The 1,153,433-nt window shown below is 44.0% G+C and overlaps 2 protein-coding genes and 1 long non-coding RNA gene across 4 annotated transcripts; all 3 read left to right on the forward strand.

Moving 5' to 3' along the window:
* Positions 1 to 104,920: 104,920 nt before the first annotated feature.
* Positions 104,921 to 572,396, forward strand: DPH1 (diphthamide biosynthesis 1). Of its 2 annotated transcripts, none has more exons than XM_077480578.1 (12): positions 104,921 to 105,112; positions 155,146 to 155,298; positions 159,260 to 159,323; positions 348,704 to 348,825; positions 388,695 to 388,849; positions 426,954 to 427,075; positions 504,294 to 504,362; positions 516,578 to 516,734; positions 521,023 to 521,123; positions 542,717 to 542,795; positions 547,571 to 547,705; positions 558,188 to 558,552. In XM_077480578.1, exons 1-12 carry the CDS (start codon positions 104,989 to 104,991, stop codon positions 558,332 to 558,334), a joined length of 1,428 nt encoding a protein of 475 aa, XP_077336704.1. In that variant the 5' UTR covers positions 104,921 to 104,988; the 3' UTR covers positions 558,335 to 558,552. The 2 variants fall into 2 exon arrangements, with proteins under 2 accessions (XP_077336704.1, XP_077336705.1); XM_077480579.1 differs by lacking the exon at positions 558,188 to 558,552 and adding an exon at positions 571,154 to 572,396 and having other exon boundaries at positions 104,933 to 105,112.
* A 64,233-nt stretch (positions 572,397 to 636,629) lies between these two features.
* Positions 636,630 to 654,779, forward strand: OVCA2 (OVCA2 serine hydrolase domain containing). The gene is made up of 2 exons (XM_077480580.1): positions 636,630 to 637,132; positions 653,546 to 654,779. Exons 1-2 carry the CDS (start codon positions 636,952 to 636,954, stop codon positions 654,058 to 654,060), a joined length of 696 nt encoding a protein of 231 aa, XP_077336706.1. The 5' UTR covers positions 636,630 to 636,951; the 3' UTR covers positions 654,061 to 654,779.
* A 325,441-nt stretch (positions 654,780 to 980,220) lies between these two features.
* Positions 980,221 to 983,760, forward strand: LOC143982131 (uncharacterized). Its single transcript, XR_013274407.1, has 2 exons — positions 980,221 to 981,897; positions 983,468 to 983,760. It is a non-coding gene; the product is annotated as an uncharacterized LOC143982131 (long non-coding RNA).
* The last annotated feature ends 169,673 nt before the right edge of the window (positions 983,761 to 1,153,433 follow it).

A 1,153,433-nucleotide genomic window follows, 5' to 3' on the forward strand; every position in this document is an offset into this window, starting at 1 on the left:
AGGATGGACTTAGGGTACACACAGGATTTAAGGACCAAAGGAGAGACTACAGCAGTTAACAAGAAGAGACACTAGGGGGAGGACACAGGGAACAAGCGTGAAGCACGGGAGAGAGGGGGAAGCTGGGCAATTGCGCAGGGAAAGATGGACACAGCAAGCAGGAATGAGAGCCAAGGCAAAACAACAAGAAACAATGCTGTGGAGAGCACCCAGGGCAACAGAAAGTGAAGGGATACACCGAAGGAAATACAAGAGCGCAGCAAGAGGAAAAACGCTGAGAACAATGACAAGCCTGAACAAGCACACAGAATACAAGTGTACTGAAGAAACAGCAAATGCCAAAGGAACAAGGAGGTCCGGCTTCAGGTGGAGCCATGCAGGGCTGGATTAAGAACATCATGGGCCTGGTGCTGAGGATTTTGGTGGGGCTTGTTACAAAAATAAATAAATAAATAAATAAAAATGCAAAAATGTTTTGTTATATCAAATTAAATTAAATAGAGAGAGGGAGGATGAGAGAGAGAGAAAGGGGATGAGAGAGGGGTGAGGGGCAGAGGCATCACTAGGGGGTGGCTATTGGGGCTACAGCCCCCAGTCTGGGGAGCATAGCCCCGAATCTCTTGTCCCAGGTCAGAATGCAGGGGACAGGGGCAGACTGAGCCGTGGTAGCACTGGCTCTGGCTCCAGTTCAGCCCCGTCTCCATATGACTCTACTCTTGATCATTAGTTGCTAGAGCCACCTAGCGGCTAGCAACCAATGATGTACCAGCTGCAACTTCCTTCCTGCCCACTGTGCCCACACTGCCCAGCATTCAAAGCAGAGGAAGATTGCACTTCCTCCTCCTCTAGCGCTAGTGCTTGTGGGGCCTGGCCTGCGACTCCTGGACTGGAGTGTCCCGCCGCTGGTCCAGTGGCGGCGTGGAGTGCAGAGCAGCAGGATCAAACAGGGAGGGGAAGACCTAGGCAGCCAGGAAGAGCCCAGGAGGGAGAGGGAGAGAGAAGTCACATGCCAACGCCACCCTGAGCAGCATCCCCGGTGCCTCCCAGAGCCTGCACTCCTCCAACCTCAGTCCTTTCCCAGTTCACTGTGACTGGAACAGGAAGAAGTACTTCATATTCCCATCACACATATTCCTGGATGAGCTCTCAAGTTTGGGTGCTGTAGCAACAACCAGCTGGATACTGGTTCAAGTCACAGTGAAGATATTTGCCAGCACACCATGGAACAATATAGATAGCATCCAAACAGCATCACATGCCTGACGAAGGGGCCCTGCATGGCTCACAAATGTTGCACTATCCTTGTGTTGTGATCATGCAATAAATCACCCGTTTGGCTGCTATGTCGTTCCATGGTGTGCTGGCAAATATCTTCACTGGAACAGGAAGAAGCCTCCAGAAGAAGGCTCCAGAAGGCAGGAATTACAATGCGGCCACCATGCCACATCGATCCCTGCTTGGCACTCGGGCGGGTGGCTCTCCTCCTCTCCTCTGGCTGCCTCGCATACCAGCACTACAGATGAGCTGCTGTTGCAGGACCTGGACACACGAAGTCTGTCTCCTCCTGGTCAGGTAGGTCAATCAGTGTGTGTATGTCAGGTAGGTCAGTGTATGTATGTCAGGTAGGTCAGTGTAGGTCAGTGTATGTATGTAAGGTAGGTCAGTGTGTGTCAGGTAGGTCAGTGTATGTAGGTCAGTGTAAGTCAGTGTGTGTCAGGTAGGTCAGTGTATGTAGGTGAGTGTAGGTCATTGTGTGTCAGGTAGGTCAGTGTATGTACGTCAGTGTATGTATGTCAGGTAGGTCAGTGTATGTATTTCAGGTAAGTCAGTGTGTGTCAGGTAGGTCAGTGTGTGTCGGGTAGGTCAGTGAATGTCCGGTAGGCCAGTGTGTGTCAGGTAGGTCAATGTATGTATATCGGGTAGGTCAGTGTGTGTCAGGTAGGTCAGTGTATGTATGTCAGGTAGATCAGGGTATGTCAGGTAGGTAGGTCAGTGTGTGTATGTCAGGTAGGTAGGTCAGTTTAGTGGTCAGAATTGATGGGCACTAGTAAGCCAGCAAGTGAGCTTACCCCCCGCCACACAACCCCACCACCCAGCCAAAAAGCCCTGAGCCACTAAAACCACCCCCCCTCCCCCCGTGCCGCCTTGGACTTTGGGCTGAAGCCCCTGGTCTTTTTACCACCTAGCAACACCCCTGGTGAGGGGTAAGGGAGGGAGGATGAGAGAGAGAGGGGGATGAGAGAGAGAGAGAGAGCAAGGGCATGAGCATGCGTGGGAGTGACAGCAATGCAGCCTGGCCAAGGCAAGTGACCAAAGGCACAGAACCCGTAAGGAAAACCGGGTGAAGATGGAAGCACCCGGGACCTACCAGATTGATCACAGTGCAGTGCTGGAGGGCTCAATCTGACGGATAGAGTATCTCACAAAAGTGAGTACACCCCTCACATTTTTGTAAATATTTTATTATATCTTTTCATGTGACAACACTGAAGAAATTACACTTTGCGAAAATGTAAAGTAGTGAGTGTACAGCTTGTATAACAAGCCATGAATGTCTAAACCGCTGACAACAAAAGTGAGTACACCCCTATGTGAAAATTTACAAATTGGGCCCAAAGTGTCAATATTTTTTGTGGCCAACATTATTTTCCAGCACTGGCTAAACCCTCTTGGGCATGGAGCTCACCAGAGCTTCACAGGTTGCCACTGTAGTCCTCTTCCACTCCATGATGACATTACGGAGCTGGTGGATTTTAGAGACTTTGCGCTCTTCCACCTTTTGTTTGAGGATGCCCCACAGATGCTCAATAGGGTTTAGTTCTGGAGACATGCTTGGCCAGTCCATCACCTTTACCCTCAGCTTCTTTAGCAAAGCAGTGGTAATTTTGGAGGTGTGTTTGGGGTTTTATCATGTTGGAATACTGCCCTGCAGCCCAGTCTCCGAAGGGAGGGGATGTTCTGCTTCAGTGTGTCAAAGTACGTGTTGCCATTCATGGTTCCCTTAATGAACTTTAGCTCCCCAGTGCCGGCAGCACTAATGCAGGTCCAGACCATGACACTCCCACCACCATGCTTGACCATAGGCAAGACACACATGTCTTTGTACTCCTCGCCTGGTTGCCACCACACACGCTTGACACCATCTGAACCAAATAAGTTTATCTTGGTCTCATCAGACCACAGGACATGGTTCCAGTAATCCATGTTCTTAGTCTGCTTGTCTTCAGCAAACTGTTTGCGGGCTTTTTTGTGCATCATCTTTAGAAGAGGCTTCCTTCTGGGACAACAGCCATGAAGACCAATTTGATGCAGTGTGGGGCGTATGGTCTGAGCACTGACAAGCTGACCCCCCACCCCTTTAACCTCTGCAGCAATTCTGGCAGCACTCATACATCTATTTCCCAAAGACAACCTCTGGATATGATGCTGAGCACGTGCACTCATCTTCTTTTCGACCATAGCGAGGCCTGTTCTTTTTTTTTTGAAAATTATTTTTATTAATTTGCAAGTAAAACAATAAAACAACCTACAGCCTATTGGGCATACCCAGGCTGATTATTACAAAACCCCCCCTGAGTCAAACAATCAGGGAACAACCAATGAACCCTCCCCCTCCCCCCACCCGATACACCGCCACCTGCGTGTGCATCCAACAGAAAAAAGAAAAACCCCCCCTCCCCCTGTACGCTCCAGCACCACTGCACATTACTCAGGACAGTTACTTAATTCGCCCATGCTCCACCACAGTCCACACTCAGACCCAGGATAAAATATGCATACATCACCCTTCACCTACCAATCCCCTATTGCCCACGTAAAGAATGACCCAAGGTTACATGAATAGCACACCACTTAGAACTCTTCCCCTAGTCACTAATGAAACTCCATCAGTCCGGATTCAAGTCAGCGTTGGTGTCGCGCGACTCCGTCCAAATGCCCCATACTTTATGAAATTTAGTGCCACACCCTCGCGAAAGGTAGGTGGCCCTGTAAAGAGGGAGAGCCGTATTCACTAAGTTCTTCCAAAAATTAATAGAGGGGGCTACCGGGGCCTTCCATTTGAGAACAATCGACTTACGGGCATAGTACAGCAATAAGCCCAGGAGTGTTCTGAGCGCTCGGCGTGTAGCCAGCGGCTCGACCAGTCCTAAGAGGCATATCTCGACCGATAAAGGTACGTTAACGGTGGTAACCGCCAGAATAAAATTAGTCACCTCCACCCAGAACCCAGCTATCTGAGGACAGCTCCAGAACATGTGTATGAAATCCGCCGAAAGTGAGTTGCATCTCCAACAAGAATCAGGGACAGATGGATAGATTCTGTGAAGACGTTGCGGAGTGTAATATACCCTATGCACTATTTTGAATTGCACCAATCTATCTCTGGCTGACACTAACTGTAGGAAAGGGTACTCCCATACATCTTCCCAGTCCTCCGTGTCCAAGGAGGGAAAATCAGCTTCCCACCTTGCCCTTTGGAGTTCCAGACCGGTATGGACACCTGGGAGTAATACCTTGTAGATAGCAGACAACGGTTTGGACAGATCAACATCTCTGAGCAGAGATTCCAACCTTGAGGTGTAGAATGCGACGGGGGCATTTCCAAACTGCGATCGAAAGGCGTGATTAAGTTGTAAGTATCTGAATAAGTGTGAGTTGGGCAGTGTATACTGTTGTTTCAGCCTGTCAAAGGTCTGAATTTTGCCCTCAACACAGAGTTGATCAATATATTTAATACCCCTGCTTGCCCATACACTAGGGTCAGGAATAGAGCCAAATTCCGGTAAATTCGGGTTGAGCCAAAGAGGACTATGCGGGGAGATGTGTCCCGCGGGTACGGGGCGCATCAGATTGGCAGCCTTCCATGCCCTTATAACCGCCCTCATTGCAGCAGTAAGAGGAAAAGGGGCTCGCAGACCGCGATACACCAAGTGTCTTAGTGCCTCATACGACCCCAACCACGCCGCTTCCAGGACCACCGCCGCATTGGACTCGTCTGAAACCAGCCAATTATGAGCATGGGTCAGAAGAGCCGCCACATAGTAGGAGTACAAATCCGGGCAAGCTAGTCCACCCTCCCCCCAAGGCCTCTGCAATACCGTGAGCTTAAACCGTGGCTGACCAGCGCCCCAGAGAAAGGACACCAAAAGAGAATTTATCGTGCGAAATATTTTTTTAGGAATCCAGACTGGAGCATGTCTAAGAACATAGAGAAAAGCAGGCAAAAGCTTCATCTTAAATAAATTAATTCTCCCAATCAAGGTGAGAGGGAGATGCGACCATGCCTTCAGTCTAGTCCTCATCCGCCGCACCAGTGGATCCAGATTGAGGGAACAAAAATCAGAGGAAGAGGGGGAAATGTAAATCCCCAAATATTTCATAGTATCTGTCCACATGAGTGGCAGGTTGGGATCCGCAGCTGCCTTGGCTTCCCTATCTATTGACATAATTTGAGATTTATCCCAGTTTACCTTGAGCCCTGAACAGTCAGTGAAGTGAGAAAGAATAAGTAGCGTCTCCCTGAGAGACTGGGCCGGGTCACTTAAAAAGAGTATGAGGTCATCTGCATATAAGGCTACTTTCTCCTGTATGGAACCCACCTGTATCCCTCTAACTCCCTCCGCCTTCCTGAGGGCCGACGCGAGTGGCTCCATTGCCAGGGCAAACAGAGCCGGTGACAATGGACAACCCTGCCGCGTTCCTCTCCTAACAGCAAAAGGCTCTGACAAGGCGCCACCCATCTTAATCTGCGCCAGGGGCTCCTTATATAAAATATGTATCCAATTACAAAATCCAACTCCAAAACCCATGGCCTCCAAAACTAAGGACATAAACTGCCAGGCCACAGAGTCAAAAGCTTTTTCAATATCTAGTGTAACTATGACCCTCGTAGAAGACTCAGTGGCCGGCAACTGCAAATGTGTAAACACCCGTCGTAGATTTATATCAGTGGACTTCCCTGGCATAAATCCAGTTTGGTCCATCTCAATCAGGGATGACAGGACCGTCCGTAACCTGGTGGCCAGAATCTTCGTCAAAATTTTCAGATCATAATTTAGCAGGGAGATCGGTCTATAGGAAGCACACAGGGAGATATCCTTGCCAGGCTTAGGGATAAGCACTATATGTGCTTGATACATGGATGGGGGAAGCCCCATCCGAAGTTTGCTATCGGAGAACACTTTTAACAACTTGGGAGCAATCAGTGGGGCATACATCCTGTACCAGTCGCCAGGTAGACCATCAGGTCCAGGAGTCTTCCCACCAGGGAGTGAGCGAATTGCCTCCTCCACTTCCTCCAAGGTAAAATCCTTATCAAGGAATTCCCGGTCCTCCTGTGATAGAGAGGGCAAATTTAAGGAGGAAAGAAATTCCCTCTGCGCTTCCACCGACCCCCCTGGAACCTCAGCATACAGTTGTTCATAGAAGGCCCTGAACTCAGAAAGTATCATGTCAGGCGCGGACACCAACTGACCATCCGATCCATAGATCTCCGAGACAACTGTCTGCATTTTAGAATCAGCTACTAAATTTGCCAGAAGCTTACCATTTTTGTCCCCGGATTCAAAGATTTTCCCTGCCAGAGACTTCAGATCTAAGTGTGTGGCCTCCGCAAGATGAAGGGATAGGGCCCGCCTTGAATCAGCCAGCCGAGTAAAGCGCTCCGGGGTCGGCGAGGCGGAAAAAGCCTCAGCCGCCTCGGTCTCGCTCCCCTCAAGCTGCCGCATCTGAGATGACATCTCAGAGCGGACCGCCTTGATAGCCGAAATATATTCCCCCCTGGTATTGGCCTTAAAAGCATCCCAGACCATCTGTACCGAGGCAGAACCCTCATTCAGATCCCAATATTGTTTCAGCTTAGGAGCGACCTCCTCCCCCACCCGCAAGTCCTGTACCCATTTGGACGCCAGACGCCAACAACCTGTACCCCTGGTGTCCGACAACTGCAAGGTGACCTCCAAAGGTGCGTGGTCAGAGAGGCCTGCAGGCAGGTACAGGGCCCCCCTCACCGACGTCAGGGCCCCAGAGTTGCCGAAGACCAAATCAATCCGAGAGCCCGACCTATGTGTGGAGGAGTGGAAAGAATAGGCCCGTACGCCCACATTCCTCCATCTCCAGATCTCAGTGTAGTTAAACGTTTGGGCCCACTGCAGTAGATCTGGCGAATAAGCCCTGTTCGGGTTGGATGAGTCCAGGGACGGGTCTAAAATAGAGTTAAAATCCCCAGCTATGTACAATCTGGAGAACTGTAGGGGAGCCAGCAGTTCAGCAATCTTATACAGAATCTGTGGATTGAAAGGAGGGGGCACATATACGTTGACCAAAGCGTAAACCACCTGGCCGATCTCTAACAGTAGGACAATAAATCTACCCCCTTGGTCAGTATGCAGGTGAACAACTTTGTAAGCTAGTGATTTGTTTAGCAAGATGGCCACTCCCCTCGCATAGCTAGAGTATGTGGCATGAAATGCCTGTCTCACCCAGGGCCTGCGCAGGGCAAGGATTTTATTCCCCAGGAGATGAGTCTCCTGAAGAAAAAGTACATGGGGTCTGTGATTATTCAGGTATTTAAACATCAACGCCCTTTTTACCTTATCATTAAGGCCCCGCACGTTCCAAGACACTAGTCTTAACGCCATGGAAACAATTAATAATTATGATAGTACAGTAATACACATACAATATCCCAGTATCCTGCCAGCGAGCATGGAGCAAGGCAGCACAACATGCAAAACATTCAAAACAAGTGCATTTATCAGTGGAGACAGAGCGCACAGTGAAAAAAAGAAAAAAGAACAAGGAAACAGCAACATAATTAAAACAACAAAAAAGAAGAAAAAAAGAAAACCCACAACTCCCTACCAGCCAAGAGTGCCCCAATTGGTGAAAAACAAAAAACAATCGGGCACTAAAAAACATGACCAGTTTGATACCCAAAAACCTAACCAAAACTTAAACCTCCAGACTTTAGTCACAAAAAAAAGTTCCGAAGCAGCGGCCGCTCAAAGCCGCTTAGTCTTGTCAGGGCAAAAAACCTGAAATGAGGGAAAAAACTAATAAGTCCTTCAGTGTCCCACGTCCGGGGAGCTCCGAGCTAAAGGAGGCAGTTAAAGAACCCATAAGAGGAAAATAAAAAAAACAAAACAAAGCAGAGTCAGGCAGGATCAACTGGAGAGATGGCAAGGCATCGCAGCAGCCCTAGGAGAGGCGGAGATCCATACGCCGTCCGCCGGCAGGAAGGATGAAACAAAGGCGTCCACCCATCCGTTGGGAAGTAGCATCCCGTGAGTTTCGCAGCTGCCGTGACAGCAACCCGCCAGGAAAAAACAAAAAAAACAAAAAACAAAAAACAAAAAACAAAAACCAAAAAAAAAGGCCAGGAGCCCACAGCAGGATAACAATGCAGGCAAGTAGTAGTACCCCCCATTAACGTAGGGAAAGCTGTAGAAGATTAACGTAGAGTGATCAGCCAGTCATTTGCTTCCTCCGGGGTGTCGAAGAACTTCACTGATCCGTTATAAGGCACCCGAAGGCGGCTGGGGTATAACATGCTGTATTTAATATCCTTGTCCCGTAGGCGCCTGCGGATATCATTAAAGGACCTTCTCTTGCGCTGCAAATCTGCCGAAAAGTCCGGGAACAGTAGGATTGAGGAGTTGCCGTATGGTAGAGAAGGGAGCCTACGGGCTGCGGAGAGGATCCTATCCCGGTCCCTGAAATTCAAAAAGCGGACCAGGAAGGGTCGGGGAGTCGCCCCTGGGATGTAACGTCCTGTAGGAACCCGATGAGCACGCTCGACCACATATGTCGGGGAGACTTCCGGGAGGCTCAACAGCTTCTTGAAAAAATCTTCAGCAAACTCCGCTGGCCGATCACCCTCCTCCCCCTCCGGCAGACCTATGACACGGATATTGTTGCGTCTTGCTCTATTCTCCGCATCATCAGCCTTAGCGACAAGCAGTCGCACCGTGCGTTGCAGGTCCGCTATGTTGTTGGTATGGGTAGCCGTGAGGTCCTCAGCTGCAGAAATTCGTGATTCTGATTCAGTCAGCCTACCCCTGATCTTGTCCAGGTCATTCCTAATAAAGGTACATTCTTCTGCAAGGCGGTCAATGCGTACCAGCATAGAGGCTTTACTCTGCTCAATGGCGGCCAGTATCACCGCAGTGCTGTCTTGGGAGGGAGGGGTAGGCAATGCTGCCCCAGAGGGGGAACCGGACTCCATGGCTAATTCCGCAAGCAGCGACTGCACCCTCCCAATAAGAGAGGGATCTGGTTGAGCAGGCGGATCAGGAGCAGGACAGCTCGACGCAGAAGAGCTCTTGGGCCGATGTTTAGGGCCCATGAAGGGGTGCGGGCCGCAGGCGCCCGTGAGCCTCCGCTCCTCACAGCTGCAGTCCCTAGGTAGCGAGGCTCAGGCAGTGACTCAAAATGGCAGGGCCCAGGGAGCTGGATGGATGGATGCAATGTCCGTCAGCAAGGGAGGACAGTCAGGGCCCTCAGTCAATGCACCAGAACAGCCCCCCCTGCAAGGAGAATCAGTGTCCAGAACCAAATAAAAGGAGCAGCTACTAAAGCACAGAGGCCAGGCCGACCACAGCACATCCCCCCCAGCCACTGGGTGCAGGCTGCAACTGAGGCCCAGGCTACGTTAGGCCGGACCAGGCCGGGGCAGTCTCTTTAAGGCTCCACAGCTTCCCCACCAACTCCTGCCAGGCCTGTAATGTCAGCTTCAGCCCCCCACCGACCGACAGCCGCCTCCGCCGCTCCGCTGGCCGATCGCGGTGCTCGTTCGCCGGCCGGCCGGCCAGGAAAGTCCGGTCCGCGGCAGGCTTCACTAGGCCGCGCTAGGCCTCAGGCCCGAAAATCACTCTAGCGGCCCGCGGAAGGACGGGACAGCCCAGGGGGACAAGGGGGGGCAACGGATGGATGAAGAGGAGCCCCTTACCTCTCCCACAGGCCCCGGATTAGCTCCGTTTGCTCCTCACAGGCTGGGAAGATGGCGGCCGGCACGAGGAGGATGAGCGGTCGTATCTCCGACTCCACGGTCCCCCACTCCACAATAGCCTCTCCGGACACCTCACGGCAGGGCAGCGGATCTTCTGGGCAAAAAAACACTCCTTTTGGGCCAAGGACTTAGCAGGATGGCACAGGATTCATATGCGGATGGCCGGAGCTCCCCAGACACACGTCCGCTCCGCTTCACATCCGGACACGCCCCGCGAGGCCTGTTCTGAGTGGAACCTGTCCTGTTAAATCGCTGTATGGTCTTGGCCACCATGCTGCCACTCAGTTTCAGGGTCTTGGAAATCTTCTTATAGCCTAGGCCATCTTTATGTACAGCAACAATTATTTTTTTCAGATCCTCAGAGAGTTCTTTGCCATGAGGTGCCATGTTGAACTTCCAGTGACCAGTATGAGAGAGGAGAGTGATAACAGCAAGTTTAACATACCTGCTCCCCATTCACACCTGAGACCTTGTAACACTAACGAGTCGCATGACACCGGGGAGGGAAAATGGCTAATTGGGCCCAATTTGGACATTTTCACTTAGGGGTGTACTCACTTTTGTTGCCAGCGGTTTAGACATTAATGGCTGTGTGTAGAGTTATTTTGAAGGGAAAGCAAATCTACACTGTTATACAAGCTATACACTCAATACTCAAAGTAGAAAAGTGTCATTTCTTTAGTGTTGTCACATGAAAAGATATAATACAATATTTTTTTTTTGAGAAAAAGAACGTTTATTGAGCATTTCAAATACAAAGGACAGTAGAAAAACACGTAGGGTGCAACCAAGTACAAGGATAAAACAGCTGTTAACAGTAGTACGGACTGAGAAAATGGTTCTTTGTTTTCAGTTATATTAGTACATTTACAATAGTAGTATGGTGTGTTCGGGGGGGGGGGGGGGGGGGTCCTCAGAAAATGAGGATCGTGAGCAGATACATGGCATACGCTGCATGAGGCCGTTTAGGGGGGGGAGCACGGGAACGTCAGCTGGGGCCGAGGACCCCCCTTTCACATATGGGGGTCAGCTGGTCTTATTGTACAGGTTCCTGGTGGTTTTGGGATGGAGCAGCTTCAGTTTACAATTGTTCTGTACAGGTATTAGAATCCCCCACCCACTTATCCCATATCTTGGCAAATTTGCCCGGGCATCCTCTATGCTTATACAACAATTTTTTATAGGGAAGGGTAGCGTTGACCGCTGCCTTCCATTTCCAGACAGTGGGGGGTGATGAACTCATCCAAGTGCGGGCTATCAGCATCCTGGCGAGAAATAGAGTCTCTTGCAGTAAAGTGGTCGGGATCCTTGTCTCCTCGGGTATTAGGAGAATTCCTAATAAACATTGACGGGGGCAGAGTGTCAGTGGGGAGCCCATTTGGTCATTGAAGAGTTCAACAATCTGATTCCAGTAATCCTGCAGTACGGGGCATGACCATATGAGATGGTAGAACGTGGCCTGGGGATCACCGCATTTAGGGCATGACGGGTCGCGGCCGGGCCTGAATTTGGACAGCCGTATGGGGGTTAGGTAGGATCTGTGGAGCATATAGAGATGTGTGAGTTTGTCTGAAAGTTTAGGGGAAACCATCTTGAGAGCATCCAGCGCAATGTCCCAGTCCCCGTCCTCGAGAACCCCAACATCCGCCTCCCATCTAGCCTTAAGTCAATATGCACGTAGGGTGGCCCCTGGAGTAAGCAGATTGTTGTAAAAGAAAGAAATCATTTTCTTAGGGTCGTCGCCTAGGACCACGGTCACTAACGCGAGCGTCTCAAGTCTGGGGGTAATGGCTCTGAATTGGGAGCTATGGGCATGGCTGAGCTGAAGGTAGCGGAAGAGCATTCGGTTGGGGAGGCCAAATTCGTCTTTGAGGGCTTGGAAGGGTCTGATAGTTCTGTTGGTGATGACCTGGGACAGAAAAAGAGCACCCTTGGTCAACCATAGGGAGCAGTCAGGGATGGTAAGCAGCTCAGGGAGCGAGGGGTTATCCCAAAGGGGGGTGTGGGAATGAAACCTGGGGGCTCCAGTAATGGAAGTAGCCTGTTGCCAGACAAAGCAATGGTGTGACAACATGTCACTCCCCAGGGTGGGAAGCCTCAGAGCCGCGCATGAGAAGACGGAACGGATGTGTGACCTGGTCTGAGTGTGGGGAGCACACCAAGGTGGTGTAGCGATCTCTGTCAGTCTGATTAAACTAGTAAAAGTGGGACAGTTGAGAGGCTAGATAGTAATAGAAAAGGTCTGGCAAGGCGGTGCCGCCCAGATGGGAAGGGCATTTCAGGGTACTCCATGAGAGCTAATGATGGGATGAGCCCCACACAAACGTGTTAATGAAGGCCTCCAGGGACTTAAAGATTCTAAGTGTGATGCGCAGGGGAGCATGCCAGAACAGATAGAGCAGCTTGGGGAGGAGGATCATTTTGACCAAATTTACACGGCAGATCACCCCAAGGGGGAGACGGGACCAAGCCTGAGTTTTGTGTTTAAGGAGGGCGAACAAGGGTTCTATGTTTAGGGTAGTGTAATCTGTCAATGATCGCGAGCATTGTACTCCCAGATACTTTATCAGACTTGCTCTGACCAGGGGTAGTGCCGCCTGGTCATCAGAGGGGGCTCCCAGATCTAAGGGAAGGATCTGGGACTTGGACCAATTAATCCATAACCCAGTGTATTCCCCAAACTGCTCTACCAGCCGCAAGGCTGCCATCAAGGAGGGACCCGAGTCTTCTAGATATAGCAACATGTCGTCCACATACAGACTTAGGGTTTTTCCGTCAGAGGGCCCGACCGCAGACCTCTAATGTGCGGGTGATCCCGGATAGCAATGGCCAGCAGTTCAACCGCCAGGGCGTATAGGAGGGGAGACAGTGGGCATCCCTGGCGAGTTCCCCGGGACAGGGGAAAAGAGTCTGAGACCCTGCCGTTGACCTGGATCCGAGCAGTGGGAGCTCTATATAGAAGCTGAAGCCACTTGATAAAATTAGGGCCAAAGCCAAAGTTGGTCAAACACTCCCATAAGTAACTCCATTCAACGGAGTCAAACGCCTTCGCGGCGTCGAGGTTCACCACTACCCGTGATCCAGTGTTGTCATGATTGGCCTGCAGATTCATGAAGAGCCTACGCAGATTAAAGGCGGTGTTTTTGTTAGGCATGAACCCTGTCTGATCAGGGTGTATCAGGCTGAGAATAACTTTGTTGAGTCGCAGGGCCAAAATTTTAGCTAGGACTTTTATGTCCAGTTGCAGGAGGGAAATTGGGCGGTATGTCACCGGGTAGCAAGGGTCTTTACCAGGCTTGGGGATAAGGACAATAAGGGCTTCACTCATGGAGGCGGGGAGAGTCATTGTGTCGAACGTGTGAGTGTAGAGTGTGAGCAGTTCTGGGACCAGCATTTCTTGAAAATGAGTGTAGAATTCTAGGGGCAGCCCATCTGAGCCCGGCGCCTTGGAGGGTGGGAGAGAGGCGATTGCCTCGGCAATGCAATCGGAGGAGATGGGGGCCTCCAGGAGGGATCTTTGGTCCCGGCTGATAGAGGGGAACTTAATGTTTCAGAGAAACTGGGTGAGTTCAGAGCGCGTGCGTCGAGGTGTACAGGGTGGAGTAGAATAGTCTAAACTCCCGTAACACCAGATCGGGGTCAGAGACCACGTTTCCGGTTCCATTGTGGAGCTGGACCACTACCGGGGGGCTATGGTCCAGTCGGGCCATGAAGGCTAGCAGTTTACCGTGTTCAAAAATACGCTGTCTACTGAAAAATAGACCCTGTTTCGCTTTCTCATAGTGTAAGTGATCGGTCAGCCTAGACTGGAGGCGGAGCTGGGTGGTGTGTTCTGGGGAAGTATCTGCCACAAATTGTTGTTCAAGGGACTTCAGGCGCTCCTCAGCCTGTATCAGTACCTGCTTGGAGGTGGCCTTGTATCTATTGATATGGGTGGACAGGAGTAGCTTGGCATTAAACTTGAGCGCCTCCCAAACTGACCCAACGGGCGCAGACCCTGAGTTCGTGCGAAGGAAATAGGCCAGCTCCCTCTGCAGTTCCTCCGAGCCCAGTATGGCTGTGAGCCAAAAAGGGTTCAGTCTCCAAATGCGGGGAGGTACAGCAGATGGCAGTCGTAGCGTCAGCCAGTATGGGGAGTGATCCGACAGCCCCCTGGCATCGAATCCCACGTCCAACAATTCAGGCAGTAGGGCAGGGGAGAGCAGGGCCATGTCTATATGGGACATGGCGCGGCGAGAGGGGGTAAAGCAGGAAAATACCTTTTTGGTCAGATGTTTATGTCTTCAGGAGTCAGTCATGGCCAGTTCTGCTGAAAATTTGCCGAATCTGGAGGTGTAGGTGGGGGGGGGGGGTGTGTTTGGTCAGTTGTGCCGAGCCTGTCGAGGCCGGGGTTAAGGGTCATGTTGAAGTCCCCTATACAGATTACGGGCACCGTGGGGAATTTGCTCATAAAGGTAAGACCCTCTTGCAGGGCCTGAAATTGAAAGGGTGGTGGTATGTAGAATGCCATGATAAGTACCGTCAGGCCACTCACGGTGGCATGCAGGAACAGAAATCTACCATGTGGGTCCGATCGCAGGTCATGCAGCAGGAACTGCACAGTTTTGGCAACTAGGATGGCAATACCTTGCGAATGGCAGGTGTACATCCAGCCAACCCAGGGTTTTCTGAGCGCCCATTGGGATTGACCTGTGAGGTGAGTCTCGACAAGGATCGAGATGTCCACTCGCAGACGTTTAAGGTGGGTAAGGACAACCAAGCGTTTAGGCTTGGTACCAAGGCCCCTGATGTTCCAGGTAGCAAGTTTAAGCGCAGCCATGAGTCATCCAGAGTGCAAACCTACAGCCGGTCCCCGCAATGGGAGTCTCGGGGTAGCATGGTACAGAGGCATCCATAGGACCCCCCCAGGCAATCCCCCATAAAAACAAGAACACACCATAAATAGAGCTACAGCCGTAAATAAAACAGTATATGATATGTAAACTTAATAACATTTATAACATTGCCTACACTGCACCAGCGGGGCATAACATCATAAGCAGCCACGGTATTGGCAGTTGGCCAGGGAAACATAGCATTAGTGGGCGCAATTGTAAAAAACTGCAGAGCAAACAGTGGGGTTGCAGGGTATACATCTTCCAGAGCAAGAGTCAGCTGGTCGTCTGAGAGACCAAAAGGGAACAGATCGTGGGGGGCTCACAGGAGAAAAGGGGCAAAACGGGGTGGGTAAGGGACCATACAGGAGGGAGTGACAGGTAGGCATGCAAGCAGGGGGTCCATTCAGTCACAGGGGGAACCCAGCAGGTGCTGGCGGGAAAGGACAGGGAAGGAGGGGGAGGAGGACAGAAGAAGGGGGAAGCAAGGGCAAAGGCACTGTGTCCCGATACAACTCCCCCGGTGTGTCCCGCGTCACCCTCATGAGGGTGTTCAATGTAAACAAATCAGTGGAGGATGTCCCACCGTCCACTGACCGACCATCAAAACAGGGGAGGAAGCAATAAAGGGGGTAGAAGTGTCCGTGGATCCGGGGTGCAAAGGGAATATGGGGACGATCAAACTCATGTGTCAGCAGCAGAGCGTTCTCCAGGACAGGGGGTGTCCATACTGACAGGGGGGGCAGTTCAGGGGTTCGGTGGGAAGGAGGGGACACATCGGGGGGGCAAGCAGGAGCAAGGATCACTCACGGTTGTAGAGGCAGGTAGGTAAGCGCTCTCCGAGGGCAGCGGTGGTCATCAGGGAGCAGGTTTCCGCGCCTCTCCCTGTTCCAGCCACGACAAGACAGCGGAAGGGTCCTCGAAGAAATGCGTCTTGCCCTCCCAGGTCACCCGAAGCCGAGCAGGAAATAACATTGCATAGGGTAGATGGCGGACGCGCAGCTGGCTCTTGACCTCAGTGAATTACGCCCGCCTCAGCTGGACCTCCGCCGAAAAATCCGGGAACACCGCAACCATAACATTGTCGACCAGTATATTTACCCATTCGCGGGTGAGGCGAAGCACTGTATCCCGGTCCCTGTAATTGAGTAGCTTGGCTATAAATGTCCACGGGGGTGCGCCAGCCGGCGGGGGACGAGCTGCTAGGCGGTGTGCCCTTTCGATCACAAATGTGGAGGAGAAGGATTCCCTGCCGAAAGTTTTAATAAGGTTTTCCAGGTAGGTGGGGGGGTCAGAGCCCTCCGATCGCTCCGGGAGACCCACGAACCGGAGGTTGCACCTGCGGAGTCTATTTTCCATGTCGTCCTGTTTATGGAGGATGACACTGAGTTGGTGCTGCAGGCGCTCCACTGAGGTCTGTAATGGAGGAATGTCTGCCTCCACGTGGTCCACCCGCCGCTCAGCCTCAGACACTCTGTCCCTCAACTTCTGTAAGTCATGTCGGATATGTGAGATGTCAATCTTTACCTCCTCTATCTTAGTGGTAAGGGCGGTCTGGCAGGAGGAAACGGCTTCCAGAATCTTGGCGGTGTCCTTGGAGGGGAGTTCCTCCACGGTGCGAGCAGGGCCGGCACCATCTTCCTCCTCCGCGTCTTGGCCCTCATGGCGGTATTTGGCCTGCTTGGCTACCGCCTCAGAGGCCCTTTTAGGTGGCGACATGGGGAGCGGAACGAGCACAGGGTTCGCAGGCGTCATTGCGGTAAGTATCGGTGGAAAGTCCCCAAAGGATGAGATGTAAGGATAGGGTCTCAGACGGAGCTCTCACCTAACACGTCCTACACATGAAGCTCCAGGCCACACCCCCTCATATAATACAATATTTACAAAAATGTGAGGGGTGTACTCACTTTTGTGAGATACTTTACGTGTACCCTAATGTGCTAATATGCTATACATACTTGTACATTATGGCATAACCTACCTCAGGGCCTCAAAAAAGTAGTAATGTTAGTGAAGTTTACTACCGCTTTAATATCACTGGATCCCAGGAGCCTCTCATGGGGCTCCCTACTGACCCACTGACCCAGTAGCCATTGGGTAATGCCCAAGTGCATAGTTACCAGCATTTCAAAAATATTTTCAGGGACACTATTTTTACCAGTGGTATATTTTGAGTAGCTGACATCCCCTGTGTTCCTCTATATATCACAATAGTAATCACAAAAATAAATGAGTACTAATAATGGGTAGAACAAATATGAGGACTGAGAAGATTTCCTTTAGTTGAACTAACAAATGTGTGCCCATTCTAGAGCTGGTAACATTGAGAATATTCAATATAATTTTAAAGAACTGTTTTTGTGGGTAAGAGGCATAGGGGAGGAGTATGCATGGTATAAAAGTGGGAAGTATGTGAAGGTGAGTAGGAGGATGGTGGAGGGTATACTAGTGGGCATAATGTACAGGAGAGGAGTGTGGAGGGTATTGCGGTGGGCATTATGTACAGGAGATAAGTGTGCAGGGTATGACAGTGGGCAGTATGTACAGGAGAGGAGTGTGGAGGGTATGACAGTGGGCAGTATGTACAGGAGAGGAGTGTGGAGGGTATGATGGGGGCAGTATGTACAGAAGAGGAGTGTGGAGGGTATGCCAGTGGGCAGTATGTACAAGAGAGGAGTGTGTAGGGTATGATGGGGGCACTATGTATAGGAGAGGAGTGCGGAGGGTATGACAGTGAGCAGTATGTACAGGAGAGAAGTGTGGAAAGTATCACAGCGGGCACTATGTACAGGTGAGGATGATGAAGGAATATGGGAAGGAAAAATAAAGGTTTGTGGAAGGATGTTTAGGGACTGCGTAGTGGTTAAGCAGGCAATACATGGATTGAAATTAAGCCAATTAAGCAGAGACCAGCCATAGTTGATCTATGTATGGGCAAGCTGGTTGTACACAAGTCAATCTATTAATCGACTTGAGTACAACCAGCCTGTCAGGTTTTTTCCAAAACAATCAGTGCTGCCAGCTATGGTTAGAATACTGATCATTGTATTCTGTGGGTAGGGATGGCTCCCCACTGGCAGAACACAATAACACTGTGGGAGTGATTCCCCCATCCACACGTCAGCAGGTGAGAGGGTGTGTGGAGACAGGTTGGGGAGAGATGTTTGTCAGCAGGGGGGTGTGAGGTGGCCATGAAGGGATATCAATCGGTGGGTGTGATATCTTTTGGAGTAGGGTCTGTCATCTGCAGGTTGGGAAATGGTCACCTGCGATATAGATAGGGGGTGGTAGCGGCAGCCATGGATAGATTAATGCATCACCCGGAACCATAGATGGCAGGAGCCCCAAATTTTGACCAGTGGTGGGGTAGGTCTTCAGCTACCTACCCCCCAAATTTGAGCCATGACCCTCAAAGTCGATCATTTTTTGTGATTTTGTTTGGCAAATGGGCCTATCTTAGGGTAAGGGGCCTAGAGCTGCAACTCCAATAGCCCCTATGTTAATCTGGCAATGCCCCCCACAGCTCTCACTTTGCACAACCTGCCACTCCTCTCAGCTCTGTTCTAAATAAAGTCCCCCCTTTCCAGCTTTCACCTTTCAACAAACCACCACCCCTTTCCAAGATCTCACCTCTGCGCAGGGGTGGATCCGGGGGGTAACGGGCAATTGCCCCCCCTCCCCCGAGACATTAGTGACAGGCAGGTGGGTGGATCAGTCAGCGGGGCCGGTGGGTGAGCCAGCGGATCAGTTAGCGGGCCACTGGGTGGATCAGTGTGTCGGCGGGTGAGCAGCCAAACAGGCCAGTCGGCAGGTGAGCATGCAGGTGGGGGAGCAGAGAGACCTGCGCAGCCGCGGACAGCAGAAAGATTACTTCATCTCTCTGCTACCTGCCTTCACGCTGGGACACAGCAAGTGAAAATCTGCAATGTGTAGCTGTAGCAGGCAAGTGACACAGCAAGTGACAATCTGCATCTGGTGGCAAGGTGACGTGGCAAGTGACACAGCAAGTGACAATTTGCATCTGGTGGCAAGGTGATGTGGCAAGTGACAATCTGCATCTGGTGCCAAGGTGACATGGCAAGTGGCACAGCAAGTAAAAATCTGCATCTGGTGGCAAGGTGTGGCAAGTGACAATCTGCAACGTATGGCAGGCGACGTGGAAGTTGAAAATCCACACCTTGTAGCAGGCAAGTGACACAGCAAGTGACAATCTGTATCCTTGTAGCAGGCAAGGGATGTGGCAAGTGACAATCCGCAGAATGTGACAGGTGACGTGGCAAGTGACCATCCACAAATTGTGGCAGGTGATGTGGCAAGGGACAATCCGCAACTTGTGGCAGGTGACGTAGCAAGGGACAATCTGCATCTTGTGGCAGGCAACGGTGGCAAGTGACATACTCAGTGCTCCCACTGATTCTGCATTAGAGTGAGTTAAACTATTTTATTTTATAAGCAATGTAATAATAGAAATAATGCACTTCAATCATCCTGAAACCATAACAACCATGGTGCCATGATGACTGAAGCGCCAACACCAGCCATTTTGTCACGTATCAGGTAAGACCAGAACTGTGTGGACCGCAACAGAGGAAACCCAAACGTGTATCTGTGAAAATATAGTGATTTATTAAGATAAGTGAATAAACCCAACCACCTCCAATATAATACAATAATAATAATAAACAGACAGATATATGCATATAATGGGGAATACCAGAATCATAAACGTAGCCAGGCCAGGGTCAGGCCCATCAATGGGAGGTCAGCAGATGGGGACATGGAACAAACAAAAAAAGGAGAGGATGGATGGATCGGGCTGTAAGGCAAAGGTAAGGGTAACAGGATCACAGGAGGGATGGCTACAGGAACAAGGCACAGGGTTCAGGTATAGGGATCAGGTTCAGAGGCAGGATTAGGTTCAGAGCTCACAGAATCAGGTCAGGGTGCAAGGAAGATACCAACGCAAAATGTGTGTGTACTTGCCAGGTATTTATACATATCTCCTGCAATCAGGCTCAGGTGATGCCTCATCACAGGAGATGATGTCGGCTCCACACTGCCAGGAGCCACCTGCTGGTGGGCACCAGTACTGCGGCCCAAAGATCAATTAATACCACCAGCAGGAGAGAGCTCCCCTGACAGTTCCAGACTGTCAGGAGACACCTGCACATTGGTGGACATCAGTACTGCACGCCAAATGCCTGACAGAGCCATTAACGGGTTGGAACCTTTCCTGACACATTTCCTTGATAAATTGCCTGCAAAAAAAGTATTTTCTGGCAGTGCCCCTCCCGAGATTAGATTCTTGATCCACCCCTGCCTCTGCGCAAATCACCACACCCTTCACAGCTCTCACCTCTGAGCAAATCACCACCCTCTTCACAGCTCCACCTCTGAGCAAATCACCACCCCCTTCACAGCTCCACCTCTGAGCAAATCACCACCCTCTTCACAGCTCCACCTCTAACCAAATCACCACCCCCTTCACAGCTCCACCTCTGAACAAACCGCCACCCCCTTCATAGATCCACCTCTTAGCAAATCCCCACCCCGTCACAGCTCCACCTCTGAACATATCGCCACCCCCCACAGCTCCACCTCTGAGCAAATCACCAAACCCAATTTTGACCAGTGGTGGTATAGGTCTTCAGCTACCTACCCCTCAAATTTGGGGTCTCTGTGACCCCTGGTGGCCAAGCCACAACCCCCAAAGTATATATTTTTGTTGTTGTTTTTTTGGCAAATAGGCCTATCTTAAGGTAGGGGGCCTAGAGCTGTAGCTCCAATAGCCCCTGTTAATCCGGCCCTGGAGAAATGTTGCTCGAACACTAACCCAGAGGTGCAAACGCTTAATACCTAGGTTCAGGGCAGATTGGCAGGAACCTGAGCAGCTCGGACAGGGAGTAAAACCCACGGAACCATGACACATACAGTACATAAACTGAAAAACAGTAGAACATTTAATTAAACATAAATATTTGCCATCCACCTGCACTCCACCCTGCAGAATCTTATGTGTGCCAGAAGTCCCCTTTTCTTTTAATAGGGTGTCTGAAACACACCCAACACCACAGATATGTAATTGAGATATACTGGGTGGTAATTCTGGATTGCACATGGTGTGTTTGGTCAAAAGCATTGCTAATTAAATTAATTATATTTCCTTGTTGCCTGTAGTTAATATACACATATCCAAATATAATCTCATCTTAACTATGCTAATGCAGCATAGACAAATAGCTAGAAATGTACTGCTGGTTTTCAGTGCTATAATGATACTGTCCCAGTTTTCCTTTGGATGATCTGCAGAATTTTCTACTGTTAGACCAATATAATTTACCTAACCTACTTGTTTGCAATACACAGATTCACTGTAGACATATTGTTAACAAAATATACAAAAAAAAATGTTTTTAATTTCATTTGCCGTCAACATTTTTGGCAGGCCGTAATAAATTCTGTCAAATCAAAAGAACTTTTCTTTGACAACTTTGTTCAACAAATGTGTCATATTCATCCCCCACAGTAATCTGAAATATAATGCAACCCTTATATGTAAATGCAATATTGCAACATTATTTCACTTACTGACCCAAAGTGGAATTTCAGGGGTCACCACTCACAAATTCTATGAATCAGCTGTTCTCTAGTCCATATAATGCAGCATTATGGCAAATGCAACCTATTCGATTTTAAGTGACAGCAGCAAATAAATAAGCCTGTTTGTTTCAGTATGAATGACCACTTCTGTGGTGGAACTACAATGCTCAAAAAGAGTCCGTCCACCCCCAGATGTGCCAGTGATAAGCATCTTAAGCCTTCCAGGCTTAAAGTGATTGCAAAGTCTCATTTTTTTCAATAAAAATAACAATTTTTTATACTTACCTGCTCTGTGCAGTGGTTTTGCACAAAGCAGCCTGGATTCTCCTCTTACCAGGTCCCTCTTCGGTGCTCCTGGCCTCTCCCTCCTGTTGAGTGCCCCCACAGCAAGCAACTTGCTATGGGGGCACCCAAGCCGAGCCACAGATCCGCGTGTCCATTCAGCTGTGGCCCAGCCCCTTTCTCTCCTCATTGACTGACTGACTTTGATTGGCAACAGCAGGAGTCAATGGCACCGCACTGCTGTCTCCGCCAATGAGGGGAGTCCTGGGCAGCTGAGACACTCCTGCAACTATTGCTGGACCTAGAGAGCCCTCAGATAAGTATAAGGAGGGCAGGGGCGGACTGACCATTAGGGCAGTCGGGCACCGACTGAGGGCCCGGTGTCCAGCAGGGGGCCACACGGTGTTTGCAACCGTAGAGTTAACCCCTTTTTGGAGCTGCCCATTAAAATCTGTTATGGGCATCGGTGCCCGTAAAAAAGATGGCCGCGAGCTGACCATGGAACAGCGCATGCGCCGTTCCGAAGCCGGCCAGGCTCGGGAAAGTTTGTACGCGCTCGGCCAAGCGGCGTATGCGCAGTAACGTAATGGTGCCTCCCGGCGCCATTTTCGAATAGACGATCGGGACACTCACAGAGGAGGGGAGGGACAGAGACTGATGTGTTCTGTCAACTATCATATTACTTCTCCACATCATCAGTGCTGTGCCCTCCTGCTGTGCCCATTTCACCTCTCCACAGGTCAGGGAACCACTGTGCTGCCCTGACCTGTGGAGAGGAGAAAGAGGCACAGGAGGAGGACACAGCACACTGATAATGTGGAGAAGTAATATGATGGTGGACAAAAGAGGAGGCTAAGGTGAGGAGGACACTATCATGTCCACAACCTCTGTCCCCTCTGTCCCCCTCCTGCAGTATGTCCACAACCTCTGTCCCCCTCTTGTGGTATGTCCGCAACCTCTGTCCCCCTCCTGTAGTATATCCGCAACCTCTGTCCCCCTCCTGTAGTATGTCCGCAACCTCTGTCCCCCTGTCCACCTCTGTCCACCTCCTGTAATATGTCTGCAACCTCTGTCCACCTCCTGTAATATGTCCGCAGCCTCTGTCCTCCTCCTGAGGTATGTCCGCATCCTCTGTCCTCCTCCTGCCATATGTCCGCAGCCTCTGTCCTCCTCCTGCAGTATGTCTGCAGTCTCTGTCCACCTCCTGCGGTATGTCTGCAGCCTCTATCCACCTCCTGCAGTATGTCCGCAGCCTCTGTCCACCTCCTGCGGTATGTCCGCAGCCTCTGTCCACCTCCTGCGGTATGTCCGCAGCCTCTATCCACCTCCTGCAGTATGTCCGTAGCCTCTGTCCACCTCCTGTATTATGTCCGCAGCCTCTGTCCACCTCCTGTATCATGTCCGCAGCCTCTGTCCACCTCCTGTATCATGTCCGCAGCCTCTGTCCACCGCCTGTATCATGTTCGCAGCCTCTGTCCACCTCCTGTATCATGTAGGCAGCCTCTGTCTACCTCCTGTATCATGTCCGCAGCCTTTGTCCACCAACTGTATCATGTCCGCAGCGTTTGTCCACCTCCTGTATCATGTCCGCAGCATATGACTATCTCTTGTCTTTTATCATGTCTGCAGCTCTTTGCCCCCATCCCAGGGATTACCCTCTGCCCCCATCCCAGGGGCCCCTTTCTGCCCCTATCCCACGAATCCCTCTCTGCTTCCATCCTAGGGGTCCAGGAGTGTACACATGTTGCAGCCTCAGCAGAAATTATACACCCTGTCACACTTGGCATGGGGCTTGCTCTGCAAAGGTTGTGCAACCTTATCCAGTACAGTGACTAAGTGGCTAAAGCAGGCTATAAGGAGGCGTTGTATTGCCTCATCACATAACTTGCTTTATCCCCTTGGATCCCACACTAGCATGATGCTACTGCGTGCATTACACATTGTTGCAGGGTGTTTGCAGAGTGGCCCTATTCACTTGATTGGGTCATGATCATACACAAAAAAGCATTTTTCATGTCTTGCAAAGCTACTGTTAAATGCATGATGGCTGACATTCCCCTTCCCATGATGTCACTACAGCAGTCATGCATATATGTATTGGTTTGGCACTGCTATATCAAGGCCCTTATAGGTCCATTCCATTTCTCAGAAATCCTGTACGGGTAACACCACTCCTTCAGTCTATTTCCTTGTTATACCAACCTGGTCACCAAGGGTTTAATAGAACATTGCAACCCTTGTAATATTAAGCTTTAGTCTGACTTATTGAAGAGGAAGTAAACTTCCCTTGATTGTATGTAACCATAGGTAAGCCTATAATAAGGCTTACCTACAGGTACTGTAAATATCTTTTAAACTTGCACCATTTAGGGGATATTTATTGTATATGCTGCCAATGACGTCATTGGCGCTTGCACTCTGAAGGAACGGCCGCCCGTGCCATTTCTTCAGAGCCCTTTGTTGTGACCAGCGGCTCCCACTCGCATGCATTTGAGTGACGTCACACGATTCCAGCCAATCACACAACCAGGGTCCGCGGACGCAGAAGGAAGACTGGCGAAGATGGATGTGGCATCCAGCAGGGAAGACGAGGGCTTTGTTTGCAGGTAAGTTTCACATAATGTGCTAGTATGCGATGCATACTAGCACATTATGCTTTTCATAGGTGTGCAGGGGCAGGGGGTGTGCAACCCTAATCACTACATGCAGTGCTGATTCCCACAACTGCCCGAGCATCCCCTGTGCTGCCCTTGCCATGCAGTGCTGCTGGCTTGCCTCCTCTCCCACCAGCTGCTGTGGGGGGAGGGGATCTTTCATGTCGGAGATTGGGGGAAGAGGCTAATAAATATGCCATTTGCCAAGGCTTTATTTTTCTAAATGAACACAGTGAACATACTCACTCACTGTTTTTTCTAACATGTTCTCAGATAATAATTTTTAAAAAATGTGGGTATTTACCAAAGTAGTGAACCAAATAAAAGCTTTATTTATCTGTTCTGGACTTTTTTTTAGATAGGCAACTCATCATTATCCTCATATTGATTAGTGGTTCCAAATTATTAATATCTACTGCAGTAGGAAACAGACACAAAAGATACACTCAGCATCTTTCCTAAATAACTGTTCTGTTTATCTGACCCAATTGAAGGTTTTTATACACAAGATTACGTAGATATCACATTAATATTACAATTGTACTTGTATGGTAACAAAGGACGTAACATAGGCAGGCCTATTCTAATCTCAAAAGAATGCAAACATGTAATGAAATAATTATTAGTGTCGTGTGAACAATGAGTGCAGTGTGCAATACACAGGCAAACCATACAAAATAGAATACAGTTTTATACAGAATTTACACATTTCCTTTTTGATATCTTAAAAAAAATGTAAGTAAAAAAATGATTTAAGCAGGCAAATACGTCACAGAGCTAAACTTTAAATGAACCAATGCATAATAGCACTGCTAAATTTGGTCTAGGCATCTATGCTCAACGATTTCTAGATGTGAAAGGGTAAATTGACAAATTGTAAAGAGCAATGTGGAAAATGCACTTACTTATCCCAACCAATCAAAATGAACCTTTTGCACGTCTAACTAAAGTATTGTGATCTTAAATTGATTGCTATTGATTGCTTTGCTTTTGTACATGGTGGGGACCACGTTATTTTAAAGTAAGTTAAAACATAGTTGCATTTGATAAAAAAATATCAGCAAAACATTGACAAGTGGATTCCTTAAAAACAAAAAAAAAGTTACTTAACATTTTATAAGGTATTACAGATTAATCTTCCAACACTTGCGGGAAACAGATCAAAGAGTACTCTTGCCTGAATTGACCTGAGTAGCTGCATATTAGCAAGATTTTGCTGAGACTTGCTATTGCATATAAAAACGCGGTTTTATATAAAACATACTGTTTATTCATTTTATGAAATATACCAGGTTGTATGCTATTTATACAACACTAATTAATCAGGTTTGGTGATTGAACTCTGGACTTACCAGTATTCAATACCGTAGATTTGATGATACATAGCAGATGGCTGACTCTATGCAATTGTAACACAAAGGTTGCCTGAAAATCAAAACATTATTTAAAGCCAATGAAAAATCTTTCTTTTTTCTTTTTTTTTTGTCTGAAGTTCATCTCTATAGAGATAATTACATAACAATTGTATGTGCATACTTTTTACTAGAAAAGAAAAAATTAACAATGCTTCTCAACTTCAACTAGAAAAATCCTTTTTTTTTTTTTTAAACAAAAATAGATACAATTACATTTCTGTATTAATATATAATTACATTTCTGTATTGTCTGCTCAGAGAACTTGGGAACTCTAAACCTGTATTTTCATTAAAGTATAACTAAAGGCAAAACTTTTTTTTTGTTTTGGACAGAGTGGAGAGGAATTAGAACAGCCAGGGATGTTTTTTTTCCTCAGAGAATAGGGGCAGGCACTCCCCCTTCTGAGTCACTTGTCTCCGCCCCCTTCCCACCTCTGAGCAACATCCCCTGGTTCCACCCCCTACCCACCTCCCAGTGCCGCCCCCTTTAAAGGCTACAGAACTAAATATAATTTTTGTGATGATGTGGTGATAAATAATTTGTATGGAATTTGTTAATAATAACAAGAAAAGCAGTACAGTAGATACCCAGCAGCAATAGAGTATCCTAGCAACAATAGACCCCCAGCAACAATGGTCCCCAGCAACAATGGATGCTACAACAATAGACCCCCAGATTTCCCAGCATCAATAGACTCTCCAGTAGCTGGAAACATCAGACCACACCCTCAACAGTAGACTCCTTCTAGCAACAATTGACACCCCCCCCCCCCCCCCCCAGCAACATAAGCCCAACCAACAACAATAGCTGCCCTTCGGCAACAATAAATCCCTCCATAGTCAGCAACAATAGACCCTTCCCTCAACAGTAGATCCCTTTCAGCAACAACTGACCCCACCAGCAACATAAGCCCCTCCTCAACAACAATAATAGACCCCCGCCATGCAAAAATAGATCATAAATTCAGGAATAATAGATCCCACAGCAGACGGCATCAATAGACCCTCCAGCACATCCCTTGCCATTACATACATTCAGTGCTGGAGGGTCTATTGATGCTGTCTGCTGTGGGATCACTGAAAAAAAGCCCTGAGAACTACTGTCTGTGTCCCCATTAGTGAGTTTCCACCTCTTTATCTGTCCTGTGTACCATTAGCGTTCAAACTGAAAGTAAAAGAAAATGCCAAATTTTGGATTGTTTCCAAAAAAGTAATAGAGAGGAAATCTTCCAATGGGGACAATAGTTCTGGTGGCCTGGGGGTCCTCAAGGGATCCCCTTAATTTGCAGGGATTTCCTCTCACTTCCTGTTTTGGCTTTGGGACAGGAATTGAAGAAAAACCTCCCCAATCAGAGATGGCAAATAAACCAACAAGGGATAGTACACTTCCTTACTCTATCCAAAATGAAAAAAAAAGTTTTACCTATAGTTATACTTTCATACGCTATTCACATATGAGAAAATATGTATAACAGAGGGTGATAACTAGTCCAAAAGATACAGGTGTTGATATAAATGTGGAATTGTTGAAGTACAGCTCACACCAGAGATCCTCAAACCATGCGTCACACTCACCCTAGGGGTTTACACTCACCAGAGAGTTAAAAGCATCAAGTGTTGGAATGTTTTTAAAATGACAGTCATCTTCCTTCCTGGATAGTGTCAGCGTGGCAAATCGTTTCCACCGTGTAATTGTAAGTGGAACGCAGACCATATGGATGAAGAAGAAGGAGGCGAACATGTGTAGCTGGAAGCAAAAGGGTGGAGAAGTGTGGTAGTTGGTGGAAGTAAAAGGGTTACTTCCCACCCAATATTCTCCTTGGCTCAACTTGCAAGATGTTTTCTTGTGAAGAATTAAAGTGTATCTAAACCCAAAAACAAAAAATGAATATACTGCAGCGTACCAATCCAGAAATTTGGTGGCTGCATTCATTTATTTTTTCCTTTTTGTTTTCACAGAATGATCAAGCTAGTAACTCACTTCCCCCTACTCTATGGAGGATCAATGGAGCCAACCTTGGACAGCAGCATTGTCAATCTGTGGAGAGAAAAGTGTTAAGCTAGACATGTGCAATCGTTTTCGTCCGAATGCATTTTCGTTCGAATTTCAGGCATTTTCGTTATCGTTCATTAACGAACATGCAGAATCCGAAAACCGGAAGATCCGACATAAACAAATGCTTTATTTTCATTTTCGTTGCGACAACAGTTCGATATAGATAGGAGATTCGACATGATGCTGACAATAGCGATCTGTGTCCATCGAACCTGTGGTCGAATGTGCCTAACCTTAGCTCTATTAGTCCAAGATTAATGGACATAGAGAGAAAAGATTCGACATTATAGAGACAATAGCAAAAAAGGTTGAACGTGCCTAACCTAACTCTTAATTAAAGATTATTCGACATGGAGACAAAAGATTCAACATGAAGATTATTTATTTACAATTTACCTCCACTATACAATTGCTTCATTTAAAGTCCCAACTACCCTTCAGTTTTTATTACAACATGAAGATTTGACAAAGCAGTCGCCACAAGCAGACATTTATGGTCAAATGCTCCGTCCATAGGCTATAGAAGAATTCTAATGTTGGTTGACTAGTAATAATAATTAATAAATATAATTATTATTAGTGTCATACAACATTAGAATTCTACTATAGCTTGTAGGCGGAACATTTGACCGGAAATGTAGCACTGCAGCATTCGTACAGTTTAGCTGCTCCGTCAAATCTTCTTAGAACATTCGACAGACTCCATAAGCCTTCAATGACAGATTCAACCTTAATTATTTCGGATTTTTTTAACGAAACAAAATAAATAAAAAACGAATTTCGGGAGTAACTAAATAAATTTATTTTTCGGGCGAAAACGAAATTCCGAAATTAAATATTTCAGTGTGCACATGTTAAGCTGGCCATACACTAGTAGATTTTTTAATGAATGTTCATACAAAAAAACATTTTCAGTACAGTGACTTGTTGTACATGGAAAGTAATTCAAAATTCCATTTTCAAGTTTGGAATAAATGTAATTTTCCAAATGGAAACCACTGTGAGAAATGCCTTTATTTGAGAACATTTTCCATTTTGAATTTTCCCTTCATTGTGGTCAAAAACTAACAGCGATTTGACCCCTACTCACATTCAGATGACAGAACGCAGCTTCTCCCCACAGCCCCTTGAACCCCAGATGCTGAAGGCAAACTGACCAAACTATGCTCACTCCCCATAAGTGAAGAAAAGACCCACAGCACACCAGGTGAATCGCTAACGTCCACATTTATTGTAGCACATCCATGAACATGGCAGTGACAGTCCCACCCTAGGACCGCCCCCTCTAAGAGGGGATGGTCCTAGGCAGGGACTGCCACTGCCATGTTTGTGGATGAGTTACAATAAAGTTGGTCATACATGGATCGAAATTAAGCCATTTCAGCAGGGACTGCATGAGTTTAGATCCATGTATGGACAGGGAGGTTGCATAGCAGTCGATCTACTGATGCACTGTCAGATTTTTCCCACTTAATCGGCTCTGAAGGGTGATCTGTGTATTCTTACAGCCCGTAAGTCTCCCCACTATCAGAATACAAAAGCTCAGCTGGTAGGATTCTCCAATCCACATTGAGTGTGTGGATGGTGGAATTCAGTCCATTTTTTTTTTTTTTTGGCTGAATGAAAAAAACTGACAAATCTATGGGCTGCCTAAAACTGAGCATACATTGATTGAAATTCAGCAAGGAAGTTGAGCAGGGACTGGATGAATTTAGATCCCTGTATGTGCCCCAAGTTATACAGAAGTCAACCTACCAATAAACTTCTATACAACCACCCTGTCAGATATATGCTGTTCAATCAGCGCTGCTGGCTTTAGCCAGTGTGTTCTGATGGAAGGGAAGTCTCCCCCGCTGTCAGAACACAATACAACAGCAGGAGTGATTCCATCATCCATTTAGAATGTGTAGATGGGGAAATCAGGTCTGTTTATTTTCATACAACATACTGGTTAAACAAAAAAAAAAAATGACCAATTTATGGCCAGCATGAATGTGGACATTTGCATTTCATCCATTCTTTGCTTCTGTCTATCTAACCCCACTAATGATTAGACAACCAAACTAACGTTCATAGTATGAAAAATGTTGAATGAAATTTTACTAGCGTATGGCCAACTTTAGATGCACTAGCAAATGTAGATGGACTTGACCAATGATTTAAAACCAAACTCCAGCTAACACATTTTAAGCAGTTACAGCAACAGTTTTTTTTCCTTTCGGGATAAAGGTTTTACATAAATGAATAAAAGCTGATAATTGTAAGCACCCTTTCACTAATTTTTTGATTGAAAATGTATACTTTATTTTGCAAGAAAATATACAAAAAAATAATACTTTAAACAGGGTACTTTCCACTCTGTACTGCGACGCAGCGCATAAATACACTACATAACAATACAGTTCTAAGCATACAAATAAATTACATTCATCCTGCAGTATGATGCCTGATGTGTTGCACAGAGTAATGTTACCCCGAAACATCACATCATGCAGAACGCCGCATTACCCGGAAAGCATTACTTCAAAAACATGTCACAAAAAGTCAAGTCATATCATATACTGTCAAATCAAATGTCATTTCAATGAGCAACAGGTGTGATGAGGGGGGGGGGGGGGGGTGGATGAGGTGGGGTAGCGAGGAGAAAAAAGAGTTCACAGGCCCAAAGCTTTATTGAACTGCCAAAGGAAACATAGCGGGTGGGGGGGGGGGGGAATCTTCAGACCTCCTCTTCCTCCTTAAAGTCCATCAAGTGATAGTCTCTGAGAAGACTGTAGACCAGTCTGCGACAGTCCTCAATGGACATCCTCTCCCACTGGTGGGTGAGGCGCTTTCTGGCACACCAAACAGCGTCCTTAAAGCAACACAGCCCCCGCCAAGCATTGTCAATCTCCTCCTGTGAATGATTTTCACAGAAGAGTCTGTTCAAAACACCAAAGTGTGTGATTGCAGTCTGTGGAACAAAGTCTTTAAGTTCTGGTTCCAAGGCCCTCAACAGGTCCTGTGCAAAGGGGCACTCCCAGAAAACATGCAAAGCAGTTTCCTTCTGGATGATACAAAAAGGGCAGTGCCTGTATCTGCACAGGTTTCTGGCATGCATGAATGTCCTGAGTGGCAACCCCCCTTGGATTGCCATCCATGCCAGATCGTTGTGCCTGTTGGTAAGTCTCTTTGAAGAAACTTTCCTCCAGACCACTTTGCAAGTGGCTGAAGGGAGGCCTGGAAAAGTCTCTAAAATGTCCGATGCTCTAATAAACTTGTGGATAGTTTTTGGCTTCCACAAGTCAGGTTTCACTCCATGTAGCCCCAGCTCCCTAATAAACTTGAAAGTGTCCAAGGATTGTCCCTGTTGTAGGGGATGGAGCTGTCCCATTTGTCCCGTCCAAGGGACCTCCAAAGAGGCAGGAGGAAAAAACGAGACATGGAGTTACCACCAGAGTCTACAGTTCTGTCAACCAAAGTCCTGCAGATGCAGTTACAGGCAAGGAACACCTTCAGAAGTGTGGCGATGTCGGGCACGCCCTTACCCCCCTTGAGGGGTTCCTTGAACATAACCGCCCGCTTCACTCTGTCCATTTTGGAGCTCCAGATGAAGTGACATGCCCCACTCATTGTTTGGATAGTTGCGGTGTCTTTCCATAAGTTAATGCAGAAATACTATTATTTTTTTAACCTCCCTAGCGGTTTTCCCGAGTGTGGCTCGGGGTTAAATTTCAGTACCATTAGCGGTAAACCGGAGCCACACTCGGGATTGCATTGTAGGATCCTGGGACAGTGTACTTACTATGTCCCCAGGATCCTGTGATGCCCCCCCCCCCCCCCCCCCGCTGTGTCTGCCGCCTCTTTCCTCTGACCGATGCCTCTATGTGCCGGGCTCCATTCCCTGTGAGTGTTAAGACACACAGGACGGAGCCAGGCTGTAAATTTAAAAAAATAAAAATTCATAACACATACAGTACCCTGTAATCTTACAGATTACATTACTGTATGTAATCATTTCATATCCCTTTTGTCCCTAGTGCTTTGCCCAATGCCCTGCATGCAGTTTTATTTTATATATACTGTTTTTTCTGCCTGGAAACTTGAAATTGTCCATAGAAACTAAAAAGTGTCCCTTTACGTCAAAAGTGGTTTTAGACCAGCTAGAAAACAGTGATAGTAAATTAGAACACTTGCAGAATTGAGCGATAGTGAATCGTGGGGAAATTCATTTTATTAATATATTATTATTTTTTTATAATTTATCGTTATTTATTCTATTATAATTTATATTTTCGTGTTTCAAAGTTTATCATACCAGGGATATCTACTAGACTCTTGTTTGGACAGATTTAAGTGTGTTATTGCTAAGAATTACAGGCCTACAATATAGAATGCCAAATTTCTATGCAAAACAGTTGTACCACTTTGAGATGCAAAAAATCTGACATAATCATACCGCCAGGGAGCCTACAATGCAAACACTGGTGGTTTTAAATTTTTTGTCCAAAGTGCCCAGTGTATTTAAAATGGCTATAAAAGAGAAGGAACATAGTTATATACTGTAGCGGGTGCAATAGCCACATTTCTAATCACTGTTCATTCTCCCCTCTTCTGCTGTGAACAACTATTATAAAAGGCAGCCTTTTTAAAGTTGATAGCTCTACAACTCATATCCATTAAGTGAAGTGACCATCTCTACCTCCATGCAGTTTCTTCCTGTCTGCATATGTGCACTACCTTCCTGCATGAAAAGACAGAAAGTCTTCCAAAAAGTCTGTCTGGCAATTTTTTTAAACCCACAGAGGCTAAATTATTAAAGGAGTAGAGAGGCTGTTCACTTAGCAATGTGTAACTTTGCAATGTGAATTACAGTAAAGGAGGTGAACCTGTGTGCACTTTAAATACACAATTATGTGTTAGTGAATTTTCAAAATAGGAATTTTGCACTAAATTCATTGATTGAAGTGAACACATCTTCTACCTATTTACTAAGATCAGTAAACACTAATCACATTATTAAGTAAAAATTCTCCAATCTTTTAGAAAATCAGCCTAATTTACTTAAGCATGAAGTGAGGTGAAGTGGACTTCTTTAGCTTCGAAAATCTATTCAAGTTCTATTTTTTATTTTATTTTTTTCACATTTCCCTGCACATAATTGAATGTATACACAAGTGTACTTAACCTCACTTCATACTTTATTAAAGCCTGTGTAAAGTCTCTATTTAGGTAAAGAATTTAATTTTTTTTTTCAAATTCCCCTGCACATAATTGAATGTATACACAAGTGTACTTCACTTCACCTTACTTCATATTTTATTAAAGTCCATTTAAAGTCTCACATTTTTTCTATTCAAAATGGATAAACAGGCATTTCCATTTTTTTTTTTTTTTTTTTTTTTTTTTAATGGCAAGTGTGACTGTGAATCTGAATTTCTCCTGCACCCTGCAAGACAGTGCTGTTGGAGTGGAAGGCATTAATTAGGGCTTTTACATAATTTCAGGCAACATTTCTTTAAGCTAAAGGGCTGTGGGTGTAGCTCAGCATGGCTACTCACTGATAGGGTGAGCAGCAGCTAAACCGTTACAGCAGTAGCAATGGTGACAATGCTGCATTGATTTCATAACAGAATTTTTTAATCACTCATATATTTACAAGACAAAATTAAAGAGGAAGTAAAGGGAAAAAATAAATAAAATAAAAAACACACCCTGCAAGGCAAAGGCATAATGAGCTAGTATGCATAGCATACTAGGTCATTATGAATAACTTACCTGAGAACGAAGCCCCTGAAGAGGTTCTCCGTCTTCCTCTTCGCCGCTGCCATGGATCCCGGAGCGACTTCCGGGTCTCGCGGCTTTGGTGCTGTGATTCAGGTAAATATCTCTTAAACCGTATAGGTTTAGGAGATATTTCTTGGACCTACAGGTAAGCCTTAGGCCGCGTACACACGGGCGGACTGTTCGCCCAACTTTGTCCGCTGAACAGTGTTTGGGCGGACAGTCCGCTCGTGTGTGGGCTTTCAGCGGACAGTTTCAGCGGACAGTTTGACGAACAAGGTTTTTCGGAAATTCCGTAAAACTGTCCGCTGAAACCTTGTTTCAGCGAACAGTCCGCTCGTGTGTAGGCTTGTTCGTCAAACAAAGTTGCGCGCATGCTCAGAAAGGATTTTCACGCCGAAAGTTATAATGCAGTGTATAGGACGTCGTATTTTTCGTCCCGTCGTACGTGCCGTTCACGTCATCGCGCACGGTTTCAGCAAACTGTTCGTTCGTCGTGTGTGGCCATGTCCGTCCATGCTAATTTTGAGCGGACTGTTTGCCGAAACTGTTTGACGGACAAAGTTGGGCGAACAGTCCGCCCGTGTGTACGCGGCCTTAATCTTGGCTTACCTGTAGGTCAAAGTGGTTTGTAAGGGTTTACAACCACTTTAAGTATTAAGTTCTGGGAAGAGAGTGAAATCAGTGCCTCCCCTAAGGTCATCTCATACCTCTGTGACATCTACTCCAAGCATCCCTTGACATACATTCTGCAGCTTAGTAGACCAGGGAAAGAAGAGGCCAAAGACTAATCATGATGTGGACATATAGGAGTATGCAGTCCCTTCCTTCGGTGTGACAATGATCTTACACTGTCAGTCGAGGCAGTATGATCAGGCAAGATCACCAGGTATGTTTTCAATGAAAACAAGGGAACAATTAGGACAAACTTAAGTCCTTAAGGATAAAGTACTTTTGCATTTGCATGTACATACGCTTTGAGGTTAGCTGGGTAAACACATGAATAGGAGTCTAGAGTTCTATCTGCTGTCTGGAAATAAAAAAAATCTAATATTAATATACAATAATTCTAATTAAACGTTGGCCTCTTTAAACCACGCTGTAAGGATTGAAACTCTATTAAGACAAGGTGATCACGGCTGATGCACACTTCACCTTTAGCATCCACTTTGGAAGATGTCCTATACGTGTGCTTTGATATAAAGGGGCTTCCATGAACTCTGGGGCCAGTTTATTTGGCCTTAAAATGAAGGCAGTTCACTAAAGAGGGAGCATGGAAACAAGGAGAAATCAGACAAGCAAGAATCATATTTATCTGGGCAGTGTTGAGGGCCAAAGCTGGAAGCAGAAACAGTATGGTAGATTTGCCTGAGGTTGCTGCCAGGGGAAGACAGAACAAAATTAGAGTAACAGATACATATTCATGAACAACACAGCAAAGATCACAGCAAATGCAGTATTAGAGAGGTCTGAAAAAAACAATTAGTGAGATTCAGGGGTTCCAGCAGATCAGAGGTTAGAAAGGTTTATAGAAATCATGAGAAGGAAGGCAGCAGGATCTAGGTGAGTAATACCGCGTACACACGTAGCGGACTATCCGGCGGACTTAGTCCGACGGACTTCCCGCCGGACTGTCCGCCGGACTTTCCGAACGGGCTACTTGCCCACACACTTTTTCAGCGGACTAATACGGCGTACTAAGTCCACCGGACTATCCGCCGTACTTTTGAAATGAACGGACTCGCCCACACACGTGGAGGAAAGTCCGCTCATTTTGAGTGCGTCTCCAGGTAGGCGGGGCCTGCGAAGGAGGCCTCGCTGGCCCCCTCACCTGGTATGGACTTAAAGGAGAACCCCAACACCGAAAAAAACGGCGTAGGGGTCCCCCCCAGGTCAACATCAGACCCTTGTCCGAGCACGCTACCCGGCCGGCCAGGAAAGGGGGGGGGGGACGAGCGAGTGCCCCCTCCTGAGCCGTACCAGGCAGCATGCCCTCAACATGGGGGGGTGCCTGTTGTTGATGAGGACAAGGGCCTCTTCCCGACAACCCTGGCCATTGGTTGTCGGGGTCTGCGGGCGGGGGGCTTATCAGAATCCGGGAGCCCCCTTTAATAAGGGGGTCCCCGGATACCGGCCCACCACCCTATGTGAATGAGCATGGAGTACAATGTACCCCTACCCATTCACCTGTGGAAAAAAGTAAAAATAAAACACAACACACAAGGGTTAAAAAAGTTTATTGCACAGCTCCGGGGGTCTTCCGTCTTCGGGGGTATTCTTGCCAGACTCCTCCACTGTCTTCTGCTAGCTCTTTTGCTAGCGGATGAGCCCGGCTTTCTTCTTCGCCGCCGCCCTCTTCTTCCTACTTCGGGGGTCTTGTCCCCCTCTTCGGTTCTTCTTGCCGGGCCACCGCGCCTTCTTCTAGTTCTTTTACAGGCGGTGGCCTTCTGTCGCCGCTGTCGCCGCTGTCGCCGCCTTCTGTTCTTCTCTTCAGATGTTGCCTCGTCGCGCTCTCTGCTCACAATGACGGAGACAAGGCGCGCGGCGACTTATATAGGGACATCACTGGATGATGTCCCCGCCCAGTATGATGTCACAGTCCCAGAGCCTTAGGCCAAGGAATCACATGGGAGGAGGCCCTCAGACCAGAAGTGACTCCCTGATTCATGGTGGAATAAGAAGAAGGCATATCAAAGTGGAACTACAAAGTTTAAAAAAAAATTAGAAGCGCACAACGTGGAGACACCTTCTTGACAAAACCATGTGTGGTGCTGTGCTTGTCACTATGGAAAGTGCTGGTGCTACATCTCCCAAGATGGATACCAGTCTCTGACTCCGCCCAGTAACCCGACAGTCTCTGAAGAGACATTATCAACCAAGAGCCTACAGAGCTGTACAAAACATTTTTGTGGGACTTTCTACAGATGCCCTGGCTGTTCCGTGTCACCAGGGAAGTGAAATCCACTTACCAGAAGTTTAAAGGGTGTTACAAAGACATAAATGTGAGGCTGCACATCTTTAAAGATTGGGTAGTGTTGGTGTGGCAATCCAAACCTGCTATCTACTTTTTGGCATGGCACCCAGTGACTGGAGCCCTTGTGATGATGGCAGATCTACAGTTCTATGCCTACAAGGTTTTTATTGTTAATTGTTGTATGTCAACATGCAATGTCTGCTACCTTCCTTGCAAGTGAACTTCATGTAAGGTTATGTTCACTGCATCTTATACTGACTTTTAATATCAGGTCACTTACCCGACCATGTCCCAGGCCGATTTTTCAATCGGCTATCTGGTGCTGGCGCTGCCATCCCGACTAAGGGAAACCGCACATGCGCAAAGCGTGCTGCGCTTTGTGAATGGGCTGGCTGTGGGGGAAGGAGGAGAGGGGGTTGGAGTGGGTACCTGTCAGAACCAGGTACCCGTTCCACCAAAAAAAGATGCCAAATGTGCCAGCGGAGGGGGGGAGGAGGCAGACAAGTGGAGTTTCCCCTTTTGGGTGGAGCTCCGCTTTGAGGTAAAAATCCTTCTATTGTCAGCCCCTACAAATACTTACCTGAGCCATCTCAATCCAGCACTTTGCCCAAGAGCAGCGGTGCTGCTCTCTCTCTCCCTCCTCACTGGACTTAATAAGAGCAGTGGGAAGCATTGGCTCCTGCTACTGTCAATGAAAGCCATTAAAAAGGGAGCAGGACCAGGCCCGAACTGAACTCTGTGTATCAACGGACTCACAGAGCATGGCTCAGGATCGAGCTGACACATGTGCCACAATGGGAAGCAGCTCCCTTCTGTGGCACATGGAAGAGGAGGAGTCCAGAGTGCTGGCGGAGGACCTAGGAAGAGGAGGACCGGGGCTGATTTTTAAAAAAACATTGCACAGAGCAGGTAAGTATTACATGTTTTTTTTTTTTTAAATCACTTTACAATCAATTTAAGTTAAGCAAACTTGTATTTCTCTTTTCTGAAAAAAATATGTTCCCACCCTCTTGCACTAGTTTTATTTTGCCTGTGTTTTTGAATGATCCTTGTATTTGTATAATACATTTTAGGAACATCAATCTCAATACGCTGTTTGTTTGTATCTCTCTCTTGTCTTGATTACATAGAAGCCAGCTCCATTTAAATGCAAAGTGACCGGTTTTCCATCTCAATCCAAAAGCAAGGAAACCACACGTAAAAGTATTCATATCTATCAGAAAAAGGCACATAATAAATATATATATATTATATATTTTTTTAAGAATTTTTTTTTTTTTTTGTACAGTGTCTTGTTACGATTCAGTGCACTGCTCCATAATGACAGTGTTACCTTCCATCACCCTGTCTAGATGGAATGGATGAAACAAGTTTAAGCAGCATTAACATGATGACAGGAAGTATTAATTTTAACAGTAAAGTCACAGAGGAGGTCTGAGTAATTTACAGACAGATCACACAGCTCAAGTTAGGGAATCCAATATATGAACAGAGAAAAATATTGACAGGCACTGCAGGCTGAATGTAAAAGAGAATATCAGACAAAAATACAAAATTCAGAAACAAATGTAGCGTGTGAATAGATGTTTACCAATGTCTGATTTTTGTTTTTGAATAAACTATTTGGAAAAAATACTGTTAACATTTGGACTGTAGCTCTAACAGAAGGCTGCCTGTGATCCCAATCTGCTTCCTTTGCTATAGACTTCACCAGTCATTGGGCATAATGATCTAAGGGCTGGTTTGCACTCGAATACACATGTTCACATGCATTCCCACATGTTCTGGTTTTGACAGCCTATTTATTTCAAAAGGCTGCTAAATTCACAGAAACTTGCAAAAAGTAGTGTAAGCACCACTTTTACAAAGCATTTGCACATACCTCCCAACAGTCCCGGATTCACGGGGACCATCCTGGGATTTGATTTAAATCTTGGCGTCCTGTAAGTCCTGTCTAAATCCCAGACTACTACTACTACAAGTTCTGGCACTCAGCTCCACTAATCCTTCTAACGTGGGCACGCTAGTGTGGGCACCTGGAACGTTCCCCGCATCCCTTGCCCCACACACTCACCCTGTCTATGGCTGCTGGCATCTCTCCCTGCCGGCTGCCAGTAAATTCGCTCACTGCAGATCGGACTCACACACTTCAGAAGCCACCTCCTCCTCGACTTGGATGATGCCATGTACACAGTTAGGAGGAGGAGCCGGGGTGGATGGACACCACTATGCAGATCCCACACTGATCTGAGGTCTGAGCAAGAGAAGAGAATAGAGCTGGGGTCTCAAACTGGCGGCCCTCCAGCTGTTGCGAAACTACAAGTCCCATGAGGCATTACAAGGCTGACAGTTACAAGCATGACTCCCACAGGCCGAGGCATGATGGGATTTGTAGTTTCAGCTGGAGGGCCGCCAGTTTGAGATCTCTGGAATAGAGTGACTAGGAAGGGGTAGAAGACAGCGACTAGACAGGAGCAAACAGTGACCGGAAAGGGGGAAATAGTGACTAGGGAGGAGAAAGCAGTGACTGGGAAGGGGAGGACACAGTGACCAGGTAACAAAGTTTCTCGTGAGGAGTCATTTGAGGGGAGGATATGTGCTGGGGAGTGCTTTGGAAGGGGAGAGAACCTGTGCTAGAAGGGGGGCTTGGATTTAAAGTCCAACCTCCCCAGCCCCCCCTCATCCCTTTCTTGCACAAGTCCTCTCCCACAAAGCACCCCACCAGCATAAATCTTCCTACCCCCAAAAAGAGATGTCAGCTGTCATCATGGCATCTGGGACTCCAGGCACCCCACAAGAGATGCTGAGCATGAGCCCTGGGTGCCCACACTAGCGCACCCCTGCCAGGCAGGAGTGTTAAAAGTGCCAGAATTTGTTCTGGTATCTGGCTCTGGGACTCAGCCCAGATTTGTGGGACAATGAGCTTTTGTTCAAATATCAGGAAGGTCCCACCAAATTCAGGATAGTTGGGGGGGGTTGGTCTCTAAAAGTGCGGAGAGGATTTGTGCTGAAAGGAGGGACTAGGGGTAGGAGGATTTGTGCTAGGGGGATTTGAAGATGGGGAATAAAGTTTTGTGCTGGGATGAGAGGTGGTAACATTTGTGCTAGAAGCGAGGAGAGGATTTGTTCTATGAGGGGGGATTTGGGGTAAGGAGAATTTGTGCTCAGGAAATTTGTACCGGCATGATGATTTTTGCTGGTAGGAGGGATCTGGGGGAGAGCATTTGTGCCACTGCCTCCCTCAACTGTCCCTCATTCACAAGCTCAAAAGTTGGGAGGTATGTTTTGTAGAATGCCTTTGGGATGCCATTAACAATTAATGGCACCCACACGTATCTTATAAGGGTAGCATGTTCACATGCAGCTCAGTAAACACACAGAACACGCCTTTCCCGCACTGCGTTCCAGTGTAAACCAGCCCTAACTATGGATTACACTCCAGAGACAATAGGGTTGATATTCTAAAGGCAAATTAACTGTTCATTTTGCAAGGGAATTTTCCACAAAGCTTAGGGAATGAGGTGAAGATCTGCTGACTTCCATCATCCCATCACCTGTAAGATTTTTTTTTTCCTTATGTGATAAGGTATTCTTTGCAAAGTGACTTTTTTAATGCATTCACAAGGCTAAAAGAAAAATTCCCTTGCAAATCATTCAGCTATTTGATTTTAGAAACTCAGCACTAATATTCACACCTTTTCCTCTCACTGTAAATCTACCACTTAATTTTTTTCCCCAGCATTAGTGAGACTCTTATACTTGACTTAAAGTGTATGTATAGTCAGGATCTTTTTTTTTTTTTTTCGATACAACAGGAAAGGGTTATACCCCTATGGCCTGTTTCATGTAGGCTTCAGCTTGCATAAGAGCAGTGTGAACAGGAAGCTTTGATAACGCATTTGCAGAGCTTTCAGCAAGATTTGTTTACGTTTTTAAAGTACCATTCAGCTCCAGTTTGTAAATTTGGAACACAGATACTAATGAGAGCTGACTGCCACTTTAAACATGCTGCTAGTAGGCTTCAACACTTCTTGGGGCTTGTTGAAAGGCCTACGGAAGCCTGCTTGCAGTTTGCTTAAAAAGTGGCAATCAACACTCCCATTAGGATGTGTGTTCAACATTTACAAACTGGAGTTGCATGGTACTTCAACAAAGCTTGCTGAAAGCTCTGCAAATGCTTTGTCGAAGCTTGCTGTTCACACTGCTCTTATACAAGCTGAAGCCCCCGTGTAACAGGGCTAGCAAGAGAATTTAATAATATAGCAATCGAAACATTGGGAGTTATTCACTAAAACTAGAGAGTACAAAATCTGGTGCAACTCTGGCAATAAAACCTTGATGCTGATTGGTTCCTATGCAAAGCTTAATTAAACAAACCAATATTAGAAGCTGATCAGCTACCATGCACAGCTGCACCAGATTCAGATTGCACCAGTTTTAGAAAATCTACCCCTGTGTTTTTATATCCCCCTGGCAGGACCGGTGCTAGACTATTTTGCACCCTAGGCAAGACCTACGTGCACCTACCCCCCAACCCCCCCCCCAACCAAAAGGCTGCAATTCAGTCTGTGCGAGGTTGCTTTCTCACCTCCTTGCCAACATTAACTCCATGTGGAGACTGACTGGGGAGCTGGTGGGAAGTGATGTTGCATGCAGCATACCTTGTGCAGCACCTCATTGGCCTGTTACCTTTTATTCACAGGTTGACTGAAGTTTACAGGAGATGGCTCCGTCTTCAGATAGTAGCAGTATGTGGAATGTTCACACAGCTTTAGGCCTTGGTCCCCTGGGCCTGACCCTCTTACATTAGAGTTTACCCTTTTCATTAGGGTCCTCAAAGTTCTCCCCCTTACATCAGGGTCCCTAGAGTCCCCCCTCCTTTCATCTGTGTCTCCAGAGTCACCCCCTTACGCCAGGGTCCTAAGAGTCCTCTCTCCTTAAATCAGGGTTCACCCCTTACATCAGTGTCCCCAGAGTTTGCCCTTACATCAGGGTCCCCAGAGTTTGCCTTTAAATCAGGGTCCCCAGAGCCCCCTTTACATCAGGGTATCTATAGCATCCCTTACTTTAGGGTCCCTATAGCCTCACTTACATTAGGGTCCCTATAGCCCCCTTACATCAGGGTCCCTAGAGCCCCCCTTACATCAGGGTTCCCAGAGTCCTACTTACATCAGGGTTCCTATAGCCTCCTTACATCAGGGTCCCTAAAGTGACCTTACATAAGGGCCCCCAAAACACCTTACATCATTGTCCCTAGAGCCCATTCCCTTACAATAGGGTCCTCAAAGTTAGAAGGGAAGAGCAGAGTGGGGTAAGGAGAGTAGAGAGGTTTAAGAGTATAGTTAGGGTAGTGGAAGGGGAGGAAGGAGTATTGTGAAGACCCCAGCTTACATTAGGATCTGTTCCTTCTCATTGCAGCAGTTGGCTACAGGACAGGTGGAAGCTGGAAGGCTGGACACTGGGACCAGATAGGTTTGGAGATAGAACTTCCTCCTCCTCTGAATGCAGAGGCATGTGGAAGGGGTAAGCACATGGTTGGTTGCTAGGTCATGGGCAGTCCTAGCAACAAAACCCTAGTCCTGAGTACAGCAGGTGGCGGTGGATGCTTTCAGCTGCTGTACATGGGTCAACTCTGATTGCTGCACAGCCAATGATTTTGCTGAGCGGTGTAGCTGTGGCAGCAGATAAGATAGCTAGATATTTAGGCAGGACGCTCTAGGAGGGGTTTGGACCCAGCAACAACTGGCCGTAGCTGAGTCCTAAGCAGCAGTGCGCCCTAGGCAGCTGCCTAGTTTGCCTAGTGGTAGCTCCGGCCCTGCCTCCTGGTGTTAAGGTAATTACAATAATAACTTTTTATATGGGCTCACTACTTACATATATTTAATATATCTTCCTATTACTTTACTTTAGGATTGAAAAATGATTACCAGATTCTTTACTGAATCATGGAAAACACAAGTCTTCAGAAATGTAATTACGAGTTATTAAATCCCTAGTTTGTATGCAGTTTTTCATGTAAACATAGGTCTACTCTAGATAATGTGAGTTAATCATTCTGACATTTATAAAGAAGTGTCTATGATAACACAATGTTGGGGCAAGGTGCAAGGACGATACATTCTCACCTGACTGTGATATTTCATTATGCTTATTTCGTGACCTATTTACCACTATGTTTAGTTGACATTTCATCTTGATATGTCAGCTGTTTTTGGAACAAAAATAGAAATCATATTCTTGTGCTTTACACATTGTTGGTCAAAGGGTTAACTGAAGAAACTTGAAAAATAAATAGATAAAGAAAGATTAATTCCCCCCGACTTAAGTATTAAATCAGATCTTTACGCAAAAAAATATACAGAACAATACATTATGATGAACATGGCTTCACATTTCTTATTTATTGACTTATTTATTAACAATAAAATAAAGTACAACAATAATGATGGTGAAGGGGTGGGAGATAGGAAGCCCACGTGCCCAAGCCGGGGCACAGTGTTGTGTATGCACAAATATTTAGCACAATAATATACAGCTTAAAACCAATATACTCTATATGTATACAGTATATTGTAATACACTTAAAACAGGTGTACCTTTTTGGCTTGGACAACTATTGTAATGTCGCAGCAATATTTTGGGGTAATTTTGTTCAACAATAGAAAAACCAAATTATTATGACAACCAGGAAACACTGCCCCTGCACAAACCCTATCCTCTCACCTCTAAGCCCTTGTACACACGGTCGGACATTCTGACGGAAAATGTCAGATCGGACCGTGTTGTCGGATAATCCGACTGTGTGTGGGCTCCATCGGACAAAGTTTTAGAGCTGGGCTATAAAATTTTCCGACAACATGATCCGATCGGACTTTGTCCGATTGTGTGTAGAGAATTCCGATTGGACAAAGTGCCACGCATGCTCAGATCAAATTCCTAGACCAAAGCTATTGGCTACTAGCCTGAACGTAGTCCCGTCGTAACGAAATAACGTCATCACGTTACGTACGATCGGATGTTCCGACAACTTTGTCCGACCGTGTGTATGCAACACGGACAAAATCCGTCAGACAAAATCCGATGGATTTTGTTGTCGGAATGTCCGACCGTGTGTACAAAGGCTAATAGATTTTACAGATTATCAAGAAAAAAAAGTTATAATAAGTAGTACAAAAAATTATTTCAGATTTTCAGAAAGCTTTGTATCAAAAAATAATCACTTTTTGTCTTGTTAGATACATGTTTACAAAGTCATAAAAGGGTTATTACCTCATGTATACACATTTCAAATGAAATGCATGTTCTTTTTAAAACCCTACTGAAAGTCTAACATTTTTTTTTTCTTTATAGTCTTGTTTTTTCCAAGCGATGTCACTTAGAAGTGCCTTAAAAAATACCTTTTAACCTCCCTGGCGGTACGATTATTTCAACTTTTAGGTGCTGAAAGCGGTACCATTATTTTGCATGGAAATTTGGTGTTTTATATTGTAGGCCTGTAATTCTTAGGAATAACTCACTTAAATCTGTCCAAACAAGAGTCTAGTAGATATCCCTGGTATGATAAACTTTGAAACACAAAATAATAAATTATAATATAATAAATAACGATAAATTATAAAAAATAATAATATAATTATAAAATGAATTTCCCCACGATTCACTATCGCTCAATTCTGCAAGTGTTCTAATTTACTATCCCAGGTATGATAAAGTTTGAAACACAAAATCATGAATTATAATATAATAAATAACTATAAATAATTCTAACAAATAATAATATAATAATAAAAATGATTCAATAATGTAATCAAATCAAAAACACTGAAATATGCTGAGTTGCAGAATTGTCACTGTCATTACTTTTAGTGTTTGATGATGAATTTCCCCACAAATCGCTATCGCTCAATTCTGCAAGTGATTCTAATTTATTATCACTGTTTTCTAGCTGGTCTAAAAGCACTTTTGACATAAACGGACATTTTTTGGTTGCTATGGACAATCTTCAATTTTCTGGCAGAAAAAATAGTATTTATAATATAAAACTGCATGCAGGACACTGGACAAACCACTAGGGACAAAGGGGATGTGTAATCATTTGATACAGTAATGTAATCTGTAAGATTACAGTATACTGTATCTGTACTGTGTTTTTTACTTTTTGAATTTGGCGCCGAACTCCATCTCCGTGCATAGCAACGCTCGCAGGGAACGGAGCCCAGCACTGTGACAGATCAAGCGAGACACGACGGCTCGCAGATCACCCCGGGGAGACATGGATCATGCGATGCGATCCCAAGTCTGACTCGGGGTTACCGCTTTTGGTACTGAAACCTCACCCCGTGCCAGACTCGGGAATACCGCCAGGGAGGTTAATCTTATGGCTATTTCACGATTTATTACAACTGGAGAATGCAAAATTTGGTGCAGCTTTACATAGAAACCAATCAGCTTCCAGGTTTCTTGTTAAAGCTTAAAGTGGAGGGCCACCCTAAAAACAAAAAAAAACAGCATTAATAATCTTAAAAAAAAAAAAAACATTTGAAAAAAAAAAATGTTTTTACCTTACCATAAATCCCTGTTGCTAGGCAGTCTTCCTAATCTGTCTCTTCCTACTCCGCGGTGATCTTCAGTCTTCTCTCCTCGTCACATTGTCTTCAGGGGAATGGGGCACGTGCTCCGCTCGATCTATCACAGAGTCGAGCTCCGTTTCCTGCGAGCGTTGCGACGCATGGGGACGGAGAACGGCGCCAAATTCAAAAAGTGAAACACACAATATACATACAGTATAATGTAATCTTACAGATTACATTGCTGTATGTAATAATGTCACATCCCCTTTGTCCCTAGTGGTCTGCCCAGTGTCCTGCATGCAGTTTTATATTATAAAAACTGTTCTTTATGCCTGGAAACTGGAGATTGTCCATAGCAACCAAAACTGTCCCTTTACATCAAAAATTATTTTAGACCAGCTAGAAAACAGCGATAATAAATTAGAATCACTCGCAGAATTGAGCGATAGTTATTTGTGGGGAGATCCGTCATCAAATACTGAAAAGTAATGACAGTGACAATTCTGCAACTGAGCAAATTTCAGTGTTTTTGATTTGATTACATTATTGAATCATTTTTATTATTGTTATATTGTTATTTGGTATAATTATTTATAGTTACTTATTATATTATAATTTATGATTTCATTTTTCAAACTTTATCATACCCGGGATGTCTGCTAGACTCTGGTTTGGACAGATTTAAGTGAGTTATTCCTAAGAATTACAGGACTACAATATAAAATGCCAAATTTTCATGCAAAATAATTTTACCACTTTCAGCACCTAAAATCTGAAATAATCATACCGCCAGGGAGGTTAATTGAACAAGCTGAAGTTAGAAGCTGATTGGCTACCATGCACAGCTGCACCAGATTTTGCACTCTCCAGATTTAGTAAATCAATCTCTATGTGCAGTTACCTGCATTCTTTCTCATGGAAAAACAGGTACCTGCAATGACACACAGAAAACTATTGTTCTGTATGTCATGTTCATAGTAGCAAAATGCAGTGTTTCACTGCTGTGTGATATTATGCAACATGTGCACATAAAATCACACCATTTTGCGTAGTCTCCATGCTGTTGTGTATGTCACTTTGTACACTTCATATAATGTTCTGTCAAAACTTGTGTGATGTCATAAAATGCGCATCACACCACCTCCTCTTGCACCCCAAAACATTGCATGGGCAGCAGTGGTTTATCTGCAGGGCAGTGTGCAGGTGCCATTAAAGCAAACCTTCAGTCATGTTTTGTCTTTTGTCTTTCCATCTATTAAATCTTCTGCCCTTGTTGTTTTACCTTTGTATGGTAAAACATTTTTTTTCTGCCAGAAAATACCTTATACAGCCCACTTTCTGTTTCTTGTCTGGTCATTAGCCTAGGCTTATGACATCATCACTTTTGTGAGTTTGCCGGGGGGGGGGGGGTAGGAGAGTAGAGGAGGGAGGAGGGATGAGTCACAGGAGAGCCAAGGAGATCTGCAGAGATAGAGGGGGCTGAATGAGGGTGGAGATAACAGGAGACTGCAGAGATCCATGTGTATTCATCAAGAGAGGAGACGTGTGCAGGCAAGCAGTGGTGTGAGTGTGTCTGTCTGTCTGTCTGTATATATGTGTGTGTGTGTGTGTGTGTGTGTGTGTGTGTGTGTGTGTGTGTGTGTGTGTGTGTGTGTGTGTGTGTGTGTGTGTGTGTGTGTGTGTGTGTGTGTGTGTGTGTGTGTGTGTGTGTGTGTGTCTGTGTCTGTGTCTGTGTGCTTCTGTGTAAATCCGGGAAGTGAACAGGCAGCAGCATCAGCTGCCCACAGTTAAAATGGCTGCAGCCAGACTCAGTGGAGGGAGATTTCTGCAGCATATTTGGCAAGTACAGAATCATAGCACAGTGGCAGTGCTTCATGCTGGCATCGATGAGTAAAAGTCGCACTCCTTGTTTTAGGTATCCCCACACACACTTTTACTGGAGAGAATGAGAAGGGGTGTGTTTGTTCATGAAAAACACAAGTCTTCAGAAATGTGAGTCTGAGTTATTTAATCCCTAGCTTGTATGCAGTTTTTCATGTAAACATAGGTCTAGATAATGTGAGTTAATCATTCTGACATTTAGGCTTCATTCCCACGAGGCGGATCCGCTGCTACGGAGTCCGCCTCTGTTCGCCAGCTCAGCTGGAGATCTCTCCATTGATCTCTGCTGAGCCGGCGGATGACAGGTCCCTCTCTGCTCACTGAGCTGGGAGGGGCTTGTCGAGTGCTGCTGGTTGCAATGGAGAGATTGGACAAAAACTGACAGCATGTCCGTACTCATCAGATCTCACCCGATCCGATCCGCCAGGGATGGATGCAAATGTAGAGGCCATCCATCTGATTTTAGCGGATCGGACCGGGTCAAATGTCAGCAGAAATGTCTCCGCTGACTGCCGTCACTCCATAGGCTAACATGGAACGCCCGTTCAGGTCCGCCGACAAAACTGACAGGTGGTCCTGAACGATCAGACGGTGTGAAAGGGGCCTTATAAAGAAGTATCTATCATAATACAATGTTGGGGCAAGGTGCAAGGATGATACTGTACATTCTCACCTGTCCATGTTAATTCATTATGCTTACCTTTTGACCTATTTACCACTATGTTCCTTTAGTAACATGTTACATTACACCCGTATTTAAGGTGTAACATGTACCCTGTTCCTAAGCACACACTTCCCACCCCCAGAGCCCCCAACCCTGTGACTGCATGTAGGGGTTTCTCTCTCCTGCAGCCACTGTCACATTTATAATTGCCCTCAGAACCATGTCATTCATTCATAGAGATCTGTGAATAAATAAACTACAAGTCCAATCCTCTACTGCAGCAGACTGACTTGTAGTTATCAATGGACTACAAGTGTGGTAATTAGTGCAGTGCAGTAGTCCATTGACACTTTCTCCAGCTTTCAAGCTGACAGTCCTACAGAGGTACAGGCAGAAAGCTGGAGGGAGAGTGTGCTAGAGCCTGGCAATGAACCCTCCATCCACTGATCACAGGTACAATGCTTTGCAGGCTCCTGTGGCAGTGTTTCAAACCTACCAGATTTTAATTTACTGACACAAACCCCAAAATTTACTGGCACAGCCAAGTTTTTAATGGTATTTCCAAAAGTTACAAAATGACAGTTTTAAGTGCAAATTTCAGTATTTAGGATACAAACAAGTACAGTATGCAAGTAGCAATGTGATTTAGACCCCTTTCATACTGACAACAGGCTGCATTAGCGGAAACTGGCGCTAGTTTTAGCATTGCTTTACCGTCATTTTAGCGTCACTTTTTGGCCGCAAGCAGGGCGCATTTTACCCCCCGCTAGCAGCTGAAGAAAGGGTTAATAGTGCCCAAAATTAGCCACTGCCGATTTGCAGGCACTTCGGCAGCGGTGCCCATTCATTTCATTGGGCAGGGGCAGTGGAGGGGCACTGTATACACTGCTCCTCCACCACCCCAAAGATGCTGCTTACGGGACTTTTTCTAACGTCCTGCATGCGCACCGCCCCAGTGGGAAAGCACTCAGACTCTCACACTGGGGCTGCAGGGGAGGCGTTTTTCAGGCACTTTACAGGTGCTATTTTTAGTCCAAAAGCACATGAAAAATGCCTCAGTTTGAAAGGGGTCTTATGGTAGATATTAAGTCAAAAAACATATTTCTTATTTTATTTTCAATATAGTAAGTAGGAAGTTAAGGGACAGGTAAGAAATTAGAATGGGCAGGCAACACACACATGACATTGACTCTCACAGTGATACTGAGAGCAGTGTGCAGCAGCACAGATAATGATGACACCTCACTGACATGACACGTCCCCTCCTGATTCACATTGACAGTCTCTCTCCAAGCCAAGTGGTCCGCCAAGTGGTCCCTTCAGTCCACTCCAGTCCAAACATCACTAACAGTTCTGCTCCCAGCTTGCCCTGCTCCAGTCCCGCAGACCCACACACTCTGCTCCCTTGCACCATGAAATTACAAGACACACTCAGGCACTGCCTCCACCAGACCCACTGGCACCACCCGAACACACTATAGCAGACACTCAGATGGTCTTGGCCAGACCAGAACTGCGCTTGTGCAGTTCTAAGCCAACCATCACAGTCATGTTTTTTACTGGCAACCTTTTCCTGTCAATGGCATTTACTGGCGGGAGAAAAGTGTCCCTTTTTTACTGGCTGCCAGTAAAAATACTGACGGTTGGCAACACAGTCCTGTGGAAAGATCTTAAAGGCAAAGTAAACCTTTAAGCTAGAAATACAAAGAGTAAAGATTGGCTGTTTTCTAAAGAACCAGCCAAAATTTGGGTATAGGTTGCTTTGTGGGCACACTGCCTCTGAAAATCAAAGGAGCCTGGTAGAAAACTGTCAGCTTAACAATGTCGGCATCAAATGCAGCCAGTGTTTGGGTTTTCTGAAAGCCACAAGCATTGTCTGTCAGAATAGTATAGCTAACAGGATAGATTCCTCTACCCCACACAGATATACTATGAGAGGGTGGCCGCTCTGTGCCAGATCACGTACCTAGTACGTGATCTTACACTTCCGGGTCTGGGGCGCACATTCACTCCGCCCGTGACTTGCACCCACTGTGATTAGACACAATGGGAGACAATCAGTGAGTCCGGCGGACCCTTTGTCTGCTGGGACCCGCTGATTGCTCCAAAGATTAGCAGAACGGCGGTCTGCCTATGTAAACAAGGCAGATTGTTGGTCTTTGAGCAGGGAAGGTAGAGATCCTGTGTTTCTGCTAAGCAAGAACACGGATCTCTCCCTTCCAACAGTAAATGTACCCCCCCCCCCCCCCCCACACACACACACACACACACAGTTAGAAAGCATTCCCTAGGAACACATTTAACCCTTTAATCACCCCTGATGTTAACCCCTTATCTGCCAATCTCATTAGTAAAGTGGCAGTGCATATGTTTAGCAATGATCACTGTTTTTGTGTCACTGGTTCCCCAAAAAATTTCTAAAGTGTCACTTAGTGTCTGATTTGTCTGCCGCATTGTCGAAGTCCCGCTATAAGTCATTGATCGATGCCATTACCAGCAAAAAATAATAATAAAAATTCCATAAAAATAGCTCATAGTTTGTAGACGCTATAACTTTTGCGCAAACCAATGAATATACATGTGGGGCGGTGTAGTGGTTAGCACTCTCATCTAGCAGCAATAGGGTCACTGGTTCAAATCCCAACCACGACACCATCTGCTTGGAGTTTGCATGTTCTCGGTGTGCCTGCGTGGGTTTCCTCCCACACACCAAAGACATGCTGGTAGGCTTATCAGATCGTTTCTATAAATTGGCTGTAACGTGTTTGTAAGTACATAAAGGACTGTGCTATATCAAGATGCAACTCTCTCTCTATTGGAATTTTTTTGCCAAATATATGTAGCAGAATACATATTGTCCCAAATTTTTTGAAAAGATTCAACTTTTTACATTTTTTTTTATTGGATATGTTTTATAGCAGAAAGTAAATATTGTTTTTCAAAACATGTTTCGGAGGTACAGGATCAATTCCTTCATCAGGGGGGAATAGAGACAGAGTATACTATCTAAAAATTTTAATGAAATAAATCAATATATGTAAATGTGATATAGTAACATGATCATATATTGATTTTTTCATTTATATTTTTAGATGGTATACTCTGTCTCTATTCCTCCCCAATGAAGGAATTGATCCTGTATTTCCGAAACATGTTCGGAGTAGGAGTCATTTGGTGAACCCGTATGCATGACTAAGTCCATATTCATAAGAGACCAATCTGGAGCCAACCACCTTCTATTTCAGAGTATTGTATACTACTGTACATTAATTGTTATATGATGGCTCATTGTTTTTATTCAATACCTATGAATTGATGGATTAAATTGTTTTAATCATTGTTAATAAAATGTATACTTTTTATATACTTTGGTTACGCTCTATCTACTGCCCTTAAAGTCCCACAGGAAGTTCCTTCTTCTTTTTTGGTAAACTATAAAAGTAGAGGCTGTTAGTACAATGCCCATGAGACATTATTTCTGTAAATTCAACTGGACTTTTAGGTCACAATGCTAACCACCGGGCTTCCCTATCCTACACAACTTTTACTTCAGCAATGTTTCCTTATTTAGGGTTGCCAAGGTACTCGATTTGAGAAGTGACTTTATCCACTGTGGGTTATAACCAGATTTTCCCATGTAAAGACCTTTTTCTTTGCTAAACTGAAATAACTGCTTGTATAAATTTGATTATTTAACCACTTGCCGACCGCTGCACACACATATACGTCAGCAGAATGTCTCGTACAGGCAAATGGGCGTACCTGTACATCCCTGTGAATTCGCTGCTTTGCCTGCCACATGCCGCGGGAGCGTGCCCGTGGGTCCTGCAAACTCGATGTTTGCTGTCGGAGTGCGATCATGAGACAGAGAGGCAGGACGGGGAGATGCCTATGTAAACAAGGCATTTCCTTGTTCTGCCTAGTGACATGACAGGGAGCTACTGCTCCCTGTCATCGGGAGCAGTGATCACTGTCATGTCAGTGATAGCCCACTTCCCCAGTTAGAATCACTCCCTAGGACACACTTAACCCCTTGATCACCCCCTAGTGTTTAATCCCTTCCTTGCCAGGGTCATTTATACAGTAATCAGTGGCTATTTATAGCACCGATCACTGTATGAATGACAATGGTCCAAAAGTAGTGTCAAAAGTGTCTGATGTGTCCGCCATAATGTCGCAGTCCCGATAAAAATTGCAGATCTCCACCATTGCTAGTAAAAATAATAATAAAAATGCCATAAATCTATCCCCTATTTGTAGACGCTATAACTTTTGCGCAAACCAATCAATATACGCTTATTGCCATTTTTTTTACCAAAAATATGTAGAATAATACATATCGGCCTAAACTGAGGAAACAATTCTTTTTTATATAATTTTTGGGGATATTTATTCTAGCAAAAAGTAAAAAAATATTGCTTTTTTTTTATATTGTCGCTCTTTTTTTGTTTATAGCTCAAAAAAATAAAAACCGGAGAGGTGATCAAATGCCGCCAAAAGAAAGCTCTATTTGTGGGAAAAAAGTACATCAATTTTGTTTGGGTACAACATCGCATGACTGCGCAATTGTCAGTTAAAGCGACGCAGTGCCAAATCGCAAAAAATGCTCTGGTCAGGAAGGGGGAACATCCTTTCGGGGCTGAAGTGGTTAAACAATCTAGTATGAGATTGTCCTACAAACACTAGTAAGTTGAAAAGTATCAATAAATACTAGTTAACAGAATTATATTTGGGGTGACAGCACACTCTTCACATTCAGAAATATGTACTATTGCACCAATAAGCCTGAAAAAAAAAACATGATCAATCTGTCTCTTAATAAATCTTTTATTATTCAGAGCATTTTTTACGACAATGTTGGGACCTTTATAACAGTGCAGTATAGTTGTCATTTTCTCTTTTTGTGTATTTTTCTTTGATGGCGACAGCTTCCCCATGCTCTGGTGCATAACATAAGTTAAACAAGATCTGGTGTATTAGTATACTTTCTTCCATTTTCATCCCCTCTTCTCTCTTTCATGCAAACAAGTCTCCTCTACAGTTAATCTCTGAGTTCCTCGCAGCATGGCTCTTTGTGTACTTCCATCCTCGCCGCACTACTTCTCGCTAAGAAAGCTTATAAGCTCATTTGGTTTCAATTACCTGTATGCTGATAATACCACGATGCACCTATCCACTCTCAATATTCAGGATCAGCGCTCACAATGCCTCCTGGCAGTGCCTTCTTGGATGGTCCGCTGAATTTTAAAATACAGTTCTCACAGAAAGCTGCCTGGATCAGCTGAACAGCCAAGCCAAGTAGTCAATATTTAAAAGGCTAGGAGAAAGGGCCTAAATTCTTAACAGGCAGGGCTCTTAAAGCGGGAGTCCACTGTTTTTTTTTTGTTTTGTTTTAAAGCCAGCAGCTGCAAATACTGCAGCTGCTGACTTTTAAAATAATGACACTTACCCGCCCAGTGCGCCCGCGATGTTGGCACCCGAAGCCGATCTCTCGATCGTCTCTCGGGTGCTGCCGCCGCCATCTTGGCTATGGGAATCAGAAAGTGGAGCCTTGCGGCTTCATTTTCCGGTTCCCTACTGCACATGCGCGAGTCGCGCTGAGCAATAAGGATGGTCCCCGCTGTCTCTGGGATCCGTGTGTTTCCCAGCAGGCTGCGGGGGACCTTCGGAAAGGGGTGTAGATTCTGCAGAAAGGGGCGTAGCTTCTGCAGAATCTACGCCGGAAGTGGGTGCAGATACCTGGCAAATGTGGCGCCGGAGGGGGGGGGGGGTTCCAATGAGCGGAAGCTCCACTTTAGGGTGGACCTCCGCTTTAAGGTAAAATTTTACTTTTTGTACAACGACACAGTGGGGGAGATTTACTAAAACTAGTGCACACAGAATCTGGTGCAGCTGTGCAGAAAAACCAACCAGCTTCTAACTTCAGCTTGTTCAATTAGGCTTTGACATTAAGGCCCCTTTCATACTTGTGTGACTTGACCTGTACGGTTTAGGAGATATTCCCCTCGCAATGAGCCGCTGACTTCAGCGGCGCATGCGCAAAGGGGATTCTCGGCTGGAAGTCCGGCAGACACCAGACCTTGCCGGGAAGAAAACATGCACGGGAGTGACGACATCGTGGCTCCGGCCACTCACATCGCTGGAGCCGTGATACCCAGAAGACACGTCGAGGGAACATGGACCGTGGACTGAGTGAGATGCCGGCGCCTCGTTCTAAGGTAAGCATTTCATAATGCAGGGCATACTAGCTCATTATGCCTTTTCCCTTGCAGGTGTATAACAAAAAAAGTCAGCAGGTTTACTCCTGCTTTAATATTGATTGGACCCAGGGCAAACATTTTCTTGGGGGACCCCCTCCCCCCATGCAATTTCACTCTCCACTTTCTCTGAGACATACAATAAATAGAAGCTAGACTTAAAATCTGTTTACTGTATCAGATCAGGCAGCGATTGCCATTGGTTGCCAGAGGTTACAGCATATTATTACCGCTTACTGACTGGTTGCTAGAGGTTACAGCAGATATTAAGGCTCACTGATTAGTTGCTAAAGGATACAGCACACAATTTCTGCTTGTTGATAGAGATTACTGTACAGTAATACTGCTCACTGGTTGCTATAGATCACAGCACATCTTCTCCTCACTGCAGGGGGGCATGATATACCTATGAATGCCACCATTATTTACATATCAATCCTGCTGGCCTCAGATATTTACATATGAATGTTGCTGTTATTTACATATGAATGATGGTTATTTATGTAAACACAGGGTCTGCAGCTGAGTCATCTTCACACAACAATAGGGCAGAGCTGGGCAGCCATAGTAGCAGCACTTCACACTGAGATATCGGGATACAGCACAGGTCTAATATTTCAAGGGACAAGGGAATTTAAACTGGAATGGTTGGCAAGTAGGAAGCAGCTGCTTTGGGCCCCACAACAATGACAGGGCCCAGGGCAGCTGCACCTTTTGCCCTGCCTTAAAGACGGCCCTGTACTTTGGTCCGACTTTCATGCGACTTGAGGTCCATAGACCTTAATGTAAATCCTCATAAGCCACTTGAAAGTTACACCTGCGTGATACAGATGCAATTTGGGTGCGACTTGTGAATGCTGGCAATGAAAAAAAAATGGCGTGTGGTCCCCGCCAAAATCCATACCGGAACCCTATCTGAGCATGCAGCCCAGCTGGTCAGGAAAGGGGTGGGGATGCTTTTGTGCAGGGGGCTCAGCTCCACCCTACCTCAAAGAGCCTTGTCCCCATCTTGATGGGAACAAGGGCCTCTTCCCCACAACCCTAGCTAGTGGTTGTGGGGGTCTGCGAGCAGGAGGCTTATTGGAGTCTGGAAGTCCCATTTAACAAGTGCCCCCCCCCCCTTTGTGTAGATCCATCGTCAATCATGCCGCTCATATCACCTAATATAAGAAAAAAACCTCCGGCTCGACAAAGGCTCCCACCATCTCTCTGCTCTGCTGTGTGACAGCTCCTAACCAAGGGGTAGGGCCACCCGGTGACATCAACAGGTGACACCGGCCACTTCCCCTGTCTGTGTAACTGTAAACACTGACAAGGGAAGTGATGTAATCTCTCCTCGTGTTCTTCTCCATTTCAGACCGAGGAGAGAGAACATCTAACAGTAAGTGCACCAACACTACACTAACATCAGCCCACGTAGGTACACTTGCCACCCCCAGATCAACCCTCAGTTAACCCTTTCCCCCCCCCGTCACTGTGTCACCCAGTGCAGCATTCAAAAAAAATTTTGATCGCTGTACTGGTGTCATTAGTGACAAAAATCAGCATTAGGTAAGATAAGGGTCCATATCAGACCCTTATCTGAGCATGCAGCCCGGTAGGTCAGGAAAGGGGTGGGGACAAGCGAGCACTCCCCCTCCTGAATCATACTGGGCAACATGCCCACAACATGAGGGGGTGCTTTTATGCAGGGGGCTCTGCTCCCCCCTACCTCAAAGAGCCTGCAATCGGTGGGACTGTCACGGAGTCAAAATTCGGTGGTGAGGTGGTCCCATCCCTAGTGAAATTCAGAAAGAAAAAAAAACCTTAAATGGGACTTTGGAAGACCACCAACACCAAGATTCAGTTAAAACATGTATATACTTTATTAATAATTAGTAGACAAGTGTAAATAAAAAAAAGCACATGCACACTTACAATATCTCTATTGCATATCTACAAATATACAGACACATAGGTTGTTACAATAGGCCAACCAATAAACAATTAAAATACTCTCCTCTATGACCCACACCCGACGTGTTTCTAGTTGCTGTTGTCACGGAACTTTCATCGGGGGTGAAGAGCAAGAACTTGATGGCAAAAACGTCTTTCTGGTATATCGCATCAATGATAGATGTGCTTGAAAACACTCAAAAGTGTATATCACTCAAAAGTGTGTGTCACAGCCTAATGTTCAAATGAACAAGTGGTGTATTGTAGTCCGACGCTGTCCTTTATGGAAGATACCAATGGACTGCCACTTCAACATCCACCAATCCCAATGGTACCTAAGGGTTTTTTTTTCATTTGTTCACTTAGTAACAAATAGTAGCTTAATAGCAATATCAATATCCTCACTGGGCCCAAATATTCCCCACCCCCCCCCCCCTCAAAAAGTAAACCGAGGGGGGCTGTCAATGATGCCCGTGGGCTTATATGCAAGTGGATAGGCGTTCTATGGTCAGAGGCATGTAAGTGTCGCTTGACACTTACATACCTCAAAGAGCCTTGTCCCCATTTTGATGGGAACAAGGGCCTCTTCCCCACAACCATAGCCAGTGGTTGTGAGGGTCTGCGGGCAGGAGGCTTATTGGAGTCTGGAAGTCCCATTTAACAAGTGCCCCCCCCCCCCCTTCTATAGATCCATCAATCATGCCACCCACCGCACCCGAAAAAAGAAAAAAAAAACTCTGGCTCTGCTGTGTGACAGCTCTTAACTAAGGGGTGGGGCCATCCGGTGACATCAAAAGGTGGCACCGGTGACTTCCCCGTCTGTGTAACTGTAAACACTGACCAGGGAAGTGATGTCATCTCTCCTTGTGTCGGTCTTTTCCATTTCAGACCAAGGAGAGAGAACATCTAACAGTAAGTGCACCAACACTACACTGACACCAGTCCACGTAGGTACACTTGCCACCCCCAGATCAACCCTCAGTTAACCCCTTCACCCCGTCACTGTGTCACCCAGTGCAGCATTCAAATTTTTTTTTGATCGCTGTACTGGTGTCATTAGTGACAAAAATCAGCATTAGGTAAGATAAGGGTCCATATCAGACCCTTATCTGAGCATGCAGCCCGGCAGGTCAGGAAAGGGGTGGGGACAAGCGAGCACTCCCCCTCCTGAATCATACTGGTTAACTTGCTCACAACATAAGGGGGTGCTTTTATGCAGGGGGCTCTGCTCCCCCCTACCTCAAAGAGCCTGCAATCGGAGGGACTGTCTAAAGGTGGCACCGGTGACTTCCCCGTCTGTGTAACTGTAAACACTGACCAGGGAAGTGATGTCATCTCTCCTGGTGTCGGTCTTTTCCATTTCAGACCAAGGAGAGAGAACATCTAACAGTAAGTGCACCAACACTACACTGACACCCGTCCAAGTAGGTACACTTGCCACCGCCAGATCAACCCTCAGTTAACCCCTTCCCCCCTGTCACTGTGTCACCCAGTGCAGCATTCAGATTTTTTTTGATCGCTGTACTGGTGTCATTAGTGACAAAAATCTGAATTAGGTTAATTAGTATTAGGCCCAGATAGGCTTAGGGACCCCCCTAATAAAGATTTAACCCCTTGATCACCCCCTATCACCAGTGATCACTGCATAAGTGTCACAGGTGAAGCAGGTTAGCTAGTTTATTTTTTATAGCGTCTGGGCACCCACCATATTTTACCTAAATAAAGGTTTAACCCCCTGATCACCCGGCGGGTAATCAAAGTTAGGTTTTAGCATCAGATAGGGTCTGCATTGCCCCAGGCAGTGTCAGATTAGTGCCAGTAGCGCTAACACCCACGAACGCACCATACACCTCCCTTAGTAGTATATTGTCTGAACGGATCGATATATGCTCTGATCAGATTTATATTAGCGTCCCCAGCAATTTAGGGTTCCCAAAAATGCAGTGTTAGCGGGATCAGCCCAGATACCTGCTAGCACCTGCATTTAGCCCCTCCGCCCAGCCCAGCCCAGCCCACCCAAGTGCAGTATCAATCGATCACTGTCACTTAATAAAACACAAAACACGTAAGTGCAGTGTTTGCAGAGTCAGGCCTGATCCCTGCAAACACTAAGGCTGCATTCACACCTGAGCGTAGCGTGTTTGAGCGTTTTTACCGGCGTTTTGTCGCGCGACAACGAACGTTTTGTCACACTACAACGCGCGACAACGAGCGTTTTGTCACACTACAACGCGCGACAACGAGCGTTTTTTAACTTCGGCGTTTTTTTTTTCAGCCAATAGGAAAAATATTGTTCATCTGCTTATTTTTTCTTGAGCAGATACAGCGTCAAAACGCCCGTAGAAACGCTCGTTGTCGCGCTAAACGCTCGAATCGAGCGTTTCCATTAGTTTCTATGGGAATGAAAACGCCCAAATCAGCCCAATTCGCGCGACAAAAAAGGGTCCGGAACTTGTTTGAGCTTCAGGCGTAGGGCTTCAGGCGACATGAAGTGGAGATGTGAACCATCTCCATTGAGAATAATGGATTTTTTCCCCTCCAGCGTTTTGTAGCTTCAGGCGTAGGGCTACAAAACGTTCAGGTGTGAACGGCCTGTAACAGTTTTTTTGCAGCGTTTGAAGCAGGCGCTGACAGTCAGATGCTTTTTTTCTTGTAAGTCTCACTAGTGAACAGGCCTACAAATTTCTGAGCATGACAGATAGTGAAGAGGAAGTCACTCATCTGTCAGATTCAGGCTCAGAATACGAACCTGTAGACAGCAGCGGCACCCTGACAGATAGCTCTCACGACAGAGTTGTGGTCCCTGCCAAGGTTAGGCATAACAGACCCTGTTCTTCTGATGTCGTTGGGGTGGAAGAACCGCAGAGCTCTCCTATGGAGCAGAGAACCAGTACTAGCGCCACTCATCCTTCTGGTGAACTGGCAAGCACCAGCGGCCTAGTACATCCTGGTCATACATCCAGCACTGCAGTGACACTTGGGGATATGGTAAGTCCCATAAGTACAATTCAAGCTGGCGAGGTGGCTATCACGAGTAGTGTCCCACTGCCACCAACAAGAAGACAAACACAGGCCCATCTTGGGAACCCACCACTTCAGCAGCACCCATACTTCCCCCATTCACTGGCCAACCCAGAATTCACGTTGATTTTACATCACTATATTTTAATTCCCTTTTTTTCACCGAAGATCTCTCTAGATCTATTGTGGACCAAAGCAATTTATATGCTGGTCAATTCATCCCCGCTTATCCCCAGCTGACTCTTGCCAGAGAAATTACGGTTTCTGAATTTAAGACCTTCCTGGGCCAATCCCTCCTCATGGGCATAACTAAAAAGAGTGAGTTGCGGTCATATTGACCCAATTCACCATATACCTGTGTTCTCTGCCTCCATGACTAGGACACGATACGAGCAGATCTTGCGGTTCATGCACTTCAGTGACAATGAACTCTGTCGTCCTCGGGGTTACCCTGGATTTGATCAACTCTACAAAATACGGCCCCTCGTAAACCACTTCAACCAACAGTTTGCAGCCTTGTTTACTTCTGATCAAGTTGTCTGCCCTGATGAGTCCCTGATTAAGTTTTCTGGCCACTTGTCTATCAAACTGTATTTTCCCAGCAAACATGCCAGATATGGGGTCAAGATGTATAAGCTCTGTGGCAGGGCAACAGGCTATACATATAGTTTTATGGTTTATGAGGGAAAAGATAGTCACGTAGAGCCAGAGAACTGCCCAGACTACATAGGGAGCACTGGTAAGATTGTGTGGGACTTGGTGTCACCCATATTCGGAAAGGGGTACCACTTATACGTGGACAATTATTACACGAGCGTATCACTTTTGAGTCACCTTTTTGATTATGTAATTGCCACATGTGGCACCGTGCCATCTAATCATCGGGGCTTCGCCTAATGGCTTGTAGAATCCCGATTTAGATGAGGGAGAGAGCCTGCTTGAAGTGTAATAATTTGCTAGCAGTGAAGTCGAGGGATTCACGAAATGTTCTCTGTCCTCGCTTAATGCACACACGACGGTCCAAATTCCTACGGTGACTGGTATTGTTGAGAAAGCCCTATGTGTTCACGAATTCAACCTTAGAGGGCTTGCATAGCTTCGCGTTTTTTCACCTTAATGCCACGTACACATTACCATTTTTTCCGTCAGAATAAACTCTGAAGTTTTTTCCGACGGAGTTCCTTATGGAGTTCTGCTGAAACGGATACATACGATCACACCAAAGTCTAATCGTTTCGAACACGTTGATTTACAACAAGTACAACAGGATTAGAAAAAGGAAGTTCAATAGCCAGTAGCCAATAGCTGCCCAGGCTCCCGCGGCTGTCAATCAAATCAATGACGTGGCACACCGGAGAGCGGGGCTGAGTGTATCATACAGGAGTGCGCCCGCAAGCTAACCCCCTTAGGAGAGCGCTTCACAAAGGGGGGTTAGCTCTTGCGGGGAAGAGCCGAAACAGCCGCAAAGGGACCCCAGAAGACGCGCTTCAGGGCCACTCTGTGCAAAACAAACTACACAGGGGAGGTAAATATGACATGTTTGTTATTTAAAAAAAAAACGAACCTATATAACCCCTTTAATATGGGAGGGCTGGACTTCAACGACCAGTTGTATCATACTTAATTGCCCATAAGGCCAGACGCTGGTACAAAAAAAGTGTCTGTAAATTTATTTCAATTGGCTCTGCTGAATGCTTTTGTGCTATACAAAGCTTCAGGATGGACAGGATCCTTCTTTAAATTCCAGGAAGAGCTCATCTGTTTCCAGACGGTGCTTTGACCCACCTTCCTAGTGCAAATGCAATGAGCCGGCTAAGGAGAGGCATTTTCCTTATGTCCTCCCTGGTACCCCTACCCAAAGAACACCCCAAATGTCTGAATGAATGAATGAATGAATGAAATACTTGTATAGCGCACAATGCGAACTGAATCGCCTCTGAATCTGCAGAAAACGTGGATTTAGGCGTGACACACACTTTTATTGTCCCTCCTGTCCTGACCAACCTGGTCTCTGCGTCGTTGACTGTTTCAAACGCTACCACACACTAGTTGAGTATTAGCATAGGGTACAGCACCACACAGTCCTAGGCACACGTACACAGGGTCTCGAAAGATGTGATGGCCATCACATTTTGAGAGACCCTAATCTGCAACATTCGGTTTACAGTTTTTTCACAGTTTTAATAAAAGTGTGGAAAAAAACACAGAAAAACACAAAAAAAATATATAAAATAAAAATAAAAAATAAATAGTTGTGGTTATATTTTTTTTCTCTCTCTATTGTTCTCTCTCTTATGTTTGTTCTCTACTGTCCGATCTACTGTTCGCTCACTATTGTTCTATATCTATTGTTCTCTCTCTGTTTTGTTTTGACTGTTTTATTGTATTTGCTTTGCAGGTATGGTATGTTGTACTGTACTGCTTTTGTTTTATTGTTAACTATCATTTGCTTAGCAGGTACGCCATTCAGCTGCAGCATATTTTATTTATTTATTCTGACAGCAACAGCGTTTGCTCCCATGATACATAAAGCTGTAACTCCAGTGCTGTCGGAGGTGATTTCACCACCACATTTCACCACCACAGTTAAAAAAAGAGCATATATACCAAAGCATCAGGGCAGGGGTGGAGGAACAATTTGCTCTTAACATTAGGGGCGGATTTCCCCCATTCTTCGGCATATATTTTTTTAGGCACAGATTGCATTGTTTTATTTTTACTATGTTTTATTGTATTTGCTTTGCAGGTATGGTAAGATTTACTGTTATACTGTAATGTTACTTTGTTTTATTGTTAACCATCATTTGCTTAGCAGGTACGCCATTCAGCTGCAGCACTGATTTATCTTGACAGGAACAGCATTTGCTCCTACGATACATAAATCAGTGACTCCAGCGCTGTAGGAGGTGATTTCACCACCACAATTAAAAAAAAATGGTGCATGTATGCCCATCAGTAGAAGTGGGTGGATGAGGGGCTGTATTCTAATGGTGGCCATACCCACCGATCAATCTCTTTTTTTTTGTTCAGCCTACAGGCTGCATGAAAAAAAGAACATTACAATGTATGCCCAGCAAGGACCATCAACATACTGGTATATTGCTGATCTTTGAGTGGTTATACCAGAATGATGCCTGCAGGTTTAGGTATCATCTTGGTATTATTCTTTTCAGCTTTCATGTAAAAGCAATCCTAGCAGCTAATTAGCCTCTATACTGCTTTTATAAGAAGTGGGAGGGAACAACCCCCCCACCGTCTTCCATGGCTTTCTCTGACTCTCCTGTTCCAACAGGGAACCCGAGAATGCACCCGGTGATTCCACCAGCTGACCATAGAGCTGATCAGGGACCAGAATGGCTCCAATCATCTCTAGGGCCTAAGAAACCAGAAGCTAGGAGCATTTCATGACTTAAGTTTCGCCGGATATAAACCGTGCCATTGGGAAATTGGCAAAGCATTTTATCACACGGATGTTGGTGTGGTCAGAGATGCTTTGAGGGAAGAGGAGAGATCTAGGGTCTAATAGACTCCAATTTTTTTCAAAAAAGAGTACTTGTCACTACCTATTGCTTGTCATGGTTATGCAATAGAGTTTGGCTGCTTACCTGTTTCCATGTGTTCATCTCTAGAGACCAGCTGACCCTCACCTGACTGCTTTTGTAATCCATCCTCTGGCATGACTCCACCCTAGCTCCTATCAGAGAACTCTATATTAACCTGTGCACTGCAGGCCAACCCTGCTGATCAACCATTGTGTATTCCTTTGTTTGTTTAACTTCCTGTTACCTGCTGTGTGCTCTTCTGTTGTTCCGTTACCGACTTTGGCGTGTCCATGACTATCCCTGTTTGCCTGTGATCCTGACCTATTGGCGTGTCCCTGATTATTCCTGTCTGCTTGTGGCCCCAACCTTGGCTTTATCCCTCACTATCCCTATCCTCCTGTTGCCTTCTGTGGGTGCGAGCTGGGGGACCCTGGGGGTCACGACCTGGAGCCAGTTGCAGCCAAGTCCATCCTCATCACTAGAGGCTCTGGTGAACACCTGCTGGCTCTTAGACTCCGCGCCCCAGGGAATCTTACGCTCTAACCTCGGTGGGATCTGTCTCCCGTCCGCAGCAGTCAGCCTTAGGGTCCACAACCTTGCGGTGCACTCCTGATCCCTTCGGTGTGCATCTGTCACCTCGCCTCAAGGTGACCTGACAGTTTGATCAGCCATGGACCCAGCTGATGTGCCGCTATCCGCAGATGACCCATTGCAGGGCTTAGTTCGCAGACTTGAGACCCAAGAATCGCATCAGACCCAGGTGATGCGATTCCTTCAGGATTTGGCATCCCGTGTTGAACAGGTTCAGGCCTCATTAGGACCCTCGGTTCGACAACCTCAACCGCTATATGCCGCTGCACCTATCGCATCAGTCGCAGCCACACATTCATTACAACTACCAGCTCCGGCCCGTTTCTCTGGGGACTCCAAGGCTTGCAGGGGGTTCCTTAGCCAGTGCACAATTCATTTTGAACTTCAGCCCCAAAAGTTCCTGTCCGATCGGGCGAAAGTAGCATATATTATATCCCTCCTGTCCGATGAGCCGCTAGCTTGGGCTGCCCCTCTGTGGGAACTGAATGATCCAGTGGTTTCTAGCCTGTCTGATTTCTTGAAACTTTTTTGGAATATCTTCGAGGAACCGGGTCGTGTCTCCTCAGCGGCTAGCGCTCTTTTACGTCTCCGTCAAGAGTCCGCTTCTGAGGGACAGTATGCTCTTCAGTTCCGTATCCTTACAGCTGAATTGAGCTGGAATAATGAGGCCCTAGTTGCAACCTTTTTACATGACCTCTCTGATAGAGTGAAGGATGAATTAGCAGGAAGATCCCTTCCTGATGATCTGGACAGTGTTATCACCTTGTGTAACCAGATCGATATTCGCTTTCAGGATAGGGCCCTGGAAAAAAGACGCCAGCACTCCCCGTTCTTTAGGCAGCCTGAATCCCCAGTCCCTTCTGTTCGATCTGAGGAGCACCCCCTGCCTACTGAGGAACCTATGCAGTTGGGCTGGACTAAGTTATCTCCCGAAGAACGTGCTAGGCGCAGAACTCTGGGCCTATGCCTCTATTGTGGCGCCAAAGATCATTTCCATGACACTTGTTCTCTTCGTCCGGAAAAACGCTCAGGGCTAATACATCTGGAAGGTGGAGTATTAGACCCTGAAATATCACCTTCACCTTCTCGTCTTCTCCTTTCTGTGTTGCTTCATGTCGGTTCTTCATCTCGTTCGGTCTCAGCACATCTGGATTCCGGAGCCGCTGCCAATTTCATGGATTGGGAAATTGCATCCTCCATGAGACTTACCCTTTTGCCCCTTACAACGCCATTGGTGGTCTTGGCGATTGATGGCACTGTTCTCCCAGGGGGCCCTATCCGCTTCCAGACCCTTCCTGTTAAGATGTCAGTAGGGACACTCCACCAGGAGTGGATATCCTTCCTTGTCTTACCTAAGGCTTCATCTCCTATCATATTAGGTCTTCCTTGGTTACGGGTCCATTCTCCACACATTGACTGGTCTGCTGGACAGATCCTGGCTTGGGGTCCCTCCTGTTCCTCTTCCTGCCTACTCAAGGGTACCCCAAAAGAGAAACTTCCTGTTACCATCATCCCAGTATCTTCTGCTCTTCCCGCTGTATATAGCGATCTCTGGGATGCGTCCTGCAATAGTCGGACTGATGCACTCTCTAGGTCATGTGGTACTCTGGATGAGGGGTCCACCTATGAACCTAAGTCGATCATTCACTCCAGTTTGCATAACCATTTACCTTTGCCTGTCCCTAATCTCTCTTGGATGCACAGCCAGGCTAACTTGTCTGCAAGTTCCACAGTCACTATGCCCTGTGATGAGATTGAGATGGTCGCTACACCTGACAATACTATTCAGTCGGCCTCTGCATCAGTTATGCCAGTCCAGCCCATGCCCAATGAGCTTCCTGCTTCTTGTTCAGGAACTTCTGTGACCTGGCCTCACCCTACTTCTACTATGTCCGTTCAAACCCGTTTAAGAGGCTCAATTCATCCTTTGGATAGACTGCCTAATTCGGCCAGGTGGGGTTTTCAATCTTTTTCTCAGGGCTCTCTGCATTCTGTTTGTGTTTCAGCTATCCAGCTTGACTCTTGTGACATGTCACCTTCTAACCAAGCTGACCTCAGGGATCCACTGACCTCTGCCCAGTCTGGTGGTCCTGTTCTGGATGCCCAGCTCATCTTTAAGGGTCTGGGGGACCCTGCTCAGGCTCCTGATCTTCTCATGCCCTTACCCATTCCTAAAAAGCCTTTTGTTACGTACCTGCTGGATGAGCCTGACGTGCAGTGGGAAGGTTGTCTCGTACAACCTCGGCTCAAGGGCCACCGATGTTGCAACAGTGGCCGCAAGAGCCTGGCGGTGTATGGGTGCCTGGTTCGTCTTTGGTCTTGTCAGTTCAGCTGGTGCAGCAGGAAACAGGAAGCAGGTTGGTAAGCTGGGAAGATACTGAATACGTAGTCAGACAAGCCGGGTTTGGTAACAGATGATCAGATGTAAATATAGACGACAGGCAGAGAATGGTCAGGATTCAGGCAAAGTTCGGCAACAGGATATCAAGCAGTGTAGAGTAGAGCGTGGTTACAAGGCAGACCAGGGTCAGGATAGCAGAGATCAATCCTAGTCAAACAAGCTGGGTCAAACACAGGAAACAGATCGGATCACAGGAACAGGCAGTCACTGGAAAAGGTATGAGCTGCAGACCAGACAGCAAAGACACAGTGCTGCTGAGGTGTTTAAATAAGGCAGCCTGTTACCAATCACTGAAATTAGTCTGCACTATTTTAACCCCTAGGTGGCATATCCATGACACCTTTAGTCCTCAAGCCTTCTCATCCTCTCCCTACCTCGGTTCCAGTCTCTGAGAATAATCTAAAATACGAGGTTAGTCAAGTTTTGGATTCCCGACCCCGTAAAGGCATTCTTCAGTACCTCGTACATTGGAAAGGGTTTGGCCCTGAGGAGAGGTCTTGGATCACTGCATCTGAGGTCTTTGCTCCTAGTCTGTTGAGGAGGTTTCATCTGGGGTTTCCCTTTAAGCCTGGACCCAGGCGGGGGAGAGGGAGGGGGAGGCCTCGTAAGAGGGAGGGCACTGTCATGGTTATGCAATAGAGTTTGTCTGCTTACCTGTTTCCATGTGTTCATCTCTAGAGACCAGCCGACCCTCACCTGACTGCTTTTGTAATCCATCCTCTGGCATGACTCCACCCTAGCTCCTATCAGAGAACTCTATATTAACCTGTGCACTGCAGGCCAACCCTGCTGATTAACCATTGTGTATTCCTTTGTGTGTTTAGCATCCTGTTACCTGCTCTGTGCTCTTCTGTTGTTCCGTTACCGACTTTGGCATGTCCTTGACTATCCCTGTTTGCCTGTGATCCTGACCTATTGGCGTGTCCCTGACTATTCCTGTCTGCTTGTGGCCCGACCTTGGCTTTATACCTCACTATCCCTATCCTCCTGTTGCCTACTGTGGGTGCGAGCTGGGGGACACTGGGGGTCACGACCTGGAGCCAGTTGCAGCCAAGTCCATCCTCATCACTAGAGGCTCTGGTGAACACCTGCTGGCTCTTAGACTCAGCGCGCCAGGGAATCTTACGCTCTAACCTCGGTGGGATCTGTCTCCAGTCCGCAGCAGTCAGCCTTAGGGTCCACAACCTTGCTGTGCACTCCTGATCCCTTCGGTGTGCATCTGTCACCTCGTCTCAAGGTGACCTGACATTGCTATCATAGGGAATATTTACATTCCCTGAGATAACAATAAAAATTATAAAAAAAGATTAAAAAAATGAAAGGAACAGTTTAAAAATATAATAAAAAAGCAAAATAAATCATAAAAAAGCACCCCTGTCCCCCTGTGCTTATGCTCAAAAGCATCAGGCTGGTGCCATATGTAAACAGCAATTGCACCATGCATGTGAGGTATCACCGCGAAGGTCAGATCGAGAGTAGTAATTTTAGCAGTAGACCTCCTCTGTAAATCTAAAATGGTAAGGCTTTTAAAGGCTTTTATAAATGTATGTAGTTTGTTGCCACTGTACATTTGTGTGCAATTTTAAAGCATGTCATGTTTGGTATACATGTACTCGGCATAAGATCATCTTTTTTATTTCATCAAGCATTTGGGCAATATAGTGTGTTTTAGTGCATTAAAATAAAAAAAAAAGTGTGTTTTTTCTAAAATAATTGCGTTTGAAAAATCGCTGCGCAAATACTGCGTGAAAAGGAAATTAAACACCCACCATTTTAATCTGTAGGGCCTTTGCTTTAAAAAAAATATATAATGTTTGGGGGTTCAAAGTAATTTTCTTGCAAAAAAATTATATTTTTTCATGTAAAAAAAAAGTATCAGAAAGGGCTTTGTCTTCAAGCTGTTAGAAGAGTGGGTGATGTGTGACATAAGCTTCTAAATGTTCTGCATTAAAAGCTAGGACAGTTCAAAACTGCCCCAAATGACCAATTTTTGGAAAGTAGACACCCCAAAGTATTTGCTATAGGCATGGTGAGTATTTTTTTTGCAGATGTCATTTATTTTTGAAAATGAAGAAAGAAAAGTTTTTTCAATTTTCAAAACTTTGTGACAAAAAGCAAGATCTGCAAAATACTCAACATGCCTCTCAGCAAATAGCTTGGGGTCTCTACTTTCCAAAATTGGGTCATTTGGGGGGGTTTTGTGTTATCTTGGCCTGCGAAACTGTGATAGGTAGTGAGGAAGTGAAATCACCATTTTACGCCCTTAGAAAGCATGAAGGCGGTACTTGGTTTTTGGGGTCTTGTACACGGCTAGGCTCCCAAGAAGTCTAACACATGTGGTATTCCCGTACTCTGGAGAAGCAGCAGAATGTATTTTGTGGTGTCATTTCACATATGCCCATGGCATGTTTGAGCAATAGATAATTTAGTGACAACTTTGTGCAACAAAAAAAATAATAATAATTTTCCCGCAACTTGTGGCAAAATATTAAATATTACATGGACTCAACATGCCTATCAGCAAATAGCTTGGGGTGTCTACTTTCCAAAATGGGGTAATTTGGGGGTTTTGTGCCATCTTGGCATTTTATGGCCTTCGAAACTGTGATAGGTAGTGAGGAGTGAAATCAAAAATTTACACCCTTAAAAATCCTGAAGGCAGTGCTTGGTTTTTGGGGTCCTGTACATGGCTAGGCTCCCAAGAAGTTTCACACATGAGGTATCCCCATACTCAGAAGAAGCAGCAGAATATATTTTGGGGTGTAATTCCACATATAACCATGACATGTTTGAGCAAAATATAATTTAATGACAACTTTGTGTAATTTTTTTTTGTCATTTTTCAATCACTTGTGACAAAAAAATTAAATATTCAATGGGCTCAACATGCCTCTCAACAATTTCCTTGAGGTGTCTACTTTAAATTGGGTCATTTTGAGGGGGGGGGGTTGTACTGCCCTGCCATTTTAGCACCTCAAGAAATAAGAGGCAGTCATAAAATAAAAGCTGCGTAAAATTCTAGAAAATGTACCCTAGTTTTTACCAAAGACATGTGGTTGAATACATTTTGGCCTAAACGTATGACTAAAATTGAGTTTATTATTTTTTTTTATAACAAAAAGTAGAAAATACAATTTTTTTTCCATTTATATCGAAAAAAATAAAAATAGCAGAGGCAATCAAATACCATCAAAAGAAAGCTCTATTTGTGGGGGAAAAAAGGATGCAAATTTAGTTTGGGTACAACATTGCATGACTGTGCAATTACCAGTTAAAGCAGCGCAGTGCCAAATTGTAAAAAGTGCTCTGGTCATTGAGCAGCCAAATCCTCTGGGGCTGAATTGGTTAATAAAGGACTTGTCAAAAACCTGTGTAGTGATTTTACTCACTTTATTTATACACTATTTGTTGAATGGGTAGGGGGACTATGTCCCACTTACTATTTCACATGGGGGGGGGGGTGGGATCTGGGGCCCCCCATGTTAAACGCTGCCTTATGAGACAATGGATACAGTACTTGAGGCATATTGTGGAAGTTGAAGGAATTTCCCCAGACCCAGGTAATGTCCAGGCAATGCAGGACTGGCACACTCCCAAAGACTGTTACTGAGCTACTCTCCTCTCTGGGACTGGTGGGCTACTACCAAAGGTTATTCCCACATTTTGCCCAGATAGCCGCCCCACTTACCCATCAAAACCCAATCGCCTTTAAAATGCTTAAGCAAAAACTTACTTTGCCACCTTTATTCACATCTCTCCATTTTGTATGCTGACAAGGGTCTGTACTCTGTTATCCGGGGGGGTTGCCAATTTTCCAATAGAAAGGCCCCCAGTCTGGGAAGTATGTTGTCACCCAGCTTGTTTTGTTCTCAGAAATCAAACAAATCTCAGACCTGGCTTTCCACTGTAGGTTCCTACATGTGTGGCCACAACACCTGTAGGCAGTGTCATAGACATAAAAAAGCACCTCAGTTTTTTCCTTTTTCTACCAAGGAAACATATACCATCAAACAGTACATAAATTGCAACTCTAAATCGGTGGTATATGTTATTCAGTGTAGTGTCTGCGGTCTATAGTATGTTGGGTGCACTATACGCCTGTTGAGAGTTGGAATCTTGGAACATGTGAATTACACTATAAATATTAATGCTAAAAATATCTCAAATGTGTCAAAACATTTCCGGAAATTCCATCATTGTTTTCTTGATACTTTTTCCTTTTTTGGTTCTGAACAGGTTAAAAAACCCCCAAGAGAAGGTGACTGTCATGAACCAGATGTGACCAGAACTGTGTGACTGCGACAAGTGAACCAGACACAAATAAGTGAAGGTAAATTTATTAAGCAAACGCATATAAATGTGAACACACCACCAATACAAACCAAGTGAACAACCAAACAACCAAACAGTAAATAAACCAGTATATGTAACAAAAGGGAGTACCGGAATCGTAGTCAAGCCAGGCCGGGGTCATAAAATAGGAGGTCAGCAGATGGGGGGACAAGGAGAAGGAAACAGGTACAGGAGGCAGGATGCAGGGATCAGGGATGCAGGGATCAGGTAACAGGGACCAGGTAACAGGGATCAGGTAACAGGGATCAGGTAACAGGGATCAAACAGGCATCAGGTAACAGGTATCAAACAGGCTGCAGGTCAGGGCTCAAGGACAATACCAAGGCGAAGTGTATATGAACTTGCCAGGTATTTATAATGGCTGCTGTCAGTCATGTGATGCCTGACTGCAGAGGGCAATACCTGCTCCATACTGCCAGGATCCCTCCGCTGGTGGACACCAGTACTGCGGACCAAAGATGACATAATTCTAGCAGGAGACACCTGCTGGTGGATCGCAGTACTGCATGCCAAATGATTGATATTACCAGCGGAGGGAACGTTTCCTGACAGTACCCCCCCTCAAAGGAGCGACCTCCGGACGCTCCAACTAGCAGTTGCTGGGGAAAGTCCACTGCGTCAAGCTGGGCTATGGGCACAGTCACATTAGGTTGGGTAATGGACACTTCAAGCAGGGCAGCAGACAGAACCACATCGGATCGGGAAGCTGGCACATCGGGCTGGAAGGCGGGCAGCGGCACGTCAGGCTGGAAGGCGGGCAGCGGCACGTCAGGCTGGAAGGCGGGCAGCGGCACGTCAGGCTGGAAGGCGGGCACATCAGGCTGGACAGCAGGCACATCAGACTGGAAGGCATCGGACTGCAAGGCCGGGACATCAGACTGGAAGGCGTCGGACCGCGAGGCCGGGACATCAGACTGGAAGGAATCGGACTGCAAGGCCGGGACATCAGACTGGAAGGAATCAGACTGCGAGGCCGGGACATCAGACTGGAAGGAATCAGACTGCGAGGCCGGGACATCAGACTGGAAGGAATCGGACTGCGAGGCCGGGACATCAGACTGGAAGGAATCAGACTGCGAGGCCGGGACATCAGACTGCGAGGCCGGGACATCAGACTGCGAGGCCGGGACATCAGACTGCGAGGCCGGGACATCAGACTGCGAGGCCGGGACATCAGACTGGAAGGCATCAGACTGCAAGGCCGGAACATCAGACTGGAAGGCATCAGACTGCAAGGCCGGAACATCAGACTGGAAGGCATCAGACTGCAAGGCCGGGACATCAGACTGGAAGGCATCAGACTGCAAGGCCGGGACATCAGACTGGAAAGCATCAGACTGGAAGGCCGGGACATCAGACTGGAAGGCATCAGACTGGAAGGCCAGGACATCAGACTGGAAGGCATCAGACTGGAAGGCCGGGACATCAGACTGGAAGGCCGGGGCATCGGACTGGAAGGCATCAGACTGGAAGGCCGGGGCATCGGACTGGAAGGCATCAGACTGGAAGGCCGGGGCATCGGACTGGAAGGCATCAGACTGGAAGGCCGGGGCATCGGACTGGAAGGCATCAGACTGGAAGGCCGGGGCATCGGACTGGAAGGCATCAGACTGGAAGGCCGGGGCATCGGACTGGAAGGCATCAGACTGGAAGGCCGGGGCATCAGACTGGAAGGCATCAGACTGGAAGGCCGGGGCATCAGACTGGAAGGCATCAGACTGGAAGGCCGGGGCATCAGACTGGAAGGCATCAGACTGGAAGGCCGGGGCATCAGACTGGAAGGCATCAGACTGGAAGGCCGGGGCATCAGACTGGAAGGCATCAGACTGGAAGGCCGGGGCATCAGACTGGAAGGCATCAGACTGGGAGGCCGGGGCATCAGACTGGAAGGCATCAGACTGGGAGGCCGGGGCATCAGACTGGAAGGCATCAGACTGGAAGGCCGGGGCATCAGACTGGAAGGCCGGGGCATCAGACTGGAAGGCATCAGACTGGAAGGCATCAGACTGGAAGGCCGGGGAATCAGACTGGAAGGCATCAGACTGGAAGGCATCAGACTGGAAGGACGGGGCATCAGACTGGAAGGCATCAGACTGGAAGGCCGGGGCATCAGACTGGAAGGCCGGGGCATCAGACTGGAAGGCATCAGACTGGAAGGCCGGGGCATCAGACTGGAAGGCATCAGACTGGAAGGTCGGGGCGTCAGACTGGAAGGCATCAGACTGAAAGGCCGGGACATCAGACTGCAAGACATCAGACTGGAAGGCCGAGACATCAGGCTGGAGGGCGTCTGGCTGGAAGGCCGGGACATCAAGCTGGAAGGCGTCTGGCTGGAAGGCCGGGACATCAGGCTGGAAGGCATCAGACGGCAGGGTCGGAACATCAGACTGCAAGACATCAGACTGAAAGGCCGGGACATCAGACTGCAAGACATCAGACTGGAAGGCCGGGACATCAGGCTGGAAGGCGTCTGGCTGGAAGGCCGGGACATCAGGCTGGAAGGCGTCTGGCTGGAAGGCCGGGACATCAGGCTGGAAGGCGTCTGGCTGGAAGGCCGGGACATCAGGCTGGAAGGCGTCTGGCTGGAAGGCCGGGACATCAGGCTGGAAGGCGTCTGGCTGGAAGGCCGGGACATCAGGCTGGAAGGCGTCTGGCTGGAAGGCCGGGACATCAGGCTGGAAGGCATCTGGCTGGAAGGCCGGGACATCAGGCTGGAAGGCGTCTGGCTGGAAGGCCGGGACATCAGGCTGGAAGGCGTCTGGCTGGAAGGCCGGGACATCAGGCTGGAAGGCGTCTGGCTGGAAGGCCGGGACATCAGGCTGGAAGGCGTCTGGCTGGAAGGCCGGGACATCAGGCTGGAAGGCGTCTGGCTGGAAGGCCGGGACATCAGGCTGGAAGGCGTCTGGCTGGAAGGCCGGGACATCAGGCTGGAAGGCGTCTGGCTGGAAGGCCGGGACATCAGGCTGGAAGGCGTCTGGCTGGAAGGCCAGGACATCAGGCTGGAAGGCGTCTGGCTGGAAGGCCGGGACATCAGGCTGGAAGGCGTCTGGCTGGAAGGCCGGGACATCAGGCTGGAAGGCCGGGACATCAGGCTGGAAGGCGTCTGGCTGGAAGGCCGGGACATCAGGCTGGAAGGCGTCAGGCTGGAAGGCCGGGACATCAGGCTGGAACTCCAGCTCTGGCACTCCGGGCTGGGACAGATTGGTAGGTGTGGAGGCAGGTTGGGTTAATGGTAAGATCATTTTGGTTGGGAAACACTTTCGCTTTTTCTTTGGCTTAGCTACTGAAGCTCTGTAGGTGACTGCAGGACTGTAAATAAGGGGTGCAGCAGACTGGAAAGGAGGATTGTGATATGGCAGAGAAGAGGTACCAGTAGCTGGGGAAAGAACTTGTGGGTTTGTAGACAGCGGAGAGGAAGCAGGTGGGTTGAATGCAGGGTAAGTACAGGGAGCAGAGACTGGATAGGAGTATTTGGTTGGGAGCAGCGTGTACTGGGCTGCAACTGAGGTTGACATGGCTGATGGGGAAACATGCTTTTGGGTAGGCTCATATCTGATGGCAGAGGTGGATTGTTTGGCTGGGGCTGATTGCACCATGTCAGACCATGCTGAAAGTATGGGTTGTACAAACTGAAGTCTTAAGCCTCCCTGTCTAACAAAAGACTGAGCAGATACAATGCACTCAGCAATCACCTGTGGGGAACAGGCTGAGTAGTGTTCACAAAAATCAGAAGGATCATCTTCAAAAAGCCATACTAAAGATACAACCTGATTCATATCAAAAGGAGGAGTGAAATCATCACGGCCATCTGGGATACAGGGCAGGGCTAGCTCAGTACAGATCTTTATCAAAGGCTGCACCTCCCCAAACAATATATAACCCTGATCAACCAGGGAGTGAGCCAAACGCATAGCTGCAAACAACTGGTCACTAGACCATCCTTTCAAAGCCTGGCGGCAATAATCACCACTCTCAGATGCCAGCAGAGAAAGATAAATGATCTCATCAGCATTCATGTTTGCAACCAAACTGAAGCAAATGGTTCCCCTGTGCAGCCACTTCTGGTCAGGAATGGCCTTGGTATTCTGTCATGAACCAGATGTGACCAGAACTGTGTGACTGCGACAAGTGAACCAGACACAAATAAGTGAAGGTAAATTTATTAAGCAAACGCATATAAATGTGAACACACCACCAATACAAACCAAGTGAACAACCAAACAACCAAACAGTAAATAAACCAGTATATGTAACAAAAGGGAGTACCGGAATCGTAGTCAAGCCAGGCCGGGGTCATAAAATAGGAGGTCAGCAGATGGGGGGACAAGGAGAAGGAAACAGGTACAGGAGGCAGGATGCAGGGATCAGGGATGCAGGGATCACGGCTGATCACAGTGTAAATAGGAAGCGCCGTCTGTCAGACGCGAGTAGAGGAGAGCCGATCGCCTGCTCTTCTGACAGGGGGGGTCTGTGCTGATTGATTATCAGCTCAGCCCCCCCGAGGATGCCCACACTGGACCACCAGGGATGCCACCAGAGCACCAGGGATGCCACCAGAGCACCAGGGATGCCCAGCACCAGGTATGCCCCTCTAGACCACCAGGGATGCCAGTCAGTGCCCACAATGGATGCCAATAAGTGCCCACAATGGATGACAATCAAAAAAAAGGGGTGTTCTTTTCTTTTATCCATTTCATGACCTTCATGACCAGGCCATTTTTTTTCTAATAAACGCTGCGCTACTTTAACTGGTGATTGCACGGCCATGCAAAGCTGTACCCAAATTTAATTTATATCATTTTTTTCACACAAATAGAGCCTTCTTTTGGTGCTTTTTAACCACTTAAGGACCGCCGTATTGCCATTATACGTGATCAGAATGGCACAGAAAAGGCACAATCATGTAGATCTACGTGCCTGCCTTCCAGCGGGTGGAGGGTCCGATCGGACCCCCTCCCGCTGGATACGGCGGTCCGTTTCCCTCCAGCAGCGATCCGTGATGAGGGGATGGCCGTTGGTTTTCGGCCACCCCCTCTGGATCGCTCCTGGCCAATGACGAACTTCCTTCCACTGTGTATTGTTTACACAGGAAGGAGGAAGTGATGTCATTCTCCTCGGCGCGGTCTTTTTGACCGGACTACGAGGAGAAGACTAATAGTAAGTGTGCACCAACACTACACTGACATGTAGGTACACACAGGTAAAGCGCTAGGTACCCCGATATACTACCCAATAATGGTTTTAACATCCTGATTGCCCCTAGTTAACCCTTTCACCCCCTTTTGCCAGTGTCACTAAGCGATCATTTTTCTGATCGCTGCATCAGTGTCGCTACTGTCGCTAGGTAGCTAGTTATTTTTTTAGGTTCACCGCCAGGTTTTTATATCGCTAGGTACCCCGATATACTACCCAATAATGGTTTTAACATCCTGATTGCCCCTAGTTAACCCTTTCACCCCCTTTTGCCAGTGTCACTAAGCGATAATTTTTCTGATCGCTGCATCAGTGTCGCTACTGTCGCTAGGTAGCTAGTTATTTTTTTAGGTTCACCGCCAGGTTTTTATAGCGCTAGGTACCCCGATATACTACCCAATAATGGTTTTAACCCCCTGATTGCCCCTAGTTAACCCTTTCACCAGCGATCACAGTATAAGTGTCACTGGTGACGCTGGTTAGCCAGTTAGTTATTTAGGTTCCCCGTCAGGTTTTTATATAGCGCCAGGGACCCCCATATACTACCTAATAAAAATTTGAACCCCCTGATTGCCCCTAGTTAACCCTTTCACCACTGATCACCGTATAAGTGTTACGGGTGGCTCTGGTTAGTTTGCTTTTTATAGCATCAGGGCACCCACCATTTATTACCCAATAAAGGTTTAACCCCCTGATCAGGGTCAGGGTCTGCGTCGCCCCAGGCAGCGCTAGGTTAGTGCCAGTACCGCTAACACCCACGCGCAAAGCATACACCTCCCGTAGTGGTATAGAATCTGAACAGATCAATATCTGATCTGATCAGATCTATACTAGCGTCCCCAGCAGTTCAGGGTTCCAAAAAAACGCATTGTTAGCGGGATCAGCCCAGATACCTGCTAGCACCTGCGTTTTGCCCCTCTGCCCAGCCAACCCAAGTGCAGTATCGATCGATCACTGTCACTTACAAAACACTAAACACATAACTGCAGCGATCGCAGAGTCAGGCCTGATCCCTGCGATCGCTAACAGTTTTTTTTGGTAGCATTTTATATTTAAATCCGGAAGGCAGTGCTTGGTTTTCGGGGTCCCGTACGTGGCTAGGCTCCCAAAAAGTCCCCCACATGTGGTATCCCCGTACTCGGGAGAAGCAGCAGAATTTATTTTGGGGTGTAATTTGACTTCTGCCCATAGCATGTGTGAGCAATATATCATTTAGTGACAACTTTGTGCAAAAAAAAAAAAGTTTGTAATATTCCCGCAACTTTTGGCAAAATATAAAATATTCCATGGACTCAACATGCCTCTCAGTAAATAGCTTGGGGTGTCTTATTTCCAAAATGGGGTCATTTTGGGGGGTTTTGTGCTATTTTGGCATTTTATGGCCTTCGAAACTGTGATAGGTAGTGAGGAGTTAAATCAAAAATTTGCACCCTTAGAAATCCTGAAGGTGGTGATTGGTTTTCGGGGTGCTGTGCGCGACTAGACTCCCAAAAAGTCCCACACATGTGGTATCCCCATACTCGGGAGAAGTAGCGGAATATATTTTGGGGTGCAATTCCACATATAACCATGGCATGTGTGAGCAATATATCATTTAGTGACAACTTTTTGTAAAAAAATTTTTTATTTTTTTTTTGTCATTATTCAATCCCTTAGGACAAAAAAAATAAATATTCAATGGGCTCAACATGGCCCTCAGCAAATATCTTGGGGTGTCTACTTTCCAAAATGGGGTCATTTGGGGGGGTTTTGTGCCATCTTGGCATTTTATGGCCTTCAAAACTGTGATAGGTAGTGATAGGTAGTGAGGAGTAAAATAAAAAATGTATGCCCTTAGAAATCCTGAAGGCGGTGCTTGGATTTCGGGGTCCCGTACGCGGCTAGGCTCCCAAAAAGTCCCACACATGTGGTATCCCCGTACTCAGGAGAAGCAGCAGAATGTATTTAGGGGTGTCATTTCACATATGCCCATAGCATGTGTGAGCAATATATCATTTAGTGACAACTTTGTGCAAAAAAAAAAAAAGTTTGTAATATTCCCGCAACTTGTGGCAAAATATAAAATATTCCATGTACTCAACATGCCTCTCAGTAAATAGCTTGGGGTGTCTTATTTCCAAAATGGGGTCATTTTGGGGGGTTTTGTGCTATTTTGGCATTTTATGGCCTTCGAAACTGTGATAGGTAGTGAGGAGTTAAATCAAAAATTTGCACCCTTAGAAATCCTGAAGGTGGTGATTGGTTTTCGGGGTGCCGTGCGCGACTAGACTCCCAAAAAGTCCCACACATGTGGTATCCCCATACTCGGGAGAAGTAGCGGAATATATTTTGGGGTGCAATTCCACATATAACCATGGCATGTGTGAGCAATATATCATTTAGTGACAACTTTTTGTAAAAAAAATTTTTATTTTTTTTTTGTCATTATTCAATCCCTTAGGACAAAAAAAATAAATATTCAATGGGCTCAACATGGCCCTCAGCAAATAGCTTGGGGTGTCTACTTTCCAAAATGGGGTCATTTGGGGGGGTTTTGTGCCATCTTGGCATTTTATGGCCTTCAAAACTGTGATAGGTAGTGATAGGTAGTGAGGAGTAAAATAAAAAATGTATGCCCTTAGAAATCCTGAAGGCGGTGCTTGGATTTCGGGGTCCCGTACGCGGCTAGGCTCCCAAAAAGTCCCACACATGTGGTATCCCCGTACTCAGGAGAAGCAGCAGAATGTATTTTGGGGTGTCATTTCACATATGCCCATAGCATGTGTGAGCAATATATCATTTAGTGACAACTTTGTGCAAAAAAAAAAAAAGTTTGTAATATTCCCGCAACTTGTGGCAAAATATAAAATATTCCATGGACTCAACATGCCTCTCAGTAAATAGCTTGGGGTGTCTTATTTCCAAAATGGGGTCATTTTGGGGGGTTTTGTGCTATTTTGGCATTTTATGGCCTTCGAAACTGTGATAGGTAGTGAGGAGTTAAATCAAAAATTTGCACCCTTAGAAATCCTGAAGGTGGTGATTGGTTTTCGGGGTGCCGTGCGCGACTAGACTCCCAAAAAGTCCCACACATGTGGTATCCCCATACTCGGGAGAAGTAGCGGAATATATTTTGGGGTGCAATTCCACATATAACCATGGCATGTGTGAGCAATATATCATTTAGTGACAACTTTTTGTAAAAAATTTTTTATTTATTTTTTGTCATTATTCAATCCCTTAGGACAAAAAAAATAAATATTCAATGGGCTCAACATACCCATCAGCAATTTCCTTGGGGTGTCTACTTTCCAAAATGGGGTCATTTGGGGGGGGGTTTGTACTGCCCTGCCATTTTAGCACCTCAAGAAATGAGATAGGCAGTCATAAATTAAAAGCTGTGTAAATTCCAGAAAATGTACTCTAGTTTGTAGACGCTATAACTTTTGCGCAAACCAAAAAATATACGCTTATTGACATTTTTTTTACTAAAGACATGTGGCTGAATAAATTTTGCCCTCAATGTATGACTAAAATGTAGTTTATTCGATTTTTCTTATAACAAAAAGAAGAAAATATCTTTTTTTTTCAAAATTTTCGCTCTTTTTCCATTTATATCGCAAAAAAAAAAAAAAACGCAGAGGCAATCAAATACCATCAAAAGAAAGCTCTATTTGTGGGAAGAAAAGGACGCAAATTTCGTTTGGGTGCAATATTGCATGACCGCGCAATTACCAGTTAAAGCAGCGCAGTGCGAAATTGGAAAAAGACCTCTGGTCCTTAAGGTGTTTATTGGTCCGGAGCTGAAGTGGTTAATCACCACTGGAAAAAAGACCGAAAATATTGAAACAAATATTTTTACAAAAATATTGCATAGAAAATTTAAAAAAAAACGAATTTCTTCTTAAATTTAGGACAAAGTGTATTTTGCTACATGTCTTTGGTAAAAAAAAATCCCAATAAGTGTATATTGATTGGTTTGTGTGAAAGTTATAGTCTACAAACTATGGTATATATACTGGAATTTAAACAGAGAAAATAAATTATACTAGTAATGGCAGTGATCAGCGACTGATAGTAGGACTTTGATAGTGCGGCAAACACTAACTGACATTGGGTAGGAACTGACTAACTGACATCACCAGTGACATTAATGCACTGATCAGTGATAATATGATACACTGTCACTGTGCTAATGACACTGGCTGTGAATAGTTTAACATCTCAGAGTAATCAAGGGGTTAAATGTGTGCATAACATGTGTTAATGTGTGTATTATGTGTTGGTTTTTACTAAGAATCTCTTCGTTTTGCAGGGAGAAGAAACAAAAAGATTGTTCCATCGGTACAGAGCCCTGTGTGGTTTGCCAGTTCCAAAATGAATTAAATTATATATTTTCCTCAAAATGCTACATACAATACCCCATAATGGCAATGTGAAAGACGTTTGTTTGAAATCTTTCCAATTTATTAAAAATAAAAAACGAAAAAAATGATATACACATAAGTATTCACAGCCTTTGCTCAATACTTTGTTAAAGCATGTTTGGCACCAATTACAGCCTCAAGTCTTTTTGAGGATGATGTTACAAGCTTGCACACCTATTTTTGGGCAGTTTCTTCCATTCTTCTTTGCAGGACCTCTCAAGCTCCATCGGGTTGGATGGAAAGCATCGAGTTCAAGTCTTGTCCCTGGCTGGGCCACTCAAGGACATTCACAGAGTTGTCCCCTAGCCGCTCCTTTGTTATCTTGACTGTGTGCTAAGGGTAGTTGTCCAGTTGGAAGATGAATGTCCACCCCAGTCTGAGGTCCAGAGTGCTCTGGAGCAGGTTTTCATCAAGGATGTCTCTGTACATTGCTGCATTCATCATCCCCTCGATCCTGACTAGTCTCACAGTTTTTGCCCCTAAAAAACATCCACACTTTATGATGCTTCCAGCACCATGCTTCATTGTAGGAATGGTATTGGCCAGGTGATAAGCAGTGCCTGGTTTCCTCCAGACATGATGCTTGCCATTCATGCCAAAGAGTTCAATCTTTGTTACATCAGACCAGAGAATTTTGTTTCTCATGGTCTGAGAGTCCTTCAGGTGCCTTTTTGCAAACTCCAGGCAGGCTGTCGTGTGCCTTTTAATAAGGAGTGGCTTCTGTCTCTATCATACAGGCCTGATTGGTGGAGTGCTACAGAGATGGTTGCTCTTCTGGAAGGTTGTCGTCTCTCCACAGAGAAACGCTGGAGCTCTGACAGAGTGACCATCAGGTTCTTAGACACCACCCTGACTAAGGCCCTTCTCCCCCGATTGCTCAGTTTGGCTGGGCGGCCCATTCTAAGAAGAGTCCTAGTGGTTCCAAACTTCTTCCATTTACGGATGATGGAGGCCACTGTGCTCATTGGGACCTTCATTTCTGCAGAAATGTTTCTGTACCCTTCCCCAGATCTGTGCCTCGATACAATCCTGTCTCAGAGGTCTAAAGACAATTCCTTGGACTTCGTGGCTTGGTTTGGGCTCTGACATGCACTTTTAACTGTGGTACCTTATATAGACAGGTGCATCCAATCAACTGAATTTACCACATGTGGACTCCAATCAAGTTGTAGAAACATCTCAAAAATGATCAGTGGAAACAGGATGCACCTGAGCTAAATTTTGTGTGCTGTGGCAAAGGCTGTAGATACATATATGTACATGTGATTTTTTTTTCGTTTTTTATTTTTAATAAATTTGCAAAGATTTCAAACAAACTTCTTTCACATTGTCATTATGGGGTATTGTTTGTAAAATTTTGAGGAAAATAATGAATTTAATTAATTTTGTAATAAGGCTGTAACAAAAATGTGGAAAAAGTGAAGTGTTGTGAATACTTTCCGGATGCACTGTAACCCCCAATATGTTAAACCTACTTCTAACAGTTTTTGTGATTTCCAATGATTGCGTGAGTTTCCTGCAAAATTGATGTAGCGCTACCCCCGTAGGGGCCGCTGGTGAGTATGGTTATCTCCCACCCCACCAGCTACCACTGTAAGGTTGTTCCAACATAGACTCAGTTAGATCCGTAGGCCCCTTTGATAGTGTAGCAGAAAAATAGGTATTTAGTGCTTAGCTGTCCTAAATCCTGTGGCTACTGAACACAGTACCACCACTTCTGGCACTGTCAGCCCTCCTGGCTGCAGCTGCTCCTTTCACTAGCCCTCCTGGCCACTTCTCCACTTCTCCACAGTCCTCCCAGACTGACTCTGCATCCATTCCAGACTGCTTGCACGCAGTCCTCTCAGGCATGCCTCTCAGTCTTCTGACTTGTAACACTCACCAGCCCTCTTGGCTGTTTTTCTTCCTGTAGATTTGCCTGGCAGTGTTCTCCCACTGTTCTCTCCTTGCTCCTATGCCTCCTGGTCAGGATCCCTACATGTGTCATGAGAAGGGGTCCCCTCCGCACCTGACCCCAGTCTCGAGTTCACCCCCACCCCTCAGACTAGGGTTTACTCTCAAAGGCCTCTGACAGCCTAACACGCCATCTCCATCTTCCACCCAAACTCCACACTGCCCCAGCTGTGCTGACCCTGACTATTTAAGGGGGCCTGCCCCCTGCCAATCCATCTGTTGGAGATTGGTCAAGGCCCTCAGAATACTGTGAGCAGCTCCTCCTCCCCTCCACTCCCATCCTTCTAGAACCTTCTGCATGTTTCTAAAAGTAGGAGGGGGGTCTTAGATATGCTGCCTGTGAGTCATACCAGCCCTCCCTGAGTCCCTCAACCCTGACCCAGAAAACACACAGGCTTGGCTGCCAGCCAAGCCTGAATTTACCTACACTAACAAAAATCCTAACACTAGCACTCTAGCAAAGCTAGGGGTTGCTAAATTGAAATGATCATTTTTGTCGCCTGTTAGTAAAGACACTAAAGCCCCTTTCACACTGGGGCGGTTTTCAGGCGCTACAGTGCTAAAAAAAAAGCTGCAGCTGCGCTTTGGGGGCGGTTTTAACCCTTTTTCGGACGCTAGCAGGGGTTAAAACCGCCCCGCTAGCGGCTGCATACAGCCGCTAAAACAACGGTAACGCCCGCACCGCCCCAGTGTGAAAGGGGACTAAATTAAACTGGTATGTGGAGCCAATACCTTCCATATTCTGACTCCTTAGTGTTGATTTTACAAAGGGCAAGTAGACTGTGCACTCTGTAAAGTACAGTTGCACTATGCAAGTGCAGTTGTTCCAGAGCGTTGTAAAAGAAGAAGCTCTGCTGACTTCCATTATCCAATCATTTGCAAGCAAAAATGTAGTTTTTTAAATTTTCCTTGCATGTGATTGGGTATTCTTTACAAAGCGTGGCTTTACCTCACTTACTAAGCTCTCAAGGAACTGCATTTGCAGAGTGCAACTGCACATTGCAATGTGCACAGTCTATTTGTCTTTAAATCCACCTTCTTTTGCAGTGCAGATGCAGGCAGAGTGAATGTAAATATAGCACATTTTGACTGGCTTAAGTCTGTGAACTTTCAAATGAAAAGAAGAGAAACAAAAGGTAGAAGTAAAATGTTTTATTTTCAAAGTTGCTTGGTGGTTTTGAATATGTCAAAAAGTCAATGGGGGAGATTTACTAAAGCTGAACTTAGTTGAACAAGCTGAATTTAGAAGCTAATGGGCTACCATGCACAGCTGCAACAGATTCTGTGTGCACCAATTTAGTAAATCTCCTCCAACGTGTCTTAAAAGTTCAGATAAAGTGGAAATATGTCCTCTCATTAAAGAAAATGTGATGCAGCACGTAATTATCCTCTTCACACCTGCCAAACACATACATGTGGCCACTCGGTGTGTTGGTCTTTTTGCCTAGTGGCCACAGATATGGCGTACCTGAATGTAAATAGAGCTGTGCCGAGAGCATGGGCCCAGCACGCTCTCGGTATAGTTAATGGCGGCTAACAGAAAGCTCTAGATCTCTATTTGTGATCATAAGCTTTCTGATCATGTGACTGCTGTAACAGCCAATCACAGCGGTCAGATGATCAGAAACCCCACCCCGCCTCCTGGCATCAGAAAGGGCCACGATGTGCTGGTGTTAAAGGAGAAGTCCAGCCTGAGCTCATTTGGCTAGGCTTCTCCTACGGGTCACAGGAGTGCAATTCATTTTACACTCCTGTGACCTGCTTTCAGCAGAGAGTGGTCTGAAGTCCACTCTATGCTGACATCACCAAGATCAATCCAGGCACTTCGGACTTTGGAAGTCTGGATCCGCCAGGTGCCTGGACTGATAGCCGTCTCGGCATCTCAGCGAGCTGCTGAGATGGCCGCTCCCCGCTCCTCCACAGCTCATCACTCCAATGAGCTTGGAGGAGCAGAGCAGGTGAGATGCTGACAGACAGGCAGCAGCTCTCCGCTCAGGGAGGTGAGAGAACCAAGCCATCGGCGATGTTCGATCGTTCGGTTCTCAGTGAAGAGGCGGCGGGGGACAGATGCAGCATCGGACTGATGCTGCATTCACCTAGTTAAGTATAAATATGGGATAAAAAAAATCCCATACTTTTCTTTTAACCGGTTCCCGACCAGTGCACGCCGATGTACAGCGGCAGAATGGCACGGGTAGGCATATTGGTGTACAGGTACGTCCAATCTTCAATGCCGCCCTGCTGGTCGGGACCCCGTGAGTCCGGTTGCGGGTTCTGCGGACTCGATCGCCGCGGGCATACCTGCGATCGTCTCACGGGGCAGCTGAACGAGGAAATGACGTTGTAAACAGCATCTCCCCGTTCTGCCAAGCAACTAGTGACGCTGATCTCTGCTCCATGTGATTGGAGCAGAGATCAGTGTTCACTAAATTAAAGCCCCGCCCCCAACAGTTAGTAACACACCCCTACACTGCCACCCACTGTTTAACCCCTTCACTGCCAGTGTCATTTACACAGGAATCACTGCATTGATTGTTGTATAAATGACAATGGTACAAAAAATGTGCCAAAAATGTCCGATGTGTCCACCATAATATCGCAGTCACAATAAAAATCACTGATCGCCGCCATTACTAGTAAAAAAAAAAAATTATTAATAAAAATGCCATAAAACTATCCCCTAATTTGTAAATGCTATAAATTTTGCGCAAACCAATCAATAATCGCTTATTGCGATTTTTTTTACCAAAAATATGTAGAAGAATACGTATCGGCCTAAACTGAGGGAAAAAAATGTTTTTTTATATATTTTTGGGGGATATTTATTATAACCAAAAGTAAAAAATAATGCATTTTTGTCAAAATTGTCGCTCTATTTTTGTTTATAGCGCAAAAAATAAAAACCGCAGTGGTGATTAAATACCACCAAAAGAAAACTCTATTTGTGGGAAAAAAAGGACGTCAATTTTGTTTGGGAGCCACGTCGAATGACCGCGCAATTGTCAGTTAAAGTGACGCAGTGTGGATTCGCAAAAAGTGGTCTGGTCTTTGACCAGCAAAATGGTCCGGGGCTGAAGTGGTTAAGTCTGTAGCTTCTTAACCAGCACCTGGCCATACCTAGTCTTGCTTGCTGCTTTCTAGATTGACAGCAATGCCTCTTTTGCTGAAACCCTTCTATTGGGAGCTGCAGTGTCTGTGATGAGGAGCATGTGAGACACAAATGAAGGAGGATTTGGCTCCGTCAGGAAAGCTAAAGAAATTGTTTTACTTTCTGCATCACAAAGTAACATTTGGTACTTGATTAGACTGTCATACAGAATCCTTTAGTTGAGTCTATTGATTCATGTGTTTGTAATGCCCCATTATATCTTTGTTTTGTTCATTTCTGAAGGAAGTGCTACCCACACAGTATACATTCATTAGTGTGTCTTTCTCTCTATATAGAAATGTAATAACGTTTATAGAGGAATTTCATAACTATACAAAATTACGTAATTATAAGGCTTTGAAAGTGAAGGCACTTAGGGTGTTTAACAGCCAAAGCAATAACATCCAAGGTGCTTGTAAGTAAAGCCTAAATAAGCGGAGACCAATTCTGACAGTAGCAACCAGACAGTGGACTCTACTTACACCACATATTTTATTTCATAAAGAAATAAACAGGATTGCTAAGAGCTATAAGTGAAATGCGTTAGTGGCCTTGTGGTTTTTACCTGTAAGCTGTTATCTTTATGGAATGAAATCCTCAGAGTGAGCAGATAATATACCTAGAAAGATGACCTAATGCTAGTTACTGTAAAAGGTACTTACAGGTGGAAGTAGTTTCCGGCTCATGGCTTTCTGATACTTTCTGTGAAGAGCAGACCACTACCTACATGTTCCTATAGTCCTAAGAAGAAAATACACAATAGACTCAAATAGATGTAGGTTGGCATGGCTGATACTTAGAATTATACTGTATTAATGTGTATACAATTTATTACCATTAAAAATAACGTTTCCAGATGTGCATGGACCATGCAGCAAACATGATGCATCTGAAAACAGCCATCTCAGGGATTGACATTTATTATTATTATTATACAGGATTTATATAGCGCCAACAGTTTAGGTAGCGCTTTACAACTTGAGGGTAGACAGTACAAATACAATACACTTTAATAGAGTAGGAATCAGAGGGCACTGCTCCTTAGAGCTTACAATCTAATAGGGAAGGTCAAGAGATACAAGAGGTAATAACTATGGGAGATGTGCTGATTGAAAAGATAAATGTACAGCTGTTAGGTGGGGGCCAGGTAGGAAAAATTAAAGCAAAAGCAGAAAAAATGCCCACTAGGACCAACCCAATTCTCTTTTATATGTGAAATGTTAAACCTGATATTATGCTATGGCCATAAACTAACCCCTTCTCATAACCTCTTCAGTAAAATCTTACTCTAAGTCAGAAGAACTCCAGACCACAGTGGGTACAGCGAGAGAAACCTTGCATAAGGAATAATGAAACTCCCGAATATCTAAAATAAAAGTTTTGTGTATAGGTGACCCTAAGTACATATTGTCCTGGATGTAGACATGCATCCGTGTAATCATAGGATAATTGAACCTGGAGCACAGCTGCAATTTCCATTGCCCCCGGGCCACACAACAAGTTTGTGAATAGAAGTACATCCCTTAAAAGGGGTATTTACATACTCCCATGATACATCCTCTCATGGACTCCAACATGGAGTAAATAGTAGGATTTTTAAAACAACTTACCTGTAAAATCCTTTTCTTTGAAGTACATCACGGGACACAGCGCCATAGTAGTTACTATGGGGCTAATAGGCCACCTTCAGGTGCTGAAGACTGGCACGCCCTAAGACAAAAAGTGCACTCCCTATATAACCCCTCCCACTACTGGGAGTACCTCAGTTTTGTAGCAAAAGCAATATACGTGTATACCAAAAAGAAGGAAGGGACCACTGTGTCCCCGTGATGTACTTCAAGGAAAAGGATTTTACAGGTAAGCGGTTTTAAAAATCCTATTTTCTTCTCATACATCACAGGACACATAGTAGTTACTATGTGGGATGTCCCATAGCAATGCCAACTGAAGGGAGAGGGACACAACAAAAGTAGGGCACTAAGAGACTACAGGACTTATACTGCAGCACACTGCGCCCAAAGGCGATATCCTCATGACCTTTTACTTCTATTTGATAGAATCTGGTGAATGTATGGACTGAAGACCAAGTTGCGGCCTTGCAGATTTGAGCCATGGAGGCTTGGTGATCCACTGCCTAGGAAGCACTAACAGCCCTGGTGTAGTGCACTTTAATCACTTCAGCCCCGGAAGGTTTTACCCCATTGCTAACCAGAGCACTTTTAACAATTTGGCACTGTGTCAATTTAACTGGTAATTGCACGGTCATGCAATGTTGTACCAAAATTAAATTGACGTCCTTTTTTTCCCACAAATAGAGCTTTCTTTTGATGGTATTTGGTTGCCTCTGTGATTTTTATTTTTTTTTAAATATAAACAGAAAAAGACCGGAAATTTTGACACAAAAATATATTTTCTATTTTTTGTTATAAGAAAAATCCAATAAACTCAATTTTAGTCATACATTTAGGCCAGAATGTATTCAGACACATGTCTTTGGTAAAAAGAAAATTGAATAAGCGTATATTTATTGGTTTTCACAAAAGTTATAGCGTCTACAAACTAGGGTACATTTTTTTTCAAATTTACGCAGCTTTTAGTTTATGACTGCCTATCTAATTTCTTGAGGTGCTAAAATGGCAGGGCAATACAAACCCCCCCACCAAAATGACCCCATTTTGGAAAGTAGACACCCCAAGGAAATTGCTGAGAGGCATGTTGAGCCCATTTTTGTCCCAAGTAATCGAATATTAGCTGCATATGGGGCCCCGAAAACCCAAAAATCACAATTCTGAAGGCCATAAAATGCCAAGATGGCAACCCCCTCCTAAATGACCGGAATGGAATATTTTATATTTTGCCACAACTTGCGGGAAAATGACAAACTTTTTTTTTTGCACAAAGTTGTCAGTAAATGATATAATGCTCCGAAACTGATAGGCAGTGAGGAGTGAAATCAAAAATGTACACTCTTAGCCTGAAGGCAGTGCTTGGTTTTCGGGGTCCCATACGTGACTAGGCTCCAAAAAACTCTCACACATGTGGTATCCCCGTACTCAGGAGAAGCAACAGAATGTATTTTGGGGTGTAATTTCACATATGCCTATGGCATGTATGAGCAATATATCATTTAGTGACAACTTTGTGCAAAAAAAAATTAAAAATATGTATTTTTTCCCGAAACTTGTGTCACAATATAAAAATATTTAATGGACTCGACATGCCTCTCAGCAAATAGCTTGGAGTGTCTACTTTCCAAAATGGGGCCATTTGTGGGGGTTTTGAACTGTCCTGGCATTTTATGTACAACATTTATAAGCTTATGTCACACATCACCCACTCTTCTAACCATTTGAAGACAAAGCCCTTTCTGACACTTTTTGTTTATATGATAAAATATTTTTTTTTGCAAGAAAGTTACTTTGAACCCCCAAAGATTATATATTTTTTTTAAAGCAAAGGTGTAAAAATAAAAATAAATTCTGCCATTGTCTCTAAAAGGTGAAAATATAAACTATAAATGCTGCAAATTTATAAGATTAAATACTTAATCCAAACAATATTACTAAAACACAAAAAGTTGCACAAATACAAATAGTGAACATGTGTGTATGAAAACACCCTTGAAATAATGAATGTAATTTTATAAAAATCATGATAAAAATACAAAAAAAATGTATGTGTAAGATTTCAAAAAATTTATATAAAAATTGAAAAGACTTTGTGAAAAAAAATCTAAAAAATAATAAAAAAGTAAGGTGAGTCTTATATGTTGCATGTGAAATAATGACAGTGGAAAAACTTCTGAAACACACCAACCTACAGACAAAAATAGATAATCGCCAATTCAACACACAAGTGCATATAAAAATGTGTATGCATCATGACAAAACCTAAAAAAATAAATAAAAAATATATAGATATGAAAAAATATATATGTGTATATAGAAAAAAAGTCCAGAACAGGGAGATGGAAACAGCTGGTGTGATCCTACAGACTCTGTGGCCATATCATATTCATCCTACACCATGAAATGGAAAACTAGCCAAGAGCTTTTTGCAAGGCGCTTCAGCTGACCAATTTTTCAACCATGGAACTCTACACACATGTACCAGCCCGAGCATAAGCCGTGAGACTTGGAGAATAGAATCTTTCATAGCGTCTACTGTAAAACATAATGTCTCTGATATCCCAGCCAAATCTTGGGCCTGCTGTTCAGGAATAATCTTGAGCACCTCTTTAAACTGGTATTTTAAGGACTGACATACCCCGATCGCTGCCAGCACAGGCTGAACTACTGAACCTGTCAGAGAAATATTGTTTTTAAATAGGAATTCCAACTTCTTATCTGTTGGATCCTTCAGCATTTGAGCATTATCTACAGGACAAGTCAAGTTTTTGTTCGCAGAGGATATAGCAAGGTCAAATCCCCCATTTTTTATTAAACTCTTCCTCCATAGGATAAAGTGTTGAAAACATTTTTGGAGGAAAAAACTGTTAATCTGTGTGCTCCCACTCAGAATACATAAGCTTTTTCAGTAATGAATGGATAGGAAAAGCATCAATAGCTTGGGGAGGCTTTAGCGAACCCAAACAAGAAGTGGGCTCATCGACTGACTCCACTACTGGCAGCAAAAATGTGGAGTGCACCAATTCAGTGAGAGATTGTACCAACAACCTTTCTTGTGAACCCGATCCATCCGTATTCAGGGGCGGATCCAGAGTCTAGTCTCGGGAGGGGCACTGCTATAAAATATGTTTTTTTGGGGGCAATTTATATGGGAAATGGCTGGTATTGGCGCTTCAATCATTATGGCACCATGGCTGTTATGGTGTCAGGATGATTGAAGCGCATTATTTCTATTAATACATTGTAATATAAAATTAAATGGTTCAACTCACCATAATGCAGAATCAGTGGGAGCCCTGAGGGTGTCATTTGCCATGTCGCCTGCCACCAAATGCGAATTGTCACTTGCCCCGTCACTTGTCACCAAATGCGGATTGTTACTTGCCACGTCACTTGTCACCAAATGCGGATTGTTACTTGCCACGTCACCTGCCACACATTGCAAATTGCCACTTGCCACGTAACCTGCCACACATTGCGGATTGTCACTTGCCACGTCACCTGCCACACATTGCTGATTGTCACTTGCCACGTTACCTGCCACACATTGCGGATTGCCACTTGCCATGTAGCCTGCCACACATTGCGGATTGTCACCTACTGTGTCACTTTTCTGCGAAGGTGTTTTTTTTGTTGTGTCCCAGAGTGAAGATAAGCAGCAGAGAGATGATGTAATCTCTCTGCTGCACACAGCTTTCCGCACAGTGAGGGCGGAACTGGAGGGATGCAGGGCAGTGAGAGATGATGTCATCTCCCTACTCCCCTGCCCGCTGACTTCCTGATTGGCCAGCAGCCCTTCTAAGCCGCCCAGCTGCCCCCCCTCACCCGTCCACTCAGCAGCACTCAGCGCAGTCACCCGTGAAACTGGCTGCACTGGCAGTCGCAGAACCGGCTGGGGAACCGGCCGTGCTGGCACCCGCGGAAACGGCCGCGCTGTCATCCGCTGACAATTCTCGGAGGGGGCAATTTCCCATTTGCCCCCCCCCTGAATCCGCCCCTGTCCGTATTAGACTCTTCAGAAGAGGGGTCATCAGCCTCTTCCTGGTAGCCTGAGAGAAAAGCATCATCTCTCACCCCTGTTCCTCAGTTTGAGGGTCCTGAGTAATGGACGGGGACCTATTATGCTTAGTCCCACTCTGGGATGCGATTAAGGTATACATTTTTTGTTCCAAGCCTAAAATGGTTGAGGAAAAAACCTCTTCAGTAATATATACAGGGGCTGCAGTGCTAAAAGCAGCTGCAACACTCGATGTCCCTGATGGCTCACTTTGACCAGCCATATCACTCTCAGGGGAGGATGCCATCTTTTTTTTAGATGGTTTTAGGCTTCCTAGTGGCTGTAGAAGTCTTTCTAGAGCTCTTTTAGGTGTTTTTACCCCCTTCCGACCATAGCGGATGCACAAAGCAGAGGTACTACCAGAAGGATCGCATCCACTGTTTGAGCAATAGTCCAGCCATGCCACTGCTATTAATGCTCAGTAGTGCTAAGGCCCCTCCATCGCCTATGGCCGCCTCCTCCCTTTTTTTTAAAAAACTCGCTTTACCGCACGAGCGTGGGCTCTCTGATCCTATGGGATCAGTCTGAGAGGGGGAAAAATGGCAAGGAGAGAGCCTGGAAGCCGCCGAGTAGGGGGGCGTGCCAATTGTTTTTTTGTTGTTTGTTGGTGACTGAATTCGTTTTCTTTTCTTTGACTTTATTCCCTCTGTTATTACCGGGTGTCCTGGACTCCTCTATTACTGAGACACAACTCTGAAGGAATGAGAACAGGAGGAACAGCAGCATTGTCAGTCGGGGGGATAGTAATAAATGTATTAACAGCTTTAGACACTAACAAATTGAAGCCAAACTCCAGTGCATACTTTTTAATCTGTTTAACAGTTATTTTTTATTTGATTTATTTTTCCTTTTGGAATAAAGGTTTTACTAAAGGCTGATCATTTGAATCACCCCTGTCAGTGTTAAATTGTTTGTCTCATCCATATAAACTGATACATTCTGGTGGAATGCTTGAGCTTGTAGAAAAACAGACTTGCTGGTTGGATCACCAGATAAAAATGGAAGAAAGCCTAAAAAAGCAAACTAATACAGCCCTCAAATCTAATGCCTAGTACACACGATCGGACTTCCCAACAACAAAAGTGTGGAATTTTGTGCGAAGGTTGTTGGTTCCAACTTGTTTTGCACACATACGGTCACACAAATGTTGGCTAACAATGATGAACATAGTGACGTACTAGACGTACTACGTGTTTTTTCAGCTCTTTAGCGCCACCCTTTGGGCTCCTTCTGCTAATTTTGTGTTTGTAAAAGTTTGGGGAGTGTTGATTCCCACTTTTTTTTTTGCGTTTTTTATTTTGCGCTATTATTATTATAATTCTTGATATCACTTGAAAAAAAAAAAAGCCTTTGAAAATGTGTTTGCAATAACTCCATCAGTATCACCAGCAAAGCAGCTTCATTATTATCCCATTAAAGAAGAAGAAAATGTGCGCTGCATTTGGAGATTTCATAATTTGCCACGTCACGAATGTTAATTCTCCATTACGAATGCTAATTTACAAGTCCGTCCGCTTCTGCTTCTGAGCATGTGTGGGCTTTTTTGCGACGGACTTGTGTACACACGATCTGAAAGTCCGACAACAAAATTTGTTGGCAGAAAATTTGAGAACCTGCTAGCCAACATTTGTTGGCAGAAAGTCCGACAACAAATGTTCGATGGAGCATACACACATGCAGACTTTCTGCCAACAAGCTCACATCCAATATTTGTTGTAGGAAAATCCGATCGTGTGTACGGGGCATAAAAGTTGGTAAGCTGCAATAAAATAAATATTATAAATTATAATTAAAATACTGGTTGCCTGACTTTTGTGATAATCCAAAGGCTTCAATTGCTTTCCAAGTCAGTGTCACTGACTCAGAACAGACAATTCAGAAGATCCAACTTTACTCTGACTTCAACATTTTGTATTACATGATATAAAAAAGATTGGCTTAAAGTGTATCACATCCATAAATATCACTACCTCAAAAATCCATATATGTTAGACTTTACTGGTACTGGGGAGGACAGACACATAAATACAGGGGTACCTTGGATTTCGAGCATAATTCGTTCCAGAGGAATGCTTATAATCCAAAGTAGTCATATATCTAAGTGAGTTTCCCCATAGGAGTCAATGGAAACTCAGATAATTTGTTCATCAGTGACTGCTATTGTATGCAGTACTGCAGGTGGTCAGAGGTGGGGGGGGGGGTGTCAGAGACACTCGGAAACACTTGGAGACCACTTAGAGCCGCTTGGATGCACTCAGAGACACTCAGGTAGCGGAGTGCATCCGAGTGGCTCTGAACGGCCCTGACTGGCACCGGCACCCCCACTTCTGGCCAAATGTGCTACTGCGCACCCCATTGGCTTGAATCCTGCTCATCTTGCGAGACAACGCTCGCAAATAGAGTCAAGATTTTAAAAAAATAATAGCTCGTATTGTGAAACATTGGTAAACCGTGTTACTCACAATCCGAGGTATTACTGTATATCAAAAAAGAAAATGTAGTTAAAGGTTAAAATCACTCTTAAAATAATATGGGAAATAATCCCTTTCCAAACATTTTTCATTTTTAAACACCACTTATCATGCTACCGTGTCACGATAACTTGCAGGCCAGGCTTCCTTAGGAGCCTATCACACCAATTACTGCCTGTATTCCAGTACTCAGGGGAACTGAACCTGTCACCCTTTACATTAAGGGAACCTTTACTGAGAGCAATATACAGGTTACAATTATTGACCTCTCTTAAAAATGCTTGTTTCCTTGCTGTCATGCTGATGCAGTGATGTTTTCAATTTCTGACCCTGCAACTGTACCATTTTCTTCTTAGTACATTGCCAGGTATAAAAGTAAACGCCATTTCCGCACATATGTGCAATTGCGCACTGGTCCTGCAACCACAAAAGGCCCTTGTCCAGTGCCCAAGCCACAATTTGCAGCCTGCCCATTATAAATCCCTGTAATGGAGTATAAAAGCTCTTGAAGTTGTCACCAGAAATAATTTATTGTAGTGGTAATGTCAGTGAGTCTATGCAAGTTCACACCTCACATCCCTTACTCTTTCTACAGCTTTACTTTACAGGAGGAATCTCCTCCCCAGGGGGTCCTGATCACCAACCCGAAATACTCAAGAAAGGTATGTTGCTTGTTGCAGACCTCTTCCAACATCCCTAGTCTTAGACCTGACACTAAAGCCTTTTACACTGCTAGTTTTTTTTTCATTCAAACTAGTGGGCTGAACGAAAAAAAAACTGACAGCTCAGGTCGGAGCCACTGCACTAACAATCCAATGTTAGTACAGCGATATCCCCTACTGTTCTATTGCGTTCTGACAGGGGGATGGGCTCCCTGCTAGAGACCCCATGACGTCAGCCAGAGACCCCACACCTTGTGATGTCACAGGATGGCAATGCCCCATGGCTGTATAAGATCTGGCAGACACCAGAGCTGACACAACAGCGGAAGCCAGTGTCGGAGGAGGACTGTTTTTTTTCTTTTTTAGAGGCTCAGTGGCGACAGAGGAAAAATAAATTGGCAGAGGGTGAAAGACATCAAAGGAGAGACATCAGCAGGGGGAGAAGACCGGAAGAAGAAGACATCAGCGGAGGATCATCAGCAGAGGGAGAAGATATCAGTGGAGGGAGAACATTGGAGCAAGAGGACATCGGTGTTGGAACCAGAGAAAAAAGACACGTTGGAGCTACAAAGGGGGACATTATTCATTTTTAATAAAGGACTTGTCAAAAAACGTCTCTTTTTTGTAACACTACACTGCTTTTTGGGGTGAATGGGCAGGTGTAAAATGTACCGCATGCTCATTCACATGGGGCGGGCAGGATCCGGGGGTCCCTTTTCTTAGGGAGGTTTCGGATTCCAATAAGTCCCCTGTCTGCAGACCCCCACAACCAACGCCAAGGGTTGTTGGGAAGAGGCCCTTGTCCCCATCAACATGGGGACAAGGTGCTTTGGGTTGGGGGGGGGGGGGGCGCATTCGTATGGTATTTCATTCTATTGCTGGGCCAATGTGTTGAATTTCAATGTTTGACTTGACTTTACTACATATCTCTGAAATTATGTTAGATCTAACGTTAAAACCACTTGAGCTTACGGGATCTAACGAATATCTATTAGCCTGAATGATTTTTGGCCAGAAAATTTGATAAAGGGGTGGCTAACCCATCCTTATGTGCCACCTAATATCTCTATTTTGATGTGGAATATCTCTGAAATTATGTGAGATCTAATGTTAAAACTACTTGATCTTACCAGATCTAAAGAATATCTATTAGCCTGAATGATTTTTGGCCAGAACATTTGATAAGGGAGGCCTAACCCATCCATATGTACCACCTAATATCTCTATTTTGATGTGGAATATCTCTGAAATTATGTGAGATTTAACGTTAAAACCACTTGATCTTACCAGATCTAATGAATATCTATTAGCCTGAATGATTTTTGGCCAGAAAATTTGATAAGGGAGGCCTAACCCATCCATATGTACCACCTAATATCTCTATTTTGATGTGGAATATCTCTGAAATTATGTGAGATCTAACGTTAAAACCACTTGATCTAACAAATATCTATTAGCCTGAATGATTTTTGGCCAGAAAATTTGATAAGGGGGGGGGGAGGGGCAAACGGTCGTTATGTACCACCTAATATCTCTATTTTGATGTGGAATATCTCTGAAATTATGTGAGATCTAGCCTGAATGATTTTTGGCCAGAAAATTTGATAGGGGGGGCAGCCCCCCTCATTAATCACTTAATATGTTTCTAATTATGTGCGATCTAATGTTATAACCACTTGATCATACCAGATCTAACAAATAGCTTCCAAAATAGCTGTTTGGTCAATTTTTTGACAAGGGGGGGCTGATGATGTGTTAGCCCCCCCTAGAAAATAACTGTTAATATTGCTTCTTCTGTGTGAGATCTAACGTATACAACAGTTGATCTAACTTGATCTAACAAATATCTAACAAACTGCATAAGATTTTTTCTAAAATTTTGATATTGGGGGGCTAACCCGGCAGAGGTACCACAGTGTGCTCTCCTGCTCAGTGTGGTCGGTTTTTAATAGGAAAGAAGGGCGAGTAGCAGGAACACCAGGGATTTCACATAAAGGAATCAATACAAAGAGAACAGGATACTTTTTCATACAAGTACATGGTACAGCAGGCACATATCAGGAATATTAAGTGTTGGGGTAACAAACGCTTTAAGTACTGTATATATGTGGCATTTATGATACCATGGAAGATTAAGAGCAGCTGAAAGTTGGGGGTCTTTATATTGCATTGTCCATCATTATCCATTGAACACTGTACAAAATGATATTTTCTGAAAATCAATATTGTTAATTAAAAGCAATGCTCCTACACTTTTCTTATTGTATGTAATGCTCCAGGTTTCTTGAATGTAATGAATTGTTTTTATACCTACAGCTGGCACATTATCCACTTTCTCATATTTTATTATCATTACATTATTGTACATGCTGCTGATATGATTTGAACTAGGATACTGTTATTTAACACATAGGACTCATCTGTGGATATCTTACAGTTTGCTGTAACGGGGGAATAGTTTAACCACTTGCTTACTGGGCACTTAAACCCCCCTCAGTCCCAGAGTAATTTTCAGCTTTCAGCGCTGATGCACTTTGAATGACAATTGCGCGGGCATACAACACTGTACCCAAATGAAATTTTTATCATTTTTTTCCCACAAATAGAGCTTTCTTTTGGTGGTATTTAGTTACAGCTCGGAGTTTTATTTTTTGCTAAACAAACAAAAAAAGATGCAAAAAAAAATCATGTTTTAATAGTTTGTTATAAAATTTTGCAAACGGGTAATTTTTCTCCTTCTCCTGATTAGGCGGCACTGATAGGCTGCACTGGTGGGCACTGATAGGCTGCATTGGTGGGCACTGATAGGCTGCATTGGTGGGCACTGATAGGCTGCACTGGTGGGCACTGATAGGCATAGTTAAGGCGGCACTAATAGGCACAGATAAGGCAGCACCGATGGGCACAGATAAGGCGGCACTGATGGGCAAAGATGGGCACAGATAAGATGGCATGGATGGGTGGCACGGATGGGTGGCACGGATGGGTGGCACGGATGGGCACTGATAGGTACCACTGATAGATGGGACTGATGGGCACTGATAGGTGGCACTGATAGGTGGCTCTGATAGGTGGCACTGCTGGGCACTGATGGGCGGCACTGCTGGGCACTGGTAGATGACACTGATGGGCACGGATATGTGGCACTGGGGTGCAGCACCTTTGAGGCAGATTGTGCGCACTGTGGGTGGCACTGTGGGTGGCACTGTGGGCACTGCTGGGTGGCACTATGGGCACTGCTGGGTGGCACTGACGGGGGGCACTTACTTTTAATAAGTGTGGCACTGCAGGGGGCAGATGGGCACTGGCAGGGGGCAGGTGGGCGCTAGCAGGGCTGGCCGTGATCGGGACTGATGTCCCGATCACGGCTGCCGGTGATCGGCTTTTTTTTTCTCCTCGCGCTGTCAGCGCGAGGAGGAATAATAGCCGATTACCGGCTCCGTTATATCACATGATCAGCTGTCATTGGCTGACAGCTGATCACGTGATAAGGGGTCGGGATCGACCCCTTGCACGGATCGGTGATCAGGCGAGTCTCATGGACTCGCCGATCACAGAGCACGCCGCGAGCGACCCTCAGGGGGCGCGCAGGCCGCTCGTACAGGGGACTACGTCTATTGACGTCGTCCCGGAAAAGGAGATCCGCGCTGTAGCCGTCATTTGGCTATAGCGCGGATCTCAAGTGGTTAAAACAAGGTAATAAATAGGCTGCTATTGTTTTTTTTTCCTTTTTTTTGGGGGGGGGGGGGGGGGTAGGAGAAACACAAAATGTGGTGGTGGGGAAGGGTACAGGCCAATTTGTAATTTCAAGTCTTAATAAATGTTGGAAGAAATACATTTTCACTTTTGTTTAATTGTTCACTATCTCAGAAAAGATACACCAATTGTGAGTATTGACCTCACTGCAGTCTTGTTCTAAGAAGTTGTTTATTTAAAGTGTATATATTGAGGGACATTGAGGGACACTGGAAGTCGTATACTGTAATTTTTTGCTAATGTCCAGTCCTCATGTACACGGTGGTATAACTCAACAGTAACAGTAGACCTCCTGTGTACAAAAATTCTATTATTTTGTATTGGGTAACAAAGTTAAAAACCTCTGCCAGGTTGTATTTTATGTGAATCATTGAGGACATTTCCCTTCACTTCCTTTTCCAGAGACGTAACAGGACATTAGAGGAAATCTCCCAAACTGAGGAAAATTCCCATCTTAGACAGTTGTCGCCAGAACATGTGTCCCAATAGGAAAATTTACCCTTACTTCTTGATCTGTAGACAACTGCAAATTTTTAATTTCCCCTCACTTTCTCAGTGACAAATGGCCACCAGTACAAATAAATAAGAAACATAAACAGCAAACAAGCCAAGGTTGATAATGAGTGGTAGTGAAAATAAAGACAGCTTCAGGTACACAAAGAAGCAAGACATCGGCTGGAGAGAGCACAATAATCTGTCAAACAGGAGAGACAGGCCTTTAATCAGGAAGACCTTAATCAGGAAGTTCATGAGAGAAGCAAAGAGTTCAAGGTTCAACACAAACAAGATACAGGGCAGGGTTGTCCAAGGGATCAGGTATGGAATTGCCCAGCATCTTAAGTGGCACAGCAAGATGAGCTACAGCCAGACACCACAAAGGTTCCAAGTTCAGATCCAGACCCTGACAAAAACTCAGTGCACTGATTATCAGTGTAGATGTCTCTTTTGTAGACATCGTCTCTTTTCTTCTCACGCTGTTAGAATGAGGAAAGGAATACCGATAATCGGCTTGTGTTTACATTGTGATCAGCTGTAATTGAACACGGAGTGATTGACACTTTACTCCGATCTCTGATCAGCTGTGTCCTCCATGATACCAGGAGGACATCATATGATGCCGTCCCAGAACTGGCTGGCTGCACTGTAGCCATCAGTTGGCTATAGTGTGTTCTGCACATGGTTAAAGGAGAATTAAAGACAAAACTTTTTTTCATATTGGATTATTGGATAGAGTAAGGGAGGGTTATAACCCCAGGCAAATTGATTTTTGCCATCTGTATCCCATTGGGGAGATTTTTTATTTTTTTTGCAAAATCTTTTTTATAACATTTTTCAAACCTTTGCCCATGCAGGGGCAGTTCTTCTGATGTGGCAACATACTGCAACAGGGCACAGCATATAACATAAACAAACTTATACTATAACCCCAATGTTGGGAGAGGTGCAGTTCAGGATAATCTGTGCTCAAATTGGTACCAACAGGATAATACAACATGAGAGTAGTTGGGTCAATATACTTACAGACTAGAGATATATTATTAATCTAGGAATTGGTTACTGCATCAGTTGCTGTGGTATTATCATCTAGCCAACAGGTCCATACCTTTTCAAATTTTTGTGGACAACCCCTGCCCGGGTAGGTTTCTTTATACAGGGGTAAACTGGCATTCACTAGGCTTTTCCAGAATCTGACAGAGGGGGGAGACGATTGTGTCCAGTTCATCATAATGGCCTTACGAGCATAGTACAATAGCAGGGATATGAATATTCTCCTTGCTCTGAGCATTGACAGTTGTTCCACCAGCCCCAGCAGACAATATTTAGGATCATAAGGAACGTGAGTCTTATGCCACATACACATGATCGGACTTTCCGGTAGACTTGGTGCTGCGGACAAGAGTTCGTTGGACAATTCGATCGTGTGTGGGCTCCAGCGGACTTTTTCTTCCCCAAAGTCCGACAGACCTAGAAATAAAACATGTTTTAAATCTTCCCGCCGAAAGTCCACCAGACTCAGTTTCTGTCGGGAAGTCCGCTCGTCTGTATGCTGGTCCGACGGACCAACTACGACGCAACAGCAACTACAGCACCTGCCCACGAGAATGTTTCCAGCACAAAAAAAGGCGTGGGGGTCCCCCCAAAATCGATACCAGACCATTTGGGGAACAGCAGGGCGCCCCCTTCCCCAAAGCACCCACCCCCCATGTTGAGGGCATGCAACCCGGTATGGTTCAGGGGGACGCTCGCTCATCCCCACCCCCTTTCCTGACCGGCCAGGCTGTGTGCTCGGATAAGGGCCTGGTATGGATTTTGGGGGGACCCCCACGCCATTTTTTTGGCGTAGGGTGTTACCCTTAAAATCCATACCAGGCGACGGGGCTTGCAAGGTGTCAATCTCGCTGATGAAAGCGGCAAGATTGACTTCCTTCTTTGGTCCCGTCGTACCTGGAGTAACATTCAAAATGAACGGACTTTAGTCCGTATGTGGGCAAGTCCGTTCATTTGGAAAGTCCGTTGGACATCCGCCAAAAGTCTGTTAGGAAGTCCGTCGGACCTAGTCCATCGGAAAGTCCATTTGTGTGTGTGCAAGTCTGCTCATTCGGAAAGTCCCCGCGGACCTCCGCTGCAAAGACCGACAGATTGTCCGCCGGACCAAGTCTGCCGGAAGGTCCGATCGTGTGTACGTGGCATTAGTGACCTTAGCAATCACCTGGAGTACTTCTTTGCAATAATGTTCGATTGCTGGGAAAACCCAAAAAATTTGGAAAAAGTCTCCCGTTGGTATGAGCAACTCCAGCACGTCGGAGAATGCGTCTGTGACATCTGGTGCAACCTGTGAGGCATGTAGTGAGCTCTATGCACAACTTTTTATTGGACCAGTTTGTCCCTAGCTGAGACCAGAGGGGAGAAGGGAAAGTCCCAAATCTCCCTCCAGTCGTCCTTGTCCAGCTCCGGTATGTCCCTCACCCAGTTCCTGCGGAGGGAGGACAACTCAAGGCCGACAGCAACCAGCAGGGAGCCGTAGAGCTGAGACGTGGGTTTCTCCAAGTCTTTTACCCGAAGGGTGGATTCGAACTCCGAGTATGCCAATTTAACTGGTTGGCCTAAGAACTGACACCTGTATACATGAGGATTTGAAGATACCTAAAATGGGCCCGTGCAGGCACATTAAATGCAGTGCATAAAACGTGAAAGTTGGTGAGCTCTCTGTTGGTGATAACATGCTCAAGGGTCAGTATTTTGTATTTGGCCCAGGCCTGTGGATCCGGGATGGTATTGAACTGTAATAGGTTAGGGTTCAGCCACAGGGGGGTGTGACGAGACCAGGAGTTTGGCTGGGGTGCCCTCAGCACCTCACCCACCTTCCATGCCTGCATAGTGGTACGCATAGAAGGGGTGAGATGGTGAGGCGTTTTAGGTCCCCTGGATAGCAACCCCTTCAAGGCCTCCAGAGACTCCACTATGGCCGCCTCCAGCACCACCGCAGAGTTGGTCAGGTCTGGCTGCAACCACCAATGGGAGTTCACAAGCTGAGTGGCCAAGAAATTATTGTGGCAATCAGGGAGAGCCAAGCCCCCACTGTCCACAGGCCTGGCCAGAGAGATGTATTTGAATCTAGGCGGTTTAGGCCCCCAAATAAATGAGAGGAAGAGTTGCTTAAGAGAATTAAAGAAAGTTTTAGTCAGCCATTGTGGGGAGTTCCGAAAAATGTACATAAATTTAGGGAGGACTTTCATTTTGAGAAGATTGATGCACCCAGTGAGGGAAAGGGGAAGATTGCTCCACGCCTTCAGTTTGGTTTTAATTGCTACCAAGACAGGGTCAAGATTGAGCCGCACAAAGTCCCTACTCCATTGGGGAGATTTTTGTTCACTTCCTATCCCAGAAACAAAACAGGAAGTGGGAGGAAATCGCTCAAAAGTGAGGGAATCCTTGGTTGTCCCCATTGGAAAATTTCCCCTTTATTCCTGTTCTGTGGACAACCCAAAATGTGGGATTTTTTATACAATTGAGAGCAGTGGGAGCCAATGAGGAGAGAGTGACCTAGGATAGGCAAGATTCCTGTGCACATAGCTGGATTGTGATGGGGCTCAGGTGATGTCACGGAAACCACCATAACTTGGGCTCCTGGAGGCCAGCCTCCTTCCTACTGATTATGGACCTAGGTCTAAAGAGACCCCCCTCTTGGGGTTACATGTAACCTTTTCCACAAGAGGTTTATATTACCTCCCTGGGTACTTGGTTGGCCATGAAATATACCAGCTACCCTTTCCATTCAATTAGAGCTTGATGGAATGTTTCTGGAACTCCTTGGCATACCGGGCATAGTGGAACTATTATCCTGGAATGATGTGTTATGTGCAGGGGATAAATTCTAGCATATGTGGGTTTAAGAAACTTTTTTTCTGTTACAGGTTTCCTGGCTTTAACTATTGTTTGCTGTAATAAGGTTTAGGTGGTAAGCTCTCACTTTGTTTAATCACTGCCAGAGTCCAGACTACTAGGTCCTGGGAAGAAATCCAGTGTTCTCCTGTGTTTGATTGTTTATGTAATGTAATTTTCTCCTGAGACTTGTAATGTGTGCTATATCTGACAAGGGGGAAGGTTTTTCTGTATAAATGTTATTTTGTTTGTTAATAAAGTGCGTCTTGTTTTACTCCAACATTGGTTCTGTCTAATTGGTTCCCCCCATTGACAACGTCAGGTATGACGAAACGCGTCTGGGAAGGCACGCAGTGACGCCACCACGTTGTAGGAGAGGAGGACGGGCTCCTGTTTGCCGGCCGGCTTTTTACATTGTTCCTATATGCTGTGTTTTATCTACTTACTTTTCCTCATTTGAGACCACGGAACAGATTACTATCTATGAAGTACCGGTATGAGATGGAGTGCTGACCCACTGAAGGAAGGTTAACTTGGATGTGATCTACCGACCATATATAAACACTTCATTTTATATTTTTTCCGGTAAGCGCATTCACTATATGGTGACGGGCACTTCATGCGCTTTTGGAAAGTGTTGAACCACTGTGGTGCTGCTATTTAAGAACACTAACGTCAAGTATCTGGATTCACCTATGAACTTTTCTTTGATTGGACTTTTGTCTGTGTCATTTTTTAGGCACTTTCGTTATTTTTATACACTTGAGGTGTTTCGTTAACTGTATTAATTATTCACTTATTGTGCATTCACATTTTTTATTATTATTATTATAATTGTATTAATTACTCACTTATTAAGTATTCACATTTTTTGTTATTTTATTTTTGGGTATCAATTAGAGGGTTGGCGCAGCTTTTTATTTCTGTATTGCTGCTGAGTGCTATATCGCATTTATTGCTGCTGCCTATACTGCTAGTTTGTTTGCTTTTCACTATTTTTCCCAGCGCGGTTTATATTTTCCTATTGGTTCTGTCTAATGCTTGGGTAAATTTGCTATATTCTGGTTCTAGAGTGGAGGAAGTTGTAGTTTTGGGACTTACTCCCTTCGGAGCAGTCCCAAACTACCACAGGGACACATCTTCAGGAGACCACTGCAGAGTGGCGCTATTCCCCACATCGATGGAAGCGGAGTTTCTGTGCTGGATTCAGTGAGAGCTCATTCCAGTTTTGGGGACCTGATTCTGTATGGGACATACTGGTGTGGAGGGATGTCATTTGCAGGAGACTATGAAGAGAGGCCCTACAGCTGGAGCAAGAGCATTGCGGAAAGGATCTTGCTACCCCAGAGAAGCAGTACTGGCCCCAGTGGGACTTAAGGATGCCCTTCCTCGGTGTGCAGCACAGCAGGAATGGGTGACATGACTGGAAGGTCCGGTCTGCATTGAGATAATGTTGAATGAAGGATACCGAGTGCTTCATTGGTACGCTACCCAAGTTCTTCCGTGGCTGAAAGATGATACTCCCATGGAGGGCTATGGTTTTCATGGCCCAGGACTATTAATTGAGAGAATCCAGGAAGATCTTAACTTCAGAAGTACAGCCAAGTGGTAGAGATATGACTACTGTTGTAGAAAGATTTTTATTTTTTAATATTGCAAGAGTGGAAGCTGGAACAGGTATACAAATGATTAGTCAACACTGCTCAACAGCATACCCCAGTGACCTGTGATGCAGCATTTCCCTAGCTCCAAAGAGGTTGGCAGAAAGAAGGGAGCTCACAGCCCCAGCTGAATTGCTGGAATCAGGGCAGAGCATGGTTGACCTCTGCCCAGCACCTTCAGCTCTTACTCAACTTCTGGGCTGGGGCCCCTCTCCCCAGTGGCGGGCTAATGTAGCGAAGCTCCCACCCCCAGCTGAAGCACTGAAGTAGAAAAGATGTAGCTGGATAGCCGCACCCCAGCTGAAGCACTGGCATCGAGGCAGAGCATTTCTATCCTCTGCCCAGCACCAGTAACATCTCTTTTTCCCAAGAGGGTTATCTAACTTCCCTGGGTACCTGACTGGCCATAGACTTGAACCCAATCTCTGGTGAGATCTGAAAAGGGCTGTGCACCGACCCCATGGAGCTCGAAAGGGTCCTGCAATGAATAATGGGAGAAACTGCCCAAAAATAGGTGTGCCAAGCTTGTAGCATCATACTCAAAAAGACTTGAGGCTGTAATAGGTACCAAAGGTGCTTCAAAAAAGTATTGCGCGTAGGCTGTGAATACCTGTGTACATGTCATTTTTTTTATTTTTAATAAATTTGCAAAAAAATTCAAACTAACTTCTTTCAACTTGTCATTATGGGGTATTGTATTGTTTGTAGACTTTTGAGGAAAATAATGAATTTAATCAATTTTGGAATAAGGCTGTAACATAACAAGATGTGGAAAAAGTGAAGTGCTCTGAATATTTCCCAGAGGTTCTTTATAACCCCTCTCAGTTTTTTATTTGCCCACGGTATCTCATTGGGAAGATTTCCCTTCACTTCCTTCCCCAAAGCCAAACAGGAATCATAGAAAGGGATAGAAAATCCATACAAATTAAGGAAACCCCTTGGGGCACCACAGAGTCCCCATCAGGGGCGGGCCGTCCATTAAGAGCACACGGGTGCCGCCCCTCGGTCCATCACCACCTACCCTATCCATGCGTCTGGCCCCTTTCAAGACACCGGTGCATAGATTACAATGTGGAAGAGCTGTGAGTTCGCTTCAAGCCCACCCAGGTGTGTTACAACAGCAAATCAACAGTTGCTATTGTAACATTGATCCTCCTCTTGGCCAATCAGGAAGCGGGTTTTGACACCGGTCACCCGATTGGCTGAAAGGATAGGCGATCCTATTAGACGCCTAGGAAGGATGAGCCGCACGGTGGAAGCCGTGATGCTGAGAGGACCGATGGGGTAAGTGGGGGGGGGGGGGGGTGACGCCATTCAACTACTTGGGGGGGATGATATGTCTGCCACCCCCCAAAAAAATAAAATAAACCACCAGCCGCCAATGGTCCCCCTCTATTACTTTTCTTGGGACAACCCACAATTTGGAATTTTCTTGTACTTTCAATGATAATGGTGACTGAGAAATAGAGGGGGAATCTCCCTAATGGGGTCACAGACAGCAATAAAACACAACAGGGGACGCAATCGATCTCTACTCTGTCCAAAACGAAACAATTCGTTATACTTTATTTACATCTATAAGAAGTTTAATAATTGCAAAAATGTAATAAATGGCTTTTTAAATAAAGATGTTTGCCCGAACATTCCATGTGACAGGCAAAGCCTCCCCGGTGCTCTCCCATCTTCTCGGGTGACTGGGCTCCACACGGGGCACACTTCACATTGCAGGCGCAGCTGCTTCTATCGATTGCTCGGCAAGCAACGTGGCTGTCACTTTCTGGGATCGATTCGTCGTGTCTTTTCGCACCCACGTGGGTACACAACTGCTATGGCGGAACGTTTGGTGACAGCGGAGGCAGCCCAAGGATCTGATGTGGGGACAATACAGAACCATGGAGCCGACCCTCTCTCTGGTCCCGGAGCCTTAACCGCGGCGGGAGCAGTAAAATCAGGTCAGGAAGCGGAACGGCTCTAGTGATCGCTTTCTCACATGACTTGTGTGGAGTGTGTATGGAAACAATACCATATGTAGGCTCCTGAAGAGAGCAACCATGACATGTCACCCTCCATCTGCTGCACCCTGCAGCTCTGCCATGTGAGTAATGCTCCGGCTCTGACATGAGCAGTTCTGGTGGCCTACACACAGCTCGTAGGAAGAGGCTGGCTGCTGGAGGAGAACATGTTTATTATTCCTTGCTTTGGGGCACAACAGCTTCTGCCACATTTACAGAACTTCACATTTACAGCTCACAATCTGCACATATATTCAATGATCAATCCATATTAACCGCTTGCTTGCTGGGCACTAGGGATGAGCTCAGGCGTGTTCGCATGGAACACGTGCAGAGCCCGCCAGGAAGTCAGCGCAGCTCTAATCACAGGCAGTGAGACATTGCCCGATCTCTGCAACCGCACATCGGTGCAATGTCTCACTGCCTGTGATTAGTGCAGCGGTGCGCTGACTTCCTGGCGGGCTCTGCACGTGTTCCATGCGAACACGCCTGAGCTCATCCCCACTGGGCACTAAGGATGAGCTCCAGCGAGTTCGCATACGCAGAGCCCGCTAGGAAGTCGTCGCAGCACTGCGCTAATCACAGGCAGTGAGACATTGCCCCGATGTGCGGCTGGCGGGCTCTGCACGTGATGTATGCAAACTCCCCGGAGCTCATCCCTACTGGGCACTTAAACCTCCCTTCCTGCCCACACCAATTTTTAGCTTTCCGCGCTGACACACTTTGAATGACAACTGCGTGGTCATACAACACTGTACCCAAATTACATTTTTATCATTTTATTTCACACAAATAGAGCTTTCTGGTATTTAATCACAGCTGGGGTTTTTATTTTTTGATAAACAAACAAACAAAGTTGGAAAAAAAAAATCATGTTTCATAGTTGAGAAAGAGCTCTGGCGTGTTCGCACAGAACACATGCAGAGCCCGCCAGGAAGTTGGGTTGACACAGGTAAGATGTTACTGATGGGCACAGATAAGAGGACTCTAATGGCCACTGATAAGTGTTACCGATAGGTACCACTGATGGGCAGCACTGTTGTGTACTGCTTAGGTGGCACAGGTGGGAACAGATGAGCTTGGGGCAATCTCCTTGATCAGGACTGATGTCCCTCTCACAGCTGCTGGTGATCTGCTTTTTTTTTTATATGGGAGATTTCCCTTCACTTTCTGTCCCATAGCAAAACAGGAAGTGAGAGAAAGTCCCTCTAAAGAGAGGGAATTCCTGCTTGTCACCAGAACCAGTGTTGGACATTGGACGATTTCCCCCCAATGCCTGTGGTGGGAACAACCAAAAATGTAGGATTTTCTTTTACTTTCAGCGATTAATAGTAAGGAAAAATAGGGTGAATCTCCTGAACAGGGGCACTGACAGCAATAAACACTGACAGGTGTTCTAATCCCTCTCCCCTATAGCCAAAGTTATACTTTTCTAAAGGTTTTTACCTTTTATGTTACATGCATTAACATAATAACTCTTCTGCATGCCCTCCTCTTATACTTACCTGAGCCCCATCTCAATCCAGTAGTGTGCACAAGAGCAGCAGGTCTCTAGGCTCTCTGTCTTCTCATTGGCCAAGAGACAGCAGTGGAAACCATTGGCTCCGACTGCTGTCAATCACAGCCAGTGAAAAGTGAGCAAGGGGCAGGGCCAAGCCGCACTCCGTCACACAAAGCAGGGCACAGGAGCAAGTGTACATGAGTGCTCTCATAGCAAGCACTCCCCGGGGGAGGAGCCAGGGGTGCCAGCAAAGGACTTGAGTAGAGAAGGATCAGCGCTGCTCTGTTCAAAACCATGCACTACTTTAATTTTTATTTTATTTTTTAAATCAAGCCTTATTTACAATCACTTTAAATAGTTTGTTTGGACCAAGCTGGTCCAAAAAACGATTTTTCACTAACTCGAGCATCAGCTATTTACAGTATACAGCATTATGTTCTGGCAGAGATACAGGGACTTTCCATCCCATTCCTGGAACAAAATTGAGTTGGGCTGTTCAGCCATTCATAAGAGGCTTTGAATTTTATGAATGAATATAAGTCCATTCTGATTGGCTGAGATGGAGAGGTCATCGGATGACAACATGATCTCCATCTCAGCCAATCAGAGGAAGCCTTGCATTTATTCATAAAATACAGGGCCTTCTTTTAATGGTTGAGCAGTGCTTAACTACATTTTGTTCCAGGAACAGCACAGGAAGTTCCCATCTAGTTGCCAGTCAATATCGGCAGCATGGTCAAATACATATTTGGCAGCACACAACGGAGGAATGATCACATTACAGTGTGCAAAGATTCATAACCACACAGGACCCCTTGATCAGGCATGTGATCATATCCGGCATTTGAGTCTCCAGCAGCACCCGCTACTTCTGAGCCAAATTCAGGAACATGTGCAACGGGAATATTGACATTATTTTCCTGCTGTCAAACCACTGTGCTGTGTACTGTATGTAGCTGATGCTACATAGAGGTCATACAATGCTGACAGTTGCTGTATCTGTTAGTGAAGGAAAAAGTTTGTCCGGACCAGCTTGATCTAAAATAACTATTTAAAGTTCACTGAAACCTGAAGTTAGGCTTTAATAAGAGAGCAAAGATAAAGCTCAGATAGAGATGAGTTTGGAAGATATCCAAGCTCTTCTCTACTTGGTATTAAAATCCACAAATAATGTTTTTTGTTTTTTTAATGGCCTCCCCTGCAGGATTATGCCATAATGTGCATAAACTCTGCATAGCAGCCTAATATTTTTAAATAACAAACATGCTATTTACCTGCTCTATGCAGTGTTTTTTTTACAGAGTAGCCCCGATCCTCCTTCTTGGGTCCCCTGCTGGCGCTCCTGTAATTTAAAGTAATTAATAAGGAAGTCAAGGGTTTAAATTAACCCCGCCATCATCATTAACCTCCTCGCGCCCACCCTATAGCCGAATTACGGCCGTAGAGCAGGCGCGTTCGTTCGGGCGGTCGTCCCTGGACGGCCTGATGTTTACTTCCGCAATGCGCGCCGCCGCGGGCGCGCATCGCGGAAGTTCTGTGTTCGCCGTGTCCCCCGGGGACAGGCAAACACAGATCGCTGTAAACGGCCAATCACAGCGGCCGTTTACAGCGTGATCGGCGTGTCCAATGGGAGATGATCTCATATGTAAACATATGAGATCATCTCGCAGCGCCGCTCTCCTTCCTCGCACAGACAGTGCGAGAGGGGAGAGATGAACGGCTGCAGCGGCAGCCGTTCTGATTCTGGAAAAAAAAAAAATTAAAAAAATGAAATAAAAAGTGCCATCCGCCCCCAGCAGTGCCATCCGCCCCCAGCAGTGCCATCCGCCCCCAGCAGTGCTATCTGCCCCAGTGCCATCCACCCCAGTGCTACCTGCCCCCAGTGCCATCCACCCCAGTGCTACCTGCCCCCAGTGCCATCCACCCCAGTGCTACCTGCCCCTAGTGCCATCCACCCCAGTGCTACCTGCCCCTAGTGCCATCCACCCCAGTGCTACCTGCCCCCAGTGCCATCCACCCCAGTGCTACCTGCCCCCAGTGCCATCCACCCCAGTGCTACCTGCCCCCAGTGCCATCCACCCCAGTGCCACCTGCCCCCAGTGCCACCTGCCCCCAGTGCCACCTGCCGTCAGTGCCACCTGCCGTCAGTGCCACGTGTCATCAGTGCCACATAGTGCCATCTGTCATCAGTGCCACGTATCAGTGCCATTTGTCATCAGTGCCACCTGTCAGTGTCACGTGGCATCTGTTGTCAGTGTCACGTGTCATCAATGCCACTTATCAGTGCCATCTGTCATCAGTGTCACGCGTCATCGGTGCCATGTATTAGTGCCATCTGTCATCGGTGGCACATATTAGTGCCACGTATTAGTGCCATCTGTCATCGGTGCCACGTTTCAGTGCCACGTGTCATCAGTGCCACGTATTAGTGCCACGTGTCATCAGTGCCACGTATAAGTGCCACGCGTCATCAGTGCCACATATTAGTGCCATCTGTCATCAGTGCCACATATTAGTGCCATCTGTCATCAGTGCCACCTGTCATCATTGCCACGTATCAGTGCCATCTGTCATCAGTGTCACGTGTCATTGTCCTGGTGCTTCAAAAGTGTAATAAATAGTCAACAAGTTAGATGTGTAACTTATGTTCCTAGAACACATGATGGCGCTACCTGCATGTTGGGCCTCTCTATGTGGTCAGGCTGTGAAAAAGTCCCACACATGTGGTATTGTAATACTCAGGAGGAGTAGCAGAATTTTTTGGGGGGTGTCATTTGTGGTATACACATGCCATGTGAGAGAAATAACCTATTACAATGACAATTTTGTGGAGAAAAAAAAAAAAATGAAAAATCTTAATTTTGCAAAGAATTGTGGGAAAAAAATGACAACATCAAAAAGCTCACTATACCTCTTACTAAATACCTTGGAATGTCTACTTTCCAAAAAGGGGTCATTTGGGGGGTATTTGTACTTTCCTGACTTGTTCGGGTCACAAGAAGCGAGATAGGCCACCAGTACATCAGATGTGATCAATTTTGTGCGATTCGCACCACAGCTTGTAGACTCTCTAACTTTCACAAAGACCAAATAATATCCACTAATTTGGGTTATTTTTACCAAAGACATGTAGCAGTATAAATTGTGACCAAAATTTATGAAGAAAAATTAATAATTTGCATAATTCTGTCACAGAAACAAAGAAATATGCGTTTTTTTTCAAAATTTTCGGTCTTTTTTCATTTATAGCGCAAAAAATAAAAACCCCAGAGGTGATCAAATACCACCAAAAGAAAGCTCTATTTGTGGGAAAAAAAGGACAAAAAATTCATTTGGGTACAGTGTTGCATGACTGAGTAATTGTCATTCAAATTGTGAGAGCACCGAAAGCTGAAAATTGGTCTGGGCAGGAAGGTGTTTAAGTGCCCTGTAAGCAAGTGGTTAATCACACCCTGTGACAGAAGATTATCTATATTTATCTTTCTTAACTGCTCACTGACCGCCCACTGTTAATTGGGGTGGTGCGGCTCTCGTTCTGGAACAATGTCATATGATGTTGCTAGGACACAGCGTGACCCCGATCTCTGTAAAGAGCCATGGGCACGCCCCCTTAACTAGGTGTCAGGGTTTGTCTAATCATAGCCGGTCACATGTAAACAGAATGCCGGTAATCCACTCATTGTTTCACACTGACAGAGTGTGTGGCGAGGAGAGCCGATCAACGGGATCTCCTCGCAGGAAACGAGACATGTAATCAACGACAGTGATCATCAGTGCCCTGATTACAATAAAGCACCACTAGTGCCAGCAATCAGTGCCCACAAGTGCAGCCCATTAGTGCTCATTAGTGATGCCAGTCAGTGCTGCCCATCAGTGCCACCTATCAGTGATGCCTATCCATGCCGCCTATCAGTGCCCACCACTGCCACCTATCAGTGCTCATCAGTTACACATATCAGTGCTATCTACTAGAGCCCACAAGTGCAGCATATGAGTGCCACATAATCAGTGCCCACAAGTGCCACCTCATCAGTACCCATGTGTCCTGCCTCAGCGCACATCTGTGAAGGAGACAAGTTACATATTTCCAAAATTTACTGACAGAAACTAAGAAAAACGTTTTTTTTAAAAAAATTTTGGTTTTTTAAGTAAAAAATAAAAAACCCAGCAGTGATTAAATAGCACCAAAGGAGAGCTCCTTTTGTGTGAAGAAAATGATACAAATTTGAAATTTCACATGGTTACAGTGTAGCATGACTGCACAATTGTGTTTCAAAATGTGAAAATTGGCCTGGGCAGGAAGGGGGTGAAAGTGCCCTGTAGGCAAGCGGTTATTAATACAGGTTCATTGGGTTATAGTGCTGCCTTCAGGAGATTGGACACTGTCGGGTTTACAGTGACTCTGTCATCACCATTAATCATGCCCTGTAAAAGAAGAGCATCTATATTTATCTAACTTTCTTAACAATGACAGCCTAATATAACCTCTGCCACTCCCAGCATTCCTCATTTTTTTGGTAGTGTCCTAGGAGAACAGAACTTCTGAAAGAGGAAAAATCGTTTGTTTGCCATGTTGCCAACTTTTCAGTTGAATTGCTTGTCTTGATCTACCTGATTACTAATTCTGTTTCCTGTAACGTACAATTCAGAAATTATTTTTTTCTTAGTACACCTCATGATGGCATGCAGTGAGTTTGCTCTGCCCGTAGACCCCCCCCAGGACAACCTAACTAGATAACAGAAAGGTTAATGTAGCCCCAGCCCAGCATTCTAGTTTTGTCACCTGATTTCACCCCTACAACATCCCACTGATTCAGCCTCTCCAAGATGTATGACACCCACATGGCTTGGTAAATCCAATGTATTTGGTGTACCCTCAGGTTCTAGTGTTTCATGTGTTTTTTTTGTATCATAAATTCCCTATTTCTTGCAGGGAGCTAATGCCTTTTTCTATTTTATTCCTATTCCTTATTTCCTTTATCCTATTTTTCGGTCTCCCTGTTTGCATATTGCTAGTTATTTGTAATATGCTGTCAGGAGGAGTTCCAGGAATATGGAACATTAGTGGATGCTTACTGTAATGTTTCCTTTCTTGTTCCTGGCCACTCCTCGTGACGACATAATTCCCTCTGAATGTACCTTTTGTGAGTCTAGTCATGAAACGCTGGGCTGGGGTAACTTTTCTCTTTTTATGGTCTCATTACGTAGTCCCGTGGGGTCAAAGGGTGGGGCTGACCTGTTGTATGCTATCATGGCAAGTGGCCAGGAAAGGAAAATGATGGTAAATATCTGACAACAATTTTCCATATATTCTTGGCGCATGTTACGGGACACAGGTTCCTCCCCTCTATTCTTATGCTCTACTCCCACTATTGCTTGCTAAAAAAGCTGATGCATGCTGGGAGTGGGAGGGATTGCACTGGGCTGTGTCTTTACTTATTTTGCCAGTGTCCAATTCACTGAAAGCAGCAGCATCATATCATTTACCTGTCTACTCATCCTTTGTTCCTTATATACGCCAAGTCAGGAATATTAGAGTAGGCCAAAAATTACATTTTCTAGTAGCCTGTGTCTTTTAGACTTCAGTGCTTTGCTGGTCCCCAGTCACTGCAGCTAGCCCACACATCTGGGAGAATGCCCGCTCTTACCACTGCGCATACAGTTTTAAAAGCACTAAACCCCATTAAAGCATGATTTGGTACCAGCCAGTAGGCCATATGGGAGCACACCACACTGGTTGCCTTGACAAGCTTGATACTTCTTTGGTGTGCAGTGGGCATGATGACTTCCGGTGTGTCTTGTAGATGAGTTTTTTTTGGTGTAATATGGTTTGTGTAGTCTCTGAATACTGTTTTTAGTTTGTCTTATCATCTGAAAGGTTCACCTGTCTGTTTAAAGCCCACTGGGCAGCAGAAGAAAATCATCTTTGCAGGTTCCCCCTGCACTGTGAGGGTTAAATGGTCATATAGACTGGAATAGGGCTGGACAACCCCGACCCTCCAGCTGTGATGAAACTACAGATTCCATCATGCTTCTACCTGAGGAAGCCATACCCTCTCCTATAGGAATTGAAGGTTCACCTCATCTGGAGTGCCAATGTTGCCTACCCCCTGGACTAGGAGATCAGAAAAAGCGGCAATACCTACCTTACTCCTTACTCTCTACTCTACTCTCACTGGATTCTTCCCAGCTGCACAGTTGTTTCCTATAAATTTCTTCCCTTTACTGCTCCTCTGGTCATTATCCTTTCGACCTAAACTGACACCTAAACTGACAGCCCGGGCAAGGAGAGCATTAATCAGAGAAGCAGCCAAGAGACCCATGGTAACTCTGGAGAAGCTTTTCCTTCTTCTTTTCAATTATTTGCCATTTTGTGTTGGTCTATCACATGTAACTTGACAAAATGTGTAAAATTTCAAGGGGCATGAATACTTTTTCAAGGCACTGTATGTCTCCCTGAATTACAAAATACTGTACTTTGTATCCGCAAAGCCTACTGCTGTTCCTCCTGAAACTTAGTAAATGGATGGGGGATGGGGAAGACCGTACCTCCTTTCACTGACAGAAGAAAGATAGTTTGGCCAGCGGACACTAAATTTCCAACATGCTGGGAAATCTCTCTGAACAATAACAATATTGCTCAGCATTTAACTAGTATTAGACATTCTAGTTTTTTTTTATGACTGCATGCCAGGTTGCCTGGTAAACATTCTCTACTACTTAGTGTGCAGGATATTTGGCCAAAAACACCTACAGTTTCTTCTTTTTCACTATCGCTGGTTCTAGGTTCATCAGCACAGCTTCCCTGAACTTCCTGTTGGGAGGAGCATACGCTGAGTCCCATGGTCTCAAAGAACAGAAAGGGTGGGCATAGTCTGCACTTTTGACAAGTGCCTGTGATGGGTGGAACATCTTGTATTAACCCCAGCAGTATTAGAATATCACAACTACAAGGGTATATAGGGAGTAGAGGAATGAAGCTTTCAAGGAACAGAGCAGCCACATCCTCACGGGATACTCATCATTCATGTTAGTACTGTTCCTGATGTTGATTTAAAAAAATAAAAATAAATGTGAGTAGAGGAGAGCCGATTGGCTGCTTTCCTGACGTGGGGTCCACGCTGATTATCAGTGCAGGCCATCAGGGATGCCTACTAGAGATGCCCACCTAGGACCACCAGGTATGCCAATCAATGCTCATTTGAGGTTCCAATCAGTGCCCACCAGTAATGCATGCCAGTGCCTCTTCATCAGTTCTGCCTATCAGTGCCACCCATCAGTGCCCAGCAGTGCGGCCTTTCAGTGCCTCCTATCAATGACGATCAGTGCCACTTATCAGCGCCCATTAGTGCCACTTCATCAGTACCGCCTTATCGGTGCCTGTCAGTGCAGCCTTATCAGCGCCCATCATTGAAGGAGAAAAATTACTTATTTACAAAATGTCATAACTGAAATTAATAAAATATTTTTATTCTAAATTTTTGGTCTTTTTCTATTTGTTTAGCAAAAAATAAAAACCCCAGTGGTGATAAAATATCGCCAAAAGAAAGCTCTATTTCTGGGAACAAAAATGATAAAAATTCTGTTTGGCGACAGCACTGCAATTGTCATTCAAAGTATGACAGCGCTGAAAGTTGAAAATTTGGCCTGGGCAGGAAGGGGGGGGGGGGAGTGCCCTGCATTGAAGTGGTTAAGGCAGCCATTAACATAGTGATTTGTGGTTAATTTGGGTATAAGCAATCTCAAATACGAGATTTATCATTGATTAAATTGTCATGATACAACACACACAGTATATTTCTGCACTTTGCAACCGGCTGGAAAATTGATCAAAAATACGATCTAGCAGTTATGAAAGCCTATAAAAAATGACCATTTAATTGAACTGAATTACGAGCAGTTCTCAAACACGTGTACAGATATATTTATTCAGTCAATCACTAGCCGTTAACAAATTCTACCATGACAGACTAAGGCCTCATGCATGTGGGTATTCAAAAAAAAATATATATTTTCTTACATCAGGGGACACAGAGCCATAGTAATTACTATGTGGGTTATATCGAACTAACAGGTGCTGGACACTGGCACGTCCCTAAAGACGTGTACTTCCCTATATAACCCCTCCCATTACTGGGAGTCCTCAGTTTTTTCACCAGTGTCTAAGGTGTTGGTCACGAGTAAAGATGTGCTGTGCTGAGCTCCACGGGTAGTAATCCTTGATGAGGGCTAGCCATGCTGACCGGATCTGGTCTGATGTCTTTTCATGGGCTAAATGAATGGTCCCCGGGCCTCATGTCCGAAGAAACAAGGTTTTGCTTGCGAATGCTTCTCTTTAGAGAGCTGGGCCCTGGGATCCAGTGCTTTTTGGTAGTGAGGCCATAAAGTTTTACTGGCAGGGTTCTGTCGCAGGTCCAGGATTGTGGGATAACCTGAGAGTTCCCTGTTTCTCGAAGGCTTCCTATAAGGTCTCCGAGCCTACCGTGTTTGTCTACTCCCTCGCTTAACCATTTTGTTGCCTGCAGTACAAGCTCTTGAGGCATCTACCTCTAATTAGGTTCATTTGAACCTCCCCCACCTGGTGATGTTTTTTCCTATTCATGCATAGCTTATGTATTCTGAATGGGAACATTTCTATGAAGAATGGTGGGTTCCAGCAATTGATGCTGCAATCACCTCAGTGAGCAGAGTCTCACATGTCCAGTGGATAATGCACTGATGTTAAAGGATCCAGCAAATTAAAGTTGTAACTTCCTTTTAAAGACAAGATGTCTTTTGCAGTCCTTTCTGCAATTGGTGTATCTCAGTCCTTTAACCCTTTAACGTCTGCTCCACCATTTTGGTGGAGCATATTTTGAGTCACGCTAACTCATTGAAAAATGTGGACTTCAAAGGGTTAAGGAACAGTTTGTGGAGATACCTGAGATTCTGCCTGATCAGCAGGCCCAGCAATGGGCTGGTGTATCTGACACACTATGTCTCACAGTAGATGCTATGAAAGACACTATTGTTTAAGCCTTATGGCTTATGCTTGGACTAGTGCATTCTCGCAGAGTTCTGTGGCTCAAATATTAATCAGCTGACGCAACGTGAAAGCTCTTAGCCAGTTTGTTTCCCTTCCTGGGGTACGGCTATTTAGAGTGGATAAGTACATCCAAAAGGGTAAAACTCTCTTTACCAGTAAAAAGGAGGTTCAAACATTTCTCCTTTTATCGTGCTGCCTCTCCTATGCCTGGGGCATCTGTCTCTAGGCAGTCTCGACGGTCTCAATCGTCAGGTTCAAGGGAAAGTCCCCAAGGGCAGCACCAAGATCTTGGGGGCAGAAAGCCCACAAAGCAGAATGCTAAACCCTTCTCACGAAGGAGCACCCCCACTTGTTTGGGTGAGGGGAAAGGTTCTGCGATTCTCAAAATCTGGCAGGAACAATGTCAAGAGCAGAGGGATTGCTGCAATTTTTTTCTCTAGGTTACGACTAGAGTTCCGAGAGCCCCGATGGCACAGATAGCTTTTGATCTGAGGGTGCAGGGTTTGGGTCCCTGTTTGGGTGCTGCCTGTGGGGTCCTTGGATTGCTGATGGGGCAGTCTTTATGCAAGAGTTTCCATCTCCTCTGAGAATGTTCCTAAGGATCCAGAGAAAAAAGAAGTCTCTCTTTCTGGCCTCTGGATCAGCTGTTATCCCAGTTGGTGATATCAGAGATTCCCTTAGTGGAACAGGGGGTTTTCGCTTAAACCTTTTAAGGTTCCAGAACCAAACAGAGAGCTAAGACCCATTCTAGATCTTGAAGATCTGAATTGGCACTTAAACATCCGATCCTTTCATAATTCGATCAGCTGTGTCCATCCTGCAAGGAAGGGAGTTGCATATCTCCATGTGCCAAATTTTTTCGGTTGTGGCCCTGCCATTCGGCTTAGCCACAGCACCACAAGTGTTCTGAAAGATTCTGGCACATCCTTTAGCCAGGTTAAGGGCTCAAGGCATAGTGGTCCTAGCCTATTAGAAGATCTATTTTTAATAGATCATTCAGTCTCAGGTCTAAAACCAGAGTCTGATCTCAGCCGTAATTATCTGAAATCTCTAGGTTGGAATCTCAACCTAGGAAGATTCTCCTTAAAACCATCAAGGAGATTACAGTACTTGGGGGCTGGCTAGAGATACCATAGAGAATAAGGTATTCTTACCCCAGACAAGAATCAGTTCCATTGTAGGACTAATTCAACTTATCAAAACAAAGGAAAGTTTCTTCATTCGGCTTTGCAGGAAATTTTTAGTTGAAATGGTGGCCTCCTTCAAGGCTGTCCTTTATGCGCAGTTTTACTCAAAGACTGCTTCAAGACACCATCCTGTCAGTCTGGAAAAAAAATTCAGGGCTTGTTTGTTTCCAATACACTTGGTTTCGGACATAGTCAGAGCCTAAATTGGTGGTTGTTATCAATCAAAAGGGAAAATCTTCATCCTGCAAGGTGTTAATAACAGATGTCAGCCTTCTAGGCTGGGGAGTGGCCCTGGAAGAAGATTCTGTCCAGGGGAGATGGTCCAGGTTAGAGGACCTTGCCTATCAACTTTTCTGGAAGTTTCAGGCAGTACGTCTGGCCCTAGAATCTTGGCAGTCAGGCTAAGGGACTGTCCTAACAGGATTCAGTCTGACAAGGCCACGGCAGTGGCTTGCATCTATCACCAGGGGGGCACGAGAGGTCGTCGTGCAGCCCAAAAAGAGGTGAATAATGTTCTAGCTTGAGCAGAATACAACACTCCTTGCCTATCGGCAATTCTCATTTTTCAGTCGCCAACAATTATTTCTGGGAGAATGATCTCTTCACCCCGACATCTTCCTTGCGATATGTCAGAAGATGGGGTATTCCGGACATGGACCTATTTGCGTCCAGATTCATTAACTTTATGTCGAGAACAAGGGGTCCGCTAGCAGGCGGAACAGACACATCAGTTTTCGCTGATCTATTTGTTTCCTCCAGTTCTGCTACTTCCGCGCCTTCTCCGCAGGAATAAGCAGGAACGAAAGGAGGTGATTCTGGTGGCCCCAGCGGGTCCCAGAAAATTTACTGAGATCATAAAGATGGCAGTAGGAATCCTTCGGACTCTGCCATTATAGCCAGACCTTCTTGCACAAGGTCTGGTATTTCATCCTACCTTACGGACGAAAAATTTAACAGGTCTGATTGTTGAATGCCACTCTATAAAAGATTGTGGATGATCTCCTTTGGTAGTGTCTACTTTGATTAATGCCAGGAAGCCGGCTTCCAGAATCACTTGCTTTAGAGTCTGGAAGGCATATGTTTCTTGGTGTGGATCCAGGGGTTGGCACCCCAGGAAGTATGTCATAGGCAGGATTCCTGAGTTCCTGCATATGGGATCTGAAATTAAGCTGACCTTGACTATCAAGAGCCAGATCCCGGCCTTGTCAGTGTTTTTCCTATGGCCTCTTGCTTCACACTCCTAGTGTAACTTATTCAGGGGATAACACGGTTTATTCCCCCTATCTAGGCACCTCTAAATCCTTGGGATTTTAAATTGGTCTTATCGGCTTTGCTGAATCAGCCGTTTGAATCTTTACGAGAAATTTCATTGATTCTTTGACAAGAAAGATAATCTTTTCTGGTTGCCATTGCTTCTGCTAGAAGATTATCGGAACTAGCGGTTCTGTCTTGTAAGAACCATATTTCTTCAGGCATAAGGATGAGGTGGTTTTATGTCCTCATCCTGAATTCCTACCAAAAGTGGTAACGGGTTTTCATTTAAACCAAGATATTCTTCCTTCTTTCTCCCCAGAGCATTAATCTAGGGAAGAGAAGGCACTGCATTCTCTTGATGTAGTAAGGGCTATCAGAGTCTATTTTAAGGCGACTGCTCAGGTTTGCAAAACACAGGTTTTGTTTCTACTGACAGAGGGTCCAAGATGTGGACAGGCAGCGTCAAGATCCACTATTTTCCAAATGGATTTGTCAAGTGATTATTTAAGCTTCAGCTTAAAGAAGAAAATTCTTCCTTCTCATATTAAGAGAACACTCATCCAGAGCGATTAGTGCCTCTTGGGTGGTGCATCATCAGGCCTCTATGGCTCAGATCTGTAAGACCGCAACTTGGTCTTCGGTTCATACATTTATCAGATTTTATCAAATCAATATTAAAGGTCATGAGGATATTGTCTTTGGGCACAGTAGACTGCAGGCTGCAGTATGAGTCCTCTGGCCTCCTGCTTTTTTGTTGTGTCTTCCCCCCTTCAGTTGCCCCTGATGTACATCAAAGAAAAGGATTTTACAGGTAAGCTGTTATAAAAATCCTATTTTTACAGGCATCCGCCGTTTTTTGTTTTTTAAGGCCGTTAAACAAAGTTCAATGGTTTATGGCCACGCACCTTAGACGTTTAGATCCATATTTTTTTGAGCAGTTTTTAGGAAATAAAGGCCCCAAAGCTGTGTTTTAAAAAGAGCTTCTGAGCATAATTTATGTGCGTACACGCCTAAATAATAATAAATGAATATTCTGGCCAGTAAAATTTGTTTATGCTCCTATGCTTCTAAATGCCATACACCTGTATATGTGCTTAAAGTGGCTGTAAACTAGATCGTAGATTAAGGCTTACCTGTAGGTCCAAGAAATATCTCCTAAACCTACATGGTTTAGGAGATATTTGCCGAAAGACAAGCAAATAAAAAATAAAATCAAAAATCTAGTATATATATATATATATATATATATATATATATATATATATATATATATATATATATATATTATATATTAATTTTTTTTTTTTTTTTTTTTTTAGTAAACAACCTAGAGAATAAAATGGTTGTTGCAATATTTTATGTCACACTGCATTTGCGCAGCGGTCTTTCAAATGCAATTGAAAAAAAAAAAATTCCTCTTAATAAATTAAAAAAAAAAAAACAAAAAAAAAAACGTAAAGTTAGCCCATTTTTTTTTTTGTATAATGTGAAAGATTTTACGTTGCGAGAATCGTAATCTTCTTTTTTTTCTAAGCAAAAAAAAAATTGTGATTCTCATTTTGGCCAGAATCGTGCAGCTCTAGTATATGGCCGTATGAAGGTGACTGATCTGTTGTTGGTAAACCAGAAGCAGAAATAGAATATAATGTCAGAAAATCACACCCTTTTGTAAAGTAATAAATGCATTTATTTCTAGAAATACTTCATGGTATTTACTAACAATAGGATAATGAGTTGATGAAGGTAAAATGTAATAGTCTAGTGGGCTGTGCATCAAGGACAATTGTAAGTAAATATGAAAGCAATAGGTGGAAGAGCTAGACGGAGAACAGGTAAATATTATGCAGAGTTGGAGCCCCATGCAGTGAGTGGAGGATCGGGTCATGCTGTAGGCTATAAATCAAAGCAAACGCAGCACAATCCCATAGCATTTCATGTAAAAATACTGCGAGGCAAATGTAGAAACATTCCACTCGCAAGTAACGCGCTTCAGAAAGAAATGCGTCTTGCAGTCTATACCACAAGCCATCGCAGCCATCAGTCTTCTAGATAATGGAGGTATCTCAATGCATATCATTGCCACTGGCAGAACTGACAAGAGATTAGAACAGCAAGGGAAAGCTGGGGAGGAGGGGGCTCTATAAACACACATTTCAAATGTACTTATAAAAAAAAGCACACATTTGTACCTACAGTTTTAACCCTCAGACGTACCTACAATATAAAAGACAAATTCCAGCTAAAAACATTTCTGTTCTGGTTTTGAATGAAGTAGGGAACAGTTAGAACCTTTGTCAGGTTTGCATTGATTGGATTTTTCTTCACTTCCTGTCTGAATGGCTCAGAGACACAGGAAGACGTTTGACTGGAAATGTCTACAATGACAATATGTTAATGTGGAGGAAAAGCCTAAAAATACAGATTCTTAAACACTTCAGCTCCAGAAGGTTTAACCCCCCTTCATGACCAGGCCATTTATTGCGATACTGCGTTACTATAACTGACAATTGCGCGGTCGTGCAATGCTGTACCCAAATAAAATGTATGTCTTTTTCCCCCACAAATAGAGCTTTCCTTTGGTGGTATTTGATCACCTCTGCGCTTTTTAGTTTTTGTGCTATAAACAAAAGAAGACCGACAATTTTGAAAATAAACAAATATTTACATTCTGCAATAAAACAAACCCAATAAAAAAAAAAAAAAAAAAAAAAAAAATCTAATTGCTTCATCAATTTAGGCCAATATGTATTCTGCTACATATTTTTCATGAAAAAAATCCCAATAAGTGTATATTGATTTTTGTGCAAAAGTTATAACGTCTACAAATTACCGTATATACTCGAGTATAGGTCGACCCGAATATAAGCCGAGGCCCCCAATTTACCACAAAAAAACTGGGAAACTTATTGACTCGTGTATAAGCCGAGGGTGAGACATCCCTGTGTCCCGTCCATCCCTGTGTCCATCCCTGCCTACCTGTGCCAATCTGCAGCCTCTGTGTGCCATGCTCTCCTCGTCTGACAGACGGCGGCCATTCCTCTGTTCAAAAGCCGCGCCTCCCTGTCTGTGATAGGCGGAACACTCAATTTCCCAGCAGTCAGTGTTCCGCCTATCATGGACATCCTCTCATCCTTGTCCGTAGTATGAGAATGAGCGGATGTCCGTGATAGGCGGAACACTGACTGCTGGGAAATTGAGTGTTCCGCCTATCACAGACAGGGAGGCGCGGCTTTTGAATAGTAGAATGGCCGCCGTCTGTCTGCACGACACGCTGATCGGGCAGGCAGACGGCGATGACTCGAGTATAAGCCGAGGGGGGCACTTTCAGCCTCAAAAAAGAGGCTGAAAATCTCGGCTTATACTCGAGTATATACGGTATGGGATATTTTTCTTTATTTGTTCTTTTTTTTTTTTACTAGCAATGGGGGCAGTCGTGCCTTATAGCGGGACTGTGATATTGCATAGGACACTGAACTACCACTTTTGCTACTTTTTTGGGGACCACTAATTTGACACTAATACAGCGATCAGTGCTAAAAAATGTGCACTGTCACTATACTAATTACACTGGCAGGGAAGGGGTTAACATCAGGGGCAATTATAGGGTTAACTGTGATCCTAAGTAGTGCTTACTAACTGTGGGGGGGGTCTTTGACTGTGGGAAGATAAAGACCATGTTTCACGTTACACCCTAAATATGTCAGTAATAGGAAATGTGCTCAGAAGGGTGTACTTTTTATGTGAGACATGTTCTTTATGAAGTATTGTAATAAACCCAGAACATGAAAAGCGTTCCCTTTTGGAAGAAGCACCTCTTTTCTCAAAGCTGTGGGGAACGCTTCTCTTATTCGCACCTATAAATGAAAACTGAAATTCAAAGGCTTTTCCTGGTGCCAGCATACATGCGGTATTAGCCTTGTCCTTTCCCAAACCACAGGATAGAGGTAAACTAAAGCCCCATACACACTATCAGTTTTTCTGCTGAGTTTTTCCTTCAGATTTACCAAAACCATGTAATATGAGGTCAAACCTTAGGAGTTCCAATGTGTGTGCAATCAGGCAGGCTCTTCTATTACATGGTTTTGGTAAGTCTGAAGGAAAAACTCAGCAGAAAAACTGATAGTGTGTATGGGGCTTTAGGCTTAATAAAAGGACCTTTCCTGGTGCCAACATGACATACATATATTACTGGCCCTGACTTTTAATAAAGAGAAACTTACATGCCCAAGGATCCAGGGTTGGCTTTGTCATCTTCGGGTCCCTGGCGCCATCATGTTGACTTTGAGAAACTGGTTGGGACTCCTTGTGGCTTCACAGCCGTCTCCCCATTCCTCATGTGCGAGCTCTGTGAATGGCCCCACAGCCTCCTGGGACCTGTGAAATGTCCCAGGAGGTTGCAGGTGGCGTGGGAGGAGAACTTCTACTGGGATCGCCTAGGCATGGCAAATGTATTGGAGAAGGGGGAGGAGGAGTGGTTTTAAACTCAAATGTCCCCAATAGTTTGAACACCCTTGTCAGTAGGTGATTAGCAGTGCAGCGTGTTTGTTTTTTTTTTGTTTTCAATCGTAAATATTTTTTTTTTATGCATCAGATGAGGAATTTGCTCTCTAGCTGATTGGTAGCTGATAGTTGTTCTCTCCCCCAAAATTACACTGACAATGCTGCTTTTACTAAGAGGCGGGGGAGGAGCAGCTTCAGGTAAACATTATGGTAATTGAAGGCTATAGAAGGGAAGGGCAATGAGGAGAGGAGACAGGAGGTGCAATGAGGAGAGGAGACAGGAGGGGCAATGAGGAGTGGAATGGAGAGGGGCGGGGTGGGAGTGGAGGAGAGGTCATTCTCAAAGCTAGCTACAGAGAGCTACGGAACTGGCAGGGGGAGGAGAGGGGAGATGGAGAGCTGCAATAACGGAGGCACATATTCTGACCACGCTTTCATAGCTCAGCAGCCATGATAAATGTGGTCAGCTCTCAGTGGGGAAGTCGCAACCAGGCAGGATCAAGCAAGTACTGTAGGAGATAGAAAGGGGCAATTGACAAAGCACTATGTTACAGCTTGTACCTTTTAAAGGGACAGGAGCATATTTCTTTTTCTTTTTTTTTTGGGGGGGGGGATAACCATCAGTTAAGGTGAAGTTCCGCTTTAATCATCCACCTTGATTTAAAGTCTGTCATACAAAGCATAGTCACATCATTTTCTTAGTAAATCCAACATAATGTGGCTTTGGTTTTCCCCTTGCTTCCTGTCCCGCTGGAGTTACCAGAGAGAAGAAATCTCTGAGCGCAAAACTCAGACAGAAAGAAAGGCTTGTTTTTTTAGTACAGTAGAAGGCTAGAACCCTTATCAGATTTTTTTTTTTTTTTTTCTGTTTGTGTTCTGTTGTACAACCTAAAAATCTATATGAAAACAGAATGCAATTATTTGAAAATCTCATAAACCCATATTTTATTCACAGTAGAAAATACAAAACATATCAAAAGTTTAAAATGAGAGAAAATGTACCATTTTAGGGAAAAAATAAGGTAATTTTGACATTGATGGCAGTACCATGTCTCAAAAAAGTTGGGATAGGGCAACAAAAATCTGGCAAAGTAAGTGGTATGAGCAAGGAAAAGCTGAAAGAACATTTTGCAACTAATTGGGTTAATTGGCAACAGGTCAGTAATGTGATTGGGTATAAAAAGAGCACCTGATACCCCGTACACATGAGCGGAATGTCCGTCGGAAAAATCTTGGATTTTTTTTTTGACAGAATTCCACTCAAGCTTGGCTTGCATACACACGGTCACACAAAAGTTCTCTGAACTTTCGACCGACAAGAACACGGTGACATACAACAGTACAACGAGCCCGAGAAAATGAACTTCAATGCATCCAAACAGGCGTCAAAGTGTTTCCGAGTATGCATAGGAATTGTGCGCGTTGGAATTGCTGCAGACGATTGGAATTTCCGATTGGAGCTTTTTCCGTCGGAAAAATAGAGAACCTGCTTTCAGTCTTTTGCTTGCAGGAATTCCGCCAGCAAAAGTCAGATGGAGCATACACTCGGTCGCAATTTCTGACTAAAAGCTCTCATCTGACTTTTGCTGGCGGGATTTCCGATCGTGTGTACGGGGCATTAGGGAGTTAGTTTCTCAGAAGTAAATATGGACAGAGCTTCACCAATTGGCAAAAAGCTGCATCTAAAAATTGTTGAAAATTTTTTGAATAATGTTGCTCAATGTAAAATTGCAAAGACGTTAAATATATCATCTACAGTACATAATATTAAAAGATTCTAAGAATCAGGGGAAATCTCTGTGCACAAGGATCAACAAGGTCAAAATGCAAGTTTGGTTGCTTGTGATTTTCGGGCCCTCATATGCACCTGCATTAAAAACAGGCATGATGGACATCACTGCATGGGCTCAGGACTATTTCCTAAAATCAGTGTGTGGAAACACAGTTCAATGTGCCATCCAAAAATGCGAGGTATTGCAAGCTCTATCATGAAGACGCCATATCTGAACATGATCCAGAAACGCAGTCGTCTTTGGGCCATAGCTCCTTTAAAATGGTCTGTTGCGAAATGGAAAACTGTTCTGTGGTCAGACAAATCGAAATTGGACATTCGTTTTGACAATCATGGGCGCTGTGTCTTTTGGTCTAAAGAGGAGAGGGATCTTCTGGTTTATCAGCGCTCAGTCTAATTGCCTGCATCTCTGATGGTATGGGGGTGCATTAGTGCCTATGGAATGGACAGCTTGAACATCTGGAAAGGCACCATTAATGTTGAAAGATATATCCAGGTTTTGGAGCAGCATATTCTCTCTTCCAGATGACATCCTTTTCAGGGAAGGCCTTGCATATTTCAGCAGGACAATGCTAAACTGCATACTACATCTATGACAACAGCATGCCTTCAAAGTAGAAGAGCCTGAATCCAGACTTCACCAATTCTAAAATATTTGGCGCATCTTGAAATGAAAAATACAACAAAGAAGACTCAGGATTGTTAAACAGTTAGAATCCTATATCAGGATGGTACAACATTCCTCTCCCAAAAATTCCAGCAACTGGTCTCTTCAGTTCCCATATATTTACAGAGCGGTTTGAAGCTCTGAGGTAGAGGGTTCTCCATTGAAACATGTCAGCCTAGCCATTACGGACACGTTCTGGCCTCCTTATGTGGAGCATCCCAGCAGTCCTGGAGGTGTTCAGTTTATATTGTGCTTTGACATGCTTTTATATCCTCTAGGTTTGTGAGTATGTTTTGTGATACTTTTTACGTTTTTAATAAATGTTTTAATGGAATTGCACTTGGTTGGTGCGCCCTTCTCTTGTTTTTCGTTTGTCTTTTAGTATGTTTGGATACCCATGGTCCTGAGAGGGCAGCAAGACTCTAAGTGTGGATAGGGAAGAGACTCACCTTTATATTCTAATCTCTGAAGCAAAACACCTGAGTACTGTACAGAATTACTTTGCACCTTATTTACAGAGGGTTGTTAAAGAAGAGGGGATGCTACACCGTGGTAAACATGGCTCTGTCCCAACTTTTTTGAGATGTGTTGCTGCCATTCATTTTAAAATAACCTATTTTCTTTCTTAAAATGGTAAATTTTCTATTGTGAATAAAATATGAGTTTATGAGATTTGCAAACCATTGCATTCTGTTTTCATGTAGATTTTACATGGCATCCCTTCTTTTTTGTAATTGGGATTTCAGTGTTTTCCCTCACTTGCTGTCTAGTGAATCCTTTGTCAGCAAGGTAGGAGAAATCTACCATGGAGGGCTAAAAAAAAAAACCCAGACAGGTATTCTGATTCATCCCTACGCTATCCATAACAAAGAAAATATGTTTTTGGGTCAACATATATACTTTTTGATGCATCCTTGTATTGCGTAAGTTCATAACTTTATGATTGATGGACTGTCCCTCATTTTCTGATTTATCCTGAAGTCAGTGTCAGTGTTAGTGTTTTATAAATCGATAATGCAATCAATGCAAACAGAGTGTAGTTTCCTGTTAGCAGCTGCTCTACATTCCGGTAGATAATTACTCCAGCAGGTGCTAGTATATTCAGTTATGGCCATGACTCAAGTCCTAGTTTGATTTTTATAAAACTTCAGGAGGCTCAGGAATACAGTTTATGGAATTCACAGAGTTGTGTAGACACTGTTTAGAACTGCCTGTCAGGAACAGGTAAATGAATGTGACTTAGGAGGTGGTGGCCCTAAGACCAGAGTGTCCATGTCTTCAGTGTAGCCGAGTATTACTGAGCTCAATCCCCAGCTCAAAGTTGGCCTTAATTCCTAATCTGCAAACTGGCGACTAATTCCAAAAGTGGCAGTAGCAAGAACTACAGTAGATGCCAGCAATAATGTGTCAATCTCGCCGCTTTTATCCTGTGAGCCCCGTCGCGGGAGCCAGCGCCGAGCCGGCTCGCATCGGGACAGGAAAAATGTTTCTTTTCCTTTCCCGATAAGCAACAAACATCGCTGAAATTAAGGCCGGGTTCACACTGGTGTGGGGATCCGAATTGGATTCCCGCCAATACCAGGCACTGTATTTGGTATGAGTCTTAAGGGAGAACTCTACGCCAAATTTTAAATAAAAAAACAGCATGGGTTCCCCCTCCGGAAGCATACCAGGCCCTTAGGTCTGGTAGGGATTGTAAGGGGAAGCCCCTATGGCAAAAAAAACGGCGTGGGGGCCCCCCAAAATCCACACCAGACCCCTATCCGAGCACGCAGGCCGGCCGGTCAGGAAAGGGGGTGGGGACGAGTGAGCGCCCCACCTCCCCCCCCCCGAGCCGTACCAGGTTGCGCGTGCCCTCAACTTTGGGGGGTGCTTTGGGGGGAAGGGGGGCACCCTGCGGCCCCCCCACCCCAAAGCACCTTGTCCCCATGTTGATGAGGGCCTCTTTCCGACAACCCTGGTCGTTGGTTGTAGGGGTCTGCGGGCGGGAGGCTTATCGGAATCTGGGGGCCCCCAGATACCGGCCCCCCACCCTATGTGAATGAGTATGGGGTACCATGTACCCCTACCCATTCACCTGGTGAAAAAAGTGTAAATAAAAAACACAACACAAGTTTTTAAAATACTTTTAGACAGCTCCGGGGGTCTTCTTCCATCTTGGGGGGTATATAAGAGATATACTGTATATACTTTTAGAGGTTGAATCTAGTAAATATCATCAGACTGGGATCAAATTTTTTATTTAAAGAAAAAACAACAACTAAAGACTGTTTTGCCAATTTTCAGACAGAACTACAATATATTATGTATTCCAGACTCCCTTGTCATAGGCAGATGGCTTGATAAAAGCTTCCTGCACCTGCTGTCACTTATGCTGGCCATACAAAAACAATGTCTTCCTTCAAAATAAAAAAATGTTCGTTTGATTTTCTAATTGTTAGTGAGGTCAAATTGACGCTTGTTTTTGACCACGGTGAGGGGAAAATTCAAAGGAACAAAACAGAACACTTCTTGGTCAAAGGAATTTTCAGACAGTGTATGGTATGTGGTTTTTGTTTCAGAAATGACATTGATTTTAAAACTGAATGTTAAAAGCAATGAATATTTCAAATGACATTCTTTCAGTGAATGTACAAAGATTTTTCGTATGAATATTCTCCTAAAATCGATACGTGTGTCGCCAGCGTAAGGCTCGGTTCACATGTATGCGGCAAATTGCGTTTTGCATTTTTTCTGCACACTACATGGTTTTCTGTAGCTATTCCATTGAAGTCTACTGAACAAAGCAAGCAAAAAAAGCATGTTGAAAAAAGTCCCTGACCCTTTCCAAATACACAATGGTTTTGCACAGAGCAGCCCTGATTTTCCTCTTCTGGGGTCCCCCACCTATGCTTCTGGCTCCTCCAGCCTTCAGAGTGCCCCAATAGCAAGCTGCAAAGTATAGTATAGAGTTCCCCTTTAGCAAAGTAAAAAAAATACTTCTGCCTGTAGAACCACTTACTTCCTGCCCAGGACTACATGTCCCATGAGGCCTTGCTTCTCTCACATTCACAAGTTCTCAATCACTTACTGACATGTATGGACAGTGTACTGAGCTGTATGTGTGCTTCACTGTATTTCCTGATATGTAAACAAATAATGAATTCTGTATGCAGGCCAACTAATCGGCTGATCGATTAATCTATTATGAAAATAGTTGACAACTATTTTCATAATCGATTAGTTGTCAATTAATCGATTAGTTGTTTCAGCCCTAATTCAGATTAACTCATATGTCAGCTTTATCTTCCCATCCAGTTTGCTGCAAGTCTTGTTTGTGACACAAATTAGGCTTTTACGCCTGTACACTAAAACAAACATTTATGTGATCTTATGGGTATCGAAGCTGTCTTTATAAACTAGTTTCTATAGGTGCGGGCTCCGGACTGTCATTTTCATCCTTGATTGCCAGGGGAATCTGTAATTTACAACAAGCATGTAGCCAGTGACTTTTTAGTGTTTTATCCCCTGTGCTGTGTACTTTTTCGGGGTCAGTGATTCACTGGGAAGTAGAGTCTAAATTAAGATTGAAGTCCTGGAGCTTGCTCCTACAAGAGGAATTCCAGGTATGGATATTTTATACATAGTTACATTGCTACATCTTGGACCAATGTAACTGTATAAACCATACCTGGGTGATCCCCCTGGAAGCTGTAAATAACTGAAGTGAACACTGCTAGTCCAGTGACCTTCACATCCCTGGGGGTCCCACGCCATCGGCTGCCCTGATGTATTCTAAACACAGGAAGTCGGCCTCTCACTATTTACAGATTGCTTTGCATTTTTCAATGAAAGCAAAGCATTCTCTGATTGGGTGAGGTGGAGAGACTGTCATCGCCTCCCCGCCTCCCCACTTTGTCCAATCAGAGAATGTTTTGCATTTATTCAGAATATGCAAAGCATTCGCTGAATGGCTCCCATGGTGAGCAGCCAACCTCTTGTGTTCAAAAGCAGCAGGGCAGCCACTTGGCAAGGGACCCTTAAGCAAGTGGAGTTCTGGTGTCTACTTCAGCCATTTCTAGGTATGATATATGCACAGAGGTTCCATTCATCTTTTATGTTTCCTTGAGCTCCCCCATGCCCAGGGAGCTCCAGGTGCCGCGTACAGCCTGCCATACAAGTGAATGGCTGTACATGACCACCATAAATGCAGATGCTTATTTGCATCAACACATACCTTTGCATGCTTGTCTGCCATATTTCCCAAACAAGACTTCTGTGTTGGGGAAATACATTGGATACGCATACGTGGGTAAACGCTGATGCAAAAAAGCATCCGTGTTTTATTTATTTTTTTAAGAGTATGTCTATGTACATCGCTTGTATGGGAGGCTGCACGCAGCACCTATGGCTCTCTGGGCACAGGAGAGCACTGATACATTTACGCTAGGCATATAAAATGCCTATAAATCTCCATGTGCATAAACCATTAAATGTTCATTTTTCTAGATCTGCATCTCAGGGTTGCCTGTCCTGGATGCAAAGTGTTAAATGCTGCCCTACTGCCAGACATACTGAAACATTTTTGCCATTATTCTTTCTTTCCTGGCACCTGTTCATCATCTTGAAATAAATATATCAGGCTTGCCTTTTAAACACTGCTTTTTATAATACAGTGAATGGTTTTTATTGATGGGCTTGTCTAATAAAAGTACTCTTGGCAAAAACATTTCCGTATAGACAATCGTCAGGATAGGACAGAAATTAATTCAACTGCCCTTTTGTACATTTGGGCCGTGTCTTATAAGGTATGATATGTTTGCGGTATTAACTGTTAACAGATGTAATATTTTTGTAAACTGTCGGTTCTTCCTAATTTCTTCCTTTGTTGCGAATGTCCTCGCTAATCCTTAAATGTTTGGCTGTAACCCTGTAACAAAGGATCTTAATAGCTAGGGTTGTCCCTATACCACTTTCTTAAGACCAAGTACAAGTACTGATACTTTTTTCAAGTATTCGCCGATACTTTTTTTGTTTTGTTATGTCATGTGACAGTTTTAAAAGCACAATAGAGATTAGGTGCCACTGATGAGCGCTGGCACTGACAGATGGCACTGATGGCTGGCGCTGGCAATTATAGGTGGCACTGACAGGTGGCTGGTACTGATAGATGGCTGTCACTGATAGATGGCATTGATAGGTGGTGCTGGCACTGATAGATGGCACTGACGGGTGTCTGGCACTGATGAGCGGCCCTTATGGGCATTGGGCACTGATAGGTGGCATTTATGGGCACTGATGGGCAGGCACTGAAATGCCATGAGAAAAGGCTGCCTACAACAGCCCATCTTGGTACTCCTTGCACTCGGCCGCATAAAAGCAGCAGTGACCATCTTGTTACACCCTGCCTGAATTATATGGGCTGGGGTGTAACAAGATGACCGCTGCTTGCTTACTGCAGCTGAGTGCAAGGTGTACCAAGATGGGCACCGGGATGTCCAACCACTGATGTCAACGCGGAGCGTCACTTCCGTTGTTACATCCGCCGACTTCCGGTTGCGCCGGGTTGCTTTATTTATCTCTCCCAGGTATCAGATCTGGCGTCGGGAGCATTTGTGCGAGTAAGAGTATCCGCACAAATGCTCGGTATCAGGACAACACTACTTAAAGCTCATACACACAATCCAAAAATATGGCTTTTTTTTGCATTCTATGGTAGTCGAAAATGGTTACTAAAGGTACGAAAATTCTCATACGACAGAATAAAAATTTGGAAGTGATGTCACGTGTTGTAGTGTATTTCTATTGTATTTTCGGACAACAACTATACTGCTTCAATGGAAATCGTACACTCTGCTATCATACGAGAAACATTTTTGTGTTTGTCCCATCGGATAATATCAGATTAACTATTGTAATTGGCTTTCGAAAGATCTGATTTTCAGATCTTGTCTACGGACCATATGTCTTCCTTTTGAATTATTTCCTAAGACCCACCCGCTACTTTTGTTGTAATCAAGAAAATGTAAATAATCATCTGGTGTAGTTAGAGAACCTGTAACCAGAACATAAATTTTCATATAATTTGTAACTGCGGAAAAAACTAAAAAAAACTTCAGTGTGCAGCTCTCCCCTCAGCCTCCCAGTACTTACCTAAGCATAATCTCGATCCAGCAATATACACACGGAATCAGGTAATCCTGATGGAGGAGCACGCATGCTCCGAACACACGCTCCTCCCTACTCTTTCACCATCTGGAAGTGACATGTCCAGCCGCCCCTGAGCCGAATCTGAGAACCAGAAAGTGCTGGGAGCCACCAGCGCAGCTGGTAACATCAGCAGCTTCTCCACCTGCGAGCCAACTGCAGTGTGGATGAGCAAAGCAGCTTCTGATTGACGGGCAGCAGCTCTTGGCTCGGGGAGGTGAGAGAACCAAGTCATCTGTGATGTTCGGTGGCTCGGTTCTCAGTGCAGAGACGGCAGGAGACATATGCAGCATCGGACCCATGATGCATCCACCTAGGTAAGTATAAAACTGCAATAACCCCCAAATCCATACTTCTCTTTTAAACCCATACTTAAAATTTTATGGAAAACTTTTATGTGCATTTAAAGCAAAATTACATCTAGAAATAAAGAAAAAATGCCAGCGTCCCATACTCCAAAACCCAACTTTATACATACCCTTTACTCTTCTAGCCAGTTTGGTGACATCACAGGAGCTTCCTCTTTCTCAGCAGTGGCAGGGAGGATGGGGGACATTCTTCCTGGACTGAGCAGGGTTACAAAATGATTCATGAGCCAAAAGCGACAGGCCAAGCTCCCAGGTGATGGGAAGAACAACGCAAGTTTTGTTCTACCCAAAGAGAACTTGCAGCTCTGGATGCGAGAGGAGAAAATTCACTTTGCTAAGCCGAAATCGGCCTCCATTTTCCTGACCTTTTGTCCCATTTGTGACCAAATGTTCTCATGCACACTAGGCTCTTTCTCCTGATAGAAAAGCAAGTTAAAAACACGCCTAAAGCTGTGTTTAGGCGCATTAGATCCATTGAGGCACATCAAGCGTTTGAGCGTTTATTTATTTCATTGGTCAGAATTTTAATTCTGGGCATTGAAATTAATAAATGCTCCTTCACTAAACGTGCCTAGTGTCTAAGTGCGTTTAGATGCATTTAAACGCGTTTAGGCACATTGGGTGTTTTTTTCTGCCCAAACGTTCTTCCCCCTGAATGCTATTTTGTGCATTCAGATTTCTGCCTCCTCTAAAAACCCATATGTGCATGGACACATAGGCTAACATAGGGGGGCGTTTAGGGGGTGGAACCCCCCCCCATGAAACGCATGTAAATTGGCATTTGACAGCTGCAGTGTGCATAAGGCCTTACGCAGAGAGCATGATCATGAATTGGTATTTGTATTCTTTAGTGCTCTTGCCATTTATAACAGAATGGTTCCTCTACTGTCTTGTTGTCTACCACATTTATAACCTTTTGCGGCTCTCTAGCTAATGCCTTCTCTACTTGGAACAGACATCCCCTCTAATCCTGTAGATGCTCTAATGACGTCTTATTCCCAGCTCCCTTTATTTATGTGTATGTACAGAACTGTGCTGTGTTTCGCCCATTCGGTGATCCTCCGGAGTACTTGACAGTTTCCATGCTCATGTGATTGTTCTGCTGTTGAGAATGTTCACCTTGTTTTTTGTCTGAGATAATGAAGTCTAGTGAGCCAGACCTTCGCGTTTTTTTTTTTTTTTTTTGTGGTTTTTTTTATCACAGTGTGATTCTTTGCAGTGGTCCAGAATATTATTTATAATATGCCGTTACATAAAAGAGAGCAGTAATACAGTAACGCCAGTCTATTTTGTTTAGCAACCTGTGGTCATTAATTGATTTATTTAATATAATTGAAAATTTAGGTTGATCAGAGGAATTTGTATCTGATCATAGTCTTAGATCTTTGATGAAGAGCTGTATTTCTTATTCTGCAGTTAAGCTTACTGGCAATAGTGGATGTCAGGGATGGTCTCTGGTGACTGGTCGTTGAAAATCAAATCATTACGTAGTCAAAAACGGGCAAATAATTTGCCCAATTCAATGTAATTGTATGTATGAACAGTGCTGTTGTTCCTGTGTAGACTGTGTATGAGTAGATGTGTTATATACAGTACATTTTAAGATAACGCTAAAAACTGCCTCATCTGCTTAAATATTAATCTTATAGGGAAATAGATTTAGGGAAATAGATTTTTTTTAGGGCTGTGGAAATTAAAGATTAAGTCCTTGATTAATCGATACATTTTTTTGATCGGTACTCACCTCTCCGCCGGCTTCCTGGTCTTCAGGGAGTTCCGTCGGAGATCCGGTGACGTCACAGACATTGACATCACTGGACTCCTCCCCCCTTCCCCAAGTGCCACCATCTGCTAACGAAGGGAAGGGGGGAGGAGTCCGGTGTCGAAGTTCTGATTGAGTGTAACGTGTACCGGGAGGAGCTAAGCATTACATCATCCACTGCTGCCCTACAGATCTAACACGAAAATGTAATCTTATATTTAAACGGTGAGCACTTAGATCTTTTCTTTCTACCTATGACCTGGCGTCCTTACTGAGATCTAAGAAAACGTGAGAGAAGTTTATGGTCCGTGTTAACCCTTTTGATACTCGCTTGCATGACCACCTGTTTGCACAGGGGTCCATGCCATAAGGTAAGAGTGATTAGTTAGAACGGAGGTGGGGGGATTGTCACGATACTGTGGAAAAAAAAGACTTATGTCAGTGCTACAGTTTGAATTTAAAACATATTTGTGTGAACTGTGAAGTTAAGTCATGGATTGTGGAAACTAACTAACTAGTGTCGGGTGATTGTATATAGTGTATACCACATTTACCACTGACTAATGAAGAGTTGCAATGCAAGGAGATCAGCTAAAAGTAGTTGCATCTGTATGTGCGTTATAATTAAACAAAATTAGTCGATTCATCGATTAAAAAAAAACAATGAATCGAACACAAAAATTTTAATCAGTAACCGCTCTAGATTTTTTTTTTTTTTTAAATATATTGTGGAAATGACTGACCTTTTAAGTGTATCTAAACCCATTCAACTCCATAGAGGTGGTGGCTGCATTATATGTGTTTTTTTTTCCTTTATGTTTTCACTCGGTGACCCCGCAAATTGCAAACTTCCTTTCCTTTTGAGTTTACACTACTTTTTCTGTTGTATCTATGGGGTTGATTTACTAAAACCAGAGAGTGAAAACTTTGGCGCAGCTCTGCATGGTAGCCAATCCACTTCTAACTTCAGCTCGTTCAATTAAAGGATAAGGCCAGCTTAACACTAAAATCTCTACATCTACAGACATCCACAATCTAACACTAACCCCTCTAATCATGTAAAGAAGAAATCGGTATGCATACCCTTTTTTAAGCCAATCCAATCCAATCCCAAGCTGAAATGTCCGCTGCGGCTTCACTGTGGTGGTGGGTGCAGAGGAAACAGCCAACAACGGAAGCCCCATAGAAAGTCTATGGCTGACGTGACTGCCCATTCAATTCACAGCTGTTGTCGGCTGTGTCCTCTGCAGAGCTTTCGTTGCTGGAGACCACACAAGCTTCAAAAAAGGTATGTGTACTGATTTCTTCTTTACAGGGTTAGATATTTTAGTGTTAGATTGTGGATTTCTATAGCTGTAGAGATTTTAGTGTTATGCCGTGTACACATGACCAGACATTTTGTCGGACAAGGTCCGACGGACTTTTGGCGGAGTTCCGACGGACTTTCCAAATGAACGGACTTGACCACACACAAGCACGCCAAAGTCCGATGGTTTCAAATGTGATAACGTACAACAGGACTAGAATAATGAAGTTCATAGCCAGTAGCCAATAGCTGCCCTAGCGTCGGTTTTCGTCCGTCGGACTAGCATACAGACAAACTGATTTTTCGATCGAACTTGAGTCTGTCGGAAAGATTTGAAACGTTTTATTTCTAGGTCCGTCTCACTTTTGGGAAAAAAAAAGTCAGCTGGAGCCCATACATGATCGTAATATCCGACGGATTAATTTCGTCGGACCTAGTCCGTCAAAGTCTGGTTGTGCGTATGTGGCATTAGGGTGGGCTTATCCTTTAAGCTTTGGCAATAAAACCTGGAAGCTGATTGGCTACCATGCAGAGCTGCACTAGATTTTGGACGCTCCAGTTTTAGTACATCAACCTCTATGGGACAGCTATGGTTGTTACCCAGGGTAGACATCAAATATGTCAGCCTTTCTTTATCCCTATTACATGGTGGATTGATGGGAACAGTAGTGTAAAGATGAGGTTCTTTTGTGCTCAATTTTTTGCTCATGGGAAGTGACAAGGACACTGCATTTCTAGAAAGATCAACAGGTTTTTTCTACAATTGCTGAACATGTCCTTAGCCTGAAAAAATTAAAATGAATGTAGCCTCCACACAAAGGACTGGTAGGCAGCAATATTTGAAGTTCTTTGTTTTTAGGTTTAGATAATCTTTACAGCTAATTTTGTAGTCATCTTGAAAATAGAATGTAAAGCAATTAGCAATTTTGTTTTCAAAATGCCCTATTTTAATTTTTTACCTAAGAAATTACTTCTGTTAAAGCGGAGGTCCACCCTAAAGGGGACCTTCCGCTCATCGGAACCCTCCCCCCCTCCGGCGCCACAATTGGCACCTTTCAGGGGGAGGGGGGTGCAGGTACCTGTACAGTACAGGTATCTGCACCCACTTCCGGGATAGCTCTCTGCGGAACATTTTACATTGTTAGGTGCACATTTAACCCCTTGATCACCCTAGTTATTAAAGTGGAGCTTCACCCTATTTAACACCAATGGCCATACTGCTAGCTAGTACCTCTGAAAAAAAGGAAACAATAAATTGCTGATTGGCTGATAAAATCCTGATTGGCTTACTGATTTTAATTGATTGGCTGAGACACTGCAGTGGCGCCATTGTCAATCAGGAGGAATGTCTGGGACAGCTAAGACACTTGAGGACATTGCTGCAGAGAGAAGGGGCTCAGTTAAATAATTGGGAGGTGCTGGGGAGGCTGCAAAACACACAGAAGGTTTTTTTATCTTAATGTATAGACGCATTAAGATAAACCTTCTGCTTTTACAACCCCTTTAATGAATTAGGATAAAAAACCATCTGTGTGCAGAACCCCCCCCAGCACCTACTAATACTTACCTGAGCCCCATCTCTATCCAGTGATTTCCTCGGCCATCCGGGACTCTCCCTCCTGATTGGCTGAGACACAGCAGCGGCACCTTTGGCTTCTGCTGCTGTCAATCAAAGTCAGCCAATCAGGAGAGAAAGAGAGGGCGGGGCCAAACTGCAGCTCTGTGTCTGAATCGGAAAACAACAGAAGACCCTCTGGTGGGACTTTAAAGGGCAATGACTCCAGAAAAAGGTGTATGCAAAAAAATGGTAAAAAGTTATAAATGTAATAATACAAAATCTAAAAATATAGACACAACTTTTGCTGTATCGACAATTTACAAAATTACAATTTATATAATATGTTGTTCATAATGAGATAAAAACAAAACAAAAAAAAAACCACTAAATTAAATCACTCTTGCACAAATGGACAGAGTGATACTCAATGCGTTTCAAAGTCATTAGTTATTCCTCTACATCAGGAGTAAGTGGTATAAATGGACACACAGAGCTCCAGCTCCACTCCGATGCCCCCCCTAGCAAGCTGCTTGTTGCAGGGGCACTCAACAGGAGGGAGGGGCTAGGAGCGCCGAAGAGGGACCCGAGAAGAGGAAGATCCAGGCAAAACCACTGCACAGAGCAGGCACGTATGTCATGTTTGTTATTTAAAACCAAAAAAAAAAAGACTTTACAATCACTTTAAGTACAGGAAGCACGCTTACCAGCTCCACAGTGGCCCAGGCTGGACCAGAAATGGCATCACAGATGACCTAAATGACCCAAAAGTGTTGTAATCCGCTGCCACCTTGTCTCCTTGTTTCCTTGTTTGGTAACAAACATGGAACTTCCATGCTGGTGCACTTCAAAATACTAATTGTCGATCAGCTCACCAGCGCCAACAGATGATACACATATATACTGACTGCGCTTATTGTCTTATACTTTTCATTATTATATATGTGATCCAACTTTGGAGACTCTCAGAATTATAGAGCTGGGACTGCAGTACGCTGGAGTGCCGTGACAGGGCCACTGCGGCTTACATACATACCGGTATTTGCAAATGTGCGCAAACGAAGCCCGCTGGTTTTAATGTGAACTGTTAGACAGGGTCAATTTGTTTTGCTGCAGGCTGCCTAGTAAGTGAGCTGGGCATTTTTGCTTTGTGGTTTTTTGACATATTTCACCCTTCCATGTGCTCCTTTTTGCAAAGGCTAGGTTGGGTGGTTACCATTTGTTTGTACTGCAATGCGGGAAACCTGCATTCCATATGCACTTCCTGCACCACATTTAAAACGCACTGGGTGTCCGATCTGCTGCCTGTCGGGTGTCTGTGTGGTCCTAAAGACACCCTAAACAAAGATTGAAAATGCAGTGCATTTGCCTGCCTTGTATTGCAGGCTACCACAGTATCATGTGATCCAGTTGCATTGCATTTTTAAAAGTAGCCCATGCACTATGTTTGGCTGATTTTAGCCCATTCAAATGAATAGGCTGAAAATTTCACGGCACTGAATCACACAAGAACGTGGTCCACATTGCTTTGCGGTTCAGAACGGTGTAATTCTCAGCCCATTTATTTGAATAGGCTAACATTGCACCAAATGCAGTGCATGCCCTGTGAACCCGCCCGGAACGCGCAGTTTTTGATGTCTTGTTTGCATGAGGCCTTAGTGGAGGTAAGTATATGTTTGTTTTTTGTTTTTTGAAATGTGAAGCTTTAGTATCACTTTAAGGTAAATCTAAATCCAATCACTTAAACTTAAACACACTGCTAATAGTATTAGCAAAATTTCCATTTGGTGCACCTCTAGCAGACATGATACAGCAGATGGTTAGAGACTTCAGACATGATACAAGAGATCAATGCAGCCTCGCCGGTGCCTGTCAGATGCAGCCTCGCCGGTGCCCAGATCAGATCGCACTGTATCATGGAGCTGGATTTGAATTTCATGTGCCCAGCGGCCACAGTAACAATGGTCCCACCTCCTGTGATAAGTCACACTGATTCAATGTCCTGGCATTGGATCAGTGTGCTGTCTATCACAGGAGGCGGGACAATTAAGCTCCGTGACACAGGGAGATCGCCACTCTGCATGCGGAGGAGGAAGGAGAGGAGAAGGGTGGGGAGGACTGAATGAGCCACCAGGATGACACCCCCACAATGTGCAGCACCCTGGGGGAGACCCCGCACCCTTTTCGTTGCCTTTATTAGCAACTTTTCTTCTTTCGACCGATATGTTTCAGCAGCTGAAATTTCGGTGCACCACTATATTGCAAGTAAGCTTTCAACATGTTACAGGCATGGTCCACTGTTGCCACCATCAGGAAACCCGCCCTGAGAAATGCAATCTCTACAGTACATGTAGATGGGAAGTAGCTGAAAGGCTGCAGGAGATGAACTGCATTGAGATGCAAAAAAGGGATAAACATGTGAACAGGTGTTTTTATATTGAAAATAAATGGTGTCACGTTTACCCCTAACACAGGTGGTCAGACAATATAACTGGCTTCTGTGTTCTTCACTTATAGAAGTCCCCTTTCCCATAAGCAAGCAGGCCTACCGGTACTTGGTTGCCCCAGGACTTATACATAATGCTAAGTGCCTGGCCACCATGTCGGGGCTCTAAGGCATGAACTGAGCACAGTAAACAGGTACTTGTGGTTGGCAGCCAGGCAGAGTATGTCGACAGTACAGGTACAAGACAGGCAAGGTTCAGAATAAACCGGGTCAAATCTGAAGTCAGAAGTGAGAGAGTAGTCGATTATTCATTCCGAGGTCAACAATGGAATCCCACCAGCAGAGCAGGGCAGACAGAAAGAGAGCTCAGAGCAGGTGTTACAAACGCAGTATCACAAGCATGAGACTGCAGGCTTGGCTGGCGAAAATCAGGTTTGGTCTCCACCCAGAGACTGGCCACATCAATAACTTTGTGGGTGGACAGACAGACAAGCATGGAGAATTCAACAGCCAAACCAGGACGTTGGAATGAGGAGCAGAAGCATTACATGCTCCTGACAAATGGCAATTGTTTATTCTACACAATGCTATAGTGACATGAATACCATTAGGGTTTCCATCTACTTGATTTTATTTTAATATATTTTTTTTTATATTTTTTTCCTTTAAAGTAATAAAATAAGGGCAGATAAAGCTAGTGATGTCCTTGGAAAGCAGTGAATCTTTTATTAAAAAATATGCATACTGTGATGACAACAGAAATGTACACAGGGGAGAAGCAGAAAGTAAGAGGACTTTACATAAGAAAGAATACACAAAATGGAGCCAGTTAATTCCTATTCTGCTTGCTATGCATTTTAGATACCATCAGTCATATTCTCCAAAGCGCATTGCAAATAATTATGTGCAAATATGAATGCAAATTGGGATAGAGAAAACACTGCCACCTGTAGATACACCCAGAATGACAATGTACTTCTGCATCTGCTTCCCCACAGTAAGAGGTCTTCGTGTTGGACTCGGGCCACACATCGCTGCATGGGAGAAGCGCTGCTTACCGCCGGTTGATTTTTATGTGTTGTGGATTATGTCTGTTATCTTGGTGAATAAGCCAAGCAGAAAAAAAGCTATTTAATAAAATTCTAATTAGCCTGAAAGTGCCGTAACTGGGTGCTTAACCTGATCACCTTGATACAGGCAGAACAGAAAAAGCACAGGTAATGTCTACACCAGGTCAATTCTCGCAGACATTATTAGGTGGTCACTGATGATCCCACCAGCAATATTTGCTCAGCTCCACTGTCTCTGTCACGGTGGCCAGACTTGCTTCAATTAATTCTTTATTTTCCAATTGATCTCGTCCAAAAGGAATAATTGATCTATAGTCGACAATTCAATCAGTCGATATGCCACACACAGGGAAGTGGATTTCAATCAGTAGTGATGCAGCCATGATGCAGTCTTAAATTATCGATCACATTTGCCATGTAATGTCATAATTTGTTTGAATAAAATATGATCGTATTGTGAAGAGAGGCTCGCCAGCAACCAAGATAGTGGCTGCAGAAGAATGCCTGTTCTTCACGTCCCAATGAAGAAAGTCGCACGCGCAAACTAGAGTCCGGGATGCGAATGGATGTGGGCACGCACATTGTGACAGTTCTTGGCGCTAGATGGGCTATATAAACGAGGCTAGTACCCGGGATCAATGCTCTCTGGTCTACAGCGTTCACCTGTGATTCCTGCTACTTGTTACCTTGTAAACCTGTTCCAGTTGCTAACTTGGTTTGTTCCTGACTACTCCTGCCACCTGCTTGCATCTGACACTGATTCTGCCTATTCCTCTGGTTACCTCGCTGCCCGTCTGCTACTGACCCAGCCTGTACCTTGACTTCACTCCAGCCTCCGCATTGGTTCCTGATCTGCCCACTTGTGCATGACCCGTTTTTCCCTGCACCTGCCTGTGTTTCCTACCTACAGAACACCCACTTTGCTAGCTGCTGTGTCTATCTTCCAGTCTTTGGCACTCCATGACCAGCCTGCTACAGTCTTCAGCCTACCTGCTGTTCCTGAACTCCGTGCTTGTTGGTGATCCTCCACGGTGTCTTCAGAAGGTCCTAAGCCAGCTCCTCCATCGGTGATCCTGCCAGGCAATCGTGCCACTCTGTACTCTCGCACCCCCTGTCTGCTCTATTGGGGGTTCTCGAGTTAGAGGTATAAGAGAGGCCTTTCTCTGCATATCGGGCTCTACCACTAGGTACGTGACACGTACTCATGAACAAAATCTCTCAGCACTGCAGAATGACTCATGATTTTCCACACTGACCAGCTAACTCAGTTTGATGAAATCCGATATTAGGGATTAGAGCTGCAACTAACGATTAATTTGTCTGTCGACTAATCTATCGATTATTTTTTCGATTAGTCAACGACTATCCGATTATTTTTTTTATTTTTATTTTTTAATGAATCTAGTGTTTTTTTTTTGATTAGCTAATTATTCCTTTAGATAACCTTGAGAGTATTGGCGGGCAGCCGAGTATTGGCGGGCAGCCGAGTATTGGCGGACAGCAGAGTATTGGCGGGCAGAGTATTGGCCTGCAGCAGAGTATTGGCGGGCAGAGTATTGGCCTGCAGCAGAGTATTGGCGGGCAGAGTATTGGCCTGCAGCAGAGTATTGGCGGGCAGAGTATTGGCCTGCAGCAGAGTATTGGCGGGCAGAGTATTGGCCTGCAGCAGAGTATTGGCGGGCAGAGTATTGGCCTGCAGCAGAGTATTGGCGGGCAGAGTATTGGCCTGCAGCAGAGTATTGGCGGGCAGCGTATTGCCTGCAGCAGAGTATTTATTGGCGGGCAGAGTATTGGCCTGCAGCAGAGTATTGCACTGCAGTGGCTGGTAGAGTATTGGGCTGGGTATGGAGGGATGGCTGCTAACATCCGACCTCTCCCCTCTACTGCACAGATCAGTACAGAGAGGGGAGAGAGAAACCGGCGTCATGTCATGACGCCGTTTTTTTTACAAGTGATCGCTCCGTCGGAGCGATCACATTGTAAATGCCTGGGTGTAGAAAGATGGCCGCCGCTTCGGAGCTAGGCCGAAGCTGCGGTCTCTCCTAAGGCCGAGACCGCGGAGCGCTCCACGGATCGCGGCATGTGCGCTCGGATCACGGATGGGTGACGATCCGTTACACCCCTAGGGACGGCGGCACGGAGGAGGAGAAGAGAGGGGAACGGCGGCACGGAGGGGGAGAAGAGAGGGGGGCGAAGGCACGGAGGGCAGTGGTAGATACTAAGCACTGCCACCACTGTGATGCATCGACGCCCTGCACGCACGTCAACGTATTTTCTTAGTCGACATAGTCGATGACGTCGACGCGTCGTGGCAGCTCTATTAGGGATGCACCGAAATTTGTGCGCCCCAAAATGGTGTTGTCGGCATATTGCCAAAATGTAAAAAATGCAGATAATTGTACCAATAACTGGGCAGTAGCGGTGGCTGCGCTGCCCCTTGTGCGGTCTCATTGAGGCGGCTCAAGGTCCTGTCCTCCCGGTCCTGTCCTCCGATCCCTTCCTACTCCCCTCCCTCTGCCTCTTCCTCCTCTCTTCCTTCTTGCTCTCCTTGCAGAGTGGCGATCTCTCTGTGTCGGAGCTGAATTGCCCGGGCTGCCATAGTAACAAATGTCCCTCTTCCTGTGATAGACAGCACACTGATCCAATGCCGGGACATTGAATCAGTGTGACGTGATCACAGGAGGTGGGAAATTGTTAGATTATTAGAGACTGAGGACATGATACAAGAGATGGTTAGAGACTAAGGACATGATACAAGAGATGGTTAGAGACTAAGGACATGATACAAGAGATACATAATGGGCAACAATAAATGACATATTAATTAAAAAGTCGAATATAATACAATTTTATATATAAAAAAAGTAATATTTAAAAAAAAAAAACTGTCAGTTTCGGTTTCAGTTTACGGCAAAGTGCATTTTCGGTTTCAGTTTTGGCACCAAAATTTCCATTCGGTGCACCCCTAAAAGTTGCCTATTCAGTTGCAGATTTGATCATGGATCAGGAGATGGCTTTAATGTGTACCTGGGGTGTACACCTGAAGCAGGGAAGGTAATGGCATTGGGAAACACAGCCAAGGACAGATGGCTTAATTGGAAGCCATTGAATGGTTAAAGTGGTTGTAAACCCTAATGATGAAATTTGATCTAAGTGCATATATATGTAGTGTTAACTTATCTCTCTCCAAAGCTGTAAGTGTTGTTTCTCTCTGGTGCTTAGTTCCTCTGTTATCAAGTTCTCCAACACATGAGATAACATGAGCTGAAAATTTGTTTTGGGTAGGGTGCTTAACCACTTGCCGACCAGCCGTATACTGTGGCAGGTGGGCTCTCCTGTGTAAACTGTTTTATCTGTACGTCAGTCCATGCATGTTAAACTGCGAGATCACGCCCACGGTCTCAATGTCTATCGGCCACCCATGATGGCGATGAGGAGAGGCAGAATGGGGATCTGCCAGTATAAACAAGACAGATCTCCATTCTGTCGGGTCAACTCTGAGATCTGCTGTTCCTGGTGATCAGGAACAGCGATCTTTGTTGTCCCAGGTAACCCAGCCCCGACAAAGTTAGAGCACACCCAAGGAACACAGTTAACCCTTTGACCACTCCCTAGTGTTAACCCCTTCCCTGCCAGTGTCATTTATACATGAATCAGTTAATTTTTACAGCACTGATCAATGTAAAAATATCACTGGTCCCCAAAAAGTGTCACTTGGGGCGCAGTGCCATATCGCAAAAATGTACCTGGTCATTAAGGGGGTAAAATCTTCCGGAGCTGAAGTGGTTAAAGGGAGATTAGCAGGGAGCTTGTCTATTCAGAATACAGCTCTGAGTGTTCCTCCGTTCCTCTGCCTATGTGGAGGGGATCGGTGTGCCTTTCCTCCAATCAGCTTTCACACAGTGTAAGTGCAGTCTCCCCACCCACCCCTATGTACTGCTGAAATAGGAAGAAAGATTTTTAACGATATGCACTTTGAAAAAGAGTGAAGAAAGGGGAAGTATACAAGTAAAACCTATGTAGGAGGATCCGTTTCATCTCTGTGTATCATCTGAGGTTATTCACTTCATTGGATATATGTGAGGGTTTACATTCACTTTTAACATCTGTTGGCACCTTTACACTTTGCTTCTTCAGCTCAACTCTGCAAGTAACCTCATTGCAGTAAGTATTAATATAAAACATTGATCATTTGTTCAAAACTCTGTATTGGAATCTCTTACTTTTTAATTTTGTGTATATTATCAGTCTATTCCTATAGTGGCAGACATTTTTTTATTTTTATTTTAGTATTTCCAATTCTTCATAACAGTCAGCAGGGGTGGGCGATGCAACCTTTTCCTGCTAATTTCACTAGTGAAAGAACACATCCCTCTGCACCTTTTTAGATGTGCATGATCCAGGTAGGGCACTGGCCCCTGGATGATGTTGACTTTAACAACTTCAGCTCCAAAAGGTTTACCCCCTTCATGACCAGGCCATTTTTTGAAATACAGCACTGCGTTACTTTAAGCTACAATTGAGCGATTGTGCAACACTGTACCCAAATACAATTTTTGTCCTTTTTTTCACAAATAGAACTTTTTGGTGGTATTTGATCACCTCCCGTGGTTTATGTTTTGCGCTATTAACCAAAAAAACCCCTAAAAAACGAAAATTTTGAAAAAAAAAACCCCATTGTTTTTTACTTTCTGCTATAAAATATACCAAATGAAAAACATAAAAAAATCTAATTTCTTCATCAATTTAGGCCAATATTTATTCTGCTACATATTTTTGGTAAACAAATCCTAATAAGCATATGTTGACTGATTGGTTTGTACAAAGGTTATAGAGTCTACAAACTATGGGATATTTTTATTTATTTTTTACTAGTAATCGTGGCGATCAGCGACTTAAAGCGGGACTGCGATATTGTAGCCGACAAATCGAAAACCTAACTGACACTTTTTTTGGAGACTAGAAACACTAATGCAGTAATCGGTGCTAAAAATATGAACTGTCACTGTACTAATGACACTGGCAGGAAAGGAAAATAACATTGGGGCGATCAAAGGGTTAAATGTATGCTTACTCACTGTGGAGGGGGGGGGGTGAGCTTTGATTAGGGGAATGCAAAGATCCATGTACCTGCTTAGCAGAAACACAGGATATTTGCCTTCCCTTCTAACAGAACAACAATCTGCCTTGTTAACATAGGCAGATTGTCATTCTGCCTGTGCCGTGCACAATCGGCAGGTGCCGGCAGACATTGAATCTGCGGTAACACTTCTAGGCTCCTGCTGTGTTTAATCACAGCGGGTGAGGGACGCTGGCAGCACGTGCGCACACCAGACCTGGTAGTATAAGTGATCTGGCGCAGAGTGTGTGTGTATATATATATATATATATATATATATATATATATATATATATATATATATATATATATATATATACATTTTTTATTTTTATTTTTTTACTAGATGTATCGCTAACAACCTGTTAGTGTGTGGTCATTAATAATTAGAAAATTTCCTTAACTAACTAGTCAGTGGGGTGTCTATAGATTCCGAAGCTATAAATTGTAATTACGTGAGCTTCAAAATCATAAGAGAGACATAGAGACGGAATAGAAAGAAGGAGAGTAAAGAGTAAGGAAAGGTCCATCCGGGTGATCCAAGAGTCTCAATCAGACATAATATGATCAATGTGATTTACCACGGCATTAGGACTGAGTCATTAAAAGATGGCGGTAGGTAATGTTTAAAACAGGGCTGCCATAATTTATGAAATTTGGGAACTTGGTTATGTTCAATAGCTACCATTTTAGCACGTATCATAGCATTATTCATTCTTTGTTTTGTCTCAGCCAATGCCAAAGAAGTAGTTTTCCAAGCCTTTGTCGCTGTTTGTTTAGCTGCTGTGAGAAGATATATAAAAAGTTTGAATTGGGTGTGAGTCAGACTATCTGGTTTGAGGTTAAGCAATGCCATGGTGGGATTAGGTTTTAGGGTTACTACAAACATTTTGGAGGCGTATTTAAATATTTCTTTTCAGAATATCTACTATTGGACAGGACCACCAAATATGCATAGCGTAACCAATATTGCACAACTTCGGAAAAATTTGTAAGTAGGAATATATTTCTCTATTCTAGCTGGTACTAAGTACCAGCGGGTTAGTACTTTATAATTGTTTTCCGTAGCTATGATATTAGGGGAGGATGACTTAGTTGAAGCCCAATTTTTTGACCATTCTGCATTATCTAGGGTGTGTTCCAGATCCTCCTCCCATTTCTGAGTGTAAGTTGGTTTATCTGTATCAGAATTAACTAGTAGTTAGGAATAAAGGGAAGAAATAAGTCCCTTAGCATGTGGGTCATTCTTGCAAAAAATTTTTAAATTAGTGGAGTGATTTAGGGGTACATCAGTATTAGTATTAGGTGTGAAGAAATTTTTAATTTGGAGATATCGGAACAATTCCCATTGAGGTTTTTCAGAGATGGAAAGGGGATAAAGGTTGAAAAGATGACGAATTTGTGCATTCTAAATACATCTAAAGATGACCATATTTTAAAAAATGAGGGATAGACCCATGCAAGATAGAATGTTGGGTTTTTAAGGAAGGAGAGGAGAGGGTTGTGTGGAGATTGGAAATTATAGCTATGTGAGCTGCTTTGTAATATGTGTCAAAATGTGGTACTCCTAGACCTCCTGAATTTTTAGGGAGGTTTAATATGTGTAAGGGTATATGTGGTTTTGATGATCTAGATCTTTTCTGAACAATTCATACGTAGTGGGAAGGAACTGCAATCAGTAATACTCTGAATACAGTAATTTGGGTAGGATCGTCATTTTAATAACATTTATTTTCCCCATCTAGGATATAGGGAAATTGGACCAGTTCTTCATTAGATTTGTGATGAGTTTTAGAGTGATATCGATTATATTTTCTTAACCGTAATCATGCGACTGATCAGAATGAATTGAAGACACAGGCATAAAGGAAATGAGCGCAGATGGGAATCTCTACAATGATTTCATAGTATTTATGGGGATTAAATGTACACAGAATTAAAAAAAAAAAATGGTGAAAAAATTGAGAATTAGAATTTGAAACATATTGCATGTTTTTTTTATTTTTATTTTTTTACCCACTTTAGTTGTACTGTAACTTCACAGACAACAACACTTTAAACCTGTGTCTACCCAGGCATGATGCAATGAGAGCTGTGTTAGTTGTATACTTTTTTTGTAATTATCTTTTTGTATTTATTCATGATGGTGGCATCTAGCTCACGGTACCTGCAGCTATGACCAGCATTTACCAGGGTGCTCCTGATCATGTGACAATTGTTTTTGCGATGGCATTTCATCAGTTGGTATTTCAGATTTTGGTAACAGTATACCTTCTCCATGATGGACCCAGGTTTCTCTGGAGTGAACAGCTGTGGTATAAAACTGTTTTGTATATTATTTTCTTTAAGCTTTCTCACATTATCTCTGGCAGCCCTGTGCTTTTTTCACAGCTTATAATTATTACCGGTTGATCCACCTGTGCTTGAGAGCTAATAGAGAATTTGAGATCCAAGAACACTTAACACAAAATACGTAAAACAAAAAGTCACAAAAAACAGTGCAGTGCCCATAGGCTTTGTTTGGAACTCATTATGGCTGGATTATAAGTGAGGAAACGGTTACATATTAATGGTGCTAAGAGGATTAACCTTACTCTGTGAAGGTAAGTACATAAATGGCTCTTTAGCAAGGCAGATGGAAACTGTTGACTGAGTTTACAAGTGTTGGAGAACATGCAGGTAATGAGTAAGCAGCTCGTTCTCCTCCCTGTTGAAATCAAACCTCTTCCCCCATATCCCTGTAGGACAGAAGGGGTTAATTAATTAGTATTTTGAGCTTTTAATTGGAGCTTAGTGGGTCCCGCATGACAGCTGTCTGCCCCCCCTCCCAACTAAATTCATTTGTTTAAATTCATTTTGTACAATAGCGAAATTAATTATGCAGATTTCCTTTTGGAGGTAATGTTGTTTTGCCGCTCCAATATTAGTTTGTTGCAATTGTGCTCTGGGGGTCTTTGCATATTGTCTGCGATATTATCAGGCACTGGGCCTCTCTCATTTCGGGTTATTGACAGTTTCTGAGACGAGATGAAGATAATTATTAAGCCATTGTTGTGTATGGGAGGAGGCCAGTTACACGATGAAAAATAAAAAAGAACATTTTCTCATTCCGAGTTGGCCTGCTTTCTTCCCTTTTTCCATTTAATTGTTCTCCCTCGTTACTGTCTGTATTTATTTATTTCTGCATTACTCGGCAAGTCACTCTTAAAGGTAAAGAAAAGCTTACGTAGAGCTAATCTTAAAACTGTTCCCTCTCCCCTCTTCCTACATATCCTACCTACCCTGTATAAAAAAAAAAGAAAAAGTCTGTGTACCTAACTATTTTTAATCTGCTCTGCTCTAGTCATGTGATCCTGCAGCGCCAGCTTCCCTATGTGAGAGAGCAGCTGCTGCAGGGAAGTGCCAACAACAACTGGACCTTTGGAGCCCATGGGTGACACCATGGCTCTAGGAATTCACAGCCCTTGTTGATTACTTCCCTTCACAGGGGAGCCACTTTCTACCTATCCTGCCTACCCTATATACAAATAGTGTGTGTACTTCCCTATTTTTAATCTGCTCTGGACTATTTAATCCTGAAACACCAGCTGATCTATTTCAGAGAGCAGCGGCTGCAGGAGAGTGCCCACAATTACTGGGCCATTGGAGCCAAAGGGTGACGTCACGGCTCTGGGAATGCACAACCTTGTTGAGCATTCCCTTAGGTAAGAGAGCCTCCTCCTACCTATCCTGCCTACCCTATATAAAAAAAAGTCTGTGTACTTAACTTTTTTTTAATCTGCTCTGGTCTAGTCATGTGATCCTGCAGTGCCAGCTTGCCTATGTCAGAGAGCAGCTGCTGTAGGGGAGTGTCAATAACAGCTGGGCCTTTGGAACCCATGGGTGATGTCATGGCTCCAAGAATTCACAGACTTTGTTGAGTACTCCCTTATACAGGGGAGCCTCCTTCTACCTATTCTGCCTACCCTATATAAAAAAGTGTGTATACTAACCTATTTTTAATCTGCTCTTGTCTAGTTATTTGACCCTACAGCATTGGCTCCTCCAAGTCAGAGGACAGCGGCTGCAGGGCAGTGCCCACAATGGCTGGGCCATTGAGCCAAAGGGTGACATCACGGCTCTGGGAATGCACAGCCTTTTGTTTTAACATTCCCTTATACAAGGGAGCCAAAGCTGCAGAATCATGTGACTAGAGCAGATTACAATTAGGTAAGTATACAGATCTTTTTTTTATACAGGATAGGTAGGTAGTAGGAGAGAAATGTTAAAGAATAGCTATAATTAGGCTTTTCTCCAACTTTAAAATTAAAGGGGAATCTACTATAATTTCACCTATGTTTTTTGGATACAGTGTATAAGATATCAGCTTGATCTAGATGATTTTATGAATGTATGTTGGTGTTCTAAAAACAGTTTTTATGTTTGTAATTTTGTTTTGCTTGTATTTATGTACATAAGCGCAGCCATATTTTCTTAGTACAGTCTCAGGCTCTGCTTTAGTTTTACACAGTAGATGCGCTTTACTGCTTTTTCTCCTAATGGGAATCTTCAAGTCACCAACTTATTTTCTCACTGATTAACATCCCAAACTGAACCAGTAGTTTACCCATGAAGGGCAAAGCAATAGGCAGGCTCATTTTAAAGCGGTTGTAAACTACAGATTTAAAAAACCTGCAAGGCAATGGCATTATGTGCTAGTATGCATTGCATACTAGCACATTATGAAATACTCACCTTGGACAAGGCCATCCAACGTTGTAAAGTCACAGCTGAGAGGGCTAATGTATTCCCCTCGTCTGTCTTCTGGGTTTGCGAGCTCCAGCTATGTGATGGAGCGCGAGAGCCACGTTTTCGGCACGGGCTCTGAAGGTCCGGCACTGTAAATTGGACCTTCAGAGCACATGCACCAATGATGTGATTGGCTGCATGCACTCTGAATATCTCCTAAATAGTGCAAGTTTAGGATATATTCACAGTATCTATAGGTAAGCCTTACCTGTAGGTACAAGTGATAGTACAGAGTTTACTACCACTTTAAAAATGACCATCACAGCATCTATTTCCTTCTCTGGGAACAAGGAGAAGACATTTCTAAGGTCTGAGTTGATCCTAGTTGGAGATCAGACAGTGGTCAAGACTCTTTCTGCTCCTATGTGTGACCACTCTAGGAAATTGACAAGCACCAACACTGTCCCATGGATGCCTCTCCATATTCATAAGTACCTGATAGTCTCTTCGCTTGCAGCGCTTGAAGGAGCAAAGGGATGGTATGTATGCGCAGGATAGAGGCAAACATTGCAGTTAACCTGTTGCTTATCCTTGCATGGCACAGTTTTGCTTTAGGGCAGGTGTTGATGGGCTTTGGTCTTCAGTGTCAGTGGCATCAGTTTAAGATGTTTTTGAGATCATTCAGAATTCATTGACCGGAGCATTTGATTTACTTGAAGTGGGTTTTGCTTCCCCATAGACTTGTATAGGAATGCAAAACCCACTTGAAGTAAACAATTCTCCATCGACACGGGCCCTAAGGCAGGGGATAGAATAAGTGAAATACAGAGCTCCTTGACAGCCATTCTACAGATTCATTTTATACCAGCCTTGCTCGAGCTTTTTAACACAGAAAAACCCTTCAAATCGTTTTCTGGCCTCGTGGAACCCCCGGCCAATAATTACTATATACTGTATACAGATCATGGTACGTTTTTGCAGAATTTTACCCACTTGCTTACTGGGCACTTAAACCCCCCTCAGTCCCAGACCAATTTTCAGCTTTCAGCGCTGATGCACTTTGAATGACAATTGCGCGGGCATACAACACTGTACCCAAATTAAATTTTTATCATTTTTTTCCCACAAATAGAGCTTTCTTTTGGTGGTATTTAGTTACAGCTCGGAGTTTTATTTTTTGCTAAACAAACAAAAAAAGATGCAAAAAAAAAAAATCATGTTTTATAATAGTTTGTTATAAAATTTTGCAAACGGGTAATTTTTCTCCTTCATTGAAGTGCGCTGATTAGGCGGCACTGATAGGCTGCATTGGTGGGCACTGATGGGCTGCATTGGTGGGCACTGATGGGCTGCATTGGTGGGCACTGATGGGCTGCATTGGTGGGCACTGATAGGCTGCATTGGTGGGCACTGATAGGCTGCACTGGTGGGCACTGATAGGCATAGTTAAGGCGGCACTAATAGGCACAGATAAGGCGGCACCGATGGGCACAGATAAGGCGGCACTGATGGGCAAAGATGGGCACAGATAAGATGGCACGGATGGGTGGCACGGATAAGTGGCACGGATGGGTGGCACGGATGGGCACTGATAGGTACCACAGATAGATGGGACTGATGGGCACTGATAGGTGGCACTGATAGGTGGCTCTGATGGGCGGCACTGCTGGGCACTGATGGGCGGCACTGCTGGGCACTGATGGGCGGCACTGCTGGGCACTGATGGGCGGCACTGGGGTGCAGCACCTTTGAGGCAGATTGTGGGCACTGTGGGTGGCACTGTGGGTGGCACTGTGGGTGGCACTGTGGGTACTATGGGCACTGACGGGGGGCACTTACTTTTGCTTTTACTTTTACTTCAGGATGGCACTGCGGGAGGCAGGTGGGCACTGGCAGGTGGCAGGTGGTCCCTTGTATTGATGGCCGTGATCGGGACTGATGTCCCGATCACGGCCGCCGGTGATCGGCTTTTTTTTTTCTCCTCGCGCTGTCAGCGCGAGGAGGAATAATAGCCGATTACCGGCTCCGTTCTATCACATGATCAGCTGTCATTGGCTGACAGCTGATCACGTGATAAGGGGTCGGGATCGACCCCTTACACGGATCGGTGATCAGGCGAGTCTCATGGACTCGCCGATCACAGAGCGCGCCGCGCGCGCCCCTCAGGGGGCGCGCAGGCCGCTCGTACACGGGACGACGTCAATAGACGTAGTCCCGGAAATGTAGGTCCGCGCTAATGCCGTCATTTGGCAATAGCGCGGATCCCAAGTGGTTAAAGGATACACTCGAGGCACCCGATTCTCAAATGTAAAAAAGCTGAACTAATAGTTTTACAAAATGCAGCAACATAGACACAAGTTATATACGTGTAATATGAATTGCACTAACTACCACCACAATCGTTAAATATCAAATGTCACTTTCACAGTGTCTTATAAAAACCAAAAAGTGCTGTGCATTAATTGATACTCCTATAAGGCTCCTCACTACACCCTTAATAAGAGCATGTATCTTCTATATTGCTATATAAAGTGCAATTCATTATTGTGAACAATACCACAAAAACACTACAAAAAGGAAAAAGCAGAAAATATATCTATAGACAGAAAAAACAATTAGTTCCAATGCAGAATGAATGTCCTAAGTGAGTGATCACTCCAGTGCCAATAAATTCCTCCTGTATAAAGTGCTTCTTTCATCCACCAAATGAGTGACTTCACCACCACCTGCCACAATGGCCACTCACCAGATTAAATCTGTATATGCGCCTTTAGTTCATTTAGGATAACCACTCCGTTAGGGATTTCACCAACAGCCTCTCCAAGCAGTATATGGGAACCTCTCGTGCTAATTGTTTCTCATAAAGATCTATGAATAGCCATCATAGTGTAGCATATAATAAAAAATGTATTTAAAAGGTAAAAAAGCAATGTTTAAACTCGCATGTGCCTGTGCCTGTACCGGTACCAAGCATGTCCAGCCGTGTACGTGGGGATGGGGTTCAGGTCTATCACCCTATCGCTCCTATCTCCTCCAAGTAGCGGCGTGCGTCCCACATAGACACAAGTTGGACACCCAACATTAGAGGTGATTTATTCTTCCAAAGCAAATGCAGCTTTTGCACACTGGTACTGACTAGTATTCCAGTGTTTCTTTTCTTCTTCAGCTTCTCTCCTTCACTCAGCTAATGTGATCCCAGTGCTAAAGGAGATGGGCAGGGGAGGGGCAAACAAGGATGTTGTGCGGGTGCTTGATGTCCTCCTTTGAACCAATTAAGTCATTGTTTGTTAGGATCCCAATGGCTGGAAGGATGTAATGGTGCACAAGTCAAACCTTTTAACTAAAAGGTAAGCTTCATCTATACTGGCCTGTAGGCATTATGCCAAGGTACCCCTGAAGAAACCTGAAGACATTCCCAGTTGTCTGGGCATCCTGTTTGAAAAAGGATGCATTACTAAGAAGAATGTGTGGTGGTCACTAAGAAGAATGTGCCTTACATTGGGGGAATCTACCACTTTACATATAGCTTAAATGAGCATTGTTGCCAGTGGTTATGTATCTAAGAGGAATAATTTGCCTCATTGCTCAAGGAACTTATATATACCTCTAGGGCAGTGGTTCTTAACCTGGGGGTCGAATGACGATTTGCCAGGGGTCACCAAATCCTGGGCTGTTCCTGAAACCGCACTGCTCTCCTAGCCTTTTCGGGGGCCGCCCAGCAGGGCTGTTCCTGGAGCACACGCCCACCCACTCAGCCTCTTTGCAGCCACCCATTCAGTTCACAGCATGGGTGGGGGGCAGAGACTAGAGGTCAGCTGACTTGTGAGGAATGTGAAGTGGGAGGGGCTGGAGGAGACCCTATCTCCTGATTTCAGCATAGGTGTCACTGCTGCGAGACACCACAAAGTCGGAGACGCAGTGAAGCCGGAGACAGTGAGTAAGACTACCTGTGATTATAGTTGCAATTAAAAGTCCCCACTACAGTTCTCCGATCAGCAGATGACCTTGATGAAGAGCACGTAAGTTGGCTGATTGGAACTCCCCCAGCACTGCTACTGATCCCAACTCCCCCCAGCACTGCCACTCATCCCTTTCTTTTAAGGGAAAGAAAGGAGAACAAAGAGAAAGAGTGGTACATCCTAAAATGTACCATTAGGGGTTTTAATGTACGAGTGGAAGGGACTCAGGGAGCGCTAAATGTCAGTGGATTAGGGGCTCAAAGTACTTGCCTTGCCTTGGGTGCTGAAAACCCATGCTACAAAAATAAATTTACTCTTAGTGGTCCCCACAACGTAGGAAATTTTATCAAGGGGTCACGGCACTAGAAAGGTTGAGAACCACTGCTCTAGGGGAACCCTAGGGAACCATGGAACCCTTGTTGAGAAAAGCTGTCTTATACACTGACAACATTTGGGAGACAAAGCATGTTAAAGAGGAGCTCCAGTCTGGAAAAAAAACTGAAAAGTTAGCAGCGACAAATACTGTAGCTGCTGACTTTTAATATAAGGACACTTACCTGTCCAGGGATCCCACGGTACCAGCACCCCAAGCCATTTCATCAAACGGCTTTGGGTGCAGGCGCTGGGATTGTAAGGGAAAGCCTTCAGGCTTCGCAGACTGTTTCCTATTGCACATGCCTGCACTGCGCTTTCTGAATGGTCCTGCCGTCTTCTGGGACCTGTGTGTGTCCCAGAAGGCTGTGGGGGAAGGAGGAGGGGTGAAAATGCTCGTAGATCGCTACTGCGATTTTATCTGGTAGTGAGAGCGGATACCTGTCAAAACCAGGTACCAGCTCCCCCCAAAAAGTGTCAAATATGGCAGTGAAGGGTGGGGAAAGTGCGAACGATTGGAGCGTCCCCTTTTGGGTGGCACTCTGCTTTAAGATACGAAAGCCACAAACAAAGTTATGCCAGCCAAAGATGGTCTGAATCTCAACTGTTTTAGCAGGGATCGGCCAAGATTTGTACCATGTATGGGCAGGCTGAATGTACCCAAGTTGATCTCTCGGATTTAGCATTTGACTGTTGCTAGTAGCAATATTGCTAGTAATCACTGTGTTCTCCCAGCAGGGCGGCTTCCCCCACTACACGGGAGGGAATCATTTGATTTCCTTTCCTGCAACCCCTGGTTGCAGGAAAGAAAATTGCTCCGTCTATGTCCAGCTTTACTTTGATGAAAACACTGCAATAATACCATGAATCATTAAGCTCAGCGTAAATACACTATTTATAATCCTTCTAATTGGTTAAAAACAAAATAAATTTGTGATTTGAGGGATGGGAGATTATATAACCTTACATAAGGAAATTAGGTAGTACAAGAGATGGATCCTGTACTTCATAAACCTTAAACATGATGTTACTGCTTAATTTGAATTTAAAATCACACTGCAGCAAAAGGCAGATAGATTGTTTCAGTCAATCACAGACCTATGTAGACCTGTGGTTTACAAGTCTTAGTTCTAATTTCATTGATTAAATCATTATTCCTGTACATTCTCTCTTCAGGACACCCAACTGCCCGTCGTGTGGCCAACCAAATACCTGATGAAATCTCCCAGAATCCATTACTCCTGGAAGCCATTTCTGTACTACCTCAAAACTATAACTTTGAAATTCCGAAGACAATATGGAGGATTCAGCAAGCTGAAGCTAAAAGAGGTATGCATGTGTTATTATGGTTTTATGTCAACATTGTAGGATTGCAGATTTAGACTGGATTCACCTTTTTGGTATTGAAGTAATATGCTGTAGATTGCATGTTACCACAGAGCACAGTAATGCACAGACTGTTTGCATTGCAGTGTTATTTATTTTAAATGGCACCCCTAGGCACCACAGCGGATTTGCATTTTACAACTTTTTTGCATTATCAGTTAAATGCAGGGGCAATGCTCTGACTCCTGCAAACTCTTAGCCCAGGTCAGTATTGAGGTACAAACCTCCTGTTATGGGGCTATAAGAAGTAAACAATGGACTACAAGTGCGGGGATGTCGCCGCACTTGTGCTCCAGTGAGATCTGTGAGTCTCAGTGGCAGGACTTAAATCCTTTCCATTCACAGAGCCAACATGTGAGCAAAATGTAACAGGAAACAGAGTGCTGCAGGTAAATGTGGGCTGGTTTGAGGGCAGGGGGTTGTGTAACATAAGGTAGGTGTGGTAATGTGCCGCAAATGTACCCTAAGGCTTTGTTCACTCGGTGTGTACTACAGTGTATGTACAGTATCTCACAAAAGTGAGAACACCCCTCACATTTTTGTAAATATTTTATTATATCTTTTCATGTGACAAGACTGAAGAAATGACACTTTGCTACAATGTAAAGTAGTGAGTGTACAACTTGTATAACAGTGTAAATTTGCTGTCCCCTCAAAACAACTCAACACACAGCCATTAATGTCTAAACCGCTGGCAACAAAAGTGAGTACACCCCTAAGTGAAAATGCCAAAATTGGGCCCAAGTAGCTGTTTTCCCTCCCCGGTGTCACGTGACTCGTTAGTGTTACAAGGTCTCAGGTGTGAATGGGGAGCAGGTGTGTTAAATTTGGGGTTATTACTCTCGCTCTCTCATACTGGTCACTGGAAGTTCAACATGGCACCCCATGGTAAAGAATTCTCTGAGGAACTGAAAAAAATTATTGTTGCTCAACATAGGCTATAAGAAGATTGCAAAGACCTTGAAACTGAGCTGTAGCATGGTGGCCAAGACCATACAGCGGTTTAACAGGACAGGTTCCAGAACAGGCCTCGCCATGGTTGACCAAAGAAGTTGAGTGCACATGCTCAGAATCATATAGGTTGTCTTTTGGGAAACAGATGTATGCGTGCTGCCAGCATTTCTGCAGAGGTTAAAGGGATGGGGGGGTCAGCCTGTCAGTGCTCAGACCATACGCTGCAGACTGCATCAAATTTGACTTCATGGCTGTCATCCCAGAAGGAAGCCTCTTCTAAAGATGATGCAAAAGAACGCCTACAAACAGTTTGCTGAAGACAAGCAAACTAAGAACATGGATTGCTGGAATCATGTCCTGTGGTCTGATGAGACCAAGATAAATATATTTGGTTGGTTCAGATGGTGTCAAGCGTGTGTGGCGGCAACCAGATGAGGAGTACAAAGACAAGTGTGTCTTGCCTACAGTCAAGCTTGGTGGTGGGAGTGTCATGGTCTGGGGCTGCCTACAAAATAGGGGATAGTTTTATGGCATTTTTATTCACTTTTTTTTTTTTTTTTACTAATAATGTCGTGACTGCGACATTATGGCGGACAGATTGGACACTTTTGGTGCTATTTTGGGACCATTCACATTTATACAGCGATCAGTGCGATTAAAAATGCACTGATTACTGTGTAAATGTGACTGGCAGTGAAGGGTTAACCACTAGAGGGCACTGCGGGGGTTAAGTGTGTCCTAGGGAGTGATTCTAACTGTAGGGGGGGCTGGGCTACGTGCGACACAACACTGATCAGTGCTCCTGATCACAGGGAGCTGTGATCAGTGTCAGTGTCACTAGGCAGAATGGTGGAAATGCTTGTTTACATTAGCATTTCTCCATTCTACCTCTCTGTGAGTCGATCGCTGGTATCCCTGCAGACATTGAGTCCACGGGACCCGCGATCGCAGTCACTGAGCTTGTGGCGACAATGCCACGTCTTAAAGGGCAACGTACAGGTACGTTAATATGCCTGTACGTGCCCTTCTGCTGACGTATATCGGCAAGGGGTTAAAGCGGTACTCAAGTCCTCCCACCCCCCATATTTTTTCCCACTTACCTGGAGTTCTGTAGTGCCCATATTCACCCCTATAGCAAACTGATTGTTGTCGTGCTGTGATCTGCTGTGCGGATGCCACACAGCAGGTCCTGCGCTGCCATCTTGGCCCTGCTTATGATGATGACTTTGCCCTCAGATCCTCCTGCTGATCCTACAGCCTCCTGTGAGATGGGATATAAGTATCTTAGGTCACTGCAGGACCAGGTACATGTCATTCTGGCTTAGGCTGGAATGACCAGGGAGGGCGGGGCTTAAAGAAAAAAAATCCACAATGCTATGTGCAAAGGGTGGGGAGTGTTGGACCAGGTTCACATATGTGCGGTTGCAGTTTCCAGCCTGGAGTCTGGTGTGTTTCTGTTCACCGATTCAGGCGCGATTCGGGTCCAAATTTTTACCTGAATTTGCACCTGCTCAGGACCCTTTTGGAAATCGAACTGCAGACTCCCCGGATGTGTGAACCGACTCCATTGAGAGCCGGTCACACTTGCATGTAATGCGAATTGGATACAGTTAAAACCACATCCAGTTCGCACATATGTGAACCCGGCCTTAAAGCAGAAATATCTCCCTTTTTTGGAGTTGAGTTCCACCTTAAAGTTGGGAGTAAACTCCCATAAATGAATATAATAGGGTTTCCCTATAGGTAGTGTAAATATCTTCTAAACATGCAACAGGTAGGAGATATTTACTGTACATGCAGCCGGTGACATCACAGACACATGCGCTCTGAAGGAACAGCCACCTGGGCCAATACTTCAGAGTCTTGTGCCGTAAACCGGAAGAAGATGGAAGCGCTGTCAGCGATGACAGCTCACCGCTGGCAGGGCTTCAGTCTAAGGTGAGTTTCACATAATGTGCTAGTATGTGATACATGCTAGCACATTATAACTTTGCCTTGCTTTACTCCTTAGTGCAGTGATGGCGAACCTTGGCACCCCAGATGTTTTAGAATTACATTTCCCATGATGCTCATACACTCTGCAGTGTAGTAGAGCATCATGGGAAATGTAGCAAAGTCTGAAAAGTCTGTCTTGCATACTTGGCTCATATCCTTCAGGTTCCCTTTCCATTTTTATATGTGGTATCATTGATTGGTGTTATTTAAGGCAATGTCTGTTTTAGACTTTTTTAACTTACAACCCAAGTTGACAGTTTTGTGTGTGGATTACACATCATCTGTTTATTGTGTCTGTTGGAGGGTTAAGGTTTTGTGAACACCCCATGGGGTAAAAAAAAAATTGTCCAATCAGAATAAGACCATTCAGATACACTGTGTTTCCTCCCTCCAGCGTTGTATAGTAGCGATGCTTGTCTGCGTTCTCAGCCTTTGATTGCCTTTTATTCCATTTGGTCCATTTGCTTGTCAGTGTCCAGTGTCCGCTTCCTCTTCCCCTCTAATCATTTCCTCCCCTGCTTCTCTTCTGATGGCATGCTATATTTGTCTGTACAACAACCTGTTCTCTGTCTTTAGCCGCCCGTCTCTCTGTTAATAGCCTGCCTCTTTTTAAAGCTACTTGTACTTATTTGTGCTGCTCTTGCTTAGATGTTTTTCATGCTTTATTTTTCTTCTTGTTTATTACATTTCCCATGCCAGCTATATGTTTTCTCAAGTGTCTGTCTCTTGTATGTACTTCGGATCTCCAAAATGTCACATTTGCATGTTTATTCCTGGACTCTGATCCTGTTACTTACTTTGATTTGCTGTCATTTTTTTATGTTTTGTGTCACAGATGCATTTCCACCCCCCCCCCCCCCCCCCCTTTATGTACCGGTATGTCTTTGATAGCCATGTAGTGTAGTGCCTCTTATTTTAAAGTAGTCACTGGTTTCATGTTGATTTTCCTTTACAGTTGCTTTACAGATGCCAGAAGGGTTGCTGATGTTTGCCTGCACAATTGCTGATATCATTGAAAGGTGAGGAATATAAACTTGTCCTGTTCTGATTTGTCTGTTATTTGGGAAGAATTATCTATGTTCGCATTCAAAGAGAATTACCAGGAAGGACAAAAATCACTGGTAAACAAAGAGAGGTCATATGCTGTTTGTTAAATGCAAATAATATGCAAGATTTAGGCATCCGAGGCAAAAGTCAGGTTAAAGAGGAACTGCAGTCTGTTAATATAATTTGTAATAAAAGAACCTTTGCCATTCTGAAGCTTCTCTCCAATCACTTTGCATATTATTTTATATATACTGTGATTAAGGATGAACTCTGGCGTGTTCGCATACTCCACGTGCAGAGCCCGCCAGGAAGTCGGCGCAGCGCTTATCACAGGCAGTGAGACATTGCCCCGATGCGTGGCTGCAGAGATTGGGCAATGTCTCACGGCCTGTGATTAGCGTAGCGCTGCGCCAACTTCCTAGCGGGCTCTGCACATGGAGTGTGCGAAAACACCGGAGCTCATCCCTAACTGATTCTGTACTTTCCAAAAATGCTTCAGAAATCTCCCTCCACTGAGTCTGGCTGCATCCATTTCTTGCCTTCTTATGGCTCTTCCTCCCTCCCTTCCTGTCAAACTCTCACAAGAGTGAGGGTGAGAGCTGTGCATGATGTCATAAGCCTAGGCTAATGACCAGACAAGAAACAGGAAGTGGGCTGTATAAGGTATTTATTGGCAGAAAAAAAAATGTTTTACTATCCAAAGTTAAAACAAGGGCAGAAGATTTAATAGATGGAAAGTTTAAAAGTTTACTGAAAGCGGAGGTCCGCCCACTACTTCAAAAATTAAAAGCCAGCAGCTGCTGACTTTTAATAATAGGACACGTCCTGTCCTGGAGTCCAGCAAGTCCAGCAATGTCTGCACCAGAAGCTGATGTTTCCATCAGCTGTCGGGTGCTGCCGCCGCCATTGCGGGTAAGGGATCCCGGCAGTATAGCCTTACAACTTCACGCCGGATAACCCTACTGTGCATGCGTGAAGCTCCGCTTTTCTCTCCTATTGGCTGGGTGGCAGGGGAAGGAGGAGGGAGCCGAGCGGTGACGTCAAGTCTGCAGTGCTGGCTCCCGGAAGTGGGGACAGGATACCTGTGAAAGACAGTAAGTATTCAGAACGTTGATGGGGACATTCTTTTACTGACGTCTCTGAGTAGAACCAGCAAACCTAAAGTCAATTTTAAGTCCACATTAAGGCAGTGAAAGCTATCACTTCTGATTGTCCCAAGTGTTCACCATCACGTGGAGAGATCTTTCGGCAATGTTGGCTCCTCTGAAATTGTTATCTGACCATAACCAATTTCACACCTCTGCACAGCGGTGTGGCCACAGCATAGGTGTACCCTCGGTTATCATGTGATTTACCCTCTTTCCCATAGACTTTGTATTATATTGCAGGTTTTTGGTGAGTTTTCTGAAAGTGCAGCATGTAGGACTTTAGAAAACGCACCAAAATGCGCAACATAATAGAAAGTCAGTCAAAAACTGAAGGTACACCTGCATTGTGACCAAACTGCAGCTCAGCAGTGTGAAACTGGCCTCATAGAAAAGTGAATGTGTCTATCACTACCCATGTATCACTTCTCAATTTCAACCTGTTTGCCAAAAAGAAAAAAAGATTTAATTGAGGATGCGACCACTGTTTAATGTGAGGGATGTACCTTTGTGTGCCCTCCCTTACAAAATTTCAAACCATATCCAGGGGTTGCTTTTTGCAAATATGAGCTCTCAGTCAGAAGAATCTGTTTTTAGTACACGTGTTTAGAGTTTATGCCTGTAATGTTAATGCGTATTGGGAACACAAAAAGCTGCGTGTGGCAGCCATGTTGTCCATGTCCCAGGTCACCTCCATGCCATAATTTCAGAATAAGAGACAGGACAGCAGTGAATCCCCCCCCCCCCCCCCCTGCAGGGCATGGCTACATTAAAACTGCAGTTTATCCAATCAACAAACCCTTAGCTGCATTCCAAACACCCTTATTAGAACTTTGACGGGATTAGCAAAATCTAACCCCAATACACGTCTCTGTACCCTCATAAAACCAGGGCGTTTCAAGCTTGAGTAACTAGAATTTTAACAGATACCCGTTCTGGTCTCAGATTTGGCCCTCGTTCACACTAAACGCAGGTTACGATCGCGCGAGTTCAGCTGAACTCACACAATTTCAAACCTGCATTTCAGTGCGAGTTTGGGGGCGATTTCAAAGACGTCTGTGAGGGTTTATACACAGATGTCTATTGAAATTGCCCCCGAAGTCACCAAAAGTAGTGCAAGAACTATGGTTGGAAATTGGTGTGGCGCAACACCGGTTGGGACAGTGCCTTTGCCGGCAACAAGCTGTGATTTGGCATGCGATTTGACATGTCCAATTGCGTGGATGGGAACGGGGGCTTATTGTTGGTCATAAATAACCCAGCTGGTGGATTGGGCAATATGCATTCTCAACTGACTTATTAGCAAATAATCAAAAACGTCAGTCTATTACATGACTCCTGAGATAATAACAGTACAGCCAGAATAAGTTCACATTTACCTATATCCTTTAATTGGCAGCACTTAAAGCTCAAATACCAGTTTCCTAGGAGGTATCAGAAGCATATTCCGCCCATTTCCTCTCATAGGGGGAATATCCATCTGATACCCAACATGTTTGCATCCATTTAAAAGTTAATTCCATGCTGGACAATAAAATGCAAGTTACCAGAATGCACCCTGTATGTATCCGAAGATATTCATATCTGTATAAAACTGAATTTTGGGGAGTTGCCAGGGCATGGTCATAATCTTGTGACAACCCATCGTCCACTCCTCATCCTCATTATTGGCCAGATAATTTCCCTCCACAAGGGAGAGAAAATATGGGTTGCATCAGCAGTCTGCAGCTCAAACCAAGCAAACGGAAAGCATCTGCAAAGGCTGGAGAGCCACATCAGTCTTGTTCATTGATTAGACTTTGGTGAACTAGGGTGTGATGAGTTCTTTTCATTCTTCAACCCTTTTTATTTTCATGTGCGGTATATTGTGTCTGTTTCCTTGTAATATTCATTTTTTTTTTTTATATTTTATTTGCATCTTTTTCTACTCTTTCCTATTATTAAACAATCTTTTGAAGTGTTAAAATTGTCTCTAATGAACTAACCCAGAACTTAAAGAATCCCTGTCCCTTGAATAGTGCTACTATAAAGTTAAATTGATTGATATACTTGTCTATGATGACAGAGTGTGTTACATATGTTTTTTCTAAAGTCATAATTGCTATTACTAATATGTGAACCCTTGATATTTTATGATAAGAAATACTGGTGGCAGTATAGAGCGCTATTTGCTTAGTTAACCAAACCCAATGACAATCACTCTCTGTCTTTTGACACTTAAAATGTGGTCCTGTAAGCTGGAAAATCTTTGAGTGTCATTGTCGCATATCAGAGACAGTGTGGTGTGAGTTTGACCAGCCATTTGTCAAGTTGATGAAGAGGACAGTGGTCCGTCAAAATGCCCCTATGTATAAAAAAATAACCAATGCTTGCTGGTATCTGCAAATGATATATAGGCAAGACGTGTCACACACATTCATGGCATTACTTTGCACTGCTCCTGTGCAGAATTCATGGACTGCCTTAGTGGAACTACACTCTTATGCCATGTACACACGATCGGACATTCCGACAACAAAATCCATGGGATTTTTTCCAATGGATGTTGGCTCAAACTTGTCTTGCATATACACGGTCGCACAAAGTTGTCGGAATTTCCAAAGGTCAAGAACGCGTTGACTTGCAACATGTACGACAAACCAAGAAAAATTAAGTTCAATAGCTTTGTGATGTTTATTTTGGCCCCCTGTATCACCTGAACTACCTGGCTGATCCTGCCTGGTTCTGCCCTTACCCTGTACGCTGACCACAATATATCAGGGCTGCTGAGTCCTGACACTGTGGTCAGAGTACATGCCTCTGTTATCTGCAGCTCTTCTCTGTCCTCCTCTCCCCTCCACTCCCTTCCTGTCAGCTCTCACTAGGGCCTCTCTGCTTCTCGCCCCACTGCTTCAAAACTAACTTATTATATCATCCCCTCTGTCACATGAAAAGCTAAATCCATGTGCCTGTGCTTTATTTTTAAAAAAAATCTGATTTCTACCTGTTTTAACAGTGTCTTCCAGTGATCACCCGACTCCAGGCTCTCTGTGCCTCTCCTCCCTGGCCCTGCCCGCTGGAGCTATCAGACAGGGAGAGCAGAGAGCCTAGAGTCTTATGATCGTCGGAAGACACTTTTAAAACAGGTAGAAATTAGATTTTTTTTTTTATAACACACAGGCACTAGGATACAGCTTTTTTATGTGGCAGAGGGGATGGTATAATGATCAGTTAGTTTTGAAGCAGTGGGGCAAGAAGCAGAACGTTGCTAGTGAGAGTTGACAGGCAGGCAGGGAGGGGAGGGGGGAGGAGGACAGAGGGAGACTTTAATGTGAGAAGGAGTTATAGCTTATAGTGTTTAGATGCCTTTCAAAATGTTGCTTGATGGAGTTGCGAGGGCCCATGGGTAGATAGATGTACAGTATTTTCTTTGCCGGATTCAAGTGTATGTAAACCCCAAACTTCATTTTTTTTGTTTTGGATAGAATGGGAATATGTAACAGTTGTCATAGGAACTGGAATAAAACTGAAAATCTAATGATGACACCTGGCCTGGTAACAGCTGTCTAACAGGGAATTTCCCTTATTTTTGAGAGATTGCCTCAATTTTTCTGTTGTGACTTCAGAATAGGAAGGCATGGTAAATTTCTTCAGACAGCTAAAAGTACAAATATAACTGAGGTTTAGCCATTCTCTTCTCTATCTAAAATTAAATATACATTTTGGCTTTATCCAGACCTAAGATCAAAAATGTAATATATTGCAGCTTACCCAACACTTAGATGTGGTTGCGGGATTAGTTTTATCTTTTGTTAGTTTTTTTTCCACTTTTTTTTTGATTGAACTATCCGGCCACCGCATCTGTGGACGGGCAGCATAGCCACCCATGAACAGCGGTATTGTCAGCTTGTAAAGAAAAGATAGATGGACTAGTAGATTTAGATGGATATGATTTAAATATTAAAGCCTAACTCCCAACGCGTTTTAATCAGTTACAGCAATAGATTTTTTTTTTCTTTTGGGGTAAAGTCACCCCTGTCAGTGTTAAATGGTTTATTTCAACCCTCTAACTACTTTTCCTGGACAGTTTGGTCTTCTTAATGGAAATTGAAAAAAAAAAAAAGACTTATTGGCAGGACCAACAGGTAATAAAACAAAGTTACGGTGGGGGACTCCGAAAAACAGAGACTGTTGTATTGATGCTAATGGCAGACTGCATCATAGAATAAATGTAATTTTTACTTTTTTAGTTACACTTAAAATATACTTTATGGGATTTTTCAACTGCAGGTTTATACAAATTTCACACATTTTCACTTAAGATTGCATTGTGTGATTCTTGGATGAAGTCATTGTTAAATAGACCTCGTAATCTCCTGTTTTAGCAACTACTTCCTAGAAAGTTTTGAATATGAATTATAAAGAATTGATTCACTATAATAGATAGTATTTGTGTAACATAAAAAGGTTATCTATCTATCTATCTATCTATCTATCTATCTATCTATCTATCTATCTATCCTGTATATATAAAATAATGCACAGATTTATACAAGGGAAAAAATAAGCACAAGATTGGTTGACTGAAATGTACATAGCATATTAACTAAATCCAGTAAACAATCACTTTGCAAAGTGAATTTTCTCTTTTAAATCAACCCAGCGGCTTTCAAAGTCCAGGCGAAAACAAAGAAAAAGAGATATCTTGTGTTGAATGACTTATAGACGCTCCTATAGCAACTGACCAAAAATTTATGGTTAGAGGTAAATGGAGACCATTACCCCTTGCAAAACTATATCACTCCCTTGTGATTTTTAGGATTCCTTTGATAAACAAGTCACTTCAGGCTTATTTGCACCAGCAAGTGACTGGGTGAATGCATTGTAGATGACTGATACCCCTCCACCAATATCATTTGACAATGAGATGAAAAGAGCTTGCATGTTTTTCAAGAGATCTTTTGTGAGATCTTTTGGCACTCAGATCTTCTAACTGCCATTTAGCACCGAAGGCTATAACACATAAAATGCATTAATTTAAAAGGGAGTGAGAAAACAGGAATAGGAATAATAACTTAGTCGATATACAAGTGCATCTCATAAAATTAGAATATCATTAAAAAGTTCATTTATTTCAGTAATTCAATTCAAATAGTGAAACTCATATATTTTATATAGATGCTTTACACACACACTGATATATTTCAAGCATTTCTTTATTTTAACTTTGATTATGGCTTACAGCTAGTGAAAACTCAAAATTTTGTATCTCAGAAAACTATAATATTACATAAGACCATTAAAAAAAGGATTTTTAATACAGAAATGTTGACTTACTGAAAAGCATGTCCATGTACAGTATAGTATGTACTTAATACTTGGTCAGGGCTCATTTTGGCTGAATTACTGCATCAGTGCGGTGTGACATGGAGGCGATCTGCCTATGGAACTGCTGAGGTGGTATGGAAGCCCAGGTTGCTTTGATAGCGGCCTTCAACTCGTCTGCATTGTTGGGTCTGGTGTCTCTCATCTTCCTCTTGACAGAGGGAAGCATGAAGTGCTGTAGAATTTCCTAGTAGAGGGTTGAGCTGACTTTGGACTAGATAAAACACAGGGGACCAACAATTGCAAATTACATGGCTTCCTAAATCATACATGTCCCAAGAGGCATTATAAAACTCTGAAATTCACCGACATGACTGGGCATGATGGGAATTGTAGTTCCCGAACAACTGGAGGGCCATAGTTTTGAAGACCCCTGCTTTAGGGGTTTGTTGCTTTCCCCAATTATCCTCAATCAGTGACTTTGATAAAGTGTACTAAGCACTTCTGAAATTGCTTGCTATTGCTCTGACCTGAACATTGGAGGCATCTTTTGGTAATATATCTAGCTAGCCACAGATCTTTTCCTCTGGCATTTCTGTCTGAAGAGAGCTTTAGCTTCCACCACAACTGAGAATATATTCTTATGCTGAATATTTTCATACCTGAGGGTCCCTTTGACAGGATGATAAAATTTAAAGTAAACATGAAAAAAAAGTGAATCTTATCCTGCCTAACCTGTATAAAAAAAAAAAAAAAAAAGGATCTTGTGTACTTATTTTTAATCCACTTTGGTCCAGCCACATGATCCTGAAGCTCCAGCTCAGGGAGCGCTTGACAATGGCTGGGAATTCCAGAAGCCATGACATCACTCATAGGCTTCCTTAGCCCAGCTGTTGGTGCGCCCTCTTCACTAACGGAGAAGCCAGAGCTGCGGGATCAACTGACCGGAGCAGATTAAAAATAGGTACGTACACACTTTTCTTAATACAGGGCAGCCGGGATAGGTAGGAGAAGGGGTAAGGATTTTTTTTTTTAGGTATAGATAGACTTAGGCTTTTATTTCACTTTAAGTTTTTGTCCTGAATTCCTTCTGAAAAAAATTTCAGGGTACTACTGCATGTGCCTGGGTACTCTTTTGCCTTGAGCACCATCGGCTGTATATTTGCAGTGTGATATCATCTAAGGCACTGTTGCTCTGCCTGCTATTTCCACAAAATCTGAAGTCAGATTTGGTGGTTATCTCTACAGTACTGCTCCCTCTTCTTGCTGGAGAGGAAGCTGCACCAACAGCGCTGGGAACTCCCTGCTTTTGCTTTACCTATTCTGTGGATTTGTGCTTACCGTACCTCTCCTACTGCTTAATTTCCTAACCAGTCAGATTGCTTTTCCTAATCATCGGGGGGGATGTCCTGACATGAGGAAATAAAGCCCTGCTCCTCTACTAAGATGGCCACCTTCAGGCAGAGAGACGCAGGTGAAAGAAGGAGTAATAAGGCATCGTGAGTTAATAACGGGAAAAAGTTCAGTGTCAGAGCATTGCCTAAAGGCAATACTAATGACTGGTTCTTTGCTCCTGCTTGTCTTGTTTTGGTCACAGCTTCCACAATACAGGTTCTCTTTAAGATCCAACTCGGGTAGTGCGATGGTAAAATTCTAATTGTTCTCTGTGAAAGTTGTGTGTATTGCCCAATATGACTTTATTCTTTACAAACATTAGCTTGAAACACTCTTTATTTTATGGATAGGTAAGCATATGTTGAGTTGAACATTCCCATCTTTTTCTCTTTCTATTGCTTGCATGTTAAACCACAGTAATTTTGTATTAAAAGTAGCAAAGCATCAGAGAGGAAAATAACACATAATGCATATTTCCTACATTTAAACGCCTTCCTCTGCAATTTTTTCCTGTTGTGTGCAAATGTTTTCCAACCTCTTCAGTTGTAGTATATGGAAGAAAAATGTTTTAATGTTGTCATGTCACACAAGTGATCTTAATCTGTATAATGTGCAGCCTGCAAGAGCAATCTAATTTATTTGAAGGAAACTGCTCTGCCACCTGCACACAGTTATTTTTTTATTTTTTAAAGCTGAACTCCATGCAGATACAAAATACACAAATGAATGTGTGTCTCTATTTGTTGCTACATTTTGCTAGCAGTGTAAGTACCTGAATTTGACTTTTTATCAGCTTTTTGCAATCTCTGTAGGAGCTTAGACTAGGAGCAGTGAGGGAGCAGCAGTGACCTTGTGCTGAAATTAACATGGTGATAGGAGTGGAAAGCGGGGTGTGATAGAGATGAATAACCACTCGAAGACCAAGGGTCCTTTCACACGGGGCGGATCAGTTCTGATCCGCCCCGTGGATGTCCGTTTGCTCAGCGGGGATCACTCCGCCGATCCCCGCTGAGCAGGGAGATGACAGCTCCGTCTCTGCACACTGCGCAGGGACGGACCTGTCACAGCGCCGCTCTCCCCTATGGGAGATCGGATGACGACGGACCGCAGTGCCCGTCGTCATCCGATCCGACATGTCACCGCTGACATCCGACGCTCCATAGAGCTCTATGGAGCACCCGTTCAGGTCCGCCTGAAAAACTGACAGGCGGGCCTGAACGGGACGTTAGTGTGAAAGAGGCCCAAGCCTCTTCTGGCACTTTTTGTTTACGAGTTCAAATCCGTATGTTTTGCTAGCAAATTACCTACAACCCCCAAACATATATATATATATATATATATATATATATATATATATATATATATATATATCATTTTTTTTTTAAGCAGAGACCCTAGGGAATAAAATAGCCACTGTTGCCATTTTTTTATGTCACAATATTTACGCAGGGGTTTTTTCACACAGTTACATTTTTGGAGGAAAAATACACTTTAATGAATAAAAAAAAAAAACACAAAATATACACCAATATTTTTGAAAAATATGAAAGATGATGTTATGACACGTAAATAGATAACTAATATGTCATGCTTTAAAATGGTGTCTAACTGCGGTACCTAAAAATATCCATTGGCAACACTTTCAAAATGTTTACAGGTTAACTGTTTAGATTTACATTGGAGGTCTAGCACTAAAATGATTGCTTTTGCTCTAACGTTCACGGCGATATCTCACATTTGTGATGCAAACACCATTTACATATGCTTGCGCGACTTGCATATGCGTTCGCTTCTGCGCCGATAGGCATGGTGGCGCTTTAATAATTTTTCTTTTTTTACACTGTACCTTTTCATTTTTATTACTTTTATTCTTATTACAAGGGATGTAAACATAATAGTAATAGAAATAAGGATGATCTGGGGTCAAAAAGACCCCAGATCTCTCCTTTACCTTTAAAAGCAAAAGACCAAGAAACAGAGGTGGAAGGGGGGGAGACCCTCCTGATGCTTCTGAAAGTGATCCAGCGGCTAGTGAGCCACTTGGATCTCTTTCATTAACGAGCCAGCTGCTGGCTGAAAAAAATACCGGGGTTGTGGCTAATAACTTTAGCCATAACCCCGGTAAACTACTTTAAAATTGCAATGTATATACCCATTGCGGCTGGCAAGAGGTGTGGCTTCTTTCCACTGTCCAGTCACAAGCAGGGGGAGAAACAGGACTTCCACTGTAGCAAAGAAAAATCAGGTCTCCTGCTCTGCCACCAGGTCTGTGCTGTGTGTCAGAACTATGTAAGTCTCAGGAATGAATGGACAGAAATTTAATGTTATGGGCTGTAAAACAGCTCTCATTTATAAATTTCACCTGTGGATATTACTGTTTACTTGGGATGCAGCTTTTATGGTTTATGCAGATTCCTCTGAAGATGCACAATTGGGCAATCCTGTTTCAATTTGGTGCATGTTGATTCCTATCGTTGTCACTTTAATTTTTTCACATAATATTCATGAGGCAAAAAAGCCACATACAGTTAAAATCTTTAAAGAAGTAGCTGAAACTGTGTATGAAAAATGTTTTAATGTTATGGCAGAGGGTTAAAAAACCCTCACCTGCCTACCCTTTACATCCAAGGAAGTTGGACCTACAGTTTCCATGAAGCTGCACATGTGATCAATTATGACACCAGCCATTGTTGACTTGCTAGTGTGGTTGAAAGCAATAGCAACTGTGACAGGCATCATTCACAACATGCCTTCGATGTAGCTGTTTTGAGAAACCGGTAAACTATTGGGTTTATTTCTGTTGGGGAAGGCGCACACCACTTGAATACAAAAGCCTTTTCTATGGTTCATAGGCAAGCCAATTTTTTTTTTACAAATCTGTTTGTTACAAAGAAGACCTTTGTTGTCATTTGTTGCAGATGTAGCACTCGCCTAGTTTAGAGTAGGCTGCTAGGTAAATTTAGTTTATCTCCTCTGTAAACAGTGGAGCAGTGGTTGATTGCTTAGGGCTGCTCACTCTTTCATAGGCTGCTGTTTTGCTACTTTTCCATGTCTTTCAGTCTTCTTTCTAGAAGCATAGTAGGAGGAGAGCAGAACAGGCAGCCTCAATATTTATGGGACCCCAGCCAATCCTTGGGGTGGTATGCCCAGAGGGTGAAGGGAGAACTCATAAGTAGCCTGAGTAGGAGGAGCAGTGTTCCTGTGTCAGGTCCTGCAGGGAGAGAGACCCCTGTGCAAGGACTCTGCCCCTGAAGCAGAAGCCTAGGAGGAAGCCAGCCTGAATAAACAGAGGTCCACGCAAGACCTATCTGGGGAGCCTATTTACAAGTTTGCAGTGCATACTAGCTCATTATGAAATACTGACCTTAGAACAAGTCATCGACATCTGATCCCAGTCCATGCCGAGGAAGCTGACATGTTCCCCCTACGTTTCTGCCGGATATCGCGACTCCAGTGCTGGGTCACTCCCGTACAAGTGCCTGGGAGTCTTCTTCCCACCAAGGTCTGGCAGCATCTGCATGCAAAGTAAATATCTCCTAAACCATACAGGTTTAAGAGATATTAATTTTACCTATAGGTAAGCCTGTAATAAGGCTTACCTATAGGTAAAAGTAAAAAAAAAAAAAAGGTACACAACCGCTTTAACGGAATGGCTGTATTTATACTGCGATTAAATTGCACACAGGTGGACTTTATTTATTAATTAGGTGGCTTCTGAAGGCAATTGGTTCCACTAGATTTTAGTTAGGGGTATCGGAGTAAAGGGGACTGAATAAAATGCATGGCACACTTTTCAGATATTTATTTGTAAAAAAATGTGAAAACCATTTATCATTTTCCTTCCACTTCACAATTATGTGCCAATTGTGTTGGTCTGTCTTATAAAATCCCATTAAAGCGGTAGTAAACCCGCACATTTTTTTATTTTTATTTTTTAAACCTGCAAAGCAAAAGGCATAATGAGCTAGTATGCACCGCATACTAGCTCATTATGAAATACTTACCTTAGAACGAGGCCCCGACATCTGGCCCGATCCACGCCGAGGGAGCTGACATGCTTCCAGGTATCGCGGCTCCGGCGCTGTGAGTGGCCGGAGCCGCGATATCGTCACTCCCGCGCAGATTTCAGTCCGGCCGCTCGGCCGCTGCCGGATTTTGAGGGCGAGAAACCCCTTGTGCGCATGCGCCGCTGCAGTCAGCGGCGCATACCGAGGGGAATATCTCCTAAACCGTACAGGTTTAGGAGATATTTTTTTTACCTACAGGTAAGCCTTATTATAGGCTTTCCTGTAGGTAAAAGTTAAAAATGTGGGTATACAACCACTTTAAAACACATGTATGTTTTTGGTTGTAACATGACAAAATGTGGTAAATTTCAAGTGGTATGAATGCTTCTTCAAGACACTGTGTGTGTGTGTGTGTGTGTGTGTGTGTGTGTGTGTGTGTGTATATATATATATATATTGTAGACATGTCACTGGAGAAGTGGTTGAGGGGGTGTACATCTCACCTAGGTTGCTACACAGTGTGAGATGGTAAGTCCAGGATGGATCAGTTTCTCAGCAGCAATATGCTGCTGAGTTGTTATTTAATCTTGCCGGGCCTGGGTTTATATGGAATGGCAGGTAGGTTTGGTAGAGGGACCTGTCATTCCACACCCCCCATCCCTTGTTCCAGTTCTGGGTTTTGGATCAGGTGAGCTTTGATCCTAATTAGCCTGGGAAGGTAAAGGCTCTGCGGGCCTGCAGGTGTTCGCTCTCAGCCAGGGAAACGAACAGTCTGTGTGTTTGAGGAAGCTGCAAGCACAGCCACTGCTGGAGCTAAAATCCACCCTGCGATATCCAGGCGAAAGACGCTGTGTTTATAAGTGTCAGATAGGTGAGAAGAACCTGTTAGTAAGTGCCCAGCCGGGCTAGGTTGTTTGTTTTGTTATTATTTTGTTCCTGTTATACACAAGAAGCACGGTGTTGCTGTATATTTTGTTTGTTGGACTGTTTGTACCACGAATAAACGCCAAGGTCTGCTTTATAAAGTCCAAGTCTGCTGTGAACTGTGTCCAAACACACCCTACCCCGGGAAGATCCCTTACAATTGGTGGAGGTAGCGGGCAACACGGTTGCTAGGGGCAACGGTGTGGACAGACTTGGCTACAGCTGCTGATGTCCTGGGTGAAAGCTGCAACTACACTCCAAGAACAGTCCAGCAACATGGAGGAGATGCTGAAGCAGCTTATGCAAGTGAGTTTGCAACAACAGCAGGCTCAGACAGAGGCCAATAGACGACATGAACAGTCCATGGCTGCACAACAACAACTTATCGAGCACCTGATAGCAAATCGAGAGGCGCCTGTGGTTGCTAATCCACCCACAGTGATGGGAGCCGCTCCAGAGATTTTTTTTGGGAGAAGGACTGTGCAGAAAGCGCTGCAAAAGATGACTACTGAGGACGATGTTGAAGCCTATCTAACAGTATTTGAGCGCGTGGCTGAGCGAGAGAAGTTACCAGCCGCTGAGTGGGCAGAGGTAATTGCGCCCTATTTAACAGGTGAACCTCAAAAGGCCTACTATGACCTCAGTGAGCAAGAGGTTAAGGACTATACTCGGCTAAAAGAGGAGATACTTGCCCGACTAGGAGTTACTACTGCAGTCCGTGCCCGGAGGGTACGCAACTGGAGCTACAGTCTGGACAAATCAGCGAGGTCCCAGATGTATGACCTAATCCATTTGGCAAGAAAGTGGTTGGAGCCAGACACTTCTACTCCTGCACAAATCCTAGAGAAGGTCGTGATGGATCGCTACCTCCGAGCGCTTCCTACTGACCTGCAACGCTGGGTGGGACAAGGTGATCCTAAGAATGCAAACGAACTTGTCAACCTTGTGGAGAGGTTCCAGGCGACTGAGGACTACCTCCGTGATGTTCCTGCAGCATCTTCACCTCCCCGGAGCGCCAGATCTGTGCCGTCAGCTGGTAAGAGACTTCCATCTATTGGGGGAGTGTGGAGGGGTGCTGATGGAGGGAAAAGGGCTCAAGTGGTGTCTCAGGGACAAAAGACTGGTGATGGTCCCGGGTGGCTAAGGGGCTCTGAAAAGGACTCCTTGCCAAAGAGACCAGGCCCTATCCAGTGTTGGAGATGCCATGAGGCGGGACACGTGTCGGCCCATTGCCCTCTTACCACTGAACCCATGGAGTGTGACGCTAGCCGGCGTCAGTCGCTGTTTGCGGAACCATCTTGTGCTGCAGTTCCTGGACTAGAGACTGAACCGCAAATCTGCAATATTACCATCAATGACCTTCCCGTTGAGGCGTTAATGGACTCGGGAAGCCTCGTAACCTTGGTGCATGCTAGCCTGGTGGCTGGGGACTTAGAGTCTAAAAAGCATATGAGTGTTGTGTGCATACATGGTGATACAAAAGTGTACCCTATAGTGCTGGCTAAAGTCGGGACTGAACAAGGCACCGTACAATATGAAGTGGGTGTGGTAAAAAACCTCATGCATAATGTAATATTGGGGCGCGATTTTCCATTATTCTGGGCTCTCTGGGAAAAAAGAAAAATCCCCAAAAGGAGTGGGGATACCTCTAAGGGGGTTGTTTTGTCCCCTGTGAATGATAGAAGTGTGCAGGATGAAAATGATTGTTCTCCTTTGCAGGTCCTGGCTGGGGAGGAGGAGGCTCCTCCCACTGAGCAAAATATACTAGACTTAGAGGTGTCTAGGGATAATTTTGGCGCTGCACAATTACAGGACCCCACTCTCAAAAATGCGAAGAGAGCAGGTTGCTGTTATGAATGGGGTACCTCAGGAACCAGATGCTGAAAAAAGATTTCCACATTTTTCGGTGACTAATGATCTTTTCTATAGAGTCAATAAGGTTAAGGATGAGATTGTGGAACAGCTTCTGGTACCTAAGCCGTACCGGCGTCAGGTGCTTGACATGGCCCATAACCATGTTCTTGGGGGACACTTGGGGACTGACAAAACGCGAGAGAGGGTTCTCCAGAGGTTTTTTTGGCCGGCGATATATGATGACATTAAAAAATACTGCGAGTCGTGCCCCACATGTCAGGTTAGTGCCCCAGTGTCACATTTTCGCAGTCCTTTGGTTTCGCTCCCTATTATAGAGGTGCCTTTTGAGTGTATTGCCATGGATTTAGTGGGTCCCGTGGTAAAGTCAGCTAGAGGACACCAGTATATTTTGGTAGTCATAGATTATGCGACCCGCTATCCTGAGGCTGTACCCTTAAGAAACACTGCATCTAAAACAATTGCACGTGAGTTGTTTTATATGTTCTCTAGGACTGGGATCCCCAAAGAAATCCTAACTGACCAAGGTACGCCATTTATGTCAAAACTGATGAAGGAATTATGCAAACTATTTAAAGTCTCACACATCCGTACCTCTGTATACCACCCCCAGACGGACGGATTGGTGGAGAGATTTAATAAAACGTTGAAACATATGTTGAAGAAAGTGGTGGGAAAAGATGGTCGTGACTGGGATCATTTATTGCCCTACCTCATGTTTGCTATTAGGGAGGTGCCCCAAGCATCCACAGGGTTCTCACCATTCGAGTTGGTCTATGGTCGTCACCCTAGGGGTCTACTGGACATTGCAAAAGAGACATGGGAGAGTGAGTCCACCCCATACAAGAGTGTTATTGAGCATGTAGCACAAATGCAGGACCGTATAGCCACTGTAATGCCCCTGGTAAGGGAACACCTCCAGAGAGCTCAAGAGGCCCAAAGTAGAATTTACAACCGGTCCGCAAGAATCAGGACATTCAACCCAGGCGATAGGGTCCTTATACTAGTCCCCACTGTTGAGAGTAAATTCTTAGCGAAGTGGCAAGGTCCTTACGAAATTGTTGAAAAGATCAGTGAGGTGAACTACAAGGTGCACCAACCAGGTAGAAGGAAGCCTTTCCAAGTTTATCACATAAACTTGATCAAGCCCTGGAAAGACAGGGAATCCTTGGTATCGACAAATACTGTTAATAATTTGTCACCACCAATCCCTCCAGTCAAGGTAGGTGATGCTCTATCAGTGTCACAGAAACAGGAGGCTCTGGAATTTTTACAGAAAAACAAAAACAAGTTCTCTGACCTCCCAGGGCGTACCCACCTCATCCATCATCACATTGAAACTGAGCCTAGAAGCAGAGTAAACCTAAAGCCCTATAGGATACCGGAGGCACGTAGGAAAGCCGTATCTGCCGAGGTAAAACGTATGCTTGATCTGGGGGTAATTGAGGTGTCACAGAGTGAATGGTCCAGCCCGATTGTGCTAATCCCAAAGCCCAATGGAACTTGGAGGTTCTGTAACGATTTCAGAAAGTTGAATGAGATCTCCAAGTTCGATGCTTATCCTATGCCCAGGGTAGATGAGTTGATTGAGAAGTTAGGTAACGCCAGGTACATAACCACCCTCGATCTCACAAAGGGCTACTGGCAGATTCCACTTTCTGACGAGGCTAAAAAGAAAACTGCATTCTCCACCCCTGATGGGCTATTCCAGTATGTAGTGATGCCATTCGGGTTACATGGAGCGCATGCAACTTTCCAGAGGTTGATGGACTTGATTCTGCGACCACATCGGGATTACTCAGCCGCCTACCTCGATGATGTGGTCATTTTTAGCCCTGATTGGGAAAGTCACCTCTGTAAGGTACAGGCCGTGTTGGATACCATAAGTGATGCAGGGTTGACCATAAATGCCGAGAAGTGTGCTCTAGCCCTAGAAGAGGCCAAATATCTGGGCTACATTGTTGGGAGAGGATTGATTAAGCCACAGCTAAATAAAATTGAGGCAATACAGAATTGGCCTAGACCCCTGACAAGGAAACAGGTTAGAGCTTTCCTGGGTATTACCGGTTATTACCGTAGATTTGTGCCGAACTTTGCCTCAGTTGCTGCTCCACTAACTGACTTGACAAAGGGCGGAAAGAGAGCAATGGTCACGTGGACCCCAGAGGCCGAGAAGGCTTTCCAAAGCCTTAAGTCTGCCTTGTGCCAACCACCTGTGTTAGTTACCCCCAATTTCAGGCGAGAATTTCTGGTCCAGACAGATGCCTCTAACACAGGCTTAGGTGCAGTACTCTCACAAGTAGTGAATGGTGAGGAGCATCCGGTGACGTACTTGAGTAGAAAACTAACCCCGGCCGAAAAAAATTATGCCATTGTGGAGCGAGAATGTTTGGCAGTGAAGTGGGCCCTAGAATCTTTAAAGTATTACTTGCTAGGCAGGAAATTCAAGTTGGTGACAGACCATGCCCCCCTAACATGGATGAAGTTAAACAAGGAGAGAAATGCAAGAGTGACTAGATGGTTTCTTTCCTTACAAAACTTTAATTTCACTGTGGAACACAGGCCAGGGAAATTACAGGCAAATGCTGACGCATTGTCGAGGGTGAGTTGTCTGTGGGGACAAAAGGCTCAGCCCTCCGGTCTGAAAAAGAGGGGGGGGATATGTAGACATGTCACTGGAGAAGTGGTTGAGGGGGTGTACATCTCACCTAGGTTGCTACACAGTGTGAGATGGTAAGTCCAGGATGGATCAGTTTCTCAGCAGCAATATGCTGCTGAGTTGTTATTTAATCTTGCCGGGCCTGGGTTTATATGGAATGGCAGGTAGGTTTGGTAGAGGGACCTGTCATTCCACACCCCCCATCCCTTGTTCCAGTTCTGGGTTTTGGATCAGGTGAGCTTTGATCCTAATTAGCCTGGGAAGGTAAAGGCTCTGCGGGCCTGCAGGTGTTCGCTCTCAGCCAGGGAAACGAACAGTCTGTGTGTTTGAGGAAGCTGCAAGCACAGCCACTGCTGGAGCTAAAATCCACCCTGCGATATCCAGGCGAAAGACGCTGTGTTTATAAGTGTCAGATAGGTGAGAAGAACCTGTTAGTAAGCGCCCAGCCGGGCTAGGTTGTTTGTTTTGTTATTATTTTGTTCCTGTTATACACAAGAAGCACGGTGTTGCTGTATATTTTGTTTGTTGGACTGTTTGTACCACGAATAAACGCCAAGGTCTGCTTTATAAAGTCCAAGTCTGCTGTGAACTGTGTCCAAACACACCCTACCCCGGGAAGATCCCTTACAATATATATATATATAGTATCTCACAAAAGTGAGTACACCCCTCATATTTATGTAAATATTTTATTATATCTTTTCATGTGACAACGCTGAAGAAATTACACTTTGTTACAATGTAAAGTAGTGAGTGTACAGCTTGTATATCAGTGTAAATTTGATGTCCTCTCAAAATAACTCAACACACAGCCATTAATGTCTAAAACGCTGGCAACAAAAGTGAGTACACCCCTAAGTGAAAATGTCCAAATTGTGCCCATTTAGCCATTTTCCCTCCCCGGTATCATGTGACTCGTTAGTTTTGCAAGGTCTCGGGTGTGATTGGGGAGCAGGTGTGTTTCAATTTGGTTTTACTGCTCTTTCTTAGTGGAAGTTCACTGGAAGTTCAAAATGCCACCTCATGGCAAAGAACTCTCTGAGTATCTGAAAAAAAAGAATGGTTGCTCTACATAAAGATGGCCTAGGCCAGTGATGGCGAACCTTGGCACCCCAGATGTTTTGGAACTACATTTCCCATAATGCTCAAATACACTGCAGAGTGCATGAGCATCATGGGAAATGTAGTTCCAAAACATCTGGGGTGCCAAGGTTCGCCATCACTGGCCTAGGCTATAAAAAGATTGCCAAGACCCTGAAACTGAGCTGCAGCACGGTGGCCAAGACCATACAGTGGATTAACAGGACAGGTTCCACTCAGAACAGGCCTTGCCGTGGTTGACCAAAGAAGTTGAGCGCACGTGCTCCGCGTCATATCCAGAGGTTGTCTTTGGGAAATAGACATATAAGTGCTGACAGCATTGCTGCAGCGGTTGAAGGGGTGTGTGTGTATGGGGGGGGTGGGTTCAGCCTGTTAGTGCTCAGCCCATACACCACTGCATCAAATAAGTCTGCATGGCTGTCATCCCAGAAGGAAGCCTCTTCCAAAGCTGATGCACAAGAAAGCCCGCAGTTTGCTGGAGACAAGCAGACTAAAGATATGGATTACTGGAACCATGTCCTGTGGTCTGATGAGACCAAGGTGAATGTATTTGGTTCAGATGGTGTCAAGCGTGTGTGGCGGCAACCAGGTGAGGAGTTCAAAGACAAGTGTGTCTTGCCTACAGTCAGGCATGGTGTTAGGAGTGTCATGGTCTAGGGCTTCATGAGTGCTGCCGGCACTGGGGAGGTACAGTTCATTAAACGAACCAAGAATGGCAACATGTACTGTGACATACTGAAGTAGAGCATGAACCCTTTCACTTTGGAGACTGGGCCGCAGGGCAGTATTCCAACATAACGACCCCAAACACACCTCCAAGATGACCACTGCCTTGCTAAAGAAGCTAAGGGTAAAGGTGATGGACTGGCCGAGAATGTCTCCAGACCTAAACCCTATTGAGCATCTGTGGGGCATCCTCAAACCGAAGGTGGAGGAGCGCAAGGTCTCCAACATCCACCAGCTTCGTGATGTCATCATGGAGGAGTGGAAGAGGACTCCAGTGGCAACCTGTGAAGCTCTGGTGAACTCCATGCCCAGGAGGGTTAAGATAGTGCTGGAAAATAATGGTAGCCACACAAAATATTGACACTTTGGGCCCAATTTGGACTTTTTCACTTAGGGGTGTACTCACTTTTATTGCCAGCGCTTTAGACATTAATATGTGTATAGCCCTTTACACTGGGAGACTATATATTACTATATAGTTAAAGTAAAGGTTACAATCTGTGGCTCATCATCCTCTCCTCTGTTCACTTCAGCTCCTGGTTCTCACACTGAGAAATGCTGCAGTATCTCTATGGCTGCCCATCCCATCCCTGCTTTAAAGTTTTTTTACTGCAGAATTGAAATGTTATGCAGTACAAATTTAAAATTCTACAGGTTTCTTTTAGAAAAAAAAACTAGGTTAAAATACGTAGGATTGCTTTTTAAATAAGAGCTTACACTGGTCTGTATGTATCAGCAGCCTAGTTCCTTTGGTTAGGAATCCATTCTTAACTAGCCCCTTATGAAAAGCTTTGTACGTGCTGTAATATTTGTTCATATTCTGCTCTGCAGTAGAAAATGTTATACCTCTCAGATCTCGGCTGCAAGGAATTTACGCCTAACAAGTATAAGATCCTGTACTGCACCGAAGAAATGGATTTTTGTTATTCTGGTACTTCAGCAAATTACCCATGTGAGAAATGTTTTTTTTTTTTCATGATCATTTGCATTTTTATTATTATCTTGATAAAATGTAAATGCCTAGTTGTTAAGAGAGCACTCCAGTCAACATGGTTAACGAGCACTAATAAAATTGCAGTTTTACACAAACACACACATATAAAACTCAGTGGCGGCTGGTGGTATATTTTTTTGGGGGGGTGGCAATTCATGCGACCCCAATCCCACCACACACCCCCTGGTCTGTTGAATCGGTCCCCGCACTTACCCCATCTAGGTCGCAGGCTTCATCCGGGCGGCGGCTTTGCCTGCGACTCCTCACTCCTACTCTTCCTTGGCAGGCTGATAGGATCGCTTCTCCTCTCAGCCAATTGGGTCTCAGATCTGCTTCTTGAGCCAGGATTAGCTGGGAGGAGAATAGGGAAGACAAGACCCGCTTCCTGAGCCGGGCTTAGCCGGGAGAAGAAGCAGGAAGATGATAGCGAATATTAATTGGCTTGGCTTTGCACCCCAAGCCTACCCTTTTTTGAAGCCAATTATAATCTCCATGCACTTCTAAAGAAAAAAAAAAAAAACATGGGAATTCATGGGTCCGGCATCCTGCATGTAAATTAGGGTCCAGGTGCATGGATATTGCAACATCTTTCCATTCTTCAAGAACTACCTATTTTAGAGCCTGGATGCTGGATGGAGAGTGATGCTCAACTTGTCTCAGAATTCCCCATAGATTGGGTTCAGATTGGGTTCAGATCAGGAGACATACTTGGCCACTGAATCACTTTTACCCTGTTCTTCCTCATAAATGCAATTTCAGTATAGAGCAGTACATCTGTGAATGCATGATACCATCAATGAAATGCAGCTCCCCAACATCAGTTCCAAAAACATTTATATGGGTCTCATCATCATTCCAGAGTACAGAGTCCCAGTAGTCTTTTTGTCAGCATGGGCCCTGGCAAATTCTAGGCGGGCTTTTTTGTGCATGGGCTTTAGGAGAGGCTTCCTTCGTGGATGACACCCATGCATGCCATTCCTCTGCAGTATACACCATATTATGTCACAGGAAACGGTCACCCCAGTTTGGCTTTCTACTTTTTTAGCTAACTGCAGTGAACTTGCATGGCGATTTTCTTCAACCCTTCTCATCAGTAGACGCTCCTTTTGAGGTGTTAACTTCCATGGATGGCCTGGACGTCTCTGTGAGATGGTTGCAGTTCCATCTTTATTAGATTTTTGTATTACTTTTGCTACATTATTTTGATTGATAAGTAAAGCTTTGATAATCTTCTTGTAGCCTTTACCGTTCTTGTGTAGAGATATTATTTTCTTAGGCCTTATGACAAATCTGTTGCAGTGTACTAATTTATACTGAGCACTGTGTATATGTGTGTGTGTATATATATATGTATACATACATACATACATATATGTATGTGTATATATATACACACACAGTTGTGCTCATAAGTTTACATACCCCGGCAGAATTTATGATTTCTTGGCCTTTTTCAGAGAATATGAATATGATAACACAAAATTTCTTCTTTCGCTCATGGTTGGTATTTGGCTGAAGCCATTTATTATCAGTCAACTGTGTTGACTCTTTTTAAATCATAATGAGAACAGAAACTACCCAAATGACCCTGATAAAAAGTTTACATACTCCAGTTCTTGCAAATGTTCCTCCAGTATTTTTTGATAACATACTGCATTCATCTTGCCATCAATTTTGACCAAATTTCCTGTGCCTTTGTAGCTCACACATCCCCAAAACATCAGCGATCCTCCTCCGTGTTTCTCAGTAGGAATGGTGTACCCTTCATCATAGGCCTTGTTGACTCCTCTCCAAATGAAGCGTTTATGGTTGTGGCCAAAAAGCTCAATTTTGAACGCGTCACTCCGAATGACGTTATGCCAGAAGATTTGAAGCTTGTATCTGTGCCATTTGGTATATTGTATGTCGGATACTTTGTGGCATTTGCGTAGTAACGGCTTTCTTCTGGCAACTCGATCATGCAGCCCATTTTTCTTCAAGCGCCTCCTTATTGTGCATTCTGAAACAGCCACACCATGTTTTCAGAGAGTCCTGTGTTTCATCCGAAGTTATGTGTGGGTTTTTCTTTGCATCCCAAACAATTGTCCTGGCAGTTGTGGCTGAAATTTTAGTTGGTCTACCTTACTCTGGTTTGGTTTCAACAGAACCCCTCATTTTCCACTTCTTGATTGGAATTTGAACACTGCTGATTGGCATTCTAAATTCTTTGGATATCTTTTTATTTCTCTTTCCTGTGCTATACAGTTCAACTACCCTTTCCCGCAGGTTCTTTGACAATCCTTTTGCTTTCCCCATGACTCAGAATCCATAAACGTCAGTGCAGTACTGGATGAAAGATGCAAGGGGCTGTCAGGAGTCCAGAAACTCATTGACCTTTTACACACACACACACACACACACACACGAATTACAAGCAAACAGATCACGGGTGAGGATGGTTACCTTTTAATAGCCATTCAAACCCCTTTGTGTCAACTTGTGTGCATGTTATCAGCCAAAATCACCAGGCTATGCAAACGTTTGATCAGGGTCATTTTGGGTAGTTTCTGTTCTCATTATGATTTAAAAAAAGTAAACAGTTTGATAATAAATGGCTTCAGCCAAAAACTAACCATGATTGAAAGAAAAGTTTTTTGTGTTATCATTTGTATTCTCTGAAAAATGGCCACTGATGGGTGGCAGTGATGGGCACTGATTGCATACACTGATAGGCAGCACTGCTAGGTGGCAATGATTGACACCACTGATTGGCACTGATTGGCACCACTGGTGGGCGTTGACAGGTGGCACTGGCAGGGGGGTACTGAATGGCACAGAGAAGGCAGATGTGCCTCCTTCCTCTTCAGGACCAATGTTCCTTTAACATAAGCTGGTGATCGGATCACAAAGCTTTTGTTTACATCATGTGATCAGCTGTCATTGGCTGACCCCTTACTAGGATCGGTGATCAGCCGAGTCTCAGTAACTCGGTGATCACAGCGCGCTCCCCGCACGCCCTGCAGGGCGCGCGCGGGGTGCGTGAACAGGGGAGGAAGTCCTATGACGGCCTCCCGGAAATTGAGATCCATGCTGTAGCCATCATTCGGCTATGGCTTGGACCTCAAGTGGTTAAATGATGGTTTCATTTATTAAGTCAAAAAAGCTGACCAAACCTACCTGGCTTTATGTGAAAAAGTAATTACCCCCTAAACCTAATAACTGGTTATTCCACCCTTAGCGGCAACAATTGCATTCAAGCGTTTGCGATAACTAGCAATGAGTCTTTCACATTGGTGTGGAGCAATTTTGGCCCATTCTTCTTTGCAGAATTGTTTTAATTCAGCCACATTGGAGGGTTTTCCAGCATAAACGGCCTGTGTAAGGTACAGCATCTCAATTAGACTTAAGTCCGGGCTTTGACGAGGCCACTCCAAAACCTAAAATTTGCTTTGTTTGAATCATTTGGAGGTGGACTTGCTGTTTTGGATCATTGTCCTGCTGCATAATCCAAGTGCGCTTGAGGTCACAAACTGATGGCCGGACATTCTACTTTAAGATTTTTTGGTAGAGCTCAGAATGCCTGGTTCCATCAATTATGGTACGTTTTGCAGGTCCTGAAGCTTCAAAGCAGCCCCAGACCATCACGCTACCACCACAATGTCTGACTGTTGGTATGTTGTTCTTGTTAAGAAATGCTGTATTCGTTTTATGCCAGATGTAACGGGATGCACATCTTCCAAAAAGTTCAATTTTTGTCTCATCAATCCACAGAACATTTTCCTAAAAGTCTTGGGGATAATCAAGATTTTTTTTGGTAAATGTCAGATTAGCCTTTGTGTTCTTTTTGGTCAGTGCAGTGGCTTTGGCCTTGAAACTCTCCCATGGATGCCATTTTTGCCCAGTCTCTTTCTTATTGCTGAATCACGAACACTGATCTTACCTGAGGCAAGTGAGGCCTGCAGTTCTTTAGATGTTGTTCTGGTTTCTTTTCTGACCTCATGGATGAGTTGTCGTCATGCTCTTGGAGTAATTTTTGTAGGCCGGGCACTCCTGTGAAGGTTCACCACTGTTCAAGTGATCTTCATTTGTGGATAATGGCTCTCCCCATGGTTCACTGGAGTTCCCAAGCCTTAGAAATGGCTTTGAAATCCTTCCTAGACAGATACATGTTTGTTTCTAATCTGTTCTTGAATTTTTTAGATTGTGGCATGTTGTGTGGCTTTTTGTGATCTGTTATCGTGCTTCATTTTGTCAGACAGCTTCTGTTTGTGATTTCTTGATTCAACAGGTCTGACCATAATCAGGCCTGGGTGTGGCAAGTGAAATTTAACTCTGCTTTCCAAAAAATTGTAGTTAATCACAGTTCATTCATGATTCAGCCTGGGATGGGGCAATTACTTTTTCACATAGGGACAGTCAGGTTTGAACAGCTTTTTTCACCTTAATAAATTAAATCATAATTTAAAAACTGCCGCTTGGATTTACTCTGGTTATCGTTGTGTAATATTAAAATTTGTTTGATCTGAATCATTTAAGTGTGAGAAATATGAAAAAATAAATCAGAAAGGGGGCGAATACTTTTGCACTGTTTGTATGTGTGTGTTAAAATATATATATATATATATATATATATATATATATATATATATATATATATATATATATATATATATAAAATCAATATAAGTTTTATTATAGTATATACAATACAAAAATAGATAACATAAAGAAAACGTGGCTAATACAGTTACACATCAACATGACACAATGGCTAGATGCATTAAGGAGTAGTAGGACAACACATAGACTGCATGCTCCACACTTAACGAGTGTCAGAAACTACTTCCTTCTTCAGGGATGTGTCAGTAGATGAAAGCATTCGTACTACAAATGTAAATAGAGGAAGTTAAGACAGATATAGCATAACAAAACATAAACAGTATAGCCTTTGTCTATTATGGAACCAAGCCAAAAACAGACTTATATGTTGACAATGATAAATTGCATGTTAGCCACAAGGGGTGTACAGATTTAAAAACAGCCAGATACAGCCAGGGGTAACCCATGTGCCAAAACCACTCACCATCACTGGGGCTCACCAGGACTCAGCCAGACATGCATTTACAGAATGTAAACTGTGACTCAGAGATAAACAGGATATTGAAAAAAGGGATTCTGAAGGGGGATCTGGCTGCCAAGGGAGGCACCTGAAAGTTTTCTGAAGGGGGATCTGGCTGCCAAGGGAGGCACCTGAAAGTTTTAGCAGTGAAGGGGACAGTGTAACTAGCAAAGTTGTTACTATGCCCTTGTTCCCACCTTTACATTAAGGGTCCAGTCTATCTAAAACTGATTTTCAGATTTGGAATAATTCAGGTAAGTTAAATTCCCCACTTGCTTTTTGCTTCTTTCATACCCTGGCATCATCCACACATGTAATAAGTGAAGGTGATTCAACGTATTAATTTCTAATAATTAAATATAATTTTGTTAATCATACAGTATAGTAAAGGCTGAGCATTCATAGACCCTGGAATATACAGTAGACGTATATCTTCAGGTGATTGGGCAAGGCTTTTGAGGACACTCCTCATGGGTACCTCCCCTATAACCCTACCCCACTCCATGAGTCCTTATTTTCTCACTAGTACGGAGACATCACGCTTAGCTTAATTTGTTTATTATTGTATCTTTGGATCCTTCAATCAAATCTTCTAATGCAACAATACAAGCAGTGCACCCAGATAGATGCAGCCTTAGTAAAGACCTTGGGAGCCATAACCAGACCCCATGGCATGTAAAATAACGTTCCTTTGGGCACTGGATCCTGTGCAGGTGCTCACCTTGGCACTTTGTGCAACGTGTACTCGGCCACAAGGTGCTATACAGGTCCAGGGCCGTGGTCCATCCCCATGCAACCCAGACCCTAAAGACTCCTTGGGGGGTAAGCTCACCGTGATGACCAAGGTGTGGACCCTATAAAGGGACCAGGATCGTAGATAGGTGAAAGAGGATCATCCTGCAACTCCTAGCATTACTGTTAAAACCGGTGCTATGTAACAAAATACTGCTTTTCTCATAGAACTACTAGCGGCTTTTCCATGAGAACTAATCTTTCTTCGAATTGTCTCCTGGGTTATTACTTTTGGTGAATTGTTACTCCAATAACTCTATACAAGCACAAGTGCTACCAATTAGCCTGAGTCCTGTAGAGCTTCATTCTCATTGTCTTTATATGTTCATTCAACATCGCTATTATGTTTTTTATCTTGTAAACTCAATAAAACTCTTTAGCAAGAAAAACCGGAGCTATGTTTGGAATTCAATCACTTTACGGTATAAACTTTGCTAACTTAGAGCTAAAACGTAACCACTCAGAGCTTGGTCTCAGGTAGATGACCAGGTGTTAAATCATACCACTGGCCCCTCTATTGCCACAAGGACTTTGCTACAGGATGGTCTGCACCTGGATTGCTGCATAATCTTTCGAGACATGCTTACCCTTTATTCTGCACCCTACTCCATGAGTGCCCCACAGGGGATCAGCCCCACCCACAGCTGTGTTGGAAGTCGGGTCCAGTTACTGTTTGAGCCTAGGTTCACACTGATGTGGTGCGATTTGCATGTGGTTTTGAGGGCAAGTACAGTGTGAATTTGAGGTGCAATTTGTGCTTGATAGGTAATACACATTTTTATCTGTGAAGATGAAAATCACACTGCACTAAACATGCACAGAACCCTTTTTTTTTTTTTTTTTTTACAGCATCAGTGTCACACCATAAAGCTGTGACTGGCCTTCGTACAAAATAATGGAATTTCAGATGACATGCAAATCTGTGATCTTTCTAAATCGCAACAGATTGTGACCCAAGACTAAAGATCCATACATTTTGGCCTAACAACACATGGCAAAAGTTGATAAAAAAAAATGTTTTTTTTGTTTTGTTTTTTAAATCAATTGACCGCTACTGTAGTTATACATTGTCATTGTGAATAAATGGCAATTTAATGTATATTACCACAACATATAGGCCTGAAGGGGTCTTAATGTAAGGCAGGAGGAAGGACATAGTAACAACTTTGCTGGTTACACTTTCCCCTTCACTGCTAAAACTTACAGTTGCCTCCCTTGGCAGCCAGAGCCCCCTTCAGAATCCCTTTTTAAATTTCCTGTTTATCTCCAAGTCATAGTTTACATTTTGTAAATGCGTGTCTGTCTGCATCCTGATGAGCCCTGGTGATGGTGAGTGGTTTTGGCACATGGGTTACCCCTGGCTGGATCTGGCTTTTTTTTTAAATCTGTATACTCCATGTGGCTATCATGCGATTTTCCATCGCCAACATGTAAGTCTGTTTTTGGCTTGGTTCCATAATAGACAAAGGCTATACTGAGTATGTTTTGCTGCATCTGTCTAAACTAAACTTGAACTATTTGCATTTGTAGTATGAATGCTTTCATCTACTGACACACCCCTGAAGAAGGAAGTCGTTTCTGAAACGCGTTGGGTGTGGAGCCTGCGTTCCATCTGTTGTCCTACGACTCCTTTACAGCATCTAGCCATTGTGTCATGTTGATATGTAACTGTATTAGCCACGTTTTCTTTGTTATCTATTTTTCTATTGTATATACTATAATAAAACCTTTATCTTTATACATATTATCTATATTTTCTTGTCTGGCCTTTAAAACCCCACAAGGGGGAACCTTCTTCTCTGTATATTGTACGCAGTCCTTTCAAGCTCAACCTTTTTTCTGCAGTATATTTATAGCCGCTAACTTTTAATTGTTTTTCTAACAGTCTGAAGATCCTCTTTAATTGGCTAAGTATAGGTTCTCTTTAAGCAGAGTCCAGGTTTAATGAGAACGTTAAGGGATTGTAGCTCTTTAATACCATCTAATCTGTGTATTCTGGTGTAGAATATTCTACAAAACACCTCTCCCAACTATGAACATAATTAAAGGAAACTGTTTGGACAACTGTTATCTGTCACTGCTGATTATTCCACTGACTGACTGAATCTGGGAGTCCAGCAGTAGTTGGAGGCCTGGCTTTAACATTGTTAAGCTGTCTTCACAGGTTCCTTTTTAAATAGCAAATTACATCTTTATGTGAAAATGGTGTCAAGATCATTTATTTATTGGAAATTATGTGTTTTGATATATGTAACAACCGAAAACAAAGAACATTGTGTTCAATAACATACCACAACCAGACAGATACTAGTTTGCGCCTTAGATTGGGAAAAATAAAAAAAATCTTTTATTTTATTTTATTTTTATTTTTTTATATTGGTTGCCATGAGTTACTACCCCCCCCTCCCCCCCCGGTTATTATTTCAGACCATTATACAACCCGTTTTGTGATTGTGACTTCTTATTCTTCAGTTTTGATATCTGCTTGAAATGCATTTATTTTACATGAAAATCTTGCATGTGAACAAAAAGATAATCTGTACCAACTGACGATGGGCTGGCCTGATGGCAGGCTTGCTCTTGTTTCTTGTGCTGCTTAAGAAAATCTTGTAAAAGGTATGCTTAATTTAATTTCCTTGTCACCGTCAAAGGCAGATTGTTTACAATCAAGGAAGCAGCTTCCTAGTTACTGCTGGGAAGCATTCCTCATTATGCACAGTAATATTTCCATTGTTTTTTTGTGCTTAAAGGGGAGCTCCAGGCTCCTTCAGAAAAAATGCAAATAAAAACAAATACTGTAGCTGCTGATTTTTAACATTAGGACTAGGGATGAGCCAAACACCCCCCGGTTCGGTTCTCAGCAGCAAAAAATTTGTACGAACACCGTTAAAGTCTATGGGACACGAATATGAATAATCAAAAGTGCTAATTTTAAAGGCTTATATGCAAGTCATTGTCATAAAAAGTGTTTGGGGATCTGGGTCCTGCCCCAGGGGATTTGAGGGGGACCCCCACACCATTTTTTGAAAAAAAATTTGGTCCGGGGTTCCCCTTAATATCCATACCAGCAGGGGTCAAGTCCTGGGAAAAAAAGTGTGGGAACTCCCACCCAAGATCCATTCCCCCACCAAAAAAAAAAAAAAAAAAAAAAGGTACGCTCATATGCATATATACTTCACAGAAAATACAGTACAACATTTATTGTAAAGTGCCAGTTTACAAAAACAAAATAACGTGTCAAACAAAACAATCAACACAATGGGTGATGATCTTTCCCTCGCAGGGAATTTCTACCACAAATACACCCTGTTCCAAATTCTGTTACACAGCCCATTAGAAAATATCCCACAAACAGGAATAAGTATTGGCAGAGTATTGAAGAGTATTGGCAGGGTATTGCAGAGTATTGATAGGGTATTGCAGAGTATTGGCAGGGTATGTATTGAAGAGTATTGGCAGAGTATTGCAGAGCATCGGCAGGGTATGTATTGGCAGGGTATTGCAGAGTATTGGCAGGGTATTGCAGAGTATTGATAGGGTATTGCAGAGCATCGGCAGGGTATGTATTGGCAGGGTATTGCAGAGTATTGGCAGGGTATTGCAGAGTATTGATAGGGTATGTATTGTAGAGTATTGGCAGGGTATTGCAGAGTATTGGCAGGGTATTGCAGAGTATTGGCAGGGTATGTATTGGCAGGGTATTGCAGAGTATTGATAGGGTATTGCAGAGTATTGGCAGGGTATTGCAGAGTATTGGCACAGTATTGCAGAGTATTGATAGGTTATTGCAGAGTATTGGCAGGGTATGTATTGTAGAGTATTGGCAGGGTATGTATTGGCAGGGTATGTATTGGCAGGGTATTGCAGAGTATTGGCAGGGTATGTATTGCAGAGTATTGATAGGGTGTGTATTGTAGAGTATTGATAGGGTATTGCATAGTATTGGCAGGGTATTGCAGACTATTGGCAGGGTATTGCAGAGTATTGGCAGGGTATGTATTGCAGAGTATTGGCAGGGTATGTATTGCAGAGTATTGGCAGGGTATGTATTGCAGAGTATTGGCAGGGTATTGCAGAGTATTGATAGGGTATTTATTGCAGAGTATTGGCAGGGTATTGCAGAGTATTGATAGGGTATGTATTGCAGAGTATTGGCAGGGTATTGCAGAGTATTGATAGGGTATGTATTGCAGAGTATTGGCAGGGTATTGCAGAGTATTGATAGAGTATGTATTGCAGAGTATTGGCAGGGTATTGCAGAGTATTGGCGGGGTATGTATTGCAGAGTATTGCAGAGTATTGGCAGGATATTGAAGAGTATTGGAAGAATATTGAAGAGTATTGATAGGGTATTGCAGGGTGTGTATTGGCAGAGTATTGGCAGGGTATTGCAGAGTATTGGCAGGGTATGTATTGCAGAGTATTGCAGAGTATTGGCAGGGTAGTGCAGAGTATTGGCAGGGTATTGCAGAGTATTGGCAGGGTATTGCAGAGTATTGATAGGGTATTGCAGGGTGTGTATTGGCAGAGTATTGGCAGGGTATTGCAGAGTATTGGCACAGTATTGCAGAGTATTGGCAGGGTATGTATTGCAGAGTATTGGCAGAGTATTGCAGAGTATTGACAGGGTATTGCAGAGTATTGGCAGGGTATTTATTGGCAGAGTATTGGCAGAGTATTGGCAGGGTATTGCAGAGTATTGGCACAGTATTGCAGAGTATTGATAGGGTATTGCAGAGTATTGGCAGGGTGTTGCAGAGTATTGGCAGGGTATGTATTGCAGAGTATTGGCAGGATATTGAAGAGTATTGGCAGACTATTGAAGAGTATTGGCAGGGTATTGCAGAGTATTGGCAGGGTATGTATTGGCAGGGTATTGCAGAGTATTGCAGAGTATTGCAGAGTATTGACAGAGTATTGCAGAGTATTGATAGGGTACTGCAGAGTATTGATAGGGTACTGCAGAGTATTGGCAGGGTATTGCAGAGTATTGGCAGGGTATGTATTGCAGAGTATTGGCGGGGTATTGCAGAGTATTGGCGGGGTATTGCAGAGTATTGCAGAGTATTGGCGGGGTAGTGCAGAGTATTGATAGGGTAGTGCAGAGTATTGATAGGGTAGTGCAGAGTATTGATAGGGTAGTGCAGAGTATTGATAGGGTAGTGCAGAGTATTGATAGGGTACTGCAGAGTATTGGCAGGGTATTGCAGAGTATTGGCAGGGTATGTATTGCAGAGTATTGGCGGGGTATTGCAGAGTATTGCAGAGTATTGGCGGGGTAGTGCAGAGTATTGGCGGGGTAGTGCAGAGTATTGATAGGGTAGTGCAGAGTATTGGCAGGGTATTGCAGAGTATTGGCAGGGTATTGCAGAGTATTGATAGGGTATTGCAGAGTATTGATAGGGTATTGCAGAGTATTGATACTGATAGGGTATTGCAGAGTATTGATGAGTATTGGCAGGGTATTGCAGAGTATTGATGAGTATTGGCAGGGTATTGCAGAGTATTGATGAGTATTGGCGGGGTATGTATTGCAGAGTATTGGCGGGGTATTGCAGAGTAATGGCGGGGTATTGCAGAGTATTGGCGGGGTATTGCAGAGTATTGGCGGGGTAGTGCAGAGTATTGGCGGGGTAGTGCAGAGTATTGATAGAGTAGTGCAGAGTATTGATAGGGTATTGCAGAGTATTGATACTGATAGGGTATTGCAGAGTATTGGCAGGGTATTGCAGAGTATTGGCAGGGTATTGCAGAGTATTGGCAGGGTATTGCAGAGTATTGGCAGGGTATTGCAGAGTATTGGCAGGGTATTGCAGAGTATTGATGAGTATTGGCAGGGTATTGCAGAGTATTGATGAGTATTGGCAGGGTATTGATGAGTATTGGCAGGGTATTGATGAGTATTGGCAGGGTATTGCAGAGTATGGATGAGTATTGGCAGGGTATTGCAGAGTATGGATGAGTATTGGCAATTTGGCAGGGTATTGCAGAATGCAACTTACTTACACACTAGTGACTGACCTCCTGGTATTTATTCTCTTCCCTTCTGTTCTGGGGGGAGAAGAAGTAAACTTGAAAAGTGCAGCGGCTGTGGCAACAGGAGGCACTGGGTAGAGGGGAGCGGGAGGACAGTCCGGCGCGCAGCGTGTGTCACACTGACTGACGGTCTCGCACCAGTGCGTGCCCACGTTCACGGCCGAAGTCATGTGACCGGTTGCTAGATGCGGAGCGGCCCCTGCCTAGCAACCAGTCACTCGGCGGCTGAGGAGCGGCGCGGACTACGAGCTGTATAGCCTCAGCCCGGCTCAGACAGCTAATGGGAACGGCGTTCCCGCTGTGGAAATAGTACGGGAACGCCGTTCCCATGCGTTCCCGCAGCACTCGAGCCCTGCATACCAGACTTGAAGGGCCTGGAATGGAATTTGGGGGGACCCCCATTAAATTTTTTTTTTTTTTTTACATTTTGGTTCGGGGTTCCCCTTAATATTCATACCAGACCCGATGGGCCTGGTAATTGACTTTGCCGGGACCGACAATTCATTATACCCGCCAGGGCCAGGACAAGGGGTGGGCAGGAGGGGCGGCTGCCCAATGCCGCAATGGTTTATTGCAGCGGTAGGGGGCACCCTGACCCTAACCCTAAGGGAAAGGGGGGCGCAGTTTGGCATCTTTGCCCTGGGCGTAGGATGACCTTGTCCCAGCACTGATAGCCGCAATTACTTTTAAATTATTCTTTTTCCTTTAGAAATGTAACTTTGCTCTCGGACTGTTCTAAACATGGGAAACATGCCACACTTTACAGGCATACTATAGACACCCCCCCCCCCCCTCCCCGGTACAAAATTGAAAGGAATATTTTACTTTTATTGTTTCACTTTAAGTATTATTAAAATCACTGCTTCTGAAACAGTGGCCATTTTTAAAACTTTTTTTTGCATTGATACATGTCCCCTGGGGCAGGACCCGGGTCCCCAAACACTTTTTATGACAATACCATGCATATAAGCCTTTAAAATTAGCACTTTTGATTTCTCCCATAGACTTTTAAAGGGTGTTCCATGTCTTTCGAATTTGCTGCGACCACCCCAAAATGTTCGACTCAAACATTGGGCTCATCCCTAATTAGGACACTTACCTATCTACGAATCCAGACATATCTTCACCTGAGCCCCCCCCCCCCCCGCCCAGAAAGGTACCAAATGTGGCAGCAGACGGTGGGGGGAGGCAAAGAAGCGTCCAAATCCTTTTGGATGGCGTGTGCTTTAGGCTGGGTTCACACTGGTGCGCTGTGTGATCTCGCATGTGAGTCGCACCGCACTGCAAATCACATGTGATGTCTGCACAATGCAAATTCAGCCATACAGATTGTAGGGCTGAATTTGCATCGCATTTGGACCAAAGTCGTGCAAGACCCTTTTTTTGGTCCGCACCAAAATCAGATGGCATAGGTGTTCACACCCATGCGTTCCGATTCATGTCCAAACTGACAGTTTGCACTGCGATATGGGAACCGATCTGGGGGGGGGGGGGGGTCCATTAACTTTGTATTGACACTCCCAGCTGTTCGCATATGGCGGTGTGAACTGCCTGTGAGTCGAGTGTGATGTGGAAGCCCGTGCGAATTGGGTTCTTGCATTGCACCAGTGTGAACCGAGCCTTAAAGTGATACTAAAGACAAAGTCAAAAATGACAACTATGATGCAGTCTGTCAGTAGCTTTAACACAGCAGTGTTTGCTTTTCTGAGCAAAAAATAAACTTTCTGTAGCTGCTTAAAAGTGTTATAGGTAAAAATACAGGAAACTGCTAACAACTGGAAAAACTGCAATATATGACATTTTTGTTTTTTTGTTTAAAAACTCTTTACCTTCAGATGTCCAAAGAAAATTCACGATTAAGGAGACTTGCAGCATAGGTCCAAGTTTTAATTTCAAATCTATTCTATCATGAAATATAAACTGTATGTATGTAGTCTACAATTAAAATCCAAACAAGCTATGGTTAGCACTTATCAACATAGATTCAAAAGCCATGCCATAGGGTTACAGAACCACTGTATCTTTTACAGACATGACACGATCTCTTTACAAGATCTGCATCCAAATACAATCACCTGGCACATGTAGTATGCTAATCATGAGTATTTGGACCTTTTCTCAGTTCACTGGAGAAAGCATTTGCTTTGTCTCTCTGGCCTTCGCTTATGTCCAAATCAGTTATATTATGGAGACAGACAGTCATGTCCCCTAAAAAGTGTAGTTGCTGACTTTTAATAAACAGACACTCACTTGTCCCACTGTCCAGCTATGCCGCCACACGGAGCGTTGCTCCTCTCCCCCGCCTCTATGCGGAGCTTCCATTGAAACTCTGGGCACCCGGTCGTGACAGCTTGCGGCTGGGCACGTACTACACATGTGCGAGTCGCGCAGTGCTCTGAATAGACAGGCAATTTTCTGGGACCTGTGACGTGTCCCAGAAGATTGCAGAGAAGGAGGAGCTGCCTAGGGGAAGAGGAGGAGTTGCCTAGGCAGACCATAGGCGGAAGAAGGAAGTCACACTCAAAACTAGGCACCCACTCCCCCCCCCCCCCCCCCCCCCAAAAAAAAGACATACCAAACATGGCATGTAAGTGGGGCGAGGAGTGCTTAAAGCGGATGTTTCTGCTTTTGGGTGGAACTTCACTTTAAGACCCTTTTCACACTGGGTTCGCTAACATGAGTAGCGCTTTACTGCTGTTTAAGCGGTGCTTTTGCATCACTTTTCTGCCGCTGGGAGGGAGCTTTTAACCCCAAAGAAGGGGTTAAAAACTCCTGTGTTATGGCGCTTCGGAAGCGCTGCACATTCATTGCTTGCATGACTTTTTCGAACGTCCCGCAAGCGCACCATCCAGGTGTGAAAGCACCCATTGCAGAGAATGGGAGGCAGCTTTACAGGCACTATTTCTAGCGCTAAAACGCCTGAAAATGACTGCCTCAGTGTTAAAGGGGTCTTACTAATTGATGTAGTCACTGTTAACACTGTGTAACTTCTATGTAGCCTCAGCTATTACGCTGTGTTTCGGCTGTGTCCCATTTCTAGAATGAAGTCAAGTCTGGCTGAGCACGGAGCAGCCATTCACCGGAAGCCATGTATTTTTAAGAATTAATACAAGCTTTCTGCTGATTGGCTGAGGGGGAGATTGGGATGTCTTCTACCCATCGCCCCACCTTAGCCTGAGTGCAACTAATCACAAAGTACAATTAGTCAAATATTTATATAAAGTGCAAAAATCAGCATAAATATGAACGTATCAGTCCTAAAGTGCAGTATAATATCACAATAAAAATAAAATATATATTTATAAAAGTGATAAATGCAATAAATAATTCCTCCACCAACTGCTTGCCAGACTCTTCCCAGTGTAAAGAAGGACCAGCCATCACCTCAAGACATGAGCACTCACCAGAAAATGAGCTTTAACCCCCCTGACGGTTTTCCCGAGTCTGACTCGGGGTGGATTTTTTATACCAAGAGCGGTATCCCCGAGTCAGACTCGGGACTGCATCGCTGGATCCAGGAGGAGGAATACTCACCTTCTCCCTCGGATCCAGCGTCGTCTCCCCGCTGTACGAGCGAGCCGTGTCTCGCTCGATCTATCACATCGGCGATCTCCGTGCCCTGCGAGCGTTGCGACGCACGGGCACGGAGATCGGCGCCAAATTCAAAAAGTGAAATAAACAGTAAACATACAGTATAATGTAATCTTACAGATTACATTGCTGTATGTAAACATTTCACATCCCCGTTGTCCCTAGTGGTCTGCCCAGTGTCCTGCATGCAGTTTTATATAATAAAAACTGTTCTTTATGCCTGGAAACTGGAGATTGTCCATAGCAACCAAAACTGTCACTGTACATCAAAAATGATTTTAGAGCAGCTAGAAAACAGCGATAATAAATTAGAATCACTCGCAGAATTGAGTGATAGCGATTTGTGGGGAGATTCGTCATCAAATACTGAAAAGTAATGACAGTGACAATTCTGCAACTGAGCAAATTTCAGTGTTTTTGATGTGATTACATTATTGAATAATTTTTATTATTGTTATATTATTATTTGGTACAATTATTTATAATTATTTCTTATATTATAATTTATGATTTCATTTTTCAAACTTTATCATACCCGGGATGTCTGCTAGACTCTGGTTTGGACAGATTTAAGAGAGTTATTCCTAAGAATTGCAGGACTACAATATAAAACGCCAAATTTTCATGCAAAATAATGGTACCGCTTTTAGCACCTAAAATCCGAAATAATCGTACCGCCAGGGAGGTTAAAATATGTAGCAAGCGTAACATGTCATCATTGGTAGGTGTCAATCAGAGTAGCCTATGCATCCATCCACAGTGCTTTCCTTTCCAGTTCCCAGCACCGATCCAAGCTACAGCAAGTAAAGCCCACACTGGAATCAGCAAAGATGGTACAAGTGTATTATTTGTTGCACCAAAAGAATCACATACATAGCTCCCCAATCTAACAGACCGATATATATGAATCCAAAACTGCTGCAACTTACAAAAAAAGCCGCTGCTGACCGAGATCATGCAGCATGACGTCAGCACTAAATTCTCTTCCCAACATGCATTTTAGCCGATAGGCTGTCTTCAGGGCCTATCATTTATTTATTCACTCAAAAAATACAAAGCTTTATGTAAATAAATGGCTGAGCAGCACTGAGCCTAAATTAATTTAATTATAGTAATAGGGCAGGAGGTCCCCATACTGCTGTCAGGACACATCATTGTATGCTGATTGTAGCTGATGCTATATACAGTTTATACAGCACTGCCAGCCATTGCATCTATTAGCGAATGTAATATAGACATACAGTTAGGCCTTAAAACTAAAGGTGTGAAAAGTCTTACAATTTTATAGACGTGCAGTGGCGAAAAATTTGTTAGTTTTCGTTTCATTCGTTTTTTTTTTTTTTTTTTTTTTTGTCGGATCATTCATTATGATCAAAATTTGTTATTTTGAATAAATTTGTAACTTTGGAAAAATTTGAATTAGTTATATTCCATTCCTTTTAGATGTGGTATTTCGTAAATTGAAAGATTCAGAAATTCAAAAATGCGAAAATCTGAAAATCCGAAATAATAACTTACTAATAATAACTAACGTAAATTATAGGTATTGGAATTTCCTTTCAAATTTGGCTGTTTGTGAACAGAACGAATATGAATTTATCAGAAGTTACGAATTATCCGAAATAATGAATGCCACATCTAAATTAATGGAGCGTAACAAGTTAAGAATAATAAATAATTACAATAACAAAAGTTTTTATTATTATTATTAATTCTTTACGCTCCATTCGTTTAGATGCGGCATTCCTTATTTTGAATTTGTAACTTCGGATAAATTTGTATTCGTTACATTCACTAGCAGCCAAATTTGAAAGGAAATTCCAATACCTATAATGTAATAGTTGGTAATAGTTATTATTTTGATTTTTCAAATTTTAGTTCTTATTTTCACATTTTCATTCTTCTTTACGAATTTTCGAATTTACCAATTTACACATTTTTGAATCCGCAAATTTACGAATTTTGATTTTCAGAAAAATTTGTTAAACAGGTTTTCGTTAATTTTAATATTTCCGAATTTGTCGAATTTTGTCTAAAAACGAATTTGAAACTAAACGAATTGCACATGTCAACAATTTTATTTCTTTAGAGTAGAAAAGACTGTCCCCTTTGGCCCTGCATGTTATAGGAAAAGGCTCTTCTATTCTCTGTTCTCTACTCGTGAAACTAGTTGCTTCTCTGCAAAGATCTGATATGCACCCTTTATAAAAAGAAAAACAAGGCAGTTGTTTATAACACAAAGTGCTTTAGCACACAGAATATCATCCAGTTAGGGCCCCCTTCACACTGAGGAGTTTTTTTAAAGCACTTTTGCATTCAAAATAAGGCGCATGAACAGCACAAAAAAATGCTTCCCTTTAAAATCAATGATTGTGTTCACACTGGGCCGTTGCACTCCTGTTGCAGTGAAAAAAATCCTGCTTGCGGCATCTTTGTAGCAGGTTTGGGGCGCTAAAAAAAACACCAAAAATGCACCTCCCCATTGAAAGGAATGGAAAACACAGTAAAAATACGCCTGCATTGTGTTTTTGGTGTGGCTTTTGAGTCACATGTCCTTTATAGGGAATGCCAATATTGTGTCCAATCGATCTCTTACAGGTCTCAGATCAAGTTGAGCCATATGTCAGGAAGAAGAAGAAACACACCTCATTGTGCAACATCCAGTTAAAAGCACAAGAGGTTTATTAAAATTCTACTTACAACAAGGATTAGTATACAGGCATATTGGAATATACATCAGTCCCACGCTCTGCTCGTGCACTGAGACCATCGCCGCTGTTCCCTGGACTACCTAAATTAAAATGTAAAATATTAATAGATAATATTGATAAATTAGTATCACTTTACAGTACAGAAAAATACCTGTTGATCTGTCAGAAGTACACTCAGCTCCTGTCTGACAACACACAGCCTTTTTGTAGATCGAGTGGTGTCAGGCTTGACAGTTTTTTTTTGCTAAACTACTCAAACCCTCTCACTCTTCTACCTCTACAACATAAATGCTAATCATTCTGGAGTCCTGTGATAAGAAGTTGGAGGGCTAATTAGATAACATGGGAAGTGTGCACAAGACACATGACTCCTCTGAATGTCTAACACGATCAACGGTTATTTTATGCACTTGGCGATCAGATATAGCAAAATGCTTTGAACGGAGTATATAACAGACCAAAAGGGAGCAAATAAGGATCATTTCTTTTTAGGGTTTATCTACACTTGATACAGCCTTTGATAAATGCCAATACTGTATCTAATGTGGATTTTACAGAATGTGGTAGTTTTAAGAGAAAATGCTCATCGGTAAATAGTTGCTTCTATGTGATACAGCCTTACAGTAAAGAATTCTGCAGTAGCAAAAATGTTATAGAAGGACACTCTTTTCTATGAGAATAAAGAGAGATCTCTGCAGCAGTTTTCACACAGCAGCCTTGAGGGCCAAATTACAAGGCAACCCACAGAAAACGCAGAACGGCAGCCATAATTAACGAGCCCTGCAAATATTATTTTACAGCCATTTTTCTCCTAAATAGATAACTACTGAAGGATTTCATAATGAAGTATGTGATCCGCATGCAAAGGCCAATGTTGAAGTAATTTGTAACATTCCTGTTTTTTTGTTAAAAGGAAAAGTTTTATTGATGATTTATTTCTTTTTTATTTATTTTATGTCTGTTTTGTGTAAAATAACCTGCTGTAGACTTTAATGTGGTTGATCCCTCTTGAAGGGTATAAGTGGATTAATTTTCTCTGCAAGATCTATCACTTGGGTAGTGGCATAAAGCTGAGCTGCTGTAACCACTTGACTGCTTTTGGGGCACTCAAGCCTCAGAAGAATGCATCTAAAATCTATGTGCACCATCATTTGGTGTAGGCATTGTACAAGAGTTCTTCAAAAAATGTCTGCACTTTTTTTTAACTCTTTTAAATATAACAAAGTGCAGACACTTTTTGAAAACCCTTCATACTTTTGGAGCCCATCAATACCATTTGGGTATTAACAGATTTACTTTAAATAATTTACATATTTGCATATGGAAATGCACACTCCTCACTATAAAATTAAAAGTACTGGGGTCAGAGAAACTGCCTGCAGAGCTCAGAGACAGGATTATTGCAAGGCACAGACCTGGCCAGCAAAAGTAAATCACAAATTAATACATAGAGATTATTCTTGGTTCATACCCACCAGATACACAACTCAAGATATCGGATGCCTTTTTTTTTTTAATATGCAGTTCATCCCAGAGAATATAGAGAGCAGGGCTATACTGTCACTGGAAGCCGCAAAGGCATTAATATACTTCATAGATCCAGCCTGGCACAATTTTTTTATTGGGTGGATCCACACCCTCTACTTGACCCTGATGGCTTGCCTTGGGTCAGTAATGAACTCTCTGAATCTTTCACACTTGAGAGAGGAACAAGAAAAGAATGTGTCCTCCCTTGTGTTGGAACCATTGCCTGCCTTAGTTATACAGCCAGAGAACATGGCGGGATTTAGTAGGGAACTAAGTGAAGATAAAATATAATATGCAGACAAAGCACTCCTTTTCATAAGTTTCTTGTAACAGGTGCTAGAAACTCTTTTATCCCTTATATCACACTTGGGTGGACTGTCCGGTTGACCCTAGATGCATTACAACAGTCCCTCCCACAAATCACATGTCAAATTGAAGTGGTGTCTTCTTTCACATACTTAGTGAAATCACTATATATCTATATAGTTCTCCCATATGGGTTCTCCAAAGATGGTATAAATTACCGACCAATTTTGAAATATCATTTGGCAACAGGCCAACCGAGGATTAAACTTTCAACACTCTGAATACCAAAGGATGCAGGGGCTTGGCTGTTTCCCATGCTAAAATCTATTTCCAGGTAGCCCAGTTAAAACATACAGTATCTCACAAAAGTGAGTACACCCCTTACATTTTTTGCAAATATTTTATTATATCTTTTCATGTGACAGCACTGAAGAAATTACACTTTGCTACAATATAAAAAGGTGGGTGTACAGCTTTCATAACAGTGAAAACTTGCTGTCCCCTTAAAATAACTTAACACACAGCCATTAATGTCTAAACTGCTGGCAACAAAAGTGAGTACACCCCTAGGTGAAAATGTCCAAATTGGGCTCAAAGTGTCAATAGTTTGTGTGGCCACCATTATTTTCCAGCACTGCCTTAACCCTCTTGGGCATGGAGTTCACCAGTGCTTCACAGGTTGCCACTGGAGTCTTCTTACACTCTTCCATGATGACACAGAGCTGTCCGAATCTTTGGAGATTTTCATAATCTCCTTCTGCTCCTTACTGCGCAAGAGCTGCGCCTGCGCAGTACGGGCGGACACTATCCGATGGATGGACGCTATATGCCAGAACACCGGAACAGATTTCAGAGGGAGGCGGAAGCTTGGGGGGCCACCTGTAAAAGCAATCCAGTGGCCAATTAGCTGCTAGGGTTGCTTTACTTTTATAGAGCACTGGCAGCTGAAGAAAATGATACTGGGGTTATGGCTATCAACTGCAACCATAACCCCAATATAAGCACTTGAAGGCAATCCCATACATGTACGTGATTTGATGTTAAGTGGTTAAATCTTAATGGGTTTGTAAGGTACAAAAAAAAGCATGGAAATAGGGTGAATAGGTTTGTAAGATACAAAAAAAGCATGGAAATAGTGCCATTAATCTTCACAGAGCTTCTGGTAGAAGTTGTGGCTCTCCTGAGCAGAACATTGGCATGCTTTTTTCCATATCTGATATCCTTTGATTTAAGCAGATTCTTTAGTTAATCTCTTCAAAAGTCTAAAACAGACTTTTGTTTATGGATAGTCAGAAGTCATCTGTTATTCTAGCCCAAGAAATGATTTTTCAGCAAGACGACACAATAAGTTAACATTTTGTGAGCTAGCCAACAAACTTCAGAACTTTCAGGAGGTAGTACCACAGATTCAGGCATAACCACATTTTCCCTAGGCTGTGACATCAGCCTTACTAGCTGTTTTGTGACCCTGACTGCGCTCAAGACTTTGCCAAAGCGCCTTACAATGAACAGAAATCTCAACACCAAACAAAATGCATTTTCCATTATTTATTGGAGGATACAGGACTCTAATCTTCAATGTGTGGGCATAACCCTCCACTCCAAATTGGTGGTTGGGACATAATGCAAATCAAAGGAGACACACCCCATTTTGTGGCTATACTCCTGCACCTGCATAAAAGCTTAGAAGCAATGACATGTTTACCTTTTTTGGAGGACTGCTTTTGGACTCATGTTGAAGAATAGTGTCCTGTGTCTCTTTAATTACACTGAGAACATTATTTTGATTTAGGATTTATTTTTTGCACTCAAAATAAAATTCTTGTCTCCAGACCTGTTGGGATATAACACCCTATACGGCTTGTGGAAACAAAGGAGCACTTGAGAGAAAAGAAGAAAGATTTGACTGGCTTGTTGTCACAGTTCAGAATTGTGTTATGGAAGGTTGATTTACCCTTCTGCTGTTACTGCTGTGCTACTGAGTTTGTGTGCAGATGCAGAGGTATAGAAACCGATGCCGAAAATAAATCTTCCTTGAACCCGAAAACCGATACAGAAACAACACCGATACTGAAAGTAATTGTTTATAAAAATATTTTTATAGAGGGGATGGTCATCGACTGGGGACATGGTACAGGAGATGATCAGAGACTGCAGAGATGGTACAGGAGATGGTCAGAGACTGCAAGATGGTACAGGAGATGGTCAGAGACTGAGAACTTGATACAGGAGATCGCCGGAGACTGGGGAAATGATACAGGAGATGGTCAGAGAGTGAGGACATGGTACAAGAGATGGTCAGACTGATGACATGGTACAGGAGATGGTCAGAGACTGCAGACATGGTACAGGAGATGGTCAGAGACTGGGGACATGGTACAGGAGATGGTCAGAGACTGGGGACATGGTACAGGAGGTGGTCAGAAACTGGGGACATGATACAAGAGATCAATGCAGCCAGCCAGTGTCCCCATTGCAGCCTGTGTCCCCAGTAGTGTAGCCAGTGTCCCCATTGCAGCCTGTATCCCCAGTAGTTCAGCCTGGTGTCCCCATTGCATCCAGTGAAGGGAGAGGAGAGCTGCCACCGCCTGTTTGATTACAGCGCCGGGAACATCACAGCTTTAATTTCAATAGCTGTGTGTTCCCTGCTGCGTGCCGTCACATACAGCCCCTCCCCCTTGTCCGGGCACTTTTATAGACAGATCACCCGTCCCAGGATTTTCGGCACCAGTATCGGCAAGAATTCTCTTTCGGCTTTTTGCCAAAAGGCCATATGTTTCAGTGCATCATTAGTTCAAACCTTCTAAAGGCAGGGACTATACCCAAATGTTGAACAGAATTCTTTGGATACTACTGTAGTCACAAAAGAAATCCATAGTTTTTAGGTTTCAAGGTTAATACTAAGGTTATTACTACTCTGGATTGTGTACTTTGAATGAAAACGGAGCACTTTAGTGACAGGATGTTCACCAGCCATTTACAGAATATGTGCATTGTGGGAGTGTAGTAGTGATCGACCGATATTATTTTTTCGGTGCCAATACGATACGGATATTTCAGCCACCTCTCCTGCCAATAGCCGATATTTTGTACATTTAAAAACATTTTTTACACTGTCATTTTACTTTTTTTTTGTTTTTCATCACTGCTATTGCTGTCACTAGGAATGTAAACATCCCTTGTGACAGTAATAGGCATTGACAGGTACACTTTATGGAGAGCTCGGGGGTCTATAAGACCCCAAACCACTGCACTGCAATTCAAAGTATTCCAAACGACAAGATAAGCGTTTTTGAATACTTTATTTTTTAAAACTGGCACTTTTAAGATGCCAGGGATCCGGGAAGTGATATGACATCGGTTCCAGATGACTAGATTGGCTTTGTGCAGGCTGGTTGCTCAGGCCTCCTGGTGGGATGGGAGAGCCTGGGCTAGCAGCCTGCTTGTAATAACAGCCAAGCGGCTGTTGAGCCACATCAGTTGTTCTTACAATAAAGCCGACCGTCCGCTCTAAAGAACGGTACCGGGGTGATGCCATTACCTCGGTAAAACCCCTTGATGCAATATTGGTAATTGGTAATATTGGTCAGTTTGTTGACCGATACTTCTAACGAAGTGAATATTGGCCACACCGATAATCGGTCGATCCCTAGAATGTGGGCAGCACAGTGGTGTAGTGGTTAGCACTTTCACCTAGCAGCAATAGGGTTGCTGGTTCAAATCCCGACCACGACACTATCTGCCTGGAGTTTGCATGTTCTCCCTATGCCTGCGTGGGTTTCCTCCGGGTACTCTGGTTTCCTCCCACACTCCAAAGACATGCAGGTAGGTTAATTAGACCCTTTCCAAAAAAATTGGCCATAATATGTGTATATGTATGTCAATGTTGTAAGTGTGTCGGGACTCTACAGGTTAAAGGACCGCATAAATAGCTGCAGATGGACACCGGTGGCAAGAAAAGCGCCCTGAGGCGATTCAGTTCGTATAGGTAGCGCTATACAAGTCATTCATTCATTCAATGTAGTATTACGAATATTATGCATGGTGGAGAGGGAAGAGGGGGATGGGTGGTGCAACTTTTCTCAGTAGCAGCAGCTGCTGTGAACCTTTGCCGTTCGGAAAGACAAATGCTTAGGTCAGGATTCGAGGGCTGTGAAGGAAACACTGCAGGGATTTATCTGCCTGCAGGTAATGGAATACCCATAATTACACAAACCTGTTTGGTGCTGTATCCCTCTCAAAAAATATACTAAAGTTCAGATTTAATTGTATAGATTTCCTTAGTCAAATGTTTAGGGGTTGGGTTATGTATTAGCTTCTGGGTAATGGTTACGGTTGGATAAAGGGGTAGGGATTATCGTAAGGTTTTGGGCTCTAAAGGCCCAGCACCAAATGATAATTTACATCCTCAGAAGTATACATGCATACAGTGCATGCCAAACAAGCTTATACAGTCCTGAATAGCAGGTAGGTTAGAGTATTGAGGGCTATCCGATGGTCAGGGCAGTAAATTCAGCTGTCTTTTGACTGCAATTGCATGTACACCACCGCTTTTATTGTACCCTGCATAAGATTGGGGTTGGTTACTGTCCCAGTGGATGGTCAAATCTGCTAAACATTGAGCTGTCAGTACCCGAGCATTAGACATCTCGTATACGTACTTGATCATCGTGTGCCTTTGCCCTTTTTTCTTTTTTTTGTAATGCTTGCCAGTCTTTAGCCTGCATGTTCTTTAATAATGCAGTTTTCCTATAATTTTCTTTAGCAGCTTGGAATAAAAGGGTGTATTTGAAACTATTTCTATTATTTAAGATTTCTTCAGGGGTTGATGCATGCTATTAGTGCTGATGACAGCTATGACTGTGGAATGTCTTTTGTTGGTGGCGAGAAGGTGGGTCAGTTATGAAAGCAAAGTTAGAGTAACCCCTGTGGACAACAGTTGATCTGGAAAAGGGAGGTAACAAGCTTGTATGATGATTTCTGCCGCTAAGGCTGATTGCCTTCTTTGTGCCTGGCCCCACTGCAGGCTTTTGAAAGGTCAGAGCCTTCAGTAGCTATCGCTGCACCCAGCATGTGAGCCAGTCCTGCTAACAAGCTGACAGTGAAGTAGTCCTCTGGGATCTACAGAGCCGGGAAGGCAAAACTCACAGCTTGTAACGTCACCATCTGTTGGTGAAGAAGGGGGGGGGGGGGTAGTCTGAAATAAAGCAGATTATCAGACCCCTTTCTGTGCCTTTAAGAGGCATGAGAGCAACCTTTCCTCTGGATGTGCAGCAACCTCTTTCATGTCTCCTACTTCAAAGGCTGCAGATTACTGTGTCTTTTATCTGAATGTAGCTGTCTCCACTGGTATTGGTGACAGAATAGAAATGTCATTTACCTGGCTTTCCTTCTTTTCAGCTCATGTCTTGCTGTGACCTCAGCAAACAGGCTTACTCACCTGAGCGCAGTTTGGCAATTGGCTTATTGAACCAAAGGAACAAAAAGTGAAAGTACGGCCATGTTTTGCAAGCACATGCTGCTTATTGCTCTGGTTTTCTTTGACATGTCATAGAGCAGTGAGATTAAGTTGTTCTTGTCAGTATTTATTAATCATATTCTTGCAGCTGTAATGGCAAGGGTACATGTTGTCCATTTTATTACTGTTCTATATATTGTGATTGAAAACAAATCAAACTGTTGTTTTGTTTGGTCCCTGTGGGGTGGTATAAAACCACACGTCCTGCACTGTGGCAAGCATGTTCTACCCAATTGGCCTGTCTGATCTCCACATTATTTTCAGGTGAAAAAAAAAAACAAGGCAGAATAGGTCATGGCTCAATAGCTCTGACTTTGATCAGTGTGCTTTAGGAAAGTGTCAGGTGTGGAATACTGTGGCGATTTTGTAGCAGTTATTAAATCTAATGGTAGCACAGAAGCTACGTCACTCATGGCATTTTTCTGTTAATAGTTCTCAGCAGTTATATATCTGTCTACTACTATTTATTGAATAGTGCACATTACAAAGCCACTGCATGGTCTCTCTGCACCCAGCATTGATCACAAAGATACATTTAATCCTTTATTTAAAGGAATTTAAGGTCACAATTGGAAGAATGCTTGTGGGTGTTTATCATTATATGTCACTTGCCCAATACTGGCAAAAGGACTTTCACCTTTTTACAAATGACCCTTCTCAAGGCTCTCCTCCATTTAATCATGCAACGACAGAGTAAAAGCTAACTCCACCTGTAACAATATGTCACACCTTGAGTTAGATTCATGTCACCCCTAGAGCTCCCACTCCCACTGGGGTAGATGTAACCTTCATGTTTGCTCTAAAAACCCAGCCCCAAGAGCTAATGTACATCCTCATACATACAGTATATACAGTGCATACATATAAGCCAAACAGGCTTCTACAATGCCTGAGTGCCCTGGTAGGTCCCAATCATTAGGGCTATCCAATGACTGGGTGGCTAATTCAGCCAACTGTTGACTGCATTTCCATGCAACTACATTTTTTGTACCATGCATAATTGGGGTTCGTTAGTCTTTTCTGGGGGTGTGTAGGGAGGAGGGTTGCTTAGAAACATCGTAGCTATGGGTGTTACCTCTTGCTAAAGGTGAAGTTGGCCTTTAATCTGTCCTTGCATGATTAAATGGGGAAGAGCTTTGTGAGGGGTCATTTGTAAAATGATAAAATCTCGTGCCAGTATTGGGAAAGTGACATCAGTGGAGCTCTGTGAATGAACTTCATGTCCCATCTCTCACTGCAGCAGAAGATCACCAAACTTGTAGTCCATTGACACTTCGTCCTGCACTCTAACTGAAAGCCCATGCAGAGGTATGGGCAGGGAGATGGAGGAAGAGTTTGCAGGAGCCTGACATTGCACTTAAGATCCATTGATAACGGGTGTAATGCTTTGCATGTTGCTGTGAAAAAAATAAAAATAAATGCACATTTTTTCTGTCACTGGTCCAAATACCTCTAGTTTGACTAATTGCTGGAAATATCCTCCGCTCAATTTCCACTTCCAATTTAAATCGGGTTTTTGATTCTGTTCAATCACTTTCAGAAGAAAGTTTGGTTTAGGGTTAAGTTTGTTAATCAAACCAAGGTTTAGTCACTGTATTATACTTCAGCAAAGTTATAAAAGCTCAGTTTTATTCTCTGCAAAATGTGTAAATCATTCTGCATAAAAAGGGTTGAGTTTGTTAATCAACCCAAAGTTAGGTCACTGTATTACACAGCAAAATTTTATTAAAGCCCAATGGTATTCTCTACAAAATGTTTGTATTCAAATTCATTCTGCATAAAAAATCTGATTCTGAATCTGTTACCGTTGTCTTGTTTTTAATTTAACTGCTCCTGCTAGCGGAACCTCTTGAGCCTCAGCATAATGCTGCCCTAAAGTTTCATTGCTCTCTGGGTCATAATAGTAGTACAGCCCCCCCCCCCCCCCCAAGCCCAACTGACTCAAAGCTAGAGCTCTCCATTCAGCAGGGAGTGTGAGCTTTGTAGATTTCAAAGCCTAAGTTTATTTTGTATTCAGCTCTGTGAATAGGTGAACATTTTTAGTGGGCTGCCATGCCTCCAGAAATGCAGGGAAACAGTGCCTGCACTATTCCTGGAACTACAGCCCATATGGGAACGTAGCCCACATGGGAACTGCAAGTGCAGTGCGGTTGCCAGTGTGGGTACAATTTCCTGTGCCTGCAACGTGCCATTAAGATGAATGGCACCCACACGCAACCAGCACGTTTTTCTATGCAGGTGCATACCTCCCAACTTTAGAACTTGAGAAAGAGATACACTTGAGAGAGTTAAAGATCTGTGACACTATGTGCGCCGCTGCAAAAAAATGGGTGTGGCCAAACTTTACAGTGGGAGAGGCTTGAGGGGCATGGTTAAAAAAACAAAACAGGCTTTGGATATTTTACTGGGGTGCTTTGGAAAGGGAGTGGACTAGAAGGTAGGGTGGAGGGGTGGTCTGATATGTGCTGGTGGGGTGCTCTGAGTGGGAAGAGAACTTGTGCTAGAAGGTGGAGTCGGGAGGGTCAGATATGTTCTGGGGGGGTGCTTTGTCTGGGGAGAGGACTTGTACTAGAAGGGGGGTTGGATTTGTGCTAAAAGGTGGGATGGGAGATTTCAAATCCATCCCCCCTTCTAGTAAAAGTCTTCTCCCCTCCCCCCCCAGCACATATCCTCCCCCCGCCAGACCTCCCCCAAAATCACTTTAAGTGTACACACCCTTGTTACCTGCCTCCCTACCTGGTCACTGTTTCCCTCTCCCCTGTAAGTCTCCATCTGTAATAAACTCACCACAGATGTCAGGATTTAAATCAAAGGTATGGTAACCAGTGTGGGCAGGTATTTTAAAATGTGGAAGAGCTGCATATTGACAGGAATAATTCTACAACTCAGAGAAGTTTAAGAATGACGATCCCTATATATGCTGGGCAGGTCAGGAAGGAGAGAGATTAGCAGTGTTATACAGGCTAGGGGGCAAAATGGTGGTCTCGAATTTGGGCAGGACAGACACATTTTTTTCTGTTCCTGGCTGGGGCAGTCAGGCTGGATAGAGAAGCAGGAGGCAGAGATCTTTTCACAGAGACAGAAGCTAGCATCTACACATGGGGGGGACCAGGCAATGGTATGAGTATCTAGGGAGACCTAAGGGTAGATTTACTAAAACTGGAGCACTCAGAATCTGGTGCAGCTGTGCATGGCAACCAATCAACTTAAAACTGCAGCTTGTTTAATGAAGCTTTGACAAAAAATCTTGGAAGCTGATTGGTTTCTATGCAGAGTTGCACCAGATTTTGCACTCTATACTTTTAGTAAAACATTCAGTGTACATGCTGCTGACACCCACATGCCCTGCCCCACTGGTCTAGTACAATATCTTTTTGGAGGGCAAAGTACTGTGTACTATGAAGCAGGGGGTGGTGTATTGTGAATCATCCTGCCCAGCATGCAGGAGCTCAGCCATCGACTCTGGAATTTTATGAAATCATTGGGCCGGTGTGCAAGATTATAAGCTGGGCCCCATTGCTCAAATGAAAAAAAAAGTGGTGTGTTTAGTGTGCTATAGCGATGAGTGGGTGTGGTTTTCCTTGTACCTTTTGGGAACTGAGAGTAGAGCAGTAATGTGGCACGTGCAGTGTGCCGTGGCGAATGGTGGGTATGCCCAAATTGCGTTAATAGTGGGAGAGGCTTAAAGGGGCATGGTTAGATAAAATAAAAGCCTTCTTGTACCTATAAAATATGCTTAGGCTGCTGTGCCATAAGTAAGACTCTTACAGACATGTATAAACCTCAGCACAATACGTTTTACAAAAACGAAACTCTTTTTTGCGTATGCGTTTGTATATACTGAATACTGAAAATAGAGGGCTAATACTCTGTCTGATCCTACCTTAAATAAGAACTTCATTAGAATATCAGGGACTGATTAGCAACCAGCAACTGTTAAGACCATTAATATTTAGATCAGATGTATTTAATCTAGTGTATGTACAATATAGTGCAGGGTTTCACCACTTTTTTACATTGAGTGGACCCTTGGCAAAAAGTTGCACACCAATGCACGTTACTTGGAAGGGACGACAGGGCATGTTACATGGAATGAACAGCAGGATGCATTGCATGAAAGGCTCAATAATGCACTTTACATGGAGGGCACAGCATTGCACATTACATGGAAGGCACAGCAGGGCACGTTACATGGAAGGCACTGCAATGCACACTACATGGAAAACCCACGAATGCAGGTGTCATGGTAGGCACAGCAATGCAGGTCTCGTGGAAGGCACAGCAATGCAGGTTACATGGAAGGTACAGCAATGCAGGTTAAATGGAAGGCTCAGCAATGCACATTACACAGAAGGCACGGCATGACACGTTACATGGAAGGCGCAGACAGCAATGCATGCTACATAGAAGGTGCAGCATGGCACCTTACATGGAAGGCACAGACAGCAATGCATGTTACCTATAAGACAGCAGTCTGTCCCCTGTCACAGTTTCTGCCCCCTCCCCCAATCTGTTGCAGTGTACAGAACTCTTCTCTCCCTCCTACTTCTTACTAAATTCACAGACCTCATTCTGACTTCAGTGGCATGGAAGATTTCCAGCGGTTGGGATGACCTTATCGCCCCACCCTCGCAACCCACCTCCCAGACTTTGAAAGAATCTTTCCCCCCAGATCCGGTTACAGGAGCCAGGTGGAAGGCAGAGACAGGCCCAGCTGCACAGGTTGAAATATCTCAACCTAGTTTTGTGGCTACTCCAGGCAGACCGTGCCTCCCCAATAAAATACTTGTTCTCGCTACCCCCCCGGTAGCCTTGTGCTGGCCCTTTAAGTCCCATTACCTTACCAGGCAGTAGCCACTGGGAGCTGGGAAACAGGAGCCGGAATTGGGGGACAGAGCTCAGAGGTGGAGTTGTCCACATCTGCATTGCACAGCTGCTAGGATGCCAGCAGTGGCTGCAAAAAGGATTGAGGAGTGGAGGAGAGAGGCAGACAGCGCACCCTGCTGACAGAGTGAGAGCACCCATTGCACCCATTGTGGATACTTTCACTGAGTGCAGCCCAGTTCCGGAACTTGTTTTAGGACTCCCACACAGATCTGCAGGACCCCAGGACTTACTTGCAATCTTGGGACAGTCCCGCGGAGTCCAGGACGGTTAAGAGGTATGCAGGCGGTTGTGGCTGTGGGTCCAGGTGTGAACCCGCAGCTGGAATTAAATGCACAGATGTGAACCTAGCTTCACAGTGTGTGTTGGACCACTGCAGAAGGATTACTGTTACCATGCAGAGAACAGTGTGTCTAAGCATTGCAGAGAGACTACTGTTACCAGATAGAGAGCAGTGATCATTATTTGCAGTGTAATGCCAGGGCAAGAGGTTCTACTGGCCCACAACAATATGACATCTCAAAATCTTTTTATTTATTTATTATGTAACTTTAATTCAAAGTCATGCTTTTTGAAGAAATTACAAATGGGATTTAGGGTTCTAGGTAAGTTGCAAAAATCACAGCTAAATTACATGTAAATTGTTTTAACTAAATGACTTGCAATTCTTCACAGCCAGTCTTAAGATCCATTTACCCCTTCCATCACATTATCCTAAAAAAACAAACAAGTGAGCACACCATAGTCCCCAACTCCATGCCAGCTAAGTTCAATTGGACCCATGGGGGACGCCTTCAACTATCCTTTGATCTTGACTGCAACTGGGTACCGGGTAGATCAGCAATTCAAAAATGATCCCTCAACTAGGTATAGTGGGGGTCTTGTCACTAGAGGAAACAGCCACACTTACATACAGTATGTGACCGTAAATGGGCTTTCAAAGGCAGATATACTGTACTTTAGAGAAATTCCACGTAATTTTCCTTGTGCCTTTTTTTTCGTATGGTAGAACCATTATTTTCCATGTGCCTTTTTTTTCTCTGGTACCTTCATAAACTGCAGTCATCACCAGGACAACTGCTACTGCCTGGAGGATTCACAAAGGAAACAACCCTCTCTTGAGATGACAGCAGTTGTTTTAATTGTTGTCACTCCACTCCACGATCACTTTCTTTTCCTTTCTTAGCCCTTGTATTTTCATCAAATCATCACAGCAGCCATCAAAAAACAGAGACTACAAAAATGATTCATTTATGAAATGAAGTCATATGTTATCGCTTCTGACGTCTTTTCATGAAACATTAACAAAATAAATCGTAGCTAAATGAAAAGTTGTGGTGTATGTGCTCAAAGTTGACAGAGGTTTTTGCAGTTTTTTGGCAATTTTACTTTCAACATAATACTGTTGTGTTCAAACTGCTGCATTCGTCCTCCAGTGTCCTCTTCTTTGAACTGCTGATCTGTAACAGTAAAAAAACAAGAGTTGGAAATGGTTATGTGATTTTGTATTCAACTCTTTTTTTTTTAAGTTTTGAATAGAATATGGAATTTAAAGACCCCCTGTCAAAAGACCTATGTCCATTTTTTCTGTCTCTCCGCTAGGAGACCTCATTATTTGTCCAGGTACAATTGCCACTGAGACAGAAAATACATTTTTCAATGGTCACCAGAGCAAAAGTCGAGGACGATTTTCCAATAACGCGTTTTTCTTCTTTTTTTTTTTTCTTTTTTTTTAACAAATGATTTTTATTGAAGTATTGATCATACAATATGAGAGTATACAAACATAATGTGCATTGTTTCCTGTCATACAGTTTTACCTGGATATTATAATGGTGGGCAGGCATATACCAGATGTTAATCATTGATTTGGGCCTAGTGCCCGAACATGCAGCAAGGATATTGTTCCCCTTCCAAACACCCCAACTGAGAGCAAACTGTATATTGGGGGTAGGAAACAATAATGCTTGCCTTAGTCAGAACATAGGCTGTGTTATTCATCGTAGTCCAGAATATGCTGGAGTTTATCCAATACAGAAGCATGCTGGTTACCAACATTCACAGGAATAAGTATGAAGAGCCTTTAGATGGTAGACTCATAATGGAGTTATGCGATATCGATCAGACGAGTGTCACCCTATAATAAGGTTGTACAGCTTGAAGGATTCTTGCTTATTAACAGCGAGAGAAACTAGTTAACAAAACTCGAAATAAACTGCCTAGGGTGCTAGGATAGTCTGTGAACTATAATAACACAACACTGATAACATGAGTGTCCGAACAAAAAATGTAGGAAACCAAGAGTCACTCCTGGGTGGTCCTTGCACTCGTCCACCAATGTAGTAGAGGTAAACGTGTTTTCTAAGTTGCAAAAAATACCTGTTGGTTATGCCATAAATCTAGTGAGTTAATTACTGCCTGTGCACTCTCTCTGCTGTACTGCTATCTCGAGCAGTGTTATCAGCCCTGCCCAGTTTTCATTTGTGGACTGCAGAACACATATTCCCCTTGGGGATATTTTGTAGTTCTAACACACTTCCTGACCTTGGGTGACAATGCTGCTACTTGATATATACAGTATGGGTGAGGGAATAATTGTCATCCCAGGACAGGAAATGTATTACTGGCAAGATCACCAGATGCCACCCCTGCTGGGAGAACACAGTGATTATTGCTAGCAGCTATAACTGCTGGCAATAATCACATCTTAAAAATCCAAAATGCTGGTTGTACCCAAGTCAATCAATGGATCGAATTGGGTACAATCAGCATTCCCATATATGGTTTGAATGGTACTATGGTACGATTAAAACCATCTATGGCTGGCTTAGGCTGTAATATATGTAATTGTTCTTGGGGTTAGATACACTTTAAGCATTTGGAGGCGTTTACCTGCATACCAAAGGCTTTCTGTTAACGCTTGTTTGAAAAAGCTTTTAGGCTATGTTCACACTGCTGCGATCCTATTCTAATTCAACTTTCAGTGTGATTATGCAATGCAATCCGGATGCTACTTTGATTCTAATTTGACTTGGTTTGCAGATTCTGTGGTGTCAACTCAGGAATCTGAACCTTTTCCAAACTGATGCCATTCTGAGTTGCATTGGTGTGAATGGGCACCGTTGAAAACAATGTAATTTCCACCGTCACGCGATTCTGTGCGACTCAACTCACATCTGAAATCGCATAGTGTGAACAGATCCTTAAAGACTGTTTATTGTATTTCATATACTTTTTTATTTTCATCCGATGACTAGCATCTAGAAGTTTCTATACAAACCTTTCTTAAACAACCTCTGGACACCCCAGGGAAACCAAGTGCCTATGGGGTGTGTTTATAAAGCAATGTATAAGGCTACTTTCACACTGGGGAGGTGAGAGCATCGGTGGTAAAGTGCCACTAGTTTTAGCAGCGCCTTTCCATCACTTTAGTTGCGCTTTTGCCCCAAAGATGCTGCTGGCTTTAGGTTACCTTCACACTGAGGTGCTTTACAGGTATTTTAGTGCTAAAAATATAGCGCCTATAAAGTGCTTCTCCTGTCACTCCAGTGTGAAAGCCCGAGTGCTATACTGCCCCTGTCCATTGAAATGAATGGGCAGCGCTGCCGAAGCACCTGCAAAGCGCTTCGGCAGTGGCGCTACACGGGCGGTATTAACCCCTTCTTCGGCCGCTAGCAGGGGTTAAAAGTGCTCCTCTAGCGGCCGAAAAGCGCATCTAAAACTATGGTAAATTGCCACTGACGCTCTCACCACCCCATTGGGAAAGTAGCCTAAGTGTAAAATTGTGTTTCTCCAGTAAAAAGGACTTTTCCTGACCTTATCTCTTGCTTCCCCATGTTGTGGGCAGACACTGTTTTTTGAAGCTCTGCAGTGTGGTGAAACACACTCACAAAACTTAACACCCGGTGCATAAAAAAAGTGAGTACGCAAAAGTGAAGCACAAAAAAAAGTGCACAGGTTGTACACATGGCCCTTCTCCAAAGAGAAAAGACCCTAGCCCTGATCCCCCAGGGTGTAAGGCTTCTGACAGGGACTGAGGTACTCATTGGTCCACCCAGCCAAAACCAAGCAGATCCCTTTCTTCGGGAGAACTGCTGAAGCAAGGCCAACCCAAGTACTAGATGGGACTCCCCCAAAGAGTGACCTTATAGGAAGTGGAGAACCTGACTAAAAGGCCACATGCAGGGGCATGTACACCATAGGCCTCTCTTAGGCTGGCCCCTGGCCAGACGAGTGCAGCACCATCCCTACCAGGAAGGCATTAACTGTGGACAAGCCTATGGAACTCAGGCCAGATTCAAATAGGGAGTTAAAGGGTACCTCTCACCATTCCCACCTGATTACACCAGGCCGGATATTAGACAATGCATTGTACCTGCGATCTTATATCATGGGGGCAGTCTTCATGAGTGAGGGAAAATGTAAGTTAAAGTCCTTTAAACTGGTAACCTAGGCAAAAATAAGCATTTAAACCTTTCCCCTTGGGGATATTTTGTAGTTCTAACACACTTCCTGACCTTGGGTGACAATGCTGCTACTTGATATATACAGTATGGGTGAGGGAATAATTGTCATCCCAGGACAGGAAATGTATTACTGGCAAGATCACCAGATGCCACCCCTGCTGGGAGAACACAGTGATTATTGCTAGCAGCTATAACCGCTGGCAATAATCACATCTTAAAAATCCAAAATGCTGGTTGTACCCAAGTCAATCAATGGATCGAATTGGGTACAATCAGCATTCCCATATATGGTTTGAATGGTACTATGGTACGATTAAAACCATCTATGGCTGGCTTAGGCTGTAATATATGTAATTGTTCTTGGGGTTAGATACACTTTAAGCATTTGGAGGCGTTTACCTGCATACCAAAGGCTTTCTGTTAACGCTTGTTTGAAAAAGCTTTTAGGCTATGTTCACACTGCTGCGATCCTATTCTAATTCAACTTTCAGTGTGATTATGCAATGCAATCCGGATGCTACTTTGATTCTAATTTGACTTGGTTTGCAGATTCTGTGGTGTCAACTCAGGAATCTGAACCTTTTCCAAACTGATGCCATTCTGAGTTGCATTGGTGTGAATGGGCACCGTTGAAAACAATGTAATTTCCACCGTCACGCGATTCTGTGCGACTCAACTCACATCTGAAATCGCATAGTGTGAACAGATCCTTAAAGACTGTTTATTGTATTTCATATACTTTTTTATTTTCATCCGATGACTAGCATCTAGAAGTTTCTATACAAACCTTTCTTAAACAACCTCTGGACACCCCAGGGAAACCAAGTGCCTATGGGGTGTGTTTATAAAGCAATGTATAAGGCTACTTTCACACTGGGGAGGTGAGAGCATCGGTGGTAAAGTGCCACTAGTTTTAGCAGCGCCTTTCCATCACTTTAGTTGCGCTTTTGCCCCAAAGATGCTGCTGGCTTTAGGTTACCTTCACACTGAGGTGCTTTACAGGTATTTTAGTGCTAAAAATATAGCGCCTATAAAGTGCTTCTCCTGTCACTCCAGTGTGAAAGCCCGAGTGCTATACTGCCCCTGTCCATTGAAATGAATGGGCAGCGCTGCCGAAGCACCTGCAAAGCGCTTCGGCAGTGGCGCTACACGGGCGGTATTAACCCCTTCTTCGGCCGCTAGCAGGGGTTAAAAGTGCTCCTCTAGCGGCCGAAAAGCGCATCTAAAACTATGGTAAATTGCCACTGACGCTCTCACCACCCCATTGGGAAAGTAGCCTAAGTGTAAAATTGTGTTTCTCCAGTAAAAAGGACTTTTCCTGACCTTATCTCTTGCTTCCCCATGTTGTGGGCAGACACTGTTTTTTGAAGCTCTGCAGTGTGGTGAAACACACTCACAAAACTTAACACCCGGTGCATAAAAAAAGTGAGTACGCAAAAGTGAAGCACAAAAAAAAGTGCACAGGTTGTACACATGGCCCTTCTCCAAAGAGAAAAGACCCTAGCCCTGATCCCCCAGGGTGTAAGGCTTCTGACAGGGACTGAGGTACTCATTGGTCCACCCAGCCAAAACCAAGCAGATCCCTTTCTTCGGGAGAACTGCTGAAGCAAGGCCAACCCAAGTACTAGATGGGACTCCCCCAAAGAGTGACCTTATAGGAAGTGGAGAACCTGACTAAAAGGCCACATGCAGGGGCATGTACACCATAGGCCTCTCTTAGGCTGGCCCCTGGCCAGACGAGTGCAGCACCATCCCTACCAGGAAGGCATTAACTGTGGACAAGCCTATGGAACTCAGGCCAGATTCAAATAGGGAGTTAAAGGGTACCTCTCACCATTCCCACCTGATTACACCAGGCCGGATATTAGACAATGCATTGTACCTGCGATCTTATATCATGGGGGCAGTCTTCATGAGTGAGGGAAAATGTAAGTTAAAGTCCTTTAAACTGGTAACCTAGGCAAAAATAAGCATTTAAACCTTTCCAATGCAGGGCGGGGAGACCACTGCAACGGAAATATTTTTTTCCCTGGAGCTCAGTTTTAAATACACTATACCAATAAGTTGCCTGGTTGCCATAAAAAAGCACATCTTGTAGCTTTTTAGCTTTTTTTTTTTTTTTTTTTTTTGTGATTACCTTTCTACTTTATAGCCAGAATGTGCACACACCCGCTGTTTTGTTCTGCTATGTTTAGGTTAAAGTATTGAAATGGGAGGGCAAGTATAGTAGCAAAGTGGCATTTAACCTCCTGCAAAACTCCAATAGGAATCCTGCATTTTGTTGTCAGCAAAGCTGGCAGAGCTGAAGTGGCGGATTCCCCCTCCTTGTGCTCCTCCATTCCTGGGAAATCTTCTGGGACTGGATTAAATTGCATTAGGTGAGGGGGTTAGACAGACAGCACAGTGTTCCTGGCCTCGTTAGTGGCTGCCTGGATCCGCCATTAATATTTATAGCCCTGTGTTAATATGAAATCTTAGTTTGACTGTCTCGTGTGGCCTTTTTCACCCAGCTGAATCTTAGAACGTGATAAGAATCTCCACAGTTGCCAAACGCAAGGAGGAGAGTCGCATCCCTTATTTGCTGTTGTGCCCACTCCGTTGTATAGCTGGCATTGTTCATGATTTTACACATCACCATAATGACCTCAGCATGCCAGAAAATCACTTAAGCATTGATGCTGATACATGTATATGTTACAGCAAAAGAGACAGAAAGTTGAATGCTCTTGTATAATTTGCCATGGAACTGACAAGGCCTTTGTTTTGTAGGGCAAAGCCATAGCAACCACCAGATTCTGACCCAGTGTTCCGCTGACTGGCTATGAATTGGAATTTAGGCTCTGCATCCATGTTCACAAAACAATAGTACAGAGCTTGAAGCTTGAAAATGAACGCACTGGACCTAGACCCCTTTCTTTTTTTCTTTTTCCTTCATTTAGTCAAGTATACTATTTTAATATGTATGATGTGTTGCTACATTGCAAATGAGGTCAGCACACTATAAAGCTGGCTGAGCAGTCTCAGCCCTTGAAGGCCGCAAACAGGCCAGGCTTTCAGAAGTCTCTAATTACCATGCAATTAACCCAGCTGTAATTATCACCAGAACCAGACACCGCTCTTCCTTTTGAAGAGTGCGGTATTACTTAGGATTTCGACAGGAACCATGCAGAGGACAGAAATATTGTGTAATATTTTGTTTTCGGACACATTTGTAGTGTTCTGGAAGACAACACAGGGCAATGATGGAAAGTAATATGCTCGAAGTGTGAAATGTGAGAAATTACCTCATTCATCATCATCGTTTAGATATTACTTGTTATTTTTTTGTGAGACAGTTTTTATTTAAAACATTTGTTTTAAAGGGTTAGTTCACCTTTATAAAAAACTGCCTATACATGTAAGGGGTGCCTTAGATAAAAACTAGCTGTGCAGCTTTGACTAAAGTTGGATTGTGCCCTTGCTATAGGTATGTGCCATTTATATACCTTGAAAACTCCCAGAGTTGGCATCATCCTGGCCTTGTTGATAGGATGTTGCTAAGACACTCCCAGCTGTTAATGCTCACCCCCACCATCATAGGCTTGAGCTTTAAAATTCCCCCTCACATATGTGATCCACCTTCTCCTGTGTCACAGCATTGCTGCTTAGAGCTACTGTGACAGAGGAGAGGGAGCACATGCAAAGGGCTTTGAATCAACTGTGAGTGTCTTAGCAACATCCTAGCAACAAGGCAGGACAGAATGATGTAATTTCTGGGAGTTTTTTGGCCAGACTTTGGGAGGCAAGTAAGTGGCCTACACCTATAGCAAGAACATGTTTTACCTTTGGTCAAAGCTGCAGTTTGTTTTTTATCTAAAGTCCCACCCATTCCCCCACCTTACCTGCATAGGCGTTTTTTTGTAAAGGTGAACTAAAAGCCAAGTCCATCTTCCATACCATGTATAATGTTACACCCATATATATATTTTTTTTATTAACCACTTGCCGCCCGCCCTATAGCAAATAGACGGTGGCAAAGTGGTTGCATAATCCTGACCGGACGTCATATGACGTGATCAGGATTATGAGCCGCTGCACTCCCCCGGGGGCGCGCATCACGGCGTTCGTTGTTGCGGGGTGTCAGTCTGACACCCGGCAACTACGATCTCGGTAAAGAGTCTCCGACGGAGACTCTTTACCACGTGATCAGCCGTGTCCAATCACGGCTGATCACGGCTGATCACAGTGTAAATAGGAAAAGCCGGTGATCGGCTTTTCCTCATTCGCGTCTGTCAGACGCGAGTAGAGGAGAGCCGATCGGCTGCTCCTCTGACAGGGGGGGTCTGTGCTGATCGATTATCAGCACAGCCCCCCCCCCCCGAGGATGCCCACACTGGACCACCAGGGATGCCACCAGACCACCAGGGATGCCTAGGACAAGGTATGCCACCCTAGACCACCAGGGATTCCAGTCAGTGCCACAATGGATGCCAATCAGTGCCCATAATGGATGCCAATCAGTGCCCACAATGGGCATCACTGATTGGCATGCATTATTGATTGGCACTGATTGGCATCCATTAGTACAATATATTATAATACAATGCCGCCTATCAGTTCCCATCTGTGCCGCCTATCAGTGCCTACCCATGCCCACCTGTGCCGCCTACCCATGCCCACCTGTGCCGCCTACTCATGCCCACCTGTGCCGCCTACCCATGCCCACCTGTGCCGGCTACCCATGCCCACCTGTGCCGCCTAACCCATGCCCACCTGTGCCACCTATCCATGCCCATCCATGCCAGTTTGTGCCACCTATCAGTGCCCATCCGTGTCGCCCATCAGTGCCACCCATCAGTGCTGCCTATCAGTGCCACATATCGGTGTCCATCAGTGCCACTTCATTGGTGCCACCTCATCGGTGCCCATCAGTGCCGCCTTATCATTGCCCATCAATGTAACCCCATCAGTGCCCATCAGTGAAGGAGAAAACTTACTTATTTGCAAAGTTTTAAAACTGAAACAAAAAAAACATATTTTTTTCCAAATTTTCGGTATTTTTTTATTTGTTTAGCAAAAAATAAAAACCGCAGAGGTGATCAAATACCACCAAAAGAAAGCTCTATTTGTGGGAAAAAAATTTGGGTACAGTGTAGCTTGACCGCGCAATTGTCATTCAAAGTGCGACAGCGCTGAAAGCTCAAAATTTGTCTGGGCAGGAAGGTGTTTAAGTGCCTGGTATTGAAGTGGTTAAAGAAGATTGGTATACATCCATTTGCAGTTTTGCAATAAAGTACATTGGAATACAACCATATAGCAAAAGTGTACCACAGTAAGAAAAACACAACAGCACCAGTTTTTTCCCCCCATATTCTCCTTTCTAGACTGTTCCTCAAACCGCATTAAGTCCCAGAAGTCTATCCATGATTAAATCCACCGGGGCATCCAACCACGGTGAGCATAATCTCTGGTATTTTAGTGCACTTTCCCTATGTTGGTATATACGTTTCTCCATTCGTAAAACCTCCCCAATATTATGAATCCATTCCTTTATCGTCTTCCAATTTCCAATGAACCATAATCGGTTTTCTGGCATTAAAAAGAACGTATGAATGGCCTCCCTAGTATGCACCTCCCAGTGCTATTCTTCCAGTACTCCCAGCAGACAAGCTCTCGGGTCCAAAGGTAAAGACACTTTAAATATTGAATTAACATTATTCACCACTCCGGCCCAATATGTCTGCAGTTTGGGGCCACCACCACAAGATATGAATAAGGTCACCTTGATCATGTTTACACCATGTGCATGTGGCCTCAGATTGCAGATTCATCATCTGGAATCTATGAAGTGTGTATTATACCCTCAATATTATATATAGCCAAGTAAGTCATTGTGTTATTTTCAGTGAGCAAATGCCCACCACCTGAAATACCTCCTCCCATTGCTCCCCATCCATCTGGCCCACTCTCTCCCACTTTGCCCTTACTTTCAGGGGATACTGCCTCAAGTAGGATTTCAAAAGTATGGCATAGCACTGTGAAATAAAACCCTCAGATGAGTCAGCATCCCTAATGAGACTAAACACTTGGGGTTGGGGATAGGTGCCACTCCGAGGATCTACTCTGTGTTGTAACTGCATGCTGGAGCTGTAGATGGTAAAAGTGCATTGAAGTTGGTAGATTAGATTCCGTCTGTAATGCTGTGAGGGTCCAGAGACCCCATTCCGAAATATTTGCTTAAGGTTTGTAATCCCTTAGAATTTCCACCAGGCTCCAACTTGCGGTTGGCCGGTTCAGTGTAGGTGTCATTTAACCAAATCGGACTATAATAGGACAGTATACCCATCAGCCTTCTGGATGTATTTGCATTTGTTCCACACCTTTTGAAGGAGATTATATGTCAGATACTTTTTATGTGGCCTTGCAAATGCCTGAGCCCCAGTGCCATTGGAATGGGACCTCTGCCTATAATATGATGCATGATTGCCTGTGAGGAACCAGCTGGCTTGTGTGTGGATTCCCCCTCAGCCCAGAAATATGCCAATAAGGTGTTGCAGCTGTGCAGCCAAGTAATACTCTATTCTAGCTTGATCCTAGGGGGTCTATCCTTCCAGATCAAAGTGCGGAAGATAGAGTTCACTATTCTAAAGATCTTTAAAGGGACAATCACTGGGGCATTGTGAAGACAATAAAGCAGTCATAGCATGAGAATCATCTTTATCAACATTACCACCCATCCATTGCTATTTCCTACAGCTCCATAACTAAAGGTCCGTACTTTTGGTAGGGGCCTGCAAATGGAGGAATAGTCTTGTATGGTGGATGTGATTTGGGATGCCATTTGTGCTAGCCCCCTGGACAGCATCTTGTAAAAGGCATTCATCAGTGTAGTAAAGTCCTGTGGGCCTGCGAGCTGAGCAGGGCCGACATATCTGGGCTGACCGCGTGGTCTCTCACAGGGGTGGCAATAAGTTTACCCAGTGTTCTTTCCAGAAAAGATTCTATGGATGCCAGGGACAAGATGTTAGGGAAGAGGTTACTTACTGATTCATGCCCTGGCTGAGGGGCCACCAGTGCTACCGAGTCCGTGGCTGTGTCCATAGCTTCTCCCCCCTCATCATCTGTATGCTGTGCTCCAGGAGCCATCTTGGCTTCCTCCTCGGCTGAAAGGCTAAAGCCGAGCTGACAGGAGTGATCTCTCCTGACAGAGCCTGAGGACATGGGGATGTTCCCGGACTACTCTGGTTTAGAATGAGCCCTAGAAGAGGTGTGGGTGCTCTGGCTGCTAGATGTTATGTGGCTGGAGAGACCGGAGCAGAACGGAGCTCCGAATTTAGGCATCCATCTTGGAAGCTCCACACATGCGCACTCCCACACACGTTGGCTTCTTTGACGGTTGTTCATCTGCATGATCAAAATTATGCTTTAGCCAACTTTCAATGCATTAGCCTTTTTCCTCTTTTTGCACGGATTGTACATGGAGGTTTGCAGAGACTTCCTCGGCTGAGTGCCGTGTCTTTGAGGCTGACCAGGTATTGCATAGGACAGTGATGGCGAACTTTGGCACCCCAGATGTTTTGGAACTTAATTTCCCATGATGCTCACCTACACTGCAGAGTGCATGAGCATCATGGGAAATGTAGTTCCAAAACATCTGGGGTGCCGAGGTTTGCCATCACTGTCATAGGAGGTGGTAGCTCTGATGCACCTGTTCTATTTTACTAACAATCTTACATCTTAAACCCCATACACACTATACAACTTTTGTTGTCAGATTTCTTTTAGATTTACCAAAACCATGTAGTACAAGGGCCTGCCTGATTGCATATAAATTGAGACTCCTAAGGTTTGACCTCATATTATATGGTTTTGGTAAATCTCAAGGAAAAAAATGACAGAAAATTGTATAGTGTGTATCCAGGTCTTGCTATGCAGTTCCCCTATGCGAGGCTGAGATGTAAAAGGGTGGTGAGTTTCTGGGAGCACATTTGGTCATCGCTGTCCTTTTTTTTAATAAAAATGGAGGGGCTTGTTGTTTATATTTAAATATTTATGTGACTATTTTTTTTTTTTTCAATTAATAAGTTATATGTTTTATTGAAATGCTCAAAGTGCTGCCTTTATCACATTTTCTCCATATTTGTATTGCTTACCCAACCTTGACAGACATCCACTGCCTGAGGTTTCTCGGAGGAAAGTCAATTTGCAGGTTTTATTGTTCCAGTGTGATCACTGTTGTTTTGCCCCATGTGAAGGCTGGTCCTTTGAATGTGTGCAGATTTCTCTGCCTTCCCTCTCCATAGACACTAGCATGCATTTTCATCCAATGCAAACATTCATGTTTGTACAATGAACTTTTTTTTAGATTGTGTATCGTACAAACAGTTACAATGAACTACTCTTATTCACGCTTGTTATATTTTGTCCTTTGTACCTGTCACTTTTGCTGGACAACTTGATCTGCATGTAATTGCGAAGAAAAAAACGGCACAAAAAAAATAAAAGCTTTGTATACTGAATTCAATCATATGTAATAACTGCATGGAGATACCCACATACAATATTTCCTGTTGTTATTCCTTTTAATGTAACTGCTATCATATGTATATGTGTGGGTGTTTATTTATACTGCATGTTATAGTAGTATGCCTAAAAGCTTGTAGGAGGACTTGGAAAAGCGTGATCTGTGCACCTGAGTGCTTAACCCCCTGTAGTGACAATTATCAGGTGATCTCACTCTTTATGCTGCATTTATTCACTTATTTTACATTACGGCGATGCCAACCAAAGGAGTGAAACTTTAACTGAGTTATCTTCAGTTTGCTAAAGCATTGTGTATCACACACTATTGACATTTTTTACAGCAGAATTGTGGGTCAACTAAAAACCTTCCCTTGTAGTGGGACTGCTTCCACACTGCAATGGTTAGATGCTCATTTTAAGTCTCGGGGTCCGTAAAAAGCAGTTTTACTTAACCGATCCTCCACGATTGCAGGCTTCTTCAACACTGTTAGCCCCTGTACACACCGTCGGAGATTTCGACAACCAAATCCGTCGGATTTTGTCCGAAACTGTTGCATACACACGGTCGGACTAAGTTGTCGAAAAATCCGATCATTCAGAACGTGATGACGTAATTTCGTTACGATGGTACTACATTCAGGCTAGTAGCCAATAGCTTTGATGTGGGAATTTGATCTGAGCATGCGTGGCACTTGGTCCGATCAAAATTCTTTACACATGATTGGAGTATGTCCGATCGAACCAGTTGGTCGGAAAATATTTCCAACAAGTTGGAAAATTGGGTCCGACGGATATTCCGACGAAATCAGTCCGATGCATACCACACACAGTCGGATTATCCGACAACACGGTCCGATAGGACACATTCCGACGGATTCTCCGACCGTGTGTACAAGGGCTAAGACCAGTTCCCATAGCCGCGTCTCCCCTAAGCATTGCGGTCAGAAGTCCTCTGACCCCATCAAGTACAGTGCAGAGCCCATAGTCCTGTATTGGATGGGAGGACATTGGGGAACAGTCCATTGCCAGAGCATAGGGGAATAGAGGAGAGCACCAGCTGCCTGGGTAGTAGAGAATTGGGTAAGTAAAGGTACTTTTCATTGTCCCCTAGATATAAACATTTTAACCACTTGACCACCGGGCACTTAAACCCCCTTCCTAACCAGACCAATTTTCAGCTTTCAGTGCTCTCACATTTTGAATGACAATTACTCAGTCATGCAACACTGTACCTATATGATTATATATATTTTTGTCCTTTTTTCACACAAATAGAGCTTTCTTTTGGTGGTATTTAATCACAGCTGTTTTTTTTTTAATGTTTTGCCCTATAAAAGAAAAAAGACAGAAAATTCTGTAAAAAAAAAAAAAAATTATTCGTTTCTGTTATAAGATTTTGCAAATTTGTAATTTTTCTTCATATATTTTGGCCAAAATTTATACTGCTACAAATCTTTGGTAAAAAGATCCCAAATCAGTGTATATTATTTGGTCTTTGTGAAAGTTATAGAGTCCACAAGCTATGGTGCCAAAAATTGATGACACCTAAAGTACTGATGGCCTATCTCAATTATAGAGAACCTAACAAGCTAGGAAAGTACAAATACCCCCCAAATGACCCCTTTTTGCAAAGTAGACATTCCAAGGTATTTAGTTAGATGCCATTTACACGATGCTTCTAACACATAGCATGCACTTACGAAAAATTACACCCCAAAATAGATTCTCCTACTCCTCCTGAGTACGGCGATACCACATGTGTGAGACTTTTCCACAGCGTGGCCACATACAGAGGACCAATATGCAGGGAGCACCGTCAGGTGTTCTAGGGGCATAAGTCTCAAATCTAATTTGACTACCTATTACACTTTTGTGAGGCACTGTAGTGGCATGGATGGTAACTGATGTGGTATTAATGAGCATGAATGGGGATGGATGAGCTGTGGATGGGGATGACTGCGCATGAATGAGTACGAATGGGTATGGCTGAGTATGGCTGTGTATAGATAGGATGGTTGGGTATGGCTGAGTATGGATGGGGGGGGGGATAGGATGGCTGAGCATGGATGGGTGAGTATGCTGAGCATGGATGGGTGTGTATGGATGGATGAGTATGGATGGGTGAGGATGGATGAATGTGTATGCTGTGTATGGATGAGCATGGATGGATGAGTATGGATGGCTAAGCATGGATGGATGAGTATGCTGAGTATGGATGGCTAAGCATGGATGGATGAGTATGGATGGCTAAGCATGGATGGATGAGTATGCTGAGTATGGATGGCTGAGTATGGATGGATGACTGGATGGGCACATAGCGCTGTGGGTACTACACATGCAGCCCACAGCTCTGCTGCCACAAATCTCTCCCTGCTCCCCTCGCACTGTAGCAATAGGTACGGGGAGGGGAGAGAGGAACTGGACGTGACACCGGTCTGTTTACTAGTGATATTTCTGTCATTTGACAGAGCGATCATGTGGTAAATGGCCGATATAAGGGGCCGTTTACCGTGATCTGTGGACCTGGTGGTAACGGATGTTCCTGGGTGCGTGCGAGAGCGGTTTTCTGGGAGGATGTCAATATATATCCTTCCAGAGTTATTTGACTTTGCTGCAGCCATCATTCGGTTAATGGTTAAACTTTGCAATCCACAACAAAGGAGAGTTTTATTTTCCCCAGTGATAGGCTTTAACCACTTGCTTACTGGGCACTTAAACCCCCCTCAGTCCCAGACCAATTTTCAGCTTTCAGCGCTGATGCACTTTGAGTGACAATTGCGCGGGCATACAACACTGTACCCAAATGAAATTTTTATCATTTTTTTCCCACAAATAGAGCTTTCTTTTGGTGGTATTTAGTTACAGCTCGGAGTTTTATTTTTTGCTAAACAAACAAAAAAAGATGCAAAAAAAAAAAAAAAAAAAAATCATGTTTTAATAGTTTGTTATAAAATTTTGCAAACGGGTCATTTTTCTCCTTCATTGAAGTGCGCTGATTAGGCGGCACTGATAGGCTGCATTGGTGGGCACTGATGGGCTGCATTGGTGGGCACTGATGGGCTGCATTGGTGGGCACTGATGGGCTGCACTGGTGGGCACTGATAGGCATAGTTAAGGCGGCACTAATAGGCACAGATAAGGCGGCACCGATGGGCACAGATAAGGCGGCACTGATGGGCAAAGATGGGCACAGATAAGATGGCACGGATGGGTGGCACGGATAAGTGGCACGGATGGGTGGCACGGATGGGCACTGATAGGTACCACAGATAGATGGGACTGATGGGCACTGATAGGTGGCACTGATAGGTGGCTCTGATAGGTGGCACTGCTGGGCACTGATGGGCGGCACTGCTGGGCACTGATGGGCGGCACTGCTGGGCACTAATGGGCGGCACTGGGGTGCAGCACCTTTGAGGCAGATTGGGTGGCACTGTGGGGTGGCACTGTGGGTGGCACTGTGGGTGGCACTGTGGGCACTATGGGCACTGACAGGGGGCACTGACGGGGCCACTTACTTTTTCTTTTATTTTACTTCAGGATGGCACTGCGGGAGGCAGGTGGGCACAGGCAGGTGGCAGGTGGTCCCCTGTATTGATGGCCGTGATCGGGACTGATGTCCCGATCACGGCCGCCGGTGATCGGCTTTTTTTTTCTCTCCTCGCGCTGTCAGCGCGAGGAGGAATAATAGCCGATTACCGGCTCCGTTCTATCACATGATCAGCTGTCATTGGCTGACAGCTGATCACGTGATAAGGGGTCGGGATCGACCCCTTACACGGATCGGTGATCAGGCGAGTCTCACGGACTCGCTGATCACAGAGCGCCGCGCGCGCCCCTCAGGGGGCGCGCAGGCCGCTCGTAACCAGGACGACGTCAATAGACGTAGTCCTGGAAATGTAGGTCCGTGCTAATGCCGTCATTTGGCAATAGCGCGGATCTGAAGTGGTTAAAGTGGCTTTAAACCTCAGTCATGAAACATGAACAAAGTATATCCCTCTATAGTGTGTACTTGTCTCAATTAAGAGCACCAAGTTGCAGCTTTACACATGTAGACATTTAGTTTTGGAAATAAATGAACAGTGTAAAAAATATACCGGTATATGTTAAAGCAGAGCTTCACCCAAAAGGCAAAGGGTACCCGCATAAGTGATCGGAAGACCCCCCGCCCCCCGCCCCCCGCAGTCTTCTGGGGCACGTGACAGGTCCCAGAAGACTGCTTGACCATTCAAGATGCGTAGCCCTTCTTCGTTTCACACATGCACAGTGGGCACACGGCTGCGAAGCTGCAAGCTGTCACAGCCTGGTGCCCACAGTTAAGATGCTGGTGCCAGGAAAAGAAGACTGGGTGAAACCAGCTGGGGTGAGCACATGGCTGGATCCTGGGACAGTGGCTGTTTTTAAAAGTCAGCAGCTACACTGTTTGTAGCTGCTGACTTTTTTTTTTCACAGGAGACTGGAGCTCCTCTTTTATATTTATATAAATGCATTCTATAGGCATCCAGCAGAGATGGTTTTCTGTGGCTGACTTGTTATGCTGTCCCTGCATTCTATGGGCCAGCAGTATTTTTTATAGTGCGACTCCTTTGCGATTTTGATGTGATTTTCAATTTTATGGCTGTTTTTTTATGCAATTTTATCAAAGAGCAACAATCTTTCTCCTGCATTTTCACTTCATTTACAAGCCCAACTCTGTGACTGCACAGTAAAAGAAGCCTCAACACGGATGAGTTCATTTCTCTGTCATTCTGCTCTGTCCTCCTGTCAGTATGCTCTCTGAACTGCGACACACCTGATTAGCTCATAGTTATAGGTGGGGGTGGGTAGGCTGTATTAGCCCCTCATTTATATGTCTGAAATACTCCAGAAGCCAGATCTCCCTGCATAAGTCTTGACTTTGTGGGCAACTAGGAGCTTTGGGTTTTCCTACCCAACTATGTGTTCCCATGTAGTACATTCATGTACATCCATGTTGTAAAATAAATAAGAAAAAATATCAGGGAGAACAGAGGCCCCTTTTGTTCATAGCAGGTTTACAGACCCAGAAACCTGAGGTTGTGGCTCTCATCAATATAGTCACAGAGACATATTAAAGTAGAACTATAGGCAAAACTTTTTTTTTTTGTAAAAAGTAAGGGAGGGTCATAACCCGTCAGTTTTTTTTCCCCGCCATCTGTGTCCCATTGTAGAGATTTTCCTTCACTTCCTGTCCCCTAGCCAAACAGGAAGTGAGATGAAATCCATGCAAATTAAAGAGAATTCCTTGGGGACCCCCAGGTCACCAGAACTAGTGTCCTCATTGGAAAATTTCCTCTCTATTACTTTTCTATGGACAACCCAAAATTGGGGATTTTCTTTCACTTGCAATGATAATGGTAAAAAAAACAAAGAGAGACGGTAAATCTCCTTAACGGGGGCACAGAAAGCAATAAAAAAATGACAGTGGTGCTAATCCATCTCAGCTCTGTCCAAACTGGAAAAAAAAAAGTTTTGCCCATAGTTATACTTTAACCACTTAAGCCCCGGACCATTTTGCTGGCCAAAGACCAGAGCACTTTTTGCCATTCAGCACTGCGTCGCTTTAACTGACAAGTCGTGCAACGTGGCTCCCAAACAAAGTTGATATCCTTTTTTTCCCCACAAATAGAGCTTTCTTTTGGTGGTATTTGAAACCCTGCAGTTTTTATTTTTTGCGCTACCAAACAATTCTGACAATTTTGAAAAAAGACTCATTTTTTTTTACATTTTGCTATAATAAATAGCCCCCCCCCCAAAAAAAAAAAAAAAAAAATATATATATATATAAAATTCCCCTCAGTTTAGGCCAATGCGTATCTTTCTACATATTTTTGGTAAAAAAAACATTTGCAGTAAGCGTTTATTGAATGGTTTGCGCAAAAGTTATAGCGTTTACAAAATAAAGGATAGTTTTATGGCATTTTTATTATTTTTTTATTTTTTACTAGTAATGGTGGCGATCAGTGATTTTTATCGTGACTGCGGCATTATGGTGGACACATCGGACATTGTTGACATATTTTTGGGACCATTGTCATTTATACAGCAATCAGTGCTATACAAATGCCCTGATTCCTGTGCAAATGACACTGGCAGTGAAGGGGTTAGCCACTAGGAGGCAGTGTATGGGTTAAGTATGTCCTGGGGGGTGATTCTAACTAGGGGGTGTGTGGCTACGTGTGACATGTCACTGATCTCTGCTCCTAATTACAGGGAGCAGAGATCAGTAACGCTGTCATTAGGCAGAACGGGGAGATGCTTATTTGCATTAGCATCTCCCTGTTCTTCCTCTCTGTGAGGCGATTGCGGGTATCCCCGCAGACATCGAGTCCGCGGGACACATGACTGGACTGACGGAGCTTGCCGCGGGTGCATGCGCACCTGAATGCCGCCTCTTAAAGGGCAATGTACAGGTACGTTAGTTTGCCTCTATGAGCCCTTCTGCCAACGTATAACGGCGTGAGGTGGTCGGCAAGCGGTTAAAATGTCTTTGGCTTGGAAAGGAGGAAAAGGTTGTTCTTTTTTTTTTTTTTTTTAACCCCTTGGTCATTCACCAAATAGATCACCTTGTTGTCCCTGTTGCATTACAGTACAATGAGGATGTTATTTAATTTGTTTACGAAAGTATTGACCATGGAGAATCCTTTGATCATGTGGTATATACAGTAAGAAGGGACAGAAACAATAGAAGAGATTTGCATGTAAAGTTTGAGCCTGACCAGCTGACCTTTGTTCTGTTTTTTCCCTTTGAAGTTCATCCGTGAACAGTTACCATGGAACAGCGAATCCTGGTTGTCCTTTTCCCTCGGGTCTTGACAGGAACTCTTGTGTTGGATTATTTCCTCTATTCCCTTGCACATGTTCCTTCTTTGGACCCACGTCCCTTTAATGGTACAACGAAAACACCTCGCAGTACTGGATAGATGCCAACACATTGACTTTTACTGATTTGTACTGTATATCTGGAAAACTCCAGCAGCAATATCTCAGCAGTTTGCCATGCTGAATATCACATGGGGGTCTCACACTGTCTGTTGGAGTTCTCATTTTTTTTCCTGTACAGACAGTATTGCAATTGGACTGGTACTGGTTTAGTTGGACAACTCTGGAAACTCAAGCAGAGTGAATACCCAATTGAAAAGTCAGTGGGAAAATCAGATCCGCAAAAGATACTTTAGTTTTTAAACATTAAAGCCCAACTCTGGACCAAATGTGTGTGTGTGTGTGTGTGTGTGTGTGTGTGTGTGTGTATATATATATTTTGGTCCCAATTTGACAAAAACTGTAGCTGCTGACTTTTAATAAACAGACACCTACCTGCCTAAGGATCCAGCGCCGTCCTCACCCAGACTGGTTCTTTACTAATCTTCGGGTCCCCGGTGCTGGCATGTTAAAGTGATTGTAAAGTCTCATTTTTTTTCCTATAAAAATTACAAACATGTTATACTTTACCCGCTCTGTTGCAGTGGATTTGCACAGAGCAGCTCAGATCCTTCTCTTCTCGGGTCCCTCTTCTGTGATCCTGGCTCCTCCCTCCTGTTCAGTGCCCCCACAGCACACAGCTTGCTGTAGGGGCACCCGAGCTGAGTCACAGCTGCCTGTGTCCATTTAGATATGGAGCCCCAGGCCCCGCCCCTGACTTTGATTGACAGCAGCAGCAGCCAATGGCACCACTGCTATGTCTCAGCCATTCATTCAGGAGGGAGAATCTCGGATGGCTGAAACACTCATGGGCATCGCTGGAGAAAGCAGGACCTCAGGTAAGTGTTAGGGGGCTGCTACACATAGAAGGCTTTTTATCTTAATGCATAGCATGCATTAAGATTAAAAAACGTCTTCCTTTACAATCCCTTTAACTTTGGGCAGCCAACTGTGACTCCTCCTTGTGACTTTACAACCGGCTGCCCACTGTGCATATGCGAGCGGTGCTGCGATTTGTGACAGGTCCCACAGCCTTCCGGGGCCTGTGATGTGTTCCAGAAGGTTGCAGGCATGGGGCGGGAGAACTTCCGCTTGAATCGCCTGGGGGGAGGGGAGAAATTCCACTTGGATCGCCTTGGGGGAGGGGGACTTCTGCTTGGATTGCCTAGGTAACCTGAGCGGGAGTGGGAATGGGTATCTGTCAATACTATGTTCCTGCTCCCCACCCAAAAAAAATCCAAATATGGCAGAGGGGGGAAGAAGAGCTTTGTTAATATAATTTGGCACTGGTGCTGCCCACTGAACATGACATAGGCTATAAATTTAGCCACGGCATGTGTACCACCCTACCAGCATGTAGGATTAACTTGGGCGGTTGAGGGGTGGTAAAATAGTGACCCAGCTACCTATTTTTAATGCCGCATTGTAAATGAGGCCTTACAGTTTAATATTCAGTTTGTACTTAAAAGAACCAGGCCAGTATAGATGTATGGGTTACATTGCATGGGTTAACAGTGAGCTCTTGCAGGGTCTGTTGATCTGCTAGTAGTTTTAATGTTCGCTCCCTTCACTCTTTCCGACTTCTGATTACGATTCAGCAATGTGCTCCTGGAAGAAAGCCGATTCCCCAAGCCCTGCTTTTTATTCTACTCTCTCGCTTCTCCTTTTTCCCCTCCATCGCATCCTCCCTTCTCCCCCACCCTTTCCTCCACTTGTTGTTTAATATTTATTCCTGTTACGGTTATGAATTTCTATAAAATATTCACAAACACTCCCCCCCCCTCGCTTAGAGAAGAAGAGGGAAATAAGACGGATACACAAAAAAAAAAATATATCCCAATTTAATTAATACAAAGCTGCCGGAAGACTTCAAGGTGGAGCAGCAGATTCCCAGAGGCCTATTTATTGCAGGCCTCGGTCTCTCAGATCCACTCACAGGCCTGTAGTGCTCCGGTGCCTGAGAGGGCAACAAGGTCTCTGCTCTTTCCTTTCACCCAAGGCACACAGCGCTACTGAAAACAGACAGGGATACTTATTATTTATTTATCCTTCCGCAGCGAATAATAAAATGTAGCTGTCTCTGTAGTTACAAAACCGTAATCATAGCTAAGTGTATAATTAATAATGTGTTCGCACATAGACAGCTCTACAGTGGAACTCTTGCTAGCACATCGCTTCGGGACATAGTTTGCAGTTTAGTCATAAGCTCAAAAATAGAAGTGGTAAAAGTTTAGCGCTCCATCATAGCTATTTCTGTGACTGACTTTTTCTCTCCACACAAAACATTGGGAGATTGGCTTAAAATATACTAAATGTGGCATTTTGTTCCATAGAAGTTAATATCTGTGGAAGATATATACATACCTTAGTTGGCCAGTTTTAACGAGTACCTGTAGTGTCAAAGCTGTGCTCAAAAAAAGGGCAAAGGACTAGTCAGCAGTATTGGATTCTCTGCATCTGGTATGTCCCCTTGTACTGATTTTCCTTTCCTTGTTTAGACGGGTAAGCCGATACTCTGTGACAAGACTCAATAAGCTACCACAGCGCTCCAAACACCATGTTAGTTCATTGAGAACTACAACCCAACAGCCGCTAAGGATGTCAGAGCATGTAGTTCATTTAGATACACTGAACTCTGTGTATAAATGGCGCGCCCATATGGGTGGAGTCCTGCACGGCCGTGCCGTTTTAAAATAGTGGCAGCTAGTACGGGGAACTTCTCCCTGTGCTGCTGCCGGGGGGGGGGGGGGGGGGGGAGAGGTAATGTCCTATGCATTGCATACTAGCACATTATGTTAAACTTGCCTGAAGACGAAGCCTTCCAGTGCCACACTGCCACTGCTGCAGGTGCTTCCATCTTCACCTGTTCGTCATTCCTGTTTTGCTGACTCGGGCTGTGTGACTGGAACCGGAACGATGACGTCACTACTGCGCATGCACGTGGGAGCCGCCACTTGCGGCACAGGACTCTGCTGGAATGGCCTGGGCGACTTAGAGATGAGAGTTTACTCCCACTTTAATGTCTAATATTGAATTTTGACTCCAGCCCCATGGGTATATATCAAAACTGTTTTTAGAATAAATTCTTCCATGAAAGACTCAGTCATATCAAAATTCAAAAATGTGCAAAAACAATGCATGACCTCCTTTGGACAATGTCCATATTGCATTGGAAAAATACTTTCCATGAAGGTTATATATTTCCTTCAGATCAAGCTTAACACTCGGTGAAGTCTATATTTGGATAACAAACATAAAAGCGATATGCATCCTGGGCAGAAATCATTTTGACGTGCAGTATACGGCATGGTCCAGAGGAGGGTTTGATAACCTGTACCTGCCTCGCACGCTATAATTTAAAGATATGCATTCATGTGCATACCAACTGGTTATGTAGTGGACACCTGTGTTTTGGAAAGTCGCATGTAAAGATCTATGGCAGATAGATGATGTTGTGGTTCAGAGGTGGAAGAATTTACTTCTAGGAACTGTATTGATATTTACCCATGGGGCTGGAGTCACAATTCAATATTAGATAATTGACCACCATTTAGGGCATCTACGGATGCTTTGTCTGAGAACATGGAAGTGGCTTTTTAAACTGTGTTTAAAATGTTTGTTTTCTGTGTACAATAAAGTGGGTTGGTTTAATACATTGGCTACAAATCTATTTATACATTTGAGGGACACATTTTTGATCTGGTTGAGTCCATAACTAGTAATTTTGTTTTTAGTTTTCTATTTAGAATGACGAGGTACTCCCAAATAATGTTTGTGAAGATTTACCTACAGCAATTTGCCCTCTTTCCCCGCAGTGACAGAAACTAGAATGTTCACTTAGCTCGGGTTTCCGGTGTTGCCTGGTGTCTATCCCACAATGGGACCTAATTGCTGGCAATGTGGGCACACACCTGCTGATTTTTTTTTTTTTCATGTCTTTTGGTTCTGCCCCCACATTTGAGAGTTCTGGCCTTTTGTGGTTCAATTTATTTATCCTCTAACCATGATATCAGTTCCCCAAATATTGCTGTATGTCTGTTGGGTTTAGTTAATCACCTAGCGTTCACCAAAGGCATCTAGGACCCTGCTAAGTTTACTTATTTTCTTTGCCAGGAAGACATTTGTGCTAGTTTGGGAAATCATAAAGGTCTCTGATACCGTTATACAAAATAAGATACTATATCTTTCTTGCGGATGTCCTAAAAAATTTCACAAGGTATGGGACATATGACTTTAGTCCCTCTCCATTACTGAAGCTAGAATAGACACTGATCGTTCCGCCATTGTTTGCTATTTTTCTGGGGGGTTGTTGGCTTTGTGTGGTGGACCCAATTGCTCTTTTGAGCCCCCCTTTCTCCACTTACAACGATCCCCCCCGCCGATGGCCCGATGGGGAAATTGATTTTGCACTTTACCAGTACCCACTTTGTTTTGTATACAGTCATGCTCAAAAGTTTGCATGCCCTGGCAGAAATTGTGACATTTTGGCATTAATATTGAAAATATGACTGATGCCAAAAAACTTTATTTAACCACTTGCTGACCGCTGTCACAAAATATACGGTGGCAGAATGGCACGGCTGGGCAAAGTAACGTACCTGCACATTACTGTGAATTTCCCACAGCACACGCCTGCCACGAGTTCCGTAACCATGCACACGGGACCCGCGGACTCGATCGCCGCTGGGATACCCACAGTTGTGTCACAGAGCTGAAGAACGGGGAGATGTCGATGCAAACAGCATCTCCCCTTTATGCCTAGTGACAGGGCACCGATCGTCTGCTCCCTGTCATTGGGAGCAGCAATCAGTGTTGTGTCACTGCTAGCCCATTCCCCAGACAGTTAGAATCACTGCCCAGGACACACTTAACCCCTCCCCTAGCGGTTAATCCCTTCACTGCCAGTGACATTTTTACAGTAATCAATGCAATTTTATAGCATTGATCGCTATATTAATGCCAATGGTCCCAAAAATGAGTCAAAATTGTGCGATGTGTCCGCAAAAATGTTGCAGTTGCGATAAAAATCGCTGATCGCCACCATTACTAGTAAAAAAAAAAATATTAATTCAAATGGCATAAAACTATTCCCTATTTTGTAGACGCTATAACTTTTGCGCAAACCAATCAATAAACATTCAGATTTCTTCTTTTTTTTTTACCAAAAATATGTAGAAGAATATGTATCGTCCTAAACTGAGGAAAAAAATGTTTTTTTATATATTTTTGAGGGATATTTATTATAGTAAAAAGTAAAAAATAATACTTTTTTTCAAAATTGTCGCTTTTTTTTGTTTATAGAGCAAAAAATAAAAACCGCAGAGATGATCAAATACCACCAAAAGAAAGCTCTATTTGTGGGAAAAAAGGGACATCAATTTTGTTTGGGAGCCACGTCACACGACCGCACAATTGTCAGTTAAAGCGATGCAATGCAAAAAGGGCCGCTCTGGTCAGGAAGGGGGTAAATCCTTCCGGGGCTGAAGTGGTTAAGTGTATCAATCACATGAAGCCATGTATTATTACATAGTTTTTTGGATCCTTTTTAAAATCATAATGATAACAGAAATCACCCAAATGATAAAAAGTTTGCATACCCTGGAATGTTTGGCCTTGGTACAGACACAGAAGGTGGCACACACAGGTTTAAACATTCCAAGGTATGTAAACTTTTTATCAGGGCCCTTTTGGTGATTTCTGTTATTTATGATTTAAAAAGGATGCAAAAAAAACTGTGTGATAATAAATGGCTTCATGTGATTGCTATCCTTAAATGAAAGACAGTTTTTTGGCATGATCAGTCATATTTTCAATATTAACCACTTTCAGACCAGACCATTTTGCTGGCTTAAGACCAGACCACTTTTTGCGATTCGGCATAGCGTCGCTTTAACTGACAATTGCACGGTTGTGCGACGTGGCTCCCAAACAAAATTGACATCCTTTTTTCCCACAAATAGAGCTTTCTTTTGGTGGTATTTGATCACCCCTGCGGTTTTTATTTTTTGCGCTATAAACAAAAATAGAGCGACAATTTTGAAAAAAGCGCATTATTTTTTACTTTTTGCTATAATAAATATCCCCCAAAAATATGTAAAAAAACATTTTTTTCCTCAGTTTAGGCCAATACGTATTCTTCTATATATTTATGGTAAAAAAAATAAGCGATTATTAAATGGTTTGCGCAAAATTTATAGCGTTTACAAAATAGGGGATAGTTTTATGGCATTTTTATTAATATTTTTTTTTTACTAGTAATGGCGGCGATCAGCAATTTTTATTGTGACTGCGACATTATGGCGGACACATCGGACATTTTTGACACATTTTTGGGACCGTTGTCATTTATACAGCAATCAGTGCTATACACATGCACTGATTCCTGTGTAAATGACACTGGCGGTGAAGGGGTTAACCAGGGGGTGGCAGTGTAGGGGTTAAGTGTGTCCTGGGGCGTGTTACTAACTGTGGGGCGGCTGGGCTATGTCTTAGTGAACAGTGATCTCTGCTCCAATCACTTGGAGCAGAGATCAGTGTCACTTGTTGCTAGGCAGAACAGGCAGATGCTGTTTACATCGGCATTTTCTTAGTTCAGCCTCCCCATAAGACGATTGTGGGTGGTCCCGACCGTCACACGCGTGCGTCGCCGGCGGTGGGCATGCAATGGCAGGGCGGCAAATACAAATGGACATACCTGTATGCCAATTTGCCTGCCCCGTGCCATTCTGCCGACATACATCGTCGTGCGCCGGTTGGGAAGTGGTTAATGCCAAAATTTCACAATTTCTGCCAGGGTATGTAATCTTTTGAGCACAACTGTATCTGTCTGTAGGACCATTATACTTACTTGACCAGTTTCACTGTGATCGTTGTTTCAGCTGCTGTATACGTATATTTTTTTACATGCGGTATCTATCTCTTGACTATGAGGTATACCTGAGTACTTGAGCTACTGTTGTTAGGGTTTTTTTTGTTATCTGTTTGTCGAGCCGGGAAATGCCTAGAGGCTCTGTTTTGTAATTTTTTCATGAAACTAATAAACACAGTTTATAAAAAATAAATAAAAATGATGCTGCCTGAAGCTCAATTTATTTTATAGTCAATCATATTTAAACTTCAAGGTAAGGAACAGGCAGTAGGTATGTTTTAGTTCACCTGTATCGAAAGTGCACTTTGTCAGATCAGCAGTACTGACAAATGGTTTGGGATGGACTGATGCAGGACAGCTAGTTCTGGATAAAATCAAAAGGAAGCCATTTTTAATTAAAAAAATAAGTTACCCATGATAATGACTATAGTATGCCTGGATTGTTGCTGTTTAAAACGATCCTTCACTGTATCAGAGTTGGAACTTTCAGTCATAGAACATGTGGAGTGCTGCTTGTAGTCTTGGGGTTGAATGAAACTAACACAGTAAAACTGGTCAAGTAAGTATAATGGCGCTACAGACAGGTATACAGAACAAGGTGGGTAGTGGTAGAGTGAAAAATCAACTTGAGGGGGACCATTGTAAGTGAAGAGGGGCAGGGGGCTCAAAAGACCAATTAATTCCACCACACAAAGCCAACAACCCCCAGAAATATATCAAACAAGCCCCCTGAAGGTAGGGTAGAATTATCAGTGTCTATTCTAGCTTCGGTAATAGAGGGGGACTCAAGCCATATGTCCCATACCTTGTGAAATTTCTTAGGACATCCGCAAAAAAAGATATCTGATTTTGTATAAAGCTATCAACAAGTTAATCTGTGTCTTCCAACAGTCTAAAGACGGAGGCCTGTCTGATTTTCAAACTAACACAGTTGCCTTCCTGTCATACATAAGGAGTAAACTTAGGGTCCTAGACGCTCTGGTAAACACTAGGTGATTAACTAAACCCAGCAGACATACAGAAACTATTTGGGGAACTGATATAATGGTTAGTGAATAAATAAATTGAACCACAGCAGACCAGGACACTTGAATGTGGGGGCAGGACCAAAAAATATGGAAAAAAAATCAGCAGATGCGTCCCCACATCGCCAATAATTAGGTGCCACTGTGGGGTAGACTTCAGGCAACACCTGAACAGTGATGGATTACAGAAACCTGAGCTAAGTGCAGTGTTGTACAGCAAACAGCAGCAATCTTCTGGCCAAATCCCCCAACTGATAGAAGCATCTCAGTTTTCTTTATTGTACAGCATGAGACACAGAGCCTAAGTAATTACTTAATGGGTTATGGGCCACCTTCAGGTGTTAACACTGGTATACCCAATACAGGAAGTTCACTCACCTATATAACCCCTCCTCCTTCCAGGAGTACCTCAGTTTTTTCGCCAGTGTCTAAGGTGTTGGTCACGAGTGAAGATGTGCTCTGAGGAGCTCTAGGAGGGATCCTAGGAACCAGGACTCTTTTTGGTCTTGCTACATTACCTAAAGTTGCTCCCGAGGGGGTGCTATACAGGTCCAAAGGAGTGGAACCCCTATTAAAAGTGACCCGGTCTTTGAAGGTTTTGCGTTGGGAAGACCGTCGGACCTAGCCTGCTGGAAAGTCCGGTTGTGTGTCACCTAAACCAAGATATTGTCCTGCCATCGTTTTTTCCAAAACCATGTTCCAGGGAAAAGAAGTCACTACATTGTCTTGATGTGGTGAGAGCACTGAAAATCTATTTAAAGGCAACTGCTCAGATTCGTAAGACTGATGTCTGCCAGAGGGTCCTAAGAAAGGACAGGCAGCGCCGAAATCCACGGTCGCTAAGTGGATTCGACAAGTGATAATTCAAACGTGTTATTTAAGGGGTAAGATTTCCCCGTTTTTAAGTTAAGGCGCACACTACCAGGCCGGTTAGTGCTTCTTAGGCAGTGCGTCACCAGGCCTCCATGCCTCAGATCTGTAAGGCCACAACTTGGTCTTCAGTGCATACATTCAATAAATTTTATCAGGTGGATATAAGGAGGTTTGAGGATATCGCCTTTGGGCGCAGTGTGCTGCAGGCAGCAGTATAAGTCCCCAGGTCTGGGGGTGCCCGATGGGTTGTCTCTCCCTCCCCTTAAGTAGCATTTTTTTATGGGACGTCTCTTAAGTAATTACTTAGGCTCTGTGTCCCATGGTGTACTCCAAGAAAAGGATTTTACAGCTGTTATAAAAATCCGTTTTTTTTGCTTAGAGTCTGAGTAAAAATCTTAGCTTTCTGCTGGGCCTCTTAGTTCTCTATCTTTTTGCAGGGAATTTTATATTGTTTTTTACTTTGTCCTCAACACCTTTAACCAACAGCTGAGCTCGGTGACAAGTTGGACAATCTAGATCTTTATAGCCCCCTTGCTCTTCCTACGAGTGCATACAATTTCTTGCTACATGCAGGTTTGACTGAAACCCTGTTTGCCCTGTTCTGGATCTAAGGCAGCCTGTGAGATATATCATGAGGTGCATATACGATCAAATGACTTGCTGCCCTATCACAGTGCCCCCCCATGCAGACAGTGGCTCACCTCAGCGAGAGACAGCTTGTCACGGAGATGTTACCCTCCTCTCATCCTCAGGATATGGTGAGCATCTACACCCTTGTCCTTATCCTTCTGGGGTGGCTTAGAGTGGTCTGTGGGTACCCCTTTCCTCTCTGTACCCATATGTATATCCAGGGAGTACTTGGTGTGTTACACTCAGCACAAATAGTGGTCTTAGCCAACCAGTTCCAGTGTCTCAAAATGAACAAGCAGTCCTCTGGCTCCTGGGTAGGCAGAAGAGAGCTCCTGTAGGCAGAAGTGCGGAAAGGAGATACCCATCTAGTTGCAGGACTCATGAACATCCCTGCAGGTTTTGTGCGGTGAAGTAAACTACTAGAGAGCTAGACAGATGGTGCTATTCCCAGGGCCCATGAGTTGATGGAATGTCTTAATCCAGGAAGTGGTGAGTTTGGGGAACCCTCCTTCCTCCGCGGTTGTGGCATGTTTTGTTATCATCAGTTTGTCTGCACAGGGGATTAATGCTTTCTTTTGCCTGCTTGTATTAAATGCTCTTTTCTGCATGAATCTCTCCATCTCAGGAGTTCCCCTGGCTTTTTCATCTGTGGCTGCTCCCTCGGCCCTGTTCAAGAAGGATTTCTCTGCAGTCATGCAGACTTCTTGGTCTAAACGGCACACCTGATTACCATTTTGTATTTCCGTGCTCTCTAGCAGAATCCTTGTCTAATTTATCCACAGTATTATGGCTTCTGAGCTCCAGCTGCAGAGTCCCTGTCTGACACAGAGGCTCCTCAGTCCCTAAAAAAGGACACTACACCTGAGGGTTTGCGGATCCTCTTCTCCCTCAGTTTGACATGGTTCATTTAATTTTTAATCTGGCAATTCAGAGAGTAACTTTTGCCAATTATGTCACTGGTTCTGGCTCCTCAATGGTTCCTGACATTGCTAAAACATTCTGGTACTCCATGGATTTGACCTCCTTTTTGGATATTGGAAGAACCGTTCCGATTGTTCTCTCCTCCCACACAAACCACAGCTTCATGCTTATTTGAAGAGGAGTTCCTTAAAACATGGGTTGCCCCAGCAGTGAATCCACTTAGGTCTAGCATTAACAACACCTAGACCTTTCCAATGAGGATGCAACTTTTAAGACTCCATCAACAAGCAATTGGAGCCCCTTACAAGCCCTTGTTCATCTTGGCAGATCTTGTCCTGTAAAGTGCCTTCGCTGTGTTACTTGTCGGTCAGACTTATTTGACTGGGCTAAAGCCCTCATTAGCTGTGCAGTCTATTCTAGTCTATACTGTGTGATCAGTTTGATAAAGATACCTGTCTTATCCCCCCCCCCCCCCTCCATGTCCCTTTCAGTAAACGTGAAGAGAATTCTTGGACTTCAAAGTCCCCCAAGACTTCAGAGGGGTCTTCTTCAGCATGGGGACACATTCACTTTTGTAAGTGAATGGTGGAGAATCTGTTGACCTTGTTGACTTTTGCACAGCCAGAATCCTAGATGCTTTATATAGGAGGTGGCTACAAAAACCTCCATGCAGCCCTTTTGGGTTTTGGGGCCTCATTGTGGCCTTAGTTCCTGTGGCAGAATGATTTAAAGGTTTTTACTCCATCCTGTCCTTGGTCCCCAAACCAAAAGAAGGCCCTCTTGTACCTCTAGACCCTAAAGTTTAATTTGTGCCCAGGCATTCCGAATGAAATCCACTAGGCTTCCTTTGGTCAAGTATACTTTTTGGTTTCTGATTATTAGGGCACATACTCTCATGCCACTGTCTTTTCCCAGTCCATCAGTTATCCCTTCACCTTGCTGGGGGGGGGGGGGGGGGTGGTACCTTCAGGGGGTGGCCCAACCAATTAGCTTTTCTTCTGCATGGACCTTTAACAGGTTTGTCTATGTCCTAAAGCTTTTGATATCAGTTTTGGGCTCAATTCTTCTCTGTATAAGGCTGAAGCCATTAGTCTTTCCTCCTTAGAAGAATTTCCAATTCTGAACTCATGAACGCTTACTTCCCAGTTCAGAAGTCTATTAACTGTTTGCTTCTGAATCGGTGATTTCAATGCCCCTGAAAGCTAGGATGTCACTTTCCACTGGGTCTACCATGCCATTTGGACGGCTTACATTCCCTGGTGCAAGGAAAGGAGTCTTCACCTCTGAAAATACTCTGTGGGAAGAATCAGATCAGATCATTTGGCCAAGAGTACCATTGAGGGAATGATTTTGGTGCTGACAATCGCTAGCTCCTTGTTTTCAGTCTTTATTCAAGGGGTCTCTCCTGTTGCTCCCTTCGTACTGCCACCTGTAACTCAGTTAAATTGTGTTTCGTCCTATCGGTTCTTCAACAGCCACCATTTGGACTTATCAGGAATATTCCCCTTTCTGCTCCTGCTTACAAGGCTGTCTTCTTTGGTCCCATCAAATCCACTAGGCATTTTTTTAGTGCAAGATGTCTCGTACAGATCCCCTTCTAGTCCTGAAGTCTGTCATTTTTTTTAAACCTCCTTTTGGGGGCCCCCAGCCATTTATTTTCTTGGAACTGACCCTTTGTGCTGCTTTATGACTGAGTTGCAAGTAGCGGTTGGGTGGGCTTGTCCCTCATCAGTGGCCACCTCTTGGATGTGTATTTGTTTTGTCCCCAGTGTCCTTTTCCTGAAGGTGGTGCTATAATCTGATGATCAAAGAATCAAGATCTCCACTGTGTCTTTCAATTAAAGCAGGGAAAAGAATTAGAGGTCGACCGATATATCGGCCCCGATATTTGCAGTTTTTTAAATAATCGGCATCGGCCGATTGTGCTGATAAAAAGCCGATTCTACAGCGGGACTTTGAAATGACTTCTGTAAGAAGTCAGTGTGAGTTGCCTGAGTGGTCATAGCAACACTTTCCTCCTCTCTGGGCAGACTGCCAAGAAAAGAACTAAATGATACAATGTTTACACTTCTGAATGAATGAAATCATCTCTGTGTGTAGAAGTTCTCAGTTTAACCATTTAAAGACTAAATCTTTTCTGACACTTGTTGCTTACAAGTAAAAATCCTGTATTTTCTGCCAGAAAATCACTTAGACCCCCCAAAAATTATATATATTTTTTTAGCAGAGATCCTAGCGAATAAAATAGCGGTTGTTGCAATATTTTATGTCACACGGCATTTGCACAGAGGTCTTTCAAATGCATTTTTTGGGAAAAAAATACACCATTTAAAAAATAAAAATAAAATAAAAACAGTAAAGTTAGCCCATTTTTTTTTTTTTTTTTTGTCCAAAAGTTTTGACTACCCGTTTTTATTTAATATATAGGTTTTTTTTTTTTTTTTTTTATCTAGATCATACATACAAGTAAACTGATTGGAGGTTTGTTTTGTTTAATAAATGTTTAAAGCGGGAGTCCGCCGGGACTCAGCGTTTTTTTTTTTTTTTAAAGCCAGCAGCTACAAATACTGCAGCTGCTGACTTTTAAAATAGTGACCCTTACCTGTCCAGCGCGCCCGCGATGTCGGCACCCGAAGCCGATCTCTAGATCGACACTCGAGTGCTGCCACCGCCATCTTGGGTATGGGAATCAGGAAATGGAGCCTTTCGGCTTCATTTCCCGGTTCCCTACTGCGCATGCGCGAGCCGCGCTGCGCAATGAGGACAGTCCCCGCTGCCTCTGGGATCTGTGTGTTTCCCAGCAGGCAGCGGGGCACTTGCGGAAAGGGGCGTAATGTACGCCCCTTTCCGCAGAGAGCTAGCCCGCAAGTGGGTGCAGTTACCTGGATTATCCAGGTAACTGCACCCCCCTCCCCCCTGAAAGGTGCCAATTGTGGCGCCGGAGGGGGGAGGAATCCGATGAGCGGAAGGTCCATTTTAGGGTGGACCTCCGCTTTAAGTGTAAGAAATTTTCTGTATCACTTATGAAGGCTGCTTTCACACTGGAGCGGGCAGACGTTGATGGTAAAACGCAAGTTTTAGCGGCTCTTTACCATCATTTTAGCGGTGCTATTTGGCTGCTAGTGGGGCACATATAACCCAGCTAGCGGCCAAGGAAGAGGTTAAATGCGCCCATGAAGCACCGCTGCCAAATCGCATTGCATGCGCTTCGGCAGTGGTGCCCATTCATATCAATGGGCAGGAGTGGTGGAGGAGCGGTATACACCACTCCAAACGTGCTGCTTGCAGGACTTTATTTTTTTAAGATCCTGCCAGCGCATCGCCTCAGTGTGAAAGCACTCTGTCTTTCACACAGACTGCAGGGGAGCCATTTTGCAGGCACTTTACAGGCGCTATTTTTAGCCCAAAAGCGCCTTAAAAAACGCCCCAGTGGGAAAGGTGTGTTAGATCAAGGGGGATTAAAAATAAATAAATAAAATAAAATCGGCCTAACATATCGGCCCAAAAAAAAAATCGGCATCATATATCGGCTATCGGCCGCCATGATTTCTAAATATCGGCATCGGCATCGGCCAGAGAAAAACCCATATCGGTCGACCTCTAAAAAGAATTGTATGACAAGTCCAAAAAAAAAATCATATTTGCAACATCAAACAGATTCAAACTTTTGGCTGGTAAACAATCATTTCTGTGTGTAATACACAGTGTTTTGCAAAGTCCATAGAGCTTCAATGCTGTGAAAAATGATTTCCCCCCTTTCTGATCTTTTTCTTTTTTTGCATATTTGTCACACTTAAATGACTCAGATCATCAAACAAATCTTATTATTACACAAAGATAACCTGAGTAAATACAGAATGCAAATTTTAAATTATGGTTTAATTTTTAAGGCAAAAAAGCTGTCCAAACCTGCCTGGATTTATGTGAAAAAGTAATTGCCCCCTAATAACTGGTTGTGCCACCCTTGGCGGCAACAACTGCAATCAAGCATTTGTGATAACTGGCAGTGAGTCTTTCACATTGCTGTGGAGCAATTTTGTCCCACTCTTCTTTGCAGAATTGTTTTAATTCAGCCACATTGGTGGGTTTTCCAGCATGAATGGCATGTGTAAGGTCATGATACAGTATCCCAATTGGAGTCTGGGCTTTGACTAGGCCACTACAAAACCTACATTTTGCTTTGTTTGAACCATTTGGAGGTGGACTTGCTGTAGTGTTTTGGATCATTGTCCTTCAGCATAACCCAAGTGCACTTCAGCTTGAGGTCACAAACTGATGGCTGGACATTCTCCTTCAGGATTTTCTGGTAGAGCTCAGAATTCATGGTTATCATCAATTATGGTAAGTCCTCCAGGTCCCAAAACTGCAAAGCAGCCCCAGACCATCACACTGCCACCACCATGTCTGACTGTTGGTATGATGTTCTTGTTATGAAATGCTGTATTAGTTTTATGCCAGATGTAATGGGATGCACACCTTCCAAAAAGTAAATTTTTTGTCCACAAAATATTTGACTAAAAGTCTTGGAGATAATCAAGGTTTGTTTTGGTAAATGTGAGATGAGCCTTTGTGTTCTTTTTGGTTAGCAGTGGCTTTGGCCTTGGAACTCTCCCATGGATGGCATTTTTGCCCAGTCTCTCTTTCTTATTGTTGAATCATGAATACTGATCTTACCTGAGGCAAGTGAGGCCTGCAGTTCTTTAGATGTTGTTCTGAGACCTTTTCTGACTTCCTAGATGAGCCGTTGTCATGCTCTTGGAGTAATTTTTGTAGGCCGGCCACTGTTCACCACTGTTCCAAGTTATCTCCATTTGTGGATAATGGCTCTCCCCGTGGTTCACTGGAGTTCCAAAGCCTTAGAAATGGTTTTGAAACCCTTCCTAGAATGATACATGTACATTACTTTGTTTCTAATCTGATTTTGTTTTAGATTATGGCATGATGTGTGGCTTTTTGTGATCTGTTAGTGTGCTTCACTTTGTCAGACAGCTTCTATTTATGTGATTTCTTGTATCAACGGGTCTGGCAGTAATTATGCCTGGGTGTGGCAAGTGAAATTTAACTTGGCTTTCCAAAAAATTGTGGTTAATCACAGTTCATTCATGATTCAGCATGGGAAGGGGCAATTACTTTTTTACATAGGGCCAGGCTGGTTTGAACAGTTTTCTCCCCTTAATAAATGAAATAAAAATGTTAAAACTGCATCTTGGATTTACTTGGGTTATCTTTGTGTAATATTAAAATTGATTTAAATCATTTAAGTGTGAGAAATATGCAAAAAAATAAATCAGGAAGGGGGCAAATACTTTTTCACAGCACTGTATGTAAATATATTATATTTTCTTCTCCAGTGTTGCTTTAGGTAGGAGATGTGCAAGTAGACAGAACACAAAAATGTAATTGTAAATGTCTAGTGTATTCTATGATTAATCATCCATTCCTTATAGCAATTTTGAACACCTGAAGTGAGTTGGAGCTGCCATTGCTACGTTCATTGTAGTATATTTAGTTTTTTCCTCCCTGTCATGGAGATGTTAAGTCATGTTTTGGAGCATAGGTTCCTCTATATACTAACCCCATCTTCTAACTTACATCTGCTGTAGATCTGTGGCCTGTTCCTGTGTGGACATACTCAATGTTGAAATCCTCTTCAGGGCTGTTGCTTTTGACTTGAATGGAACTATATACTGGGATCTCCAATCCATCATTGCCAAATATTTACCAGTAAATACTGAACTAGGCCATAGCTCTGCAGCAGAAGTAAGTCAACGCACTTGGAGTAGGAGGATTTATTCAATTTAGCCTAAATGTTTAGGGTTGTTAAGAGGGGGCTTTACAATTTTGTGTGCAAATTGATCTAGTTTGGCATCCCTCCACAACCAGCAGATTTGGAGGATAACTTTCTGGTGAATTTTTGTTTTGTTGTTATAAGAACATTCTAGTATTTATTTGTAACCTAGCTTAGAGAATACGGAGCCATTAGTCAAATCGGACATAAATTACAGTTCTCTTTTATGGTTTTCATTCAAGAAAAAGCATTCTAGTGAAACATTGTTTCATTTCAGTAATTTTTCTTTGAGAATTTCCAGAGAAACTATAATATTTACTTAAAATAATTGACTCCCATGAAATGGAGGTTATAGCAATGAATTTCCCCCGAGACTGAACCTGAATCATTTCCCAGAAGTCCCTGTGGCTATAGAATGCGCTGTATACTAGGTGTGATCAGGTCAAGATGTACAGGTATGCGTTTTCTTACTGTAATTCTCTTTGTGATAGACTTATTCTTTATAGGTTAGTAAAGTATAAAACACTTAATACTTAGCCAGATAATATGAGTAAAAGATATGTTAAACGTCTTTCTCCTGAGAATAAAGCCCAGATAATCTATTGTTATGCAAGAAAATGCCATGGCTGAACTGTGCATTCCTCTAAAACTGTGACTGGAATCCATTTGTTTGAAATTATTGTGGAAGAACAGGGAGTTGTAGGTCCTTACAAGTAACTAGTAAATCCCAGGAGCCAAGTAGCCACACAACATGTAATATCTGAGCCGTGGATCAGAACTTCAGTAAGACAGAAATAAGCAGTTGAAATACATATATGAATAGATATTTCAAATCGTGTTCAGTCATTCTTAAGTGGGTATTTATAATGGAGAATTGATACCTCTATTCGCTTTCAGCTGAACACTGCATAGTTAGTCCACATCATGGCCTGCATTTTATGAGTGGCTCAGAGAGAACCAATCAAACCAAAGATCAGTCAGATGACTTTCACAATTAAGATACCTAGACTTTCCTCCCAGCTTTTATTTTTTTATCCATTTAGAATCCCAAGCAAGTTAAAGGGGTTGTAAAGTTTTGTTTTTTTATTTTCTAAATAGGTTCCTTTAAAGTGGTTGTAAACCCTTACAAACCACTTTGACCTACAGGTAAGCCTAGATTAAGGCTTACCTGTAGGTCCAAGAAATATCTCCTAAACCTATACGGTTTAGGAGATATTTGCCCGAAGACAGGCACCGCTGTCTACGGCGCAGGCGCACTGAGCGCGGCATTTCCAACAACGGAGCGAATGACAGCGGCGGAGCTGCGAGACCCCACCGAAAAGATGGATGCGCCGGACTACAGGGGACAGCAGTGACCTCGCTGGCTCCTGTGTCAGGTAAGTGACACATAATGGGCTACTATGCGATGCATAGTAGTCCATTATGCTTTGCCTTTGCAGGGAATGAAAGAGGAAGTAAACCCATCAGGGTTTACTTCCTCTTTAAGCTAGTGCATTGTTGGTTCACTTACCTTTTCCTTCAATTTACCTTCTAAAATGTTTTTTTTCTTTGTCTGAATTTTTCACTTCCTGTTTCTCCTCAGTAAACTTTACACCATCATTCGAGCGGTGTTTTGTCAGCCAGAACAGCTTACTGAGGAGGAACAGGAAGTGAGAAATGCAGACAAAGGAAAAAAAATTAGAAGGGAAATCGAAGGAAAAGGTAAGTGAATGAACAATGCACTAGCTTAAAGGAACTTTTACAACCCCTTTAAGGGTAGCAAGGATGTGATACCACTGGTCTGAGCTTGTAGTTCTGATGTTTGTTAGATCACCTCTTTTCCTCCTATAATAGTCGATGATTACTGATATGTGGTTATAATGGTCTTTCCTTCAAAGATAATATCAATAAAACCCCTTTCTCTTTCGTTCATTGACGGACACAGCAACTTCATCTTGACCTTAGGGTTATATCGCCCCTTTAGGAGAGGACTAGGCAGAACATGTTAAAAACAGCAAAACCGCACAGTAGCGGGCGGTCCTACTGGCTATAACCCCTCACACTGCATCCAGCGGCTCAGTTTTTTTATGCCTAGTCTAGGAGAAGGACCTGGCTCCCAGGGGGACCATTGCTGGGAATTTTTTCTGTATTTTTGATTCCTATGATCTACAATTAACAGCCGGGCTGGGTGACAGGCTGGATAATATAGATCCTGGTAGTCTCCCGAGCTTGGCAATAGAGTGTGAGCAGACCTTAGCTACACGCTGGGTCGGCCACGACATGCCCCGTCTGATCCAGGGGCGGCCGGTGAGCTATATGCTCTGGAGCATACTGCTGTCCGTGTCACAGTGTGCCGTGGCCGACAGCCACCCCATACTGCTCGGGTGATGGGTCTGTCCGTGGAATGCATACAGCAGTCCCTACAGGAGGGGTAAGTATGGTTTAACCTGTCTCGGCAGGATGAAGTAGCTGGGCATTCCATGGGAGGTCGACTAGGGTGTCTCTCCCTTTCTTCTCTCCCTGTCCCTTTCCCTCCTCCCCATGCTATGGGCCACTGTGTGACTGGGTACATGGGGGTGTGGTGCACATACCTGGCCGGGGGGGCTCCGGGTCCTGGCAGGGGGCTGCGCTGGGTGTTGGGGGTCCACTCGTCCTCTTCCCTGTTTCTGGGCCATGGTGGGGTGTTTTGGTGTGTATGCCATGTGGGGAGGCACGTGGATCGTGGCCATTTTTCTGTAGCCACAGACAGTTTTTTCCTTTCAGACATTTTCTGGAGGTCCAGCGTCCATTTTCCTGGCGCGTCCTGCGGGGGGCCCCTCAGTCTGTGGCAGCTAGGAGGGTGGACATTTTGTGTGACTTGCCTTAGGTCCCTAAGTGGTGACAGGCAAGTGTGGGTCAGCAATGGCATCAGAAGCTGGTGCTTCTTCCCCAGACATCCCTTTTATGGCAACCCGTTCCCCTGCACCTGCGGTGCCTATGGATGCTCTGTCAGCAGTCCTGGAGGCCTTTGTTGCCAGGGTGTAAGTGGCGTGGGGGCACAAGGGGGGTAAAAAACACTTCTGGGGAAAGCGCTGATTCAGACTCGGATCCCGCTGTGGCAGGCGGCCCCTGTTCTGACATGCCAGGGGATTCGGACGAGGACTGTTCAGACAGTGAAAATGACTCTGTGTCAGCTCAGGAAAATCGATTGTAGGAGCAGTTATCACAGCGGTGCGGGGTACCCTAAAGATGGAGGATACGGCGGGGGCATCTGCAGAGGTGTCGGTCCCTTTTGGATCCCACAAGCCGGCCTGCACGGCTTAGGTGTTTCCTTACCCAACTTATTTTGATAAGTCTGTTTACAGGGAGTGGGGAAGACCGCAGCGGGCCTTTTCAGTCCCGAAACGAATGGCGGTGTGCTACCCCTTTTGAGGTGAGTTTCCTGAAGTAATGGAAATCTTCTCCAATTGTTGACCCCCCCCCCCCCCGGTACCCAGGTTAAATAAGGTAACCACGATTCCGGTGGAAGGGACCCCTGCTTTCAAGGACCCTGGCGACAGTAGGGCCGAAGCAGTTGCCCGATCCATGTTTACGGTGGTGGGATCAGCATTGTGGGCAGTGTTAGCTATGGCCCTGGTGTCAGACGCTTACTGAATGGGCTAAATTGTTGCACCGTGAGTTGGAGAAGCAACAGGGTTCCCTGGTCTGCGTGGAACTGGCAGACCAGTTGGTGCAGGGGCTGAAGTATGTCTGTGATGCAGCCTTAGATACGGCGCCCTTGCTCTCTAGAGCCTCAGTATCAGCAATAGTGCTACATCGCCTGATTTGACAGAATTTCTGGTCTGCGGACCAGGCATCTAAGAAGGCACTGGTGGATTTGCCCTTCCAGGGAGAGAAGCTTTTTGGAGCCTCGCTGGATGGCATTATTAAGAATGTTACTGGGGGTAAGAGTTCAGGCTTATGCCATAAGGTGGTGGGCGCCCCCCTTCCCTGTCACGACACATTCTACCAGGGCAATTGGTGTCTCTTTGGGCTTTCCGACATCAAGCGCCTGTTTCTCAGGTGTGTAAGGCGGCGACCTGGTCATCCATTCACACTTTCACTAAATTTTACAAGGTTGATGTGAGCACATCTTCAGATGCTTGCTTCGGCCGCAAGGTTTTGCAGGCAGCTGTTTAAGGTTGCAACTCCTCCGTTGAGGAGCTCTGGTTGTTATGGGTGGAGTTATTTCTTGCTGTTCCCATCCCTCATTTTTTGATACTGCTTGGGGACGTCCCTAAGGTCATGATGAAGTTTCTGTGTCCGTCAATGAACGAAAGAGAAAATAGGATTTTTGTACTCACCATCCTTTTCTCTGAAGTTCATTGACGGACACAGCACCCACCCCTCCTATTTATGTTTGTACTGCTTTTGACAAACTGAGCTGCTGGATGCAGTGTGAGGGGTTATAGCCAGTAGGACTGCCCCCTGGGCGGAGCTGTGCAGTTTTGCTGTTTTTAACATGTTCTGCCTAGTCCTCTCCTAAAGGGGCGATATAACCCTAAGGTCAAGCTGCTGAAGCTGCTGTGTCCGTCAATGTACTTCAGAGAAAAGGATTTTACGGTAGTACAAAAATCCCATTTTCTCCATTTGACAGATTATAGCATTTAAACTGGTTTCAGTTGTTTTTGGACTATTAAGTGTTACCAATAAATACATACAGTGCTTTGAAAAAGTTTTTACCCTCTTCCTGATTTTTTATTTTTTTGCATATTTCTCACACTTAAATGATTCAGATCATCAAACAAATGTTAATATTACACAAAGATAACCCGAGTAATCCAAGATGCAGTTTTTAAATTATTTCATTTATTAAGGGAAAAAAGCTATTCAAACCTACCTGGTCCTATGTGAAAAAGTAATTGCCTCCTCCAGTTTTGGAGTGGCCTAGTCAAAGCCAAGACTTAAATACAATTGGGATACTGTATCATGACCTTGCACAAGCCGTTTATGCTGCAAAAACCCTGCAATGTGGCTGAATTAAAACAAGTCTGCAAAGAAGAGTGGGCCAAAATTGCTCCACAGCAATGTGAAAGACTCATTGCCAGTTATCGCAAACTTGTAGTTGTTGCCGTCAAGGGTGGCACAACTAGTTATTAGGTTTAGGGGGCAATTACTTTTTCACATAAAACCGGGTAGGTTTGGTTAGCCTTTTTGCTTTAATAAATGAAACCATCAATTAATAACTGCATTTTGTATTTACTCGGGTTATCTTTGTGTAATAATACAATTTTTTTTAATGATCTGAGCCATTTAAAGTGGTTGTAAACCCTTACAGTCCACTTTTTGCTACAGATAAGCCTATAAGAAGGCTGACCTGTAGCTACCCTGGATATCTCCTAAACCTGGCAGAAAGGATCGGATTGGATGTTGGCAGGTGTCTACTTATAAATGTCCATTGACATCCGCTGCTCTATAGAGGGCAATGCACCAGGTCTGCCCTTGTGAAAGGGGCCTTGGTGGTAGTTGAAATGAAGTGTGGGAAATACTGCACCAGTAGACTTTTACTCACTCACACTCCTGCTCTTTCTTATACTCTGTTATATATAGTGGTTTGGTTGCTAAGTGCTTATATCAGCCGTACAGCCATACATAATCTAATTTGATCACAAAAGGTGATCTTTTCTGGCATGTTTGTTCTAATTTATTTTCCAAAGGTTTTTATTGATTTTCAAGTTTTGCACCAAAGGTATACAAATCATTTTATACAAAAGAACACAACATTGGTAAAGAAAATGTCAGAGACAGGTACATAATAACATTTCAACTGAATTGGAAAGATGACACAAAGTACCTTCACCAGATGAACAAAATTGCAAATAAGGCCTAAGGCCAGCAGCGGTCCAACGCAGGGGGCGGGCCAGTAAACATAGGCAGTTTTGTTTGTTCTAATTTAAAGTCTAGAGCTGGCTTGTGCAAATATTTTCAGGTTTTGAAATACATATGCATGGACAGATCTTTGTCAAATTGTGAGAATCTTGAAAATGTGCTTCTGATAGAAACATTCAGATAAGTACAGAAGACAATAGAGATGGTTGTAGGATGATCGCAAAAATCACCTACTTCCACTGTTCTGCAATAAGTTGTTTTCTATGCTGATTGTTTTAATTACAATTGGATGTTGATTTATTATCAACAGATCAAGTCTAAAACACCCTTGTTTGCCAGATTTTCTGATTTTGCGGCATGCATAACACTCATTTGAAGGTGTGGGACTAACGAGAGAGAAGATTTACTACTATAACCTATGCAATTACTTTTTGCACTCTATGTATGTATGTTTTGGAATTTACTTACATACACAGATGAATTCATGTTTATGCTTGTATGCATGCATAAATAGGTATTTGTTCAAGTTGATGTAGAGCTCACCCAGTATGTGCTATGTGTACTGAGCTCTCTGTAGGTATAGACACTGTACGTCGCTGGAGGAGAAGGCAGAACAGAGATGGATGAGCTGTGTTCCTCTGGTCTCTGATTAATGGCTCAAGAGACTCTGCCTTTGTGGGATCTCTGGGGAATAGCAATGAGTAGGTGGATAGGTTATTGCTGGCCCAGTGACCCTCTCTTTGCCAAGCTGCTTTTTGACATGATTCTTGGAATGCCGAATTTCGGTGTCTCAATTGTCCTCTCAGCTTTTCTGACAGACTCCGTGGCAAAGGCGGCTTACCAAAGGGGACTGTACAGTGCAATGCATTACCAGAGCAAGCTTTTTATGTTGTGTAGCTAACAAGTCTGAGACTGTAGTCCAGGTCCACCTTAACTTGTGGGTTAAGTATACACTAGGGATGTCTGAACTGAAACATTCCTACTGCTTTTATTGATCTGCCTAGCATTGTCATAAGTTTTTGCTTTTTTTTTTTTTTTTTTTTGGTTCATTTACAGTATCATGACTTTGTTCCTTGTTAGTCCTGTAACATTTTCACCATATAGAAATGTGCAGTTGCTTACAGCAGGCCAGTTCCTCAATTGCCTCAATGACCTCACCAGGGACAACAGTTTGGAGGTAAATGAGGAACCGAACATATTGAAAGACAGAAGGATGACTTTGTACTTTACTAATGTTATTGGGTCACTTGGACTTGTCACCTTGTATTACTAATCCTGCAGTCCTTCATTGTAGAGCAAAAAGGAGTGAGGGAATGCAGCTTTCTGACAGGCAATTGTGTGTGCAATAATGACATAACATCATGGTGGACATAGCTATTGAATGAATTGGACTAGAGATCTTCCAGGTATCATCTATCCCAGTGCTGTGACAAGGCCATCTGGTGCCCAGGCCGAAGATGGCAAACCGCCCCCCCCCCATAAAGAAAGAGTAAGAGTTCTTTCAAAACCAGAAAACACTTAAAACAATACAATAATACAACAATAAAATAACGTAGCTCTGTCGCAATAGATGTACTGTGTCTGCGGTGGGTCGGCAAATGGTTAAAGTGTAAGTTCATCTTAAGTTCGCCTTTCTCGACAGGACACTGGCAGCTCTCTATGGTCCTGCACTGACCACTATACTTCACTCTACACTACACTTATGCTGACACCAGCCCTTTCTTTTATTTATTTACTAACTTACTAATTTATTTACCAACTCTAACTGCTTGTCTTATCTCTCTGGCTGGCTGCTCCCTCTCTCCCCAGACTGTATCCACTCCCTCACTTGCAGCTTGTAGCTTCCATCAGTCCGGAGGAGAGGGGGAGCCTGCAGGAGGGGAAGACAGCAGCGGTGGTCACAGCTAGGTGTAGGTGGAGGCGGGACACCAGGAGCAACCGAGATCGTGGATAGGCTAGCCCCATCGTTATCGTGGATAGGCCAGGCCTGCTGCCATCATGGATAGGCCAGGCCCGCCGCTATCACAGATAACCCATCTCGGCCGCAATCGTGAATAGGCCAGGCCCACTGTGATAACGGATAGGCCAACCGCGGCCGGCGCATTACACCATTCACTGAATCACAGGGCGCCAGCCGCTCAGGGGCACAGGAATTAAACATTAGGGAGACTGGCGCCCCCCTTCCTACAATAAATTGCTCCGCCCAGGGCATCCGCCCCTTCTGTCCACCCCTTGTACCAGCCCTGATCTATCCAGCCAGAGACTTGCCAGGCATCAGCCCGTTGAGTTGTGGGAGGCTTATTTCTTCTGTATGAGCCTTCAGTGTAGACCAGACTTTTCTTATCCTGGGATTCCCAATGGGTTAAGTAATTTTAAGAAACATGGGATTTGCAGTTTATAATTTGCTTATCTTTAAAAAAAAATAAAAGTGTGAATTCTTGAATTCTTAAAGGCTAATGCTAGAAAAATCAATGAGAAAAATCTGAACTTTTTACCCTTCTACATTGTGTAACTTGACATGTTTTGACATGTCTGTTTTAAAGAGAAATTCAACTCTGAAAGCTCTGCTTACGTGGAACTGCGGCCGACCTCCCGATTTATTTATTTTTTGCCCTTCTTAACTGATGGTGGTATCTGCACATTTCAGATACTAACCCATCCAATGTATCCAACATTGACCTGTAGAAAATGTAGATTTTCCAGGGTACTGCTTATGCCGCGTACACACGATCAAACAAGCGGGTGGAAAAGTCCGGCAAACTGAAGTCCGCCAGACAATCCCCCCGTGTGTAGCCTCCGGCATACTTTTTTGACCCAAAAGTACGGCGGACTTAGAAAGTAGTTTTGCACTCCAATCTTCCCGCCGGACTCGCATTTCGGCGGACAATCCGGCCGTGTGTGTACCAGTCTGCCGTACTTTTGAAATGAACGGACTTTTCCCACCCGGAGAAAAGTCCGCTCATTTCGAGCGGGTCTCCAGGTAGGCGGGGCCCGCGAAGGAGACGTCGCTGGCCCCGCCACCTGGTATGGACTTAAAGGGGAACCCCTACGCCAAAAGAAATAGACATGGGGTCCCCCCTAAGTCCACAACAGACCCTTGTCCGAGCACACGACCCGGCCAGCCAGGAAAGGAGGGGCGAGCAAGCGCCCCCCCCCCTCCTGAGCCGTACCAGGCTGGCATTTTTCTTCGTCGCCGCGGCCTCTTCTTCCGACTTAGGGGGTCTTGTCCCCCTCTTCGGTTCTTCGGTCTTCTGTCGCCGCCACCTTCCGTTCTTCTTCTCCTGGAGATGTTGACTCGAAGCTTTCTCCAGCCGCAATGCCAGGGACGCGCTGCGTGGGGACTTATATAGGGACAGGGGGCGGGGTCATTGGTTGATGTCACATGGGTTGATGTCACATGGCGACAGTCCCAGCATCCTCTGGGACTGTGACATCGTAAGGGGGCGGGGTCACCATGTGACATCAACCCGTGTGGCGCCAACCGATGACACCGCCCCTTGTCCCTATATAAGTCGCTGCGCAGCGTGTCCCTGGCATTGCGGCCGGAGAGAGCTTTGAGTCAACATCTCCAGGAGAAGAAGGAGAAGAACGGAAGGCAGCGGCGACGGCGACGACAGAAGACCGGGCCACCGCCTGTAAAAGAGCTATAAGAAGGCGCGGTGGCCCGGCAGAAGAACCGAAGAGGGGGACAAGACCCCCGAAGTCAGAAGAAGAGGCCGCGGCGACGAAGAAGAATGCTGGGCTCCTCCGCTAGCAAAAGAGCTACAAGAAGATAGCGGAGGAGTCTGGCGAGAAGACCCCCGAAGACGTAAGACCCCCAGAGCTGTGCAATAAATTATTTTATCTTGTGTGTTGTGTTTTTTTTTGTACTTTATTTTACAGGTGAATGGGTAGGGGTACATTGTACCCCATACTCATTCACATAGGGTGGGGGGTCGGTATCTGGGGGCCCCCTTATTAAAGGGGGCTCCCGGATTCCGATAAGCCCCTCGCCCGCAGACCACGACAACCAATGGCCAGGGTTGTCGGGAAGAGGCCCTTGTCCTCATCAACATGGGGACAAGGTGCTTTGGGGTGGGGGGGCGCGGCCCCCCCTTCCCCAAGGCACCCCCCATGATGAGGGCACACAGCCTGGTACGGCTCAGGAGGGGGGGGGGGGGGGGCGCTCGCTCGCCCCTCCTTTCCTGGCCGGCCGGGTAGCGTGCTCGGACAAGGGTCTGTTGTGGACTTGGGGGGGACCCCCACGCTGAGTTTTTTCGGCGTTGGGGTTCCCCTTTTAGTCCATACCAGGTGGCGGGCCAGCGGCGTCTCCTTCGCTGGCCCCGCCTACCTGGAGACGCGCTCGAAATGAGCGGACTTTCCTCCGCATGTGTGGGCGAGTCTGTTCATTTCAAAAGTAGGGCGGATAGTACGGCGGACTTAGTACGCCGTATTAGTCCGCTGAAAAAGTGCCGTGTGTGGGCAAGTAGCCTGTTCGGAAAGTCCGACGGACAGTCTGGCGGGAAGTCCGCCAGTCTAAGTCCGTCGGATAGTCGGCTACGTGTGTACGCGGCATTAGGGACAATTACCATGTCTAGATATTACATATAACATAGCACATTTTTACTTTTGAGTTTAGTTTGACTTATTGTTGCATGGTAATGGAGTATCATTTCAGTATTACTTGGAAAGGTTTTATGTGTATTTTGTAAACATATAATCTTTTTTTATTTTTAAGAAATTCAGTGCAACAAAGGAATCCACCATAAGAATTGTGAGCACTGTCTATGGAGAGCCTCAACTCCTTTACTACAATTTCATTGGCATGTAAACAAACTCATGGCTGCACAAGTGACATAAACAATTGCAACTATAATAATTTTAGCGCTATGGCTCTTTCGATTAAAAAAAAAAGATATGTTTTTCAGTTTAAGTGCATTTAAAGTTGAAAACACATGCATTTAATATGTATGTGTGTTTAGAAATAATAAAAAGCTGACTATACAAGGGTTAAAGTGCAACTACACTCCTCCTTTTAAACCACTGGGGTCTTCTCTATGAACAGACAACCCAATGTCTGAAAAGCTTAATTTGTGCCCCTCACTAAGGCAGTCTAATTCACTTAATGAAGCTCATCATTAATGTCAGGAGACATCACATACTAGTAAAAACAAACTATCAGTGAGGAATAAAAAAAAAAATCCTTCTCTATCTTTTTGGCAAGAATTTTGCTCTTAAAAGTCATCTGTGTGAGAAGGCTTGGGTGCGATCTGTAGGGCTGGGTTCACACTAGTGCGAATGTTGGATGTGGGTTTCCCTGTATCCAATTGGCTTGACAGGAGATTGTGACCGCCTCTCTATGGAGCCAGTTCACATATCTCAGTTGCGGCTGCGGAGCGGCTTGCACAGTCCTGTGCATCTTTGGCTCTGTTTCAGAGCCGAATTCAGGCAAAAATTTGTCCCTTAAACAGAGAACAGGAACAAAGAAAAAAACCTAATGCCGAAAAGGCACAGTTGAAACCCCTAGGGGTCTATTATAGGCAGACCAAAAGATTCAGTATAAAAAGAATAGATTTTATTAAATGTAACAATAATGTGCATATAGATCAATACATAAAAACAATATCTGATACCCAATTGTACAGTTGTATGAAGAGACCACTATCCTGTAACTAAGCGGACTAGTGATGATCCATACAGACGTAAACACCTTGCATGTTACGGACTACAAAGTTAATTTAAGATGGGTACAGATTTTCTACAATAGAAAGAGTATACAAATAGTAGAGTTTAGCATAGGTATTACCAGGAGGTGGCTATTGAGGCTGTAGCCCCTAATCTGGAGCCCATAGCCCAGAGTCTCTTGCAACAGGATCCCTGCCTAACCAGCGGGCCGTGGCTGTGGCGGTCTGCATTAGAGGTGGAATAGAGAAGAGAGACGAGCGGGCAGATGAGCATAGATGATATCATCTCTCTCCACCCACTCCACGACATCACTCTTCTGCCCTCCCAGCCAGGCCACTTCAATGTGGGAGTGATGTGCGGTGGGGAGCAGAGAGATGACATCATCTCTCATTGCCCACCACACATCAGCACTCTTCCACCCTCACAGCCCGCGCTTCTTCAATGTCAGAGGGACGGCGGGGAGCAGAGAGATTACATCATCTCTCACTGCTTGCCCCGCATCTACACTCTCCTGCCCTCATTAAATGGACCAGTGCTGCCAGCCTGCCACCAATGCAGATGCAATGCACATTTGGTGGCACTGGCTATAATGGCAAGTGACAATCCACATCAGTTGGCAAGTGACAACCCACATCTAGTGGCAGGTGACGTGGCAAGTGACAATCTGCTAATGGTGGCAGGTGACGTGGCAAGTGACAGTCTGCAAATGGTGTCAGGTGATGTAGCAAGTGACGTGGCAAGTGACAATCTGCAAATGGTGGCAGGTGACGTGGCAAGTGACAATCTACCAATGGTGGCAGGTGACATGGCACAATTGTCACTGTATTAAAAAATATATAAGACATAACAAAAGGTCACTGATGGGTATATTAAACACTTCAACACAGGGCATTTTCACCCCCTTCCTGCCCAGGCCAATTAAATTTTTTTCCCCCCACAAATAGAGCTTTCTTTTGGTGGTATTTGATCACCTCTGTGTTTTTTATTTTTTGCGCTATAAACTAAAAAAAGAGCGACAATTTAGAAAAAAAAACACAATATTTTTTGCTTTTTGCTATAATAAATATCCCAATTTTTTTCTTCAAAAAAAATAATGTTTTCCTCAATTTAGGCTGATATGTATTCTTCTACATATTTTTGGTAAATAAAAAAATCGCAATAAGCGTATATTGATTGGTTTCGCAAAAGCTATAGCGCCTACAAAATAGGGGATCGATTTATGGTATTTTTATTATTTGTTTTCTTTTTTTTACTAGTAATGGTGACGATGTGCAATTTTTATGGTGACTGCGACATTGCGGCAGACAGATCGGGCACTTTTCACACTATTTTGGGACCAGTGCCACTTATACAGCGATCAGCGCTATAAATATGCACTGATTACTGTATAAATGTCACTGGTGGGGAGTTAACACTAGGGGGCGATCAAAGGATTAACTGTGTTACCTAGGGAGTGATTCTAACTGTGGGGGGAGAGGTCTGACTAGGGAAGGAGACCGATCGGTGTTCCTATATACTAGGAACACACGATCTGTCTCCTCCCCCCTAACAGGATGTGGATCTGTGGGTTTACACCCACAAATCCACATTCCTGTTCTGTCACTGGCAATCGTGGGCGCCCTATACTGCCGGGAAGACAAGGGTCTCATATGACGCCCGCCCGAAGGGACAGAGTGTTCCTGCAGATGCCATATGACAATGGGAGGATGGGGAAGTGGTTAAGTGTATCCTATGGAGTACAAGGATAAAGACTTAGCAGCGCCAATAAGGCTGCAAAAGGCAAAGGTCTGTAAAAAATAATAAGTAAGATCAGCACACCTTAAATGACTGGATGCCTGAAAAAAGTACTGCTTTTCAACGGTGGACTCCCTCAGCATGTGTGGTAAATGCCAGGAGTACAGGTATGAAAGGACCAGTGTCAAGGCATCAGGCCAATTACAATCATTGATTGTGATGGCCATCCACTGGCCTCAGTAGGCAGGCAGAGAGGTACGGCCGAGTTTGCCGGTAAACTCCACCCATCAAGTCCCCCCAGCGTGATGATGCATGGAGTAAGCTCGCCCAGAGGGGGCGGGGTCAAGTCCCACGTCAACTGCCGCCAACGCGTGAGTGGCTGCTGCCCGCGCTCCAGGGTGGAGCACATACAAAGGAAAACCGAGGGAACCTATAGCCAAAACAGTGTCCAATGCCACCCCCCCCACAAAAAAGCAGGGGTGGAATCGGGTATCCCCACTTGCCAGGAGTAAAGCAAAGGGTGTCCAAGACTGGAAAATGAGTGAGAAAGGAGGACCACCGATACACAAATGGATGGAAGTTGCAAACAATGACAGCATATATATGGAAATCGCATAGTTGATATAACACACAAACATAGCAGATTAATCTATAAGAGAGTTATAGGCACTATGACAACCAATTAACTTGACATTTGATAATGATATACAATGTTTCATACAGTATGTACAATAAAAGAAATATATTAGAGCTGCCACGACGAGTCGACGTAATAGATTACGTCGAATACAAAAATACGTTGACGTGCGTGCAGGGCGTCGATGCGTCGAAATGCTCCGTATCTCCCGCTCTCCTCCGTGCTGCCATCCCCCTCCGTGCATCTGTCCCCCTCTGTGCCACCGTCCCCCTCTCTTCTCCCCCTCCATGCTGCTGCCCCCTCTCTCTTCTCTGTGTCCCCCTCCATGCTGCCGTCCCCCTCTCTCTTCTCTGTGTCCCCCTCTCTCTTCTCTGTGTCCCCCTCCGTGTTGCCATCCCCCTCCGTGCATCTGTCCCCCTCTGTGCCACCGTCCCCCTCTCTTCTCCCCCTCCATGCTGCTGCCCCCTCTCTCTTCTCTGTGTCCCCCTCCGTGCTGCCGTCCCCCCTCTCTTCTCTGTGTCCCCCTCTGTGCTGCCGTCCCCCTCTCTCTTCTCTGTGTCCCCCTCCGTGCTGCCATCCCCCTCTCTCTTCTCTGTGTCCCCCTCTATGCTGCCGCCCCCCTCTCTCTTCTCTGTGTCCCCCTCTGTGCTGCCATCCCCCTCTCTCTTCTCTGTGTCCCCCTCCATGCTGCCGTCCCCCTCTTTCTTCTCTGTGTCCCCCTCTGTGCTGCCACCCCCCTCTCTCTTCTCTGTGTCCCCCTCCATGCTGCCGTTCCCCTCTTTCTTCTCTGTGTCTCCCTCCGTGCTGCCGTCCCCCTCTCTCTTCTCCCCCTCCGTGCTGCCGTCCTCCTTGGTATCTCAGGATGGAGAGTGGAGGTAGGAGCCGGTAAACCCGGCACCTTCATTTTCAGAATGGACAGAGTCCATTGATTGTAACATGACACGACAGTGTTTTTATTTTATTTTTATTAATGGCAAGAAAGGGGCACCTTTTTACACAAATAAAAACATATAATTTGATAGTGCTGACATATGCCATAGCGATTAATTTGAGGTGTGAATTTTAATAAGTTCATTTTAAGGGCACATTCTTTCCTTTTAAATATCATCTATACTGTAATAAAGGTATGACAAAGTGCAGATCGTGTTTCTTTTAAGAAATAAAAAGGTAATTGGCAAAGTTTTCAGGCTTTACTTTTCAAGGGCATTGCATGCCTCCCCAACCCAGACAACCTCCTTGTACTCACCAGTCACTGGCCAAGATTGGACAGACATGACCAAATACATACTTCCCTGAATTTAACTGCAATTGTGGGAAAATATTATTATTTTGTATTATTATTGTTTGTTGATGCTTTAAATCTGAGTGCCCAGTAAACCGCTAAATACACAGCTGGAAAATATATATGGTAGCTGTTTTATCAGTAAATCTTTCTTTTTTTCCAGAATCCCTTAGATTTACAAAGCGCCATCAAACCATCCAGCCAGGTTGGTGACCAGACTGATCTGTTCTGCCTTTAGGCAATACAGATTGGTCACCTTTCTACTCCAAGCTTGTGATCGGACAGTGAAGGAACAGCAGCACACTGATGAGGTCATCTCATTCTTCTATCATTCTGTTTGCATTTTCATTGTCAGCACATGGGCATGCAGCGGATCCTGATTAGCTCCCAGTTCTTGATTCTCTATGATATCAGGACAGATTCCAGAATTTGCATAAGCTATATTTAGAAATGCTGTACATTTGTTACCACTTGACCCCCAGTCCAATTCTAATATTTTTGATAAACAAGTAATAATTAGCTTTTTTTGCCAGAAAGTCACTTTGAACCCCCATACGTTTATATATTTTTTTGAAAGCAGAGAACCTGGAGAATAAAATGGTGGTTGCAATTTTTGATGTTGCACATTTTTAAAACTCAAATTTTTAGGGAAAAAAGCTAAAATGAGTAGTGAACACAGTATAATACCCAATTGTTTGGTAAATTATTAAAGATGATGTTACGCCGAGTAAATGGATACCTACCTAACCTGTCACGCTTTAAAATTGAGTGCGCCCATGGAACAGCAACAAATGATGTTGCCTAAAAATCTGCATAGGAAACGCTTTTAAAGCCCTTTTAGGTTAGCAGTTTGACGTTAAACCGGAGGTCTGGTGCTAGAATTATTACTTTCACTCTGACGTTTGCGGTGATACTTTGCATGTGTGGTACAATCATCATTTATGTATGAGGACAGGATTTGCACATTAGCACTTAGGGATAAGGGGGCTTTAATTAAAAAAAATAATAATAATAATTTTAACACGCCTTTTTTTATTTTTTTGGATCAACTTTATTGCTATCTCAAGGGATGAATAACATTCTTCGTGACAGCATTGGCAGTGTCAGGTACACTTTACCAATGAGATCTGGGGTCTGTTAGATCCCAGATCTCTCCTCTGACCTGAAAAGCATCTCATCAAATCCGAGATGAGTTTATTCAGATACTTTCCAAGCTGGTAATGGCTTGTAAACATCAGACCGAAAAAAGAAGTGACAAAATTCCTGTCGCTTCTGATTTCTTACATCACAAAGGGGATCCGGGTACAGACGTACCTTCCTCCCCACTCACTTTACAAGTGCGCCAAGTGGCGGCAGTACCAGGTTCCCCAATCACATGGGAGAGCCCAGTAAAGGAGGGGCACAATATATTTCTAAAGGTGCTATTGACATGACATTTTCACCACCTGTCTGTAACAACCCAAGCAATCCATACATACTAATAAACCAAAATAAATACGTCCATAAATTAAGTTATGAGTAAAAAATTGAATGACACAGGGAAAGAGTATTGAACACGCTAACTGAAATTTATTTGATATTTCGTACAAAATCCTTTGTTGGCAATGACAGCTTCAAGACGCCTCCTGTATGGAGAAACTAGTCGCATGCATTGCTCGTGATTTTGGCCCTTTCTTCCACACAGTCTTCAAATTTTGAAGGTTCTATGGGCCTCTTCTATGAACTATGATCTTTATTTTTTTACATACAGTTTCTGTTGGATTCAAATCAGGTTATTGGCTGGGCGATTCTAGGAGCTTTATTTTCTTTCTGTGAAGCCAATTGACGGTTTCCTTGGCTTTGTGTTTGGGATCATAGTCTTGCTGAAATGTCCACCCTTGTTTCATTTTCATCATCCTGTTGGTTGGCAGCAGATTTTTATTAAGAATGTCTTGGTACATTTTTCCATTCATGAGTGTGCATACAGGGCATGGTGGTTGAGTGCATTACTTGTTGTTTTCTTTTAAACAATTCTAACTCCTAATTCCACGTCTTTCTGAAGCTCTCCGCTAGAGCTGGGCGATTTTATCCCTCCAAAAAAACTGCGACTTTAAAAAAAAAAAAACTCCATTTACGATTCAAAACAAGTTTTTTTTTTTTTTTTTTTGATTGACACCACGCTGGTCCTGAGGAGCTGCGGGCAGGATTTTTAAGATGAGGCTGCGGCTTTGGGCTAGTCCTAAAAACTGCACGTAGCTCCTCAGGACCAGTGTGGTGTTAGCGCCAGTCCTGGTACCGCGCCGGTCCTGGTGAAAAACAAAAAATCTACAAAAATCGATTTGCTGAAAATTTGAATCGATTTGACTTGTCAACTTGATTTAAGATTCAAATCGATTTTTTGCCCCACCCTACTCTCCACAAGTGGCCCTTGGCTCTTGGACAACTCTTATGATAATTCTTTTCACTCTTCTGTCAGAAATCTTGCGAGGAGCACCTGCTTGTTGTCAGTTTATGGTGAAATTATGTTCTTTCCACTTCCAGATTGTGACCCCAACAGTGCTCACTAAAACATCCAGAAGTTTAGAAATCCTACTGTAACCAATGCCATCGGTACGTTTTGTAACAATAAGGTTGCAAAGGTCCTGAGAGAGCTCTTTTACCCATCATGAGATGTTTCTTGTGTGACACCTTGGTAATGAGACACCTTTTTATAGGCCACCAGTTGAAACTGAACCAGCTAATATTAATTTTTACTGACAAGGGGTGAGATTGCTTTCTAAAAGCCCTTCACACCGAGCCATGGGGGGCGTAGGTGGTAAAGCAACGCTATTTTTAGCGGTGCTATGTGGCCATTAGAGGGGCGATTTTAACCCCCTGCTAGCGTCTGAAAAGGGGTTAAATCCGCCCGCAAAACGCCACCAGAATCGCAGTGCTGCCCCATTGATTGGAATGGGGAGCAGCAGTGGCTGAGTGGTGAGTTCCCCGCTCCAAAGAAGCTGTTGGCAGGACTTTTTGTGGCGCCCTGCCAGCGCACCGCTCCAGTGTGAAAGCCCTCAGGCTTTCACAGTGGAGTGCATGGAGCAGCTTTTTTCAGGCGCTATACAGGTGCTATTTTTAGCGTTGTGGCTGAAAAACGCTGGCAGTGTGAAAAGGGGTCTAATTACTGATAGATTTCAGCTGGTGTATTGGCTTTCCATGCCTTTTTCACACCTCCCTTTCTTCATGTATTCAATAGTTTTTCACTGTATCATTCCATTTTATTACACATACCTTCATTTCTGAATGTATTTGTTTTGCTTTCTTTGTATGTATGGATTGTATGAGTTGTTACCAACGTGGTTAAAATTTCTTGTCAATAGCACCTTTAGAAATATATTTACCTAGAAAAATGGTGACATGTTCAATACTTATTTTACCTGGGGTGTGTGTGTGTATACTATAGAGGGGTACAGCACAGTGAACATAGCTTGTAGCGTTATCAAAATATAATACCGCCTGCCCTTTTAACCACTTGGCACGTACTGGGAGCGCACCCGAGAACATCTGTGACCGTGCATTATGGATCACGGTAATTGGCCGCTGATCGCGGCCGTTTACCACGTGATTGCTCCATCAAATGACGGAGCATTTTACTTGTAAACAAACTGGCGTCATGTCATGATGCCTGCCCCTCTCTCCTCTCTGTGTACCAATCGGTACAGTGTGAGAGGAGAGGGAGAGAGAGTGCCAGCAGCGCTGTGGGTTGGATCTGTATTGCCCACAGCGTTGCTCTGTGACAATTGCAGTCACATCCAGCCATCCATCCATGCATGCTCAGCCATCCCTCCTTGCTCAGACATACTCTGCCATAGTTTGCAATACTCTGCCATACCCGGCCATACTCTGCAATACCCTGCCATACTCAGCCATACCCAGCCATAGTCTGCAATACCCAGCCACACTCAGCAATACCCAGCCATACCCAGCCATGCTCAGCCATACTCGGCTGTACTCGGCCTCTGTATGTGGCCAGGCTGTGGAAGTCTCACACATGTGGTATCACCATACTCAGGAGGAGTCGGAGAATCTATTTTTGGTATGTACATGCCATGTGTTAGAAATATTGTATAAATGGACAACTGTGCATTTTAATTACCTCCCACCTGCCGGCAATCATATGACATCCTTGACTTTTTCAGCTGACGATTCCCTACACCATAAGAATGATCATAACGGTTGTTCCACTGCTTGATTGTTCTTATGGCAGGCGAGAGGGTACACCCCCCCCCCCGCCGCCCTCTACCGGTGCATCTACCGACTCACCGCTACGATCAAAGCCAGGATTGTTTCTTTTTTTTTATTTCAGGCTTTCCAGCCTAGAGGTGAGATGTGGGGTCTTATTGACTCCATATCTCACTGTAAAGAGGACCTGTCATGCCATATTTCTATTACAAGGGATGTTTACATTCCTTGTAATAGGAATAAAAGTGATCAAAAAATTATTTTTGGGAAAAAAGTGTCAAACTAAAATAAATAAAGTTAAATGAACAATAACAAAAAAAAAAAAAAAGCGCCCCTGTCCCCGTGTGCTTGCATGCAGAAGCAAACGCATACGTACGTCTTGCCCACATATGAAAATGGTGTTCAAACCACACATGTGAGGTATCAAAAGCTAGAGCGAGAGCAATACCTTTGGCCCTAGACCTCTTCTGTAACTCAAAACCTGTAACCAGTAAATAATTTTAAAGCGTTGCCTATGGGGGTTTTATTTAGTGAAGTTTGGCGCCATTCCACAAGCGTGTGCAATTTTGAAGGATGACATATTGGGTATCTATTTACTCGGCGTAACTTCATCTTTCACGTTATGCAAAAACATTAGGCTAACTTTACTGTTTCGTTTTTTGTAAAACACAAAACAGTTTTTTTCCCCAAAAAAACACGTTCGAAAAATTGCTGTGCAAGTACCGTGCTAGATAAAAAGTTGCAGTGACCGCCATTGTATTCTCAAGGGTCTTTGCTGAAAAAACATATATAATGTTTTGGGGTTCTATGCAATTTTCTAGCAAATAAATTATGATTTATGATGAGTGTTTTGGGGTGTAATTTGTGGTATGCATATGCTTTGTGTGAGAAATAACCTGCTAATATGACAATTTTGTGAAAAAAATAAATAGAAAGAAAACAAAAAATCTTGATTTTGCAAAGAATTGTGGGAAAAATGACAACTTCAAAAAGCTCACCATGCCTCTTACTAAATACCTTGGAATGTCGTCTTTCCAAAAAGAGGTCATTTGGGGAGTATTTGTACATTTCTGGCCATCAGTACTTCAGGTGTGATCAATTTTCAGATATTGGCACCATAATTATGGATTCTATAACTTTCACAAAGACCAAATAATATACACCAATTTGTACTTATTTTTACCAAAGATATGTAGCAGTATAAATTTTGGACAAAATTTATCAAGAAAAATTAAAACATTTTTTTTTTTTTTTACAGAATTTTCACTCTTTTTGCTTTTATAGCGCAAAAAATAAAAAACCCAACTGTGATTAAATACCACCAAAAGAAATCTCTATTTGTGCGAGAAAAGGGACAAAATTGTCATATGGGTACAGTGTTGTATGATTGAGTAATTGTCATTCAATATGTGAGATGACTGAAAGATGAAAATCGGTCTGGTTATTAAGGGGGTTTAAGTGCCCAGTGGTCAAGTGGTTAAATTGCTGACCCACACCATGCAGTGAAAATGTTCAGGTCCAATCTTCCAAATTATACAACTCATTAGATACTAAAGCCACTTATTAACCTCCTTACATGAAGCAAATTCTTGCTTATAAAATGGGGATTCTTAGTTTGCATATAGTGCATGTATATATAGTTGGAGGTTAGTTATGTTTAAAGGGGTTGTAAACCCTTGTGCTTTTTTTCACCTTGATGCATACTATGCATTAATGCATTAAAGTCAATAAACTTCTGTCACTGAGCAGCAAACCAGCCATTTTACTCACCCATGCAAAGCCTGTTTGTTCCCACGCCAGAGACGTGCAAACTCTCTCTGGCCAGGGTCTTGGCTCTTGATTGGATAGATTCATAGCAGCGCAGCCATTGGCTCCTGCCATATCCAATGACGCGGTGGCAGGGCCGATCTGGTATTGTGTGTCTATGGAGGCAAATGTTGGGGTCGGGAGCATGCCCACACTGTAACCCCCAAGGAAAGTGCTTCTCCTAGGGGGTTTTCCGATGCAGGGAGGAGCCGTGAGCGCCGTTGGGGGGACCCTAGAAGACCACGATCGGGGACACTCTGTGCAAAATTATATGCACAGTGGAGGTTAGTATTATATGTTTGTTATTTAGAAAAAAAAAACAAGCGTTTACAGCCCCTTTAATGCCCATTTCACAGGATCGGACTGATCGGGTCCTCCTGTTCGTTTTTCAGGCAGGACCAGCCAGCCAACCATTGTCCTCTGTGGAGAGGTGGATGTCAGGGGACATCTGTCCGCTGACACCCGCCTGGCATCCAATCCGACCAGATCCGCTGAAAACATTTATTGCGATACGTTTGCCATCCATCCAGCAAGTCGGATTGGATGGCAACGGGGGCATGCAGTCTGTTTCCATCCGACCGCCCCATAGAGGGGAACGGACTTTGCAGACCGGACAGGACCTGTCATGTGCCTGCTTAGCGGGAATCAGTGGAGAGATTGCCCGCTGAGCAGGCGCATTTCGTTCGGACGGATCCGCCCCATGTGAAAGGGGCCTAAAACTGAACTTTCTAAGCTCTGTATTATTTTTTGGTAAAATATTGCTTTTTGCCTTCTGTTTTCACTGTGAAGAAAGTTGTAGCTTTAAACACTGATGTGCTGCAATTCCTTTATTCATCTGTGAAAGTCTAGATGGGTAATATGAGTCCTTCCAGGAGAATGCACCAAAATGGTAACCTGCATTTACTGTATAGAGGTAGACTTTCATTTAATAATATACTTGAAGTTGCATTGTGTTTTTTTTTTTTTTTTTTTTTTTTTTTTTTTTTTTTTTTTTTTTAGAAACCATAGCAACCAATCAGAGATTTTTCAGACGCTTGTGAAGCAATATGCAATGTCAATCAGTGAATTGCCAATACCAGTCGAGAAAATTTAAAGTATATGTAAATCTGATTACTGAAACCTCATATAAAGTTTATGTCAGTCCTTCAAAGTCATCTTTAATATTTTTTAATCTGCAGTTTTCATTAAAATAATACCCTGAGACCCTGCCATGAAGGTCATTATTTAGGCACTTCCTGGCACTTCCTGTTACAGAGTGATGGTGCCTGCCTCTGTCGTGGCCTGCCTTGTTAGCCCTTGTACACATGGTTGGAGATTCAGACGGAATGTGTCCTATCGGACCGTTTTGTCTGATATTCTGACTGTGTGTGGTCTCCATCGGACTGTTTCCGTCAACTTTTCCAACTTGCCGGTAAAATTTTCCGACAAAATGCTCCGATCGGACATACTCCGATCATGTGTAGCCTACTCCGACAGGCAAAGGGCCATGCATGCTCTGATCAAATTCCTAGACCAAAGCTATTGGCTACTAGCCTGAACGTAGTCCCGTCGTAACGAAATAACGTCATCACGTTATGTACAATCGGATTTTCCAACAACTTTGTCCGACCATGTGTATGCAACAATTTCGGACAAAATCCAACGGATTTGGTTGTCCGAATGTCCGACCGCGTGTACAAGGGCTTACTCTATCACTTGGGTTTCCAATGAAGACTGCAAGTGACCATATTAACACACATTACACAGGCATCATCTGCTGTCAGGAGACCCTGAAAAATACCATGCAAATTGATACAAAATACTCTATTTGTTATAAATAATACATTTCCTGTTTAGGAATAAAGATTGGTAAGACACCATCTTCATTATATGTTTTGAATTATCCACGGCAGATACATAAGAGGGTAAAGGAGGGTACACACTATAAGAAAATCAGAAGAATAATTCCGTACGAGGCCTGATAAATAGAAAGATCCCCTAACAAGGAGATCACAGTACCCCCCGGTGGGACTTTTAAGGCAGACCAAAATATGAGTAAAAAATATATTACAAATTTATTCACAAAAATGATACACAAAATCGTTTTACAGAACAGTATAAAAATCCATACATATATCAATGCGTGGAATCATACATATAGATATATAGCCTGCACAACATCAATTGTTTCATATATGATATTGTAATGTGAACTCCAAAACGCCTGACATGTTTCAGGAAAACATTCCCTTCTTCAGAGGCATATCAAAAGAGAACAAATAGCTGTAATCATTTATTTGTAAATGAACAAAACAACTTAGAATAAATCTCATATCAAGAGTAAACAGTTGTGTGTGAGTATATATATATATATATATAAATGTAAATCAAAGATGTTATCTGCCAGAATTATTGATAGATCGCCCCACAGAGATGCACAGCCAGAAAGTGCTAGGGACCCATAGGCGGCCCGCATCAAACCCGCACATAGGTCTTATATTATGCTGTTGGGGGAACAAACAATCTCCACATGTGGTGTCTAGGCAGTTAAACAGCCAATACGAGGCCTGATTGTTCGATTTTCGTATAGTGTGTACACAACTTTCAACATTCGATTCAGACTTTACAAATCAGAATTTCCAAAGTTACAAACTCCAAACTTTTTCTCGTACATGACCAACACTAATGATTTTGCTTAGTGTGTACTGTTTTCATATGCGAAAAATCTGAGACAAAAGGCTGGGCATGATCAGAAACCATAAACAACAAAAAGAAAGCCTTTTTTGTAGAGAATTTTCATACATTAGTTGCATCCTCGGTTTCGACTTAAAACATCAAGGAAAAGCAGGCGATTGTTTGCCCGATTTTCTTAGAGTGTGTACCCACCTTAAAGTAATTGGAAACATGGGCTATTCTTCCACTATCTTTTTTTGGGAGGGGTCACTTTATCAAGATTGCGCGTTTAGTCCATCTGCTATACCCTTTACAAACACCAACGATTCGTCCTAAACATAAAGATGCGAGTTTACTATTGAAGGCTATGGCTAGTTTTTATGGCACGGGAAGAGACCAAAAATATCATTATTTGCTCTTTATTTGCCAAAGAACAAAGGTGGCCTTGGTCTTCTGAATATTAGACTTTATAATGTGGCTTGTAGCTTGGAGAGAGTTGAGACAAAAACTTGGAAGCAGAATAGACTGTCCACAGCATGTCAATTGTACCACATCAATTCCTTCTTATTGAACTCACAGAATGTAATATTCCAGGGGAACATTATCTCTGGTACATTGCAGATGGCTCTTTCTTTATTTTGTAAAGTGTGTCCTTATGCAAAACATGCATGTTATTACACTAGTCCATCACTGGTCACAAGGTCAGGTTATTGTGTGGCATTTTTCCCAGTTGCAGTAAATGTATACATTTACTCTGTTAATCAGCCTCTAAGCTTTTTCAGCAATCAGATTCTCAATATCTGCGAACTTTGGCAATAATGATGTCTAATATCACCACCCTGCAAACACCACAGTGCTAATTAATGTTTGGCTGTCCCTCAGGCCTTCCATGATCTTGGCACAGCACACTTGTGAGTCAAGGGGCATGCCAGCTTGTCAGCACAGGGGGTGCAGAGTTCCCCGTGCTGTTTTCTTGTTTCCTAAACACATAATTAAGCTATTAAGATCTGTGTCTTGGTTATGTTGCCCTCTCACGCTGAACTGTTTCTTAACCGACTTATACAATTTGGTGTGCCGCAGAATGTAATAACTGTCATTAAAGAGAAGAGATATCATTAGTGGAAAGATGGTGTTTAATTAGAGCCACTCAAAACATAAGTCTACGCTGCACTGAAGTCTGCCCCAAGCAGTGTCTGAGCTCCGGAGAAGAGCAGACCCGACCATGCTGTGTGTAATAGAGATGTGTTTATATGCATTGTGATATTGGGGGTGATTAGCTCAAGGGATAGATGCATTTTTAGTGCAGTGAGTCCACCTCAGACAGGCGTATATAGTTAAGGACCTGGTAGTCCATGTTTATTAAATGGAAAAACAAAACACAAGTCTATTCAGGATTCCCACGCAAGGGTTCAAACTTCATTTAGCACTCAAATGAAAAACATAACAAGGCTCCTGGCTCTCTCATCAACAGTTCCTCTGCTTGCTCCCAACAGACTTAGCGATTCTTTCCAGCCCCCTGGACGCACTGGCTACTGTAGTCTCCTCGCCTCTCGAGGCTGGCCAGCCTTTCCCAGTCCCTGGGCAAAAAATCCCCCTTACACGGACTGCAGTCTCCCACAGGACAGACAGCTTACAAGACACAGGTCTGTCTTCACACAGCAACAGCAGTAGCAAACTGCTCACCCTCCACCTTCCTCCACTTACTGCTCTCACCAGCCCCTCGTTATATGCACCTGGGCACACACCCTGCTGGCTGTCCACAACACCCAGACACAGGGTTGGAGATCCCTTCCCACCCAAGACTCTGGGGGATCTCCAAACTACAGAGCCCCATCCAGAAATAGCAAGATCCGGAGAAAGCTGCCAGAGCAGTTTTCTTTGTTTCAAATCTACGCTCTGTAGCTCTGCAGTCCGCGGATATGCAGACTCTGTGTGGAATCTCACTAATACATATCCCCCCTTTTGTTTCGAACACCAGCACCCGTCGTCACGGTTGGGACACCTCTGTGCCGGCTGTCAGCCAGGTAAGCCCATAACTTTTTCCAGGTGCTCTTCCAGACAAGTTCTACCCTGAATCTCCCTAGGGTGCCTCTTCTCTTGGGGTCCCTGAGCTTATTTTCTTTTCTTGGGGGAACTCTGCCCTTCCTGATCCTTTCTTTCAACTTACGGATATCAGTTTTACCCTTGACCATAGGTCTTTCAGGTTCAAAAACATTTCTCTGGTTACACACAGTAATCAAATCATTGTTAACAGCACCAATTATTAACAGATCACCAGTTTTGAGGTTACAACTTTCAATACCATCCGTGCTTTTTTCAGTGTTTGTTAGGACCAGTCCTGAGGCGGGACCACACACAGGCGAGTGACTATAATCTACGAGACCATCGCCCAGCTCCACCTCACCTGTTGTCCAACACTCCATGGACGGCTGTCCTAACAAATTACACTAATGCAAGCACAACCCATTCCTAACTGCGATAATGCCCTTCCTTTTCGTGAGGTCTAGCAGATGAGACAGCATCTATGCCCTCTACTGACCATTGCTTGGCCACATGTCAGACCACACCAGAAGAAATGTTCCCAGTCACCACACCAGGGTAGAGACGGGTGATGTCTCCAACAGTTCCCCTGAGCGTCTTCCATACCATAACTTAAAGTATCCTCACAGGCAATCGGGAGACCCTGTGCCATTGGTCCCACAAATTCCAATCTTGGTCATGGTTTCCCAGCACTGCCTCTACCACCTGGCTCCACCCTGCTCCAACCATGGTGGAGACACCCAAGTTACAGGGAGTGTGTTTTTACCAACTCCAGCATTAGACAGGGACTCCCACTATTAGAGTATGGATGGCGCGCAGTAAAATATCATGTGGTCAGGAAAAAGTTGAATTGATGCAAGTTGCCAAAGCCAATTTGTAGAGTATGCTGTGTAGACTTTGTTTTTTTAGGCTTTAGTAAAGGAAATACAACCGTTCCTGTGTCTCCATTATTCTGGCCAGAATTCACAATTCCAAGGATTCTGCAATGTCTGAAGTAGGTATTGTGCAGTGGTGTGAGACATTTACATTGTTGTATGCCAAATAGAGCATGACGTCCAAGCCTAGCACTGTATGGTCTTAGAAGATGGTGGGAACATTTCAGAACTCTATATTTACTAATAAAAAGTCTCTACAGTATCAAGACTGACAGTTGTATGCCAAGATAATTTGTTTAGTGACTAATCCATAGTAATCTGAGCTATCCGTATTAATCAGGGGCTCTCCAAAGGCCAGTTTACTGTCCATCAGCTTGAGATACCATTAGTGGAAAGGGCCAGTTCACTGTCCTACAGCCTGTTTTCAGGGGCCAGACTGTGGTCAGAAGGATTTTAAAAATGCCCCAGTAAACCTCAGTGGGGATTAAAAATGCCCCAGTGAACCTCAGTGGGAGTTAAAAATGCCCTAGTGAACTTCAGTGGTAGTGAAAAATGCCCCAGCATCATTGGTCAGTGGGAGTAATAAAGACATCTGCATCACTGGTCATTGGTAGTAAAAAATGCCCCTGCATCACTGGTCAGTGGGAGTAATGAATGCCCCATCATCACTTTTCAGTGGGAGTAATAAATACCCCTGCATCACTAGTCAGTGGGAGTAATAAATGCCTCTGCATCATTAGTCAGTGGTAGTAATGAAAGCCCCTGCATCACTGGTCAGTTGGAGTAATGAATGCCCCTGCATCATTAGTCAGTGGTAGTAATGAATGCCCCTGCATCACTAGTCAGTGAGAGTAATAAATGCCCCTGCATCATTGGTTAGCGGAAGTAATACATGTTGCAGCTTCAGAGGTTAGTGGAAAAAAATTGACCTCACATCATTGGGAGTAATCCCCATGCATCAGTGGAAGTAAAAAATGTCCCAGCGTCAGTGGTCAGTAAAATTAGTAACTGCCATGCATTCATGATTAGGGGAGTTTAATATCACACTTCCCAAAAACCTCCTCCTGACCTGTAACGTTATCATTCAATTTTACAATGTATTGGGAGATCATGCTTCCAATTGTCTGAAATACCTGCTTCTTATTGTTGGGCCAAGGAAACCTGAGAAATATATGTAAAAATATATGTAAAGGCATTTACTGTAACTTGTTCTTGAGAAGGAGATTAGAATTCATGTTAAATGCGCTTTGACCTTACACCTATAGGAAATTTAATTAACAACCCTTTAGGAAAAAACATACTCCTAATCTATTACCAGCTATACATGTTTACTTTTATTGGATCATTTGAATTAAATCAAAGTCAAATCTGCTGTTGGCTAAATGGCAGCTTTTAAAAATACCTATTACTGTACTGGAAGTTTTTTTCTCCGTCTGGTCTAGAAATACGAGTCATCTGTGAGGGAAACTGACAAGTGGGTGTTATGCTCTACTGATTATCTAGTTCTGTTCTGCCCTCTTCCTCCCTGTAAAACCATTTTGGCTTAAATTTTGAAACATTTTAGCAAGCTATAGGAGCAACTGTATTTCTAGAGCACAAACGGGTAGGAATCTGAAATTCATTTTGCAGAAATACTTTCAATAAATGTGGACTTAGGGGAAGATTTTAACATTGTTTAAAGAGGAAGTAAACCCTGATGAGTTTACTTCTTCTTTGATTCCCTGCAAAGGTAAAGCATAATGGACTACTATGCATCGCATAATAGTCCATTATGTGTCACTTACCTGACACAGGAGCCAGCGAAGTCACCACTGTCCCCTGTAGTCCGGAGCATCCATCTTCTCGGTGGATCTCGCTGCTCCGCCGCTGTCATTCGGCGAAGCTGCGATTACGTCACTCCCACGCATGCGCACGGGAGCCACCACATGCGCCGTAGACAGCGGTGCCTGTCTTTCAGCAAATATCTCCTAAACTGTGTAGGTTTAGGAGATATTTCTTGGACCTACAGGTAATCCTTAATCTAGGCTTACCTGTAGGTCAAAGTTGGTTGTAAGGGTTTACAACCACTTTAATTTAAAGCCGTGTGTTTAAAAAATAAATAAAAAAAGAAGATGCACAACAGAGACCTGGAGACCTGGGGGAAAAGAATGAAGGGGTGTCCAAAGATTCAATTGCAGTTTTAGCAGATACAACTGGTAGGGGGTTATGGGCGCTGCTAGACAGATGCAGCCATTGAATAGCCTGAAGGTTGGGACAGCCAGTAGACAGACCGGAATTGAAAACCAGATGTGTTTAACCAAATTTTTAGCTTCGTTACTTTAAGCTACAAATGGCTGGGTTGCTCAGAAAAGGTCCATGGGTTTAAGGGCAAACTCTGCTCAGGTACTGCTTGAGTGCCTAGATCAGTGTTTCTCAACCACGGTTCTGTGGAACCCCAGGGTTCCTCCTGAGCTGGCTAGGGGTCCTTGATCAATAAGCAATTTCTACTCTCAGATAAATAACTATATAAATATGTCTAGGGTTCCTCCATGATAAAAGGTTGAGAGAGGCTGTCCTAGATGATGGCATGGGCACAATGGAGCAAACCTGTGCAGCAATGCATTATTATTATTTCTATGAAAGAGCATACCTGGACCATGACAAGAACCTGCTGTAGGAGATGAAATCCCAGGTATGGTTCTCCAGCTTTAGAGCTCCTTGTAATGTAAACCAAGCAGTGTTTCCATTAGAGAGTCCCCTTACAGCTGGGGTCAGCAACCCCTCGATTGCAAACTACTTGACGGTCACGGGAAGCCAACAGGTAGATCATAATCAGTGCTGTGCCGAGCCGTACCTCCAGCCTCTGCCGCTCTCCTTTTAGTAGTAGAGCCAAGTGAGAGAAAAAACAGTGCTGGATAGAGGGCAGAAGCACAGCAACTGCTTTAGTTAACTTTGCAGTTAACCAGCAAGTGATTGGTTGCTAGGAAGTCCTAACAACCAGTCATCTGCTTGTTAACATGAAACGTTAGCTCTGGAAGTTCCCGCTCCCACCCTCCATTCAGCATTGTGCTGCCTCTCACTTCCCTCTGCTGCACAGCCACTGTAAGGTAGGAAAGAGCTACTTACACATGGCTGTGTGTTGTGAACACAGAGGAAACAGGATACTACTGTGGTACTATGCAGGGGGTAGGGGTTGCAGAGAAAACTAAAATATGTGTGTATGGGGGCAGAGAACACTACAGTTGGGGGGGGGGGGGGGGGCGCGGTGGAGGTTAACTCTGGGGGGGGGGGGGGGGGGATTGACGTGAAAGAAGGGGGTGGTTTGAAGCAGGGCAGTAGACACTTCTGTGATGCACTGGGTTTTCATTGGGGGCTTTATTTTATTATCTTAAAAGAGCGACAACGACACACAACAACTTAACCCCCTGGGGATCTTTGATTTTCTCCATGTCATCCAGGTAGGTCTCAACCTCTGAAAGATTGCCTACCCCGACTTACAGCATTGGGCGTGGACCCAAATATTGAGTGGGATCTATAGTCTTGATCCGCTTTGACTGTAAAGTGAGAAATTCCTTTGAAACTTTAGGTTTGCCATAAGGGAGTTAATTTGATATTGTGGTTCTGTAAAGAAACTTTAGTGAAAGAACAATTTAGGTAATTTTTTTCTAAAACATTAAACCTGGAAAGCACTGCTTATAACACTGAGATATTGCCCTGCCTTAATTTACAAAGCTTTTCTTGTTTTTTTCACTCATTTATCTTGATTTCTTTTCTATTTTTCCCTTTTAAGCAGTTTGCAGTAAAACCAAAAACTCATTATTTTAATTACATGCGGTCGCCCCATGCTAATGAAGTTTGCAAGTTGCTAATGTGGGTTTCTGACTCCCTCCCCCGTTAATTAAACTTGCTCCGCTCTGTGAAAGCAGGAGGTCCCAGCCAGCAGTGCATTACCCTGCCTGGAGCCTGGACCCAGTATGTGTGTGCCTAGCACGCCAACTTAACTCCTTCTGTGCCAAAGGAGTACATAACGCTTTACTTCTTTGGCATGGAGGCCTAATTGTTGTGTGTTGAGCTTGCTTGGCTCACAGCCTGATTGCTTTGGTTTGTTCTTGTCTGATTAATTAAAGCACTCTAATAAAAGCACTAATACTGGGCATAAATCTGGGAACAACATACATTTATGAAATTTGGCTTGTATAAATGCATAAATAATATAAAGCTTTCTGAAATCAGTTACTTTCCAGGAAAGATAAGACAGGTGTCTATTTTATTAATCTGTAGATGGTTCATACTTTGATACTCAGCATGTATGTAATGAACATACTGACTTTGCATATTACTGATGTTAGATAAGACTGAGCCTGTTAGCTATGCAACACCACTAACATCTCATTTAATGTCGGGTCTCTTCTAACATTTGGAGCCAGCTTTATTACCTTAGAACCCTGTCGATTATTAAAGTAGGATTACAGGTTGAAGGTTTTTACCTATACATTCTATGCATGAAGGTAAAAAAAAAAATCCACTAATCTACACGCGAGTTCAGGCATGTTCACCAGATCCATTGGCCCCAGCTGCTGTCAATCACAGCCAGCCAGTCAGTTACAAAGGCACAGAACGGGGTTCAGGAGTGAGTATGCATAAGTGCCCCCATAGCAAGTGGCTTGCTATGGGGGCACTCAGCGGGGGACCCGAGAAGAGGAGGTTTCGGAGCTGCTCTGTGCAAAATCAATGCATAAAGCAGGTAAGTATGACATGTTTGTTATTTAAATAAAAAACATTAGTATTGATTGAATTCAATATGTTTTGGACATGCATTGCTAAGGACTATAATTATGATTGTTATTTGAATTTACTATAAATTGTAGATGTCATCACAATTCACCCAGCATTTTGCCCTCCAATATTCTACTTATCCTTTAGGCTCTTAGCTCATCACATAGCAGAGCAGTATTGTTGTGTTTCAAAACGGCACCTTCTATTCCACTTATAGACTTTCGAAATCCCACAATATGACTGTCCAGCGGCTCTGAAATCCTTTAATGTATCAAGAACCCAAAATATAATACCTGTGCAGTATAACTACAATGCCCAAACTTAAAATCCATTGTAGGTACCCTCAAAACCCACACAGTAGAGACTCACAGCTGAATCATTGTAAAAAGTGGACAAAACAGCAAAAAAGATGGTTAGTGTAGTCCTCCCAGAAACCAATGTTCAGTCCACCTACCCAAGAGAAGAAAGTCCCGTTTGGCCCAGTATTTGCGGCAATACCAGGTTGTACAATCTCCCAGACTCAGAGCATTGCCAAAATGAATCATTCTCTTTGGTGTACCTGGCCCTCCTGACCCAAATCAGTAGAAGAAATGGATACTTTCAGGCACCATTCTAACAGTAGAGCGCTCAAAGCAGCACATAACGAACACTTGTGCAGATTTGATCTTAGAGTCTGATCTCTTTCTTTGCAGATTGGTTCCCCAGCTAAAAATGTGCACTGTATGTAGTATTCTAGCCATCATCGCTGGCTCTTTACCCAAAACCTTCTAGCACATACCTCAACAATACACAAAAGGTCTTTTTTACATAATGATAAATGTATTACAGCTCAGCGTGAACATACAGACATTTACTTTCATTAATATACCTTTCACTTGACACATCATAGCTCATAGGTAATAAGCTGTAAAGGTGCCCTTACCCCAGTAGATCTGGGTGGCCAGATCTGAAATAGATTTTTGCTATAAACATTAATGGCAAAATCTGAAGGGTTGTAATGGTTTCATTTCTAGTGCCGCTTATAAATAATAATGGAACAACAAAAGGGGTTTTTCTATGTCCATATACCCTGCAGATATGAATATGAAAAATCCTTCTGTGCTTCGTGAAACATACTTATTACTGGAAGTTTATTTGTGGTTGCTGGAAGGGAGTGCAGGGGATGTTGCTAGGAATTGGAAGACTCCTTGCTCTAGTTTGGACATCAATGAGGTTTAAGCTAGTCTTTCTTAACCAAGGTTGCTTGGAAGTCTAGGGTTCCTCCAAAGGCTGCTAGGGGTTACTTCAAAAATGAGCAATTTCTCCCTCTGATTAGCTACTGCTGACACCATTGATCTGTTCAGCTGTCTATTAGAGGGACATTCTTGTCATTGACCACCGGTGTACTATGGGCTCTTCACGGACTACCAGTGTAAGGGAGAACGTCTCACAGTGACAATCAATGTAAGAGAGAAGTTTCCCATTGACCACCAATTTTAGGAAGCACTACAGTTTATACTGTTAAGGTTCATTTACATTTTCAGCAGCCCTTGCCATCCCTCTAAATGGTAACTCATGGTGGATCACTTTGGTGCAGTTGACAGGCAACTAAGAGGCAATATGGCACCTCATTACCACCTGGCTTAACCCTTAAATGATCGCACCCACAAGTACTACACACAGTTGTGACGGGGCCCACTTTACTTAAAAAGGTCACGTTTGGTGGTGTTACTGACCGCAAAGCATTGCAACTCTGCCATGTGTCGGGGGGGGGGGGGGGGGGCAAACTGTGGCTCAAACACCTTATCTTACTGGCCACCCATGTAAACACATTGAACCCATGTTTTAACTTAGTATTCTCATTAAAAATAATATTTTTGGGTGTCCAATAGACTAAGTACTCCACATTCCTTAATTTTTTATTTCCCTGAAACTTAAAAGTTAGTTCAAGGGTTTCCCGGTTTTAAAAAAGAAAAAAAGTTGGGAAAGGCTGGTTTAAACTAACCTCTACCTAAGCAGACAGCATGCTGGCTCAAGTAATGCATTCCCCATTTTAGTTTCAGTTGCCTAGGGTCTGCAAAATGTTAAATAAAACCCTGTTTGTAGTACTACTTACAACAAATTTGTTATCAGAGAAGCATGGAGGCCTCCGCTTGTATAAGAGCAGTGTGAACAGCAATCTTTGACAAAGCATTTGCAGAGCTTTCAGCAAGCTTTGTTTTAAAGTCCCATTCAGCTCCAGTTTCTAAATGCTGAACACAGATCCTAATGGGAGTACTGATTGCCACTTTAAGCAAGCTGCTAGCAGGCTTTCAACAAGCTTCAAGAAATGCTGAAACATGCTAGCAGCTTGCTTAAAGTGGCAATAAGCACTCCCACTAGGGTCTGTGTTCAGCATTTACATACTGGAACTGAATGGTACTTTAAAAGCTTCAACAAAGCTTGCTGAAAGCTTTGCAAATGCTTTGTCAAGTTTGCTGTTTACACTGCTCTTATACACAGCAAAAATTGTGCAAATGTAATATAGAATATTACATGGTAGACTGTAATATATAATGTAATGTTTCTTTGAATCACTGACCCTGCATAATTATGTAATACAGAACTTCCTGATGTTCATAGTTTTTTCAAAGCATTGAAGCTAGTGAGTCAGTATAATAAAACATAGACATGCATGTTTCCTAGATACCATAGACATAAGTCCAGACTGGGAAATAATCCTTATATCTATGAATTACATATGCTAAATTAAAGGCAGCCCATTCAAAATTCCACTGCACCCCAGTATGCTTAAAATCTTACATGACTATTTGTTTTAATGCACTGCATTACTATGTGTTGCTTTGCATGACAACTCACTACAACACAGGTGTTTTTCCTTAATTTGTTGGTGTGCCATTCAAAATGAATGTTACCACAACATGTTATGCAGTGCCACAACACAAAAGTGTGAATCCAGCTGAAATGTATTTATTTTTTTTAAAAGGTGTTTATTTCAGTTTATATATAGAAGTGTCATTGAATACATTTGAATAATGTACTTTTATGTAGCATTTTTACTGAACATAACACAAATTACAAAGCAGTAACTATTCATATTTGTCCCTTGTCACCGCAACAGCAATATCATGTAGTGCATCATTTAGGAGTATTATACCTTTGCTCTGTCCAAGGGTCCCATATTTTACTAATCCTATGCCTGGCTTAGATAGGTTTAGATTTAAGTAGGGCATTGTTCACTGGTTTGACCATTTATGGTTGGTGGATCACTTTAGCAAAATTGCTCTCCTTGAATAAAAACATATGAACATTCAATTTGTAATGGGTACTTCTCAGAAGTCCATTTTTTTATTTATTTTTTTCCATAGTAAATTTTATTGTGGAAAGAATATTTTTCAATGTAACAAAAGACATTACAGCAATGTGCAGTTACAAAAAGAATAAATGTGAACATAAAATCAAGAAAAGTTGGAAGAAGGCTCTATATGACAAGTCTGTTAACCGTATAAATAACTAAATTGTTAAAGAGCCCAGTAAGCGAGACCATCATAGAGGAGAACACATAAAAAACGATGGAACCCGTTACCCAAAAATACTGTACATGGTAGCTTAAAGAGGAAGTAAACCCTGATGGGTTTACTTCCTCTTTTATTCCCTGCAAAGGTAAAGCATAATGGACTACTATGCATCACATAGTAGCCCATTATGTGTCACTTACCTGACACAGGAGCCAGCGAAGTCACCGCTGTCCCCTTGTGTACGGAGCCTCCATCTTCTTGGTGGGTCTCGCTGCTCCGACGATGTCATTCGACGGAGCCGCGATGACGTCACTCCTGCGCATGCGCACGGGAGCCGCCACTCGAGGCATATCGCCGTTGTCTACGGCGCACTGAGCGCGCCGTAGACAACTGTGCCTGTGTTTTGGCAAATATATCCTAAACTGTGTAGGTTTAGGAGATATTTCTTGGACCTACAGGTAAGCCTTAATCTAGGCTTACCTGTAGGTCAAAGTGGTTTGTAAGGGTTTACAACCACTTTAACTAAGACTGGGTACAGGGGGCAATACATTTTGTTATAACGTATCAAGAAAATTTAACACTTTTGTCTTTCTCTCATCATGCATGGTTTCTTAGTTTTAGCCTTAACATGACTGGTAATTGCCACAGCTTGCAACTGATTTATGTTTTTAAGTTTATATAACTGTGGGAAATCTATGTTAGAACATTAAAATAACCTTATATGTCTGCTTATGGTCATCTTACCCAATGGGAACACAACAGGTAAGTGAGGGAGTAATTTACGTTTCTAGCACTTCTCTAGCACTTTCCTATTGAACAATTTAATTACGCAAATTATCCATCTCTACACATGCTACAACAGCTGCCGAGCTGCATCCAAATCTGTGTCTCACAAGGGCCTCTTCTACCAAGTTGGAGAGGAAATAGTTGAATTCCCTGGGTAGAAAACGGAGTGATCAGCTCTGTAGAATATTTAACCGTGTAATTGTCTGCAGTGTTTGAGTTATGAGTGTCTTATTTGCCAACCTATAAAAATGTAACAAAATCATTCCCAGGATCATAGAAGTTCCAAGGGTTCTTTTTCAAGTTCTATTGAGGCCTCAGGGTCTCGAACTATGAAAACGCCAGGAATCCTAGGTGTAGAAAAAAAACAAACAAACCTGAATACAATTATTAAAGCCTGTATTAGTTTCGATCAGAACGCAGTGGCTTAATATTGGACATTAATCACTGTTGGCTGAGAGTAGCTGGCCGTGAGTGAGCCCCGGCTCCATACCTCGCCGGTGTCACACAGAGGCTTCCTAATGCTTCATTTAAAAGCTCTCTTCTCTAATTCATCAAAGGCCGGCAGATTCGCTCTGGAGACAGCAGGCAAATTACTTCTGCTTCAGTTCCGCTAACCTTGGCCACACCAAAGGACCATTGCTGGTTGGGGCCTGCTTTAGCTGTGAAGGTTATAGCAATAATACAGGGCATAATTAGACCTTATGCTTAATCTATATTTATTTTAAGATATTTTCACTTGTTTCCACTTGTTTAATTAGACAGTGCTAAAACAAATATACAGAAACCCTTAGTGAGAATTGTTTTTTAGTCCATTTATTTTCACTTTTAACCTATACAAATTTAAAAACATTTTTTTAATTTTTTTTTATTATTTCATTTAGTTTACAGCAAGGTATATTCATGACACTCTGTTTGGAAAACGTGCTGTATTTCTGATAAGAAAGCCCAGCATTCGCTTTATACCTTCTGCAAGACTGTCAATCAACTACTTAAAATGTATTTACTCCCATAATAAAAAAAAAAAAAAACAAGCAATGTAATATAAATCTTTGCAGTTAAGAGAGAAGTTTGAGATTTAAAAAAAACAAATGTTATACTAACCTAGGTGGATGCAGCACCGATCCGATCCGATGCTGCATCTGTCCCCCACCGGCTCTGCAGTGAGGACTGAGTGATCAAACACTGCTGATCCCTCAGTTCTCCCGCTCTGCTCTGAGCAGAGAGGTGTGACTGTCAGTCAGTGGTGCTCTGCTCTCCCCGGCAGCGCTGGGCTATGGAGAGGGCAGGAGAGGCTGGCTCAAGCTCTTAGCAGCAGGCTGAAAACAGGTCACAGGAGTGCAGAAGGAACTTCACACCTGTGAGCCATATTAGAGGTTTGGCCAGAAAAGCTTTGGCCATACTTCTCCTTTAACCACTTCAGCTCTGGAAGGTTTTACCCCCTTCCTGACCAGGCCATTTTTTTCTATACGGCACTACCTTCCTTTAACTGACAATTGTGCATTTGTGTGACACTGTACCCAAACAAAATGTATGTCTTTTTTCCCCCAACAAATAGAGCTTTCCTTTGGTATTTGATCACCTTTTTATTTTTTGCACTATAAATAAAAAAAGAGCGACAATTTTGAAAAAAAAAAAACCCTTGTTTTTTACTTTCTGCTATAAAACACATCCAATAATAAAAAAAAAATCAAATTTCTTCATTAATTTAGGCCAATTTGTAGGTGATCAAAAGATTAAGCGTGCTCTTAGGGAATGTTTCTAATTGTATGGGGGATGGACGGACTGGAGGAAGAGAGAGATCTGTGTTCCTGATTAGCAAGAACACAAGATCTCTCTCTTCCTCACTGACAGAGTAGCGGTCTGCCTTGTTTACATAGAAAGGCCACGGTTCTGTCTCTCCTATAAATGATCGTGGGTGGCTGGCAGCCATCGCGGCTGCCTGATCCACCGATTGTGTCCAATCACAGCAGGAGCATGGCTCCAGCTGCGCATTCGCGTGCCATAGAGCTGATTACAGCGATGATGTACAGGTATGTGATTATGCACTTAAGGGCCGCCCTGCCGCAGTACATGTACAGGGGGAGGTCCTTAAGTAGTTAAAGTGGAACTAAACTTTCCTGTCCTTTACAGCTAAGGAAGCTGCCATCTTAGTCTCTGTCTGATTTGCAGTTGCTTCGTGCTGCTATGGTGACCAGCTATGGCAGCAGCCATTTGATGGCTAGATAGCTTGGTTGAGAGCCTAAGGTACTGTGACCGTTATCATTCATGGCATGCCTTGAATGCAACTGTTTTGAGAAACTGTTAAAGCGGGAGTCCACCGGGACTCCGCGTTTTTTTTTTTTTTTTTTTTTAAAGCCAGCAGCTACAAATACTGCAGCTGCTGACTTTTAAAATAGTGACACTTACCTGTCCAGCGCGCCCGCGATGTTGGCACCCGAAGCCGATCTGTAGATCGTTTCTCGGGTGCTGCCGCCGCCATCTTGGGTATGGGAATCAGGAAATGGAGCCTTTCGGCTTCATTTCCCGGTTCCCTACTGCGCATGCGCGAGCCGCGCTGCGCAATAAGGACGGTCCCCGCTGCCTCTAGGATCTGTGTGTTTTCCCAGCAGGCAGCGGGGTACTTGCGGAAAGGGGCGGGCACTTGCGGAAAGGGGCGTAATCTACGCCCCTTTCCGCAGAGAGCTATCCCGGAAGTGGGTGCATTTACCTGGATTATCCAGGTAACTGCACCCCCTCCCCCCTGAAAGGTGCCAATTGTGGCGCCGGAGGGGGGGAGGATTCCGATGAGCGGAAGGTCCATTTTAGGGTGGACCTCCGCTTTAAATTGACAGGTTTAATTCTGCTTTGAAGTCAAGCAGTGCTTTCTATGCTATCTATTCTATTCTTTCTATTTTATTAACTGCTGTACTGGAAAACACACCTGTCAATTCTCTCAGTAAAACTTGGGAGATTGAGCATCCTATTTAAGGGTGACAACCCTGTATGCTGCTTTTGAATTCTTCACAGGGTTGTCACTGTTTAGGTCCTGCTGTCTCACATATGCTCATCACAGGCATGCCCCTCCCTTGTCATTGGCTATGGCTTCATCAAAGTACAGATGGCAGGAGACAGAAGGTCAGGGTACGTGGCAGGCAGCCATAAACAGACAAAGGCAGGGATGGTACATGGCAAGTCAGACACAGAATACAAGTAATACATGGAAAAGCAAGGAAGTTGCTCAGGCAATGCAAGCTGCACTGAGCATGTTTATAAATATATATATATATATATATATATATATATATATATATATATATATAAAAAAGCAGACGGGGGGGGGGGGGAGGTTTGACCAGGAAGTGATAGAGGAGAAAGGGATATAAATCCACAGTAGAGCAGGCCATGCCCATTGGTAAACACAGAAACCAGCAGCATGTGTAAGTAGAACCTCAGGTCCAGCAGAACCACTGCAGCAAGGAGGCAAGAATTTCACAGGAAGGAAACTGCAGGCTAAATTGTGACACGTTAGCAGAGCAAGGGTTATGTCCATCCTTTAAGCTATTTAGTCATTTTGCACAACAGAAACTCTCTGAGACTTGCTAAAATAAACTAGTAATGTGAATTGTAAAAGAGAAAACGGTAACTAAATCATTGTTAGTCTGCAAATAGTGAAGAAAAGCTATAAAAATGAAGAATCGTAATTATAATCTAGAAGGATGGCTGTTATCTATTATCATTTTCCATTATTTTGGCACCTTGGCTTCTTAATGGCCACACTGGGGCTTAGATTTAAGATCTGTAATTCTAACATTTTGACACCAAGATCCCTGAAAATCAGAAACAGCCAATGCTAGTTCCACCACCATCATGCTCTCAAGGCCACTAATTACATAAGAGTTTTGTTCCTAAGTAGTAGTAGTAAGTGGAGTTATCCAGGTGAAAGTTCCCTCCGTTCTTCTCGGGGAATATACTTAGAACAAATTAGCCTTACGCTGACTATATGCATCTGTAATTGTATGGAAAATAGAATAAAAAAATCAGACGTTTCTTTCACACACAGCCAACTTGAAATGACAAGTTCTCGAGATTATGTTTCTCTGTGTGCTTCCAAGTGGTGCCACATTTGCTGATGTGAAGCAGGCAAGTGTCAAAATTGAAATTATTTATACCGTGTTTTGCAGTTTGCTAGAATTGTGAACCCAAATGCCCTAACTGGCCTGATATTGTATCAGAAGTAGAATCTGTTTAGAAGCCTAAAGTGAAAGAAAAGCCTAGCTATACCTATTTATAAAAAATGTTCCCTCCCTTTCCTCCGACTTATCCTGTCTAACCTGTATAACAAAGATGTATGTATTTACGTATTTTGAGTCCACTCCATTCCGGTCATGTGATTCTGCAGCTCCAGCTCCCCCTGGTGTCGATGGGCAGTTGCTGCAGGGGAGAGGAGGAAGTACCAACAACGGCTGGGCTATAAGAGCCTGTGAGTGACATCACAGTGGTTGTTAGGTGCTCCCTTACACACAGCTTCAGAATCACATGATTGGACTAGAGCCAAAGGAAAATGGGTAAGTACACAGATCTTTTTTTTTTTTTTACAGGTTAGACAGGATAGCTAGGAGGAGGAAACATTTTTTAAGAATAGTTATAGTTTGGGTTTTCTTCCACTTTAAAGTAGATCGAAAACCAAAACCAAAAATGTACTAAATTGCAGCTTACCAGTACTTAGAGATAGTGGCTGCATTTTTTTTCTTTGTCAGGCTAAAGTACATATGCTGCAAGCACAGAAACATATTCATTGATACTGCCAGAGATCCGTGGTCCTTTTTACTTGTATACTGAACTGCTATATATTACAATGTTGTCATCCTTTTTAGTTATGTTCTGTGTACTACAGAACATCCCCCCAAATTGTTATGGAGATGTGGGAGGATGTTCAAATCATAAGTGTGAAATCTAGGGTGATGACGCTTCTCACTAGAACACTGCACATGGAGTGAGTGTTGTCACCTTAGGACAGGAAGTGTGTTAATGGCAGGATCACCAAGTGAAAGATAAGCCTAAAAAAGAAAACTTATGTAATCATCACTGGTAAGGGCTGCCACACTGGTTTCTAACTTTTTGTTGCTCCTTTTAAATGGTCCTAATGTTATTAGAGGAAGTGGGTAAAATGGGCAAATTTCTGTCTATAGACTTATTTTTATATATGAGGCCTAGAACTGAGAAGATGAAGACTTCGCTGAAGTTGACTGGTGAAGCCAGGGTTACCACAACTTATGTTTTTCCCACGCGTCTAATTCCTCCACCTATGCCTCTTATTGTTCCCTAGGACCCCATCCCGTCAGAAAGAATGCATTACCTTTTTGTCTGTGATTAGCATTGTGTCCCCCCAATCGTGTAACTCTTCTTTCCTTTCTCTCGTCTCCTCCTTTACATATCTCCTTTCCATTACTTTCCTTTTCTTATTGATGATATGTTCAATATATGTATGTGGTGGCTTATTGTAACCTAAGGCCTCTGAAGGGCCCTCCTTATTGTCTCGATTTTGTATGTTTTCGAGGCCTGTGTAGGTGTTTCTTTGGGTGCAGCGTAGTGAGTTTTTGGCCCCATAGACTTCAGTGGGAGTTCATGAATGTGCATTTTGTATACTATTTTTTAAATCTGGGGTTGGATGCCATCTGTATATATTATTCATGTTCTCATAGGCAGTATCCCAATACTAAAATAAACAATTAATAAATCCACAATAATGGGACTTTGAATATGCCTCTGAGAACTTAGACTACTTCAAATTTTGATGGAATCCAATAGACCCAACATTTAGTTCATTTTGCTGATACTCACTTTTACAAAATGTCCTTCATTTTTGTTGATTCTTAAGGACACTTGATGGAAGATGGGGATTATTTAAATGCACCATCTAAATGTTGTGTCTATTGGATTCCATCTCTCACAATTTTACCCATATATAACAACTATGGAGACCTAACATTTTATCCACCTCCACCATCAAACCCACTAACCTATCCATAGGGGTAAGCGCTTCATTTATTCTATCCTATATGGATCTATAATATTTAAATACATCTTTTTACTTAACTGCAATATCCCTATGGGTATAACTTTCTTCTAAGGTTAAGACATTAAATTAAATGTGTCCCATGGGCCGAGATTTTCCTTTTTTCTTGATTTTACATCCGGCTTATATCATTCCTGATTTTTGTTATTTACATTTACAGGTCTGATATTTATTGAATTATTGATTATTTCTTTATACATATATATTTTTTAATTTTCTCTTGTGGGCTGTCTCTGTATGTTTGTGCTACCCATCCTCATAATTATCATAATTTATCATTTAAATGTGATTTTGTATGAATATATATACTTGTTTGGGATATTTTTCCTTTTGCAATATATTTATAGTTAGAGCTACATACTGCATATGATTTCTGAAGTCCTGAAAAAACGGGGGCACCCGCTAAACGCGTAAACAAATACAATGGGGAATCATTGACTGATTGTCTATGTTTATTACTGTATGGTATATATACACTGTGATGTTTATATGTCTTTTTAATATATAACTTAATAAAGATTCTTGTATTTTTTTACACAAATTTGCTAGTAGTCTAATGCCGCGTACACACGAGCGGATTGTATGGCGTACTTAGTCCGTCATACAATCCGACGGACAGTCCGTCGAAATTTCCGAACGGGCTACTTGCCCACACACGGCATTTTTTCAGCGGACTAATACGGCGTACTAAGTCCGCCGTACTATCCGCCCTACTTTTGAAATGAACGAACTCGCCCACACACGCGGAGGAAAGTCCGCTTATTTCGAGCGTGTCTCCAGGTAGGCGGGGCCCGCGAAGGAGACGTCGCTGGCCCCGCCGCCTGGTATGGACTTAAAGGGGAACCCCAACGCCGAAAAAAATCGGCGTGGGGGCCCCCCCCCAAGTCCACAACAGACCCTTGTCCGAGCACGCTACCCGGCCGGCCAGGAAAGAGGGGCGAGCGAGCGCCCCCCCACCTGAGCCGTACTAGGCCGCGTGCCCTCAACATGGGGGGTGCCGCGCGGCCCCCCCACCCCAAAGCACCTTGTCCCCATGTTGATGAGGACAAGGGCCTCTTCCCGACAACCCTGGCCGTTGGTTGTCGGGGTCTGCGGGCGGGGGGCTTATCGGAATCCGGGAGCCCCCTTTAATAAGGGGGCCCCCGGATACCGGCCCCCCACCCTATGTGAATGAGTATGGGGTACAATGTACCCCTACCCATTCACCTGTAAAATAATAGTACAAAAAAAAACACAACACACGAGATAAAATACTTTATTGCACAGCTCCGGGGGTCTTCCGTCTTCGGGGGTCTTCTCGCCGGACTCCTCCGCTATCTTCTTGTAGCTCTTTTGCTAGCGGAGGAGTCCGGCTTTCTTCCTCGCCGCCGGCCTCTTCTCCCGACTTCGGGGGTCTTGTCCCCCTCTTCGGTTCTTCTGCCGGGCCACCGTGCCTTCTTATAGCTCTTTTACAGGCGGTGGCCCGGTCTTCTGTTGCCGCCGGATAAGCTGATGAATTTCACACCTCTGGTGTTTAAGCATAGCTAGACATAGGTAGCATTGGAGTGCGGCCATCCAGCCTTTCTTTGCTATGTTTGTTGTGGCAGCAGGGCCCTTTACCCATCTATGTTTAGAGATAATGGAGCAGCAGGGCAGGTGATGCAGTCCTGGAGCGGTGCTATCATACGTTGACCCAAGCCTGCCAAACACTAAATATTCAAGTCAATGGGAAAGCGCTGCAAACGGCAATGCACGTGGCTGCGGTGGATTTAATGACAAAAATGGGGTTAAAACAAGCAGTGAAGAGGCAAAGCATCGCTTCATCACCATCTGCCTGTAGCCTCTGGAGCACAATCTGAGCGCAGATTGGGTTTCAAAGGCAAGGGAGATTTAGACACATGTGTAGAGGGGAAAAATATTAGTTTTTGACCACAGTGATGAGAAAATTCAAAATGTCACAGCAGATTTTAGTTTATAAGTGAAAAAACTATTTGCAGTAGGTTGATGTGAAATGGTTATCTTTAGCATGTCACCAGCCAACGTAGAGATCAGTGGCTTCCCTTAAATCAACTATAGAGGCTGGCATTTTACCATATGCCCGGTTGACCAGTTAAAACCACAATAAATGTAATAAACGTTGCTGTCATAATGATTAATTGATCGCTGTTTTGATAAGCATTTAAACCGCATTCATCTTCTTGTGGACCTACTCAGGACAATTTACCACATGTGGATATTAAACTGCACATGATTTCATTCCTGTCATTGCTCATGTCTGTCCAGCTTCAGTCGCCCTATTTCCTCCATCCATTTTTTACCTTCTGATATTTGTAAAGGTCTTGATAAATAATATAACAGTGGTGCAATATATGGGAAACCGAGAAGGAAAGATAATGGATAAAGGGCAGAGAAGTAAGATACCAAAATACCAGACGTGTTTGAATCTTGAAAGGGTTTATGCAGGGTAGCAGTATCTGTAAAGCAGAAGCGTGGGTTGTCGTGAATGTTGAAGCTGAACCCCAGGCAGATAAAAAAGACAAATTAATGCAGCTCTGTGTTTATTAATAATTCATTAAATGTGTTTTTGTAAATGCAGCTAGTATATCTACCTGGATTTGGCTTGAAATCAGCCTCCTGCAATCCTTCATACAACAACAGTCCAACTGAAGGAACTAAGGCCAGGACTAAGAGCCAAACCTGTATCCTACATATAGATATGCTGACAAATAACATTAAGCTACTTCCAAGGGGCGGCGTCGGTGGTAAAACGCCACTATTTTTAGCGGCGCATTAACGCCAATTTCACAGCGCTATTTGGTCGCTAGCGGGGTGCTTTTACCCCCGCTAGCAACTGAGAAAGGGTTAAAACCACTGCAAAGTGCTACTGCATCAGCGCTATGCAGGCGGTATAGCCACGCTGCCTCGTTAATTTCAATGGGCAGGAGCGGTGTATACACCGCTCCAAATACTTTTTTTACCATCCTGCCAGCACACCAGTGTGAGACCTCGGGGCTTTCACACCGGAGACACAGCAGCCACTTTGCAGATGCTATTTTTAGCGCTGTGGCGCCTGCAAAGTACCCCAGTGTGAAAGGGGTCTAAAGTGCTTCTGGGTTTTGAGCGTGCGCTCATCCCTGCTCGCTTGCTACTCTGGGATTTGACGCATCAGGAGTTTGTCAGCAGATCCCAGCCAATGATTCGTGGCTGGGACCTGCTGAACCACTGGGTTGAATCACATGATTTAAAAAAAAAAACACTGATCTGTAGTAAAAAGCAGCACCTATTACACACATTACACATGATTATGCACACATATAACCCTGAGATGTTAACCCCTTTCCAACCAGTGTCATTAGTACAGTGATGGTGTATATTATTAGCACTGATCATTGTATTGGTGTCACTGGTGATATCAGTGGCAGTTAGTTCCCACAAAGTGTCAGGTTGCCCCTGGGTGGATTCGATTTAATTCAAGTAAATTTAAATCATAATTTTTAAAGAGCAACCGTCATCTCTGACCCGCTGTTGACTTACTGACAGTCCCATTCACTTTAATGGGACGGCTGGTGATGCGGCAGTGACACAACAAGGTGAGGGATGTGGCGGCATCAGGTGAGTGGATGCTCATTAACAGGCGCTGCCATGATGGATGTGAAATGACAGGTGCTCTATAAAAGTAAGGACTCATTCTTGATGGTAGTTAGAATCTTTAATATTTGCAAACAAAATGAAGGTTTCTTATTTAGACTAATGAGCCATCAGGTTAGTAAAAGCGATATCAGAACTGATTTTAGGTTAATAGGTAATCACACATAGTTGGAGAACTACTCAAATTATTTTATTTTATTAAAACAATAACATTACCAGTGCATGTTATCTCAGCTTGCAAAGCTTGGATTCATTGAATGAATTTACCAAAAATGTGAATATTGTAGAATATACAGCCTCATGCTACGTAGCTAAGCTCCATTTCATGCTGAATAAACCAAAAGAAAGCTCTATTTGTGTGAAAAAAAAAATGATATAAATTTTATTTGCGTAGAGTGTTGCATGACTATGCAATTGGCAGTTAAAATAGTGCAGTGATGAATAGCAAAAAATGGCCTGGTCATAAAGCCTAAAAAAAATCGCCTGGTCATAAAACCTAAAAAATGGACTGGTCATGGAGCTTAAAGTGAGAGTAAACTCCCATGTATTATTTTTACCTATAAGTAAGACTATAATAAGGCTTACCTATCGGTACAGTAAATATCTCCTAAACGTTCACTGTGCACTTGAGATGTTTACTTTAAATGCTGCCAGTGGCGTCACTGGCACATGTGCTCTGAAGGAAAGGCAGTACCCATGTCGTTCCTTCAGAGCTGTTCCATAAACAGACTCCCGCGTGCGTGTGTGGGAGCAATGTCATCGCCGGCTCGGCCATTCATATCACCAAAGCCCATGTACCTGGAAAGTACATCGGGTGAAGATGGAAGTGCCTTCAGCAGTGACAGCCTGCCGCTGGAAGGCTTTGTTTTCAGGTAAGTCTGTCATAATGTGCTAGTATGCTATGCATACGTATTAACACATTTTGACTTAAACTGTGTGGGGCCTGTTGTTTTGTTTTTTTTGGATGTGATTTACTACCACTTTACACAGAAAACTTCCGCAGTCTACGGCTGTAGTATAGAAAGGTGTCTCATCTGTCTTGCTGTATGGTGCGGCAGGGCTGCATAAAGCTCAGGACTGGATAGATAGAAATGCAAATACCCGGTACTTTGGCAGGTAAAACGGCTTCGATATTTGCATTTCATCTACATATTTTGGTCTTTGCCTGGAGTTCAGTTAAAAAGTATTAAGAGCACTGAATTCAGTAGTAAAGAGAGGCTGATAACAATGCATAGGCTGCACCCTGCAAAGGTACATTTCATGCCATCACAGACATCTTATTTACAGCTGATCTTCAGGCAAATTCTCCTGATTCGATCATTTCTAGCAGAAGTAGGAAGCTTGGCAGCTCTGACAGCGGTCGTCCTCTGTATGTGATAGACAGCAAACGATTGCACGCAGTCTTGAGACCAATAACCACACAGGAATCATAGTACATCGCTGCAAACTGGTTTATAGTTGAGGAAGGTACCCTCCAGCAGTTAATGAAAAGGCATACCTATTTCTTATAAGCTCATTTTTTATTCTGTTTGAAAATTTCCTTTAAAACCGATCTATACTATATATCATTTGGGACAAAGTAACAAGTTCATCAAAAAGTTTTGTAGACACGGTGCCCCCTGATAATTAAAATGAAACTCAAGGCAAACCACTAATTACATGAATAAAATAGATCTTTATTGCGATGTGTCAAGTTATGCTATATGTATTATATACAGAGCTGCATTCATTTTTTTTATTTTTAAGTACAGAAAAAACAACACTAAGACAATACAGTGGATGAACTTGTGTTGCCCACGCAGGGGACATATCGTCATAATGTATGGTATAATTACTGTAGAATAGAACAACAACAGGGTAGAAAGGTGTGACCGCAAAACCTTCAGTGCTAGGTGCCACAACCTAATCTATGGAATGATAGCTGGCTCAGTTTACCTCCGGCCTACAGCCGGTAGTTTGAATAAACAACTCTAGACCTTTTTGTCCTTCAATGTCTAAGGAGCCATAGCAGGATCTGCCAACCATTTGGTCCACACTTTATTGTATTTTGCAGGGCGTCCCCTGTATGCATATGTATCTTTATATAATGGAAGATTATTGGTGATCAAACGTTTCCAGAAGGTAATGAAAGGCGGAGGCTGTTTCTTCCAATGCAAGATAATAGCTTTCCTTGCATAAAAATAAGAAGGCGGCTAACAAGCGTCTTTTTCCGCTCTGATATGTAGGAGATTATCCACAAGGCCTAATATACAGACCTCAACGGCTTGCGGTATCAGTATTGACATGTAATTATTAATGTTGGTTAGCACCTCTGCCCAAAAACCTGTGATCTTAGAACACAACCAAAAGACGTGGGAGTAATCACCCTGGGAGTCACCACATCTCCAGCACCCCAAAGAGTGAGAGGGATTCATTACGTGTAGCCTAGAAGGGGTAAAATAAGCTTTATGTTCTATTTTGAATTGGATTAATCTGTCACGCAAAGAAACTAGTGTTTTGAATGGTAGATCCCACGTCATCCCAATTATCATTGTATAAATGTGGCGCATCCTTCAACCATTTCTCCCTCAGTTTGTCTATTGGAGGTAAGGCAGCCAACGCTAGGTGGGTATAGATGCGCAATGTAGGTTTTTCAATACCTTCAATTCTAAGCACTTCAAGGTCTGATTCTACTATCCTTAGCAAGGCCTGTGGAAATTGGCTATAGAAAGCGTGGGAGAGCTGTCTATAACTATAATTGTGTTTTAAGAGCTATATTAAAGTCTTCAGACAGGCAGGCCAAAGGGCGTAACAAGCCCTGATCCACTATCTGAGCAATACATTTAATTTAGTATTTAGTTCACACAGCCGCCTTGTGGTAGCATAAAGAAAGGAGTTAAGGAGGGGTTCATCCAGAGAGGTGCAATGAGTGACACTTCGGTGTCAGGGTATATTTTACTAGCCAATCCGGCCCTCCAGGCTCTAACAGTAGTAGTCATAGATGGAGTTAGGGGGTACGGCGCTTTGGGGCCACAAAATACAAGAGCCTGCAGAGCCTCTAGGGATCCAACAATGGCCGCCTCCAGCATTGTTGATGAGTTAGTATGGTGCAGCTGAGTGGCCAGAAAATATTTATGGGAATCTGGGAGAGCCATTCCCCCCATTATATTTATATATTGTGGTAGTACGGAATCTCCAATCCTGGGACCGGGTTTTGGGAACAGCCAGCAGTCTGGCTGGATGATTGCACAGGTGGGTCTTGGGCTTAAAACAAAGCCAACACCATGGTACTGGGCTCCACCCTCCCGAGGAGTCCAGGCGTGTAAGGGAGAAGAAGTGTGCATGTCTGCACAGGTCGGTCTGTCAGAGCAGACAGAGGGTCCAAGCTTGTGGGCTGAAAAAGAAGCTAGTAAAGAGTGCTGAGGTACTGGGTGTACAGGAACTCTGTTAAAGAGCCAAGAGGGCTGCAGCAGAAGTCTGAGCAGCAGTGCTGCTAAAGAGAGCCAGGTGGCTTGGTATTTTTGGTTCTACGTACATTATTGCTGTGGAAAGCTGAAACCCCTGTGTGGGCAACTATTTTGTTATCAGACTTTTCTTTCTTTAATAAAAGTGGGCCTACAAGCCTTTAAAACGGCATATCTGGCGTGGACTCAGCTCACTGGTAAGCTCTACCTTTAAGCTAAAATAACCCCCAAATATTACAATATAAATTAATGTGTGGAGTTTAGTTTTAGGGACTGCCCTGGGTAGCTTTGCCCAGTACAGTTCCAATGCAAGCCAAGGGAAAAATCCTATATGCTGTACTTTTTCTTCAGTGCAACAGGTTGAGATGCAAACTACTGCAATACAACTGAATAAAATGTGACATAAACAAATCAATAAAAATAACATAAACAATGTGGTGCGCCAGGATCAGCGCATTGGCACTCTTTCACCTCAACGCAGCTACTGGTGTAAATAAGCCCACAAGGTGAACTCGGGAAAATTCAATACTACACTTTCAGTAGTGCTCCCCCAGACTGCTAAGGTTAAAGTGTTCCACTGCAAGGGTATCATTAACAAGCTATTTTATTATGTATTTATTAGGGGTACTGGAGTGTGGGAGAAAAGAAGGGTACCCATGCAGGCACAGGGAGAATATGAAAACTCCAGGCAGGTAGTGCCCTGGTTTTGCTTACCTTATCCCACACTTCCATCGGCTTCTTGCTACCTGTACAACTGACTCCTCAAAGCAACTTTTCTTTTCTGAAGTCACCACATACAAAAATGCAGGCAGCAGTCCTGCATTGTAAGTGGGGATGACAAGGGCCCAACCACAACCCAGAGCGTTAGAGGATAGAGGAGAGCACTAGCTGCCAGGGTAGCAAGGGATAAGGTAAGTAAAACTGCTTTTTAATGGTACCCTAGACCCATGCAGGGGGAAGCCCCATTACAAGAGTAGTTTTGACATTTCCCTTGAAATGTCAAAACTACTATAAAAAATATCAAATCAATATTGCAAATCTCCTAACCCCCAATAGTGACAGGTAATGATGAAAAATATAACATAAAAATAAAATTAGTCCATAAAAAGGGGGGAAAACGACATAAACAAATCATTTTTTTTTTTTTCCTATTTACAGTCTTTTGAGCGGTTTGCATATCTATCACCTCTTGTGTTTTCGCTTCCCACACAGAAGGCTAACCAGAAATCGGTGTTCCTCGCAATAAGAAGATCTTAGAAATAGTAAAATAAAGTCAGTGCTCTTTCAGTGAAATTTAAACAGCTGCATGCAATAAGTGTAGGTATATAATACACCAATAACCAGTTAGAAATAAAATGCAGCAATGAAATAATAATAAGGTACCGTATATACTCGAGTATAGGCCGACCCGAGTATAAGCCGAGGCCCCCAATTTACCCCCAAAAAACTGGGAAACCTATTGACTCGTGTATAAGCCGAGGGTGAGATATGCCTGTCCATCCCTGTGTGTGTGTCCATCCATCCATCCATCCCTGTGTGTGTGTGTGTCCATCCATCCCTGTGTGTGTGTGTCCATCCATCCATCCATCCATCTGTGTGTGTGTGTGTCCATCCATCCCTGTGTGTGTGTGTCCATCCATCCATCCATCCATCCCTGTGTGTGTGTGTCCATCCATCCATCCATCCATCCCTGTGTGTGTGTCCATCCATCCATCCATCCCTGTGTGTGTGTGTGTCCATCCATCCATCCATCCCTGTGTGTGTGTCCATCCATCCATCCATCCCTGTGTGTGTGTGTGTCCATCCGTGTGTGTGTGTGTGTGTGTGGCCTTGTGTGTCCAGCCTACCTGTGTCCTGAGCCTCCGTCCGGTCCCGAGCCTCCGTCCGGTCCCGTCCCGTCCCGTCCCGAGCCTCCGTCCGGTCCCGTCCCGAGCCTCCGTCCGGTCCCGTCCCGTCCCGTCCCGAGACTCCGTCCGGTCCCGTCCCGTCCCGAGCCGAGCCTCCGTCCGGTCCCGTCCCAGGATCACCGCTCTTCGTCGGCGCCCATTCCCCTGTTCAAATGCCGCGCCTCCCTGTCTGTGATAGGCGGAACACAATTTCCCAGCAGCCTGTGTTCCGCCTATCACGGACATCGTCTCATCCTCGTCCGTAGTACGAGGATGAGACGATGTCGGTGATAGGCGGAACACAGGCTGCTGGGAAATTCAGTGTTCCGCCTATCACAGGCGAAGGCGGAGCCGGAGGCGCGGCTTTTGAATTATAGAATGGCCGCTGTCTGTCTGCTCGACACGCTGATCGAGCAGGCAGACAGCGATGACTCGAGTATAAGCCGAGGGGGGCACTTTCAGCCTCAAAAAAGAGGCTGAAAATCTCGGCTTATACTCGAGTATATACGGTATCTACAAAAATCTGACCATAAACTTTTGGTTTATGGTCACATTTTCGTGGACACTTTTATTATTATTTCAGCATTGCATTTTTGTTATTATAATATCTTGATCTTGAATGTATGTATCCAGTGTCAACCTTACCGATTTTCTGTAAAGATGAGCTTACACTTTAAGGGCTTACTTGCTTTATGTAAACCTTGAATCTGTAGTGGATTTCACTGCTGGAATAATACTGATTTGTGGGAATTAAATAAAATAACAGGTTTGTTGATTATTGTACTTGCCTTCACTTGCTTCACCTTCATCTCCAAAATAATGCCTCACATCTAAATGTGGGGGAGCACATGAACCCTTTCCCCTGCTTCCCACATTGCAGCACTGGCTGCCTGAAAGTCTAATCACCAGACCCAAGCATTGTCCTATGGGGGTGGCAGGAGGACCCCTCAGTATTGTGTGGGCTCATTCAGAACATCCACGTACTAGATTTTTGTGTGGCCTCAAAAGGGAGAACAAGGCTGTGGGGGAAGTGAGTGGAAGTCAAATTACAAGCTATGCAGTGTTCCTGTTATTCGTTAAGCCTGTTAATTTTAAGCCCCTCAGATTTACCAAAACCATGTAGTGCAAGGGCCTGCTTGATTGCAACCACATTGAAACTCCTAAGGTTTGACCTCATATTATATGGTTTTGGTAAATCTGAAGGAAAAAATCTGCATAAAATCTGATAGTGTGTAAGAGACATAACCTGAATAGGTAAAGTACAAGTACCTTAAGTGCTGGTTCACACTGAGGCAGCACGACTTGTAGCGTGACTGCCTCAGGCGACCTGGACATGACCGCTGCAGCGACTTGCAAAATGGCTTCTCTATAGACGTCAATGCAAGTTGCCTCAAGTCACCCCCAAAGTTGTACAGGAACCTTTTTCTAAGTCGGAGCGACTTGTGTCGATCCGATTAGAATGGTTCCATTGTACAGAATGGGAAGTGACTTGTCAAGCAGCTGAGTCGCCTGACAAGTTGTCCGTGTGAACCGACCCTTAGGCTTGCCCTTAGTTTCAGTGCAAAATAAACCAAAAAGCCTTGGAGCCCAAACTCCTACATTGTAAAGTAGCTGTGTAAATAGAACTTTATAAAATGTCCCCCCCCAAAAAAAGATAAACAGTCCAATGGGCCATGATCAGTGCATCAGTATGGTTTGTGCCTGCCAGCACATAATAAAAACTGTGCGATCAGTGCGCTGTTCTAGTGTTAATGAGGCCTTATAAGCTTTCTATGATATTAACAGAGTAACTCTTGATACATTTTGAATCATTTTTAATCACAGCGATCTTTGTTCTGCACACACATTTGTAATATTGTCAAGTCCCCTGTGTTCCCAGTCCCCAGTATCTCCTGAGCGGAACAGGTTTCAGCATTTTACAGCTGACAGGAATGAGTGAGAAAGTGATAAAACAAAGTGTATAAATATTAATAGTGTGTTAAATTGGATGTATGTATACAGCAGATTTGTTTTTCTTTTTAATTAGCAGGGCATTACCACCAGCATCAATTTACACATGAAAATGCATTTATATAGCTGATGGCAAATTTTAGACGTTCGGCCTATTCTAAGGAAAGTAAAGGTTTTGCTTGATGAAAAATAACATTGGTTACACCCCAACATTTTCTTTACTGCATCTCAACTAAATTCACATCCAATTCTGGATTATTATAATGTTGAGGCTGAGTTCACACTGCCGCATGCAGCGGCGTACAGCAGGGGTCCGGAGCGTCAATGTTCACCATTTTAGGTCTGATTTCAATCCGAAATTTTGACTGAATCAGGATCTGAAATGGACCAGAAGACACACAGGACTCCAGTGCAATTCGCTCTGGAGCCTCTCTGGAGATGTGTAAACCGGTTCCATAGAGAGCCGGACACAATCTCCTGATATGCAAATTGGATGCGGGGAAACCCTAATCCAATTCTCAATAGTGTGAACCCAGCCTAATAGAATCCAGTTTGCAGGATAACAGCCTCATACCCCTGCTCTTGTTACTGTATCACTGCTTGTCACAGATGTCCATGCCAGCCTTTTTCATCTAGGGTGCCTTAATGCCCCGTACACACAATCCGATTATCAGATGAATGATCGTATTTTTTATTTTATTTTTTGCATTCTAATCTCACGGCGAATCTGATGAGTTTACTAAAGTCACGTAACTTCCCGTATGACAGAATAAAAATTTGGAAGAGATGTCATGTGTTGTAATGCATTTGTATTGCATTTTCGAATGACTACTGTACTACTTAACCACTTCAGCCCCGGAAGGATTTACCCCCTTACTGACCAGAGCACTTTTTGCGATTCGGCACTGCGTCGCTTTAACTGACAATTGCACAGTCATACGATGTTGTACCCAAACAAAATTTACATCCTTTTTCCCACAAATAGAGCTTTCTTTTGGTGGTATTTGATCACCTCTGCAGTTTTTATTTTTTTGCGCTATAAACAAAAAAAGAGCGACAATTTTGAAAAAAAAATTTTTTTTACTTTCTGCTATAATAAATATCCCCCAAAAATATATTAAAAAAAACATTGTTTTCCTCAGTTTAGACCGTTTCGTATTCTTCTACATATTTTTGGTAAAAAAAAAAAATCGCAATAAACGTTTGGTTTGTGCAAAAGTTATAGCGTCTACAAAATAGGGATAGATTTATGGCATTTTTATTAATAATTAATTTTTTTACTAGTAATGGTGGCAATCAGCAATTTTTATCCTAACTGTGACATTATGGCGAACACATCGGACAATTTTGACACATTTTTGGGACCATTGGCATTAATACAGCGATCAATGCTATAAAATTGCATTGATTACTGTAAAAATGTCACTGGCAGTGAAGGGGTTAACCACTAGGGACGGGGGGGGGGGGGGTTAAGTGTGTCCTGGGGCGTGTTTCTAAGAATGGGCTAGCAGGAACATAACACTGATCGCTGCACCCGATGACAGACAGCAGACGATCAGTGTCCTGTCACTAGGCAGAACGGGGAGATGCTGTGTTTATATAGGCATCTCCCCGTTCATCAGCTCTGTGACACGATTGCGGGTATCTCTGCGAACATCGAGTCCACGGGCACGGTCACGGAGCTCACAGGAGGTGCGCGCATGGTGGGAAATTCAAAGTAACGTACGGGTATGTTACTTTGCCCAGCCGTGCCATTCTGCCGACGTATATATACAGGCGGTGGTCGGCAAGCGGTTAAATGAAAATCGTACAATCTGGCATTGTATGAAAAATATTTCTGTGTATGTCCGATAGAACAATATCGGATGAACTGTCCTGATCGGCTTTCGAAAGCTCTGTACTAATGATCCGATTATCGTACGATCGATTCGAATGCGGCATTTTTCATACAATTTTGGGATCGTGGGTACGGGGCTTAAGCCAGCAGGTGGATCAAGACTGTCCTTTAGTTACACAAAGCCATGGGTTTTCATGATGCACCATTATGACTTTCTAGACACTGGCTTCCTAACAATCGATGTCCACAGTTGATAAGGAGGATGTCTGTTGTCTCCACAGAATCCTTGTTTGATCCTCCTTTGCTCCTCTCCCTAAGCACTTGGGGTCACATTAGCCGACTGAGTACCAGTGTGAAAAAGTGTATTTGCTTTGGATGAATAAATCAGCTTTAATGTTGGGTGTCCTATGTGTGGATGTTGTTGCATTATGTAAAGCTATTAGGATAGTTTTTTACATTTTAGAATGGGGTGCCTCAAGACTGTCCATTATTTTAAGGGGTGCCTTGAGATAGTCTAGAATTTTAAAGGGCGCCTTGACTGTAAAAAGGTTGAGAAACACTGATTTATGCAGAATGCATTTAGATTACAGTCATCTCCACCAATGTCCTTTTGGTTTACAGCACCTAAAGTTAGAAGTCCCTCATAGAGGCAGCTGCAATAGATTACCCTTGCACTGATGTCCGCAGGTTACCCGCGATCGTCTCACGGAAAGGACGAACAGGGAAATTCTAATGTAAACAAGCATTTCCACAGTTCTGTCACTGATCACACCTCCCTGTAATCGGGAACGGTGATCGGTGATGTATCACATGTAGCCCCTCCCTCCACCATTAGAATCACTCCCTAGGACACACTTAAGTGCTACAGCGCCACCTAGTGTTAACCACTTCACTACCAGTCACATTTACACAGTAATTAATGCATTTTTAATCGCACTGAATCGCTGTATAAATGTGAATGGTCCTGAAAATGTGTCAAAATTGTCTGATGTGTCCGCCATAATGTTGCAGTCACGATAAAAAATGCTGATTGCCGCCATTACTCATAAAAAAAATAAAAAAATAAAAGAATAAAAATGCCATAAAACGATCCCCTATTTTGTAGACGCCATAACTTTTATGCAAACCAATCAATAAATGTTTATTGCAACTTTTTTTTTTACCAAAAATATGTAGAAGAATACGTATCAGCCTAAACTGAGGAAAAAAATGTTTTTATATATATATATTTTTGGGGGATTTTTATTATAGCAAAAAGTAGAAAAGAATGCGCTTTTTTCAAAATTGTTGCTCTTTTTGTGTTTATAGCGCAAAAAATAAAAACCGCAGAGGTGATCAAATACCACCAAAAGAAAGCTCTATTTGTGGGGAAAAAAGGACGTCAGTTTTGCTTGGGAGCCACGTCGATTGTCAGTTAAAGCGACGCAGTGCCGAATCACAAAAAAGTGCTCTGGTTTTTGGTCAGCCAAATGGTCCGAGGCTGAAGTGGTTAAGAAAAACATTCGTTTGGATGGGCTTACCATTTATGTTTTTACATTAAAACACATGGCCTTTTTTTTTATTTTCCCACATGCATTTGTCACTATTACCAAGTATGCAGGGACTCAATTTATTTTTGCTTTGTCTATAAATACATTACTGTCATGGCAAATGCTTCCTTGAGGTCAAAATGATTACCTGCTGTTCCCTAATCTTTGTGTGATTGTTCGGTAAGAGGAGGGGGTGTATTTATGGGGCTGATTCATGTTCTGCCTGGAAACCACACATTCACACCTATTCTACATTCGTACATTTTATTTTTTTCATTTCAAGCCTCCTTGTTGTTTTCTGAGTCAGATGGATGTTTGACAGAATGTAGGCTCCTCTCCCTGTGCCATCTTATTACACACTTCTCTGCCGAGGAAAGTGCAGGCTATAGGAGGGCCGCCCCCTCCGCGTCTGAGCATCTGTCAGTCAGCGAGATGTACGAGTCACGCAAGTCACTTTGTATTACAGGCGCATCTTTTAAATGCTCCGAACAGCTCTGGCAGGGTGTTACCGGGGGAATTAGGCATTATCGTGCATTTGTGGTATGAGGAGGTGATGAACCAACTAACGTAGGGTGATGTTTCTTTGCACAGACCTTTTCCTATTGCTGAAAAGTCAAATCAATATGTACCATAGGAATGAGAAGCAAGTAATAATTAGTGTTGGTTAGCAATGGAAAGATGTCAGTAGAGGTCTTCAGGTCAGCAGTTGCAAATTGCCCCCATGTTCTGTAGTCATGAAATAAATCTGTCCTTAGAGTAATATGGGAGCTGTCTTTGCTGATCTCCTAATGAAAAGAACTCACCGCTCCAGGTGGAACTGATACGCCCGCTGGAACACACGGGTGATTGCAAGCCTCGGCCCGCCACCGTGGTAAATTGTCAAAATAAGAAATGGCTGAACCTCACGTGTTTATTGGAATATGGAAATATCCAAAATGACACCAGAGGACACCAGCGGTGGTCAAGGTAGATGCGTTTCACACAACAGAAATGTGCTTAATCATGATTAACCGCTTGCCGACCAGCCACTGTAATTATACTGCAGCAGGTCAGCACAATCCTGCGAGCCGTCGTGGCTATACGGCGGCTCGCGGGATCGGTGTGTGCCCGCTGCACTGCAGGGGTGCCGATGCTCGTGGCCGATGGTCGCGATGACGACGAGCTAACATGGACACAAGAGGCAGAACAGGGACGCGCGCGTGTGTGTGTGTGTGTGTGTGTAAACACACAAATCCCTGTTCTGTGAGGAGTGACAGATCGTGTGTTCCTCAGGCCCCATTCACACCTGAGCATTTTGTAGCTTGAAGCCTGAAGCTACAAAACGCTAGAGGGGAAAAAATCTATTATTCTCAATGGAGATGGTTCACATCTCCACTCCATGTCGCCTGAAGCCGAACGCCTGAAGCTCAAACAAGTTCCGGACCCTTTTTTGTCGCTCTAATCGATTTTTCTTCTTTTTACATTGGCAACCTTTTGCCCTACATAAAATCGCGCCAAAATGCCATAAAAAATGCCGCAAAATCGCTGTAAATTTGTGCGATTTTTCTGCTTGAAAACGCTATGCTCAGGTGTGAATGCAGCCTAATAGCTAGGAACCACGATCTGTCACTTCCTCTAAGTCAGTCCCCTCCCCCTATAGTTAGAAACGCACACAGGGAACACAGTTAACCCCTTGCACGCCCCCTAGTCTTAACCCCTTCTCTGCCAGTGAAATTTTTACAGTAATCAGTAAATTTTTTTTAGGAATGATCGCTGTATAAATGTCAATGGTCCCAAAGATGTGTCAAAAGTGTCCGATGTGTCCGCCATAATGTCACAGTCCTGATTACTAGTAAAAAAAATAATAATAATAAAAATGATATAAATCTATCCTCTATTTTCTAGATGCTATAACTTTTGTGCAGACCAATTAATATAGGCTTATTGCGTTTTTTTCCCCCCAAAAATATGTAGAAGAATACACTTCGGCCTAAACTGAGAAAAAAATAGTTTTTTTTTAAAATAATGGGGATATTTATTATAGCAAAAAGTACAAAATATTGTGGTTTTTTTTTCAAAATTGTCACTCTTTTTTGTTTATAGCACAAAAAATAAAAACCGCAAAGGCGATCAAATACCACCAAAAAAAGTTCTATTTGTGGGGGAAGAAAAGGACATAAATTTTGTTTGGGTAGTGTCGCACGACCGCGCAATTGACAGTTAAAGCAACGCAGTGCCAAATCGCAAAAAATGGCCCGGTCATTCAGCAGCCAAATCTTCCTGGGCTGAAGTGGTTAAAGTGTTACTAAACCCTGTAATATGAAAACAGTTAATCTGTCCCTCCACAGTTCCCACAGCTTATCAATCTTCTTTTTTACATAAAAATATTGCCACTATATACCTTTTTGGATGATCGGTATACCACGGTTACCTGATAAAATGCAGAGTTTCTCCAGTGCTGAGAGTTCAGATAGGAGGAGAGTTCCACTTCAGCCTGTATACACGCCCACATGTGTGATGTCACTATTATGTGACCTGGCTAGCTCTGAAAACAAGTAAATGTTCTCTCCAGGATAAAAGAAGCAACTGAGCATGTACAGGTCGGCTACTCTGCTTGTGTTAGCTGGCATTCCCCAGATAGACAGTGCAGAAGAGAAGAATCTGTGCATACAGGATAAAACAGCCTTTTTACACAATGCAGAGGATTAACCCCTTAAGTTCCACAGTGAGTATAGCAAGCATGTTATGCTTCATATACAGACTGATTTTACTGTTGTGGGTTTAGTAACTCTTTAAACTTTACTTGGAGCCCACGTGAGGTGCAGCCGCTTCTTATTGCTGATCGTCTGCTGGAAACGGTAGTTGCTTGTGTGAGGGGGTTCGCTCGGTAGCGGGTGTGTGTGACCCCCTGGATGGGTTCACAACACAAAGTCAGGCACAGCAGACAGCGGTGTAGGTGCAAAAAACAAAAGACCTGGTTTATTTAGGCTACATGCAGTGATACATATAACAGCCAAACAAAATAAAACAAGAAAATAAATCCTGGTCAGCTTGACCTCTAACTACACACGTAGACTCCCTGTCTAACAACTGGGTGCAGCCTTGTGCTGCCCCAGTCCCTGTCTCTATTGTAGGGGTTTGCCACACAGGCGTTGACTCACCGCACAGAACAGATCTCAGACTCCCCAGTCTATAAACACAAAACTGGTTCCAGGATGGAGCATCTCCCTATGCATGCTGGGGTTTTTTGTAGAGGTCTTAATGAGCCCACTTACTACAGCTGGGCTCATTAACTCTTCCCCTCTAATTGTAAAAGTCTGCATAAAGCCTGAATCTAGGACACACATATTTCCCATCCTGAATACAACCAGGTGATTTTACCTGCGTGCTGCCACATACCCCCCCCCTCTTGTTTCAACCTTGGGGTTGTAACACAAGCAGCCAGACACGCATGTATCCGAGACAAAGCATCCACATTCCCCATTTTAACACCAGGGCGATGCTTAACTGTAAAGTTAAATTCCTGTAGGGCCAGGAACCACCTATTTACCCTTCTATTGGTCTCCTTGTTTTGAGCCATCCACTTTAAAGGAGCGTGATCAGTCACCAGGTCAAAGTGCCTACCTAGCAGATAGTACCGAAGGGAATCTAGAGCCCACTTCACTGCTAAACATTCCTTCTCAATCGTGGAGTAATTTACCTCATGGGACTTTAACTTCCTGCTGAGGTAAATGACTGGGTGCTCTTCCCCGTTCCAGACCTGGGATAACACTGCTCCTAACCCAACGTCTGATGCATCAGTTTGTACAACAAAGTCCTTAGAGAAGTCTGGTGAGTACAACACTGGCTGGCTACATAAGGCTGTTTTTAAGGACTGAAATGCTTCCTCAGCCTCTGGGGACCATTTAACCATAACAGACTCTTTCCCTTTTGTCAGGTTGGTGAGGGGCACAGCCTGAGAAGCAAAATGGGGAATGAATCGTCGATAATAGCCAGCGATTCCCAGAAAGGCTCGTACCTGTTTCTTGCTGTTGGGACGTGGCCAACTCTGTATGGCCTCGACTTTATTGACTTGGGGTTTTATCACCCCCCTCCCAATAGTGTACCCAAGATATTTGGCCTCCTCCTGTCCAATGGTACACTTCTTTGGATTGGCCGTAAACCCAGCTTCCCGGATAGAGTCTAGGACTGCTTGTACTTTTGGCAAATGTGAGACCCAGTCTGTGCTATGGATAATCACATCATCCAGGTAAGCTGCAGCATATTTATGATGGGGCCTCAGAATCTTATCCATTTTCCGCTGGAATGTTGCCGGTGCATTCTGTAACCCAAACGGCATTCTCTTATATTGGAATGCCCCATCTGGGGTTACAAACGCAGTTTTCTCCTTGGCCGACTCGGCCAGGGGAATTTGCCAATACCCTTTGGTGAGATCAAGAGTTGTCATATATCGGGCTGTTCCCAGCCGGTCAACCAACTCATCTATACGTGGCATGGGGTAGGTGTCAAATTTTGTAACTTTATTTAATTGTCTAAAATCGTTACAAAACCGCCAGCTCCCATCAGGTTTGGGCACTAGTACAATAGGACTGGACCAGTCACTCTGGGACTCCTCTATCACACCCAATTCCAGCATCCTTTGAACCTCCCCACGTATTGCCTCCCGTCGGGCCTCTGGTATTCTATAAGGTTTTAGTTTTACCCTTTCTCCTGGCGGGGTGATAATGTCATGCTCTACGCCAGATGTTTGTCCCGGAAGCTCAGAGAAAATCTCTTTGTTACGAAGTACAAACTCTTTAACCTCCTGTTGTTGGGGTTTCGATAAGGTGTCTGCTATTCCAACCTCAGGAACTAAGCAATCAGGCTGTACTTGTGACAAAGTCTCTGCGACTAGGGATTCCCTATCCCTCCAGGCTTTCAGCAGATTGACGTGATAGATCTGCTCCGGCTTTTGCCTTCCTGGCTGTCTAACCCTGTAGTTCACCTCACTAATTTTTTCAATAACTTCATATGGACCTTGCCATTTGGCCAGAAATTTGCTTTCAACCGTAGGGACTAGCACCAAGACCCTATCCCCCGGGGAAAAAGTATGTGTCTTGGCCCCACGGTTGTACACTCTCTGCTGTGCTAACTGCGCTTGGGTTAAATGTTCCTTTACAATTGGCATTACCTGTGCAATTCTATCTTGCATCAGGGCGACATGCTCAATCACGCTCCTGTGAGGAGAACTCTCATTTTCCCAAGTTTCCTTGGCGATATCCAGCAGCCCTCTTGGGTGTCTCCCATAGAGCAACTCGAAGGGTGAGAAACCCGTAGAGGATTGGGGTACCTCCCTAATGGCAAACATCAGATAGGGTATTAGACAATCCCAATTCTTTCCATCTCTATCCACCACCTTCTTTAACATTTGTTTTAGGGTTTTGTTGAATCTTTCAACCAACCCATCTGTTTGGGGGTGATACACAGATGTACGCAATTGCTTCACTTTGTACAACTTGCATAATTCTTTCATAACCCGGGACATAAAGGGTGTACCTTGGTCCGTAAGCAGTTCCTTACAAATACCCATGCGGCTAAAAACAAGGGATAGCTCTTTGGCTATGGTTTTGGCCGAGGTATTTCGGAGAGGAATTGCTTCCGGATAACGGGTGGCATAGTCCAATATAACCAAAATGTACTGATGCCCCCTAGCAGACTTCATTATCGGACCTACCAAATCCATTGCGATCCTCTCAAAGGGGACCTCAATGATAGGAAGAGGTACCAGTGGGTTACGGAAATGTGGCATAGGTGCCGACTTCTGACACACAGGGCAGGAGGAACAATAATTTTCTATTTCCTTCATGACCCCAGGCCAATAGAATCTCTGCAATACCCTCTCTCTGGTTTTCTCTGTCCCCAGATGACCTCCCAGAATGTGTCCATGAGCCAATTCTAACACCGACTTCCTGTAAGGTTTGGGCACTACAAGTTGCTCAATGGTTTCTTCTGCCCTTTGAGCCACTCGATATAGCAGGTCCCTTTCCATAGTGAAGTAAGGATAAGGGCAAGTCTTATCTGGGTTCACTAACTCGCCATCTATTTTCACCACATTTTCCCGTGCCTTTATTAGGGTGGGGTCTTTTAACTGTTCTGTGGCAAAATTTTCCCTGTGAACCTCAAGATCCGAAAACTCCACAGACGGCATGTTTTCATCTGAGGATGTTGGCTACTCCCCAGTTTCTCGAGTTTCCCCCGCCAATACCGACAAGGGAAATTCAGGAGAGTCCTCACCACTCCCAGAGGGATTCTGGTCATCTTCCTGGTTTATAGGGGCACCAATGGGGGCCTCAGGACAATCCCAGAGTTCCCAGAATTTTGGAAAATCCCTTCCCACAATAGCATCATGTGGTAACTGAGACACTAACCCCACCTGATGAGAGAGGTTACCTTTGGGGGTCTCAAAAAACACTGAAGTTACAGGATACTCTCGGGTGTCCCCGTGCACACAAATAACAGCCACCCTGTTCTTCCCAGAGACCTCTGTAGTAACTAATTCAGCTTTTATCAATGTTACCAGGCTACCTGAATCTAGCAACACATCAACATGTCTACCATTAATACACATTTTACATAAATGTTTCTCAGGTCCCCGAATGGCAGTGCATGCAACTGTCGCAAACAGCGACTGACGTCTCTCCCTTATAAAGTCACATTGCATAGGCTCATCCACAACTGGGCAATTGGCTGCAATATGTCCCTCTTGCCGGCAGCGGTAGCAAATAATTTTTTTCGCTGCCTCTTGCAGCATGGGCTTCCTGGGCTGCTCCCGCCAGACCTTAGGTAGAACTCCCACCCTCTCACTCTCTCCACCCTTACCCCTTGGAGTCATCTTACCCGCCACTGGGGATGATCTGGTCTTAGGGGGGAAAGTCCGTGAGTCCCTGGAAGAGGTGGTCAAGTTCTCTGTAGCCAAGTACCTCTCAACCAGATCCACAAGTTTATCTGCATTTTCTGGGTCTCCATGGCTTACCCATTTTTGGATGGCAGTAGGAAGAGCTCTCAGGAAACGATCCATAACCACACGTTCCACAATGTTTGGTGCGGTCAAAATCTCTGGCTGCAGCCACTTCCTGCTCAGGTGAATGAGATCATACATTTGAGACCTGGGAGGTTTTCCAACCTGAAATGTCCAGTTATGCACACGCTGAGCCCGGACTGCCAGGGTGACACCCAGCCGTGCCAATATTTCTGCTTTTAGCACCACATAGTCTTTTGCTTGGTCAGGCTCTAGGTCATAATAAGCTTTCTGCGATTCCCCAGTTAACAGAGGGGCCACCAGTCCAGCCCACTGCTCCTTAGGCCACTTTTCCCTTTCAGCAGTCCTTTCAAATGTGGTCAAAAACACCTCCGGATCATCCTCTCCAGTCATTTTTGTCAGTAAACGGCTCACACCAAAGGTTGCGGTATTATTGTACCCACTTGCTTCATTGGTCTGCGGACGTTGCTGTATCAATGTCTCTATTTGCTGTTGAAAATTCTGCTCTTGCTTCTGCAACAGGTCTTTGAAGCGGGCTTCAGATCGCTGCTGGGCTTGTTGCTGAGCTTCCAAACTCTGCTGCAAAGTTGCATTTGTCTGCTGCTGATTTGCATTTGCCTGCTGCTGGGCTTCCAAACTCTGCTGCAAAGTTGCATTTGTCTGCTGCTGATTTGCATTTGCCTGCTGCTGGGCTTGTTGTTGAGCTGCAAGGCTCTTTTGTAAAGCTGCATTTGTTTGCTGCTGGTTTGCATTTGCTAGAACCAGCTGTCTCAGTATCTCCTCCATGCTGGCCTTAACAAAAAAAAAAAAAAAACTGCCCGCATTCTCCACCAACTGTGAGGGGGTTCGCTCGGTAGCGGGTGTGTGTGACCCCCTGGATGGGTTCACAACACAAAGTCAGGCACAGCAGACAGCGGTGTAGGTGCAAAAAACAAAAGACCTGGTTTATTTAGGCTACATGCAGTGATACATATAACAGCCAAACAAAATAAAACAAGAAAATAAATCCTGGTCAGCTTGACCTCTAACTACACACGTAGACTCCCTGTCTAACAACTGGGTGCAGCCTTGTGCTGCCCCAGTCCCTGTCTCTATTGTAGGGGTTTGCCACACAGGCGTTAACTCACCGCACAGAACAGATCTCAGACTCCCCAGTCTATACACACAAAACTGGTTCCAGGATGGAGCATCTCCCTATGCATGCTGGGGTTTTTTGTAGAGGTCTTAATGAGCCCACTTACTACAGCTGGGCTCATTAACTCTTCCCCTCTAATTGTAAAAGTCTGCATAAAGCCTGAATCTAGGACACACATATTTCCCATCCTGAATACAACCAGGTGATTTTTACCTGCGTGCTGCCACACTTGGCTGTTATGTTTTCCCTCTGAATTCATTACTTTTAAAACTCCTTCGTTTACACACGTGGCCAAGGGGCAGCATAAACAGATGGCAGACTGTGTTTTTACTGCCCCTGCTCTGCCACAAATTAACATGGCAAGCAGCCATGTTAGTTCACATTTACTTTGTTCTGCGCTATCTCTGACGACTACGGAACCATACCCCTCTTTGTTGTGAAGAATAGGAAAGAGGTAGGGTTCTATAGTACTATCATGTTGCTGTTAAACTGGTACAGTAGGGTGTATGAGCTTTGTTACTTTATGGCAGGAGCATAACGTAAAAACTAAAGGATAAATGGCTAAAATAAGAAAACTAGAGATACATCACATTGAAGGGCTGGTAAGATTTTTGTTCTAGGGCTTAGATATACACTATATTACCAAAAGTATTGTGACACCTGCCTTCAAACGCACATAATCTTTCATGGCATCCCAGTCTTAGTCCATAGAGTTAAATATTGAGTTGGACCACCCTTTGCAGCTATAACAGCTTCAACTCTTCTGGGAAGGCTGTCCACAAGGTTTAAGAGTGAAAAGAAATAAGAGCAAGATATTAGAAAACTAAAAGTCCTACTCCCTCAGTGCTCACGGTGAAACATAAATTGTAGCTGCTGCTATATTAATCAAAAAAGAACTCAAAAATGGAGCCCAAGACAGTCACCAAATGGTGAACCGCACTAAGGCCCTAGCAGCGCTTTATTGTTTTTAAAACTTAAACATCCAACTGTAAGTTTAAATTTGAAATGTGATACAAAATATCAAACTACACCCAGTAAGAAACCTTATAATATATATAATCAATTTCAAACGGAAAGCGTAAATGGTATCACAAATGCCAGAAACAGAAAATATAGTCCATTGGTATATTGAATAATAATTCATATTCAGCACAAATCCTGCCAGTATAAAGTGCTGTAAGTCAAAAAGTGGCAAAAGTTGCTAGCAGATCGTTCAGATTCACAATAGTCCACCACCACACCTCCTGTGCAAATCCCTATAAGTTATGCACTTACCAGAAAAACATGGTTTAAAAGCACATCTCATATCACTGGAAGCCCGATCGTATCATTAGCTCTCACGTATTGCAAGGCATCGGATGTATCACATCGGCTGTATAATAGTCACTTTCCCGAAAGGTATTTTGCACATATAAAGGAATGGAGAAACTACATAGCATAATTCCTGTCATGGTTATGCAGTGATCTTCCTGTTTGCTTACCTCCCCTCATGTGTTCGGACTAAGAGGCCAGCCACTTTCACCTGGTGGTTTTTATAACCTCTCCTCTAAGCATGGCTCCACCCCAGGCCCTATCAGGGAACCTTATATTAACCTGTGCACTGCTAGCCAACAGGGCTGATCAAACTGCTAAGTCACCTTGAGGCCAGGTGACAGATGCACACCGTAGGGATTAGGAGTGCACCGCAAGGTTGTGGACCCTACGGCTGACTGCTGCTGACGGAGGTCAAGGTGATAGGAAGGCAGGGCTGCTAGAACACCAAGATGGATCCCACCGGGGATAGAGCGTAAGATTCCCTGGGGCGCGGAGTCTAAGAGCCAGCAGGTGTTCACCAGAGCCTCGAGTGGTGAGGATGGACTTGGCTGCAACTGGCTCCAGGTCGCGACCCCCAGGGTCCCCCAGCTCACACCCACAGTAGGCAACAGGAGGATAGGGATGGTGAGGGACAAAGCCAAGGTTGGGGCCACAAGCAGACAGTAATAGTCGGGAACACGCCAAAAGGTCAGGATCACAGGCAAACAGGGATGGTCAAGGACACGCCAAAGTCGGTAACGGAATAACAGCAGAGCACACGGCAGGTAACAGGAAGCTAACACACAAAGGTATACACAATGGTTGATCAGCCCTGTTGGCTTGCAGTGCACAGGTTAATATAAGGTTCCCTGATAGGGCCTGGGGTGGAGCCATGCTTAGAGGAGAGGTTATAAGAACCACCAGGTGGAAGTGGCTGGCCTCTTAGTCTGAACACATGAGGGGTGGTAAGCAAACAGGAAGATCACTGCATAACCATGACAATTCCATACGTATCAAAAGATGTATTTGTTAAAAACACTCGTAAAATTGCGCACTCACAAAGTAAACATCTTGAATAGTGCATAAAATTCAAACTCAAAATCCGATCGGTATGGTCTAACCTAACACCGCCGTCCGCGGTGTTCCTGGGAAGGGTAGACTGTCCAACGATCGTACAATCAGGTAAGCTGCGTGACTACGCACTGACGCGTTTCAGTCATCACTTTCGTCAGAGGGCGTGGCCACACAGCGCAGCAACCTTCTTTAAATACATTCAAACGAGCGGAAGTGTCCCGACACAGTAATCACATGATGTTGTACGACACTTCCTGCACTTCCGAAAGTGTCAGCAATGTATGTGACCGTTCGGATGTCAAACATGCTTCAACACTACAATTATTACATAAAAACATCCAAAAATAAATACATGAAGAACATTTTACAAAACCATCAACCGCAACGATAATTAACCTATTGTGGTCAATCGCTTATATTCAATAATACTTTAAATCAACCTAAATCAAAAAACATCGATACGAATTGCATGGTTGTAAAGACAAAATTGAGGTAATTAAATATAGGTATTAATAATCTCTTTTAGATCCAATAAAGGTAGTTGTCTTCAGTTTATAGTCAGTTAGACAAAATATAGTCCCTCCCTCTAGTGTTTTACTTAAAACCGCAAGGAACTGCTTCCTCAAACCATGCGATTCTATCTTTATGCACATGAATAACTGCATGAAGTTCCATAATCAAAATTAAAAATTCAATCGAACTAATGAACGGACGTGAAGTCTAACACAGTTGACACATGTAACATACACACGCCTGATTAAGTCATTTTAAATGTGAGTGTATAACTGTTGTATGACGATTTTGAATAAATTTTTTTTAAACAATACATTTTTATTGCAAGTTTTTAATTAACACTACAGATTGACATTCACATTAGTCATTTGTAACCAACATAGTTACATTGGTTCATATAGATAAGAGTATAATACTTGTTAACCTGTACCAGTCTACCCCTAATGGGTTTAAACTGTAGACATGGACAGACCTCCAAGTAAACTAGAAATTTCAGTCCAAAAAATGAAAACGAAAACAAAAACAAAACTTGCTAATTAGATTAATAAAGTGGGCCCAAGATGGTAGACTACATCAGAAATATGCACATATATGACTTGGGGGTATTTCAAACTTAGGGATGATTTACAATTTCCCTCTTTTAAGCAGTTGGATGCTCTAGGATGAGATATCCGTGTACTCCAATTCCTTTTGAATGTGTTGGTGGAGTAGTTTCTATAAGAAAGCCTAAGTTCATACTGAGCTTGGATATTTAGTCTGGCTTGGCTATAGCAGTTGGTAAATTGGGTGCATCCCTGGATTTCCAGAGGCTGATTATAGTGAGCCTTGCTGCTATTAGTGTGTGAATTACTATGGTTTTAAATATTTTAGTGTATAAGTCCAAATTAAGTCCTAGTAAGGCTGTGGCCAGGCTGAGTTTAGTTAGGTTTGATTTTGAATACATTGGTCGATGATATCAGAGTTCATGGACAGCAATAAGGAGGCATTATATATATAATACTAAAAGGTGATCAATGTGACCTGAGCTCATGGGCAGTTTATAAGAAGGAGGAATATCAGAAGGAGCACTCCAGAGGATTGATTATTCTCAAAGGTGCATTTATATAGCCTATAAGGTGCGGGCACAACCGGTGGAGGGAGCACAAGGATTATTAGAATGTACACAGAGGTGGATGAGTGTGGAGAGACAGTTTCATTTTAACTGTTTCCATTATTCACAAAATGGACTGATGCGCTGTTTTCACTATCAATTGATTTATATAAGAACACTGGTAAAAAAAATTGTGCCCATTGCATTTTATTGCACATCGCATTGTTTGATTCATATAAGGACACTGTGTGGAGAACTTATTATACACATTGCAATTTAATGTACAATTGTATATATATACCATTGCACTTTATAAACTAAGAGGATTTTCCTATGATTAATTTAGCGCTGCACTAATTTTTCATATATCTTATTTAGTCACATGTTTAGGAAGTATGGGTAGTGTCAGCAGATTCTCTGTATTAACATAGCAGCTTACAAGGTTTTTACATATATGCTTGGTCTTGGGCTTCCGTTTTTTTTTTTTTTGGGACAAATACTGTACTGATTAAATGAAGATCTTTGTTCTGGTATTGTACGAGAAAAATTGTGTTTGTATGCTAGGCAGAACTTTGTTACACAACAGATGAAACATGTATGAATGTTTAAAAAAAATAAAAAAAATAAAGTTTTCTTCTCTTCTTTTTTATGTTTTCACCACTCCCTTAATATTATTCGGTGCCCCCCAATTGCACCTGAGGTTACTTCCACCTCCCTGGACCATTTCAGTGCCCGCCAGGGTGTGTCATTACTGTAGAGCAGGTGTCTCAAACTGGCGGACCTCCAGCTGTTGCAAAACTACAAGTCCCATGAGGCATTGCAGGGCTGACAGTTACAAACATGACTCCCACAGGGAGAGGCACAATGGGACTTGTAGTTTCGCAACAGCTGGAGGGCCACCAGTTTGAGACCCCTGCTGTAGAGAATGGAGGGCTGCAGTTAAAACTTATGTAGATGTGTATTTGTTTCATCTCTGTGTCACCTGAGGCTAGTCACTTCACTGGGTATGTAACCAATTTAAGTTTAGCCAGGTACAGTGGGGCAAAAAAGTATTTAGTCAGCCACCAATTGTGCTGATTAAGTTCTCCCACTTAAAAGATGAGAGAGGCCTGTAATTGTCATCATGGGTATACCTCAACTATAAGAGACAAAATGTGGAAACAAATCCAGACAATCACATTGTCTGATTTTTTTAAATAATTTTTTTGCAAATTATGGTGGAAAATAAGTATTTTGTCAATATCAAAAGTTCATCTCAATACTTTGTTATATATCCTTTGTTGGAAATGACAGAGGTCAAAGGTAGTCACACTGTTGCTGGTATGTTGTCCTATTCCTCCATGCAGATCTCCTCTAGAGCAGTGATGTTTTGGGGCTGTCGCTGGGCAACACAGACTTTCAACTCCCTCCAAAGGTTTTCTATGGGGTTGAGATCTGGAGACGGGCTAGGCCACTCCAGGACCTTGAAATGCTTCTTACAAAGCCACTCCTTTGTTGCCCGGGCGGTGTGTTTGGGATCATTGTCATGCTGAAAGACCCAGCTGCATTTCATCTTCAATGCCCTTGCTGATGGGAGGAGGTTTGCACTTAAAATCTCGTGATACATGGCCCTATTCATTCTTTCATGTACACGGATCAGTCGTCCTGTTCCCTTTGCAGAGAAACAGCCCCAAAGCATGATGTTGCCACCTCCATGCTCCACAGTAGGTATGGTGATCTTTGGTTGCAACTCAGCATTCTCTCTCCTCCAAACACGACAAGTTGTGTTTCTACCAAACAGTTCTGCTTTGGTTTCATCCGACCATATGACATTATCCCAATTCTCTTCTGAATCATCCAAATGCTCTCTAGCAAACAGACGGACCCAGACATGTACTGGCTTAAGCAGGGGGACACGTCTGGCACTGCAGGATCTGAGACCCTGGCAGCGTAGTGTGTTACTGATGGTAGCCTTTGTTACGTTGGTCCAAGCTCTCTTCAGGTCATTCAGTAGGTCCCCCCCGCATGGTTCTGGGATTTTTACTCACCGTTCTTGTAATCATTTTCACCCCATGGATTGAGATCTTGCATGGAGCTGCAGATCGAGGGAGATTATCAGTGGTCTTGTATGTCTTCCAATTTCTAATTATTACTCCCACCGTTGATTTCTTCACACCAAGCTGCTTGCCTATTGCAGATTCAGTCTTCCCAGCCTGGTGCAGGTCTACAATTTTGTTTCTGGTGTCCTTCGACAGCTCTTTGGTCTTCACCATAGTGGAGTTTGGAGTGTGACTGTCTGAGGTTGTGGACAGGGGTCTTTTATACTAATAAAAAGTTCAAACAGGTGCCATTAATACAGGTAATGAGTGGAGGACAGAGGAGCCTCTTAAAGAAGAACATACAGGTCTGTGAGAGCCAGAAATCTTGCTTGTTTGTAGGTGACAAAATACTTATTTTCCACCATAATTTGCATAGAAATTCTTTCAAAAACAGACAATGTGATTGTCTGGATTTGTTTCCAGATTTTGCCTCTCATAGTTGAGGTACACCTATGATGACAATTACAGGCCTCTCTCATCTTTTTAAGTGAGAGAATTTGCACAATTGGTGGCTGACTAAATACTTTTTTGCCCCACTGTATCTGCCCTCGGTTTTGGTCACTATAACATGTATGTAGGATTCTGCTGGATGTTGTACATTTCAATGTGCTGAACATTGACAAACTGGGATTCATTTACTAAAAATGGAGAGTGCAAAATCTTGTGCAGCTGTGAATGGCAGCCAATCAGCTTATAACTTCAGCTTGTTCAATTAAGCTTTGACCAAAAAAAACAGAAACTGATTGGTTTTTCTATGTTGAGCTGCACCAGACTTTGTGCTCTCCAGTTTTACCCCACTGACTCTTGTGGTCCCAACAAAATGGCACATTTAAAAAGTGTGTGGTCACAGCCAAACAATACAAAATTTCTTTGTTTTAAATTGTAATATATAGTAGATTATTTAATGAGCTTTATTAATATAATTTTTACATGTTTATTTTGTGGATTGTCAGACTTAGCTACTGCAGCTTGGCGCAGTATTTCTAGACTGATGTGTTTTTATCAATATAATTAGATTAAATTGCTCCCCCTTGGAGAAGAAAAGTCTTGTATGCAGTCAGGATTTGTCATGTGCATACAGATATCAGTTTCTGCTTGTTGCTATTGTGTCCAATTTGCAAAGCCCTGTGCTACACTAATTCTATGGATGCTCAATGGCTAAGTGCGCTCTTTATATTGTGATCTTAGCATATGATACTAAGTAGGTTTGTTCTCTCTGCTGTGCGTGCAAACATGAATGACCCGGGAAGGCATCCCCTCCTTTCCCTTTCTTCCGCACACACCACAGGTCTCTAGAAACCTTTTAGCAAAATTGTTGCCTTAAAACTTGTAATAAAACTTAATGGTCTGTCCTTAGCATGAAATGAGGGAAGGGGGAATGGAGATTCCTTCAGTGAACAGATAAAGGATAGCCAGCTCCTTCCAAGTATACAGAGCAAGCTGTAGGCAGTACAGACTTAACTTTTTCCACACCAGAGATGTTTAAAGTGGACCTGAACTCAAACAAGAACGTTTTCTCTTTTTATGTACAGCATTTAGAAATATTAAAATGTATTTATAGTCAAAACAGTTCTTTTTTTTTTGTTTTTTTTAGTTTAGTTAGAATTAGAACTCCTGCTTGTGGATGCTGGTCACGGTTAGGTTTTTGGAAACTGGTAGACGCCCACAGTACATTTGTGTATGCTTGGAGAATACCCGTGCATGCACGCAAACAAACCAGTTCTCTTCAAGCTTCTAGATACCCGAAACCTGCAGCATGTGTGCGTATGTGCAGGTATCCTCCGCACAGGCGCTATAATGCCGCAGGTCTCTACCAGGTGCCAAATACATGGTAGAGACCTGTAACACATTTCGGCATGCATGGGATATTTCAAGATGGTGGTGTAAAAAAAAAAAAGGAGGGGCAGGAAGGGAATTTAGCTAGGGTAAAGCTCCTCATTACCCATTGAACATCCCAAGCTTCAAAGTAGTTCAAGCAAGCTTATGGGTGCAACTGCATTTGGCTGATTAGTGAAAATGACTCTGGCAGCTCTTCTGTTACACCACTTTTTACCTACAGGTAAGCATATAACAAGACTTACCTGTAGGTACTGTGAATATCTCCTAAACTTGCACAGTTTAGGAGATATTCAGTATGTGTTCTGCTGCCAATGTCATCAACGCATGCGCACTGAAGAAACAGCTGGCTTGTGCCATTTCTTCAGGACTCGTGCCGTGGCTCGTGAGTGACGTCATCACGGGTCCAGCCAATCACAGTGCCAAAGCCGTGAACCCGGAAATAACTCAGTTGGAAGATGATGGCCGTGTACTCGGAGTGCCGACGCCGATTCAGGGCATCGTTCCGAGATAAGTATTTCATAATGAGATAGTATGAGGTATACCATTGTTCCGGAGATAATCCACATTGTCCGGAGTGTTGTAGGTGAGAAGAGCTGGACTATCCAATAAGGAGGACATCGGGCTAGGGTCTGTGGAGAGGGCAAAGATGGAGGGCTTGTTTTACCACATGGAGTGCGCCGCCCTTGTCAGAAGGGATATTCCAGTCATTGTGCGGAATTTAACATTGTATCTCCACAGGAGAGCCCGAAGGTCTACTTGTGCCATGTCTTGCTCTATAATTGTGGAAGGTTTGATTAGAGGTTCGGGGGAACCATTCAAGAAATCTCAAGAATATAGCTGAAGAATGGTAGAGTTGGAAGTCTGGGAGACCGATGCCCACTCGAATTTTGGGGGCACACAGAATTTTATGTTTAAGTCTGGAGGGGTGGTGTTGCCAGATGAACCTGACCTGCTAGGGAGCGAAGCATATGAAAAAAGGCATTGGGGATAAGAATAGGGAGGGTTTGAAATAGATATAGTAATTTGGGGAGAATATCCATCTTGAAGACATTCATTCGACTAAACCATGAGAGTTTGAGTTGATGCCAGGTTCTAGTGATCGTCTAATTTTGGTCATCAAGGGGCTGTAATTCAATGTGTATATATATCGTGCAGGTCTCAGGATCCCTGTCCCTAGGTATTTAATTGAGCGTGATTGCCAGTGGAATGGAAATCTTCTTTGGACTAGGGATGCGGCTGCTGGGGAGAGAGAGATAATCAGGGTATCCGTTTTGGTGATATTCAGTTTGAAATTGCTGTGTGCTCCGAAGCGTTTAAACTCTTGGAGTAAGGCGGGGATGCTAGCCTGTGGTTGCGTGACATAAAGGAGCAGGTCGTCTGTGTATAGTGATAGCTTGCGATATGCTGAGGGGGTGGGGGTCCCATGGATATTATTGTTACTATGAATGGCTTGGGCCAAATGTTTGACAGTAAGCGCGAACAGTAATGGGGACAAGGGGCACCCCTGTCTTGTACCGTTCCTGATCTCAAAAGCCTCTGACAACTCCCCATTGACTGTTACTTTTGCTGATGGACTGGTATATAGTGACTTTATCTTATTCATTAGTTGGGCCTAGGCTATCTGGTGTAGAGATGATCGTAGAAATGGCCAGCTTACTCTATCGAATGCCTTCTCGCCGTCACACGCTAAGAGGCATGTGGGAATTTTGTGGTGTTGAACATATGATATAAGATATAGGGTTTTCGTGGTGTTATCCCTAGGCTTCCGCCCTGGGAGGAAACCAACTTGGTCGCTATGAACTAGGGAAGGTAGTAGGGGTGCTAAGCAGGTCGCTATGATTTTTGAAAAGAGTTTGAGATCAAAATTCAATAGAGAGATGGGCCTGTCGTTGCTGCATTGTGAATAGTCTTTTCCGGGTTTGGGCAATACCACTATCTGGCCCTGGAGAAGTTACGGTGATCAGGGATGATTCTGATCCACTGCCACAAATGCTCGCGCCATAATCGGGGCCAGCTGGTGGGCGAATGTTTTATAGAACTGGGAGGTATAACCGTCAGGGCCTGGGCTCTTGCAGATCTTAAGTCCCTTAATCAAGGTCAAAAAGTCTGAAGAGGTGATAGGTTGTTCGAGATTGTCTACTTCAGAGGGGGAGATCCTGGGCAGGGCAGTATCTTGAATATATTTTTGTAAGTTCAATGTGACTGGGGTGGGTGGAGTGCTCTGTGACAGAGGTTGGGGAAGATTGTAAAGGGAGGAGTAGTAATCTTTGAATTCGGATACAATCTCCAAGTTCGTGTGCTGTTTTTGGTCAGTTGGGGAGATTATGTGAGCAATGTTTTGTCTATGTTGTCTAGGGTGTATAACTCGAGGTAGGTGTTTCCCACATTTATTCGCTTGGGAGTAGTGGATATGGCGACCTTTATTGTGGGCGGTTAATGCTCGCTCTGGGGAATGGTGTAATAGGTCTCGGCATGCATTTGACAGTTCGACTAACGTCTTGGGGTCTAATGTGCATTTGTGTGTAGATTCAAGGGAGGCGATTAGAGTGAAGAGGCAAGTTATGTCTTGCGTGCAAGCTCATTTCAATCTAGAACCGCGTTGAATGAAAATCCCCCGTAACACACATTTCAGTGTCTCCCATGGGTTCCCTGGAGTAGCAGTATCTGTGTTTTAGCTTTGTGAAAGTGATGTAGTATTTGTTTGCTTTTTTCGGGGGGTATTAAATCCTCTACAATTCAGCAAGGCTATCTTGAACTCTAGGGTGGAAGCCATGACATGTGGGTTGTGGGTTTGTGTGTCGAACTACAGTGTGGCAGACCTTGGAAAGGTCCGATTGTGGATCTCTTAGCTGAGGTGAAAGGGTAGAAGGGGGGGAAGAAGGAAGAAAGAGAGTAGAGTAGAGTGTGGGGGTACATGCACCGAGTCAGTAGTAGATGTAGCTGAACTATGTGTAATTCTAGTGCATTGTAGTCTTGGTGGGGATATCGTAGAGAGCTGAGTGGTGGTTTTCTGGATCGTGTATGTCTGAACATACTATTTCTATCGTTGGGGGGTTGCTTCCTCTAGTGTCCATTTTGAAACAGGGAATATGCTCACTACCACTGAATGCAGAGGCAGTAAAGACTCTGCCAAACCTATTGTGGCCAATCTGACTTGGGGCATTCCGCCCCCGTCCGAGGCTTAACTAAACATATTAAAATAGGTAATACAGCACCATTGGCAATAGCAAAGGTTTGTCAATCTATAAACGGAACATACAGGGATAACACATGTCTAAACGATAAGAATGTATTTAGCATATAACGTTAATTTTTTAACTTGTGCAGACATTGGAACTTTTCCCTGAGGATAGCTGCAAGTGCCATTATGCCCGTCCATTCCATGCGGAAAAGAATGACCAACAAAAGGGGTCACACACCCCCTCCCAGGGCCTCGGGTCACAAAAATAAAAATGAGTAGAAAGGACAGAACAGAAGCCCCACCAGCCGGGGCCGGGAAGTGTTTAATCCAGCCGGAGATTTGGAAGTACGTGAGTGGGAGCGTTTCTTTTTGGAAAAAGTTTCCCATCCAGAGAAAATAAGACCAGAGGTCACAGATCTTAGGGGCCTATCCAGCACCTGTATTTGTGGCAGTTCAAAGGTTCCCCGAATGCTAGCAAGGTCCCCTAGGGTGCGGAAAACAGCCGATTTGCCATTGTGGGATGCAGAGAGTTGGAACGGGAATCCCCATCTGTATTTAATTTGCTTTGCTTACAGGGCATCCGTAACTGGTTTCAGGACCTTCAGCATGAGTAGGGTCTGTCTAGACAAATTAGTCAGTAATAAGACAGGGGTATCATTGAACAAGATGGTCTCTTGAGAGCGGGCTGCTTACATGATGTCAGATTTCACATTGAAAAAATTTATTCTGCTTGTGACATCCCTGGGATAGGCGAGAATCGGGTTGCAGGGCCCCAGTGATCTGTGCATTCTGTCAATTTCGATTGGTGTCTCTTTGGGTTTGTTTCAACAGTTGGTTAAACATGGCAGCAACCACCACAGCAAGATCTCTATTTTCCCCCCGACTCTGGCAAGCCACGTATGCGAATATTGTTGCGACGGCGTCTGTTCTCTTGGTCGTCCAGACCGTAGAACAGTTGTTAGATTTGATTTGTGTGTTCCTGCAGAATGCTCTCATGCTCAGAGATTCTGGTGACTGATTCCTCTACTGTGTTCTCAATCTCCTCCATGCGGTGGCCTATGTCTTTGCGGAGGTCACTTATCTCCCTCTTATAAGACCTCTCCAGTCTGCCGATATAGGATTCTATGTCCTGTTTTGTGGGGAGGGCTTTTATGTAGGCCTCCATGTCCCAGCTTTGCCCAGGGCTGTGTGGAGGGGGAGAGGGGCTGCTAGTGTGAGAGGGACTCCTGGGATGGATGGGCTCTGGGTCTGAGGACCAGGAAGAGTGAAGGGAGTGCACAGCCTGTTCCTGCATTGCTGTTTGTGCTACCTGTGCTGCCACCGAACGTGACACCGCCACCTTGGAGGCCAGCGTGGTCCAAACGTCTGGACCCTTCATGGGGAAATAATTTTAAGATTTCTCCAGGCTTTTGGTTCCCCAAGGTGCGGGGGGTGTTGCTGCACCCTCTCCGGCTCATAAGGTAAGCCAGGGGGAGTTCCGTCTGTGGTGCTGAGAGCTGATAGGACGATGGGAGTAGGAGCTGGCCTAACACGCGTCCTTCCTCTCCATGTGCCAAGCCACGCTCCTCAAAAGTATTTTAAATAATCGCTAATGTTGGACCCATCATGGGATGGGTCTGTAGTGTTGAGTGTGCTTCATGATGTGACCATCATGAGAAGTTTTGGAGGGAAAAAATGCTGATTTTAATGTTTGAAAAATTACAAAATCTACCATCGATGTGAAGTGTTTGTTTTTATATTCCTCCTGAAAAATTTCAGTGCACTTCCTGTGTCTAACCACTCATGTTTAAATAAAGCGTGTTAGATTTGGCGATGTCACTACATTGCTGCTTACTGCTCTCCTTGCTGGAGAGAAAGCTGCAGTGCAAGAAGCTCTCTGCTTCTGATTCATTCATTTTGTGGATCCGTGATTTCTGCACCTCTCCTACTGCTTCTAGAACATTTCTCCACCACTTATCAGATCACAAATTATCAGGGGTAGATATCTGACACAATTACTTAAAACCCCTCCTCTACTAAGGTGACTGCTTTTACCAGATACATAGCATTGGTAAGTCAGTAATGGAGAAAAGATCAGCTGGAGGGGGCCTATAGGTAATACTAGTGTACCCTCTGCCTTCTTTTTTATGGAAAATGTTCACAGTAGAGATGCTCATTAATGCTTTGTATTCATCTTACTTGTATTTTAAAGTCAGTTGTGCAGATTGGTTTTCCAATATATGTCTTCATTTATTTCTGCAAAACTCACAAAAATACATTTCATATTGTGAAAGGGTTTTAAAAGATTCAGTTCAGTTTGGGTAGATTTGGACATGGTTTAGCTCCTGCATTGGATCCTTATGACTGTTTGAGCCCTGGGGGGCGGACTGGTGACTTTGGTATCTTAGCTGAAAAAGCTAAGCTTAGCCTTTCATAGCCATGTTAAGGGCACAAGAAAATCTCACAACCAGATTCCCAGATGGCTGCAAAGACTTGGTAGATGGTGCTCAGATTTCACGAAAGTAGAAACATTTGTTTTATTTGTAGTTGGTCTTTTTTGCTTGATGCCAAACCAGTGTGAACACATTGGCACCCTCTGACAAAGTTTGAATGCCTATGCCATTCCACCTCCCCGCAGACACTATCTTTTTTCCACAAACCCTCTTGGTGGAGACAGTGGCGGAAACTTGGAATAGGGACATGGAAGTTATCCTCACTGACGAATAGTGGTCCTGCAAGAACACTAAACTCCTCAAAGTTTCTGTTAATGTTGACAATCAGGAAAGAAGTGATTAAACTTCGCAGCCACTGGTATGGCACCCCAAAATACTTCCATACCATTTTTCCTTCTGTCCCTGTCACCTGCTGGCAATGCCATACAGACAAGTACACTATTACATATTTGGTGGTCATGTCCCTTAATTTATCCCTTCTGGACTAATATACACTCCTTGATATGGCAGATCACGGATCATGACCTCCCCTTTGACCCAGCTACTTTTCTACTACACCACACAGCCCTATCTCCCTCTAAATACCAATGTTCCCTTACTATCCACCTACTGAACATGGCCAAAATTCTTATCCCCAGATTCTGGAAACCCACTAAGACCCTGGAGATCTCTTATTGGTTCAGCCAAATTGATCAGGTGGAAGATATGGAGGAACTAGTACACATGAGTAGAGGAACTTTGGCCTCATATGTATCCACTTGTACAAGACGGTTCCTATTCAAAGACTCAAACTTGTACAAGCAGGGCCACACTTCCTAAACGCCATGCTGGAGGCCTGTAACCTGTAGTTTTCTTAGACTCTTTTCACCCATTTAATTGACAGGAGGTGGGCTGGCTGGCCTTCTCCAGGGGCCCCCTTCCCCTTTCCTTTCCCTACATTAGTGTTTTCTGGCATGCCAATTGGGATTGCTGTGGAAGGCACTGATGCAGCAGGGTAGTTTAAAGGTTTTATGGGATTGGCCTATCTGTGACTACCATTTGTCTTCTCGTCAACAACAGTAGCAAGGCCAAGTGCAGTTGTTACTAGACAGGAACTTTCACTTTGTTAATAAAGCTGAAGTTTGATCTCATTATATCTTGTCTTTTTCATTACTGGTGGGCAGGGCCAGCGGGGTGCTGTAGATAGCTTCCTAATAACATCATCATAGTCTGCCTCAGTACTCCTCTCAAAAGCCCTCATCTCTGATGCAAGCAGTGGGCTTGCAAAATGTTAATTATGCCTTAGTAGTGCACTGGTAAATGTACCTTTTTTGGAAAAATAGTGTACTTTCTTATATGTGAATGTGCTTAGGTACTTCTGTACCTACAGCCCTTTAGCGATATATGTGCATTGCAAGATCCAAGGTACTGCTGCCTCTGACTGCTAGTCTCTTCAGATTTGGAGTGAGATTTGGTAATGTCGCTACTGTGCTGCTCACTGTTTTGCTTTCTTAAGGCTTTGGGAATAAAAGGCAAAACCCTGCCTCTACCAAGATGGTCAGATCCACAGAACAAGGCATGGTAAATGAGTAATGGGGAGACCCCAAAAACTGAGGGGCTAGTTTTTCAAAATAAAAAAAAGCCAAGGGCTTAAGAGTTGAAAAAAAGTAAAGGATTTCTGCCAACATCCAACCAAATGCTGATGAATAACCTAATGGACAAGACCACAACATTTGTGTTTGTTTTTTTTTTTTTTGCCTAGTGCGTTGTTTGTAGTGACCATGAAATACAACCCGCTGTTATTTGTTCTGTAATTGTGTTTGAAGGATAAAACTGCACAGTTTCTATCCCTCACCTGTAATGCCTCGTTCTGTATAAATAGCATTTGATTGTCATGTAATTTTACTAGGATTTAGCAATGTACGCCTGCTAATAACATAATACAGTGTGACGTATGACTGCTTGTATGTGGCTTTTACTCTGACACTGATACTCTACTGATGGTCTGGATACTGTATTTACCATTTTCACTTAATTAACATGAGAGCACAATGATTAAACTGGAAAATCCCAGTGCTCAGAATCCTCAAAGTAGATCACAATTTATCCTTTAATTAGTTATTAAACATAGGTAAACCAAGTACCTGGGGACAGCACTGGGGTCAATAGACATGACTAATAATGAGGAAGGAGAAGAGATAAGTGCCAACCAGCGCTAACATAGTGCTAATGAACAGTCTAGGGGTCACAAAATCATCTACTCTGCGGTTCAAATGTGACCTTCAGGAAGCATATGTAAAAATCTAATAAGAGTTGATACTGGAAACATTAGAGTATAATCTCATATTTGAAGTTATTGTCCTAAGGTCAATTTCTTAGGCTGTGTTTACTATTTGTGTAGTTCTGGCACCAGAAAATGAGTATCGTTTTACACATCTAGCCTGAGTACAAGAATAAACTCAGAAGCCATTTTAGGATCCGCCAGTCAGTTTGTAGGACCCAGGTACCTCAATCAAACAAAAATATAAACGGTTTAAAGAAAGTTTGAAGGTCATGATTTTTTTAGCGTAAAGGCTAATTTCACCCTTTTTTTTCAAAATTCCAGCTACCCTATTTACCATTATACCATTACTGTATCTCTGTTACAGAAAAATAAAAGCTTTCTTTTATTAGCCCCTGGTGTGTTCCATAGAACATTCGTGACTTCCTGGTATGTAGATTTGGGGCATGAAAATCAGTAAGACACAGTTCACCTGCTGACCTCATTAGCACGCACCCTGCACCCATCAACTAGGTTTGCACGGCTTTCCTTGCAACCCTCCAGGGATGCATTTGCCTTGCTTGTCAATGTAGACGCTTCCCTCCAGATATGCTCAGGCCGCATGCTAAACTCTCTCTCACACCACGCTCCACTTAATTTGTGACGGCATTCTGCTTGCAGTCTAACCAATGGAACTCTCCATGTTTAGTAGTGGCACCCGCGGCACTGTAAGAATAAATAGACTATTTAGGGCCTACATTGAAGGCTCTTGGTCTTGCATTGATATCAGTTTTGAGAAGCTTCTGAAAGTATTCAGAATTTGTTGACAGGTACATTACCTGCAGTTGACCTCCTCCTAACCTACATTTGATCTGCTTTAAGCTGCGTTTGAAATCTCATCGATGTACGGGAATGCAAAATCTGTATGACTCAAAGAAAAAAAAAGGCCAATCAACACAGGCCCATACAGTTCAGGGAACAGTTTCTCACTGGTGCTTTTTGTTTAAGCAGTTGTCCAGCCAGGATAGCAAGGAATGACATGGATATGTCTGAAGCTTTTTAAGATGTAGAATGACCATAAAAATGGCTAGCAGCTCAATAGTTTACAAATCAAGGGGGAACACCTCTCTGTGGCCCTACACACATGAGCATTTAGTGCTGTCCCAATGCTGGAATTGAAAGGGCAGTTGGAGCCGAACAGTGCTAAACATATTAGTGTTCAGCAAAGGGTTACAAGGGTTTTTCTGTGGAACCACCAAATCAGTGCATTAAAATCAAAATGGAAGCAGAAGTCTCAGCAGCATATATTTAAACAGTATTACTTGGGTGGCTCAGCAACTCTGAATTCTAAACGTCGATGTATGCATAGTAAGAGAGAAAACCAAGGTCAAAACGGACGTCAAGGTTACCATAAGCTTCCATAAAGTTATGGAAACCCATGGAAGAATCAGGCTGGCTCGGGGCAGCTGAAGAACTCTTGCAGCTGCATAAGAAACACTTCACAGCGCCCAAATTACTATCAGGATATTCACATATTTTACACATCATTGAGTAAGAAGATGTTAATCTACCATGACAGGTCCACTTTAAACGCAGAACAGGTAATTTAATGCTGCAGCTTTTCCAGAGATGATTTCATTTGATAAAATCACAATTTAGTTACATTTAGATAAATTCATTAAGGATCAGTGGGAATTTTTTTATATCTTCTTTTATATTTGGTCAAGTTAATTTATATGTAGCTCAAGAGCCACAAATTACTTACAATCACAAAGTTAGTGGTGTTTTTTTGTCCAACTTTAGCTTCTGTGATTAGTGTTGTGGACATAGAAATGAAATAAGAATATTATTTTTATTAATAAGATGGCTTTATTTAGTGATGCAAAAAACCAAGGGGCAAAGTGTATTAAGCCATACAATCTACAAATACGGTTATCAGTTTTAGATATTGTAAACCTATGATAAATAATCCATTTATAGGAGCCTCAGATATGGCCAACAATACTTCTTAAAATAGGTGTAAACCCTAACAGAATGACATTCAGAATCTGTTGTTGACACTCCTCTTTTTTTCTTTTTTTTTTTTTATGAATATTTTTTTTTAGCTGTTTTTCTAAGAAATTTGCTCACGGGAACACTTAACTGTGACTCCTTGCAAACTGAAGTGGATCGGAATATCAAGATTTGATATTTTATAGGGAACATCCAGAAATGTTAACTGTGTCTAAGCAGTAGCCAAATGTATAACTTTTGTCTGAAATTTCCCCATAAAAAATAGCAGTTCACTTCTTGGTATATGAGGGCTCACAGCCTCATGGCCATATATCTTTAGTGTGGTTTTTAACCACATCAGCCCTGGAGCATTTGGCTGGCCAAAGACCAGAGCACTTTTTGCGATTCGGCACTGTCGCTTTAACTGACAATTGCGAGGTCGTGCAACGAAGCTCCCAAACAAAATTTACGTCTTTTTTTCCCCACAAATAGTTTTCTTTTGGTGGTATTTGATCACCTCTGCGGTTTTGATTTTTTGCACTATAAACAAAAAAAAGAGCAACAATTTTGAAAAAAAAAATGCATTATTTTTGACTTTTTGCTATAATAAATAGCCCCAAAAAATACATAAAAAAACATTTTTCGCCTCAGTTTAGGCTGATACGTATTCTTCTACATATTTTTGGTAAAAAAAAAAAATCACAATAAGTGTTTATTGATTGGTTTGCGCAAACGTTATAGTGTCTACAAAATAGGGGATAGTTTTATGGCATTTTTATTAATACATATATATTTTTTTTTTACTAGTAATGGCGGCAATCAGCGATTTTTATCGTGACTGCGACATTATGGCAGACACATCGGACACTTTTGGCGCTATTTTGGGACCATTCACTTTTATGCAGCAATCAGTGCGATTAAAAATGCATTGATTACTGTGTAAATGTGACTGGCAGTGAAGGGGTTAACCAGGAGGGGGCGCTGCAGGGGTTAAGCGTGTCCTAGGGAGTGATTCTAACTGTGGGGTAGAGGGGCTACATGTGACACATCACTGATCACCGCTCCAGATTACAGGGAGCTGTGATCAGTGACAGTATCACTAGGCAGAACGGGGAAATGCTTGTTTACATCAGCATTTCCCTGTTCTTCCTATCCGTGAGACGATCGCGGGTAACCCCACGGACAGTGAGTCCATGGGACCCATGGTCAGATTTACGGAGCTTATATAATAATGTGATTTTGCACAATACTTTTTTTTTTTTTTACATTTTGGATAGAGTGGAGGTAGATTAGAACACCTGTCACTTTTTATTGCTATCTGTGTCCCCATTAAGGAGATTTTCTCTGTCTATGTGTCCTGTTTACCATTCTCATTGAAAGTAAAAGAAAATCCCAAATTTTGGGTTGACATCAGAATAGTAATAGAGGGGAAATCTTCCAGTGGGGACACTAGTTCTGGTGACACCCTGGAATTCCCTCACTTTGGAGAGATTTCCCCCCACTTCTTGTTTTAGCTATGGGGCAGAAAGTGAAGAGAAATCTCCCCCTATGGAAAACAGATGGCAAAGAAAAAAAAGAAAACTTACAGGGGTTATAACCTTCCCTTCTCTTATCCAAAATGAAAAGAAAGAAAGTTTTGCTTTCATTTACACTTCAAGGCACTGCTGCCTGTGACTGACAGTCTTAGGAGATGAGGAGTGAGGCTTGGTGATATTACTACTGTTCTGCCTGCTTGGGTCTGGTCACATGATTTGGCTTCACTCTGTCAGCCAGTGGCAGCTGCAGAGGAGAGTAGGGAGCGCCGGTGTCCCATCATATAAGGTCCCCCATCAGATAGTGTCCGCTGTGTACTGCGCATGCGCAGTACACAGCAACACAGATTCCGAAAATACATGAGGATGAACGGCGCCTGCGCCATGAGTCCAGTTTCTAGCCCCACCATCCAAGTGGACGTAGAGTAGGAATAAAAAAGAGCTGAGCACAGCGAGGCCGAGCCCAAAGCGCGGCGAGCGAAGCTGGCCCGCGAGGGGCCCTCTAATTTTTACAACCCTGTGTCCGCTTGGATGGTGGGGCTACCACCTCCACTCACAGCGCAGGCGCCGTTCAGCTTCGGAGATTTTCCAAAGCTTCTTCTGACACTATATGATGACAGGACACTATCTGCCAGAACACCGGCAGCGGCTCAGACATGAGAGCCTATGGGTGACATCGCCACTCCCTGGATTCCGAGCTTTTCTCAAGCCGCTCGCATGATTGTATTGAAGCAGGTTAAAAATAGGTACAGTGCCTTGAAAAAATATTCATATCACTGGAAATTTTCCACATTTTGTCATGTTACAACAAAAAAACATAAATGTATTTTATTTGGATTTTATGTGATGAACCAACACAAAGTGGAACATAATTGTGAAGTGGAAGGAAAATGATTAATGGCTTTTAATTTTTTTTTTACAAAGATGTGAAAAGTGTGGCATGCATTTGTATTCAGCCCCATTTACTCTGATACCCCTAACTAAAATCTAATGGAACCAATTGGCCTTCAGAAGTCACCTAATTAGTAAATAGAGTCCACCTGTGTGTAATTTAATTTCAGTGTAAAGCTCTCAGAAGTTTAAAGCAGGGTTAATTATCAAAACATTTCCCAAGCTTTGAACATCTCACAGAGCACTGTTTAATCCAATCCGAATATGTAAATGGTATGGCACAACTGCAAACCTACCAAGAAATGTCCATCCACCTAAACTGACAGGTCGGGCAAGGAGAGCGTTAATTAGAGAACAGCCAAGAGGCCCATGGTAACTCTGAAAGGGGGTGCAGAGATCCACAGCCCAGGTGGTAGAATCTGTCCACAGGGCAACTATTAGTCGTGCACTCCACAAATCTGGCCTTTATCGAAGAGTAGCAAGAAAAAATCTATTGTTGAAAGAAAGCCATAACAAGTCCCGTTTGCAGTTGGCAAGAAGCCATGTGGGGGACAAAGCAGGCATGTGGCAGAAGGTGCTCTGGTCAGATGAGACCAAAATTTAACATTTTGGCCTAAAAGCAAAACTTTGTGTGGCAGAAAACTAACACTGCGCATCACTCTGAACACACCATCCCTACCGTGAAAGATGGTGGTGGCAGCATCATGTTGTGGGGATGCTTTTCTTCAGCAGGGACAGCGAAGCTGGTGAGAGTTGATGGAAAGATGGATGGAGCCAAATACAGGACAATCTTAGAAGAAAACATGTTAGCGCCTGCATAAGACTTGAGACTGTGGCGAAGGTTCACCTTCCAGCATGACAATGACCCTAAACATACAGCCAGAGCTACAATGGAATGGTTTAGATCTAGGCATATTCATGTGTTAGAATGGCCCATTCAAAGTCCAGACCTAAATCCAATTGAGAATCCGTGGCAAGACTTGAAAATTGCTGTTTACAGACGCTCTCCGTGCAATTTGACAGAGCTTGAGCTATTTTGCAAAGAATAATGGGCGAAAATATCACCCTCTAGATGTGCAAAGCTGGTAGAGACATCCCCAAAAAGCCTCGAGGTTGTAATTGCAGTGAAAGGTGGTTCTACAAAGTATTGATTCAGGGGGGCGAAATACAAATGCACCCCACACTTTTCACATATTTATATATTAAAACTGAAAACCGTTTATCATTTTCCTTCAACTTCACAATTATGTGCCACTTTGTGTTGGTCTAACACATAAAACCCCAATAAAATACATTTACGTTTGTGATTGTAACATAATCTGGAAAATTTCAAAGGGTATGAAATACTTTTTCAAGGCATTCTAAGTATATACATATTTATTTATTTTCTTTTACACAGGTTAGTCAGTATAGGTGTTAGGAGTGGGGAGGGAATATTTTTAAGACTAGTTAGGTTTAGGCTGGAATTTCAGTAGTTTTATGCTTTCAAGAGGAAGTAAACCCTGATGGGTTTACTTCCTCTTTGCTTCCCTGCAAAGGTAAAGCATAATGGACTACTATGCATCGCATAGTAGTCCATTATGTGTCACTTACCTGACACAGGAGCCAGCGAAGTCACCGCTGTCCCCTGTAGTCCGGAGCCTCCATCTTCTTGGTGGGTCTCGCTGCTCCGGCGCTGTCATTCGTCGGAGCCACGATGACGTCACTCCCACGCATGCGCACGGGAGCCGCCACTCGCGGCATATCGCCATTAACTGCGGCGTGCTCAGTGCGCCTGTGCGCCGCTGTCTACAACGCATGTGCCGTAGAGAGCGGTGCCTGTCTTTCGGCAAATATCTCCTAAACCGTGTAGGTTTAGGAGATATTTCTTAGACCTACAGGTAAGCCTTAATCTAGGCTTACCTGTAGGTCAAAGTGTGTTGTAAGGGTTTACAACCACTTTCAGTACGGTATATATGACTTAAACAGTACATTCTCTCATACCTTTAATTGGGGGATAATATCTTGTTTTCCGTGTGTCCAGCCATGCTATTATACTCCTACGCTCAGTGTACATTGGATTATTTTTGGCTTGCATGCAGCATTGCATACTATGTGCTCTTTAAAGTCTATTTCTGTTCACACGTTACTTTTTATCTATGAGCTTGCTTTAATGTTTCCATTTTTCCTTTGTATTTTCCATCCTTTTGTGTTGTTTTTTTATGCCTATAAAACCTCATGACAACTCTTAGCCTGGAGGGCTCCTGCTATGACACCACTCTTGATCATGAGTATAAACGCTGCCTATTACAACATATTGTGACATAGCCACCTTAAGCCATGCTGCAGAAGAGGCGCAACAGTTTAACCCTTGTTACGTGTTATCACTTGTGTACTCTACCAATCAGTCAGAGATGCTTGCCTGCAGGTAAATGGGTTAAATATGGAATCGTCGGGTCTCTGCCGTTCCAATCTCCACTCATCGTTATGCAGGCCACTCTCTGTGCTTCTTCGTTTGCTGTTGTAGCAGAGTTTTTCATTTCCGATCCCTATTAATATCACCTGTTAAGTGCCCATTGGGCTTCATCACTCCTCACTCTGCCCATCAGCCTCACCTCTTGCGTGCAGGAAGGGATAATTGCTAAACATAGCATCTAACGCTTCAGGCGCCGATCCGAGATTATTCCAGTCTGATTATGGTGCTGCAGGTTTCTCTTTTGAAGCAGGAAGTTTAAAGGTATAACCTGTTACTTTGCTGGCTTTTTTTTTTTTTAATAGCCTGCCTCTGCATTTCCTCTTTCTCACCTTTGCAGTAAAATAATAAAAAAAAAAAAAATACCTTCTGTGCGATTTTCTGCTATGATCTAACATAATTTGGGATTTATTTCCTTGCCCTTATCTCTGAAATTTCAATGAACTCCTTTATGACTCAGCCTTGCCGACCGGACGCTGGAATATCTGTGACATTAATTCCTCACTTGCAGATGAACGGAAAGCAGGCAGTAATAAAAATGTCTGGTGCTCTCAGAGGATTGGATGCTGCTGAGTTCAGCTTGGAGGGCAAGTCTTTTAAAGCCGCTATATTAAAAGAGATGCTAACATGCATGACTATTACATGGCTGGTTGCTTAGCATGTTGCTCTGGGAGTTTGTGTTCTGTAACACAGCGAATGGAAATAGACGTGTTTTGACATTTTCTTTGACGCGACAGTGAGCGCAGATGAGAACATTAAATCGGTCACCCTGCTCAGCCCTAACAGCAAAATAATGGTGAAGGTGTCCGCAAAAGAGAAAATGATGGCTAAAATAGAAGTTGTTGCTATCATAAATAATCATTTTTGTAGCTTTAACCCTTTTCACTTTCCAGGCACTACAGCTCGGGTGGCCAGACCATTTTTGCAATTTTTCACTTACAGCTTCATTTGACCCCTAAATCATGGATTTTCTGAAGGCAAAAAACTGGTAGATTAAAAAGATGGGGCTATTGATTTTGTAGGCCCTGTGATAGTTGCACAAATGGTTATCAAATCAATATTCTCAATAAAAATACACTAAATCCATTAATAGCACTCATAAACACAACATAACTTACAGAATTCCTACTAAATCCTTACTAAATCCAAAAGCTAAAACTGTATTGCGTTAATAATAACAAATATTTGTAAATTTTCATTTGTTTCCATTTTTACGATTTGGAATGTCAAATCACGTGCCAAATGGGCAGTAATTGCCAGCAATGGCTAGCTGCCATAACCCCGGTATCCCCGTGTTTGGCCGGCAGTCAGGCACAAGATAAAAGTGGTCTCTGTGGCGGGTTTGCGGGTTCACTTTTATCTGTGGCAGCAAAGGGGTCCTCCCGCCACGATCCGGTGCCCTCCGCCACTTATCGGAGATGTTGGCGGAGGCGATCGCGCCTGTCTCCTGGGCTGACATGGAGACAAGTGAGGGGAAGATGGCCCCCACCTGTCTCCATGACACTGCAGGGCGGAAGCCACATCAAAACATCACCATAGCTCTTAAAGGGCCATTTTATTTTTTTAAATGCCAATTTTTTTTTTTTATTGCATTTTTGTGTAAATATGAGATCTGATGTCTTTTTGACCCCAAATCTTATATTTAAGAGGTCCTGCCATGTTTTTTTTCTATTGCAAGGGATGTTTACATTCCTTGTAACAGGAATAAAAGTGACACTTTTATTTTTACACTGTTTAAAAAAAAAAAAAAAAAGGTAAAATAAATAAGAAAAAAAAATAAATTTTTTAAACGCGCCCTGTCCTGACGAGCTTGCGTGCAGAAGCAAATGCATACACGAGTAGTGCCCGCATATGAAAGCAGTGTTCAAACCACACATGTGAGTTATCGCCGTGATCAGTAGAGCGAGAGCAATAATTCTAGCCCTAGAGCTCCTCTGTAATGCAAAACATGCAACCGGTAGAATTTTTTAAATGTCGCATATGTATATTTTTAAGGGTAAAAGTTTGTTGCCATTCCACGAGCGGGTGCAGTTTTAAAGCGTGACATGTTGGGTATCAATTTACTTGGTGTAGCATTATCTTTTACAATATAAAAAATAATGGGCTAACTTTACTGTTGTCTTATTTTAATTTATTTTTTAAATGCGCTTGTAAGACCACTGAGCAAATACGGTGTGACAGAAAGTATTGCAACGACCGCCGGATCACTAGGATGTTACAAAAAAAAAGTATAATATTTGGGGTTCTAAGTAATTTTCTAGCAAAAAAAATGTTTTTAACTTGTAAACACCACATCTAAAAAAGAGGCCCAGTCTTAAAGTGGTTAAAGATGTCAGCAGATCAACCTCTACAAACTCAGCAGTGCCTAAAATGCCTAAAAATTGAGAACTGAGCATGTGCAGAGCAGGGTGAGAGTGTATCACTGGATTTTAAACAGCATGGGCATTTTATGTTTTACACAGGACTAATTTCCTTACTAAAGTTCCACTTTAGCAAGCCTTTTTCAGGAATAAATCTCAGGATTAGAGAACTTCCAGTGCAACAACAATCCGCTTGTGCGCATAGCAACAATCACTTGATGAAACTTAGATTGTATGCTTTTAAAGATTTTTTTACATTTATTAAAAAAAAAAATTACAGTTATTTGGTACACTGACAGCTTCAGACATAAACCCAGTCATTTTCAACTGGAAGTCTTGTATGAAGTCGCATTCCCATAAATTTTTGCAGTGGGTAACTGCCAGTTAAAACAATTATAATTTGAGACCCTTCGGCCCCTTTCACACATGCGGACCATCATTTCATCAGTTCAGTCACTTCTTTTCAAAGAAAAAAGAAATGAAGTTTTCATTTGCTGCTCATCAGTTTTTCATCAGTTTCTTTACTTCCACTACTAATGCAAAAAACGGACGAAAAACAGACCGTTTGTCAGTTTACATTTGTTTCTCGTGCGTTTTTTTTTTTTTTTTCTTAATGGAAGAAAAATAGAGCATTGATCTGTTAAAAAAAAAAAAACTGATGTTGACGGATGCAGATGTAAACTGATGTAAATGGGTGATCATCAAGTTACATCCCTTTTTTATATAGATGCATTGATGTCCGTTTTTCATCCGTCAACGAATGAATGAAAAACAGACAAACGTGTACTGCATGTGTGAAAAGGGCCTTCCAGTTTTGTGTAATGCCACGTACACACAACCAGACTTTTTGACAGCAAAGGTTCGACGGAACGAGTCCTTCAGACAATTCGATCGCGTGTGGGCTCCATCGGACCTTTGCTTGCCAAAAATCCCGCGGACTTTAGAAATAGAATGTTTTAAATTTTCCCACCGGAACTCAGCCAGACCGAGAAATCCGTTTGTGTGTATGCTAGTCCGATGGACAAAAAACTACGCTAGGGCAGCTATTGGCTACTGGCTATGAACTTCCTTATTCTAGTCCGGTCGTACGTCATCACGTTCGAATCCATCAGACTTTGGTGTGATTGTGTGTGGCCAAGTCTGTTCATTCGGAAAGTCCGTCGGAACTCCGCCGAAAGTCCATTGGAAAGACCGTTGGACCTAGTCCCTCAAAAAGTCCGGTCGTGTGTACGTGGCATAAGTGAAAGGAAGTATATGTATTTTCTGTGTAAATATAAAAAGTATATTAAAGTGGAACTAAACCCATCAATTTAACAGTTTTAAAAAATGGCGGGGTATGCAAACTGTCACATTTGCTTGTGCTCTCAACCAAAGTGTCAAACCATCAAATGGCCGGTGTCATATTTGATCACATAAGCAGCACCATGGCAGTTGTGGTTTTAGTTATCCCTGAATAAGACCACTGTGGTTCTAATGACAATCATCTCTTCTATACCTCGTTAATGGGGTTCTTTGCTTTTCATTTTAGTTATAATTGGTCTGCCTCCTGAAGTGCAATAATAATTAGAAGGTTATAGTAAAAGGAAATGAGACTTTTGGAGACGCACGTAAAAAAAGATTTTCCATTTGTACCCTCAAATGCTTCCTTACATGATGCCAAACAACATCCCCTCACCTATGATCCCACATGGTTACCTGTGGGCATGCTATGGCATAATAAATATATTAATTATATTTAGATGAGATATTGAAATAGTTGAACTCCTGCCAAATTTAAGTTCATACTACCTTTACAGTGCCTTGAAAAAGTATTCATACCCCTTGAAGTTTTCCACATTTTGTCATGTTACAACCAAAACGTAAATGTATTTTATTGGGATTTTTATGTGATAGACCAACACAAAGTGGCACATAATTGTGAAGTGGAAAGAAAACGATAAATGTTTTTCTGGGGATTTTTTACAAACAAATATCTGAAAAGTGTGGCATGCATTTGTATTCAGCCCCCCTTTGTAGAACCACCTTTCACTGCAATTACAGCTGGAAGTATCTGAAATTCTGCACTTCAAAAAGGCCATAGGCATAAAAAACACAGGAATGTCCGTGCACTGTCGAGGTGTACCGTGTGTAATTTTGCCTTGAAATACACTTTAAGGCAATAGCCATAGGCTATTATATTGTGGTAGTGGTCAGTGGTCATATGATGCTTCACATTCAAAACAAGCATTGTTTGGGGATGTGGATGTGTATACCCATGCTCATACACCATCCCCTCCCCACCTATGCCGATATCTTCCCAGCAATGCACTGCCGCACTGGAGATTAGTAAAGAAGCCTTGTATTGTTGTTACTGCATATCGAAGCATACAAAGGGCTAAAAACAAACACCCAAGTGATAGTACTTGGATTCAGTGATTGGGTGTTCAGGCATCCAGTGTTGTATCGTGGGAGGAAGGCGCTCCTCTATACCTGGAAGTATTTGGTATTTCTTTTGGCTCTGGTAGACAAATTGAGCTGCAGAAGAGCTTGGAAAAAGGTTGGCACTTAAGACAGGGCTCGACAAAACCCGGGCGCCAGGTCGCATTTGCGACTAGAAATAGCGGCCTGGCGCCTGGGGCATCACAGCTGGGGGTATCCTGTCACTGCGGACCCCCCCGGCGTGATCGCGTCGGGCCGCGCCGCCGGCGGCCGGTAATTGAGCCCCCGGCTTTGAGGCCTTCTACTATCCTATGGTTCCTTCTGGAATCTGGCGCCCTCTTGTGGTGGCCGTTGGAATTACAACCAGCAATGCTAATAGGCTGGCAGGCAGGGGAAGCTCCATCTCCTTCCCTTTACTCAGAACCCCCTAAACATTATATATATATATATTTTATTCTAACACCCTAGAGAATAAAATGGTGGTCGTTGCAATACTGTCTGTCACACTGTATTTGCACAGCGGACTTACAAGCGCACTTTTTTGGGGAAAATGTATTTAATAACAAAAAAAATAAGACAACAGTAAAGTTAGCCCAATTTTTTTTTATATTGTGAAAGATAATGTTACGTCGAGTAAATCGATACCCAACATGACATACTTCAAAATTGCGCCCCCGCTTATGGAATGGCAACAAACTTTTACCCTTAAAAATCTCCATAGGCGACGTTTAAAAAATTCTACAGGTTGCACGTTTTAAGTTACAGAGGAGGTCTGGGGCTAGAATTATTGCTCTCACTCTACCGATCGCAGCGATACCTCACATGTGTGGTTTGAACACCGCTTTCATATATGCGTTCGCTTCTGCACGCAAGCTTGGCGGGACAGGGCGCGTTTAAAATATTTTTTTTTTCTTATTTTAACTTTTATTTTTATTTTTTTCAATGTTCTTTAAAAAAAAAAAAAAGTGTGTCACTTTTATTCCTATTACAAGGAATGTAAAAATCCCTTGTAATAGAAAAAAGCATGACAGGTCCTCTTATATATGAGATCTGGGATCAGAGAGACCTCACATCTCATATTTACACTAAAATGCAATTTAATAAAAAATTGTCATTTGAAAAAAATAAAAAAATAAAATGTCCCTCTAAGAGCTATGGGCAATGACTTGGAGACAGGTGAGGGGCTGGGGGCTATCTTCCCCTCACTCGTCTCCATGTCAGGCCAGGGACAGGTCCAGATCGCCATCACGGACCTGGCTCCTAACCTTTTTAGCTGGCTCCTAGATTCCAAGCAAATTTGTCAACCCCTGACTTAAGACCCCCTTTGTCACCCACTCCCACGGTAAATATCTTCACAACACAAAACACATCCTTTTGGGGATATCTCAATGGAAAAGTAGAAGGATGTGTGTGTCCTTATAGAGACTCCACCTGTAGAAGGGAATGCAGACCCTACTGAAACAAATTAGCATGACAGAAGGAGATGTTAAAGTGGAAGTAAACCCTTCTATCGTTTTCAGTCAAGGAAGCTGCCATCTTGGCCTCTAATGATTCTTCAACTGCCATAATGCTGCACATGTGATCAGTTATGAAGCCAGCCATTGGATGGTTTGAAAGTTTGGTTGAGAGCACAACCAATGTGAAAGTTAGCATTTCTGGCATGCTGGGAATGTAAGTGTTTTTTGAAACTGGGTTTACTCCCGCTTTAATCTGATTAAGGTGTCCAATGATGCCAGGCGTCTCTACATTGGCAATTCTTTATCGTAACACCGAATTAAATGTAGGCTTCCTTTACCTACAATACTGAAAAGTATATTTCCTGTCAACCAGTTTGTTTCCTGTTTCTAATTAGGGGATAAGGGCTAGATTATTTCAGTGCGGGCCAATATTCTACGTGATGGACTATACGGCACACCTACCACATAATTTATGTTGTCATTGACGTTAGAGCTCAGAAGATGAGCAAACAATGGTTGCCTATTAATGGTGCTTACTACCATGTCCATTAATTTTCTTTTTTTTTTTTTTTTTTTATGGAATTTTTTTATTATAGATGATGATGTTTTTTTTCTCCAATCCATGCACTTGAAGATCAGTTTTCATTTGCTTGCTGTTGCCATTGAGATTACTGTGTGTATGGATAGCATTAAAAAAGGGAGAGCCTTATCCATTTGTTCATGTCAATTTGAATGGAACCCATAATCAGAGCAAATCAAGCAAAGCAGAGCATAGCAATTTAGGTTTTCTGTCTGTGCCTAATCTGGAATGTATGCTTCATTCTTATCTTCCTGACATTAGAGCTCTTCTTGTTTTTCTAAAGGCTTCCTGTTTGTGTTTCCAGTCCTCCAACCTATCTTTTGCCTGATTTCTGTATGATCATAACTTGCTTATCAGGAATGAAGTGTCCGAGTGAATCTATTATGTTCATTAGGTAGGCATCTAAAAGTAGGACTCTTGTACATGAAATGAATATGTCACTGGGTTCACTCTGCAGATTGTTATGCATATTAGATGTGATGTTAATATTATTGTGACCAGTATTCCCAATGCAGATTTGAATTTGTCATTCATCTGAAAAAAACCTGTACTGAGAGATTGTGGAGCTGCCCTGAAAATGCTAGCTGGTTGGCTGACGTGTTGATCCAATGCATTTAATTCTTATTGATGGCATACAGGTTTTCTACTGCAACAAAACACACACAGGAGGATACACACATCTAGCACATTACCACAATACAACTTTATTTAATACTAAAAGATAATTGCATACTCACAAACATAAATGACATTATGCATATCACATGGAAACTCCAGCCATAGGTGATGTCATCTAGCCATGAAGCACACTGTTGAAAGGCTGACACGTTTTGGTTGAAAATGCCCTCTCTCTCTGAGTTCTGAGGAAGGGGGCATATCCCCTGAAATGCGCCATCCTTCCAACCGTGTGCTACATGCCTAGATAACATCGCCTACAGCTGCCGTTTCCATGTGATATGCCTGTTGTCATTTATGTTTGATTGCGAGTATGTAATTGTCTTTTAGTATTGAATAACGTATGGTGGTAATGCGCTAGGCATTTGCGCCCTCATGTTTGTGTTTTGGCAGTTGTTTAAAGATTTCCCAATCTGAGGAGGGCTGCACCTGTTTGAGAATTACAGTTGCATACCACTAGGGGTAACTCTACTTGAGCGACTTAGCCCTTGTACACGCGGTCAGAGATTCTGACAGAATGTGTCCTATCGGACCGTTTTGTCGGATATTCCGACTGTGTGTGGTCTCCATCGGACTGTTTCCGTCGGAATATCCGACGGACCAACTTTTCCAACTTGCCGGTAAAATTTTTCGACAAAATGCTCCAATCGGACATACTCCGATCATGTGTAGCCTACTCTGACGGAAAAAGTGCCACGCATGCTCAGATCAAATTCCTAGACCAAAGCTATTGGCTACTAGCCTGAACGTAGTCCCGTCGTAACAAAATAATGTCATCACGTTATGTACAATCAGATTTTCTGACAACTTTGTCCGACCGTGTGTATGCAACAGTTTCGGACAAAATCCGTCAAACAAAATCCAATGGATTTGGTTGTCAGAATGTCCGACTGTGTGTACAAGGGCTAAGTGTTTTTGAGACTTTAGTGAAAAGCAGATTTTCTAATCTGCATGCTTGTCCTAGGGCAATGACTCATAAAGCAGCCAGGCAAAGTGTGTTTTTAGAAAGAGGTCAGTGATGGAAACCCTTGTATTTTAATCAGTACACGTCTGTTTTTTAATTGGGATACACATTATTCATGAAAATACATTTCTGTTGTGTCTGAAATTGAAAAAATCCCAATTTCAGCTAATGCTTTTTTACTTTTGGGTGGATTGAGAATAGGGCTAAAGTCTCTGTTAAGTTATGCTTAGGGAAAGCACTAGACAAGACGAAAAAACAAATGTGCTTTATCAGAAGTCTCTAATGCCGTGTACACATCACCGGACTTTCCGGCAGACTAGATCTGACAGTCTTCCCGACGGGCTTTCGGCAGACTTCCGACGGACACAATCACACCAAAGTCTGACGGATTCGAACGTGATGACATACGACTGGACTAGAATAAGGAAGTTCATAGCCAGTAGCCAATAGCTACCCTAGCGTCGGTTTTTGTCCGTCGGACTAGCATACAGACGAATGGCTTTTTTGACCGGACTTGACAGCAAAGGTCCGATGAAGCCCAAACACGATCCATCAGACCTTTGCTGTGGAAAAGTCCGGCCGTGTGTACACGGCATTACAGTAAAAATGCCTACCTCCTGTTTTGAGCCTCAAAGGGCTCCCCTTCATCAGGGCCTGGCAAATTCTATTGCAAATAGAGAACATTCACTTGTCTAGTACTCTCTATTTTTTTTTTTAAGTTTTATTTATTCAGTTTTGTAACAAAACAGTAAAACTGGTCCCTCAGGACCACCCTGTCCCTAATACACATCTGACCACCCCTAAATTTCAAAAAGACATCATGGTAGAAGAGTCAGCGCAGGGATGTTCAGAATAGCAGTACAAGAACTGATTTCAAGCCCACATAAGGATGTTTACATTTTAGGATGGCCATAATTACTTTATCACCAGAATCCTACATATTAGTCCATGTATAGAGCATAGTGGCAAAGAGTTACCCTGTATTGTCCAAGATTGTCCTCTTTTTGGGCTGAATTGTTTGATGTGCTAACAACACATCTAAGCCCCTGTGCACACGGTCTGAGAATCTGTCGGAATGAGTCTTATCGGACCGTGTCGTCAGATAATCCGACTGTGTGTGGTATGCATCGGGCTGATTCCGTCCGAATCTCCGTCCGACCCAATTTTCCAACATGTTGGAAATATTTCCCGGCCAACTGGGCCGGACGGACCTAATCCGATCATGTGTAGAGAATTTTCATCGGACCAAGTGCCACGCATGCTCAGATCAAATTCCTACATCAAAGCTATTGGCTACTAGCCTGAATGTAGTCCCATCGTAACGAAATTACGTCATCACGTTCTGAAAGATCGGATTTTTCGCCAACTTGGCCCGACCGTGTGTATGCAACAGTTTCGGACACAATCCGTCGGACTAAATCCGACGGGCAAAATCCGACGGATTTGGTTGGAAAAATCTCAGACCGTGTGTACGTGGGTTTAGGCTGGCCATACATTATACAATTTTCTTCTATAAATTTCCTTTAGATTTACCAAAACCATATAATATGAGGTCAAGTCTAAACACTTTTAATTTGTGTGCAATCAGGCAGGGACTATGCAGTTGAAGGTAAATCTAAAGGAAATGAAATAAGAAAATTGTATGGTGTATGGCCAGCTTAAGTCTGCAAGCTCCAAAGACTCCAGAGGTTTGCCTACTTGGTGTAATTGATAACTATGTTCCACTTGTAATCATATTATGTTCCTTTTGATAATTTTTTTATGCCAGAAAAGCGCTTTTGCTGCAATGGAAGGATCCAGCTCTTCCCACATTGCCATACGTTTAGCGTCTGATAAACCAGGCATTCCCTTTGTACAAACTTATTTACAAGGGAAGTGCCTGTCCACAAATAATATAGTAAAGTCTGACAACCGTGGCTGGATATTTCGACTTCTCAAATGGCGGATCTGGTTTCTTCACCATCCTCCTTTTGAAATGGGTCAGATACAAATCTTTTACCTGGGCCTGGAGAGGAGAACTGTGTGTGTGTGTGTGTGTGTGTGTGTGTGTGTGTGTGTGTGTGTGTGTGTGAGATTGTTGGGGGTGGTTGTTGTGTTGTCTTGTTCTTGTTTATTAGCTGATCTGGATTGCCCATGTTTATCGTACTGCTGATTCTGATTATTTCTATACGGTTATGATATTTTATGGCTTGTTTAATCTGTATTATTCTTCTCCTTATTATTGTTGGGCTCTGCATAGCTGACATTAATGCCATCGCTCTGGTTTAGGTGGCAATCGTTTGGTATGCTACAAACCAAATAAACACCTTTAAAAGAGAGTTACCCTGTAGACCACGGGTGCCCAACCTTTTGAAAAGCAAGGGCAACTTAACAGACTTGGTAACCGGTCATGGGCCACAATGAGTGGAGCGGGCGGATGACAAGTCCCTGTCCACTCTGCATATGCAGAGCAGACACTGACACAGCCCACTCTACTTTCTTTTTTTTTTTCTTTTTTTTCTTTTTTTTAGCGTATTGGATTGGAGGTAGGCATTTGTAAACAGACACAAGTCCGTTTACATCTGCCACTCCTTAGAGGTGAATGGAGGGTCTGATTGGGTCAGACTGACTGTGTGAAAGGGGCTTAAGGCTGCTTTCACACTGATGCATTGCGATGTACGCACATAGCGGTTGCAGCGCAGTGCACCTGTGGCTTTCCTGCAAGTTAGCTGCACTTTGCCATAGACATCTATTATATCCTGCAGGTGTGGTGTACTTTCAGAAAGTGTCCCAAACTCGCAGGTAATAGAAGTCTATGGCCCAGTGTAGGTTACCCACAGGCGCACTGCTCTGCACCTGTGGATCAGTTTGAAGGCAGCCCAGTAACCACTGCAGAACAGTGCGTGCCGAACAAAAGAAATCTAACAAAATCCTCCATCCTTGCTAAACCGCGTGGTTGGATGGATCTCTCTTGCCAACTATTGCATTCTGACCACTGGCTCCCACGGCTGTCTGATTATCAGCACAAATCCCCTAAAATTTCAAGCAGTGTATAGCAGACTTTACCAACCATGATAGGAAAAGGAGGTTTTGACCACGGTTATGACTGTTTCCCTTTGGAGAACTGCCTAAAGGAAATGTATTTTCTACTACACTAAGTATTTATTGTAAGAAATGATCCAGCACCCCATACCTTTCTCTCTATTGTTACAAGTCTTTATTGCTGTCTGAATCCCTACTGGGAACATTTTCCCTCATTTCCAGACAGGAATTCATGGGAAATTGTTTAATGGGGACATAGACAAATACAGAAGCACATTTTTAGTGCAGTGGGGAAGAGTAATGTGATCTGATATTGTTTTTATTGCTGTCCGTGTCTTTCTGCCCTGTTGGCAACCACTCTATATTTCTTGTATGGGTACTAATTTTATGTTTCATCCAAGTTTATTAGATTTTCACAAAACAACACAATAACATGGTCATAGAAGCTAAAAAGAAGATGCTGCACTAAGTACAGGTCGTACATATCTGTTAGTATAGGGCAAAATAGAAAATGTTATATAACCACTGAACAAGGTAGGTAACAAAAAATAGGACAATATACATACAGAATGGACTAAGGCAGCAATATAGAATAACTCTTTAGTGCACACTGTACAAGTATTATATAGCACCAGTAGGAAAACCCCATTGGTAAACCATATACTATATATATATATATATATATATATATACACACACACAAAGTAATCCATAGAAACAGAATATGGTAGTGACCTGATCTAGGTAGAGGATGAGTATAATCTCATATAGCGCCAATGTGGCAGAGAAGAAGGGAAAGAAAAAAGAGAAAGGAAAAATATAGGAGAGAACAAAAAAGGGAATGGGAAGGAGCCCCTTTCTATTACAGGCAATACAACCCAGAGATTCAGGACACAAACAATGAAAACTCAGCGGAGTATTGAAAATATGACCACGCGGTCCACATGATCCCATATGCCTCCATTTTATCCCCGTCCAAATCGATCATAGTTCCATATTACTGATATTCTCCAGCTTGCATGCCCACTCAGCCAGGAAGGGAGGATCAGGACTGTGCCAGTGTATGGCTATTACCGACCTAGCTGTTGTAAGAAAGTGTCTAATTACCGTAAGCTTTTGTTTGGTCTGTAAGATACAGGAAGCAAGGACAATATAATGATTTGGGGTGTGTTAGGGTAGGAATCCCCTTATCATTTTTTTTATAAAGCTGCTAGATCTTGTTCCAGAAAGGGGTTATTCGTGGACATGAATAGAGTACCTGGGGCCTGCATACACTGCCAACAAGTATCTGGCACAGCCGGGTCTTTATTATGTAAGATAGTCAGGCAACGATACCATCTAGACCAGTGATTCTCAACCAGGGTTTCTCCAGAGGTTGCTAGGGGTTCCTTCAGCATTGGGCCATTTCTACCTCTCAGATAAGTTCTCACTGACACCATTGATCTTTTTAGCTATCTGTAAGGAGGTAATTCTTCCCAATGACCACAAGTGTAAGGACCATTTTTTCCACTGACCATCACACTATTGTATCATGAGTTGTAGATTTCTCATTTTTAGCAGGGGTTCCCCAAGACTGGAGAACTATTTCAAGGGTTCCTCTGTGTTGAAAAGGTTGAGAAAGGCTGATCTAGACAGTATCTTGTAATTACGTTCCTGAGCAATTGAGGATATAAGTCTTATAGAAAAGAGCAAGTATCTTGTCCCAGGCTGCATCCTCAATAGATATATTCAATTCTCTCTCCCATCTGGCTATAAATGGTGGAGAATATAATAAAGAAGATTCTTTCTGTAAAATTTGGTATATCAGGGAGAGAGGGTATTCAGGTCTGATGGACTTGAAGAGTAACGACTCCAAGTCAGTGTACTGTCTGGTCAGTGAGTCTGCAGGGTGTAATATAATATAATACATATAATTTTGCAACTGAATATATTTAATCAAGACACCAGAGGGTTCTTGGCAGTCAGGGAGTATCCTATTTCGAAGGAGTAGCTTGCCCCTAAGTAAGGTGTGGCTCGGTTCACACTTGTGCGTTGCCAGACATCGCATGTGATTCGCATTGCATTGCTTTGCAGATCACATGTGATGTATGTGCGATGCAAATTCAGCCATAAAGATTGTATGGCTGATTTTGCATCACATTTGCACCAAAATGGAGCATGACCTTTTGCATTCCGATTCCTGCACAATTTCACAGTTCGCACTGTGATCTGGTAACCGATCTGGGGGTGTCATTGCCTTTGTATTGACACCCACAGCAGTTTGCAGAGGTCAGTGTGAACCGCCGGCAATTCTGGTATGATGGGGGAACCCGCACTGGAAGCGAGCTGGCTCCTGCATCACACAAGTGTGAACCAAGTCTGAAGATTATCATCTTGCACCCACAGAAGAGAGTGTGATCCATGAAGCGTAGGTGGAAAAGATGATAAAGACATTGGATTTGGGTACTAATTTTAATAACAACAATAACAACCCCAGTGAGACAAACTATATCTTAAGTATATAATTATTATTAATATTCTTAATTTATTATTATTAAATTATTAATATTGTAACAGTTTGTGTAGCACTTTACAAAGTATAGGGACACAGTACAGTTACAAAACAATTCAATATAACAGGATTAGGAATAGCCTAATTATGAGAGTTTACAATCTAAAAGGGAGGGACAAGTGATACAAAAGGTAATAACTGAGGAATGACCTAAAGGAGAAAGTAGACATACAGTTTTCAGGCAGAGGCAGGATAGGCTTCCCTGAAGAGATGAGTTTTTAGTAATCACTTAAAAGCAGACAGAGTAGGAGATAGCCAGACAGAATGGGAAAGGGGGTTCCAAAGGATAGTAGTGGCTCTGGAGAAGTCCTGGAGACGAACATGGGCTAAGGGAACAAGGGTGCTAGAAAGAAAAGGTCCACTTGTTCTTGTATATGAAAGGACTCATATACAAAGAATTTATAGCTCCTCTGGATAAGTCCCCCTGCGTATATATTGAAAAATGGGAATCGTCCCCATCAATGACATTTATGCCCAATTAATGTGAAAAAGCTACTTTTATTTGCACATCAATTCTCTATTGGAAACACATTTCAGGAACGTGGGTTTACAATTCTCTTCCTCTGGTATAGTTTCCTCCATTTTATACAAATTCAACAGTCCCAACCTTGAAGTCTGTTGGCCTTGGAACAATGTTCATCGGAAAAGTACAGCCAAAGCTTGTCTGGCTGTACTTCTGTGGATCACAGTAGTGCAGTTCGTTCTGCACACCTATGATCCGTTTTCAGCAGACAGCGGGATGACGTTACAGAGCAAGTCCAGGCAGGGGAAAGATTGCAACAATATGGTCGGGATCTGCCCACAACCCTGAATCGGAACCTGGCTCAGCCAGAACCAGCCACTGCCACCCCCTCCATAGGCCAGCACACCAGTGAGCGTGTGGTGGGGGGGGGGGGGGGGGGCAGAGCAGACAGCAGTGACCGACAGTCACCAGCTCTCTGCTCACGGAGGTCTGAGAACTGAGCAGTCAACGATATTTGATCGCTTGGTTCTCAGTCGTATAGCCAGCGTGGGACAGATTCAGCAGCGGTCTGATGCTGCATCCACCTAGTTAAGTATAATTCTCATTAAAAAAAAAATCCCTTACTTCTCTTTAAATAAATACTAAACTTTGTCTGTTAGGGCAGCCTGGTATTTCCGGTGAAGCATACTGAAAGCTGCTGCAGATATGGTTAGTGGCTTTTGGTTCTCTTAGAGCCGGTTCATGCGGGGGCGACTCGGCAGGCAACTTAGCCGCCTGACAAGTAGCGTCCCGTTCTGTGCAATGGAACCATTCTAATCGGAGCGACTCAAGTCGCTCCGACTTAGAAAAAGGTTCCTGTACGACTTTTGGGGTGACTTGCACTGACTTCTATACAGAAGTAATTTTGCAAGCCACCGCTCAAGTCGGATCCCGGTCGCCTGAGGCAGTCGCGCTGCAAGTGGTGCCACCTCAGTGTGAATCGGGTCTAAAGGTAAAGAAAAAAATCCTGGCCCTGGTGTTCCTGACATGCAACAAGTATGCAGGATGAAAGACTTTACTGGCTGCTTGCTTGTTCCAAGTTATTAGCTCACTAGGCATGGAAGGCAGTCCCTGAATGATGCCGACTAGTCACCATAGTCAGTTCTAATTTTCCTCTTTTCACAGATGTACTGTAAAGTAGCGCCGTGTTCCTTTAAAACTTGTCTCTTGATTTTTTTTCTCTTCATGACACCATTAAAAAAGCAGCCTAGTGATAACAAACTCACATACTTTTTACATTTTATTCTGTTTATGCTTTTCCTATTTAAATTGCAATGGGAGTTTGGAAAGTGTATATTTTTCCATCTACACATGGCCTTATAATACACATCATTTATCATGTGTTCTTAAGTCAGCAATGAATATTCCCTGCTGGTCTCATGTCCCTGTTTCTTGCATTTTAGATTTACATCGGCAGAGACCGTGGTGATGGGAGATGTGACATACGGAGCGTGCTGCGTGGATGATTACACTGCACGGGCGCTAGGAGCGGACTTCCTGGTACATTATGGGCACAGCTGCCTCAGTAAGTTTATGTCTCTGTCCGCATTTCAGTTGTTCACCGGTGAAATGTAGGGTAACAGTTCTAGAAATACTGCAGGCTAAGTGATCACAATTATAGACCTGCTTTTCTATTGCTGTAGTTGTTCCGTATTTTACACATTTTATGACCTGAACAAAAGAAAAGGTCTTGTTATAAAGAGAGAGTGGTATATTTAGCAGTACTTTACTTAAAATACACTCACAGGATATATGTTAACTGCTTAAGGACCGCCCCTTGTACATTTACTACGGCAGGTCGGCCCTTTAGCGCAAAATCATATATCTGCACCGTGATTCTCATCTTTGGCTCTCAGGCGCGCGCATCCGTCGCCAGAGCACCGCTACCGCTGTGTTTGGACACAGTGGGAGCCAATCAATGCGTCCGGCAGCCGCAATGGCTACCTGGAACCCGGCGATCATTCGTAGAGAAGAAGAACGGTGGCCTGCCTATGTAAACAAGGAAGACCACTGTTCTGCCAGAAAGGAAATTGGAGATCTCCTGTTTCTGCTGAGCAGAAACATGGATCTCTGTTTTCCTTTAGTCAAAGCACTCCTCCTACAGTTGGGCTGCTTTCACACTGAGGCGCTTTAGAGGCGCTATAGCACTAAAAAAAACGCCTGCATAGCACATGTAAAGAGCCTCTCCTCTCACGCCAATGTGAAAGCCTGGGTGCTTTCACACTGGAGCACTGTGCTTGCAGGGCGGTAAAAAAAGTCCTGCAAGCAGCATCTTTGCAGCGCTGTAGGAGCGGTGTATACAGTTCCATGTGTGGAGGGAAGGGCCTGCAGGCTCCTGTAAAAGTCTAGTACCCTACCTCATATTTTGTTTCAAGAGTGTAAAATGAAAACACATATCCTTGGCATCCCTTTACACTTTTATGTTCCTCCCTGTGTGCCACTGAGTGCTGCTGACTTTGTGAAATCTGCTGATCAGTTGCTTGAGCATGCAGGTCTAAAGGGATGCTGGTGATGCCTCATTTCATATTATTCTTGGAAACTAAAAGATTGATGCAGAGAAAGCTAAGAACTGTGAGAGGTGGGCAAGGACAATAAAGATCAACAGGAGGGGAGATTGATAAATGAATGAAGTCTTTTAGAAAGTAAATGAAGGTTGGCTCAAGATTTCTGCTGAAGCTTCAAAAGGTTATATTGTAAAGGTGCAAGTTTGCTGAGAATTGAGAGTAATCAGTTTCAACACAGGAGAGAACTTTATACAAGTTTGGGAATACAGTAGGTGACCGCATCGGGAAAGGAAAATGTTTTATTTTCCTTTCCCGATAAGCGACAAGCATCGCTGGCCGGGTTCACACTGGTGCGGGAATCCGAATTGGATTCCCGCCAATACCAGGCACTGTGTTTGGTATGAATCCTAAGGGAGAACTCCACGCCAAATAAAAAAAAAAACGCATGGGTTCCCCCTTGGGAGGCATACCAGGCCCTTAGGTCCGGTAGGGATTTTAAGGAAAATCCCCTACGCCGAAAAAAACGGTGTGGGGTCCCCCCCAAAATCCATACCGGACCTCTATCCGAGCACGCAGCCCAGCCGGTCAGGAAAGGGGGTGGGGACGAGCGAGCGCCCCCCCCCCCCTCCTGAGCCGTACCAGGCTGCATGCCCTCAACATGGGGGGCGCGGCCCCCCCACCCCAAAGCACCTTGTCCCCATGTTAATGAGGACAAGGGCCTCTTCCCGACAACCCTGGCCGTTGGTTGTTGGGGTCTGTGGGCGGGGGGGGGCTAATAGAAATCCGGGAGCCCCTTTAATAAGGGGGCCCCCGGATAGCGGCCCCCACCCTATGTGAATGAGTATGGGGTACAATGTACCCCTACCCATTCACCTGTGAAAAAAAATGTAAAAAAAAACACAACACAAGGGCTAAAATAGTTTATTGCACAGCTCCGGGGGTCTTCTCGCCGGACTCCTCCACTATCTTCTGCTAGCTCTTTTACTAGCGGAGGAGCCTGGCTTTCTTCTTCGTCGCCTCCCTCTTCTTCCGACTTCAGGGGGTCTTGTCCCCCTCTTCGGTTCTTCTTGCCGGGCCACCGCTTCTTCTTCCAGCTCTTTTACTAGCGGTGGCCCAGTCTTCTGTTACCGTGGCGGCGGCGGCGGCCGCCTTACGTTCTTCTTCTTCTGGAGATGTTGACTCAACGCTCTCTCTGGCCGCAATGCCAGGGACGCGGTGCGCGGCGACTTATATAGGGACAAGGGGCGGGGTCACCGGTTGATGTCACATGCCAATTTTACATCTTTATCCCTAACATTTCACAATGATTCACTCTTTTAATCATGTAATTCAACAAGAAACATCTGCCCTATACTTCATAGCATCCATGGTGATTTTGGAAACAGAACAGAGTGTTTTCAAAAATATCACGCCTCCTGTTGGGTTCTTGGACAATCCGCATTCACCGTAACACATTTTGTGACAGTGTGATAATTGGATTAATGTGGATTTAAAGGCAACGCTGGAGTGAGAGAGGGTCAAACTGTCAGGTTTTTTTTTTTTTGCAATGTATCCCATTAGAGAGATTCTTCATTTCCTGTTCTATAGCCAAAACAGGAAGCGAGAGGAAATGTCTCCCAAGTGAGGAAATCCCTGGTTGTCACCGGGGTCCCCGGAGCTAGTGTCCCCATTGGAAGATTTCCTCTGTATTCCTGTTCTGGTGACAACCCAAAATTTAGGATTTGCTTCCTGTGATAAAGGTAAACAGGATAAATAGAGTGAATCTAATCTCTCTTTATCGAGTAACAAGTAAGTATTTTATTGAAAACCTAGTTGGTTGCTTAAATGATATCTATAGCAGATACTCTGATGTTAAGATGTTTTACAGTTGGCTCAGTATCAGCATGCGTGTCCTTGGTATGAGCTGTATATTTCAAGGCAGCTCTCATTTATGATGCATTAGCACTCTGAGGTCTTTCAAAACTGTATGAAGGTCCATTTAAAGACTCAAGTCACACAATGAAAAAGTTACACTGCAGCACTGATGTCTGCGGACAGTGTAAATCTACTTGTAATCCTGGTACTGTTCCGGATAACATTGGTATAAAGTATTTTTCTTACTCCAGGGAGTATTTCAAGTAGATTATATTTGATACGTTTTATAGTAGCTCTTGCAGGTTGATTTCTATAATTATATTACCAATGGTATATATCATACAGGCATATTGTAATACTTTAGGTTATTGAAAACATATGCAGTATGTACTAGGGTTATGCAAAAATAGATGATATTATCAGCGAAATGCAGATACCTAAAGACACCCGTGTTCCTCTTCTACAGGACCCTGGGAGCAATATAAAAATTCCAGCTCTTGGCTCTGAAGTCAGATATTTAAAGTAGAATTCCAGGTTTAATATGACTTTAAATACCGTATTTATCAGCGTATAGCACCTTAACTTTAAGACCCCTTTAACACTGGGGCGTTTTTCAGGCGCTTTAGCGTTAAAAAAAAGCGGCTGTAAAGCGCTTGAAAGAAGCCTCATCTGCAATCCCAATGTGAAAGCCCAAGTGTTTTAAGAGCCCTTTTATACTGCCAGCGCCCGAAAAATGCTCGTAAAGCCCCGCTTAAACTAGCAGCACTTTACCAGCATTTTTCGAGTACTAGTGGGGCGCTTTTAACCCCTGCTAGTGGTCAAATAAAGGGTTAAAAGCGCCCACAAAGCACTGCTGCCAAAAGCGCTTTGCAGGCGCTTTCCATTGATTTCAATGGGAAGGGGCGCTTTAAGAGCGGTGTATTCACCACTCCAAAAGCGCTGTAAAGAAGCTGCTTGCAGGACTTTTTTTGATGCCCTGCCAGCGCAGCGCCTCAGTGTGAAAGCAATCGGGCTTTCACATTGGGATTGCAGTTGCGGCTTGTTTCAGGCGCTTTACAGGCACTTTTTTTTAAGCTAAAGTGCCTGAAAAATGCCCCAGTGTGAAAGGGATATCAGTGTGAAAGCACTCTGGATTTCACATTGGGATTGCAGATGAGGCTTCTTTCAAGCACTTTACAGGCGCTTTTTTTAACGCTAAAGCGCCTGAAAAACGCCCCAGTGTGAAAGGGGTCTAAGAGGGAAGTTTCAGAAGAAAAACTTTCCACAGCCCCCTGCATAATACACAGACCCCTTTCATTTTAAAAAGCCCCCCCCACACACACACACCCAGGAGACCCCCAGTCTCCTGGGACAGCGCTGCCAGCATACTCTAAAATTGAGAAAAAATCACTGCCAGCTCCTTCTCATACACCACTCCTCCTGTGTCACTCGTAAATCAAAGTTTCTAAATATCTCCATTAATGCTGCTCTTTCATGGACCCGGTCATGTGACTGCACTCCTCTTTCATTGACGGTCACATAACCGCTCTACTCCTCCAATCAAAAGCCATGCTTGAAGAGTAGGTGGAGCGGGAGGAGAAGAGCGGCCAGAATGAGTGACGTTAATTGAGGGATTTAGAGGCTTAGATTAACATTGAGAGTGACACAGGAGCAACAGTATATGAGAAAGGCTGGCAGTAATGATTTATGAACTTTAAAGTATGCTTGCAGCGCTGTCCCAGGGCCAGGAGAGGCAGGGCGCCAGGCCTGACTCCCTTCCAAATGGGTGGCACCTTGGTCGGAACACCCGACCCTAGCCCCCTATTGGTAAAAAAAAAAGATAACGATGTCTAATACGCAGACGCGGTTTACCCTCTATTTTCAGGAGTGTTATATGCCGATAAATACGGTAGTTCATTTGGGCCAAGCTGGCCCAAACAGACTATTTCCATTCCATAACTATACAGCCAATGTGTGTGCTTCAATATACTATGGTAGCATTAGCTATATGCAGTATAGGTGGCTTCCCATCTGCTGCCGAGGCAAAGTCGAGTTGGGCTTCTCTTCCATTCAGGACAAGCCTTGTACTTTTATGAATTAATACAAGATTCCTCTCATTGACTGAGGTGGAATTTGTGACATCGTTCGCCACCTTTCCACCTCGGCCAATCAGAGGAAACCTTGCATTGATAAAAATACAAGCCTTAGCCTGAATGGCTTAGAAACGCTTAGCCCAACTTTAATTTATTGGGGGAGCAGGAGGGAACTTGCCTGTACTGCTGCTGCAACACAGCACTACATACTGTATGACGCTAATGCTACTACAGTATATTAAAAACGTAAACCGGTTTCATAGTTATGGAATGGAAATAATCCATTTGGGCCAGTTTGGCTTAAACAAACTGTTTAAAGCAGGGGTTTTCAACCTTTTAAAGCGCATGGGCTGCTTAAGTAATTTTGTGGTCGGTCGCGGGCCACAGTGAAACAAAATGGTTCAAAATTTCAATTTATTTTATTTTGAATAGCATAATGAAGATTTTAAATAACAATCGGGATCATCAGTTTCCGTGGGACCAATCCCCATTGAATGTTTACCCACTGTTTATTGACAATCACATTTTCTATTAACCAGATCACCATTAAAGTGGTTCTTAAGCCACTCTAACATGTTTACACCATCTGCCTCCTATTGTAGTATCCCCCTCTCTGTGTGATTTATAAAATAAATGCTACAAATACCTCATTTCACAGCCGAGATTATGATCACATGAACAGCCAGCTGTTTCCTTTCTTCCTCTGAGAGATGCAGTAGGAGGGGCTGAGATTCCCCTGCTGACATCAGTCAAGAGGGGAGGAGGAAAGGAGCGAGCTGGCTGGTCATGTGATCGCAGTCTGGGCTGTGAGATTAGGTATTTGCAGAATTTATATTTATAAATCATACAGAGGGGAACACTGCAATAGGAGGCAGTGCTGAATGTGTATACGGGTTAGAGTTATGCAAGCAGCAGGAGGGGGGAGTGGCAGCACTGTCACGAGCAGAGGGGGGAGGGGGACACAGGAGCAGAGAGGAGAGCAAATAGCTTGATGTGGATGACAGAGGCACGTAAACTGTCCACAGTGTCTGGTCTCAGCAGCCATGATAAACCATGGTCAGTTTACAGAGGGGTGAGGAGAAACTGGCAGGATCAGCCAGGTGTTACAAGGGGCCAAATGACACAGGATACATGCAATCCCCTCTGTTAGAAAGCGTCCTATGCTGCAGTGTCTGTGCTTTGTAAAAAAAATATGCCTATTTCTACCTGAATTTACAGCGCCGCTCTGCGGTCACATGACTCCTCGCTGCACTCTCTCCCCGGCTGAGGTCTCGGCTCTCGCCTCTCCTCCCGACTGATGTCAGCGGGGGATTCTTGGCCCCTCCTGCTCTAGCTGTTAGATTGGGAGAGGGAGCAGCAAGCAGTCACGTGAGCATTGAGCGGCGCTGTGAATTCAGGTAGAAATGGGCATGTTTTTTACAAAGCGCATACACTGCAGCATAGGACTTTTTCTAACAGAAGGGATTGCGTGTTATTTACTAAGTGGCTAAAGAAAAAACAGACCAGGGAAGTGCATGCCCTAGTAGTGCAATAAACATCTTTATTAACCACTTCCTGACCACACTATAACAGAATGATGGTTACAGCGTGGACGGACAGTTCTTGAGGGTATAATATGACATCCTCCCGTGATCCCTTGGGCGGTGCGCAGCTGATCACAATGGAAACACGCCAGTTATCAGCATTCCTTTCCTCACACTGACAGGACGAGGAGAGCTGGTAACTGGCTTTTATGAAAGGGACATCTCTACTGCTTATCAGTGTCCTGATTATCAGTGCAGCCCCAAAAGTGCCCATCAGTGCTGCTGACATTATTTGGAGGCAACACTTTATGCCTGCATTTAAAGTGATTGCATTTTATTTTTGTTGTTTAAAATAACAAACATGTTATACCTACCTGCTCTGTGCAGTGGTTTTGCTCAGAACAGTCCCGATACTCCTCTCCACGGGTCCCCCACCTGCACTCCTGGCCCCTCCCTCTTGCCCTGTGCCCCGGGAGCAAGCAGCTTGCAATGAAGGCACCCAAACGGGCTCACTCTGGAGCTGCTGCTCTGCTTGTCTAGTTACATACACAGCCGCAGCGTGGTCCTGCCCCTTCTCTCTCCATTGGCTCACTGGCTGTGATTGACAGCAGCAGGAACTAATGGCTCCCATTGCTGTGTGAGCCAAAAAGGTGTTCTTATGCACATCACTGGATCAAGATGGGGCTCAGGTAAGTATTGGGCCGAGGGGGGGGGGGGCTGCTACACAGAGAACGTTTTTTTAACTTAATGCTTAGAATACATGAAGTTAAAAAGCCTTGAGCCTTTAGAACCTCTTTAAAGTGTTTATATATTCAAATTGTATATGGATAGGGCAGGGCTCGGCAAACCCCGGGCGCCAGGTCACATTTGCGACTAGAATTAGCAACAAACTTTTACCCTTTAAAATCTCCATTGGCGACGTTTAAAAAAATTCTACAGGTTGTTTTGAGTTGCAGAGGAGGTCTAGGGCTAGAATTATTGCTCTCGCTCTACCGATCTTGGCGATACCTCACATGTGTGGTTTGAACACCGTTTTCATATGCAGGCACTACTCAAGTATGCATTTGCTTCTGCAATCGAGCTTGGCGATTTGACGTCGCTTCCGCCCTGCAATGACTTGGAGATGGGGGTCATCTTCCCCTCACTGGTCTCCATATCAGGCCAGGGACAAGTCCGGATCGCCTCCACTGTTACCGGCGGCCATGGTAAGCAGTGAAGGGCACCGAAGCGTGGCGGGGGGGGGGGGGTTTGTTGGTCTTTAAAAAAAAAACCTGGCTCCTAATTATTTTAGCTGGCTCTTAGATTACAAGCAAATTTGTCAAGCCCTGGGATAGGGTAAGGATTGCTTAAAACGGCTGTCAGTTTTATTTATAGTTTTTTTTTTTTCGTGTTGCTTTTTTATGACCTTGCTGCTTTGTTATTTCCTGTCCTGGAGATACAGCAGGAACTGAGAGGAAATCTCTCGAAAGCTTTACAGTTGTGGCCAAAATAAATTTGCCAACTACCAGATTTAAAAAGCAAGATACTGTTAAATTAAAGACCTTCACCCCACCCCCAATGTAAAATGTCAGGGATTTTTTTCTCTGCCCCTGCCACCCCACTGCCAGTCTCTGCTAGGTAAGAATGACATGTCCCTGATCCCGCAGCCTCCTTGGATAGCCCTGTCACATATTCCAGAGGTAGGCTGCAGGAGCTGCTGATGGGTAGACCCGACGATGCGTCATCAGGAGGTGGCTGCAGAACCTAAAAGAGATAGCCAGATCCTGATGATGTCAGAGAAGAATATGGTCAAGGATGGGTCAGCAGAATAAAGCTGGATTTGCTGGGCACATTATTGGACAACCATGTGTAACTGGTAAGACAGAATAGGTTTAAAAAAAAAAAAAAAAAAAGAAGGGGGGGGGGGCATGTGTTAAAGTTCCTCTTTAAAGTGTAGGTCCAGCCAAAATGATTGTTTTAGTTTTGGACTGAGTAAGGATTAGAACCCCCGTTGTATTATGGTGCTCCAGGGTGTGAGTGATCTTGAATCTGTAGTATTGAAAACAACAATAGGATAGATTTAAATACATATTACTAAGCTACATTACAGGGACACTGATCAGTTGAACACTAAGGCCTCATGCACACGAGACGCAGTTAAACGCGCGTTCAGATGCAGTTGGACAGTTTTTTCAACTGCACCTGAACTCATTCAATGTTATCCTATGTGTCCATGCACACAGTCTCGTTTTTTTGCGTTTATATGCAGTTGCGTTTAATCACGTTTTTCCAGAAGCAAAAAAATGCGTTCAGAGACAAAAATTTCTGCGTTTCAGACGCAAAACGGGGCTAAACGCGGCTAAACGCGGCTGAACGCGGCAACCGCGTTTAGCCGCGTTTGCGTTTATATGCGTTTTTAAAGGTGACCTTTTTTTTTACATTAAAAATCTCAAAAATGATTGCAAATGATGAAAAACCATTAGAAAAATATTTTAAACAATTGCAATTGCAAGTGGACAATCCACAACTTGTGGCAAGTGACGTGGCAAGTGGACAATCCACAACTTGTGGCAAGTGACATGGCAGGTGGCAAGTGATGTGGCAAGTGGACAATCCACAACTTGTGGCAAGTGACGTGGCAGGTGAAGTGGCAAGTGACGTGGAAAGTGGACAATAGACAACTTGTGGCAGGTGACGTGGCAAGTGACCTGGCAGGTGACGCGGCAAGTGACTTGGCAGGTGACGTGGCAAGTGGAAAATCAACAACTTGTGGCAGGTGACTGGCATGTGACGTGGCAAGTGGACAATCCATAACTTGTGGCAGGTGACGTGGCAAGTGACGTGGCAAGTGGACAATCCACTTGTGGCAGGTGACGTGGCAGGGGACGTGGCAAGGGACGTGGCAAGTGGACGATCCACAACTTGTGGCAGGTGATGTGGCTGGTGACGTGGCAAGTGGACAATCCACATCTTGTGTCAGGTGACGTGGCAGGTGACGTGGAAAGTGGTGTGGCAAGTGGACAATCCACAACTTGTGGCAGGTGATGTGGCTGGTGACGTGGTAAGTGGACAATCCACAACTTGTGGCAGATGGCATGGCAGGTGACGTGGAAAGTGGACAATCCACATCTTGTGGCAAGTGACGTGGCAAGTGGACAATCCACAACTTGTGGCAGGTTATGTGGCAAGTGATGTGGCAGGTGATGTGACAAGTGGACAATCCACATCTTGTGGCAAGTGACGTGGCAGGTGATGTGGCAAGTGGACAATCCACAACTTGTGGCAGGTGACGTGGCAGGTGATGTGGCAAGTGACGTGGCAGCTGACGTGGCAAGTGGACAATCCAAAACTTGTGGCAGGTGACGTGGCAAGTGACGTGGCAGGTGACGTGGCAAGTGATGTGGCAAGTGGACAATCCACAGCTTGTGGCAAGTGACGTGGCAAGTGGACAATCCACAACTTGTGGCAGGTGATGTGGCAGGTGACGTGGCAAGTGAACAATCCACAACTTGTGGCAGGTGACGTGGCAAGTGACGTGACAGGTGAAGTGGCAAGTGACGCGGCAAGTAGACAATCCACAACTTGTGGCAGGTGATGTGGCAAGTGACGTGGCAGGTGATGTGGCAAGTCACGTGGCAAGTGGACAATCCACAACTTGTGGCAGGTGATGTGGCTGGTGACGTGTCAAGTGGACAATCCACAGCTTGTGGCAGGTGGCATGGCAGATGACGTGGAAAGTGGACAATCCACATCTCGTGGCAAGTGACGTGGCAGCTGACGTGGCAAGTGACATGGCAAGTGGACAATCCAAAACTTGTGGCAGGTGACGTGGCAAGTGACGTGGCAGGTGACGTGGCAAGTGACGTGGCAAGTGGACAATCCACAACTTGTGGCAGGTGACGTGGCAAGTGAACAATCCACAACTTGTGGCAGGTGATGTGGCAAGTGACGTGGCAGGTGATGTGGCAAGTGACGCGGCAAGTAGACAATCCACAACTTGTGGCAGGTGATGTGGCTGGTGACGTGGCAAGTGGACAATCCACAGCTTGTGGCAGGTGGCATGGCAGATGACGTGGAAAGTGGACAATCCACATCTCGTGGCAGGTGATGTGGCAAGTGACGTGGCAAGTGGACAATCCACAATTTGTGGCAGGTGACGTGGCAGGTGATGTGGCAAGTGGACAATCCCCAACTTGTGGCAAGTGACGTGGCAAGTGGACAATCCACAACTTGTGGCAGGTGCCGTGGCAAGTGACACGGCAAATGCAAGTGTACAACTGCTCTCTATGCTGCTGCTGCTCACTCTGATCAAAATAGCAGAAATAGTTAAAAAAAATGCTTTGAGAGCTTGGGGAGGGTCTACATGATGTTATCTTTATAAACGCGTCTAAACGCAAACTTGTGGCAGGTGACGTGGCAAGTGACGTGGCAGGTGACGTGGCAAGTGATGTGGCAAGTGGACAATCCACAGCTTGTGGCAAGTGACGTGGCAAGTGGACAATCCACAACTTGTGGCAGGTGATGTGGCAGGTGACGTGGCAAGTGAACAATCCACAACTTGTGGCAGGTGACGTGGCAAGTGACGTGACAGGTGAAGTGGCAAGTGACGCGGCAAGTAGACAATCCACAACTTGTGGCAGGTGATGTGGCAAGTGACGTGGCAGGTGATGTGGCAAGTCACGTGGCAAGTGGACAATCCACAACTTGTGGCAGGTGATGTGGCTGGTGACGTGTCAAGTGGACAATCCACAGCTTGTGGCAGGTGGCATGGCAGATGACGTGGAAAGTGGACAATCCACATCTCGTGGCAAGTGACGTGGCAGCTGACGTGGCAAGTGACATGGCAAGTGGACAATCCAAAACTTGTGGCAGGTGACGTGGCAAGTGACGTGGCAGGTGACGTGGCAAGTGACGTGGCAAGTGGACAATCCACAACTTGTGGCAGGTGACGTGGCAGGTGACGTGGCAAGTGAACAATCCACAACTTGTGGCAGGTGATGTGGCAAGTGACGTGGCAGGTGATGTGGCAAGTGACGCGGCAAGTAGACAATCCACAACTTGTGGCAGGTGATGTGGCTGGTGACGTGGCAAGTGGACAATCCACAGCTTGTGGCAGGTGGCATGGCAGATGACGTGGAAAGTGGACAATCCACATCTCGTGGCAGGTGATGTGGCAAGTGACGTGGCAAGTGGACAATCCACAATTTGTGGCAGGTGACGTGGCAGGTGATGTGGCAAGTGGACAATCCCCAACTTGTGGCAAGTGACGTGGCAAGTGGACAATCCACAACTTGTGGCAGGTGCCGTGGCAAGTGACACGGCAAATGCAAGTGTACAACTGCTCTCTATGCTGCTGCTGCTCACTCTGATCAAAATAGCAGAAATAGTTAAAAAAAATGCTTTGAGAGCTTGGGGAGGGTCTACATGATGTTATCTTTATAAACGCGTCTAAACGCAAACGCGTCTAAACGCGTCTAAACGCGTCTAAACGCGACATGCAAACGCGGCAAAACGCGCGTTTCTAAACGCGCGTTTCAGCTTTTTTTTGACAGAGGTTTCATCTGCGTCTCGTGTGCATGAGGCCTAACAATTTCCCATCTTCTCTGCCCGTTTATGCAGAATGCCAGTTCAGTTTTAACGTGCCTCCGTTCAATTATTGCCATTGCACTGCTGTTCAGGGTTAATAACCGTGTACTGAGCTCTGCACTGCCCTCTTCTGTAGTCATGGAATGTTGCACGTGTTTTCTTGTCTCGGGACAGAGAACATCTTTTGGGTCAATAGCTTTGATTCAGTGAGCTGATCGATATGTCAGAAACAGGAATGTAGCTTCACTTCTCCGACTATTCCTCTTCATTACTTGGCCCCATGGGTGAGATCTATCACAAACGTACAGCATGTGTCACATAGGAATAAACTTGGCTTTCATCCATCTGCTGCCAACTGTCCTCTGTCTTTGTCCATCTTGAACTGTCTCAACTGCTGCTACAGCTCTTCCTGTGCTTAGGACTAAGGCAATTATTCCATGTTGGGAAGGCTGGACAGATCCCAGGAGTCAGTTTACTTAGGAAAATTACAGCTGCATTAAAGTTTGTCTTTTTTTCAGTGGAAGCATGTGTTCCCTGGCTGTTTGCAAATGTCTGCTGAATATACATTAATTTGTACACACCTGCATCGTAGTCAAGTGTCGTTATTATTATTTTTTGTGGGTTTTTTTTTTTTATTTTTTTTTTAGGATTTGCTTTGTGTTCCTTTACTTTTCTCAGTACATGCCTGTGTCAGTACATTTTTTTATTTTTAGTCTTCACAAAAAAAATGTTTTAATTATTAAGCACTTGGTATTCACAATTTTAAGATGCACTATATTGAAAAAAATGAATTGCTTATTAGGGTAAATATATATCATCTTACTTATGTTTATTTGTATTTTTATCATTGTTGTTAGTGATCTATTTATAATATACAGTAGATCTGAACATGTGATGACAACTTAGACACCACCCCCTCCCTTTAGAATGTAAGCTCTATGAGCAGGGCCCTCCTGTACCTTTTGTATTGTATTGTAATTGTGTTGTCTCCCTATACATTGTAAAGCGCCGTGTAAACGGTTGGCGCTATATAAATCGTTAATAATAATAATAACTTAGAGCTAACACTCATTTTAGCAGTTTTTCTCCTTTGGAACGTTGTATACCAGCCTTTATTAACCTTTTCAACACAGAGGAACCCTTTAAATATCTTTCCAGTCAAAGGAAACCCATACTTAAAATCACTATATCTACAGCTCATGGTACTTTAGAGCACGTGCCCAACACATGGCCCGCGGGCTGAAATTGGCCCTCCAGGCCATTTCATGTGGCCCATGCACGCAGGTGCTGTATGGGATGGGGCATCAAATTGTAAGCTGCTCTCTGATCCACATCTGTGCCCGGCTGTACAGATTCCAACCAATGATCTTCCTGCATGTGAGAGAGATGTCCGGAGCCGCCAGAAGGTACTAGAGCCAGGCCGGGTAGGTAGGTGAGTTGCAAGGAAACTTTTTTTTGGGGGGGGGTGTACATGGTGGGGGATAAAAGAGAATGGTGCAGAGGTGAGGAAGGGTGAAAGTGAGATGTGGACAGCCCAGAGAGCTGAACCCTGCATATTATGCATAGCACACCTCTAAACCCTGCACTCTATATGTAGCACACGCCTTAACCCTGCATTCTGTACACAACACACCCCTGAACTCTGCACTCGATACATAGGGCACCCCTGAACTCTGTACATAGTACACTCATGGTGTACTATGTACACCACTGTTGCAATTTGACCACACCCACTGCTCAATGTGGTTTATCAGGGTAGGGCGTGGTTGAGTTCCTGCTCCTATTCTCTCAGACAAAAAGCCCTGGGTAAATGTATATAGGCTTATAGATACTACCGGCCCTTTGAGGGCACCACAATGCTGATGCGGCCCTCAATGAAAATTGCGTTTGACACCCCTGCATTAAAGTGATGGTCAGTGGGATACAGTAAATTCTCCTTCAACTTTGGGTAATTGAGAAGAATTATCCCCTTCCCGATAGCTAAAAAGATCAATAGTGTCAGTGGAAACTTACCTGAGAGGCAGAAATAACATATTGCTCAAGTAACCCCTAGCAACCCCTGGAGGAACCCTGGTTGAGAAACCCTCTTCTAGAAATGTGACTGCTGTAAAACAATTACAATAAGCCCACCTTTTCAAATCACTCTGTTATTAGGTAAACTAGCAAGTCAAGTTTCTTAACTGTTGTGCGAAGACTTCTGATCAGCTGTTATTGAGTGTTTGATGTGTAACTGCTAGTCCAGGAACCCATTAGCCTTATTTGCAGCCTGAGGCAGTTGATAGGCCTGGGTAATATATACCCAATAGTTTTGTAAATGGAAGACCATGTGGCTCGGCCCTCCTCTTCCCATGTGACTGTGGTGTCACTTGGTGGCTAATTGCTCAGGGACTCAACACAGTCACATGGGGCAGAGATAAAGTGATCAACCTCATGATAGCTTTAAGTCTTTAGAGGCATTCCTCTTTCCACTTCCAACAGCAGAATTGAGCTGCAGAGGAGCAAAGGCAAGGTAAGTACCGGCCGGTTTCTTATTATTGTTCGTATACGCTGTATTTTATTCATCCACATGTAAGTGTGCTACCTTTTTCTTTAATAAATTGTTCAAACGATATCATGCCATGTTAGCCCCTTTCTTTTTCGGGAATCACTGAGCTCCACGAGGCACATTAATATCTGGAGGGCATTATTGGGAGATGGAGATTTGACCCATTTAAAAGGAGGATATCTTTTGACGGGACCCATCGATTATTTACAAACGCCCAAATTGCTTATTTTTCTGGTAAGCACATTCATTGTACGGTGACGGGCACTTTTATGAGTTTTTGGATCGTGTTTAAATCACCGTGGTGACACCAACTCTTATTTGTATCCACACAGGAACTTTCCTTGAATGGACTTTGATTTATATTTTTTTCACTTTACACATTGTTTTGTTTTTTATGCACTTAAGGTGTTTTTTCATTGTGATAATTATTTAAGGTCAATGTCTATTCATTTTGATATTACTTTTTGACATTTTTTACTATAGGGTTGGCGCAGTTTTTTATTTTTGCAAGGTAAGTACAGTATCTCACAAAAGTGAGTACACCCCTCACATTTTTGTAAATATTTTATTATATCTTTTCATGGGACAACACTGAAGAAATTATATTTTGCTACAATGTAAAGTAGTGAGTGAGGAGTGTACAGCTTGTATAACAGTGTAAATTTGCTGTCCCCTCAAAATAACGCCACACACTAATCCCTCTAATGTTGAATTACAACAAAAGTGAGTACACCCTAAGTTAAAGTGTCCAAATTGGTCCCAATTAGCCATTTTTCCCACCCGGTGTCATGTGACTCATTAGTGTTACAAGGTCTCAGGTGTGAATGGGGAGCAGGTGTATTAAATTTGGTTTTATCGCTCTAACTCTCTCATACTGGTTACTGGAAGTTCAACATGGCACCTCATTATAAAGAACTCTCTGAGGATCTGAAAAAAAGAATTGTTCTCTACATAAAGATGACCCATAGGCTATAAGAAGATTGCCAAGACCCTGAAACTGAGCTGCAGCATGGTGGCCAAAACCACACAGTGGTTTAACAGGACAGGTTCCACTCAGAACAGGCTTTGCCATGGGCGAACAAAGAAGTTAAGTGCACATGCTCAGCGTCTTATCCAGAAGTTGTCTTTGCGAAATAGACGTATGAGTGCTGCCAGCATTGCTGCAGAGGTTAAAGGGATGGGTGGGGGTCAGCCTGTCAATGCTCAGGATATGCCGCATACTGCATCAAATTGGTCTACATGGCTGTTGTCCCAAAAGGGACATCTAAAGGTGATGCACAAGAAAGCCCGCAAACAGTTGGCTGAAGACAAGCAGACTAAGGACATGGATTTCTGGAACCATGTCCTGTGGTCGGATGGAACCAAGATAAACTTATTTGGTTCAGACGGTGTCAAGCGTGTGTGGCGGCAACCAGGTGAGGAGTACAAAGACAAGCGTGTCTTGCCTACAGTCAGCATGGTGGTGGGAGTGTCATGGTCTGGGGCTGCATGAGTGCTGCCGGCACTGGGGAACTACAGTTAATTTAGGGAACCCATGAATGCCAACATGTACTGTGACATACTGAAGAAGAGCATGATCCCCTCCCTTTGGAGACTGGGCCGCAGGGCAGTATTCCAACATAATGACCCAAAATACACCTCCAAGATGACCAGTGCCTTGCTAAAGAAGCTGAGGGTAAAGGTGATGGACTTGCCAAGCATTTCTCCAGACCTAAACTTTAATGAGCATCTGTGGGACATCCTCAAATGGAAGGTAGAGGAGTGCAAGGTCTGTAACATTCACCAGCTCCTTGATGTCGTCATGGAGGAGTGAAAGAGGACTCCAGTGGTAACCTGTGAAGCTCTGGTGAACTCCATGCCCAAGAGGGCTAAGGCGGTGCTCGAAAATAATAATGATCACACAAAATATTGACACTTTGGGCCCAATTTGGACATTTTCACTTAGGGATGTACTTACTTTAGTTGCCAGCGGTTTAGACATTAATGGCTGTGTGTTGGTTTATTTTGAGGGGCCACAAATTTACACTGTTATACAAGCTGTACACTCACTACTTTACATTGTAGCAAAGTGTCATTTCTTCAGTGTTGTCACATGAAAAGATATAATAAAATATTTACAAAAATGTAAGGGGTGTACTCACTTTTGTGAGATACTGTATGTGCTGCTGGGCAGGGCAGCAGTGAAGTAAACTTGCTTGAGCAAAACACAGGTTCACTTTAAGCACAACCTTCCTGCGTGACACAGTGCCCTGAAAGTGCCTCTCACTGGAGCCCATCTTGCATTGTTGAATGTGGAAGGCCTGGCAAGCTCTGGCTTTAAAGCTGTATTCATACTATAATAGCGCATAAACATACATAATCACACAATTTTTGCATGTGTTTAAAAAAACATGCTAAGAACATGTCTTGCTTGTAGTGCCATTCATTGTTAATGACACCCCAAACGGGGCAAGGAAGATAAGTGTTTTTTTGCAAAACGTGCAAAACTGGAAGCTCAAAAAGGTGCTCAAGCTTCTTTACTGTGCAAAGGGCAGCCAGTTGAAATGAACGGGCTACCTTATGCGTGACGTGCGACAACATGCATATGTGCGACTCCTGATGTTGGGTGACATAGTATCCCAGATAGCAAGGATAACTTGCCACAAATTTGTGGCAGTGTTGAATTGTAAGTCTGTTAACTTGCTGCACATTATCATGGGCAAATTTTACACTTGCAGAGCACTTGAAGCTCGCATTCTAGTTGACACTTTTCCAATCTGTAGCACATTTATGTGGCAAGTCTCTAGCAAGAGCAAAGTTGCACTGGTGAGTCTACAGCAAGATCTCTGCAAGTCTACAGCATGCAAAATTCATCCACAGTGACCCCTGTGGTGGGATGACTGAACAGAACTTGCAGCAGACTTGCAGAATGTTTGCAAAGACAGTTGGACTGGAGTCATGCAATGCGGACTTGCTGCAATTGTGAAACAAACTTGGGAAGTCTATCAATTGGTTAGCAAGTTATTTTCAAACTTGAAGCACAGTTGCTAGCTATCTGGAATGAATGGAGGCTAAAAGTTGAAATATGCATACATAATTGGGGGCTAGCGGACGCAATGTGGAGAAATGTCAAGCTTTCAGAGGTGTGTGAAGGAATCTACTGGTGGAGGAATCTACGGGTGTGGAGGAATCTACTGGTGGAGGAATCTACTGGTGGAGGAATCTACTGGTCCACACTTGATGTAGACAGCTGATGTTATGTGTGAATCTTGAATTTCCTGTAAAGTAAAGCATGACTTTAAAGTAAAGCACCAACCCTGTGTTTTTGGAAAGCAAGGCAGTCCTTGTATTAAAGGACCAATGAAAAAGATGTGATAGAAACAGAAGGCAAGGCTAGCCTTGACTTTACAGGGAAAGTATATCGATTCACGTACAACACTAGATGGTTGTATCTCCAGACAATACTGCTTATTTGGACATTTTCTCTGCAAATACGTTTTTCACTATATACTGTCTGAATATTTTAGGGTTTGTGACAGGTTTCAGTTTGTTTACCTTGATTTGTGTGCCTCTATGCTGTTGGCTGGCAGTGAGGACAAGTTACAGGACAGTTTGTCATGAAAGTTGTTTTTCATCATGTTGGAACATAACTGTAACTGACACCAAAGCCTACTCCTAAAACAGATAGAACACTGAAATCCAACGGTTTGTGTGTCTTAGACAGCATAGCATCATGTGTTGAAATCTATAGCAACCAATGAGACGTCATCTTCCATGGGTCTAACGGAGCTAATATATCAATGCAGTATTTTTAATTGGTTACTGCATTCCATTGCAAAGCTCTCAATCAGTCTGCCTTTAAAAGATGTTTCTTTCCTCTTCTTATTTGCCTTTCTTTCCTATAATTAAAAACAAAACAAAAATGAAGGACATTTACTTCCTCTTGAATCAATCATCAATCAGTTTCAACATCTAACCACTCCAAATAATTTCAAATAATTTACAGACAGGTGAGTTTACGACGGGAATATTTTCATCAAGGAAGAGTATGCAATTAGAATAACTAAGGCATTTCTTCCTTCCTGTCTGGCGGTATACCCAGGAAGAGAACAGAGACACTTGGCATACCTCCTTAACAAGCCTCCACCTTCCTTTTCTTCTCCTTATTCTCTCCACCTCCCTTGATTTTTGGTTATTTTTGGGCTGATTCCATCATACTCGGACTTCAAAGTTCGCCACATCTGGGACATGCTGACAGTTTCCATAGCAACAGAATTCTAAGCAGTATAACGCCTTGAGAACAGAGTGGGACTCCGACAGGCCCAGCTTACTGCACAGTTCCTACCAGGTAAAGAAGCAGCACATACAACCAGCCTGAGAGTTCTGCCCAATAAACCACCAGAGACTTCACAGGGACAAAGGCCAACACGTGAAGAGGAGTCATGGGGCCAAGATCTGTGGGTGGGGATGGGCAAACAGACAGATATTAATTCGTAAGAAAAAGATTAATTCAGTTAATCCCATGCAACACAGATGAGGAATCAGACATTTAATTAGAGATAGTGGTAAAATGATAAAGACGAGAGCGAAAATGGCACGTGAAGGTAAATCATATCCGAGATCCTTAAAACTGGTCACAGACATTCAATGCTGATTAGATGGTCTTAGTAATTTTTATTTTTTTTTAATAGAAAGAACTGGCAGATAGTTATGGCTTCCAGCAAAAAAACATGGGAATACCAGGCTACAGGAATATAGCTCCATCCCAGGCTCAGTGCCTCCCAAAGGAAAGTTTGTCAGGAATGGCTGTAGAGCCCTGCAATACCCTACAGACATCTCTGTCATTTTTCATATTTCTATTTTTTTTGCAAGGTCATTATATTCAGTGGTTACCTCAGCAATGTTTGACATAGCATCCAAAGGTTTAAATCAGCCAGACATGTCTTTTTTGTCATTTCCTGTAAAGAGAGCTTCTGTTAGCATTGGGAATAGTTGTGGAAGGATACCCATAGCAGATAACCTTAAAGTGTTACTTAACTCAGAACCTTGCATTCTTTACATCTGGTCTCCCACAGTACACAGAACATGGAAATGCAATTATTTTTAGTAAATAGAAACAACTAAATACCTTTTCTCATCAGCAGTATATTTTAGTTTTGTGACTTCTATCAGTGCATGGTTAAAGCTTGTAGGAGTTTTCATACTACACAAGTTGTCCTATTAGGATGCAAGTCCCCTGACCCTCTGTCTGGACAGTAACAATTGGCTCTGTGCTGATAACATGCACTCTTCCAAGAAAAAAGAACTCTATAGCAATACACACCAAACTGAGCATGTGCAGCCTGACTCCATAGACTGTCTTATCTGGACATTTTTGAGATAATGCAAGAAGGGGAGGATCTGTGCAAACAGATCAAACAGCCTTTTTCCACAATGCAGAGGATTAACCCCTTAGGTTCCACTTGAGTATAACAAGCATGCTTTACTGCATATACAGACTGATTTTACTGTTGTGGGTTTAGTAACACTTTAAAGCACCACATGCAAGAAAGAAATGCCGGGACAAGGTCAACCGGTGCCCAGGACGAAGATGGAAAACTGCCCCCCCCCCCCCCCCACCCCGTTGGGTGAAGGAGACGTTGACCACAGTGGCAAGCTCCAAAATGATTATGTTTATAAAATGCAAGGAAATAGTACTAGTGAAAAGTTTAAAATAAGTGCATCAATAGGACCCCCTCCCCCCAAAATGTAAAATGATAGGAGAAAACATAGAGGTCCTCACAATTGTTGGAGCAGTGAAATTCTGGGTGAATTCGGGGCCATGCACCCTCATGAATATCATATTGGGAGCAGCGGCTGTGTTCATGCTGCCACTGCATCCCAACTGACTTTAATGGGAGCACCCTACTGGTATGCATACCTTTGCATCCCCATGTAGGTAAACAGGGCTGTTACATGTGGCACGGATGCATATGCCCCAAGTGAACAAGGCCTAATTGTCATGCCTATATATGTTGTGAGCTCACCAACTTCACCCTCTAGGTCTCCCTCAGTCCAGGCTTAGATCCATACTTTTTCTTACCGAGTCCAGAAGGGTCTCCAGGCAGCTACTCTTTTAGTCAAGGGTCTTCAAGCACTCCTAGTCCACTGCCTCCTCTGCCCCTCCTTTTCCTAGTGCAAGACCTCTTCAAACAACCTGCCCAATCCTAGGCTAGTGCTTGCGGTACCCAGTGCAGGCTGCACTCCCGTAGGTATGCCACTGCCCCCATGTTCCCTCCTGTACAGAGCTAATCCTCTTGTGGAGGCTTCCATTTGTGGATGGACATTTTATGGTTACATAATCACATTGCTATAATCTTTTTATATGGACTATAAACTGAAGGACCTATGAATAATTGATTGTGGAACGAATCATCTGAGTTTCCATTATTTCTTATGGGGAAATTCGCTTTGATATACAAGTGCTTTGGATTACAAGCATGTTTCAGGAATGAATTATGCTTGTAATCCAAGGTTTTACTGTATGTATACTTTAAGGCGGTCTTAAACCCTAAACCAAAAAAATATATATATATACTATATTAGCACACCTCCTGTATTAGAGTTCCTCCATATATAAATGAATACAAGGACACCTTTGGACAGCAGCATTGTCAGTCTGGGTGGAGGGGATTGTTAGATGTACAAGGAGATTTAAATACACTAACGAATTGGAACCACACTCCAACTAACACTAAGGCTGGGTTCACACTAGTGCGAATTGGATGTGGCTTTCCCTGTATCCAATACGCATGACTGGAGATTGTGACCAGCTCTCCATGGAGCTGGTTCACATATCTCGGGGAGGGCTGCGGAGTGGATTGCACAGGGGTCCTGTGCATCTTTTTCTTTGTTTCAGCCCAAAATTTCGCCTTAATTCGTCCCTGAAATAGAGAACGGAGCAGCATGCGGATTAAATGTGAACCCAGCCTAAGGCTACTTTCACACTGAGCTGCACATCCGTTCACCCTAAAGCGCAGCATGTTTTAGCTGAAATTATGTGCTGTTTAAGTGGTGCTTTTGCAACACTTTTCGGCCACTAGCGCGGCGCTTTTTACTCCCCAAAAAAGGGGGTAAAAAGTCCAGTTTTGTGGCGCTTTCAAATTGCTTTTAAGGCGCTTTGAATGGGCAGCCCATTCCTCCCAATGGGCAGGGTGTTTTGGGAGAGCTAAATACAGCGCTCCCAACCCGCCTCAAAGATGTTGCTTGCAGGACTTTTCGGCACGTCCCACAAACGCACCGCCCCAGTGTAAAAAGACACACTTCAATTAATGGGAGGCTGTTTTTTTTAGGTGCTTTGCAGAGGCTATTTCCAGCGCTAAAGCTCCTGAAAACCGCCCCAGTGTGAAAGGGGTCTCAAGGTTTTAGATCATTGTAAGCACTCCTGTCATTGGTAAACGGTTTGCTTCATCCCTGTAACCGCTACATCTGCAAGAGAGCTTGTTCTTTTTAAATGAATAGACTCAATGGCTGAATCACCAGGTGAACATATGGGAAAGAAAGCATAAAAAAGAAAACAAATGCAGCCATCACATCTAAGAATTGGTAATCTGCAGTAAAATAAATGTTTGCTTTTGGGTTTAATACCACTTTAACTTGAGCGAACATCTCTTGAAATGCTTGAAACAGTGGAGACAGCCGTAGCATACTTCACAGTATGATTCCGAATAGTGTTTGCTATCAGATTTACATTCCTCAATAACAATGACAAATGCAACAAACAACGATTTTTTTTTTCCGGCCGCTAACAAAGCTCAAAGAAATGAAATCATTCCACTTTTTCCATCAATCGGTACCTATGTGTAATCATTTTATGTGTCTGCACGTGAATGTAAAACTCCGAAACACCTAGGTTTGAAGAAATGAATAATGATTGCTGATACAGCAGCTAATGTCTCAATCTTTGACGAAAATGTTACTCATATCTGTACAATACAGACAGAGCACACTGGAGATTAATCCTATGCCGTGATAGCTCAGCACTTTCTCTTGTTCTCCCTATGTGTACAAGTACGCACACAGATGGGGCCATGGCTTGTGGAATTTTGCTCCAGTTTAAAGTGGAACTCTAGGCAGATAATTATTGTAATTTATCCCTCACATTTAAAAAAAAAAAAGAAGAACACTGTGAACATGCTTACATGAGAGGAAAACAAAAAGATGACTCCTCATTGGTTGCTGCTGATTTTTTGACCAGTAACAGGCTGGTGCGGGTCCTGAATCAGGCTATATTATCTAACTGAATTGTAGTCTCTAGAGAGGTGCAAGAGCTGCCTGTTCTGTCTGGCATGATGCCTGGATCACACAACTGGCTGAACAGAATTTAAATTCCCTTCGACAGGTAAACTGTTCAAATTTGTCGTTGCCGTGTACTCCTAGTGGTATTAAACATCCCAATAAAAAAAACATTATATGTAGGCTTACTAATTCTTAGCTGGAGTGGCTGCATTTGTTTTCAGTTTTTTTATTGTACAGTATAGGACACAGATGTCTAATCATAATGGTTGTGTTCCTTGTTTTTCGCTAGTATCCTTAGGTGATGGCTGCATCTCTGTAAGAGAGGATAGATTTTGTGACTTCTATCAAGAATGTTACTAACTGCACCAAGCCACTGCGGCTGAGGGTGTAATTTTTCTGGATCAGTGCCTCCCATTTTTATATAGGACTGCACCTGGATCCCGAGAAAAGATAGGATTATCGGCTGGCCGGTAATGTTGTGACTGCAGTGGACCTGGCGCCACAGGTGATTCACCAAAGTACTTAGTGCACCACATGCATCGTTTCTGGGTGCTATACAGGTCTAAGGCAGTGGCTCGACTGCAGGGGAACCCACTCCTTGAAGACACCTGCCAGAATTGGGGGAAGGTGCTTTAAAGGTCCTGACTCCCCAGGGTGGCAAGCTGCCACCATCCCTTTTTAAAATGGAAATGTGGAGCTTTTACTGGATGGTTGGGGACTTTGTTTCCCTACTTATTCCCGAGTGACTAACAGGGAGGCCTGACCCAGGTCACTGGACGGTGCACAGCCACCATTCTAAACTGCCTCCTCAGCCTCTGCCTGCCATCTTGTCCCTGCTCGCACACAGGACGTATACATGGGTGTCATCTTAATGCTCCCTTGAGTGCAGGCACTATTTTCCACACACGTGGTCACTATTTTAAGGACTACTGCACATGTGCGAATGCCATATTTTCTCATGACACACAGAGACCAGCAGCACTCCCAGGTAGAATTGCGGAAATAATGCTTACTACTAAAAGAGACACAGGAGATAAGTGACAACACCACAGCACACAAAAGGGCTTGTGGACAGTGGCGGCTGCTCCATTCCCCTATCCATGCGTCTGGCCCCCTAATCTACATGCGGAGTGATGGACGTATGGATTCCAATGGTTTTTTTTTTCTTTTTTTGAAGCACATGATTAGAGTCTGAGGCTCTAATAGGCTTCAAAAAAGGGTGGGCTTGGGGCACAGAGCACTGCGTCCCGAGCCCACCCAGTTGTGTGACAATAGCCAATGAATATTCTCTATTGTCACACTGATTCTCCTGTGGGTCTTGAGACCTCTTTCCTGATTTGCTGAAAGGAGAAGCAATCCTATTGGCCTAAGAGGAGGAGAGAGGAGACCCACGCAGTGGAAGCTGCGCCGATGTGAAGCCGAGAAAGGAAGACACAGTGGGAAGCCACTGCTCGGAGGAAGCTCATGCCCTAGATGGGGTTAGTGCTCAGTTGCTGACCGACCAACTGGGGGGTGGGGGAGACCCGACTGACCCCAAAAAAATACCACCAGTCGCCACTGATTGTAGACAAATGTTCACCTACAGGAGACCAGACACTGTCTGAGGAAAGAAAACATCTCCTCCCAGATGTCTTCTCTGAAAAGGGACACGTTGATATATTTAAAAAAAAATGGGCAGAAAAGCTAGGGCCTGTAGTCCGTCAGTAGCCTCCCAACTGTCTGGCTCACTCTTCCAACTGGTCAGATTTGGAGGGTGAGGATGTAACTAGGACAGATTCCTCCTCTGACTCCCACCCTGGTTTCCTTCCACCATGGTGTCACCAAAGCTAAAAGATACAATTTTGGTATGAAGTTAGCTAAGGTAACCAGGATATTGTGAGACAACTTTATTAAAGAAATATTAAATTCCCCATCACTGGTATTGCATCTGGTGAACTTATATGACATGTTTTTGTACATGTAGCCACAAATGCTTAAGACCCCCTTTCACACCAGGGTGTTTTGCAGGCGCCTGCAATCCACCCTAAAGAAGCTGCACCATTGTATGTAGTGTTAAAGCCCCGAGGGCTTTCACACGACAGCGGTGCGCTGGCAGGACGTCAGGAAAAAGTCCTGCCAGCAGCTTCTTTGGAGCGGTGTGTTTACCGCTCCTCCACCGCTGCTCCCCATTGAAATCAATCGGATAGCGCTGTAATACCGCCGGCAAAACGCCGCTATTGCAGCACATTGCCGGCAGTTTTAACCCTTTCTCGGCCGCTAGCGGGGGGTAAAAGTGCCCCGCTAGCGGCCGAAATGTGCCGCAAAACCTCTGGTAAAACGCAGCTAAAAATAGCGGCGTTTTACCACCCACGCTATCGGCGGTGTGGTGTGAAAGGGGTCTTACAGCAGGGATATGCAATTAGCAGACCTCCAGCTGTCGCAAAACTACAAGTCCCATCATGCCTCTGCCCTGGGTATCATGCTTGTGGCTGTCAGTCTTGCTATGCCTCATGGGACTTGTAGTTCTGCAACAGCTGGAGGTACGCTAATTGCATATGCCTGCTTTACAGGATCACACACCAATATAGTGAATCACAAAACAAGTGATCACAAAATAGTTTAAGCTGGTGCTCCATCCATCAAGACAGCCCCTCTAACATGTTTCACCTATGTAGGGTTTAATCATAGATGCTCTATATTAAGCCCTACATGGGTGAAACATGTTAGAGGGGTGTTCCTGGTGGGTGGAGCCAACTGAAATAATTTTGTGATCATTTGTTTTGTGATACTATATATTGGTGTGCAGTCCTTGGAAACATTTGTGTCTATATGGTTGGGGTTGATGTGCTTTTATCAGTGACTCAGTGCCAGTACATACTACAACGACTTGGGATCTGACTTGTCAGACTGCAAGTTGCCCCAAGTTGCTGGACATAAGAAATTCCATTGAAGTGAATGAGAGCCGTCTTAACCGCTTGCGGACCAACCACCTCAGTTTTACTGCGGCAGGCTGGCTCCGCTGTGCGAAATCACGTTATTGTACATGATCTCGCGAGCCTTGGCTAGCAGGAGCACGCCCGCCGCGAGCTCCGTGAGTCCGACAGCGGGTCCCGCGGACTCCATGTCCGCAGGCATACCCACGATTGCCTCACAGAGAGGAAGAATGGGGAGGTGCTAATTTAAACCAGCATTTTCCTGTTCTGCCTAGTGACAGTGTCACTGATCAGCTCTCGCTGTGATCGGGAGTGCTGATCAGTGATGTGTCACACACAGCCCAGCCCCCCCCACAGTTAGAATCACTCCCTAGGGCACACTTAACCCCTACAGCACCACCTAGTGTTAACCCCCTTCACTGGCGGTCACATTTACACAGTAATCCGTGCATTCTAATCGCATTGATCACTGTATAAATGGGAATGGTCACAAAATAGCGCCAAAAGTGTCTGATGTGTCGGCCATAATGTTGCAGTCACAATAGAAATCGCTGATCGCCGCCATTACTAGTAAAAAATAAAAATGCCATAAAACTATCCCCTATTTTGTAGACGCTATAACTTTTGCGCAAACCAATCAATACACGCTTATTGTGATTTTTTTTTTTTTTAACCAAAAATATGTAGAAGAATACATATCAGCCTAAACTGAGGGAAGGAAAAAAATGTTTTTTTACATTTTTTTGGGGAGATTTATTATAGCAAAAAGCAAAAAATAATGCCTTTTTTTTTTCAAAATTGCTGCTCATTTTTTTTTTATAGTGCAAAAAAATAAAAACCACAGAGGTGATCAAAAGAAAAAAGGACGTCAATTTTGTTTTGGAAGCCACATCGCACGACAGCGCAATTGTCAGTTAAAGCAACTGCCGAATCGCAAAAAGTGCTCTGGTCTTGGCCAGCCAAAGCCTCCGGGGCTGAAGTGGTTAATGTACACTACTGAAGTTGCTCCGCCTTCAGAAAAAGGTTCTTGTACTACTTCAAGGCAACTCCTAGGCAGCTTATACCCATAGATTTCAATGGAAGTTGCCTCTAAGTCAGATCTCCATCTATATTGAAGTAACTACAGGAAAAAGAAAATAATTTACACAGGTACTTCCCATGTTTATCCAGGCAACCCCCTCCCTCCCACAGAGCTGATTATTCTGTGATTGGCCACAGCCAAAGTCGCCTGTCCTGGAGGCAACTTTAAGTTGCGTTGTAAGTTGCACAAAGTCGTGCTGAAGTTGCACTGAAGCTGCCTTCAAATTGCCTTGCAAAGACGCGCTGTACGTCAGGTTGCCCCTGTGTGAACCGAGCCTCACCCAGTGTTTGAACCACTAACAGGAGCACGTAAGCTGCTTTTCATTTGGTTTGTTTTTGTACATTGTATGGATTGACATATTTTCAAGACTATACTTCTGGTTGTGTTTTTTTTTTCCATTGTAAATTATTGGAAAAGTTGTCACGCTTTATGTATGTCTATTGTTTGTATTCTTTTGCTGGAAAAGTGACAACTTAAAAAAGAAAGATAAGGGTCTCCTCAGAAAGCTGGGTTCCTTGACACAGAGGAAGTTGTCCTTTCATTCCCCACAGGCTTCTTCATTAAAAGGCTAAACCAGTCAATTCCTTTCACCACAAGTCATGGTCCTCCAGGCCCTGTAAATCTGGTCCCAAATTCCCTTCACAGTGAATGGGTGTTCCCAACTGGAATCTGTAGGGGATGTTTGCTGGCCTTTGCTAACATCTGGTAGGAGACATTCAGTTTTGCTACAACACTGCATATCGTAAACAGTTGCCATGTTTCTTTATTTAAAGTATAACTAAAGGCAAAACTTTTTTTATAGTGTAGAGGAAAGTGTAGAGGTAATAGAACATCTGTCAGTTTTTATTGCTGTCTGTGCCCCCATTAGGGAGATTCACACTCTCTATTTGTCCTGTTTACCATTATCAATGAAAGTTAAAGTAAAAGAAAATCACAAATTTTATGTTGTCTCCAGAAATGTAATAGAGGGGAAATCTTTCAATGTAGACATTAGTTCTGCTGATTTGGGGGTCCCCAAGGATTTTCCTTAATTTGCAAGGATTTCTTCTCACTTCCTTTTATGGCTTATGACAGGAAGTGAAGAAAATCTCTGTAATGGGACACAAAGGGTGGAAAAAAAAAAAATCTGACAGGGGTTATAACCCTCCCTTTCTCTATCCAAAATGAAAAAAAAAAGCTTTGCCTATAGTTCTACTTTAAGCTGATCTTCAGATTCTTTTTTTTCTGCTGATCTTCTGGAGTTTCTATCAACCACTTACTGTCCTCAATGCATAAATAATTTTTAGGAAATTTTCTGGTGCATCTGAAACATCCCCAAAAATTCTTTGTGTGTTGAGGTTCCAATGATTTATAGGATTAGTGTAAATGCATAAAAGTGACAGTTCATGTAAATATGTTCTGGATGAATGTTTTTCATTGATTTAAAACCGTAAATATCATGATTGACCACTAGATGTAAATTCCTATGACACTTTGCACTATCTATTGGCCAAATGCAGTGTTTTCTGTTCCTTCCAGCACATATAATAGCCAAAAGCATTACATTTTTGTCCTATTCACACACCCCCTGTCTATGAAGAATTTTTAGGAGCTTTTCTGGTGCACCAGAAAAGTCCCAAAAAACTTTTCTGTGTTATGGTTCTTTTATGGGATGCACTTTTACTAGGGGAATTGCTATGCAACATTTTATATATATATATATATATATATATATATATATATATATATATATATATATATATATATATACACCCCTATGTGTCAGCACAGCTATTTGTAGTCTCCATCAGAAGCCTGTGAGAAGGTACCAGTGCAGAAAAACAGTTGGGAAATGAGGACAGAACATTGACAGCCCATAACAGAAAGTGCCTGAAAACAGACCTACGTGGTAAAATCACCTTGTGCTATTTGAATAAAAGCTGAAGATCTAGAAATGCTGAAAATACATTTTGAATACATTAATGTGCTAAAGAATATATTTGTGATTGGGATTACATCTACTTTAAGTGCAATAGCCTTTAAATCTTATTTTTCATTGTTTAGAGTATTATGTTTTTGTAGCTTCTTGCTCTGTTTAAATGTTCTGCAGTACTATGTTACTGTGCGTTACCTTGACCCAGCAACTAATGTGCCCAGATTACATTTGTGTACAAGTGGTATTGCCTGTCTAGTTAACTTCCTAGTATTCACAGTGTTTCCAATGCATGCATTTATTGTTAACACTGTCATGGTTCTTTTTCACTGATCAATTTTCTTTCTCTAAATGTTTCTTTGCATGGACAAATCGGTTAGAGTAAAGCCTCTCAAACATGAATTCCTAAAAAAACGCAACATTTTTAAGCATTAAGCCTTTTTTTTTTTTTTGATCTATATGTAGCCTATTGTTCTTAATGGGCCTGTACACAGGCGTGTAAATTTTATAGTATAGATCAGTTAAAAAAGAAACAAATAGAAAATACAAAAAGCTACATTGTTGGATGGTATTGTACACCACCAGTACATGCATATTACATAACTCAAGAAAAGGTAGAAAAGTCTTAAGGCACGTGTACACATATCTGCACAAACTAGTGAATATACACATTTATTATACATCCCATTTTTACACACACGCTTAAACTGAATATTATGTTTTTTTGTTTACATTGCAGCACTATCATATATATTCGGCTGTCACATATTTTTAGATAGTTATCATTTATAATTTTTTATATTAACTGGGGGTAGCGCGGGTTTTTCCACAATATATATTATACATCCCATCCTTGCGTTTTTATGCCATGAATCTAAAGTGTATGCCATGAATTTAAAGTGTATCTAAAGTGTATATACATCAGTACCATGCTCAAGTACCCTAATTCCCCACACAAACGATCGGACATTCCGACAACAAAATCTATGAATTTTTTTTCCAACAGATGTTGGCTCAAACTTGTCTTGCATACACACGGTCACACAAAGTTGGTTGGAAATTGCGAATGGCAAGAACAGAGTGACGTACAACACGTACGACAAGCCGAGAAAAATTAAGTTCAATAGCCAGTGCGGCTCTTCTGCTTGATTCTGAGCATGCGTGGAACATTGTGCATGGGAATTGTGTACACACGATGGGAATTTCCAACAACGGATTTTGTTGTCGGAAAATTTGAGAACCAGATCTCAAATTTTGTGCAACGGAAATTCAGATGTAAACTGTCTGATGGAGCCTACACACGGTCAGAATTTCCGACAAAAAGCTCCCATCGAACATTTTCCATTGGAAAATCCGACCGTGTGTACGGGGCATATTGCTCTATCCAAACCAGGACACATAGGGGTTTATTGCATGAATGTCAGAAACATTAGTGAAAACTGTAGGAATAAAAGAAAAAAGGGGAAAGCACCCACTAAGTGCAGTATTAACCACTTAAAGACCAGGCCTCATTTTCAGACTCTGTGTTTACAAGTTAAAAAAAAATTTTCGCTAGAAAATTACATTTTTTTCTAACACCCTAGAGAATAAAATGGCGGTCATTGCAATACGTATTTGTGCATTACATCTCTTGTAATAGAAAAAAGCATGACAGGTCCTCTTGAATATGAGATCTGGGGTCAAAAAGTCTGCAGATCTCATATTTGGACTTAAATGCATTAAAGAAAATAAAAAATAAATTGTCATTTGAAAAAAATTACAACAAAAAAAATTTGCCTTTAAGAGGTATGGGTAGAAGTGAAGTTTTGACGTCGCTTCCACCCTGCTATGGTATGGTGACGGGTAGGGTCCATCTTAGCCTCACTCGTCTCCATACCCAGCCACGAATAGGACCCGATCACCTCCGTCTCTTCCACCGGCTCCGGTGAGCTGCGGGGAGGGGTGGCACCTCTCGCACCGCCGATAACAGTGGTCTCCCGGCGAATCTGCTGCAGAGACCACCATTATCGTAAACAGAACCGCCGGCTCTAAATAAGGATACCTGGGTTGTGGCAGCAGCTGCTGCTGTTACTGAGATATCCATCTTCAAACTGCTGGCGTATATGTACATGAGCTGGTCAATAAGTGGTTAAAAGCAGACTTTTATCTCAAACGGTTAAAAACACTCACATGATAGGATAAATAGAATCACTCATCATATAAAGAGGCACCGCCGCTTGTCTCCTTGCTGCAGGATCCGCTAGTGTTCACCGAGCCGCTGATGGATGGAGTCAGGCTGGGATGCTCAATGGCAACCCGGAAGTCTCCTACACCAGCTTGGATTGCACACGTGAACAGAATGTGACATCACAGAGGGGAATCATAGGTGCTGCAGTCAGGCTACGCACTCAGAGTTTCACTGTTCCTTCTGCCATCCATCAGCTGTTGGGTGAACACTAGTGGATCCTGCAGGACAGGGACAAATGGCGGTGCCTTTTTTTATGATGCGTGATCCTGTTTATCCTATCATGTGAGTGTTTTTTAAACAGTTGAGATTAAAGTCTGCTTTTGATACTGCACTTAGTGGGCATTTTTCCCTTTTTCTTTTATTCTTTTCTATACAGAGCTGGCTTACTCTGCGAATAGCTGCCGCTGTGCCTGAAGTGCCCCATGGACTTTCAGAGTCTGTGCTTCTGAAATTTACATTAACCCTTCCTGTGCATCATTATTTATCCACTGCATTAGTAAAAACTGAACTAAATCTCACTGCATTTTTTCAAATAGATTACCTACTGTTTCATCATCTCCATCTAGTGGCCAAACGTTTCTATATTTTAGCACTGAAATATTTCAGTAAACTATTACTGTACCGCCTTTTAGCCACTAGATTGAGCTAATGGTAGGGAGTTAATCTACAGTATTTTAAAACATACAATTACATTTATATCAGCTTTCATGAAGGTTTCTGACATTCATGTAATGAATATTTTATAAACAGACCGCTTAAAATTGCAGCATAATTTTTCTCCCTCCTATTAAAGGGGCATAGTTTGTCTTGTACCATGCAAACAGGATAGAGATTTTGCTATAAAGTGATTGTAAACCTCAGTCTTGGAATCGGAGCAAAGCACATATATCTGTAGTGTTTACTTATCTGTTCCCAAAACTCTAATGCCGCGTATACACAATCGGATGTTCCGACAACAAATGTTGAGCTTGTTGACTGAAAGTGCGACCGTGTGTATGCTCTATCAAACATTTGTTGTCAGGCTTTCCACCAACAAATGTTGGCTAGCGGGTTCTCAAATTTTCCGCAAATAAATTTTTGTTGTCGGACTTTCCGATCGTGCGTACACAAGTCAGTCGCACAAAAGTCCACGCATGCTCGGAATCAAGTACAAGCCGAAAGCGCTCGGTCCTGTAAAACTAGCATTCGTAATGAAGATATCACATGACTATTGAACTTCCTTTTTAACGGCTTGCTGTACGTCTTGTACGTCACTACATTCCTAATTGTTAGCCAACATTTGTGTAACCGTGTGTATGCAAGACAAGTTGGAGCCAACAACCTTCAAACTAAATTCCACAGTTTTGTTGTCGGAAAGTCCGATTGTGTGTACGGGGTATAAGTGTAATTTCTTTCTAGTGCTTTGCAACAGAAGCTCTCCACCCTCTCCTCTGTGCTCCTGAAAGATGGAGATAGATTTTAACACTTTTCTGCCCTTTTGAAGTGGTGTAGGGTAGAGAAGACTGCAGATAAACAAGTAAAACCTATGTAGGAGATTGTGTTTCATCTCTGTGTATCATCTGAGGCTGTTCCCTTTACTGTGTATATGTGAGGGTTTACAACCACTTTAATTCACAATAAAGGAGTTTTTTTTAATATCAAAAACATTCTTTGTAGGATTATTGTATGGCATACACACTCTCTTCATACTATTGTGGATGAATAAACCTGTCACAAACCTTACCATTTCCAGCTGAGCCTACGATAAAAAAGAAAATGTATAAGCAGAGGATACAGATAAAAACCACCTGTCAGAATGATCAGTAGATCAAGGAAACAGAATCTTTATGCAGTTGCCAACTTCTGTGGCTATGGAATCCAAACGTAAATCTCTGTGTTTGTGGCAATGGGATCGATATTTAAATTGAAACTTTTTTGGGAACAGAATCTTAAAGCGGGAGTCCGCCGGGAGTGCGAGTTTTTTATTTTTTTTTAAAAGCCAGCAGCTACAAATACTGCAGCTGCTGACTTTTAAAATAGTGACACTTACCTGTCCAGTGCGCCCGTGATGTCGGCACCCGAAGCCAATCTCTCGATCGTCTCTCGGGTGCTGCTGCCGCCATCTTGGGTATGGGAATCAGGAAGTGGAGCCTTTTCGGCTTCATTTCCCGGTTCCCTACTGCGCATGCACGAGTCGTGCTGCGCAATGAGGATGGACCCGCTGCCTCTGGGATCTGTGTGTTTCCCAGCAGGCAGCGGGGGAATTTCGGAAAGGGGCGTAATCTACGCCCCTTTCCACAGAGAGCTATCCAGGAAGTGGGTGCAGATACCTGTACTGTACAGGTACCTGCACCCCCCTCCCCCCTGAAAGGTGCCAATTGTGGCGCCGGAGGGGGGGAGGATTCCAATGAGCGGAAGGTCTACTTTAGGGTGGACCTCCACTTTAAGTTAAAAGGGGAAAGTTTTAACTGGTATTGGCAGCGATAAACCATGCACGAGACAGGGACACAACAAGAGTGGCCCACGCAGTTTTGTCCTGCACTTTTATTCAGCAAGGCAGCAAGCAAACCACAGTATGAATGGCAGGAGGTATTTGTACAGCAGGTCCACAGCATAAAACAAGCAAAACATCTGTCTCAACTACTAACTTAGCTTGTTTAGGTTCCTAACTAATGGAGTGCCCCCCTAATGGGTCCCTCAAAACAAACAGGTAGCTCTTGTACCTTTTTTAAGTGTTCTGTCAGCTGTCAGCCCTTTCACACAGCAGCAGCCTCTCACAGTAGAGAGATGGAAAGGGAGAACCCTTCGCAACAGTCAGCTCAAATATTAAAAAGGCCTGCGAACAGCTGAGACTCATTATGACATCTGCCTCGGATAAGATGCAGACCTAGGAAGGGAGGTTTAGCACACCCAAGGCTCACAAATCCTCTGGGCTCCAGAACCCAGGACAGGACTTAAGAATTTGAGAAACCCAGGTGAAACAGACGCAGGCGACAAAAAAAGAAAAATGTATAAGGATTTTAAATATTCCCTACTCTACCCAAAGTCTAAAGTTTTGACTACAGATATCCCTGAAAATCCAACTCCAGAATATTAGCAAACCACTGTTTTACTGAAACAAGATGGGCAGCTTGATGAAAGAAATTGATGAAAAGCCCAGAAGAAAACTGGTCAGGGAGGCTGCCAAGAGGCCTACAGCCACGTTAAAGGAGCTGCAGGAATATCTGGCAAGTACTGGTACATGTGACAACAATATCCCGTATTCTTCATATATCTGGGCTATCGGGTAGAGTGGCAAGACAGAAGCCTTTTCTTACGAAGAAAAACATCCAAGCCCAGCTAAATTTTGCAAAAACACATCTGAAGTCTCCCAAAAAGCAAGTGGGAAAATGTGTTATGGTCTGATGAAACCAAGGTTGAACTTTTTGGCCAAAGTTCCAAAAGACATGTTTGGCACAAAAACAGCATTGCACATCACCAAAAGAACACCATACCCACAGTGAACCATGGTGGTGGCAGCATCATGCTTGGGGCTATTTTTCTTGAGCTGGAACAGGGGCCTTAGTCGAGGTAGAGGGAATTATGAACAGTTCCAAATCCCAGTCAATGTTGTCACAAAACCTTCAAGCTTCTGCTAGAAAGCTGAACATGAAGAGGAACTTCATCCTTTAGCATGACAATGACCCAAAGTATACATCCAAATCAACAAAGGAATAGCTTCCAGAAGATTAAAGTTTTGGAATGGCCCAGGCAGAGCACAGACCTGAATCTGATTGAAAATCTGTGGGGTGATCTGAAGAGGGCTGTGCACAGAAGATGTTCTCACAATCTGAAAGATTTGGACTGTTTTTGCATAGAAGAGTGGGCAAATATTGCCAAGTCAAGATGTGCCATGCTGATAGACTCATACCCAAAAAGACTGAGTGCTGTGATAAAATCAATAGGTTCTTTAACAAAGTATTAGTTTAAGGGTGTGCACGCGCATGCAACCATATTATTTTAGTTTTTATTTTTACTTCCCTCCAACTAAAAGATTTCAGTTTGTTGTTTAACTGAGTTGTACAGTTTATAGGTCAGGTGGAAGGTGGAAAATGTTCTGAAATGATTTATCTTCCTCTCATTTTTTTACATTACAGAAACCTGACATTTTAACAGGGGTGTGTAGACTTTTTATATCCACTGTATATTGCAATACTAAAAGTTTCTGTTTTGCAGTCACAAAAAAAAAATTACAAACACCCTGCTAGATGATTCTGCTGAAAAATGTTCAGATAGCATCAGACAAGCTTCCCCCTATCTATTACTAACACAATATCTGACTTCCATTCTCAGATAGGGATCCTGGCTCCTTTGCTTAGCCTCACCAATGACAATGGCTACCTTAGAACTGACAATGTATTTGGTTTGCAGGATCATTTTTAAAAGAACTGAAAAAACTGAAGTATTTTGGTCCTGAAAGTACTGTCTAGTCTAGTATTTTGTTGAATTCAGTATAACTGCGTCTAATGAAGCTGTTATGGGAATGACAGCAGTGCAAATCCCTTTATGAGCAGTAAAAAGATTATCCAAAGTTGTGAACCTTATTAGCAGACTGCCCTTTTGTGGTTCATAACCTTAATGTCACTGGTCACAATATGCTACGTTTTTTTACATTTCAATCCAAACCAATTTTTTTTTAAATCATTTTGCAGTTTTTGATTTACTAAAGGCAAACGGACCTGCAAGTGCACTTGCTCCAGAGCTTAGTAAATGAGATGAAGCTTCACTTTGCAAAAGTTATCCAATCTCATGCAAGGGAAAAAATGTTTTGATTGCACATGATTGGATGTTGGAAGTCAGCAGAGCTTCCCCTCCTTTGCTAAGCTCTGATGCAACCACACTTGCAAAGGTACAACTGAAAAAATAAAAGTTTCCCTGTAGGAGAATTGCATATTGTATGCATCGCATACTAGCACATTATGAAGTACTTACGTTAAAACGCAGCCCTCCAGCGGCACGCTGACAGGGTTTCCATCTTCACCTGGTCTTCCTTCCGGATTTGTGGACTCCCGGGGCTGGGGCCACAATGAGGTTACCCCCATGCATGTGTGCGGGTGCCCTCAGTTCTGGCATGGTGCTCTGAAGGTTTGGCACGGTATGCCGGACCTTCAGAGCGCATGCATCAGTGACATCACTGCCTGCATCCAGTGTGAATATCTCCTAAAGGGTGCCCCTTTAGGAGATATTTATTTTACCTAATAGGCAAGCCTTATCAGAGGCTTACCTGTAGGTAAAAATCACAAAGTGGCTTTACTACCGCTTTAAGGCTCCATGCACACTAGCCGTTTTTAGAAGCTCAAAAAACGCCAGAATAAAATGCTGCATGAAAAATGCAGATTAAAGGATTTTTGTGCTTTCTTCTAGTAGTGTTTTAGTAGCTTTTTTTTTTTAGGAGCGTTATCATTTTATTAATGTTTTTACAGTACATGAAGAAGAAAGTAAACTGCTTGTAAAAAGCTGTTACGAGCGGTTAAAGTGGTTGTAAACCCTTACAAACCACTTTGACCTGTAGGTCCAAGAAATATCTCCCAAACCTATACGGTTTAGGAGATATTTGCCCGAAGACGGGCACTGCTATCTACGGCGCATGCGCCGTAGACAGCGGCGCGCAGGCGCACTGAACGGGGCATCGTCGATGTCGGCAATGCCGCGAGTCTCGGCTCCCGCGCGCATGCGTGGGAGTGACGTAATCGCTGTTCCGGCGAATCACAGCGCCGGGGCAGCGAGACCCACGGAGACCCACCAAGAAGATGGACGCTCGGATCTACAGGGGACAGCGGTGACTTCGCTGGCTCCTGTGTCAGGTAAGTGACACATAATGGACTCCTATGCGATGCATAGTAGTCCATTATGCTTTACCTTTACAGGGAATGAAAGAGGAAGTAAACTCATCAGGGTTTACTTCCTCTTTAAGGGCTGTTTTTTGTTTCTGCTGGGAAAATGCTCCCAAAAACGCTACAAAAGCTACTTTTTTTTTCCTGCTCCAAGATGCTGAAGCTCAAACAACACTAATAGCCTAAAGTAGTATGCATGAACACATAGGATAACACTGTTTAGCTACTAGGAGCAGACAGAAGTGATAATAGCAGTTTCTAGGTGCTTAAAAATGCTAGTGTGCATGGAGCCATCTCCCAGCAGACCGCTAAATACACAGAAACACATAAAGCAGATGTTTTACCTGCAAATGGATTTATTACTATGAATCTTACCTTAAAGAGGAACTAAACCCTGATGAGTTTACTTCCTCTTTCATTCCCTGCAAAGGTAAAGCATAATGGACTACTATGCATCACTTAGTAGTCCATTATGTGTCACTTACCTGACACAGGAGCCAGAGAAGTCACCGCTGTCCCCTGTAGTCCGGCGCATCCATCTTCTCAGTAGGTCTCGCTGCTCCGACGCTGTCATTCGGCGAAGCCGCGATGACGTCACTCCCGTGCATGTGCACGGGAGCCGCCACTCGTGGGATATCGCCGTTGACCGCGGTGCGCTCAGTACGCCTGCGCGCCGCTGTCTACGGCGCATGCGCCGTAGACACCGGTGCCTGCCTTTCGGCAAATATCTCCTAAACCATGTAGGTTTAGGAGATATTTCTTGGACCTACAGGTAAGCCTTAATATAGGCTTACCTGTAGGTCAAAGTTGGTTGTAAGTGTTTACAACCACTTTAAAGTGTTACTAAACCCACAACAGTAAAATCAGTCTGTGTATGCAGTAAAGCATGCTTGTTATACTGACTGTGGAACCTAAGGGGTTAATCCTATGCTTTGTGTATAAAGGCTGTGTAATCCGGGCATCTCTGATCCTTCCCTTCTTTAACTGACTCCAATCCATCTCCTGATAGAGCATTGGAAGTCATGCTGCACATGCTCAGTTTGGTGTGTATTGCTAGAGAGTTGTTTTTTTTTCTTGGGAGAGTGCACATGATCAGTACAGGGCCAATCAGCACTGTCCAGACAAAGGCTCAGTAGAGAATGAAAACTCCTCCTACAAGCTTTAACCAGGCACATAGAGAAATCACAAGACTGCTCTAACTGCTGATGAGAAAAGGTGTTTAGCAGTTTATATTTACAAAAATAATTGCATTTCTGTGTTCTGTGTATTGTGGGAGACCAGATATAGTGAATGCAGGTTCTGGGTTTAGTAACACATTAAGCTTTACACAGCCCTGCCACACACTGCAGCCCTGTCTGGTAGGGTCTTTTTCCTCCCCCAGTCTGTAACTGGACAGAGAAAGGAGAATCAGCAGACTAATATGCTCCCCAATCTGTCAATCTGTTTTCTGCAGCAAAAATGTTTGGCTCCTTGTGCTGCTTGTTCCCAATCTGAGCTCTATTGTACTTGAATTGCAAGTGGCGAATACCGGGCCAGATTCAGGTACTTACACTGCTTGCATTAAAAAATGAAATGTATTTGATAGTATGTACTATGTATGCAAATACAGAGTTGCTATAATTTGCATCTTTTATATCTGGCTAGATTTGATTGTTAACCCTTTGACTGATTTTGCACCACCTGATGGTTAATTCTTTGGGACCAGGGATTGTAAAAAGTAGAAATAATTCTTCTAGCATTACAAATTAGAAGAATGCTTCCAGGACTGTTTGGAAGGATTGGTTGGTTCACCCAGAAGTGGTATTTTAGTCTTGTGTCTGTACAGCTCTGTTCAAACACCCACCAACTTCTTTTCCTGGTTGTTTTTTTTTCTAATACATAGCAAGGAACATGGAGTTCAATTATTACAATACTATTTAAATGGATTTGCTGGGTACAAAGATCATAAGTGTAGATTGATAAATGCAGTAGTGCTCAGTAACACAGAGTACAGTACAAAAGCTGAACATTGCGTATGTATAGAACGAAAGAGGGGAAAGAGAGGAGGGGTGGAGGAAGGGGTCTCAGTAGTTAGCCTGTAGACACAAACTGAACACTGAAAGGCGTGAGTGTTTAGGAAAGCATTGCAGGGTTCAAGCAAGGACTCATCAAATCCTGGGGAAAGAAAATGGGCAACCCAAGGGCACCAAAGCTTGGTGTACACAGATACTGCATCCTGTAAGGTGGCTTAAATTTTTGTCACGAATCATGGCTTGCGTGACCCTATTATTTTATTTCATTGAGGAACAACCTGGGGGTTTTCCAAGCCTTTTCCAGCGTCTGCTTACCAGCTGTGGTGACCTGCAGAAGAAGTTTGAACCTCCATTTAGGAATCTCAGGTCCTGCAAGCCGGTGAAGGCAATTTTTGAGGGTCTACTAATACTTGGTGCTTTCATTTAATTTATTCTACAGGGAACATCATTGGAAAATATAAAACTTTAGGAAAGGAGTATGGATGCTTTTAGCTTGACCTGAAAGTTTTTTACTTTGAACCCTTATGCTGTGTACACATGACCGGACTTTTCGACAGCAAAGGTCCAACGGAACGAATCTGCCAGAAAATTCAATCGTGTGTGGGCTTCGTCTGACCTTTGCTGTCTAAAAATCAGACAGACTTTAGATTTAGAACATGTTTAAATCTTTCCAACAGACTCGAGTCCGGTCGAAAAATCAGTTCGTCTGTATGTTAGTCCGACGGACGAAAACCGACGCTAGGGCAGCTATTGGCTACTGGCTAGGAACTTCCTTATTCTAGTCCGGTCGTACGTCATCATGTTCAAATCTGACGGACTTTGGTGTGATTGTGTGTGGTCAAGTACGTTTGTTCAGAAAGTCCGCCGGGAAGACCTTGTCTGCCGGAAAGTCCGGTCGTGTGTACACGGCATTAGATGACTTTTCCAGTTGCTAGGGTCTACCAAAAAATGATATATTCGTTTAAAAAGACCAACCCATTAACACACACACTTTACTATGATTTGATTTGTTGTTGAACATGTGTATTGTATGTTTTGAAGCACTCTGTATATCTAACTTCTGCTTTTTAATTTCACAGTCCCTATTGATGCCACACATGGGATAAAGATGCTGTATGTCTTTGTTGATGTTAAGATTGATACATCACATTTTGTGGACACAATACGCTTCAACTTTCAACAGGGAGCCTCGATCGCCTTCGTCAGCACCATCCAGTTTGTGTCTGCACTTCAGGTAAATATGAGTCTATGCCCATTTCTGTAAAAGATTAGACCCAAACACGAGAGAGATCATTCTCTAAGAATTATAGTGGTGGCAGCAGATGTATAGGGATTACTGTGCTCAGACTCCTGAAATTAAAGTTCTTCCATATTCTTAAAGCTTTACTCATAAAAAACGTAATAAAAAAATAATATTCTTTAGGAAGGAACATGCATTCCACATTTATAATTATGCCACCAAAAATAGTGTGTGCTGTAAACTTTTTCTTTTTTACTAGTAATTACGGCGATCTGCGATTTTTATCGGGACTACGACATTATGGCGGACAGATCGGACACTTTTGACACTATTTTGGGACCATTGACATTTATACAGGGATCAGAGCTACAAATAGCCACTGATTACTGTATAAATGACACTGGCAGGGAAGGGGTTAAACACTAGGGGGCGATCAAGGGGTTACGTGTGTTCCCTAGATGTGTTCTAACTGTAGGGGGGGGTGGGCTCACTCAGCATGATAGAGAACACTGCTCCTGATGATAGGGAGCAGCAGCTCCCTGTCATGTTGCTAGGCAGAAAAGGGGAATACCTTGTTTACATAGGCTCCCCGTTCTGCCTCTCCTTGCTGCAATCGTGGGCCGTTAGCAGGGCCCGCTAGGTGGCAAATTCTAAAGGACGTATGTGTATGCCCAAAATGTAAGCCAACAAAATACTGACATGGGGGGTTGATCCTTTTTCCAACTCAGAGATTCTGTTTTTTATTAATTTTTACTGACATGTTGGAGTTATAGCTTTCACTTGGATGTTATAAGTTGCACTAGTAAATACAGCTGGATAAAACAAAAAAATGTCGGTCTTCATCTCAGTCTGCAAAGCAACAAAATGTGATTATTTTAAATGGGGGGTATTCCTTTCTTCACCCTCTGTATGACTGCCAGCCTTTTAATGTAAACAAACAGCAGGTGCTGAAAGCTACGAGAAACAAAGCTTCGCTGCCTATGTTGTGATCTTTGAGAATGAATTACTCCACACTATCAGAAGCTTCTGAGGCCAGCGAGGGCTTGGTTTAAGGCTCTTTTACTATTTGTTAAAGATTATGTAAATGTTATGTCTGGCCACAGTATCAGAGCACAGTATTTAAAATACTGTTATTTGCTTCTGCTATAATCCTTGGTAATATACAGCTATTTTGGTTGACGTTTGGATATGCTTGTACCTAAAAGTCATACATTTCACCAATGGCAAAATGGTTCTACAGTTATAGTGTATGTGTAAATGTTTGTAACTGAAAATAAATTCCATCAGTGTAATAAGTGGAGTTCGCCTGCTCAGCGGGGAATCTGTCCAATAATCCCCACTGAGCAGGCGGATGGCCGGTCAGTGTTCGCTCCACTTAGGCAGAACAGACACTGCTCACTCTCCTCTATGGGCAGTTAGATGTAAATGGTTTACACCCAACTGCCATCCAATTCAATTCGCCAGGCGCTGGGGAATGAATCCCCATCCGTCTGTTTTTAGTGGATAGGATTGGATCAGATGTTAGCGGGTGTCAACGGACATGTGTTCGTTGACACCTGCCACGCCATAGAGGAGACTGCAGGGACCGATCGGGTCCGCATTAAAAACTGACAGACCCAATCGGTCTGCCAGTGTGAAAGGGCCATAATTAACCACTTGCCGACTGCCCCACGCCGATATTCTTCGGCACAATGGCAGTGGTGGGCAAATGAGCGCACCTGTATGTCCCCTTTGAGAGGTGTGTCGCGTACAGTGTGACCGTGCCCGTGGGGCCGGTGGACTTGGTGTCCACAGGTCTCCCTGCGATCGTGTCATGGAGCCTCAGAATAGGGAAGTGCCTGTGTAAACAAGGAATTTCCCTGTTCTGGTTTGTGTCATGACAGAGATCACTGCTCCCTGTCATCGGGAGTGGTGACCGCTGTCATGTGACTTGAAGCCCATCCCCCCACAGTTAGAATCACTCCCTAGGACACACTTAACCCCTTCATTGCCCCTAGAGGTTAGCCCCTTCACTGCCAGTGTAATTTACACAATAATTAGTGCATTTTTATAGCACTGTTCGCTGTATAAATGACAATGGTCCCAAAATAGTGTCAAAAGTGTCCGATGTGTCCGCCATAATGTCGCAGTCTCCATGAAAAAAAATCTCAGATCGCCGCCATCACTTACATATTGGGGCTGTCATTGTTATTTTCTCTTTACTACTTAAGACTTAGTCAGTTTCCTGAAATATAATATAATATGAGGTTATACTTTATGTCCTGATACAAGCCACCGAAGTGTAGGCATTTGAAGATTCAGTGACAGAAGGTGGGGCTGAGCACCAGATGAGGTGGGATCGGTCTCAACTTAGGGAGAGCCTCAAATTTAAGGTTTTCTACAGGGAAATTAATTTAAAGAGATGCACAGGTACCGACAGGCTTGGACCAGTACTGATGGTTTGCAAAGTGTTAACAAAATGTACATATACATGACAACTGAATGACTCCTCTGAGGAAGTTATGACTGTCTATGCTAAATAGTACATGATGGTATTGCAGTAACATTTTTGTTCACACTAGATTTGACCTTTTCAGAGCTAAATCCAAAATGCCGTGTTCTATATTTGTATACAATGCTGAACCATATTTTATGTCTTCTAAAAACCATCACACTGAACAAAGAATCCTTTAAATAAAAAATACTTGTTTATGGGTTTCCAGGTTCTTTTGCAGTACTATATCAGTACTTTTTCTTTGGACAACAACTGTTTGAGCTCTATAATAATTTAAGCATAAAACTTAATACTTATTGTATAGGAAATGAATTCAGAGGAGTATGTATCATAAAATAACACATTTTTATTTCATTTATAGAAGATATATAAACCAATATTTACAACTTGATAAAAATTGTTTATCCACATCCAGTGCTTTACAATAAAGTAACAAAATAAATATTTATCACTCAAGATATACCACTCGACATGTTTCGCTCATTTGAGCTTCCTCAGGAGTTTACGGTACACTTTGCGAATAGACTAAAAATAAAAAGATATGGATCAAAAAAGCATATCTATCACAATGACATGCATATATTGCAATGAATTTGTAAGATAACATACTCTCACTAATGTCCATACTAGTGGGCATAAGCAACATTTGTGTAAATACAATATCAAAATATATTAAATTTAAGTAATCAATTATTATGTATAGGTCTATATATGGTCTTACCACAAAAATGCCAATAAGTGAATCACACCACGACAGACATAGCTGCCAGCCAATATATATAGATTGAATGGAATTTGGAATCCTTCACACAGAGATCTGCCGGAGTTTGGGGGCTCAGGAGGGTTAATACCACAGGTGTTAGGGAAATATCCTCATCTATAGATGTAGATCTGTTGATCATTCAGTGATGACTTGGCCCAATAAACACTGGAGCATAAGTGTAGAGAAAAACCGCAAGGGAAATTCTATAAGTATAGAAAAATATAATATATAAAGTATGACGATCCATAGATCTATTAGAATATATCCCATATATGCAAAACTTGTAAATAATTAACATACCTGGTGTAGTATAGAGATAGGGTAGGCAAAACGTCAGGTGATGGATAAACAAATCACTCGGATATGCACTAGCACTGACAGAACGGTAGTGGTGATTATACCGCACTTATATAGCCCTTCCAGACCGGCGGCGTCTGACGTCACCGCCGGGCTGCGGACGCATATATAGGCAGGCAAATCAGAGTAGCCGACTGGCTAAATTCAATAAAATGGCGCATACAGCATCATACCCATAGCTCTGCGCATGCGCTCCTTAGTTGCTAAGCAACAGGGGAAACTTCCGGAAGTGACATATCCCGCGGCACAATCCCGTACTGCGCATGCGTGCCGCTCGTAACTATGTCGAACAAGCGGGGGACAATAATACATTCCCTGCATCAGGAAAGCGCCATTTTAAGTATTGGAAGGCGACTGATTCTTGGCCTGACCAATGCTGTGCCCCGGGCGTCCGTGTGACCCCTCAAAAACTGGAAAACAGGCATATCACGTGATAAGGTCCCAATTCCTAAATGATAAATTAGAATTATTTGCCATCGGGTATAAAGAACCAATATAGACAAAAAAAGAACAACTTTTTTTTAAAATGAATTTTCACAAAAAACATTTAAAGGATCATAGCATCGTTGAGTCCAGGATATTTCAACACTGACAAGTGGTAGATAATACTTTAGACTAGGCCTTGTAGGACAAAGCAACTAGTTCACTTTAATGGCAGCCCTACCAGCTACTTATATTTTCTTATTTGCTTACTTATATTTGCCCTCCTTTCCCTCTTCCTCTGCACATTTTGGCTTCTTGAAGCGAATTGAGGAAGCCCCATATAAGCACAAAGTCATATCCTAAAGCTTACACAGGGCTGGGGACACTCATCATGTGACAACCCTGGGTGCCTAAACCCCCATTTACCAAGCACCAGTGCTGTCATATGATAGGGAGGGAAGTGAGTCATAGGTTCCCTCATACATGGAAGAACGAGACATTTTTCTGTGCTGCTGGTTGGGCTTCCATTGAAGTGAAGCTGTTGCTTTCCCTTGCATTGACAAGCCACAAGTTCTCCTAAAATGTTTTATACAATGTACATATATTCCCTATATTGTCAAAAGTATTGTGACACCTGCCTTTACATGCACATGAACTTTAATGATGTCTTAGTCTGTAAGGTTCAATATTGAGTTGAGCCACCCTGTGCAGCTATAACAGCTTCAACTCTACTGGGAAGGCGGCCCACAAGGTTTAGGAGTGAGTCTGTATGAATGTTTGACCATTCTTCCAGATGCAAATTTGTGAGGTCAGGCACTGATGTTGAACGAGGCCTGGCTTGCAGTCTCCACTCTAATTCATCCCAAAGGTGTTCTATTTGGTTGAGGTCAGGACTCTATGTAGGCCAGTCAAGTTCCCCCACCCCAAACTCATCCATGTCTTTATGGACCTTGCTTTGTGCACTGGTGTCCAGTCTTGTTGAAACTGGGAGGGGTCAGCATGAAATTGTCCAAAATTGTCTAAAATGTCTTGGTATGCTGACGCCTACATCTAAGAGTTCCCTTCACTGGAACTAAGGGGCCAAGCCTAACCCTGAAAATAAGCCCACATCATAATCCACCCTCCACCAAACTATTTGGACCAGTGCACAAAGCAAGGTCCGTATATACAGTATTTCAAAAAAGTACACATCTTACATTTTTGTAAATATTTTATTATATCTTTTCATGTGACAACACTGAAGAAATTACACTTTACTACAATGTAAAGTAGTGAGTGTACAGCTTGTATAACAATGCAAATTTGCTGTCCCCTCAAAATAACTCAACACACAGCCATTAATGTCTAAACTGCTGGCAACAAAAGTGAGTACACCCCTAAGTGAAAATGTCCAAATTGGGCACAAAGTGTCAATATTTTGTGTGGCCACCATTATTTTCCAGCACTGCCTTAACTCTCTTGGGCATGGAGTTCACCAGAGCTTCACAGGTTGCCACTGGAGTCCTCTTCCCTTCTCCACGATGACATCACAGAGCTGGTGGATGTTGGAAACTATGCGCTCCTCCACCTTCTGTTTGAGGATGTCCCACAGATACTCAATAGGGTTTAGGTCTGGAGACATGCTTTGACAGTCCATCACCTTTACCCTCAGCTTCTTTAGCAAGGCACTGGTCGTCTTGGAGGTGTGTTTTGGGACATTATTATGTTGGAATACTGCCCTGTGGCCCAGTCTCTAAAGGGAGGAGATCATGTTCTACTTCAGTATGTCACAGTACATGTTGGCATTCATGGCTTCCTCAATGAGCTGTAGCTCCACAGTATCGGCAGTACTCATGCAACCCCAGACCATGACACTCTCACCACAATGCTTGACTGTAGGCAAGACACACTCGTCGTTGTACTCATCACCTGATTGCCACCACACACGCTTGACACCATCTGAACCAAATAAGTTTATCTTGGTCTCAGACCACAGGACATGGTTCCAGTAATCCAAGTCTTTAGTCTGCTTGTCTTCAGCAAACTGTTTGCAGGCTTTCTTGTGCATCATCTTTAGAAGAGGCTTCCTTCTGGGATGACAGCCATGCAGACCAATTTGATACAGTGTGTGGCATATGGTATGAGCACTGACAGGCTATGCCCCCACCCCTTCTTCCTCTGTAGCTGGCAGCACTCATACATTTACAAAGTCAACCTCTGGATATGACACTGAGCATGTGCTCTCAACTTCTTTGGTCGACCATGGCGAGGCCTGTTCTGAGTGGAACCTGTCCTGTTAAACCATTGCATGGTCTTGGCCACCGTGCTGCAGCTCAGTTTCAGGGTATTGGCAATCTTCTTATAGCCTAGGCCATCTTTATGTAGAGCAAATATTCTTTCTTTTTTTCAGATCCTCAGAGTTCTTTGCCATAAGCTGCTATGTAAAATTTCCAGTAACCGGTATGAGAGAGTGAGAGCAATAACACCAAATTTAACACACCTGCTCCCCATTCACACCTGAGACCTTGTAACATTAACGAGTCACATGACACCAAGGAGGGAAAATGGCTAATTGGGCCCAATTTGGACATTTTCACTTAGCGGTATACTCGCTTTTGTTGTCAGCGGTTTAAACATTAATGGCTGTGTGTTGAGATATTTTGAGGGGACAGCAAGTGTACACTGTTATACAAGCTGTACACTCACTACTTTACAATGTAGCAAAGTGTCATTTCTTCAGTGTTGTCACATGAAAAGATATAATAAAATATTTATAAAAAATTGAGGGTTGTATTCACTTTTGTGAGATACTGTATATATACAGTGCCCAGCATAAATTAGTACACCCCTTTTGAAAAGTAAGATTTTAATCAATATCTCAATGAACACAACAACAATTTCCAAAATTTTGACAAAACTGAGTTCTATAGAAAGTTTTTTAGCTCATTACATTAAAAAAGATTAATAATATAGTTTTGATTGCAAAATCTTTTTTACTCAAATTCGTTAAAGCAAAAATGAATATACCCCACTACAAAAACTACTAGAGCTAGTATTTTGTATGACCTCCGTGATTTGTTAAGACAGCACCAAGTCTTCTAGGCATGGAATGAACAAGTTGGCAACATATTGCAACATCTATCTTTTTCCTTTCTTCAAGAACTACCTCTTTTAGAGCCTGAATGCTGGATAGAGGTAGTGATAGTGATGCTCAACTTGTCTCTTCAGAATTCCTTATAGGTGTTCGATTAGGTTCAGATCAGGAGACCTACTTGGCCACTGAATCACTTTCACCCTGTTCTTCAGAAATGCAACAGTGACCTTAAATGTGTGCCTTGGATCATTTTCATGTTGGAAAAGTGCACAACGACCAAGGGCACAGAGTAATGGCAGCATCTTCTCTTTCAATATAGAGCAGTACATCTGTAAATTCATGATACCATCAATGAAATGCAGCTCCCCTACACCAGCAGCACTCATACAGCCCCACAGGACACTGCCACAGCCATGTTTCACTGTAGGCACCATGCATGGTCTCATCACTCCAGAGTACTGAGTCCCAGTAGTCTTCTTTTTCAGCATGGGCCCTAGCAAATTCTAGGCAGGCTTTTTTGTGCATGGGCTTTAGGAGAGGCTTCCTTCATGGACGACACCCAGTTTAAGGAAATTGCTTTCTTTCTCAGACATAGTGACATTTCTTTTCCATGTGGTACATTGCTGACCGCATGAAATGGGAAGGGGTTTTCGTTGTAGCGCCCTTTGAAAAATCAACTGTCTGCTGGACACCTGTTTAACCACTTCCCGACCGGCGCAAGCCGATGTACGTTGGCAGAATGGCACGGGCAAGCATATTGGCGTACAGGTACGTCCAATTTTAAATGCCTCCCTGCCATCACGAGCAAGCCGGTCGCGGGTCCCACGGACTCGATTGCTGTGGGCATACCCGCGATCGTCTCATGGGGCGGCTGAACTGGGAGATGCCGTTGTAAACAGCATCTCCCTGTTCTGCCTAGCAACAAGTGACGCTGATCTCTGCTCCATGTGATTGGAGCAGAGATCAGTGTTCACTAAAAGAAAGCCCAGCCCCCAACAGTTAGTAACACGCCCCTAGGAACACTTAACCCCTACACTGCCACCCACTGGTTAACCCCTTCACTGCCAGTGTCATTTACACAGGAATCACTGCATTTGTATATCAGTGATTGCTGTATAAATGACAGCGTTCCCAAAAATGTGTCAAAAATGTCCGATGTGTCCGCCATAATGTCGCAGTCACAATAAAAATCGCTGATAGCTGCCATTACTAGTAAAAAAAAAAATATTAATAAAAATGCCATAAAACTATCCCCTATTTTGTAAACGCTATAACTTTTGCGCAAACCAATCAATAATTGCTTATTGTGATTTTTTTTTAACAAAAATATGTAGAAGAATGTGTATCGGCCTAAACTGAGGGAAAATTTTTTTTTTATATATATATTTTTGGGGGATATTTATTATAACAAAAAGTAAAAAATAATGCACTTTTTTCAAAATTGTCGCTCTATTTTTGTTTATAGCGCAAAAAATAAAACCCGCGGGGCTGATCAAATACCACCAAAAGAAGGCTCTATTTGTGGGAAAAAAGGACGTCAATTTTGTTTGGGAGCCACGTCGCACAACCGCGCAATTGTCAGTTAAAGCGACGCAGTGCCGAATCGCAAAAAGTGGTCTGGTCTTTGGCCAGCAAAATGGGTTTGGGGCTGAAGTGGTTAATCAATAATTAGACTTAACCTGTAGTTGAATTCTTGTTCATTAGGATTTTGTTGTCTAAAACAGCTGAAGCTTTAGCTTTGCTCCTTAGACTTTCATTGGGGTGTATTTATTTTTGCAACATGGCCTTGAATGAATTTGTTAGGAAAAATACCCTTTTGTGTGTGCAAATTAACACATTTTGGTTGCAATCAATGGCCTGCATTTGTGGTAGTATTTTGTAGTATAGTGTCCCATGGAAAATGTTGATTCTGAAAGGAAAGTAAAGGTTCTCTGACAAATCTGTTGGGATGTACTCATTATCATATATATATATATATATATAATTTCCTGCATGTTCAGTGTCACATGTTTGAGAGTGAATGTCAAAAGACTCAAAGTAGTGGGCCTAGCAAAAAAAGAAAGAAAAGCTTGTAGGAAAACATACGCATTTAATTAAATCTAACCTGTTTTCAAGGTCATTATTCTGCTGCATAGCCCAAACATTTCATTTTCAAACTTTATTGAAACTGCATTGTTGTGCTTTAGCCCCTTGATAACGTAGTGTATCATTGATGCTCAGAATCAAGGAGAAAAGACAGCTAATATAGAAACCTAGACTGTACTACTACTGATATGTAGGATGTAACCGTTAAGTAAACACACAAGACTGCAGATTAACCCATGCGTTGGAAGAAAAGTGATTTAACACATTCGTTTTGCTGTGATTCCATTTTAGGTGATGAGCTGCATCTGCAGGAATGAATGGGTTAAGGCAAGAGCTGTGGCAATGTAGATGCTTTTCAGGGATATAAAGGATAGAACATACAGACCTTCACATCTGAGCTTGCCATGCAGTGAACATTTAGTGATTAATGTGTTCACGAAGAATATTTGTTCAAGCCTTTGGAGGCTGCTGAAAACCAAATAAAAGGGCCTGTGAAAGACATGAACAAATGATCCAGAAGATGGCCTAGGCCAGGTTTTGTCAAGAACGCTAAGCCCATAGTACACAAATCCTTATGGCCCAAGCTACATACATGCCCCCAAGGCAGCATCTGACCCTGTAAGATGCTTAATGGTTCTGTGCTGTTTAGTATATAAGGCCCTTGATCTCCAGGCGTACAAGCTAATATATCAAATCAAGCCTTTTCTAGGATCCAGCCTTCTTCATCAGGGAGGTGTCCACCTTGATACAATGCGGAACAAATCAAATGGCCACATGGTCTATCATAACACAAAGGTCAGGAATTTCCTCTATTTTTATTGTATATCAAGAGAAATAATCCGTCCCAACCAGGGCATTTGTCACCAAGTCTAAGAGAAGAGGAATTGTCGACAGAAATACGACCTTTGCAGATAGTTATTGCGAAATTATGAGAAAGCTATGAGAAAAAGAAAGAAAACCATGAAGTTACAGGAGCAAAATGTCACCTCTAATTGCACTTGTATTTGAAGCATTTGCTAGTTTTAGACAAAAAAGAAGCCTGTGTAAAACAGTTCATAGTTTTATATAAAGAACTGTTTGGTCTCTAACAAGAAATCAGGGCTAAAATTGATTTGCCATTGATCTAAAATGTATTTAAAAAAACAAAATTATCATTAAAGAGCATCTGCCACTTGTGGATAAAAGGGAGGTAAACTGCAGAGGGTGGGCAGTGCAGGCACCTAGATGCAAATACTTGCAGCAACAAATGTTAGGCCATTATGAAGGAAAACATTTCTATATCATTTCCAAGCTTGTTGCCAAATCCTGACCCCAGACGTTCCCTATTGGTCCATAACTACAATGGGCAGCCTTTCTGGCCAATAGAAATGTGAAGTAGGCAGAAAAGAGTGTGCAACCTAAAATGGTAAAACTTCTCCCCAGCCTCATTATACATACACAATATTATTATTAACTAGAAAGTTCACTTTCAAGTCTCACTAGCTTTTGTGCTTTGTATCTCCTAATAGTTAGAGAAACAGAAAGACGGACTTTTGGCAGGATGGCTTTTATTCCCTTTGAGTTAGACTACACAAGACCATGCCCTTATTGTGGTGTAGTTGTGATCATGATGAAAAGCACAGCATTCCACAAATCCTTTGTACTAAAACAAAATGTTGTCACACTCAGCAGTCACAAAGGACAGCTTTTTATCAAAGTGACTTGAACCATATGGCTTGCACAGGGTTGGCTTAAATAGGCCACAACCACCAAGAATCTTCATGAATGAATGAAAAGTTGGCATTTTTAATAAAACAGTGAATCCTTAACCACTTAAGCCCCGGACCAATTTGAAGCCAAAGAACCAAGCCCATTTTTGCGATTCGGCACTGCGTCGCTTTAACTGACAATTACGCGGTTGTGCGACGTGACTCAACAAAATCGGCGTCCTTTTTTTTCCCCCACAAATAGAGCTTTCTTTTGGTGGTATTTGATCACCTCTGCAGTCTTTTTTGCGCTATAAACAAAAATAGAGCGACAATTTTGAAAAAAATTCAATATTTTTTACTTTTTGCTATAATAAATATCCCTCAAAAATATATAAAAAAAAACATTTTTTTCCATTTGATTTTCTTCTTTTCCACTGTTGTGGACAGTCTATGGTTGGTAATATTAGGGTGATGTGACACCGCCTTACAGGATTATTTTTTATTTTTTTGTCTTGTGTTTAAGGTTTGTATATAGCCAAATCTTTTTTTTATTTTTTGTTTCATTTTGTTTTGGGCAGCATAAGGAAGGTAAGGGTTAAGATATCTATATCTACATTCTTTAAATCTATATATACGTTTACATTGCATTTTGTTCTTGGGTTGAGATACGCTGTAAACATTTTTCTACTCCATTCAAAACTAAAGAAAACGTTTTGACTTGAACTAAAGTTCAGCTGTTTTTTGCTACGAGCACATTGGGTTATTTTTTGTGGGGGGGGGTTCAAAAAAGAGAAGCAATGTCTCTTCAGCAAAATATTTTTTTTTTACACCTTTCTCTTTCGTTCGTTGACGGACACAGCACAACAATCTTGACCTTAGGGTTATATCGCCACCTTCGGGAAAGGACTAGGCAGAACACATAAAAGACAACACAGCACCACCCATGGGGCAGTCCTACTGGCTATAACCCCTCATTCAGCTTCCCGCAGCTCAGTTTATTTCTGCCTAGTCTAGGAGAAGGACCTGGCTCCCTATGGGGACCAATGGTCCTTGGAATTTTTTGTTTTTTTCTGTTTCTGCTTCCTGTGATCTACAATCAACAGCCGGGCTGGGTGACAGGCTGGATAATATAGATCCTGGTAGTCTCCTTAGCCTGGCCATTGAGCGTGTGCAGACCTTAGCTACGTGCTGGGTCGGCCGCGACATGCCCCGTTCTGGTCCAGGGGTGGCCGGTGAGCTATATGCTCCAGAGCACACATATGATCGGCTACTGCTGTCCGAGTCACGGTGTACCGTGGCCGACAGCCACCCCATACTGCTCGGGTGATGGGTCTGTCTGTGGAGTGCGTCCTGCAGTCCCCGCAGGAGGGGTAAGTATAGCTCTACCTGTTTAGGCAGGATGGAGCAGCTGGGCATTCCTTGGGAGGTCAATTAGGGGGGTCTCTCCCTCTTCCTGTCTTTTTCCCTCCTCAACATGCTAAGGGGCAGCTGTGTGACTGGGCTTAGGGGGTGTAGAGCACGCACCTGGCCGGGGGTCCTCTGGGTCCTGGCAGGGGGCTCCGCCGGTTGGTGGTCTACTTGTTTTTTCCCCGTTTTTGTGCCTTTTCTTGGGTGTCTGTGTGCCTCCATGTGGGGGGGGACTGGTTGCCGCGGGAACCGCTGCCATTTTTCTGTCGCCACAGCCATTTTCCTGGGGTCCGGCCATTTTCCGGCGTTTTCAGACGCTTTTTGCTGAGGCGGCCAGCAGCCATTTTCTGGTAGCCTCAGGTCTGTTGTGCTCTAGCGCTGGGTGGCTGGTTTAGACTGGTACAGCGCAAAAAACATACACAGGACTTTGTGGCAAACAGAGGGGAGAGCGGATGGCGGCAGCACCTGGGTCAGGGCGGTGAGTCCTGCGGGGTGCCCCCCAGTCTGTGGCAGCCAGGAGAGTGGACATTTTGCTATTGCTTGCCTTAGATCCCTAAGGGTGACAGGCGAGCGTGGGTCAGTATGGCGTCAAAAGCTGGTGCTTTTTCTCCAGGCACCCCTGTTTTAGCCACTGATTCCCCTGCACCTGCAGTGCCTATGGACGCTCTGTCGGCAGTCCTGGAATCATTTGTTGCCAGGGTGGAAGCAGGGTGCGGGCGCAAGGGGGTAAAAAACGCCCCTTCCCCGTCTTCTGGGGAGAGCTCTGATTCAGACCCGGGTCTCGCTGTGGCACGCGGCCCCTGTTCTGATGTTTCAGAGGTAGCGGACCAGAACCATTCGGACAGTGAGGAAGACGGGTGCATCTGCAGAGGTGTTGGTTCCTTTTGAGTTCCACAAGCCGGCCCGCACTGCTAAGGTGTTTCCATATTTAACTTATTTTGATAAGTTTATTTACAAGGAGTGGTGAAGCCCGCAGCGGGCCTTTTTAGTCCCGAGACGAATGGCGGTGCATTACCCCTTTGCCCATTTCCTGAAAAAAAGGACATCTCCTCCAGTTGTTGACCCCTGGTATCTAGGTTGAATAAGGTAACCGCAATTCCAGTGGAAGGGTCCCCTGCTTTCAAGGACCCTGCTAACAGAAGGGCCAAGGTAGTTGCTTGGTCCATGTTTATGGTGGTGGGGTCAGCATTGCGGCCGGTGTTAGCCATGGCCCTGGTGTCACAAATGCTTACTGAATGGGCTAAGTTGTTGCACCACAGGTTGGGGAAGGAACAGGTTTCCCCAGTCTGTGTGGAACAGGCAGATCAGTTGGTGCACGGCCTTAAGTATGTTTGTGATGCGGCCCTGGATATGGCCTCTTTGCTTTCTAGAGCCTCAGTATCAGCGGTGGTGCTGCGTCGTTTGATTTGGTTTAAATGCTGGTCTGCAGACCAGGCATCTAAGAAGGCGCTGGCGAATTTGCCTTTCCAAGGTGAGAGGCTATTTGGAGCCTTACTGGAGGACATTACTAAGAAAGTTACTGGGGGAAAGAGTACTTTGCTCCCACAGTCCAGAAAGGGTAAGGAGCCATGCCGTAGGCAGGAGTACTCCTTTTCTGCTCAGAAGCGGATTTTTCATCCGCCCGGGTCAGCAGGTAAGCGTTCCCAGTCCGACAAAGTGCCCACTGAGGGACAAAAGTGTCCCTGGCTTTGCAAGCCGAACAAGCCTGCAAGCAAATCTGTTGCCACATGAAGGTTTGCCCCTGCCTTACTCTCGGGTCCGGGGTCCCTCCTTTCCAACTAGTGGGTCTGCAAACTAGTTTTGTCAGGCTACAATATAGAATTTCTGTCTTGGCCACCAAACCGATTTTATTCCCTCCAACCTTCATCTTCTTCCGGCTCGTCGGGAGGTCCTGTTTGGGGCAGTACGACTTACTACTGCGTGGGGTAATAGTGCCTGTACCAACATTGGAAAGGTTTCAGGGATTCTACTCCAATCTGTTTGTAGTCCCGAAGAAGGAAGGGGTCTGTCCGGTCCTGGATCTCAAAGCCCTCAATTGCTTTGTGAAGGTTCAGAATAGAATTGGTTTGTTCTGTGGTCGCTGCACTTCATCAAGGGGATTTCTTTGGACATCAAGGATGCGTACTTGCATGTCCCCATATGCATCAGACACCAGAGGTTTCTGCGATTTGAGGCCAGGGACGAGCACTACCAATTTGTAGCTCTTCCCTTTGGCCTAGCAACGGCTCCAAGGGTCTTCACCAAGGTGCTTGCCCCAATTCTGGCGTTGCTGAGACAACAACTTCCTCCTCCTGAGAGCAGCTTCTGCCTCAGAATTAAGGGAGGATGTGGCGATCACCATACAGACTCTCTGGGAGTTTGGTTGGGTGTTGAACCTCCAGAAGTCAGTGTTGGTGCCGACTCAATGCCTGGAATACTTGGGGTTGATTCTGGACTCCTCAGAGGCGAGAGTCTTTCTCCCTTCGGACAAGCTGCAGACTCTTCAATCTGCGGTGCAGTTACTGATGTCCCGCAGGTGGTCATCGCTGCCTTTCTGCATGCGAGTCCTGGGTAGCCGCTTTCAAGGTGGTACCGTATGCTCAATTCCACACTCAAGTCTTGCAGAAAAAGATTCTGTCCAATCTCCGACATCCCTGGATTGTCAAATTCGCGTGAGCCAGCTAGTCAGGACTTCTCTGGTGGCTGAGCGCTCCGGCCCTTCAGTCTGGGAAGTCATTCCTTCCTCTTCATTGGACGGTGATCATGACGGACGCCAGCCTGACTGGCTGGGGGGGAGTTTGGGGCATCCAGTCGGTCCAGGGTCGCTGGACGCAGGAAGAATCCTGCCTGCCAATCAATGTGCTGCAGCTGCGGGCGATCAGGCGGTGCCTCTCCACATGGTCACAGAGGCTGCAGGGGCCTCCTGTCAGGATCCAGTCGGACAACGCCGCGGGGGTGGCATATGTCAATCAACAAGGAGGGACAAGGAGCTCAGCTGCACCGCTGGAGGTCTCTCACATCCTACAATGGGCAGAACGACGCGTGCCGGCTCTGTCAGCCGTATACATTCCAGACATAGAAAACTGGCAGGCGGACTACCTCAGTCGTCAGCTACTGGACCAGGGGGAATAGTCACTGCATCTGGAAGTGTTTCAGCTCATTTGTCTAAGGTGGGGCATGCCGGATGTGGATCTGTTAGCCTCTTTGCTCAATCGGAAGGTACAAAGGTTTGTGGCCAGGTCAAAAGATCCCTGGGCGGACACATCAGATGCGTTGGTGGCCCCATGGGGACATTATCGGCTGATTTATGCCTTTTCCCCCGCTCAGACTCCTCCCTCGTCTGCTATGCAGAGTGGAGGCTGAGGGGATTCCGGTGATTCTGATTGCCCCAGATTGGCCTCGACATCCTTGGTACGCCGTCTTAGTAAGAATGGTGGTGGATGTTCCTTGGCGGCTGCCGATGCGAGGAGACCTGCTGTCACAAGTTTCGATGCTTCATCCTGCTTTACCGTCGCTGGTTTTAATGCCATGGCTGTTGAAAGCCAGGTGCTGAGGGACCAAGGACTGTCGACTTCGGTGGTTTCCACTATATATTTCGCACGTGGAAGGCCTACATCTCCATGTGTGAGGAGATGGGGTGGCGTCTGCGTACAAATTTAGTTTTCAGGATCCTGCTGTTTTTGCAGCGAGGAGTTGATTAGAAACTTGCATTGAGCACCATTAAGGGGCAGGTATCAGCTTTGGCTGTCTTTTTTGAGCGACTGTTGGCAACTCACTTATTGGTGTGTACGTTTGTTCAGGGGGTTCGGCATGTGGCTCCTCCGGTACGACCGCCGCTGCCCCCGTGGGATTTGAATCTGGTGCTCTCGGTGCTTCAGAAACCGGCGTTTGAAAACATTAGGGAGATCCCCTAATTGACACTCTCTCAGAAAGTAGTCTTTCTAGTGGCTATTACATTTGCAAGGCAGGTTTCTGAGTTGGCGGCCTTGTCATGCAAGTCTCCCTACTTGCTATTTCACAAGGATAAGGCAGTGCTGCGTCCACAGGCTTTTTTTCTTCTGAAGGTTGTTTTGGCCTTTCATCTAAATGAGGACATTGTGCTTCCATCCTTATGTCCTCGGCCTTCGCATCCCAAGGAAGGTTGCTTTACATTCTTTGGATGTGGCCCAAGCTCTGCGGGTGTATCTGTCTGCTACGGCTCCTTTCTGGAGGTCGGACTCCCTGTTTGTATCGGTCGCTGGTCCAAAGAAGGGCTTGGCGGTCTCGTCGGTCACCCTTTCTCGCTGGATCAGACAGATCCATGGTTCAGTCTTATGCCATAAGTTGGCAGGCGCCCCCCTTTCCTGTCACGGCACATTCTACCAGGGCAATTGGTGCCTCTTGAGCTTTCTGACATCAAGCATCCAATTCCGAGGTGTGTAAGGTGGCGACCTTGGTTGTCCATTCACATTTTCACCAGATTTTACAAGGTTGATGTGGGCGCACCTTCGGATGCGTGCTTTGGCCACAAGGTTTTGCAGGCGGCTGTTTGAGGTTTTGACTCCTCTGAGGAGGAGTTTTTTGTTATGGGTGACGTTTATTTTCTTTCTGTTCCTACCCCTCATTTTTGACACTGTTTGGGGATATCCCTAAGGTCAAGATTTAAGTGCTGTGTCCGTCAATGAATTAAAGAGAAAATAGGATTTTTGTACTCACCGTAAAATCCTTTTCTCTGATGTTCATTAACTGACACAGCACCCACCCCTCCTATTTATTTTTGTACTGCTTTTTGACAAACTGAACTGGGCGGTGCTATGTTATTTTTTATGTGTTCTGCCTTGTCCTCTCCTGAAGGTGGCGATATAACCCTAAGGTCAAGATTGATATGCTGTGGCTGTCAATGAACATCAGAGAAAAGGGTTTTACGGTGAGTACAAAAATCCTATTTTTTGCAGCATCCCCCAGCATGGAAAATGAGCGCAGCTCAGTTTACAGTGGGTGACCCAATTCCTGTGTGCTGGAAAGATGTCCGATGCAGGAGTAGCATCATCCCGCTCTGGCGCATAAAGCTGGCCAACAATCGGCACAACGACTAAGGTGCCACGTGCTGATACATGACCATTCAGGATCACTTTGGTCCATCCCCGAAGCCCTAAGGAAAGAAGAGGAAGTAGATCAGGGCTTTTAAATACCCAGACCACTGCTCTGGCTGCATGGCTGTGTCAGCTAATCACCCACAGAGGTAAGTGCAATGAGTACAAAGGGGGTGTAGGTTGTTAGTTCACTTACATTTTTTTTTTTAAAAGGTGAACTTAAAATTTTAAGCTAACTCTGTACTAGCAGCATGACTTGTGTCACCGTTCTGATGGGACCGTTTCCCCAAAACATTGGCCATTGACTTTGACTATGTGATCTTTCAGTATAAATTAGTTTTAAGCTCCCACTGGAATGCCAGACTTTTCAAAATTGTCTGCTTGTACCATGCCATTGTTAACCACAGCACTAGATTCTCTAAGAAAGTACAGAGTACTTGTATAAGATGATGTGACTTTTCTGGTAGGTGTTGGGATTAAGCCTATTACACAGGATCATAAAATCAGATGAAAAATGCCACTTTCAAAGCAATCGTACAATAATCTGAGTAGGTGTGTCTGTTTCGAGAGCCAACCAGGACAGTTTATCCAAAATTATCCGAAGAGACAAATATGCAAATTTTTCTCATACGATACCAGATCATATGATTTTAATTTACGAATTTGTACAGTATTCGTCTGGAAAGTAAAGAGAGCAAGACTACGCATGCTGGAAAACAAAAGAATACATTACAATACAAACACAACATATTACATCACTTCCGAAGTTGTATTCTGTGTTACAAGAATTTTCGTAAGTTTAGTAACCTCTTCATTTTCCATATGACACTAGTATGCAAAAGAAAAGAAAAAAAACGGACTGTCATTCTCATTGGGTGTACGAGGCATTAGTATATGCTGTACAGGATAAGCAGTGGTAAGGACGTTTTTTCATCATAGCAGTTACTATTTTATGTTTTGGTTGCACAACCCAGGAGAGGTTTAATGCTGATATTTTATGGAAACGTGTGCCCATCAATTTAAAGAACTGGTAAAATCACTGAACAAAAGCTGTTCACAAGGTGAACAGCTACAGTTAGAGAAAGAATTTGAGCCCTAAGAAATTATCTGGATCTCTGCATGGCTGCCGCCTAAAATGTAATCTCATGTGCATCTAAGTCATAATAATACAGCATGCCTCATTTAACAAGCACATACAATATTTTACATTTCCAAATCTTTATGGAACAAATGGCTTGCGCACTCAAGCTTGTTTGATGGAAAAAGTATGGGAGCTCTTCTAATTTAGATAGTGGAATCTGTGTTGCTTGTGAGAAATCTGAACCAAAGGCAATATGTAATTGCTGAGCAGACATGCAGTGGTTAGGGTTTATTTGACCCATTTCTCTGTGCAAAGCTGTTTCAGTTCATGTATACCCTATACCATTAGCCCATGTCGCAACATTACTGGAGGTTGGGGTTAGGCCTCTTACCAGGCCATGATAAAAGCCACTCGGTTGTTGATTTACTTCTGTATTTTGGATGGTTGTCATTGTATTTTACATGCTTGTTGAATGCTTATGGGTCACCAACAAAACACTGCATGCAGAACTAAAGTTTTGCCCCTTTCAAATGTGGAGGTGTCCCTGCTGATTGGAGCAGAGCGGCGCGGATGTCACATCTGTGCCTATGCAGAGCAAATACAGGCAGACCCCACTGAGCTCTATGAGCAGCTGGGTGTAAAACTCCACTGTCCATTTACATCTGGCTGCGTCCATCCAGCTTGGCAAAAATGGAAACGGACACACCACTTCAGTTTTTTTTTTTCAGACCGGAATGGACCCGGAGGTAGTGTCCATTTATACCCACATATCCATAGGGCTGCATGAATCTTCAGATGAGGCCTGTCTGAAAAACTAAGAGGCAGATCTGATTGGAATGCCTGTGTGAATAGTGCACTGTCATGGTATTAAAAGGCTTTCTCATCCAGGCGGGTTGAGGGGCCCTAGGGTGCTTGTCTCACACAACTTTTTTTCAGTTTAATCTCTGGTTGATAAACCCTGGCTTGGGACCTAGAGATTTCTTGGAGACTTGGGTGGGATGACATCTCCAATCTTGGGTCCTAGATTTGGGGAACAACTGATTGTGCAGGTGTGAGCTAAGTCAAGACTAGGGTTTCTGGGCTCCACCCTCCCGAGGAGTCCACATGGTTGCAAGGGATCAGCCAGAAATGCGAATGCATGGTGCAGTCTGTGATACGAGAACAGACAGATGGTCCAAGCCTGATGGCTGAAACAGAAGGGAGCTGCAAGAAAGAATGAGCTAACAGTGGTACACTGTTTTGTACATGAACACAGGGAGGCTGTGTTAAGTGGTCTGGAGGACCAAGGCACGAGTCCCAAGCAGTGATGATGTTAAAGAGAGCCAGGAGGCTGAATATTTAGTTCTGTGTTAATGGTGGAAACTCCTACGAGGGAAGCTGTTTGTATTGTTGGACTGTTCTTTCTTTTTAATAAAAGTGGGCCAAAAAGCCTTTAACCACTTTCAGACCGGACCATTTTGCTGGTAAATGACCAGAGGTCTTTTTACACTTTGGCACTGCGCTGCTTTAACTGGTAATTGCGCGGTCATGCAATGTTGTACCCAAACAAAATTTGCGTCCTTTTCTTCCCACAAATAGAGCTTTCTTTTGATGGTATTTGATTGCCTCTGCGATTTTTATTTTTTGCGATATAAACGTAAAAAGACCGCAAATTTTGAAAAAAAATGATATTTTCTACTTTTTGTTATTAGAAAAATCCAATAAACTCAATTTTAGTCATACATTTAGGCCAAAATGTATTCAGCCACATGTCTTTGGTAAAAAAAAAGTCAATAATTGTATATTTATTGGTTTGCGCAAAAGTTGTCACATCTACAAACTAAGGTACGTTTTCTGGAATTTACGCAGCTTTTAGTTTACGACTGCCTATCTCATTTCTTGAGGTGCTAAAATGGCAGGGCAGTACAAAACCCCCCCAAATGACCCCATTTTGGAAAGTAGACCCCCTAAGGAAATTGATAAGAGGCATGTTGAGCCCATTGAATATTTTATTTTTTTGCCTCAAGCGATTGAATAATGACAAAAAAAAATTTATTTTTTTTTTTTTACACAAAGTTGTCACTAAATGATATATTGCTCACACATGCTATGGGCGTATGTGAAATGACACCCCAAAATAAATTCTGCTGCTTCTCCTGAGTACGGGGATACCACATATGTGGGACTTTTTGGGAGCCTAGCCGCGTACGGGGCGCCGAAAACCAAGCACCGCCTTCAGGCTTTCTAAGGGCGTAAATTTTTGAGTTCACTTCTCACTACCTATTACAGTTTTGAAGGCCATAAAATGCCAAGATGGCACAAAACCCCCACAAATGACCCCATTTTAGAAAGTAGACACCCCAAGCTATTTGCTGAGAGGCATGTTGAGTTCATGGAATATTTTATATTTTGCCACAAGTTGCGGGAAAATTACAAACTTTTTTTTTTTTTTTTTTAACAAAGTTGTCACTAAATGATATATTGCTCATGCATGCCATGGGCATATGTGAAATGACACCCCAAAATAAATTCTGCTGCTTCTCCTGAGTACGGGGATACCACATATGTGGGACTTTTTGGGAGCCTAGCCGCGTACGGGGCCCCGAAAACCAAGCACCGCCTTCAGGCTTTCTAAGGGCGTAAATTTTTGAGTTCACTTCTCACTACCTATTACAGTTTTGAAGGCCATAAAATGCCAAGATGGCACAAAACCCCCACAAATGACCCCATTTTAGAAAGTAGACACCCCAAGCTATTTGCTGAGAGGCATGTTGAGTCCATGGAATATTTTATATTTTGCCACAAGTTGCGGGAAAATTACAAACTTTTTTTTTTTTTTTTTTTTCACAAAGTTGTCACTAAATGATATATTGCTCACGCATGCCATGGGCATATGTGAAATGACACCCCAAAATAAATTCTGCTGCTTCTCCTGAGTACGGGGATACCACATATGTGGGACTTTTTGGGAGCCTAGCCACGTACGGGGCCCCGAAAACCAAGCACCGCCTTCAGGCTTTCTAAGGGCGTTACAGTTTTGAAGGCCATAAAATGCCAAGATGGCACAAACCCCCCCCAAATGACCCCATTTTGGAAAGTAGACACCCCTAAATTTAGGGGTACACTAGTGAGACTAGGTAATAAATGGCGGGTGCCCTGAAACTATAAAAAAATAACTAACCAACCAGCGTCACCTGTAACAGTTATATGGTGATCACTGGTGAAAGGGTTAACTAGGGGGCAATTAGGGGGCTTTATGCGGTAGTATATGGGGGTCCCTGGCGCTATAAAAAGCTGCAGCGAACCTAAATACCTACCTGCCTAACTAGCGTCACCTGTGACACTAATACAGCGATCAGAAAAACGATCGCTTATTAGGCTGGGTTCACACTGGAGCGATGCGGGAACGCCACGAATGCGCGGCGGGTTCCCGCATCGCATGCCTCCCGGCGGCAGTTCACACTGCCCTATGCGAACTGCTGGGAGTGTCAGTGAAATGTTACTGACACCCCCAGATCAGTTCGCATATCGCAGTGCGATCTGCAAACTCGGATCACATGGTGTGAACACCCATGCGATCCGATTCTGCTGCGGGCCAAAAAAAGGGTCCCGTGCGAATTTGCGGCGGGTGCGGCGAATGGCTGAACTCGAATCGCACAGAGATCGGATGTGATTTGCACTGCAGTGCGGTGCGAATCACATCCTTTCTCATAAACCGCTGCAATGTGAACCCAGCCTTAGTGACACTGGCGACGGGGGGTGATCACGGGGTTAAACCTTTATTGGGGGGGTTAGGGGGGTACCTTAGAACTAAAGGGGGCTAACCCTAACTGCCCTAACAGTTATTAGTCACAAATGACACCCGCCGGGTGATCAGGGGGTTAAACCTTTATTAGGTAATAAATGGCGGGTGCCCTGAAACTATAAAAAAATAACTAACCAACCAGCGTCACCTGTAACAGTTATATGGTGATCACTGGTGAAAGGGTTAACTAGGGGGCAATCAGGGGGCTTTATGCGGTAGTATATGGGGGTCCCTGGCGCTATAAAAAGCTGCGGCGAACCTAAATACCTACCTGCCTAACTAGCGTCACCTGTGACACTAATACGGCGATCAGAAAAATGATCGCTTATTAGGCTGGGTTCACACTGGAGCGATGCGGAAACGCCGCGAATCCGCGGCGGGTTCCCGCATCGCATGCCTCCCGGCGGCAGTTCACACTGCCCTATGCGAACTGCTGGGAGTGTCAGTGAAATGTTACTGACACCCCCAGATCAGTTCGCATATCGCAGTGCGATCTGCAAACTCGGATCGCATGGTGTGAACACCCATGCGATCCGATTCTGCTGCGGGCCAAAAAAAGGGTCCCGTGCGAATTTGCGGCGGGTGCGGCGGGTGTGGCGAATGGCTGAACTCGAATCGCACAGAGATCGGATGTGATTTGCACTGCAGTGCGGTGCGAATCACATTCGTTCTCATAAACCGCTGCAATGTGAACCCAGCCTTAGTGACACTGGCGACGGGGGGTGATCACGGGGTTAAACCTTTATTGGGGGGGTTAGGGGGGTACATTAGAACTAAAGGGGGCTAACTCTAACTGCCCTAACAGTTATTACAGTCACAAATGACACCAATGCAAAAAAAAAAAAAAAAAATGACATTGGTGTCACTGTGACTGGGGGGCAGGGGTAATTGGGGGGGTGATCGGGGGGTAAAGGGGGGGTGTGAGTGTGCCTGGCATGTTCTACTGTGTGTGTAGAGTGTTGGTGCAACTCACCGATCCGCTCTCCTCCGTGTCGGAACGAAAAATACCGACACGGAGGAGAGAATACATCACTTCCTCTCCTGTGTTTACATTACAGGAGAGGAAGTGATGTCACCGGGGATTTCTATTCGTCGGGAGCGATCGCGAGGGGGTGGCCATGAATGAATGGCCGCCCCCTCGTCCCGGATCGCTCCCGGACGAAAACCGACCGCCGCAGGCACCGGGCGGGGGCCCGATCGGGCCCCCGACCCGCGGGAGGCAAGGGACGTACATGTAAGTCCTTATGCCTGCCCGTGCCATTCTACCGACGTACATCGGCGTGCGGCGGTCGGCAACTGGTTAAACAGTATAACTGGCATAGACTGTACTCACTGGTAAGTGCTACACTTGAGCTGAACAACCCCTAAACATCATATTAGATGCACATTTTTGTTTTCTTAGAACATAATCTGGTGTACAGCAAGAAGTTTAGCCTTTTCCCATCTATCCAAAAACCCTTGTTCTATAAATCAAATCACTTTTTTGGTAGGTGTACGAACACAGATTTCAGAAAATGCCCAAGTCTCCTTAGTTATCACACTGAATGTATATGCTGTGCACCAATATTTGTACAATTTCTACTTAAATGAATAGCTAAGTTTCTCTTCTATAAGTTTATGGACTATGGAGTCAGGGAGGCTTTAGTCTTTATTATAATTATTATACAGGTTTTATATAGCGCCAACAGTTTGCACAGCACTTTACAACATGAGGGCAGACATTAGAGTTACATTACAATTTGGTACAAGAGGAATCAGAGGGCCCTGCTCGTTAGAGCTTACAATCTAAAAAGGAAGGATCAATTAATACAAAAGGTAATAGGTGTGGGGGGATGAGCTGATGGAGGAAGTAAAACAGTGTTAGAAGCAGGATAGGCTTCTTTGAAGAGAAGGGTTTTCAGAGATCGTCTAAAGATGGATAGATTAGGGGACAGTCACACAGATTGGGGTAGGGAGTTCCAAAGGATGGGAGAAGCTCTGGAGAAATCCTGGAGGTGAGCATGGGAGGAGGTGACAATGGAGCTAGAGAGCAGGAGGTCTTGGGATGACTGAAGAGATCAGCTTGGTTGGTATTTTGGGACTAGGTTAGTGATGTAACTAGGGGCAGAGTTATGGATGGCTTCGTAAATTATTGTTAGTAATTCGAATTTTATTTATAAATCAGAGACAAGAAAGGGAAATGGGGATTTTGGCGGTGCGTATAATGACTAAATAGTAAGCATTGTTCAATAGAATACAAAGTTAAATTACAATTATTTATTAAATTCAAAGTTAAAATTCATTAACAATAATTATTAATGAAATATAAAAACACAGGACAATACAATGCAGTGGTTGTTCTCGTTAAACACACATCATCCCAACATGTTTCGCAGTAAGTTGCTTCTTCAGGGGATGTGCGAATTTTTCAGAAAAATCTAGATCAAAATGCAAGAAAATATAATAACAAAATAGTTTACAACATTATATCACAAATCAAAAAGTACAGGCTTGAGAGAAAAACAAACCCACACACAGGAGTGTTAGACCCACCTTGAACCACTACAATGATGGTAATGTAGGGAGTTTGTCCACCTCAAAGGTCACCCACAGCCATGCTGGATCGCAGGGGGCTAAAAAACCAGCCAGAGATAACTGACTAAAAAAAATTTTTGTAGTAAGAAAGAAAGAAGGAGAAAGGATGAATTGATGACAAGACTGTAAGGATTAAGTAAAAAGTAAGATCGGATAAAAGGTTGCTAAAATAAGTCAACCTAAGGGGGTAAACAACCCAATGAGGAGGGAGTTGCAGTAGTCGAGGCGAGAGATGATCAAGGAGTGAATTACAAGCTTGGTGGTGTCATTAGTTAAAAAGGGGCTTATTCTGGCAATTTTGCGGAGGCTAAGGCGGCATGATTTGGACAGGGCTTGTATGTGGGCCTGAAAGGACAGTTCGGAGTCTAAGGTTACCCCTGCTAGATGTGCCATTGATCTTGACAGAGAAGTCAGGCGAAGGGGCATGTGGGGGAGGAAATATTAAGAGCTCAGTTTTAGATAAATGAAGTTTGAGGAAGTGGTTTGACATCCAGGCTGATACGTTTGTCTTTACTATTTACATTGTCACCCTTTCCTGTATTATGAGCTTCTACAGGTAACCTAAACTTTTCTGAAATCTCTTATGATAGGCCCTGTTGCACTTCCACAGTATTTTGGTGTGCAGTCCATGTGATCAAGATACAACCCATAAAAGGCACATTTGAACTGATCAGAATATCCATTTATCTCCTGTTGAAGGTGTCATCCAATAAATTCATAGTTTTTCAATTAATGTCCCTGATTTCTTTGAATCTGTTTCCTAATTCTGTTCTCAAGTCCTACCAGCAATGTTTTTTAGGTAGCGTCACATATGCATAAGAAGAGTAATGGGTGCTACAATGATATTAATCTCCCTGAATGAATAACCACAATGAACTGTGAAGTCCATCTTGCATCAAAGGGTCAAAATAAATCTTGCAGTGGGCCTGATTTTGTAGACCCCTGGCTTAACCACTTCAGCTCCGGACCAATAAATACCTTAAGGACCAGAGGTGTTTTTGCAATTTCGCACTGCGCTGCTTTAACTGGTAATTGCGCGGTCATGCAATATTGCACCCAAACGAAATTTGCGTCCTTTTCTTCCCACAAATAGAGCTTTCTTTTGATGGTATTTGATTGCCTCTGCGATTTTTATTTTTTGCGATATAAATGGAAAAAGAGCGAAAATTTTGAAAAAAAATGATATTTTCTTCTTTTTGTTATAAGAAAAATCGAATAAACTAAATTTTAGTCATACATTGAGGGCAAAATTTATTCAGCCACATGTCTTTAGTAAAAAAAATGTCAATAAGCGTATATTTTTTGGTTTGCGCAAAAGTTATAGCGTCTACAAACTAGAGTACATTTTCTGGAATTTACACAGCTTTTAATTTATGACTGCCTATCTCATTTCTTGAGGTGCTAAAATGGCAGGGCAGTACAAACCCCCCCCAAATGACCCCATTTTGGAAAGTAGACACCCCAAGGAAACTGCTGATGGGTATGTTGAGCCCATTGAATATTTATTTTTTTTGTCCTAAGGGATTGAATAATGACAAAAAAAAAAAAAAAAGTACAAAAAGTTGTCACTAAATGATATATTGCTCACACATGCCATGGTTATATGTGGAATTGCACCCCAAAATATATTCCGCTACTTCTCCCGAGTACGGGGATACCACATGTGTGGGACTTTTTGGGAGTCTAGTCGCGCACGGCATCCCGAAAACCAATCACCACCTTCAGGATTTCTAAGGGTGCAAATTTTTGATTTCACCCCTCACTACCTATCACAGTTTCGAAGGCCATAAAAAGCCAAAATAGCACAAAACCCCCCAAAATGACCCCATTTTGGAAAGTAGACACCCCAAGCTATTTACTGAGAGGCATGTTGAGTCCATGGAATATTTTATATTTTGCCACAAGTTGCGGGAATATTACAAACTTTTTTTTTTTTGTACAAAGTTGTCACTAAATGATATATTGCTCACACATGCTATGGGCATATGTGAAATGACACCCCAAAATAGATTCTGCTGCTTCTCCTGAGTACAGGGATACCACATGTGTGGGACTTTTTGGGAGCCTAGCCGCGTACGTGACCCCGAAATCCAAGCACCGCCTTCAGGATTTCTAAGGGCATAATTTTTTTATTTTACTCCTCACTACCTATCACTACCTATCACAGTTTTGACGGCCATAAAATGCCAAGATGGCACAAAACCCCCCCAAATGACCCCATTTTGGAAAGTAGACACCCCAAGGAAACTGCTGATGGGTATGTTGAGCCCATTGAATATTTATTTTTTTTGTCCTAAGGGATTGAATAATGACTAAAAAAAAAAAAAAAAAAAAATGTACAAAAAGTTGTCACTAAATGATATATTGCTCACACATGCCATGGTTATATGTGGAATTGCACCCCAAAATATATTCCGCTACTTCTCCCGAGTACGGGGATACCACATGTGTGGGACTTTTTGGGAGTATAGTCGCGCACGGCATCCCGAAAACCAATCACCACCTTCAGGATTTCTAAGGGTGCAAATTTTTGATTTCACCCCTCACTACCTATCACAGTTTCGAAGGCCATAAAAAGCCAAAATAGCACAAAACCCCCCAAAATGACCCCATTTTGGAAAGTAGACACCCCAAGCTATTTACTGAGAGGCATGTTGAGTCCATGGAATATTTTATATTTTGCCACAAGTTGCGGGAATATTACAAACTTTTTTTTTTTTGCACAAAGTTGTCACTAAATGATATATTGCTCACACATGCTATGGGCATATGTGAAATGACACCCCAAAATACATTCTGCTGCTTCTCCTGAGTACAGGGATACCACATGTGTGGGACTTTTTGGGAGCCTAGCCGCGTACGGGACCCCAAAATCCAAGCACCGCCATCAGGATTTCTAAGGGCATAATTTTTTTATTTTACTCCTCACTACCTATCACTACCTATCACAGTTTTGACGGCCATAAAATGCCAAGATGGCACAAAACCCCCCTAAATGACCCCATTTTGGAAAGTAGACACCCCAAGGAAACTGCTGATGGGTATGTTGAGCCCATTGAATATTTATTTTTTTTGTCCTAAGGGATTGAATAATGACTAAAAAAAAAAAAAAAAAAAAATGTACAAAAAGTTGTCACTAAATGATATATTGCTCACACATGCCATGGTTATATGTGGAATTGCACCCCAAAATATATTCAGCTACTTCTCCCGAGTATGGGGATACCACATGTGTGGGACTTTTTGGGAGTCTAGTCGCGTAAGGCACCCCGAAAACCAATCACCACCTTCAGGATTTCTAAGGGTGCAAAGGCCATAAAATGCCAAAATAGCACAAAACCCCCCCAAATTACCCCATTTTGGAAAGTAGACACCCCAAGCTATTTACTGAGAGTCATGTTGTCTGAACGAAAAAAAAGAGATTGATCGGTGGGTATGCCCACCATTAGATACCTCCCTTCATCCACCCACTTCTAATGATGGACATACATGCACCATTTATATATGCCGAAGCATGGGGGCATCCTCCCGCAAAAAAGTTATGCCGCGTACATACGTTCAAACTTTTCCATGGGCAAGCCCCCTGTCGGAATTTTGACCGTATGTACGCGGCATTAGGAGCAAAATCACTCCTCCACCCCTTATGCCCCCATGCTTCGGCATATATGCTCTTTTTTAACTGTGGTGGTGAAATCACCGCCTACAGCACTGGAGTCACGGCTTTATGTATCGTGGGAGCAAACGCTGTTGCTGTCAAGATAAATAAATCCGCGCTGCAGCTGAATGGCGTACCTGCTAAGCAAATTATGGTTAACGTTAAAACAAAGTAACATCCCAGTAAAACCTTACCATACCATACCTGCAAAGCAATTGCCAAAAAAAAACTGTAAAAAATAAAACATTTTTTAACACAACCTGTGCCTAAAATATATATATGCCGAAGCATGGGGGCATCCTCCCGCAAAAAAGTTATGCTGCGTACATACGTTCAAACTTTTCCACGGGCAAGCCCTCCGTCGGAATTTTGACCGTATGTACGCGGCATTAGGAGCAAAATCACTCCTCCACCCCTTATGCCCCCATGCTTCGGCATATATGCTCTTTTTTAACTGTGGTGGTGAAATCACCGCCTACAGCACTGGAGTCACGGCTTTATGTATCGTGGGAGCAAACGCTGTTGCTGTCAAGATAAATAAATCCGCGCTGCAGCTGAATGGCGTACCTGAAAACATGAAAAATGGTTAACAATAACACAGTAAACAGTAAAGTATAAAAAATTTGAGAGAAGAGAGAGAGAGAGAGAGAGAGAACAATAAAACGACAACTATTTTTGGTTTTTATATTTTATATTTTTTTTGGTTTTTTTATTTTACTTTTTTTTTTTTTTTTTTTTTTTTTATACACTTTTTTTTGAACTGTAAACTGTAACTGTAACGGTTCGGGTCTCTCAAAATGCGATGGCATCTTGGGAGACCCTGTGTAAGTGTGCCTAGCCTGTGAAATGCTGTACCCTACGCTAATACTTCACTAGTGTGTGGTAGCGTTCAAAACACTCACCCTGACAAAGACCAGGATTGCCAGGACAGCGTGGACAATAAGAACGGGTGTCACGCCTATATCCGCGCTTGCTACAGACACGACATCTTTTTTGGGGGGCTCGTTGGGTAGGGGTACTCGGGAGGACATAAGAAAAATGCCTCTCATGCAGCCGGCTTACTGCATTTGGTTGGGAATGGTGAGGTACAGAACCGTCTGGAAACAGAAGCTCTGTGACAACCTCTCTTTGGAAGAAAAGAAAGGTTAATGTTCCGCCTGAAGTTTTGTATAGCACAAAAGCATTCAGCAAAGCCAATTGAAATAAGTAAGCAGACACTTTTTTGTACCAGCGTCTGGTCTTACGGGAAGTTAGATACGGCGCCAACATCTGGTCATTGAGGTCCACCCCTCCCATATTTTTGTTATATTCGTGGACACAGAGGGGTTTCTCCACAATACCAGTCGCCGTAGAAATTTGGACCGTCGTGTCTGCATGAAGGGAGGTAAGAACGAAAACATTCTTATTATCCCTCCACTTCATAGCGAGCAAATTATTACACCGATAGCAGGCTCTCTCCCCCAGCCTAAGACGGGACTCTACAAGCCGCTGGGGAAAGCCCCGGCGATTAGGTCGCACGGTGCCACATGCTCCAATCTGATTATCAAATAAATGACTAAACAGTGGCACGCTGGTGTAATAGTTGTCCACGTACAAGTGGTACCCCTTTCCGAATAAGGGTGACACCAATTTCCACACTATCTTGCCAGCGCTTCCTATGTAATCAGGGCAGTTCTCCGGCTCTACGTAACTATCTTTACCCTCATAAACCATAAAGCTCCATGCATAGCCTGTGGCCCTGTCACAGCACTTATAGAGCTTGACCCCGTATCTGGTACGCTTGTTGGGAATGTACTGTTTGAATGACAAGCGACCAGTAAACTTAACCAGGGACTCATCAACGCAGACAACTTTTTGGGGAGTAAACAAGTCTGCAAAACGTTGGTTGAAGTGGTTTATGAGGGGCCGAATTTTGTAGAGCCGATCGTATTCAGGGTCTCCACGTGGACGACAAAGTTCATTGTCACTGAAGTGCAAGAACCGCAAGATCTGCTCGTATCGTTTCCTGGACATGGAGTTAGAGAACACGGGCATGTGGTCAGCCGGATGCGTGGACCAATAAGCCCGCATCCGCATAAATTTGTGTGTGCCCATGTTGAGGGAAAGGCCCAAAAACGTCTTAAATTCGGAAACCGTAACTGGTTTCCAATCTCTGGCAAGAGACGGCAACTGGGGATTAGCGGCGATGCGTTGACCAGCATATAAATTGGTTTGGTCCACAATAGATCTATAGAGATCTTCCGTGAGATACAGAGAATAAAAATCGAGTGGCGTAAAATCATCTGTATCCACCTGAATACCGGGTTGGGCAGTGAATGGGGGAAGTACGGGTTCTGCAGAAGTGGTGGGCACCCAATCAGGATTGGCGAATTCTGCAGGAAGGGCACTATGGGTACGACGGGCCTGTCTTTGTCTTCTTCTTGGTGGCAGCGGGACACTACTTGTGCTTGCCACCTCGCCAGCTTGAACTGCACTTATGGGACTCGCCACGTCACCACGTGATACTGCAGTGCTGGATGTACGTCCAGGGTGTACTAGGCCGCTGGTGCTTGCCAGTTCACCAAAAGGATGAGCGGCGCTAGTACTGGCTCTATACTCCATACGAGGGACTTGCGGTTCCTGCACCTCAACAACATCAGAAAATCGGGGTCGGGTACGCCTGACAATAGCAGGGACCTCTTCTTCGTCGTCAGAGCTATCTGACATGGAGGCGCTGTCCTCTACAGGTTCGTATTCTGAGCCTGAATCTGACAGATCAGTGTCTTCCTCTTCACTATCTGTCATGCTCAGAAACGTGTAGGCCTCTTCACTAGTGTACCTTCGCTTTGCCATTTTGGGCTCTAAATTTAGGGGTACAGTAGTGAGACTCACAGGTAAAAAAGCACCTAGCCTGTCAGCGACTGTATAAAACGCTACCAAAAAAAAACTGTTAGCGATCGCAGGGATCAGGCCTGACTCTGCGAACGCTGCAGTTATGTGTGTTGTGTTTTGTAAGTGACAGTGATCGATCGATACTGCACTTGGGTGGGCTGGGCTGGGCTGGGCTGGGCAGAGGGGCAAAACGCAGGTGCTAGCAGGTATCTGGGCTGATCCCGCTAACAATGCGTTTTTTTAGAACCCTAAATTGCTGGGCACGCTAGTATAGATCTGATCAGATCAGATATTGATCTGTTCGGATACTATACCACTAAGGGAGGTGTATGCTTTGCGCGTGTGTGTTAGCGGTGCTGGCACTAACCTAGCACTGCCTGGGGCGACGCAGACCCTTTCTGACCCTAAAACCAAATTTATATCACCCGCCGGGTGATCAGGGGTTAAAACCTTTATTGGGTATTTATATGGGGGTACCTGAAGCTTTATAAAAAGCTGACGGGGAACCTAAATAACTAAATAACTAACTGGCTAACCAGCGTCACCAGTGACACTTATGCAGCGATCGCTGGTGAAAGGGTTAACTCTAGGGGCAATCAAAGGGTTAAAACCTTTATTATGTTATATATCGGGGTACCTAACGGTATAAAAACCTGGCGTTGAACCTAAAAAAAAAACTAGCTTCCTAGCGGGACCAGTGACACTATTGCAGCGATCAGAAAACGATCGCTTAGTGACACTGGTAAAAGAGGGTGAAAGGGTTAACTGGGAGGGCAATCAAGGGGTTAAACCTTTATTAGGGGGGGGGTAGGGGGCTACCCTGGACCTAAAGGGGCCTAACACTAGCTGCCCTGACACTTTTTACAGTCACAACTGACACTAAATGTAGTGATCAATAAATAAATGAACACTGCATTAGTGACACTGTGACTGGGGGGGGCGGGGGGCCGATCGGGGGGGTGATCGGGGGGTGACTGGGGTGAAATGTGTGCCTGTGTGTACCTATGTGTCAGTGGACTGTTGGTGCACTTACTTGCGTCTTCACTCCTCGCTGTCCGGTTCAAAAAGACCGCCACGAGGAGTGTGACATCACTTCCTCCTCCTGTGTTTACATTTTCACAGGGGAGGAAGTTCGTCACTGGCCAGGAGCGATCGAGAGGCGATGGGCGGAAACCAGCGGCCATCCCCTCATCGCCGATCGCTCCGGCACCGAAAGGGACCGCCGTATCTAGCGGGAGGGGGTCCGATCGGACCCCCCACCCGCTAGAAGGCAATCACGTACATTTACGTGATTGTGCCTGCCCGTGCCATTGTGTTGACGTACATTGGCAATACGGCGGTCCACAAGTGGTTAAGGGATAGGTTTTTGTTCAGACGTACTACATACCTCCCACACTCACACCTTGTTTTCTTCAGCAAACATATACTTACCTTCCAGACCAAGATGCTACTATCAAACATCTATAGTCTATGTGATATCAGACAACTGATCCCCTAATTTTTTGTCCCTGGGACAGAAAATGGAATTATATCTACTTAACATAGTCTGAGACACCAACGCATAATTGGCAGAAGTAGTACCTTATCTAGTACCTAAGAATCCAAAACTGGAGTTGGCTTTTAAAATATGTGAAATTGCGATTGAGTAAATTTCATACAAGATTTAACATGTTAATGTAATTTTAAATCTGCAGCTTTCATTAAAGAATTACCTGTTGATCCTGCCTTGTAGGTCCTTGTTTAGGCACTTCCTGTTTCAGTGTGTCCCCTGTTTTCAAGTTGTGATACCTGTTGTCATGTTCTCACCTGCCCTCCCAACTACAAGTATCCATTTCAGTACACATTATGCACTAGTTAGACATTAGACATAGTCCACTGTTGTTGCCATATAGAAACCTGCACTACGAAATGCTATACAGCCGTCTCGTGCTTGTCTGTAGACAGAAGGAGACTGCAAAAAGGCTGAAAGAGATCAGATGCACTGAGATGCAACAAAGGATAAAAAAAAAGTATTTTATTTTACAAAATGTAATTGCTTATGATACACAGTGTTTGAAAAAAAAAAAAATTATTTACAGCGTACATCTAATTTAGTGTAAGCTTACTGGTTTTGAATCTCAATAATGTATAATATTTATGGAATGATTTTTATAAAAATATTTTGTGTACTGGGGAAATAATTGTATCTCTTTAATTGCTGCTGTTACCAATCATTGTGCCCGGAGATGATATATTGTTTCAGGGTTTGGGTACCCCCTAACAACGTATCTCTCCTTGGGTCTGCTGGAGCTTCCATACATTTCTCCATCCATATTTATCTAAAGGATAACGGCATAGACTCTGGCAAGCTGGAAGCGAGTTGTTCGCTTTAATAGTAATTCATCTTTTTCTAGCTTCAGGAAATTAGATTCACAGTTTGTGGAATGGTCCTGCATTCGACCCGTGGTGGTTGCTTTTTGTCTGCAGAGTATAAAACGAGGACACTGTGATCATTTCGTTGTTTATTTCCCTGTCCTCCCTGTCCTCAGCCATCTGTTTTAAAATGGATGTTGACAAATTCCATCCGCTGAGCAGTAATCGCTCCAACATCACTCTATAACTCTTTCATTTTTCATACTGTAGAGGAGAGGGAAGAGGAAATTGTTTACTCATTTAATCACAAAGGGAAAACAGAATCCTTTGATCTCTCATTACACCATCACGCACACTGGAAGCCTCCACGGTTAAAAGACTAGTTAAGTCCCAGGTCTCTGCCACTCTCAGAAAATTAGCAGTCCCTTTGGAACAATTAAGAGGATCCTGGAGAAGATGGTCCAATCATGTCAGGATTCCCTGCTTCTATCAATCCTAGTCTGACTGTTTATTCAGTTTTCTGTGTCTTTTTCACTTCATCATCCTCTACTAGCTTGAAATAACAGTCTTGCTGTGGGGATGTGTATTATAGAAGCTTCATCATGCCTGGTTCTGCGGCCTTCGGACGCTCTCTATCTTACTAGCGTGAGAACCTCTATTATCCTTTTATTTTGTCCTTAAAAATCAACGGATGAATCCTGTTATCTGTTTTGAACAGCAATTGCAGAACTATCACAACAAGCTGATGGATGCGTGTTGGATTCACTGGGCTACCATGGGGAATGGCAATGATCAAGAGCAAGAAATATGTCCGAGTTTAGGGTCAGAGTTAAATTTAGAAATATGAAGCAGTAAAACACATTTCACAGTTTGGTTTTTTTACGTTTGTTATTTTGGGGGGTTTTCATTTTTAACTTCAATAGATGGGGTGAGTCGATGTGACCCCAAAGAGATAGAAGGGCTGTTTGTTTTCATTCATAATGTCTTTATAGCTAAACTCCAATAATGTCTTTAAAGCTAAAGTGTGCTAAATGCACACTTGAAATACGTACTTCTGAAGGATCTGTCCGCCTAGTCCTGACATTTACACATCTGTGAAACAGAGCATGCAGTCTGGTGATTTTACTATTTTAGAGGTCATCTCTCTGCTTTCCCCTCCTATCGGTTTGTTCCTTCTCAGCACTGACATCTGAGTGATTGTACTGTAAGTACTGACTTTCCCACTCCTAATCTGTGTGCTTCTGCTTTATTGTGTACTATAAGAGGCTAATCTTAGGTCTTAACCACTTCCCGACCGGCGCACGCTGTTGGCTGAATGGCACGGGCAGGCATATTGGCATACAGGTACGTCCATTTTTGTGTGGCCACCCTGCCATCGCATGCGCGGCCGCAGGGACCCCCGCGGACTCGATCGCCATGGGGACACCCGCGATCGTCTCACGGGGTGGCTAAACGGGGAGATGCCGTTGTAAACAGTGATTGGAGCAGAGATCAGTGTTCACTAACACAACGCCCAGCCCCCCACAGATAGTAACACGCCCCTAGGAACACTTAACCCCTACACTGCCACCCCCTGGTTAACCCATTCACTGCCAGTGTCATTTACACAGGAATCAATGCATTTGTATAGCAGTGATTGCTGTATAAATGACAGTGGTCCCAAAAATGTCCGATGTGTCCGCCATAATGTCGCAGTCACAATAAAAATCGCTGATCGCCGCCATTACTAGTAAAAAATTATTAATAAAAATGCCACAAAACTATCCCCTATTTTGTAAACGCTATAACTTTTGTGCAAACCAATCAATAATCACTTATTGCGATTTTTTTTTTTATACCAAAAATATGTAGAAGAATACGTATCGGCCTAAACTGAGGGAAAAATTTTTTTTTTATATATTTTTGGGGGATATTTATTATAACAAAAAGTAAAAAATAATCAGTTTTTTTCAAAATTGTCGCTCTATTTTTGTTCATAGCGCAAAATATAAAAACTGCAGGGGTGATCAAATACCACCAAAAGAAAGCTCTATTTGTGGGAAAAAAAAGGACGTCAGTTTTGTTTGGGAGCCATGTCGCACGACCGCGCAATTGTCAGTTAAAGCGACGCAGTGCTTTAGTGGTCTGGTCTCAAGCCAGCAAAATGGTGCGGTCTGAAAGTGTATATTCAGTTATTCAGTCATTTCTTTGCATTTACAATTAGGTTTCTTTTTATGGATTACCACGTTCATTTTTCCTATGTATATCAGCCTGAAGTTTAGTTTTAAAGTAGACACCAGACTTCTTCTTTAGTTTGAGTGGAAAACAGTCAAGAGTCTGGAAGACACAACAGGAATGAAAGAATGGCCCAACTTGACAGTTTACAGTGGAATAGTTGTCCCTATCGAGAGTGCTCCTCTACTCGTATTATAGTAACAACTCTACACTTTAAGATTTCCCCAAATTTTATGTCTAAGGCCGCGTACACACGCGCGGACTGTTGGCCCAACTTTGTCCGTCCAACAGTTTGAGCGAACAGTCCGCTCAAACTTAGCATGGACGGACATGGCCACACACGACGAACGAACAGTTTGCTGAAACCGTGCGCGATGACGTGAACGGCACGTACGACGGGACGCAAAATACGACGTCCTATACACTGCATTATAACTTTCGGCTTGAAAATCCTTTCTGAGCATGCGCGGAACTTAGTTTGACGAACAAGCCTACACACGGGCGGACTGTTCGCTGAAACAAGGTTTCAGCGGACAGTTTTTCGGAATTTCCGTAAAACCTTGTCCGTCCAACTGTCCGCTGAAACTGTCCGCTGAAAGCCCACACACGAGCGGACTGTCCGCCCAAACACTGTTCAGCGGACAAGGTTGGGCCAACAGTCCGCGCGTGTGTACGCGGCCTAATACTTCACTTTCGGTATGTTAAAAAGTCCATTGAAAGCATTTTTGTAATATTTGTTAGATAAAAGCACAAAATACCCGTTCATCCCACCATAAATTGTGTGAAGTTGATAGCTTCCTGTGCTGTCTGGCTGTGCTGCATTCTTATCATTTACATTGTTCTCTGTCATTACTGCAAATTACAAAATACCTCTGCCTTTTAGAGAAGACGTGGGTGATAGGAATGAAGTGCCTAATGTCCAAAACTTGTCACTTGATGAATTTTATAGTTTATTGGACATAACAGTAAACAAGTAGAGCCCGTGCAGTTCTACTCTTACTTGTTTACTCTCATCTCCAATAAACAGTTAAAAAATTCATCAAGTGAGAACTTCTTCTTTTTGGACATTGGGAACTCCTCTAATCACTCAAGTGTTCACTATGGTAACGCCTCCATTGTCGTTATCAGAAAGGTAGCAGCTCAAGACCCCAACGGAGTCTGTCACTTACCACCTACAATTAGTTTACAACCCATTGGAAGCAATTCCTTCTATACCTTCCACACAGTAACTTGCCGCTAGGCAGCCTCGAGCGGCACCAGTGCAACGCTGTCTTCTACTCAAACCTTATAGAGAAGAGAAGAGTGCTTAGGTTTGTCTAGTTTTGTTGTAGCATGACAGTGTTGCTGCTCCATATTGTACATTAAACCTGAGCTCCATTCAAAAGGGGAAGCTCCGCTTGTTTGCACCCACTGTCCACTGCCATATTTGGCACTTTTTGGGATGGAGTGGGTACCTGGCTTCACTTCCAGTTTCCCTAATTAGAGATGCCGGAGGCTGCACCCGAAGCCGATTGAAAAAACAGCTCGGGTAAGGACATCGCTGGATCCCTGGACAGGTAAGTGTCCTTATATTAAAAGTCAGCCGCTACAGTATTTGTAGCGGCTGACTTTTACTTTTTGGGGGGGGTCTGGAGCTCCACTTTAAGTACCGTAAGTGATCACTGTTACCCTAGGACAGGAAATACGTCATTGGCAGGATCCCTAGGTGAGTAGGGACAAGCTTGGGTTTATTCCACATGCCAATGCAGCCAAACCCAGAAGGAAACTGTCAGTGCCAGCCATATCAACTGCAGCTGCATCATTACCTCCCTGCAGCTGCACATTTACAAAGGGGCAGGGATGCTTGGTGAAGTCAGTGACCTAATATGGCCATAGTAAGTCAGTGTCGTTGACCTCTTGTGGCCATATTAGGTCAATGATGTCACAGGCATCCCTGCCCCTTTGTGTACGTGCAGCAGTGACTGTCCCAGCCATAACTAAATGGCCAGGCACCGATAGCTACCTCTGGGTTCAGACAGAACCCAAGCTCATCTCTACAGGTATAAAGGAAAAAAAGTCTGATTTAAAAAAACAAATGCAGCCACCATATCTAAGTACTGGTAACCCGCAATATATTAGATTTTTGTTTTTGGGTATAGGTACGCTTTTAATATTTTCTCTTTCTCTGTTGCTGCATTTAATAAACTGGATAACATTATCATTTCTTTTCTGTGATTCTATTTGCAGGCAGCTGTCCAAGCCCTACGTCCAGAGTACAAAATTACTGTCCCTCAGAGTAAGCCGCTGTCACCAGGGGAGATCCTGGGCTGCACCTCCCCACGCCTGGAGATGGCCGTGGATGCTGTTGTGTAAGTATTGAGAATTTCCAGCTATAACGGATGGTAACATGATGCTTGCACCATTAACTACATTAATGACTCGGTATTTCCACCGTGTCTTGTGAATAGCAAACTTAAACACAGAAAATGTATGCAAATAAGGTCATAGTGTACTCTACATATCCATGTATTGTGCTGTGTAAAATAATGTTTCCCTGCACAGTTGTTATTAAATAAGTGTTTTACGCCGGTGCCATTTAATACCTATGTTGATTAACATAATGCTCAGTAAGTGGAGCTTTTTGCCTTTTGTGTTTTCTTTAATGCATTCTGAATATGATTTTTGTTAAGTTTTGGCTTATTGTGTTCCCTAACTCCTATGCAGTAATTTTCATTTATATTTATTTGAGTTTGGAATCTCATTATAATTTTAAGTATGCCAATATATTCCACTGAGCTCTAGAATGGGGTGAGAAGACAATACAAATAATTATGGTGCAGCAGTGGGTGAATACACTTAGTAATGTGTGCTTTGCTTAGAATTCCTCTCAATGTTACATGCAAAATCTGTAATGCTACTGTTCCGCTATTCTCTGGTTGTTAGGATAGACAGATAATGCCAGACACAAGGGGAATTTACTGGGGAGTCCTGGGCATATTGAATAATTAGAGTGTCCTGCCTCTGTGAAAGTGTTTATGTATATAGGAAGTGAACATGCATAGCATAATCTAAGAGAAAATGGCCGCAACCAGTGATCAAAACAGGTACCAGTAATAGTATGCAAGGAGATTATATACAGAGTGACATTGAATGGGTGAATACTAATAAGATTTATTGTATTCATTTATATTAAGTATACAAATTCAGCAGCTTCTACACAGTACACACCAGCCTCTGCTTGCAATACAAAGTGTGCCTAAGAACAATCGGATTCATTTTATTCCGCCCCCCCCCCCCATATTTTCACCCGATGATACTGCCAGTAATGCACTTCCTCTACTAGGTTGGCAGTGCTTACTCACTAAATTGTTTCCCTAGGCTGCCTGCTACTGGTTTGAACTACAGAACACTTCCCTCCATCCTAGTTTACATAACATAGTAGGGAGGTGTTCTTTAGTACGTGGAATGAACTGTGCAGAGCTGATAACCATGGTAATTGTCAACAGTGCATTATAGGTATTTTTTTACAAGCTTAAAGGGGAGTTACACCCAAAAGTGGAACTTCCGTTTTAAGTACTCCTTGCCCCCTGACATGCCACAATTGGTATGTATTTTTTTTGGGGGGGGGGGGGGGGTGGGTACCTGGTTTTGAGAGGGACTTCCTGTCCCACTTCCTACTTCTGTCTTTTGGCCACCAAGATGACGACTCCTCTCCTCCCTAGGCGACCCCTCCCTCCTTGCAATCTTCTCGGACATGTCACAGGTCCCTGAAGATTGTCTGGCCACTGACATAGCGCATCTCGACTCGTGCATGCACAGTACGTGCCCGGCTGTGAAGCCACAAACTGCCACAGCCAGGCGCCCACACTTACAATGCTGGCACTGAGGCAAGGCGAGGGAGAGGAGCGAAGCTTCGGGAGGCCGCATCGCTGGACCGTGGGACAGGTGAGTGTCTGTTTATTAAAAGTTAGCAGCTATACTTTTTGTAGCTGCTGACTTTTTAATAAACTTAACAACCAGTGAAACTCCTCTTTACAGAGCAGACACCCCCCCCCCCCCCCCCCATTTTTTTCTTACCTGAACCCGATCCGATCCAGCGATATGCATGAGCGCAGCGGCTCCAGCCACTGTCTCTCTCCTCACTGGACAGGTTGATAGCAGCAGGAGCCATTGGCAGGGCTGCACTGTCTGTGTCAATGGACGCAGCAGCGTGACTCAGGAGCAAGCCCGCGCGGGTGCCCCCAAGGAAAGTGGCTTTCCGTGGGGGCACCCAATGCAGAAGAGGGGCCTGGAGCACCGGCAGGGCACCCTGGAAGAAGAGGATCAGGGCTGCTCTATGAAAAATGATTACACAGACTAGAGCAGGTAAGCATAGACATGTTTGTTATTTTTATTAAAAAATAAATAAAAAATTAGGGGTTTACAACCCTTTAATGGATTCAGGACAGAATTAAAATGTATGTTTTGCTCTTTTCTAAACCGTGATAACAAAAACACTTTCAATGGTATATTTAACAGCCCAAAATGCAGTAATTAGGATAAACGAATTGTTAAGGGTTATATACAGTACACTTAATCCTAGTACACACGGGCCGAATGCCAGACAGCATCGGATGGTTCAATAGAAACGCAGACGTTTGGCCCGTGTGTACGGCAGCTGGTCCAGCAGAAGGTGGCCGTTCTGTCGAAGGGTCATTACCAAAAAAAGGTCTGCCAGCCATCTCCCATTCAGCGTCCCAGCCAATGGCTGAGAGCGTTGACCAGAGTGTTCTGGCAGGGGGTCCATCCCCCTGTAAGAACACAGTAGCACAGCAGGGGAGATCACTGTACTAACATCAGATTTGTAGTACATTGTCTGTGACCTCAGCTGTCCGTAGTGTGTACAAGGTTTTAATGTCTCTACCACAGTCATGTAGGTCATATAGACAGTCTTGATTAGGACACAGCCTTATCAGTTTGCAGTCAGTGGAAGCTAACACCATGGAGATAGTATACATGGTAGGGATTGAATCCAGGACCTCGGTGGTGAAAGAAAATACGCTGAACACTTTGAGAAATGGAGTAAAGCTGCTTTATTACTGTATCAGACTAGGAAATGTCAGGTAAGAGGCGAGCTATGATTATGTCTGAAGAGAAGTAATATAATATAATTAGTGAATTTATATGGGGTAAGATTTTAGGTCTGAGTAGTTGCAATTTGTTGTTACACTGGCCATTACAATGGATGGCAACAAAAGCTATAATCAAGCTGCAAATCAGGACGGAGAGGCAAGAAAAGGTAATTGTAGAAATTGCTTTTCTTTCCAGTTTTTAGTAAGAAATGAGCGGAATTTGGGAGCTATTTCCTTTTTTTTCATTGTACTGATGAAGTTTTGTAGCGGTATGACTGATTCAGGCATCACTTTCAACCTTTCAGCAACTTGTATGCTTAACGGAATGTTGATAACAGATGCTTGTTTGACAAAAATCCTCATTTAAAGTGGATGTAAACTGATCCTATACCCAGTGAAGCGAACAGCCTCAGATGATACACAGATGAAACAAATCTCCCTACATAAGTTTTACTTGAATATCTGCTGTCTTCAACTTTATATATTCTTTAGAAAGTGCATATTTTTTCTTCCTGTTCAGCGCTGGGAGTGGATTCAGCTAATTGGAGGAAAGGCACCCCCCACCAGGTCTGGTTTGAATCCCAACCACGACACTACCTGCCTGGAGTTTGCATGTTCTCCGTGTGCCTGTGTGGGTTTCCTGAGTACTCCAGTTTCCTCCCACACTCCAAAGATATGGTGGTAGGTTAATTGGCTTCTGTCCAAAATCAGCCCTAGTATATGAATGGGGACCTTGGATTGTGGGCTCCTTGAGAGCATAGGGGACGGATGTGAGTGTGCAATGTACAGGGATAGGGACAATTGTAGACACTCAAGTTGAACTGGATGGACTGGTGTCTTTATTCAACCTTATTAATTATGTAACTATGTAACCAGGCATGTAGAGCTTAAAACAAGCCTTATATATCACATGTTAGCTGCATTAGATGAAAATTTAGGCATATTCAACATATAGTAATCTGTCACCTATATACAAGGTCTTTACTGACAAGGCAAGAATGGAGGTGGATGCTCCTCACCACCAGTAGAATGATATCTAGTCTTCACCAATGACACTGATAGTGTAATTAGAGCTTATTTGTTAGGCACTCCCACAGAGTGAACCCCACAATGGCCTTTCTGGTGGCAGCTAGCAGGTCACACATACCAAAGCTTTAGCAGGATTGTAGTCAAGATCACACCAGGGTTCAGTTACCAAGAAAAATTACTACTAAGGTTTGCTTTCAGTAGTTTATAATGCACCAAAAAACAAATATAAAAATAAGGTCAAGACAGGCAGCCGTCATTCATGAAATCCAGCTCAGAAACAGAAATTGGTTTGTCATAGTGTTCAACCACAACCAAGATTTAGGCCTTGGAGAAATGTCCCCTTAAGGACTAAAAATCTATGGGGGCCCCTGCTTTGGTCAATTCAGGACTGGTCTTTAAATGTAACCCCAATCACAGAGGCAGAAATCAACCTATAACAATATGGCTCAGCTGGCACAGAGAATTCTTCTATTGTAGCATGTCAGCTGAGCCTTGTTTTCTTGGATTCGATGTGCTCCATTATGTTCTGATGATTGACCACATATAGACCAGGACTGTTCATTTTTTTTTAAACTTCCACATGTGTCTGATTGTTTTACGTGGGGCAAAAGGCAACATAAACTTTGTTCAGATAAAGGACTGTTTTTTCCCCCTGCAACTGCATGGGCTTAAAGTGGTTCTAAAGTCAAAAGGATTTTTACCCTAATACATTCTTCGCATTTAGGTAAAAGACGCTTACTTCTTAGGTCAACCATAGATGGTGCGAATTTAGTTTAGTTTTAATTCCCCCATAAACCCAGTCAGTGCTGATGGGGGAATCCCTCCTTCCAAGCAATTGTCTGCTCCCGGCAATGATGGGGCTGGTTGTACCCAAGTTCATTAATCGATCAACTTGGTACATTCAGCCTGCCCACACACGACTCAAATCTCAGCCAATTCCTGCTGATTCAAACCATCTATGGCTGGCCTTATCCTACCCACTTCTATCCCTAAACAGTTACATGAACCATATGCTTCTGCTGTTGTTAATCAGACCTCCTGTGAGGAGTGAGAAGAGATGTGGCTTACCGGTGCCATGTGTGTCTATGGATGCACACAGCCCAGTTTGGGAAAGCAAGCTCATGGGTGCCTCCTAGCACCCAGCTTGCTAAAATAGGAGGCACACAGTGGAGGTAGAAACTGACAGGGGACTCCCAGAAGTGGAGGTAAATACACGTCTTTAGTATCGAGACTCAGTCGATAGGGTCTAAAGCTGTCGACAGACGTCACAGATTAGTCCAGGCTCTGCAAGGATCCCAACCTTAAAATCTGACCAGCAGCTAGCTAAGCCTGTCAGTGTGCCTCTGAGAGCCTGAGCCTGCCACTCCCTCCCCCTCCACAGCCTGGCACACAGGAGGGGCAGAGCAGAGAGAAGGTGACTGACAGTCATCGCTCTCTGCTCAGTGAAGACCGAGAACTGTTATATGGTCGCACAGTTCTTGGTCATAGAGCCAGCTGGGGACAGCTGCAGCATCAGCCTAATGCTGCAGCCATATAGTTGAGTATGTGTGCTTGATTTTTTGCTATACCACACTTCTCCTTTAAAGAGTAACTCAACTTTTGTTGAGAAAAAAACATTCCCCTCTGGGTGATCTATGTAAATTACAAGGATTTTTACAAACTTTGTTGCAGATTCCTACCTTTTGTTCTTCTGAAGAAATCCCTGTGTCTTCATCTGTGTCCATGTGGGAAAGTGAGTCTAATGGGAGTGGCTTCATAATTAGCAACCAGCTGCTGCACCCGCAGAGCATTTATGGGGAAAGCTGAAGAGCCTGCATTCTTTTAGACGTGATTCCTTATTGAGAGTATCTCACCAAAAATTACTTTTGTTGCAGGGGATGCCTAAAATCTGACTTGTATCAGTGAGTCAATCACACAAGCATGAAATTATATTTCTGAGGAGCGATCTGTACACATTCTTTACACACCTCCAGGTAGTCATATTGCACTGCATTTTACAAAAAATTACAGCACTGCAGATTGAAAAGGAAAAGTAATTTTTAATTACATTCTTGTGTCGCAATTGTATATGCTATATTTTATCTTTATTTGCTATTTTTTCCCCCCACGAAAGTGGAGTTACCCTTTAATGTTATTTGTCCAGTTTGAAAGCAAATATTGCAAATCAAGTGCTCTTTAAAGTGGTGTTGCCACCAAAAAAAAATAGTTTAAAATTCTTAAAAAAAAATAAATAATAATTTTTGGACATTTTTTTTTTTTTTACTCACCTCTAAATGCCTGTTGCTAGGGGGTCCCTCGCAGTCTGCCTTCTTCATTGCCCGGGCTGGTGACATCACTTCCCCTCACGCCGCACAGTCATCTGAGACCTGTCACGTGTCCCAGGTGACTGTGTGGCGTATCACTGTGCCCTGCGCCGCATGCGCAGTGGGTGCCCGGCTGTGAAGCCACAGCAGGGTGCCCACAGTAAGAATGACGGCGCCGCGAGCGGAGCGGGGAACGAGGGGGGGGGGGCTCATTCCCCGCATCGCTGGACCCTGGGACAGAGTCTGATTATTAAAAGTCAGCAGCTGCAGTATTTGTAGCTGCTGACTTTTAATTTTATTTTTTTAGGGGGCACCCTACTTTAAGCCTGGGTTCACACTATCATGATCTCAGAGATCGCATGTGATTTACATCCGCACCACAGGTGCTGATGGCATGCAATCTCTGAGCAGTGTGAATTCAGCCATACACTTGTATGGCTGAACTTGGATTGGATTTGCACAGAAAATAGCGCAGAGACTTGTTTTCCCCGCACTAGAATAAAATCGCATGGGTGTCCTCATCTATGCGATCTGATTCCTGTGCAAGTTCACATTTTGCACTGCGATCTGTGAACAAAAATGGAGGTGTCATTAACTATTAATGACACCCGCAGCAGTTCGCAGAAGGCAGTGTGAACTGTCTGTGGGTGGGATGAGATGCAGGAACCAACGCTGTAATCGCACTGGTTCCCGCATCTCACATATGTGAACCCAGGCTAAGGGAACCCTTTTATGCGGCAATATAGAGTCTGTAACTGCTGACCTTCAAAAAACGTTGGCTGCAATCTGCTACTGACCTGGAACACGTCACCCACAACAGGAATTTAGGAGCTCAATGGATTTCTGGCTGGATCAACAGATATTTTAATATACTTTCTGTATTGTGCATGCATTGCAGAGATGTACTAAGCCAAGACAGAGGAGCAAGTTGAATGACAGGATCTCCACCGCGAATTCACAGTACACAATGCACTGTGTGAGAATAAGTAATATGAGGACAGAAGGGGTGGGGGGCGAGCAATTATTATTTTTTTATATATATATTATAACTTCGGTTAGTGAGATTTTGGATCATTTTCACGTTGTTTGTGTACTGTGCAATTATTACTATGATACATTAATGAAAGCAGGGCATTATGCTTTATTCCTAACAATTGTAACACAGCATGAACATTGAAATAAGACAGCTAAATTATGGAGTAATAAAACACTTTAGAAGTTTGGCTGTGCGGTGTTCTTAGTGTAGCTTTTCTTTCTCTATCTTTTTGGGGAGGGAGGTGTTAGTCCAGGCTTCAAAGGGAAAATATGTTGCAGTTTAAGCACACTATATTTACAACATACGTTTCTACACGGTGTTGGTGAAATATAGACATAAGGAACACATAAGTATCTTTTTGTGTAGCTGCCAGATGTCTTACAGGAAAATGAAATGGATTTTATGCTTCCCTTTGGTTTAATGCTGATTGTTGCATTTCTAAGTAACTGTACGGGGAACTACGACTAACAACCCTCCTAGGATAATTTGGACATGGAGGATTTCATTCTCTTCCAAACAATGACAGATACCCGCATTTCACAGTGTATACATCATTTAGTAGACTGAAGGTCATCCAAATAGCCGTGGCTCACAGACTGCCATTACAGCCGCTCAGATTGCAGGTCTACAAGGCAATACTGAAATAACTGCACTCACATGGAAGATGGAATCTCCAAGCAAATGGAGACGTTCTGTTTAAATATATGGAAAGGGACCCGAGTGATCTGAGAAAGGTGTAAATCCCATTTTGGTGGATAGTCTGTTAAAGTGAATAGTCTGGAAACACAACCATGTTTGGTGTTGGGCAGTGAACTGCATGGCAAACATTGTTCATTATATTAAAATGCTGAAGTCCACCATTTCCGTCTTCCCTGCTAGTCCCTGACAAGAGCAGCATCGGGTTTTTTATCATCTAGTGCTAATTCCATCACAGGATCGTAGCCTCCTGCTAGAATCGAATTTACATGAGTTTGTCCGCTCATCATGCAGCTGCTCTACCATAGGAGTGACTGTGCTGCCATCTGTCCATTTCATGTTAGGGCCTGTTTTCACCATAGCAATTTTGATTCTGTGATTTCTAGTTTATATGTGTTTTGCATTTGGCTTGCTGCCTGCAGCGCCATCGCAGACTGTGGTTTGTGAATGGTGAAGTGCACAGAGGGGATGCAGCATGAAGCCAGTGCTGGTGTCAGTTGTAGCAGCCTTGCTGGTATCAGCAGGGTGCTGGAAGTAAAATCTAGAACATTTTTTTTTTACAATGCAGTAAGGAAAAGTATTTGAATTTACAAAATACAACAAACATACATACTTCTATGTTGCAGTATTGATGTTATGAAGCAGCTTCCCTACATCAGTCAAATGCCAAGAACTGAGCAATGATGTGACCACTGAGCGCTTAGTTCTTGGGTCTGCTCAGAGTGGGAAACAGTGACAGTCCGTGTCATCAGTGACTCCAGTGTCAGTGACCAGTGGCACTCGTCTCTGCCCCTCCAGAGCTCACTGGAGCACTAAGCAGGAGACTGGGCAGGAGCAGCTAGCTTAAATCAGGCAAATTGGTGGATCTCGACAATATGGTTGGACAGCCTAGAGCAGCTCTGTGACATTAGCTGACAGCAGGGTATAGCCTAACTCTGGGTCCTAAGAGTGGAAAAGCAAGTGCAACCCTGTGATCTTGAAAAGAAGTATGGCTAAGAAGTTTTTGGCCATACTTCTCTTTTAAGTAAAGAAAATTAACCACATAAGCTTAGAAGATACTAATGCCCTGTACACACAACTGCTTTTCCCATTGGAATAAAAGCTGAAGGTTTTTCTGACGGAATTCCGCTCAAGCTGTCTTGCATACACACGGTCACAACAAAGTCTGACCGTCAAGAATGAGGTGACGTACAACACGTACGACGGGAGTAGAAAACGGAAGTTTAATAGCCAGTAGCCAATAGCTTCTGTCTCGTACTTTCTTCAGAGCATGCGTCGTTTTTTGGTACGTCGGAACAGCATACAGACAAGCGGTTTTCCCAATAGGCATTGGTTCCTTCTGAAAAATATAGAACATGTTCTCTTTCTTGTTCCGTAAGCACTTTCGACGTAAAAAGTTCGATGGGGCATACACATGGTCGGAATATATGATGAAAAGCTCCCGTCTGACTTTTTCTGTCGGAAATTCCGCTCATGTGTACGGGGCATAACAATGAGAAATTTGGTAAAATTGTGGTGCTTGGTGTTATGCTTTAATACTGGAGTTACAGTTTGGGCCTCTTTTAATACTCCACCCTTGATGGCGTTCTTCTCTGGTGTACAACAGCATACAATTCAGTACTGGAATCCTAACATTTGAATATTTGCAAGGACAGTTTGCATGTCCTCCCTGTGCTTGCATGGGTTTCTTCTGGGTACTCCAGTTTCTTTCAACACTCCAAAGACATGCTGGTAGCTTAATTGATCATTGTCTATAATTGTCTCTAGTATGTGTATATGTACAGTTGTGTTAAAAATAATAGCAACGTGTTTAAAAAAGTGAGCAAAGCTAAAAATCCTTATACCGTATATACTCGAGTATAAGCCGAGATTTTCAGCCTCTTTTTTGAGGCTGAAAGTGCCCCCCTCGGCTTATACTCGAGTCATCGCTGTCTGCCCGCTCGATCAGCGTGTCGAGCAGACAGACAGCGGCCATTCTATAGTTCAAAAGCCGCGCCTCCGGCTCCGCCTTCGCCTGTGATAGGCGGAACACTGAATTTCCCAGCAGCCTGTGTTCCGCCTATCACGGACATCGTATCATCCTCGTACTACGGACGAGGATGATACGATGTCCGTGATAGGCGGAACACAGGCTTCTGGGAAATTCAGTGTTCCGCCTATCACAGGCGAAGGCGGAGGCGCGGCTTTTGAATTTTACAATGGCCGCCGAGGCGCCGACGAAGAGGGCACGGGACGGAGGCAAGGCAACGCACGGCACGGCACGGGACGGGACGGAGGCAAGGCACGACACGGGACGGAGGCAAGGCACGGCACGGGACGGAGGCAAGGAGGCAAGGCACGGGACGGAGGCTCGGGACAAAGGCTCGGGACACAGGTAGGCTGGACACACACACACACACACACACACACACACACACACACACACACGGATGGATGGATACACACACACACACAGGGATGGATGGATGGATGGATACACACACACACACAGGGATGGATGGATGGAGACACACACACACAGGGATGGATGGATGGATGGATGGAGACACACACACACAGGGATGGATGGATGGATGGACACACACACACACAGGGATGGATGGACGGACACACAGGGATGGACGGACACACAGGGATGGACGGACACACAGGGATGGACGGACACACACACAGGGATGGACAGGCATGTCTCACCCTCGGCTTATACACGAGTCAATAAGTTTGCCAGTTTTTTTGGGGGTAAATTGGGGGCCTCGGCTTATATTCGGGTCGGCCTATACTCGAGTATATACGGTAATAGCTTTTGTTTCCAGACATGCACATGCATTGGGAACACTGCACAGTCTTTTCCAAATCAAAAACTGAAGAAAAATGTTTCAAATTTGTCAAATTACTTTACAGAAAGTGAAAAAAAACGAATATTCGGCTTTTCCAAAAAATATCAGTGCCTGCATTTTCCTTTACAAATTCAAACATTGACTGTATAAACTGAAAAATGCTTGAAGATTTAGCTTTTATGTGAATCACTGAACTAATATTTAGTTGTATAACCACTGTTTGTGAGAACGTCTTCACATCTGTGTTGCGAAGAGTGGACCGACTCCTGGCACCTGTAAACAGGTATTCCAGCCTAGGACGATTGCCTTACATTCCACTATTCCTCTGCATTTCTTGGTTTTACCTCAGAAACAGCATTTTTGCTATTTCACCTCACAAGTTTTCTATAGGAATAAGGTCCGGGGATTGGGCTGGCCACTCCATAACGGTAATCTTGTTGGTCTGGAATCAAGATGCTTTTCGCTTACTGGTGTGTTTGGGGTCATTATCTCGTTGAAAAACCCATTTCAAGTGCATTTCCTCTTCAGCATAAGGCAACATTACCTCTTTGAGTATTATGATGTATTCAAACTGATCCATGGTCCCTGGTATGCGATAAATAGGCCCAACACCATAGTATGATAAACATCCACGTGTCATGATGCTTGCGCCATCATGTTTCACTGTCTTCACAGTGTACTGTAGCTGGAATTCAGTGTTTGGAAGTCGTCTGACAAACTGCAAACCTTAGCCCTTGTGCGCACAGTCGGAAATTCCGAAGGAAAATGTCCGATCGGACTGTGTTGTCGGATAATCCGACCGTGTGTGGGCTCCATCGGACATTTTCCGTCGGAATGTCCGACCAACAAAGTTTGAGAGCTGGATATACAATTTTCCGACAACATGATCCGATCGGACTTTGCCGATCGTTTGTAGAGACCAGATCAATGATCTGTTTGTAATGATCAGATCAAATTACGAGACCAAAGCTATTGGCTATTAGCCTGATCTTAGTCCTGTCGGAATGAACGAACGTCATCATGTTCTGAACGATCGGATTTTCCAACAACTTTGTCCAACCGTGTGTATGCAACACCAGTTTCGGACAAAATCCGTCGATGTGTTCTCTGGCAAATTGTATTATTTTTTATTAGTAATGGCGACAATCTGTGATTTTTATCATGACTGCGACATTATGGATGACACATCAAACACTTTTGACACTATTTTTGGAACATTGTCATTTATACAGCGATCAGTGCTATACAAATGCACTGATTACTGTGTAAATGACACTGGCAGGGAAGGGGTTAAACACTAGGGGGCGATCAAGGGGTTAAGTGTGTCCTAGGGAGTGATTCTTACTGTGGGGTGGGATTGTCTCACTAGAACATGACAGATATCACTGCTCCCAATGACAGGGAGCAGTAGATCTCTGTCATGTTGCTAGGCAGAATAGGGAAATGTCTTGTTTACATCCGTTCTGCCGCTCCGTGACATGATCGCGGGCCCCCCGGCGGACATTGAGTGCGCGGGCACGGTCGCGGAATACGCGGCGGACGCACGCGCCCACAATGTTGCGATTTAAAGGGGACGTACCTGTACGCCCATTTGTCCAGCCGTGCCATTGTGCTGACGTACATCATCGTGTGTGCTGGTCAGCAAGGGGTTAATGCATTCTCTGCATTACGGTAAAAAGCCTTCTTTGTTCAGCTGCCCCCAGCCCCCTTATACTTACCTGAGCCAAATCTCGATCCAGCCATGTTTCACAAAAGCAGTGGCTTTCTTGGCTGTCCTCCTCCTTGGCTCAGACACAGCAGCGGGAGCCATTGCTGTCAATCACAACTGGTGAGGAGGGAAGGGGGTGGGGCTGAGCAAAGCTCTGTGTGTCAATGGACACACAGATCCAGCTCAGGAGCGAGCCCCCAGGAGTGCCCCCAAAGCAACAGGCAATGCTGGGCATTCAGTGGAAGAAGATCGCTGGCAGGGGACCCCAAATGAGGAGGATCGGGGCTGCTCTGAGAGGAGGTAAGTATAACATGTTTGTTATTTTAAAAAAAGATATTACTTTACAATCACTTTAAAGAAATATAGGTGTTAAGAATAAAAGTAGAATTCCAGCAATCTGCTAAATACACAGCTGCAATACATACTAAATATGATTATGATTTTATCTGTCAAAGATTTTGAACTATTGTCCAGTTATTCCTGTGAAGCACACATCTCTACTGCTCTTTAAGACCATGCTGCTATTTCATGGTTAACCATTACTACTCCCTGGACTGAGGTGGGGATGTCAATTTACTGTCTAGTCTAATGAGAAGGCTGTACGCTAAGGAAAATGCATGCAAGGTCCCATTCACACTTGCAAATAGAGAAATTAGTGATTACATGCAGGAGACCCAACAGGGGTTCATGGTAATTAGCTGCAAGCAGAAGCCCCATTGACAGTAATGCGAGGTTGACAACTTCTGCAGCTAAGTGCAGAGCCTTGCATATAATCATTGATAGAGCGATTACCTGCAAATGATCAGCCCTGGATGCAAATGTCTGTGTCCAGGGCCAATCGTTCACAGGTAATTGCTACTTGAAGAATTACATGCGAGTGGCCATGATTAGCTGCAGGAGCTGTCAGCCTCCTAATGCTTTCAGTGGGGCTTCCACCTACAGCTTATCTCCAGGAACCCCTGCTGGTCTCCTGCTTGCAATCATTAATGATTCCATTCACAGGTGTGAACGGTACCTACATCACAAAGTTGGCTGTGCATAATTTCAAATTCATTGGAAAGCAAAACCGTAACCATAGGTGTTTCAATTGTGTATTTAGCTGCTTGACTGGTGTTTTGCGTACACAGGGAATAATGAATGTGTATATTTCATGTAATATAAAGTAAGACGAATGTAATTTGTTATTTTCCCAACCTTTTCTCTTGTTCAGTTTATCATACGTGCCAAAGGGGTAACACACTGAGAGTGAATTGGTGCTTACAGCTTCCTGGAAGTACTCCTGGGAAGCATGTTTGGTTATTCTATAAGAAAAAGTGACACTTTGCACAAAGTAGATAAACAGGGAATACTGCACAACAAGAATTTCAATTATTCAGAAAAATGACTGAGAGCAGTAATACATAATTTTATATATGTCTCTCAGGCCTTAAAAGCACAACAATTTCTGCAAGTTGAAGTGTCAGCTGTACCACCGGAAATGTTTTCTAGTCTGCTTTTCCTTATATGCCATTACATGAAAAAGCTCTATTTGTATGCTGTCAGCTAATGCTGGATACAGATGTGGCCTTTTCTTCCTCTTCTATGATTATATTTTGCTGCTTAAAAGCTGCCGTCACTGTGGTACTTGTGTACTGTAAAGTTCAGAAATTATTAACCTAAAATGAGATGGGTGCCATCTAGTAGAAGTGATTTTGGATACCTGCAATAGGTAGATTCAGGGGCAGACTGACCATTCGGCCACTTGGGCACTGCCTGAGGCCCCCGGGCCACTAGGGGGCCCCATCAGGGTTGCCAGCCTCAGTAAAACCATGGGCAGTATGTAAAAATCTGTGTTGTTTTTTTTTTACATCTGTTTCTGAAATGTCCCTTTTGGTCTAAAAATCCAGAGATTATAGCTGCCCCACCTCTCCAGTACCTTCTCAGCCAATAGAAACCTGTATGTGTATACTGTGTGATTGTATACTGTGTGGCCCCATAATCTCTGATTGCCTGGGGGCCCCAAAATATTCTATTGCCCAGGGGCCCCATGAGTTGTCAGTCTGTCCCTGGGTAGATTGCTACTTTTTGGCAAAGTCAACCGTGAGGCACACCACAGTGTACTCTACAATGCACTGCAAGCCACAGCAATCTATTCAAAAGTCTGTTGAATTGCAGAGCAAAGCCCCATACATACTATCAGTTTTTCTGCTGAGTTTTTCCTTCAGATTTATTTTGGTAAATCTGAGGGAAAAACTCAACAGAAAAACTGATAGTGTGTATGGGGCTTAAGAATACAGAGGAGGTAACTTTCATACTGCAGGTGTTCTCATGTATACCCTGGATTTAGTTTCCCTTTACTACAAGTCTGTGCATACAGACCAAAGCAAAAGATCAACTTAACGCTTGGTCATGCAATGTACATTCGGCTGTATTCTTCTGCTCAGAAATAACAGGTGAATTGTACAACCGCATACAGCAAACCTGTATAACTATTTAAAGACTGGCTGATGCTTCAGCTGTATGAGTATATTTGCAATCCTTAGTGTTGCATGTCTAATGGGGCTTACACACTGCACCGAATGCAGATGATCTGCTTCCATTGTATTGTCTAATTCAGGGGTGCCCAACCTTTTGAAGAGTGAGGGCCACTTAAGCAACTTGGTAACCGGTCGGGCCACAATGAGCGGAGAGGGTGGAGGGCATGTCCGTGTCCAGTCTGCATTTGGAGAGCAGACATGGACACAGCCCATGATACTTTTTAGCGGATTGCATTGGAGGTAGAACACAAGTCGGTTTATGTCTGCCACTACTTAGAGGTGAATGGAGGGTCCAATTGGTCGGACCGTCGGAACTGACCGTATGAAAGGGGTCCAAGGTTGCTTTTAGACTGGTGCACTGCGGTTTACCGACACCCCATGTGCAACACAGTGTACCATTGGCTTTCCTGCAGTTTGCAGTAGACTTCTATTATATTCTGCAGGTTTGGTGCACTTTCAGAAAGCTTACCAAACTCGCAGGTAATAATAGAAGTCTATGGCTCAGTGCAGGCAATTGCTCTGCATCTGCGGATCAGTTTGAAAGCAGCCCAGTAACCACTGCAGAAAAGATATGCCCATATATACACTATGATTTTAGTAATAAACTGATCTTTAATAACAGTATTCTTTCTATTCTATCCCAGAGCAGGAGGTTGCGGGCCACAACAGAGGGTTGGGCACCCCTGGTCTAAGTTCTGCTATGCATGTAATTAATGGGATTTGTGAATATATCTGTATAGCCGTAACTTTAGCCTGTTTGTGATTGATTTGTACAGGCTTGCTGTATGAGGCTGCATGATTCACCTGACCTTTCCGAGCAGATAAATACAGCCGAATGTACACTGTACTGCTATCTTGCAACTGTGTGCAAAGAGGCCTACATGCTCACCTTTGCTCCCCAATGCTATTGATGGAGTAGCAAGCATATTAGCTTCCTTTGTCCTAGGTGGCTTTGCTGGTGATTGGCCCAGTGCTGTGGAATGAGGTGAAGACAGATAGTCCTCAGTTTTCTGAAAGCTCTTAGTAGAGCAACTTGGGGCTTACACAGGGCTTTCTTACAGGAAAAGAAAAGTAAGCATATTGCCATTTGAATAGAAAAATATTCGGCACCACAATGTCTCAAAAATAATATATATATGATTTTATTAAATCCATTCAATAAAAGGAATCAATACCTGTAGCTATTGACATGTTTTTAGCCTCAAACATAGGTATTAGTCATAATAAAATAGCAACATGCAAGCAGGTTTTCAATACTAAAAACCACAGGAGCAAGTAAACATATGCTGCTAAGAAGGGGGGCAAGACAGAGGACCGAAACTTTGGAAACTGTGCCCCAAAAAGGCAAGCATAGGGCACTTGAAATATTGCAAGACAGTCAAAGGCAGCAGTGACTACTTTTAACATTGAGGCGCTTTTCAGGCATTTTAGCGCTAAAAGTAGCGCCTGTAAAGCGCTTCTCAAGCCTCCCTAATGTGAAAGCCGAGCACTTTTACACTTGGGTGGTGCGCTTGCAGAATGGGAAAAAAGTCCTGCAAGAAGCATCTTTGGGGTGGTGTGGAATCTGTGTATACACCACTCCTAAACCGCTCCTGCCATTGAAATCAATGGGCAGCGACACTTTTCAGGTGCTTTTAACCCCTTCTTTGGTGTTAAGCCCTGCTCCTGCCTGCACAGCACCTTTAAAGCACCGCTAAAACTAGCGGTTCTTTACCGCTGGCGCAGGGCTGTGTTCAATGTGAAAGGGGTCTAAGAAGATCTCACAGTGCAGATATGCAGCTGTGAGGCTGTAGCCACAGGACTGCCTGGGAATAGGAAATTCACTGCTATTTTCAGGAGGTATTCAAAGGAAAGGGTAATTTTTTTAGGGCACTGCTTGGGCACAATTAAAATTTCCATATGTTTTCTATAAGCAGTTCATAATTTTTGCAACACTGCATTGCTGCTCCAGGTCAGTTCACTTCTGATACATCCCCTTACACCTCCTCCAGTTGGATGCCAGCCCATCTCTCGTAGATAAAAAAAAAAGATCCGGATGGCTACACACCAACGATCCACTTTTTTTTTAATGGTTAAGACAAAAATGACAGGTGGTACAGGTCCTGTAGAGCAGTGGTTCTCAACCCTGTCCTCAAGTACCCCCAATAGGCCATGTTTTGCGAATTCCTCTTAACAAGACATTGACTCTGATTTAAAGCACCTGTGCAAGATAAAGGAAAACCTGCAAACATGGCCTGTTGGTACTTGAAGACAGGGTTGAGAACCACTGCAGTAGAGGACTAACAAGTGAACACTTTGCACTAAAACCAGCACTTATTCATGCCGAGCAAAAGGTTAACAGTGCCCGTGTTGTGGCACTGCCGATCGCTTTTGCATTCATTTCAATGGGCAAGGCCTTTTGGGAGCAATGTACAGTAGGTGCCGCCTATATTGTGTTTGCAGCACGATCCTGTCACGCTGGTTCTTGGCAACAGGCTTCTCTAACCAGCCGATCCCGTTGTACTGGTTCTCATGCAGGCTGCAATAGGAAAATTTAATTTTCCTATAGTAGTGAGCGAGAAAGATCAATGACAATGTCGCCTCACTAATGAGACCTGCATGCCTTCAGGGGCATACCAGGCCCTTAGGTCTGGTAGGGGTTTTAAGGGAAGGCCCCTACACCGAAAAAATAGCGTAGGGGTCCCCCCACAATCCATACCAGACCCCTATCCGAGCACACAGGCTGGCCGGTCAGGAAAGGGGGTGGGGACGAGCGAGCACCCCCCCAGCTGTACCAGGCCGCGCGTGCTCTCAACATGGGGGGTGGTTGCCTTGGGGGAAAGGGGCCGCAGGGCAAGGGGCTTATCGGAATCCGGGAGCCCCCTTTAATAAGGGGGCCCCCAGATACCGAGCCCCCACCTTATGTGAATGAGTATGGAGTACCATGTACCCCTACCTATTCACCTGGTGAAAAAAGTGTAAATAAAAAACACAACACAAGTTTTTAAAATACTTTATTAGAAGTGCAGCTCCGGGGGTCTTCTTCCGCCTTGGGGGGTCTTCTCGCCGGACTCCTCCGCTATCCTCTGCTAGCTCTTTTACTAGCAAAGGAGCACAGCTTTCTTCTTCGTCGTCGCCACCGCTGTCCGGGGGTCTTCTTCCGACTTCAGGGGTCTTGTCCCGGTCTTCGGGGGTCTTGTCCCCATACTCATTCACATAGGGTGGGGGGCCGGTATCTGGGGGCCCCTTTATTAAAGGGGGCTCCCGGATTCCGATAAGCCCCCCTGCCCGCAGACCCCGACAACCAATGGTCAGGGTTGCCGGGAAGAGGCCCTTGTCCTCATCAACATGGGGACAAGGTGCTTTGGGGTGGGGGCGCAAGGCGCCTCCCTTCCCCCAGAGCAACCACCCCCCCCCCCATGCTGAGGGAATGCGCGGCCTGGTAAGGCTCAGGAGAGGGGGGGCGCTCGCTCGTCCTCACCCCCTTTCCTGACCGGCAGGTCTGCATGCTCAGATAGGGGTCTGGTATGGATTTTGGGGGCGTAGGGGGTTTCCCTTAAAATCCCTACCAGATCTAAGGGCCTGGTATGCTTCCGGAGGGGGAACCCATGCCGTTTTTAAATTTGGCGTGGGGTTCTCCCTTAAGATTCATACCAAATACAGTGCCTGGTATTGGCGGGAATCCAATTCGGATCCCCGCACCAGTGTGAATCCGGCCTTAATGTCAGCAATACTTGTCTCTTATCGGGAAAGGAAAAGAAACATTTTTCCTTTCCCGATGCGAGCTGTCTCCCGCGATGGGGCTCGCAGGGTGTCAATGTCGCCGATAAAAGCGGCGAGATTGACACACTATCGCTGGCACCTACTGTATACACCATTCAGAAACCGCCCAAAGATACTGCTTGCAGGACTTTTTTTTCCCGTCCCGCAAGCGCACCACCCCAGTGTGAAAGCCCTCGGGCCTTCATACTTCACACTGGGGAGGCGCGAGAGGCGCTTTTCAAGCACTTTACAGGCGCAATTGTTAGCACTAAAATGCCTGAAAAGCTCCTTCGGTGTGAAAGGGGTCTAAAGTGAACCTACTAGCTTGTCCTGCAGAGGCACAACAGAAGTTTTCTTTAAGACAAGTTGAAATCTGAAACAAAAAAAAACTGATAGAGGTTTTAGTGCTTCCACACGTTTGCAAGAATATGTTTTTATTGTGTTGGTCATTGTTGGCAACATCTTCTTCTCAATGACCTTTATCGCTGGACAGGAAGTGAAGGGAAATCCTTCTCAATAGAGTACAGCAAAAACAAAATTCTGAAACAGGGTCTCTACTGCATTTAAAGCAATAAAAACATTTTGCTACGGCTTCCAACTGGTTTAAAATGTATTTGGGAATACTAGCAGAAATTTAGCATGCAATACAGCCCAAAACAAACTGGATCTGGATCTACAAATGTAGCCCCATATCATACTGAGACAATCACCCTCTCGCATAGTTGCCCTTACACTCCAACACACATGTGGCTGTATACTTTTCATATGTTGTAGTCAGTGTCATATGTTTGTATTCGGGTTATCGCACATGTATAAGTACACACATGCAAGTCCTGCAACAAAATTCCATCATATCCTCTGTGGCCATGCATGCACACCCAGGCTTTAGACATAATGCAGAGATTATAGTTTTGTGCATCATTCTATATAGTCCGTCAATATCTTCTCATTTTATTATTGACATTAATACTTAATACTATTGATTACAGTGCAGTGAGTGGAGCTGTTATGGTTAACCAGTACCATGCTGTTAAGATGAAGAGTGTGTATAAGCTTGTGGAGCAATCATATTGCTCTAATGGAAGTATGCAACAAAGATAAATGGATGTTATTAGATAAACTGGGTGTGTTGTAAGCATCAGTATGATATTGTTTAAATTACTTTATGCACAACTCTTAGGAAATATCCATCAGACACAAATGGAATAGCAATATGGAATATAGGGTCAGTTTAACCAACACTGATAGTTTTGTTTTTGGTAGATCCTGAATAGATAAATCACCTCATAGTTCTTCATCTCTCAGAAATTCAGTTGCTAAGATCTCTGTGATTACATTTCCAGGTCTGCACAATTAATGTGATCAGTATGAGGATTTTCCACTGCTTATTAGGCTTCATGTACACGGGACGTTGTTCAACCTCTCCTGAACAATTTAACTTGACAGCTAAAAAATGGCGTCTAAAAACAGCCGTAGTTGCGTTTGCGTCTATAAGCGTTTGAAAAAAATGTTTGTTTGTTTTTTCAAAATAGGCAAAAATTAAAAATGCCTGTAAAAGAAATGTGGTTAAACGCGAGTTACCATTTTTAGCCGCTGAATTGCCTTTAAACACAGCTTCTGAATGTATTTTTTTGGGTTCCAAAAAAAGTCTCTAAAAGCAACTGCCTAGAAACAACTATATGCGACCTGTGTACATGTACTGATAAGATAACAGAGGAGAGTTCAGAAGCAGTTGAAAAAAATGCCCAACTGCTCCTAAACGTCCGTTTACCAGCAGCAGTATACATGGGGCCTTAGATGTATTGCTTTTATAATATGGAGAATGCATGGGCTGTGATGAAACATACAAAGGTGGACAAGAACATCCAAAACCCCCAATATGATGGCAGAAAACAGATCTGGGAGTCATGGAAGGGAGATCTCACTATTGAAGTACCCAAAATATATAAGAAGCCATCAGCTTCCATCTTTAAATAAAATATTACTTTTGGGTGGCCTGACATTTTAATTAAAATTTTCTTTTTTTAAATTGTGTATTCCTCTTTAGTATAGTTTCTAATGCTTGCCATCCTTTGTAGCAACACCACATCAAATTAGGCTATGTGGTTAAACAGGAAGTTTACCCAAAATTTATTACTGTAAACACTTTGGTGAGCCTCATCAATCCCTAATGCCGCGTACACACGACCGGACTTTTCGAGGGACTAGGTCCGACGGACTTTCGATGGAGTTCTGACAGAGATCTGACGGACTTTCCGAATGAACGGACTTGGCCACACACAATCACACCAAAGTCCGACGGATTCGAACGTCATGACGTACGACCGGACTAGAATAAGGAAGTTCATAGCCAATAGCTGCCCTCGCGTCGGTTTTTGTCCGTCGGACTAGCATACACACGAGCAGATTTCTCGGTAGGAACTGGGTCCGGCGGAGTTCTGGAGGAAAAATTTGAAACATGCTCCATTTCTAGTCTGTCAGACTTTTGCAAATCAAAAGTCCGCTGCAGCCCACACGCGATCGAATGGTCTGCCGGAATCATTCCGTCGGACTTTTGATGTTGAAAACTCCGGTCGTGTGTACGCGGCATCAGAGAGAACCGCTAATCATCTTCTATATATCACATGCCTCTTGCTGGCCATGAAAACCCATGCCAGCACATGGATGTTGGCACAAAAAGGCACCCCTGTCTATGCAGAGAAAAAGCTACTGAGGAAGAGTAAAATTAAAAATGAATTTTGTTGCTAGGTTCTAGCTCTTGCTCTCTTTCTAAATGTATCCATAGTCTGTGGCATCTAAATCTTCTACAACCTTAAATTGAATATGTGGCCACATGTCCAAGCTATGGCCATTTAAGCATATACATCATCTTAACAAGCAGTAAATGAGCTTTAAAACAACCAAATGCTGACCTCCTTAACTGTTCTGTGGAGCAAATCATCTTTAAAGTTCCAGCAGAAGGACATATATAATGTTTTTTTTTTGTTTTTTTTAACTGTAGACCCCGAAGGAGCTGCTGGTTAGATTTGAGCTTACCGCTACCTTCAGTTTTCCTCGTTGCATGTCTAGGGGTGTCCCGTGGTAAATGGCCCAGTAACTTGAGAGACCGGCAGCAGATCCACTTGAATGGATTTTATTTGTAAAACGTAGACAATAAACAGTCTCTTAAATTGGGATCAGAGGGTTGGAAAGGAAATTCAGGTACTTAGTGTCAAAGTCAAAATGTTGAAGAATTTGCTTACTTTGACTGCATCCAGAGAATAGCCATTCACAACTGGATGATCACTCAGGCTGGACAGTCCCTCTCTCACAAGGCCTAGCAGCCAACAAGGTGCTTACTCAGGAACAAGTCTCTGCCACAGACGTTGTTGTAGAACGTATAAGATAATGTCTCTGCCACAGACGTTGTTGTAGAACACGTAGGGAAACTAAGTTTGAAACACTTGTGGGATACCTGGATCTTTCAGCCAGCTTGGCGATATCCACAAGACCGGATTCTCTCGGGTACCTCAGCCCTTCCAGGCTTTTACTAAGAAACCAACCTGTACGTGACCTTCTTCTGAAGAGTCCAACCCCGGGAATGTTTGAAGTCACTGGGTCTCTCCCAAACCGGAGATGGCACCCAACCACCTCAGAATCCTTGTTTAGTTTCCTTGCCTCGGGCTAGCCAGCCCTGAGATATCAAAATCGGGTGGATCCGCACCACAGGCCATAGGGGCTGGTCAGGAGGACCAGGATCATGAAGTCAGTACATCATTCTGGACCGGAACCCCGAACCACGTGACGTCTGCATCTAAAATACCCTCTCCCAGAAAGCACAGCGAGAGCGCCACTCCCACTGGGCGGGCTCCGAGAGAGAAAGTAACTTAAGCACCTAACCAGACCATAGTTCCATGCCTGCCAGAAGAGATAGCGCCCCCTGTGGCCAGGCTGAACATCTCACAGTCCAGTCAGACTGATGCTGAAGTCTAAATTTAGACAATTGTACCCAAACCAAACTGCAGTTTAGGCATAACTTTAACTTTGAAAAACGCAAAACGCATGCTCTTCAGGAGCCGCCGCTACATAACAAATCCACAATGCTTTAAATTCTTACAGCCACAATAATAACATGTGTAGATGAATGCTTACAGTGTAGTGGTACAGGAGGTCTGGCTTAACATTATTCCAAACTACACCTGAAGTGGCATTCAATAAAAGCAGAGAAAGCCGAGACCTTTCACCCTCAATTTTGCCAACACACCTATTTGGAGCAGCAATTCTAAATGATATCTGAAGCAAATAGCATCAGAGACACAATTGTTCATAAATGAGACTTGCTAGTAGGGATGAGCCGAACACCCCCCGGTTCGGTTCGCACCAGAACTTGCGAACGACCCCCGCGTTCGGTACGAACGTTGGAACCCCATTGAAGTCTATGGGACTCGAACGTTCGAATTGGAAAGTGCTAATTTTAACGGCTAATATGAAAGATAGTGTGCTAAAAAGGGTTTGGCGACCTGCCTCCTGCCTCAGGGGACATGGGTCACTGCAAAAAAAAGTTTTAAAAACTACCGTTTTGGCGGGAGCAGTGATTTTAATGACGATTAAAGTGAAAAAAAAAAAGTGAAATATTCCTTTAAATATGGTGCCTGGGGGGTGTCTATAGTATGCCTGTGAAGTGCCACGTGTTTCCCGTGTTTAGAACAGTCCCTGCACAAAATGACATTAAACGGAAATAACACCATTTAAAACTGCTTGCGGTTTTAATGTTATATCTGGTTCCTGCAATATGGTTGAAAATCATTGAGAAACATGGCATGGGTAGCCCTCCCTGCCCATTACCAGCCTATTTGGGTCTTGTACACATATTAAGGGGAACCCCGTACCCATATTAAAAAAAGGAAATGCGTGTGGCCCCCAGGCCCTATATACTCAGAACAGCAGTATACAGGCGGTGCAAACAAGACAGGGACTGTGTAGGTTTGTTGTGTTAAGTTGAATCTGTTTGTCATTTTCAACCGGTACATTTTTAAAGTGTAGCTCCAGTCAAAAGAAATATCTTTAAGCTTTTTGGAAAACATAGGGAAGGGTTATCACCCCTGTATAATTTTGTTTTGTCGTCCATCTTTTTTCATCTCACTTGCTGCTGTCTCCTTTGCGTTTGCAAGTAGGAGATGTTTGTAAGTTGGATGTTTGAAAGTAGGGGCCTGCCCTATATTATAGCGGTATGTACTGGGTACAGAGCACGCAGACAGCACGCACTATCTCCTAACACTACTGACTGCAAGCTCTATTATTAACCACTTGTTAGCCCAATGTTTGCATAAAGTGAAAGATGAAGTTATGCTGAGTAAATAGATATCAAACATGTCACTCTTCAAAATTGCACATGCCCGTGGAATGGCGCCAAACGTCGCTACTTAAAAAATCCCCATAGGCGACGCTTTAAATATTTTTTTACTGGTTACATGTTTTGAGTTGCAGAGGAGGTCTAGGACTAGAATTATTGCTCTCGCTCTAACATTCTCGGCGATACCTCACATGTGTGGCACATGCGAGCACATGGGGACATGGGCGCTTTATTTTTTTTTTATTTTTTTATTGTTCATTTTACTTTATTTTAGTTTGACATTTTTTTTCCCAAAAATATATTTTTGATCACTTTTATTCCTATTACAAGAAATGTAAACATCCCTTGTAATAGGAATATGGGATGACAGGTCCTCTTTACAGTGAAATCTGGGGGGTCAATATGACCCCACATCTCACCTCTAGGCTGGGAAGCCTGAAATAAAAAATAAAAAAAAAGATTCTGGCTTTGATCGTACTGGCGAGTTGGTAGAAGCACCAGAGGGCGGTGAGGGGTGGGGGGCGTCTATGGCTGGGTACTTCAGGGTATCACCGAGTATGGCTGGGTATCTCTGAGTATGGCTGGGTATGGCAATTTATGGCAGGGTATTACAGAGTATTGGCGGGGTATTGGCGGGGTACTACAGAGTAATAGCAGGGTACTGCAGAGTATTGGGGGTACTGCAGAGTAATGGCGGGTACTGCAGAGTATTGGGGGGTACTGCAGAGTAATGGGGGTTACTGCAGAGTAATGGCGGGGTACTGCAGAGTAATGGCGGGGTACTGCAGAGTAATGGCAGGGTACTGCAGAGTATTGGGGGGTACTGCAGAGTAATGGGGGTTACTGCAGAGTAATGGGGGGTACTGAAGAGTAATGGCAGGGTACTGCAGAGTAATGGCAGGGTACTGCACTGCAGAGTAATGGCAGGGTACTGCACTGCAGAGTAATGGCGGGGTACTGCACTGCAGAGTAATGGCGGGGTACTGCACTGCAGAGTAATGGCGGGGTACTGCACTGCAGAGTAATGGCGGGGTACTGCAGAGTAATGGCGGGGTACTGCAGAGTAATGGCAGGGTACTGCACTGCAGAGTAATGGCGGGGTACTGCACTGCAGAGTAATGGCGGGGTACTGCAGAGTAATGGCGGGGTACTGCAGAGTAATGGCGGGGTACTGCAGAGTAATGGCGGGGTACTGCAGAGTAATGGCAGGGTACTGCACTGCAGAGTAATGGCGGGGTACTGCACTGCAGAGTAATGGCGGGGTACTGCACTGCAGAGTAATGGCGGGGTACTGCAGAGTAATGACGGGGTACTGCAGAGTAATGGCAGGGTACTGCAAAGTATGCACTGGTATTGCAGAGTATTGGCAGGGAATTGAGGGGTTAAATTCGGTGAGCAGCGATGTGGGCACTGCAGATGCAGCCCACATCGCTGCTGACACCGATCTCTTTCCCCTCCGCTGTACCGATCGGTACAGAAAGGGGAGGGAGGAACAGGCGTCATAACATGACGCCGGTTTGTTTCCAAGTGATCACTCCGTCATTTGACGGAGCAATCACGTGGTAAACGGCCGCTATGAGCGGCCGTTTACCGTGATGCGCCGGGTCCTATGGACCCGGCGGTCACGGATGCTCTCGAGTGCGCACACCTCGGGGCACGCGAGAGCAGAATTCTGGGAGGCCGTTAATTAACGGCCTCTCTGAGTTAAACAACCGCCCTGAAGCCGTTAATCGGCAATGGGCAGTTGTTAAGTGGTTAAAGCTAGATCACTAGCTATATAGGTGAGGTGAATATAGTGGTGTATACTGCAGTCAGGGCACAGACAACAACCACTACACAGCAGCAAGATAGGAAATCAGCCAAAAACGATTGGTGTGTACTGTGTTGAAGGTACACAGAACACCCACTGCTTCAGATGCAAAGTAACACACTACAGGAGGCCGCCTTAAAGGCGGCCTTTTATAGTGTGGGGCGTGTACTACACAGTCTGAGCTATGATTGGCCACAGGCATGATGCCTGTGGCCAATCATGGCTCTCCTCGCTGCCGGCGCTGCGATTGGCCAAGCATGCGGGGTCACAGTGCATGCTTGGCCAATCATCGGACAGCAATGCACTGCGCCAACGCAGTGCATTGTGGTCCGCGCGCGCGTCACTCGAATTTTGACGCGAACGGCCAAAACGTTCGGAATTCGCCGAACGCACGAACAGCCAATGTTCGAGTCGAACGTACGTTCGACTCGAACACGAAGCTCATCCCTACTTGCTAGCCACTTACATTGCTAGGGACAGCAATAGATACAGAGAAGCTGTCCCATTTGCATTGTCTATACTGCCATGGCTAGCCTCATCAAAAAACCAACTGCCTTCAAGTACATCCTGAACTGACAGGCAAGTACACAGCTTTGACCATTTGCACTGTCCTCCTGGATTACTGCAGGAGCATTGAAGGGTGTGTCTGAACCCCCTGGATATCCACTGGTTCATTGGGCTCCCCTAGCTTGCATTTTGGATGATCTGAGCCTGGGCTGCATAGCAGTAGCTCACATAATGTTTGCCATCTGCTAGGACAGTTAATACTTTGCAGGTTTTTGAATTTGACACACTTGTTTCTTTTTAACTTGCCCACACTCCTAAATTTTTCCTGCTCTTGTCATTATTATCCTGCTATGATTTGTTTTTTGTAAGGGTTGTTCCGTATCTGGTCTTTCTCTGTGGGATAATGCAGCAGCAGCACGTACAAGCCCTTGGAGTTTTTGTGGAAAAAAAAATTAATAGTCACAAAGCGGAATTAAAACATAAGTAACAGTGGGGACTATTGGATGCGTATGGAAAAGGAATGACACTTACTACTGACCCAAGAGAGCCATAAATAGTTCACCTGGAGGGAGGAGGGGGTCTGTTTCCGGCTTTAATTGAGCCTTTTAGACACTGCTACAATTTTAATGTGTGGTGAGTACGATTTAGAGGAAGAGTCTGGCATTCTAATGGGAGGGTTGGTGGAGGGGGAGTACTCATTGCTAATCTTACTCACTCGGCAAGCCAGAGAGGTGTGTGTGGAAAGTTTAAAAGGATGCTGTCCGATCCAGGCACATTATGTGTGACCACAGGCGTCAGGGGGGCAAGAGCGAGGATGGGAGATGAAGAGAAATTGCGTATCCTCTCCTCCTCATTTATTCTGTGTTTCTTCTTTTCTCATTACCCTTAATGTCTGTTTTTATCCTCCTCCTCGCTCTTGTTGGCTTCTGTCTGCTCTGCCACCAACACTTTTCTTCTCTAAAGCTTATTTTCGCCTTGAGTGTGTCATCCCAGCGACAACCCCACATATAAACTATCACTGTCATTCCTGGGTTTCTTAGATCAAGTTCTTTGTGACAAACTTTTTTTTTTATGCAGGCTCCCACACAACAGATTTCCCAGATTAGAGACAGAAGAAATTAAAAGTGAATGAGACATATTACGTACGTGGTACCTTGAGGGTTACAATTCCGAAGCCTGGCGGTCAGGATTCCTTATTGCACAGCCTATTTACCAACACTGACGTCAGCATCCTTATAGATCAATCTTTGTGGGTACATTATTGTATCACCGCTTCATGAATCACTGATGTTTTGCAAGCCTTCGTCAAATAGCTGAAACTGATTACATAGATACCTTATCATACAGTATAACAAAGTTCTATCAGTTTATGAATGTAGGAAACTGCGTTCAGCCGAGGTGCAGCAAGATTCTGGGAAACAAGTGAGAAAATCCATGCATGTGCTTGGAATTGGTCATTTTAATTGTGGTTTGGACACAAGGGAGAAATCATGCTCACTTTACAAAGTTGCTGTGGGGCTAAACCATGAAAGCTGGAAAGAAAGGAAAACAGCAAGAGTTCAGCTTCTCATGCTAATGTGAAAGCGGTGGGACAGGGATGCAGCTTCTTCTCTTTGTCCCTGTCCCTGCAATCTGGTTATCTAAAGGTCCAGATAGATTCCCTTAATGCTAAAGCTGACCATAGATTGGCAGAATTTCAAACAAAAATTTCTAGCAAAAGGATGTTCTAAAAATTGCTTGTTTTTGTAATCAGTGGGTCAAATCGATGTTGGTTTTTTTAACCGCAGTGACAAGAAAATTTGAAGAAGCAAAATGGAAATTTTTTCTCTAACATACAAATTTCTAACAGTGTATATGGTTTTCATCCATTAGAAAATTAAATGCTTAAGGCAAAGTAAATCTTTCAGTCTTTTCCTAAGAATTTTCACTTGAAATTCTACCCATCTATGGCCAGTGTCACATGCCGGTTTGGAGGCCGAGGTGCTGAGAGCGCACCCCTTGTGGCTAAGTGCAACACACCCCTGGAGATGATAGAGGGAGTGGGGTGCCCAAAGAAGCACGGTTAGCCAGATGCTGCTGTAGTCAGGAGAGTTGATCACCAGGAGATGGCTGTAGCAGACTGGAAGCACTTGAAGAGTATGTGTTCTTAGGTGCTTGGTACAGAGGAAACCGGGAGCCAGGCCAAAGGTCATATACGGTTGATCAGTCAGGCAGCGGAAACTGGAACAAACCGGGGTCATACACGGGAGACAAGAGAAGCAGAGTCGATGATCCAAGCCGGTGTCAAACACTGGGATGCAAGTAGGAGCAGAGTCAAATGTACAAGCCAGAGATGAAACCAGGATATCGTGAAGCAGTGTCAAGGCAAGCTGGGTCCATAACAGGAAGTCCAAGAATCAGGGATACAAAGGCACAGGGAACACAGGGGAGCTGACAATAATCCAGCAACATCATGCCCTCAGCAGCAGGTTTAAAAAGGCTGTTGGCGCCAGCATCTGTCACGCCATTCATGCGCTTTTGCGATACGCATATGCCTGCGCCATTGTGTATTTGCGTATGCCGGTTCGTGATGCATGCACCAGTGCATAGAGAGGTTCTCCGTAGGCATCCATGCTGGATATGGGGGGCATTGCCAGTCCTTCTGCGGCCATTTCCCTGACAGCCAGCTTAAGAGTACCTGGAGGAGGAAGCAATCAGCAAGCGACCTTTCACTTCCCGTAGACCATACTCCACTTTGCAATTCCACGCCTCATACACATCCAGAGAACAACTTGACTGTATCGTAAAAAACAGGCACAGGGAATTTCACTTTTTTAGTTATAAAAATATTGCTCATTTATTAATTTCACATCTAGCCAAATGTTCCAATGATTACAATGAGCAATGTAATGTACCAATCAGGCCTTAAAGCAGTATTAAACCAAAAAGCAGACATTTATTATATTGTGACTTCCAGAGTCTCTTCAGCCTCCTGGACTCACTAGCCACCTCCTCTTTCTCTGTCTCCAAGGCCCGCATAGCTGTCTCAACTTTCCGAGTTTAGTAACAAAGAATCCTCCCCACAAGGGATACAGTCTCCAGCAGGAACACCCAGCTCTTCAGACAGGGCTATGTCTCTAAATGGCAGCAACTGCCCTGAGCTATTCTCAGACTTGGTCTATAATGACCCTGTACACATGTGTACTAATGCAGACTGAGGTGTCCTGAAAGACTCGGACATTGGATCAAAGGTTCCATCCCACCCAGGACACTTTGGAACCTTAACCACTTCCCACCCGGCCAATGCATATATACGGCCGGGTGGGAGCCGTCTACTCCTGATAGGACGTTCAGGAACGTCCTTCAGGAGTAGCGGGATCGCGCGCGCCAGTGCCCGCGCAGCGGCGCGATCCCGATGTGCTCGTGTCACCCGGACACGGCACATCTCAGATCGGCAGGAGGGCTCTGTGATTGGCCCTCCTGATCACATGACGGCCGTGTCCAATCACGGCCGTCATGTGATGTAAACAAACAGCCGGTTGCTAGGCAATCGGCTCTCCTCTCCTCACACGGAAGTCACCGCTGAGGAGAGGAGAGCAGAACGCTGCAGCCGGCTGATGATCAGTGAGTATGGGCTGCTTTTTACAGCTTTTTACTCACTGATCATCAGTGTAGTGTAAACACAGTCCCCACATATGTCCCCAAAACACACATGTCCCCAAAACATACATGTCCCCAAATAATAAAAACACATGTCCCTAATAATAAAAACATGTCCCCCACATATGTCCCACTAAAATCACATGTCCCAATGATTATCTGCACACATATGTACGTGATCACCTGCACACATATGTACATGATCATTTGTGTACATATGTCCGTGATCACACAAACCAATTATTATACACTTAACGGAATTTTTTTTACCAAAAACATGTAGCAGAATACATTTTGGCTTAAATCTATGACAAAATTTGATTTTATTGGATTTCTTTTCAAATAGAAAAAAGAAAATATTGTTTTTTTTCCAAATTTCCGCTTTTTTTGCGCTTATATCGCAAAAAAAAAAAAAAACGGAGTCTTGAATAAATAACACCAAAATAAAGCTCTATTTGTGCGAACAAAATGATAAAAATTTCATTTGGGTACAGTGTAGCATGACCGCGCAATTGTCACTGAAAGCGCTAGAGCGCTGAAAGCTGAAAATTGGGCTGGGAAGGAAGGGGGCGAAAGTGCCCTGTATTGTAGTGGTTAAAGCTCCGGGCCCCAATCTGTGATTACAAAACCCAGAGAAAGCTCGAAACACAGTAAGCTCAAAAACCTTAATGCGAATCCTTTGTCATTTCCGCCTTCATTTTCTAAACTCACACGATGCCAGGGCTTCGCACTGTCACAGAGGCTAGAGTCCTCCTTCGCATGATTGTGTTTAACCGCTTAAGGACCGCCTCACACCGATATACGTCGGCAGAATGGCACGGCTGGGCACAATCACGTGCCAGCGGCGCACTCGTGACCCGGTCCTGAGTTCCGTGGCCGATGTCGTGCGATCGGGTCACAGAGCTGAAGAACAAGGAGAGGTAAGTGTAAACAAACGTCTCCTCGTGCTTCCTAGTGAGGCTGTCACTGATCGCCTGTTCCCTGTTATAGGGAAAGATGATCAGTGATGTCAGACGCCAAGCCACTCCCCCTACAGTTAAAAAAAACACACACTTAACCCCTACACTGCCCCCTAGTGGTTAAGCCCTTCACTGCCAGTGCCATTTTTACAGTAATCAGTGCATTTTTAATCGCACTGATTGCTGTATTAATGCCAATGGTCCCAAAAATGTGTCAAAAATGTCCGCCATAATGTCGCAGTCACAATAAAAATCGCTGATCGCCGCCATTACTAGTAAAAAAAAAAAATTATTAATAAAAATGCCATAAAACTATCCCCTATTTTGTAGACGCTATAACTTTTGCGCAAACCAATCAATAAACGCTTATTGCAATTTTTTTTACCAAAAATATTTTTATATATTTTTGGGGGATATTTATTATAGCAAAAAAGTAAAAAATATTGCATTTTTTTCTAAATTGTCGCTCTATTTTTGTTTATAGCCCAAAAAATAAAAACCGCAGAGGTGATCAAATACCACCAAAAGAAAGCTCTATTTGTGGGGAAAAAAAGGACGCCAATTTTGTTTGGAAGCCACGTCGCACAACCGCAATTGTCAGTTAAAGCGATGCAGTGCCGAATCGCAAAAAGGGGCTTGGTCCTTTAGCTGGAAAATGGTCCGGGGCTTAAGTGGTTAAGTTCCAGTGAAACATAAAAGAGATATTCTGACCCCTGAAGGCAACAGATATTTTGACCTATAGACTACTTTCACACTGAGGTGCTTTAGCGCTAAAAATAGCCCCTGCATAGCGCCTGTAAAGAGCCTCTCCTGTCTCTCCAGTGTGAAATTCCGAGTGCTTTCGCACTGGAGCGGTGTGCTTGCAGGACAGTAAAAAAAAGTCCTGCAAGCAGCATCTTTGCAGCGCTGTAGGAGCGGTGTATTCAAACTTACAAAATTAAAACTAACAGTCGGGGCCGGTTCATAACACAGGGTTTTGGTCACTATTTCATCTCCACAAATATCAATCATGCACCCCTAAAATGACTTTTACTGTGATGCTTCCTATACAGGCACTTACCGTATAGACTCGAGTATAAGCCGAGGGGGGCACTTTCAGCCTCAAAAAAGAGGCTGAAAATCTCGGCTTATACTCGAGTATATACGGTAAGTGCCTGTATAGGAAGCATCACAGTAAAAGTCATTTTAGGGGTGCATGATTGATATTTGTGGAGATGAAATAGTGACCAAAACCCTGTGTTATGAACCGGCCCCGACTGTTAGTTTTAATTAGTAATAATTAAATAATAATTAATTAGTAATACGTTTTTTTATTTTGTTGGATAGATTTTTTTCTCACTTCCTGACTTAGAGGATAGAAAATCACTCTAATGTGAGAGAAAATCCTCTCTTATGCCACATACACACGATCGGAATTCCGGCCAGCAAAAGACAGATGAGAGCTTTTCATTGGAAAATGCGACCGTGTGTATGCTCCATCGGAATTTAGCTATCCGAATTTCCGCCAGCCAAAAATTTGATAGCATGTTCTCAATTTTCCAGACGGAAAAACTTTCTATCGGTAATTCCGATCTTGTGTATGCAATTCCGACACGCCAAAAATCTCAGACAAGCTATTGGCTACTGGCTATTGAACTTCCTTTTTCTAGTCCCGTCATACGTGTTGTACGTCACCGCGTTATAAACGATCGGAATTTGATGTGACCGTGTGTAGGCAAGACAGCTTTAGCCGAATTCCGTTGGGAAAATCATCAGAGCCTTTTCCGATGAGAATTCCAATCGTGTGTACGCGGCATGAGATGTCACCAGAACAGGTGTCCCCCATTGGAAAATGTCTCTCCCGATTGGAAAACAACTAAAATATTTTTAATTCCTTATCACTTTTTTTTCCACATTGACAATGGTCAGCAGGACAAATATAGTGAATCTCCTCATTGGGGATAGAAACAATAATACAAACCTAACATATGGTTTAACTCTTAACCGCTCTATGCAAGTTTAAAAAATAGTTTTGGCTTTAAGACGTAGAGTGCAAATTTACTTACCATGCTCAGATGCAGACGCCGACCCCTTTAACTTCATTTTCCACAACCTCCCGTGCTCCTGGACATGCAAGGAAGCATAAATTCATCACCTTCCTTCACCCAATAGTTCAGAGTAGTTCTGATGAGGCAGAGTTAGCTGGGAAAGTGTTCTGCAGCCAGTTGAAAGGCCCTCAACTGTCAGAACCGACATGTTGGCAGGCAGACAAGAGCCTAATACCACACGGCTTCTCCACAAGACCCAGCTACTGTAGGTCACACCTCCTTGATTGCTACCATAGTTCTAGTGGGTGTTCCCAGGCCTTGGATCCTTCCAGCTGTTTGCTTGTGTTACCAGAGATACCCTGGTCATCACTTTGAGTGATGCTGTTTGAGGGTAAAGTGGTTCTACAGCTAAAATGTTTTTACCCTTTTCCCTGCATTAAGGTTAAACATTTTTTTCAGTTTGCTGTCCTCCCCTACCTCCCTGAGTTTACCATCAATCCATCACTGTGCACACAACTGAATCTCTTCTCTCCTCACAGGGAGCAGCATTGGCTCCTGTTGCTGTCAATCACATGCTGTGAGGAGGAAGCGGGGGCAGAGCCAAGCCACGCTGTGTGTGTGTCTGTGGAGTGTGGTTCCTTGGACACACACAGCTCAGGTGTGAGAACATGCAAGAGCCCCCATAGCAAGCGGCTTGCTATGGGGGTACATGGAGAAGGAGCCAAGATCGCCAGTGGAGGACTCCAGAATTGGAGGTTTGGGGCTGCTCTGTGCAACACCATTGCACAGGGCAGGTAAGTATATTATGTTTATTATTATTTTTTTTATTTGTATTGCCTTTAGTAAGACTTTAAGGGTGTCTAGCGATTTGTGTATTGAACTGCTTTACTGAAGTAGTGATTCTTTCTTTGACGCTCTGTTGTTATAAAATTGTATACTGAATATGCTTTGCAGCCACATGTTACCCTGATTGAGCCACAGAGAAATTGTTTTCAAAAACTGTTTTGTATTATTCTGCAGTGTATGCATGCTCTTTGCCATCCTAAACCCGCTTTGCAGTATAGATTCTAACTTTGCGCCTGTATAATGAACAGCAAGTTAACCACTTACAGACCGGACCATTTTGCTGGTCAAAGACCAGACCACTTTTTGCGATTTGGCACTGCGTTGGTTTAACTGACAATTGCGCAGTCATGCGACATGGCTCCCAAACAAAACTGATGTCCTTTTTTTCCCATAAATAGAGCTTTCTTTTGGTGGTAGTTGATCACCCCTGCGGTTTTTAATTTTTGCGCTATAAACAAAAATAGAGCGACAATTTTGAAAAAAACTCATTATTTTTTACTTTTTGTTATAATAAATATCCCCCAAAAATATATATAAAAAAACATTTTTTTCCCTCAGTTTAGGCCGATACGTATTCTTCTACATATTTTTGGTACAAAAAATCGCAATAAGCGATTATTGATAGGTTTGCGCAAAAGTTATACCGTTTACAAAATAGGGATAGTTTTATGGCATTTTTATTAATATTTTTTTTTTTTTTTTACTAGTAATAGCGGCGATCTGTGATTTTTATTGTGACTGCGACATTATGGCGGACACATCAGACATTTTTGACACATTTTTGGGACCATTGTCATTTATACAGCGATCACTGCTATATAAATGCAGTGATTCCTGTGTAAATGACACTGGCAGTGAAGGGGTTAACCAGTGGGTGGCAGTGTAGGGGTTAAGTATTCCTAGAGCTGTGTTACTGACTGTGGGGGGGCTGGGCTTTCATTTAGTGAACACTGATCTCTGCTCCAATCACATGGAGCAGAAATCAGCGTCACTAGTTGTTAGGCAGAATGGGGAAGTGCTGTTTACAACGGCATCTCCTCCATTCAGCCGCCCCGTGAGACGATCGCGGGTATGCCCACGGCGATCGAGTCCGCGGGACCGGCGACCGGACTCACAGGGGTCCCGACCGGCACACGAGCACGGCATTGAAGATTGGGCATACCTGTACGCCAATATGCCTGCCCGTGCCATTCTGCCAATGTACATCGGCGTGCGCTGGCCAGGAACCGGTTAAAGTTATTTCCTCACTAAGAGCACTTACTAGATAGATCAGTGGCTCTCAACCCCTGTCCCCAGGGCCCACTAACAGGCCAGGCTTGCAAGCTGAAATACATGACCGGTCATATAATTTGCTGCTCAGTGATTGCAGTATTCTAGTCTGCATAACCCCAATGTAATACTTGAAATCTGGCCTGCTAGTTGGTCCTGAGGACAGGAGTTGAGAACCACTGCGAGAGATGAACCTTGGGATTTAAGAGGCCAAACCACACTTATGTATGGTTAGCTACATTTCTGGGGAGGGGGTATTTCTGGGGAGGGGGTAATATTCTTAATAGTCCCAGATCTGAGTCTGTGAATGTGATCTCTTTACAGGTTAATGCATGATCCTTTCTCCTAGCCAAGTACAGTCTCTTAACCTCTTGCCGACCAGCCGCCATCATTATACTGCGGCAGGTCAGCACGATCCCGCGAGCCGTCGTAGCTAAACATCGGCTCATTTAAGTGGGATAGCAGACGCGCACGTGCCCACTGCACTTGAGGGTGCCGATGCTTGTGGCCGACGGTCGCTGTGTGAAGCCATAGCTGGGTGCCCACAGTTAAAATGCCGGCGCCACAGAGCTGAGGGTGAGATGAGCGGGGCTTCAATCCCTGCATCACTGGACCATGGTACAGGTAAGTGTCCGATTATTAAAAGTCAGCAGCTGCAGTATTTGTAGCTGCTGACTTTTTTAAATTAAGCGTAGTGTCTTTGATACCAAACAGTATTAGCAGTTCATGGGGTACTTTACTTGATTTTTTCCATTACTCAAAGACAAATATAACGTGCTGAATCATCTAAATGACAGCATACACTGTGTATGATAATAATCCTATGTTATCAGATCTGCTTTCCATGATGTCGGTCCTATATCTGTTCCACAAGTGCAAAAAAAAAATAGCCTCTAAAAAGTGCCTGAAAACTGCCTCTCATTCTGTGCAATGGGTGCTTTCACACTGGGGCGGTGCGCTTGTGGGATGTTTGGAAAAGTCTTGCAAGCAGCATCTTTGGGGCGGCTTGGGAGTGCTGTAAATAGCGCTCCCAAAGTGCCCCTGCCCATTAAAATTAATGGGCAATGCTTTGAAAGCACCGCAAAACTGGAATTTTTTCCCTTAAAAAAAATCTGCCTGCTAGCACTGTTTTAGCTGTGCTGCAGTATGGTTGGGGGTCTTAGTTGTGTAAAAAAATCGATTGATCTTTGTAAACGCTGCCTCTGTTGCACTGAAATCTCCAGCAGTGTTATCAGCTGTACCCAGTTCACCTCTGTGTACTACAGAACATCTCCCATTCACATTCTGGAGAGGGGAGGTGTTAGGTAGACCAATAAATGATTCCTGTAACAGCATGACAGTAACTATAGATACAGTACAATGGGTGAGTCTTGCTACCCTAGATCAGGAAGTTGCACTGGAAATTGTGACTTTGGAGATGCGCTAATGTAAAAGGAGCCTTAGTGTCATTTCTTGTCTACTGCTTCATTCCTCTGCTATCAGCATGAGTCACTTCTGACACATTTTTCTGACACCAAGAGAAAAAAGGTGAAAGAGGAGAGAGCTCCAGCTGATTGACAGCCTCAGCTGAGCTCTGTTCCTGTGTGCTGTGTGGAGGGGGTGTGTCCTTTCTCTCCAATCAGCTTTCAGAGCTCTACTCACTGAGCTCACAGAGTGTAACTTCAGCTCTCTTCCCCCTTTTTTCTGACAGCTCAGACAAGCTTCATAAATTCTGGACTTTGAACAGTTGTATGGAAGAGAATACTGCAGATAAAAAAGTGCAACTTATGTATGTGGATTTGTTTCATCTCTGCGCATTACCCGAAGCCAGTCATTTAAGTGGGTATATGTAAGGGTTTACAATCACTTTAGGTCTGCTGACATTTTTAGTGGGTTTTGTTCTTTTATATGCAAGTTGTGAGACAGTGACCTACCAAACCACAAATCTGTCCCATATATTTTGAAAGGAATGCTTAGCTTAATATGAGCTATTAGCCACTTTGGAGACTTAAGCTCGTTTCACATATATGCGTTTTTAACAGCATTCAATTAGCATAACATGAATTGGACTGGCTTTCAATGGAGCTAGCTCACACATGTGTGGGGCAGCCGCTGTGCAGTTTTAAAAAGGGTCCAGTGTGATTTTGGGTCCAATTCAGGTAGAAATTTGAACCTGAACCAGTGAACAGAACCGCACCGGACTGCCACGCTGAAACCGTGGCTACCTATGTGTGAATCCAGCCTTACTACCACACTAAATCCATTCTGGGAGCAACTTACCTCTGCTCAGGCACCTGTCAACGAGAAAAAAAATCCTAGCCGCACAAGTTTGGTCTCACCACAGGTGAGTGTTTTTCACCAGACAGTTTACATGCACCCTCAGGCTGGCATAAGAACTGGTTCTAGAGTGGAGCAGACTGGGGAGTTTTGTAGAGCCCACAGTAGCCAGACCTGCTTTAGCTGGGCTTATTAACTCTTCAGCCAGCCCAGAAATCTTGCCAAACAGAAAAAAAGAAAACAGTCTGCATGTTGCCCAAACCTGGGACAAATACACTATATTACCAAAAGTATTGGGGCGCCTGCACATGAACTTAAATGGCATCCCAGTCTTAATCCGTAGGGTGGAATATTGAGTTGGCCCACCCTTTGCAGCTATAACAGCTTCAACTCTTCTGGGACGGCTGTCCACAAGGTTTAGAGTGTGTCTATGGGAATGTTTGACCATTCTTCCAGAAGCACATTTGTGAGGTCAGGCACTGATTTTGGTTGAGAACCTCTCATTACATTTTACACCCATATTCGGGATGTAACGAAACATTTTGCAAACAGACAATGCCCCACACCTCCCTGATTTAACAGCTATCAGGGATTACCCTACCCCCTGCTAGCTATCACAATTTAGCTCTGCACGCTTGGCCGCGTCCCTCATTCACAGTGTCCTTTGAATGGAAAACTACAAGGACTGGCAACCTTTGCGGCTTGTAGTTTTAAAAAAAACACCACGGTACAGTGAGCGCTATGGTAGTTCATTGAGTCTTCCTGACAGAATGTGTCGACTTCTTCGTACAAGGCACAAGCAAGCCGATACACTAAGCCCTTGTACACACGGTCAGGGATTCCGACAACCAAATCCGTCGGAGTAATTCCGACGGATTAATTCCGGAAGAGGTCCGGAAGTGATGTTGCATACACACGGTCAGACTAAGTTGTCGGAAAATCCGATTGTACATAACGTGATGACGTTATTTCGTTACGACGGGACTACGTTCAGGCTAGTAGTCAATAGCTTTGGTCTAGGAATTTGATCTGAGCATGCGTGGCACTTTGTCCGTCGGAGTAGGCTACACATGATTGGAGTATGTCCGATAGGAGCATTTTGTCGGAAAATTTTACCGGTGAGTTGGAAAAATTGGTCCGTCGGATATTCCGACGGAAACAGTCCGATGCAGACCACACACAGTTGGATTATCCGACAAAACGGTCCGATAGGAAACATGCAGACGGAATCTCCAACCGTGTGTACAAGGGCTAACAGATCTGCAGGAGACCTATATGACACCAGTGAACTGCTAATCACTGGTGCAATGCTTTACAGGCTCCTGCAACATAAAATAATAAATGCACATTTTTTTTATCTGCAAAAAAAGGTGCATTCATTGTTTTTTGTAAAATGTATCCTTTAAAATACCTTTCAGGTCTTAGGGAACCCCTGATAATAATTATATCTACAGACCCCAGTATAGAATACTTATGTTTGACGCTCGGATTTGTTCCATAAGATACATTGTATTTTTAATTACAATGAAATTAAATAATATTGACAAAAAAAAGCAGGTTAGTGGTCACTGTCGTGCCCCTTATATTGGTGGTTGTTGAAATGCTCCCATACATTGGTAGATAGTGGAAGAAGCTCACCCTTAGACTGGTGGTCAGTGAGAAATGGACCCTTCTAAACTGGTGATCATTGGTAGAAGGACCCCTTTTTCACTTGCGGTAAGAACAAAGATTGCTATTTTCATTGATATTTAGTGGGAAGAATACCACTTATATTGGCGATCACCCACTTACAGATAGCCAAAAGATCATTGGAATTCCTGGTTACTTATCGAAGACACCGAGATTGCTGATTGCACAAGGAATCCTTAGCAACGACTGGAGGGGCCCTGGTTGAGAAATGCAGGGGATGCCTGTGAAGTCTTTATGTAAAGCCCCATACACACTATCAGATTTTCTGCTGATTTTTGTCTTCAGATTTACCAAAACCATATATCGTACTTATAGGCGTATAACACGCACCCCAAGTTCAGGAGGGAATTTTAAGGAAAAAAACTTTTAGGAGGGAAGTTTGAGGGAAAAAAAAAACTTACATTTAAATGTCCATCAATGCAGCCTTATCAGTGTCCAGTGCAGCCTTGTCATCAGTGCAGCCTTGTCATCAGTGCAGCCTTACCCCAGTGCAGCCTTGCCAGTGCAGCCTTGTCAGTGCAGCCTTGTCATCAGTGCAGCCTTACCCCAGTGCAGCCTTGTCACAGTGCAGCCTTGTCACAGTGCAGCCTTGTCCCAGTGCAGCCTTGTCTCAGTGCGGCCTTGTCTCAGTGCGGCCTTGTCCCAGTGCGGCCTTGTCTCAGTGCGGCCTTGTCTCAGTGCAGCCTTGTCCCAGTGCAGCCTTGTCCCCAGTGCAGCCTTGTCCCCAGTGCAGCCTTGTCCCCAGTGCAGCCTTGTCCCAGTGCAGCCTTGTCCCAGTGCAGCCTTGTCTCAGTGCAGCCTTGTCTCAGTGCAGCCTTGTCTCAGTGCAGCCTTGTCCCCAGTGCAGCCTTGTCCCCAGTGCAGCCTTGTCCCCAGTGCAGCCTTGTCCCCAGTGCAGCCTTGTCCCCAGTACAGCCTTACCCCAGTGCAGCCTTGTCAGTGCAGCCTTGTCCCCAGTGCAATCTTGCCCCCAGTGTCCATCGCTTGGCTGACTTTAAACTTGTTGCTGCCGAGACTCAGCGGAGCGAACGCCGCCAAGATCGCAGGGATTGGGCGGAGCCGAGATACACATAGTCGAGTGTACTCGGCTCTTCTCGGATACGCTCACAGTCACACCCAGTCCCGCCCTATGATTTATATAACACAGGTCCAATGGCGGGACTGTGAGCGGAGCCAAGAAGAGTCGAGTACACTCGGCTATGTGTATCTTGGCGGCGATTGCTCCGCTAACAGTCAGCGGAGATTGGCGGGGGATCGGTGTATAACACGCACCCACGATTTTCCCCTGATTTTAAGGGGAAAAAAGTGTGTGTTATACGCTGATAAATACGGTAATATGAGGTCAAACCTTAGGAGTTTCAATTTGTATGCAACCTTGCATTACATGGTTTAGGTAAATCTGAAGACAAAAACCAGCAGAAAATCTGATGGTGTGTATGGGGCTTTAGAGTAGCTTAAATACAAATCAGTAAATGATAGTGACATGGAAGGTATAACCGAGTTTGAACTATTATCTGATTAAATCATTTCTAAAATAATTCTGTTTTATTTTTGGTTACATTACATAGTTGTTCAGAACTTGCATGAATTTACTATTGTCAAGCTATATACTAAATGTCTCTTCCTTATTAATTGTGGAAACTACTGTATGCACTCATATCTTGCAGTTTCTGATATTTAATTTGAAAAGTTTCCCCTTTACTTTTAAGCATTGGTGTTATTTGTCTTTTTGTATACACCAGAATTGCCTTAATGCATTTAGGAAAGCATGAATCTCCCCATCTAATTCTCTGCCAACACTTGGCACTGCTGTATGGCTAATGAATCTTGCTCACTACGTACAACTGCTGAATATATATCAACCACACATGTATTTTTAATGCAGAGATCTTATGTAAAGTAGTATTTTGTGTATTAATGTTACAGCTAATAAATGGCATTGATTTCTTTTCTTTTTCTTAGAAGTAAAGTTGTGTGATTTGTTAGCTTTCCTTACCAGGACCTTTTCCTCCACCAAACAGCACTTTACTCTTTACTCCATCTAGGGGGTCTCTTGACAGAGCTGCGTGTGAAACCTGACAGCTCACATACAATGCTGTGAAAAAGTTTTTTCCCTTCTTTCAGATTTTTTTATTTTGTTCCTTATTTGTCACACTTAAATGACTCAGATCATCAACCAAATGTTATTATTACACAAGGATAACCAAGTAAATAGAAACTGCAGTTTTTAAATGATGTTTTCATTTATTAAGGCAAAAAAGCTGTCCAAACCTGCCTGGCTTTATGTGAAAAAGTAATTGTCCCTAAACCTAATAACTGGTTGTGCCACCCTTGGCAGCAACAACTGCAATCAAGAGTTTGAAATAACTGGCAATGAGTCTTTCACATTGCTGTGGACAATTTTGGCCCACTCTTCTTTGCAGAATTGTTTTAATTCAGCCACATTGGAGGGTTTTCCAGCATGAACAGCCTGTGCAAGGTCATGATACAGCATCTCAATTGGATTTAAGTCCGGGATTTGACTAGGCTGCTCCAAAACCTAAATTTTGGAGGTGGACTTGCTGTTGTGTTTCAAATTGTCCTGCTGCATAACCCAAGTGCACTTGAGCTTGAGGTCAGGAACTGATGGCCAGACATTCTCCTTTAGGATTTTCTGGTAGAGCTCAGAATTCATGGTTCCATCGATTATGGTAAGTCGTCCAGGCCCTGAATCTGCAAAGCAGCCCCAGACCATCACGCTACCATCACCATGTCTGACTGTTGGTACAGTATGATGTTCTTGTTATGAAATGCTGTATTAGTTTTATGCCAGATGTAACAGGGCACACACCTTTCAAAAAGTAAATTTTTTTCTCATCAGTCCACAGAATATTTGCCTAAAAGTCTTGGGGATAATCAATATGTTTTTTGGTAAATGTAAGATGAGCCTTTGTGTTCTTTTTGGTCAGCAGTGGCTTTGGCCTTGAAACTCTCCCATGGATGCCATTTTTGCCCAGTCTCTTTCTTATTGTTGAATCATGAACACCGATCTTACCTGAGGCAAGTGAGGCCTGTAGTTCTTTAGATGTTGTTCTGGGTTCTTATCTGACCTCCTGGATGAGTCGTCGTCATGCTCTTGGAGTAATTTTTGTAGGCCGGCCACTCCTGGGAAGGTTCACCACTGTTCAATTTATCTCCATTTGTGGATAATGGCTCTCCCTGTGGTTCACTTGAGTTCCAAAGCCTTAGCAATTGCTTTGAAACCCTTCCTAGACCGATAAATGTTTGTTTCTAATCTCTTCTTGACTTTTTTTTTGTGGCATGATGTATGGCTTTTTGTGATCTGTTAGCCAGCTTCACTTTGTCAGACAGCTTCTATTTATGTGTTTTCTTGATTCAACAGGTCTGGTAGTAATCAGCCCTGGGTGTGGCAAGTGAACTTTAATTCAGCTTTCCAAAAAAATTGTGGTTAATCACAGTTCATTCATGATTCGGCATGAGAGTGTGTAATTACTTTTTCAGAAAGGCCAGGCTGGTTTAAACAGCTTTTTTCCCTTAATAAATGAAATAATAATTTAAAAACTGCATCTTGGATTTACTCGGTTTATCTTTGTGTAATATTAAAATTTGTTTGATGATCTGAATCATTTAAGTGTGAGAAATATGCAAAAAAATAAATAAATCAGGAAGGGGGCAAATACTATTTCACAGCACTGTAATTCTTCTTTTCTTGCCTGATCTACTTGCTGTTTGAAACAGTTGATACCATTAGTCAGAGCATTCTGTCAGTTACACAATGGAACATTGTCAGAGGGATGATACTCACCTAATTCAAGAGACAACTTAGCTCAAAAACCTTGAAGGAAGCAGAACACAGAACTACAAGGCTATGTAATGGAGGAACTAATATGGAATGTGCAATCATGAGCTCTATCCCCCCGAGCATGCAGAATAATTCAAGTAGGATCAGTCTGACTAGGATAGTATAATACTACTCAGACCTGAACTATAATTTTTATTAGCTTTGTCCTTTAACCCCTTTGCGACCACAATATGACTTTATAAGTCAAAATGTAAAAATCACCCTTGGATAAGAGCAAAATCTAACCTTGCAGCGGGGAACTAGGAATGTGCAAATGTGTGTTACTGTGGTCACATGCCTGAGGAAGGGGTCCTGCGTTGCGATTTGCTGTAATGATGTGATCAATGAATAAAGCTTTGAACCTATTTTGGGGATCTTGGTGTACTGATTACATTTCTCTCTCGCTTACTAGTTCTCAGACCCTCTGTCAATCAGAAAAATTAGTCCGAGTTATTTTTTAAGTTAACTTACTCGTCTAAATTTGACCTGGGTGTAAAAAAAATGTGGTCACATTAAGGTTAAAGTGGAAGTAAACTCGCTTCCCTTTGCTCTTGCTGGTGTCAACGCCTTCGCCTGGCCTCTTTCTAGGTATGGGATCTTAAGCCATCTTGTTTGGCCAAGTTCCTCCCATGCATGCTCATGGGATTTCATTCGGGCACTCAAGTATGCCGAGAATGTATACTGAGCTGCATATGCACAGATCAGTGTACATTCTAAAGAAGATTGTGAACAGGCAGGTACATTTGTTTCATTGCAAAGAGACAAAGCATGCCTCTTCTGCAATAAGGAGTCTGCCTTCAAGCTTTGCGTACTTTACAAATACTGTTTAACATGACGATTGTCTCATCCCTTGTCTTGTTTGTTTGTTTTTACATTTACTTATGAGGGGAAGGAGCCTTTTGGTCCTTTGAAGTGATTTTAAACCTATTTTCTTAAAATAACAAACATTATATCTACCTGCTGTGTGCAAAGGTTTTGCACAGAGCAGCCCTCATCCTCCTCTTCTCCGGTACAGAGCCGGTGGTCTCGGCTCCTCCCATCCATCAAGTGCCCCTATAGCAAGCTGCCATCGTGTGTGCTCCTGGGCCAGCTCTCTGAGCCCATTTACACACAAAGTGGGGATCAGCCTCACCCTCTGTTCTCTACTCACTGGTTGTGATTGACAGCAGCAGGAGCCCATGACTCCCACTGCTGCCTCTCTGTCCAATGAGGAGAGAAAGAGCTGCTGCTCTCGTTCACAGTGCTGGATCGGGCTCAGGTAAGTATTTAGGGGGGGCTGGGGGGGACCTGCATGCAGAAGGTTTTTTACCTTAATGCATAGAAGACATTAAGGTAAAAGAACCTTCTGCCTTTAGAACCACTAATTCTTGGAAGTCCCAATGGTTAGCATGTAGACGTTTCTAATGAGAAATATGAACAATGTCACAGGTTAGAGTAAGGCCAGTTGATGGGAGAATCCCTCCCGCTGCGCTATTGTATTCTGCTAGTGGGAGGTTTCCCAGCCATCAGAATACAATACAGTACTACAGGTGTCAGCAGTGGGTAAATAAAAAAAATTAAAAAAAAGCCAGACAGGCTGTTTGTACTGAAGTCAATTAATAGATCGACTTTAATACAACCAGCCTGCCCATAGATGGATCAAATTCAACTAGTTCCTGCTAAAAAAAACTATCAACAAATGCTGTATTAGGTGCTCTTCATACTCACTCGGTTACTATGGGATTCGTTTTCTGTATTCTGTAAAGAAAAACTCGCCTTCCGTTCACGTCCCCAATTCAACTAGGGATTATGCAGCTGTGGTGGCAACTCTGCACATGCATTTCCTCCCTGTCACATTTGAGCAGCACATGTGACTACACATGTGTGCGTATACACAGTGGTAAATGAGAGCCCACACCCTCCCTCCTCCATGCTCACTAACCAGGTAAACACAATGGGGCTGGTAGATTAATGGAGACTTCACCTCCCTCTTATTCTAAGACACAGGCCGGCAGGGCGACACAGCCTGGGACTGGCAGAAATCCACCCACACCATGTTATTTCCACAAAATAATAAAGATTTGATTTTAAATATATATTTGTATGCCAATATAAAACAGTTTATTAATATAAATTATTTATTTTTACTCTGTATTCCAAAGGCTGTTTTTTTTGTTTGTTTTTTTTAAACATGTGACCAGCAGCAGAGAACTAGAAGATCCTCCTGTTTATGCTTCCCTACAAACAGGCTGGGAAAGATCTGGCTCATGTGACCGCTGTATATCATTTAGGAAAAAAGTACTTTTTTTTTTTTTTTTTAAATTACAGAGCCACAGAAAGAGAAAGGACAATGTAAATTAACTAGTTGTCAACCAGCCAGCGTTGTTATACGGCAACAGGTTGGCTCTCCTGCATGAATCACCGTAGCTGTACGCCAGCTTGCGCAGTTGTGGGCGGGCGCCTTCCCCCTGCGGGAGTGTGCCTGGGGGTTGTGTGGACCCTGTGTTCGCTGGCGACCTGCGATCATCTAGTACAGAGGCAGAATGGGGATCTGTCTTTGTAAACAAGGCGGATCCCCATTCTGACAGGGGACATGTCAGATATCTACTGTTCCCAGTAATCGGGAACAGTGATCTCTGTCATGTCCCTGGCAGCCCATCCCCCCCTACAGTTAAAACACGCCGAGGGAACACAGTTAATACCTTGATCGCCCCCCCCTAGTGTTAACTCCTTCCCTGACAGTGTCATTTTTACATTGATCAGTTCATTTTTATTACACTGATCAATGTAATAATGTCACTGGTCCCCAAAAAGTGTCATTTGGGGTCAGATTTTTCCGCCGCAATGTCGCAGCCCTGCTAAAAATTGCAGATTGCCGCCATTACCAGTAAAAACAATAATAATAAAAAAGTCCCTAAAGCTATTTTGTAGACGTGATAACTTTTGCATAAACCAATCAATATACACCTACTGTGATTTTTTTTTTTACCAAAAATATGTAGAAGAATATATATCGGCCTAAAATGATGAATAAATTAGTTTTTTGGATATGTATTATAGCAAAAAGTAAAATAAACTGTTTTTTTTTTTCAAAATTGTCGCTCTTTTTTTGTTTATAGCGCAAAAAACAAAAACCGCAGAGGTGATCAAATACCACCAAAAGAAAGCTATATTTGTGGGGGAAAAAAGAGGTCAATTTTGTTTGGGTACAGCATTGCACGACCACGCAATTGTCAGTTAAAGCAACACAGTGCCGTTTCGCAAAAAATGGCCCGCCCATTAAGGGGGCAAATTCTTCCTGTCCTTAAGTGGTTAAACAGTCTGTGTTTAGTATCACTTTAACAGTGAAGCCAAAACTGTTTTTTTTTGTTCCTGTAGATTAGAATATAGATGAATCACATATATAAGTGGTGATCTTGCAAAAACAGTTTCTGGCTCTACTTGCTTCCTGTCTGGGACCTCACACTTCCTGTTTTGACAGGGGAGTCTCATTCTTCTTGCTGCACCATTTATGAAACAATGAAGAATACCACCTAGTGATGGTGGGTAGGACTCAGCAGAAATTGTTTTACCTCTGTATTCAGAGTCCCAATAGTTTTGCATGGGTATGTGATCAATGATGTACAAGCACTTGTTTGCCTCCACATGACAAATGTCGGTGCAGGCGATGGAGAGTGAAAGCTCCAGTTTGATTGGTTGCTTATGTCCGAGGTCATCCTCTTTCCTTAGAACAAAAATTGCTTGATAAACAAAAACCTACATTTCTGACACTTTACCCTTTCCAAGTTACCATTGTGAAACCTAAAGATATTTCATTTTCTTTTATGATTTCTGCATTGTCCTTCTAACTGGGTGTGTTAAATAATTCTCCAGCAGTCTATTGTTTGCTGTAAAAAAGAAAGTGCATTAAAGTTCATTGAGACTAATTGAAAACGATGGCAAGATGAAAATTGTGATGCTTCCATTCCATGTAGACATCTCTCCCCAGATTAAATTAATTGTGCCATTTTTCATCTTTATAAAACCGATGATTACACTGTAGCGCAGCCTAGGATGCAGATGACAGCTTTGCATGTGCCGAGCCATGGATGTGGATGCTTGCATGTTACAGTAAGTGTAACATGGCCAAGACAACTGACAGGTGAAGACCTCAGGGATATGCATATACTTAATTTACAGGGATAAAATGTTTTTCAATTCGATCCGGAGCGTCAATAAAACAAAGAAGCTACCGTTGTAAGATTTGCATTGAGAATATAAGCATGTGCATAATTTATGCATGAACTGCTCGACTAGTGCGGCGCTTTCTGAGTGTAAGTGCATTGCTACTGTACTGTTGACATTTAAAAATAGCACTGTTAAGTAGCTCTTGGCTATGAATGAGGCTGTGAATGTGAAAATGTTGCTAAGCTAACACACTGTTTTCTTTGGCCTGATTTTGCAGCTGAAAGCGTCTCCATTCCACCCCGCTCCTCTCTGCCGTGCTGCTGTACGTTTCTCATATCACGCATTTGCCTGCTTCCCGCAGATTTCCTCTCCTGGGATGTGTTGCTTTCTGTTTCCTATCATTATTTATTGGAGCACTCCCTGGTTTTCTGCCTCTCTTTCCCCTTCAGCAGATATTTATTTATTTTGTTTGTAATTCAGAGAATTCACACCACATTAAGCATTTTCATTACCTAAAATAATTAGGTGATGGGAGAGGAACGCGCTCTAATTTGCTGTCCTTAAATAAAATTAATGCTCCTGTGATGTTGGCTTTGGACATTTTTCTTCCCCAATTACATTCTGGCCTCCCATCTATTATCTGTCCTGATATACGACTCAATTACTGGCGGCAAACTGCGGGCAGAGACTGTTACGCCGTAACACTGAGAGGAAGATGCAGGATGATGGACAGAGATGGGGACAGAGGGGAGAGGATAAGAGGTGTTCGCTAGCAGAGACATTAAACATGCACATCTTATTCATTCTTCAAGGCCTAGGCCAGCCTTTCTCAACCATTTCAACACATAGGAACCCTTGAAATAACTTTCCGGATTCAGGAAACCCCTACTACAAATGACTATATCTACAACTCATGATACATTTAGTGTGATGGTCAATGGTAAGAATGCTTGTGTGGAAATTGGGAAGGATTACCCCTTAAAGAAAGTTAAAAAGATCAATGGTGTCATTTCTGAGAGGCAGAAATTGTTCAAGGAACCCCTAGAAACCTCTGAAGGAACCCAAGAGTTCCATGGAACCCTGATTGAGAAACTCTGGCCTAGGGTGTATGTTAGAGTTTAGCACAATAGTTTGTTAGCTGATATGAAACCAGTTGACATAGTTTTGCTATGTTGATGCAAAGTTTAAAGTGGTTGTAAACCCTCCCATATACCCAGTTAAGTGGCAGTCCTCAGGTGATGCACAGAGGTGAAACAAATCCTCCTACATAGGTGGTTACCACCTCCTGGTAACCACCTCCTCAGGTGGTGCATATATATATTTGGGGTAGGTCAGCATGAGTGAAACGCCAGACAGTTGCCAAAATGCATCTGCAATTGTGGGCTACGAGAAAATGGCGGCGGTCGCCGCTATAAATAAGGGATGTACATCAGCTAATCAGATCTCCCAGAGGAAGTCACGAGGTGTGACGAAACCGGTAGGAGAAGCTTGACTGGCTGACACAGAAGGTAGTTGGAAGTGCTGAGGATATACAGGACAGGCGAAACGCCATACACCTGGGCTGCAGATCCGAAATACAGGTGACGATCTCACCCCCAACATATCAGCACCCTTTTAAAGTGGTTGTATACCCTTTTTTGTATTTGTATTTGTATTCTATAATAAGGCTTACCTGTAGGTAAAAAAAAATCTCCTAAACCTGTACGGTTTAGGAGATATTCCCCTTGGTATGCGCCGCTGACTGCAGCGGCGCATGCGCACGAGGGGATTCTCGGCCTGAAAATCCGGCAGTGGCCGGCGGGCGGAAAGAAATCTCCCGCGCGCATGCGCGGGAGTGACGATATCGCGGCTCCAGCCACTCACAGCGCCAGAGCCACGATACCCGAAAGAAACGCCGAGGGAGCATGTCAGCTCCCTCGGCGTGGATCGTGCCAGATGTCGGGGCCTCGTTCTAAGGTAAGTATTTCATAATGAGCTAGTATGCGGTGCATACTAGCTCATTATGCCTTTTGCTTTGCAGGTGTTAAAAAAAAAAAAAAAAATAGCGGGTTTACTACCGCTTTAATGCGTTTTTTTTATTATAATAAATGTGAGTGCAAATATATGAGCTTAAGTTGATATTAAATTATTTTTAAAACGTAATTACACTATTGCACGCCTCTGTTATTCCTTGTATGCATATGAGATGGTTACTGAAAAACCAGGATGAAGTTGTGGCTTTGTTGATCAGCATTTTTACCGGGAAGTGGAAGGAATATGGGATCTATGTTTAAAGTTAACCAGCCACTGTATGAATGAGGAAAACACAGGATGATCATCTAAGCTGTTGCCACTAACTACAGGCTTAAATTTAAAGCCCTTAAGGTGAGGGTACACCTGGTGGTGGAGAGTGCACACTGCATGAAGACACCATTTTTCACCTATTTCTTTGCTGCTCTTATGAACTACCATTACAGTTTGTTTCAAAACGCCATTGAGGATTGTGTACAAATACACTGAGCACTTGTACTTTATCTTGGACAGTATATATATATAGTACAATTGAGCACTTGCACTGCGTTTGGGATATGTTAATTTTACCTATTAGGTTAACTATTATTTTTTGTATATTCATATTTGTGTCACCCTGCATATGATTAATCAAATTACTTTTAGCACCGCTAAAGGGCTATATATGTTTGCATTGTCACATTTTGAAGAAGTGTGGGGAGTGTTGGCAGTTATTCTATAGTTTAGTTAACACCTTTTTATTGAGTTTATCTTGATTTTTTGAGGTTTTAGGTTGGCAGCTCACAAGGTTTATATTTGCATCGCAATATGGCAGCCTGGAGTTGTTCTGTACACAGTGTCTACTGACCACTCCCCAGAAACATCATTTCCTGCTTGTGTGATTGGCTCACAATTTTACAGAAGTCTGCCTAAGATACAAGTCAGATTTCAGGCATCTCCTGCAACAAAAATGTCATTTTTGATGAGATGCTCCCTGTAGGAACACATCTAAAGGGAGGCAGGCCCAGAAGATTTCCTCATCAATGCCTTGCAGGTGCACACCTGATATATAATTATCAAACCATTCCTATTAGACCCACTTACCACAGAGGAACATACAGGTATTACCTTAGAATAAAAGGTAGGAATCTGCAACAAAGTTTGTTAACCACCTGACATCTGCACTGTGGCTGAATGACGGCCACAGTGCGGATGTGAATTCCCGGTGAGTCCACCAGGTAGGCTGAGACCTGAACAAAGCTGGATTCGGCTCTGATTGGGTCTCCAATGTAAAATCTTGGAAACAACGTCACAACGTCACTTCTGGTGTACTCGGCTGCCATTGGCACCGATTTGAAAAAAAAATTACAGTATTCAGAATTGCCAATTTTAGTGATCTGAATACTTTAAGTGCAAAGGAGAGATCCCTCCATGAAGAGTACCTGTCACCGCCTATTGCTGTCACAAGGGATGTTTGCATTCCTTGTGACAGCAATAAAAGTGATCAGATTTTATTTTTATTTTTTTAAGGGACAATCTAAAAAAATAAAATAAATAAGTAAAAAAATATAAATCACCCCCGTCCCCGCGTGCTCGCACAAGTCGCCCCGCAAATGTAAACAGTGTTCAAATCACACATGTGTGGTATCGCCACAATCATCAGAGTGAGAGCAGTAATTCTAGCAAAAGGCCTCCTCTGTAACTCTAACCTGGTAACCGTTACATTTTTTAAAGCCTATGGAGATTTTTAGGTACTGTAGTTTGTTGCCATTCCATGAGTGTGCGTAATTTCAAAGCATGACATGTTTGGTATCTATTTACTCGTGACATCATCTTTCACATTATACAAAAAAATTGGGCTAACTTTACTGTTTAGTTTTTTTTAATTCATGAAAGTGTATTTTTTTTAAAAAAAAAATGCGTTTGAAATTCCGCTGTGCAAATACCATGTGATATAAAATATTTCAACGATCACCATTTTATTCTCTAGGGTCTCTGCTAAAATATATATTTAGCTCGGCTCAAGCTGAATTGCCTACACACGGTCACATCAAATCGTGATCTTTTATAACGCGGTGACGTACGACATGACTAGAAAAAGGAAGTTCAATAGCCAGTAGCCAATAGCTTCTGTCTCGTAGTTGAATCTGAGCATGCGTGGTTTTTGGCATGGAATTGCATACACATGATCGGAATTACCGATAGAAAGTTTTTCCGTCGGGAAAATTGAGAACATGCTATCAATTTTTGGCTGGCAGAAATTCGGACAGCTAAATTCCGATGGAGCATACACATGGTCGCGTTTTCCGATGAAAAGCTCTCATCTGTCTTTTTCTAGCCGGAAGTCCGATCGTGTGTACGCAGCATAAGGCGTGAAAGGGCTGCTGACAGAATGACTCAAGGAACTTCAGTGCTTCTGCTGTGAATTTGATGTTGAATTGCTCCATAGTGGATTCAAAGGTCATTGAATGTTTGTTTTAAACCTCATTTACAGCTTGCTAAAGGGGAACTTCACCCAGCTATGGGGAAACTAAATGCCAGCAGCTACAAATACTGCTTCTGCTGACTTTAAAGAAACACATACTTACCAGCCCATGAACTCCAGCGCTGTCTCCCACACACCCAATTCTTTGCAGAGCAACTGATCTCCCATGCCGCCACCCTGCATTTGGGATCTGGCTGTCACTTCCTGACCGCTTACATCCGGCCTTCTACTGCGCATGCACAAGATTACAGACTCCAGAAAGACTATTCCTGTAGTCTCCTGGAATGTGTGATGTTTATTTTCCCCAAGAGGCAGGAGATGGGGCAAGAAGGTTGAGGGTAAGTCATCCTCACCTAGGCAAGTAATAAGGAAGTGTGAGTGAGTACCATAAAAAAAGTATCCCTCCCAGTGATTTTGTAACAGGCTAGGAGGGAGGAAAAGAATAAGCAGATGCAAATAATTGTATCCATAGCCTGGCCACAGACTGCCATTCTTAAAGGGATCTGTAATGCAAAACCTTTAGCACAGAGCAGATCTGTTTCTGAGAAGGGGTCCTGCTGGTGAGGGCTTTTGGTCGAACAGTTGTAACAAGTACTGTACTCCTGTTTAGTGTCGGCCTGCTGCTGTGGGTACCACTTTCAATGGGGGTTGATACATTTTACTTAACCTCTACGCTTGGGACCTGCAGAGCAGCTCAGTGCATATTCAGAATGGGTCTGTTGTTTTTTTTTTTAAAGGAAATTCACATGTTTTCCTTTTAGCCTTTTCTTTTAAACACTAGGCTGATTTTGACAGCCTATGTTTGCGGTGTGCTGGGCTGATAATTAGTATCAGCACTGGACAGCTCCTCACTGGGTTACACTTCAAATGAATCTTAAACTTGGACACAGGTTTGTAATGGATTTTTGCTGTGTCTCATTGCGTGCCAGTGCAGTCTTTGGCATCATAGCAGTAAACGGTCATGGTGAAAATTCTTGCTTTACTATTAGCAGGTTTCCACCCGCAATACATTAAATATAGTGATACTGATTCAAGCATGGCACAGATTTTTGTTGGAGTGTAGCTTGGTGGGCCAGAATACTCTATTCTCTAGAGAGCATGAACATACAGTATCTCACATTTTTGTAAATATATTATTATATCTTTTCATGTGATAATACTTGTATTGTGTGTCAATAATTTGTGTGGCCACCATTATTTTCCAGCACTGCCTTAACCCTGTTGGGCATGGAGTTCACCAGAGCTTCACAGGTTGCCACTGGAGTTCTCTTCCACCACTCCTCCATGACGACATCACAGAGCTTGTGGATGTTCAAGACCTTGTACTCCTCCATCTTCCATTTGAGGATGCCCCACAGATGCTCAATAGGGTTTAGGTCTGGAGACATGCTTGGCCAGTCCATCAGCTTTACCCTCAGCTTCTTTAGCAAGGCAGCGGTCGTCTTGGAGGTGTGTTTGGGGTCCTTATTATGTTGGAATACTGCCCTGCGGCCCAGTCTCCGAAGGGAGGGGATCAGGCTCTGCTTCAGTATGTCACAGTACATGTTGGCATTCACAGTTCCCTCAATGAACTGTAACTCCCCAGTGCCGCAGCACTCATGCAGCTCCACACCATGACACTCTCACTAACATGCTTGACTGTAGGCAGGAGACACTTGCCTTGTCTTTGTACTCCTCACCTGGTTGCTGCCACACACACTTGACACCATCTGAACCAAATAAGTTTATCTTGGTCTCATCAGACCACAGGGCATGATTCTAGTAATCCATGTCTTTAGTCTGCTTGTCTTTAGCAAACAGTTTGCGGGCTTTCTTGTGCATCATCTTTAGAAGAGGCTTCCTTCTGTGACGTCAACCACGCAGACCAATTTGATGCAGTGTGCAGCGTATGGTCTGAGCACTGACAAGCTGACCCCTTACCCCTTCAACCTCTGCAGCAATGCTGGCAGAACTTATACATCTATTTCCCAAAGACAACCTCTGGATATGACACTGAGCACGTGCACTCAACTTCGTTGGTCGACCATGGCTAGACCTGTTCTGAGTGGAACCTGTCCTGTTAAACCACTGTATGGATTTTGCCACCGTGCTGTAGCTCAGTTTCAGGATCTTGGCAATGTTCTTCTAGCCTAGGCCATCTTTAAGTAGAGCAACAATTCTTTTTTTCAGATCCTCAGAGAGTTTTTTGCCATGAGGTGCCATATTGAACGTCCAGTGACCAGTATGAGAGAGTGAGAGCGATAACACCAAATGTAACACACCTGCATCTCATTCACACCTGAGACCTTGTAACACTAACGAGTCACATGACATTGGGGAGGTTAAATGGGTAATTGGATCCAATTTGGACATTTTCACTTAGGATGTGTGTTGAGTTATTTTGAGGGGACAGCAAATATGCACGGTTATACTAGCTGCACACTTACTACTTTGTAGCAGTGTCATTTCTTCAGTGTTGTCACATGAAAAGATATAATGAAATATTTACAAAAATGTGAGGGGTGTACTCACTTTTGTGAGATACTGTGTGTGCTAGAACAAAATAAGATCAGTGTAATAATATCAGTGCATCTTTTTACACCCATGCGAGACTTGCTGTGAACCATAAATAAAGTCACCATACATTTTCACATAGTAAAGCACTGTGTACACCTTCCAGGTCAGATAGCTGCTCCCCAGTGAGTATATTTTTTCACCCCAATGGCAACTCTTCCTGAGTCCCAAACAGAAACTATGTGCACACATTTTGCAAAATGGACAGTTCTTACAGCTTAAAGTGGGGTACCCCCTAAAAAAAAAAAAAAAAAAAAGTCAGCAGCTACAAATACTGCAGCTGCTGACTTTTAATAATCGGACACTTACCTGTCCCAGGGTCCAGCGATGCAGGGGAACGAAGCCCCCCCTCGCTCCCCGCTCTGCTCGCGGCACCGTCATGCATACTGTGGGAACCCGGCTGTGAAGCACCCACTGCGCATGCGTGAGCGGCGCAGGGCGCCGTGATATGCCGTACAGTCACCTCGGACACGTGACAGGTCCCAGGTGAATGTGCGGTGCGAGGGGAAGTGATGTCACCACCCCGGCAAGGAAGAAGGCAGACTACGAGGGACCCCCTAGCAACAGGTATTTAGAGGTGAGCAAAAAATGTTTTTTTGCCAATTATTTATTTTTTATTTTTTTTAAGAATTTTAAGCAACTTTTTATTTTTTGGTGGCAACATCACTTTAAGAAAGATAACCATACACCCCAACATTATGGTAGTGTTGCATTATCTTATTACCCCCCACTTTATTTTCCTTCTCGCCTCATCTTTCCTCTTATGCAGTTCTTATATATAAAACATAAACAAGCTTTTCAAGCCTCTTGCCCACTGTGTGAAAGCGTTTGTCAGTGTGACATGCTGTGCATGATTGGAGAATCCATAGCAGATAATTGGTAGTCACTGCAATGATTTTATTGGCTTAGACCATGCTGTAGATCAGTAGGCAACTATAGAGACCAAGGCAATAAATCTCATGACTGCAGTAAACCTGTTTTTATTGTTAAACTGAGGTGTCCATCATTGACACATGGACTGACATACAGGACTCTTAAAACTGATATGTAGCAAAGGAAATCCATGGCTTCACATTGCCCTGCAATGTGTTCATGTTTTCCTGGAAGGAAATAAGTACTGTCATCTAGAGATGAGGAAATAATGAAACATTTACTCTTCCAACAGCTTAGTTGGTCCACCATTGTGATCCTATTTTCTGCATTTGAATCTTTCTTTTGCTCTATTCAGGATACTACCTCAGTGCGCCATTTATATTGCTTATTTTATCCAAATAAAGATGGCTGAAAGCAAAGCAAACTACTGCTTTGTTGTTACCAGGTGGTATTTCCATCACCTGGTCAGTGTTTGAAAAGGGAAGCATCTAGATAAAAGCATGGGCCAGTTCAAAGTAGTTGTAAACCTCAGATATGAAATATGAACAAAGCATATCCGTCTATAGGTGTGTATGTGTCTCAGTCCAGAGACCTAAGTGTCATTTCTGTCTGCTGCCTCATACCTCTGCTTTCTGCAGGACTCACTTCTGACACCAAGAGAAAAATGGTAATGGAGAGGGAGCTCCAGCACACAGTCTGTGATGGATAGCCTCAACTCTGTTTCTGTGCGCTGTGTAAATAGGGGTGTGTCCTTTCCTTCCAATCAGATCTCTAAGCTCTCCTCACTGAGCTCTGCAGATTGTAACTTCAGCTCCCGTCTGGAATCTCAGACAAGCTGTATAAATTCTGGACTTTGAAGGGCTGTAAAGAGAAACAGGTTCATCTCTGTGTATCACCTGAGGCCAATCACATCACTGGGTATGTGTAAGGGTTTGCAGCCACTTTACCACAACTACCAGCATCATATTTTTTACCTCCATCACTATCAATGTGATGACAATTATAAAAGGCAATACATGTATATTCCAATATATACTCATGCATATATATATATATATATATATATATATATATATATATATATAAACCTCCTCCGTATTAATCAAATACTGCCATGTGTAGTGTCCAAAAAGATGTGTGTAATAAAAATGTGTATATTAGTAAGCCAGGTAGGTAGATATATAAAAACCATCTAATACAAGCAGACAAAAACCAGTGGCAAATGATGTAACAGTAGTGAAATAATTAACGTATAAAAAAGAAAAAAAAGATCCAAATCTGCAACAACCTTATAAAAAATTATTCACAAACAATGTCCATAATCAAAAATTCCCAGGTGATTGTGCAGGATACCAAAGTGATACTTTATCGCAGCTTCCGTGTCAGATAATAAAGTGACTTTTTCATGCTCTCCTCTTGTTTATGCACTCACCAGATCTTTGTACCCCTGCAGGGGTAAAAGACGTCAGATCTGCCTCTGATCTTGATGTCCCGGTGGTCAATATGACTGCCTCCTCCGTGGCGTTGTTTATGCAGTGGGGTATCCACATGTAATTGAGTGTAAAAAACAAGCACTCATAGTGTAAATCCAGTTAAACAAATAAATTTTTTTTAAAGCGTATAATCTTTAAAAAAGGAAAGGGCTCTAATCGCTCAAACATACACAGAAATAAAAACAGAGCCTTAGGTCTGGACGGCGTGAGTTCCACAGACCACAGCACAAGAACCGGAAGTGACGTGAATCCTCCGTACGTGTTTCTAATAGCATGTCGTCTGAGGCGGTGCCATCTTGGTACACCCCACGTCTTTTATAGCAGGCGGAGGTGCTAGCGCAGCCGTTTCCAATTAGGCTGCATAACATAGAGCTAATTCATAATACGCATTCACGTCACTTCTGGAACGTCCGTTTTTTGCGCTGTGGTCTGTGGAACGCACGCCGTCCAGACCTGAGGATCTGTTTTTTTTTTTCTGTGTATGTTTGGGTGATTGGAGCCCTTTCCTTTTTTAACCACTTGCCGTCCGCCCACCGTCAAATGATGGCTGGTCGGTGCGGCTCTCGTTCTGGGTAGATGTCATATAATGGCCTCCCAGATCAAAACGCTCTATATTGCTGGGACACGGTACAACCTCAATCTGTGTAAAGAGCCACGGTTCTTTAACCATGTGATTGGACACAGCCGGTCACATGTAAATACGGAAATGCCAGTAATCTGCACTCCTTGTCTCACACTAACAGAGTGTGATGAGAGGGTCAATCAGCAGCATCTCCTCACAGGGAACAGCTAGGTATGTAATCAGGGCACATATCATCACTGCCCTGATTACAATTAAGTGCCCACCAGTGCCAGCAATGATTGCCCACAATTGCCAGCAATCAGTGGCCATTAGTGATGCCAGTCAGTGCTGGCTATCAGTGCTGCCCATCAATACCTATCACTGCTGCCCATCAGTGCCACCCATGAGTGCCTATCAGTGCCGCCTATCTATGCTCAGTGCCACCCATCAGTGCTGCCTATCAATGTTCATCAGCGCCACCTATAAGTGCACCACATTCGTGCCTCCTCATCAGTGCCCATAAGTGGCGCCTCATCAGTGTCCATGAGTGCAGCCTATCAGTGCCCATCAGTGAAGGAGAAAAATTGCTTATTTACAAAATGTACTGACAGAAACTAAGAAAAACATAATTTTCTAAATTTTTGGTCTTTTTTTTTATTTTATTTTTAGGAAAAATGTAAAAACCCAGTAGTGATTAAAGAGGAAGTAAACCCTAATGGGTTTACTTCCTCTTTGATGCCCTGCAAAGGTAAAGCATAATGTACTACTCTGCATCGTATTGTAGTCCATTATGTGTCACTTACCTGACACAGGAGCCAGCGAAGTCACCGCTGTCCTCTGTAGTCCGCAACATCCATCTTCTCAGTGGGTCTCGCTGCTTTGCCGCTGTCATTCAATGAAGCCGAGATCACGTCACTCCCGCGCATGCGCACGGGAGCCACCACTCGCGGCATATCGCCGTTGACAGCGGCCCGCCACTGTCTACGGTGCATGCGCCTTAAACAGCAGTACCTGTCTTTCAGCAAATATCTCCTAAACAGTGTAGGTTTAGGAGATATGTCTTAGACCTGCAGGTAAGCCTTAATCTAAACAGAAAGCTCTGTTTGTGTGAAGAAAATAATAACAATTTCACATGGTTACAGTGTAGTATGACCACGTAATTGTCATTCAAAATGTGACAGCGCTGAAAGCTGAAAAATGGCCTGGGCAGCAAGGGGGTGTAAGTGCCCTGTATTGAGGTAGTTAAATATTATAAGCTTTTAATAAAAAAGAATACGTTTTTTAACCGGATTTACATTATGAGTGCCCGTTTTTTAAACTCGATTACATGTGGATACCCCACTGCATAAGCAACGCCACGGAAGAGGCAGTCATATTGACCACCGGGACATCAAGATCAGAGGCAAATCTGATTATACGCCTATTACCCCTGCAGGAGTACAGAGATCTAATTATTTCACTACTGTTACACATTTTGCCACTGATTTTGGTTTGCTTGTATTAGATGGTTTTTATATATGTACCTGGCTTACTAATACACACATTTTTTATTTCACACATATCTTTTTGGACACTACACATGGCAGTATTTGATTAATCTAGAGGAGGTTTTAATATAACCTCTATGCATTGTGTATATATATATATATATATATATATATATATATAATGTAGGAAGGCCAGTATGGTTGCCTGAATTTATGGGAGGAGCCTGGGGGGGTATTTAGCCAGCCCGCTCTCCTGTGGTCTTTGTCGGTTTCCTGTGCATGGCACGACATCACTAGGCCGACTCTTCGAAACTCATTAGCTTCCGTGAGTTCCTGCATTCGTAGTTTTTCGAGGCTCTCGTTTCCGTTCGCAATTCACGTTACACGCGTCTGGTTCGGCTGTCACAGATAGGGTTTGCGGTTGACTTTTCATTTCACGCATTGTTAGATATCTTGTCACTAAACCTCTATATCAAACTTACAAATCACTCGTAAAAACCTACACACAGCCGCAACGTCTGCCTATTACTCGTAACGTTATCATACCAAACATTTCTTTGTTTTTATGTACCTCACACCGATGTGAGGACACAGCTTAGTTTAAGCATGTCTCACTGTTTTATGCTCCACAGACAAATCAATGTCACTCGTGAATATACTGGACACCGATCAGTGCCATGTCAAGGCTAAACAATTTCAATCATTTCAAATCATTTCACTCTCTCGTACCGCGCTCCAATTCAAATCCAGTCTCATCCACGATGCACAGATTCCTCCCGATGTGCACCAGTTGTCTTTTCGGCCTCATTTCAGTACATGCTCCAGAGTCCCGTTCGTTGTCAGTCGCAGGTTGCGCCTCACTGATTCGTGCCTCTGTCGTGGGAAATCATTTCACTGTCACGTATCACGTTCCAATACGAACCCAGTCGCATCTACGATGCAACAGTTCGTTCCAGCGTGCCCCATGTATTTTGGCCTCATTTCAGTACATGACCCAGAGTCCCATTCATTGTCAGAATCAGTCGCGACACGACTGATTCGTGCCTCTGTCATGGCGAACATTTTCACAAATTTCGCTGTCACTTACCGCGCTCCAATTCAAATCCAGTTGCATCCGTAATGCACCGATTTGTTCCGGTGTGCCCCAGTTGTTTATGGCCTAATTTCAGTAAATGCTCCAGAGTTGGATTCATTGTCGGTCGCAGGTTTCAGTTCTCTGATTCATGTCTCTGTCATGGGAAATCATTTCACTGTCACGTATAACGCTCCAATACGAATCCAGTCGCATCATGCACTAATTCTTCTCGACGTGCCCCAGGTATTTCAGACACATTTCTTTACATGCTCCAGAGTCCGATTTGTGGTCAGTCACAACAGCGGCATGATCGATTCGTGCCTCTTCCATGGCAATCGAAATCATTTCACTATCACATACCGCACTCCGATTTGAATCCAGTTGCATCCGTGATGCACCTATTCATTCCGGTGTGCACCAATGTTTTCTGTTGCCTCGTTTCAATACATGCTCCAGAGTCCAGTTCGCTGTCAGTCTCAGCTACCGCACGACCGATTCGTGCCTCTGTCATGGCAGATCTTTTACTCATTTCACGATTAAGGCAAACATTTTGTTCATTTCATTACCAACACACCGCATCCTGATTCAAATCTTGGGCATTCGTGAGGCATCGATTCTTCCCGGTAGGCCACAACGATCTTGGCCTAGGTTTTATGCCAGGCTCCACAGTTCGATTCATCATTTATCGCAGTCACGACTTACCGATTCGTGCCTATATCACGGCAAAACATTTCACTCATTTCATTTCACACGCGTCGCTTGAGTCGAATCCACTCATACCAACAATGCATCGATTCGCAACCCATCATTTCAGCATTTCAGGTATCGTTCGCATTTTGCCTGCCATTCCCCCAAGTCTGGCAGTCACTACAGATCGAAACCTTCGTGCATTTTCTATTTTTCGTAAACATGACTCCACGGATCTGCGACTTCTGACGCCTGACACTAAAAAAAAATTATAAATAAAACCCCATAGCCAGTCTTCCTTCGGCCAGGGTCTCCAGTCAGGGTCTCGAGTCATTTGTTTAAAAACCTTCACCTCACTGCTACTTCCCCTATAGTCCCACAATCCGATGCATGTCGGTTTAGTTTCATACACTTTACAACCGATTCATATCAGGATTCATTACATACAATTACAAAAGATTCGTATCGGTTTAATTTCATACACGCTATAGCCCGATTCTAATCCAGTCGCATTGGCGGCACAGCGGTTCGTATCGGATTAATTTCATACTCTCCACAGTCCGGTTTATATCGGATTAATTTCAGACACTCTACAACCAGTTCGTATCGGATTCATTTCATACAACCGCTTCGTATAGGATTCATTTCATACTTACAACCAATGCATATCGGATTAATTTCATACACATCCAAGAACAACTTCTTGCAATCGTTGCAAACACATATCCAAGCACAAACTTCTTGCAATCGCTGTAAGCATGCATTCAAGCATAGGCTTCTTGCAATCATCGCAAGCACGCTTTCAGGCATAGACTTCTTGCAGTAGTTGCAAGCACACATCCAAGCATAAGCTTCTTGCAATCATCGCAAGCAGATGTCCAGGCACAAACTTATTGCAATCACTGCTAACACGCAGTTCTGGCTAGCTCAGTGGATTGCTTTGGCAAAGGGCCTGGATACTTTCCTAAATGTACATAATATAGCGGGGTACTAATATTTATAGGTAAAGTTGATCCAGGGAAAAATCCGATTGCCTCTCGAGGGATCAGGAAGGAATATTTTCCCCTGCTGTAGCAAATTGGAGCATGCTCTGCTGGAGTTTTTTGCCTTCCTCTGGATCAGCTGTGGGTGTAGAATTGGATATGTTGATTTGTACAATATCTTATTTATTTATTTCACTTTTATGGTTGGACTGGATGGACTTGTGTCTTTTTCGACCTAGTTAACTATGCATCTTAGCATAGCTTCCTGCAATCGTTGCAAGCACGCATCCTAGCATAACTTCTTGCAATCGTTGCAAAACACACATTCAGGCACAACTCCTGCAGTCTTCGCAAGCACATGCAGTAATACGAACTTCTCACAGTCACTACGAACACATCTCCAGTGACATACATTCCCTTGCAATCGTTGCAAGCACACATTTAAGTACAACTTTTGCAATCGTGGCAAGGCACGCAACTCAGCATAACTTCTTGCAATCGTTGCAAACACATTCCCAGTGGCACACAAACAGCCACACATCATTTTTAGCTGCACTTAATTGGCCACTTGTCTCCAGTGGCATTTTCATATGAACCACTCACCGTTTCCTGTCTGTCATTTCTCTCTTAGGACAGTTGCATTCAGCTTCCGTTCTGCACAAGGTATCGTGTTGTCACACGCAGCTGGCTTCTTCTCGTAACACTATCAGGCTATACCTAGCCAGCGTCCAGCATTTCCTATCCTTGCAGGACCCTGGAGAGCCGTCTGTCTTTACGGCCCATACAGTAAGATCCCCACTACGTGGCATCCAGAAGCATCAGCCCATAGCCAATGGCAAACGCTCGCCCATCACAACTGCCATCTTTAGGGCCCTTTCAGATCCTTAATTTAGACCCTGCAGCAATAGCGGACCTATAAATTTCGGAAGGTCCCATACTATGTGGATCGGTATATCAATGTTTATACCATCTATGTCGCCCCTATCACCCCTGGTAGTGACAGATGCCGCAGCCTCCACAGGCTTTGCTGCAATTTTTGGCCAACATTGGTTTACAGAACCATGGTCTCAGAGATACTCCTAAACCCCGGGTTTACCCAGACTTCCTCCCTCTTCAAGCTATACCCATTTATGGCAGCCGTTCAACTTTGTGGTCATTTCTGGACAAGACAGGCCGTGGCTTTCACCACCGACAACTGGGCCAAGGCCGATCTTGTTGATGAAGCCAGGTCTGGATCACTCTCAGTTATGTCCTTCCTGCGCAGGCTGTTGCAATTATCTTGGCAGCACCAGTTTAATGTCCACTGTACGTTTATTCCAGGCTGCCATATTCCGGGACATGTCTACTATCTTTACTAGTTCGCCATTTGGCCTTCTTCCCAGCCTGCTCACACAAGCAGCCATTTACTTAGCCTACAACGGGTTCTGACGGCCTAACAAGTTCACCTGCAGCAATCCCGCAGGCGAAGTTCTGCGTAGTTGTCACTTAGCTCGCTGCCAACACCATTTCATCCTGCACCTTGCAGTGTCTAAAACCCAGCAATCGGGCACCAGGATAGACATCCATCTCTATAAAACAAACAATGTCTGGTGTCCATTTACCATACTCGACCGTCTACTGTCACTACCAGAACACTCAAACTCTAGTCCCCTATTACCTTTTCTGGGCAAACCCTTGAGTGCCTGCCAGTTCATTAAACACATGGGGGTTCTTCTACGCAGCCTACACCTTGACCCCAGTCAGTACTTCAGTCACTCTTTAGTATTGGAGCAGCCTTGGCAGCATCTCGGCATGGGTCCCAGATCACATCATTAAGATACTAAGCAGGTGGAACTCTGCCTACCTCACCTGGTACATCCCCAATCCTCAGGTGGAAATGGCACAAGCATTCACTAAACATACTCAATAAATAAAGTCAAAACTAATGAAACTACACCCCTACCTGAATGTTTTTCCCCCTTATTTTGGTATACTGACCATCAGACCAGGGCACACTTCAGGTCCATTTCATGTTGTAAGTCTCATGGTAAGTCTATTTGTTCTTATCCGTATCAGCCATAGGGCTTTGACCATAAGTAGGAAGGCCAGTATGGTGGCCTGAATTTATGGGAGGAGCTGGGGAGGGGGTATTTAACCAGCTCGCTCGCCTGTGGTCTTTGTCGGTTTCCTGTGCGCGGTACCCACCCTCCCATCCCTTTTTCAGGGCATTTCTCAAATTAATTTCTCTTCACAAATATTAATTTCTAATCTAGGGTATGCCCCCTTATTTTGGTATACCGACCATCAGACCAGGGCACACTTCAGGTCCATTTCATGTTCTAAGTCTCATGGTAAGTCTATTTGTTCATATCCGTATCGGCCATAGGGTTTTCGACCATAAATATATATATATATATATATATATATATATATATATATATATAGCTGGTAGGCAGCACCACTTTCCTCTTTTTATCTATTTTAGTCTTAGATTGTGGCTGCAAGCAGATTTATAGATGTTTTTGTTTTAGGCTGAAATTACACTTTAGGGCCACTTGCACACAACACTCCTGTTTGAGCATCTACTTTTTCAGCTGCTTTTTTTTGTATGTACTTGCGCGCATCTTCGCGCATGTGCATTTGCGCAATTTGCATGTGTGAAAACTTATGCTCACATTTTTGTTCTGCACAATATTTGAATGGGCATTTTCGCACATTTAAATTACTGACCAAAAATGCAGATTTTTCTATTTATTAATTTTTTCACTGAAGAACATATGGAGCTTGTTTACGCACCTGTGTTCATAGGCACATTACATTTAATGGGCTGTATTTGAGCTCCGTAAAAAAGCTTTTTCAAGCAGCAGTGTGCAAGAGGCCTATGGTTAAGGGGCAAAATGCTCAATGCCAACCACTAGGACAAGATTTGACACTAATGAAGGATCTGTGGGGTTTCCCATTGTTAATCCTTTTTAATATCAACAGTTTGTAGTGAATAACTTTGTTACAGCCTTCTGTTTGATTTATAGAATATTAATAGGATTCGCTTCATGATTATGTTCAACAAGTATGTGACCAGAAGAATACTGTTTATGAAAGTTGGGTAACCTGGTCGTTATGTTCTTTGCTGCTTTTTTCCCCACAATCCTTATCTTGTGTTGGGGAATGCTTGTAGCACGCTAAACTGCATATGAAAGCAGAGCTAGTCCAAGAATCTCAAACGCTTATCAATATTGAGAGGCGCTGTACAGAGTGGCCCATGAGTACTATGTGCACAGTGTAGAGGCGTGTAGCAGGGACACTACAGTCTACATATAGGCCAGCCAAGGTGACGGCTCTTACAGAGCTAATTATTAGAAGGGAGAAATAGTTTTAGTGAAGAGGCTACTGGAATATCTCATTATTTCTGACATTGTCTATCCAAGGATGCTTAAGGGAAGGAAAATCAGCATCTGATCCTTAATCCTGTATTATACCCGTCTACCTCAATTCAACACTTATTAGTGTGCCGTGATCTTCTTCACACACAGAAGAAAGAGAGAGAGATTAACAGCAGCAGTTCTATTTTGAGATGACTGAATACAGTTAACCATAAAAAAATGAACAGGAGACATTGGGGCTCATTAATAAAACTTGGAAGAAAAAGGAAACAATTTTTACCCATATCAATTTTTTTTCAGAATTTTTTTTCAACCTGTAAACTGAAATGGAATGGTATTGGTTGCTATGAGTAACATTTCCCTTGCCTACATCTCCACATACCTTTCATTTTGCTTTTTGCAGGTGAGCCAAATTCCTACTCGCCAAATGCATGAAATTTTTATTCCTTTTTTTTTCAATAGTTTTTATTATAATTTTAAATCATCATACAGACATTTACGTTCAAATAATCATGAAATAGTTAAAACATTATCCAATATGATCAGTTTCCCTGACCCGTTAAACATCAACAAAAATATAATCAAGAATATAGCGTATCTGGGGAGACTTGACTGAGACTTTACTGTCCTCTGGCAGCATTCTACCAAAGAATTCCCTTCACCCTGCCCCCCCCCCCCCCCAACAAGAGGGAGCCTGGAGATAAGCAATCCAGGGATTCCACACTTTTTCAAACCTGGCTTGCTTATCTCGTCGAATACTAGTCAGTTTTTCATTGATCGTGATCTATGCTATCGAGTGTTTCACCAGGGCAATGTTGATTACAGGTGATTTCAATAGTTATTTTAGCCACCAATAGAATGAAGACTATGAGAGTTTACAGATGTCTGGGGATCTCCTCCGGTAGATCACTAAACAACCCTGTTTTGGCCCCTCTAGGTATAGTTTTTCCTGTCACTAAGTAGATCAGGTTAATCATCCTGATCCATAAACGTCAGACCTTCGTGGAAGACCACCAGACATGGTACACATCTCCTTCCTGTCCGTATCCCCAAAAGCATAGGGGTGAAGTACCAGGGTATAATTTCACTTGCCATGTAGGAACAAGGTACTAGCACGATAGCACCTTGTAATTTGCCTCAACCAATGAGATGTTGGGTATGCCTTTGTGCACCGTAGTCGACCATTTTGTCTACATCTCCTCCTCCACTGTCTCCCCTAGGTCCGCTTCCCATGCTGTTTGGTAGGAAAGTTTGTTACCCTGATTGTTGAACATGGTATATAACTCCTTAATCCCTCCCCGTGATTCTGGCCCCATCTGTTCTCAAACAGGGTCCTAGTGGTTATATCTACCTCATCTCTCATCAAAGTTCGTAGGAAGTGGATAATTTGGCATAAACGATGTGTCTCCATAGGGGGCATTTCTAATGTTTCCTTAAAGTAGCTGAGCTGTCTTATCCCCTTATGATCAATAAAGTGGGCCATTCTGTAAAGCCCTTTGTTGATCCACCAGGTGAATTGGGTACTCTGTTGGCCTGGGAGGAAATGAGGATTGTTGAAAGGTGGGGCCATTGGCAAATGGGAGTGAAGGGGTACAATTTACATGCTGTGTCCCACAAACACAAGGAGTGGGATAAAGAAGGGCTCAGCACCACTCAATGTTCTTTCGCAGGAAGCCACATAAGGAGATCCAAGGGAATGGTTAGGCTTGCCTGCGCCTCCAAGTGAACCCAATCAGGTCTATATCTTTCATAAAAAATTTTATACAACTGGACCAAATGTGCTGCTCTATAGTATTGCAAGAAATGCGGATCTCCCAGCCCACCTCGCCATTTAGACCTGTACAGGGTAGAGTGGGCCACCCAATAACCTCCCTTGTTCCAAATAAATTTATAGATCAGGGACTGTAACTTCCGGAAGCAAAGAGGAGGAACTGGAATTGGAAGGGACCTTATAATAGTATAGTATTCGAGGGAGAACCATCATTTTAACGGCTGCTATTCTACCCATACAGGAAATATCGTGGGTTTGCCAAGTCTTTGGATCACGCTCTGTGGAGTCATATAAAGGAGTGTTATTTGCCCGATACAATGTAGCAGTGTCAGAAGTCAGTTTAACCCCAAGATATGGGGGCACATGCACACACCATTTAAAGGAAAAGAATGGTCGTATAGAATCTAAGACTTTGTCCGGGAGATTTATATTTAGAGCCTCCGATTTTAGTTGATTTGCCTTCAATCCAGAAATGGTTCTGAAATTGGACAATAAGGCAAATAAATTGGGTAAGGTCGTGATAGGATCCAATATAAATAGCAGCATGTCATCGGTAAATAGGCCACATTTTGACGCCACATTCAATGTTATGAATATTGGGGTTGGATGTGACAGCTATTGCCAATGTCTCAGTAGCTAACACAAAGAGGAGTGGCGACAGAGGACATCCCTGCCTAGTTCCTCTCTGGATTTGCAGGAGCTCCAATGTACGAATATACCCAATATTAGCCAACTGATTTGAATATAAAGCACTCATTAGATTAAGAAATTTCGGTCCACAGTTCCATTTCCTCAATATATAAAACAGAAAAGTCCAGGATATAGAGTAAAAGGTCTTTTGTAGGTCCAGTGACAATAACATGCCCCACCGATCATCCTCACCAATACAGAGATCAAGTCTATGTTCCATCGAATCTGAAGCCACGTACACACGGGCGGACTGTCTGTCCAACTTAGTCCGCTGAAACACATTTCAGCGGACAGTCCGCTCGTGTGTGGGCTTCAGCGGACTTTTTCAGCGGACAGTCTGGCGGACTAAGTATTTCGGAATTTCCGTAATATTGTCCGTCCAACTTTGGTTTCAGCGGACAGTCCGCTTGTGAGTAGGCAAGTTGGACGGACTAAGTATGGCGCATGCTCAGAAAGGATTTACACGGCCGAAGGTTGCATTGCAGTGTATTGGACGTCGTATTTCTAGTCCCGTCGTACGTGCTGTACACGTCATCGCGCAAGCTTTCAACGGACTGTCTGTTCATCGTGTGTGGTCAAGTCCGTTCATTCAAAAGTAGGACGGACTGTCCGTCGGATTGTCTGACAGACTTAGTTGGCCAGACAGTCCGCCCGTGTGTACGCGGCTTGATTTGCGGTCTGTCTCCCCATAACGCATCCAACCTGATCGATGTGAATATATTGTGTTAAAAATGTATTCAACCTATTCGTGTATATTTTGGTCAGGAGTTTCAAGTCAGTATTGATCAGGTATATTGGATGGCAATTGGCCACCTAAGTATGGTCCTTGTCTGGTTTCGGTATTAAACAGATATTAGCTTGATTAGCGTCCTCGTCAAGGCCCACGCCGTCCCGTATTGCCTTAAAGAACTGGAGGAGATTGGGTGCTGAGTAGCAAATTTTTTGTAATATGCTGTAGAGAAGCGTTAGCTTGTTTAATTACCACCAATACCTCCTCTAACGTGATTTCCCCCTCCAAAATCTCCCAATGGGAGGTTGAGATCTTTAACCACCTCAATACAGGGCATTTACACCCCCTTCCTGCCCAAGCCAATTTTCAGCTTTCAACGCTGTAGTTGTTTAAATGACAATTGTGCGGTCATGCTACACTGTACCCAAACTGACTTTTTATCATTTTGTTCCCACAAATAGAGCTTTCTTTTGGTGGTATTTGATCGCCTCTGCATTTTTTATTTTTTGCTAAACAAATAAAACAAATAAAATTTAGAAAAAAAAAAAGTTTTTCTTTTGTTTGTTATAAAATTTTGGAAATAAGTAAGTTTTCTCCTTCACTGATGGGTACTGATAAGGCGGCACAAATTAGGTGGCACTGACAATGGGCACTGATGGGTGGCACTGATATGCAGCACTGATAGGCTGCACTGGTGGACTCTTTACCGAGATCGGTGTAGCAGTGTGTTTGAGTGGGTGGCACTGATATGCAGCACTGATAGACTGCACTGTCAGAGGCTCTTTACCAAGATCGGTGTAGCGGTGTGTTTCAAAGCTCTGTGCTTCTGGATAGTAACTGGCGAAATATCAGCGAAGATCTGGATTTTGTGGTCCCGCAGTTGCAAGTCAGCTATTTCTCTATCTCTGGCCATTACGTGCTCTTTGACCACGTAATAATGAGGCTTTATGATGATGTCTCTTGGTAGGCCATCATCATGGGGTGCCGTCAGGGCTCTTTGCACTCTATCCAGTTCAAACTTGTGAGAAGGTATGTCGGGGATGAGGTGGTGAATGATCTCTTTAATGATAGCGTCAAAATCGAGAAAGGATTCAGGAATCCCACGAACCCGAAAATTGTAGCAGCGAGACTGATTTTCCAGGTCATCTATCTTGTTTAGCGCATCATCCAATCTCTTGTGTATGTCCTCAATACACTCAGTGTTTTGGTTGGTTCTGGTGATGGTATGTTCCGATGTGTTTTCTATTGTTCCAATGCGAAAGCTCCGCTCCTGAAATTAATTTTTCAAGTCAGAGGTTATGCGTTTACTTGCTTTTTACAGCCCTTCTAATAGAGTTGAAAAGCTTGGCAACAAACTGGGATCCCCTGAGTTTTCTGTTGGTGGTGGCACCTCGGCCTGGGAGCTTGGGAAAGATGAGGGACGTGCTAAATCACATAGTGCCCTGTCCAGATCGGAATGGGAAGAGAAGATATCTCTGTCTGAGGACATGGATGCAGCCTGAGAAGCCCTGGCACACTCAGATCCTTCACAGAGCCTTGTCCAGGAAGATCCAGGATCTGTGTCTCTGGCTGCAGAACCTGGATGGTAAAGGGCCATCTTTATAAATTAGTCTATGCTGTGATCATGAGCGGGATCGCTGATTGCTCCAGTGGTTTTTTCTTAGCTTACCCTTGGTCATCCATCGGATCAGTGACGCAGCGGGAGTTCAGCCAGGTGAGCTGTGAGCATGGGTGGGATCGCTGACTTCTCCAGGGGGTTCACACCGCCTCCGAAATTCATGTTCTTAAAGTAGTTGTCTTATAATATAGAAGGTTTTCAAGTGGTTTCTAATGATTAAGTTGGAACCACAAGCAGATTTTTTTATTTTTTTTTTTTTTTTTTTAATCTTAAACTTTTATGTGCGAGAGGAAAGGTTAAAGTTTTTAAGAGTTTATTGCTGTGTGTTCTCCCCACTAGAAAGATTTCCCAGAATTTCCTGTCCCAGAGACACCAGGAGGTGAGGAGATATCTCGTACAATTGAGAAACAAATCCAATGTTTGTCTCTTGTCGCTGGAACAGGTATTTTTTTCTAATGATCCCGTAAAACTTAAAATTCTCATTTAATGACAATGGTCACCAAGACAGAATATGAAAGTGAATCTCCCTGAAGGGGATACAGAGATTAATAAAATTAAAAAAAAAAATCAGTTTTTCTTTCTACCCAGAGCTTAAAAAAAAGTTTTGTCTAATGTTCAACTTTACCGTTATAGCCACAGATTTGTGTTTTACCAGTAAATGTCTATTCTTAAATAGTTTAGCTGTCTCCATAACTCTCAATCGCTGATTTTACCTTATCTTTGCTGCAGGAAATGATATATTGTAAAAATTACTAGGCAAGAAGGTGGGAGGGTGCTGTGGAGCAGTATGATATTCGATGGAAGTGAAAGGAAATTGGTTACACAGACCTTATCACAAGATGAGGTTGATGTATGATCAGTTTGCATGCAGCCTGTTTATTTTGGGTTTACCTCAGTTAGAACTTACTTGAGCAATCAGCAGCATAAACCAGTAGAGCCTTCTGTTTTTGCCAGTGCTCCTGTATAATCATAGTTCTTGTACAACAAACACCATTAAAGGCTTTAGGACAAACAATTGGTGCCTTATATGTAGATATTTTGTGCACCTACCATGCCGGCTGGCGTAATGTTTGTAACCATTTTCTTATGCTTTTCCAATAAAAATATATTGAAAGAAAAACAAAAAAAACACAAAACTGCATGTTCAGCACATTAAAATAATCTCACCAAATGAGAAACACAGCACTGGAAAACACTACTTATGAAGAGCAGTTATAGCCAACATCTCAAAACCTTGCCATAGAAATTACATTTGTTAATTTCTGTAATATAGGCCTTTATATGTGCATAATGCTATAAATCTGGTGTAAAAAGGTAACTTGTAGCTCATGTTGGCAGTTGCACGTCAAGTATACTTACATTTTTTCCCGAGTCATCTTGTGGGACAGCATGTAAAATTTTGTCCCACCAGGGCAGGAAACACATTCTAAAACCAAAGATTAAAAGGAGGTCCTTCCATCCAGAGGAGACATGTCATGGAACTGGCGATGGAGACTGCCTCTCATATGTTGGCCACATTTTGTCCTACCCTCTTCCCCTGTGTCTTTCTGGGGTTTGGCAGAGTTCCTATTTTTGCTTTCAATCCTCTATATACCATCCCCTTCCCTCTGTCACAAAGTCCACTTGGTGCAGGGGAAGGGGTTGGCTGATGCCTTATGGTGTCCTTTGACTTAAAGGAGAAGTCCAGCATGAGCTTTCTATCCTGGGATTCTCCTCTGGGTCACAGGAGTGCAATTTGTTTTACACTCCTGGGACCCATTTTTAGCGGAGAGCAGTCTGAAGTCCGCTCTCCACTGACGTCACTGCTATCAGTCAGGCCAGCGCGTCATTCCAACTACAAGGTCTGGATCCGCCAGCTGCCTTGATTAATGGCAGTCTCAGCGAGCTGCTGAGATGGCCTCTCCCCGCCCCTCTACAGCTCAGAGCTCCAGTGAGCGTGGAGAAGCAGAGAGGAGAGACGCTGACTGATAGTCAGCAGCTCTCTCAGGGATCTAGGAAAACCAAGCCATCAGCGATGTTCGGTGCCTCAGTTTTCAGTGCAGAGACAGTGGGGGTAAGCTGCAGCATCAGTCTGATGCTCCATCCACATAGGTAAGTATGAATCTTTAATAATAAAAAAAACATACTTCTCTTTTAAACACCCAATTTGCTATAATGAAGCAGTGTTCATCCTTACTGATCCTTCTGGTCAGTTGTTGTGGCAGAGATATGCGCAACTGGAGCCATCTCTGCAGAGGTGAGTTTGGAGGCTTTAATGTTCTTTCTTGATATATATATATTTTTTCTTATTATGAGCATTTTTTCCCTGCTAGTCTGGGCCTGCCTGTTGTACTGTGGGTCCTTCTGGTGTTGGACCTTCTTCATGTGTTAAATTGGTACTGTAAGGTAATTTGTTTTTAGTGTTGTTTTGTGGCACTTTTGGGATGTTAGACTAAGTTGATTTTCAAGGCAATGGGCTTTATAGCAGAATCTTTTTACAGCTTCAGCCAAATCTTCAACCTTGGTAAATTCACCCATTAGGGCCTTGTGGCTTAAGACTTGGTCAAGGAACTCTGCATTTAAGCTTTGTTTATGCAGTATGCCCTTTATAGAGGATCTCCTGTTTGAACGTACATACAGCATTTTTTGTTTTGTTTTGTTTTGTTTTGTTTTATAGGATGAAGATAGTGGCTTAAGGCCGGGTTCACACCGCTGCGATGCGGGAACGCCGCGAATCCACGGTGTTTTCCCGCATCGCATTACTCCCGCCGGCAGTTCACACTGCCCTATGCGGACGGCTGGGAGTGTCAATGATATGTTAATGACACCCCCAGATCCGTCCGCATATCGCAGTGCGATCTGCCGACTCGCACAGGAATCGGATCGCATGATGTGAACCCCCATGCGATCCGATTCTGTTGCGGACCAAAAAAAGGGTCCCGTGCGAGTTTGCTGCGGGAGCGATGCGAATTCAGCCATACTATCTGTATGGCTGAACTCGCATCGCTACGGAGATCGGATGTGATTTGCACTGCAGTGCGGTGCGATTCACATCCGGATCTCCCCCCACAGCAGTGTGAACCCAGCCTTAATGTTAATATCCAGAAATATTTTGTGTATTTAGGAATGCATCCAGTTTTTTGTTTTTTTTTAGAACAATCTACTATTCCACATTTTCACAGCTTTTACTGTGAATAAACCTTTCCATATTTCAGTTTACATCCAAGAAGACAAGGCCTAAAAAGCATTGGTCGGATTTTGCTCCTGTGGGAGAAAGATCAGCAGTGTTTCTCCCACACTGGAAACAAGTAGCCTCCCATTTATTTATTTTGGGGCTTGTGGAACATAGATACAGACTAGATTTTCGACAAACACTCAGACAAACCGTGAAATATCAAGACCATTTTCTTTTCTTCTGCTGGAACTGTTAGATCAGAAGGTGATGGTTACAAGTTCAGAGCAGCATAAATGTTTCTACTTTCAAGTCTTTGGATGTTCTGGATAATCCTGAACCTCAAGCCCCTGAACAAGTCCATAAGGTACAATAAAATGTCAACCTATTTGGTAAACTCTGTAAGATCGGTTCTCCAAAAGGTTTGTTTTATGACAGTTCTAGATTTGAGAGATTCTTCTTTCCTTGTTCCCAAAAGGATCAGCTCACAGAAGTTTCTGCTCCTAACTCTTAATTTGGGAGAAGAGATTGGACATCTCCAGTTCAAAGCTATTCAACCCCGAGGATATTCTCCAAGATAGTGGGAGAAACACTGGGTATTTTGCCCTTACATCTGGTAATGATTGTTTCATATTTAGATAATCTACTGTTTATTGCCCAGACTCAATGTAGCAGAATGTCATAAATCCAGGGATGTCTGATTAATTCACAGAAATCATGCCTCATTCCATCATACCCTGTCCTATTCCTGTCCCATCATACCCTGTCCAATCTATTTCCAGGCTCAAAACGTTTTTCTGCAAGAAGACAAAATTCTAAAAGTTAATACCTCACCGATTCAGTTGCAGATCAGTTGATCAGTGACTATTATACTGATGTCCACACTAGGTCTTCTGACATCTTGTATCTCTGTAATTCAGTAGGCTTAGTTTTGTCAGAGATTCCGTTAGGCAATTCTTCTGAGAACATGTGACCACTACCATGGTTCTCTATTCTCCATGTTAATGATGCCTAATTTAGGAAAACTTTGCGTATGGTAGTGGAGAATCCATTCTCATCTAACAGGAGGCCTCCTTTTTATTCTTCTCCACATCTATAAAGATAAAAATGTATAACATCAGAACAGGAATGCTGAACACAGGAAATATCTTAGGCGGTTGTACATTGGAGATATCTGATTGTGGTGTGAAGGGCTCTGACTTATTTTTAGGAAGAAATCCGAGAGCATCATCCCACAATGACTTTGTCTATAGACACAGCCAGCAGGGCTCAGGGGCAGGCTTGCTAGAGTGGTAATTGGAAGGTAGGAGGAGCCTGGAGCATCGGTGAGGGATACCAAAAGAGGTATCCCTCACCGAAAAAAAAAATGTAAGGTTTTAAATCACTTTAACCACTTGACCACTGGGCACTTAAAAACCCTTAATAACCAGACCAATTTTCAGCTTTCTGTGCTCTCACATTTTGAATGACAATTACTCAGTCATGCAACACTGTACCCATATGAAATTGTTGTCCTTTTTTTCACACAAATAGAGCTTTCTTTTGGTGGTATTTAATCACCGCTGGGTTTTAAATTTTTTGTGCTATAAAAGAAAAAAGACAGAAAATTCTGTAAAAAAAAAATTAATTTTTATTCGTTTCTGTTATAAAATTTAGCAGATTAGTAATTTTTCTTCATAAATTTTGGCCAAAATTTATACTACTACACATCTTTGGTAAAAATAAGTACAAATTGGTGGATATTATTTGGTTTTTGTGAAAGTTATAGAGTCCACAAGCTATGGTGCCAATATCTGAAAATTGATCACACCCGAAGGACTGACTGTCATTTCTTGAGACCCTAACATGCCAGAAAAGTACAAATACCCCCCAAATGACCCCTTTTTGGAAATAAGACATCCCAAGGTATTTAGTAAGAGGCATGGGGAGGTTTTTTGAAGTTGTCAATTTTTCCTACAATTCTGTGCAAAATCAAGATTTTTTTTCCTTTTTTTTTCCACAAAATTGTCATATTATCAGGTTATTTCTCACACACAGCATATGAATACCACAAATTACACCCTAAAACACATTCTGCTATTACTCCCGAGTATGGCGATGCCACATGTGTGAGACTTTTACACAGCATGGCCACATACAGAGGCCCAACATGCAGGGAGCGCCTTCAGGCGTTCTGGAGAACCCAGGACAATTCTGACATTTCTCCCCTACATGTAAAAATCATCATTTATTTCCTAGAAAATGACATAGAACCCCAAAACATTATATATGTTTTTTTAGCAAAGACCATAGAGAGAACAATGGTGATCATTGCAACTTTTTATCACACACGGTATTTGCGCAGCAATTTTTCAAATGCCTTTTTAAAAAAAAAACAGTTTTGTGCTTAAAAAAAACAAAGAGTTAGCCCAATATTTTTGTATAATGTGAAAGATGAAGTTACACCGAGTAAATGGATACCCAACATGTCACCCTTCAAAATTGCACACGCCCGTGGAATGGCACCAAAACGTTGCTACTTAAAAATCCCCATAGGCGACGCTTTAAAATTTTTTACTGGTTACATCTTTTGAGTTACATAGGAGGTCTAGGGCCAAAATGATTGCTCTCGCTCTAACGTTCGCAGTGATACCTCACATGTGTGGTTTGAACACCGTTTTCATATGTGGGCGGGACTTACGTATGCGTTCGCTTCTGCATGCAAGCACATTTTCTTTTTTATTGTTCATTTTACTTTATTTATTTTAGTTTGACATTTTTTTCCCCAAAAATAAAATTTTTGATCACTTTTATTCCTATCACGGATGCTCTCGAGTGCACGCCCCAGGGGGCGTGCGAGAGCGAAATTCTGGGAGGCCGTTAATTAACGGCCTCTCAGAGTTAAACAACCACCCTGAAGCCGTTAATCGGCTATGGGCGGGTTGTTAAGTGGTTAATATCTCTGTACTCTTTTTCTTTTCTTTCCTTGCTATTGTTTTTTGATTATATACCTTTATACACAGTACTTACCGTGCTTTGCAAAACTCCTTCAATACTGTCAATAAACGTATTCAAATCAACTGGCTTCCCTAACCTTTAGGAACCATTTAACCACTTGCTTACTGGGCACTTAAACCCCCCTCAGTCCCAGACCAATTTTCAGCTTTCAGCGCTGATGCACTTTGAATGACAATTGCTTGGGCATACAACACTGTACCCAAATGAAATTTTTATCATTTTTTTCCCACAAATAGAGCTTTCTTTTGGTGGTATTTAATTACAGTTTTATTTTTTGCTAAACAAACAAAAAAAGATGCAAAAAAAAAATCATTTTTAATAGTTTGTTATAAAATTTTGCAAACAGGTCATTTTTCTCCTTCATTGAAGTGTGCTGATGAGGCAGCACTGATAGGCTGCACTGGTGGGCACTGATAGGCTGCACTGGTGGGCACTGATAGGCTGCACTGGTGGGCACTGATAGGCTGCACTGGTGGGCACTGATAGGCTGCATTGGTGGGCACTGATAGGCTGCACTGGTGGGCACTGATAGGCATAGTTAAGGCGGCACTAATAGGCACAGATAAGGCGGCAAAGATGGGCACAGATAAGATGGCACGGATGGGTGGCACAGATGGGTGGCACGGATGGTTGGCACTAAGGGGCACTGATAGGTACCACTGATAGATGGGACTGATTGGCAATGATAGGTGGCTCTGATAGGGTGGCACTGCTGGGCACTGATGGGAGGCACTGCTGGGCACTGATAGGCACTGGTAGATGACACTGATGGGCACGGATATGTGGCACTGGGGTGCAGCACCTTTGTTGAGGCAGATTGTGGGCACTGCTGAGTGGCACTGTGGGCACTGCTGGGTGGCACTGTGGGCACTGCTGGGTGGGACTATGGGCACTGCTGGGTGGCACTGACGGGGGGCACTTATTTTTTTATTATGTTTAGTGATGAGGGGGCAGGTGGGCACTGGCAGGGGGCAGGTGGGCACTGGCAGGGCTGGCCGTGATCGGGACTGATGTCCCGATCACGGCCGCCGGTGATCGGCTTTTTTTTCCTCCTCGCGCTGTCAGCGTGAGGAGGAATAATAGCCGATTACCGGCTCCCTTATATCACATGATCAGCTGTCATTGGCTGACAGCTGATCACGTGATAAGGGGTCGGGATCGACCCCTTGCTCGGATCGGTGATCAGGCGAGTCTCATAGACCGCAGGCCGTTTGTGCACGGGACTACGTCAATAGACGTAGTCCCGACAAAGGAGATCCACGCTGTAGCCGTCATTCGGCTATAGCGTGGGTCTCAAGTGGTTAAAGCCAATTGCTAAATGCTTTTCACCAAAATAACTTTTAAAAAAATTGGATTTTCACCAAAATGTCAACAATGCAAACTTTTAGTTTTGCTCATTCCTACTTTCATTGTTCTTTTCATCATGTTAATAGGAAATTCCACAAAAATGATTTCTCTCCTTAATGATTTTGATCCCATCCAATAGGTTCCCTGGAAGGTTTTGTAGGTGCCCGTTTTAGATTTCACTTGCAGCTGAAGTGAAGTTCCATTGTTGAAGACTGCACAAAATGTAAACCGCTATGATTCTTGGGCCCACGCTACATGCTAAGAGGCTGCGAAAGACACGAGTGAAAATTTATTACAGCATGCATTTTTTTTTTTTTTTATCTGCTTTAATAAAGTTATTGATGTTCCCAAACTTTCTTGACAAGAATTCTGTATCTGTGAACTTGTGTATGTGTGAATTAATGGAAAAGAGCCACAATCACTCTTGTTCTTCCTGCAGGTATTTGGGTGACGGCCGCTTTCACCTGGAGTCTGTCATGATTGCCAACCCGGACACAAAAGCATTCAGGTAATTCATGGTGAGCCGTTGCGTTCTTTTTAGTAAAGGACTCCACTAAGGGACATAATTCAGCTTAGTATGATATCTCATTCCAGAAATATGTCATATTTGCCAAAGACTGTGTTGGATTTTTCAGGGTAAGAGCGTAGCTCGCCCCAAAATGTTGGGGTAATGAGCATGATACTAATGCTACAGAATTGCCATGCTTGTGTGAAGAAAGAAGATTTTGGGTGGCACCACCCATGCACATCCAAACTGCCTGTAAGCATCTGTGATGATCTAAATTATGATGTAACCCATAACAGAACAAACAGTGCTTTTTTGCAATTTTTCCATAATTATACCAATAATGTTTGATATGTTATTTGTTTTTGGGAATTATTGCCCATCACAAGTCTCTGCACAGCTTTCAGAAACAAATATAATCGTGTTATACCACTGTAAAACAATCCTTTAGTCGATGATTGTGGATAGTCATACTGGTAGGAAAATGTATATATTTTTCTTAAATCATGTTTTTGTTCTTGTTTCCATTTCTGGAATAAAGGTAATTTTGATTTATATATGCAACGCTTGTATCTGCATTGCAAAATATTCATGCTGAGCCGGGCTTGTTTCATGATCACTCTCTGGGTTTAAAGCATTAGATAGCAGCCTTGCTGCATATGATGCATTTCTGAATATGGTGCAGTGAACCTGAATAAATGTTTATTGTAGGCTGATGATCAAATTTCATTCCAAGCTTCCAGGCATAGGATGAGCAGACAGTTTACTAAAAGGTGTATACTGTGTGTAGAGAGCTCAGTGGGGGTTGTTAAATATAAAATTATTCTACACGGCGTGCCTTTCATTTTATATTATTGCTTTTAAAGCAGACCGTATTCAATTTTGACTGTTCTCACATAAAAAGCATATTTACAGCTTGTAAAGAATATTTACTGTAAATATATGAATGTCTGTAGCCTGATCAAAACAAATATACTGTATTAGTGTTTTTGTAAAGCTTAATTTGTTGCAAACAGCTAAATACATAGATAAAATAGATATATGGGGGCAGTCTTACCTACAAAAGGATTTGTATGCCTGTCAGTCCAGGCCTGAGATTTACACAGCTATGCCACACAGTACAACTCTGTTTTACTGAACATGAGACTTGGTTCTTTCCTTTATGCAGTTATGCAGCACTTATGCCCCGTACACACAAGCGGATTGTCTGACAGAAAAAGTCAGATGGAAGCTTTTCATCGAATATTCCGATCATGTGTATGCCTCATCAAACTTTTTTTTTTTCGGAAATTCCGACGGACCTAGAAATAGAACATGTTTGAAATATTTCCAACGGAACCTATTCCTATAGAGAAAACTGCTTGCCTGTATGCTTTTCCGATGGACCAAAAACGACGCATGCTCTGAAGAAAGTACGAGACGGAAGCTATCCTTTTTCTAGTCCCAGCGTACATTTTGTACGTCACCATGTTCTTGATGATTGGACTTTGGTGTGATTGTGTGTCCGCAAGACAGTTTCAGTGGAATTCCGTCGGAACTCTGTCGAAAAAACCTTCAGAGTTTATTCCAACAGGAAAACCGGTCGTGTGTACAGGGCATTACAGATCTTGTTCCTCCCCCAGCTTGTGGCTGGACAGTGAAAAGAGAAGCATCCGACGGATGAGATAAATTCTGTCACTCTGCTCTCTCCCTGTTGGTGTGTTATTTGTTAGCACACGAGCACTGCTTTACATAAAGCTGCTTCTTTCTGCTGCTTCATGGGTTGATACTATGTAGAATTCAGGTACTTACAAGGCTTGTATCGGAAAAAAATACATTTAATGATGTAGTAATAAAATATTTATTTCTATTTGTGTTTTTTGCACACATATAGGTTCTGTAAGCAGAAACTCTGGAGAATAAAATGGTGGTAGATTCAATTTGTTTATGTCAGGCAATATCGCAAGGTTAACAGTTACAGAAAAAAAATCCAGCAAAGTTAATTTTAGGGCACAGATACGAAATATATCAACTGATTTTTTGTAAGGTAGAAAAGATGAGATTGCGTCGAGTTAATAATTACCCAACATGTCCAGCCCTAAAATTGCCTGCACCCGTGAAACAGCGACAAACTTTGGTACCCTACATTTCCAAAGACAAGGCTTTAAAAGTCATTGTTTTAGAGTTAACCACGAACAATGATCTTAGAAGTACTGCTCTCATTCTGGGATGTGCAGCAATATGCGCAGGTTGCTATTGGCTCCTGCTGTTTTTTTACATTGTTTACATTTGTATGTGCAATGAGGAGAGGGTTAAGTTCTTGGGTGTAAGTTGTAAGTGTAAGTTTTACACTTTTTTTTCACTAAACTTTATCCCATGAGCGCACCAACACAGTGGGGATTGCTTCCACCTAAGGGTTGGCTTGTCAGATTTACACACAAGCAGCCATTGTGTGAAAAAACCCCAGTCGCTGCCAACATAATGGCATAAGTTGGTGGCAAGAAAAAGGTTAAAATGTGTCTTGTGTATCTGTGTAAATTTCAGCCCTGAAAAAAAGAAAATAACACAAAAACATCAGCATGATGTAAATTGTTTTATGATTATGCAGTACACTTAGAACACACTCTTCCTATGTATAATTTGTGATTACATACAGTGCCTTGAAAAAGTATTCATGCCCCTTGAAATTTTCCACATTTTGTCATGTTACAACCAAAAACATAAATGTATTTTATTGGAATTTTATGTGATAGACCAACACAAAGTGGCACATAATTGTGAAGTGGAAGGAAAATGATAAATGATTTTCAAAACTTTTTTATAAATAAATATCTGAAAAGTGCGACAGGCATTTGTATTCAGCCCCCTTTACTCTGATACCCCTAACTAAAATCTAGTGGAACCAATTTACTTCAGATGTCACCTAACTAGTAAATGGAGCCAACCTGGGTGTAATTTAATCTCAGTATAAATACAGCTGTTCTGTGAAGGTTTGTTAGAGAACCTTAGTGAACAAACAGCACCATGAAGAACACACCAGTCAGGACAGGCATAAAGTTGTGGAGAAGTTTAAAGCAGGGTTAGGTTATAAAAAAAAATCCCAAGCTTTAAACATCCCACCAAGCACTGTTCAATCCATTACTTGAAAAGGGAAAGAGTATGGCTCAACTGCAAACCTACCAAGACATGGCCGTCCACCTAAACTGACATGCCGGGCAAGGAGAGCATTAATCAGAGAAATAGCCAAGAGGCCCATGGTAACTTTTGAGGAGCTGCAGAGATCCACAGCTCAGGTGGGAGAATCTGTCCACAGGGCAACTATTAGTCATGCACTCCACAAATCTGCCCTTTATGGAAGAGTGCCAAGAAGAAAGTCATAAGAAGTCCCATTTACAGTTTGCGAGATGCCATGTGGGGGAAACAGCAAACCTGTGGAAGAAGGTGCTCTGGTCAGATGCGACCAAAATTGAACTTTTTGGCCTAAAAGCAAAATGCTATGTGTGGTAGAAACCCAACACTGCACATCACCCTGAACACACCATTCCCACCGTGAAACATGGTGGTGGCAGCATCATGTTGTGGGGATGCTTTTCTTCAGCAGGGACAGGGAAGCTGGCCAGAGTTGATGGTAAGATGGATGGAGCCAAATACAGGGCAATCTTAGAGGAAAACCTGTTAAGAGTCTTAAAAAAAATGTGAGACTCCAGCAGGTCAACGACCCAAAACATACAGCCAGAGCTATGATGGAATGGTTTAGATCAAAGCATATCCATGTGTTAGAATGGCTCAGTGAAAGTCCAGACTTAAAACCAAATCCCATCTGTGGCAAGACTTGAAAATTGCTGTTCAAAGATGCTTTCCATCCAATCTGACAGAGCTTGAGCTATTTTGCAAAGAAGAATGGGCAAAAAAATTTCACTTTCTAGATGAGCAAAGCTGGTAGAGACATCCCCAAAAAGATGATTGTGATACGTCATCTCCGCTGTTTTTGAAGCACAGCTGGAACACACCACAGCGGTTCCAAGCACATGGATTTCTAAGCTGCAAGAGTGTGCTGTTTTTACCTGTTTTTTTTTTTTTTTTTAGTAAAACTGTGACATACTTCACTATGGAAGCCCTTTCTTTTTAATTTTACCCACTAACCATTGGACAACTCCCTTCAAATTGTTTTGTTCCTGGGAACGTGCTCAAACGATCTGGATTCACTTTGGTGTATGTTTCCTGGAGGTCGGTTAAACTTTGGGAGCAACATTGGGATCATGCACAACTCCTGCTGGATATATCCATATGTGCTTTATGACTACCTGTAATAGGGGTCATGGAAGTCTGGTGAGTAGGATGTGTGACAGGTGATGGTGGTGGAAGATATTTCAGTCAAATTTACCTACTGTCCAGCAGGGATTTGAAGATTGTGTACACTATCTGAAGAAGTTGATACATTGTTTGAATATTCACTATTTGCACTACTGAACTTATTTGTTTTTTAGACTTTTTATACAGATATTATTATATCATCACGTTGGTGCTCAGTTGAAATCACTTTTGCATGTTTGCACTTTATTAGGGAAGGAGCGCAGTTTAATCAATTTAGTATTGATTTTTACTTATCCCTAGAAAGACTTGCAGCTGTAATTGCAGTGAAAGGTGGTTCTACAAAGTATTGACTCGAGGGGGGCTGACTACAGATGCACGCTACACTTTTCACATATTTATTTGTAAAAAAAAATATTTATTTATCATTTTACTTTCACTTCACAATGATGTGTCACTTTGTGTTGGTCTGTCAAATAAAATCCCAATAAAATACATTTACGTTTTTGGTTGTAACATGATAAAATGTGGAAAATGTCAAGGGGTATGAATACTTTTTCAAGGCACTGTATATTGTGAGATTTAGCTTCAAACAGGTAGTTTTCCAAGCATAGCAGAATGTGTTTTAGGGCTTTTATTCATTCAAATAACATGCAGAGGTTGCTTAACCACATGGGTGTTGATTTAATAAAGGCAAATAGGCTGTTCATTTTGCAAGGGATTTTTGCTTAGTGAGTGAAGTGAACCTCTGCTGACTTCCATCATCAATCATGTGGAAGCAAAAATTGTATTTTTTCCCTTGTATGTGATGAGGTATTATTTGCAGAAGGAACTTTGACCATATTTACTAAGCTAAGTGAAAATCCCCTTGTAAAGCAAACAGCCTTTTTGTCTTTGGTCAATTAACCCAGTTGCATTGATTCCAATTTTGTATTGTATGTCACATGTAAGTGATTTATTCCCCCGTGTTCATCATTAACATGTTAATAAAAAAAAGAAACAAAATCCAAAAATGGCAAAACAACATAGGGACATGGATTTGATGGGTGCATTACATCTTGGTAATTGTTTGAGCATATGTTATTTTTTTCTGGTTTTCACTTATCAACCCTGATGGCCTTTAATATCATGGGTATTAAACTATAATGAATTCACTAGGTTAGTCTCAGCAAAATTCCATCAAAATCATAGGTTTCTACAGATTTGAGGAATCCTGTGGTTCTCAAACCCTTCTGTCACTGGAAAGCTGGTAAATGCATATATAAAAAGCTTCTTTTGGTTTAAAAACATATACATGATCCAGACAACGCAGTGAATGGTATTAACTGTCCTTCTCTTTTTTGATGTCTGCCCTGGGTAGCCATAAAATAATATTTTTCCATGTCTCCTCCAACCAGTCTGTTAAAAATATTAGGGAGGACATTGAGTGAGCAGGGAGATGGGGAATATATGAGAGCACAGCATCTTTAGCTTTCCTAGACAAGGAAGGTACTGCACATGTGCGCAATTTTTACCAGAAAAATGGTGGCTCCAGCTGGGTTCACACTGCCGTGTGGAGCGGCTCACAGCAGGGGTCTGGTTAGTCCCTGTTCACCGATTTAGGTCTGATTTTGGTCTGAAATTTTGGATGAATTCGGACCTGAAACAGGCCAGAAGACGCACAGGACTCCTGTGCAATTCACTGCGCAGCCACCCCAGAGCTGTGTGAACCAGCTCCATTGAGAGCCGGTCACAGTCTCCTGACATGCAAATTTGTTGCAGGGAAACCCGCATCCAATTCGCAAGAGTGTGAACCCAGCCTTAATGTGTATTATGGCACTCTACAATAACTGAATTTTTAAATTGAGAACAGGTGCTCATTGATTTGGTGTGTGGGTAGAATATATTTAAAGGAGACGTACAGCCAAAGCTCGTTTTGCTGTACTTCTCCTGTGTATCACAGGAGTACAGTTCGTTCTGCACTCCTGTGACCCTTTTTCAGCTGACAGTGGGCTGACCTCACAGAGCCGGTCCAGGCTCGGGCAATATTGTGACAATGAAGTCGGGATCCACCCACATGCCTGGACCGACACCTGGCTCAGCCTCTCAGTGAGCCACTTAGAGCCTAAGCCAGCCTCTCCTGCTCCCTCCACATCCCAGCTTCTCTGGTGTAATGTTCCCGTTCAAACTCCTCTAAACGATTCAGCAGGCATTGTTTGGGGTCTAGCTGGACTGACACCCAGAACACTGTGTTCAGGGTGTCAGTCACCCCTTTCCAGTATAAGTGTAGTTTGGGGCAGCGCCACAGCATATGTATCAGATCATCATGATCCCGCTTACATCTAGTGCATGTTGATGTGGGGAGGAGTCCCATATTGTGTAACCTATGAGGTGTGTAGTAGACTATCAGGAGGGTATATAGCTGCATCAGCCACTGAGTCACATTTAAGGAGCAAATGGTCACTGTTTGTAAGGCTTCCTCCCGTTGGTCCTCATCTAGTGGGCCTACGTCCACGTCCCATTTCATTTTTACTTTCAATGGGTGTTTTATAAGATACCGGTGAAGCAGTATACTGTAGCTTTGGGATACAAAACCCTTTGAGGTCTCTGCTGCTTTAAGCTGAGAGAACAGGGGTACTAAAGCCATATTCCATTCAAACGTTCTAGTCTGGGCTATAAAGGCATGTCTAAGTTGTATGTAGTAGAATTGCATAAATATTGGTAGTTTAACCCTTTCATGACTAAGCCTATTTTTGACATTTGGTGTTTGCAAGATAAAAATCCATATTTTTTGCTAGAAAATTACTTGGAACCCCCAAACATTATATATATTTTTTTTAGCAGAGACTCTAGAGAATAAAACGGCGATTGTTGCAATATTTTATGTCACGCGGTATTTGCGCAGCGGTGTTTTAAACGCAACTTTTTGGGAAAAGGGACACTTTCATGAATTAAAAAAAAAAGCAAAACAGTAAAATTTTTTGCATAATGTGAAAGATAATGTTACGCCGAGTAAATGGATACCAAACATGTCACACTTTATAATTGCACGCACTCGTGGAATGACGACAAACTACGGTACCTAAAAAATCTCAATAGGCGGTGATTTAAAAAAAAAATCCGTTTACCAGGTTAGAGTTACAGAGGAGGTCTAGAGCTAGAAGTATTGCTCTCGCTCTGATGATCAAGGCGATATCTCACATGTGTGATTTGAACACCGTTTACATATGTGGGCGCAACTTCCGTATGCGTTTTCTTTGCTTCGCAAGCTCGCGGGGACGACGGGCGCTTTAAAATTAATAAACAGTTTTTTTTAAAACAGTGTAAACATGTAAACATCCCTTGTGACAGTAATAGGTGGTGACAGGTACTCTTTATGGAGGGATCGGGGGTCTAAAAGACCCCCGATCCCTCCTTTACACTTCAAAGTATTCAGATCGCCGTTTTTGGCGATTCTGAATACTGCATATATTTTTAAATCCAGTGCCATTGACAGCCGAGTAAACGGGAAGTGATGTCATGACGTCGCTTCTGTGTTTACTATTAGGAGACTGGAATGAAGCCGCTTACGGCTTCATTCCAGTTCCTCCCCAGCCGCCGGAAGCATTGAATTCACCATCGGTGCTCCAGATTGAACGGGAGCCCTGACAAGAGCGGCGGGAGGGGGGGCGTCCCCTCCCGCTCCTCCGGCATTACAGCCGAGTGGCTTTTAGCCGCATCGGTTGTTATGGCTGGAAAGCCAATCGCCCGCTCTGAAAAACGGTACCGGGATGATGCCTGCAGGTGCGGGCATCATCCCAGTATAACCCCCGGAAGCCGAGTATGCACATCTGCGTATGCTCGGTGGCAAGGGGTTAAACGCCTCCCGCAAAGCTTCAAAGGTCAGTAGTTCTCCATTATGGATGATTTGTCTCAGATATATAATACCATATTTTTCCACCTAGCTCCATGCTGCAATTTGGCCAACTCAGGGTAGGAGTCATTTGACCAAATGGGACTAAACTCAGTGATGCAATGCACACCTTGAAGATATCTAGTTTTGTTCCATATTTCATTTTTCTTATTTTAAAAAAATGTAAACCAAACCTTTAACCCCTTGCCAACCAGCTCACACCGATATACGTTGGCAGAAGGGCACTACAGGCAGATTATCGTACCTGTACGTTGCCCTTTAAGAAGCGGTTTGCGGTGCACGGTGGCGTGTGCCTGCCGCGACCTCCGTGAGTGTGATCACGGGTCCCGCAGACTCAATGTCCACGGGGATACCCGCGATTGTCTCATGGAGAGGAAGAACTGGGAAATGTTTATGTAAACAAGCATTTCCCCGTTCTGCCTAGTGACACTGATCACTGTAGTCGGGAGCGCTGATCAGTGTCGTGTCACACACAGCCCCTCCCCCCACAGTTAGAATCACTCCCTAATACATATTTAACCCCTACAGCGCCACTAGTGGTTAACCCTTTCACTGCCAGTCACATTTACACAGTAATCAATGCATTTTTAATTGCACTGATCGCTGTAAAAACGTGAATGGTCCCAAAATCACACCAAAAGTGTCTGATCTGTCCGCCATAATGTCGCAGTCACAATAAAAATTGCTGATTGCCGCCATTACTAGTAAAAAAAAAATTCTTCATAAAAATGCCATAAAACTATCCCCTATTTTGTAGACGCTATAACTTTTGCGCAAAACCAATCAATAAACGCTTATTGCGATTTTTTATTTTTTTTAACACAAATGTGTAGAAGAATACGTATCGGCCTAAACTGAGGAATTATTTTTTTTTATATATATATATTTTATGGGAATATATATAGCAAATAGTAAAAAAAAAAAAAATTCAAAATTGTCGCTATTTTTTGTTTATTGCACAAAAAATAAAAACCGCAGAGGTGATGAAATACCACCAAAAGAAAGCTCTATTTGTGGGGAAAAAAGGACGTCAATTTTGTTTGGGAGCCACGTCGCGCCACCGTGCAATTGTCAGTTAAATCGACGCAGTGCCGAATTGCAAAAAGTGCTCTGGTCTTTGAGCAGCCAAATGGCTTAAGTGGTTACTGTCACTCTAAGCTTTAGCTTATTTTTAACAATCCCTGTTACTTGCTATTTTTAGCAGCCATGCATTTGACATACAGCAATAGGTGAATGTGCAACGAGGACTCAGGCCAGCACAGTATGATTTCCAATTAGTGTACATGTGCCTCAATGGCATAAATACATTTAGTAGTCATCTATATGGCTATGGCTTTTCAGTTGTTAGTTTATTGATGGGATAGGTATCTTTTCTAGAAAACAAGCTTATGGGAAAGATCCTTACATTTGGTTTTCAGGAGCATCTCTTGAAAGTATTATTACTATAAAGATTTTTTATAGTGCTAGTTTAGAAAGCACTTTACAGAATAAAGGGAGACAGTACAGTTGCGATACATTTGCAAAACAAGAGCATTGGGAGGTCCCCGCTGATGAGAGCTTACAATCTAAGGGGAATGGCAGGTGATATCAAACGTAGTAACTGGAAATTACTATCTTTAAATAATTATCTGCACAATCTATGCCCTAATTATTCCAAACTCCCAAAGAAAATATGCCAAAAAATAAACTGAACATACCCCTGAATGCTACTCACACTGATACGAGTTTCCCACACTTAGCAGAAATAAATATAAAACCAAGTGTAGCGCAACCTTCCTGTGTCTGTATCCCTTGTACAGCCATATATGTAAATACTGTATAGTAGCCTAAAAACATCACTGTGCTTTATATATATTACCAGAAAAAAATCAAAACTGGAAAACTACTTATTTGTACATGACGTGCTGAATTTTCTGATTTATGTGCTATATTAATCGTATACAATCGAAATAAGAAAAGCCCACAAGTTTGTGTCTGTAGTAAATAATAACTCCACTGTGTGCTCGTGTCTGTTCTTATGCAATGACTCCACATGAGTTCCACCACCTTTTTACCCAATGCTCTCACCTGAACAAATTGACCTATGGATTAAATAGAGCACCACATGCTTTCCCTTTAAGGGGTCTCGGCCATCTCCTTAGGGTATCTCCAGATTTACCATCAGGCCACCGACTTACTCCAGATTTAGGTATTAGGAACAGCGTTCCAAAACAATAACCGTCTGGCAGTTCCTCCACTCACAGAAATTGAAAAAAAACATCATCATGCTTTACTCCCTAAATTATGCACTTTATTAAATATGAAATAACTACCCTTATATAGATTGTGCATGTTAATGTCAGCACACAAACAATAGGATCACTTTAAATTGAAAATACATTGCCCCCTTAAGACCTCAGGTTCAGTATCACCTCAGAAAATCACTCTATACAGCTACTTCAAGATTTATGTGATGACATCACAGGCTCCGCCCCGACGTGTTTCGTCACTACACCATGTGGCTTCCATAAGGTAACAACTGTCACCCTTGGAAGTCGCATGGTATAGTGATGAAAACAATATGGCCAAAAGTAAATATTCAGTACTCAGTACTGATCAGGACATGTTTAATCTCGTAGTTGCAACCTCCATAGAACCTGTCCCCAACACTGCTACACTGCTTAGTCTCCTAGGTGCAAAAAATTTCCTCCATCAAAGCTGCAACATTCCTGGATCCTGTCCCCAATGCTGTGGCACACAATAACACACAAATTCTGGTTAGTATCAATGTCCATAAAGTTTTGAAATGAACTCTTTTCATTTGTTTACTATGTGGGGCTTCCTCTCAAAACGTTGTCCTTTACTGTCCCCCAGAAAAAGAAATCCATAGGTGTCAGGTCAGGGTAGTGAGGTGGACAGTCCATATTGCCACTTTACCCAATCCAGTGCTGTGGGAAGGTGGTGTCAAGGTAACTCTGTCCCAACAAAGCAAAATAAAGAGAGGCCCAATACACAATAGTGTATAATGTAAAAGTGATGTATACCTACTCTTGCCCCACCCGGTATATTTGTTTTTATATACAATAAAAATCAGTAAAGTTTAAAAGAAGAGAAAAGAATGAAATTAGGGCTAGTCAGGTTTAACGGGGTTAACTAGGACAGATTAAATAGGAAACATAAGTTTATGTTTATGTTTGTACTGATGGCATCTCTGATAGATAAATCAGAACCTTGCTTATCGAACTGACAGCAGGATCTATTGTCCGTAATTTTCCAACAACATGATCCAATCGTACTTTGTCCGATCGTTTGTAGAGAATTCCGATCGGACAAAGTGCCACGCATGCTCAGATAAAATTCCTAGACCAAAGCTATTGGCTACTAGCCTGAACGTAGTCCTGTCGTAACGAAATAACATCATCATGTTATGAACGTTCGAATGTTCAGACAACTTTGTCCGACCGTGTGTATGCAACACCAGTTTCGGACAAAATCCGACGGATTTTGTTGTCGGAATGTCCGACCGTGTGTACAAGGGCTAACACTGAAAACCAGGCAATCAAACGCCGCTGATCGCTCGGTTCTCAGGGCTCCCTTAGCAGAGGGATTGGTGACTGTCAGTCACTGCTGTCAGCTCTGCCCACCCCTCGTGGAGCGCTGGGTTGTGGAGGGGATGAGAGGGGTTGGCTCAGGCTCTTAGCAGCTTGCTGGCTCTATGATGTCAGTCGACTTCAGCCCGCTGTCTGCTGAAAACAGGTCACAGGAGTGCAGAATGAACTGCATTCCTGTGGTCCACAGCCAAACAAGTGAGAATGTTACACATTCATTGTTGAGATTTCAGTAAATGGGAATTCTGTAACAGTAAAATTCCAAATTGTCAAATTAGGAGTCATTCCTGTGTAAATGAAGGAACAAATTAGGGGTATTGAAGTTGTATTGAAGTTGACAGAAGGTATGTGCAAAGAGCGCCTAGCTGTCTGGGTACCTGGTCACTACATTTACAGCTGTGCTTTGTTATCCTTACAAGGCTTGACAATTTTCCTTTCTATTACTATAGATATGATCCATATAATAAAGTTTTCTCAAGGGAGTACTACGAACACAAGGCCATGTTGGAAAATCGAAGTCAAGCAATCAAGTCTGCAGTTGGTGCAAAAACATGGGGCCTCATTCTTGGTACTTTGGGACGTCAGGGTTCTCCTAAAATACTAGAGGTAAGGACAAAACCTGGCTTTCTTACAGTAATCAAGCAGCAAGCATGAAAATAATATATTCTCCAGCTTTTGATTGCAGTAGATTCACACCTGTGTCTTCCTCTTTAAGATGCTTTCGTTCTTTTTTTTTTTTTTTTTTTTTAATGCAGCTTCTCATTAATTGAAAATCGCTGGAGGATTTGACACTGAAGTATGTGATGATGACTGAAGTTAGAGAACAAGTGATTTCTTAAAATATTACTTGTAACCGCCTCATTGCCAAATAGCTGCGTAGAATCCAATCTGGTGGTTCTCAGGGTTGATCTAATGGTTAACACATTGCTGGAGGACATCTAGGACCAGCACATATCTGTGCCCCCCTTTGCTTGCTTTCTCTACCTGAACATAATCCTGTTGCATGAATTCACCTCCTCTCCTCCAGGGAGATACATTTTTAGTCCTTGTTAATCTCAGCGAGGATTTTTTTTTCTCCTCATTTACATATTTCTTTGCAAATAAGGAAGAGTGAGGTCACTGTTACCCTCCCATTTCTTAGTTCCTGAAGCAGATCATTAAAATGGACACATGCGCCCGTTTTAATTAAAGCTTGCATGACATGTAGGCCTGAGTCCAGAACTGGTGGTGGTTCTGCAGGATTCCACGCAGCAGAGAGAAGACAGTGTAGGCGCCTTGGTGCCATGCTGTGCATGTGAGTGGAACGCGTGTGTGTGAAGTGCGGGGAAGGATTGAGTGCCGTGCGAATGCTCCAATTAGCTCCGAGGGAGTTCCAAGTGTTTGAGTGCGGCACTGATAGTGAGAGGTGTAATTTGTGTGAAGGGTTGTGTGGTGTATTTTTATCAGTGTGTGTGTGCAGGAGCATGTGTTGGATCGCTGCTTGGGGCCTGCGTATATGGATTAGGTCTGTATATTTTAGCAGGGTCTTTTGTTATAACTCCCAGCAGCACCCCGTCGCGTTGCTGCTAATGAGTATTCCTCTGTCTACCCTGTGTAACGAGGACAGGTCTCATTAATCTATTGGCTGCAATTACAAAACCACAATTATTATTTGCACTTCTCATTAAATGAACTTGGAATGGTTATTGTTGGTTATTTATCCATTCACTCCCATCCCATGTGGAAAACAGAGGGCCGTAATTAACTTCCAGCATGGGAATAAAGGCAGGGGCTCAGACAGCAGCTCAAGCACGAGGGGTAGGTGACAGGGAATCATTGTGGAAGAAATAATTTGTCATCCTCACCCTGTCCCCACATCTCAGGTAGACATCAGATGCACATTTTCTAATAAAATGCCTTCTTGCCTCTCTTGTCAGATAACGTGATGTGTAATAAATAATGATGGTAAAAATCCATTAGCTGCTACCTGCCGGTGGTCTGTTCGCCACACTTTGATTCAGGCGGCGATCCCTTGGCAATATTAACACTGCCGGCTCAAGGGAACTGAAGTGACACTAACACAAAGGGGAACCAAGGTGAAAGTTTATCTGCTGCTGGCGTGAAGGGGAGGCTAAATAAAAAAAATTATGTTAAAATACATTTTCGCCGCCTGCATAAAATCAAATTATGTTGCGCTAAAGCAAGGCCAGACAAATGTGAATAGATTAATGGTGTGTCTGAGGTCACAGACCTGCTACAGTTTGCATGTTGTTGAATATAAATAAAGATTACCCTGCAAATAAGAGAGATTACTGGATTGTACAAACACCATAACAATGTGATTGCAATAGCTGCCCGTATTATTGTTGGGGACATTTTTAGCTTTTACAAATGATGACATACTGCAGTTATGGCAAACCTTGGCACCCCAGATGTTTTGGAACTACATTCCCCATGATGCTCATGCACACTGCAGTGTAGATGAGCATTATGGGAAATGTAGTTTCAAAACATCTGGGGTGCCAAGGTTCGCCATCGCTGACATACTGTATTAGTTGTTTACCATACAGTTCAAAGTGAGAAAGTCCATTCTGGTTACCTGTACCGTGTGATTATGTAATACGTTATAAATTCAGCAGGTTTTATGGTATCTCTGGGCATGTCAACAGCTATGTAAAGTATTTCTGTGTTATACAGCCTCTGTGTCTGTGGGACTATACATGGTGATGCTTAAAACCTGAAAGCATACATGATTCTTTCAGCTTGGTCCATCTAGGTTACAAGGAAAAAAAATACATCATACACTGTACACTGATCAGCACTAACATGAAGGTAATATAAAGTGAATAAAATTGATTATCTTGTGGAAATGGCATCTGAGAGTGGGTTTGATCTATTAGGCAGCAAGTGAACATCTTATCCTTGATGTTAATGTGTTGAAAAGTGGGCAAGTGTAGGACCCCATACACACTATTCGATTTTCTGCAGATTTTTGCCTTCAGATTTACCAAAACCATGTAATATGAGGTCAAACCTTAAGGCCTCATGTACACTGCTGCGGCTAAACGGACATTTAGGAGCAGTTGGGCATTTTTTCAACTGCTCCTGAACTCTCCTCTGTTATTTTATCAGTACATGTACACAGGGTATTTTATAGTAATTTCTAGGCAGCTGGGTTTAGAGGCATTTCAAGCACCAAACGCTTCTAAATTTGGTAATTTGCATTTAGCTGCATTTCATTTACAGATGTTTTTCATTTTTGGCTATTTAAAAAAAAAAAAACATTTTTTTTTTTTTAAATGACAACATGGTAAAACGCCTCTAAACGCAGCGTGTAAACACGGCAAAACGGATATTTTAAACGTGGGTTACTGTCTGTCAAGATAAATTGTTCAGAATAGGTTGTAAAAATGTCCCGTGTAAATTAAGCCTAAGGCCGCGTACACACGGGCGGATTGTCTGCCCAACTAAGTTCGTCAGACAATCCGACAGACAGTCCGTCCTACTTTTGAATGAATGGACTTGACCACACACGATGAACAGACAGTCCGCTGAAAGCTTGCGTGATGACGTGTACAGCACGTACGACGGGACTAGAAATACGACGTCCAATACACTGCAATGCAACCTTCGGCGTGTAAATCCTTTCTGAGCATGCGCCATACTTAGTCCATCCAACTTGCCTACACACGAGCGGACTGTCCGCTGAAACCAAGTTTGGACGGACAAAATTATGGAAATTCCGAAAGACTTAGTCCGCCAGACTGTCCGCTGAAAAAGTCAGCTGAAGCCCACACACGAGCGGATTGTCCGCTGAAACACGTTTCAGCGGACTAAGTTGGCCAGACAATCCGCCCGTGTGTACGCGGCCTTAGAATTTCAATTTGTATGCAATCAAGCAGGCCCTTGCACTACATGGTTTTGGTAAATTTGAAGACAAAAATCTGCAAAAAATCGAATAGTGTATATGGGGCTTAAGTCGTCTAGGCATTACAAGGTCCAAACTGTAATTGATAGAAATCTGGGACAGAGCAATTCCAAAACAGCGGCTCTTTTTGGATGTTGCTGGTCTGCAGTGTTTAAGACCTACCAAAAGTGATCCAAGGAAGAAAGACTGGCGACAGGATCTTGGCAGCCAAGATTTGTTGATGCACGTGGGAAGTGAAGTCTGGCCTATGTAGTCCAATTCAATAGAAGAGCCACTGTAGCTCAAATTACTGAAATTTTTTTTTGCCAGTACCGATAGAAAGATGTCAGAACACACAATGCACTGCAGTTTGTTGCGTATGGGGTTGTGTAGCTACAGACCAGTCACGGTAGCCATGCATACTCATGTCAATGGGCATGTGAGCATCAGAACTTGACCACAGCCCAATGGAAGAAGGTGGACTGGTCTGATAAATCATGTTTTCTTTTACATGATGTGGATGACTGGGTGCGTGTGCGTCACTTGTCTAGGGAAGCACTGTAGGAAAAAGGCAAGCCGGCAGAGGCAATAGTCTGCTACTGATGGCTTGTTGCCAGATACCACACATACCTTCAGATATCTGGTGGAGTCCATGCCTTGAGGGGGTCAAGGCTGTTTTGGCAGGTGGTCATGTTGTTATGGCTAATTGGTGTATAGTGAGAGATCACAGATCTGTCACTGAATCAAACTGAATGCAGCTGGCCTTATTTAAAAGCATTTGAGGAAGATGCAAACCATTATGTATGTTTATATATATATATATATTACTGTGTTTTCTGTTAATACTGTTTTTCTAATGAAACTTTTAGCGCACATATGAGCTTGTTATCCATAGCTTCTGACTTAATTAAGGTTTACTCACTGAGGGATAAGGTTTGGATGGCTGCCTTACCCCCAAAAGCTCTCTTCTTTTTGTAACACACTGTGCCTCCCTCTCTCTTCTCTTAGCACCTGGAGTCACGTCTACAGGCTCTCGGCTGTCGTTACGTGCGGCTTCTGCTGTCGGAAATCTTCCCTAATAAACTCAAGCTGTTCCCAGAGGTGGAAGCGTGAGTACAGAGAGCAAAGCTGTAAACACAGACACACACTGCGCACAGCCCTCAGCATGGGGTGAAATTAGGAAGGGACTTACTGCAGCTTGACACCAATACACTGCCACTTCCCAACTGGATAATGTCATTATTTAAAGCAGCATTTTGTCTGAAAAAAATCCTGGTGGAGCCACACTCTTGGCCAATGTTGGTTTCACGTATAGAACATGTCATTATTTGCTTTCTGACTTTCACAAGTAGACTACTAGTAACTGACACACGGTGGGTGCATTCAGATGGATTGAAAGATCCTACAGTGAAACAGGTTAATATTGTGCATTGTAAAGTACACCAGAACATGTACGACTGCCTTCATTTTTCTCTTTCATGAATGGAGATGTCATCAACATATGGCTCAGTCCAGGGCTGCAGCAGATTTTGGGGTGCCAAATATGCAAAAGTAGAATTTCCTTGTGCTAGCCAAAGTTCTCTGCAGCAAATCTTTGTTTGACAATGACAGACACATAGAGGAATGTAGCAGGCATATACTGTATGTGTATATATGGAGAACAGTACCAGGCAGTAAGCTGTATAATGAACTCCATCACCCATCCAAATGAGGTTGATAGATGTTAGGTAGATTGCTCCTGGCCTATATAGGGGGGGGGGGGGGGGTCTTTGTTAATCTCAATATTAATATGGCAATTTGAAAGATAAGTGCAAAGTTAGCATTGAAACTGGTAGAGGGCCTTTTATTGTCATCTATTCTTATTAAAAAAAAAAAAAAAGAAGAAGAAATGACTGATACATTCTAGTGACTGTTACATAAGGGACACATGTACAAGTACACAAGCTCCTATATGTCCCACACAGGGGATCGGCAAATCTAAAAATTCTAATTGATCAAACATTTTCCAAGGTGATATTTGCCTTGTGTGACACCCAAACAACATAGTTGTGAATAGTGTCATATTGCGTGTAATGCACCATTCGCGTGACGTGATGTATACAGATAAAATGCCAAAAAAGAGAAGAAAAACAGGCAGTTTGGGGTTATATGTAAATCTTTGGAAATAAAATGGGAGGTAGAATATCCAGTATTGCACTATATAAAAATGTAGATCCCATTAGATATATACCAATATCAATTATTCCAAGGTTTTATTTAAAGCGTAACTCCAATTCTTTTGTTGAGAAAAAAAATCATTCCCCTATGGGTGATGTATGTACATTGCAAGGATTTTAACAAACTTTGTTGCCGACTCCTACCTTTTCTTATTCTGAATAAATCACAGTTTGTTCCTCTGTGCCCTTGCAGCGAGTCTAATGGGAGTGGTTTCATAATTATCAACCACTTGGTGCAGAATCATGGCTCTAATGAGAAAAGTCACAGGGTCTGCATCCCTTTAGACATTATTTTCTATTGGGAATATCTTACCAAAAATTACATTTTTGTTGCAGGGGATACCAAAAATCTGACTTGTATCTTAGTGTAGACGTCTGGGAAAATCAATGAGCCAATCACACAAGCGGGAAATTATGTTTCTGGGGGTCGTTCTGTATACATACTGTGTACAGAAAGCCTCCAGGTAGCCATTTTGCATTGCATTTTACTGGAAATTACAGTGCTGCAGATTGAAAAGGAAAGGTCATTTTTAATAACATTCAATTGCAATATGACTTGTGTCACAATTGTATAAGCTATATATTTATAGATAGATAATAGATAGATAAGATCTATTATAATAGATAAGAGTCACCACAGCTGCCTGGGTGGCCGATGCTTCTCAATAGGAAAATGGGTACATCCTCAGTAACTCTGTTGGTTCCCAGGACTTTCGGGATGGCTGTATGACGCACTGCCTAGGATGGCAAGGCACTCCCCGGCTCCTCCCTCTCCCCCACCCCTTCGCCAAACTAACAGACTTGCATGAGACTGCACTGTTCACAGTTAAAGGAGAAGTATGGGTTTGTTTTCTTTCCTTATTATACTCACCTAGGTGGATGCAGCATTGATCCAATGCTGCAACTGTCCCCCAGTGTCTCTGCACTGAGAAACAAGCCACCGAACATCGCCGATGGCCTGGTTCTCTCACCTTCCCAAGCAGAGAGCTGCTAATTGACTGTCAATCAGCAGCTCTCCTGCTCTGCTCCTCCACGCTCATTGGAGCACTGAGCTGTGGAGGGGCAGGGAGCGGCCGTCTTAGCGTCTCCCTGAGACAGCCATCAGTCCAGGAACCTTGCGGATCTAGACTTCCAGAGTTGGGGTAACGTGGTGCCTGGACTGATCTGTGTGACGTCAGCAGAGAGTGGACCTCAGACCACTATCTGCTAAAAATGGGTCACAGGAGTGCAAAATTAATTGACCGTGAAAAAATTAACTGTGACCTATAGGAGAAGCCCGGCCAAACAAGCTCAGGCTGGACTTCTCCTTTAATGCTTTCTTGAGACTGGAAGTTCAAGGAAGCAGCACTGAGAGAAGTCAGCAGCATTGAAAGTTGTAAACTGCAAGTGGTAGGATAAGATTAAAAAATAAAATAAAAAAAAAGCTGAGGATTTAATACTACTTTAGGAGTTTTGAGAATCATTCCTGAGTAATATATCCTGCTAGCCCAAATGTTATATAATTTCTCATACTTACCATGTACCATTAGGACCCATTTCTCAGCCCCCATAAGCTCATCTACTGTTACCTTACAATATAATATAGTATGGCAGCATTTTTGTTACCAAAAGAAGGTATGAATGTTGTGAAGCAGGAGCGACAATGGGTCATATTTTGGGTGTATCTATCCAATACTTAATCTTTTCCTATAATACCTAGGTTTTTGGATATTGGGATCATATATAAAAAACAAAGCCATTCTCCTCCGCACCCTCTCTAACAAATCAAGGGAAAGCTGGAAAAAATAGAGCTTAGCTTTACTTGAGTTTTATATCAGCGTGATAAACATTTGTAACAAGACTCTTGTGTTTTGGTAGTTATGGAAGAGACTTGTGTTAGCAGTATGAATTTGGTGTTTCTAGATAGAGAAAAACTTAGTTAGCTTTCCTTTCCCATTTTCCAAGGAAATGGGGTTCACAATTCAATTGCAATTGTAACAAGAGTTTTTAAACTAAAGAAAGGAGGTGAGAAATATTTTCTATACATAATCGTTCGAAAGCTGTGAGTGAATTCAAAGGCCGGAGTTCTGAAAGAAGCGCAATAACTAAGTGTTTTGCCAAGTTTTCATCAGAATGTTTGCCTAGATTTTGGCATAGGGAATCAACAGACATTAACATACATTGAGGCAAAAATGTAAAGCATCTAAGGTTTGCATCTATTCTCCATTTTTGGGAATAACAAACTATCCTTCTCTGGAGTAACTCATGAGAAGCCCCCCAGTGAGGATAATGGAGAAAAAGAAGGTGCTAACACACTGTAGCAGTTGAGCCTGTCCCGGAGTGGTAGGGAAACAGTAGATAGGATCAGGGGCAGCCCCCTCTGGGCAGCTGATAGTCTAGGTGCATTGGCCAGGTTGTGCCCCACTTCAAAATTGTGTGGAAATGTTATTGTCCAACTATGATAAATGTAAAAGCCCACCTTTGCAGTGGCGCTTTCCCCAGTCTGCAAGGGTTAAGCTCTCTTTACTGTCTTTTTAGGAACAGTAAAAGCACTTTTTCTTACCTGATCCTGTGCTCCCCTAGCAAATGGCACTCCCTTACACTCCGATGGTATACTGTTCCTCTGCAACCTCCTGTCCAGTGCAGGGCTGTGATTTCTGCATCAGTATTGATGATGTCAGGGGAATTCCACTGCCAGCGTGCAGGGGAGAAGAGGTTTAGGGAACGGAGTAGCAGAATTGAGGAGCCTGCAAGATCACAGAATTAGGTAAGTAAAACTACTTTACCCAATTCTCTAGACATGAATGAGCAGTTAACCCTTGCCGTGAAGGTGCTACTCCACTTCCCGTAATTCATCTTTAACCACGTTCCTGACCCTCAATAGCCAAAAAACGGCTACAGTGCAGTCATTAAATTCTGGGAGAGCGTCCATCAATGTCCTCCCAGAACCACGCCCCCTGGGGTGAGCATCCAGTGCGTTCTGTGATCTTTGGACACAGCTGATCACAGATTGGGGTATTGAGCCCATCACAGTGGCCCCTTACCATGGGATCAGCTGTGTCCAATCACAGCTGATCCCACGTAAACAAATTTGCCGGTTATTTCTTTCCTCACGCGCTGTCACAGCATGAGGAGAGGCGGTAACTACCAAGTGTGACGAAACATTTACACTGATAATCAGGGCACAGTGTTCTGATGATCAGTGCAGTCCCAAAAGTGCCGCCTATCGGTGCTACCTTATCAGTGCCCGTTAGTGCCATCTTATCAGTGCCCATCAATGCAGCCCATCAGCGCACATCAGTGAGAGAGAAAAAATTACTTATTTGCTAAATTTTATAACAGAAACGAAGAAAAACCTTTTTTTTTCAAAATTTGTGGTCTTTTTTTTTTTCATTTGTTTAGCTAGCAAACAAAAAAATAAAACAGTGATGATTAAATACCACCAAAAAGCTAATAAAAATGTCATATACGTACATTGTTGCATGACCACACAATCGTCATTCAAAGTGTCACAGCTCTGAAAGTTGGCCTGGGCAGGAAAGTGGTGAACATGCCCAGTAATGAAGTGGTTAAAACTGAACTGCCTATATACAGTATAAAAAAAAACACCTAAAACAGTTACATTTTCATTAAGAAATATATTTTTACATGTATTTTTGAAGGTAACTAGTATTAGTAACTGAATTTGAATTTCTAGTAGCCTCCTATCATGATGGTAGATGGATCGAAAATCGGCCAGTTCAGCAGGTACTGGCCAAATTTCAATCCATGTGTGGCCACTGCAGGTGAACATAACTTAATGTACCGATCAACTTCTGTTGATCTGTGTATTCTTAAAGCAGAGGCGTCTCCTCACTGCCAGAATACAATAGTGCAGCAGGAGGATTTCCATATCCATCTGGAATGTGTGACTGGGGATTCGGTTCAGTTTTTTGTACAACTGCTGTAGAAAAGCCATCTCACCTGCCCACCAGCCTATTTCAACTTTGTATTTAGCTGTTAACATTGATTGCAGCTTCATGCTGGAAAGCCAAGATGGCACCATAAATAGCAGCCCGCTACAAGAGCTGCAGTTAAGTTGAGAAGGCCCGTGTTACGAAATAATATTTTTCTTTTAATCTTGTATTTTGGGAAATTGGAAGAGCCGCTTCAAGAAATGTTCTGAAAAAGCTCTTCTGTAAAACTGTCTTTTGAAGGTCACTGCTTGCTTCCCTTCATGTCTGGCACAAAACATCTTCAGTCTTTCACACCTAATACTAGTTTTGGCCGTATGGAATTCTTTTCCCTCGCTGATCTAGTGCTGTTCCTTCCTAAAGGTTTTCTTCCTGACAAATTGCAGGCTTTAAACCTGCCGCATCATTGCAGGGTGAATTCTCCCCTTACTTTATGTCTTTCAAAATAATTCTACTTATTACAGCCTACCGCTTATCTGCCTATGTGATTAGGGTCTCATGTATATGGGTGCTTCTTTTGAAAGTTGTGTTTATTAACCACTTCCCGACCGGCGCACGCCGATGTACGTCGGCAGAATGGCACGGGTAGGCAAATTGGCGTACAGGTACGTCCATTTGTATTTGCTGCCCTGCCATTGCGTGTGCGCCACTGGCGGCACACGCACGTGCTGGTCGGGACCCCGGTGAGTCCAGTTGCGGGTCCCGCGGACTCGATCACCGCTGGGATATCCGCGATCGTCTCACGGGGAAGCTGAACTGGGAGATGCCGATGTAAAAAGCATCTCCCCGTTCTGCCTAGCAACAAGTGACACTGATCTCTGCTCCATGTGATTGGAGCAGAGATCAGTGTTTGCTAACACACAGCCCAGCCCCCCATAGTTAGTAACACGACCCTAGGACACACTTAACCCCTACACTGCCACCCCCTGGTTAACCCCTTCACTGCCAGTGTCATTTACACAGGAATCAGTGCATTTGTATAGCACTGTTTGATGTATAAATGACAATGGTCCCAAACATGTGTCAAAAATGTCTGATGTGTCCGCCAGTTGCAGTCACAATAAAAATCGCTGATCGCTGCCATTACTAGTAAAAAAACAATTATTAATAAAAATACCATAAAACTATCCCCTATTTTGTAAATGCTATGATCAAATACCACCAAAAGAAAGCTCTATTTGTGGGAAAGAAAGGACGTCAATTTTGTTTGGGAGCCGCGTCGCACAACCGCGCAATTGTCAGTTAAAGTGACGCTGTGTCGAATCACAAAAAGTGGTCTGGTCTTAAGCCAGCAAAATGGTCCGGTCTGAAAGTGGTTAAACAGTAAAGCAGCTTACAAAAGCATTAAAAATAGTAGAGCGCTAATGCAGTTAATAAATGCATAGTCAAAGAAAGGGTAATTGGAGTACCATAGAAAACTAGTGACTTTATTTTATCACACTTCATCAATATAAACAGTGTGCTAAGCGCACTCAAAAATTGTTCCTGGGTATCTTGGGCTGACATAGATGTTGGTTGCCTTGCATGATAAGCATTGACTTCAAAGCGCAACTGGGTCTTTATAGCAGTAAATCTGCTATGGGGTGGTCTTAAAGCGTTTAAGCTGGCTACATACGGTCTGATTATTGGCCAGTTTAGCAGGAACCAGCCAACATTCAAACCATGTGTACAGCTGTCCTTTCTGACAGAAGCTGGTCTAAGGACTAGTGTGTTCTGGCGGGGGGGGAGCCCCCCCTATCAGAGCACAAAGGAACAGTGGGAGAGATCGCTGCACTAATATAACATAGTTAGTACAGCGATCTCTGGGGTTTTTTTTTAATTCTAAAACAAACCAAAAATAAAAAAAAGAAATGTTTATAGCAGGCATTAGCTGTGTATCAGCAGAGTGACAACTACTGTGCTTTTGACTCTCCAGAGGTTAGAAGTGAGATTTGATGATTTTACTATTTTTCTGCTCAGTGTTCTCCTTGCTGGAGGCTCTGACATAAGGAAGCAAAAGGCTGCCTCTATCAAGATGACTGCCCCAATCACACAGCGACATGCAGAACAAGACACTATAAATCAGTAATAGGGAAAAGATCAGCTTTAGGTAGCAAGCAGGGAAGTACTGATGACCAGTTTTTTGCCTTGTGCTTGCCTTTGTTTTAGAGTTCAATTACTTTGTTTATGTGGATCTTTGACTGTGTGCTTAACAGGCACTATAATCTGCCCTGGGCAGTCATATTGCTGTACGAATATGTCACTGAAATGTTTATATTTTAGGTAAATAATCCTAAAATAAAGGTTCTGCTCCCACGGACAGGCCCCTAGCTGTCCCATCAGCATATTAAATTGGGCCTTTTTTTTCTGTTGCTGGCTAACTCGCCAAGAACAGTCTGCTTCTAGATTTAGAAAATAGCCCACTCTTGTGTGAGCCTCTGCCAATGCCTGCCACCACAGTGTACCTAACTCCCCTGCAGCTTTTAGTTGAGCTTGAGCCAGCTGAGGAGGGTAGCTCTGACTTCTAAGAAATAAGATTTAGGTATTTTTTTGTTTAAGAAGAGTTACAGCTGCATTTAATCTTCAAATTTTGGTCCTTTCAACCAGATGGGTGATCGTCCTACTGTTGTTTAAGAATTAAGTAATATGGCAGTCGGAAACTGAGCTTCATTTTTAAATGAAAATAAAAAGCCTCATAAATCATTAAATAAATATTTTTACTTGAATAAAAGCAAATAATAGTGTGCTAGATTCCAAATGTAAGCTTCATAATAAACTCCAGTGAATAAGTGACAAATAGAGATCTTAAAAGATATATACAAAAAAGTCCACATGCACAATATATAAATATATGAAACTCTTGAATGCTGAAGAAACGTGAATAAAATCAATCCGTGCTCCGTGACAGTCTCTGCAGGGAATATCTGCTGACAGATAATCACCACCACCTCAGTGCGCAATGCCTGCTCACCTCAAATGAAGACCCTCTTGGGTCTATTTGCACTTTCAATATTAATCCACACAAGGATCAGCTCGATCATACAAGGGTTTCAGCTAATAGCTCCAGGATTACCAGGAATTCTCCGTAAATAAAAAGATTTTTCCTTTGAGAAAGTAACGTGACCTGTGAGGCAACGCGTTGGGAGGAGGCGGTGACGACACTTCCGTTGTCTCGTTATCCTGGATGTGTAGTGAGGAGGAGAGCTGTCCCAATGATATGATCGTTCAATACGTTTTTATCACTGCGCAAATGTGAGTGCATATTATGGTATTAAAAGAAAGTAGTTTTAAGCAATCTTGCTCAATGATGATGTTTTATTTGCTTTAAGAAATTGAACCTGAAGAAATTAATTATTTGTGGAGAAGTCCTGGTAATCCTGGAGCCATTAGCTGAATCCCTTGTATGATCGAGCTGATCCTTGTGTAGATTAATATTGAAAGTGCCAATAGACCCAAGGGGGTCTTCATTTGAGGTGAGCAGGCATTGCACACTGAGGTGGTGGTGATTATCTGTCAGCACGGATTGATTTTATTCACGTTTCTTCAGCATTCAAAAGTTTCATATATTTATATATTGTGCATGTGGACTTCTTTGTATATATATTTTAAGATCATTATTTGTCACTTATTCACTGGAGTTTATAATGAAGCGTATATTTGGAATCTAGTGCACTATTATTAGCTTTTATTCATTTTTATACTGTATGTGATGTCAGAACACATTTTAAATAGCTGAAGATTTTTTCATTTATATAATTAGCCATATTATACTTTTTCGTTTTTTAGTTTTATTCATATCAGCGCTTTAGTAATCATATTTTAAATATTTTTTCATACTTCTTAACCGTGCCCAAAGAATACTGTATTTATGGTAGACAAGAGGAAGCAGATCTTAAAACTGAATTCTAGTTAAAAACAATTTTCGCCTATTTGCACTGTAACAATAAATGTACACTAATGAAGTGTGCAGTGTGTAAGCACTGCTGTATTATGTAATACTTAAATTCCTCCTTTAAAACCCTTTAATGCTGGGGCTGCGTTAGCGCTAAAGCCCTGCTCATTTTAGCAGCACTTTAGCGCTGTTTAAGCTGCGCTTTTCGCATTCTAGCGGGGTGCTTTTAACCCCAAAGAAGGGGTTAAAAACTGTGTTGCGGCGCTTCCAAATCGCTTTTCATGTGCTTCAGAAGCGCTGGCCATTCATTCCAATGGGCAGGGCATTTTGGGAGCGATAAATACAGCACTCCCAAACCGGCCCAAAGATGCTGCTTGTAGGACTTTTTGGAACATCCTGCAAGTGCACCGCCCCAGTGTGAAAAGTCACACTTGAATGAATAGGAGGCAGTTTTCAGGCACTTAGCAGAGGCTATTTCCAGCGCTAAAGTGCCTGAAAACCTCCCCAGTGTGAAAGGGGTCTTATAGTACAGTCAGTGCGGAAACTTACAGGTCTGGAGCACATAGATCACAGCAGGCCACTCACTCTGCAGCACGTCCATTCCAAAAAGGTCTTGCATTCTTTTCAGGCTTTTGGAGGAGGGGAAAATGTGATGTTCATCCACTCCTCCTCCAATATGTTAAACAACTGGTTCCCGTGACTGTAAGGGCTCATTCACATAGGAAGGCGTGTGTTAGTTACATGTGTTCAATTAAAGCAGAACTGATTATTAGCCTATTAAGACAGATTACAAGCAGACAGGCTATTATCGCAGAAGAGACATGCAATATCTAATCTGCTATCAAATACACCTACCTACCTGTTCGTAGTCTTCTGTGGCATGTAAACTGAGCTGCACATGTGCAGCTCAGATTACATTGCCAGCTTGGTCCCTGTAGGCCAGGATAACTGACTTTTGTGCATGAACAGAGTTGCATCATCTTACTAGAAGATGGCAACTCTGGCAAGAGACCCAGACCATTAGAGAAGAGGTGACTATATTGCCTTTAGCTCTGCTTTAAAGTGGTTGTAAACTCTTAGGCTCGGTTCTCACAGGGGCAACACGACTTTCAACACTACTTTTGGAGGCAACTTGGACACGACTTGGGGCGACTTACAATGTGACTTTAAGTCGCCCCAGGCCAGGCGACTTTTGCTGTGGCCAATCAGAGAATGAGCTCTCAAGGGAGAACTCCACGCCAAATTAAAAAAACAAAAAAAACGGCATTGGTTCCCCCTCAGAGAGCATACCAGGCCCTTAGGTCTGGTATGGATTTTAAGGGAAACCCCCTACTCCGAAAAAATGGCGTGGGGGTCCCCCCCCAGATCCATACCAGACCCTAATCCAAGCACGCTACCCGGCCGGCCAGGAAAGGGGGTGGGGACGAGCGAGCGCCCCCCCCCCCCCCTCCTGAGCCGTGGGGGTTTTCAAGTTGTCATTATGGGGTATTGTTTGTAGAATTTTGAGGAAAATAATGAATTGAATCTATTTTGGAATAAGGCTGTAACATAAAATGTGGAAAAAGTGAAGCGCTGTGAATACTCTCCAGATGCACTGTATATGAACAATTAATTTCCAATTGCTTTTTATTTTCTTTCTGTTGAACAGACTGTGGTTAGGGTTGTAATTTAGGTTGCTGTATTGCTTAATTTGGGCTGCAGTTGGGGCTTTAATTTGGGCTGCAGTGATTTGGACTGTGGTTAGGACTGTAATTTGGGCTGTGGTTAGAGTGGAAATTTGGGCTGTGGTTAGGGTGGAAATTTGGGCTGTGGTTAGGGTGGAAATTTGGGCTGTGGTTAGGGTAGAAATTTGGGCTATGCTTAGGGTGGAAATTTGGACTATGGTTAGGGTGGAAATTTGGGCTATGGTTAGGGTGAAAATTTGGTCTATGGTTGGGGTGGAAATTTGGGCTGTGGTTAGGGTGCAAATTTGGGCTGTGGTTAGGGTGGAAATTTGGGCTGTGGTTAGGGTAGAAATTTGGGTTATGGTTAGTGGGGAAATTTGGGGTATGGTTGGGTGGAAATTTAGGCTTTGGTAAGGGCTGACATTTGGGCTTTTGTAAGGACTGTAATTTGGGCTTTGGCAAGGGCTGTAATTTGGGCTTTGGTAAGGGCTGTAATTTGGGCTTTGGTAAGGGCTGTAATTTGGGCTGTGGTTAGGACACAGTAATATGGGCTGTGGTTAGGACACAGTAATATGGGCTGTGGTTAGGACACAGTCATATGGGCTGTGGTTAGGACACAGTCATATGGGCTGTGGTTAGGACACAGTAATATGGGCTGTGGTTAGGACACAGTAATATGGGCTGTGGTTAGGACACAGTAATATGGGCTGTGGTTAGGACACAGTAATATGGGCTGTGGTTAGGACACAGTAATATGGGCTGTGGTTAGGACACAGTAATATGGGCTGTGGTTAGGACACCGTAATATTGGCTGTGGTTAGAACACAGTAATATGGGCTGTGGTTTGGGAAGTCATTTGGGCTGTGGTTTGGGAGGTCATTTGGGATGTGGTTATAGAATGATTTGTGGTTTGACTAGAGTGGTGATTTGGGCTGTGAGATGAGAAAAAGGGTTTCTCAGTTTTCTTTCCATTTTTAAATCTGAAAGAAAAAGTACATTCAGATAAACAAATTTGTGTCTGAACTGAAAAAAAATCCCTGAAAACTGCATTGAGCAACTGTGCTAAATAAATCTGGCTATAATGGTGCTCACAAATAAGAATATATGGGGTAAAATAAGTATTGAAGATATCACCATTTTTCTAGGTAGATATGTTTTTAAAGGTGCTATTGACATGAAATTTTCACCACGTCGGTAACAACTCATGCAATCCATACATACAAAGAAACAAATATATTTAGAAACAAATTTATGTGTCATAAAATGTAATGACACAGGGAAAATTTTGAACACGCTAACTGAAATTTATTTAATACTTCATGCCAATCCTTTGTTGGTAATGACAACGTCAAGATGCATCCTGTATAGAGAAACTATTTCCATGCATTGCTCAGGTGTGATTTTGGCCCATTCTTCCACACAAACATCTTCAAGTTTTGAAGGTTCCATGAGCCTCTTCTATAAACTCTGATCTTTAGTTCTTTCCCTAGAGTTTCTATTCGATTAAAGTCAGGTGATTGGCTGGGCAATTCTAGCAGATTTATTTCCTTTTGTTGAAACCAATTGCGCATTTCCTGGGCTTTGTGTTTGGGATCATTGTCTTTCCGAAAGGTCCATCCTTGTTTTCATCTTCATCATCCTGGATTTTTATCAAGAATGTCTTGGTACATTTTTCCATTCATCCTTCCTTCAATGATATGAAGTTTGTTAGTACTGTATGCTAAAAAATAGCCCCACACCATGATGTTCCCACCTCCAAACTTCACTACTGGTATGGTGTTTTTGGGGTGATGTGCAGTGCCATTTAACCTCCAAACATGGTGTGTATTATGGCATCCAAAGATTTCAATTTTGGTCTCATCTGACCAGCCTGTATTCTCCCAGTATTTCACAGGCTTGTCTAAATGTTTTGCAGCAAACTTTAAACGAGCTTCAACATACTTTTTTCTTCAGCAGCGGAGTCTTGTGTGGTGAGCGTGCATACAGGCCATGGCGGCTGCGTGCATTACTTATTATTTTCTTTGAAAAATTGTACCTGCTAATTCCAGGTCTTTATGAAGCTCTCCACAAGTGGCCCTTTACTCTTGAACAATGCCTCTGATGATTCTTTTCACTCCTCTGTCAGAGGAGCACCTGGTCATGGCTGGTTTATGGTGAAATATTATTCTTTCAACTTCCAGATTATGGCCCCAACAGTGCTTACTGGAACATTCAGAAGTTTAGAAATCCTTCTGTAACCAATGCCATCAGTAAGTTTTGCAACAATAAGGCTGTGAATGTATTGTGAGATGTTTCTTCTGTGGCACTTTAGTAATGAGACACTTTTTTTTAAAGGCCATCAATTGAGACTGAACCAGCTGATATTATTTTGCACTGACAGAGAGGCAGGATTGCTTTCTAATTACTGATATATTTTAGCTGGTGTCATGGCTTTCCATGCCTTTTTGTACTTCCCTTTCTGCATGTGTTCAATTTTTACACATAACTTAATTCCTGAACTTGTTTGTTTCAGTTTTGTTGTATGTATGGATTGCATGGGTTGTTATCAACATGTGGTAAAAATGTCATGTCCATAGCACCTTTAGAAATAAATTTACCTAGAAAAATGGTGACGTGTTCAATATTTATTTTACCCATTGTATGTCCTTGTCTTAAATTAGAACATGACTATAACAGGAAAATATATACCCCCTACAGACATATGATTAGAGGTTTAAGCCCTTGTACACACGGTCGGAGATTCCGCCGGAATGTGTCCTATCGGACCGTTTTGTCGGATAATCTGACTGTGTGTGGTATGCATCGGACTGTTTCCGTCGGACCCAATTTTCCAACTTGTTGGAAATATTTTCCGACAAACTGGTCCGATCGAACATACTCCGATCATGTGTAGAGAATTTTGATCGGACAAAGTGCCACGCATGCTCAGATCAAATTCCTACACCAAAGCTATTGGCTACTAGCGTGAACGTAGTCCCGTCGTAACAAAATAACATCATCACGTTCTGAACGATCAGATTTTCCGACAACTTGATCCGACCGTGTGTATGCAACAGTTTCGGACAAAATCCGTCGCACAAAATCCGTCAGACAAAATCCAACGGATTTGGTTGGCAGAATGTCCGACCGTGTGTACAAGGGCTTATACCTTGAAATAGACATGCAACTTTTGTGTGGCTTTGAAAATTCTTGTATATTGCTAATGGAGCACATTATTCATGTAGTAATATTACTATTACATACACATTCATCTATTTCCTCTATTTGTACTCAGTGTTCAACTAAAGCCATGTAACTGAAATGTAAAAAAATTACTTGACGACGTCTGCTAGCCTTTTTTTTTTCTATGTAATGGACTTACTGCGCTGTCTTCTGAAAAGCTTTTAGGTGCAACCGTTTAAAGTTGTGAACAGATCTGGCAAGTGTTCCTAAATTCTAGATACAGAAAAAGAAATAATAGACGTAAGAAAGAAGAAGAAAAAAAACAAAGCCAACAAAAATCACCTTAACTGTTTATATTTAACTAGAACAGTAAAGTTAAGAGCATTAATGAGATGCCTATTATTTCTGACCTGATGAAAAGAAGAGGTTAGCTCCCGAAAGCTTGTTAGGAGAAATTGCAGCCAGTCCATTAAAAAAAAAAAAAAAGTATCATAAACCACAAATGTGGTGGAACATCATCCTTCACCGGACTGAACTGGATGCTACATTAAATTATAAACAGAATATTTTATGACTGGTTTTTAAAGGCTGAACAACTTTTTATTTTTTTATTTTTCTTTATCCAGTTTCAGATCTCATTTTTCTTAACCCTTTCAGCTTTCAAGAGCACAGGCACATGCTTAAAGCGTAACAAAACCCTCCTATCCTTCAGAGCCAAGGAAGCTGTCATCTTAAATAATATGGTTGCATAAGTATTCACACCCTCTTATAAATGTGGATGTAGCTGTGTTCAGAATTAAGCAATCACATTTAAACTCATGTTAAATAGCAGTACACATCTTCCATCTTTTAAAGTGCCTCTGATTAACATTCAGCTAGTAGATCTTTCCTGACATTTTCTTAGTTGTATCCTACAGCAAAAGCCATGATACGCAGAGAGCTTCCAAAGCAGCCTTTCTCAACCTTTTCAACACAGAGGAACCCTTGAAATAGTTCTTCGGTTTCAGGGAACCCTTGCTAAAAATTAGAAATCTACAGCTCATGATACATTAGTGGGATGGTCAGTGGGAAGAATGGTCCTTACACTTGTGGTCATTGGGAAGAATTACCTTCTTACAGATAGTTAAAAAGATCAATGGCATCAGTGGGAACTTATCGGAGAAGCAGAAATTGTCCAATGCTGAAGGAACCCCTAGCAACCTTTGGAGGAGACCTAGGGTTCCACAGAACCCTGGTTGAGAATCATTGTTCCAAAGCATCAGTGGGATCTCATTGTTAAAAGGTATCAGTCAATAGAAGGGTACAAAAGAATTTCCAAGGCATTAGATATACCATGGAACACATTGAAGAAAGTCATCATCAAGTGGAGATAATATGGCACAACGGTGGCATTACCAAGAACTGGACGTCCCTCCAATATTGATGCAGATGAGAAGAAAACTGGTCAGTGAGGCTGCCCAGTGGCCTTCAACAAAGTATTAGTTTTAGCCCTTGTACACACGGTCGGAGATTCCGACGGAATGTGTCCTATTGGACCGTTTTGTCAGATAATCAAACTGTGTGTGGTCTCCAACGGACTGTTTCCATCGGAGTATCCAATGGACCAAGTTTTCCAACTTGTCCGTAAAATTTTCCGACAAAATGCTCCAATCGGACATACTCCGATCATGTGTAGCCTACTCCGATGGACAAAGTGCCACGCATGCTCAGATCAAATTCCTAGACCAAAGCTATTGGCTACTAGCGTGAACGTAGTCCCGTCATAACGAAATAACGTCATCACGTTATGTACAATCGGATTTTCCGACAACTTTGTCCGACCGTGTGTATGCAACAGTTTCGGACAAAATCCGTCGGACAAAATCCAAAGGATTTGGTTGTCAGAATCACCGACCGTGTGTACAAGGGCTAAGGGTGTGCACACGTGGGCAACCATATTATTTTGTATTTTTTTTTTCTTCCACCTAAAAGATTTCAGTTTGTTGCTCAACCGAGTTGTACAGTTTAGAGGTCACATTAACCACTTGCTGACCAGCCACCGCAGTTGTACTGTGGCAACATGGCTCGGCTGTGCAAATTGTCGTTATGTTACCTTGCTTCCTTTTTTGGGCACTAGGGGCGCGCACGCGCCCTCTGCTGGCCCATGGAGCCGATGCGAGTGCCCGGCAGTCACGATCACCGCCGGGCTCCTGCAATCACTCGGGGCACATGGAGAACTGGGACCTGTGTGTGTAAACACAGTTTCCAGTTCTCTGAGAGGAGAAGAGACAGATTGTCTGTTCATGCAAAGTATGAACAGCGATCTGTCATCTCCCCTACACATTCCCATCCCTCCTTCAGCTAGAACACACTTTAGGGAACACAATTAACCTCTTGATCACCCCCTAGTGTTAACCCCTTCCCTGCCAGTGAAATTTTTACAGTAATCAATGCATTTTTATAGCACTGATCACTGTATAGATACCAATGGTTCCAAAAATGTGTCAAAACTGTCCAACGTGTCCGCCATAATGTCGCAGTCCCGATAAAGATCGCAGACTACCGCCATTACTAGTAAAAAAAAAAAAATTATAATAAAAATGCCATAAAACTACCCCCTATTTTGTAGATGCTATAACTTTTGCGTAAACCAATCAATATCTCTTATTGTGATTATTTTTTTTTTTTTTACCAAAAATATGTAGAATAATGCATATCTGCCTAAACTGAGGAAAAAAATATTTTTTTATATATTTTTGGGGGATATTTATTATAGCAAAAAGTAGAAAAAAATTGTCACTCTTTTTTTGTTTATAGCGCAAAAAATAAAAACCGCAGAACTGATCAAATACCACCAAAAGAAAGCTCTATTTGTGGGGAAAAAAAGACGCATGGCCGCGCAATTGTCAGTTAAAGCGATGCAGTGCCGAATTGCAAAAAGTGTTCTGGTCAGGAAGGGGGTAATATCTTCCAGGGCTGAAGCAGTTAAAGGTGGAAAAAGTTCTGAAATTATTTATCTTTGTCTCATTTCTTTACATCACAGAAACCTGACATTTTAACAGGGGGTGTGTAGACTTTTTATATTCACTGTATGCGATCATTTATTATACCAGCCATTTAATGGCTTGAAAGCACAAGCAATTGTGACTTGCCGTTCATAGCAAGCCTTGAGGCTGGGTTCACACTGATGCTGAATGCGGCTCACAGAAGGGGTCCGGTGCGTCCCTGTTCTCTGTTTCAGGGATGAATCGGGGCCGAATTTATGCCTGAATTTGGCTCTGAAATGGAGCCAAAGACGCACAGGACCTGTGTGCAAGCCGCTCCGCAGCCACCACAGAGATGTGTAAATCGGCTGCATAGAGAGCCGGTCACAATCTCCTGTCATGCGAATTGGATGCGGAGAAATCCCACATCAAATTTGCCCTCGTTTGAATTGGATGCAGAGAAATTCTGCATCCAATTCGCACTAGTGGGAACCTAGCCTGAATGTAAGGATTTTGGGAAATCATTAAATCAGTGGCTTTACTTCCACTTTAAAAAGTTCTCATATTATCAGAAAATAACAACTGTCCCGCCATTCTTTTGTTAGCTTGTTCAAACTTGAGTTGCAGAAAGAACAGTTGGAAGATTGTTGTTATGGACAGTAAGATTTTTTTTCCCTGTAGCACCTTTCCTAGTTCAACAGTCTCAATTTCATTCACTTGAAGTGTATCTAAATCTAGAAACCATAATGTAATATATTGCATCTTGTCAGTCCTTAGATGTGGTGGCTGCATTAGTTTCCCTCATTGGTCTTTTGCTCCTTAAAGTCATTCTAAGGTTTTCATTTAAAAAAATAAAAATAACAAACCTGGTATACTTGCCTTCTCTGTGCAATGGTTTTGCACAGAGTAACCCCAATCCTCTTCTTTTTGGGCCCCCCCGCTGGCTCCTTTCCCCTGCCATGTGCCCCCAAAAGCAAGCCTCTTGCTATGGGGGCACTCGAGCTCCGATCCTGTAAATGGGCATTGTCCATTCACACACAGAGCATGGCTCGGCCCCACCCCGCTCTCTCCTCATTGGCTCACTGTCTATAACTGACAGCAGCATGAGCCAATAGTTCCCGCCGCTCTGTGAGCCAATGAGGATAGAGTGACCCCAGAGAGTCACTGCTCTGATGCACAACGCTGGATCAAGATGGGGCTCAGGTCAGTATAGGGGGGGCTACACCCAAAAGTTTTTTTTTTTACCTTAAAGCGGAGCTTCGTCGTTTTTATGTTTATATACACACACACTCATCCAGCGATGTGGCTGCCCGAACCATTCGGTTCTCTTCTTTTCCTCACTCTCGCATTACAACTGTGGGCACCTGGCTATACAGCTTGCGGCTTCACAGCCGGCTGCACGGTGCGCGAATGGTCGGGCAATCTGCTGGGACCTGTGACTTGTCCCAGTAGAGAGAAGGAGAGAGGAGAACTTCTGCTTGGAGGCGGTCTGAGCAGAAGCGGGAGCTGGTACCTATCAAAACTAGGTACCTGCTCCCCCCCCCCCACAAAAGAAAATTAACTGCAAAATATGGCATAAGAGGGAGGAGTGCTTAAAGCAGAACTTCCCCTTTTGGGTGGAGCTCCGCTTTAATGCATAGAATGCATTAAGGTAAAAAAAACTTCTGCCTTTAAAACCACTTTAATTGTCACTTTAATGATCTTGCCAGTAATGTATACAGTGGATATAAAAAGTCTACACACACCTGTTAAAATGTCAGGTTTCTGTGATTTAAAAAATCGAGACAAAGATAAATCATTTCAGAACTTTTTCCACCTTCAATGTGACCTATAAACTGTACAACTCGGTTGAGCAACAAACTGAAATCTTTTAGGTGGAGGGAATTCAAAATAAAATAATATGGTTGCATGCGCGTGCACACCTTTAAACTAACACTTTGTTGAAGCACCTTTTGATTTTATCACAACACTCAGTCTTTTTGGGTATGAGTCTATCAGCATGGCACATCTTGGCTTGGCAATATTTGCCCACTCTTCTTTGCAAAAACACTTCATATCTGTCAGATTGCGAGGACATCTCCTGTCCACAGCCCTCTTCAGATCACACTACAGATTTTCAGTGGGATTCAGGTCTGGGCTCTGGCTGGGCCATTCCAAAACTTTAATCTTCTGGTGAAGCCATTCCTTTGTTGATTTGGATGTATGCGTTGAGTCGCTGTCATGCTGAAAGATGAAGTTCCTCTTCATATTCAACTTTCTAGCAGAAGCCTGAAGGTTTTGTGCCAATATTGACTGGCATTTGGAACTGTTCATAATTCCCTCTACCGTGACTAAGGCCCCTGTTCCAGTTGAAGAAAAACAGCCCCAAGCATGATGCTGCCACCACCATGGTTCACTGTGGGTATGGTGTTCTTTTGGTTTTGCACAGTGTTGTTTTTACACCAAAAACATATCTTTTGAAATTATGGCCAAAAAGTTCAGCCTTGGTTTCATCAGACCATAACACATTTTCTCTCATGCTTTTGGGAGACTTCAGATGTGTTTTTGCAAAATTTACATGGGCTTTGATGTTTTTCTTTGTAAGAAAGGGCTTCCGTCTTGCCACTCTACCCCATAGTCCAGACTTATGAAGAATACAGAAAATTGTTGTCACATGTACCACACAGCCATTACTTGCCAGATATTCCTGCAGCTCCTTTTTAATGTTGCTGTAGGCCTCTTGGCAGCCTCCCAGACCAAATTTCTTCTCGTCTTTTCATCAATTTTGGAGGGACGTCCAGTTCTTGGTAATGTCACTGCTGTGCCATATTTTGTCCACTTGATGATGACTGTCTTCACTGTGTTCCATGGTTTATCTAATGCCTTGGAAACTTTTGTACCCTTCTCCTGCCTGATACCTTTTACAATGAGATCCCTCTGATGCTTTGGAAGCTCCCTGCAGACAATGGCTTTTGCCTGATGCAACTAAGAAAATACCAGGAAAGACCTATTAGAACAGCTGAACTTTATCTGGGGTTAATCAGAGGCACTTTAAATGATGGCAGGTGTGTACTGACTCCTATTTAACATTAGTTTGAAAGGGATTGCCTAATTCTGAACACAGCTACATCCCCAGTTTATAAGAGGGTGTGCAAACTTATGCAACCACACAATTTTTTTTATTATTATTTATTTATAAATTTCAGTTTGTTTTTCAATTGAGTTGTACAGTTTATAGGTCACATTAAAGATTGAAAAAGTTCTGAAATTATTTCTTTGTCTCATTTTTTTACATCACCGAAACCTGACATTTTAACAGGGGTGTGTAGACTTTTTTTATCCACTGTATCTACCTTGGGGTGATAGTGGTAAACAACACATCTATAGAAGAGTAACACTGTCAGCTAGGACAAGAAGCATGTTAGGATTTAAGTACATCTCCCTTTTCTACATAATATGAAGAAAGGTGTGCTGTAATCCCTAACACACTTAGCCCTTGTACACACGGTTGGAGATTCCGTCGGAATGTGTCCTATCGGACCGTTTTGTCGGATATTCCGACTGTGTGTGGTCTGCATCGGACTGTTTCCATCGGAATATCCGACGGACCAACTTTTCCAACTTGCCGGTAAAATTTTCCGACCAAATGCTCCGATCGGACATACTCCGATCATGTGTAGCCTACTCCGACGGACAAAGTGCCACGCATGCTCAGATCAAATTCCTAGACCAAAGCTATTGGCTACTAGCCTGAACGTAGTCCCATCATAACGAAATAACGTCATCATGTTATGTACAATCGGATTTTCCGACAACTTAGTCCCACTGTGTGTATGCAACATCACTTCCGGACCTCTTCCGGAATTAATCAGTCGGAATTACTCCAACGGATTTGGTTGTCGGAATCTCCGACCGTGTGTACAAGGGCTTAATGTCATGGCATGGCAATGCTTACTGTACTGCATCAGTAGAGGAAAAACATTGACACACAAGGGCAGGAATGTGTTAGGGCTATTGTATATAGTAGGCTATAGTAAACCTCCTTGTCTCCTCTTCTGCATGACACAGGGGTTGTTCTGTAGTCCTAACACACTTTCTGTCCTAGGGTGAAAGCATTGTTTCTAAATAGGCCAAAAATCCATACAACCTCTCACAGCTCCAAGCTCTGATCAAATTCCATCCACTGTGGGCATGCCAGGAGCCAGCCAAACTGCCCGTCCACACTCTGCGCAGATTTAATATGAAAAACAAATGTAGAGATCTCTATGATTAAGTCCATAAGGGTGAAGTGAAAAAAAAGCATTAGGTGGGGCAGCCTTTTGACAGCGATCTGCTGCATGTGTTGTTGGTTGAATCAAATTTGACAGCAGTGATGTCATCAGTGTGTGTCCTGTTTGTTCTCTATATTGTTCCAGCATACTGTAGATACAGTACAGCAAGTAATAATTGTTGCCCTAGGACGAGAAGTGAGTGAGGATAACAGAACACCTTCCTCTTTGTTATGGGGAAGGGGAGGTGTTTTGTAGTCCTAAAATAAGAGAAGGGACAACACTTGATTTCTGGCAGGATCAACAGGTATTTTTTTGCACTTATCATACAGACATAATCTAAAAAAATGTTAAATAGTATATTTAACAGACAAAATGGGAACACATTAGAGAAATTCATTGATTTAAAATGGGTGCAAACAAGAGCATTTCCTGTTGCCTATAGCAACCACGACTTCCGGCTGTCATTTGTGCAAGGCAAATTTAAAAGTTAAATAGGAAATTGATGAAATTTGGTTTTTATGGGAAGCAAGACATGTTCTACTAGTTTTTAAACATAAGCCAGCAAAGTGTTTCACACCTGCAGTGTACTATGAGGTTTGCATTCATTAGCTAACTGCATATTGTGTATGTACTTCTCTTTACAGGTGGGTGCAAGTTGCTTGCCCGAGACTGTCAATTGACTGGGGAACAGCCTTCTCAAGGCCTCTGCTTACTCCATATGAGGTTTGTCATCATCTGGTGCATCTACTTACTGCATGTCCCTTTTTTCTTTGTTTCTTGCTTATAGAATTGAAAGGTCAGTCTGCCCAATATGGATATTACAGTAGTAGATTGCAGTAGGTTAAATCATCTACAGTACCTGATTCTTGTGTATCTAGGCTGGGGCATAGGAATTCTACATTCTGTGCAATGTGCTTCCAGCTCTTCCTACCTACTGCAGCTATTGAAAGAGAATCTCTCGTGCTATATAAACTCTCACGTTACACTGCTAGGAAAGAGCCAGGATGTGTACTAGGTAAACCGCAGCTCTGGAGTACTTGATACATAAAAGGCTAGCGGGTCAATCAGCATCCAGCAAACACCAAAGGTAGGTGTTCAGGATGGAACTTTTAAGTAAAGGAGAAATACATTTCTAAAGAGGTATCTGTATCCTTTGTCAGAGATGGTTGCTACTTCATAATAATATACCATATAGTGTATGTGTGTGTGTGTGTGTGTATATATATATATATATATATGTGTGTATATATATATATATATATATATATATATAACTATATGTATATGTATGCACCATAGTATACTATGTCATTGAAAGTCTGTTAGCGGAGCTTTGATCATAGATCTTCACAGAGGTACAAGGAGCAGAAAAGTACAATCAGCATGCTACATTGAAAGAAAGAAGCACAGAATGTACTGTATATGTAATGAGCGAATATAATCACGCCTGTATGTACATAACATTTTACAAAAAAATAAGTTTTTGTACATTTTGGCAAGATAATTTAAATGCTATGTGCGCCTTAAAAAAAAAAAAAAAAAAAGAAAGCATGATTTTGCAGGTAAAAAAAATGTGCATTTATTTCCTTCTTTAGCTATGTGCATTTATTGTTTGTTTTTTTTACACTGCGGCCTGCAAAGCATTGCACCTGAGATCAGTGGATACCAGGCTCTGCAGACACCCAGTACAGCTCCATACCTCCCATACAGGCAGTTACTGAAGTGCAGTAAGAATTGATGAACTACGAGGGCACTCATCAGCACTCTTGTAGTCCATTGAGAACTACAAACCATCTACCTTGGTGGATGACAGGACTAGTAGTTCATTCATTCACAGATCTCTGTGAATGAATGGCAAGCCTCTGTTTTGAAGATGTGACAGTGGGTGCGGGGAGATGAACCTCAGCCTGCTGTCACGAGGGGGGCTCAGGGGAAGAGGTCAGCTGCTGCACAGTAACATGTTGCATGTTACACTCTAAATACTGGTGTAACATGTAACATGCTACAGAAGGTTAACTTATCCGTTAAAGCAGGGGTCTTCAAACTATGCCCCTCCAGTTCAAGAACTACAATTCCTGTCATGTCTATGAATGTCAGAGTTTTACAATGCCTCATGAGATGTGTAGTTCTGCAACAGCTGGAGGGCCGTAGTTTGGAGATCCCTACTCTAAAGGAAACCTGCTGTTTTTGGACAGTTTTCTTTTACCATTTCGTTTTTTATCAATTGAATTGTGCTGTTTTGTATATTGTTTGTATACTTACTTATTTTACAAATAAGCATTTAATTCATGGTGCAGAGCCTAATGGGCTTGCTACATAGAAATCCCAGAAGTGGCTGGTGGCTTGTTGACCAATTCGGTCTAATTGAATATTTATATGTGTCAGCATGATCTAGAAGACAGGAAGAGAGGTGTGAGTCACTTCTCTGACTTGTTCAACTGTGTTTGTATTGGCAATGGAGCTGAATATAAGTTGATCAAATTACCCAGGCTATTCATGGCATAAATCACTCTGCACAACTATGCATTCTCAAGAGTGCACCACCTTTGGGCAGTAAGTGGTAAATACATTTTTCTGAACATAATATAAAATAAATACAAATGCAATATAAATACAATAAGTGATATTTCAGTCATTGGTTGAGCTTGCACACTTGCATTATCTTATATGGACTTTAGCATAAAGGTCTAGCTATAGTTCCCTGTGCATGTTTACACCTGCCTTGCAGTCTTACCTCTTTTGCTGCAAACTGGGGATTCCTTAAGTGTTTCTACTCTTGATGTTATATTCTTCATAATATAAAAAATGAAAATTGCAAAAAGTTGGATTGGGGGTACAGATATGAGAACTCAAACACTGAGACCTCAGCACTGGCGTATCGGAGAGATAAAAGGAACCTACTGGAGAGATATAAGGAACTGTTAGGTAGACCAACTGTCTAGCACAGTGATGGTCAGCTTACTTGATGTACGGAGCTTGAAGTGCAGCTCCCGACACCACTAATGGACCCCACATAATATTCAGCGAACACAATAATACAGAAATGTCAGCAACTTCACAACAGGAGTAAGCAGGCCACAAGAGATTGTCAGAGACTACAAACGGTCTATAGGAGATTCTGGAGACCTGGTGACATGTGACATGACCTGGAGACAGCCATAGACTAGAGACAGATTATATGAGGCTGCTATTTTCCCTTTACAAAGCAGTGTTTCCACATTTGTGCTCTTTACAACACCCTTTAATTTGCTTTTACATTTGATGTTTATCTCAGTATTATAAAAGATCGGACAAAAAAACATAAAAAGAGATAAAGAATGGAAAGCACAGGCAAAATAAGACAGCATTAAACAAATAAACCAAACCATTTACCTGCTAGAAGCCAGTGGAAATCATTTTTCTTTCCTGGCTTGAGTAAGTACTAAAACACAGGCTACTATCTACTAGGGCCCTGAGGGCTGCACTATGGGCTCATTTACACTTGCTTTAACGCATTAAAGTGTCTACTGCTTCAACATGCTTCTATGGTGTATTTTTGATGCTTTAATGAAGCTTGGCAATAGACCTGTGTGTGTGTTGATTTTCAGCTTGCTTTAAAGTGCTCAGTAGTAGCCCCAATAACCCCCAGCTCTGCTGATCCCCCTCAGTGGTAACCCCCAGCTCTGTTGATCCCCCACTCAGTAGTAGCCCCCAGCTCTGCTGATCCCACACTCAGTAGTAACCCCTGGCTCTGCTGATCCCCCACTCAGTAGTAACCTCCGGCTTTGCTGATCCCCCACTCAGTAGTATCCCCCAGCTCTGCTGATCCCCCACTCAGTAGTAACCCCCGGCTCTGCTGATTCCCCACTCAGTAGTAACCCCCAGCACCAAGAAAGCGACATGGGGTATTATTTTTGAAGCAAAGCAAACACAATATGTAAACAGGGACTGTAAGCTTTCCATTTTATTTAGTGACTGGTGCTTTGATTAGCAGTCAAAGTGTGTTTTAAAAGCGTGTCCAATGACACATTTTAAAGCAAGTGCAAACGAGCCCTAAAAGTGCCAATGGGCTGCAGGTTGAGCATTATGGGTTTTAAGTGTACAAAATACTGAAAATCCATATTCAGTTGAGTAACTCTTTCAAAGAGGATATAGATTCCTTTTAAAGGCAGAAATAGGGACACAGCTTGAAGTAGGTAGACAAATGATGTGTCCACCTGGTGTTTGCTGTAATACAGGCTAGTATGTTGGATCTTAGTTTTTCTGCTATTACATTCGTTCAGCAGAGGTCATTATTATCTATGTGTTTGACTTGCATGTACTTTTTACTTACTGCATGGGTCATAGGACAAGGATCCACGCTGTTTTTTTCCCAGTTATTTAAATCCAAAGGGAATCTCTTTTAAAATTTGTTTGTGAGTTGTTTACCATCAACAAAATGTGCAGTAGTTATAAATGGCATTATCTTATCCCGTTTTCACACTTTTCATTATAGTGAAAGGTATGCAAACATTGAAGAATAGATTGGCAGTCTTTGACCCACATCCTGAAGTTGCCCTGTGTGTCCTATGATGCTCAGCCAACCATAAGTTTCCCAATCTCTCTGTTAGATGAAGCAGTTCTAAGAGACCCAGTAAAGGTCAACAATGCTAGATCTGTCAATCTAAATCATATTGCTATTGGAATCTTTTCCCTAGATTTTCTTTCTTAGCGTGGTAGCTCATTTATATCAAGCCCATCTTACACCATCATTATCCAAGATAAAATAAAAATATATTCATGTTCAATAATCTGTCTTTTGGGGATTCTAGGGCATAAAGGTCTAGCCAGACATTATGAGTTGCCTTCACTCTCTGCAGGTTGGAAATCATTTTTGTATGTTAGCTGGTATAATGATGCCCAGGGTCATGAGATAGGCCTTCTGCTCACTTTATAGATTAAATGGCTTTTTAGTTAATACAATTTTGTTTTTAAATGATATAAAAGAGACATGACTGATCATTTGTAATACTTATGTTAAAAAAGTGAAGCAATACTAGAATATACATTGAATGAGAGATCGAATAAGCCTATGATATTATCTGCAGCTTTGGGATAAAGATGGTCAGCTTGGCTCTCAATGTCCTTCTTTATTCAAAAGCATAAAATGTTCCAAAGCAATAAATATTACACTGGGCTAGTTCACTGGTCAACTTGGTATTTGTGGGGGGTGCATCAAAAATATACATATTTCTGCTAACTAGTACTTGCCCAGGGTCTTTTAAACAGGAGAAGGTAAGTCTGTGCTAAACTCAAGTTAGGTGTCCACACCAAAGGAGGAAAAAGCAAGGGTTTATTGGGGTGAACAATGAAATGAAAACCTAAATCATGTGGAAAGAGCCTCCTTTGAGCTATGACAGCAGCGGTGTTCATGTGGTAGGGGGAGAAGGAAAAACAATATAGAAACAGAAAAAATATAAATTGATAATAAATGATTTCAGTATGTAAGTTCCATTCACATCACCCTGTGCTCTTTTCAGGCCTCTGTAGCTCTTAAGGAAGTAGAATGGCAGAATACGTATCCAATGGACTTTTATGCCAACCAGTCTCTGGGTCCTTGGACAGTGAACCATGAGTCCCATCGGCCTCCCAGAGTTACTGCTAAACAAACAAAGGTGAGTTCAGGTATAGGCAACACTTATGTGCTAAACCATTATATTTGTAGATAGTAATATTTTGTTAAATGTTTTTTCTTACTATCTGCCTCTTATCACAGCTTTATACAGCCACCTAGTACTTGCTTTATTGTTTAAAGTTTCTTGGCTGTTTTTATGGAATCAAAATATCTCTTTTGATTTTGAACACATAAATGTCTTCGCAGTTCTCTCTATTCCCCCTGATTTGCAGTGCACCAACTGCACCACCTAGTGGCCAGAGATTTGCTTACTGCCTTTGGGCTGATATGTCTTTGCAATGCATGTGTACCTTTGGAAAGTTTTTGTTTAATGAATCAGCATGATCTTAACATGCATAGTGTTAATATAAGGGCTAATAATCCTCATTGGATGTTGCAGATGGCCAAGCACATATACTGAGATTGTGTTTTATGATTATGGTACATGGATGTGCTGTTCAAAGAGAAATGGAATTCAAGTAACATAGGCTTCTTTTACACAGAAGGCATTTCTTAATGGATATGTGGAACCTTGAGCCAGTAGGAAGCCCAACATAGAAAGGGTAGAGGTCAATGTAAGATGGAGGAGATACAGCCTGCGCTGCTGCTTGGAGCTAGTAATACTACTCGTTGATCATTTCCTTATGACAGTTGTTTAAGGTCTTTAAGAAGCTTTTTAAATTGTTGCCTCTCTACCCTTCTACCCTCGATTCCTCCTGTATTGAATTGTATTATAACTCTACTGCCTGCCCTTAGTTTGTAAAGTGCTGCGCAAACTGTTGGCGCTATATGAATTCTGTATAATAATAATAATATTTAGCAATAATGGAACTGGTACAATAGTAGTGGATGGTTACAAATAGTTTGGGTTACCTGCATGAAACAAGCATCAAAAGCCATGGCTAGATAGTGCTGAGACTTTATTATATGTTCTATGTCTTCTTTTTATTGTGGTGGATGTAGAAGTTGCCTGCAGCAGGCCTTAATCGTTTTAGAAGTTTGCACACATCTTGTACTAGGTTGGGGAAAAAAGGGAAAGTCATTGTTCAATATGGTACTGCTTTCTGTCTTACAGAAGCATAAAGGCTTAAATAAGCATAACGTATTGCATGACCTGTACATTACAACGATTACCTTTTATAACAAATGACATGGTCCTGTTCAGCCAGAAGGTCCTGTTCATAAGGGGCAGTACAGCAATGGGCAGAAGACAAATAAAGGGCATCACGTTAGATAGGCTTCCTGTTGTACGAAAAGTGATTTGTCACAAACCAAAAAAAAGCTGTATTTTTAATGTTCAACGTGAATAAGAGGCTTCCTGACAGCTGCACCAGTGAATATCCTATTCAGAATCTATAATGGATTATTAATAGCGTAGGTTCTACAAAACTAAACATGAAAGCATAATTGTAGTTCGAAAGTCCTGGTCCATCAAGATGTAGTAGCATTTAACTACCTGAGTACCACCCTTCACTACCAGGCCATTTTTCAGTTTTAAGTGCTATGATAGGTTGATTGACAATTACTCAGTTATGCAACACTGTATCCAAATGAACGTTATATATTTTTTATACAGATAGAGCTTTTTGGTAAGTAGGCACCCGAATGGATCTTTTGCCACATTTTTTTTCAAATGAGGAAACATGATGGTGTTAAGGTGGTTAAACAGTCACTCCACCCCAGACCGAGATTTTGGTTATGGGAGGAGACCGCTTTGTGTTCCATACTCTGCCCTCCTGCCACAGACTCTCACTCCTGGTGCTGCATTATCCATAACATCATTCGTCTGCAAACTAATCACTGCCAGCTTCACTGATACAGTGGCAGCAGATGAGTGGAGCTGGGAACGTTGTACACGCCTACACACTCCATGCAAAACTTTGATATTAGCGTTGCATGGAGAATCCTTTAATAATATGGGGTTTGGTAGTGGTGCTCTAGATAGAGCACACTATACATGTACAGGTCATAGAGTTTTACTCATAAGTTTACATACCCCAGGCAGAATTTATGATTTCTTGGCCATTTTTCAGAGAAAATGAATGATAACACAAAAACATTTCTTTCACTCATGGTTAGTGTTTGGCTGAAGCCATTTATTATTGATCAACGGTGTTTACTATTTTTAAATCATAATCACAACAGAAACTACCAAATGGCCCTGATCAAAAGTTTACATACCCTGGTGACTTTGGCCTGATAACATGCACACAAGTTAACACAAAGGGGTTTGAATGGCTATTAAAGGTGACCACCCTCACCTGTGTTTGCTTGTAATTAGTGTATGTGTATAAAAGATCAATGGGTTTCTGGACTCCTGACCGGCTCTTGCTTCTTTCATCCAGTGCTGCATGAACATTTCTGGATTCTGAGTCATGGGGAAAGAAAAAGAATTGTCAAAGGATCTGCGGGGAAAGGCAGTTGAACTGTATAAAACAGGAAAGGGATATAAAAAGATAATCAAGGAATTGAGAATACCAAATCAGCAGTGTTCAAACTCTTATCACGAAGTGGAAAATGATGGGTTCTGTTGAAACCAAACCACGGTCAGGTAGACCAACTGAAATTTCAGCCACAACTGCCAGGAAAATAGTTTGGGATGCAAAGAAAAACCCACAAATAACTTCAGGTGAAATACAGGACTCTCTGAAAACATGTGGTGTGGCTGTTTCAAGAAGCACAATTAGGAGGCACTGGGCTGCATGGTCGAGTCGCCAGAAGAAAGCCATTACTACACAAATGCCACAAAGTATCCTGTTTACAATACGCCAAACAGCACAGAGACAAGTCTCAAAACTTCTGGCACAAAGTCATTTGGAGTGATGAGACTAAAATTGAGCCTTTTGGCCACAACCATAAACGCTTCATTTGAAGAGAAGTCAACAAGGCCTATGATGAAAGGTACACCATTCCTACTGTGAAACACGGAGGTGGATCGCTGATGTTTTGGGGATGTGTGAGCTACTTTGGCACAGGAAATTTGGTAAAAATGGATGGCAAGATAAGTGCAGTATGTTATCAAAAAATACTAGAGGAACATTTGCATTCATCAGCCAGGAAGCTGCGCATGGGACATACTTGGACATTCCAACATGATAATAAATCATAACACAAGGCCAAGTCGACCTGTCATTGGCTACAGCAGAATAAAGGGAAGGTTCTGGAGTGGCCATCTCAGTCTCCTAACCTTAATATCATTGTGCCGCTCTGGCAAGATCTCAGACATGCATTTCATGCAAGACAACCCAAGAATTTCCAGGAACTGAAGGGTTTTTGCCAAGAGGAATGGGCAGCTTTACCATCTGAGAAGATAAAAGAGCCTCATCCACAAATACCACAAAAGATTTCAAGCTGTCATTGATGTTAAAGGGGGCAATAACACGGTATTAACCACTTCCCACCCGGCCAATGCACATATACGGCCGGGTGGGAGCCATCTACTTCTGATAGGACGTTCAGGAACGTCCTTCAGAAGGAGCGGGATCGCACGCTCGTGTGCCCGCGCAGCGGCGCGATCCCGATGTGCTCATGTCACCCGGACACGGTGCAGCTCAGATCGGCAGGAGGGCTCTGTGATTGGCCCTCCTGATCACATGACGGCCGTGTCCAATCACACCCGTCATGTGATGTAAACAAACAGCCGCTAGGCAATCGGCTCCTCCTCTCCTCACACAGAAGTCATCGCTGAGGAGAGGAGAGCAGATCGCTGCAGCCGGCTGATGATCAGTGAGTATGAGCTGTTTTTTACAGCTTTTTACTCACTGATCACCAGTCTAGTGTACACACAACACACCACACAGTATAAACACAATGTCCCCACATATGTCCTCAAAACACACATGTCCCCAAATAATAAAAACACATATCCCTAATAATAAAAACATGTCCCCCACATATGTCCCACTAAAATCACATGTCCCAATGATTATCTGCACACATATGTACGTGATCACCTGCACACATATGTACATGATCATTTGTGTACATATGTCCGTGATCACACAAACCAATTATTATACACTTAACGGAATTTTTTTTACCAAAAACATGTAGCAGAATAAATTTTGGCTTAAATTTATGACAAAATTTGATTTTATTGGATTTATTTTAAAATAGAAAAAAGAAAATATTGTTTTTTTCCAAATTTCCGCTTTTTTTGCGCTTATATCGCAAAAAATAAAAAACGGAGTCATGAATAAATAACACCAAAATAAAGCTCTATTTGTGCGAACAAAATGATAAAAATTTCATTTGGGTACAGTGTAGCATGACCGCGCAATTGTCACTGAAAGCGCTAGAGCAATGAAAGCTGAAAATTGGGCTGGGAAGGAAGGGGGCGAAAGTGCCCTGTATTGAAGTGGTTAAGAACTGGGGTATGTAAACTTTTTATCAGGGTCATTTGGGTAGTTTCTGTTGCCATTAGGATTTAAAAAAAGTAAACACAGTTGATTGATAATAAATGGCTTCAGCCAAACACTAACCATGAGTTAAAGAAACGTTTTTGTGTTATTATTCATGTTCTCTGAAAAATGGCCAAGAAATCATAAATTCTGCCAGGGTATGTAAACTTATGAGCACAACTGTACACGGAGGGAGGAAGAGGTGAAGTGGTTGATGTACATGTCAATTACAAGGGAGGATGGAGATGAGGGGGTTACATTTGCAGGATATTGGGGGTGAGGGGAATGAGGGCGCACGGTGAAATGGTCAAAAATATTATCCCACAATCAAATGAATTAAACCCTTCCTCTTGAATTTGCTGCTGCTGATCCCTTACTAGAAACCATTCATGAAATTCATCTTTCCTCAGAACCACTCTGTACATTATAACAGCTCAGGTTACAACCATTCACTTACACAGTAGCCGCCCCTGTTTGTTTTCTGCAGCATCATGTAAAAAAAAATATTGCTCCTGAAATACACATCCATCTCTCACTGTTTTTTTAGAATATGGTGGTGTGTAGCTGGTTAAAGCACATCAAAGTGCACTTAAGACATGATAAAGTAGCAGTGGTGTTATGGAATGACTTAAGTGCTATTTAGCAACAAAACCCCATCGATTATTTTTTTTTTTTTAATATTATAGCCTACTGTATTAATTATAATGTGGTCTTGCACTACTCCCACTCACCATGCCCCAGCACTTTCTCGTGCTTCTTTCTTAATTTTCAGGTTGAATAATGGCCAGAATCCATCAGCTCTCTTCCTATGAGCCCAGGCAGCCAATAACACACCCTCGGGTGGTCTGTTTTTTATTTTGGGTTGGGGAGGGAGCAGGGGTTTACAGATTATATTGTTATTATCAAGAGTTTTTGTAAGGAGAACAGACAGTGTTCAGACAGGACAGGAAATATACGTTTGTCTAATACTATTACATCCCAGTCAACTCAAGTATGTGGCTATATATAAAACAGGTGTTCTGCTTTAAGGCCCCTTTCACACCTAAAAGTTGTGTGACTTTGCTGCAACTTGAAGCAACTCCTGTGTAGTGCAGAGACTACTTTGAATTTGCTGCGAATTGAAGTCACACAGATATGAACGGTAGTCGTTGGAAATCATGGGGTACGACTGGCCATGAGACACGGACTTCACTAAAAGGCATCCACCACTGAGCTAAACTTCCCACAATATCACAAGATGTACAGAATGCAGGGCCTATTTAGCTAGCAGGACAGTAGGGTTCTGAGCAATGTCAGGATGATGGATTTGAGAGTTATTTAGCAGGTATGTGGCACCCTGAGTCTCTTTACCTGCAAAATATTTTGCACAAACATACCTGACATAGCAGGATAGACCAATGCTAAAGTGCTCTAACCCATATCTAGCAACCAGAATTCACGGATCTGAAGTTGAAACTGTAAGCCCCTGTACACACGGTCGGACATTCTGCCAACCAAATCCGTCTGATTTTGTCCGACGGATTGTGGCCGAAACTGTTGCATACACACGGTCGGACCCAGTTGTCGGATTTAGCGGTTGCCAAGAACGCGGTGACGTAAGCCGCGTACGGCGGGACTAGAAAAGGAAAGTTCAGCACCACGTCCGGCACCCTTTGGGCTCCTTCTGCTGATCTCGTGTTAGTAGAAGTTTGGGGAGAGACGATTCGCGCTTTTCACATTAGTGATTCAGATCGCTACTGCTCTTCGGTTTCTGCTTGTTTTTGCGTATCTGATAATCAGTGCGTGCAGTCATTAAGTATTTGTTTCTCATTGTGGACTATATCTTTGAAAGGCATTTTTTATTGTCTGCTTGCTTCTGCTATTCAGGTCGTTCTTTTTGGCCTTGCTGTTTATCGGTGCTTTCTGGTATCCGTTCTGACCAGCCGACCGTTTTCAAACCATGTTTCCTCTACGTACTCGTCGTACAGTTTGTGCTGTGCAGGGGCTTCGTGTTGGGGTTCTTACTTTGACACAAGCCCGGTCCATGAACAGGGAGGGTAGGCGTTTGTGGACCAAGAATTGGTTGCACCAGCGTCACCAGCGGCACATGCTTTTTCTCCGTGAGATCCGCGAGAATAATCCTGATAATTTCAGGAATTTTCTCCGGATGACGGACCCCGTTTTTCACCGTCTGCTGGCTTTGCTGACCCCTTATATCACCAGGCAGGATACCTGCATGTGGCAAGCCATCGCTCCGGAGCAGAGGCTCATTGCCACGTTGCGCTACTTGGCAACAGGGAGAAGTCTTCAGGACCTCAAGTTCTCTACAGGCATCTCCCCCCAGGCTCTGGGGATCATTATTCCAGAGACCTGTTCTGCCATCATTCAGGTCCTGCAGAAGGACTATATGAAGCTAAGTTTTCTCCTTAAATATCACATTCTATGTATTTCATGATTGCTAATGTCTTGCATTTCTTTCCTCATTCCCTAATTACCATGATTGCAATATGCTCTAATTCATATGCTCTGCCCCTTTGTCCTCATGCATATTTGCCTCACTAACTTCCCCACCATGCTCTTCTTGGCCCATAAAACAATGTCACTTAACAATGTCTTTTGGCAGCTCCATAGTATTGCTTTCCCCTAAATACCCCCTAAAATGTCTACAAATGTGATGTGTGTGCTTCAATTCATGCAAAGTGACCTTTTTTTTATTTTTGGAGTTGTGCCCAACACATTAGTAACCCCCCTCCCCCCAACTGCTAGGTCAGCTGATAGCAATCTTCTATCTGATGACTTTACCAAACCCAATACACACTCTAAATACCTTTTTCATGATCACATTTATGGACAAATTCACCAAAGCATGTAGTGTAAGGGCCTGCCTCAATGCTTTCAAATGCTATTTTTATTTTTTTTAACACATACATTTTCTTGCTATGTAATAGCAGAATGTCAAAATGTGCTTCTATGTTGTTATTATGACACTTCTTACCTGTCCGGTGGGCTGCCAATAGTGTAACTAAGGAGGGGCTTCCCAAAGTATCACACATTATTTAGGCATTCAGCTCTCAATCAAGTGAAGAGGGTTACCTGTCCTAAACATCCCCCCTCATTTTTTAGCAAGGGCCCATCATATGGGGGGGGGGGGGGATGGGGGGGGGTGATGACTCTCATAATGGGACCTAATACTTTGGGCTTTAAATACTCAGTTGCCAAAATGTTATACTAATTTTGACCAAAAATGTGGGTGTCTAATCTGCTTGCAATGTTGATTTGTCAAATTACTAATTTTTGTACTTGTTTCACTACACAGTGTCCTTCAACGCCACAGGAATGGCAGACTGTGGCCTCCCACTTTGCCAGTTTTTATTAAGTTGTGCTTTTTTCACCAACAGTGCAAACCCAAGTTCAGAGCGAGATGAGGGGACAGTCTCTTCTTCAGATAATGTTATTATGTTGTGGGTCTGCTACACACACACCTTCTTTTTGTAACTAATGTATGTAGTGAATTACTGACCAAAATCGTGCTCATTTTCAGCACCTTGGCAGGAAAATGGCATGATTGTCCAAATTTCCACCTCACTGTGGGTGTTTTTTACTAAAGGCACATCCACTATGCACTACAAGTGCACTGCAAAAGTACACCTGAAACTGCATTTGGAGTGCAAAGTGGAGTTGCCTTTAGTAAATCACACTCCTCAGCACAAACTAAAATTTGACTACAAATACATTTTATGCGCAATGAAAAAGGAAGCCACACATTGTTGAGAATTCAACTTTTTAATACAAGCACATTCACATGTGCGTTTCGAAAAGGTTTTTTACAACAAACCAAGAGATTTTGTGTATCCAAAACAGAGTTTAATCAGAATTTTGTTTCCTTGTTGTTTTTGTGTAAACAGGCATGTATCAAACCGTAAAATACAGAAAACAGGAACTTACAAAGTTCAACTTTGAAAAGTGAAGACAATATCAGACATGAGTATGTACAAACTGGGCTGATATTGCCTTCATCACATGGGGTGTCACCCCTGAAAAAAAACAAATTTGGAAGATGCACACAGTGTGTCAACATGTGCTATCTCCCATCATGGGGGATCAATGTACATGCTTTGGGGCTGCAACCCCTTCATCTCAGACACTTTCCACAAAACATGTACATTGATCCCCCATGATGGGAGATAGCGCATGTTTACACAATCTAGTTTTTGTTGTTTCACACTCTCCCCAAAACATCAATGATGTTCTTCGTTTTATTTTTTACATCATTGATGTTTTGTTGGATAATTTCCAAATCACGATTGCACCCCATTATCTCCCCGATCAAGATCTGGGCACTTTCACTGGTAAAACGGGAATCTTCTTCCACCTCACCTACAAAACAAAGCAAACAAACACACCATGTAATCCAAATATGGTGATATACATTGATGAGCTTACCGGAAGCTGTGTTCTCCGACACTCACCTGTTGTGGTGACAATTTGTCCAACCTCCACGATCTCTCCTTCCTCTCCTTCCTCCTCCTCCTGCTCCTGCTCCTCTGTTGGAAGTTGCCCTTCTTTGGGAGGGGTGTGGTCCCTGGTGTCCTCATACTTGCTGAGTCTTCTCTCCCCTATGAGAATGTAAACAAAGAATAATTAGCACACAGAGGGCAGAAATAGGAATCATAAACATTGCTTGGAAGTGTTGTACAATTGTGTTTTTGGGCCGAGTTACAAGGTGAGAACATTATTGGGTACACTTTGTTAAGCTGGAATACTTCCCTGCAGAACGATGTTTCATACGAACGAACGAACGAAACCATGAACTTGAAAGTGAATCCTTGGATCGGTGTACCCCAAAATTCTTCTGAAGACTCTTCACAACTTTATTCATGATCTTGGCCTTTCTGATATTTGGGTTTGGGTAAAGTCCATACTTCCCATCATAGTCGGTCCTGTTCAATATGTCGACCATCTCCAACATCTCTCCAAAAGACATATTTGAGGCCTTAAATCTTGTCTTCCTGGATCGGGACGTTTCAGCCTCCGGGCTTTCTTCACCCTCCTCCTCGTTAGTGGAACTATTATTAGTGCGCACCTGTGTTCTCTCCGCCATGTGCTCTCCCCACTGCGCCAGAAGCGAAGGGGCGGGGAATAGTCTGGAAAGAACGTCAGGGGCAGGCAGAGTTTCTGTATATAAAACGCAACACGCGTGTATCGTCCGTACGATCTGGGAAGAGAGTGAGGCGTGAACGTGACGAACGTGGAAATGAAGGTAAAATTTTTAAGTTGGTGCTTCACTAGACTAGACTGCTTCTATCTAGGCCAAGTTTGGGACAAGATTAGGAGGGTTTTTAATGGCATTATTAGTATTTGAGGGTTTGTCTTGTGTTGTGTCTTGCAGACAATATGGATCCTTTCACAAATGCAAACTTTATGGGGCTATCCATAGAACTGTACATGGAGATGCCCTGCCTGTGGCAGTTCTACAACAAGTTTTATGCTGACAGAACAAAGAGGAACGCAGCACTGGAGAAACTGCTTTCTTTGTTGCGGATCATGGTCCCCACGGCAGACATGGACTATCTGAATCGGAAAATTGTGGCCATGAAGCTTACATATTTCAGGGAGAGAAAGAAGCACCTTGAGTCCTTGAGAGCAGGAGATCCAGATGCTGTTTATTCCCTCAGGATGGTGCACTTTGACAGGCTGCATTTTCTGGTAGACCAAGGGGTACTCAGGCCGCCACTCTCCAGTCTTCCTTCAAGGCATCCTTCACCCCCAGCTGAGGCTTCTGATGTTCAACCTGGGCCTTCCAGGCAGCAACATGTGGTGGGGCCCAGCTTGAGACAGGTATTGCATTGTTGAACATATTTCTTGTGTTACATTTAATGATGTTAACTAGATGTTCTTATTGATCAGTAAGTTGTGATTTCTCAAAGTGGTTTACATCTCAATAGACAGTAGTGACCAAAAATTATTGGGACGGAAAAGAAAAATGCTGGTCTCAGAATGATAGTCTGTTCTATTTGGTAACATTCAATTTGCAAAAGCCAGGAGCACGAAATGGTGTGATTGATGATCAAAAAACTAAAACTATGTCCCCTTTTCATACACAGGAAGACCTCAGTCGGGGGGAGGCTGTGGCAAGTGGCAGCAGGGAGGTCGAACAACGCCCTCCTTCTCCTCCTACCTCAACTACAGGAGCCGAGCCACAGCCTGGAAGGATGCCTGGTGGGAAGTGCCCAAGGAAGACGAGAGAGTGATGGCCTGGGTTCAGTCTGGTCTGCCAGAAGATGCAGCCTCTTGAAGATCCACATCCTGGGGACATAAATGGCATCTGAATTTCCTGTTCTCTAGGACTTCGGGACCAGACTTCTCTCCCTGAGATATCTACTCCTCAGGCCACCAATTTTTTCAGTTAGAATTTGTTCATGTCTGCCCTGGGGGCCAAAGGCTGCACCAAAGTTAAGAAGTTTCTCCAGTGCTGTGTTCCTATTTTTATTTTATAGCGACCAAAATAAAAAATTTTTTTGTTTGATGAAATACTTGTGTAATGTGTTTTCCTTCCAAAAGGCCAGTTTATTTGTGAGCAGGCAGGTACATTTCAAAAATGCAAAGTGAAATGAATAACAAGGGGTACCAACACTAAACAACCTCCTGTAGATTAAAAAAGAAAAACCAAAGATAAAAAATAAAATAATGTTGTTGTGGTAAGTTAACACACAAAAAACACTCCAAAAAAAGGAGAAATTAGCAAACTGTCTTTAAAGGAGATTTTTAGGAATTAAAAATAAAAAAGCATCCAAAAAAGAATAAACCAAATCTAAAATTGTGTAGATGTGACGCAAATTAAAATTGTATTGCTGAAATGGTTAAAAAAGAGTAATGAAATACGTTCGGGAGAAGTGTGTGTGACTATGAGCATCAAAAGAAGTTCGTTCTTGAAGCATTGTAAAGAACAAGAGAATGCGCTTCATGAAAGAATTTTTAACATTGCAGCGTGACGAATGTGCTATATCGCTTACGAGCAGTAGTTTTACCTGAACGAGCGCTTCCGTGTCGGAATTTGAATGTGAGCATGCGTGGCACCTTATCCGTTGGAGTAGGCTGCACATGATCAGAGTATGTCCGATCGGCCCAGTTGGTCGGAAAATATTTCCAACAAGTTGGAAAATTGGGTCCGACGGATATTCCGACGGAATCAGGCCGATGCATACCACACACAGTCGGATTATCCGATAACACGGTCCGATAGGACACATTCCGACGGATTCTCCAACCAGGTGTACAAGGGCTAAGAGAAGTTCTGGTTGCTATGTGATACTGCTTTTAAAAAAAAATGATCGTTTTTAAAATGTTTTTCTCAACATTTCAAAACTGTTTCATGCTCTTAAGGATTGCAAACTTTTTTTGAACAGTTTTGTTTAGAGGTTAGAATTTAGGAAATTAAGAGATTAGAAATTGTCATCGCTACTACTGTTGTGTACGAATTACATATAGTAGTCCCCACATGGTATGGAAGTAAACCGCAGGCTAGAAGGTCAAAAGCACCTGAATGCAGCAAAATGCACCTAAAAGCATGCTTCGTGTATGTGATTGGCACACCTGTTGGTCTCTGCTGACATTCTCAAAGTCTTCATAATATACTCCATATTGTTTAGCTTAGTCCCTTATAGCTCTGGGACAGACCATAAATGTTGGGCCCTTGTCAGCTGCCTGTGAGGGCCCTATAGACGTTCCTACCACCTGAAGTCAGAGCTGAGTGGGCAGGCTGAAACTGTCAGTAAACAAAGCCTTTCATTTTCATTCATCTAATCCTGACAGTAGTTTGAGTGTTATCACCCCCTAAGAGGCAAGGTGTCACTATTGTAACAGTTAAATAATGGAGATTTGGATCAGTACAGATTAATTGGTGGTTGGATCTCTTTACACAGTGCTTCTGGCATGTAAAAAAAGAAAATTCTGACTGACCTAGAAATAGAACATCTTTTAAATCTTTCTGACGGAATCAATTCCTATCGGGAAAACCGTTTGTCTGTATGCTGTTCAAACGGACCAAAAACTACGCAAGGGCAGCTATTGGCTACTTGCTATTGAACTTCTTTTTTCTAGTCCCGCCGTACATGTTGTATGTCACCACATTCTAAACTAATGGACTTTGGTGTGATCGTGTCTAGGCAAGTCCGTTTCAGTGGAACTCCATCGGAAAGACCGTCAGAGTTTATTCTGACGGAAAAGCCAGTCGTGTACATGGCATTAGTAGTTTGTTTGGTATGCTGTTTTACTAAATACCTAGATTTTGTTATTTAATATAATCTTACAAAAATGTGACAAAATGCACATTGGTTAAATCACATATAACCATTTTTACTCCAACCTATTTTTATTGATTTGGATACAAAAAAGGGCACTTGCATTACATAAGGTCACAGCAGTATGACATCAAATAACAGAACTAATTTAGCCATCAACAATTATGAGTAAGGTATAATAAAATAAAAAGGTCTAATGGATAGAACCCCAAATTTCAGGTACAAAGAACAATAGCCTCAACTGGGTCTACTTTGTATACAGAAAACAATACATTTCAAGGAAATTACAAATGGGGTAAATCTGGTGTGTAGGATGGCCTAACGTATTGAGTGTTCCTAGTCAATGACTTTTTTATGCACTGTAAAGCACAGTGACGGCCTCATCTGGCAGCTTGGTTTATAAACAAACCTCCCCATTGATTCCTAACCATTAAGTGTGAGACCTGGGACTCGGAACTAGCAGCAGACCAACTCGGAGCCTTGCACAGGTTTGCACTTTGCAATTTTCGGATGAAACATTTATTTACTTTCTCCTGACTTGGGAAGCCAATAGTAAAATATTTGTTTTACCGCATTCTGTAATACCCTGCACAATGGCTCAATTAGGGCTTTATTACTTTGTACGGTGCCATCTATCCTTAATCATGTAAAAACGCTTACAGAAAAACAAAGCGAGGTTGGCCTTATTGATTTACTATTGTTCCCTCGTTGTTTAATCAGCAGGCTAAGAATGCATCCTTGGCCAAGCTGTACAGCTTAACTGCACTGTATATTAGGGACCTTCTTTTGCTTTCTGGTAATGGTGCCAGGCTCGGAAGACTTTCTACACAGGATTCCAAACCCGTTTCTCAGGAAAAACTGTTTAAATACTATATGTATGTTTCAGATGTGATTTTGACTGTTTGCTGTCTGCTTCAAAGACGAAATCCAGGTATGGTTTTTATTGAGTAGTTTTTATTGTCATATTGGTGTGAGTATAGAGAATATATTCCATACCTGTGGGACTGCTGTTGAAGCAAAGAATCACTGTAGTAGTTGGCACTACTACAGCAATCGCCATTTTTTTGGGGTCCTGTGTTGAGTGGCCTCCCTTATGCATAGTGAGAACAGGGGACAACTGATCCCAGAACACCTTGTATTTTTCAATTGAATGCATGATGTTGAACAATGTGGGGGTTGTGACGTCATCACCCCACCACTCCACTTTGTCCAATTGGAAAATAGGCCCAGAACCCAGAAGATTTGTGACGATTTCCTACAGCGATTGTCAGGTATTGAATAGGTATACTTAAATTGGCCCAATGCAATAAAAAGAAAAGCCAGGAGTTCAACTTTAAAGAGCCAGTTTAATAAGCATGGATATGTCAGTTACTGGCAGATGCTTATGAGCCCTATTAAGAGCTTCATTTATGCATATTTTTCCCTTTATTCCCAACCTGCTGTAACCATTATCCTGGCTTCTCATTCAAACCTTGTGGCTAGATCCAAGTTATTTTGTATTACAGATGTTTTATTGAGAAGAGGAGACTCCTTTTCTTGAGTTTCTGTTATGTGGCTGGAACCAGGGGGAATATCGAGGAAAACCTGCCTCTGTAGTCTCTGTAAAAAAAAAAAACTGGAAGCCAACGGGCAACTCAGTCCACCAGTATCCAGTGTTGGGTGGACTATGAATTCTTCACATAGGCACTTCAGTCCACCAGTATCCAGTGTTGTGTGGACTATGAATTCTTCACATAGGCACTTCAGTCCACCAGTATCCAGTGTTGGGTGGACTATGAATTCTTCACATAGGCACTTCAGTCCACCAGTATCCAGTGTTGGGTAGACTATGAATTCTTCACATAGGCAACTCTGTCCACCAATATCCAATTTTGGATGGAAAATTCATTCTTTGTGTTTCAAAAAAGTGAGAGAACTAAGTAGCTGTATAGAGAAGTTTTTCTATGTGCCCAGTAAACTTAAGCCGGCCATCGACGGTGCAAATTTTTTTCCTGCAACAAAAGAAATTCACATGATTCCCCGATCAAAACACAGACAGTGCTGACAGGGAAAACTCTCCTGCAGAGCAATTCTCTGCTTCTGAGGGAGAATGATTATTGCTAGCAGCAACAGCAACTGCTAGTGATAATCGCAAGTGAATCCAGCAGGCTGGTTTTACCCAAGTTGATTAAGCAATCAACTTAATACATTCTTGCTGAACTGGCTGAGATTCGAACTGTCTATGGCTGGCCTTACTCTTATTTCTCCCCTTCTCATATTTTCACCTCTTGGTGTTCCTCAATCCAGTCAGAGAAAATTAGTTTAGTGAATACAAAAATTATTTTTTTGCCGTTGTTCGTTGTGCTTATCAAGTAGTGCAGACAGTAATGAATAAAATGTAGTTCCAGATTCAGAGCAGTAAAAGAAGATTGCTGATAGGTTATTATGAGTCACTGCACTCTCGACACTGCTTTTTGCTTTACAAAATAAGGAGCCATGGAAATTGCACATCCTGTATGATTAGTATATAGAAAAATCAATAAAACGGCTACCATGAAGATAGCATTTTTTAACCTTTGTCTGTTTATTTGTAAAAATATAAAAAAGCATTTTTAGTGTACAGTGAAATTACCCATAATTCCTGTAGCATATATATACGCTGCCATTCTTAGAGGGTTATTTATGCTGCAATTTCTACACTTGACAGTTAGATGTTTTGAGTGCTGTGATGCTGCCATCTTTGTCTGTAATCCAGGCGCAGGGCTTGTGGCAGTAATTGTGCACTTTCTGTACTGTTGTGTAACTGGCAGAGTACAGTGTGGAATCGTTTAGGAAGCATAATAAACTTTCAGTATGTAGCACACTCTTTTTTTTTTTTTCTTTTTTTTTTTCCCTAGCTGCTTCCTAAATGGCAGTCGGGAGTTAGACTTGTTTCCTATGTTCATTCATTATGCTACAAAGCGGAGATTGCAGTGCCTGCAGAGACTGGATGTGCGCAAAGGTCACAGATAGAGAAGCCATGTCCTGACATCCAAATTGTCCTTCTGGATTAACCCGTTGCCAAGCAGTCTGGACTTCTTTCAGTTTAAAATACCGCATTTTTTACAAATAAAAATGTTTTTTCTATGAATTGCTGCCACTAGGGCTCCTTTCAGATAAACATCGGAATGGAACTTTTGAAACATGCTTCTGGTTCCCAGGGCAGAAAAATCTTTCTGAGCTGAATGGATTAATATACATGAGCACTCAATAAAAAGTTTGATTTGCACAGCTGCCCACAGAGAAAAATACTGTGTTGTCTGCACTGAGGCTGCAGCCCATTTTTTTTGCCATGCACACATACATTTAGAAAAGCACAGAATTGTGGCCTGGAGTGACCGATTTCCAAGTTCTAAGTGTGTAGTAGGGTCCAATCCCTACATAATTCTGGAGTTCACCCACCCTACTGCTAACGTTACAGCCAGACAGATCTGTGTACATGCCGAACTTGTCCATTTGGTTCATTGGTAGCACACCACAACAAAAGGCCAAACTCTCGGCTTACAGTTGCAGCCCGTTTTTTGTTTTTTTACTACAAATTGCCCTTCTGAACGCTTGACAGTTGCTGCTATACTGCCGGTGGTAAGCACCTCTGCCATTGTGAAAAAAACTACCAATGTCCCTTGATTTAGGTCCAGGTTGTATGATTCTTTCGGTTTACAAAATGGAGGAGGGTAGGCACAGACAGTCATGGTACTGTCTTATTTAGGGAAAACAATAGTAATTGGATAGAGGTTTCTGTTTAAACACTTTCTTCCACCAGAAGAGGTCATGCAAGACTATTGGCAATAAGTATTAGGTGGCTGTCAGACATGTAGGATCTAAATAACAGGTGTGTGTAAGGAAATGACTGCTTGTATGATTCAAACCTGAATATCTATGCCTTGAGAAGGCTTTCTCAATGTATAATCCAGGTTATGTCATAATTATCATGGCGAAGACTTGATTACATCTAGGTCACAAATATCAAACCCATCTCAACGTCTTTCTCCCCATAGTGATTGTCCCAGAGATGTGTCATGTGATCTAAAGGGAGTCAACTGCCAATCCAGCCAATTATTATAATAAAAAACAACCCCAATTCCAAAAAAGTTGGGACACTGTGTAAAATCTACCTAAAACAGAAAGGCTATGATTTGCAAATCTCTTAACCACTTCAATTCCAGGCACTTAGACACCTTTCTGCCCAAGCCAATTTTCAGCTTTCAGCGCTGTCGCAATTTCAATGACATTTGCGCGGCCATACAACACTGTACTCAAACACGTTTTTTTTATCATTTTGTTCCCACAAATAGAGCTTTCTTTTGGAAGTATTTGATCACCTCTGTGACGCAGTGCCAAATTGTAAAAAGTGCTCTGGTCAGAAAGAGAGTAAAATCTTCCGGGGCTGAAGCGGTTAAAAACACTCTGTAAGCGTCTGGGAACTGAGACCAGTTGCTGGAGTTTCGGGAGAGGATTGTTGTTTCATTCTTGCCTGATATAGGAATCTAACCACTCAATAGTCCAGGGTCGTCTTTGTCGTATTTTGTTTGAAGATGTGACAAATATTTTCAATTGGGGAAAGGTCTGGGCTTCAAGCAGGCCAATTAAGCAACTGAACTCTTCTACTTTGAAGCCATGCTGTTGTAATAGATGCAGTATGTGGTTTAACATTGTCCTGCTGAAATATGCAAGGCCTTCCCTGAAAAAGATGTCTTTTGGATGCAAGCTGCTCTAAAACCTGGATGGCAGTGAAGAAGTTTTTTTTTTAATTATTATTATTTGCTGCAGTTAGAGGAAGTAAACCCTGATGGGTGCTATTTCCAATTTGTTTCCCTGCAGAGGTAAAGCATAATGGGCTACTATGCATCACATAGTAGCCCATTATGTGATACTTACCTGCAGGAGAAACCCGCAATGTCCCCGTCTTCCTCGCTAGTAGCGAGCGTCCATTGTTCACCCCTCTTCCTTCCGGGGACACGTTCTCTGGCTCTGTGACTGGCCGGAGTCACGTGACATCACTCCCAAGCATGCACGCGTCAGGCGCCTTTACTGGCATGACCCGAGCCAGAAAGGGCACAGCGTGCCCTTTCTAACTCCGGTGCCTTCACAAAAGAAATCGCTGTACGCCAATTTGCATACCATGCCAGTTTTTTTTCCCCCACAAATAGAGCTTTCTTTTGGTGGTATTTGATCTCCTCTGTGGTTTTTATTTTTTGCTATATGATATTTTCTACTTTTTTGGAATTTAAGCAGCTTTTAGTTTATGACTGTCTATCTAATTTCTTAAGGTGCTATAATGGCAGGGCAGCACAAACCCCTCCCCCCCCCCCATGACCCCATTTTGGAAAGTAGACACGCCAAGGAATTTGCAGATAGGCATGTTCAGCACATTGAATATTTTATATTGTGACACAAGTTTCAGTAAAATGACAAAAAAATATTTTTGTTTCGCAAAGTTGTCACTAAGGTGTCCTTTTATGAAGCAGTGAAATCTATTCACTGCTTCATTCTCCGGCATTCACATAGGAGATCTTTCTCCTCTGTATGCCACTTTATGAAGCGGAGTAGATCGCTTCACACTTGGAGGAGTGAAGCGATCTACAAACGCTTCTAACTCTGGAGAACGGCCCCTAATACTGGAATCTCGTGAGACTTTACGAGATTACAGTACTAGAAATTCACAGATACACAGAGATGTCAATTTATTAAGCAGTGATAAATTATCACAGCTCAATACACTGACACGCGGTGTGATTAATGTTAGTGAAATAAAGCGTCCCCCTACATAATATATACATGTATACACACACAGACATTATATATACATGTATATACACACACATTATATATATATATATACATATACACATTATATATATATGTATACACATACATATGACAGGGGGACATGGTTACAGTGTTGGGGGGTCTGAACGAGGCATAAGGAAGTTAATTATCTTCCTCTTTCCTCCTCAGATCCCCCCACATTCCCTCTTCACTCCCCGGTTCTCCACCTCTGAGTTGGTGAATCGGGGAGTGTGAATTCTGACACAGATCACCAGTGAAGCGCTGAGACCGCAGCTTCATAAAGTGACCGTTACTGTGTCAGTCTATGAGGATTCTCAGTGTGTGGAGATAATTGGCAGGAGAACAAATTCAAACACTTCTCCCCCGATTATCTCTGGTTTATATACTGTTTATGGGCTGTGATCAGCGGCGATCCTCTGGATCTCCACTGATCACTCCTTCATAAACGGACACCTATATGATATATTGCTCAAACATGCCATGGGCATATGTGAAAATAAACCACAACATATATTCTGCTGCTTCTCCTGAGTACAGGGATACCACATGTGGGAGAGTTTTTGGGAGCCTAGCCATGTACAGGAACCCGAAAACCAATCACCACCTTCAGGCTTTCTAAGGGAGTAAAATTATGATTTCGCTTGCTCACTACCTATCACAGTTTCAGAGGCCCTGAAATGTTAAGATAGCTACCCCCCCCCCCCCCCCCCCAATGACCCCATTTTGGAAAGTAGACACCCCAAGCTTTTTGCTGAGAGGCATGTTGAGTATTTTGCAGATCTTGCTTTTTGTCACAAAGTTTGGAGTCATTTGGAGAGGGGGGTGGGGGTTGTGCTATCTTGATATTTCAGGGCCTCTGGAACTGTGATAGGTAGTGAGGAGTAAAATCACCATTTTACTCCCTTAGAAATTCTGAAGGCGGTGATCGGTATTTGGGGTCCTGTACACGGCTAGGCTCCCAAAAAGTCCCACACGCTGTATCCCTGTATTTAGGAGAAGCAGCAGAATGTATTTTGTAGTGTAATTCCACATATACCCATAGCATGTGTGAGCAATATATCATTTAGTGACAACTTTGTGTATAAAAAAAAAAAAAAACATTTTTTAATTTCCCCAAAACTTGTAGCAAAATTATAATATATTCCATCATGGACTCAACATGCCTATCAGCAAATAGCTTGGGCTCTCTACTTTCCAAAGGGGGGGTTGAACTGTATTGGTATTTTATGCACAACTTTAGAAGCTTATGCCACACATCACCCACTCTTCTAACGAATTGAAGACAAAGCCCTTTCTGACACTTTTTGTTTACGTGGAAAAAAATAATTACTTTGAACCCCACAAACATATATATATTTTTTTATTTATTTTTTTAAAGCAAAGGCCCTACAGATTAAAATGGTGGGTGTTGCAATTTTTTTTCTCACACAGTATTTGCAAAGCGATTTTTCAAATGCAATTATTTTGCCATTTAAATACACTAAAACACACTATATTGCCCAAATGTTTAGTAAAATATAAAAGATGGTCTTTTGCCGAGTATATAGATACCAAACACGACATGCTTTAAAATTGCACACAACCGTGCAGAGGTGACAAACTACATACATTTTTAAACGCCTTTACAGGTTACCACTTTAAATTTACAGAGGAGGTCTACTGCTAAAATGACTGTCCTCAATCTGACATTCGCAGTGATACCTCACATGCATGGTGCAATCGCTGTTTACATATGACACGAGGCCGACGCTAGCGTTCACCTTTGCACGCGAGCACAGGGGAAAAGGAGTACTTTTTTTTAATTATTATTTATTTTGCTTTTTTATTTTATTTTTGCACTGTTCCTTTCATTTTTTTTTAATCATTTTTTTTATCACAGGTAATGTAATTATCCGCAATGATCTCTCCTCTGCCCTCAAAGCATCTGACCACACCAAGATCGGTGTGATAAGATGCTTTACCAAATTCCCAATGGCGCTGTTTATATCCAGTGAAATCGAAGTCATGAAATGCTCCTAGCTTCTGGTTTATCTTGAGAGTAACAGCGTTTACCCTCATGATAGGTAAATCAGCGACTCCAGCGTTGTAGGAGGTGATTTCACCACCACAGTTAAAAAAAGAAAAAAAGGAGCATATATGCCAAAGCATGGGGGCAAGGGGTGGAGGGGAGATTTGCCCCCATGCTTCGGCATATATTTTTTACTCTTTTTTTTTTTTGGCACAGATTGTTGTTGCTTTATTGAGTTAATATTTTATTTATACACCACCACAGTTAAAAAAAGGCGCATATATGCCCATCAATAAAAGTGGGTGGATGCAAGTGGTATTCTAATGGTGGGCATACCCACCGATCAATCTCTTTTTTAATTCAGCCCACAGACTGCATGAAAAAAAAAAACATAATATATGCCCAACAAGGACCAGTAACGTATTGGTATGTTTTGCTGGACTTTGAGTAATTATTCCAGAATGATGCCTGCAGGTTTAGGTATCATCTTGGTATCGTTCTGTTCAGCCATAGGTCGGCTTTCATCTGACCAGCTCAGGAACATGTAGGCCTGTTCACTAGTGTACCTCTATTTGGACATTTTGGCCTCTAAGTTTATAGGTACAACTAGTGCGAATCACAGGCAAAAGAGCACCTGATTGTCAGCGACTGCTTCAGTCGCTACCAAAAAAACTGTTAGCGTTCGCCGGGGATCAGGCCTGACTCTGCGAACACTGCAGTTATGTGTGTTATGTGTTGTATTTTGTAAGTGACAATGATTAATTGATACTGCACTTGGGTGGGCTGGATTGGGCTGGGCGGAGGGGCTAAACGCAGGTGCTAGCAAGTATCTGGGCTGATCCCGCTAACGCTGCATTTTTAGGAACCCTAAACTATTGGGGACACTAGTATAGATCTGATCAGATCAAAGATATTGATCCGTTCGGACACTATACTAGTAAGGGAGGTGTATGGTGCGTGCATTGGTTAACACTACTTGCACTAATCTGACGCTGCCTGGGACTGAGACTGACCCCAACTGACACTAAAACCTAACTGATGTCACCCGCCAGGTGAGTAGTTAAACCTTTATTAGGTAACATATGGCGGGTGCCTTGACGCTATAAATAATTATATAAAATATTAAATAAATATAATAAATAAACTAACCAGCATCACCTGTGACACTAATACGGTGATCACTGGTGAAGGGGTTATCTAGGGGGCAATCAGGGGGCTAAAAACTTTATTGGGTAATATATGGGGGTACCCTGACGTTGTAAAAACCTGACGGTGAAACTAAACAACTAGCTAGCATGAGCCGTGACACTAATACAGCGATTATAAAATAGATCTACTAATGACACTGGTGACAAGGGGATGAAAGAGTTAACTAGGAGAGTGATCAAGGAGTTGAACCTTTATTAAGGGGGTACCCTAAAGCTACCTGGGCCTACTACTAGCTGTCCTAACGCCGATTAGTGTCACAAGTGACACCAATGCAGTGATCAGTGGAAAATCTGAAAACTGCAATTGGTGACACAGTGGCAGGGAGTGAAGGGGTTAACTGGGGGGGGGAGATCGGGGGGATGAAAAGTGTGCCAACGTGTACTGTGTCAATGTAGTGTTAGTGCAACTCACGTTTGGATGTCCTCTCTCCTTGCTCTGGAACCGAAAAGGATTCCATGAGGGGAGGAGACATCACTCTCTTCCTGTGTTTACATTTACAGACAGAGGAAGCATTTTCATTAGCCAGAAGTGATCAGCAGGTCAGTTCTGCAACGAATCCGATCGCCTCGGGCATGGCTGAGGTACAAGCAACATATGGGTACGTCGTTTTGCTCAGCCGTGCCGTTCTGCTGGCGTATATCAGCGTCAGCCGGTCGGCAAGTGGTTAAAGGAGAAGTGTGAGCAGTGAAAAAAAGCAAATATGCATAGTCCTCTATTTGGCTTACAGCCGTTCCCCATTGGCTCTAAGCCCAAGAACTGAGCAATCACATGACCACTGATCGCTCAGTTCTCGGGTCTACTCTGAGCAGAAAGAGGCGACTGCCGGTCACTGGTTCTTTGGTCTGCCCCTCCAGAGTTCCCTGGAGCACTGGGCAGTGGTGGGGGCAGAAGCAGCTGGCTCAGGCTCTCAGCAGCATACTAAGAGGCTGAGACAGCTACCGGGCAGGCATCTGGGTGGATCTCGTCATTGTCGGGATACATCTGGAGACTGGAGCTGTTTTGTGACATATCAGCCAACAGTGGATTGCACTCCTGTGACCTACATGAGAAATATGGCCAAACAAGCTTTGGCCATAGTTCCCTTTTAAAGACTCTGACAAACCAAAACATTATTTAGCCAACAATAACCCTAGTCACCTACAACATTCTTCATGAGGACTGAAGAGGTAAGTACAATGTATATACTTTCATTTTATCACAGCCTGCAATGAGCATCCCTTAAACACAATGAGAGGATCGTATCAAAACTGAAGCAGACAGAATCTGGCGTAGCTGTGCATGGAAACCTATCAAAGCCTAACTGAACTATGTGATGATGGATGCTGATTTGTTGCTATGCACAGCTGCTCTAGATTCTGTCTGCTCCATTCTTGATAAATTCACTCTATTTCAAAGTCTATCTACAAAACAGATTTTGTTGGATTTTTTTTTTTTTCATACTTGTAGAAACATGGCCAACTTTAGAAGCATTGTTGCACCAAACAGCTCTGTAAGTGAATGTTGGAATTGATATTTCTGTTGAAAAATATCAAAATATCAATATTAACTTTTCATAAGTAGACTCCACAAACCACGTAACTAATATAATCGATATTCCGAGAGAAACCCATTGGGACACAATTCATGGGAGTTTCACATTGCAATGAACTGTATATTTATCACAGGTGCTGAAAATGATTTTATGTCACGAAGTTTAGCGCAGGTTACCAATTAAAGGAGTGACTTTTTTTTTTCTTTTGCTTTAGTCATCTCACCTCAAAAAGACCCCAGCCACTGATGAGTGTGCAAAGAAAGTCTAGACTGCCGGTTTCGGGAAGAGGAACAGAGCCAGAGCAAATGACCGAGTAGCAGGCTGGCCTGCGCTGAGAACGCCAACAACTGCCTGCGTATTGCTGATTGCAGGCACTGAAGTCATTCGCCACCTTTCACCGGCAGGTGTGAAGACAGAAAATGAAACCGTATGTTACGTCAACTCTGTAGATCTGGGAAGTATCGCTCCATTAACAGCTTCATAGCCCTTTAGATTGAAGATCGTTCCTTATTAACTCTTTCAGGTTTACAAGGACCCTGTGAACATCACTCCATTACTTTATCACATGTTTCAGTTGATGTACTGTGGGCAGAGGTCAGGTGGCCACCTCTATTTCTTTTCCGGAGTTTCCAGAGCCCATACAGGGTCTGTTACTAATCAAAAGCTCTTTTTAATAAGGTCTCGTCTGAGCCATTTTCTCCCTCCTCTTGCCGTTGCCTGGGTGACGCAGAATCAGTACCCACCAAGCCCCCACTATTGGCACTGACTGCAGCATCCCCTCCTGTGAGAACCAATCACCTCCCGCGTGGAGACCCACAGCAAGCAAGCTCTGTAATGTCTATGTGATGGGATCACGAGCTTTAATGTTCTTTGGAAGGGACCCAGCAATTGCTGCGCCTGGAGCTTCTATCCAGGGAAGAGCTGAGCTCAAGGGGTGTTACATCGATTGAAGTGAGAAAGTGAATAAACAACAAATAGCAATGTACGCAGGTAATGTGCGGTAAGGGGTCACGGTCCCTGTCGTGCAGTCTCCGAAAGTCCTTTATTTTATAACAATAGATGCAAACTACATTTTGTTTTATACCTTCAGCGTGTGAACAAAGTCTTCAGAGCGCTGTGGATTGGTGACAGCTCCTCCCGGGAGGGAGACCTAAGAGAGGTAGAATTAATTTCAGCGGCAGTAAACCCAGTGTGACATGACAAGCCATGTGTCTGCCTCTTCTGTATGACACGACTGCACTCTCTTATATTAAAAAATATATCAAGTCACATTTTATGTCCAACACATTACATTTCTTCCGCAACAGAGAACCGTACAAGCAAAATGACTGTGCCTGCATTGCAAGCGTATATTATGTATAGTTTACATGTAAATTACATTTAGTTGTCCTAGTTTTTGTAATTAAAAAGAAACCCCAGGCCACAGAAAACTAATAAAAATTCTATAAGAATACCAATTTTTGTGGTTGATTTTTTTTTTCTATTTTGGATACACTGTTTGGCATAAAAAATACTCAAAAAAAGGGCATGTAGCAGGAACAATGGGGATTTTACTGCCCGCTGCAGAGTCTCTGACCAGCTTTGCTTTTTAATTGCACGGGAGGTCACATACCTGATTGTTTGGCAGGGGTGCCTGGATCATAACATTGGCTGAACAGAATTACACACCTTTTTCAAGTAAGAGTTCACATATTTGTATACAGTATAAACTGTGTTATTTAGGTGTTAGGTTTTGACTTTTTAGCAATTGAAAGCCAAACTCTAAACCTACTCCCAACCACACTATATCTAGATCTACACTATATTACCAAAAATATTACCAAAAGTAATGGGACGCCTGCCTTTACACGCACATGAACTTTAATGGCATACCAGTCTTAGTCCATAGGGTTCAGTATTGAGTTGGCCCACCCTTTGCAGCTATAACAGCTTCAACTCTTCTGCTGTCCACAAGGTTTAGAAGTGTATCTATGGGAATGTTTGACCATTCTTTCAGAACTGCATTTGTGGGTTCAGTCACTGATGTGGACGCGAAGGCCTGACTCGCAGTTTAGGCACTAATTCATCCCAAAGGTGTTCTATCGGGTTGAGATTAGGACTCTGTGTAGGCCAGTCAAGTTCCTCTACCCCAAACTCACTCATCCATGTCTTTATGGATTTTGCTTTGTGCACTGGTGCGCAGTCATGTTGGAACAGGAAGAAGCCATCCCCAAACTGTTCCCACAAAGCTGGGAGCATGAACTTGCCAAAAATGTCTTGGTATGCTGACACCTTCCAAGGTCCCTTCACTGAAACTAAGGGGGCAAGCCCAACCCCTGAAAAACAACCCCCCACCATACTCCCCCCTCCACCAAATGATTTTGACCAGTGCACAAAGCAAGGTCCATAAAGACATGGATGAGTGAGTTTGGGATGGAGTAACTTGACTGCACAGAGTGCTGACCTTAACCTGATGGAACACTTTTGGGGTGAATTAGAGTGGAGACCGCGAGCCATGCCTTCTCATCTAAGATCGGTGCCTGTCCTCACAAATGCGCTTCTTGAAGAATGGTCAAACATTCCCATAGACACACTCTTAAACCTTGTGGACATCCTTCCCAGAAGAGTTTAAGCTGTTATAGCTGCAAAGAGTGGGCCAACACAATATTGAACCCTACGGACTAAAACTGGGATGCCATTAAAATTCATGGGCAAAACACAGGAAAAATTACCCCTAAGTGAATTACTTTAAAAATATATAGTTTATTAAATGTAATTGATAGAGTAAAAACACAAAATGAAATGGAATGGTTACAATTTCTGTGTACAAATTCACCACATTGATAACATTGTTGAAATCCTCTTGGTTCAACTGACACGTTTCAGAGTAGCAATGTCTCTTTCTTCAGGGGTGGTATGAGGAGGTCAATCATATATCTATAATATGGTTGCTGCGAAAAGTCAAGATAAGTATATATTTAAATTCAATGTCTTTAAATAGACTCACGTATATTGTAGTGGTGCCACAAGTGAAACATTCCATAGGACTATTAAAAACAAAGAACATAGAAAGGACAGTGTCTCCAGGCTTTCCTGCTTCAACATTCAAAATGGCTGATCTTTACAACATACACTATTATTAAATAAAGAAATAGAATTTGAGTGGAGCTAGAGACACTGAAGCCAAGGGGTGGGTGTCACCCTGTAGATGAAGGCAATAAAGATGTATAACATGAGGTTTGTATGGTTTAGACTTATATTAGATTTTAAATTATTATTATGTATGTGTATTAGATAAATAATTATCCTACCTGTACCGTATGAAGACAGAATACTGATGAAGAGATGATTTGGAGAGTATAAAGCTTGTATATACTGTGAAGTAATATATTCATAACATTAAATCAGTTATGTGAATATATAATGAAACCATTCGGCGATGCCTGTGATTGGAGGGGGAAGAATATTTTAGGTGCCCTTGGAGACATGGCTGGCATTCACCCTCGGGATTTGGATGCCAGGACGTGTCTCCACGCGGCTGTAATTCACTGCAAGGTACAAACCAAAGAATTTTACTTTAATCAACATACAAATTAGCTGCTCGTTTGGTTAGAGTGAAATTGTAACTGTATATACCGGTAAGCCTGAAGATTATTCTGCTAATGTTTCTATCTATTATTGATTTGTGTATGGTGGGAGACACACTGTGTTGGTCTGGTTGTATATGATTATTTTACAACAAACACGACAACAGGGCTATTTGCCAGTTGTGTGTTTATATGTATATGTGTATTTGCGTGCACTGATGGACTTATGTATGCATGTAGATATATATTAAATCTATCACATACACCATATACAAAACAGATATCAAATTTGTTTGTTTATAGCACCAATTATACGCCTTCAGTTTGTAACACAAGTTCAATCAAGCTTTTAATTCTTGTAAATAAAGTAAAGAAATAAATAGAATTAGACTAAAATTAAACATTTTAGAATATCAACATATATATTCACAGAACTGATTTAATGTTATGCATATATTACTTCACAGTATATGCCATCTTTATACTCTCAAATCATCTGTTCATCAGTAGTCTGTCTTCATACGGCACAGGTAAGATAATTATTTACAATAAAACCTTGGTTTGAGAGTAATTTGGTTTGAAAGCGTTTTGCAAGACAAGCTAAATTTTTAAATACATTTTTACTTGCTATACGAGCTATGTCTTGATATACAAGTAGTGTCATGTCAAAACTAAGTATAAAAGGGAAGAGAGTCACCTCTAAATGTAGCAATATGGTTACATTTAATGAAGGTACAACATTTAGCGACATTGCTACACTTAGAGGTGCTTCTCTTCTCTTTTATACTCTGTAGCTCCTGCTGGATTTTGCTTCTAATTCCCTTGTGGAAGCTTCCATTTGTGGATGGTTATTTAATGGTTACACAACCTGGTCACATTGCTATAATATTTTTATATGGACTACAAACTGAAGGACCTATGAATAAATGTTTGTGGAATGAATCATTTGAGTTTCCATTATTTCTTATAGGGAAATTTGCTTTGATGTATGAGTGCTTTGGATTGCAAGCATGTTTCTGGAACAAATTATGCTTGCAATCCAAGGTTTTACTGTATATAATACACATACATAAGAATTATTTAAAAGCTAATATAAGTCCAAACCATACAAATCTCATGCTATACATCTTTATTGCCTTCATCTATAGGGCGAATGTCAGGTCTTCCCTTTGGCTTCGGTGTCTCTAGCTGTCCAATGCCCTCTGGGGAGCCTGGCACCACTCAAATTCTATTCCTTTGTTTAGTAATAGTGTATGTTGACAAGATCAGCCATTTTGAATGTTGAAGCAAGAAAGCCTGGAAGCACAGTCCTTTCTATGTTCTTTGTTTTTAATAGTCCTATGGAATGTTTCACCCGTGACACCACTACAATATACGCGAGTCTGTTTAAATACATCAAATTTAAATATATAATACATTTTTGATTGCTATATACTTATCTTGACTCTTTGCAACAACCATAATCATAGATATATGATTGGCCTTCTCATAAAACCCCTGAAGAAAGAGACATTGCTACTCTGAAACGCATCGGGTGAACCAAGAGGATTTCAACAATGTTATCCATGTGGTGATTTTGTACACAGAATTTGTAACCATTCCATTTAATTTTGTTTTTTTACTGTGTCAATTATGTTTAATAAACTATATATCTTTTTTAAGTAATTTATGTTTCCTGTGTTATGCTAGCTCAGATGTGGCACTCCATAAGGACATAATTACCAATATAATTCTTTAAGGTTCATGGGCATATAAAAGCAGGTGTCCCAATACTTTTAATAATAAAGTGTAACTAGCCCTGTAAAGAAAAGATCACTATACCTACCTATTTTGAAGCCACTTCTGTCCAGTCTCCAGTGGTGCAATCTGTGTGTAGGAGAAAGCCAATAATGGCTGGGAAGTTTAGTCACCTATAGTCTTATTATGGGGCTTCCATTTTCGGCTGTCTCTCCTACACACTGACGCTGCTGTAGGACCAGACCGGATTGGCTACAGAATAGGTAAGCATAGCGATTTTTTGTTTTTGTTTACAGGGCTAAATAGATTAGGCTTAGAATGTGGCTAAGAGTAAGTTTAGATTTTGCCTTTACTTCCACTTCAGCAGGCAGATAAACTGTAGCCTGGAGAACCTATTAGGAGTTCCAAATTATGTATACATACTACAAATTTAGTAACTTTGCTTTTAATATGAACAGTACTGGTCAATCACACAAGCTGCAACTGTCAGAGTTAATCCTAACTGCATTTGGTAGTTGGTGTCTTCACTTTAAATATAGAAAGTTAATTTTCTCCCAGGACACTCAAGCAGATATCTAGAAATATCTGGAGGAATCGAGAGGTGGCTGCAGACACAAAGGGAACAGCTAGCAGTGTAAAACACAGTTGAACTTCAAGCAAACCACTTAACGGTGTTGTAAAGGTTTGTTTTTTATTTTCTAAATAGGTTCCTTTAAGCTAGTGTATTGTTGATTCACTTACCTTTTCCTTTGATTTCCATTCTAAATGTTTTTTTTTTCTTTGTCTGAATTTCTCACTTGCTGTTCCTCCTCAGTAAGCTGCTCAGTAAGCTGGTCTGGCTGACTAAACACCGCTCGGATGATGGTGTGAAGTTTACTGAGGAGAAACAGGAAGTGAGAAAGTCAGACAAAGAAAAAAAACATTTAGAAGGGAAATCGAAGGAAAAGGTAAGTGAAACAACAATGCACTAGCTTAAAGGAACCTATTTAGAAAATAAAAAACAAACCTTTACAACCCCTTTAATACATTGATGAAATACATATATGAGAGCTGTTTAACCTGCTAAATGATTTACATTCCTGTCTTATCCAGTCCTGAGTTTTACACAGCTTTGCCACACATTAAAGCACTGCCTGAATTTTCTCTGCTGCAGCTTGACTTTCACATACAAGTCTCCTCCCCGCACCCAGCTGGAGATGAGCTGATCACTAGACAATGAAAAGAAAAAGTCGCACATGGATGAGCTCATCCTTCTCTCACTCTGCGCTCTCCTAGTGTCAGCTCCTTATACTAGACCACACCTGATTGGCTCCTTGTGCTGCTTCTCTTCTACCCCCACCTATCTGAGCTCTGCTGCACAAGGAGACTGCAAGAAGCCAATACCAAGTAAAATTTAGGAACCTACACTGTTTGCAATTAAAAAATATATATAATGATGTATTCATGAATACAGAGCTACATTCATGTGTGTTTTATATCTGCCTGCAGTTCAACTTTAAATTAAATCAAACATGTTTATATATTTTTTTCTTTTTATACTTTTTTTTTTTCATAAAAGGAAGAAAAACAGGCAAAAATGAGTATCTTCACACTCCATGATAGGAAAACACCTTTGTGAACAGTCCGTGATGGACAGTATTGTCTGTTGGTGTATGGTGCACCTTGACCAAACGTCCAACACAGCTGCTCACCAGAACTAACAGACAACTATAAAATAGATGGTCATAGAGCGCTGTGGGGAATAGGGTCTTCCTCTAAACCACAAGCCTCCTCCACTGGAGTCAACAAGAGTTGCACCACCAACTATCACAATATCTGCATGTTTTTTTTTGTATTTGAACCATTTAAACTCTTGCTAAAGCCGGCCATACACGGTTCCAATCTTGGCCGGTCCATCAGGAACTGAGGAGCTGAGATTCGAACAGTTAATGGGCAGGCTGAATGTACCAAGTTGATTGATCGATCAACTTGGGTACAACCAGCCTGCCGGATTCACTTTCAATTATTGCAATCGGCTGCTATAGCCGCTTGTGATAATTACGGTCTGAAGGAAAGTCGTCCCTGCTGGTAGAAGACAATTGCCGATTCCCCAGTTAGCACTGCCTGTTGTTGATGGGGGAAGAATGGTTGCAGGAAAGATGTATGGCCTGCCTAAGTTTGGATTCTTCAGAAGATTCCTGCCAACAGACATTTTACCATGCAAATGTCAGGAAAATCTTCTCTACCTCCTTCACAGAGAACTTTCCTGATGCAGCTTGTGAATAGCCAGGTTGTCCTCAGATTCTTGGCTGGATCCTGCACTAACCACAGGCTGCTTGCCTCCCCCCCAGATTTCTATTGATCAACTTCTGTCAAAGGGACATGTTGGAAATGTTTTCTTGATCAGCTGCTGCAGCCAATCAGTTGCAGCACCTGATCAGCTGATGGATGCAGGTACCGCTGTCAGAATACAGTGTCCAGTGGGGGGATTTCTCCATCCACCGCTTGCGGTGGATAAAGAAATTTGTCAGTATTTTGTTTGTTTTTTCATTTGGTTTGCTGGGGAAAAGAAAAAACTAGAACTACCCATGTATGGCCAACATTTGTGATCGCAGCACTGTCAAGAGTGCGCTGTTAAAAAGTGGTACCTTCTGGGAAGTAAAATCGGCTGATCAGCATAGCATCCACACCACCGCCTTTTTACAGCAATTAAAGTTATGTGCAGGCACTTAGATTCTGCTATAAGACAGTTGGCTATAAATAGGTTCATACTAAGAAAGGTTTGTTTAACTAGCTTCATGTTTCTTTCGGGGAACATATACATTGCAGCCGGTTGCACTCCCAAAATGAACAGGCAAACGTACTTTAAATTAACCACCTGCTGGGAGTCTGCCAAGAGCAACATCAAAGGAAGCTAAAGCAGTGTGTACTTCCAAACCGCTGCTTGGGAATCTCTACTATAGAAGAAGCTTACCCCAGCAGCAGCACAGACTGTACATATACATAGTGCATTAGGCACAAGAAACGGACAGTAGATCTAATAATTGAAATGTGAAGCTCTGGTCCTGATATCTAGTCAGGTGCAGAGAAGAAAATGGAAACTGACACTTGTCTGAATGTTTTGATCCACTATCATTATCATGCAATATAACGGCTCTTCAACATCGTCTCGCACTGCCCTTTCATGTAAAAATATGAGGTGGCAGTTTGCTTTTGAGAAATATAGAACTGTCCCTGATAGCAGGGACTTATCCCTGTTTTTGGAACTAAATTCCTTGCCAAGCTGTCCTTCTTTTTGGTTTGACACTTATACCCTGTTTCCCCGAAAATAAAACCTAGCGTGATTGTCGGTGATGGCTGCAATATAAGCCCTATCTCCCCAAATAAGACCTAGTTAAAGTCATTGTAGGTCTTATTTTCTACTTATTTTTGGGAAACAGGGTAGGGCTTATTTGGGGGGTAGGGCTTATATTGCAGCCATCACCGACGATCATGCTAGGTCTTATTTTCGGGGGAAACAGGGTATCTATGTAAAAAAAAAAATACACAATTTAATTGATCTCATTTGTTCTCTATTGTAACTGATAAAATTGATAATATATGTAGCTTTGATATATGAACTAATATATGCTTCCTGGAAAAGCAGATGAATAGTTTTGTATAAAGTGGTAGTAAACCCTTACATATAGCCAGTGAAGTAACTGAATTCAGGTGATACACAGAGATGACAAAATTCCTCCTAAGTATGTTGTACCTGTTTATCTGCACCGCTCCTCCTCTACAGCCTCCTAAAGCACACACTTTACAGAGCATTTCTGAGCTGCAGGGGGCAGGAATCTGATGTCACATACTCAGTGCAGCCATCAGAAATGTTGGGGCCCCTTACACAGCTTTAGGCCTGGGCCCCCGGGGCCCGCCCACTTGCCGTCCCACCAAATCCGCCAACTGACCATCCCCTGAGTCCTTTGGTGCACCCACTTTTATTTTAACACTATTTTAATGCTGGATGTAGATGGCAATGCATGGTGGAGAGGGATGGGTGGATGGTGCTGGGCATGGATGGGGATGCATGGTGGAGAGGGATGGGTGGATGGTGCTGGGCATGGATGGGGATGCATGGTGGAGAGGGATGGATCGTGCTGCTCTCAATGCATGCACCAGATCTAGGGCCACCACGCTGACAAGCTGACCACACCCCCTGCCTTCTCCCGGCCAATCACTGTGTTAACTAGCCCAGCAGCAGCCAGTCGGCTCTGCCTCAGCAGGGAAGGAAGGTGAGCCGAGCTAGTGCTGGTCGCTATCACCTGCCGAGGGGCTAGTTAGAAAGGCAGCAACACGGGGGGGGTGTGAGCAGTGAAAGGAGCTTCTTCTTGGTGGCCAGCCGCGGCAGTTGATTGTAGGTAGAGCGGGCCCTGGCCATTGGGCCCCTTACTTCATTAATGCCCGTACCCTCCTGGTGGCGGCCCTGCACATACTGCACAACATAGAGCAGGAAGCTGAGTGCAATTGGAGACCTGAGTGGAGGGAATGGACACCCCACACACAATTTCATAGGGAAGCATTGACTCATACAGAAAGCAGAATGAGAGAGCAGAAAAAAATCACACTAGTATTGGATTAAGGCAAGTACAATTTAAAAGCTTATGCTTTGTTAATTTTGAATTTTAGAGGTTTACAACCACTTTAACCACTTGCCAACCGTGCTATAGCCGAATGAAGGCTACAATGTGGCCGGCTAGTTCTGGGAGTTCACTGGCGTTCTCCCATGCATCCGTAAGTGTCCATGGTTCAGCTCTCTCCTCTCCTCACAACGATACAGTGTGTGAGGAGAGGAGGGAGACACAGTGAGACAGCTGCATTTGGAGTGCCATCACAGTGCCCTGCAGTGCCACTACAGTGCTCATCAGTGAGTGCTTAGCAGTGACATCTGTGCCCAACAGTGCACATCAGTGCCATCATTGAGTGCTCATTAGTGCCATCAGGGAGTGCTCATCAGTGCCCATCAGTGAGTGCTCATCAGTGTCACTCTATCAGTGGATTCTCATCAGTGCCATAAAAATGCTTAAAAAAAGTGTTTTAATTTTCTTTCCACATTTTCCAAAAAATTGTGGAAAAAAATTACATCAAAAGTCTCATTATGCCTCATATAACATACATTGGGGTGTTTGCTTTCCAAAATGGGGTCAAATTGTGGGGAGCGTTTTTTTGTCCTGGTGCTCCAGGGCCTTCAAAATGTAATAGGTAGTCAAGAAATTAGATGTTTAATTCATGTCCCTAGAACACCTAACGTTGCTCACTGCACGTTGGGCCTCTCTATGTGGCCAGGCTGTGTAAAAGTCTCACACATGTGGTATCGCCACACTCAGGAGGAGTAGGACAATGTGTTTGGGGTGTAGTTGCAAGTAAGCAATTGCTGTGTGAGAGAAAAAAACCTGTTAATATGACAAAATCTTCCTTTTGCAAAGAATTGTGGGGAAAAAATTACAATTTGAAAAAACTCTTCATGCCTTTAACTAAATACCTTGGAATGTCTACTTTCAAAAAAGGGGTAATTTGGAGGGTATTTGTACTGTCCTGGCTTGTTAATGTCTCAAGAAATCAGATAGGCCGTCAGTACTTCAGGTATGATCAATTTTCAGTGATTGGCACCATAGCTTGTAGACTATAACTTTCACAAAGACTAAATAATATAAACTGGTTTTGGATATTTTTACCAAAGATATAGCAGTATAAATTTTGGCCAAAAAGAAAAAATACTAATTTGCTAAATTTTATAACAAAGAAAAATAATTTTTTTTTAACAAAACATTTGGTCTTTTTTATTTGTAGCGATAAAAAAAAAAACGGTGGTGATTAAAGTGGTTGTAAACCCTTACAAACCACTTTGGCCTACAGGTAAGCCTAGATTAAGGCTTACCTGTAGGTCCAAGAAATACCTCCTAAACCTACACAGTTTAGGAGATATTTACTAAAAGACAGTGACAGCTGTCTACGGCGAATGCGCCGTAGACAGCAGTGCGCAGGCACACTATCGGCGTTAGTAGCATGCCGCTGCATGCGCGGGAGTGACGTCATCGCTGCTCCGGCCATCAGGGTTTACTTCCTCTTTAAATATCACCAATAGAAAGCTGTGTGGAAAAAGGACAACATTTTATATGGGTAGAGTGTTGACTGAGTAATTGTCATTCAAAGTGTGAAGGGTCCTCGGTAATTCCACATTGTGTATTTTTTGCTAGGACCCACCTGATGGGAGTATTCCAAGATTGAATATAGGCTCTGATGTGTGTAATGCCGCGTACACACGGTCAGAACTTTCCAGCGGAGGTCCACCGGACTTTCCGAACGAGTGGACTTGCCCACACACACCCGCACACGACCGGACTTTTCCGGCGGACAATCCGCCGGACTTGCCCACACAAGGAGTAAAGTCTGTTCATTTTGAACAGGACTCCAGGTAGACGGGACTAGCAAAGGAATTCAATGTCGCCGCCTCCATCGGCAAAATTGACACCTTGCTAGCCCCGTCGTCTGGTATGGATTTTAAGGGGAACCCTTGCGCAGAAAAAACAGCGTGGGTCCCCCCAAAGTCCATACCAGACCCTTATCCGAGCACGCAGCCTGGCCGGTCAGGAAAGGGGGTGGGGACGTTCGAGCGCCCCCCCCTCCTGAACCGTACCAGGCCACATGCCCCCCACCCCAAAGCACCTTGTCCCCATGTTGATGAGGACAAGGGGCTCTTTCCGACAACCCTGGAGGTTGTTTGTCAGAGTCTGCGGGCAGAGGGCTTATCGAAATCCGGGAGCCCCCTTTAATAAGGGGGCCCCATATCCCGGCCCCCCACCCTATGTGAATGAGTATGGGGTACATTGTACCCATTCACCTGAGGGAAAACGTGTCAATTAAAAAAAAACAACACAGGTTTTTAAAGTAGTTTATTAGACAGCTCCGGGGGTCTTCTTCTGACTTTGGGGGTCGCTAGGCTTTTCTGCTATCTTCTGCTCTTTTAACGCTCTTCTACTAGTGGAGGAGCCCGGCTTTCTCCTTCGTCGCCACCGTCCACGTCCGGGGGTCTTCTTCTGACTTCTCCTGCTCTTCGGTTCTTCTGCCCGGCTCCTCTGCTATCTTCTTCCAGCTCTTTTACTAGCGTTGGCCCGGTCTTCTCGTTCGTCGCTGTCATCGCCTTCTTCTTCTCTTCTTGCAATGTTGACACGACGCTCTCTCTCGCTGTAATGCCAGGGACGCATATAAGGGTTTTGAGATTCATATACAGATTAACAATATTTGTGTGGTTGGTGGTATGAATATATACCATCCAGGCATTCATGAATGGAAAATGTTTTTAGCCGTGTTAATTCTTTTAAAACACTTTTGTAATTAAGAAATTTACATTTTTATATATTTTGTCATTGTGGTACCTACAAAGTCCAATTTCAACAATTCTCTTTAGCATCCCATCTTGAGACCCCAGTCTGCTTTGAAATCTTTGCCCAGGAGAGGCCTTGCAGATGCAGTATAACTACCTTGTGTCTTGTTGCCGTTCTCAGTCTTGTCATGGTGTATGACCTGTGACATGAAACGGTCTTCCACGACCTCACCCTAGTAGCAAAGTCTGGCTGTTCCTCACCCAGTTATAATCCTCCTACACAGCTATTTATGTCTATGACTGTGTTTCAACCTACATATGAAACTGATGATCATTGGCATTTGCTTGGTATAACTGGTTAATCATACACCTGAATCTAATCCTACAAAATCACAGACTTTGTGCAAGTGTACAAAGTATGCAAGTGTAAGAATTGATCCTGCTTTGAAGCCAAGGAGTAGTCATGTCAACTATTGATTTGATTTAGATTTTTCTTCTGTTCATTCACTATGCATTTTGTGAACTAATAAAAATAAACACAATATCGTTTTGAAAGCATTCTTACTTTACAGCATTTCTTCACACCTGCCTATAACTTTTGCTTAGTACTATAATTCCCAATTTGTAATTGGAATCTATGTATATATGTTTTTACATATTTTAGAGTATGTAGGCATGCCAGCAGGATCATTTAACGCTATGGGGTCAATTTATAAAGGTTTTTTTTTTTTTTACACAAGAAAATATTGCAATTGCATTACATAAAATGTTAAAGCTTATATGAGAGTGTAGTATTTGATTTTACATATTTTAGCATATGTAGGCATGCCAGCGGGAACATTTAAAACTATTGGGTCAATTTATAAAGGTTTTCACACAAGATTCCCACAGCCAACTTCCTCCTCTCCCCCCCCCCAAGACTCACACATTTTTATAATTGGATTCAAATGGAAAAATGTGAGAATCCTGAGAAACATTTTTAAATAGAAGCCCATATATACTGAAAGCTGGTGAATGCTGGTATTTGATCAAAAACCCTGTTTTTGCATACCCCTCTTCTAATGGACCAACATTATGGTGCACAAGCAAATAAATAAAGTTAGAAACCAATCAGGCCCCTGTTAATGAACACCTTACTGTATGTTTGCACTAAATTATAAATGCCACTGTGAAATCTTTTCTTTCTTCTGTGCAGTCGGCCCTTTGTTTCACTGGCTGCTTTACGAGAAAACAGAGACTCTAAAGCAGAAATTATATCTATCAAGGGAGCCTCAACTCTACCTCCTGACTTATCCAACTAATGGCTGGTCTCTTGTGTGCTATATAAATATTCATACATTTAAAGAAAACAGCCACCATTGCTAATCTTAAAAATGATAATTGCCTCACGGGGTACTCAGCTCCACAAATGCTGGGAGTGCCCCATAGTACACAAATTTAGTACACAGTGGGGGTTATTTATGAAAAAGGCAAATTCATTTTGCACTGCAAGTGCACTTGGAAGTGCAGTCGCTCTAAATCTAAGGGGTAGATCTGAAACGAGTGGAAGCTCTGCTGATTTTATCATCCAATCATGTGCAAGCTAAAATGCTGTTTTTTATTTTCCTTGCATGTCCCCCTCAGATCTACAGTGACTTTACTTCCCAGTGCACTTTCAATGCACTTTCAAGTGCACTTGCAGTGCAAAGTGGATTTTCCTTCAGTAAATAACCCCCAAGGTCTTTACCTTATTCTCTTACCTTATTTTCAACTGCCTTGGGTAAATCCCTTAGCCCTGACCCATCCGTTGCTCTTCTAAACCAAAGACCTCCGGTCCTCACAACTGCACAATTTAAACCTCTACTACAAATGATAGTCTAGACTAAACAAAGAATCGGTATGAAAGTCCCTGACCCTCAATATACGTGAGGTCAAAAACCGTGCTACCCATGCCATGACTCATGGCAAAATAGAAGCAACTCTTCACAACCACATTGCCATATACACGAGAATCTGGCAACCTTGGATAGATCGATTCTTGACGACTGTGTTTGGCGCTACATTGTTGAACCTTAAGGCCATAGTATTGCCCCTTCCTTGACCGCTAGTACCCCTGGTTGTCCCTGTACTTTCTTCCTCCTCCTCCCTTGTCGTCTCCACTCTCTCTCCTTTAACCACCAAATTTTGTGGACCTATGACCGATTCCCCTCAATAATACGATCCTCAGTTTCAATCTACAGTATTTGATTGCATATAGGCACTTTTTCTTGGATTCACGTGAATACATCATTAGGAGTCTACTCCTTATTCCGTGTTCTATCTTATAAAAGCTGCTGCGTCAGCTGATCTGCCTATACGTTTTCAGCTTTCAATAAAGCCTTTTGAACAGAAAAATGCTCATTATCTGGTTGTCTTTGACTTGTATACATTGAGTCACTGACCCTATATGCATACATAGCAAATGAAGACAGAGTGTAGTCAGAACTCCTGATCTGCATATTCTTTCCAGGTCATGGCCTTAGAAAGTATTAAAGTTATTGGTTCAGCAAGACAGTCCAACAAATGGCATTTAACAGTGCAGGTTTCCCTTACTACTCCACACCAGGGCATAAAACAAGTACAGCTGAAACGTCAACAATCTTAACTTTTTTCATTTTCAATCCACACACTTCAAATCACTTTTCAGATTTACAAAAGGTGGAAAAGTTTAATATACAGTTTCCATATAACACTAATGAGCACCATTTACAAGGTACCTCTATAGCCTTACTGAAGCTATTCTGCAAAAAAATAAAATAAATTGATGCTTTTATGAAATCACAGCAAGGTGTTTATTCTCCCCTTTCTTCAGGATCTCTAAAACAAGTGGAGCTTGGGTCATTTTGAATAAATGCATACAAAAAAATTTGAAATCCGCAGATTCTGTCTGCTGTCAAAGTCATGTGACCAAGCATGTCTCCTATCATGTTAGCAATGCTGTGCATAGAAAATTGCAGGCTCAGTTTAGAGTAAACACTCTGGTGTCCAGGAGATAGGGATATCCACTTTTTGTTATAAATAAGCCCTGCAGTAAGGCTTACAGATAACTTTAGGGCTGTTCAGTGAATATATACTGTAAGTACTAAATAAAAGCCTTTTATATTTGCCTGAAATAATTGGTGCTGGAAATGTCTTATGGGCATAAATTACCTATTTCCAAATTCATTTAAAACCTAATAGTGAACACATCCAAAACCTAAATTCCGCTCTAGTATAGGTTTCTGGGGTATAAATTATCTGGACGGATTTCCACCCCATGCTCCAAAGCCGTTCTTTATGTTCTGCTGCCCAGCACTCTCACAATGTAAATTTTCCTCTGTTCTTGGATGTGGCTTGCAGAGACCTAAATCTTTCTTGGACCAAGATGAACTGGTTTCTCGATGAGCCTCTTGAATGAATGCTTCCTCTTTCCCACAAAGAAGCTCTACTGAATATAAGTGTGTACAGATTACTAGTAGTGTCATGTAGAGTGCTATAGTAATATTTATCGTCCTTGTTTCAAGTTTATATGATGGTATTAGAAATAAAGTATTACTGTAAAATGATGCATAAATACTGTGGAATTTTCATTCTAAACATGAACAGAAACATAAGCCAGCTTAGTAATAAGTAGTGGAATTAAATTCTATGATCAGACTGAAATATTGGCAGCAGCTACACCATTTGTTTGAATGACCTATGGTAAGATTAGAAATAAAATGCCCAGGAAAAGGACTTATTTGCCAAAACAACATAAAAGGACCAGTCCACCAAAAAGTAATATTTATGTTGTAGGTCGAACCTGGTTGGCTGAGTCAGCCCCTAACTTCTTCTAGGTCTCGGATACTCTATTACCAAGATCTCCCTGCCTGAGTATTGCAACCCACCTTTGTTAGAACACCTTCCTATTGACCACAACAGGCAGATCCTGGAAGTCATCTTACCATTAGAGTACTCAAAACATACAAGAAATTGTCGGGTCTGCTTGCATTGCCTTGTAGTAAACTATCCGACTAGAACACAAACAGGAAAATGTTGATTGGATAATAAAAGGTTAAATCAGAGGGGTAGCTATGTTGGGGCAGTTCTTTTGAAATTAACTTGGATAAATAATACCCTAATAACTCTGAATAGATCACTGCACAAAATGTTGGTTTTGGATGGATTCCACTATGTGCTCATGAATGTACCGATATGTTAAAGTGTTACTAAACCCAGAACATGTATTCACTGTATCTGGTCTCCCACAGTACACAGAACATGCAAATGCAATTATTTTGGTAAATATAAATGGATAAATACCTTTTCTCATCAGCAGTACATAGAAGTCTTGACTTCTATCAGTTCCTAGTAAAGCTTGGAGGAGGAATTTTTATTCTCCCCGATCCTCTGTGTGGACAGTGCTGATTGGCCCTGTGCTGATCACATGCACCCTCCCAAGAAAAAAACTCTAGCACTTGCACTAAAATGAGCATGTGCAGCCCTTCCCCTGGCTCTGCAAATATCAAGTTTTTTTTTTGGAGACAGAGGAAGTAGAGGAGGATCAGAGAGACAGGATCAAACAAACATTATACACAATGCAAAGGATTAACCCTTTATGTTCCACAGCAAGTAGAACAAGCATGCTTTACTGCATATACAGACTGATTTTACTGTTGTGGGGTTAGTAACACATTAAGCCTGCCATAAAATGGATTCCTCCATCCACACAAGTGAGTGGGTGAAAAAATGTCCCCCAATAAGAAACTGGGGTTGATTTACTAACACTGGAGAGTGTTTTCAAAGCTTGCTTGAACACACTGAAGTTTGAAGCGGATTGGCTACCATGCACAGCTACACCAGATTTTGCACCAGTTTTAGTAAATCAACCCCACTGTGTTCTGACAGCGGACTCTCTGCTGCTAGATTACAACTGCAGCAGCTGATCAACAAAGTTTTCCAACATTCCCATTCAACAGAAGTCAATCTAATGAGCGGCTTCTGTCAAACAGACACATACACCCATCAGGCTTTTCAAATATTTTTAAAAAACACAAAAAACGGCTAAATCAGAAAACAAAAACATTTTGTGACCACTACTGCTGATGATATAGTAAACACGCATAATAGAGGAAGCACATCCACTTTATTCTGAGACATGAAATACACATATTAGAAGGAAGGTCTAATGCGTAAGCCATTGGGTTAATCCTGCAAAGAATACGAAAAGGCCCAATAAACCAAGGTGCGGACTTCAGAGAGGGAACACAAAGTCAGAGGTTGGGAGATGACAGCCAGACCCTGTCCCCAACCTGGTAGGAAGGTGCAGGCAGGTGTCTGCGGTCAGCATGGAGTCTGTACCTATCATTAGCATGTCGCAAAACCTGGACTTGTGTTCAAGTGGAATGAAGACCACGGAGATGCTCCTCTAATGCAGGAATACTCTGTGGAACAAATTAGTCAGGCAACATGGAAGATCGGAAACCATAGTTCGCCATAAACGGGGACAATCGGGAAGCAGAATTCAAGGCACTATTGTGAGCAAATTCTGCCCACGGTAAGAGGTCTGACCAGTTGTTATGATGGTCAGAAATATAGCAACGTAGGTATTGCTCCAAGGACTGATTGGTTTGTTCTGTGGCCCCATTAGACAGTGGGTGATATGCAGAAGAGAAAGCAAGCTGAATTCCCAACTGTGCACAAAAGGCTTGCCAGAGCCGGGACACAAACTGACTACCCCTGTCCGAGAAAATCACCTTGGGTAGCCCATGTAAGCAAAAGATCTCCCGAACAAAAATGGAAGCCAGTTCCTTAGACGTGGGCAACTTCTTAAGTGGAATAGAATTTAATTGTGGAGTTTTGGGTAACTCCACAGTGAAATCCAGAGACAGGTGGGTCCAGGGCCTCTCTCCATTGGGTATGGGTTGTAGGAGGCCCACTGGAAGGTGTCATGGAGTCTTACTCTGAGCACACACGGGACAGGCGGCTATGAAGGTAGTTATATCAGCACGTAGACTATGCCACCAGAATTGTTGGGAAATGGCCCAAAAGAGTTGATTCTTCCCAGGGTGGCCAGCAGCCTTGGGAGAATGGTAAGTCTGGAGCACAGCAGTACGGAGACTCTCTGGGACAAAGCAGCAGTCACAAGGTTTCTCAGGAGGAGCATGGACCTGAGCAGCAAGAATTTTGGAAGTGGAGGAAAATTGTCGTGACAAAGCATCAGCCCTTACATTCTTAGTACCGGAATGAGACAGTGTAATTGAAAATAGACAAGAAAAGAGCCCCATTGTACCCTTCTGGGAGAGAGGCGTTTAGCCTCAAACAAGAATGTGAGATTCTTATGGTCAGTAAGAATGAGAACCCGGCACAGTGGTACCTTCGAGGAGATGTCTCCATTCTTTCAGGGCTAAAATAATTGCTAACAGCTCTCTGTCACTAATCTCGTAATTGCACTCTGCAGGTGATAATTTCTTGGAAAAGTAGCCACAAGGATGCATAGCGCTCTCAGAGGTAGTATGTTGAGACAGAAGGGCACCAACTCTAGTCTCTGGTCATATCAGTCATGGGCTTGACCAGAGACGAGAAGTTACAAATAAACTTCCGATAATAGTTGGGAAAGCCAAGAAAACGATGCAGAGGATGTAAACCCAAGGGTCGGGGCCACTGTAGGACTGCTGAAAGTTTCTCTGGGTCCATCCAAAAACCAGCAGTGGAAATGACATAGCCCAGGAATTTAATCTGTTCACAATGGAATTTGCACTTCTCCAATTTACAATAGAGATTGTTCTTTCTTAGGCCGCATACACACGGGCGGATTGTCTGCCCAACTAAGTTCGTCAGACAGTCCGTCCAACTTTTAAATGAACGGACTTGACCACACACGATGAACAGACAGTCCGCTGAAAGCTTGCGCGATGACGTGTACAGCACGTACGACGGGACTAGAAATTCGACGTCCAATACACTGCAATGCAACCTTCGGCGTGTAAATCCTTTCTGAGCATGCGCCATACTTAGTCCGTCCAACTTGCCTATACACGAGCGGACTGTCCGCTGAAACCAAGTTTGGACGGACAAAATTACGGAAATTACGAAAGACTTAGTCCGTCAGGCCGCGTACACACGCGGGGACTGTTCGCTCAACTTTGTCCGCTGAACAGTGTTTCGGCGGACAGTCCGCTCGTGTGTGGGCTTCAGCGGACAGTTTCAGCGGACAGTCTGACGAACAAAGTTTTTCGGAAATTCCGAAAAACTGTCCGCTGAAACTTGGTTTGAGCGGACAGTCCGCCCGTGTGTAGGCTTGTTCGTCAAACTAAGTCTCGCGCATGCTCAGAAAGAATTTACACGCCGAAGGTTGCATTGCAGTGTATAGGACGTCGTTTTCTAGTCCCGTCGTACGTGCCGTTCATGTCATCGCGCACGGTTTCAGCGGACTGTTCGTTCGTCGTGTGTGGGCAAGTCCGTCCATGCTAATTTTGAGCGGACTGTCCGCTGAAACTGTTTGACGAACAAAGTTGAGCGAACAGTCCCCGCGTGTGTACGCGGCCTCAGACTGTCCGCTGAAAAAGTCAGCTGAAGCCCACACACGAGCGGATTGTCCGCTGAAACACGTTTCAGCGGACTAAGTTGGGCAGACAATCCGCCCGTGTGTACGCGGCCTTAGTTTCTGAAGCACATGACAGACATCTGTGTGATGGCTCTCCAGGGACCTGGAAAATATGAGGATATCAACAAGATAAACCACCGCACATAACTGCAACAAATCTCGGAGGACATCGTTAATAAATTCCTGGAAAACTGCTGAGGTGTTACAAAGGCATTAAAAGGTACTCATAATGGCCTTTTTTCGTATTAAACGCAGTTTTCCACTCGTCGCCCTCCTTAATCCTCACGAGATTGTATGCCCCTCTCAAATCAAGCTTGACCTTTGTCAAAGACGTCGCTAAAATTTCAGTACTCCTCCGGCAGGGAGGAGAGTGAAGAGGTGCACAGGACCTTGGCTACCTTCTGGAAGCATGTCTTACTGCATTGTTGCGACCAGGAGAGAACCTCAGCACGGAGCCAGTCAAAAGAGGGGTTGTGCCTTTGTAACCAAGGAAAACCAATAACCAGCGGAAACTTAGGTGAGGAAATAACTTGGAATTGGATTATCTCATGGTGAAGAGCCCCTAGGCCAGTGATGGCGAACTTTGGCACTGCAGATGTTTTGGAACTACATTTCCCATGATGCTCCACTACACTGCAGAGTGCATGAGCATCATGGGAAATGTAGTTCCAAAACATCTGGGGTGCCAAGGTTCGCCATCACTGCCCTAGGCCATGGACAATGGAACAGTCCCATCAGTCACATGGGCAGGCTGTAGAGGTCTTCCATCAAGAGCCTCAAAGGCAAGTGGAGTGTCACGCATCTGCAGCGGAATCGAGTGCTTTGAAAGAAAGGCAGCATCAATGAACAGGCTTGCAGCCCCAGAGTCGATTAGAGCCTGTATCTCGACGGACGACTCAGCCCAGGAAAGGGTAACCAAAACCAGGGGCTTATCCTTCTGGATAACTGGGGACGAAACACCACCTAAGGTCTGTCTGTGATAGGACCTCAAGGTTCGGGCGTTTTCTGGACGGGTAGGACAAGACTTCAAAAAGTGACCTGCCTGGCCACAATAAAGGCACAATCTCTCCCTCCTCAGGGTTCTCTCATTCGCAAAGAGACGCGTGAAGCCCAAGTGCATGGGTTCATCTTCACAGACCGACTCGCTACCAGGAGGTGAGTGAGGCAAGGGTGGGACTGCAAAGTCCATAGATAAATGTACAGGAGGCTTCCACAAGTGCTCCTTAAAAGGGAGTCTTTCTCTGTGTCTGGAGTCAATGAGGGTGGCAAATGTTTTTACCCCCGAAGGATCATTTGCACCAGGCACTTTGCACTTTCGGATTGTTTTCTATATGTTTTTACATTGTTGATTATGGACACTAATTAGAGGACCAGTATTTGCATTATTGTTATTGCACAGTTTGAAGTCAATTGTGAGAAGCGTTTTTTCTATATTTTTAATAGCATTGGTTTTTTAATATTCAGTTATTGTGCACCCTTAGATATATATTCAGCACGTGGTATAATCTATAGATTATCATTTGGTAACTGATTTATTTTTCATATTGTGTGGGTTTTTTTGGGGTTTTTTTTCTGGAATTCACCAGATTTGCACATTGCACTTTACACAGATTTTTTGAAAACACACCCACCAATTTCATCTTTATTAATTTTATTTGTATTTTTTACATTTCCTGGGGTTATAAAATATCAGAGTAGAGCGCCCTTACTACCTATATTTATAACATTGGTATACTGTTCCAACTTTTTGTTGTGAGCCTGCGGTAGTGGCAGCCCTCTTATATCTACTGTTCCTTTCTGTGGCCCATCCATAGCGCAAACCCATTCTTTTGTCAAATGTGATAAACCTCTCCAGCTCAGTGGGTATATCTCGGGAAGCTATCTCATCCTTGATGGTATCCGAGAGACCATGAGAAAAAGCAGCCATGAGGGCCTCGTTGTTCCAAGCAACCTCTGCTGCCAGAGTATGGATTTCAATGCCGGACAGGAGGAGTGGAGCATGCGGGAACCTCAAATACCCTTTTAAAAGAAGTCACAAACTCGGGGTAACTCAAGAAACAGGTTTTTGCATCTCCCATAGAGGGTTTGCCCAAGCCAAGGCTCTCTCAGAAAGCAAAGATATCACAAAATCTACTTTGTTTCTGGCCGTGGAAACGCCTGGGGCAGCTTCTCAAAAGTATATCTCAACCTGGTTGAGAAACCCTCTGCATTGGACTGGATTGCCCCCAAATCACTGGACAAGTGGAGCGGATCCAGACATACCTCTTATAGAGGTAATACTCAAGGCGGGTGCACAGAGAATGGAGCAGCAGCAGGGACGGCCTGCAACACAGGTTGTACCGGAGCAGTCACAATGGGAGATTCCAGGTGAGCCGTCAGAACCCATGAATCAGACTGAGACAGAAGTGCATTTAAATCACACTTGTGATAATCACACTTCATAATAAAAAAAGGTAAACAGAGTAAACATAGTCAAAACATAGCCAGAGTTCAGGAACCGGAACGGATAGTCAGACAAGCCAAAACGGCAGGGAGCCAAAGATGAGCATAGTAGAACAGCAAGCAGGATCTGGACCTAGAAGGAATGTCAGCCAAGCAAGTCTTTAACAGGAACACAGTGTCTCTAGAGATGTGACGAAGGCAGAGATCATCTGGACTGGACAGCTTAACCACTTGACCACTGGGCACGCTTCCTAACCAGACCAATTTTCAGCTTTCAGTGCTCTCACATTTTGAATCACAATTTCTCAGTCATGCAACACTGTCTCCAAATGAAATTGTTGTCCTTTTTTTCACAGAAATAGAGCTTTCTTTTGGTGGTATTTAATCACTGCTGGGTTTTTTATTTTTTGCGCTATTAATCAAAAAAGACTGAAAATTCGTAAAAAAAAAAAAATTCTGTTTCTTTTAAAATTTATTGCAGAGTATTGGTGAGTATCGGCAGAGTATTGCACAGTGTTGCAGAGTATTGGCAGATTATTGCACAGTATGGGCAGATTACTGCAGATTATTGGCATAGAGCAGCACTGTGGGCCCTTCACATCCAGCCCACAGCGCTGCTGCAATCTCTCTCCCCTCTCACTGTACCGACCGGTACAGAGAGGGGAGAGAGGAACCGACGTCATGGTGTGACGGTGGTTTGTTTACAAGTGATCACTCCATCATTTGACGGAGGGATCATGTGGTAAGCAGCCACTATCAGTGACTGTTTACCGTGATCCGTGATGCGCCGGGTCCAGAGGTCACAGATGTTACCGGTTGCAAACCACAGGGGGCTCGTGGGAGCAAGATTCTGGGAGGACGTCCAAGGACACCCTCCCAGAATTAGCTGACCGCGCTGTAGCTGTCTTTTGGCTATGGCCCGGTCGGCATGTGGTTAAGTAGGCAGGACTGACGAGCAGGATATCATCAAGTGGCCAACTTTGAGAAGGAAGGGCTGAGCTCACTATCATTAATAACACATTCTTTTGCATTGGGAACAAGGTTTCATGTTTACCAACCCAGTATGGTCACAGTTGGACTTTGTAGCAGTCAAATAATATCTTTCATGTTTTTTATGAGGAAATGTGTGTTAGCTATCAAGTACTTTGAGACAGGCATAACCAAAGATTGAACTCCCATAACCACAAAATTGTGCTACTGATGTATCAGAGGGAACATCTGGGAGCTGCCTGAACAGACTGATAGATAAAAGCAGCCATGTCATCATAAATTAACATTTTGTTACAGGTGGATACATCAAAATATCAACTTAGATATTTCTTCTGCAAATACTTTGTGATGTTAATAACACGTTTCTCCCTAATGGCCCTAACATTGATAGAAAATTGTGACGGTGTCAAGGTTTGAGGTGAGTAATTAATAATTTAAGGCCATTTTGAGGGGATTCTAGTCTTCAGGCAGCCACATGTGAATTTCATAACTTAGAAAAAATGTTAAGTATACAGGGCTGAGAAAAAAAAGATCTACAAACCACATCCCTAAATAAAGTACAAAATCCACACATATCATTTATGGGCACTTTTGAGGAGCTATGACATTACACCAAACAGTATGTAAAATGTAAAAAGTCTGTTATTAATACAATTTTTAAAAGCTTGATATAAGCAACTCAGAAACATTGGCAACCGCACGTACTGTATAAACACATATTCATCTACCGCCAATACATCCCCATATATGTGCCTTGTATTGCCCAATGTTTAATCAGACTTACACATTTCCAAGTTCTTAAGTGTGGGTTCCTTAAAAAAAAATTATTATGTTTCTCAAAGTGGGAGAGGGTCGCTTTTCAAACACTTTTTGCCTAAATCTGTTTCCTGAGGCGATATGGGGAGAAAATCCTTAATAACACAACAAAATTAAAAAGAGAGAATAAATAATTAAAGGTAAAATTGTAAAAAAAAAAAAAAAACCTGACACCGTACACCCCCTCCCCCCCCAAAAAAGAAAGCTTTGTAAAAAAAAAAAAATAATAATAAAAAATATATAAATTGTAAAAAATAAAATTGTAAAAAAACAAAGAAAAAACTGACACATTAGTGCCACTGTCACATGACATAAAAAAAAAGTATTGGTAATCTGTATTGGCGAGTACTTGGGAAAAAAAGTATTGGTACTTGTACTCGGTCTTAAAAAAGTGGCATCGGTGAAACCCCTAATAATATCCTAAATACTGTAAATTTATTCAACCACTTACATAGGCACTATGTGTAGGCGTGAGAGTGCTGTAACCACCAATTAAAAGTAATCTCAGAGGCAGATCACAGCAGTTATGAAAAAAGGAAAACCCAAACCATAAATGATAGATAACCCTAAAAAGGTCATGGTTATACAGTGACAAAGCCCACTTACCAAGAAATTAAGTGTCTATAATTGTTATCATAGGTGTATTTTAAATGATAGAGACAGAATATAAAACAAAAATCCAGAAAAAAAACACATGATAAAAATGTTATAAATTGAGTTGCAGTTCAGTAAGTAACATAAGTATTTGATCCTCTACCAACCAACAATAATTCTGGCTCCCACAGACTGGCTATAGTATGTGCTCATGTGGTACACAGATTAGTCCTGTCAATTTAAGAAGGTGCCCCTAACGACAACTCGTTATGTATATAAAAGACCCCTGTCCACAAAATCTTTCTTCCATTCAAACCCCACCATCATGGGCAAGACCAAAGAGCTGTCTAAGGACACCAGGGACAAGATTGTAGACCTGCACAAGGCTGGAATGGGCTACAAGACCATCAGCAAGAAGCTGGGTGAGAAGGAAACAACTGTTGGATCGATTATTCGCAAAGAAATACAAAATGATCATCAATCGCCCTCGGTCTGGAGCTCCATGCAAGATTTTGCTTCATGAGGTAAGAATGATCATGAGAAAAGTGAGGGATCAGCCCAGAATTACATGGGAGGTGCTCGTGAATGATCTCAAGGCAGTTGGGACCATAGTCACCAAACAAACCATTGGTAACACAATACGCTGCCATGGACTGAAATCCTGCAGTGCCCGCAAGGTCCCCCCCTCAAGAAAGCACATGTACAGATCCATCTGAAGTTTGCCAATAAACATCTAAATGATTCAGAGAAGAATTGGAAGAAAGTGCTGAGGTCAGATGAGACCAAAATTGAGCTCTCTGGTAAGTCAACTTGCCTTGTTTGAAGGAAGAAAAAATGCTGACTATGACCCTAAGAACACCATCCTTACAGTCAGGCACGGAGCTGGAAACCTTATTCATTGGGCCTATTTCTCTGTTAAAGATAGAGGCCAACTTTGCCACTTTAAGGGGCCAATGGACGGGACCATGTATTGTAAAATCTTGGATGAGAACCTTCTTCCCTCAAACAGAACACTGAAGATGGGTCGTGGATGGGTCTTGTAGCATGACAATGACCCAAAACATACCGCCAAGGCAACAAAGGAGTGGCTCAAGAAGAAGCACATTAAGGTCATGGAGTGGCCTAGTCAGTCTCCAGACCTTTTGCATTTTTAGGGCATTTTGCAGATTTGAACTACAGTCCATTTAACATGGTTTCCTATGGAACACGTTCTGTAGTGCAAATATGCAAAATGCTAAAATTACTAAAAATGCATAGGTGTAAACCAGGCCTTAGAGAAGATCTGTAAAGAAGAGTGGACCAAGAAATGTCTTACCTTTGCGCTTGCCAACAAGAGTTTATTCACCAAATACAAAGTCATGTTGTGCTTGGGGGATCAAATACTTATTTTACTCACTGAACTGCAACTCAATTTATAACATTTGTATCATGTGTTTTTTATGGATTTTTGTTTGATATTCTGTCTCTATCATTTAAAATGCACCTCTGATAAAATTTATAGACCCTTCATTTCTTTTTAAGTGGGCAAAATTACAAAATCTTTAGGGGATCAAATAATTATTTTCCCCACAGTACACATGAAGCTGTGCACCCTGTTATAAAGAACCTATGGTGAAATAATGTTATATATGATGTGACAGTGCAAGCCCCTGCCACTGTAAAAAAAAGATAAGAGCAAATGACAGGATTTGCATTAAGGCCTAATACATGGTTCCAGAATATCATTTCTGAGCAAAGAAAGCTGTGTTTTTGGCTTTCTCTAGATTCTGTGTTCCCAGGTTGGGCGTGGAGCTTCAATCATGTGTCCAGATTTTACTGGGTGCCTGCAGCATGTGTAAGTACACAGGTGTGCAGGGTTATATATTCAAGTCTAAGGATAGGTCAAAGTTCCCAGTTTGGAGACAACTCCCATTTTGGAGACAGAAGGTCTTAACCAGGGGTCAGAGGTACCCCAGCCAGCAGCCAGAATGTCTCGTTCCAGGAGTCAGATGGGCTCCTATTGCGGTGTCAAGAGAACCCCTATCCAGAGGCCAGAAGTGGGCCATGCATCAGGGCGGTGCGACTAGAGGCTAAGCGAGTTAAGTGAACCGGGAGAGCTGGGCAACACAGTCATAGGCACTGGTAAGAGGAGCAGTGGTACTGCTGATAAGGGAGCCAGGTGGCTTGGCATTTTCAGTTGACTAATCCTGTTGATGTGGAAGAACCCTTGCATGGGCAACTGATAGTTATGTGAACTTTCTGTTTTGCTCAATAAAAGGGGGCACTAAAATAGTTTGGACTTGCACAACTCATTGGGAAAAAGTACTTGTCACATGAGTGTAATCACACTAATACCACAATGTTTTGTATTCATGTCACCAGATGTGACGCTTTCACAGATGTATCAGAAATACTGTAAATGTTCAAAAAGGAAAGTGAACATTCCAATAGATCATAAAATAGGGTAGCAATCACTGTACAAAACGATAAAACCTAATGTAAAACTCAACGAAAATGCATATGAAGCCTTGCATCCCACTGTAATATATATATATATATATATATATATATATATATATATATATATATACAGGTCCTTCTCAAAAAATTAGCATATTGTGATAAAGTTCATTATTTTCTGTAATGCACTGATAAACATTAGACTTTCATATATTTTAGATTCATTACACACAACTGAAGTAGTTCAAGCCTTTTCTTGTTTTAATATTGATGATTTTGGCATACAGCTCCTGAAAACCCAAAAATCCTATCTCAAAAAATTAGCATATTTCATCCGACCAATAAAAGAAAAGTGTTTTTAATACAAAAAAAGTCAACCTTCAAATAATTATGTTCAGTTATGCACTCAATACTTGGTCGGGAATCCTTTTGCAGAAATGACTGCTTCAATGCGGCGTGGCATGGAGGCAACCAGCCTGTGGCACTGCTGAGGTGTTATGGAGGCCCAGGATGCTTCGATAGCGGCCTTAAGCTCATCCAGAGTGTTGGGTCTTGCGTCTCTCAACTTTCTCTTCCCAATATCCCACAGATTCTCTATGGGGTTCAGGTCAGGAGAGTTGGCAGGCCAATTGAGCACAGTAATACCATGGTCAGTAAACCATTTACCAGTGGTTTTGGCACTGTGAGCAGGTGCCAGGTCGTGCTGAAAAATGAAATCTTCATCTCCATAAAGCTTTTCAGCAGATGGAAGCATGAAGTGCTCCAAAATCTCCTGATAGCTAGCTGCATTGACCCTGCCCTTGATAAAACACAGAGGACCAACACCAGCAGCTGACATGGCACCCCAGACCATCACTGACTGTGGGTACTTGACACTGGACCTCAGGCATTTTGGCATTTCCCTCTCCCCAGTCTTCCTCCAGACTCTGGCACCTTGATTTCCGAATGACATGCAAAATTTATTTTCATCCGAAAAAAGTACTTTGGACCACTGAGCAACAGTCCAGTGCTGCTTCTCTGTAGCCCAGGTCAGGCGCTTCTGCCGCTGTTTCTGGTTCAAAAGTGGCTTGACCTGGGGAATGCGGCCCCTGTAGCCCATTTCCTGCACACGCCTGTTCACGGTGGCTCTGGATGTTTCTACTCCAGACTCAGTCCACTGCTTCTGCAGGTCCTCCAAGGTCTGGAATCGGTCCTTCTCCACAATCTTCTTCAGGGTCCGGTCACCTCTTCTCGTTGTGCAGCGTTTTCTGCCACACTTTTTCCTTCCCACAGACTTCCCACTGAGGTGCCTTGATACAGCACTCTGGGAACAGCCTATTCGTTCAGAAATTTCTTTCTGTGTCTTACCCTCTTGCTTGAGGGTGTCAATGATGGCCTTCTGGACAGCAGTCAGGTCGGCAGTCTTACCCATGATTGCGGTTTTGAGTAATGAACCAGGCTGGGAGTTTTTAAAAGCCTCAGGAATCTTTTGCAGGTGTTTAGAGTTAATTAGTTGATTCAGATGATTAGGTTAATAGCTTGTTTAGAGAACCTTTTCATGATATGCTAATTTTTTGAGATAGGAATTTGGGGTTTTCATGAGCTGTATGCCAAAATCATCAATATTAAAACAAGAAAAGGCTTGAACTACTTCAGTTGTGTGTAATGAATCTAAAATATATGAAAGTCTAATGTTTATCAGTACATTACAGAAAATAATGAACTTTATCACAATATGCTAATTTTTTGAGAAGGACCTGTATATAGTCTATCAGGGCTTGACAAATGTTAGGAGGCTTTTTTTTCAAATCAGCTGCCCGGAAAAGAGAAAGGAAAAAAAGAAAGGAAAGAGAGGTAAAATAAAAAGTCTCAGACATGTATATGTACAGTGAGGTCCCCTCAGCTTCAAGGTGTGTACCGAGGAATCCTGCAGAAGTGTGGCACTCTCCCACCTCCACCTTCCTCACATACACCCAGAAAAGGGCCTGCTCTGCTCCCCCACGCACATGTCTATGGTGGCGAATGAGGCTCCCACACCCAATCAGTAAAAGGTAAACTGTGCCCCCCCTCAATAACTTGTAGGTGGTGCCTTTCCCGCAGCTACAACAGGATTGGCTGGGTCCGCACTCCTACCTCCCCGAATGGCTGAGGAAACAGTGACACCCAGGCAGGGTGGAGCTGTGGGACAGGGTGTGGCTGACACATGGAAATCTGTGCAGAACCCAGGCCCGGCACACCAGTCCCCCACCTTACACACAGCTCAGCTGCAGACCTGGCACTCTTGCCCAATGCTAGATGTTAATTTTGGCAGTAAATTTTGTTTTATTCTTAGGACTAACATGGCATTTTAGTTTTAGTCCCATTTTAGTCTTCTGCAAGTGCATTCGTTTTAGTCGGCTAAATCTCCAGTACATTTTAGTCAACTAAAATCATTTTAGACAACTAAATTGTAATGGGTTTAGTTAAATAGTAATGCATTATTTAAGCATTTCTCTACAATTTCCAAACTCTTCATATACTCCTGGAGTGAAAAATCTAATAGGTTATTGTTTATGGTATTAAGGTTTGAACATGAAAGATTTAGTTATCAACTTCAGCCCTGGAAGATTTTACCCCCTTCCTGACAAGAGCACTTTTTACAATTTGGCACTGCGTCGCTTTAACTGACAATTGCGCAGTCATGCAATGCTGTACCCATACAAAATTGACGTCCTTTTTTTCCCACAAAAGAGCTTTTTTTGGTGGTATTTGATCACCTCTGATTTTTTTGGGGTTTTTTTGCACTATAAACAAAAAAAGACCAACAATTTTGGGGGAAAAAAAACAATATTTTAACTTTTTGCTATAATAAACATCCCCAATTTTTTTTTTAAATAATTTCTTCATCAGTTTAGGCCAATATATATTCTACATATTTTTGGTATATAAAAAAAAATTGCAATAAGCGTATATTGATTGGTTTGAGCAAAAGTTGTAGTGTCTACAAACTATGGGAAAAAATGTAAGGCATTTTTATTATATATTTTTTTTTTTTATAGTTAATGACTGCGATTTTTAGCGGGATTGCGATGGACATATCGGACACTTGACACATTTTTGGGACTATTGACATTTATACAGCGATCAGTGCTATAAAAATGCACTGATTACTGTGTAAATGTCACTGGTAGTGAAGGGGTTAACACTAGGGAACAATAAAGGGGTTAAATGTGTGTTCCCTCAGTGTGTTCTAACTGTACGGGGATAGGACTGATTAGGAGAGAAGACACATCACTGTTCCTAACAAATTACATGTGGGGGCGTGGCTTCGGCATGGCGGCGAAAGGACGCTAGAATTGTGAGCTCCCGGCCGGCAGCACCCGTGCAGCGCAGCTATCTCAGCATACCGGACGCTAGACACACCACCGACGCCCCCGGAGGTCTGGGAAACGATCCGCCGCTCTTTACACCCGATCCGTGGCATGGATCGATACATTAAACAGTTTAAACCGGCGGCCTCTACCCCGGCGAAATCCAAGATGGCGCCGGCGGGGCACACTGCGGACGACTTGCATGGAGAGAAGGGAATCCAGAGCGGCAGGCAGCAGAGAGGGGATGATTTTACAATGTCGCCCTGCTCCCCCCTCAGTGACCTATCTCTCTGTCTCCCACGATCGCTAGCGGCAACACCGGACCGGATGGAGGGATTGTTTGACTCAGTGCAAGGTTCACCATGTGCACATCCCCCCATCCATGTCTCTGAACTTCTCCATGGATCCAGCATGCAGGACACTGTGAGTACACATACTACCCATGCACAGCAATATGGAGATGCTTTGCAGGCTGACCCCACACATAAGTTATGGGTTTTATTGCAACAATTGCCCGCTAGAAATGACTTTGAAGCACTGGCCACTAGAATGGAGCTGGCAATGAGGGGGGAGATGCAAGCCCTTAAACAAGAAGTCACAGCTATAGATACCAGGGTCTCCACTGTGGAGCAGACACAGGAAGTGCTATCTAACAGGATACAAGAGGTCCAGGCCGCACAGACAGATATCAGCGATCAATATCTCCAACTGCAGTTGCTTATTGATGACCTGGAAAATCGCAGTCGCAGACAGAATATCCCCCTGCGAGGAATCCCAGAGTCTGTCCAGCAGTCTGACCTTCGGTCGATGGTGACCGCTGTCTTTAATCGGTACTTGGACTGACCACAAGACACAGCTATTACCCTGGATCGCGTTCACAGGACTCTTGGCCCTAACTCCAATTTTCCAGATAGACCCAGAGACGTCCTTTGCCGTCTGCACTCCTTTAATCTCAAAGAAGACATCCTGAGACAGGCATGGCGCGTAGGAGTGCTGGAGTTCGATGGTGCAGCAATACACCTGCTCCCAGATATCTCTCGACGCACCCTACTGATGAGGCGGGCGCTAAAACCCATTTTGGACGGTATCAGCGAGAAAGGTCTCACTTACAAGTGGGGTCACCCATTTCATCTGATAATACGAAAGGGGACTGAGACCTTCGCTCTACGCCATCCCCCGGAGTTACCGCACTTGTTTGCCTTTGCCGCAATGGATCCAGTCGCTGTGCCCAACTGGCTCCTGCTGAACGCTCCCTCGAATGCGCAACAACGCCCCATCGCCTGAGGCCAACGGGAAGCCAGAGCCGGACGTCGCATGCAGAGAGGTCAATCACGAGATCCACGGGGACAGGCCGCTTGATTCTAGGAAACCAGGTACTCTGATATCCCCCCTTACCGGTCATTCCAGACTGTTTCTGTTTTTTCTGTATACAGCCAGTTTTCGTTGTGGCTAACTAGTCACCCTCAGTGATCGGGTCCACTTTGACGCAAGCCTGACTTTCCCAGAAAAAGGACTCACCCAGCTTCCCAGATGGAATTGGACGCCTTTTGCTCCCTTGGACTTGGGGGGGGGGGGATGGGGATGGTAATTGTTTTCCTCCCCCCCTCCTTCTGGGTTCCCCCCCTCTTTTTTTTTTTTTTTATGTACTTTTGATGCCTGACAGGCACGCTATGGTCGGGCTGGACATGTAGTGTTACTAGCAAACAGTGGACTTCACAACTAATACACTTGATGGGGAGGGTACTTCCTTACGCGGTTTTTACATGGAGACACACCTACCACCAATACGCTGTTTAGCGAGCAAGGGCTCCAGATCTCTGTGGTATATTTTACCTGTGCTAGAATCCCCCCCCCATTTACAACCCCCCCTTTTTTTTATGTGGGAGGGGCGGTCCCGGGGGAGGGGGGACCGTGGACAGAGCAGGAAGGCAGGGTTTTTGTAGCCAGCTCTCGAGGGGTCCGGGGGGTGTTTGTGGGTGGGAATGGGAAGGCTCCCCTCACATAATATATTACACTCCCCTTGGGACTTCGGGCTTGCTAGACCCGACACTGGGGCCTTTAACAACCGTCACCGGGTATGGGGTCAGTCATTTTCTGCATCCCCGCAGGATGCATCTAGTTTCCCTATATGGGATTTTCGGTTAAATGTATTATTTGCCACGTTGGTGATGTCATTTTGTCATATGATTAATGTTTTTTCGTTTATTTCCTGCTGTTGCTGCGGGGGTCCCAATGGCTGGGGCTCCGTGCTTGACCGTGCCTTACCACCTCCCAATTTAGGTACACTCTGCCCTGGTGGCAGTAGTTCTCCTTACTGGAGATACACCCTTTGATAGCTCTTCTTCTCTCTCTTCCCTCCTTCTATCTCCCCTTTCACCCAGCTCATACTTGACGCCTACTTGCACCCTTGTTCTTACCCTTCGTTCACTCCCTTCCCCTCCCCTCCTCTCCCCCTTCATTTCCCATCCCCACCCCCCTCTTGGGGAGCAGGTACTCCGCTACCATGGCTCTTAAGTTTCTTTCTTGGAACGTTACGGGGCTCAACAGCGAACCAGCTGTTTGTCCGAACTCTGGAGACAGAGGGCACACATAATCTTTCTCCAAGAGACACATTTTCGGGCGGACAGGGTACCAAAGCTTACTAACAAGCAATTTCCGGTGGCTTACCATAGTCCATCTGCCTCATCCAAATCCAAGGGGACAAGCATTTTACTATCCAAATCACTACACTGGCAGTATTTGGATGAACTTCGAGATCCAGAGGGCAGGTTCCTGCTCTTAAAAGGAAAAATAGATTCTCACACATTTACCCTTGCGAACTACTATCTACCAAATACGAATCAAGCTCAGGCCCTGGGAACTTTCCTGACCACACTCGAGACGTTCTGTGAGGGCACTCTCATTGTGGGTGGGGACTTTAATCTGACCCTAGATCCCTCTAAGGACTCTTCGGTACAATTATCCTCTGTACCCCAAAGTGCGCGTCGTTACCTCAAAGAGTTGCTACATAGCCATCAACTGGTGGATATCTGGAGGATTTTCCATCCACGAGAAAGGGATTTCACCTTTTACTCTCCCACTCACGGATCCTATTCCAGGATCAATTTTTTTCTAATCCAACACTCCACCATCCCCCTCGCCTCTAAAGCAGCGATCGGCCAGATAACGCTTTCTGACCATGCACCGGTCCTTCTGGAACTTACGATTCCGCACTTACATCAGAACACACCGCTTTAGCATCTGAATGAAATGCTCCTTAAGGACCCCGATGGGGCGGCAGAGATTAACACAGAATTACGGGCCTACTTTTCTAATAATACAGGCTCCGTGTCTAACCCTCTCTCTGTCTGGGCAGCACATAAATGCTTCATCAGGGGGATCTTTATTAAACTAGAACACGCAGCAAAGCCGTGCTAAAACTCTGACAGACCCGCTAACGAAACTCCATCAGCTGGAGCAGAGGCACAAAACGAGCTCTGATCCCGCATTGGAAGCAGAGATGCTCCAGACAAGAGAGGCCATTAGGAACCATTCTCTATATAAGGCAAAACACGCTCTACACAAGGCGAGACGATCGTTTTATAAGTATGGGGACAAGTGTGGCCGCCTCCTGGCCAATGCACTCAGGCCGAAACTAGCACAATCGTACATTCCTGCATTATCAACCCCGACGGGGTCCAAGATACATGCATCCCCAGACCTCGCGGTGACTTTTCGAGAGTTCTATTCTAAGCTTTACAATCTAGATCAGTCCCAGGCAGCTACCACTCCCGCCACCACCATTTCCAATATCCAGGAATATCTCAGAGAGGCTAACCTCCCTGCGCTCTCTGAGACTGACCAAGAACTACTATCCCAATCTATCCGCATAGAGGAACTGACAGCGGCCATAGCAGACACACAGCCAGGGAGGGCCCCGGGACCGGATGGCTTTACGCTTCCATATTATAAAACCTTTCAGACACAGTTGGCCCCCCAATTTATTAAAGCCTTTAACACTATTCTGGAAGGGCATCGCATCCCTCCAGACATGCTACGGGCATCTATCTCTGTGATCCCTAAACCTGAAAAGGACCCGTTGTTCTGCGCCAGCTACAGGCCCATCTCTCTGCTGAACTGTGACGTTAAGCTCCTCACGAAAATCATAGCTTCCAGGCTCAGCTGTTTTATGCAGCACCTGGTGGCTCTAGACCAAGTGGGCTTTATACAGTCCAGGGAGGCGAGGGACAATACCGTCCGGACGCTTAACGTCATAGAGAAGGCGAAGAGATCAGGCACCCCACTCATACTCCTGTCCACTGATGCGGAAAAAGCATTTGACAGGGTGGATTGGGTGTTTCTCCGGGAAGCATTACGGTCATTTGGAATGCCTAAACCGATAATGGACTGGATAGCTGCTCTATACTCTAGCCCTACTGCCACGGTCCGGGTTAACGGGATAGATTCGGAACCTTTTGCGAGCTCCAGTCAGGGATGCCCACTTTCCCCCCTTCTTTTCGTCCTCTCCCTGGAGCCATTTCTTAGACACATAAGAGACAACCCTAATGTAAGCGGGGTTCAGTCGGATTACTATCACCACAAAGTGGCCGCGTACGCGGACGACCTCCTATTTTTTATCACAAAACCAATAACGTCCCTGCCTTCGTTGCTACACGAATTAAAACGATACGGTACCTTATCCAAGTTTAAAGTCAATCTTCAGAAATCAGAAGCTCTGAATGTTTCAGTGTCGGAACGCACACTGGCAGGTTTGCGACCATTTTTCCCATTTAAATGGGCCACCAAGGACATTTTTTCCCTGAATTTTCAGCCCCTCTTGACGGCGCTTACGGCGGACCTTAAAAGATGGGACCCACTAGCTCTATCCTGGTTCGGACGCTGTAACGTGTTGAAGATGAATGCGATGCCACGACTTCTGTACCTATTACAAGCCTTACCTATTAAAATACCCCAGACTTTCTTTCATGCGGTTCGCTCAATTTTTATCAAGTTCCTCTGGCGCGGCAAACATCCGCGTATTGGTAGGGCAATGCTTGTGCGACCGAAATTGCGGGGAGGTATTGGCTTCCCGGACCCTGCTTTATATTACACAGCGACGCACATGACACACGTGGTTGACTGGTGTCGACATGGGGAACTGAATCTTTGGGTCAAGCTGGAGCGGGAGATTGCGCGGGCTCCTTTGGCTGGTCTGCCTTGGGCGGGGAGGTCACTGGAGTCCTGTGTGACTACTCACCCGTTAATTGGCCCCACGCTAGCCGAGACAGAGCGTTTTTTTCACCTATCCCACCTGACTAACTTCCCTTCTCCTATGACCCCGATTGTTGGACATCCTGGATTTCCTCCAGGATTGTATGACCAGGCTTTTACTGGCAGGCTCCGAAGGGACTTCTGAGAGCAGCCCTATTTCTTGGACCCACGGGCTGGATTCCCATGGGGACCATATTGCGAGAACAAGTACCTGTTGCACTGGATAGTTGGAGAGCTAGACAGCTTGCCCACTTCCTTGGATCTTTACCTAACCACTCGCTCTTTTCTAGACAACTCCACCCCTTCGAGGACCTTTGCCTGGAGGATGGCCCAATTCGCGGGTCCCTCTCTAGATCTTACAAAATCCTAACTAAAGCACAATCCTCCACGGATCCGCCCTTTCTAGCTAAATGGGAAAGGGATCTACAACTTACATTCTCCGAACCACAGAAGGACAGGATACTCTTTTTCGCCCATAAGTCGTCACTCTGCAGTAAATACCAGGAGATATCATATAAGTTGATCACACGCTGGTATCGTACACCGGTGGTGTTAGCCAAAATATTCCTTGGTCAATCTGACCGCTGTTGGCGCTGTGAGCAACAGGCTGGTACCATTCTCCACATTTTCTGGGAATGCCCTAAACTACAAACATTCTGACAACCTGTCCTGAGACTCATCCACAAGTTCACAGATATTTCCCTAGACAATGATCCTGCAGCAGTTCTTCTCAATCTAACTCCTATGTCGAGAAAGCGTTATCATAAGTCCTTACTTAAACATCTCCTCAATGCAGCCAGGGCCTGCATCCCAAGTCAGTGGAAGCAGCAATCTGCTCCAACGGTGACCCAGTGGTTTGCAAGGGTGAATGATATTGAACGCATGGAAGACCTGACTGCCACAATGAGGGATAAAACAGAGGAGCATGGGAACAGATGGTTCTACTGGACCCAGTTTCGCTTTTCTGGAGAATACCTCCGTGAGATTCAATAAGCTCATGATGACTGTTGAAGACAGGTGTCCCAAACTTTGGCCAGCTAATGAGCTGGCGAGCCGAAGGGGTCTCTTGCTCCCTGAGAGGGGACCCCACCCTATCCACCCTACCCACACTACCCCCTTACCTCTTCTTCTCCTTCTCTGCCATTTCATCCCCCGTTCTGCTTTCTCCCCTTCTCCCTCTTTTCAGTTCTATTATTTCCCTTCTTAAATTAATAAAAGAAAAATACGGTATGTTCCGACCCCATTTGACTACTACACAATACGCTTCCCCTATCTATGGATATCCAAACTCTTTGAGGGGGACAGGGCTGGTATCAATAATAGTTTAAGTAAAAGAGGATCCTAAACGAGATGGAGCAATAATCTCCTCTCGAATAGCCCACACAGCTGTTTATGTTTTATTCTCCTCGGATTTCTAGCCATTGGCTCTGATACCCATGCAATATGATTGTTTGTATGTAACTATCTGTATCACACATTCTGTGAAGTTGCCTTTGCATTGTATGTCGCATACTACTAAATAAAAAATAAAAAAATAAAACAAATGACATGTCTCCTCTCCTCTGATAGCACAGGGATTCGTGTGTTTACACACACAAATCCCTGTGCTGGCGCTTATCCATGCGCATCGGGTCCCCAGCCGTGCCGCGGGCTCGCGCCCTCTGGTGGCCGAAAAAGGGAAGAACGTACCCATATGGGATTTCACGGTGTCAGGGCTCAGCAACCATGATGCACCGTGCTCAGTTTACATAGGAGGGCGTAGAAACGGTCAGGATCAGCCAGGGTTTTTAGGTGTTCAAATGACACAGGGCAAGCACTGTGCTGTATAAAATGCTTTAAAGGAGCAGGATTATTTTATTTTTTTATTTGGGTTAACAAAGCTTTAAGACCTACAGGACACCTGATGGTAAAGCTCCCATGAAGCAAAGGCTATACAAGTAACACTCCTTTTGATTTAACTATGTTTAACTCCAGTTTGAACTGGAGGAAGCCCTAATTTTAATAGCCAGATCTAATTTAACGTTTATATAGATTTAATTAGTAAAATTATGCTGGGGACACAAACAGTTAAAAATGTATTCACTATTAAAACAGTGGTATCACTAGTATTCATTTGACATAAATTGTGCCCATCTGTCTTAGCTAGTTTTTTCTTAACTGAAGATGATCGCTTATACAAGAGCCTGCCCTTTCCAATCTGTCTTTGTTTCTCATCTGCAACTAGAGATTAATGTGAATTTTAGAACATATTTCAAGGTGTTTTCAGCACAGAGAAGGTTGAGCCTCACTCTCGCAGAGGAGAAAAAAATGAGGCGAAAACCTCCACTGAGCCAATTTCCTTTAAAGTGCAAGCGAGATTCTGATTGAAGTGGGCAGGTAGTCTGCAGTTAAACAGATTAAGACACTTGTAATTAAAGAAAATGTTTGCTTTTTCTGGGCAGCCATAGACAAGAATGCACAAACATCAGTAGGATAATAGAATGATTGCAGAATGTCTGATGTCAAATGGATAGCGAGTTGATCTTTTATTTACCGTATTATATCAAATTAATTTTAATGCTACTTGAAATACGATTATATGCAGTATACCTCTCAAATAATCACATTTTTTCTCAAACATTGGTTATATTATCATCACTATTGTTATGGTAGGCAGAGCTCAAGTCATGACAGTTACACGGTTTTGCGTGGAATGTGTCAGATTTGGCTTTTTGTTTCTCTGCTTTTTTTGTCATACCAATACAAACAAAAGAAATAAACATGAGGATGCCTAAACATTTGTAATTGCAGCATATTTTTGAGTGAAGTGGTGCATTATCTGAGAGAAATATTTTTGGCCATGACTGTATCTACATTTCAGTCCCAATCCCTGGGGCACAGTTATCCCCATCCACAGTCCATCTAATGCCGGCCATACACGGTTCGAATTTCGAAAATCGTATCTAAGAATTTTCGTATGAATTTCGCACCATTAGTGGGCTGTAGCCGATTTTCGTGTGGAAATCAAATTTGAGAAATCGGACATGTTGGAAATTTTTTGAAAAACAAAAACGATTTTCTAATCAATGATGGGAGAATCGTGCGAGAAATGTAATAAGAAAAAAAAAACTACGGAGAGAAAAGAAGATTCCCGGCCAAGAAAATTATTTTCTGTAGCAACATGAGGTGAAATTGAAGGCTTGGTCGGTCGAATTTCTAAAATCAATGGTGGTACCATTGGATCACAAAAAAAAACAAATTTTCTTATTTTGAAAAGAAATTTCGTTCGAAATTCGACCATGTATGGCCTGCATAAGGCTCGTCTACTGACTAAGCGGTCCCACCCATTTAAAAAGTAGTATAAGTAACCCTGCACTTAAATTGGAGTTCCAGGCTAAAAAAAACAAATAGGTCCTGAACAATAAATCCCCCCCCCCCCCCACTCTCGTTTTTGGATATCGTTTTTTTTTTAAATAGTTTTGTACCTTTTATGCTTTAAGCTGCTCTTCCGTCCTACCTTCCTGCGGCGAGGTACGTAATTTCCCCTATTGCTTTGGGAACCTCCTCCTTCCCTCCGCTGCCTCCTGGGACCTGTGTGTCCCAGAAGACGACGGGACCACTCAGCAAGCCTAGTATGACTCACGCATGCGCAGTAGGAAACTAGCAGCACTGACAGTTTCCCTTAGTTGCAATGCCAGTGCCTGCACCTGAAGCCAATGGACGAATCGGTTTGAGGTGCCGACAGGTAAGTGTCCTTATATTAACCACTTAAAAACCGAGCCTCTTTCTGAGATTTATTGTTTACAAGTTAAAAACAGCTTTTTTTGCTAGTAAATTACTTAGACCCCCAAAGATTAAACTTTATTTTTTTTCTAACACCCTAGAGAATAAAATGGTCGTTGCAATACTTTCTGTCATACCGTATTTGCACAGCGGTCTTACAAGCGCATTTTTTGGGGAAAAATTACACTTTTTTGAATTAAAAAATAAGACAGTAAAACAGTAAAGTTAGCCTATTTTTTTTTAAATGTGAAAGATAATGTTACGCCGAGTAAATTGATACCCAACATGTCACGCTTCAAAATTGCGCCGACTCGTGGAATGGCGACAAACTTTTACCCTTAAAAATCTCCATAGGCAACGTTTAAAAAATTCTACAGTTTGCATGTTTTAAGTTACAGAGGAGGTCTAGAATTATTACTCTTGCTCTACGGATTGCAGCGATACGTCATGTGTGTGGTTTGAACACCGTTTTCATATGCGTTCGCTTTTGCACATGAGCTCTTCTGGACGTTTAAAAAAAATGTTTTGCTTATTTATTTTACCTTTTATTTTTACACAGTTTTTTTTTTTTTTTTAAATAATAATTTTGTCACTTTTATTCCTATACAAGAAATCTAAACATCCCTTGTAATAGAAAAAAAGCATGACAGGACTTCTTAAATATGAGATCTGGGGTCAAAAAGACCTCAGATCTCATATTTACACTAAAATGTAATAAAAAAGAAAAATTATCATTTAATTATTTTTTTTTTAAATGGCCTTTTAACCACTTTCAGACCGGACCATTTTGCTGGTAAATGACCAGAGGTCTTTTTACACTTTGGTACTGCGCTGCTTTAACTGGTAATTGCACGGTCATGCAATGTTGTACCCAAACGAAATTTGCGTCCTTTTCTTCCCACTAATAGAGCTTTCTTTTAAAGGTATTTGACTGACTCTGCGATTTTTATTTTTTGCGATATAAACGTAAAAAGACCGCAAATTTTGAAAAAAAATGATATTTTCTACTTTTTGTTATTAGAAAAATCCAATAAACTCAATTTTAGTCATACATTTAGGCCAAAATGCATTCAGCCACATGTCTTTGGTAAAAAAAAAGTCAATAATTGTATATTTATTGGTTTGCGCAAAAGTTGTCACATCTACAAACTAAGGTACATTTTCTGGAATTTACGCAGCTTTTAGTTTATGACTGCCTATCTCATTTCTTGAGGTGCTAAAATGGCAGGGCAGTACAAAACCCCCCCAAATGACCCCATTTTGGAAAGTAGACACCCTAAGGAAATTGATAAGAGGCATGTTGAGCCCATTGAATATTTTATTTTTTTGCCGCAAGCGATTGAATAATGACAAAAAAAAAATTTTTTTTTTTTTTACACAAAGTTGTCACTAAATGATATATTGCTCACACATGCCATGGTTATATGTGGAATTGTACCCCAAAATACATTCTGCTGCTTCTCCTGAGTACGGGGATACCACATGTGGTCGACTTTTTGGAAGCCTAGCCGCGTACGGGGCCCCGAAAGCCAAGCACCGCCTTCAGGATTTCTAAGGGCATACATATGTCATTTTACTCCTCACTACCTATCACAGTTTTGAAGGCCATAAAATGCCAAGATGGCACAAAACCCCCACAAATGACCCCATTTTCGAAAGTAGACACCCCAAGCTATTTGCTGAGAGGCATGTTGAGTCCATGGAATATTTTATATTTTGCCACAAGTTGCGGGAAAATTACAAACTTTATAAATTTTTCACAAAGTTGTCACTAAATGATATATTGCTCACACATGCTATGGGCATATGTGAAATTACACCCCAAAATAAATTCTGCTGCTTCTCCTGAGTACGGGGATACCACATATGTGGGACTTTTTGGGAGCCTAGCCGCGTACGGGGCCCCGAAAACCAAGCACCGCCTTCAGGCTTTCTAAGGGCGTAAATTTTTAATTTCACGCCTCACTACCTATTACAGTTTTGAAGGCCATAAAATGCCAAGATGGCACAAAACCCCCCCAAATGACCCCATTTTAGAAAGTAGACACCCCAAGCTATTTGCTGAGAGGTATGTTGAGTCCATGGAATATTTTATATTTTGCCGCAAGTTGCGGGAAAATTACAAACTTTTTATTTATTTTTTTCACAAAGTTGTCACTAAATGATATATTGCTCACGCATGCCATGGGCATATGTGAAATGACACCCCAAAATAAATTCTGCTGCTTCTCCTGAGTACGGGGATACCACATATGTGGGACTTTTTGGGAGCCTAGCTGCGTACGGGGCCCCGAAAGCCAAGAACCGCCTTCAGGCTTTCTAAGGGCGTAAATTTTTGATTTCACGCCTCACTACCTATTACAGTTTTGAAGGCCATAAAATGCCAAGATGGCACAAAACCCCCACAAATGACCCCATTTTAGAAAGTAGACACCCCAAGCTATTTGCTGAGAGGCATGTTGAGTTCATGGAATATTTTATATTTTGCCGCAACTTGCGGGAAAATTACAAACTTTTTTTTTTTTTTTTTCACAAAGTTGTCACTAAATGATATATTGCTCACGCATGCCATGGGCATATGTAAAATGACACCCCAAAATAAATTCTGCTGCTTCTCCTGAGTACGGGGATACCACATGTGTGGGATTTTTTGGGAGCCTAGCTGCGTACGGGGCCCCGAAAGCCAAGAACCGCCTTCAGGCTTTCTAAGGGCGTACATTTTTGATTTCACGCCTCACTACCTATCACAGTTTTGAAGGCCATAAAATGCCAAGATGGCACAAAACCCCCACAAATGACCCCATTTTAGAAAGTAGACACCCCAAGCTATTTGCTGAGAGGCATGTTGAGTCCATGGAATATTTTATATTTTGCCACAAGTTGCGGGAAAATTACAAACTTTTATTTTTTTTTATTTTTTTTTCACAAAGTTGTCACTAAATGATATATTGCTCACACATGCCAGGGGCATATGTGAAATGACACCCCAAAATAAATTCTGCTGCTTCTCCTGAGTACGGGGATACCACATGTGTGGGACTTTTTGGGAGCCTAGTCGCGTACGGGGCCCCGAAAACCAAGAACCGCCTTCAGGATTTCTAAGGGTGTAAATTTTTGATTTTACACCTCACTACCTATCACAGTTTTGAAGGCCATAAAATGCCAAAATAGCACAAAACCCCCCAAAATGACCCCATTTTGGAAAGTAGACACCCCAAGCTATTTGCCGAGAGGCATGGTGAGTATTTTGCAGCTCTCATTTGTTTTTGAAAATGAAGAAAAAAAAAAATTATGTATATTTTTTTTCTTTTTTTCAATTTTCAAAACTTTGTGACAAAAATGAAGGTCTGCAAAATACTAACCATACCTCTCGGCAAATAGCTTGGGGTGTCTCCTTTCCAAAATGGGGTCACTTGGGGGGATTTTGTGCTATCTGGGCATTCCATGGCCTCCGAAACTGTGATAGGCAGTGAGGAATGAAATCTAAAATTTACACCCTTAGAAATGGGTGCTTGGATTTTGGGGTACCGTACGCGGTTAGGCTCCCAAAAGGTCTCACACTTGTGGTATCCCCGTACTCAGGAGAAGCAACAGAATGTATTTTGGGGTGTAATTTTACATATAACCATGGCATGTTTGAGCAATATATCATTTAATGACAACTTTGTGCAAAAAAAAAAAAAATAATAATAATAATGTATTTTTTCCACAACTTTTGTCAAAATATAAAATATTCCATGGACTCGACATGCCTCTCAGCAAATAGCTTGGGGTGTCTACTTTCTAAAATGGGGTCATTTGGGGAGGTTTTGAACTGTCCTGGCATTTTATGCACAACATTTAGAAGCTTATGTCACACATCACCCACTCTTCTAACCACTTGAAGAAAAAGCCCTTTCTGACACTTTTTGTTTACATGAAAAAATATTTTTTTTTGCAAGAAAATTACTTTGAACCCCCAAACATGAAGTGTTTTTTTAAAGCAAAAGCCCTACCGATTAAAATGGTGGGTGTTTCATTTTTTTTTTTCACACGGTATTTGCGCAGCGATTTTTCAAACGCATTTTTTGGGGAAAAAACACACTTTTTTTTATTTTAATGCACTAAAAATCACTATATTGCCCAAATGTTTGATGAAATAAAAAATATGATCTTAGGCCGAGTACATGGATACCAAACATGACATGCTTTAAAATTGCGCAGAAACGTGCAGCGGCGACAAACTACGTACATTTTTAAAAGCCTTTAAATGCCTTTACAGGTGACCACTTTAGATTTACGGAGGAGGTCTACTGCTAAAATTAGTACCCTCGATCTGACCTTCGTGGTGATACCTCACATGCATGGTGCAATTGCTGTTTACATATGCCACCAGACCAACGCTTGCGTTCCACGTTGCGCCTTAGCAGGGGGGTACAGGGGTGTTTTTTTTTATTAATTTTTTTTTTATTATTTATTTTGCTTTTTTATTTTATTTTTAAACTGTTCCTTTCATTTATATATATTTTTTTATGATTTTTATTGTTATCTCAGGGAATGTAAATATCCCCTATGATTGCAATAGATAGTGACAGGTACTCTTTTTTTTAAAAATTAGGGTCTATCAGACCCTAGATCTCTCCTCTGTCCTCAAAGCATCTGACCACACCAAGATCGGTGTGATAAAATGCTTTCCCAATTTCCCAATGGCGCTGTTTACATCCCGCAAAATCTAAGTCATGAAATGTTTGTAGCTTCCGGTGTCTTAGGCCATAGAGATGATTGGAGCCATTCTGGTCTCTGATCAGCTCTATGGTCAGCTGGCGGAACCACCGGCTGCATTCTCAGGTTCCCTGTTGGGACAGGAGAGCCTGAGAAAACCATGGAAGATGGTGCGGGGGGGGGGACATTCCCTCCCACTGCTTGTAAAAGTAGTCTAGAGGCTAATTAGCCGCTAGGATTGCTTTTACATAAAAGCCGACCGCTGGCTGAAAAGAATGATACCAAGATGATACCTAAACCTGCAGGCATCATTCTGGTATAAGCACTCAAAGTCCCGCAACATACCAGTATGTTGCTGGAACTGGTTGGGCATATATTGTAATTTTTTTTTCATGCAGCCTGTGGGCTGAACGAAAAAAAAATATTGATCGGTGGGTATGCCCACCATTAGATACCACCCTTCATCCACCCACTTTCTAATGGTGGGCATACATGCACCATTTATATATGCCGAAGCATGGGGGCATCCTCCCGCAAAAGGTAGGAGCAGATCGCTCCTCCACCCCTTATGCCCCCATGCTTCGGCATATATGCTCTTTTTTAACTGTGGTGGTGAAATCACCCCCGACAGTGCTGGAGTCGCGGCTTTATGTATCATGGGAGCAAACGCTGTTGCTGTCAAGATAAATAAATCCGCTCTGCAGCAGAATGGCGTACCTGCTAAGCAAATGATGGTTAACAATAAAACAAAGTAACATTACAGTATAACAGTAGGACTTACCATACCTGCAAAGCAAATACAAAAAAAATCGCAAAAAATAACACATTTAACACAATCTGTGCCTAAAATATATATATGCCGAAGCATGGGGGCATCCTCCCGCAAAAGGTAGGAGCAGATCGCTCCTCCTCCCCTTATGCCCCCATGCTTCGGCATATATGCTCTTTTTTTAACTGTGGTGGTGAAATCACCTCCGACAGCGCTGGAGTCGTGGCTTTACGTATCGTGGGAGCAAACGCTGTTGCTGTCAAGATAAATAAATCCACGCTACAGCTGAATGGCGTACCTGAAAACAAAAAATGGTTAACAATAAAACATTGCAGAATAGAATACAGTACAAAGGAGCAGAACAATAGAGAGAGAATAGAGAGAGAGAGAACAATAAAACGACAACTATTTTTGGTTTTTTTATTTTATATTTTTTTTGGTTTTTTTTTTTTTTTACTTTTTTTTTTTTTTTTTAAACACTTTTTTATGTAACTTTAACACTTCTGTTGTAACGGTTCCAGCGGTTTGGGTCTCTCAAAATGCGATGGCATCTTGGGAGACCCTGTGAACGTGTGCCTAGCCTGTGCAATGCTGTACCCTACGCTAATACTCAACTAGTTCATGGTAGCGTTCAAAACATTCACCAATGCAAAGACCAGGATTGTCAGGACAGCGGGGACAACAATAACGGGTGTCACGCCTAAATCCGCGCTTTCTGCAGACACGACATTTTCTTTGGGGGGCTCGTTGGGTAGGGGTACTCGGGAGGGCATAAAGATAATGCCTCTCATGCAGCCGGCTTACTGCATCTGGTAGGGGAAGGTGAGGTGGAGCACCGTCTGGATACAGAAGGGCTCTGACGATATCCTCCTGGAATTTAAGGAAGGATCCAGTCCGTCCTGAAGCTTTGTGTAGTACATAAGCATTCAGTATAGCCAATTGGAATAAATAAACAGACACTTTTTTGTACCAGCATCTGGCCTTACGGGCAACTAGATACGGCGCCAACAACTGGTCATTGAGGTCCACCCCTCCCATGTTAAGGTTATATTTGTGGACACAGAGGGGTTTCTCCACAATACCAGTCGCCGTAGGAATTTGGACCGTCGTGTCTGCATGAAGGGAGGTAAGAACGAAAACATTCTTATTATCCCTCCACTTCATAGCGAGCAAATTATTACTGCGCAAGCAGGCTCTCTCCCCCAGCCTAAGAGGGGACTCTACAAGCCCCTGGGGAAAGCCCCGGCGATTAGGTCGCACGGTGCCACATGCTCCAATCTGCTGATCAAACAAGTGACTAAACAGTGGCACGCTTGTGTAATAATTGTCCACGTACAAGTGGTACCCCTTTCCGAATAAGGGTGACACCATGTCCCACACTATCTTGCCAGCGCTTCCTATGTAATCAGGGCAGTTCTCCGGCTCTACGTGACTATCTCTACCCTCATAAACCATGAAACTACGTGTATAGCCTGTGGCCCTGTCACAGAGCTTATACATCTTGACCCCGTATCTGGAACGCTTGTTGGGGACGTATTGTTTGAATGACAAGCGACCAGAAAACTTAATCAGGGACTCATCAACGCAGACAACTTGATGGGGAGTAAACATGTCTGCAAAACGTTGGTTGAAGTGGTTTATGAGGGGCCGAATTTTGTAGAGCCGATCGTATTCAGGGTCTCCACGAGGACGACAGAGTTCATTGTCGCTGAAGTGCATGAACCGCAAAATCATCTCGTATCGTGCCCTGGACATGGAAGCAGAGAATACGCGCATATGGTGAATTGGGTCAGTGGACCAATATGACCGCAACTCACTCTTTTTGGTTATGCCCATGTTGAGGGAGAGGCCCAGAAATATTTTAAATTCGGAAACCGTAACTGGTTTCCATTGTTTGGCAAGGGCGGACTGGGGAATAGTGGCGATGTGTTGAGCAGCGTACAAATTGGTTTGGTCCACAATAGATCTATAGAGATCTTCGGTGAAAAACAGTGAGTAAAAGTCAAGTGTCTTAAAATCAACTGTTTCCACGTTAATGCCAGGTTGGCCAGTGAATGGGGGAAGTACGGGTTCTGCAGAAGATGTGGGCACCCAAATAGGATTGGCGAATTCTGCAGGAAGGGCACTATGGGTACGACGGGCCTGTCTTTGTCTTCTTCTTGGTGGCAGCGGGACACTACTTGTGCTTGCCACCTCGCCAGCTTGAACTGCACTTATGGGACTCGCCACGTCACCACGTGTTACTGCAGTGCTGGATGTACGTCCAGGGTGTACTAGGCCGCTGGTGCTTGCCAGTTCACCAGAAGGATGAGCGGCTCTAGTACGTCTCTGCTCCATACGAGTGACCTGCGGTTCCTGCACCTCAACAACAGAATACATACGGGATTGGGCACACCTGTTCTTAGCAGCGGCCTCATCTCCGTCGTCAGAGCTATCTGTCATGGAGCCGCTGTCCTCTACAGGATCGTATTCTGAGCCTGAATCTGACAGATGAGTGACGTCCTCTTCACTATCTGTCATGCTCAGAAACGTGTACCTTCGCTTTGCCATTTTGGGCTCTAAATTTAGGGGTACACTAGTGAGACTCACAGGTAAAAAAGCACCTAGCCTGTCAGCGACTGTTTCAAAACGCTACAAAAAAAACTGTTAGCGATCGCAGGGATCAAGCCTGACTCTGCGAACGCTGCAGTTATGTGTGTTGTGTTTTGTAAGTGACAGTGATCGATCGATACTGCACTTGGGTGGGCTGGGCTGGGCTTGGCGGAGGGGCTAAACGCAGGTGCTTGCGGGTATCTGGGCTGATCCCGCTAACAATGCGTTTTGGGAAACCTAAAATGAAGGCAACGCTAATATAGATCTGATCAGATACTATATTACTAAGGGAGGTGTATGCTTTGCGCGTGGGTGTTAGCGGTACTGGCACTAACCTGACGCTGGGGCGTCGCAGGCCTTATCTGACCCTCAAACTTATATCACCCGCCGGGTGATCAGGGGGTTAAACCTTTATTAGGTAATAAATGGCGGGTGCCCTGAAACAAAAAAAAAATAACTAACCAACCAGCGTCACCTGTAACAGTTATATGGTGATCACTGGTGAAAGGGTTAACTGGGGGGCAATCAGGGGGCTATGCGGTAGTATATGGGGGTCCCTGACGCTATAAAAAGCTGCGGCGAACCAAAATACTTACCTGCCTAACTAGCGTCACCTGTGACACTAATACAGCGATCAGAAAAAAATCGCTTATTAGTGACACTGGCGACGGGGGGTGATCACGGGGTTAAACCTTTATTGGGGGGGTTAGGGGGGCACCCTAGAGCTAAAGGGGGCTAACCCTAACTGCCCTAACAGTTATTACAGTCACAAATGACACCAATGCAAAAAAAAATAAAAAAAAAATAAATAAATAAAAAATGCACTTGGTGTCACTGTGACTGGGGGGGCAGGGGTGATTGGGGGGTGATCGGGGGGGGTGAAAAGTGTGCCTGGCGTGTTCTACTGTTAGTGTAGTGTTAGGTGCAACTCACCGATCCTCTCTCCTCCGTGCCGGAACGAAAAAGACCGACACGAGGAGAGATTACATCACTTCCTCTGCCTGTGTTTACAATACAGGAGAGGAAGTGATGTCACGGAGGATTTTCATTCGTCGGGAGCGATCGCGAGGGGGTGGCCATGAATGAATGGCCGTCCCCTCATCCCTGATCTCTCCCGAACGAATGCCGACCGCCGCAGGCACCGGGGGGGGGCCCGATCGGGCCCCCCACCCGCGGGCAGGCAGGGACTTATATATACGCCAATATGCCTGCCCGTGCCATTCTGCCGACGTATATCGTCGTGCGGCGGTCGGCAAGTGGTTAAGAGCTGTGGGTGGAAGTGACGTTTTGACGTCGCTTCCGCCCTGCATTGTTATGGATACGGGTGGGGGTTATCTTCCCCTCACTCGTCTCAATGCCGGTAAGCGGCGAAGGGCTCCGGTAAGCATTGTATGGCACCGGTAAGGGGCGAGGGGGGGGACCCTTTCCCGCCGCCGATAAACGTGATCTCGCAGTGAATTCACTGCAGAGACCACTTTTATCTTAAACCGAATCGCTCATTGAAGAACAAGATACAGCTGTTATGGCAGCTAGCTGCTTCCATAACAACGATATCCTTCTTCAAACAGCCAACGTATAATGACGGTGGATGGTCTGGAAGCGGTTAAACGTTAGCAGCTACAGTATTTGTAGCTACTGACTTTTATTTATATTTTTTTATATTTTTTTTGTACAGGCTGGAACTCCGTTTTAATAGTAAGTGCAATCCAAACAAAAAGTAAAAAAAAGATAATAAATATAAAAATAATTGATGGTGATAAAAATCCAAAACTAAAAAGCAGTGTGTGTGTAGTGCTTTAAAAAATAAGGATTAGCCTTATATTTATGGTCCCACCCACTTACTGTAGTGGTCTATCCAAACCCAGCCTCCCTTATGTGGGGACAGCCTGCTCTAGGCTTTCATAATCGTAATAAAGTGAATCACAGTGACACTACCATCCCAGGACACAGGATCATTGCGACTGAGGCCCAAGATTAATATCTTCACAAATATATGACAATTAGCATCTATGTCAATATTAAAGAAGTGTGGGATTGGAAAAAGAATAAACATTGATACTCACCTAGATTGCTGTAGCGTGGATCCAATGCTGCAGCTGCCCCCTGCTGACGCTAAGCTCGAGAATGAACCAATCGCATGACCTCTGATTGCTCAGCTTTCGGTCTTCACTGAGCAGAGAGTGGTGACTATCAGTTACCGCCTTTCTGCTCTGCCCCTCCAATGCTCACTGGGTCATCGAGCTGTGGTGGAGATGGGAGTGGCTGGCTGTCAGCAGAGAGCTGAGAGGCTGAGCCGGTTGCTGGTCAATAGGCGTGTGCATCTTCACTGGTCTCACGATTCGATTACGATTATCTGGTCAACGATTCAATATCACGATGCATCACGATTACCGATGAGCTCCAACTTCCGCTTGGGCCACCTAGGCGGCCGGTTCACCCTGCAATCTTCTGGGACACATCACAGTTCCCAAAAGATTGCCCGGCTATGCAGGACAGCACAGTGAGACATGCGCACCCAGCTGTGAAGCTGCAAGCTGTCACAGCCGGATGCCCACAGTAGTATTGACAGCGTCATGCACAGGCGGGGGAGAGAATGGAGGGTTTGGGTTGCCACATCGCTGGATTGTGGGACAGGTGAGTGTCTTTTTATTAAAAGTCAGAAGATACACTTTTTTTGCAGCTGCTGACTTTTTTTTTTTTTTTTTAAAACAGCACAAGTTTATTGAACAACTCAGTTATAACAACGCATTACAGTAGCTACAGACATTAACCACTTCATAGGTGAAGGACAGTAATACATCATACATTAAGGAAGTTTCCTGACAATGGTGATATGGACTCCAACACAACTCACTCCACACATGTATGTAGATTTTCCGCCCACCTATCCCATATTTTGTGGTATTTGGCTGGACACCCACGATGTCTATATACTAGTTTAACTAAAGGTAGCTTACAATTAATGTCCATTACCCATTCCTGCATGGTAGGCATGGTTGGACGCATCCAGTATTTAGCCACTAGCTTTCGTGCAGTAAACAGCGTAGAGTGCAAAAATGTAGCCAAATATTTATCAACAGAGGTATCAGGAAATATGCTGAGTAGGCAACTCTTTGGGTCAAGTTGAAGGGGTGAACCCATGTGGTCGTGTAGAAACTTGACAATCTGCCCCCAATACTCCTGGATCATTGGGCATTGCCAGAGAAGATGGTAGAAAGTACCAGTCGTACAAGAGCATCTGGGACACTTCGGGTCATAGTCAGGATGATACTTAGCTATCCGGACAGGGGTGAGATATGACTTGTGCATCACATAGTACTGCGTTAGTCAGTCAGGTAAGTTAAGTGAAGCCTGTTTAATGTTCTCGAGGGCATCCTCCCATTCCTCCCCATCAAAGGGACCTATATCCTTTTCCCATCTCAACCTAGCCCGTTCAGTGATTTGCGCCACCAAGCGGGCCCGGTGTAGGCTGTATAAAGTCGAGATCAATTTAGTCGGTTCGTCCCCCATAATTACATCTGTCAAAGCCAACGACTGCACACTCGGGAAGTCCTGAGCAAATTGCGCACGGAGCGCGTGTCGCAATTGCAAGTAGCGAAAGTGCATAGGAGGGGGTATGTTAAATTCCACTTGTAAGGAGGGAAAATCCCTTACACCCATAGGAGTCATCACCTGGTGCAGATAAAGTATCCCCCTAGAAGCCCACAAGTCTACATCTGGTAAGCCATACAACTCACGAAGTAGGGGGTTGCGCCATAACGGTGTATGTGAGTGGTGATAGTCAGCTCCCAGTAATCTAAGGACCAGCTTCCAAATACTCTGGTGGTGTGGCAGGATCTGGAACCGGGCATCCCTTACCCCACCACCACGAAAAATCATCTGAAGTGGAGTATCAACAGGGGATTCAGCCCTCCCGCCCACCAAGGCCTGGTATCTGTGACTATCTGCTCCATGGAGGTGATAAAAATGGGAAACCTGGGCTGCTATGTAGTATGTGTGGAAATCAGGGAGAGCCAATCCCCCCATAGAGGTCGGGTTTTTAAGTGTGTTCCATGCCAACTTATGTCTAGATGGGCCCCAGATAAAGGTGTTCAAAACACCTTCTAGCGTTTTAAAGAACGCCACAGGGACCATGACAGGGGAATGCCAAAGTACATAAAGGAGCTTAGACAGGAGGATCATTTTAGTAATATTGACCCGTCCCATAACCCCAATGGGGAGACGGGACCATGCCTTAGTCTTCTCCCTTACATACAGAAGCAGTGGTTCAAGATTGTAGTGAATATACTCCCTGGGCTCCCTCGTAACCTGCACTCCCAGATACTGGATGGAAGATACCCTGGAGAGCGGGAGAGAAGCCGCACCCCGGTCCGGGGGGAACAAGTCAATGGGCAAAACCTGCGACTTGGTCCAATTAATACGCAGACCGGAATGACCACCAAACTCCTCTATGACCCCCAGGGCAGCTCCCAACGACTGACCCGAGTCCTCTAAATACAGTAAAGTATCATCCGCATACATACTTACCGACTCCACCAGAGAGCCGCGTCGGAGGCCTACTACATCCGGGTGTGCCCGAAGTGCAGCAGCCAACGGTTCTGCCGCCAAAGCATATAGCATAGGAGAGAGCGGACAACCCTGACGTGTGCCACGGCCCAGCTGAAAGGGGTCCGACACCCATCCATTAACCGCTACTCTAGCCATTGGGCGATAGTATAGGAGAGTAATCCATTTAAAAAAATTGGGGCCAAACCCAAATTTACCCAAGCATTCCCAAAGATAATTCCACTCAATGGAATCAAACGCCTTAGCGGCATCTAGTGACACTACCACCCTCGACTCCATTCTGTCATGCTCAGCCTGGATATTCATATATAACCGACGGATATTAACCACTTCAGCTCCGGACCAATAAACACCTTAAGGACCAGAGGTCTTTTTGCAATTTCGCACTGCGCTGCTTTAACTGGTAATTGCGCGGTCATGCAATATTGCACCCAAACGAAATTTGCGTCCTTTTCTTCCCACAAATAGAGCTTTCTTTTGATGGTATTTGATTGCCTCTGCGATTTTTTTTTTTTGCGATATAAATGGAAAAAGAGCGAAAATTTTGAAAAAAAAAGATATTTTCTTCTTTTTGTTATAAGAAAAATCGAATAAACTAAATTTTAGTCATACATTGAGGGCAAAATTTATTTAGCCACATGTCTTTAGTAAAAAAAATGTCAATAAGCGTATATTTTTTGGTTTGCGTAAAAGTTATAGCGTCTACAAACTAGAGTACATTTTCTGGAATTTACACAGCTTTTAATTTATGACTGCCGATCTCATTTCTTGAGGTGCTAAAATGGCAGGGCAGTACAAATCCCCCCCAAATGACCCCATTTTGGAAAGTAGACACCCCAAGGAAATTGCTGATGGGTATGTTGAGCCCATTGAATATTTATTTTTTTTGTCCTAAGGGATTGAATAATGACAAAAAAAAAAAAAAAAAAGTTTTACAAAAAGTTGTCACTAAATGATATATTACTCACACATGCCATGGTTATATGTGGAATTGCACCCCAAAATATATTCCGCTACTTCTCCCGAGTATGGCGATACCACGTGTGTGGGACTTTTTGGGAGTCTAGTCGCGCAGGGCACCCCGAAAACCAATCACCACCTTCAGGATTTCTAAGGGTGCAAATGTTTGATTTCACTCCTCACTACCTATCACAGTTTCGAAGGCCATAAAATGCCAAAATAGCACAAAACCCCCCAAAATGACCCCATTTTGGAAAGTAGACACCCCAAGCTATTTACTGAGAGGCATGTTGAGTCCATGGAATATTTTATATTTTGCCACAAGTTGCGGGAATATTACAAACTTTTTTTTTTTTGCACCAAGTTGTCACTAAATGATATATTGCTCACACATGCTATGGGCATATGTGAAATGACACCCCAAAATACATTCTGCTGCTTCTCCCGAGTACGGGGATACCACATGTGTGGGACTTTTTGGGAGTCTAGTCGCGCACGGCACCCCGAAAACCAATCACCACCTTCAGGATTTCTAAGGGTGCAAATTTTTTATTTAACTCCTCACTACCTATCACAGTTTCGAAGGCCATAAAATGCCAAAATAGCACAAAACCCCCCCAAATGACCCCATTTTGGAAAGTAGACACCCCAAGCTATTTACTGAGAGGCATGTTGAGTCCATGGAATATTTTATATTTTGCCAAAAGTTGCGGGAATATTACAAACTTTTTTTTTTTTTGCACAAAGTTGTCACTAAATGATATATTGCTCACACATGCTATGTGCAGAAGTCAAATTACACCCCAAAATAAATTCTGCTGCTTCTCCCGAGTACGGGGATACCACATGTGGGGGACTTTTTGGGAGCCTAGCCACGTACGGGACCCCGAAAACCAAGCACTGCCTTCCGGATTTGAATATAAAATGCTATAAAAAACAAACTAACCAGAGTCACCCGTAACACTTATACGGTGATCAGTGGTGAAAGGGTTAACTAGGGGCAATCAGGGGGTTCAAATTTTTATTAGGTAGTATATGGGGGTCCCTGGCGCTATATAAAAACCTGACGGGGAACCTAAATAACTAACTGGCTAACCAGCGTCACCAGTGACACTTATACTGTGATCGCTGGTGAAAGGGGGTGAAAGGGTTAACTAGCAGCAATCAGGGGGTTAAAACCATTATTGGGTAGTATATCGGGGTACCTAGCGCTATAAAAACCTGGCGGTGAACCTAAAAAAATAACTAGCTACCTAGCGACACTGATGCAGCGTTCAGAAAAATTATCGCTTAGTGACACTGGCAAAAGGGGGTGAAAGGGTTAACTAGCGGAAATCAGGGGGTTAAAACCATTATTGGGTAGTATATCGGGGTACCTAGCGCTATAAAAACCTGGCGGTGAACCTAAAAAAATAACTAGCTACCTAGCGACTGTAGCGACACTAATGCAGCGATCAGAAAAACGATCGCTTAGTGACACTGGCAAAAGGGGGTGAAAGGGTTAACTAGCGGCAATCAGGGGGTTAAAACCATTATTGGGTAGTATATCGGGGTACCTAGCGATATAAAAACCTGGCGGTGAACCTAAAAAAATAACTAGCTACCTAGCGACACATGCAGCGATCAGAAAAATGATCGCTTAGTGACACTGGCAAAAGGGGGTGAAAGGGTTAACTAGCGGCAATCAGGGGGTTAAAAACATTATTGGGTAGTATATCGGGGTACCTAGCGCTATAAAAACCTGGCGGTGAACCTAAAAAAATAACTAGCTACCTAGCGACTGTAGCGACACTAATGCAGCGATCAGAAAAACGATCGCTTAGTGACACTGGCAAAAGGGGGTGAAAGGGTTAACTAGCGGCAATCAGGGGGTTAAAAACATTATTGGGTAGTATATCGGGGTACCTAGCGCTATAAAAACCTGGCGGTGAACCTAAAAAAATAACTAGCTACCTAGCGACACTAGCGACACTAATGCAGCGATCAGAAAAATGATCGCTTAGTGACACTGGCAAAAGGGGGTGAAAGGGTTAACTCTAGGGGCAATCAGGGGGTTAAATCTTTATTGGGGGGTGATAGGGGGCTACCCTGGACCTAACACTAACTGTCCTGACAGTTTTTACTGTCACAACTGACACTGAATGCATTGATCAGTAAAGAAATGATCAATGCAATCAGTGACACTGTGACTGGGGGGGGAGGGGGGGCGGGGGGGCGATCGGGGGGGGTTTGTGTGCCTGTGTGTACCTACATGTCAGTGTAGTGTTGGTGCACACTTACTTTTACTGTTCTCCTCGTAGTCCGGTCAAAAAGACCGCCCCGAGGAGAATGACATCACTTCCTCCTTCCTGTGTAAACAATACACAGGGGAGGAAGCTTCTCATTGGCCAGGAGCGATCCAGAGGGGGTGGCCGAAAACCAACGGCCATCCCCTCATCACGGAGCGCTCCTGGACCGAATCGGACCGCCGTAACCAGCGGGAGGGGGTCCGATCGGACCCCCCACCCGCTGGAAGGCAATCACGTAGATGTACGTGATTATGCCTGCCTGTGCCATTGTGCTGATGTACAATGGCAATACGGCGGTCCTCAAGTGGTTAATGGCCGTGTTCTTCCCGGGCATAAATCCCGTTTGATCAGGGTGAATAAGTGATAGGATGATGCCACTCAAACGGGTGGCAAGTACTTTAGCCAAAATTTTAATATCTGCCTGGAGCAGCGAGATGGGGCGGTAGGAATCCGGGGAGTGGGGATCCTTTCCTGACTTGGGTATCACTATAATAACAGCCTGCCTTAGAGTATCCGGTAGGGACTCGGATTCAAATATGTGTGTATTTAATCTCAACAGTTCTGGCACTAGTATCTCAGAGTAGTGGGCATAGAAGTCCAGGGGAATACCATCCAGTCCAGGGGCCTTAGCCGCTGCAAGGGATGCCACCGCTAGCCTAATATCATCTGCCGATATCGGGGCCTCAAGAGTCTCAACCTGAGCCTCGGACAGGTGGGGAAGAGAGACATCCCGGAGGTATGCCCCCGTCTCAGTCCTCGGCCTACGTTACTGCGACTCATAGAGGGCAGCATAGTAAGCACGAAACATATTGGCCACTGTTGGCGGATCAGTCACCTCCTCACCCCCACTGTTAGTCAACGAAACCACCACCGGGGGCTTGGAGTCCCGATGCGCCAAGTAGGCCAACAACTTTCCTGCCCTCTCCCCCTGCTCAAACACCCATTGCTTAACAAAAAACAACTTTTGTTTAGCCTGTTCAGTGTGGAGGTGGTCTACTATCCTTGTGTGGTGTCTTAATATCTAGGCCTTAGCAGGTGTGGGGTCAGTGGTGAAGTCAGTGGTCACCGAGTCCAGCTCCCTCAGGGCATTAGACAGCAAAGTCTTGGAGGTGCGCTTCAACCGGTTGATCCGGTGTGTTAAAGTGGATCGTACATGCAGTTTAAAAGCCTCCCAGGTACAATCAGCCGAAGCCGTTCCCTGATTAGTATTAAAAAAAAAACTGCCATTCATCCCCTAAATCTTCACTGTCACTCAAGGCGGTTAACCAGAAGGGGTGAAGCCGCCATGGTTTCGGTCCAGTAGGCCGGGTCAAGGAAAAAGTTGCCCAGCAAGGGGCGTGGTCTGACAGTGATCTAGCATAATAGCCCGTGTCTACTAGCCTGGGTAACAACTGAGTGGACACAGCAATATAATCAATGCAATACTTGGACTAGTTCATTCTCGCAGAGGTCCGTGGCTGAAATATTGATCAGCCGAAGCACCATGTGAAAACCCTTAGCCTGTTTGTGTCCCTTCCTGGGGTACAGCTATTTAGAGTGGATAAGTACATCCAAAAGGGTAAAGCTCTCTTTACCTGTAAAAGGAGGTTAAACATGTCTCCTTTAATCGTGCGGCCTCTCCTATGCCTGGGGCATCTGCCTTTAGGCAGTCTCAACGGTCTCATTCGTCTGGAGAAAGCTCCCAAGGGCAGCACCAGGATCTTGGGGGCAGAGAGCCCATAAAACAGAATGCTAAAGCCTTCTCATGAAGGAGAACCCCCACTTGTTTGGGTGAGGGGAAAGGTCCTGCGATTCTCAAGGTCTGGCAAAACGATGTCAAGAGCAGAGGGATTTCTTCAAAAAATTATTTTATATTTCAAACCGCAGAAATTTCTGGTAAGCGGTAAACTCTGAATCAGCACTTAAACATCCGATCCTTTCATAATTTCGATCAGCTGTGTCCATCCTGCAAGGAGGGGAGTTGCCCTCCTTGCAGGATGGACACAGCTGATCAAATTATGAAATGATCGGATGTTTAAGTGCTGATTCAGAGTTTACCGCTTACCAGAAATTTCTGCGGTTTGAAATATAAAATAATTTTTTCGTTGTGACCCTGCCATTCGGCTTAGCCAAAGCACCCCGAGTGTTCTGAAAGATTCTGGCACCTCCTTTAGCCAGGTTAAGAGCTTAAGGTATAGCGGTCCTAGCCTGTTAGAAGATCTACTTTTAATAGATCATTCAGTCTCAGGTCTAAAACCAGAGTCTGATCTCAGCTGTAAATATCTGAAATCTCTAGGTTGGATTCTCAACCTAGGAAGATTCTCCTTAAAACCATAAAGGAGATTACGGTACCTGGGGGCTGGTTATAGATACCATACAGAAGAAGGTTTTTTTTTACCCCAGGCGAGAATTAGTTCCATTGTAGGACTAATTAAACTTATCAAACATAGGAAAATTCCTTCATTTGGCTGTGCAGGAGATTTTTAGGGGGCCTCAGTCAAGGCCATCCCTTTACGCGCAGTTTCACTCAAAGACTGCTTCAAGACAACATCCTTTCGGTCTGGAATAAAGAAGATACAGGCCTTGTTTGTTTCCAATACACATGGCTCCCAACATAGGTCAGAGCCTAAATTGGTGGTTTTAATCAAGCAAAAAGGAAAATCTTTATTCTGGAAGGTGTTAACAACAGATGCCAGCCTTCTAGGCTGGGGAGCAGCCCTGGAAGAAGATTCTGTCCAGGGGAGATGGTCCAGATTACAGGACCTTGCCTATAAACTTTTTTTTTTTTGGAAGTTTCAGGCAGTACATCTGGCTCTAGAATCTTGGCGGTTAGACTACAGGACTGTCCTGACATGATTCAGTCTGACAAGGCCACGGCGTGCTTACTTCGATCACCAGGGGAGGCACGAGAGGTCATGCAGCCAAAAAGAGGTGAATAATGTTCTAGCTTTGGCAGAACACAACATTCCTTGCCTATCTGCAATTCTAATTTTTCAGGCACACTACTTGAGAGGCCGACAATTAGTTCCGGGAGAATGATCTCTTCACCCGACATCTTCTTAGCAATATGTAAGATGGCGTATTCCGGACATGAACCTATTCGTGTCCAGATTCATTAACGAGGTCGACAACTTTATGTTGAACAAGGGGTCCGTTAGCAGGGGGAACAGATGCTTTAGTCTTCCCATGGGATCAGTTTTTCACTGATCTATGCATTTACTCCAGTTCTGCTACTTCCGAGAAATCTCCGCAGGGTTAAGCAGGAACAAAGGGAGGTGATTCTGGCGGCCCCAGAAGATCTTAATTTACTGAGATCATAAAGATGGCAGTAGGAGTCCTTCGGACTCTGCCATTATAGCCAGACCTTCTTGCACAAGGTTCGGTAGTTCATCCTACCTTACGGGAAAAATGTTTAACAGGTTGGACTGTTGAATCCCACTCTATAAAGATCGTGGGTGATCTCCTTTGGTAGTGTCTACTTTGTCTAATGCCAGGAAGCCGGCTTCCACATTCACTTACTTTAGGCTCTGGAAGGCATGGGTTTCTTGGTGTGGATCCGGGGGTTGGCATCCCAGGAAGTATGTCAATAGGCAGAATTCCTGATGTCCTGCATATAGGATCTGAAATGAGGCTGGCCTTGACTTCTATCAAGAGCCAGATCAAGGCCTTGTCTGTGTCTTTTCCTATGGCCTCTTGCTTCCCACTCTTGGTGCATAGCTTATTCAAGGGGTAACATGGTTTATTCCCCCTATCAAGGCACCTCTGAATCTTTGGGATTTAAGATTGTTTTTGTCGGCTTTGTTGAATCAGCCATTTGAACCTTATGAGAAATTCTCTTTGACATGAAAGATAATCTTTTCTGATTGCCATTTCTTCTGCTAGAAGATTATCAGAACTAGCGGCTGTGTCTTGTAAGAGACATATTTTATCATGTATAAGGATGAGGTGGTTTTATGTCCTCATCCTGAATTCTTACCAAAAGTGGTAACGGGTTTTCATTTAAACCAAGATATTATTCTTCCTTCTTTCTCCCCAGAGCCTTAATCTGGGGAAGAGAAAGCACTACATTCTCTTGATGTAGTAAGAGCGATCAGAGTCTATTTAAAGGCGACCGCTCATGTTCACAAAACACGGGTTTTATTTGTACTGCCAGAGGGTCCAAGATGTGGACATACAGCGTCAAGATCCACTATTACCGAATGGATTTGTCAAAGTGATTGGTCAAGCTTCAGCTTAAAGAAGAAAATTCTTCCTTCCCATATTAAGAGCACACTTATCCAGGGTGATTAGTGCCTTTTGGGTGATGCATCATCAGGCCTCCATGGCTCAGATCTGTAAGGCCCCGGCTTGGTCTTCGGTTCATACGTTTATCCGATTTTACCAAATTGATATAAAAGGTCATGAGGATATTGCCTTTGGGCACAGCATATACTGCAGGCTGCAGTATGAGTCCTCTTGCCTCGTTTTTTTTTTAGTTCTGTCTCCCCCCCCCTTCAGTTGCCATTGCTATGCTGTTAGACCACTGTTGAGCAGTTTTCAGGACTCCACATGCCGGGTTGCGCTGTTGGACATGTCTATACAGGTTAGAGTATTGCTGTTTTTGTACCCGATGACTAGGACCTCTAGTACCCTAGGTCTCCTGGTCTTATCTTACTTTATGCCGTTTTTCATATGTGCTTAAAGTGATTGCTCTGTGTGTACCCCCACAGATGGCGATCAATACCCAGGTTCATGTTTGCTTCCTGGTTAATGAATTACCATATTAATTATCATGATTACCTGGTGTGCTAACCTGCAATACACCTGTGGTGTCCATCTACAACAGCAACCTGTGCATACATGCTTACCAGTTCCTCCCTTTGGGGAGTGTATTATATATATATATAGTAGGTGATACCTGCCCTGCACACTATACATTTGTATTCCTTGGCTACTATGGTGTTGCCCTGTTCGATCTCCCTCTATGAACATGGGTGGTGTGCACTGGATAATATAGCACAAACGGTATGTTTGGCTTTTACTTTCACACTTGTTTCACTTATATCCTTTTTACCCTATTTTTTGTGGTGGTTTGCCCTTTTCCACATTTCTTTTTCCTTTTCTTCCCAATTTGGTCACATTTCTTTGGGAATTTTTTGCTTGCGTAGGACACTTTAGGATGCACAATCAAGCACTTCCTTTTTATAGGCTCTTTTTACAGCCCCTATACACAGTCTATTTTCCATCCCTTTTCACCTATATATCGCTCTTTAGGTGTGTATAGGTTAATGTCTCATCTCACTTTAACTCTCATATCATATATATCTGTTTAAATTTGAAGAGTCCTTTACAACCCCCCGCATCTGCCGTGGGAGGAAACCGATGGGTCCTGTGATCTACTGCTTCCTCCTTTGTGGGTGAGCTGATCCCCTCGCTATTTAAATTACTGTAACTCTTCTGTTATGTCATTATATGATTCGCTGCTATTTGATTATTTGCAAATATTTTTATTTACTCTGTAGACTATCCTCCTGAAGAAGCGGTTCGCCGCGAAACCGGTAGAGGAAACGTTTCTGTACCCCTCTTCAATAGAAACCTTACGGGCTTACCCGTCGGTAGTTTATTAAATTGTGGTGTATATGATTTTAGCAATATGAAAGTTTTGATGGATTTCAATTTTTTTTTGTCCTTATTAAATTACTTGTAATTTTTTTATAACAAAGTCTTTTATGATTTATTTAGTACCGCAATAGTCCCCTCAACAAACATTTTTGGGTGTGGATATCAAGGGAGCAGCCTCAGCAACTGCCCCAATATCCTTAGAATTCCCAATTCTTGACAATTATCAATTGGGATGATGGTACTGTTATATGTATTACGTATATTTTGTATTCGAGGCTATACTCAGTCTATGGCTATATTCATGGGGTGGATAATACACCCAGGGTGGATAACACACCCGTTTTTAAGAGGCACCAACCTCTGAACAGCAACAGTGGTGGGTGTCTCTTTTGAGTGCCTCTATTTTTTGTATCTAGATATATATTACTTTACTTTATTTATTTTTTCACCACGATAGCTAGTGGGATTGTCATTCCTTATGCTGTTGGTGACACTGAAGTATGGTTGTTCCCATGCTTTGTTTATTACATTATTACCTTGATTATACGATGTTTGTAGTATTATTGTTTATATATTATTTTTGTATTTTGTGAATAGTGTTGCTGTAAAGGAGATCCGCTCCCCCCAGGGGGAAGCTTGGGTCTTTTCTTGGATCCTTTGTTGTGTTCTCCTGTCTGGCAGATGTGCGCTCGCCCTGGTGGGTCCCTTATTTTGGGTCCTTCTTGTGCTGGATGCGCCCGGACCTTTTGGTCCATGGGCCCCTCCGGCGCGCACATGCGCTGTGCGCACATCCATGCACAGTGCGTCCGCATCAGCGTGCGCGATGGTTGCATGGCCGTGCGAGTGCGCGGTGTGGGTGGGCGGACCCCCGTGACATCAGACGCCGCCGTTTAGCGGCGTACGCTGATGCCGGAAGGGTTGGGGGCTTAAATAGTGGTCTGTGTTAGACCACTGTTGAGCAGTTTTCAGGACTCCACATGCCGGGTTGCACTGTTGGACATGTCTATACAGGTTAGAGTATTGCTGTTTTTGTACCCGATGACTAGGACCTCTAGTACCCTAGGTCTCCTGGTCTTATCTTACTTTATGCCTTTTTTCATATGTGCTTAAAGTGATTGCTCTGTGTGTACCCCCACAGATGGCGATCAATACCCAGGTTCATGTTTGCTTCCTGGTTAATGAATTACCATATTAATTATCATGATTACCTGGTGTGCTAACCTGCAATACACCTGTGGTGTCCATCTACAACAGCAACCTGTGCATACATGCTTACCAGTTCCTCCCTTTGGGGAGTGTATTATATATATATATAGTAGGTGATACCTGCCCTGCACACTATACATTTGTATTCCTTGGCTACTATGGTGTTGCCCTGTTCGATCTCCCTCTATGAACATGGGTGGTGTGCACTGGATAATATAGCACAAACGGTATGTTTGGCTTTTACTTTCACACTTGTTTCACTTATATCCTTTTTACCCTATTTTTTGTGGTGGTTTGCCCTTTTCCACATTTCTTTTTCCTTTTCTTCCCAATTTGGTCACATTTCTTTGGGAATTTTTTGCTTGCGTAGGACACTTTAGGATGCACAATCAAGCACTTCCTTTTTATAGGCTCTTTTTACAGCCCCTATACACAGTCTATTTTCCATCCCTTTTCACCTATATATCGCTCTTTAGGTGTGTATAGGTTAATGTCTCATCTCACTTTAACTCTCATATCATATATATCTGTTTAAATTTGAAGAGTCCTTTACAACCCCCCGCATCTGCCGTGGGAGGAAACCGATGGGTCCTGTGATCTACTGCTTCCTCCTTTGTGGGTGAGCTGATCCCCTCGCTATTTAAATTACTGTAACTCTTCTGTTATGTCATTATATGATTCGCTGCTATTTGATTATTTGCAAATATTTTTATTTACTCTGTAGACTATCCTCCTGAAGAAGCGGTTCGCCGCGAAACCGGTAAAGGAAACGTTTCTGTACCCCTCTTCAATAGAAACCTTACGGGCTTACCCGTCGGTAGTTTATTAAATTGTGGTGTATATGATTTTAGCAATATGAAAGTTTTGATGGATTTCAATTTTTTTGTCCTTATTAACTTACTTGTAATTTTTTTATAACAAAGTCTTTTATGATTTATTTAGTACCGCAATAGTCCCCTCAACAAACATTTTTGGGTATGGATATCAAGGGAGCAGCCTCAGCAACTGCCCCAATATCCTTAGAATTCCCAATTCTTGACAATTATCAATTGGGATGATGGTACTGTTATATGTATTACGTATATTTTGTATTCGAGGCTATACTCAGTCTATGGCTGGGACATCCCATATAGTTATTACTATGGCTCTGTGTCCCCTGATGTAAGAAAAGAAAATAGGATTTTTAAAACAGCTTACCTGTAAAATCCTTTTCTTTGATGTACATCAGGGGACACAGAGGTCCCTCCCTTCTTCTTATATACTTGTATTGCTTGGCTACAAAACTGAGGAATCCCAGTAATGGGAGGGGTTATATGAGGGAAGTACACGCCTTAGGGGCGTGCCAGTGTCCAGCACCTGTTGGTCCGATATAACCCACATAGTAAGTACTATGGCTCTGTGTCCCCTAATGTACATCAAAGAAAAGGATTTTACAGGTAAGCTGTTTTAAAAATGCTATTATTTGTCCAAGGTTCATGCTGTAAACTGATTGCTTTTGTGCTGTGTAGTGAGTCTGTTTGGGGTTAACAAGCTCGGGTGTAACAGATAGCCCTCGGGGTTCTATAAAACTCCCTGGTTGCTTCAACAAGTGGCTCCACCCTGGAACCAGATCCCTGTGCATTGCAGACTAGGGAGCAGCAATAGCTCTGAATGCTGAGATGAACATGGATGTAAATCCTCACATACAGTATACCCAGTGTAGTGAATAGCCTCAGATGATACACAGGGATGAAACAAATATCCCTACATACGTTTTACATGTAAATCTGCTGTTTTCACCTTTATATATTCTTTAGCGCATTCAGATTGTGATCGTTTTCTCTTCCTGTTCTACACTCCAGTGAAGGCTGGGGATACGGCCAAGACAGCCAATTGGAGGAAAGGCACACACCCCTCTCCTCCTAGGTAGAGATTTTCAGAGCTGATAGTTGAATAGTTCAGGGCTCTGCTAATCTATTTATAGCATCCTCTTCAACACAAAACTCTGGCTGCTTTTGTCATATGGGACGGAGAACTTGTCAGAAGTTATCAGGCTGATAATAGTTGAATGGAGCAGGAGAAAGCTACAGGACATAGTGCTTTGAAGAGAGATAAGGAAACACTACAGCTATATATGCTCAGCTCAAATTTCATGAATCGGGTTTACATCCACTTTAAGTCTGTGTGACTAAGGCCTCTGTTTATTTCTGTGTGACAACCAAGTGTCTGGGCAGAGGTAGGCTGTGGTAGAACAAGTAGTCAGGTTCCTGTGTTTTTGTAGTTAGACGCCCAAAGTGGCAAGGGTTTATTTTCTGTTTTGTTTTATTTTACCACTCTCTGCACAGCTCTCCCATGCACACCTTCCCCGCACACCTCCCCTGTCGTACTCTCTGCACAGCTCTCCCATGCACACCTAACCCATTGTACCCTCGGCTCTCCTCTCCTGTGCACAGCTCTCCCATGCACACCTAACCCGTTGTACTCTCCGCTCTCCTTTCCTGTGCACAGCTCTCCCATGCACACCTCCCCTGTCATACCCTCTGCGCTCCTCTCCTGCGCACAGCTCTCCTATGCACACCTTCCCTTTCGTACCCTCTGCGCTCCTCTCCTGCACACAACTCTCTCATGCACACCTTCCCCATTGTACCCTCTGCGCTCCTCTCCTGCGCACAGCTCTCCCATGCACACCTTCCCCGTTGTACCCTCTGCGCTCCTCTCCTGCGCACAGCTCTCCCAAGCACACCTTCTCCATTGTACCTTCCATGCTCCTCTCCTGTGCACAGCTCTCCCATGCACACCTCCCCCGCCATACCCTCTGTGCTCCTCTCCCACGCACACAGCTCTCCCATGCACACCTCCCCTGTCATACCATCCATGCTCCTCGCCTGAACACAGCTCACCTCCCCTGTCGTACCCTCTGCGCTCCTCTCCCGCGCACACAGCTCTCCCATGCACACCTCCCGTCATAACCTCCGTGCTCCTCGCCTGAACACAGCTCACCTCCCCTGTCGTACCCTCTGCGCTCCTCTCCTGTGCACAGCTCTCCCATGCACACCTCCCCGTCATACCCTCTGCACTCCTCTCTTGCACACACCTCCTTCGTCGTGCCCTCTGCGCTCCTCTCCCACGCACACCTCCCCCGTCGTACCCTCTGCGCTCCTCTCCCATGCACACATCCCCCATTTTACCCACTGACAGTGCCATTAAGTTTATAGCAAGCTGAGTTCCCAAATTGAAGCAAACAAGCTGGATAGCTATGATCATGATGATAATTTAGGAATAACGAAAATAAGAGAATTCTGTGTAAATGATGTAAATTATGGAGTCATTAAGGTGAATGGAAAGGAGAGAGTTCTATTCTTAGTCACACCCGTTCCAGCTTTCATTGCATGTAATCCGCGATTCACAGGACTTTTATCTCTCAGAGAAGTTTTAATGTCAGAGTGAGCTGGAAGTTATTTTCCCGTCACCGACATCCAGCCAATTGAAGGTGACTTCTCTCTAAGTTCCGGGTGTAGCAAGATGGCGGCTTCCACAGCAGAAGGCAAAGCTGGCAGATCGCTTCTGAGGATCCTGGCGCTGCACGGCTACTGGCAGAATGAGCGATCGTTCTGGGAGAGGACGGGATCCCTGAGGAAGAATCTGAAGAATCGGGCGGAGCTGGTAATGATCAGCGCTCCTCTGCTCATCCCAGAACCACCAGGTAAAGAGAGCTCCGGGGGCACGTGACCGAGGAGCCCAGGTGTGCCACGTGACCTGCCTGACTGAGGAGCTTCCTGCACCCCTGAGAGCTGTACTTGGTGTATGAAGGGGGCTGTCCTTGTACAATAGAAGAGCTCCATCTGATTGTGATTGGTTGTTTGTAGTGAGCACTCTTGTCTCTCTTTATATCAGGGTGTTATGGCCATGAGTTGTGGTGGGGGTACAAAAAATGTTAAAAAAAAAAATCATCAGTCGCAGCCACTGTGCCCTCAATCGCTGCCAGTGTGCCCTTGAATGATGCCAGTGTGACCTTGCTCGTCCTCTGCCCAGCACTTATCCTGTCTTGGTGGGGCAGCAGGTGACAGCGACGAGCGGGGTCCTCCATGCGTCTCCTCCAGTCCTCTCCTCCTGATAGGCGTCCAATCAGGTGACAGGTAACAGACCACAAGCACCTGATTGGCGCAGAGGCGGTTTAGTGTTAGGAAAGCGAATAGTCATTTGCTTTTCTAACACAGCTGAGTGACCTGCAAGCTGGTCACCTTTTTTGACGCCTATGGCTCTAATCAGGTGCTTCTAACCCCCCCCCCCGCTGCTGTCATTCAGGCGCCCTGCACCCGAAAAGGGGCCGGGCGCCTGAATAGGGGGTGCATAGCATGAATCTATTTATCTATTGGTGATAGAGGGGTGGCAGGAGGGGGCGGCGCCCTTAATGCATGGGCCGCCACTGGTTGTGGTATTGGAAAACTTTAGCAGTAAACAAAAGTGACACTATATTCTTGATTTAATAAATATTCAATCCAATATGTATTCCTAAATTAGATGTTGGATAGGTTAACCGCTTGCTGACCAGTGGATGACGATAAACGTCGGCACAATGGCGCGGCTGCGCAAATGGGCATACAGGTACATCCCCTTTAAGACGCGGCATTGTGGGCGGGCATGCGCAGCCGCCTGCTCCGTGGCCCACGGGCCCCGTAGACTCAATGTCCACCCGTGATCGTGTCACGGAGTGCCAGAACGGGGAGATGCCTATGTAAACAAGGCATTTGCATTTTCTACCTAGCAACATGACAGATCTAATGCTCCCTGTCATTGGGAGAAGTGATCGCTGTCATGTCCTAGGCGGACATTGCGGCCGCTGGCCACATTATAACTTGTCAGGTTTTTGATTTGCCGTCTGTGTCCCATTGGGGAGATTTTCCTTCACTTCCGGTCCCATAGCCAAACAGGAAGTGAGAGGAAATCCTGGGGTGTCACCAGAACTAGGGTCCCCTTTGGAAAATTTCTCTTCCCAAACCAAAAATTTGTTATTATCTTTCATGTGGATGATAACAGTAAACAGAACAAATAGAGGGGGTAAATCTCACTAACAGAGGTACAGGTGGTGATAAACACCTGACACTCCACTCTATCCAAAAACAAAACAAAAACGCAATGAGCTCAGGAGTGTTTGGGCACAGTTCCGATCCTGCCCGAGTTATCCCACTCTCTCCTCCCCCATGAAGCTTTATACTGACCCATCCACCCAATGATCCTTTAACCACTACAATACAGGGCACTTTCGCCCCCTTCCTTCCCAGCCCAATTTTCAGCTTTCATCGCTCTAGCGCTTTCAGTGACAATTGCGCGGTCATGCTACACTGTACCCAAATGAAATTTTTATCATTTTGTTCGCACAAATAGAGCTTTATTTTGGTGGTATTTATTCACGACCCCGTTTTTTTATTTTTTGCGATATAAGCGCAAAAAAGCGGAAATTTGGAAAAAAAACAATATTTTCTTTTTTCTATTTTAAAAGAAATCCAATAAAATCACATTTTGTCATAAATTTAAGCCAAAATGTATTCTGCTACATGTTTTTGGTAAAAAAAACTCTGTTAAGTGTATAATAATTGGTTTGTGTGATCACAGACATATGTACGCAAATGATCATGTACATATGTGTGCAGGTGATCACGTACATATGTGTGCACATAATCATTGGGACAAGTGATTTTAGTGGGACATATGTGGGGGACATGTTTTTATTATTAGGGACATGTGTTTTTATTTTTTGGGGACATGTATGTTTTGGGGACATGTGTGTTATGGGGACATATGTGGGGACTGTGTTTACACTGTGTGGTGTGTTGTGTGCTTACACTAGACTGAAGATCAGTGAGTAAAAAGCTGTAAAAAACAGCTCATACTCACTGATCATCAGCCGGCTGCAGCAATCTGCTCTCCTCTCCTCAGCGATGACTTCTGTGTGAGGAGAGGAGGAGCCGATTGCCTAGCAACCGGCTGTTTGTTTACATCACATGACGGCCGTGATTGGACACGGCCGTCATGTGATCAGGAGGGCCAATCACAGAGCCCTCCTGCCGATCTGAGATGCGCCGTGTCCCGGTGACACGGGCGCATCCGGATCGCGCCGCTGCGCGGGCACGCGCGCGCGCGATCCCGCTCCTCCTGATGGACGTTCCTGAACGTCCTATCAGGAGTAGACGGCTCCCACCCGGCCGTATATGTGCATTGGCCGGGTGGGAAGTGGTTAAGGGCAGCAGGGTTGCTAGGCAACTTGCAGGATCTGGCGGGGCAGGAGGTAATCGTCCCCCTACCACTGGAACAGCTCTACCAGGGATTTTACTCCCATGTCTTTATCGTCCAGAAGCCATCAGGGAAATTTCGCCTAATAATAAACCTCAGGAAGCTGAACAAGTTTCTGCAGCAAAAGAGCTTCCGGTTGGAGAGCATATACAGTGTGCGCAAACATCTGTTGAAGGATCCCTTCATGGCTACAATAGATTTTAGGGATGCCTACCTCCATGTCCCAGTTTCCCTGGAACATCAGTCTCTGTTAAGGTTTGCAGTCCTCACGAGCAAAGGGATACAGCATTGGTGGCCAAAAAGGACATGACTTCCTACTCTGAGAAAATAGTCCGTCTCCCCTCCACAGCATCTCTCGCCCAGACAGGATCTCCTTCGACAGGGGTCGGTCCTTCACCCCAACCCGGGGTTCTTCAACTTGATGGCCTGGCTCTTGAGAGGGAGATACTCAGAGAGAGTTATTGACACCCTCCTAGGAAGCCGGGCACTAGAAAGATCTACTCAAAGATCTGGATGTTTTTTTTTTATCGTACATCAGGGCACACAGAGCAGCCATAATAACTAACTGGGTTATACGCCACCTATTGGTGAATGGACACTGGTAAATCAATCAAACAAGAAGTCCTCCCCATATTACCCTTCCTTCCTACACAGGTAGTACCTCCATTTTTTTTGCCAGGTGGGTGGTCACTGATGTGACATGTGCTCCTTGGAGCATACTTCGAGGTCTGGATGGTTCTATTAGGAATCATGGACTTCAATCGGATCCATTCGAAAAAAGCTATTAGAAATGGATGGTACCCGAGCCTTATTGGAAGGAGAGAAGGTTCTTTGAGGTTTTGCCTGTAATACAGCCTTATGGCGCTGGACACTGCGTAATGGGACCCTGTGCAATGTTCTGACCAAGGTGCTTTCCTGCAGGGGCCATACAGGTCCAGGGGAGTGGACCCCACATTAAGGGAGACCCAGTCTCTTGCTGCTACTAGGCAGGTGCATCGCTCTCAGGTTCAGTGATCTGGCAGTGTCCACATCCCCCCACAATGGACAATGTTGTCAGATGCATCTGAGCCACTGTGGTGTTTGGCATTGCAGCATTTTCCTAATGCATTCATTTTTCATCAGATGGACTGTGGCCGCATCACCTTGATCATGCCTGATCTCTGTTGATCGAAGCCTAACCAGGATCAAGTCTGGTTAGTATATGGATGTGAGACTGCCCGAGAATACCAGATGCTGTAAGCTTTCCCCAGCTGTGTGAGGGAGGCATCTGAGGCTGCTGTGTTTTGAGAGTATCTCAGGCCTTTAAGTAACCCTTTTTGTTGGAACTGGAGGATAGAGTGGTTCTGAGGCAAGACCCACTGTATCTTCCCAAGGTCACCTCCCAGTTTTATTGCTTAGAGGAGATTATTTTGCCCCTCTTTTATTTATTTTTTAAACCCCAAAAACGAGAGAGAGCAACAATTTCATTTGCACGCTGTCAGAATGTGTTTACTGACATACCTAGATGGGGTGAAAGACTTCATTAAGTCTAGTCATTTTTTAGTTCTATTTAGCGGCCCTAGAAAGGGAGGACAAGCATCTAGAACTACAGTGGCTAGGTGGATCAGACAGACTATAGGTATAGCATTTGAGAAAGCAGGGTTCCCAATACCAGCAGACCTCACAGCCCATTCGACAAGATCTATGGCAGCCTCATGGGCAGAAAGAGCTGGAGCCTCAATAGAACAGATCTGTGAGGCAGTCTGCCACTGACATCACCAGTGACACTAATACAGTGATCAGTGATAATACTATACACTGACACTGTACTAATGAGACTCGCTGGGAAGGGGTTAACATCTAGGGCAATCAAGGGCTTAAACTTGTGCCTAACTAGGTGTAAAGTGTACTGCTTTGACTAATAGATCTTAGAGCTGCACGATTCTGGCTAAAATGAGAAGCACAATTTTTTTTTTTGCTTAGACTAAAGATCACGATTCTCGTGGCGTAACATCAACTATTGCACAATACAAAAAAATTGGGCTAACTTTACTTTTTACGTTTATTTTTAACTACAGTACTTGAATTTTTTATTTTCTTCCTCCAAGCCTTAGTAATTGCCACAGCCATTTCATCTGAGGAAAATCATGAATACAAGACCTGTTGGAGAAACACTGCTCTAGGGTCTCTGCTAAAAGAATATATATAATGTTTTGAGGTTCTAAGTAATTTTCTAGCAAAAAATACTGATTTAAAAAAAAAAAAGGTTTAGTCTTTAAGTCAGGGGTTGACAAATTTGCTTTGAATTTAGGAGCCAGTTAAAAAAGTTAGGAGCCAGTTTTTTTTTCAGTTCCCGGGGTAAGGCCACTCATTTTCACCCCCTATCCCTAACTCGCAATGGAGCACCCAGTCAATAACTCCATTGAAACGCTGTTACATCAGGGGTATGGGCTGACCAGAAAGAGTAAGGCTGGCAACAGATGGAACTGGCTGGCACTGGCAGGTGGCACTGGTTGCCACTGGAAGGCACGTGGAACTGCCAGATGGCACAGACAGGTGACACTAGTTGGCATTGGCAGGTGACACTGGTTTGGAACTGGCAGGTGACACTGGTTTGAAACTGGCAAGTGGCACTATTGGCGCTGGCAGGTGGCCCTGGTTGGTGATGGCAGGTGGCCCTGGTTGGTGATGGCAGGTGGCCCTGGTTGGTGATGGCAGGTGGCCCTGGTTGGCGATGGCACTAGTTGTCACTGGCAGATGGCACTGATTGGTGGTGGCACTGGTTGGTGTTGGCAGGTGGCACTGATTGGCGGTGGCACTGATTGGCGGAGGCACTGATTGGCGGTGGAAGGTGTCACTGGTTGGTGGTGGCATTGGTAGGTGGCACTGGTTGGTGGTGGCAGGTGGCACTGACTGGCGGTGACAGGTGGCACTGGTAGGTGGCACTGATTGGCACTGGGTGGTGGTTGCAGGTGGTATTGATTGGCGGTGGCACTGGTTGGCACTAGCAGGTGGCACTGATTTGTGGTGGCAGGTGGCACTGATTGGCGGTGGCAGATGGCACTGGTTGCCACTGGCAGGTGGCACTGATTGGTGGCACTGGCAGGTGCCACTGGTTGGCACTGGCACTGATTGGCGGTGGCAGGTGGCACTGATTGGTGGCAGGTGACACTGATTGGCGGTGGCACTGGTTGGTGGCAGGTGGCACTGGTTGGTGGTGGCAGGTGGTATTGATTGGCGGTGGCACTGGTTGGCGCTGGCAGGTGGCACTGGTAGGTGGCACTGGTTGGTGCTGGCACTGGTTGGCGCTGACAGGTGGCACTGGTTGGTTGCAGGTGGTATTGATTGGAGGTGGCACTGGTTGGTACTGATTGGTGGCAGGTGGCACTGATTGGCACTGGCAGGTTTCACACGGAGCACTCTGTTACTGAAATGTAACAGAGGAGCTGGCGGGACCCTGCCGGGGTGTGAAACTGACAAGTAACAGAGAGGTGGATATGTCAGATTTCAGCCTGATGTCGGGGTGGGCGGGACCCGGCCGGGGTGGGCGGGACTCAGCAGCTATCAAACACCAGCCAACGATTGGGCTGCTTAAGAAAAGGGGCGGGCCACATACACGTAGCGGCCCGCCCAGATACCATTGGCTGATGTTTGATAGCTTGCTGGGTCCCGCCCCCACCCCGGCCGGGTCCCGCCCACCCCGACATCAGGCTGACAGATCCTCCTCTCTCCATTGCGTGTCAGTTTTACACACAGCGCGGTGCTGCAGAGTGTGAAGGAGGGAGGAGGACGGCAGTCAGTGTTAATGCTGCTGCATGTCTGGGGCATCGATAGTGAGTCGGCTGGTGGCAGCTTAGGCGCCAGGTCGCGATTTCTGGTCGCATTGGCGACCTGGCGCCTGGGGTTTGTCGAGCCCTGCTTTAAGTGGTTAAACTATCCTCCTTTACAGACGGAAGTTCACCCCTTTGATCTAAAACAGGAGTCTCAAACTGGGGCCCCTCCAGCTGTTGCAGAACTACAAGTCCCATGAGGCATTGCAAGTGTGACAGTACAGTTCCCTGTCCTAGTAATTGTCGCCCAGGGTTCTCAAATAGGCAGGTTGAGGGGCTCCAGGAGTATTTAATGTGGAGGAATCTGTTTTATCAGTTTCCTCCAAAGTTTGTATAATCCACTTGGGGACCTGGAGCCCGGAGATTCCATAGCGTTATGGGTGGGATGGAATCTCCAATCCTGGGACCGGGTTTTTGGAACAGCCAGGAGTCTGGCTGGTTGATTGAGCAGGTGGGTCCTGGGCTTATAGCAAAGTTAGGATTAGGGTTCTGGGCTCCACCCAGAGAGACAGGAGGTCTCCAGGAGTCCAGAGAGTGCGGGTGTGCACTAGAGAAAGCCAGAGACACAAGTCTGAGGATCAGAGCAGTGAGGGGCTGCTTTCTAGATAGACACTGTGTGTGTTAAAGCTGTGCGCATATGAGACAAATGAGAGCCTGAAGTGGAAGGCCTGAGCAGCAAGGACGCTGAAAAGAGGTACAGTGGTTGTGCGGGAACCCTGTTATAAGGCCAAGAGGGCTGAATTGTAAAGCCTAGGTGGCAGTGCTGCTGAAGAGAGCCAGGTGGCTTGGCATTTTTCATGTATTGTTTTTTTGGCAGAAGAACCCCTGTGTGGGCAACCAAGTGCATGTATGAACTTTATGTTGTTCCTTTTTAATAAAAGTGGGCTACCATGCCCTTAAACAAAAGTTCCTGTTCGCTGTGAACTTACTGAAAGGCATCTGCCACTGAGTTAAACATCCCCCAATGTTACACAAGGCTGACAGTTACAAGCATGACTCCCACAGGCAGAGGCATGATGGGACTTGTAGTTCCACAACCACTAGAGGGCCGTCAGTTTGAGACTCCTGATCTAAAAGAACGAAAAGATAGCTATAAAGTATCGCCCAGCGGTAAGCAATGTTGATAAACATTTGCCGCTTTCTTTCTTTATTTATTATTTTTTTGACGGCTGTGAGTTAGCAGAGAACGACTCTGAACTTACATGAATGAATCATGGAAATGCTGGATTAAGATCATGAGGGGGGTTGAATCGAGATTGCAATTTTTTTAACGATTAATCGTTCAGCTCTAATATATCTATTAGGCATCATGTACCACGGCTACAGGAAAACACAAAACATGGCCAAATCGCTGCGACAATAGTGCCACGATTTTGCAGCGTTTTGCGTTGTCCCAAGGCCAACAGTCAAAACGTTCTTATCCTGAACGCATTTCTTCTGCATTCAGGGGAGGGAGATTGGAGCTCACCTAAGTGTGGCAGTTCCTAAACTCTGCTAATAGCCTATGTGTACATTGACACTTAGGCTTTTATAGAGTTGAGTTTAAGAGCTTTGGCAAAAAAATAAAACTAAAAGCTTCTAAACTCAACTGTAGGAGCTGCCAATGTAGGCTTATGTACATGTAGCCTTAGTTTCAAAGCAGGGATGAGAAACAGAGAGATTGTTCTCTCTGTAAAAAGCCTTGTGTTGCTTGTCAACACTGTGATTGTACACAGACGATCAACCGGTTCCAGCCATAAATCTTTGGCTGGGATCTGCCAACTGGCTACCGCTGTGTACAATCACAAAGGGTGCATGCGCACGCCCTATAACAGGAAGAAGGCAGCGACGTACGGGCCCGTCACTTTACCTGTGCCCCGTCATTTACATTGCAGGGGGGCAGTCCGCATGTGGTTCATATTTGTTCAGCACCCACATCACTGATCTTTACCCACTCTACCCTGTAACAAACATTTTGTAAGTCTTTATTGCAGAGGATACCTAGGGAACATTTATCAACTCTATCCTACAGCCAGGCAAGGCTAAACAGGAGCATTGAGCCAGATTGTGTGACATTTTTCCCATAAGGTTCCAGCTTAAATCATTAATTCCCTCCTCTGCTGCTCTGAATTAGCACTGTCAAATAATGAAACCTGACCCTGACCATGTCTTAATTGTGCAATTGTTTAGATCAGCCGTTCCCAAACAGAGGAACCCATGAAATAATTTTCATGCCCTACTAAATTTTTACATCTCTAGCTCAGGGCACATAATGTATGTGTGGTCAGTAAGTTGTAAATATAATACATAAAAGAATAAAGAATGTAGTATATCTAGCATATTTGACACCCAGGGCAGATAGTTGTTTTTTTTTAACATTCCCCTACTCTATAAAAAAAAAAAAACAATTGTTTTAGTAAAAATCATAAAATGGAACAAATAAAAATAATGATCAGAAAATGAATACCAACTGTACAAATTGTAGTGCCCCTAAAGGCCCGTACACACGATCAGACTTTTTGACAACGAACATGCAAATTAGCTGTTTTAACCACTTCCCGACCAGCGCACGACGATGTACGTCGACAGCATGGCACGGGCAGGCATATTGGCGTACATGTACGTCCAATATTCGTTGCCGCCGTGCCATCGGGAGCGCGCCGCCGGCAGCGCGCTCCCGCGCTGGTCGGGACCCCCGTGAGTCCGGTCGCGGGACCCGCGGACTCGATCGCCGCGGGCATCCCCGCGATCGTCTCACGGAGCGGTCGAATGGAGGAAATGCTGTATAAACAACATTTTCCCATTCTGCCTAGCAACTAGTGACGCTGATCTCTGCTCCATGTGATTGGAGCAGAGATCAGTGTACACTAAATGAAAGCCCAACCCCCCCACAGTTAGTAACACACCCCTAGGAACACTTAACCCCTACACTGCCACCCACTGGTTAACCCTTTCACTGCCAGTGTCATTTACACAGGAATCACTGCATTTATATAGCAGTGATTACTGTATAAATGACAATGGTCCCAAAAATGTGTCAAAAATGTCCGATGGGTCCCCGACAATGTCGCAGTCACAATAAAAATCGCAGATCGCCGCCATTACTAGTAAAAAAAAAAATAATAAAAAATTATTAATAAAAATGCTATAAAACTATCCCTATTTTGTAAACGCTATAACTTTTGCGCAAACCAATCAATAATCGCTTATTGCGATTTTTTTTTTTACCAAAAATATGTAGAAGAATACGTATCGGCCTAAATTGAGGGAAAAAAATGTTTTTTTATATATTTTTGGGGGATATTTATTATAACAAAAAGTAAAAAATAATGCGTTTTTTTCAAAATTGTCGCTCTATTTTTGTTTATAGCGCAAAAAATAAAAACCGCAGGGGTGATCAAATACCACCAAAAGAAAGCTCTATTTGTGGGAAAAAAAGGACGTCAATTTTGTTTGGGAGCCACGTCGCACGACCGCGCAATTGTCAGTTAAAGCGACGCAGTGCCGAATCGCAAAAAGTGGTCTGGTCTTTGACCAGCAAATTGGTCCGGTCTGAAAGTGGTTAAGGCAACATCCAACCGTGTGTACGCTTCATCGGACAAACTTTTTTGGTTTTCATCAGACAAATGTTGGCTGTGCGAACAGACAAACTTTTCAACAACATAAATCAGTTGGAGCAAAGTCCGATCGTGTATAAAGAAAACCATCAGACTTTACAAACACGCATGCTCAGAACCAATGCAAAAGATCAGACAACAATACAGAAGTTGACCAAAGGTGGCTGTAAAGAGCAGAAAAAACACGTGATTTGGTAAAAGTTTGAAAAAACCGCGCTCCTCCCAGCAGTGTCTAAGCAAATGACACTTGAATTCACCCCTCCCCTCCAAACCTTATATTATCAAAGGAGAGGGGAAGGAAGGATATTACAAACTTTGGATGCAATTAATATTGGATGGAGCCAATAATACACCACTAATGTTATAGAAAGATCAAGTGATAATACCTGAATACATCAGCATACTTTAACCATCCTCCTCAAAATATACCTATATGGCACAAAATAGCATAAAACTCAAGTAATTGTGTGAAAAATTTAAATAAATAAATAAATGAAAGTGAATAATTCATTAAATTAGTCCTCTCATAACAGTCCATCTGTGAAAAATCCAAACTTAATTCCACCACGTGACAAAACGGTGATTGGCAACGTAAAAGTCCTTTACTCCATATTCCTGTTTGCAATGTGATCTGTGTGAAAAACTTCACCACCACCAAGATAAGAATGGGCTCCTTACCAGATGCATTAGGGTAGATAGCATATAGGCAATATAATCTAATCCTAATCCTCCAATGCTATTGATAGTTCCGTCATTAAGGATCCACTGCGATCAATATACCACAGGATATCCCAATCTTGAGTCCCTAAGACGACGTGAACTTTCACGAAACGCGTAGGGTGGTGTGTCATACTGTTATCACCTTGTTTTCTTCTGGTTATAAGACTGGGGAAGGAGAAGTCTGTGGGGGTACGTGCATGGCCGGCGCTGCCCACTTTTGAAGTCTAAACTTTTCTACATGTCTGTAAGTGCAATTTTTATTTTTATTTTAAATTAAAAGAGAGATTTTACACTATTGGAGCATTTTTTTCTCTTTATGGCGAATCACTGATTAAATATTATCGAGATTGGGATATCCTGTGGTATATTGATCGCAGTGGATTTTTTTTCTTTTTTTTCCTTCTCTACATTTGGTGAAAGTTGGCTGAAATGGTCCGATCATGTGTATGCTTAACAAGTTCATGGACAACACCCTTTGTACAGAAATCCACGGGAAAGTTTCTTTAAAGTCCGATCGTGTGTATGAGGCTTAACATTGGTGGTCAGTGGAAAAGTGCCTTTTATATTAGTGGTTGGTGTAGTGGTCCCATACATAAGTAGCCAGTTGGAGAAGAACCTCTTTTTTTATATTAATGGTCAGTGGGAAGCCCTCACACCCCTTTTTCACACAAAAAATAAGTTTGAAACTCTTTATTGCTTGAGGAACCCCATAGTTCTATGATACCCTGGTTTAGGCCTGGTTCACATCTATTCGGCTCTGCGAGACAATTTTTTGCACAGGTATCGCAGTCCATTCTTTTGAATGGGCTGCCATGCCTCCAGAAATGCAGGTAAAAGGTCCCTGTACCACTTCTAGAATTGCAGCCCGCACAGGAACTGCAAGTGCAGTGCGGTTCCCATTGCGGGTACGATTTCCAGTATGTGCGACCTGCCTCTAGGATTAACACTTTTTCCTGTGTGGGTGATTGCACCTGCAGGTACAGGGGTGGTCCCACAGCAGGACCCGCCTGGATATACAGTGTGTGTGTCCTAAGAGTGAAATTCTGTCTAAGCCCTTGTACACACGGTCGGAGATTCCGACAACCAAATCCGTTGGAGTAATTCCGACGGATTAATTCCGGAAGAGGTCCGGAAGTGATGTTGCATACACCCGGTCGGACTAAGTTGTCGGAAAATCCGATTGTACATAACGTGATGACGTTATTTCGTTACGACGGGACTACGTTCAGGCTAGTAGCCAATAGCTTTGGTCTAGGAATTTGATCTGAGCATGCGTGGCACTTTGTCCGTCGGAGTAGGCTACACATGATCGGAGTATGTCCGATAGGAGCATTTTGTCGGAAAATTTTACCGGCAAGTTGGAAAACTTGGTCCGTTGGATATTCCGACAGAAACAGTCCGATGCAGACCACACACAGTCGGAATATCCGACAAAACAGTCCGATAGGAAACATTCCGTCGGAATCTCAGACCGTGTGTACAAGGGCTTAGACATTTTTTTTGTGTGTTGCACTTTTCTATTTCCGTCCACTGTTGCATCTTGTGATTCCCTCCACCAGTCTCTATGCCAGTCCTGTAACCTGTGGCAATGTAGAGGCAACCACAGCACGCAATTGGGGAACAAGACACCTGACTCAACCAGAAGTGTCAGATGCAGAAGGTTCCTTAACCAACTTAACTCTCAAGAGACTGAAGATCTAGAGGCACTGGGAAGTATGCTCCTCTTTGCAGGCAGGTCTTTCTTCATTTTAAGGCCTCATGCACATTGGACGTTAAAATAGCGTTATAAAAACGCCAGTAGCTTTGCAGTGAGTTTTTTAAATGTTTTTTGCAATAGCGTTTTCTGCCTTTTTCCATGTTGTCAAAATTTTTCTTTTTCAATGGATCAAAAACATCCAAAAGTGCTGGTGAGCCACGTTTTTGAGCGTTTATCAACGATTTTTGATGTTAGAGCGTTTTTACAGCTTAAAACTGCTGATAACAGCCTACGTGTGCATGGACACATAGGATAACATTATGGGGAGTTTATTGACTGGAGAAAAAAACGTCTGAAGCCAAAAACAGCTGCTGTAAAAACGTCCATTGTGCGTGAGGCCTAAAAAGTAGTGGCAACGCTTTATAGAGAGTTTGTTACATTGACTGTTCCATGCAATGTTGGAGGTTTTGTATAAAATCCACCCACTGATTCCATCAGCGAGCTCCCCTGTTGCTCCTTTTTTTGCTTTTGGAGCCCTAAATGGGCAAAGTGACAAATTTCCTTTAAAATAAACCTGTGAGTAAATGAAAATAACAAAACTGTCAGCAGCGGGTTGTCAACAGCGTAAGGTGTCAAAGCATACTTGTTGAACTGTACGTATATTTGAAAGATTAGCATAACAAAGCAGTTTTGTAATCAAAGTAGATTTCCACGATAAAACCCATTTACTGCACACCTGCTAGGCCCGTACTGATGTTCAAAGTGCTTGCTAAAATCAACTGAACCATAAAAATACAGTGGTCCCATTAGCCATTACTGTGTTTATTCAATGCTGTGGATTACCAGATTTTACCAACACTGTCAATCAGATGAGTAATAGCATTGAATTTTGGTGATGTCACCTCTTTGTCATATTTAGAAAGCAACAGGTTCCCAGTGGCTTTCCTATACCACAGTTTACCCAAGAAAGTGTTGGTGAAGACCATGCCCCATATATAGTCAGCTTTTAAAGCTGACCTTCAGCATAAGGCCCCTTTCACACTGGGATGGGGGAGGCGTCAGCGAAGTCATTTTAGCACCTCTATCAGGGCAGTTTTAACCCCCGCTAGCAGCCAAGAAAGGGTTAAAAACCACCGCAAATCGCTGCAGCAGAGCAGGTATAGCAGCTGCTGCCCCTTTTATTTCAATGGGCAGGAGCGGTGTATACACCGCTCCAAAGATGCTGCTAGCAGGACTTTTTTGAGCGTCCTGCCAGTGCACCATTCCAGTGTGAAAGCCCTCTGGGCTTTCACATTGGAGAGATGGCAGCAGCTGTTTCAGGGTGCTTTGCAGGTGTTATTTTTAGCGCTGTAGCTCCTGCAAAGCACCCCTGTGTGGATGGGGGTCTAATACCAATTTGAATTGCATATAAAGAAGCCATTTTCCCAGGATTTATATTTTTTCTCTGTTCAGTGCTGAGATTTACAAAGCGCTGTCACACTGTAACAGCCATGTCAGGGGGGAGGGGGGGGGCGTGGACCTGGGGGAACCCAATCATCATTCTCTGCTTTAGAGTCACATTTTTTTTATAGGTCTCCTTCCCACCCTCACAAATGGATATAGAAAGGAAAAGCCGCACACTGATGAGCACATCACTCTGCTCTCTACTGCAGTCAGTACTCTCCTTGCTCTGCAGTACATCTGATCCGCTGCTTTTTTTCCTCTCTCTCTCTGCTGTACAGGGATTGGAACATGAACCAAGTCAAATTTAGTTACATTGTTTGCGTTTAAAAAAAATATACAGGCTTTCTCCAATGTATTAATGATTACCCCGCTGTATTGTTTGTGTTAGGTACGGAATGTCTGTCTAAAGTTCAGTTTTAAGTCCTTAAAGAGGAACTGCAGTCACATAATTTGTAATAAAAACATCTTTGCCATTCTGAAGCTTCCCTCTGACCATGTTGCATATTTTATATGTACTGTGATTCTGTACTTGCCAAATATGCTGCAGAAATCTCCCTCCACTGAGTCTGGCTGCATCCATTTTAAATGTGGGCCACTGAAGCTGCTGTCTGTTCACTTCCTGGACTTACACAGACACACAGATCCATGGCTCCAGCTCTGCAACTCTCATTGGCCCTCTTATGGCTCACCCCCCCCCCCCCCTCCCTTCCTGGCAACCTCTCACAAGAGTTAGAGCGAGAGCTGTGCATGATGTCATAAGCCTAGGCTAATGACCAGACAAGAAACAGGAAGTGGGTTGTATTTACTGGCAGAGAAAAAAATGTTTTACTATCCAAAGTTAAAACCACTGCCATGAGTGCAGCCCCACCACTGCCATGAGTGCAGCCTGTTCGATGCCTACCTACGCCTTGGGGGAGACAGGGAGGGGGCGGGACGAGCACCAACAAATTACATACAGGAGAATCTGTTTTCTCGGCGGCCTCTTTAATACAAAGTCCCGCCTTCTATGATGGACAGAACTGTCATCAAATGGCAGCACAGGAGACGGAACTTCCTATTAGAGAGGCCGCCGTGTAAACAGGAAATTCTCCTGTATGTACGCCACTTGTCCCGCCCCCTCCCTGTCCCCTCTAAGGCAGCCAGCATATCTATCAATCACCTTGTGAGGTGATTGAAGCAGTACCACATGAATAAGGACCATTCAGTTCCAAAGTTTATTTATTTATTTTTGTAGCTCGCTTATAACATTGCTACAGTATTTCTAAATGTATATTGGACACTTGTCAACTGTGTGGCCCTTGTAAAAGCATTCTATCTGTGTTTGGTTGTAAGCCCTTCCATATACCCACTGAAGTGACTGGCATTCATCCACAGATGTTTATGCAAGTGAAATCGCAAAAAATTATGCAGGAACCTTTTCTCAAATCAGCGCGGCACCACAAATTTGGAGTCGCACCGATTTGAACAGTTCCATTGTTGACAATCGGATGCGATGTGTCATGCGCTTTGGAACTGTTAAATCGCATGACAAGTCACACGTGGCTTAAAAAGAATGCTTGTTTCTCCAAAATTGATATAGCAACTTTTTGGCTGATGCTGTAGTGTTAAACCTCTATATCAGGGGTCTCACACTGGTGGCCCTCCAGCTGTTGCGAAACTGTCATGCCTCTGCCTGTGGGAGTCATGCTTGTAACTGTCAGCCTTGCAATGCCTCATGGGACTTGTAGTTTTCGCAACCGTTGGGGGGCCGCCAGTTTGCAGCCAATCTTCTCTACATGCTTTGCTTATGTCTCTCAGGCACCCTGGAAATTAGATCTCTACGTTTGAATTCCCAGATTTGCACGCTTGACTGTGGGCAGATACAAGGGTCCCACTCTTCCTGTCTGTGTTTTAAAGCCTAACTGCACTTAAGGTTTTTTTATGTTTTAATAAACTGACCAGGCAAAATATAATATATATATATATATATATATATATATATATATATATATATATATATATATATATATATATATATATATATATATATATATAAATATAAATATATATATATATATATATATATATATAGTGACCAGACAGACTATAGCTGCAATACTCCCTACCTCTGGTGCTGTCCCCTACAGCCAGTCTTCACCACTAGATGGTGATATTGTTCCAGGCTGAATAACATCCAGCAACAGTCAAATAACTTCTTGTGAGCCCCGGGCATCAAGAACCTGCCATTGGAAAGCACATAATCTTTCTGCCTTGGGTTCACAAGAGATTTCTGAAGGAATACCTATCTCACGGAACATTCAAAACTCCAAAGAGGAGTAGGCTGGAGCAAGGATCTTTAGCAGGGAGCTCTTACCAATTCCCCCAGAGCCATAAGATCTGGACTGTTCCCAATTTTACAAAAAAAGTGTTAACTTAATAAATGGGCTTGCTGAATATTATTGATGTTACCCCATTTGGGTATGTAAATTAAGATACATTTCCAAAAATACCTTGTTTTTCTGTCTTGGGAAATGGGGGAAAAAATATAGACTTACTAGACCTGACTACTTTTTCTCCTTTAGATGTCGACTCCAATGAAGGGGGTGCAGATATTCAACGAGAAGATCCCCGGGGCTGGTGGTTCTCAGATCCTGAGCAGAGCAGTTTTAATGCCACGGATGAAACCAAAACCTGCGTAGGATTAGAGGAATCACTGCAAGCTGTGGCTAAGGCCTTTTCTGAACTTGGGCCCTTCAACGGAATATTGGGTTTCAGCCAAGGAGCTGCTCTAGTGGCCATGATATGCGCATTAAAACAACGCGGAGACCCTCGCTTCCAGTTTGACTTTGCTATCTTGGTCGCCGGATTCAAAAGTCGTGCTACTGAACATGTACAGTTTTACCAACAGCCCATCACTGTCCCATCTCTTCATGTTTACGGTGACACTGACCGCGTTATCCCAGGAGAAATGAGCCAAGAACTAGCTTCCAATTTTATGAATCCAATCCTACTTACACATACAGGAGGCCATTACATACCTGTGTGTGCAGCACAGAAGAAGGTTTATTTCCCATTCTTGGACTCTTTCCGTACATAAGCTGTGACGTAATATAGATATTATAACGGTGAACTCTATGAATTTAACATTATGGAATTCTAGATAAAAAAAAAAAAACATAATGTCTTTGTTGCTGATGTATAAGTTGTCTTCAAAGCAGTGATTTTTGCTTCAGGGAATTATTTCACAAAGTAAAAATAAACACCGTACTGTGTTTTACAGCACAGTGAATGTGAAAAAAAGTTATTAACCTGTTCCTAACTTTATGGCAGTGTCACATATGAATTTAAATGGACCCGGGGAGGTCATTTTTTACTCTAGGCAAGTTCTTCTGTATTTTCAGCCTATTCTAGTTCTGTCCCACGTCATTCTTTTTGCTCCGGGAGCCCCAGCTTCACATACAGGGATGACCATACTTCAAACATTATCACATCTGTCACAGGCAGTGCTTCACAGGGAACTGTAATGTTCTCCTCCATCCCCTCCCTTAAAAAAAAAAAAAAAAAAGCTTATTTAAAGGTTCATTTCCCTTTGGCAATTAAAAAACTGAATGTTAAATGTCAGCTGTGTACGAGCCAGTGATGTGAAAAATGAAAGCCAATTTGTGATGGACTGTGGTTTTAACCCATCAGACACCAAAGGGTCACTAAGATACAGAAAAAGGTATTGTTGGTTTCTTTGCTATTGGCTTACGTTAGCTTCTTGACTTTTGGAAGGGGTCAGAGCACCTATAATAAACAGGTCATAGTGTAAGGTTACATGGTGGCAGGTATTGTTTTCCAGCATTTATTATGTATTACATACAGGTTAGCAAAATCCCATTGACTTTATTCGATCAATAATGATGACCCGTTCATGCCAATGAAACCAAGAGTTAGGTGCTACAATCCAAATGTTCACAGGAATCCCTCTGAGCAGGCGCCGGCATGATCCACAGTCGCACAGCTGTAGGCTTAAGCATCCAATATACGATCTGCAACTTCGTACATTGCTCTTAAACATCTTCCATTTATTAATTCTGCACAGAACACATAATCTTAGTACAGCAGTTAACACGTTTCAGCCTGGTTGACCAGGCTGAAATGCGTTAACTGCTATATTAAGATTATGGGGTTGATTTACTAAGAAGAACGCACTGCACCAGTTCATACATTAATTGGTCCGCCTGAAAAGTAATTAATCGAACGTGCGAACTGGCACACATTCAAGTGCAAATAACGATAAGAAATACCTGCATATGTAAACTGCAGCTGTTTCTAGGGTAACTGCGGTTTTCTCATTGATAATAGCACACACCCAATAATACAATTGGTTAATTTCATCTCATTGGATGTGTCTTGTTAGGCAATTAGTAGGTGTTTTCAGTTAATTAACCCTTCTGATGCTAATCTTATTCCTATCACTTCTAATATATTTCTTTGAAATGTGTTTTTTATTTAATTTTTTTACCCCAATCTTTCAATACATTTAAAAAGAACAGAGAAGTGTTTCTAAACCCAATAAATTAATATTTTCAGATCTTGATCTTTAACCACTTGCTTACTGGGCACTTAAACCCCCCTTAGTCCCAGACCAATTTTTCAGCTTTCAGCGCTGATGCACTTTGAATGACAATTGCGCGGTCATACAACACTGTACCCAAATTAAATTTTTATCATTTTTTTCCCACAAATAGAGCTTTCTTTTGGTGGTATTTAATCACAGCTGGGAGTTTTATTTTTTGCTAAACAAACAAAAAAAGATGCAAAAAAAAAAAATCCATTGAAGTGCGCTAATGAGGCGGCACTGATAGGCTGCACTGGTGGGCACTGATAGGCATAGTTAAGGCGGCACCGATGGGCACAGATAAGGCGACACTGATGGGCAAAGACGGGCACAGATAAGATGGCATGGATGGGTGGCACAGATGGGTGGCACTAAGGGGCACTGATAGGTACCACTGATAGGTGGCACTGATAGGTGGCTCTGATCGGCGGCACTGCTGGGCACTGATCGGCGGCACTGCTGGGCACTGATGGGCGGCACTGCTGGGCACAGATATGTGGCACTGGGGTGCAGACTGTGGGCACTGCTGGGTGGCACTGTGGGCACTGCTGGGTGGCACTGTGGGCACTGCTGGGTGGCACTGACAGGGGGGGCACATTTTTTATTTAGGCAGGCAAAGCAGGGGGCAGGTGGGCACTGGCAGGGGGCAGGTGGGCACTGGCAGGGCTGGCCGTGATCGGGACTGATGTCCCGATCACGGCCGCCGGTGATCGGCTTTTTTTTTTTCTCAGCGCGAGGAGGAATAATAGCCGATTACCTGCTCCATTCTATCACATGATCAGTTGTCTGACAGCTGATCACGTGATAAGGGGTCGGGATCGACCCCTTGTACGGATCGGTGATTAGGCGAGTCTCGTAGAATCGCCGATCAGGGGGCGCGCAGGACGCTCGTGCACAGGACTACGTCAATAGACGTAGTCCCGGAAAAGGAGATCCGCGCTGTAGCCGTCATTCGGCTATAGCGCGGATCTCAAGTGGTTAAAGGTGACCATACATTGCAATTAGTTAGGTCTTAAATAAATTGGATTCAGTGCAAGAGCCTGTTTGATTTCCTATAATTTGAATTGTTCAAGTGCGTCTTCCTATTACCTATTTTGCCTTAATATCGAGTTGTACAGAGATTGACCAATCAGATTGCATAGTGCATGACCATCCTAAGTGCCAAATTTGGAATCTAGAACTGCCATGACCTACTTATATTTTCCTAACGATATTTCTTTAGCATTACACAAGACACAATGTTTCAAGACATGCTAGAGTGATCAGGAATCTTCAAACTATGGCTCTCCAGCTGTTGCAGAACTACACATCCCATGAGGCTTTGTAAAACTCTGACATTCCCATCATGCCTAGTCATGTCTGTGAATTGTAGTTCCTCAACAACTGGAGGGCAGTAGTTTGAAGACCCCTGTGCCAGACCATTATTATGCCTCCAGAATTGGGAGTGTGGCATCTACCCAACTTCTCTCTGCTGGTTTACACAAGAACCTTCATCTCTCATATATATATATATATATATATATATATATATATATATATATATATATATATTAGGGATGCACCGAAATTTCGGCCGCCGAAACATATCGGCCGAAAATGCCCTTTTCGGCAATTTGCCGAAAGGAAAAAACGGCCGATAATTGAGCCGAAAATGGGGCGGGGCCTGGGCGGAACTCCGCCCCCGCCCCACCCCTGGTGCCTCCCATGATGGGGGTGAATAGCGCAGGACTGATGCAGACAGCGATGCCCCTCTGCAGTGAAGAGAGCCGTCTGGTTGAATAGAGCGCCGGGAACATCACAGCTTTCATTTCAATAGCTGTGTGTTCCCCGTCGCGCGCCGTCACACACGGCCCCTCCCCCTTGTCCGGGGAACTTTGATAGACAGATCACCCGTCCAGATTGGACGGGTAATCTGTCTATCAAAGTGCCTGGACAAGGGGGAGGGGCTGTGTGTGACGGCGCGCGACGGGGAACACACAGCTATTGAAATGAAAGCTGTGATGTTCCCGGCGCTCTATTCAACCAGACGGCTCTCTTCACTGCAGAGGGGCATCGCTGTCTGCATCACAGGGGGCAACACACACTGGCTGCATCACAGGGGGCAACACTGGCTACATCACAGGGGGCAACACTGGCTGCACTTATCTCTTTTATCAGGTCGCCAGTCTCTGACCACCTCCTGTACCAGGTCGCCAGTCTCTGACCACCTCCTGTACCGTGTCGCCAGTCTCTGACCATCTCCTGTACCGTGTCGCCAGTCTCTGACCACCTCCTGTACCAGGTCGCCAGTCTCTGACCACCTCCTGTACCAGGTCGCCAGTCTCTGACCACCTCCTGTACGTGTCGCCAGTCTCTGACCACCTCCTGTACCGTGTCGCCAGTCTCTGACCACCTCCTGTACCGTGTCGCCAGTCTCTGACCACCTCCTGTACCAGGTCGCCAGTCTCTGACCACCTCCTGTACGTGTCGCCAGTCTCTGACCACCTCCTGTACCGTGTCGCCAGTCTCTGACCACCTCCTGTACCGTGTCGCCAGTCTCTGACCATCTCCTGTACCGCGTCGCCAGTCTCTGACCACCTCCTGTACCAGGTCGCCAGTCTCTGACCACCTCCTGTACCAGGTCGCCAGTCTCTGACCACCTCCTGTACCAGGTCGCCAGTCTCTGACCACCTCCTGTACCGTGTCGCCAGTCTCTGACCACCTCCTGTACCGTGTCGCCAGTCTCTGACCACCTCCTGTACCGTGTCGCCAGTCTCTGACCACCTCCTGTACCAGGTCGCCAGTCTCTGACCACCTCCTGTACCAGGTCGCCAGTCTCTGACCACCTCCTGTACCGTGTCGCCAGTCTCTGACCACCTCCTGTACCAGGTCGCCAGTCTCTGACCACCTCCTGTACCAGGTCGCCAGTCTCTGACCACCTCCTGTACCAGGTCGCCAGTCTCTGACCACCTCCTGTACCATGTCCCCAGCCTCTGACCACCTCCTGTACCATGTCCCTAGTCTCTGACCACCTCCTGTACCATGTCCCCAGCCTCTGACCACCTCCTGTACCATGTCCCCAGCCTCTGACCACCTCCTGTACCATGTCCCCAGCCTCTGACCACCTCCTGTACCATGTCCCCAGCCTCTGACCACCTCCTGTACCATGTCCCCAGCCTCTGACCACCTCCTGTACCATGTCCCCAGCATCTGACCACCTCCTGTACCATGTCCCCAGCCTCTGACCACCTCCTGTACCATGTCCCCAGCCTCTGACCACCTCCTGTACCATGTCCCCAGCCTCTGACCACCTCCTGTACCATGTCCCCAGCCTCTGACCACCTCCTGTACCATGTCCCCAGTCTCTGACCACCTCCTGTACCATGTCCCCAGTCTCTGACCATCTCCTGTACAAAAATATTTTTTGAAAACAGTCATTTTCGGTATCGGTGCTGTTTCGGTTTCGGTTTTCGGCCTAGTGTATTTTTCATTTTCGGTATCGGTTTCGGCACCAAAAAACCCATTCGGTGCATCCCTAATATATACACACACACACACACACACACACACACACACACACACACACACACACACACACACACACACACACACACACACACACACACACACACACACACACACACACACACACACACACACACACACACGCGCAATATGCATTGGCTCAGAAGTGAATCTGTACACAGGAAGTAGGTGTATATCATGAGGCCAAATCATTTAGACATGTACACGACCCACACAAACACCACCCCATGTACAAATAAATCAAAAATTATCTTAATTTGCAAATAAGGATCATCTCTTCCTCAGAGAACAGTGAGCAGGGCATGGTGGTGGGAAGAAATTAGCAGCAGTACAAGCAACTTCCTGGAGGGGCGTCATGTCATTCCTGTGTGCTGGCCACCACTTCTGGGAACCAGATATGCGCCATGGGTACATACCTCCGCGCACACAGCAGTTGCGCATCTAGCTCCAGGATCCCAATTTTTATGGAAATTAATTGTAAAAGCAGATGCAGATTTCCAGGACTGGACTAACAAATGTTTATAGTGAAAGACAACTGGTGTTCTCTATTAAACAAGGTCTAAATGGGCCATTTAGATGCATCACAGTCGAACTTAGAAATGTGCCTTTGCAAAGTTAAACTAAATGAAATCCTTTCATATGTTTGCTTGGGGATAAAGTACAGAGGGATTCGATGTCTTGTCTTTTTTTGGGGATGTCTGCACCCCTGATAGGGTGAATACACCTCCCAAATTTTGCCAGTTTCTCCTTCAAATTTATTCCCTTCCTGTCACATAGCCAAACTGGAAGTGAGGGTAAAACCCTACCAATGTCTTTCCTTGGGGACACACATCAATCTAAATAGTTTCTCCATTAGGTAAATTGCACTCTAGCATTTTGCTGTGTACACAGCAAATTATTATTAGGTATCTTGGACTTTGGGGTTTATTTACTAAAGACAAATCCACTTTGCACTACAAGTGCAGTTGCTGGAGATCCAAGGAAAATAAACAAAACAGCATCTTTGCTTCTACATGATTGGATATCACCAGTTCTTCCCCTCAGAGTTACAGTACACTTGCATCCCAGAGTGCATTTGCCTTTAATAAACCCCAAAATACCTAATAATTTTGGGTGTACACAACAAAGTGCTAGAGTGCAATTTGCCTAATGGGGACACTAGTTAGATTGAGCTGTGTGTCCAAGGAAAGACATGTAGGGTTTTACCCTCACTTCCTGTTTGGCTATGTGACAGGAAGTGAAGCCAATTTTCAGAAAAGGAACACAAAGCCCAAGCAGGGGTTCTAACACTCACTTGGTTTCCCTCAAATGCCCACAATTAGAATAGGATTGTCTTGAGCTAGATTCTAGCTCAGTGCTCTAAAACAGTGGTTCTCAACCCTGTCCTCAAGTACCCCCAACATGTTTGCACGTTTTCCTTCATCTTGCACATGCTTTAAATCATGGTTAATGGCTTGGTATTTTGGACAGCTATTTTAGCGAAGATAAATTCCCAAAACATGTCATGTCAGGGGTACTTGAGGACTGAGAACCACTGAGCTAAAATGGAAAATTGAATACATACCTCTCTGTAATTTTCCTTTCCTGGTGCCAATCCATGCATATGCTACCATTAAGGCACCAGGAAAGTAGCTTTTAAGGCCCGTACACACGGTCAAAATCTGAAGATGAATGATCTGCCAATTTTCTGATCATTAGTATGCTGCTTTTGACAGCCAATTACTAATTTTTGTCAGACAAAAACTAAATGTGCAGGCTTGAAAATTTTTGTCTGATGTGACCACAACATCCGATTTTCTTTTCAGAAGTACAGTTTTCTGACAAAAAAAAAAAAAAAATCTGAAGAGCAAAGCCAGCCATGCTCAGAAATGAAAGAACACATACAAAACAATTCAACACATTACATCATTTCTGATGTTGAATTCTGTCATCAGAAAATTCTCATGGCGAGTACCCTCTTCACTTTAGATTTGAGACTAGCATCAAACAAAAAATTTGTCCAGAAATCTGACCATGTGTACAAGGCTTAAGACAAATTTCTCCTTTTTGTTTTTGTTTTACCCATGCCAATCAGCCTCGTTAAGCTGCAGCTGGGAAATCTGTTGCATGCAAATTGTTTGGTAAAATTACTTGGATTGAGCATGCACCTGCAAAAAACAAATAAATAAAAACAAACATTTGCTACAAGATTTTATTGGTCAACAAAACAGAACTTGAAAAAAGAGCAAGTAAAGCAAAAAACTCATGCAAGTTAATTTGAGAAACCAACAGACTATGGTTTTGAGGTCTGACCATTTTGCAGAGGAAATTAACAGGAGTTAAATGGACAGTCTCTTATGGATTTAAACATTTATTAGTCACAAAATCTTGAGGAAGATTTTGCAAAATAATGCAGCACAGACAAGTAAAAGTGAAACTAACAACCTACAAACAACACACACTGACATCAAAAATATTTCAGGGAAAAATACCCCCCCCCCAAAAAAATAAACAAAAGTAAAAAAATACTTGCTCTAAACACATCTATTTTGCAAGGACATAAAAAAAATACAAAGAGAAAATACATGTGTTACAAACGTTATACAGACACACAATCTGACCACTTTTCAGGGCAAGGTAAAGAATGCTATCTGCAAGCTTTATATAACATAGGTTTGCATGCTAATGAGGCAATTGAAAACACATGCACAGTCCACACTTAGAGCCCGTTCACACAGGGGCAACTCAGGATCCGACTTCAGGTCGCCCCTAGTCGCCTCAAGTCGCTCTACATGTAAAAATCAATGTAAGTGAATGAGAGCCATCTTAATGCACACTACTAAAGTCGCTCCGACTTCAGAAAAGGTTCCTGTATTACTTCAATCCGACTTCTAGGCGACTTGTACCCATTGATTTCAATGGAAGTCACCTCCAAGTCGGATCTCCATCTATATTGAGGCAACTCTCACAGAATAATCAGCTCTCGAGAGGGAACTCCACGCCAAATTTATTTTACAAGTCAGCTCCGGGGGTCTTCTTCTGACTTCTCCGCTCTGTTCGGCCTCTTCTCCCGCTCTCCAGCCTTTTTTCCCGCTCTCTGGCGTCTTCTCCCGGGCTCCTCCACTGTCTTCTTGGAGCTCTTTTACTAGCGGAGGAGCCCGGTCTCCTCTGTTCTCTGTCCTTCTTCCCTCTTCGCATGGGGACAAGGTGCTTTGGGGTGGGGGGGCCGCAGGGTGCCCCCCTTCCCCAAAGCACCAACCCCCCATGTTGAGGGCATGCGGCCTGGTACGGTCCAGGGGGGGCATTCACTCATCCCCACCCCCTTCCTGACTGGCCAGGCTTCGTGCTCGGATAAGGGTCTGGTATAGACCTTGGGGGGACCCCCACCCAGTTTTTTCGGCGAGGGGGGTTCCCCTTAAAATCCATACCAGACCTAAGGGCCTAGTATGCTCCCGGAGGGGGGACCCATGTCGTTTTTTTTTTTAAATTTGGCGTGGAGTTCCCCCTTGAGAGCTCATCCTCTGATTGGCCACGGCCAAAGTCGCCTGGCCTGGGGCGACTTAAAGTGTTGTAAGTCGCCCCAAGTCATGTTGACAAGTCGTGTCCAAGTTGCCTGCAAAAGTCGCGTTGGAAGTCGTGTTGCCCCTGTGTGAACCAGCTCAAAATGCAAGTTCACCCAGTGTGGAGACATTACTTAAAAGTGGGTACACCTGTTAAGGATGTCCTTAAATTACTAACCCAAAAAAACACACTCTGAGCATGCCCAGAAAAATGCAAGTGCTGTTCACACACAAAAAGCACAAAAAAAAACAGTCCCTGAGCATGCCCAGAACAACCCAAATGCAGCTAGCACAAAATAAGCTACCCCCTGTCCAAAATTAAGCACATGACCCAGCATGATACACAATTACAGATGGGGCAAACAAAGAGCCTAACATGGGCAAAAGTTATACAAATACCATTGCAGTCTATGCGAACCGACTTGTTAATTTTGCTAGTCCCCACTTGGCTGGCTTATATTCTAGTTAATGGCCTTAAAATGGGTATGGGGGCCCAGGTCCCACCCTGAGGGACATATATCAATGTCACCAATTTGAACAACCCCAAAAACAAAACAAGGAGAAATGCCTTTAAAAATGCAAAATTGCTTAAAAGCTAGTAACTTGGGGGGCTTACTCTGCATGTAAAGTGGTGCATCTGTAGCATGTATCCAAAATGCTGCTTCAAAGATGTACGGCTTTAGATAAAACTTACAAGTCTACATTTCAGCTGCAAGATTTTAACCCAAAACAAAAAATAGTCTGCCCCAATACATACAAGGTCATTGGGGCCTGTTAAGGCTTAAAATGAGAACCCCCATATGCAAAATACCTCCCCAAACTGCCCTTCCCACACACTTACAAACCCCTAGCCAAACACACAGCAAGCCAGCCCACGAAAGGGGGGTGGATGCTTGGGGGCAGGAGGGGCTCGGTCACCCCAAAAGTCAACCAACTTTTTCCCCATATTCAGGGGGACAAGGGCATCTTCCACACAACCCTAGGTTGGGGTCGTGGGGGGTCTACAAACAGGGGGCTTTACGGAATGTGGAAAGCCCCTTTAAACTAGTGGGTACAAGGTGCTTTGTGATTGGTATTGGGCTGAGCCCAACATGCCTCAAACGCAGCCAGCTTTGTTGAGTGCATGTGGCCTTGGGCAATCGTTCTTCTCTCCTCTTTCCTAACTGGCCCTTTTGTATGCTCTGAAAAAGTATGTGGTTTGGATTGGTGAAGGCAGCTCAGCCTTTTGAAAACTGAGTGGAGTGTGGAGTTCCCCTTTCAAAGCAAAAGTTAGCCCATGGAAATCCAAGGGATTAGAGGGGGAGACAAGAGCATTGAAGTGTGGAGTTCCCCTTTAAAAGCAAAAGTTAGCCCATGGAAATCCAAGGGATTAGAAGGGGGAGACAAGAGCATTGGAGAATGGAGTGTGGAGTTCCCCTTTAAAAGAAAAAGTTAGCCCATGGAAATCCAAGTGATTTGAGGGGGGAGACAAGAGCATTGGAGAATAAAGTGTGGCATTCTCCTTTAAAAGCAAAAGTTAGCCCAAGGGAATCATACATTAGAGGGGGAAGGTTAAATGCCCCTTTAGGAGGAGCTAGAGGAGCGAGAGTCTTTTTACATAATTTTAACAAAGCGCATGTCACATGTTGGCAATGTAACATGTTAACATGACATGTGTGCAAATTCCTTTAAAAAAATACATAATGGTGAACCAGCGTAAAAAAAAAAAAAAAAATTGTCAAGTTTAGAGGTGTGCCCACTCAACCTGTGCAATTGCATGTACGTTGCTTAACGTTTGCTAAGATTTTGGCCACGCAGTGAACAAACTCATGTGAACGAGCAGAGGAGCCGCTTGCACATGCGCACTGCTTCCATTGATCTCACAAAGTTCTAAACGTACTTGCGGACACAGCAGGCTTTCTCTAAAAAGTTACTTTCTCATTCTATTTTTGGTATATTTGTTACTTGGGCTGTTGTTACTAAACTTCCTCATATCACTCCATAATATTGGCACCTCCATCTTCTGACAATATTGAATTGGAGATGCCATGCCCTACGTCCATAGTGGCACACAGATTGCATTCTTCCGTGCACCGAGATCGCTATAGTAAACTGGGGATTCAAGCTCTGTTACCGGCGCACCATTTCGTAAATATGGAAATGTGCGTTGCGCCTCTACTGATGGTGCTCAGCTTTTGTAAATCACTCCCTATGTGTTTCGTGGAGAATTAGTAAATGGAAGAGCAATGTACGGAGTTGCAGATCGTTTACTTGGAAGCTTAGTTCAGAGGCTGTGTTTGACCTGCTTTGCCTTGTATTGCGCTTCCATGCAGATCTCCTGCAGATCTCTTTGTGTATTTCTGTGCCTGTACATTCTGTACGGGCAAGCAGATATGGGCACACTGACCGGAAGTATCAATGAACTACCAGGGTGCTCCGTGGCACCGTGGTAGTTCATTGAGAAATACAAGCCGACAGCCACAAAGAACGTCAGGGCTTGTAGTCCATTCACACACAGAGCTTTGTGAATGAATGATGCGACCGTGTGGGTGGAGCCCCACACAGCCGCACTGATTTCAAAAAGTGACAGCTAGTAAGTGGAACTTCTTCCCCAAACTGCTGTCACAGGGAAGGGGGGAGGGGGTCGTGTAGCAGCTGCAGAATTAGGAACATGTTACATGTTCCCAAAGGTGAACTTATCCTTTAAGAATAAGTAAAAAAAGACATTTAGTGCTTGTTCCTGCAGCACATGAAGGCCTCCATAGTTCCACATGCAACAAACTATGTTGGGGTCTAGGGCATGGTTACTCTGCAAGCTGCAGGTTTTGCTCATCATGGAAAATTCTAGCTGTCTACTCTTTAGTGGCCATAGTGTGGTTTCTACTCTCCATATTTTGGTGGCTTCTTCCAGCCTGAGTGAGCCTGGACAATCTCTTACCAATCCCTTGTTTTTGTGGTTACTTTTTAGTATCCATCTCTTGTGGACATAAGCCTTAAATAAGAATTCTGATCTGCAATGTGTGCATCTAAACCAGACATATATGAAGTATCAGAAACAGCAGCCCTTTTCATTAAAATACATATGCTTATGCCTCTAGCAATTGGCCATATTTGCAAGAATCCAAAAATGATGACCCTATATGTATAGAAACCTAAAAAACCCTGTGTGTAGTCTCTCTTCCTCTATATCTAAAACCATGTAATATATTGCAAACTACCAGTCCTTAGATGTTGTGTCTGAATAACTTTTCTTTTTATCATATTCAGGCATGTTTCCTTTATTTTCAAATGATCTTGCCAATAACAAACATCTGTTCTAGGCTGACAGTGCTCACTCACGTACTGTATATATGGAAAACAGTGTTGTCACTCAAGGACAGAACTATAAATACCCCCCTGAAGTTGTCAGAGATAGTTTGGAATAATGTAACATTGTTTACGATGGTAGCACAGGCTGCGCTATGGCCAGCATTAGGCAGGCCTTAGATGGTGCAAATCTCTTTCCTGCAACCACGGGTTGAGACAGAGAGTGGTGACACAGACAGTGCTGACAAGGGAATCCCTCCTGCTGAGCAATTGTCTTCTCCCTGCGAGGAAGCTGTCTCTGCCAGAAGAAAACAGTGATTATCACTAGCGGTTTTAGCAGCCGCTTGCGATGATCGCAAGTGAATCTGACAGGCTGGTTGTACCCAAGTTGATCGATCAATCAACTTGGTACTTTCAGCCTGCCCACTAATAGTTCAAATCTTGGCCTGTTTCTGCTGAACCGGCCTAGATTCGAACTACATATGGCCAGACTCAGTCATCAGAATTAGAAGTAGCAGAAGACGGGACATAGAACTGTCTAAAATGTCAATTGTTTTTTATATACAGTATCTCACAAAAGTGAGTACATCCCTCGCATGTTTGTAAATATTTTATTATATATTTTCATGTGACAACACGTTGCTACAATGTAAAGTAGTAAGTGTACAGCTTGTATAACTCAACACAGCCATTAATGTCTAAACAGCTGGCAATAAAAGTGAGTACAGCGTCATGTGACTCGTTAGTGTTACAGGGTCTCAGGTGTTAATGGGGAGCAGGTGTGTTAAATTTGGTGTTATCACTCTCAGTCTCTCATACTGGTCACTGGAAGTTCAACATGGCACCTTATGGCAAAGAACTCTCTGAGGTTCTGAAAGAAAATAATTTTTGCTCTACATAAAGATGGCATAGGCTATGAGAAGATTGCCAAGATCCTGAAACTGAGCTGCAACACAATGGCCAAGACCATATAGCAGTTTAACAGGACAGGTTCCACTCAGAACAGGCCTCGCTATGGTCGATCAAAGAAGATAAGTGCGCGCGCTCAGCATCATATCCAGAGGTTGTCTTTGGGAAATAGATGCATGAGTGCTGCCAGCATTGCTGCAGAGGTTGAAGGGGTGGGGGGGTCAGCCTATCAGTGCTCAGACCATACGGCACACGCTGCATCAAATTGGTCTGCATGTCTGTCATCCTAGAAGGAAGCCTCTTCTAAAGATGATGCACAGAAAGCCCAACAACAGTTTGAAGAAGACTAAGGACATGGATTACTGGAACCATGTCCTGTGGTCTGATGAGACCAATTTCACATTATTTGGTTCAGATGGTGTCAAGCGTGTATGGCAGCAATCAGGTGACCAAGTGTGTCTTGCCTACAGTCAAGCATGGTGGTGGGAGTGTCATGGTCTGGGGCTGCATGAGTGCTGCCGGCACTGGGGAGCTACAGTTCATTGAGGGAACCATGAATGCCAATGTGTAATGTGACATACTGAAGCAGAGCATGATCCCCTCCCTTTGGAGACTGGGCCATCTAATAACGACCCAAGTCCAAGACAACAACTGCCTTGCTGAGGGTAAATGTGATGGACTGGCCTAGCATGTCTCCAGACCTAAACCCTATTGAGTATCTGTGGGGCATCCTCAAAGGGAAGGTGGATGAGCTCAAGGTCTCTAACATCCACCAGCTCCATGATGTCATCAAAATATACCAATTTAGGCCCGATTTGGACATTTTCACTTAGGGGTGTACTCACTTTTGTTGCCAGCGGTTTAGATATTAATGGGTGTGTGTTGAGTTATTTTGAGGGGACAGAAAATGACACTGTTATACAAGCTTTACATTCACTGCTTTATATTTCAGCAAACTGTAATTTCCTCAGTGTTGTCACATTAAAAGGTATAATAAAATATTTACATAGTTACATAGTTAGTCAAGTTGAAAAAAGACACAAGTCCGTCTAGTTCAACCATAAAAAATATCATACAATCCCATATACCCAATCCTATACCCACAGTTGATCCAGAGGAAGGTGAAAAAACCCCCAGAAAAGCAGGATCCGATTTGCTATAGCAGGGCAAAAAGTTCTTTCCTAATCCCAAAGAGGGATCAACTTTACCTATAAATGTTAGTACCCAGTTATATTATGCATATTTAGGAAAGAATCCAGGCCTTTCTTAACCATCTCAATACAGTGCACTTACACCCCCCTCCTGCCCAGACCAATTTTCAGCTTTCAGCGCTCTCACACTTTGAATGACAATTGCTCAGTCATGCAACACTGTACCCATATGAAATTTGCATCCTTTTTTTCACACAAATAGATTTCTTTTGGTGATATTTAATCACTAGTGGGTTTTTTATTTTTTGTGCCATAAATAAAAAAAAAAATTTTTGTGAAAAAAATGCCTTTTTCTTTGTTCCTGTCATCAAATTTTGCTAATTAGTAATTTTTCTTCATACATTTTTTCTTCATAAATTTAGGGCAAAATTCATACTGCTACATATCTTTGGTAAAAAATAACCCAAATTAGTGTATATTTTTTGGTCTTTATGAAAGTTATAGAGTCTACAAACTATGGTGCCAATCACTGAAAATTGATAATGTCTAATCAGGCCTTCAGTACATCAGGTGAATCTAATTTCTTGAGACACTAACAAGTCAGGAAAGTACAAATCCCCCCCCCCCCCCCAAATGGCCCCTTTTTAGAAAGTAGCATGGTGATTTTTTTTTTTAAGTTGTCATTTTTTCCCATAATTATTTGCAAAATGAAGATTTTTTTATTTTTTCCAAAACTGTCATATTATCAGGTTATTTCTCACACAGAGCATATGCAAACAACAAATTACACCCCAAAATACATTCTGCTACTCTTCCCGAGTATGGCAATACCACATGTGTGGGACTTTTACACAGTCTGGCCACATACAAAGGCCCGACATTGAAGTTGCACCTTCAGGCGTTCTACGAGCATAAATGACTAATTTCTCAACCGCCTATTACAATTTTGAAGGCCCTGGAACAGCAGAACAATGGAATTGCCCACAAAATGGCCCCATTTTAGAAAGCAAACACCCCAACGTATAATCTATGAGGCATGGGCTGAAAATAGGTACTCGGACGCTCTGATGGGCTGCAGATAGGTACTCGGGTACACTGATGGCCTGGTGACAGGTACACGGGTACTCAGGCATAATGAGTCTTTTAAGCGGTTAGTTTTTTTCCAGAAGTTTTTGGAAAATGTGGAAAAAAAATTTAAACGCATTTTGTTTACACAAAGTTGTCAATTTATAAACTATTTCTAACACATAGCATGTGTATAGCAAAAATTACATCCCAAAATACATTCTGCTACTCTTCCTGTGTATAGCGATACCACATGTGTGAGACTTTTACATAGCCTGGCCACATACAGAGGCCCAACATTGAAGTAGTATCTTCAGACGTTCTAGGAGCATAAATTACACATTTCATTTCATTCCTACCTATCACACTTTTGAAGGTCCTTGAGCACCAGGACAATGAAATTACCCACAAAATGACCCCATTTTGGAAAGCAAATACCCCAGCGTATATTCTATGAGGCATGGGCTGCAAATAGGTACTCGGGTACTCTGATGGGTTACAGATAGGTACTCGGGTACTCTGATGGGCTGGTGACAGGTACTCAGATGGCCTGGTGACAGGTACTCGGGTATTCTGATGGCCTGGTGACAGGTACTCGGGTACTCTGATGGTCTAGCGACAGGTACTCGGGTACTCTGATGGGCTACAGATAGTTACTCAGGAACTTTGATGGGCTGGTGACTGGTATTCAGGTACTCTGAAGGGCAGTGACAGGTACTCTGGTACTCATATGGACTGTGACAGGTACTCAGGTACTCATACAGACTGTGACACGTACTCGAGTACTCAGATGGACTGTGACAGGTACTTGGGTACTCAGATGGACTGTGACAGGTACTCGGGTACTCTGATGGACTGTGACAGGTACTCGGGTACTCAGATGGGCTGTGACAGGTACTCAGTACTCAGATCAACCGTGAAAGGTACTCATATGGACTGTAACAGGTACTCAGATGAACAGTGACAGGTACTTTGATGGGTGGTGACAGGTACTTTGATGGGTGGTGACAGGTCCTCTTTATTGGGGGGAAATCAGTGTGAGTGGTATACACAGCAAGCTGTAACAAGATATTACCCGGTAATGCCCTGTACACACGATTGGAAATTCCGCCAGCAAAAGTCAGAATAGTTGTGCTCCATCAGACCTTTGCTGGCGGAATTTCCTCCAGCAAAAGATTGAGAGCAGGTTCTCTATTTTTCAGACAGAAGAAGTTCCGATTTGGAAATTCCAATGGTCTGTAGCAATTCTGAAGCGCAAAATTCCTACGCATGCTCGGAAACAATTCAACGCATGCTCAGAAGCATTGAACTTAATTTTCTCAGCTCGTCGTAGGTTATATGTCACATCGTTCTTGACGGTCGAAAGTTCAGAAATGTTTTGTGTGACCGTGTGTATGCAAGCCAAAGCTTGAGCGGAATTCTGTTGGAAAAACCATCCAAGATTTATGTATGTATGAATGATGCATGCATATTCTTAACCCCCAAGTACATAACTTTACATTTATCAACATTGTGTGTATATACAGTGGTGTGAAAAAGTGTTTGCCCCCTTCCTCATTTCCTGTTCCTTTGCATGTTTGTCACACTTAAGTGTTTCGGAACATCAAACCAATTTAAACAATAGTCAAGGACAACACAAGTAAACACAAAATGCAATTTGTAAATGAAGGTGTTTATTATTAAAGGTGAAAAAAAATCCAAACCATCATGGCCCTGTGTGAAAAAGTGATTGCCCCCTAAACCTAATAACTGGTTGGGCCATTCTTAGCAGCAACAACTGCAACCAAGCGTTTGCGATAACGTGCAATGAGGCTTTTACAGCGTCCTGGAGGAATTTTGGCCCACTCATCTTTGCAGAATTGTCCTAATTCAGTTACATTAGAGGGTTTTCGAGCATGAACGGCCTTTTTAAGGTCATACCACAACATCTCAATAGGATTCAGGTCAGGACTTTGGCTAGGCCACTCCAAAGTCTTCATTTTGTTTTTCTTCAGCCATTCGGTGGTGGACTTGCTGGTGTGTTTAGGATCATTGTCCTGCTGCAGAACCCAAGTTCGTTTCAGCTTGAGTACACGAACAGATGGTCGGACATTCTCCTTCAGGATCTCTTGGTAGACAGCAGAATTCATAGTTCCTTTTATCACGGCAAGTCTTCCAGGTCCTGAAGCAGCAAAACAGCCCCAGACCATCACACTACCACCACCATATTTTACTGTTGGTATAATGTTCTTTTTATGAAATGCAGTGTTCCTTCTACGCCAGATATACTTGGACACACACCTTCCAAAGAGTTCCACTTTTGTCTCATCGGTCCACAGAATGTTGTCCCAAAAGTCTTGGGGATCATCAAGATGTGTTGTGGAGAAATTGAGACAAGCTTTGATGTTCTTTTGCTCAGCAGTAGTTTTCTCCTTGGAACTCTGCCATGCAGGCCATTTTTGCCCAGTCTTTTCCTGATGGTGGAGGCATGAACACTGACCTTAACTGAGGCAAGTGAGGCCTGCAGTTCCTTGGACGTTGTTGTGGGGTCTTTTGTGACCTCTTGGATGAGTCGTCACTGCGCTCTTGGGGTAATTTTGGGCGGCCGGCCACTCCTGGGAAGGTTCACCACTGTTCCATGTCTTCGCCATTTGTGGATAATGGCTCTCACTGTGGTTCGCTGGATTCCCAAAGCTTTGGAAATGGCTTTATAACCCTTTCCAGACTGATAGATCTCAATTACTTTCTTTCTCAATTGTTCCTGAATTTCTTTGGGTCTCGGCATGATGTGTAGCTTTTAAGGATCTTCTGGTGGACCTTACTGTGTCAAGCAGCTCCTATTTAAGTGATGCCTTGATTGTGAACAGGTGTGGCAATAATCAGGCCTGGGTGTGGCTAGAGAAATTGAACTCAGGTGTGGACAACCACAGTTATAGTATGTTTTAACAAGGGGGGCAATCACTTTTTCACACAGGGCCATGATGGTTTGGATTTTTTTTCACCTTTAATAATAAACACCTTCATTTACAAATTGCATTTTGTGTTTACTTGTGTTGTCCTTGACTATTGTTTAAATTGGTTTGATGTTCTGAAACACTTAAGTGTGACAAACATGCAAAGGAACAGGAAATGAGGAAGGGGGCAAACACTTTTTCACACCACTGTATACACACATTAAACACTGAAACTACATTTAAAGGAATGTATCTCCCAAAGCCTGTGCTGCGTACCCTCCTCTCACTCTGCCTTCTGTAAATCTAATTGGTGACTGAGAAATTTCTCAATACTGACCATTACTGTTTAAATTTGGTTCTGTATTTGAGAAGGAGCCAGTAATGAGTGGATTACTGACAGGTAGCCATATGCACTACTAAAAGTACTGAGCAAGTAGCTTTGCTGCATGCATGTGTCTAAAAGCCTAAAAGAGAAGTATGGCCAAAGCTTTTTTTTTTGGCTATACTTCTCTACTGGGTCACAGGAGTGCACTTAATTCTGCACTCCTGTGACCCAGATTCAGCCAACGGTGAGATAAAGCATGCTGTCAGGTGATGTCACAGAGTTGGTCCAGGCTCTACAGGAATCCCGACTTTAAAGTCTGGGTCCACCCAGATGCCTGACAGGTAGCTAGCTCAGCCTCTCAGTGTGCCACTGACAGCCTGAGCCAGCTTCTCTTAGTACTCCAGTGAGCATTGGAGGAGCAGACCAGAGAGCCAGTACCTGACAGTCGCTGCTCTTTGCTCAGTTCTCAGTCATTGAGCCGGCGGAGGACAGCTGCAAAATTGGACCGATGCTGCAGCCATATAGGTGAGTGTATGTTTGTTTTGTTTTTTGCTATCCCTGCCTTCTCCAGTTTTTCAGTTTTTTTTACGTGACGTGTTTATTAATACCACTGGCAAATTATAGAATGTTATAACTCAATGAGTAAGGAAGAAGTACATAATAAGCCAGCTCTACACAGTGGAGGTAAAAAAAAATGCAGTCATCTGAGACCTGCATATAAATTCATTTATAAATTATATTTTTATATACTGTATATATTAGACATCTAATCCAAAGCCTGGTGGAACATTTTAATCGGTCAGTTTCCTGGTGTCATTAAGGTAATAGGACATGCCAACCTTAGCACAGCCCCTTCTTTTCATGTATCAAACTATTGTTGAAAATAAATTAGTAGTAGAGCGGGCTTATAATCTTGTCATCTTCATAATATTTGAGAATTTAAATCCTAATATTATATCCATAATCTTAAAAATTAGTTTAAAAAAAAAAATACAAAAGTCAAGTTAACTCAGTTAAGTATTTCTTAAAATGTTACAAGCATTATTAGATGTTGCCAGTGTAGCTACCAGAATCTGTCTTTACTTTAGATTCCTGTAATTCCCTGTACAGCAGGAAACAAACTAAGAAAGGAAGGTAAGCACTGAGCTTGCAGACAGAAGAAGAGAGATTACTTTATCTATGTGTGGATTCAGTTAGTCCAGTTAGCAATGGGTTAGTGACCTATTTGTATTTCATAACTACAGTGAAGCAAAATTAGGGCACCCAACTGGCTATACTGTCTATCAGGGGTGCCTGGATGACTTACATTTGTTAGTAATGATCTCTGAAGCATCTTAAACTGATGTCAAAGCCTGTCAACAAAGGCCTTTAAGGGATGTTGACCACTTCTCTCTGCTAAGCGACCCTATAACTAAACATACATTTATAAACAAAAGCACTGAGTTCAAATAAAATATGAATTACTTGCCTCTCCTGCTATCTATGTCCCCAAGTGGCAGTCATCTGAAGATAGTGCTGGATATTTGGTCTCCCACTGCACTAAAAGATTTCATCCTTTGGCCACTAAAACACTACTGTGACATAGGAGCTGGTAGATGGAACAACAGCGGGGGACAAGCGAATTGACACTCCTAGAAGTGTTGAATTTGCAGGAATGGTTTCTCTTCAACTAAAGTGGAAAATGGTGGTGCATGCAGCAAGAGAGGTGAGTATTCCATGTTTTCTTTGCAGTGAACCCTTTTGTTTACAGATAGATCTTTTATTGTAAGCGGGGGGGTAAAGGTGATGCTAAACCCTTTTTTTGTTTTTTATTTTGTCAAGAGAGTCTAGACATATTGTGTAGGGTTGTACCCATACTGGTATCAATGCAGATACTAAGCCTTTGCACGAGTATGGGTACCCCGCAATCACCTGCTCTCACACACTGTATAGCCGATTTACCGGTCCGGGGATTTGAAATCCCCAAGGCTTTCTCTCTTCTCCAGCGCTGACAGGTCGGGTTTTTTGCGGGTTCTGATTGGTCAGCGCCGACCATTAGAATGCCTCCTATATGTACCTTTTTCTAATCCCTGGACCGGTAAAGCAGCTATCTAATGTGTCAGAGCGGGTGATCGCCGGACTCCAGGTCAGCGGGACTGGGGGGGGGGGGGGATGGGGGCGTCCAGTGTATGTTCACCATACAGACATTTCTGTAATGGTGAACTTACCTTTTAACAACCGATGACTCATTCAGCTGTCAGTAGGGTTCCCCTGTTGACAGCTGAAATGTAAACAAAGTCTTGCCAATTGGAGCTGTCAAAAAAAAAAAAAAGCAGCCAGTGTTTTGTCAAATTAGGTGACCTGTCAGATTTTGTAACGGAAGTGATGTTCCATCTTGCTACACCCCGCACTTGTTCACAGTAAGGGTACGTGGGAAGGCAGCAAGTGGACATCTTGTTACACTTACCGGAGTCTTTTCTTTCACACATATTTTTAACAGTATATGGAGCTTATTTAGTGAAATTCAATACAGTAAAACCATGGATTGCAAGCATTTCTTCCAGAAACATGCTTGTAATCCAAAGCACTTGTATATCAAAGTGAATTTCCCCTTCCTTCATTCCTCAGCACGCTGGAGCTTCCACAAGTCTCTCTACCGGACTGGCCCTTTTCTCCAACTTCTCCTGGCCTACCCTTTGCCCCGCAGTAGCAGAAACAGGGCCGCAGGCGCAACTCCAGACCCCTATCTCAACAGGACCCCAACAATTGTTTCCTGCCTGGAAATCTTTCCTGGTCATTGTTCTTTTTCCTTTACAGGGACTGCCCCTGTAAGTGCCCATGGAATATGTAAGCTCAAACCTTTTGAGGCTTGCCTTCCCTGCAAGTTATAACCCTGAGCTTGTTTCTGACTATGTATTCTTCCTCAAAGTACATTCGCTCTGGAAACCTGGATTGTTATTTTTGTTGTTTTCACTCCCTCCTTCCAGATTGCTTTAGCTAATAGGCTTCTGATTTATGTCACTTTATGTAAAGTGTCTTTTTGTTTTTTTCCAATATTTCAAATATACGACCATGTTGCATTGCTGCCTTCCACTAATATCCCCCTCCTTATGCCCACCCTCAGTTTGATCGCATATTTCTCACCGTGTGGAATTCCTCTGACCTAATCATAAACATTATTATGCTTCAATTATACTGTTTAATTTTTGGTTCTCTATATTGTTTGTTACCCTGTGGAGCCAGCGACTCGGGGCTGCCTTGCCCTGTAAGTTTTCCCTGCACTCCCTTAGGTTTTTTGGCGGTGCCAGTATGGGCGCCGTGTGGTATACTGCTGTATACAACTATGTAAGGTTTTTCTTTTCCTTACTTGTAGTCCTTTGGAGCCACCTAGTGGTCTTTTTTGTTAATATATATTTTTTTTGCTCTGGCCTGTTTGTCCCTTTCCCTGCTGGTTCTAAGTAGCTTCACCCCATTGTCTCCTCTTAACATTTTTGAACCTAGGAACAGTGACAGTGACCTAGACAAATGTTCCTATATGTTTATGGATTCCCCTACTTGTGTCACTCATTCTTCTTCTCTTTTTTGTTTGCTATTTTGTTTCTCACTTCTTCCCCCTCCTCTGCTCCCTTTCTACCTCTTCTGGTTCCTCTCTTTCTGCTAAGAGCTGCTGGTCTATGAGACACCTGGTTCGCCTGCCGCCTCCTCTATCACCCCCATCCTACCCTACTTTATACCTATGACAACTTTTGGCCCAATTAACTTGGCATCTTTCAACTGCAGAGGGTTTAATGTACCTGAGAAGCGGAGCCAAATCCTTTATCATTTTCATAAAATGTAATACAATATTCTGCTACTACAAGAAATGCACGGGCCTGCATAACAGATACTATGAAACTTGGTTTCATAGTACCAACCCTCATGCCAAATCTAAAGGGGTTTCCATTGTTTTTCATAAATCTTTCAACCCTGAGGTCCTGGACTCCCTTATTGACGTGGCTGGTCGCTTCCTCTTTCTCAAATTGAAACTAAATAATTTTCTCTTTACATTGGCCAACATTTACGTCCCTAACGTGGATTCTGGCTCGGTTCCTCTCTTCCGTTCTCACCAGACTATTCTCTTTTGGGGGCCCCTGTTTTATTATTGGTGGAGATCTCAAAATCGTCCTTTCTCCGTTTGTGGACACATCCTCTGGTAAGTCTTCTGTACCTTTCTCTTCCCTGACACGCAGTAAATCCCTACTGCACTCCTCACACCTAGTTGATGTCTGGCCTATTCAACATCCCACAGAGAAAGCTTATAGCCACTATTCCGGAGCCCACAATTCCTACAGCGGTCTTGATAGCTTTTTAATTTCCCAGTCCCTACTAGATACACCCCTGCAAGCTTCCATGGGACATCTCCTTTGGTCCAATAACACCCTGGTTTATTTGACCCTGGCACGCCCCCGATGGCTCGTAGGGGTACACACTGGAGGCTCAATGACAATTTCTGTAGCTGAGATTTCCAAAACTATTTGGAATTTCATGTCTTCAATCTTCAGACACTACCTCCCTCCTCGCTCAGTGGGAAGCTCTAAAATGTTTGGTACGTGGCGTGCTCATCCAGCATGGTTCCCGCCTGAAAAGGATCAGAGCTGACAACATTCGTCATCTCCTGTCCACTATTTCACAATTTGAACCACTCCACAAGCAAGATTTAGACCCCATTATTTTCATTCGACTATCCAATGCCATCGCGACCTGGCTCAACTCCTAGATTCACATTCCCTAATCGCACATGACATGGCGCGCAAAAAACCCTATTACCTAGCTAACAAATGCGGCAAACACTTAGCGCAGACCCTCCACCCTAGACTCCCCCGATACTTCATTCTGTTTATCATCCAAGCCAACCAGGATAAGATATTTAATACAAAAGGCATCTATTCTCCTTTAGACAATATTACTTCCAACATTTGAACTTATGCTTCCAACACCCCTAACCTCTCCTCTGGCGACAATATACGAGATTATATTCTGGAAACGGCTTTGTCCACTATTGACAGCCAAGACTCCTTGGAGCTTGACAAACCCTTGGTCATGCCCATGTTTCTGGGCACCATCAAGGATCTGAGGATGGGCAAATGTCCCAAGCCAGATGGGTACACCTCTCGTTTTTATAAAACTTTTGCTCCCCTGTTAGCACCACTCTTGACTAAAGCTTTCATGACTCCTACCTGCCTTCTAAGGGACTATTATCTGCAAATGTGTCCATTCTACTGGAGCCAGGCAAAGATCCATCCAGTTTTGATTTATTTCAATTTAATAATAACCTATTTGAGGTGATTTAGTTGCCATTTCACTTAGTCACATTTGTTTAGCGCTACAATATTTATTTGTTAAGGATTCGTCCCAATGTAGCCGCTATCGGCCGATATCTTTGCTCAACATTATTATTATTATTATTATTATTAACATTGACCTTAAACTGTTCGCAAAGGTATTAGCCAATCGCTCATCTCCTCTTCTGCCAGGGCTGATTCATAAGAATCAGGTGGGATTTTTTCCCGGTCGTGAGGCAAGGGACATGTGGTATTGAGGCAAGGGACAATACCACCAAAACAATTCATCTTATTTTGTATATCCAACGTCTGAATTTGAAAGCCTGTCTCCTATCCTTTAATGCCAAAAAAGGCGTTCGATAGGGTCAATTGGAGTTTCATATGACTCTCCCTAGAGCAACTAGGCCTAGGAACATCTTTTATTTCCAGGGGGATGTCCCTGTATTCTCAACCTTCCACCTCTGTCTTAGTGAATGCCACTTCCTCCAAAACATTCGACATTTCAAATGGCACACATCAAGGCTGCTCCCTCTCTGCCCTTTTGTTTGTTGTTGTCATTGAACACCTGGCTTGTGTCATTCGTCATAATGCTTCTATCTAGGGTATCCCAACATACTCCTTCATCACAAGCTGTCCCTCTACGCTGACGGTCTCCTGGTCTACATACAACAACCCCATACTTTCTTACCATCACTTTTCTTGGAGTTTCATCATTTTGGATCCTTTAGTAATTTCAAACGCAATATATCAAAAACAGAGGCTCTCAATAACTTTGTATCTGCCTCTATGATGTTCCCATTACCTACAAATTTCTCTTTTCAACGGCAAACAAAAGGCATATCCTACCTAGGGATCACTATCCCCTCCAATCTCTCCAATTTATTCTGACTGAATTATATTCCCCTACTCTCTCACTTATGGAAAGATTTAGAAGAGTGGGGAGGCTCTCCTTTGTCATGGTTCTGGCGAATTAATACTCTTAAGATGAATACACTGCCAAAATTACTGTATCTTTTTCAAACATCCCATCCTGGTACCCAAGTCCTGCTTTGTTTCCCTGTGCTACCTCGCTATCTGGTTCATGTGCAACCATGGGTTACCTAGGGTCAAGTACAAACTACACACCCTCCCAAAGCTACAGGGTGGGGCGGCTCTCCCAGACTATGAGCTTTACTATAAAGCTACTCACATGGCGCGCATTCTGGCGTGGTTCCCTTGTCCTTTCCTGAAAGCTTCCATCATGGTAAAACAAGATTTGGCCCCCGTTGACCTCCAGGCCCTCCTCTGGGGATACAGAAACAGCCTTTCCCACCTATCAAGCTCCTCGCCACTAACACTCGCTGCCCTTAGGCTCTGGTATAATAGGGAATTGTGCTTAATTCTGTCTTCTGAACCTTCTCCCTTGACCTCCTTGTTAGACAACCCAGCTTCCCCAGGGCATGGGAGCAACTATACTGGGGTTGTTCCAATGTTCAGAGTGGCCACAAGCACATTCTTTTATACAATCACTACAGGGGACTCCTACCCTGGTGGGGTCTCGTGGCTGGCTTACCACCCTTCACTTATCCACATTCACAAAATGCTTATATGCTTCCTCCCAACTACACCTCCATTATACTGAATATGAAAGGCTGTGCTCCCTCTCTGAAACGCCCAGACATCTTCTCTCCTCCCTATACGGTCTCATACAAGCCCTTACACATGATGACTTACCACCTTACACCAGGATGTGGTCTACAGACTTGGGAAAGGACATCTCCAGAGTGGATTGGCAGACCTCGCTTCATTTTACCCACAAATCAACGATATCCTGCTATTCCCAAGAAATGAATTACAAGATCCTGTCCTGGTGCTATAGGGATCCTTCCATGCTACAGAAAATGTTCCCGTTAACCTCAGTCTCCTGCTGGCATTGAAGCTCCACTACATAGACCTATCTACATGTCTGGTGGGAATGCGAGATGATCCGCCCCTTCTGGACTCAGGTATTTGAATGTTACAATAAAATTTATGAGGAAACTTTATCGCCTACCACAAAGATTGCCCTACTCTCGATATTCCCCAGGTCTATAACATCACAGAAACTAAATCTCCTCCATTTTGTATGTCTTCAGACAGCTCATTCCATCATATAAGAAGGCAGTCACCACACCTCCCTTATTATGATGGGTCTCGACAATGAACGATACTGGAAGAGATGTTGGCTTTAGACAACAACACCTTTGATAAATACAAGGTGTTGTGGCTCATTTGGCTCCGCTTCTCTGCTTCAGATACCCTCACGACTATGCTCTCAACCCCGATAGGGTCACCCTAATACGCAGCTTAACCATAGGGACGGTTGAGGTGCCTATCCTTTGGTGTCTCAGCCTCTGTCCACTATTTACGACTCTCCACGAGTGTTTCCCCAGCAGCTCTCTCTCTCTCTCTCTTCTATGACCCCTTTCCCTTTCTTTACTTTCCTCTCACACTCTATCTATGCCCTTACTTGGGCTACTTTTCCTTCTTTTTTCCCTTTCCCTTTATTTTTCCTCATTATTCCCCAATATAGTTTTATCATGAACAAGAAGGATCTTCGGTCAGGAAGACTCCTCGCAACAGATGGCAGTTGTCAACCCTTATAATACATTGTTTTTTAATGGGAGTCAAGCTATGGGTGATAGCCATCGAGCTGACTCATTACCCATGTGTACTAACGGTTGTCATTAAGTTGGAATTTTTATGTTGTTCTTTGTGATATTTGTGAAATTGACAATAAACACATTTTCAACCCTAAAGCAACCTGTCAAGTAAAGTCTTTTTTTTTTATATTAAATGTTTCTCTGTTTTAACCATTAATTAACCCTTAATTTACTCTAATCAGCCTTAATTAACTCCTCATTCTCCTTTTCCATTGAATTATCATTTTCTTGCTGATTATTTTTTGTTCAGTTCTATTTTATAAGCTATTAACCGCTTCCCGACCGCCTCATGCAGATATACTGTGGTAGAAGGGCATGTACAGGCATATTAATGTACCTATAAGTTGGCATTTAAGAGGCAGCTTGCATGCGTGCACTACCAGTAGCACAAGCTCCATGACCGTGATCGCGGGTCCCATGGACTCAATGTCTGTGGGCATACCTGCGATCGTCTCACGGGGAGGAAGAACAGGGAGGTGCTAATGTAAACAAGCATCTTCCCATTCTGCCTAATGACACTGTCACTGATCACAGCTCCCTGTAATCGGGAGCCATGATCAGTGACGTGTCACCTACAGCCCCTCCCCCACAGTTAGAATCACTCCCTAGGACACACTTAACCCCTAAAGCGCCACCTAGTGGTTAACCCCTTCACTGCCAGTCACATTTACACAGTAATCAATGCATATTTAATCACACTGATTGCTGTATAAATGCGAATGGTCCCAAAATTGTGCCAAAAGTGTTCGATGTGTCTGCCATAATGTCGCAGTCATGATAAAAATTGCTGATCGCCGCCATTATTGGTAAAAAAAGAATTATCAATAAAAATGCCATAAAACTATCCCCTATTGCGTTTATTGCAATTTTTTTTACCAAAAATATGTAAAAGAATATGTATCGGCCTAAACTGAGGAAAAAAAATGTTTTTTTATATTTTTTGGGGGAATATATATTATAGCAAAATGTAAAAAATGATTAGCTTTTTTCAAAATTGTCCCTATTTTTTTGTTTACAGCGTAAAAAATAAAAACCGCAGAGGTGATCAATAACCACCAAAAGAAAGCTCTGTTTGTGGGAAAAAAAGGAGGTCAATTTTGTTTGGGAGCCAGATTGCACGACCGCGCAATTGCCAGTTAAAGACGCGGTGCCGAATCGCAAAAAGTGCTCTGGTCAGGAAGGGGGTAAAGGAGATTCCTAAGAAATTTTTCTAATTCTTGTGGGTTTTCTCCTTTAAGTAAATGTTGTCATGCCTAAAGTCTCCACCGGGGGCTGTCAAGAGCACGTACCTGATTCCATGCTTGTCAGTCTCGCTCTGTGTCACAAGCTGCACGCTTCCTCCAGCCCAAGCCCCAGGTAGGATGTGTGAAGGTTTTTTTTTTCTTTTAAATGTCCCCCCACCTTGACAACTTCTTTCCAGCAGGCAGAGGGAGCATGGGCCAGTCGGCGGTATGCCACGCCACTCCTGCTGCCGCCACCATTGTGGTGGTTCTCCATCCAGCAGCTCTCCTCCTCTCCTTCACCCAAGCAGTCCCTACATGTGCGATCCGGTCTGACGGAGCTCCAGTCACATGGGAAAACAGCCTCTTTTGAAAAAGATGAGGGGGGTGGTGGGAGGGCCTTAGCTCGGCATGATTCAGCACCCACAATGCGAGCTGTGTAAAGCTATAAGGTGCACTTTTTGCAGGTGCATTCAGCTGATGGAGGGACACAAACGGGTGGCATGTGAGTGTGGGTGACACAGGCATTCCCAGGGCACGTTTACTTAGCATCAGCCTGAGCCTTGATAGCAGCAGCAGTTGCTGGACTATTTTTCTCAGCAGTGGGTGCATTTTCTAGTAGTACCTCTGCATTTGTGCTTGGCACTATAGGCAGAAGGGGATGTACAAATACCCCAAAAAACAGGGTCTCAAAGGGATCTCCCTCGGGCTCTGAGGACCCTCTCTCTGCAACACCATCCCCCCATGAAAGTCCTAGGGAGGCTGGTCAGAGCGAGCCATTGGGGTTGTCAGGGGTTGCAACTACTTCTGGCATTTTTTCCTCAGCCATGATTGGATTGGAGGAAAGATTAACGGCTTTAATCGCATCTTCACAGAGTGGAAGAAAACACATTAGGTCCCCTTCTACCACCCAGGATCCTCAAACAGGGGAACAGTGGGAGAGAGAAGATGATTCTCCCTCAAGGGACCGTGAAGAGACTGATGACTCCTCTTCCAAGGAATCAGTCAGGCTTAGAAATTGCTGGTGCAATCTCTTACGGAAATGGTCCAATCCACATGTAAGGTACCCTGTAACTGAGTCGGTTGAAAAGCCCACTTCTTGTTTGGGTTCACTGAAGTCTCCTCAAGCTTTGCATGCTTTTCCTGTCCATTCAATGCTGGAAAAGCTTATATATTCTGAGTGAAATCACCCAGATAAGCATTTTTTCCCTCCCAAAAAGTTTTCAACACTTTATCCTATGGAGGAAAAGTTTATAAAGATGTGGGGGTATACCAGCAATTGATGCTGCTATATCCTTTGTAAATAAAAGTTTGACTTGTACTGTTGACCATGCTCAAATGCTTAGGGATCCAACAAATAAAAAGTTGGAATTCCTGTTAAAAAACATTTTTTCTTTGGCAGGTTCAGTAGCTCAACCTGCAGTGGCGGCAATTGGAGTCAGTCCTTGAGAGACCAATTGAAACAGGTGCTTAAGGTTTTCCCTGAACAGCAGGCCCAGGATTTAACTAAGCTGCCAGGGGCATTGTGTTTTGCAACTGACGTATTCTTCAGACCTCTCGCCTTACGCATGGGTTGGTGCATATGCGTAGAATCTTATGGTTGAAAAATTGGACAGCCAAAGCACCATGCAAAATCTCCTGGCTGGGTTTCCTTTCCACGGTGAAAGGCTGTTTGGGGATGATTTGGACACTTTCCCACTTGATAACCAAAAGATATCAAGTGGGAAAGTACCATTTTGCCAGTTAAGAAAAGGAGTTAATGTCCCTCATTTAAACAGGCTCTTTCTCCAGTGCCAGGGGCATCATCCTCCAGGCAGTCGCGGTGGCCTCTACCGTCAGGTTCAAGAGGTAAACCTCAGAGTTAACCCCAGGGACAAATGAAGTCCTGTGGGAGGAAACCTACAATATAACGCTAAAGCCTCTTTATGAAGTTCTCAAGGGTTTGGCAGGAGGATTTTCAAGACCTGTGAGTGGTCTCCACAATAGCTCTAGGTTACAAACTAGAGTTCTGAGAATTCCCATCTCCTCAGGTCAAATGTTCCCAAAGGTCCAGAGAAAAAGAAGTCTCTCCTTCTAGTGTTAGACCGGCTTTTGTCACATAAAGTGATCATGGTGGTCCCCATGGAAGAGCAGGGACTGGGGTTTTAGTCAAACATTTTCACGGTGCCAAAACCAAATGGAGATGTCAAACCCATTCTAGATCTCAAGGATCGAAACCGGTTCCTGAGAATTTGATCTTTTCACATGGAATCAATCCGATCAGTAGTCTCCATCCTACAAGGAAGAGAACTTCTGGCATCAATCAACATCAAAGATGCATACCTGCATGTACCTATTTTCCCCACTCATCAGAAATATCTGCATTTCGAAGTGGAAAAACTTAATTTACAGTTTGTAGCTCTGCCTTTCGGTCTAGCTACTGCACCTCGGGTGTCTACAAAGGTCCTAGCTCCTCCTCTGGCCAGATTAAGGGCCAAAGGTATAATGATTATAACTTATTTAGACGACCTGCTCTTGATAGACCGGTCTTTAGCCCACTTAGACCAAAGCTTGATCACCGCAATCAACTACCTGGAATACCTAGGTTGGGTCCTCAACCTAGAGAAATGTTCTTTAAAGCCAGTAAGAAGACTAGAGTACTTGGGTCTGGTTATAGATACAACACCGAAGAGGGTGTTTTTTTCCTCAAGCAAAGATCAGTGCCATAAAGGAGCTGGTTTAGGTGGTCAGGGCGAGAAAGGGTCCTTCTATTTGCCTATGCATGAGGTGGTTGTTCGCATACGGAACAGATGCGTTGGTGACTCCATGGGATCAGTTCTCACTGATTTATGCATTCCCTCCTATTCTGCTGCAGCTTATTTGCAGGATCAAGCAGGAAAGGAAGTTGGGGATTCTTGTGGCCCCATCGTGGCCCACAAGATCTTGGTATGCAGAGATCGTAAAGATGGTGGTAGGGGTCCCATGGACCCTACCACCATGTTCAGACCTGCTGTCGCAGGGACTAGTGTCCCATCCTACCTTGCAAACGCTAAATTTAATGGTTTGGCTATTGAAACCCACATTCTGAAGAATTGTGGGCTCAGTGATATCTACCTTGATTAATGCAAGGCAGCCAGCTTCCAGAGTCATTTATTATAGAGTCTGGAAGGCATATGTTTCCTGGTGTGAATCCAGGGGTTGGATCCCAGAAAGTATGTCATAGGTAGAATCCTTGCCTTTTTACAAATGGGTTTAGAGATGAAGCTGGCCTTGAGTACTATCAAAGGCCAGGTCTTGGCCTTATCGTTATTGTTTCAATGACCACTTGCTTTGCGTTCTTTGGTCCGTAGCTTCATACAGAGGGTAACACAGCTTAATCCACGGTTAGGTCACCCCTGAACCCTTGGGACTTGAATTTAGTTCTGTTGGCATTACAGAAACAGCCTTTTGAGCCAATACAATACTTGGCCCTTTTGACAAGGAAGCTAGTTTTTCTGGTAGCCATATCTTCTGCAAGAAGGGTATGAGAATTGGCTGCTCTTTCTTGTAAAGTGCCATATTTAGTTAGTCATAAGGATAGAGTAGTATTGCGTCCTCATCCTAGCATTCTGCCGAAGGTGGTTTCAGGTTTTCATCTAAACCAGGATATTGTTATACCTTCATTTTTTCCAGAACCCTGTTCTATGGAAGAAAAGTCACTACATTCTCTGGATGTAGTGAGAGCAGTCAAAATCTATTTGGAGGTGACTGCTCAGATTCGGAAAACTGATGTTTTGTTTGTGTTGCCTGAAGGTTCTAGAAAAGGACAGGCAGCGTCGAAATCTACTATTGCTAAGTGGATTTGGCAAGTATTTATTCAAGCTTATAGTTTGAAGAGGAAAGTTTCACCTTATCAAATCAAAGCGCACTCCACCAGGGCTGTTAGGGCTTCATGGGCAGTGCATCACCAAGCCTCCATGGCTCAAATCTGCAAGGCCGCAACTTGGTCTTCAGTCCATACATTCACCAGATTCTATGAGGCGGATGTAAGAAAGCATGAGGATATCGCCTTTGGGCACAGTGTGCTGCAGGCAGCAGTATAGGTCCTCGGGTCTAGTTGTACCCTACTTTTGTTTGTGTCTCCCTCCCCTCAAATAGCATTGCTCTGGGACATCCCATACAGTAATTACTGTGGCTCTGTGTTCCCTGATGTACGATAAAGAAAATAGGATTTTTTATATCAGATTACCTGTAAAATCCTTTTCTTGGAGTACATCGCGGGACACAGAGGTCCCTCCCCTCTTTCTGATTACACGTGTATTGCTTTGCTACAAAACGAAGGAACTCCCAGTAAGGGGAGGGGTTATATAGGGAGCTAAACTTTCTGTCTAGGGTGTGCCATTGTCCATCCCCTATAGGTGCCTATATAACCCATACAGTAATTACTGTGGCTCTGTGTCCCGTGATGTACTCCAAGAAATAGATTTTACAGGTAAGCTGTTATAAAAACCCTATTATCTGTTCTGTGCAGGTATTAAAATATCTGTTAAAATTAGGCTCCGTTCACATATATGCAAACTGGATGCATTTTAACCGCATCCATTTCGCATACATGTCAATGTAACCAGCTTTCAGTGGAGCTAGTTCACACATGTGCGGGGCAGTAGCAGAGCAGTTTTAAAAAGGGTCCTTTGCTTTTGGGTCTGGTTCAGGTGTGATATCTGTCAAAAACTTGCACCTGAACTAGTTAACAGAAACGCACTGGACCGCTGCACTGAAAACGTGGCCCCATATGTGTGAACCCAGCCTTAAAGCGGAATTCTATCTAAAAAGGGAAGCTCGGCTTGTTCGCACCCTCCACTGCCACATTTTTTTGAGGGAGAGGGGGAAGTGGGTACCTCTTTTTGACCGGTACCCTCTCCCACTTCCAGGTAAAATCTCTTTGGCGATCTACGAGTAGGTTTGGCCCCTCCTCCTTTCCCCTGCAACCTTCTGGGACACACACAGGTCCCAGAAGATGATGGGACCATTCAAAAAGGGCAGCCCACTCACGCATGCGCAGGAGGAAACCTGCCAGTTTCTCTTAGTGAAGATGCTGGCAGCTTCACCTGAAGCCGATTGAAGAATCGCCTTGGATATCAACTACGCTCGATTCATGGGCAGGTAAGTGTCCTTATTAGTGATGGACGAACTTCCGACGGGACGTTTCGCGAACGCGAAATGCGAACGGACCCAAACGTTCGCGAAACAGAACGTTCGCCGCGGGCCCCATTGACTTCAATGGGAGGCGAACTTTGCAAACCTTCATGTCGAATTTGCGGCCACGTGGTAATTATTAGGGGGTGAAACGTAGTCCCACCATCTGGACAATGACATAATACATGTATGAGGTGAATTTGGGATCGATAACTACAAGCATTTTTATTTTATTTGGGAAATTGTTCTAACAATTCAGGACTATGGAGCTAATGAAGGCAATGGAGGAGAGGGAAGGTCAGGGACCAGGGTAGGCAAAGAAGAGGGTGCAGGAGATGATCACCAGCAGCGTGACATACCGGAATGACACATGCACCGTGATAGAGGCATCTGACAGCAGCACCGTAATACAGAGCACTGACAGCAGCACCGTGACATACAGCGCTGACAGCAGCACCGTGACATACAGCGCTGACAGCAGCACCGTGACATACAGCGCTGACAGCAGCACCGTGACATACAGCGCTGACAGCAGCACCGTGACATACAGCGCTGACAGCAGCACCGTGACATACAGCGCTGACAGCAGCACCGTGACATACAGCGCTGACAGCAGCACCGTGACATACAGCGCTGACAGCAGCACCGTGACATACAGCGCTGACAGCAGCACCGTGACATACAGCGCTGACAGCAGCACCGTGACATACAGCGCTGACAGCAGCACCGTGACATACAGCACTGACAGCAGCACCGTAAGCAGCCCCAGGAGGAAGTCAGCACAGCACAGGGATGGTGTGATCCCCTCATAATAAGAACCCCCAGGAGGAAGTCAGCACAGCACAGGGATAGTGTGATCCCTTCATAATAAGAACCCCCAGGAGGAAGTCAGCACAGCACAGGGATATCATAAGCAGCCCCAGTAGAAATATGACACCGCTCAACCTCTTCAAAGAGGAGGGTAGGGGCATATAGTACGGTGTGCTTTTTTGGGTCAAGGAAGTGAGCCAAATGAATTAAGAAGGTCTGTGTGCTTGATTAAAAAAATAGTTTATAGACATATACATGGTCTACTGGTCACATGTGTTGAATTCCTCCGAGATCCATGCCTCATTCATTTTTAGAAATGTGAGGTAGTTAACACTGTGGTGAGCTAGGCGAGTACGCTTATCGGTCACAATCCCCCCTGCTGCGCTGAACGTCCTTTCGGACAGGACACTGGATGAGGGGCAAGCCAACAGTTCGATTGCAAATTGGGCAAGCTCTGGCCAGAGGTCAAGCCTGCCCACCCAGTAGTCTAGGGGTTCATCACTCCTCAGAGCGTCCACATCGGCCGTTAACCCAATGTAGTCGGACACCTGACGGTCTAGGCGTTCCCTGATGCTGGATCCGGATGACACCTGTCGATGGGTCGGCTGAAAGAATGACCTCATATCCGAAGTCACCAACACATCTTCAAACCGGCCTCTTCTTGCAGGCGCTGTTGGATTGGTACCCGCAAATCCTTCTCTGGGAGTGGGAATTGCTCCTCTGCCAGCGCACGCAAAAGCAGAATGCAGCATTTCTCGAAGCAAGGCCTGGAAGTGCTGCATTCTGACAGCCCTCTGCGACGGCGGTAACATTTCCGCCATTTTGTGTTTGTACCGGGGGTCTAAGTACGTTGCCACCCAGTACTGGTCCTTGACCCTCATGCTTTTTATACGGGGGTCCCTATTAAAACACTGGAGCATGAAGGCCCCCATTTGCACTAAAGTGGAAGCGGTGTGGTGGCCTGGCTCCTGCTCATCATCCAGGATAATGTCGTCCTCTTCATTCTCCTCTCCCCATCCACGCACAACAGGGATCCCAGAAAGGTTTAAAGCATGCTCTTCTTGCTCCTGCTCATCCGCCCCGGCACCATCCTCCTCTGACTCCTCATCAGACTCCTGTTGTTGACTTGTCTCAGATAGAGTAGCCCCCCCTGGGAATTCATCCAGCATTGCGACTTCCTCATCTTCCCGCTCCTGCTCCTCCACAGCCTGATCAATGACACGACGCAATGCACGCTCCAGAAAGAAGGCATAAGGTACCATGTCACTGATGGCGCCATGGCTGCGACTGACCAGTTTGGTGATCTCCTCAAATGGCCGCAGAAGTCTGCATGTGTCGCGCATGAGCAGCCACTGGCGCGGTGAAAAAAAACCCAGCTCCCCAGAACCGTTTCTTTCGCAGAGTTCATACAGGTAGACGTTAACTGCACGTTTCTGCTGGAGCAGCCTATCAAGCATATAGAAGGTTGAGTTCCATCGCGTCGGGCAATCGCAAATAAGACGTCTGACCGGCAGATGGTGTCGCCGCTGAATGTCAGCAAGGCGAGCCATGGCCGTGTAAGATCTTCTGAAATGGGCCGAGATTTTCCTTGCCTGCCGCAAGATGTCCTGGACCCCAGGGTATTTGACAAGGAATCGCTGCACGACCAAGTTTAAGACGTGTGCCATGCACGGCACGTGCGTGATTTTGCCCTGTTTCAATGCGCTAAGCAGATTGGCACCGTTGTCACACACCACTTTACCAACTGTCAAATTGAGCGGTGTTAGCCACTCATCTGCCTGTGAACGCAAAGCTGAAAGGAGTGCCGGGCCAGTGTGGCTCTTTGCTTCCAGGCACAACAGACGCAGCACGGCATGGCAACGTCTCACCTGGCATGTGGAATAGGTTCTGGGGAGCTTGGGCGGTGCAGTGGAAGAGACGCTAGCAGCGGAAAAGGAGGAGGCAGCTGAGGAGGAGAGGGAGGAGGATGGAGTAGGAGGAGGAGAAGAAGAGTCAGGCCTGCATGCAATCCGTGGCGGTAAAACCAAATCTACACGGGTGCCACGGGTTACATGCTTGACGGCCGTCAGAAGGTTCACCCAGTGGGCAGTAAAACTGATATACCTTCCCTGCCCGTGTTTGCTAGACCACGTGTCTGTGGTCAGATGTATCTTGGCACCGACACTGTGTGCCAGAGATACATTCACTTGCCGCTGAACATGGCCATATAGCTCTGGGATGCCCTTCTCTGAGAAATACTTCCTTCCTGGGACCTTCCATTGTGGTGTTCCAATGGCCACAAATTTGCGAAAGGCCTCCGAGTCCACCAGTTTATATGGCAGTAGTTGGCGGGCTATGAGTTCTGACAAGCCAGCCGCCAACCGTTGGGCAAGAGGGTTATCCGGCATCATCATTTTTTTACGCTCAAACATTAGGCCCACGGAAGCCTGCCTTTTTGCAGAAAAATGTGAGCTTGGCGTGATGGAAGGTGGAGTGGAGGACAATTGTGAGGAGAGAGGAGAAGGAGAAGTAGAAGACGAGGCTGGACGGTGAGAGCCTGCAGTGTGGCTTTGTGTGTTCCGTTGCTCCCACTGGGCTCGGTGATGGCTGCTCATGTGCCTTCTTAAGGCGGTCGTCCCTAGGTGAGTATTGGGCTTACCGCGACTAACGCGTTGACTGCAAAGATTGCAGATGGCAACGCTATTGTCAGCAGCGGACACGTTAAAAAAAGCCCACACTGCGGAGCCATGTGCCGGTGTCCTGGGAGCGCCAGATGTGACCGTACATGGTCGATGACTCGCTCCTGATACATTTGCAGTCTGCTTTGTCCCTGCTGTGCAATGTAAGTCATTGCTGCTTCTCCTCCCTATCTGCTGGTCCATATCTCCCTCTGAACTCCCCTCCTCTTCCTCTCTTGTGGGCACCCACGTGACATCACTAGACACGTCATCATCAACGTCACCTTCCCCACCGCTATAAGTAGAGATCTCGGAGTAGGCAGCAACACCGGGGACCAACCTCCTCCTTGGGCTGATCTGGGTACTGGCGTCAGACTGCTGAGTAGCGCTTGTTGCTACCTCCTCTTCCTGATCCAATACCAAGAGTGGCTGCGCATCAGAAATGTCCTCTTGATATGGATCGGAAAATAATTCCAGTGACTCAAGCGGAAGGTATGTGGTGGTGGTGGTGGTGGTCGTGTTGTTGGTGGTAGTGTCTTTGGGGGTGCACATAGCAGAGAGTGAAGAAGAGGGTGCAGATCGAGAGGATGAGGAGGGTGCAGAAGAGTAAGGCTGAGCGAGCCACTCAACCAAGTCTGGTGCATCCTTTAAAGTAATTGAACGCACCTTCTGCAACTTCCCACTTTGGCTCAAGCCTGTTGCTCCTGCCCTACCCCTACCACCCCTGCGGAAGGGCCTGCCTCTTCCTCTGCATGTCATTTTTTAAATGACCCTGTGACAAAACTCTTAGTCCCTATACCGCTGAAGGACTGCTGCAGTATAGGTGAGCGGTCAGCAGTGGTGCACGTCAACCCTATCTATTGTGGACCTATAGCGGTCCTTACAGAACAGCAGACTGTACCGCACTCAAGCCTATGTACCGTAGCACCCTATACCAAGTTACCAGTCCTTATAAGAACTTTTGTGGACCAAGCAGGTTGTGTATTAGTGTTTAGCAGACTGTACGTCAGTCCCTATACCGCTGAAGGACTGCTGCAGTATAGGGCAGCGGTCAGCAGTGGTGCACGTCAACCCTATCTATTGTGGACCGATAGCGGTCCTTACAGAACAGCAGACTGTACCGCACTCAAGCCTATGTACCGTAGCACCCTATACCAAGTTACCAGTCCTTATAAGAACTTTTGTGGAACAAGCAGGTTGTGTGTTAGTGATTAGCAGACTGTACGTCAGTCCCTATACCGCTGAAGGACTGCTGCAGTATAGGGCAGCGGTCAGCAGTGGTGCACGTCAACCCTATCTATTGTGGACCGATAGCGGTCCTTACAGAACAGCAGACTGTACCGCACTCAAGCCTATGTACCGTAGCACCCTATACCAAGTTACCAGTCCTTATAAGAACTTTTGTGGAACAAGCAGGTTGTGTGTTAGTGATTAGCAGACTGTACGTCAGTCCCTATACCGCTGAAGGACTGCTGCAGTATAGGGCAGCGGTCAGCAGTGGTGCACGTCAACCCTATCTATTGTGGACCGATAGCGGTCCTTACAGAACAGCAGACTGTACCGCACTCAAGCCTATGTACCGTAGCACCCTATACCAAGTTACCAGTCCTTATAAGAACTTTTGTGGAACAAGCAGGTTGTGTGTTAGTGATTAGCAGACTGTACGTCAGTCCCTATACCGCTGAAGGACTGCTGCAGTATAGGTGAGCGGTCAGCAGTGGTGCACGTCAACCCTATCTATTGTGGACCTATAGCGGTCCTTACAGAACAGCAGACTGTACCGCACTCAAGCCTATGTACCGTAGCACCCTATACCAAGTTACCAGTCCTTATAAGAACTTTTGTGGAACAAGCAGGTTGTGTGTTAGTGATTAGCAGACTGTACGTCAGTCCCTATACCGCTGAAGGACTGCTGCAGTATAGGGCAGCGGTCAGCAGTGGTGCACGTCAACCCTATCTATTGTGGACCGATAGCGGTCCTTACAGAACAGCAGACTGTACCGCACTCAAGCCTATGTACCGTAGCACCCTATACCAAGTTACCAGTCCTTATAAGAACTTTTGTGGAACAAGCAGGTTGTGTGTTAGTGATTAGCAGACTGTACGTCAGTCCCTATACCGCTGAAGGACTGCTGCAGTATAGGGCAGCGGTCAGCAGTGGTGCACGTCAACCCTATCTATTGTGGACCGATAGCGGTCCTTACAGAACAGCAGACTGTACCGCACTCAAGCCTATGTACCGTAGCACCCTATACCAAGTTACCAGTCCTTATAAGAACTTTTGTGGAACAAGCAGGTTGTGTGTTAGTGATTAGCAGACTGTACGTCAGTCCCTATACCGCTGAAGGACTGCTGCAGTATAGGGCAGCGGTCAGCAGTGGTGCACGTCAACCCTATCTATTGTGGACCGATAGCGGTCCTTACAGAACAGCAGACTGTACCGCACTCAAGCCTATGTACCGTAGCACCCTATACCAAGTTACCAGTCCTTATAAGAACTTTTGTGGAACAAGCAGGTTGTGTGTTAGTGATTAGCAGACTGTACGTCAGTCCCTATACCGCTGAAGGACTGCTGCAGTATAGGTGAGCGGTCAGCAGTGGTGCACGTCAACCCTATCTATTGTGGACCTATAGCGGTCCTTACAGAACAGCAGACTGTACCGCACTCAAGCCTATGTACCGTAGCACCCTATACCAAGTTACCAGTCCTTATAAGAACTTTTGTGGAACAAGCAGGTTGTGTGTTAGTGATTAGCAGACTGTACGTCAGTCCCTATACCGCTGAAGGACTGCTGCAGTATAGGGCAGCGGTCAGCAGTGGTGCACGTCAACCCTATCTATTGTGGACCGATAGCGGTCCTTACAGAACAGCAGACTGTACCGCACTCAAGCCTATGTACCGTAGCACCCTATACCAAGTTACCAGTCCTTATAAGAACTTTTGTGGACCAAGCAGGTTGTGTATTAGTGTTTAGCAGACTGTACGTCAGTCCCTATACCGCTGAAGGACTGCTGCAGTATAGGGCAGCGGTCAGCAGTGGTGCACGTCAACCCTATCTATTGTGGACCGATAGCAGTCCTTACAGAACAGCAGACTGTACCGCACTCAAGCCTATGTACCGTAGCACCCTATACCAAGTTACCAGTCCTTATAAGAACTTTTGTGGAACAAGCAGGTTGTGTGTTAGTGATTAGCAGACTGTACGTCAGTCCCTATACCGCTGAAGGACTGCTGCAGTATAGGGCAGCGGTCAGCAGTGGTGCACGTCAACCCTATCTATTGTGGACCGATAGCGGTCCTTACAGAACAGCAGACTGTACCGCACTCAAGCCTATGTACCGTAGCACCCTATACCAAGTTACCAGTCCTTATAAGAACTTTTGTGGACCAAGCAGGTTGTGTATTAGTGTTTAGCAGACTGTACGTCAGTCCCTATACCGCTGAAGGACTGCTGCAGTATAGGGCAGCGGTCAGCAGTGGTGCACGTCAACCCTATCTATTGTGGACCGATAGCGGTCCTTACAGAACAGCAGACTGTACCGCACTCAAGCCTATGTACCGTAGCACCCTATACCAAGTTACCAGTCCTTATAAGAACTTTTGTGGAACAAGCAGGTTGTGTGTTAGTGATTAGCAGACTGTACGTCAGTCCCTATACCGCTGAAGGACTGCTGCAGTATAGGTGAGCGGTCAGCAGTGGTGCACGTCAACCCTATCTATTGTGGACCTATAGCGGTCCTTACAGAACAGCAGACTGTACCGCACTCAAGCCTATGTACCGTAGCACCCTATACCAAGTTACCAGTCCTTATAAGAACTTTTGTGGACCAAGCAGGTTGTGTATTAGTGTTTAGCAGACTGTACGTCAGTCCCTATACCGCTGAAGGACTGCTGCAGTATAGGGCAGCGGTCAGCAGTGGTGCACGTCAACCCTATCTATTGTGGACCGATAGCGGTCCTTACAGAACAGCAGACTGTACCGCACTCAAGCCTATGTACCGTAGCACCCTATACCAAGTTACCAGTCCTTATAAGAACTTTTGTGGAACAAGTGAGTTGTGAATGTTTAGCAGACTGCAGCAGAAGGGCAGCAGTCAAGTATAATATCCTTTCTATATTTGGAAGAAAGAATATTATACATGTACAAGCCTATTACTGTACCACTGATACCAGTCCTGAAAAGAACCTTTGTGGAACTAATAATAACAGCAAGTCTTTAAAATTACCCTCACTGCCTGACAACACTGCTTCCTTCCTGTCCCTATACAAATTGGCAAAAAAAGAGAACGATTAGTGGTTACTGGAACAGCTCTTTTGTGGACCTTGATAGTAACAGCTAATGATGATGATGATGATGATGATGATGAAAGACTAATCTGGCTGTCCCTGTAGCATACACCGTCCTTTCCCTTTCTCTAAACTAACAAAAGACACTCAGGCTGCTGCAAGAATCAGCAGCACAGCAAACCTATCAACACCTAACACCTATACCAGTCCTGAAAAGAACTTTTGTGTACCAAATAGCTAGTGGTTTATCTCTCCCTACTCCACACAGGAACCTGTCCCTATCGTAACAGAAGAAAGAATGTAAAATGGCCACCGGATCGGGTGTATTTATAGGTTAGGGGGAATGTACAAGTGTCCATGTGCTGTCATGTCTCAATTGGCTGTCCTGTATCACATGATAAACGTGTCACCAAAGGTTAAAGTTCTTGTATACATTAAACACGTAAGTCCGCCGCGGCGAACAACGGAAAAAGGCGTTCGAACGTGCGGACCGCGAATGTCGGAAATTCGCCGCGAAACGACCGCCGGGCGAACCGTTCGGCCATCACTAGTCCTTATATTAAAAATAAGCAGCTACAGTATTATTTTAAATTTTACAGTTTTATTATAAATTTTTTGGGGGGAGACTGGAGCTCCTCTATAATGCCGCGTACACACGACCAGTTTTTCTGTCAGAATAAACTCTGACAGTTTTTCCAACGGAGTTCCACTGAAACGGACTTGCCTACACATGATCACACCAAAGTCTGATCGTTTAGAACGCGGTGACATACAAAACTTACGATGGGACTACAAAAAGGAAGTTCAATAACCAGTAGCCAATAGCTGCCCTTGCGTTGTTTTTGGTCCGTCGGAACAGCATACAGATGAATGGTTTTCCGGATAGAAATTGATTCCGTCGGAAAGATTTAAAACATGTTCTATTTCTAGGTCCGTCAGAATTTTCCAAAAAAAAAGTCAGCTGAAGCCCACACACGATCGGGATAGAAAATGAAATTATTCCGTCTGACTTTTTCTGCCAGAAAGTCCTACCGTGTGTTTACGGCATAAGGCAAACATTATGGTTAACATATGGCTTAAGAATGCCAATGAGACCTTTTAGCAATTCCAACTCCACCCATTCTTCCACTTTGGTCCTTACACAGTATTATCTCTCCTTCAGCTATGTTGCTGTTTAAATACATGGATAATCCAATGGTGAGAAATTGTTCTATTGATTGTTTCAGCAGACAGGACTGAGAACCCGAGCTAGTTTGTTATCCAGCCAACTAGCATCCAAGGTGTATGTACCCATTAAGATTTATCCTCAAGCCTAAAGTATATGAATTATAGTCATTTATAACAAGCCAATGTTTTATTATATACCCCAGCCAGACAACAGACAGTTACATTTAGATGTGTCTAGCATTTGGAATCCCTGGAACATACATAAAGAACCAGAAATAAGGGAAATAAAAGATTTCAGTGCTCTGAACAAGGAATGCTCATGGGGTAATATCACATAATTGCAGCTTTTATGGAATGGGTTATTTTATCATAATGGATCATTAGTATATGATTTGCATCTCATTTTCACTAACATCTCTTATTTGCAGTATGTACATTTAGCTCAATAGTAACCTCGTTATGTGTTCTTTTTCTTTAACCGAATGTTACATTGCCATTGACAGGGCATTAACTCAGGTTAACGACAAGTGAAATGTACAATCACCTTAGGGCTTGGTTTTCTGAAAGGAAATCTATCATTAAAAATCAATTACATCTTAATGTGCAGCAATATATCGTGCCGCGGGATATGACAGGTCACGGGGGTTCCCACTTTAAATAGTTAGGAAGTTTGAAATTTTTCTTGCCGTAGATTACATTCATCTTTTGTTACAGTGATGATTTACTGGTAGTCATAAAAAGCACGTTGACTCAATTAGAAAAGTCATATTCAAACAATAACATATTAGAATACTAATGTTTGCCACTGTATTTAACATTTCTGCTCACATAACCCCAAGCTGCTGTCTGAATAACCTCTAAAAGAAGTAATTTCTGCCTTCTAAATGTAGACTTTCACCCATAAGTACTACCTCCATTGTAGGTGGGGGCTGGTGGTGGCTGGCTGTCTTAAATGATGCATGCTGGTGTGGGCATAGTGTGAGATTTCAGCATTGTACATTCTCTCCCAGTCTCCTCCTATCACTGCATGCTGTGCTGTTGACAGTCAGAATTATGTCTCAGTACAGCTCAGTACAATGAGATGTCTTAAAGTGTATGTCAGGACAAAGTAGAAAAAACATATGCAGCACTGCTCTACAATACATACACCTTTGCTCATGTGTTATACTTTTACCGGTGGCCTAGCTGTGCAAAATCAAGTACCTGTATGTGATTTTGTGCATGCAGTGTAGGGGGTGTGTGCGCGCCGCCGGAGCGCTGCTCCCACTGTGATTGGAAACAGTAAGAACCAATCAGCAGGTCTGGCGGACGCAATGCACTGATCTGCATAGGTTTTCCAAGGCTCAGTGTGAGGGCACATGGAAATGAATTGTTTTCTATGTGCTCTGTTCACACCATAATGATGCATTGAGGTGTGGTGCACTGCGTAGAAATGCAGTACGTCTGTTTTTCTTTACAGCACAAGTCACCGCATTCCAACACATAGATTTAATAAAGTATAATTTTGTGACACTTCAATTTATGTGAAGTGTTGCAACAGTGCATTAAACATGACTAAGGTACCTCAGATTCAATGCCGACCCTTGAATGCTAACTGCTACCCGACCCTCATCTTTTACCCCAACTTAAAATTACAAGAAAAACCATTGACACCAGTGCTGGAGTACATTTGGCCGTCTCTGCCCCTTTATTAAAACAATAACAAAAAACATAACAAAAAAATGTCCTTAACCACTAGGCATTTGTGCTATAGCCAAAAAATAGCTACAGCGTGGACTCCAATTGCCGGGAGGGCGTCCCTGGACGTCCTCTTGTTTATTTCCCCTCTGCGTGCTGGCGTGGGCATGCATCAGGGAAATTCTGTGTTGGCCTTGGACACAGCCATTCACAGATCGTGTTAAATGGCCAATCACAATGGCCATTTAGCACTCAATCTGAGTGTCCAATGAGAGATGATGTCATATGTAAACATATGAGATCATCTCTCATTGCCGCCTCTCCCTCCTCACACAGAGACAGTGTGCGAGGAGGGAGAGTGAATGGCTGCAGCGTGAATGTTAGAAAAAAAAGAGAAAATAAAGTGCCCACAGTACCTGTCAGTGCCATCTGTCAGTGCCTTCAGTCCCCAGTGCCACCTGTCCGTGGCATCTGTGCCCAGTGCTACCTGTCCATGCCATCTGTCCCCAGTGCCACGTATAACTGCCATCTGTCATCAGTGCAACGTATTAGTGCCATCTGTTATCAGTGCCACATATTAGTGCCACGTGTCATCTGTGCCATGTATCAGTGCCATCTGTCTTCAGTGTTATGTGTCATCAGTGCCACGTATCAGTGTCATTGGTGCCACCTGTCAGTGTCACGTGCCATATGTTATCAGTGTCATGTGTCATCAGTGCCACGTATCAGTGCCATTTGTCATCAGTGTCACGCATCATCAGTGCCACGTATTAGTGTCATCAGTGTCACGTATTAGTGCCACGTGTCATCAGTGCCACATATTAGTGCCATCTGTCATCAGTGTCACATGTCATCAGTGCCACATATTCATGCCATCTGTCATCAGTGCCACATCAGTGTCACGTGCCATCAGTGCCACATATCAGTGCCACCTGTCATAAGTGCCACATCAGTGTCACGTGTCATTGTCCTGGTGCTCCAGGGCCTTCAAAAGTGTAATAGGTAGGTAATCAACAAGTTAGATGTGTAATTTTTTCTCCTAGAACACCTGATGGTGCTCCCTGCATGTTGGGCCTCTCTAAGTGGCTAGGCTGTGAAAAAGTCCCACACATGTGGTATCATAATACTCAGGAGGAGTAGCAGAATGTATTTTAGGGCATCATATGTGGTATGCAAATGCCATGTAAGAGAAATAATCTTTTTATTACATTGACAATTTTGTGGAAAAAAAATCTTAATTTTGCAAAGAATTGTGGGAAAAAAAAGACATCCTCAAAAACCTCACCATGCATCTTACTAAATATGTTGGAATGTCTACTTTCAAAAAAGGGGTCATTTGGAGATTATTTGTACTTTCCTGGCTTGTTCTGGTCGCAAGAAATGAGATCAGTACATCAGGTGTGATCATTTTTTTATGATTGTAGACAGCTTGTAGACTTTCTAACTTTCACAAAGACCAAATAATATCCACTAATTTGGGTTATTTTTACCAACGATATGTAGCAGTATACATTGTGGCCAAAATTTATGAAGAAAAATTAATAATTTGCAAAAATGTTATCACAGAAACTAAGAAAAATGTGTTTGTTTTTTCAAAATTTTCGGTCTTTTTTCATTTATAGCGCAAAAAATAAAAAACCCAGAGGTGATCCACCAGAAGAAAGCTCTATTTGTATTAAAAAAAGGACAAAACATTAATTTGGGTGCAGTATTACATGACTGGGTAATTGTCATTCAAAGCGTGAGAGCATCGCTTGGGGATGAACCAAATTCAGCAGATACCACACTTTTACTTACCAGTTAATCCACCATAACTGGCATTCCACCGGGGATTCCAAACCTTAGATGGGTCCCTAATATGATAAGCACACCGTTTGTTTAAAACTGCCTCCAAATACCCCAACAGTAATAGCATGAAACAACAGACATAAGACGAACCACTCTGATGTAAAGCAGGTGGGCGGGAATGTTCTTCCCCCACATTTCTTCACCACCAGATACCTGGAGTTCTTTTCTCCCCTCCCAAAACTCCCAATGAAGCCCCTCCCAAAAGTGACTGTCCGCACCAATCCCCTAAAAGGTCCCCTTAACTGCAAAAATGTTAACCTTGTCACCTCCAGATTCCCCTGAGTCCCATAGCATGTTAGCCCTATGCTTATTTTTATATTATTTTATATTATACTTCCTCTACACATCGGACACCAGGATGCACACAGTTTAGGGTTTGGACTGGTATGAATAAGAACTAAATTAGCTGCAGTGTTCTATAAACATTGGTCAGTGGTCACAACAACTATTGTAGTTACACCTGTACTATTATATATGATGATGCTTGCTTGCAACTCTTGCTGTCTGTTTTGACCAGGAACGTACCTGCATACTCTATATTTCTACCATCCACTGATTTTTTCCCTACTACATGCCTTTCATTTCCCCTCAACACTTTGCTCTGAAAGAGTGTATACAGTACAAACATTTGTCCCCATCTAATTACATTAATGGACCTCAAGCATGGGATGCAGTTAGCCCTGTATCAGCAGCATGATTTGCCATGATGTGGGTGGGCAGGTAACCAGCACCATTGCAACTAATGACAGTCTAGAGCGTAGACACACAGCGTTGTTGCTATGGTGAAGGCAGTTCTGCCCATAGCATGGCAACACAACACATGCAGAGCTACCCAGCATTCAGGAGAAGAAGGAAGTCTGCCACCTCTACCTTCAGTGCTTTGCTGCACTGCTGAAACCAAAAAGATAGGGCTAAGAGGAAGCTGTGTGTTTGGGGTCCCGTGCGACTTGGGGGGGGGGGGTTGGGCCTTTGGAGTCTATGTGTTACTGATCTGATGAAACTCATCTGAAACTCTGATGTGATGGGAAGGCTCTGATGTATAGGGGGCATCTGATGTAAGGGGTAACTCTAATATGATATAGATACCAAAGCTCTGATGTGATGGGGGGACCTTCATCTCCATAACTGCACCTGTTCCCCACTGATAAGCAAATGTGCTGCTCTTTAGTTACCCCCATGCACTGGAAAATGCAGCGCATTTTCTTGTGCGCAAAACTGCATGGCGACGCAGCATTATGTGGTTCTGTGTGGCTGCATTTTTCAAAAACGATCAGGGACGTTTTCCCTGTGTTTCCTGCTACCGCAGTTTTTCACTTCATGCTTGCACTGTACTTGATAAGAATGTGAGGCCATCTACCCAAAAGTTGCAGTTAAACTAGAAGCACAATAACAAAGCTACCAAGAAACAGTTTAAATAGAGGGTCACAAACAGTCCTGGTTAAAGCCCTGATTTTATTCCCTTTAAAATGTTGGGGGGCATTTGAAACTGGCAGTTCATGATAGGTAACCCACAAATATCTTTCAGGCTGGGTTAACACTACAGTGTGGAGCGGCTTGCGGCAGGGGTCTGGTCCATGTTTACCGTTTCAGCTCCGATTTTGGTCCGACTTTTAGGCTGAATTTTGACCTGAAACAGGCCAGAAGACGCACAGGACAATTCGCTCCTCAGCTGTCCCAGAGCTGTGTGAACCGGCTCCATTGGGAGCCAGTCACAGTCTCCTGTCATGCGAATTGGAGAATTGGATGTGGAAAACCCTAATCCAATTTGCAATAGTGTGAACCCAGGCTCAGCTGTAGGAATTTCAAATGTAGAATTGGTCAAAGATTTCATGATGGTGGGGATTGAAGCAAAACACCTAAGCCCTTGTACACACGGTCGGAGAATCTGTCGGAATGAGTCTTATCGGACCGTGTCGTCAGATAATCCGACTGTGTGTGGTATGCATCGGACTGATTCCGTCCGAATCTCCGTCCGACCCAATTTTCCAACATGTTGGAAAGATTTCCCGACCAACTGGGCTGGACGGACCTAATCCGATCATGTGTAGAGCATTTTCATCGAACCAAGTGCCACGCATGCTCAGATCAAATTCCTACATCAAAGCTATTGGCTACTAGCCTGAATGTAGTCCCATCGTAATGAAATTACGTCATCACGTTCTGAAAGATCGGATTTTTCGCCAACTTGGCCCGACCGTGTGTATGCAACAGTTTCGGACACAATCCGTCGGACTAAATCCATCGGGCAAAATCCGACGGATTTGGTTAGCAAAATCTCCGACCGTGTGTACGTGGGCTAAGAGAAGTCAATACCGCAGCTTTTGCTGCCAAGAGTGTACTTACTTTTTCCACTGCTCATCTATGTTAAATTAATTATTGAAAAGGCAAAATGACCCTGTGCCTTCATTCAACTATATCACCTTCATTTGTAGGTAATGTTTGAATGAACATAAAATGTTTGCCTGTTTAATTAATTTTTTAGTTGTTTTTAAAGTCTTTTTTAACATGACTGTAGTTCCGCTTTAACCACTTGCCTACCGGGCACTTCCACCCCCTTCCTGGCCAGGCCAATTTTCAGCTTTCAGCGCTGTCACACTTTGAATGACAATTGCGCGGCCATTCAGCACTGTACCCATATGAAATGTATGTAATTTTTTTCACACAAATAGAGCTTTCTTTTGGGGGTATTTAACCACTTGACCACTGGGCACTTAAACACCCTTAATAACCAGACCAATTTTCAGCTTTCGGTGCTCTCACATTTTGAATGACAATTACTCAGTCATGCAACACTGGACCTATATGAAATTTTTGTCCTTTTTTTTCACACAAATGGAGCTTTCTTTTGGTGGTATTTAATCACCGCTCGTTTTTTTATTTTTTGTGCTATAAAAGAAAAAATACAGAAAATTCTGTAAAAAAATGAATTTTTCTTTGTTTCTGTTATAAAATGTAGCAGATTAGTAATTTTTTCTTCATAAATTTTGGCCAAAATTTATACTACTACATATCTTTGGTAAAAATAAGTACAAATTGGTGGATATTATTTGGTCTTTGTGAAAGTTATAGAGTCCACAAGCTATGGTGCCAATATCTGAAAATTGATCACACCTGATGTCCTGACGGCCTATTTCAATTCTTAAGACCCTAACATGCCATAAAAGTACAAATACCCCCCAAATGACCCCTTTTTGGAAAGAAGACATTCCAAGGTATTTAGTAAGAGGCATGATGAGTTTTTTGAAGTTGTCATTTTTTCCCACAATTCTTTGCAAAATCAAGATTTTTTTTACTTTTTTTTTTTTTTTCACAAAATTGTCATATTATCAGTTTATTTCTCACACACAGCATATGCAAACCACAAATTACACCCCAAAACATATTCTGCTATTACTCCCGAGTACGGCAATACCACATGTGTGAGACTTTTTCACAGCGTGGCCACATACAGAGGCCCAACATGCAGGGAGCGCCATCAGGCGTTCTGGAGCACCCAGGACAATATTGACATTTCTCTCCTACATGTAAAAATCATCATTTATTTGCCAGAAAATTACATAGAATCCCAAAACATTATATATTTTTTTTTAGAAAACTCCCTGGAGAATACAATGGTGGTCATTGCAACTTTTTATCTCGCACGGTATTTGCGCAGCAATTTTTCGAATGCTTTTTTTTGGAAAAAAAACAGTTTTGTGCTTAAAAAAAAAAACACAGTAAAGTTAGCCCAATTTTTGCATAATGTGAAAGATGAAGTTATGCTGAGTAAATAGATACCTAACATGTCACTCTTCAAAATTGCACACGCTCGTGGAATGGCGCCAAACGTCGCTACTTAAAAATCCCCATAGGCGACAATTTAATTTTTTTTTACTGGTTATATGTTTTGAGTTACAGAGGAGGTCTAGGGCTAGAATTATTGCTCTCACTCTAACGTTCACAGCGATACCTCACATGTGTGGTTTGAACACCGTTTTCATATGTGGGCGGGACTTACGTATGCGTTCGCTTCTGCATGCGAGCACATGGGGACAGGGGCGCTTTAAGAAAAAAAAAAATGTTATTGTTCATTTTACTTTATTTATTTTAGTTTGAAATTTTTTTCCCCAAAAATAAATTTTTTGATCACTTTTATTCCTATTACAAGGAATGTAAACATTCCTTGTAATAGGAATATGGCATGACAGGTCCTCTTTACAGTGAGATATGGGGTCAATAATCTCACCTCTAAGCTGGGAGAAGCACCGGAGGGCGGCGGGGGGGGGGGTGTCTATGGCTGGGTATTGCAGGGTATCACCGACTATGGCTGGGTATGGCTGGGTATCTCAGAGTATGGCTGGGTATCTCAGAGTATGGCGTTGCAGAGTATTGCGTTGCAGGGCATTGCAGGATATTGGCGGGTGTTGCAGAGCATTGCAGAGTGTTGCAGGGTATTGGTGGGTGTTGCAGAGCATTGCAGAGTGTTGCAGGATATTGGCGGGTGTTGCAGAGCATTGCAGAGTGTTGCAGGGTATTGGTGGGTGTTGCAGAGCATTGCAGAGTGTTGCAGGGTATTGGCGGGTGTTGCAGAGCATTGCAGAGTGTTGCAAGGTATTGGCGGGTGTTGCAGAGCATTGCAGAGTGTTGCAGGGTATTGGCGGGTGTTGCAGAGCATTGCAGAGCGTTGCAGGGTATTGCAGGGTATTGCAGGGTATTGCAGGGTATTGCAGAGTAATGCAGAGTATTGCAGTGTATTGCAGAGTATTGCAGAGTATTGCAGGGTATTGCAGAGTAATGCAGAGTAATGCAGAGTAATGCAGAGTATTGCAGTGTATTGCAGAGTAATGCAGGGTATTGCAGAGTAATGCAGGGTATTGCAGAGTAATGGCAGGGTATTGCAGAGTATTGGCAGGGAATCGAGGGGTTAATTTTCGGTGAGCAGCGATGTGGGCACTGCAGATGCAGCCCACATCACTGCTGACACCGATCTCTTCCCCCTCCGCTGTTACGATCGGTACAGAGAGGGGGAGGGAGGAACCGGCGTCATAACCTGACGCCGGTTTGTTTACAAGTGATCACTCCATCATTTGACGGAGCGATCACGTGGTAAACGGCCGCTATGAGCGGCCGTTTACTGTGATCCGTGATGCGCCGGGTCCTGTGGACCTGGTGGTCACGGATGCTCTCGAGTGCACGCCCCAGGGGGCGCGCAAGAGCGGAATTCTGGGAGGACGTCATATGACGGCCTCCCAGAGTTAAGAAACCGCCCTGTAGCCGTCATTCGGCTATAGGGCGGTTGTTAAGTGGTTAATCACCGCTGGGTTTTTTATTTTTTTCTCTATAAATTAAAAAAAAAACATTTTCTGTTATATAATTTTGCAAACGCGTAATTTTTCTCCTTCGCTGATGTGCACTGAAGAAGCTGCACTGTTGGGTACTAATGAGGCGCCACTGATGGGCACGTATAGGCTGCACTGATGAGGCAGCACTGATGGCCACTGATGAGGAGGCACGGATAGGTGGCGCTGGTGGGCTCTAATAGGCAGCACTGAAAGGCAGCGATGAGGAGGCACTGATTAGCAGCACTAACAGGTACTGATAGGCAGCACTGATGGGCACTGAATGACAGCACTTATTGGCAGCATTGATGGGCACTGGTTGACACTGATAGGTGGCACTGTTGGGGCTCCACTGATCAGCAGGAAACTGCTGATCAGTGCCCTGATTATCAGTGCCGATGTCCCCTTTCACACTAGCCAGTTACCAGCTCTCTCCTCTCCTTATGCTTTGACAGCATAAGGTAAAGGAATGCTGATAACCAGCAAGTGTGTTTAAATCATGATCAGCTGTAATTGGACACAGCTGATCACATGGTAAAGAAACCACTGTGATTGGCTCTTTACCTCTGAAAGGGAGTAGCGGTTCTGGGAGGACATCAATAGACGCCCTCCCAGAACTGGGTGACTGCGCTGTAGCCATCATTTGGCTATAGCGCGGTCGGCAAGTGGTTAAAGTGACACTAAACAATATCCTTATCCTCTAAAAATAATCCATAAACATCCATAATATACTGGCCCTGTAATCTATTTTTCATTAAATCATTTCTTGCTGTGTTTTTCTGCCTCCTTGTAACATTTTCCATGACCCCCCCCCCCCCCCCCCCCCCCTTTTGCCCCTTTTAAGGAAATGTGTCTTTAAAAATACATACATTACATCTCTGTCAAAATATGCCACGTAGTGTCTGGTCATCGGTGGCTTCAAACCTTCTCGGTCACTGACCTGAAAGAAGTATGCAGTCAGTGAAATCACAAAGTCTTATCTGCATACTGGTCCTGGGTCAGCTTAAGCAACTCTGCTGCTAAAATAAATAGTCAAAACAAACTGTTTCCTGCTATGAGGACATTGAAAACTCACCTCTCCTGCTGCTTGCGCTGCTGATATTTGCTATTGGAAAGAGAACCCGCTGGCGGAAGATCTGGCAGAATCTGACACTTCAGACAGCGACTCATCCACATGTTGTAATTTTACACTGAATATAATGAATATGTTTGTTGATAAATGATAGGGAGGACAAATGGCATGGCTAAAGCGATGGGGATGTCTGAATTTATCTATACAATTATTGTAGGTAGCTTCAAATTAATATTTTTTTCCACATTAACAGACAATTTTCATGACATTGCAGCAAAAATGAAACCTTTTTTTGGCTAAATAAAGGTTTCATTGAAGGGAACTACTGCTTATGTATTTTTATCATAGGCTTATTTTGCTTTGTAAAAACATTTTTGATCCTTAAATGTGGTTGGTGCATTCGTTTTCTTTATTTTGTTTTTTATTCCTTTATTTTACCTGGTGAATCTGCCAAAGGAGCACTAGTTCTTCCACTGACACCAACAATGTTGAACCAGTCTTTCCACTGATACCATAGATAGGGCTCTATTCCTCCTGACAATACCAATGATAGGGCACCATTCCTTCCACTGACACCAACGATATGGCTCTATTCCTCCTAACAATACCAATGGTAGGGCACCATTCCTTCCACTGACACCAAATATGGGGCTTTATTCCTCCTAACAATACCAATGATAGGGCACCATTCCTTTCATCAACAGCAAACATAGGGCTCTATTCCTCCTAACAACACCAATGATAGGGAACCATTCCTTCTACTGACACCAAATATTTAGCTCTATTCCTCCTAACAATACCAATGATAGGGCCCCATTCCTTTCACTGACGCCAAAGATAGGGCTCTATTCCTCCTAACAATACCAATGATAGGGCCCCATTCCTTTTACTGACACCAAGTATGCGTCTCTATTCTTTTCATTATACCAACGAAGGGGCACTATGGGACCGTAGACAGAACAATTCAAAATATGTTTATATAACTTAACCACTTCAGCCCTGGACCATTTTGCTGGTCAAAGACCAGACCTCCTTTTGCGATTCGACACTGCGTCGCTTTAACTGACAATTGCGCGGTCATGTGACGTGGCTCCCCAACAAAATTGACGTCCTTTTTTTCCCACAAATAGAGCTTTCTTTTGGTGGTATTTGATCACCCCTGCAGTTTTAAATTTTTGCGCTATAAACAAAAATATATCGACAATTTTGAAAAAAACACATTATTTTTTAATTTTTGTTATAATAAATATCCCCCAAAAATATATAAAAAAACATTTTTTTCCCTCAGTTTAGGCTGATACGTATTCTTCTAGATATTTTTGGTAAAAATGTATAGCGTTTACAAAATAGGGGATAGTTTTATGGCTTTTTTATTAATAATTTTTTTTTTTACTAGTAATGGTGGCGATCAGCGATTTTTATTGTGACTGCGACATTATGGCAGACACATCGGACATTTTTGATACATTTTTGGGACCATTGTCATTTATACAGCAATCACTGCTATATAAATGCAGTGATTCCTGTGTAAATGACAGTGGCAGTGAAGGGGTTAACCAGTGGGTGGCAGTGTAGGGGTTAAGTGTTCCTAGGGGTGTGTTACTAACTGTTGGGGGCTGGGCTTTCATTTAGTGAACACTGATCTCTGCTCCAATCACATGGAGCAGAGATCAGCGTCACTAGTTGCTAGGCAGAACGGGGAGATGCTGTTTACAACGGCATCTCTCCATTCAGCTGCCCCGTGAGACGATCGCGGGTATAACCGCGGCGATTGAGTACGAGGGACCCGCGACGGGACTCACGGGGGTCCCGACCAGCACGCTCGCGCGCTGCCGCCGGCGCGCTTGCAATGGCAGGGCGGCATTAGAGATTGGATGTACCTGTACGCCAAGGTGCCTGCCCGTGCCATTCTGCCGACGTACATCGGCGTGCGCTGGTCGGGAACCGGTTAAATCCTTAGTAAATAAAAAAATAAATAAAAAATCCTTAGTAAATGACTTATGACACTAGGGGTGCACCAATACCATTTATTTTAGGAATACGAATACCAATACTTTTTTTTTAGTACTTGCCAATACAAATTACTGATAACTACCGCAACTGTTTTGTTTACATGTCAGCTGTCAGCAATGGTACAAAAAATGGAAATATTATTTACAAATGAAATAATTTTTTTTATTTTGCATTTTTGTCAATGTGAAATGTGTAAATATATGTTAAAGGTGTAAAAATATTAACGAACAAAGCAAACAAAAAAAAAGTTTACATTATTAATAGTTTATAAAATAGAAGTGAGCAAAAAATAATCAGCAGGAAAAGAATAATTCAATGAAAAAGGAGAATAGGGAGTTAATTAAAGTGGTTGTAAACCCTTACAACACACTTTGACCTACAGGTAAGCCTAGATTAAGGCTTACCTGTAGGTCCAAGAAATATCTCCCAAACCTATACGGTTTAGGAGATATTTGCCGAAAGACAGGCACCGCTGTCTACGGTGCATGCGCTGTAGACAGCGGCGCGCAGGCGCACTGAGCGCGGCCCCGTCAACGGCGAATATGCCGCGCGTGGCGGCTCCCGTGCGCATGCGCGGGAGTGACGTCATTGCGGCTTTGCCGAATGACAGCGGCGGAGCGGCAAGACCCACCGAGAAGATAGATGCGCGATGCATAGTAGTCCATTATGCTTTACCTTTGCAGGGAATGAAAGAGGAAGTAAACTCATCAGGGTTTACTTCCTCTTTAAGGCTGATTACAGTAAATTAAGGGTTAATAAGCAGGTAAAACAGAGCATATTTATTTAAAAAAATAAAAAAGTTTTAAAATAAAAAAGTTTTTTTTACTTGACAGGTTGCTTCAACCTTGCTGACCAGCCACGGTATATATATATATATATATATATATATATATATATATATATATATACATACACTGTGGGAGGTTATCTCTATTGCGCAAAACAACGTACCTGTACATCGTTTTGTGTAATAGATGCTGTGGGCATGCGTGGGGGCCGGCGATCGCGGTACAGAGAGGCAGAACAGGGATCTGTCTATGTAAACAAGGCAGATCCCCATTCTGACAGGACAACATGGAGATCTGCTGTTTCTACTGAGGAACAAGTAAAAAAAAATATATATATATATTTGGTAATGCACTGGGTCGGCGCGCCCTCCCTTTTTTCTAATATTTTACAGTTCCAAGAACACCCATTGTTCTAAAGAGGGCAGCAAGACCATTGAAATAATTGTCTGCACTACACATTCCTAGACCCACTACCCAAGCATAGGAGATTTGTGCTGTGTCTCATAAAGACAACCTGTTATCTATATGCAAATAGGGAACCAATAGCCCCCTATGTGGAAGCAATAAAGTCGTGTAAAAATAAACACATAAATTATATAAAAAAATAAAAATAAAAGTTTCAAATATTTAAAGATATACTTAAAAAATATATATATTTTATATATAATAAGGAAAATAATAAGGAAATAATAATAAGGAAAAAGTTTTAGAGCCACCTCTTCACCCCCCCCCCCCCCCCCCCCCACAACACACACACACAAAAGGGCATTCATTGGGCGATTGCCCTACAAGTGGGATCAATCATTTTAGCACCAGAGCTCCTGCCTAACTCTAAACTGATTACTAAAAGGGACCTTTAAAGCGAGTTCTGAAGTTTTTTACCATTTTACAGGCGCATGCAATTTTAAGGTCTGGCATGTTAGGTATCCATATACTTGGCACAACCTCATCTTTTATATTTTACCAAAATTGGTAAAAAAGTTGCATTTATGTGCCCAAAAATGTATTTTAATGTATTTTTTACTGATATGTTGCTTTTCATAAACAGTTACACTAATATTGAGTAACATAAAAAATGGAACTACCGACATTTTATTCTTTAGGGTCTCTTCTTTGTTTCGGGAGTTTAAAGTAATCTTAAAGGCCTAAAATTATTTTTAAAACATGTAAACACAAAAAAATAAAAAATGGCTCTGGTACTCCAGTGGTTAAAATACCCATTTTCCACTCTCTAATACTGCACCCTGTCTCCTACCTGACGCTAGGTGAAAGTTTTAGTTTAGCCTAACCTGCCAGCTGCTTGTAGGCAGTGAGGAGAAGCTGGGAATGCATGCTCCCTCCATTACACACTGACATTGCAGAGGGGAGGGACATTGCAGGATGATTGGGCAGAGCGGAAAAATGCACCTTTGCCTGAATAGACAAAATCCTTGCACCAGCCCTGCCTGCAAGCTGCTATCATAATGGATTGATTTTCAGAGGGGAAGTAGAGAGAAAATGTGTATATAGTAGGGTTGCCACCTGTCCAGTATTCACAGACAGCCTGGGTTTCAACTTCTTCAGATCCGTGCTATCGCCGAATGACAGTTACAGCGCGGACTTACTTTGCCGGGAGGACGTCAATAGACGTCCTCCTGTGACCATGGGACCTGCGCCCCCCTGCAGGGTGCATGGGGCACTCTGTGATCACCGAAGCTATGAGACTCGGCTGATCACAGATCGGAGTAAGGGGTTGAACCTGACCCCTTACCACATGATCAGCTGGTAGCCAATGACAGTTGATCATGTGATGTAAACAGAGCCTGTAATCGGCTACAATTTCTCCTTGCTCTGATAGTGTCACCGGTGGCTCTCAGAGGGACATCAAGGAGAGCTCCTGACAGCTCATCTGTGCCCACCTGTGCCACCTGCCAGTGTACAACAGTGCCGCCTACCAGTGCCCACAGTACCACCCATCAGTGCCCACAGTGCCACCTATCAGTGCCTCATCAACAGTGCTGCCCATCAGTGTCCCCTACCAGTGCCCATCAGTGCCACCTATCAGTGCCATCTATCAGTGGTACCTATCAGTAACACCTATCAGTGCCCATCAGTGCCACCCATCAGTGCCATCTTATCAGTGGCCATCAGTGCAGCCGTATCTGTGCCCATCAGTACCACCTTATCTGTCCCCAAGAGTGCTGCCTTATTTGTGCTTATGGGTGCCACCTTATCTGTGCCTATCAGTGCCCATCAGTGCAGCCTATCAGGGTCCAGCAGTGCCCCCTCATTATCGCATATCAATGAAGGAGAAAAATTACCTGTTTGCAAAATTTTACAACAAACTATGAAACATGATTTTTTTTTCACAATTTTCCATCTTTTTTTGTTTGTTTAGCAAAAAATAAAAACCCCAGCTTTGATTAAATACCACCAAAAGAAAGCTCTACTTGTGTGAAAAAAATGATAAAAATTTAATTTTGGTACAGTGTTGTATGACAGCGCAATTGTCAAAGTGCGTCAGCACTGAAAGCTGAAAATTAGTCTGGACACTAGGGGGGTTTAAGTGCCTGGGTTTCAACCGCCCTGAAACCTGGGCACATCAGTGGCAACACCACAGCACCAGTCCTCCTATCCCCTTCTCCCCTCCTGTCGGCTTCCGGTGCTTTTAATTATATTGGTATTGCTTTACTGGGGTACAGACTGACCTGGGGGGATTATACTGGCATACAGACTGACCGGGGGGGGGGGGATTATACTGGGGGACAAAATGACCTGCGGGGATTATACTCGGGGACAAAATGATCTGGGGGGATTATATGGGGGGACATACTGACCTGGGGGGTTTTACTGGGGTCAACCTGACCTGGGGGGTATGTACTGGGTCACCTGTATTTACCAAGGGGGGATGTTTCTACGACAGACCTGAGGAGGATTGTACTGGGGGACAGACTGATCTGGGGGGGTATGTACTGGGTCACCTGTATTTACCCTGGGGGGATGTCTGTACGAACAACCTGGGGGGGGGGGGGTTGTACTGGAGGACAGACTAACCTGGGGGTATATGTACTGGGTCATCAGTATTTACCCTGGGGGGATGTCTGTACGACCGACCTGGAGGGGATTGTACTGGGGGAGAGCCTGACCTGGGGGGTATGTACTGGGTCACCTGTATTTACCCTGGGGGGATGTCTGTACGACTGACCTGGGGGGGATTGTACTGGGGGACAGACTGACCTTGTTTGAGATAACTACGCTCCTTTTCCCATTATTAACACAATTTGGCCAGACTCACTGTTCATCACGGGACACCACATGCACCGCAATACTACCCTTTTTGGGGCACCCCAAGGTGTCCCAGGTCTTTTACAATCTTATATATATAGTGTATACTGCAAAAAAATAATTGCTGTGCGCCGCTAAATTTTTTGGGTCTGGCTTATTGAAAAGGTGGTAACTCTAGTATGTAGTCAGGATGCTAAGTATGTTTGTTTTTCTTTTAACATACACTTTAATAAGTAGTACTATCTATAAAATAAGCATGAGCCAGAACGCTTCAACCTGTTTTCCGGCCACTACACTGAAATCAGCGTTGGCTGTCAGTGGCGGGTTTGCATAGGTGAGTACCGGTAATACTAAAATGTTTTGTCCTGTCACACGCATTATGAAGTGACAGCAGACAGGATTGGAAATCAGTGAGGTGTTAACTCCTGCAAAGTTTTTGAAGTGTCACCATAGCAACCAACGTGTGCTATACATGGATTAAAGACCTCTCACACAGCACTAGTGTTTTCATTTTCTAAAACTGCTATTAATGTGTACCTTTGGAAGTCTACAGTGAGCATAATAAGACAAGCCAATACATTTTTCAGCAAAATGCTGTCCTCACATTTTTAACTTACCAATGATTTATTGTACCTCAGACAGCAAACCTGATGCATTTCTTTAAGTCTACCTTTAGACTTTTGACTATCGTTGAGCACTTCTGAAAATTAATCTGTGGTGTTCATCAAAGGAACTGTCGACAAACCCCCGCCTACTTCCTGGTATTAAACACCGCTCGCAACACTCGCTCGGGCCCGCCGGCACAGTATGATGACACTCAAGGCCAGAGGAGGGGATGCGTTGTGACGTGACTGACTCCTCTGATCAGCTTAGTGCAGTTGCTAGGATGACAACATGTTTCGGAGGCCTGGACTCCTTCTTCAGGTACCGTCCTCTTACCCTGTAGTAGACTTATACACTGAAACCCCCCCTCCATATCGTCAGCCAATGGCCTCATGCAGACCAGGAGTACGGAGTTCACAGTCACAAAATATCTACACAATGGAGGGGGTTACTTAGCAACTGCATAATGTTTATATAACTATGTAAACTGGTAACTTTAGTCCAACTGTAATATAATAGTTATGATAAGATTTAACTCATCATTTTTTACTTATAAAACCTTTTTAGAAAATGCCTGAAAATATGTAATCATCAATATTTATAAAAATAGGTGTTAACAGCAAATAGGAAGAACATGCTGCAGGAGTAAAATCATACATTTCAATAAATATACAATGCATAATATGATAAAAAAAATAGATATTATATGTATTAACCGCTTACCGAGCGCCTCATGCGGATATACGTTGGCAGAAGGGCACATACAGGCAAAATCACATACCTGTACATTGCCCTTTATAAGAGGCGGTGAGGGTGCGGGAAGCTCCATGAATCCGGTCGCGGGTCCCGCGGATTCAATCGCTGCGGGGATATCCACGATCGCCTCACGGAGAGGAAGAACGGAGAGATGCTAAAGTAAACATGCATTTCCCTGTTCCGCCTAGCAACAGTGACATTGATCTCCGCTCCCTGTGATTGGAACAGAGATCAGTGATCTGTAAAACACAGCCACGGCCCCCACAGTTAGCAACACGCCCCAGGACACACTTAACGCCTACACTGCCACCTAGTGGTTAACCCCTTCACTGCCAGTGCCATTTACGCAGGAATCTGTGCATTTGTATAGCACTGATTGCTGTATGAATGAAAATGGTCCCAAAAATGTGTAAAAAATGTCCAATGTGTCCACCATAATGTCGCAGTAACGATAAAAAAAAATCGCTGATCCCCGCCATTTAAAAAAAAATTAATAAAAATGCCATAAAACTATCCCCTATTTTGTAAAAGCTATAACTTTTGCGCAAACCAATCAATAATCCCTTATTGTGATTTTTTTTTTTTACCAAAAATATGTAGAAGAATACGTATCAGCCTAAACTGAGGAAAAAAAACGTTTTTGGGGGATATTTATTATAGCAAAAAGTAAAAAATAATGCTTTTTTTCAAAATTGTCGCTCTTTTTTTGTTTATAGCGCAAAAAATAAAAAACGCAGAGGTGATCAAATACCACCGAAACAAAGCTCTATTTGTGGGAAAAAAAGGACTTCAATTTTGTTTGGGAGCCACGCCGCACGACCGCGCAATTGTCAGTTAAAGAGACGCAGTGCCAAATCGCAAAAAGTGCTCTGGTCAGGAAGGGGGTAAATTCTTCTGGGGCTGAAGTGGTTAAGAACAACAACATTTTAAATTTATAAAAAATATTAAAAAGTGTGGGTATTAAAACTTTATCATATAAGAGTACCAATTTCAAGATCTTCATTTAACCCTCTCGGTTCCATACTGTTTAAAGTAAAAATCCAGAAGGATTCACGTTTTACCAACCGTGCAAATCTCTCGCCTTCTGGGATGGTCATAGGTATAGATTCTATAGCAAATAGTTCCAACCCTACAGTATTGCCATCATGTTTATATTTGAAGTGGTGCAGGACACTGTGCTTCTCTACCTTTTTTTGTATGAACCTACGATGTTCACCAAACCGGGTTCTTATTGCCCGCACCATTCTACCTACATAAAGGTACCCACATGGGCACCTCAATCCACAGACAACAAACTGGGTATTGCAACAAATAAATTGTTTTATCTGAAAGGTTCAGTCATCTTTACAGTCGAATGACTTCTGGCCATGGGATATAAATTAACACGCTTTGCATTTGGTGCCTTTGCATCTATAGCATCCCATGATATTGAAGAATTGAGGAATATTTAGCATTTTTAGATTTTGCTTGTTTCTAAGACGACTCGGGGCAATTAGACTTTTAACGTTTTTCGCTCGTCGAAACACTACCCGAGGCTTATTAGGGAGGTCCATCCAGAGGCTCTAATTGGCTTCAAAATAGGGTTGGCTTTGGGAGCCCTGATCCTACCCAATTGTGTGACGATAGCAAATTAATTTTCACTTTTTTCAAACTAACCTTCCTCCCCGCCAATCAGGAGGCAGGGCATCAGACCTGTTTCCTGATTGGCCAAAGCGCCAGGCCACCCTATTGGATGCCTGGCACTTAGGAAGTTAGGAAAAGGAGTGGAGGAGACACACACTGGAGCAGAGGTTGCCCCCGCTCTGGTGCACTTGGAGGAGCCCCTACCTGGCGGTGAGTGCCAGCCAGGGGTTCTGTCAAAGCCGCGCACAAGGGGGTGCAACCAGAGAGGCGAGCCCCGTGAGTGGTGGGGTGGTCAGTGGGCACAGGTGCCTGCTTTTACTGGGCACAAGTGGCTGCATATACCAGGCACAATTGGGTACATTTGACCTGCACATGTGGCTGCATTTGATGGGCACAAGTGGCTGCATATGATGGGCACAGGTTTCTGCATTTGATAGGCACAAGTGGCTGCATTTGATGGGCACAGGTGGCTGCGTTTGATGGGCACAGTGGCTTCGTTTGATGGGCACAATGCTGCATATGATGGGCACAAGTGGCTGCATTTGATGGGCACAAGTGGCTGCATATGATGGGCACAAGTGGCTGCATGTGATGGGCACAATGGCTGCATAAGATTGGCACAATGGCTGCATATGATGGGCACAAGTGGCTGCATATGATGGGCACAGTGGCTGCATATGATGGGCACAGTGGCTGTGTTTAATGGGCACAATGGCTGCAATTGATGGGCACAGTGGCTGCATTTGATGGGCACAATGGCTGCATGTGATGGGCACAGTGAGGTTGCAATGGATGGGGGGGCAGTATTTTTCAGTTTGTTTGCTCCCCCCCAAATAAATTTGAGCACCAGCCGCTATTGGTGCATGTACACATAGTTTGTTTGCTCCCCCCCAAATAAATTTGAGCACCAGCCGCTACTGGTGCATGTACACATAAGATAGCATAGAAGAGAGTTCAGGGGCTGCTGAAAAAAAAACAACTGCTCCTAAACTTCAGTTCAGCAGCTGCAGTGTACATGAGGCCTTACCCATCCATTTTCAATAACTATTGCAGAATTAAGATCTGATATAACAGCCACACGACTGATATAAAGGTGCCCTAAGTACTGTTATATTGGAAATTGAGCCATATATGTTTGCTACTGCTCTCATGCAAAGTGTGAAACATGTTTTTTCTGTTTAAGGCCGGGTTCACACTGCTGCGGGGGGAGATCCGGATGTGATTCGCACCGCACTGCAGTGCAAATCACATCCGATCTCCGTAGCAATGCGAGTTCAGCCATACAGATAGTATGGCTGAATTCGCATCGCTCCCGCAGCAAACTCGCACGGGACCCTTTTTTTGGTCCGCAACAGAATCGGATCGCATGGGTGTTCACACCATGCAATCCGATTCCTGTGCGAGTCTGCAGATCGCACTGCGATGTGCGGACGGATCTGGGGGTGTCATTAACATTTCATTGACACTCCCAGCCGTTCGCATAGGGCAGTGTGAACTGCCAGCGGGAGTCATGCGATGCGGGAAAACGCAGCGGATTCGCGGCGTTCCCGCATCGCTGTGGTGTGAACCCAGCCTAAGGCTTGGTTCACACCTATGCAATTTTTAGTGCATTTTCAGTTATGCAGAAACACACTACCGTCCATTTAACATGGTTTCCTATGGACGTAGTTCACATCTGTGCATTTTATGGAAAGGGCCAGGGATTTGTTTCTAGTTTTTGGTTCCATAGACTTCAATGGATAGAAAATGTGTATTGAAAAATGCAAAATATGGAATATGCAAACTGAAACCTGCATCTGCCTGTGCAGGGATTTTTTAACATGGGTTCCTATGGAACATGTACATATCAATGTATTTTTGTGCCTCTGCATTTTTGGAAAGGGTCAGGGACTTTTTTCCCCATCAAAATGTAGAATTTTTCATGTAATAGACTTCAATGGACCCGCATCTAAGATGCAAGTACTGCGTTTTTACCAAAATTCTACTGCGATTTTTGCGCTTTGCGATTTGAGTTTTTTTTTAATTCACTGTATATAGCTGGTTGCTAAGGAGTGGGCCAAGAGGCCATCCACCGGGGTCCTTAACAACCGATGAGTCATCAGTCAAAGAACCCTATCTGAGCATGCAGCCTGGTAGGTCAGGAATGGGAGGGGAAGAGCAAGCGCCCCCCCCCCCCCCGAACCATACCAGCCTGCTTCCCTCAACACAGGGGGTGTGTGCTTTGGGGCAGGGGGGACTTTGCGCCCCCCACCCCAAAGCACCTTGCCCCATGACAAGGGCCTCTTCCTGACAACCCTGGAATCTGGAAGCCCCTTTAACAAAGGGACCCCCAGGTCCCAGCCCCTCCTGTGCAAATGGGTATCGGGTACATCGTACCCCTACCCATTCATCAAAAAAGCAGTGAAATGTCAAAAAAAAACAAGAGCCGCTTTTTGACAAGTCTTTTATTAAAGACATTGCTCTGTCTTCTCCCCGAGCCACCTTCTCCTGCCCCCTTCTCTCCCAGTGCCATCTTCTCTCACCGCCATCTCTCCCGGTGCTGTCTCCTCTCTGAGCCATCTTCTCCCGTTGCCATCTCTCCCGTCGCTGTCTTCTTACCCGACGAGGTGGGAAGAGATGGAGAAGACAGAGCTATTTTTTTAATAAGGGACTTTTTTTGGTTAATGGGTAGGGGTACCTGATACCCATTCACTTGAGGGGGGGCGGGATCGCAGAGGTTGTCGGGAAGAGGCCCTTGTCCCCATGTGTAGGGCGTAAAGTCCCCCCCCCCGCCCCAAAGCACCCACACCCCATGTTAAGGGCATGAGGCCTGGTATTGTTCGGGGGGTCTGGTATGGATTTTGCGGGGGACCCCACGCTATTTTTTTAAAAATGTTGGAGTGGGGGTGTCTCCTGCTAATTTTTTTTTGCCGGAATTTTTTTTTTTACATTCAGTTGTCAGCTGGGAACCCTGTGCTGACAGCTGAAGACTTATCAGTTGTTAAGGACACGGCGGCCGGCTTCCCGACCTGCAACCAACTATATACAGTGAATGTAAAAAAAACAAAAAAACAACGCGCATATCGCGCTAAAAATGCGGTTACAAAAACGTAGAAAGCACAGCAAAAAGCAGTGCAGAAATGCTCAAAAGCAAAATGCATAGATGCAAATAGAGTCTAAGGCCTGGTTCACACTAATGCATTTTTTTTTTTTTAATGTTGGAGTGGGGGTGTCCCCTGCTAATCCATACCAGACCGATACACACAGGATACCTTCAGCTGCCATTGTGTCCTTTCTTCGGTGTTTAGTGAAACCCTATATATTTAACAGCTTAAGGACCGCCTCACGCCGATATACGTCGGCAAAATGGCACGGCTGAGCACCAGCACATACAGGTACGTTGCCCTTTAAGTACCCAGCCATGGGTTGCGGGCGCGCCACCGGCTGCGCACTCGCGACTCAGTCCTGAGCTCCGTGACTGTGGCCGCAGGACCCGCGGACCCAATCACCACCGTTGTCCCACGATCGGGTCACAGAGCTGAAGAACGAGGAGAAGTAAGTGTAAACAAGCCTCTCCTCATGCTTCCTAGTGAGGCTGTCACTGATCGTCTTTCCCTGTTATAGGGAAAGACGATCAGTGACGTCACACGCCAAGCCACGCCCCCCCTACAGTAAAAAAAACACACACACACTTAACCCCTACACTGCCCCCTAGTGGTTAACCCATTCACTGCCAGTGACATTTTTACAGTAATCGGTGCATTTTTTACCGCACTGATCGCTGTAATAATGCCAATGGTCCCAAAAGTCTGTCAAAACTGTCCGACATGTCCGGCATAATGTCGCAGTCACAATAAAAATCGCTGATCGCCGCCATTATTAGTAAAAAAAAAAAAATTATTAATAAAAATGCCATAAAACTATCCCCTATTTTGTAGACGCTATAACTTTTGCGCAAACCAATCAATAAACTCTTATTGCAATTTTTTTTACCAAAAATATGTAGAAGAATATGTATCGGCCTAAACTGAGGAAAAAAAATGTTTTTTATATATTTTTGGGGGATATTTATTATAGCAAAAAAGTAAAAAATATTGAATTTTTTTCAAAATTGTCGCTCTATTTTTGTTTATAGCGCAAAAAATAAAAACGCAGAGGTGATCAAATACCACCAAAAGAAATCTCTATTTGTGAGAAAAAAAGGACGCCAATTTTGATTGGGAGCCACGTCGCACGACCACGCAATTGTCAGTTAAAGCGACACAGTGCCGAATCGCAAAAAGGGGCTTGGTCCTTTAGCTGCAAATGGTCCGGGGCTTAAGTGGTTAAGGAGGGGGGGCTCCCTCCAGGCACGCCTGCGCCGAAACTATCCAACTGCTATATAGTATGTGCTCCAGTTTGGGAGATTCTCAAAATTATAAAGTTAGGACCGCAGTAACCTTGGGTGCCTTAATATGGCCATGGCCTTGTTTGAAAATGTGTGCAAATAAACACTGAACTGTTAGACACGGTCAATTCAGTTTTGTTGCAGGCTAGCTGGTAAGTGAGCTGGGAATTTTTATTTCCTTTTCACCAGTGGCAACCGGTGGTAATTTTCTTTCGGGGGTGGCAAACAGTACCACCCCCCCACTTCGGACGATCGGCCGGGCTGCCGGTGCACTTACCCAAATGTGTCACTCCTCCCGGGCTCTCGGCGGCGGCAGCGGCTCTCCTGTCCTCCTGCTCTTCACGGGCGACAGCTCTAGCTTCTGTTTCCTCCCTCCTTCTCGGCGGCCAATCTGGAGTCTCTTTTTGGACAATCAGAAAATGGATCTCCCACCTGCTTCTGATTGGCCTTAATTGAGGAACAGTGTTACAACAGCGAATATTCATTCACTGTTGAAACCCCTGGGTGGGCGCATGGTGCAATTCTCTGCGCCACAAGCCTGCATATTTTGAAGCCTATTAGAGCCTATGACTTTAATCAGGTGCTTCCAAAAAAACACTCCCACTGCTGTAATTCAGGCCCCCGCCATCCTAAAAGGGGCCAGGCACCTGACTAGGGGGTGGCAGTGCCAGGCATGGATAGATTCATGCTATGAATGAATCTATCCATTATCATATGGGGGTGGTGTGGAGAGTGGGGGCGGTGCCCGGATGCCCCTAATGGACAGGCCACCGCTGCTTTTGACATAAGGTGAAAAGCCCCTTTAAATCCTCCAATGAATGCAGCCATTTCTTTAACCATATTTAAGAAAGAAGAACTAAGCAGCACTCTAACATTAGTCTACTGAGAAAGATAGACATAATTATTCCTTATTCAGCAAAGTCATGCTGTTTCAATGGCACAGCATAAGCCAAATCCCTGCATTTAACAGTAAATAATTAATGCAATGCTGCTTTGCACAAAATACTATTTATTAGCATTCAGGGCCAGCCAGGTGTGGGGACTTGAAGCACAGAGAGGGAAGGTCACTTCTCAGACTTTCCCAACAACAAAGCAGAGAACACATGGCTGCGGATAAGTCAGAAAACACAAGTAGTGACCTTGTAGCACACTTTGGGATAAGTTGCCTACTGCACTAAACAATCTGCTGGTTGAAGTAGGGCTAATCAATACCAGATAGGCAGGTGCTCTCTTTCATGTTTCCAGATTCATAGCTTATTGATTGTATCAGATGCGTTTATAGAGAACTTCAAAAATAAAGCACAGCTATATTTTCTTGATTTATACAAATTACTGATCGTTGCTGGCAAAACATCTGCAGAGGTCATTAGTAGTTTCTTTGTGAAAGATAAATGTGTCTGTCCTTCCCTGTTGATAGGCAATTTGGCACCAGTTATTGCAGCTTGGCAGTGTCCATCCAAATACCCTTAGTAAAACAGGTGACCTGTGCACTCCTGTATACTGCAGATAAGCAAACGCAACATGGAGTCACACTTATCTGCCAGAGCAAGCTGCTGGAGGTGGAAACTACAAGACCACTACATACTCATAAGTGTTAGGGACTTGTTTTCTTCTACAGCCATGTTCCAATAATTATCCTCAACATGTTTACTATTGACTTAATGCCAGTCATGCCTTTATTATGGTGGATGTGGCATTGGAATCTTTTTATTCTTTTAATTTTTTATTTTTTTGATAAAAATGTCAAAAGCTGCACATGTTTTACCAACAGCACGCATCTCTCCACTGGGATCCCACTTAGAGGGTCTTTGGACCACTTTTAAGGTTTATGACTTTGTAAATCACTGACGCTACTATACTATATTATTTATTAGGTGTGACTATACTAAAATATGTTTGAAAGTTTGCTGGATCTAGCTTAGTTATCGCTAACTATAGGCATACTAAATGTGCATATTAAGTCTGGAGAGTTGTTGGGGTTGCTAAATATTTTAATTATACTTAGTATTATGTCGCATACCACTGTCCGCTTAGATCTTACACCTTCATTGACCAATTATAATCATGTTCAAATATGGTCAATTACGTCACCCGGGATACCCCATCCCTTTATTTATATCAGTCATTCACCAGAGCTGACAGAAGTGTCTTATCGGTCGACAGGATAAGATTATGTCAGCAGGTGTCAGGACGATGAGTATGGGTCATCGTGAGTGACGTGAATTGATATGACTGGAAGACGTGATTGACGATGGAGGTACATTGTGGGATAATTTTTCTTCTTAAAGCGGAGGTCCACCCTAAAATGGACCTTCCGCTCATCGGATTCCTCCCCCCTCCGGCGCCACAATTGGCACCTTTCAGGGGGGAGGGTGCCAATTACGCCCCTTTCCGCAAGTGCCCGCCCCCTTCCGCAAGTGCCCCGATGCCTGCTGGGAAACACACAGATTCCAGAGGCAGCGGGGACCGTCCTCATTGTGCAGCGCGGCTCGCGCAGTAGGGAACTGGGAAATGAAGCCGAAAGGCTCCATTTCCTGATTCCCATACCCAAGATGGCGGCGGCAGCACTCGAGTGTCGATCTAGAGATCGGCTTCGGGTGCCGACATCGCGGGCGCGCTGGACAGGTAAGTGTCACTATTTTAAAAGTCAGCAGCTGCAGTATTTGTAGCTGCTGACTTTAAAAAAAAAAAAAACGCGGAGTCACGGCGGACTCCCGCTTTAAAAGACAACAACTGAGTATGTGTTTTTTCCACTGTTTACATTCACGTGGGGGAGTGGTATCTGGGAGGGCCCTTTATTGTGAAAGGTGGCTTCCAGGTTCTGATAATCCACCTGCTGATCACCACCAGGCTAGGGTTGCTTTGCAAGGGGGGTCCACATTGCATGGTACCCCCCAAAGTTGAGAACATGTGGCCTGGTTTGGTTCAGGATAAAGGTACGCACGCTTGTCCCCCCTTTCCTGGACAACCAGGCTGCATGCTTGTATAAGGGTCTAGTATGGATCTTGTTAAGGAAACACATGCTTTTATTTATGTTTTGCATTTTTTATGGGTTTCCCACTTAAATCCAGACCTAAAGTATGTATTGGTGCACCAGAAGCAGAGATGTCTGACTTTGCTGAAATTCTGTTAGCAGCAGCAGCAAATGTTGCTTATATTGATAGAAGAATGGAAAAGAAAAGGCGAAGGTCTTCAATTCTGTTGAAGATTTTGGATTTTGCCCTTCTCTCCCTATTTGTATAGTGGCAGTAGGAGGAGATCTTGGTGCAGGGGAAGTCTGCAAACCTCCCTGATCCGCATTTCTGCATCAAAGATTCTCTCTCCTTCAGCCATATTGTTCCACTGTGTGCGAGTACATGGTAAGTATCCAGGGGAGTGACTTGTTAACAGGGAGTGGAAAATGCATGCAAACGCATCATACATGCATTTTCACGTGCTTCCATTGACTTCTATGGCCCTAAAAAGGAGAATAGATGAACACACACACACACAGTTACTAGCAATGTAATGGTTAATCATACCCTTCCAACCAGGGCTGGACTGGGACAAAAATTTGGCCCTGGAATTCATCCAGACCGGCCCACTTTAATTTTGCAAACACGCAAAAAACAGTATATAAACTGTATGCAATTACGCAAAAAAGCCCCTAGAGAACCCCCCTTACATCAGGGTCCCCAGAGAGCCCCCCCTTACATCAGGGTCCCCAGAGAGCCCCCCACTTACATCGGGGTCCCCAGAGAGCCTCCCCTTACATCAGGGTCCCCATATAGCCTTCCCCTTACATCAGGGTCCCCTGAGAGCCCCTCTTACATCAGAGTCCCCAGAGATCATCCGCCTTACATCAGGGTCCCTAGAGAGCCAACCCCTTACATCCGGGTCCCCACAGAGCCCCCCTTACATCCGGGGTCCACAGAGAGCCTCTCTCTTATATAAGGTTCCCCAGAGAGCCCCTGGCTTACATCAGGGTCCCCAGAGAGCCCCTCCTTACATCAGGGTCACCAGAAAGAGGGCAGGTAGTGGGCTGGGACCCTGTGGTTGGGGACTCCTGGACTGACTTGGGGCTATGGGCCCCAGATTCGGGGGCTATAGCCCCAAAAGTTCCCCCCCAACGATGCCACTGGCTGTCACTGAAACCGGCCCACTGAGCCATCGGCCCACCGGGAAACTCCCTATACTCCCAATGGCCAGTACATGCCTGCTTCCAACAGAGATCTGAAAGGGTTAATTATGCACTTCCAACTGGGGTATTACCTTCCAGCAATGAAAGGGTTAATCCCGTCCAGTCACCATCTTCTAGCAATGAAAGGGTTAGCGTGCGCAACCTGATCACTATCTCTCCACTCAGTAGCCTCCTCACAGCACACATACAAGTTCCTCCTGTCGAGTCTGCAGCTTTCTCTCACAACAGCACAACTGGGAAAAGACACAATCACCTCCGAGGCCAGCCCCACCACCTCCCTGAGTCCCGCCCAATCACTGTAAGCCTTGCAGCAGGCTCCTCCTCAGGGTTAAGGGTGAGCAGTACAATGGGGAGCCATCTGATCACTCATGGAGGAGGAGGTCCAATCTGTCTTGGCATGTTCTGCAGGCACACCCCCCCCCCCCCCCCGCACCATGGTGAGCCCTTTGCGACCTCGGTAGTTCCACCACTGGGTCAGATGCATGTTTTATATTTCCCAGATTTCATATACTGAGGTTGGGTTGTTTGGGGCACAATATTTGCAGCATATTTTGAGGGTGCTGAAGGACCTTGGTATATGCGTATCACGAATACAGTAAGTAGACTCAGGTTTTATTTTATCATACCATTAAGCCCCTCTCACTTTTAGTGCATTTAAACCACACTCACCATTGGCATCTCTGCACATTGTGTGTGCTGTTTCCTTACTTTCTTTGGAGGGTTCAGGGTCCTTCACAACCCTAGCAACCCTACTCCCATCAACTGCTGTCTTTACCTGTTAAGAGCTTCTGAGTTGAAAAGTCATTCTGTAAAAATAGTGCAAATTAATGAAAGAGTATATAAATCCAAAAACAAATAAATAATAGATTACAGATTATCAGTCATTAGATGTGACGTGCACATTTTCTTTTGCTGCCATTTTTCTAAATGCAAGCAGTGTACCTGTATTCAACCTGGCATCTTCCTTATGCAGTCCTTGTATAGCAGAGCTGAAAGGGAGAAAGAAGAAGCACAAGGAGCTAATCAGTTTATGTACTGACAAGGGCTCTGTGGAGGTGGGTTGAATGATGCTTACCAACTTGTGGCAGAAAAAAAGTACTGCAAGAGGTTTAAAAATGAATATATTAGCAAAATCTGGTTTGTTATGTTATCTTTTAACGGGTTAATTATTTTTATCTTGTTTTTTTTAAAATCTCTTTATTTTTTCCAAAATCCATTATACAAAACAACTTGTAATAAAATCTTAAATTTATCATCGTCATTAACCAAGCAAGTGAACAACATTTTACCCATTTTCCTTTTAACCCCCTCCTTCCCTACCCTCCCTCCCTCACATATTAATTTTCATTAAACTCTATATATCTACTATTTTTACCTTCGCTATTTAGGTACTATTTAGGGATTTTCCTTCAATTATGGGCATTCATCTTTTGCAGCCGCAGGCTCCACATTTTAGTGAACTTGCCATAGTTTCCTTGTTTGGTTAAAATTACTTTTTCTAACCATACTGCCTCGTTCATAGCTTTTTCCCAGTCTTCTGGGGGTTGGAGGGGTCCAGCCCCTTTTCTGACGAGGCCCAATACTCATGTTCTGGGTTCCAAATCAATATTCGCCCTAAATGTAATGTTAATTATTTTTACCATCTCAGTCCAATATTGATGCAACTTTGGGCATCTCCAAAACATGGGTATAAGGTCTCCCGTCCCGGTACATCTGGGACATTTGTCATAAACACGGCGGCCAAACATGCACATCTTCTTAGGCGTGTAATACACTCTATAAAGAAGGAAGAGGTGGGATACTTTTTGCGAGGGAGACACTGATACTAATTGTCCCCACTCTAAAATCCTTCCCCCCATTGCTCTACTGTTATTTCTCCCACGTCCTCTTCCCATCTTATTTTTTTTTTTTAAATAGACTTTCATTCCTATTTTTTTTCCCCATTAGTTGCAAATATGCCATTGATATCAATCTATTATTAGAGTCAGCTTTAATTATTCTCTGGAGAAGGGGGGATCTCACATTGTTGCAAGGAGCTGTTATTAAACTGTTTACCCAGAGCGTGTCTTATCTGTAAATAACTATAAAACACCTTATTTGGAATCTCCTATTCTCATCCTAAATCTGTAAATGCTGTTCCCCGTATAAAATTGAATTACTTAGCATACTCCATGTTTTTCCCACTCCTTATTCTTTTCTACATTGAGGAGTTCTTGCAGGTTTTTACTGTTCCATATAGGTGAATAGTCAGTTACACCCTTATACTCCATCATCCTCTTAACTGTTTGCCATATTTTTGTCATTAATTTTAAAGTTGGTCGCCTACAGTCCAAAGACCCTGCCTCTAATGCCTCCGTTATCGAGCTGTGTGGGGAGTCTAACAACAACAATTTGTTGTTCCACTCCCCCCCCCCCCCCCCCCGCCTTGTTAGCACATCCTCCCAGATGTTGCAACTGAGCTGCCAAGTAATAAATATATGGTTGGGGGACAGCTAAACCTCCCTTGCTTATTGGGCTTTGTAGAGAGTTTAAACTAATCCTGGACTGGCCTTTCCTCCAAATTAGTTCTCTAAACAAAGTTTGTATTTTCCTAAACCATTTTTCACCAATTAAAATTGGGGAGTTATGGAGTAAGTAAAGCAGTTGTGGCATCCAGATCATTTTAACCAAATTGGCCTGACCTGCCACTGATAAAGGAAGCTTGCTCCAGATGTCACATTTCTGTCTAAATTTTTGGAGTAGGGGGACTAAGTTATCAGTAGTATATTGATTCGGGTCTCTTAACATCACTATCCCAAGATATTTCAACTATTTTTAACTGGGGTATTCCTATAGGAATGTAATTAATTGGTATATCAACTGGCATAAGAGATGACTTCTCCCAGTTAATAACCAGTCCCGAAAATCTACCGAACTCTTCCACTATACGCATTACCTCCACTAGTGACCCTTCAGTGTCCCCTAGAAAGAACAGGACATCATCTGCATACAGAGCTATCCTTTCCTCCCCGCACTTCCTTTGAAATCCGCGCATCTCCATTGAAGACCTTACTGTACACGCATGTGCGAATAGTAAGGGTGACAGCGGGCACCCTTGCCTCGTCCCTCTTTCCAGCGGTATCCTTTCCGAAAAGTCATTATTGATTTTTAACTTAGCACTTGGATTTCTATATAGAATTTTTAGTAATTGGATAAATTGTTTGCCGAACCCAAACTTTTCCAGGACCCGCCAGAGGTAGCCCCACTCGAGGTTATCGAACGCCTTGGCTGTATACAAGTATAGGACAGCTCTCGAGCCAGCGACCTCTGTCGGGACCTGGAGATTCATGTAAACTCTTCTTATGTTAACACTTGTGGATCTACCGGGGACAAACCCTGACAGGTCCTCATGAATATGTTTTGATATGCATTTGTTTACCCTAGATGCCAGGACCTTTGCCACTATTTTAACATCAGAACACAATAAGGATATTGGTGTCTGTACGCTGATGCTTCAAAGGGGTATTTCCCCTCCTTCTGTAAATCTGTAATAATAGCTTCCGATAGTGGCAACCTTCCCCCGTCAGCTACCCACCTCAGTATATTTACAAGTTCTGGGAACAAAACCCCCCCAAATTGCTTGTAAATTTGCAGTGGCAGCCCGTCTGGTATGGAGGCTTTGCCATTGGACATACCAGCTAATGCCCGTGTCAATTCCTCCAACTCTATTGCAGAATCAAGCATGTTCCTGTCGCTCTCCAAAAGAGTGGGTAGTTCTGTTTTGCCCAGGAACCTCTCCAACCCACCAATATCTGGGCTCTGTCGTGATTTATATAGTTCCCCATAGAACTCCGAGCAGGTTTCCATTATCAGCCCAGGATCGGACGTAACTTCTCCTCTGGGGGTCCTAATCGAGGATATGCCCAAAGGAGTGGAATTAGTCCTCACCAAAAGTGCCAATAGGCAGCCCATTTTTCCCCCTTCTCCAAAGGAGTTCTGTCTTAATAGGAGTCTTTTATTTTCCATGCTTCTTGTTATGTTCTCCCTATATTCCTGCTGCTTCGCCAACCATCATTTTTGCTTCTCCAAAATTGGATCTGATACATAGTGTCTCTCTAATTCCATTACTTCCTTTCTTAGATTTTCTTCCCGGGCCTTAGATTTCTTCTTAATTCTTGCAACCTGTTCTATTAGTAACCCCCTAAGGAAGGCTTTAGATGTATCCCATGTCACCCCTGCTGACGTTGCCCCTTCATTAATTTCCACAAATCCCTTTAACCTCAGTGTAATTTCTTCTGGGTACTCTATTAATTTAAGCCATAGTGGGTTTATATTCCACCTTATTGGCTTATTCCTGACGTTTAGGTTCATAGTAATAACTAAGGGAGAATGATCCCATACTCTCCTTGTCCAATATTCTATATTTTTTATTAATTGAGATACTTCACTGTTACCTATTGCCAAGTCTATACGGGAAAGTGTGTGGTATGTGCTAGAGAAGCAGGAGTATTGCCGGGAATCGGGATTTCTAATGCAGCGTACACACGTAGCGGACTATCCGGTGGACTTAGTCCAGCGGACTTCCCGCCAGACTGTCCGCCGGACTTTCCGAACGGGCTACTTGCCCACACACGGCACTTTTTCAGCTGACTAATATGGTGTACTAAGTCCGCCGTACTATCCGCTGTTCTTTTGAAATGAACGGACTTGCCCATACACGCGGAGGAAAGTCTGCTCATTTTAAACGCGTCTCCAGGTAGGCGGGGCCCGCGAAGGAGACGTCGCTGGCCCCGCCACTTGGTATGAACTTAAAGGGGAACCCCAACGCCAAAAAAATCGGCGTGGGGGTCCCCCCCAGGTCCACATCAGACCCTTGTCCGAGCACGCTACCCGGCCGGCCAGGAAAGGGGGGGACGAGCGAGCGCCCCCCCCCCTCCTGAGCCATACCAGGCCGCGTGCCCTCAACATGGGGGTTGCCTTGGGGAAGGGGGGCTGCGCACCCCCCACCCCAAAGCACCTTGTCCCCATGTTGATGAGGACAAGGGCCTCTTCCCGACAACCCTGGCCGTTGGTTGTCGCAGAAGGTATGTGGTGGTGGTGGTGGTGTTGTTGGTGGTAGTGTCTTTGGGGGTGCACATAGCAGAGAGTGAAGAAGAGGGTGCAGATCGAGAGGATGAGGAGGGTGCAGAAGAGTAAGGCTGAGTGAGCCACTCAACCAAGTCTGGTGCGTCCTTTAAAGTAATTGAACGCACCTTCTGCAACTTCCCACTTTGGCTCAAGCCTGTTGATCCTGCCCTACCCCTACCACCCCTGCGGAAGGGCCTGCCTCTTCCTCTGCCTGTCATTTTTTAAATGACCCTGTGACAAAACTCTCAGTCCCTATACCGATGAAGTACTACTGCAGTATAGGGCAGCGGTCAGCAGTAGTGCACCTCAACCCTATGTATTGTGGACCTATACCAGTCCTTACAGAATAGCAGACTGTACCTCACTCAACCCTATGTACTGTAGTACCCTATACCTTACCAGTCCTTATAAGGACCTTTGTGGAACAAGTAGGTTGTGTGTGACTGATTAGCAGACTGTACGTCAGTCCCTATACCGATGAAGGACTGCTGCAGTATAGGCCAGCGGTCAGCAGTAGTGCACCTCAACCCTATGTATTGTGGACCTATACCAGTCCTTATAGAATAGCAGACTGTACCTCACTCAACCCTATGTACTGTAGTACCCTATACCTTACCAGTCCTTATAAGGACCTTTGTGGAACAAGTAGGTTGTGTGTGACTGATTAGCAGACTGTATGTCAGTCCCTATACCGATGGACTGCTGCAGTATAGGGCAGCGGTCAGCAGTAGTGCAGCTCAACCCTATGTATTGTGGACCTATACCAGTCCTTATAGAATGGCAGATTGTACCTCACTCAACCCTATGTACTGTAGCACCCTAGACAGACCAAGTTACCAGTCCTTATAAGGACCTATGTGGAACAAGTAGGTTGTGTGTGAGTGATTAGCAGACTGTACGTCAGTCCCTATACCGATGAAGGACTGCTGCAGTATAGGGCAGCGGTCAGCAGTAGTGCACCTCAACCCTATGTATTGTGGACCTATACCAGTCCTTATAGAATGGCAGACTGTACCTCACTCAACCCTATGTACTGTAGTACCCTATACCTTACCAGTCCTTATAAGGACCTTTGTGGAACAAGTAGGTTGTGTGTGACTGATTAGAAGACTGTACGTCAGTCCCTATACCAATGAAGGACTGCTGCAGTATAGGGCAGCGGTCAGCAGTAGTGCACCTCAACCCTATGTATTGTGGACCTATACCAGTCCTTATAGAATAGCAGACTGTACCTCACTCAACCCTATGTACTGTAGTACCCTATACCTTACCAGTCCTTATAAGGACCTTTGTGGAGCAAGTAGGTTGTGTGTGACTGATTAGCAGACTGTACGTCAGTCCCTATACCGATGGACTGCTGCAGTATAGGGCAGCGGTCAGCAGTAGTGCATCTCAACCCTATGTATTGTGGACCTATACCAGTCCTTATAGAATGGCAGATTGTACCTCACTCAACCCTATGTACTGTAGCACCCTAGACAGACCAAGTTACCAGTCCTTATAAGGACCTTTGTGGAACAAGTAGGTTGTGTGTGACTGATTAGCAGACTGTACGTCAGTCCCTATACCGATGAAGGACTGCCGCAGTATAGGGCAGCGGTCAGCAGTAGTGCACCTCAACCCTATGTATTGTGGACCTATACCAGTCCTTATAGAATGGCAGACTGTACCTCACTCAACCCTATGTACTGTAGTACCCTATACCTTACCAGTCCTTATAAGGACCTTTGTGGAACAAGTAGGTTGTGTGTGACTGATTAGCAGACTGTACGTCAGTCTCTATACCAATGAAGGACTGCTGCAGTACAGGGCAGCGGTCAGCAGTAGTGCACCTCAACCCTATGTATTGTGGACCTATACCAGTCCTTATAGAATAGCAGACTGTACCTCACTCAACCCTATGTACTGTAGTACCCTATACCTTACCAGTCCTTATAAGGACCTTTGTGGAGCAAGTAGGTTGTGTGTGACTGATTAGCAGACTGTACGTCAGTCCCTATACCGATGGACTGCTGCAGTATAGGGCAGCGGTCAGCAGTAGTGCACCTCAACCCTATGTATTGTGGACCTATACCAGTCCTTATAGAATGGCAGATTGTACCTCACTCAACCCTATGTACTGTAGCACCCTAGACAGACCAAGTTACCAGTCCTTATAAGGACCTTTGTGGAACAAGTAGGTTGTGTGTGACTTATTAGCAGACTGTACGTCAGTCCCTATACCAATGAAGGACTGCTGCAGTATAGGGCAGCGGTCAGCAGTAGTGCACCTCAGCCCTATGTATTGTGGACCTATACCAGTCCTTATAGAATGGCAGACTGTACCTCACTCAACCCTATGTACTGTAGTACCCTATACCTTACCAGTCCTTATAAGGACCTTTGTGGAACAAGTAGGTTGTGTGTGACTGATTAGCAGACTGTACGTCAGTCCCTATACTGATGAAGGACTACTGCAGTATAGGGCAGCGATCAGCAGTAGTGCACCTCAACCCTATGTATTGTGGACCTATACCAGTCCTTATAGAATAGCAGACTGTACCTCACTCAATCCTATGTACTATAGCACCCTACACCAGGTTATTACCAGTACTTATAAGGACCTTTGTGGAACAAGTACAGTGGTGTGAAAAAGTGTTTGCCCCCTTCCTCATTTCCTGTTCCTTTGCATGTTTGTCACACTTAAGTGTTTCGGAACATCAAACCAATTTAAACAATAGTCAAGGACAACCCAAGTAAACACAAAATGCAATTTGTAAATGAAGGTGTTTATTATTAAAGGTGAAAAAAAATCCAAACCATCATGGCCCTGTGTGAAAAAGTGATTGCCCCCTAAACCTAATAACTGGTTGGGCCACCCTTAGCAGCAACAACTGCAACCAAGCGTTTGCGATAACGTGCAATGAGGCTTTTACAGCGTCCTGGAGGAATTTTGGCCCACTCATCTTTGCAGAATTGTCCTAATTCAGTTACATTAGAGGGTTTTCGAGCATGAATGGCCTTTTTAAGGTCATACCACAACATCTCAATAGGATTCAGGTCAGGACTTTGGCTAGGCCACTCCAAAGTCTTCATTTTGTTTTTCTTCAGCCATTCGGTGGTGGACTTGCTGGTGTGTTTAGGATCATTGTCCTGCTGCAGAACCCAAGTTTGTTTCAGCTTGAGTACACGAACAGATGGTCGGACATTCTCCTTCAGGATCTCTTGGTAGACAGCAGAATTCATAGTTCCTTTTATCACGGCAAGTCTTCCAGGTCCTGAAGCAGCAAAACAGCCCCAGACCATCACACTACCACCACCATATTTTACTGTTGGTATAATGTTCTTTTTATGAAATGCAGTGTTCCTTCTACGCCAGATATACTTGGACACACACCTTCCAAAGAGTTCCACTTTTGTCTCATCGGTCCACAGAATGTTGTCCCAAAAGTCTTGGGGATCATCAAGATGTGTTGTGGAGAAATTGAGACGAGCTTTGATGTTCTTTTTGCTCAGCAGTGGTTTTCTCCTTGGAACTCTGCCATGCAGGCCATTTTTGCCCAGTCTCTTCCTGATGGTGGAGGCATGAACGCTGACCTTAACTGAGGCAAGTGAGGCCTGCAGTTCCTTGGACGTTGTTGTGGGGTCTTTTGTGACCTCTTGGATGAGTCGTTGCTGCGCTCTTGGGGTAATTTTGGGCGGCCGGCCACTCCTGGGAAGGGTCACCACTGTTCCATGTCTTCGCCATTTGTGGATAATGGCTCTCACTGTGGTTCTCTGGATTCCCAAAGCTTTGGAAATGGCTTTATAACCCTTTCCAGACTGATAGATCTCAATTACTTTCTTTCTCAATTGTTCCTGAATTTCTTTGGGTCTCGGCATGATGTGTAGCTTTTAAGGATCTTCTGGTGGACCTTACTGTGTCAAGCAGCTCCTATTTAAGTGATGCCTTGATTGTGAACAGGTGTGGCAATAATCAGGCCTGGGTGTGGCTAGAGAAATTGAACTCAGGTGTGGACAACCACAGTTATAGTATGTTTTAACAAGGGGGGGCAATCACTTTTTCACACAGGGCCATGATGGTTTGGATTTTTTTTTCACCTTTAATAATAAACACCTTCATTTACAAATTGCATTTTGTGTTTACTTGTGTTGTCCTTGACTATTGTTTAAATTGGTTTGATGTTCCGAAACACTTAAAGAGGAAGTAAACCCTTTCAAACCACTTTGACCTACAGGTAAGCCTAGATTAAGGCTTACCTGTAGGTCCAAGCAATATCTCCTAAACCTATATGGTTTAGGAGATATTTGCCCGAAAATGGGCACCGCTGTCTACGGCGCATGCGCCGTAGACAGCGGCGCACAGGCGCACTAAATGCGGCAAGTCCAAGAATGGATTTGCCTAATTTGTCGACTCCCGTGCGCATGTGCGGGAGTGACGTCATCGCGGCTTCGCCGAATGGCAGCGGCGGAGCTGCGAGACGCGACTCCCGTGCGCATGTCATTCGTCGGAGCTGCGAGACGCCACCAGCAAGATGGATGCGGCGGACTACAGGGGACAGCGGCGACTTCGCTGGCTCCTGTGTCAGGTAAGTGACACATAATGAGCTACTATGCGATGCATAGTAGTCCATTATGCTTTACCTTTGCAGGGAAAAAAAGAGGAAGTAAACCCATCAGGGTTTACTTCCTCTTTAAGTGTGAAAAACATGCAAAGGAACAGGAAATGAGGAAGGGGGCAAACACTTTTTCACACCACTGTAGGTTGTGAATGATTAGCAGACTGCAGCAGAAGGGCAGCAGTCAAGTATAATATTATTTCTATATTTGGAAGAAAGAATATTATACGTGTACAAGCCTATTACCATACCACTGATACCAGTCCTGAAAATAACCTTTGTGGACCTAATATAGTAACAGATACTGATTAAACTGACCCTCACTGCCTCACACACTGCTTCCTGCCTGTCCCTATATAAACTGACAAAACAGAGGCTACTGGAACAATAACTGGAATAGCACTTTTGTGGACCTGATAGTAACAGCTAATGACTAAACTGACTGTCCCTACAGCAGACACACTGTCCTGTCCCTTTCTCTAAACTGACAAGACACTCAGGCTGCTGCAACAATCAGTAGCACAGCAAACCTATATACACCTAACACCTATACCAGTCCTGAAAATAACTTTTGTGTACCAAATAGCTAGCGATTTGGGTCACTGCAATCTCTCCCTGCTCCACACAGCAACCTCTCCCTATAGTGACAGAAGAAAGAATGTAAAATGGCCGCCGGATCGGGTGTATTTATAAGTTAGGGGGAATGTCCAAGTGTCCATGTGCTGTAATGTCTCAATTGGCTGTCCTGTACCCCATGATGGATGTGTCATCATAGGTCAAAGTTCTTTTACACAGAAAACACGGAAGTCCGCCGGGCGAACGGCGGCAATAGTCCGCCGATCGGGCGAATCGCGAACAGCCGAAATTCCCCGCGAAACGACCGCCGGGCGAACCGTTCGGCCATCACTACACAGAGGGACACAGATGCCAAAGACCACTTTTCTTTGCCTGCATAATTTGCATAGCCCTCATAGCATTAGTAATGTCCTGCTCAGAGTCCTCTGCTGCCTGTCCCCTTCCAGGTACTGACCTTCTATTGAGTACTCAGTTTTATCTTGTTACTTATGGTTGGAATTCAGCCTAAATGGAATAGCCAAAATGTTTTCTCTCTTCTAGCATACTGTACTTTTTACTGTCAATGCATCCTCATAATGAATACTTGTAAGCAGTAGTATGTGATGACTAGAAGACTTTAAAATCACACAAATTCATGATCAAAAACAGCCTATTTATAGAATAATAGTATCATCTATGAATGCTTTCTTCATATATTCATTGCAATAATAATAGAATACAAATTAAACATAAGGGATTCTGCATGAGTTATAGGTGTGAAAACCATTACTCAGATTTTAAATAACTGATAAAAAGATTTCACATTTTTTTAATCTTGAAAAGTATTCAAACCTACAATAGTATGTTTTATGTCTGAATTTATCAGCATGTGCAATACAGTGGTGCATTGGACAGACCTATAATCAAGAAGGCAAATTTTAGAAGTTGATCTGCATCAGAATATGGATCTAAGGCTGGATTCACATCTATGCATTTTTAGTTCTTTTTGCATTTTGCAGATTTGCACTACAGAACATGTTCCACAGGAAACCATGTTAAATGGACTGTAGTGCAAATCTGCAAAATGCAAAAAACACTAAAAATGCATAGGTGTGAATCCAGCCTAAGGGCTTGTTTACACTTTCTTCAAAATATGGCATTGGACATGTTTTTAAAGGGCTCTGAAAGCCAATCAAAGCACATGTCACTAAATAAAATGGTAGCTTTACAGTCCAGTTTACATGTTGCATTTGGTTTGCTTTGCTTTGCTTCAAAAAATATACCCAATGTCACTTTTGTGGTGCTTCAAAGCATCTCCAAATCCTCCACAGAAGTCTATGATAAAGCTCACTAGCAGCACCTGCACCTTTTGAGAGGCTTTAATTTAGCTTTATTTTGGAGGTATTGCAGGCATAAGATATCCCAAGATGCATCCTATAGAATAGATTTTTTTGTTTTGGCATAAATCCTATGACAATACCCCAAACTGATTCATTATGGTAAACAAAATATTTTTTTAGGTAGTCTTAGCAGTGACATCTGATTTTTCATTAGGTAGTAATAGGCCCACTTTGACCGACAGATTTTTTTAAAACCAAATCACGTTACTGGCCTGTTGCCAATTAACCTAGTTATTTGCAAAATGTTCTTTTAACTCTTCCTTTTTTAGTACCATTTACTTTGCCGGCTTTTTTGTTGTCCTGTCCTAACTTTTTCATGATATGTTGCTGTCATCAATTTCAAGATTACTTTTTTTTTCTTAAGATGGTACTTTTTCTCAGTTTAAATATTTGATATGTTTTTATTTGCTATTGTGAATAGAAATCTGGGTTTATGAGATTTGCAAACCGTTGCATTCTGTTTTTATGTAGATTTTACACAGTGTCCTAACTTTTTTGTTATTAGGGTTGTAGATAAAAACAGTACAGGCAGGTGTTTTACAAAATGAAGTAAGGCTGGCCATATATTCATGATATCTAGTATACAGTACAGGTGAACAAATCTCCTGCTATTGCATTCTGACATCCAATTGGATGCAGGCACTGTTCTGTTGGCAGTTTTCTGCCTGGCCCTTTTGATTTTTCAAAGAGTTATGGGTGGGAGGGTGTCAACAGGGCCACCTGTTAAGCAAATTTCAGCTGATTCTATTTATGACCAGCTTAAAAGACCACAGATGAAACACAAGTCTAAAATTGGCCAGCAGCAAGACAATTTTAAATAGCAAAGCTAGACACAAATGTTGTAGAAACAAAGAACACAGGCTGGAGATGTAGTACAAGAAGGAAGATATTGCAGAGGATACCAGTGTATGCCTACATGTTATTCTGTCTATGGGGATTGGATATGGTCTACATGCAAACTGTTCTTGCACTTATCTTTTTCTATTTTTTTTAATTATACGGTAATGTCCTGTAGTTTAATGCTGTGAACAAAAGGCAGTTTAAAAAAACAGACGGTCAGTAAAATATTAAAACAAAAGCACAAAAAAGCAAAAGTAAAAACAAAACAAAAAAACAACAACAATGCAACCTAACAAAGGTTCTATTAACATACAATATAGAACCAATATACCGTATAATAAATAAAAAAAACATAAATAATACTCTATAAAACAAAAATCTACTTTTTTTATGAATAGGTTAAACCTTGCTACAAAAAAGCATATACAAAAAAGAACAAACAATTTGTTGTTCTGAATGTAAACTGCTGTGGGACTGAAAAAGATGGCAGAAAAGTACGGATTGGAAGGTGAATAATAGTCATTAATAAAATATTAACTATTGAAGAGGGGAAAGAAAAAATGAATATACTGTATGTGTCTGAAAAAGTCAAATTTTAAGAGCCTCAATCATGCCATGCCTCCCAAAGTACTATGACATCTGTCAGGAGGATGTAACACCGCTTGGGATATCAATTTTCTTGTCTAGGAGTTTGCAGAACACCAAATGCAGCTTCCACAGTATACATCTTGGTATGGTCCAGCCTCATAATAGGAAACACACAGAGCAGAGGTGCTGGCAATAAAACGAGATTTATAAAAAAAGAAAAAACATCATCCACTTACATATAAAAAAGGAGTAGTCCATCCACAGAAAAGCATCAGGAGCATCTGACCACTCTAAGGTCTCATGGCGACAAGTGGATGGGATGAAGAACCAGGACCCACATTACAACTATAGCAGCGCAGCCTTAGGCAGAAGCCGCTTATGCAAAGGCTGTCAGCAGTGACAGGCAACCAGCGCTCAGAGTCAGGAAAGAAGAAGACAGAGGCATACCGCTAACAGTGCCCTGCAAACATTGAGCTGTAAAAGGGTCTGGAAACACAGAAAACAAGTTTTTGGGCATCAAGCCACTTTGTCAAGTCTGGTGGCCAACAGTATAAAGAAGGTAATTTATAAACTAAATGGGCAGAAAAAAACTAAAAAAAATAAAAAACAGGGGCAATGTTCTGTTTTATACAGGTGGGTAGAGTGAGCGCTAACTCTAAGCCCTTGTACACATGGTCGGACATTCCAACAACCAAATCCATCGGATTTTGTCCGAAACTGGTGTTGCATACCCACGGTCGGACAAAGTTGTCGGAAAATCCAATCGTTCAGAACGTGTTGACGTTATTTCGTTATGACGGGACTACGTTCAGGCTAGTAGCCAAAAGCTTTGGGCTAGGAATTTGATCTGAGCATGCGTGGCACTTTGTCCGATCGGAATTCTCTACAAACGATCAGACAAAGTCCGATCGGATCATGCTGTCGGAAAATTTTATAGCCCAGCTCTAAAACTTTGTCGGTCGGATATTCCGACGGAAACAGTCCATTGGAGCCCACACATGGTCGGATTATCCAACAACACGGTCCGATCGGACATTTTCCGTCAGAATGTCTGACCGTGTGTACAAGGGCTTACACTGTATATTTCAATACAATGTTCTGTTTTTCCTGCCATTTAGTTTATAATGTATCTTCTTTGGGCCGCTGGTCACCATGCTTGACAAAAGGATCCTAATGCCCAGAAACATGTTGTCTGTATTTACAGACCCTTTTACAGCTGGATGTCAGCAGTACAAAAAAGCAGTTTGTCCTAAAATAAAGACCCTGTCAACATAAAGTAAAAACCAATATACCCCCAAAATTTGTGAAAACCCCATAATACTGCCCCCTGACACAAAAGCCAGTTTGCTATGTAACAGACAGCAGCTAAAAGTGACAGCTGACCTCGTATTAAAGTGACACTAACATATGGTCTAAGAAGTGTTTATTCTTAGCTTAAAAAAAGTACCTTCTATTGCTCGCAACATCGTCCCACATCATCCTCCACTTCAATTTTTTTTTTTTTGTGCTGCTATGCTTAGACTTCCTGTTAGAAGGTGGCTATGTTCATTCTTCATCTTCCCACTGTATTCAGGATCATAGCCACCCTCTCTTGTCCACTCCTGAGATGGGCTAGGGTCTGCGAAGTCTGGAATAAGTAGTGTGCATAGGGCAGTGCAAACTTCAGCTAACATGCATTCGTTCCAAACAAATGGAAGTGAAGAAGGAAAAGGAGGGGTTCGGGAGCTCAAGGCAGGGCTGGACTGGGACAAAAATGTGGCCCTGGACTTCATCCAGACCGGCCCAGGGCACAACACATCAGGGTACAGTGCACAACAGGGCACGGTACAGAGCCCAGCACATCAGGGCACTATACAGAGCCCAGCACATCAGGGCACGGTAGAGAGCACAGCACATTAGGGTACAGAGCCCAGCACATCAGGGTACAGCACATCAGGGTACAGAGCCCAGCACATCAGGGCATGGTACAGAGCCCAGCACATCAGGGTACAGCACATCAGGGTACAGAACCCAGCACATCAGGGCACAAGGCACATCAGGGCACAGCATATCAGGGTACAGGGCACAGCACATCAGGGTATAGCATATCTGGATACAGCAGATCAGGGTACAGGGCATGAGGGTACAGCACATCAGGGCACATCAGTGCAGGGTACAAAGCCCAGCACATCAGCGTCCAGGGCACAGTACATCAGGGTACAGGGCACAGCACATCAGGGCACATCAGGGCACAGTACATCAGGGTACAGGATGCAGCACATCAGCGTATAGCACATCAGGACACAGGTCATCAGGGCACAGGTCACAGTACATCAGGGCAGTGCACATCAGGGCACACGACATTGAGGCACAGCAGACCGGGGCACAGGACATCATGGCACAAGACATCGGGGCACATCAGGGCACGGGGCACAACCCATCATGGCACATCAGGGCCCATCAAGGCATGGGGCACATCAGGGCACATAGCACATCAGGGCACATCGGGGCACATAGCACATCAGGGCACATCGGGGCACATCAGGGCATGGGGCACATCAGGGCACATAGCACATAAGGGCACATTGGGGCACATAGCACATCAGGGCACATCGGGGCACATCAGGGCACGGGGCACATCAGGGCACATAGCACATAAGGGTACATCAGGGCACATAGCACATCAAGGCACATCGGGGCACATCAGGGCACATAGCCCATCCGGGCACATCAGGGCACATAGCACATCAAGGCATGGGGCACATCAGGCCACGTGGCACAACAGGGCACATAACGGCACATCAGGGCAGGGATCACATTGCACATCAGGTCATGGGGCACATCAGGGCACAGGACATGGGGCACATCAGGCCACATGGCACAGGGCACATCAGGTCACGGGGCACCTCAGGGCATGGGGCACATCAGGCCACATGGCACATCAAGGCACAGGGCACATTAGGGCATGGGGCACATAGCACATCAGGGCACATAGCACATCAGGGCACATGGCACATCAAGGCACAGGGCACATCAGGGCATGGGGCACATAGCACATCAGGGCACATGGCACATCAGGGCATGGGGCACATCAGGGCACAAGGCACATTGTGGAACATCAGGGCTCAGGGCACATTATGGGACACATTATGGGGCACATCATGGGGCACATCAGGGCACATTATGGGGCACATCAGCGCACATCATTGGGCACATGGCACATTATTGATCATTTACTAGCCTGGCCAGCATTCAGAGTAGCGCCTGTCTGTAATAAGTTCTCTCTCTCCTGTCACGCAACGCTGCTCGCTCCCCGGCAGCCCCTCCTCTCTTCTTGTCTATCCCAATTGGCTTGTGACATCATCTAGAGAGGAGGGGCCGCCAGGGAGCGAGCAGCACTGCATGACATGAGAGAGAGAACTTATTACAGACAGGCGCTTCCTGCGCTACTCTGCGTGCTGGCTAAATCTCGATCTACCCGTCAGGCGTCAGCTGTCGGAGATTGACGGGTAGATCGCCGCGGACCTCCAAGGCAATAGGAGACCGCTGAAACCTGCCCACTGAGCCATCGGCCCACCGGGAATCTCCCGGTAGTCCCGATGGCCAGTCCATCCCTCGCTCAAGGATATTACAAGGAGGCAGGAGAACACAGTAAGAAGCCATTTTTAATAAATAGATTACAGGGCCTTTAAAGTGGAACTTAAAGTGGATCTCCACCCAAAAGGGGAAGCTCTGCTTGTTCGCACTCTCCCCCCCTGCACTGCCACATTTGGCACTTTTTTAAGGGAAGGGGGGAGTGGGTACCACTTCCGGGTAAGATAGCTGCGGCAATATCCAACTATGTCTGACCCCTCCTCCTTCCTCCCACTGTCTTCTTGGGGGATCGGGTATCTGGTTTTGACAGGTACCCACTCCCACCTCTGGGTAAGATCACATCAGCGATCTCCGACTATGTCCGGCCCCCCCTCCTTCCCCCCACTGCCTTCTGGGACACACACAGGTCCCAGAAGATGGCAGGACCGTGCAGCACGACTTCAGGCTTCACAGCCGGTTTCCATTAGTGAAGATGCCAGGACCTGCACCCGAAGCCGATTGAAGAAGGCTAAACCTACTCCCACTCCCATTCTAAGCCTACTTTATCTAACAATGTAAAGAAAACATCGCTATACGGTCCAGTCCCATGATCTCTCCAGTGGCGGCTTCTACATAGAGAGGAGGTCTCTGACAACAGCTGCAAGTGCCTGTGTGGTGACATCACCCTTACTTAGGCTTACTATGGAGCATCTGTTGTAAGCTATCCCTCCCATTGGTTGTTTTAATCACAGGGGATTATCTGGTGACCAGCCCCACTCCAATTACTGGCTCTATTTAGTTCAGGCTCAGTCTCTGAAGGTTCAGGACGTGAGCCCGATGCAGTGACCCTAATCAGATGCTGTAGGTTACATTATATATTTTTTATGAATGTGCCAATACAATTTTGGATGCATGTTGAGTTGACCTATTTTGGATACAATTATTTATGTACTCCCAGGTCAAATTACTCAACATGCTCTACATATTAATCAATTAAACGTCAGCATGTGTATATGTCCTTTCCATTTAGGGCTTAGGTTTTTTCATATTCAACTGACCAATATGTGATGTGTGCCTTTCTGGGTCGCTGGTTTACTGATGTAGGAATTCGGGCCTCCCTCATGTATTTGGTGAATACAGGAGACCAGGTATTGTTGGATGCTTGGATTTATTTCCTCTCCTGGTTAATCTTTATGTCTGATAGATACTTACCAAATAATCGCCTGGTCCTATATATATATATATATATATATATATATATATATATATATATATATACTCCTTGTTCAAACGGTGGATTTAGAATTTGCTAATCTTTTCCCGGATGTGTCATCATCTTTACCTTCATGATTATGTTCATCCTTCACTGTAGTTTGTTTTTTTGTAGATTATTGCAAATTTTTGGTATGTCACAATATTTATTTGTAATATACTAAATTATTTCCCTCCTTTTTCTACAGTGTTCTGTCTACCCTATGGGGCTATACTAATTGATGTCCCTTGTGAATTATTTGTCTTATGGGCCATTTTAGTCACATTTGCTGATCCTATTAGGTCACAATTCATCTCCCAGTGATTGGATAGAGGTTTCCTCTTCTTGTTATTTTGCATCCCTCATACCGTCCAGTGTACTGATTCTGGTTACCATAGTGGTGAGTGGTGCCTATTGTTGTATGTTTTTCCTTTTGTTTGTCCTCCCTTTTTTTTTTTATCCTTGGTTCTCTCCTCCTTCCTTCTTTCTTTTGCATTTTCCCCTTATGTATATACTATAATTTATTTGTTTTTTGATGACATAGATATTAAATATTATGTGATTTTGTTTTTTAGATTTCCTGTTTTCTGTTTGATGCAAATTATATATACCCCTGATGAAGAGAATTTATCTAATATCTCGAAACGCGTTGGGTTTGCCTTTTGTCCACTGTAGGGTATTGTCATACAGTTGGACTTAGGAAATATACAGTGTACCATGATAAATGATGTATATTTGTTATTTTCTGTCTGTAAATACATGAAATGTATACTGTATTTAATATTATTAATTTTTAACTATTATCATTAAATAATTAATTATTATCTTTTGATGTATTCATACATATCTTGTATGTCCACCTGCCCATGATAAAGTCCTCTCCTTAGAGGAGTAAATGTTTTTCATATTATTTTGTCTATTAGGATGCGGTTCAGGCAGGCCTTGTTAGACTTGTAATTCACAGCTCCTTGTTCAATTTGTTACTCCTCTACATTGAAGCCAACGATGGCAGCTGATCATGGGACCGGGCCGGCTTCAGTATACACATATTTTCTTTACAGAGTAGATAGAATAGGCTTATAATGAAGGTGGGCATAGGTTTAGACTTAGATTTTGATTGGACTTCCATGTTAACTCCAAAAAGGGTTAATGGACTTGTTAGGAGGTTGCAAGGACATTTAGAAGCATGCTGGAGTCCTGCAATAAACAATCTGAGACAATCTAATAGAGTCTGTCTGTGAAAAATGAACTTCCTTTTTTTCTACAATATGTCTGCACAAATTTATGCAAAAAATATGTTTATTGAAAAAGAAAATTGCTATAGGGTGGTATGCTGCAAGGGGTGCAAGAAATTGGCAATTTCTATACACACTATTACAAGCCTCCTTAGGAACCAAATAAAACCTACAATCCCTTTTTTGTTTGATGCCTTTATATTTTTTACATGTTTTAATACAGTTTAATATCTGAAAAATGTGTTTTACTGCTCCTTCGAGGGTGCAACAAGCTATGAGCCAACACTCACAAGGAATAAGCAGTGTTTAAACAAACACAATTGTAAGAATTCTATCTCCAAAATGCACTACTTCAGAACACACGCAATGCCCCTGATAATATGTGACTAAATCCTCCCAAAGGCCAGAAAAAAAACACAATAGTTTCTTTGTTTCAAGCCTTCAAATAATTTAATGTGCTGGAATACAGTTTCATTTCTAAAATATGCAGTATGTCTTGTACACTGTCAATGGAGCGGCTTGCTGTGCCCCAACTGACGATGTTTAATCCTTTAGATACCTCCCATTTTACACTGAACTAAGTTTGCAATTTTTCACATACATATTACAACCTTTGCAAGAGATCCCTCCTAAACCATAGATTTTCTGAAAGAAAATTGGAAAATGTGGACTGTGTACATCATGTGATACTTGTGCACATTTTTATCATTGATCATTTTTATAAAAATCCATTAAAATGGTTAACACTTCAAAAACATAATCTACAGAATTCCTACTAAATCTAAAGGAAAGGACTGTATTTTGTCAAACAATAAGGCTCCATTCACACCTGGTGCATTCCTGAATCTTGGGCGTGCCCTCAATTCCAGAATCAAGGCAAAACTAGTGATGCATTTGTGATGCCATTAATGGCCCCCCAGTTGTTGGGCAATTTTGCCATGCAATAAATTGCACTGCAATCACAGCAGATCTCAATGGGAGACACATTTCGCCCCTGAAAGAAGCTCTTGCTCCTTTCAATCATCACGTTAGAATCCGTCGGACTTTGGTGTGATTGTGTGTGGCCAAGTCTGTTCATTCGGAAAGTCCGTCAGAACTCTGTCAGAACTCCGTCAGAACTCCGTCGAAAGTCTGCCGGACTTAAGTCCTGTCGTGTGTACGCGGCATAACAAGTATTTTCAAATGTGAAATAGTGTATTTTTGCTAACAGTGAGAATTAAAGGTACGCAAAAATGAAAAAAAAATCTCAATATACAATATACACTAAAACCTTTATTACTTCTACTACCCAGTGTTATACTAAAAAGTTGGATTAAAAATTATTCCTGAACCTAATGTGTGCAGGGATACATAATATTTATAATACAAAATGGGTGTGATGTACGCTTGCTTGTGTAGAATCCATCCTGCTTGCTGAGCCACCAGTTGGTTGAACAAAAAAACAGACTCCGCTCCCCCATGGAGGTGGATGGGGGAATCCTCCCAGCTGTGTCTATGTATTCTGACAGCAGGGAGACTTCCCTGCTGTCAGAATATACTGAGCAGCGTTGCATAGGGTTGGGCCAAACAAACCCCTGTTCGGTTCGCACCAGAACTTTCGAACATCTTGAAAGTTCGGAACCAAATAACAAACCGCATTGAAGTCTATGGAACCCATTGGAGTCACCAGCCTGGGGCCACAGGGGGCACTGACCCCCTGAATATCATGCTGGGTCCCCCATGTGCCCCCCAACAGGGCCGGACTGGCCTACCGGGGCTGCCTGCCCAGGGGCTCTGCCATGCGTGGCTTTGAAATGTTCTGCTGCAATATGACAAAAGTCCCGCCCTCCTCCTAGACCAGCTCGTGTGATAGACGCAGTGTTCTGTCTATCACGCAAGCTGGTCTAGGAGAAGGGTGGGACCTTTGTCATAGCGCGGCAGAACATGATTTCACACTCAGCTCCGTGACACAGCGCTAAGGCTGCAATGATGGTGAGGCTGTCATGAGGTCACGGTAAGGCTGCAATGAGGGCACAGTAAGGCTGTAATGAGATGGGTATGGTGAGACTGTAATGAGGGCATGGTGAGGCTGCAACGAGGGCACGGTGAGGCTGCAACGAGGGCACGGTGAGGCTGCAATGAGGGCACTGTGAGGCTGCAATGAGGGCACAGTAAGGCAGCAATGATGGGCACAGTAAGGCGGCAATGATGGGCACTGTAAGGTGGCAATGATGGGCACGGTGAGGCTACAATGAGGGCACAGTAAGGGTACAATGAGATGGGCATGGCGAGACTGCAATGGGGGCACGGTGAGGCTGCAATGAGGGCACAGTAAGGCGGCAATGATGGGCACAGTAAGGCTGCAACAATGAGACTGCAATGAGGGCACCGTAAGGCGGCAATGATGGGCACAGTAAGGCTGCAATGATATGGGCATGGTGAGACTGAAATGAGGGCATGGTGAGGCTGGAATGAGGGCACAGTAAGGCTGCAATGAGATGGGCATGGTGAGACTGCAATGGGGGCACAGTGAGGCTGCAATGAGGGCATGATGAGGCTGCAATGAGAGCATATTAAGGCGGCAATGATGGGAACAGTAAGGTGGGAATGATGGGCATGGTGAGGCTGCAATGATGGGCATGTGAAGCTGCAATGATGGGCACAGTAAGGCTGCAATGATGGTGAAAAAAAGGGAGAAAAACTGCGCTAAGGTGAAACATAAAAATTAATCATATGTGATACTCTTAAACACGACAGATTTGGCTGCAGCTTGACTGTGTCACATAAATACAGAAAAACAAAACGAGAAATAAAAAGCCGCGCTAAATCACACAAACATCAAGTTGTGCAAAAATAAGAAATGAATCGTGGACTGTTAGTAGCCTCTACACATAAATTGATATACACTTATATCATAAATAGTGAAATACATATATGTGTTATAAGCTCAGGCCATGCAAATCACTCATTCCTTGCAGTATAAGATCAAGTTGCATGTACCTATAATAATACAAACGCTAAAAAAACACCCAGTGTATGAACAGCAAGTCCGTATATATAAATCACAAAAACTCCTTTCAAAAACTGTGAATAGAGTCCTCCACAAATGAACCATAAAAAATCCACTGCTGAGTCCAATTGAATAGTGCTTGATCCACCACCAAAAAGCGATTAAATTTGCTGCTTACCAGAAAGACATGACCCCCCCCGCTACAGAGGGTCACAAAAGACATATGGATATAGACTCGTCTTCCAGCCAAGAGGGGTCCTCAGTGTTCTCCTTACGTCACCACTCCAATAAGGGTTATGGAGAAAACACTCCCAGAAGTCTTTCTCATAGATCCAGAGGGACTCAGGATAAGAACATCAAAGCCATGGAAGAAAGATAGAACTCTTCATCCAGGTGCCCCTGGATGACGCAATTTTGTTGCGAAACGCGTAGGGCTGAGCGTTAAGCTAAACGTCACCTCGTGTTTGTAACGGTTCCAGGAGAACGGGTCTGTCCGTATGCGTCCGGCCGACGCAACGGACTCAAGGCTTTTGATCTTTTATACACTGTAAGTGCAATTTTTCTTTTTTATCTTTAGTAATAAAGGATTTTACACTATTTGGAGTTCGGCAAGGCGGCAATTATGGTCACAGTAAGGCTGCAATGAGGGAACGGTGAGGCGGCATTTACGGCACAGTAAGGCTGAAATGAGGGTACAGTGAGGCTGCAATGAGGGCACAGTACGGTGGCAATGAGATGGGCACAGTGAGGCTGAACGGTGAGGCTGCATTTACGGCACAGTAAGGCTGAAATGAGGGCAGGGTGAGGCTGCAATGAGGGCATAGAAAGGCGGAAATGAGGGGCATAGTAAGGCGGCAATGATGGGCACGGTGAGGCTGCAATGCTTTGCTTGTGCTGCAGCCCCTCCCTCTTCCCCTCCCATCCGCCACATTTTGATTACAGTTCCAGGAAGAAGAAGCTAGAATCAATCCTCAGATTGCCAGCACACATGTGAGTTCTTTTTTCTTTATGTTTTTTTCTTTATGTTTACTTCAGGGAGGGGAAGAAGGAGGTTCTGCAGCAGTAGGGACAGTCATAGATTCATGCTTTTAGTGCAGATGATGGAGGAAGAGGGGAACAGAACTCTATTCGTGTTGTTGTGTCTTTTCTCTGGCACTAGTAACCTGGCACTACCACCCTAACCTGGCACTACCACCCTAACCTGGCACTATTACCTAACCTGGCACTACCACCCTACCTGGCACTATTACCTAACTTGGAACTACCACCCTAACCTGGCACTATTAGCTAACCTTGCACTACCACCCTCACCTGACACTACCACCCTAATCTGGCACTATTACCTAACCTGGCACTACCACCCTACTTTGCACTATCACTTAACCTGGCACTACCACCTAACCTGGCAATTCCACCTAGCCTGCCGCTACCACCTAACCTGGTACTATTGTATATCACCTAACCTGGCACTATTGTATATCACCCTAAACTGGCACTATATCACCCCAATCTGCCAGTATACTACCCTTACATCACTTGACGTTGACTTACTGTGATAAGTGAAGTGTGAGTGTAAGTGTAAATCCAGCCTTAGTCTACCTGTAAACTGTAAAGTAGCACATCTGTACTGTGTAAAGAAGCTGCTGCAGCAATAGTTGCATTTATAAAGCCCCAAAAATGAAATTTTCCCTGGAAACTGTAATAGAAATGTTATAAGCTTCTTTTTATAAGCAAATAACTCTGTGTGCTAATAAGCACAGCCATAGCTTTCTTGTATAATGCCGGGAAAGCGCACTTGTATATCTCCAAGTAACACAGACGGACGCTGGCATCACATTGAGCTTAGCCAAATCCTCCCTAGCAGCATCTGCTCTTTTAATTTATAATGTAAACATGAATAACCAAAGGAAGGTGGTGGCTTCAGAATCAGCCAGTAGACATTTGTATTCCATAAAAAAGAACCAATCACACACATGTATATATTCAAATAAAATTCCAGTAGTGACGTGTGCAGGCGGTCGTGTGCAGAGCCATGCAGCTAGCTTCCTGTTGAGACACAAAGTGTCTCACAATGTGAATTCTACTAACAGGGCTCTGAACACAATCCTGTGCACATTCCCACCACTACCAATGACCCGAGCCGTACTCTATCATGGCTCACTGGGCTATAATTTTTGTATGGTTATACTATGGTTCCCACGTATGCAGATCTGTTTGCTAGGAGAGTTAATGCAATCGCCATGAGGTGGCGAGTCTCCTGGTGAGGCATAAAATAACACCCCTAAAAGAGCAAACCAATCTGCCGTGTCCACGGAAGGTTTCTGCAGCCAATGGTCTTCCACCAATGTCTGTATGTGTGAATAAGCTTGCATGTGCGTATTGCAGCAAAACTGACACTGGGGGACATCTGACAACATACATTGATAAAAATGTCCACAGCAGTCCTTCCTCTTTGTCATATGCTCCCGTGTGTTCCTCAATGAATCTTGGTCTTCTTTTTACACCTGGAAATTAATCAGTCCTTACAGTCCATATGAATTCATAACACAGCTTGACTTGTAGACTCTGTTCTTCAGGAAGGATGACTTAGAGGAGGACAGGAAGTCCAGTCGGTCTGGGATCCTCTGTGCCTTGTACGTGGGTTGGGCTTCAGGGCATCTCATCTCAGCGAGGAAGATGTGGTCATCTGCTTGGGCTCTGTTCACTCGTCAAATCAGGCAACAGTAGCACCTCATCACAGCATATAGAAGGAATAGAAACAAAAACAACATGAGTATATATACCCCTACTTCCTTCAACCATGATCCGCTGAAGAATAAAAAAAATCCCCAAAGATTCTCAGACCCTTAAAAGGATTCCAACCTTTGCTATCTATAGCTCTGGCTCTGGATCCCTTGCAGGGATCTAACCTTATCAATATGGGCCTGAACTTTGTCACTAGTATCCTCAGTCCACGTACAACAATCTTTACCTTTGAATTCACAGAAATCCTCCTTGGATGCCAACAGATAATCATGGGCCATCTTTTAATAGAAGGGTCTTGATTTGCTGTTGTTCCTGTGGGATCTTCCTTGCAGCTCCAACAATTTCATTGAACATCCCATCCACAAACGGATGAGAAATTGTTCAGTTGTTTCATAAGCTCAAGCCACCACCCTGTACAAGCAGGAAACCATGCCTAGACCTAGTCCCTTCTAGCTGTCCCTGCCATTCTTACCTTCTCTCACGCCATCTGATCATCATGATCGGGCACAATATAAGATGCTGGGGCAAGTTTCACCAGGACGCATGAACCTCTTTCATTAGGGGGAGTTACCATCTAAGCTGCAGGGCCCCCTTGCCCCAAAGCACCAATCTCTCATATTGAGGGCATGTGGCTTGGTATGGCCCAGTGGGGGGGGGGGGGGGGTGCTCGCTCTCCCCCATTTCCTGGCCTGCCGGGAAAGGGGGCTGTGTGCTTGGATAAGGGTTTGTTATGGATCTTGGGGGGACCCCCACTCCATTTTTTTTTGGGTGTGGGGGTTCACCTTAAGATCCATACCAGCTTGAAGGGTCTGGTATCATCTTGGGGGGAACCTCAAGCACATTTTTTTAACATTTTCGCTGGGTTCCCCCCTCATGATTCTCAGCACACAAGTCGCACTGCAAGTCAGATCCTCTTGATCCGACTTCTTGTGCGACCTCTATTCAAATCAATGGTCTCCCATAGGGAACCATTGATTTTGAACAGAGACAGAAACGTAGAATGAGGCTTAACACATCGTTAATCGTTAAATGGCGTTTAACACCTTTTGCCGGCTTCTGACTTGCTTACAGCTCTAGCACTGGAGCCTTAGAACAGACTGTTCCTGTTTTTTTTTTGCAGCTTAAGAACAGCTATGCCATTTACAGCTAAAAAACGCCATGGTGGGCATGAGGTCACAGGCTAACATGGAGAAGCGTATTTAAGCTGCAAAAAACGCTCAAAAAAGTGGCTGTAAAAACGTCCATGGGCATGAGGCCTTAATTTCACGTTTCTACAAAAATACAACAGCTGCAATGCGTAGGAGGGCCACCACGGTGGGTTCTAAAATATTCATATTACTACATACAAACAATGAGGAGACTAAAACATAAGACAAACATTTAGATAAAAACATGTGAAAGAGATATTTCATAGTTTCCAAAACAAAAATAAAAAACAACCAGACGGAATGCTGCCTTCACTCTTTTAGCAACAAAAAAAATACAATGGGAAAAACATAAAAGCAGCTCGAAAACCTTGCATGGACATGCTACACAAAGTTAAAAAACAGACGTGAGAATTTTAACCACACAAGCGTGTACTACACATCCAAGCCACTCATCATTACAGATTTCTGAAGCCATGGCCAAGCAACTTCCAAGGTATTTTTATTCTGGAGTCTCGTACCTCCAGACATCAAAAAGTACCTGCCAAAGGAATACACCTTACTGTACCCTCTGACCATATATACCAATCTTTAAGAGGTCTCATGTCCGGAGCCCCAAATCCAGAACTAATTTGCGGTGCAGCTATTTGAATGGTGTGGAGCCTCATTTTTTTCCTCCAACGCATGGATGGCCAACATTACCCATGACGATTCGAGTCACCTATGATGTGTCCCTGCATCCAGGGCACCCTTGCACTCGCTTTTGGCACAGTTTTACAGTACTGGCATCTGGCATTTACGATTATTATACATGGCCTCCCGGTATGCCAGACTCTACTCCTCACATTATGCTAATACAATCCGTTTATTATACACGGCCCTCACGATATACAATCCTTTAACGTCTTCATCAGACAAACTACAAAGCAGAATGAAATCCTCCACTATTCAAAACAATATTATGGCTTCTTTATACCTGTATCTAGATGTTACGACAATGATGTGGATGCCTCCCGTTTACTCTCTACTCAAAACTGTATTACAGTATAAAACTTCACAAAACAACTAGAATTTAAATTAAAAACCAACGTGATTTCTATCGGCCTTCCAAACACAAGTCCCTTTGTCCATGTTCCTGTTTCAAAAGACCCCAAGCCCCTCCCACCAACTTCCTGTTGATCCATCACATACTGCAATGAACTTCCTGTTGCATATATCACATCTTGCAAAGAACTTCCTGTTCTCTGCTCAGCTCTAAAAACCTATCCAACTGGTTTATTTACAAATCAATGGACAGGAAGGGGAAGGGGGAGAGGAAGCCTGGTTTCCCTGAACTTCATGTTATGTCTATTACACAAAAAAATAGCTATGGCTACCCCCTCTGGACTTTATAACATCATATAGGAAACTTCAACATCTCATAAAAAACAAAAACTTTTGTCCAGGAAAGGATGAAATAAATCCCCCATATTGTAAATGGGAGGAAATCCCCCTTGACTCCCGTTTCCCCTGGGAAGTCAGAAGTCAGGCCACAAGTTTTGATATTGAAATACCACACAACAATAGAACCAAAGCCAAAAACTGAAACTCCTGCAAAAAGATGACTCAACCTCACTAAACGCTGAAACCTGGCCCAAAAGCAGAGCGATTCCACCCAGAACCAAGACTCAGCAGAAACAAAATGGCAGTTGCAACAATCAAAAATCGGACTACGACGACATGGTGGATGAAATACGGACAACAACAAAATGGCCGACGACAATCGTACCACGACAAAATGGTGCCATCAACACATGAAATGCAGTCGCTGATCCCGCCAAAACCAGCACAAACCAAAATTTCTCCCCACAAAAACTGACTACATGATTGAGACACCAAATGAACACTTAACCGTGGACAAACACTTTAGGCTACATCAGATAGGGCCCATAGGAGGACTAAAACACAGGCTATCCAACCAAACAGCACATTTAAAAACGCTAAAGTTCCCAAATACAAACAATACTTTGAGGATAAAATATAATAAATACATGGAGGATAATAACTCAGTGTCTAAAAAAAGTCACTAGCAAGTGTCCATAATATCTCCAAACATATATGACTCAATATTCAATTGAGCTATCACACTTTGGAAAAAAGTTCAGAAAAGCAGATCCATCTCCGAAGAAGAAAACACCAGTGTGCGAAGGGTCTGACGGCCGGTGACACCCCTTATGGTAATTCACTCACCAGAACCCAAAGGGTTAACAGGCACTTCACTACGGCTGCAGAAGTAGTCCCACTAGTGTCCCTCCGGAAAATCGTCTTATCATAACACCATAGGTTCCTCTCTCTCGGGCTCCCTGCTCTCTCACCGATAAGAGTTCACTTAATTCTCATTCACAGCTCCAGATCCACATATAGAAAACAATAAAATATAGATTCCATAGTGCAACACAGCTTTATTCATTAAAACCACTCATGCGCTTAAAATCATACGTACACAATGTGCACAGCAAAATGTCACATTTAAAATGTCACTTGCAGCGATAACGAGGTGGTCTCACCGCAGTCCTGAGCGCGTTTGGTCGAATACTGCCTCAGCTTCCACGGCGGGTCCCGGGTAACCACTCCGAATAGCCTGCTCTGGTGACGTATAGCTGCCTGGTCACGCCCATACGCGTTTCGTCATCACGTCTTCGTCCGTGGGCGTGGCCAGGCAACGCAGCTAGTCAATTTAAATACCTTGCGGGGCGGGAAGCCAGATCAAAATAACGCCCACGTCCGGCCCCCTCTCCTCGCATTCGATGTGACAATGTAATGACATCGCCGTATAAGCGATCGTCATAACAACGGCCTGCTAAAAATCACTATCTAGCTTAAGGGGAAGGAAATGAAGAAAACCTTCTGCTTTGTTTATTGTTACATGATTAGGTCCCGCCGTGCAAGCCATCAGCATACCGGCCAGGATACTAATAACAAAACCTTATCCTTATTGCCTATCTAAAATACCTGTATGCCTACCCCATCACCTATATTAGTTTAAACAGGGCATATCATTACTATGATATAACAAATCCGGGGCATACTGCTGTAGATATTATGAGTCTACACTAAACCATATTACAATATGCCAAAGTCACCTATGTGCAAACTATAAGTGATCAAAATTATCATTCACTGATCGACCAATAAGCACAAAATCCCAATTATCCAGTCTAGATGACAGAGGTGAGAAAAAATGAAAAATGAAAATAAAATAATATGATAAAAGAAAATATAAGACAAATAAATAAAATAAAAAATAAAAATAAATAAATAAAAATAAAATTAAAAATGAAAATAAATATAAAAATAAAAATAAATATGAAAATAAAATAAAAATAAAAATAAAAATAAAAACTGCAAATCAGTTTGTAATCATCTAAGAGGGTTGGTCCAGTTCACCTCCACTGGTAATGGACAAAATTTCAAAATCGATCAATTCATTACATGTGTTACCACGCATGTAGTATATGTCCTCCAGTGCCCATGCGGGCTTATGTATGTAGGACGTACTAAGAGAAAGCTATGCACCAGGATAGCAGAACATATTTATAACATCTCCATCGGTTATAAAGAGCATAGTGTTTCCCTACATTTTAGACGTGAACATGGTAGGGACCCAACTGGACTCAAGTTTTGGGGAGTGGATAGGATCTTTCCTGATTGGAAGGGCAGCAACCTAGTCCGGGAGATATCCAAGCGAGAAACGGAATGGATTTTCCGTACAAATACTTTGAGTCCTTTTGGTTTGAATATAGAGTTAGATATTAACTGCTTTATTAGTGATTACTGATTTTATCTATTATAGAACAGTTGGGATTTGAGTTTGAGTGTATTTTTTTTTTTTTTTTTTTTATTTTTATTTTTATTTTTATTTTTTTTTTTATTTAATTTTATTTTTATTTATTTTTATTTTTATTTTTATTTTTATTTTATTTTCATATTTATTTTTATTTTTATATTTATTTTCATTTTTAATTTTATTTTTATTTATTTATTTTTATTTTTTATTTTATTTATTTGTCTTATATTTTCTTTTATCATATTATTTTATTTTCATTTTTCATTTTTTCTCACCTCTGTCATCTAGACTGGATAATTGGGATTTTGTGCTTATTGGTCGATCAGTGAATGATAATTTTGATCACTTATAGTTTGCACATAGGTGACTTTGGCATATTGTAATATGGTTTAGTGTAGACTCATAATATCTACAGCAGTATGCCCCGGATTTGTTATATCATAGTAATGATATGCCCTGTTTAAACTAATATAGGTGATGGGGTAGGCATACAGGTATTTTAGATAGGCAATAAGGATAAGGTTTTGTTATTAGTATCCTGGCCGGTATGCTGATGGCTTGCACGGCGGGACCTAATCATGTAACAATAAACAAAGCAGAAGGTTTTCTTCATTTCCTTCCCCTTAAGCTAGATAGTGATTTTTAGCAGGCCGTTGTTATGACGATCGCTTATACGGCGATGTCATTACATTGTCACATCGAATGCGAGGAGAGGGGGCCGGACGTGGGCGTTATTTTGATCTGGCTTCCCGCCCCGCAAGGTATTTAAATTGACTAGCTGCGTTGCCTGGCCACGCCCACGGACGAAGACGTGATGACGAAACGCGTATGGGCGTGACCAGGCAGCTATACGTCACCAGAGCAGGCTATTCGGAGTGGTTACCCGGGACCCGCCGTGGAAGCTGAGGCAGTATTCGACCAAACGCGCTCAGGACTGCGGTGAGACCACCTCGTTATCGCTGCAAGTGACATTTTAAATGTGACATTTTGCTGTGCACATTGTGTACGTATGATTTTAAGCGCATGAGTGGTTTTAATGAATAAAGCTGTGTTGCACTATGGAATCTATATTTTATTGTTTTCTATATGTGGATCTGGAGCTGTGAATGAGAATTAAGTGAACTCTTATCGGTGAGAGAGCAGGGAGCCCGAGAGAGAGGAACCTATGGTGTTATGATAAGACGATTTTCCGGAGGGACACTAGTGGGACTACTTCTGCAGCCGTAGTGAAGTGCCTGTTAACCCTTTGGGTTCTGGTGAGTGAATTACCATAAGGGGTGTCACCGGCCGTCAGACCCTTCGCACACTGGTGTTTTCTTCTTCGGAGATGGATCTGCTTTTCTGAACTTTTTTCCAAAGTGTGATAGCTCAATTGAATATTGAGTCATATATGTTTGGAGATATTATGGACACTTGCTAGTGACTTTTTTTAGACACTGAGTTATTATCCTCCATGTATTTATTATATTTTATCCTCTATATATTTATTATATTTTATTTTTTGATTATTTCCCCTTTTTTGTTTTAGCGCTGTCAATATAGTATATGCGGGGTAATTAGGGTACGGATACGGTATACTATATATTTTTGTGATTTTGTCCTTCTGTATGATAGCAGCTTGTTAGGGTGAGTTTTGACTTACTGCATAGGGCGCTGGGATCATTGGCTGTCACTTTCAATATTTTGTGTGCACATTCCAGTGATACTAGTACTTGTTACAAACAATACTTTGCTGTGAAAGTTGGAAGGTCAACAGATACATAGGACCAAGACAATGCTGCTTGCATGCTTGATGCCTAGAATCCTGTAAAACATGTCCCAACAATGCATGGCCACCCCCTCCCCCTTGAATATGCAGCAGCCATTTTTTTTAAACAACTTCCTACAAAGTCACTTTAAAACAACTTTAAACCAAATCTTTTCTAAATGACATCAAAGTTCACTAAACCATTTGTGATATTATTCATAGTTCAGTTCACTAAACCATTTGTGATATTATTCATATACATTATAAACTTATTACACAGCATATAGTTACTTATCAGCCTGCTCAGTCACACACATACAGCATACACTTTAGGTTTGTATTAAATGGGACCGATAGAGGATTTAAATATAGGTGCTCCCCCAATTAATAGACCTACTTACAATGACAAAAATATAACCTACATTTAAAGTCTCACAATTATACAGAAAGCGACAAAAAAAAAAAAAAAAGGTTATTTTGTCTAGCAGTACTTACCCTATATGGTGGACAGAGAAATCAAGATCCCCGAACACAGAACAGCAAAAATTTTCTAAAAACTTGAAGTATGGTTGTCCTACCATTTCTTTGCTGATCTGGTTCTAGATCCTTATTCCCCCTCAAGGTCCGCTAGATAAGAAAGTTCTGTTGGCTCTGAAAATCCTGGCCCGCCATCTGTAATGGAAATTTTATAAGCTTCTCTTTATAAGCAAATAATTCCGTGCGCTAATAAGCACAGTCATAGCTTTCTTGTATAATGCCGGGAAAGCACACTTGTATATCTCCAAATAATACAGACAGACGCTGGTATCACGTTTAGCTTAGCCAAATCCTCCCTAGCAGCATCTGCTCTTTTAATTTATACTGTAAACATGAATAACAAAAGGAAGGTGGTGGCTTTAGAATCAGCTAATCAGACACTTGTATTCCTTCAAGAGAACCAATCACACACATGTATATATTCAAATAGAATTGCAGTACAGGCATACCCCACTTTTAAGTACACAATGGGGTTTATTTACTAACGTTGGAAAGTGCAAAATCAGGCTGATTTCTGCATAGAAACCAATTAACTTCCAGGTTTTATTACCAAAGCTTAATTTAACAAGCCAAGGTTAGAAGCTCATTGGTTTCTATACAGAAGTGAGCTTGATTTTGCACTTTACAGCTTTAGTAAATAAACCCTATAGTGACATGTGCAGACGGCCGTATGCAGAGCCATGCGGCTAGCTTCCTGTTGAGACACAACCTGTGTCACAATGTGAACACTACTTACAGGGCTCTGAAAATGTTCGTGTGCACATTCCCACCACTACAATGACGCGAGCCGTACTCTATTATGGCTTAGTTGGCCATCATTTTTGTATGGTTATGCTATGGTTCCCATGTACGCAGATCTGTTTGCTAGGAGCGTTAATGCAATCGACCATAAGGTGGCCAGTCTCCTGGTGAGGCATAAATGAACATCCCTAAAAGAGCAAACAGATCTGCTGTGTCCACGGGAAAGTTTCCACAGCCAATCATCCTTCACCAGAGTCTATATGTGCACAATCGCTCGCAGCATAACTGACACTGGGGGACATCTGACAACATGCATTAATAAAAATTTCCACAACAAAGCTTTCTTTATTTTGTAAGCAATGGCTTGGGGAGCCAGTCTGTATGATGAGGCCCCAATGTATTGCACTGGGAACAAGATTAGAGTTTTTTTGGATAAATTTTGGTGTTTCTTCCACAGACTTTGGATAGAAGTAACAGGTGTGGAAAAATTGGGCTTTGGGTGTCAGTGGCGCCTTCACACCATATACCTATAGAGGTACTCTTGATGAAAGCAAGAATTGGCCTTGCTGTCAAAAATTTTAATTATATGCACTTGTCAAACAGGTGCAAAAAAACTGGCCTTTGGGTGTTAATTGTGCCCATGAAACCAACACCAAAAAAAATCTTCCAGACTAAATCAGCACCCACAACGCTAGGCAGCCTAGAAGTCCTGCAGAGATTCCACATCCCAAAAATAGTTAATCAGCAACATCGACATGAGGGGCTTCAAAGCTGCTGGTAATCCAGGACTGATTCATTTTGAAATATGTCAGACGTCCATGGAGTCTGTGGACAGACGCATTCTATTATCAGTAACAAAACCTCCAGCAACACTGAATACTCGTTTGGAAAGCATGCTGGATGCAGGGCAGCCCAGAAGCTCAATTACATAATGGGCAAGTTCTGGCCAGTGGTCTATTCTCATGACCTAGTAAGCCAGTGGATCATTGACTAAAAAGCTCTCCATCTCTGTTTTGTCCCTAGATAATCATCCATCATGTGATGCAGATGCTGTCAATGGGATGTGGAAGCTGACAGACCTGGATGGCAAGAACTAAAAAAATAGTGAAATGCATCACTTAGACAGCCGCCTTCTCTACCGCTCCTCTCTTGACCAACAGAAGCCTCAAAACTACATTTTCCACAACATTGTAACCTACCAGAGTTGGGAAAAACTCCTCTTTAAGGTGTCCTCAAGAGATTTCCTCTTCTACACTGAAAGATACAGCGTTAAACAGCGCATGACACACTGAAATATATTGCATTAAACATGCACTAACGCACAGAAATATATTACATTAAACGGCACGTAACGCACTGAAATTATACGGCATTAAACTTGCAGTAAAGCATTGAAATATACTGTGTTAAACGGCATGTAACGCACTGAAATATACTGCATTAAACATGCCCTAATGCACAGAAATATACTGCGTTAAACAGCACATAACACACTGAAATATACAGCGTTAAACTTGCAGTAACACACTGAAATATACAGCGTTAAACTTGCAATAATGCACTGAAATATACTGCGTTAAACATGCACTAACACACAGAAATATACTGTGTTAAATAGCATGTAACGCACTGAAATATACTGCATTAAACTTGCAGTAACGCACTGAAATATACTGCATTAAACAGCACGTAATGCACTGAAATATTTGGAGTTAAACTTGCAGTAACACACTGAAATATACTGCATTAAAGTGCACTAGCGCACAAAATATACTGTGTTAAATGGCACGTAAAGCACTGAAATATATGGCATTAAACTTGCAGTAACGCATTAAAATATACTACGTTAAATGGCAAATAATGCACTGAAATATATGGCGTTAAACTTGAAATATATTGTGTTAAATGGCATGCAATGCAAAGACATATACTGTGTTAAATGTGCACTAACGCATGGAACTATACTGCAGTAAACTTGCCCTGACAAAATAAACTGACACTAATGTAAAAATGAATGGTCACTACACTCACACTGACTGAACTATCACTAGATTCACACTAAAGTGACACTAAAGTAAAAATAATTGGTCACTCAATACACTCACACTGAACTATCACTAGATTCACACTAAACTGATATTCTACACTGACAATAGTATCACAATAGCACACTATAGCACACTTATGCCTCATACACACGACCGGACTTTCCTGCAGACTAGGTCCGATGGTCTTCCCAACTGAGTTTTCTTTTTTTTTTTTTTTCAAATATAGTTTTATTAAGCTCCAAACAAGGGAAAACAGTCCCCAAGGTACAATATAGACAAATAAGTACAAAACATAAGGCAGATACATAAACCTTATTAAGAATATACAAACAATAACAATCAGGCTTTCCACCTTTAAGAGGTAAAAAAAAAAAAAAAGGGAAAGAAAAAAAGGAGGAACAATGCCAAGATCCGTGGTCTCCCTAGTACCAAACCCCCCTATCCCAGCCCCTCTCCGGGGGTGGGGGGGAACCGTCTTTCCCATTTTCACACTTTCCACAAGGATAATAAAAAAGGAGAAGAAAAAAAAAAAAAAGGAAAAAAAAAAAAAAGAAAATGAAAGAAAGGAAAAAAAAATAAAATAATAGGTAAAGTAGATCGGATCGTATACTAAGGGAAAATGGCTGCTCTTAATTGTATTCTTCCTGCCACACCCTTAAAGTCCCAGGGGACAGAATGGAACTAGGCAGAGCCGAACAGGGCGCGATGGCAAATCATAACACATGGACCGAACCGGGGAAACTACTAAGCTTTAAGACACCTGTAGGCTACGTCCTTCCAGCGAGAGTAAAAAGACATTCCAAGGATCCCATGTCTGTTTAAAAGTTTCTTGTTTGTTCTGAGCCGTCAGAATCAAATCTTCCATTTTCTTTATATCCTCTATTTTCCTGATCCAATGTGCAATAGAGGGAGGAGAGCTCTGTTTCCAATAAAGGGGGATGCAGGATTTCGCCGCATTCAATAGATGTCGCAAAATAGATTTTTTATACTGCTTAATTGGAATCTGAGAGTGGTGCAGAAGAAAAAAACCAGCCTCTTCTGGAATGGAAAAATCCGTAAACATTTGTGTTATACGGCGGACTTCCTTCCAAAAATCCAGCAAACTAGGGCATGACCAAAAAATGTGGAGCAACGTACCCTCATTTTCACCGCATCTCCAACACCTGTCAGAGGCAGATGGAAAACATTTACGCAGTTTCGACGGGGTCAAATACCACCTGGTAAGAATTTTAAAGTTCATCTCTTGTATCCTAGTACACAACGAGGATTTAAGAGTCAAAGTGATAATACGTTGTTTCTGTATTGGGGAGAAAACACAGCCAAGATCTCTCTCCCATCTTAATAAACAGGACAAGTGGAGGTGGTCCTCTGGCTTGTTCAAGAGAGCATAAATCTGAGAGAGACTATGAGCCAAGGGTCCTTCACTCCTACATAATACCTCAAATCCTGTTAAAGGACTAGTGAAAGCTAGGGGGTTAGGAATAGAATGCAAGAAATGGTGTAGTTGCGCCGCCCTCCAAAATATAAAACGGTATAACCCCATCGGATCAGTTAAGGAGGGCATAGATGGCCACTGCCCATTGATAACAAATTTCGATGCATGGTCTAGTGCTGAATCCCTGAGACCTTTGTAATCTTGGGAATAATTCCCCGGCTCAAAATGTGGATGGCCTAATATAGGGTACAAAGGGGATGTCAAAGATGTAAGCTTATTCTGGGAAACAATTAAGTAGCCATTTTTCAATGTCGCCCCAATAGTAGGATGTGATTTTATCTCTGCTGGTAGTGCTTGATAGCACCAAATGGCACTTCTCAAAGGAAAACCAGATTGGGATTGCTCTAGTCGAACCCAAAGCTTAGTGAGGTTGTTACGATTCCAGTCTAAAATGCGCTCCAAATGTGAAGCCGTATAATAACGTCGTAAGTCAGGTAAGGCCAACCCCCCCTGTTGTTTAGATAGTGTTAATTGGGAACGCTTAAGTCTGGGTTTTTTGTGTGCCCATATAAATTGAGTGATCAAAGTTTGAATTTGTCTGAAAAATGGAGCCGGGATCCAGATCGGAAGAGCTCGGAAAAGATATATAAACTTAGGAAGTATACTCATTTTAATTAAGTTACATCTCCCGAACCAAGAATGAAGGCCCAAGTGCCACTTATGCAGCAGGTTGCGAGTCTTAACCATAAGAATGGGAAAGTTCAACTTAAACGTATGCGCAATATCTGCCGGAATATAAGTACCTAAATATTTAAGAGCTGGGGTGTGACCGGATGTGCAAGGTGGAGTGGAGTGAGTGAGGGATGTGAGACGCCGTGTATGACTCCCTCCCTGACCCCTTGATGAGAGCGCGGTGTGTCCAGAGCGGTGGCCGGACGCAGTGTGAGGTGGACCGGAGCTGATTATCGAAGCTGGGCGGGAGGAGGAGTGCCAGCGTACCAGCGTGCCGAGTACAGACGGAGCCCTCGGGGCTTTCCGTATGCTTCCGGGTTCCGAACTCCAGCAAACACAGCCGAGGATTCACGAGCACCTCCGAGCACCTCCGAGCCACGCCGACCGTCACCGAGTCCTGCTGAACGATCCTACACGCAGTGTACACCGAGAAGCTCTCCCGCAAGCCGCGTTAGGAGGAAGGAGGTAAGCGGCAGGATTGCGGGGGGGGAGAAGACGGAGGTGTGAGGGGCATAGCAGGCGGATGTTTTGCAGTGTAAGCCTTGGACATAGAGGTGCCTGGAGACTGGCAATTAGCAAACAGGAGTGTGCTAGCTGAGGGTGAGGAGGATTTATAACACTTTTATCTGGACTTCACCATATTGTATTGCACAGTAAGAGGAATGAACAGTACCTGAAATAGTATGTGCAAATAAGCACCTGTTCTCTGGTCATTTTTCTATTTTTTTCTTTTGATGTCTGGATGTTCGGATTCCACTGCCTCTTGTGGGTGCCTTAAGGCAAGAGACTGCTAAAATAGATAGCCTGGGCAAAGGAATACTTCTTGCTAAAAAAGAAACTGAATATTTTGTAAGCAGCAGAGAACGTGTGGACTGACTATAAAACTGGTTATAAATCTAGCTCAGTATTGTATTAATCTATTACCGTGGGACGGTCTCTGTGTCAAAAAAAAGGGACAAGCTAAACAGTGAATGAGCCAATGTGAGTAAATAAATGTATGTGGCGCCGCAAAACCAGGAAATAGGAGGTCTTTTGTGATATATGAAATGAGCATCGGAATACGGTCATTACCGCATTAAATGAATATTGTGTTGTGGGCGGCTTGATTAGAAACCCCTTAAAACACGTTATAACACGATATATCCAGGATTGTCCCGAAGTCAGGGACGAGAAAAGGGAAAGTAAGATGCAACATTTGCGTTCTGCAAAAGAAAGGGGGGAAAAAAGCTCGCAACAGTCCGTCACAGCAGCGAAGTTAGAACAATATGCTCATAACCCGGTTCAGTCATCCCAGACACCTCCAAAAAAAGGACAGTCAAAGGGGCAGCAAGGTGAAATGACTGAAAGGAAAAGTATGGGACAGTCAAACATTAATATCAACACACAAGCTGGAGCAGTGGTAAAACCCTCAGTAAATAGAAATACGGAAGTGGGGGAACAGAATATAGAAATTACAGTAGGTGATTCCCCCCCGATAGAAAAGGAGCCAACTATAAAGGATGTGCTACTGGCGGTAAACGCATGCAACATTTCACTTAAAGAACTCTGTAATCAAATGAAGGGAGTGAAGGAAGATCTAATGGTGGTAAGGCAAGACTTACAGAAAGTGGTGGAAAGGACGACAGAACTTGAGATAAGGACTAGTAGATTAGAAGACGATACAACATTCCTAATTAAAGAAATAGAAAGCCTGAAGGAGCAGTTCAGTGGATATAGAACAAGAATGGACGAAATGGAAAATAGGCTCCGGAGGGACAATGTGCGAGTAGTGGGGCTTCCGGAAAAAAGCGAGGGTGTAAACCCTGCTGAATTTATGGAGCATCTTTTGGTTGAACTGTTTGGGAGGGATGCTTTTTCAACAACGTTCTCAATAGAGAGGGCGCATAGGGTACCCTTTAGAGCACCATTGGAGGGGGGCCGTCCCAGGCCATTATTGATGAAATTACTTAATTATAAAGATAAAGTGGTGCTATTACGGAAAGCAAGGGAAATGGGGAATGTACTGTATAAGGGTGTTAGAATCTCACTATATTCTGATTTCTCCCCAGAACTCCAGAGAAAAAGGGTAGAGTTCCTCCAGGTGAAACGCAGGTTACAGAAGCTCAGGGTACCGTATGCTCTTCTTTATCCTGCAAAGCTACGGATTAATGCACTAGGGCATACTCAGGTTTTTTGTTCCCCAATGGAAGTGGAAAAATGGATAGAAGAAAATAAAGAAAAATTGTAGCCGTTGGGGTCCTTGGTATTGAGTGGGTCAGGAAGATAGAAAGAGCCGGGGGGATGAAGTATGTGTGTTTTTTTTTGTTTTTTTTCTTTTGGTTTGTATGGGAGGGGGGTCGGGAGGGAGGTAACACACGGCGAGTGTACTAGGTGTGGGTGGTGAATAGGTTGTGAAGAGAGTGGTATAAGGTCACTAATAGCCCCTAGGGTAACACCTAGGAAGGTGGGGGAGGGGTGGGAGGGAGGTAGAAAGGGGGGGGAGGGGGGGAAAATATGGGGGAGGCTGAAGGGGAAAAAAAATATGTTTGCACTAATAAATGAGGTGCAGGAAATAACTGAAATCAAGAAAGGACACAAAATATGGGGTGGTAAAACTTGGGGTGGTAAAAAACTAGGAAAATCTACTGGTCACAAGGGGGAAAATGGTAATAAACAATTATATAGTATAATTCACATCAAAAGACACATAATATATGAGATAATGGTGATGATTAATAAATTTGTTATTACACTAGGGAGTAATATTTGGGGAGTGCGGTATAAGTTAATAAAAGAAGGTAGGGGGGAGTTGGTGGGTACTGGGAGACAAATGGATCTCAATAGTGTCCTCAGTAGACTGGTTATTTTGCTCTCTTTCTTCCCTGCTCCAATTTTTTTTCTTTTTCTTCTCTTTATTTGTTTATGGTTATGCAGGATGGAAAAATTAAGATAGGCTCCTGGAATGTGAGGGGCCTGGGGACGCAGGTGAAACAAAAAGCTGTGTTATCCTTGTTGGAGGGATATGGAGTAGAGCTGTTCTGCCTGCAGGAGACCCATTTAAATAGAGACACAATATACCGGTTGCAGAGTAGAAAATATCAATTTCAATACCACTCTGTTTATTCGACATATAGTAGAGGGGTGAGTGTCTTGGTAAAAACAGGGGTGAATTTTGTATGTAAACGGGTCAGCCTGGATGAAAAGGGCAGATACATTTTCTTACATTGCCTAATTGAAAATAGAGAATGTATGTTGGCAAATATCTACATCCCTCCACCATTTAAAATGGAAGTGCTTTTTAAATTACAGGAATTTTTAGTGGGGATAGATGGTGTTCCTATAATAACAGTAGGGGATTTCAACACGGTCTTGGATATTAAAATTGATAGATTCCCAGAAAAAATACTGGCGGAACCAGCCTGGCAGGGGAGGTTGGGTCAGTACCTGGAAGAAGTAGGACTACTGGATTTATGGAGAACTGGGAACCCGGGAGCCCGGCAGTATAGTTGTCATTCGGCCGCGCATGCTACGTTATCCAGGATTGATATGATACTGGGGAATGACCTGGCCTTACAAATGGTGGAAAAGATTGAATATCAGCCCAGGGGGATTTCAGATCATTCCCCAGTGACAGCAGTCTTAAAAATGAGAGAACGAAAGGTACAGAGGTTGTGGAAAGTGAACCCGCTTTGGTTGGAACTGATAAAAAAAGAGACAGAAGAACGCCCTGAGAGAATTCAGTGGGAACTAAAAGAATTTCTAAAAAATAACCGGGGTACAGTAACATCAGGGATCCTGTGGGATACTCTGAAAGCTTTTGTGAGGGGTCTTCTGATCCAATCAATAGCAAAAATAAACAGAAAGTCTAGGGAACAGGAGGTACAAATAGGGAGAGAAGTGTTAGAGGCTGAAAGAGATTTTATTAGCGACCCCACTCAGGGCAAAGAAAAAATCTGGTTAGATAAACAAGAAGAACTTAGGCTATTAACCCTGAAGAAAGCAGAGATACAACATATGTTCCAACGGCAAGCCTCCTTTGCTGAAGGGGAAAGCGTGGGAAAAATGTTGGCACAACTGGTGAAGAATAACACGGGTCCCTCCTCAATTTCGGCGATTAGGATACCTGAGGGAGAGGTTACAACGGAAACTGGGAGTATATGCCAAGCATTTGAAGGATATTATAAAAAATTATATACTGCACAGAAAGTGGGGATGGATGAGCAAATGGAAACATTTTTAGGTCAACTAGAGGTACCATGTTTGAAACAAGAAGAAAGAGAAGAACTGGAAGCCCCAATAACTTTGAAAGAACTTCAGGAAGCAGTTGCGAGTATGCCAAATCAGAAATCGCCTGGGCCGGATGGACTACCGATTGAAGTCTATAAAAATTTTGGCGAGATACTGCTTCCTGAACTCCTGGAGATGTTAAGAGGAGCATATGGGGAGGGTAAATTGCCTCCATCAATGATGGAGGCGGTTATAATCCTGTTGTACAAAGAAGGAAAGGACGCCCTAGATGTTGCAGCGTATAGACCAATTTCTCTCCTGTGTACCGATACAAAGATACTGGCCAAGGTATTAGCGATTAGGCTTAATCGAGTTATAGCAAGATTAGTCCATATGGACCAAACAGGGTTTATAGCCAACAGGTCAACTAGTATAAATATTAGAAGAGCCTTTTTGAATTTGCAGATCCCAATGGATAACGATACTCCGGGTGCAGTAGTGGCATTGGATGTAAGGAAAGCATTTGATAGCGTAGAATGGGGATATATATGGAAAGTCTTGGAGAAATTTGGCCTGGGTCCTTCCTTCATAGGCTGGATTAGGATGTTATACGATAAACCTAGTGCGAGACTAAAAATTAATAACGAGTTATCCGGGAAAATAGAGCTGGGGAGAGGGACGAGGCAGGGGTGCCCACTATCACCCCTGCTCTTTGCGTTGGCTATAGAGCCCTTGGCATGTGCAATTAGAGCAAACCGGGAGATAGTCGGTTTTGTAAGAAAAACTGGAGAGGAAAAAATCTCACTCTATGCAGACGATATCCTATTATTTTTGGGGGATATGAGGTACTCACTACCAAGGGCAATGGGATTGGTGCAAGGGTTTGGAGGCTTCACAGGGCTGGAGATAAATTGGGAAAAATCGGAATGTCTTCCTCTGGACCCAATTGGTCAGCAAACGGCCCTGGGAACCCCCCAAATGCCAACAGTGGATAAGTTGAAATATCTGGGAGTAACCTTGTCAAGGGATCCTAAGCAATATATAAGTTATAACTTAGTCCCATTATTGGTTAAGTTTAAACAAAAAATTGCTATATGGAAGCGAATGCCTCTCTCGGTGGCTGGCAGATGTAATTTGATAAAAATGATATGGATGCCCCAACTTTTATACATATTGCATAATGCCCCAATATGGATTAATAGAAGTTGGTTTAATAAAATCGAGATGTTGTTCAGGGAGTTAATATGGAAGGGAGGACAGGCCAGATTGAGATTGCGGATGCTCCAGCTACCGGGAGAGGAAGGAGGATTCGCAGTCCCTTATCCGGAGTGCTATTTTTGGGCGTCCCAATTACAACAGCTAGGGGGGGTTGATGAGATGAACGGAGGAACCCCAAATGGGAGATTAGTATTAACAGGCTCCCCACATAGCACGCTGATTGAGACCTTGGAAGCGGACTCATTCCAGTGTAGATGCCCTACAGTAAAAATGATGTTAAAGCTATGGGATATAGTTAAAAAAAAAATGGGATATAGTGAAATAACAAAGTATACACCTCTCTGGAACAATAAGAAGCTACAGGAAATATGGCGGGTTGGAAAAATTGTAGAATGGGAAAAATGTGGTATTGTAAGGCTTAGCCATTTATATGGCGGCAGGGGTATCAAATCTTTCGATCAACTGCAAAAAGAATTTAAGATATCACAAAACTCATTCTATGCTTATATACAAGTGAGGCACGCTTTAAAGACCCAGTTTGGAAACTTATCACTAACATGGGAAGAACTGCCCTTGCTATACCCAGTAGCACAAGTAGGACCCACTAAAGGATTAATATCTAAATTCTATGCCCAGTTGGGTGAACAGATTAATTGTGAGAGGAAAGGGAGGGCCGAGAAGGAGAAATGGGAGCAAGACTTAGGTAATATAACACGAGCACAGTGGGAAAATATCCTAGCGGCATGCCCAAAGGTCTCAGTCTCTCCTCCCCATAGGATTTCCCACTTGATGGTAATTAATAGAGCATACTATACTCCCCAGAAATTATTTAGATTCGGTAAGAGAACAGATGACTGTTGCCCAAGGTGTGGGGGGTCAGGGAATTTAATGCATATGCTCTGCAAATGTCCCAAATTATTTAGATACTGGGAAGGAGTGGTAGAGACAATAAGTAGGGCCTTTGGGACGGTGATAGAATTAAATCCCATAGTGTGTATCTTAGGATATAGAAATGAGGAAGTAGAGAAAAAGGGAGTAACAACGGTAATTCTAAGATGCCTATTCCAAGCCAGAAGGATGATCGCTAGGAGATGGCAATCAAATCTAGCCCCCACAGTAGAGGATTGGATAAGTGCTGTAAACGAATACCTATGTAAGGAGAGAGCAGTATATGCAAAACGAAATAACTTAAAAGAGTTTAATAGAAACTGGCGAGAGTGGATAGAAGTGATGCATACCCCAGTTTAAACCATGATAGGAAAAGGAAGAGGAGAGGGGGAGGGGGGACGGGTATTGGGAAGGAGCAGGGTAGAGTACATTAAAGGTATGGGAAAAATTATAACACATTTATGACACATTGTAGGATAAAAGCACAAATATATATATTGGCGGGGAGGGGAGGGGGGGGTTGTGTCGATAGAAAGGGTGGGAGGGAGGGGGGGGGGTTATATCAATAGGAAAAATGTAGGAATTGCAAAAATAGTTGAGGAAGGATAATGGGGGTTATGGTATTGTCCAGATATTGTTTTTATTTTGTTAATTATATGTGATGTATGGATGTATTTTCATGTCCCCCCCCCTTCCTAGAATTTTAAAACTCAGACTCATGAATGGAAGGAATATGTATTGAAATTTTGGCAACGTTACTTTAAAAGGTGGTTTGTATATTGTGAAAATTTAATAAAGATTAATATAAAAAAAAAAAAAAATATTTAAGAGCTGAGTCTGTCCACTTAAGTCGAAAACCCGATTGCAAATCCTGCAACACATTCGAAGAGATAGCTACCCCCATAGCTTCAGACTTTAGAAAATTTATTTTCAGATGTGAGAGCTTCCCGTACAACTTAAATTCTCGAAATAAATTTGGCAAAGAAATTCTGGGGTTTGTAAGTGAAAACATCATATCATCTGCAAAAGCAGATATTTTACATTCAGTGGTACCCATATGAAGGCCCATAATGTCCGAATTCCGGCGGATAGAAGCTAATAGAGGCTCCAGGGACAGTACAAACAAGAGAGGGGACAACGGGCAACCTTGTCTAGTCCCATTCCTTATGCATATCGGAGATGTAAGCACCCCATTCACCTTAACTTGAGCTGAGGGTCGTGAGTATATCTTCCTAATCCATGTCAACATCCGGTCTCCCAGTCCTATATAATGAAGGACCGAAAACATAAAATTCCAGTTAACCCTATCGAAGGCTTTCTCAGCGTCCGTATTTACAAGGAGACACGGAGTCTTTGTAGATTTTGCTTTATGTACCAGAGCAAGCACCTTGATAGTATTGTCCCTGGCTTCTCTGGCGGGGATAAACCCCACCTGATCAGCATGAATAAGGGACTGCATGTGTTGGGCCATTCGGGTTGCCAGAATTTTAGAAAATAATTTCAAGTCTAAATTGAGTAGGGAGATAGGCCTATAGCCCGTTAGACGCTTTAATGTGTGTTAAAGCTAAAGCAAGTGTAAATGAGCCCTTATGCCGCGTACACACGACTGGACTTTCCGGCAGACTAGGTCCGATGGTCTTCCCGACTGAGTTTTCAGTGGAGTTCCGACGGACTTCCGAACAAACAAACTTGGCCGCGCACAAATGGACTAAGTCTGTTTGAAAGTCCGTTCATAAGACGGGACTAAAAAAGGAAGTTCAATAGCCAGTAGCCAATAGCTTCCCTTGCGTCATATTTGGTCCGTCGGACCAACATACAGACGAATGTTTTCCCTATAGGAATTGAGTCCGTCGGACAGATTTGAAACATGTTCTATTTCTAGGTCCGTCAGATTTTTAAAATGAAAAACGATCAGATTAGCCCACACACGATCTGATTGTCCGACGGACTGATTCCAGCAGACTAGGTCGGACCAAATATGACACAAGGGAAGCTATTGGCTACAGGCTATTGAACTTCCTTTTTTAGTCACGTCTTATGAACGGACTTTCGAACAGACTTAGTCCGTTCATGTGCGGCCAAGTTTGTTTGTTCGGAAGTCAGTCGGAACTCCACTGAAAACTCAGTCGGGAAGACCATCGGACCTAGTCTGCCGGAAAGTCCAGTCGTGTGTACGCGGCATAAGGGCTCATTTACACTTGCTTTAGCTTTAACACACATTAAAGCGTCTAACGCTTCAACATCCTTTTATAATGTGTTTTTGATACTTCGGTGGTGCTTCAATAAAGCTTTGGTGATGCTTCAGGGAAGTGCCGGTGATGCTTCCGTGATGCTCTTTTGAAGCTTTGTTGAAGCTTGACAGATGCCCTGTGTGGATATGTCACATCTGCAATTTCTCCAAAACAACGTGAAGCTAAAGCTGAATTAAAGCCTCTGAAAAGCTGCCGGTGCTTCAAGCGAGCTTTGTCATAGACTTCTATGGAGGCTTTGAAGACACTTTGAAGCACCACTAAAGCGACATGGAGTATAATTTTTGAAGCGAAGCAACCCCACAGCAAATGCAAGGTGTAAACAGGATTGTAAGCTAACCATTTTATTTAGTGACAGGAGCTTTGACTGGCATTCAGAGAGCTTTAACAAAGCCTGCCTGAAGCCATGTTTTGAAGCAAGTATAAACTAGCCCTAACTCTCTAGTAGCACTAAACAGAGCCCCGTTCTATCTCTCTCCAGGCCGATTTCACACTGGCTGCTTTTAAAAGAATACTTTTATTATTAAGAGCAAAGAGCCATGATTAGACAGAGCCATCATGACAGCATCCAATCATGGCTCTGACAGTGCTCTGTGTTCTGATTGGGCAAAGCTTTCATTGCTTCAGCCAATCAGGGATTCCTATGCATTGTGCGGCACAGTGCATTGTGATCATTCGGCGGACCGAACAAGCAGCCAAACGCCCTGATAATTCAGGTGTTTGTCTAGAGTTGTAGGCTATAGCCTGCAGTGCTGATCTAGCAGGGAAAATTTAACAGTGCGATTATACAGAAGTTGATCAGTAGATCAACTTCTGTATAACCTCAGTGCCCTGAAATTCAGCCGGTTCCTGTTGAACCTGCTAGACTTAAGTCCATGTATGCCCAGCTTTAGGTGAAACAAAAAGGAAGTTTATTACTCATAACACCATGGGAGAGAGGGTTAGGGTTACAGATGCTCCATGTTAAGGTCCCATTCACACCTGCACATTCTGGGAATGCACAAAAAATGTGCATTGAGCTTGCAGCCCCATTAATTGTTAAAGACAACTCAAATACAGGTAGTAAACGCACAGCGAACGCACAAAGCTCACATCACAAAAGGTATGTTAGCCTCTCTTGGTGCCTTTGTCATGCATAGGACAGCCCTTTTATGTCAATGGGCTGCCCTATGCTGATGTGTGAAAAATTGGTTTAAAAAGCCATGCTAGCAAAACACACAAGTGTGAATGGGGCCTAAAGCAGAACATCACTGGTTCCTTGTTTCCTTCTCCAGGAGAGTCAACCAGACTCATTGGGACTTCATCATGCATTTAGAGAGGGACAGCCTTGTCACATCCAGGCCCCTTTAAGCAGACAGGCCTAAAGAAGCAGCCCCAGCACAAGCACCCTCAGGGCCACAACCTAGGGGAAGAAAGCTTGCACTAGCTCACCACAAATATTTATACCCTTTCCCATAATGCACTGCTGGCAAAGAAACTCCCAATGGTTGGCTGGGAAAAGATAAGAATATTCATAATCCCACTGTGTGATCTCACAATAATGTCAGAGGTGATAGTGACACCTGCTGACCGAAGGGGGTACTGACAGCCAGGCTGAGCTTAAGGGAGGCTTCACAAGCACAGCCTATAAATTGGCATTGGCTGACTGCAGCCATGCAGAATAATTTAAAAGGATAAGTTCACCTTTTATGAAAAAAATAATAAATTCACATATTTCTGCAGGAAAAAAAACATTTATTTTTTATTTTTCCTGAAGGAGCCTGGAAAGCATTGCACCTGTGATCAGTAGATCGCGGGTGCAATGCCAGACTCTTGCAGACTCTCAGTATAGCTGTCTGCCCATAACGGCAACTTTTGTTACTTTTTTGCTGCCTGCAGATGAATCAGGCCTTCCTTATGAGGTTGCCCCTGTCTCTAATTTGCAACCTTGCCTCAGTCCCACCTACTGACTGCCTAGTCATGTGCCCGCTGCCGTATCCACAGTTGGAACTTTCACGTGGCAGCTGCTATAATTGCTGTTTTATCTCATGGGTTCAGTTCAGCTGTTGTTCTGAATTACTGTCTTCAGGTTGAACTCCCCCAGGCAAGCATGCCATTCCTCCACCCCAGCGCTACTTGTTTCTCAATCAGAGGATCTTGGCCTGAAGAAGTAAGAGAGATTGTCCTCATCATCTCAGTCTCTTATGAGGTATCTGACTTTCTTTTTTTAAAGAGTTCTCATGTTCTGTTATCTACCAAAAAATGTATTTATTTGTTGCAGGTACTTATATAGTGCCATGAATTGATGCAGCGCTTTACATACAGGGCAGTCATCAGAAATTTTTGAGCACCTTAAATCCCACGAGCCTGAAGACCAACATTGCCCAGGGCCTGCCCATAGGCCATCTCACTGTATGCACTCAGCAGCCCCCCTCACTCCTGTACACTGTACACAAACAGCCCCCCTCCCTTTCCTTAACAGACTCTACTTATAAAGGAGATCTTCCTGCCTAGTCCCAGCTCTTGTTTCCACAAAGCTGACATGTTGCTGAGACACAGAAGAGCTGCAGCCGATCACAGTACATGGCACAGTACAGGCAGCTTACATGAGGGGTGCACATGCACATAATAGCCAGAGGTGGCAGTAAAGAGCTTGATGTCCAAACTCAATGACACAGAGCAGCTGAGGCTGCCGAGATAGTTTCTATAGTGCACAACACGGCTCCCCTTCACCCACTCCTGCCTTCTCCTGGCTGTCCCAGGGCCCTCCAGATGCTCAGGCCCCTTACATTTGTATCGGCTGTGCCCCCCTGATGGCAGTCCTGTTTACATAAACTGTATATTATGTAATCCCATCAGTTCCGGTCCTCAAGGAGCTTACAATGTAAGGTCCCTAGCTCACATTCGTACATACACATACTAGGACCAAGTTACCTACCAGCATGTCTTTGAAGTGTGGGAGGAAACCAGAGTACACAGAGCACACACACACACACACACACACGGAGAACATGCAAACTCCAGGCAGGTAGTTTCATGGTTGGGATTCAAACTGATGACCCTAGTGCTACTAGGGGGAAGTGCTAACCACATAGCCACTGTGCTGCCCAATTGTAAAAATTTATTTTTAAGATTGCCAGCTTCTCTGCCAAGATAAACTATATGTTCCTAACCTGCCTACATAATAGAGTCACAACACTCTTTCCTACTCTTTTCCCATAACTCTTCAAATGGTATCCTGCACCTGGGTGTTAATCTTTATATGTGTGGCTTTCCAAAAGCATCTGTGGGCATAAGTATGGGTATGCATCAGTTTTCATTACTGGACAGAAGAATCTGGGCTTATAGAAAGTATTTATTACATTCCATCTTAATGGGAAGAGTCTGATGGGGATATGGCACCTTGAAAGTTACTTACTATACCCTGCCCATTTTGTGGCTTTGTGATGAGCATGATTGTTAACCAAGATTGAAAAATGTGATTTGTGATTTAAACTGCTGATATCCAACCAAAACTGAAATAGCAGTATGGTGATACCTTTCATCTTTCCATTAAGCAGGTATTAAAATGGAGGAGGATATAGCATGAAGGTAGCATATTCGATTTTTTATTTTATTTTTTGGTAGCATGTATTACAAGTTGTACTTTACTATAACAAAAAATAAAATAATAATAAGCTCAGCGCACTTGTTGACATTTCCTTGTCAGATGCTGCCACCTTGTGGTTATTTTGTAATATTTACATTTCAGATATAAATGTGAAATTTATATAAATGTTGTGCAAAAAAATAGCAAATTAAATTGTCAAAAAAAAAGAAAAAAAACACAATTTTTTTTTTTAAATAAGACACATTTGAATTGGCTTGAGAAAGGTGATACTGTTATAAAAAGCAGAGTATGGTTAGCAAGTCTTTCAGGAATGTCTTAAATACAGATGCATTGGGGAGTTGTAAAAAAACTTTGGCCCCGATTATTTAAATTGCAACTTCCCATTCCATTTCCCATCTTTGTTACAGGTCTATTTATCAATGTTCTCAAATAAGATTCAAGCAACTTAAGCTGGTTATGCACTGACTGAATTCTAACTTCAGGTATTCTGGTAGGCGGTGCTACAGCGGCAGATTCATCAACTCATGCTGTATAGTGTTGACACTTTGGGGGAGATTTAACAAAACTAGTGCAAAAAGAATCTGGTGCAGCTGTGCATAGTAGTGTAGCGGTACCCTCTTGAGGGCTGCTGTGTGTTGTAGTCTGTCTGTCACCCTACCTATCCAGTCACACAATTCTTATGCCGCGTACAAACGTAGCAGACTGTCCGCCGGACTTTCTGAACGAGCTACCTGCCCACACACGGCACTTTTGCGGTGGACTAATACGGCGTACTAAGTCCGCCAAACTATCCGCCGTACTTTTGAAATGAACGGACTTGCCCACACACGCGGAGGCACCCCCCCATGTTGAGGGCACGCGGCCTGGTACGGCTCAGGAGGGGGGGGCGCTCGCTCGTCCCCACCCCCTTTCCTGGCCAGCCGGGTAGCGTGCTCGGATAAGGGTCTGATATGGACCTGGGGGGACCCCCACGCCGATTTTTCGGCATAGGGATTCCCCTTTAACTCCATACCAGGTGACAGGGCCAGCGATGCCTCCTTCGCTGGCCCCCGGCTACCTGGAGACGCGCTCAAAATGAGTAGACTTTTCTCCGGGCGGGAAAAGTCAGTCATTTCAAAAGTACGGTGGACTGGCACACACACGGCCGGATTGCCGCCGAAATGCGAGTCCGGCGGACAGATTGGAGTGCAAAAATACTTTCTTAGTCCACTGGACTTTTGGGTAAAAAGAAGTCCGCCGGAGCCCACACACGGGGGGATTGTCCGCCGGACTTTTCCACCGGATTGTTTGATCGTGTGTACGAGGCATTATTCTCCCTCAGGCAGAAAACCAGTCCTCCATTCTTTATTGAGGGGAATAAACTTGGATGGGGTATTCCTGAGATGCCCAAACTGATTTGCAGAACAATATATATGAGACCGACTATATACACCTCTGGTATATACAACTCCAATATTCAACTCCAGCACATTACTTGCTTTCAGACTATCTCTCATCAACACCTCCAGCACATCACTTGCTTGCCCTTCCCAGACCAGCTAGCACTGATTTGCAGTGATGTAAGTAACTCAGTTAAAATAAACTGAGTTACTTAATGCAGTTACTTTAGAGGGTAATGAGTAATCTAACTCTTCCCCTCATGGTAACTCCGTTCTCCTTACTTGGGCGGCGTTACCGCAATTACATCCTGTCTAGACCTTTTGAAATGAATGGACTTGCCCACACATGGAGTAAAGTCCGTTCATTTTGAACGTGACTCCAGGTAGAGAGGACTAGTGAAGAAATTGAATGTCGCCACCTCCTTCGGCGAGATTGACACCTCGCGAGCCCCGTCGCCTGGTATGGATTTAAAGGGGTCCCCCTAATCCCCCCTGGTATGGTTCAGGAGCGGGGGTGCTTGCTCATCCCCACCCCCTTTCCTGACTGGCTGGGCTGCGTGCTCGGATAAGGGTCTGCTATGGACTTTGGGGGAACCCCCACGCCGTTTTTTCTGCGCAGGGGTTCCCCTTTAAATCCATACCAGGCGACGGGGCTCGCAAGGTTTCAATCTCGCCGATGGAGGTGGCGACATTCACTTCCTTCGCTAGTCCCGTCTATAGTCTATAGAATATTTTTAAAAAGTCACAGTTACTTTCCTGAGTAACTAATTACTTTTCCAATGTAGTAACTGAGTTACTAACGCAATTACTTTTTGGGAGAAATAATTTGTAACTTAACTAATTACTTTTTTAAAGTAAGATGACCAACACTGCTGATTTGTAGGCCTGACACAGGCTCACCAGGCCTAAGGTGGATACCCTTTGCAAGCAGAGACTATGGGCCCCTTTAGTGTAGCAAAATATGGTAGTCCTTAGTTCTAGCTGTCCATGTGGCTACTGCTCCCTGTATCACCTCTTCAGTCCCTGCCAGCCCTCCTGGCTGCAGCTGCCTCTCTACTGCCTGTGCCACCACAGTCCACTTCTCTGGTTTTGTACCCATCTCGGACTGCAATCTCCCAGTCCTCTCTCGACTGTGTGTCACTCACCAGCCCTCTTGGCTATGACTTGTTTTTCCTTCCTGGAGACTTGGCAGTGATCTTCTCCCTCGGTCCTCTTGTTAGAATCCTTCCTTAATCTAATATCTAATATTTGCGTATTAACAATACTAACAATTATGAATGTGTCAGGAACCATGAAACAGACAGACAGAAAATTCATTAAAAATCACACCTTTTAATAAAATGACAAAAATAGTACAACTGGTAAACTTAGTCAAAACATAGCCAGGGTTCGGTAGCCAAACACAAGAACTGGAAGAACTCTCTATTTTGGACTTTTCCCATCATAATAAGTTTACAGAACATTGAGAGAATAAGCATATATTCTACACCTCTCCTTGCTACTCCTGTGCTTCCTGTCCAGAACACCTCAGCATGTTCTCAGAGGGCCTGTCTGCACCCAAGTCCAGGTCCAAGGTCACTCCCCCCCCCAGACTGGGGAGCTCCCTTGAAGGCCCTGACAGCCTAGAACTCCATCTCCAGCTTCCACCCGAACAACTCCTCCCCAGCTGGGCTGACCCTGGATATTTAACGAGGCCTGCCCCCTGCCAATCCAAGTTGGGGATTGGTCAGGGCTCATCAGAATACCCCAGGCAGCTCCACCTTTCCTCTCCTCCTTCCTTTCCAAAAACACCAGAACATTCTGGAAAGAAGTGGGAGGTCTTTGTGATGCTGCTTGAGTCACCCAGCTCTGCTCTGAGTCACTCCCAACCCAAATTAAAACACACCCATGCCTGGCTGCCAGCCAAGCCTGGAAATGTACCAACTCTCACAAAAAAATACACTATCCTTCTAGCACACTAGAGGGTGCTACAGTAGCTTCTAACGACAGCTTGTTCAAATAAGCTTTGAAAATAAAACCTGGAAGCTGATTTTGCACTCTCCAGTCTTAGTAAATCTTAGTAAGTCTTAGTAAATCTCCCCTACTGCTTCTGAGCTAATGAGTATAAAATCAAACCTGTATCACAGGACTATGAAGCATGGCTATACAAAGATCATGAAGTGCAAACTGTAGAAACACATGGCATCCAATATCAGATATCATTGGGGTCTTTTCACTTAAACAGGTTTTAAAAAGGCTGACATTTTTTTTAATGCATGAAGGTAAAAAACATTGGCTTCCACTGCTGTCAATCACAGCCATTGAGCCAATGAGGAAAGAGTGGGGGGCTGAGCCGTGGCTCTATGTCTCTTATGGATGCATAGAGCAGTGGCTCAGGAGCAGGCACGCAGCGGTGCCCCCTGGGCAAGTGCCTTTCTCTGGGGGCACTGTTTGAGTGGAGGAGGCAAGAGTGGCAGAGCTGTGCAAAACCACTGCACAGAGCAAGTAAGTATAACATGTTTATTTATTTATTTTTAATACCACTTTAAGTGATGATTTCTTATTAGTCACTATGGGGTACTTTGCATGTCATCAATGCTTTCTGCATTGCTTTAGTTTAAGTGGTATTAAACCCAAAACCAAAGTAATATATTACAGCTTACCAATCACTAGATGTGGTGGTTGCATTTGTTTTCTTTTTTTAGGCTTTCCCCTCTCTGTTTATATCTGGTGATCTAGCGGGTAACATACCCATACCCCATCTCTGGATGAATGAGCAAGAGAAACACCTTTGGACAGCAGCATTATTCATCTGTGGGGATGGGAGTGTGAGATGTACTAGCAAATTAAGAAAACAAGTGCATCTAGCAAATTGAAGCTGAATGCCTGCTAACAATTTTTAAGCAGTTACAACAAAGTTTTGGGGATAAAGGTTTTACATATATAAATAAAACCTGATCATTGTAAAAACCCTTTTAAGTGTGTAGAGCACCCCCTCACGTACATAGCAAGCATAACTTGCCACAAATGTGTGGCAGTGTTGAATTGTAAGTCTGTTAACTTGCTGCACATTTTCTTTTTTTTTTTCTTCCATAAAGACTTTATTGGATTTTCAGAATAAACAGTAACAGGTGGTTTCAAATTGAAAAAATGCATGTAATGCATATTACAACTGCAGATAACAGAGAAATCTTCATTCACACCCGATATGTCTTTACCTCCACATCCTTGATTAGAAAGGTCAACCCCTAGCTGGGAATTTCCCAGGTGAGAAGATATTATGACGATCTCTTATCGTATGCACATTTTCATTGGCAAGTCATGCACTTGCAGAGCATTTGAAGCACAAGTTCTAGCTGACACTTTTCCAATTTGTAGCAAATTTGTGTGGCAAGGCTCTAGCAAGAGCAAAGTTGCAGTGGTGAGTCCACAGCAAGAACTCTACAAGTCTACAGCATGAAAATTCAGCTACAATGACCCCTGTGGTGGGATGACTATTGCACAACCTAACTGGACCAGAACTTGTAGCAGACTTGCAGAATGTTTGCAAAGAAAGTTGATCTGAAGTCATGCAATACCGACTTGCTGCAATTGTGCAACAAACCTGTGAAGCCTGGCAAGTCTAGCAATAGCTTAGCAAGTCAGTTTCAAACTTGCAGTACAATTGCTTGCTATCTGGGCAGGAGCTGCAAGTAGATTGGGATCCCCCACCCTCCACAGCCAGGCACACCAAATGTCTACAGACACTCAGAGAACAGTCCATGACTTGGTTTGTTTGCTTTATTGAGGGATATGAACTTGGATAGGGATTGGAAATTATGGGATGCCCACTTGACTTCAAACAAACTTCAGGGACAATGTCTCCTATATACAGCCCAATATACAGCTCCTCTTCTTTCTCCAGCACATTTCAGCTATGTCACCCTGTAGTAGTTTAGTAGTGAAGACTCACAGCCCCTATACTTGAGAGCAGATAGGGTGACACAGCTCGCACTTCCCCAGCACTTCCTCTCTGTTGTGACTGATCCCAGCACCACCTTTTCAGGCACTGCCAACCGCCCTGGCTGCAGCTGCCCCTCTCAGTAGCCCTCCTAGCTAACTTCTCTACAGTCCTCCTGACTTACACTCTCTCTCCAGTCCTCCAGGCTGACACTTTCTCCACAGTCCTCTTAAACTGAACACTCACTAGCCCACCCGGCTGATTGCTCAGGAGATCTCCCAGACATGCCGACCTGCTCCCGCTTTCCTCTCTCCTTGCTCCTGTGTCTCCAGTAAGGGTTTCCTCTGTGTGTTGTAGGGGGAATCTTCCAGCACTCTAGCCCCAGAACCAGGTCATCCCCCAGACTAGGGGGCATCCTGAGAGGGCCTCCAAAGCCTCTGACAGCATCGTCAACATTCCATCTCCATCTTCCACCCGACTGCCCCTGCTGACCCTTATGAGGTGGCCTGCCCCCTGCCAGCCATTTTACTGGGGATTCAGGTGATTATTGGAGACCCTCACAAATATGCATAACAGCCCCTCCTAGCATCCATCCATTACATCCAGAACCTTCTCCAAGGTGCCTAAAAATAGGGGGTGGGGCACCACAAGACCTGTCAGATGAGTCATCCAGCCTCCCTAAATCAATAAACCCTGACCCAGATTCAGCCCAGGCCTGGCTCTCAGCCAAGCCAATTTACCTACACTAACAACTAAACATTGTACACCTAACACAATAGCTAGAGAGTGCTACACCCCCCCCCCCCCCAAACAGGGCAGCCCATAAAATTAAAGGTTGGGAAGAGGGAAACAATTTGGAAGTAGCTATCCAGAAATAAATAGTAGTATCATACATAGAATTTTTTTCTCAAACCCCCTCATATATACATTACATATCAGCAGCATATATACACATCCTAACTACAGGCCATTGTAGCTAACATAACAGTATAAGACTCACACTTCAGCTGGAGCATCTCCCCCTATAGGGAAGCTCTCCCAGCAAACTGGAGAATAGACATGTGCACTACAGAAAAATTTGTTTAGTTCTGTTTTCGTTTCATTCGGGTTTTTTTTGGGGGGGGGGGGTTATTGGATCATTCATTAGGATCGGCATTTGTTACTTTGGATCATTCGTAATTCTGGATGTAAGTTAGTTGAGTAGTAGCAGGATACTAAGCCTCACCCAAAGTTCTTCATCAAGAACAGAACATCCATCTAGAGCAGGTTAGGGTGTTAGGCCAGCCTAGTTGGTAAACAAAGAACAAAGGCAGCAATCTTCTCCTTGCTGTCCATCTGAACTACCTACAAGCTGAGCCACTCACATCAGTCCCTTCACAAGTAGTACTGAGGGTTAGCTAATCTCCTCAGGTTGCCTTTAGCTCCTCTGACAGCAACATAGTGACTTTTGGTGGGCTGTTCAGCATTAACAACTACCACCTTGTCATTGTAAATAGCTCTTCCCAGGCACCGAATGTCTTGAAACCAGGTCCAAGTTTGGTCACTATGCGGTCCCCGCAAGGGTTTGGGGACATGCATGTACTCCCACACCAGGCCATCCTCCTACTCTCCCCGGGAGACCTCAGTGATGTCTACAAGGTCAGGAAGGACATAAGGGTATTCCAGATCCCACTCCAATGGTAGTCCCAGTCTATTGTGCCTAAAACTGCCACTCCCCTCTGGTTCACCTGAGGATGCATTGCCCTCCTGCACTGGCTCCTCCAGGTGGGGTCGACACTCGGCAGAGTTTACAGGTGCAGCCAGCATTACAGGGATAGTAGTCTGGTTCCTTCTGGGCAGTACTTACAGTTAGTAGCTCCCTGACCAGGATGCAGGCTGAGGCAGACTTCCAATTCTCTTCCCCAAAGCCACTTGTTTTTTTTTTCAAATCTTTTATTTAGTCAAAGGGCATGGTCCAAGGACACACAACATTGTATGAATATTTTGGCATATAATACAGCACTATATATAGTAATGTCAAAAGTACCTACAAGGACATTATGTACATTAATCGCTCATGATATCATTAATACTCTTGGCTAAACGTAGGAAATAGATAACCACAAAACTAGACAGGGTTAAAGTATATCATAGCCAAGAATTTAATTATGTAGGTAAGGTGAGATCATGGCACCAGCCCAAATCATTTTCCAATTTTGTATAAAAGAAAAAGGATAACATAGAGCCATAGAAACACCACTCTAGGAAGAACAAAAAAGACATTGGCGTATAAGAGAAAGGAAGGAAACAAGCATGAGAGGAAAAACCTAGTGAAAGGAGTGGAAAGGAAGAAGAAGGAGAAGACAGGGGGAGGGCGCCAGGAGCATGGAGAGAGGTGAAATGTGAAGTTTGCGAATTTGGAATCTAAGCAGTACCAAAGATATTCAGAATCATAATAGGGTAAGTTTAGTCAACAGAGTGTCAGGGCTGGCTTAGCCCTTCCTTCTCTGGGCTGCCCGCTCAGCTGTTGGCTAATTGCCAGCTCTCTTTTCTCTCCACAGTTACCAGCTGTTCCTGATGATGCTCGTCTGACCTGCCTACTTAAAGCCTTCCAGCTTACTTCACCTCTGCCTTCGCCTTGGTCACATCACTAGAAACCATCTCCTGTGGTTTGTTTAAAGACTGGCTTGCTGACATCCCTTCTGGCTCCTTATCCTGCTTGCTGTTGCTCTACTTGGATCCCTGACTTCTGGCCTGGCTGACTACCCGATCTGGTTACTGGACTCTGGCTATGCTTGACTACGCTTTTTCTATTTACCTTTATATTTTTATTATTAAACAAGTGTGATTTAATTGTACTTCTGTCTCAGTCTGATTCATGGTTTCTGACACAGAGTCGCTGTTAAAAAGGGTTCTGCCCTTATCAGAAAAGATGAACATGTTCCATAGCAACCAAGTTTTGGAGTAGAGTTCTTGTTGGTGGCCTGCCGAGAGTACCAGGTCTTCCAGTTTATTTATTTCCTCCACTTTCTTAAGCCCCATCCTGATGGTTGGTGTTTGTGGAGATTTCCATTTTAGGAGGAATGCATGTCTTGGTGGCGTCAAGGAGATGGCGAAAGATTGATTTTTTGTAGATTATCCCAGGGGGTATTGGAGGCAAGGAGCAGGAGAAAATCTGGGTCGTCTGGTTCGGGCGTTCTGTGAATTTTTGTGCAATGCGCCTAACCTCCTTCCAAAGATGTTCTAGTTGGGACAGGTCCAAAAAATATGCGGGAGGATGCCCCGTTCCTCCTGGCGTCTTCAGCAGCAATCGGAAGTTGCAGGAAATATTTTTTGTAACCTCACTGGTGTCCTAAACCTTCGGGTTAGAAGTTTAAAGTTAGTTTCTTGCACCTTTGTTTAGATGGAGGACTTGTATGTAAATTGAAGGACATGTTGCCTTTGCTGTGAACTAGGAGTGTGGGTAAGAGCTTGCTTCCACTCGTGGAAGCATTGTAGAGAGTGGGATTCTGAGGGTGTGACCAGTAGGTTGTAGTTGGCTGAGAGTGTGTGTGGCAGCACTCCCGGTTCCGAGCAGTCCTCCTCTAGAGTTGTAAGAGGCCAAATAAAGTTGCCCGGGGGCGGGAGAGATCTGAAGAAGTGAGTAAGTTGGAGAGCCCTCCAAAACTCCAAGCAGAAGGGGCCCATGGGGTTGATGAGGTCGGGGATCGATGGCAAACACCCATCAATTAAGAAGTGAGAGGCCTGCAAACGACCAGAGTTCATCAAATTCCGAAAGGTGGTATCTTGATATCCAGGGATAAAATCCATAAAGGTAAATAGCTCCGCTACGTCCACCGGTGTGCGGGTGGTAAGGGAGGCAGAAGCTTTCCAGAAGGTGACTGTCAGCGGGTAGCCCCATCTATACATGCTGCCTTGTTCCCTTGCCAGATCCAAAATAGGACACAGGCAGCCCTGCACTGGAGAGTTGCCCTAGAGAGATCCGGGAGAATCTTGATTGGGCACCATCAAAGTGTACTTCCCCTGCCTCCCATGCCTCGTGGAGAATTCGATCCTTTTAAGGGTAGTGATGCAGGCGGCGCACAACGTCCCGGTGTCTGTTGGGGCCAGTAGATCTAGGACCCAGGGCTCTATGGACCCGATCCACTTCCACAATTGTTCTGTGGGGATTTTAGAACCTTCTGGAATATGGCACTCACTGTTGCATGGAGATTCTCAGTGTCCGTAGCTTTGGGGATTCCCCTTCAGCCGCAGATTATTCCTGCAGCTCCTGTCTTCCAAATCCTCCAAATGGAGGTGAAGGTCCACCGCAGTATCCCCTTGGGAGGCGTGGGATAGCTCCAGGGCTGCCACGTGGTGTTCTCCCCATTGTCCACCCTTTCTGAGAGCTTGTGGACCTCCGCCCTGACCGTTTGGATGCCCCGGTGGTGAGCCTCCTCTACCCGGAAGATCAGGGCCTCGATGTCTTGCTTAGTGGGTAGGGCCTGCAGGAGCATCCTAATGTTAATGTACAGACGGCACTTCTCCCCCCTTAACGGTTAGTGCCTGCTGACATGTCTGGGCGGAAGATTGCAGGGGTTTCTGGCAAGGAGTCTGGTATGGAGGATGAGCCAGGTGATGCAGGCATGATGGGAGTTTTCAGGTCTGAGACATGAGGTGCCGCCACTATGGCGCCCAGAGAGGCGTGATGAGCACCCCAAAAGAAATGGTAAATTTTGCCCTGGGATGTGTGGGAGCAGGTTGCTCGAGCAGGTTATCTGGTTCTATACCTTTTCGCTGCTAGCATGCAGGTATAGCTGGTAGTGTAACTCAGTAGTTTGTCTGGATAGGCAGGGGTAAGCCCGGAGCTCACAGTTAACACTTCTTCATACTGACATGTCCAGGCCACACCCCCAAAATGCCACTTGTTTTTGCAGGGGAACCACCAGCCTCAGACACAACCCTGCCTTTAGAAGATACTTTAAGGCCTTCCGGGATTTCCGCGGCTATTCCATGCAGGGACCACAGATCTACATTGTAGTTAAGTGGCTCTTATTCGCTCTGCATCAGCCTAGTGAGCGGCTTGTCACATTGCCTGCACCGGATCCAGGAACTGACCACAGCGGTCAGTCTTCTGCAGCCAGGACACAGTAGACACAACTTCTCGGTCCCCTCGATTGCCCCAAGGGTGAATCCCCCTCGATGCTCCAGCCTGACACCGGTGTCCACCAGTGTCAGCTCCTGCATGCCAGGCAACCAGGTCAGTGCTGGTTACACACGTGCACCTTCCGCCATCTCTCTCTCTTTCTCACTGCTAACAGGGCACACTGGATCTCCTCTGGGGTGTGGCTCCACCCCTAAGCTTTCAGACTGGCTGGTGCCCACAGCTCTGATATACGAGCCTATGCCCGTGCACTCTGCCGTAACCCCTTCCTAGCTGTAAAGAAGTTTGCAGGCACAGGTAGCACAGTGATGGTAATGATGTACACACTGACACCTGCAGAACCCATCTGAACATGTTGCTCGGCACTGACTGTGCCCGAGCAACTGAGAGCAGGTGGCAGCAAGCATTTACTGTGGTTTCCAAGAGCAACAGCAAAGCCTGTAACACACTGTAGTTAACAGGGTTGGGATAGTCCTTAAGCCGTGGTTGGGCAACTGACAGACCCCCTCCTGCAGACACCTGCAGGCTTACCCCGATCACCATGGGCAGACATTTTGGTGCACATTTTACTGTTCTGTTGGACATTGCAGCATACAGTCACTTTTTCCAGCCTTAAGCAGATTGCTGGACATCTTGCAATCCATGGGCGAGGATCTCCCACCATGGTTGCCACTGGTGACAACACATAACACAGTTTTTACTGAACAGCAGATTTTGCACAAGTGTCTGTCCCAGCCATGGTTTGGGGCAACTGGGTATGAAGTGCAGCACTAACTCGACAGCTGCTCCTGCTGGTTGCTATGAACAACACCACTTGACTTAAGCACACATAGGCAGAGCACATAAGTCTGTCTCCCTGGTTTTAACCCTCAGTGACCCTGGAAGCAAAGCACAGTTCCCTGGCTCAATGAACCTCCGGTTTCTAGGAGCAATGGCTGTGCAGGTTACCATGGCAATATCCTGGATGAGCCCCCTAATGTAGTGCACCCCCCTCAGGAGCCACAAGTAGATGGGGATCCCCCACCCTACACAGATAGGTACACAGAATTTCCACAGGCACTCAGAGTCAGACAACAGTCCGTGACTTTGTTTTGTTTGTTTTTATTAAGAAATATGAACTTGGATAGGGAATGGAAATTATGCAACCCTCCCAACATTTTGAGATGCGAATGAGGGACACCGACTAAAAAATGTATGTAGGCCCAGGACACGCCCCCTGCCACACCCCCTTAAAGAAGAATTAACCAAAAAAAGGTTAATCAAAAAGCGCATTTTATATACAAATATATAGATCAGATCAAAATGAGGGACAAATGAGGAAGAATGAGGGACAGAGGGACTTTGTTCTAAATCAGGGACAGTCCCTCGAAATCAGGGACAGTTGGGGGCTATGATTATGGGATGCCGACTTGACTTCAAACAAAGTTCAGGGACAACTTCTCCTATATACAGTCCTATACACAGCTCCTCTTCTTCCTCCAACACACTCTTGCTTGCAGAACTCAGCTATAGCACCCTGTAGTAGTTTAGTAGTAAAGACCTATTACAAGCAGGGAGTTGCAGCCCCTATATTTGAGAGCAGATAGGGTGACACAGCTCACACTTTCTCAGCACTTCCTTTCTGTGGTCACTGATCCCAGCATCACCTCTTCAGGCACTGCCAACCCACTTAGCTGCAGCTGCCCTTCTCAATTGCGTGACAGCCCCTCCTAGCCTCCACCCACTACATCCAGAACCTTCTTCAAGGTTCCAGAAAGCAGGGAGAGGCACCAGAAGAGCTGTCAGGTGAGTCATCCAGCCTCCTTGAGTCACTAAATCCTGACCCAGATTCAGCTCAGGCCTGGTTCTCATCCAAGCTAATTTACCTACATTATCAACTAAACAATGTGCATCTAGCACACTAGCTAGAATTTGCTACAAGTGTTAAAGTGGTTGTATACCCTCAGAAAAACAAAATGTTAATTTTAAAAAAAACAACCTTTAAGGCAAAGGCATAATGAGCTAGTATGGGAGTGTACATCTAACTCTGAGTTGTGGCAGTTTGTGATTTGAAGCATACATTGCAAATTGTTTACCTGGTTTTATCTTTGTCCTTGAATTTAATTGACTTTATTGCTAGATGAAGATGCTTTCAGAACAGCACATAAAAAGAAAGTTATAAATATATTCCAACCTTATATAACTATTCAACAATGAGAAACATTTAGTTCCCTTCCATGGTGCTAGGTAACCAGTGACAGGTTTTCCGGAGCAAAAGTATTTCATTTATTGTAGGGACAGATGTTCTGTACAATGGAGGCAGGTACGTGTCATATTATATCCCATAGTTTATACTGAGGGGTTTGCTTAAAGTGGAAGTGAAGTGTGGTTATTAAGAGGTGCTGATAGGCAGATTTTTGAAGATAGATGAGACTGTATATGTCTCTTCTGTCATCCCTTCTTCAATCTGCCCGTCAGCACTTTTGAGCAGATCCGTGTACAGCCAGGGCACGATTCTGTGCCGGGACAAAGGTACCCCCGTGTGCATTTGTGGTAGTTACATCAATCCAGGCCCAGGACATCAAGATGGCCGAAGACCCCGAACCCAGAAGAACACTATGAAAAGATGGACGTGCCAGCTATGGATAGGGTGAGTGAACATCGCAGAGCTGGAGGGGATCGCTTTGCTGGGTCAAGTAATATTCAAATATGTGTCACCGAGCAGTGAATACTCTTCACCAAATTCATTCATTTTTAACAATTGTGATGTTTAAAAAAAATAAAAAGCTTGCTATTAGCCCAGGTTCACACTGAGCTGTGGTAATGAAGCATTTCGACCGTGATTTCAGAGACATCTGTGCAGGTTTCTGCACAGATGTCAATGTAAATCGCAGCCCCAAATTGCAAAAAGTAGTACAGAAACGACTTTTTGAAATTGGTGCAGCCCCACAGATGCGGCGTCGCACCGATTAGGATGGTGCCACTGACGGCAATTGCCGCCAATTTGACATGTGATTTGACATGTCAAATCGCATGTCAAAACGCTCCAGTGTGAACCAGGGCTAAATCACAAATCCATGGGGGAGATTTACTAAAACGGGAGCACACAGAATCTGGTGCAGCTGTGCATGGTAACCAAGCAGCTTCTAACTTCAGCTTGTACAATTAAGCTTTGACAATAAAAGCTTGAAGCTGATTGGTTACTATGCAGAGCTACACCAGATTCTGTGTGCTCCCATTTTAAGTAAATCTCCCCCTATGTGTGCTTCTATCGTCACATCCAAAAGAAAGAAAACTCCCCCTTCTGTCAACAATTTGAATGTAAGTCAAATTATGTGTCCTTCCATCTATGCCACTCCCAAAAAAAATAGTTGGACGCTTTCCCTCCTCTGTTGACCTCTTAAGTGACAGAAGGTCACTTAGGAGGTCAACAGAGGAGGTCAACAGAGGAGGTCAACAGAGAAGGTCAACAGAGGGTAGCATCTGCCTGTGCTTTAAAATCCTCGCAATTAGAATGTGCTTTCCACACAATTTCCTCTTACGTTATGACAAAATGCTCTAAGGGGCTCAAAAGTTTTGGCGGTTTATTTCCAATTGAAACCAGGCTTTGTATAGTGCATCCGGAAAGTATTCACAGCGCTGAACTTTTTTTTCGACATTTTGTTATGTTACAGCCTTATTCCAACATGGATTAAATTCATTATTTTCCTCAAAATTCTACAAATAACACCCCAAAATGGCAGCGTGAAAGAAGTTTGTCTGAAATCTTTGAAAATGTATTAAAAATAAAAAACGGAAAAAAATCACATGTACGTAAGTATTAACAGTGCCATTACACTCAAAATTGAACTCAGATGCATCCTGTTTCCACTGATTATCCTTGAGATGTTTCACCAACTTGTTGGTCCACCTATGGTAAATTCAGTTGATTGGACATGATTTTGAAAGGAACATATCTGTCAATATAACGTCCCAAGGTTAACAGTACATGTCAGAGCACAAACCAAGCCATGAAGTCCAAGGAATTGTCTGCAGACCTCCGAGACAGGAGTGTATCGAGGCACAGAACTGGAGAACGGTACAGGAAAATGTCTGCCAATGAGCACAGTGGCCTCCATCATCCATAAATGGAAGAAGGAACCACCGGGACTCATCCTAGAGCGGGCTGCCTGGTCAAAAGGAGCGATCGGGGGAGAAGGGCCTTAGACAGGGAGGTGACCAAGAACCCGATGGTCACTCTCACAAAGCTCCAGTGTTTCTCTGTGGAGAGAGAACCTTCCAGACGAACAACCATCTCTGCAGTACTCCAATCAGGCATGTATGGTAGAGTGGTCAGACAGAAGCCACTCCTCAGTAAAAGGCACATGACAGCCCGCCTGGAGTTTGCCAAAAAGCACCTGAAGGACTCTCAAAATTCTCTGGTCTGATGAAACACAGATTGAACTCTTTGGCATGAATGGCAAGTGTCATGTCTGGAGGAAACAAGGCACTACTCATCACCTGGCCAATACCATCCCTACAGTGAAGCATGGTAGTGGCAGCATCATGTGAGGATGTTTTTCAGCAGCAGAAACTGAAAGACTAGTCAGGATTGAGGGAAAGATGAGTGCAGCAATGCACAGAGACATTCTTGATGAAAACCTACTTCAGAGCACTCTGGACCTCAGACTAGAGTGAAGATTCATCTTCCAACAGGACAACAACCCTAAGTACACATTTAAGATAACAAAGGAGTGACTATGGAGCAACTCTGTGAATTTCTTTGAGTGACCCAGCCAGAGCCCAGACTTGAACCCGATTGAACATATCTGAAGAGATCTAAAAATAGCTGTACACCTACGCTCCCCATCCAACCTGATGGAGCTTGAGAGGCCCTGCAAAGAAGAATGGAGAAACTGCCCAAAATAGGTGTGCCAAGCTTGTAGCATCATACTCGAAAAGACTTGAGGCTGAATTTGGTGGCAACAAAGTTCAACAAAGTATTGAGCAAAGGCCGTGAATACTTACTGTATGTACATATGAGTTTTTTTTATTTTTTATTTTTAATAAATTTGCGAATATTTCAAACAGACTTTGTTCACATTGTCATTATGGGGAATTGTTTTTACAATTTTGAAGAAAACAATAACTTTAATCTATTTTGGAATAAGGCTGTAACATGTGGAAAAAGTTAAGCGCTGTGAATATGTTCCGGATGCACTGTATATGTAGCCCCTTCCTAGGTAGGTGCTGGGATAGTTGGATAATTGTTAGAATGTGTTTTTGGCATTGTGGCTATAATTTTGTGTAGGCAAAAACAATGATTGGCTCGCTGTACTCAGTGAGCTGTGATTGTTTAAGTAGGTCTGATCTGTGTGCTCTTCTGCTGCCAGTCTGTTAGATATCTCCCTCTGTATTCAGGTAACTTGAGAAGTTTCTGGATGATAGGTGTGGAGCTTTGCAGATAGCAGCATGACTATTGATACAGCCCCAGCCTATCCCAGAAAGGCAGGCTCTGAAGGCATGCGGGAAGACTGTATTTATTCTGGGAGCATACAGAGCTCTGGGTCTTGTCCCAGAGTGGAGGATTCCAGCCTGAGGTGAGCACACTGCCCTCTCAGGCGCAAGCTGCTCCCTCAGGTGAGTGACCTGAGGGAGGGATGCTGATACCCAGGTACTTGGAAAAATCTGACTAAGGGGAGCTGTCTGCCATAGATTTGTCTGGAATCACTGGAGGGCAACGCTTGCAAGATTGGAATGGGCTCCATCTGTGCTTGGGTCTTGTGAGTACATGCATTGAAAGATCTTGGGCACATTGTGCTTTAGCTACCCTTCTGGTGCCTAGTTATAGTCAGCTGTGGGTCTGTTAAAGGGGACACTGGCTGGTGTCCTGAAGATCTCTTTCCAGACACTTTCCTGCTAAAAGGGACTTTGTTCTTATGGCTCTACTACTACTTAAGCTGAAGTCTACTGTTTGTTACAAGCCCAGACTTCACTAAAGCTTACTCAGAAACTGAATCCTAAGTTATACATAGTTTCTATTCTTGGAGTATCCCAGACCTTCCCTCATCCCTATCCAAGTTCTCCAAAAATAAAAACAACATCCCCTAGACTGGTTTTTGGAGGATTGAATGAGCCTTTTGTGTGCCTTGTGTGAGGAAGACCCGGACAGCAATTCCTGCAGTTCCTAAGGGATTAGCGCTACATATATATCATCAAATAAATAATTTACTTAAACAACACCTTTCATGAAAATTTTTTCTATCATTTATATGAGTAGAACACATAGAAATATGTATTTTTTTGTTAGGTACCTGTAGATTTTCACATATTTTCAATAGGTGACAGTGATAGGACATAAAAAATAATACCACTTTGTCTGTAGGATGATAAGAGCTATGTCGAACCCTAGCAACATCAGCTAAAGCTATAGCAGTATTGACACCTACATGTTGTTGTTTCACTAAGTGAAAAAATGTTGCATACTTATTGCAAGAACAAAGTATTAGGTGTTAAAATTACATTTGCTAATAATGCCTAAAACTTTTATTTTTTAATTACTCAGTTACTATTATCACACATTGAGGGCCTGTTCACAGCAGAACGTGGTGTGGAAAACCCATGCTCCGCGTGCGTTTCCTGAATCGTGTTCAAAACACACTGCCATTTGATCTCCTGCAGGTGTAAATGCAATGCTAACAACACCCCAAATGCAGGTCACAAATGCAATGCATCTGCCTGCACTGGATGGCATGGAACAGAAATACCATGTGACCTGGTTGCAGTGCATTTTTTGAAGTAGTACATGCACTACATTTGGTGCTATGCAGTGTGTCTTCAGCCCATTCAAATGAATGGAATGAAAATGCACTGCACTCAAATTGCGCAGGAATCACACAGGAACACGAGCGCATTTCTGTGAAATTCCTGGACTGGCCCTGAAGCAGCTGATACCACAACCCGATGGTGTCAGTAGGGCAGTGAACGGTGTCAGTAGAGCAGTGGACAGTGACAGTCCTCTCTCCTCTCTCTCTCCCCTACTAGCATATGGAATAGGAGGTGAGGAACAAAGCAAAGACTTCTTGAAAACTTGCTGGAATCATATTACTGTAGGACAGATAAGCGATCTGCATGCGATTTGTATACAAATTTATAGAGCTAAAAATAGCATAGGACCCTTTTTAAAATCACAAATCGGATTTGCACTGCATATATATGAAGGGCCTCCACAGAAACTCAGGAGATAGTCTATGGAAGTTTTCTAAAGTTTCAAGTTTTGCACCCCTTGCCAAGCGGAGCAAGGTATGCAGTAAAAGCATAGTTGCCAACTGTCCCAAATTTCCTGGGACATTCCCAGGATTAGGACCCTTTTCCCGATTTAATCGTTTCCCGGGAAATGTCCCGGAAATTCGGTTATTCACGATTTTTGCCGCCGGCAGCTAGAGGTCGCAAAATGCGAGTGTGTGAGTGTAATTTTTGAGGGCTGCTTTAAACGCTCATATAATTATGTTGATTTAAATTGCATCCTCGAGGTGTCCAACTGTCATGTAGTCTATCGAGTCCTGTATTTAGAAAGAGAGTCTTGTAGTATTCCCCCGAAGTAAGAATGTACAGAGAGTTGAGCATACTGATTGCCTGAGAGGTCAGTTCTTAAATTAAAAAAAAAAAAAAAGCCCTTAAGTGCACTGTGTTCAGGCGCCGGACACAGTGCACTATGGGAGCGCCACGTCAATGCAATCATGACATTTCAGAAGCGGCGATTCATTTGCGGGGTTTGGAGCTGCTTTGCAGAGCGATCCATTTCGGCCGAGTAGCATCCGCTCGGCGTCCGGCCGGGTGCTTTGTTCTCAGTGTGAGAACAAAGTCACTTCTGGCACCCAGGGGGCTACAAAAAGATGGCCGCCACTTAATCCCCCTGTGTTCACTTGAGAGGGCAGGCCCGTCCCCTCTCCACTGAACACACGGAGAAAGACAGGAAGTAGCTGAAGAGAGAGACAGACAAGTTATGAATGAGTGTAATAGACGGCCTCACATCAAAACAAAAATATATGTAACATATTCAAAATCCAAGTGCACCCTCATCCCAATTTAACTAGAGAAATAAATTCGAAATCTCTGGTCTCCAATCAGAGATGCCGAGGGAGTGTGAGCAAGGGGACTGTCACGGGGCACATACATCGATTTGGTCAATATAAGGAAAGGCAATATTTCATAAAAAAAATTATTAAAAATACAAAAAATTACAGCTCTGGATGAATATCACATTTTCAGAGAGGAGAAGTGGGGTAAATCAACTAGTTTCGCTTCTCAGCTTCTTCAGGATATTACCCACATCTAAAAGATACATCAGTTTATTAACAAGTATAACAGTAGAAAAAAGCCAAAATTACATAACAGTACATATAGCAATTCAGTACAGGAGACAATTTTTATAACATATAGTGAGAGTGTGATCTTACCTCTCTAATCCTCTCCCTATATCAGCCGAAGCCTGAATTACGGGGTGAAAGAAAAGACAGATCTTTCCCGGCGACTGGGAGGGGGAAAAAAAGACCCAAATGCCGACCTATATCCAAACAAGGTTATTTTAGTGATTTTAGTTTTTAATTAGTTATTTGTTTATAAAAGAGGGACCATAAAGTGTGTAAGTGCAAAGATGAAGACCCATGTGGAGACCAAAAAGATAAGAAGGGAAAGAAAGGGAAGTCCCTTCCAGAAAAGGGATAATAGGTGGAACTATACATGCCCAAAAACTGCATGTAGCCAAACACCATTGTGATGGAGATCTGGAATTGATTATAAAGAAAGGGTGCTCCTACCGAAAATGGTGCCAAAAATAGTGAAAACAGGGAGATATAATCTCATCTAGGTTCCAAAGAGGTAAACCAGGGGTCAGATAAAGCAGAATAATCAGTCAAGGATAATTACCAGTACATTCAATTGTTTGGATAGAACAGTGGATCCCGGGTCTTATGCAACTGCACACATTCACAAGTCCATATACGCCACACGGGGTATGTTAATGTATATGGAGTATATGGAGTAAAACGTTATGAATGAGGACAGCGCTGCCGACACATGTAAGGAGAACAGCACTGGGGACACACATGTAAGGAGGACAGTGCTGGGGACACACATGTAAGGAGGACAGTGCTGGGGACACACATGTAAGGAGGACAGCACCGGGGACACACGTATGAGGAGGACTGATGGGGACACCAGATGTAAGGAGGACTGATGGGGACATAGATGTAAGGAGGGGTCCGCTGCTGGGGACACAGATGTAAGGAGGGGCTCCGGTGGGGACACAGATGTAAGGGGGACAGTGCTGGGGACACACATGTAAGGAGGACTGATGGGGACACACATCTAAGGTGGACTGACGGGAACACCACATGTAAGGAGGAATGATGGGGACACAGATGTAAGGAAGGGCTCAGCTGCAGGGGACACAGATGTAAAGAGGGGCTCAGCTTCTGGGAACACAGATTTAAGGAGGTGCTCCGCTGCTGGGGACACAGATGTAAGGAGGGGCTCCACCACAGATGTAAGGAGGAGCTCTGCTGGGGGTGCAGATGTAAGGAGGAACTCTGCTGATGGGGCACAGATGTAAGGAGGGACTCTGCTGGGGACACAGATGTAAGTAGGGGCTCTGCTGATGACACTAATGTAAGGAGGGACTCCGCTGATGGGGACACTGATGTAAGCAGGGGCTCCACTGATGGGAACTCTGATGTAAGGAGGAACTCCACTGATGAGGGCACAGCTGTAAGGAGGGGCTCTGCTGGGGACACAGATGTAAGGAAGGGCTCAGCTGCAGGGGACACAGATGTAAAGAGGGGCTCAGCTTCTGGGAACACAGATTTAAGGAGGTGCTCCGCTGCTGGGGACACAGATGTAAGGAGGGGCTCCACCACAGATGTAAGGAGGAGCTCTGCTGGGGGTGCAGATGTAAGGAGGAACTCTGCTGATGGGGCACAGATGTAAGGAGGGACTCTGCTGGGGACACAGATGTAAGTAGGGGCTCTGCTGATGACACTAATGTAAGGAGGGACTCCGCTGATGGGGACACTGATGTAAGCAGGGGCTCCACTGATGGGAACTCTGATGTAAGGAGGAACTCCACTGATGAGGGCACAGCTGTAAGGAGGGGCTCTGCTGGGGACACAGATGTAAGGAAGGGCTCAGCTGCAGGGGACACAGATGTAAAGAGGGGCTCAGCTTCTGGGAACACAGATTTAAGGAGGTGCTCCGCTGCTGGGGACACAGATGTAAGGAGGGGCTCCACCACAGATGTAAGGAGGAGCTCTGCTGGGGGTGCAGATGTAAGGAGGAACTCTGCTGATGGGGCACAGATGTAAGGAGGGACTCTGCTGGGGACACAGATGTAAGTAGGGGCTCTGCTGATGACACTAATGTAAGGAGGGACTCCGCTGATGGGGACACTGATGTAAGCAGGGGCTCCACTGATGGGAACTCTGATGTAAGGAGGAACTCCACTGATGAGGGCACAGCTGTAAGGAGGGGCTCTGCTGGGGACACTGATGTAAGGAGGGACTCCGCCGGGGACACTGATGTAAGGAGGTACTCCACTGATGGGGACACAGATGCATGGAGGGACTCCGCTGGGGACACTGATGTAAGGAGGAACTCTGCTCAGGGCACCTGATGTAAGGAGGGACTCTGCTGGGGGCACCTGGTGTAAGGAGGGATTCTGATGGGGGCACCTGGTGTAAGGAGGGATTCTGCTGGGGGTACCTGATGTAAGGAGGGACTCTGCTGGGGGCACTTGATGTAAGGAGGGACTCCGCTGGGGGCTCCTGCTGTAAGGAGAGACTCCGCTGGGGGCTCCTGATGTAAGGAGAGACTCCGCTGGGGGCTCCTGATGTAAGGAGGTACTCCACTGATGGGGACACAGATGCAAGGAGGGACTCCGCTGGGGACACTGATGTAAGGGGGGGGAACTCTGCTCAGGGCACCTGATGTAAGGAGGGACTCTGCTGGGGGAATCTGGTGTAAGGAGGGATTCCGCTGGGGGTACCTGATGTAAGGAGGGACTCTGCTGGGGGCACTTGATGTAAGGAGGGACTCCGCTGGGGGCTCCTGCTGTAAGGAGAGACTCCGCTGTGGGCTCCTGATGTAAGGAGAGACTCCACTGGGGGCTCCTGATGTAAGGAGAGACTCCGCTGGGGGAACCTGATGTAAGGAGGGACTCCGCTGGGGGCACCTGATGTAAGAACGGATTCCGCTGGGGCACTTGATGTAAGAACGGATTCCGCTGGGGACACCTGATGTAAGGATGGACTCCGCTGGGGACACATGATGGCATCTGGTGGCAGGCGACGTGGCAGGTGACACACTTGGGGCTCCCACTGATTCTGCATTATGGTTAGTTGAATGATTTCATTCAAAAAGGAAGGGCGGGGTCTGGTGCCCCCCCATCCTAAAACTATACCAGCCGCCACTGCTGGCAGGGAAAAGCCGGGAAGCCAGGGAACAAAACTAACAGATAAATTGGCAGAGATAGAAAATTCAGAGCTGGTTTCCTGCTTGTCTGACCTGTAATACAATGTAGCGATACCCCCGAAGGAGCTGCTTTTATTTGTTACCCTGCCTCTCAACCCCAATAACAGCCTCAGCCCCGTCAGGCACACCTGGCAATAGTGTAAGTGCAATCACAAATGAGAAACACACACGTTATGATAAAACACAGAAATTGTCTTTACTGCAATATTTCTGTGGAAGAATAACAGTCAGTAACAATGTTTATTCAAGTAATCAACCAGAGAGCAATAACTGAGATTTAGGAGCTATATAGCTCTCAATACTATATTGAAGCTGCTTTCAGGGGATTCCAAACCTGAGATGTTCCCAAGAGCAGAGGCACACTTAAATAGTAAATAAAGCACAATATGACACTTTAAATCAGATTGGTTACCTTTACACAGGTCTGCTCTATGAGTCCAGGCAGGAGGAGAGCAAAAGAATGACCCTCTTTGTGTCAGGCTTCTCTCTCCTGTCCCCTGACACCACAAGCCCAACCTTAAACACTTTATTCAAATCAACATAAAATGGCTTAACCTCCTAGATAAGCTGTCCCACACACACACTGCATATTCAGGGCTCTGTATATGCAGTGTGTGTGTCCCACACACACACTGCATATACAGAGCCCTGAATATATGTGTGCAGATCCATATGGCACTAATAGCTTCAGTTCTTTTGCAGAAACGATAAAACTTTGTGTCTTCAGTTAGCCACTTTTGTTTGTGCACTTAAACTCCTGAATAGCAGAGCCAAATAACACAACTGGCCCAGATTATTAAGTGAAACAGGCATGATCTTTCTCAGCAAGGTGAAAGGACAATGATGTCTGTATACAGTGTCCCCAGAAATGGATGGCCTTATCCTTAATCCCTGTGGCACTACAAGTGTCAGCAAGATGACTACCAGCAATGATGTCTGTATACAGTGTTTATTTAACTCCTTCTGTGGTGCAGTGTCCCTGTTTCCTGCAAATGGGCGAAAGCCTTCTCACCAAATCCTGCGGTCAAGGCCCAAACTAAACATCCTGGAACAGCAGGCTCTCCTGATGACCCAACCAGTCACCTCACACTGGAACGCTTCACTGTTGATGCAGATGCACCTGGATGTGCATCTGGGATCCCCCTCTCTCAGGTTGAATGTCTGACTGGCGACGGAGGCCTGAATTGCACGGTGAAATCACCTGAGAGACAGAATCTCTCCCTCAGGTCTGATCTCTTCCTCTGCCTCATGCGGACTGAATTTCGCTCATGGAATCAAAATGGAATCTCTCCTTTCCTGCCAGCAGTGCATGCTGGGATTTGTAGTCCTGCCGCTTTAAAATTCAGTCAGGCCACTCTGTGCTGAGACTTCATATTCCACTGTCCTAGGCAGCTGCTTCCTGCAGCTTAGTACAGTTCCTCTGATTGGCTGCTATAACTGTGCCTTCAATTGGCTCCTCACCTAACAATAGAGGTACATGGGAGGAATGCAGAGAAGGCAGATGCCTGTGTTAACATGCAGTAGGTTAAGAGAAAAGAAAATGACACGCAGCTCTCCCTCTGTGAAAAGCTTATGTACTCACGACGGCCATCTTGGCGGGGTCATGGGAGAAACGAGACACCCGCTTCACACTCACCCACCAAAGAAAGTTTGGTCCTCCAAAGGAAGTAACAGTCCTTGACCTGGTACATGCATTCAAATACATGCGGAAGGAAACTGGTTGATGTACACATGAAACAATTTACATTTTCGCAATAACCTGGCAGAGGAACCTCTCACAAATTAACATAGGAAGGCCCACGAGCCAACCTTTATAGGGATGAACCTACAGTTGTGCTAAGGTGTGAGTCAGAGCTGCCCTTCACCAAAGCAGCGGTGAACAGGTCAGGCATGTCAAGAGTCCCTTGAGGGGAGAGGACAACTTCTTTGGAGCTCTCACCCAACTTGTCACAGGTCGGTCTCTTGAAATTGTTAATGACTCTTTGTTTTCTCTGTTCCACTGGCTCTTGCACAGTAGGCTCACTAGCCTCTTCTTCCTGTTTGACTGCTTCTGCCTCCTGCAGATCAGTCTCTTTCACTTCTGGATCCTTTTTCATCTACTGTAGAAGAGGGAGACACCTCTGGCCCTCCTGCTGGCAGGAAAGGTAAGTAAATATAAGGGAAGGTAAGGGATCACATCTGGGGACAACAGGGGCCAACAGCCACTTCACCAGATCTGTGTTGGTCCCTACAATCAATGAACTTCCCGTAGTTCCTGGCAGCCAAGGCACACAATAGCCAGTGTCTTAAATTTCTGTGGCTTTCCAACCCTCAATGGATCACATGATAACTTGACTCGCAGGTATCCATCACAAGGGTAATCATCCACTTGAGTACCCTGGATCTCTATATCTTTCAACTTTCGAAGGGGTATGTACGACAAATGCCTCTCGTAAAAGTTTCTGGTCAGCAAAGTCACCTGAGCACCCGAATCAAGGATGGTTCTTGTGTAGATTCCTTCCATCAAAACAGGCACTACAAACAGAGGGCCTACCAAATGGGAAGGAGACTTGGTGGAAACATCTGGAACAGCAGGTTTGCGTGACTTCCCTTGTGCTTCCTTTGTCTTCCAGCGTTGAGAAAATGCAGTTTCTGGTGATGTTTTGGAGGCTGATAGGCATTCCTCACTGAAACGGCATAGACTGCAGGTGTCCTCCATTGTTCTCTTGCAGAATCATTGAAGGTTTTTCTTCAAAGCCCAGGCCTTCTCTCCATCTTTAAGTCACTTCTCTGCGGTCCATGCCAGTCTTCTGACCGCCTCAGCGGACTCGAATATTCTTGCTGGTATTGACCTACACCTTCACAATTTAGACACATGTCTGGATTCCTTGGTCTCTTGCCAGGCTCTGTGAACAAAACGGATGCACATTAGTCTCTTCATCCCCCTCTCTGGACAACTCGGTAAGTTTTTGGCCAACATGTTCATCATTTCCATCATCTGAGACATCAGAGTAAGAGACATCATCTGAGTTTTCAGAACCCCAATCACTGTCAGCTGTGCTGGCCACTCTGACTCCGTCAGCAGATTCTGACTTCCGGCTCTTATGTTTGTTCTCCAGCTTGGCTTTTTCCTCTCTCACTAATTTAATGAGCTTAGGATACTTCATGGCATCGGCTGAAGTCTGCAGCCGAACCCAAACTGGATGAGAGCATGAAGCACCCCTCGAGACCTGCTGCATTCTAGCTTGATCTATAGCAGAAGGTTGCATTACCTTCTTTAATATCATCTAATGTAACATCCTATTCAAGTGTCTGATATATTGAGACAGATATTCACCATGGTTTTGGAGGTCATGCTCAAATTGATAAATTAGGTCTGCCGCTGTCACCATTGGGCCAAATTCCTCCTGCATAATATTTAGGTAATCTTGAGTGATGCAAACTTTCTTACTAAGCTTCAGGTTGGGGATAGCTTCTGAGGCAGGGCCCCTTAGACTCTCTGTAATTCTCTGCTTCTTGGGAGTCTCAGAAATGTCCCATTCATCCAAGGCTTGTTTGGCCTGGTCCAGCCACTCTTCAAAGTTGTCCTACCCTGTAGGCATTGGGTGTCTTCCAGAAAAGGGTCAAAGTGTTCCTTGGCAATTTTAACACAAAGTCTCCCAAAGCAGCGAAGAACTCTGACCCAATCATGGCCTAAGATGGCATGGAGGGGGCCTCTTTCCTTGTGGCCTTAACTCGACTGGTACTTGCCGGACACCTGTCTGGTGTGTGTGACTGGATTTGATAAAACTTAGCCTAGTCGGCCAATTGCACACTGGTCTGAAACGATCAGGAATCCCTTGTTTCCATTCTAGCAGCACTTGTGTGCAGGAGGCCTTACGGCTGGGTCTAACATCGATCACCCATGTTTTCTTGTCTAAGGACAATGTCTGTACTATTTGACCGATCTGTTCTTCAATCCGGGCCTCCCCAGGAAGTTCAATCACTGTGCTTGATTCTGGGCTGGCTCCTTCTTCACGACACCGCTGTGTCGCAGCGACAGGGTCCATCTTGGCACTTTTAGGGGTGCTGTCTTAAGAAGCTGATTGCAGAGTGATGGTATTATCTAGGATGAGCCTCCACATGCAAAAAAATGACATTTAACTCCTGTAAGACTATGCAAAACACCTGAACATTTTCTAAAAATATTGGGATTTGGTAACACCATATGGCTATATGGTGCTTAAACTCACTTACTGCGACAAAGTACCCCATTATCAGTGAGTCCTATGCTATTCATAGAATGGAAGATCCTGCTTCTCTGAACCATGGGAGAAATACACTTCTCTATATGGGAGAACTAAAGGACTCGTCCTATATCTTTGTTTGTCTAGTGTATGGATTCTGACCAAATCCTTTTGGGCAGGAGCACCCCACTCGCTCGTCATTACCTCTTATTAGTGTCCACCTGTGTTATAGGAGGAGCTCTTTAGTTCTCCCTGTATGTTGTGGTTGTTCAGGTGCTTATCCAATCCTTTTTTGAAATTATCGATGCTTCCCGCTGAAACCACTGCCTGGGGAAGAGAATTGCACATCCTTACCGCTCTTACAGTAGAGAACCCTCTACGCAGTTTAAGGTTAAACCACTTCTCTTATAATTTTAGTGAATGGCCATGTGTTTTTTTTAATTTACTTTTGCGGAAAAGTTTTATCCTTATTGTGGGGTCACCACAATAGGGATTTGTACATTGTACAGGTAGTTGTACATTGAAATCATAGCCCCTCTCAAGTGTCTCTTCTGCCGAGAGAAAAAGTTAATTGTTCGCAACCTTCCCTCATAACAAAGGTCCTCCAGTCCCTTTATTAGCTTTGTTGCCCTTCTCTGGACTCTCTCCAGTTCCAGCACATCCTTCCTGAGGACTGGTGCCCAGAACTGGACGGCATACTACAGGTGCAGCTGGACCAGAGTCTTATAGAGTCGGGGAATTATTGTTTTATCTCCGGAGTTAATCCCCTTTTTAATGCATGCCAATATTCTGTTTGCTTTGCTTGCAGCAGCTTGGCATTACATGCCACTGCCGAGCCTAAAATCCACTAGGACCCCCAAGTCCTTTTGTATCCTTGATTCCCCCAGAGGTTCTCCCCCTAGTGAGTAGATTGCATTTATATTTTTGCCACCCAAATGCATTATTTAAAATTTTTCTAAATTAAACCTCATTTGCCATGTTGCCCACTACATTAACCACTTCAGCCCCGGAGGATTTTACCCCCTTCCTTACCAGAGCTTTTTTTGCGATTTGGCACTGCGCCGTTTTAACTGACAATGTCATGCGACATTGCACCCAAACAAAATTGACGTCCTTTTTTTCCCACAAATAGAGCTTTATTTTGGTGGTATTTGATCACCTCTGCGGTTTTTATTTTTTTGTGCTATAAACAAAAAAAGAGCGACAATTTTGAAAAAAAACACAATATTTTTTACTTTTTGCTATAATAAATATCCAATTAAAAAAAAACGATTTTTTTCCTCAGTTTAGGCTGATATTTTTACTCTTCTACATATTTTTGGTAAAAAAAAATCGCAATTAGCGATTATTGATTGGTTTGCGCAAAAGTTATAGCATCTACAAAATAGCGGATAGATTTATGGCTTTTTTTTTACTAGTAATGGTGGCGATCTGCAATTTTTTTTCGTGACTGCGACATTATGGCGGACACATCGGACACTTTTGACACATTTTTGGGACCATTTACACAGCAATTGTGCTATAAAATTGCACTGATTACTGTGTAAATGTGACTGGCAGGGAAGGGGTTAACACCAGGGGGGCGCTGCAGGGGTTAATATGTTCCCTATGGGAGTGATTCTAACTGTGGGGGGAGGGGACTCACAAGGGGAGGAGACCGATCGGTGTTCCTCTGTACTGGGAACACACCATCGGTCTCCTCTCCACTGACAGGACGTGGATCTGTGTGGTTCCCGAGCAATCGCGTGTGCCCAGCGGACATCGCGGCCGCCGGGCACACGCACCAGGTCCCGAGCGGCCTAGGCGGCTGGGAATCAGAGGATGTCATATGACGCCCACCCAGGATGGAAGATCTCATCTGTGGGCGTCATATGACTATAGGCCTGGGCTGAAGTGGTTAATTTATTCAGATCTTCTTGCAAGGTTTCCACATCCTGCAGAGAAATGATTGCCCTGCTTAGCTTAGTATTGTCCGCAAATACTGAGATTGAGCTGTTTATCCCATCCTCCAGGTTGTTTATAAATGCATTTATAGGATTGGTCCCAGGACAGAACCCTGGGGGACCCCACTTCCCATCCCTGACCCTTCCGATTATTCCCCATTTATCACCACCCTCTGAACTCGCCACTGTAGCCAGTTTTCAATCCATGTACTCTCCCTGGTCCATGCGAACAGACCTTAGTTTGTACAGTAAAGGTTTATGGGGAACTGTATGCAAAATCTAGATACACCACATCTACCGGCCTTCCTTTATCTAGATGGCAGCTCACCTCCTCATAGAAGGTTAATAGATTGGTTTGGCAAGAACAATTGTTCATGAATCCATGCTGAATACTGCTAATGACACCGCTGTCATTACTAAAATCTTGTATATAGTCCCTTATCATCCCCTCCAGGAGCTTGGATACTATTGATAATAGGCTAACTGGTCTGTTATTACCAGGGATGCATCTTGGCCCTTTTTTAAAATATTGGTGCTACATTGGCTTTTCTCCAATCTGCTGGTACCATTCCAGTCAGTAAACTGTTTGTAAAAATTAGGAACTATGGTCTGGCAATTACTTGACTGAGTTCCTTAAGGACCCTCAGGTGCAAGCCATCTTGTCCCGGTGACTTATTAAAGTTAAGTTTTTCAAGTCTATTTCTAATTCCATCCTCTGTTAGCCATGAGGGTGCTTCCTGCGACTTGTCATGAGGATAAACATTGTAGTTCTAGTTACTGAAGCCCCCTGTTTCCCTCATGAAGACTGAGGAGAAGAATAAATTCAATATTTTCGCCATCTCTCCATCCTTAGTAACCAGATTCCCTTCATTATTCTTTATGGGACCAATATGATCTGACCTCCCTTTCTTACTTATTTATATTATTAAAGAATTTCTTGGGATTTTTTTTACTTTTCTCCGCTATGTGCCTTTTGTGTTCTATCTTAGCCGCCCTGATTGCACCCTTACATTTCTTGTTGCATTCTTTGCAAAGTCGGAATGCTGATGATGATCCCTCAGCCTTGTATTTTTCTAAGTCCTTCTCCTTTGCCTTTATATGCATTTTTACGTTGGAGTTAAGCCACCCGGGACTTTTATTAGCTCTTTTAAATGTATTTCCCATTGGGATGCACCCTTATTTAATCTGCTCTTAAAGCATACCCATTTTTCCTCCGTGTTCTTTGTTCCTAAGATTTTAGTCCATTTAGTATCTTCTAACAAGGATCGTAGTTTAGGGAAGTTGGCTCTTTTGAAATTCAGTGTCTTTGTATTCCCCTTATATTTCCTATTTGTGTGATTTATACTGAAACAAATCGACCTGTTTCCTAAATTGCCCCGTATTTCCACATCCATCATCAGGTCGGTATTGTTGGTAATCAGTAGGTCTAGTAACGCTTTTTTTCTAGTTGGTGCATTTACCATCTGACCCATGAAATTGTCCTACAAGACATTTAGGAATTGGCGAGTCTATGTCTGGATAATTAAAATACCCCATTATAATGACACTTACCATCCTTGCTGCTAATCCAAATTGTGATAGGAAGTCCACCTCCCCCTCTTCCCTCTGGTTAGGGGGCCTATAGCATAATCCTAGTATTACTTTCCCCTTAGTTTCCTCCCTTTGTAGCTCTACCCATAGGGATTCCACCTCCTCCCTTGCTCCCTTAGTGATGTTGTCTCTCACATTCACTTGTACATTATTTTTACATACAGACATACCCATCCCCCTTTTTTACCCTCTCTATCCCTGCGATAGAGGTAATACACTTGAATGGTTGCCAGCCAATCATGAGAGCTGTTGAACCAAGTCTCTGAAATTCCTACAAAATCTAACTCCTCCTCATACAAAAGTAGCTCTAGTTCTCCCATCTTGTCCACCAGACTCCTGGCATTAGTGAACATGCCACGTAGTTTAGACCCGTAGCCTACTATTCTCCTTATTGGGTGTTCTGAGGTTGCAAATAGGAATTGTTACTGTACTTGCCTCGGTTTATGTGCTTTAGTCAACCTATCACTAATGTCCTCAATACTACCCTCTGGAATTTCTTCCACGATATCTCTACCTCTGGATCCTCCCCCCCGTTGCCTATTTTAATCCTCTCCCCATCGCCTCTACCTTGTTGGCCATCGTCACTCCCTGCCAATCTGCACCTTCCCCATTTAGGTGCAGTCCATCCCTGCTAAAGAGCGAATAACCAACTGAGCCAGTCCAGTTCTCCTGGAACCCAAACCCCTCCTTTCTACACCAGCTCCTCAGCCACTTCCCTAATCTCACGCTGCCTTTCTGGTGTGGCTCGAGGTACCGGTAGTATTTCTTGAAATACTACCTTGGAGGTCCTTTTCCTCATTTTAGCTCCTAGTTCCCTAAAATCATTTTTTAAGAAACTCCATGTTCCCCTGACTTTGTCATTGGTGTCAATGTGTACCATGACAGCCGGGTCTTCCCCAGCCCCTCCTAGTAATTTGTCCACCAGAGCCGTGATGTGCTGAACCCGAGCACCCGGTAGACAACATACAGTTTGGTGCTTCAGGTCTTTGTGACAGATTGCCCTCTCTGTCCTTCTAAGAATTGAGTCCCCTACCACCAGAATCTGTCTTTCCTTTACCTTGGCTTTACTCTCTCCCTCACTGGAGGAGTTTTTATCCTGGCAGCTAGGGGAGTCACTCAGCTCCCGCAATGCATGGTCACCGACTGGTTTCACCAGTACTTATTGGAATGTTCCAGCTCAGGACTGACCTCCCTGGCACTTTCTCCTTCCTGAGTGTCACCCATCTACTTTGCGTTGGTGCCTGCCCCTCTTTATCTCCACCTGCCTCTGTGCTGGCCCCTGCCCACACCTGCCAGGTACGATCCCATTTCTCCTTTAGTATGGAGAGTCTTCTCAGTGTTGACAGTTGCTTCCCTAGATTCAGAACCTGGGCTTCCAGGGAAACAATGTGCTTACATTTTGCACAGCAGTATTCACCCCCAATCAGATGATCAAGGAACGCATGCATACATGCCATAAGATGTACACTGAGTCGCATCTCCATACCCATCGTACCCATCAATTTAATGGGGATTGGGAATTATTCTGTGTCTAAATTAACTAACAACTAGCTTCCTGGCAATAATACTCAACAATACACAGGTACTCAACATAACAATACACAGGTACTAACAGCACACGTGTACTCGTGTACTCACAGCACTTGGGTACTCAGAGCACGTGTGCACTCACAGCACATGTACACTCACAGCACACATCCACCCACAGCACACGGGTACTCATAATCTGCAGTGCAACGTTCTCCCTGGGAATGTCAGCTTTCTGGACCTCAAGTGCTGCTTTTTGATTATTTGCTCACCAGCAATTAGATCACCATATTGGAGAGCAGCTCTGATACGAAAACTGAAAGTCCTGTCTACCAAGATGGCACTTCCCATTAGAGACATGATGCAGAACAATACATGGTGAACACGTAATGGGGAAAAGATTAGGTACAGATAGTCCACCGTCATCACAAATGCTCTGTTGGATGAATAAACACAAGTTCCCACAGAAACTCTTCAAAAGCTTGTGGAAAGCCTTCTCAGATAAGCGGAAGCTGCTATACCCACGAGGGGGTAATGCCATATTAATGACTAACGTTTTGTAATGGGATGTTCAATAAGCTCATATAGGAGTGATGGTTCAGTTTCAATAAGCCATTGGCTGTATAGTATCCCTACCAATCTAGTTATCTAATTAAGCCTTCATGCACACTTAACGGGGTGTATCCAAACGATTTGGAGCAGGGGTGTCCAATCTTTTAACCTTCCTGGGCTACATTGGAAGAAGACAAATAGTCTTAGGCCACACATAAAATACACAATAGCAATAATGGCCCATACACACTGTTTTTCTGCTGAGTTTTTCCTTCAGATTTACCAAAACCATATGAGGTGAAACCTTAGGAGTTGCAATTTGTATGCAATCAGGCAGGCCCTTGCACTACATGGTTTTGGTAAATCTGAAGGAAAAAATCAGCAGAAAAACTGATAGTGTATATGTGGCTTAAAGCGGGATTCCGCTCTTTTTTTTTTTTTCTTACCTGTGTCACAGGTGGGCGACTGCTACCTTCGCTTAGCATCCACGTCCGGCGTTTTTTTGACCCCCGGCGCGACGATTCTTTTCCTCGGGATGACTTTTAAAAAAGTGCTCTGGCATTTTCCATTTTAAGTGTGGGCGTCTGAAGCCCACAGGCATTTACTTCCTGTATATCGATGACGCTCGGCTCCCAGCATGCTCCGCTCCATCTCGCGCATGCTCAGTGATAGCAGTGGTAATGGCAGATACAGCTGCCCACCTCGTCACGTGACTGGCGTCCTAACGAAATCTCACGAGATTTCGCAATTTCATTGTCCCCCCATGGATTCTTGGGAAATAGCTTAGAAATTTCCCAGGGACCATTGCGAGGACGATAACCATGCCTACTCCCACGGGAGGACAACCCGGAAGTCAGCAGAAACATCTGAAATAAAAGGTAAGTAAAGAATATTTTTTTTTTCAGGGTTCATTTAGGTAAGTATTCTATCTTGTGATTTTAATAATATGAAGTTTAATTTTTAGGTACCAAACCGCTTTAAGGATAGCTGATGAGCAGAGATAGTCAGGCAGATCACAAGTTAAGGATCACTGATATAGATAATGTACCTATCTTAGTAAAACTATTTTTTTTTATAATAACCATAAACGAAGGCAACATAAAACTACTGTAATATCTGAGGCTGTTTTTGATAAAATAACAAATCAATATCTGGTTTGATGGATGTAGTAGCAATTCTCAATTAATTCTCAAGGTGCCCATCGGATATTGTGTTTCTAATTTTGCCCTTTCAGTGCTTCATCCTTGAAAATAGTTGCTCACAAATATAGGTTTTGCTGAAAACCCACGATCTTAAAAAGTCGTGATCGTAAAAAAAATTGGATATTTTTCTTTGGGAAGATCAATTTAAAAAAAATCAGTATTAAGTTTACAATTTTATGTTGCTGCAGGATGGACAGCCTTGTTTAGAGGCTGGTTTGCTTGTTTAAATACCAGTTTTTCATATATTTTTACATGCAATTTGTAGTAGTTTATCAGATTTAACATGGTTTTGGCCCCAAAGACACTAAGGTGTAAATGGGCCCTAAGACATTACAGAACTGAAAGATATCCCTGTAATATGTTTGTCTCTGATTTTTCGAGTCTCTACATAACCAATTACCCACAAATGATAACGATTGTCAAAAATTACAATTTCTTTCTTTCGTATTGTTACCAGCCAGACTTCTCTAGGTTGCCTTTGAGTGTAACAAAAAAACATATGTAGCCAAGTCCCAAGTCCTCTTTTGTCTAATGAAAACCTCCAGATTTAAGGATAGCTGACATACTTCTGTGTATAGTGGGTTACAAGGCATGGTTGGTGTAATGCAAGGTAGATTCATGGGCGCCAGACACTTCTTGAATGCAAAGCGATTTATAGTCTCTTAAACAGAACCGTGGGTGAGAGGGTTAGGGCCAGGACATCCTTTAGTAGTTCCAATGTTAATTGGCAGACTCCAAGACTTCTATGGGTAGACAGCCATGCATGGAAAGGCACCCAACCAGACACCACATCTGCATGTGTAGACACTCTGTCTCCTATGGCAACAATCTTGAACAGTTCCCAACAAAGGTTATATTGAACTCTTTCACTTCTTCTACAATGTCCTGTTGTATATCTTCACTAAACTGAGCTCCCAGTCTCTCTCACTAGACTTACTGATCCACTGCCACTAAATCTCCTGAGCTCTTCCAATCTTCTCACTGAGTATCTTCCTCAAGCATCACTCCTGTATCCCTGCTGGGTCCCTAGCTTGGCATTCAGGATACTCCTCCTCAAGTGTCACCCCACAGGCCTGCTTGGTCCCTGGCTTGACACACAAGGCTGCTCTCCCCTCCACTGGCTGGGTCCCTGGCATGACACCTGCTGAAGTTTCCCAATTCTTCACTGTCGTTTGGTGAGAATACTGCTCTGGAACTTGCTTCAGTTTCAGCTACTCACTGTGGTCCCTGGTGATAAGGTGAATGGTCCCTTAGTGGCCACAGCTTCCCTTCTACCTCCGATCATGACAGGTTTTACATTTGGCAGAACCGTCACTTCAATTTGGACTGCAAGCTGCAGTCCCAACCCTACGCTGCTCTCTTGCTTCTGGATAGGCCCTCTATCCTAGTAGCCAGATGTCCCTGAACCTTGATCACCTGACCTCACCAAAATAAATATGCTCTCCCAGCAGGCCAAGGGACCCAAGAAGATCCATGCCCATTGGTTGGGATACCCCTATCTATTCCTAATCTGTCCTTGCAATGCCCTTGTTTTATCTAATGCCATCAGATACCTGGCCATCTAGTGACATAAGAGAGAAGTGCAGCAATTCCAGAATTAGGGTGGAATCAATCTCCTATCAATTGGCCAAGGCAACTATACCTGGCAAGTAACTTTACTAGCAACCCTGCCTAAACATCAGGGTGCTACACTTTTTTGAATACTGCTCTTATTGGTCACATGAACATAGGTTAGAATATACAGTATCTAAAGCCAAAACTTGAGAATGGTTAAAACCCCTGTTAGAATTTTTTTTTTGTCTGAGTTATTTAAGGGAATTGCTCTTCACTTCCTGTCCTGAAGACACAATAGGAAGTGATGGGAAGTCTCTTCAAAGTGAAAGGAATCCCCTCATAGATGGGTGTCCTCAGTGTAAGATTTCCCCTCTATTCCTCTTCTGGTGACAACTTATAATGTTGAATTTTCTCTTACTTTAAATCCAGGTGACAGTGGTCAGCAGGACAATTAGAGAGGCTGAATCCCCCCAGAAAAGACACTAACAACTATATAAAAAAAAAAGAGAGAGGCATTAACAATTTATCACTATCACTTTATCCAAAACTAATATAAAAATGTTTTGGATTTAGGTATACTTAGCGACAAGGGATGAGCTTCGAGTTTGCGTCAAACTCATGTTCGACTTGAACATTGCCTGTTCGGCGAACAGTGAACAATTTGGAGTGTTCGCGGTAAATTCGAAAAGCCATGGAACACCCTGTATAAGTCTATGGGAGAAATCTAAAGTGCTAATTTTAAAGGCTAATATGCATGTTACTGTCCTAAAAAGTGTTTGGGGACCTGGGTCCTGCCCCAGGGGACATGTATCAATGCAAAAAAAAGTTTTAAAAACTGCTGTTTTTTCGGGAGCAGTGATTTTAATAATGCTTAGAGTGAAACAATAAAAGTGTAATATTCCTTTAAATTTCAAACCTAGGGGGTGTCTATAGTGTGCCTGTAAAGGGGCGCATGTTTCCTGTGCTTAGAACTGTCCCTGCACAAAGTGTCATTTCTGCAGGAAAAAAAGTAATTTAAAATCACTTGCGGCTATAATGAATTGTCGGCTCCCCATAATACAGAGAAGTCATTGAAAGTCATTGAGAAAAAAAAAAGCGTGGGGTTCCCCCAAATTCAGTTACCAGGCCCTTCAGGTCTGGTATGGATATTAAGGGGAACCCCGTGTCAAATAAAAAAAAAAATGGCGTGGAGTTCCCCCTAAAAATCCATACCAGACCCTTCAGGTCTGGTATGGATTTATGGATTTAAAGGGGAACTCCCCGCCAAATTTTTTTTAAAAATGGCGTGGAGTTCCCCCTAAAAATCCATACCAGACCCTTTATCCGAGCACGCAACCTAGCAGGCCGCAGAAAAAGAGGGGGGGGGGCGATGCAAGTTTCCATTACATCAGAGGGGGACGGGTCACCCACATGTCATTGGGGAAGCCAGGCTTCCCCATTTGCGTCAGAGGGGGCGGGGTCAGGTGACGGGTGGCCCCGCCCTCCTCATATAAGAAATGTCAGGCTGTCGGGATCCCACAGTGTCTCCGCCAGCAGAGACAGAGGAAGGATGGATGGACTGCCCTGTGCTGGACGGAGAGATCACCCGTTGCTGAATCAGATCAGCCATCACTGGACCCCGGAGAGATGATCATCCGTTGCTGGATAGCAAGAGTGGATTACCACTGCTGGAATCTTTTTTTTACATTTTTTTTATTTTTAATAAAGGACTTTTTCAAAAGTGTGTGTCTTTTTTAACATTCTTTTATACTTTTTTTGTGAAATGGTAGGGGTACTTTTGTATCCCCTTACCATTTCAAATGGGGGGACGGGATCTGGGGGCCCCCTTGTTAAAGGGGGCTTCCAGATTCTGATAAGCCCCTCGCCCGCAGACCCCCACAACCACCGGCCAGGGCTGTGGGGATGAGGCCCTTGTCCTCATCAACATGGGGACAAGGTGCTTTGAGGGGTCTGTGACCCTCAAAGCATCCTCCCAATGTTGAGGGCATGTGGCCTGGTATGGTTCAGGAGGGGGGGCACTCTCTTGTCCCCCCCTCTTTTCCTGTGGCCTGCTAGGTTGCGTGCTCGGATAAAGGGTCTGGTATGGATTTTTAGGGGGAACTCCACGCCATTTTTTTTTTATTTGACACGGGGTTCCCCTTAATATCCATACCAGACCTGAAGGGCCTGGTAACTGAATTTGGGGGAACCCCACGCTTTTTTTTTTTCTCAATGACTTTCAATGACTTCTCTGTATTATGGGGAGCCGACAATTCATTATAGCCGCAAGTGATTTTAAATTACTTTTTTTCCTGCAGAAATGAAACTTTGTGCAGGGACAGTTCTAAGCACAGGAAACATGCACCCCTTTACAGGCAAAAAACTTTTTTTTGCATTGATACATGTCTCCTGGGGCAGGACCCAGGTCCCCAAACACTTTTTAGGACAATAACTTGCATATTAGCCTTTAATATTAGCATCCCATAGACTTTAATAGGGTTCTAAAGTTCACACGAAGTTTAGGTCTGCTTGCAGGTTCTGGTGAGAACCGAACCGGGGTGTTCGGCTCATCCTTATTAGCGACTTTCAAAAGTGCATTCAGCAGGAGTGTATATTTACCAAAGCTTGGAACAATGGTTTCCCTGCAGTGCTGAGAGGACCCACAGATATCAACTCAGTTATTGATGCTGCTATGTAAGGGAGCTGCTGTCATCTATTGCATGTTGAGCATTTCTATCTACCCTGTTAAAGAAAAGATGTGTATACTTACCTATTCTGAAGTTGCTCCGGCTTCAGTGTAAAGGAGTGGCAGCTGACAACTGCTGCCCCAAAGTAAGCCTATGGGTGACGACATCACCACCCAGGCCCTGCAGCAGTTGTTGTTGCCTCTCCTCTACACCGAAGCCAGTGCTGGAACCCGATCATGTGACTAGACCAGAACGACCTCAGAATAGATAAGTGTAGACATCTTTTCTTTTACAGGATAGATAGAATAGTCTTAAAATGGGGGGTGGGCATATATTTATCCCTAGCTATAATTATTACTATTATTAGTATACAGGATTTATATAGTGGCAACAGTTTGCGTAGTGCTTTACAACATTAGGGCAGACAGTACAGTTACAATACAATTAAACACACAAGGAATCAGAGGGCCCTGCTCGATAGAGCTTACAATCTAGAAGGGAGGGTTAAGTGATACATAAGGTAATAACTGTGGGGGATGAGCTGCCGTGGGTTGCGTAACTAGTTAGAATTTAACTTGAATTGTGCTTTAAGGTATTTTACACTGACGTGAACCCGTGCTAGCTCCTTCGTTTGCTTTTTGTGAAAAATCTGTTTATTGAGAGAATCATAACATACAGCAGAAGCAGTAGGTACATAACATTCGTTACAAACAAGCCATCTCAATAGCAGTACAAATTTCTATTAAAACAAAATAACGAATTGTTAAGGAGGCTCTAACACATTTCTTCTCTCTGGAAATACAAAAGTTTCAATACCTAACTCCGTTGAACCTGTATACAAATATAAGAAGTTTGCAACCGGAGTGTTCCTTACAGTTTGATGCGAATGAGTTGGTAGAATACCTCTACAGTTCCACTAATTGTTCGCTGCAATTATAGTGTGAGCTACAATATTATAACTATAATTCTAAGTGTAACATATGATGACCAGCATCATTATATAGGGGGAAGGAGGGGAGGGTAGAAAAGGAAAGGGGAGGGTAGGTACAAGTTTACGTGCTAATAACATTGCCTGGCACGATCATGGTCTGTGGTGACCACTAAAACATCAGATGGGAACGACCGTCAGGCTAAACCTTTAATCAATCATATACCGCTTATAGTCTTCCGTTGTTTGGAAGTGTTTCCAACATGCCCCTTCATTTGCTTTTTACTTACCTTCTCTTTTTGCTATATTCACCCCCAGAAACAAAGAGAAGAAGTCCTGTGCAAGCTTTAAGTGAATACTAGTCAGAGTCTGTACAGGAATGAGGATTCCTTCCCCACTTCCATGCCACAACCCTGGGTGCCTAAGCAGCCAATTGTCAAAACCCAGCATTGTCATGTGGGAAGAAGGGTGTGGAGGTGAGTCACTTGATTCCCATACCCAGAAGTACAGGCTCAAGGGATGTCGCTTCACTTCCCCACATGAGTTAGATTGTAAGCTCTTCTAAGCAGGGCCCTCTTAATCCTCTTGTATTTTATTGTATTGTAACTGTATTGTCTCCTTTTTATATTGTAAAGCGCTGCGTAAATTGCTGGCGCTATATAAATCCTGAATAATAAATGAGTTGAGCAGTCGTTGGTGTGAATGGAAGGTGAACAGCTAAGGGGGAGCTTCAAAAAAGGACACCTGTTGCTTTGCCAACATTCATGTATAGATATAACAGTTTAAAAAAGACTGTAGATTAGCTTGTTGAAGGAATTTCCTTGGCAAAGGAGCTAATCTTCTTCAGCATTAAGGGCCATGCTGACGCTGTCCTGATTTATAAATATGTATATTTTTGTTACCGTGTCATTTACGGATACGGTGAAAGACGTGAACAAATTGCAGTGTTTCCTGTTTTAGATGTTTACATATTGCTGCTGTCATTACTGGGGAACTCCCATGCTGATTCATTATACAGCACTGCTACCTACAAAGAACTTACAGAATATATAATAGACCATGAAATCTCAAGGCGCCAACGCCATTACTGCAAATTAATAGAACTAATTGGATATACATATGCATATAATTTTTATTTGAAAAATGGGGACAGGAATGTGTTGGGGGTTTTAGCTAAGTAATCAAATTTTTCTGCAGCCTAGTTTGAGATTAATAAAAATGAAAACTATTTATCTGATTACACAGAAGGATTGCTTACAACATAAATTTCCATATGAGAGATTTTGTATTTCCTAGTTTAAAAAAGCAATTTGTAGCGCTGTAAATCATTCCTTCTCAACCCTTTTCCTTTGGAGGAACACTTGAACTAACATCAGTGGAATAAGAAGAGGTCAGTTGTTAACTAGACCCAGGAGCAAAGCAACAGCAGACTTAAACTGCAACCTCTGCCATGTACAAAGTCTCGGCTTCTTGTCTTACCACACTAGTGCCTTGTGAGTTATTATTACTGCTGCAGTACCAGCACAGACATCTCTGCATTGGTTTTCTATACAACAATGTTGTGAGAAATATAAAAGCTAATTGATTCCTGAAGTGGCAATTTAGGGTGGCACAGACTTGGATTTAGGTTTATGGGACTTCAGGTTTTTTTTTTTGCCTTTACCTATTAATCCCAATTATACATCAGAAAACTGCCCATTTGCAGCCTACTGTTTACCAATCTTTCCTTTCTGAGCTGCAAACCTGTTGATTCTCCTCTTGGCCTTCTGTAACTCACCAGTGCAACACTCTCATGTACTGTTGAATTGTAGGGATCTTTATATATGTAGCAATTGTACTTTTTAGCGATCTACAGGGATTGGTTGGGCTGCAGTTTCTATCACTAGAGCTTGTTTTAGTGAAGTGTGCTTGGTAGATGATAATGATACTGCAACAAGGTACTGGCTTGTAAGCAGGTTCAGTCTACTTTCTTAGCTGCAGATGGCGCACTTCTGCAGCAGCTCTGCTGTTGGAGAAGAAGTCAAGAGGACGACGGTTGCTCTATGGTGCCCTGGGTCACTGGGGAAGCTATCCTATTGGATGCTGCCGCCTCATGTCACTCTCACAGCCACCCTGGGTCAGGCAGAGCCTGTTGAAGGCCCTGGCTCCCTGGCTTGGTGCACATTTTGCTAGTTGGTAAAAGAGGGGCGGGGCGTGGCCTGGCCATGGACAGCGATGGATGCCTAATCTCACTCCTCCGGCATCCAGGGAGCTAATATTCAGCACACAGGGCAAACGAATAAGTTCCCAGCCATGGGAAAGGGAGACCGGAGCACCACAGGATCCTGGGACACCGCCGACGCAGGTCAGACTCCCCTTACAAACATCCCCGCGATGTTCCGTCCGGCGCAGGGAGAAGGCCTCAAAGCCGCGGCCTCGCCTAAGCCGTCCACCCCGCTCGGCACTTCCGGGGGTGCGGCGGACGGCGCGATCAGCCCACAGGGCTCTCACAGTTACGGCGCAAGTTCAGCCTTACAGGCTACATCCCCCCAGACCTGCTCAGCCCCTCAAGCCCTCTCCCTGGCAGATCTCCAAGCTGTGGCTATGGATATTAAAGCCACTCTGTCAGCAGCCATCACTGACTTAAAGTCAGATATTCAGCACATGTCAACAAGGCTTGGAGCAGCAGAACAAACTGCAGCACGCCACTCTGATGCCCTAAAACAAATTCAAAAATCATCAGACAATCACCTGTGTCATTTAATCGAGATGCACCGCCATATCGAGGACCTCGATAATAGAGGAAGGCGCCATAATATAAGAATCCGTGGAATCCCAGAGGCAACAGACCAGACCCCTTTAGCTCAAACCGCTACATCCATTTTCAACGACCTTCTAGACAGACCTCCAGATTCGCCGATCGAATTTGAAAGAATTCATCGCGCCCTCAGACCGAGGGGTAGAGACACGGACCCACCGAGAGACATAGTTTGCTGTTTAGTAAATTTCCCTTTGAAAGAAGCCATTCTGAAAAAAGCAAGAGAAAGAAATAGAGTGCTTTTCAATGGAAATGAAATTAAGCTCTTTCAAGATCTCTCCAATATCACTCTACAGCAACGCAGAGCCCTGCGCCCACTTCTGGACCAACTTCGGACCAGAGGGATACCTTATAGATGGAAATTCCCGTTCTGCCTGTCGGCTACATGGAGAGGTCACACAGCCCTTTTACGCACCCCAGATGACCTCCGCTCATTCTGCGAATCGCTTGACCTCCCTCATACGGACGTGCCCGAATGGTACAACTCCTTCATGATACACGAAAATTGGATCGAAATCACAAATAATGCGACTCCTAGAATGCAGAGAAACAGGGATCGCCGTCGGAGATCACCGTCAGCCCCACACTATGGAAGAGGAGCAGCACACGGAAGCCCAGGAATCTCCCCACCCAGAAGAAGAGACCGTATCGACAGACAAGACCAGATGGACACCTAAAATATTAATGTCGACCTCCGCCACTGCAATGTCAAGATATCCTCGAGTCGCCAACTAGCTGAAGTCATGCAGCTCAATTTCCCACTCATAGAAATCACCCTGAACCTCAATCATATAACCCCTCCCTCCCCTCCAATGAAGATTCAACATCCAGAGGCCTACATCTCATGATCTTCTATCACCTCCTCTTGATACCGTATGTTTCTCTTTTTGTTTTTCGCTTTATTTTATTTTTTTCTCTCTCTCCTCTCTCTCTGGCCTCCTGCTTATTCCCAAAACATGGCTCCCCACCGTCTGATAGAGCCTTTGGATCTGACAACACGCAAACCCAGCGAGTCATCCTCCTTCATATTCATACCAGGGTAAGAAATTACACCCCAAAGGTAAGCCACCAAAGAGAGTTTTTCGAAACCCAAACTTTGAGTACTTTCCATGAAAAGGCTTGCTATTTAGTCTTATGAACAATGACTGAGCATGCGTGTACACGACAGTAGACACTGTGCCTAACTCTGTTCAATTGGGGCAGAACTAATGTACCTACCCCACATCATTGACTCTATTACAAGAGGCCTCTAGATTATGAACCATCTAAAAACACCTCTAAGTCCTTCATGATAGTTTACAGAGTCCTTCCAAGAGAGGGAAGGGGTTTCAGCTCTGCAAAGTGTTACTCTGTACAATTGAGATTGGGAACATTACGGTTAGAATGATTCACCATGCCGCTCCGTAGGCGACTTGGGTTTTCTTCAGCTAAGGTTTAATTACTATACATTCTCTGGCGACTGGAACAACCTCTGTCCTAGCTTCACTAGATGGTTTTCTACAAAATTGATTGTTATTTGTTATTACTGACCTTTGTTTGAAGATTATAGCGAAGATTTATTAGTAGACCTACTTCTTACGGTTCTTCGAAACTATCTGTTTGGGCGTATTGAGAATTCTTCTAGTATATACTTTTCTTGGGCTCAAGAAAGTCATTACTTATTAGTTCTAATATCCATACCGATCCAATATCTTTCGCAGGGAGGACATCAATAGAATTGTAATACTGATTGCAATAATTATTAGGAATCTATTCTCATTGTTAAATGTTTATTGGTCTAGCAGGATTTTCAATGCGCCTCCTTTTTCCTTTTCCACTTTAAAAGAAACTGTTGTTATAATTGTTCTTCTAATGTTTATGTTACCACATGAGATTGACACACATTACACTCTAATCATTAATCTTACCTAACGATATTAGGGCACCAACTAGTAGACACTCTTCACAACACCACCCTCAGACGACATTAGAATGTTCTCTCTTAGCCTTACAAACATGAGAGACCCCTGCCCATACTTAACAAGTGGTCACACATCCGCAAATCTGATTAGAATAAGACATCCAGGGTTAGGACATTAAATGTAAACATTCAAGAGCAGATAAGCCTAACTCTCCCTCCCCACAACACCTCTCAACACTACAACCCTGTTATTCTTTGTCACAGTATACTCACCAAAACTCCCTGGATGCTGGGCTCACACACAAAAAACTTAACACTTTATAAATTAAATTACACCTTGACACATAGCTGTTCACCTCTGGACCTCGTACCCACACAAGGAGTGAACCTTTTTCTCACTCCTTAACCTTGCCGGCATATAAATACAGGTCGGATTAGCAGGTCTAATCCGTCCTCCGGTGTATCCTTTTATTAACTTTACTAGGTAAACCCCAAATTTCCTACCCTCCTCCCTCATCCCACTCCTAGGGGCTCTCCCCCACTCCCCCCCTTTTTTTTTTTTTTTTTTTTTTTTTTTTTCCTTTCTCTCCTCCCCCTTACAAGAACTCCCCGTGTTTGCCATCTCAAGAAGTCAATTTTCATAATGCCTCCCCAGAGACGACAAACATTAGTTTCTTCATTAAAACTTCTATCTATTAATGCGAAAGGGCTCAACATACCCACTAAAAGAACCAAATTCCTTTCTGAATTCCACAAACATAAAGCGAACATTGTATGCATTCAAGAGACTCACTTCAAATCTAATAATGTTCCCAAATTATATGACAAGCACTACACCACAGGATTCCATTCCACAAATCCAGAGGGGAAAACGAAAGGAGTCTCTATTCTTATCTCGAAACAAACCCCTCTACAGATACAAGATACAATGATAGACCCGGAAGGGAGATACGTTTTCCTAAAAGGCAGATTGTCTTCTCACCCAATCACAATAGCTAATATTTACGCCCCTAATTCGAAACAGGTTGCTTTCTTTCGCAAAGTCAAAGATCTACTAACAACCTTTGCCTCTGGCATTCTTCTGCTAGGAGGCGATTTTAACGCTCCCCTTAATCCCATCTCAGACACCTCAAATGGTACTTCGAGCCTTCCCTTTAGGGCCCTGAAACAAATAAAACTTCAGTTGCAATCTTTACTGTTACACGACACGTGGAGAACTCTCAATCCTCAAACCAAAGACTTTACCTATTTTTCTTCAATTCACCAAAAATACTCAAGAATTGATTATTTCTTCATTTCACAATCAGACTTAACACTTCTGAAGAATTCAACAATAGAGCCTATGACTATTTCTGACCATCATCCCATTACAGTAACACTGACATTTCCGGAAAAAAATTCCAGAACTAAAACCTGGAGACTAAACACCACTGTCCTGAAAGACCCCATTGACTTACTTCACTTTGAGGAGGTATTGAACGATTACTTTACCCGAAATGACAATGACGATACCTCTCCCATCACCCAATGGGAAGCCCATAAGTGCGTCATTAGAGGTGAATTCATAAAGAAACTGACTACACTCAAAAAAGAGAAACAAATTAGAATCAACTCCCTAATAGATCAAATTCACAAATTAGAACTTCTACATAAAAAAAATGTGGCGGTCGCTACGTTTGAGGAATTGACAAAAGCAAGAGCTTTACTCACTGAGGAATTGAATTTGAAAGCTAAACGACAATATATCTTAAGACACAAAATATACTATGAACAAGGAAACAAAAGTGGAAAACTACTCGCGAAGGCGATCCAAAACAAGAGAGTTTCCTCCACTATACATCAGATAAGAGATAATCAAGGCGTGTCATATTCCTCAAATGAAGAGATAGCTACACAGTTCGAATTATATTATCAGTCTCTATATAATATCCCTTCTAATCCCAAATATCCCCTTAATTCAGAAGTCAGAGCGAAACTCATCCAAGACTATCTAGAGAAACATAGCCCCCCTAAAATAGCAGAGAGCATCGCCCAAGAACTCGAATCCCCTATTAATGGTGGAGAATTTGACAAGGCCCTTAAAGATATGAAAATAGGTAAAGCCCCTGGTCCATATGGTCTTCCCCTACAATACTACAAAACTTTCACCAACATACTAAAACCAAGATTCTTGAAATCATTCCAATCACTGCACTTAGAACAACATCCCCCAAAACAGGTCCTGGAGGCACATATAACCGTTATTCCCAAAGATGGAAAGGACTCGACCCTAGTCACAAACTATAGACCAATTTCTTTAATAAATGTCGATATTAAGATATACGCCAAAATCCTAGCCAACAGACTATTACCCCTACTATCTTCGTTGATCTCCCTAGATCAAGTGGGTTTTATCCCGGGAAGGGAAGGCCGAGATAACACAATTAAAGCCCTGAACATACACCATTGGCTGACCTCTAAAAAAAAACAAGGTTTCTTCCTTTCCCTTGATGCAGAGAAGGCATTCGACAGAGTGGCCTGGGACTTTATAGATGCAGTACTGAAAAATATCGGCATATTACCTCAAATGAGAGCCTATATTGCTGCACTGTACTCTAACCCAACTGCACGAGTTCGCACAAATGGCCACCTGTCGAATGCCTTCAATCTGAAAAATGGCACAAGACAAGGTTGCCCCTTATCTCCGCTACTCTTTGTCCTCACCTTGGAACCACTCCTGAACAAAATTAGATCCAACCCAGATATAAAGGGAATTGAAATACAAGACCGTTCTTATAAAGTTGCCGCATTTGCTGATGATATGCTACTCTTTTTATCACAACCCCACATCTCATTACCCAACATCATCCAAGAACTTGAAACATTCCAGCTAATATCCAATTTAAAAATCAACCATTCCAAATCAGTAGCACTAAACATATCACTGCCCTCTAACGTTGTAGACTTGTGCAAACAAAACTTTCCATTCAAGTGGTCTTCACAAAGTATTACCTATTTAGGAATTGAAATTCCTTCCGACCTAAATGATCTATACAAACTTAACTTCTTACCTTTACTAAAAACATCTAAAGAAGACCTTAAAAGATGGAATTCTCTAAACATTTCCTGGTTTGGCAGGGCATCACTGATAAAGATGACAATCTTACCCAGATTCCTCTACACAATGCAAACAATTCCTATTAGAATGCCATCTTCCTTTTTTACCTCCTTCCGCAAAGCAAGCTCCACCTTTATATGGAGAAGTAAACCTCCCAGAATTAAATATACGAGACTAAACCTTCCCAAAAACAAAGGCGGAATTGCACTACCAGATTTAAAGAAATACCATCAGGCAGCCCTTCTAACACGTATAGTTGACTGGAATCTACACCAATCAATCAAGGACTGGGTGTCCTTAGAACAAGCGCAATTTACCTATCCAATCAATCACTTACCTTGGATAAGCCCCAAACACCACTCAAAAGAAATCAAATCTCACCCCCTTATAGGCCCCACTCTGGCAACATTTCATGATACCTATAGAAAAAATGACCCTACCCCTTGGATCAGTCCCTTAACGCCACTCAGAAATAACCCTGACTTCCCCCCTGGTAAGGAACAAAAAACATTCCTAGATAATTGGCCACACAAAGAAGTGATAGCCAAACATTTCTTCCGTAATGGGAAACTTCTGTCCCTCGATGAAATAAACAAGGACATCGACCCGAGTCTGATTTCACAATGGACCTTCCTTCAAATAAGACATTTTCTCTCTAGACCTGAAATGACTAATTTAAAGTCCAAAACTCCTACGACCCTCGAGATCCTATGCCTAGAAAAACACCCACAAAGACACAACATCTCTACCTTGTACAATTCACTGTTTGGTGACGGTTTAGAGTTCTCCACCCCGTCTTGCCTAGCATGGGAACACGACCTTAATTTATCTCTTACCAAAGAGAATTGGGAAACCATTTTCACATATACCCACAAAGGCTCACTAAATGTCGCCACCCAAGAATGCGGATACAAGATTTTATCAAGATGGTACAGAACGCCCAATATCTTACACAAATTCTACCCTCAGACCTCTGACAGATGTTGGAGGTGTAACAGAGAGGAGGGCTCGATGATACACATTTGGTGGTCTTGTCCACAAATCCAGACGTTCTGGAAAATGGTCCATGAAACCATCACAGCAGTTACCTCAGAAACGATAAACTTCGACCCAGCACACTTTTTACTACATCATAACACAATCCCCAAAAAAAGGTATTTAAAATCCCTAACCATGTTTATGATAAATGCTGCCAGACATTGTATCCCCTGTCATTGGCGATCAACCACCCCTCCGTCAAAAAAAGAGTGGTTCGGAAGAATCAATTCTATAGAATCCATTGAGGAACTCATAAGTATCTCACAGGAGAGAATGACAAACTTTACCTCAACTTGGCTTAAATGGATAGAATATAAAGGTACTCAGGAATACAAAACATCCATACTGTAATCACCAAGGAGGGGAAAGAGAAAGAAAAAAGGAAAAAAGATAGGAAAAATCTGTATCACTCAGCTAGGTTGTGTACGTTTACATTGATAGTAATCAGGACAGAATGAAAGGTAAAAAGAAAGAACAACAAAACTGGCCCGCTAAACACCAATTATCCCTTGTCCTCTTATCCTCCCCCTTTTTTTTTTTGTTTTTTTTTTGTTTTTTTTTTTTTTTTGTTTTTGTTTTTTTTTTTTTCTTCCCTCTCACCCCCCCCCCCCCCTGCCTTTTTATGAGTAACATTGTTAAAGAAAAAAAAAAAAAAATTGTTATATCTGTTTCGCTTGTAAACTTTGAGTCAATTACAAAATAGATATCTTACCTTGCAGTTTGATATGCTACACTTATCTGCTCATTGCTAGATTAATGATCGTTCCTAAAAAAAAAAAAATTTAAATATCTGTTTCATTTTGTATAAGTGTTACTGAAAATGTATTTTTACAATTTGTAATTTTTCTCCGCTTTGTTCAATACCAATAAAATTTGTGGAACAAAAAAAAAAAAGAGGGGCAGTTACCCTGCCTGTTAGGGACAGTATTAGTGGTAAACGAAAGGTTCCTTGTAAAGCGGGAAAGTGTAGGGTCACAACTCCTTGGACACCATCCCGTTTAGGCATTAGATGGCTAGGCTGCACTCTGATCTCTTTAAAGACGCTCAGTTTGAGTGATATCTGCTTACTGGAAAGTGTGAGTGCACCCGCTTGGGCAGCTTTCTTCATTGCATCTGTGTGAATTTTTCCCACCGCATCACAATGAACTTAACTGATTAGGCAATAATTGGAACACAGCAATCTTTTCAGCTGTCCTGCCTTAGAAAAGAGATGCCACTTGCAGCTTGGCCCTCAAGGAGCTGAAGATATTTGAGTTAGCTATAGGCCAGAATATTCTGTGGGAACAAAGGGAATATTTTACAGAGTAAAGTATTTTGCTCTTATCTGATTACCAGTCTCATATAAGTATATGTGGCTGCACTGCCCATGCAAGGGCATTGAATCAAGAAGCAGGTGGAGTAATGTAAACAGTGCCACAGGCCTCAGAGCGAGATCTAGTTAAGTGTAGCCATTTGGGAAAGAAGGGTGGTCTACACCTGTTTAGGGTGGTGGGGGGAAACGGGTAAGGGAGGAGCAGAAGTCTGTCAGGTCTCCACAGTCTAAGCATTCATAGAAGCACTTATTGTAAGGCTCAGGGAGGAGGCAGCCACTCGGGGGGAGGAATGGGTGCAGGAGACTCTTGGATCTTTGTTGAGGTCATGGCCGCCATTGAGATTCTCCCCTGAACCCCCTAGGAGAGAGAGGGTGGATGCCAGTAGTCTGGGGTGGGCTCCATCAGGCCCCCCGGTGAAGAAGGTGACAAGGACAGGAGGGGGTGGACCCAGGAGCCAATCCCCCCGAAGGCTTGGAAAGAGGATCAGGCCAGAGGGTGGATCAGCAGGGGCTGCCAGGCCTCACAGGCAGAAGGAAGGAGCTTATGCGGGCCCCCCCGGCATGGCGCACGCTGGGACAGGGCCTCAGCGAGGGAGATCTTGTGCCGCGGGGGAGGGTCTTCCTCCCCCCATGGCTGGCGTCACCAGGTCGGGTGAGGGGGGATGGAGGCTTGTGTCAGTGAGTGAGGAATGGTCGGACGGGGCTGCGGTGGTCCATACCGGCCCAGCAAAGGCAACCAGAAAATCCACGAGCGGGTATGCAGCATGGCGGCAGGCCAGGTTGGCTGTTTTACCCTTGGCAGCCAGGGCCGTGTCCCATGGTGGGCTGTCCGGAGAAGACGCACTGATGTCCAGTCACAGGTCAGAGGGCGAGGTGTCCGGATCGGAGGAGAAGGTTCCGAGGAGGCTAACCCCTGCAAGGGAGTCCGAGAGATCAGCTGGTGGGATCGCTCCTGTGCAGCCCGGTGAGTACCCTTTAAGTTTACCTATTGGTGGGGGTTTGTATCAGCTGATGCGGTCTGTGCTTGGGCAGCGGGTACACAGTCTGTGGCGGAGCAAGTAGGCTTGGGGACAGGTGGGGCTGTTAGGGCCGAGAGTGGGCTATTGGGTTTTTTGGCCGGGATTAAGGAGCTAGTAGGCAGGTTTGAGAACCAGGAGAGGGCCGCTGCTGGCCCGGCGGCGGCTAGGGTCCCCGCAGGTGGGGTGTCGGGGGGGGCGCTAAAGGTGCGAGAGAGGCGGTCAGCGATTGGCGATTGTCACTGCGGTCCCTGGGCCCACAGGGCAAGAAACACCAGTGCCCCCTAAGGACTCCAGTGGGAGTGAGTCCTCCATCAGGCAGGACATTGTACGTTTGGCAGACTCATCAAAATGCAAGGTGTATGTCTGCTTTGAGGGGCCGTTGGGGGCTCATTTAAAGCCAGAGGAGCGAGAGAAAATATGGAAGGGTGAGTATGTGGAGATATTTTCCCTACTACCACTAGAGAAGTTCAATGCTGACAGGGTCAAGCCGGACGATACGAAAAAAGACGACAAGGAGAAGCGTAGGTACAGACTGATACCGAGGACCTTTGCGAATTGGCTACAGGCATTCGCCATCATGGCGAATGTGATTGGAGAAAAGAACACTGAGTATTGCTCGGCTCTTTTCTGTTATATGGATTCGGTAGGGGAAGCTTACCGAGTGTACGGGGGAACCGCGTGGCTGAGATACGATGAACAGTTTCGCCAGCGGAGAGCGGTGCGGCCGTCGCTGAGATGGGACCACAAAGATATTAGTCTGTGGATGCGCCTGATGACGTCGGCGAGGGCATCGGGCCAGTTTTTTCAGGGGGGGGGGGCGGTAGACCTTCCGCTCCAGGACAATCGGGCAGTAGAAAAAAGGGAACGTGTCGGCAGTAAAACGAGGGATCCTGTAAGTTTGGTGGGTCACGTCAGTACAAGCACCAGTGTTTGGGCTGCGGGGGAACGCACCCTCTGTCACGCTGCTTCAAGCGAGGCAGAGGTAGGACTGGAGATGCTGCACAAAAGAGGGAGGACGCTGGTGATGGTATAAAGGATGCGACTGTTTCTAGGAAGGTATCGGAAAGCGCCACGCATGTTGGAGGAGGGTTTCACAGAGGGGTTTCGGATACCGGGTAGGTTGGAGGTGGTCCTTCCGGTACCGCGGAACTTGAAGTAGGCCTTGCTGCATTCAGACGTAGTTTCTACGAAACGGCGTAAGGAGGTAGAATTGGGGCGGATGGGTGGCTCTTTTGCGGTGGCACCTTTTCCCGATCTTGTGGTTTCTCCTTTGGGAGTGGTTCCAAAGAAGGAATCACACAAATTTAGGCTAATTCACCACCTGTCTTTTCCGAAAGGGGGGTCGGTTAATGATGCCATTGATCCGGAGGAGTGTACAGTTAGCTACATGTCCTTTGGGTTGGGTTCGGCGTTACAGGCGGGGTGCGCTGATGGCAAAAAGTTGCTACCCCTACATCCCGAAAGTTTTCGGCTGTTGGGGTGTCATTGGGACAACATGTTTTATGTTGACCGTTGTCTCCCCTTGGGGTGCTCCATTTAATGCTCAGTGTTTGAAACATTTAGCTCGTTTGTGGAATGGGTGGTGCGGGATGTCGTAGGGCTGAATTCTATTATTCATGATTTGGATGATTTCCTCTGCACGGGACTGCCGGATTCCAGAGTGTGTGGGGTGTTGCTGGCGATGTTAGAACAAGTAGCAGATCGGTTCGGCATACCGTTGGCACCCGAAAAGTCGGATGGGCCGAGGAAGGCCATCACCTTTCTGGGTATTGTGTTGGATTCTGAGGCGATGGAATGCAGGTTGCCAGAGGACAAGGTCGCGGACCTTAAGACCGGGATTCAAGGACTACTGGACAAGCGCAAGGTGCTTATTTTGCTTGTAGAATTCTTCCAACGGGTAGGGTGTTTTGTCGACGGCTGTCGGCAAGCACGGCCGGGGTGAGGTCGCCTGTGCACTATGTGCGGCTGCTGAAAGTGCATAGGGATGATCTTCCGATTTGGCACCGTTTCTTGGAGGCCTTCAATGGGAGGGCTTTGTGGATGACTGGCCTGGTAAGTAATTTCGATATGGAATTGTTCACCGACACAGTTGGGGCATCGGGTTTTTAAGCTTTTTTCCAGGGTCGCTGGAGTGCGGGCCCTTGGCCGAAGTCATGGGTTGATGCGGGGTTCACCACAAATCTAGTGCTACTGGAATTGTTTCCAGTGGTGCTGGCAGTGGAACTGTGGGGGGCATCGTTCCGGGACAGGAAGGTGCGGTTCCACGGTGATAACCTGGGGGTGGTGCAGGTGATCAATAGAGTATCTGCATGCTCTCCTCCGGTCATAAAGCTGCTGCAACACCTGGTTTTGCGTTGCTTACAGCTGAATATCTTCGTTTATATGGTGCACTTGCCAGGTGTCGAGAATGTGATTGCTGATGCGTTGTCTCGCTTTCAGTGGGACAGGTTCTGGGAGTTGGCACCGGCTGCGGAGCAACACGGAGTGCCCAGTCCCGACTGGTTGTGGACGATTGCATTGGATGAATAGCAGGATAGATCAGAAAGTCGGTGAGCGAGCACATGTGGAGAGCATATGGTAAGGTATTGGAGGAATGGTGGGTTTTTGTTCAGGGTTTGGGTGAGGATCCCACAGGCCCGGTAGTTCGATGGATGGTGCTGTACTACCTATCCAGACACATGGAAGAGGGAGCCTCAGGGGCAGCAGTAAGCAGGAAGATGGCGGGTCTAGCATTTCTGTTTAAATGGCAGGGGATTCCCGATTTTTCAAATGATTTATGGGTGAGCCAGGCAATAAAAGGCTACAAGAAGACATTAGGGCGTAAAGATGCTAGGCGACCTGTGTCTTTTGAGATTCTGAGGGGCATTCTGGAGCAACTGATGGGGGTTTGCTCCTTGACATACGAGTTGGGGTTATTCAGGGTGGCTTTTCTGTTGGCCTTTTTTGGGGCGTTTATAATTGAGGAATTGGTGAGCCCATCTAAGAAAGTGCAGGGAGGCATTGGGTGCCAGGATGTACAGTGTAAAGAGGAAGGGGTTTCCATTCTGTTGCGGAGATCCAAAGCGTATCAAGCGGACAGGGGTAAGATGGTATACGTCTATCCCTTGCCAGGATCAGCTTTATGTCCAGTGGAGGCGGTAAGGGGATTCTTGGAACACAGACCGGGGGTTCTAGGTTCCTTTTTAATGCATGGGGATGGGTCCCCCCTTTCGAAGTTTGTTTGTATCTATTTTTCGGAAGTGTTTACGGGGTCTGGGTTTGGAGGACAAAGGTTTCTCTTCTCATTTGTTCAGGATAGGGGCAGCGACTGAATTGGCTAGGTCAGGTCTAGACGAGGGAGCAGTAAAACGCATCGGGCGGAATCCAAGAGGTTTAGACTATATGTTCGCCCTCCACTGTTGTGACCACAGTTGATTTTGGGGGATAAGGATCTGTGGAATTAGTGTTAAAGTTGGTTTTTGAAGGTCATGGTGGCGCGTTTGTCTTTCTTTTATTCCAGATGCGGTGCAGTGCCTGATCTGGATTTTGGGCTATTCATCTGTTTTGCTGGGGGGCCAGAAGGGCGGATGCCAGGCATAATGGACGGCAGCTGGGGTTTTCCAAGCAAGAAGCCTGTGTCCGTTGGTTGGGGTTTCCGGGTATGTTGTGGAGCAGAATGGTATTGGAGGTTCACCGTTTTGCTCAGCGGGACAGGCCTCCTGATGTTTTGATTTTACATGTGGGGGGAAATGATTCAGGTCCATGTTGGATATCACACAGGATATTAAGTTCGACATACTGCGGCTGCGTATGTCTTATCCGGATACTATCATAGTGTGGTCAGACATGGTGGCTCGTAAGTCTTGCAGGATGGCCAGATCAGTGGAGGGAGTAAACAGGGCCAGACGTAAAATAAACAGAGACATCATCAGGTTTGTGGTAAAGAATGGGGGTTTGGGGATAAGACACCTGGAGTTGGAGGTTGAGACTTAGCGATACTGGAAGAAGGATGGAGTACACCTCAATGATGTGGGGACTGATCTGTGGGCCCTGGGGATCCAGGATGGAGGGCAGCGAGCATTGAGAGTGTGGAGGGACTCCCAAGGGTAAGGGGTTACCCTTGTTAGCTGTGACTGGTGTTTGGTCTTTGTGGGTGAAGGAAGAGAGTTCTGAATGAAGAGTCAGGATCTGTCGGTGGTACGGGTTCTAAGGGTGGTACCCCAGTTAACGGAAGTTATCTGGTAATTGGTTATGGGGGCATTGTGGTAGGTGGGTGTCTCTGAGTCAGCCTGTCAGCTTGAGGCCTAATAACCCACGTCAGAGGGACCGCAGTGTCATATTTTTGGATATAGTTGAGTGTTATTGATGGACCTTCAAAGACCAACACTAGGGGGGGCTGATGTGTGTCATAACTGATGTTGTTATTGTTTTGTTATTGTCTGTTATTGTTTACGTTATTTAAAGAGTTATATATTTTTGGATATTTATACAGTTTTGATTAATAAATTATTGGCTGCTACGGCCTATTTTACTCCAAAAGTTGTATGGTCTTATGTATTATATAAATGGGGGACTAAGTTGCAGTATAGGTTGGTAGCAGATGCACATATGTTATACACTAGTCATGTGTTTCAGTACAGCAGCAGACTTTTTATTATTATTAACCCTATGTATCCCTGGCTTAGTCTGCATACCAGCCACCTCTTATTTGTACACAGCAACAGATGATTTCAGTGTTGTGACGGATCAGATAAGATGCCCATTTTCTATTTCTATCTTTCATACTAACAAAGTCTATATGTTTTTATTAAATCCTTGCTCAAAATGGGCACCAGCTGCACCCCCTCCCATTGTGTGAAAGAATGTGAAGACCAAGATGGCGTCTTCTCTGAGACTACACCTAAAACAGGCCTGGAGGAGACTCCCCTTATATGGACATGGCCAATAGTGATGGCCGAACGGTTCGCCCGTTCGGCGGACTATTGGCGCCGTTCGCCCGGCGGACTTCCATGTTTACTGTGTAAAAGAACTTTAACCTATGATGACACATCCATCATGGGGTACAGGACAGCCAATTGAGACATTACAGCACATGGACACTTGGACATTCCCCCTAACTTATAAATACACCCGATCTGGCGGCCATTTTACATTCTTTCTTCTGTCACTACAGGGAGAGGTTGCTGTGTGGAGCAGGGAGAGATTACAGTGACCCAAATCGCTAGCTATTTGGTACACAAAAGTTCTTTTCAGGACTGGTATAGGTGTTAGGTGTAGTTCAGGATAGGCAGTACTGTGCTAGTGATTGTTGCAGCAGCCTGAGTGTCTTTTGTCAGTTTAGAGAAAGGGACAGGACGGTGTGTGCTGCAGGGACAGCCAGTTTAGCTGTTACTATCAGGTCCACAAAAGTGCTATTTCAATTATTGTTCCAGTAGCCTCTGTTTTGTCAGTTTATATAGGGACAGGCAGGAAGCAGTGTGTGAGGCAGTGAGGGTCAGTTTAATCAGTAGCTGTTACTATTAGTTCCACAAAGGTTCTTTTCAGGACTGGTATCAGTGGTATGGTAATAGGCTTGTACACGTATAATATTCTTTCTTCCAAATATATAAAGAATATTATACTTGACTGCTGCAGTCTGCTAATCATTCACAACCCACTTGTTCCACAAAGCTCCTTATAAGGACTGGTAACTTGGTCTGTCTAGGGTGCTACAGTACATAGGGTTGAGTGAGGTACAGTCTGCCATTCTATAAGGACTGGTATAGGTCCACAGTACATAGGGTTGAGGTGCACTACTGCTGACCGCTGCCCTATACTGCAGCAGTCCTTCATCGGTATAGGGACTGACGTACAGTCTGCTAATCACTCACACACAACCTACTTGGTCCACAAAAGTCCTTATAAGGACTGGTAACTTGGTCTGTCTAGGGTGCTACAGTACATAAGGTTGAGTGAGGTACAGTCTGCCATTCTATAAGGACTGGTATAGGTCCACAATACATAGAGTTGAGGTGCACTACTGCTGACCGCTGCCCTATACTGCAGCAGTCCTTCATCGGTATAGGGACTGACGTACAGTCTGCTAATCACTCATACACAACCTACTTGGTCCACAAAAGTCCTTATAAGGACTGGTAACTTGGTCTGTCTAGGGTGCTACAGTACATAGGGTTGAGTGAGGTACAGTCTGCCATTCTATAAGGACTGGTATAGGTCCACAATACATAGGGTTGAGGTGCACTACTGCTGACCGCTGCCCTATACTGCAGCAGTCCTTCATCGGTATAGGGACTGACGTATAGTCTGCTAATCACTCACACACAACCTACTTGGTCCACAAAGGTCCTTATAAGGACTGGTAAGGTATAGGGTACTACAGTACATAGGGTTGAGTGAGGTACAGTCTGCCATTCTATAAGGACTGGTATCGGTCCACAATACATAGGGTTGAGGTGCACTACTGCTGACTGCTGCCCTATACTGCAGCAGTCCTTCATCGGTATAGGGACTGAGAGTTTTGTCACAGGGTCATTTAAAAAATGACAGGCAGAGGAAGAGGCAGGCCCTTCCGCAGGGGTGGTAGGGGTATGGCAGGAGCAACAGGCTTGAGCCAAAGTGGGAAGTTGCAGAAGGTGCGTTCAATTACTTTAAAGGACGCACCAGACTTCGTTGAGTGGCTCGCTCAGCCTTACTCTTCTGCACCCTCCTCATCCTCTCAATCTGCACCCTCTTCTTCAATCTCTGCTATGTGCACCCCCAAAGACACTACCACCAACAACACCACCACCACATACCTTCCGCTTGAGTCACAGGAATTATTTTTCGATCCATATCAAGACATTTCTGATGCGCAGCCACTCTTGGTATTGGATCAGGAAGAGGAGGTAGCAACAACCGCTACTCAGCAGTCTGACGACAGTACCCAGATCAGCCCAAGGAGGAGGTTGGTCCCCGGTGTTGCTGCCTACTCCGAGATCTCTACTTATAGCGGTGGGGAAGGTGACGTTGATGATGACGTGTCTAGTGATGTCACGTGGGTGCCCACAAGAGAGGAAGAGGAGGGGAGTTCAGAGGGAGATATGGACCAGCAGATAGGGAGGAGAAGCAGGAATAACTTGCATTGCACAGGAGGGACAAAGCAGACTGCAAATGTATCAGGAGCGAGTCATCGACCATGTACGGTCACATCTGACGCTCCCAGGACACCGGCACATGGCTCCGCAGTGTGGACTTTTTTTTAACGTGTCCGCTGCTGACAATAGCGTTGCCATCTGCAATCTTTGCAGTCAACGCATTAGTCGCAGTAAGCCCAACACTCACCTAGGGACGACCGCCTTAAGAAGGCACATGAGCAGCCATCACCGAGCCGAGTGGGAGCAACGGAACACACAAAGCCACACTGCAGGCTCTCACCGTCCAGCCTCGTCTTCTACTTCTCCTTCTCCTCTCTCCTCACAATTGTCCTCCACTCCACCTTCCATCACGCCAAGCTCACGTTTTTCTGCAAAAAGGCAGGCTTCCGTGGGCCTAATGTTCGAGTGTAAAAAAATGATGACGCCGGATAACCCTCTTGCCCAACGGTTGACGGCTGGCTTGTCAGAACTCATAGCCCGCCAACTACTGCCATATAAACTGGTGGACAGGGAGGCCTTTCGCAAATTTGTGGCCATTGGAACACCACAATGGAAGGTCCCAGGAAGGAAGTATTTCTCAGAGAAGGGCATCCCAGAGCTATATGGCCATGTTCAGCGGCAAGTGAATGTATCTCTGGCACACAGTGTCGTGCCAAGATACATCTGACCACAAACACGTGGTCTAGCAAACACGGGCAGGGAAGGTATATCACTTTTACTGCCCACTGGGTGAACCTTCTGACGGCCATCAAGCATGTAACCCGTGGCACCCGTGTAGATTTGGTTTTACCGCCACGGATTGCATGCAGGGCTGACTCTTCTTCTCCTCCTCCTCCTACTCCATCTTCCTCCCTCTCCTCCTCAGCTGACTCCTCCTTTTGCGCTGCTAGCGTCTCTTCCGCTGCGCCGCCCAAGCTCCCCAGAACCTATTCGACATGCCAGGTGAGACTTTGCCATGCCGTGCTGCGTCAAGAGCCAGACTGGCCCAGCACTGCTTTCAGCTTTGCGTTCACAGGCAGATCAGTGGCTAACACTGCTCAATTTGACAGTTGGTAAAGTGGTGTGTGACAACGGTGCCAATCTGCTTAGCGCATTGAAACAGGGCAAAATCACCCACGTGCCATGCATGGCACACGTCTTAAACTTGGTCGTGCAGCGATTCCTTGTCAAATACCCTGGGGTCCAGGACATCTTGCGGCAGGCAAGGAAAATCTCGGCCCATTTCAGAAGATCTTACACGGCCATGGCTCGCCTTGCTGACATTCAGCGGCGACACAATCTGCCGGTCAGACGTCTTATTTGCGTTTGCCCGACGCGATGGAACTCAACCTTCTATATGCTTGATAGGCTGCTCCAGCAGAAACGTGCAGTTAACGTCTACCTGTATGAACTCTGCGGCAGAACTGGTTCTGGGGAGCTGGGGGTTTTTTCACCGCGCCAGTGGCTGCTCATGTGCGACACATGCAGACTTCTGCGGCCATTTGAGGAGATCACCAAACTGTTCAGTCACAGCCATGGCGCCATCAGTGACATGGTACCTTATGCCTTCTTTATGGAGCGTGCATTGCGTCGTGTCATTGATCAAGCTGTGGAGGAGCAGGAGCGGGAAGATGAGGAAGTCGCAATGCTGGATGAATTCCCGGGGGGGCTACTCTATCTGAGACAAGTGAACAACAGGAGTCTGAAGAGGAGTCAGAGGAGGATGGTGCCGGGGCATATGAGGAGCAAGAAGAGCATGCTTTAAACCTTTCTGGGATCCCTGTTGTGCGTGGATGGGGAGAGGAGAATGAAGAGGACGACATTATCCTGGATGATGAGAAGGAGCCAGGCCACCACACCTCTTCCACTTTAGTGCAAATGGGGGCCTTCATGCTCCAGTGTTTTAATAGGGACCCCGTATAAAAAGCATAAGGGTCAAGGACCAGTACTGGGTGGCAACGTACTTAGACCCCCGGTACAAACACAAAATGGCGGAAATGTTACCGCCGTCACAGAGGGCTGTCAGAATGCAGCACTTCCAGGCCTTGCTTCGAGAAATGCTGCATTCTGCTTTTGCGTGCGCTGGCAGAGGAGCAATTCCCACTCCCAGAGAAGGAGTTGCAGGTACCAATCCAACAGCGCCTGCAAGAAGAGGCCGGTTTGAAGATGTGTTGGTGACTTCGGATATGCGGTCATTCTTTCAGCCGACCCATCGACAGGTGTCATCCGGATCCAGCATCAGGGAACGCCTAGACCGTCAGGTGTCCGACTAACGGCCGATGTGGATGCTCTGAGGAGTGATGAACCCCTGGACTACTGGGTGGGCAGGCTTGACCTCTGGCCAGAGCTTGCCCAATTTGCAATCGAACTGTTGGCTTGCCCCTCAACCAGTGTCCTGTCCGAAAGGACGTTCAGCGCAGCAGGGGGGATCGTGACCGATAAGCGTACTCGCCTAGCTCATGACAGTGTTAACTACCTCACATTTCTAAAAATTAATGAGGCATGAATCTTGGAGGAATTCAACACATGTGACCAGTAGACCATGTATATGTCTGTAAACAATTTTTTTAATCAAGCACAGAGACCGTCTTTCTTCATTTGGCTCACTTCCTTGTCCAAAAAAAGCACACCGTACTATATGCCCGTACCCTCCTCTTTGAAGAGGTTGAGCGGTGTCATATTTCTACTGGGTCTGCTTATTATGAGGGGCTCCCACCATCCCTGTGCTGACATCCTCCTGGGGCTGTACCTCTGCTGTGCATATTATGAGGGGCTCCCACCATCCCTGTGCTGTGCTGACTTCCTCCTGGGGCTGTACCTCTGCTGTGCATATTTTGAGGTGCTCCCACCATCTCTGTGCTATGCTCATTATGAGGGGCTCCCACCATCCCTGTGCTGTGCTGACTTACTCCTGGGGCTGCTTATTATGAGGAGCTCCCACCATTCCTGTGCTATGCTGATGTAAGGATTAAGGTATATGTTGAAACAAAATGGTTGACCTTATGTCTTATATTTTTCTATCCTTCTCTGTAAAATCCACACTCGTCATCTATTGTCACGTACTCATCAAGAAGAGGCCGCATCAGCCCTAAAAAGCAGTCTACGCCCAGAAGATTGTCTTATCAGCCGATAACACCCGGAGAATTGTCTTTACTTTGAAAATGTTGTTTTTTTTTACATTTGCTGATGTTTGCCCTTTTCTGTCTATAAAAGATGTAATAAAGAAGCCTCAGAGCCACAGTCAGTCAGAGACAGTCAGAGTTAACGACGGACTTCTGAGCAGAAATACTGAATAATATCTCTGTGTCTCTTTGCTCGGATAAGAACTCTAACTAACAATTGGGAAACGGTAACATAACCTGACAAATAGGTGACTTGTTGAGGTCACACCTAACATTTCTGGCGCCGCGAACACGGACTCGCTGAAGAAACTACAAGAGGCGAACGAACATAAGGACGGAACGAAATGGTCGGGCACATCAAAGAACCACAGACAAATCCTGCGCAGGTAAGAAAAGCTTTATTTTCTTATAAACTCTGTGCTTCTTAGATTTGTGCCCACCTGATCTGTCTGAATTGTTCTTCAGGTAAACACCAACCTCTGTAGTAAGTGGGTCTTGAACTTAATATTTTGGCTTATGTTACCGTTGTTTCTTGTCTGTCTACTTGTCATCTGTCTGTTGTGAATGAGATAAGCCCTGTTTGTATGGTGTGAATTGAAACATATATCATCCCAATGGGTAACGGAATGCGCCCTTAACTCGTAAGAGTACTTTGGGGGTCCGACACTTAAGTTTGATATACGCTTTTTGATTCATGAGCCTAAAAACGGGTTGAAAGTATAAGTCCTGACTGCCTCGATAAAGCAGGAATAAGAAACGAATGCTGAGAGATTCCATGGTAATGGGAAGGAAATAAGGTCTCCACAAAGCCCGGAGACCTAGTCATATGTGTTTGGCCACCAAAAGGGAATGCTTGTATATGTTGTAGCTGTCAGTCTGGTCATAATATTTGTCAGTTGGCTAGCATATAAGGTAATTCGATTTCAGAAATCTCATCTAGGAGAGGTTTTTAGTATTTTGGCACCCTAGGAGGAGAAGGCAACGAGACACTTAGTAAGTGATCCAAACGCCACCTAGGCAGGACTGTCAAAATGGGCCAGACACATGGTAAACCCCAGGAGGAATCTCAGAAATGTTATGCTGTTAAAGACATAATTACAATGTTGTATGGGAAGGATAAGGCACAGGGCACAAATAGGATTCTCAAGAAATTGGGGATGGATGGAGAAAATGGATTAAGTGTAGAAGGTTGGGAAGAAATAAAGAAAGACAGACAGGGAGAGATATTGCAGAACAGATGGGTATCACAAATACGATGTTTAATTAAGGTTTCCAACAGGGCTAAAGAGGAGGGATGGGAGTATTGTCAGGAAAAGGGTGGATGGGATATGAAGGTCCGACACAAAAGTCTTCCTTCTGCTCCCGGCGATAGGGTTAATACGGGAGATACTCCACCTCCTTATAACATCACCACACCAGGTAATGAAAGACCAAAACTTTATCCTTCCTTAAGAGGAAGAGGATGGGTATGCCGAGTATGCGGTACCCAGAACCCAGACTGGGCACAGGAATGTGTGCATTGCGGCGCTCAAAGACCAGAGCCCGTAGCTCCAGTCCATAGTCGGACTAGGGTAATACAAGTAAATAATCCAAATGCGGGTCAAGCAGGACAGCCACCTACAGTGACCCGACAAGTCGTTCTGAGGACATGGACACCTTGGTCGGCTGACACTCTTATGGCATTAATACAGAATGCTCCTGATCCCGTAGCAAAACCTGCCGCATTCTGTAGATTCGTGACACAATTACTAGACACACATGAAGCAACTTGGCAAGATGGGGAAGATATATGTAGACATAAAATGACACTAACGATGTTTAATCAATTCATGACTAAACTTACCCCACTTAGACCGAATGGGGATCCAGCGGCAGATCCGCCAGGAGTACATCCCCGTCATATAGACTCTAGACCCCTGTTTATTGCTCAGTTACGAGAATTTTGCCAAGGGAAACAGCAGGAAAGGGGTTCGACAGCGCCCATAAAACAGGCCCCAGGTCAGACTGTTACAGAATTTTACCTCAACATGGAAAGCATGATGGCTGACGAAGGTCTAGATTTAGCCTTACCCGTCACCATTAGGGCTTTCAATCGACAGTTTATGGAAGGACTAGTACCCCAAATAGGTGACAAACTGAAGGCATGTACTCCCGAATGGAGAGCCATACGGGACAGAGGAACATTGTTGCAGAAAGCACAAGGCATAGAGGCTGATTTAGCAGAAACTAAACCCAGAAGGACACCGGGAGTTAACACTGTTGCCCGGGTCAATGAAGGAGGGAATTCCTCCCGTAAACCTCTTACCTGTTATTACTGCAACAAGGTGGGACATATAAAAAGAGACTGTAGGAAAAGGATAAAAGACGAACAGGAAGGAAACACGGACAGAGACACGAGGGACTACAGACAGAGGCGTACCAATGATAGGGACGATCCGACCGCATGACTTGCCCCAGTCCTAGCTGAATCAGAGAACAAAATGCTCCACATGTTGATGAAGGTGGAAGGTAAACATATTCCTTGTTTGGTTGACACAGGAGCATCACGCAGCTTATTATCTGATTCAGTAGTCCCTCCACACATGACGTCCTGTGACACCATACCCATAAGTGGTTATGACGGACTCCTGACTGATGCCCCGCTGACTAAACCTTTAAAAGTAAAGATAGGAAATCACATGTTTTTGTCACGCTTTTTGATTTCCAGAGGAGCTCCCACTAATTTATTAGGAGCAGACATTCTTCAGAAAATAGGAGCGAACATTACTTATCACCCAGATGGCATGGTCACCCTAGCAATAGGAGATGACCCAGAGGGTATAGAAATCTGTAGTAAAATACAATGCTTGGAAGAAGAACCAGAACCGTCCAATACGCCCTCACCGGAAATAGACCAAATTCTGTCTAGCCTTCCGGAAGGGTTATGGGAAACACATCCAGCAGACGTTGGGCTTCTGCCCATACCCCCGGTTACTCTACAGCTGATTCCAGGAGCAGTTCTCCCTCAGCAGAAACAGTACCCACTCAGTGCGCCCCAGGAAGCAGCTATAGAACTACAAGTGGAGGCTCTACTTAAAAGTGGAGCATTAAAAGAAATACAATCACCAGCCAATACCCCATTGTATCCAGTTAAGAAAAAGACATTGGGGGATGGCCCAATAAGGTATAGGATGGTACAGGACTTAAGGGCAATAAACAAAATATTGGCCCCAATAACGCCATTAGTACCGAACCCGCATACCTTACTATCAGAAATACCATCAGATAGCTCCTCATTTACAGTTGTAGACTTGGCAAATGCTTTCTTTTCTGTACCCCTGGCGGAGGAATGTCAACCATGGTTCGCGTTCCGCCTTCGAAACCGTCAGCTAACCTGGACACGCCTACCTCAAGGAATGGCGCATTCGCCAACTCTATACTCACAAGCCCTGCAGACAGTGTTAGGAGAATGGCAACCGCCTGACACTTGTGTATTGTTGCAATATGTAGATGACCTATTGTTATGTTGTCCGGATAACGATACTTGTTTAAAAGCCACTCTCTCATTGTTACAATTCCTGGCTGAAAAAGGGTGCAAGGTGAATAGAACTAAGTTACAGGTATGCCAGAAAAAGGTTGTCTTTTTGGGCCACTGTATATCCCAGGGTACTCGACATCTCACTGAAGACCGAGTCCAGGCCATAAGACAAATGAATATCCCACGCAATTTTAAGCAACTTCGTATGTTTCTGGGAATGGTGTCATATTGTAGACAATGGATACCACATGCCAGTTCTCTGATGCAGCCATTATATGATTGCTTGAAAATAGTACCCTATGTACTCACAGAAGCAGGTCATGAATCTTTTAGCACCTTAAAAAGGTTACTAATTTCGGCACCTGCGATTGGGATCCCTGATTATACCAAAACATTTCATTTGTACATTGCTGAAATCACGGGACACGCAACAGGGGTGTTGACACAACAACACATCAAACATAGGCCGGTAGCATACTTCTCGGCGGCTCTCGATCCTGTCTCTAGAGGATCACCGTCCTGTGTACGAGCAGTTGCAGCAGTGTCAATTATCATTGTCAAATCCTCAGAAATTGTCTTAGACAATCCTGTAGTGGTACATACCACACATGACATACACGCCATCTTGTCACAGGTCCAACCAAAATACATATCAATGGCAAGGCAGCTGCGTCTACAATGCACTTTGCTCCTACCCCCCAATGTTACCTTTCAGCGATGCACTTCTTTTAACTTAGCACAGCTTTTACCATTACAGACAGATTTGACAGGGGGGAGTAATGATGATAATGGTGTAGACACAGCACAAGATACTCAGGATTCTGATACACTTTCATTTCATGACATAACATCTGATGAACACGATTGTTTTCAACTTATGGAACAAGAAACCACGGGGTTCCCACATGTCACAGACATACCCATTGCAAATGCAGAACACACACTGTACATAGATGGTAGTAGATTTGCCGATGACAAAGGTAAATATCACACAGGTTATGCTGTGGTAACGGACACACAGGTAATTGAGGCAAAGTCACTACCAGCACACATGTCGGCACAAGAAGCGGAACTAACCGCTCTAGAGAAAGCCCTAGAACACTTGGAGGGACAAGAAGGGAACATTTACACTGATTCCGCATACGCCTACGGTGTTGCACATGATTATGGCCACATATGGAAAGCTAGAGGTTACCTTACAGCAGCAGGCACACCTGTTAAACATGGTGAAGGAATCAAAAGAGTCCTGAACAATCTTCAAAAGGTTATAAGAGTAGCCATCATGAAGATAGCGGCACACACGAGCGCAAAAACAACTGAGGCAAAAGGAAACGCATTTGCAGATTTAACTGCAAAGAAGGCAGCCCTAGGGGAAGTAAGCCCTGAGACCTTAGCCACGGTACAGGTGAGTATGCCCGAAACCACATGGCAGCAGCTAATGGAACTACAGGAACAAGCAGGGGCTATTGAGAAGGACCGTTGGGTTAAGGAGGGAGCTGCACCAGGCCTTGACAATATATGGAGGGAAGGAGGCAGAATATGTCTACCCGCTTCTCTATACCCCGCAATGGCAGCAGCTGTTCACTTACCCACTCATGTCAGCTCCAATTCTATGTATAGGATTGTAAGCCAAGGATGGCTAGCCCCTGGATTCAGTAGTACTGCAAGGAACTACTGTGCTGCATGCCAAATCTGTCTGATTAATAACCCAGGACAGAGAGTGAAAACCCCACGTAAACATCAGGTCCGGGCCCAATATCCCTTTCAGAGACTGCAGATTGACTACATACAAATGCCTAAGAGCGGCCCCTTTGAATTTGTTCTCGTGTGCATCTGCCTATTTTTCAGGCTGGCCAGAAAGTTATCCTGTGAAATTAGCTACGGCAAAAGCCACCGCCAAGAAACTGATTACTGAGCTGATACCTAGGTTTGGTCTCCCAGAAACAATAGAATCAGATAGGGGGACACATTTCACGGGAGAAATAATGCAAAATGTGATGGCAATGTTAGGGGTTCAACAAAGTTTTCATACTCCTTACCACCCACAGAGTTCAGGATCAGTAGAAAGAGTAAATGGTACAATCAAGCTGAAAATACAAAAAGCTATGCAGGAGTTGAACAAACCATGGCCTGAGTGCCTAGCTTTAGCTTTGTTCTCTATTAGGTACACCCCAACAGGAAAAACAGGGTTATCCCCATATGAAATACTGTTTGGAAGTGCACCTAGATTAGGTTTATATTTTCCTCAAAGTATGCAATTACAATGTGATAGTTTAACTACGTATGTAATACAGTTGCAACAGCGTCTGACTAAAATCCACAAGAGTGTATATTCTTCTCTTCCAGACCCTAATTCTGTCACAGGTACTCATGATCTACAACCAGGAGACTATGTGTATGTAAAGAAACATACCAGGAAGACACTGGAACCAAGGTTTGAAGGTCCTTTCCAGGTGCTATTGATTACAGCAACCTCAGTGAAATTGGAAGGGAAACCTACCTGGATCCACGCTTCTCATTGTAAAAAGGAGCCAGTTGGCAAATGACAACATGTATCTTTTTATTGTTTCAGTAATTCTGGCTAATAGTTTGGTTACCTCACAGAATAAAATACACAAGGATGAAGGATTTTCTAAAAAAATGTTATTACTGAAGTTTAAATATGCTTATGCCCAGAAGTCAGGATATGAGAAATGTTGGATTTGTAGCAAATTACACCCCAGCACAGCAAGTATACCACTGATGGCAGTTCCTATAAACTATACTGATCTTGCTAACAGTAGCATTAACATAATTAAAACAAATACCAATGAGACAGTAATGTTTAAGTCAAATGGTCTCGCCTTTTCCCCTGATTGGTGTTTCAACCTAGGGAACACAACGGGAGGAAATGGAGAATGCCAAGACAGCAAGTTTAATTTGTCCATTGTCGTATTAAATGGAAGCTTCTATCCCAGTAATTCCAGCACACACCAGACATTATCTGACTTCCTCACTAACATTGTGGATAATAATGTTAGGTGGTTAGTATCCAACTTATCCCTCTATGGATACACCTCTCGTTATAGAAATGATATCAGTTCAAGATCAGTAGCTCTAGGAAACAATATATATCTGTTGTGAGGATAAATGTTATACTTGGATACCTAGAAGAGCTCAGGGATGGTGCTACCTCGCAAGTTTAGTACCAGTAATGGGAGTAGTAGGTGATGAACGAGGTGATCACCTATTAGAAGCTAGCATGCATCCTAGATATCCCCTCAGGTATCGTAGTAAAAGAGAAATATTCCTGAAGAAGGACATGGCATGGGTTTGGTTCCCGTCCTGGACAGGATGGGGTATAGACTTAATGAAAAGACTAAATAACTATACAGGAATTATTAATGATGTTTTGGAGAAAAACTCTGATGACATTACTAAGTTAAATCTGGAGACCAGAGCCATCAGACAACAATTAGAATTACATGAATTAGCAATTGAAAGTATGAGTGCAGCATTGACAGGACTCTGTGAAACTACTGAGGACTATGAGTGCTGTACTTGGATACATAACACCAGCATTGAGGTACCTGATTATTATGACATCATTGCACAACACCGTACGGAAGTAAAGAATTTACAAGAGAAGGCCCGAAATATTGGTCGCGACTGGGATCCGTTTGGTGGAACTTTTAGTTTCTCAGGGTTATTCTCTTGGGTTAAGAAGGCAGCAATGACAATTATAGTGGTGCTCTTATTCGTATTTTTCTTTTATGCATGCTTTAAACTGCTCATGTGCTTTTGCAAGAAAGCCAAGGTAAATGATGCGGAAAAGATGGAACTTTTGTGAAGATAGGTAGATTTAGTTTCTTGACATCACCCATCTGTCAGAAAAGCCACTCTTCCTGAATTTTAGATGTTGGTACTGTCCAGGGGGATGGGTGTATACCCCTCTGACAACTCGCGGTCAGGGAGAGTACTCTGGATATAGGCTGACTAGAACTTGTTCAGGTGGACCCAGGGCAAGAGGGAGGGGTGATGTCAAAGGGGGAAATGTAAGGATTAAGGTATATGTTGAAACAAAATGGTTGACCTTATGTCTTATATTTTTCTATCCTTCTCTGTAAAATCCACACTCGTCATCTATTGTCACGTACTCATCAAGAAGAGGCCGCATCAGCCCTAAAAAGCAGTCTACGCCCAGAAGATTGTCTTATCAGCCGATAACACCCGGAGAATTGTCTTTACTTTGAAAATGTTGTTTTTTTTTACATTTGCTGATGTTTGCCCTTTTCTGTCTATAAAAGATGTAATAAAGAAGCCTCAGAGCCACAGTCAGTCAGAGACAGTCAGAGTTAACGACGGACTTCTGAGCAGAAATACTGAATAATATCTCTGTGTCTCTTTGCTCGGATAAGAACTCTAACTAACAATTGGGAAACGGTAACATAACCTGACAAATAGGTGACTTGTTGAGGTCACACCTAACACTGACATCTTCCTGGGGCTGCTTATTATGAGGGGCTCCCACCATCCCTGTGCTATGCTGACATCCTCCTGGGGCTGCTTATTATGAGGAGCTCCAACCATCCCTGTGCTATGCTCATTATGAGGGGCTCCCACCATCCCTGTGCTATGCTCATTATGAGGGGCTCCCACCATCCCTGTGCTATGCTGACTTCCTCCTGGGGCTACTTACGGTGCTGATGTCAGTGCTCTCTGTCACGGTGCTGCTGTCAGTGCTGTATATCATGGTGCTGGTGTGAGTGCTTTATGTCACGCTGCTGATGTCAGTGCTCTCTATCACGGTGCTGCCGTCAGTGCTGTATATCACGGTGCTGGTGTGAGTGCTTTATGTCACGCTGCTGATGTCAGTGCTCTCTATCAGGGTGCTGTTGTCAGATCACTCTATCACGGTACAGGTGTCATTGCTGTATGTCACGCTGCTGATGTCAGTGCTCTCTATCACGGTGCTGCTGTCAGATGACTCTATCACGGTGCAGGTGTCATTGCTGTATGTCACGCTGCTGGTGATCATCTCCTGCACCCTCTTCTTTGCCTACCCTGGTCCCTGACCTTCCCTCTCCTCCATTGCCTTCATGCGCTCCACAGTGCTGAATTGCCACAACAATTTCCCACATAAAAAAAGAATGCTTGTAGTTGTCGATCCCAGATTCACCTCATACATGTGTTATGTCATTGGCCATGTGGTGGGACTATGTTTGCACAGCTATTAATTATTTTGTGGCTGCAAATTTGACCTGTAGGTTTGCGAAGTTCGCCTCCCATTGAAGTCAATGGGGCCCGCCGCGAACGTTCCGGTTTGCGAACTATCGGCCGCGTTCGCGGTCCGCGTTCGCGAAACGTCCCATCGGAAGTTCGTCCATCACTAATGGCCAATCACAAGCTACTAGAATCTAGATAACACCACAGCATAACTCGCTCACATATAAAACCCTGTGTAAGTAGGAAGAATAAAAGAATTATCACATATCTGAACACAAGCTCAGTGTGGTATTTCACCTCATGCATTCACTTGATTAGCCCTAATTAGAAACGGGGACATATACCCACCAGACGATTGGTCTGATCTATTTCAATCCCTCCCAGGTAGCAAGGATAACTTGCCACAAATTTGTGTCAGCGTTGAATTGTAAGGCCGCGTACACACGGGCGGACTGTTCGCCCAACTTTGTCCGCTGAACAGTGTTTCAGCGGACAGTCCGCTCGTGTGTGGGCTTCAGCGCACAGTTTCAGCGGACAGTCTGACGAACAAAGTTTTTTGGAATTTCCGTAAGACAGTCCGCTGAAACTTGGTTTCAGCGGACAGTCCGCTCGTGTGTAGGCTTGTTTGACAAACTAAGTTTCGCGCATGCTCAGAAAGGATTTACACGGCGAAGGTTGCATTGCAGTGTATTGGACGTCGAATTTCTCGTCCCGTCGTACGTGCCGTTCACGTCATCGCGCACGCTTTCAGCGGACTGTTCGTTCATCGTGTGTGGTCAAGTCCGTTCATGCAAATTTTGAGCGGACTGTTTGTCGGATTGTTTGACGAACAAAGTTGGGCGAGTGTGTACGCGGCCTTAGTCTGTTAAATTGCTGCACATTTTCATTGGCAACTTGTACACTTGTACACTTGAAGTACAAGTTCTAGTTGACACTTTTCCAATTTATAGCAAATTTGCGTGGCAGGGCTCTAGCAAGAGCAAAGTTGCAGTGGTGAGTCTACAGCAAGAACTCTGCAAGTCTACAACATGAAAATTCAGCCACAGTGACCCATGTGATGGGATGACTATTGCACGACATAACTGAACCAGAACTTGCAGCAGACTTGCAGAATGTTTGCAAAGGAAATTGATCTGGAGTCAGTGCAGACTTGCGGCAATTGTGCAACAAACTTGTAAAGCCTGGCAAGTCTTGCAATAGCTTAGAAAGTTATTTTCAAACTTGCAGAACAATTGCTTGCTATCTGGGCTGTAACTCATGCTGTTGTAGTGGGATAGTAATAACTCACAATCTCAATAGTATTGGCAGACAGTTGACTTGATTAGATGGACACCTTGAAGAGCGTTGAGTTTTTTCCTAAAACTGTGAAGATCTCAACAACAATGAACCTCTAAAAAGGTGAAAAGATTATAATATGAACCAGAGGCACAATTAGAACCTTCAGGACCCCAGTGCAAGAAACCAAAAAGGGCCCCCTGATCCCTGGTACCCCCCCCCCCCCGGTGGCAGTTCGCCAGGGCAAGGTCGCAAGTGTGACCTTTGTGACACTGTTAGTTCCGCCACTTGTGTCAGTAATTTTTTATTTTTGTTTATTTAAATTTTTTTCCTATGTTTTTCACAATTCTTTATTTTTTACATTCTGTCACCAGTGCAATATAGTGTCAACTAGTGTGGCGGTGATCAGGGTCACTTACTGGTGACAGTATGGAATGTACTTAGTAGTGATATATTACACTTTCGAATAAGTGGGGTTTGTTATGTCACCACTGGGTTAAGGTGACTAAGATTTAGTATTTTACATTTGCTTATGTTCGAAGTAGGTAATATTATATTTTTATTTTATTATATATGTCTGCCTGGAATATGTATTCCAATGCATTTGCTCCTAGCTGACCATATATCCTGATGTGTAGGCTGCCAGGAATGCATGTGTCCTAGTGTTTTGCTTGTCTATAGCAGCCTTTCTCAACCAGGGTGCCTTGAGGTTTCTTCAAGTGTGCCTTGGCAAAATGCTGTTGTGGAAATTTTTTAAGCTTCTCTTTATAAGCAAAAAAATCCTAATAAGCACAATCATAGCTCTCTTGTATAATGCAGGGAAAGTGCGTTTGTATATCTCCAAGTAACACAGACAGACTGCTTAGCCCTTCTTTCTCTGAGCTGGCTGCTCAGCTGTTGGCTAGTTGCCAGCTCTCATCTCTCTCCACAGTTACCTAGCTGTTCCTGATCCTGCTTGTCTGTCCTGCCTACTTAAAGCTGTCCAGCTCACTTCATCTCTGCCTTCGCCTTGGTCACATCACAAGAAACCATCGCCTGTGTGCCTGTTTAAAGACTGGCTTGCTGACATCCCTTCTGGCTTATCCTGCTTGCTGAAATCCCTTCTGGCTTATTCTGCTTGGTTTGGTGTTCCTCCACTTGGATCCCTGACTTCTGGCCTAGCTGATTATCCGATCTGGTTATTGAACTCTGGTCTGGCTGACTACTCGATCCATTTACTGGACTCTGGCTATGCTTTGACTACGCTTACTCTATTTACCTTTTTATTTTTTATTAATAAACAAATGTGATTTAATTGTACTTCTGTCTTGGTCTGGTTCATGGTTTCTGACACAGACACTGGTATCATTTTGAGCTTAGCGCTGGCTCCTGATGAGCAGGCGATATGTTTTTTTGAAAAGTTAATTTGCCTGAAACCACAGTTGGATTTCAGGGCTATTTCTCTAAATTTCTGGTTTCAGTACCAGTCCAGCTGGGTTGCACTGGGTTCTTCATGACCGCAGGTGTCGCTGTCACCAATGGCAAGAGCAGAAACGCAGTCTAGCTGGGTGCATTGAATGCCATTATTTTATCAGCACCAGCCCAGTGGGAGTGTTTTCCTGCTGTGCATTCTGGTAGGTGGTATTTAAGGTACAGATGCCACGTGAGTTAGGGGCTTTTTATTTTCTGTCTGTTTGGTTCTGGTGGTCCTCCTGACCCAGCCTCCTGGCCCTCCTGGCCTGGGGCGCGGAACCATTCATCCCGAGTATCGGGCCGGCTGGCCGAGGCGACGCAACTGCAGAGACAGGCCTGAATGGATTTTGGGGCCTACTGATCCAAGGGTGGTCCGGTGCCATCTCATCTGAAGGGAGAGGCCCAGCAATTGAAGAACCCCAGGGGAGGACTCTTCAGGAGAAGGCCGTGCGCAAGGCTGGCTTCTCTGAAGTAGCCTGGAGGCTTAGTTGAAGGACACAGCCTGGATCAACACACATATGGTATCGCCGGATCAGCTGAGAGAACCTGGTACCATATGTTAGCTCTTTAAATTTATCTACGTCCCTCAGTAACGCTCAAGTGTACATCACAAGTCTGTGGCAGAGACTTTGTCGAGCCCCCTACCGGCTGCTAGGCCTAGTGAGAGAAGGTCTATCCGGGGGTTGTTAAATCCAGCTGTGAAACGGTCTTTATTATCTGGATATTCTCTAAGGACTTCCATTATTTTTGCAATCTAAGTACCTGAACTCATTCCTAACCCTCTACCCTTTATTGAAAGACTCTGTTTCTGTTCTAAATAAATAACCCAAAAGAAGATTCAGTGTCATTTTCCACATTCTTTGGGCCATCTACCATGGGAACCCCTAGACGGAGAAACAAACAAGAAGGTAATGGTAAGCCCAAATAAAACCAGCAGCTCCTTTGGGGGTCAGTGTTACATATATATATATATATATATATATTCACATAGAATTCCAGTAGTGACGCGTGCAGACAGACGTGTGCAGAGCCATCCGGCCTGCTTCTTGTGACACACAAAGTGTCTCACAATTTGAACACTACTTACAGGGCTCTGAACACAATCGTGTGCACGTTGCCACTGCTACTAATGATACGAGCCGCACTCTATCATGGCTCAGTGGGCCATAATCTTTGTATGGTTATGCTATGGTTCCCATGTACGCAGATCTGTTTGCTAGGAGCCATGAGGTGGCCAGAGCAAACAGATCTGCCTTGTCCACAGGAAGGTTTCCGCAGCCAATGGTCTTCCACTAACGTCTGTATGTGCAAATATGCTCACTTGAGCATATTACAGCAAAACTGACACTGGGGGACATCTGACAACATACAGTATCTCACAAAAGTGAGTACACCCCTCACATTTTTGAAAATATTTTATTATATATTTTAATGTGACAACACTGAAAAAATGACACTTTGCTACAATGTAAAGTAGTGCATGTACAGCTTGTATAACAGTGTAAATTTTCTGTCCCCTCAAAATAACTCAACGCACAGCCAATAATGTCTAAACCACTGGTAACAACAGTGAGTACACCCCTAAGTGAAAATTTCCAAATTGGGCCCAATTAGCCATTTTCCCTCCCTGGTGTCATGTGACTCACTAGTCTTACAAGGTCTCAGGTGTGAATTGGGAGCAGGTGTGTTAAATTTGGTGTTATCGCTCTCACTCTCTCATACATGGCACCTCATGACAAAGAGCTCTCTGAGGATCTGAAAAAAAGAATTGTTGCTCTACATAAAGATGGCCTAGGCTATAAGAAGATTGCCAAGACCCTGAAACTGAGCTGCGGCATGGTGGCCAAGACCATACAGGGGTTTAACAGGACAGGTTCCACTCAGAACAGGCCTCGCCATGGTCGACCAAAGAACTTGAGTGCAGGTGATAAGCATCATATCCAGAGGCTGTCTTTGGGAAATAGAGATATGAGTGCTGCCAGCATTGCTGCAGAGGTTGAAGGGGTGGGAGGTCAGCCTTTCAGTGCTCAGACCATATGCCGTACACTGCATCAAATTGGTCTGCATAGCTGTCATGCCAGAAGGAAGCCTCTTCTAAAGATGATGCACAAGAAAGCCTGCAAACAGTTTGCTGAAGACAAGCAGACTAAGGACATGGATTACTGGAACCATGTCCTGTGGTCTGATGAGACCAAGATAAACTTATTTGGTTCAGATGGTGTCAAGCGTGTGTGGCAGCAACCAGGTGAGGAGTACAAAGACAAGTGTGTCTTGCCTACAGTCAAGCATGGTGGTGGAAGTGTCATGGTCTGGGGCTGCATGAGTGCTGCAGGCACTGGGGAGCTACAGTTCATTGAGGGAACCATGAAAGACAACATGTACTGTGACATACTGAACAGAGCATGATCCCTTCGCTTCGGAGACTGGGCCGCGGGGCAGTATTCTAATGTAACGACCCAAAACACACCTCTAAGACGACCACTGCCTTGCTAAAGAAGCTGAAGGTAAAGGTGATGGACTGGCCAAGCATGTCACCAGACCTACAGTAAACCCTATTGAACATCTGTGGGGCATCCTCAAATGCAAGGTGGAGGAGAGCAAGGTCTCTAACATCCACCAGCTCCGTGATGTCGTCATGGAGGAGAGGAAGAGGACTCCAGTGGCAACCTGTGAAGCTCTGGTGAACTGCATGCCCAAGCTGGTTAAGGGAGTGCTGGAAATTAATGGTGGCCACACAAAATATTGACACTATGGACCCAATTTGGACATTTTCACTTAGGGGTGTACTCACTTTTGTTGCCAGGGGTTTAGACATTAATGGCTGTGTGTTGAGTTTTTTTGAGGGGACAGTAAATTTACACTGTTATACAAGCTGTTCACTCACTACTTTATATTGTAGCAAAGTGTAATTTCTTCAGTGTTGTCACATGGAAAGATATAATAAAATATTTACAAAAATGTGAGGGGTGTACTCACTTTTGTGAGATACTGAACATTATTAAAAAATTCACAACAGTCCCCCCTCTTTGTCATATGCTCCATTGTGGCCCTCGATGAATCTTGATCTTCTTCTTACACCTGGAAATAAATCAGTCCTTATAGTCCATATGAGTTCATAACACGGCTTGACTTGTAGACTCTGTTCTTCAGGAGGGATGACTTAGAGGAGGACACAAAAGCCGATCAGTCTGGGATCCTCTGTGTCTTGTACATGGGTTGGCCTTCGGGGGATCTCATCTCAGTGAGGAAGGTTTCCGCAGCCAATGGTCTTCCACTAATGTCTGTATGTGCGAATATGCTCACTTGAGCATATTACAGCAAAACTGACACTGGGGGGACATCTGACAACATACAGTATCTCACAAAAGTGAGTACACCCCTCACATTTTTGAAAATATTTTATTATATATTTTCATGTGACAACACTGAAAAAATGACACTTTGCTACAATGTAAAGTAGTGCATGTACAGCTTATATAACAGTGTAAATTTTCTGTCCCCTCAAAATAACTCAACGCAAAGCCAATAATGTCTAAACCACTGGTAACAAAAGTGAGTACACCCCTAAGTGAAAATGTCCAAATTGGGCCCAATTAGCCATTTTCCCTCCCTGGTGTCATGTGAGTCATTAGTCTTACAAGGTCTCAGGTGTGAATTGGGAGCAGGTGTGTTTGGAAGTTTGGATAAAAGCAGAGTTACTCCCTCCTCCAAGGCTTTCCCTAAATCAGTCACAAGTAGTCTTGACTCATTGCAACTAATAGATTCATGGTGAGCACATAACATGGGCTCCAGATCCTACATCTTCTATTCAAACCCACATGACAGCTACACCCGTCTTGATTACATCTTTTGTACCCTAACTGTCTTAGCGAATTCAACCAAAATGGATATACATGTCTGCACCTGGTCAGATCACCATATAGTGGCTATCTCAGTTTCCACGATGGGCCTTAAGCCTACAACCTACACATAGAGACTCAAAGACTCGTTACTAACAGACCCCTCCATTATTGCCACCCTCATGACACAACTTGGTGATTTCTTTACAGATAATCAGCCCCCAGACACCTCACCTTGGACACTCTGGCCAGCTCATGAAGCAGTTAGGCAGGGCCATATTATTAACATTGCATCCAGTAAACATAAGGCTAAACTGAATGAGCTCCATTCTCTTATGAAAGCATTAGACAAACTATATAACTGCTATAACCAATGCCCTTCCTCAGACCTTCTTCAACAAATAGATGGTAAAAAATGGACGTTGGATTTCTTGCTCTCGGACAGGACTGAGAAGGCCTTGAGATGGGCTAAAGCCATATGTATGCTTTACAGCAACTCTGCTTCTACCATGTTTGCAAGAAAGCTCAACCAGGTTATGAAACCATCTCACACGTATAAATTACGCAGCCTGGTCGGGGTTTTTAGTTTCACACCCAAATGATGTAATGGACATATTTGTAGACTATTACCAAAAACTATTCACGGAATCCCAACTGTCCCCTGACCCGACAACCCAGTCTTTGTTTTCCAATATGATGCTGCCAACTCTGTCCAGCCAGCAATTAGAAGTTTTGAATGCTCCCTGTACTGCAGAAGAAATAACAACTATAATCAAATCACTTAAATCCTCTACTGCACCAGGCCCAGATGGGAATACTACCTCCTATTACAAAAAACTTTCACATATTTTAGCCCCAAAATTAGCTAGGCTCTATAACCACATCCTGAAGGACAAAAATTTCCCGTCAGAAATGTTACTGGCCAACATGTCCCTTATACCAAAACCCCACAAAGATCACTCCCTTCCCCAAACCTTCCGACAGATCTCGATCATCAACAACGACCTGAAGATCTTTGGCAGATTGCTGGCTGACAGACTGGCCTCAGTCATAATGACCCTGATCTCCCCAGATCAAACTAGGTTTATTCCCGGGAGGTAAATTACTCACAATATTCGCCTGGTTACCAATATCATTCAGGGCGCGAATTTGCACTCTAAACAGGTACTTCCTCTAAGCCTTGATATTCATAAGGCATTTGACAGCGTTAGCTGGTCATACCTAGACCATTTATTGCCCAGATTTGGCATCACTGGTGATTTCTTGCAAGGATTTCATGCTCTATATAGGGACCCCCAAACCTGCATCAAATTACCAGGCAATAATTCCAATTTTTTCCCACTGCAAAGGGGCACTAGGCAGGGGTGGCCTTTTTCCCCCTCCTTTTTGCCCTGGCGATAGAACCCTTATCCCGTGCTATTTCAGAAAATATAAATATCAAGGGATATCTTAAAGGTCCTAGAGAATTTAAACTAAGTCTCTATGCAGATGATGTCCTCCTATTCCTGACCAACCCCCTTATTGCACTACCCAACCTCACTTCCCTACTGGAATCATTCCACATGATATCAGGCCTAGGAGTAAACTTGGGCAAATACTCTGCAATGCCAATAAATATACCAAATTACCTTGCAACCTGTTTGCAGCATCACATCTCATTTGCTTGGTGCTCTCAAACATTTTGATATCTAGGAATACAGATCATACCTGCTTTTCAGGCCCTGTTTCAGGCAAATTATCACCCTATAGTTTCGCACATCAGAACCCTGTTAAAAACTTGGCATATGTATAATATATAATTCCTAGGCAGGGTTAAAATTGGCCATATTACCCAAGTTGCTTTTTCTTTTTTTTTAGAGCCCTCCCCATCTATGTCTCTAAAACTTGTATAGAATCAATCCAGAAAGACATTGATAAGTTTATATGACATCTCAAAAAAATATGATTCCACAAATCCATGCTGTACAGACCCCAACCCCTTGGTGGGCTAGGCCTCCTAGACCTGTGGCGCTATTATTTGGCGGCCAGATTAGCTCAAACGGCCCAATGGCATGCCCCTTCAACAGATATTCCTTGGTTAATGTTCAAAACGTACTCTATTCTCCCTTTCCTTTTATCAGGATTATTATGGTCCAGATCTATAAAAGCAGGCAAAATTACAGTATATCACTGAATATGATTGTATACCAATCTTTATATCTATGGTCCCTATACAGCAGAAAATTCAAATGAATCTCTCCCCTCTCCCCCCTATACTCTTTTCTAGGAGACCCAGATTTACCCCCAGCTTTCAACAACAGACATCGTTTCCTTCAATGGTACACAGCTGGAGTAACAATATTTCAATCCTTCAAAAAGGATGCTCAATTTAAAACTTTCCCTCAACTCCAAATAGAGCACAATTTACCCCCTCTGAGCAATTTCGATACATGCAAATCAAGCACTTTTACCAGAGCAAGGACACCTTGGAATCCTGAACGCACCTAATATGAACACATATGTTCATGCTTCCAGAGACAAAGGGGTCATATCTAAAATCTATTGCATTCTCAATGAGTTTGCTCTAGAGGAAAAACGAAACCAATGCTTAGCTGGGAAAAAGAGATAGGTCAAACCTTTGAGTCCCCGAATAGGAAGAGATGCTGACAAACATCTTCAAAAACACAAGGTCACATTCAATCTGCGAGACAGTTGTCAAACTCCACACCAGGTGGTATATGATGCCTGCAAGACTCCATTCTATATACCCTACAGTATCTCCACAATGATTCAGCAGCTGCCCTGATTTGGGTTCATTAACCCATATCTTCTGGAGCTGTAAATTCCTTAAACCCATTTGGCAGTAAGCAGCTACAAAGACCTCCACTATTGCAGGCCGCTTAATCACGCTCACCATACCAATGTGCCTGTGCTTCACCTCTATCCCTGATGTTGCTGCTTCATGCCAAAAACTGATCCATGCACTTTTCTTGGCCATCCATTGGGTCACAGCACTAAATTGGCATACTTCAGCTCTTTCCTGGCCGTAGGTATTAGCCAGAATGGAAGTGATTAAGCTTTCTGAGCGCATTCACCACACTTTATTTGATACCATGCATATTTATGAAACGAAATGAAAACATTGGGGCACCCCTCTGTTATAACCCTGTAATTTACCTTAGATATACCTACATATTATGTACAAACTTCTAAGACTGTTATATACAGTATAACGAAAAGTATTCTATATGAGTTGATCCTCTTTATCTTGACTTCAACATCTCCCCATGTCTGATAGGCACTATCTTTTCTATAAGCTGAATGACTTTGTCTGATATACTACATGTATGTTCATGATCTTTCAATAAAATTGTTTGTAATCAAAAAAAAGAATTGTGCAGAAAAAACAAAAAACAATGAAACTAAGAAACAGCCTATTATACTATTACCTTCTTTTAGGTGTGTGTATTTATACATGTGTACAGCTATCTACATACACCTGCTTTCTATGTACATACACTTTCATAAACTCACTGGACCTGAAAAAGATGCTTATAAACAAAAGTTATTACTCTATCCTTCATCTTTAATCTGCAAAGAATGGCAAACGATACAAAATTTGTGTCCACTGGTAAATTGTCACTAACATTCCTCAAAACCGACAACAACTAAACCCTCTGTAACTCTTTCACGTTCCTACAAAAATACAATGGCCGCAACACTTAGGAGGGCTGCCGCGGTGGGTTCTAACATATTGCTACTTACAAACAATGAGAAGACTAAAACATGAGACAAACATTTACATACAAATGAAAGGGAAATATTTCATAGTTTCAAAAACAAAAATAAAAACAAAAAACAACTAGACGGAATACCGCCTTCACTCTTAACAATAGAAAAAAATTACAATGGGAAAAACACGAAAGGAGCTCGAAAACCTTGCATGGGCCAGCCACACAAAGTTGAAAAACAGGCTTGAGAATTTTAACCACAAAAACGTGTAGTACACATCCAACCCACTCATCATTACAGATTTCTGAAGCCACAGCTGAGTTACTTCCAAGGTATTTTTATTCTGGATTCTCATACCTCCAGACATCAAAAGCACCTTCCAAAGGAATACACCTTACTGTACCCTCTGACTATATATGCCAATCTTTAAGGGGTCTAATGGCCTTAGCCCCATACCCAAATTTCATGTACTATGCAGCTGTCTGACTGGGGTGCCTGGTTCCCACCCCTGCATGGACGGCCCATTGCCTGTACGATTCAAATCACTTTTCTAGTGGAGTCTGCTTCCAGAGAACCCTGTGTTTTACTTTCAGATCCGTTATTGTTTGTGCCTTTATCACTATAACTGGCCCCGGATTTACGATTATTATACAAGGCCTGACCGGGGCTGCTAGAATACTACTCCTTGTCAGTCCAACCTAAAAGCTTACATGTTTCATTCCTTAAGTATCAGAACTTCGTCAGACACTTAAGGAATGAAACATGTAAGCTTTTAGGTTGGACTGACACCCCGGAGGTCTTCAATTCACCTGACCGGGGCTGCTAGAATACTACTCCTTGTCAGTCCAACCTAAAAGCTTACATGTTTCATTCCTTAAGTGTCGGAACTTCGTCAGACACTTAAGGAATGAAACATGTAAGCTTTTAGGTTGGACTGACACCCCGGAGGTCTTCAATTCACCTCCCCCCTATCAAGGCCAAATATTACGACCTTGCGAAAGAACAATGTGCAATATATGAGTTTAATGGGTTGAACAGCACTAAATGACCCTGGAGAGACATTTGTTGAAATACTAAATACAGGCACTTCAGCTGGTGGTGGACTTGTGGTAAGCATTTATATAATTAATGCGGACTGACAACTTGTTGATCAAGGATCTAATGCCATGTGACACAGATGGGCAATATAAATCCCTCTTGTGGACTGGGAAAATCTGCAAGGTCAACATTCAGTAAGTAACCAAGAATAATTTTTCTGTTTGAATATTGCTTACAGCAGTGATGGCGAACCTTGGCACCCCAGATGTTTTGGAACTACATTTCCCATGATGCTCATGCACTCTGCAGTGTAGTGGAGCATCATGGGAAATGTAGTTTCAAAACATCAGGAGTGCCAAGGTTTGCCATCACTGGCTTAGAGGATATACCTACAAGTTGTAGGAACCTTGGCACATGGTTACCAGGATGAGAGCAGCAGTCATCGTCCCTACTATGGCAAAAATTGTGATGAGTCAGTATAACCATGCAGTGCCTGTTTCTCAATTTCATTTAGTCTGATTGCACTAAAAGAAATTTATGTTGGTAATACATACAAGAAGTCTTTCATCTTACAACAGAGGACTATCAAGAGAAAAAGAACATTCTATAGAGCATTGTATGCCTGTTCTCCTATAGAAGTAACTGTCTCTTTTCCAGCTGGAGATATCTCTTGACGGATGACTGACTGTGTGACTTTATATTACTGTTTCCCAGGTCATTTTGGAAGGCAATAGCGTTGATTGATATCCATGGTTTGGAGTTACGCTGCTGCCCTCTGAAATTGTACAGATTCTGCTCACATTATAGGTGGATTGTGGGGATTTATATAGGTGTTAGACTGGGGGTGTCAAATATTAGGAGAGGGTGAAATCATCCACTGTATCATGTATTCCTCCCTTCCTTCCTTCCATCTTATACAGATATGGTTTATTGGGGAATGGGTTACATCTTTGTATAGGGATGGTGGTAGAGGGATTTTTATGTATGGAGTCAGTATTGGGGATTTAGGGATTTTTATATGCTTGTTATTTATCTTTGCTATTTATAGCTTAATAAATGTTGGTAATTTAACTCTTTAGGGTGTATTAGTATCAATTTATTTTTTATTTTTTTATTTTGGGAGTATATATGGTTTTGATTATACCCCCCGCTATATAGTCGTGAGAATTACCTTATTAAAAGAAGACAAGACTCCCCAGGTGCTTTTGTTTGATGAAAGACAAGCAACCAGAAAATTTAATCAGGCACTCATCAACGCAGACAACTTGATCGGGAGTAAACAAGGCTGCAAAACGTTGGTTGAAGTGGTTTACGAGGGGCCAAATTTTGTAGAGCTGATCGTATCCAGGGTCTCCACGAGGATGACAGAGTTCATTGTTGTTGCAAGATCTGCTCGTATCGTGCCCTGGCCATGGAAGCAGAGAACAGGGGTGTATGGTGAATTGGGTCAGTGGACCAATATGACCGCAACTCACTCTTTTTAGTTATGCCCATGAGGAGGGATAGGCCCAGAAATGTCTTAAATTCGGAAACCATAATTGGTTTCCAATCTCTGGCAAAGGAAGACAACTGAGGATTAGTGGCACTGAATTGACCAGCATACAAATTACCTTGGTCCACAATAGATCTATAGAGATCTTCCATGAAAAACAGCGAATAAAAATCAAGTGACATAAAATCAACTGTTTCCACCTGAATTCCGGGTTGGCCAGTGAATGGGGGAAGTACTGGTGCTGCAGAAGTGGTGGGCTCCCAATTAGGATTGGCAAATTCTGCAGGAAGGACACTATGGGCATATCGGGCCTGTCTTTGTCTTCTTGGTGGCATCGGGACACTACTTGTGCTTGCCACCCCGTCAGCTTGAACTGCACTTATGGGACTCTCCACGTCACCATGAGACAGTGCTGGATGTACGACCAGGGTGTACTAGTCTGCTGGTGCTTGCCAGTTCACCAGAAGGATGAGCGGCACTAGTACTTCTCTGCTCCATACAAGAGCCCTGCGGTTCTTGCACCTCAACAACAGCAGAAGAAGATCGAGGTCTGGTACGCCTGACCTTGGCAGGGACCACAACTCAGTCGTCAGAGCTATCTGTCATGGAGCCGCTGTGGTCTACAGGATCGTATTCTAAGCCTGAATCTGACAGATGAGTGACTTTCTCTTCACTATCTGTCATACCTTCGATTTGCCATTTTGGGATCTAAATTTACTGGTACACTAGTAAGACTCACAGGAAAAAAGCTCCTAGGCTGTCAACAACTGTATCAAACGCTACCAAAAAAACTGTTAGTGATCACAGGGATCAGGCCTGACTCTGCGAATGCTGCAGTTATGTGTTTAGTGTTTTATATGTGACAATAATCGATTGATACTGCACTTGGGTGGGCTGGGCGGAGGGGCTAAACACAGGTGCTAGCATGTATCTGGGCTGATCTTGCTAACACTGTGTTATCACCTGTACAGTTACAACAGAATCCCTGTATGCTAGGTGCATGGCCAGACACCCTTCATTGGTTACAGAGTCTTCAAGAGCCTGTTCCAGGACTCCCTTGAGCCTTGGTTTCATCTGTATTGGGGAGATGGCACAAGCCCACTCTGTGTACACTCCAGAAAGACACTGCATGCAGACACCTTTATCCCATCTCTTTACATTTAAGTGGGTGTAAAGCCACTTTGTTTTCTTCCTAGCATCCCCTGTGTTAGATTAAAGTGCTGTTGCCACCAAAAATTTTAAAAGTGTTTAAAATTCTTGGGTGGGCTGGGCGGAGGGGCTAAACACAGGTGCTAGCATGTATCTGGGCTGATCTTGCTAACACTGTGTTATCACCTGTACAGTTACAACAGAATCCCTGTATGCTAGGTGCATGGCCAGACACCCTTCATTGGTTACAGAGTCTTCAAGAGCCTGTTCCAGGACTCCCTTGAGCCTTGGTTTCATCTGTATTGGGGAGATGGCACAAGCCCACTCTGTGTACACTCCAGAAAGACACTGCATGCAGACACCTTTATCCCATCTCTTTACATTTAAGTGGGTGTAAAGCCACTTTGTTTTCTTCCTAACATCCCCTGTGTTAGATTAAAGTGCTGTTGCCACCAAAAAATTTAAAAGTGTTTAAAATTCTTTAAAAAAATAAAAATAATTGGAAACATATTTTTTTTACTAACCTCTAAAAACCAGTTGCTAGGGGGTCCCTCGTAGTCTGCCTTCTTCCTTGCCCGGGCTGATGACATCACTTCCCCTCATGCTGCACAGTCATCTGGGACCTGTCACGTGTCCCAGATGACTGTGCGGCATATCACGGCGCCCTGCGCCGCTCGCGCATGCACAGTGGGTGCCCACAGTACAAATGACAGCGCTGCGAGCGGAGCAGGGAACGAGGGGGGACTTCGTTCCCCCGCATCGCTGGACCCTGGGACAGGTAAGTGTCTGATTATTAAAAGTCAGCAGCTGCAGTATTTGTAGCTGCTGACTTTTATTTTTATTTTTTTTAGGGGCACCCCACTTTAAGTTAAGACATTGAATTTCTTCGCTAGTTCCGTCTACCTGGAGTCACATTCAAAATGAACAGACTTTACTCCGTGTGTGCGCAAGTCCGCTCATTTCAAAAGCCCGAAAAGTTCGGGTGTGTGTGGGCAGGTCCGCTCGTTCGGAAAGTCCGGCGGACCTTCGCTGCAAAGTCCGATCGTGTGTACACGGCATTAGAGGTTCTATCACTTTTCCCATAAAATTAAAAAAAGTTTTGCCTGCAGGTACATTAAAACTAGATCATGTTGTTTGTGGTTGTTTCTCTTGGTATTAAAGGAACCTGTCAGGACAGAAATATTAGAACTACCATGGCTAATATTTTTTAATGGAGATTTTTTAGGGCTGTCATTCTTGTAATATCTTCACTACTTAGTGTGTCACTGCCTGGGAACAAACGTGCATTGTAGGTGTTTCAACTCTTCCATAGCTGCATGCATACTCATGATCACTAACACATCAAGTCATAATCCAAAGACAAGAATGGTAGACTTTGAGCCTGCACTTTGATAATAACAGCTTATGCCTTTAAGCTGCAGCAGTGCATGAAATGCATGTTGCAAAAATCCCTTCATAAAAGAAACTTTCTCTAGTCAAGGAAAGGATAAAGGAGAGAAAAATGTAGAATCAAACTGGTTAAAATAATATTTTATACACATAAATAGTAGATTGCCTCTCACAGGCTTCACCTTCCTATAGAGGCCTAAAACATTACTTTTTCTTCCAAATGCGCATAAATAAATCTGACATATAATTGTGACATCGAGTTAAGAATTGGCATTTGTAAAAGTCTTAATCTCCACATTTAAGCTTCATGTACATGGCTGTACAGGGGCTGAGCCTGTGTATTGATCGGGTGCATTCACAGCATAACCCCCGGGAACACAACCGCATAGAGCCATCTCTCGTAATTTATCTCTCTGGACAGCTGTATGCAGCGGGTCCTAGGAAAGTCTGTATGCAAGTCCTGCATGCTGTACATCTGCGTGTCATATGTTTATATTTTCTTCCTGTAAGATATAATGTGTAAGCTCTGTGTCAGGTTGAAAGATCACCATTGGGGGCTTCCTTGTCTACTGCATGAGCTCAGTCGTGATAACCAACACAATCTCAAGGATGCTGTAGGAGGAGCAAACTGTCAATAAACAATGTATTTAGGTAACTGTTTTCATAAAATCAATGGTATGGCCATACTGCTGCTTAAAAAAATGTTTTGCACATTTATAAAGAGCAGCAGTATGCTTTTACAAAGGTGCACTGTGCTCCGCTGGCTATAATAAATAATGAGCTGTTCAAAACAAATAGAAAAACAGGAGGAAATTCTGGTCATATGACTAGTCAAAATCACATGACCATCTCTTCTCTAATCATGGGGCTCTCTCTGCTGCATTAGGTCCAAATTGTTAAACTAATTTTGTAGGAGAGCAATAAAACTGTGGAGTACAATGGAAAGTGGATAGCAATATGTGCTCCCCATTATTAATGAGTCAATGTTTTTAATCTATATAGCAATGGTCCCACCCCTAGAGGCCTAATGGTGACCTCCAGAGTCAGGGATAGCTGACATCCTTCTTTGTAGAGTGGGTTACTAACCATAGTGGGTGTATTGCAAGGTGGAATAATTGGGCATCAGTCAGTTTTGAATGCTAACAAAAAAGATTTATTGTTTCTTAACAAGAACTGTGGGAGAGAGGGTTATCACCTGAACACCCTTAGTGTTCTTAGGCAGATGCAGTGGCGGAATTATCAGGGTCGCAACAGTCGCAAGAAGTGCTCGGTTGGCTCCGCCCCCGCCTCCCTTACAGTCGCTCTGGATAGGCGGGGGCGGAGCCAACCGAGCACTTCTCTCACGCTGGTGAAGGACGGCATGAACCTGACATTAATAACACCGCACACGCACACCCCCGGCCGGACAGTCAGGTGGGCCCCTCGGGCGGCGGGCGGGCTGCCGGTGGGCCCCCTGAAGTGGGCGAAAATTACAGGGGCCAGTCGCACTTGCGACACAAAAAAACCTTCAGCCAATGCAGTGAAGGCACTCTCTGAAGCAAGGAGCAGCGGAGGCACGCTTCGTGGAGGAACTTTACGTCACTCTGGAGGATTCTGAGGAGGGGGAATCGATCATCATCATCGACTGATTGGCGGTAAGTCACCACCCCCCCTCCAGATTGTGCCAGCCCGCCACCCCCCTCCAGTGCCACCACCTGCCCTCCATTGCCACCAGCCCACCATCGCCCCTCCAGTACCACCCCTCCAGACTGTGCCACCCCCTGCCCTCCAGTGCCACCAGCCCACTACCCCCCCCTCCAGTGTCACCAGCCCCCCCCCTCCAGACTGTTCTACCCCATCCCCCCCTCCAGACTGTTCCACCCCATCCCCCCCTCCAGACTGTTCCACCCCATCCCCTCCTCCAGACTGTTCCACCCCATCCCCCCCTCCAGACTGTTCCACCCCATCCCCTCCTCCAGACTGTTCCAACCCCCCCCCCCCCCCGACTGTCCCACCCCATCCCCCCCCTCCATACTGTTCCACCCCATCCCCCTCCAGACTGTTCGCCACCACCGCCCCTCCAGACTGTGCCACCCCCTCCCTCCAGTGCCACCACCCCCCCTCCAGTGCCACCAGCCCACCACCCCCTCTCCAGTGCCACCACCCCCTCCAGTGCCACCAGCCCACAACCCCCTCCAGTGCCACCACCACCCCTCCAGACTGTGCCACCTCCCTCCAGTGCCATCACCACCCCTCCAGACTGTTTCACCACCCCCCTCCAGACTGCCACCACCGCCCCTCCAGACTGTGCCACCACCTCCCTGCAGTGCCACCCCTCCCTCCAATGCCACCACCACCCCTCCAGTGCCACCATAGTGCCACCAGCCCACCACCCCCCCTCCAGTGCCACCACCACCCCCCTCCAGTGCCACCACCACCCCCCTCCAGTGCCGCTACCCCCACCTCCCTCCAGTGCCACCACCCCCCCTCCAGACTGTGCCACCACCACCCCTCGAGTGCCACTAGCCCACCACCCCCTTCCAGTGCCACCACCACCCCCTTCCAGTGCCACCACCCCTCCAGACTGTGCCACCACCCCTCCAGTGCCACCACCCGCCCTCCAGTGCCACCAGCCCTCCACCCCCCCTCCAGACTGTGCCACCACCACCCCCCTCCAGACTGTTCTACCACACCCCCCCGACTGTTCCACCCCATCCCCCCCCCCCGACTGTCCCACCCCATCCCCTCCTCCAGGCTGTTCCACCCCATCCCCCCCTCCAGACTGTTCCACCCCATCCCCCTCCAGACTGTTCGCCACCACCGCCCCTCCAGACTGTGCCACCACCTCCCTCCAGTGTCACCACCCCCCCTCCAGTGCCACCAGCCCACCACCCCCTCTCCAGTGCCACCACCCCCCTCCAGTGCCACCAGCCCACAACCCCCTCCAGTGCCACCACCACCCCTCCAGACTGTGCCACCACCTCCCTCCAGTGCCACCACCCCCCCTCCAGTGCCACCAGCCCACCACCCCCTCTCCAGTGCCACCACCCCCCTCCAGTGCCACCAGCCCACAACCTCCTTCAGTGCCACCACCACCCCTCCAGACTGTGCCACCCGCCCTCCAGTGCCATCACCACCCCTCCAGACTGTTTCACCACCCCCCTCCAGACTGCCACCACCGCCCCTCCAGACTGTGCCACCACCTCCCTGCAGTGCCACCCCTCCCTCCAATGCCACCACCACCCCTCCAGTGCCACCATAGTGCCACCAGCCCACCACCCCCCTCCAGTGCCACCACCACCCCCCTCCAGTGCCACCACCACCCCCCTCCAGTGCCGCTACCCCCACCTCCCTCCAGTGCCACCACCCCCCCTCCAGACTGTGCCACCACCACCCCTCGAGTGCCACTAGCCCACCACCCCCTTCCAGTGCCACCACCACCCCCTTCCAGTGCCACCACCCCTCCAGACTGTGCCACCACCCCTCCAGTGCCACCACCCGCCCTCCAGTGCCACCAGCCCTCCACCCCCCCCCTCCAGACTGTGCCACCACCACCCCCCCTCCAGACTGTGCCACCACCACCCCCCCTCCAGACTGTTCCACCACCACCCCCCCTCCAGACTGTTCCACCACCACCCCCCCTCCAGACTGCCACCACCGCCCCTCCAGACTGTGCCACCACCTCCCTGCAGTGCCACCCCTCCCTCCAATGCCACCACCACCCCTCCAGTGCCACCATAGTGCCACCAGCCCACCACCCCCCCCTCCTGTGCCACCACCACCCCTCCAGACTGTGCCACCCCCCTCCTGTGCCACCACCACCCCCCTCCAGTGCCGCTACCCCCACCTCCCTCCAGTGCCACCACCCCCCCTCCAGACTGTGCCACCACCACCCCTCGAGTGCCACTAGCCCACCACCCCCTTCCAGTGCCACCACCACCCCCTTCCAGTGCCACCACCCCTCCAGACTGTGCCACCACCCCTCCAGTGCCACCACCCGCCCTCCAGTGCCACCAGCCCTCCACCCCCCCTCCAGACTGTGCCACCACCACCCCCCCTCCAGACTGTGCCACCACCACCCCCCCTCCAGTGCCACCAGCCCACCACCCCCTCTCCAGTGCCACCACCCCCCTCCAGTGCCAACAGCCCACAACCTCCTCCAGTGCCACCACCACCCCTCCAGACTGTGCCCCCCGCCCTCCAGTGCCATCACCACCCCTCCAGACTGTTTCACCACCCCCCTCCAGACTGCCACCACCGCCCCTCCAGACTGTGCCACCCCTCCCTCCAATGCCACCACCACCCCTCCAGTGCTACCATAGTGCCACCAGCCCACCACCCCCCCCCCTCCTGTGCCACCACCACCCCTCCAGACTGTGCCACCCCCCTCCAGTGCCACCACCACCCCCCTCCAGTGCCGCTACCCCCACCTCCCTCCAGTGCCACCACCCCCCCTCCAGACTGTGCCACCACCACCCCTCGAGTGCCACTAGCCCACCACCCCCTTCCAGTGCCACCACCCCTCCAGACTGTGCCACCACCCCTCCAGTGCCACCACCCGCCCTCCAGTGCCACCAGCCCTCCACCCCCCCTCCAGACTGTGACACCACCACCCCCCCTCCAGACTGTGACACCACCACCCCCCCTCCAGACTGTGACACCACCACCCCCCCTCCAGACTGTGACACCACCACCACCCCTCCAGACTGTTCCACCACCCCCCCTCCAGACTGCCACCACCGCCCTCCAGTGCCACCCCTCCCTCCAATGCCACCATCCCCCCTCCAGTGCCACCACCCCCCCTCCAGTACCACCAGCCCACCACCCCCCCTCCAGACTGCCAACACCACCCCTCCAGACTGTGCCACCACCACCCCCCCTCTAGTGCCTCCACCACCCCTCCAGACTGCCACTAGCCCCCTCTAGTGCCACCACCACCCCTCTAGTGCCACCACCACCCCTCCAGACCCCTCCAGACTGTGCCACCACCCTTCCAGACTGTGCCACCACCACCACCCTTCCAGACTGTGCCACCACCACCATCCCTCCAGACTGTGCCACCACCACCACCCCTCCAGACTGCCGCCACCCCTCCCTCCAATGCCACCATCCCCCCCTCCTCCAGACTGTGCCACCACCACCACTCCTCCAGACTGTGCCACCACCACCACTCCTCCAGACTGTGCCACCACCACCACCCCCCCCCCCCCCCAGACTGTTCCACCACCCCCCTCCAGACTGTTCCACCACCGCCCTCCAGTGCCACCCCTCCCTCCAATGCCACCATCCCCTCTCCAGTGCCACCACCCCCCCTCCAGTACCACCAGCCCACCACCCTCCCTCCAGACTGCCACCACCCCTCCAGACTGTGCCACCACCACCCACTCCAGTACCACCGCCACCCCCTCTCCAGTACCACCACCATGCCACCCACCTCCAGTACCACCGCCACCCACCTCCAGGACAACCATGCCTCTCCAGTACCATCGCCACCCTCCTCCAGTACCACCACCCACCCTCCGGTACCACCGCCACCCCTCTCCAGGACCGCCACCCCCCTTCAGTACCACCACCGCCACCCACCTCCAGTACCACCGCCACCCCCTCTCCAGTACCACCACCATGCCACCCACCTCCAGTACCACCGCCACCCCTCTCCAGGACCCTCATGCCTCTCCAGTACCATCACCACCCTCCTCCAGTACCACCACCCAGCCTCCAGTACCACCGCCACCCACCTCCGGTACCACCGCCACCCCTCTCCAGGACCGCTACCACCTTCAGTACCACCACCGCCACCCACCTCCAGTACCACCGCCACCCACCTCCAGTACCACCATCAGCCCCCCTCCAGTACCACCACCACCACCCACCTCCAGTACCACTGCCACCCCTCTCCAGGACCACCACCGCCACCCACCTCCAGGACCACCATCCCCCTCCAGTACCACTGCCACCCCCCTCCAGTACCACCACTGCACTGGTGACACAGGTTTCACTCGGGACACAGGCTGCACAGAAATGTTTTACTTTGTTCTACAGTGGAAAAAAATATAGTATCAAAATCATGCTTTTCGGGGGGGGGGGGGGCCCTTCCTGATTTCTTGCATCGGGGCCCTGAGGTTTCTAGTTACGCCTCTGGGCAGATGCAATAGCAATTGGCAGACTCTGAGACAACTATACAGGTTGAGGGCCTTTAAGCTGATTGCAGCAGTGTATTTGTAGAACTGCTGTCTCCTATGGCAACTCAACTCTCCAACATCAATGCAGATCCACACACCTAACTCACAGTGTCCCCGGTTGCAGATCTTTACTCACATCTCACAGACTCTTACTGTAAATTTTCTCACTGAGCTCCCAGACTTCTCACCAGGCCTTTAGATCCCAGCTGCCTGCTGGCTCCCCTGAGCTCTTCCTGTAAGAGGTGTCCAGCTAACAGACGCATGCCTGCGCATAAGTACAGGCGCACCAGTTTACGGGCACACGCACGCAGCACACACACGTATGGGTGGCAAGTAGTTATTTAAACTGAGCACTGACACATGAACCTTGCTGAGTGGTCTTTCAACTAGTGCTTGTTAACCCGATCTGTTCCTATTTCCAATATCTTAACCCGGCTTCACCTGAACCTTCTCCTTGACCTCCACCTGCCTACCTGATCCCGGCTTGTATTTGACTCTGCTATTGCCTGATGCTCTGGTACCTTGCTGCCCATCTGTGTACCGAACCCGGCCTGTGTCCCGACTCTGCCTCTGCCTTTCGTCTCTTTACCTGCTCTGTTGATGACCTCCTGGATTACATCCTGGCTATGCCTCCATCTGCTGACCCAGCGATACGGAGCTCCAATCCTCAGAGCCTGTCCAGCGCTCTACAGCCATCTGGTTCCTGTCACGGTCTGGCCAGCACCATCCACTACATCGCCCCTCGTGCCATTCTGTGTCCTTCACTCCCTGTCACCACTATCAGGGGTGTCGGACAGGAGGTGTAAGAGAAGCCCTCTCTCCAGCTAAATATTAAATCTAAAGCAGAACAAAATAGAAAAAAACACATAAATTAATCTTGGTGTTAGGGGAAAGGAAAGAACCTTCTAAAAAATATATATATAATCCGAACAAAAGAAGGGGGTGTGCATAATGTTTTAGACTTAGTAAATACAAAAAATTGAGCAATAATCTTTGTTAAAAATGTCCATTCAACTTGTGCGACACCCGATAGCGATTATCTCAAAAATCGCATATAACTAAGCAATCGCATACAGTGCTGGTGCTTTAAATATCTGTGCACTACAAAGTAACAGCTTAAGCGGTGGTGGTAATAGTGATGGTGAATGTATCCCACGTGGTCCTGTGTGATCGAAATATGGGTGTCCCCTTACCTTACGGCTGTAAGGTAACAGCGTATGATATATATGTCCTCAGGGTTCCTGATGATCGTTATCCCTCGAGGTCCTGTTCCTATGTCCCCAGGTCGTGGCGTCTCCTGCCGTCTCCTGCCTATTCTGCCGTACTGGACTCTTTATGTGGTCGCTCAGCAGTACTTCAGCGTGGGGGGGGGCTACCTCAGCGGTGGGTGTTTATGTAAGGGGTTAAACACATAAGGAAGGGAGCCTCATAGTGTAATAGTTTTTCCAACAATATTGAAGTTTATTCATAAAAACGGATTGAATACTCACAAACAGATAGGTTTCTTATATGAGGTATAAACGAGCCTCGAGCTCGATTGCGTCACTTCCGGTAGCGTCCCGACGCGTGTTCGTCACGGTGGCCTAGGCCTTAGGCTTCAGGCCTAACCTTCAGCTGCTGCTTCACATACAGTCCCCCAGGCCTCAACCTGGGGCTAAAAAAACATTAATTACCTGACTCCGTTCCCTTAAATAGACTATCCCAGCATGCAAAGTAGCTACACTGATTGGCTGAGAAATTATGTCTATTCAAAACCTGAAATCTCTGTGATCTTTTCATTCTAATGCCAAAGGCAGCAGTGCCACCTGTCAACAGAAGAGAGAGGTGAACCAAATCGAGATTTAGGGAAAAGTCAGTGAATCTTCCTAACAATTAGCCAGCCTAGTTACCACCTAGCAGACTAAATTTGTTAGCAACCCTGCTTAATACCAGGGTGCTACAACTATTTTTTTTTTTTAACACTGATGTTATATGACAGATTTTGGAGTTATACACACTAATCTAAGACATAGATAGGACAGCCTTATGTCCTGGCAGTCTGAAAGAGAGAAAATACTAGTAAATAATAAAATTCAAGTTGTTTCTGAGGTTATACTCTTATAAGAATTCAAGAGTGCAGCTTACTACAAAAACCCACTGGTGACTAGTTCGCTTTTAAGTTAAGTACACATTTTTTCAACTTAGTGGGCATTTGGAAACTCATTAGAGCTCATTAGAAAAAAAATCCCCCAGCAGTATGACAAATGTTGGATCAAGGAAACAGAAAAGAAAGAACATAAAAAAAAGAGATAATTTTTTCATTGTGATTGTACCAGCACTGAGCATAAACAGCTGGGACTTTATTGAATAGAATGCTGGCTTACATAACGAGACAACACATAAGACATCTTGAGACCAGATATTTGGTTCAAATTAAAATGTAACTGTTTCTCTCCATCCCCTTCTGGTTCATTTCAGATATTAACCTACCACATACAGCTGGCAGAGAACAGTACAGCTCATATATTTAAGCCGCACCCAGACTTCTGTTGGTTTGCCAATGCTGCCAGACCAAACCCGTAGAAGAAAAAGCCGTCAGTGACAGATATCGGCATATCGAAATATATTGTCCAAAGGTTATAACCTGGGGTACTGTTAACTATTTTAAGTAAGAAAAATGTAATTAAAGCTAAACTATAGCCAAAACCTTTTTACAAAATCAATGTTTTTTTTTTTTTTTTTTTTGCTTTCTTTGTTCCCGATGGAGAAATAAAACTTAACATACTATTGGGGGTAAATCTCTCCAGATAGCAATACAAACTTGAATGAAGTTTCTAAACCTTTTCCCTTAAAGCTTAAAAAGAAAAACTTGTGAAGTGAAGTGAAAATCTAAGCATTTTTTTCTTATTTTGTCCTTCAGTTACAGAATTGAATTATAAAATCACATGACCAGAGTGTTTTGGGTAATAGATCTTGTAACAAACTTCTTATCTGCCATCAGGAATAGCAGGCAGATATTTCACACACAGATTTTCATCACCTGTATGGTAAGGTGACCAGATTTTTTAAATGAAATCCGGGGACATATTTTTTATTTTTTTTACTAGTAATGGCAGCGATCAGTGACTCATAGCTGGACTGCGATATTGCGGTGGACAAATCGGACACTAATGCTCTGTACACACGACCGGTTTTCCCATCGGAATAAACGCGGAAGGTTCCGCTGAAACTGTCTTGCCTACACACGACCACACCAAAGTCTGACCGTCTAGAACGCGGTGACGTACAACATGTATGACGGGACTAGAAAAAGGAAGTTCAGTAGCCAGTAGCTGCCATCTCGTACTTTCTTCAGAGCATGCGTAGTTTTTGGTCCGTCTGGACGTACGGTTTTCCTGATAGGAATTGGTTCCGTCAGAAATATTTAAAACATGTTGTATTTCTAGGTCTGTCAGAATTTTCCCCAAAAAAAAAAGTCAGATGAGGCCCACACATGATCGGAATATCCAATGAAAATACTTTTCTGACGGACATTACGCTCATGTGTACGCAGCATTAGTGACACTTTTGACATTTTGTGGGAACCAGTGACACTATTACAGTGATCAGTGCTAAAAATATGCACTGTCACTGTACTAATGACACTGGCTGGGAAGGGGATAACATCTAGGGCAATCAATGGGTTAAATGTGTGCCTAACAAGTGTTTTCTCACTGTGGGGTAGGTCCTTTTACTAAGGGAAGACATGGATCCCTGTACCTGCTTTGCTCTGATACCCAGAAATGCAGGATCACGTATATAAGTGATCCTGCACAGTGCGACCGCCCTGCAGCAGTAAATCTGCTATCAGGCGATCAGAAACTGGTTAAGATCATTATGATAACTCACAGGCAGCAGGCACTCTATCATGGCTCTGACTGGCTCTGTCACAGTATGTCACATACCATGGCTGCTGGGTGCTGATTTTGTTAACTTCTGACCAATAAGTGCCTGCTGCCTGTGAGTTCTGATACCATCCATTATGCCAGAGAGACAGACAGTGCAATGTAGTCTATTCACAGACACCCCCAAAGCACACCTGTGTTGAAGCCTTGAAGGCACTGGCAGCTCCACGATTGGATCTGCTTCCCCTCTATTCCTGCTGCTGGAAATCGTCAGCTGAGCTCAGCTGCCTCTCTCTGCCCGTCGCTGCCGCTGCCACGTGCCTCACAGCCTCTCAGGTCTCACTCTCCAGGCCCCGGCTACTACTGGGTGGGGAGCAGAGGAAAATGACTCTGCTGGGGAATGCAAGGAGATAAGCAGGCAGGTGGCTGGCCGGGATTTGAGCCAAGGCAGAAGAACATGTGAGCGTAGCTGAATGGGCATGTGCCAGAAACTGAAGAAATAGTCCATCTGCTCTGACCAGCACATCATCATCAGAAAGGGACACAGATAATGGAAAAAATACACCCCTAAGCTAGTAGGAACGGGAGTGTTTAATTCAGATTTTTTTTTTCATTCTGCACTGACTGTCTTTGAAAATTGCCCCAGCCCCTGTTGAAGTCAAATCCGGGGACAAAACCAGGGACAGTGTCCACAATCCGGGGACTGTCTCCTGAAACCGGGGACATCTGGTCACCCTACTGTATGGTGACTGTCGGGAGTGTCTAGATTGTGGATGCAGTATTTTGTCGGATTCCAGTTTTCATCTTAATTCAACTCTGTTTGGGCCTCTAGACTCACCACATGAGGTAGGGCCCTCTGATTTCTGTTTTAGGGAATATCTCTTGCCTCTTTTTCAAGTGCAGCCATAGATGTATATAGGATATATTTTGTTGATATTTATTGTATTAATCAGTATATTTTCTCTGTTTTCATTGCACAACTAAAGTTGTTGAAATATAGGTCTCAATATTTAAAGAACCTTTACATTCTTTCCTGAAGAAGCCATATGGCGAAATATGTAGAAAAAAACAGAACATGACTACATTAAGCCATTGTCATTTATAGGGTGCTTTGCATGCATCCATGACCATGAGTATACTGTATGTATTGTTTTTATTTATGTTGTTTATTTAATAAAATTTGTATATATTTTCCTTTTACATTTTGTTGTTTTGTATAATTTGCACCTTAAAGTCCCATATCTCTTATATGTTCTTTTTTTCATCCAAATGGGATGTTGGTGCCATATTCTGTGTAAATTTTGACACCGATCTCTGATCACATAATCTACCATATTGTACAGCAGTGATTGACAATCAACCAAATTTTAGTGACCTCTAACTTGACTTCTCCTAAATGATCACACATAAGAAGCTGGACAACACATACGTTTGCTGCTTGTAAAAATCAATAAAACAAACTACAGTAGTAAAAAAGCAGGCATCTTCAAGGGCCTGCAAATGCCTTTAAATTTATGCTCCAGTAACTTAGAGCTTTCCAAAACCTACCACGCACATTTTGGTAGTGTCAATGGCCAGTCTGACTCTTTCCTGCTGGACATTCAAGATTGGCAACTTTATTCATAAATAGGAAACCAACGGAACTGGAGAATATGGACCAACCTGAAATTATACAAATAAAATGTGCATGGAAGATGTGCCATGTAATCTGGAGCATCTTGGGGTGCTGGGGTGGGCATCTTAGGGGAGGTGTGGGCACATTCTGTAACTGACAACTACATTAAATAGAGAGATAGGGCACTAATTTACACTTAATGCTACTATTATCCATGAAATGCTTTGCAGGGCTCAAGCAGTCACTTTAGTACTAAATAACACTGCAGTGTCTGCTTTTTCTCTCAGGGTCTGGAAGATTTTAATAGACCAATAGATGTTTAGGTGTAGCTAAATTATATGAATTATGCTGTTATTTTGAAGGGGATGGAGAGAAATAGAACCGGAACCTTAAGGAACCTTAAGGTTGGGTTCACACGGTTTCCCTGCATCCAATTTGCATAGCAGGAGATTGTGACCAGCTCTTTATGGAGCTGGTTCACAGCAGCGGCTTTGGTGCAAACTGCACACTAGCCCTATGTGTATTTTGGTCCATTTCAGGTCCAAATTCAGCCCAAAATTCGGGCAGAAATCGAACCTGAAATGATAAATGGAGACGCACCGGACTCCTGCTGTGAACCGCTTTGTTCTCAAGTGTGATCCCAGCTTTAAAGTGTATTTACACTTATACCATCAAAATGGAGAAAACCCTGCTATGTATATTGCCGTATAAACCAACTTTTTCAGCACATTTTTTTATGCTGAACAAGCCCCCCCCCCCTGGCTTATACTCAAGTGAGGGTCTTGAGTGAGGGTGCAGCCTCACTGTGCCCATCTCAAGCTGTACCTTTGATAACCAAAACAGCGGGTGTCTCCCGCTGTGTCATGCAGTCTGTTCGGCGGCCGTCCACTGTAACAAAGATCTAACTCGTCCTCATCTATGGTAGACACTGATACAATGCTGGGAAATGGTATCAGTGTTCCGTCTATCCCAGACGAGGAGGAGGTGGGGCTTTGTTACAGTGGACAGCTGCCGAACAAACTGCATGACAGTAGGAGATACCTGCTGTTTTGGTTATCAAAGGTAAAGTTGCAGATGGGTACAGTGAGTCTGCAAATGGGCACAGTGAGTCTGCAGATGGGTACAGTGAGGCTGCAGATGGGCACTGATGATACAGGTGGGCACAGTGAGGTTGCAGATGGGCACAGTGAGGCTGCACATGGCCACAGTGAGGCTGCAAATGGGAACAGTGAGGGTGCAGATGGGCATAGTGAGGTTGCACATAGGCACAGTGAGGCTGCAGATTGGCATTGTTTACCCAGTAGCTGTTGCATTTCCCACCCTAGGCTTGTACTCGAGTCAATAATTTTTCCTAGTTTTTTTGTGGTAAAATTAGGTGCCTCGGCTTATATTCGGGTTGGCTTATACTCGAGTATATACGGTATGTGTTTCTATTCACAGAACATACCTAAGAGCTTTGTGGTAAAGCTCTGTTGATTTTCATCATCCATTCATGCGCAAGCAAAACGTTTTATTTATATTTTTCCTTGCACATGATATTCCGGGTAATCTTTACAAAAGTTAAACTTTGTCACATTCACATTTACTAAGGAAAATGAGCGCAACTGCACTTTGAAATTGCACAATCCATTTGCCTTTAGTAAATTCACCCCATTTAAGTTCTTGATTGTATTTCTGCGATTTGTTTATTAGATTTTACCACAAGGAGAAGTGGAGTACAGACTTGCCATTGCAATGAATGGAGATTACTGCCAAAGAGACTACACCATGAAGGTCACAGCAGGGACCGGTAAATATGTGCCCTGTCATTGAAGTTAGGGGAAGTGAAAGATGATCTGAGTATACCTGAGAAATAACAAATCACATCATATCAGGCTTCAGAGCATTTGTGATAAAAAATACTGTATTCAGAAACATTTCCAAATAACCATTTTACTGAACTTCACAAAAAGAAGCTTATATATATGCCATTTGTTATTCTTTGTTTAGAATTCAGTGCGCCTGCCAAGTACACTTCCTTTTCAGTGTTCTATTTATTCCGCTTCTTCTTTTTCCATTTTTGTCATAAAGGACCAGTAACTGTAAAACAAAGGCTACTGTAATGTAACTATATACGGTGGGTAAAGAAAAGAATCACCCCCTTTAACCACTTGCTTACTGGGCACTTAAACCCCCCTCCTGCCCAGACCAATTTTCAGCTTTCAGCGCTGATGCACTTTGAATGACAATTGCGCGGTCATACAACACTGTACCCAAATTAAATTTTTATCATTTTTTTCCCACAAATAGAGCTTTCTTTTGGTGGTATTTAATTACAGCTGGGAGTTTTATTTTTTGCTAAACAAACAAAAAAAAGATGCAAAATAAAAATAAAATTAAAAATCATGTTTCATAGTTTGTTAAAATTTTTTGCAAACAGGTCATTTTTCTCCTTCATTGAAATGCGCTGATGAGGCAGCACTGGTGGGCACTGATAGGCTGCACTGGTGGGCACTGATAGGCTGCACTGGTGGGCACTGATAGGCATAGTTAAGGCAGCACTAATAGGCACAGATAAGGTGGCACCGATAGGCACAGATAAGGCAGTACTGATGGGCACAGATAAGGCGGCACTGATGGGCAAAGATGGGCACAGATAAGATGGCACGGATGGGTGGCACGGATGGGTGGCACAGATGGGTGGCACTAAGGGGCACTGATAGGTACCACTGATAGATGGGACTGATGGGCACTGATAGGTGGCACTGATAGGTGGCTCTGATAGGTGGCACTGCTGGGCACTGATGGGCGGCACTGATGGGCACTGGTAGATGACACTGATGGGTACGGATATGTGGCACTGGGGTGCAACACCGTCATTGAGGCAGATTGTGGGCACTGATGGGTGGCACTATGGGAACTGATGTGTGGCACTGTGGGCACTGCTGGGTGGCACTGATGGGGGCACTTTTTATTACTGAGGTGGCACTGGCAGGGGGCAGGTGGGCACTGGCAAGCTGGCCGTGATCGAGACTGATGTCCCGATCACGGCCGCCGGTGATTGACCCTTTTTTTTTCCTCGCACTGTCAGCGCGAGGAGGAAAAATAGCTGATTACCGGCTCTGTTGTATCACATGATCAGCTGTCATTGGCGGACAGCTGATCACGTGGTAAGGGGTCGGGATCGACCCCTTGCTTCGATCCATGATCAGGCGACTCTCATAGACTCGCTGATCACAGAGCGCGCCGCGCGCGCCCCTCAGGGGGCGCGCAGGCCACTCGTGCACAGGACGACGTCAATAGACGTCGTCCCGGCAAAGGAGGTCCGCGCTGTAGCCGTCATTCGGCTATAGCGCGGATCCCTAGTGGTTAAAATAATCACATTTTGTTGTTTTACAGCTTGGAATGAAGACAAGCACAGTTTTTGTTTTATTCAGCTGTATTTACTAGTGCGAGTATCCATCCAAGTGAAAGATATAACATCAACATGTCAGAATTTTGAAAAATTCAAAAACAGAATCACTGAGTTCGAAAAGGGATCTCCGCCCTCCTAAAAATCACTTGTAAGGTCAATCAGGTGTAGCTAATCAACTTCTCAGTGGCACACACTGCCAATTGACTTTCAACTTGGATCAGCTCTGGTTATTTTGATTAGCTCAAAATGAGAGAGCTTTCCTGGAGCATTTTAGTCCCTAATAGCGCAACTAAAGCTAACAATCAACTATGGGTGGCAAGACATTGTCAAAAGATCTCGGGGATAAAGTTGTGGACAGGCACAAATCAGCAGATGGATACAAACAAATCTCAAAGGCTTTATCAATGCTTAGAAGCACAGCAAAGTCTATTATTAAGAAGTGGAAGGTATTTGGTACAACACAGACCCTCCCTGGATCAGGACATTACTCAAAACTGGATGAATCATGAAAGAGCCATAGGGGCTATCAAGTGGCCTACAGCAACTCGGAAGCAGTTGCAGGAATTTATGACAAAGCGTGGTCATTGTGTGCATGTGACAACAATATCACAAATTCTCCATAAATGTGGCTTGTATGGGAGGGTTACAAGAAAAAAGCCACTCCTCAAGAAAGGCCACATGCAGTCACTACTGACCTTAGCCAAAACACACCTTTCTGAGGTCACATGGAAAATGGTGTTATGGTCAGTTGAGACTAAAATTTAATTATATGGCCTCAACACTAAGTGATATGTCTGGCTGAAATCCAATACAGCTTACCATCCAAATAACACCATTCCTACAGTAAAGCATGGAGGTGGTAATATCCTGTTATGGGGTTGTTTCTCTGCAGCAAGGACTGGAGCACTTGTCAGGATAGAAGGAAAATGGATGGGGGAAAAATACCATCACACTTTTTAGGAAAATCGGCTGCCCTCTGCCAGAAAGTTGTCAATGGGATGAAGGTTTACTTTCCAACATGACAATGACCCAAAGCACACAGCAAAAATTACCACACAGTGGTTAAAGGAGAAAAAACGAAATGTCCTTGCATGGCCTAGTCAGAGCCCAGACTTAATCCCCATTGAAAATCAATTGAATGACTTGAAGACTGTAGTCCACAGATGGTCACTATCAAATTTAACTGAACTTGAGCAGTTCTGCAAAGAATAGTGGGTAAATATTGCAAAGTCTAGATGTGCAAAGTTGTAAGAGACATATCCCAACAGACTAAAGGGGGCGATCCTTTTTCCAAATCAGTTATTATAATATATAAAAAAATATTATATATCACGGAGCATGTAATTAAAACCAATCATAAATTTGTTTAGAAAATGTTTCAGAAATGTTGTTGAGCAAAATTTGATTGAATTATCTGCAACTATGAACACGACACCTCATGTCATAAACAGAACCTCAATAAACAAGTGCGAGAAACCTTACACTCCCTTGAGAATTCCAACATTGTTGTTAAAAAAACAGACAAAGAGTAAGGCTCTGAGAGAGTTAATGGATGTTGACATCTATCTTAAATAAAAGGGGATCCCACTGATAGCTAGAGAAATGGGCTAGAATGGATCATTAAAGTGGTTTTATACTCAATTTTTTAACTTTTACCTACAGGAAAGCCTATAATAAGGCTTACCTGTAGGTAAAAAAAATATCTCCTAAACCTGTACGGTTTAGGAGATATTCCCCTCGGTATGCGCCGCTGACTGCAGCGGCGCATGCGCACAAGGGGATTCTCGGCCTGAAAATCCGGCAGTGGCCGGCTGGCCGGAATGAAATCTCCCGCGCGCATGCGCGGGAGTGACGATATCGCGGCTCCGGCCACTCACAGCGCCGGAGCCGCGATAACCGGAAGAAACGCCGAGGGAGCTGGATCGGGCCAGATGTCGGGGCCTTGTTCTAAGGTAAGTATTTCATAATGAGCTAGTATGCGGTGCATACTAGCTCATTATGCCTTTTGCTTTGCAGGTGTGAAAAAAAAATAAAAAAATTGCGGGTTTACTACCGCTTTAAGGAGGTTGTAGTGGTGGGAATCCTGAATGATGACATGGCCCTGTGTTTCCCATTTTCCATCATGTCCTGAAGGTTCACAAGGTATATTCTGGTAAGGGACAGACCCGTTATCCCCCACATTGCATCCCTTGGTAAACCTATGTGAGATTTAGTGGATATTCTTATCAGCCCTTATTATCCAATTTACCTATGTGTCTTTCAGAAACGAAACACATAATTCAGATATTGAAGGAAAAGGAGTGGATAGATGATGATAAGTGGTTCACATGCAATGTGTCAACACTTTGGGGGGGATTTACTAAAGCTGGTGCACACAGAATCTGGTGCAGCTGTGCATAGTAAACAATCAGCTTCTAACTTCAGCTTGTTCAATCAAGCTTTGACAATAAGCCCTCGATTTGACATGCGATTTGACATGTCAAACCGCATGCCAAATCGCAGTCTATTGCCGGAAATGGCACTGTTCCAATTGGTGCGACGGCGACTTTACGGCACCACACCTATTTCCAAAAGTAGTTCCTGCACTACTTTTGCCGACTTCGGGGGCGATTTCAAAACTTTTTAAAACCTAGAAGCTGATTGGTTACTATGCACAGCTGCACCAGATTCTGTGTGCATCAGTTTTAGTAAGTCTCATTCTGTATTCCTGTATACCCCATGATTTAGGATTAAGAGCCCTAAAAGATTATTTGGATTGCTATACCAGTTAAAGTATAACTAAAGGCAAAACTTTCTGTGCTGTGCCCCCGCTAAGGAAATTCACCCTTTTTGTTGGTCCTGTATATCGTCATCATTGAAAGTGAGAATAATGTCCCCAGAAAAGAAATAGAGTGGAAATCTTCCAATGAGGACACTAGTTCTGGTGACCTGGGGATCCTCAAGGAAATCCGTTAATTTGCAGGAATTTCCTCTCACTTCCTGTTTAGCTATGAAACAGGAAGTGAAATCTCTGCAACGGGACACAGATGGCAGGGGTTATAACCCTCCCTTACTCTATCCAAAATGAAAAAACAAAAGTTTTGCCTATAGTTCTATATTAGAAGTGGTTACTTTTTTGTTGACGCACAATTTTTTTTCTGTGTGACAGTGGTTGGCATCTTCAAAAGCTGGGCACTTCGATGGGCATGAAGTTTGTGCCCACCTATGCCAACTTTTATATGGGTTGGTGAGAAGAACAGCATGTCTTTGGAGATGCCAACCATTTTAGAGATCATATAAGGTTTTTATTGCGATTTATCAAGGATCTGGTTTATATCGTTTTGTCATAATTTACGTTTGGGCAATTTCCTGGTATATTTCAATGGCAGTGAGTAGATTCTCAGCTTTAGAAGCAAGAAACAGCAGGCAAACATTAGTTGTTTACATCTGACTTTGAGTGGATCTGATATGAATCATTATAAATTTGTAGAGGAAACCAATGGCAAGGAATTCTTTCCTTTGAGCTGATAGTTGTCACCCCAGACATGTAATAAGGCCCATACATAGAGGCCAGTTTGTCAGAGGCATAGAGGCCAGGCATAATTATTTTACCTTTAAGACCCCTTTCACACCAGGTCGTTTTGCAGGCGTTATAGCGTTAGAAATAGCGCCTGCAATCCGCCCTAAAGAAGCTGCACCATTGTATGTAGTGTGAAAGCCCTCGTACTTTCACACTACAGCGGTGCGCTGGCAGGATGTCAGAAAAAAGTCCTGCCAGCAGCTTCTTTGGAGCGGTGAAGGAGCGGTGTGTTTACTGCTCCTCCACCGCTGCTCCCCATTGAAATCAATGGGGCAGCGCTGTAACACCGCCGGCAAAACGCCACTATTGCGGCGTATTGCCGGCGGTTTTAACCCTTTCGCGGCCGCTAGCGGGGGTAAAAGCTCCCCGCTAGCGGCCGAAATGAGCCGCAAATCCGGCGGTAAAACGCCGCTAAAAATAGCGGCGTTTTAACGCCGATGCAATGGGCGGTGTGGTGTGAAAGGGGTCTAAGGGTTTTGAAAGAAAAGCCCTAGCTGTTTAGAGACAATTTCTTGATTGGGGGTTTATTGGACCCAATTTAAAGCTAGGGAGACTCCTAGAGAAAGCCTGTTGACAAAATGTATACCTAGAGGAAGGGGGGTATAGGAGCACAATGTCTAAAATAGTACTCCGCATGTCTTTAGTGTGTGGTACAGTCTAGTAGACATGTGCGTTTCGTACGAATCTCAAATTCGTACGAATTTCCCTAAATTCGTACGTTCGGGAGGATCCGAAATATGAATTGCCATGCACCCGAATTCTGTGCGAAATACGAACTTTTGTTTACGAATCCGAAGGAGGAAGTCAGCACAGCAGAGGGATGGTGGGAGCCCCTCATTTAACTAAAATTTGTATTTCAGATAGGAAATTCTTCAACGGAATTTTGTATTTCGGATAAAAACCAAACTTCCATCAGCATCGACTGTCATATTGAGGTATATTTTTGCCTTTAAATTCATCGTAACGAACGTTCGTACAAGTGAACGAACCTAACGGCAATTCGTACAAATTAATTTTAATACGAACCGCAACGGAACAGAACAAAACGAATTTATTGACGGTGCCCATGTCTACAGTCTGGAGTTTTAAGATGTCCACAGATGACACAGATTTCCCCCCATTTTACAAGGGTATCCAAATTATAAGGAAGTCTTGTTTCAAGGTAGCAAGTCCATGGCAAGAAAAGTGCCTACACCTGGCAATATCCTCTACCCCAGTCTGTTTCTATCAAAAAAAAACAGTCAACGCCTGGTTGAGTATCACTGTATGTTCAGGTGTGGCGCAACACGTTGTTCCAGCTGTGCTTTACTAGGATTTCTTTACACTGTCGTTTTGTATTTAAAAGGTAAATCTTATACTACTGTAACATTAGACAACAAGGTATGTTATATATGTCATCTTCTTCACATTGTGAAAGTATTTTAGTAGAACGAGACAATTGTGTGACCATATGAGGGACTACTTGTTAAACATCAGAGCTTGAAAGATTACAAACGTAGCTAAACATTTTACAGACATTTTTATGGACACAGTGCACAATTTCTTTGAATACAAATTATTGATTGGGTGGAAAATCAGATTAAAGATTTGAGGACATTTTTCCCTATAAGTAGGAGAAAGGTTTACTAGCGATACAAATTCGATAACCATATCGGATAAGTGATATCCCTACTGATGATGACTCACTATTGGTTATTGAACCATGAAGGGGTGGGCCAGAAATGGCCACCGTAGGAGCTGGCTCTGCGATAGATGGTATAAAGGCAGTACTTAGCTATTTTTTAATATGGGGCTTATGAACTATCCACCTCAAGTCAATGAGGATGAGTAAAAGTAAAACACATTTTGGAAAGCTTTGCACACTTTGCATTGCTAAACAGAACCATTTTTAACAGTTCACTTAGCAGATCAGTTAATCTGGCTGAGCAAATTGGAGAATTGATTTGCTCCACACTATTCATGTGCATGCAGTTTAATCACTGATCTGTTGTTGTCAGCAAGGAGTTATGTCTACTATTTTCTTAACTACCCAGAATGCATATCTCCACAAATCTTGACAATCCTGTAATGAGATACTAATAACAGTCCTGTTGTGCAGTATAGTATGCAGGGCCGGACTTTCAATAGGGCTTGACGGGGCTCAAGCCCATGGGCCCCGTCCAATAGGGGGCCCCGCGAGCCCCGCCAGCCCATACACGAGGCGTCCGCACTATAACGTCCCTGGACGTCCTCCTCTCGTTTACTTCCCCTGATGCGTGCCGCGGGCGCGCATCGGGGAAGTACTGTGTCGACTCGGCAGTGTCCCTTGGACACAGCCAATCACAGATCATGCTAAATGGCCAATCACAGCGGCCATTTAGCACTGATCTGAGTGTCCAATGGCAATGAGAGATGATATCATGAGATCATCTCTCATCGCCGGCTCTCCCCCTCACAGAGACAGCCTGTGAGGAGGGAGAGCGACGTGCATTTCACTGTGAGTAAAAAAAATAAAAAAAAAACAGTGTAAAGTGCTGTCCCCAGTGCCACCTGTCCCATCTGTCCCCAGTGCCACCTGTCCCATCTGTCCCCAGTGCCACCTGTCCCATCTGTCCCCAGTGCCACCTGTCCCATCTGTCCCCAGTGCCACCTGTCCCATCTGTCCCCAGTGCCACCTGTCCCCAGTGCCATCTGTCCCATCTGTCCCCAGTGCCACCTGTCCCCAGTGCCATCTGTCCCCAGTGCCACCTGTCCCCAGTGCCACATATAAGTGCCATCTGTACTTAGTGCCATCTGTCATCAGTGCCACCTGTCCCCAGTGCCACTGCCATGTATAAGTGCCATCTGTCCCACCTGTCCCCAGTGCCATCTGTCCCCAGTGCCACCTGTCCCCAGTGCCACATATAAGTGCCATCTGTACTTAGTGCCATCTGTCATCAGTGCCACCTGTCCCCAGTGCCACTGCCATGTATAAGTGCCACCTGTCCCCAGTGCCATCTGTCCCACCTGTCCCCAGTGCCATCTGTCCCCAGTGCCATCTGTCCCCAGTGCCATCTGTCCCCAGTGCCACCTGTCCCCAGTGCCACGTATAAGTGCCATCTGTACTTAGTGCCATCTGTCATCAGTGCCACCTGTCCCCAGTGCCACATATAAGTGCCATCTGTCATCAGTGCCATCTGTCCCCAATGCCACCTGTCCCCAGTGCCACATATAAGTGCCATCTGTCCCCAATGCCACCTGTCCCCAGTGCCACATATAAGTGCCATCCGTCATCAGTGCCACCTGTCCCCAGTGCCACGTATAAGTGCCATCTGTCATCAGTGCCATCTGTCCCCAGTGCCACGTATAAGTGCCATCTTTCATCAGTGCCACCTGTCCCCAGTGCCACGTATAAGTGCCATCTTTCCCCAATGCCACCTGTCCCCAGTGCCACATATAAGTGCCATCTGTCATCAGTGCCATCTGTCCCCAGTGCCACGTTTAAGTGCCATCCGTCATCAGTGCCACCTGTCCCCAGTGCCACTGCCATGTATAAGTGCCACCTGTCCTCAGTGCCATCTGTCCCCAGTGCCACATATAAGTTCAATGTTATTTTGTTATATTCTTGCAATTGATTTGTTATGATTGCAACCTTACAAGATAGTTGATTCAAGTTTTTCAATATTTTTTCCAGGTAAATAAGTGTTTTATGTTCTCATTCTGACCAAGACATTTGTGCATTGCAATAAACACTTGATCACTTTGAACTTTTTTCATCATTATTTATTTATTGGAAAAAAGCTTTTCAAGCTTCAATCGGTAATCGATTATTACTTTTTTTTAGCATTTTACGCTGTCTATGGTACCAGTCACCTTTTAAAAGTAGCTTGGCACTTCAAATAACGATTGGATCGATTATATTGTTACGGCACCAGATGGCGACAAATTAATATAGAAGGTAGGGCCCGAAAGTGACTCAAGCCCAGGGGCCCCCAGCACCCTAAGTCCTGCCCTGATAGTATGGGATGTCACAATGTAAGGTTTGAGTACATGACATTTATTGTGGATTCCTTAATGTCTCTTGGTAGGTATCATTTCGGTTCTTGGTGCACTGAAGTCCTGATTTGTGGCTCCATCTTGGTATAGCTGAATTTGTGAGTTTCTCTGGAATATTTTTTTTTTTAAATAAAAGCTGAATATGAAGGTGCTGTAATAGCTTTTCCATGTTATTTCTAATAGAGTATTGGTATTGCCACAGAACATATTTATCTACAGGTATTGAGCGGTTGATATGTATCAAAATGAACAAGGCTGTGGTAAGTTGTGTCTTTTTCCGCTTGTCCATCATGTCAAAAAAATAAATATAACCATATAATTGTCATTGCCAGTCACCTCTTATTAACACCAGAGGTAGCTGATAAAAAGAAAGATTCCATCATACTATATCATGCACTGTACACTATCATGCCATCAGCACCTCTTCCACCACATGTAGCATCTGCATTACCTAACCATTGACACCATGTCAAGTTAAAGATGTGGAAATTACCATCCAAGGCTAGATTTATCACTGGGCATGGTAGGTATGTGTCTATGAGTGACAGAAGCAAAGGAGCAGCTTTTCCTTGTATAATTATTGGCAACATTTTTAACACATTATCAACTAATCAAAATATTATGTAAGATAAGGACCAAGAAAACAAGAAAATATTCTGTGTTAAAAGAAAAAAAAATATCCTAGCAGAGAAGTGTACAAAACTTGTGTGCAAGATCCAATAATGGAAATCTATCTATCTATCTATCTATCTATCTATCTATCTATCTATCTATCTATCTATCTATCTATCTATCTATCTATCTATCATCACCCTACTGCCTCTTCTGCTGTGCAACCCCATACATGCCTTATCTTTCTGTCACTTTTTTCATTATTCTTATTTTTCCTACTTTTCTAGGCATATTTCCAGGTACAGAAAGCCTACCATCTTGGGAAAGGAAAAAAAATTGCCAGAATCCACCAACTAAAAAATACAAAGAAATTACAATAATTTTGATTTGCCATTTTGATTCACATGTTTACATGAATATGGAACAGAATAACTCTGAACTTACTTACTAATATGGAGGCAGAGTGGAGAGTGGACCAATTTCTGTGTATGACCAGATGGTGAGCTGTAATATCGCTGGGACTGGTAGGCTACTGCTTTGAGGATTTACTATCTGATGCTAGAGAGACTGAGCCCCTTAGGAACTGACCAAACAGCCACCTAGTAGCCTTATTTGCTGCCTGCCAATGTAACTGGGACTGTACTCATGTGCACCAATGGTACAACTGGGCCTCAAAACTAGCCGGCTGAAGAGTTAGGACTAAAGACTGGATGAGTCCAATGTTTGGGTCAAACATAAGTTCGACTCAAACATGTGTTGTGTTGTTGGCGTGGACAGAGAGAGAGATAGTGTCACGTACCTTGGAGGAGACAGAATTGGCGAGGTCGGCCTCTCTTGTATCTCCCGCCCAGGTCCCACTGGAAGTGGAACAGAGGGAACCAAGGGCCAGGAGGAACACTAGTGCCTGCAGCTGTGGACCCGGAGCCTTGCAGCAGTGGAAGCGATCTTGGACAGGCAGGAGAGCTGTCAGGACAGGATGGGTCATCTTGTACTAAAGATCAGATGGGCTTAAAGGGGAACTCAGCAGGAACAGTGGAACTGGAACGTACGGTGTAGTTAAGTCCCTGATAGGCTTGCAGCAGGAGATCGCAGTGGGTCGCAGGATCAAGGTAGCAAGCACGTGCAGGATGGTCAGAAGGGAGAGCTGGGTCTTGAGGGAAGCCAGGTTTGGTAACAGGCGGGTGGTGAGGTACAAGGCAGCACCAGGCAGCAAGCAGAAACGGAGTCCAGTGAATAGCCAGGGTCAGGAACCAGGAATCAGAGCAAGAACAGGATCCAGGAGCAGGGTCAGGGCAAGGAAAGTAACAGGCAGGAGAATAGCGGATGCAGGGTATCAGGATAAGCTAAAGATCCGTCAGCAACCCTCTGGGGTCAGAGCACTTCTTTAAATAGGCCGTCTGGTGGCAATTGGCACCATGGGCACACGACTGCACATGCACGCAACCCGCCGCGCACGAGCGTGTGCATTGATGCACACAGGCATGTGTGGGCGCCCACATGCGTGCACGTCAGCGTGCGCGTGCGCGAGTGCGCAATGGACGGGAACAACTAGTTCTCTTACAGATAGCCTGATTTAGATTAATCAGGCATGTTATTCAGTTAGTGGCAGTGTATGTGATAGATATATATACTCTTCATCCAGTGTAGCCTATAGCTGCAGGTCATTTGGTGGTGTACTGTTTCTAATACACTTCAGGCGGTTGTACACAGAATATAATACAGTGTGTACAGTTTCTACTGCACTTCTGGTGGTGTACACAGAATATAATACAGTGTGTACAGTTTCTACTGCACTTCTGGGGGTGTACACATTATAAAATACAGTGCAGCTGCTGTACAGTTGCTAATACAATGCAGGCAGTGTAGACAGTATCTAATAAAGTGTGTACAGTTTCTACTACACTTCTAGTGGTGTACACAGTACAGAATACAGTGCAGCTGTGGTACAGTTTCTACTATAGTTCTGGTGGTGTACACAGTATACAATACAATGCAGTCATTGTACAGTTGCTAATACAGTGCAGGCGGTGTATACAGTATCTAATACACTTCAGGCTGTGTACACAGTATCTAATACAGTGTAGTGTGATGTTGCAAAAGAAAAAATACATCATGTCCAGAAGGCCACCAAGGAGAGGCAGACGCTCACAGGTCACTAAAAGAGGGCAAGCAGCCTCTGGGTCTAGAGTCAACAGTGGTGGTCATGGACATGGTGCATCCTCTGCAGGTGGCCGTGGGGCATGTTTGTCCTTCTTTTCTGCTGCTGGACATGTTGTTGAGCCACAACATGCAAAAGAGTTGGTGGAGTGGATAACAAAGCCGTCCTCATCCTCTGTCAACCAGGCTCAGAGTAGTTTTCCCACCAACGCAGCTGCCAATGCAGCCTATTCCACAGTCACTCCTTCCGTAGCCCCACCATTATGCTCGGAGGAGTCCATAGAATTATTCGACCTTAGTGTCGGGTACATGCTGCTGCTGGATGTGCAGCGATTTGAAGGCTCCGATGTTGGCTCCCAAGTTGAGGAAGGGAGTAACGTGAGCCTAGAGAGAGGTGGTGCCACAGAAGGACAAGAAACTGGCAGTCATGTTCCTCCAACTGCAGTATACTGCCAGGTTTGCTCCAGTGACAAGGAGGGAAGGGATGATGAGTTCACTGACTGTACTTGAGTGCCTGAGAGAAGAGAGGAGGAGGAGGAGGCACAACTCTAATGAGGCAGGATGTGCTCTAGGGGGCAGCTTAAGGACAGCCACCCTATGGCATTACACGCAGAGCTCCACAAGTGCAGTGCATTGATGACTGCTGCTGACTTTTAAAAGTTCCTTGGTGTGGGCCTTGTTCGACACGTGTGCAGCATATCACACCATTTCTGTTTGCAACCTATGTCTGAAGCGGATCAAGCATGGCCAGAACAGCAGCCGCTTGGGCACCACATGCTTGACCAGACATATGACAACTTGCCATGCAGTCCGTTTGCAACAGCACTTGAAAGACCCACATCAAAGAAAAGGGCGGACTTCTCCTTGCTCCTCATCTGAGATCTCCAACCCTACTATACCTCCAGTTCTCTCAAAAACCTGCACTGAGAGGAATGAAGGTATAGAAATAGGTGTCCCAAGTACTTGCAGCCAATATGCTAGCAGGACACCACCATCTGATTTTAGCAGGCAAATTTCCCTGCCCCAGTTGCTGAACTGTAAAAATAAATTTGGTCCCAGCCACCCACATGCTCAGCATCTAAATGTTAGCTTGGCCAAATTGCTAGCACTGCAATGCTTCCTTTCCAGCTGGTAGACTCTGCTCCCTTTCATAAATTTGTGGAATGGGCTGTTCCTCAGTGGCAGGTTCCAAAACACCATTTATTTTCATGGAAGTCCATTTAAGCTCTCTACCAACATGTGGAAGACAATGTTTAGGTGTCAATGGACTGGGCGGTCAGCAGTAAGGTTCATATTACCGCTGACTCATGGTCCAGCAGGCATGGGCAGGCACGTTACATTTCCTTCATGGTGCATTGGGTAAATCTGCTGGCAGCTGGGAAGGATGCAGGACAAGGTTCAGTGTTGTTGGAGTTTGTTCTGCCACCACGCCTCCAAACTGCTAGTGGTGATTCTGCCACAGCTCTCTCCTCTACTCCCTCCTCATCTTATTCCTCTATGGGCTCTTCTGCAGATTTGTCTTCTGAACCAGCAGTGCTGCATAGGGGACAGGAGCCACACTGGGGCAGAGACTCTGCATGGGCAGGCTCAGAAGTGGTTGACACTACGCCAGGTACAGCCAGGAATGGTTGTATGCGACAATGGCACCAACCTTCTTTCCGCCCTCTGACAGGGTCACTTGACCCATGTTCCATTTTTGGCACACATCCTGAATTTGGGGGTACAGCGGTTCTTGAGCAGATACCCAGGCTTTCAGGATCTCCTGAGGCAGGCCAGAAAAGTCTGTGGTCATTTCCGCATACATTCATACAATGCCAGTGCTTGGCTGGCTGACATTCAAAGGGAATGCAACCTGCCCACCACCCGCCTCATTTGTGACATGCCCACCAGGTGGAACTCAACTTTGGCAATGCTGCAGCGGCTGCACACACAGCAGAGGGCCATCAATGAGTACCTGTGTGAGTATGGCACCAGGACATGGTCAGGGGAGCTTGGCTTCTTTTTGCCACACCAGTGGTTACTGATCAAGGATGCACGCATTGTCCTGTCACCATTTGAGAAGGCCACAAGAAAGGTAAACAGTAAGAATGCATGCATCAGTGACACTGTCCCTCTAGTCTTCCTGTTGGAGCACACGCTTCATGGAATCCTGGACCAGGCACTTGAGGCAGAACAGTGGGAGGAAGAGGTGGAGGCCCCCTTTATCCAGATAGCATTCCTGTGGGCCCGCCAAACATACAGGAAGAAGGGAAGGAGGAGGATTTTGTCGACAGTCTTCAAGGGATGGTTTTCAGTGCCCAGAAACCCAAGGGGTTATACGTGGCTGGGAGGAGGTAGTTACGGATCATGTGATCCTTAGTGACCAAGAGGAATCTGAATTGAATGCCTCTGCAAACTTACACTGCATGGCCTACCTGATTCTGCAAAGCCTGCAAAGGATCCTATGATTCGTGGTATCAAGGAGAGGGATCATTACTGGCTGACAACCCTTCTTGATCAATGTTACATGGGTAAGATTGCAGAACTCATCCTGCCTTCACAGTGGGAGCAGAGGATTAAACATCTTCAGAAAGCCTTGAAGAAAGGTTTATGCAATGCATTTCCGGACCCTGGGAGGTTACAGTTTCCTGGTGATGGACAACATGTTGCTGAGGCTTTGTTCAATGAGAGGAAGGGTGGTGGAGAAGGTGGCCGACTGACCGATGCCTTTAAAAAAATTTTCAGTCCTCAGCACCTAGGTCTGATTGGTTCAAGCACCAGCGTCTGCATTACATGTGCAGGAATATCAAAGGGCAAGAGCAGACTTGGAGACCTTTCCAACAGAGCATCCACTGAGTTACTGGGTCTTGAGGATGGACCACTGGCCAGAACTTGCTCAATATGCAATTGAGCTACTGGCCTGTCCTGCTTCCAGCGTGCTTTCTGAACAAACATTCAGTACTGCTGGAGGGTTTGTAACGGATCAAAAAGTGCGCCTGCCCACAGACTCTGTTGATAGGCTCACATTCATAAAATGAATCAGCCTTGGATCAGCAGCTATCAAGCACCTGATGCTGATGTAACTGATTACATTTGCTATGGATGTGGGATCCCTTGAAGACTGCATATGCTGACTATCCTATTCCTCCTCAATCTTGATTATGCTAGCTTCCAACAATATTTTTGGTTTAGGGCACCACCACCACCACCCAAAGCCCAATTTTACTGCCCCTGTTTAACAGGGGCATGTAATTAAAATTTTTGATATAATATTTAAATGCAGGGCCCGTTCTTGCACCCAACAAGAGTAACTGCGAGGGCTTACAGTATTGTGGTATCATCACCACCAAAGGCCCAATTTTTCTGCCCCTGTTTAACAGGGGCATTTAGTTACAATTTTCGATACAATATTTCACAGCAGAGCCCGTTCCTGCGCCCAAAAAGAGTAACTTTGAGGACTTACAGTGTTCTGATACCACCAACACCTAAGGCCCAATTTACTGCAGAGTATATAGGGCAGATCGTATAGTATATATACTGCTGTTATATAGTATAGTATATAGTGCCTGGGGGCTTGCAGGACCCCCATGCCATTTTTTTAAATTTGGGTGCTGGGTTCCCCTTAATATCCATACCAGACCTGAATGGCCTGGTATGAATTTTGGGGGTGACATCATTTTTTTTGGTATTTTTATCTATATTGCCAGAATCCAACAATACATTACAGCCCCAAGCAGCTTTTATTTACATTTTTTTTCCTTTAACCACTTGCTTACTGGGCACTTAAACACCCTTCCTGCCCAGACCAATTTTCAGCTTTCGGTGCTCTCACAATTTGAATTACTCAGACATGCAACACTGTACCCAAATGAATTTTTTGTCCTTTTTTTCCCACAAATAGAGCTTTCTTTTGGTGGTATTTGATCACCTCTGGGGTTTTTATTTTTTGCGCTATAAATGAAAAAAGACCGAAAATTTTGAAAAAAAAAACACATATTTCTTTGTTTCTGTGACAGAATTATGCAAATTATTAATTTTTCTTCATACATTTTGGCCACAATTTATACTGCTACATATCTTTGGTAAAAATAACCCAAATTAGTGGATATTATTTGGTCTTTGTGAAAGTTAGAGAGTCTACAAGGTGTGGTGCGAATCGCACAAAATTGATCACATCTGATGTACTGGTGGCCTATCTCGCTTCTTGTGACCCGAACAAGTCAGGAAAGTACAAATACCCCCCACATGACCCCTTTTTGGAAAGTAGACATTCCAAGGTATTTAGTAAGAGGCATAGTGAGCTTTTTGATGTTGTCATTTTTTTCCCACAATTCTTAGCATAATTAAGATTTTTCATTTTTTTTTTTTCTCCACAAAATTGTCATTGTAACAGGTTATTTCTCTCACGTGGCATGTGTATACCACAAATGACACCCCCCAAAAAATTCTGCTACTCCTCCTGGGTATTACAATACCACATGTGTGGGACTTTTTCACAGCCTGGCCACATAGAGAGGCCCAACATGCAGGGAGCGCCATCATGTGTTCTAGGAACATAAAATACACATCTAACTTGTTGACTATTTATTACACTTTTGAAGCACCAGGACAATGACACGTGACACTGATGACAGATGGCACTGATACGTGGCAATGATGACACTTATACGTGGCACTGATGACAGGTGGCACTGATGACAGATGGCACTAATATGTGGCACTGATGACAGATGGCACTAATATGTGGCACTGATGACACGTGGCACTTATACGTGGCACAGATGACACGTGGCACTAATACGTGGCACTAAAGACACGTGGCACTAATACGTGGCACTGATGACAGATGGCACTAATACGTGGCACTAATACGTGCCACCGATGACAGATGGCACTAATACATGGCACCGATGACGCGTGACACTGATGACAGATGGCACTGATAAGTGGCATTGATGACATTTGACACTGACAACAGATGGCACGTGACACTGACAGGTGGCACTGATGACAAATGGCACTGATACGTGGCACTGATGACAGATGGCACTAATACGTGGCACTGATGACAGATGGCACTATGTGGCACTGATGACACGTGGCACTGATGACAGATGGCACTTATACGTGGCACTGATGACAGATGGCACTGACGACAGGTGGCACTGACAACAGGTGGCACTGGGGGCAGGTAGCACTGGGGGCAGGTAGCACTGGGGTGGATGGCACTGGGGGCAGGTAGCACTGGGGTGGATGGCACTGGGGGCAGGTAGCACTGGGGTGGATGGCACTGGGACGGATGGCACTGGGGCAGATGGCACTGGGGCGGATGGCACTGGGGCGGATGGCACTGGGGCGGATGGCACTGGGGTGGATGGCACTGGGGCGGATGGCACTGCTGGGGGCGGATGGCACTGCTGGGGGAGGATGGCACTGCTGGGGGAGGATGGCACTTTTTATTTTATTTTTAAACTTTTTTTTTTTTTTTACTAGAGGCAGAACGGCTGCCGCTGCAGCCGTTCATCTCTCCCCTCTCACACTGTCTGTGCGAGGAGGGAGAGCGGCGCTGAGAGATGATCTCATATGTTTACATATGAGATCATCTCCCATTGGACACGCCGATCACGCTGTAAACGGCCGCTGTGATTGGCCGTTTACAGCGATCTGTGTTTGCCTGTCCCCAGGGGACACGGCGAACACAGAACTTACGCGATGCGCGCCCGCGGCGGCGCGTATTGCGGAAGTAAACATCAGGACGTCCAGGGACGACCACCCGGACGAACGCGCCTGCTCTACGGCCGTCATTCGGCTATAGGGCGGGCGCGAGGTGGTTAAAAATGTCACCCAGGTTGCCAAACATTTTTTATGGCAATAACTTGCATATAAGCCTTTAAAATTAGCACTTTTGAGTTTTCACGTTCATGTTCTGCTGCGAACCGAACCGGAGGGTGTTCGGCTCATTCCTACTAAAGACTGCCACGTTACAGCTGCTACATAGAGACCTTCACTTGTTGCCTATGTTAAGAGGTGCCTCTCAGGGCACATTGCACCATATCCTAGGCATTCTCCTTGAGTGTACTTTACACTAATTATATTATTACTATTGCATCTCATCTCATTGCAATTAATGCTTATATGCACTGTTTATTGTTGACTTTGCTGATTTATGGGCTGATTCCAGTCTAGTAGTACAGAACTCTGTTCTAAGTTATGTTGGCATAGTGAGTATACTGTCTAGGAGACTGTGTCTGAATCTTCTGTATGCTCATTTATGCTAAAACCACCATTTACTCTAAGCCAGGGGTGCCCAACCTTTTGAGGAGTGAGGGCCACTTTAGCGACTTGGTAATTGGTCTCGGGGCACAATGAGCAGTGCGGGCAGATGACAGGTATGTGTCCGTTTTGCTTATGCAGAGCGGACATGGACACAATCCCTTCTGTTTTTTAAGTGGATTTAATTGGAGATAGGTGAGTGTAAAAGACACAAGTCCATTTACATCTGCCGCTCTATAGAGGTGAATGGAGGGTCCGATTGGGTCCACCTGCAAAACAGACAGGCGGACCTGATCGGACCAATTATCTGAGAGAGGCCCAAGGCTGCTTTCACACTGATGCCCTGCAGTTTAACTGCACCTCAATTGACCTCAATCTTCACTTCTTCCATAGGATTCCTGCAGGTATCGCTGGCTGCTTCTGTCCCCCAGGTGGGCATGGCTGAGAGCAGCTGCTGGTTGTCCTTCAGGGCTGGTAATGCTGGATGATAATGCTGGTGGGTACTGAGGGGTGGTACTAGTGGTGGGTACTGTTGGCAGATACTGCTGGTTGGTACTTCTGGTTGGTACTGCTGGCGGGTACTGCTGGCTGGTTCCTAACCCACCATCCCCGAGCATCAATGTGATAGGTGTCGGCGCTGGAAGAATCATGCAGCTGCAGTAGAGAGCAGAGCCAATGCTTCCTATATCACACATACATATTTGGTATCACTGTGACAGGAGCTGGTGCTATACAGGAAGAATCAGCTCTGTTTCCTCTAGTGCCTGCTCTGTTCTTCACACTGATGCTCGGGGATGGCGGGTAAGGAACCCGCGATCTGGGTTTGCCGACCTGCCATCCCAGAGCAGGAGGTGGCGGGCCACATGCGGTCTGCGGGCCAGCAGTTAGGTGCCCCTGCTCTAAGCCATATTATACCAAACCATGGGGTAATTTACCACTAAACGGTCTTGTGCCTATTTCCTGATACTAATTCACAATCTAGTTAAAGGTATCCACACTTGTGCTCCTATAAGTGCAGTAATTTTCAATGAACGTAGTGTTCCAGAGGGGCTGAGGTTGTTCTTGAGAGTTGAGGTGCAGAACAGAGAACCCAGATTACCAAGCAACTCCTCTTAGTGTTAGTGCTAAATATCTAATTGTAAGTTTTGAGACTGGCTTGTAGTTCAAGATGATCTTCAGGGATAAAAAAAAAAAAACAAAAAACACTTCTAACCCCCCCACCCCCCACACACACACACACACACACACACACACTATATTTAATATATATATATATATATATATATATATATTTTTTTTTTTTTTTTTTTTTTAAACGACACACACACACACTATATTTAATATATATATATATATATATATATATATATATATATATATATATATATTTTTTTTTTTTTTTTTTTTAAACGACCCAATTAATTATCTGAAACACAGGTCTTCTTTCTTCTGCTCTGTGATGTGGCAAGGTACAGTCTACAGTGTCCATGTTGTTTCATGGTAATATTGAAGTTGATCATTAGGTGGGTCCTCACAGGGTGCTCAGAGGCCAAAGTCTTTCCGTGGCACAGACACAAAACTGGTCAACCCAAGTACTTTTTTGTGATTTAAAAACATTTGATTTTTAAACCCTGATTGGATGGGTGCAGCTGGGGTGGGCTCTGTTTTTTTTAAACTGGGAATGTGCACACAATGCACAGTGAACACTACCATAATTACACATTGGTTACATAGCAAAATGAAAGATTTTGTAATTAACGAAGATTCAAAAAAAAAAATTTGTTCAATGCTGTTTCTACTTTCAGAACTGAAATCTCATGTTAAATTAGATTATTTTGAAAATGCTACAACATTCTGATTCACAGCAAGGTCAGCAAAGTTAGAGCATACATTCTGTATAACGCTCTCTAGTGAATGGAAAGGTTTAGGCTTTAGGATGGCGTGTATCTGACTTCAGTTAATGTGAATAGTAACAAATAGCTTGTTATTTATGAAGTGTTTAAAGTGTTTTTATTTCAATTGGTACCATGAATAAATTCCATGTTTCCAATGATCAGGCTTATCCAGTAATTTTTAGTCATTTTTTCCATCTGGAGAACTATTCACATGGGAGTTACCTTGAATTTCAATGGAACCTATGCCAGGCTTTTGATATTCTTTTTTATTTTAAAGCTAGATTCTATTTTCCATATGTTTTATATGAAACATAGCTATATTGTAGCGCTACCTACTAAAGAGCCACTGGATCAATAGGTCCTTCTGTAGTTCCCAATGGTGACCCGCCCTAACTGAACTCAAACACACCAGTAGTATAAAGTGTGCTTGTTAAAGGCAGAATAAAATCCCTGTAGAAAAAGGCAGGTCAAAGCATTATGACAATAACAAACACCTTAATAACAATCTCATGGAAAATAGACATTTTGATAACCTGACATAAACAATAGCTATATGGCCCGTCTGAGATCCAAAGGCCCTGAGTATTCAAATGGCTAGTGGTGGATTTATGCACAGTCTGCTGGCATTGATGCCCTTGAACTACCGTGTGAGTGCTCTTTCTGAGTGGTAGCCAAGTGTGGGCAAAGGCAAAGGTAACTAAGACCTCTCTCCCTTTTTCTTTTCCTCAGCAACACAGCACTGTAGTGCATCTCAGTCCTCTTTTGTAGGGGTCATCGGTCTGGCTCTCTGCAGTTCAGCTCAGCGGTAAAGTAGCTTTCTCTATGCAGCTTTGCAGCACAGGTCAGTCCTGCACTCCCAATGCCAAAGGAATCTCCGCACTAGGCTTTGGTAGCCATCTTTTTGAATATATTTCGGACATTTTGAGGACTTGAGGGTTTAGTTTCCCCTTGACAGCAAGAGCTTGGAAGAAGACTCCTGGGTATGGGCCTCTTCAGGAGCATTGTTAGGCCTCAGGCAAGAGCTAGTGTAGCACCATTGCTTAACTGGCCTATGAGTACCGCAGCACCCCTCCTGTGGCACTTGACTATTGTACAGTTTCAGAAGTTCATTTTCTTACAGTTCTGGGACTGTAACCAAAAACATGGAGTTTAGCATTTTCCCCTTGGGCATGTTGCACTGCCGTGTGTTTGGACTTTGTAATATAATTTCTCTGTAACTGTTATCACCAATCCAATTTTGTTCGCCTTGTACTGTATATCAAGTTTACTTCCAGTAAAGAGGTGTAGCCATGGTAATAGCACTACTGACAAACAATCCACCAAATCACCCTGCTGCCAGACCCCCCCATATATCACCTCTGAGACAATGAGCAGTCATTTGCGTAGTTTTGTTGCGTTTATTGCGGGGGATACAACTTGGTTGGGGTAAAGGAAGATATGGGATGCCGATAGCACTTTTTGAATTGTCATCACATTTGTAGAGCATTGATAAGCAGCTTTAACCCTGAAAATGATGCACTTCTAATGCCGCGTACACACGAGCAGACTGTATGACGTACTTAGTCTGGCGTACTTTCCGCCAGACTGTCCGTCGGAATTTCCGAACGGGCTACTTGCCCACACACGGCACTTTTTGAGCGGACTAATACGGCGTACTAAGTCCGCCGTACTATCCGCCCTACTTTTGAAATGAACGGACTCGCCCACACACGCGGAGGAAAGTCCGCTCATTTCGAGCGCGTCTCCAGGTAGGCGGGGCCCGCGAAGGAGACGTTGCTTGCCCCGCCGCCTGGTATGGACTTAAAGGGGAACCCCAACGCCGAAAAAAATCGGCGTGGGGGTCCCCCCCCAAGTCCACAACAGACCCTTGTCCGAGCACGCTACCCGGCCGGCCAGGAAAGGGGGGCGAGCGAGCGCCCCCCCTCCTGAGCCGTACCAGGCCGCGTGCCCTCAACATGGGGAGTGCCTTGGGGAAGGGGGGGCCGCGTGGCCCCCCCACCCCAAAGCACCTTGTCCCCATGTTGATGAGGACAAGGGCCTCTTCCCGACAACCCTGGCCATTGGTTGTCGGGGTCTGCGGGCGGGGGGCTTATCGGAATCCGGGAGCCCCCTTTAATAAGGGGGCCCCCGGATACCGGCCCCCCACCCTATGTGAATGAGTATGGGGTACAATGTACCCCTACCCATTCACCTGTAAAATAAAAGTACAAAAAAAACACAACACACGAGATAAAATACTTTATTGCACAGCTCCGGGGGTCTTCCGTCTTCGGGGGTCTTCTCGCCGGACTCCTCCGCTATCTTCTTGTAGCTCTTTTGCTAGCGAAGGAGTCCGGCTTTCTTCCACGCCGCCGGCCTCTTCTCCCGACTTCGGGGGTCTTGTCCCCCTCTTCGGTTCTTCTGCCGGGCCACCGCGCCTTCTTCTAGCTCTTTTACAGGCGGTGGCCCGGTCTTCTGTCGCCGCCGCCGCCGCCTTCCGTTCTTCTTCTTCTTCTTCTTCTTCTTCTTCTTCTCCTTCTTCTCCAGGAGATGTTGACTCGACGGTCTCTCCGGCCACAATGCCAGGGCCGTGCTGCGCGGCCACTTATATAGGGACAAGGGGCGGTGTCACATGGCTTTATGTCACATGGGTTGGTGTCACATGGTGACCCCGCCCCCTTATGATGTCATAGTCCCCATGTGACATCAACCCATGTGACCAACCCATGTGACATAAAGCCATGTGACACCGCCCCTTGTCCCTATATAAGTGGCCGCGCAGCAGGGCCCTGGCATTGTGGCCAGAGAGAGCGACGAGTAAACATCTCCTGGAGAAGAAGAAGAAGAAGAACGGAAGGCGGCGGCGGTGACAGAAGACCGGGCCACCGCCTGTAAAAGAGCTAGAAGAAGGCGCGGTGGCCCGGCAGAAGAACCGAAGAGGGGGACAAGACCCCCGAAGTTGGGAGAAGAGGCCGGCGGCGAGGAAGAAAGCCGGACTCCTCCGCTAGCAAAAGAGCTACAAGAAGATAGCGGAGGAGTCCGACGAGAAGACCCCCGAAGACGGAAGACCCCCGGAGCTGTGCAATAAAGTATTTTATCTCGTGTGTTGTGTTTTTTTTTGTACTTTTATTTTACAGGTGAATGGGTAGGGGTACATTGTACCCCATACTCATTCACATAGGGTGGGGGGCTGGTATCCGGGGCCCCCTTATTAAAGGGGGCTCCCGGATTCCGATAAGCCCCCCGCCCGCAGACCCCGACAACCAACGGCCAGGGTTGTCGGGAAGAGGCCCTTGTCCTCATCAACATGGGGACAAGGTGCTTTGGGGTGGGGGGGCGCGCGGCCCCCCCTTCCCCAAGGCACCCCCCCATGTTGAGGGCACGCGGCCTGGTACGGCTCAGGAGGGGGGGGGCGCTCGCTCGCCCCCCTTTCCTGGCCGGCCGGGTAGCGTGCTCGGACAAGGGTCTGTTGTGGACTTGGGGGGGACCCCACGCCTATTTTTTTCGGCGTTGGGGTTCCCCTTTAAGTCCATACCAGGCGGCGGGGCCAGCGACGTCTCCTTCGCGGGCCCCGCCTACCTGGATAGCCGCTCGAAATGAGCGGACTTTTCTCCGGGTGGGAAAAGTCCGCTCATTTCAAAAGTACGGCGGACTGGCATACACACGGCCGGATTGTCCGCCGAAATGCGAGTACGACAGACAGAATTTCGAAAAATCCGAAATTCTTAGTACGCCGGACTGCACGCTGAAAAAGTCAGCTGAAGCCCACACACGAGCGGACTGTCCGCTGAAATGTGTTTCGACGGACTAAGTAGGCCATACAGTCCGCCCGTGTGTACGCAGCATAACATTCACAGTCTGTTCTCCTGCATATCTCCACTGCAGACTATTGCTCGTCTTCCTCCCCTGCACTGACTCCTGCAGAGTATCACTACCTCAATCTCCTCTTGTACAAATCCTTTAGACCCCTTTCACACCGAGGGCGTTTTGCAGGCGCTATAGCATTAGAAATAGCGCCTGCAATCCGCCCTCAAACTGCTGCTCCTTTGTCTCCAGTGTGAAAGCCCTGAGGGCAACTAGGGTGTGCTACAAGTAGCAAGAAAAGTCTGCTCTCTTGGCACACACCACAACAACAGCCTCATGTCCCTCCCTTCCCAATCTTAGCACAGACTCTATCTCTCTCCCCTGCAGTCGGTGAGTGGGGCTAAAGTTCAGCCTCAGAACTCCAAAAAAGATGGCAGCCCTTCTGTATTGGATATACTGTGCCCTCTTCTCTGACACCAATGGGCAACGTTTTCAGTCCAGTAAAAGTCCTTCTGTCTCCTACAGTTTCTCTCAGCCACACTGTCCAGTCTTGCTGCTGGAGACATTCAAAAAGGCTAGATTGTAACAGGAAGTGCCCAGGCCATACCTCAGTGAGTTAAAGGTGCTGGCAGCCTGGCTACAATAAATAAAAATGAACAGAATAATAAAAAAAGTAGTAAGGCCACTTGTTTGGCTTAATAAACCTTATACTTCATACCTCATTGATACCGCCACATTTTATCTGTTAGATACAGATTCCTCTCATCACAGCAGTCTGCTTTGTCCATAATATATTGGAACACATAGCTCTTAACCGTCCAACATTTGGTGCGACTGTCCTTCTGTCCCTGTTGTTTCCTTAGTTGTCTTTTTTTAATCTGATGTATAGACCTCTGTTAGAAATATTGCTAAACCTTTCATCCAACCTCTAAATGATCAAATTTGCTATTTTTCCAGTACAAAGGAAAACAATGGTGAAAAATTCCCTTTTGGGTTTAAAATGATTGTAAAGTCTTGTTTTTTTTCCTATAAAAATAAACATGTTATACTTACCTGCTCTGTTGCAGTGGATTTGCACAGAGCAGCCCGGATCCTCCTTTTCTCGGGTCCCTCTTCTGTGATCCTAGCCCCTCCCTCCTGTTCAATGACCTCACAGCAGGCAGCTGGCTATGGGGGCACCCGGGATGAGTCACAGCTCCCTGTGTCCATTTAGACACGGCGCTCAGACCCACCCTGCCCCCTCTCTCCCCTGATTGGCTAGCTGACCTTGATTGACAGGAGCAGGAGCTAATAGCGCTGCTGCTGTGTCTCAGCCAATCAGGAAGGAGAATCTCGGTTGGATGAGACACTCGTGGACATTGCTGGACAGAAAGGGACCTCAGGTAAGTGTTAGGGGGCTGTTGCACACAGAAGACTTTTTATCTTAATGCGTTAAGATAAAAACCTTCTGCCTTTACAACCCCTTTAACCATTCCTTTTTGCATATTATATCTTCCTTGACTGCAGAACTGGGGGTGCGGCATGGTTGTGTCCTTTGCCTACATTGAGGCAGTGGCGGAATTATAGGGGTCGCCAAGATCGCCATGGCGACTGGGCCCCTTGCTGCAGGGGGCCCTTTAGGGCCCCCTGTACTCTTCCATAGGAGGGGAGGCTGAGAGGAGCTCCCCGATCATCAGCCGAACTGTAATCGGCACTATGGGGGAGCTCCTAACATTAGAGTAAAGTGAAAGCACAGCGTGTGCTCTTTGTCTCCCCCTACAGTGCAGTACCCGGCAGGAAGAGCCAATGTAAATGTCTGCTGTTTTTTTTTTAATAACACTAGCTACTGTATTTGTGTTTATGTGTGTGTGTGTGAGCATGCATGTATGTGTGTGTGAGCATGCATGTATGTGTGTGTGTGTGTGAGCATGCTTGTATGTGTGCGTGTGAGCATGCTTGTATGTGTGTGTGTGAGCATGTTTGTATGTGTGTGTGTGAGCATGCTTGTATGTGCGAGCATGCTTGTGTGTGTGTGTGAGCATGCTTGTATGTGTGCGTGTGAGCATGCTTGTGTGTGTGTGAGCATGCTTGTGTGTGTGTGAGCATGCTTGTATGTGTGTGTGAGCATGCATGTATGTGTGTGTGTGAGCATGTATGTGTGTGAGCATGCTTGTGTGTGTGTGTGTGTGTGTGTGAGCATGCTTGTATGTGTGTGTGTGAGCATGCTTGTATGTGTGTGTGTGTGTGAGCATGCGTGTGTGTGTGAGAGCATGCTTTTGTGTGTGTGTGTGTGTGTGTGTGTGTGAGCATGCATGCATGTATGTGTGTGTGAGAGCATGCTTGTATGTATGTGTGTGTGTGAGCATGTATGTGTGTGAGCATGCATGTATATGTGTGTGTGTGTGTGTGACCATGCTTGTATGTGTGTGTGTGTTCATATATGTATGTGTATGTATGCATGTGTGTGCGCGCATGCATGTGAGTGTGCATGTATTCATATGTGTGCATGTGAATGTGCATGTGTTTATCAGCGGCGGTGCATCCAAAAGGGTGCACAGGTTCCGCCCCCTCTCTCCAGCCACCCCCTCTATGACCAATGGATAGATTCATGCATAGCATAGCATGAATCTATCCATGGCCACCGCTGCCACCTCCATATTTAGGTGTCTGGTCCCTTTTGGGGTGCTGGGCGCCTGAATTTCAGCGGCGGGGGGTGTTTTTGCAGCACCTGATTAGAGCCATGGGCTCTAATAGGCTTCAAAATAGGTGAACTGCGAGCGCTATGCTTGACGCTGACAGTCTACCCAGGTGTGTTAGAAAAGTGAATTAATATTCACTTTCCTAACACTGAACCGCCTCTCCACCAATCAGGTGTGCGGGTCTGTTACCCATCACCTGATTGGCTGAAACGATAAGCACAGCTATTGGACGCCTATCAGGAGGAGAGGACGAGAGATGAGGATGGCAGGAGATGCATGGAGGACCCCGCTCATGGCCGTTACCTGCTGCCCCACCAAGACAGGGTAAGTGGCGGGCAGACAGCGAGCGGGCGGTGGGGATTCACAGTGGCAGCATTTGATGGGCACACCAACAGCATTTGATGTGCACAGTGGCGGCATTTGATGGGCACATTGGCAGCATTTGATGGGTACACTGGCAGCATTTGATGGGCACATCGGTGGCATTTGATGGGCACAGCGGCAGAGTTTGATGGGCACAGCAGCAGAGTTTGATGGGCACAGTGGCAGAGTTTGATGAGACAGCGGAAGAGTTTTATGGGCACAGTGGTGACATTTGATGGTACAGTGGTGGCGTTTGATGGTACAGTGGTGGCGTTTGATGGGCACAGTGGCTGTAATTGAAAATCGGTTCCTTTATATGCGGGCACCCACTTGGGACTGGGCCCTGGTTTTCCACCATTGGGCTCAGAGAAAAGAGCCCTGTCCTGTACGGAGGTCGGGGGGGGGGGGCCCTCCATGTTTTCCTGCATCGGGGCCCTGAAGGTTCTAGTTGTGCCACTGCTTTGAGGCCTCATGCACACTGGAGTCTTTGCCTGCCAGGCTTTGTCTAGTGAGCATGGAAGTCCAGGGACCAATCTTTGCCTGGAGAGGAGGTCCATTGCGAGTAGTGTCTTTCACTCTCATGCCTGCTGCCTGGGGAGGCCTCACCAGCTTCAAAATGGTTTATGGGAAAGTTGAGCACATTCAGAAAGCTGGATAAGTATATTGCTGGCTCCAGTTTAAAGGCACAGTCTTGGTCTGTGACAGGGGATGACATTATTTCTTTATTTGAGAGAAGGAATTTGTCACTTTTCTGGTATCCTGTAAATCTTATCTCTCTCTTCGCTGTATAATTGTCAATCGTTCCAAAAATGTGTCAAAGTGCCATAATGTTCCATTCAGGATAAAAATTGAAGATCACCGCCACCATTATTAGTAAAAAAATAATAATAATAAAATGCCATAAATCTATTCCCTATTTTGTAGACACTATAAATATTGAGCAAACCAATCAATATACGCTTATTGCGATTTTTATTACCATACCAAAAATATGTAAAAGAATACAAATTGGCCTAAACTGAGAAAAAAAAAAATATATATTTTTTTTTAAATGGGGATATTTATTATAGCAAAAAGTACAAAATATTGTGTTTTCTTCAAAATTGACACTCTTATTTTTGTTTATAGCGCAAAAAATAAAAACCACAGAGATGATCAAATATAACCAAAAGAAAGCTCTATTTGTGGGAAAAACATTTTGTTTAGATACAGCGTTGCATGACCATGCAATTGTCAGTTCAAGCGATACAGTGCTGTATCACAAAAAATGGCCTGGTCATTGAGCAGCCAAATCTTCCGGGGTTGAGTGGTTAAGCAGTACATTTCATTGCATTGGTACGTTTACTGCAGTATGTTGCAGTGCTTTAGTGCATATTTACTGCAGTATATTGGAGTGTGTTGGTGCACGTTTAATGCAGTATACTTCAGTGCGTGGTGCACGTTTACCGTAATATATTGCAGTGCGTTAGTGCATATTTAATGCAGTATATTTCAGTGCATTAGTGCATGTTTACCAGAGTATATTACAGTATGTTGATGCACGTTTACCGCAGTGTATTACATCGCATTAGTGCACATTTAACGCAGTATATTTCAGTGCATTGGTGCACTTTTACCACAGTATATTGCAGTGAGTTAGTGCATTTTTAGTGCAGTATATTTCAGCAAGTTGGTGCACATTTAATGCAGTATATTGCAGTGCATATATTGCAGTGTGTTACTGCACATTTAACAGTATATTTCAGTGCAGTATATTTCAGTATGTTAGACAATAGGCATGTTGGTGGCAGTGACTGTGGTTTTTTTTCACTGCAGCAGATGGTTCAGAGAAATTTGCCTGTTATAGTCTACAGCTGGTGATGTGCTACTGGCAGGCACGCTGCAAGGACCTGTGATACCGTTCGCTATACCATCACAGGGATCTGTCAATGTAAACAGACAAATACGCATTCTGTCAGGGAAGTAGAGAGAGATCTGCTGTGCCTAGTGGTCAGGAACAGCAATCTCTCTTTGCTCCCTGTCAGTACACTCCCCCCCCCCCCCCACAGTTAGAAACACCTCCCTAGGACACACTTAACCCCTTAATCCCTCCCTAATGTTAACCCCTTCCCTGCCAGTGACATTTAGACAGTAATCAGTGGCTATTTTAGCTCTGGTCACTGTATAAATGTCAATGATCCCAAAAAAAGTGTCAAAAGTCTACGATCTATCCACCCCAATGTCACAGTCCCGCTAAAAAAAAAATCGCTGATTACAGCCATTACTAGTAAAAAAAAAAGAAAATTATAATATAAATGCCATAAACATATCCCCTATTTTGTAGATGCTATAACTTTTGTGCAAACCAATCAACATACACTTATTGCAATTTTTTTTTAACAAAAATATGTAGAAGAATACATATCGGCCTAAACTGATGAAGAAATTATTATTTTTTTTTATATTTATTATAGCAAAAAGTAAAATATATAGTTTTTTTTTTTTTTAATTTTGGTATTTTTATGTTTATAGCACAAAAAATGGAAACCACAGAGGTGATGAAATACCACCAAAAGAAAGCTCTATTTGTGGGGAAAAAAAGAACATTTGGGTACAGCATCGCACGACCGCATAATTGTCAATAAAAGCGATGCAGTGCCGTATCGCAAAAAATGGCCTGGTCAGAAAGTGGGTAAATCCTTCTGGGGCTGAAGTGGTTAAATAAACATCCACTCAACATTTATATTATTGAAATTTTTAACTAATAAACATATTCTACAATCCCTTAGGGCCGGTTCACACTGCGACGCGAGGCGAGGCGACACGGCTCGCCTCGCCTCGCTCCCGCAAGTCGCCCCCATTCAGTACTATGGAACCGTTCTGAGAGGAGCGACTCGAGTCGCTCCGACTCAGAAAAAAGGTTCCTGTACTACTTCGGGGCGACTTCGGGGGCGACTTGCATTGACTTCTATGCAGAAGTCCTCTGCAAGTCGCCGCTGAGCTCCCCGCAAGTCGCGGCGAGGTAAGTCGGAGACGCCTCGCCGCGGCTCGCTGTGTGAACCGGCCCTTACCCTCTCACTTTGTTTTTTTCTTTTTTTTTTTTGTTTCTTTAAATATTTATTATAAAATGGTTCACTTTTGACAAACTTACAGAACACATGTTCCTTTTCCTATGTTTTAAACTTTAGTAAACGATTATTGAAACCGAAAAACTGTGTTAAACTTTTCATCCAACCAGTCCATATTATTGCATTTGCTTGCATGAAAAGCCAACATAAAGAAAAAAAAAAAAAAACTTAAACAATGTAGCACAAAAAAGGGGGACTTTCACTGTGTCAACAAATGTAGTGTGGCGGTCCAATCCCTGTGTATAGATCAAAAAATAGACCCCCTTAATGGGACTGTCAGACCACCAACACCACCAAATATACAAATAAAACATAGAATTTTATAAGTTGAATACAAAAATAATAAAAGAGATGCACAGATAAATGATGTCTCCAATAAAATATACAGCCAAAAAATACACAATAGACTATATATACAAAGACCACTAATACTCTCATAGGTATCCCATAACCCGACGCGTTTCCAGTTTCTGTTGTTACAAAACTTTCATCAGGGGTAGAGAGCAGGAGATAACAATATCGTGGTAGTTCATGTCGGAAGCGCTCCTCCATGTAAGGTGGAAACATAAAAAAAAAGTGCCGAGACCACTTAACCGCAATAATAGATCTTTAACCACTTGCTTACTGGGCACTTAAATCCCCCCCCCCCCCCTCCTGCCCAGACCAATTTTTAGCTTTCAGCGCTGATGCACTTTGAATGACAATTGCGCGGTCATACAACACTGTACCCAAATGAAATTTTTATCATTTTTTTCCCACAAATAGAGCTTTCTTTTGGTGGTATTTAATTACAGCTGGGAGTTTTATTTCTTGCTAAACAAACAAAAAAAGATGAAAAATAAGAAAAAATTTAAAATCATGTTTCATAGTTTGTTATAAAATTTCGCAAACAGGTAATTTTTCTCCTTCATTGAAATGCGCTGATGAGGCGGCACTGGTGGGCACTGATAGGCGGCACTGGTGGGCACTGATAGGCACGGTTAAGGTGGCACCGATAGGCACAGATAAGGCGGTACTGAAAGGTACAGATAAGGCAGCACTGATGGGCACAGATAAGGCGGCACTGATGGGCAAAGATGGGCACAGATAAGATGGCACGGATGGGTGGCACGGATGGGTGGCACGGATGGGCACGGATAGGTACCACTGATAGATGGGACTGATGGGCACTGATAGGTGGCTCTGATAGGTGGCACTGATGGGCACTGGTAGATGACACTGATGGGCACGGATATGTGGCATATGAGGTGCAGCACTGTTGTTGAGGCAGATTGTGGGCACTGATGGGTGGCACTGTGGGCACTGATGGGTGGCACTATGGGCACTGATGGGTGGCACTATGGGCACTAATGGGCACTAAGGGGTGGTACTGATGGGTGGCACATTTACTATATATATGTTGCACTGGCAGGGGGCAGGTGGGCACTGATGGCTTGGCCGTGATCGAGACTGAAGTCCCTCTCACGGCCGCCGGTGATCGGCTTTTTTTTTCTCCTCGCGCTGTTAGCGCGAGGAGGAAAATAGCCGATTACCGGCTCTGTTGTGATCACATGATCAGCTGTCATTGGCTGACAGTTGAACACGTGGTAAGGGGTCGGGATCGACCCCTTGCTTCGATCCGTGATCAGGCGAGTCTCATAGACTCGCTGATTACAGAGTGTGCCGCTCGTGCACGAGACGACGTCAATAGACGTAGTCCCGGCAAAGGAGGTCAGCGCTGTAGCCGTCATTCGGCTATAGCGCGGATCCCTAGTGGTTAACTGAGATAGTAGATAACAGCGCAGTCCTCCATAAATACTTCAAAATAAATTATGCAGAATTTACATCCACTGTCTCCAGAGGATATTGGGGGGTAAGAATGACCCCCTAGCACAGTGGCATTCAGCCCAAAATTAGGCTCCCAAAAATCTCCTATTGGTGTAGACTCCTATGAAAATATTAATGGGAAGAGTCGGAGTGTATGGTTCGCTGTCTCCTCAGGCTAATAGTATATATTGTAGGGCGCTTGGGGCGCTTCCCTATTTACTTTGATGCACCTATTTACTTTGATGCATAGTGTTTGGCGGGTTTACCACCAACCGAGTGATACATGTCGGGTCAACTTTGCCAGGGGTGTGAAGTGAAGCATTGCAGCCGTGGTATGTAAACATCCCCCTCGGCTACCTATTGCAACATGGGGGGGGGGGGGGGGGTTATTGTCAGGTGACAAAAACACAGGTCAAGTTTAACCACTTCAGCCCCCTTAATGACCAGGCCATTTTTTGCGATACAGCGCTGTGTCGCTTTAACTAACAATTGCGCGGTCATGCGACGTTGTACACAAACACAGTTTATTTCCTTTTTTTCCCACTTTCTTTTGGTGGTATTTGATCACCTCTGCGGTTTTTAGTTTTTGTGCTATAAACGAAAAAAAAAGACCGACAATTTTGAACAATAAAATAAAATAATATTTTTTACTTTTTGGTATAATAAATATCCACAAAACAAAAAAAAATTACTGCATTAAATATGCACTAACGCACTGCAATATATTACGGTAAACGTGCTCCATGCACTGAAATATACTACATTAAACGTGCACCAACACACTCCAATATACTGCGGTAAATATGCGCTAAAGCACTGCAATACACTGCGGTAAACATGTACCAATAAAATGAAATGTACTGCTTAACCACTTCAGCCCCAGAAGATTTGGCTGCTCAATGACCAGGCCATTTTTTGCGATACAGCACTGTATCGCTTGAACTGACAATTGCGTTGTCATGCGATGCTGTATCTAAACAGAAATTTTCCCATAAATAGAGCTTTCTTTTGGTGATATTTTAACATCTCTGTGGTTTTTATTTTTTGCGCTATAAACAAAAATAAGAGCGTCAATTTTGAGAAAACACAATATTTTGTACTTTTTGCTATAATAAATATCCCCAATTTTTTTTTTAAAAAGCTATTTTTTTCTCAGTTTAGGCCAATATGTATTTTTCTACATATTTTTGGTACATAAAAAAAAATCACAATAAGCATATATTGGTTTGCGCACAAGTTATAGGGTCTACAAAATAGGGGATATATTTAAGGCATTTTTATTATGAATTTTTTTTTAACTAGCAATGGAGGTGATCAGCAACACTGCGGTGGACAGATCGGACACTTTTTTGGGGCCAGTGACATTTATACAGCTATCGGTGCTAAAAATAGCTACTGAATACTGTATAAATGACACTGGCAGGGAAGGAGTTAACACTAGGGGGTGATCAAGGGGTTAAGTGTTCCCTAGGGAGGTGTTTTTAACTGTGGGGGGAGTGAACTGACTGAGAGAAGAGAGAGATCGCTGTTCCTGATCACTAGGAATAGACAATCTCTCTCTTCTCCCCTGTCAGAACAGAGATCTGTTTGTATACATTGACAGATCCCCATTCTGGCTCTCTGTGGAGCGATCACGGGTGGCCGGCGGACATCGCGGGCGCTGGCCACGAGCATGTCCCCTATAGCTCTTAAAGCGGCCGACGTACACCTACGAGGTTAATACCACTTTAAAGTGGTTGTAAACTCTTCATACTGTATACCCAATGAAGTCTCTGGCCTTAGATGTCAATTTAACTTCACAAATGACCCGAAAAATAACAATTTCAAACAAAATTCTACTGGAGTATGTCCAGTTTTCCTGTGTAGCTTTAGTAAATCATTCCAGTTGCATAGTGACATCTATTTACTTCAACTATTTACAAGAAAAGACAAAACTGTGAAAGAAACAAGTACAGAAAAAAGCAGAGGGCTTTGAAAATCCTCTAAGGGAAGGTGCGGCATTTGCTAATTCTGTTCTTGGGAAAGTCCTCAGCCTTACTGTGTAAACAGGAAAGGATGTAACTGTATAAGAATGTAGCTAGTGGCACAATCTCACTCGTACTGGGTACAGGCTGCACAGCACATGCCAGCATCTCTAACCACTTCACATCTACTTGGAGCCAGTGAGGGGTGCCAGACTGACAAAACGTGTATTCATGTTAAATGCTGGAATAAATAAATAATTCTCAGTTTATATTTAGGTACTGGCGCTGTATGTATAAACTCAATGCTTAAACAGTGTATAACCCATTCACTACTGGAGCAGTAAAAAGTATTGGCATTCCTAGCAGCTGGACTGACCTTTTACTTCACTGGCAGAACACTGAGCAGTTTTAGTATCCATTCTGGAGTGGGTCTGTCTGGCTGATGTCCAATTGCCACTACTGTCCATACCCTGCAGCAAGTCAAATTATCTTTCTACGCCTTGGGCAGCCTCTACAATGTGTGAGCAGCTTGGATGCAGGAATTTAATTCAACTTGGAAATTTCCACACTAACTGCAGAAAAGATTGGACTGAGCTTTCTTTCCTATCTTAGAGCAATTGCATTACAGCTGTGGTCGTATTAACCTTTTGCTACTTGGTGGGTGTAAGGCATGTTATTTTCTATAGAAGATCACACTTCAGTACCAAGTGCATTGAGGCAATTCATGAAGCTAGAACTGGAAAGGCAGGGATGGTATGAGATGTCAAGGTACCCATGCATAAACTGATATTTGTGACAGATTACGATGTGTAACGCCTACTCAGCTGGTCACCAGCCCATGTTTTTGATTGATTATAGCTTCATCAGCAGATCTTGTGCAGTTGTGCAACAGAGAAATGGAATTGTAAACGCAATATGTGATAATGTATCCTGTCCAACTATTTCTAATGCCACACCACACATCTGGGATCCCAGAGCATACATCAAGGCAAATGTTTGGTTAATCTGGATTTAAAAGGGTGCATTACCAAATTTGTATAAGATCTAGCTTGACTGTAATTCCCCGTACACACGGTCGGACTTTCCGACGCGGAAAATGTGTGATCGGATCTTGCTGTTGGAAAATCCAATCGTGTGTGGGCTCCATCAGACTTTTTCCATCGGAATTTCCGACACACAAAGATTGAGAGCAGGATCTACAAAATCCAATCCTTTAAATTCCAATCGTGTGTAGACAATTCCGACAGACAAAGTGTCACGCATGCTCAGAATAAATTTACGAGACAAAAGCTATTGGCTACTGGCCTGTTTATGGTCCCATCGTACGTGTTCTACGTCACCATGTTCTGAACGATTGGATTTTTCCTACCGCTGTGCCTGGCCTGGAAAAGGGAGAACAACCAAAGACCCCTTATCGGCGTGGTGGCAGACTGCCTCCAAGCCCTGCTGGACCAAACAAGTGGAAGATGATAGCCACGGAAAAACATTGGGGAACTGTGAGTACCACCACAAGAAACTATTTACCCGCAGAGGAGTTGTCAGACTCGGATATAGACTCAAATTCCAATGTGGAAGATGATGAGTACTTTGAGCCCCGGTTACCGTGAGTTGTCTTATACTTTTGAGGAAATAATATTTGCCAAAAAAAAAATCTGCCTGATAATGACGGGACTCGCCAGGTCTCAGAGACTTTTGAATAGACAGGTGGAAACAGAGTATGGACTTGAGTTTCCTTATGTGCCCAGGGAGATTATGGACATTATAGAGGAAAATTGTGAGAAGTGGTATGCAGAAGATGTCTGGGACTACCTTAAAGTTCCAGAGCTACTTCGTAAGAAGGCATTCTGTCGGGAAATGTATGAACGCTTCCTGGGGTTAGACAGCATTGGAGCTATGGTCGGCATATCTACGCGGATAAAGTTGTCATTTGCAGGCCAGATAAAGACCGTGCAGTGTACTTTATCACAACTGTGGATGAGCATGGAAGAGACTTGATTTTGCCGGATCCCCGTTTCTACTGGTAAACTGTTTCTGAACTGAGTCTTTGAATGCAAGAAGAGTTTCTCTCCCTCTTTTTTGCACTTTTCCTTGAAAGAATAAGGACTGTGGGTAGATAGACAGGTCAGCTTTTCGAGGACTGCGTGTCAAGAAAAAAAAACCTACCTCATGGGTCACAGTACTTACTTTCAGGGAAGGACTTGCAGTTACAGTGACTCTGACCACTAGGTGGCATGGGTCGACGCAAAACAAAGTGGTTTCATGGTTTAAAAAAAAAAACTGTAAGTCGTTTTAGACAAAAAGTAAAAGACTTAGAAGAGAACTTTATTTGAGATTGGGATAAAGTTCTGCCTTCTAAAAAGATGTAATATATGTTGTATTGCTGCTATGTGTTTTTTTTCTTTTCAGGATGCACCGAGATCATCTGTCAAGCTGCCGGAGAATGGGTGGTGTAGATAGATAGGATTGGGTGGTATGTGTATAGTTTATTGATGCAACTGTTTCTTGTGATAAAGTTAGAATATGTTTGCTATTTCCTTCCCTTTCTCCTTTTCCAGAACACCAGAAAAAAAAGCTCAGCTACTTAAACATTTTTTTGTAGCGATAGGAGTTTTTTTAGCTAGACAATGAGGACATCGTCTAAATGACCGGGGCAAGCTACTCCTGAAGAGTACCCCCTATGTCTGTAAATTTTGTTTTTTCCCAAGACTATACTTGAGTCTTGGGGCTAATTGCTCTAAATTGTGGTTTTGGCATTAGTTTGGCTGGGCTGTACTAATGTTCTGCCTGGTCATGGGTGCAGTTAACACCTTTGACAGGCATTAGAACGCAGTCTGGTTGGACGCATTGGGTACCAATCTCTCTCTCTGAGCCAATCAGTGGGTGCGTTGTCTCACTGTGTATTCGGGGAGAGGGTACTTAAGGTGAAGTCACGTGGTTCTGGGTTCCGGTCCAGAAGTTATGTTTTGACTCCATGGTCCCGGTCTTCCTGACCAGCCCCCAGGAGCCCTCATGGCCTGGGGTGCGGATCCATCCATTTCCGAGTCTCGGAACTGGCTAGTCTGAGGCACAGTAACTGGAAGGAGGATTCTAAGGTCAGGGCTCGACAAAACCCGGGCGCCAGCCTTTGCGACTAGAATTAGCGACCTGGCGCCTGGGGCAGCACAGCTGGGGGTATCCTCTCTCCGCGGACCCCACCGGCGTGATCGCGTCAGGCCACGCCGCCGGCGGCCGGTAATTGAGCCCCCGGCTCTGAGGCCTTCTACGATCCTATGGTTCCTTCTGGAATCTGGCGCCCTCTTGTGGTGGCCTTTGGAATTACAACCAGCAAAGCTAATGGAGCTTCCCCTCCTTCCCTTTACTCAGAACCCCTAAACATTATATATATATATATATATATATATATATATATATATTATTCTAACACCCTAGAGAATAAAATGGTGGTCGTTGCAATACTGTCTGTCACACAGTATTTGCACAGCGGACTTATAAGCGCACTTTTTTGGGGAAAATGTATTTAATAAAAAAAAAAAATAAGACAACAGTAAAGTTAGCCCAATTTTTTTTTATATTGTGAAAGATAATGTTACGTTGAGTAAATCGATACCCAACATGTCATGCTTCAAAATTGCGCCCGCTCATGGAATAGCGACAAACTTTTACCCTTTAAAATCTCCATAGGCGACGTTTAAAAAATTCTACAGGTTGCATGTTTTAAGTTACAGAGGAGGTCTAGGGCTAGAATTATTGCTCTCACTCTACCGATCGCAGCGATACCTCACATTTGTGGTTTGAACACCGCTTTCATATAAGCGTTCGCTTCTGCACGCAAGCTTGGCGGGACAGGGCGCGTTAAAATAATTTTTTTTTCTTATTTTAACTTTTATTTTTTTCACTGTTCTTTTAAAAAAAAAAATGTGTGTCACTTTTATTCCTATTACAAGGAATGTAAAAATCCCTTGTAATAGAAAAAAGCATGACAGGTCCTCTTGTATATGAGATCTGGGGTCACAGAGACCTCACATCTCATATTTACACTAAAATGCAATTTAAAAAAAATTTGTCATTTGAAAAAAATTAAAAAATAAAATGTCCCTCTAAGAGCTATGGGCAATGACTTGGAGACAGGTGGGGGGCTGGGGGCTATCTTCCCCTCACTCGTCTCCATGTCAGGCCAGGGACAGGTCCGGATCGCCGTCACGGACCTGGCTCCTAACTTTTTTAGCTGGCTCCTAGATTCCAAGCAAATTTGTCAACCCCTAAGGTGGTCCGGTGCCATCTCGGATTTTGGAGAGGCCCAGCAACTCGTCATGCAACCAGGGGAGGACTCTTTGGAAGAGGGCTGGCTGCTCGGTAAGAGCCTGGATGTTGAGCTGTATGGACACTAATGGAATCCACATTTCTTATGGTATCGCCGGATCGGCTGCAAGATGCTGGTACCGCAAGAAAGTTCCTATTCCTATCTTTCCGTTACAAGTTCCTGTGAGATTCTTTTTGTGTTTATCTAAAAGTTTGCAACCAAGTCTGTGGCAGAGACTTTGCCAAGTTGATTCATGTGTCGGCTGCTAAGTCCCTAAAACCAGGACTTATGCGACGGTGGAAATATCCAGCTGCGAGTGGCTACTCCCTGGATTACCTAGAGAGAGAGAGAAATTTATTAAGTGTCAGCAGTTTCAAAGTGCCTGAGCTTCCATACCTATACCCTCTATTCCCAACTGAGAGACTGTGTTACTGTTCAACATTTTAAGCAAATAAAAATTCCAAAAGGAATTCAAGTGTCGGTCTCTGCAGTTATTGGGCCATCAACTTCGGGAACCCCTAGACGAGAATGAGGAGCTACAATGCGGAGGAGGTAAACAGCCCAACAAAAACCAGCCGCTCCTTCGGGGGTCAGTGCTACACAAGGAAACTTAAAGAGTAACTCTAACAGGGACCAAATAACAAACAAATAAGCTTAAAGGGTAATTTGCTGTTATATATGCAACTTCATTTAGGCTACCATTTACCAACCAATCAAATACTCTATTGCTTTGGTAAAATACCAGTTGTGAAAGTGATTTGGGGTCCTGCATGAAGAGTAGAAAAATGTATTAAATATATTTAGTTAGTTGTTGTGCCCATGGCCAATCTTGCTCCTTTAAAGTATAGTGCCCTGCTCTGGGCTGAATAGATTTTGTTTTTGGCTCTGCTGTACTCAGTTGAGCAGCAATATATTTTTCAGTTCTGGTCAGGTTTATCCCTAAGCCTGGTGGTTGATTGCTCCTGTCTGCCTCTGGAAGAAGCTTCCAGAAATAGAGTAGGAGGGTCAGCCACTGGGTTATGAATATTTATCTGACTTCAGCCAGTCCCTGGGAGGTGGCACCCAGAAGGTGACTGGGAAGAAGATAAATGTTTTGGAGGCTTGTTTAGCATCTCTCACTTCCCTGGGCCTCTGGCCTGGGAGGCAGCTGTGTTACTAGACTTGCCATCTTTTTTTTCAAGCCAAATCTAAACACTTTAGCAGTGCACAGCAATGATGAAGCACACGGTCACGTGTGCAAAACGCATTGATGTAGGCAGTGTCAACTTTGCCCCATTCTCCACCATGCGTTCCAGCAACAGTCCGCACCACCATCTCCATAGGGACTGATTGGATAAACTTGTTTCGCAATCTACCTACGGCCTCTGTAGCCAGAAAACTTGACACCTGACCAGATGCCTAGAGCATAGATGCTCTATACCAGACTGCCGCTGCAACACACTGATGGACTCTATCAGTGACCATCCATATGCTGACACAGCATCTATCTATAGGCTGACTCAAGGGGGGAATTAACTTTACGTATCATTACCATCCTAGCCATTATCCTGGAGTGGTAAGAGCTGTCAGAGAATTCACAGTGCTAATGCCGTCTCCGTGTAGCAGTGGCTAATTCCCATTCCGCTAATGCCAATGGGCATGTGCGGTGTCCCAGACAGAGGCGAACGAGTTTGAAACAAATGTGCGCACTCGCGCACCCATATGAACACGTGCACGTGCTCGCACACCCATGCAAACGTGTGTGTGCGCACTCGCGCTCTCACATTCACGTCCACCAATCCTGGTGCATGGCGCCCTATATAAACAGAGTCTCTGCCTGATACCAGTGCTGGATCATCTTAAGCTTGTTCTTGAGTTCCTGATTGTTGTTTGACCTGTTACCTTGCTCCTGACAAACCCGGCTTCCTTGACCATTCTCTTGGATTACCCCTGCCTGTTATCTACCTCTACTGATTATACAGACCTCGGCGTGGATTCTCTACTATGGCTCTGCTTCCTGATTTTGTACCTCGCTGCCAGCCTGTTGCCAACCTCTGCCTGTCCTTTACTATGAACTTGCCTTCCGTTTATGTACCTTATTGCCAGCCAGTTGCCAACCTTTGCCTGTTCCTGACGTTGTAGTTGTTCCTGAATCCATACTTACCTGCCTGGCTTCCGCTGAACAGTTCTGGTGATCTGTCTTCACGCCTTCCTCTGAGAGGATCCTGTATCTCCAAGCTCCAGCCTTCAGCCTGCAAGCACCTGCACCCTTTCGTTGCCCCAGCACTCCCTGTCCCCACTACCAGGGTTGTTGGGACCGGAACCGTGCAAGAGTCCACCCTCAGCATTTCGGACTCCGCTGTAAGGTACGTGACAGTAGCCTTTGGCAAACAACATCCTGTCTCTCCCCCATCCTTCCCCTCTATCGCCTGTTGATAGAGAGTGGACTTATCATAACTGTGCAATTCTTGATATATCACTTTTGGTCAAGGGACACTGTAGCTGATGTATCCATATACAGTATAATATGCTCAACAACCAGCCTATCCCTATATGACCAGTTTGAATCACATATTACTCATCCAGTGACCCTTCACTTTATGCAATATATCCACAGGTGGAAAGGCAGCCTCTGGAAACCATCAAAAGTCAGCAGATCCACATTGCAACTTAGGCTACGGATTCCCTTAATAGCTGCACGTGTTTGACTTACCTGGTGATGCAACCTCTCTATACAATTACCGCATTAATTAGCCCGGTATATGGACATGCAGCATATGTAGTTCTGATACTTTTGATTATATAGGATATTGATTATACTGACTCAATTCTATATAGCAGCATTTTTCTCCCCTCTTTCTCTTTTTTTCAAGCCAAATCTAAACACTTTAGCAGTGCATAGCAATTTTTGTTAGTAGTAGACACTATAGAATTTTAAAAGACCTGGGACACCTTTGGGTGGTCGAAGGTGAGTAGTAAAGAGAGTCCCGGAGCTAGCAGCCGCAGGGGGTGGGCGCAGGGACGGCATGACATGTGCTGGACTGCACAGTCGCCGTCTTTAGTGTGGTGCTGGGCCGCTTTAAGGAGGCCGGGTGGGCGGAGCCAGGGGGCGGAGCACAGCGTGTATCGCCGTGAGTTAGGACGTTCTGCGCTCAGTCACACGAGCGGAGGAGGAAGTGATCCCCACCCACCCTCCCTGGTTGTGGTATTGAGGGTGCTTTTGTTGGGAGGTTTGTTAATGATACAAGGGGAGACGGGCGGTTCTTTGGCAGTTTTTAAAGTAATAATGGGAGGTACGGGTAGTAAACTGTTGTACCCATCCATGGATGGGGGTGGTTTATTGGTACTTCCAGGTTACGAGGTGTTAACCTGGAAGGGTTAAAAGGGGTAGGTCACTGCGACGATTTAGGTATAGCCTCCGAGACAGGGGTTTCCGTCTGGAGGGCAAGAGGTCAAAGTTCAAAAGTCGTTTGCAGTGACCAGTATGTTATTATGCTAGTACCCATGACCCGTTTAAAGGCTGGGAAGGTTTACGGTTATTGAAAGTTATTTATGTTATTTATAAAACAGATTTGTTAAATAAAATACGGCCGGATGGCCATTTAATCCAAATGTAGTCCAGTCTTTTTGTTTAAGGTTGGTCACGGGAAGTGGTTAAAGGTAGTTGGAGGAGTAAAAGGTTTATGATACACTGGGCTTAGTCCTACAGATGTCATGTGGCGCACTTAGCATGCTATGGTGAACAGTGGGTGATGACAAATTGCGTTAACAATGTTAGTGGCTTAAAGAGGCATGGTTAAATGAAATAAAATCATTCTTGTACCCATAAAATATGCTTAAGAAGAGTAAAACAATTAATTGTCACTGAAAAAAAAATGCACTTAGCCTACCTTAACAAATGACATTGTCAATAGGGCAGTTGACGGTGTGTGGACAGTGTCAGTAGGGCAGTGGCTGGTGTCAGTAGGCCAGAGGAGGGTGTCAGTAGAGCAAAGGACAGTGTCGGTGAAGCAGTGGACATGTTAGTAGGGCAGTGGATGGTGTCAGTCGGTAGAGCAGTGGAGGATGTCAGTAGGACAGTGGACTTTGTCAGTAGAGCAGAGGAAGGTGTCAGTAGAGCAGAAATTAGTGTCAGCAGGGCAGTGGATGGTGTCAGTAGTTTTTTTTTTTTATAATTTTTTTATTTATAATTTTTTTTTTTACCAGCCCTGTTGGGGGGGCTTTGTTGAAATATCAGGAGACTAAACAGAACCCTGATGTCTCACTTTTGAGACAAAGAAAGAGACTGAGGACAAATTCCCCAGTCCTTTTCTCTGCAGCCTCAGCTGCACTGGACAGTGAATAAATGGGAAGTGCTCTGTGCACAAACTGAAACATAGTAAACTCATGAATGGACACAGGAGAGATTAGTATCCCCTGCAGCAGCCAGCAGGAATGGAGAGGGGGAAAACTGGCAGTGCTGTAGATGGGGGGGGGGGGGGGCATGGGCACCAGAAAGAAGTTGACGCTGAACAGTAAGGGTAGTGGGGGTGGCATTTACTAGATTAGATCAGCTATATTTTCCTCCTGCGGCCATTGAATGCCAGCAGGAGGGAGAGAAGGAGAAGTTGGCTTTCAGCTGCTGCAGGAGGAAAATACAGCTGATCAGTTCTAGTAAATATTGCCTCGCTGCCCCTTCTGCTAAGGTGACAGGGAGGCTGCATGGGGCCTCCTGGAGTATGGCGAGCCACAGTCCAGTCTAGGTTTCAGGCAGACTGAAACCTGGACACATGATTCAAAACCCAGACTGTCTGTGTGTATCCCAGACAGGAGACAACCCTATATGTTACTGAGAAGCTGTTGCTGCTAGGCCTCAGCATGTGCTTGGCTTAGGGCCTGGATGAATCTTTATTTATAGACATTTGCTGAAGGACTTAGGGAGCTGGGCTGGAGAATGGCCCCCTTTCACTGAATGCACTGCATGGAGATGGTTGGCAGCAGCTGTCCTTGTACATTGTGAGAAGGATCTTTTTGCTTAAGACTTCAAGTGTGCCTGTGCTTTGAGTATTGGATGCCAGATCTAGCCACTAGCCACTGTGACTGCTTTTACAGAGTCTCATATGGACTTGCCATCCCCTCTAACTTCTTTTGAAGGGTGCTGTAAAAGGATTTTTGCTTGAGAATCTGTCCTCCTGTACTTGCTGCCATTTTGTTTTACATAATTATATCCTTCACCCTGATCCCTCTCTTGCCTGTTTAAATACTGAAATAAATTGATAAAAATCCCCTAGACTGAGCCTGTGTTTGTTGGTGTGCTCTGAAACTGCTACCTGGGGCTACCAACCTCTGAATAGGTAGGGTAGACCTGGGTATTTTCTAGCAGCCCTTTTGGGGGTAAATGCTACAAAAGTTTATCGCAGCCACCTTTTTTTAATTTTAGTGTTGGGAAGGCTTAGGTCATCTGTCAGGGTTTATTGTTTTTTGAATTATCAGGGGAAAATTTCCCTCACTTCCTGTCCCAATGATATATTGTTCCCTAGATAGGAAGGAAGGGGAAATATCCCTGGTATAGAGATAGCAGAAGTTGATTCTCCCACTTCCTGCCCCCTATCTTTATGAAAGGGTTCACAGGCTCAAACAATCTGTGTTTCTCTACAATTTACCACAACTGGCCACCTGTTGCTTGCATCTCCTTCTAGCAGACACATGACTAAGGCTGCTTTCACACTGGGGCGGGAGCAGCGTCGGCGGTAAAGCGCCGCTATTTTTAGCGGCGCTTTACCGTCGTTTTAGCGGCGGTGTGCGGACGCTAGCGGGGTGGTTTTAACCCCCGCTAGCGGCCGAAAAGGGGTTAAACCCGCCCGCAAAGCGCCGCAAAGCGCCGCTGCAGCGGCGCTTTGTCGGCGGTATTGTCGCGGTGTCCCATTGATTTCAATGGGTAGGAGCGGTATAGGAGCGGTGAATACACCGCTCCTTCACCGCTGCAAAGATGCGGCTAGCAGGACTTTTTTCACCGTCCTGCCAGCGCATCGCTCCAGTGTGAAAGCCCTCCGGCTTTCACACTGGAGTTAAAGGGGCCGTTTTTTTTCAGGCGTTACACAGGCGCTATTTTTAGCGCTGTAACACCTGAATACCGCCCCAGTGTGAAAGCAGCCTTAAAATACTTACCAGCTTGGGTTGCCATGGAACTTGAAGATTTCTAAGGCACGGCAATGAGCTGGCCTTAGATTGTTTCCTCACTCTCTAAAAAACTCAGTACAAATCCTACCCTATGCAGAACCTAACAATCTCTCATGAAATTTTCTGCTGCACACAACTCTTTAATGTTAGAAGGTAACCTCACTTCCACTGATCTCACTCGACTAGTAGACCCCCTTCTGGGCTTTTGGAGTGGCCTTTAGCTACGCCATTTCCTACACAAGATTCCTAAATCTCCAGCCATTTCATGCCCTCTCACTAAACTGGAGAGTCTGTGTCATAAGGGGAACCAGTCCACCATTGTCTTTCTTCTATCCATGCTTACTTAGTCCAATCGGCAACTGGGTACATTCTGCCTTTTGTCTAGAAATGGGAAACTGACTTGGGGATCCAATTTACTGCTAAAAAAAAGAAAGAGGATTCTCCATTTTGCCCAAAAATTCTCCATCGCAAACCAGGGTGCCAGAGACCAGTTGCAAGATCCTCACGCAATGGTTCAGCGTCCTTACAACCCATCGTATCTCTCCCCCAAATTCCCAGCTAATGCTTGAGATGTGGGACAGAAGGTGGCACTATGGTCCACATCTTTTAGGGAATGCCTGAAAATTCAGCCTAAGTGGCGGGATGTGACCCGTATAATCAAATAGCTCACTACTGTTGACCCGCATGAATGACAACCAGGCAGCATGCCTTTTGCACTTTTCAAAGAGACTTGTCATGAAATAAAAAGCCTCCCACACTATTCTATTCTATGCTGCTGAATGCAGCAAAGACCTGTATTCCATTACACTGGAAAGACGCAAATCTCTCTGTTTTCCTTAAGTAACTTAGGGACATGGAAGATCTCACAGCAACTCTGCACAGCATGGAAGCAACCTTCTGGGATACCTTGAAGCCCTGACAACATTTTGTATACACAACCTGAGTGACCTCTCTCAATCTCTTTACACTGACCCTTGGAGAGTTTTTGCCCAGTTATTTCCCTCTCTTCTCTTCTCTTTCTCCCTCCTTTTCCTTCCTTGTACACTCCTCTCCCCCCTTCACACACTTAACAATTTCAAGACTATTCTGTTTCAGTCCACTATGTTTTTACATGCTTTTGTACGATTACTATTTCTGATAAAAAAATAAAAATACTTACCAGCTGGCAGATGTTACTAATGAGGCCTCAGGTGACCTTTTATGATTGGAGCACCCTAAGCCCACATTCACAATGGGGGCCGATCTGGCATGCGATTTGACATGCCAGCAATGGCACAGTCAGAATCAGTTTCCCAAAATTAGTTCCTTACTACTGTTGGCAACTTCGGGTGTGATTTGAATAGACAGCTGTGCATGAACCCGCACAGATGTCTGTCAAATAGCTCCCAAAGTCAGACTGCATTTCCGGTTTGAAATAGTGTGAGTTCAGCTGAACTCGCACAATTTCTAACCAACAATAGTGTGAACCTGGACTAAATCAAGTAGTTATTGTAGTGGATTCTGCCCTGTTAAGAGTCTTATGTTTTATTAATCAACATACTCAACATATTCCATTTAAAAATAAAACACAACCGAAAAGTAATATTGCCTTATAATACACAGTGTGCATTCTAAATGGTTCAGCCAATCTGGTGTTTATCTTGTGCAGCTGACTATGTTTCTGCCCAAGTCCATGTTCATACTGCAAGGCATTATAACATACTAAGCATCGTGCGCATGACCATTGTATAACAGATGTACCAGATGTGTAAAACCATTGTATAACAGATGTGTAAAACTGCCCCCTTTCTACTCAACCTTTTCCCCACCTTAAATAATAGCCGCACAACTTCTGGAGTAAAAAGGCCGTAGCAGCCTTATTTTCTTAACAAACTTATAAATATATATAAAATATAAATATATATATAAATATATATATATATATATATATATATATATAAATATATATATATAAATATATATATATATATAAATATATATATATATATATATAAATATATATATATAAATATATATATATATAAATATATATATATATATATATAATTAACATGAACAAAATATAACCAACAACATCTGTTATGAAAAACAGCCATCAGTCCTTCCAAGCGTTGGTCTTTTCAGGTCCTCAATCAACCATAATGTATTCCAAAATGACGCTGCGGAACCTCTCAAGTGGATCATACGGGCACAAGCCGACAAGCTGACTCAGAGACGCCCACTTGCCACAGCGCCCCCATCACCATTCTATAGATAACCTCCATTACCTGGGATACCATAAGAACCCAGCCCACCAACAGGTTCTGAGCTCATCCTTCCACAAAATTTCCTTCACCCGCAAAGACCAACCTCAGCCACTGCTACGACATCCAAACCGTCCCGTGACCTGTAATGAAAGAAAAAAGATACACACACAAACCTGTACCAACAATAAATCTGTGAATTGGGGATGGAGGGCGGGAAAATTCTCCCCACGTTGTGTTACAGGAAGAGGAGGGGCCGTTCCCAACATTAACTCTGGTCCCTCCCCTGAATCCCCTTTGCCCAATCCTGGATAGCCTAACAACCACTATTAATTAACACTGTCATGCCAGCCTTCTGCTTACTTCCTGTTATTCGTACAGCTCCAGGCTTTTCTACACATCACATGGCCATTCTTTTGTAATGGCACCCCAATGTGTCTACAAGACATACCTGTGTTACAGAACACCATATTGTCTAAAAAAGAGAGCCAGGACCTTGTTTTTGGGAGCGGTTTGTGCATCACAAGACAGACTGCACAAAATTACAAATCCTGTAGTGGATTTATTTCAGCTATTTATTTAGCAGTTTGCCAGGAGTTCACCTTGAACTTTATATATTTGGGCTGAAAGTTTGTAGTTTTTGTGCCTTGAACTGAATGCAGATGGATGTCTGTGACCACTTTTGAACTATGGAATGCAAAGTTCTGAACGTTAATCTAATAGCACTTGAGATCATCCATGAAACTCCAACTATGCCAGTGCACCTGGAGCAGCATAATGTGCTAGACCAGACGTTCCCAACTTTCTACTTACTGAACACAGGCCAAGACTTTGTTTTATTTATACTAAGGCGATGGTGAGATAATCACTGGCTCATTGAATCTGTCATATCAAATTTGGAAGAAACAGCGCCCTTTCACATTCACCACTGAGAACCACAGAGCTAAAGTTCAGGTTACTAGGAAGTCATCCAATTTAACAGTGATCTTCCCCTACAACCTCAACGATTCACAGAAGTCCACTTCATAAAAGGCTTTATCACCAGCCAATGTAGTATAAAAGAAATAAAGGAAAAGGCAGCAAATCTTCATTTGGGAGAACATGTGGACAAAAAATAACTGGTCTCTGATGGTTCTAAGACAGGGTGTGGTCTGTGCAAGGCTTAAAACTCTAAATCTGAACTTTGGTGGTCTTTTAGATTGGATGGTATGATTTAGCCAAATGCTTCAAGATGCCGTTTCTCAAAAAGGCAAATGCTAATCCACAGTTACTGGTACACATTCTTTAAAATAACCTTGGCATGAAAGAAATGCAGGGGCTGCCACTTTCTTCTGAAAATGCCAGTTGACTGGCTGCTGTGCCAAACCTCAATTTACCAGAGTTCCCGACCAGGTATACAGAGAAGGCTGGGAAAAAGGTCAGAAGAGTATAGTAGTAGTATACCTGATATGGGTCATTGATTCAAAATATTTAAATCTGATGATCAACATGAAAGCCAAGGAACTAGCATTTTCAGGAGAGCTCAGCAATGGTAGTCTTTATATGCCTTTAGTTTCAGGCTTATTTAGGGCCTATTAATAACAGGTTGGCCATTGTTTTAAATGTTTACTATTTTACATCTATGCAGTGCAATCAAGTGCATTGTCTGTTTTTCTTATGCAATGAGGTATATCATAGGGCCTATTGATTAAAATGGCAGCCAATGAAAATTTACTTTTTGTTGATAACACACTTAAAATGCATTATATTTTCTACCCTAAGGTTCCCAGTGATGTCCCTGGTTGAGCTGCAGGGGAAAAAACTGACCTGCATTAATTGCTGCCCAGCGCACTGTGAGAGATGTTTATATCCCAGAGATGGTGATGAATTGTAACCTTACATTAAAGTGAGAACACAACAATGTAACGTTAGCCAAGAATTCAATATAGTGGAAAGGATATCCAAATATGTTAGTCATGAACTGTAACAAGATACTGCCATAGCATACCTTTTTCATTGTACCAAGGTAAATTAATGCTGTTCTTCATAAATATAAACCATGCCTTCATAGCAGTAACTGACCATTAGAATATGCGTAGCCACCCTGTCCTAAACAGGAGCTACTATTCAAATTTAGTCCTGCTGGGTGGTAGACAACCTAGCTGATTCATAGTCTATTTGTTCATTTGGTTTTCCCCTAAATTTAGTGTAGCTGTGGTTTCTCTTTGCTGCCAGTAGGCGTCACTAGTACCTCTGGCAGTAAAGCTGACTTATGAATATTCATGCTTTCCCTATGTCAGGTCACCTGAGGCCAGATGACAGATGCACACCGTTGGGGTCAGGAGTGCAACGCTAAGGTAGTGGACTCTATGGCTGGCTGCCGCGGATGGAGCTCTGGGTGGTAAAATCAGGTCGTCTGGTCACCAACACGGATCACACTGGGATCTAGAGCACGAGATTCCCCAGGGCAGAGTCGAAGAGCCAGCAGGTGTTCACCAGGACCCCCAATGGTGGGGATGGACTTCGCTGCAACTGTCTCCAGGTTGCGGCCCCCAGGATCTTCCAGCTCATGCTCACGGTAGGATAGAGGACTGGAGGTTAGAGAGGAAGCAGCAAACCGGGACAACAAGGGATAGTCAGGAGATAAGCCAAAAGGTGAAGCAGAAAAGGATAGTCAAGAACAAGCCAAAGACAGTAAACAGAATCAGACGTAGAGCACCCGGTAAGAAGCACACAGGAAGCCACTGTCAGAATCCATGAAATCAGACCGAGAGAGATATACAGTTAAATCACACTTGTTTAATAATAAAAGAAAAAATAACAAACGTAGTCAAAGGGAGGAAGTCAGGGATCAAATTAGTGGAACAGCAAGCAGGATCTGGAGCCAGAAGGGATGTCAGCAAAGCCAGTCTTTAAAGCGGAGGTCCACCCTAAAGTGGAGCTTCCGCTCATTGGAACCCCCTCCGGCTCCACAATTGGCACCTTTCAGGGGGGAGGGGGTGCAGGTACCTGTACAGTACAGGTATCTGCACCCACTTCCGGCGTAGATTCTGCAGAAGCTACGCCCCTTTCCGCAGAATCTATGCCCCTTTCCGAAGGTCCCCCGCTGCCTGCTGGGAAACACACTGATCCCAGAGACAGCGGGACCATCCTTATTGCGCAGCGCGACTCACGCATGCGCAGTAGGGAACCGGGAAATGAAGCCGCAAGGCTCCACTTGCTGATTCCCATGCGGCGGCAGCACCCGAGAGACGATCGAAAGATCGGCTTCGGGTGCCGACATCGCGGGTGCGCTGGGCGGGTAATTGTCATTATTTTAAAAGTCAGCAGCTGCAGTATTTGTAGCTGCTGGCTTTTAAAAAAAAAAAAAAACGGGGGACTCCCACTTTAAACAGGAATACAGGTGATGTTACTTATGATGTTGACCAAGGTGAAGGCAGAGACCCTCTGGATGGGACAGCTTAAGTAGGCAGGACTGACGAGCAGGATATGAGCAACAGCTTGAATAACTGTGGAGCGAGATTGGAGCTGCCAATTAGCTGACAGACTCAGAGAAGCAAGGGCCAACCCCAGCCCTGACAGCCACGCATACAATATTGATCAGCGAGGCTTGGTTTCCAGTGCACAGGTTAATATAGTGTTCCCTGTTAGGGGCTGGGGTGGAGCCATGCTTGAGGGTAGATTACTTAAGCAGACAGGTGAACAGGACTTGGTCTCTAAGCTGAACATAACAGAGAGGCAAGCAGACAAACATGAACATTACTGCAGATTCATGACACTCTAGCCAACCAGTAGGAGTTTTTTTTTACCACTGGTGCATGCTGGGGACAGTATAAATATCTGGGGAGGGCTGGGTGATCTATCTCTTCCCCCTGGGCTGTGGCCTGGGGATTTTCTGTTAGATACAGCTGAGTGAATAGGCCTGAAGCCTTAGAGCCCTGTGCATGTGCTTGGAGCAGAAGAAACTTCCCTGTCCAGTTTGTCCTGGTGCTTGAGGCCATGTGGTTAAAGAGCCTCCCAGGAAACAGGAAAGGAACAGCTAATGTCTGAGATTAGGTATCAGAGGTCACTCTGCTACAAGGGGTCCTGAGTGAGGAACTCGTGGAAAGCCCTGGAAAGCATCAAGATGGGATCTTATAAGCTGCTGCTGCTACTAAGAAAGATCTGACTGCTAATGAACATGGCTGCCATTAAGAAGGTACGGATTTCTGGACTCAGCTTAAAGGCACTAGTATTGGGTATTCTGAACTTCCTACCTTTCTTTCCTTGGAATTGAGTGTTAGTAATAAACTCCTTTTCTTTGCATCTTAAAGTGCCTAAGTAATCTACACCCTAATGCGAAATGTTGGTTCACCCTATTTCTAGAGGTACTCCAATGCCTCCTGGAAGTCAGCGGGGTGCTACACACTGAACAAAGCTTCTAGGGGCCTAGTGACAAAGTCCTGTGCCACTAGGCTCCTGGACTCAGAACAAGTGTTTTATTTCGATATTGCACCTGTGCCAATCCCCCTGTACCTTGCTGTGTAGCAGGAACAGTAATGGATGTAAGTGGCACCACTATATAATTTTGTCAGCTAGCTTGCACATTTCCTGCTCCTTTCGCCTTCAGGACTGATCTGCCCATGAGCCAGGACTAAACCATTTTTTCAGGATTATGGCACCTTCTCATTTGGATTGCTGGCTAAGCAGAAGCCTCATTTATACTCAGTTATCCATAGCATACAGAAGTAAGCCTCTGATGATTATAATGTATGGCTGACAGATGTATCTTATTACTGGTTGGTAATTTACTGTAATTTGAAAATGAATGGGTCATTATTAGAATGAATCACTGCAACATTAGAGTTTATTTCTGCATGATATTATAATTGATTATTTTTGACAAGGGTTACTATTATAAGTTATTGCTGCTTGAGGGGGATCACAATTAATCACTGACAGAGTGGGTAATATAATTAATTGCTACTTGGGGAATGTGTTATAATGTGTTATAATGAATTGCTTTCTGGGGAGATTAGTATGTAATTAATGGTTCCCAGCAATGGATTACTATTATAATCAATTGCTGCTGGGGTCAGGGGGCAGTTCTGATAACCTATTTCTGGGGAAGGGTGATATTATAAGTAGCCTTTGCTTGAGGAAAGGAAGAGGTGGGGTTATGTTAAATTCTGAGAGCTTCCTAGGGGAATATTCTGTTTATTGCCATCCTAAGAGTAAATTCAGTTGCTACAAAATAATATTACAATTCCGGGTGGAGTATGGTCTTATTTTAGTGGAGGCTGGGTATGTAGCATTATAGTGGGTGCGACATTTGGCGGAGGAGTTTTAAATGGATGCTCATTTCAGAGGCTATGCCGCATAAGTACACTGCCCAAAGTATGTAAAGAGTAAAAGCTTTGTCCTTATATAATTACACCACCTAAAATCATACCCACACTTTGGACACATCCATCATTTGTCATGGTGCACCATGTGCAATACAATGTATATTTTTAGTGATTCTCTGAGTTGCTCCAAGTCATTTAGTTGCATTCAATTTTTATCTGATAATTTGTTTCTCATCCACTAAAGGCAATCTGTCAACTAATAAATTAGGCCTAATTGCTGAGGTAGTGAATATCTATAATAATATTACAATGTAATATTAGACACACGCTAAGCATAACCATTCTAAGTATGTCAGCACAATATTAAATAACATTTTTCAGTATAGTGTGAGGAAAGGTATGACCCCCCTACTGGGTTTATTTTGTTATTTACCCTAGGGAGGAGATTTCTCCACTCCCAGTCCCAATGTGACTGCCAGAGTTTGATTGAACTGAACATTTTAGTTCCCACTTCTGACATGCAGTCTTCATCTCTTCCAATGCACTAAGTGGCTGACAATACCACAATCCTGGTGTCTCTATTGTGCATTCTTCATAAAAATATGCAACAATGTACTTAAAGTGGTTGTTAACCCTTACATATAGCCAATGAAGTGTCTGGCCTCAGCTTATCCCCAAAGATGAAACAAACTTGTCTTTGTGCAGCCCCTATGCTTCTCTACATCCATTCAAAGTGCTGAATTTTAAAGCTTGTCTGAGAGTTCAGAAAAAAAGCGGACGGTACACTCTGCAGAGCTCAGTGAGGAGAGCTCTGAAAGCTGATTGGAGGGAAATGGCACACCCCCCTTCACACAGCACACAGGAACAGAGGTGAGGCTGTCAATCAGTTGGAGCTCCCGCCACTGTCACCATTTTTCTCTTGGTGTCAGGAGAACTTGTCATAAGTGATTCATGCTTATAGCATAAGTAATATTAATACAAAAAAAGGTGTCCTCTACCCCCACCTATAACTGGCCATTGCAGCAAGTAGCATTGGAAGGCAACATATGATATAAACAAGGCCAAGGATAAATCCAAGGAAAGATCCAAGCTTACTCACCGGCCAGCCCACTGACAACCGAATCCACCTATCTATCAGTATGCGTTAAAACAGGCGTTTAGTCTGCACGCATTTGCAAATAAATGCATAAGCCACGGAGCCTCGCCACAGCACCCTGGTATCTGTGGTCCTATCACTATCATATACAGCATGCCTCCTTTTTTTATTTCAACAGAGTATTTCAGTTTTACCTTAATGACACTTGACTTCAGCAGTAAAATATCCTTCAACAGTAAAGTGTAATTTATTTAGAATGTGGGCATCAGGTCCTGAGTGGCCTATCGGGATACTGGGAAATTTCCCAGTAGGCCGTCTGCCCTGAGTGTCAGGTACTCGCCAAAGCCGAAGTGCTGAGAGCGGCTTCCCTTGCAGCTGGGTGCACAGTACCCCTGAGGGTGGAACAGTGGGTACAGGGCACGGAGAGGTACGGGTTGCCAGCAGGTGACTAGTATGCAGAAGGTCTTCTGAAGGAAGAGATGCCCATGCAGATGATCTTGGAACTGGTAGAAGTAAATGCCTGCCAGGGGTTCTAGCACCTGGAGAGAAGGCCGAGGGTCAAACACAGGTATCAGTCCGTGAGACAGACGATAATCCAGAGGCAGGCCGATGGTCAAACACAGGTATCAGTCCATGAGACAAAGGATATTCCAGAGGCAGGCCGAGGGTCAAACACAGGTAACAGTCCGTGAGTCAGTAAGGCTACGAGCAGGAAGTCCGTTTAACAAGCCAGGGGTCAGATCAGGAGAGAATCAGAGTAGTCTTCAAGCAATCCGGGTCACAACAGGAAGTGGTCAACAGGAACAGGAAACAGGAACACAGGTGAGCTGAGGAGACAAACCAGCAAAGACACAGAGCACATTGATGCCTTTTATAGGCCTGTCAGGCCAATCAGGTAAGGCCCATAGCCGTGTGCATAGGTGTGCACATGCGCGTACGACATTGTATCGTATCACGCATATGCGTGCGTCATTGTGCAGCTCTTCCCCGCAGGCGCACGGGGAAGTGCCAACTTTGAAGTCTGGTGATTCTCTGACACTGAGGCTGCTTTGAGCTGTGGCTCAAGCAGGGCCGATCCTGCGTGACTGCACTGCGCCTGGGCACCCAAAACAGATCTCCCGACTCCCACTGTGTCATGGAGCTGGGGGTCTGAGCTGTTTGGCAGCAGTGTAAGAAAGTCCTGCCTCCTAGTCCGTCTTCTGTGACTGAAGGAACACTGATCCAATGGGGCATTGAATCAGTGTGATGTGTGTCACAGGAGGCGGGACTTTCTTACAGCGGCTGCCTGGGCAGGCAATTGAAATCCAAGCTCCATGACACCTCAGATCGTGATCCAGGTACTGGTGGGCATTGCACTGGTGGGCTGCATCTGGTGGGCATTGCACAGATGGGCTGCATCTGGTGGGCATTGCACTGGTGGGCTGCATGTGGTGGGCATTTCACTGATGGGTTGTATCTGGTGGGTATTACACAAGTGGGCTGTATCTAGTGGGTATTGCACAGGTGGGCTGCATTTGGTGGGCTGAATCTGATGGGCATTGCACTGGTAGGCTGAATCTGGTGAGCATTGCATTGGTGGGCTGCATCTGGTGGGCATTGCACTGATGGGCTGTGTGACAGACCTAGCCGGGACAGAGGCTGTTGGAGGGGACAGAATGCGAGCCTCTGGCCTTTGCGATTATGGGCCCTGGCATTTGGGGGAACGGTGCTCTTTGTGAGCTGTATGCCTGGGGACCCCTGAGGTGGTGTTACTTGGATTCAGATCCATGTCCCCCCCAAGACACACAGACTCTGGATATGTATTTGCCATATTAGCAATAGACTGAATCACACTGTTGGGACACAAACTGTTAGGTGCTAATGTCATCAACTCCAGCCACCTGTCTGTTGTGTAAATGAGTCTAATCTGGCTTGTAAGGATATTCCACATGTTGTTGTTTGTGCTAATTAACCCTGTGTTTATGTTTATGGTAATGTGCATTGAATAGTCAATCAGTGAGCTAGGAGACAAAGTCTTACCCTGAAAAGTCCTATCTCTCAGACAACTAGTTTGGGTCAATGATTAGATAATTAGCTCATGCTAATTAGGTTAGGCTTTAGTCTTCTACTGTATTATAAATACTTAGCATTTTGGTTCTAATAAGTCAGTCCATGTTGAGCAGCTAAGCAAGTGTCCTCTTGTTTTGTGCTTGTGAGAGGTTGGAATATCTGATATCTATATTCAGACTTAGGAAGTGGTATACTGACGGAAGCACTCAATCGGAGTGTGGGATCGGTTCCGTCACATTGTTGGCAAGCAGTGGGACATTTCCTGCAGTCTGGGACATCCAAATCTCCACTGGGATCCAAGATCAGGATAGCAGACTTAGGTCACCCCAGCGGAGATATGGACCTGGCATCAGAGTTACTGGGGCTGCTGCCGATCATCCTTTCAGCATACACCAGGACTGTGTCTGAGGATGAATACCTGGAGCTCAGGCAGCAGATTCGGGTGGAGCTCTGGATTGCAGCCCTCCAGCTCGCTGGTATAAAACAGGGCAAGTGCTTTCCAACCCAAGAGGCAAGGAAAACAGGCCAGTGACCAACGGGCATTGCGGATGCCATTCCTGGGAGAGCGGCCCCAGGAGCAATGGGTGGCTGATTTGGACAGGCTGGTCCAGCAGTAGATAGAGCTGGACAATCATTATCGAGCTCTGCAATGGCACGCAGAGCAGGGATATTTAGGGGAGACAACAGAATGCTCTCCGGAGGGATATGACTTTGGAGGCCCTGGATTGCTGTGGGAGAGCCTTACAGATTGTTTTGTGTTTGGCGATGAAGGGGAACCTACCCTTGAGGACCTGCGAGAATATAGAGAGGCTATGCTCGGTCTTGCAGGGGTCTCATTTCATTTAAACATCTGGTGGGCATTGCGCTAGTGGGCTGCATCTGGTGGGCTGCATCTGATGGGCATTGCACACGTGGGCTGCATCTTGTGGGCATTGCACTGGTGGACTGCATCTGGTGGGCATTGTACTGGTAGGCTGCATCTGGTGGGCATTTCATTGGTGGACTGCACCGATGGGCTGCATCTGGTGGGCATTGCCTTGGTGGGCATTGCACCTATGGGCTGCATCTGGTGGGCATTGCATTGGTGGGCATTGCACTGATGGGCTGCATCTGCTGAGCTGCATCTGGTGGGCATTGCACTGGTGGGCATTGCACAGGTAGCCTGTATCTGGTGGACATTGCACAGGTGGGCTGCATTTGGTGGGCACTGCACAGGTGGGCTGCATCTGGTGGGAATTGCACTGGTGGGAATTGCACAGGTAGCCTGTTTCTGGTGGGCATTGCACAGGGGGGCTGCATTTGGTGGGCACTACACAGGTGGGCTACATCTGGTGGGCATTGCACATGTGGGCTGCATCTGGTGGGATGCATATGGTTGGCATTGCACTGGTGGGCTGCATCTGGTGGGCATGGCACAGGTGGGCTGCATCTGGTGGGCATGGCACTGGTGGGCTGCACTTGGTGGGCACTGGTGAGGCGCTGCATTTGATGGGCACTGGTGAGGATGCATTGATCTATTGCACCTGAGAGGAGGTCAGCATCAGTGCCGCCAAGCCAGTCTGAGGGGGTTCAGTGATGTAAGGAGGAAGTGAATACAATGATGTAAAAGGGGCACTGATATAAAGGTTTCCCCCTCAAATCAGCCACCCCTTATCTTAGTTTATTCTTCCTGCGGAACTTGGTCTCTGGTCACCGGAGGCCCCCCCCCCCCCCCCCACACACACACACACACACACACACACACACACACACACACACACACACACACACACACACATTCCCAGGGTCCCTTAATGATTGCTACACTTTTATTACTTTTAACTGGAATTTGCTCTTATATGTATATAAAGCTCTATGTGCTTTCATATGTGTCTAATATGTCTTATCTATATATAATAAACTATTCAAATGTGCTTTAAAGTGCATGGCTTTCCCTTTTATGAATAATAAAATTACATAATGATTTTCGGCTGGTATAATAATGCTATGGGGCTAGGTTTGCCACCTGTCCAGAAATCACCCTCGCCTGAGACTCGGACATATTATTTAGACTGGACTATGGCTTCCCAGCAGGGTTGCTGGCTGCAGTTGTCTAAGTTGAGATTGTCTGTAATGCCATGTACACAAGACCGGACTGTCCAGCACACTGGGTCCGACGGTCTTCCTGACGGACTTTCGGTGGAGTTCCGACTGACTTTCCGAACTAACGGACTTGGCAACACATGAATGGACTAAGTCTGTTCGAAAGTCTATTTGTTTTGAATGTGATGACGTAAGACGGGACTAAAAAAGGAAGTTCAATAGCCAGTAGCTTCCCTTACGCCGTATTTGCTCCATCGGACCAGCATACAGATGAACGGTTTTCCTGATAAGAATTGAGTCCATCTGACAGATTTGAAACATTTGAAACGGACTGATTCCGTCGGACCTAGTCTGCCAGAAAGTCTGGTTTTGTGTATGCGGCATTACACTCTTTCACAATGCCCAAAGCCAGCGCTAACACCCCCCCCCCCCCCCCCCAATATAAAACACACACAGACGGGAGAGAAGAAAGGGCTCAATCTGCACCTCTTCCCCCCACCCCTACCCCTCTGTGTCTGGCCACACTCCAAACCCTGGTGCTGTGCCTCAGAAAAGGAATGTTAGGGCCAGAAATTTGAAGTCCAGCAGCCACAGATACATCTGGATGAGAAGTGCTGACTGCCAAAGGTTGAGTGAGCTCACCATCCATCCCTGTCTGTGACTGAAGTCTCCCCCTTCTCTCTCCTGCCTCTGAGTAAGCACACTAAGGCAAATCAGGGTTCTCAGAGCACCCCTTACAAAAGTTCCCGTTTACACCAGAGTTCTCCCTTACATCAGAGTCTGCAGAGTCCCCCTTACAGTGAAAGGGAACTCTGCAAGTTCAGATGTAAAAGTGGAACTCTGTGGATTCAGATGTAAAGGGGGAACTCGTGGACTCTGATGTAAAGGGGACTCTTGTTATTAACTTCATATGATTAGAAATGTTATTTAATAGCAAAATATACATTTTACTTACCTGAGCCCTTGAACTTGACCCGACAGGGACGTGCTGTCTCTCTGCCCGGGGTTCTCGGCTCTTGATTGGATAGATTTATAGTAGCGCAGCCATTGGCTTCCACTGCTGTCAATCAAATCCAATGATGCAGGCACCAGGGGGCGGGTCCAAGTCATACATTCAGCGGCTATGGAGGCCGAATGCTGGACTTAGGAGCGCACCCGCAAGGTAACCCCTTCAGGAGAGCGCTTCTCCTAAGGGGTTATCTGATGTGGGGAGGAGCTGTGAGAGCTGCCGGGGGACCCCAGAAGAGCAGGTTTGGGGCCACTCTGCAAAATGAGCTGCACAGTGGAGGTAAGTATGATATGTTTGTTATTTTTTTTTAAAAAAAACCTTACAATCACTTTAACCCTAACATTTTTTTTTTTTTTTTCAAACTAAGAGACTTGAAAATCATTCATTTGAAACACCACAGTCTAGTAGTTTATATTTTTGGACTCAAACATTAGTTTATTCAGTACTATTTTTACCAATAACCAAATAACATGAACTGAGCATTAGACCATTTTCCATAATTTTGTTTGGACAGCCCTGATACTACACAAGCACTAGCTAGTATTAAAGGTTTTTTAAAGTCAGCAGCTACAAACACTGCATCTACCGACTTTTAATAAGCACTTACTTTCTAGGGTGCCCGCAATGTCGGCCGCCCGAGGCTGACCCGTCCCTCGGCTCTCGGGTCCCGGCGCCGCCATTCAAAGTAGGGGAAACAGACAGTGGAGCCTTGCAGCTTCACTACCTGTTTCCTACTGCACATGTGCGAGTCGGGCAGCGCTTTGTGAATGGGGCGTGGTGTGTTGTGGGGCACACAGTTCCCAGAACACACCTTGCCCCATTTTCCACAAGACAACGTGAGGAGGAGAAGACAGAAGATCACCGCGGAATAGGAGGAGGCAGATTAGGATGATCTGCCTAGCAACAGGCATTTCTGGTAAGTGAAAAATAAATATTTTTTCATTTTTTACATTTTTTTGCAGCCTTATTATGCTTTTTTTTTTTTTTAGGGTGGACCTTCCCTTTAACTTTGCAGGCATATTGTGTAGCACAATTGGAAGAATCATGTGAATGACATTGTTATTGTTGTTGTTCAAGATGGAGCTTTCATTGTCTAAAATATAATTTGTGTTTTGTAAATACTGCTGATTCCGGATAGAGTGAGGGTAGAGTGCTAGGTAAGGCGTAAAGACATAAAGTCTTGGAAAAAATATACTGTGTCTTGTTCAATTTCAGGTATATTTTCCATTGACATCTGAGTATACCTACATAATCAATGCCCCCATACAATGCTTTCCAAAAAAAGAGAGAGGAGCAGGATGACACATTGGAGTAACTTCATCCCAAAGAAATAATTGATCACAGCAGACAAAGAACTAGGGAATTTCTAGGACAGCACCCAAGGATATAAAGTCAACACATGAATATAAAAAAAAAATCCAGACTTATTAATCACATCATAATAAAGTTTAAAAAAATCACATATGATTAACAATACATTTTTTTTTTTTGAAGTGCTGCAAAGACCACAATAAATGCTCAGTCACCCCCACTCAGGCTAACAAGGTCCGATAAATTGGATGCCACTTAGGTGAGTGAGGGTGCAGGCTGGGGAAAGGTTCGCCTAGACCCAAAGCGCGCTGTAGAAGTAGGAAGAGATAACTTGGCTGCCAAACACATCACTCCGCCTGATTGGTTAGCAGGTAAACTGCTAACCACTCGGGCCAGGCGAGGTTTGTGGCAGCCAAGTTATCTCTTCCTACTACTGCAAAGATCCCTTATATATTTGCAATATACTGAGTGTCCCATTTCACAGCTAACAAATTTGGGACAACTCGTTCCCTAGATAGCTCCATTTCCTCAGGGCCGACAGTGAAATTGCTACAATTTGATCTATGTAATTGGATCTCAGTATAGTAGTCACAATTAGTCTATATTATAACAAATAAAATACAAATTTAAGAAAATTAAGACTCCTCTAAGAAAAATGCTTCTGGGTTACTTCTATATTTGATTAATGGATAAAGAAGTTCTGTTAGAATAGTAGTTCAGCCATTGTTAACATAATAGGTTTCATATATATTTATGTTTAGTAGCATGTATAGGTTGTTATGTTTTACAAAAGTGTCTTTTACACTATATATTATACTTTACTTTTTTGATTATTCATAGTTTTGTATGTATTTTATGTTTTCAGTGTATTTTTGTGTTAATAGTAATGGTTATCTCCATATACTGTATATGTACAGTAGGAGTGGTACTTCTAAAGGTACTTTGTCATCTATTCAAGGGGGTTATTTAAAGTGTAGTATGTCTATGTATACTTTGTGGGATTAACATTGGGGGGCCATGTTGTTGTGGCTTGTTACCTTTCCTTAAATGGCTTACTCGGTTGATGTACACCATGTGCTACGTTTCTTACATTCGCAAGCAATGGGCTTTTTTCCGCATATGCACGTGCAGCACAAACAAGGGTGCCTGTGGCATTATTACATTATTGAGCTGAGTGGGTGCCCCAGTGAGGAGCACAAGCAACACTGATGGGAAGGGCATTTGCTCACTTTGTCTCTCTCCGCCATAGGTTTTAGGTGGGGTGTGGGGAAGTGAGGGGTATTTAGAGTATGCCTGTCCCTTTGGGCTCATTTTTATTCCCATAAATTGAGGAAGAGAGGAGATCTTCTCTAACACTACCATCATTTTTATGTTAACAACAGACAATGTTACAAGTTCCCTTCCCCTTGATCTTTTTTTGTTTTGTCTTTTTTTTCTGTAAGGGTCTCTCTATCCTCTAGTCCCACAAAAATAACCTAGCAGCTTTTTTCCTTGTGGAAATAAGTTTGACTTTCGAATGCTGTGACCATATGATGCCATTAATTAATACTTGTGAAGTGTTAGTGTGTGGGGAGATTTTGCCCACCTGTTGTATTTGTGAAAGGGGTGGAGATGTGTATGATTTTTTTTATCAAAGAAAGTATGTTCATTGTATAAACCAATCAGTAAATGTACAAACATTCTGTAGAACATGTAATATTGGTACACATCAGAGGTATAGGGGCCTATCCATGAAAAAGCCTATCCTTCACCAACTGGTGTTCTGCTAGTCCTGGAACATCTAGCCATGGTATATGTATGTTTTTAGTATGTATATTTTTGTATTTGTTTGATTATAGACTACTTATGAAACTGTCACTGCCTGTCCTGAAAAAGTGGAGCTATCAATGAAACGTGTTGACCTAAATGTGTTTGTAAAACAGGACACTCAGTAAAATGCAAATATACTGTATATTGTTAGTAGTCTTTTTAGTGTGTAAAAATAATAATATTGTATTGTGCTTCATATGTGATTCTTTTAAGTGTTTATATGATGTGCATAATAAATCCAGAATTATTTTTTGTATTCATGTGTTGAATGAATGTCCTTGGGTGCCATCCTAAAAAGTCCTTAGTTCATTGTCTGCTGTAATCAATGTCTCCATACAATATGACCGTCTGCAAGAAGGAGGAGAAAAAAAAAATTCTGCCTGTACACAAAAATGATTGCTTTAAAGTGCAGCTTTTCTGCTGCCAGTCCTTTCTGACTCATTCTCTGCCTTGTTTTTAATGGATTTTTTCCATGGAAACCCACACAGTGCAGCACCGGAAACTGCTTTATATGTTCTGAATCATTCAGACATTCAGCCAAATGCTGGCAGATGGCAAAAATAACTGATTAACTTTAGTCACATTTCAAAAACTTCCAACAATAGGAACCTAGGGCTCTTAACTTCTTGGCTGCCATGTTTTTCCCCTGTCTGCTATTACCCCTGTGCATCTTATGGGTTAAAATCCCAGGAAGTTATATTGCCGTAACAGAAGTTAAAGGTCCTCTTTTTTTCAGATTTAACGTTCAGCCCAATAGTCCTGGAGTCAGTCCATGTGTTGGAGTTTGGACATATTCCCAGCTTTGAGGAAGTCAAACATGTATATTAGGATATGTAGTACTCAGTGTACTCTCGATAGGAAGAGGTATGTGTTTTCTTATTCCATCAGCTAGCTGCTACCAAAACATGGCCAATACAAGTACCTCCTTTTATCCCATCAATAAACAGAAATGAAATGAGCTATGCATGTATGTAAAACTGGAAAATAACTTAACATGTACAGCAGCTATAGTTTTGTTAAAAGTATATGTGGCAAAGAAATTAGAAACTATGAATCAATTTTATTTGATTTAATGTATCATTATACCAGTATAGGCACATTCAAGAGAGGGAGAGGATTTAAAATAGGAGCCCCACTACCTTGCTCATCCTTTCCCTTAACCACTTTAGCTTTGTAAGATTTTTTCACTAAGTTTTATGCTATGCATCGTACGTGCCCAGTGGGCGGGCTTCTCCTGTGCATGGCCAGCGGGTGATGGAAGTATCTCCGATTCCCCAATGGGTCTTTGTGCAGGGAGGAGCTCCTACATATCCCCGCTGTGTGTATTTTCATTACAGGAGTGGGGACTTCTCTTCTACCAGTGGCACACCGGTGCGTGATGTCATCACACCCCCAGGGGCGGGGCTACGCCACGCGCCTCTGTGTCAGATACACAATCTGAGTTCTGGCCCCATTTTTTTCTTTTTACAGCTAATGGGGCGGAACAACCAGCATTATGTAATTAAATACTGACTCACTATTTAAAGTGTTCACTCACAGCTGGCGTTCGCTCAGTCTGAGGACTGTCGCTCTGATATCTGCACTGCACCTTTACCAACACAGTGAAAGGTACCGTATTTATCGGCATATAACACGCACCCCAAGTTTAGGAGGGAATTTAAAAGAAAAAACTTTTAGGAGGGAAATGTAAGGAAAAAAATTGTAATTTAAATGCCCATCAATGCAGCCTTATCAGTGTCATTTGCAGCCTTGCATTGCAGCCTTGTCAGTCATTTGCAGCCTTTCATTGCAGCCTTGCCTAGCAGCCTTTCATTGCAGCCTTTCATTGCAGCCTTGCATTGCAGCCTTGTCAGTCGATTCCAGCCTTATCAGTCGTTTGCAGGCTTGTCAGTGTCATTTTGAAAATGGCGCCGCCGAAATACAGAGCGGATGTCCTGTGTATCTCGGTGGCACTCGTTCTCAGACGTTCTCGGTGGCTTTCGGGTATTTTCGGCCAAACTAGGCCGTTCTCAGCTATTTTCGTCCCTTATCGCCTATTTTCGGCCACACTCGGCCGTTCTCGCCGGCTTTCGGCTTTCCGAAAGCTGGCGAGAACGGCTGAATGCGGCTGAAAATAGCCGAGAACGGCCGAAAATACCTGAAAGCCGGCAAGAGCGGCACAGAAGGTTAGGAAAGGGGGAAAAAAGTGTGTGTTATACGCCGATAAATACTGTAATTTATTTTATTTTTCATGTAATCCAAGGTAATGCATGCACTTGGCTTGCTGTTTCAGCACAGTAACGGTGTTTCTAAAACATACTGCATAGAAGTTGACAAAACCTTTATGTTTATTTACTTATGGCTTTTCAGATAGTGTATATAATCTTTCTGCTGGTTCAACATCAGGGTGTCTCTTGTGCGTGTGAAGTACTGGCTGGCTCTGGACTGCACGGTTGTCCACCTATTTGTCCCTTTCAGCTCTCCCAGCCAATGTAGGTCATATGTTATTGTTTTTACCCCTTTTGCATGCTATTCCAATGAACCATGTATGTAAGTACCTTCTAGCCCAAAAATATTTTACAGTTTATTATATAAAATGACTTGTCTTCATGTACTATTGCACATATACTATGTATTTTATGTTGCAGATAAAGATAAAGTCACCCAAAATAAATCTCACCTGATGAAGGAAAATAAGTACCAATAAAAAATGTCCGGGATGCACGCTACAAATCTTCATGTACTGACCTCAGCTTGACTCTGGCAGTGCCTAGATTATTAGACTTTGGGTTTGATTGAGATATATATATATATATATATATATATATATATATATATATATATATATATATATATATATATATATATATATATATATATATATAAATTCATTCGGTGTATAATTTAAAGTGACAGTTTTTTGACGAGAAAATTCATCTTTTTTACTTAATAAAAGTAGCACTTGGTTGCCTTTTATATACTTCATTGCTCCCATTTCTGTCTTAAAAGTCCAATGGGGTGGCTCCTATTGCACCAATTGCATGTTCTCTCATTCTATATTTAAAGGATGTTGGCAGTCCCTCACATTCAATTCCCTCATAAGCTTTTTCTATGTGCCTAAATGCATGTAATGTTTGTAAAATGTGCTGCTTCTACTAACTGATCTCTAAGTTTCTCATCTCTGCTTTGCAGGAATGAGAAACACAGAGATTGTTCCTTATGTATAGAGCTCTGTGTTGAATTCCAACTCAGAGCTCTGGGCTGTGGTTGTATACAGCCGATCAGCAGGTCCCAGTGTAAAATCAAAGCTGGAGCCAGGCAGATGGCTCACATGTGCATGCCCCATACCTGGACATTTTTTATTTTATGTTCATGTTTTATTATACACTTCTAAATACGCAACTCACATTTTTGTGGTAGATTAAAAACGTTGTATGTAATCCATCAGTAAGATCCTCAGTTCCATCATAAACTCAATCCAATCACAGTATACGCTTAGCCATATAGAGAAACCACACCGCTAGAAACCACACCGCTACCGCAGCCGCTACGTCATCGCGACCCGAACACTCAGGAAACGCGCCGCTTACCAGTGACGTCATCTCCTCACGCCCTGTCCACAGCTACGCTCCAAGCTTTGTTTTGATGGGACATTGTGTTCACTGCGGCTGGCCCCTATACATCTAGCGGTGTGGTTTCTCTATATGGCTAAGCTATACTGTGATCGGATTGAGTTGCTTATTTAGAAGTGTACCAATAAAACTGTATCTCATATCTACACCCAGAGGCACTCCTCTCGTTGTTTTTTGTTGTAGAAATTTGGAACTTGGTTTCAGTTCCCCCTTGGAGGCAGCCCTGTCTGTGGAATTATTTATCTAAATCCATCCTTATATTGGACTTTAGTAACAGAAGTTTCGTGCCCTGTTATCAATGGACTAAAAACACCCTTCCTCTCCCTCCTCTCTTCTCTTGTTCCCTTGTTGAGACCAAAATTGAGCTTTTTGGCCACAACCATAAACGCTATATTGGGAGAGGAGTCAACAAGGCCTATGATGAAAGGTACACCATTCCTACTGTGAAACACGGAGGTAGATCGCTGCTGTTTTGGGAATGTGTGAGCTACAAAGGCACAGGAAATTTGGTCAAAATTGATGGCAAGATGAATGGCAAGATGAATGATGAATGCAAGAGGACAAATTACTGGAAGAACATTTGCATTTATCAGCTAGGAAGCTGTGCATGGGACATACTTGGACATTCCAATATGACAATAAACAAAAACACAAGGCCAAGTTGACCTGTCATTGGCTACAGCAGAATAAAGTAAAGGTTCTCGAGTGGCCATCTCAGTCTCCTGATCTCCAATATCATTGAGCCATTCTGGGGAGATCTCAAACGTGCAGTTCATGCAAGACAGCCCAAGAATTTACAGGAACTGGAGGCTTTTTGCCAAAAGGAATGGGCAGCTTTACCATCTGAGAAGATAATGAGCCTCATCCACAAATACCACAAAAGACTTCAATCTGTCATTGCTGTGAAAGGGGGCAATACACAGTATTAAGAACTGTAAAAAATAAAGCAAGGCTGTATCATATGTGGGATAAGGGGGACGGGGTTAAAAATTGTCCGGGAGTAGGGCACAAATAGAACATTAATATGAAAGTCAATGGAAGGTCAATCAAAAAAAGACTTATTCCTGATGTGAGTTCAAATATTGGGAAGATTACAGTCTGTAACCTGGGTAAATGACCACAAGGAGATGTAACTGACAGGGACAGGAGACAGCACGCTGAAGGGTAGAAACACCTTTAGGAGAAATATAAAAACAGAGAACAAGCAGTGCCAACCTGAGTAGTTTAGTAGTAGTTTAAAACATGCTTTTAATTGTAGTATAAAATGCACTCACTCTGTATAAGATAGGCATATCATAAAAGAAATCCAAATGGACAGCAGGGCTTCACAGAAGATGATCCTCTCGGGCTGTATGCTCTTGTCTGGTGGCGCCGGTGGCTTCCAGTGTCACAGATAAGAGTAGACAGGGCACAGCGAGAATCGTCAGTCCGCAGAGTCCTGGGTCATGATCGAATGATGCTAATGTCACGATCAGATGATGCTAATGGCGTGCTGTCACGATCACTTAATGTTAATGACATGCACGTGTTCAGAACATGCGTGTTCCTTCGTCGGGCATAGCAATCCTCCATTTTGGATGTGGTATATGAGGGAAAAGGGCAGGACAGTTAAGCCAATTAGATCATAGCACCGCCTTATCAGTAGGTCACTGGGTTTGGCTGATTCAAATGAGATGAGAGGCAGGTTGTTTTGGGCTATGATATATTATAGAGTCAGTTTGTTGTTTGAAAACATAGTATAGAACAAGAAAAGAGAAAGAGACTGTGGTAAACAGTGAACATATACACTAATATACAATTGGGTGAAATAGAAAGCATACACACACTTAAATCTGTATTAGAAACAAACAATAATAATAAGATAAAAGAATATAATGCTACTCAGACATTTTGCCAGCAAACAAATTATTGTGGGTATTATGGGCTCAAATATTCACTCAAAAAAGCAAAGGGGCACACACACAGGGCTACCAACCCTGGACAGAGGGAGATATATGTGTACACATGCATATACATGTGCACACACACACACACGCACATAGTGCAACATACAGGGGAGTCCGTACTAAAATACGTATGCATAGATGTGCATATCTGATGTGTTCAAAAAACGAAGGCATGTATATGCATGCAAAGGAAAGCATGCACATGCATGTCTACAGGCCAGTGGACGTACTGACCTTCATAATATGACATTATCAATTCCAATCAGACGGGAAGGAAAAAATTGGGAAAAGGAAGGTTAAAATGTATCTATCTATTTATTATTTGTTTTATAGGGCACGTACTTATTTAGCAAAAAGAAAAGATAAGATTGCGCTATGGACAAATTTACCCGTTTGCTAGACAAGTTTAAATAAGTGAATGTTAAAATGATTATAATAAAGTGAACTGTGAAGGGTTAAAGCTGCCTGTGCTTGAAACCTATCCCTCTAGATGGGAATAGATTAGAAATGTGAAAAGTAAAATAAGCTTTGGCGCTAAAACCTAAATGGTGTACTAAAAATGCTAATACTCTACAAATTACATAAAATGAAGCCCAATGTGGGAATTTCACCAATACACTGTATACGTGATATTAAAGCTATATGTAAATGGAAATGTGTATCCGTTATCCTACATAGTAACTATGCACAAGTGTGGTAAAAAATAATGACTATGCACAAGTGTGGTAAATGATATGATAAAAATTACAACTAATCTATCACAACTAAAAATGTAGGTGCTTTGACAAAAAGTGCTTTAGCTCACGTAAATGAGCCAATACTTATATTCTAAAAAGTGACAATCAAAAGGACATTGTGAAGATACCAAGTGAAAACATCAAAAAAATCAAAAAAATCATATAATGTCCAATCCAAAATATGTTATAATGTCCAAAAAAATAACAATATTTGTTCAGAGTCGCATCATCTAGTTGCTGAAAAAACGCATAAGACTTTTATCAGATAGGAAGGTGAAGCAAGGTGACTGGTGAAAACAAGGGTTAAATTCCTCTCCGGTGCGCCACTCTGTGTTAGAGAAAAAATGTATATATGCGCTCACCAGACATTAAACCCTCAATGGGTTAACCAAGCAGTCACAGTATGAGCCACTGTGCAGCTCTCTCGAGGCTCTGCCACCGCTGAGCTGTGGGGATATTTTACACTCTTCCTTCCGTGAATGGTCCGTTTAGCGTTTGTACATGAAGGAAAACAGAAGTACAACCATGGTGCAATATTGTTGTAAAAACGTACTATGTTTATTAAAAACAGTTTTACTCACAAATTCCAAAAAAGATAGATCGCTGTGAAATATACTCCGCCGGCGTTACTGCTTGAATAGCAGTGTAAGGCAGTGGAGCCAGATGACGTCGCTCTGACGAAACGCGTAGGGCGTGGCCTAGGACGTGCACCTTACACTGCTATTCAAGCAGTAACGCCGGCGGAGTATATTTCACAGCGATCTATCTTTTTTGGAATTTGTGAGTAAAACTGTTTTTAATAAACATAGTACGTTTTTACAACAATATTGCACCATGGTTGTACTTCTGTTTTCCTTCATGTACAAACGCTAAACGGACCATTCACGGAAGGAAGAGTGTAAAATATCCCCACAGCTCAGCGGTGGCAGAGCCTCGAGAGAGCTGCACAGTGGCTCATACTGTGACTGCTTGGTTAACCCATTGAGGGTTTAATGTCTGGTGAGCGCATATATACATTTTTTCTCTAACACAGAGTGGCGCACCGGAGAGGAATTTAACCCTTGTTTTCACCAGTCACCTTGCTTCACCTTCCTATCTGATAAAAGTCTTATGCGTTTTTTCAGCAACTAGATGATGCGACTCTGAACAAATATTGTTATTTTTTTGGACATTATAACATATTTTGGATTGGACATTATATGATTTTTTTGATTTTTTTGATGTTTTCACTTGGTATCTTCACAATGTCCTTTTGATTGTCACTTTTTAGAATATAAGTATTGGCTCATTTACGTGAGCTAAAGCACTTTTTGTCAAAGCACCTACATTTTTAGTTGTGATAGATTAGTTGTAATTTTTATCATATCATTTACCACACTTGTGCATAGTCATTATTTTTTACCACACTTGTGCATAGTTACTATGTAGGATAACGGATACACATTTCCATTTACATATAGCTTTAATATCACGTATACAGTGTATTGGTGAAATTCCCACATTGGGCTTCATTTTATGTAATTTGTAGAGTATTAGCATTTTTAGTACACCATTTAGGTTTTAGCGCCAAAGCTTATTTTACTTTTCACACGTACTTATTTAGGCCGTTTCTATGTGTGGTAATTACATGTAATTCAGACTATAATGAACCTGTGGGATGATATGAAAAATAAATTAATACAAAAGGCGGTACTCCTGTATTGAAACTCATGATCAATATGTCTAAAAAAATATATATACACACACATCTGTATACTTATGCAGAATTTATAGGACTGAACTTATTTCCAGATCCTCGTTTAGGCCTCCAGGCGCAAGGGTATCGAGGGTATATATCCAGAAAGTTTCCCTCTCGCAGAGACGTTGAAGAGAGTCCCGGACACTTGTTCAATGACCCAAACCTGCATTCCATCAGTAGATCCCTGATGGTATTCCTTAAAGTGTCTGGGGATCGTTAAATTGAGATTTTCCTCCGCTGATCTACGGTGTTCGCCAAATCGTTTTCTGAGTGTCAGGATAGTGCGGCCGATGTAGAGTAGGCCGCAAGGGCAACAAATGCCATATATAACAAACTCTGAGGAACAGTTGAAAAATTCCTTGAGCGGGTAGGTGTACTTGAATGCCTCCAGGGATGCCTTTCTTCATGGGGAGAGAGAGAGACCCTCGATTGGTGTCAGCTGGTCAGCCAACTTAATTTTTCAGTGTCCGCCCCGCCTCCCTACATTCTCTCACTCTGGATAGGCGGGGCGGGATGGGGCGGTCCAGACAGTCTCTCTGAGTCTCAGCTTCTTCTCAGCTTAGCAGGCGAAAGCCCCCCTCCCTGTGGCGGAACGAACGGCCAGGCAGCGTGGCCACGGCGGGCCTCCCGGGCGGTAAATGTAACTGCGATAACGCCGCCCAAGTAATGGGAACTGAGTAACCATGAGGGGAAGAGTAATCAGTTAGATTACTTGTTACCATCTAAAGTAACTGCGTTAAGTAACTCCGTTTATTTTAACTGAGTTACTTACATCACTGGTCCAGACACACCTGGCACACCCTGTATGCACACCTATGCTTAAGGGTATATACCTAAAACATGAAAAATAACTGAAGAGGTAGGTTCTGGAGCTACTCCTGGACTGTCAAAGGCAGTTAGAGTGCTAAGTTGACAACAATGTGGCCCATCTGGCCCTGACATGAGGGAAGGAGTCCAAAATAGCCTCCATCAGACCTCCCCAATAGGCCACTACCACAAGGGCCACACACAGGGATATCTAAGTGCTGAGAATGAGGATTTAGAATCATCTTCACGAGAGATGATCTTGCCTACCGTGGAAAAACATTAGGTAGTATGTCAGTCCTGTACACTTCAAGAACCTAACATTTAAAAGAAGGAAAAATATTGTAAACATCCAAATTAGAACAAAAGGAAAAAGAAAATCACGCACGTACCTAAAATGTTTGCTGTTAACCCGGTCGCTCAAACTACTGTCTGCCAATGTGCTCTAAGGAGGGTGGTAAAGGCAAGCAGGGGAGAACCGTTCCTACTCTAAGAAAAGACTTTAGCTCACTGCTGCTGAGAACGCACTCACTGTCTAAGGGAGGGTTCTGGCAGTTGTAAAAGCGCCACATCCAGACTAGAAGGAACTAACATTGGGTCAGAAACGCAATCTAGCCACATTGCCTATATGCAGATGAAGCGTCGTGTTTACCTTTACTAGTTCCTTTACTAGTTCCTATCCAGTCTACTGCATCCCTGATCTCATTCACCCCATGTATCCACTTCTCCCAGATAGGAATTTGTGTGCGCTTCCAATAAATTGACAGTAAACGCTTGGTTGCATTCAGAAGGTGAGACAATACATTTTTTTATACTGACTAATTGAGACATTTCAGCACATGGACATACCCCCTACTTTTTAAATAGACCTGATCTGGTGGCCATTTTACATTCTGTCTTTTGTCAATGTAGGGAAAGGACGCTGTGTGGAGCAGGGACAGTCAGTCTGTTACTATTAGGTCCACAAAAGTCCTTTTAAGGACTGGTATAGGTGTACAGTATATAGGGTTGCAATACACTTAAAATATACTTTCTTTCAAATATAGAAAGCATATTATAGTGCACTGCAGTGCTGACCGATTCTGCAGCTGTCTTTTCTCAGTGTAGGGACAGTTTGGTGTTTGGAGCAGGGACAGTCTGCAATTCACTAGCTACTAGCTAGCTACTATTAGGTCCACAAAGGTCCTTTTAAGGACTGGTATAGGTGTACAGTATATTGGGTTGTAATACACTTATAATATACTTTCTTTCAAATATAGAAAGCATATTATAGTGCCCTGCAGTGCTGACCGATTCTGCAGCTGTCGTTTCTCAGTGTAAGGCAGTGTTTCTCAAATCCAGTCCTCAGGCCCCCCCAACAGGTCATGTTTTCAGGATTTCCCTCAGATGAAACGGCTGTGGTAATTGCTAAGGCAGTGAAACTGATCAAATCACCTGTGAAAAATAATGGAAAACCTGAAAACATGACCTGTTGGGGGGGCCTGAGGACTGGATTTGAGAAACACTGGTGTAGGGACAGTTTGGTGTTTTGAGCAGGGACAGTCTGCAATTCACTAGCTACTAGCTAGCTACTATTAGGTCCACAAAGGTCCTTTTAAGGACTGGTATATGTGTACAGTATATATGGTTGTAATACATGTATAATATACTTTTTTTTAAATATAGAAAGCATATTATAGTGCACTACAGTGCTGCTGACCGATTCTGCAGCTGTTATTTCTCAGTGTAGGGACAGTTTGGTGTTTTGAGCAGGGACAGTCTGCAATTCACTAGCTACTAGCTAGCTACTATTAGGTCCACAAAGGTCCTTTTAAGGACTGGTATAGGTGTACAGTATATAGGGTTGTAATACATGTATAATATACTCTCTATCTCGGTGCTGGTGTCAGTGCTCTCTATCATGGTGCTGGTGTGGTGTCAGTGCTCTCTATCACGGTGCTGGTGTGGTGTCAGTGCTCTCTATCTCAGTGCTGGTGTCAGTGCTCTCTATCACGGTGCTGGTGTCAGTGCTCTCTATCTTGGTGCTGGTGTGGTGTCAGTGCTCTCTATCACGGTGCTGGTGTCAGTGCTCTCTATCACGATGCTCTTGTCAGGGCTCTCTATCATGGTGCTGGTGTCAGTGCTCTCTATTTCAGTGCTGGTGTGGTGTCAGTGCTCTCTATCACGGTGCTGGTGTCAGTGCTCTCTATCATGGTGCTGTTGTCAGTGCTCTCTATCTCGGTGCTGGTGTCAGTGCTCTCTATCTCGGTGCTGGTGTCAGTGCTCTCTATCTCGGTGCTGGTGTGGTGTCAGTGCTCTCTATCTCGGTGCTGGTGTCAGTGCTCTCTATCATGGTGCTGGTGTCAGTGCTCTCTATCTCAGTGCTGGTGTCAGTGCTCTCTATCACGGTGCTGGTGCCAGTGCTCTTTATCACGGTGCTGGTGTCAGTGCTCTCTATCACGGTGCTGGTGTCAGTGCTCTCTATCTCGGTGCTGGTGTCAGTGCTCTCTATCTCGGTGCTGGTGTGGTGTCAGTGCTCTCTATCTCGGTGCTGGTGTGGTGTCAGTGCTCTCTATCTCGGTGCTGGTGTCAGTGCTCTCTATCACGGTGCTGGTGTCAGTGCTCTCTATCTTGGTGCTGGCGTCAGTGCTCTCTATCTGGGTGCTGGTGTCAGTGCTCAGTCTCTATCGCGGTGCTGGTGTCAGTGTTCTATCTCAGTGCTGGTGTCAGTGAGGGAGACAGCAGTGGAGAAGCCAATCAGCAGGCAATACCAGTACCATGGCTGAGGATCAGCACTGGACTGGCACCTCCGGACCACCGCAGTGGAGCCCTGCATAGGTGGGGGTAAGGGCCGGGCAAAGGGAGGGGTCAGGGGCTCAAGCACAGGTTGGCACACTGGGACACTGGCACATGACTGCACTGCCCTGACTGTGGCACTGATCATCTCCTGCACCCCCTTCATAGCCTGCCCTAACCTTGCCTCTCCTCCATGGCCTTCATGCGCTCCTGAATTGACAAAATTTCACAGATAAAAAAAGAATGCTTGTCGTTGTCGATCTCAGATTCACTTAATACTTCTGGTATGTCAGTGTCCATGTTGTGGGACTATGTGTGCACAGCTAGTAAGTATTTTGTGGCTAAAAATATGACCTGGAGGTTTTTAAGGTTCACCTGCCATTAAAGTGAATAGGGTCCGCCGTGAACCTTTGCGGTTCGCGAACATTTGGGCATGTTTGCGGATCATGTTCCCGAAACGTCCCGTCGGAAGTTCGTCCATCACTAATCCTGAAAATGAACAAGCTTACAAGAGGAAAATTTTGACTTAGCAGAGGGACAACCTTCTTATTTTCTTGCTGGTCCTTTATTGTCCAATCAGCATGCTGGGTGCAGGATGTACCTAAATATTATAATGAATGCACAATATAAACAATATTCATAATTTTCCATGTTATGCCTTCTGAGGAATGTTAACATTTTCATGTTGTTGATGAGGTACAGTATGTTTGCAGGATCAGAGTATATGCAGAGCTGCTAATTGGCTGATTTTCCACTTCCGCAGAGATCACGTGATCAGTGCAATGGCAATTAGTCAAATGACTGACTGCTGTGTAATCCCAAAGCAGCAATCTCAATGGGCACAGTATTTCACTGCTATCTTTTATGACTGTATGGGAGTGAGGTGAAGAGAGTAGCAAGGGATTTTATTTGGCTACAGATCTTCTTCAATCCTATATTATGCCCATCAGGAAATGTTTTAGGCTGCCTTTTGCCAGGTACATTTGCAAGTTAGAGCTATGAACAAGCTCTATAGCTATCTTTTGACAACCGTAGACATACTGCTCCAATAGAACATAAGATTTTAACATTTCTCACCAGGCATATTAAATAATTCAGATACCTGTAGAGACACAGTGGAACATAAAATAATGAATGTTTTTTTTATTTTTTACAGGATATAATTTTGCTATTCTGCTTCTGCTTCTGCACAACAGTTGTGGATAGTACAAGTAATCATTATCTCAAAGTAGATCTAAAGCCAAAACCTTTTTCCTAGTTCTGGATAAAATGGGGAAGTGTTGAAACCTCTGTCGGCATTTTATTTCTCTCTGTGTCCCCACTGGCAGATTCACACTCTCTATTTGTCTTGGTGACCACTGTTGATTAAAACTGAAAATTTGTCAGCTCTCAGAACAGGGACACTGGGAAACTATCCACTGAGGACATCTGTGCTGGTGACATCTGTTCATAAGAACCTCTCTCTTCACATATATTTCCTTATAGTTACATATAGAAAATTTATTGGAGAATGTAAATGATCATCTTTTTTTTCAGTAATGGTGGTAACACACTCATCAATACGATCATTTGAATGATTAGTATCTAAAAGAGTAGATCATTCTCAACCAAGACACATTGATTTGCTGTTATGGAAATGTATTTAAGAATTGCTTATTCTATATAGAATCTGTGCTAAATGTCACACAACAATCAATAAAATGAAGATATACAGGAGTGAGGTTGATTTACCAAAGGAGTAGAAACTGTTCACCAAGCAAAGTGTACGCTCATTGCAAAGTAAGATCTGAACTCCAGCATTAACTTCAGACTTGAACAGTTGTACAGGCCCCTCTCCTTTTACAAAAGGTTTTATTAATATGCAATTCAACAGATAAAGAACAATATCTAGAAGGTTACAGCACATAATAGGTAAAATGAAACGAAATACAAAAGAAAAATAAAACTGCTCTAGTCCCATATGTGGTGTCCCTAAACAGGGAAAGATCAATTGACACCATTTGAAAAATCCAGGAGATCCAATATTCATTGCCAAAAACAAGGGAACAAAAGTGTCCCAACATAGGACTAGGATTGACTAGATTTAAAACATTTGTCATAGAAAAATATGTTGTAAAGAGTAAATAAAATACAACAAAAAAATTTAAAACAGAAAAATTATTTACATAACCATTTATTACCAGGGCAAAGCCTGGCGGCCTAGCAGGCTATTAGAGTGGATTCATGGAACAGATCCAATAAGGTGAAGAAGAAAATAAAAAATGTAAAATGAGGGAATAAGGAAATAAGGAAAAGAAAGGGAAGGAGAAAAGGGAGTCCACAGGGCCAGCACCATAAAAAATTTAGAGAATGGCGTAATCAAACCTAAAAGTTTGGATATGTGTAACCCAAGGTTTCCAGACCCAAAGGAATTTACCATGGGTATGCGAGAGGATAGCTGTCAACTTCTCGTTCAGCAAGAGTCCTCCATGCCCTCGCAATGGTTAACTTATAATTTGCACTATGGTTCTCTTTAAACAACATTCCCATCCTATATTATTAAAATATTACTCCCATTGGGACATATGGCATCTACTCCATATTTTCCACAGATAATTTTTTGTTACTAATGTGTGCAGTTTGGTGGCTTTTTCTGGGCACTCCTGGGCCATCTGGTGCTTTATCCATTCCAGGAGCTGCGACGCACACTGCTGGCTCCCTCCCTTCCTCCGCCTTTCATGACGTGGGTTGGGTGAGTGCATTGATCGATGTCACGCCCCATGCTGGATGTTGCGGTGTCCTTGTGGTGCCACAACACAGGCGGAGTTCACATCGTTGGTATGCGACATGGGAGTCTGGTTTTGGTGCCAAATACTGGACGGCCATGCCATCTAGTTGATGTTGCCTCCCTCTCCCTTTGTACGCCAGTGTGCCGTTGGCGGCTGTGATACAGCGGCACCCCATCATTAGGCACCATGCCGAGGTGGGCTAGGCAACAGTGGTTCCTTTCTCCATACGATGGAAACCATGTACAGACACGATCCATGATTTTCACCTCCTTACCCTAGGTATGTCATGCCTCATACTACAGCTCTGGTTTGCCTCTATCTTCAACTCAGCATTTCTACACTTTTCTTGGTGGTTTCCTTTACCATATCTCACCCTCCTCCTTTTTCCTTCACTTTTTTTACTCTTCTAATCTCACCTGGTATGCATCTGTTTTCCTACAAATTACATTCATCATTATGGGTTGCTTTACTCATGTTAAATTCCCCACTTGCACATTTTTTTTTCACATAGGTTTCACATGACTCCATTTTCATTTTACACAAGGAACGTGCCATGGATGCCTGTCCACCATGGATGCTGTCTTTGTTGGCTGGTGTTGTTGTGCATGCACCCTCGGTTCCTGTAAGTGGTGTCATGTGATAGCCCGCGGTTGCCAGCATTGTACAATCAGCACATATATGGTTTTGTAAGTAGTTTGCAATAGGGGGGTCCCTTATTCTTACCCTGTCTCATTTTCTGAGTGTGTCAGATCACTTAGATATATACATTTTTTTCTTTATAGATAGATAATATGGGCTTTCTCCTGAAGAGCCTTTCACCTAAAGACACGAAACACATCGAGCTACCAGCTGCTATATTCTATACCAATCCTGCTTTGATCATGAATTTTATGTCAACTGTTTACATAAGACATGTTTACATGACTATATATGTAATTTTTGTCACCATGCGTTATATATAGGGATGGCCGAACGGTTCGCCCGACGGTCGGTTCGTGGCGAATTTTGGCTGTTCGCGGTCTGTCCGATCGGCGGACTATTGCCGCTGTTCGCCCAGCGGACTTACGTGTTTACTGTATAAAAGAACTTTGACCTATGATGACACATCCATCATGTGGTACAGGACAGCCAATTGAGACATTACAGCACATGGACACTTGGACATTATAAATAGACCGGATCTGGCGGCCATTTTACATTCTTTCGTATGTCACTATAGGGAGAGGTTGCTGTGTGGAGCAGGGAGAGACTGCAGTGACCCAAATCGCTAGCTATTAGGTCCACAAAAGTTCTTTTAAGGACTGGTATGGTATAGGTGTTAGGTGTAGTTCAGGATATAGGTTTGAGGCACTGCTATTCAAGTCATTGTTGCAGCAGCCTGTCTTTTGTCAGTGTAGAGAGAGGGACAGGACGCTGTGTGCAGCAGGGACAGTCAGTTTAATCATTAGCTGTTACTATTAGGTCCACAAAAGTCCTTTTCAGGACTGGTATGATAAAGTAGTACAGGATATAGTTTTGAGTGCTATTCAAGTTATTGTTGCAGCAGCCTGTGTTTTGTCAGTTTAAATAGGGACAGGCAGGAAACTGTGTGTGGCAGTGAAGGACAGTCAGTTTAATCAGTAGCTGTTACTATTAGGTCCACAAAGGTTCTTTTCAGGACTGGTATGGTAATAGGCTTGTACACGTATAATATTCTTTCTTCCAAATATAGAAAGAATATTATACTTGACTGCTGCCCTTCTGCTGCAGTAGTCCTTTATGAGTATAGGGACTGAGGTACAGTCTGCTAATCACAACCTACTAGTTCCACAAAGGTCCTTATAAGGACTGGTAAGGTATAGTGTACTACAGTACATAGGGTTGAGTGAGGTACAGTCTGCTATTCCTTAAGGACTGGTATAGGTCCACAATATATAGGGTTGAGGTGCACTACTGCTGACTGCTGCCCTATTCTGCAGCAGTCCTTTATCAGTATAGGGACTGAGGTACAGTCTGCTAATCACAACCTACTAGTTCCACAAAGGTCCTTATAAGCACTGGTAAGGTATAGCGTACTAGAGTACATAGAGTTGAGTGAGGTACAGTCTGCTAATCCTTAAGGACTGGTATAGGTCCACAATATATAGGGTTGAGGTGCACTACAGCTGACTGCTGCCCTATTCTGCAGCAGTCCTTTATCAGTATAGGGACTGAGGTACAGTCTGCTAATCACAACCTACTAGTTCCACAAAGGTCCTTATAAGGACTGGTAAGGTATAGTGTACTACAGTACATAGGGTTGAGTGAGGTACAGTCTGCTATTCCTTAAGGACTGGTATAGGTCCACAATATATAGGGTTGAGGTGCACTACTGCTGACTGCTGACCTATTCTGCAGCAGTCCTTTATCAGTATAGGGACTGAGGTACAGTCTGCTAATCACAACCTACTAGATCCACAAAGGTCCTTATAAGGACTGGTAAGGTATAGTGTACTACAGTACATAGGGTTGAGTGAGGTACAGTCTGCTATTCCTTAAGGACTGGTATAGGTCCACAATATATAGGGTTGAGGTGCACTACTGCTGACTGCTGCCCTATTCAGCAGCAGTCCTTTATCAGTATAGGGACTGAGGTACAGCCTGCTAATCACAACCTACTAGTTGCACAAAGGTCCTTCTAAGGACTGGTAAGGTATAGCGTACTAGATTATATAGGGTTGAGTGAGGTACAGTCTGCTATTCCTTAAGACTGGTATAGGTCCACAATATATAGGGTTGAGGTGCACTACTGCTGACTGCTGCCCTATTCTGCAGCAGTCCTTTATCAGTATAGGGACTGAGAGTTTTGTCACAGGGTCATTTAAAAAATGACAGGCAGAGGAAGAGGCAGGCCCTTCCGCAGGGGTGGTAGGGGTAGGGCAGGAGCAACAGGCTTGAGCCAAAGTGGGAAGTTGCAGAAGGTGCGTTCAATTACTTTAAAGGACGCACCAGACTTGGTTGAGTGGCTCACTCAGCCTTACTCTTCTGCACCCTCCTCATCCTCTCGATCTGCACCCTCTTCTTCACTCTCTGTTATGTACACCCCCAAAGACACTACCACCAACAACACCACCACCACCACCACCACATACCTTCCGCTTGAGTCACAGGAATTATTTTCCGATCCATATCAAGTAATTTCTGATGCGCAGCCACTCTTGGCATTGCATCAGGAAGAGGAGGTAGCAACAACCGCCACTCAGCAGTCTGACGAAAGTACCCAGATCAGCCCAAGGAGGAGGTTGGTCCCCGGTGTTGCTGCCTACTCCGAGATCTCTACTTATAGCAGTGGGGAAGGTGACGTCGATGATGACGTGTCTAGTGATGTCACGTGGGTGCCCACAAGAGAGGAAGAGGAGGGGTGTTCAGAGGGAGATATGGACCAGCAGATAGGGAGGAGAAGCAGGAATAACTTACATTGCACAGGAGGGACAAAGCAGACTGCTAAAACATCTGGCGCTCCCAGGAAGCCGGCACATGGCTCCGCAGTGTGGGCTTTTTTTAACGTGTCCGCTGCTGACAATAGTGTTGCCATCTGCAAACTTTGCAGTCAACGCATTCGTCGTGGTAAGCCCAACACTCACCTAGGTATGACCACCTTAAGAAGGCACATGAGCAGCCATCACCGAGCCGAGTGGGAGCAACGGAACACACAAAGCCACACTGCAGGCTCTCACCGTCCAGCCTCGTCTTCTACTTCTCCTTCTCCTCTCTCCTCACAATTGTCCTCCACTCCACCTTCCATCATGCCAAGCTCACGTTTTTCTGCAAAAAGGCAGGCTTCCGTAGGCCTAATGTTCGAGCGTAAAAAAATGATGACGCCGGATAACCCTCTTGCCCAACGGTTGACGGCTGGCTTGTCAGAACTGATAGCCCGCCAACTACTGCCATATAAACTGGTGGACTCGGAGGCCTTTCGCAAATTTGTGGCCATTGGAACACCACAATGGAAGGTCCCAGGAAGGAAGTATTTCTCACAGAAGGGCATCCCAGAGCTATATGGCCATGTTCAGCGGCAAGTGAATGTATCTCTGGCACACAGTGTCGGTGCCAAGATACATCTGACCACAAACACGGGCAGGGAAGGTATATCACTTTTACTGCCCACTGGGTGAACCTTCCGACGGCCGTCAAGCATGTAACCCGTGGCACCCGTGTAGATTCGGTTTTACCGCCACGGATTGCATGCAGGCCTGGCTCTTCTTCTCCTCCTCCTCCTACTCCATCCTCCTCCCTCTCCTCCTCGGCTGACTCCTCCTTTTCCGCTGCTAGCGTCTCTTACGCTGTGCCGCCCAAGCTCCCCAGAACCTATTCGACATGCCAGGTGAGACGTTGCCATGCCGTGCTGCGTCTGTTGTGCCTAGAAGCCAAGAGCCACACTGGCCCGGCACTCCTTTCAGCTTTGCGTTCACAGGCAGATCAGTGGCTAACACCGGTCAATTTGACAGTTGGTAAAGTGGTGTGTGACAACGGTGCCAATCTGCTTAGCGCATTGAAACAGGGCAAAATTACGCACGTGCCATGCATGGCACACGTCTTAAACTTGGTCGTGCAGCGATTTGTTGTCAAATACCCTGGGGTCCAGGACATCTTGCGGCAGGCAAGGAAAATCTCAGCCCATTTCAGAAGATCTTACACGGCCATGGCTCGCCTTGCTTACATTCAGCGGCGACACAATCTGCCGGTTAGACGTCTTATTTGCGATTGTCCGACGCGATGGAACTCAACCTTCTATATGCTTGATAGTCTGCTCCAGCAGAAACGTGCAGTTAACGTCTACCTGTATGAGCTCTGTGGCAGAACAGGTTCTGGGGAGCTGGGGGTTTTTTCACCGCGCCAGTGGCTGCTCATGCGCAACGCATGCAGACTTCTGCGGCCATTTGAGGAGATCACCAAACTGATCAGTCGCAGCCATGGCGCCATCAGTGACATGGTACCTTATGCCTTCTTTATGGAGTGTGCATTGCGTCGTGTCATTGATCAAGCTGTAGAGGAGCAGGAGAGGGAAGATGAGGAAGTCGCAATGCTGGATGATTTCCCAGGGGGGGCTACTCTATCTGAGACAAGTGAACAACAGGAGTCTGAAGAGGAGTCAGAGGAGGATGGTGCCGGGGCGGATGAGGAGGAGCAAGAAGAGCATGCTTTAGACCTTTCTGGGATCCCTGTTGTTGTGTGTGGATGAGGAGAGGAGAATGAAGAGGACGACATTATCCTGGATGATGAGCAGGAGCCAGGCCACCACACCTCTTTCAGTTTAGTGCAAATGGGGGCCTTCATGCTCCAGTGTTTTAATAGGGACCCCCGTATAAAAAGCATAAGGGTCAAGGACCAGTACTGGGTGGCAACGTACTTAGACCCCTGGTACAAACACAAAATGGCGGAAATGTTACCGCCATCACAGAGGGCTGTCAGAATAGAGCACTTCCAGGCCTTGCTTCGAGAAATGCTGCATTCTGCTTTTGCATGCGCTGGCAGAGGAGCAATTCCCACTCCCAGAGGAGTTGCGGGTACCAATCCAACAGCGCCTGCAAGAAGAGGCCGGTTTGAAGATGTGTTGGTGACTTCTGATATGAGGTCATTCTTTCAGCCGACCCATCGACAGGTGTCATTCAGATCCAGCATCAGGGAACGCCTAGACCGTCAGGTGTCCGACTACATCGGGTTAACGGCCGATGTGGACGCTCTGAGGAGTGATGAACCCCTGGACTACTGGGTGGGCAGGCTTAACCTCTGGCCAGAGCTTGCCCAATTTGCAATCGAACTGTTGGCTTGCCCCTCGTCTAGTGTCCTGTCCGAAAGGACGTTCAGCGCAGCAGGGGGGATCGTGACCGATAAGCGCACTCGCCTAGCTCACGACAGTGTTAACTACCTCCCATTTCTAAAAATTAATGAGGCATGGATCTCGGAGCAATTCAACACATGTGACCAGTACACCATGTATATGTCTATAAACTATTTTTTTAATCGAGCACACAGACCTTCTTTCTTCATTTGGCTCACTTCCTTGTCCAAAAAAAGCACACCGTACTATATGCCCGTACCCTCCTGTTTGAAGAGGTTGAGCGGTGTCATATTTCTACTGGGGCTGCTTATTATGAGGGGCTCCCACCATCCCTGTGCTGTGCTGACTTCCTCCTGGGGCTGCTTATTATGAGGGGCTCCCACCATCCCTGTGCTGTGCTGACTTCCTCCAAGGGCTGTACCTCTGCTGTGCATATTATGAGGGGCTCCCACCATCCCTGTGCTATGCTCATTATGATGGGCTCCCACCATCCCTGTGCTGTGCTGACTTCCTCCTGGGGCTGCTTATTATGGGGGGCTCCCACCATCCCTGTGCTGTGCTGACTTCCTCCTGGGGCTGTACCTCTGCTGTGCATATTATGAGGGGCTCCCACCATCCCTGTGCTATGATCATTATGAGGGGCTCCCACCATCCCTGTGCTATGCTCATTATGAGGGGCTCCCACCATTCCTGTGCTGTGCTGACTTCTTCCTGGGGGCTGCTTATTATGAGGGGCTCCCACCATCCCTGTGCTATGCTGACTTCCTCCTGGGGCTGTACCTCTGCTGTGCATATTATGAGGGGCTCCCACCATCCCTGTGCTATGCTCATTATGAGGGGCTCCCACCATCCCTGTGCTACGCTGACTTCCTCCTGGGGCTGCTTATTATGAGGGGCTCCCACCATCCCTGTGCTGACTTCCTCCTGGAGCTGTACCTCTGCTGTGCATATTATGAGGGGCTCCCACCATCCCTGTGCAATGCTGACTTCCTCCTGGGGCTGCTTACGGTGCAGGTGTCAGTGCTGTATATCACGGTGCTGGTGTCAGTGCTGTATATCACGGTGCTGGTGTCAGTGCTTTATGTCACGCTGCTGATGTCAGTGCTCTCTATCACGGTGCGGTTGATCATCTCCTGCACCCTCTTCTTTGCCTACCCTGACCTTCCCTCTCCTCCATTGCCTTCATGCGCTCCACAGTCCTGAATTGTCACAATTTCACATATAAAAAAAGAATGCTTGTAGTTGTCGATCCCAGATTCACCTCATACATGTGTTATGTCATTGGCCATGTGGTGGGACTATGTTTGCACAGCTAGTAATTATTTTGTGGCTGCAAATTTAACCTGTAGGTTTGCAAAGTTTGCCTCCCATTGAAGTCAATGGGGCCCACTGCGAACGTTCGTGAACTATCGGCCGTGTTTGCGGTCCGGTGTTCGCGAAACGTCCCCTCGGAAGTTCGTCCATCACTAGTTATATATATATATCCTTTTATCAACAGTAACAGAGTAGTAAGACTATAGGATAGATAGAGCGTCTCAATGGAGACTTTTTAGAGGAGATTATTGATGAATGGATTAACGACATAAGTCCCAGGGGGTGTGCAAAGGCTCTCAAAGGGGGTCAATGTATACAGGACAGGTCAGGATTTTATCAGCTGCTGGAGAAAATGTCTAATTTGCAGGTAACTATAGTATTCGCGTAAGGGAATATTGTGAGAAGATCGTAGAGCGTCAAACGTTAGTATCCTAGTGGGGGTGAACAAAGAATGTATGTCAAGAAACCCATTGGTGACTCACCAGGAGAGTTGTGCATAATTTTCGCACCCTGGGGGGAACAATGGGCAGTGGATTAGGCGGAGTAAGGGGAGGTGGGGTGAGATCAAACCCGCAGAATATTTGACTGAATCCCACAGTTGAAGGGAGTGAGCAAGACACGGTCCTAATGTGGTCGGGCGATAAATAGGGGGAAGTCAAGACAGGAAAGAGATGGGTATAGGGTGATAATCCAGAATATCAATAGTAACACAAAGTGGCAGTTGGTATGTTTCATGAGGCCAGTGAGGCAATACTTGCTGCTATATAGTAGGCCTGTAAATTGGGAACTGAAAGACCACCATTGATCCTACGGGCAAATAGAACCCGATGGTTGATCAGGGGTGGGGAACATCCCCAGACAAACTTAAGTAGTTTGCGTTGATGTATACGTAAAATGTGAAGGGGGGACTTTGGGAGATAAGACATGCAGACAGCAGCTATCCTGCCAAATCAGGCAAATGGGAAATGAGTCCAAGAGGACAGCATGTCAGCCTCCTGAACAAAGGTGGAAAATTGGCCTGGTACAGTCCTTTGTGCTTTGGAGTCAGGCGGATTCCAAATAGGGCAAAGAGGAGAGCCAGTGAAATGGGAAAGTTTCTTTCAGGGCAGCTAACTCTGAGGAGGAAAGTGTAACTGACATTGCCTTGGATTCATTTAAGACCCTTTTCACACTGGAGTGCTTTTGGTCTTAAAATAGCATCTGAAAAATGCCTCCTCTGCAGCCCCAGCGTGAGAGCTCGAGTGCTTTCACACTGGGGTGGTGCGCTTGCAGGACGTTAAAAAAAGTACTGCAAGCAACATCTTTCAAGAGCTGCGAGAGCGGTGTATACACCGCTCCTGAATCAATGGGCACCTCTGCAGAAGCGCCTGCAAAGCACTTCGGCAGTGGCACTTTGAACCCTTTTTCGGACCCCAGTGGAGGTTAAAAGCGTCCCAACAGCGGCCGAAAAGTGCCTCTAAAACTAGTGGCACTTTACTGTCAATGCCCGCACTGCCCCAGTGTGAAAGAAGCCTTAGAGGAGTTGATATGGAGTCTCGGAAGAGACGCAAAAGTATCCAAGAGGGACAGTGAATTGGATAGTGAAATTCTAGGGGAAGTCAAGGACAACAGGATATCATCTGTGAATACAGATATTTTATGTAGAGAACCCGCTACATCGATGCCTTTTATGTCTGGATGGGAACGAACCGCCTCCGCCAGAGGTTCCAAGGCCAAAATGGACAAAAGTGGAGGAAGTGGGCAACCCTGATGGGTACCCCTCTTAATAGAAGTGGGCAACCCTGAGGAGTATCATATAAGGCAGATATCCATCACAGGAAGGAGGCTATAATAGGCGTAGCAAAAATTGCATGTAAAATCTGACAGGTTGGTTGTACACAAGTTGATCGATTGAATAAATATAATTTATTTATTTTTAATTGTCGCTATTTTTTTGTTTATTTTTGTTTGTTTTTGTTTTTTGTTTAGCGCAAAAAATAAAAACCACAGAGGTGATCAAATACCACCAAAAGAAAGCTTTATTTGTGGGGAAAAAAAGGACATAAATTTGGTTTGTGTACAATGTCGCATGTCCACGCAATTGTCAGTTAAAGCGACGCAGTGCCGTATAGCAAAAAATGGCCTGGTCATTTTACAAGCTTCTTTTTCCACATTACTGAATCAAGTAGATAGGTTTGCAGATCAGCCACTGCGGGGAGCTCTCATTGGCTCAGTACTATTACTGTGTAACTCAACGCATGTAAAAGCCCACTTTCACTATTCCTGCAATGCAGGATACCACAACACACAGAGATTGATTTACTAAAACTGGAGAGTGCAAAATCTGGTGCAGCTGTGCATGGCAGCCTTATTCAATTCAAAGGGGATGTAAATGCAGGTTTTTTAACAATATATTCTATGCATTAAGATACAAAATCCTTCTGTGTGTAGCAGCCCCCCTAATACTTACATGAGCCCCATCTCTATCCACAAATGCCTCAACCGTCCAGGAATTTCCCTGCTGATTGGCTGAGACAGATCAGCGGGAGCCAATGTCGATCAAACTCAGCTAGCCAATCAGGAGAGAGAGGGGCGGGATGCCAGTATTGTGGCAGTTGTAGATTAAACAGAGGCCAAGATGGCAGCTTCCTTGCCTGAAAATGATAGGGGGGTTTACTTCCACTTCACCATGATTTAGAAGAGATAGGCAGGTGGTTTTGCTGGGAAGTTATTTTACTTACAACTGAATTCCAGGCAAGCATCTGAAGACACAGATGAAATGTACATAAGGGAGCTGGTTTACCTGCCAAAGGATTTAAATATCTGTCCATGCAGTCCTGGGATTTACCCAGATTTCTACACAGTACATCCAGGTGGATGACACAGCTTTCTTTGTTACAATAAAGCACCTATGTCTACAACCTTTTGGGATATTTTGACAAGGTTGTTTTTTATATCAGTTTGAAATGCTTTTGAGATTATTTCGATTTTATTGAGAGGTGCAGTTAACTTCCATCTGACCTGCTTCTAGCTTTTTTTTGGAATTTCCTTTAACTTATATATGGGGCAGTTCAGACACAAACAAAAGCCCTTTGACACAGGTCTTTAGGAACACACTGCTGACACCCTTATACCTTTGGGGAATAAAGAAGCAGCAGCAGACTAATGAGATCATCCATCTGCTGACTCTGCTCTCTTCTCCTATCAGCATGACTCTATTCAGCACATTGGAATGCAGTATACCTGATTGAATAATAATACGAAAACTTCCTCTCCCAGGTGCTATGGTACAGGTGATTACAAGGGCGTAAAATTAAGGCAGTCCCTTTTTCTTTATAGTGGTTGCCTGTTATGTATATACGGTAAATATACATTTAAAGCTGAACTCCTCGTATGATCTTAACTGCATAGTTGCATTGGTCAAGGTTGAACCAACATAAGAATGCATGTTTCATATCTGATGGATTGTTGTAGAAACTGACATAAAAAACACATGTTATACCAGCCCCGGGTCACCAGCAGGCAGTTCAGACTACTCCCCCTTGCCGAGAGCCCCAATAGCAAGCCTCTTGCTATAGGGGCACAGAAGCAGACTCTCTCTGGAGCTGCGCTCCTGTGGGACATTGGAGGAGAATGGACATTGTCTTGGCCCCGCTCTCTCCTCATTGGCTTACTGGCTGTGATTGACAGCAGCGGGAACAAATTGCTCTCGCTGCTGTGTGAGCGAATGAGGAGAAAGAGACCTGGGAGAGCCATTGCTCTCATGCATATCGCTGGGTCCAGATAGGGCTCACGTACTTATGACGGGGCTGAGGAGGAGAGCTGCACCCAGAAAGCTTTCATAGAATGCATTCATGTAAAAAACCTTCTGCCTTTAGAACCACTTCAGTTATGTATTAACCACTTCAGCCCCGGAAGATCGGAAGATTTGGCTGCTCAATCACCAGGCCATTTTTGCGATTCGGCACTGCATTATTACTGACAATTACGTGGTCATGCGATGCTGTACCCAAACAAAATTGAAATCCTTTTTTTCCCACAAATATAGCTTTCTTTTGGTGGAATTTGATCATCTCTGCGCTTTTTATTTTTTGCATTATAAACAAATAAATAGTGTCAATTTTGAAAAAAAAAAACACAATATTTTGTACTTTTTGCTATAATAAATATCCCCAATTTTGTTTTAAAAATATTTTTTTTTCTTCAGTTTAGACCGATGTGTATTCTTCCACATATTTTTGTTAATTAAAAATTGCAATATTGATTGATTTGCGCAAAAGTTATGGCGTCTACAAAATAGGGTATAGATTTATGGCGTATTTATTATTTTTTTCTTACTAGTAATGGTGGCGATCTGTGATTTTTATCGGAACTGCGACATTATGGCAGACACATTTTTTAAACCATTGACAATTATACAGCGATCAGTGCTATAAAAATTCACTGATTACTGTGTCACTGGCAGGGAAGGTGTTAACACTAGGGGTCGATCAAGGTGTTAAGTGTGTTCCCTGATATGTGTTGTAACTGTGGGTGGAGGGGACTCACTATAGGAGATGACAGATCGTGGTTCCTAGCTATTAGGAACTCACAATCTGCCTCTCCTCTCCTCACAGAACATGAATTTGTGTGTTTACACACACACGTCCCTGTTCTGCCCCTCGTGCCCGTGAAAGCGCGTGGCCGGCGGTCATCGCAACCGCCAGCCATGAGCATTGGCACCCCACTCGCAATGCAGCAGCTTTAAGGAGCCAACATATAGCTATGGGGATCGTGCTGACCTGCTGCAGTATGACAGCCTCTGGTAGGCAAGTGGTTAAAGTAGAACCCCCCCCCCCTATACATTGTAAAGCGCTGTGTAAATTGTTGGCGCTATATAAATGGTGTATGATAATAATATCTAAAGGCAAACCTGTTTTTTTTTTTTTTTATTCATTTAGGTTAGCCACTTCAGGACCGCCGTATTGCCATTGTACGTCAGCACAATGGCACAGGCAGGCAGAATCACGTACATCTACGTGATTGCCTTCCAGCGGGTGGGGGGTCCCATCGGACCCCCTCCCGCTGGATACGGCGGTCCGATTCGGTCCAGCAGCGATCCGTGATGAGGGGATGGCCGTTCGTTTTCGGCCACCCCCTCTGGATCGCTCCTGGCCAATGAGAAGCTTCCTCCCCTGTGTATTGTTTACACAGGAAGGAGGAAGTGATGTCATTCTCCTCGGGGCGGTCTTTTTGACCGGACTACGAGGAGAAGAGTAAAAGTAAGTCTGCACGAACACTACACTGACATGTAGGTACACACAGGCACACAAACCCCCCCCGATCCCCCCCCCGATCGCCCCCCGATCCCCCCCCGCCCCCCCTCCCCCCCCAGTCACATTGTCACTGATTGCATTGATCATTTCTTTACTGATCAATGCATTCAGTGTCAGTTGTGACAGTAAAAACTGTCAGGACAGTTAGTGTTAGGTCCAGGGTAGCCCCCTATCACCCCCCAATAAAGATTTAACCCCCTGATTGCCCCTAGAGTTAACCCTTTCACCCCCTTTTGCCAGTGTCACTAAGCGATCATTTTTCTGATCGCTGCATGTGTCGCTAGTGTCGCTAGGTAGCTAGTTATTTTTTTAGGTTCACCGCCAGGTTTTTATATCGCTAGGTACCCCGATATACTACCCAATAATGTTTTTAACCCCCTGATTGCCGCTAGTTAACCCTTTCACCCCCTTTTGCCAGTGTCACTAAGCGATCGTTTTTCTGATCGCTGCATTAGTGTCGCTACAGTCGCTAGGTAGCTAGTTATTTTTTTAGGTTCACCGCCAGGTTTTTATAGCGCTAGGTACCCCGATATACTACCCAATAATGTTTTTAACCCCCTGATTGCCGCTAGTTAACCCTTTCACCCCCTTTTGCCAGTGTCACTAAGCGATCATTTTTCTGATCGCTGCATGTGTCGCTAGGTAGCTAGTTATTTTTTTAGGTTCACCGCCAGGTTTTTATATCGCTAGGTACCCCGATATACTACCCAATAATGTTTTTAACCCCCTGATTGCCGCTAGTTAACCCTTTCACCCCCTTTTGCCAGTGTCACTAAGCGATCGTTTTTCTGATCGCTGCATTAGTGTCGCTACAGTCGCTAGGTAGCTAGTTATTTTTTTAGGTTCACCGCCAGGTTTTTATAGCGCTAGGTACCCCGATATACTACCCAATAATGGTTTTAACCCCCTGATTTCCGCTAGTTAACCCTTTCACCCCCTTTTGCCAGTGTCACTAAGCGATAATTTTTCTGAACGCTGCATCAGTGTCGCTAGTGTCGCTAGGTAGCTAGTTAACTAGGCTCCCAAAAAGTCCCCCACATGTGGTATCCCCGTACTCGGGAGAAGCAGCAGAATTTATTTTGGGGTGTAATTTGACTTCTGCCCATAGCATGTGTGAGCAATATATCATTTAGTGACAACTTTGTGCAAAAAAAAAAAAGTTTGTAATATTCCCGCAACTTTTGGCAAAATATAAAATATTCCATGGACTCAACATGCCTCTCAGTAAATAGCTTGGGGTGTCTACTTTCCAAAATGGGGTCATTTGGGGGGGTTTTGTGCTATTTTGGCATTTTATGGCCTTCGAAACTGTGATAGGTAGTGAGGAGTTAAATCAAAAATTTGCACCCTTAGAAATCCTGAAGGTGGTGATTGGTTTTCGGGGTGCCGTGCGCGACTAGACTCCCAAAAAGTCCCACACATGTGGTATCCCCGTACTCGGGAGAAGCAGCAGAATGTATTTTGGGGTGTCATTTCACATATAACCATGGCATGTGTGAGCAATATATCATTTAGTGACAACTTTTTGTAAAAAAAAATTTTTTTTTTTTTTTTTGTCATTATTCAATCCCTTAGGACAAAAAAAATAAATATTCAATGGGCTCAACATACCCATCAGCAATTTCCTTGGGGTGTCTACTTTCCAAAATGGGGTCATTTGGGGGGGATTTGTACTGCCCTGCCATTTTAGCACCTCAAGAAATGAGATCGGCAGTCATAAATTAAAAGCTGTGTAAATTCCAGAAAATGTACTCTAGTTTGTAGACGCTATAACTTTTGCGCAAACCAAAAAATATACGCTTATTGACATTTTTTTTACTAAAGACATGTGGCTGAATAAATTTTGCCCTCAATGTATGACTAAAATTTAGTTTATTCGATTTTTCTTATAACAAAAAGAAGAAAATATCTTTTTTTTTCAAAATTTTCGCCCTTTTTTCATTTATATCGCAAAAAAAAAAAATCGCAGAGGCAATCAAATACCATCAAAAGAAAGCTCTATTTGTGGGAAGAAAAGGACACAAATTTCGTTTGGGTGCAATATTGCATGACCGCGCAATTACCAGTTAAAGCAGCGCAGTGCGAAATTGCAAAAAGACCTCTGGTCCTTAAGGTGTTTATTGGTCCGGAACTGAAGTGGTTAGGGAGGGTTATAACCTGTCCTTTTTTTCGCCATCTGTGTCTCTTCATATGCTGTTCCATAGCCAAAACAGAAAGTAAGAGTAAATTCCTGGTTGTCAATAGAAGCAGTGCCCCCATTGAAAGATTTCCCTTCTGTTCCTGCTCTAGTGACAACTCAAAATTAAAACTTGGCATTTTCTATCACTTTCACTCTCAGTGATAACGTTCACCAGGACAAATAGACAGGGCGATTCTCCCTAACAGAAATAAAAACCCGACAGGCATTCTAATCCCTCTCCACTCTATCCAAAACTAAAAAAAAAAAAAAAAAAAAAAAGGTTTTGCCTTTATATACTTATATAACAATAATTATATACTTTATAGCATATATATTATGTTATACTTGAATGAATACAGAACTGCATTCATTTGTCTTTTAAACCTGCCTGGACTTCATCGCACCATACATATTAGTTGCATATGACTCAGCTTTAAAATGTAAAGTAAAAAGACGTTTGCTTCTTTTTTATTTATATACTGTTTAGTCTGCTATTTGTCCTTTTTGATTCATATTAGATGAGTTGTTCTGGTCCTGGAAAAAACTCAATTATTCAGAGTACAATTTAAAACCTCTCGAGTAATATAAACGACAAAGATCTGTTATGTATTACCACAGCCTGCAAGAATGTTCTGGCGATAGAGGTGTTAACAACGGACCCATGGCTGTGTTCCAAAAAAAAATCCAGTGATATATGACAAAGGAAAAACCCAAATCCTAACCCTGGTATGAACCATAACAAGGCCCTGGGGACTATATTGGATTAACCATCTCACTTCCTCTCCTCGTCAATGGGGCTGTCAGAGGTAGTGAAGCCGAGGGGAGAGGTGGGGTGAAGAGGACCTCCTCCAGATGGCAGAAAAATCACTCTGTCCCTTGGCACGGCTCTTCTACACATGGTTTTCATAAGTGCAAATAGATCCCAGAAACTTCCTGGACTGCTTTTATACTTGAAATCAATGCTCCTGACTCTTCTTCTGTGGAATGTTTTTTTTTTTTTATATCATTATTTCACAACAGGGTGAATTGTGCAATCTTGTTGACAAAGGGATGTTGGGGCGTTCATTTTCTATCCGCAGTCTGGGCCAGTGCAGCCTCTTCTTGCAATGAGGGAGACGCAGGAGCTCTCAGCTGAGAGTTGAAGAGAAAAGGAGGGGGCCCTGTGCTTATACCTGAGAAGTACCCATGGTGGACGACGAGGGGGGCTGGACGCCAAACGGCCTGACAACAAGTGGATACCACCTGCCTGCCATAAAACAGCTGAGCCCTGGGAAAATGACAGGACATTCTTTTTTTGTATTCTCTTACTTGTCTTTAGGGAAGACGCAATTTATTCCAATCTAATATCTAGATATCTAGAAGAAGGCAACAGAGCCTGGTCTGGCCTTGTTTTCTACTTTGATCCTGTTCACGAGTATAGATTTAAAGCAATAAGAAAAATGTTTCATCTGATTTATTTTCTTCTACAGGTTGACATTTTAAAAAGGATTTAGGAAGAACGGCCAAGCTGACGTCCATCTGTCAATCACCTTATACTCCAGGTAATTTTCAAGCCTATAGGTCAAGTCTGAGGAACCCTCTAGTTGCTGAGAAGCTTCAAGTCTCGGCAAAGCCTGACAGCACTTGACTCACTGGGGTTGATGTACTAAAACTGGAGCACTCAGAATCTGGGGCAGCTGTGCATGGTAGCCAATCAGCTTCTAACTTCAGCTTGTTCAAATAAGCTATAACAACAAAACCTAGAAGCTGATTGGTTTCTATGCAGGGCTGCATTCGATTTGCACTTTCCGGTTTTAATAAATCAACCCCAGTGAGATTTACTAAACCCGGAGCACTCAGAATCTGGTGCAGGGATGCATGGTAGCCAATCAGCTTTTACCTTCACCTCCCTCTGTAAAGGCATACCCCGCTTTTAAGTACATAATGGGGTTTATTTACTAAAGCTGGAAAATGCAAAATCAGGCTCACTTCTGCATAGGAACTAATGAGCTTCTAACCCCAGATTGTTCAATTAAGCTTTGGTATTAAAACCTGGAAGCTCATTGGTTTCTATGCAGAAGTGAGCCTGATTTTGCACTTTCCAGCTTTAGTAAATAAGCCCCATTGCGTACCTAAAAGAGGGATATGCCTGCACTCTCTTCCTGTGCACCCTGCTTCCCCTCCGCAGCACTAATATCAGGGTTTTTTTTTTGTTTTTGTTTACTCACATGTTTTTTTCTCCATCAAAGGCTCGGCCTGCCCCTTGGTTTCTGGTATTCGCCGAGGCAAATGACGCGGTGCCTCCTGGGATGCATGACGTGCAGTCTCTTTCAACAAAAAGGAGGGGGGCTGCACCTGAAGCGCCGGCATCTGATAGGACAACATGGCAGTGCCGGACCCGTGCAGCCGATGCAGAGAGGAGGATCCCAGCGGCTCAACGCTGGACCTGCTGGCTAGGTGAGTATGCTTACTGTGCTGAACAATGTCAAAGGTAAGCAGAAAAAAAATGGAGGGGGGGGGGGGCGTAAAGGCTGTAGTTCTTATTTAGACCCCTTTCACACCAGGGCGTTTTGCAGGCGCTATAGCGTTAGAAATAGCGTCTGCAATACGCCCTAAAGAAGCTGCACCATTGTCTGTAGTGTGAAAGCCCTGAGGGCTTTCACACTACAGTGGTGCGCTGGCAGGACGTCAGAAAAAAGTCCTGCCAGCAGCTTCTTTTTTAGCGGTGTGTTTACCGCTCCTCCACCGCTACTCCCCATTGAAATCAATGGAGCAGCGCTGTAATACCGCGCTGGCGGTTTTAACCCTTTCGCGGCCGCTAGCGGGGGGGCTAAAAGCGCCCCGCTAGCGCCCGAAATGCGCCGCAAATCCGGTGCTAAAACGCCGCTAAAAATAGCAGCGTTTTACCGCCGACGCAATGGGCGGTGTGGTGTGAAAAGGGTCTTAAGCTTTAACAAGTAAACCTGGAAGCTGATTGGTTTCTATGCAGAGCTACACCAGATTTTGCACTCTATCTCTCTCTCGTTTTAGTAAATCTCCACTATTGAGTATGCTGTGACTTGTAGTTGTACCTCCTGGAAGTGGTCAAGTTGTCTAGCACTGTGCGTAGCCAGGTATAGGCAATCTGTTGCTAATAATAGACAAATGCTGACGATAGAGAAAATTAATTTGGTCTCAAATACATTTTTCTACCTTCACATACAAGAAGGATGAAATATGTGTATGCTTTTGCAGTTAACAGCGGCAGATGTATAGATAGAAAAGCTTGTATTGTAATTTTATAATCGTTAGAAGACAGCAGGTCTTTCCAACCTATTGATTGTATTGCACATTTGTCAAATAACTGGAGGCTCGCAGGGGTGATACATTCAGAGCTAAACTGTTTTGTCAAAGCATCTATTTGTTCTTTAATCTTGAGAATATAACTGACATCCATTTTTACTTGAATTTCTTGTAATATACAGACCTAGGATGATCCCTCATTGTAAAGTTACATTCCGGGACCCCTTTCTACAAAAATAACTTGGCAATGGTAAAAGTCTGACATTCTTTTACATAGGGACTACAGTAGTATGCAGATTGTGTATCCTTATACTTTGATATAACAATACCTAAATTTGGCTGATTAATACCAGAGCGCAAAGAACTTTGGTTTAACCCGGAGAAGCCAGAGCTAATCCTTCATTACTCCTTCATTATGTAAACTGCTGAAAGCAGATTCTGACTTCATTGTGTCTGGCAACACCCTTGACTTGGGAGATGATCCTACACATGTAACGGGCCAGGAAATGGGGAATTTATCACTTCCTCAGTGTTTCCTGTAATGGACACAGGTGGCTGCCAAATGTTGTGCATTCTATTACTGATGATCGTTTTCTTTTTTGTTTTTTACCAATCACATTGTAGTAATCAGTATAGCACCTGATTTTTATCTATGCACTACATTTCATGAGTGTAATTGAAATGGAAGTTTCGTTATTTTATCTTTTTGCTATTTAGCACCAGTGACATGACTTACGTCTAGAGTGCAGGGTTCTCCAAACTTTCTAAACAAAGGGCCAGTTTACTGTCCTTCAGACTTTAGGGGGCTGGACTGTGGCCATTGGGAGTAGAAGAGGTCCCGACATCAGTGGGGAAAAAATAATGCCCCATCGTTTGTTTCAGTTGTCATTGGGAGAAATTGCGCCCCATCATTGGTGTCATTGGGCCCCATTGTTGGTTTCATTGGGAGGAATAGTGCACCATCATTGGGAGGAATTGTGCCCCTTCACTGGTTTTAGTGGGAAAAATTGTGCCCCTTTAATGGTGTCAGTGGTGGGAATTATGGCCCCAAGGACCGGATAAAAGCAAGCAAAGGGCCACAGTTTGGAGACCACTGCTCCAGTGTATTCCATGTATAAATGCATAGTGTAGAAATCTTCTGCTCACTGCCCCAAGATCATCCAGCACTGCAGTGTTAACATCAGCTGCTGTGAGTGTGAAAGAGTTACATCTCTTGCTTGCCCCTCCTGCTCGCCTCCTCCATTCATAGTACTATTAGTTTGCAAAACACATACAGCATCTCACAAAAGTGAGTACAACTCTCACATTTTTGTAAATATTTGATATATCTTTTCATGTGATAACACTAGATGACACTTTGCTACAGTGTAAAATAGTGAGCGTACAGCTTGTATAATAGTGTACATTTGCTGCCCCCTCAAAATAACTCAACACACAGCCACTAAAGCGGAGTTCCACCCAAAATTGTCATTTCCGCTTTAAATGAAGGTGACCCTCTGACATGCCACATTTGGCATGTCATTTTTTTTTGGGGGGGGGAGCAAACCCTGTTTTTAGAGGGATCCAGCTCCCACTTCCTCCCGGGGTATTGCGGCGCCATAAAGAAGATCACCTTCCCCCCTCCCTCTTGGTAATCATCTGGGACACATCACAGGTTCCAGATGATTGTCTGGCCAGTCAGAGTGTGCAGCACGGCTCGCACATGCGCAGTGCGTGCCCGGCTGTGAAGCCATATCTGAGCGCTCACAGTGACAATGCCGGTGCCGCAGAGAGGACGAGGAGAGGAGCAGGCCTTCGTTCGCCCGCATCACTGGACCGTGAGACAGGTGAGTGTCTGATTAATAAAAGTCAGCAGCTACACTTTTTGTAGCTGCTGAATTTTATATGGGTGGAACTCCCTTTTAGGCCCCGTTCACACCTGCGAATTAGATGTGCGTTTCTCCGCATCTAATTCGCATAGCAGGAGAATGTGACTCGCTCCCTATGGAGCCGGTTCAGATATCTCCGGGGCGGCTGTGGAGCGCATTGCACAAAAACACTGTGCGTCTTTGGCTCCATTTCAGGGCCGAATTCAGGCATAGAATCGTCCCTGATTCGTCCCTGAAATGGGGAACAGGGATGCACAGCCTGTTAAAGTGTGAACCCGTCCTTAATGTCTAAACCACTGGTAACAAAAGTGAGTACACCCCTAAGTGAAAATGTCAAAAGTGTCAATATTTTGTGTGGCCATCATTATTTTCCAGCACTGCCTTAACCCTTGGAGTTCACCAGAGATTCACAGGTTGCTACTGGAGTCCTCTTCCACTCTATGACAACATCATGGAGCTGGTGAATGTTGGAGACCTTGTGCTCCTCCACCTTCTGTTTGAGGATGCCCCACGGATGCTGAATAGGGTTTAGGTCTGGAGACATGCTTGGCCAGTCCATCACCTTTACCTGCAGCTTCTTTAGCAAGGCAGTGGTCATCTTGGAGGTGTGTTTGGGGTCGTTATCATGTTGGAATGCTGCCCTGCGGCCCAGTCTCGGAAGGGAGGGAATCATGCTCTTCTTCAGTATATCACAATACATGTTGGCATTCATGGTCCCCTCAATGAACTGTAGCTCCCCAGTGCTGGCAGCACTCATGCAGCCCCAGACCATGACACTCCCACCACTATGTTTGACTGTATTCAAGACACACTTGTCTTTGTACTCCTCACCTGGTTGCCGCTACATATGCTTGACACCATCTGAACCAAATAAGTTTATCTTGGTCTCATCAAACCACAGGACATGGTTCCAGTAATCCATATTCTAAGTCTGCTTGTCTTCAGCAAACTGTTTGCAGAGTTTCTTGTGCATCACCTTTAGAAGAGGCTTCCTTCTGGGATGATAGCCATGCAGACCAATTTAATGCAGTGTGCGGCGTATGGTCTTAGCACTGACAGGCTGACCCCCCACCCCTTCAACCTCTGCAACAATGCTGGCAGCACTCATATGTCTATTTCCCAAAGACCTCTGGATATGATGCTGAGCACATGCAATCAACTGGTCGACCATGGTGAGGCCTGTCCTGTTAAACTGCTGTATGGTCTTGGCCACCATGCTGCAGCTTAGTTTCTGGATCGTGGCAATCTTCTTATAGCCTAGACCATCTTTATGTAGACCAACATTTCTTTTTTTTTCAGATCCTCAGAGAGTTCTTTGCCATGAGGTGCCATGTTAAACTTCCAGTGACCAGTATGAGAGAGTGAGAGTGAGAGCGATAACACCAAATGTAACACACCTTCTCCCCATTCACATCTGAGACCTTATAACACTAACAAGTCACATGACACCGGGGAGGGAAAATTACTAATTGGTCCCAATTTGGATATTTTCACTTAGGGGTGTACTCACTTGTTGCCAGTGGTTTAGACATTAATGTGTTGAGAGATAAATACCACATGAACTTTTCCTTAAAATATCCGTGGTATTTATCTCAAAGGTACTGTAGTCAATTCACTAAAAACATGCGTTGTTTAACAAACGCAATAAATATTTATGTTTTGCGATATTTAGTACTTACATTTTGTGTTATTTTTATTTTATTTTTTCGCAGGCTAACACTGCACCAGGGGATAATAATTCTGTAAAAATGCTAAAATTGTGCCAAAATGCGTAACGTGCGCTTGGGTGCCATGCATTGTTAATGGCACCCCAAATGCACTAAAGAAATAGACATTTTTGTCGTGTGACAAAATGTCAGAAAAACACACTATTCAAGAACACGCCAAGGTTGGCTTGGAATAGAGGGTAGCACCTTGTCCCTCCAAAACGCACAAAAAAACGGAACACTCCCATGTCGCTCACATGTGAACAGAGCATGAATGCGCCTACATTCACAGAACAATCTTCCTCTTGTGCAACAATAAAATTCTTTACTTTCCTGGGCTAAGGACATAACATTTACACTCTTTCTTTTAACTTACCAGCCACTGCAGAGTTCACCTCATTTTTATTTTGTACATTTCTCAAATATACACTGACCACATCATGAGATAAATAACAAATGTATTTTCCTTTTAGTTAATTAACTTAAAGTCTTTTAAGGCCCCTTTCACACATGCGGACCGTATGTCCGTATTTCATCCATCCATTTGTGGATGAAATACGGACATACATGCATTCCTATGGGATAGCGGGTGTCTGCGGATGAACCCGCAGGCACCCGATATCGTCCGCCTCCGCTATTGTCCGATTCTGCAGACGGAGGAAAATCCTATTTTTCTATCCGTCTGCAGAGCAGATCGGATGAACACGGACAGACAGACCGTGTTCATCCAATCCCCCATAGAGGAGAGCGGAGATCTGACAGGGCGGACCCTGCACGGTGTGCAGGGAGCACCCTATCATCCGCCGGCTCAGTGGGGATAAACGGAGCGATCCCCGCTGAGCAAGAGGATCATCACGGAGCGGATCATTATGGATCCATCCCGTGTGAAAGGGGCCTTAGTCTTATTTTTTTATTTAATAATAAACATGTTATACTTACCTGCTCTGTGCAATGGAATATCACAGACCAGCCCCGAATCTCCTCTTCTCAGGACCCCTGCCAATGTTCCAGTGCACTGAGTGCATAATGGCTTGCTATGGGGGCACGGGGTCCATAGAGATGCAGAACATGGCTCAGTCACGCCCCCTGCTCCCTTGTAAAAGGATTTGAACAGTGGTGGCTGGTGTTTTTTTCTTTTGGGGGAGCGGCAAACAGAGAGCCCCCCCCCCCCAGTCGGTTGGCAGCAACACCCCCTGGCGAAAGGCAGCTTTCTTTTTTCTCCTCCTGTGGATCTCGGCAGCTTCCGCTGTGCATCTCCCTCCTCCTCCTAGGCTTCCAATAGAATCGACTGTCCTTTCAACCAACCGGGAAATGGGTATCAGACCCATGCTTACTGATTGGCATAGAGGCGATTCAGTCTTAGAAAAGCGAATATTAATTTGCTTTTCTAACACTCCTGGGTGGGCTACGAGCGCAATGCTCTGCATCACGAGCCCACCCTATTTTGAAGCCTATTAGAGCCTCTTGCTCTAATCAGGTGCTTCAAAAAAACACCCCCGCCGCTGTAATTCATGCGAAGATAGAACCGCTACATAAGGGCATAGCGCTGGATCACGTGAGTACTCAGATAAGTATGGGGGGAGAGGATACTGATACATTAAACATTCTTTACCTTAATGCAGGGAATGCATTAAGGTAAAGAATGTTTAGGTCATAGAACAACTTTAAACTTTTATCTAAAATTTTATGCAGTATTTACCTCACAAATTTGCAGTATTTTCAGCAAATTCAATTTTACTTTGATGAACTGGCTCTTATTATCACATGGGATATTTCCAAACAATAAAAAAACACAAATATCGCATGTGATAACTGTTAGTGAATTGACCCCATTATTTCTATTAATGTACGGGGAGAAAGCATTCTTGTGTCGGGCTTCCTTTTCATAAGTCCCAAAAGTGTTTTTTTTAGTTTTGGATAGAGTGGAGAGGGAGTGGAACACCTGCCAGTTTTTATTGCTCTGCCCCTGTTTGTTTCTCATTATCATTGTATGTAAAAGGAAAACCCACATTTTCGGTTGACATCATAACAGTAATAGAAGGGAGGTAAGAAAGGTAAGTTTTGCCTTTAGTTACACTTTGATAGTATTTAAAATCATCCTGATATGCTTATCTAGCATAAGAATACTGCTTATTTCCAATTTATCATCACCCCTTGTTGGATTCCTATGTTATTGGCATCAGAAGTGACTTTGTAGTCCTTTGAAAGAACATAGAGTAGGTGCTGCAAGCTTTAGCATGGTTGGAGTATGAAGCAGTAGCTCTGTGTTTCCCTTCCCAAAGTGCAGCAGACACTCTATGCCAGCCTTTCTCAACCTTTTCAACACAGAGGAGCCATTGAAATAGTTCTCCAGTCTTGGGGAACCCCTACTAAAAATGTGAAATCTACAACTCATGATACATTAGTGTGATGGTCAGTGTGAAGAATGGTCCTTACATTGGTGGTCATTGGGAAGAATTACCTCCTTACAGATAGCTAAAAAGATCAATGGTGTTGGTGGGAACCTATCAGGCAGAAATGGCCCAATGCTGAAGGAACCCCTAGCAACCTTTAGAGGAATCCTAGGGTTCCACGGAACCCTGGTTGAGAATCACTGCTCTATGCCTTCAAATGGTTGGCAAAATGAGTAGTGACTCTACGGCAACTCCCCAGGCTTCAGTAGGTGCACGAATGCTTGGCATGGTTAGGATAACAAGCCATGTTTTTTTTTCCAAGCCAAAGCAGAACAGAAAAGTTCAAACCTTTGACACAGTGTTATGAGCTGTATCTCCCTGGCCCGATGACCTAAAATTAGAACAAGTACTATAGGGTTTTGGATATGGTATTTGTCATCTGTCTATTAATGGCTTTCTTGTAAATCCTATTCTTTATATGTCCTTCTCTAAATTATAATTTTTTTGTATATATTATAATGTCAAACGGTTGTGACTACCTGACCATCACTTCTAAACAAGCTTGTTTTAAATCCCATTCCAAATTCACGAGCCTTAATGGCATTAGCCTTTTCTTTTCTACTATAACAACTTCCATTTTTCTGGAAAGACTTTCTATCAAAACATGAAAGTTCAGCCAAAACAGCATTTGTGAAGTCAAATAATGATGTTGTACAAGAAGACTTGGCTCCAATTCATGTCTAAAGTGTTCAGTAGGGTTGAGGTCAGGGCTCTATGCAGGCCTGAACTCAATAATTTGGAAGCAAGTCCACATGCTTTTGGCCATATAGTGTACGTCAGGCCTTGAAAGACGCCACTCCTCAAAGTGCACATTGTGTGTGAATATACTGAAACATCACTCCAAGGAACAGGTTCCAGGTTGTTTCAGATTTTTTTTTGTAATATCTAGCAACATGACCTGTGTTATCTATAAAAAACAATGTCTGTACAGGACAGGTTAATATTTATCACTTAAAAAGTATTTTTATGTAAACTTTAATTCCACTCTCAACTTCTGAAACCCAGCCATGATATACAATAAGGAACCCATGTTCTCCTTTCCTCACTTTGGTTTTCCTAGGAAGAAAGGGAGTGGGTGCCGGGCTGAGTCCTGCATTTGGCCTCTATGGACGCCGAATGCTGGACAGGTAACCACCTCGGGAGATCGCTTCTCTAAGGGGTTTATCTAATGCGGGAGGAGCCGCCGAGGGACCCCAGAAATGGATGTTCAGGGCCACCCTGTGCAAAACAGTGGAGGTATGACATGTTATTTAAAAAAAAAATAAAAAAACGATCCTTTAGTATCACTTTAAAGTCACTTTTAAAGTCGTAACTCTGTATTTACACACTGATTCCAGATCTGTGATTCAGAAGTATTTGATCCATCATAGCATCAACATGACAGCAAGGGGATTAGCATTTTCAGAAGAAAAGGAAGCAATGTAAGCCTATATGTAGTTATCATGAATGATCTTTCAAACTTACAATATCACATTTTCCAATGTGATGAATCAGGCCATAGTTGCAGGTGACATAGATGGTGGGCACAGGCAATAAGTTATATGAATATTTCAATCCTATTCAATTAAAAGCTATTTATGTGTTTTTTTTTTAAAGATTTCTATATTTAAATAATTTAGTTTCTTATTTAAATCCTGGTGTTATCCTCAAAATTGTAAAGGAATATCCCCATAGTTAATTGAATGTACGCATACTAAAAATAATTTATTTTTGCATTTAAATCTGCGCAACTGCAATGCCTAGGCTTCTACAAACTATTACTCCAGCCCTAGGTCCCAAGGTATGGATCTTCAGTTATAAACCTTAGAGAAGTCAGACAACTTTCATACTGGGGGGGGGGGGGGGGGTTCAGTTGCTTTAGCGCTAGCCTTTGCTAAGCGCCTGAAAACAGCCTTCCATTAATTCAAGTGTGACTTTTCACACTGGGGCGGTGCACTTATGGGACATTCCGAAAAGTCCTGCAAGCAGCATCTTTGGGGCGGGTTGGGAGCGCTGTATTTAGCGATCCCAAAATGCCCTGCCCATTGGAATGAATGGGCAGGTCTTGTGAAAGCGCCTGAAAAGCGTTTCGGGAAGCGCCGCAGCATGGGAAGTTTTAACCCCTTCTTTGGGGTTAAAAGCTCCTCGCTAGCGTCCGAAAAGCACCACTTAAGCAGCGGTAAAGCGCCGCTAAAACGAGTGGCACTTTACTGCGTACGCGGCCGTGGCCCCAGTGTGAACGGGGTCTGAGAAAACTCAGCACTGACTGCTCATTGTTTGACTGATTCTGCCTAACTGAAAATCAATGCAAGGCTATATTTGTAATGGTGGCTATACACATATCAATTTGTGATTGATCTAGGTAAAAGCAATCACAAACAAGCAAATCATCAACAATCAAAATATCAAACAATGCACCCATGTATCACTGGTAGTAGTTTGTCAGCTGGACTTGTTCTGTATTATTGGAGATGTTTCATAGCTTATCTAAGCCACCAGTTCTAATGAGTTGCAGAAAGATACCCCACCATTTATATCCACAAAGGTAGCATTGACACCTTAATATAGTCACCATGAAATGTGTTAAGGCAGGTGTTGATTGTACAAGAACAGGATAGGAAGTAAGTTGTGGAATCACACTGTTCTAGTTGCATAAAAGTCTATTAAAAACAAAGATTTAGTTCATCCAAATCAAGATTGATTGTCTTATACACAGATATTCTTTTGATCCAAAACAATTAATAAAATTGCACGATGGCCCATTTACTTGCCAGTGTTGCATTTAATTGAAAGTTCACTAAACTGATCAAAATGGGGTTTGTGATTTCTTATTCAAGTTGATCATTTTAGTTACATCAAATGACTAAATTATCATATCAATACCTGTGTGGCTACCCACCTTGCAGATGTATGTGGCTTCCTTGCCATGACACATACATGTGTGTGTGTGCTGTGAACAGACCTGAATGACAAGGGATCAGACTATACAGGCTGTTCAACATTGTCACATCATAGTAGTTAGTGACCAAGCAGAACTGAAAAAGAGTGGCCTCAAGTGCACCACCTGCTGACAACAAATAGTAAATATGAAATACACAGCCACAGCTTATTTGATGCAGATTTTTGCTCTTCAATAGAAAATGTACAGAATTTTGCAATGTTTTGACCGGCTTCCTTTTCTCATATGTTTTCATTTCTTTCTTTACAGCATTATGGGCGCCTTCCGAGAACATAGTTTCAAGAAGCACAGTTAAAAGAAGACTAAGCTGTGACTCCTGTGTCTCTGAACAGTAAGAGATTATGTGCTGTTGCATGAGAACCAGCATATGACCTTTTACTGCACAGGGAGGCAAGAGGATACCTATGTGTAAAGCTTGTACATGTGGAGAGAGCCAAGATCAAGAATAAAGTATATTAATAGTTTGTTACCCTTTCTCTGCCATTGCATAACTGTCGTGTCAGAACAAAATTTTTACATTAAACAAGGTTAGTAACCCTTAGGATTCATGGACACGGGCATATATTATGCTGTATTCAGATCCAAACTGTGTACAGTTTATACTGTTCAGAATGCAGTAATATTGTATGCTATGGGTCCATTCACACGGCTGTGTTTTCCAGTGGCGGTGCCTCCATAAAGGGCACAGGAGCGCCGCCCCACTCTCCTGTCTCGCTCTCTGACATAGATTAGATTCATGCATTGCATGAATATATCTATGGTCGCCGCTGCCACCCCCTATTCATGTGCCCGTCCCCTTCTCGGGCGCTGGGCATATGAATTACAGTGGCGGAGTTTCTTTGGAAGCTCCTGATTAGAGCCATAGGCTCTAATAGGCTTCCTGAGTAGAGCCATGGGCTCTAATAGGCTTTCAAAAGGGTAAACAGCAGGCGCACTGCTGTGCGTTTGCTGATTACTCATTGGTGTGTTAAGGAACCAAATACATTGCTTCCCTAACACTGACCCTGCTTCTCAGCCAATCAGGTTGCTCAGGTCTGGTTACCTATCACCTGATTGGCTGAAACAACAGGTGCTGCTATTGGACGCCTGATGGGAGGAGAGGACGGGAGAAGAAGTGCAGGAGACGCATGAAGGACCTAACTCGTCTTCATCACCCGCTGCCCCACAAGACAGGGTAAGTGCCGGGCAGAAGGTGAGCGGGGGGCACACTGTCACACTGACAGCATTGGGCACACTGCCAGCATTTGGCACACTGCCAGCATTGGGCACACTGTCACACTGGCAGCATTCGGCACACTGTCACACTGGCAGCATTCGGCACACTGGCAGCATTGGGTACACTGGCAGAATTTGGCACACTGACAGCATTGGGCACACTGTCACACTGGCAGAATTTGGCACGCTGGCAGCATTTGGCACAGTGGCAGCGTTTGATGGGCACAGTCGCAGCATTTGATGGCACAGTGACAGCCTTTGATGGCACAGTGGCTGCGTTTGATGGCAAAGTGGCTGCTTTTGATGTTTTGTTTTTTTTCAAATTTATTTCAGTTTGTTTGCCACCTCCCAAAAAATTTTAGCACCAGCCGCCACTGGTCCCTATTCCCCTGTAGCATAAAACTGCAGAAAACGAAACTAGAGACATGTGAATGTTTGTGTGAATGACTGTGAATAAATGGGCATATTCACCATTGCTGCTTCCTTGTCATTCAGGGCTGGTGGGAGAACTTGTAGGCAGTGGGGGCAGCATGGGCACAGAATGACCATGGCCTTCAGTTATTCCGAATGATTAAAGGTCAAGCTTTTTCTACACCTGTGCTAGCAATGCTTACACACCAAACGTTTACATCTATAATGAGTGAATGGACGTGGCCATATGTGCTACCACTGCTGCCTAGTCATTCATGGCCAGTGGGGGGAGACATACAAATTGTGTAGGCAGAGGTGCAGCTGCACAATGACCCTGGCTTTTGGTCATTCAGAATGACTCATTCAGGGCAGGAGGAGATTAAATATCAACTATGTGTAGACAGTCTGGGTGGTGCAGATGCAGAATGACCTTGGCATTCAGTAGTTCTAAATCAGGGGTCTCAATCTGGCAGCCCTCCAGCTGTTGCAAAAGGACAAGTCCCCTCGTGCCTCTGCCTGTGGCAGTCATGCTTGTAGCTGTCGGTCGTGCAATGCCTCATGGGACTTGTAGTTTCACAACAGCTGGAGGGCCGCCAGTTTGAGACCCCTGTTTTCTAAATGAATGACTTTGTACAGTTCACATGTAGGACAAACCATTTTTTCCTCAGGATCTTGTTGCTAGTAGGGTTGCACTGATGCTAATAATGATGCTAATAATGATAATGGTATCAGGGCTGATACTAAGCATTTGCACGAGTATCAGTACTCATGCAAATGCTCTGATAGCTACAACTGATACTGTCAGGCTTGGCTTAAGTGCTTAAGTGTAAAAAAAAAAAGCACTTATCGGTTGTTAAGTAGCAGGGCTGTCGCATTCTTAACAACCGATGACTAATTCAGCTGGCAGGTTTTTTTGTTCACTTCTATTTCTAACCTATTAATAATTATAGAGGAAGTAAACCCTGATGGGTTTTACTTCCTCTTTGTTTCCCTGCAATGGTAAAGCATAATGGGCTACTCTCATCGCATAGTAGCCCATTTATGTGTCACTTACCTGAAACCGATGCCTGCGATGTCACCAATTTCCTTGCCTCCACGAAGTGTCCATCTTTCACTCTCTTCCTTCTGGGTATCCCGGCTCCAGCCAATCACAGCGTATGCCCACGGGAGCCGCCAGTCACGGCACAATCTCCTTTAGAAAGGACATGATCGGCGTTTCTAAAGGTTTCTACAGTGCATGCACCGTAGACATCGGTGCCCATTCCTATACCGTGGAGGTTTAGGAGATATTTCGAGCACCTACAGGTAACCTGTAGGTAAAAGTGGTTGTAAAGGGTTTACAACCACTTTAAACTTTTTTTTTTTTTTTTTAATTGCTTTGTTTGTTAATATTTTTACACCTTTAAAATATAATTACACGTTTCACATTGAAAAAAGCGCAAAATAAAACAGATAAAAATGAATTAATTTGTAAATAACTTTTCAATGCTTTGTATCCATAACTAGTATCTGCAAGTACTAAAAAATAGTATCATACTCATTGTAAAAAAAATGGCATTGGTGCACCCCTAGTTGCTAGTATTCTGTCAGCAAGATCCTCTTTTCATTTCATACACCTTATTATATGAGCCTCTTGACAGCTTCATTTTGTTATGAAGAAACCATAGAATTGTACATAAGAAGTACTCATGACCCTAATGTAATGGGAAGCAAAGCTGAAAGTCTCCACTCAGTAACACTGTCCCCCTGGAAAAATCTCAACATTCCCACAGTACTAAGTAGTGTCTGACCCCCTCAAATGTACAGGATCCAAAGTGAACTCCTGGTTGACCCCAAGAAGTGCCCAGACCTGAACATTTCAGATTCATGTTCAGGATGCTGGCACCAGGGGGTGTGTTAGTAGGGGTCAGGAATGTCCCAAACTGTTATATGCACACAGTAAGGAGGTATCGTGGTCTCAGTGTGGAACTAAACCCTACTCTCCTTTTCAGCCAAGGAAGCTGCCATCTTAGCCTCTGTTTGATCGGTAACTGCCACAGTGCACCACATGTGTGTTATCAGAGGGCCTTACACATTAAGTGCAATGCACTGGGTGGCAGGTGTGTTTATTATAACCATTTATACTCAGTGAAATTCAATTAAAGGCCATGCACTACACATAGGGGTCCTTCCATTATACTTACCTAGGTGGATGAAGCATAGATCCGATTCTGCATGTGTCCCTGGTGCCTCTGCACTGAGAACCGAGCCATCGAACATTGCCAATGGCTCGGTTCTCACAGCTCCCCGAGCAGAAAGCCACTGACTGTCAATCAGCAGGTCTCCGCTCTGCTCCTGCATGCTCACTGGAGCGCTGACCTGTGGAGGGGCAGAGAGCGGCCGTCTCAGGCTCTCAGTGGCTCACTGAGAGGCTGAGACAGGTGTCAGACCAGGCACCTGCGGATCCAGACGTTATTGTCGTGATGACGCGGTGCCTGGACTGATTCCTGTGATGTCAGCATAGAGCAGACTTCAGTCCGCTCTCTGCTGAAAACGGGTCACAGGAGTGCAAAACAAATGACACTCCTATGACCCATAGGAGAAGCCCAGCCAAACAAGTGTAGGCTGGACTTCTCCTTTAAAGTATAAGTCCAGTCAAAACTTTTTTCTTAACCCAGTAAGCTTTTACAGCTTTCCTGGGCTCTGTCAGAGATATACCATACCCTGACTTTCTGCCATGCTGACAACATTTTACCAGAACGTAAGTCAGGGGAATTCTCCAACAGCAGAACAGAGGGAAATAAAAACGCCTTTCTTTAGTAGCGTATGAGAAGCATGGAAGTCCTGTCAGATTTTCATTTCTGTCTGTGTCCCTGCTGCAGATTGTCAATATTACAGAAAACAAAGGTAAATCTCTCTAACGGAGCCCTAGTAAAAAACTCAACAGGGGTTCTAATACTTCCCCACTCCATCCAAAACTATAAGCCTCATGCACACAGGCGTTTCTCAGAATTTCCTGGCAGGAGAACAGCTGCTTAAAAAATGCACCCAAAGCTGCGTGTTGTACACGTTTAGGCACGTCAAGCTTTGAGCTTTATTGGATAACTATTGCGCCTAAACACATCTAGCATTTAGACATGTTTACACGTGTTCAGAGTTTTTTCTGTTCTTTAACACTTCTCCCAAATGCGATTTGATGGGGATTTTTTTCCAGCCTTTAGAACCTCCTCTTCTAATACGCCCGTAAATACATATGTGTGCATGGATACATAGGCTAACAGTGCTTTTACAGGCTGAAAAAATCATAAAAACGCTTGTAAAAGCATAATTTTTTAAGCCCAGAATGCATGAGGCCTAACATTTTTTTGGGATTGACAAATTTTAAAGAGTCCTGTAAACAGATGTTTAGAGGAATTCTAGAGTACCTTGCAAAAGTATTCACCCTCTTGGCTTTTTACCTATTTTGTTACATTACAGCCTTTAGTTCAATGTTTTTTTTTAATCTGAATTATATGTGATGGATCAGAACACAATAGTCTAAGTTGGTGAAGTAAAATTTAAAAAATATATATATAAAACTATTTTTCAGAAATAAAACAACTGATAATTGGCATGTGCGTATGTATTCACCCCCTTTGTTATGAAGTCCATAAAAAGCTCTGGTGTCACCAATTACCTTACATAATTAGTGAAATGTTCTCCACCTGTGCGCAATCTAAGTGTCACATGACCTGTCATTACATATACACACCTTTTTGAAAGGCTCCAGAGGCTGCAACACCTAAGCAAAAGGCACCACTAGCCAAACACTGCCATGAAGATCAAGGAACTCTTCAAACAAGTAAGGGACAATGTTGTTGAGAAGTACAAGTCAGGGTTAGGTTATAAAGAAATATCCAAAGCTTTGATGATCCCTAAGAGCACCATCAAATCTATCATAACCAAATGGAAAGAACATGGCACAACAACAAACCTGCCAAGAGATGGCCGCACACCAAAACTCACAAACCGGGCAAGGACCGGGCAATAATCAGAGAGGCAGCACAGAGACCTAAGGTAACCCTGGAGTAGCTGCAGAGTTCCACAGCAGAGATGGGAGTATCTGTATATAGGACAACAATAAGCCATACGCTCCATAGAGTTGGGCTTTATGGCAGAGTGGCCAGAAGAAAGCCATTACTTTCAGCAAAAAACAAAATGGCAAGTTTGCTAAAAGACATGTGGGAGACTCCCAAAATGTATGGAGGAAGGCTCTGGTCTGATGAAACTAAAATTTAACTTTTTGGCCATCAAAGAAAACGCTATGTCTGGCACAAGGCCAACACCCAAAGAATATGTTGGTGGCAGCATCATGCTGTGGGGATGTTTTTAAGCAGTCAGGACTGGGAAACTGGTCAGAGTTGAGGGAAAGATGGATGGTGTTAAATACAGGGATAATCATGTGCAAACCTGGTACCCCTCTGTGTGTGATTTAAGGCTAGGACTGAGGTTCACCTTCCAGCAGGACAATGACCCCAAACACACTGCTAAAGCAACACTTGAGTGGTTTAAGGGGAAACATGTAAATGTGTTGGCATGGCCTAGTCAAAGCCCCAACCTCAACCCAATAGAAAATCTGTGGTCAGACTTAAAGTGGTTGTAAACCCTTACAGACTACTTTGACCTACAGGTAAGCCTAGATTAAGGCTTACCTGTAGGTGCAAGAATTATCTCCACATGGTTAAGGAGATATTTTCAAGAAAGACGGCACTGATGTCTATGCTCGTAGACAATGGTGCAGGTGCACTGAGCGTGCCGTTTAATGAATGGGATTGTGCCATCACTAACGGCTCCCGCGCGCATTTGCAGGATTGACGTCATTGCAGCTCTTGAAGTCACTCCAGGTATCATGTCGGTGATGGAGGAGGTGACTGGGGACCGCTGTGGGGGGGGGCTGCGGGGGCATCGATCTCAGGTAAGTAATTGATGCTATGCATACTAGCTCATTATGCCTTTGTCTTGCAGGGTGTTTTTTTTTTCTTTTAGAGAGGGTTTACTTTCTCTTTAAAGATGGCTGTTCACAAGCGCAAACCATCCAACTTGAAGGAGCTGGAGCAGTTTTGCAAGGAGGAATGGGTAAAAATCCCAGTGGTAAGATGTGGCAAGCTCATAGACTTATCCAAAGCGACTTGGAGCTGTGATAGCCGCAAAAGGTGGCTCTACAAAGTATTAACTTTAGGGGGGTGAATAGTTATGCACATTGACTTTTCTGTTATTTTGTCCTATTTGTTGTTTGCTTCACAATAAAAAATAAAAAAAATCTTCAAAATTGTGGGAAAGTTCTCTAAATTAAATTATGCAAATCCTTAAACAATCCATGTTAATTCCAGGTTGTGAGGCAACAAAACACGAAAAATGCCAAAGGGGGTGAATACTTTTGCAAGGTACTGTACATACTGTATTTACATGGGAACATTACCACTCCTCAAAACAGAATTGGTGTTTATTACAATACTTAACAACAATACATAATTTGAAAAATTAACTCAGTTATCCTGTGTACATCATGGATATTCTTCTACTTTTGAGCTAAAATATGTTAGCTATGATAAATGTCTGTACAAGCAAGGTAAGGTACAGCTGATTTGCCCCCACCATCAAAGAAAAAACATGTTTTTAGTCGGTCACTATACTTTCACGGTATATCTACTTAAATAATAGCAAATATATAGAGCATATCATTACTTTGCCAGATGATTTGTGCAACAACCTTTATGTGCCTGTCCAAGCAGTACTGGAAAAATATGATGCATCAGCTACCCTGCAATATGTTCTCTGCCATGTTATTTACAGACCTATTAATAGAAGGTTTTGTATGTGGCAATAATGTATTAACTATATGCTTTCTGACTACACCAAGGAAGTAATATCACAGAATAACCATAGTCTAAGAAGACATTAGCAAATCATAAAAACAATCAAAATCTGTTTCAATGGGTTAAATGTTTAGCCTGAGGTAAAATGGAGAAATGCAAACAGCACTGCACAATTTTGTTGGCGCATTTCTGCCTACAAAGCGGCCTTAGTCATAGCTATACTATGACAAAATGCCGCTTTGTAGGCAGAAGCGCGTCAGCATGATTGTCCAGAGTGGTTTGGTAATTTTGTAATAAATATTTGCAAGGACTTGTTGCTGTGTGCCAGCTTGCTTCATGCTACCTTATGGTTCATGGGCAGACAATAACCTAGGCTCAGCATCTATGTTTTGTGTAACCTGTGTGAAACAGGGAGGTAGAACAGTGTCATTTTGATTACAGTTTACCCTGCCTAGCACAAAATCTGCAAAGTGATTTAATAGGCATTTTGTTTTTTGTATACTTTTCTGTCACTGTAGTCAGTTAAAAAGTGCATTGGCCCTAATTCTCTAGGAATGTGTTTTATTTATTTATTATTTCTGTGGGAAGATGGTGGCGCACAGCAGTAGCAGTTATATAGTTAGTAAGGTTGAATAAAGACACCAGTCCATCCAGTTCAACCTTAGTGAGTATCTACAATTGTCCCTACCCCTGTACATTGCACACTCACATCGGTCCCTACCCTCAAGGAGCCCACAATCCAAGGTCCCCATTCATATACTAGGGCCAATTTGGGACAGATGCCAATCAACCTACCTGCATGTCTTTGGAGTGTGCGAGGAAACTGGAGTACCTGGAGGAAGCCCATGCAGGCACAGGGACAGCATGCAAGCTCCAGGCAGGTAGTGTCGTGGTTGGGATTCAAACCAGTGACCCTTTTTACTGCTAGGTGAGAGTGCTAACCACTACACCACTGTGCCGCCCTAAAGCAGCAGCAGTGAATGACGATAGTGAGTGGACATGGGATTTTGACTTACTTGCAAATACCATATTATAAAGTACAGTAGAGGACACAAGCTGTACTAGGTTATAGCTACCTTCAGGTGATTGGATGCTGGCAGGTTTTGGGGACACCCCCCACCCCCCCCACCCTACTTTGGGAGTTCTCAGGTTTGTAGCAAGCAATGCAGAGTGACACAGGAGTAGAAGGGAGGGTGTCCTGTGTCATGTACCGTACTCCAATATATGGAGTTTACAAGTAGGTCAGAATTTCTATTATCTTAATTGTACAGTACAGGACATAAGCTAAGTATTCATAGACCCTAGGAATTATAAAAGCATCCGGTGAGGATCCTTTCTCTTGTCCAAAAATAGAGGCAACTTGTTAAAGAAACCGGAGGCCAGGATATACACACATTGTGTACCCCATCTCTGACATATCAGGTTCAAGATTTCAGGGTGAAGGGCTTGTTCCCCTTGGTCCAAGCAGTGACAGCTGAGGTAATCCACCTTCCAATTGTCCACTCCGGGGATGTGGACAGCAGAGATTGGTGGATAGCGTTTGTCCAACCATAAGATGATCTGGCTTATTTCCTTTAAGGTGATTGACGTAGGCCACAGTTGCAGTATTGCCTTCTTGCACCCCGATTGGGTGCCCTCGAGAAGGGGGGGTCCAGCAGTGCAGATCCAACCTTATCACTCTGAGCTCCAGGGTGTTGATGGGGAGATGGACTTCCTCTGGTGACTAAAAACCCTGATCTGTGAGGGATTAAAACACTCTTCCCCACCCGGAAAGACTGGCACCTGTCGTTATAACCTTTCAGTGTTATGGCAGAAGTGAATTTCCAATTGTCAAGAGTGGGTTGCCAATACACCAAGCTAGGTAATTTCTTGCTTGACTGGATATGTGTATGCCTGGGTAGAAGAAAAAGGAGCATGCTTGTTCCATGCCAACAAGCTTTTGTATTGGGGAGGTATTAAAGAAAATTAGGCAAAATGGGACAGCTTCGAAGAAGGCCATTATGTGACCCACAACTCTCATGGAGAATTTCACCGAGGGTATATCTTTGATCCCTGGCCCCAAGTATGAGTTTTGAGAGAGAACAGTTATCTCTCTGAAAGGAAGATTTTAGCTTGAGCTAGAATAATGCCCAAGTATTCCAGGCAAAGAGAAAATTGTAGTGCAGATTTTTGGAAGCTGATCACCCAACCAAAGGCTTGAAGAATCTGAATTGCACTGTGAACATTCACAGATAGCTAGAAGAGAGATTAGTCCTTCAGAAGTAGATCATCTGAATAACCTGGAACTTGCATGCCCCGAGTACTTAAAAAGGCAAGAAGAGGTGCAAAGAATGGCTAGGCAGTGGCGTCTGACCTCCCAACATCATACTGTGCCCCCCCCCCCCCCAATTAAAATGATTGGCATGACAATTACAGAACGATTTTCTGTAGGCATTCAGCTGCTGAGGGAGAGACACACAGAGGGCATCGCTATGTAATTGCCGTGCGGATCATCCTCCATGTTCTGTTGTGTAAACTTTGCAGGCTGGGTCTTCTGCTTGTCATAATGACAGAAGGGAGAGATAGCTCCAGCAGCAGTGCTTCCACCTCTAAGCCTGCCCCTATGTGTGTGCAAAACAACATCTCCAATCTGTAATATGTGAAGAAGTGCACACAGAAGTAAGATAAGATGCAGGGCTGCATGATGTGCAGTATACAGACTCCTGACAATCAAATGGAGGGGCATATTTGCATCTCATCTCATTAGCCAATAATGCTTTGTTCCTGCTGCAGCCCCTCGCCCCTCTTCCCCTCCCGTCCGCCACATTTTGACTTCAGTTCCAGGATGAAGCCAGAAACAGTCCTCAGCTTGCAGCACCCATGTGAGTTTTTTATTCTTTGTGTTTACTTCAGGGAGGGGGAGAAGGAGGTTCTGCAGCAGCAGGGACAGTCATAGATTTATACTTTTAGTGCAGGTGATGGAGGAAGAGGGGAACAGGACCAGCATTCTCTTATCTATTCATGTTGTCATGTATTTACTCTGTTACCTAACCACCCTGGCACTTCCACCCTAACCTCGCAGTACCACCTAACCTTTCACTATAGCACCCTAACCTGGCACTACCACCCAAACCTGCCACTACCACCTAGCTTGGCAGTACCACCTAACCTGCCACTATACCACCCTAACCTGGCACTACCACCTAGCCTGCCACTACCACCTAACCTGGCAGTATACCACCCTAACCTGGCACTACCAAATAATCTGGCACTACCACCTAGCCTGCAACTACCACCTAACCTGGTGCTATACCACTCTAACCCGGTACTACCAAATAACCTGGCACTACCACCTAGCCCGGCACTACCACCTAATCTGGCACTACCACCTAACCTGGCACTACCACCTAACCTGGCATTACCACCTAGCCTGCCACTAACACCTAACCTGGCACTACCACCTAGCCTGGCACTACCACCTAGTCTGTCACTACATTTCAGTCACCGGCTCTCTGCTCTGCTCTTTGAGTGTTTACTAGAGCCATGGGCTGTGGAGGGAAGGCAGAGGCTGGCTCAGCCTCTCAGGAGAGCCAGGTGCCGGTACAAGCATCTGGGTGGATTGCGTCCATATGGTCAGGATCTTTCCTGAACTTGGACCAGCTGAGTGACATCAGTCGATAGCGGGATTTAGCATGTCACAGGAGTGCAGAACAAACTGTGATCCATAGAAGTCATTACATGATGTGGAAATATGGACTGCCTATTTCACAGCTGTCTCAGAGGAGCCCAAAAGTGCTTATCGCCATTGTGGTCTACTTGAGGCTCCTCTAGAATTAATTGTAAACCAGCAGACTTTTGTGGTCCACATTGGGTGTCAACCCAAGAGAATATGGATAACCCTAAAAGAATGCTGGTTGTACAAGCCTCACGTAGAACACAGTAATGTGTACTATGGGACCCCTCTGAGACAGCTGGGGAATAGGCAGTCCACCTTTCTACCACATATGCTCATCAAACTTGGTGTTTGCAGGGAAATGTAGTTATGGCAGTTAATTTGACATTACATGTCAGTGGCGTCAACTTCACAGAAGTTCCTCTCTACAAGCCACCAACCTTTGAACTGCAGGCATGACAAAGGTGGCCAGGCCGGGGCAGTACAACAGAGGTAAGTTAGGGGTTGGGGTGGTAGTCTAGATTTGGAGGGCTGGGAAAGATGGTGTTAGCATTACTTTAAGTAAGCAGCTGTGCAATAGAGGTAAGTTTGAGGTTGGGATAAGTTGGGGATGGGTATGGTAGTCCAGTTTTGTTCAGTCCTTGTCCGTTAAAGCCCAACTTAGCATTACTGAGGCATAGCTTGCCGATATATCACATTTTTCACATGGGTGCACTTCAATGATAAGATACTCACTGCTTACTTACATGCTTAACCAATTTAATTTATTTTTATTGTAGATCCAGAATTCTTTACATGCGGAGGCTGCAAAAAAGCTGTTCCCTGCGTTTAACTTTCTGGAGCAAAATCTCACCTCTAACAACAATAAATAAGTACACTGTGATTCCATGCCTGACAACTTGCTAATAATGGCTTCATCCCACAACACAGAAGATGATTTCCTGCCTGGGAGAGAATAAGAGACATTGCATTCAAGTTATACAATACGATACATAAATACAGTCACAGTTCTGAAGTTAATATGTTTCATATTTATGGAAACAAAAAAATATATACTATCAGTGACAAATAAGATTCCCATATCTTTGTTATCATTATTCCTCAGGTGCTACAGGCAAGTATGATGATGGAGGACACATAATCTGTACAGGCTCTATACAAACAGACCCAAACTGCATGATTTATTGGTAAAGTACAAAGTGCCAGTAAATAAGTTACTAAGTTACAAGGCTACAATAGTTCACAAAAAAAAAAAAAAAGATATTAACCACTTAAGGACCAAGCCTCTTTTTGAGATGTGTTCTTTACAAGTTAAAAACATTTTTTTTTGCTAGAAAATTACTTAGAATCCCCAAACATTTTTTTTTCTAACACCTTGGAGAATAACCCTTTCATTACTAAGCCTATTTTTGACATTTGGTGTTTACAAGTTAAAATCCGTATTTTTTTTGCTTGAAAATTACTTAGAACCCCCAAACATTATATATATTTTATTAGCAGAGAATCTAGAAAATAAAATGGTGATTGTTTTGATTGCAACTTTATATGAAAAGGGACACTTTCATGAATTAAAAAAAAAAAACGAAACAGTAAAGTTAGCCCAATTTTTTTATATAATGTGAAAGATGATGTTACGCCGAGTAAATAGATACCAAACATGTCATGCTTTATAATTGCGCACACTCGTGGAATGGCGACAAACTACGGTACCTAAAAAGCTTCATAGGCAACACTTTAAAAAAAAATGACGGTTACCAGGTTAGGGTAACAGAGGAGTTCTAGTGCTAGAATTATTGCTCTCACTCTGACGATCGCGACGATGCCTCACATGTGTGATTTGAACACCGTTTACATATGCGGGTGCAACTACCGTATGCGTTTTCTTTGATGCGCGAGCTTGCGGCGATGGGGGCAATTTAATTTTTTATTTTTTTATTCTTATTTATTTTAAATGCAGGTGCAGGCATCATTCCTGTATAACCCCTGAAAGCTGAGTACGCACATCTGCATCCGCTCGGCGGCAAGCGGATAAAATAGTGGTTGTTGCAATCATTTCTGTCACACCACGTGACGGGGCACGTTAAAAAAATATTTTTCTTATTTTTTTTTTAAATGTGTCACTTTTATTCCTATTACAAGGAATGTAAACATCCCTTGTAATAGAGAAAAAAACCATGACAGGACCTCTTAAATATGAGATCTGGTGTCAAAAAGACTTCAGTTCTCATATTTACACTAAAATGCAATAAGAAGAAAAAAATGGGTCTTTAAGACCCCTTTCACACCACACCGCACCTTGCGTCGGCGGTAAAACGCCGCTATTTTTAGCGGCGTTTTACCGCCGGATTTGCGGCGGATTTGCGGTGCATTTCGGCCGCAGGGTTAAAACCGCCGGCAATACGCCGCAATAGCGGCGTTTTGCCGGCGGCATTACAGCGCTGCCCCATTGATTTCAATGGGCAGCAGCGGTGGAGGAGCGGTAAACACACCGATCCTTCACCGCTCCAAAGAAGCTGCTGGCAGGACTTTTTTCTGATGTCCTGCCAGCGCACCGCTGTAGTGTGAAAGCCCTCGGGCTTTCACACTGCACACAATGGTGCAGCTTCTTTAGAGTGTTTTGCAGGCGCTATTTCTAAAGCTATAGCGCCTGCAAAACGCCCTGGTGTGAAAGGGGTCTAAGAGCTGTCCATAGAAGTGACGTTTTGACGTCGCTTCTGCCCTGCATTGTTATGGAGATGGATGGGGGCCATCTTCCCCTCACTTGTCTCCATGTCCAGCCAGGTTGAAGATCCGACTGCCTCAACCGATGCCGACAGATCCAGTAAGCGGCGGAGGGAACCTGAGCATGGCGGGAGGGGGGGCACTCCCCCACCACCGATAAAAGTGATCTTGCGGTGAATCTGCCACAGAGACCACTCTTATCAGAAACCCGACTGCCAACTGAACACGAGAATACCGGGGTTATGACAGCTAGCTGCTGCCATAACAATGATATCCCCATCAAAGTTTGGACATATATCGGCGTGCGGAGCTCCGGAAGTGTTTAAAGAAGAACTCCATAGGTAATTTTCAAACATAAATGATGTAAAATCCCAATGCAGTTTTAAAGAAATAAAAGTCCTCCAGTGTCCAAATACTCACTATTTCAGGGGTCCACGCGGCTCTATGGCTCCTTTCACATTAGTAGCGGTATTTCCCACTACCCTAAAAAGCGATCCACTGTGGATGGTGGAAGTTTTTTTTAGCCATGCAGCAGGTGATGCTTCTTATGCCTGATATTTTTTTTCTTGGGGCTTTTTTTATTGTCAGTTTAGCATTGGCAGGCGGTTTCAGCATATCCCCTTTCACCTACATGGGGGTGGTCACAGCATGGTAAAAACAGAAGTCAATCACCTGTTTTTACCTCCTTCCCTGGCTGTGTGAAAGGAGACTAAAGCCCTATACACACCATTAGATATTCTGCAGCTGTTTTTGTCTGTAGACATTTTTTTCTACACTCATTAAACTCTCCATCATGTTATCCTATGTGTCCATGCACTGTTATCAGTAGTTTTGGGCAGTGGTGTTTTTGAGCAGTAAAAAAAAACAAAAAACTAGTGGGTCCTGAGAGACGTTTTTAAGCTGTAAAAACACTCTAACGCTGATAAACGTTGAAAAACGCTCAAAAATGTCGCTCACCAGCGTTTAACGTTAAATGCTAAAAAACGCTATTGCAAAAACATTGAAAAAAGCTGAAAAACTCACTGCAAAGTTACTGATGTTTTTATAACGTTATTTTAACGTTCAGTGTGCATGAGACCTCAAGCCTCATACACACTGTTCGATTGTCGTACGACCGAGCGTCTGATTTGTGTCAAAAGCGCATGTGCAGGATTTTGTCTAGCATACTAACTATCCGCAAATTGTCGTTTGACAAACGCGAAGGTAGTGACGTACTACGAGAGTATAAAGAGGAAGTTCATTTCTCAAGCACCACCCTTTGGGCCCCCTCTACTAATTTCATGTTAGTAGAAGTGGTGAGTGTTGATTCGCAATTTTCAGAACGTTCCTGATCACACGTTCGTCAACCAGCCATGTTACAAAATAAGAGGAGAGAACATTATTATTATGCTGGTCTGTGGCAATACAAGCCATATGAACCCCAACAACCACGCTGGTCTGGTCACCCCTACTCCCCTTTCTAATTTAGATTATTTTGTGTATTTTTTTGGTTTGTTTTGTTATATTTTCTTTGTTTTTTTTCTGCACGTAATGCACTTTTTTTTTAAAGGTATTTTTATTTGGATGGCAGATAGCATCTCTAATTTAAATTCTATTGTGGTTTTTTTTCTGCACGATAAAAAAAACTGTGTTGAATAATATTTTTTACTCACTTTGCTATGTGTTTTTCTTCAAATGACAGTTTGGAAGTAGGCAGTTCCATTAAAGACAACACAATGGAAAATTAACAAGGGACACCAACATTTGTTTCATTGTTTCATTTCATAATTTTCCACGTCACGAATGTTAATTCTTGATTAGGAACGGTAGATTACAAGACCAAACTCTTCCGGCTCGTTCCTTGATTCTGATCATGCTCGTCAAAATTACAAACACCAGGGCTTTTTTTCAGGGGAAACTCAGTTCCACCACCTCTGACTCAGACTCTTGGGGGGGGGGGGGGCTGCTCACCACAATCACTTGTAAACACAGAAGTCTGGTTTCTGTGTTTATAAGTGACAGCTCTGTACTCTGTATTTATACTGGTATTTAATGCCCCTTTAAGACCCTCCTACTGTTTTCATGAAATTTGACTGAACACATCAACTATATCATGTGATTTGGAGGGTGTGTGTAGGGGGAGGGGTTTTGTGGGGTCGTGGTTAAGTTCCAGCACCTATTATTTGAGAAAAAAAAAAGCCCTGACAAACACGCATGGTCAGAATCAAGGAACAAATGGCAAGTTTGGTCTTGTAAACTACTGTTTAATCTACTGTAATCTAGAATTAACATTTTTGACGCGGCAATTGATGAAATTTCAGCTGCTTTGCTGGTGATACTGATGTAGTTATGCCAAACGTATTTTAAAAGGCATTTGTTTTGTAGTGATATAAATAATTAATATTATGGTTGTTGTTTGATTTTTTGGGGAAGTTACCACAACGCCATTATCTCTGAGTTTCGCCCGTATTGCCACTAGAGAACTAATCTTAGAATTTTTCTAGGGAATAGTATAGGGCTTAGGGATCCGTTTGGAAGTTAGGCCGAGGTTAAAGAAAACCTTGGTCACCAATACTGGTGGTGTCATAAGGTGCATACTTGCAGACTTACCCAAAGCTGTTTTATGGGTAGCTTCGGCACCTGAAACACTACAAGTTGAAGTTGTTTTGGCATCCCTCTGGAACTACCGTGTAGATCCCAAAATTGAGAACAACTGGTCCCATCTGAGGCTTTTGAATCAGGTGTTTTGCTTCAAGGCAGATCCACTTGAGAGTCCTTTCACACAGTCACAGATCCCCTGATGAATTGTCGCCGAATGGGGAGGATTTCAATTTTGTGGTATCCATGCCTATTTATTTCTTGTCTGCATTTTGATAGCAGACTATGGCGGACCCATGATCACTCTATAGGGGGCTGGATGTAAATGAGGTTGTGTCTGTTTACATCAGACTATCACCAATCTTTCACATTTAGGTCCTTTTCCACGCCTTGATGAACTCGGATGTAGGTGGATGTAAATGGACTTGGGTCCATTTACCTTTATCTGCCCAAAGAGCTGCATGATCAGGTCCACCTGAAAAACTGACAGGCTGATCTAAGGCCCCTTTCATATCAGCGGACCTATCGGATTCACCTAAAAAACAGACAGGCAGACCCGATCGGGCCAATCATTGTCCTCTATGGGGCGGCGGATGTCAGTGGACATATGTCCGCTGACAGCCCCTGGGGATCCGATCCAACAAAATCCGCTGATAACAGAAATATGAGCCTTTTCACACATGCTGTGAGATCATGTCCGCCTGTCTGAACCGATCGGACCTTGCATTCCCCTATGGAGCGGCGGATGTCAGTGGACACAATTAATATAGCACAATACAAATGAAGTACAAAGAAAAAACAAAGGGCAAGTGCTGATATACCGAGCAAACATGCAATAAGTGCCAAAAAATCAAAATGGAATGAAAACAATATGTTAATAAAGTATATGTGACAGGTTAAACATAAAGTCCATCAAAAAATGTGTCACTGTAATGAAGTTCTGGGTGCTACACATTCCAATAGCACTCCAAAAAGTGCTCCAGTGTAAGAAAGGATGTGCTCCTTGATACAACAATTAGCCTCTTACCAAACGGAATGGATTTCCATAACAGAAATCAAACACAGCCTGTAATCAATCTCCACCGCAAATGCTTCCCAATGAGCATGTCTCCACAGTCGTCTCGCAGCAGCATAGATTGTTCTTTCTGTGAGATCCACTCACCACAAGAGCGTGTATATAATGTGAACAGGGAGAAACCTCATAGCGTGAAACAGTTTAACAAGTTTATTGGATCAAAAGAATTAAACTTTCAATGAGGCACAGAAGAATGAGCAGTAATATAAGTCGGCCACGGTGTCACCCATCCTACCAGCTGAGATGACGTCACAAGTGCACTCCACCCCACGCGTTTCCCCAAAACGGGCATCTTCTGGGATTCTTCTGGGATCCTCCGAAAACCTGGTATTTAATGGGTTTAGTTCCGCTTTAAAGATTGACTCCGGCAATTTTTTTTACTCCATGCAGTGGGGCTGTGTCTGCACTGTATGGGTTAACTGCTCATTTTATTCTAGGGGAGAGGACATCGGAGATATACTTACCTGATCCACTGATTCTCACCGCACAAGGCCAGTCCAGCACCTCTCCGCTCCAGAGGTCTTGAAAATGGACTGTTCCGGGCATCAGCATGCTCCATAGACAGCAACAGTCCACCGCTGGACTGTGGGGGAGTTTGCGGAGGATCGGCGGATCAGGTGTGTATAAACTTTGTGCTTACCCCTAAAAAAATATGAGCAGTTGACCCTTGCTATACAAGCGCATGGGAAAGAAAAATTGTGAGTTGGGCTTTAAGTCAGAAAATTTTTAGCCTTTAGAATCACTTTAAAGTAGCTGCATCTCAGTGCTGCCGATCTGCTGCAACCTGTTTGTTGCCATTTTCTGTCTACATGCATTTACTCCAGCAATGGCTGCATGGCATGTTTCAGAGTGGGTTTCCTGATGGTAACAACAGTAGACCATTCCTGTATAATGTGTGCTTAAAAAGGGACATTGTAGTTTTCATTGGAAGCCAGTGTGACAGGTTGATCATGCATGAAGACAACTGAGAGACAGAGCGTTGTCAATCCATAACAGAAAGTGCCTGCACAATGGCTTTTTATAGCAGCATCTCCAAAGTTTTATTTTAATGAAAGCTTCAAATTAAGTTTTTGAAAATTACTTTTGAAATGACATTAATGTATTAAAGATTATGAGATTTTAGTGGTTGGGTTTACATTAACTTTAATAAAGAATTTGTTAGAGCTCATTTGCAAAGGCAGTTGGCTGTACTGACTCTCTGAAGTGTGATCTGTAGTGGGTCATTTTTCCAGAGGTGGTATGTGGTTTAAAGCTATCTTACAGGCATTAAAAGGGTCATATGGCTGCTTCTTGAATGCCGCTTTATTTTTTTCAGTCCCAATGGTGATTTTACGATCAATACCACACTTCAACCTCCAAACCCATGTTTGGCATGCGGCATAGTCCCAATGACTTTGAATGGTAAGTTTGACAAACTCCACATTCTAACCCACACCAAAGGATTAGGGGTGCCACTCCAAGCTCCTGTCTGTCCAAATCCAGTAACTCCTACTGAGGGTGCATCTCAGCTTGGTGAATGCAATATGAAGAAGGAACACCCCAGGAGGCTTAGTCATTGGTGGGGTAAAATGTGTCGGAGGGCATGGCCTTGAAGCTTCTTTTAGGCTGGGTTCACACTTGCGGCTGCGGCTTACAGCAGGGGGTCCCTGTACACCAATTCAGGTGTGAATCAGGTCCTAATTTCTGCCTCAATTCACACCTGATTGGGAGCCAAAGATGCACAGGATACTTCTGCAATCCGGACCACCCCAAAGGTGTATGAACCGGCTCCATTGAGAGCCGAGCACAGTTTTCTGTCATGCGAATTGGATGCAGTGAAAACCACATCCAATTCGCATGAGTGTGAACCCAGCCTCACTAGAGACTGTTTGGCTTTGTGGTTGTATGGCACCTGGGTTGCTCCTTCTTCATATTACAAATTCCACATGCTCAAATAAAATTGCCACACTGTGAAGCATCATGACCGAAGCAGTTGCTATGTCCACTTGTAGGTGGGTGGTCGGGAGACTAGAAGAACATGGCTTAAACACCAGTTTCTACTGTCGCTGCTGTGAAAGTAGCCTGAGACTGGGTTCACACCTATCTGAATTAGATGCGGGTTTCCCGGCATCCAATTCGCATAGCAGGAGAATGTGACTGGCTCCCTATGGAGCCGGTTCACATATCTCCATTGTGGATGCGGAACACACTGCACAAAAACGCACGTCTTTGGCTCCATTTCAGGGCTGAATTCAGGCATAGAATCTGCCCTGAAATGGGAAACAGGGACGCACAGTGCTCCTGTGCGATCCGCAGCGGGTTATAGTGTGAACCCAGCCTAAATGTACAAAAAAAAAACATTTTAATGAATGTGTCAATAAATGTTGGCAATCAAAATAAAAATATAATTGACTGTAAAATTGTATCATAATGCATCAATCTTAAAATCTCCATTGCTTACCTTTAATCTTACCTGTGCTTCCTATAGAATGTTATCTGCATCCAAAAACGGCTCGGCTCGACCCGCCACGTCCGGTCCCACTTTCCCATTGTTGCCTATTTGGCATTCTTGCTGCCAGTGTCTTGCCCGAGCGACCATGGCTGTAGACTGTTACCAAATGCGGAATGACAGTAACAATCTAAAGCCACGGTTGCCCTGGAAACAGCAGATTGGGAAAATATCTGGTAAGGTGCTGCAGTAGTAGGTTCTTCATTTACAGTCATGAAATTTAGATTTGCCACTTTTTAATTTATTTATTTTTATAGTACTTGCAGTACTGATATTTATTCTCTTTTGTGTAGCTATCAATAACTTTCTAAACATTTAAATTTGATGATAAATCATTGTCACATTTTTCTACAAAGAAAAAAAAAGGGAAGTTTATATGTCAATGCTAAAATAAGTGCCATGCTGTAATAACTATATACAGTTTCATAAAGATGCCTCCAAGCAAACTAGACTGTAGTAAAACTGAATGATGAATGAGAGCACAGTAAACGGATATCAGAAAATATCTATTAGTTAAAGCGGAGTTCCAGACTCTAAATAAAAATGTAAAAGTCAGTAGCTACAAATACTGTAGCTGCTGACTTTTAATATAAAGACACTTACCTGTCCAGGGATCCAACAATGTAGCCCCCCCCCCCAAGCCGATTCATCCGTTTGGGTGCAGGCGCCGCCATTGCAACTAAGGGAATCATACTTTTCCTACTGCGCATGGGCGAATCACACTGAGCTTTCTGAATGGCCCTGTCATCTTCTGTAACACATACAGGTCCCAGAAGGCAGCAGGGGTGGGAGGAGAGGGCCAATCCAGATGCGGAAATTATGTACTACGCTGCTACGGCGTTAGGACAGAAGTACACATTTGTACACTTCAAAAGGTACAAAAATTTTTAAAATCTCCAAAAACGAGAGGTGGGGGGGGGGGGGGGGCTTGTCTTTTGTTTAAGACCTAGTTGTATTTTTAGCTGGAACTCCGCTTTAAGTTGCTTTTTTTAAACTTATGGCTCCATGAGTAGGAGATGATTATTACTGGGTGTCAAATCTGAAACAACCTCAGTGTTTCTCAATGCATAATGCAATAATAATGTCAATGATATCAGTGATATCAACATCAGTTATAACATACCACAACTTACAGTACTTAGCAGAAAGGACTGTCAAAAAGCCCTTGGACTAGATAGGGCTGAGGCTGGTGTGTAAATATGGCCACCTCTGTGTTCTCAGCACCAGTGCCAGTCACCGTCCAGCCAATCTGCCTGTACCAGACCTGGATATACACAAAGAGATCTCATTATGCCAGGCCATTTACCATCCTTTCACCTGACATGCAGGCTTGTTTTATGGCTGTGTAAGTTTATGAAATAAATAAAAGACGGAAAGAAAAACTCAATGAACCTTATTAAAAGCACTGCCAAAGTCAATCTGAAGCCGCGTACACACGGGCGGATTGTATGGCCTACTTAGTCCGCCGAAACACATTTCAGCGGACAGTCCGCTCGTGTGTGGGCTTCAGCGGACTTTTTCAGCGTGCAGTCTGGCGTACTAAGTATTTCGGAATTTCCGTAATATTGTCCGTCATACTTTGGTTTTAGCGGACAATCCGCTCGTAAGTAGGCTAGTTCGACGGACTAAGAATGGCGCATGCTCAGAAAGGATTTACACGGCGGAAGGTTGCATTGCTGTGTATTGGACTTCCTATTTCTAGTCCCGTCGTACGCGCTGTACACGTCATCGCGCAAGCTTTCAATGGACTGTTTGGCTATCCGTGTGTGGTCAAGTCCGTTCATTCGAAAGTATGACGGACTGTCCGTCGGATTGTATGACGGACTAAGTAGGCCATACAATCCGCCCGTGTGTACGCGGCCTTAGTGTCGTAGTTCTTGTGCTCATGGACCAGTGACTGCATCATCCACTGTGTTGGCACTCTTTAACACAAGCTTTGGTCTCTGAAGAGCAATCCACACTCAAATCGCTCCTTACTGCCTGCTTTAACCCCTTGATTGCCACGCTAACGTAACACGGGGATAGAATTCCTGATGTGGCTGCGAATCATCAGGCTGTGATATGTGTACACCCCTGTCCACCTCCTCTATAGCTAAAGGGGGTAGCAACTGGGGGTCAGTAAAAGCGCAGCTTGACCACAGGGATTTACCCTCCCACCCAAGTGCTAGTGTGAATGAGCCTGCAGTGGTATTGGTCTGTAGAGAGTTTTTTGCTGATGCTACAATTTTGGCTTGTGAGGTTTTGGCAGGGGTAGTTTTTACTGTTGGCAAAGAAATCACAGACAAGACAATGTAGCAGTTAATGTTAGGCTTCACCAAACACTTACTTAACCCAACTAGGACCTAAATCAGTGATGGGGAACCTTGGCACTCCAGATGTTTTGCAACTACATTTCCCAAGATGCTCCACTACACCGCAGAAAGCATGAGCATCATGGGAAATGTAGTTCCAAAACATCTGGGGTGCCAAGGTTCGCCATCACTGACCTAAATGAAATCTTACACCTTGTTATCTCTTTATAGATCTGTACCTGTACAGGTTATGATTTGTGGCTGATTATAACCTGGAAATGCCCAAAGCAAAAAACTCCAAGCCTTCATACCACAGTTCTCTATACTAACAAAGCTTTGTTATACTTCTCAACATGGATTCACACTGTGAGGGTGGTTGCAGGTGTAGGAATAGTAGACTTTCACTCAGCCGCAACCACCCGTGACCAAAGCATGGTGCTCCATGGAGACACACAGGGCTGCCATTTATTCTTAATGGCAACCCACACATCTCAACCCGCAGTGCATGTGTGGGAAACTCAGGGAAATCGCATGGCTCTTTTGCTGTGAACCACCCAAGACTGATGTTCTTCATGCTAATTCACACATTACAGCACATGGTGAGACTTTGCGTCCTCAAATTCCATCCTCATACCTCCCTATGTTGCTCTTTGGTTGTCCTGATGGGGAGTCCTGGACCCCCTCCACAACTCCCTGGCCAGACACTGTGTGGTGGGTACATTTAATTTTGGTTAAGTTGGCTTAAGACTTTATATGGGTGGCATCTACTCCTGAAGAAGTGAAGGTTATTCATGAAACGCGTCAAGTTTTTATGATGAACTCTTTTTTAGTAATTTGACTATTTGGTAATATGTGTATGGATCAATTGCCAACACAATGGGGTTGATTTACTAAAACTGGAGAGTACAAAATCTGGTGCAGCTGTACTTACAAACCAATCAGCTTCCATTTTTTTTTTTTTAAAGCATAATTGAACAAGCTGAAGTTAGAAGCTGATTGGCTACCATGCATAGCTGCAGATTTGGTACTTTCCAGTTTTAGTAAATCAACCCCACTGCGTACTTGTTGTATGTCCAACATAATCAACCAGCTTGTATTTTATTTGTGAGATTATCTTGTAATGTTAATAAATGTTTTCAATGGGAAGGGGCGCTTTAGGAGCGGTAAATACACCGCTCCGACAGCGCTCCAAAGATGCGGCTTGCAGGACATTTTTCAGCATCCTGCAAGCGCACCGCTCCAGTGTGAAAGCCCTCACACAGTACACACAGTATACACAGATATGTTTCTATTGGCTGAGACGGTATTAGAGAGGTGGGGCAGCTATAATCTCTGGATTTTTAGACCAAAAGGATATCGGTAAGGGACATTTCAGAGGCAGATGTAAAAAAACACAGATTTTTACATACTGTCCCTGGTTTTACTGAGGCTGGCAACCATGATGTGGCCCCCTAGTGGCCCGGGGCCCTCGGGCAGTGCCCGAGTGGCTGAATGGTCAGTCGGCCCCTGACCAAAACCATGTAGTGCAAGGGCCTGCCTGATTGCATACAAATTGAAACTCCTAAGGTTTGACCTCATATTATATCGCTTTGGATATATAAGCAGAAAAACTGATAGTGTGCATGGGGCTTCAGGTGTAAACGGGGGCCTGAGCCCTGGTTCACACCTATGCAGGTTGCAGTTTGCATATTCCAGGTGCATTTTGCATTTTTCAATACACATTTTTGATCCATTGAAGTTTTGGAACCAAAAACCAGAAACAAGTCCCTGGCCCTTTCCATAAAATGCACAGATTTGAATTAAAGCCATAGGAAACCATGTTAACCACTTCAGCCCCGGAAGAAATTACCAGAGCACTTTTTGCGATTCGGCACTGCGTCGCTTTAACTGACAATTGCGCGGTTGTGCGACGTGGATCCCAAACAAAAGTGACGTCCTTTTTTTCCCACAAATAGAGATTTCTTTTGGTCATATTTGATCACCTCTGACAATTTTGAAAAAAATCATTATTTTTTACTTTTTACTATAATAAATATCCCCATAAAATATATAAAAAACTTTTTGTTTTCCTCAGTTTAGGCCAATACGTATTCTTCTACATATTTTTGGTAAAAAAAATCACAATAAGTGTTTATTGATTGGTTTGCGCAAACATTATGGCATCTGCAAAATAGGGGATAGTTTTATGGCATTTTTATTAATATTTTTTTTTTTTACTAGTAATGGCGGTGATCAGCGATTTTTATCATGACTGCGACATTATGGCGGACACTTCTGGCGCAATTTTGGGACCATTCAAATTCATACAGCGACCAGTATGATTAAAAATGCATTGATTACTGTGTAATTGTGACTGGCAGTGAAGGGGTTAACCACTAGGTGGCGCTGTAGCGTTATACATGTGTCCTAGGGAGTGATTCTAACTGTGTAGGGGGAGGGGCTGTGTGTGACACGACACTGATCACCGTTCCCAAACACAGGGAGCAGAGATCAGTGTCGTTGTCATTAGGCAGAATGGGGAGATGCTTGTTTAGTCAAGTCAAACTTTATTGTCATTCTACTACACGTAAGAACATACAGTAGAACGAAATGTTGTATCTCACAGGGCCACGGTGCTACATACAAATAAAACATAATTAGAAATATACAGAGAATTAGCATCTCCCCGTTCTTCCTCACCGTGAGACGATCATGGGTATCCCTGTGGACATCGAATCCACGGGACCCGCAATCACAGTCACGGAGCTCCCAGCAAGCGCCCGCAATCCACCTCTTAAAGGGCAATATACAGGTACGTTAATCTGCCTCTACATGCCCTTCAGCCACAGTATATCTGCGTGAGATGGTCGGGAAGCAGTTAAATTGACTGTAGTGTGTTTCTGCATAACTGAAAATGCACTAAAAAATGCATAGGTGTGAACTAGGCATGATCCCTGCTCTAATGAAAATGCACTTGTTTCTTGTAGATGAGAGTTTTCCCTTCTCTAGATAGAGGAACTGTGGAAAGATATTGTGCATGTACTCTGGTGTACTGTATTGTCTTTATATGTTGCTTTCTTTAATAAATATATGGAAATCAAAAGGGTTCTTTTCTTCGTAGAGGGTTCTTTACTGTAAAAGCGGCAAGGATGTGGAATTCCCTTCCACAGACGGTGGTCTCAGCGAGGGGCATTGAGAGTTTCACGAAACTATTAGATAAGTACCTGAACAACCACAACATACAGGGATATACATATAAAAAAAAAAAAAATATATATATATATATATATATATATATATATATATATATATATATATATATATATATAAAATAGAGTTCTAGTTCATGTACAAGAAGCACACACTGACTGATCTGACAATGGTAAAATATTTATAATAAAAAAAGGTTCCTTTTAGAATGCTTTTTTCTTTGTCATCCAATAGAGTCAACATTTTCTGTGCTAAAAATGTCTGTACATCTGTAGGTTTGTGTTTAGATACATTTGGTGTGCTTTTCCTCTTCCTCTAGTTATTATGTAACATCAGTGGTACACAGTACATTGGATCTGTGCGATTTTCACTTTTTATTGCCTTCTGTCATTACATTCATGCTTGGGAAGATTCCACTCCTATCCATATGCCCCATCTGTTTCTTTCCACGTCTGTCTCACAGTAAACATGTACCTTGGAATCGATGCCTTCAATAAATGTGCTATTTTAAAGGGTTTAATAATAGTATAATAAAAGGATGGAGGCTTAACCCTCCCTGCTGAACACAGACCTATTGGCCGGTCTAATTCATTGGTATATAAAATAATTATAAGGTTGTTGCTAATTTTTTTTCACTGCTGCCTTCTTGACCATTCGTATGAAAGAATGAAACACTTTAATTAGCATATTAATATCAACACATCCATAGCTCTGCTTTCTTTCATAGCTACAAACAACTTAATTCAAAGAATAAAGGTTCTTTTGATTAAAGCGGAGTTCCACCCAAAAATGGAACTTCCGCTTTAAGTATATTTGGCAGGTCATTTTTTTGGGGGGGAGCGCATAGCTCCCAACTGTCCCTGATTTCGAGAAACTGTCCCTGATTTGGAGCAATGTCCCTCTGTCCCTCTTTCCCCCTCATTTGTCCCTCCATTTTGGGCTGATCTATATAGTTGTATATAAAATGCACTTTTTATCTTCCAAAAAGTGTTTCCAGGGCTAAAGATTTCATCCAAATTCTAAATTGCTGCATTTCTAAATTTTAAAGGCCAACATAAAGGAATAGAAGTGGTAAAAAAAAAGCACTTGTGAATTTCATTAATCTTTTTTTTTTGGTTAATTCTCCTTTAAGGGGGTGTGGCAGGGGGTGTGTCCTATGCCTACATACATTGCTAGTAGGTGTCCCTCATTCCCATCTCAAAATGTTGGGAGGTATGGGAGCGGGGTACCCAGTTTTGACAGGAACCCAGCTCCCACTTCCTCCCCTGGCTCCGCGGCGCCAGAAGGAAGTTCACCTCTCCCCCTCCCTCTCTGCAATCTTTTGGGACACATCACAGGTCCCAGAAAATTGCACGGCCATTCACAACACGCAGCATGGCTCGTGCATGTGCAGTGCACGCCCAGCTGTAAAGCCACAGCCTGGCACCTACAGTTACAAAGCCGGCACCGCAGAGAGGATCTGGGGAGGAGCGAGGTTTCGTACATTGCTGGACCGTGGGACAGGTAAGTGTCTGTTTATTCAAATTCAGCAGCTACACTTTTTGTAGCTGCTGACTTTTAAATGGGTGGAACTCCGCTTAAGAGCCCTTTCACACTGGGGCAGTGGGAGTGGTAGCGGTAAAGCTCCGGCAACCCATGATCGCGATAAAGAGAAGCAGAACAGGGATCTGCCTATGTAAACAAGGCGGATTCCCGTCCTGACAGCGGACAGCACTGAGATCTGCTGTTCCTAGTGATCAGGAACAGCGATCTCTGTGTTGTCCCAGCAAGTCCACCCCCCACACAGTTAGAACACACCCAGGGAACACAGTTAACCCCTTGATCGCCCCCTAGTGTTAACCCCTTCCCTGCCAGTGTCATTTATACATTGGTCAGTGCATTTTTTTTTATAGCACTGATCAATGTAATAATGTCACTGGTCCAAAAAAAGTGTCACTTGGGGTCAGATTTGTCCGCTGCAATGTTGCTGTCCTGCTAAAAATCACAGATCGCTGCCATTACTAGTAAAAACTATTTAAAAAAAAAATGAAAGCCCCTAAATTTATCCCCTATTTTGTAGACGCTATAACTTTTGCACAAACCAATCAGTATAGGCTTATGACGATTTTTTTACCAAAAATATGTAGCAGGACACATATTTGCCTAAACTGATGAATACTTTTGTTTTTTTATATATATATATATATTTTTTGGGATATGTATTATTATGTATAGTCTACTACTCTTTTTTTATCCATAGGAATGACACAGAGAAAGCTAGGTAAGCTTTGGACTCTTGCAAAATTCTCTAAAATCGTGACATATATATATATATATATATATATATATATATATATATATATATATATATATATAAGATTTTTATTAGAGAACTAGTAAAAAAAATGAAAAAACAGCTTAACAAAGAAACAAAACAAAACCCTTCTCAAATACCCTTATAGGAAGAAGAGTCCTCAAGGCGATGAACAAGCCATCACCGGCCAACCAAGTTCTGGTGATGACTGTTTTTATTTCATTTTTAAAACTGGTTTTTAAAAATGTACCACCCAGAATAGGAAATATATTGTAATAGTAATATAAAAATAATAATAATATATAATACCAATGATAATGTACATGTTTCTATATGCCTAGTCTTCAACTAAAAAATGTTTTATGTTTCCTAGTCTGCATATTAAAAAATGGCTTCTCTGTGCTGTGGAGCTACAATCCGTACTGCCACCTTCTTGGATCTTACAGTACACCTAATCTCTGCAATTTCTTATGTCTGGCTTTAAAGAGGTATTAAACCTCAGAAGAAAAAAAAAAAAACCTTGCAAGACAAAGGCATAATGAGCTAGCGTGCATACTAGCTCATTATGAAATACTTACCTCAGAACGATGTCCTGAATCTGCATCGGCACTCCGAGTACACAGCGGATATCTTCCACTGGAGTTACTTCCGGGTTTGCGGCTCCAGCCAATCACAGCGCCGTAGCTGCAAACCCGGGAAGTACTCCAGTGGAGTGCAGAAGAAACGGCACCAGAGGCCCGTTTCTTCAGTGCGCATGCGCCGATGACGTTGGCAGCAGCGCATATGCTGAATATCTCCTAAACTGTACACGTTTTGGAGATATTAAAGTTACCTACAGGTAAGCCTTGTAATAGGCTTACCTGTAGGTAGAAGTGGTGTAACAGAGTTTACAACCACTTTACCACTTTTGAGTCACAAACCTGGAACAAACATGTTGTAAATGAATGTTAGAATTCTGTTTATACTTGTTCTAGGTCAGCAACTCAGAAAAAAACAAGATTGAAGCCAAAGCATCAGCATGTCAACTAAGGAACTTATATTCTCAAGCAAGAGGTCAGCAATGGCAGCTCCCATCATTTTCCATAGGCCTGGTTCACACCTATGCAGGTTGCAGATTGCATATTCCAGGTGCATTTTGCGTTTTTCAATACTCGTTTTTGATCCATTGAAGTCTATGGAACCAAAAACCAGAAAAACGTCCCTGGCCCTTTCCATAAAATGTATAGATGTGAACATGACCCATAGGAAACCATGTTAAATGGACTGTAGTGTGTTTCTGCAAAACTGAAGATGCACTAAGGCTGGATTCACACCTATGCATTTTTAATGCTTTTTGCATTTTGTAGATTTTCACTACAGTCCATTTAACATGGTTTTCTATGGAATGCGATCTGTAGCGCAAACCTGCACAATGCAAAAAACACTAAAAATGCATAGATGTGAATCAGGCCTTAGGTCTGATTCACACCTATTAATTTTTTAGGCTGGATTCACACCTATGCATTTTGGGTGCTTTTTGCATCTTGCAGATTTGCACTACAGTCCATTTAACATGGTTTCCTATGAAACACGTTCTGTTGTGCAAATCTGCAAAATGCAAAAAGCACTAAAAATGCATAGGTGTGAATCCAGCCTAAAAAATTAATAGGTGTGAACCTGGCCTTAAACCTAACCTTAAATGTAACCCATGATACTTAGCTTAAAAAGGAACTGCGATCTGCTCACATAATTTGTAATAAAAACATCTTTGCCATTCTGTAGCTTCCCTCCAACCACTTTGCATATTATTACCGGTATATATATACTGAGATTCTCTACTTGCCAAATATGCTGCAGAAATCTCCCTCCACTGAGTCTGGCTGCAATCATTTTAACTGTGGGCAGCTGAAGCTGCTGCCTGTTCACTTCCTGGATTTACACCTGGATTTACACCTCCAGCTCTGCAGCTTTCATTGGCCCTCTTATGACTCATCCCCACTCCCTTCATCGTACACTCTCACGAGAGTGAGAGAGAGAGCTGTGCATGATGTTATAAGCCTTGGCTAATCAGCAGACACTAATCAGGAAGTGGGCTGTATAAGGTATTTATTTACTGGCAGAAAAAAAAATGTACTATCCAAACTTAAAACAACAAGGGCAGATGATTCAATAGATGGAAAGATGAAAAAATGTCTGAAGGTCCGCTTTAACCCTAACACTTAAAGCTGTGTTGCGTAAATTCTCATCTGCTACCTAATGCAGCTTAAGCCCTTGTACACATGGTTGCAAATTCCGACGGAAAATGTCCGATAGGACCGTTTTGTCGGGTTAATCCGACCGTGTGTGGGCTCCATCTGACTTTTTCCGTCGAAATGTCCGACCAACAAAGTTTGAGAGTTGGATATAAAATTTTCCGACAACATAATCCGATCGACTTTGTCCGATCATTTGTAGAGAATTCCGATCGGACAAAGTGCCACGCATGCTCAGATCAAATTACGAGACTAAAGCTATTGGCTACTAGCCTGAACGTAGTCCCGTCGTAGCGAACAAACGTCATCACGTTCTGATTTTCTGACAACTTTGTCCGACCGTGTGTACAAGGGCTAAGAGGGGGTGGTTGGTGCAACCTTTAACAAAAACTTACTGTTGCGCAACAAAGTTGTTTACATTTTTTTTTTCCAGAAATGTTTGTAACAAGTAGGTAATTGATGCATCTTATAAAATTGAAAGTGAGAAGAATTATTCTTCATGCAGATTTCCAGGCACACTGAATCTCTAATGCAAACTTTATCACTTTATCTATTTTTTGTATGTATGTATTTACAAGTACCTTACAATTGTTGTTAGGAGAAAATGTTGACATCATTTTGTAATATTTTTCCCCATCATCTCTCTACTCAAAACTTGAGCGTTCTAATCCGCATGTTCTGTATATATTTAGCTTCTCAGGCTGAAGTGGAATTAAAATTTCACTAGCAATTTTTAGTCCTGCAGTGACGAGTTTCAGAGAGAGTGCCTCTGTCAGACAGTCTCCCACGCGAGCTGCCATGTGAAACACAAAAGGATATTAACATAGCTGTCATGTTTTGGGGAGCAGTTGATCATTCAAACAAAATATATTTAATAATTGAAGGAAGCATGCTAATGCAACTGGAAGTGAAATTCCATGGCACCGCATCCCAAAAAAATTAGAGTAGCAAAAAAAGCCATCAGCAGCAAAAATACTGGCAACAGCAACAAGAATGTGCTGCAATTCACAAACTTGTTGCAAAAAAACAGAAGCAGCAGGCTGATTCATCCCAGCCAAGAGACTCAGAGTGTCAACTGGATGACAGTTTGATCTTAGCAGCTGCAGCAAAATGATAAATCCTGTGCCAGGGTACCACTCAGTCATCATTATCCCTTCCAAGCAGTCTTATTCTAAATACAAGTCGGTCTTCATCTCGAAACGCTCTAATCTGACTCTCAGTCAAATCCTTGTTGTGCTACCACTGTTGTAAATTAAAGTAACACTGGTTGTGAAATCATGAGGCATTCCTTTCAATGCTAAACAAGTTCCAAAAGAAGAGGAAATGAACAAAACTACTCAGTATCTGCAATTTGATCAGGATGGGATGAGATCGCAATTAAATTCAGACAGTTGGTCATTGTGATACCCACATCTAGAAATGGCAAAAGTTGGGCTAGGAAAGAAGCACATGATGCCAAGGATTTTATCATTTAGCCTATTGATACTAGTTATGACATACATCATTTTCGACATATGACGATAATCATATAATGGTGGACAAGCGTGACACTACTTTATGGTGTGGGAGAGGAGACAATTGGGGTGGGGGGTGATATTGCTTACTGCAAAATATCTCCTCTAAAGCTAGCTATAGATGAAACAAAATTTGTCCGGTTCATCAGGAAGAATTTCGGATGAATTTCGGTCCATCTATGGGCAGGCTGGTCCTATTGAACATGATCTCTTGATCAACTTCAGTACAACCAGCAATTCTTGCTTGATCAGTGCCAGTGCCATAGCTAGGGGTGCTGATGAGTGTTTTCTGATGGCAGGGATGTCTCCCCACTGTCAGAATACAATAGCTCTGGGGGGGGGGGAGAAAATGTATTGATTCCCCTATCCACACATTCGAGGTGCATGGGGGAATCAATTAATTTTCTTTCCAAAGGTCATCTGCTTCCAAAGTCAACAGATCTGACACTGGTGATTATGCTGAGCAACAATAGTGTTATGTGGGGACTTCTAGACTAGCACAAGTTCAGGTGACATATGTGGTAATCCAAGCTGTGACTATTCAGGCACACATTTTGGAACTTCCGAGCATTCTGGCTGGGGAACTTTATCTCTCAAGTAACCTATCTCTTCCTCAATTTAATCAGTCAAAAGCCCTAAGAATTATATCACCTGTCACGTATCATCATTCCAAGTCTTTTGTAGGGACCCTGCCTTAAGTTAGCATGTCCCTCTTCTGAATTTAGTGCTACAGCTAGGCTGCAGTAAGCCATTCACACTTTATTGCTTTGCTGATTGTTTCCCTAAGCCCCTGACTACATTCAACATCCAGAACCCAATTACTTCTAATGTCCTTGTACACACTCTACACTCAAAAAACTACTGGAGCTTTTAGCCCCATTGACTTCAATGGAAGTGACGGTATACATGCAATAAACACATATTTTTAAGCCTGAAGAACACCTCTCCTCCCATTGCCCAGCCCAGGAAACAAAGCTTGATACGTGTGGAAAATCGATTTTAAATCACCTGAAAAAAAATCTTCAAAATAACCAGGAATATGCTTTGCTCAGGTGTGAATGCCAGTTAATTGTTATTTTTTTCTGTATTTGTTGGATTCCCGTAAGCTCAAACTATTTTGCCTGTTGCCGGGTGGTTTCTTCTAGTAGACAGAGTATGAGGAAACAATGTTACAGAATGATGGATACCTATTTCTCTCTAACAAATCGCTAGGAGGTTTATTGCCAGTGATGTATTCTGGGGAAGGATATCAATATTTGGGGTCACATTGGAGAGGGAGTTTTGCCTTCCAGGTATTGCCTTGGGAGAATACCTTTTTCTTTCCAGACCTGCTGCCTCAGGAGGGTATTGCTGGTTTAAAGGCCTGAGCCTGGGCTTAAGGAAGCAGAAGGTGGCCTGTGTCTTGGGGTATAAAAGATTTTTGCTGTTCTGCTGGAGGGTATATCCAGAGGGAGCAGAGCAGGGTGATGGCTGCCTGTATGGAGCATCTTAGGAGGAGGATTCTGTGCTGAGTGTTCAGGACAGGAGTATAAGCTGCTGGTGGTGGACACCGCAAAGTACTCTCACTGCTCATCCAATGAGGCACCTGTGCTGTATGGTTGGTCTTTTTAACTGGCCAGCTACCTATGTTATTACAAGATAAGTTTGGAGTTTTTTGAGACAAACCCTTAAAACATTCTAAAAGTTACTGGCACCCAATTTTCTTTTGCCCTCACAACAAAAGAAAGATTCCTCCCTGAGAGTTGCTAGCTACTACTACTACTACTACCTACTGAGTCACCTGAGGGTCCTCCTCATCTGCCCAGGGGTAAGAGGGTTTTAAACCTTTTGGAGGGTAAGTTGAAAAAAAATAACATTGGATTATCTGATTTGTGTGGGGAGCTCACGAGTACTAAATGTATTCTGCTGTGCTCAGGAAACAACTTATTCACAGATTTAACCCTCACTGGGTGAAGACTTTGATGGTTGAGACCCTGCCATAACTGCTAGCTGATTGAATTTTCTTTCAGAAATATAACCTTAATACTATATGTAATGGGATATGCTAATACTTCAACAAAGCTGGTCCTGTATTTTGTGGCTACATTCCTGGAAGAGTAGCATGCTCCTTGTACTCTTCACTGTTGAGCCAGATCCATGTTATTACCAATAACTCGAGCAACAACTACTGCTAGGGACAATACTACTGGCAATAAAGGACCAGACTGAGCTTCAGATTAAACAACTGTCTTTCTACTTGTAGCAGGAACATTTCCAAACCCCAACAGTGACTTTGCTGATCGCTGCTTCTTATGTCCCCTATCATATGTGTAAGAAAAAGAGTTACCATGCTTTACTGTACCATATTAGTCTGGGAGAAAGAAACTAGATGGTGGCTAAGTTACAGGCTTGCATCCTCCATCAAATCCAAGTGAACAATGTAATACATGGTAATGACAAGACACTAGTGAAGTTTTATATAGTTAGTCTGGACCAAGCTGGTACAAATGAACTATTACCTTCACGCCTAGGTTTACCTGTTGTGAATGATGCATGAACTGTATGTAGCTTCAGGTACATACAGTATACAGTGCTGTGTTTTGGCAGTGGGATGGGAACTTGCGACCCACTGCCGGAAAAGTCAAGTTGGGCTGAGTGTTGCTCAGCCATTCACGGGAGCCTTGAATTCTATGAATGAACACAAAGCTTCCGCTGCGGAAAAGAAGTAGGTGGATAACATCAAAACATAGTGCTGTATACTGTATGTAGCTGAAGGCAATAGTTCATTTTGGACCAGTTTGGTCCAAACTATTTAAACTTCACTAAAAAGTTGAGATCAGCTTTAATTTGTGCAAATATTACATTTTATGCTGGTTATATCCATGGTTTGAAAAGGTCTTTGGCCTAGTCAGAAGAGTTTGTATCTATCATAACAGATCTTATTCTGCCTAAGATGATGTTTTGCAAAAGAAGGAAAACCTACTCCTCAACATGATTCATGTGTGATATTTCCTGATAGTGAAATTTACTTTTTCTTTACCTATAACTTGTCTTTACGAGCAATGCAACAATTAGTGTATATTATCTACCACAGCACAAAAACAAGAGTCGTATGCTTCTTTAAGCCCAACGATCAGCAGTGTGTGTTGCCTACTAAGAAGTGACCATATTTTTCAGAAGGGCATACAGCAACATATCTGTGAAAGGAGGAGCTGTTGCATAGGAGGAATTGGAGGAGGATACAGAGGGTAAAAATGTCATGGGTTTGGTACAGAGGATGTCCTCAATGGTGGACCATGGCGATTAGGCCTACCCCCAGTCTTGCAAATGTGTAAAACGTGTCCAATGTGACAATGATGTTATTACCTAAAACAAGGAAAAACTACTGGGAAGCCATACTTTTAGATACTCACATTAAAAGGAAAATAAGAATATTTTAAGACTTCTGAAAAAGAAAACTCATCTCCACACCAAGGTTACCACAGCCTTATTCAAAATTAAATGTCTGATCTCTACATCTGAAAATGGTGATCATATCTCCTCCCTATTACATTATCGTACGTAAAACCACTGCCTCTGATAGCAACAGTGGCCACAGCAGTTTAGTACACATAAAATAAATATTTTCCAGGTGCCGTACCAAGCAGAGGATCAAATCTAAGCAATCGGCATCTTGAAAAGATGGTAACAGCCTGGAGGGTCCTGTGATCTCACATAACCGAAGCTTGTCTAACAGTAACCCCATAGACTACTGGATGAGCAAACTGCCAGGGATGATCTGGTTCAGTTTGACATTCTGGTCCCCAGCTGTCCACCATCAGCTGTGCTAACAAAAATTATTAGTAGTTCAACAGGTTCTGTCATCTGCAGTAATTTTATTTTTAGGTCAGGTGTTCTCCTTTCCCACTGCTTTTTTTAATTCAGTTATTATAAAAAGGTTCGGTATTACCTTCTATTCATAGTACATAGTTACCCCTATGCCGTCGGCCATCAAAAAACAACTTTTTTTTTTCTGCCATTGTTGGGTTCTCTTCTGGTTTAATGCCAATGCTGCTTTTAGTTCTACTGTCAGCTACTTTCATGCCTAGCTTCCCTAGTATAACACCTAATAATGGAAATTGGCAAAGGAAAGTAATGCAGCAAGATCTGTAGAAAAACACATTTTCATTTACAGACCTTTTTTTTTTTTTGAAAACGTAATTTTACCCTAAAAAAGTGAAAATCTGTGAATTGCTGCAGATTATTCTATCATGCACGGAGGGGCAAACTGTTGGTATAGGACAGGGATATGCAATTAGCGGACCTCTAGCTGTTGCAGAACTACAATTCCCATGAGGCATAGCAAGACTCTGACAACCACAAGCATGACACCCAGAGGTAGAAGCATGATGGGACTTGTAGTTTTGCAGCAACTGGAGGTCCGCTAATTGCATATCCCTGGTATAGGATATATTAATAGGTTTATCTCCAATCAAAACAATCTTATCTTCTGTCTGTCTGACTTCCAGAATAAAATTACGGTTAATATTCTTAGTCCATGATTTTTTAATAATAATAAATAGTATATATTTCACAGTATTATTATTACTGGAACTATCCTTAAAATGTATAATATTCAAAGAAGTAATTTTTAAAATATATAGGTTTTATTGTATTTGATTACTGAATATTTTACCTTGATATATTAAATAATACAAATATAATTTATGTAACTAAAGTCACTTACAATTCATTAGCCGAAAAGTAAAATATTCCTAGGGCGACACTGCTCATCTACAGTGCCTTGCAAAAGTATTCACCCCCCTTGGCTTTTTACCTTTTTTGTTACATTACAGCCTTTAGTTCAATGTTTTTTTTTAATCTGAATTATATGTGATGGATCAGAACACAATAGTCTAAGTTGGTGAAGTAAAATTAGAAAAATATATACATAGAACTATTTTTCAGAAATAAAAAACTGAATTGGCATGCGTATGTATTCACCCCCTTTGTTATGAAGCCCATAAAAATCTCTGGTGCAACCAATTACCTTCAGAAGTCGCATAATTTGTGAAATGATGTCCACCTGTGTGCAATCTAAGTGTCGCATTATCTGTCATTACATATACACACCTTTTTAAAAGGCCCCAGAGGCTGCAACACCTAAGCAAGAGGCACCACTAACCAAACACTGCCATGAAGACCAAGGAACTCTCCAAACAAGTAAGGGACAATGTGGTTGAGAAGTACAAGTCAGGGTTAGGTTATAAAAAAAATCCAAATCTAGGAGCACCATCAAATCTATCATAACAAATGGAAAGAACACGGCACAACCGCAAACCTGCCAAGAGAGGCCGCACACCAAAACTCACAGACCGGGCAAGGAGGGCATTATTCAGAGAGGCAGGACAGAGACCTAAGGTAATCCTGGAGTTCCACAGCAGAGACTGGAGGACGACAATTAAGCCGTACGCTCCATAGAGTTTGGCTTTATGGCGGAGTGGCCAGAAGAAAGTCATTACTTTCAGCAAAAAAACAAAATGGCACATTTTGAGTTTGCGAAAAGGCACGTGGGAGACTCCCAAAATGTATGGCGGAAGGTGCTCTGGTCTGATGAGACTAAAATTGAACTTTTTGCCCATCAAAGAAAATGCTATGACTGGCACAAACCCAACACATCACATCACCCAAAGAACACCATCTACAGTGAAACATAATGGTGGCAGCATCATGCTGTGGGGATGTTTTTCAGCAGTGGGGACTGGGAAACTGGTCAGGGTTGAGGGAAAGATGGATGGTGCTAAATACAGGGATATTCTTGAGCAAAACCTGTACCACTCTGTGTGTGATTTGAGGCTAGGACTGAGGTTCACCTCCCAGCAGGACAATGACCCCAAACACACTGCTAAAGCAACACTTGAGTGGTTTAAGGGAAAACATGTAAGTGGGTTGGAATGGCCTAGTCAAAGCTCAGACCTCAATCCAATAGAAAATCTGTGGTCAGACCTAAAGATTGCTGTTTACAAGGGCAAACCATCCAACTTGAAGGAGCTGGAGCAGTATTGCAAAGAGGAATGGGCAAAAATCCCAGTGGTAAGATGTGGCAAGCTCATAGAGACTTATTCAAAGTGACTCAGAGCTGTTATAGCCGCAAAAGGTGGCTCTACAAAGTATTGACTATAGGGGGGGTGAATATTTATGCACATTGACTTTTTCTGCTATTTTGCCCTATTTGTTGTTTGCTTCACAATATTAATAAAAAAAATCTTCAAACCGGCATGTTCTGTAAATTAAATGATGCAAATCCTCAAACAATCCATGTTAATTCCAGGTTGTGAGGCAACAAAACACAAAAAATGCCAAAGGGGGTGAATACTTTTGCCAGGGACATTTGTTTGAAGTCCAAATAACCTTTTAGTTTAAATGAGCTAAATTCTGCATCTTTCAAGGTTATAAAATCCAAAAAGTGTTCAAAGCAATATTTGTTTTCTTTACAAAGCAGCCGCAGCCTCAGCAAAACCCTATCTCCGGCCTGCATGCTGCAAAGTGGGACCCTTGCTCTCTGTATGGAAGCAGTGGTCTCTCTGCAGAGGTTTGACACAGGGTCAGACCTACAGCTCTGCAATCAGCAAAAGCTGACATTCTCTGCTAATTGGAGAGCTCTAGCTCTGACCCAGCGGGGGGGCATGATGGAGAAACCACTGCATTTACATGCTACAACATACTGGCAGGGGAAAGGCTTTTCTGCACAGGCTGTGGCTACAGTCTTAAGGAAACAAACTGTAAGACCTTGAACACCTTTTGCTTTGATGAAACTGGAATGTGTTTAATTGGAAAGTTTAGTTGGGCATTAAATAGAATCTGTTAAAATGCAAAACACATTTACAATCAGGCTCTGTGCCAAATACAGTATCTCACAAAAGTGAGTACACCCCTGACCCTTTTGTAAATATTTTATTATATATTTTTCATAAGACAACACTGAATAAATGACACTTTGCTACAATGTAAAGTAGAGGGGGGAACAACTTGTATAACAATGTAAATTTGCTGTCCCCTCAAAATAACTCAACACACTGGCAGAGGATGAGTGAGTTTGGGGTGGAGGAACTTAACTGGCCTGCACAGAGTCCTGTCTCAAACCCATAGAACACCTTTGGGATCAATAAGAGACTGCGAGCCAGGCCTTCTCGTCTAACATTAGTGCCTGACCCCACAAATGCGCTTCTGGAAGAATCGTCAAACATTCCCATAGACACACTCCTAAACATTGTGGACACCCTTCCCAGAAGAGTTGAAGCTGTTATAGATACAAAGGGTGGGCAAACTCAATATTGAACCCTATGCCCTTGTACACACGATCGGAGATTCCGACGGAATGTGTCCGATCAGAGCGTTTTGTCGGATATTCCAACTGTGTGTGGTCTGCATTGGACTGTTTTTGTCGAAATATCCGTCGGACCAAATTTTCCAACTTGCCGGAAATATTTTCTGACAAAATGCTCCGATCGGACATACTCCGATCATGTGTAGAGAATTCCGATCGGACAAAGTGCCACGCATGCTCAGATCAAATTCCTACATCAAAGCTATTGGCTACTAGCCTGAACATAGTCCCGTTGTAACGAAATTACGTCATCACCTTCTGAACGATCGGATTTTCCGACAACTTCATCCGACCGTGTGTATGCAACAGTTTCAGACAGTTTCTGACGGATTTAGTTGTCGGAATCTCCGATCGTGTGTACAAGGGCTAAGACTGGGATGCCATTAAAGGTCATGTGCGTGTAAAGGCAGGCGTCCCAATACTTTTGTTAATATAGTGTATATAAAAATGTCTAGTTTTCCTGGTGCAATGCTCTGCTCATCACCCAGCTTCAGCACCATGGACAACGCTCTGTCATTCATAGCCTATTACTTACAGCATTTCACGAGTAATGCTTTCACTAATTAGCATTAATTCACACCTAGCAAGCACTTATGAAAGCACTTGGCCCCATTCACACTTGGCATAGTGGTAACGTGCAATCCTCTTTCTATTTTTTGCACATTTTCGCAGGTCGCTCATAGTGCACTATCGTGCATACATACAGATGCCACTAATTGCATGTATCTGAGACATGGCAGAGACCTGTGGCATCTGTTTATATGCACAAGAACCCCGGGCTTGTGGGCGTACATGCCATTGGTCTTGAAAACCTGGTAGTGTTGTATTTGTGCATGCGTACATACAATGCACCCCGAGTAAAACTGCCCCCTCCAGAATATGTGAAGTGGCAGTGCCAGGAGGCAGCCGGGTGCACACGTGATTCTCATCTAGGGGAGAAAGCAGGACGTGCTGCCCAGCAGAACAACAACTGTACTATGATTTGCCAATGATAATAAAGCTTTTTCAGGTGTGTTATAGGGAGGGGGTTGGAACCAGGAGAGAAGGGGTTCAGGTAATGGGCGAAGGTCACATTTACAACTGCATTAAACCCAAAACCAAAAATGTTAAATATTGCAGCTTACCAATGACTAGATGTGGTGGCTGCATTCCTTTTCTTGTTTTTAGCCTTTTTTCCCTCTGGTTTCTCCTGGTGATCTGACCAGTACTACGCCTCCTGTATTGCACAATTGCACAAGGGTACCTTTGGACAGCTGCATTGTTTATCCGGAGACAGGGGAGTGCTAGATGTACTAGCAGATTTAGCTATACTAACCATTTTAAGCCAAACCCCAGCTCACACTTTATAATCAGTTACAGCAAACTTTTTTTTTTCTTTTGGGATAAAGGTTTTGCATGAATAAACAAAAGCTGATCATTGTAAGCACCCCTGTCAGTCAGTGGTGCACCAAAATAAAAAATTCCGGTGCAGAAAACTGAAACCAAAAATTCAGCATGCACAGTTTAATAAAAATAAATTAATTAAATTAATGTGGGTGCCGTATTTGCATTGAAGTCAATGGGATGCGATTTTGCATTGAAGTCAATGGGATGCGATTTTGCATTGAAGTCAATGGGATGCAATTTTGCATTGACACCAATAGGGGGCGTTTTTGCATTGAAGTCAATAGAACACGATTTTGCATTGAATTCAATGGGATGCAATTTTGCATTGAAGTCAATAGGAAGTGATTTTGCTTTGAAGTCAATGGGAAGTTTTTTTGCACTGAAATCAATAGGGGGTGTTTTTGCATTGATGTCAATAGGGGGCAATTTTGTGTTGAAGTCAATGGGGTGCAATTTTGAATTGACGTCCATAGGAAGCATTTTTAAATTGAAGTCAATAGGACGTGATTTTACATTGAAGTCAATAGGACATGATTTTGCATTGAAGTCAATGGGACATAATTTTGTATTGACGTCTATAGGGCGAGATTTTGCATTGAAGTCAATAGGCCACAATTTTGAATTGAAGTCAATGGGATGCGATATTGTATTGAAGTTAATAGGGGGTGTTTTGGCTTTGAAGTCAATGGGATTTGATTTTGCATTGAAGTCAATAGGAAACGATTCAGCATTGAAGTCAATGGGAGGCGTTTTGCATTGAAATCAATAGGATGCAATTTTGCATTGAAGTCATTAGGACATGATTTTGCATTGAAGTCAATGGGACATAATTTTGTATTGACGTCTATAGGACAAGATTTTGCATTGAAGTCAATAGGCCACAATTTTGAATTGAAGTGAATGGGATGCGATATTGTATTGAAGTTAATAGGGGGTGTTTTGGCTTTGAAGTCAATGGGATTTGATTTTGCATTGAAGTCAATAGGAAACGATTCAGCATTGAAGTCAATGGGAAGTGTTTATGCACTGAAATCAATAGGGGGTGTTTTTGCATTGATGTCAATAGGGGGCAATTTTGTGTTGAAGTCAATGGGGTGCAATTTTGAATTGACGTCCATAGGAAGCATTTTTAAATTGAAGTCAATAGGACGTGATTTTACATTGAAGTCAATAGGACATGATTTTGCATTGAAGTCAATGGGACATAATTTTGTATTGACGTCTATAGGACGAGATTTTGCATTGAAGTCAATAGGCCACAATTTTGAATTGAAGTCAATGGGATGCGATATTGTATTGAAGTTAATAGGGGGTGTTTTGGCTTTGAAGTCAATGGGATTTGATTTTGCATTGAAGTCAATAGGAAACGATTCAGCATTGAAGTCATTGGGAGGCGTTTTACATTGAAATCAATAGGATGCAATTTTGCATTGAAGTCAATAGGACATGATTTTGCATTGAAGTCAATAGGACATGATTTTACATTGAAGTCAATAGGACATGATTTTGCATTGAAGTCAATGGGACATAATTTTGTATTGACGTCTATAGGACAAGATTTTGCATTGAAGTCAATAGGCCACAATTTTGAATTGAAGTGAATGGGATGCGATATTGTATTGAAGTTAATAGGGGGTGTTTTGGCTTTGAAGTCAATGGGATTTGATTTTGCATTGAAGTCAATAGGAAACGATTCAGCATTGAAGTCAATGGGAAGTGTTTATGCACTGAAATCAATAGGGGGTGTTTTTGCATTGATGTCAATAGGGGGCAATTTTGTGTTGAAGTCAATGGGGTGCAATTTTGAATTGACGTCCATAGGAAGCATTTTTAAATTGAAGTCAATAGGACGTGATTTTACATTGAAGTCAATAGGACATGATTTTGCATTGAAGTCAATGGGACATAATTTTGTATTGACGTCTATAGGACGAGATTTTGCATTGAAGTCAATAGGCCACAATTTTGAATTGAAGTCAATGGGATGCGATATTGTATTGAAGTTAATAGGGGGTGTTTTGGCTTTGAAGTCAATGGGATTTGATTTTGCATTGAAGTCAATAGGAAATGATTCAGCATTGAAGTCATTGGGAGGCGTTTTACATTGAAATCAATAGGATGCAATTTTGCATTGAAGTCAATAGGACATGATTTTGCATTGAAGTCAATAGGACATGATTTTACATTGAAGTCAATAGGACATGATTTTGCATTGAAGTCAATGGGACATAATTTTGTATTGACGTCTATAGGACAAGATTTTGCATTGAAGTCAATAGGCCACAATTTTGAATTGAAGTGAATGGGATGCGATATTGTATTGAAGTTAATAGGGGGTGTTTTGGCTTTGAAGTCAATGGGATTTGATTTTGCATTGAAGTCAATAGGAAACAATTCAGCATTGAAGTCAATGGGAAGTGTTTTTGCACTGAAATCAATAGGGGGTGTTTTTGCATTGATGTCAATAGGGGGCAATTTTGTGTTGAAGTCAGTGGGTGCAATTTTGAATTAACGTCCATAGGAAGCATTTTTAAATTGAAGTCAATAGGACGTGATTTTACATTGAAGTCAATAGGACATGATTTTGCATTGAAGTCAATGGGACATCATTTTGTATTGACGTCTATAGGACGAGATTTTTTGAGTCAATAGGCCACAATTTTGAATTGAAGTCAATGGGATGTGATATTGTATTGAAGTTAATAGGGGGTGTTTTTGCTTTGAAGTCAATGGGATTTGATTTTGCATTGAAGTCAATAGAAAGCGATTTTGCATCTAAGTCAGTGGGAGGCAATTTTGCATTGAAGTCAATGGGATGCGATTTTGCATTGACATCAATAGGGGGCGTTTTTGCATTGAAGTCAATAGAACACGGTTTTGCATTAAATTCTGCATTAAATTCAATGGAATGCGATTTTGCATTGAAGTCAATAGGAAGTGATTCTGCATTGAAGTCAATGGGAGGTGTTTTTGCATGGAAATCAATAGGGGGCGTTTTCGCATTGATGTCAATAGGGGGCAATTTTGTGTTGAAGTCAATGGGGTGCAATTTTGCATTGAAGTCAATGGGAAGCAATTCTGCATTGAAGTCAATGGGATGCAATTTTGAATTGATGTTCAAAGGGAGCATTTTTTAATTTAAGTCAATAGCACATGAGTTTATATTGAAGTCATAGGACATGATTTTGCATTGAAGTCAATGGGACACAATTTTGTATTGAAGTCTATAGGACAAGATTTTGCATTGAAGTCAATAGGATACGATTTTGCATTGAAGTCAATAGGCCACAATTTTCCATTGAAGTCAATGGGATGTGATATCGTATTGAAGTTAATCGGGGGCGTTTTTACATTGAAGTCAGTGGGATTTGATTTTGCATTGAAGTCAATAGGAAGTGATTCTGCATTGAAGTCAATGGGAGGCGTTTTTTGCATTGAGGTCAATAGGAAGTGATTCTGTATTGAAGTCAACAGGGGACATATCTTTGCATTGAAGTCAATGGGATGCAATTTTGCCTTGAAGTCAATAGAAATCTATTTTGCGTTGAAGTCAGTGGGAAGCAATTTTGCATTGAAGTCAATGGGATGCAATTTTGCATTGAGGTCAATGGGAAGAGATTCGGCATTGAAGTTAATGAGAGGTGTTTGTGCATTGAAGTCAATGGGAGCTGTTTTTGAATTGAAGTCAGTGGGATGCAATTTTGCACTGAAGTCAGCAGGATGCGATTTTACGTTGAAGTCAATGGGATGCAATTTTGCGTTTAAGTCAGTAGGTCGCGATTTTTCTTTGACATCAATGGGACGCAATTTTGCATTGAAGTCAATGGGATGCAATTTTACATTGAAGTTAATAGGGAGCGTTTTTGGAATTAATTGAAAACCTATAGCGTATGTGCGTGTTAAAATGTAACCCCATCGTGTAATCAGACGATGAAAAATGTAGTTCATGTTGTTATCAATCAATAATAAGTCGATAATTAGGAGACACATATTGATACAATGATGACGCTATCACTTGCACGCTCCACAGATCTTTGGAAATCCAACCGTTTTTTTGGAATGATTTTCTAACTGTGTATGGCCAGCATTACTGATGGATCGCCGGATGAGAAGAAAGAGCCTAAAAAAAGAAAAACGAATGCAGCCACCACATCTAATAATTGGTAATGTGCAATATAATAAATGTTTGCTTTTGGCTTTAATACTGCCTAAAAGACTTACTATTACATTGGTGACAAATATCCATGGCTACAAAGTTGCCATTATCATTCTTAAAACTGTATATAAACCATTGAAATGTAATCCATCAAGAAGCAATGACATTACAAGCCTAAAAATAAAGTGTGGCTGCTCAATATATCTCTATACAGATTGAAGACACCAACAGGAAACTATTTTTATTGTATTCTACACTAATATGGTAAAGCTTCCAGCATCAGTGTGCTGATTCTTGCGCCCCCTTGTGGCCGTGACGGAGAAGTGACAGTCATACGTCAGTAGCCATGACTGTAGACTGTTACTGTTCCTATAGCACAGTTTCACAGTAAGCAGTCTAGAGCCAAGGTGCCGATGCAATGACCGATAGCAGAGCACGATCGCTGGTGCAGGGGAATCTCCAGCCTCTGGGATAAGGATGAGCGCAGAACAATAGCTAGGAGGCGTTTGGATGGGGGAATGTGGGTGGATGCAGAGCTAGGTCTGCAGTACAAATGACTTATATGAGCGTGGGTGCCTTCCAGTGAGATGGAATGACATGCTGGGGGCTGGATGACTTCCTGACAAAAAAAAAAAAAAGAATCCATTGCATGCTCCAATCGATGTAATGAAAGCCCCCTCCTTGTTGGGATTAGGCTTTCCAATGCACATAACACTTACATTTACCATCATATTATGATCTTCAACATGCCAACATTGCACAGGCACTTCAAGAAGTTTTTAGCCATTAGTCCTTTCATTTAACACTGGCAAATGCCATGAATCAGGATTTAATATGATATGATATAGGGCAAGATGGAAAGAGAGAGATCACAGCAAACATTGACAGGTCATCATTCATTGCTCTGATTATTGGAGGAAAGGTGACATGGAGATCTTTAGGTCTTACCGCACTTTGCTCCCTCTGCATTGCCCCCAATACAGAATGTCAGCAGAATTCAGCATAAAGAAGAAAAGAAAAACATCCTGTACAAGGAGTATTATTCATCCGCTCATAGTGGCTTATGCTGCAGTTCACATGATTATTGGTAGCAATTGGCATTAAAAATGACAGTCTGTAGAAATAAGGGATGTGAAAAAGATCATAACTTTGCATTAGAAATTGTTTGTTCCCTGGACATTTTATTACTGTTAAAAATAGTTGCTGTCACAGCTTCCTACACCCATATCCTGGGGCACTGTGCAAAGCCCCATAGCTACAGCAGCTAAATATACCCTCACTACAGTCACTGTTACTAGCAGAGCGTGAAGACAAACTAGGAGAGAGAGAGGGGGAGAGAGAGAGAGGGGGGAGAGAGAAGGGAGAGAGAGAGAGGGGGGAGAGAGAAGGGGGAGAGGGGAGAGAGAGAGGGAGGAGAGGGGAGATAGAGGGGGGAAAGAGAAGGGGGAAAGGGGAGAGAGAGAGGGAGGAGAGAAGGGGGAGAGGGGAGAGAGAGAGAGGGAGGAGAGGGGGGAGAGGGGGAGGAAAGGGGGAGAGAGAAAGAAGGGGGAGAGGGGGAGAGAGAGAGGAGGGGAGAGAGAGAAGGGGGAGAGAAAGAGAGGGGGAGAGAGAGACGGGGCGATAGAGAGGGAGAGAGAGAGAGAAAGAGGGAGAAAGAGAGGGGAGAGAGAGAAGGTGGAGATAGAAAGAGAGGGGGTAGAGAGAGAGAATGAGAGAGAGGAGGGGGAGAGAGGGGGTAAGAGGGGGAGAGAGAGTGGGTAAGACAGAGGGGAGAGAGAGGGGGTAAGAGAGAGGGGAGAGAGAGGGAGTAAGAGAGAGGGGAGAGAAGGATAGAGAGAAAAAGAAAGAGAGAGGGGGAGAGAGAGAGGGAAGGGGGGGGGAGAGAGAAGGAGAGAGAGGGGCAGAAAGAGAGAGAAGGGGAGAGAGAGGTGGGAGCGAGGGGAGAAAGGGAAGGGGAGAGAGAAAGAAGGGGGGGAGAGAGAGGAGGGGAGAGAGGCGGAGAGAGAGGGGGGGAAAGAGAGAGGGGGAAAGAGAGAGAAGGGGGAGAGAGAGAAAGAGAGGGGAGAGAGAAAGAGAGGGGGAGACAGGGGGAGAGAGAGACGGGGGAGATAGAGAGGGAGAGAGAGAGAAAGAGGGAGAAAGAGAGGGGAGGGGTGAGAGAGAAAGTGGAGAGAGAAAGAGAGGGGGGAGAGAAGGAGAATGAGAAAGGGAGAGAGAGAGGAGGGGGGAGAGAGGGGGTAAGGGGGGGAGAGAGAGGTGGTAAGAGAGAGGGGAGAGAGAGGGAGTAAGAGAGAGGGGAGAGAAGGATAGAGAGAAAAAGAAAGAGAGAGGGGGAGACAGAGAGGGAAGGGGGGGAGAGAAGGAGAGAGAGGGGCAGAAAGAGAGAGAAGGGGAGAGAGAGGTGGGAGCGAGGGGAGAAAGGGAAGGGGAGAGAGAGAGAAGGAGAGAGGGGGTAGAGACAAAGGGGAAAAAGAGGAAAAGAGATAAAGGGCATGAAAGACAGAGAGGGAGACAGAGAGATAGAGGGACAGAAAAGCTAGAGGGAAAAAAGTAGTGAAAGAGTGAGGGAAAGAGACGGAGAGAGGTAGACACAGGGGAAGAGAGAGAGAGAGTGTAAAAGGGAGAAAGAGAAAGATTGACAGAGAAAGAGATAGAGGGCAAGAAGGAGTGAAAGAGAGAGAAGTGGGAGGAGAAAGATAGAGATAGATGGTAAGAAAGTGTAAAAGAGAGAAAGAAATGAAGAGATAGAGAGAAAAACATAAAGGGTGAGAAAGAATGAAAGACAGATAGAGAGAAGAGAGGCTGCCCAGGTATGCTGGGATGTGCCTGCCCCTTTAAGAACAGGTTGCAGCAGGTGAATGGAAGGGCTGCATTGACGCAGAGATGTATTTCTCATCCTCACAAACACGTCAGAGAAGAAATCTACAGGGAGGAGAAGAGCTGCAATCCGAATGGGAAAGTGCAGGCAAATGGGGAGAGAAAAGTCTGACATGAGAGGGAGAGGAGATGCTGGAGGGAGGGGAGCAGAAAGATGAATTGGAAGGAAAGAGCGTGGAATGAATTTGTTCTAATGTGTGAGTCACAGCTCAGACCCGCCCACCATCCACTTTACACACTGACACACACTCCATAGGAGGCTGATGTGTCAGGACCATAGACAGCTCATTACTGGGACATGGGAGAGGGATGTAGTACTGATTGAAATATATATATTTATATATATATTTATTTATTTTGTATTTTATTTTCAATCAGTACTACATATATATGTATGTATATATGTGTATATATATCAGGACCACAGACCGATCATCAATGTGATGGGGCTGCAGAACAGACTAGCTTAATAGTACTGATATACTGCATATATGTATATGCACACAGTATATAGTTATGTAGAGTGGAGCAGGAGTGGGTGCTGGCATTCAGGGATAGGAGGAAGAATGTGCTTGGGTCGCAGGTGGGTGGAATTCTACAGAACAGAATGATCCTGTGAGTGGGAGGCAATGGGTACAGAGCTTTTGGTGCAGATTGTGGGGTGATGGGTATGATTTGGAGCTCTGATTGTTATTCAGTGCATTCAGCCAGCCAGCATGTGGGCTGATTACTGGGTACCAGGCTTATGCAGTTGCAGTAATAGGCAACAGAACATGTATAAAGCATCCATTAAAAAAAAATTATATATATATATATATATATATTATCTTGCCAAAAAATGGGTCTGAAAGTTGCCACATATACACAGACATTTATCTGCGTAGCAGAGAGGGGGGGGGGGGGGGGGTGAGAGAGAGAGAGAGAAAGAGAGAAGGAAGAGAGAGAGAGAAAAAAAGAGGTAGAAAGGGTGAGAGAGAGACAGAAACAGATTGAGAGAGAGATAGATGAGGGTGAGAGAGAATACATTTATAATCAGTATTAAGCATAAATGATTATATAAAGACGAAGTATATATATATATATATATATATATATATATATATATATATATATATATATATATATATATATATATATATAAAGATAAATAGATAGATTTATTAGTATAAAAATAAAATAAAAGTAAAAAAAAAAAAAATATATATATATATATATATATATATATATATATATATATATATAGCATAACTGACTTTTTTTTGTTTTGTTTTATATATAGCATAGCTGACTATATAAAAAGTATATATATATATATATATATATATATATATATATATATATATATATAACCAATTATATACAGTTAATATATACTTTTTATATTATATATTTTTATATAGTTTCTCTATTTCAGTTTTATATATATGTTTTTTATTAAACCAGCTATTTATCTCATATATATATATATATATTTCTCTTTTTTTTATAAGATCGGCTATATATTTCATATGTACATCAGTTTTATATATATATATACTCATACATGCTTATGCATACTAGTGATGGACCGGTGTCTCTCCCCTCCAAGCTTTTAGCCTATTTGGGGGGGATCGGGTCTGTAGCTCCCGGTGACCCCATAGCCGGTCCCCGGAGGAGCCGGCTCCCCTATCCAGCGGACTGCGGGACGCCTCCAGCCAGAGAAGCCCAGCAACTCCGCACGTGTTCCTGTGAACATACCGTAACTCTCCTAATACACCCGCCAGCCGCACTCTCCGGCTCTCCCTGGCTGCTGGAAGGTCTATTCTTAGCACGCTAGAAGTCCCCATTGAAGCGTTTTTAAGAATGGGGGATGCGGGACTTACCTGATTGGTGTCTCTCCCGGCCGGGCTCCGTCAGCTTGCAGCATTCAGCACTGGACAGCTCCCCAGCAGCCGCTCCATCCATTCATTCCCTGCCCCTACTCCGAGCTCCATGCAACCAGTGCCCTGCTCTGCTTTTATATACAGCCTGTAGTACTAGCAAACGAGGCTCCTCATTCATTCACAAGCAGCACCTACACATTTACGTGTCTCCTACGTCATCCAGACACCATGTAGGAAATGGGAAGATGTTACTATTTATATCAGCAGGGAGCAAGCTCAGGAGAGAGGGGGAACAGGGAGGAAGGGATAGGGGGAGAGGACAGGGAGAGAGGTGGGGAGCGGAAGAGAAGACAGAGAAGAGAAAACAAATAATAAAAGGTGATGAAGGGCATGGAGAGGACTACAGAAACCTAAGGGAAGGGGGACTTCCTCCAGCACAGGGACAGCCACTCAGGGGTTAATTGGCAGTGCTGGAGATATGGATGAATGGGGCTTAGCATGCCATTGTACTGGAAAGACTGCCATTTGTCCCCTAGCACTTTGAGGCTGTCCCAGCTCCATCAAAAGTCGCCTTCAGCTAAACTGACACATTGGACACACAGGAGAGCCAAGGAGCTCACATATAAAACAGCCACCATTAGTCTAATCTAGCCACAGACAGAGAAAAGCTGATCCAGGGGATGAGGATGTGTCCTAGAGGAACTAGGAGTGATGGAAGGGTTAAATGCCCTAGCTGGAATGGACATGCGAAAGGCATTCATACAAAAAAAAAGGTAGCTGATGGAGTGCCCATGCCTGAAACAATGGAAAAGTGAAGGTGAAGTCTCTAGAAGAAAGTCCCATAGAGTTGGCGAAGGGAGACAGACAAATGATGGGGATATGGCGAAGAACAGCGTTACCCACCTCCTGCACATTGCAGCATATTGCAGCCTGGGATGCTGGTGTTAGCAAGTTGAGCTAAGTGTTGGTGTTCTGGGAGGGAAGCTGAAGAGGGAGGATGTTTTTTTGTAGAGTTCACGGGGGTGGAGAGTCTTCCAAAGCAGAAGCTGTTGGTGATTTAACTTCCTTTGAGCATAAGCATCCGATAGCTACACCAGCTGGATAAAAAAAAAGGAGGCAGATAGCATTAAAGGGTCAAATATCGAATGAAGTAAGGATTCTATATCAATGAATATGTGAGAGGGGGAGGGGGGGGGGTATTATTAGTAAACAGGTTTTATATAGCGCCAACAGTTTTCACAACGCTTTACTAAATAAAGGGACAGTGCAGTTCCAACACAAGCCAATGCAAGAGGCCCTACTCATCAGAGCTTACAATCTAAAAGGAAAGGGCACGTGATACAAAAGATAACTATGAGCAAATGGAGAAAGTCATAATACAATTGTATGAGGAGGCGGTAGGATAGGCTTCCCCGAAGAAAAGAGCGCTCAGGGATTGCCTAAAGGCAGACAGCATAGATTATAGCCATACATATTGGGGTGGCGCGTTCCAAAGGATTGTAGAGCGTCTGGAGCAGTTTTTCTCAACTTTTTTAACAGTGAGGAACCATTGAGGGACCATTATACCATTATAGGGAACCCCTGTGTATAATTACTCAATAAATCTCATGGTACAGGCACATTAGTGGTATTGGTCACTGTGAAGGATGCTATTTTCATTTGTAGTCTTCGGGAAGAATCCCCCCTTACAGATACAGTATCTAACAAAAGTGAGTACACCCCTCACATTGTTGTAAATATTTATTATATCTTTTCATGTGACAACACTGAAGAAAGGACACTTTGCTACTATGTAAAGTATTGAGTGTACAGCTTGTATAACAGTGTCAATTTGCTGTCCCCTCAAAATAACTCAACACACAGTCATTAATGTCTAAACTGCTGGCAACAAAAGTAAGTCCATTCCTAAGTTAAATTGTCCAAATTGGGCCCAAAGTGTCAACATTTTGTGTGGCCACCATTATTTTCCAGCATTGCCTTAACCCTCTTGGGGATGGAGTTCATCAAAGCTTCACAGGTTGCCACTGGAGTCCTCTTCCACTCCTCCTGTCCTGTTAGAGACCTTGCGCTCCCCCACCTTCCATTTCAGGATGCCCCACAGATGCTCAATAGGTTTTGAGGCCATGCTTGGCCAGTCCATCACCTTTACCCTTAGTTTCTTTAGCAAGGCAGTGGTTGTCTTGTAGGTGTGTTTAGGGTCATTATCATGTTGGAATACTGCCCTGCGGCCCAGTCTCCAAAGGGAGGGGATCATGCTCAGCTTCAGTATGTCACAGTACATGTTGGGATTCATGGTTTCCCTCAATGAACTGTAGCTCCCAGTGCCGGAAGCACTCATGCAGCTCCAGATAATGACACTCCCACCACCGTGCTTGATTGTAGGCAAGACACACTTGTCTTTGTACTCCTCACATGGTTGCTGCCACACACGCTTGACACCATCTGAACAAAATAAGTTTATCTTGCTCTCATCCGACTACAGGACATGGTTCCAGTAATCCATATCCTTAGTCGGCTTGTCTTCAGCAAACTGTTTGCAGGCTTTCTTGCTCATCATCTTTAGAAGAGGCTTTCTTCTGGAGCGAAAGCCATGCAGATCAATTTGATGCAGTGTGAGACATATGGTCTGAGCACTGACAAGCTGGCCCCCAACCCCTTCAACCTCTGCAGAAATGCTGGCAGCCATATGTCTACTTCCCAAAGACAACCTCTGGATATGACACTGATCACGTGCACTGAACTTCTTTGGTCGACCATGGCGATGCCTGTTCTGAGTGGAACCTGTCCTGTAAAACCTCTGTATGGTCTTGGCCACTGTGCTGCAGCTCAGTTTCAGGGTATTGGCAATCTTATTATACCCTAGGCCATCTTTATGTAGAGCAACAATTCTTTTTTTCAGATCATCAGAGAATTCTTTGCGTTGAGGTGCCATGTTGAACTTCCAGTGACCAGTATGAGAGCAATAATACCAGATTTAACACACTGCTCCCCATTCAAACCTGAGACCTTGTAACACTAACGAGTCACAGTACACCAGGGAGGAAAAATGGCTAATTGGGTCCAATTTGGACATTTTCACTTAGGGGTGTACTCACTTTTGTTGCCAGTGGTTTAGACATTAATGGCTGTGTGTTGCGTTATTTTGAGGGGACAGCAAATTTACACTGTCATACAAGCTGTACACACACTACTTTATATTGTAGCGAAGTGTCATTTCTTCAGTGTTGTAACATGAAAAGATATAATAAAATATTTACAAAAATGTGAGGGGTGTACTCACTTTTGTGAGATACTGTAACTAAAAAGATCAGTGCTGTCAGTGGTCATGGATCATGGAAGAGGAAGCCCCTGAACACACGGTCAGAGAATCTGTCGGAATGCGTCTTATAGGACCGTGTCGTCAGATAATCCGACTGTGTGTGGTATGCATCGGACTGATTCCGTCCGAATCTCCGTCCGACCCGATTTTCCAACATGTTGGAAATATTTCCTGACCAACTGGGCCGGTCGGACCTAATCCGATCATGTGTATAGCATTTTGATCGGACCAAGTGCCACGCATGCTCAGATCAAATTCCTACATCAAAGCTATTGGCTAATAGCCTGAATGTAGTCCCATCGTAACTAAATTACGTCATCACGTTCTGAAAGATCGGATTTTTCGCCAACTTGGCCCGACCGTGTGTATGCAACAGTTTTGTACACAATCCATCGGACTAATTCCGACGGGCAAAATCCGATGGATTTGGTTGGCAAAATCTCCGACCATGTGTACAGGGGCGAAGACATTGCTAATTGTTCAAAGAACCACTAGCAACCTTTAGAGTAGGGGTCTCCAAACGTTCTAAAAAAAGGCCAGCTTACTGTCCTTCAGACTTTAGCAGGGCTGGACTGTGGCCATTGGGAGTAGAAATTGTCCTGGTTGCAGTGAAAGTAAGGCATCTTTGGGATCAGTGGGAGGAATAGTGCCCCGTTGTTGGTAATAGTGCCCCATCATTGGTATCAGCGAGAGGATTAGTGGCCCATTGTTGGTGTCAATAGGAAGAATAGCTCCCCATTATCAGTACAAGTTTGAGGAATAGTGCCCCATCATTGGTGTCAATGGGAGAAATAGTGCCCTGTTGTTGATGTCAGTAGCAGGTATTATACCCCATTGTTGGTATCAGTGGAAGGAATAGTGACTTGAATCCGTGGGAGGAAAAGTGGAGACTGCGGATTTGCTACAGGGCTTGATGGAGACTGAGGACATGCTTTAGAAGATATTCAGACTCACGGCACTTTTCAGAAGACAGTCATAATTTGGAAAAAAAAATCACATGATACTGTGAGAGTTACTATTACTGTCCCTTTACAAATCAGTGCTTTTATATACTGTATGTGTTCCCTACAATCTCCATTAAATATGACTTGTGCCACAGTTGATATTTCTTCTAGCAAGGTCCATTATATAGGATCAGAGGGAAAAAAAATCATAAAAAGAGAAAAGGGATGGACAACACAGAAAAAGTAAGATAGTGTGAAATAAATGAATCAAGCCATATACCTACTAGATGCCAGTCTAAAGAATATTTTTCCTTCATTGGCTTCAGTAAAGCTGACCATAGACAGTTCGAATCTTGGCCGTTTCAGCAGGAGATTTGAACCATGTATAGGCAGGCTGAATGTACCAAGGTTGATCGATCAATCAACTTGGGTACAACCGGCCTGACGTATTTTACATGCGATGATTATTGCAGGCAGCTGTTATAGCTATAGTTAGCAATAATCACTGTCTGCTCCAGATGGGGATGGCTTCTCAAGCTCCCCACAGGGAGGACACAATGGCTCGGCGGGAGGGATTCATCTGCCAACACCTGTAGTTGCAGGAAAGAAATTCACTCCATCTACGGCCAGCCCTAGGTAAGGAAAATGCAGACTACTGTATGCATTAACCCAGAGGGATGCACACAAGTGCCAAAATGCAGCAGTGGGCTGCTGGTTGGGCACCAGGGACTAAAGGGTCTATTTATCAATGTTTTCACCAACTATTCACTAATTTATTTTTACATAAGATTTCCATCAGAGAATAAGCGAATCTTGGGTGAAAGGTATGTGAACCTTGGGTGAAAACATTGATAAATAAACCTTTAAGAATAGAATTCCAGATATGGGGATACTTTATGCATTGTTATATCCTGAACACAGACAGTTGCCTGCTTAGCACTAGTGATTTGCATTTTCTGAATGAATGCAAGGCGTTTTCTGATTGGCGGAGGTAGAGAGATGGGGGCAGTGATGTCTCACTCGCCACCTTGTCAAATCAGAGAATGCGATTCTACATCCCCCCACGCGATCTTAACACAGCATTTTCCCTATTCAGTGCAGAGAAACAAGTGTATCACAACATTGCTAAGGAGTAAATAGAGACACATTGCATCTTCTGTACTTTTAGATCAGAGGAATGAACTCGGTCTGTAAATGAGGTCAGTTTAACCACTTAAAGACTAAAACTTTTTATGACACTTGTTGCTTACAAGTTAAAATCAGTATTTTTTGCTAGAAAATTACTTAGAACCCCCAAACATTTTATATATATATATATATATATATATATATATATATATATATATATATATATATATATATATATATATATATATATATATATATATTTTTTAGTAGAGACCCATGAGAATAAAATGCCAGTTGTTGCAATATTCGATGTCACACTGTATTTGCGCAGTGGTCTTTCAAATACAATTTTTTGGGGAAAAAATACATTTTAATGAATTAAGAAAAAACTAAATTTAGCCCAATTTTTTTCTATAATGTGAAAGATGATGTTACGCCATGAGAATCGTGAAAGAATCTTGGTCTTTATTCTAAGCTAAAATATTGTGATTCTCATTTCGAGCCAGAATTGTGCAGCTCTACTTTGGATATATTGAGCAAATGCAAAGCATACTCTGAATGGCTTGGTGTTGAGTGGCTGACCTCCTGTATGCAGAATTCAGTTGGGCAGCCGTTTGGCACGGAACCCAAAAGCAAATGGAGATCCTTGGAGTAGTGGTGTATACTTTAGTGATTTCCAGCTTCCAGGGGACTCCAGGGGGCCATATATAATACTGTATATGTATAGTTAGGACTGCTGTTAGAAATCATGGGGTTCCATACAGCCCTCTTTATGGGGCCCCCCATCCCGCCTTCACCCCCCCCTCCTGAACAGCGACACTGACTTTATCTGCCTATTCCCCAAAAATGTAAAAAGAAAGTCCCTCCTGGGTCCCTCTGTTGACATGGTTGGGCCCAGGGAAATGTCATTTGAGTCCCGGTAAGCAAGTAGGAGTGGGGATGTGGTCTAGTAAAATCAATGTATTCTTTTAGGCAGAAATTAACAATAAAGCTGCCCTGGGCCCCTCTGTTTAGCTGATGAGGCCTGGGCCCAGTACCACAGGACCAGTTGTACTGCCTTATCAGTGGCCCTGCATATAGTTACATTGGTCCAAGCTAGACCAATGTAACTAAGTATAAAATATCCATACCTGGAATTCTTCATAAACAACCCATCAACATTTGTTGTTAACTATAATTCCAGTTAACTGAAATGTGGTTGGTGCAATTAGTTACTATGCATCACAGTTGATCTTTGCACTGCTTTACTAACTAAGACCATTTGTATCAATTATCAAACTTTCTGAAAGAGAACTGCGAGGGCCGGTTCATACCAGAACGTTTGCGGGTGTGATTTTGTGCGTTCTTGCATGGTTGCACAGGGTACATTTTTGACAGCCACTGGTTTCCAAATGCACAGGAACACGCAAAAAGTAAGGCAGACACAATTTTTCTAAAACTGTGCTGCACCAAACGTGGGTGTGTTTGCAGCCACCAAACTGAATGGCACCACGGTAACATGTGGTTTGGTAGCTGCGAACACACCAACATTTGCCAGTTATTTTGAGGTACCAATAACATTTATTGACACCTGGTGCATCTAAAGAGAGCAGTGCATCCTCATGCAGTTCGTGAATCGCCCACAAAAGCACCCATTTCCCGCACCACGAGTGGTGTGAATGGGCATTATTCCTTCCTTTCCTCGTTACTGCACAGACATTGTGAAAGAAAGAAGCTGGCAGCAATGGGCAGAACAAACTGTTTTTCTTTTAACCGTTTTCATAGCTGTGTCTACAAGATGGCCCCATTCCTGACCCGGCATAGGAGCAGTTACCTAAATCAATGTATATTTGGTAGATATGAAGTTGTCGGGATCATAAGAGGTGACTGTGCATTTAATAGCTGCGATCATTTCCTGGGAAGGTGCTGTAATGAGTTTAGTATGAAGCAGAACCGTCAATAGGCCGATATAGAGAGATAACACGTTCAGCTGTTCCCATGTGTCTCAGTTGTTTACCGATTCCTCCTGCTCACTTCATTAGAAGCTCCTCGTCTGCGATGGATAATCAGAAAACACTGGTATATGGGCGTCATGGTTTCCATATGGATGGTGAAACTCCCCAGCATTAGGCTTTCTCAGAGGTCACTTCAAAATAGGAAGTACAGCTGTTCAACTCAATGAACGATTTTATTGTCTAATTATTTCACGTCAGTTCAATATTTAAGCATCTATTTTGACGCCAATGAGCGCATCCTGCAGAAGAAATGCGTACAATGACCAGGCAGCAATTATCAGCTAATTGTCTAAAATCCTAAGCTGTCACAAGCAAGCATGATATTCTATAAGAGTATTTGAAGAGCAAGGATAATGTCCAGAGTACATTTACCCATAGCATCCAAATACAAGTCATTCCACGTCAGAAAACTGAATGCTGATTGGTTGCTATAGGTTCCTGCACTTCATACATTAATATGGTACTGTCTCATGAAAAAAGACTGCAAGTGGACCTTCAGTCATTTTTTACACTTTCCATCTAGTAAATCTTCTGCCCTTATTGTTTTTTTATTGCAGTAAATACCTTATATAGCCCACTTCCTGTTTCTTGTCTGGTAAAAAGCCTAAGCTTATGACATCACACAGAGCTCTCGCTCTCACTATTGTGAGAGTTTGCCAGGAAGGGAGGGGGGGGGGGTGAGTCATAAGAGGGTTAATGAGAGCTGCAGAGCTGGAGGTGTGCTTCTATGTGTCTGTGTAAATCCAGGAAGTGAACAGGCAGTAGATTCAATTGCCCACAGTTAAAATAGTTGCAGCCAGACTGGAGGGAGTGAAGGGAGATTTCTGCAGCATATTTGGCAAGTACAGAATCACAGTATACAGTGGAACCTTAGTTTACGAGTAACGAGGTTAGCGAGCATTTTGAAAGACGAGCAACTTTTTCCTTTAAATTCTGAGTGTTGTCTCACAAAACAAGCATAGTTCAATCTAATGGGCAGCGCAGTACCGCATTTGGCCAGAGGTGCGGGGGCACCAGGGACACTCTGAATGGTTCGGAGCCATTTGGAAATACTCAGAACGACTTGGAAACACTTAGAAATACTCAGTTTCTGAGGCTTTGCGAGTTCAGCCAAGCTATCCCCGAGTATTTCCAAGGCTCTCTGGCACCCCCCACCTCTGGCCACATGCGGTATTGCATGTAATAGAAATCAATGCGGAACGAATTATCTTAGTTTCCATTGACTTCTATGGGGAAACTTGCTTTGATGTACGAGTGTTTTGGATTACAAGCATTCTCCTGGAATGGATTATGCTCGTAATCCAAGGTTCCACTGTATATAAAATAATATGCAAAGTGGTTGGGTGGAAGCTTCAGAATGGCAAAGATGTTTTTTTTACAAATTATGTGAGCAGACTGCAGTTCCCCTTGAAGGTGCTTACCTTTGGAATGGTTACAGCTGATGTTTAATAAGTTCATATTGTGCTTCCCTTGGTCCCTCCCACCCCTCTTGATTAACACTCTCTATTTTAATGATATGCCTTATGTTAGACCCAGTGACATCATCACTGTGCTTCTCTATGCACTGCAGAAGCTCTGGCAATGCAGCACAGTGATGTAGTGGTTAGCACTTTCACCTAGAAGCAAAAGGGTCGCTGGTTCAAATCCTGACCACGAAACCATCTGTCTGGAGTTTGCATGTTCTCCCTGTGCCTATGTGGGTTTCCTCCCACACTCCAAAGACATGCTGGTAGGTTAATTAGATCCTGTTGAAAAATTGGCCAAATATGTGTAAGTGTTTGTAAGCTAGTTGGGACCCCATGGGGCAAAGGAGTACACTATACTGCAGATGGACACTGGTGGCAAAAGCACCCTGAGGCAATTCAGTTCACATAGGTAGTGCTATACAAGGCACTCATTTGTTCATCTGGGCTAGTGGGAGATACATAGCTACCTGAAAACATCACAGTGCCATGTCCTAATACCATATGCCTCTTAAAGAGGAAGTAAACCCTAATGAGTTTACTTCCTCTTTCATTCCCTGCAAAGGTAAAGCATAATGGACTACTATGCATCGCATAGTAGTCCATTATGTGTCACTTACCTGACACAGGAGCCAGCGAAGTCACCGCTGCCCCCTGTAGTCCAGCGCATCCATCTTCTCGGTGGGTCTCGCTGCTCCGCCGCTGTCATTTGGTGAAGCCGCGATGACGTCACTCCCGCGCATGCGCACGGGAGCCGCTACTCGCGGCATATCGCGGTTGACTGCGGTGCCTGTCTTTCAGCAAATATCTCCTAAACCGTGTAGGTTTAGGAGATATTTCTTAGACCTACAGGTAAGCCTTAATCTAGGCTTACCTGTAGGTCAAAGTTGGTTGGAAGGGTTTACAACCACTTTAAGAGCCCTGAGCTAAGATTCTTGCAGTAGGATCTTAGGAGGATATCAGTGGAAGAGAGGGCATTTGCATGCTGACCACCCTAGGTAAAGTCTATATGTGGCACTGAGCCTACATGATGGAAAAAATTTACATCCAGTGACTGAAAGGGGTGTTCCAGAGACAGTTTGGCTGCGTAGGGAAGGGCTAAATGATGCTGTACATCCTCCAACCAGGAACAGGCTTACTGCAGCTTCTAATGCACACTGGGAGAAGATCACAGTGTGCAGTCAAGGTATGTAATTTCAATACAGGAAAGAAACCTGTACTGCACAAGACTGAAGGAGTTTGGATTTAAAGACGGAGAAAAAATACACAGCACATAGGCGTGAGCACAGAGTGTGCCAGGTGTGCCTGGGCACACCCTAATCATGCTGTAAAGTACAGATTTCCCTTGATGCTTGGATGCAGAGAAAAATCTCTTTTCCTGACAGACTCCATGGCAGCCTACGTGTGGGTTTAGTCCCGCCTCCATTACCCTATAGGACGACACTCCCATAAATCTTTGCTCCCTGCCACAGGCCGTGTTCTTTTTTTGTCCTCCTCCATAGGACTTAACATGTGTCTTTTTACCCTAAAGACTTACTTTTTCTGCGTTACGGACCGACCGTGCGACTTGGAAGTCGCAAATTTCCAATAAGCTCTAGCTACTAGCGGAGTATGGAAAAGGGGCATATGGAAGAGGCGCTGAAGAGGTGTATGCCTGGTCACTGACAGGTGAAACCGCGTTTTAAGTCGTGAACCTTGCTACTAGCAGGTGACTGTTCGCCCCCAACCCCCCCCCTCTCAGAAGTCCGGCATGTGTGGGGACCTACCTCGGCTGGTGTCCGTCTACTGGAGTGGTGAGCCGTTTTCTTTCCATGGCAGCCTGTATTTGTCTGTTGTCTGCTTTCTTTTTTGTGCAGTGTCCCCCCGTTTTTTTCATCTCCCCATACAGCGCCGTGTATCTGGCTTGATTGGGCGGCTGGTTTCCGTGCGTTCCAGCCGCCCAGTTACTTCCTCGTTCGTCGCTCGGTCGTTCTGGGCATGCGCGAGACCGGAGCGAGGACGAGGCTTGGTTCGCGCATGCGCGATGCGGGCTTCGCGCATGCGCGATGCGGGCTTCGCGCATGCGCACTAGCGTTTTAGTGACGAAAATCGTGACGTCATTATGGCGGCGAATTTAAAAACGGAAAACAGCTGGTAGTATCCATGGGATGTTTGTGAAGCCTGCAGCATCATTCCTGAGCTTTGATTCTTCTGTTTTAAGGTATGTGTCTTTATGGGATCAGTTTTTTCTCTGCCTCCTTGCTGTTTTCTGTATTTAAATTAGGCTGTTTTTTTCTCCAGCCCTGATGGATCCTGTGGATGCCTCACCGCCTGCTAGTGGCCAGCCCCCTCGGAGAAGGTACTTCTTTTGGGGTTACCTGCCGGGGGGGGGGGGGGGAAGCAGTGGAACATTAGGGAATGTTCCACTAACACTGCTGGTTTGTTCTACAGCCCTTCTAGGTCTACTCAATGACGAAGTTCTCACTGAGGAAGTGATTCGTCTAAGTCCCACCGCCGGCATTCCTCTTCCAGGTCCAGACAACATGATTCTCCTGTGAGAACCAGTCTCCGTAGCCGGGAATCTTCCCGCCCTTCAACAGCTCGCCCAAGTCAAGGAGCTGAAGGTGTATGCTGGGGGTGCAAGACGCAGGTTCCTGCTGACAAGTCCCTTTGTGATGACTGTTATATCAAAGCGACGGGTGAAAGGAGTGACTCTGACCAACAGCTAAGGTCTATGGTGGAAAGATTGGTTAAGGACAGTCTTAAGAAGTTTGAAGCCCCCCAGTTGTCTCCCATAGAGTCTCCAAGGTCTCCGGGGAGGGAGGCTCAGGCCCAGGACACTTGGGATTCCTCGTTGCCTAGCCATCCATCTGCTGTCATTTCAGAAAGTGAATCTGAGGAGGAAGAGTCTGGTTCAGGTTTTGACTTTGCCCTGCTCCCTCCCTTGGTCAAAGCCATTAAGGAAACACTGAACTGGGAGGAGCCGGTAGTGGCCCCGGCAAAACAAAGAAAATTTTTCAAACAATTGAGGAAAGAGCGTATTAGCTTCCCCTTCCTCTCAGAACTGGGAGAAGTGATTTCAGATGAGTGGAGTAAGGTAGAGAAAAAGAATTCTCTTCTTTCTAAGATTCAGAGACTTTATCCTTTCAAGGAAGAAGAGGTTAAGAATTTGGAGTCTCCCCCTCTAGTGGACGCAGCGGTAATGCGATTGGGCAGGCATGTGACCCTTCCCCTGGAAGACACAGTCTCTTTTAAGGATGCTTTGGATAGGAGAATTGATTCTGACCTAAAGCGGATCTACCTTACGGCTGGCATGGCCTGTAAGCCGGCTTTGGCCTTAGCGGCTCTGTCTAGAGCAATGGAGGTTTGGTCCAATAATGTTGATGATTCACTCAGGAATGTTTCTGAAGATCTGGCCAGGAGTTCTTCCATTCAGGAAATGAGACTGGCTTCAGCTTTCCTGGGAGAAGCCTCGATCGACATTATCCGTCTGGTGGCTCGAGTTATGCTCTCATCTGTAACTGCCAAGCGTGCCCTTTGGCTCCGTCCTTGGTTGGCCGATCCTGCTTCTAAGCAGGTTTGGTGTCGTATTCCTTTTGACGGTTCTTCCCTTTTCGGCAATAAGCTGGATAGTGCCATAACTCGAGCCACTGGGGGAAAGTCGGGGTTTCTTCCCCAGGATAGACGCCTGCAGAGTCAAAAAAGATCGTTCCCTAGGAAGCAGGTTCAAGATCGTGCTAGGGAGGCACGCACTTACAGGCCTGGACGAGAATTTTCCAGATCTTGGAGGTCCAGACAGACATCTCTCAAGAAGTCTGCGAAAAGCAGTTCAATGGGGGAGAAGGAGCCGACTAAGTCCTTTTGAGATCAAGCCCGTCCAGGCGGTCCGGGTAGGAGCACGTTTGTTCCACTTTCGACACGTTTGGGCGGCCTTGATCCAAGATTTTTGGACCGTCAAGACGGTTTCCTCCGGACACACGTGGACGTTCAGCAGTGTACCCAAACTCAAATGTGTTCCCACATCCATTCCAAAATCGGAAGAAAAAAGACAAATTCTTCTAGCTTACATAAAATCTTTGTTGGATCAAGGCACCGCTATTCCTGTTCCAGATGTCCAGCGCGGCAGGGGAATGTATTCACCTCTTTTCCTGGTCCAGAAGAAGAACGGTACATGGAGACCCGTAATAGACCTGACGCATCTAAATCGCTACATAAAAAAGGAAAAGTTCAAAATGGAAACACTGTCCACGATTCAACAATCAGTTCAGCCAGGGGACTGGCTTGTCTCAATAGACCTCAAAGACGCCTATTTTCACGTCCCAGTGGCCACAGAGTTCCAACAGTTCCTTCGTTTTTCCATTGGCCAGTTCCATTTACAGTTTACTTGCCTTCCTTTCGGACTGTCAACCTCCCCTCGCACTTTCTCGAAAGTCCTTCTGGCAGTTGTAGCCTTGTTGAGAGTCAGAAAGATCCGGATTCATCATTATCTAGACGATCTGCTTCTTCTCGCTCAGGACAAGGATTGTCTCTTGAGCCACAGGGATCAAGTCATTGCAACCCTCAAAGAATTCGGTTGGCTCCTGAATTTAGAGAAGAGCCAGTTGGTTCCTACACAGTCTCTCGTTTTCCTCGGCGCCCTGTTCAACACGGCAAGAGGTACCATCTCTCTACCCGAGGAGAAGATTGCAGTAATACGAGACAGGATCCACCTAGCTCTCTCCTCATCTCGTCTCAGTGCTCTTCATTGCCTAAAGATCATTGGCACCATGGTGTCTACTATACCGATGGTGAAGTGGGCACAATGGAGGATGCGCCCCTTTCAGGTGGGGTTTCTCCGTCAATGGTCGGGAGAGAAGGCCCAGTCCATCGAAGTTACTCAGACCATGAGAGGTTCCCTCCTTTGGTGGCTTCGTCGGGAGAATCTACTGAACTGTCATTCTCTTCTGCCAATCAAATGGATCTCAGTGACGTCAGATGCCAGCAACAAAGGCTGGGGGGCACATTGTCTGTCGGAAGTGGCTCAGGGCATTTGGGACTTTCCCTCTCGGGGAATAGTGTCGAATGTGTTGGAACTACGAGCAGCCTTCCTAGCGCTGTTGGCATTTCCACATCTGATAGTGGGTGCATCCGTAGTCCTCAGGCTGGACAATACGACTGCGGTCGCATACGTGAGGAAGCAAGGGGGCACCAGAAGTCGGTCTTTGCTGAAGGAAGTGGATCCAATAATGCGTTGGGCCCAGAGGAACCTGTCCAACCTAACAGCAGCCTATGTACCCGGAGTCCTCAATGTCCAGGCGGACTTTCTATCACAAGTCCACTTGGACAACAACGAGTGGACCCTTCACGAAGAAGTGTTCCAGTGGGTTCTATCCCTGGGGATGTCTCCAGAAGTGGACCTATTCGCCTCTCGTTTCAACAAGAAGCTAACAAGGTTCTATTCAAGGTTCAAGGATCCGCAGGCCTACGGGATAGATGCCCTAACAGAGCAATGGCGATTCCACAAGGCATATGCCTTCCCTCCAACGCCAATCATCTTCCAATTCCTGAAGAGACTCAGATGGGAAGGAGTAGAAGTATTGGCAATAATCCCGTACTGGCCCAACAGGCCCTGGTTTCCTCTCCTATCCCTGCTCAGCTTTCAGGACCCGGTTCCTCTTCCGTCCAGGCGGGACCTTCTCTCCCAAGGGTCGGTTCTCCATCCATGCCCGGCTCAACTCCGGTTGAAGGTCTGGTTCTTGAGAGGGGAAGGCTGGAAGCTCTAGGGTGTCCTAAGGAAGCCATCCCCACTCTCCTAAGTGCAAGGAGAAGAAGCACTAATAAAGTGTATGAACGAATCTGGGCCAAGTTCGTTTATTATGTGTCCTCCAGAACCAGTTCCTACATTTCACCCACAGTTCAAGATGTGTTGGGGTTCCTGCAATCAGGTTTGGACTTACCGTTATCAGTTAGCTCCCTTCGGGTGCAAGTTTCAGCTATTTCTGCTTTTACAGGGGTTCAGTGGGCCAGCCACTCTCTTATTCAGCAGTTTTTTAAGGGTGCTGTAAGATTGAGACCCCAAAGAAAACCCAGATTCCCTAAATGGGATCTACCTCTAGTCCTGGACTTCTTTTCTCTGCTCAGTAAGGATCTCTCCATCCGAGAACTTACCTTGAAAACCGCGTTCCTGGTGGCGGTCACCTCAGCGAAACGAGATTTTCGGAAATTCAAGCTCTGGGAGTCAAGGAGCCTTTCCTAACCTTTTTTCCGGACAGAGTGGTCCTAGTTCCAATGTTGGGGTCAAACCCTAAGGTCACTTCGGTCTTTCATGATAATCAGGAAATCTCTCTACCCTTATTCAGATCCTCGGATTCCTCAGAAATTCATCCTCTTGACGTTGGACGCTCTTTAAAGCTCTACTTGGAAGCTACAGCTCCGTTCCGGCAGTCGGACTTCCTGTTCGTTCTGTTCTGTGGAAAGAACAAGGGCACTAGAGCATCAGTCAGGGCAACTGCAGCATGGATAGTTCAAGCGATCCAGTGGGCATACAGAGAAAAGGGCTTGGCTCCTCCTCAGGCGGTGACGGCACATTCGACCAGAAGTCTTTCTACCTCGTGGGCAGCTTCTCGCCATGTGGCTCCTGACGTGATATGCAGGGCAGCCTCGTGGTCTTCCATTCACACCTTTATGTCTCATTATTGTGTTGAGCCAGCGGCTTTATCCTCAGTTGATTTTGGAGTTAAAGTTTTGTCAGTTGACGGTGTCAAATAAATCTTTGTTAAGCAGCATTTTTTGCCCACCCGGGTGTGTCTTGGCGAGTTATTTCCCACACGTAGGCTGCCATGGAGTCTGTCAGGAAAACGGAAAATTTATGTCAAATACTTACCGTAATTTTCCTTTCCTGATGGACTCCATGGCAGCAGGAGTTCCCTCCCAAATGGCTGGAGTAGGATAGTTACCGAACACGGCCTGTGGCAGGGAGCAAAGATTTATGGGAGTGTCGTCCTATAGGGTAATGGAGGCGGGACTAAACCCACACATAGGCTGCCATGGAGTCCATCAGGAAAGGAAAATTACGGTAAGTATTTGACATAAATGTTCCGTTTTCTCTGTTTCAAAAGTGAGACATCATGGCACTGATATTTCAACAAAGCCTCCCAATAGGGCTTCTAAAAAATTGTAAAAAAAAATAATAATAAATTATTGTAAAAATTTTTAAAAAAATAATAAAATTGTAAAAAAGTTATAATAAAAAATAATAAAAATAAACTACTGACACTAATCTCTGCTCTATTGACACTGTCCATTGCCCTACTGACATCATCCATTGCTCTACTGACACCGTCTATTGCCCTACTGACATCATCCATTGCTCTACTGACAACGTTCATTGCCCTACTGACATCGGCCACTGCTCTACTGACACTGTTTATTGCCTTACTGACATTGTCCACTTCTTTACTGACACCAATCTCTGCTCTACTGACACTGTCCATTGCCCTACTGACATCATCCACTGCTCTACTGACACCGTCCATTGCCCTACTGACATCATCCAATGCTCTACTGACACTGTTTATTGCCTTACTGACATTGTCCACTTCTTTACTGACACCAGCCTCTGTTCTACTGACACTGTCCATTGCCCTACTTACATCATCCACTGCTCGACTGACACTGTCCATTGCCCTACTGACATCATCCACTGCTCTACTGACACCGTCCATTGCCCTACTGACATCATCAAATGCTCTACTGACACTGTTCATTGCCTTACTGACATCATCCTCTGCTCTACTGACGCAGTCCATTGCTCTACTGAAATTGTCCACTGCTCTACTGACACTGTCCATTGCCTTACTGAAATCGTCCACTGCTCTACTGACACTGTCCATTGCCTTACTGACATCGTCCACTGCTCTACTGACACTGTCCATTGCCTTACTGACATCGTCCACTGCTCTACTGACACTGTCCAATGCCTTACTAACATCGTCCACTGCTCTACCAACACCGACCACTGCCCTACTGATATCGTCCACTACTCTACTGACACCGTCCATTGCCCTACTGACATCGTCCACTGCTCTACTGACACTGTTAATTGCCTTACTGACATCATCCACTGCTCTACTGCCCATATATACACACATGCATGTGTGTTTGAGCTTTGGTGTCCACACCTATGACACAACACATGAACTGGGTGCAAAATATACTCCCTGCTCATGGTAGGCATACACGTTAAAATGGAAATATTGCATAAAATGTATGTAAAGTCAAATAGATTTTATTATTTTTTTATAGAGAAGGGTATGATTGCTGTCATGTTTTTTTTCTGTCTGTGTCCCTTTGGGGAGATTTTCCTTGACTTATGCCCCATACACACGGTCGGAAATTCAGACAGAAAAAGTCTGATCGGATTATGTTGTCGGAGAATCCGATCGTATGTGGGCTCTATCAGACTTTTTCAGTCGGAATTTCCGGCGGAAAAAGTTTGAGAGCTCGATCTAACATTTTCCGACAACAAAATCCGATCAGACTTTTTCCGATCATGTGTAGAGAATTCCGACGGATAAAGTGCCACACATGCTCAGAATAAATTAAGAGACAAAAGCTATTGGCTACTGGCCTCTTTATAGTCCCGTCGTATGTGATTTACATCACTTCGTGATTTACATCACCAGTTGTCTCCAGAACAGGTTTGGAAGATTTCCCCTCACCTCTCAAAATTTTTATTTTTTTTAAATATTTCTTGGCAAAGGGATACAGACAGCAATAAAAACCTAACAGAGGTTCTAACGATTTCACATTCTTTAAAAAAAATAAAATAAATTACTTTACATATATTTAATCTAGTTCTTGATCTGGGTGGACATCATATGACGTCCTCCCAGATTGCGCCTCTTGCGTGGCCGTTCTTCGGCGCGATCTGTCACCATCTGTGTCCGATGAATGACTAACCAGTGTACCAGCCCGCTGCCGGTACCATGTGATCGCTGTGACCTTTGACAATTGTAAACAATGGATGCTTCCTTTCATGTCATCCATTGTGTACAATTGTGTTGCTAGCTGTCACAGTGATCACATGATACAGACAGGGCCAATCACAGTCCATCTGTACTGTGTAATTAGATGTGGCCAATCACAGCTAATTACAACAAAACACACTGAATAAATTAGTTTCATTCAGTAAAAATAGTTGCTTATACCAGTGGAATTCACTGATATAAACAATTCTAATGTGTAAAAAAAAAAAAATCCTGATCGCTTCCTTAGAGTATGGTAACACTGTATTGCTCTGGTTACAGTATGTAAAAAAATAAAAAAATGTAATAAAAAAATAAAAAACATTAAAATAAACTGAAAAAAATATTACTTTTTTTTGTGTGTGTGTAAATACTGTCACCAGTTTGTCTAATCACTGCCACACTTGTTATATGATAACGCTGTACTGCACTGGTGACAGTATATTGTGAAAAAAAAAATGTATTTCTGTGTTTTCAAATAAATTGTGACAAGAAAATAACTTAAAAAAACTCACCATGCCTCTTACTAAATACCTTGGACTGTCTACTTTTCAAAAAGGGGTAATTGGGGGGATATTAGTACTGTCCTGGCATTTTTGGACCTCAAAAATGGGATAGGCCATCAGTGCATCAGGTTTGGTTGATTTTCAGACATCTACCATAGTTTGTGGACTCTATAACTTTCCTACAGTCTAAATAATATACACCGATTTGGGTTATTTTCACCAAAATAATGTAGCAGAATACATTTTGGCCTAAATTTATGAAGAAAGGTTATTTAATTGCAAAATTTATAACAGAAATGAAGAAAAACTTTGTTTTTTTTAGTTTATTTAGCAAAAAATAAAAAACCTAGTAGTGATCAAATACCACCAAAAGAAAGCTCTATTTGTGTAAACAAAAATGCTAAAAATATCATGTGGGTACGGTGTTGACCACGCAATTGTCATTCAAACCGTGACAGCGCTGAAAGCTGAAAATTGGCCTGGGCAGGAAGGGGGTAAAAGTTCCCTGTATTGAAGTGGTCAACCTTTAACATGGCCCCTGGTGTACACTGGCAGGAACAGTGCCAATGTGCCGATACCAGCACACAACACTGTATACCTTTTTCTTTTTTTTTAAGTGACTTTTCATAAAATTCTGTTCACACAGTGACATTGCAATGCGCTAGTTTGCATTGTAACCCACTGTCCTGAAAAAAAAGCATCAACTAGTCTACACAGAAAACAAAGCTTTTTTTCCTTGAATTGAGCTTGGACTGCTAAGGGAAAGGTTACCTAACACAGTTCCATCACACCTGGTGCGAGCAAGTCCTAAGAGTGGATTGTTCATTTTAGGAGATTTAACCTGACTTCCTGTTACGTCCCTGGGACAGGAAGTGAAGAAAAACCTTCCCAATACCAAATACATGACATGAACTTTATTGGCATCCCAATCTTCGTCCGTAGGGTTCAATGTTGAGTTGGCCCACCCTTTGCAGCTATAACACCTTCAACCCTTCTGGGAAGACTGTCCACAAGGTTTAGGAGTGTGTCTATGGGAATGTTTTATCATTCTTCTAGAAGCGCACTTGTGAGATCAGGCACTGGTGTTGGACAAAAAAGCTTGGCTCGTAGTCTTCACCCTAATTCATCCCAAAGATGTTCTATGAGGTTGAGATCAGGACTGAGCAGGCCGGTCAAGTTCCTCCACCCCAAACTCACTCGTCCATGTCTTTATGGACCTTGCTTTGTGCACTGGTGTGCAGTCATGTTTGAACAGGAAGGGGCCATCCCCAAGCTGTTCCCACAAAGTTGGGACCATTATATTGTCCAAAATGTTTTGGTATGCTGACACCTTAAGGGTTACCTTCACTGGAACTAAGGGGCCAAGTCCAACCCCTGAAAAACAACCCCACGCCATAATGCCCCCTTCTCCAAATGATTTGGACCAGTGCACAAAAAGACATGGATCAGCGAGTTTGGGGTGGAGAAACTTGACTGGCTTGCGCAGAGTCCTGACCTCAACCCAATAGAACACCTTAGAATTCGAGTGGAGACAGTGAGCCACACCTTCCGATCCACATCAGTGCCTGACCTTATAAATGCACTTCTGGAAGAATGGTCAAACATTCCCATAGAGAAACTCCTAAACCTTGTGGACTGCCTTCCCAGAAGAGTTGAAGCTGTTATAGCTGCAAAGGCTGGGTCAACTAGAAAGATAGATAGATAGATAGATAGTTAGTTAGATGAATAAATAGATAGACATTCACTCCACAGACAGTCACTCCTGTTGAGTGACTTCCAGGTATCATTGCTCCGGCGCTGTGACTGGCCTGAGCAGCAATGACATCACTCCAGTGCATTTGTGTGGGAGCTGTCAGTGATGGCATGATCGCCTTCACTAACGGCATGCTCAGTGCACCTGCGCTGTTGTCTACGGCACGCATGTGCCGTAGACATCGGCACCCGTTTTTAGGAATATATCTCCTTAACCGTATAGGTTAAGGAGATGTTTCTTGCAACTACAGGTAAGCCTTAATCTACAGGTAAGCCTAAAGCGGTCTGTAAGGGTTTACAACCACTTTAAATAATAATGACAACATAAACGACCCAAATGACCCTGATCAAAAGTTTACATACCTCAGTTCTTAATACCGTGTATTGCCCCCTTTAACATCAATGACAGCTTGAAGCCTTTTGTGGTATTTGTGGATGAGGCTCTTTATCTTCTCAGATGGTAAAGCTGCCCATTCCTCCTGGCAAAAAGCCTCCAGTTCCTGTAAATTCTTGGGCTGTCTTGCATGAACTGCATGTTTGAGATCTCCCCAGAGTGGCTCAATGATATTGAGGTCAGTAGAATGAGATGGCCACTCCAGAACCTTTATTTTATTCTGCTGTAGCCAATGACAGGTCAACTTGGCTTTGTGTTTTGGATCATTGTCATGTTGGAATGTCCAAGTACATCCCATGCGCAGCTTCCTGGCTGATGAATGCAAATGTTCCTCCAGTATTTTTTATTTTTTTTTGAAAACTGACATTTTATTGAAATTTCAAGTGGAACAAAGATACCGAAGAAAGAACAATAAGGTACAGGTAATAAAGGTAAGCAGTCACAAACTACAGTACCCCGTGTGGCGGGTTGCCCATACCAAACGGGCCGCCATTACTTCTATTCAGTGGTGTGGGCATAAGATCCCGGCTCTCTGGGTCCAGAAATAATATAGCAGAAACAAAAAATACAACATTGCATCAACTCAAGCATTACACCACTATGACGTACAGTTACCGGGGGAGTTAGATTCCTGCAGTCTTCCACTGATCAATTTAGCAAACCTCCATGTGACTAAGAGAAAGGAGCTTGAGGGGAAAGAAGGAAAATAGGAAAGGTGGATAAAGACACGAAGAATTGTGTGAACAGCCCTAGAATGGGAGAAAAAAGGTACAGATTAGATAAAGAAGGAGAAAGAAGTGGAAAGTGAAGTAAAGTAAAGTAAATTAAAGCAAAGGACACCCATCCGACCGACCCCACGCCCCCGCCGCCTCCTCACTCAAAGGGCGGGGGCCTCCATCCTATCCCAAAGGTCCCATACCTTGTTATGTTTGTCGAGAGTGTTATTTAGGGATGCTGTAAGATATTCCATTCGCCTGACGTCTCTGATTCTAGTATGCAACTCAACTAGTGAGGGAATTTCCCGTTTCTTCCATTTTAGAGCAATTAGGCAGCGCCCAGCCGTCAGCACGTGGGCTAATAGGTTTTGGGAGGATCGGGAGAATGTGATAGGAGGGAGGCCCAGGAGAAATAGCTTGGGGTCTAATGGTATTTGTACTTCAAAAATGGTATGTAATAAGGCCCTAACTGTTTCCCAATAGGGGACAACTCGTGGACATGTCCAGTAAATATGGAACAGTGTCCCAACTGCACTACGGCAGCGCCAACAGCGGGAGTCTGCGGAGGGATATATAGAATGGAGCAGGGGCGGAGTTTGATACCAATGTAGCATAACCTTATATTGGTTTTCCTTATATAAGGTGCAAACGGAGCTTTTAGCTGCACGTGACCACACCTGCTGCCATGTCTCCAAGGGCACGGCCTCCCCTAAGTCCCTTTCCCATTTATCCATATAAGCATGCCGCGGTCCCGTCAAAGAGGAGTCCGCTATCAGAATTTGGTAGGTACGTGAGATCATGCCCTTTGGAGACGGGCCCTCCAGGCATACTTTTTCAAACTCTATTAAAGGGGAGAATTGAAGGGTCGGTGTAAAAGATTGTGCAAAGTGGCGGATCTGCAGGTAGCTATAGAATGTTTGTCTAGGTAGATCATATAAATCTTTTAATTCCTGGAATGAAGTGACCTAGTCCTGGTATCTACCAACTGACCAAAACGAAATAGACCTCTACTAAACCAGGGTTGGGACATTCAAGATGTCAGACTGTCTGGAACAGTGGGTGTAAACAAAAAAGAGGTGGCCGGGGAGGTTGTGGAGGACAACGGATATACTTTTTTGGTGCAGAGCCACAGTGTGCGAACAAGCGCTATTGGTCCCAGTGATTGATATTTACTAAGACTAACTTCCGTACTCCATAACATGGAGTTAGGGTGTGTAGGGGCCAGCCACAGCTTCTCAATTTGAGACCAACGGTTATAGGTGTGTAGCGTACTCCACGAAGCTATTGGTCTAAGTTGGGCTGCTAAATAATATTTGGTTATATTGGGGAAGGCAAGACCCCCCTGATTCCGTGGGGCGAATAATACGAACTTGGCTAACCGGTGCCTTCCATAGTTACAAAAAAAACGTAGAAGGTAACCTTGGAGCATCCTAAGGTGCGCTAGAGGGATTGGGATGGGTAGAGTCTCATAAAGGTAGAGAAGTCTAAGGAGGATTGCCCTCTTAATGGTCGCTAACTTGCCAAAGAGGGACAGTTTTAGTCATTTCCATTTGACCAGGGACGCCCTAATGTCCTTAAAGAGTTGGGGGAAATTAGCTTTATATAGAGTCTCATAAGTCAGAGTGAGATGCACCCCCAGATATTTTAGAGAGGATGACTTCCAAGAATAGTGAAATGAGTGAGAGAGGGTTGACAATGTCCTCGGGGTCATATTAAGGGGAAGGGCTTCCGTCTTTGAATTATTAATTTTGTAGCCCGAGAGAAGGCTATAAGTGTCCAATTCCTTATGGAGATTCGGCAAGGAAATTTGCGGCTGGGTCAAGGTTAGGAGGACATCATCCGCAAACAGGGACACTTTAAAGTCCCTTGTCCGGACCGGGATGCCATGAATGTTTCGGATTTAGCCTTATATGGGCAGCAAGGGGTTCGATGCACAGGGCATACAAGAGAGGGGATAGGGGGCATCCCTGCCGAGTCCCGTTAGTTATAGGTAGCGTGGGAGAAAGGGCAAACTGGGTCCTAACCAGGGTCAGCGGGGATGAGTAGAGGTGAGAGATAGCTTGAAGGAACGGGCCTTCCACACCCTCTGGAGTGTGACGAACAGGAAGGGCCAGCCTAGCCTATCGAAGGCCTTTTCAGCATCTAAGCTAAGGAGGATTGCTTCCGTATTGTTCCTGTTCGCCACCTCCACAAGGTCAATCACTCTCCTGGTGTTATCCCCTGCCTGTCGGCCGGGAATGAACCCCACTTGGTCTTTGTGTATCAGTGAAGGCATAAAAGCGTTCAATCTGTTGGCCAATAGCTTAGTAAAAATTTTTTAATCTGAATTTAGGAGAGCTATTGGCCTGTAATTAGGGCATAGAGTGTGGTCTTTCCCAGGTTTGGGAAGCATGGTCAGGAAGGATGTTTGCATATACCTCGGGATGGGTGTCGAGCACATGAAAGCATTAAATAGTGAAGTAATTCGGGGGAGCAAGGTCGGCAGAAAAGTTTTGTGGTAAAGGTAGGATAGGCCATCAGGCCCAGGTGCCTTGTTGTTAGGGAGGGCTTTAATTATGTCCTCGACTTCCTCATCTACAATTGGAGAGTTGAGGCTAGTTAGAGCCATGGGGGAGAGCCTTGGGAGATCACAGTCTTTCAAATATTCATCAATTGCTTGGGTCAAAGCGGGTGCCGGAGGATTATGGGGGACGCTCGGGTCGTTGTAAAGGGCGGAATAGTAATCATGGAAAAGTTGGGTGATTTTGGATGGGTGGGATTGTAGAGTGCCGTTCGCATCTTTGATGGAGACGGGTGAGGTGACCGCAGTTCTCTCGTGGAGTTGTCTTGCTAAAAGTGTATGGGATTTGTTTGCTTTGTCATAGAAAGTTTGTCTCAAACGGAGAAGGGCCTTCTCCGTCTTCCCAACCTCCAGGTCCCGTAAGCTTGCCCTGGTGCTCACTAAAGCCCTAAGTGTTTGGCAGGGGCGGACTGACAACTCATGGGGCCCCCGGGCAATAGAAGATCATGGGGCCCCCTTGGTCTCCACACTCAAGCCAAACCTGCACAGGGAGACACTGGAGAGAGAGAACACACACACAGGGGGACACTAGTGGGAGAACGCACACACACACAGGGGGACACTAGTGGGAGAACGCACACACACACAGGGACACCAGAGGGAGAACGCACACACGGGGGGACACTGGAGGGAGAACGCGCGCACACACACACGGGGGGGGGGGGACACTGGAGGGAGAACACACACGGGGGGGGACACTGGAGGGAGAACGCGCACACACACACACGGGGGGGGGACACTGGAGGGAGAACACACATGGGGGGGGACACTGGAGGGAGAACACACACACACACAGGGGGGACACTGGAGGGAGAACGCACGCACACACACAGGGGGGGGACACTGGAGGGTGAACGTGCACACCCACGGGGGGGACACTGGAGGGAGAAAGCACACACACAGGGGGGGACACTGGAGGGAGAACGCGCACACACACACACACACACACACACACACACATACACACACACACACACACACACACATGGGGACACTGGAGGGAGAAGGCACACACACATGGGGACACTGGAGGGAGAAGGCACACACACAGGGGGACACTGGAGGGAGAAGGCACACACACATGGGGACACTGGAGGGAGAATGCGCACACAGGAGGACACGCACACAGGGGGACATGCACACAGGACACACACTTACACAGCACAGGACATGCACACAGGACACTTCCACAGCACACGGGGGGACACGCACACAGCACAGGAGGACACGCACATGGGAGGACATGCACACGGGAGGACATGCACACAGGACACATACTTACACAGCACAGGACATGCACACAGGACACTTACACAGCACACAGGGGGACATGCACACGGGGGGGGACATGCACACGGGGGGGGACAGGCACACGGGGGGGACAGGCACACGGGGGGGACAGGCACACGGGGGGACAGGCACACGGGGGACATGCACACGGGGGGACATGCACACGGGGGACATACTTACACAGCACAGGACATGCACACAGGACACTTACACAGCACACAGGGGGACATGCACACAGGACATGCACACAGCACAGGGAGACATGCACACAGGAGGACATGCACACAGGGGGACATGCACACAGCACAGGGGGACATGCACACAGGGGGACATGCACACAGGACACACACTTACACAGCACAGGACATGCACACAGGACACTTACACAGCACACAGGGGGACACGCACAGAGCACGGGAGGACACGCACACGGGAGGACACGCACACGGGAGGACACGCACATGGGAGGACATGTACACAGGACAAATACTTACACAGGACATGCACACAGGACATGCACACAGCACAGGGGGACATGCACACAGGAGGACATGCACACAGCACAGGGGGACATGCACATAGGACACACACTTGCACAGGACATGCACACAGGACAAACACTTGCACAGGACATGCACACAGGACACTTACACAGCACACAGGGGGACACGCACACAGCACACGAGGACATGCACACGGGAGAACATGCACACGGGAGAACATGCACACAGGGGGACATACTTACACAGCACAGGACATGCACACAGGACACTTACACAGCACACAGGGGGACACTTACACAGGGGGACATGCACATAGGGGGACATGCACACGGGACATGCACACAGCACACAGGGGGACATGCACACAGGACATGCACACAGGGGGACATGCACACAGGACATGCACACAGCACACAGGACATGCACACAGCACACAGGACATGCACACAGGGGGACATGCACACAGGGGGACATGCACACAGGACATACACACAGGACATACACACAGCACACAGGGGGACATGCACACAGGACATACACACAGGTGATGTCACGATGCATACAGTACAAGCACCTGGCCTGGGATGGACAGGGGAAAGAGGGGCCGGCGGGGAGCAGCGCACAGTTAGCAGTGTTATTATCTGCATCGCGGGCGCGGCATGTAATTCAGCCGCTGCAAGTGGCCTCTCATATGGCCGAGTCCGGGCCCCTAACGTCCGCGGGCCCTCGGGCGGCGCCCGAGTGACCGACTGGTCAGTCCGCCCCTGGTGTTTGGACAGTAGGGGATCGCAGGAGACTGGCCTCCAGATTATGCAACCTGCTGAGCAAAAGCTGTCTCGCCTTGTTTGCATTCCGCTTCAGGGCCGTAGAAAGCGCAATCCACTGACCTCTAAACACTGCCTTGTGGCCCTCCCACACCGAGGTCAGAGACACCTCAGGTGAGGTATTTTCGGTGAAGTAGAGCCTCAGGGTGCGCTCTAATTCAGATCTAGAAGGGTCATGTTTTAGTAGAAATTCATTAAGCCGCCAGTGGCAAGCACGTAAGGAGCCTGGGGCAAGGGACAGTGATAGAGTGATTGGCGCATGGTCGGGCCACGAAATCGCTTGAATGTCCGAACTCGTGCATGTGCGTAGTGTGGGGGCGTTTACGAAGAAATGATCAATGCGTGAATGGGACTTGTGTGGGTGGGAATAAAACGTGAACTGTTTAGCGGATGGGAACATTGTGCGCCATGCGTCAAACAGGGCATACTTTCTGGTCAGCTGGCGGAATGAGGTGGATTTCCTATCATCTATGACACTGGCTTTCCCCTTTTTGACCGATAGCCTATCCAGAGTCGAGGAGAAGGCCAAGTTGAAGTCCCCTCCGACAACCAGATATTGGTGGGGTGAGGAGTACAATCGTTTATACACTTTGGAGAGGAAGGGAACCTGGTTGGTGTTGGGCGCATAGATATTGCATAAAGTTAGGTTGGATCCCTTCCATGTGCCCCGTAGGATAAGATAGTGACCTAGTGGATCTGCATATTAGGAATGTAGTTGGAAGGGGCAGCCTTGTTTAAAAAGGATCGCTACACCAGCTCGTTTGCGTGGGTTGGAGGCAAGGTACGTTTGTGGGAAGTGTCTGTGGGCAAACGACAAGGTGCCTGATTTCAGGAGGTGAGTCTCCTGGATGAAGATGATGTCTGCCTTTGAACGCTTGAACTCACGAAGGGCTAGACTGCATTTAATATTGGAGTTCAGGCCCTTTACGTTTAACGACAGAATATCAATCATGGTGGAAACCAAAAAAACAAAAAGCATCGCTTACCACTCCCGCTTTTCCTAGACCAGAGTGGCGGAGGCTCCTGCCATAGATCCATCCAGGGGGGCCCGGGGCGCAGGGTCAGAGCAGACCGGAAAGGGTCCAAGTCTCGAGGTGAAAGGGCGTCCAGAGAAATTAGAGAAGAAGGAAGTAGAGAAAAGGGGAGGCTAAGCTCCAGAAAAGGAAGAGAGAACATAACAATAAACCAAATATATGGCGAACAAGTAATCAATAGCAACTTAACCGACATAGATACGCCATTATGTAATCCACCTAAAACTGGTGGCATTGTGGGGTTCCCCGAGGAGCCCCCTCTCACGGGTGCGAATACTTCACGCCCGCCAAAGGGTGGCCTAAATAGCAAAATCGCCAGATAGGAGGCCAGTCGGAGAACCCTGAGGGGGGTGGAATAAACGACCAAGGGAGAGATATGCAACTCCCTGGCCTGCCTGCGGATAATTCTAGAAAAGGGCCGGCACCTGGCCTAAGCAGCATGCGGTGAATTGTACCCCACTTACCACCCCTGGTTGGGCCTTTGACATCAGTCCCATAACAACCATACTAACCAACAGCAAAACCTGGGAACACTTCAACAGGGTGGTAGTCCCCCCGGGGGAGTTTGAGGGAAGCTGGGGGGAAGCTGGAGGGGCCCAAGGCCTCACAACAGAGCATGGGGGAGTCCCCCGAGCTGGCGCCCCCCAAGAGGAGCGCCGGCAGAGGAGGACCCCCAACAGATCAACTTCAAGTAGAGTAAATCCCACCAGAGGGATAATGGGCTAGGCAAGATCATCCCACATTAGAGTAACATACAATAACCAGCAACGCTGATAGCCCCCCCAGGACAGCATCCCCCTAGAGGAGGGACCGTCCCAGGAGGGGGGGCCCACAGCGTCAAATCCCAATGTATTCCCGTTAGTTGCCCAGCGCTAAGGAGTCACAAGACAGTCCAGAGTGTAAGTCCCAAGGTGTAACGGTGACTATGTTAAGGGCCTAAACACGTCGTCCCCGGGATGGCGGGGGGGTTCCAGCCCGGCCAGGTCCCATGCGTTTTCGACCCACCACCTGGGTCCAAGGGACCGGACGTGGCGGCGGGACCGGGAGAGGCTCCCAGCCGGGAGTGGGTGGGACGGGAATGTCCAGGTCTCTGCAGAAAGACTGGAGTTCTTCCGGGAATCTGAGCGTGGTGGATCTCCCATTTTTCTTAGCCGTGAGACTAAAAGGAAAGCCCCAATGATAGCGGAAGTAATTTTTTCGTAGTAGTGACAAAAGAGGTTGTAGGGAACGTCGTTGCTGAAGAGTAAGCCATGACAGGTCTGGGAAGAGTTGAATAGAGGCCCCATCAAAGTCAATAGTGTGCATGTTGTGGGCCTTTCTCATGATCTCTTCTTTAAAAGTGTAGTTATGAACTCTACATATCACATCACGTGGTTTAGAACCTCGCCCACGCGGTCGGAGGGCTCTATGGGCCCGATCAAGCTTGATCTTTTGGCGTTCAGGGCGACCCAGTATGTTGTTAAAGATGGCTTGAAGCGTGATGGATAAGTCCTCGTCTTGGGTCGCTTCCGGGAGGCCGCGGACTCTAATGTTATTCCGTCGGCCCCTATTATCTAAGTCCTCAAGATGGCGCTGAAAGTCGCGGAGGGTACTTGTTTGCGAGGCCAGCTGGGAGTGAATATGGGAGATCTTGAGTTTAGTGCCCTCACTCTCATCTTCCAATGAAGACACCCTGGTAGAGAGATGGTGTAAGTCCGTACGCAGCATATTAATCTCAGACCTGCAAGTTTCACGGACCTCTTGGATAAGCATACGGAAGTCCTGCTTCGTGGGCATACAACGAACATAATCTCTCCAAGAGGTGCACGGTTCAGGATCAGAGTCATCGTCCGTAGGACCTCTAGCATCCCCCGGCGGGCTTACGTGGGCCGCCCGAGCTGCGCCAACCCCCGGAATCAATGGACTAGGGGGTGGGCGATGGGGCATCTGAGCCGAGAGACCATGGGTCCGACCTGGTGAGTGGGGAGGATCGGGGTGGTCCACAGGCCGCGGGGCCCTGGAATGAGCCCGAGGCTGAGACCGTGGTCTCTGGGGGGGTGCTGGGAGTGCAGAGGTTGTCCTGGTCCCCTGGGATCGCTGCGGAAGGGGGCACGAATCCCATGCAGGAGTGGGGGAGTCCCATGGGGAGGTAGAATGGGATAAGTGATCCGGCTGTCCCTGTGTAGGTGACACAGGGGCTACAAGGCAGGGGGGGAATGACTGGGACAGGCTGTCAGGAGGATGAACTCCAGGTAATGTCCCCCCTCCCCCTCGGGAAAGAGGGGGGTATTCAGTGGGATAACCAGTGTTCTCACCCCCTTCTGTGGTACCGCTGTCTGCATTCCGGGCGCCAGGTACTGCAGAGGAGCTTGCAGAGCGCACTGTCCGTACCATGTTGGACAGGGGCTGCTGCGCCGGCTGTCCGTCCCCTCGGTAGTTGCCTGCGTGGGATGTATTTGCAGCGTGGGAGTATAGGGAGACCTCAGCGCCTCCCGCGGGTGTCAGGAGCCCCTCCGAATCACACCTCACACTGCCGGGTCCCTCCAATATGTGCGATGTAGGGGAGGCTTCCGCAGGCGAGTTCGCCGGCGCCATCTTGGCCTCGTGGTGTCCTGCTGCCTCTGGGCTGAAGTATTCGGTAATGAGCAGCGGCGGAGCCGAGGAGGACCGTGTACTTAGTCTCTGAGAGCTGGGCTCCCTGTGGCGCTTCGATTTGCCTATATTGTGCTAGTTTAAGGTGCCGGCTGTTAACGGTAAAGGCAGGCCAGGTGAAGAGCTTCAGTGCCGTGCGTCTCTACCCGCTGCCATCCAGACCACGCCCCCCCAGTATTTTTTGATAACATTCTGCATTCATCTTGCCATCAATTTTGACCAAATTTTACTGTGCCTTTGTAGCTCACGCATCCCCAAAACATCAGCGACCCACCTCCGTAATTCACAGTATGAATGGTGTACCTTTTCATCATAGGCCTTGCTGACTCCTCTCCAAATGTAGCGTTTATAGTTGTGGCCAAAAAGCTAAATTTTGGTCTTATCAATCCAAATGACTTTGTGTCAGAAGGTTTGAGACTTGTCTCTGTGCTGTTTGGCGTATTGTAAGTGGGATACTTTTGGGCATTTGCATAGTAATGCCTTTCTTCTGGCGACTCGACCATGCAGCCAGCCTTTCTTCAAGTGCCTCCTTATTGTACATCTTGAAACAGCCATACCACATGTTTTCAGATAGTCGTATATTTCACCTAAGTTATTTGTGGGTTTTTCTTTGCATCCCGAACAATTTTTCTGACAGTTGTGGCTGAAATTTAAGTCGATCTACCTGACTGTGGTTTGGTTTCAACAGAATCTCTAATTTTCCACTTCTTGATTAGAGTTTGAACACTGTTGATTGGCATTCACAATTCCTTGGATACCTTTTTATATCCCTTTCCTGTTTTATACAGTTCAACTACCTTTTCCCACAGATCCTTTGACAATTCTTTTACTTTCCCCATGTCAGGGCTGGGCTCAGCCCTTCCTTCTCAAAGCTGGCCACTTAACTGTCGGCTAATTGCAAGCTCCTATCTCTCCACAGTGACTCACATGTTGATGATATCCTGCTCGTCAGTCCTGCCTACTTAAGCCGTCCAGTCCAGATGATCTTTTCCTTCGCCTTGGTCACATCTCTAGAAGCGCTCTCCCGTGTTGCTGTTAAAGACTTGCTTGGCTGACATTCCTTCTGGCTCCAGATCCTGCTTGCTGTTCTACTACGCTCACCTCTGGCTCCCTGACGTTTTGGCTGTTCTGACTATCATTTCCGGTTCTGGAACTCTGGCTATGTTTTGACTATGTTTACTCTGTTTACCTTTTTTTATTATTATTAAACAAGTGTGATTTAACCGTACTTCTGTCTCAGTCTGATTCATGGTTCCTTACACCTCATGACTCAGAATTAGGGATGAGCTTCGTGTTCGAGTCGAACGTACGTTCGACTCGAACATTGGCTGTTCGTGCGTTCGGCGAATTCTGAACGTTTTGGCCGTTCGTGTCAAAATTCGAGTGACGCGCGCGTGGACCATAATGCACTGCGTTGGCGCAGTGCATTGCTGCCCGATGATTGGCCAAGCATGCACTGTGACCCCGCATGCTTGGCCAATCGCAGCGCCGGCAGCGAGGAGAGCCATGATTGGCCACAGGCATCCTGCCTGTGGCCAATCATAGCTCAGGCTGTGTAGTGCACGCCCCACACTATATAAGGCCGCCTTTGAGGCGGCTTCGTGTAGTGTGTTACTTAGCATCTGAAGCAGTGGGTGTTCTGTGTACCTTCAACACAGTACACACCAATCGTTTTTGGCTGATTTCCTATCTTGCTGCTGTGTAGTGGTTGTTGTCTGTGCCCTGACTGCAGTATACACCACTATATTCACCTCACCTATATAGCTAGTGATCTAGCTTTAACCACTTAACAACTGCCCATTGCCGATTAACGGCTTCAGGGCGGTTATTTAACTCTGAGAGGCCGTTAATTAACGGCCTCCCAGAATTCTGCTCTTGCGTGCCCCGAGGTGTGCGCACTCGAGAGCATCCGTGACCGCCGGGTCCATAGGACCCGGCGCATCACGGATCACGGTAAACGGCCGCTCATAGCGGCCGTTTACCACGTGATTGCTCCGTCAAATGACGGAGTGATCACTTGGAAACAAACCGGCGTCATGTTATGACGCCGGTTCCTCCCTCCCCTCTCTGTACCGATCGGTACAGCGGAGGGGAAAGAGATCGGTGTCAGCAGCGATGTGGGCTGCATCTGCAGTGCCCACATCGCTGCTCACCGAATTTAACCCCTCAATTCCCTGCCAATACTCTGCAATACCAGTGCATACTCTGCAGTACCCTGCCATTACTCTGCAGTACCCCGCCATTACTCTGCAGTACCCCGCCATTACTCTGCAGTGCAGTACCCTGCCATTACTCTGCAGTACCCCCCATTACTCTGCAGTAACCCCCATTACTCTGCAGTAACCCCCATTACTCTGCAGTACCCCCCAATACTCTGCAGTACCCTGCCATTACTCTGCAGTACCCCCCATTACTCTGCAGTAACCCCCATTACTCTGCAGTAACCCCCATTACTCTGCAGTACCCCCCAATACTCTGCAGTACCCGCCATTACTCTGCAGTACCCCCAATACTCTGCAGTACCCTGCCATTACTCTGTAGTACCCCCAATACTCTGCAGTACCCTGCTATTACTCTGTAGTACCCCGCCAATACCCCGCCAATACTCTGTAATACCCTGCCATAAATTGCCATACCCAGCCATACTCATAGATACCCAGCCATACTCGGTGATACCCTGAAATACCCAGCCATAGACGCCCCCCACCCCTCACCGCCCTCCGGTGCTTCTACCAACTCGCCAGTACGATCAAAGCCAGAATCTTTTTTTTATTTTTTATTTCAGGCTTCCCAGCCTAGAGGTGAGATGTGGGGTCATATTGACCCCCCAGATTTCACTGTAAAGAGGACCTGTCAACCCATATTCCTATTACAAGGGATGTTTACATTTCTTGTAATAGGAATAAAAGTGATCAAAAATATATTTTTGGGAAAAAAATGTCAAACTAAAATAAATAAAGTAAAATGAACAATAAAAAAATAAAATAAAAATTAAAGCGCCCATGTCCCCATGTGCTCGCATGTGCCACACATGTGAGGTATCGCCGAGAATGTTAGAGCGAGAGCAATAATTCTAGTCCTAGACCTCCTCTGCAACTCAAAACATGTAACCAGTAAAAAAAAAATTAAAGCGTAGCCTATGGGGATTTTTTAAGTAGCGACGTTTGGCGCCATTCCACGGGCATGTGCAATTTTGAAGAGTGACATGTTTGATATCTATTTACTCAGCATAACTTCATCTTTCACTTTATGCAAACATTGGGCTAACAAGTGGTTAATAATAGAGCTTGCAGTCAGTAGTGTTAGGAGATAGTGCGTGCTGTCTGCGTGCTCTGTACCCAGTACATACCGCTATAATATAGGGCAGGCCCCTACTTTCAAACATCCAACTTACAAACATCTCCTACTTGCAAACGCAAGGAGACAGCAGCAAGTGAGATGAAAAAAGATGGACGACTAAACAAATTATACAGGGGTGATAACCCTTCCCTATGTTTTCCAAAAAGCTTAAAGATAGTTTTTTTGACTGGAGCTACACTTTAAAAATGTACCGGTTGAAAATGACAAACAGATTCAACTTAACACAACAAACCTACACAGTACCTGTCTTGTTTGCACCGCCTGTATACTGCTGTTCTGAGTATATAGGGCCTGGGGGCCACACGCATTTCCTTTTTTTAATATGGGTACGGGGTTCCCCTTAATATGCGTACAAGACCCAAATAGGCTGGTAATGGGCAGGGAGGGCTACCCATGCCATGTTTCTCAATGATTTTCAACCATATTGCAGGAACCAGATATAACATTAAAACCGCAAGCAGTTTTAAATGGTGTTATTTCCGTTTAATGTCATTTTGTGCAGGGACTGTTCTAAACACGGGAAACACGTGGCACTTCACAGGCATACTACAGACACCCCCCAGGCACCATATTTAAAGGAATATTTCACTTTTTTTTTTTCACTTTAATCGTCATTAAAATCAGTGTTCCCGCCAAAACGGCAGTTTTTAAAACTTTTTTTTGCAGTGACCCATGTCCCCTGAGGCAGGAGGCAGGTCCCCAAACCCTTTTTAGGACACTATCTTGCATATTAGCCGTTAAAATTAGCACTTTCCAATTCGAACGTTCGAGTCCCATAGACTTCAATGGGGTTCTAACGTTCGTACCGAACGCGGGGGTCGTTCGCAAGTTCTGGTGCGAACCGAACCGGGGGGTGTTCGGCTCATCCCTACTCAGAATCCAGAAACGTCAGTGCAGCACTAAATGAAAGATGCAAGGGTCTGTCAGGAGTCCAGAAACTCATTGACCTTTTATATAGACACACTAATTACAAGCAAACAGATCACAGGTGAGGATGGTTACCTTTACTAGCCATTCAAACCTCTGTGTGTCAACTTGTATGCATGTTATCAGGCCAAAATCACAAAGGTATGTAAACTTTTGATCAGGGTCATTTGGGTAGTTTCTGTTTTCATTATGATTTGAAAAGGGTAAACACGGTTGATTGATATAAAATGGCTTCAGTCAAACACTAACAATGAGCGAAAGAAATGTTTTTGTGTTATCATTCATATTCTCTGAAAAATTACCAAAAAATCATAAATTCTGCCAGGGTATGTAAACTTATGAGTACAACTGTATATACCATAGTTTGTAGACGCAATAACATTCACGCAAACCAATCCATGTATGCTTATTTGGATTTTTTTTACTAAAAATATGTAGTAGAATACATATTGGTCTAATTTTTTTTTTTTTACATTTTTTTATTGGATATGTTTTATAACATAAAGTAAAAAAATATTGTTTTATTTTTTCAAAATGATTAGACATTTTTTCATTTATAACACAAAAAATAAAAAAACCCAATGGTGATCAAATACCACCAAAAGAAAGCTCTTTTTGTGTGAATAAAATTATATAAATTTAATTTGGGTACAGTGTTGCATGTCTGCAAGTGTCAGTTAAAGTAATGCAGTACCAAGAAGCAAAAAATGGCCTGGTCATGAAAGTAAATAATACGGAGCTGAAATGGTTAAAGTTGATCTATATATATCTATAAACACATTTTTTTGGGTGGGTATAGTCTTCTGGTTTTATTCTTTCTGTTTGCCTTCTGTTGGTAAGATTTCCCTTCACTTCCTGTCCTGGAAGCACAACAGGAAGTAAGAGTTAATCTTTCTGAAGTGAGAGTAAATTCCATCTTAAATAGTTGTCTTTTCTGCACCCCCTCCCCATACTACCCCATCATTACAAAAAATTCCCTCACCCATACTACCCCCATCATTACACAGCACCACCCTCCCCCATCATTACACAAGACACTCTCCCCCATACTACCCCCATCATTACACAGGACCCCTCCCCCATACTACCCCCTATTATTACACAGGACACCCCCCTCCCCTAAACTACCCCTATCATTACAAAGGATCCCCTCCCCCATACTACCCCCATCAGTACACAGGATCCCATTCGCTATACTACTCCCATCATTACACATGACCCCCTCCCTCCGCAGACCCCTGCATTGACCCCCCTCCCCCCACCACCACCCATCAGTCTCACCTCAACAGTGTCCACAGCCGTGGTGGCTGGTGCTAAAAATTTGCAGGGGGTCACAAGTCAACCCCTCCAGGTTCGCACTTACCAGAGGATGCCTTGCGTTCCACAGGACGAGAAGCCGGAAGTAACGTTATTGATTTACTAAAATCAAAAGTGGGAGAGTTTGGGGCGCAGTGCTCTGTGCCCCGAGGACAACCTGAAACAAGCCAATTAGAGCCCCAGCCTCAATTCACATGCTTACATCACATTTACGGACCTAATAGACACCCATTAGTCTGGCATCCCGAACAGTGTACACACATATGGACGATTTCTTTTTTTTAATAAATGATAATATGACTAGCAGTTTTTAACATGTTAAAGTAGTAGTTTCTTCTTTGGCAAACTAACTTTGGGAATTTGGGGGGGGGGGGAGGGCGGTGCCTCTGCACCCCTTTTGGACTGGCCTCCACTGGTCAAGAGGATGTCAGGTGAACACCAGGCACACCCAAACCCTCCGGTGAAGAAGTTCTTCAGCGAACCAATGTTCTAACGCTTGTTGGACATGGTAAGGTAGAGGCATCAGTGTGACTGTGCGCAGGACTGACAGACACTCTCCCCGGACAAGGTTTACTCTGCCAAGCTGGCAAATCACCTCACAGGCTGCAGACATAACACCCAACCAATCACCAAATATTTGATTCCACCCTTATCTCCTGAGTGATAGCCAAATCCATTTATTAACTATTTGCAGGCAGCGTGGGCTCAAGGGGCAGCTGCTTTGGGTCCAGCAACAATGACTGGGCCTGGGGCAGCTGTCTCTTTTGTCCTGCATTAAAGATTACCCTGTATAGAACATATATGTGCTGTATATATATTTATATTTATGAAAATACCTGGTATTTCTGCTCACATTAGTAAGATGAAAACAGAAAAGAGATTTTTGCTGCATTGTATATACCGTAACTAAATAAACAAACATAGGGCCTGAAATTTATGTGCACTAACACTTGTTAGCATGAAATACTGGGAACAATATGCAGCTGAATATATTGAAACCCATACTTAAAACAATCACTGCCTTTTTCAGCTTAAGTTATGATGAGAGTGTAATTTAAATTCCAGGTCCTGGGGACAGCTTAATCAAGAAAGATTTTAAAAAGAATATTTAGTAGAAGAAATATGAACAAATCTGATCTATAAAATGTTAGAACTGTGACATTTAGTATAAAAGCTGAAGCTGATACAATATTATTGAAACTGATATGCCACATAACCAAAGCATATTTTATGAATTAAAATAGCATTAGGGGTTATTTACTAAAACTGGTGAGTGCAAAATCTGGTGCAGCTCTGCATAGAAATCAATCAGCTTCCATGTTTTATCGTCAAAGCTTCATTGAAGAAGCTGAAGTTAGAAACTGATTGGCTCCCACGCACAGCTGCACCAGATTCTGCACTAAGGTTGTTTAGTTACAAAAAGTAACAATACACTTAATACCCAAGGCCAGATTTCTGCATAGCCAACACAAGCCATGGTGTAGGGCAGTAGGGATGCCAGTGGCAGCACATAAGCACCCACACATCATGTTGTTGACTGACACTAACTCATTCTCATGTATAATAAAAGATTCCAGACTTCCACCTTACCTGTCAGCGGACATTTCCTTCATTTATTTCAATCAAGTATGAGTTTTATTTTACCCCTAGTGTTAAGGATTGACAGCCACCTGAACATCCTGCAACAATTATCTATTTTACTGTATGACCAGCAAAATACTTGTAGTAAGAGTCTTCACTTGAAAATGTGATACCCTAACTACCAAGGCCTGAGGTGTGCCTTGAGCTTAGCTGGTCAGTACGCCTGAAAGAGGGCAAAAAGACATGAAAGAAAGCTTGATGAAGGGTAGGTAACAATCCATCTAGTAGAGTAGCACACGCCCGGATGGCTCCAGTATACGGATCTGGTATGTATCAGCTATAACAGAAGGAAAACCAATGTCCCATGAATTGATGATAAGAAGGGACCCCCTGTTTGGAACCAAATAAATGTCTCGTAAATGATTTGGATTAAGCCTGTTTCCAGAGAAAAAACAGACATAAGAACAAACTGCTTCTAGTGAGAGGATACGTGGAGTAAAGGGAGCAAGGACTGATCCGAAGTGCCCCTAAGAAATATTGCAGAGACGATCAACTCTTCAAAGCGGACACCAGGTAAGTAGCTCTGTGAAATGCCCACAAACCCCTGGCCTGTCTGTCTATGCTTGATATGAGGAAGTTTGACAGGGTGAGCCGCAAAAATGAACAAACTGACAGGAGTTTGCAGGGGTCTGAAGTGCTGGATACCTGATAGATATGTTTGATAGTGTTGGTGGATAAAGCTACACACTGTGGCAATATGCATTGTTAAACATGGAGAAACCATACCAGACACACAGAAAACTGGTTCCATATGATTTAAATCAGGTCGTGCTTCTGCTAGTAACCTGACAACCAGACTCCATCCTGAGGAATAAGTCTTATGGCATGATTCAGGATATCCAAAGTGTCTGTAAGCCCCCCCTTTTAAACAGGCTGGGGACCGGGCAAAAGTTGAATGGTCTGACGTACCTGACCAGTCTTCCAGGCAACCTCGCAATCAAGAGATTAGAGCCGTGAGTGAAACCCAGAATAATGATGATATTTGGTCGGGACCTACCACTTTGTGTGCCGTCAAGGGGACGTTGGCTCAACACATACCCTGTGAGACACTGCAGATCGCTTGGCGGAAACCAGGGTCTCCGCACAACAGGAAATCAACTAAATGAATTAACCCCTGGCCCCCCTGCAGGTACCCAAGATTCAATGGAGAGCTTGGCAAATGTGTCAAAGCAAGGACTACTGAAATTACATCTGTGCCCTTTATCTTGCCCTACCAATGGGCAGGTTTGATGGAAGTAGCTTCAAGAATTGGTGATATCAGCTTGGATAGCCAATACCCCCTCACTGTAGATAAGTGCTGAACCATCAAATCCACAAAGGAGTACTTCAATGAAAGAATTTTCGCAAGAAAGAGGGCAGCCAAAAGGTAACAAAGTATACTGGAAACTTGCCACTGGACACCCCGGTGGGCCGACCCACTGCCTCCAGAACAAAGGCGAAGAACCAGACCAAGCACCCCTTGGAAATCACTGCCTCCAGTAACTTAATTGACAACGAAAGCATGACTGTCTGCTAAAACCAAGATACTACATACAAAAGACTCCAACATGGTAGTGATGAGGCCCACGTGCAGGACTGAAAATCCTCCAGCAGGGGCTTTCTGAAGACCAGGAATGGGAGATTCCAACACAGCCCCTGACAAGGAACATACTTGGCTCAGGCATATTAACCAGAAGGCTTCACAAGACCGGTGGACTGAGGGGATGCTGATCTTGCCTGCAAGAATGTAGGAAGAGCAGGAGCTGGGAGTGCGCTGACACCCCGCCTCTGACCGAGCGAGCTTCGATCACCTCCATCCTGTCTTACAACTGTAACAGGCCGTGCAGAGCATATATTGCCTACTTGGATCTGCCTTAAAGAATAATGCCAGAACCGACTTCCGGGCTGAGGCCAGGAAAAGAAACCCTGTAACAAAGATCCGCTGTGGGCTTAAGTATAGACATACTCCTTCATGACGGAGTCCTACCATGCACTGAACCACCATGTGGGGTTGAGGGGATGAAAGTGAATCAGTTGCTTCTGAAATGTGCGGCATGGTTAAATCCAAGGACGCACAAACTAGAGAAAGTGACAACAGACAACCAGACACGAGAACAACACCCCCCCCCCCCCCCATGACAGCACCTGCTATGACAGAGCCGCTATGACAGAACATGCTATGACCGCCCCGCTATGACAGAACCACTACGACAGAAACATGCTATGACTGAACTGCTATGACAGAGCATGCTATGACTGAACACGCTGTTACTGGAACACACTGTGACTGGAACACACTGTGTGAACACACTGTGACTGGAACACACTGTGTGAACACACTGTGACTGGAACACACTGTGTGAACACACTGTGACTGGAACACACTATGACTGAACACGTTATGACAACCCCGCTATGACTGAACACGCCATAACTGCCCCGCTATGACTGGATCACGCTATGACTGAACACCCTATGACTGAACACGTCATGACTGAACACGTCATGACTGAACACATTATGAAAGCCCCGCTATGACTGAACACGTTGTGATAGCCCCACTATGACTGAACACATTATGATAGCCCTGCTATGACTGAACACATTATGACTGAACATGTTATGACAGCCCCGCTATGACTGGAACATGCCCTGACTGAACATGCTATGACCTGAACACACTATGATTGGACACGCTATGACTGAAACATGTCATGTTGTGAAAGAACACTATGCCAGAAATGATATGACCAATCGCATGAATTGCAACATAACCGTCACAGCGGAGCTGAGACACCAACCAGCCCCCCCTTTTCTGTTCCTCCCAGCCTGAAGACAACAGGCAATCAGATTTACTAATGCAGAGAGATGACCTGTGGTCTATCGCCCCCCCCCCCGTGATCCACGCCTCTCTTCCCACGGACCTCCAGCGATGGACAACACCCCTCTGAAACCTTATAGTACTGTCACTAATCATAGTGGATTGCAATTCCAGCAGGGAGCATGTATCACCGTGATCTAACAGCTGTGATAGATGGGGACATTGGTACACCCACGTTTAATGCATCGTGTATACAATGCAACAGCCTGTGATCCATGCCGCAAGGGAACCCCAGCCCTGGACTGCAAAAGATGAATTACAGAAGGACAATGTTGTTTTCACAGCATGCGTCTGCCCTCCCCTGAACCTCCAGCAACAGACTAGCTGGCTACTCTGTCCCCCTCCTCTTCCTCCAATGCCCCAGGAATAGAAGCACTGCTGTGAGCAGGCAAACCCCCCTGACACTGACACCACCCCCAATCCCCGTGCATGACGACCAAGCCATGGGAGGCATCCAACACGGCCCCTCTGCTGATGACCTCCGCCCCCCGCTGATGACGTCCGCCCACCCCAACTGGAACCATGAACATGGGAGAGGGTGCCGCCATGAGTCCCCTGTATCAGACAGTGCAATGACTGCAAACCAAAAACCGGAAGTGACATGGACACCCTGTGAACCTGGAAATGATGCCCTGTGAACCCGGAAATTACCCTGAATGCGCGCCAAGGCAGGATCAGACAGAGGAGGAGGGATATATACCCATCAGACTCCTCCCACAAATACAGGCCAGCCTTCTTACTTATCATCTTTTCTATGGGTGAAATTAAATATTCTTTGTTTGTTAGGGATGGTTTCCAGCCAACCAAATCCATTACAGTCATCATTATAAAACCTTCCACAGAAAACAAAAGTGTATTATATTGCAGCTTACCAATTCTTAGATTTGGTATCTGCATTGGTTTTCTGTTTTTAGGCTTTTTTTTTTTTTTTGCTTTAATTTTCACCTGTAATATGGCCAGTAAGCCTGTTTTTTTTTTAACTTTAAAAGGATAAAGGTATCCAGCAAAAGTGTCAGAGAGGGTTAAGGCAGGCAATTTAACACTGACACAGGAGTGCTTACAATGGTCAGCTTTTATTTATATATGTAAAACCTTTATCCCAAAAGGGGGAAAAAATATGTAACTGTTTAAATAGTGATAAAGAATATGTAAACCCAACATTTCATACTTCTGATATGTGCCTGCTGTACCATGTATTTGTATGAAAAAGTATCCTGTTCTCTTTGTATTACTTTCTTTGTGTGACATCCCTGGTGTTCCTGTCAGTGCCTCTGCTTTCCTATTAAAAAACGGATCACCAAAAATCCAGAAAAAAACACATGCTAGAAAGGTTATAAATTGAGTTGCAGTTCAGTGAGTAAAATAAGTATTTGATCCCCAAGCAAAACATGACTTGGTGGAGAAACCCTTGTTGGCAAGCACATAGATAAGACATTCCTTGTAGTTGATTACCAGGTTTGCACCCATCTCAGGAGGGATTTTGGTCCACTCTTCTTTACAGCTCCAATATAAATCCATAAGGTTTCTTGGATGTCGCTAGGCAACTTAAAGTTTCAGCTCCCGCCATAAATTTTCTATAGGATTAAGGTCTGGAGACTGACTAGGCCACTCCTTGACCTTAATGTGCTTCTTCTTGAGCCACTCCTTTGTTGCCCTGGCGGTATGTTTTGGGTCATTGTCAAGCTGGAAGACCCATCCACGACCCATCTTCAGTGTTCTGGTTGAGGGAAGAAGGTTCTCCTCCAATATTTTACAATACATGGCCCCGTTCAATGGCCCCTCAATGCGGCAAAGCCGGCCTGTATCATTAGCAGAGAAACAAACCCAAAGCATAATGTTTCCGCCTCTGTGCTTGGCTGTAGGGAGGGTGCTCTTAAGGTTATAGTCAGCATTTTTCTTCCTCCAAAGACGATGAGTCAAGTTAATGCCAAAGAGCTCAATATTGGTCTCATCTGACCACAGCACTTTCTCCCAATCCTGCTCTAAATCATTTATATGTTCATTGGCAAACTTCAGATGGGTCTGTACATGTGCCTTCTTGAAAAGGGGGACCTTGTGAGCACTGCAGGACTTCAATCCATGGTGGCGTATTGTGTTACCAATGGTTTGTCTGGTGACTATGGTCCCAAGTGTCTTGAGTTAATGCACAAGCTCCCATGTGTAGTTCTGGGTTGAGGCAAAATCTTGCATGGAGCTATAGACTGAGGCCAATTGATGTTTATTTTGTAATTTTTCCATTTGCAAATAACTGCTCCAACAATTCTCCTCCTCACCAAGCTTTTTGCTGATGGTCTTGTAGCCCATTCCAGCCTTGTGCAGGTTTACAATCTTGTCCCTGATGCCCTTTAACAGCTTGTTGGTCTTGCCCATAATGGTGAGGTTTGAAAGGAAGAAAGAGATTAAGAGATTCTGTTGACAGGTGTCTTTTATACACATAATGAGTGGGGCCGTCTTTAATATTGATTGGACCTTTGGCAAACGTTTTCTTGCCCCCCCCCCCCCCCCCCATACAATTTCGCTCTCCACCTGCTCTGAGACATACAATAAATAGCAGCTAGACTTAAAATCAGCTTACTGTATCAGATCAGGCAGTGACTGCGTTTGGTTGCCAGAGGTTACATATCATTACCGCTCACTGACTGGTTCCTAGAGGTTACAGCATACATTAAGGCTTGCTGATTAGTTGCTAGATGTTACAGCACATGATTTCTGCTTGTTGATTGGTTGCTAGAGATTACTGTACAGTAATACTGCGCACTGATTGGTTGCTAGAGGTTACAGCACATCATCTCCTCACTGTAGGGGGCATGATATAGATATGAATGCCGCCTTTATTCACATATCTATGCCGCCGGATGCAACTATTTACATATGAATGTCCCCGCTATTTACATATGATTACCGGTTATTTACATGTAAACACAGGGTCTGTAGGTGAGTAATTTGTACAAAACAATAGGGCAGAGCTGGGCAGCATTAGTAGCAGCACTTCATACTGAGATATCAGGACACAGAATGGGACTAAAACTTCAAGGGGCAAGGGAATTTAAACTGGGATAGTTGGCAAGTATGAGGCAGCTGCTTTGGGCCCCACAGCAATGACAGGGTCCAGGGCAGCTGTCCCTTTTGCCCTGCCTTAAAAATGGCCCTGATAACGAGTTGTCGTTAGGAGCATCTCTTTAAGTTGAAAGGACTAATCTGTGTACCACATGAGCACATACTGTAGCCAGTCTGTGGGAGCCAGAAATACAGTACTTTGGTTAGTAGGGGATCAAATACTGTACTTATTTTTATAACATTTATACAATTTTCTGGATTTTTGGATGATATTCTTTCTCTATCATTTAAAGTACACCTATAATAAACATTTTAGATCCTTCATTTCTTTGTCAGTGGGCAAACTTACAAACTCTGCAGAGGATCAAATAATTATTTCCCCCCATTGTATACACAAATGTTTTGCCTTTCATTTCTATTTTAAACTGAATGGGTTGTTTTGCAAGGTGATCGTTTGCAATCACTTTAACTAGAGTCCAGTTTTAATTTTTTTAGGCAAGTCCATTTAAATCTGCTAGTGCATTTAACACTACCTTCTCCCTGGTTTAGCAATGCCGCTGTTCAAAAGTGTCTCTTTTGCTCCTCCACCCAGAAGACATCCTAGGACAGGAAGTGTGATACTGGTTGGATCACCAGGTAAAAAAAGGGGGAAAAGACTAAAAAAGAAAATGAATACAGTTGACACATTTAAAATTGGTAAGCCCCAATATATAATATTTTTGTTTTGGGGTTTATAGCCTCCTTAAAGTGTATGTATAGCGAAGACATTTTTTTTTTTTTTTGTGGATAGAGTCCGTGTACCACTGGGGAAATTTCTCGTCACTTCCTGTCCCAAAGAATGCAACAGGAGATTAGAGAAAATCTCCCAAATTGAGAGGATTTCCCCTCTTATGCCGCGTACACACGAGCGGACTGTATGGCATACTTAGTTCGTCATACAATCCGACGGACAGTCCGTCGTACTTTCCACTGAACGGACTTGACCCCACACGGATGCACAAACAGTCCGTCGAAAGCTTGCGCGATGACGTGTACAGCACGTACGACGGGACTAGAAATAGGAAGTCCAAGACACAGCAAAGCACCCTTCCGCCATGTAAATCCTTTCTGGGCATGCGCCATTCTTAGTCCGTCGAACTAGCATACTGACGACCGTACTGTCCGCTGAAACCAAAGTACGACGGACAGAATTTCGAAAAAACCGAAATACTTAGTACGCCGGACTGCACGCTGAAAAAGTCAGCTGAAGCCCACACACGAGCGGATTGTCCGCTGAAATGTGTTTCGACGGACTAAGTACGCCATACAGTCCGCTCGTGTGTACGCGGCATTAGGTGTCTTTAGAACAGGTGTCTCCATAAGCCCTCCTCAGCCTTTTAACACAGAGGACCACTTGAAATAACTTTCTGGTTTCAGGAAACCATGCTATTATTTACTATATCATTAGATACAGATATTTATGCAATAATGGTCAGTAGGAAGATTGTTCCTTACATAGGTGGTCAGTAGGAAAGATCTTGCCTTAAAGATAGCTAAAAAGATCATTGGTGCAAGTATTTACTCCTCTGAGAGGCAGAAATTTCTCATTGCTCAAGGAGTAACCCCTAGAGGAACTCTGATTGAGAAAGGTTTCTAGGGAACCCTGATTGAGAAAGGTCTATCTAACTCTTCCTTACTCTATTAAAAACAAGAAGAAAAAAAAGGGTTTTGTCCAGGGATACACTTTAAAGAACTTAGTGTAAAGATTTCCACCAGCTCCCCCTATAAAAGAAAATCTGTATGCTTACCTTTCTAGCTGGTTGATGTGCACAGCTGCTACCTGACAACTCCAGTTGTACTGAATAGATTTTCCCCTAGTGGGCACTGTGATTCCTCTTGCCAACCCCTTTGTCACTACTGTGCTCTGCAGCGGTATAGGGTCTGGGGAAAGGAACCTGGAGGTGTCAGCTAGTTGTGCTGCTGGAGCTCTGCAAGAGAAAATAATTCATTTGCCACCTACTGGACTGATACATTTACAGCTTACTTTTTTTTTTTAAAGTGCAGCTTATCAGAATACTTTATTCTGGTGACAGGATCACTGCAAATATTATATTAAAGTTTATACTATATTTTTCAAACAATGACATATACATAATGTACAATGCAATATAAGAACATTCAAGAGAATAAAGGTTTTTTACAATCAGATTGAGGTCATAACTATGCTAAAGGTAACAACCCAGGTTCCATGTCAGTTATGTTTTACATAACCTTAAATGCAAAAATCTAAATACTAACATCAGACATGTAGAGATACTCTCAAGGCGAAGTCTCACATGGAACCCAGGGTGTAGGAGTAGAGTAGTGGCGGCCGGTGGTAACTTTTTTTTGGGGGGCAGCAAACAGAACCACCCCCCCCCCCGTCGGTCGGTCGGGTCTGGAGCACTTACCCCATCCATGGTGGGCAGCGCTTCTCCCAGGCTTCACCGGCGGCTTCCCTTGCTCAGTGGTGGTGGCGGCAGCAGTGATGGCTTTTCCTTTTCCTGCTCTCCAAGGGTAGCTTCCTTTCATCCCACCTCTTAAGCAGCCAATTGAGACTCTTCTCTTTTTGGCCAATTGGAAAACGGGTCTCAGACTTGCTTTTAATTGGCCTGATTGAGGATCAATGTTTCAATAATGAATATTCATTCACTGTTGTAACACCTGGGTCGGCTCATGGCGCCACGAGCCCACACTATTTTGAAGCCTATTAGAGCCTATGGCTCTAATCAGGTGCTTCAAAATAACAACTCCAATGCTGTAATTCACGGGCCCGGCATCCTGAAAGTGGCCGGACTTATGAATAGGGGGTGGCCGCAGCGGCTATAGATAGATAAAGCTCATGCTATGAATAAATCTATCTATATAGGGGGTGGCATGCAAAGAAGAGCGCCTCCCAGGCACCCCTAATGGACGTGCCACCACTGGTGTAGAGCCAGCATGAGGGAAAGGGGAAAAATAGAAAATAAGGCTTCATGCACATGGGTGTTAGAACAAAACGAGCTACAAAGCCATTACCAACGACAAGAAAAAGCGGCTGTAAAAACTTGCTTTTAGTAGCTTTTTGCATTGGCGTTAAAGCACGTTTAGCCATTGTAGCTTTTAGCAGTGTTTCTCCGTCTCTGGTCACAATTATCATGAGCCGACTTGTGGTGAGACTTGTGCACTGAGGATCTTGAATGGGAACCCCACACCCTTCGATCTGGTATGGATTTTGAGGGGAACCCCAACTCCTCCAAAAAAACAGTCATGGGCCCCCTCCAAAATCCATGCCAGACCTTTATCCGAGCATGAAACCTAGCAGGTCAGGAAAGGGGGTCTAGCAAACGCCCCCCCCTCCTGGACCATACCAGGCCACAAGCCCTCAACATGGGGGATGTGGGTGCTTTGGGGCAGGGGGGCTTTGCCCCCCCCACCCCAAAGCCCCTTGACGGTGATGTCACATGATGTCACAATGGGCAGGGTCTCACGGTGATGTCACCGATTGGCCATGCCCCCATGGCAATATAAGAACCGGCAGAGAGTGGAGCTGGCACAAACACAGGAGACAGCGTCAGTCGAAAAAGGAGGACCGGGTCAGCAGTGCAGAAGACAGCAGTGGACAGAGAAGACAGAGGCATCAGAGAAGACAGCAATGGTTGGGAAGTCAGCACTGGTGGAAGAAGACCAGAGGAAGAGCACCCGAGGGAGAAGACCAGTGTTAGATTATTAACAAAAGGACTTGTCAAAGCCATCTCTTGATCTTTGTTACACTACATTGTCTTTTTTTGGGGTACATGGGTAGGGGTACAATGTACTCCATACTCATTCGCATAGGGGGCCCCTTGTTAAAGGGGGCCTCCAGATTCCGATAAGCCCCCTGCCTGCAGACCCCCACAACCACCACCTAGGGTTGTTCGGTAGAGGCCCTTGTCCCCATCAACATGGGGACAAGGTGCTTTGGTGCGGGGGGGCGCAAAGCCCCCCCGCACCAAAGCATCCAAACCCACCATGTTGAGGGCGTGTGGCATGATATGGTCCAGGAGGGGCGCTTGCTTGTCCCCTCCTCGTCCCCTGCTGGGCTGCATGGATATGGGTCTGTTATGGTCTTGGGGGGACCTATGCCGTTTTTTCTTTGATTTTGGCATGGGGTTCCCTTTCAAGATCCATACCAGACTCAAAGGGTCTGGAATGGATCCTGGAGGGGACCCCACACCCTTATTTTTTTGGCATAGGTTCACCTTTAAGATCCTCAGAGCGCAAGTCACACCACAAGTCGGATCATCATGATTCGACTTGGATGTGACTTCTATTCAAATCAATGGGCTGAAAGGCGGATCAGTTAGGATAGATCTCATAGAGAACCATTGATTTTGACCTGTAAAAAAAAAAAAAAAACGCTTGACCTGGCTAAACGCTGTATCTTAACGTTTACACACATTTACAAGCCATTACAAGCATTTGTTTGAAATGCCGGTAAACTACCATCCTGAACATGATTCATCTACTTTCCAAAAAATGCCAGTAAACTCAATTGCCTCTAAATTACTATAAACGACTGAGTGTACATTTACACATAAAATAACATAGAGGAGAGTTCAGTGGCTGCTGAAAAGACACCCAACTGCTATCAGATTTTCTGCTGATTTTTGTCTTCAGATTTACCAAAACCATGTAGTGAAAGGGCCTGCCTGATTGCATACACATTGAAACTCCTAAGGTTTGACCTCATATTATATGGTTTTGGTACATCTGAAAAAATCAGCAAAAAATCTGATAGTGTGTATGGGGCTTAAGGGGGAAGAAGGGGCTGGTTGTACCCCACTCCTGGAAGTGGAAGGACGTGTTGTCTCGAGTAGTATAGGGCTCAAGTTAAACGTGGCTTTCTGGTAGTAAACACAGACTATGGTCAATAGGATCCTCTAATGTAAAAACTCTTATGGGAGGCGGAGCCTTCCAGCTTAGGAAAGCTAAAATAGGGGGGGGGGGGGTAAAAAAGGGAATGAGGAACTGGGAGGAATTAAGATCATAGTGGTAATGGGGGGGAGAAGAAGTAGGGTGCTGGTAGAGGGAGGGGTGGTGGACACAAGAAACCTGCAACCTCAACCACCCAGTGCTGGGGGTGGGACAGCATGTACAGGTAAGGTCATACAAATACTGAGAGGATCTTTCAGGTAACAGGTGTCACTGCAAATTTGTATCCAATCAGGCAGGTCCTTGCACTACATGGTTTTGGTAAATCTGAAGACAAAAATCTGCGGAAAATCTAATAGTGTGTATGGGGTTTAAGTCTGGTTTTCAATTATTTTAGATACTCTGTAAGTCAAGTATTTTATACATTTTGAATATTAATTGGAATGCATTTAATGGCATGTATCACTCAATACAAAATATGAGGGGCCAAAGGGAGTAAATGAGGACAGAGATCTTAATGGTAAAAAAAAACAAAAAACAAAAAACCAGTGAATTACTTCAATTGGTGCTTCACAATCAATCTACATCAAGATTATGGCTGTTATACTAAGTATATTACACTTTGTATGAAGTGGTACATTTATTCAGAACAGCTCAGTGAAAACAATAATGGGGAAGTAAGTGGATGCAGATGAGGTGACTAAGGTCACATGCAGCTGAGCTTCACATAGTCACAGTTGGAGGTAGAATTATGGGTAAAATAAAAAATGAAATATATGATGCAGTCTGTCAATAGCAGTCTGTCCTGTAACTATTTTTTACCTGCCGATCCTTCAACTTCCTTAAACAGATAAAGCTGTTCAGCAAAAGTAGCGCTTTGAGGGCCGAGGCATTGATAGGGTTGTATACAATGGTTGGCTTTTATTCATCTAGTTAAAAATATCCTAAAATGATTTTTTTTTTTTGAAAACTATTAGTTAGGCTTTAGTCCTCCAAATCTACTAGTTCATGCTCTCCACAAGTTGACCATGCTACTGTCCAACTGGATTACTGGTTGAAAATAAATGAAAAAATAAAAGCCCACAAAGAAAAATTAATGTGGCCAACAAATTCAAGGGCTGTTCGGGTGCAATATTTTACATTTCTGATTTTTGATGTAGCACTACCCCTGTAGGAGCCGCTGGATTGGACTGGTCCTCTGACACACCAGGTTGATTGTACAAACATACATTATCACAGGAAATCACTGAAAGTAATTCTTAGTACCTAATAGTAGTGCTACATCAAAGAAAACAGGCCTCCAACCAGATAATGAAGGCAAACCTAATATATTGTCACCCAATAGGGTTGGTAAGCAGGCAAGCATAAATGGGCTAAACACCGTTTAACATACAAAGTGATTAGCAGTAGGGACTAAGTATAAGATGACATTTGATGTCCAGACTGGCATAAACACCAGCAAGGCCACCTCAAGTGCAACAATGAGCAGTAGTAAAGTTTAATCTACCGAGTGCTGGAACTATATTGCCAGAGTGATGCTAGTACTAGACTGACTGGGTATGCACTATCCAAAATAAAAGGAGGATGGTAGCAGAGGTGGCAAGGGAACAAAAAGGGCTTGCAGAATAATTATTACGGGTGGGCAGTCCTTTAAGATATTATTCTGCCTGCTAGTGTTGGGGCATCTTTGCACTTAACAGTCCCAGTTAACTTGCATGCAGCATAAGTGCAGTATAGCTACGGTATAGTCCCAGCACAGGTGCAAGGTAGATGTGGTTCAGATGTGGTAAAGGTTCAAGATAATGCGGTATAGGGTTTGCATAGGTGTAGTCTAGGTTTTGAATAAGTGCAGTATAGAGTGCAGTATGGTTGAGGTATGGATTGGGTACAAGTGTATCAGCAATGGGTGAAGCCCTCTCACTGTAGAGGCCCCCCCCCCGGTCTCTCCCTGAAAGCTCCTAGTGATCAGCGATGGGAAGTAGAGCGTGAGTGGATGCTCCAGTCTCTGCTGTAGCGATGCAGGTACTACGATATGGGTGTGCTGATCGGCCCCTGGATGTCCTCAGTCCAAGTCAAAGGCTCAGATCTCTGCTGGTATGATCTTCAGCTGGCAGGCAATTATCCAGACAGAGGTGCTCACCTTCTGACTCACTTGGCGCTAAGCGAAAGAACTTTCCCAAACAGTTTAATAAAAATCACCACAGTGTAGCCCTTACATGGCTGCCATCTCATACTACAACTCCCATCATTCTCAGCGCTCTGTGTGGAAGTCTATGGGCTTGCTTAGCTTTAGCTCACCCCCTGCTGGCCAGAGGGGAATGATGCCTGTCTCACTAGGGGGAGAGAAAGGTAAAAGGCAATGGAGGTTATTTAGGAAAAGGAAAATCCACTTTGCACTTAGTGCAAAGTGGCTGTAAGTCGCTGTAAATCTGAGGGGTGGATCTGAAATGAGGGAAAGCTCTGCTGATTTTGTCATCCAATCATGTGCAAGCTAAAATGCTGTTTTTTATTTTCCTTGCATGCCCCCCTCGGATTTACAGCGACTGCACTTCTAAGTGCACTCTCAGTGCACTTGTAGTGCAAAGTGGAGTTGTATTAAATAACCCCCAATGTCTCCTCCATATTGCTGTAGACCAGCTAGTGGTATAAAATGGCTACTAAAGTCATTTTTTATGTTAATGTTATTAAACATTTTCTTCCCATTTTGAGCTATAGCAAGTCAGGGATTCCTAAACTGTAAAAAGTTCAAAAGGAGATTCCCTGCAATTGTGACAGCATTCTGTTAACAGAATGATCCAAGAAATGTAATTTCCAGCTCATTATTGACTCACTGGTTGCCCCTGAGTCGGCACAGAGTTTGAGTTCAAATTACAGACATCCAGTACAATGGACATCTTTATGTTAATGAGAAAAGGAGAGGGGGAAGCACCACCCGAGTGCAGCATCACAATGAGAGGTGTATTGCCAATGGTTAAAAGCACTTACAAGATAAAAATCATAAAACCGCTCATCGTGTTAGTAGAGCATCCTGCCTGCCGCTGTCCTCTGTCCTGCAGGCGCTGCCAAGCTTAAGTCCACTGAAGATAGATGGAGGAGGAAAGGACACTCTGTGGATGGCAGGGTGTCTCTGCCAATCAGCGTCTAAAAAGGGGTAAGGTGAGAAAAACAATAGCAAGTAATATGATGAAAGTCACTCTTTGCTCCCTTGGTCTGTTAATTATACCATTAAAAACTATTATCTATAGCTGTTTAATCAAGGCCAAAAATATAGTAAGCTCAAAATTTCATTTGTTTTAATTTTCATAATGTAGTAAGCTCACATAACACTGGGGTGGATTTACAAAAGAATGTTAGACTGTGCACTTTGTAAGTGCAGTTGCACTCATTTTACTTGGGAAATGTCAGTGTCAGTAAAAATCAGGTGCAAGTAAATGGATTGCACATGATTAAATGATGGAAATCAGCAGAGCTTTACCACATTTACAACGCTTTGGGGAAATAATATGTCTTTTGCCAAATTGAAACAGCAATATAAACTTTCCAACTTCTACCCATTCAGAAAGCTACAACTCCCCCATGTGTACCAATCTCAGTTTGGAACAATAGCACTTGATCTTACCCTCTCCGGGATTGAGCCTCTCTTGAGAAGTGAATCACTGGCTGTACCTTTGTCCAATATTTATAAACCCTTATTGCTCTAAATTCACAATAGTCTTAAGACTGCACTTTGTCAAATATTTATAAAGCCCTACTGCTCTAAATTCACAATAGTCTTGAGACCCACAGGTGGAGGTTCCAGAGCTGGACAGAGAAGATTAGGAGGACATGTGGGAATACCCATTGCTTCAACTAATTTCTGCCAGGGATAGGTAACATTTTAGAATCTTACCTATAATTTATTTAACCCCTCAGAGTCTACACACGATATATCATTCTGTCTATATACATTGCTGGAGGTGTATTACTAGTTCAATAGATTATTTACATAGGCTTTGGAATTATCCAATTTTTCTAAGGTTTTGTTCAGAATTCCTGCAATGTATTTCCACATTGCCTATTGTTAAAATCCCTGCAAAAATTGACATGTGCATTTTGGGCCTGATGGAATATCTAGCTCCTACTAGATCAACCAGAACACTAATGGGAGTCCTATTCTATGCTAGGAAATAAATTAAAATTGTATTAAAATGAAAATCAGACATAGCTCCAACTTTAGAATTCTGGAAGTTAATTCAGTGCTTCCATAAGGCCATATATAAATCTTGTGGTTGTCCTAAGAAATTTACCAAAGTGTTGGATGTACGGTATGTCTTACCTCAGAATTCACCAACACAACCTGTACAACAAATACACCTTGATGACCACTACTTACTCCTATTATAAATGGTTGTAATTATTTTACTGAGAGAGGGAAGATTACACTTAGCTTTATATCTGGGGGTAGGGGTACAGTGGGGGAAATGCCTTGATAAGACCATACATGAAAATTGTGAACCAGTATATACAGTAAATTTGATCTTGTAATCCACTTATTCTTGTGGACCTTGGTGTGTGTGCGACTTCGATATGTTTTGCCAGTGGTGGTATACCTGTTTTACATGTTTTATCGTATTACACTTTGAGCCGGGAATGCCTAGGGCTCTGTTTTGTCCTAAGTAACATTTAAACTCAACAAAAAGAATTTATAAAAAAAAATTATTTGGCTTACATGCAGCAGCAGCACCCCAATCTGATTTATTAAAAATAGAACTAAAGGCAAAACTTTATTTTTCATTTTGGATAGAGTAATGCCGCATACAGACAATTGGAATTCCTGACAACCAAACCATGGATTTATTTCCGACGGATGTTGGCTGAAACTTGTCTTGCATACACAAGATCACACAAATGTTGTCAGAAATTCCAATCGGCAAAAACACGCTGGCGTACAACACGTACGACGGGACTAGAAAAAGGAAGTTCAATAGCCAGTGCACCACCATTTGGGCTCCTACTACTAATCTTGTGTTAGTAGAAGTTTGGTGAGAGACGATTCACGCTTTTGAGCCTCATGGTTTTCAGTTCGTTACTGCTCTTCAGTTTGTGCTTGTGGATTCGTATCTGTTTTTCAGTGCGTATAATCAGTTCGTATCTGTTTTTTCAGTGCGTTCTTGTCCGCTCATTTCTGATTTTCAGCTCACTCTTCTCAGGTCTTTCTGATCTTCACTGCGTTCTGTTAGTTCGATCTGACCAGCCAACCATTTTGAAGCCATGTTGCATTTACGTACTCATCATAGAGTTTGTGCTATGCAGGGGCTTGGTGTTGGGGTTCTTACTTTGACCCAAGCCCAGTCCATGAACAGGGGGAAGAGGAGTTCATGGACCAAGAATTGGTTGCTCCAGCGTGACCAATTCTCGCATATGCCTTTGTTGCAGGAGATCCAGGAGAATAATCCAGATAACGGACCCTGTTTTTCACCATCTGTTGGCTTTGCTGTCCCCCTATATTACCAAGCAGGACACCTGCATGCGGCAAGCCATCACTCTGGATCAAAGGCTAGTCGCCACCTTATGGTACTTGGCGACGGGGAGAAGTCTGCAGGACATCAAGTTCTGGACAGGCATCTCCCCTCAGGCTCTGGGAATTATTATTCCAGAGACCTGTTCTTCCCTAATTCAGGTCCTGCAGAAGGACTATATTAAGGTAAGTTTTATCCTCTATCATCACATTCTATGTATTTAATGTTTGCTAATGTATTGTATTTATTTCATCATTCCATAAATACCATGATTGTAATATGCCGTGAATGTCCTCTTTGTCCTCATGCATGCTGGAAGCATTTAATGCTCCTTTTTTGTCCTTTGTGCATATTCGCCTTCACTAACCTCCTCAGCATGCTACCCTGGGCCCATACACACCTAACCTAGTCACTTAAAAATGTATTTTGTCAGCTCCATTGTAGTTCTTTACCCAAAACACCCCCTAAAATGTGTACAAATGTTACTTTTGTCCTTGAATTCATGCATAGTACAAGAGGCTTTTTTTTGGAACCCTCCCTCCCCCTCAACCACTACGTCAGCCGATACCAATCGTCTATCTGCTGACTTTGCCAAACAAATCCACACTATACCTACCTCTTCTGTGGTCAGATTTATGGATGAATTCACCAAAGCATGTAGTGCAAGGGCCTGCCAGAATACTTTCAAATGGTACTGTTTAAAGTTATGTTCTCCTATTATCTAGATATGTAATTGTGGAATGCAAAATTGTGCTTCAATTTGGACAGTGTGTATTCATATTTTTGTATTATGACACTTCTTACCTGTCCAGTCGGCTGCCAATAGTGTAAGCAGGGCTTTTTTTCAGCAGGAACACGGTGCCTGCAGGGGATCTATTTTACTGCTTTTCTTTTTATCATCAACATGTTCCATACAGATGATTTAGCACCACAAAATTATACTTGGTACTCTATTCTCTAAACGGGGCAATACTGGTAGGTGGGTAGGGGATAGAATCAAGGGACGATGGTTAAAGGTGGGTAGGGGGCAGAGACAAGGGGTGACTCAGATGGGGGGAGTTCCTGCACCTATTCTCAGAGAAAAAAAAACCTGAGTGTAAGTAAGGAGGGGCTGGCCAAAGTAACACACATTATTTATGCATTCAGCTCTCAATGAAGTGGAGAGGGTTACCTGTCCAAAACATCACCCCTCCCAACATACAATTATTTCACTGGGCCATCAGAGGGGAGGAGGAATCAGATAAGTGTACCTTATACTTTTGTCTTTAAATACTCCTTAAAATAAATGTTATACTTATGTTGGCCAAGAATGTTTGTGCCTAATCTGCTTGCAATGTTTATGTGCAAAAGTACTAATTTTTTTTTTCTTGTTTGACTCCACAGTTTCCTTCAACCTCACAGGAATGGCAGACTGTGGCATCCCACTTTGCCCAGCGGTGGGACTTTCCCAACTGCGGAGGGGCAATAGATAGGAAACACATCCAAATTGTCCCACCCCCCCAACTCGGGGTCATGCTATTATAACTACAAGGGGTTTAATAGTATTGTGATATTGGCGGTGGTGTTGGCGACATGCGAGTTTTTGTATGTGGATGCGGGGAAGAATGGTTGGATGTCGGATGGTGGAGTTATCGCCTAGAAGGAGTTTTACAGATGGCTCCAGAATGGTGGCTTGGGCTTGCCACCTGCGGAAGACAACATGGCTGGTCTTCCGTTTGTGTTCATCACTGATGAAGTGTTTGGGCTAGGTGACCTCATGAGGCCATTTCCGATGAGGATTCTCACCCCGGACCAGAGGGTTTTTAACTACCGGCTGGCCAGAGCCAGAAGAGTGCTGGAGAATGCTTTCGGCATAATGGCCAGCCGGTTCCGCCTATTTCTAACAGCCATAAACATGGCGGAATATAAACTAACCATATAGTGCTTGCCTGCTGCATTTTGCGCAATTTTCTAAGGAAAAATGCTACAAACTATATGGCCTGAGGCCCGATTTCCAGATCAAGTAACCCTGACGGCACTTGAAGCTGGCCGTCCTGGCTTGCCCCCCCCAAAGCGCCCGCAAAGTCAGACAAAAATATCTGGAGTAATTTGTGGGTAGGGGGGCCATTGATATGCCAGCAAGTGTATAAACATTTTTTAAATAAATTTTTTATTTAAAATTGAATTTGATTTCCTGCTTTTTTTTCTTTTAGCTGTCTCCTAGGTTTTCCAGTGAGCTTTTCTTTTTGGACATTTTCTTCAATAGTGCAAATGTAATTTATTTGATACATGAGGTGACAATGGGGGTTATTTACTAAAGGAAAGTGCACTTGGAAGTGCAGTTGCTGTAGATCCGAGGGGACTTGCAAGGAAAATAAAAAACAGCATTTTAGCTTGCACATGATTGGATGATTAAATCAGCAGAGCTTTCCATCATTTCAGATTTACCCCTTAGATTTAGAGAGACTGCACTTCCAAATGCACTTTCAGTGCACTTTTAAGTGCACTTGCAGTGCAAAGTGGATTTGCCTTTCGTAAATAACCCCCAATGTCTTCTTCAGCTAACTATTATGTTGTGGGTCTGCTACACACACACACACACACACATTGTTTTTTTTTGGGGGGGTTTTTGCACATAAGCATAAGTATACGGGTGCATCTTAAAAAAATTTAATATCATCAAAAAAGGTCATTTATTTCAGTAATTCAATTCAAAAAGTGAAACTTATATATTATATAGATTCATTACACACAGAGTGATATATTTCAAGCATTTCTTTCTTTTCTTTTCGATGATTATGGCAACCAGTGCTCGGTTGGCTGAAATTCAGCGGGAATTCCACCTGCCCATAAACCACCTGATTTGTGACATGCACACTAGGTGGAACTCGACTTTGGCAATGCTGCAGCGGCTATACATGCAGCGGAGGGCTGTCAACAAGTACCTGTGCGAGTACAGCACAACGACAGGCTCAGCCTGCCTCGGCTTTTTTTCCCTATTCCAATGGCTGATCATTAAGGATGCACTGTATTGTCACTATTTGAGGAGGCCACAAGGATGGTGAGCTGTGACAGTGCATGCATCAGTGACACAATCCCTGTTGTGTTCCTGCTGGAGCAGACTCTGTGTGGCATTATTGACATGGCACTGGAGGCAGAGCAGCAGAAGGAAGAGGAGGACATGCTTTCCTTTCAAGGCCCACTTTATCGAGACACCATAATTCCTATGTCACAGAATGCACAGGAGAACAGAGGGGAGGAAGATGAGGAGGAGGTTTCTGGAACTTTCATAGGCTAAGAAGAGAAAGACATGCATCAATCTGTAAGCGATGGCTTTCCAACCCCCAGGACCCTTGGGAGTAGTACGTGGCTGGGAGGAGGAAGTTCCAGATGCTGTCATCCTGAGTGACCCAGAGGAGTCGGCTTCTCAAGCCTCTGCAAATTTGAGGCACATGGGCAACCTCATTCTTAAAAGCCTGTGAAAGGACCCAAGAATACGTGGCATAAAGGAGAAGTATTATTACTGGTTGGCAACCCTCCTTGACCACCGTTATAAGGGGAAGGTCTCATCCCATCCCGAACAGAGTGCAGAAGATAAAATCTCTTTGTGGCACGTTGAAGAGTATTTTATTGAACATTTTTCCTGACTCCAGTAGGTTACAGTGTTGCGGAAAATGTAGTTTTGAGTCTTCTGTTGGTCAAGAGAAGAGCGCTGGAGAAAGTGTCCGCCTAAGTGAGGCATTTCGGATTTTTTTTAGCTCTCGCTGCCCAGGGCTATCAGCTTCCACAGCCCATCGGCAGCGGCTGCATCACATGGTGGACAATTACCCCGGGGGCCAAAACAAACTTTCCAGCTGACGATCCACTGACTTACTGGGTCATGAGAATAGACGAATGGCCAGAACTTGCGCAGTATGCTATTGAGTTGTTGGGCTGCCCTACATCCAGCGTGCTTTTAGAATGTTCATTCAGTGCTGCAGGAGGTTTCATTAGTGATCATAGAACGCATCTATCCACAGATTCTGTGGACCGTTTGATTTTTATAAAAATGAATCAGTCCTGGATTATCAGCTATGAAGCCCCAGGTGCCGATGTCACTGATTAAGTCTTTTTGGGATGTGGAATCTCTGCAGGACTTTGAGGCTGCTTAGCTTTGAGGGTATTCAATCATTTCATCTCGAAGAAGTTTTTGGTATATGTTTCATGGGCAGGTGCATATCATTGCAATTTTTTTGCCTTCATCAAGAGCACCTCTATAGGGTTACTGTGGGAAGGCACCACTGACACCCAAAGACCAATTTTTCTGCAGCTGTTTGACAAGTGCATATCATTGCAATTTGTTTACCACATGGCCAATTATTCTTGCTTTCATCAAGATTACCTCTATGGGGTTATGATGGGAAGGTGCCACCGACACCCAAAGACAAATTTTTACGCACCCATTACTTCTATCCAAAGTCAAAGTGACACAAAAATTTATTCAAAAAATCTCTTATCTTGTTCCCAGTGCACTACATTGTGGCCTCATCATACATACATTTTTGTTGGGCTTTATAAATGCAATTATTTCTGCAGCAGAATTCTAGACACAATACAGATCTGCAACTTTACAGGTAGACTAAGGGGGGCCCCCAGACACTATATTGGAAGTAATTTTTCATTTTTATGCGTTCACTTTAAAAATCAAAAAAATCACTGCTCATTTTAAAATTACGTTTTTTAACCAACTTTTTTTTAATTAAAGCGGGAGTCCGCCGGAAGTCCGCCGTTTTTGTTCTTTTTAAAAGCCAGCAGCTACAAATACTGCAGCTGCTGACTTTTAAAATAGTGACACTTACCCGCCCAGGGCGCCCGCGATGTCGGCACCCGAAGCCGATCTCTCGATCGTCTCTCGGGTGCTGCCGCCGCCATCTTAGGTATGGGAATCAGGAAGTGGAGCCTTTCGGATTCATTTCCCGGTTCCCTACTGCGCATGCGCGAGTCGCGCTGCACAATAAGGATGGTCCTTGCTGTCTCTGGGATCCGTGTGTTTCCCAGCAGACAGCGGGGGACTTTCAGAAAGGGGCGTAGATTCTGCGGAATCTACGCCGGAAGTGGGTGCAGATACCTGTACTGTACAGGTACCTGCACCCCCCTCCCCCCTGAAAGGTTCCAATTGTGGCGCCGGAGGGGGGGAGTGTTCCAATGAGCGGAAGCTCCACTTTAGGGTGGACCTCCACTTTTATAAATGTCCCCCAGGGCAGGACCTGGACCCCTATAACCATTGTATGCCCACTTACTTGCATATAAGCCTTCAAAATGGGCACTTTTGATTTTTGACGTTCGGGTCTCATTGACTTTAATGGGGTTCATTATTCGGGTCCAAACTTTCGCTGTGTTTGAAAGTTCTAGTGCGAACCAAACAGGGATCCATTCGGCCCATCCCTACTCTCCAATGGAGTCCTGGTTAGCAATAAAAAACAAACAGTCAATCCTTTCCCAGTCTACCAAAAAAGTTTTGTTTGGAATGGCACTTCAAACTTGCAGCTGTCTATATCTATAGATGTGAGTTTTTGCTGAGGATCCCTTCACAACTATGTGCTGCAGGAAGAGTACATTTATTAGTATGTTGCAGTGTCATTCATTTTGAAAGGCACCACAGAGCACTAAGGCAAAGAGCAGAAGCAGTTTTAGTCTATTCTGGTACACTGGTAGCCCATTCAAATAAATGGTCTGCTTTAACACTGTGCTTGGTAATGTGCAACATAATGCGCATTACCTTAAAGTGGAAGTAAACGTCCAACATAAAGTTTTACTTATAGATAAGCCTATAATAAGGCTTACCTATAGGTAGTGTAAATATCTCCTAAATGCGCACTGTTTAGGAGAAATTTACATTACATGCAGCCAATGACATCACTGGTGCATGTGCTCTGAAGGAACGGCAAGCTGTGCTGTGAACCACAGTTCCCGAATGCATGCGTGGGAGTGATGTCATTGAGGCTCCGGCCAGTCACAGAGCCGGAGTTCATGAACCCGGAAGCAAGATGGGTGAAGATAAAAGTGGCCACCAGTGATCACATTGCAATGCTGGAATGCTTTGATTCCAGGTAAGTTTCACATAATGTGCTAATATGCAATGCATACTAGCACATTATGGCTTTATCTTGCAGGTAAGAAAAAAACAGAAACCGGCTAGCGGTTTACAATGTCTTTAAGTGCGATAATGCAATGCCCCAGAATGTAGACATGTGGACGAGGCCTGAAAGCAATCTGTATTTATTAAATCTTTCATCATATGCTCAGTTTATATTGCCCAGGTAAGTGACAAGTTTACTTTAAATAGGTTGGAAACATGAAATCTAAACAAAGTACGTATTTCTATAGTGTTTACTTGCCTCAGTCCAAAGCCCTAATGCCACGTGCACGCGACTGGACTTTCCAGCAGGAAAGATCCGACAGTCTCCCCGACTGAGTTTCCGTCCGAACGGACTTGCCCACACACGTACGGACCAAAGTCCGTTAGTTTTGAACGCAATGATGTACGACGGGACTAGAAAAGGAAGTTCAATAGCCAATAGCCAATAGCTGCCCTTGCGTTGTATTTGGTCCATCGGACCAGCACACAGACAAACGGTTTTCCCGATAGAAATTGATTCCGTCGGAAAGATTTAAAGCATGTTCTTTTTCTAGGTCCATTGGAATTTTTTGAAGAAAAACAATCGAAATATCCCACACAGGATCGTAATATTTGACGGAATTATTCCGTCTGTCCTTTTCTGACGGAAAGTCCGGTCGTGTGTACATGGCATTAGTGTATTTTCTCTCTGCTGTCTAGTTTCTCAGTTATCAGCGTGAGTCACTTCTAACAAGTTTTCCTGACACCAAGCGACAAAAGGTGACAGGGGAGGGATCAATCTGTGATTGACATCCTCAGCTCTGTGTGCTATGTGAAGGGGGTGTGTCCCTTCCCTCCAATCAGCTCTCAAAGTTCTTGTACAGAATGTAACTGCAGCTCTCCGCCCCCTGCTTTGTGAGTCTGTGAAAAATCATTTTCATCTTTGAGTTTTACAAAGATGTGCAGAACAAATGGCTGCAAATAAACAGGTACAACTTATGTGGGAGGATTTGTTTCACCTCTGTTTATTGGAGGTTAATCACTTCACTATATATAGGTAAGGGTTTACAACCACTTTAACAGCTTAAGGACCGCCTCCTGCACATTTACGTTGGCACAATGGCACGGCTGGGCACAATCACGTACCTGTACGTGGCTCTTTAAGTGCCCAGCTGTGAGCTCCGTGACCGTGGCCGCGGGACCCGTGGACCTGATCGCCGCTGGTGTCCCGCGATCGGGTCACAGAGCTGAAGAACGAGGAGAGGTCTGTGTAAACAAACCTCTCCCCGTGCTTCCTAGTGTGGCTGTCACCGATCGTCTGTTCCCTGTTATAGGGAAAGACGATCAGTGATGTCACATGCCAAGCCACACCCCAACAGTAAAAAAACACACACACGTCACACATAACCCCTCCCCGCCCCCTAGTGGTTAACTCCTTCACTGCCAGTGTCATTTACACAGGAATCAGTTAATTTAACCACTTTCAGACCGGACCAATTTGCTGGTCAAAGACCAGACCACTTTTTGCGATTCGGCACTGCGTCGCTTTAACTGACAATTGCGCGGTCGTGCGATGTGACTCCCAAACAAAATTGACGTCCTTTTTTTCCCACAAATAGAGCTTTCTTTTGGTGGTATTTGATCACCCCTGCGGTTTTTATTTTTTGCGCTATAAACAAAAATAGAGCGACAATTTTGAAAAAAACACATTATTTTTTACTTTTTGTTATAATAAATATCCCCCAAAATAATATAAAAAAACATTTTTTTCCCTCAGTTTAGGCCGATACGTATTCTTCTACATATTTTTGGTAAAAAAAATCGCAATAAGCGATTATTGATTGGTTTGCGCAAAAGTTATAGTGTTTACAAAATAGGGATAGTTTTATAGCATTTTTATTAATAATTTTTTTTTTTTTTTTTTTTTTTACTAGTAATGGCGGCGATCAGCGATTTTTATTGTGACTGCGACATTGTGGGGGACCCATCGGACATTTTTGACACATTTTTGGGACCTTTGTCATTTATACAGTAATCACTGCTATATAAATGCAGTGATTCCTGTGTAAATGACACTGGCAGTGAAGGGGTTAACCAGTGGGTGGCAGTGTAGGGGTTAAGTGTTCCTAGGGGTGTGTTACTAACTGTGGGGGGGTTGGGCTTTCATTTAGTGAACACTGATCTCTGCTCCAATCACATGGAGCAGAGATCAGCGTCACTAGTTGCTAGGCAGAATGGAGAAATGTTGTTTACAACGGCACTTCTCCATTCGGCCGCTCTGTGAGACGATCGCGGGGATGCCCGCGGCGATCGAATCCGCGGGTCCTGCGACCGGACTCACGGGGGTCCCGACCAGCGCGGGAGCACGCTGCCGGCGGCGCGCTCCCGATGGCAGGGCGGCAAATTTAAAGGGACGTACATGTACGCCCATTTGCCTGCCCGTGCCATTCTGTCGACGTACATCGTCGTGCGCTGGTCGGCAAGTGGTTAAATAGCACTGATTGCTGTATAAATGACAATGGTCCCAAAAATGTGTTAAAAATGTCCGATTTATCCGCCATAATGTAGCAGTCACAATAAAAATCGCTGCTCGCCGCCATTACTAGTAAAAAAAAATAATAAAAATGCTATAAAACTATCCCCTATTTTGTAAACGCTATAACTTTTGTGCAATCCAATCAATAATCGCTAATTGCAATTTTTTTTACTAAAAATATGTAGAAGAATATGTATTGGCCTAAACTGAGGGAAAAAAACATTTTATATATATTTTTTGGAGATATTTATTGTAGCAAAAAGTAAAAAATATAGCATTTTTTTTCAAAATTGTCGCTCTATTTTTGTTAAAATAAAAACCGCAGAGATGATCAAATACCACCAATAGAAAGCTCTATTTGTGGGAAAAAAAGGACGCCAATTTTGTTTGGGAGCCATGTCGCACGACCGTGCAATTTTCAGTTAAAGCGACGCAGTGCCGAATCGCAAAAAGGGGGCTGGTCCTTTGGCTGCAAATTGGTCAGGGGCTTAAGTGGTTAAGAGAAATAAAATCACTAAATAATAAAAATTATCATTAGATTTCAGAAAAGAATCATTTATGGAATCCTAATTCATGGAATTTGTGGAATTGAAATGCTATGAGTCCCTTGCCTTCATTAAATCAATAGCCAATCCTGATAGCCTTATTAGCCACAAAATTTGGGAGTAAATGTCAATAAACATTAATGACAGACATCAGGAGAATAAATAATGTTAACAATAAAGTCTACATTGTTGACTCTGCTCTTCATATCAGGAGTGTAATGCTGTTTGTTTAGTTTGTGGTGCTGTCCCAGAGCTTTCAGAAACTCCAGTCCATTCTCCAGCCAGTCAAAATGCCAATACTGGAATGATAATTACTTTGGTGACTGGATTACTAATTAGCAGCCAATTTAGTAATTTCAGCAGAGAAGCTTATTTACCATTTTTGGCAGACAAAGGATCTGGTTTCTCATAAAGAACCCCATATTTTTATGCATTCTGGCATTTTTTTTACTGATCTAAATGCAACCAATTAATTTTTTTTGCTTATCAATAATTTTTATTGGAACATATCATACAAGCAGACTATCAGATTACAGCAAAAGTCAGAAAATACATCTTTACCATATATCACAGCCAAGGCCGTCTTTAATATTGATTGGACCCTGGGCAAAACTTTTCTTGCCCCCCCCCCATGCAGTTTTGCTCTCCGCCTGCTCTGAGCCATACAATAAATAGCAGCTAGGCTCAAAATCAGTTTACTGAATCAGATCAGGCAGCTATTGCGATTGGTTGCCAGAGGTTACAGTGTATCATTACCGCTCACTGACTGGTTGCTAGAGGTTACAGCACATGATTTCTGCTTGTTGATTGGTTGCTAGAGATTAATGTGGATATGACCTCAGGGGGGCATGATATACGTATCAATGCCACCGGCCGCCCCTATTTACATATGAATGCCGGTAATTTACATGCAAACACAGGTCTGCAGGTGTGTCATCTTTACACAACAATAGGGCAGAGCTGGGCAGCATTAGTAGCAGCACTTCACACTGAGAAATTGGGACACAACACAGGACTAAAACCTCAAGGGAAGAGGGAATTTAAACCAGGATAGTTGGCAAGTATGATGTAGCTGCTTTGGGCCCCACAACAATGACAGGGCCCAGGGCAGCTGCCCCTTTTGCCTTAAAAACGGCCCTAATCACAGCTCATAAAAAAGTTCTGACTATCATTGGAAAGTCATGAAACCCAATGGTAAGGATGAGCTCTGGCATGTTCGCACAGCCCACGTGCAGAGCCCACCAGGAAGTGAGACATTTCCCGATCTCTGCAGCCACGCATCGGGACAATGGGGGTTATTTACTAAAGGAGAATCCACTTTGCACTGAAAGTGCACTTGGAAGTGCAGTCGCTGTAGATCCAAGGGGGACATGCACGGAAAATGAAAAACAGCATTTTAGCTTGCACATGTTTGGATGATAAAATCAGCAGAGCTTCTACTCATTTCAGATCTACCCCTTATATTTAGAGCGACTGCACTTCCAAGTGCACTTGCAGTGCAAAGTGGATTTGCCTTTCGTAAATAACCCCCAATGCCTCACTGCCTGTGATTAGCGCAGAGCAGTGCGGACTTCCTGGCAGGCTCTGTATATGGGCTGTGTGAACACGCCGGAGCTCACCCCTAAAGCAGATGGAGATCCCAAATAGTTCTTGACAGATCCTTAAAACCATGATCAGTTATATGTGATAATGGATTAATGGGCAATAATATATCAATAGAAGGACCAGTATACCCATTTCCAATCAAGGACCAACTTGGTATTCGTAATTGTATAATAAATTCTCTCTCAAAATTCTAATTTTGATTTCCTCCATCTGAGTCAAGGCCAAGGGAGCGACAGCCCTTTGATTTTATTGGGCATGTACACACAGGCATGTAAACTTGCACTGTGTATAGAGCAGTAAAAAAAATTAAAAAACAATCTATGTTGCTCTTCAGCACAACCCCGATTCCAAAAAAAGTTGGGGCGCTGTCTAAAATCTACATAAACACTAGAATGCATTGATTTGCAAATCTCATAAAGTTATATTTTACTCCCAATAGAAAACAATCAAATGTTTAAACCCAATAGAAAACAATCAAATGTTTAAACTGAGAAAATGTCCAAGCATTGGACCTTGAAGAGAGTGGTACACCCTGAAAGCTTATCCTGAAAATTTGGATGTTAGTGCAATAACAAAAAGTATCACGGACAGTGCTTTGTTACAAGTGCACTAATACGGCTACAATCACCTCAAGCATGACAGGTCAACAAAAAGCTAAAAAAGTACAATTCCAATTCTAAAAAAAGGTTGGGACAAGGTCAGGTTTACCATGGTGTAGCGTCCCCTCTTCTTTTAACAACACTGTAAATGTTTGGGAACTGAGGAAACCGCTGGTGTTTTGGAAGAGGGAAGTTGCCTCATTCTTGCCTAAGCATATGCTGCTCTAAAACCTGGATATATCTTTCAGCATTGATGGTGCCTTTCCAGATGTGCAAGCTGCCCATTCCATACACACAAATGCACCCCATACCATCAGAGATGCAAGCTTTTAAACTGAGCACTGATAACAAGCTGGAAGGTTGAACAGTTTTCCACTTTGCCACAAACCATTTTAAAACCCCTTCCTGCCAAGCGTACGCAGATGTGCGTACTCGGCTTCCAGGGGTTATACCGGGATGATGCCCGCAGCTGCAGGCATCATCCCGGTACTGATTTTTAGAGCTGGAGATCGGCTTTCCAGCCATAATAACCGATGCGGCTTAAAGCCGCTCGGCTGTTATGCTGGAGGAGCAGGAGGGGACGTCCCCCCCTCCCGCCGCCTCCCGCCGCTCTTACCGGGCGCACCGATGAACAATCCGGCGCTTCCAGCGGCTAGTGAGGGACTGCAATGAAGCCGTAAGTGGCGTCGGGTTTAAAAATATATACAGTATTCAGAATCGCCAAAAATGGCGATCTGAATACTTTGAAGTGTAAAGGAGGGATTGAGGGTCTTTTAGACCCCCGATCCCTCCATAAAGAGTACCTGTCACCACCTATTACTGTCTCAAGGGATGTTTACATTCCTTGTTACAGCAATCAAAGTGATCAAAAACATTTTTTTCAAAACTATTTATTAATTTTAAAATAAATAAGAAAAAAAACATTTTTTAAAGCGCAAAGAAAACGCATACGGAAGTCGCGCCCGCATATGTTCAAATCACACATGTGAGGTATTGCCGCGATTGTCAGAGCGAGAGCAATAATTTTAGCACTAGACCTTCTCTGTAACTCTAACCTGATAACCAGAATTTTTTTTAAAGTGTCGCCTATTGAGATTTTTAGGTACCGTAATTTGTCGTCGTTCCACGAGTACGTGCAATTATAAAGTGTGACATGTTTGGTATCTATTTACTCGACGTAAAATTATCTTTCACATTATGCAAAAAAATTGGGCTAATTTTACTGTTTAGTTTTTTTTTAGGTTACGCATTTATTTCTTCTTTTTTTTATTATTTATTTTATACAAACTTTTTTTTTTACACTTTTTTGGGGGATAAACTTTATTGCTATCACAAGGGATGAACAACATCCCTTGTGACAGCATGGGCCATTAAAGAGGAAGTAAACTCTCCCACTCTTTTCGTTTCGCTTCTTTTCATTTAGTCCATTATAATAAGTAATTATGAAACTATAGCCACTGTAATCCAGCCCAAATCGCATATTACTTACTGTTTAAAGAAACTTTAAAAAACTTGTTTCCAGGGGTTAGGCAGCACCATCTTAAGTATTGTTTTCTGAGTCCACAGTGGAGTGTATTTCCGCCCTTACATTGAGCACTTCCTGTACTGTTAACCAAGCCTCCTTCTCAAACCAACATTTCTATGGCAACCCTGCTTCCCTGTTCATAGCTGACTTGTTTTATTTCATAGTATTTACTTGTGCTGATGTCTAATGTCTGCCTTTGTCAGTCTTATCAGCTTCAGCTGATAAGACTTCAGAATGGCCAAGTTTACACTGCATGGCATGTCACATGGTCACATGGTGTGTAGAAGGAAGCTCTGAATGACTCTGCAGCCTGCTGGGAGTTCAGTGTTGTGTGCCGTAGGAAGTCCTGATAACATATAGATAAGACATAGAGAGTGTGCCGTAAATCATGGAAGATCTGAGCATGCTCAGTGACTTCATTCTAAAGAACAAAAAGGATTACAACAATACTAAGCAAGTAAGGAGATATCTACAAGCAGTGTTCATTAGGGTTTTTTATGCTGATTTACATGGGACAAAGTTGTGGGGGAGGGTTTACAACCACTTTAACCACTACAGCCCCGGACCAATAAACACCTTAAGGACCAGAGGTCTTTTTCCAATTTCGCACTGCGCTGCTTTAACTGGTAATTTGCGCTGTCATGCAATATTGCACCCAAACGAAATTTGCGTCCTTTTCTTCCCACAAATAGAGCTTTCTTTTGATGGTATTTGATTGCCTCTGCGATTTTTATTTTTTGCGATATAAATAGAAAAAGAGCGAAAATTTTGAAAAAAAAAAGATATTTTCTTCTTTTTGTTATAAGAAAAATCAAATAAACTAAATTTTAGTCATACATTGAGGGCAAAATGTATTCAGCCACATGTCTTTAGTAAAAAAAATGTCAATAAGCGTATATTTTTTGGTTTGCGCAAAAGTTATAGCGTCTACAAACTAGAGTACATTTTCTGGAATTTACACAGCTTTTAATTTATGACTGCCTATCTCATTTCATGAGGTGCTAAAATGGCAGGGCAGTACAAACCCCCCCCCCCAAATGACCCCAATTTGGAAAGTAGACACCCCAAGGAAATTGCTGATGGGTATGTTGAGCCCATTGAATATTTATTTTTTTTGTCCTAAGGGATTGAATAATGACAACAAAAAAAATTTTTTTACAAAAAGTTGTCACTAAATGATATATTGCTCACACATGCCATGGTTATATGTGGAATTGCACCCCAAAATATATTCCGTTACTTCTCCCGAGTATGGGGATACCACATGTGTGGGACTTTTTGGGAGTCTAGTCGTGCACGGCACCCCGAAAACCAATCACCACCTTCAGGATTTCTAAGGGTGCAAATTTTTGATTTCACTCCTCACTACCTATCACAGTTTCGAAGGCCATAAAATGCCAAAATAGCACAAAACCCCCCAAAATGACCCTATTTTGGAAAGTAGACACCCCAAGCTATTTACTGAGAGGCATGTTGAGTCCATGGAATATTTTATATTTTGCCACAAGTTGCGGGAATATTACAAACTTTTTTTTTTTTTTTTGCACAAAGTTATCACTAAATGATATATTGCTCACACATGCTATGGGCATATGTGAAATGACACCCCAGAATACATTCTGCTGCTTCTCCTGAGTACAGGGATACCACATGTGGGGGACTTTTTGGGAGCCTAGCCGCGTACGGGACCCCGAAATCCAAGCACCGCCTTCAGGATTTCTAAGGGCATACATTTTTTATTTTACTCCTCACTACCTATCACTACCTATCACAGTTTTGAAGGCCATAAAATGCCAAGATGGCACAAAACCCCCCCAAATGACCCCATTTTGGAAAGTAGACACCCCAAGCTATTTGCTGAGGGCCATGTTGAGACCATTGAATATTTTTTTTTTGTCCCAAGGGATTGAATAATGACAAAAAATAAAAATACATTTTTTTTTTTACAAAAAGTTGTCACTAAATGATATATTGCTCACACATGCCATGGTTATATGTGGAATTGCATCCCAAAATATATTCCGCTACTTCTCCCGAGTATGGGGATACCACATGTGTGGGACTTTTTGGGAGTCTAGTAGCGCACGGCACCCCGAAAACCAATCACCACCTTCAGGATTTCTAAAGCCGCGTACACACGGGCGGACTGTCTGTCCAACTTAGTCCGCCAAAACACATTTCAGCGGACAGTCCGCTCGTGTGTGGGCTTCAGCTGACTTTTTCAGCGTGCAGTCTGGCGGACTAAGTATTTCGTAATTTCCGTAATATTGTCCGTCCAACTTTGGTTTCAGAGGACAGTCCGCTCGTGAGTAGGCTAGTTCGACGGACTAAGTATGGCGCATGCTCAGAAAGGATTTACACGGCGAAAGGTTGCATTGCTGTGTATTGGACGTCCTATTTCTAGTCCCGTCGTACGTGCTGTACACGTCATCGCGCAAGCTTTCGACGGACTGTTTGTTCATCGTGTGTGGTCAAGTCCGTTCATTCGAAAGTAGGACAGACTGTCCGTCGGATTGTCTGACGGACTTAGTTGGCCAGACAGTCCGCCCGTGTGTACGTGGCTTTAGGGTGCAAATTTTGGATTTCACTCCTCACTACCTATCACAGTTTCGAAGGCCATAAAATGCCAAAATAGCACAAAACCCCCCAAAATGACCCCATTTTGGAAAGTAGACACCCCAAGCTATTTACTGAGAGGCGTGTTGAGTCCATGGAATATTTTATATTTTGCCACAAGTTGCGGGAATATTACAAACTTTTTTTTTTTTTGCACAAAGTTGTCACTAAATGATATATTGCTCACACATGCTATGGGCATAAGTCAAATTACACCCCAAAATAAATTCTGCTGCTTCTCCCGAGTACGGGGATACCACATGTGGGGGACTTTTTGGGAGCCTAGCCACGTACGGGACCCCGAAAACCAAGCACTGCCTTCCGGATTTAAATATAAAATGCTACCAAAAAAACTGTTAGCGATCGCAGGGATCAGGCCTGACTCTGCGTTCGCTGCAGTTATGTGTTTAGTGTTTTGTAAGTGACAGTGATCGATCGATACTGCACTTGGGTGGGCTGGGCAGAGGGGCAAAACGCAGGTGCTAGCAGGTATCTGGGCTGATCCCGCTAACAATGCGTTTTTTTGGAACCCTAAACTGCTGGGGACGCTAGTATAGATCTGATCAGATCAGATATTGATCTGTTCAGATTCTATACCACTACGGGAGGTTTATGCTTTGTGTGTGGGTGTTAGCGGTACTGGCACTAACCTAGCGATGCCTGGGGCGACGCAGACCCTGACCCTAAAACCTAATTGATATCACCCGCCGGGTGATCAGGGGGTTAAACCTTTATTGGGTAATAAATGGTGGGTGCCCTGATGCTATAAAAAGCAAACTAACCAGAGTCACCCGTAACACTTATATGGTGATCAGTGGTGAAAGGGTTAACTAGGGGCAATCAGGGGGTTCAAATTTTTATTAGGTGGTATATGGGGGTCCCTGGCGCTATATAAAAACCTGACGGGGAACCTAAATAACTAACTGGCTAACCAGCGTCACCAGTGACACTTATACTGTGATCGCTGGTGAAAGGGTTAACTAGGGGCAATCAGGGGGTACCCCGGTTAAATATCGGGGTACCTAGCGCTATAAAAACCTGGCGGTGAACCTAAAAAAATAACTAGCTACCTAGTGGCACTAGTGACACTAATGCAGCGATCAGAAAAACGATCGCTTAGTGACACTGGCAAAAGGGGGTGAAAGGGTTAACTAGGGGCAATCAGGGGGTTAAAACCATTATTGGGTAGTATATCGGGGTACCTAGCGCTATAAAAACCTGGCAGTGAACCTAAAAAAAAAACTAGCTACCTAGCGACACTAGCGACACTAATGCAGCGATCAGAAAAATGATCGCTTAGTGACACTGGCAAAAGGGGTGAAAGGGTTAACTAGAGGCAATCAGGGGGTTAAAACCATTACTGGGTAGTATATCGGGGTACCTAGCGCTATAAAAACCTGGAGGTGAACCTAAAAAAATAACTAGCTACCTAGCTACACTAGCGACACTAATGCAGCGATCAGAAAAATGATCGCTTAGTGACACTGGCAAAAGGGGGAGAAAGGGTTAACTAGGGGCAATCAGGGGGTTAAAACCATTATTGGGTAGTATATCGGGGTACCTAGCGCTATAAAAACCTGGCGGTGAACCTAAAAAAAAAACTAGCCACCTAGCGACACTAAAGCAGCGATCAGAAAAATGATCGCTTAGTGACACTGGCAAAAGGGGGTGAAAGGGTTAACTAGGGGCAATCAGGGGGTTAAAACCATTATTGGGTAGTATATCGGGGTACCTAGCGCTATAAAAACCAGTCGGTGAACCTAAAAAAATAACTAGCTACCTAGCGACAGTAGCGACACTAATGCAGCGATCAGAAAAATGATCGCTTAGTGACACTGGCAAAAGGGGGTGAAAGGGTTAACTAGGGGCAATTAGGGGGTTAAAACCATTATTGGGTAGTATATCGGGGTACCTAGCGATATAAAAACCTGGCGGTGAACCTAAAAAAATAACTAGCTACCTAGCGACAGTAGCGACACTAATGCAGCGATCAGAAAAATGATCGCTTAGTGACACTGGCAAAAGGGGGTGAAAGGGTTAACTCTAGGGGCAATCAGGGGGTTAAATCTTTATTGGGGGGTGATAGGGGGCTACCCTGGACCTAACACTAACTGCCCTGACAGTTTTTACTGTTACAACTGACACTGAATGCAGTGATCAGTAAAGAAATGATCAATGCAATCAGTGACACTGTGACTGGGGGGGGGGGGGGCGGGGGGGGGATCGGGGGGGATCGGGGGGGGGGGGTTTGTGTGCCTGTGTGTACCTACATGTCAGTGTAGTGTTGGTGCACACTTACTTTTAGTCTTCTCCTCGTAGTCCGGTCAAAAAGACCGCTCCGAGGAGAATGACATCACTTCCTCCTTCCTGTGTAAACAATACACAGTGGGAGGAAGCTTCTCATTGGCCAGGAGCGATCCAGAGAAGGTGGCCAGAAACCAAGGGCCATCCCCTCATCACGGATCACTCCTGGAGCGAACCGGACCGCCGTATCCAGCGGGAGGGGGTCCGATCCCGACCCCCCACCCGCTGGAAGGCAGGCACGTACATGTACGTGCTTGTGCCTGCCTGTGCCATTGTAATGACGTAAAAATGGCAATACGGAGGTCCTTAAGTGGTTAAAGGTCCTCTTTAAAGAGAGATCTGGGGTCTATTCAACCCCAAATCTCTCCTCTCACTTCCCATCAGACACATATTGGTCTGATTGGCTGCTTTCCTTGCCAGGTGGCCAGGTAAACAAAGTGGAGGAACCGGAAGTGACAACATAACTCCCCGCTCCCGTTCAACATCGAGAAGGCGGCGGGCCAACACTAGTAAAAGAGCTTGAAGAAGAAAGTGGAGGCCTGGCAAGAAGAACCAAAGAGGGGGACAGGACCCCCGAAGAGCGGGACAAGACCCCAAAGTCGGAAGAAGACCCCCGGACGGCGGCGGCAACAAAGAAGGAAGCCAGGCTCTTCCGCTAGTAAAAGAGCTAGCAAAAGAGCAGAAGATAGCGGAGGAGTCCGGTGAGAAGACGCCCCAAGATGGAAGACCCCCGGAGCTGTCTAATAAACTATTTTAAAACCTTGTGTTGTGTTTTATTTACACTTTTTTCACCAGGTGAATGGGTAGGGGTACATTGTACCCCATACTCATTCACATACGGTGGGGGGCCTGTATCTGGGGGCCCCCTTATTATTATTAATTCCAATAAGCCCTCCGCCCGCCGACCCTGACAACCAACAGCCAGGGTTGTTGGGAAGAGGCCCTTGTCCTCATCAACATGGGGACAAGGTGCTTTGGGGTGGGGGGGGCCGCAGGGCCCCCCTTCCCCAAAGCACCCCCCCATTGTTGAGGGCTTGCAGCCTGGTACGGCTCAGGAGGGGTGCTCGCTCATCCCTACCCCCTTTCCTGACCGGCCGGGCTGCGTGCTCAGATAAGGGTCTGATATGGACTTTGGGGGGACCCCCACGCCGTTTTTTCGGCGTAGGGCTTCCCCTTTAAGTCCATACCAGGTGACAGGGCTCGCAACGTGTCAATATCACTGATGGAGTCAGCGACATTGATTTCCTTCGATAGTCCCGTCTACCTGGAGCCGCGTTCAAAATTAACAGACTTTTCTCCGTGTGTGGGCAAGTCCGTTCATTTCAAAAGTTTTTGAGTGAAAACTTCTTTCTATGTCAGCCGGACTTTTGGAAAGAAAAAGTCAGCCGAAGCCCACACACGGGCGGATTGTCTGGCGGACTCTGGTCCGCCTGACCAAGTCCGCCAGATAGTCTGATCGTGTGTAAGTGGCATGAGTAGTTAGAAGTCCAGTTGCATTACAGATTAGAAGCTACTAGGGACTAAGATGCAGAGTAGATAAGCAGACTCCACCAGTACTCTTGTTGGGCCCCTTTGCTAATATTACATGTTTGTACATTGGATGTATATACTGTTGTTTTTCTTTTATTATATAAGGCTTGTATTATTTCTATACTGATGTGTGTTTGTATACTCGTGGTTAATGTTATAGGCTGTTTACAGTAATTCCACTGCTCCCAATCACTTTGTTTTGATTACTGATTCATTTACCAGAAAGGGAATTCCCTTTGTTTATAGAGACCTTGTCCTAGGTCAGTGATGGCGAACCTTGGCACTGCAGATGTTTTGGAACTACATTTCCCATGATGCTCAACTATACTGCAGAGTGCATGAGCATCATGGGAAATGTAGTTCCAAAACATCTGGGGGTGCCAAGGTTTGCCATCACTGCCCTAGATGGAGGCACTGCCAACTTTATTATCAAATGCATTCTTCCACAGTGAAGGTTCTGCTTCTCTTATTTACCTACAGGTATAGCACAATACCCCCCCCAAAAAAAGAGGGCTACATAGGACACGTACACAACAGTTTGTAATAGTGGGGCAAATGTATAATTAAAACAGACCTGCTGGTATTTATGGCAGGCTGTGATGGAGGAGGACATTTTTGCTATTAAGGAAATATATTTGACCTGAGGCTGATAATTAAAGCTAGGAGAGCTGTGTCCAGCTGCTGTGGGTAGCTGTACTTTGCACGTTGCTCGTTGCTTTATTAAATGAGCCTGTCCATGTTCTTTTACAGCACAGGTTCTGGAATTCCGCATAAAATTCTTTTCTATAGTAAAAATGTCTACACAACCGGAAATGTCTGATCACTCAAGAGCTTTACTGGAAAGCCAATGACCAGCCTATACCTCAAAGACTCTTATCTCGCCATCGTCATTCATACTCTAACAATTAGCATCTTCCATTCAGCTCCTGTTGCTGCACAGCCACACCTACTCACGTCTACACACATTTCAGATCTGCCTGGCAACAGTCATATCACAAACACAAACACACACACACATAGACACATACGTAGATCCATGTATACACAGAGATAACCTGCATGCACACAGCATGCATCACACACAATAATTATGTTGGGTAGCGAGGAAGGCAAGGGAATTGAGCAGGAATGGATGAGAGGAAAGGCAGTCATAGAGAGAGCCTTGGGACATCTGTGTGTAGCTTCTCCTCGCTCTCCTCCTCCTCCTTCCTCCCACTCCTCCCACTCACACCTGCTATGGTGCAGCTTTCCGCTTGCTGAATATTAGCGCAGAGCCAATCCCTAAGCCTTTGCCTTTAAAGAAATAGTACTAGGATCTGAAAATGACTTGATAATTGAGGTTACTTATGAAAAGCGGTGAATAACGTGGCCTTTTTGTCCAGGTGTCCTTGTTTTCAGGGACATGATTTTTTTTCATAGATACATAAATAGATACTTGAATGCTGTTTCCTTCCTATATCAACATTAAAAAGCTGCAGTGTATCATTAATTAGTAGGTAACCGTGTCTTGTCATCAACATAGCTGAGAAGCCGGGATCATGACAGTAATTTATTCTAGCCATAGGCAAAGAAGGTCAGCTGGACATGAAGCCGAAATAAAGAATGTATGGGCCAGCTATCGCTTAGCCCTTGTACACACGGTCGGACATTCGGACAACAAAATCCGTCTGATTTTTTCAGACGGATTTTGTCCGAAACTGGTGTTGCATACACACGGTCAGACAAAGTTGTTGGAAAATCCGATCGTTCGTAACGTGAGGATGTTATTTAGTTATGACGGGACTACGTTCAGGTTAGTAGCCAATAGCTTTGGTCTAGGAATTTGATCTGAGCATGCGTGGCACTTTGTCCGATCGGTATTCTCTACAAACGATCGGACAAAGTCCGATCGGATCATGTCGTCGGAAAATTTTTATATCCAGCTCTCAAACTTTGTTGGTCGGACATTCCAACGGAAAAAGTCAGATGAAGCCCACACACGGTCGGATTATCCGACAACGCGGTCCGATCGGACCTTTTCCTTCGGAATGTCCGACCGTGTGTACAAGGGCTAAAACATGTATGTTCAGCTTGTCCAAGCATATAGGTTTATGGGAATGGGACTGCAGACACCACTCAAAAGTAGCTTTTTTCAGAGGAATAAATGATGATGAGACAAAGTCAATTATCTGAATGACCTTTGACCAAGCTGGACAGATTGGGCTTCCATCATCACATATACACTCACTGGCCATTTTATTAGGCACATCTTGCTAATACCAGGTTGGCACCGCTTTTGCCTTCAGAACTGCCTTAATTCTTCATGGCATAGATTCAAGAAGGTGTTGGAAACATTCCTCAGAGACTTTGGTCCATATTGACATGATAGCATTATGCAATTGCTGCAGATTTGTCGGCTGCACGTTCATCCTGTTTCACCATATCCCAAAGGTGCTCTATTGGATTGAGATCTGGTGACTGTGGAGAACGGTTAACTCATTGTCATGTTCAAGAAACCAGTTTTAGATGATTTGAGCTGTGTGACATGGTGCATTATCCTCCTGGAAGTAGCCATCTCAGAAGATGGGTACACTGTAATCATAAAGGGATGTCAGCAACATTACTCAGGTAGGCAGTTTCATTTAAACAATGCTCAATTGGTACTAAGGGGCCCAAAGTGTGCCAAGAAAATATCCCTCACAGCATTACACCACCAGCCTGAACCGTTAATACAAGGCAGTTCGGAATCCATGCTTCCATGTTGTTTATGCCAAATTCTTACCCTCCATCTCAATGTTGCAGCTGAAATCAAGACTCATCAGACCAGGCAATGTTTTTCCAATCTTCTATTGTCCAATTTTGGTGAGCCTGTGCGAATTGTAGCCTCAGTTTCCTGTTCTTAGCTGACAGGAGTGGCACCCGATGTGGTCTTCTGCTGCTGTAGCCTGCTATCTGCTTCAAGGTTGTGTGTTGTGCATTCAGAGATAGTATTCTCCATACCTTGGTTGTAATGAGTAGTTATTTGAGTTACTGTTGTCTTTCCATTATCTCGAACCATTCTCCTCTGACCTCTGACATCAGCAAGGCATATTCATTCCACAAAACTGCTGCTCACTGGATATTTTCTCCTTTTCGGACCATTCTCCGTAAACCTTAGAGATGGTTGTGTGTAAAATCCCAGTAGATCAGCAGTTTTTTAAATACTTAGATTAGCCCGTCTGGCACCAACAACCATGCCACATTCTAAGTCACTTAAAGTGACACTAAAGGTTCATTATTTTTTTTTAAATAACACATATGCACAACACGGCTCTCTCGGCTCCTCCCCGCATCAGATAACCTTAGCTTGCGGGCCAATGGCTGTACTGTTATCAATCTATCTAATCAACAGCCGAGAACCCCCTAGCAGAGAGACTGCTCATCCCCGTGGGACCAGTTTGAGGGTTCGGGTAAGTAAAATGGGGGGGGGGCTGGGTTCTGGTCACTGACAGGTATTTTTGCACCTTAATGCATAGGATGCATTAAGGTGAAAAAACACAAACCTTTACAACCCCTTTAAGTCCCCTTTCTTACCCATTCTGATGCTCGGTTTGGAACTTCAGCAAGTCTTCTTCACCACATCTAGATGCATTGAGTTGCTGCCATGTAATTGGTGGATTAGCAATTTGTGTTACCAAGCTATTGAACAGGTGTACCTAATAAAGTGACCGGTGAGTGTATGTGTATGTGTGAAGAGTTTTACACCTGATAATTTGCTGTGCGCTTTAACTTATGTGCTGGAGATAGGATTAACAAAAAAGCAAATTAAGCTAGGACTATGCAGTATATGCAACAATATTCACGTTATTGTCATTTCAAATGTAATTTTCTGTATTTTCAAAGCTGCTGCTTGTATCAAAAGAAATCCTGATGGTACTGCCACAAAGATCTTTGTTTAGACACTTCCTGTTATAGGGAGACAATGCTCTGTCCTTGTCTCCCAATTGTACTTCTGCATTGTCACACTGTGAGCTTCTGGTAATGACAAGTGGCTTTTTCAATCCAAGTTAAAGGGGTTGTAAAGCTTTGTTTTTTATTTTCTATATAGGTTCCTTTAAGCTAGTGCATTGTTGGTTCACGTACCTTTTCCTTCGATTTCCCTTCTAAATGTTTTTTTTCTTTGTCTGAATTTCTCACTTCCTGTTTCTCCTCAGTAAACTTCACACCATCATCCGAGCGGTGTTTAGTCAGCCAGAACAGTTTACTGAACAGCTTACAGAGGAGGAACAGGAAGTCAGAAATTCAGAAATTCGTAGGAAAACTTAAGTGAACCAACAATGCACTAGCTTAAAGGAACCTATTTAGAAAATAACAAACAAACCTTTACAACCCCTTTAAGCAGGCATGACCCACAGTTGAAACCAGCCCTGAGAAATGCCATCGCTTGTGTGCATGCATATAGAAGATCAAAAGCATTCAGATGTAATGAAAAATGTAAAATAAAATTGAAAACTGGTATTTTTTTAAAAACAAAAGGCTATCATTTATGATACACAGTGATTTAGCATACAAACTGATAGGTAGGGTTTACATTTACTTTAAATGTCTTTGCTACTGCAAGATTTAACCACTCTTTGGCAATAATGTTACTTGCAGCACATTGAAATTGATGTGATGCTAATGAGAAAACTGTGAAGAAGTAGGTAAATATATCAATAGTATATTCCCCATGTAGCCCTAGCCTAAGCATCCATACTTATATGCCTCCATTGCTATGTCTACTCTCACTTTGAGCACTCCCACATTAGCATGTCCACCATAGAGACAGTTGTTCTCTATAGCTAACCATGTTCTTTGAGGCTTTGCATACTTTGAGCCAAGCAACTGCCTAAATGTCATTTAGCTCTGATACAAATATTCACCTTATTCATTACAGTTATATAAATAGCACTAATTCACATCAGTCCATGCTATCTAGAAGCTTGAGGGCAGGGACCTTAAACTCCTCATATGCATACCAGGGCCAATTTAGAGAGGAGCCAAATTCCAATTAACCTACTAGCATCCCATTGGAGTATGGGTGCAAACTACCTTTGAATTATGGGTAGAAACCCATGCGAGCACAGGGAGAACATGCAAAACAAAAGGACTTTAAAGGTTGCCACTAGAGTCCTGAAATAGGAAAGAAAAATGGTCTCAAATTATAATAAAAATATATTTAATTTATTATAATCACATTAAAAACACGATATAAGAAAAAAACATGAACATATCTGGAAAAAAAATATCTGACACTGTGATCTCTTATTTGTGGCCTTCAGCCAGAAGGGACCTTCTAGGATTACTTTGTAATCTACTTTTAGGCCATCCATGTGATTTTCATATATCAGCATTATATCTTTTCCTATACATGGGACAGTGTTTTTTCCAGATATATTCACCTTTTTTCTCATATCATGTGTTTCTGATGTGATTATAATAAATTAAATATATTTTTATTATATTTTGAGACCATTTTTCTTTTCTATTTCGGGACTCTAGTGGTAACCTTTAAAGTCAATTTTCCTCTTTTTTTTTCTTTTTCCTGTTTTTGCTCAATTACTATTGGATGTGGTGCACGCTCTGCATTATTTGTCTCAGATTTCCTCTGCATTATTATAAGATATGGCCATAGCAGGAATTCTTGAATGCAGATAATAAACACACATTTTTTTTAAAAACTGGACTTGACATCTGTGCTGATCCTGTGCATTGCACAGGCATAATACATGTCTGAATTAGTGATGGCCGAACGGTTCGCCCGGCGGTCGTTTCGCGGCGAATTTCCGACTTTCGCCGTCCGCGGGTTCGAACGCCTTTTTCCGTCGTTCGCCCCGGCGGACTTACGTGTTTAATGTATACAAGAACTTTAACCTTTCGTGACACGTTTATCATGTGTTACAGGACAACCAATTGAGACATGACAGCTCATGGACACTTGGACATTCCCCCTAACCTATAAATACACCCGATCCGGTGGCCATTTTACATTCTTTCTTCTGTCACTGTAGGGAAAGGATCCTGTGTGGAGTAGGGACAGAGAAAACGCTAGCTATTTGGTACACAAAAGTTCTTTTCAGGACTGGTATAGGTGTTAGGTCAGCAGCCTGAGTTTCTTTTGTCAGTTTAGATAAAGGGACAGAGCGCTGTATGCTGCTATTTTAGGGACAGCTCAGCCAGATTAGTCTTTCTTCATCATCATCATCATCATCATCATTAGCTGTTACTATCAGGTCCACAAAAGAGCTGTTCCAGCTAATCGTTCCAGCCTACTCTTTTTTGCCAATTTGTATAGGGACAGGCAGGAAGCAGTGTGTCAGGCAGTGAGGATAATTTTAAAGACTTGCTGTTACTATTAGTTCCACAAAGGTTCTTTTCAGGACTGGTATCAGTGGTACGGTAATAGGCTTGTACACGTATAATATTCTTTCTTCCAAATATAGAAAGAATATTATACTTGACTGCTGCCCTTCTGCTGCAGTCTGCTAATCATTCACAACTCACTTGTTCCACAAAGCTCTTTATCAGGACTGGTAACTTGGTCTGTCTAGGGTGCTACGGTACATAGGCTTGGGTGCGGTACAGTCTGCTGTTCTGTAAGGACCGCTATCGGTCCACAATACATAGGGTTGCCGTGCACTACTGCTGACCGCTGCCCTATACTGCAGCAGTCCTTCATTGGTATAGGGACTGACGTACAGTCTGCTAATCACTAACACACAACCTGCTTGGTCCACAAAAGTTCTTATAAGGACTGGTAACTTGGTATAGGGTGCTACGGTACATAGGCCTGAGTGCGTTACAGTCTGCTGTTCTGTAAGGACCGCTATCGGTCCACAATACATAGGGTTGCCGTGCACTACTGCTGACCGCTGCCCTATACTGCAGCAGTCCTTCAGCGGTATAGGGACTGACGCACAGTCTGCTAAACACTAACACACAACCTGCTTGGTCCACAAAAGTTTTTATAAGGACTGGTAACTTGGTATAGGGTGCTACGGTACATAGGCCTGAGTGCAGTACAGTCTGCTGTTCTGTAAGGACCGCTATCGGTCCACAATACATAGGGTTGCCGTGCACTACTGCTGACCGCTGCCCTATACTGCAGCAGTCCTTCATTGGTATAGGGACTGACGTACAGTCTGCTAATCACTAACACACAACCTGCTTGGTCCACAAAAGTTCTTATAAGGACTGGTAACTTGGTATAGGGTGCTACGGTACATAGGCCTGAGTGCGTTACAGTCTGCTGTTCTGTAAGGACCGCTATCGGTCCACAATACATAGGGTTGCCGTGCACTACTGCTGACCGCTGCCCTATACTGCAGCAGTCCTTCATTGGTATAGGGACTGACGTACAGTCTGCTAATCACTAACACACAACCTGCTTGTTCCACAAAAGTTCTTATAAGGACTGGTAACTTGGTATAGGGTGCTACGGTACATAGGCCTGAGTGCGTTACAGTCTGCTGTTCTGTAAGGACCGCTATCGGTCCACAATACATAGGGTTGCCGTGCACTACTGCTGACCGCTGCCCTATACTGCAGCAGTCCTTCATTGGTATAGGGACTGACGTACAGTCTGCTAATCACTAACACACAACCTGCTTGGTCCACAAAAGTTCTTATAAGGACTGGTAACTTGGTATAGGGTGCTACGGTACATAGGCCTGAGTGCGTTACAGTCTGCTGTTCTGTAAGGACCGCTATCGGTCCACAATACATAGGGTTGCCGTGCACTACTGCTGACCGCTGCCCTATACTGCAGCAGTCCTTCAGCGGTATAGGGACTGACGCACAGTCTGCTAAACACTAACACACAACCTGCTTGGTCCACAAAAGTTTTTATAAGGACTGGTAACTTGGTATAGGGTGCTACGGTACATAGGCCTGAGTGCGTTACAGTCTGCTGTTCTGTAAGGACCGCTATCGGTCCACAATACATAGGGTTGCCGTGCACTACTGCTGACCGCTGCCCTATACTGCAGCAGTCCTTCATTGGTATAGGGACTGACGTACAGTCTGCTAATCACTAACACACAACCTGCTTGGTCCACAAAAGTTCTTATAAGGACTGGTAACTTGGTATAGGGTGCTACGGTACATAGGCCTGAGTGCGTTACAGTCTGCTGTTCTGTAAGGACCGCTATCGGTCCACAATACATAGGGTTGCCGTGCACTACTGCTGACCGCTGCCCTATACTGCAGCAGTCCTTCAGCGGTATAGGGACTGACGCACAGTCTGCTAAACACTAACACACAACCTGCTTGGTCCACAAAAGTTCTTATAAGGACTGGTAACTTGGTATAGGGTGCTACGGTACATAGGCCTGAGTGCAGTACAGTCTGCTGTTCTGTAAGGACCGCTATCGGTCCACAATACATAGGGTTGCCGTGCACTACTGCTGACCGCTGCCCTATACTGCAGCAGTCCTTCATTGGTATAGGGACTGACGTACAGTCTGCTAATCACTAACACACAACCTGCTTGGTCCACAAAAGTTCTTATAAGGACTGGTAACTTGGTATAGGGTGCTACGGTACATAGGCCTGAGTGCGTTACAGTCTGCTGTTCTGTAAGGACCGCTATCGGTCCACAATACATAGGGTTGCCGTGCACTACTGCTGACCGCTGCCCTATACTGCAGCAGTCCTTCATTGGTATAGGGACTGACGTACAGTCTGCTAATCACTAACACACAACCTGCTTGTTCCACAAAAGTTCTTATAAGGACTGGTAACTTGGTATAGGGTGCTACGGTACATAGGCCTGAGTGCGTTACAGTCTGCTGTTCTGTAAGGACCGCTATCGGTCCACAATACATAGGGTTGCCGTGCACTACTGCTGACCGCTGCCCTATACTGCAGCAGTCCTTCATTGGTATAGGGACTGACGTACAGTCTGCTAATCACTAACACACAACCTGCTTGTTCCACAAAAGTTCTTATAAGGACTGGTAACTTGGTATAGGGTGCTACGGTACATAGGCTTGAGTGCGGTACAGTCTGCTGTTCTGTAAGGACCGCTATCGGTCCACAATAGATAGGGTTGACGTGCACCACTGCTGACCGCTGCCCTATACTGCAGCAGTCCTTCAGCGGTATAGGGACTGACGTACAGTCTGCTAAACACTAATACACAACCTGCTTGGTCCACAAAAGTTCTTATAAGGACTGGTAACTTGGTATAGGGTGCTACGGTACATAGGCTTGAGTGCGGTACAGTCTGCTGTTCTGTAAGGACCGCTATCGGTCCACAATAGATAGGGTTGACGTGCACCACTGCTGACCGCTGCCCTATACTGCAGCAGTCCTTCAGCGGTATAGGGACTGACGCACAGTCTGCTAAACACTAACACACAACCTGCTTGGTCCACAAAAGTTTTTATAAGGACTGGTAACTTGGTATAGGGTGCTACGGTACATAGGCCTGAGTGCGTTACAGTCTGCTGTTCTGTAAGGACCGCTATCGGTCCACAATACATAGGGTTGCCGTGCACTACTGCTGACCGCTGCCCTATACTGCAGCAGTCCTTCATTGGTATAGGGACTGACGTACAGTCTGCTAATCACTAACACACAACCTGCTTGGTCCACAAAAGTTCTTATAAGGACTGGTAACTTGGTATAGGGTGCTACGGTACATAGGCCTGAGTGCGTTACAGTCTGCTGTTCTGTAAGGACCGCTATCGGTCCACAATACATAGGGTTGCCGTGCACTACTGCTGACCGCTGCCCTATACTGCAGCAGTCCTTCAGCGGTATAGGGACTGACGCACAGTCTGCTAAACACTAACACACAACCTGCTTGGTCCACAAAAGTTTTTATAAGGACTGGTAACTTGGTATAGGGTGCTACGGTACATAGGCCTGAGTGCAGTACAGTCTGCTGTTCTGTAAGGACCGCTATCGGTCCACAATACATAGGGTTGCCGTGCACTACTGCTGACCGCTGCCCTATACTGCAGCAGTCCTTCATTGGTATAGGGACTGACGTACAGTCTGCTAATCACTAACACACAACCTGCTTGGTCCACAAAAGTTCTTATAAGGACTGGTAACTTGGTATAGGGTGCTACGGTACATAGGCCTGAGTGCGTTACAGTCTGCTGTTCTGTAAGGACCGCTATCGGTCCACAATACATAGGGTTGCCGTGCACTACTGCTGACCGCTGCCCTATACTGCAGCAGTCCTTCAGCGGTATAGGGACTGACGCACAGTCTGCTAAACACTAACACACAACCTGCTTGGTCCACAAAAGTTTTTATAAGGACTGGTAACTTGGTATAGGGTGCTACGGTACATAGGCCTGAGTGCAGTACAGTCTGCTGTTCTGTAAGGACCGCTATCGGTCCACAATACATAGGGTTGCCGTGCACTACTGCTGACCGCTGCCCTATACTGCAGCAGTCCTTCATTGGTATAGGGACTGACGTACAGTCTGCTAATCACTAACACACAACCTGCTTGTTCCACAAAAGTTCTTATAAGGACTGGTAACTTGGTATAGGGTGCTACGGTACATAGGCTTGAGTGCGGTACAGTCTGCTGTTCTGTAAGGACCGCTATCGGTCCACAATAGATAGGGTTGACGTGCACCACTGCTGACCGCTGCCCTATACTGCAGCAGTCCTTCAGCGGTATAGGGACTGACGTACAGTCTGCTAAACACTAATACACAACCTGCTTGGTCCACAAAAGTTCTTATAAGGACTGGTAACTTGGTATAGGGTGCTACGGTACATAGGCTTGAGTGCGGTACAGTCTGCTGTTCTGTAAGGACCGCTATCGGTCCACAATAGATAGGGTTGACGTGCACCACTGCTGACCGCTGCCCTATACTGCAGCAGTCCTTCAGCGGTATAGGGACTGACGCACAGTCTGCTAAACACTAACACACAACCTGCTTGGTCCACAAAAGTTTTTATAAGGACTGGTAACTTGGTATAGGGTGCTACGGTACATAGGCCTGAGTGCGTTACAGTCTGCTGTTCTGTAAGGACCGCTATCGGTCCACAATACATAGGGTTGCCGTGCACTACTGCTGACCGCTGCCCTATACTGCAGCAGTCCTTCATTGGTATAGGGACTGACGTACAGTCTGCTAATCACTAACACACAACCTGCTTGGTCCACAAAAGTTCTTATAAGGACTGGTAACTTGGTATAGGGTGCTACGGTACATAGGCCTGAGTGCGTTACAGTCTGCTGTTCTGTAAGGACCGCTATCGGTCCACAATACATAGGGTTGCCGTGCACTACTGCTGACCGCTGCCCTATACTGCAGCAGTCCTTCAGCGGTATAGGGACTGACGCACAGTCTGCTAAACACTAACACACAACCTGCTTGGTCCACAAAAGTTCTTATAAGGACTGGTAACTTGGTATAGGGTGCTACGGTACATAGGCTTGAGTGCGGTACAGTCTGCTGTTCTGTAAGGACCGCTATCGGTCCACAATAGATAGGGTTGACGTGCACCACTGCTGACCGCTGCCCTATACTGCAGCAGTCCTTCAGCGGTATAGGGACTGACGTACAGTCTGCTAAACACTAATACACAACCTGCTTGGTCCACAAAAGTTCTTATAAGGACTGGTAACTTGGTATAGGGTGCTACGGTACATAGGCTTGAGTGCGGTACAGTCTGCTGTTCTGTAAGGACCGCTATAGGTCCACAATAGATAGGGTTGACGTGCACCACTGCTGACCGCTCACCTATACTGCAGCAGTCCTTCAGCGGTATAGGGACTAAGAGTTTTGTCACAGGGTCATTTAAAAAATGACATGCAGAGGAAGAGGCAGGCCCTTCCGCAGGGGTGGTAGGGGTAGGGCAGGAGCAACAGGCTTGAGCCAAAGTGGGAAGTTGCAGAAGGTGCGTTCAATTACTTTAAAGGATGCACCAGACTTGGTTGAGTGGCTCGCTCAGCCTTACTCTTCTGCACCCTCCTCATCCTCTCGATCTGCACCCTCTTCTTCACTCTCTGCTATGTGCACCCCCAAAGACACTACCACCAACAACACGACCACCACCACCACCACCACATACCTTCCGCTTGAGTCACTGGAATTATTTTCCGATCCATATCAAGAGGACATTTCTGATGCGCAGCCACTCTTGGTATTGGATCAGGAAGAGGAGGTAGCAACAAGCGCTACTCAGCAGTCTGACGCCAGTACCCAGATCAGCCCAAGGAGGAGGTTGGTCCCCGGTGTTGCTGCCTACTCTACTTATAGCGGTGGGGAAGGTGACGTTGATGATGACGTGTCTAGTGATGTCACGTGGGTGCCCACAAGAGAGGAAGAGGAGGGGAGTTCAGAGGGAGATATGGACCAGCAGATAGGGAGGAGAAGCAGCAATGACTTACATTGCACAGCAGGGACAAAGCAGACTGCAAATGTATCAGGAGCGAGTCATCGACCATGTACGGTCACATCTGGCGCTCCCAGGACACCGGCACATGGCTCCGCAGTGTGGGCTTTTTTTAACGTGTCCGCTGCTGACAATAGCGTTGCCATCTGCAATCTTTGCAGTCAACGCGTTAGTCGCGGTAAGCCCAATACTCACCTAGGGACGACCGCCTTAAGAAGGCACATGAGCAGCCATCACCGAGCCCAGTGGGAGCAACGGAACACACAAAGCCACACTGCAGGCTCTCACCGTCCAGCCTCGTCTTCTACTTCTCCTTCTCCTCTCTCCTCACAATTGTCCTCCACTCCACCTTCCATCACGCCAAGCTCACATTTTTCTGCAAAAAGGCAGGCTTCCGTGGGCCTAATGTTTGAGCGTAAAAAAATGATGACGCCGGATAACCCTCTTGCCCAACGGTTGGCGGCTGGCTTGTCAGAACTCATAGCCCGCCAACTACTGCCATATAAACTGGTGGACTCGGAGGCCTTTCGCAAATTTGTGGCCATTGGAACACCACAATGGAAGGTCCCAGGAAGGAAGTATTTCTCAGAGAAGGGCATCCCAGAGCTATATGGCCATGTTCAGCGGCAAGTGAATGTATCTCTGGCACACAGTGTCGGTGCCAAGATACATCTGACCACAGACACGTGGTCTAGCAAACACGGGCAGGGAAGGTATATCAGTTTTACTGCCCACTGGGTGAACCTTCTGACGGCCGTCAAGCATGTAACCCGTGGCACCCGTGTAGATTTGGTTTTACCGCCACGGATTGCATGCAGGCCTGACTCTTCTTCTCCTCCTCCTACTCCATCCTCCTCCCTCTCCTCCTCAGCTGCCTCCTCCTTTTCCGCTGCTAGCGTCTCTTCCACTGCACCGCCCAAGCTCCCCAGAACCTATTCCACATGCCAGGTGAGACGTTGCCATGCCGTGCTGCGTCTGTTGTGCCTGGAAGCAAAGAGCCACACTGGCCCGGCACTCCTTTCAGCTTTGCGTTCACAGGCAGATGAGTGGCTAACACCGCTCAATTTGACAGTTGGTAAAGTGGTGTGTGACAACGGTGCCAATCTGCTTAGCGCATTGAAACAGGGCAAAATCACGCACGTGCCGTGCATGGCACACGTCTTAAACTTGGTCGTGCAGCGATTCCTTGTCAAATACCCTGGGGTCCAGGACATCTTGCGGCAGGCAAGGAAAATCTCGGCCCATTTCAGAAGATCTTACACGGCCATGGCTCGCCTTGCTGACATTCAGCGGCGACACCATCTGCCGGTCAGACGTCTTATTTGCGATTGCCCGACGCGATGGAACTCAACCTTCTATATGCTTGATAGGCTGCTCCAGCAGAAACGTGCAGTTAACGTCTACCTGTATGAACTCTGCGAAAGAAACGGTTCTGGGGAGCTGGGTTTTTTTTCACCGCGCCAGTGGCTGCTCATGCGCGACACATGCAGACTTCTGCGGCCATTTGAGGAGATCACCAAACTGGTCAGTCGCAGCCATGGCGCCATCAGTGACATGGTACCTTATGCCTTCTTTCTGGAGCGTGCATTGCGTCGTGTCATTGATCAGGCTGTGGAGGAGCAGGAGCGGGAAGATGAGGAAGTCGCAATGCTGGATGAATTCCCAGGGGGGGCTACTCTATCTGAGACAAGTCAACAACAGGAGTCTGATGAGGAGTCAGAGGAGGATGGTGCCGGGGCGGATGAGCAGGAGCAAGAAGAGCATGCTTTAAACCTTTCTGGGATCCCTGTTGTGCGAGGATGGGGAGAGGAGAATGAAGAGGACGACATTATCCTGGATGATGAGCAGGAGCCAGGCCACCACACCGCTTCCACTTTAGTGCAAATGGGGGCCTTCATGCTCCAGTGTTTTAATAGGGACCCCCGTATAAAAAGCATGAGGGTCAAGGACCAGTACTGGGTGGCAACGTACTTAGACCCCCGGTACAAACACAAAATGGCGGAAATGTTACCGCCGTCGCAGAGGGCTGTCAGAATGCAGCACTTCCAGGCCTTGCTTCGAGAAATGCTGCATTCTGCTTTTGCGTGCGCTGGCAGAGGAGCAATTCCCACTCCCAGAGAAGGATTTGCGGGTACCAATCCAACAGCGCCTGCAAGAAGAGGCCGGTTTGAAGATGTGTTGGTGACTTCGGATATGAGGTCATTCTTTCAGCCGACCCATCGACAGGTGTCATCCGGATCCAGCATCAGGGAACGCCTAGACCGTCAGGTGTCCGACTACATTGGGTTAACGGCCGATGTGGACGCTCTGAGGAGTGATGAACCCCTAGACTACTGGGTGGGCAGGCTTGACCTCTGGCCAGAGCTTGCCCAATTTGCAATCGAACTGTTGGCTTGCCCCTCATCCAGTGTCCTGTCCGAAAGGACGTTCAGCGCAGCAGGGGGGATTGTGACCGATAAGCGTACTCGCCTAGCTCACCACAGTGTTAACTACCTCACATTTCTAAAAATGAATGAGGCATGGATCTCGGAGGAATTCAACACATGTGATCAGTAGACCATGTATATGTCTATAAACAATTTTTGGAATCAAGCACACAGACCTTCTTAATTCATTTGGCTCACTTCCCTGACCCAAAAAAGCACACCGTACTATATGCCCCTACCCTCCTCTTTGAAGAGGTTGAGCGGTGTCATATTTCTACTGGGGCTGCTTATTATGAGGGGTTCCCACCATCCCTGTGCTGTGCTGACTTCCTCCTGGGTGTTCTTATTATGAGGGGCTCCCACCATCCCTGTGCTGTGCTGACTTCCTCCTGGGGGTTCTTATTATGAGGGGATCACACCATCCCTGTGCTGTGCTGACTTCCTCCTGGGGCTGCTTACGGTGCTGCTGTCAGCGCTGTATGTCACGGAGCTGCTGTCAGCGCTGTATGTCACGGAGCTGCTGTCAGCGCTGTATGTCACGGAGCTGCTGTCAGCGCTGTATGTCACGGAGCTGCTGTCAGCGCTGTATGTCACGGAGCTGCTGTCAGCGCTGTATGTCACGGAGCTGCTGTCAGCGCTGTATGTCACGGAGCTGCTGTCAGCGCTGTATGTCACGGAGCTGCTGTCAGCGCTGTATGTCACGGAGCTGCTGTCAGCGCTGTATGTCACGGAGCTGCTGTCAGCGCTGTATGTCACGGTGCTGCTGTCAGCGCTGTATGTCACGGAGCTGCTGTCAGCGCTGTATGTCACGGAGCTGCTGTCAGTGCTGTATGTCACGGAGCTGCTGTCAGCGCTGTATGTCACGGAGCTGCTGTCAGCGCTGTATGTCACGGAGCTGCTGTCAGCGCTGTATGTCACGGTGCTGCTGTCAGCGCTGTATGTCACGGAGCTGCTGTCAGCGCTGTATGTCACGGAGCTGCTGTCAGCGCTGTATGTCACGGAGCTGCTGTCAGCGCTGTATGTCACGGAGCTGCTGTCAGCGCTGTATGTCACGGAGCTGCTGTCAGCGCTGTATGTCACGGTGCTGATGTCAGTGCTCTGTATTACGGTGCTGCTGTCAGTGCTCTGTATCTCCTGCACCCTCTTGTTTGCCTACCCTGGTCCCTGACCTTCCCTCTCCTCCATTGCCTTCATTAGCTCCATAGTCCTGAATTGTCAGAACAATTTCCCAAATAAAAAAAAAATGCTTGTAGTTATCGATCCCAAATTCACCTCATACATGTATTATGCTATTGTCCAGGTGGTGGGACTACGTGCTACCCCCTAATAATTACCCCGTGGCCGCAAATTCGACCTAAAGGTTTGCGAAATTCGCCTCCCATTGAAGTCAATGGAGCCCGCGGCGAACGGTCGTTTTCGCGAACGTTTGTGTCCGTTCGCGTTTCGCGTTCGCGAAACGTCCCGTCGGAAGTTCGTCCATCACTAGTCTGAATTAATTCACATATATGTCTTGTCAGGAAGCTAGGCAAGGCAAGAATGAGACCCATTTGTACAGCGGACTCATCCAATGGGTCAGCAAATCAATGTTGCAGAGGTCAGCACATTTTCCTGTCTTATGTCATCCTGCTAAACTTCGAGAAAATAAAGATGATTTTCAAAGATTGAAATAAGAAAGCTCAGGCAAATAGCAGTATGGATGATGTAATGGCCTTCAAGGTAGATGGTAACTTCTGCTAAAAAAAAGGAACTCCTGAGGACAGAAATATGGGAGCTGCCACTACTTACCTGGCTGATAACTTACTACTTAGTGAGTCATCTTGCAAGCCCATACCAGGTCAGTGACAATGGGTAGCGAGGGCATTGGGTAGTGAGGCCAGGATCAGAATTACAGCCCCAAGCTTGAACCCCTAAAATTAAGTCAACAAAAGCATCTAAAATGTTTTGGCTTTTTAGGTCCCCTTTAAAGAGTGTTTGTTAAAATAAATATGAGCAAATGTGCACGTGCACATGGCTCCTGAGGATTTTCCTATCTAGCTACACCCACCAAAAGCCAGCAAGCACCTTGTAGAAATCAAATCCACCATGTTATCCTCTTCAAGATCTAATTATCAATGTTTTCCCCCAAGATTCACACAATTTTCACCCATGATTCACAGTTATTTCACTTTTTGGTGATAGCTGTCTGAATCTTGGGTAAAAAGGCTAATATAACCTTTTCTGGCATTTGTACCTATGGAAGTGCTCACCTGCAACTAATATTGGAATAGAAATATGCACAACTTTTCATCATACTTGTGCATGCAAAATCTTTTCTAAATCCAGTACAAATGAATGTGCACAATCAAACAAAGGTTTTTTATTCTCTTTTTCTTTTAGTGAATCAGGGTTATTATCTTTCCATAGAAAAAAAACACCAGAAATAAGGTACAGTCAATAGTACCACATTGATGATCCTCAGGGGTGTAGTAACCAAACAAAATGAAAAAAACAACTGGATTATTAGTGCAAAAAGTTTATTTATCGCAGAATCTACAAATCTAAATCAAACGAACCTCCACCTTCCAGCACCTAAAATAGACAACATTTTCTAAACCAAAAAGTGCATCTAGAGGCCACACCCGTATTCCAAACAGTCCTATTACCATCTAATAGTAAAGAGCTGCACAAACTGTTGGAGCAATATAAATCCTGTATAATAATAATAGTAAAACATGCTGAGTGTAAAGGTATGTGACTATATGAATATTCCAACAATGGGTAGCCTTGAGTAAAGCTATTCACCATAAGGAAATAGATGTAGGAGCTGAAAAGCTCCAGGAGTGGGAGGATAGCACCCTAATATGGCTATATGTTAGCCCTGAAAAATCATGCCAGGCAAACACATTATCTTCCCACCTGAAATCTATTTGTCTATGGCTAGTCTTAGTTCCGCATAGTCTTAGGGATCATTTCTGACCAACAGTCAGTATTTCAATAACCACTCTATTTCAAAATCTTTTTTTTTTACTTAAAGTAGTGATAGGTTCATGACAATCCTCCATGACTAAGAGTTTACTCAAATTCTTCTATGGTGTCAGTCTCTTGCTGGCTGAACCAGGGAGACATTGCCTTATGTATTATTTATTCCCTTTGCAGTGATTGAGATTCTGCAGCATTTTGGCCAGCAAGAGTTCTGTTGTAAGATAGGAGATACCATCAGCAGCAGACTCACCAGTGGGACATGGGTAGTAACGTGCAAGTTAAGTTGGCTAATAGACAGCTCCCAATTTCGCGCATCACATGTGATTACCAGAATGTTTTTTGACTTCACTTTATAATAATGGGCAGCACAGTGGTTTAGTGTGTAGCACTGGGGTCCCTGGTTTAGACCCCCTGTCAGGACACTATCTGCAAGGAGTTTGCATGTTCACCCTGTACTTGTGGGGCCCCTTTCCCACAGGACGAATCCAATTTTGCTCAGCAGGAGATCTGTCTGCTGATCCTCAGCTGAGGCAAAGTGGAGCGGGCGGATGACAGGTCCGTGTCCACTCTATTTATGTAGAGTGGGCACTCTGCTCTATGGACAGCCAGATGTAAACAGACCCGACTGTCCATTTACACCCAACTATCATCCAATCTGATCCAGCCAATCAGAGAGGAATGGATCCCCTTCCGTTTTTTTTTTTTTTTGCCAGATCAGATTGGACCTGGAGGTAGCCAGGTGTAAATGGATACAAGTACACGTACATCTGACTGCCCATAGAAGAGAATAATGGGTCCTATCAGGCCCACCTGAAAAACAGACAGCCATACCCAATTGGACCTGTCATGTGAAAGGGGCCTGTGGGTCTCCTCCCACATTCCAAAAACATGCTGGGTGGTTAATTGGAACCTAAATTGGCCCTAGTATGTATGCAGGTGAGATAGGGACCTTAGATTGTAAGCTTTTGAGGGCAGGTGCTGATGTTATTGTACAATAAGAATTGCCTGTGATTTATAAATACTTGTGATAAATAATCTTGCCTCAGGCAGTTGGAGGTGCTTGTTACTTGCACATGGAGGTGGTCTACCTCTTGCTTTCTTCTGTGAAGCAGAGCTAATCAACAGAGATAAGAGTTTAAGGTCAAAACCTGTCCTCCAGGCCATGGAAATATTCCTGCAATGGTGGGCAAAACTTGTTTTTGACCAGCTTAAAGAACATCTCCAGTTTAAAAAAAAAAAGGTTGACTTAAGTTCTTTCTTATTCACTGACCAAATATTCATTAGGTGAAGTCAGAACCTCTTGATGTGCATATTTTTTTTAGGTCCATGGCTCAGAGAGCATTATTGACACCTCTCATGATAGCCAGGAATCAAGAATTGAGATAAGAGGTTAGCAATGGAAGCCCAGATATTACTCTCAGCATACATTTTCTCAAAGTCCTAACATGTAATGTAGATATGTATTGTTCATACAAAAGTTTAAAAACCACCTGAAGGCTATACTACAGTGCTGGCTGAGAAATTATCTTCTCCTGGACTGATCTTTGAAAGTGGCCCTTGTGTTCGTCTGTTAGGATAATAGTCACAGCATAGAGTTTGATTATCATACAATGTGCTGAAATTTGGACCACTTTGAGCATATGCAATGCTGGAAGACAAGCATATTGATATAGATATAAAACGTATATATAAAAACTTAATGTGTGAGAACAGCCAAGTGTGCAGGAGTGTTCATATGTAAGAAATAGCATTTTGTAAAAAAAATGTCTACATTCATCCATGTTAGCTTTGCTATGCCTGTTGCATGCAGATATAAGAACACTTTGATGTCATTCCTGACTCTCTAGGAATCCTAAGGAGAGGTCTGCTACAGGCTGCTCACTGATCTCTTTGAATAAATAAAGCGTAATCTTCTCCATGGTAACACTGCCTAGGAGTTTGTAAATGAACAGACATGCTTTGCAGTCACAGAACGGAAGTGTCGCCGCTGCCAACTCAGGACCTGTGTCACCCGTGACCTTGTTTATCTTTTTGCATTAAAGCTGTGCTGAAAGCTATAGACAGTACTGTATGCTAGCCAGCTTGATTCATAGCTACCTTATTGGGGAAGGATGATGAAATATACCTTCCATTCTAGTTCAGCAATCCAGAATACAACAGATCAGTTCATTCCTAGTCTGTGAAGGCAAACCAGTGAGGACAGTCTTAATGGAAATAGAGTTTAGACATACTTAAAGGGGTTGAAAACCTTCGTGTTTTTTCACCTTAATGCATTGTAGCCATGGTGTTGCAGCTAATAACAAACAATCCGTTAAATCACCCCACTGCCAGACTTCATACAGTGGTGTGAAAAAGTGTTTGCCCCCTTCCTCATTTCCTGTTCCTTTGCATGTTTGTCACACTTAAGTGTTTCGGAACATCAAACCAATTTAAACAATAGTCAAGGACAACACAAGTAAACACAAAATGCAATTTGTAAATGAAGGTGTTTATTATTAAAGGTGAAAAAAAATCCAAACCATCATGGCCTTGTGTGAAAAAGTGATTGCCCCCCTTGTTAAAACATACTATAACTGTGGTTGTCCACACCTGAGTTCAATTTCTCTAGCCACACCCAGGCCTGATTATTGCCACACCTGTTCACAATCAAGGCATCACTTAAATAGGAGCTGCTTGACACAGTAAGGTCCACCAGAAGATCCTTAAAAGCTACACATCATGCCGAGACCCAAAGAAATTCAGGAACAATTGAGAAAGAAAGTAATTGAGATCTATCAGTCTGGAAAGGGTTATAAAGCCATTTCCAAAGCTTTGGGAATCCAGCGAACCACAGTGAGACCCATTAGCCACAAATGGCGAAGACATGGAACAGTGGTGAACCTTCCTAGGAGTGGCCGGCCGCCCAAAATTACCCCAAGAGCGCAGCGACGACTCATCCAAGAGGTCACAAAAGACCCCACAACAACGTCCAAGGAACTGCAGGCCTCACTTGCCTCAGTTAAGGTCAGCGTTCATGCCTCCACCATCAGGAAAAGACTGGGCAAAAATGGCCTGCATGGCAGAGTTCCAAGGAGAAAACCACTGCTGAGCAAAAAGAACATCAAAGCTCGTCTCAATTTCTCCACAACACATCTTGATGATCCCCAAGACTTTTGGGACAACATTCTGTGGACCGATGAGACAAAAGTGGAACTCTTTGGAAGGTGTGTGTCCAAGTATATCTGGCGTAGAAGGAACACTGCATTTCATAAAAAGAACATTATACCAACAGTAAAATATGGTGGTGGTAGTGTGATGGTCTGGGGCTGTTTTGCTGCTTCAGGACCTGGAAGACTTGCCGTGATAAAAGGAACTATGAATTCTGCTGTCTACCAAGAGATCCTGAAGGAGAATGTCCGACCATCTGTTCGTGTACTCAAGCTGAAACGAACTTGGGTTCTGCAGCAAGACAATGATTCTAAACACACCAGCAAGTCCACCACCGAATGGCTGAAGAAAAACAAAATGAAGACTTTGGAGTGGCCTAGCCAAAGTCCTGACCTGAATCCTATTGAGATGTTGTGGTATGACCTTAAAAAGGCTGTTCATGCTCGAAAACCCTCTAATGTAACTGAATTAGGACAATTCTGCAAAGATGAGTGGGCTAAAATTCCTCCAGGACTCTGTAAAAGCCTCATTGCACGTTATCGCAAACGCTTGGTTGCAGTTGTTGCTGCTAAGGGTGGCCCAACCAGTTATTAGGTTTAGGGGGCAATCACTTTTTCACACAGGGCCATGATGGTTTGGATTTTTTTTCACCTTTAATAATAAACACCTTCATTTACAAATTGCATTTTGTGTTTACTTGTGTTGTCCTTGACTATTGTTTAAATTGGTTTGATGTTCCGAAACACTTAAGTGTGACAAACATGCAAAGGAACAGGAAATGAGGAAGGGGGCAAACACTTTTTCACACCACTGTACATCCTTTCCTGAGACAATGAACAGTCTTTTGCAAACTTTGTTTTGTTGTTTTATAGGGGGGTACAACTTGGATAGGGATAGGAATATGGGATGCCCATAGGATAAGTCTGTGCCATCATATTTAAGGATTTTAGTACACTTTGAATAAAGTTAGAGCTAGAAGATATAATGTGCCTATTGAATTTAGTGTTTAGTATTAGTTTCCTCCTGCATCCCCATGTAGACTGTTGCTCCTCAACCCTCGCAGACTATTCCATCTAATGCCGTGTACACACGACCAGAAGAGGTCAGACGGAATAATTTAATCGGATATTCCGATCGTGTGTGGGCTTCAGTGGACTTTTTTTTTTTTCAAAAAGTCTGACGGACCTAGAAATAGAACATGTTTTAAAATGGTTGTAAACCCTCCCCCACAACTTTGTCCCATGTAAATCAGCATAAAAAACCCTAATGAACACTGCTTGTAGATATCTCCTTACTTGCTTAGTATTGTTGTAATTGTTTTTGTTCTTTAGAATGAAGTCACTGAACATGCCCAGATCTCCCCTGATTTACGGCACACTCTCTATGTCTTATGTATCTGTTATCAGTACTTCCTACGGCACACAACACTGAACTCCCAGCAGGCTGCAGAGTCATTCAGAGCTTCCTTCTACACACCATGTGACCATGTGACATGCCATGCAGTGTAAACTTGGCCATTACTGCAGTCTTATCAGCTGAAGCTGATAAGACTGACAAAGGCAAACATTAGACATCAGCACAAGTAAATACTATGAAATAAAACAAGTCAGCTATGAACAGGGAAGCAGGGTTGCCATAGAAACGTTGGTTTGAGAAGGAGGCTTGGTTAACAGTACAGGAAGTGGTCAATGTAAGGGATGAAATACACTCCACTGTGGACTCAGAAAACAATACTTAAGATGGTGCTGCCTAACCCCTGGAAACAAGTTTTTTAAAGTTTCTTTAAACAGAAAGTAATATGCGATTTGGGCTGTATTACAGTGGCTATAGTTTGATAATTACTTATTATAATGGACTAAATGAAAAGAAGCATCAGAGTGGGAGAGTTTACTTCCTCTTTAAATCTTTCCGATGGAATTAATTCCTATTGGGAAAACCGTTTGTCTGTATGCTAGTCCAACAGACCAAATACGACGCAAGGGCAGCGATAGGCTACTGGCTATTGAACTTCCTTTTCTAGTCCCGTCGTATGTCATCGCGTTTGAAACAAATGGACTTTGGTGTGATCGTGTGTAGGCAAGTCCGTTTGCTCGGAACTCCGTTGTAAACTCCGTCGGAAAGACAGTCAGAGTTTATTCTGATGGAAAGTCCGGTCATGTGTATGCGGCATAAGAGTTTTCTAACCATCTGACCATGTGGTGGTAGAGACATCCCTAATGACCGTGTAAAAGTAATGTTCTTAGATCTCTTTCACCTCCTGCACATAACTTGTTTCCTCCTGTATACTTGGTTCCTCCTCAACAAACTTGTAGTTACTGTATTGAAATATGACACATCCTCTTCTATTGAAAAGTAGGGGTCCACTCTGAGTAAGCCTCCCTTCTATGGCTCTTGTTGCTCGCTGCCACTCCCCAGAGGCCCAGTGGGTTAAAAGCATATCTTCTAGGAAATATGGACTACTGGTCCCTGCCAGACTAACTTGCAAATCATGTGCCCGCAGGCAGCATCGACTTGACACAGATCTCCAGAGTCTCTTTTCTGATCCAGGATTCCCCATCAGCCACCTTGTGTATTGATAAAGACTCCACTAGTGATCGTCTACTAGCAGAGTTCCCTTCACAGACTCCTTGGCACTCCAGCCCACGGCATTTCAGCCCTTGGCACCTCTAGCCCCACTGTGGTAACACTCACAGAACTTCCAACAGCCCTTCATGAGGAACTTTGACTGGACCATGCGTACCACCAGTTTCACCTGCCCTTCTGCTTCAGGAGTTCCCTGCCATCTGACCATGTGGTGGCAGAGACATTGCCAGTGACTGTGTAGAGGCAATGTTTCCTTCACAGCTCTCCCCAGGCCTCTCCTGCGATCAGCGCACCACCCCCTCCCCCAGATGGAGATGGCCTCCTGCGACTGACTAACGTGCCTTTTCTCACTTCACCCAGCCAACTCTAACTCTTATGGAGAATCACCTCAGTTTATATATCAGGCCCACCCCCTGCCAATCTTGATGGGGATTGATCAGGGCTCACACACAAGCTGCCTGCCACTCCAGTTACAGGCCCAGCCCCTTTTCTAGAACATTCTCCTCAGAAAAAGTGGAGGCGCCACACAACTGAAGTGCAGATGGTAATGCTCACAGCTACTCTGACCACTCCCAGCCCCCCAGATCAAAACGGTCAGGCCTAGCGTGCAGCATAAGCCTGCCTAAATTTGCCTATGCTGGAGAACCTAGTAAAAAATAGAGGGCGCTACAATATCCTATGCATTAAAGTGAAAAAACACCTGGCAGTGACCGCCCCCCCAGCCCCGTTTTACTTACCTGAGCCCTGGAACTTGACCCGGCGGGGACGCACTGTCTCGCTGCCTGGGGTTCTCGGCTCTTGATTGGATAGATTGATAACAGCGCAGCCATTGACTCCCGCTGTTGTCAATCAAATCCAATGACGCAGACACCAGGGGGCGGGGCAGAGTCATACATTCAGTGGCTATGGACGCCAGATGTTGGACTTGGGAGCATGCCCGCAAGGTAACTCCCTTGGGAGAGCGCTTCTCCTAGGTGGTTATCTGATGTGGGGAGGAGCCACGAGAGCCAGAAGATGAGGATCAAGGCCATTCTGTGCAAAATGAGCTGCACAGTGGAGGTAAGTATGATATGTTTGTTATTTAAAAAAAACAAAAAAACAAACCCTTAGGGCCGGTTCACACAGGGGGCGACACGAGGCAACACGACTTGCCGTGCCGCGACCTGACAAGTCGCCCCCATTCTGTACAATGGAACCGTTCTAAGAGGAGCGACTCGAGTCGCTCCGACTCAGAAAAAAGGTTCCTGTACTACTTTTGGGCGACCTCGGGGCGACTTGCATTGACTTCTATACAGAAGTCATTTGCAAGTCGCCGCTGAGGTCGCGGCAGGTCGCGGCGAGGCAAGTCGTGTCGCCTCGCATCGCCCCCTGTGTGAACCGAGCCTTACAATCACTTTAAATGTCAAGATATCACTGCAGGGATAAGTCATTGTTTATTTTATACAACTTTATAACTTTAATTCATTAAACAGGAACTCCAGTCCTCTTCATTGTGATTGTGGTTCCATCCCCCCTCCACCAGCACTGCCATTTTCGATAGCCCAGATGCGCGGATGTGTCAAAGGGCCCCGTCTGGCCTTCAGGACCTGGAAAAGCCCTGTGGTATATCTGCGCACACGTCAAGCTGCACTCATATATGCACAAGAAATTACATCCTGGACCTCAGTGTCCTGGTGCAAAAAACCATGAATGGCCCCCCTAACCCCTAGCTAACAGGACCCTTCCCTCCAAATTCGTTGGAGGAGCGCCAGGTCCTCGTCGCAAGTGTGACATTTGCAACCCTGATAATTCTGCCACTCGACTGTCAGTAGTTTTTTATTTTTGTTATTTTATGTTTTTATTATTTATTTTACAATATTATTGTTTATGATTTAAAAAAAAAAAAAAAATAGGAGCCCTGTAGCTTTGGTGAGATAGCAGGAGTTTAGAAAGATCTCTGATGCTTCACCTTTGAGACAGAGAAATTAGATTGAGGACACAACCCTCAATCTCCATCTTTTCAGCTTCAGCTGTACAGAATGAATGGACGGGAATATCTCTGTAGCAAGAAGGGATGGGTGAAGGTTTCAGCCCGAGCATAAGTTAGGGCCGAACTTTAGCTGTTCAGACATTCGATGAACAGCCGAACAAATGGGTTGTTCAACCGTTTGTTCTCCCCCCCGAACTGACGATGCGTTGCGGCGCTGAACAGTGCATTGCAAGCCTTGATTGGCTGAAGCAGTGAAATCTTTAGCAAATCAGAGCATAGAGCACTGTCTGAGTCATGATTGGCACTGCCATCATGACTTTATCCAATCATGGCTTATTCCCGCCCCACAGTATAAAAGTATTCTTTCAATGGCAGCCATTTTCAGTGTGATTTCAGCGTGGAGAGAGATAGAACAGGGCTATGTTCAGTGTTATTATTTAGTGTGCTATACTGTGCTGTTTTGCTTCAATTGTTAGTGTAGAATATTTGTTTAGTGTCAGTCTAGTGATAGTGTGAGTGTAGTGAGGAGGACCATCATTCAGCTTTGCATAGTGTGCAGATAGAGTAGGGACATCTCAGATAATTTCACTGTAGTTTAGTGAGACCGTGTCATTCATACATACATTAGTGTAGAGTAGGGACAGCTCAGATAGTTTCAGTGTAGTGTAGTGAGACCGTGTCAGTAATCTTTACATTAGTGTATAGCTAGAGTAGGGACAGTTCAAATAGCGTCAGTGTAGTGACGGGTTGAACACCGTCTATTTAATTGCGTTACTGACAGTTTAACGCAATTTAGTTCTGTGTGCATTACTGCCAGTTTAACGCCATTTACTTCTTTGTTCCTTACTGCCAGTTTAAAGCCATATTGTTTTGTGTGCTTTACTGCCAGTTTGACGCCATATAGTTTTGTGTGTGTTACTGCCATTTTAACGCCATTTACTTCTGTGTGTGTTACTGCCAGTTTAACGCCATATCGTTTTTTGTGCGTTACTGCCAATTTAACGCAATATAGTTCTGTGTGCGTTACTGCCAGTTTAACGTTATATAGTTCTGTGTGTCACTGTACGTTTGGCGTATTATATTGCAGTATAGTATAGTGTATCCGTGGGGTGTGTCTGTATAGTGTGAGTATACAAATGAAAGTGCACCAAACACCTCTTTACATTGATTAAAGTACCGTATATACTCGAGTATAAGCCGAGATTTTCAGCCTCTTTTTTGAGGCTGAAAGTGCCCCCCTCGGCTTATACTCGAGTCATCGCTGTCTGCCCGCTCGATCAGCGTGTCGAGCAGACAGACAGCGGCCATTCTATCATTCAAAAGCCGCGCCTCCGGCTCCGCCTTCGCCTGTGATAGGCGGAACACTGAATTTCCCAGCAGCCTGTGTTCCGCCTATCACGGACATCGTATCATCCTCGTACTACGGACGAGGATGATACGATGTCCGTGATAGGCGGAACACAGGCTGCTGGGAAATTCAGTGTTCCGCCTATCACAGGCGAAGGCGGAGGCTTTTGAATTTTACAATGGCCGCCGAGGCGCCGACGAAGAGGGCACGGGACGGAGGCAAGGCAAGGCACGGCACGGGACGGAGGCAAGGCAAGGCACGACACGGGACGGAGGCAAGGCACGGCGGCACGGCGGCAAGGCACGGCACGGGACGGAGGCAAGGAGGCAAGGCACGGGACGGAGGCTCGGGACAAAGGCTCGGGACACAGGTAGGCTGGACACACACACACACACACACACACACACACACACACACACACACACACACACACACACACACACACACACGGATGGATGGAGACACACACACACAGGGATGGATGGATGGAGACACACACACACAGGGATGGATGGATGGATGGATGGAGACACACACACACAGGGATGGATGGATGGATGGACACACACACACACAGGGATGGATGGACGGACACACAGGGATGGACGGACACACAGGGATGGACGGACACACAGGGATGGACGGACACACACACAGGGATGGACAGGCATGTCTCACCCTCGGCTTATACACGAGTCAATAAGTTTGCCAGTTTTTTTGGGGGTAAATTGGGGGCCTCGGCTTATATTCGGGTCGGCCTATACTCGAGTATATACGGTACATCTACATACAGATTTTAACTTCTTCTTTACATTTTCTTATAAACACCGCCCCTCCCTCCCAATAATGTCTGGGAGGACAACAAGGAGAGGTAGACGTTCCCTTGGCGCTGTAAGGGAGCCAGCAACAAATGTATCCACAGGCAAAGGTGGACGTGGTGGTAAGTCCTTAGGCAGGGCATCATTTACTCTGTTTAGTGAGTTTGCCCTTGCTATCCAGTGTGCTTTCAGAATGGGCATTCAGTGCTGCAAGAGGTTTTGTTACTGATCATAGAACACGTCTGTCCACGGACTCTGTGGACCGTTTGACTTTTATAAAAATGAATCAGTCCTGGATTACCAGCTATGAAGCTCCTGATGCTGATGCCACTGATTTAAGTCTTTTTGGGATGTGGAATCTCTGCAGGATTTTGAGGCTGCCTAGCTTTGAGGGTATTCAATCATTTCATCTGGAAGAATGTTTTTGGTATAGGTTTCATGGGCACAATTAACACCCAAAGACCAATTTTTCAGCACCTGTTTGATAGGTGCATATCATTGCAATTTTTTACAGCACTGCCAATTCTTGCTTTCATCAAGAGTACCTCTATAGGGTTACAGTGGAAGGGCGCCACTGACACCCAAAGACCAATTTTTATGCACCCATTACTGCTATCCAAAGTCAAAGTGACACCAGAATGTATCCAAAAAATCTATAATCTTGTTTGCAGTGCACTACATTGTGGCCTCATCATACACACAGGCTCCCCAGCTGTTGCTGAGAAAAATACAGGCAGCTTGCAGGGAAAATTACATTTTTTTTGGCTTTAGAAATGCAATTATTGCTGCAGCAGATTCTAGACATGGTACAGATCTGCCACTTTATAGACAGACTAAGGGGACCCACCAGGCACTATATTGGAAGGAATTTTTCATTTTTATGCTTTCACTTTAAAAATCAAAAAATCACTTCTCATTTAAAAATGACGTTTTTCACAAACGTACTTTTTATTGATACATGTCCCCCAGGGTAGGACCTGGACTCCTATAACCATTGTATGCCCAATTACTTGCATATAAGCCTTCAAAATGGGCACTTTTGATTTTTGAAGTTTGGGTCCCATTGACTTAAATGGGATTTGTTATTCGGTTCCGAACTTTTGCTGTGTTCGACAGTTCTGGTGCGAACAGCAGGGGAGAACATGGGGGGGGGGGGGTGTAGGAGAGAGGGAAGGGATTGGTTCCTCTGTATTCCGCCATCCCTCCTATCCAGATGTACAGGGGGCCGCACGGGTCCCCTGGAGCCCGGGGCCAGGCTACAGTTGCAACCCCTCTAGGTACGCCACTGTACGTGTATAGATGCACTGAGAACTCTGCTGAAACCCAGCAGAGCCCGTCAGCACATCTGTGCATGTGTGCACAATGTCATTCTCACCTAGGCAAGAAAGGAGGAAGTGTGGCCCTGCAGCACAAAAAATAATAAAACACAAAAAAAATAAAAAATATAATTATGGTAGAAGGAGAGGGCTGGAGCGAGGTACACACATATTGTCTTTCTCGTTGAAGGTCCGCTTTAAGGTGTATATGGCAGCCTACCTTAAACGTGCTTAGATGTGGTGGTTAAATTCGTTCCTTTTTTGGCTTTTTTCCCTTATTTTCACATGTAATGCTGCAAATATCTCACTTCTTGTTATAGAGTGGCTACCCTCACTCTCTGGAGTGAGAAAGTCATGGTTGCCACACCAGGCTGCTTTTCTAATCTGGACTACAAACATGTCTTCTTTCTATGCATTAAAATAAAAAGCTTTCTGTGTGCAGCAGTCCCCCTCGGCTACACTAATACTTACCTGAACCCCATCTTGATCTAGCGGTGTTGCACAAGAGACTTGACTGTCCCTCCTGATTGGCTGACACACAGCAGTGGGCTCCATTGGCGCCCACTGCTGTCAATCAAAGTCGTTGAGCCAATGATGAGAGGGGGCAGGGCTGAGCCACTGATCCACTGCTGATTGGACACACAAAGCAGCGGCTTGGCTCTGGGTCCCCATAGCAAGCTGCTTGCTGTGGGGGCACTTGGCAGAAGGGAAGGGTCATAAGCGTCATCGAGAGACCCGAGAAGAGGCTTTGAAAACCTTCCATAAAAACCCTATACCCAAAGTTAGAAGGCAAAAAAAAAAATTAAAATATCCAATTTGCTCCAGTAGGGGAAAAAAATGCCTTCCTGTTCCCCCAAGGCAATCGAATATTCTTTGGATCCACAATAGCTGATGTGATTACTGCTAAATCTTAATAGCCAGTTATATTCAGTGCAATTAGAAATGCATCCAGCGTGTTTTTCAGGGAGCCTATTCCAAATTTTTCACAGCTCTTACTGTAAGGAAACCTTTCTTTATCGTACATCATGGGACACATCATGGGACACAGAGCACCATAGTAGTAACTATGTGTGTTATAGGCCACCTTTAGGTGAATGGACACTTGTATAACCAAAAAGGAAACAGGAAGTGTCCCTCTCTATATAACCCCTCCCATACCGGGAGTACACCAGTGTCTAAGGTGTTGGTCACGGTTAATGAAATGCTAAGAGAGCTCCACTAAGCAATCCCTGGCAAGATCAAGGAGTTGTGCAAATGGATCTATCTAAAGTGCTTGAAAGCCAAAATGGATGGTACCCATGCCTTGTGGAAGAAGAAACAAGGTTTTTGCCTGTATTGCTTCTCTTTGAGAGTTGGACCTTGGGACCCGGTACCTTGGTCATGTTTATAGAATCAAAGCGTTCCTTGCTATATATATAAATAATTCACTTGGTCTTTCTATCTTTCTAAAATGAGTATGTGATGCCTTACCTGTGTTTGCCACTGGAGGGTGTTAAAGCAACATACCTGGCTTCCAACATTCCAGGCTTCGCCTGTTGTTCTCAGTGTCAGCAAAGGCTCCTATGGCAGCACTGCTAGCTCCAGCTCTGTCAGCCATCAGAGGGGTTTGGGCGGACCATCCATCGTTTCAGGAGGTCAGATTAGTCCCCCCCCCCCCCCCCGAAAAAGCCCTGGAGTCAGAAGTCCACAAAACAGAATCCCAAGGCTTCCTTGGGAAGGGGCGCCCCCCCCCTCGATCGAGTGGGGGGAAGACTGCGGTGGTTTTCAGAACAGAAGAAAAAACAGTGCCAATCTAAGTGCAGTATTGTTGAATCAAAGACATTTAATTTGTGAAGTTATGCACTCACACTCTACCAGAAGGTTTCAGGCACATCATGTATCTAGAGGGCATCGCAGGGCTCTCGAGGAGAAGCGGTAACTCGTTCGGCTGTATCTCTCGTCCGGTGGCGCCGGTGGTTCCCAGCGTCGCACGGTTTAGTGTAACAGCGTCAGGGAGGTCCGTTCGTCCGTTCGTTGTTATGTTGAGGGGCGCACTGCGATGACGTTTCGTTGTGGTTTACGTTGCACGCATTCGGAGCATGCGTGCTCCTTCATCAGGCATCTGGGTTACTATGTTTGGAGTGGTTTAAATAGGGAAAGGGGGCAGTTCTAATTAGTCGTTTAGGTTCCACCTTATGGGGCGGAGCTGTTCCGACCAAAGCATGGTGTTGATTGCTCATGTGTTGCAGGCTGGTTGTATGTGATTATTGTGTGTGTGTCCATCAATGTATGTGGATACAAGTTGGATAGTGTGGACAAGATGTGGGAAAAAGTGATAAGAGTTGGAACTTTTTTATTTATTTAATTGTTTTAAAAATTGTTTTAAAAAATTATGAAAATACTTGTTAAAGGTATAAAATAGAAGTGGATTTTGCAAGAATTAAAAGAAGGTTGTTAAAAATTGAAAAAATACATAGAAAATACATATAAAGAATATATATATATATATATATAAAAAAGAAATATTTTATATATAAAAAATATATCTAAAAAATATATAAAGAATCAATAAAAATAGAGGTAAAAATAAGGATAAAATTACAATAGGAATAAAAATAACAATAAAAAAACAATAAAAATAAAAATAAAGATAAAAATAAAAATAAAAATAAAAATAGAACTAGGAATAAAAATAAAATTAAAATGAAAAAGGGGCAAAAAATTGTTAATTAAATTGCTGAAGGTATATTTCTATGGTGGGTATTATGACATAACATGGTGAGAGACATGTATATTGATAGGATTTGATATTGTGAGAATTTGGTACTGTAAAATACAATAAAATGGTGTTAAAATGAGACGTGGATGTTAGAGCAGAACATACACATACATATATATATATATATATACATACACATACACACACATACACACATACATATATATATATATATATATATATATATATATATATATATATATACACATACATACATACATACGCATGCACACGCACTCGTACGTGTGTGAACCCACTTATAGTGGGATCAGAAAAAGGCGCGTGGATACTGATTTGTGGAGGTGAGGGCGGGGGGGTGGAAGGGGAGGGGGAGGGGGGGGCGGGGGCGGCTAAGCAATTTTAAGTCTCATTAAAAAATCTCATGGAAAAAGTGTGATGGGTAAAAATTAGACAACTGAGTTGATTTCTATGTCCTCGTTGAGGCCTCCAGGCGTGAGGGTGTCTAACGTATATATCCAAAAAGTTTCCCTCTCGCAGAGACGTTTGAAACGTTCTGCGAGGGGGAAGGATCCAGGTATCTGTTCAAGGGCCCATACTTGCATGCCCTCTGTGGACCCTTGATGGTGTTCTTTAAAGTGTCGTGGGATAGTGAGATTGGAGTCCCCTTCTACTGATCGGCGATGTTCGCCAAACCTTTTTCTTAGGGTACGAATGGTACGCCCTATATAAAGTAGATTGCAAGGGCAGTGGATTGCATATATTACAAACTCAGAGGAGCAGTTGTAGAACTCTTTTAGTTGGTATGTGTTGCCCTTTGTCGTAAAAGATTTTTGGCGGTGTTGGACAAATTTACAGGTGAGACATTTTTGTTTCTTGCATTGGTACATGCCCTTCAGGGTGAGGAATGTCCTGAGTGGCTTTGGTTTGTTATCGGTTTTTAATTTGCTCGGGGCGATAAAACTTTTTATGTTGCGTGCTCTACGATATGTTATCTTGGGGGTATCTGTTATGGAGGTTTTTAACAGAGGGTCTTCTAGAAGGATACTCCAATGGTTTTTGAAGATTTTTTCCATTTTTTTGTGTTGGGAGTGATATTGAGTAATGAATCTGGTGCTGTGAGTTTGGGAATGGACAGTCGGTTTGTTCGGTGTGGTTTCATGTGGTTGGGGTGTGACCGGGTGTGTTACTGGCTGGGTGTCCAGGAATTTGGTGAAGGCTTCATCTACTAGGGTGGGGGGATAGCCTTTGTCTTCAAATTTTCTTTTAAACAGAGTGCCCTGCTCGATATAATCTGAGTTGTGAGTACAATTTCGTTTTAAACGATTAAATTGACTCTTTGGGATATTGGTGATCCACCTTGGGTGGTGGCAACTTTGGAAGTGTAAATATGAATTTCCTGCAGTGGGTTTTATGTGGTTTCTTGCGAAGATGGTTTCATTGATATGACAGAGTTCAAGATCTAAAAAGGGTAAGGTATCTGGACTGGCTTCAAAAGTGAAAGATAGGCCTAGATCATTAGCGTTACAGTGTGAGACGAAGTGGTCTATGGGTGGTCCGGTGTTGTCCCATATGATGATAATATCATCTATATAGCGACCTATGTATATAATATGCTCTGTATATGGATTGTTGTTCCAAATGTAAAGAGTTTCCCAGAAGCCCATTGTCAGGTTTGCATAGCTAGGTGCAAAATTGGCACCCATAGCTGTCCCTTGGGTTTGTAAGTAGAATTTTTTATTGAAGGAGAAGTAGTTGTGGGTGAGGCAGAACTTTGTGGAATCTAAGATAAACTCTGCTTGTGCAGTTTTTAGGGATGGGTCTAGGGCTAAGAAGTGTTTTACTGCCTGAAGGCCAACAGCATGGGGAATTGAAGTATAGAGGGAATTGACATCTAAGGACACCCATTGGTAGGTGGGCTCCCAGGAGTAGGTTTTTAGGATCTCTAGTAGGTGTGTACCATCTCGTATGTAAGTTTGGAGATTCTGTGCCAGTGGTTGCAGGAAATGGTCAATGTAGATAGAAAAGGGGCTGGTTATACTTTCCATTGCGGCAACAATTGGTCTCCCCGGGGGATTCTCTGAATTTTTATGTATTTTGGGAAGGTGATAGAAATAGGGAGTGTTATAATATGTTTTGGATAGAAAGGAAGCTTCTGCTTTTGTAATAATATTATCTCCAAGGGCTCGTTTTATGAGTGCTTCAGCTTCTATAGAGAAGAGGGGGAGCGGGTCACTTTTTAAGGGCTTGTATGTGTTGTTATCGGAGAGTAGTCTGTTGGCCTCATTTAGATAGTCTTCCGAATTCTGGATTACTATGCCACCTCCTTTGTCTGCTGTTTTGATGACAATAGAGTTATTTTTTGCTAGACTTTGGAGAGCCCGGGCTTCTTGTGGGGTGAGGTTGTTCCTGTGGTGATGCAGGGGGGAGGGGGGTGGCCTTAATTTACAAAGTCGTTTGATATCTGCATACACAACCTGGTAGAAACTTTGTATGTAAGGGCCTTTTGCCTGGCTGGGGTTGAAGATGGATTTTGGCCTAAGAGAAGTGTGTTTTATTGGGGGGGAATCTGGTTGATAATAAATGCAAGAAGTGTCTGAGAGACTAATGGTGGTGACGGCGGGGTCTTCATTCATATTGTATAATTCTTCCAAAATGGCTAGGCAGGGATCATCTTGGTATATATTTTTTGTACATAAAGGAGAGGTATTGTACATACTGGGTATTGTGGTATTGTTGGGATTTTCCTTATTGGATTTGATATTGAAAAAGCGTTTCACTGTGAGATTACGTATAAATTTGTTTAGATCCACAAATAAAGTGAAAGGGTTGGGCTGGCTGGTGGGTGCGAAGTTGAGTCCTTTATTAAGTAGAGAGATTTCATCTGGGACCAGGGTATGTGAAGAAAGGTTGTAGATTTTTATAGTTTGGCAAACTTTTCTTTGGGTTTTGTTTCTTCTCCCCCCTCTTCTGCCTCTTCTAGTTTTCTTTTTTGTGCAGGTTGAGGGGTTAGGACTAAAAAAGACTGGTCGTCTGTCTGTGTGGGAAACTCGAGAGGGCAATTTTGGACTATTTGTGAATAGGTTTTATATTGACCCATTGGAATGTTAGTATCATGTGTGCTTTGGAGAGACTGTTTTACAGGAACATCCGGAGTGGTTGTATTGGAGGTAGCCTGATTACTCTTTTTTGTGTGTCCTGGAGGGGTATTATCACCTCTATTGGTATTATTTTTATTACTATTTTTGTGTTGGTTGGGGGTGTTTGTTGGTTTGTTATTAATTGCACTGTCAATAGGAGTAGTGGTATATTTTCTATTTTGTAGGGTTTCTATATTTCTTTTTTGGTTTTCTATAAACTCTTTACATTTGGAACAACAATCCATATACAGAGCATATTATATACATAGGTCGCTATATAGATGATATTATCATCATATGGGACAACACCGGACCACCCATAGACCACTTCGTCTCACACTGTAACGCTAATGATCTAGGCCTATCTTTCACTTTTGAAGCCAGTCCAGATACCTTACCCTTTTTAGATCTTGAACTCTGTCATATCAATAAAACCATCTTCGCAAGAAACCACATAAAACCCACTGCAGGAAATTCATATTTACACTTCCAAAGTTGCCACCACCCAAGGTGGATCACCAATATCCCAAAGAGTCAATTTAATCGTTTAAAACGAAATTGTACTCACAACTCAGATTATATCGAGCAGGGCACTCTGTTTAAAAGAAAATTTGAAGACAAAGGCTATCCCCCCACCCTAGTAGATGAAGCCTTCACCAAATTCCTGGACACCCAGCCAGTAACACACCCGGTCACACCCCAACCACATGAAACCACACCGAACAAACCGACTGTCCATTCCCAAACTCACAGCACCAGATTCATTACTCAATATCACTCCCAACACAAAAAAATGGAAAAAATCTTCAAAAACCATTGGAGTATCCTTCTAGAAGACCCTCTGTTAAAAACCTCCATAACAGATACCCCCAAGATAACATATCGTAGAGCACGCAACATAAAAAGTTTTATCGCCCCGAGCAAATTAAAAACCGATAACAAACCAAAGCCACTCAGGACATTCCTCACCCTGAAGGGCATGTACCAATGCAAGAAACAAAAATGTCTCACCTGTAAATTTGTCCAACACCGCCAAAAATCTTTTACGACAAAGGGCAACACATACCAACTAAAAGAGTTCTACAACTGCTCCTCTGAGTTTGTAATATATGCAATCCGCTGCCCTTGCAATCTACTTTATATAGGGCGTACCATTCGTACCCTAAGAAAAAGGTTTGGCGAACATCGCCGATCAGTAGAAGGGGACTCCAATCTCACTATCCCACGACACTTTAAAGAACACCATCAAGGGTCCACAGAGGGCATGCAAGTATGGGCCCTTGAACAGATACCTGGATCCTTCCCCCTCGCAGAACGTTTCAAACGTCTCTGCGAGAGGGAAACTTTTTGGATATATACGTTAGACACCCTCACGCCTGGAGGCCTCAACGAGGACATAGAAATCAACTCAGTTGTCTAATTTTTACCCATCACACTTTTTCCATGAGATTTTTTAATGAGACTTAAAATTGCTTAGCCGCCCCCGCCCCCCCCCCTCCCCCCTCCCCTTCCCCCCCCCCGCCCTCACCTCCACAAATCAGTATCCACGCGCCTTTTTCTGATCCCACTATAAGTGGGTTCACACACGTACGAGTGCGTGTGCATGCGTATGTATGTATGTATGTGTATGTATATATATATATATATATATATATATATATATATATATGTATGTGTGTATGTGTGTGTATGTGTATGTATATATATATATATATATATGTATGTGTATGTTCTGCTCTAACATCCACGTCTCATTTTAACACCATTTTATTGTATTTTACAGTACCAAATTCTCACAATATCAAATTCTATCAATATACATGTCTCTCACCATGTTATGTCATAATACCCACCATAGAAATATACCTTCAGCAATTTAATTAACAATTTTTTGCCCCTTTTTCATTTTAATTTTATTTTTATTCCTAGTTCTATTTTTATTTTTATTTTTATTTTTATCTTTATTTTTATTTTTATTTTTATTGTTTTTTTATTGTTATTTTTATTCCTATTGTAATTTTATCCTTATTTTTACCTCTATTTTTATTGATTCTTTATATATTTTTTAGATATATTTTTTATATATAAAAAATTTCTTTTTTATATATATATATATATATATTCTTTATATGTATTTTCTATGTATTTTTTCAATTTTTAACAACCTTCTTTTAATTCTTGCAAAATCCACTTCTATTTTATACCTTTAACAAGTATTTTCATAATTTTTTAAAACAATTTTTAAAACAATTAAATAAATAAAAAAGTTCCAACTCTTATCACTTTTTCCCACATCTTGTCCACACTATCCAACTTGTGTCCACATACATTGATGGACACACACACAATAATCACATACAACCAGCCTGCAACACATGAGCAATCAACACCATGCTTTGGTCGGAACAGCTCCGCCCCATAAGGTGGAACCTAAACGACTAATTAGAACTGCCCCCTTTCCCTATTTAAACCACTCCAAACATAGTAACCCAGATGCCTGATGAAGGAGCACGCATGCTCCGAACGCGTGCAACGTAAACCACAACGAAACGTCATTGCAGTGCGCCCCTCAACATAACAACGAACGGACGAACGGACCTCCCTGACGCTGTTACACCAAGCCGTGCGACGCTGGGAACCACCGGCGCCACCGGACGAGAGATACAGCCGAACGAGTTACCGCTTCTCCTCGAGAGCCCTGCGATGCCCTCTAGATACATGATGTGCCTGAAACCTTCTGGTAGAGTGTGAGTGCATAACTTCACAAATTAAATGTCTTTGATTCAACAATACTGCACTTAGATTGGCGCTGTTTTTTCTTCTGTTTATATGTCTTTTACAAGGTACCTTCTATCCTTGAACATGCTGCCTACCTGCCTGTGCTAAAGAAATCATCCCCTTTCTATGACTATTTTCCACAACCAGTAACTGTGGACTATAATTTGTGATCCTGCCAGCTATCCATTACTTCTGCTGCATTTACTGACATACACAGCAAGGATTGCAAAACTCTGTGATAAGCAGACTTGACATCCCTAAATCCGCCACACCAATTTATCAACTTCAGCGTTTTTTTTCCCCCAAACCTTTTTCCCCTCCCCCATAAAAAACCCCCTCTTTTTTCCTTCCTCACTCCCCCCATCCAGGACATATATAATCCAGCAGCGCAACGCACAAAAAAACAATTTTTTCTTACTCGGTGGTTTTCAGAAACTTGGCAAGAGGAAATCTAAGACAAGTGGGTCCTCTCTGTAGTAGCCCTAGCCTACAAACTATTGTTCCAAGAGTTTCCACCATCGTGTTTTTTAAGATCAAACGTTCCCAAGGACCCAGTAAAGAAAAATGTTCTAATTTCTGGCACTGGATCATTACTGTATCAGGGAGTAATAATAGAGGTTCCCACAGCAGAGAGGGACATGGGGTTTTATTCAAATATCTTTATGGTACCAAAACCAAATGGAGATGTCAGACCCAGTCTAGATCTCAGGAATCTGAATCACGTCCTAAACATTCGCTCCTTTCGAATGGAGTCGATCCGGTCAGTTGTTTTCACCCTACGGGTGGAGAGGTTCTAGCATTCATAGATATCAAGGATATCAAGGTTATTTACATGTGCCAATATTTCCCGCTCACCAGAGGTTTCTGCGGTTTGCCGTAGATCAGTTTGTGGCCTTGCTGTTCGGGTTAGCCATCGCTCCCGACTGTTTACAAAAGTGTTAGCCCTAGTACTAGCAAGACTAAGGAGCTATGTGTATAGCAATAATAACATACCTAGACGACCTGCTACTGGTAGATCAGTCAATAGCAGGGTTAACTCAGGAGGTGTCCGGAACAGTCAGTTATCTGAGACACGTGGGTTGGATTCTTAATCTAGAGAAATCATCCTTACAGCCGGTAAGAAGGCTGCTGTATTTGGGCCTGGTCATAGACACAACCCAGGAATGAGTGTTCTTGCCTCAGGCAAAGGTCAACGCTTTAGGAGAGCTGGTCCAGGTGGTCAAGGCAAAGAAGGGTCCTTCCATTCACTTTTGTTTGAAATTACTAGGGAAGATGGTAGCTTCCTTTGAAGCGGTTCCCTATGCCCAGTTTCATTTAAGACTATTGCAACACAGTATTCTGTCTGCTTGGAACAAACAGATCCAAGCCTTGGATTATCCAATAAATCTGGCTCCAAAGGGTACACCAGAGTCTCAACTGGTGGTTGAACCAGAAATTTACAGAAGGGGAAATCCTTCATTCCAGTTTCCTGGAAAGTAGTAACAACGTATGCCAGCCTATGGGGCTGGCGAGCAGTTCTAGAAGAGACCACTGCTCAAGGGAAGTGGTCAGAGTCCAAGAAGACCTTGCCCATCAATATCCTAGAGATTCAGGCAGTACCTCTGGCTCTAATAGCATGAACTTCCAGGTTGCAGAATTCTCCTGTCAGGATACAATCTGACTATGCCACAGCAGTGGCCTATATCAATCACTAAGGGGGCACCAGAAGCCACGCAGCCCAAAGGGAGGTGGACCATATTCTGTCTTGGGCAGAGAAACATGTTCCTTGCCTATCTGCAGTTTACATGCCAGGTGTGGAAAACTGGCAGGCAGATTTTCTGAGCCATCAACAGTTGTCACTGGCAGAAAGGTTTCTACATTCCTATGTCTTTTTGGCCATATGCTAAAGATGGGGGACGCCGAAGAAGACAAGAAGTTGGACAACTTTGTGGCGAGAACAAGGGATACACTTGCACTTGGAGTATATGCGTTAGTGACCCAGTGAAATCAGTTTTTACTGATTTATGCATTCCCTCCAGTTCAGCTGCTACCACAGCCGCTTCACAGGATCAGGGAAGAAGGGAAGCCGGTCATCCTAGTGGCCCCAGCATGGCCCAGAAGCCCTGGTATGCAGGGATCGTGAGAATGGCAGTAGGGGAGTCTTTGACTCTTCCAACTCCCCCAGACCTGCTGTGTCTATTGAAGCCCACATTCAAAAAAATCGGGGGCTTTCAGGTTTAGTAGTAACCACCCTGATTAATGCAAGAAAGTCGGCATCCAGGACCATTTAGTATAGGGTCTGGAAGGTCTATGTCACTTCGTGTGAAACCAAGAGTTGGCATCCTCGTAAGTATGTCATAGGAAGAATTCTGGACCATTCTACAATTAGGAGAAATAGAAATGAAGCTGGCATTGAGTACAATCACCAGTGCATCACCAAGCCTCTGTGGCTCAGATTTTCAAGGCCAATACTTGGTCGTCAGTACATACACTCACAAGATTTTATCAAATGGATGTAAGATGGCAGAAGGACACTGCCATCGGGCGCAGTGTGCTGCGGGCAGCAGTATCCTCACGCCTGGCAGCGGCTATTTGCTTTGTGTCTCCCTCCCCTCAGGTGCCATTGCTTTGGGACATCCCACATAGTTATTACTATGGTGCTCTGTGTCTATACAAGAAAGAAAATAGGATTTTTATAAGAGTTTACCTCTAAAATCCTTCTCTTGGAGTATATCACGGGACACGGAGATCCCTCCCCTCTTATTGGGATATATGTATATATTGCTTTGCTACAAAAACTGAGGTACTCCAAGTATGGGAGGGGTTATATAGGGAGGGGCACTTCCTGTTTCCTTTTTGGTTATGCCAGTGTCCATTCACCTAAAGGTGGCCTATAACCCACATAGTTATTACTATGGTGCTCTGTGTCCCGTGATGTACTCCATGAAAAGGATTTTACAGGTAAGCTGTTATAAAAATCCTATTTTCCTTATATGTTGCAAAGAGTGCCCCTTGTGCTTTGTAAGGACCTTAAACTTAATAACTTTGCACAAGGTTCACTATTAAAACCTTTAATGCCGTGTACACATGACCGGACTTTCTGGCAGACTAGGTCCAACGGTCTTCCTGACGGACTTTCGGCAGAGTTCTGACGGACTTTCCGAATGAACGGACTTGGCCACACACAATCACACCAAAGTCCGACGGATTTGATCGTGATGATGTATGACCGGACTAGAATAAGGAAGTTCATAGCCAGTAGCCAATAGTTGCCCTAGCGTCGGTTTTCGTCTGTCGGACTAGCATACAGACAAGCGGATTTCTCCATAGGAACTGGGTCCGGCGTAAAAATTTGAAACATGTTCTATTTCTAAAGTCGGTCAAATTTTTGGACAGCAAAGGTCCGATGGAGCCCACACACGATCGAATTGTCCGGTCGTGTGTATGCGGCATAATGGGTGATCATATTCCTAATAATCATGTTAAGGGAAAATAAATTCACTTGAGGCAGCAAAGAGCTCTAATAAAAACGAGCCCAGAGGGGGCAGAGACATACACAGTGATATCCTGTTCCACCCGCTGAATAGTTCCTTAGCAACTTTCCCTCATTTGAAGGGACTGTGCCTCTTTGGGCACCAAATTCCATTATCCCTGAATATTCCTCAAAAGGTCCTATTTTTTATTCTGATGTAGAAATAAATGTTGTTTATATTGATCTAAACTTTTTTAATGCCCTTTAAATTAATATAATAGTTACTTTTAAACATGTATATGAAGGAAATCTAACAATGAAAAAGGACCCAGTGGGTTTAAGTAATCATTCTTGCCACCTATGCACTAACATTAAAGCCTAAATTTAGTTATTTTCTATCAGGGGGTATCATTCTGATAAAGACACACCTGGTGGCGTAACACATACGAGGCAGAGCTGGTGAACTAAGATGTCTTCCCTGGACAGTAGGGAATGTAAAGTATGTATCGAAGAAAAGACTGTATGGCCACACTCTGTTGACACCTTTATTGAAGACGGTTTAAAAAATTTTCTGGTACAAAGACATCAGAGGCACAGGCTCAATGGGGTGTTTAGTCATAGCTGGGAACGTAAAGTACTAAGCAGAATCCAGCAGTTAAGGGGACAGTCATCGTATTAAGGAAATGCTTATAGTGAATGACAAATTATCCACAAACTGCAGCTTCTTTGAATGATAGCTCCTGTGATGGTCTGAACGATAATACATGCAAGCGATCTGTGCTGCACCAGTTTCTGTGCACTTTTTATTGTGAGTGCATTTTTTATTTTTGGTGCTTTTTGGTACTTTTGTTTTTTTATTTATGGAAAGCACTGTGGTTGTTTTTATGCTTTATTTCTGAGCATTGTCTCTGGATCTGTGGGGAGCACATATTCAGTCTGATTGGGCCGAAAGGAGAGCCTTACCATTTTGGACATCTGATTACATCCCTTAAAGGGACATGACCATGTGACTTATTGATGATAGGTAAAAAAGTAAGGCGAGATGCTAATGGTGGTGGTGTATGCAGCACATAATGTAGTGTTTCAACTTAATAAGTGACAGTACACATGGACTTTTATTCTTCATTTTTCTTCTTCATTTTATTATTGATGTTATTTTGTGTTTTTACAGTACACTGCTAATTATAAAGCAGCGCTGAATCATTTTGGTTCTCATTATTGATTAGGGCCTATGTGGTACCTTGCAGATTTTAGAAGCAGTACGGTTTTATATATATATATATATATATATATATACATATTTTTTTTTAATACTTGGTTATATGTTTTTTTGTGATCACAAAGGTGTGCTCAGGGGTATTTCTCTTCATTACCTTATGTCTTGTTGTTGTGCTCAGTCTTGCCATGGTGTATGACCTGTTATGCCGAGTACACACGATCAGACTATTCCACTGGACTATGCAGCGGAGGTCCGCCAGACTTTCCGAACGAGCGGACTTGCCCACACACGACCGGACTTTTCCGGCGGACAATCCGCCGGACTTTTGAAATGAACGGACTTGCCCACACAGGGAGTAAAGTCCATTCATTTTGAACGTGGCTCCAGGTAGACAGAACAAGAGAAGGAAGTCAATGTCGCTGCCTCCATCGGCGAGATTGACACCTCGCTAGCCCCGTCACCTGTGTGACGTCCATAGCAGACCCTTATCTGAGCATGCAGCCCGGCCGGTCTGGAAAGGGGGTGGGTATGAGCGAGCGCCCCCCCCCCCCGAGCCGTACCAGGCCGCGTGCCCTCAACATGGGGGGTGCTATAGGGATAAGAGGCGGGGTCACCACTTATCCCTATATAAGTCTCCGCCCAACACGTCCCTGCCATCACGGCAAGAGAGCGTTGTGTCAACATCGGAAGGAAGAAGAAGAGAAGAAGTAGAAGAAGGCAGAAGAAGAAGAAGGCGACAGCGACAAGACCGGGCCAACGCTAGTAAAAGAGCTGAAAGAAGAAAGCGGAGGCCTGGCAAGAAGAACCGAAGAGCAGGACAAGACCCCCGAAGACGGAAGACGACCCCCGAAGTCGGAAGAAGACCCCCAGATGGCGACAGCGACGAAGGAGAAATCCAGGCTCCTCACCTAGTAAAAAAGATAGCGGTAAAAGAGCAGAAGATAGCGGAAGAGTCCGGCGAGAAGACCCCCGAAGATGGAAGAAGACCCCCGGAGCTGTCTAATAAAGTATTTTAAAAACCTGTGTTGTGTTTTTTATTAACACTTTTTTCCTCCAGGTGAATGGGTAGGGGTACATCGTACCCCATACTCATTCACATAGGGTGGGGGGCCGGGATCTGGGGGCCCCCTTATTAAAGGGGGCTCCCAGATACTGATAAGCCCCCCGCCCGCAAACCCCGACAATCAAAGGCCAGGGTTGTCTGGAAGAGGCCCTTGTCCTCATCAACATGGGGACAAGGTGCTTTGGGCAAAGCACCCCCTCATGTTGAGGGCAAGCGGCCTGGTACGGCTCAGGAGGGGGGACTCTCTCTCATCCCCACCCCTTTTCCTGACTGGCTGGGCTGCGTGCTCAGATAAGGGTCTGCTATGGACCTTGGGGGGACCCCCACGCCATTTTTTCGGTGTAGGGGTTCCCCTTTAAATCCATACCAGGCGACGAGGCTCGCGAGGTGTCAATCTCACCGATGGAGGCCGCGACATTCACTTGCTTCGCTAGTCCCGTCTTCCTGAAGCCACGTTCAAAATAAACAGACTTTACTCCGTGTGTGGGCAAGTCCGTTCATTTCAGACTAGCACACAGATGGGCGAATTTTGAGTCAAGACTTCTTTCTAAGTCCGCCGGACTTTTGGGAACAAAAAGTCCGCCAGAGCCCACACCCGGGCGGATTGTCCGACGGACCAAGTCCACCAGATAATCCGATCACGTGTACGCGGCATAACATGAAACGGTCTTCCACAACCTCACCTTAGTAGCAGAGTTTGGCTTTTCCTTACCCAGTTTTTAGCCTCTTACACAGCTATTTCTGTTTCAGTTAATGACTGTGTTTCAACCTACATATGAAATTGGTGATCCTTAGCACCGGCTTGGTATAATTGCCTCTAATCCTTCAAAATCCCTGAGTTTGTGCAACACTGGATACACACTATCTAATTTTCTGTACAGTAGTTTTTTTTCTTCAGATTTACCAAAAGCATATAATATGAGTTCAAACCTTAGGAGTTTCAATCAGGCAGGCCCTTGCACTACATGGTTTTGCTAAATCTGAAGGAAATCTGACAACAAAAGTTGTTTAGTGTGTATGGGAGTTAAGAATTGATGATGGTCTGAAGCCAAAGGGTAATCACATTAAATATCGATTTGATTTGGATTTTTGTTTTGTTCATTCACTTTGCATTTTGTAAATTGATAAAAATAAACAATTCAAATATATATTTTTGCAAGAATTCCTACTTTACAGCATTTCTCCACAGCTGCCTAAAACCTTTGCACAGTACTGTTTGTACATCAGCTTCCTACCAGAAAATTACCAGCCATAGCTGCATACCTCACAACATTTTGAGATGGAAATGAGGGACACCCACTAGCAAAAGTATGTAGGCATAGGACATGTCTCCTGCCACACCCCCTTAAAGGAGAATTAACCTCCAAAAAATGTTAATTAATTCCACAAGGGCTTTTTTTAGCACTGCTATTATTTTATATTGTCTTTTAAAATTTACAAATGCAGCAATTTAGAAAAAAAGGTTTAGCACAGAAAAACACTTTTTACAAAGTGGATTTTATATACAACTTTTATATACAACTATATAGATCAGACCAAAATGAGGAACAAATGAGGGGGAAAGAGGGACATTGCTCCAAATCAGGGAGAGTCCCTTGAAATCAGAGACAGTTGAGAGTTATGTACAGTGGTGTGAAAAAGTGTTTGCCCCCTTCCTCATTTCCTGTTCCTTTGCATGTTTGTCACACTTAAGTGTTTCGGAACATCAAACCAATTTAAACAATAGTCAAGGACAACACAAGTAAACACAAAATGCAATTTGTAAATGAAGGTGTTTATTATTAAAGGTGAAAAAAAATCCAAACCATCATGGCCCTGTGTGAAAAAGTGATTGCCCCCCTTGTTAAAACATACTATAACTGTGGTTGTCCACACCTGAGTTCAATTTCTCTAGCCACACCAAGGCCTGATTATTGCCACACCTGTTCACAATCAAGGCATCACTTAAATAGGAGCTGCTTGACACAGTAAGGTCCACCAGAAGATCCTTAAAAGCTACACATCATGCCGAGACCCAAAGAAATTCAGGAACAATTCAGAAAGAAAGTAATTGAGATCTATCAGTCTGGAAAGGGTTATAAAGCCATTTCCAAAGCTTTGGGAATCCAGCGAACCACAGTGAGAGCCATTATCCACAAATGGCGAAGACATGGAACAGTGGTGAACCTTCCCAGGAGTGGCCGGCCGACCCAAAATTACCCCAAGAGCGCAGCGACGACTCATCCAAGAGGTCACAAAAGACCCCACAACAACGTCCAAGGAACTGCAGGCCTCACTTGCCTCAGTTAAGGTCAGCGTTCATGCCTCCACCATCAGGAAAAGACTGGGCAAAAATGGCCTGCATGGCAGAGTTCCAAGGAGAAAACCACTGCTGAGCAAAAAGAACATCAAAGCTCGTCTCAATTTCTCCACAACACATCTTGATGATCCCCAAGACTTTTGGGATAACATTCTGTGGACCGATGAGACAAAAGTGGAACTCTTTGGAAGGTGTGTGTCCAAGTATATCTGGCGTAGAAGGAACACTGCATTTCATAAAAAGAACATTATACCAACAGTAAAATATGGTGGTGGTAGTGTGATGGTCTGGGGCTGTTTTGCTGCTTCAGGACCTGGAAGACTTGCCGTGATAAAAGGAACTATGAATTCTGCTGTCTACCAAGAGATCCTGAAGGAGAATGTCCGACCATCTGTTCTTGTACTCAAGCTGAAACGAACTTGGGTTCTGCAGCAGGACAATGATCCTAAACACACCAGCAAGTCCACCACCGAATGGCTGAAGAAAAACAAAATGAAGACTTTGGAGTGGCCTAGCCAAAGTCCTGATCTGAATCCTATTGAGATGTTGTGGTATGACCTTAAAAAGGCCGTTCATGCTTGAAAACCCTCTAATGTAACTGAATTAGGACAATTCTGCAAAGATGAGTGGGCCAAAATTCCTCCAGGACGCTGTAAAAGCCTCATTGCACGTTATCGCAAACGCTTGGTTGCAGTTGTTGCTGCTAAGGGTGGCCCAACCAGTTATTAGGTTTAGGGGGCAATCACTTTTTCACACAGGGCCATGATGGTTTGGATTTTTTTTCACCTTTAATAATAAACACCTTCATTTACAAATTGCATTTTGTGTTTACTTGTGTTGTCCTTGACTATTGTTTAAATTGGTTTGATGTTCCGAAACACTTAAGTGTGACAAACATGCAAAGGAACAGGTTTCACACCACTGTAACTGGGGGGGGGGGGGGGTACACCGTTCTCTGTGTCATGGATTTTCTGGGGACCCTCTGGGAACAATAAATATAGAGGGAGTCCTCATAATACATCTCCCAAATGAATCCACCAGTGTCCCTTAACATTTCCAAAACACAGCTCCAGAACAATCCGTCAGTGTCCCTTAATAGGGATGCCATATATATCATTTATTTTATGTAACAAATTTGTAATCTGGCTTATGTCTAGTTTTGTTTAATTTCAATAATAACCAGTTTAATAATTACCAAAACTATAAAAACTAAACTGAGGCTTTAAGACATGCCCCTCTCCCAATGTGTAAGTATTATTTGTATGCCAATGTGTGTTTCTTGTATCAGTTCCAGCATCACAGCTGAAAGGAATAGGCCGATATGTTCTGCTCATCAAGTCACATATAATCCTGGCTGGTGAGGCTCTCCACTTTTGTTGAGAAAAAAAAATTCCCCTTTCGGTAACAAAGCAGAAAGGGGGACAGCCAAGGCTGAAAGGTAACCAGCCTTGGGGACTTTTTACGGTATCAAGTTAAACAAATTTACCATATATAATAATGGAAAATGTATAAATACATTTTAGGATTAAAAAAAAAACCCATACACCAAAAAGAACCAAAAAAACAAACATTTTACAGCGTTAGTATGATATGATCATATAACTTTGGTCAAACATTTCCACACTCTACATGTTTCGCTCCGAAAACAGAGCTTCCTTAGGAGTTTTGTGGTGTAGCTTCTTTTGTAACTTGCCGTAGCAACAGACTGATGAAAAAATACATCATAGTGAGATTACATATTGGTGCATTTGACGAAAGAGTAAATAGCAAATATTGAGGACAATAACATAATAACAAAAATACATAAATTATCCACACACATAAACCAGGAATATCCATGAAAGAAATCTCACCAATATGATCGCTGTCCAGTAATTCTGAGCAAAAGAGGCTTTATCTCAATGAAAAAAAAAGGAGAAGGACACAATTCCCAGCAAAGAGCCAAAAGCCCCATCTGATTAGGTCTGCAGAGAGGGACAACAAAAAAATCAAAAGATATACAATGAATCTTAAAGAAAAAATACATTCTTTAGAGAAAAAGAGTACATTGTTATATATATTGTTACCGACCACAATCTACCTCCCTACAATCAAAAATTACCTTGTTACTACGTCCCCAAAAAAGAAAAAAGGGTTAATGGGATCAATCATCAATTGTTGAATTCGGGTAGGCGTAACACAAACAAATTTGCAGAGCAATATGTCAGAAAATCCACGGTCATAAAAAGAGGAGGGGGGAGAAAGGACTGGAAAAGTCCGCACACCCCTGAATAGATAAAATGAAAAAAGAACCATAATTAACAACAATAGCACAAAAAGCCCCACAGAATGACACATGGTAGTAAACAATGTGTCATCTGTGAGCAGTGATATGTCAAAGAGAAAGGATTAGAAAATAAATGGGATAAAGGATTGATTACCTAGAATCATATGGCAGCCAAAACCGATCCAAACAAAGTTTGTAGTCCCACGTCAGTCTCCCAGGGCGGAAAGACAGCCATCCACATCGGGAGACAGGCTGGGACTGTATTTATAGCCTTCTCCGACCCGGCGGCATCAGACGTCACCTCTGGGTCGCGGGCACGCTCACAGCTGACCGCCAAAAGAAGGCTTCCAAAGCCAGAGTGTAGTGCGCATGTCGGGATGATGCAAATCGCATCATCGAGACAGCGCTGGCCATATTTTAAACTGTCAGTGCCCTGCCTCTGTGAACAGGGAGGGCAGGAACCAAAGCTGAGGGCATTCCGCCAAATGTAGGACGGATACCAGCTCCCCAACAAGGAAAGAGACCATAGGGTCTCCCTGCCCTCACCCATAGACAGGAGGGGGAAACAGAAACAAGTGGGAGCAAAGCCGTCCGGGAGGAATAAGCTCAAAGCTAAGCCAACAAGGATCTAGGCAGAAGCAAATAAAGAGCCTAAAGCGGAAGCTGAAAAATAAAGGGGCACATAGAACATCCATTAGATTGATCAAAAAGATTGACAGAACTAGTGCCCCTGGGCAGCCATACAGACTGAATAGAACAGGACCGCAGAGTCAATCACTGGAAAATAAATAAATAAATAAATAATTTGTTTATATTGCCCTCTTTTTTTGCCCTTTTGAAATAATATTAATAAAAAACTGCATTAAATACAATAATGAAATAAATGTAGATTAGTATATCATGTTATGTTATGATGAGAGTTCTAACAGATAACCTGGATAATCATGCATCTCAAGCATATAATTACAATATACAATAGCTATTGTGAGGGAGAAAAAAAAAAACAGTAATTCTACTATAAAACTGGCTTAAAACTCAGAGTGTCATTAAGGCCAGGGGGACTTGTGGCATGGAGATCAAATATCCATTGTGCCTCACGTTGCAGTAGTACACGGTCATAGTTGCTCCCCCTGTCACCTGGGGGGACATGTTCCAATGCAAAAAAATGCATCTGAGTGTTGTCAAAGTTGTAGAAGAGACCCAAGTGACGGCTGATAGGGGTCTCCATTTTTTTTGCCTCGCACCAGGGCAACATGATCCCTGATATGATGAAAAAATGGTCGCTTGGTCTTTCCAACATAGTAAGCGTTACATGTACATATCATATTATAGACCACTCCACTGATTGGCAGTTTACCAGAAACTTGGGCCTATAAATCTTGCCGGTAGGTAAAAGAATCTCTTTGGTTGCGAAAATATATCTACAAAAATTACACTTGTGGCTGGGTCTAGATCCAAAATTTCTCCTGTCTACACGTGATGAAGGATCATAATGACTGTGCATCAAAGAGTCCCTTAATGACCGTGACCTCCTGAAAGTAATCTCAGGATAATCACGCAGATGTTTTGAAACACTTGGGTCTCCAAGTAGGAGATACCAGTGTTTCTTGAGAATGTTACGTACCTGGGAGTGTTGGCCACTAAATCGTGTAATTAGTCTTAGGTGATCGTTTTCCATGGACCAAATCAGTCCGCTTTAGTTTTTTCACTTTCAAATAGGATTTCTTAAGGCATCTATTGCTATATCTGCGTTGGCGTAGCCTTAACTGAAGTTTTTTGGCTTCTATTTCAAAATGGGCTTCCTCACTGCAGTTCCTTTTCAAACGAAGGTACTGTCCGTAAGAAATGCTAGCCACCAAAGGAGCAGGATGCGAGCTGGACGCATGCAGCACAGTGTTTGCTGCCGAGGGTTTACAGAATATAGTAGAGCCAATATTTCCCTGAGAATCAACAAAAATTTGTATGTCTAGAAAAGTCAGCACCGACTGGCTCTTCTCCATTGTGAACTTTAAATTGAAAGTGTTCACCTTGAGGGTCTCAAAAAAGGACATAAGATCTATCTCACTCCCCGTCCAGATTAAAAACACGTCATCTATATAGCGCTGCCAAATAGGGATCTGGTCCATTAAAATCTGCATATCATCTCTATGAAAGAGATGTCGTTCCCATCCCCCCAGGTACAGGTTGGCATATGAGGGAGCACATTTGGTCCCCATAGCCAACCCCTGCACCTGGAGGTAGTGGGAACGTCCAAAGAGAAAAATGTTATTAGTCAGAATAAATTTACGTAAATTCAAAATGAATTAATTGTGTTTAATAGATGCCCCGTTGCTCTCGGAAATTAAGCCCTCCACAACTCTGGCACCTAGGTCATGGGGGATGGAGTTGTAGAGGGGTTGTATCACTGCTCACAGATGATGCATTGTTTACTACCATGTGTCATTTTGTGGGTCTTTTTGTGCTATTGTTGTTAATTATGGTTCTTTTTTCATTTTATCTATTCAGGGGTGTGCAGACTTTTCCAGTCCTTTCTTCCCCCCCTCTTTTTTTGACCGTGGATTTTCTGACATATTGCTCTGCAAATTTGTTTGCGTTATGCCTACCCGAATTCAACAATTGATGATTGATCCCATTAACGCTTTTTTCTTTTTTGGGGACGTAGTAACAAGGTAATTTTTGATAGTAGGGAGGTAGATTGGGGTCGATAACAATATACTCTTTTTCTTTAACCTCTTCCTGCCCGCCCTATAGCCGAATGACGGCTATAGAGCAGGCGCTTTCGTCCGGGAGGCGGTCCCTGGACGTCCTGGTGTTTACTTCCGCAATGCGCGCCACCGCGTGCGCGCATCGGAGAAGTTCTGTCCCCCAGAGACAGGCAAACTCAGATCGCTGTAAACGGGCAATCACAGCGGCTGTTTACAGCGCGATCAGCGTTTTACAATGTGAGATGATCTCATATGTAAACATACGAGATCATCTCTCAGCGCTGCTCTCCCTCCTCACACAGACAGCGTGTGAGAGGGGAGAGATGAACGGCTGCAGCGGCTGTAAGTGTGAAAATAAAAAAATTTATAAAAAAAAGTGCCATCCGCCCCAGTGCCATCCTCCCCCAGTGCCATGCTCCCCCAGTGCCATGCTCCCCCAGTGCCATCCTGCCCCAGTGCCATCCACCCCAGTGCCATCCTGCCCCAGTGCCATCCCACCCCAGTGCCATCCACCCCAGTGCCAACTGCCCCAGTACCATCCACCCCAGTGTTACCTGCCCCCAGTGCCACCTGTTAGTGCTATCTGTCCCCAGTGCCACCTGTTGTCAGTGCCATTTGTCCCCAGTGCCATCTGTCATCAGTGCCACGTGTCATCAGTGCCACGTGTCATCAGTGCCACATATTAGTGCCATCTGTCATCAGTGCTACGTATCAGTGCCATTTGTCATCAGTGTCACCTGTCAGTGTCACGTGCCATCTGTTGTCCGTGTCACGTGTCATCAATGGCACTTATCAGTGCCATCTTTCATCAGTGTCACGCGTCATCGGTGCCACGTATTAGTGCCATCTGTCATCGGTGCCACATATTAGTGCCACGTATTAGTGCCATCTGTCATCAGTGCCACGTATTAGTGCTATCTGTCATCAGTGCCACGTATAAGTGCCACGTGTCATCAGTGCCACATATAAGTGCCACGTGTCATCAGTGCCACGTATAAGTGCCACCTGTCATCAGTGCCATCTGTCATCAGTGCCACGTATAAGTGTCATCATTGCCATGTATCAGTGCCATCTGTCATCAGTGTCACGTGTCATTGTCCTGGTGCTCCAGGGCCTTCAAAAGTGTAATAGGTAGTCAACAAGTTAGATGTGTAATTTATGCTCCTAGAACACCTGATGGCGCTCCCTGCATGTTGGGCCTCTCTATGTGGCCAGGCTGTGAAAAAGTCCCACACATGTGGTATTGTAATACTCAGGAGGAGTAGCAGAATTTTTTGGGGGGTGTCATTTGTAGTATACTCATGCCATGTGAGAGAAATAACCTATTACAATGACAATTTTGTGGAAAACAAAATTAAAAAATTAAAAATCTTAATTTTGCAAAGAATTGTGGGAAAAAAATGACAACATCAAAAAGCTCACCATGCCTCTTACTAAATACCTTGGAATGTCTACTTTCCAAAAAGGGGTCATTTGGGGGGTATTTGTACTTTCCTGGCTTGTTCGGGTCACAAGAAGCGAGATAGGCCACCAGTATATCAGATGTGATCAATTTTGTGCGATTCGCACCACAGCTTGTAGACTCTCTAACTTTCACAAAGACCAAATAATATCCACTAATTTGGGTTATTTTTACCAAAGACATGTAGCAGTATAAATTGTGGCCAAAATTTATGAAGAAAAATTAATAATTTGCATAATTTTGTCACAGAAACAAAGAAATATGCGTTTTTTTTCAAAATTTTCGTTTTTTTTCATTTATAGCGCAAAAAATAAAAACCCCAGGGGTGATCAAATACCATCAAAAGAAAGCTCTATTTGTGGTAAAAAAGGACAAAAAATGTATTTGGGTACAGTGTTGCATGACTGAGTAATTGTGATTCAAAGTGTGAGAGCACCGAAAGCTGAAAATTGGTCTGGGCAGGAAGGGTGTTTAAGTGCCCAGTAAGCAAGTGGTTAAAGAATGTATTTTTTCTTTAAGATTCATTGTATATCTTTTGATTTTGTTGTTGTCCCTCTCTGCACACATAACCGGACAGGGCTGTTGGCTCTTTGCTGGGAATTGTATCCTTCTCCTTTTTTTTTTCTCATTGAGATAAAGCCTCTTTTGCTCAGAATTACTGGACAGCGATCATATGGGTGAGATTTCTTTCATGGATATTCCTGGTTTATTTGTGTCTCATGCTGTGGATAATTTATGTATTTTTGTTATTATGTTATTGTCTTCAATATTTGCTATTTACTCTTTCGTCAAATGCACCAATATGTAATCTCACTATGATGTCTTTTTTCATCATTCTGTTGCTACAGCAAGTTACAAAAGAGGCTACACCACAAAATTTCTGAGGAAGCTCTGTTTTCGGAGCGAAACATGTAGAATGTGGAAATGTTGAACAAAGTTATATGATCATATCATACTAACGCTGTAAAATGTTTGTTTTTTGGTTCTTTTTGGTGTATGGGTTTTTTTTAATCCTATTTGTTCTTAAACAATAAAATGTATTTTTCTTGATCATACATCATGGGACACAGGAGCTTCATTACATAGTGGGTTATATAGGCACCTCTGGTGATTGGACACTGGTTAACCCCCAATTAAGGAGAATTCCTCCCCTATATAACCCCTCCCATATGGGAGGCACCTCAGTTTTTTCGCCAGTGTCTATGGTGGTTGGTCACGTAAAACATGTGCTATGAAGAAAGCTCTGCGCAGGTCCCTGCGGGGGCCTAAGGGCTACAACAAACCGGATCTATATCTCGGGCCGATATTTTGACTCCCAAGATGATATGGTACCCGGGCCTCGTCATCCGAAGAAACGAGGTTTTGCCTGTAAGTCCTCTCCTATTGGAAGACTGGGCACTGGGAAAACCAGACTTGGTGTACTATTTACTTAGTGGCACGAAAGTTTCTGGCAGAGTCTTTTACAAGGTCCAGGTAAGAGGTTCCTCTGAGAAGGAACCCAAAAAATCCTGAAGGTTGGCACAACACTTCCCGCCGTGATGGGTGAAGGCTGGAATCTGTCTGTTTTCAGCAATTCCTGCGACGAGGACAGGTAAGGGAAGTGAATCCTATATAAATTATATATAATTGTATGTCTTACCTGGTTTCCACCACTAGAGGGAGTAAGAGCAGCCTGATGCATACTTACATGCCTTTCAGATACACACGCTCAGGGGGGTCCCACGCAGCTCCGATGGTGATTCCCTTCCCTGGATACCGGCGGTCCTCGCGCACGCGCGCCGAGCGCGCTCCCGTGCTAATCAAGGAGGGGGGAGTGTGGTTGTGAGCCATGCACGTCGGTGTGCACGGCGCTGCACTGCGCAGGCGCCAGGTGGCAGTTTTAAAAAGCCCAGAGCGTCAGGGGGCTGTAAGTGGAGACACAGGAGCTGTGGGCAGTAAGCATCCCAAGGGATTGGATCCAGGCAAACCTAAGACACCTACTCAGCATCAGGTAGTGCAGTTTAAGCATTTATATTTATTGTGAGACTTTAAGCACAACAGTGATTGCACTTTGTACTAGTAGCTCTGCTTTGTAGCTTAGGACTATGTCTCCTCGTGAGAGGATCTCAGGGGGAGGTAACAAGGGCACTGGTAAGTCACCGCCTAGGTCTAGGGGTTCTAAAAATGCCTGTAGGTTACCATCCCCCCCTGCAAGACTGGAGCCCCTGTCAGGTTTTGCAGCCTCTCCTAATGTTTCAGCCCCGGTATACGTCACTGAGGACTCCCTTAGGGCTACATTGGAGGGTTTTGAAGGGAGAATCGTGAATTTTATTTCAGCTTCCCTGAAAGATAGCAGGAAAAGGGGTAGATCCCCTCCCTCTGCTGAGATTCCTCTTTCAGATAACACTTCTGACAATGAGGAGAGATCCCAATCTTGGGACAGGGATCTTGAGCAGTCGGATGAATCAGAGGAAGAGGAGAGAGTCCCCTCCTCCCAGGCGCTCAGAAAACAGGTGCAGTATTATACTGAATTGGTGCGTACCACATTCAGAATGCCTGCTGCTGAGGTCGCCACGTCCTCTGTTTCTTCCCTGGGAGTCAGGAAAATCCCACAGACTGCCTTTTCCTTTCCAATTCATCCTTTAATGGATACATTTTTGTATGAGGATTGGGGACATCCCGATAAACTGTTTGCTCCTCCTAAAAGGTTTTCTATGCTTTATCCTCTGGAGAAAAGTTTCACCAAGAAATGGGGGGTCCCATCTGTCGATGCGGTTGTTTCTTGCGTGAATAGAAACCTGACCTGTCCTTTGGAAAATGCTCAGGTATTTAAAGATCCAACTGATAAGAAGCTGGAAACATTATTAAAAGCCTCCTTTTCCATGACTGGCCCTGTAGTGCAACCTACAGTCGCAGCTGTGGGGTTGTGTCAGTTCCTCAAGGAACAGGTTAAGCAGATGCTTGGCCTCCTTCCCAGTGAGGAAGTGGAGAATTATGCAGAAATACCTCAAATTCTGTGTTTTATGAGTGATGCGATTTTGGATTCTGTCCAACAAGCATCTCGTTTGTCTCTCCTGTTGGTACACATGCGAAGGGCCCTATGGCTAAAGAATTGGGCAGCTGAGCTATCATGCAAGAAGCATTTGATTGAGTTCCCGTTTAAAGGGGAACGTTTGTTTGGAGAAGAATTAGACAAATTCGTCCAAAAAATTTCAGGGGGTAAATCTACTCTCCTTCCAAGCAAACGTCCATCATTTAGGCGTTCTCTCTCTCCCGGAGCATCAAGCTCTAAGCAGTGGCGACGGCCTTCTCAACCCCCCTCTACAGGAAAGGCTCAAGGCCGGGCCCAGGGGCAGAAGAAATCCTGGGGGCGAAAGCCTGCCAAGCAGAGCCCAAAAGCTTCCTTGTGAAGGGGCGCCCCCGCTCGGCCGAGTGGGGGGAAGGCTCCTGCAGTTTGCGGAAGCCTGGCGGGAAGAGATCTGGGACAAGTGGGTGATCTCTTCAGTATCTCTGGGCTACAAGCTGGAGTTTCAGGAGATTTCACCTTCTCGCTTTCTAAGGTCAAGGATCCCCAGGGACCCAGTAAAGCGAAGACCGCTATTTCTGGCCTTAGATCACTTACTATCCCAGGGGGTGATAGTAGAAGTGGACCCAAAAGAACAGGGTTCAGGGTTTTACTCAAATCTCTTCACCGTTCCAAAGCCAAATGGAATTGTCAGACCTATCCTGGATCTGAAGGATCTGAACCGGTTTTTACGCATCCGGTCCTTCCGAATGCAGTCAATTCGCACTGTGGTCTCTTCCCTGCAAGGGGGAGAGTTTATGGCATCAATAGACATCAAGGATGCATATCTCCATGTGCCAATTTTTCCCGCACACCAAAAGTATCTAAGGTTCACGGTAGAACATGTTCCATGTCTTTCTGCAGTCTTCATTCCAGGAGTGGAAAATTGGCAGGTGGATTTTCTGAGCTGCCAGCAGTTGTGCCCAGGAGAATGGGCTCTGCACCCCGACCTGTTTTGGAACATATGTCGCAGGTGGGGTACTCCAGACGTAGATCTGTTTGCGTCCAGGTTCAACAGAAAACTGGACAAATTTGTGTCAAGGACAAGAGATACACTCGCTCAGGGGTCGGATGCTCTGACAGTTCCCTGGGATCAGTACAATTTGATTTATGCCTTCCCCCCGTGCCCGCTTCTGTCGCGGTTCCTGGGAAGAGTCAAGAGGGAGACAAAGTCGGTTCTTTTGGTAGCCCCGGCTTGGCCCAGGCGACCATGGTACGCAGAGATCATGAAGTTGGCAGTAGGCAGGCCGTGGATCCTCCCTCTCCGGCCAGATCTGCTCTCACAGGGTCCAATTTACCATCCTGCTTTACACAGTCTGAATTTGACAGTTTAGCTGCTGAGACCCACAATCTGAGAGACCGTGGGCTTTCGGGGCCAGTCCTTTCTACTCTGGTCAATGCCAGAAAGCCGGCCTCCCTGCTTATTTACTACAAGATCTGGAGGGCATATGTTTCCTGTTGTGAACTCAGGGAATGGCATCCTAGAAAGTATGTCATTAGCAGGATCTTTGCCTTCCTCCAGTCAGGCCTAGAAATGAATTTGGCCGTAAGCACTATCAAGTTGCAGATTTCGGCCTTGTCAGTGTTTTTTCAGAAGCCACTTGCATCGCATTCCCTGGTGCGGGCTTTCATCCAGGGGGCTATGCGGATAAGGCCGCCAGTCAAACCTTCGGTATGCCCATGGGATCTGAATTTGGTTCTCTCGGCTTTGCAGGGGCAACCTTTTGAACCTTTGCATCTGGCTTCGTTAGTTCTTTTGACTAAAAAATTGGTTTTCTTGGTAGCCATATCCACGGCTAGAAGAGTGTCAGAACTAGCAGCTCTCTCCAGCAAAGAGCCGTATCTAATTATTCATAAGGACCGGGTGGTAATGCGTCCCAACAGGTCCTTTCTGCCTAAGGTGGTTTCAGGATTCCATTTGAATCAAGATGTAATCCTACCATCCTTTTTTCCGGACCCACAATCCACAGAAGAAGAATCTTTGCACACTTTGGATGTGGTTAGGGCAATCAGTATCTATGTTCAGACAACTGCTCAGATAAGGAAAACTGATTGCTTATTTATTTTGCCGGAAGGCCCTAGGAAGGGCCAGGCGGCATCAAAATCCACTCTCTCAAGGTGGATTAGACAGATTATTTCTCAGGCCTATACTGTTAAAGGGAAGATCCCTCCTTTTCAAGTGAAAGCGCACTCAACTAGGGCTGGAAGTGCTTCTTGGGCAGTGCATCACCAGGCCTCCCTGGCTCAGATCTGTAAGGCTGCAACTTGGTCATCAGTCCACACATTCACCAGATTCTATCAGGTGGATGTCAGAGGGCAAGAGGATATCACCTTTGGGTGCAGTGTAGTGGAGGCTGCAGTTTAGGTCCTCCGGTCCATGGCGGTCTATAATTATGATCTGTCTCCCTCCCCTCAATCTGAGCATTGCTTTGGGATATCCCACTATGTAATGAAGCTCCTGTGTCCCGTGATGTATGATCAAGAAAATAGGATTTTTATATACAGCTTACCTGAAAAATCCTTTTCTTGAGAGTACATCACGGGACACAGGGCCCCTCTTGGGTTTTACGTGGTTTCCTATTGCTTTGCTACAAAACTGAGGTGCCTCCCATATGGGAGGGGTTATATAGGGGAGGAATTCTCCTTAATTGGGGTTTAACCAGTGTCCAATCACCAGAGGTGCCTATATAACCCACTATGTAATGAAGTTCCTGTGTCCCGTGATGTACTCTCAAGAAAAGGGTTTTACAGGTAAGCTGTATATAAAAATCCTATTATAAATTTTCCATTATTATATATGGTAAATTTGTTTAACTTGATACCGTAAAAAGTCCCCAAGGCTGGTTACCTTTCAGCCTTGTCTGTCCCCCTTTCTGCTTTGTTATATACATTTGGGATGTTGGTGTCTGAACTTTTGATCTATGTGCATTGCAAGGATTGTAACAATCTTTGTTGCAGGTTCACTGTTTGGTCCTCTGTGCCTCTGTGCTAAATGGGTCTAATAGGAGTGGTTTCATAATTATTAGTCAGCTGTTGCAGCTGCAGAGCACTAATGAGGAAATCTGCTGGGCCTGCATCCCTTTGGATGTGTTCTTGTTGGGAGCATCTCACCAAAAATGACATTTTTGTTGCAGGGAATGCCTGATATCTGACTTGTATCTTAGGCAGATTTCTGGGAAAATTGGTGAGCCAATCACACAAGCAGGAAATGATGTGTCTGGGGGGTGGTCAGTACACATTCTGTGTACAGGACAACTCCAGGTAGCCATATTGCATTGCATTTTCAGAAAATTTCAGAGCTGCAAATTGAAAAGGAAAGGTAATTTTTAATAACATTCAAATACAATGTCACTTGTGTCGCAATTGTATACGCTATATTATATTTTCTTTATTTTCAATTTTTTTCCCTATGAAAGTCGAGTTATCCTTTAACCATTTTAACCCCCAGAAGGATTTACCCCCTTAATGACCAGGCCATTTTTGTGATACAGCACTGCGTCGCTTTAACTAACAATTGCGTGGTCATGTAACGTTGTACCCAAACAAAATGTATGTCCTTTTTTTCCCACAAATAGAGCTTTCTTTTGGTGGTATTTGATCACCTATGCAGTTTTTATTTTTTGCGCTATAAACAAAAAAAGAGCAACAATTTAAAATTAAAAAAAAAAAAAGATTTTACTTTCTGCTATAATACACATCCCAAAAAAATGATATCCATAGCTCACAGCCCCCACAGTTTTAGTTTGGCTGACTTACAGCTTGTGGCAATGGATATTAAAAATACTTTGTCAACAGCGATCTCAGATCTTAAAACAAATCTGAGAGCGGTCCATGCCCAGCACTTAATTGACATGAACTACCATCTTGAGGACCTTGACAACAGGGGCAGGAGGGACAATTTGCACTTCAGAGGGATCCCAGAGTTGAAGGAATGTCCCCAGCTACTGCCAGTGGTATGGGCAATTTTCAACACCTTACTGGGCAGACTACCAGACACACCCGTGGAGATGGAAAGGTGTCACAGGGCATTCAGGCCTAGGTTTGGACACTGTTTATTGCTTAGTCAGCTTTATGCAGAAAAGCAAAGACATACTACGCTTGTCACGTACCCATGGGCAACTGACTCATGATGGGGTGCACATACAAATATTCCAGGATCTGTCTGCCATTACTCTCCAACATAGGAGGGATCTGCACCTTCTCTTTACTACTCTGCATGACAGGCACATTGCATACCGGTGGAAATTCCCCTTCTAACAGCCACAGTGGTTGACCTTGCAGCCTTCCTGCAAACATTGGCAGACCTTCAGGCCTTTTGTGACACCCTAGGAATTCCAAGGGTGGCCATTCCTGATTGGTACAGTTCCTTCCTGTAACCAGAATCCTGGATCAACACTCACTCCAAGGTAACGCCATGTTCATGGCGCAACAGGCAAAGACGCCACAGATCTTCCTCTTCACTGAGAAGCCATGTGGATATGGATACAAAATGTGGATCCAGAGCTTTGCCTTCTTCGGCTTGACACAAGACAGATTTATGACCAGTGTTTTCCACTGTCTGTGAGTTGTGACTTTCAGGACCCGAGCCCTTCCAAACATATGCCTGCTATGAGATCATTAAGACAGGGGGCCTCTTTAGTGGGATAGTGTATGCAGAGTCTATGTCCCTGCTGCACAGGGCTGAACTGTGCCTACACTAACATTTTTCCAGA

This window comes from Lithobates pipiens, unplaced genomic scaffold (genome assembly GCF_037356315.1).
Source record: "Lithobates pipiens isolate NorthernLeopardFrog02 unplaced genomic scaffold, aLitPip1_a1.2 Scaffold_16, whole genome shotgun sequence".
Lineage (NCBI taxonomy): Eukaryota > Metazoa > Chordata > Amphibia > Anura > Ranidae > Lithobates > Lithobates pipiens.

Excerpts from the sequence above, each read along its gene's own strand:
- DPH1 (XM_077480578.1), top strand. The coding sequence starts at position 104,989 with ATGGCGGAACGTTTGGTGACAGCGGAGGCAGCCCAAGGATCTGATGTG. Across the intron at positions 516,735-521,022 it reads GTTCTCCTAAAATACTAGAG|CACCTGGAGTCACGTCTACA; the intron begins GTAAGGACAAAA and ends CTCTTCTCTTAG. Across the intron at positions 547,706-558,187 it reads TTACTGCTAAACAAACAAAG|GAAGACCTCAGTCGGGGGGA; the intron begins GTGAGTTCAGGT and ends TTTCATACACAG.
- OVCA2 (XM_077480580.1), top strand. The coding sequence starts at position 636,952 with ATGGCGGCTTCCACAGCAGAAGGCAAAGCTGGCAGATCGCTTCTGAGG. Across the intron at positions 637,133-653,545 it reads GCTCATCCCAGAACCACCAG|ATGTCGACTCCAATGAAGGG; the intron begins GTAAAGAGAGCT and ends TTTCTCCTTTAG.